Here is a 1,053,296-nt window from a genome sequence, read left to right on the forward strand (position 1 = left end):
GTCATGCAGGCCCGGTTCTAGAGGGTGGGCCAGGCCCACCCAAACATGAGCCTTGGCCCTCGCAGTGAATCTGCCACCGATGTACAACAAGAATAAAAAATGTTCAGATAACTTGTGATTTACGATCCTGCTGCAGAGCAACAATTTGTCTGTTGGTAGTTTTAAATGCAGATAAACTGAATTTTATGGGAATAGCTCAGTGGGTTACTACAGATATCCTTGTGTCACTTGCAGTTCAGAAGTTACTATCCTAACATAGGACAGTGACCCATGAACTGTCATCAAAGAGCTGCATATAAACTTCGCTTTTTTGTGTTGTGATATAGTTAGAACTTCTCCATTCTTTCATTATTCTAATGTTACTAAAAAGAGTTTGTTTGGGCAGTTATACATTTTCATCAGGTAAAGCCAACCCCCAACCACTGGAGTACTCTTTAAATCCTGAGTTTGTGCTTCTCCAGATCAAATCCCCGTAAAATATACTGCCCACCAGCAGTATGGATGAAGTGATTTCTGCACCTTGTAATCCTCATTGGCTTATGTGACATTCCCCGTAAACTGATTTAGTGTCTCTGTATAATGTGTGATGTTATGTAAAAGTACTGTGACACCCTAGACTCTATGAGTAGCATTAAACAACAAATGGAATGGATATGAGAAAGGGGCAACGGAGAGATGAGGTGCACTAGTGGAGGGTGGCAGTGAGGGAATCCCAGGAAGAGGTCATGGGGTGGGGGGGAGCTATGGAGAGATCAATCAATCAATCATTTGTAAAGCGCACTACATACCCGCGAGGGTCTCAAGGCGCTGGGGGGGGGGGGGAAGAGGGGGAGGGGGAGGGCCGCTACTGATCAAACAGCCAGGTCTTGAGCATCCTCTTGAAGGAAAGAGATGAAGGGCCCTGGTGCGGGTGGCAGTGAGGGAGTCAGAGGAGGAGGTCACGGTGTGGGGGGAACTACAGAGGGATGAGGGGCACTAGTGGCGAGTGGCAGTGAGGGAAGCCGAGGAGGAGGTCATGATGTGGGGGAACTGCAGAGAGATGAGGGGCACTAGTAGAGGGTGGCAGTGAGGGAATCTGAGGAGGAGGTCACAGGGTGGAGGGGAACTACAGAGAGATGAGGGGCACTAGTGGAGGGTGGCAGTGAGGGAATCTGAGGAGGTCACGGGTGGAGGGAACTACAGAGAGACGAGGGGTGCTGGTGAAGGGTGGCAGTGAGGGAATCTGAAGAGGAGGTCATGGGGTGGGGGGAACTACGGAGAGATCAGGGGCACTGGTGGAGGGTGGCTGTGAGGGAATCTGAGGAGGTGGTCATGGGGTGGGGGGAATCTACAGAGAGATGAGGGGCACTAGTGGAGGGTGGCAGTGAGGAAATCCGAGAAGGAGGTCATGGGGTGGGGGTGAACTACAGAGAGATGAGGGGCGCTCGTGGAGGGAGCAGTGAGGGAATCTGGGGAGGAGGTCATGGAGGTGTGGGGGAGCTACATAGAGATGAGGGGCACTGGTGGAGGGTGGTAGTTAGGGAGTCTGAGGAGAAGGCCATGAGGGGGAGTGGCTACGGAGAGATGAAGGGCACTGTTGTAGGGTGGTTGTTAAGCTATCTACAGAGAAAGAGGTCAAAAAAACGTTTGCACCAGCACTAAAGCCGGCCCTGTCATGGCCTTTCTGTTTTTGTTTATTTAATGAACAGTCAGGTGATTAGGACAACTGTGGAGCATACTTTAACATGCATGCTAATTACATTTACTGCTATATTCAATGTTTCAAGTTTGAAGGTGATTTTACTATTGTGTTTTACTGGGAATAATGAAAGTGGAACTGAATGGTGGCTGATATGGGGCTGGGGCCCAAGGTCAGCTGTGAGATAAGGTGTAATGGAGAGGGGTGGTAGAAAAGTGGATAATCAAGCCTGTAAGGGAGTGCGCTGCAGATCCAGGTGGAGGTAGTAATGAAGAGGGTTTCTCCCTGAAGGCTCACACAAAGGGAGCACCTTAGAAACCTCCTCTTCCCATCAAAGGGACAGTACATGGAAGAAAAGCACTTTTTGACAGTGATAACATTTAGAGAGAGACTTGGAAAATAGTGCATTTTACTATACCTTGTAAGACTAAGGAGAGATAAAAGGAGGGCCCAGAAGCAGGCCTGGCTAGATATATAAGCTATAAATCGGGCCAGCAGTGGCCCACCCGAATGTACCCTTGGCCCACCCAAACAAAAATTCCTGGAGCCGGGCCTGGTGTCATGACGTCTGTAACAAAACTGGTGCTTGTGTAAAGAGATCCAATACCTTCAGTCAAGTTTGCGCTTATAGAAAACTGCAAAATAAATGTGTACAGAATCACAAAGTGGGTGGCGCTTTGTCTCGTTAATCCCAGAGATGCACACTGGCGGGGGTGCCGACAAAAGCATGAAAGGCAGCAACGGGCAGTAGGTGGTGCAGGGACGGCAAGCGTGCTGAAAAAAAACAAAAAGTAGTGCGACAAAAATGAACAAGTGGCGAAAAGTGAACATATACATGTAACTGGGTCAGTCACCAGGGCGGAAACAAGCAACCAAAAGGCAGGACAAAGACAACAAAGTGACCATAGACCAGGCAGATATTAAGAGGGCACTACAAGGAGCGAATTACATGAGATGGGCATGGCCAAAGTTCACAGAGAGACTACACCAAGCCTGTTCAGTCTGCTGATGTGTTTAATTAAACTTTGGAGATTACATGGAATGCTGGCGCCACCGCACTTGTGCTACTTAACTCTCTTGTAAGGAAAGTTGTGCTTTACCACTTATGAGGGTAGCACTTTGGGTGCTCCTCCTGGACCAACAAGACTGCAATCTGAGAGACAGGCCTAGGTCATTTTTCACACTCAGGTTCTGTGTTTGTCCATGACTAAAGATCAGCACCAGAGATCCATTTATCATTGCAGCTGGGCCATTCGGGTCAGGATGCACGTCCATCACCATGGGAGGGACTTTTCTTTCCTAACGGATTCCTATTTCAGATCAGACTACACCACGAACCAACTCCTAACATGGAGAGGTTGGGTCAATGGATTGGCAAAACTGTCAAGAATGCTCATCAGCATTCCTGTGGCTCAGTCCAGCTCTGTGCTCCACTGCAAAATCCAACCCTTGCAGAGAAACAGACCATCTCAACAACTTCCTCTCCCTTCATAGCCATCAATCACCCCAATGGCTTATGATCCATTTGCACTTCAAATCTAGTGCAAAAAACAATAGCAGAACTTGTGCAAGGGCCACACTATGGTAAAGACCTCTTTTTCAATCGCCGCCCAGTTCAGTTTCCTGGGTAGTAACCTACTAATAAAGGCTACCGGACTTTCTACCCTTGTCATCAAGCTGAGCTACCACAGATCTAACACCCTTGTCAAAGGCATCCATCTATACAATGAAAGGCTGATTGTAGTCAGGTGCCTTCAGGTACAGGTGCATTGCATAGTGCCTTCTTCAGTTCCTCGAATGCCTTTTGACACTCCTCAGTCCAGATCACCTTTCTGGGCTGCTTCTTGGAGTTCAAAGCACTCAACAGTGCAAATATACTTTCATAGTTTGCCAGTGCACCCTAAAATGGTCTTCACTTCAGCCTTGATAGTAGGCACTTCCCACTCCAATATAAGCTGAATCTTGGCATCCAACAAGATAATCTTGACTTTACCCATCTCATGACCAAGGTAAACTACAAAGTATTGTCCCACCGTATACTTGGTTGCCTTAATGGTCAGTTTTGCCTCCTGTTTATTAGCCAACACCTATTCTAGGTGTCACAGGTGGTCCTGTCATGTTTTACTATATATTGTAAAATCATCTAGGCATGCCACAAAGAACTGCTCCAGCACAGCTAGAACATGGTGCTAAAATCTGGACGGAGCACTGTTCACCCGAAAGGACATTACTTTAAGCTGATACCACCCCTCTGGCATAGAAAATACAGTCTTTGTGCTAAGGCGATCCAGTGCCCACTGGTCAATTCAAAGTACCCTGCAACACCTAACAGATACACAAGCTCTTCTGCTCTTGGGATTGGATGGGCATTGATCTTGGTTACCTCATTGAGAGCTCGATAGTTTACACAGAAGGAAAGGTCAGTAGACCCTTGCTTTGGTACTAGCACCACAGGACTAGATTATGGACTACAAAATCTCTCAATGATCTGCAGGTTCAAAATCTTGGCAACTCCTGTCTTAACGCATCACTGACAGTCCTTCTCTTGTGTCTTCATCATGTACAAAGAGAGGTGTCAACCTTGGAGTCAGCAATAACAGGTTGGAAATCTGTCCCATCACCTCTCTACATTCTTGCAGCTGCTCACGCAACAACTTGGGGTGGGGGAGAGTAACTGAACCACTTTTCTAGTGCCATCCTTTATGTCACTATGCACCAGGTTAGGAAGAGACTCGCTGTCTTCCTCACCATCCTCCGCCGTCGACATGATTTCAACGTGTAATCTCTCTGGAGGCAAGGCTTCAGCCTGTTAACATGGAACGCAATCTTGGGGTCCCTTGTGGCATCCGTGTAGGTGCTGCAAGTAGTTAACCTCAGAAATCATCCCAACTACCATTTATGGCCCACATCATTTATCCCCCAAAGCCTTGGGAAAAATAGTCTTTCGCACCAAAACCTCTTGAGTTTCCGGATACCTAGTTAGCATAGCTTTCTGGTTGTACCACAACCACATCAGTGCTTGGCGGGTCTGAAGGTTTACCTTTGTCTGACTCATGTATTGCAGCACCAACTTCCTGAGGGCAATCACATAACCCACCACATCCTTCAGTGGAGACAATGAGGTTCCTTCCTACCTCTCTCACTAAGATTAGTGGAATAAGCACCGGGTGTCCATACAGATGCTCAAAGGTCTGAACCTTGCCCTCTTTGGTAACCAAACAAGAGACATGGCAGGAGAAGATCCCACTTCCTACCGAGGTTCTCTCACAGAGTTCCCATCATGCTCTTCAGGGTTTTGTTTAACTGTTGCACGAAATCATTGGTTTGTGGATGGTATGCTGTGGAGAAGTTGTATGTCACACCAGCTTATTCCCACATCTCCCATATAAGAGGCGATAAAATTGGTTTCCCAATTACAAATAACCATCCTGGGAAATCTGGTCCTAGAAAAAGATCCCTAGGAGAGCACTCGCCATCACGTGTGCAATCATGCTCCTCAGAGGTACTGCCTCGGGATACATGGTGTCATGACCAATCACAACCAGTATATACATGTTGGCTGACCGAGTGGGGGGTCTTTTCCCACCCGCTCAAATGAAACACTATATTTATGCGACCCCATTGCCCCAAATGATAAAGTAATTTGGGTTTGAGGTCATCTCTTATGCAGCTGACACCCAACTTGTCATCACAATTGGACGTAATCCGGACTCTACCAAAGAAAGATTCTGTAATTGTATGAATAAGACTGCATCTTGGATGCAGTCAAACTGTCTCCAGGTAAACACAAGCAAAACCGAGATTATGCTCTTCAGAATAGCCCACTCTGCGTGGTCGGAGGACTAGTGGCTGCAGTGTTTGGGCCCAGCTCCTACCCCCTAGTTTCAGTAAGAAATTTGGGAATTCTGGTTGATGAAAACCTCTCTGAGGAAACATGTTAATGTGATTGCGGGAGCCTGCTTTGGAATCATGTGCCTTCTCAGGAGGGTCTTCCGGTGGCCACCATTGCAGACTACGAAATTCCTAGTCCAGGCCCTCATAACTAGTCGCCTGTATTATGGGAATGCTTTAATGGTTGCCATGAATGAAGGACTTTTTTCCAAACTCCAAGCGGTTCCAAACACCACATCATGACAAATTAGTCATCTTCTGCCTTGCTCACCCTCAGTACCCATTCTCGGGAACCCTTCACTGGCTTCCTATAACAAAGAAACGTGCAGTGTTCAAACTCCTCTGCTTGATTTATAAGGCTCTGTGTGGAAGTGGTAGAAACAGAAGAACAGGAGTATACCCGTTGCACCACTGACCCTTGGGCACTGGTCGTTTCATTCAGCCTGTTGCATCAGTTGGATTGAGTTCACTTCCGTTGTGCGCTTTGACCGCAATTATTTCCAGCGGCTCAGCCATACCTACTTCATCTCTGACCGCCATTCCGCGATGAGTGGATGCTGCAGGCCACTACTGTGGTAATCCATTGCCCTTCATCACAAGGATTGTTCCTCTCCTCCAGCCTATCGTTTTTGGCCAATTCCAACGTTGATCTAAGTGCTTAAGTCTTCTGCAGGTTCTACTTGGACAATCGTCTCCCCTCTTCCCTCCGTTTGGGACACTTCTGCCCAACCCTAAGCACCATCATAAACTCAAGTAACCTGGTCCTGATGACAACCTAAACTAAAAAAGGTCGAAACGCCGTCGACCACCCAGTGTTACCTTTGGCTCCAATGTGGTCAACTTAAATCATTTAAAAACGTAATACTTACCTTGTATATACTTTCTTTTTGTTATTTGACCACTAATTTTGTCATTCTTGCACCGTCCACACTGTTTTTTCACCAATTGTGTCACTGCGCCGTTCACAGCCAGAGTCCCTTCTCATTCCAAAAAACAAGAAGGACGATATGCCCCTTGTGTGTGTAACAACATTCTCAGGATGTACAAATGGAATACAAAAAATTATCAGAAAGAATTGGAATACAGTCAAGGATCTGCCACCCTTCAAGCAAATACCAATATTCGCTTTGAAGAAAAATACAAGTATAAAAGAAAGACTTGTACGTGCAAATACTACCATCACTAAACCAGAAACTACATTAAGATCTATGTTGTCACTACCACCAATTAAAGGACACAGAAAATGTGGAAACTGTGTTTCGTGCGATAGCACACTCGAAGGAACAAAATTCATATATGGCACGAAGTTTATCAATCATGACAACTTTACAAACTGTAACACTCACAATGTCATATACTGTGTGATTTGTCCCTGCTCACTAGCATACATCGGAAAAACGACTCAACCCATAAAAAACAGGATTGCTCAACACAGATCACGAATCAAATGTAAAACGCCGAATGCTCCAATGGTTGCACATTGCATTGAAAAAAATCATGGGCCCAATGAAATGAAATGGACAGTGCTTCGTCATATAAAAAGAAAAAATACAGACTTCTTGCTATCCAAGTTAGAAGCTCAAACCATAATGCTCCTGGGAACATTCGAACATGGATTAAATGAGATGACAGAACTTTCGAATATCATATAAAGGAATGGTTTCTTCTGTATTACTCCTCCGGGATTACTGAGACCACAGATGAATCTGCTATAAACGATGGGAAAAAATAACCATGAACAATGTACTAAAATTCACGTTTTGAGTAGTAGGTACAAACACTACACACTTTGAATAATGCATATGGAACATAATTTCATGAAGATACGAAAAAATTCAAAATACAAGGAAAGTAACATCTTTCCAAAAAACCGAAACAAAGGACATTGCGGACATTAAAGAAGGCGAGTTCGTAAAAACTTTATTTAACCAAAAAAAACAACAAAAACGGTCAAGTCACCACATACAAAGTATCCCCTTGGCAACAGTAACGCCATAGTGGGAAAGAAAGAAAAAAATCTCTACGAAGCATCCCCATGGTTACAGCAACAGCAGTGACGTGGAACTCAAGCGCGGTACGCGCATGACAAAGAAATCAAATAGCCAGTAACTAAATTGCAAGAAGCTCCGAAATAGCAAGGACGCGGCGAGAACAAGCGGAATGAAAAGAAAACCCCGAGATACCTTCACTAGAAAGTAAGTCCTAAAGAAACGATAAGAACATAGAGCCACATACTAATACCACAAATGGGTGTTACGAGTTGCGGGAAATTAAGGTTTCTTTACGAGTAAAAGAACCAAAACCTCTTCAAACCCACTATCCGTATTTAACAACACAAGGAATCTTCCGTTCCAGTAATTAAAGCGTCCTTTCAAAGAATAGTGGGGACAGCATGTAAATAGAGTAGAAAGATCTGAAAACACCTTTCTTTCATGACACCATCGTAACACGATCTCAAAACTGTTACAGAAATAAACAACTGCATGAACATCTAGAGCAGCAGTAACTACGAATCTGAACAAGTTTTCACCCCTCCACGAACGAGACTGGGTATGTACAGAACTAATAAACCTAGTAAGTCAAAAATGGGGGCTTAAGTCCGCCATCCATAATGGCACTCCAGTCCTAATAAAAAAATATATTCCTTTATAGGACAAAAGGAAACTGCCCGCCTTGAAAAACCTGAGAACCCTGATTAACTGTAAATACGGTACGTAGATCTATAAGATTAGAACTTCGAGTAAGAGGCAATAAAATGTATGTACACTAAAACAGAGCACATTGTTGCCCATACAGGCGAATGATGTCCTACCAGAAACACAATAAGCCCTGAAGAAGACCTCACCACGAAATCGCAGGTCCACACACCACAGGTCGAAACGCGTCGGCAATACACAAGCAGAGACTTAGAACAGATTGAAAAAACATCGAAGTGTTTATGCTCCCTTTTGAGTAGGAAAGTTACTAAATTTAAGGTCTCCTCTCACTATTATTAATTACGAAGTAGTTTCTAACCCTGCTTAAGGACCAAAAAAGACTGACGATTGATGACCAATCGAGTCAGGGTCCCAACAGTATAATTAGTTGGACATTTTGGCACTGTATTGTGATTGTAAATATATTTCATGTTTGTGATTTTTTGTTAAAATACTGAAATAGATGTACGATTTGTTTCATGTTTATGTTTATAAGTGTAAATAAGTGTACAAGACATCCATGCGTTTTATGTAAGAGATAGGTGAAAAGTCTACTGCTGAAGTGTTCTCTCTTTTCTAATTAAGTGTAAAACAGAAAAATTAAATCGTTATCTTCAGGCAATAACAAGCATTGGCATAGCCAATAGGTCTTGCTTTTGGGACCTTATAAGTATTTAGTTATGCAGCACAATATCCTTGATGCAACAACATCAACTGTTGCATGGCTAAGCACTTATAAGGTCCCAAAGGCGAGACCTATTGGCTATGCCAATGCTTGCAATGCAATAGGTCTTGCATTTGTGAGAGTTTAAGCAATTAGCATTGCAAAAAACAATGCCTTTTATTTATCTCTTTTAAAAAACCAACACATAAATAAAAGGAATTGTCATTTACAATGCCAATAGCCCAAACTCTCGCAAATGCGAGACCTATTGCATTGCAAATGCCTTTTAATAAGTATTTTTGTTTACTGGATGTCCTTGCTTCTTGCTGCCTCACTCCAAGAACACAGTCAGGGTGATGGGAGACATTGGCTTGCAAAGGGCTGGGAATAAAGGTACCAGTGGGTGAAGAGCAAACCCTGATCTGGGGCTCACTGCATTTGTAACCCACTACTACAGGCCAGAATTTGGAACTGGTTTCAAAGTCAGATGCATTATAAATAAAAATGTTATAAAGTTTATGGCTGCTTCCTCCTGTTTTTGATATTGCTCTGGAGGTTAGGGGAGGGGGGGTTACAGAAGGAAGATAAACAAAATTGCAGCTCTGCAGCTGTTGGAGACATTATAGTTGCCTTCGCTAGCTTCTTTGTAATATGCAGACTAATCACCCAAAACAGTTCAAAACAAAACACATTCAACATTGTCAAGATCCCTTAATGTGTTGTCAACTTTTACTGCTGAAGGGTAAAGAAACGTGTTTTTTTTCCTTTTTTTTAAACTTGTATTTTCCAGATTACCTCACTGACAACATAGTTCTCAGTTGACATTTATTTTGAAGGCATGCGGATTATACTTCAACTACTTTCTTCGTGTCACAATTCAAAATGTTTTATGCAGTTCAGTGCATTTCACAGATACCGCTAGTGGACCAGCATTGAGTGTGAGGTGATCGTCATTGCGAACTGACAGACCCTGGAGCTAAATATTCACTGACCAATTAAAAAAAACATTGTGGCTCAAAGCGATCCTCCAGTTTTGTAACGGGATTTAGATTGTGTACACTGGGGTTAAGACTGCGTTTGTGCATTGTGTGTTTTTGATATTGTTGATTCAATGCACAACATTTAAGGCACATAACATGTTTTTTATCAAAATTAAAAAAAACGCTGAGTGCGATGCTTTTACTGTTTAGTTTGGTATATCAGATGATGCAGGGCATTGCTTATGTTCTTTGATATTAGTGTTAATATTGAGCTTTGCCTTTTGTTCCGATCTTGCCTCCGCACTGTACTCCTACTGCCAGCCCAGCCTGTCACTTATTTTTCAATCAGGAGATCCTTGTGTACCAATGGCTACAAAAGCATAGAACATGCCAGCCCTAGCAACATTTCCGACCCCGCCTCCAGCTGTAACACACAGGAAACACTAGGCGACGTCAAAGGTGAAGTTTAGACTGCGCATATGCAAGGCAAAACAGCCCACCTCCCCCATTAAAGTCAGGCAGCTTGTTAATGACGCCATACATTTTGCAGTTTTATATAGTGCGAATTAGACCTAAAGATATCGGAGCGCTTTAGGTGAGTACCAGCTTTAGTACACAATGGAAACATTCATGTTTTTGTAGGCACGAGTGAATAAATTATTTTTTTTTTTAAATCACATTATGTGGAGCCGACGCCGAGATTCGAACCTAGTACTCCAGGGCCAAAGTCGGTAACTCTGGTTGTTACGACATATTCTTAGTGGTAATAATACACCCACCCATCGCCACAGCATTTAGAAATGAGGACCCTATTGCCTTATGTAACGTAACGTTTGATTTTGTAACATGCTCACTTGTAATTTTTCTCCTTATGTATCATTACTGCTCCTATTGTGAAGCGCTCTGACACCTTCGGGTAAAGTCCGCGCTATATAAAAACGCATTAAATGAATAAAATAAATAAGACCCTTTACGGGCGCTGTGCTGAAACGTATAGCATGGCACCCGCCTGAGGTGACATTGCAGACAAAGTCCCGAGGCGCATAAGTCACATTTGGTTGTGTAAAAACAAGCTTCAGAGTTTGTTCTGGTTTGGTGTGGGAACGTGATTGTGCCGAAAAGATCGTCAATCGTGTGAGAACTGTGCCTGAGGTTTCGGGTGTACGTAACTGCTCAAAGTGAAAGAAAGCATGGCTCCCATACTCAAACATTGCACGCATTGTGGCCCGTGAAGCGGGCGACATGGTAATAACAAGCAAGTGCGGGGAGGATGTGGGATGTGGTGTAGAGACAGCAGGGAGTACAGGGGCAGCAGTGAAGGGATGGGTAGGAGGGTTGAAGTAGCAACACGGAAACAATACAAAACAAGTTCAAAAAAGAAACAAGAGATAAAAAGCATTATAGGCAGCAGTACGCAGAGGGCGGGGAGAAAGATGTGGCTTTTACTACCAGGCCCTGGAACGTGGAATATACTGCAACTGGTGGAACGGGCTCTACGGCTTTACCGTTACCTACTTCGAAGAGCAGCTAGAAGGCGCTATGGCACCGGTTGTGAGCAGTGCCTGCCCTGGCCCCTGCAAATCCGGGCCGAGCCACAGCCTGAGGCGATGTGGTTCCCCACTTGTCGCAAAACGCGGAGAAGGACTCAACCAATCGGTGAGCTGGATTCAGTTCAACAAAAACAAGAAAGTGAAGCAAAGCCATGTCTGTGGCAATTCGGATACAGGTCTTAAATGTTAAGCATGGGCACCTGAGGGCCTGAGGGCTCGTGCAAACAAAACTTGCTCTACCGGCGTGAAAAGGTAAATGCTACAAGGAAGTGAATTCCGCATTAGGGGAGTTTTCGTAAGGTAAGTATTGCTCGGCCCGAGTGGAGCAGATGTGAAAAGATTGGCCGCACGTGCGCCTCGCGCTTGAAGTTTAAAAAAAAAAAGAAAAAAAACAAGCCCGGCGGAGCGTGGCGCGCGCGCGCGCTAGGGGGCGGGGGAGCGGACTCTTTGAATTGCTCCCAAAAGGCGGATTGCATGGCGGCACGATGCGCGTGGTTGTGCGCGTGCTAGCCATGCAATCCGCTTTTTGGGAGCACTTTTGAAACCCGTATTCTATAGTCTCGCTTTGCAATCGCTTACGCGATAGCAAGGCGAGACCTAAAAAGGACTGCAAGAAAAGGAAAGACTACAATTTATGGGCTGAGAGGCATCCACATGCGTACATGGTCACAGCCACAAGCACGTTCAGTGCACAACCCACTTATGGTTACTTTAACATATAATGTATTGTAGTGCTGTTATAACTACTTGTTTATTTATTTGCTAAGTTTTATATAGCGCTGGCTAGACCCGGAGGTATCAGAGCGCTTTACATGAGGATCAGCGAGTTACAGGTTACATAATTACATAGCAAGTATAGACGTAGGAGAAAAACATGAGAACACAATAATGTAAGTTATTAGCGCGTACACATGTCTTAAGGGAAGTTAAAGGTAGAGGGGGAATGGTATAACAGGGGTAAGGAGTGCAGGTAGGAAACACAACAGGGAGGCGAGGAAAACAATGCCCGATATCCGGCTGGTTATGTGACGGCCGAGGGGTGAACCAGAGCCAAACTCATCTATAGCTGCATAGGACAGCTCCACCGGGCATCAGCCCTAGGTTGCTCAGGCACCTCTGTAGGTACAGACAGATTATGGTTTCTGCCCAGGGGGCATCATCGTAGTTCCGACAAGAGCACCGGTCACGAGGTTGCCGGGAAGCGCCGTGCACCTCATCCTCCAGCTCACCCCCAGGTCAAGAGTGGTGAGAGGAGATGTGGAAGAGACAATTCCAAAATACGCAGATCTTACCCCATTCCCAGCAGCAGTTGTGAGTGTTGGGCATTTGGGCAGGATCCCAGTGGTAGGTGGACCCTGGGCGCAAAGGGGGAGATTGTTGATGACGGAATAGGAAAAAAAAAAAAAGTTCCCTGGTGGTGGATGGTATAGGGTCACCTCGCTCAGGGGGGAGTTCACAGCAAGATGGCACCTGCAGATGTTCTCCCCCGAGTCAGGCCAGCTCCATTATAGGGCCAGGCATGGGCCCATCAGATCGTCATTGCCCAGATCTTTACAACTGTCTTTCCCAGCTCTTTCCTACTTAAGGAGCCTCCTTGGCCCAGGATGCTGCCCGAAATAAAATTAGGATGAATGGAATATTGGCTGTCCAGCTATATATTCAACTTTCAGGTGCTCTTGTCCGCAGAGGGCGCCATTTTGGAATTAAGCATGCCGCTCGGGTGCAGTTCCCTGCTGCGGGGTGTCCCCACCCACCTAAGGTAATAATTTTTTTGTGGTGCTTAAATTACCTTGCGAAATAATTACCAGTTGAAACATTGTTTTTTGTATGCACTCTGTATGGAATTAGGCAGCCCTGTCTGGAGGGTAAAATGCTGTGGTATGCCCCCTCTCAAAGTTTAAGATCAAGTGGGAAATTCTTACTACTTCCTCTGTGTATTCATACCACCAGGTATGGTGGGCGCTCATTGTCACATTTAGCCCCTCTGCACTGGAATCAACTTGCAATTGCAAGCATGTACTGATTTTAAACAGTTAAAAAATCTCTGAAGACTTGGCTCTTTTAGTTTGAGTTTTTTTACACTCTTCTATTCAGGGCTTTTACAACTTTGGAGTTGCTATAACGCCGAGGTACCCCTGTTGGGGTGATACGTGTGCTTTATAAGAAAACTCAATACAATACCTTCAACTGGTAGAGGCAAAAGTGGTGGTTTTGTGCTCCTTTCCTTACTTGCAATACACCTGTCAAGCGGGACAGTTTCTACAGAATCTCTCAGTACCTCTGCACATTCCTTGTCAGTAGAACAGAGAGTCCAACCTGTCCTGGGTCTTTCTAATGCCAAAGTGTCCTGCCAAGGGCACCTTATGGGCCAGTGACAACAGGAAAGTCCTGTGCACTAACAGAACGACAAGCTTTCTGTTAGATCCTGGCTCAGGATTCACCGGCTCACTACAGAGTAGGCCATTCTACCAGGCAACATAGTGGTTCCCAATCATTCCTTTGCAGATCTGTTCCCGGGCTTCTTTCCGAAGTTCCACAAATGTAGTGCACTCATTCTGTGCATTACAGAAATCATCCCCGGTAGAGCCTTCAGCAGTTAATCTCTGCAGTTCTGAAAACAACCCAAAATCCAGCATCTGGTCTGCTTTGGGAGCATCATCTTGCATTCCCTCTGGAGCAGAAGCAATGACCTCCACGGCATGGCCCATGCCTTGCTGGAATTTGCCCTTGTCCTGGTCCCTGCAAATGAGGAATGGCCCCAGTCTCATACTGAAACTAATATGCAGTCTGTGCTCTGGTCAACACAGCTGACGTGCTCCAAGCCATAAATGTTTCTGGTCTCGAAACAAAGCCTGGGGCAATCTGATCATTTATAAAAGACAACCAACACTTTGCTTCTCCCTTACCCCAACATTGATCTTGGTCACCTTGCTGTTGAGCCCATGCTCAACTCGGGCAAGCAGGTACTCCATGCCCTCTCCAGGGAAACTCTCCTGAGGCTTAAGGTAATTCCTCTCAACAATAGTTAAAAAAGGCTCCAGTACCTCACAGGGCAGGTACTTTTCTCTCATTTAAACTGACTTCTTGCATGAACCCTATTGTGGTAGGATGAGTGTGCTTCAGTGTATCTGGATCTATAGACACTCTCAGGTCCCTCCACCCATGTATAGCATACTTGCTATCACAGGTGCAGCTGGTATAGGGTCTTTCACCTGACAGTCACTCTTGTAGCGTTCTACTCAGTAGCGAACTCAAAGCTCACAAACCATTCCAAGATATCCTCCCCTTCCACATACATGTGTACAAGCTGTCTTGTAATCCTGGCCACAATCTGGCATGAGGTAGAGCCACTTATCTCAGACAGAGCTGTCAGTGCTGCCATCCTAAGCTTCTCTCTCGCAGGTGCTATCTTTTACCTCTCCAGCTTACTTTCCTTTTCCCTTTTGCACTCTTTGTTTCTCTTCTCACGCTCTAAGCTTCTCTTCCCTTTCTCCCAATTTCTCTTCCTGTGCCCATTCCTTTTGTCGCTCCCTCTTCCTTTCCTCTTTTCCAGGTGCTCTAGCCTCAGCTTCACACTCTCTTATCCTCCTGCTCAGCTTTGCTTTCTGGAGAGCCAACTGCAAACCCAGAGTCAGAAGACTGGTAGGACAAAAGCAGGGTCCTTCAACAACCAAACAGGGGATCCACGAGAATGGTTTTGGTATCATGTTCTCTCCCTTTCAAGTATGCCTCAAGTGTTACATGTGGCTCAACACACATGCAAAGCAGGATTTGATATTGCAGTGTCAAAAATGGTTGATGCCCAAAGAAACCACTCTGCATACTTTGTGGAGTTAACAGGAGCCATCTCTACATTCATGTCAGTGAATTGTTTGCTCCAGGGAGGCATTTCACACTTATTTCACATCTATTCAAAGTTCAAAGTTGAGCACCATCTGAGAGCTGGCAGAGGCTTGTGCTTTCTTGGCCTTCTGACAATTCAGGCAGGTAAAATTACTTTTCTTTAATATTTATTAAAAATCCAACTTCACCATTAAATTGGATTTTTAATAAATATTGAAAAAAGTAAAGTATTTTTCTAGCTAGTCCCATTCCTGAGATACAGTATTAGTATTTTAATCTGTACTCTAGCTTTCTACATAGGACAGCTAGGCCTTCCAATGTAGTAACTTTTAGGGTCATGTCAGTGTAGAGACATAATGTTCTACATGTCTTACTTTTAAATACCATGCACCTAGCCTTGTGGCTAAAATGCCTACACAAGGGTGACTTACTAATATTTAAAAGAGAGGTTTTTACTCGTCAAAAAGGGTTACTTTCACAAATCACACAGCAGGTTTACACTGCACCAGTCAGACTACACAGGGTAAGTGTTTGCACTGCCACTATAGTGGATGGCACAGTAGGTGCATCAGGCCACAAGTGGTATTTATCCTAAAGGCCCTGGGTGCACTATTTATACAATATACTAGGGACCTACAGGCAAATTAAATATACCAATCAAGAGTATACTGAGGGCAGGCCCTTTACTACTTGCTAGCAGGTAGAAAGTGCACAGAATACTAAAGCCAGCAAAACAGCTGGGCAAAAATCTGGGGTAACCACGCAAAAGATAGTCACTTCCTACCAAAACAAATCTAAAATTCAATCCTACCATGTCGAACTGCCAGCTGGCACTTTTTGTTGTAGATCATCTTGGCTCAGGGGCTCTGGAGCAAAAGTTTCCAAACATTTTTTGGTGCCCAAGTAACCATAGCATCACTTTCTCTGTGCTAGGGGGGGAGGGGTGTGCATAAAGGCACAGCAGGCTCCCGCAGTGCAGGAGCCCGCAAATCTGTTCTTCTTTTGCCACCGGACACCGCCAGTCATAGCGGGGACTACAACCCCCACGCAGCAACGTGCCAGGAGGCGCCAGCATCACTTTCTCCGTGCCAGGGGGAGCATAAAGGTGGCTGCAGGTTGGGCCTGTCTGCGCCTGTCAGAGCCTGAAAGAGGCTGGGCCTGGGCCAGCTCTCTTACATCCTGAAACCAGCATGGGTAAGCGAAAATCGCTTTGTAACAGTGTTGTGGGTAAAGTGAAAGCAAAGGTTTAGTGTAATTGTGCCTTCATTATTTCATATTTAACAACCGATGTTGGGGCGCTTAATCAGGAAACTCATGATGTGGAAGGATAGCTTGGGCTCGGGGGGGGGGGGCATAAATACTTGTTAATGCCCCGTTACCTCACCTGCGGAAGTACCATGGCATGGAACTCCAGTTGTAAACATTGACTCAGATCCAGTTGTGAAGGAGGTATTTTGGTATTTATTTATTATGCATGATTAATTAAAACCGTTGCATATACAACAATAAAATTCCGCTCGTTCCATAATAAAATCACTATATACAAAAACTTATTTCTCACAGACAATACAATTGTTGAGACAATCCAGGTTTTTTAGTCTCTTTGTGGTAATGTCAAGGAATTTAATCAGTCTACAATTAAGCTGTACCCGATCTGGGTTAAAACACAGCATTAATGCTTGTCTGCATGATCTGACACCATATTTTATGAAGACGGGTTTTAAAAGGGTACACCTGATGTCTTTTAATTTCTTGCAAATACATATAATATGGATTGCATCTTCTGTACCATTACTGCATAGCCGGCATTGCTCGTTTTCGTCTTTTCTCTCCCAGGGAGGCAGGAATTGATTGAAGGGGCCTGCCCCCAGTCTTAATCTGAGGAATTTTTCCTTTATAATAATTTTCAAGCCCACTTTCAGGTAGGGTTGAGGTGTTAATTTATTGTAGGTGTGTAAGACCATCCAGCCATGGGATCTGTTAGCTAGGGTTTTTTTATCCTCTATTGCAGATAGAGTTCGGGTTACCTTTGTGACTGATTTTTTAAAAACTTGATGATTATTCTGAATTTCCCACAGTTCTGATAACCCCAGCTGTTTGATCGCTTCTTGAAAGTATTCGTTTGCCGGTGTTTTTCTTGGAGAGGAAAGTTCTGTCCAGAGTAGCTCATTCAGGGTACCCTTGTCATCGTGTTTAATTTTATGCAAGCATTTCACATAGGCTCCCATACGTTCTAGATACTGTTTTTGAAGTCCGAATTCTAGTCGAATTTGGGCAGGGGAGGCCGTTCTAGGGAGGTGGAAAATTGCGCGATATGCCTTAGATATTATGTTATCAAGAGTTGCGGCATCTTTTCCCTTCAGCGCTTCACTCCCATAGAATATGGTTGGCTGAAATTTTGCTTGCATAATCGTAAGCAAGGGATCGAGTGACATATCCGGCAAGAGCTTTTTAAGGGGTTTAATTGTTAAATATGTTGTTACCCCCTTTCTCCGCACGGCTTCTATTTGTGGTTTTCCTGAGTTATTTTGATCCAGTATGACCCCTAAGTATTTATAGCTGGTGCCTTGATCCAGGTGATGACCTTCTAGGAACCAGTTGAGGTCTTTTCTCTTGTGGTAATTGACCGCCATGGTTTTTGTTTTGTTATAGTTTATTTTTAGGGAGTTTTCTTTTGTGAATTTTAAGGTGGCATTCAGTAGGTGTTGAAGGCCAACAGGGGTCCTGCTTATCAAAACCAAGTCGTCCGCGTATAAAAGGCAAGGTAGGGGAACGTTTCCTAGTTTGGGTGCGTGGCCTGCGCTATTGCTCAGTATCTCTGGTAGGTCTGCAAGAAACAAGTTGAATAGCATGGGCGCTAAGACGCATCCTTGTTTGAGTCCTTTTGAGGTGGGAATTCTTCTTGATGTTTTACCACCGTTTGCAAGTTTTATCTTAACCCATGTGTTAGTGTGCAGATTCCTTATTTGGGAAAGTAGATTGGGAGGAATACCCTGGTTGTCGAGTTTTTGCCAAAGCTTGGTACGATCAACGTGGTCGAAGGCTGCTGTAAAATCTATAAAACATAGAAAAAGCGGGTATTTTCCCTGTTTGGCAGCGTCCATGAGCAGGGTCAGTGCCATTATGTTGGTTATAGTTCCTTGCCTTTTTCGGAAACCAGTTTGGGTCATAGGTATTGCCTTATTTTCTTCAGCCCAGGTAGATATATCTTTTAGGAGGAGCCCTGCAAAATATTTGGCCTCTGTATCAATCAGGGTTATTAGGCGATAATTTTTTGGTTCAGCCCTAGCCCCTTGTTTGTAGATTGGGCTTATTATTGAGCCTCTCCATGAATCTGGAATTGTGGAATTTATAACTGCATATTGAAAGATGGGCTCCAGTGCTTTGCTCCAGAAAACCGGATCACTTTTGAACAGTATTGGAGGTATCCCGTTAGGGCCCGGGGCACCTGATGGTCGGCCCTTTGCAATTTGGGTCATTATCAGTTTGGTGGCTTGGGCCGTATTCTCTCCATTTGCGGGCAGTTCTGCTAAGGATTCTTTAGGATGCTCTTTGTATTGGTCTGGAGCTATTCTCGTATAATTATCAGGTGGTGCTGGTTGATTTTTGACCTTGTTGCTACTCTCGAAAATTTGATGTTTGGGGCGGCTTATTGGTTCGTCGTTATTGTTGAAGTGGTTGAAAAGAAAGTTTGTCCAGGCCTCTTCGGAAATGTTAGAATTAATTCCGCAATGCTGTGGTTGCTGCAATTTGTTTATTGATTGCCAAAATTTAGCGCTGTTTTTTTGTTTGGCATCGTAAATCAGTTTGACCCAGAAATCATTGTTCTTTATTGTTTTTCTTAGCCAGCTTCTCTTTTTTAGGAGGGCTTTAGTATCACGTAGAGAGTTTCGCAGGTTTTGGTTACCAGGTTGTCTCCGTATCTGTCGAAGTGTGTGATTTATTGTTGTTTTTAATTTTTTTGAGTCAGGACTAATATTTTTCAAATTTGGCGGTACATTTGAGTATTTTTTTGAGCTTTTATTTACAAGAAGTCTTTTTCTGAGAGAGAAAATGAAGGTCTCCCATATTTCCAATGGGTGAGCAAGATTGGCTTGTGCTTCCTTCAGCGCTTCTTTAGCCTGTGCTGATACATTTTCTATGTTTGTTGAGTTGCACCTAATACGATGAAGGTTTAATGTTCCCACAGGGACAATGGCTGTTTCAGCCTCCTGATGTAATATAGCTGTGGAGTGAAGTACCATCTCTTGCGGCATATGATCGCTGTGGGTACTACTGCCTATTCGAAACGATGCAATTTTGTTGAACATAGTTAATGTAGTAAAGGTATAATCAATCGTCGTTGATGCTTTAGGTGAGTGGTACGTTGGCGCAGGGGGGTTGTCTTCTTTGAGGCGACCATTGATTGCCCTCAGGTTGAGATGTTCAAGTTCTGACAGAAGGAGTATTGAGCTCTTTGTTGATTCATTTACCAAAGGGATGCCTTGGTTTGGGACTCCCCAGATGCCAGTCAGGTCAAGGCAGAGGTCGTCTTCCTGTGTTGTCCCTAGGAGGTGCATATTAAAGTCTCCTGCCAGGATGACTTTGTCGGTGTTTTTCTCTTCCATTATTCTTGATATTTCTTTAACCACTTCCTTTGATGCTTGTATTTTGTTTTTCGGGTGGAGGTAAATATTTATCAATATTATCTTTTGGGTTTTCTGGTCAAGAGACATTTTAATTACTGTGGCTAGTATGCAACTTGGGGAAGTAATTTGGATTGTTAACTGGCGCATCTCACCGAGTTTAAGTATAGAGGAGAGAAGGAGTAGGCCGCCCGATCGGCGTCCAAATTTGGTATTCTTTATTGCTGGTTTGTAACATGAGATATATCCTGGGAGGTCAAAAGGTGTGTCCTCCCAGGTCTCCTGAAGCAAGATAATATCAAACGTTTTGAGGTAATTCAAAAATTCTGGATCACTTTGCTTGGAATTTAGGCCATTAATGTTCCAGGTGATTATTTTAATTTCATAAGGGCCCTTGTAGGTGGGAAGTGTAGGCAATGTATTTTGTCAGTTTGAATTTGTTAGTAGAATGGTCCGGTGCAAGCCTTGCCTTTCATTCGTGACCACAGAAACCTTTTGGGCGAGTTGGTTGACTATTGGAGAGCAACTTCTAGCGCCTCTTAGGATTGACGTCGTTGTGCGGCATGGACTGTTTAAATTTAGGAATGGGGTTGGGTATTGTGGTTTGGGGACTGTTGTTAATGCAACCCCCCAGTGTTGAAATATTGTAATTTCGTTACTGATTCTAGATGCTATCTCCGATGTTTTCCAGGTTGTTTTGGAGGCTTCCGTGTTTGTTGAGTTGTAATTTGATATGAATTCAACAGACAGTAGGTCAGAGCTATGGATCGTCGTTAGTGATGGAATAGCTTGCAGCAGGCGTAGTATATTCCCTCTGTTTAGGATGTCCATCCGGCCTCGCGACTTATATTTGGGGATGAAAATAATCGTTTCGGAGGCCTCTGCTTCGTTGGAGTCGTCAGTTTGATGTTTGTTAAGGGAGGCCGCGTGTCCGTCTTGGGGTGGAGAGAAACTGTCTTGTGCAGGGTTACCCGGTCTGCTTTTTTCATTTTCTTTTAAAGATTTGTTTTGGGAGTACAACCCTTTGTCTTCTAAGCCTCCGGGTAGGGATGAGTTTTGGGTTTTCGAAGATTCGTAATTTTGAGTTCTTGCCATCGACTCTTCGTCTTGGGAGCACTCATTTACTTTATTTGGTATTTGGACCTTTATTTGCTTGATTGAAGGTTCCTTGTTGTCATAAGACTCCCGGGTTATAGGCATTAGGGATCTTTCCAGTGTGGAGCATTCGTTGATTGTGTCGTTGTCTATTACGCTTGCCCCTGGGTGGTTTGTATAGGAGCAAGCTTGTATATCGTTTTGCGACATTTTTCCAGTTAAAGTAGGATTACTTGTGGTGGTTTCGTCTGGGTGGATCGTAATTAATTTTTGATTAGATGTTGTTTTTGATTTCGTTACTCCGGGATCTTTTGACAGCCAGGTAAGCAGAGGTTGGGCAGGAGGCACGTTCCTCTTTTTTCTCCCCTTCCTTTTGTTTTTGCGACCAATGTTTTTTCCTGTGTTTTCCTTGCTTGGGGACTGGTCGTTTGTTGGCGCTTTCCCTAAAGGGGAGACTTCAAGGGGTTGCAATTCCCTGCACTCCTCTATTTCGTTCTGCTTAGTTGGTGATAGGCTCTCAGTTGGAGATAAACTCTCCAGATGTTGTGGTGTTGTATTTGTTTTCTCCTTTGCGAGTAAGGCTGGACTTCCTCTAGCTTGGGATGTGACGACAGCTATAGACAGTATGTCACTGAGAAGTGACGGTAGCATGGAGAGTTTGTCTATGATTGGGGCACAGGAACAGTCTTGACGAAAGAGTTTGTCGTTGAGTGCTGCTTCCTGTCCTCTTCTGATTAACCCATTTAGGTCGGCCAGCTTTGTGTCAATAGCAGATGTGAATTCTGCTAGGGTTTGAAGAACTGACAGCTGTAGGTCCATTTTATGCGACTGGTACTTTAAGGCTTCTGTTGAGTATTGCATAGTGCAGAGAATTGTTTCCCAGAGTACATCATTAGGTTGTTTACAGTTATCGCTGGCTTTTGCCTTTGTTCTGGTTGTATTAATTTGGGGCTTGTTGTTATATGAGGCTACTAGTTCCTCCCATTCTTGGGAGGCTAAAAAGGACATATCACAGTCCGAGTTATGGGTGTTCGCCGGGTTGGTCCTCGATAAGGGTTTTATGGCTCTTTCACGTTCCTCTTTCTCTGGGAGTGTTGTATCTTTTTGGAGCCAGTCTCTATTAGTTTGCGTATGTCTCTGCCATAAAATTGAGTCATTTCCATCTGGTCGTACTTCACGTACTTGAGCAGCCGGTCGTTGTGGTTGATTATGGGGAAATTGCAGCTGGGTAGTCTCTAAAGGACAAAAGTCATCAGTTGTTTGATTTTTGCGTTCTTTGATTATTAAGCTGTCTAAAGAGGGGGGACTAGCAGGTGAGAAAAGAGATTGTTCCGAAGTTTGGTTGAGTCGATTCTCAAGGACCTGTTCGTTTGCCTGATTGATGCTTGTGTCGGCATTTGGCAGTTGTGATGGTAAGTTGCGTGTAGGTATAGACTCCGGGGAGTGAGGGTCCTTTGGTTTAGTGGGGAGCTCATAAGGTCTGGTTATTGCTGTATTTTTTAGAGGGTCTTGCTTTAGCGTTGATAATAAGATTTGTTTTCCGTTTATTGGTTGCAATAGGGAACAGTGAGATTGTATTTGCTTTTGGTTTTTATCGATTTTATTGGCGAGGACCGCTATTTCCGGATTACCGGGTGGAGTGCGGACTTCTGTTGCTTCTACTAGACCTGAGTTTGAGTCTTTTGCCCTTTCTAAATTATCAAGGTTTACTAGGTCACGTTCTTTTGTAGGCAATGCGTTATGTAAATGCCTGTTATCTGATTCGTTTTGTTCAGGTTCTATTTGTAGTTTTGAGTTGATGTTTTGTGAGTCCGTTGAGTGGATTTGTACCACTGTTTGCTTTGGGTTTAATTTTATTTCGACTTCAGAGGTAGAATTTGGTTTAAAGTTACTTGGGTATAAGGGTGTTTGCAAGCCTTTAATGTCACTTGTCTTAGAGAATATTATGGATGCTGGGTCTTTCAGAAACGCAAACTTGGTGAAGATCTTGGGTTGGAAAGAATACAAGTTCTTTTGTTTGGGGGAGTCCTCTATATTTATTAAGCTCTTGTTTCCAGGGTTTAGGCGTGGGCCAACCATATGGGAGGACGGGTAAGTAGTTGCTGTATTTAGCTTTAGCGTTTCGTTTAGCGATGGCGCAGCTAACTTTGAATAGGTTTTGGGGGGGGTTTGACCTGGATTCCAGTTGGCTATCTGATCTTCCGGTAAAGTTGTTATATTGCTTGGGTTTAAATGTAGTATAGAGTTTCTGGTTGTCTCTAGCTTTGCGTTTTTTGCTTTCTGGATGTGCGATTCGTCATTGACAAAAACCTCAGGGCAACATTCGTAATTTCCATTGTCTAGCGTTTTTTTCCTTTTTGTTGGTTTTTTTGCTTTTTGTGCTTGTTTGGTGCTAGGTAAGTCTTTTCTTGTCCTACCGGATCTCATGTTTATCCCTGTTGTGGGCTTTTGGATTAAAATCCGATGAGCACTATATTAGCTGTGTTAATCTTGGCCAATTGATCCTGGCCTTAGTTTAGCTTGTTTGCATGCCAATTTTCTAGCGTCCAATAAAGTCAGCGCCCAAAGTCTACGCTTAGCCGTGGCCCAGGCCCTCCTCCGTTGTCCACTCTTATAGTTATCTTGCTATTTCTGTTGTTCTTATTATTGATCTTATTACTGTTTCCACATGTAGATTTAACAATAATAATAATAGCAGCTAAAGTTTCTCACCGGTTTAGGCAACGGGGGCTAAGCCTGTTGTCCTGGCTGGTTGGCGCCGTCTGGTGAACCTCCGTCCTCTGGGGGTTCTGGAGGTACCTTCTCTTCTCCTCTCCACACCTCTGCTCCTCTGTACCTCTACACGGCTAACAACTCAGTTGGCGGTGCCGTGGTTGGTGCGTTCCGGCACTGGCCAAATTTGGGCGCGGTTTTGACCCGGCGAGCCCCCTCAGCCTAACCTGAGGCAGCTGGCTGTTAGCTCGCCGAGAGTTCCCAAGCAGGCTGTCCGGCTTGAACCCAGAGCGTCTCCGAGGCAGCCCACAGCCCACTACTCGGGCCGCTGGTCGCGGATGTGAAGGGCTGCAGCTCCGGGGTTCGGGTTGAGGGCAGTCGAGGGCAGTTCGAGCAGTTCAGGGTCAGTTCGGGTCCTTTTTCCTCCGGACTGTCCTGTCTTTTCCTCCGACCTGACAATCAAACTGAGAGGTGGGGGAACTTGTGTTAGGTCAGCAGTTCACTCAGCCTACACCTCTCCCACCTCTCCCACCGGTGTCCTTTCTCTTCCCAGTTGTGAAGGAGGGCGTTTCTATTCAGGTCGCCCAAAACCCCTCGACCTCCTCTCAGGGACCAGCTAAAAAAGATAGGGGTAGACTGGTTGGTACTGTTTGGCCTGCTCTGATCACGGCCCCCAATAAAATAGGGCAAAAAAAAGGTACGATGCAAGGTGCCTACACAACTGATTTCCACCTACAGGAGGGAGGCGAAGGACCCTCGGCTAAAGAGGACCGGGCAAATGCAGCATTAGAAGATCTTATTCAAACACGCCTAGAGACCTTTGTTGGGACACTTAGAGAGGACCTGAGCACCTGTGTTAAGAACGTATTAGAAGGCATGCTGACTAAGCTCTCTGATATAGAGTCTAAACTAGGTGAACTGATGGACTACAAATTTGGGGTAAATGATAATACATTGGGTAATATGGCGCATGGTGCGCAAAATGTCCTATGTGCTCCACAGACAGGGCAGTTGCAGGGGACTATACATATTATCCAACCCCCGGGGGACCCACAACCTGATCCCAATAAGAAAGGGAATAATAAAAAGCGGTGGTAGTTGTCTGTTTATCAAAATCTTATAGGGCCCCACTTATCGTTAGAACCTCTTGTTCAGAGAGAGTTAAGTAAATCCCCCACACACGGGGTTGGTAATAAATGTAGGCTCCACTTACCCTGGGAGGCTACGCCTCTAACAGCAGTGTTAGTAGGGGTACCTTATCTTAAAGTTAACACAACTGAGTCCATGAACTGATTCGTAAGGTGACATTTTGTTGCACTAAGCTGTCAGATGGGGGGGCTAAAGCATCATCGTATATTATTATGGCCAGGCGGGTGGGATGGGTCGGTCAGGGTACGAAGATGGTTGAGGGTGACTGTATTATTATGAATTTTGATCAGATTAACGTAGCTGGGGAGCTTTTCCAAGAGTGAAGCAATCAAGGCCCGGGGGCATTAAAGCACTCCCTCTTGGTTATTTTTACAGACCAGCGGTGTTAAATCAGGTTAGAAATCATATACCCATGAATAGATACCCTCCAGAGCGAGTATATAATGGTCTGGGCAGTAAATGCGATAATAGGGAGGGTCACCTATTCGCTCTGAACCCGAACTACCCAACATCAAGTCTTTTAACGCCAGAGGTAGAAACCAGTGAGAGGGCAGTAAGGAATACCTTTGTAGCGGCAAATAGATTTTCCCCCCTTAGTCAGCCGGTTTCCAATGACTGACTAACAAAACATTCCCCTTTGTCTAGTTTGCATCAGTCTATTCAGGGATCCATAAGGATTATCGCCTCCATCGGGCTGTGCTCTGTTACATCTTGTAGAGTCTCTTCATGGGACAGCAGGGTATGGTGTCCCTGCAGGTAACGAAAAAACTGGGTATTATGAAGCTGAAATTCAGTCTGTAACTCTACAATGGACTTCACAGTAGCCAAACATCCCCCAATGTACAGAATGCCTATGCGGTCCTAGCCCTCAAAACTCTCCAACTCCGCCACCTGACTTGGGGGGGGGAGAAGTGAAGGGGGCTCCTGCATAAGCAAACACGTCCACCCTATACAGCGCGGGGCTGTCCTCCAGGCGAAGAGCATTGTCTTAGACATAGCTGCTAATGCATGGGGGATCTGCACCTCATACATCATATCAATAAGAGGTTCGTAACCAATAGAGGTGGTCTCTCGCTGGAAAGCAGGGTCTGACAATGCCTCTGGTCAGTCAGTTGTTTAGAACGAACAGTTGTGAGATGCAATAGCACTTGGCAGATCTCCTACCCCGAGCCCCACATCTTACGTAGACTGCACACACTTACGGAATGCAATATGGGGAATTCGGTTTGCCCATAAGAATGCTTGGTCTTTAGCTTTTAGCATGCGAAACCAGGAATTTAAGTGGGCATTTCATCCAGTGTGTCAAGTCTTTAGACATTCGGGTGAGCAGAGGTTTCAAGTTAAGGTTCCATGCAAGACCTGAAAGGAGAGAGATGTGGATGTCAAGGTAGTGGAAGCCAAGTTTACGGATTGGGAGTTGTCGTGGAAGTCCAACTTTACCGAGTCCCCGGATAGGGGCACTAATAGGGATTTAGCCCAATTTATCTGGAGTCCAGATGCTTCCCCATAGGAGTGTAAGATTTGAAAGAACTGAGGCCCCAATTCTGCATGGCTTGAAAGGAATACAAGAATATTGTCTGCGTAGAAAGCAATACAGACATCCTTGTCATCGCCTCAGTGGAACCCCCGAACTTCAGCATCGCAGATAACCCAGGCAGTCAGTGTATCGCCAAGACAAACAACGGGGTAAAGAGCTGGTAGCCCTGCCGTGTGCCACGTTAAATTGGGAAGGGGCTGGACAGCGCTCAGTTGACCCTGACCTGTTTACTGGGAAATGCTTACAGTACGCTTACATATGCTAAGATACAGGGACCGAATCCAAAGCATTCGAGCACCCCCATGGGGAAGTCCCAATCCAGAAAATCAAAAGCTTTCTCAACATCAAGAAGCGGAAGTAACGTCGGACCCAGTAGTTGCTGATGATGAGCCACAGCCACCTGCACCCTCCGTATACAATGTCTCGTGCCGCGGTGCAGGATGAATCCGCATTGGTCAGGGTGAATAAGCTTTGTGAGAACCGTGTGAAGCTATTCGGTAGTATTTTAGCGTACAGTTTCAGTTTGGCCTTTATCAGCAAAATGGGTGATAGGAGGAACAGTTCTCAGGGGGTTTCCCTCTTTGTTCAGAAGTACAATCGTGGTGAGGTCAAGCTCCGGTGCAAACCTCCATTTTTTAATGGCTTCTTCAAACATTGAGAGCAGCGGGCCAGCTATGCGTTTGCAATGTTTTTGATAGCATTGCAGAGGGAAGCCATCAGGGTCCAGAGTCTAAACCCTGATTTAAGTCCTTGAGGGCTTCCTCCAATTCCTCGAGCTCAAATGGGCAATCTAAATGTCTCCTATCAGATTGAGAGATGGTCGGCAGAGGGAGATTCGGGCGCTTTATGTACAAAGACTAGAAATAATCTGCAAACATGGAGGCAATAGTTGTAGCTTCATGGCAACCACACCATCTGGCACAACCAAGTACTGGGTGGCTAACCAGTACAGTAACTTGCTTTGCCAAACACATTTAGTAGAGGCCATCCATCATTTTGTGTCTATGCACAACTGCCTAAGCAGCCTCGCCTTGTAAATACGTAGTTTACAGGCCTTAGGGCCATTACTGTCCAGGTCCTCCCTCTTCTCAAGAAGGATCCTGAGCTCCACTTTTGTAATTGCTTGCAACCTCTTGCGCTCTCAGTTTCTGAGGAATGCCCTCACCAATCCTTTCATTTAGGCCTTTCCCACCACCCATAGTATGCCCAGAGAGGCCACTGAGCCCGAATTTGATTCTAGGTAGGAGCACATTTCCTGTGGTAGGAATCACAAGCAGTCCCTGTCCACCGAATGCCATGCTCTAAGCCGCCACAGCGGGTGATTCCCACCCTCATGGATCCTATGCAGAGCAGCACCAGAGAGGGATCCGAGATGGTATGAGCCCCTGTTGTAAGGAGTAAATCAGTGGCGGGGAGGAAAAACAAATCTATGTGAGATCGAGGTTTATGGGCTGAGGAGGTGTGCATATATTCCTTGGTGGAAGATTTCCACACATGCCATACATCGCAGAGGCCCAGTCTCGAGACCCAGCCAGTCAGTCTGATTTGCCCACCAACCAAACCCCCTCCGGGCTTCGAGAGGTCTAGTCGAGGGGCAATTACTCCATTAAAATCTCCCCCTATCAGTGTAGTTCCAGGCTGAAGCTCCCAGAGGCAGGTCTTAAGCAGGGGCGTAACACAGGCCCCCGCAGCCCCCGCGGTGCGGGGGGGCCCCCAAGCGCCAGGGGGCCCCCCTCAGCCAGAGAGCTCCTAATTGCGTGCCGAGGTTAGGTAGTGCTGTGCCAATACCAAGACACCCGGGCGGGGCCTACCCTTAGTAGTTGCGTGATTACTGGCTGTGGCGCCGCGAGGGCGGGGCTGACCTCACCTCACGAGGTCGGATTGAGGAAGCTGGGACTGAGAGGCGTGCCACGCACCGGCGAGCAGTTACTGTGTCCTGTCCGCGTCCCGGCGTGCAACCCCAAAAGTCAGTCAGTGCGCTGCAGCCTAGGGCTTCCAAGGTGGGGCCAGGGGTCGCTGGGGGGACATGTGCACTAATAAATAGATATGCTTGATCTTCCTAAACCCATTCTACAGCCACATATCTACCCTCAGGGTCATGAGCGCTCTGGAAGATACAAAGAAGGTTTTGTGGAGGATAATTGCTACTCCCCTGTAACTTGACTGGCATGAATTACTCTATCGTAGCCACCGTGGGCCAGGCACAGGCATTTAGTTCTCAAGAGGTGTTTTTCTTGTAGAAGCAAAACTACGGGGCTGTGGTGTCCAGACAACCCAAGCACTGCCCCTCTCTTAATGCTTTAGTTCATTCAATTGACTTTCCATGTCAGTACCATTAAACTCATACATGATAGGGTATGTGGTGCATGGATGAGATCTCGAGAGTATGTCCCCCGATCTGGAAACTTGACCAATTTGTGGTGTGGGGCAGTCATAGGCAGTCTAGATGGTTGGTGCCATCACTGCCATGTAAAAATGCTTGCATGGGGGAGCGTTCCTTGGCCGCGACCGGACATGGCTGCGCCGCTAAAGCAAGTAGCTGATCCGGTAATCTGTCCTTCATCCGGACCTGCAGACATATGCCCGAAACGTAAAGAACAGCAGAGACAGGCGTGATCGCCTGGGGGCGAAATCCAAGAATCTGGCGCGGAGTGTGATGCGGCTATGGTGGGCGGCGGCCTGCACGAAAGACGGCGTGTCACAGCCGCGGAAACGAGCGGCCCGAGAAGAGAATCGAGACGTCCCGCACCCAAAATCATCTGCCATGGGTGACGCAGAGGGAGCCCAGAATCACCATCCTCTGCGAAACCTTAGAAGGTTGGAAAGCAATGGCAGGAGGGAGAGAGCGGTGCCCGTGAGGATTCGAGTGAGGCTGCAGCAGCGAAGTGGGTGGAGGCCAGATCGGGCCTCATCGAGAACCGTAGCTGGGCCTCCAGAGACACCATAACAAACGCCGCGGGCGCTGGAGAACGGGTGAGGAGAAAACCACAGGCAACATGTGGCACGCCAGGCGTGTTCGACTACACCCTGCCCACCTACAGTGCTTGAGTGACTACGAGGAGGTCGGGACCCGCATCGGTCTCTGCATCCCAGCTGAAAAATTAGAGGCAGCCATCCCCCCACTCGATGTAAACAAGACTGCGATCGAAAAACAAGAAGCCCCAAGCGTCAGCTATACTCCAGACCAAGAGAACAAAATTACATCCGCCTCATTTCACTCTCTGAGGCTTGTAAAAAGATTGAAAAAATCCTACCTCCTGAGCTTTTGAAAACTGTTATCATTGCACTGGTACTTTCAAGGGTCGACTACTGCAATAGCCTCTATCTCACATCAGACTCTTTGAAGATGCTTCAGACTCATCAGAATGTAGCTGCACACTTCCTCTTCAAAATTTAAAAATATGAATCTGCTAGAGGAGCCATCAGGAACCTCCACTGGCTACCAGTCAGACAACGATGCAAGTTCAAGGTCTGGGGCCAGTCCGTTTTAAGGAGAACTCCCAGGGAGGACTCTTCGCTCAGGTTCTGCCATGAACCTGACTGTCCCGCCATTTAGGAGGACAACCTGGGGTGGGAAGAGCTTTTTCAGGACCACCGCTGTGCTCTGGAATAGCCTACGACTGACACTAAAAGCTGCTACCTTCTTGCTCGCCTTCAGGAAGGCCTTGAAGACCTGGCTCTTTTCACAGGACTAGCAGGCACATGGCCATCTACAAGAAATGCTGTTCTAACAGCCATGCTTTTACACCCACCCTCTATAGCGCCAAGACACCCTCGTGCATGAGTTTGCGCTTTACAAATCATATTCATTCATTCATACTTCAAATCAGAGGGGCTTACAAAACAAAAAATCCTGGACTTAAAAGGGGCAACACCCACAGAAGCCACAGTGCGCATTGAGTGAAGGGTGCCAGCTCTGGCACTGAAGAAAGTGCGAGGAGCGCAACCCACAGTGGAGGGGACCAGCCATTCCTCCGGGTTTCTCCCCTTCCCTCCCCCAAAAGGCAGGGTCAACAAATCAGGCCACTAGAGTACAAAACCATAGAACACCTGGGCCACGCTCCTGTGTAAACCCACCAGAGGACTGACCCCATGAATCTGGTACAGATCAGAGGAGACAGAGCCCCCACAAACACAGCAAGAAGAGATGGTGAAACCAAAGTGGCCGGGGGCTTGCCAGTCTAATAAAATGGACAATTATGCGGTCCTGAAACACCCCATAACAGCAGAAGGAGAGGCAGCGGCAGGACCCTCACTAGGAGCAATCATCGCACAAATAGTAGACCTTAAAGGTATGCTAGAACCAAAGATAGACTTGGTGACAATGGAGGTCATCTTGATTTGAGTGGATCTACAGAAACTAACCAAAAATGGTCACAATGGCAGAGACCCAAATACTCCAACTCCAATCCACATCCAAACGTCTGGAGGCCCAAGTACAGTCCTTGACACACCAGGCCACTGGCGGTTAAACCCGAAGACCAAAAAGGGAGAGCGAGAACAAACAACACCCATGTGGTAGTGGTCCCAGAGGGGGCCGAGGGTCAGAGTGTGGACCTCTTCCTGGAAGACTTTATAGTAAAAACATTGAGACCTACAAGACTGTCCACATTTTTCTCGATTGATAAGGCCCACTGAGCGCGGATGCCCCCGCCCAAGCCGGGTGCTCCTCCACGAACAATAATCGCCAAACTCTTCAACTATCCCAACGAGACGCGATCCTCCAAGCTACTAGGATAGAGGCATCATACACTTTGAAAATACACATATCTACTTTTTTCCAGACTTTACACTACAAGTACAAAAACAACGGAGGAGCTTTGAAAGCGGCAAGCGTAAATTGCAAGAGAGACATTAAATACATGATGCTCTTCCCTTCCAGACTCCGCATAATATCAGAGGGCACGAAAATGGACTTTACTACACCTGAGGAAGCATGGGAGTGGCTGGAGGGGTGGTGTATTGCCCCCGACGAGGGATCAAAGGACTGAGGCCCCCTAGAAGAGAATTAAACCGTGATGGTAATACACAAGTGTGACAAGAACACTGGGTGACAGGAGCCCCACTGGAAGCGCGATACAACGATGATGAGACACAGAGAGCAGAATGAGGGCGAGACATCCAAGAGACACCGCATGTTAAAGGCAGGGCTCGAGTTCCAAAACTAATCCAAATGGGGACAATGATATTAAGCTAATAGGCCCCTATCTGCAATTAGCAAATACTCCAAGGCAGATGTCTAGATGGTTAACCACAGATTGAGTTAAGAAAGGGTCTTAGATAAGCTCAATTGCTTATACCTATTCAGCGTGGCTTAAGCAACCCCCCAGTAGTGTAATTAGTGCTAACTGTTAATGGGGCGACAGGCTGTCTACAAGTTGGGAAGTTGGGGAAGTAATAGCCGATTCAGCAGGGAGGGGGGAGGCGGGTGACAGTTGGGGATTTGGGGTTCCAGTTATAATGTTAGTTTTTAAAATTTAGCGCGCATGCAAAATTGAGGAGGCTCAGACACCACGTATCACACTAGTACCCCGGGACACGGGAAGCTGTAGAAAACCAGGTGGGGAGGATAGAAGGCAGTATAGGCCCACACCGCGATGGCACTCAATAACAGAATGAGAGATGTAAAAACCTGGAACTTAATTGCTCAAATGGTAGAATCAAGCAGACAGTCATACAATTTATCAAAAGACACGCCCCAGAAGTTATCCGAAGATGTCAGCATCCCACTGCCAAACAGTACACACCTATCTGCAGCGTACAGAAGCCTTTTGAGACTGGGCTACATACTCGCACAGACAGGGGGCCTGGGGGACTTCACAGAGGCTACACACGTGTTAAAGGGGGTGTCAGACCACACACCCGTTGAGGTGGCTCTGAGGGGCTCCCAGAGGGGCCATGCCCTACCCTCAAGGATAGATCCATGGTACCTAATGGACAAAAGATTGTTAGCAGATATCAGGAAAGGGGTTGACCACTTCTTCACTGAAAACAAGGGCTCAGTGAACTCTAAGGACACACTATGGGAGGCCGTCAAGGTAGTGTTGCGGGGATCTGCACAGGCTATGGTTGGGGCGTCCAGGAAAGAGGCAAAGCTAAAATTATAGCTCTAGAGTCCAAGATATCCAATATAGAAGCTAGCATAGTGGAAATAGGAGAGACAATATCAGAATTGAAGCACCAGCTCCAACTGCGACAAAAAGAGTTGAGGGACATACCAGAAGGTAGTGCAAGGGTGCAAGCCTTGGCCACTCAGCACAGAATATATGAGGTGGAAAATAAGGCAAGCAAACACCTAGCGTGGCTAGATAAAGGGAGAACAGGTAATAGATGGGTCCCAGAGATTATAGATGCAGAGGGGCAACATCACTAGAATGGGGAGGAGATAGCAGAAGCATTCGCTACTTACTACGAGGAGCTCTATACTACAGTGTTATGTTAACATTTCTTGCTATAGCCCATCTCGGCGCTGCTGGGGATCCTAACAGGTAATACATACCAGATGGATTCAGAATAAGTAGGTTTTTAGTAGTTTCCTAAATTTACAGTATGTGGGGGTGGCTCGCAGGGTTAGGGGAAGTTTGTTCCAGTATCTTGGGGCAAGATATGATAAGGCCTTTCCCCAAGTGTGTATTTGACGGATACGGGGAACACACAGTAGGGTTTGGTTGCTGGATCTAAGATTGCGGCTAGGGATTGTAAGCCGTTTTTATTCTGGAGCTAAAGCGGGCCTCTGCCTTTTAAGGCATTGTACGGGAGGCAACAGATCTTAAAATGGGAACGCTTCTTCCCTGGTACTCAATGCAGTTCCTTCAGCAAAGTTGCTGAGGGAGTTCCTGAAGGGCAGTTCAGAATAAGCCTGGCCGCAGTGTTCTGGACCACCTGGAGTTTGGAGAGCAGTGATTCACTAGCTTCTGCCAAAAGAGCATTTCCATAGTCCAATCTGCTTATCACCATAGCCTGGACCAGTGTTCTACGGACTGTTGTGGGGAGAAAGGGGAAGATTCTGAACAAAAGGCGCAGATTGTAGTAGCAAGCGCTTGTAGTTGCCGCAATCTGGTCTTTCATCATTAATGCTTGGTCTAATTTTATCCCCACAATGCCTTACAGTTGGTTTGGGCACAGGGATGGCACCCAATTGGTGGGGCCACCAGTCGTCTGACCAGATGGAGGGGGCTTTACCAAGCAGCATAATCTTGGTCTTTTCTGGGTTTAGCTGGAGGCAGTTCTCAGTCATCCAGTTGGAGATTGCTAGCATTCCTGATGCAAATTTTTAGGTCTTGGCCTAGAGTAAATATCAGCTGGGTGTCATCATCGTATGATATATTCTCAAAGCCAAAGTGCTCTGCAATCTTTGCTATGTGACCACCAAAATGAGCAGTGAACACCCAAATGAAGGAGGAATGTACAGATTTCATGCGAGATATATACGCTTACCAAAGCTTACTGCCGACAATATGGAAGTGCTTGAGGGAGAACAAAGCAAAACCAAAGGGGATGATGGACGGAGTGTTGAACATTGCAAGCACTCACCCCCAGTCAACTGATCTGGGTTTAATCCATCATTCTTTAGCTCACTCCGCCACCCCAGTTCAGACATGGCCATATGCAAATCAGTCTGACCCAGTGCCTCATGAACAGTCTAGCCCGAACTGCCAAGCCATGTCTTCCCTGGGCTGGAAACAAGCATTCTGGGACCGGTTTCTGGCTAATCAGCCGTCATCAGCCAGACTAGCTTGAATCCAGTGGCAAAGTGAGCAAGGGACCCACGTCTGGGCATACCCTACCAACTTAGGGTGAACAAAGCAAAACCAAAGGGGATGATGGACGGAGTGTTGAACATTGCAAGCACTCACACCCAGTCAACTGATCTGGGGTTAATGCATCATCATTCTTTAGCTCACTCCGCCACCCCAGTTCAGTCATCGCCATATGCAAATCAGTCTGGCCCTGTGCCTCATGGGAGCAGTCCAGCCCGAACTGCCAAGCCATGTCTTCCCTGGACCGGAAACAAGCATCCTGGGACCGGTTTCTGGCTAATCAGCCATCATCAGCCTGGTTAGCTTGAATTCAGTGGCAAAGTGCTAGAGGGAGACCTGACTTTTGAGGAAATCGTAATGAGACTCAATACTTATAATCAGAAATAGCAGCGGGCCCAAACAGCCTACTAGTGGGAATTTTCAAATGTACATTGAGCAAAACCTCAACTCATTTACTGGCCATGCTGAGGGAGGTGGGAGGGAAGGGTGCCTTGCCCGCGACCAGAGAACAGCATTGATGGTGGTTATCCCCAAAGAAGGGAAGCCGCTGACAAGTTGCGATTCCTACAGGACAACTTCCCTACTCAACTATGAGGTGAAGTTACTAGCTAAGATGTTGGCCATAGGCCTAAGTAACATAATCACCTCTTTGGTACACCCGGATCAATTGGCTTTCATGCCCCGTTGGGCACCAGACAACCTTTAGTACTTGGGGTCCTCCACGCAACAGGTGGAGGCGGAACAGGTCCTGCGGCCCTCCTGTCCCTGCATACAAGGATGGCTTTCGACATGTGGAATGGACTATCTCTTCGCTGTGCTGAGCCACTTGGGGTTCATAAAGAAATTTTTAGGCTGGGTGAAACTACTTTACCATCAGCCTTTGGTGAGAGTTCCGAGTCAATGGCACAGTGTCGAGAGAGTTTCCCATGCGGAAAGGGACAAGACAGGGTTGCCCCCTTTCACCTCTGTTATGCTCTGGCTCTGGAGCCACTTGCTGCCTGGATAAGGCAAGACCCCTGATTTGGGGTATTTAGTGAGTGAGGAATGGGAATATCACATTTCCCTCTACATGGACGATCTATTACTATATGTCTCCAAACCAAGGCAATTGTTAGATAGGATACTCCAGATCTTAGCCATCTTTGGGGATTACTCAGGATACAGAATTAACTGGGATAAATCTCTTCTGTTCCCACTGACGGGTGGGGTCCCTGACCTTACCACCAGATGCAAGGTCCCAGTGGAGACACAAGGTTTTAGGTACCTAGGAATTGACGTGATCAGCGACCCACAAGACTTACAAGACTTCTACCACAGAAAGCTGGTGCCTCAATTAGAGAGATTCATAAATGATGTGAGGCGTTGGTGAACACTCCCACTCATGCTAATGGGTCGAGCAGCCCTATACAAAATGATGACACTCCCCCGCCTCTTATATGTTGTGCAAAAAACACCATACAAGATCCCTCAGGGATTTTTTCAAAGGGTGGAGACGGAACTACGCTCTTTAATCTGGAGCGGTGGGAGCCCACCCATAGGACTTTGCAAACTGCAAAAAGAGGTGTATGAAGGAGGCTTAGCCATCCTAGATGCCAAAAGTTACTTTTGGGCCTCACAACTGGTTTCCGTTAACAACTGGATGTTCAGGGATCGGACGGACCCAACGTGGAGGGTAGATAGGGCAGCAATGGAAGAAAGAGGGTGTCTTCCCCTGTTGTATGATGCACGGCGACTCAAAGGGCTCCCAACTCACACACGAACGGAAGTAAAAGTGTGCACTGCAGCAAATAAATACCTAGGTTGGGAAGGGAAACTTACAAAAATTACCTCACTCTGGGACTGTAGCTTGCTTTGTGATATGAAGGAGTTAAAGAACTTTGATAAATGGAAACTTCTGGGATTGGAGTCACCAGGGGACATATGGAGAGACCAGGCATACATTACATTTAACACATTACAACAGGAATATGAAATGGGAACAGGTGAGTGGTTAAAATACTTACAGCTGGGCCATGCCCTTTGGAAACATATCACCAAGAGGGGAAGGGGGGGGGGAGGTGGATTTGGAAGAGTCATCCCCCCTGGAAGATAGTCTATTGACGCCCCCCTATCATATCATTAATATACAAAAAGCTAATAACTCCCCAGACTTGCTCGGACTACTAAGGACAACATGGAGGGTGACTTAGGAACCCTTGATGATGACGACTGGGTGGAAGCCCTACAGAGCCAGCAATACGATTCAGACTCAGATTGATCCAAATAAAAATCCTACACCGGACATAAAACTGTAAAAAAGACACTATATTGCATGGGTCAAACGGAGACAGGGCAGTGCCAGAGGGGCTGCAACCAAGAGGGGATGTCCTACCATATTTTGTGGGATTGCCCGATTATACAATACTATTGGCAAAAGATGGGGAGGATCATGGCCATAGATGTGGGAATTAAGGTCCCACTGGAACCCAGGTGGTTCCTATTACATATTTCAGATGAGGAAATCTGGCCAAGACATGCAAAAACCTTGCTGAGCCTGGCGTCAATGGTGGCAAAGTGAAACATAGCCAGATTCTGGGGTGTAGCTTTCCCCCACGTGTAGTGGAATGGAAATTCGATTTAGATTGGTGTAGATTAGCAAAGAATATACTCGAGCAGGGGCTGCCCAGAGAAATGGGGACAAATCTGGGGAAATTGGCAAGCTTATAGGGGATTCTAGGGGGCAGAGATCTACTGATACCAGACCACACCCACACCATCCCTACAAGTTCCTCACTTCACAAAGTGTTTACTTAGGGAGATAACTGACCACCAGCATTACAAGTAGACTCTCAAACGTACGGAGGAGAAGGGAGGGTACAACGGAAAAAGATGTCCAGCCTATTCTTAAGATACTTGCCTGTGCTGATGTCTTGTTCCAAATTTTTGTGGCCGGACTCTCCGCGCCTCACCAATATTTAAATTCAAAAGGCGGAGAAAGGAACCTATTAAATAAAGGATATGGTGTTACTGCCTAAAGTATAAACAAAGTGGAAGGCCACACCATATATCATAAGAGGCTCTCACTGGCAGCCGATCTCCCCATGAGCATTGTTTTCAAATGAGATCTGGAACTAACAGGGCAGGGAGTAGGGAGATGTTCACCATCCGCTGGGAGTTCTCCCCTCCGTGGAGGGGTAAGATTGTCGGAGTCTGAGGCTGTCCTGATTAGATCCCATCGTTTGCGGACCCTTCGCGTCTGTTCTGCCTCTGGGGTCAGACCTGCAGGGAGCGCGTTCCCGGCACATTGCCACCCCAAGCACCTCAACTGGATCACCCCTGTGGGGTTGCTGTTCAGTAAGCCAGTATCAAGCGACCTACTGAGTTTTGAAAACGAATGATTTTGAGCAATGCAGCACTTTTAACTTTGCCAGAATCCACAGCATATATTGAAGATTCATGGCATGCAGTTTTTGCTTTGCAGCCTCAAAGGATTTGCATTGCGACTGCACACGTTTAGTGTGGTCTGGAAAGATCCTTATTTTGGCTGAATCATAGGTGTCTCTATGGTCTAAAATCTTGCTAATCATCTGGCATGAAGACATGTCCAGTGGTGGAGGTTGTAACGCCCTGAACGTCTCAGGATCGTTTAACAGACACGACAATGAGGACGCAACCACTAGTGAAGGGTTAGTTGTTTTAATGAAGGCAAATATAATACAAAGGATAAACACGTTATAGTCACTGGAATCCTCCAGGCTAAGTACGTTACCAGCCCACAGCACGGATGGTCCTAACCGTCCTCTGCATATACGCCGGTCCCGGCGTATGCCAACAGGGGGCAGAAATGAAATGGCCGACAATGCCAATCGGTAGGCTGTGAGGGGCACGAAGAGTGTTGGGGAGAATCGAGGAGTCAGGGAAACACCCAGCCGGGGTCTCTACCTGAAGGGAGCAGCCGCTCAACCTCTTCCTCAGACTGCACCGGGACGCGGAGTCACCTCCTGGTGATGCGTCACCGATACCCCAATCACAAGCAAGAAGACTGAACCGAGAGCAGCCGCTCGATCGATCCTGTGGACTTCCGAGTCTGTAACGCGGCAAACACCTCCTGGTGTGCGTTACAGCTGGCAGTCCCTGTGTCTCTGGTCGGGCTGGGAGTTACGACTCCAACCAGCAAAAGCGCCACTGCGCTTGGACTCAGCCGAGTCAAAAAGCGAAGCTCAATGGTTGACCGGTAGAGCTTCCGGGTCCTTCACAGGTGACGATGGGGCAAGACACGGCCCAGGGAGTAACGACTCGACCTACCTCCGTTCTTGCCTTACTGGAGCACCACTCCGGAACACTGCTCCTCACGAAGCAGGTACGTCGGTGTGAACACAATATCCGACAGCGTTGTACCTCCCGGTTCCTCCCTTTATAGGGCGTGTTTTCCTTGAGTTATGTAACAGCTCTCCTGTTTACATAAGGGCGTGTTTCCTTGAGTTATGTAACAGCTCTCCTGTTTACATAAGGGCGTGTTTCCCTTGAGTTATGTAACAGCTCTCCTGTTTACATAAGGGCGTGTTTTCCTTGAGTTATGTAACAGCTCTCCTGTTTACATAAGGGCGTGTTTCCTTGAGTTATGTAACAGCTCTCCTGTTTACATAAGGGCGTGTTTCCCTTGAGTTATGTAACAGCTCTCCTGTTTACATAAGGGCGTGTTTTCCTTGAGTTATGTAACAGCTCTCCTGTTTACATAAGGGCGTGTTTCCCTTGTATGACAGGAATTCTTGACAGTACATCCTCCCTCTCAGCGGCTCCCCACGGGTCCAGCGCTGGCAGGAAAACGCCGATGGAACAAGGAGACCAAGCGCGGAGCATGAACCCCTTCAGCCGGTTCCCATGAATGCTCCTCCGGGCCATAGCCTTTCCACGCAACCAGGTACCACAGCTTCCCCCTGCGCCATTTGGACGCCCGTATGCCCGACACTTCATACTCCACCTCCGACTCCACGCATACCGGCCGAGGTGTCCCAGACGGCTTGGAGGGTGCTGGTGTGAGCAATGATACATGAAAGACAGGGTGTATCCGCAATGACTGGGGCAAGCACACCTTCACGTTCACGGGACCCATACACTTGGTAATTCGATAGGGGCCCATGTACTTGGGATGGAACACACTGTTCTTTCGAAACCTCATGTTTCTTGTGGATATCCAGACGTAGTCTCCAGTGCGGTACAGTGGCCCGGGCCTTCTCTTCCTATCTGCCGCAGCCTTGTATCTTCTCTTGGCCTCTATTAGGACAGCCCTTGAGCGCATCAATGTGTCTTTTATGTGTGCCACCCTGTCCGCTGTGGCGGGAATCCTGTCCTCTCTGAACGGATGTAGAAATGGCAAGAACCTGGGATGTTGGCCATAGTTGCTATAGAACGGAGATGACTGTGTGGAGCTGTGAGTGGCGTTGTTATAGGCTATCTCTGCAACCCATAGCAAGTCGACCCATTCTTCCCTGCCCTGGTCCACAAAACATCGCAGATACTGTTTGAGCGTTTGGTTCAGGCGCTCGGTTTGGCCGTCCGTTTGAGGGTGGTAGCTGGTGGACAGGGCGGTCTTAACATGCAGCACAGTGCACCAAGTCTTCCAGAATTGCGCAGTAAACTGCGACCCCTGGTCCGACACGATCACCCCAGGTAATCCATGCAGTCGTACCACATTCTTTAGGAGTAGTGACGCCAATTCCCCGGCCGTAGGGACTCTCTTGCAGGGGATGAAGTGCCCCATTTTCGTCAAGTAATCCACCACCACCAGTATTGCCGTCATCCCCTGGTCTACCGGTAGGCCCACCACGAAGTCCAGTGATATGCTATCCCATGGTCTATCCGGGGTTGGAAGTGGATGTAAGAGCCCTTGGGTTCGGCCATGGTCGGCCTTCATGGTAGCACACGTAGGACACTCCTGTCCCCACCTCCTGACATCCACTCTCATGGTTGGCCACCAGAAATGCCGTCCCATGCTAGCCACCGTTTTTTCAAAGCCCAAATGACCTGCGCATGGAGAGTCATGGCACCAGATGAATGCTTGTTTCCTTAGCCTAGGCGTGGGTATCAATAGGCACCTGCCCTTCAGGGGTATCCCGTCCTTCAGCTGCCATTCTCTGTGACTGAGGAGCCACCTCCGCCATGCGAATGACCTGATCCCTCTCTTTATTCCCCTCAGGAAAGTGTCCGGTTGGATAACCCCCAATACCATCCTCGGGGAAATGATGGAACGCTCGGTCGCAGGCAATGGTTCCGTAACTGCAGATTGACGGGACAGGGCGTCCGCCTTTCGGTTTTCCGTCCCCGGCCGATATGTGATGCGGAAGTTGAACCCCGCAAAGAAGATCATCCACCGCAGCTGCCTGAGAGAAAGGTGTCTAGTGGCCGTCATGAACTGTAGGTTCCGATGGTCCGTGTACACCGATACCACATGTCTTGCCCCCATCAACCAATGCCTCCATTCGGTGAAGGCGTCCTTGATTGCGAGAAGCTCCTTCTCCGCAATATGGTAGTTGCGTTCGGCGTCGTTGAGTTTGCGGGACATGTACGCAACGGGATGAAGCACCCCTGTGTCGTGGTTGCGTTGGGACAAGATAGCCCCCAGCGCCACATCCGACGCGTCCGCTTCCACCACGTAGGGGAGATCCGGATCGGGGTGAGCCAACACCGGCGCCTTACCAAAGGCGCTTTTCAGGGCCTCAAAGGCTTTGTTCGCTTCAGGGGACCAGACAAACTCCTTGGACTTCCTCAGTAGCTGTGTGATTGGGGCCACCACTCCTGAAAATCCATCTATGAACCGCCTGTAAAAGTTGGCGAAGCCAATGAAACTTTGGACGTCCTTCACGCTTTGGGGCACCGGCCATTCTTTCACCGCCTTGATCTTTCGTTCTGCCATCTCCTGTCCCTCTGGACTCAGCATCACTCCGAGGAATTCCACGGATGTGACGTGGAAGTCACACTTGCTGAGTTTACAAAACAGCATGTTTTCCCTCAGCTTTTGGAGCACAGCTTTGACGTGGTGTACGTGCTCCTCCACACTGGACGAATAGATGAGGATGTCGTCGATATATACGACCACGTAGATATCCAACTCCTCTCTGAATAACTCATTCAAAAAGTACTGAAAGGCTGCCGGGGCGTTGCACAGACCGAACGGCATGACGAGGTACTCAAAAAGGCCGAACCTGGTCTTAAAGGCGGTCTTCCACTCGTCTCCGTCCCTCATGCGCACCAGATGGTATGCCCCTTTCAAATCCAACTTGGTGTAGATACGAGCTTTCTTGACCTGTTCCAGAAGTACACTGATGAGAGGCAAGGGGTACCGATTTTTTATGGTTATCGCATTCAATGCCCTAAAGTCCACACAGGCTCTCAGCTCCCCATTAGCCTTCGGGATGAAGAAGAGTGGCGAGGCGGCCGGAGACTTGGACGGGCGGATGAATCCTAGCTTGAGGAGTTTATCCAGGTACCCCCGGAGATGCACGTTTTCAGGCTCCGTCAGGGCATACAGCCTGCCGCTGGGAACGCTGGCCCCTGGCACCAGGTCGATCTGGCAGTCAAACTGTCTATGTGGTGGTAGCACTTCCGCCTTCACCTCATCAAATACATCCTCAAAACTGTGATAAGCCTGGGGGAGAGCCACATCTTTTTCTGCCGCTGTAGCCACCGTCTGACTCCCGCTCTCATCTGCGTCAAGGGATTCCGTTCTTATTCCACAATGCAGGATGCAATACGGTGACGTCATTTCGATGCGATGTGTTGGCCAATCCACAAAGGGGTTGTGTTTCTGTAGCCACGGCAATCCCAATATGACGCCATATTGGGGCGCTCGGATGATGTTAAAATCGATTTGTTCCAAATGGTTCCACCCATATCTCATCGGAAGGACCCCCGTGTGCTGCCCGATGGGCCCCGTCACCAATCGCCTTCCGTCTACAGCATAGACGTCTTCGGGTACAGCTTTGGGAAGAAGCACTAGCCCTAGCCTGCATGCCTCGTTGTGGTCCATAAACATGCCAGTGGCCCCTGAATCCACCATGGCCACAACAGGTATCCACTGGTCATGCACTCCCACGTGCACCGTGATAAACAGGTGTCGTTGTCCCTTAGTGACCGAGTTGGAAAGTGAAGGGATGGATGAGTGACTCCGAGAGGCCCCTTCTCTGGTCTTGGAGTCCTCTAGTTTTCCGCCGGTATGTCCACCACGGCTGTTACCGACCGGTTGGCCCGATAACGTGACGTCTTCGGTTTGGCAGGGCATTCACGTACGTAGTGGCCTTTTTTGCCACAATATAGGCACAATCCTTGTTTACGGCGTGACTCTTTCTCCGTGGCTGTGAGGCTCGCTCGTATTGCGCCGATGTCCATGGGTTCTCCCTTGGATGCGGTGGAAGTTTCAGGACTTCCCACCGTCACATAGGATGGAAGGGATTTTCCTTTTCTCCCATGATCCCCCTTTCTTTCACTTAGCCTATGTTCCAGCCGTAATACCAGGTTGATAAGGCCCTCACATGTCTTGGGTTGAGGGTCAATATGAGCCACGGCGTCCTTGAGCTCATCGCACAGCCCTTGATGGAAGAGCGCCGTCTGTTTAGCAACAGGCCACTTGGTTTCCGCAACCAGCCTTCGGAACGCGTTGAGATACTGCACCAGGTCGTTGGATCCCTGTCTCAACTCAAGCATTTCACGGTCCGCCGTGTACGAGTCAGCCCTTCTGTCGAATACCTTCAGGAATTCCTCGCGAAAAGCACCCCAATCACATAAGAGGGGGTCGTCCCTGCTCACCAGAGGTACGGCCCATTGTGCCGCGTTTCCAGCCAAATAGGATATAAGGAAAGCCACACGAGGCCTGACTCGTGGGGAACGCCTTTGGTTTGCACAATAAATGTAGCGCCACTTGTGTGAGGAATACCTGCACTGTGTTAGGATCCCCACTGTACCTCTCTGGTGTCGCCAAGGGGATGGCTACCGGCATTTCCACTACTACCGCAGGGGTCTGATTCGTGAGGGAGGTGCTGGGCGTGAGCGGGTCCAATTGGATAGCATCCAGTCTGGCTTTTACATCGGCTGTTTCTTGCCTAGAGGCAGCCACTTCAACTTGCATGGCCGCTAAAGCAGCCAGCACATCATCAAGTGTTGCCATGTCTGTTATCGACCGGGAGACAGTTAGTGTTATTAAGGTCGGATATTTTGTAACGCCCTGAACGTCTCAGGATCGTTTAACAGACACGACAATGAGGACGCAACCACTAGTGAAGGGTTAGTTGTTTTAATGAAGGCAAATATAATACAAAGGATAAACACGTTATAGTCACTGGAATCCTCCAGGCTAAGTACGTTACCAGCCCACAGCACGGATGGTCCTAACCGTCCTCTGCATATACGCCGGTCCCGGCGTATGCCAACAGAGGGCAGAAATGAAATGGCCGACAATGCCAATCGGTAGGCTGTGAGGGGCACGAAGAGTGTTGGGGAGAATCGAGGAGTCAGGGAAACACCCAGCCGGGGTCTCTACCTGAAGGGAGCAGCCGCTCAACCTCTTCCTCAGACTGCACCGGGACGCGGAGTCACCTCCTGGTGATGCGTCACCGATACCCCAATCACAAGCAAGAAGACTGAACCGAGAGCAGCCGCTCGATCGATCCTGTGGACTTCCGAGTCTGTAACGCGGCAAACACCTCCTGGTGTGCGTTACAGCTGGCAGTCCCTGTGTCTCTGGTCGGGCTGGGAGTTACGACTCCAACCAGCAAAAGCGCCACTGCGCTTGGACTCAGCCGAGTCAAAAAGCGAAGCTCAATGGTTGACCGGTAGAGCTTCCGGGTCCTTCACAGGTGACGATGGGGCAAGACACGGCCCAGGGAGTAACGACTCGACCTACCTCCGTTCTTGCCTTACTGGAGCACCACTCCGGAACACTGCTCCTCACGAAGCAGGTACGTCGGTGTGAACACAATATCCGACAGCGTTGTACCTCCCGGTTCCTCCCTTTATAGGGCGTGTTTTCCTTGAGTTATGTAACAGCTCTCCTGTTTACATAAGGGCGTGTTTCCTTGAGTTATGTAACAGCTCTCCTGTTTACATAAGGGCGTGTTTCCCTTGAGTTATGTAACAGCTCTCCTGTTTACATAAGGGCGTGTTTTCCTTGAGTTATGTAACAGCTCTCCTGTTTACATAAGGGCGTGTTTCCTTGAGTTATGTAACAGCTCTCCTGTTTACATAAGGGCGTGTTTCCCTTGAGTTATGTAACAGCTCTCCTGTTTACATAAGGGCGTGTTTTCCTTGAGTTATGTAACAGCTCTCCTGTTTACATAAGGGCGTGTTTCCCTTGTATGACAGGAATTCTTGACAGAGGTGCTGCCACCAATCTATGGCCACGTCCTTTTAGAAAGTAGGCAGAAATGGACACTGGTGGCACCCAAGTTATAAGCCATTGTTCCAAAAATTTCTCAGGTTGGTGCCTTCAACTCCTTCTGGGAAGCCTAAAAAGGTAAATTGCTCCACCTGGAGTGATTATCAGCATCCTTATGAAAAGTAAATTGCTCCACCTGGAGTGATTCTACCCATCCTCAAGACACTCCTCCATGGTCCAGCATGTGCTCAGCAGACAGGTCAACAGGCAGGTCACCTTGGCCTTAAGTCCATGTACAGTGTCCTTTAGGTCCGAGATGCATCTTTCGCCCGAGACCGCAGTCCTCCACATTGCGAGGTACTGACGGAGCAAAGCAACATCAACCCCCACCTAATTAATCTTGGCCTCTAGTGCCACACTGGATACCTGAATCACCTGCAGGATTACGTTGTCATACATAGCAGCTGAGTAGCGCTGAGGTGGGCCTCCATCCCCCATGGTCTTTGTTGCTTTGTGTGGTAGCGCCATGAATTTGTATATTTTGGTATGGGTATGCGAGGTGGAGGGTCTGTCGTGCCCTCTCTCTTTTTGTCCAGTGAGTGCCCTAAACTAGAACCAATCACAATTCCTGTTACCTAAAGAAGGCAAAGACAGGGCCAGGCGGCGAGGGACCCCAATCCCGTCAGTTCTAGTGGGGGCTCCTCCGTCCCAGTAGTCCAACCAGTGGGGGGGGCTGAACTGGCATAGCCCCACAGGCAACAAGCTCAGTTCTAGGTCCCACTCAGGCCTTCCATCACCGCATTTCAGTGCAGGATCAAGTAGCCGGGATGGTTCACTGTTTGCAAGGGAGAGGGCAACCCCCTGCTCGCAAGGTAGTCGCATGCCAGGGAGAGGCAGAGGGGTCTCGGAACAAGCAGAGCAGTGATTGATACCTCAGCAGCCTCTGGTGATATAGGGGGTGCCCTCCCCTCCCCACCCCACGATACTACGCCCCCCTTCTCCCCTCACCTACTGGAAAAGTTATTGCAGCGTTCCTCCTGGTCAAGTCATTAGTCTGATTGAAGGTTTGCTGGCTGCAGCACCTCCTGAGCCAATCCACCATGCCCGCCTTTTCAAAGCTGTGCATTCTCCCCTAGGGTAGGGTTGTCGGGCCTGTCTTTGTTCACCCAGGGCCCTGATGCAGCAAAAATCCAAGGCACCACAATGTTGCAGGGCCCCCACGGGCGACTATGGCGCTCTGGAAAAGGACGCTGGGACCTCAGGATACCACCAGGGATGCCGCTATGTTGCAGATGAACCGCACTCTTGGCTGAGGGTCACCGTAGGCAGTGGAACGGCCTCTTTAGCCCTTCAGGATTACATCTTGGGTTGGCGTGCATCCCCCGCACCTCTCAACAATGCCAACAGGGCAGTTTGGTCAGGGCCAAGAACAGGATGCTGGTCGATATAGGTGCCATGCTCGGGAGCGCAAGTGAGAACGTCCGCCATCTTGGCCTCTCCGGCAGGCATTGAGTTTTAAATTATTGACTTTCATCCACTACTGCACTCTCAGAATTACCACTTTTAACAGCCTTAAACAGAGCTGCATTCTGGCTCCCTTACTTTTATTCTCGTTATATTTCAGATTTGTCTCTTTTTCTGGTCAATGCTAAGGGTTTGCCACCAAAGTTGTGCTTTAAACCAATTACTTATTTAATATATTTTTCTTTAACACCAACAGGTCTGCAATCACAGCTAATACAGCTATAGAATTTCAACAGAGATAACTTAAAAATAAACTTGGGGAAAACTAGGATTATGTACTTTGGTAAGCCACAGAATCAACTAAAATGGGAAATCAATGGCAAATGTATTGAACAAGTGACCACATATGATTGCTTAGGCCTAACAATGGACAAAAAAATTGCCTGGTCAGATCATATTTCCAATAAGCATAAGAAGGCAAATATTACTGTCAAATCATTGCAAAAATTCTCTAAAACCTATGGTGGACGCGCCATTGCCCAATCACTAAAGCTCCTGAATTCAAAGTTAACACCCACCTTATTACATGCCTCTGTTGTCTTCACTGATACAGCCATTATTGATCTGAATAAAATCTATCTCAATAGTTCAAACAAACAGGATTTGTAGAGCGCACTCCCCCAAATGGGTATCCAGGCACTAGGTTCAGGCTGCTCAGGGGCTTCTGTCAAAAAGCCAGGTCTTGAGTTCTCTTCTGAACTCCTGAATGGAGGGCGAGGTCTGAAGGTGGATGGAGAGGCGGTTCCAGGACTTCGTGATGAGGTAGGAGGAGTAACAATCTCCACTGTTGCTGTGGCAGATGCGGGGGTTGTGAGCAAGGGAGAGCGAGGCAGAGCATAGGGGTCTGGAGGGTAGGTGGAAGCTCTGGCGGTGGTTGATGTACGCTGGTCCTTTGTCGTGGAGGGCTCTGCATGCATACAGCAGAATCTTGAATTTGGGGTGGTGGGGGTCCAAGGGTGGGGGGGGGGGGGCTACCAGGAGTTGTCCCACGGTAAGGCAGAGTTCCCCAAGATCAGGACTTCCGTCTTGTCTGTGTTGAGTCTGAGGCAGTTGTCTTGCATTCAGTTGGAGACGCTGGTCATGCAGAGGTGGAAATTGTCCTTGGTGGAGGGGTCTTCGGTTAGCGAGAGAATGAGCTGGGTGTTGTCTGCATAAGACATACTGTTCAGTCCGTAGTTTCAGACGATGTTGGCCAGGGGGCTCACATAGGTGTTGAAAAGGGTGGGGTTGAGGGATGAGTCTTGAGGGACGCTGAAGATGATGCTTTTGGACTCTTCGGTGAAGGGTCTGAGGAGGACCCTCTTATTTCTTCCAGAGAGGAAGGATGGTATCCATTTGAGGGTGTCGTCTTGGAAACCGGTCTGATGAAATGTCTTGATCAGGGTGTGGTGGTAGACAGAGCTGAAAGCTGCTGAGAGATTGAGGAGGATCAGGGTGGCCAAGTTTTCCTGATCAAGGAAGGCTCTGATGTCGTCCGTAGCAGCAACCAGGGTGGTATCAGTGCTGTAGTTGGAGGGGAATCCGGATTGGGATGCGTCCAGAAGATCGTTGTTCTCTAGGTATTCCACGAGTTGCTGGCCTTTTCGAGGGCTTTGGCAGGAAAAGGGAGTAGGGAAATCAGACAGTAGTTTTTGAGCTCGTTTGGGGTAAGCAGAAGGTTTCTTGAGGAGAGGTTTGATCTTGGTGTGTTTCCAATCCTCCGGGTAAGTGGCTGGGTGATGGATGTATTGATGATGTCTGTGAGCATGCTGCTGATGGTTTTGTTGCGGAGGTTGAACATGTTGTTTGGATAGGGGTTCATGAGAGGCCCTGAGTGGACAGAGAGCATGATGATGGCGGTGTTCTGCATGGTGAGCTGGTTCCAGGTGGTGATCCTGTTGTTGGCTGGGGCATCTGTGGAACCTACGAGGCTGATGTGTTTGCGGAAGCGGGTTGGGGTTTGTAGTGCCTGTAGATGGTGGATATTTTGTCATGAAAAAAGTTAGCTAGGGTGTTGCAGAGTTCCTGGGAGGGTGTGATGATGTTTTCAGTCGCTGAGGGGCTGGAAAACTCCTTGACGATGCTGAAGAGTTCTTTGTTGTGGTATGAGATGGCTTCACTGCGGTTGGCTAGCTGGTTCTTTCTGGTGTCTTTCAGGAGTCTGTGGGTAGGGGCCGAGTGATGTCTTGAAGGTGGTCCGGTCGGTGGGCTCTTTGATGGTGTGCCATCTCCTTTCTAGTTGTTTGCAGTTGCGTTTCAAGGTTCTTGGTTCCGAGATGTACTAGCTGGTTAGTTTGGGAGGTTCTGGTGGATTTGAAGGATTTGCTGGGGGAGACTGTCGGCGCAGTTGGAGATACATGTGGTTACGTTTTTGATGGCTTATTTGACATTCGAGGTGGTGTCGGGGGGAGGAGTTGAGGGCAATGGTTCATTGGCTCTCAGATACTCTTTTCCAGCTGTGGTGCGAGGTGCTGACCGTTCTGGTGGCTTGTCTAAGGGGCTGCTGTATAGGTGAAGTGGACGATTGCGTGGTATGTCCAGGGGAGTTTGGTGGTGTGGCTGTATTTCACTCTGTTGCTGGCAGTGAAGATAGGATCTAGCGTGTGTCCCTGCTAAGTGCATGGGATCGGAGACTATCTGAGTGAGGCCGATGTTCATGCTGTCCAGAAAGTTGACAGTGTATGTGTCACTGGGTTAATGAGGTGGAAACTGAGGTCTTCATGGAAAATGTAGAGTTCAATGTTGATGGTCTCAGCGGGGGCGATGAATTCAGGGATGGCTTCTCACAAGCCGGGCCAGGGTCCTGTAGGCGAGGGTGCCTCTGATGGTAGTCTTTGTAGGAGAGTAGGGTCTGCAATCCTATGATCACCCAGATTTTTTTGCTTTTGCTTCATTGGTTTACGACTTTCTCCGGCTGTGGGCCTGCCAATCAGACCCACAGCCTAGCTGTTCTCTCTCGAAATTAACACACATGTACGTTAGGTGCATCCACTAATTGGAACTGGGCCACCTTGTCAGTCCCTGTCTCAGCATACCACAGGTATCCAGGGCATCGGTGTACCCAGGGCCTACCAGGGGCTGAAGCATGTATTATGCCACCCCTGGAATGGCCGCCCAAATCTGACACAACTGGCTGCACGACAGCTGGGGCCACGTGGTGTAATCACCCGTTGCTGTAGGTGTAGTATTCCTACACCTAAACCCTAACATGGACACATGGGTTCCTATCAGTCACTCCTATGGCAGGCCTTATCAATCCTGAAGGCAGAGTGCAGGGGATCATGTGGGACGGTGCTCTGGCGCGAGCTGAGCCCGTCGACGGCTTGTGGAACCAAGTCCTAATAGCCGTTCCATGGTGACGCGGGCCAACTACTTTTAATGCCTTATAATCCTAGCGGTTATTTGCTAACTTTGGCCTCGCATCACCTACACATGTCGAGTAAGGTGTCATACGAATGGGAATACGAACCCCTCGCCGGTCCGGGTGACGGGGTTGGCATTCCCCCCCCTTTTAGAGGGACACGACATGGAAGTAACCTTGAACCCCGGTTAAAGTTGACTCAAGCCTCAGCATCACAAAATGGATGCTGCCACCAGACACAAGTCTGACCTCCTGCTGCTGGGGGACCTTCCAGCAAGGGGAGCTTGGACAAAGGGTTTCCTGTCGAGGGCGGTGTTAGCACCGTCCCAGACAGGGTTTGTGTATCCCAGGTAGGCAGGGCTGAAAGGAAGGTGATTGCCAGTGGCACCCCGGTGCTCACTGTGCATAGCCCGGCTCAAACCAGTTTCGGGGGCACACCAGCCCCTGAGCTGGCGCGAAGCCGGACAAAGGATAGGGGTGTAACCACCCCCCTCCTGGCTCCACCCATAGGTAGAACCTAGTCACGGGCCAGCCCCTTTTCTTAGAATAAAGGTAGGAGCGAGTCCCCTTCCCAAATTGGATAATCAGATAATCGGATACCTCCGAATCACGAACCACTTTCCACGAAAGGAACTCTTGACTATTTCTGAAGACTCTCCCTTGTGGCTAAGGAGTAGCCACCCTGCACCAGCAGGCACCACCTAAGCGCTTGCGGTTTGCTGTAAGTCTCTCCTACGGATCAAGACTGCCCAGCTCGACGAGACCCGAGTTCCCTGCCATCTCTGACCTTTTACCTCCCTCATCAGCTCAGCTGAGAGTCGTAGGTGTGACGAGACCTGCGGGACCGGCTATCTTCAGGACCTGCACGACGCTTATCTAGCACGCCCACCGAGGGACCCTCGAGTGAGTGCACCTAGGGTTTGAGAAACCCTAAACCCTGAGCAGCTCCAGCATCGAAGTCTGTCTCCCCAGCATCCACGAGATCTGCGTGGGGGCCCTTCCGCTCCTTGCTGTTCACCGCGTTGTCCGACCACTTGCCGACCGGCTTGTGGCCCGCTTCACGACGCACCACGTTTTGTTTCATCACTAGTCTGGTTGCTCCAGACTGGCTCTTGCTCCCCTTCAACAGAGGAGTACCCCGGACCCTCCTGGTCCACTCCCGACGCCATCTTGACTCCCCCGCTTGGGTTGCCACTGCCAAGATCCGCTGCCCCTGCCTGGGCCCAGCATCATCGACAGCAGACACCTTCGTGGGACAGCTCGCCCTCCATCCTGGTCGCCGCCGCGCCTCCTGGTCCGAGGAACAGCCGAGTCCGACGTCACCCACTCACCTGGTCGAGGTGACTTCCGCCGGTACCCTCCTGGTACCCACACGATCGCTGGCTAGCGGTTGAGAACTGAGTCCCCTCTGCTTTCAGGTTTCCTTCACCACCGATCCAGGCTTGGATCGCTCTGAACATCGTCACTGGTCGCCTGCCAGCAACTTCTTCTTTCAGGCTCCTGAGACTACACGAGGACTCCCGACATCTTGACGAACTTCACGCAGCCGCAGCCTCCGGGCTAGGTAACTCGAGCCTCTCGGTGCTCCATCGCAGGTTCGCTCTACAAGTGTCCAGTTCCTTTTTCGTTTAGTCCCACTGATCGGATCACTCCGGGATCCGTATCTCCAGACTCTAACCATTCGCATTTCACTGTTAGTGTAGGTGGTTTCTCGTGCCCCTCGGGCATTTGTGTAAATTGTGCAACTGAAGTATTTTCCTAAGAGTTTTGTAGTGTGCTTAGCTCCCTGACTCATAAAGAGCCAGGGTAGTCCTGTTATAAATAAATATCCTTTTATTTTCATAACAACTTGTGTGGTGTCCTTTCACTTGGTGTTCAAGGGGTATATGTGATGGTAAACAGCTGGCTTAACACGCCCTCTAGAGTTTAGCCTAAGACTGCTCGTATCCACGCTACTAGGATAGCTGGTCTAAAAGGTTGACTTACAACCAATCATCAATAAGGGTCGTTTGGAATGATACACAGTGATCACTAGAATAGTGAGCACTACATATCAGGCCAACTTCTCACATTGGTGAGCAGCGGTTGGGATTTGAGCTTGCTGTTGTTCTACCACACACGTATCCTAAGAATATCGCAGTGAAAGATCACATAAGTACCCAGGTACATATAACTTAACTTAGAATACTCCGAGTTCTACTGAACCGGCTGTTGTAGTGTAACAGGGCTTAGCACACCCTGACTACAACTCCTAGCAAGGGTACAGTAGGTAAACCCATAGTGTAGGTAGGTGCAACACTTACACCTCACTAGAAAAGCATGTCGATCCACGGAGAGTCTTCGCAGACTCCCTTAGTGGTCAGTGACCCTCCACAGGTCGTGTCACGATATGCAACTCTTAGCTTCAAGGAGATGCGACAACTGTGTGCCTCCAGGAAGCTAAACCAGGGTTCTAACCCTACCATCGCAATACTGATAGGTCTCTTAGAGGCGTACGATGCTAGGAGGTCCTCTAACACAGGTCCCCCCAGTGCAGATGGGAACATGCCGCCCTTAGAGGGAACCCTCGGTGACCCGGACCTCGACCCTCACACAGAGGAGGAGGACGAGGACGAGTTATCGGGAGACGAGGCAGACAAAGGTCCAGCGGTAGTCGGCAGGCTTACAAGGACCAACTTAAGCAGGCATGAGAATGGAACTGGGGGAGCCCCGGGCCCACGCTCAAGCAGGCTTAACCTTGGGAACGGACGAGCTAGGTCTCTCTCCAGAGGCTCTGGCAGATCGGTTCATACACATGTCTCTCAGGCATCCTCTCAGAGAGGAATGACTTCCCCTCAGAGGAGGGAGCATGAAGCGAAGATGCGGGAGGTCAATCTGAGGATCGAGCGGGAAGAACTTGCCCTCGCCAAAGAAAGACTTGCCTTGGCCCGAGAACAGAAATTAAGTGGGTTAGATCCCACTGGTGGCAGCATTCTCCTTAGAGAGAAAGACAGGGGTATAGACACTAGACACCTGAGTAAAATCGTGCCCCCCTTTAAACAAGGGGACGACATCCACAAGTGGATAACTGCCTTGGAGAGGGCCTGCACTGTCCAGTGCGTCCCCCCAAGTCAGTGGGCAGCTATACTGTGGCTTTCCTTTGAAGGTAAAGGAAGGGACAAGCTCCTCACTACAAGAGCTGAGGATGCTAACAACTACCAGGTCCTGAAGAACACACTGATTGATGGGTTCGGCTTAACCACGGAACAGTACCGGGTGCTGTTCCGGGACACCCAGAAAATTCAGTCTCAGGATTGGGCTGACTTTGTCGATTGTGCCACTAAGGCTTTGGAAGGCTGGTTGCTGGGTAGCAAGGTTACTGATTACACAGGATTGTACAATCTTATCATGCGAGAACAGATTTTAAACAACTGTCAGAACCAATTGTTGCATCAGCACCTTGTCGACTCGGATCTGACCTCTCCCCAAGAATTGGGAAAGAAGGCGGACAGATGGGTCAGAACAAGGGTCAAGCAGAACCAGAATCAGAACCAGGGTGGTCAGAAGAAAGCAGACCAGAAGGGTAACAAGAACGAACAAAATGACCAGAAGTCTTCGACAGGTCCCCAACAAACCAAAGAGGGTGGGGGTCAGGCTTCGCAGAAGAAGAAGACTCAAGAAGGCCAGTCAAAAAGGTGGTGCCAATACTGTAAAAGTAAGACTCTCTGGTTTAGTGAGTGCACAAAGAAAGGAGGGCAAACTCCTGCCACTGCAGCCCCTAAGGCACCTGCACCCCCTAGTACAGTCAGCAGTGGTAGTGCGCCTCCCAAGGCATTAGTTGGGTTAACCTTGGGAACCGAGGGGAGTGACGACTTAGTCGGCACGCTCACTCAGGCCGTCCTTGTCTGTACAGGGGATATGGATATGTCCCCTGACGCCAGTCCCAATACTTTGGGCAAATACAGACAGACACCTTTGATAAATGGAAGAGTGGCTCAGGCCTACAGGGACACGTGTGCCAGTGTCACCATGGTGACGCCTAACTTCGTGGACCCTGGACAGATCATGCTAGGTACCAGTTACCTAGTGACCAATGCCAGCAACGTCACTACCAATCACAGTATGGCAGTTGTTGATTTCTCCTGGGGAGGGGTAAGTGGCCCGAAAAAGGTTGTGGTTAGTTCAGACCTCCCCGTAGAATGTCTGTTGGGCAATGATTTGGAAACGTCACAATGGTCAGAGGTGGAGCAGAGGACTCACATGGAGATGTTAGGCTTGCCAGCACATGTCCTTGCTGTGACCAGGTCACAGGCCAAAAGATGCCCCACTGAACAGGTGCTGGATCCTGGAAGAACGGACCAGGCACCTTCCAAGAAAAGGAGCAGTAAGGGTAAGGCTTCGCCTTCCCCCTTGCCCCAGGTCGTGGATCAAGTCTCCGAGGAGGCTGACCTTAAAGAACTGAGGGAAACTGAGCCGCAAGAGCTTGAACCTGGTCAGGTTGAGTTTCTGGGCTCAGGGGGACCCTCCAGGGAAGACCTGGGGAAGGCACAGTTAGACTGCCCCTCCCTTGAACCCCTCAGACAGCAGGCCGCTGCTGAGGCTGCAGGGAACGCCACAGGTACCCACAAAGTGTACTGGGACGATGGACTCCTGTACTCCGAGGCAAGAGACCCCAAACCTGGTGCGACCAGGAGGTTGGTCATCCCCTTGTCTCTGAGAGGTTTCCTTCTCACCTTGGCCCACGAGATTCCCCTTGCAGGTCACTTAGGCCAGAATAAGACTTGGGACAGACTTGTTCCACACTTTCACTGGCCCCACATGTCCGAAGATACGAAGGAGTTTTGCCGCTCCTGTGTCACTTGCCAAGCCAGTGGTAAGTCAGGTGGCACGACAAAGGCCCCCCTCATACCACTGCCAGTGGTGGGGGTACCCTTTGAACGAGTGGGGATCGACATTGTCGGACCAATGGAACCCCAGACAGCATCAGGGCACAAGTTCATACTGGTGGTGGTGGACCACGCCACCAGGTATCCTGAAGCTATTCCCCTTAGGACCACTACAGCACCTGTGGTGGCACGGGCCCTACTTGGAGTGTTCTCCAGAGTGGGCTTCCCTAAGGAGGTCGTCTCAGACAGAGGTGCAAACTTCATGTCGGGATATCTGACTGCTATGTGGAAGGAATGTGGTGTCAACTACAAGTTCACCACACCCTATCACCCACAATGCAATGGGCTGGTTGAGAGATTCAACCGGACCCTAAAAGGGATGATTCACGGACTACCTGAAAAGCTTCGGCGGAGATGGGATGTCCTGATACCCTGCCTCTTGTTCGCCTACAGAGAGGTCCCACAGAAGGGGGTTGGCTACAGCCCTTTCGAGCTTCTGTTCGGACATCCTGTAAGGGGACCCCTTTGTTTGGTAAAGGAAGGATGGGAGAGACCTCTCAGAAAGCCGGCATCAAACATTGTGGACTATGTGCTCGGTCTCCGCTCGCGGATGGCGGAGTACATGGAAAAGGCGTCTAAAAACCTGGAGGCGAGCCAAGAATTACAGAAAGCTTGGCACGACCAAAAGGCTGTCCTGACTGTGTACCAGCCTGGACAGAAGGTGTGGGTGCTGGAGCCAGTGGCCCCAGCAGCACTCAAAGACAAATGGTCTGGGCCCCACACGATCATTGAGCAAAAGGGAGAGGTCACCTACTTGGTAGACCTGGGAACTCCTCGGAGCCCCCACAGGGTGCTCCATGTAAACAGGCTCAAGGCATATGTCGACAGGGAGGGCATGGGCTTGCTCATGGCCACAGATGAGGGACAGGAGGAGGAGAGTGACCCTCTCCCAGACCTGCTCTCTCAGAACCCTGACGATGGATCAGTAGATGGTGTTGTCTTTTGTGGCAGCCTCTCTGGACATCAACAAGAGGATTGTAAACAGGTTCTTCAATCCTTTCGACATATGTTCTCTCTGACACCCAGTCAGACCAGGTGGTGTACCCATGAGGTCGACACTGGGGACAGTCTGCCCGTCAAGAGTAAAATCTATCGGCAACCTGATCATGTCAGAGACTGCATCAAGACAGAGGTGCAGAAAATGTTGGAGCTGGGAGTCATTGAACCCTCGGACAGCCCCTGGGCTAGTCCCGTAGTGCTCGTGCCGAAACCTCACACCCAGGGCGGTAAGAAAGAGATGAGGTTCTGCGTGGACTACAGAGGTCTCAATGCAGTCACTAAGACTGACGCCCACCCGATACCAAGAGCAGACGAACTTATCGACCGGTTGGCCTCGGCCAGCTACTTAAGTACGTTTGACCTGACAGCTGGGTATTGGCAAATCAGGTTAGCTGAGGAGGCCAAGCCCAAAACAGCATTTTCTACCCCGGGTGGGCACTAACAGCATTTTCTACCCCGGGTGGGCACTATCAGTTCGTGGTAATGCCCTTTGGGTTGAAAAATGCACCTGCCACCTTCCAAAGGCTGGTGAATCGAGTTCTCACTGGGTTGGACGACTTCTGTGCGGCGTATCTGGACGATATCGCTGTCTTTAGCTCCACCTGGGAGGATCACCTGGTCCACCTGAGGAAAGTGTTAGAGGCCCTGCAGAAGGCAGGCCTCACTATCAAGGCCACCAAATGCCAGATAGGGCAGACACAGGTTGTATACCTGGGCCACCTTGTAGGTGGAGGCCAGGTTCAACCATTGGAGAGCAAAATACAGGCCATCCAGGACTGGGCTCCTCCAACCACCCAGACTCAGGTTCGAGCTTTCTTGGGCCTGACTGGTTATTACCGGAAATTTGTCAGAAATTATGGATCCATTGTGACCCCGCTAAACGACCTGACAAGCAAAAAGATGCCAAAAAAAGTTCAGTGGACAGCAAGCTGTCAGAAGGCATTCGATGACCTAAAGCAGGCCATGTGCACAGCACCTATCCTAAAGAGTCCAGACTACTCCAAACCATTCATTGTCCAAACAGACGCTTCGGAGCTGGGTGTGGGAGCTGTTCTATCGCAACTGAATTTTGATGGTCATGACCAGCCCATAGCTTTTATTAGCAGGAGGCTGACCCCCAGAGAGAAGAATTGGTCAGCTATTGAGAGGGAGGCCTTTGCTGTGGTTTGGGCCCTGAAGAAGTTGAGGCCATACTTGTTTGGCACTCACTTCAAGATTCAGACCGACCATAAGCCCCTCTTGTGGCTAAATCAAATGAAGGGTGAAAACCCCAAACTACTTAGGTGGTCCATTTCCCTACAGGGGATGGACTTCACAGTGGAGCATAGACCTGGCACTGATCATGGCAATGCAGATGGGCTCTCCAGGTATTTCCACTTAGAGCAAGAAGACTCACCTGGTCAAGGTTAGCTTATTGTCCCAAAGTTTGGGGGGGGGTCATGTAGGAGAGTAGGGTCTGCAATCCTATGATCACCCAGATTTTTTTGCTTTTGCTTCATTGGTTTACGACTTTCTCCGGCTGTGGGCCTGCCAATCAGACCCACAGCCTAGCTGTTCTCTCTCGAAATTAACACACATGTACGTTAGGTGCATCCACTAATTGGAACTGGGCCACCTTGTCAGTCCCTGTCTCAGCATACCACAGGTATCCAGGGCATCGGTGTACCCAGGGCCTACCAGGGGCTGAAGCATGTATTATGCCACCCCTGGAATGGCCGCCCAAATCTGACACAACTGGCTGCACGACAGCTGGGGCCACGTGGTGTAATCACCCGTTGCTGTAGGTGTAGTATTCCTACACCTAAACCCTAACATGGACACATGGGTTCCTATCAGTCACTCCTATGGCAGGCCTTATCAATCCTGAAGGCAGAGTGCAGGGGATCATGTGGGACGGTGCTCTGGCGCGAGCTGAGCCCGTCGACGGCTTGTGGAACCAAGTCCTAATAGCCGTTCCATGGTGACGCGGGCCAACTACTTTTAATGCCTTATAATCCTAGCGGTTATTTGCTAACTTTGGCCTCGCATCACCTACACATGTCGAGTAAGGTGTCATACGAATGGGAATACGAACCCCTCGCCGGTCCGGGTGACGGGGTTGGCATTCCCCCCCTTTTAGAGGGACACGACATGGAAGTAACCTTGAACCCCGGTTAAAGTTGACTCAAGCCTCAGCATCACAAAATGGATGCTGCCACCAGACACAAGTCTGACCTCCTGCTGCTGGGGGACCTTCCAGCAAGGGGAGCTTGGACAAAGGGTTTCCTGTCGAGGGCGGTGTTAGCACCGTCCCAGACAGGGTTTGTGTATCCCAGGTAGGCAGGGCTGAAAGGAAGGTGATTGCCAGTGGCACCCCGGTGCTCACTGTGCATAGCCCGGCTCAAACCAGTTTCGGGGGCACACCAGCCCCTGAGCTGGCGCGAAGCCGGACAAAGGATAGGGGTGTAACCACCCCCCTCCTGGCTCCACCCATAGGTAGAACCTAGTCACGGGCCAGCCCCTTTTCTTAGAATAAAGGTAGGAGCGAGTCCCCTTCCCAAATTGGATAATTAGATAATCGGATACCTCCGAATCACGAACCACTTTCCACGAAAGGAACTCTTGACTATTTCTGAAGACTCTCCCTTGTGGCTAAGGAGTAGCCACCCTGCACCAGCAGGCACCACCTAAGCGCTTGCGGTTTGCTGTAAGTCTCTCCTACGGATCAAGACTGCCCAGCTCGACGAGACCCGAGTTCCCTGCCATCTCTGACCTTTTACCTCCCTCATCAGCTCAGCTGAGAGTCGTAGGTGTGACGAGACCTGCGGGACCGGCTATCTTCAGGACCTGCACGACGCTTATCTAGCACGCCCACCGAGGGACCCTCGAGTGAGTGCACCTAGGGTTTGAGAAACCCTAAACCCTGAGCAGCTCCAGCATCGAAGTCTGTCTCCCCAGCATCCACGAGATCTGCGTGGGGGCCCTTCCGCTCCTTGCTGTTCACCGCGTTGTCCGACCACTTGCCGACCGGCTTGTGGCCCGCTTCACAACGCACCACGTTTTGTTTCATCACTAGTCTGGTTGCTCCAGACTGGCTCTTGCTCCCCTTCAACAGAGGAGTACCCCGGACCCTCCTGGTCCACTCCCGACGCCATCTTGACTCCCCCGCTTGGGTTGCCACTGCCAAGATCCGCTGCCCCTGCCTGGGCCCAGCATCATCGACAGCAGACACCTTCGTGGGACAGCTCGCCCTCCATCCTGGTCGCCGCCGCGTCTCCTGGTCCGAGGAACAGCCGAGTCCGACGTCACCCACTCACCTGGTCGAGGTGACTTCCGCCGGTACCCTCCTGGTACCCACACGATCGCTGGCTAGCGGTTGAGAACTGAGTCCCCTCTGCTTTCAGGTTTCCTTCACCACCGATCCAGGCTTGGATCGCTCTGAACATCGTCACTGGTCGCCTGCCAGCAACTTCTTCTTTCAGGCTCCTGAGACTACACGAGGACTCCCGACATCTTGACGAACTTCACGCAGCCGCAGCCTCCGGGCTAGGTAACTCGAGCCTCTCGGTGCTCCATCGCAGGTTCGCTCTACAAGTGTCCAGTTCCTTTTTCGTTTAGTCCCACTGATCGGATCACTCCGGGATCCGTATCTCCAGACTCTAACCATTCGCATTTCACTGTTAGTGTAGGTGGTTTCTCGTGCCCCTCGGGCATTTGTGTAAATTGTGCAACTGAAGTATTTTCCTAAGAGTTTTGTAGTGTGCTTAGCTCCCTGACTCATAAAGAGCCAGGGTAGTCCTGTTATAAATAAATATCCTTTTATTTTCATAACAACTTGTGTGGTGTCCTTTCACTTGGTGTTCAAGGGGTATATGTGATGGTAAACAGCTGGCTTAACACGCCCTCTAGAGTTTAGCCTAAGACTGCTCGTATCCACGCTACTAGGATAGCTGGTCTAAAAGGTTGACTTACAACCAATCATCAATAAGGGTCGTTTGGAATGATACACAGTGATCACTAGAATAGTGAGCACTACATATCAGGCCAACTTCTCACAGTCTTGCCATCTATTCTGAGCTGGAAGTTGAGGTGTTGTATGAACGTGTTGTCGTCGTCCGTAGCAGAGGTGCAGCGGACGGATTCCTTGTGAATGATGGCGATTCCACCTCCATGTTTGTTGATGCGGTAATGGTGAATAATCTTGTAGCCGAGGGTTTTGCTATGTCGGTTGCGGAGGCAGAGTTGAGCAGGTCTTGGTGAGGAAGATGTTGTCAGGGTTGAGGGTGGTGATGGTGTCCCATATCTCAGTTGAGTGTTTGCAATGTGTTTGGGCATTGAGCAGAAGGCAATGGAGTTGTGCGCAGTCAGATTGGGTGAGATGGTGACGGAGGGGTATGTGGGTGTGTTTTGGAGCAGCAGGAGAACTGGCAGAGACGATAGGCGAAGGGTCCTGTTGTAGAGCGTGGAGAGGTGTGGCAGCAGTTCTTTTAGCAGGGTCTGTAGTTCAGGGCTGTGAGCTCAGTCATGGAGTAGCGGTGCACGGTAGGAGATCCACGGTTCCTGGTGATGGGCACTGTCCAGATGCAGACGGGCCCAGTTGGGCTTGCCTTTGGGCACACCGGCGGAGCATCTGCGACTCGATGCCGCGCTGTGGTCCTTATTAAGTGTGCCCAGGGAAAGGTATTGGGGAGGTGAGCAACAGTAAGCAGCAGGCAGGTGGCGGGAATGACACCGAGCGAGCAAAAGAATGGGAATGGCAAAAGAAAGTCAAGAAAAACAAACTAAAACTGTCTGGCACGGCTGGCTGACAAGGACTAAGCTGCCCTAGCAGCAGTGTGTACGGAGGGATACGGAGGGAGGAAGCATACGGAGGGAGGAGGTGAACAGAAATGGATCAGATGGCTACTGAAATTAAGTTCATTGAAATCTCACAGTAAACTTCGGCTGGAACGGTCATTGCTATTGTTGTTCTCTTTTCATACCAGTGCCACGTTAAACTTTGTTTCTGATTGTCTCTCTGCCGAAGAAAACTCGTCAAAACAACCACTATTTACAGAATTAACTCAATCTGAAAGTTATGTTACCAACTTCAATGTCGCGACTGTCAACAAAATTATTAAAAATAACTTACCTCTATTAAAGGTACTTGAGCACATTTCTCACCCAAACGCAAGATTTTAATAAGGAATACTCGGGAGATCACCATTACAATGAATGATCTCAGTAATACAAACATGTGAATTACACAACAGATTTCTACTGCAGCACTTAACCGGTCTACTTAACATCATCTCTCAAGAAAACATATAAAAAAAATTACTTAAGATTATGATAAATTACTTAAGATTCTGCTTTATGTACATCCCAATATCTCCACTTTTATTAGAAAACTTCTTACGTTTTTAGATCTTACTTGTTTGCATCTCTCAGAACAAAGTGTTTAATTATTTGTCACTGCAAGTAGTTTTATTTTATGTTCACCTACTCAATGCTACTTTTCTCACCCTGTGATTCATTATTGTAAAAGAAATATATTTTTTCTATGCAGTAACGTTTTTAGATACTATTAATACTCTAGGACTTTAATCAGACAGTGCTTGATTCTTTCTTGATACGATCCTTCATCATTGGTAAGCGATACGATGATCGGGGTGTCGTCCGCATAGGAAAACCCCTCAAAACCATTGAGAAGAGTTGGACTTAATGCTGACCCCTGCGGTACTCATTAGTTATGTTTGGTTGGTTTCAATATACAGGGTAATAGAACTATCGACTGAGATCTATTATCAAAAAACTGCCTATCCACGACAGTGCAGAACCCTCAACACTAATCTCTGCCAAACTTTGGATCAAAATGGAGTGAGATATAGTGTCAAAGGCTGCAGAATGATTTAGAAGAATCAAGGTAACCATCCCACGTATTTTCTAAAATGTGATTTAGATATTTAGACAATGTTACAAGAATAGACTTGGTGTTATGAGCCGCTTTGAATGCAAACTAGGAAACATCCAAGAGATTGTTAAGTTCCATGTAATGCAACACTTGCCGATTAATGTGTTTTTTCAGCATTTTACCTGGAGCTGGCAATAAGGAAATGGGTTGATAGCTTGTGGATAATTTGGGTTCTTTGTTTTAAGATCAGGGTGACCACGGCCTACTTCCAGCTGGTCGGAATAACTGCTGATTCAAGCGATGAGTTCTGTCACTCACAAAAAATAGGTGCAATAGTAACAGAGCCTCTCTAAATTGTGGGAGGACATGGGTCCACCGGGGAACCCGATTTACAGTTGGAGATTACATTAGGCACGTCTGTGAGCATGATGGGGGCAAAATTTGAAAGCGAAAGAGTCATCTTAGTATATTAGCTGTAGTCGCCATTTTAGAACCGCCTTCCGCTATCGAGGGAAATTAACTTTGAATCAAGCTGATTTTAGCCAAGAAAAACGATGATAAATTAGCACAGATAGTCTAAGAAAAGAAAATATTCTGGACCTGAGCCAGACTTGATTACACTCAAAATCTTTTTCGTTGAGTTCTTGGCAAACAATCTGCTGACTGTAGAACATTACTCTGGTACTATTCATCTTCTTGCGATAGTTTTTAAGGACAATCAGGTAATGGATTTTTTCCTGAGGTCCCTTATATTCCCTCTATTTACTTTTTTGCTGCCTGCATGTCCTTAAATACTACACAGCTTGTCGTTAAACCAAGGGCTGTCCAATTGCATGAAAGCCTGGGCCTAGATCTTAGTGTAGCTAAAGTGTAGAAGTAATGCATTGCTGATACAAAGTGGAATATTCCTTGACACACCCTGACAACGGGGGTCTACTGGCAATTAGACATAACGGTGAACACTGATTCCACACTGCTGGTGCCGGAGTCTGCAAACCATTGCAAAAGCTGGGCTTGTGCCCTATTTTCAGCTGGGATTGTGAAGAACACAATAAAATGATCAGTCCATATTTGGCGAAATGTTACCACACATCAGTTTGTGTATCAGAGAATAGGGGAACCAATATTATGACAGGTGTAATTATTACAAAAGACACACAATTGATGGATGGACTGCAGAACAAATCAAAACATTCACCCCCAGTCAAGAGATTTGGGTTAAATCCATCATTCTTTTGCTCACCATGCCACCCCAGTTTAGACCTGGCCATATGCAAATCAGTCTTGACCCTGTGCCTCATGGGAACAGGCCAGCCCGAACTGCCAAGCCAGGTCCGCCCTGGACCGAAAATAAACATCCTAGGACCGGTTTCGGGGTTTCACCCCTCTTCAGCCAGGATAGCTTGATTCCAATGGCACAGTGAGCCCAGGACCCACGTCTGGGCATACCTGGCGCACTTAGGGCGAGAAAGCAAAAGACACACAATTGATGGACGGAATGCAGAACAAATCAAAACATTCACCCCCAGTCAAGAGATCTGGGTTATAGCCATCATTTATTTGCTCACCATGCCACCCCAGTTTAGACCTGGCCATATGCAAATCAGTCTTGACCCTGTGCCTCATGTGAACAGTCCAGCCCGAACTGCCAAGCCAGGTCCTCCCTGGACCAGAAACAAGCATCCTAGGACCAGTTTCGGGGTTTCATCCCTCTTCAGCCAGGATAGCTTGATTCCAGTGGCACAGTGAGCCCAGGACCTACGTCAATAATTGGGTATTTTATGTATGCTAATAAAATATTACTGCACATTGCTCAGAAGGTCCATTTTGTATTTTAAGCCTTTAAGCTACTTTAGCATTAAAATGAATTGTAAAGCTGGTCCACGCTTGCTTTTTAAGCAAAAAAAGCTAGAACAAGATTTTTCAGTAGCACACAATTCATTACTTTGTAGTAGTGTTTATAAACATAGTTATGCTATAAAAACATTGCCATAGCCAATACGTCTCGCCTTTCAGAACATACAAGTATTTAGTTATGCAGCACAATATCCTTGGTGCAACATCATCAACTGTTGCATGGCTAAACACTTATAAGGTCCCAAAGGCGAGACCTATTGGCTATGCCAATGCTTGTTTTCTAATGCACTTCGATCGCTGCTTTTAGCAGACGATAACTTAATAACGAAGTATGTTTGGAACAGGCAAATGTTTAGAATTTAAAGTGACAGAACACAATACCTGAAAACCTTGACGCAGTAGGTAAGGATTGAAAAATACGCTTCTCAGTCGCAGCCGCACGTGCTCTGGAAACCAGGGAAGCCAAACGAAATTGAGAAGCAAAGCACTTACTCAGTGAATCATTACAGGCCGATGCAGGTGTAAATAAAAATGGTAAATGTGCTGGTCTTATGGATTTGCAGCAGAAGAGCACTCATTTTACATCGCTGCACATTAGAGAGATATATAAATGGTGGGACATTAAATCTCTCAACAAATATTGGGAATTGGAAGTAGGGTGAATCCCCTGAGGACAAGGATGGTTTCTCTGGCCGAATCATGAAAATACTAGTGCCATCAAGTTAGACGAAACCATGAGAAGAAAACACAGCGGGCTAAAAACAAAAAATGTACATTATTATTAAAAATGCAAACATTTACCAACAGCAGGCTGAAAAGTAAACGGCCTAATTGGATATGGAAATAAGTAAAATGGATCAACAAGATAAATGATTAGAAAAACACAAACACGAGGACAAAAGGCATTACTGATTTCTCATTACAGAGTGACATTTGTTTTTTAGGTCTCGCCTTGCTATCGCGTAAGCGATTGCAAAGCGAGACTATAGAATACGGGTTTCAAAAGTGCTCCCAAAAAGCGGATTGCATGGCTAGCACGCGCACAATCACGCGCATCGTGCCGCCATGCAATCCGCCTTTTGGAAGCACTTCAAAGGGTCCGCTCCCCCGCCCCCAAGCCCGCGCGCGCGCCACGCTTCGCCGGGCTTGTTTTTCTTTTTTTTTTTAAACTTCAAGCGCGAGGCGCGCGTGCGGCCAATGCTTGTTTTCTTTACCTCCATCAAGCTTGTTTTTCTTAGCAGCTTCGCAAGCAGCCTTAAGTGTGTGCGTGGGACGATCCTTTAAATTATTGTTTTTGTTGGTTGATCTGTTTCCCCACGGTTAAATATTTACTACAAAACCTTTGAAATGGCAGTACTGCCGAAGAATGTTTGTAGGAAGTGTGTGACAATACTTGGCACATAACCCGCACTGTAAATATTATGTGCTCACTGAATCAAATTCGGGAATTATGCAGTATTGCATAAACCATGGCAAACACACAGCCCAACTTGTGGGTTTGTGCTTACGCTAAGCCCCATGAAACTATTCATGCTGGTCTGTCGTGTTCATTTTCATGTTGCATGGATGAATAATGCACGTCTTGTAGCACGAAGGAAGCCTGAGTAAACATTTAAAACGTTTGCATAATCCACCTGCATTGTGAACTAAAGTTGTGGGTCACGCTGTGCTCTGTTCCTTGCAGGGAAATCTGATCTGGAACGGGATTTGTCGGCTTCTCTAAATGTTCCGAGTCGGGCTGCCTTCTCGGATTCAGTGAACAGCTCTGCACAGATTGCTTTAATTGTCCACCGGTGCATAAGCCTACCTCCAGCAGGTGCTGCACTTGATTAAATAACTCCTCTGCGCTGTGCGCCACCGCAAGAGCAGGGAGACATGCCGAGCAGTTTTATTCTTGTCAGAACCACCAGTTTGCTTCATGTTACGCTTACATGCCGTTGTGAATGGAACCGAATACTCTAAAACGGGAATACAATTGTAATATCAGGGAATATTCGTGTACAGTGAGTACAAATAGAAAGGACTGTCCCTTCTTCGTATTTTTAAAGGGAATTGGACATTTCGAGGTTAATTCAATGCGACATTTATCAGTACGCTAAGTATTGGTCCGGGAGTACGGCTCTGCAGACTCATAATGCCATTTCCACCGGTCCCCAAGGGTTTTTATTTTATTTTTAAGAGAAAAAATGGCCTTCAAGTCGGAGATAAAAAATATGGTTTGTTGACATTTACCGTGTGGAGTGTGAGCCTGAGCGCTCAAGCTGTAAGAGGGCTAAAGGTCACGACATCGGGTTCCAAGAGGTAAATAGTATACTGGAACGCCTTAATATACGGGCAGTGATTACTCCCGACAGACTGAAGGCCTATTTGCTAAGGTGTTAAGTTCAAGCACTGATGCATGCATTGTGGCTGTTAATATACACACATTTTCAACACAACTTTTTGTCCACCAACTGTGATAATGTACCGTAAAATGCAATGTTAATGACAATAATAATTAGTATTTAAACGTCGTTGCCCTTTTTCGTACGGAATAGCTATGGTAGAAGAAAGCAGCACCACCAACCTGTTGGCCTTTAGGAAGGGGCTTAAAACTTGGCTTTTCACTTCTTAGTTTCAGGTCCTATCAGGTCTCTTCTTTTTCTGTTTCTGTTCTTTTTCCCTGTTGTGTTTTGCGATTAGCGTGCAATTTAAAGCGTCGGGACACTCTTTCGAGTAGCCGCACGCTATACAAAAAACCTGTATAACATAACATAACATCTGCTTGCTTCCTGTAGCTCCTGTTTGCAATGCTTCCCGAAGCTCCTGTTTGCAATGCTTTCTGTAGCTCCTGTTTGCAATGCTTCCCGAAGCTCCTGTTTGCAATACTTCCCGACCAGACGTGAGTGCTGGCTTCAGACGAGCGCCTTGTTTTAGATTGACGGCGGTGCTCTGTGGCGCGATTGTGACTGTTGGTAAACTGCTGCGAGATAGGAGTACGTGAGTGTTGCTACTGGTTCCTCAGTGAGCAACACCCATCTGGAATAAGGGTCCTTAACTATATTTTTATAGTTTCGAAACTCGGTATATGTATTTTTATCTTTCGGGATTAATTCCTGCAGGTCGAGTTATATTTTATGCCATGGTTAATGTCTACAAGTTTTGTAACATTTTCTGTAGGGAACTGATTTTATTCACCATTCTTGGTGATCTTAATTTACACCTGGAGGACCCTCAGTGTGCAAATAGTAAATGTTTTCTGTCTGACCTGGTGGCCCTCAACTTGCCCCTGTTGAATACTGGTCCAACCCATTCTGCTGGACATTTATTGGATCCTGTTTTTTCAAATGTCTCTTTTAACTGTTCTCTGAACGCTCGCCCCTTGGAGTGGTCAGATCATTTTGCGGTTCATTTTTCGTTAGTGTACCCTAAACACCAGATAAATAGAATCACTGATAAGGATGTTCCTATTTATCGTTGGGGGAAACTCGACATTAATGGATTTAATCATCTTCTTTCCAATACTTGCCCCAATGAATGCATGGCTTCAGTTGGTGAGATGAACACAGCCGTCTCTAACTGGCTCACAAACGCTGTGACCACTCTTCTTCCGCCTTCTGCTATTCATGTCAGATCACACCGCCCTCCGGCGCCATGGTTTTCTACTGATCTGAAAGCCCTGCGCACTAAATGTAAGGCCCTGGAGCGGAAATGGAGACTATCTTACTCAGTTTCTTCGAAGTTTGTCTATAAAGAAGCTCTAAGAGATTACCATCGAAAATGTAAAACCGCCAAAGCGGTTTACATTGCGGACACTGTCACTCAAGCCCAGAATTGTCCTCGTACTCTTTTTACCGTCGTTAAAAAACTGACAGGAGCTGATACTATTCCAACTCCTCCAGCACTAGACGAGGCTCAGTGTAACTCTATTGCTCAATTCTTTATAGCCAAGGTTGAACGGATTTACGACTCTATGAGCCCCCCTTCGAACTCAGAAGAATTGCGTCCTGATCTGACCGGAGATATTGATTTGTCCTCTCCCAGGGTAAAGCTGACACACTGGGAATTGTTTGACGATACCTCATTCTCCATCTCTTTAAATAGTATACGCTCGGGCTCACCTCGTGATCCTGTTCCTGCAAAAATCTTGAAATCATTAGATCTCACACCTCGTAGGGTTCTTATGAGACTTTTAAACGCCTCACTATGTGAATCCCAGGTATTGCAGGACTGGAAACACGCAATGGTTGTCCCACTTCTGAAAAAGGCTGGAGCAGATGCGTCTAATCTCGCCAATTTCAGGCCGATATCGTTGCTACCCGTACTTTCTAAAGTGCTGGAGAGGCATGTTAACACCCAACTATACAGTCTAGTGGAATCGTCAGACTTTCTGCATCCATCTCAGTCTGGTTTTCGTGCTAATTATTCCACGGAGACCGCCCTCCTTGGAGTAACGGAGAGTTTAAGACACAGTGTCGACCGCGGTGAAACATCGGCGCTTATCCTTTTGGATTTAAGTGCGGCGTTCGACACTGTGTCTCATTCCATTCTTCTTAGTTCTCTCCGTTCCCTGGGACTCGACGGTCCAGCTTTAGCATGGATTGCCTCCTTTTTAAGTGAGCGCACCTTCCAGGTCTTTTCTACGAAAGCCTCCTCTTCCACTTATACATCAGCATATGGCGTTCCTCAGGGGTCTATACTCAGCCCTCTGCTGTTTAATATCTATATAAGTCCCCTTGCCTCCATAGCAGAAGACGCTGGGCTGACCATCTTTTCATATGCTGATGATACCCAGATTGTTTTTTCCCTCTCCAGCTGTGAAAGCAACGATATATCGGTTTTGAAATTAGGGTTGTCCCGTATAGCTGGGTGGATGCAAAGGCATCTCCTTAAGCTAAACGGTGACAAAACCGAAATTCTTATTTTCGGGAAAAAGAAAGATCTATGGGGCCCCCAACATTGGCCTACTGAGATGGGACCTCCCCCACAGCCTTCTTCAGTGGTCCGCAATCTTGGCTTCCTTGTAGACGATAGACTCTCTATGCGACAGCAGGCCACCCAGGTGGCCGCCATCTGTTTTACTACTCTACGATGGCTCCAGAAAATTCTATGGATGCTGCCTCCTTCTACTAGGAGAACCGTCGTACAGGCGCTGGTAACTTCCCGCCTGGACTACGGAAATGTCCTCTACCTTGGTGCCGATGCGGCCACTGTCAACAAACTTCAGGTTGTTCAGAACTCTGCTGCCCGTCTTCTCTGTAACATCCCGAGAAGACAATCAGCTAGGCAGGCTCTACGTGAATTACATTGGCTTAGGATCCCCAGCCGCATTAACTTTAAAGCCTTATGCTATCTTTTTAAAATCAAGCAAGGCTCGGCTCCAATGTATCTGCGCAACCTCGTTCAACCTTACACACCTATTCGAACACTAAGATCGTCTGCTAATTGTGATTTTGTCATTCCTCGTTTCAAACTTGTTAAAATGGGAGGGCGGGCTTTCGCCCATCGCGCCCCCAAATATTGGAATACGTTACCTTCCTCCTTGAAAAATGAGACTAATTTCCTTGCATTCAGGAAACGTCTAAAAACGCTCTTATTCTGCTGACTTGCATGGGTATTTAATTGTCTCAGGGAGCTGTTAACAATGGTCCGTTTTCTTCTTTAGTCTATCCCTCTGCGCCGGGAAACCCACTGTGGGTAGCTGTTGCGCGTTATAAGTTAAATAAATAAATAAATAAATAAAAATATTAAGACTGTCTTCAGGGGTTGGTGACTTCAATCTAATGACTGTCAGTGCTCTGTTTTTTTCCTGAAGGACCCGTACTCCCCTCTTTAAGGGTACACCATTCAGTACTTGGCCCTTGATAATTTCTGCTGATGTGCTTAGTGTTAGCAACGCAGACCTCTTCCCATCTTGACAGCCCCATTACACAGTGGTTAATGTCTACAAGTTTTGTAACATTTGCCGTAGGGAACTTATTTTTTTAAGACTGTCTTCAGGGGTTGGTGACTTCAATCTGATGACTGTCAGTGCTCCTGTTTTTTTTTTTTCATGAAGGACCCGTACCCTGCTCTTTAATGGTACACCATCCATTTTTAAAACCTAAATAAAAGGCATTGTCATTTACAATGCCAAAAGCTTAAACTTGCGTAGATGCGAGACCTATAGCATTGCAAATGCTTGTTCTAGTTTATCACAGCACTGTTTTTCAGCTAGTCATTTATTTGAATTGCTCAGGAGCAGGCTGAGTGCCCCTTTTTCACAGACCTGGCACCACCTTGACTGAAGTTCAAGGACACCCAGGAGCATTGCTTGATTTCTAAAATAATAAGTGACTCTGCCCAGCCCTTTCCTCAGATGCCTGCAGCCGAATGCTGGAGTTCCAAGATACCAAGGCTGAATAGTCTTTATTCCACCTCGTGCCTCTTTCATAAACAACTCTAGACTCCCTGTCTTTTATCTCACTCCTGCAAGTTCTTTTTCATTCCTGATTTCTCCCTTTGTCGTTGTTTTTCTGTCATTGTCTTCTTCACTCTTTCCCCCTTTTTATCCATTCCCTCTATCTTGTTCTGGGTCACAATATAATGGTAAAAATATAAGTTTGGTCTCCAAAAAGGAGTGCAGGTGGGCCCCACTTGCAACCACTGGCTCAAATTAAGCACTGCCCAGGCAGGGGTGTACAACAGGCCCCCTGCGGTGCAGGGGGCTCTCCAACCCTTCAGCGAGCCCCCACTCAGCCCAAGGACATCTCTGTGAGATATGGGAAACTCAGTGGCCCCTCATCATAATTTGCAGGGGGGCACATCACTTTGTGTTACGCCACAGTGCTCAGGGGGTCCACCCTTCACTGTGAAGCTCACTGCAATAATCTACTTGTTTAAATCGGTCTCTGCTACAATAAAGCCAATAATTCCTTTTTTCAAGGCATGCTTGGCTATGGAATAGGACACAATGGTGGGTGTGCAGTTATTTCTGTTGTATCTGCACATTCATAGACTACACAATTCCTCCCTGCTCTCTCTCTCTCCCCCCTTGGGCTGAACCGGTGCATCCTTAAGGGCTGGGGGCCACTGAAGAGTTTGAGGCCTCCTTGCGCCGCAGGGGCCTGCGTCACGGCCCCGAATCAACCCTTCTGCATCCTTAATGCTTTTTCTTTGGCAATAGGACTAGATATATTCCCTGACTGTCTTTTGACCCATTCAGCTTTTGAAATCACTTTATCTGCACTATTACCCATGAATGCTCCAATGTACCAATGTCATTCATCTTCCACAATCCCAACTTGTAGTTAACGTTAATTATTACTTTTTAAAACAATAAAATGTCATTATTCATTTTGTAAAATGTGTTAGGACTAAAATTACACATATATGTCGGAGAAACTATAGAGACAATGGTCAGGAACAAAAGAAGTTTGTTGGCAAGAACATGGGAAGAAAGGTAATCAGAAAAATCAAGCCACCAAGTCTTCGAAGAAAGCTTGGTAACACAGCAAACCATTTAAGAACAAGGTGCAATGGAATAACACAAGTGCGAGCATTACACTATAGGAATACAGTATTAAGGCACTGCTGAGCTGAAGACCCACCTCCATCGAGAAAGGGAGTCAAGCATATGCAGGCTGGAGATAAAGGACACCGAAGAGATGGGGATCAGGAGAGAACACGAAGAGAAAGACGATCAGATTCGCAGAAAGATGAGAAGGGTGATGAAAGCAAGCACAGAGAGATATGGAAAAGATGCATAGGCAGATGTATGGTGGAGGAGGATGAAGAGTAAGGTGAAAGAAAGGAAATGTGTAAGGAGAAAGACAATGCTGACAAGGGGAACAGAGTGAGTAGAGAAGTGCACAGAGAAAATACTAGAGTGAGGAGAGAGAGAGGGGGAAAAGGGCAAGTGTGAAAAGTATTGTGAAGAGATAATAAAAAGCACAGAGAAGGATGAGAAGAAGAAAAGCGGTAAAGTAAGCAAGAGTGGATGAGGCCAAAAAGGATAAGGAAATAGTCGTGGAAAGAAGGGAACTCGGTATATCTTCTTTTTTTTTTAAATCAAATCTGTTTATTAAAGATTAGAACGACAAACAATCGTCACCACTCAGAGCATAAGGCAGTAGGATGCTACTGTGAGACTGTGAGGCCTCGTACTTTAGAAATGGCAGAAACATTTGACAGATGCACAGTATCTCAATCCATGGATAGATCTAAGCCTCAGCACATGGAGCAGTACATCAATTAGTCCTCAGCGATAGTTGGGGTGAGGCCTGGTAGGTAAAACATATCACATCTGGGAGAGAAGGGGAAGGGGTCGAAAGAGACTGTGGTGGGGGCAATCCCTGGAGACTGTAAGACAAGTTTCATGTGAGGGCTAAGGGGAGGGACGTTCCTCGCTGCACCTGCGGGTGGAGACCCAGTCTGTGGGGTGCCCATGTCGTATGGCAGGGCCTAGCGGGAGTGTTCTAGTTTAGAGAAATGGTCGCTCAGTGGCTGCCAGATGTGTGTGAACAAAAGCTCCATTGCCATGACATACCAGAGACGCAGACACCATGCAGAGATTGGGGGGCGGGGGCTTCTTCCACAGGAGGGCCATGGTCTGTTTAGCTGTCCCCAGCATGTGTGTTATGAGGCGCCAATCAGAATGGCTCATAGCAGGAAGCTGTTGAGGACGGACGCCCAATAAGGTCACTGTGGGGGAGCTTGGCAGGGGAAAGCCTACAGTGTTTTTCATGTGACTCAGGACTTCCTTCCAGAACATGGTCAGCATTGGGCAGGACCACCAGATATGGAGAAGAACACCCACCACTGACCGGGAGCATTTTTTGTAAACGCGTTGGAGTGCAATACCAGTGCGTTATGAGCTTGTAAGCGGATTTGTGCAGGGGAATGCCTCTGAATTTTGGGAATGTCGCGCCAAAGTTGTTTTCAACTTTCCGGTGGGATCTGCTCCTCCAGATCTGTGGACCACTGCCTTTGGTATGTATGGGGGTGGGTGGGGTGGAGGAGTGCTAGAATACCTGATATGTGCAGGAGATCAAGCCCCGGGTTCCATCAAATGCGCACACTTGGGCCTCATCGGAAGTGAGTGGTCTAGTGGCCCGCTGTATGCAAGACGGCGTAAGTAGCCAATGTCGGAGCTTGTAATACTGTAGCCTGGCTGCGTCTGGGAGGTGGGAGGCTTCCTTAAATTGTTCAAAGGTTTTAAGAGTGTCTCCCTCAAATAGATCCTGACTCATTCAGCATTCACCATCTCTCCCTGGTATATCTTTTAGAGCAGTGGAATTAGAGGGGAAGAGGAATACGGAGGGGCGGAAAGAGAGGACAAGAAGGTAATGGATAGAGAAGAGAAGCAGACATTTCAGTGGAGAATGATGAATTAGGGGAAAGCAAAAAAGGGTTAAACAAAAAGAGCAAGTGAGAGGAGCGACAGGAATTAGAAGATAAAATCTATTCTACTCATTACACATTCATCGGAAACGAGCATACTGTCCTTTTTTACACTATATCAACAACAGGACAGAAACTTAAATGCACTCCTTGCTTCAACAGTCAGGAAGATGACAGACACACTGAGCTGGGTTTCTGAATATGTCCATAGTCTTGAAGCATGAAAATTCTCTTTGGTCACAAGCTGGTGTCCTATCACACACCTCTCTCCTAGGCCTAGAACACTACTAGCTCAAACTAACTCCCCTTGGGGCAGTGGAATATTTGCCATCACAACAGCGAAAAAAGATTCGATTTCACTTGTTCTGGAACATTTAGAAGATGAGATGTTGGACACTTAAAGCAACTGTATATACAGAATAAAGACAATTTAATTTTTTCATAACCTTTATTGAAAAAGCAGTTTTGCCGTATTTCTAATCTTAGAACAACACAATGAGAAGAATAACACTCGCCATCGTCTAGAACACAAATTTTGTTTGTGCATCATTCATAAAAAAAAGAACTTACTGAAGTTTTATTCAAACTCGAGTAAAAACCCTAAAACTAAAGGGATTAAAGTAACATTAAGGCAACTGAAGTCAAAGTCACAAAATAGTGTCGTATTTAAATATTAGGAGGCACTTACTCTGGACTCCTTGTAAAGATTGGATAAAGGAAACATGCATGGTAACACATTTGTGATGCTATATTGTTAGGATCAGGCACTGATCCAATTATACATTGTATGACATTACCAACTGCATCACTGACTGTGCTATGCATTATATCATTGATTTTGTCGATTATTATGACATTATCCACAGGATCCACCCTTAAATTTGTCTACACACTTTACAGCTTTAATGTATTCATCGTACAGGATATTTGAGATAAAAGAACTTTCAAAGAATTTTAAGTATGATGTATTTTTCGTTTTACATGAGAATTCTGTCTAGGAAAACCAACTAAAAATGTGAAGTTCTCTATAATCAGAGACTGAGGAAACAAATAGCTGTCTGCTCCTGAAAGACCAGAAAGTATGCATTTTGTAGACCCCATGACTAGGACTGATGAACGAGTTAGGATGGATAAAAGTGTGAGTGTGGTATGATGGATGGAGAAATGAGTGTCAAGATGGACGGACAAATGAGGGTGAGGATGGATTGAGAAATTAGTGTGATGATTTCTGGAAACATTAGTATGAGGAAGAATGGACAAACGAGCATGAGAATGGACCAATACATGGTTACAAGGACGGATGGACAAATAAGTATGAAACTAAATGGACAACTGTGAAGATGGACAGACAGTTGACTACGAGGATAAATGGATGTGTGTAAAGATGGATGGTCAAATGAGTGAAAAGATGAATGGATAAACGAGTTTAATGATGGATGAATAAACAAGTGTTGGGAGAGATTGAAAAGTGAGTGGAGAATAAATGGATGAGCATGAGGATGGAAACACAGATGAGGTTAAATGGAAGAGTATGAGGATGGAAGGACAGATGAGTATGAGGATAAATGGATGAGCGTGAGATGGAAGGACAGATGAATATGAGGATGAATGGATGAATGTGAGGAGGGAAGGACAGATAAGTATGTATGAGGATAAATGGATGAGGATGGAAAGGAGAGATGAGTGCGAGGATAAAAGGATGAGTGCAATGACGAAAGGACAGCTAATGTGTGAGGATAAATGAATGAGCGTAAGGATGGAAGCACAGATGAGTGTGATGATAAATGAAAGAGCACAAGAATGGAAGCACATCTCAGTGTGAGGATAAATGGATGAGCGCGAGGATAGAGCTGCATGGATGAATGCCGGACGCTTATTCAATGACAAATTTGCAGACTAGTGCGACAGCATAATAAGCCATGCGTATAAGATTATGAACATCAATATATATTACAAAATTGTTTGATTTGCACTGTCCATTTTCTGTATGGGAAGAAACCTCACGGATTCGCGCTCTGACCTGTCTCCAACTCGTGTCCAGAAAGTCACTCAGAAGTCACATTCTTAATGTTTTCATGTCTGCAATTCCCCCCCCCCTTCAGTAAACTGCTCAGAAAGGTCTTCTTCATCCACAAAACCCAGCCACAAAAAGCTACATTCGCTGTTTGATTTAATTTACAACAGTCACTGCCTCAGCTACAACATTATCAGCACGTTTTCAGCGTAAATAGAATATTTTTATTTTCTCAGTGCGATTAATCCTGCAGGTCACTCCATTTTTACTTTGTTGCCTGTGGAAGACACGGCACATAACCCAGCCCGCTGAAGAGTGGGCCGGCCAATGCACTCGAGTTCTCTCACCAACAGCACTGCGGATGGGCACCATTTTATTACTCTACAGAATCCTGTTAATTATTGAAAAGAGAAACAGAAAGCCAAGATCTATAACGGCTCCATTACTTGTCCTGCAATTTACGTGGTTATCAGGGGGAAGTGTCAGAGAAGATGTGAATGGCACACATTTCCTCCTTACTCCAGAGACTGCACAATAATGCATTTTAATGAAGAAGAGCCCTCAGAGGTCTAATTGAGACTTGATAATAAGCACAAAGTAGGACTAAGGAAAAGGACAATCTCTGTTTCAGGATGAAAATGGAGTTATAGCCTTTTACAGTGCATGGGAAACACACAGTGAATTGATCTAAGGCACAATAGTTACTGCTCTAAAAAGCCTTTAAAGGTTTGGCAATGCTATTCTAATTGACATTTCCTTTTCTGCCCCGCCACCGCAGGGAATTTACAGACACTTTACAGATAGATTACGCTGATTTTCTTGCGTTGCTTGTCAATTACAATCAGACAATAGTGGTATATTGATAACATATTTGAAGTCTACTAACTGAAATTAGTGTTATGAGCAATGTTCCCTCTAATTATTTACCTCTATGTGCGGCAATAAAGGTGCTCCATGCACTGCAGCTAAGGCTGCGTGCACTGAAGACAAGCAACAAATTCGTTTCAAGCTTGAATGAATCAAGAGGTACTAAAACCTTGACTACCTGTATTGCTGTGAAGTGGAAGACCCTTCGAAAAGGTTAACTGTTTACCTTCCTGATGTTAATTGTTGTATTTGTGTGTTAAATTAGCACTGATGAGGTGCAACATTTGCCCAGACAGTGTTAGCATGCGTGAAAATGCCAAAATATTATAGTAATACTATCACAAAATATGCCACCTAACACCGCATAATTTGCATTTCCTTGCGGCATAATTTGGTCCTCGCCGGCTGCATAATTCCTGGGGCTCTGGCTATGGTGCAAGGTACAGGTGGGCGAGCCAACATATAAACAGGGACAGCTAAGCTAAGGTAGGCTCTAGCTATTAAGAGCCCATGCGCAATCCAAGTCTTGAAAATATGCGGCTTGTCAAACATGCAGCACAGATTATGAAGGAATATGGTAAAGTGTTTTAAAAATTCAAACATTAAAATGTGGAATCATTTCACCTTAGTTGGGGCCACTAGAATTATTTGATTCTGTGGCAGTGGCTCTTTCCCCCATAATTATGGATTTGCTATAGGAGGAGCCTAGCGCGCAACCAAGATGGCCGCGTAGGTGCGAAGCTCCCGAGGACCTCCGCGACCTCCTGAATTAATCCTGATTATATCCTGCCTTTGATGAGGGGACTGTGTCTGTGTACCCGAGCTGAGGCGGCACCCGTTTTCCGTTTTCGAATCGGACCCCGGACACCGGTGGGAGCACCGATCGAAGATTGCGGCCTTCTCCGCGCCGGCCCCCCGGATTGGAGTTGTGGGGCGATCCGGGGACAAAGCGAACAACAGCGGCGGGCAGGGCTGGGCGACTCGCGTACCCCGCGCTTTCACTTTCGCTTTTGCGCCCTCCTTGCCCTCAAGCGAGGTAGGGTTGCAGAGCGGGGTGCGGTGGTGTGGCCTTGTCCCGGTGCCCGGCTGACCCGCCGGCTGTGAGTTGTCCTGCGATCCAGTGGTCACCCCCCCCGGAACCCGTGAACTGGTTTATCGGCTCTTTCGAGGAGATTGGCACGACTTTGGGAGTGCGACATGTCCACAAAGCAAGATGGCGACCGGGCAAAGGTGAAATCGACCCGCCGTGGCCCGGCACATCAGTCTAACAGCATGGACCGCTACACCCTCCAGAAGGGATCTCCAGAGGCACCGCGTACATCCCCCGCGGGCCCGACTGAGGCGTCTGCTCAGCCCGCGGATCTGACCCTCCGGGACGTCATGGGCGCCATTGCCGAGATGAAGGCCTCGGTGGACCAGCGCTTTGATACCCTGGCGCAGAAGATAGACTCGGCCCTGGTGGATGTGGGCCTGGTGAGAGCCGACTTGTCTAAAACAAATGACCGGGTCGATTCCCTGGCCCACACTACCTCGAGTCTCACTACAGACGTGGCGGCCCTTCAAAAGGAGGTGCACCGGCTTGGCCAGGCGAGCGCCCTGATGGACCGTCGATTGGAGGACTCCGAGGGTCGGGCCCGGAGGAACAACGTTCGCATTGTCAGGGTGCCGGAGGGACGGGAGGAGGAGGCGGCAGATTTGTTTGTGGAAGACCTGATCCTCACCCGTCTCCAGCCCCGGGGGCTGAGTAAGCTTTTTGCGGTGGAACGTGCTCACAGGGTCCCCGGCGGAAGACCTAAGGCCGGAGCCCCGCCGCGGCCTCTCATTGCCCGGATTTTTAACTTTCGGGACAGAGACGCTATCCTGCAGACTTCCAGGCTACAGGGACCGGTCAAGCTCGATAATATGGATGTGAATTTCTACCCTGACTTTACTCCGACGGTCCAAAAGCAGAGACTGAGTTTTCTCGGAGTTAAACGTCGCCTACGGGACCTGAACCTTAAGTACTCAATGCTTTTTCCAGCTAAGCTGAGGGTGGAGGTGGATGGTCGCACGCACTTTTTTGACCGTCCCGAGGCGGCTGGGGACTGGTTGGATACTCTGCCTGGGGATCGGGGCCGGGGGGGTGGGGGGGGTGCGGTTGGCGGGGAGGGCTCGCCGGATCAGAACTGAGGGGTGAATAGTAGGCCTTGCTCTGGACAACATTCCGGTTACCATTCACTGATCGTGTATGTTCCCCTCCTATGGAGGTCGTACGGGGTCCATTGGGGGCTTTCCCTCCTCCTCTGGGGGACTAGTTAGTTTTTTTGTCTATGGGGCGACAGGCACACTGCACTTTGGGGGGGCTGTCTGGGCTCATGCAGGGGTGCAGGGAGGGGGGAGTTCTGTTGGGATGGGTGGGCGGGGGTGGAGTGTTGTTTGTTTGCACCGCAAGGCGAACCCTTTACTGTATTGTTGTTTTCGAGATGCTCTTTGGGGGACGACTGATGGCTTCCATGTATGATGGGGGGTAGGGATTTGACTGTGTTATCATGGAACGTTAACGGACTGGGGGATAGGATTAAGCGTGGTGTGGTCCTGCAGTATCTGAAACGAATTTCACCAGATGTGGTCTTCCTGCAGGAGACACACCTTATAGGCAATTCCTTTCATGCCATGAATCGGCGAGGCTATCGCTTGGTGGCCCATTCGGGCTTCACTTCGGGCTCGCGGGGGTGGGCATCATGATTAAGAACTCGCTCCCATTGGAGATTGATGAGGTGCGCCATGATGAGAGGGGACGTTACACTGTCTTGGTGGGTAGAATGGAGGGCAGAGTGGTCGTTTTTGTATCAGTGTACGTTCCGCCGGGGTTGCAATCTACCACGTTTGCGGACCTGGGGCGCCTCCTCCTTGACCTCCCGGGTGGGCTTCTGGTAGTTGGGGGGGACTTCAATGCGGTGGCTTCTGGGTCCATGGATCGTCATCCCCCCAGGGACCTCCCCCGGGCACAGGCGTGGCTGTCCGGCCTTTTAGATACACTAGGATTGGTGGATTGCTGGCGACTAAAGCATCCCGCGCAGCTGCAATACACCTTCCACTCGGGTGCCCATGGTAGCCTCTCGCGGCTTGATTATGTCCTTGTCCCTGCGGCCTATGCTGGGAGAGTGGGAGAGGTGCGCCATTTGGCGCGGGGTATTTCAGATCACTCCCCACTACTGTTGCACTTTGATGTCTTCCCGAGGGGGGAGGGCAGGGTAGCCCCAATCAATGCCTGGTACCTGCGCGACCCCACTATTCGAGCCGAATTGATCAAATCCTTGCAGCGGTACTTTGAGGAGAATGTGGGGTCTGTCCCTTCGGCTATCTCCCTGTGGGAGGCTTTTAAGGTAGTTCTCAGAGGGGAGGCCCTCTCCTTTATCTCCCATGCCCGGAGGCGCGAGCGGGAGGAGGTAACCCGGGTGGAGGCCGAAATTACTGAACTAGAGGGTGACCTGGGGAGCGGGGTGACGGATGCCACATTGCATGTTCTACACCTCAAGCAGGCGGCCTATAGGGCCCTCGTCACGGAGGCGGCCAGGGGCCTCAGTAGAGAGCAACAGGGGCGACTGTATGATGTGGGTGATAAGGCTGGTAAATTGATTGCGTGGTTGGACAAAAAGGAGAGAGCGAGTCGTGTGGTTCCGTTGATCGAGGGGAGGGATGGTGTGTGTGTCACCGAGCCGGACGCCATTGTCTCCTGCTTCGCGGATTATTTCCGCGAGGTGTATTCCCCGGTTTCTCCCTGCTCGGAGGAGGATTCCCATGCCCTGCTTCGGGACATCGCGCTGCCCTCCCTTTCGGTAGAGGACAGGGATTCGCTGGACGCTCCTCCCACCTCGGACGAAATTGCCCTTGCTATCCGCTCGGTCGCATCTGGCAAGGCCATGGGCCCCAATGGCATCCCTATCGAGCTGTATAAGCTGCGACCGGATGTACTGGCGCCCCACCTGCGCGCGATGTTCCTGGCGGCCCGCTCGCGGGGTTCCCTTCCGCCGGACCAGCGTCTGGCCACGATCGTGGTGATCCACAAGGAGGGGAGACCCCGTGAGCGGGTCACATCCTATAGGCCTATCTCGCTCTTGAACGCGGAGCCCAAAATCCTCGCCAAGGTGCTGGCCAACCGGCTGGTCGGCGTGGTGGGCGATTTGGTCCACCAAGACCAGTCCGGCTTCATACCCCATCGCAACACGGCCCTTAATCTGCGACGCTTGCACGGGGTGCTCGCGCGTGTCCCGTTCGTGCGGGAACCGGCCATCTTGGCGTCCTTGGACGCCACCATGGCGTTTGATACGCTCGAGTGGCCATACATTTGGGCGATGCTGGCGAAGTTTGGCTTCGGACCGGGCTTCATCAGCTGGGTCAAGTTGTTGTATTCCGGCCCATTGGCGCAGGTGGTGGTGAATGGACGAGTCTCGGCCCCATTCGCACTGGGACGGGGCACGCGACAGGGTTGCCCCCTGTCGCCTCTCCTGTTTGCATTGGCCCTGGAGCCCCTGGGGGAGTGGCTGCGGTGGCACCCTTCCATCCGTGGTCTCCGCTGGACCCCCGAGCATGAGGACCGTGTGTCCCTCTACGCTGATGATATCCTTCTATATCTTGCCTCCCCGCGTAAATCACTGATCGTCCTAGTTGATGTTTTGCGCTCATTCGGTCGCAACTCGGGCCTCGTCATCAACTGGGCGAAATCCTGTGTATATGTGCTTGCCGGGGAGGCTCCGGTCCTACCACGGGACTGTCCGATCCAGATTGCCTCCCAGGGGTTTCGGTACCTGGGTATATATATTACTCTGGACCCGGAGGCCCGCTACGAGCGGAATTTGCTGCCCCCCCTCCAGCGCTTGAAGGAGGACGTGGTGCGTTGGCGGCGTCTGCCGCTTTCGCCGCTCGGCCGAGCGGCCTTGTTTAAGATGATGTCGTTGCCGCGCTTTCTGTACGCTCTCCAGAACACTATGGACTTGGTCCCGGCGCGCTACTTCCGTGAGGTGGAGAGTTTGCAGCGTCGCCTGTTCTGGGACGGGAGGCCACGTATTGCCTAGGCTAAATTGACGCTCCCGTGGTACGATGGGGGGGTTGCCCTCCCGGATATTAAACGGTATTACTGGGCCTCCCAGCTAGCTGCGATTAATCATGGCCTTTACGGGCCCGCCCTGAACCCGGCATTTGAAATGGACAAGATGCTCCTGCCCGGTGGCGACTACAATCGAGCGCTCTACTCTGGCGCGCCGGACGGGACCGACGCGTGTCATGGTGCGTGTATGGCACGCGGCTAACGCAGCTATGGGGTGGAAGGACCGTTTGACCCGGGCGTCACCGCTATATGCGTCTGCGAGGTTGGGCTCCCTGTGGACCTCGAAGGGCTTCGAGAAGTGGGACACGATCGGCATCAGCACAGTGGGAGATCTCTGGACGAGGGGGGGATTCAAAACTTTCGAGACGCTGCAGACGGAGTTTCAGTTGCAAGGCAGTGAGTACTTTCGGTACTTACAAGTCCGCCACGCGCTGGGCTCCGTCTTCCCGGATGTCGCATCCATTCCGGAGTCCTCCCCCCTGGAGGACAGAGTGCTGGATGGCCATGTCCCAGACAGCACGATCTCCCTTATATATAAAAAACTGATCAACGACCGATCGGGCCTGCTGACTGGCCTCCGCGAGGCCTGGGTTGCCGATGGGCTGGAATTGGACGACGAGGACTGGATTTCCGCGGTGGCCTCTCCGAAGGAGGTGGCCATCCCGGCTCGCCTTCGCTTCGTCCAGCTTAAGATCCTCCACCGGGTTTACGTGACGGGGCCAAGGCTTCTACGTATGGGCTTTGCTGAGGATGGACTGTGTAAGCGTGGCTGTGGTGCCTTGGCAACTTTCTTGCATATTCTGTGGGAATGCCCAAAGGTGGAGCGATTCTGGCGTGGTGTGCACGAGGTCCTGCGAGTGGTTACGCGTGTCGCGCTGTTGCCTGAAGCGAGGAGATGCTTGCTGAATGTGTGGGAGCCAACTGACTACTCGGTTCCGCAGACGCGGTGGGTGACTCTGGGATACATGATAGGTAAGCGTGACATTGCTCAATTGTGGGGATCCCAGAGGCCCCCGGCGGTGTCGGCCTGGAAAGAACACATGGATTGGTGTATGTTTCGTGAAAAGGTGGTGTATGTTGCGAGGGGTAAGCCTGGGGCGTGGGTGAAAATCTGGGGCCCCTGGAACGCCTATCGCGGGGGTATTTGCGAGCCGCCACTGCTGCCGGCTGCCTCACCAGCTCCGTCCCCCTAGCCGACCCCCTCCCCCAGCCACGGGCACGTGGTTCCCCAGTCCCTGATCTGTTCTCATTCCCCTCTTCAGAGTTTGGCGATTGGTTGGGGTCCCCCACTTAAGGAGCGCGTGCTGTCACTTGGGATTGCGGGTTGCCTTGCGGGTGTGGTTTTTTTGTGTTGTTGTGTTTCGATAAAAGGAAACCGTATTGTGGGTTTGGAGTTATGTGGCCTGCACTACTGATATCTCCTGATTTACCTTTTTGCACCGCCAAGAGATTTTTCTGTATATACGTCATATGCTTCTGCCACTCTAGCGGCCGGCCAGACGGTTGTAGGCCCATACCTGTAACTATTTGAGATTGCAATAAACGGTTTCAAAAAAAAAAAAAAAAAAAAAAAAAAAAATTATGGATTTGCTGCTCCCGATCCCCCCGCACAAATGTGCATAGGGGTCAGAGTCGCGAGATACTGCACCACACTAGAACCTTGCCTCACTACTGAAGAAAGACACACGGCTGCAACTCGGGGAGAGTTGCCCATTCCGCCAATAGCGATAGAAGTTAGTTTATTTTGCTTTGTTTCCGTTTTTAGAAAGTAGTAAATCAAAAAAGTAGTAATGTGATTACAGGATACAAATGAGAATAGCCTATGGTGATAATGGGATATTGAAGATCCCTAGAAAATTGTACCAGCAATATGGCCTAGATTACATTGTAAAATTAACTCCTTTGTGGTACCGCCTAAATCTAGCGCTATATGAGCTGGGAACGGCACCAAACTACTGTTTACAGTTGGGCAACAATACATCATATTGATGCTTGTAATTTGATGTTTGTACATTGATCCTCACCTCACATGCATGCTACCAATAAAAAAAAGTTTTTAAAAAAAATTATGGATTTGCTGTACGTGCCACATAATACATCGTCAGCTGCATAATCTGCAGACAAAAAACATTGTTTCTAGGTCAAACGGATTAAAGATTACTAAAAATGTGGCCACGTGTTTGCAGGCAGTGGAAAGTCTTTAGCAACTGTTAACTGGTCATCTTTCAGTTATTTCTGCAATTGGTTGCTAAACTGGTAGTAATGAGATAAAATCTGTGCATTTGTAAGAATGACAAAATAATGAAGTAATACAATCAAAAAATTTACTGCATTATGCCACATGATTTGCCTTTTCTTGCCGCTTAATTTAGTCAACCCTACTGCATAATTTGGTGCTCCCTTGCAGCATAATTCTACTGACCCTGACCTTAGTACATCAGATTGCGTGACGAAGGATTTATTAAAAGTGATTTTTAAACTGAACTGAAAAACAACCTGATTTTGTTGTTGTTGCAGTTTTATGTAGTAAACACAACCAGAATGTATTGGAGAGCTTTTACCTGAGCATCAGGCTGGAACATGTTTTCTCAGTTTCAAAGTCAGCAGCTTTGGCAGTATTCAACATGATCACCCTCTCTTTGCCATATGAAACACAATCACACAAGTTTATTTCACACTGCCTGCTGCCTGCCTCATAAAACGCTCTGAACTGAAATGAAAAAACAGCCCCTTTCGTCACTGATGCATTTGCTTGGCCTCCTGGTGCGCCTGCCACGAAAAGACAAAAAGGGGGTTTTCACACCTCCCTTTAATCACTATCAAGTCTAGGTACGAAGAGCGCGCTCCCTGAGAGAGTCTGAGAGCTCAAAGTAGAATGCTACGTGTGCACGCGCACGCAGTGTACAGGGAACATAGGTTATAAGCTCCAATGTACCCCAATATAGGCCTAGGTAGCTGCACGACCTTTTACCTACATTTGTCCTACCTTGCTCTTCATAACGGCTCTGGCGCTGACCTTTTACTTAGTTACGTGCCGAATAAATGTCGTGTGGTTTCTTCGATTAATCCCCTGCTTGCAGGATTACCATCTTCTGTATAATAACTCTGTACGAAAGTCACCGCTATTGTCATCCTTGGACGACAGGCCCATAGTACCACTAAACATCTAGAGAGAATCCCTGAGGGTACCTTTTGAATATAAAATGAGAACATCTTCACTGGGCAACCAGAGGAGAAGCTTCCATGCTGACACAAGACACAGAGATTCTTGCACACAGAAACTCCAGCACGCAGTGGTCTGACATCCCTTGTGGAGTCCTCCACTCGAGACCAAGACTGGGTCCTTCGTTCTCTCCCATCAGGTAATGGGGTTGGTTCTTTCCTAGGGGATTGTTGGCTTTAAACCTACATACAGGCTAGGTACACTTAGCTAGGTTTTGTATTTTAGGAGTACGCTTGATTACGCCATGTATCTATATGCCTGCATATATTCACTGTTTTAACACCATGGTAGAATTCTACCCTCAATTTACTCTGTTGGTGCTCGTAATTATATATATCTGTTTCTGTCTAATGGTTGTTGCAGCACACACATTTTATCCTAGAATGACGCTGGTTCAATAAATGCTTATTGAAAACGTCCCCATCGTTTATTCTGTGTATCTCTGAGCATGAGTTGCCAGAAACTATTTGAACCTTGGTAAGGTTAGGGGGCTTATGCTGGCACTTTGAGCTAGCTGGTTTAAAGGCTATCATATCTTTTGGGGTGTCTGGAATCAGTCTGGACACCAATCCCTTAGTTTATGTTGTCTAAACATGCAGATCCTATATGGATTAGAAGGAACTACACGATATTAGGATAGATTTTAATTCGCTCAATTATTGTCTACTGGAGACATCTTGAAGCTGACATTTGTAACAATGAGTTAGCAGGGACCTTGGAACGTCCTGGGGCAGCAAAGGTAGAAGAAGGTATTGCGGGGACGTGGTAAGAAGGCTAATGTATTGAAGCGGAAATGGAAAAGTAGGTGAACTGTAAAGCACCAGAGTGAACATGACAGAGTCAAAGAAAACATGGCAGCTGGTAGCAGATGAACTACTTAGGTCCGTCCACATCACCAAGGCCGGTGGTTATAGTGCGGTTGAGAGAGGTGGTGGAAGAAAGGTGGTGGAAGGCAGGTGGCGGGACATGGGCAAGGGTGAGTGATAACAGGGAGAGGGAAAACAGCTCTGGGAGGGGAGTGAAAACAAGAGAAGCACGTAAGTAGCAGAGAAGGACCATGCATGTAGGAGCGCGTGTGGATAGACAGTGTACTGTGTGGCGTAGACACCACAAAGGCATGCGCATAAAAAGTGCTGCACCTCATACAGAGCAGCACCACGGTTCGCATGCGGTTATGTTGAACCCTACTGCATTTGCTTCCTCCTCAGCACACTCGCCGAAGAAAAGAGGGAGGGGAGGGGAGGGATAGGCACCCGCAAACAATGCAGATCAGGGGGAGCAGCATCCACGTTTCCCTTCTGCTGGTCCTCTGCTCAGTTTATTTGTCCAAAAGGGGAAGAGCAGCCATTGTACCACATTCTAATTGCAGTTGGTGTTCTCGCCACCTCTCGGCTTGTTACAGTCCTAAGAATCAATGGGCAGAACGAAAGTGACAGAACAGGCTCTGGCATAGCACTGATTTCACTGGCAGTGCCCACACTCCCCCCTCTGCACTCGTGTTACTGGTTGCACCTTGAGTCGAAAACTCCACGGGAATAGAGCAAGAGGCAGTGCAACTTGGTAAAAAAAGGGCAAAGAACAGCAGGCAGTAGGAAAGCACATAGCAAGGTGGCTGCTGCAAATGGTCTGTCAAGAGAGATGCACATCACAAAGTAAAACAAATAGGTCACCCCTCCCTAGGTGGAATCATCTGACTGCTCAACGAATTAAACTTCCACGTCTTGCAAAGGTGAAACTCCACAGATCATGAATTTAATTTGCATATCACACGCTGAACAGTGGGGCAATCTTTACAGAAGTTACAAATAAACTGGACCCTCCCAGTGATGATATTAAAGGGGAGATTAATAAACATGCAACACCTAAGAAATGGGAAACTCGAGTACCTGCATTCTAACTCGCTGTAAAGAAGGGGCCTTACCATTCGGTAGGTTTTGTGAACTGAAAGCACAGCATTATCATGATAACCACCTCATCAATGCCATGAACAAGCAGTGGTGGGTTCTCATACGATCACCCTGTATCTTTGTCAGACATGCGGATCGCTACATGGACTGGGGTTTGACTGAGCAGCCAGGCATAGCTGAACTACTTAGACGCCTGTATTTCATCGATTTACATCTTGATTGCAGGTTTCAATACGCGGAGTGTGATTTGACTGCTAGTGATTAGTAAGGATTAGAGCCCTCCAAACTTGAATGTAATTAGAATTCTTTTTTAATCAAATCCTCTAGCCCTTGTTGAAGCAAATCATGTCTTCAGTAGCACAATCAGGGCCACTCTGTCTGCAATCAGATACTGTCGACTATCTTGTTGGGCAGGGATCCGAGGTGTGCCAAAGCGTGAACAGCCGATGCCTTCCGCATGAGTCTCTCCGTCAGAGGCGAATTTGGCTTCAGAGCATCCCGCTCTATTAACAAAGAACTGGAAAAAAGAGACATCTGTTAGATTGTTGAAAAGCAGTGGTGTAACAATAGATGTCATCTGCTTCTCGTTTTTGAGGGAAGCACGATCAACTGGAGAAACAACTGTTTACCGAAAATAATAAATGTTTTTATGTTTACAGACAAACCATATTCCGTGGTTTACACAATGATGATTTAACGGAGTATTTGACCACACATCTCACAATGCCAAAGCTAACAGAACCAAGCCCAAAACTTATTTTATTTTCATTCAAGGTGATAGAGTAGATTCTTACTAAATAATGACTATTTAGTAACCTGAATGAGTTACACATGAAAGATTATAGCACACTACAGAATTGCTTGTCCTGGGGTTGGCTAAATAAGGCTTGAACTAGGCCCAAATTCCATTTTGGATTTAAAAACGTGACAATGTTTTCATTCTTGCTGTCTCCACTCGCAGCAAAATGTGCACTGAAACATTATTAGATCTAATGTGTACTGTGATTCTCTCATAATAAATAATGTTGTTCTGTGCGGGCGGAAGCTTTCCTCTAAAATGCTGTTGTTCAAAGTTCCTCCAGTTCTTCCTGCCTGGGGCTCAGAGGGTCTATTTATTTCATAAGTCTATCATCGTTTTACGCACACCAAGACTTGTGCTGTCACATACAATAACAGAACGGCAAAGAGAGGGTAATTACTATTCATTTAGGGGATGGTATTTGGCATTGCAGCATTTTATTCTCTATTGTGATTTCTGAGCCTGTGTATCATTGGAAGCTTGTTTCCAGTCCAGGGAGGACCTGGCCTGGCAGTTCGGTCTGGACGGTTCCCATGGGGCACAGGGTCAAGACTGATTTGCATATGGCTGGGTCCAAACAGGGGTGGCGTAGTGGGCAAAAGAACGATGGATTTAACCCAGATACTTTGACTGGGGGAGAATGTTTGCATTGTCAGCATTCTGTCCATCATTTTTTTGCTGTAACACAGATGTATCATTTTGGGCACCTTATATAAATTGTGTGATATTTACTATGTATTTTCCTATAAAAGAGGAAGTCTGGAGGTGAGCTGTACTTGTTCAGATTTTCTCTTAGGCAGCAGACTAGTGCTATTGAGAGAGGCTTTAAGTCATCTCATTCTGCATTTGACTGAATGCTATGTTAATTCCCTATATATAAGATGAGATAAATCACATTTTGCTTTTGTTAATTAACCTTAATTATTTAATAACCCTTCATGGTTGCTATCTTTATCTTGTCTCAAGAAGGTTTATTTATCCGACTATACTATTTGATTTGACATCAAACCTAATCTTTTTTGTGACACATTTCCTCATACATCCTTCAGAAGAACACCACTGAAGGACTGGGTTATTCTAAGACCCAGCGGTGCCAGGGAACAACACCTGAAACCTTCGTGGGTTACCTGTTCTGGCGTACAAAACACAGAGACACGGGACACTTCCAGCGACGTCAGAGATCAGCGTTTATTTACTGCAGGGATACAGAGGTCACAAGAAGTACACAACGTGTAGGTTCTCGGAGACTGCTTCCATTTGCAAAAGTGGATCGCTCCTTTTATACACGTTTTTGCCATTGCACAGTATGGCGAACAAGGGTTACAACTCAGTTCCCACAATAAACTTCAACAAAGTCGTGTTCATGTTTCAGGAGGCCGGAACATAATTACAACAGCATTGCCGGTTCCCAACTGTAAAAACATATCTTTTCCGCAATAAAACACATTCCATCCTGACCGTAAACACATTAGGAAAAGGGACGAAAACAGCTGCAAAGAAAGGACAAGGATGCACAACAGATTAGGAAAGAGTGTTGGGAGTAATAAAGGAAACTTGATAACGGGATCAAAGACCTCGTGTCCAATGTATGCATGACTGAAACAATAGACCGGCACGGCAAGATGAGCCTCGAGCGGGGCCATCTGCCTTCGCCGTGTCATTTCCCTCATCGTAAAAAGTCACCCTCAAAGAAACACGTGTCCCTCGTGTAAGCTTGGGAATCCCAGGGTCACGAAGCGGACAAAGTCCGTTCGCTGGCTACTTGAGGGCAAGAAACAAAATGGATGCTGTATCTAAAATGGAACCCGAGGGTTCGGATGAACAAACCCAAAAATAAGACGAACCATACGTGGTTGCATAGCGAAACTGAGTACACCCACTATACTCGTCATTTGCGGTTCGTAGACACCAAATTCATCCATATTCGTCACCACTCAAAAAGTGTCGTTCCGTCCCACACGGAACCTCAGACGCTCCTTTTGCCCTCAAGTAGGCAAGCACTAGTCAAGATCGGAATCTATTTCAATATTCATCAGATCGTTCAGCTGCTGCTGAAACATCATTCTATTCATCAACGTCTCCTTGGTAACAGATGGCCGTCTTATACACGTTGTAGCACAGAGGCCACATAAGGCAGGACCACACTGTACACAAAGACAACACGTGAACAGAAACGTTACAACAACCCCTACGATCATCAGAATCTTCCAACCCCAAGTTGACATCAGGCCCCAAAACCATCCTAGAAGCGTCCAATTACCTTCGTCCACGTGTATGGACTCGGAAATCTTGTGCAACTTCGAGATGGCTTGGTAGACAGTTGGAGCATTGTCAGGAATAAAAATGCAACAACTCGAATGGATAACTTTACACACACCACCTCTATCTGCAAGAACAACATCTAGAACCATACGGTTCTGCAACGTCATGAGTCTATCCGCCTGAAGTTCAGCTGTTAAATTACCAAGGGCACTTGCAGTAATATTAGCAGTCGACTCAACTACACGGGTCAACTGTCTTAGGTTCCTACTATTAACCATAGGCCCCCAAAACGGCAAGAAACCCTTAAAGAAGTCTCCTGCTTCTTGACCGGCAGTATCCTCTTTGCTAATAACGCCTCTCACAACTCTAGTTTTGTGATAGTCTGAGGCAACTGTGAAAGTCGGTGGTAAAAGATTCGCAATATAACAGGTACCCGAAAAATCACGGGGTAACCATGTATATGCGCGTTCATAACATACAAAATAAGTGCCCCTAGCGGTCAGAAAAACAGGGGAAGAGAGCATCGGTAGGACATACGTGTCAGTGCAAGCACTGTTCCCAAGTTGTGCTCTCGGATTTCGACCCAAACCTTTCAAGCAGAAATTACCGAGGTGTGGTACAATCCATATTGGGGACGAGCTCTTAAGCTGTCTATCACCCACTGACGTACTATACTCAGCCTCGCTCAGATCCTTATAGGCCTGCACTTCTTCATCTGGGATAAGCGATGCATCAAAAACATCTCTATTTAAATCCGCTATCGCTATCGCCAAAGGCTTGTGATACGGCCCAGGACCAAAATTGACAGAACGTGGCTCTCGACTGGGGTAGGAATCTAGTGCACTACGGAACATAGTTTGGAATGCTCGAGCTGAGCCCTGGGAGCTGTAAGGAAGGACCAAATACGGAATACCCCTATCCATGGTATGTGGCATTAACCCACACACCCAACAATTGGTAGTATTCATCACCAACTGATGCTGATGTAGAAGTTGAACGAAGGAGTTATTCATAAATCCCGCACGTCTAACCTGTTCATGTAGAGGCAAAGGATGAAAAGAATGTGGGGAAACAGTGGTGAGGGAGCTTAGTTTGGGAGAAAGAGTAGGTGGAACAGAAGGTAATAACAACGGTACTCCAAAATACACTCCACCCACCAATAGCATAGATACGGTCAGAAACAGTAGGAACACCTGAAACAGAAAACATATTGTTCGTACAACCCTATATAACTCTGATCTCTGCGCCGACATCCTTTCTACTTCCAACAGTTTAGAGAACGCCATCCTCTACAAACCGTCCGTGACGTACTTGACGCACTTCGTTCTGAGTAGCGATTATCAATCCCCAGGAGTTCCCAGGAATCGACAAAAGTAACCGACCTAGCGTCAGAAACCTGCTAAACAGAAAGAAGTACCCGCACGGCCCTACGGTAACCCGGATGGTAGGTTTTTCTCGAAACGTTCAATTTTAATACAAATCTCTTTAGCAGTGGAAAACACATAAAAACTCAAAAAGAAAGGATGTAATTGTCCATAATGCTCATCGCACCGGAAAAGGAAAAAAAACAATATAAGACTTAATTTTTATTAGTCCTTGAACGAAGAAAGTATCGACTTCTTCCAGGTCGAGTTTGCTCTGTAAACAATTGTTCAGCTGGCGCAACAGTGTTCGATAAAGTGGACAACGAGTCGGACCTTGGGTTCTCTGCTACTGATGACTCCACATATGGGTTTGGCAGTGACAAATCATCCCCTAGAGGTTGAGCGTCACTAAACGGCACAAAGTGTAAAGGAGTCTCAGTTTCCGTTGCCGAAATCCCAGTTCTCACCCAACCGTCTGTTGGTAAGGGGATCGGTACCTTTTTCGTATGGCTAGCGTGGACCCAGTTTTTCCGGCCCTCCAGTCGAACCGCAGTCCTCGTTGTCAACAAGACTTGAAAGGGTCCTACGAATCTTGGCTCCAAGTTACGTTTCCGACCAAAATTTCGGGTAACGACCCTGTCGCCTGGCCGGAGCTGATGTCCAGGACCCTCTGTCTGCGCCGGTAGAGCTTCAAAGACCTGTTGATGGATTAACCGTAGTTTAGTGGTCAAATCATGAAGGTAATCAATTAGCATTGGATACTCAAGACTATCAATAGCCTTAGGTCTCGGGACTCCCCAAATGTTCGCAGGGCGGCCGAACACAATCTCATATGGGCTAAGCCCTACTCGAGAGTGTACAGTCGCTCTGGTTGATAGGAGAGCCAGAGGCAAGGCATCTGGCCATGATAGACCAGTCGTAGCTTGTATCTTTCCGAGTTTGAGTTTCAGGGTACCATTGTACCCTTCAACCAAACCCGCTGCCTGAGGATGATTAGCGCTATGGAATTTTTGACGAATTCCAAGGCCCTTACACACACTCTGCATTACACTTCCCACAAACTCGCTTCCATTATCCGACCACACGATCCGTGGCATTCCATACCGAGGAAAGTATTCCTTCAGCAGGATTTTCGCTGTGGACAGGGCAGTATTATCCTTAAGAGGATAGGCCTCAATCCATCTGGAGAACGCACAAACCACAACCAAAACATACTTCAAGTTATTGCATCTCTCCATATGGATAAAGTCCAGTTGGATAACCTCAAAGGGACAGACAGGAGGAGCAAAATGACCAGGTGGAGTGGGGGTGCCCTTGCCAGGATTGTGCATCAAACACACCATACAATTCTTAACCACTCTCTCGGCACACTTAGCAATACCCTCATTCTTCCACACAGGGGACAAGAACCTACATATTCCTTTTGCACTAATATGTGACAACCCATGAGCCATCGTCACGACAGCTAATACGTACGCATCTGGTAACATCCACGTCTGACATTCCGTCAGGTCAACCCAACATCCATGCATATCCAACTTCCCCGTACTTTCTTTCCACTTGGTCTTTTCAGCTTTAGTAGCTTCGTTCTGAATTGCTTTCACACTCTCAACAGTATTTTCACACATACCAGTCTCCGTCGGCCACCTCACTGAACTCGTAACATACATTCGGGTCGTACAATCCTTAGCCGTTTCCTTAGCAATCTCATCCGCAAACGCATTACCACGACCAACATCATCCGTCACTTTCCGATGTGCACTACATTTAACAATCACCACTTGTTTAGGCAATGTAAGTGCATCCAAAAGGTCATTCACGAGCTGCCCGTGTTGGATCTTCGTACCATGCGATGTCATAAATCCTCTTTCTCTCCACAGTCTTCCAAAGTTGTGCGCAACGCCGAATGCGTACTGACTGTCGGTAAACACATTCACTCGCTTTCCTTTAGATAAAACACACGCTCTTGTCAATGCAATCAATTCTGCCGCTTGTGCTGAATTCTGATTCAATCTCGCAGTTTCCACAACCGTGCTCAACGTCACTACAGCATACGCAGTCGTCACATCGCCATTCGGCAATTTGAAGCAAGAACCATCCACATACAAAGTACCATCAGGATCTGTCAAGGGAGTGTTTTTCAGGTCCACACGACCCTTTGTTTCTTCCTCAGTTCGTAAATAACAATCATGTGGCGGTATATCATCTGATTCCATATTAATCGGCAACAATGTCGCCGGATTCAGTACATTACAACGTTTAATCTGTATATGACTTGCCAAAAGGGTCAGCTCGTACCCAGACAACCTTGCACTCGTCAGATGTTGAGTTTTTGTCCGGTTCAAGAGAGTGTCAACCGCATGCGGAACCATCACCATGAGCATATTATCCATGACAAGACCTGCGGACTGCCGAATAGACGCCGCTGCTGCCGCTGTCGCCCTCAAGCAACTTGGCAACGCTCTGGCTACCGGGTCTAAGGTCGAGGAAAAATATGCACACAGGCGCTGCTTGCCACCAAATTGTTGCGTTAAAACACTTAACGCACAACCTTCCCTCTCGTGAACGTATAGTGTGAATGGCTTGCTGTAATCAGGAGTACCTAACACAGGAGCCGAACACAACGCATCACGTAGTTCAGAAAAACTTTTCTGACATTCCTCCGTCCATGGCAAGGGAGTCGAAACATCCTTGCACGTGAGAGCTATCAATGGCTTCGCTAACAGTGAAAAATTTGGAATCCACTGTCTACAGTATGACGTGATACCTAAAAAGGCACGCACATCTCTCTGAGTCGTCGGCACAGCCATTCGAGCAATTGCTGCGATTCTTTCAGGGGTCAACCTTCTTCCCGCCTTTGACAATAAGTGACCTAAGTAGGTAACTTCTTGACAACAATATTATAGTTTAGAAGGTGACACTTTGTGGTGTAAATCACAGAGATGCTGTAACAGTGACACAGTAGCAGTCTTGCAAACTTGTTCAGTGTCTGCAGCTACCAACAGATCGTCGACGTACTGAATCAAAGCCGCACCAGTCGGCAGCACAAATGCATCCAGTTGACTCTTAAGAGTAAGGGTGGGCGTAGTTCGCGAAGTAGCACTTCGCGAAGCTACGCAAAGTGAAGTTCGCACTACGCGAGCTACGCGTAGCACTTCGCGAACTGCGAAGTAACATGTTCGCACTGTGCAAGATGTTGTTTTCAATGATTGCACAGTGCGGACAAGCAACCGGCACTGTGCAATCATTGAAAATGGCATCTTGCACAGTGCGAACTGTAGTTTTCTGCTGCTCGAGTAGATTTTTACTCGAGCTGCAGCTTTCTCAACGCGAACTGGTAGTTTCTCATCGCGAGCGGTCGCGAGCATACGCGACCCCTCGCAATGAGAAACCTGACCTTCTCGCGTTGGGAATCTCGCCGGGAGGTTTATTTTCCATGCTCGCGATCGCGAACAAGGAAAAAGTCTCGCCAGGATGTCATTTTGCTTGCTCGCGGTCGCCAACTTGACGTTGAGGACCGCGAGCAAGCAAAAAATGACCGCAGCACTACGCAACACTACGCTACGCGTGTTCGCACTGTGCTACGTGCAGTTCGCGTAGTGCGAAGTAGCGCGAACTTCGCAAACTACGCGAGCGTAGCGTAGTGCTTCGCCCAGGCCTACTTAAGAGCTTGGCTGTAGATCGATGGGCTCTCACAGTAGCCTTGAGGTGCACGTTTGAACCGGAAGCTGCGACCTCCTAATGAAAAGCCGAACAAATCACGACTTTCCTCAGCAATCGGAATGCTAAAGAACGCATTCTTCAGATCGATTACCGAGAACCATGATGCAGAGGCTGGAATCAGAGTCAGTAAAGCTGTAATGTCGGGTACCACAGGAAACTGCGGGACAACAATTTTATTTACTTCCCGTAAGTCAATAACTAGACGGTACACAGGAGGCTTGGAGGGATCAGTTCGCTTCAAAATAGGCAACACAGGACTATTACACACGTTACCTCGTGTCTCCTCGATAACATCTTTATCGATCAGATCATAAATGATCGCTAATAGTGCCCGTTCACCATCAAGGGAGATACGATACTGTGGTATGCGTGGTAAGCACGCATCAACTTTCAATTGAACAACATAAGGTGATATATCCAGCAGGCCCACATCATTGGGACCTGTCGCCCACAAAGAAGCCGGAAAAGAACTCTATTCCGGTGGGAGCTTATCGATCGATAGATACATAGGAGAAATCACCCTCTCACCCAATGTAAGCTCCACACCTGTAGGAGAGCAGTACAAAGTCGCATGTAACCTCTTTAACAAATCCAAGCCCAAAAGATTCTCACCACAACCAGTAGTCAAAATCAAAGGAGCTTCTAACTCATGAGACCCAATCGTAAGGAGCAAGGGGCTAGAAACTGGATTGCTAACGGGGGCGCCAGAGAATCCAACGGAAACATTCGTTAAGCCAGACAAAGGTGCGCCAGGGAGTTTCGAATGCATAATGGAACTTTTCGCTGCACCAGTGTCCAACAGAAAAGGCTCAACGACGCCCAATGCAGCAACTGCAACATAAGGCCCTCTCTGATCAACCGGAACTGATACTTCTCCCTTCCTTTGTCTATGGCTGTCCTAGTAGATACCATCCGTATCAACATCACGCTCGACGTAATAGTCATCCACATGATACTGTGCAGATCTACCAGACGAGAGGTCGCGTCGATCGAAACAATTCTGCGAGTCTGAGGAAGTGGCAAGACGCTCGGCCTGATTCTGAGTAACTCCACGACCTCTACCACGTGAAGCTTGTTGAGGACCACGACGACCTCCTCGAGCTGACACACCATTGTTCCTATCACGGAGAACTGGACAATTAAACTTCAAATGGCCCTCCCCTCAACAATACGCACACTGATTATATCCCAACACAAAACGAGGTGCGGGATAGTCATTTCGCGTCTGCGACCTGGAAAACTGTGATTGTGATCGATTTGTCTGTTGCGAGTCACTGAAATTTGAGCGCGGAGGATACGCTTGCTGCAATAAGACCTTAGTTTTAAGATCCTTCGTTTTCTTATCTGCATGTTCACTTTCTCCCTTCTCTCTATTTTCGTAATATTGGGCCGTAGCCAATATTTGAGCAGTGGTAGAAACAGCCCACAAACTCTCAGAATTTTTCAACTTGTTGCTAAGTTAGGGCAACAAGTTCGATACAAACTTATCAACGAACAACCGCTGACCACCCTCCGAACTCATGTCCTGACCACTATGATCAACAAATGCTTCCTCGAATCTCGTAAAGAAATCGGAGACGCTTTCATCCCTCTTTTGCTTGCACGCGGACAACTTGTCCCAATTGACGCGCATCGCTGGCATAAGCGTTTTCATAAGGGTAATTATACTCTGGGGCAGCTCCACAATAAGCTGTTCAGGTTTAGCCCCACCAACTTGCTGAGCGTCTGCCGCCGTAAGGGCAGCCCAGTCACCGCCTAACTCGGCCGCGTGATTCTCGTGACGAATTTTCGCCCAAATCGGCTGAGGCACTACATTGCCAAACAACATGTCAATATCAGCAAGGTTCATAACAGTAGCATCCCCTAATTGGGACAGCTCCTTATAATAACCTGCAGGATTTTTACGAGGATCAGGCAAAGTTTGCTTCACCTGTAAAACTTCCGATCGTTTCCAAGGGAGGTGTATCCACACTCTCTGAAAACGGCCTGGGACAGCAGGGTTAGCATTAGGATCACCTGGCATCCACACTGGAGGAACTTCCCGCATAGGATATTGACCAGGTTTCGCCATCCACTCTGCGGTCTCTTCTTTAAACAATGCTCGAGGTTGCACTGTACACCGAAAGGATAACAGGCGTTCTAGAGCATCTCGAACCTTATTCCCTACAATCACGCCAGTCGTGAATTGATGCTGGAGCTCAGAAACCTCAGACGGTACATTATCGACCACATCATGATCCCACTCCTCCCTCAATGATTTACACATTTCCTCAAACACGAGTCGTTGCGTGGGCGCATTAAACTGAGAAAATGTTTCAAACACTACACGCGAAGTGTATTTAACAGGATTACGAATCCATTTACGTGCCATTTTTACCAACGATTCACGTTCCCTACCATCAGGAAGCTGGCTGCGCCTCTGGGCAACATCTGAAAGAGTCGAGCCGAGTATTGGCCCAAAAAGCGGAGAATAAAGAGTAGCAACAGCAGTCAGGAGACGGCTACGAACAGAAGGAGAAGAGGAAGAAGGTGCAGGCGCAGCGACAGTAGGAGTAGAGGCAGTAGAAGTAGACGCGGCACCAGGAGTAGCGGGAACGACAGACTGAGGAGGGACTTGGAGAGGCGCAGTAGGAAGAAAAGCCGGTAAAGGAGGATGAACGATCTGCGGTACAAGAGGATTCGGGAGAGCGGGAGGAACGGCGGGCTGACCAGCAGCCGCCAAAACAGCAGGTTGAGGAAGAGGTAGAATCACAGGACCCACAGTATCGGGAGCATAGGGAGGTGGCGATTTCAACAAATAAGATAGTAGCGAATCCTCTATCGCTTCTTCTCCCGTCTTATCGGCATTAGACGGTAACACCGGATAACATTTATCCACTGCCATATGATGAAGTCGAGCACTAATTTCTTGCTCTTTCTCAGCTTTGTCTCGCTGATACTGTTCTGCATTTCGCATCACCGTAATGACACCTTCTTTTTTATTTTTCTTACTCTGTTTGATTTCTTTCTGCTTAGCCTCTTTCCGCCATAACCGGAAGGAATCAAACATGGCCGGCCTAGCCTTCTTTTTAAACCGTTTAGCTTCCAAATTATCTAAGACGGCAGTTTCGAAACTACCATGTGATGGCCAACTAAGAACGCCATCATTTTTAGTGTAGCGGACCCAATATTCATTATATACGATAGGACCCACGCCATGGCGACTATAGAGCTCGTAAATTGGAGTTCCAACCCGAGGTATCGGACACGAATCCTCCAGCTGGGAATCCATTCTGCAACATCTGAAAAACCCAAACAAAGTACTACGGCCAGGCATCGTGCACACTAACCGAGTATACAAACTTCAAGGGCTATCGAATTATGATGTCCTCGCACAAAAGATGCAAGACCCTCGGTTTTTGGCAATTGCAATCGTCAAATAAAATCCAACAACTAAGAACCACAAATGCTATGGAACCATGCAAACAACAAAGGAACACTGGGAGCGACCCACAAATACTTAACTGAGAGAACAATGGCGTCACCAGGAAGGCCCGTCTATCGTCTCGCCGTACAAAGGACTACGCCAGGCGCCAAAACAGGTCGACAGTCAGGGCATCAGTCCGTCGCAGCCGTCAGGAGGCGGGGATCTTCGCGGGAAAAGTCTTCGGGCTACTTATTTCGACAACTGGATCGATGAAGCGGGGTGCACCTTCCCTCGGAGATTTCACACGAAGTTCCTCACGATCGTCGGGCTTTGGACCGGTACCGTTGATGTCGCCCCACGTTGGGCGCCAACTGAAGGACTGGGTTATTCTAAGACCCAGCGGTGCCAGGGAACAACACCTGAAACCTTCGTGGGTTACCTGTTCTGGCGTACAAAACACAGAGACACGGGACACTTCCAGCGACGTCAGAGATCAGCGTTTATTTACTGCAGGGATACAGAGGTCACAAGAAGTACACAACGTGTAGGTTCTCGGAGACTGCTTCCATTTGCAAAAGTGGATCGCTCCTTTTATACACGTTTTTGCCATTGCACAGTATGGCGAACAAGGGTTACAACTCAGTTCCCACAATAAACTTCAACAAAGTCGTGTTCATGTTTCAGGAGGCCGGAACATAATTACAACAGCATTGCCGGTTCCCAACTGTAAAAACATATCTTTTCCGCAATAAAACACATTCCATCCTGACCGTAAACACATTAGGAAAAGGGACGAAAACAGCTGCAAAGAAAGGACAAGGATGCACAACAGATTAGGAAAGAGTGTTGGGAGTAATAAAGGAAACTTGATAACGGGATCAAAGACCTCGTGTCCAATGTATGCATGACTGAAACAATAGACCGGCACGGCAAGATGAGCCTCGAGCGGGGCCATCTGCCTTCGCCGTGTCATTTCCCTCATCGTAAAAAGTCACCCTCAAAGAAACACGTGTCCCTCGTGTAAGCTTGGGAATCCCAGGGTCACGAAGCGGACAAAGTCCGTTCGCTGGCTACTTGAGGGCAAGAAACAAAATGGATGCTGTATCTAAAATGGAACCCGAGGGTTCGGATGAACAAACCCAAAAATAAGACGAACCATACGTGGTTGCATAGCGAAACTGAGTACACCCACTATACTCGTCATTTGCGGTTCGTAGACACCAAATTCATCCATATTCGTCACCACTCAAAAAGTGTCGTTCCGTCCCACACGGAACCTCACCACCCCGATCCGACATAGATGCTTTATCTTTAAGTCAACGTCATCAGTTTTGGTGGAGAATGTGGGCAGGGCAACACAAAGGTAATAGAATAGATAAGATATGGAGGTAACATTTCCCCCACCATGGATCGGTCCACACTAGCTTTTCGCAAACTGTGGGAGGCGAGATGATTTTTGGTGGGTCGCACAAGTCCAAGCAATAAATAAAGCTGACTTTAAATTCTGTATTTATCTTGTCACAGTTCCTGCGCTTCTAAAACATAGGTCCAATGTTAGGCTATGTCTCTGGAAAAACTGCTGCTCATTTTTTTAATATAGGGATTGTTGTTTATAAATTCCTCTCACTTTAAAGTCAGAAAAAGAAAAGTAAAGTAAATTATGTGACAATCTTGCTGGAGTACAGGGAGTGTGAAAGGAAAGGTTGTAGGATTTATTTTTGGAACATATTACAAAATGTAAATACCTGTAACCGAAATACCTATACATGAACTAAACACATTCAGCAGTTAGGAATGCAAAAGTGAAGCAGTTTTTTTGTAATTCTGAAATGTGATAGAACGATCATGTTACTTACCCAGAAAGCATCTTTTTTAGGCATGTAGAGCTGTAGATTCACATGCTTTGCATACTCCTGTCATCTAGTGTTGGGTCCGGATGTTTGCAAATTGTTTTTCTTTGAAGAAGCCTTTCCAGTCACTAAAACCTGATTTCCACACATTATTTGTATGCAATATAGATTTATCAGTAAAACCATATGTCTGTGCAAATTTAGTTTGCGATTCCCAATGAGGTTGCAAATTGCAAGACTCAAGAATATTAATGAGGCTGTCGCAATCTGCGACCCCATTGGGAATGGCAAACAGTGTCTGAGACACTGTTGTACACTGAATGGCTAGCACTTGAAGGAAAACAGGATGCATTTAAAAAAGAAAAATGAAACTTTTCAGTTTAATTTTTTAAGGGCAGGCAGTGGTCCCTGAGACCACTGCCTGCTCTTAAAACATATTTGCACACCCATTCACAAAGGGGAAGGGGTCCTCTGGGGACACCTTCCTGTTAGCGAATGGTTTCCACCTACTTGAAGATGTGTGACCTTTTTGTGTACACGGTTTTGAATTGCAGGTTGCTACAAGTCATAATTATTGTGATTTTGGCATATTTTTCAGTTAAAGTAATGGAGCTCAGTACTGCTTTAGTTTGGGCATTGTTGTAAGGACATTGGAAATTTAGGGAATGAATGTTTAAAAAAATATTGAATTTTTGCGATTGTTGGAGTTTTGGTTTGGTAAACAGATTCTTCAAAATCCAAGCTCTCGAGATATATTCATCATCATCAAAAATCTTTATTTCGCAATGTTTCCGTTGCCTATAAAGCACACGAAATAAAAACATCTGTAATAAAATAGGTACATATCATATAAAATGCCTCAGAGACAGAATTAAAATCTCTGTTTAAAATCCGAAAGTTAAAAAGACAATCACCACAAAACTGTAATTGTGCCCTCAAAATGTATCTTTGTTGCCTCCCTTTAATCCTTCGCTCTCCCATTCTGTCAAGGCCCTTCTACTAATCAAGGAGGACCATGGAAACAAAGCCGTAGTGTAACAAATAAAGGGATTAGACAGTTGTTTTATAAAATGGAGTGAGGGCGGCATTGTTTAAAATGGAGCTTACGCAAAAGGGGGAGAATATACATTTTCTTATGTAAGTTGTGAAAACAACAACAAAAAATATGTGAAAATCTGACTGGACTGACCTTTTATCACAAGGGCAAACTGACAGGTCATTTAGCGAATAGATATTCTTTGGGAAACCCATTTATAAGGTTCAAACGGATTCTAACTAGAATAAAGCGATGTTGTGGATTTGACACAAATATTAAGTATGATTCTCTAGCCTAAGTAGAGAGAGTTCACGTGAGGTACAGCTTTACTGAGGTTTTATTAAGACTGGCTTCCTCTCTCTCTTACCTATAGTCTTCTCTAGGAAGATGTGTTTGATTCTTGCTTTGGACACAGATCTACAGCTAAATGGATTAACTTATAGATCTCCCAGACCCATGGTTCCCAGCGTAGATTTCAAATATTGCAACTAAATGATCTTATGTACATCTAATGTCAGACAGTCAGTGGTACTATATTTGGTCAGGCTAACAGTGTCTCTCTCTACCAAATCGAATGCCATAACAAAATAGGTGCTAGCCTCACAATATTGGAAATGTAAGGTGGCCTCTAGCTCGGCGTGACAGTTAAAATTTGAGCAATTACTTAGGAGGGCTAATAATCTTTTATAAAAACCATCCTCTATTCTTTGTAGAGGATCAATCACTGCCATCCCCACCCCCACCCCATACAATGCTATAGCAACAGATTTTGCAGCATACACCTTTTTTGTTGCCCCGATCGTCTTAGACCCCAGCTTCTTAATGAAGCTAAAGATAGGCCTTATGTTTTTTTCCATGACTAGTGCTCTGTTGTCTACCATGTTTAACCATGGGTGTTTTCTGTCAAACACAACCCCCAGATAGGAAAAGGTGTTCACCACTGCCAACTTGCGTGACTATGTGAAACGCTGGAAGTCTATTATGGCGTGTCCCTGCCACTAGTACGGCTTTAGTTTCGTTAACACGAAGGTCCAAACCAGTCAAAGTTTGAATAGGTTTCTATGACTTTTTGTAACACCACCCCAGGTTTTGCAACTAACACAGCATCGTCTGCAGAGCAGTACGCAGAGGAGTGCTGGGGTGAAAATGGGTACATCTTTCATGGCTCCTGTCACGCTGCCTGCACCCCGTTAGTGTATAATGAAAGTAAAAAGGAAGCAGGGACGCAACCTTGTCTTAACCGCTTCGGTGCTCATGACGAGCCCAGCTCGTCATGAGGCACAATGCAGCTGTGCTCATGACGAGCTGGGTTCGTCATAACCGTCGCGGCCGGCCCACGCGCGGTTGATTCCCTGCCTGTGCGGGAGAATCAATCAGTGGGCGGGGTCGTGACGAGCTCAGCTCGTCATGAGCACAGCTCCACTGTGCCTCATGACGAGCTGGGCTCGTCACGAGCACAGCGCCACCACCACCGCCCCCGCGCAGCGGGAGAATTACCCCCGTGTGGAAGGGGTTAAACCCCGTTTCTCTTAAATGCCTCGTACACTCTCCATCCCTGCCATAGCGACACAGGCAGTAGCTTGGACATACATCTGACAGACAAAAATTATTATCGCTGCATCGATGCCAATCTCTTCCATGATGGTCTATAATTTAGAGTGGGAAACACAATCAAAAGCAGCCGAGAAATCCATGAATGTCACATAGATTTTCTCTGATTTTGCCAATGTATATTTGGCTATGGTCAAACTTAGGTTGAGGCATTGGTCTATAGTCCCCTTACCACCTTTTTGGAAACCATATTGCACTGGTATTACGATGTTCCTCTCTCTAACCCTATTCTCCAACCTGTTGAACAGGAGGCATCCCACCAGCTTTGCTGTACTATCAAAAAGGGAGCTGGGTCTGTAGTTTTGCGGATTAGACTTATCCCCCTTTTTAGGTCTCGCAGACCTAGCTCTGGAGCGCGCATACGCTCCTCGCTCTGCGAGGCTTATTGTAATCGATAACATTTCTGCAGTGGAGTTGTAGCCACACCCATCATTTTGATTGGCTGGCGTCAACATTTATGTTAAACGCTGGCCTTCGATTGCAAATGAGGCTTCTTGGTTAACGTCCCGTCTCCTTTTGGCCCCGCCCATCCGGACTGGATTGTTTACTTGCGGCGTTACACGGTGGGCTTTATCTGGTGGGTGAGCACTATTTTTAAAATGGACACAGATGGGGACAATGGCGGCTGCAGCGCTATGCGCTCAAATGGTATGCTTTTTATCCCTTTAATGAGCGCGGTGTCCGCTAGGGACACCACACTCACTTTATTTATTTTTACTAGCTTGAGCTCCTCGGCAGCAGCAGCGAGGCAGCGCCATGCGAGGGGGAGCCCAGCGTCCACTAGGGACACCGCGCTCACTTTATTTATTTATTTTTACTGGCCTGAGGTCTTTGAACTTGTGCTCACTGGGGGTCGCTCTTGTTCGATTTATAAAGGAATAAAGACTTTGCTGACTGCGAGTGCCCTAGTCCAGCTGGCTAATTGCTGAGTTTCGACAGCAGAACTCTTTTAAAGACGTCACAGCCATTAAAGCGTGCAAGAAACACACAGAGTAAGGATAGGCAGGGACACGTGTACCATGCTTTAAAAAAGGCGAACACGATAAGGTGTTGAATGCGAGGCCATGTCATCATGACCACATCACTCAGAGGCAGAAGGGAGCTGTGAGCCTGTTATGATCAAAATCAGACCAGCTACAAAAACTAAACAAACTACTGCATGAGCTTCAGTCAACACAACTCGGAAATATTGAGCTGTGGTTACCAATGATTTTCTAATTTTTGCTTTCTGCACCCCATGAGCGAAATGACAAATCTTGCACTTTCTTGGAAACTTTGTCAATTAGCTCTTGAAGTGTCAAGTGCTGTAGACAGTGTGATTACATTCAGACACAGGTGCACAGCTCTGATTGCTTGCGAGCTGTGCTACCTGCAGCTCATATACTAATAAAGAGTTTCAGCGAGTTTCTGAGTCGGGTATGTTCCTTAAGCAGAGCAATTACTTTCAATACCAAGCACAGCGACACAATAAGCGACTACATTACGTGACACCTTCTCCTTTGACGCCTACTGGAAACAAGCATTTGCAATGCAATAGGTCTCGCATATACGCGAGTTTGAGCTATTGACATTGTAAATGACAATGCCTTTTATTTTTGTTTTAGTTTTTAAAACATAAATAAAAGGCATTGTCATTTACAATGTTAATAGCGTAAACTCTCGTAAATGCAAGACCTATTGCATTGCAAATGCTTGTTATAGATGGGAATTATTACTGTGGTATTCCATGAGGCTGGTGGGTCCACCCTGCTTATGTTGTTACAAATATTAGTTAAAAGGGGAGTCCAGATCTCTTGATGTGCTAAGAAGAAATCTATCGGGACCTCATCCGGGACTGATGCCTTTAAGGTGCTACATTGAGCCAGGCCCAGTTTTATCTCTGCTATATCAGAGACCAGGTTCTCCTTATGGGATAACTTTGCAGAGTTGCAGGGAAGTTCTGTAGGCACATCGACAGCCGTGAAAATTTGCTCAAAATGAGCCACCCATCTATCCTTACCAACGTGTATATCTAAGGAATCATCTGGGGCATTAATTACTCTTCGGAAATCCCTACAGTTTTTTGTAACCACCACAAGTCGCATGCTCACCCACACTTCCTCCCTCAGGCCCCTGATTCTCACTTTCCGTGCCTCACGATATGCTATACGCAGGGCCCTCACCAGTTTTTGATCCCTTGGGCTGGTTCTGAGGGCACCATGCATATTTATTAAGGTTTTAGAACAGGCCTCATCAAACCAGCCGACGGCAGGGTGACATGGGGGGAACTCTTCGAGAACAGGATATTTTTCACCTCAGCCAGTATACCTGCAAATGCCATCAATAAGCCTTCCGGATTATGGGTGGGATCTAAACATATCAAAACCTCACTCAGTTTGTTTGAGACTATTAGTTGAACAACTCGGTCTTTATCAATTTTTTCTCATTTTAGTGAGTACCCATTCAGCCTGGGGATCACATAGCAATTGAAAAGGAACAAAAGTAAATGAAGAGCCAGGTTAGAAATGTTTGAACTATTGGTTACATTCAAGATGGGGTACATAGAGAAAAGCATGGAAAGAGGAAAATAATGGGAGTGGGTGTGTTTCATACAATTGTCAGTGAGGCAGATAAAAATAAAATAAAATAATGGAAATGATGAACTTAAAAATGAGAAGGAAAACAAATGAAAGACAGATAACAATTCAGATGGGCAGGATAGATTTTAGATGATTTATTGTACACAAGATCTCCTTCAAATAATGATGTTTCATATACACCTGGACAGGCCAATCAGAATATGTCCAACATGATCAGCAATTGAAATACAAATTATCTCTTGAAAAAAATGTCTCCCTGGCTTTCTCCCCTTTTGATTTAATCGATGGTAATTAACTATGCCCAGTATACTTGTACGCAAAATAATACCCTTGTTTGAGACACTGTTTGTTACAATCAGGATATAGGGGCGGGATAGCCAAGTAGGAGTACAGACACACACATCAAGAGTGTGCTACCACAGCATGTTTGAATGCACTTAACTATCCATCTGGTAATGCCTCATTTTGATATAGGCTTTCCTGTATGAGGTGGTGAGAAAGAAACAAACAGTTGCATAGTCTTTCTAAAAGTTTTAAACCTATCAATGTAGTACTTGAGGACTTTTTTGACATCTAATGTATGGAGACCTCTCTCCGCAACGGAGTTTGGTTCAGGGAGAAAAAACAGGTAACTAAATTGATTTATTGCATTGGAAATGAGAGACTACCTTTGAAAGGAATTTGGGGAGGGTGCCCATCTCTGTGGACCTGGAAGAAGGTTTCTTCAAAGGTTAATGCCTGGAGCTCATTAAAACATCTGAGTGAGGAAATAATTACAAATTTCACCTTCCAAGGCAGAAATTTAAGTGAGCAGGTATGAGGGGGCTCATATGAGTTGTGTTAGAACAATGTTAAGATTCCATGAGAGTGCAGGTGGAAGCCAAGGTGAAATTACTCTTTTAAGACCTTCTACAAAGGCATTAATTAGCTGTCTTGTGAATAAAGAAACACGTTGCCTAATTTGAAGATAGGCAACTGCTGCGGCTAGATATAACCTTATGAAGGTGAATGCTAGGCCGGAGAGCTGTAAAGTGAGCAAGTAATAGACAATGTTTTAGTACTTAAATCTTTTCCATTTAGCCGCATAGGAAGCTTGAGTGGTATGTCTACAGGCTTCTTTAAGAAAGGTCATACATTCAGATGGGAGATTGAAGTATACAAATTCAATGACATCAGAAGCCAGATCGCCAGGTTGAGAGATTTGGCATCTGGACGCCTGGTTTCTCCATGGTTCCGGGTGAGAATGTCTGGCCTGTAGGAGAGCTTCTTGAAGGGAACTTTAAAGAGGTCTAGTAACGTTCTGAACCAGGGCTGACAAGCCCTTGTGGGAGCTACCAGTATAATGTGAGAGACGTTGCCTGAAGTCCCAAACCAGAAATGGAAGGAGAGGGACAGGAAGAAAAGCATAGGAAAATGTCTCAGACCAATTCATCCATAGTGGGTTGCTGTTGAATTGTGGGAACCTGGAGGTGAAGTTTGGAGATTTGGAGTTGTCTGCGGTTGCGAACAGATCTATTTGAGGGAACCGTCACCTGTGGAAGTATGGGAGGAGGACTTGCAAGTCGAGTTCCCACTCGTAAACTTGTTGCCACATCCTGCTGAGGAGGTTGGCAAAAACTCTGTCTGTTCCCGGAAGTTACTTTGCTAACAGATGAATGTTGCGACAGAGAGCACTGCGCCAAATGGTCTGAGATAGGTGAGACAGTTGTGGAGAATGTCTCTCTCCTTGTTTCTGTAGGTAGTACATGGCAGTCATATTGTCTATCCGGACTAGTACAACCTTGCCGATTAGGTGAGGTGGGAAGGCTTTCAATGCTAGGTGAACAGCTTGAAACTCTAGGTAGTTGATGTGGAGACTCAGACATGTGGTCTCTCATAGACCCTGTACAGTGAGATCCTGTAAGAGTACACCCAATCCTGTTCCTGTGAGGAGCAGGGTCAAGACTGATTTGTATATGGCTGGGTTCAAACCAGGATGGCATATTGAGCAAAAGAACGATTGATTTAACCCAGATCTCTTGACTGGGGTGAATATTTGATTTATTCAGCATTCTGTCCATCATTTGTTGCCGCAGCATTTTTTGCCTTAAGTGGGATGGGTAAGCCCAGATGTGGGTCCCTTGCTCGCTGTGCCACTGGATTCAAGCTGGCCTAGCTGATATGGGGTGAAACCGGTCCCAGGATTCTCGTTTCTGATCCAGGGAGGACCAGGCTTGGCAGTTCGGGCTGGACTGCTCCCATGAGGAGCAGGGTTATGACAGATTTGCATATGGCTAGGACCAAACTGGGTGGTAGAGAGCGCAAAAGAACGATGGATTTTACCCCAGATCTCTTGACTGGGGGTGAATGTTCGATTTAACCAACATCTTTTTGCCTGCGTAGGTGTGCGGCTACCACTGCAAAGCACTTGGTGAACATGCAAGGTGCAGTAGTTATCCTGAGAGGGAGGACCATGAATTGATAATGTTTGCTGCCCACCACAAACCTCAGATACCAGCGATGTGCAGGGTACATTGATATGTGAAAATAGGCGCCCTTTTGGTCAAGTTTAGCCATAAAGTCGCCCTGTTGGAGAAGGGGGATCACATCTTGTAGCGTTACCATATGAAAGTGCTTTGACAGGATGCATTTGTTTAGGGCCCGGAGGTCTAGAATTTGCAATAAGGAGCAGTCCTTTTTGGGTATTAGGATGTATATTGAGTACACTTCTGTACCCTAGTGACATATAGTGATAGGCTCTATAGGTCCTTTGAGGAGGAGAGCTTTGACCTCTTGCTTGAGCAGTGTTTATGTTCCAGTGATAGCCTGTGGTTGCGTGGTGGAATGTTGGGAGGTGTGGTAATGAGCATCAGACAATAGCCATGCTGGATTAGGTCCAACATCTACTGATCTGATGTAACGTTTTGCCATGTGGGTATGAAATGTAAGCGATCTCAGACTGGTGTTATATGGTCGGGAGGTAATGGAGGGATGTCATTGTTTGGTGGTGGGTGCAGCTTTGCGTTGGGAAGCACTCTTGCCTCTACCTTTGGAAGTGGTACCTACCCTCTGAAATAACCCAGAGGGGATGTATGTTGACCCTGATTGCATTGGTAAAAGGTGGAAGTGTCAGAAGAGGTTGCTTTGGAAACTCCACTGTAGTTGGGGCAGCTAAAGGAGCCATAGAGAGGGCAGAGAAAGGAGCCACAGGGAGCAGGTGTTTGGCGAACCCTCACTGCTTTTGCAATCTCTGTGTCTTTTATGATATTTTCCAATGATTGGTTCACCTGAGGCCCAAACAGATGTTCTTAATCGAATGGCATGGTTAGCACATTTTGTTGAACCTCTGGTCAGTTGAGTCCAAGACACAGTGGTTGGGGGCGCTTCAAAAAAGCTTGCCTTCAGAGATAAGTTCTTGGTCCGCCTCTTGTGCTCATCTGGGAGGTATTGGAGTAGGTCCTCCATTTCATACCAGTGAGCACGATCATACTGTGCAACAAGGCCCACAGAGGAGGTGATCGGCAATGGTTAACTGATTGTACTGTAACCCTTTGCCCTGCTGCATCTATATGTTTACTTTCTTTGTCAGTTGGCGGGGTATCTCCACTTGCCTGCGAGTCTGCTCGATTTCAAGCGATGGTGATAACCAGGAAGTTTGGTGGAAGTTAGCTCCGAATGTGGATTGGGTCCGATGGGGAGGCCTTTTACTTTTTATCCACTCTGGGTGTTATAACCATAGCTCTAATAGGGTCTTTAAAAAAGTCTTCTGTATGCCTAAGCATGGCCTGAGCACTGGGAGATATAGTGTGGTGCTGTGAGTGGAAGAAAGTGTCTCAAAGTGGAAATCTTCTTCTAAAGTAATTTTTATGGAGTTCAACTTGATGGAATGAGGCAGCTCTCCCCATAAGCTCCCGATAGGATGTGGAGTCATCAGGAGGGAAAGGTCGGGCGAGATAAAGAACTGGCTCTGTGTTCCCTGTGGGACTATATCATAGGTATCCCAGGGGTCATTATGTGTTAGCGTACCAAACTGTATTCTGTCCCCCACCATGCCCATTGGTATCAGAATGTGGAAATCCCTGAGATTAAATATCTAGTGGGTCCCCTGTAGAATGTGGTGGAGAGGGTGAATCTTGTGAAAGTGGTGAGGGTGGTGCAAGAGGTAAGGGACTGGTGGCCTTGTCCGACTTTTTGAGGTGTTTAGCAGGAACTGGTATGTTTAGCCTCCTGGAAAGGCAACTGTCTTTTGGGTGGTTGAGGGATCAGTGACGAAGAGTAGACAAGGATTAGACATAAATGCAGCTGGGTGACAATGTGTTTTTGTCTAGCATCCAGCTGTTCTTGGAGAAGGATTGGCTCCACTGGTCTGCCGGAATCAGGCTTTGAAATGTCTGGGTCCGACAAAGGTTTTGGTACAGAAGCACCACACGGCATTGAAGTGATGGATGTCAACTGTGAAATTCGGTTCAGCACAGAGGGTCGGGTAGGTGCTGACTGGTGTTCGTAGACCAAAGTGGTCGATGCTGAAGGTTCTGGTTTGGTTGCTTTTTCAGCACCGGAAGGCGGGCGTCCCAGCTAATTACTCAGTGCTGACCATTTGACAGAAGGCAGTGGGGGACGTAGGGTCTCTGCATGATGTTCCAGAGGGGCCAAATGTCTTTTGGGCTGATCGAAACGGTGTTGAGGGGCAAGGGGTACCGTTGTCAAACTTCTGAGCAGGCGTAACATCCTCTATCTACAGGTTGACGTAAAGGTTGAATCCGGAACTGCCCTTGATCAAGAACACCTCTTCCTCTGCAACTGACAGTTGAGGGTGTTCTTCTTCCTCCTCAATGTCATCATGACCGAAGAGGTTTGGAGTGTCCTCTATGCAGCAAAATACAAACCAGATAGCACAGAATGGTATGTTGTAGTCAACTGCCCCAGCCCAACTGGCTTCTGCCATGAATATGCAAAGTCAAATGCAGTTTAATACAAATATGCCTGTAGCTCCAGTGATGCAGCAAGACATATGAAATGAAATGCCTCATTTTCAACATAATTCCAGTTTTCAGCAAAATCCTTAAATAATTATTAGTGATTTTCCTCAGTTTTTAACAACATTAAGAACTCTTAATATATCTCCTACGGGACCATTTCAGTTGTCAATTGCCTGAGAGGGGAGTGGGATTGCATACTTGGTACAGTCCTAGAGGTAGACCAGAGTGGCCCATATGTAGATGGTGCAATGAATGGCCACCCAGTATCATTTATAATTGGTATAGGTGCTACCCGCTCCACGGTATGACTTATGGAGGTTCCCAACCTACCCCTCTTCGGAAAAGAAGTCCAAGTTGTAGGTATATTAATCAAGTAAATAACGAATCAGGCTTCAGCAAATGCTACTGTAAAAAGTGGCCCTACTGAAAACGACCAGCAGTTCACAATATGTGATACAAGTTCTGTTAAACTATTAGGTAGAGATCTCATGTGTAAACTGAATTGCATAATTTACGGCTCACAGGACGGTGTGGAAATTCAGACACCAGACAAGGACTCTGATTTTAAAATACATTTACAGGAGTCAAAAGTTAATTTTTTCCAGTTCTTACAAAAAAAGATTAACTTTCTGATTTAAGACACACAGTGAAAGAGTAGGTTTGGAGTCTTATAGGCAGAGAAACTGGACTGATTAAAAGTTCAGAGCCTTTGAGAATTACAGTGAAATCAAGCAAAGTTAACCCCCGAACTCTTCAATATAAGTTTACACAAGAAGCAGAGGAGGGAATGAAGCCTTTTATTGAGAAGATGATTGAGCAGGGCATTTTAAGAGGTTTTAAGAGAAGTGCTAGAAACTCTTGTAGCTCACTGATTTTGGGCATAAAAAAACAGCTTACAGGGCTTTGATGCAAGCTGTATTGAAGCAGTCACGTGGTTTTCTCAGCAGTTGTAAGAGATGTGGGTTGTGATATCTATAAATGCTAAATTAACTTTGGTGGCTGCAGCTTGGGTAGAGAGACAGGTAGCAACCTCCAAGTGGTTGAAATGGAGAGTGAGGGAAGAAAACTTGTGTCAGCCACCTTGGCCCATTTAATAGAAAAACTTTTTTCCGGGCCAAGACTAGTTTGTATCAACTTTCGAGAGTGGTTGAAACAGACCCATGTATCCTAACCTCACAGTTAAGGGGGCATGGTCACAGAACAAGTAAGGAAAATGGTACTTACTAGTTTGCATCTGTTCTTAGCATGTAGAGCTGCAGAATAACATACTTGTGCATAGATCGCCATTTGGTGGTGGGCTCGGATGTTTGCACTTTGTTGTTGTCTTGGAAGAAGTCTTTGTAGACACGAGATAGGTGACTCCTCCTTCAGACAATAGTGCGCATGGGCATCGACTCCATCTTTAGATTGTTTTTCGCCATGAAGGGAAATGATGAAGTTTGTAAGAAACAGAAAACATGTCCATGTGTAATGTATCTAAGTAAGATAATTCTGGAACAGATAGTGGTACCGGGGAGGTGTGTGGGCGTATGTGATTCTGCAGCTCTACATGCCAAGAACAAATGCATACTGGTAAGTAGCATTTTCCGTTCGCAGGCATATGAGCTGCACAATACATACTTGTGTATAGACTGTATAGCAGTGCTCTCTCTTAGCGGTGGTCACCTTTATCTGTTGCAGAGGTCTGAAAAAGTGTTTTAAGAACAGCCTGGCCCACAGAAGCTTGTCGTTTTGCTTGCACATCTACACAATAGTGTTTAGTGAAGGTGTGTGTGGTAGACCATATTGCTGCTTTACAAATGTCATCTAAGGGAATGTTCCCTAAGAATGCCATGGAAGCCCCTATTTTGCGTGTTGAATGCGCTCTAGGGGGAATTGTTAATGTGCATTTTGCCTTCTGGTAGCATATTGAATACATTTGACTATCCACCTGGTCATTCCAGCTTTGGAGATGGGCTTTCCTTTCAGAGGTGGAGAGAAAGCTACGAACAGTTGGTTTGTGTTTCTAGAAGGTTTAGTTCTGTCAATGTAATAAAGTATAACTCTTTTGACATCAAGTGTGTGAAGGTCTCTCTCTGCTACAGAATCTGGTTTTGGGAAAAAAACGGGTAATTCCACAGATTGATTAAAATGGAAAGCAGAGATTACTTTGGGAAGGAATTTTGGATTAGTTCTAAGAACAACTTTGTTTTGATGTATGTGTAAGAATGGTTCTTGTATGGTTAAAGCCTGGATCTCACTAACTCTCCTGAGAGAGGTGATTGCGACAAGAAAAGCTACTTTCCATGTAAGGAACTGCAGTTCGCATTTGTGCAGAGGTTCAAATGGAGGACCCATGAGCCTAGTAAGGACAATGTTCAAAATCTACACTGGAGAGGGTGGAATTCTGCGAGGAATTATCCCTTTAAGGCCTTCCATAAACACTTTGATAGCAGGTACTCTAAACAATGACAAATGTTGTCTGTTTTGTAGGTAAGCGGCAAGGGCAGCAAGATGTACTCTTATAGATGTGTATGCCAGATTACATTTTGTAAATGCAGTAAATCGCAAATATGTTGAATTGAAGCATCTAGTGGGTCAATTTTGTTGTTATCACAGTAAATGACTAATCTTTTCCATTTGGCTGCATAGCAAGCTCTAGTAGTAGGGCGTCTAGCTTCTTTAATAATGTTCATACAGTCCGGTGGGAGGTTGAGGTAACCGAACTCTAGGACTTCAGGAGCCAGATTGCTGGGTTTAGTTGAGCTGGATCTGGATGCCTTATCTCTCCATAGTTCTGTGTAAGAAGCTTTAGGGAGAGTTGTAGTTTTTGGTGTGGAACTACTGAGAGTTCCAAGAGTGTTGTGAACCATGGCTGCCGGGCCCATGTTGGAGCAACCAGGATCATCTTGAGAGACTGTTGCTTGAGCTTGCGCACTACTAATGGAATGAGCCGGAGTGGCGGAAAAGCATACGCAAATCTGCCTGACCAGTTCATCCATATCGCATTGCCCTTGGGCAATGGGTGTGGATACCAGACGGCAAAGGTTGGGCATTTAGCTTTGCGTGTGTGGCGAACAGCTCTATGTCTTGGGTGGCCCCACATGTGAAAAAATGGATGAAGAACTTGTGGATGAAGTTCCCATTCGTGGATGTGCTGTGTCTGACGACTGAGCAGATCCACAATTTGATTGTGTACCCCTGGAAGATGTTCTTCTAGAAGGTATATCTTTTGTGGAATGGCCCAGCTCCATATGCTTTGCGCTAGTTGAGAAAGCTGCAAAGAATGTGTTCCTCCTTGTTTTTGTATATATTACATTGCTGTCATATTGTCGGTGCGGACAAGGACAGTTTTGTTGATGAGATGTGTCTGGAATGATTTTTATGCTAGAAAGATTGCCAGTAATTCCAGGTGATTGATGTGGAGCACTTTTTGTTCAGGGGTCCACATGCCCTGAATTGTATGCTTTAAGAGATGGGCTCCCCAGCTGGTGAGTGATGCATCCGCTGTTAGCACTATCTGTGGAACTGGGTCTTGAAACAGCCGCCCTTTGGAAAGGTTTTGTGTGTTCCACCACTGCAGAGAGCGATGTGTGCGGCTGTCCACCAACACCAGATCTGAAAGTTGACCTTGAGCCTGGTCCCACTGATGTGCTAAACATTCTTGTAAAGGGCGCATCTGGAGTCTTGCGTGAGGTACTATGAGAATACAAGAGGCCATCATTCCTATTAGTTGCATAAACACACAAGCTGGTAGTAAGTGTTGGGGCTGAAATTTTGTTATGAGGGTTTGCATACTGGCTATTCTGACTGGATTGGGGTATGCAAGCACATTATTGTGGCTCCTATATATGTATGTGGGACGGTTGAAGATTTGACTTGGTGAGGTTTATTGTAAACCCCAAGTTGTGGAGCAGGTGAATTGTTTGATGAGTGTGGTGTATGACTTGGCTTTTATGAGCCAGTCGTCCAGGTATGGAAACACATGTAAATGTAAATGTGGGTGTACTGGTAAAGCGCACTGTGACTCCATGGAGTATCCTGGCGCTGAAGACCGCTGGGGAACCCGTCCTGGTTTTCCCTGTGAGATGGTCCCTTTCTGGGTATCTCCAAGGTGAAAACAGGCATCCCCGGCGTCTGTGGGGGGCCGTTGTAGAGATGAGGCAAGCTTAATGCCCAGAGTTGCCGAGTGTGTTCCTGGTTAGAGTAGGTACCGAGGCGAGAATTATCGAGTCTGTTTTGACCCTGGTCCACGACCCTGCCGCGTCGGGAATTGAACCCTGGTCCCTGGCCGATTCTCTGCTTACGGGTCTGCCGCCTCTAATCAGTGAGCCACACCTCTCCACACATGAATTTGTTGTCTTCACAAAATGTCTAGCAGTAGTAGCCGCCCACTTGCGAAGACTGGGTGCTGTGGTCACTCCGAATGGGAGGACTTTGAGTTGATAATGCTGACCGGCCACTACAAACCTTAGATATTTCCTGTGCGCAGGGTGTATAGGAATATGGAAGTAGGCGTTCTTGAGATCTAGAGTGGCATGGATATCGCCTTGTTGGAGTAGTGGGAGGACTTGTTGATGAGTGACCATGTGAAAATGTTCTGATTGTATGTAGATATTCAAAGGTCTGAGGTCCAGTATTGGTCTGAGAGTGTCATGACCCAACAGAGGGGGCGCCAAAGAGCAGGAGCATAGAGGTTTGGTGTGATTGCGGGCTCTATACACTACATCTCCTATAAGGCAGTGGGGAGGAAACACACAAGGTATATAAGCCCCGCCCCCCTGGTAAACCTTGCTCGAGTTCACCTGGCGTGGCCATTGATGCGAGCCGTTCCTGAAGAAGCTTCAGTGAGTCACAAACAATCCATTACCTGGGTTAGGAGCCGCGGAGGAGCCCTGCCGATAGACTGCCTTCGTGTCTGTTCCCCATTTCAAGCGAGTTCACAGACTTTTCACACGCTTCCCGAAGCAGCGCGGGTTTTTCCCTTGCTCCGCTGCCTCTTGGACTCTGCACGCAAACGGAAGCAAGAGGAAGTATTTCCTCGGTTCCCAAGCGCGTCTCCTCTTGCGAGTCGGCTCGGTGGAATCAAACTTTGCAGAGGTTATTTCCGCCTGCATACACAGTCCGGAGTAGCCGTAAGACAGACATTGACAATCCTGGGAAGCCAGCAACACTCCATTGGAAGCCGTGACGTCGACGCCATAAGCCTTGGTGAAGAGGGAGCGTTTCCTGGATTCAGCGTGGTGTGAACCTGCTCCTTGGTATTCCCTGCTGGAGGGACTGCGCGTTTATGTCAGCGCTTGGAACTATCCTTATTCCCTTGGTTCTCATTTCTCCGAGCTGCTCCTCCTTTCACCGCAGCGACCGAAGCGTGGGAGTGCTGGGTGAGCGCTTCCACGGTGGTTTTCCTTTCATTTACCTACAAATTCAGAGGGACTCACGGAATATACATCATAATGATAAGTATCATTTTCTAATTATATTCCAAACTGAATATCCCTGATGGTTATTTTCGCCTCCTTTCTTAGTTTATGAACTGCCTATTGTCTTCACTCTCGATCTGCACTCACGCACGTAGGTGTTCCTAAATATCCCAAATAGTAAAAGGGCGGGGAGGTGTATTCACTACTATTTTGATGTGTGTTTGTTGTGTCTCCTTTACAGGGTATTGTGGGTATAGAGCAGGAGAGACGAAGCATTACCACAAGCTTCTTTCCTTTCCAACGTCTGGAGGCAACACTGTTTTTTGTTTCCTTTGTCCCTTTTTTCCCTTTCCCCGGTAGAAGTGTCACCTGTGACGTGTGATATATCTACGTACAGGGGTTACTTCTTAGGGGTAGGGATAAACTAGCATCGTTCCCGCTGTACCCGGCTTCCAGGTTAGTGGCACTCTCTAGATATCACAGAACCCGACAGAGTGACAAGCCCACGGTTATATACAGCCTGAACGATGGATACGAACACCGTCCTGACCTTGGTGTTAGAAACCCTGACGCATTACGAATGGAAGTAGAAGCAGTTAGGGGTGACAATCTGGAATTACGTAACGCAATGAGCACTATGAGGCGTGAGGTTGCTGGATTGTCTCGCCCTGGTTCCAGCGAGCAGAGAGGAGCGCAATATATTAGGCAATGGACACTACCCCCTCCAAACACTAGTAGTACGAGTGCAGGGCAGGCTACACAGGGGGGAGGTGGCAGCATAGGTCCATCAACGATACAAGTCATTCAACCAGCACACTTGCCTTTAGCCCCCCTGGAGCGGTTCTTCGGGGAGATAAAACTGACTAAAACTCTTGCTCTACCCTGGACCGATCACAGTGCTGTCTTTTTCGAGGTCCCCATTAAAGGACTCCAAGACAGAACTGTAGGGTCAAAGAAAACAGGGTTTGAGTATGCCTGGAATCAAATAAATGGCCCAGTTCTTGAAGCTAGTTTGCTCTTACAGAAACCCAAAATGCTCTTTGGAACTGACACTGATATAGATAGAGAAGTAACTCTCTATCATACATGGATCAAACAAGCGATTCAAACCCTAGGCCTGGAAACTCGGACGCGGATTAATATTAAACAGATCTCAGCCCCCTGGTATAATCCCGATCTAAAAAATCTAAAGAGAATATGCCGAGCCAAAGAACGACTCTGGAGAAAGGAATACTCAGAAACAGATAAAACATATTATAGAGAAGCACTGACAACATACAGGGAGGCCGTATTCGAGGCTAAATCTAAATATTTTGCTGAGAAAATTATGGCTGCTAAAAATATCTCCGGTGAGCTGTTTAAGACAGTTACTAAATTGGCCACATTTGGAAATGCAAAGGTAGTAAAGACAACAAAGCAATTTTGCGACAAACTTGCTAATTTCTTTCACGAAAAAGTGACCAAAGTCTATGATGAATTCTCTATAGGTGGAGAGGATGTCAGGCAAGCCATGTTCATGATTTGAGGAATCTGACAATAAAGTTTCTTTAAGAAACTTTTCCTCCTTTACACAGGATAGAGTTGAGAAAGCTATTCTTGAGATTAAATCAGGCTCTCCTCTGGATCCATGTCCCGTAAAGATTCTTCACATGGTCCCAAACATAATAGCACAAATTTTAACACCTCTTTTGAATAATATTCTCATATCTGGGTATTTTCCAGTAGAGTGGAAAAACTCTCTGATTAGGCCCATTATCAAAAAACCCACCCTTGATCCTCTTGAAGTGGCCAACTATCGTCCCATTGCCAGCCTACAATTTCCTTCAAAAGTATTTGAAAAAGTGCTAAATGAGGAACTTCGGTCCTTTGTAGAAGACAATAATAAACTAGATATAGCTCAACACGGTTTTAGGCCACACCACAGCACTGAGTCTGCATTAATTGCTGCGACTGAAAGCTTACGACTACACCTAGATCAAGGTGGAAAGGCTATATTGGTAATGCTTGATTTATCCGCCGCGTTTGATACGGTGGATCACCATATTCTCCTTCAGCGTCTGGCGGAGATAGGGATAAAGGACAAAGCAGCAGATGTTCTTCATTCCTATCTGAAAAATAGAAAGCAAGCTGTGGTATTGGATGAGCATACATCCTCTCACTTTGTAATGCCATGTGGAGTACCTCAGGGATCGGCACTTTCACCTACCCTGTTCAACATATACGTTTCTCCTCTGGCTAAACTAATTCGCTCACATGGCTTTAAGGCCGTTTGCTATGCTGATGACACACAGATTATTATCTCTTTAGCCACAAATCCAGAGACTGTGGCTGAGCGCTTTAAGTTCTGTATGAGCCAGATCATTTGCTGGATGCAAAATAACTGCCTGAAATTGAATACCGGGAAGACGGAGGTAGTTACGTTTGGAGGAGACATGTCTCTTTGGAATTCAAATTGGTGGCCGGAAGCAGCAGGACTCTGCCCCCAGCCAGTAAAGAAGGTAAAAAACCTTGGAATTCTCATTGACGACCAACTCTCCCTTATTGACCAGGTAAATAGTATAACCTCCTCCTGCTTTTACACAATTAAAATCCTTAGAAAAGTCCTTCCGTTTATTCCCATGCCATTGAGGAAAATGGTTGTAACAGCACTGATCCTGTCAAAAATTGACTATTGTAACTCACTCTACATTGGAGCCAAGAAAAATGTAATCCAAAAGCTCCAGACCCTGCAGAATGTTGCTGCCAGACTGTTACTGGATCTACCTAAATTCAGCCCTATTAGTCAAATTTCGCGTGAACAGCTACATTGGCTGCCCATAACCGCGAGGATTCAGTTTAAATCAATGTGCATGATACATAAGAGCCTGCACAGGCTAGGACCGTCACAGATAAGTCAATACTGTAAACGGTATACCCCTTTGAGACGTTTACGCTCTGCGCCAGCCCACCTGCTTGTGGTGCCAAAAGTAAGGACTCTGAAGTGGGGGGGCAGAAGTTTTCGGCACCTGGCTCCTAAAGTTTGGAATACGATGCCGCTGCATCTTAGAATGCAAAACGATTTACTACAATTTAGAAAGGGACTAAAAACATGGCTTTTCACAGGTATCCCTACAAAATCGTAAGTTTATCTGATCCAGATGTAATGGCAGTAAGCGCTAAGACGCCACGGCAAACACGCGCTATATAAAAACCAATTTTCATTTCATTTCATTTCATCCGAAGAAATTTGGCATCTTCCTTGGGCAGTGTAAACTGCACTTCATGTGCAAACCAGCCGTGTTTCCCGATGATCAAACCAAGACTGCATTTGTAATGTCCTATTTAGGGGGTGATGCGGCAAGCTGGTCTTTTCCCCTCATCGAAAGAAATGACCCGGCATTGCGTGATTTCGATACCTTTTGCGAGGAAATGCGCAAGTTATTCGACAGAAAGGCCCACTTACTCTCTTTAGACCGGGAGCTCATCACCCTGAAACAAGGAAATCAGGAATTACTAACATACATTACCACGTTCAACAGACTGGTGTCAGAAACAGATTGGCCCATAGAAAAACGTACTTCTTTATATTATCAAGGATTAAGGAGTGAGTTGAAAGACGTCCTTGCACAGGTGCTGCATCTCCCAACCTCCTGTGATGAACTCATTGACCTCACTGTCCAATTGGATCACCGTCTACAAGAAAGACGAGGCGAGAAAACGCGGATGGAAACCCGCTACGCAACTCCGCGTGCGCGCCCCGTAAGTACGGTTCCCTCGCCTGTGGTAGAAGGGGCTGAACCTATGCAAATAAGTGGAATTAGAGGCCCCTTGAATCAGGAAGAAAGAGAAAGAAGAAGAAAGCTACGATTGTGGATGTATTGTCGGATATCTGGGCATTTTATAAAAGAATGCAAGGCTAGAACCAAGGCCCCGTACCGAGATATGAAAGAAACACCGAAGGTGAACGCCACTGAATACCTGTCGGAGGCGTCGGAAAACTAGAGCGCCCAGGCAAGAAACAGACCCCTTGTTTGCGGCCTCAGGAGAGATCTGCCCGGCCATCATTAACACACTACAAAGTGCGGTCGCACATCTGAACGTGTGCGTTAAACTAACGGTACCTAACGTTGGGTTAGTGTCAGTGCACGCATTACTTGACTCCGGTGCGACCGGCAACTTCATGGATCGAACGTATGCCACTGAAGTAGGCATACAGGGTGTCAAGAAAAAGGTTCCAGAGATGGTGAAGGCCGTAGATGGCACATAACTAACGTCAGGGCCGGTGGAATACCACACACAACTATTACATATGACGGTGGGGGAAAAACACGGTGAAGCCATCCAGTTTGATTTAATAGATGCCCCTCAATTCACCTTGATATTGGGAATGCCCTGGCTGACCCTCCATGACCCTCATATACAGTGGGCAGCAAGAACAGTCACATTAAACTCTCCTTATTGTTCCGAACACTGTACTCTTGATCGGCTGGCAGAACATTCCGCGGATAATCCAGCAGTATTTCTGGCTAGAGGTGGTGGCCTCACGACCATTGGATGTACTTCCACATTGCCCCTTGGAATATCAGAAATATCGTGATGTATTTAATGAACAAGAGGCAAATAAACTACCTCCTCATAGGGCATATGATTGCATTATTGACTTAGAACCCGGAGCCAGTGTTCCATGCAGCCGCATTTATGCCCTTACCGAAGCAGAAACAACCTACTTACAGCAATATCTCAGCTCTCTCTTGGCCACTTGCTTTATCCGGCATTCATCCTCTCCGGCGTCTTCTCCTCTATTTTTCATACCAAAACGTGAGGGAGGCTTGAGGGCTTGCATAGACTATAGAGCATTGAATCGTATTAACAAAAAGAATCGGTATCCCCTCCCTCTCATTCCAGTACTGCTAGACCAACTGAAGGGAGCCAAAGTCCTCACGAAATTGGATCTCCGGGGAGCTTATCACCTGGTCAGAGTGCGGCGGGGGGGATGAGTGGAAGACGGCTTTTAGAACCAAGTTTGGTTTATATGAATACCAAGTAATGCCTTTTGGCCTTTGCAATGCCCCCGCCGCCTTCCAATACTTCATGGATGAAGTATTACGGGGCCTCCTGGACGTCTCCTGCATCGTATACATCGATGATATCCTGGTTTACTCTTCCTCCATGGGAGAACACATTCACCACGTGGCAGCAGTCTTGGATCGGCTACAGCGATATTCCCTCTATGCCAAGCTCGAAAAGTGCTTTTTTCACACGCAAGAGGTGGCATTCCTAGGATATGTCATAGGCCCGGAAGGGGTGTGTATGGACACAAAGAAAACACAGGCCATCCAAGAGTGGAAGACACCTTCGAGCATAAAGGCCCTGCAAAGTTTTAGGCTTTGCAAACTTTTATAGAAGGTTCATCAAAAACTTCTCCACCCTCATCCATCCGTTAACCTATCTCTTGAAGAAAGGAGCGACGTTCAAATGGACAGCAGAAGCAGAGGAAGCTTTTTGCACCCTCAAGAAGTGCTTTACCAGAGCTCCGATCCTCAGACACCCAGATGCATCCCTGCCTTTCATGCTTGAAACAGACGCCTCCTACTACCCATTGGGAGGAATTTTATCGCAGCGACACTCAGACACAGGGCAACTTCACCCTGTTGCCTTCTTCTCAAAGAAACTAACTGCGAGATAAACTATAGTACTACAGACAAAGAATTACTGGCCATTAAGCGAGCTTGCGAGGAGTGGAGACATCATCTCCTTGGGGCTAGACACACTGTGGAGATCTATACAGACCATCGTAAACTTCTGTTCTAGAAGAGCGCTCGAGCGTTAACACCTCGACAGTTGCGATGGTATCTGTTCTTCGCTGATTTCGATTTCATTATTAAATATCGTCCAGGACCGCAAAACGGAAAGGCAGACGCACTTTCCCGACCAGCACCAGCGTGCCCCTCAGACACCGAGATGGAAGAAGAACCTCCTATTATCTTGCAAAAAGCAACCTTCCCTACGAAAACGATGGCATTGGTATCTTCGCAACTCTTCCTCTCCGAGGTAAAACAACAGACAGACACCATAGAGACACGCACCTGGATCCAAGAAGACCCCCAGCAGAGAAAACTGGAAGAAGGACTGTTGTTCCATGCTAACAAACTCTACCTGCCTAGTGGGCCTTTGCAACAGCAAGCATTACACTGGGTACACGACACCCCCTTGGCTGGTCATTTAGGGAGTTGGAAAACTGAACAAGCACTGTCACGATATTTCTGGTGGGAAAACCTTCGACAGGACAGCGATGCCTATATGTCGGATTGTGCCATCTGTACTCAGGCAAAGGCAGCACATCAACGTCCCAGCGGACTCTTAAGACCGATTCCTACACCCCCTGCTCCCTGGCACACCATTTCACTGGACTTCATAGTGGAAATGCCTCCTAGTCGAGGGAACAACACTATTCTGGTCATCATAGACCATCTAACCAAGATGGGCCACTTCATTGCTCTCCCTAAATTACCCACGTCCTCTGAAGTAGCACTGATCTTCTTGCAGCAGGTAATACGGTTACATGGAGTACCGGCCGTCATTATCACAGATCGAGGGACCCAGTTCACCTCCAGATTCTGGAAAGAACTTTGTGAGATCATGAGGGTGGATGCGAGATTATCCACCAGCTATCATCCACAAACAGACGGCAAAACAGAAAGGCTTAATCAGACCTTGGAGCAATATCTCAGGTGTTTCACGCTAATGCACACCGACGAATGGAGTACGCTACTGTGGACTGCAGAGTTTGCATACAACAACGCTAACCATTCATCCTTAGGGTGCTCACCATTTTACTGCCTCCATGGGTTCCATCCGAATATGCTGCCGTTTGAGCATCCCATAACTTCCAAACTCCCTTCAATCCAAGAACACCACTCACATATCAAATCCGTCTTGGACACAGTTAAAACACACCTAGAAGAGGCTAGAGCAAGAGATAAGAAACAGGCAGACAAGAAACGTTCCCTCGAGCCAGCATATTGTGTGGGAGATAAGGTATGGTTGAGTACAAAAAACCTGCAACTTAAAGGTAACAATAGGCTACAGCCTAAATACATAGGCCCCTATCAAATAAACAAGATTATCAATGCCGTGGCTATGAAACTCACGCTGCCAGTCAACTGGCATATTCACCCGGTGTTTCATGTGTCACTTCTTAAACCCTGCCGGCCAAGCACACGCCTCCTTAGTAGACCCCCAGCGATAGATGTAGAAGGGGACGAAGAATATGAGGTACATGCTATCCTAGATTCCAAGGTCCGCAGAGGTAGGATATACTATCTAGTAGATTGGAAAGGGTACGGGCCGGAAGATAGATCATGGGAACCAAAGGGAAACCTGCACTGTCCAGACCTATTAAGACGTTTTCATTCTAAACCAGGAGGTCCGCCGAGACGGCGGACGTTGAGAGGGGGTTCTGTCATGACCCAACAGAGGGGGCGCCAAAGAGCAGGAGCATAGAGGTTTGGTGTGATTGCGGGCTCTATACACTACATCTCCCATAAGGCAGTGGGGAGGAAACACACGAGGTATATAAGCCCCGCCGCCCTGGTAAACCTTGGTTGTCACTCGAGTTCACCTGGCGTGGCCATTGATGCGAGCCGTTCCTGAAGAAGCTTCAGTGAGTCACGAACAATCAGTTACCTGGGTTAGGAGCCGCGGAGGAGCCCTGCCGATAGACTGCCTTGTGTCTGTTCCCCATTTCAAGCGAGTTCACAGACTTTTCACACGCTTCCCAAAGCAGCGCGGGTTTTTCCCTTGCTCCGCTGCCTCTTGGACTCTGCACGCAAACGGAAGCAAGAGGAAGTATTTCCTCGGTTCCCGAGCGCGTCTCGTCTTGCGAGTTGGCTCGGTGGAATCAAACTTTGCAGAGGTTATTTCCGCCTGCATACACAGTCTGGAGTAGCCGTAAGACAGACATTGACAATCCTGGGAAGCCAGCAACACTCCATTGGAAGCCGTGACGTCGACGCCATAAGCCTTGGTGAAGAGGGAGCGTTTCCTGGATTCAGCGTGGTGTGAACCTGCTCCTTGGTATTCTCTGCTGGAGGGACAGCGCGTTTATGTCAGCGCTTGAAACTATCCTTATTCCCTTGGTTCTCATTTCTCCGAGCTGCTCCTCCTTTCACCGCAGCGACCGAAGCGTGGGAGTGCTGGGTGAGCGCTTCCACTGTGGTTTTCCTTTCATTTACCTACAAATTCAGAGGGACTCACGGAATATACATCATAATGATAAGAATCATTTTCTAATTATATTCCAAACTGAATATCCCTGATGGTTATTTTCGCCTCCTTTCGTAGTTTATGAACTGCCTATTGTCTTCACTCTCGATCTGCACTCACGCACGTAAGTGTTCCTAAACATCCCAAATAGTAAAAGGGCGGGGAGGTGTATTCACTACTATTTTGATGTGTGTTTGTTGTGTCTCCTTTACAGGGTATTGTGGGTATAGAGCAGGAGAGACGAGGCATTACCACAAGCTTCTTTCCTTTCCAACGTCTGGAGGCAACACTGTTTTTTGTTTCCTTTGTCCCTTTTTTCCCTTTCCCCGGTAGAAGTGTCACCTGTGACGTGTGATATATCTACGTACAGGGGTTACTTCTTAGGGGTAGGGATAAACTAGCATCGTTCCCGCTGTACCCGGCTTCCAGGTTAGTGGCACACTCTAGATATCACAGAACCCGACAGAGAGTTCCGTCTTTTTTGGGCAAGAGAAAATAGAGGCAGTAAACTCCTGTTCCTTTATGCTGAAGGGGAACTGGTTCTATTGCATGCTTTTGAAGAAGTGAGAGAACTTCCTGTTTGAGGAGCGTTAGCTGTTCTGTGGACATTGGACGTTGTTTGGGCGGTATGGTTGGAGGAGTTGCGGTAAGTTCCAGGCAGTAACCATACTGGATAATTTGTCTTACCCACCTGTCTGTAGTGATGGAGTTCCAGACAGGTAGGAACTGTGAGAGTCTTCCTCTGACCAGAGTGGAATGGTCTGGAGGGAGAGGAGGGAAGTTGATTGTTTGGTAGTAGGGGAGGTTTGGTTGTTATTACCTCGGCCTCTACCCTTCCTATTATTTCCTCTGTACCCACCTCTAAAATATCCCTTGTTGGGGGATGTTTGTGTGGGACTCTTGTAGGAGGAAGTAGTGTCTGTGCTAATGTTTTTGGATCCGCCCCTATAAAAGGAGCGACTAAAGGAACCTTGTGGTGCTTGGAATTGCAATGCTCCCATTGATTTTGCAGTGTCTGTGTCTTTTTCATTTTCTCCAAAGCTGTATCCAAGAGGTGTTCTTGATCGAACGGCTGATTTAAGATAGTTCTTTGCACTTCTTGTTTAAAACCAGAAATGCGCAACCATGCATGTCTGCGAAGTAAGACACTGGTGTTGACAGATCTAGATGTGGTGTCTGCTGCATTGAGGGCACATTTGATGGATACATTTGTAATTAACTTGCCCTCTTGGACCAAATCGTTCGCTTTGGCTTTATATTGTTCAGGTAAATGTTGAATAAGATCTTCAAGCTCATCGTAGTGAGCCCTGTCATATCTGGCAAGAAGTGCTTGTGCATTAGCTATTCTCCAGTGTTTGACTGCTTGGGAGGCAACTCGTTTGCCTGATGCATCTAGCAGTTTAGACTCTTTGTCTGGAGGTGGAGCATCACCAGAGGTTTGGGAATTAGCACGTTTCCTTGCATTTGAGACCACTAAAGAATCTATCTGTCCTTTAATGTAAATTGGATCGTTAGGGGCAGGTTTATATTTTTCATCAAATCGAGGATTGAGAATCCTGGTCCTGACAGGGTCTTTAAATATGTCTGGTGCATGTTTAAAGACACCTTTAAGCATGGATAATGTCTGTATCATCAGGGTCATCTAAAGGATCCTGATCGTGTCCACACCCGTTCCCTAGATCATCCTCATCCTGTGGTGGTAAGGGTGAGCATGGAAGTATTGGAGAGAGTGTAGGAGAGTTTGTAGGAGACAAAGGTTTGGTGGGAAGAACAGGAGAAGAGAGTCTTAAGGGTGAGGTTGCAAAGTCTCTTTTCTTCACAGGTACCTCAGGAGAGTTTGAGGTATCTGATGTCCTCTTCTTTTCTGGAACATTGAGAATGTGGCCTGTTTTAGGGTCAACATGTAATGTATTTGTTTCGGATCGATAGGATCTGGTCGAAACAGTTCTTCCTGGTTGTTATCTGTTTTCGGTGCTAATTTTTTCGGTTCCGATCGTGGTTTTGATTTGGACTCTGGAGCCGTAGAAGGGGTTTTGCGCTCCTTCGGCTTCGATGTCGGTGTCGAGTATGAAATCATCTTCGGATCCGAAGGTTTTTGGTGTTGTTTCGGTTCTGAGGCCTTATGGTCTTTCGGTGCTGAAGATTTCGATACCGCGGTGGGTGTCACGGAAATAGGGTGTGTCCCTGTTTTTGGTACCGACGGTGTTATATGTGTATTAAGATGCAGCTTGCTCAGTCCCGAGCTGCCGGAAGGCTTTTCTTTTGTTTTCAGAGCCGGGCCCGGAGGCGGAGCTTCTGAAATTTTCTTTTGGTCTCGAACTAGGCTGCAGGCGAAGTTTTGATCGGAGCCTTTTGTTTTTCGGGTGGGGCAGGGGCATGGACGCTTGTACTCACTCGTTGACCTGGAGTGATGTGGTCATCAGAGTCGGTGTCGTCCGCTTCGGAGACGATCTCAAGCGCTTCAGGGCCTTCGTCGAAAATGTCGTCCGGCACTGGTGCAGCCTGTTGAGCCATAACATGTTGTCGAGCCCGGCGATCACGGATAGTCTTCTTGGAGCGAAAAGAAGCACAGGCCTGGCAATCCCTTTACTCGTGTTCTGGTGAGAGGCAAAGGTTGCAGACCTTGTCGTGGTCACTGTGTGGAAACTTAGCTCCACACTGGGGGCATTTTTAAAATGGAGTCCTTTCCATTAGCCGTAGGGCCGAATGGCGCCGATAGGCCCAGCGGCCTGCGTCAACGACTATTGGTTCATGTAAGGTGTTTATAACATATGTCGCTAAGCCACCCTTAGCTCTACCGGAGTGTAATGGCTGTGCAAGTGTACAGTACACCAAGTACCCCTCAATGAATCTTTCCTGAAGATCTCAGATCTCCTAGAAACAAAGAACTTGGAAGCTATAGATATACTCCCTCCAGTTCGCCATGTCCAACATTTTCTTTATCCCCGCTATGTTCCATGAGAGGAGCCCAGGTTTGGGCAGATCACTATTATAACTGTCAGTGGTTGCAGCCTTAGCAACCGTGGGGGTAAAGGGGATATGGCATCAGTCCTCCCATGGGGCAAGTTGCTTCGAATTGAATAAGATGGGTCAGCCATTGTGTGATCCTTGCCCGTGCTGTGGGCTGATCAGAGGGAATCAATCCTAGCAGTTCAGGTCGCTAAAGAAACGAAAACTGGCACCCCGCCTCCAGTCATCATCCGTTCGGTAGAAAAAGCTATCGTTATACTGAGGGCGATGGTAATTATCAGTGAGTGGGAGGTTTCCAGTCAAACCTTGGGAGGAATGTAGGTTCCCTACAGTGGTGGACATCCTAGGCGGTGGGACTATCGAAATGGATTTAGGCAAAATGAGGATACTAGTACAGAAACGGAGGAGCTTCACGACCAATGTGGACTAGTGGAAGTTGATCACAATGTAGTCCCCATCCTGATTCTTAGCTCCTCTTCCTACCCAATTGACCCGTCTAACCATAATCAGGTTGTGGAACAAAACATTGGTCATGCCAACCTTGAATTCCAACTATTGTACATATTTATTTTTGAGCTCTTTTCATGATTCAGACTTATTTCCTGGACAGGTGGGCACCCCAGCCATAACCAATACATAAGGTGCTTAGTCAGGCAGTAGATCCAAATTTACCATAGGTGTCCTAGTGAGATCATCTGGCAGGGAGGGAAACACTGCCATGCTCCATGGAGCCTGAACCGTACCCCTCCAAGTACCGTTCTGTGAGGGAGGGGCGTTATGATTGATGCTTATCTGAACACAATTGACCCCCCCTCTGTTAACCATATCCACAGTTTGGGCCACGGATAAAAGTAAGGCCTTGCAGGATTTACAGGACAGCGATTGGTCTAACATAGGGCCCTCGGTGAGTTCTGACTGAGCCACAAGCCCCTGTGCATTGTAAGGTCCTGGTGTTCTAGGAGGTAGTTCCACCAGCTCAGAGAGGGGTGTGTGGTGGTAGTGTTGTCATCGTTAGCTCCCCCTGGGCTTCAACATGGGAATGGTTCTTACTAGCACCCTTTGGTAACAGCACTGTATACATTTTCCCTGCCAGGGACTGTATAACCTGTCTCAAGTCCCGTACCTCTCCTCTCAGCCACTCAATGATTCCCATAAATGTGTCTGCTTCAGTAGGCTCACCAGCCTGCGAGTGCTATGGTCAGTAAAATGGTAAGTAATTGCCTGTCCATCGCCCACCCCCAGCCAGTCTTCGTCCGAAGTACCGAGAGCGGAAAACCTATTTTCACATAGCACAGCAGGGTTAGCTAATCCCGGGTCAAAATGCCCCATGCTCTGAATGACTGTGCTAGTGTCAGAAGATGATCTCTCCTTAATGGCGAGGGGGGATGTGATTGAGTTCTTTTTCAAGGCGAACATGTTCAGAACCTTCTTCTTAGGCCTTTTTTCTTTTTTACTTGGATGGAGATCGTATTTGACAGAGCAAAGGGCTTGAGATCTCCTCAACTTTCACCAAGAGGAAATTAATTCTGTCCATGACGCAGTTTCCTTCGTCTGAGCCCTTCTTTCCTGTGGGTGGACCGTTGGCCACATCTACTGCCTTCCTCTTCCCCATTAGGAAGCCCTTCCACGAGATGTCAGAGGGGTATCCTAGCCTTGGCCAGTCACCACTGGGCACAAGTGGGCTCCAGCTGCAGCACATACAAATTGGTGGAATAAGCAGAATACGAAGGGCTACTCCTCAGCCTCCCGTGGTGTACTGGGACACCTTCAAGACCCTCTCAAGTAGCAAAAAGCTTGATAGAGCCTATTGAAGCCTCTGCGGAATGATATATAGAATGAAGCGAATAAAGTGTCAGACGGTAACAACTACTTACTCCCCCCCTGGTCTTTATTGATGGCTGCTGCCTCCACCCATAGCGGAAACAAGTACAATATAAGTACAGACTGAGGAGCACTAGGAAGGACTCCACACCACTCCAGTGCCTTCCAGATAACTCAATGCTCAAAGTGCTCAGGGCAAAACACTCTCCTCCACAAACTCAGAGTTTTCTGGTGGGGGGGAGGGGGACTTACCTCTAAAGGTCTTACAGGCTTAAAAACCCAGTTACCTCGTTCCCGCTCCCAACACAGTCCCTCTCAGCCACAAAACCACCCGCCGTCCTGCCGCTAGTTTACTTGGCTCCTCGTACGAGTCGGACAGGGTGACAGTGATTGCGACATGGGCTGGTAAATTGGAAGGAGGACCTTCAGGAGAAAGTAAAGTCAACCCCCACAAAACAGCGGCAAAGGGGAGAGGAGTATTGGGACCCCCTACAGTCGTAGCAGCTCTTCTGCGAGCTTCAGTGGTTTCCAAGGCTCCAGCGCACTCGTCAATCATCTGTCCATCCTGATGTGTGGGCGAGCACGGCAACAGGGGAGGAGCGCACAACTCAGTGTGGAGTAGAAGGTCATAGAGTGGAGCAGATTGTCAGACTGGAGTGGCGTAGAGTGTCATACAGTGGAGTGGAGTAGAGTTGAGGGGCGTAGATTTGAGGGGCGAAGATTGGAGCAAAGTGTCGCAGAGGAGAGTGGTGAGTAGAATGGCATAGCGTTGGGTTGCACAAAGTGGAGTTAAGTGGAAGAGGGTGGAGTAGAGTGGCATAGACAGAGTGGAGTGGCGTAGAGTGTTGCAGAGTGGAGTAGAGTGGCCTAGAGTGAAGTGGCATAGAGTGGACTAGAGTGTGGTGGTATGGAGTGTCATGTTGTGTCAGAGTAGCATAGGGTTGAGGGGCACAGTGTTGTAGTGTGAGGTGGTGTGGAGTATGCTTGGTGTGGTAGTGCACTGCCATTACATACAACACATTTTCAATTGAAATGCCCATTACATTTGCGCATACAATTTTATTGATAAAATTAACGATAATGTGTGGAAATGGCATCACCTAGTGTACTGATTTGTTTTGATCGTATTAAAACATGTTTCCACCACATGCCCAAAATACTATGCTTTATTTGTGCCTATAAAATTCTGATATATTCTGTAGTATTTGCACAGTTTATTTACAAACAATTACATTTTGTCACGTGCTGGAAAAAACGTTTCTTTCCCAGAACCTGGCAAGATTGTCACAGACATCCTCTCACTTTGAAGTCAGAGAAAGAAAAGTAGACACCAAGCCTCATCAAAACACAGCCTGACATTTGACCTCTGTCTTTGAACGCACTGCAACAAGATGAGAACAAAATTTAAGGGCCTGTAACAGAAAGCAAGGACCCGTTGGAAGAATACAAGGAGCGACGGTGAACAAGCTTTGCTCTACAGGAGGGGTGAAGATATGCTTGACAGCTTGTAACAAATAGAGCCTGCAAATAAAAAGCCAGAAAATGTGAGTTACAACCACAAAGCCAATAGTAAGCAATGGGCGGAATGCATTCCCAGGGAATCTTTCAGAATATCCTTAGGAAGTCTTTCACAACCAGACAGCTCTAAAAGGGGCAAGAAATGTTTCTAAAGAATGCTTTTCTACAATTCTGAGAATTAATTCACCAAATACGCAAAGAGAACGGAGTAGGTTTCTGAGAATGGTTAGCTACTGTAGCCAGTGGATTCCAGACGTTTCCCTGATTGCCAAGCCTTTATTGAGGCTTATAAACAGCAATGCAAGTGATCCAGTGCCATTTGACTGTGAATATATGAGTGACTTCCTAGAGCTCGGACACTAACTCTGTTGTGCATCAGCTTTTGGATGCCAAATTTCGAAGAATATTTTTATTTTTTATGTCATAAAAAAGAAGGATGTGGATTATCAATTCTTACACAAAAATATTCCTCTGCCACATTGGATCCAGTAGCTGCAGTGCTTCCTGGGTGTTGTGATCAGTTATACAATTACTGTGTTAGTCCCTTACTCAGATGAAATTTTGCTGATTCATACTCAGACTCCTACAAAAAGCCAACTAAGTAGAACAGATAATCTTAGCGGCTGACAATATTTTATAAGTAGATGCAATACCTTGAATTTCCAATTGCAGACAAAGACCAAGGTGAAGAGGAATGCGATCATGATTGTATTTATGTAAGGCACCAAACCAAGACCAGACATAAGAGAAGTAGTACTTGAACTGGCTGATCTAACTCATTTGTGTATGATTCCTGTCTGAGAGACTATCATGGAACATTGAGAGATGAGTATGTAGCCTGCCCCATGTCAAATATTTTGTAAGCATCGTGCTTGTGAATGCTATTTTAGCACAAATAGCATAACTGATTGCTTTAGCAAAAGAATGCTGTTCAGTCAATGAATTCAGTATTAACATCTACACTGACAGCCAGTAGGGTTTTGCCGTGGCCCGTGATTTGGAATACTGTGGTCAACAAGAGGGGTTCATGAAATCTTCTGGTACACCGATCCAAAATGGTACACACATTTGAGCCTATCGGAAGTACTGCAGCTACCATTAGAAATTTCAGTTGTTAAGTGTGCTGCTTGCAAAAGTAGAGACAACATGGTCACTTTAGGCAATACGTGTGCTGATGAACCCGCAAAGTATTGTGTTCCTGGATCTGCTGCATTTAAACTGGGTGGTAGCAAGGATGAATTCCGGAGGCTCCCTTAACAACCGATTGGTGCAAGCCATGATTGGAGCACCCAGGTGCTACCCTGATCCTTCTGAGCACAGCTAAGTACTACTAATGCAGATATTTGCAGAAGACCAAGTGGTGAGCAGTGAATGTACAGAAATCCCCTCATAGTCTTCACTGCTGCTTAGCAAGATGAGAAAGACTGCAAAAGTGATCTTGTGGAATGGAGAATCTGTCACTGAAGTAGGCCAGCCTCACAACTTTGAGACACTTATGACCTTTGAGATGATTAGAGGGAACGATGGTCTGCCACTGCAGCAAATTTCTGGCACATGCGGTTTTACACAAGGCAGGAGTGGTAACATGGGAGCAACCACTGATGAAACAGAAACTGACTGCATGTTGCAAATGCAACTAGCTTGGGCACGGGGGTGACAAATGATCAGCAATCTTGACTAATCTCTTACAAAAAAGCAGAGGTCTGATCGTAATAGGTCTCAATGATAGCTGAAAAAGGGACTTGGATATGCCATGTTGGTATTTAGCACAAACAGGGTCACAAGGCCATTTAAACCCAGAATACATAGGATGTGCAGAACCTGAATGAATGTATGAATCAAAACTTTTGGATGCCCCTTCTGAATATCAACAATCTGAGGGGGGGGAGGGGATAGCCTTCATACAGATCTTATCCAGCACAACCCCTAAGGAGGTCAGCCACTTCATGGGAGTAAAATAATATTTCTGCTGATCGTCAAGCTTGTGGAAAAGGGGTGACACTGCTCTGGATAGGTTTCTAGCTCAGCCACACAGCCTCAGCTTTCACCAGAAAGTCCTCTAACGACACAAAAACATGGACTTCGGGCCTCTACAGTGAAGGTGTTACAACTGCCAGCACTGGTGGTGCTGTTTCCAGTCCAAGTGGTAAATCTGGGACTCCATAGTGATTCTCATGTAATGACTGTTGAGGGAGGATTGGAGGATGAAACTAGGCATTGTAGAAATCCAGGACGGTAGCCTGCAGGACCTGCCACAGAAAAAAAATATTGAACTTGTCCTGCAAATACAAAGATTCAGGAGGTGCAAGTAAAGGCTGAGTCACAGACCTGAAGTTAAAGGGAGTAAAATCATGTACCTCTTTGTTCCATGGGCACCACCTCTATGGTTTTTCTGTTCAGCAGGCTAAGTACTCATCCCTGAAACTCGAGGTATGTGGTGGTGAGCAAAACCGGGTGGGAGCGCGATTCAGGGAAATAGACAGGAATTGTAGGTCACAGCCCTGCTGTATTAATTGGATGAACCAGCGATCTGTTGTGATTGATTCAATAATACTATACAAATGGGAGACCCTCTAGCCCAACAGAGGATTCTTTGAGATAGCAGAGCCAGCAGACGAGGACAGTGACTGGTTTCACTGTTGCTGGTGGCATCCTCTAGATTCATCTCAGTCTAAAAGGAGCTGTACATCTGTTGAGCTGTTTGGATTGGCTGCTAAGGTTTGCACTGAATCCTGGAAATTTTCTGAACTGCTGATGGAACTGCCTCACTGAGGAGGCTAGGCTCAGCAAATGAACTGCAGCGTTTCAGAGCGGAGACAGCCTTTCCACTGAAATCCATGAGACTAGCTAGGACATCGCTTGCAAAGTCTGTGGAATTCATGAATGTATGTCAATATAAGTTGACAGCTATGTCAATGGATCGGGCCAGTGTGGGAAAAGTCCAGGTTGTACTTCAAGATCCGTTGAAAAGCCTCCAAACCACCATTGGCAAAGCCTGAGAAGGACTTTTTATGAAGCCGGGGAGAATACCAATTCTTATGGGCTTGGATATATTCACCATGCAGAGGGCAAGGCTACAGGAAGCATAGTCTTTACATTCCATACAGTCCATTTCTTTAGACTCTTGTCTGGAGGGGCTGTCAGAAAGGTATTCACAATCAATTTTGAAGAAAAGGCTTAGGGTATGACGACAAAATCTTTGGATCATACGGAGCAAGTCTGTGTCTTATTGCTAATTGTCTGTAGACTGCTGGACCTGAGAAAGAGTTTTCCCAAGGAGTCACAAAAGAGCAAGAAGTACTTGATATAAGGGAAGGAATGCTAGAAGGGTAAGGGATATGCTTCTGGAGAAGTATGCTGACCACTCACCAGATATAAGCCAGCATCAAGGTTGTAAGGGGGGTGGTGGTCATCATTTAAGTCCTTATTAGCCATAACGGAGGCATCGGAGGTGGACCTATAAAGTTCTTCCTTCCGGACAAACCTATGGGCCCTATGAAGATGTTATGCTAAGGGCTTGTCATCAAACCATGCCTTATCCACCACTCAGTTGTTTTCAGCTAACTTTGAAAACAGCACCAAAGGAGGCATCTGAGTCAGCATCATGAGTACTGCTGACCTATCAGGGAATGAGGGCACTGACTTCCTCTTAGGTACTCTGGTAGTAGACCATGGATTTGTGGAGATGGGAGACATCAAGATAAGAGCTGTCAGAGTTACCAAATCCACAGAGCAGGCTCACCCATGTTGACTTAATGAAAGTAAGGGTGGGCGCTAAACTCCCCTCCGCAGACGAAGTTTGCAGAGGTTTGCCAACTCCGTGCTCCGCTTGAAGCGTGGAGCTCAGCAAAAACTCCGACTCCGCTGCGTAGTGGTGCTGCAGTACACAGCCTGGCGCTTGTTACTGAGCTTTAGGGAAAGGTGATGCATGTCATAATTTCAGACGTGGCCAAGATTCTGTTTATAACATTTGGGAATTGTGGGTAAAACGTGCGATCAACTTTCTCCACCCGCTTGTGGAAATCCGTGGAATTCAGTGGAGTTTTCCTGTAACCCTACAAAATTCCACGGAGTGAAACTCTGCGCGCTTCGCCCACCCCTAAATGAAAGTGTACCAGAGCCATCCTAAACAAATCCAGGATGCCCAGTCGGAAAGTCTGAATCTGCGAGGGGTAAGCTGATGGGAGTTGGAAATTTTGGCTTCATCTTTAATATCAGGATCTTTTCCAATGATGAGGAGTAGTCAAGCATAAGAGAACTGCATTGAGACTCTAAATGGTCCAAACAGTGAAATCTTAGGAGACCTTTGACCTAGTTGCTGTCAAAGGTTGAGGACTTTTTTCTAAAAAACAAAGTGAGCAATCCGGCCTTAATGAGGATCTGATGTCTGCTCATGCCTAAAATACTCACAGGGCACTAATCGGGGGTACACGCAGGTGGATGGTGTCCGTCTACTATTTTCAGAGGGTGGACACCGTCAACCCTTCCAAGAAGTTGGGCCCCCACTGTAAAATATGCTGAACTCGTCCCAGTGTCATTTTCAAACACCAGGACACATTCAGGAATGGCAGCAAGTTATCTGCTTTCGATCCGCAACAACGTGTAGGCAGGGAATGGGCTTTCTTATTTCAGACTCCAGCTGGGCCTATAACAAAGACCAAATTTTAGGGGTCCTCAGGCCTCCTTTTGTTCGAGTTTCCTGGCTGGGAGCGCTCTGGAACCTCATACCTAGATGCAAATGCAGTGGAGGGGAAACAAAGGAGCACACCTCATAAGCACTTTACACGTAAAGGAGAGGTATGCTTTTGACTTTGTTCAGCTTCTGCATATGAGATATCCACACCCTTTAATAATGTCAGATGTGTTGGTCTTTTTCAGTATTTACACAAAATAAATTGCATTTATATAATGCTTAGTACCCCTGACAAGGCGTTGAAATAATTTAAATGGCACTATTTTTCCTTTTATAGTGCTACTCATCCCAATGCCAGATTGCTTTACATCACCCCATCAGAGTGCTTTACATCACACTTATACATTACATATACAATAAATCATATACGTTTGTAAATCAATGTTCTACATAAGACAGTGGGGGTTACAAGGTGTAGAAGTCACATATCATCCTTCATAGCGCACTGCGCTATATTAGAAGGGTTATAATGCAACTGCAAGTGACATAAGAATTTCTGTGTTTAAAGCAGTAACCCACTTGCCTATCTACATAAAATAATATCTGTCATCAGCATGTTACAATATGGGCTTTGCAGGAGACATATTAACCCTCTATGCTACTTTGAGTCAAAACTGGAGCTAGAAAAAACACAGATCTTTCCAGTAAGTGCTTCAATCTCCAGAGTTATCTTACCATTATTAGTCACTCAGATTTACTGGGAACACACAGATCTCTGCAACAGGTGCCTTAACCCCTTAATATATTTCAAAATTCAGGCTTGCAACCAATTAAGCAGAACCGATTTACTGTCAGTTTTTTCCATTTAGCCAATTTCTTTGTGGCAGTGTTTTTAAAAATACATGTATAGGTTGATGCCCAGATTTTTCATCTGGGTTGCGTCCCTTTTCTGGCACAACCCTGAAGCAAATATTTTGGGATTTACAGTTCCACACAAATCCCGTTTCCATGGCTTTGTTTAAACATTTTTTTTTTTTTAAAACGAATGCAAGGAAAACATTGACCGGCATTGTGTTACCATATGTCAGGTAGGCATTACATGGGTAGTGCTTGGGTGTTCCTGTGCATACATCCATGTATTTTGACACAAACCCATATTTACAAAGACTTATAAACATAGGTTTGCACCAAACTAGTGAGTCTACCTGAGGCTGACATAACAAAGCAAAATATCTTGATTTCTCCTCGTTATTTCCTCTTTGCATGCATGATACATTCTGCAGCACACATACAAAGAAGAAATAGCCTCATAAGATATTTTTAGCGTGGCTTTGTAAAAAAAACTAATTCAAGGCAGCTTTGCGTTACTGTGTGGCAGGTGAGCATTACATGAATGTTGCATTGGCATTCCCGTATATCCACACATGTATTTTGTGTAAAAATTATATACACAATGGCTTTGTGTAAAAGAAGAAAAAAAAGAAAAACTAATGCAAGGCAACGTATTGCGCGGCCTTGCATTACTGTGCTTCAGATGGATATTATATGGGTAGTGCATTGAAGTTCCTTTACATCCACTTATGTATTTTGTGTACAAATAATATACACAGTCTTCTTAAGGCATGCACACTAGAATCTCGAGCTCTCGAGTTCCACTTCACTGTAAAACATCAAGAGTATTCCCTATTTATGTAAAGTGACATTCAAGCTAGGCCCCGTTAGCGAGTTCAAGTCTTAGAAGTTCCATGATGGCTTTGCGAAAGTTAAAAGTGGCTTCACGCTGTAGCATGTCAGTCAGAGCAGGCTCAGTATTCAGTCTTACCTGCTCTTGCTGGAGTGGGAGTTTGGAGTGCCCTGGCATGCGGCCCGGCAGAAGTGGAAGCTATGGTAGAGGTGGCAGGTGTCCAAACTAACCCTGGGCGTAGTCTGCGAAGTAGCGCTACGCGTAGCGACACGAAGTGCACTTCGCACTACGCGAGCTATGCGTAGCTTCGTAAACTGCGTAGTGCACTGTGCAAGATGCTGTTCGCACTGATTGCACAGTGCCAGATGAATGGCCGCACTGTGCAATAAGTGCAAACTGCATTTTGCACTGTGCAAGCGGTCGTTTTCTGCCGCTCGAGTAGATTTCTACTCGAGCGGCAGCCTTCTCAACGCAGACTGGTAGTTTCTCATTGCGAGCGGTCGCGAGCATACGCGACCACTCGCAATGAGAAACCTGACCTCCCCGCGTTGAGAAGCTCGCCGTGAATGAAGAAAAAGTCTCGCCGGGATGTCATTTTGCTTGCTCGCAGTCGCCAACTTGACGTTGAGGACCGCGAGCAAGCAAAAAATGACCGCTGCACTACACTACGCTACCCTACGCGTGTTTGCACTGTGCTACGTGCAATTCGCGTAGTGCGAAGTAGCGCAAACTTCGCAAACTACGTGAGCGTAGAGTAGTGCTTTGCCCAGGCTTAGTCCACACGCTCCTCCACCTACGTGGTAAGCCTCCCTGAATCCAGCGACAGGTCTTGGGTCCTCCGGGATTGTTAGGTAGGTGAATTGTTGCTCTCCAACCTCAGGTAATGAGTTGCTTCTCTTTCACGTGCAAAAAGAACAGATGATGGATGGAATGCGGATTAATCAAACATTCATCCCCCGTCACAGATCTGGGTAAAATCCATTGTTTTTTTGCACACCACGCCACTCCAGTTTAGACCCAGCCATATGAAAATCAGTCTTGACCCTGTTCCCCATGTCAACAGTCCAGCCCGAACTCCGAGGCCAGGTCCTCCCTGGACCAGAAACAAGAATCCTGGGACCGGTTTTGGGGGTAACTTGAATCTGGTGGTGTAGCGAGCACGAGACCCACGTCTGGGCATACCCTTCCCACTTAGGGCGACAAATGTGAAAAGAACAGATGATGGATGGAATGCTGAATTAATCAAACATTCACCCCCAGTCACAGATCTGGGTTAAATCCATAGTTTTTTTGTATGCCACGCCATTCCATTTTAGACCCTGCCATATACAAATCAGTCTTGACCCCATTCCCCATGGGAACAGTCCAGTCCCAATTGCCAAGCCAGGTCCAACCTGGACCAGAAACAAGCCTCCTGGGACCAGTGTCGGTGTAACATCCCTCATCAGCCAGGCTAGCTTGAATCTGGTGGCGTAGCGACCACAGAACACACATCTGGGCATACCCTTCCCACTAAGGGTGACGTGCAAAATGAACAGATGATGGACGAATGCTAAATTAATCAAACATTCGGCCCCCAGTCACAGATCTGGGTTAAATCCATAGTTTTTCTGCATGTCATGCCATTCCAGCTTAGACCCAGCCATATACAAATCAGTCTTGACCCTGTTGCCCAAGGGAACAGTCCAGCTGGTACTGCCAGGCCAGGTCCTCCCTGGACCAGAAACAAGCATCCTGGGACTGGTTTAGGGTTAAAACCCCTCATCAACCAGGCTAGCTTGCATCTGGTGGCATAGCAAGCATGGAACCCACGTCTGGGCATAATCTTCCCACTTGGGGCAACAAATGCAAAAAGAACAGATGATGGACGGAATACTGAATTAATCAAACATTCACCCCCAGTCATAGATCTGGGTTAAAGCCATCATTTTTTTAGCACGCCACGCCATTTCAGTTTAGACCCAGCCACATGCAAATCAGTCTTGACCCTGTTTCCCATGGGAACAGTCTGTCCAGCCCAGTTCCAGAATGCTTAGTTCCGGTCTGGGGAAGACCTGGCTTGGCAATTCGGGCTGGACTGTTCCCATGAGGAACAGGGTCAAGACTGATTTGCATTTGTCTGTGTCTGAACTGGGGTGGTGAAGTAAGCTAAAGAACAATGATGGATCTGTGACTGGGGGTGAGTGTCTGAAAAGTTTCAGTGCTCCCTCCATCATCTCCATGCGTTTGCTTTGTTTGTCCTAAGTTGGCAAGGGATGCCCAGACGTGGGTCCCTTGCTCACTTTGCCACTGGATTCAAGTTAGCCTGGCTGATGAGGGGTGTTACTCTGAAACCGGTCGCAGGATGCTTGTTTCTGGTCCAGGGAAGACCTGCATTGGCAGTTTGGGCTGGACTGTTTCCATGAGGATTTATTTATTTATTTATTTGCGGGTTTATATAGCGCTAGAATCGACTCCAATGGAGTATCTCTGCGCTTTGGATCGGGTTTCAGCTGATCATTAGCAGACAGGGAGAGCCGGCTTAGATGTCACTTTTAAACAACAAAGTTTTAAGCTGTTTCCTGAATTGCAAATGTTCGGGACATAGTCTTAAAGTTTGTGGTAGACTGTTCCACAGTGTAGGTCCCACGACTGACAATGCTTTACCCCCATGTCTAGCTTTTTTGGCACGGGGCACTACCAGCAGAAAACCATTGCTGGATCTCAAGGTCCTGGTAGGAGTGTAGGGAATGAATTTGTTTTCCAAGTACAGGGGACCTTGGCCATTTATACTTTTGTGGATCAGGCAACAGATTTTAAACTTAGTCCGTTGACGGATTGACAGCCAATGCAGTTTTTCCAAAAGAGGTTTAGAAGCTGTTCTCGGAGGGGCATTAAGGACCAGTCGGGCTGCTGTATTCTGGATCACCTGTAGTTTGGCCAACACTCCCTCATTTGCTGAGAGGAGCAGGCCATTACAGTAATCCAGCCGACTTAGAACAAGAGCCTGCACCAGGGTCCTTCTGGAAGAATCCGGCAACAAAGGAAGAATCTTACGCAACAGGCCAATAGTGTGGAAGCATACACCTGTGATATAATTGGTATGTTGCCTTAACACTAAATCCTGGTCAAGGCGTATCCCCAGATTTTTAACAACCTGCTTAGGTTCAGGAACCATACCCAGATCGGGGGGCCACCAATCGGGGGACCACAGTATTTTGGCCCCTCCAAACAACATAATCTCTGTTTTGCTGATATTGCATTGTAGGTAATTAGAGGACATCCATTGTCCTACAGCCTTCATGCCTGCCGAGAAAGAGTTCTTAATTTCCGTCGTGAGGGTTTTGAAAGGGAAGAGGAGCTGCGTGTCGTCAGCATAAGACACAGGAATAAAACCAAATTTGCGCATCACTCTTGCCAGGGGTGCCACATAGATGTTAAAAAGTGTAGGGCTCAGACAGGAGCCCTGTGGCACCCCTTTCGTGATTTCTACTTCCCTAGAACGGTAAGTACCCATGGTGACAGTCTGGGTACGGCCAGTAAGAAAGCTTCTCAGCCAGGCAAGGGCTTTGTTCTTCACTCCCATGTTCGACAACCGGTCAACAAGAATGTTATGTGACACGGTGTCGAACGCTGCTGACAAGTCAAGCAAAACTAAGATTACAGAGTAACCTCTATCTTGAAGCATATGTAGGTCGTCTACCACAGACAGAAGAGTAGACTCTGTACTGTGTTTTGGCCTGAACCCGGATTGTGAATAGTCCAGGCCACCCACATCTTCAACAAAGCCTGACAAATGTCTATTGACATGTTTTCCTGTCAATTTCCCCAGAAAAGGAAGCAGTGAGATAGGTCTTAAATTGGTAAGCTCGGTCCACGGGATAGATGTATTTTTCCTGATGGGCCTTACCAACGCACGCTTCCAATCCTTGGGAACAGAGCCCAAGTCAAGAGATAAGTTGACCAGTCCTTGAATCATGGGGCCAAGTTGTCCAGAAAGAATGGGCATAAGTTTGGCAGGTATGATGTCATCCGGACTACCACTTTTTATCTGGGTCATCAAAGCCAATAGGTCCGGGGAGGAGATTGAGGGAAAGGTGTCTAAAACTTGTGTATTAGGCACATGTTCAATATCATTAAAGACCTGACAGGGGACCATGGCAGTGGAGGCGATGTTAGAATTGACAATATTCTCATAAATCCTGTCTATCTTATTAGAAAAGAAGGACGAAATTTGATCACAAAGAAGTTGAGATACTGATTCAGAGCTTTCACAGGCAACTGGCTTCATAAAAGACTGTAGAACCTGATAGAGAACCCTTGAAGAATTCCCTGCCGCAGCAATTTGTGATGCTATATGGGTTTTACGTGCCCCACAAATGGCTTTGTGATAGATGGATAGAGAAGCCCAGTATTGCTTTCTATCCTTCTCCTGATGTGAGGTTCTCCATCTTTTTTCCAGCTTCCTAGAGGTCTGTTTTAAAATTCTAAGCTCATCAGATTAGGGTCAAGACTGATTTGCATATGGCTGGGTCTGAACTGGGGTGGCGAAGTGAGCTAAAGAACGATGATGGATTCAACCTAGATCTGTGACTGGGGGTGAGTGTCTGAAAAGTTTCAGTGCTCCGTCCATCATCTCCATGTGTTTGCTTTGCTTCTCTCACAGCTGCACGAGAGCCCTCTTACTTCACCACAGCCCCTATCCTGATATACAGGTTTGAGACAGCGCACACAAGAAAATAGCCCCTTTATTGCACAAGTCGACGGTCCTCTTCTCGATAGAGCAATGCACCAAATAAGTTTCGGGACCCTCCTTGTAGTGTGCACTTGGCCCACCCAAACAAATGAGATACCATTTTTATCAAGAGACCTGGGGGAATGCTGGGTGGTAGGAAATTTGTGCCGGCCCAGTGATCCCACAACTTTGCCACACAGAAATGTGAGGAAAATGTAATTTATTTTAGAAAAATTTGAGGTTTGCAGGGGATTCTGGGTATGAAAACTTTGGGAGATCCAGGCAAGCCACAAACACAGGTGACTCCCACGCAAAACCAGATAGTTTTGCAATTGATACTTTTGAAGTCTCCACAGTACATTTTGGACCATTTCCTGTCGAGGGCACTAAGCCTACCCACACAAGTGAGGTACCATTTTTATCAGAAGACTGAGGGGAATGGTGGGTGGGTGGAAGTTTATGGCTCCCCACGGATTTCATAACTTTCCATCACAGAAATGTGAGGAAAATGTGTTTTGTTTTACAAAGTTTGAGGTCTGCAAGGGGTTCTGGGTAACAGAATCTGGTGAGAGACACACAAGTCACCCCATCTTGGATTCCTCTGGGTGTCTAGTTTTCAAAAATGAACAGGTTTTCTAGGTTTCTATAGGTGCCGGCTGAGCTAGGGTCCAAAATCCACAGCTAGGCACATTGCGAAAAAAGGGTCTTCACACAGGAAAAATGGGATGTGTCCACGTTGCGTTTTGGACCGTTTCCTGCTGCGGTAACTAGGCCTACCCACACATGTGAGATACCATTTTATCGAGAGACTTGGGGCAATGTTGGATGGGTGGAAGTTTGTGGCTCACCACAGATTCCAGTACTTTCCATCCCAAAAATGTGAGGAAAACATATTTCTTTTACAAATTTTGAGATTTGCAAGGGATTCTGGGTAACATAACCTGGTGAAAGCCACACAGTCACCCCATCCTGGATTCCCCCAAGTGTCTAGTTTTTAAAAATGTACAGGTTTGCTAGGTTTCCTTATGTGCTGGCTGCGATAGGGCCCAAAATCCACAAGTAGGAACTTTGCCAAAAAACGGTCAGATTTCTGTGGAAAAATGTGATGCATCCACAATGCGTTTTGGCCGTTTCCAGTCATGGGCACTAGGTGTACCCACACAAGAGATGTACCAATTGTATCGGAAGACTTGGGGGAATGCTGGGTGAGCGGAAGATTGTGGCTTCCTGCAGATTCCAGAACTTTCCATCAGAGAAATGTGAGGTAAATGTGGTGGGGTTTTTTTCTCCAAATTTTGAGGTTTACAAGGGATTTTGGGTAATAGAACCTGGTGAGAGCCACACAGGTCACCCCAACATGGGTGTCTAGTTTAAAAAAACGTACAGCAGATTTCCATAGGTGCCGGCTGAGCTAGGGCCCAAAATCCACAGCTAGGCACATTACAAACAAGCATTTGCAGTGCAATAGGTCTCGCATTTATAAGAGTTTGAGCTACTGGCATTGTAAAATTACAATGCCTTTTATTTATGTTTTGGTTTTAAAACAAATAAATGGCATTGTCATTTACAATGACAGTAGCATAAACTCGCATAAAAGCAGTGTGTGGAGTGCAGCAGTGTGCGGCGTGCAGCAGTGTGAGGCGTGCAGCAGTGTGCGGCGTGCAGCAGTGTGCGGCGTGCAGCAGTGTGCGACGTGCAGCAGTGTGCGACGTGCAGCAGTGTGCGACGTGCAGCAGTGTGCGACGTGCAGCAGTGTGTGGCGTGCAGCAATGTTTCATGTAGCAGTGTGAGGCATGCAGTATTGTGTGGCGTGCAGCAGTGTGCGGCGTGCAGCAGTGTGCGGTGTGCAGCAGTGTCGTGCAGCATGCAGCAGTGAGTAATGCAGCAGTGTGCAGCAGTGTGTGGCGTGCAGCAGTGTGTGGCATGCAGCAGTGTTTTGTGTAGCATTGTGCGGCGTGCAGCAGTGTGTGGCGTGCAGCAGTGTGCGGCGTGCAGCAGTGTGCGGCGTGCAGCAGTGTGCGGCGTGCAGCAGTGTGCGGCATGCAGCAGTGTGCGGCATGCAGCAGTGTGTGGCGTGCAGCAGTGTTTCGTGTAGCAGTGTGAGGCATGCAGCACTATGTGGCGTGTAGCAGTGGGCAGCAGTGTGCGTCATGCAGCAGTGTGCGTCGTGCAGCAGTGTCGTGCAGCATGCAGCAGTGTGTGGCGTGCAGCAGCATGCAGCAGTGTGCGGTGTGCAGCAGTGTGCGGCGTGCAGCAGTGTGCGGCGTGCAGCAGTGTGCGGCATGCAGCAGTGTGAAGCGTGCAGCAGTGTGTAGTGTACGGCATGCAGCAGTGTGCAGCGTGCAGCAGTGTGTGACGTGCAGCAGTGTGCGGCGTGCAGCAGTGTGCGGCGTGCAGCAGTGTTTCGTGTAGCAGTGTGAGGCGTGCAGCACTGTGTGGCGTGCAGCAGTGTGCGGTGTGCAGCAGTGTCGTGCAGCATGCAGCAGTGAGTAATGCAACAGTGTGCAGCAGTGTGTGGCGTGCAGCAGTGTGGCGTGCAGCAGTGTGCGGCGTGCAGCAGTGTGTGGCGTGCAGCAGTGTTTTGTGTAGCATTGTGCGGCATGCAGCAGTGTGTGGCGTGCAGCAGTGTGCGGCGTGCAGCAGTGTGCGGCGTGCAGCAGTGTTTCGTGTAGCAGTGTGAGGCATGCAGCACTGTGTGGCGTGTAGCAGTGTGCAGCAGTGTGCGGCGTGCAGCAGTGTCGTGCAGCATGCAGCAGTGAGTAATGCAGCAGTGTGTGGCGTGCAGCAGTGTGTGGCGTGCAGCAGTGTGTGGCGTGCAGCAGTGTTTCGTGTAGCATTGTGCGGCGTGCAGCAGTGTGCGGTGTGCAGCAGTGTGTGGCGTGCAGCAGTGTGCGGCGTGCAGCAGTGTGCGGCGTGCAGCAGTGTGCGGCGTGCAGCAGTGTGTGGCGTGCAGCAGTGTTTCGTGTAGCAGTGTGTAATGCAGCAGTGTGCGGCGTGCAGCAGTGTGCGGCGTGCAGCAGTGTGCAGCGTGCAGCAGTGTTTCGTTTAGCAGTGTGAGGCATGCAGCACTGTGGCGTGCAGCGGCGTGCAGCAGTGAGTAATGCAGCAGTGTGCGGCAGTGTGTGGCGTGCAGCAGTGTGCGGCGTGCAGCAGTGTGTGACGTGCAGCAGTGTGTGGCGTGCAGCAGTGTGCGGCGTGCAGCAGTGTGCAGCGTGCAGCGGCGTGCAGCAGTGTGTGGCGTGCAGCAGTGTGCGGCGTGCAGCAGTGTGAGGCGTGCAGCAGTGTGAGGCGTGCAGCAGTGTGAGGCATGCAGCAGTGTGCGTCGTGCAGCAGTGTGCGGCATGCAGCAGTGTCGTGCAGCATGCAGCAGTGAGTAATGCAGCAGTGTATGGCGTGCAGCAGTGTGTGGCGTGCAGCAGTGTGTGGCGTGCAGCAGTGTGCGGCGTGCAGCAGTGTGTGGCGTGCAGCAGTGTTTCGTGTAGCAGTGTGTAATGCAGCAGTGCGTAATGCAGCAGTGTGTGGCGTGCGGTAGTGTGCGGCGTGCAGCAGTGTGCGGCGTGCAGCAGTGTGCGGCGTGCAGCAGTGTGTGGCGTGCAGCAGTGTGCGGCATGCAGCAGTGTTTCGTTTAGCAGTGTGAGGCATGCAGCACTGGCGTGCAGCGGCGTGCAGCAGTGTGCGGCGTGCAGCAGTGTGCTGCGTGCAGCAGTGAGTAATGCAGCAGTGTGCGGCAGTGTGTGGCGTGCAGCAGTGTGTGGCGTGCAGCAGTGTGCGGCGTGCAGCAGTGTGCGGCGTGCAGCAGTGTGCGGCGTGCAGCAGTGTGTGGCGTGCAGCAGTGTGAGGCGTGCAGAAGTGTGAGGCGTGCAGCAGTGTGAGGCGTGCAGCAGTGTGTGGCGTGGTTTTTAAATAACAAGAAAAGCGGACATCAAAGGAAGGGTGGGAGGGAACGAGCACATGGGGTGTGAGTTATAACAAAAGTTAATTGTTGTAAGAGGGGATGCAGGAAGTGAAGACCAGCGCGCGCTGGTGAAAGCAGTCTGCTGCTTTCAAGTCCGATGCCAGATGCCAGCTTCGCGCTTGAATGCCTCACATGCACTGGCCATAAACCGCATTCCTAAGGTCTTGTGCCCCTTACTAAATCTCTCTGAATGCGTGAGGCGGCGCACACGCAGGAAGTAGCTGATGGCAAATGGAATGCGCGTGCTTGTGCGCGTAACCGCCACCCGATCCGCCTGGGAAGCCTTTGGGAGCATTTTCGGAAGCCCCTACATAAGTTTTGCTGAGCGATCGCTTATGCGATAGCCAGGCGAGACCTAAAAAAGGTTCCGTTTTCAGTGGAAAAATGTGATGTGTCCATGTTGTTTTGTGCCTACCAACACAAGCGAGGTACCGTTTTCATCGAGAGACTTAGGGGAACACAGAACAGTAGAACAAGTGTTATTACCAGTTGTCTTTCTATGCATTTCTGCCTTCGAAATGTAAGTCAGCGTGTAAAAAAGAAGACACTTTGAAAAAGGCCCCCTTGTTCAGATGCTAGTATGGCTACCCACAAATTCAGAGATGTGCAAAAAACCACAGCTTCTAAACTCGATATCTTGTTCCCGTTTTGGAAATACATAGGTCTTTCTTTATACCCATTTTTCACTCTTTCTATTTTACCAAATAGTCATTTGCCAAACAGTCATGAGCACTTAGGGAGTGCACACAAGTCCTACCCCTGCTCTGGCCAGCCCCCTTTGCGACTTACTGCAATAGGAAAAATAAAATGTTAATTTTACGTTATTAGCATTTTATTTTCCCTTTTGAACAGTGGGGCGATACTCCTCTGCCTTAGCGAAGGAGCCGCCACTCATTAGCAAGCATAGTCTAGTGTAGATTCTGATTGAGAAGACTCCTCAAGACCTGGCTCTTCGAGCAGTAGCAGCAAACCCCCCCCCCCACCCTGATTGATTGATTGATTGATTAATTACAGGCCAGTTTGTAGTGTCTCTCGCTGTTCCTACAACTCCCCACTAGGGTAGTTTTTCAATGCCAAATAGTAATAATTCCTTCTGAAGGTCAATATTTTCTTGAAAGTGCTAGTTGGGACTGGAATTGCATATGCCTTTTTCTTTTGAGTTATGTTTGTTACCATTTCCTTCTCATCCTTGTGACACTGCGCGGCTTATACGTATTTTGATGTGGAGCTGATACCACTTACTTGAAAATTTATGGTGCATTCTTGGTGCGAGCATTCTTGTGGTACTGATTCCAGGGTGAGATGTCAGGTTGTGCTGGTGAATGTTAGGGTGGTTTAGATATAGTTATGCCAACAACAAAGAACATGAGAGAACATGAGAGATGTCTGCTGCTAAATGTGGAGGTGAGATTTAGGGGGGCGGTGTGTAATTTGTAAAAACACAAATATAGAGCCTCAAACTTTGTCTTAGGGTCCTATTGCAATATGCCAAGGTTACCGTAACCTTTTTCTTTTACTACCCTTCAATTGACTATTCGTGCAGGTTATGTTTTAATCTCTTTTTCTGCCTTCATCATTGTTTTCTTATCTCATGTTCTCCTTTCTTCCCTTTCGGTCTATCTATCTTGCTTTAGGTCATGGTCAGTTGGCAAAAAATGAGCCCCGAACTCCTAACATGAGTGCAGGTGGGTTAGGTTGAGTAAGGATACTTCGCATACGAGAGCGTTCTTACCTCTGGAGAGCCGAGGCAGCTAAAGCAATTACATCTACATGGAAATGTGCTGTATATGGAATATTATGCCTGGTTAAGTAGGTGGACGGTGGACTTAGTTTGTTCAATTCTTGGGTAAAGGAAGCTTTGCATTGACAAATGGCAACTTTGCTTGATGTATAACTTACAAAAGTTTGAGTCTTCTGCCTAAATCAGGAAGGTTTGCATGTATATTCGTGATGTGTTCAAATATGCTCATGATAGACCTGCTAAACATATACGTGAGGTGTTAAGATCTGACGTGACTTGTTGTAATGCCACTTCCTGTAAAGTCATGAGCTTGTGATGGCACTTCCTGTGATGCCATGCACAAGGTCAAAAGCTGTGATGTCACTTGCATACTGCCTAACTAGGTTAGTCCCCCCCATTCTTTTATAGGACTTATGCCCTGTAAACACAGATGTTGACACATCCTGCCTACGGATTTGTGTCGGAAGCTGCAGGGTGCCATGTGGCGACGCTGGAGAATTATTGCTGAGGAACAAGTTTCTGGATCATTCTGGCACCTGAAGAACATTTATAAGAAGAAGAATCCGCAAGAAGATGTATCCATCATAATATGAGGACTCCATTCCTGTATGCTATCATCACTAGACAAAAGAGGCGCTATTGACTGACAATACAAATATATAACAAACTCATGTCATGTATATAAATAGACAAACGTAGTTAGAAACCTAAAGCTTCATTTATAGAGCATACATTCAAGGCACCATCTTACAACTCCATCTCTAACCCCCTCTTAATGATTATTTTGAACATGGAAAATGTGTTTTATCTAATGTTACGTACCTTGCTAGTTTTTGATGAGAACTCAGCTTACTGTTCATAGCACAATAAATAAGTAATTGGTTGAAGACGTCCCTCTAAAAGTAAAATGTTGAATAATTAAATGATTCAGAATTTTGACAGCCAACAGAAATGCACTTTTCTGACTCTATAAAAGTAGTGAGTGACAAGATTACACATCATGATTTGGCAAAACTATTCAACATGGGTTACTTTTTCATTCCATGGAACCAGTTTATACAAACAATTAATGATAGAACAAAACAATTTAATTACGCTCCTTTGGGTTTGCTATTCAGTACATTAAACAATCATAAACAAAACCAACAGTTCAGACTGTTGCAACGCCTGGATCGTTGGAGGATACTTTGAAAGTAGTAAGAGTATACTGAAATGCAGAAGCAAACTGAGACCTACCATAAACATTGTCAGTTGGGAGGAACATCACAATGTGCTTAAAAGAATAAAATGGTCAACCAATCTCAGTCATAGCCTGCTAGACTATGTAGCTAGAAGGGAGGAAGAACCTAACCCAGTTCAAACTAAGAACATCATCCACCTCTGGGAAACTCTGACCTCTGACTTATTGGAACGTCTGGGCAATAACCATCATCCAAGAAGTCGCCAATTCCACTCTGATCCTCGCCGTGCAACATCGTGGTGCCTGTCACAGTGTAAGCGTGCTCTAAATAAGGCAATCAGGGCACAAAAGAAAGGCACTCATTTGTCAGGGAGATACTCCATTGCTGCTCTGCGAACAGACTATAAAAAGAAAGTCTGGGCCCACAAAAAACTGCAGACTGAACAGAATTGGTTGACTGTGTTCTCCTTAATTAAAGGTAATGACAATAGCAAGCTTTGGCGTTTCATTAACAGTCTGACCCCCAGAGGAGAGCAAAAGGAAAATAGTGTTGCAGGGAAAGTGTGGGAACAGTATGCCAAGGGGCTGTATACCTGCGAGTCAAATCAGGCCACTGCAGGAAGCCGTGCGTGGTCCAAGGTGGCGGCGGAAATTATCGAACCCGAAAGAGCTACGTCAGAAGGCGTAAACTCGACCTGCACCGGATCATTCACAGAAATGGAGGTACTAAAGTGCATCAAGGCCATAAGAACTGATGGCGCTCCAGGCCCAAACGGGATTCCGGCCCAGGTTCTGAAAACCGCCCCAGCCTTTTTTGCATCCAGACTCACCCCTTTATTTAACCATTCTTTTGCCACGGCAATGTTGCCATCCTCTTGGAAAGGTTCTATTCTATTCCCCATCCATAAAAAGGGGGACCACACGAACCCGGCCAATTATAGGCTTATAGCTCTCCTCGACATAGAAGCAAAGATATACGCCCGCCTTCTTCTTAGGGATCTGGAGGATTGGGTGGACAAGAACGGCATTCTTCCGCCCACACAGACCGGCTTTAGGGCCCATAGCTCCACTCTTGACAACATCTTAGCCCTTTCCTACCTCGCGAAGAAGGCCAATACGAGGAACAAACCGCCCCTGTTCTGCTGTTTCATAGACTACTCCACAGCCTTTGACCGAGTGAACAGGGGCCGGCTCTGGGCAAAACTTGACTCGTGGGGGCTACCACAGGCTCTGCTAAAAGCTATAAAAGCGCTCTATGAGGGCACCTGGGTCAAGGTGAAGCTAAGCCCCACAATAACAACTGAAAGAATTGAAACCAACTCGGGCCTCAAGCAGGGGTGCGTCTTGGCCCCCATGCTTTTCAACTTGTATACTGCGGACATGGGGACAGCTCTGAAAGATGCCAACTTAGCACCTCCAAAACTGGGGAGGCTCGTCTTGGGAACACTCCAGTATGCAGACGACACGGTGATCATGGACCACACTAGGGTGGGGCTCCAAAGAGCCTTAAGCAGTTTGGCCCTATACAATAAGTCAAATGACTTACGGATCAACGTGAGCAAGACCAAAATCGTCATTTTTGGCAAATACCCCCTCAAAAAAGAAGCTTCATGGTCTCTGGGGGAGCACCGTATCGTCACTGCCCCATCCTACAACTATCTGGGCACCTGGGTCTCTGAGAGTGCCTCTGCAGTCAAACATCTGAAGGAGCTTAAACCTAAAATTAACAAAACCATTCTGTCGTTAAGACGCTTATGCCACCGCTTGGACAGTCCCTCAGCAGAACCAATGTTGACAGTGCTCCGGGCAAAACTGATCCCTGCCATTGCATATGGGCATATAGCCTACCCTGGTGCATTTGACAAAGTGGTAAACGCGGCCCAAGCGAAAGCCTATAAGATGGTGCTACAGGCCCCTAGATACGCAAGGAACACTAGATTAAGGCTAGAAATAGGCCTTAAGCGACCGGAGCTGGTATTACTGGGGGACCTTTTAAAACTCTATATTAGAGTATTGAAAGCACCAGAACATTCGCTAAAGCACTCCCTAAAATCAATCTTTGATGAGGTGGGCTCCCCCTGGTACTCAAAGGTAGGACAAGCTATTGCAGCATTGAAAATCGAAAGAAGGAGTTTGCCCCTGCACGAAATTCCTTTCTCAGCCTGGGCCCAAGCAGTTAAGCGCCAAGTCCGGATCATCTCCTTTGGACTTGACCTTGCATCTCTTCGGCAAAATCCACTAACTCAGGCCCTGGACAAATCATATATTCCAGGTAAACCCCAACCTTACCTGCAAGATCCAGTATCCACTTGCGCGAGAAAGAAAATTTTGTATTTTCGACTTTTGGCCCTCAGAATCATGGACTTCAACCCCAAATGGGCCCGTACGGATGGCACCCTGGCCTGTCGTCTATGCAATTACCGCAGAGAATCCTGGCTACACTTGCTGTGCTGCTGCACAAAGCTGGCCAATGATCGCCATCGCTTGCTGCTTCCGATTTTACGGAATACGGACTATAGATCTTGCAGAGAGGCTTCGGACTGGTGCCTCTCAGTCTCCACGACCTGTTTGATAGCCAGAGTTGCAAAATTTATACACCAGGTAAAAATGGCACTCGACTCCCACTTAACGGCATTGTCTGTAAAGTAACTGGAAGCCTTCCGCCCCAGTTATCTAACCTGGGCTGGTTTAAAGACCCACGAAGAATCCATCTTTCGTCAACAGCCCTTGGTACATGAATTGACTCTACCGAACTTTCATGTGCCTCCCCTTATCAGTTGGGAAATACTGGTACAACCTATACATCACTCCTTTTAAAAGAACTCTGCTTTGGACAGCTAATCAGGACTAATATGTTAATATCTAACCCAAAGTGACTTTCACTTTTATGTGTGGATGGGACTTGTGAGGGGGTGAGTCGGGACGTTCATAAAGCTTCTTTTTTTATTTTTTTTTATTTTATCTTATACTGTAAAGATTTTAAGTAATCATGCAGTTTATTATTAAAATTGTCAAAAATTGTCATTGTCAGTTGCTATCAGAAGGCTTTTTCATCGCTCTCATATTTGATTTTATTTCACGTGTTCTGATTCTGCTTGTGCACTGCGCCGCTCGCTTTTAATGTTTAGCCTTGCAGTCATTCTGCGAGATTGTTATATCATAGGCAAATGTATTTAGCAAAGGGGTTTTAAGGGACACCTTGATCTCTCACCTTATTTTTTAATTTGTGCCTTTGTGTCTCTAGCATCTGCTCTCCGGTCCACCACAGCTCGTGCTGATTGTGTGGAGGGAGCGCTGACGCAATATCTTTCCTACACTTCCTTTTGGATATTAACGGCCGCCATCTTGTAACCGAGACGGTCTAGTCTCTCGCCACATCGCCTACATCACTGCATAAAGGGAGGGAATGGCGCTGACGCGCAGCGGATGCACGCAGCGGGCGCGCCAAAGGCAAGCCCGTCTGCACCCGTCCGCGCCTGACACGCGACCAGCGCCAGCCATGCTGCCAGTTTCTATACCGGAAAAACATTCCCGCATATCACCTAAAAGAACTGATATTAACAACATCAGAGGTCCGATAAGTTGCTGGAAATGTCAGGTACAGATACCTTTTGACGATCTTTCCAAAACAAGGGAGCTGATAAAAGAAGCCTGTCATCAGGCGCTCATTAGGGGGGGGCTTAATTAATGTACGTTCCTTAGTCAGACATGCTTTAGATATTAAAGAACTGATCATGGACAATGAATTAGATTTTTTATGCAATACAGAAACTTGGTTAAAGGAGGACTGTAATCCGGATATTGCGGTCGCCTTGCCCCCCAATTTCACTATGTGTAGGATACACAGAGAGACTTTACAATGGAAGACCTTTATCCTACAAGGGATAAAAGGAGCAGAAAATATGGGCTTCTGCTGTACTATAAATAACTCCTTTTGCTTTTCTGGGGCTTTGTTATATCGCCCTCTAGGTAACAGTAATCTCTTCCTGGAATCACTAGGGGAAGCTCTCAGTGAAGCATTGCTTAGATAGTCAAATTTTTCATTGCTTGGAGACGTTAACTTGCATTTGGAATGTAATAACAGCCCAGGAGTTTCATCTTTCCTGGAAATGGTCACCCTACTCGGCATGAAACAAGTCGTTCAGGGACCAACACATAGAGCAGAACATACTTTGGATGCTGTTTGTACCAACCTTACGTCACTTCAGATAGAAAACCCAATTCCGCAGGTGTGGTCTGATCACTGCTTTATTCCTTTTGCTATTTTAATACCTAATAAGGACCGTGCAGTCATGAACAACAACACGGGTGCACCGAGGTGGAAATGGGATTTATTAGCCGCTAATCCTTCCTTATCAGCAACAGCCAAGATACGGTTCCAACACTTACGGGGGAACCGGGAGAGGATTCGCATATGTTCCATAATTGGATAACATCTATAGGGAAGGAACTAGATCCCCCTAAGTGCTTTGCTCGTTCGACTAATAGAAAAATTCACAATGATCCTTGGTTTTCAAAAGAGCTGGAGGAACTTCATCTGCATTGTAAACAACTTGAACGCAAATGGAGAAGGGGATATGAAGTAACCAATTTGCAAACCTTTAAAACATTTAGGAAACAATATCATCTGGCTATCAAAATATCTAAAACAGAATATTTCCATAATCGAATAACTATGGCAAAGCACAACCAAAAAGAAATAGTCAAAATTGTAAAATCTTTTACAGATCCCAAAGCTTTACATTCGGAGATCCCCTCCGTCCCTTATGTTATGTAACGAAATTGCACTTCACTTTGAAAATAAGATCAAAACCATCCAAAGGAATTTTAAGACCCATAGCCCCCAGGACTTATCCGAGGGAAAGGTGTCAGACCATAAAATGGACAGCTCCATTCTTCAAGCCTTCCAAACTGCCTCATTAGCCCCAGACTAAAGAGGCGATACTAGCCTGCAAATCAGGCTCTCCATTGGATGCATGCCCCCGACTTTTTTACATCATATTATCGATGTTGTAAATCCTGTGATCAATAAGAACGTGAATTCCTCCCTAGCTTCCGGCATAGTACCGGACGAATGGAAATTTGCCGTTGTGAAGCCACTTAAGAAAAAACAGAATGTAGACTCATCTAATTTATCCAATTATAAGCCTATATCCCTGTTACCACTTTTGGGTAAAATCACAGAGAGAATAGTTTATAAAGAACTCTCTAGTTTTTCGGAGTCTACCTTGATTTTTCATCCCCGCCAATCTGGATTCCGCTCAAAACATTCGACAGAATCAGCATTACTCGAGATATCGGACACCTTGAAATTTATAACGGACAGTGGCAGGAAGGCAGTCTTGGTCCTTTTGGATCTGTCTGCCGTATTTGATACCATCTCGCATAATAACCTGCTAGCCAGACTGAGATCTTGTGGCATTTCTGACATCACATTGGCATGGATTACATCTTTCCAGTCAAATAGAAAGCAGGTTGTTTCTTTGGGATCCTTTCTATCGTCAGAACGTACAGGTATTACAGGTGTCCCACAGGGGGCATCTCTTAGTCCACTTCTATTTAACATGTATATGGCCCCACTCATCTCGTTGATCTCGACCTTTGGGATCGAAATTACATCTTATGCTGATGATACCCAGCTGATTCTGTCACTGGAAGAGAAATCTACGAAAGCCGAAGAAAATTTTAAAGCTTGTTTTACGGCAATCATCAAATGGATGAAAAATAATCATCTCTGCTGTAATACTGACAAGACAGAAATCCTTCCGATTGGAAAAAACAACTCTTTCCAACCAAAGGATTGGTGGCCAGATGATACCGCAGCCCCCCCATCAACGGTGGAGTTTTCATAAAACCTGGGAGTTTGGTTTGACTCTTCCCTTTCTTTCAAACCTCATGTCCTAAAGGTAACAGGGACTTGTTTTGGTCTTATCAAAACATTGAATTTTTTTTTAACTTTATCCCGCTTGCAGCGAGGAAAACAGTAGCAGTGGTTCTTATATTATCACGGCTGGACAACTGTAATAGTCTCCTGGAAGGGATAAATAAAGCTACCCTGAGGAGACTACAAGTAGTACAGCATGCAGCAGCCAGATTGGTCCTAGGGCTTCCTCGTAGAGCGTCAGTCTCTGCCGCCCAGAAGACCCTTCACAGGCTCCCGATCCATAAAAGAAATTTGTTTAAACTGCTGTTGACAACGTTCAGAGCATTTCGCCGTTTGGGTCCTGTATACCTCTCTACAAGGTTCAAACCATATATCACTACGAGGACACTTAGATCTAGCTCTGCAAATTTACTTAAAGTGTCTGGCTTCAAATTGTCAACTAAAGGAGGGAAATCGGCAACGGTATTGGGGTCAAAGGCCTGGAATTGTATGCCAAAGGAACTTAGAGCGATAGAACTGGAAGAGCAGTTTAGAAAGGCCCTAAAGACTTGGATCTTTGGAAAAGCAGATGCCTGCTGTCTGGCCCTTTATCTCACGAGCCATTTAGTCAGTGGTTCCCAAATTTTTAATCCTTTTGAGCGGGATCGAGTCCCCCTTTTCCCATATAATGCTTTTTCAAAGTTATATAATTTGCGATTAGACGTGTTAACCACTGATAGTACACTGGTGGCGATGGATCTAACGAGGCTGATGTTGGGGTAAGGCGATATATTGCCATACTTCTAAAAATTAGTTGTTCTCCGGGCATCCCTTGGGTCTCCTGATCTACCTCTAGACAAATCAGGGCTGATGAAAGGTTTATATCCCTTCTTAGGACCTCTTTAAGAAATTTTGTGTTGTCAGATTTTAAAGTATTTAGTGTAGTACAGGACGCCAGCATATGATCTAAATCCGCCTGGGGCAGCGAACATCGAGGGCATAAGGTCCCCTTCCCAGTTCCCCATTTAGCGATCTGTTAGGCTACAGAAATAAGAGAAGCCATTTTTCCTTTGTTTGTACATGTGTTTAAGGGGGGGAAGACCACCGGAATTATGGTCGCAGGCAAAAATAATAGTTTAAAAAAAAAACATAAATCAGCACTAGACCTCGCATCTTATAGGCCAATCACATTAATAAATGCGGTTAGTAAAATTTACTCCAAAATATTAGCTACCAGTTTAGCCGGGGTAATTCATTAAGTCATATCCCCAAAGCAACATGGGTTCATCCCGGGACGTGACACCATAGATCACATAAGAACAACCATTTCACTTTTTGATGCAGAACAAATTTCTGGAAATCCTATGGCACTCATTTTACTCGACGGTGAGAAAGCCTTCAACAGAGTTTCCTGGCCGTTTCTCTGGGAGTCTCTGTCGAGGGTTGGGATAGGCCAACATTTCATACAGGCATTTAAGATGCTGTATATTCAACCAACCGCAAAATTATTTATAAATGGCACACTTACTGACACCTTTAGAATAACTCGAGGCACACGTCAGGGGTGCCCTAGCTCACCTCTGCTATTTGCCATTTATATCGACTCCTTCTTACGCACTTTGGAACATAAACCGAGGATTAGGCCAAAAATCAGTCAAGGTTGGGAAACAAAAGTATTGGCATATGCCGAGGACATAGCGCTTGTAACATTCAACTCGATAGAATCTATGGCAGAGGTAGAGCGAGAGGCAACAAGATTCGGCCTTTTGGCCGGGTATTCGCTAAATCGAACCAAAGCCCAGATTATTTGCAAAAACATTACCATCGGTGACGACGTGAGACAGGTAGAAAACGCCACTTATTTGGGGGTAGACATTACTGCCAATATTGAAAAGTTAGTCGAAGTAAATATCGACTCCATGATTGATCAAATAAAACCAGAACTGAGGTGACTACATAATCTGTATCTTTCAATAATCGGAAGATGTAATATAATTAAAATGCTTGTTTTCCCTAAGATCTTATATCTTATAAGAGCTATTCTATTAGAATTTAATCCCAAATGTATAAAGAAGATCGAAGATACGTTTTCCCGGTTCATTTGGTCTTATGGGAAACCCAGAAGAGCATATAGGTTCCTTTCTCTACCAAAGGATAGGGGTGGTTTGGCCCTTCCAAACATTAAACTTTACTACTGGGCAACTACTCTTCTACACAATCATACCCTTTTCTCTGACAAGCCACTAGATGATTCACCTAGCCATATCCCACACCTATAGAATTAATAATGGGTAATTAGGCTTGGGGATGGGCCTGGAGATTCTTGAATGACTCACTACAAAAAAGTACGCTATAAAACGCTGGCTGCGGGATATAAAATCTTGAAGGCAGTCCGGAAGATGCTAGGATTCGGCAGTCTGAATTATTATACCCCGATCAGTAATAACTTTAACTTGCCTGGAATCTTTAAAGACTCCACAGTCAGGAGATGGATAGACAAAGGCCTATCCAAGCTTGGAGATTTTTATTCCCTCACCGATATAATCACTTTTGAAAATCTTAAAACACAATATGGACTAAATTGGAAAGATTTTTTTAAGTATTTACAAATACGTGATTTCCTAAGTAAGAAGGGTGGAGGCCCAATAGGATTCTTAAATAATTCCATTATAGATAAACTAAGACAGAATAATCAATCAATTGGAATGGTATACAATTCTCTTAACTCCCTGATGACGGATGATATGGGACATCCGGCTAGCAAATGGAAAGCAGAAAATGACATTTCGGAGGATTTATTTCAATATTCCACCGAACTAGCACAGAAGCTTTTAATACCAGCACGACTTCAGGTGCAGTATTATAAAACTTGCTTTTCGCTTTATTACACGCCAAAAAGGATCGCTAAATGGGGAACTGGGAAGGGGACCTTATGCCCTCGATGTTCGCTGCCCCAGGCGGATTTAGATCATATGCTGGCGTCCTGTACTACACTAAATACTTTAAAATCTGACAACACAAAATTTCTTAAAGAGGTCCTAAGAAGGGATATAAACCTTTCATCAGCCCTGATTTGTCTAGAGGTAGATCAGGAGACCCAAGGGATGCCCGGAGAACAACTAATTTTTATAAGTATGGCAATATATCGCCTTACCCTAACATCAGACTGGTTAGATCCATCGCCGCCAGTGTACTATCAGCGGTTAACACGTCTAATCGCGAATTATAACTTTGAAAAAGCATTATATGGGAAAAGGGGGACTCGATCCCGCTCAAAAGGATTAAAAATTTGGGAACCACTGACTAAATGGTGCGTGAGATAAAAACAGTGGAATACGATATCTCAGATACACCCTAGAACATTTAAGATCCATTACACAATAACACACTTAGATAGATGGTCGACCCAAGGGAGGATTTTTTTAAAATGTGCATGAGACTATATTATAGAAATGTTACAGGTTTGATTTAACGCCCTTTTTACTCCTTTTTTATTTTATTGTTTCGTTCGTTATAAGTTCATGGGCCTTAAAGACATGCAATGTTATGAAAATAGAATCTGTAACTATATAATTTATCCTTTTATTTTAAACATGCAAACTAAGGTCATTGCGTAACATTGAAATCATACACCAATAAAAATATAAATAAAGAAATAAAGAAAGGAATACATGTTTATCTCCTGCAGGAAACACATCTTCCACATACAAAGGGGATAGAATTGCAGAAAAGATGGAGACAGCTATTATACCACACAAGTTACTCAGCCTATGCTAGAGGTGTCTTAACCTGGAGCTGTCTTTGGGTGCTGTTACAAGTCACTAGAAAATTCACAGACAATGGAGGGCGATACCTCATTACAGTGGAAGACTAGGCGGTAGGGACACTGCCTTTGTAAACATGTTTGCGCCATTCTACGAGCAGGCAGCGTTCCGGACTGAAAAATCTAACCACCTCGCAGTACTGACACACTACTCAATTCTGGTAGACAGCGTCATTAACTGTATTTTAGACACAGAACTTGACAGGTCACATCTATGAGGACGAGAACTTCCCAAGCAGGACAAAACAGGGCAAGCTATTTTCCTGGTAGACTAACCAAGCAAGGAGAAGGAGCCCTATTCTAACATACAAACTATGCACAGAGATATGGTGCATTCACAAGCTGAGACCAATGAAATGTCTGAGAGCTAATATTCGCGAGAGGGAGCACAATAATGTAGGTCACAAGACTAATAGCTGCCAATCTTGAGAAGGGCCCAAGACTCTTGTCTTCGCCATGCCTTGGCTTTTCGACCGAAACATCAGAGGCATGGGTTTTAGGTAACCGGGGCTCCCAGATCCGTATGGACTCCTCAGGATTGCCCACTCCAGCTTCCCTGTCAAAAAGAGCAGTCAGTACACATGGCACAGCTAAATCAGCAGTGGTGGCTGGTGATAGTTTGAAGTGGCGGGCGTAAATAACTGTCTTGAATGCCATGTGACGAGTGAACCGCTTTTATACAATTCTTGAGACAAAACAATTATCATAACAGCAGGGTCAGTAACCCACTGAACTGCCTTAACAGAAACAATCAGAGTTAAATACAAACATTTCTGAAAGTAAGAACGAGAGGGGCTAGTAGTGGAGAAACAAATCACACCTCGTATTGAAAAAAGTATATAATCTAGTGGGCATGTAATACATTACAGGCAAAAACAAAGAATCAGTCAAAGAGATGGTGCCAAAAGGATAATACAATAGCCTACTAACCAAGGTGTGAGTGCAACACATGGCGATGGCCCATGTGTCAAATATATCCAAAAAGAATATCCCAGCACTCAACAATCAAATGTCAACCAAATAGGTAATAATCTGTCCAAAAGAAAATGTATTGAAACAAAGATTTCATTACTGATGGAGCGTATTTCAAAGATTTCCAATCAAGGTCTCTTTTCACAGGTTCCGTCTTTCAAATTTAGAATCCTTTGATAAACAAGTTATATTAATCGAATTTGCAAAACAATGATTGCAGCCTCAATATGGGATGAACAGTTTAAGTCCATCCAATTCCTGGTGTTTTGGTAACAGCCGACACGAGTTTCATCACACAGTGACTTTTTCAAGGCTGAATAACAGGAAAGGACATACATTGAGGAATATTAGGGATCAACTGACTGGTTGTCAAAGATGTAGATTGTAAAGAAGATCGCACCAGTCATGATAAGTGTGCTGGAAAGGAACGTCCACAAGAAAGCGAAAACAAAGAAATGTCAACTATAGAGAAGATAAACCGCCAGTGCCATGAATTCTCCCACGAGTAGTAAAGAGTAATAGGCATGCAATAGAAATGCAACAGGTAGTCCCCTTGCTTGTATTATTTATGATAGGTTGTCTGGAAGGCGGGTAAAGAAGAAGAGCCGCAAGAACCGTGAATTTCTTCCACGAGTAGTATAGAATGAAAGGCATGCAAAAGAAAGTACCCTCGTTTGTATTATTCACAATAAGTTATCTGAAAGATCAGCCAAGAGAAGTGACACCAGCTGTGAAAGTGAAACATGAAATAAGTTAAAAAGCTTGTCTAACCTCAAAAAATGGTTCCAAGGTTGTCAATCGCAGTAGGTAGATATGAAGAGTATACTGTTTAAGAAGGCCATTCATATACCGGTCTCGCACTCATGGTATGACTAAGAAATCAAAAGGAAAAATAAAAGAAAACAAATAAGTAAAACATAATGTCCATGTGGCCAAAGCCTGTAAGGTCTTAAACAACTAAGGAAAGACACTTACAAACTAAGGAGGAACTCGTCCTGTTGACGCAAAAAACAAATATTTTGTCTTGCAAAAGTGGATCCTCCACTTCATGTTCAAAAAGCGATGGAATCCTGAGAGTATTAACAAAAGGGGGAAGTGAGAAAAGTATCATAAAAAACGGTGTGACTAATATCGCACATTCCTGAAAGTGACAAGCTTTAGATATTTGTACCCGGAAGACTAAAAACAAATGTAAGAGTTGCTGTTATTGATCAACCAATAAGGCAGCATCAAAAAACGATTCAACAATTTAAGAAAAGTTCGAATTTAGATGTTTTTATACAACAACAAAAAATACTCAGATACAAGCCTTACTTCAAAACTCCAATGTCTAAAAGAGTTGAATATCATTGAGCAGAACTAGCTCTCATTGGGAGATGCCTCAGAAAAGCGCAAAAACCCTCACTTTAAGGTTTTTGTTTTTAAAGACTTTATTGATTTTGTGAAAATAAAAATAACTCCAAATTTGAGCAGAGTGTTTTGCCACTTCACCTTTACTAGGTAGGGGTGCAGCAAGCTTGGATGGTTTCAATATTAAGTGAGGCCTCCTGGCCACAGAAACACATCCAGTTGTACTTAATGCACATCAGGACTGATACACAGAACATTATTTCAAAGTTTCTGGCACAGCTTCTGAACAGTGCATCCTTTTTAGGATTGTTACCGCTCATCTATTTATGACCCGAACAGCGCTCCTTGCACTTTTAATTTGTCTTCCACAGTGATACTCACCATGTCCTGCTTCAAAGCCCATTCCGCGATCCTCTCACCGAGGCATGCTGAGGGACCAGCCCTTTCTCAGAGCCCTGAGCCATATGCTATTCCACCGTCCACATGCTGCATGCAATTCAGTGCAGTGGAGTTTGCTACGTGTGGGCCAGCCCAGTCCACACAATCCCAATGTTGCTCTTTAGAATAAAGAGTACTAGACTTTTATTCAAAGTATATGAGAATTGGGATTGGTTTGAGCAGGGCAACTCAATGCTCTATTGGAGACGAGAGACCTGCCGTCTTGGTCTCCCAGGATATCTCTGATATGGTGCTGGTCAAAGACCTTTAAAGTGCGCATGTCAGATTCGGCTTGCCACAGCTCTTGTCCAGCCAAACATCTGCACTTTAATTCACGGCAGCCTTGTTCTCTATAGGAACTACAAGATGAGGACCACACCTCCTCCACTACACAATGGTAACTGTGCCAGGAGAATAAAAATTTACAAAACAGACAGAATCGATCAGACGTTGCGTGGCACCTCCTGGGTAGAAGGGCAAAGCTCTTTTGCCCCTATAGATGAGCCACTGCTGTAAATCAGGCATCTGTTACCTCGTCTATAGACATTCAACCCTCATCATCATCATCCTCCCTGTTGGAGGTCATTCTGTTGATGCAGAAGACTTTACGTGGAATCCTGGAGACATCAATGTTGGTAAGTTCCAACCAATGATCCCAATCCAACCATTTGAAAGAAATTTATACTGAGCTGCTTAAAGTTAACAAATGTTTGCCAACTTTAATTGGGCCCATTGGGGGAAAGTTGCCGGTAGTATGCTTGCACAATACTGGTTATAAAAGCCAGGCGAGCAGTCACCAAGGTTTTGCTAGTAGCTTGGAATATATACCCACCTGTCCAATGTTATTTAGAAAAAGGCGTTATACCTATGATTGTGTCAAATTCTCCTCAAATTATTACCTTTCCCAAGAGGATGGGAAAAAGCTCATGTGAAATCCTACCCCACCTCCTAGCAGTGTGGCAGTAGTGTCAGGCTTAGAAGAGGCTTTAAAGCAAGGAATAAGACTATCTATTAGAAAGTGTCAGGGTGCAAACAAATCAACAATTAAAGCAAGATAAAAGTTTTGCCTCGGGTAGTTCAGAAGCAGAAAAGTCAACTAGTGCTTTGGCAAAGAGAAAAAAGTCATTTCCCAAATAGAAAAGGTCCCAACACTCAAACCCATGACTCACTTTTTACTGTTTGATATAATACACAGGGGGACAAAACAAAACAATTGCATCTATTGGACAGATCCATGATACTGTCTATTTTCCTACCAAGTCCATCGTTTCTGGGATCTCTTCTGGTGATTTATTCCATGTGGTATCGGGAAGGAGGGGAGGGAACTGATGACCATAGATTTCATATCACCTTTGATTACAAATATGGTATATTGTGCCAAAAAGGAGCTCTTTGGTACCAGGCTGGGTATAAATGGTTCCAGCGGAGCTTGAGTCATATGAGAGAAGTGCCAGCTCCATCCTAAATTACCATGGAGGGTTAGCTCTGAAGCAGTTGGAAGCTATTGAAACTTAACCCACAATGAAAGGGGCTATGCCAAGGAGCAACCAGTTTTACTATCTGACTGACCCACATCCCACTGAGAACCGGACGGTTGTAATAGCAAATAATAGGGCACCTGATTATAGAAGGCCAATTTATAGTTAGGAGCAGAATAATTTGTACGCTCCATTGCTGCATTTCCAGGACTTCCAAGATTGGGGTGAATTGGGATGAAAGCCATAGAGAGGGGAGTTCTCTCGATACCTGGGAATTCTAAACTGGAACATTTATGGACAAAAGAAAATTTAAAGTAGAGGTCATACTTATGAACTATTACGTTTATATCATATTGTGTTCCCTGAGGAATCCTGGTTGTGAGAGGACAAAGTTATTGAGGGTTTTGTAGCAAGGTACCAAGCGGGGGAAAGGTGGGTTTTGGCAAGTATTCGGACATTAATATCCTCCAGGAAAATTAAGAGGACAATTGATGTAATCCACTTGGCTAGTGCAGTGCAAATGTTAGTAGTGGAGCTGTGTGTGAATGGCAAAGAATGTTAGCAGTTTATGTTGATAAATCTGTATATTCCCAAATATGAATCCCAGAGAATGAATAAATGTGTTGTGGGTTTTGATCAAGCATTCTGTAATGCGCTGGGAAAATTTCCAGATGGAATTTTAATTATTGTAGGTGATTTTACTGCACAACTGTTTCCAAGGTACTCAGATGAAATGTTGCAGGATGTGTTAGAACATTATAATGTTCCATCAGCCACATTCCCAGTAGGTGTGATTAATAAGGAGGGGGCAGCACTTGGTCAATGGTTGCCAAATAATGGGCAGCTCTGTTTGAATGGCGGCTTTGAGAATGGTACCCCGCAGCACAGACCTAGAGTTCAGGTCACCATCGCAGCTCTATTGACTATATATTTATTCCAGCTAACAGAACAGCCTGTACATGGACTTTACAGTAATGGATCACCAGGGAAGCAACAACTGGGCAATTTTGGCAACTCTATGCTTTGAGAAGCCAGAGGAGGTTTATAAAGTTTTACCTTTGGCATTACGCTTGCCTCAGAGATTTACGAGTGTAGGCCCCATGTATGTTCAGCATCTGGCCTTGTATCAAGCTCTGGAATATACGGACCTTGATCCTGGGGAAAATGAAGATAGAATCTCCTGGTTCAACATGGTGATTGAAAATGTGTTGGCTTGTATAAATGTGAACAGATAAAGGGGCGGGGGGGGACAAGGGTGGTTTGACTTGTGTTGTCCAACAATGAAAAGCCATTGGAGAAGGGTATCCAAACAACACAGGCAAGGGTCCCTTAACATCTTAAAAGAGAAAGCAAAGTGCTTGACCAATCAGTACAGGCAGCTACTTGGAGCAAAAAACAGTATTTTTCTTTTTACAAACACTGAAACAAAATGATCAAGGTGATTCAGTCAGAGGATCAAGCATCATCTAGTAATATATCTGCTGCAATAATCAGGACAAATAGTGATTTGTGAGCCAGGGTTTATGCACACTTGCTTTGATGGGTAGCTAAAACAAGGGTCTATGCCCCCCGTGGAAAGGCTCAGTGGTCAAGCCCATTTAAAAAAAAAAAAAGGCAATGGGAAACGAACCGCGATCATGATGATGATCGCGGTTTGTTACTGGAGGAAGGCTACACCCTGTGGAAACTATTCTGAAACACACCGCAAGGAAAACTGATCTTTGGAAGTGATGTACTGTAATCAGGAACCTATAACACATTCAAATGTTTGTGTATTTTAAGCCCTAAAGAAGCAAATGTTTTTTGCGAAACACGTGTTGGCTTGGCTGTATTTCCTTGTTTCTGTTAAAGAAGATTTGTATCAAGTTGATGATTGGAAATAATGATGATGAATTTTATCGAATGTTGTGCATACAGAATAAACAACATGAATAATAAAATGTCAAATGGACAACTTCAGTTGTAATTTGCATCTTTCTCAGTACATGATCTAATTTGTGTAATCTATCAATCACATTTTATATAGAAGTGGAAAAGCAGGACCAGTAGAGAGGATAGGAGGGAGTTTTAATTGAATGAATGATGAAGATGCGTTATATGGACACCACTATCTCAGTGTTGATGATCCAAATAGCACTTTATGTGTACAAGAGTAGGGATGGATCAATGATTTATATTTTTGATAGGAAGGAGCATGGTGACTTTTACTGCTGAATCTCCATGCTATTGCCACACACACTGCCTACAGAAGCGACAAATTCCTTCGGCCTCTTGATCAATCCCACAGATAGGTACAGCGACTTTACAGAGGGTCAAGGGAGATTGCCCCAATAAAGCACAAATGGTTGGAGGGTGTATGTGCATTCCTAAAAACATCATAAAAGTCAGATGCCACATGAGTTGGAAAAACATAACCAATCAGGACCTAGCACATGTAGTGATCACGCGCTCTCCATGCCAGACATCTGGACATGTTATCCACTGGCTGCATCGTGTCCACGCGAGGTAGAGTCCCACCTGTGGCAACCATTAGACAATAAAATTAGGTCTCCAAAGGCAGCAACCAACATTCCTCACCATACATGGTACACCGGAAACTTTTATAACCTATGAGGTTTTGAATATAAGAAGGATACCTACCAACTGTAAATTGAGACAGTCTTCAGACCTTGTGCCTGTAACTGTTCTCCTTCAACTAAAACAAACTTCCTGTTTTTCCAAACGCTTCTTACATTTTGTTTAAAGGGTTTCAAAGAAGTATAGGTTAGGGAGGCTGTTTGAGATGAACAAATGACTTACTTTTGTTAATGGTCTTTCCAGTGGATACTCTATTTAACTGCAGATTCCCATAACTGTGGACTATCCCCAGACTCCATCCTGGATCCGGAAACTTTTCAGTATAGCCCCTGTACCTGCAGTAGGTGGCATTATGCAGCTCTGTGTCGACTCAACTCAGACCCGGAAGGGATGGCTGAAAACATATATAGGCACCACACAAGCACGCTGATGTCAGTTTTTTTCTGTATATCGCTCGCACGCTTAAACACTAAGTTGAAAAATAAAATTGTTCGTACAAAGTCCAGTCGTATACATTGGGATCTATGTAGATCAACAATGAGTCCATTCCATAAAATGGTGAGGTGGGAGGGCAGTGAGAAGTCTGTGTTCGGATGGAGTAGCCACCAAAAAGTGGGTAACCAAATATACGTAACTTGTTCCTTTGATAGATATTTTTAAATGTAGATTGCTCACCTGTGAAATAGGAACCAAAGCAGTACCTCCCCCGGTGATGGGTCTCTGGAATGCCTCACACCAAAATGGCCAAAGTACCTTTCCTGTTATACTTGGCTGTCAAGGCAGAAGTGCTCTGTAAATGTTTGCTCTGATGCCCACATAGTAGATTGACAACTATCAAGGACAGGCACTCTGCATGCCACCTCAGTGGTTGCAGCCTTGGCTCTTGTGGAGTGAGCCTTCAGGGGGCTGCTTCTTATCCAACACGTAGCAGATCTTGATGAAGGAACAACTACCTGGTTATGGTCCTCTTCTGCACTGGATGCATTTCATTACCCCAGACAATCTCACACAGAGCTGATCATCCACTGGGTCATTGGCGAGATCAATGTAAAATATCAGTGCTTTTTTGGGGGGTCCAAACAATGGAGTCTCTCTCTTTCGAAAGGTGAAGTGGGACAAAGAACGTTGGAGTGTAATGGACTGTTGGACGTTGTGGCAGTGGGTCAGGGACAGACTGAACACGGATACGTTGCAAACGAGGTTTTATTGAAATATATCACTTTTTCAATCTACTAGTGAGTCTTTCTCTGGGCCACACGGCGGGATCCGTGGCTCCTGTTGGGGTTGGGGTCTCCGAACCCTCCTTGTATCGTGGTCTCTCGTTCTTGGGCCGTCGGGGTCGGGGATACGTTTCTCAGCGGGAAGGTCCGGACCCCCAAAAGATAAAGAAAAGACAAGGACAACGGTCAGGGTACCCTTCGGTATGATTTCCACCTGAGACCGGGATCAGGGAGTGAGGAAACACCCTAAACTGTGCACTCGTACCCCAAACTGCAAACACTGCTCTTTGTGCCGGTGAGTCTTTCACAACCAGGGAGAGGGATGTAGGGGATTATATACAAGGCGTCAGATACAGCGGCTAAGTATGCGGGCTCTACCCTCTTTTTATCCAACCCGCTACCCGCTCCCGTACCTGTCCTAGCCACGCTCCTCCCCTGGGAACGTGGCTGGGCGCTGCGCGGGATCCTGGACCTCCTGGTCGGCTGCAGACCGTCTCTCCGATTCTTCCACCGGCCTCCTCGCTCTCGTCCCGGGTACTCCGCTCTTCTCCTCCGCTGGTCACTCCTCCTCGACTCCGCTCCTCTCCTCCGCTGGCCACTCCTCCCCGACTCCGCTCCTCTCCTCCGCTGGTCACTCCTCCTTGATTCCGCTCTGCTCCGCTCTCCAGTCCTCCGATACTCCAGTCTCTACCTCCGCTCCTCCAGGATACGCCGTCCGTCCGCTGTCTCGTTTCTCCTCCTTTTCTTGTTCCGGGTTCCTCTGCGTCATACATGGGTGTGTCCATGTACACGTCACTATCCCACTTAAAGGGCTCATCTCCTCCTGTCAATCGTCCCGTATCCGTCGGCGGGGGAAACTCCTCGTTTTGCTGTGGGAGAACAAGAGGAGGTGAGAACGGTATGGGGGTCCACCATTCCATGCTTTCCTGTTGTTCTGCGGTACCCTCTCCGTTACACTCCTCCCCCCTTGGATGCTCACGTTCGGGGAGCGGAAAGGCCCGAGACAGGAAGTCCGCATTATTGTTCTCCTTTCCCTTTCGGTGCTGTACCTCAAAGGTGAAGGGTTGGAGGGACAAAAACCATCTAAGTACTCGGGGATTCAGGCTTTTGTTTTTGGCCATCCACTTTAGGGGGGCATGGTCAGTGTATAGAGTAAAGGGCTTGCCTTCCAGGTAATACCTAAGTTTTTCCACCGCCCATTTTATTGCTAGGCATTCCCTCTCTATGGTCGGGTACTTGCTCTCTCTAGGAAACAATTTCCTACTCACATACAGAATGGGATGCTTCTGTCCGTCCACACCCACTTGGGACAACACCGCCCCTATTCCCGTGTCCGAGGCGTCTGTGGCTACTAGGAAGGGTCTCGAAAAATCTGGCGACACTAGTACCGGGTGGGTCGTGATCACTGTTTTTAGGGTCTGAAATGCTTTTATAGCCTTGTCGGTGGGGTTTCTTAACGCACAGGAAGAACTCTCTTTTTTTAGAAGGTCGGTTAGGGGGGTGGCTACTTCTGCGAATTGAGGAATAAACCGCCTATAATACCCAATTAGCCCCAAAAAGCCTCTAAGCTGACGTTTGGTAGTGGGGAATGGCGTCTCGATTATGGCTCTGACCTTTTCCGTCTGGGGTGCAATAACTCCATTTCCCAGTATGTACCCCAGATATTTAGCCCTATAGAACGCGGCTTTCGATTTCTTCGCATTGATATGTAGGCCTGCTTGTCTGAGGGCGCTGAGGATGATGGCCAAATGTTTTAGATGATCCGACCACGTGGGGCTGTACACCACAATGTCATCAAGGTATGCTGAGCTAAAGGCGGAGTAGGGCTGTAAAATGGTGTTCATCAAACGTTGAAAAGTAGCCGGGGCTCCGTGTAACCCGAAGGGAAGCACGGTGAACTCGAACAGCCCTTGGTCTGTGGAGAAGGCCGTTTTCTTTCTGTCTGCCTCCTTTAGGGGTACTTGCCAGTAGCCCTTCGTTAGGTCGAGTGTGGTGATATAGCGGGCTTCTCCTATTTTTTCTATCAATTCATCCACCCTCGGAATCGGGTAGGCATCAAAGGTGGAGATTTCGTTCAAGGCTCGGAAGTCCATACAAAAGCGCGTTGACCCATCTGGCTTCGGTATCATCACGATCGGGGACGCCCATTCACTCGAGGAAGGTTGGATCACACCTAGTCGTAACATCTCCTTGACTTCGTGGTTTATCGCCTCTCTTCTTGCAGCCGGGATCCGATAGGCCTTTTGTCGGACTATTTTTCCGGGCACCGTCTGGATCCCGTGTTCCACTAGCTGGGTCCGGCCGGGTAAGTCCGAAAAGGACAGGGCGAAGGGTGTCATGATCTCGCGTAATTCTTGTCGTTGTGCTGCCGTGAGCTCTGGGTTAACCACTAAGTCACCCAAGGTGGACTGTGTGGGGTCCCCGGTGGGAATCATCAAGTGGCCTGCTTTAGGCACAGGTCCCAGCCACTTTTTAAGAAAATTAATATGGTAGCTTTGTACCTTGGTTGGCGACATCTGCAGTTTATAAGTCGTGTTCCCTATCGTTTCCTTTACTCGATAGGGACCTTGCCATTCACTTTTGAATTTGCTAGCGGAGGAGGGAAGAAGGACCAGCGCCCAGTCCCCGGGCTGTAGTCTTCTTAGTTTCGTTCCCTTGTCGTAGTATCTCTTCTGTCTCGTCTGACTTCTTTCCAGGTTCGAATAGGCGAGATCCCGTAATTTGCCTATTTTGGACTTTAATTGAGTAGTGTACTCCAATAAAGTACAATGGTCTTGTCTGTCTTCGGATTCCCATGCGTTTTTCGTCATTTCGAGCAGGGACCTGGGTTGTCTCCCGTATAACAGTTCGAAGGCCGAATACCCCAGGCTACTCTGTGTTTGAGACCGTAGCACATATAACGCCAGGGGAAGCAGTCGGTCCCACTCTCGTCCTTCGACCGCCAGCATCTTCTTCAGCGTGCTTTTTAGGGTCGGTTGTACCTTTCAACCAGACCATCCGTCTGGGGGTGATATACCGACGTACGCAGGTGCTTGATGTCCAATGTGCGACAGACCTCTCTCATTAGTCTGGAAGTGAAAGGTGTTCCCTGGTCGGTTACCACCTCTTTGGGGAATCCGACGCGGGAGAATAGTTCGATTAGTTTTTCGGCCAGGTTCTTCGTAGTAGGGGTCTGGAGTGGAAAGGCTTCAACAAAACGGGTAGCGTAGTCGACTATCACTAGGGCGTGTAAATGTCCTTTGCGTGTGCGAGGCAGGGGCCCGATGAGGTCCATTCCTATCCTTTCAAATGGTACCCCTATAATGGGCATTGGCTGTAAAGGAGCAGGAGGGGGTATATAAGCATTTTTCTTTTGGCACGTCTCACATGTTTGGCAATACTTCTCAATATCCCGATATATTCCAGGCCAATAGAAACATCTCAATACACTATCCGTCGTTTTCTCCTTTCCTGCGTGCCCTGCGGTCAGGTGGGCATGCGAAAAAAACAGCACCTGTTCTCGGAAGGGTTGAGGGACTAACAACTGTAGAGGCCCTACGGACTTCCCTTCGCGGTATAGTAACCCGTTCTTTATTATGAACCTGGGGTATCCCTCCCCCCTTTGTGTCTGGTTTAGGTGGGCCTGTTCCCAAGCATTAAACAGTGTCCTGTCATTGTATTGGGTAAACCTGAAGCTACGGTCTATGACCCAGGGGTCTGGACAGACCAACGCAGGGGCGGGTGTCTTGCTGCTAGGGTGGCGCTCTCTTAATTCTTCCCTGAACAATGACAAGAACCCCGGGTTGTTCACCCCTAGAATCACCTCCTCAGGAAGCGTATCCACTACTCCTACTCTTGCTTGCTGAGTGGTTCTATTGAGGGGGGTGATCGGGACCAGGGCCAGCGGGTAGGGACGTACGTCCCCATGTATACATCAGATGTGCACCGTGCTGTGGGGGAGGTATTGTTGGGGTTGTACTAAGGATTTTCTTACAACCGATTGTCTACACCCGGAATCTAAGAGGGCCTTGACCCCAGCCCCGTTTATCCTTACATGCACGTAATAGGAGGCGCCCAGCTCTGCTGAATATAGAACTGTCTTAGGTAGATAACCAACTTCCATCGGTTCATCCGTTCTTTTCCTGGGGCACAGGCGGGCGATATGACCCCATTCGCCGCAGTCGTAGCATTGCGGTCCTCGCATCGGCGGTGGCTCCAGTCGGAATGGCTTGTTACGGACGGCTTCGGGCGGTATCTTGCCCCTCTTTTCGACCCTAACTGGAGGGGCCGCTTTGGTTGATTTCTCTTGTTCCCCAGCTCCGGCTCCATACCGTGGTTGCGCTCTCCCAAAGTGTATAGCCATGTCAATGGTTTGGGCGACTGACAGGTTCGGATGTTGTTTCAACCATCTCTGGGTCCCGTAGGGTACGGCTTCCATGAACTGTTCTAAATAGATGCATGACATTATTTCCTCCTTTGTGCTGCTGTCCGGCTTTAGCCACTTGTCTGCGGCCATTTTAAGGCGGAAATATAAAGTCTTGGGGTTTTCCCCTACTACCCCTCTCTCTTTTCTGAAACGGACGCGGTACGCCTCGGCATCGAGGCCTAGATGTTCCAGGATTACATCTTTGATGATTGCGTAGGGTGTGACCCCGGTAGGGTTGGCTACTTGGTAAGCGGCCTGGGCTTCGGCAGATAGCAGGGGGGCAAGGAAGAAGGGCCACTTCTCTTCGGGCCACCCACAGGCCCTGGCAGCCCTTTCGAAATTGGTCAGGAAGGCATCAGGGTCTTCTCCTGGTATGTACTTTTGCAGGGCGATGCCGGTAGGGTGCGAGGTGGGTCGTGCAGCCGGTACCGACGCCCCTGGTTCCGGGTCGGTCTTTTGCAGGGATTCCAGGTGGGCTTTCATGGTGTTTTGGAAGGATTTGCGGTCGGCTTGGGCGGAGGTCATTTGCCGTTCCACCGCCCACTCTAGCTTCTCTTGTCCCTGAATCAGATGTTGTATAAGGGCCTCCATCTCGTTGCAGACGGAGTCTGACGTTGATCCCACTTCTGACACCAGTTGTGGCAGTGGGTCAGGGACAGACTGAACACGGGTACGTTGCAAACGAGGTTTTATTGAAATATATCTCTTTTTCAATCTACTAGTGAATCTTTCTCTGGGCCACACGGCGGGATCCGTGGCTCCTGTTGGGGTTGGGATCTCCGAACCCTCCTTGTATCGTGGTCTCTCGTTCTTGGGCCGTCGGGGATATGTTTCTCAGCGGGAAGGTCCGGACCCCCAAAAGATAAAGAAAAGACAAGGACAACGGTCAGGGTACCCTTCGGTATGATTTCCACCTGAGACCGGGATCAGGGAGTGAGGAAACACCCTAAACTGTGCACTCGTACCCCAAACTGCAAACACTGCTCTTTGTGCCGGTGAGTCTTTCACAACCAGGGAGAGGGATGTAGGGGATTATATACAAGGCGTCAGATACAGCGGCTAAGTATGCGGGCTCTACCCTCTTTTTATCCAACCCGCTACCCGCTCCCGTACCTGTCCTAGCCACGCTCCTCCCCTGGGAACGTGGCTGGGCGCTGCGCGGGATCCTGGACCTCCTGGTCGGCTGCAGACCGTCTCTCCGATCCTTCCACCGTCCTCCTCGCTCTCGTCCCGGGTACTCCGCTCTTCTCCTCCGCTGGTCACTCCTCCTCGACTTCGCTCCTCTCCTCCGCTGGTCACTCCTCCCCGACTCCGCTCCTCTCCTCCGCTGGTCACTCCTCCTCGATTCCGCTCTGCTCCGCTCTCCAGTCCTCCGATACTCCAGTCTTTACCTCCGCTCCTCCAGGATACGCCGTCCGTCCGCTGTCTCGTTTCTCCTCCTTTTCTTGTTCCGGGTTCCTCTGCGTCATACATGGGTGTGTCCATGTACACGTCACTATCCCACTTACAGGGCTCGTCTCCTCCTGTCAATCGTCCCGTATCCGTCGGCGGGGGAAACTCCTCGTTTTGCTGTGGGAGAACAAGAGGAGGTGAGAACGGTATGGGGGTCCACCATTCCATGCTTTCCTGTTGTTCTGCGGTACCCTCTCCGTTACAGACGTGAAAGAGAATCACAAACTTAGGTAGAAAAGCTGCTCTAGTCCTCAGTACCAGTTTATCCTGAAAGAAGGTGGTTAAGGACAGCTCAACTGAAAGAGCTTGTAGTTTGCTCACACAACGAGCTGAGGCGGTAGTGATTAGAAAGACCGTTTTCAGGGTCAGGAGCCATTAGGAACATCTCTATAATGGCTCACATTGTGAATACATAAGAAAAGTAAGGACCACATTAAGGATTCACAGAAGCAACACAAAAGGCTTTGGTGTTAACATGTGGACCAAATTGTTAAAAAAATGCATCACAACAGGTGAACAGCTGGTCCAGTAAATGCAAAAAAGTTGAAAAGGGCAGACGGGCAACCCTTAACAATACGCACTACAATTTCTCGCTGGGTCAAACACAGAGCAAACAGTAACAATGTTTGGGCTGTAAAGGATTCTGGACTACCAGTGTCACAGAAAGCCACAAATTTGCCACATTGAGCAGGGTAAAAGGATTTTGCAGAATGTCGCCTGGCTAACAGGATGACATCCACTATTTCGGAAGGGAGTCAGAATGACGTCAATTGCCACCACAAACTCCATGCATGAAGGTGTAGATTCATCATCTTAGGTACAGGGCCCTGCCCTGCTGCTGTGACAGAAGATCTTTTCAAAGTGGCCGCATGATTGGAGGACAGATGCTCATGGCTGTAGTTCAAGGTACCACACTCTCCTGGCCCAATCTGGAGCCACTATGATGACAGTCGTTCCTTATCGTCTCTAAAACTCAAGGCAGGACAGGCAGCAGCAGGAAGGCAGACATGTGTCCAAGAGACCGTTTTCTTGATAACTCAAATTCACAAAAGCATTGACACCGGCAACAGATCCAGCCAGGATTCTTCTCATTGCTGGGAGATGCCTTGCATCACCTTCGGGCGCAGCTGCCATTCATGCTTGGTTGAATTTGTCTTCCCTAGCATTCAACAATTCCATCAGGTGGTGTTTGATCTGGAAAATGCCCAGACAATTCAGCTAGGTCCAGAGGTGCAGGGCCACTTGGCACACAGTCCAGGACCCCACCCCGCTTGTTTCAATATCAAATTGCGGAGGTGTTGGCCAAGAGTACCTGAATCGGCATATCCTAGATAGGCAGCAGGAAAGCTTACAGCACCAAGTGAATGGCCTGCAACTTCAAAACGTTCATGTGGAGATGGGTCTCCACCAGAGTCCTCTGATTTCCCCCTTTTCCAGATCCTCAACCTAGTAGCGATGCATCTGTCACAACTGTCATCTCTGAGTGGGCCAGCGAGAGGGGTCTGTTGGTGGTACAATTGCAATCGAGCAACCACCAATTGCGATCTTTTGCAGTCTCCTCCAAAAGCTGTATGGAATCAGATAGGTTTCCCTTAGTGCAGAGCCTTTAGATTCCACTGTAGAGCAGACACGTGCCATTAAGCATGGTTGATTTAAAAAATTGAAGAAAAATTAACAAACTTTATTGCATTTTGGTACTGATACAGATGTACACATGTTGCTAAAAGCAAACTAAGCATCATAATAATTAAATCGAATATTTTACAAACCTATTACATAAATAAATGTGACATTGGAGTACAACTCCAACATATCTATGATCATGAAAATACAGTTATCATATAATCTAAACCAATATGAACCACCCAATCCCTCTCGAAACTTGACATCATCCCTATAGTGTGTTGTACAAGTGGGTACAAGAGGCGCACTTTACTATGTCAGACTCCGAACATCTTGGGGATGCGGGTGTTGAATGGAAGTTAAGGGCTGATTAGATCAGGTTCCAAGGTGGGCTAATGCTGGCACTGTCACCTTTCAGCCCTCCTGTGGTAATATAAAATAAGTCCATTGAGGCCAAGGTGTAGATGAAGAAGATGATATTTATTGAAGATGAATTATAGATGGTAATAATCAAGTAATCAAGAGTCCTGTAGATTATTGATGCGAGCCCCACCAGGAGCAGCTCCCTTGCTGCTCAGCCCATACTCTCAACTGACACTCCCCAGGCATCCCAACACTCTGTGACCTCACCACTCATACCAACATTCTACAACATCCACACTGGCTGAGCAGCAAGGACCATGAACTAGGAAAGATGCGTTGCATTGAATATAAGATACAACACATCTTCCCCTTTATGAATAACAACAGAATGATACATCGAGATGTAAAAGTAATAATCATATCAATAACAATACATGAATACTAAATCAATAAATAGGCATATCAATAATATTGGTAACAATACAAGCAGAAGCTGCGAAACACCATAAAGGAAGCTAGAAAGGCACACAAAACATTAAATGAAGATATGCCATAAATCGTATGGAATGAAATGCTAAGGAAGGAACCCTATGAAGATAAAGGAGAAATAGTAAGATGAGTGACACAAAACGCAGTGATAAATGAGAAGACATCGTAGAGAAGAAGCAAATGAAAGTGACAGAAGACACACACCTCTTCCCTTTTTCAAGGCACCAGAACAATAAGTAGGACACACACATCTTCCCCTTTTTCAGGGCACAATGAAAAATAATGATAAAGGATGCAAAGTGCATACACCAAAAGAAACGAACCAAAGAAACAACGTTCAGAGTCACCATCACACCAGTTGGCCAGACAAGTATGAAGTTAAACTGAGAACAAAATATTAAAAGGTGGAAACAACAGTCAAAAAAGACAAGAGATACTCCCAACAATAAAACAAACAAGATCTCGAAAGGAGAAGGGTGAAAAGAAAACCTGCTAGGAGTACAGACAAAGGAAAATTTGAGCCAGACCTCAAATGTCAGAACAAAAGAAGAGTTTTGCACAACATTGAAAACTGATACATGACAAAACTCATTAGGTAATTTTCAGTGAAGATCCCAAGTAAAGGAAATTTTACAATCTAAACATATGAAGTAAAAATAACGTGCACTAAAAATATGTAAGTAACATATTCAGCAATGTAAGTGACAAGTCCACAAAAGTGTTAAGATGGCAAGTCACATAGCTAATAAGCTATAACATCATACACACTTCAATTCAGAATGAAGGAAACCCTTAAAACTTAAAATGTAAGGTGACAAAGTCACATAACCAATAGGCTATAACATCATACACACTTCAATTCAGAATGAAGGAAACCCTTAAAACTTAAAATGTAAGGTGACAAAGTCACATAACCAATAGGCTATAACATCATACCCACTTTAATTCAGATAAAGGATCCCTAAAAAACTTTCAAACAAAGCAACTATATGCTATGTAATGTAAAATAAACAGAAACGAATGTGACAATTAAAGTCACATGGTCACAAAACCATTAAAATTCAGATGTCTCTGTAAAGCTTGGAGGCAGAGTACATTAAAGAAAATAAAGCAAGAAATGTAGGTGACAATTAAATCATGTTGCATTGAAATTCATTAAAACAGAGAAAATTGGAATACAGGACTTGCATAAAATAATGTGAAAATACTGAAAACAGAAGGTGAATGTGAATTGTTTAAAAACACATTGACAAAGAAATGTCACCGCAAAATACCTTGAAAAACCAAGCAAATGCAAGTTAGCACTGTGGTTAACATAAAAATATTACACAAACCAAACTTTTTATGAAGTTAAATATGCTGATTTGATTCCATGTAGAATAATAGGCAAAGAAAAAGAAGGCACAGCGTGAAGTGCACTTGCTGTAAAAAGGAGAATCATCAGAACCGAGGTCTTCAAAGACAGGAAACAGCAAGTTGTTAAAGGGCTGTACGTAGGAAGAAGAGTGGCAGCAGAAAAGTAAACCGTACCTGCAGGAACGACGATAATTTATTAACAAACTTCAATGTCCTTTAATAACTCCATGCGTTGGCAGAAATGCTGAGGAAAGGACGCGACATCTTCAATTAAAACTTTACTGACAACGGCAATGACGTGGTTGGCATGGTTGGCAGAATAGGAAGACCTACAGCAGGTCGATATTAAATTGCTCCGGTGGTGCCAAACAAGATGGAGTCACGTAGCATTACGTAAGACAGGATGGCTCACGGCGGAAGTACTCGAAAGATTCATGAGTTGTTGCGGTGACGGTGAGAAGAACGTCACAGGTGAAAATGAAGAGGCATCGCAGGAGCAAGACCAAAGGTAAGCTGCGCGCGCTGTGAAAGGAAGCGCGCTCTCTTAAACAGCAAAAGACGGTTGAACTGCCACCACAGCATGCGCGCACTAAACGCAGCTCGAGCTCCATTAACACAGGCGGATTAATTGCTGATATTTACCCCAACAAACAATGTACAACAAGTGCCTCACCCGGCAACACGAAGCAGCAGAGCCCGTGTTCTCCACTTGTCCTCACTGGAAATGAGCGGTCATAAGATGTTTTCCCTACAGATCAACATCTACCCACGCCACAATGAAGATGCAAGCAAACACAAGTTAAACACCTCTCCATTAGATGGTAGCACGTAACCACTTGTTTCCGCCTGTAAAATGAATAAAATCAGACTTCCATCCGCTTCAGCTCGGCTCTTAGTTTCATAATTATTCCCCTGATCTGTAGAAACATGCAACACACTGCCCAGATCTCGATCTAATTTTCCCATTCTGTATCTCTTTCTCTGCTTTCAGCTGCCTTTCAGTGGTTCTGAACTCTTGGATGCAGATCAGAACAAACTGACCCAGTTGATATGTCTTGTCCTGGTACTGGCTTTCTTAACCCGTTCAGGATTCACTGTAAGTTGTAAGCGGACAGGCTCTGGCAGATGGTAGGTGAGGGAGGAACTGGCACACTTAAGCTGTATGCAGGCAGGAACTGGCACAGCAGGAGTTGAGGGCGACCGATGGAGTGGTCACTGGTGGGGCTCACAGGGTGCCAATATGCCTTTAAAGTGAAAATCATACCGTTAAAATTAAGTTCATGCCTTGTAGTTACTTCAGGAATTTTCAGATTTCAATAGTCCTTCAGGAGACACATGTAGGTTCTTCAAATCGTCGCCAAATGTGGTAATATAAAATAAGTCCATTGAGGCCGAGGTGTAGATGAAGGAGATGATATTTATTGAACATGGATTATAGATGGTAATAATCAAGTAATCAAGAGTCCTGTAGATTATGGTGCGAGCCCCACCAGGAGCAGCTCCCTTGCTGCTCAGCCCATACTCTCAACTGACACTCCCCAGGCATCCCAACACTCTGTGACCTCACCACTCATACCAACATTCTACAACATCCACACTGGCTGAGCAGCAAGGACCATGAACTAGGAAAGATGCGTTGCATTGAATATAAGATACAACACCTTCCATCTATGCCTTCCAAAACTTCACAGAATAAGTACAGCAGCAAATACTTAACTGTTTTTCTTGTTTAATGGTTATCACTGAATATGATGGGTTGGTCGTCTGAGCTGGTTCATTACAAATTTGAGAGAAGAATTGAGAGGTAAAGCCTCAAGCAACCAGCACCCAGGCAGACTACATGTTTCAGCAGTTTGGGTTAATACTTTTAACCTTTATTCACTAGCTTAAATCGAGTCCGGGGCAGAAGGGGTCAACTCGTTACAATTAGATGATTTGCTGGATATAATGCCGGGAATATGTTAATGATCTTAGTTCAGTTTACGCACGGCAGGTGTTCACTTTTCAAAGTATTATACGATAATAAACAAATACCTTGTTAGTAGTCTCGAAAAAGGAATGAATGAGCAATGACATTTAACTGCTTTCCTACCTAGTCCAGCATCTTTAACATACTCTGGCGCTTTCTAGCAAAGCACACAAAATGTCCAGACTTATGAAGTCACACATGCACAAGCAATGACGTATAGTAAGAATACATTGTTGATGCAATACCTGAGCATTGCTGCCTCCTATTTGACAGATTTGGTAGCGCAGTGGATAAATAAGTTCGACAGCTTTACTATAATTTTTATTTTCCACTTCCACTAGAGCTTGGCAGAGGGGTGAGCCCAAAGTCTTCGCAAGAGCATGTTCATAGTTATCACCGGGAGTTCTGAAAACAGGAAGTAAAAACTGCTTTACACATTTACATTTACTTCAAATAGCAGAATACATCACATATGTACATCTAAGTGCAGACTGAAATTAATTTGGTAGCAGCAGCAAGTAAATGCACCTTTTTTTTATTTTATTTTTTAAACTCTTTTTATTAATTTTATATAAACAATTACAGCATCCGGCATGTTGCAGATTATACCAGCTGTACAGGCATTTACATCTGTATTTACACTTGTGGCAGTACACCCTATCAGATCCCACCGCATCTCTTCTAAGTAAATGCACGTTGCCAAAAGCACAACTAGGGATAGAAGTCCTCTCCATAATACTGTAGTACTTTATTCAATCAAATATTCAGAGAACAAATAGCCATCTACAGTGTCAGCATGGCCAGCATGCAATAGCATTTCCTCTCTCATCACTACCATCAGTAAAAATGAACAATCAAAAAAAAGGTTTCTAGCAAAATCAGAAGGTGGTATTTTCAAAGTATTTCTTCAATTTTAAATCTCAACAAAGAAGCCCAAAAAAAGGGGGCATTTCAGAAATCAAGTTTGGGTTTCGCCTGCACAGCGCTTGCGATGTGCTCGTGAAATCTATTGTTTTTAATATAGCTTAAAATGGGCTTCTCCTATTAGTTCCCAAGGCCAAAGTACTCATCCCAATCCGCTTTAGTTGGAACTTTCTTTTCTTACATTAAGGCTGCACAGCATTTACTGTTTACAGATACTTTTCTTTCCCTGGCTGCACGCATTTACGAAATTTATCTTCTACTAAAGCTGTCCACACTCTTTAAGCCCCATTCACTGTCCAGACTTCAGGGACTGTTAACCTATAAAATAAGATCTCCACCAAGGGAAAAAAGCAGACAGCTTCTAACAGTATGTGGGAATGCTTTGCTTTTTAATTACTTTATTGTTTAATGCACATGCTTTAGCCATAGAATGTTTGTGGCATTTCCTATTCATGTATACCCCTCTCTTTGCACTTTGTAGGCATTATCGGATCGATTTTACTTCCATTGAGGTAATCACAACTGCAGTTAAAAGGGACTTGATTTAAATGGTGCAGCAGGTGCAGTGGCATCAGTGCCAAAAGTTGTCATAACTCCATTAAACACCTAATATTGCTATATTTTACTACTAAACAGGCAGTCATAAGTGCAGTTATCTAGCAGAAACTAGGGCCATGATTTCAATAGTGCAGGGTATGGGTTGAGAGACAGTGCAGGCCTACAGGATGCTGTGGAGCGCAGAGTGAGGCCACTCCCACCAATCCTGGCCTGCTCACATGCTGCACCAGGATTAGGCAAGGGAGTTTCCTGGTGTCCAGGCTGCAGTCACAATGAGGACTTCCAGAGAACCAGAGAACTGAAAGTGGGGCCCACAAGATACACATCCTGTGGACTCTGTGAAGATGCACAGGTTCCTCCTGTGAATGACAGGCAGGCTGTGAGTACATTACATGGTTTTAAATGTATGCTCCCCTTGGCCTGGCACCCTGTATGCCTAGCTCATACTGGCTACATGGGAAAGAACAAATCCACCTAACATGTCTCACACCAGAGCAGAGGCATGCCATCCTCACTGGAAAGCAACTCCACCTGAGCTCCACCTCCTTGGGAGCACCGTCCATGGACCAAGAAGCAGAACCTGACAAACGTGATCGAATCCTTCTAGCTATAGAGGACACCGGAACAGCCTGGCCCTGGATTCAAACTTATTGTCTGAAGACCAATGTAAACTGCGAGACAGGTTGAAGATCACTGAGGAGACCATAAAGGAACTTGTCCCACAGCATTCTGATACTTCTAGAGCCCTAAACGACCTCAATGAGAGGGGCGGACTGAAGACATAGGGGCAAGCAGAAGACGCAGAGGGGCATGCCAGGCTATAGGAGGCTGGCTTAGTATATGAGACACACGTATTTAAGTGAATCACCTTGCACTAATCCAGGGAACCCTTATGGTGATTTTAGTGGTCACAGAAAACCATTGAAAGCTCTCTAAGTGTTAGCTGTGGAGAGCAGCCTTCAGGCGTATCCAGAAGGAGTGTTAAGCAGCTTCTTTTACCAGATCTAATCATGTAGTGTAGGTTAAAAGAAAAAAAAACACACAATGTATATAGAAAAATATATCTATTAATTACACAAACCTCACTAACACATTGGTATATCTCCTACCTGGAGATATAAACACAAATACAAAATAAAACTTCAATTGCAAATATGGTAAGTAGCACAAAATACAGTGTTCTCCAGAGGGAGACAAACCCGTATACAAAAAATTGGAATGCGAACTGCGGCTGAAGTCAGGTCTTGGACCAGGAGACTCAGAGGAGCTGGAGATGCAAGGAATTACCCAAGGTAAATACCCAGAAACTCCATAGAGGCTGTGTGCAGAGGGGAAACACAGCCACGTACTCAATAAAAGTCAACAAGAAAGTCGAGGTTGCAGTTTTGAAGAAGGACCCCTCCTAGGGGACCCTGAAGAAACCCAGTGGAAGACAGAAGGTTGGAGAGTCACCCCACCCATGGATACCCCTGGAACCAGGATACCTACACCAGGGAAGCCGGGTGCATAGGTGCGAGGTGACGTCGGAAACCGCAGTAGACCACAATGGGGGACTTCAGAAAAGATGCCGCTGGCGAAGATTGTCAAGAGTCCAGTGGAGTCCAAGGGTGGATTCTTGAATAGGAGAAACTGCAAGTAGAGGTGACAGAGTCTATGCCACTCGGAGGTGACCAGTAGGCACGGAAGAACAATGCCCACCGATGTAGGAAGGTTCAGGAATGCGGAGGGTGACCTTGTCGCTGCAGCTGTGGGTACCAGGCGACGATGAGGAAGACCAGGAGCAGTGCACGAGCTGTCCTACATCCAAAGTCGAGAGCCAGGGGGTTGGTGTTGGGTGGGAGCACCAACAAGCCATGGCAGCTGCACCAGGCTTGGAAAGCGAAGGAGGAGCAACGTTGGGACAAGAAAGGTCCAAGGGACTCACCACAAGCAGGAGAATCAGAGCAGGCCTGAGCAAGCAGGGGAGCCCACTGAAGCAGCACTAAATGGCAAGGTGCCTTAGAGTAAACCTAGAAAGTGCCCCGAAATACTGTTTTAAAATTAATTCTGTTTAATATCTTACAAAGAACCTTTCTCACACCTAGCAAGTTATTTTGATAGGACAATGAGCTGCTATGATTATACTGAGGCACTGGCCCAGGTGAAGGCCCCGCTTGGGCGGTTCACAGCGGAGGGGCCAAGTGGGAAATCAATGGACCATGAGGCAGACAGAGCGACCTGAATTTTGCAGGTTTTACGGCGAAAGGAGGACAAAAAAGAAATGCTGCACAGCAAGATGTGGCGGATCAGTGTGGCCCAATCTGCCTGCAAAGGTGTAAGATCAGAGAGGTGTTATTAAGGCATTTTAAGGAGAGAGCGGTATGCCCTTTAGCAGCTTGGCATGAATGCTTATAGGTCCAAGGTTGTGGGTTTGAGGAAATGTCATGCTAAGCTGGTTGTTCAAGCTTGTAAAAGGGTGTATTATGTGTATTAGTGAAGCTGGGTTTCATTATCACACATTGTGTTAAGCGAATTGGACAGCAGACTGTCAAGAGAGGCATTTCAGGCTATTAATTTTGTCTGTAGTTTAATGTTCAGTGTCACCTGCCTGATGACTGTGGTGTGCCAAAGGCAATCATGCCTGTACCTGCCTGCAGCCAGCTGCTGCCATTCAATATGCCTGCAGGTGCTTTATGTGCAATGCCCGATGTGGTACCTAGATGGAGTGGGGTCTATAGACCCATCTCCCCCAGGTTGCTTCATGTGCCTGGCACCAATTACTGCCAGGGGCACAGGATAGGTCAGGAGTAGGGGGACTCAGAGAAAAGGTTATTTAGGAGCTGGGTCAGGAATTGCTAACTCCTTTCACCCCGGGGTGGGCAGGATAGAGAAGCAATTTGTATGCCCCCTCGCATTCATTTTGTGAGTTCTTTGTGGGGTAATTGTGTGGGAGAGTTTTACAGATGAAAGGTTTGGGTTATAATAGATTCATTTTCTTAAACACGCAGGTAGGGGGTTGAGTTGCCATAAATGGACAGGCTTCTGATGCGTAAGAGATGAGGAAGGAGCAGCTTAGGTGGCTGATGAGTCACATGCAGGCTTACGCACCCCTTGGGGGGTGCACAGGTGAGGGTCTGGGTCAGACGTTTGAGGATGTTGAGCATGGTATGGTGAAATATTTTGAGATGTTTTTTGTTCGTGTGGGTGAGATGTATGTAGCAAGGAATGGAGAGTCAGTTGTAAAGTAGAGAATTTTTTGGGGAGTATGAGTGAGTTTTAGGGATTGTTGGCACTTTGGGGGAGACTTAAGGGATGGATAAGGTAGGTGTATTATTTTTATTATTGAAGCTTGGTTATGATTTCATGTAATGTATTATGTGATTTGAACTGCAGACCAGTCCTATCCTGTCCTATTAATTGGTCTAAGGCGTGCTAAAGACAATCATGCCTGCACCAGATTAATTATACCTGCGGTGCTCCTTTTGCCTCAGCAACTGACATTAGCTAAAACAAATACAGTTAAATGCTGCCAAGCCCCTATTATGTTTGCTATTTTTCAGTCAGGTGCTCTCAGAGGATGCTACTGAGTTCTTAAAGAAGGAACATTTATATTATTGCTTTTGCCTTCAGAGGGTGGCATTCTATCACTTGGCACCTAGACCTGTTTGTTATACTATTAATTAGTATAATTAACAGTATTGTGTAATGTCAGGTCGACTGTTAAGCACCCTCACCGAATGGCTAATCTCTATCTTCAATACAATCTCCTATGGCTCATTTGGACAGCTGGAGACCGTCCAAACCAGAAAAGACTCACATGATTTTCTTAGGCTTGACGATAAGAAAGCAGTTGAAGTGGTTCATTGGCCCTTCTTAATGCAGGTGCTGACTAGATTTGGTTTTGGTCTCAAATTCCAGCCATGGATAAGCTTACTTTATAGAGACCTGTTGGAAACGGCCCTTTTTGCAGGGTTATCCCCAAACTTTTTGCTTCTTCCTCCTTTATTTTTTCTGACCCGTGGTTGTTGGCAATAGGACTCTGGGCACTTTACCCCTCCTGATCAGTGCTAAAGTGCATATGCTCTCCGTATAAATTGTTATATTGATTGATTATCCATGACTGGCATATTTGTTTCACCTGTTAGCCCCTAGTAAAGTGCACCGGGTGTGCCAGGGCTGGTGATTCAAATGCTACTAGTGGGCTGCAGCACTGATTGTGCCACCCACAGGAGTAGCCCTAAAATGATGTCTTAGGCCTGCTTGCAGTGCCCATGTGCAGTCCAGGACTGCCATGTCGACCTGGCCAGTGCACCCACTGACCAGGCCTTATCCTTCCCTTTCTGTACATGTCAGGCATCCCTATGGTGGCCCTAGGTACCTCTCTGGGCTGGGTGCAGTGTATCTGAAAGGTAGGGCATGTACTGAGGTGTGTAACATGCCCTGGTAGTGAATTACAGCCATTTTCGTTTTTCACTGCTGAGAGGCTATCTTGCCCATAGGACAGAATGGGGAGGCTGTTTACATGCCTATCTTCCCATAAGAACTTAAACTGGGTTTAGGCTTCAATCAGTAAGGCCAAGCCTCATAACATAAGTAACAACAAGTATGCCAGTACTGATGCTGAACTTTCTAACCACTTTTTTTATGTGGGAACATTTTGAAAGAAAACAAAATGAGCAAAGACCACTTTTTCCGTCTATTTAATCAATTAATTTTGACTGTTTTTCTTTTAATTCACCATAATTTGATGGTGACTTTATAAGAAACAATTTAAACACCTATCACAAATAAATGACTGTGAACATATAAAAAGCTTTCATCACTCATTTTTTACACACTTCATTCATTTCTACTCATTCATATCTACATTCACTCCCATACCATACTGAACAGTCTAAGAACAGACATACTCTCAACAGACAAACTTTCAATCATGTGACCACTTCTAAAACATATATTTTCAATAGGCCATAGGACAATGTTATACACCGTAAACAAAGTACAATGTGTTTGCAAGTGGTTCTTTAAGTTCATATGGCCAAAGAGATAAGGTCGACGCGTTTCAAGCCCCTTCTACAACCGGGGCTATCATCAGGACCTGGGAGCTAAAAAACAGAAAAGGGCTGATTTAGTCCTACTAGACTGCCACAGTCTCTAGTTGCACTTGAGCTATTGCCTATTTTATGTACCTTAAATTGGTGATCGATGGATCATCCACAAGACCTCTTGATTTCTAGGATCTAAGAAGATATAAACCAAAAACATAGTTTCAGCTACATACTGTTGCTTATTAAAGAAGAAAACCAGAAAACAACCAGTCACACTAGTGTCACTCTACTTGTATGCTTACGTGGAATTATGTGTTTCGGCTGTGACGATTCTGCTGTGATCTGTAAGTCGAAAGGATGGATATAAACGTCTGACCACCTTTAACTGTATTTCAATACTTGTTTGCAAAGAGTCTCTCAATTGCTTACTTGGTGCCTTTCTGTCAGGCGTGCACGACAAGCGTCTCCAGCATGAAACAATCTCTACGAAGGGGGGAGGAGGGGGGGGGGGAAGGAAAGAGGGAAAGATAAAATCAATTCGTCTTGCTTTTGCCTTTGGCCTATTGAAAATATATGTTTTAGAAGTGGTCATATGATTGAAAGTTTGTCTGTTGAGAGTATGTCTGTTCTTAGACTGTTCAGTATGGTATGGGAGTGAATGTAGATATGAATGAGTAGAAATGAATGAAGTGTGTAAAAAATGAGAGTGATGAAAGCTTTTTATATGTTCACAGTCATTTATTTGTGATAGGTGTTTAAATTGTTTCTTATAAAGTCACCACCAAATTATGGTGAATTAAAAGAAAAACAGTCAAAATGAATTGATTAAATAGACGGAAAAAGTGGTCTTTGCTCATTTTGTTTTCTTTCAAAATGTTCCCACATAAAAAAAGTGGTTAGAAAGTTCAGCATCAGTACTGGCATACTTGTTGTTACTTATCTTCCCATAAGGGCAAGATAGAAAATCCAAGTTTGGTATCTCTGCGTTCAGAATTTAATTATACATCTTTTTAGCAAGATGGTTTTTAAATTCACTGTGTGAGAATAGCACTTTTTAGAAAGTAGCTTTTCTCCTGTTTCACCTTCCTGTGTGCCTGTGTGCCGATTGGCTGACTGGTGTCATGTGATGGGCTAGGTGGCTCCAGGAGTCTGGATGAGTCAACAGCAGGGTGAATAGGGAGATCTGCTTTAGATGGGTGAGAGGAGTAGCTCCTGGGTTTGAGTAGGGCTGCCTCTGCCAGCACAATGCTGGCTCCACCCCCTGCTGGCCAGGCTGAGGACTCTGCCAGCACAAAGAAGGCTCCACCTCCTGCTGAGCGTCTAACGACCCTGCCCCTCACTCTGAAAGGAACCAGGTGCTCCAGAGCAGAGCACACCCAGGAACCGGTTTGAGCAGGGGAATCCCCTCACTGAAACAAAGAGAGACAAAGACTTGGAGGGGTATAAGAAGAGGGCCCCAGACACCTAAACTTTAGATCACTTTGGAACTAGGAAGGAACCTCTGCCAAGGAGAAAGCTGAAAAGAACTGAAGAGGAGAAGACTGCCTGCTTGCTGTTTTGCTTTGCTGCCAAGGAGAGGGGAAGGACTTTGCTGTGTCCCCTTCTTTTGGTTCTGATCTCCAAGGGCCCGAGAAGAGCTGGCTCCCTGTTAAGAAGTCCCAGGAACAAAAGGACTTCACCACCAGCTCCCCTGGAACTCTGCTGAAGGAGTTCTGACCTGCCTTGGAGTGCTTGCCCAGTCTTGGGGCCTCAGGAGGTCGTTTTGCTGTGTTTGGGAGCTGGGAAGCAGAAGCGTGAAAAAGAGTAACTGGTACCCAACGCATCATCCGATTGCGTATCGCCAGAACGAGAGTGCGAGGAGAATTTCATCGCGGCGTCATCGCAGCACCCGGAGTCCCCGCATCGCCGAGTGCGTCGAGCATCGATCTGGTGCGAGAAGATTCCTGACGCTGCGAGGGTCGTCGCAGAACCAGTTTGCGGGCCGCACCACTGCCGGTGCGTGAAAGTATCCAGTCGCTGCGTGTGTCGACACAGAGTCCCGTCCTGTGACGCATCGAGGGTTGCGGCGCCAGAAGTCCGCGCTGTGCCGCGCATCGCACCGAAGATCGTCGCATCGTACCTATGCGTGAAGCTTCCCCCTAAGAAACCTACGCAACGGAAGCCAAAGTCATCGCATCCTCCCCCTACAGATCGGAGCCGGCGCATCCACCTCTGCTGCGTGAAGCAGGGCTGCTGCAAAGCCTCCCAAAGATCTAAGGAGTATCGCATCGCCTTTGCCATCTTCCTTGTTATAGCTTTTGGGAACCTTATCGCAACTACAGGTACTGTTGGGCACAAGAGTGTTGCATTTTGTGCATTGAGAGTCGCATTGTGCAGGACACTGACTTTTACATCCTGGAGTACTTTCTGCAAACTCTTGAACTGACTTTAAAGTAACCTTTTTAATTGTATGTTGGTTTTTCTGTAGTATTTGGTCTTGTGAAGTTTTTAGTAAAGATACCTTATTTTTCTAAAACTGGTGTGGAGTAAATCTGTGGTGTTTTCACTGTGTTACTGTGAGTGTTGGTACAAATACTTTACACATTGCCTTTGATAGCCTAGACTGCTCATGCCAAGCTACCTAGAGGGTGAGCAGGGGTTATCTTAACAGTGTATCCCCCTTTCCCTGACTAGAAGCAAGGGTCCCTACTTGGACGGAGGTACCTACCCTGCCAACTAGAAACCCCCAGATCTAACAAGACCCAATAGGTAGGGTCAATGAGGTTCTGTCAAAGAAACTCAGCATTGGCTGGGGCAACAGACAGGGATGCCCCTTATTACCCCATCTGTTTGCCCTAGCCCTGGAACCCTTGGTCTGCTTGATTCGGGTACACCCCGCTATTAGTGGATTTCAGGCAGAGGGGGAATCGGAGAAGAGGATTTGCAAGTCTTTGACGAATAAAGTGTACACTCAGGATACTCAAACTGGGACAAATCTGGCCTCTGCAGTACAGGAACAATGCACGTCCTAGACACCCAGCCTCGAAGACTGCGCATAGAAAGAGAGGATTTCACATGCCAGGGCATTTTTGTCACCTTAGTTATAAAAAAACAAGACGTAGATAGAAATCTCCAGTGCATTATAGTGGAATTCCAGACCAATGTGGACCAGTGGCGGAAACTGCCACTGATGCTTTTGGATCAAGCAGCAATGTTCAAGATGAGCACCTTGCCCACATTTCTATAAATGCTCTAAAACAATTACTATCTAGGCGACTACTTCTCCAAGATAAAACAGGAGATCCGAAAATTGTTGTGAGATGGGGGATATCCCAGAGTAGCGCTACAGACCCTGCAAAGAAACCAACATGATGGAGCGATCTGTCTCCCTGATGTAAGGGCCTATTGCTGAGCCGCACAGTTAGTAGTCGTCAATGACTGGGGCCATACGCTGGGAAACCATCCCACTTACTCACTCGAATTCAATCAGTTCCACTCCAAATCACACCCACATTACTTACGGCGGTAGTGGTGTCAGGAAACACCTACTGGCACGGCAGGTGACTACTGAAGCCTGGAACAAGACCCAGAGTTACTTGGAGTGGGTAACCCGACACAACTGGGAGACCACGCGGTGGTTGGGCAAGAGGTTTATGAAAAACTGAGAGGCTTTAGTCTTGGGATCTTATTGGGATTTCTAAGTTGGGGAACCTGTAGGAGGAAGGAGAGTTTATTCCCTTTAGTTCCCTCCAATGTGAGTATTACCTCAATGCCAAGCAATACTATAAGTACATACAATTAAAGCATGTATGGCAAGCTGAGGGAATAGACACGACTGAAATCCCAGAATTCGCCCCCATGGAAGGGAGACTGCTCCTGGGAGAAATACCGGAGAGGGCACAAAGGTAGAAATGGGAAAAGGACTTGGACGACAAACAAAACAGACTGGGAAGTGGCCAAGATGCATCCGACAGAAGTGGCTATTAAATCACAGCTGTGGTTAGTGCGATACAAGATTCTCCATAGGGTCTATTACAACCAGGCCTAATTGCACTAATCTGGAAGAGCCGAGACAACAAATTGCCCGAGGTACAGGAACCAGGGTGGCACATTCTTCCACACGTTGTGGAACTGCCTCACTATTAATGTACATTGGAGAAACATAATAGACAAACTGGTCACTATCCTCTGAGCACCCATCCAGACAGATCTTAAGTACATCCTCCTTGGTATTCCCACAGAGGTAGACCTCTCGAGAGCCCAGCTCCTTTTCAGCAATTTAAGTTAAGCAGTGGCAAAGAGACTCAGCCGACCACTGGGGATAACCTGAGCCACCCACCATGGAGGAATGGAGAGTAGGGATGGACCTCTACATGACTGTGGAAAAAATCATGTACAAGTCTAGAGGTTTGCGAAGATCTGAGGCCCATGGCGAAATTATTATGGAATGGATGCGGTTGATGGAGAAACTGTGCTCACACTGGAATGATTATCGTCTTACCAATGTGACTCTGTATATGACTATAAGTAATTTGCCACTTGCGGAACTGAGCCTGGCTATTGTAGGGGGCAGTAGCCCGCAACCAATGACACGGCAGTTTAAAAGAGAGAATCATCCTTATACCTTGTATTATGGCACACTGACATGGGGGGGAAGGGGGGGGGGGGCGTTTATGCATATAAGAGCGCTGATGGGTACAGATTCTCTGGATGACAGCAAATAGGATTGTGTACCGCATTGATTTCTGGCAATCGGATATGTTCATCAGCACGAGGGTAATTACTGCAAGGTGTTTGTAACTGAAAATATGCAATAAAAATGTTTTTGCAAAAAAAAAAAAAAAAAAAAAAAAAAAGGTTATTTGCCACTTGCCAGATTACCTACCTGAGATGTACACTGGCTCCATCATTCTGCCTTGTACACTTGCTGTTTACTATCAATTCATTATGACCACTTGTTATGGTTTGAAAAATAAAATGATTCCCCCCACCCAAAAAAAGAAAAGCAATAACACTCTGTATCCCCACTAGCACTATTTCAGCAGTACAAAACAGATGGCAGCCCTAAAAACAATGAGCCTAAGCACCGATAGTACTGGCCATCTTTCATCGCAGACCTTGCAATTGAAGACCTGCGTGTTGGCCAAAAAGACTGAGCATGCAGCCACCACTTGAGAGTGACACAACTACTCCCAGAGATGAAGCGGTGTATCTTACCTCGTCAGGAGCCTACTGAGGTCAAAGGGCTCAGCATCAGCCTTATGTGAGCTCAAGAGCAGATGTGGCCTCCGACGTGGCCCGACAAGACAACTGTGGACACAATGGAAAGGGCAGATCACTTGAGACAGTGAGTTGGCAGCCAGAGCCCCATGTGTTCATTGGCAGTCCCCAAAAAGTGTTGGGAGTGCCGTCCAGAAAAGTAACTACTGTGCATATGGATTCGGTGCACAGTTGTGACGAGTGCAGCGTATGTAACCGTGGACCAGGGCAGCAGGACTAAAGGGCCTCGTGACTCACACAGGGTGCGTGACAGAAGGCCGCCTTATACCTGCAACACAAACACAACAACCAGTGGCAGGATCACTGTACAATACCACTATTGTGAGCTGATCAAAATGAAAGCTACTTACGCCCTCTAGAAACCCACAAGTCTCTACTGGTTATTAGAGAAACAACAGAAAAACGGAGGCCATACAAGGCAGCTTCTAGCAGATCAGGGTCACTGTGAGGAGGAGGCACTACATTTCTTTGAACAGAACTTCCTTAGCCAAGCACTGTACAGATACAGAAGTGACCCTTATACCACCAGCATAGCAGTTGGGAGATGCCGGAGTGGACAATCAATCAGTGTTAGCAGTCATTTAAGACAGGGCGGGGCAAGGTGACAGACTGAAGAGTTCCACCAGGTAGTCTCACAAACATGTAGGAGCTGCTCTGCCGCAGATATGCCTCTGTAGGAGACTCTGCAACAGTTTTTGAAAGAGTAAAGGAAAGTGAGCACTATTAGTGCTGACCTGAAGACATGCAAGAGGGAGCTCTAGAAAACATAAGAGAGTCAGGGAATCAAATTGCAGATATGGAAAAGCTTCAAGAGCTGCACCCTGTATTTATTTATTCATTTTTGAGATTTATATAGCGCTAGCTAGACTCAAAGATATCAAAGTGCTTTATTTCTTATGTGAATAAATGCACTTAGGATTTGTGTGGGTCACAAACCAAGAACAAAGGAGTATAAAACATACCCCAAAAAATCATACTGCTTTAAGGTAGTTAAAACAGTCAAATACGTCTATAACATTACAGCATTTAGGCAATGCAGTTGGTGACAGAATGGAGACTGAGTGAGTCAAGGCGACCACATGGGCGTTGGATCTTTGGGAAACATAGCTCTCAGTTAGAGAGCATGTTGAAGTAGTTGTTAAGGAGAAGGGATCGGAGTTCTCGTCTGAAGCCAGAGAAGGAGGGGTTACAGCGGAGGTCCTTAGGTACCAAGTTCCAAATCCTAGGAGCATTCCCTGAGAAAAGAGCATGCCTGAGATGATTTTTTCTTCATCATTGGTGGTATGAGAATAAGTGAATAGGATATTCTCAGTACCCGCCTTTTTCTGCTCTCGATTGTTTGGCTTCCAGGTATTTGGGGTTCTTTGTATGAAGGGCTTTGTGAACGATTCAAGCTGTCTTGAAGGTGCATCTTCCATTAATTGGTAGCCAATTGAGACTTTTGAAGGCAGGTGAGATGTGATCAAACCGTTTGATTCCTGTGCGGAGTCTGGCAGCCCCATTAAGAATAGGTCTTAGGGGCACAAGGTGGCTTTCAGAGTTCCAGTGATGATGGCGTTGTCATAGTCAAGTTTCGAGAGCACCATTAGTTCTGAGCTGAAGACATGCCAGAGGGAGCTCTAGAAAAACATAAGAGTCTGGGAATCGAATTGCAGATTTGAAACGCTCCAAGAGCTGCACCATGTAGGCAATACAATTCTAGCACTAGAAGACCAAAACAGCGATTTGATGTTGAAGCACAAAGACAATGGAAATCGCCTACGTCATAATAACTTACAAATTAGATGTTTAGCTTAAGGGGCTAATAGCAGAACATACAAACAAAATTCAAGTCTCTCCTGCAACATATCTGCAAATGGCCAGCGGATCCACCAATCCCCCTAGATCACACAGAGTGGCAGGGGCAAGATTGCTAAAGGAAGCACTGCCGGATATTCCCACCCATGCAAATATCTATGACGAAAAGGAGGAGTTTATGAACATTGTTCTCAAGACATAATCCAGAACCTCGGAGTGCCAGAAAAGACAGCTGTATCACAATAAGATTACATCAACCCTGAAGTGGAGACATGACTTTTGCCAAGACAGTGACCAAACACTTTCGCCAATCTGACACACAGTACCAATGTGGACACACATTCATGCTCACATTCATTTGGAAAGGACAAAAGCTCCTAGACAAAACCACAGATTAGGAGTGTGTCAAATTACACCTGCTAAACGAGGAAAGACAAGTTAGGTGTAGTGGAGAAAGACAAGGAGTACAAGACAGCTGATGGGCATGGAGGAAACTTCATAGAAATCTTCAAGGTAGGACTCCCTTGCCTGAGGAAATATGGAAGACCAAGACTGAAGTCCTCCAGCAAATGCAAAAGAAGAACAAATGAAGTTATGGAAAGGCTATGGAGAATCCTGACAGAAGACAAAGCAATTGCAGATTTCTACAAAATATATACAATGACAAACCGATATTGGCACACAACACCAAGGCCTAACCTCAAACAAACATGGAAAGGAGGTAGACCACCTAACTGCGTGGGGTCAATTAATTGAACTCATCACACAAGCCTAGGCTCATGATGGGGAAGTCTTCATCCTCCCCAGCCCCCGCAAGAACAAGACACTTTCCATGAGTTTGGTCATCAATACTATTTTAGATGCAGTGGTGATCCTCAAGCTAGGCAAGGATCATGCCTGCTGTATCTCTTCTAGACTCACTTCTCTTCTCAACGCGGATATTACAATTTTTAGGGGCCTAATGGCTGCAAGAGTAAGCCCTAGCCTTCCAAATATACCCTGACCAATCACGTTTTATATTAGACTGCCAGTATAGTGACAAAACCAAAAAGATCTTTAACATACTGGAAAGTATCCACAGAATGAAACATATTACCCTTCTGTTCTTGCTGTACCGCGAATAAGACGTTTGACAGAATAAGCTCAGAATACATGGATCAGGTAATACACACCATTAGATTTAGAATGTGTTTTGTGATATGGATCCTGGCAAGCTATCAAGCACCCAGGGCTTACATTAGGGTAAATGGGACTTTCTATGCACACATTAGTACTAAGCGGGTCAGCAATCTCGGATGCCTATTGCCGCTCCTTCTTACCTTACGCTCAGGCCCGTAACCAGAAAAATATGTCTGGGGGGGCATGGCCCCAATTAATGACCCTACATGGAAGAATAGCTTTAGTAGTCTCTTCCGAATATTTGTAGGGAAAATGGTACAACAATAAAATACTGAATGCACACAAGTCTGTCTTTTTTTAAATAATTGGTAACAATGGGAAGACCAGATAGTTCCACTGGCAGGCCGTCCAAAAAAATCATAAAAGTTCATCAGTACATGCTGACTACCATCCATTATGAGAGTACTTCACCTGTGGCTGTTTGGGGTCAGATTTCTGAAGTGCGCAAACCTGTGTGCATTTTAGACTACAATAAGCACATGGGTGGTGTTGATAGAGTAGATCAGAGGTTGGAACCTTACACTGCTATTCGTAAGGCTTACCTTTGGTATAAGAAGTTGGCCATCCATCTCTTTAATTTAGCAACTTTCAATGCTTTTGTTGTGTTCAAGGAGTGTTCTCCTGCATCAAAGTTGACTTTTGTTCAGTTTCAGAAATCTGTGATAGGCAGCCTTGTTGTGGTGGAACAGGCAAGTGTTCCTAGAGTTGGAGTGGTGGAGGATGTGGCTCGATTGAAATATCGCCACTTTCCTGATTACATTCCTCCCACAACCTCAAAATACTTTCCCACTAGGAGATGTAGAGTCTGTTGGCGACGAGGTACGCGGAAGGAGACTCGTATGTACTGCCCAGAGTGTCCTTCTAACCCTGGGCTGTGTGTCCCTGCTTGTTTTAGAGCGTACCACACGCAAAAGAATTTTAGGGAGCACCCATGAGTGGTAAAGTGAACTGCCTGGTCTGTATTCTTTAAAACATTTGATTCTGTTTCAAGGTTGGCATTAGTGCAATGTATTTAGTTTCAGAATTTGTGTTAGTAGATTTGTATCCATTTGCAATTTGTTTGTGTTTTTATTTTTGTCTAAAAAAAATCCTAAATGTGATGGCGGTATGCGTGGACTGGCGCTTGGCTGGCGGTGTGCGTGGATGGGCGATTGGCTGGCGGTGTGCCTGGACTGGCGCTTGACTGGTAGAGCGTGTGGACTGGCGCTTGGCTGGTGGTGTGCGTGGACTGGCGCTTGGCTGGTGGTGTGCGTGGACTGGCGCTTGGCTGGCGGTGTGCGAGGATTGGCGCTTGGCTGGCGGTGTGCGAGGATTGGCGCTTGGCTGGCGGTGTGCGTGGATTGGCACTTGGCTGGCGGTGTGCGTGGATTGGTGCTTGGCTGGCTGTGTGCGTGGACTGGTGTTTGGCTAGCGGTGTGCGTGGACTGGCGCTCGGCTGGCAGTGTGTGAGTAGTGACTTGCTGCTGGTCACTACACACACTGCTAGCTGAGTGCCACTCCACGCAATCCATCAGCTTGTGTGGTTGCTGTGTCAGGAATGCGGGCGTGTCAAAGTGATGGGCCCTTGAATGGCGCTGTCTGCTGGTGTGAGTGTTGTAATGTGATGGGCCCGCGTCTGGCGGTGTGAATGGTTTTGTATGTGTCACACGTATGAAAGGTGTATGAATGGCCTGTAAAGAGGTTGTGAGTCAATGGTTCAGTTTCTCACCCTTTCAATTATTAACAGTGCATTTCATGATTGTGAGATAACTTGCTAATACAATTGTATATACTGAACCATCATTCACCCTCGTGCCAAATCTAACCAGTATGTGTGTGTGCTTGAGGATTAGATGGCTGTGCTGTAATATTTGTTTTTCTGTAGCAGAGCGTACCTTGTCTCTTTTTGTGAATGTTGTAATGTGTTGTTTTTGTGCCTGGTGGTGTGAATGGTCTTGTGTGTATCACGGTTGAAAGGTGTGTGAATGGCCTGTAAAGTGGTTGGTGCCTTGCCGTGGCTTTACAGCTCACGAGCTGTGAGTCACTAGTTCGGTTTTTTGTCCATTGAGATAGGCAATTTTGATGTCGCCTCACTACGTTTTGGGCCCTTGGCTGTCGCAGGTACTTGGGCCTCCCACACAAATGAGGCACCATTTTTACCGGGAGACCTGGGGGAACGCTGGGTGGTGGGAAATTTGTGTGAGCCCGGTGATGCCACAACTTTCCCACACAAAAATGTGGGAAAAAAGTGATTTTTTCAGCTAAAATTGAGGTTTGCAGGGGATTCTGGGTAAGGAAACGTTGGGGGATCCACGCAAGCCATACCTCCCTGGAAGCCCCCAGGTGTCTAGTTTTCAGAAATGTGTGAGTTTTGTAGGTTTCCCTAGGTGCCGGCAGAGCTAGGGTTCACAAACTACAGCTAGGCACTTTGCCAAAAAAGGGTAATTTTTCACTGCGAAATTGAGGTGTGACCACGTTGCGTTTTGCGCCGTTTCCTGTCGCGGACACTAGGCCGACCCACACAAGTAAGGTACCATTTTTCTCGGAAGACTTTGGGGAACGCAGGGTGGGTGGAAAATTGTGGATCCGCGCAGATTCCAGAACTATCCACCACAGAAATGTGGGGAAAATGTGTTTTTTTGACAATTTTTTAGGTTTGCAAGGGATTCTGGGTAACAAAACCTAGTGGGAGGCAGTCAAGTCTCCCCATCCTGGATTCCCCTGGGTGTCTAGTTTTAAAAAATGTATAGGTTTGCTAGGTTTCTCTAGGTGCCGGCAGAGCTAAGGTTAAAAAACTACAGCTAGGCCCTTTGCCAAAAAAGAGTCACGTTTCCCTGCGAAATTGAGGTGTGACAATATTGCGTTTTGCACCGTTTCTTGTCGCAGGCACTAGGCCGACCCGCACAAGTGAGGTACCATTTTTCTCGTAAGACTTTGTGGAACGCGGGGTGGGTGGAAATTTGTGGATCCACGCAGATTCCAGAACTTTCCACCACAAAAATGTGGGGAAAATGTGTTTTTTTTGTAAAGTTTTTAGGTATGCAAGGGATTCTGGGTAACAGAACCTGGTGGGAGGCAGTCAAGACACCACATTCTGGATTGCCCGGGGTGTCTAGTTTTCAAAAATGTATATGTTTGCTAGGTTTCCCTAGTTGCCGGCAGAGCTAAGGTTAAAAAACTACAGCTAGAAACTTCGCAAAAAAAGGGTAAATTTTCATTGTGAAAACGTGGTTTGTTCACGTTGGGTTTTGAGCCATTTCCTGTCGTGGGCACTATGCCTACCCACACAAGTGAGGTACCATTTTTATCGGGAGACTTAGGGTAATTCAGATTTGTGAAGCAACTGTTATTACCTATTGATTTTTGATGCATTTCTGCCTTCCAAATGAAAGACATTGTGTAAAAAAGAAGTTATTTTGAAAAATGACCGATAATTCTCATGCTAGTATGAGTATTCCCAATTTCAAAAATGTGCAAATATGTACTGTTTCTAAACTCTATAATAATTTGTTCCCATTTCAGAAATACATAGGTGTCTTTCATACCGATTTTTCCATGTATACATTTTCCCACAATAATTGCTATATACCCGGAACATAATAAAAAACCATTGCAAATTGCTGCTCAGTTTTTGACTCTGGGTTTGTCAGGTTCTTGGTGAATCTACAAGTCCTATATATCCCCACAACCAGGAAGGTCCAGCGGATGTAACGGTATATTGCTTTCAAAGAGCTGTCATAATTAGAAGAACTTACAGGTGAAAACGTTGACGCAAAAGGCTGTTTTTTTCAACAAATTTAAAAATTTTCCTATATTCAACTGTTCAGAATTTTATCTACTTTTCTGAAATGTATAGCTTTCCAGGATCCATTATTGCTTTCACACCCATTTCTACCATTAACTGAAAGGAGGTTGAAAGCACAAAAAATAGCAAAAATAGGCTATGTCCCAGAAAAATGCCAAAACTGTGTAAAAAATGTTGGTTTTCTGACAAAGTCTGTCATTCCCTAAAAGCAGGGAAAATGGTGATTTCAGCCCAACAAACCCTTTTTTGATACCATTTGCAGAGAAAAACCCAGACGCTTTCATTTGCAGCCCGTTTTTCCAATTTTTCCCCAAACAAACAAAATTTTGCTGTATTTTTTTGGCCAATTTCTGGGACCCCTCCAGGAAAATCCACAAACCCTGGGTACCTTTAAAATCCCCATGATGTTGGAAGAAAAGGATGCAAATTTGGCGTGGATACCTTATGTGGTCAAAACGTTACAGGGGCCTAAGCGCGCACTACCCCAAATAGCCCAAAAAAGGCTTAGCACATGGGGGGAAAAGGCCTAGCAGCGAAGGGGTTAAGCTAGTAAGCATGGGTAAGGATGAGTTCAGCAAACAAAAGGAGATTATGGATGGAGCTCTGAAACTTTTCAGACACTCACCTCCAGTCACAGATATGGGTTGAATCCATCATTATTCTTTAGCTCACTTTGCCACCTCAGTTCAGACCCAGCTATATGCAAATCAGTCTTGACCCTGTGCCTCATTGGAACAGTCAAGCCCGAACTGCCAAGCCAGGTCTTCCCTGAACCAAAAACAAGCATCCTGGGACCGGTTTCTGGGTAACACCCTTCATCAGCCAGGCTAGCTTGAATCCAGTGGCAATGGCTGGATCCAAACTGGAATGGCCTGGTGAGCAAAAAACCGATTAATTTAGGCCCAGATCTCTGTAATGGGAAAAATGTATGACATTGTTCTGAATTCTATCCATCGTTTTTTTTGCATTGGTCACCCCAAGTGGGACGGTATGCCCGGACGTGGGACCGTGCTCCCCATGGCACTGGAGTCAAGCTATCCTGGCTGATGAGGGGTGAAACCCCGAAACCTGTCCTAGGATGCTTTTTTCCGGTCCAGGGAGGACCTGGCTTGGCAGTTCGGGCTGGACTGTTCCAAGTGGGTGCAGGGTCAAGGCTGATTTGCATACGGCTGGGTCCAAGAATGGCATGGTGAGCAAAAAAACAATGGATTTAGGCCCAGATCTCTGTACTGGGGAGAATGCATGACATTGTTCTGCATTCTGTCCATCAGTTGTTCTTTTTGCATTTGTCCCCCGATTGGGATGGGTATGCCCAGACGTGGGTCCCGTGCTCCCCATGCCACTGAAGTCAAGCTATCCTGGCTGATGAGGGGTGAAACCCCGAAACCGGTCCCAGGATGCTTATACTCGTTTCCAGTCCAGGGAGGACCTGGCCAGGCAGTTCAGGCTGGACTGTTCCCAGTGGGTGCAGGGTCAAGGCTGATTTGCATATGGCTGGGTCCAAACTGGAATGGTATGGGGAGCAAAAAAACGATGGATTTAGGCCCAGATCTCTGTACTGGGGAGAATGTATGACATTGTTCTGCATTCTGTCAATCAGTTGTTCTTTTTGCATTTAAGGATGAGTTCAACCTGAATACGTTCATGGATGATATCATGCTATCCCTGACCGACCCACTGATGTAGACTACTACTGTCTTGAAAGAACTGGAGATACACACAGCCATACCTTGCTTTAAAACCAATCTATCAAAATCTGACCAACAACTATTGAACCCTCCACCTCTGCAAAAAAGACGATTTGCACAAATGAATACCAGCCTGTTGGGATGCTAAAGCAGTTACTTACTGAGGCATTTAAATAGCCTCTTATAAGCCTCATAGCTTAGCAAATGTTGGCAAGAGGTCAGACACTAAAAGAGCTGGAGGTAGTTATACCAGGCTACATTTCCATGGTGAACTCTTATATGGGTTGCAGAGAGAGCCATGGTACACATTGGACTATACCATAGAGTTACATGCCATCCCCACCATGTGGGCAAAAGCGACAGAGCTAGCCCTAAGGACTAGTTGGACCACTTTTGGGAAATGTTAGCCATGGAGAAAATCACAAGAGTTTTAGAGCATAAACTTATGTTATATGCGTACAACTGAGCACCTTTTCTGACAGTTCTGTCAAAAGAATTTAGGCAGTGTGACTGCCAATGCTACCAAATGATGGTGCATTTAATCCTGGTAGCCCTTAATAAAGTAGGCACCATAGGCAAGACAAAAGAAAGAAGCAGCTTGGAAAGTATCGTTGTCCTCCTGCAAGGGCCCTAAAAGGATGGAAGGGAGTATTTTAACCCTGGCAAATAACAGTTGTGCTCGCAATAGGTGTGGGCTGAGCGAGTAGGGTGTTTAAAGGGGGCTGAGATGTTGGGGTTTCTAAGAAGGCTGTGGCTTTGAGCGCATTGCTCCCTCACTGACCTGAAAGCTGTAGTCAAAGGTAAGAGTGATACTAAAAAAAAGCATGTGAATGACTTGGGCCCCTATCGTTTCTGACCTTCTTAAGAATTCTGGGCAGGAGTGGTATTGGTGGGATGGCATACAGGAGGACTGAGCTTCACTCAAAATACAAAGCTGCCTTGGAAACTTTAGCACGTAAAACTCATGGCATTGTGCATTCTTGATGGTGGCGAAGAGGTCTAACCAAGGCTCTCCCAATTCTTGGATGAGACCTTGCACCACCTCTGGATGGAGGTGTCATGGTCATCCAATGGAGGCTGTGGGTGAAGGGGTTAGTCGCGTCCCCTCGAAGGGGTTCCCTACCATGTTTGTACGATGTAATGACTGGTGAGAGGGTGGCGCCGCCTCCATTAGGCACTTGGCGCCTGTCTGGGTACTACAATTCCCAGAATCCATCGGGACCCAAGGCTGGACGGAAGACCCGGCATAGTCCGGGTATTGATGTACTATAAAGCCCCACCCCTTCCTGGGGTCGGGGTTTGACAATCTTCGTTTCCTGTCAGTGGATTTCGACGGCTGCTGGTCTGCTCTCCAGATGCCTAGGAGGCTGTCTGCGTTTCTCCACGTCAGATTCCCGATTAATTCCCGGGTGAGCCAGCCACATCGGAGTTCTACCCCTGCAGGGATGACTACAGGTATGGTATGCCTGAAAGCGGGAGCAACGCGCAGGAGTGCTCCTCACGCTACCATGACTCTTGTTGACTGAAGGTATTGTTTTGCTCTACGATGGGAGGAACGCGCAGGTACGCTCCTCACACTCCTAGACTGTTTCTTGATGCCCTGCACCGTTGTGCAGTAGATCAATGTGATCCTGAACAGCGTGTGATTCCTGGCAAAGATCGCTGTGAGGTTTAACAGCGAGTGATGTCTAGCAAATGTACTTGTGGCAACTAGCTGCATGAGAGCTCTGCCACTGCTCTCTCCTCCTCAGGAACTGGTATCCTTTTTTGGACATTTGGCTATATTTGGGGAATCACTCGTTTCTGGAGGTTACCACTGAGCCAGATTGTGGCTTTAGCTTTGTGTATTCTTTGTACCTACGTTCTCAGAGACAAACCCCCATACCTGATCCACAAGGGGTCCTCTCTCTTGTCTACGGATTATCTTTACGTTTAGAGTATTGCTGCATAAGTGATTATGAGTATGTGTAGCTATGTTATACTCCCCAGTTAACTGTTGTGTATGCTATACCCTGTACTCTCCTCTCTTCTGTACACAGCGCTTTCCTGTGGGGTGGCTTCTGATGATGTACTGAGCTTATTGGCCAGGAATAGGTGTAAGAAGACACCACCTCAAGCAGCATTTTGTGTTGTTTTATCCACTTTCCTTTTCCCTGGAGTGTTCCCTCTCAGAGCAGTGTGATAAGTACTCTGTGGGAGGTTGCGCTCAGAGGAAGAGGGGGGCCTGCTTCGAATCATCGTCCCCGCTGGATGGCTTCCAAAGGTTAGTGGCACCTTGCTGTTTGGCATTTTGACAGATTGTCAAGCCCAAGATTGTTGCCCAGCCTGGACGATGGACACTAACACGGTATTGTTGTCTCTCCTGGAGAGCATCACGTCTCGTCAGATTGAGGTACATACCTCCCGATCAGAGAACCAAGAGTGGAGGAAAGAGATGGGTACTCTACGGAGGGAAGTAGCAGGCCTCTCCAGAAAGGGCAAACCCTAAAGCACAGGGACAGGGTCGTACATAAAGGGGTGGACCCTGCCTCTTCCTGTATATGACACACCCACTCCTGTAGAGAGTAGAACGCAGGGAACAGAGTTATTCCTAATGTCCGATATGGGGGGGAATGCAGCCAGCTGGACTATTCCACTGATCGAGCGAGATGACCCCATCTTGTACAGTTTTCTGAACTTTTGGTTTGAGATGAGGAAACTGTTCGACCGCAAATTACATGTCATGACATTGAATCGGGAACTAATAACCCTCAGACAGGAATCCCAAGACTTGCTGACATGTATAACAACGTTTGATCGACTCCTGGTGGAGACCGATTGGTCCCTCGAAAAACGCACCGCGCTGTTCTACCAAGGATTGCGAAGGGAATTAAAGGATGTATTATCTCAGGTGGTTCAGCTGCCCCAGTCATGCGATGAGCTCATTGATCTCACAGTTCAACTGGATCATAGGATACAGGAAAGGAAACTGGACAAGAACCGTGGTGAAAACCGTTATTACCTTCCAAAGCCCAAGCCCGTCTCCGAGGAACATGTAAGAGCGCCAGAAGCATCCAAACCTATGCAAATCAATAGCATCCGAGGACCCCTCACTGTCGAAGAAAAGGAAAAGAGACGAAAACAGGAGTTGTGCGTTTATTGTGGGAAAAGTGGGCACTTCATCAAGGAATGTCGAGCTTGGAACCGATTCCAGGAAAGACAATCCCCCAGAGGATGCAAGCAGTGGTACATCAGCAATCGGAGAGAAAAGAGGTGACCAAAAACTAAAGAGCCCGAGTCAGATCGAGGTCCCTTACTCGGGTATCCAAAAGGAAGCAATCTCTTCAGTGTTAGACAACACCATACAGTCTTCTGTAGCACACCTTAACGTGTATATTACATTATGGTTTACAGAGGAAACACCATTACAGATGTCTGCCTTGCTGGATTCTGGAGCAACCGGAAACTTCGTGGACCAGGCAAATGCTCATAAGATCGGTGTTCCTTGTGAGAAAAAGGATTCTCCTGAACCGGAAAAAGCCATGGACGGGACGGCTTTGATTTCAGGACCAGTGAGGTATCATACCATACCCTTGGTGATGCAGTTTGGGGTAGACCATTACGAGATCATTCAATTTGATCTAATCGATGCCCCTCAGTTCTGCCTTATATTGGGGATGCCATGGTTGACTCTTCATGACCTAGTCGTTCGTTGGGCAAAACATACCGTCGTTTGGCGGGCGGGTGTGAGGAAACCCAGTACTGCTGCTCCACCACGTTACCCATGATATATGAGGACTACAAGACTGTGTTCAACAAAAAGAACACGACTCAGTTGCCGCCGTATCCAACGTACGACTGTCGCATCGATTTGACACCTGGAGCTGCCATCCTGTGTAGTCGGTTTTATGCCCTTACCGAACCAGAGACATAGCATCTGAAGGGTTACTTGGAAGAAAAGCTAGCGTACGGCTTCATCAGGCATTCCTTGGCACAAGCCTCTTTCCCTCTCTTCTTTATCCCCAAGAAGGAGGGGGATCTGAGGCCCTGTATTGACTACAGAGCCATCAACAGGGTTACCATAAACAACCGCTACCACCTTACCCCTCATTCCGGTGCTACTGGACCAACTCAGGAGGCTAGACTCTTCACTAAATTGGATCTGCGGGAAGCCTATCGTTTAGAGAGAGTGAAGAAAGGCGATGAATGGAAAACGGCCTTTCGGACAAAGTTTGGTTTATATGAATACCAAGTAATGGCCTTTGGACTGTGCAACGTGCCTGCCGCTTTTCAGTATTTTATGGACAAGGTGTTACGTGGTTATCTGGAGAAGTTCTGCATCACCTATATCGATATCCTCAGCTATTCATCGAACCCACAAGAATATGTTACACACGTGAAAGTAGTACTGGACAGGCTCTGACAACATGCCTTGCATGCCAAGTTGGAGAAATGTCTATTCCATGCCAAAGGTCAACTTCCTAGGCTACGTTATAAACGCAAAAGGGTTACAGATGAACAGCGGAAAGGTTGAAGCAATCAATCAGTGGAAGGCTCCACACAATGTTAAGTAAGTACAAAGCTTCCTGGGATTTGCCAACTTCTACCGCCGTTTTATCAAGGACTTCTCCAAGCTTATACATCCCATAACCAGCTTGTAGAGAAAATATACTCTCTTCGTGTGGACTAACAAAGCAGACCAGTCCTTTCGAGCCCTGAAAGACCGGTTCACTCATGCACCCATCCTACGACACCCTGATGCACAATTACCATTTGTGGTTGAAACAGACGCTTCACAACATGCTTTATGGAGAGTGTTGTCACAGCGGCATCCGGACACTGGTCAACTGGATCCGATGGCTTACTTCTCCAAAAAGCTCACTCCCTGTGAAGTGAATTACAACATCACGGACAAGGAACTGTTAGCCATAAAGAGAGCTTGCGAAGAGTGGAGACATTACTTGTTGGGTGCGCACCACACCGTGGAGATTTATACGGACCACCGCAATTTGTTGTTTTTGAAGACTGCCAGAGCATTGATGTCACGTCAATCGAGATGGTCGCTCCTTTTCTCCGATTATGATTTCATCGTCAAGTATCGCCCTGGTCCACAAAATGGAAAAGCAGATGCTCTCTCCCATACTGAAGAACCCAAGGAAAGCCTTCAGGAAGCCGTATCCAAGCCACCCTCTATATGCACCAAGGCTGCGTTCCCAAGCACAAAGACATAGCGTGGATTACGTCTTAAAACTTCTTAGAGGATCTGAAAGTGTCTTTGGCCGACGCAATGGGCAACCTTAGATTAGTGGAACATCTGAATATTCTGAAGCCATTATTTGTGTTTCGGAGAGGAAAAAACCTGAGAAATTATCTGGTGAAAGCTACCCGCCCTGCATCGAGTCAAGGAGATTTACGAGGAATGCTAGGTTTACCAGCACTCGTTGGACATTTTCGATGCAATGGGTGTGGAGCGTGCCCGCAAACTAAAGACTCCAAGTCTGTCGAGATAAACAAAGTGGTACACTTACAGTTGAGCTTTTCTAACTGTAACACAAAAAACGTAGTTTACTCTGCCACGTGCCCATGTGGGAAAACATACATTGGGCAGACGACCCAAGCAATCAAGATGAGGATCTTGCAGCACAAATCCCGTATACGCTGCGGGACCATAGGGGCCCCTATGGTCCAACACTTTATCAAAATGAACCATAGAGAAGACGCATTATACTGGACAGTATTAGCAGTGGTAAAAGGACCTAACAAAATGACACTGCAAAGTAACCTGAACCGCCTCGAGGCACGTATGATAGAACGATATCACACAGCCACTCAGGGGTTGAACGATCGAGATGAGATCTGGGCTTTGATTTGAGTATGATGTATGATAGAACAAATGATACAGAAGGGAGACTAAAGATTGGTAAACTGTATTAGGATTCTGCGTTCCTCTAGAATTAATAGGATTGCATTGTTGTACATTATGTATTTATTTATGTAAAATGTGTATAGTATGGTTATTTAATGAGTAATGGTATTGCTTGACCACTGTTGCTCCCCTTGTTGGTGGTTCTGGTGGTTGGTGTTGCCCGTTTTGTCCGGTTTATTGTTATGGTCTCATTAATGGGGACACTTCCCTGCTCTTGTTTTCCTCCCTTAACATAGTGCCTCCACCTTTTCTTTAACTTTGCCCTTCCAGATTCAGCCTATACCGATAGGGTTGACCTGATAGAGATTAATTCTCTTTACTGTGGTAAGATGGCCACCCCTTTTCTCTCCCCGGTTGTCTATATTATGTGAGAGTAGTCCTCTCTATCTCTACGCGTCTCTATGATCCTCGCGCGTATAGATAGCTGTACCTCGTAGGAAGCCCCGAGCGATGGCTGGCGTTTGCGGCAGTTCCGAGATTTAAGCAGGACTCTTGAGAATTTAAAAGTAAGTACACCGATTGGGATGGGAGTGTTGTTGCGAATGCCACTCACGAGGCAAGACCGTAGTACAGATAGACTACGTGAATGGAGGGGAGAATCACAGTTAGGATGAGAGATAGATTAAGCTTTACTTTGCTTTTTAGATTTTGGATTCAGTCAGACGGGGCAGTAAGGAGAGCTTTCCCGACACAGGGGTGTGTCTTAAAGTACAAGCCCGTTTATCAGGCTAGTAAGGTAAGCGATGGCGCGCGCCGTAATTTGATGCCCCGGCTCAATTATGGCGGAACTGTGAGCTTTGTCTGGGGTTCATTTTTGTGAAGGTGCTTATTTACATTCCTCTCAGGTGCCCGGATTATTGAACCGAGGATACTTGAATTGGGCCACTACTTTCATTCGTGTGGCAGGAGGACTACATACGAAAGTTTAAGTATATGGGCTCCGGATTGGAGACGTGATTGATTTCTATGGGCTAAGTAGGACACTAGAGCATGGCTTAGGCGTGCACTTATATTGTTCCATCAGGATTACGCATCATAGTTGTGGCCATTTACGTGCACTCTAGTAACGAGCTGGCTTCACACCCCTAACCCCCGGTGGGTGTTAGAATTCAGAGCACTTCACTGGATTTTTCTCTAGTGGGCAGTAGATCTCTAGACTGCTTCTTTTCCTTGGGCACTTTTGGTCACTAGTTGTTGTCACTTTTGGTGAGTGGACTGTGGAGATTGTGATTCACTAGTGATTGTGCGGGCACTATCATCACCGGCCACCAGCTCGGGAGGCATGGAGGGTTACAGTAATACCATTGGTTTATTTATTTATTTTGATCATTGTATATATTTCTTGTAGTGTGGGCACAGTCATGTATTAACCCTGTCCTGAGGAGGCCAAGGAAAGATTGAGGCCGAAACGCAATTGCGTAGGACTACCTCCTAGTGGTCCGTCCTGAATCAGTGGGAGGACACTAGTGGAATGTATTTGTGGGGTTAGCGTATGTGTACTAGGTGTAGTGTGTTAGGTTTTTTCCCTCTAATCTCAGCGCTAATTTTTGTACATATGTTCTGTGTTTTCCTCCTGATTAGATATCATTATTTATGTAGATTGCTAAAAATGTTTTGATATACTTCAGTTAGATTGATAAACTAAAGAGAGAGTAATTAAATGTGCTCTTTTCTAAAATAAAGTGTGTATTAATTCCTTTATACCATTATATTTCTGTATATAATTACGACGCAATGGGCAGGGCTGGATACAAGAAGACCCCAAACACTGAGTGGAAAAGGCAACTACAAGTATTGGCCTGGGCCCAAGACTATGTGTTAGGTGGACACTTTGGAGAGTACAAAACCATAGCATGTATAGAACGTTACTTCTGGTGGCCAACGCTATGTAAGGATGCCAAGGAGTACCCAAGAACTGCGCCATCTGTGCGCAAGGAAAGGCCAGTCATTCGAAACCCGCAGGACTGTTACGTCCGCTGCCTGTTCCTCCCCGTCCGTGGCATACTGTGTCAATGGATTTCATCGTGGAAATGCCACCCAGAGAAAGATATATCCCCATTCTGGTTGTGATAGACCACCTTACTAAGATGGGACACTTTATCCCCTTGAAATGCCTGCCCACCTCCTCAGAACTGGCTTTCATCTTTCTTCAGCACATAGTGCGGGCTCATGGAATACCCTGTGTTCTCATCACAGACAGAGGAACTCAGTTTACCTCTCGCTTTTGGAGAGCGCTTTGTGACACCATGAAGGTGGAGGCCAGGTTGTCCACCAGTTACCATCCCCAGACCGATGGGAAGACAGAACGCCCTAACCAGACACTGGAACAATACTTACATTATTTTACTGTACAAAACGCCATGGAGTGGTACACGTTACTCTGGATGGCTGAGTTTGCCTACAATAACGCAGAACATACCACGTTGGATTGCTCTACTTTCTTTCGTGTTTATGGGCATCATCCTAACATGCTCCCTTTTGAATGGACAATAGTTTCTAATCACCATTCCATACATGAACACCATGCACATCTTAGAGCAGTGTTAATTGATGCTAGAAACCAGTTGGCTACAGCACAAGATGCCTACAAGCACTTCGCCGATAAGAAGCGGGCCGCGGAACCCGCTTATCAAGTGGGTGATAAGGTATGGTTGGCCACCAAAAACCTTCACCTCAAAGGGGTGGATAAGCCGAAACCAAAATATGTGGGCCCCTACAGTATAGAGAGGCTGGTTAACCCCGTGGCTATGAAATTGTCCTTGCCCCATTCCTGGCACGTACATCCAGTTTTTCATGTATCCTTACTCCGTCCTTGTCCCATTGACACTAGATTGCAGGTGAGGCCTCTTCCTATCGCGTTAGATGGTCATGACGAATATGAAGTCTGGGACATTCTGGATTATAGGTTAGTGCGGGGGAGGGTGCAGTATTTAGGGGACTGGTGTCAAGGATAGAACTTGGGAGCCCGTTCGCAATCTCCACTGTCCCCTGCTGTTGGAACGTTTTCATACCCTGCATCCTGGGAAGCCTGGGCATCGGCCGAGTCGTCGGTCCTTGAGAGGGGGTACTGTCATGGTCATTCAACGGAGGCTGGGGGTGAAGGTGTTAGTCGCGCCTCCTTGGAGGGCTTCCCTCCCATGTTTGTACGATGTAATGACTGGTGAGAGGGTGGCGCTCCCTTCATTAGACACTTGGCACCTGCATGGGTACTACAAGCCCCGGAATCCATTGGGACCCAAGGCTGGACGGAAGACCCGGCACAGCGTGGGTATTGATGTACTATAAAGCCCCTCCCCTTCCTGGGGTCAGGGCTTGACAATCTTTTAGTTTCCTGTCAGCGGATTTCGTCGGCTGCTGGTCTGCTCTCCTGCTGCCTAGGAGGCTGTCTGCGTTTCTCCACATCAGACTCCGATTCATTTCTGGGTGAGCCATCCGCACCGGCGTTCACCGGAGTTTTCTCCCTGCAGGGGTGACCACAGGTATCGTATCCCTAAAAGCGGGAGCGACTGTATTGTTTTGCTCTATGACGGGAAGTAAGCGCAGGTACGCTCCTCCCGCTACCTAGACTGTTTCTTGACGCCCTGCAACGTTGTGCAGTAGATCGCTGCGATCCTGAACAGCGTGTGATTCCTGGCAACGATAGCTGTGAGGTTTAACAACGTGTGATGTCTGGCAAATGTAATTGTGGAACTGGTATCCTTTTTTAGACATTTGGCTATATTTGGGGAATCACTCGTTTATGGAAGTTTCCACTGACCCATATTGTGGCTTTAGCTTTGTGTATTCTTTGTACCTACGTTCTCAGAGACTAACCCCCATACCTGATCCACAAGGGGCCCTGTCTCTTGTCTACGGATTATCTTTCCCTTTAAATGGAGTATTGATGCATAAGTGATCGTGAGTATGTGTAGCTATGTTATACCCCCCAGTTAATTGTTGTGTATGCTATACCCTGTACTGCATCTCACATATCTCTCTTCTCTTCTGTACACAGCGCTTTCCTGTGGGGTGGCTTCTGAAGATGTACTGAGCTTATTGGCCAGGAATAGGTGTAAGAAGACATCACCTTGAGCAGAATTGTCTGTTGTTTTATCTACTTCCCTTTTACCCGGAGTGTTTCCTCTCAGAGCATTGTGATAAGTACTCTGTGGGAGGTTGCGCTCAGGGGGGCCTGCTTCAAACCATCGTCCCCACTGGATGGCTTCCAAAGGTTAGTGGCACCTTGTTGTTTGGCACTCTGACAGGAGGCGCCCTTCTTGATCCGCTAGGCATTGACGGCTAAGTTCGTCCAACCTAATTTTCAGAGAGCCCGCCAGGTGTTGAACCACCAGGGATATGCCCTGACGTTCCAGCCATGTCTAGAGGCGCAGCGCCCCTTGACAAAGGGTCCACGACATCAACCGACCCGGTTTGTTGACCTTCAGTGCCAGCCAGATCACTCGGAGCACCAACAGGCTGATATGTAGTGCGGATTCCGCCAGAGACCAGAGTTCTCTAATATTCACATCTCCCAGATGGTTGCCCCAGCCCACAAGTGACTCATCTGTCACTACAGTCAGCTCTACTTGGGGAAGGGAGAGGGTTCAGCCACTGACCCAATAGCGGTTAGCTAGCCACCACTGCAGGTCTTTTTTTAGTTCCCTCCAAGATCTGGATCATGTTGGAGAGATTCCTTTGATGCTGTGCCAACTGGAGCTTCAGGTCCCACTGCAGAACCTTCATATGCCAATGAGCATGTATCACAAGAAGGATGCAGGATGCCATGAGGCTCAACAGCTTCAGAGTCCGTCTCACCAAAATAAAGGATAGAGGCCGAAACACTGGTATCATAGCCTGAATATCCTGGACTCACTGCCTGAGAGGATAGGCCCGAAACAACACTGTGTCCAGAACAGCTTCAATGAATACGAGCGTCTGAGTAGAAATCAGGTGTGACTTTGGCACGTTCATAGTGGACCCCGGCGAAAGCAGAAGGTTCACCATAGTCTGAAGGTGGGGCAAACCTGCCTTCAACAGCAATTCACTGAGGTAAAGCAAGATTGGAATCCCTGACCTCAACAGATGAGCTGCAACCAACATCATCACTTCTGTGAGTACCCGCTCTTGGCCAAATGTGAACTGCAGGTAACGCCTGTGGGCAGGCAGGATGTGGCTGTAAAAATAAGGATCCAGTGAGTACAGCAATACGATCCAGTTTCCTGGGTGCAGGGCAGACAGGACTTACGCAAGCATAAGCATTTTGAAGTTCTCCTTTTCCAGGAGGATATTGAGATGGTGCAGGTCTAGCATAGGACGAAGGCCTCCATCTGTCTTGGGCACCAGAATGCAGCGGGAATAGCAACCACGACCTACTTCTGATGCCAGTACCTTCTCTATAGCTCTCTTGCCAAGAGAGCTAACATCTCCTGACGGAGTAAGGAGAGATAGTCCTTCGTCAACTTGTCATAAGTAGGTGGTATGAGTAGAGAGTGGTCACAAAGGGGAGAGAGTAGCCCCTTTGAACGAGCTCCAAACCCAAAGGTAAGATGTTATTGACCTCCAGTGTCGCAGGTGATGTCCGTGATGGTCTGAGGGCATGCTAAAGGGGTTTAGCGGCTGCGGGTGGGGGGGTGGACTGACTACTACTGGCTTGCCTGTCCCACGTCTGTGGTAACCGCATCCTCTGCCACGAAAGGATTGTGCGGTTTGCTGGCCGTAGTGTTTAGGTGCGTAAAGGCTCGGTGGATGCCCCTCCTGTGGCCATGAAAGGGGTGAATGGTGCACTGAGCGTGGAAAGGGGCCATTAAAAAGCCCAAGGATCTGGCCGTAGCCCTACTGTCATTGCAGCGCTCCAGCATTACGTCTGCATTATTCCGTAGAAGTAGCATCAAAGGGAATGTCCATGAGAGAAGCCTGGACATCCACTGAAAAGCCAGTGGTTCTTAGCCAGGTGTAGCGTCTCAATGCCACAGACAATAAAATCTCTCTACACAGTGAGTTGGACATGTCCAGTACACATAGTACGGTGAACTGTGCAGCCTCTCTGCCATCTGCAATTGCCTGTGACAGTATGGCTCGAGCCTCCTCGAGACCATTGGCAGCACTTGCGCAACCAACTCCTATATTGTGTGGGTATATTGGCCCAACAGGCATTCAGTGTTCACCGATCGCAAAGCGTTAATAGAAGTTAAACTTTCTTACCAAAGGTGTCCAGCCTCTTGGATACCCTGACCAGGGTTAACTCAGGATGAGAAGGCCTAAACTACCAGGCTCACCAGGGTGGGGTGCTGGATGAGGAAATTGGAATCCCCAGGAACAGGTTGATGGCAGTGGGCAATGGTCCTATTCCAAGGAGCTTCTGTGCATGGCTCTGTAAGTGCTTCATTAAAAGGGAGTAAGGGTTTGAATGGGGGTAACTCCTGGCTGAAGAACTACTGTCAAGACATTCGTCTTGACTGCAACCGAGGGTAAGTTAAGGTCCAAGATCTCTGCCGGCCTCCTCACCACCATGGCAAATGAGGCACCCGCCTCCGTAGCCACGGTAGGAAGAGAGACAAAGCTAGTATCTGGTGAGGTGTCCAAACCACTGGCATCTGTCGATTCCTCATACTAGTTGTCCTCAACGTCTTCTACAACGTACTGGTAACTAGAAGGGTCTCCAGACCCCTCCCATATGCTCCCAAATTAAGGCCTATCAAAAGAGTAAGGCACTGGCTCTAACATGAGGGGTCCGTCTCCCTCCCACCCGTCAGCACCGGTGTCAGATAATGCCCATCTATCTCTGTGTCGGCGCCGGTAAGCGTTGGCACTGGAGGAGGTGCCTGGTAAGGTCGCGGTGGCTTGACCAGCGCGGTTCCAGATCCAAGGGGCCCCACTGGCACCGGTTGCAAACCTACCAGCATAAGGCCAGTAGGGACCACTCTTTTGTGGTAAACACCACTCTTAAACTCACATGGCCCGATGGCTTTCCAGCAGGGATGGCCACCCAAATATGAGGTGCATGGCCTCATGGAATTCTTGTAAATTGGGTTGCTCTGGCTGCCGGGAAACTCTGGAAGGTGCAGAGATAGCGCAGGCTCGACCACAGAGCTAGGTCGTGAATGCATACGCTCACTTGTATCGTCAGATGACTTCATCAGATATGGTGAAGTCTAAGATCTCTTTGACTTCTTGCTCTTCTTACCAGATTTCCCTCGACGACCTCGACTGAGATGACGAGAGCCTGTAGTGGCTCCACGAACAATCTTGCGACCTTCTACTAGACTGAGATTTTGAGCGTTGCGGCGTCGCACAGCTCCTTCAAGATCTTGGGATGCATGGCATGGGTAGTCGACACAGGTCTCTGCATTTTGGTTGCGCTCCAAGCACCAATGGCATACCAAATGCGGGTCTGTCCCCGACATCTGTCGATGACAGGCACCACACGGTTTGAAACCAGTCTTCCTAGTGGACATCCTGACGCACCAGGAGACAAGATCTCAACAAAAGGTCGAAAAAGGGTCCGGCAAAAAAGACTGGGGGAAGCTCTTTCCGGATCCGTGCTCACTGGTGTGGAAAGAAAAGAACTGACATCAGCGCACTGCTGTGGGCCCTATATAGGGACAATGCCGACGATGCCACTCGAAGCTGAACTATGCCACCGACTGGTGTACAGGGGTACTGCTCACGAAAAATATACAGATCCAGCCTGACGCCTGGAGATTATGCTAAGGTAAGGAATCTTGAAGTCTATCAGATTGGGTTTCAAGCACAGTGTTAAGAAAAGAGTTCTGATCTAGCTCCTAATGACTGAGCACCTCACTTAGAAGCTAGAACCTGGTATCACCCTACTGGTTTATGTAAAGGTTTGTCACCTTGGCACGAATGCATCCGAGCACAGCTTGTTCATGAAGAAGAGAAGTGAGGGCAAGTAGAATATGATGAATGGATGTCAACCATCTCCAATTTTGGATGGACGCTCCTCTACCGGTTCTATAAATCCTTCTCTGATTGAAACCAGGGATGTTCAAAACTCAAACCGACTGATTTGTATGCCTAGCACCTTTGGAGATGGATAAGCCATGGATCCACATTCCTGTAGATTTACTGAGCCAGGGCACCAAACCAAGCCCCTGTTTGAAATTGTAAATAGAGCCTTGTATGATAAGGGAGAGATTAATAGGTCACAAACCAAATGTTTCAGATGTAGGTGAGTCTATTGAACAGCTACAATCATTCTCTGGTGACTGTCAACCATTGTACCAGGAAAGCAGAATGGCTGGGCCTTGGCCAGCTAATAAAACCTTTAGGAAGAAATGTAGTAGTAGGAAACTGGGTGTCTGCAGTACACCCCACTTTTTGCATGGTTTTTGATGAAACCTCGACTGGACTTTGACAGAAGCTCTTTCCCTAAACTGTACCTTTTCATTCCCAAAAGGCACAATTTCAGTACCCCTTGTAAGTCCCTAGTAAAATGGTACCCCCTGGTATCTAGGGCACTGGCACTGAAGAGGGACCCCAAGGGTAGGAGCCCGAATTGTGGCACCCAAGAGTCCCTCACCAAGGTCATGCACCCTGCCACTGCATGCCTTGGTGCAGACAAAACTAAAGAGTCTACATGGCACCCATCCCTGGGTGCCATTCCCACAAACACTGCATGGGGTATAGATAAGACACTTCTCTGGCTGGCCTTATAGCCCTAAGGAAGGGTTCATTATATCCCCATTATATCCCCTGTGAGCACGTAACTGCATGAGCGGATATGCCCCTACAATATCCATATCGATTCTTTAACATTATTAGTGAACAGGGAAGTCTTGAAGAGTATATAGGATGGACACTCGACCTTCTGATTTCTAAAAGGGTAACCACAATAACAACAGTATTGCATTGCTTTTCCACTGTATTGAGTGTAATTGCGCATAACTCAGATTATTGCATTCTCTTGTCATTTATCATATTGTAACAAGTATTTACCTTATACTGAAGATCTTGGTCTAAATATATATAAAAAGAAGTAAACTTTTTCTAATTTGGTTTTGACTTCATTCCTTGAGTTTGTGTAATCATTTATTGCCTTGGTGTGTTCAACAAATGCTAAGCACTACCTACGGATAAGCCTAACTGCTTGCCCACACTACCATAAAATAGCGCATTAACATGATCTACTGTTGCCTCTGTAAACCAATAAGGGTCTCTTTGATGTGGGTTTCCTACAGCAGTCCTCGGGTTTGTCCAGAAATGAGACCACCATGAAATTCAAGTCTTGTGCTGGAGTTTGGTGCAATATTTTTCGGGTGACCAGGAAGGGTAAGTCCTAATTCCACAAAAATGGTTGGACTTTACCTCTGACTTAATAAAGGAAGGATCAGCGAGTAAGAACTGGTCATTCATAGTTACCACAATACAATGTCTTAGTAACGCTTTGCGTGTCTAATGAGTGCCAACGGAAGGTCTGCAAACCAAAAGCTGAGTTTGTGGTACCGGAACTACCAAATCTGAGCCAGGTGAATAGAAAGGTGCAAGCATGTGTACTGCAGGTTCAGGGATGCAAAGCTATCTCCTAAATGTACCAATAGAATGACAGACTGCAAACTCACCAACTCGAAAGATCGATTTAGGAACAATTTAATAAAAATATTTATCACTTTCAGGTTAATTACTGCTCGAAAAGATCCTATGACTATTTCTTCATCAGGTGCAGAATGAAATATGGCAATTTCCCTTATTCCTTCTCTAACAAAGCTACTACATCAAGTAGGGAGCATTTCCTGAACAGACAGATGTGATTTGAAGTTTTGATTCAACCAAGTTCTGAAGCTAAGACTAGACATCTACGTAGTAGTTGCACCACAGAGCAAAGGAGGACTGGCAGGCTCTTATAAGGATATAATGAGGCACCGGTCTCCGCTCATGTTAGTTATTCAGGTGCAGGGGATATGTAGTCAGAATGTCTCTTGGAAAACCCCCATCCTACCTTGAAATGGATGCCTGAAATTCTTGGTTGCAGAAGAAAACCAAAGAAAAATACAGGAAACAAAATATCTTACTTTGAGTGCAAGAAGCATTTTTCCATCTCATTTAGACTTCTTCAGCAAGTTATCATATTTGCTTTCTTCTGCACCATCATAGCAATTTCCTCTGAAGACTGTTCGCATTACATGATTTCAAGCATTCAGACTACATGATGGAATGGCAGATAGGCCAAGTGAAAGTACTGATATGTAGTATCAACTTCCTGATTGATCAGTGGTTAGAGCATCTGTGGGGATTTGACTGGAACCAGGAAGAACATTCTAGAAGCAATCCCTGCATGATATGATTCCTATCACGGGAGCGGCAGAATCAAAAGGTCAGCCTGCACCTTGGAACACTCTGGATTAATGGCAGACACTGCATACTGGCAGCCGTCTTGTTAAAGTGGCTTGCTGGTGTGGCTATCCAAGTTGTTTCGATACTCTTGCAAACATTCATGAGGGCATACCAACAGAAATCTTGCTTCAAGAGACCCCTTCTAAATAAAAAGCAGTGAGATATGCACCAGCTCTCACACTCCTGCTTCAACAGCGGCCTTATGTAAGACAGAGGCTACTGGGTATATAGCATGTTGATTGAGGTTGTTTCCCACTGATGTCCTGGGGCTCATCATACTATGATTTGATAAACTGGGTAAAGTACAACCATTTCAGCACTAGACTCTCAAGGTAGGCAAGCAGCCCAACACTTCTCACAAAGAAGTGATGGGGGAGCAGGGCAAGAGCTCTGAGCTCAACAGTCAACTAACAGACACAATAATGTAATGACCACAACAGTGGTTGTCTTTCTTTAAAAACAAGTTCTTTAATTACACAATAAAACTAAATATTATACAATGCAATTAGGTCAGCCAATACAGGGTTGTATTACTTGTTGGGCTCACAGTGCTCTACACCCTCCTGTATTCTCTCCCCATCCAAGTGATCATACTAGTTACAGCCCTCCTGCCGCCTTGAGCTCACCCCACACAATTTAGATGCACAAATGAGTTTCCACCACCAGTTTAAATTGGGCAGAAAGTATCGAATCCTCAAGCTCTACTTCCTCAAAGCACGTCTTTTAAAAACAAAAATCTTTTCATTAAGTATTTCACTTACAACATATAGGTCATCAATACAAGACAGTACCACCTCTGTAAAAGTAGTAATACAAACCAATAATGCATAGCATATTACAACCACAATGTTTAATTACATATGGTTTCGTTAATTTTAAATCCATTTATTGTCTGCATCCAGGGAGTGTCACTATGCTGTGTCGAGTACTATGTGGGCTTGCCAATGCTGCCAAATTTTAGTCCATTTGTTTGGGCTCAAAGAACGCCTTAGTACTTTGATCCAGTTGCCATTTAAGACTCATGGTACCTGTACAGTAGGGGTACTCACAAACTTTCTCTTGGGGGCCAAATTTACAGTGTGGTTTGTGGCCGAGGGCTGCACCTTGGGGGCGGGGTCATTGGGGGAGGGGGCGGGGCTAGAGCAACAAAAAAAAACTGTGACCATGAGGTGGAACACAGGTCCCTGCAGCGGACGCCTTCGTCCACTGAGCCACCGGACCCGGCATACACATATCTCTCTCTCTCCCTCTCTCTATCTCCCTCCCTCCCTCCCTCCTCCGTCTCCCTCCCTCCTCCGTCTCCCTCCGTCCTCCGTCTCCCTCCCTCTCCCTCCGTCCGTCTCCCTCCCTCTCCCTCTGTCTCTCTCCCTCCCTCTCTCCGTCTCCCTCTGTCTCCTCCTCTGTCTCCCCCCTCTGTCTCCCTCCCTCCCTCTCCCCCTCTCTATCTCCCTCCCTCCCTCTGTCTCCCCCTCTCTGTCTCCCTCCCTCTCTCTCTCCCTCTCTCCCTCCCTCTCTCTCCATCTCTAACTCCCTCTCGCCCTCCCTCTCTCTCCGTCTCTCCCCCTCTCTCCCTCTCCGTCTCCCTCCCTCTCCGTCTCCCTCCCCCTCCCTCCCCCTCCCTCTCCCCGTCTCCCTCCCTCTCAGTCTCCCTCCCTCTCAGTCTCCCTCCCTCTCTGTCTCCCTCCCTCTCTGTCTCCCTCCCTCTCTGTCTCCCTCCCTCTCTGTCTCCCTCCCTCTCTGTCTCCCTCCCTCTCTGTCTCCCTCCCTCTCTGTCTCCCTCCCTCTCTGTCTCCCTCCCTCTCCGTCTCCCTCCCTCTCCGTCTCCCTCCCTCTCCGTCTCCCTCCCTCTCCGTCTCCCTCCTTCTCCGTCTCCCTCCCTCTCCCCGTCTCCCTCCCTCTCTCTCCCTCTCTCCCTCCCTCTCTGTCTCCCCCTCTCTGTCTCCCCCCTCTGGCTCACCCTCTCTGTCTTCCTTTCTCCCTGTCTCCCTCCCTCTCTCTCTCCCTCTCCCTCCCCCCTCTTTCCCTCTCTCTCCCCGTCTCCCTCCCTCTCCCCGTCTCCCTCCCTCTCCCCGTCTCCCTCCCTCTCCCCGTCTCCCTCCCTCTCCCCGTCTCCCTCCCTCTCCCCGTCTCCCTCCCTCTGTCTCCCTCCCTCTGTCTCCCTCCCTCTCAGTCTCCCTCCCTCTCAGTCTCCCTCCCGCTCCGTCTCCCTCCCGCTCCGTCTCCCTCCCGCTCCGTCTCCCTCCCGCTCCGTCTCCCTCCCTCCCCGTCTCCCTCCCTCCCCGTCTCCCTCCCTCTCCCCGTCTCCCTCCCCCAGTCTCCCTCTCTCTCCCCGTCTCCCTCTCTCTCCCCGTCTCCCCCCCTCTCTCTCTCCGTCTCCCTCTCTCTCTGTCGCCCTCCCTCTCAGTCTCCCTCTCCGTCTGTCTCTTTGCCTCTGTCTGTCTCTGCCTCTATCTGTCTGTCCCTGTCTCTGCCTATCTGTCTCTGTCTGTCCCTGTCTCTGTTAGTCTCTATCTCTATCTGTCTCTGTCTGTTTCTGTCTCTCCCTACTGCCCTCAGTCACCCTCTGTCCCCTTACCCGACTCTCACACCCTGCTGTTCTCTTGTCATTCTTTGTCACCTCTCCCCCCCCTCCGCTTGTGTGGCAGCTGAGGCAGCTTCCCTTCCAGGGCGCACACACACAGCCCCACCCGAGTACTTCACAGGTCTTAAGAGACCATTTGCATGATAACGAGGCTTTGTTGTAATTCACCTCTTAGCGCCCCAGCAGCTCCACTCCGACTATCGCTTGAATCCCCGGGCCCCCACAGAGCAGAGTCTGTGTTTGCTGACACTGTTAAAAAAAAAAAAAAACACCGGTACGATGTCTGCAAGGTCCGCGGGCCGCCAAGAAAGGCTTGCCGGGCCGCTGGCGGCCCGCGGGCCGTACTATGAGTACCCCTGCTGTACAGTGATCTTGCAGGTCAGATAATGTGATGGGCACCTTTCGTCTTCATGGTAGCCTCTTCTCAACGCCTCTATTGATGGATGTTTGCAGCACAGCAAATCCAGCTTTTACAGCAATTGCAGACTCTCTGGCTGTCCGGCGCCACTCAAAAGTTATGTTCTTACAGCAAGTCAGGTCCGGGGGTCTTGGCATGGCTTCTCCAGCATTTGCAGCCTCATAGGTAGAGTACTGGCCTCCAGTGATCACGAGTAGTTGCAGCCTCTTAGGCTGACCGGGGTCCACTCAGTGGCAACACATCTTCCCTTTTCTACCTTTCTCTTTTTCTCACAGACACTCTCCTCCTGCAGCACCTGGCACACTTCTTCCCTCTCTTAGCAGACAGGCCAGGTTCAGCCCCACACCTCACCACTACTATATACAAACTCAGTGTTCTGGAATAATTAGTGAGGAGCCCACTGCTAACAAAGTCTTAATGGCATTTCTATAGGTAGACCGGTTTCCATCCTCTTCTCTTCAGTGTTCAGTTCCCTGCTAAAATCTTGGAGAATTCTATGGGGAGGGGCGAGGCCCCGGGTTGCTCTTGCCCGTTGCAGAATCCGGCCCTACGATGGAGGTATGGGCATGACCGATCTCCACCTATACTACCTGGCCCCCCGACTTCTTGTAACTCATGACTGGTTCACCGGGGGATTGTCTGATCCGGCCTACATGACGGAGCTCGGAAACATGGAACTCCCCCAAATACAAGCATACCTATACGGATGTCCCATACCAAGGCAATCCCGCCGATAACCAGGGCAGTCCTGGTGGAGTGGCACACACGATGGGACAACCGACTGACCCAACACACGCCTCTCTGGCAGGGCACATGGCTGGGAGAAGTGGCGGCACTCTCAGGGTTCAAGCAATGGGACCACATAGGGATCTCTCTGCTGGGCGACGTGTGGGTTGGCGACCACATTCAGGCGTTCCAGGACCTACGGGAGCGTTATACTCTGCACAGTTTTACAAATACCTACAACTCCGTCACACCCTCAACATACACATTTCAACAGGCAAGTCTCTTTCCGAATTCAGCCCACTAGAAGCCCAAGTCATGATGGGGAACCTGGGGAGGGGTGGGGTCTCCCGAATATACCGTACCCTTATTAACAACGGACCGGCAACTCTCGCTCCACTCTGGGAGGGGTGGGTAGGTCCTCTGGAGGAGGAAGACTGGCATGAAGCCCTCATGGCCCTAAAACTGTCACAACCTCAGCCAGGCTCCGCCTTATTCAATTATCCTATCTCCATGCAGCCTACACTACCCCAGCACACCTGCACAGAGCAGGGCTGTTTCCCTTCCCAAACTGCACACGCTGCGGCCATGAACCAGCTGACTTCTACCACATGACTTGGTCATGCCCTAGCCTGCCCCGTATTGGTCAAGGATAGAGACAGAGCTTACGCACCTGGGCTGGCCCAGTTCCCCACGATCCCATACGTCTCCTCTTGGGGGTGATGCCTGGATGGTTCACGAACAGACAAAACATTTCTTGGGACAGCAATCACAGTGGCCAAACGAGACTTTGCAGCTACTTGGGCGCAAGCCACACCCCCAACCGTGGCAAAATGGCACCGGGGAATGGACTGGTGTGCCACGCAGGAGAGACCCTTATTCGAGACTCGCGGATGCCCAGACAAATATAACAGAATCTGGGGTAAATGACTGAACCAGCTGGTCTAATTGCACGAACCCTCCTTTTTGCACACGGGTGTAATGCTAACGTGTCAAGTTGTTGCTTTCATCCACTCCTTTGTATGTATTTTTGTCTGGTAATTGCGGTAACTGCTTGTAAGATTGATCAAGTGTCCTGTGCTATTAACGTGTTCGATCTTAAAGTCAATAAAGTAGATTATCAAAAAAAAAAAGATCCTGGAGAAATGCATCAATAAAGAACCGGGTTACGTTCCGGTCACAGCACTGAGTCTGTCTCACTGCGGCTACTGACTGTATCCATGCGCAGGTTGTTCGGGGCGGGCAGCGCTTCTGATAATGCTCGACCTTTCGGCGACATTCAACACCGCCTACCCGGTGTGTATGGTGCAGAGTTTGCGGCGAAGGGGGAATCGCTGGGAATACCTTGCAGCTTTTCCATTAATTTACGTCAAATAGAGCCCATATAGTCAGCTGTGGAGGCTTTACAGCCAAGGCCTTTAGTCTTCCACGTGGAATGCCCAGGGCTCATCTTTGAGCCCCACCCTTTTCAATCTTTATGTGACTGCCTTGGCCGATCTAGTGCGATCCTTTGGATTTCAGGTGCTATCTTATGCGGACGATACGCAAATTATCGTCTCCATCTTGAATGACCTGCAATTGGTATCAAAGAGGTTCAATCAGTGCATGTCCAGCATTATTTGCTGGATGAAGGACAATTCCCTAAAGATCAACACAGACAAGACCGAAGTGCTGGTGTTTGACTCGCAGAATTCCATCTAGTCAAACTCCTGGTGGCCGGCAGTCTGTGGTCCCCTCCCGGTCCCTGTTAGTGCAGCAAAAAATCTGGGGGTCATCTTTGATGATGGTTTTAGCTTTGACGCACAGGTCAGCTGCATGGTTAGTACTTTTTATATTCTGAGGATTTTGAGAAAGGGTTTGCCTTTTATTTCGTCCGAACTGCACCAGTCTATCATCATCGCTCTGGTCACCTCTCGGCTGGACTATTGCAACGCTCTTTACCTGAACATCAATACGGTCTACCTGAATAAGCTCCGGGTGTTACAGAATGCGGGGGTACATCTGATTCTGAAAATTCCCAAGCGTCTGTCAGCCAGGAATGGGATTCGCTCCCTGCATTGTTTCCCCATCAGGAAGCGTATCTGCTTTAAGGCTCTGAGCATGGTATTCAAGGCCATGAATAATAAGGGTACGCTACACCTGAAATTTATTTTTTTAATGTTACACCCCAGGGAGACTCCGGAGATCCTCCTCACAGAAAAAACTTGTGATTACCAGATTTCGTAGGACCAGATGGGGCGGCCGCTCCTTTTCGGTAGCGGCGGCCAAGCTATGGACTCCCTACCCACTTTTATCTCCAAAGCGGACTCTTATCCATTTTTTAAAAAACATCTGAAACCTGGCTTTTCTCATCTTAGGTTGTTGCAGGTGCACTTCTTTCCTGTCTCCACTTTGTCTGCTTTAGTGCCATGACACTCTCGGGTATAAGTGCGCTTTTTAAATAATATCCTATCCTAGTGTCTTGATCTCTATCCTTCAGCCTCAGGAATGCAGGCAAAACATTGTTACTGCCCGAGTCAACTTTCCTCATCTTATGCCATGCTAAACCAGGGACATCCAAAATGATGGATCCGACTGGCTTCAGTACTCAGACTCGCACACGCTGCACACAGAGTCCTGCTACCATGCGTGTATCACAGCCTAACTGTACATGCACTTGCCAAACACATGGGTTATTAGTGCAAGATTCTGGATTTCACATAACTGCAGATTTTTACAACAGAGACACTAGACAACCACTCCCACTCTCACTGACAGATAAAAGGTTTTGGTCCACTACAAATAACAAAACACGGTATACTGTCACTGCTGCTTTTTGCACTTCACCCACGATAGGGACTGTGGTCACCTGCCTACTACGAGGGCACCCTTGGTGCACCCTTCAGTTCAAAGGACAGGCTCTGGACCCTGTATTGTCATGGACAGTCCCAGGCCTCTGCGCACACAGTAGGTTAGCGTGATGCCGTGGCCGAAATAAAATTCAGGATGACAGATTCACATGCAGTTGGGCAATCAGCAGTGGAACATGCCATCTACTATGCAGGAGACATTTCCATTCCAACATGTTTTCTGTTTTGTATTTCCTTGTGTGCACCATCACACTACTAAATGCAACCTCAACCAATAAGCAGCGTAAGGGACAGGAGAGAAGAGGATTAAATAGTGGTGATCTTAGTGTGAGGATTCTTATAATTAATTTCCCTACCTGCTCATCACAGGGGCTCACAGACACCATTTTGTAGAACTAAGAAAACATGCTTGAACCCCAATGACCAGAGTCCCCCGTATGGTTAAGATGTGCACTATTAACATGCTGAATTCAGTACCTGTCCTCCTGCCTCATGTGAAGAAAGACTAGACACAGGATTCTCATGAAGTATGGAAATCGGATTAGTTTAAGAAAAATGAGAACAAGAGAATTAAAAAAAGACATCTCCCTGTTTTTGAGGCATTCTAAAACACGTTCTACTCCTTATAGCCTGAGAGCATTCGGCAAGACGTTCAATTAGTATTTGACAAAGAAGACCATGCAAACTTAGTTTTGCTGCTTTGTCTATCCTTATAGGGTTCTGGAATGTCCATGACAACCATTGAACAACAAGATATCCCAATATATCCAGAGGCACACACAGGTCTGCTCAGAACAAAACAATATGCATAACACCAGCTCTCTGCTTAAGCAACTCCTGATTTTCTATCCATGAGCTACTAGGCACATAGCCCACTTAAGGAAAGTAAACCAAAATTACCTTACTACCAGGTGTTTACCTCTATTCTGTGGTACATGCTTTGTTAATTTCTTATAGTCTTTCGGAAATTAGGATGTGGGTATTCCTTTTCATGATAAAACCAGGTTGGCCAATCCAACAGACTCTGAAATTTTTCTGTTCCTGAAACTCACGCTGGACCGTACTCACCCATACTCTCAGTTTCACAATGTAATGTATGTCAGTAGGATGGCTACGTAACCTGTGTCTCAAAAAACTATTTCATAGTGACATAAGGTCCTACTTCGATGAGAACTAATCAAAATGTAATAGAACATGAACGTAGGATTCTGACTGTGACATTCTGTAAGCATTCTCACATTGGCAACAAATATAAATTGCTTACTTTGTAACTTGCTGCAAAGTTGATAAAAGCTGACTGGTTGTGTCGTGATCACTTGCACCCAACGAGGACATCAGAATGTGCAGATCATTGAAGATCAGAATATGATCTTTAGCATGCTTCTTTGTGACCTGTACAAGCTTCTTCCACCGGTCTCCGACATTTACACCTGGAAGACAATCTGATATTTACTAACACCACTAAAACATTCCCTTACCTTTGTAATAACATTTACAAAAAAATGCAAATTCTGCAATAAAATCAATGCATTTAAATCACATTTTGGTGCCTTGTATACTCCTATGATTGCCCACGTAAGAATGTGTTTATTCATAGTGGCCGCATTTATCTAACTGTGTTCTCTTATTAATGGAGCATCACCTCAACCCTGGGAAATTAGCACTTCAAAATTCTAAATTTATAACGTGATACTTTAAAAAAAAAAAAAAAAAAAGAAAATATACAAAATTCAGAACAAAAGTTGAAAGAGGAAAAAAGAGAAAGAATAGAGCAGGAAAAGGTAGAAAAATAGGTAAAGAGAGTAGGAGATGAAAGAGGAAAAAAGACCTCAACAGGACGGGGAACACTCACGGTAAGGGGGAAAAAAATGGGAAAACCATTAAGAAAAGTCTCTGAAGCAGAAAGGTGGAACAGAGTGAAAAAGGAACACCAGAAGAAATAGAAGGAAGGTAAATAACCCCCCTGAACATCCCCATAAATTGGCTGCATTGATTTCCTAGTGTCTGGGCTCTGGCAGCTACAATGAAAGTACTGCCCCTCTTTAGAGCAGAGGATCTACCATTAACGAGTACCTGCTTTTGAGGGTTTTCTGACAAGCTGGGGCAGACGCCTTTCAAAAGGTTTGAGCTTTCTCAAAGGGTAATTTACAGGTCCCAAAATTCTAGTAAGTATTACTTTTTATGAGAGTTCTCAACAGTGCTCCATCTCAGCGAATTAGTTGACACTTAATGACAATTACACACGTGGGACCGGATTTACAAAGGGCCTCTGCACTTGTGGCAGAGGTCCCCCATTTGTTGGGGGGGGGGGGGGGGGTGTCTCCACACTCTGGGCATAATCTCCGCATTGAGAATTCTCATTGCATAGATTCGGCACCAAGGGGCCGAATACAATGGCGATGGGACCGCCACCGACAGGCCATCGGTAGCTGTCCCACAGCCATTGATCCCTGCAGGACCACCCCCGCATTAGGATGTGGCGGACGGAGGCATGTGGTTGAAGGACGGGCCGACATCATAATCAGGTCCCAAGTGCAGAGACTCCCCCATAACTAATCAGGCCCTCAGAGTACACCTGCAGACCTGAGAATGCCTGTCAGTTGAGAACACCTGTAAGACCCGTGGCAGGAATTCTATTTTTATTACCAGCCAAATGAAATGTACAAATACAAGGTGTTTTAGGTTTTTAGAAATCTTTTTTTGATTTCCGTTTCTTTGCATCAATTGTTTTCTCCGGCCCTCTTAAATTCCCACAACTCCAGTAAAGCCTAGCATTTTTTATTTTGATATTTTTTCTTATGTTTTAAGTAGTTTTGAAGTGATCTAGCTGAATATTCCATATCTGAATTTGTATCAAGTTGTTAATTGACAAACTGATAAAGGTATTGAAGAAAAGGCTCATACTAACTGAACTTTAAAAAGTCTCTTCTACAGCGCAGCTAAGTCACAATTTCTGCTGTGGATTTGTGTACTGGACTGCTTAGTTCCTATTGGACTTGGTATATTAGAAATGGGACCATGCACCTTTAATTCACATAATGTCTTGAGGGGACATGGCCACATGTTGTCAAAATAATGATGTACTCACTAGACTACTCTGATTAATGCTAATGGAATAAGTGCTACTGCACATTAAAGACATGCATATATATATCAGTATAAATGTTATTGTCCATATTGAAAAGTGAGCAGATCCGACTACATTCCAATAAGAGCTACCGTGAAACTACAAATAAAATACTTATTTGCTGCAGTCCGGATCAAGTATTTGACCACTAACAACAAGGTGACAGTTTGGCACATGGTCATTAAATAATGAATGCTCCTACCTAAAGGTGAACGTGATTGATTTCACAAATGATATACACAGGTCTTTGAAATAATTGGAAAAGTACCATTTCTTAATATGGAATGTTACTTCCTTCAGGACCAGCCCACAGCAAGGAGCAAGGTGGCTGCAGGTGTAAGAATGCAAGTTCCATCTGGATGCTAGCTGTGATGGCCATGGGATATCTCGCATAGGAAGAACGGCTGGAGTGCTTTATGAGCAGAAGTGACATCTGGGAGGAGATGATGAGCCACAGCAAAACTAAGAGGAGATATGTGAAACTTAATGCGACCTTCCACCGTAGGTACAACATTGCTTACTACGGTTTCTTTATGAGGCTTCCACATCATAGAGCTAGTAAAGATTACTTCCAGGTATTTATAATGTGTGACCGCTAGTAGTTTTTCACATTCCAAGAATGAGGTATGTTCCCTCTTTTTCTTCCAAAACGTTGATCTGTGAACAACAGCACTCTGAAGAACATCGGGCTTTTCGTAATTTGCAACTAGTAATTTTGCGACCAGTGTGGTAATTTGCAAAGCAAACTATGGGTTAATAGGATGTATTGCAAATTACAGATTCGTAGTGGGTTGCAATTCGACCTACCTCATGAATATTAATGATGTAGGTTGCAGATTGGGACCAACTAGAAATGGCAGCCATCTTAGGGATGGTGGCCTGCTGAGGTCAGCAGACCACAATGTCTGTGATTGCTTATAAATTCAGCAATTTTTTTTCTTTATATGCAACCTGTTTCCTTTCAAGAGAAACGGGATGCGTTTAACAAAACAAAACAAAACAAAAAATAGGACAACGCCCCAAACTGCCCATTCCAAATATTAAATTGGTATTATGTCACAAACCCAAATTGCAATTGGTAATGTGTTACCAAATTGAAATTGGGCTTGATAGATTAGAAATAGCCTTTTACAGTTGCAAACAGCCTAATTCGGCTAACTGGGCTGTTTGCAACTGCAAAAAGGCATCGCACATCTGACCCTCAGTTCCTGAGACTGGCTGTGTGGAGTGTGCCAACAAGCTACAGAAGACAAAGAAAAAGAAAGTTGCCACCACACACTCCTCCTTTAGTTTATTATCAAACAAAATCCTTGTCGACAGTTACCCAAAGTAATCTATTTTGAAAACAGGTCCATGTTAAACTGTGTACCCGTTTAAAGAAATATAAAGCTGGAATGAAATTCCCAATTTGGAGCAGCAAATCATGAGCAACACAAATCAAAGAAGCAGGCAAGGAGATTTCCTCTGTTGCCAACTTGGACCTCAGCACAAGATATTAAAGAGCAAAATTATGATACGACATGCCCATTCCTTGATGCAAACAAGCCTGTTCTTAAAGAATTAAATTAGTCTGTGATACCTATTCTTCAACATGAAATAATAGCAGCCTAGCAAAAATCCTTGCCCCAATGTCAATAACGAAGACAGTCTATAGGCACTTAAGGTAATAAAGAGTGGTGAACTGGAGGCACTAAAAATATATACTAATTAATGAATTTACACAGTTTGAACAAAATATAGTTTTAAAAATATCGAGAGACTGAAATATCGTAGATTAAATATTGTGACACAAGTATCGTGATGCACAAAAACTTTGACACGAATATCGTTTTTTGAGGTAAGTAATATCGTTTTGAATAATATCAATGGTTTTAATATCGCTTTCACAAATATAGTGGTTCAAAATATTGTTTTTTAATTATTTTAATGTGTTTTAGTGGATATATTATTTTGTATTACTATTGGTTACATAAATGTCAATTGTTTTTAAAATACAGCTTCTTTTAATTAACTACAATATATTATTAATTTTTAATAATTTATCGTGTCGTAGAGGGTTGTTGGGTTTCTAGAGGGTGAAGGTGGGAAGGCAATAAGGTAATAAATAATTAAGAGTAATTTCATAAATGTTTTAATTACATGATTTAGGTCATAAAGTCATTTATATAATACTGATTTATTTTCATTATGTGATAAATATATATCGTTATATGATATTTGTGAGCTGTGGTTCGTAGGGGTATAGGGTGGGAAGTTAAGTAATAATTTACAATTATTAACTATTTAATTGATTTTTAATGATGTAATTGATAGAATACTTATTTATTTTACATATATTTAAGTTGTGGGTTGCTAGGTTTGTAGAGATGCAGGGTGGGAAGTTAATTGAGTAATAACTAACGTATTATTAATTGTTGAATCATTATTACATTGTTTTTTATTATGTAAAATAGGGAATACTGATTTTACTTATATTTTGGTAGCTGGATCCTAGGTATATAGGTTTTTAGGTTGGGAAATTAATAAATAATTAACTAATAGCTATTGTAAATTAATTATTTAATTGTATTTTAAATATGTAAATTGTAGAATACTCATTTAGGTTCTTTTATTTTAGTTGCGGGATACTAGATTGGTAGACGTCTAGGGTGTAAAGTTAATTAGGTAATAATTAAAAACTATTTAATACATTTCATTTAATTATATGATTGTTATTTATGATGCAATTCATATAATACAGATTTTTCTTGCTATATGATATTTGTGGGGTGGGAAGTTAATTAAGCAATAATTAATTAATTTTAAATATGTAAGATATGGAATAGTTTTTTTTTCTAGTTATATTATATTTTAGGTGTGGTCTGTTTGGTTTGTAGGGGTACAGGGTGGGAAGCTAATGAACAATTGAATAACAATTATTTATGAATTGATAATTAATGTTTTTATTGACTAGTAATTATGTAACTTGATTGTTTTTAGTTTTAAGACAAATATATAAAGAGTCACTAATATTTGTTATTAACAGTTTGATATTTTCTCTACATTCATGGAGTTACTCAATTATGTAATGTGTTTGAAGTGAAGTATTTTCCTTACACTTGCTTAGACTGAAGTAGGAATATTACAATTAACCTCTTCGCAGTTCAACACTTTCCCTATTGTTGCACTGTTTGGAGAAGGAACATTACATTTTACCCCACCGAAATCCAATGTTTTCTCTACTGTTGTAGAGACTGGAGTGGAAATAGTATATTTTGCCCCTCTAAACATTTTCTCTGATGTTGCGCTGTTTTGAGTAGAAATAGTACGTTATACCAATCTTTCCCTACTTATGCCCTGTTTGAAGTGAGAAAGGTAGATTTAACTCCTCCAAAGTTCAACACTTTCTCTACTGTTGTCTTGTTTAGAGTGGGAATAGTAAATTTCACCCATCCCAAATCCAATGCGCTCCCTACTGTTGCTTAGACTGAAAAGGGAATAGTCAATTTAACCCATTTAAAGTCTGATGCTTTTCCCTACTGTTGCACTGGCTGGAATAGGAACAGTGAACTTAACTCTTCCGAAGTCCAACACTTTCCCTATTATTGCGGTGACTGGAGGAGAAATAGTAAATCAAACTCCTACGAAGTCCAACACTTTCCCTATTATTGCAGTGACTGGAGTTGGAATAGTAAATCTAACACCTCCAATGACCAACACTTTCCCTACTGCTGCATAAACTAAAGTGGGATAGTATATTTAATATTCATAGAGTCCAATAGCTTTCATAATATTAGATAAATAGATTTTATAGCATTTTTTTATTTGTTATATTTCATGTTATTTGTTTTTATTTCTTTGGAGTTTTACATTTTTAATATTGTATTTACTGAGTACATTAATTAATATATTTTTTCATAATCAATTGTTTATATTTTAACGGTTTTATTATGTCTGTGGGTGTATAAATATATATATACACACACACAGAGTAACAATAATACAAATATTTATTTTACATTATATTATTTTAAATGTATCAATTCAAATATATATGTATATTTTCATAATGTAAAATATTTTTAAAAGTAACATAATGTGAAATACATATTTTTATTATGTTACACTATAGAAATATATATTTATATAAATACAAACATATGTGTTTGTATGTCTATATCAGTATATATTTATACATAGTGGAATATATTTAATTACCATTAAATTAAAATTGTATATTAAACTATTTAACATTTACTACTTTAAACTCCATTTATATAAAAAAAAACAATATTTGTGTCTACGTTTGGGCGATATTAGTGTCAACAATATATTTTTTTCTATGTTTTTGTACTTACTATTATAAGTATAGAAGCACAATATGGTAGTAAACAATATTTGCCAATGATATTGTTTACCACGATATTGTGTCAGTGATCCAATTTACACTGGTTAGCATCATGGGCATACAACAGCAATCTCAAAAGCCACTGATACTCACCAAAAGTGAGAAAGGCAGAGGGCTTTGCTTGTTTACTGAGTAGTAACAAAGTGTAAAAGGAGAAGTACACTGGGAGATCCATCCCTGGAAATTAATTTCGGAATGTCCGGCAGCCTTCGGGGTTATGCCATCAAAGCATGATTCAGGGGTAATGAAGGGATGAAACTTGCAATTCAAAATGGCCTTAAAATATTGCCCCATCCCACACTTTCATTTTTCAATTTGGAATTCAATTCTTTATTTTGAATAACGCCTGATACAGGGCCTTTGTTAGGTATCAATTAACCTCACTGATATACAGATGAGCTGGATTACTGGCAAGCTATTTTGCACACATCTTGTATATGTTTACATTAATTTATTATATTATGAAATCAACTGTCTTGAGGGATGTGAACATTTAAGAAATTAGTTGTACCTCTCTCGACAAGCCATATTGTGGTATTTATAACACTCTAAAGCTGTGCGTTTGCTATGGGTGTTCCTATATGGGGGCAAAGGGAAGTACCAGGGTGGTTTTGCCAACCTGATGTTTATCCAGGCTAAGCGTAGAATAGCAATGCAACGGAAGCCCCTTGATCAAGGTGTAGACAGCAGGTATGGTTTGCTGGTCAACAGATAGATACCCTGCATTTTGAATCAAAAAGAACATCTAAAGCGTTCCAGATTTGAGGCAATAGTAGCTGTGCTGGTTACGGTCACCAAGAAATCTGATGACAGAATCCCATTAAAGAACCAAACCTGCTGCTCTAACCATGAATAGAAAATATACGTATGCAACGCAGGAAACTGAGTATTAAGTGATACAAAAGACTACACAGATCATACTTCTATGGTGTGTATTTCCAACCACAGCTAATGTCTTTTACAAAGAATAGCTATTATAAAAAGTTATTTGTGAATGTTCATTCCAAATAGATATAATTAACAATGTTGGCGCACCACAGAATCTGCTTAATTGTTTTGAAAAGGGGAATTGTCTCGACTATATGGTTTATTTTAGAAAATGGTAATAAAATATGTAATAAACACAGGAGATTTTGAATTTAATCTGTGGGTCCCATTGAGACTAAAGCTGACTACTTCAGCAAAATATCTCCACTGTTTCATAAGCTAGTAGAGGAGCTATTTTTAAGAGTAATATACATTTTTAAATCGAACAACACTGACTCTTTTGTGACTTCAGTTTGTAATGTATGGTTATTACAGAATCGTGGTGACACCTGTTTCTTGGGTCAATTTGGTATCTTTAGTGTCAAAAGTTTTAATTCAATTGCATAAATACGTTTAAATTATCAGGAATTCAAGAAACCAAGGTGCATATCGGTCATCCACCAGACTTCCTGATGTTGTCACCTGATGAAGTTCAACATTTGTGAAGGCATCTATCCAACTCCACTTATTGCAATAGCTAGGGTAGTAATGAACGAGAGGGATGGCACATGGCATTCAAGTAATCAGTAACCCTGGGCGGAAAACTACGCTACGCTCGCAAAGTTTGTGTAGTTTGTGCTACTTTGCACTACGCGAATTGCATGTAGCACAGTGCAAAATCGTGTAGCGTAGTTGGCATTTTTTGCTCGCTCGCGGTCCTCAACGTCAAGTTGGTGACCGCGAGCGAGCAAAATGACAACCCGACGAGACTTTTTCCTCGTTCGCGATCAGCAACATCAAGTTGCCGATCGCGAGCATGGTAAATAAAACTCCGGGTGAGATTCTCAACACGGGGAAGTCAGGTTTCTCATTGCGAGTGGTCGCGTACGCTTGCGACCGCTCGCGATGAGAATCTACCAGTCCGCGTTGAGAAAATCTACTCGAGCGGCAGAAAACAACAGCTCGCACTGTGCAAGATGCCGTTTTCAATGATTGCACAGTGCGGACAAGCATCCGGCACTGTGCAATCATCGCGAACAGCGCACTACGCAGTTCGCGTAGTGCGAAGCGTACCTCGCGAAGTGCGAAGTGCACTTCGCGTAGCTACGTGTAGCGCTACTTCCCGAACTACGCCCAGGGTTAGCAATCAGCCACAATGCCAGTAGATCAAAGATAAATTCTTTCAATTAATGACAAATAGGTCTGGCAAACAGTATTTCTTGGTCACGAATTGCAAGATGTGAGGTTGACCCCTTGGACAAAGCAATGAGCGGGTCAACCGAAAATAAAGGTTTTTGTAGATAGTCCCTTTGGTAGTGAACTTGTCAAAGCATAAAATAGCACCTACGACATATCCAAAATTGTATTTTGAGATGTTAAGGAAAGGTTGTGAGGTTTGTTTTGCTGTTCAATAGGAAACAAACTGGATATTCTCCATTCAATGGCTCAGAGGTAAATGTAGTGAAGAACATTTTTCACATATATCCTCTCCTAATTTGTTTCCATTGGCTGCCACCAGAACTCAAAATGTCTGCAAAATTATAAGTAATAATGCTTGAGACGGTTCACCCCCATAAACCATCTGTTCTCAAAGACTAGCAATAGTAGGTTGAGTTTGCTCGATGACGAGCAAATACCATACGATTTTTGAAAGGTGCTAGTAAATGCAAACCAGGCATATTCCTACTGCACCCTGAAACAGAGGTATTTACTACTGAAGTACCTCAGATACCACATTTGCTTTTTAACTTCCAAAATGGCAATAAATACTACCTTGCTTCAGTTAAAATGCTTGACATAGCAGTTTAGTCCAATACTGCTGTTTCCATTTCTCTGTTTTAAAGCTGGTAAAATGTAGAAGAAATTCTCTTAGTTAATTTTACATTTCTACTATACCTTCTGATCAGGTCGGGCTCTAAAAAAACATAATGCTAAATAAATAAATAGGGCCTTATGTACAGAGACATTATGCAGTCGTAAAGTCTGTGATTGACGAAATCACAGGCTTTTTAATCGCAAAATGCCTTTTTAAACATAAATAGGCCTTTTTATGAGTTTGGTCGCAAGCAATTCATCAGTTACGGACCCCCAAGTATGGGTCATAACTGATTCTGAAAGACAGCTTCCCCTTTGTGAAATCAATCGCCAGTCTCAAGGGGAGAAGGCTGTGATGCAGAGGACCAATGTCTGCTCCCCATTATGTGTTCCCCAATGAGAAGCATTTTAAAAGCAGTACCTGTTCCTTTAACACACACAACAGCTCTTTAAAAAAAAAAAGAAAAAAAGAGTCCTTCCCAGCTGAATTCACAGCTAATCACAAGGGTGATCGCAAAGTGTGAAGTGTCAAATTGTGGTAAGTCTGATTAATATTCTTTTGGCAGATAATACTAATAGGTTAGTTACATTGTAAACTGCATTCCCATTCACAACCAAGTAATTGTACAAATTGCACATCCTTGGTTTGGGAATGGAATGGTTCATGAGGTCCTAAATGCTCTTATTTATATAATCATACGTCAATGCACCATCAACATAATCAAAACAAATCAAACAAAAATACTATGTATTTACCTTCCATTTGAAGTCTGTAAAGCAAAGAGCATGTATCCACCACATCGAGCATAGCTCCACTTGAAAAACAATGAGGGGCTAACTGAAATGCAAACAACAAATAATGCAAGAAATAAATTACTTAGCGAATTGGAGTCGAACATGTGTGAACGTCAACAAGATCCCGGGGTGTACTTTTAAATTTAAGGCCATTTATCTTCCCACAGTTAAATTACATTAATTGAGATGTACAAGCAGTCTTTCATGCAGAAAGGTGCAACATCCTGATAACTAACTCAGGTTATGGCAGCAATCCTTTCTGAACATGAAGTAGGCTGGAATTCATGATCCTTCGGATGCACCTCTGTGCGGCTGACATCAGCCGACACCAGGGGTAGACTTCCCTGTCCTTACGCATCTAAAGATATAGCACTGTTAGCTTCCGTTTCTTGCATGCTGCTGCCAGTGCCCGCTACTTTTTTTTACCTTGATATCACAGATTTTATTATGGGTGTATTGGGCCACAAATAAAGTCTTTACATTGTGGCATTCTCTTGTAAATTAGTTGTGTTTTTAAGGTAAACCTGCTGTAGGGTGCCAGTGGGTATCGCCCTCTGATCAGGGGCGAATAATCCAAAAGAACACAAGGTTTGTTGTCTAGAACTAGATCAACGTCCCCACTTCGCACACCATGAATAATATCAAATATTTTATATCTAGTATTTATACTCCTTCATACCATATTACATTTTGGTGCCGATTCCGATCCATACAAGTACTGTACAAACGGCCAAGTACGATTCGTACGTGAAAAATAACTACGAATAGCGTCGGGAAAAGTGTACGAGAGGACGTCGGAAAGTTTTTACGTCCGAATATCGTCGGGAAAAGTGAACGCGAGTGAGCCGGATATTCTTACGTGCAAATCGTAAAACACAAGTCCGAGCGCGCAAGTACGATCCCGACCGTCCGTCCGAATACACAATCGCACGTAAAATGGCCCGTACGGAGCCAACGCAGGAGCACACATGTACACGGGTAAACTTATACCCGTGTACGAGCCGTACAGCCCCCCCCCCACCCCCCAATATGTCAGCACCGTACACCACCCTGTCCGCACTGTACCCCAGCCCCGCAACTGTACGCGCCGTACCCCCCCATGTATGCGCCGTACCCCCCCTGTCCGCACTGTACCCCAGCCCCGCACCTGTACGCGCCGTACCCCCACATGTATGCGCCGTACCCCCGCATGTACGCGCCATACCCCCCCGTCCGCACTGTACCCCAGCCCCGCACCTGTACGCGCCGTACCCCCCATGTACGCGCCATACCCCCCCCATGTACGCACCTTCCCCCCCATGTACGCGCCGTACCCCCGCATGTACGCGCCGTACCTCCGCATGAACGCGCCGTACCTCCGCATGAACGCGCCGTACCCCAGGCCTGCACCTGTACGCGCTGTACCCCCCATGTACGCGCCTTACCCCCGCATGTACGCGCCTTACCTCCGCATGTATGCGCCGTACCCCAGGCCCGCACCTGTACGCGCCGTACCCCCCCTATGTACGCACCTTACCCCCGCAGGTACGCACCGTACCTCCGCATGTACGCGCCGTACCCCAGGCCCGCACGTGTACGCACCGTACCCCCACCGCATGTACGCGCCGCACTCCAACACCGTACCCCAGCACCCTCACCCAGCATCGCGTATGTACGGACCGCACCTACGCGAAAAAGACTCTTACAGAACCAGGACACTGTAAAACAGCACAAGGAGGGTCAATTCGACTCTCACAACACCACAAAACACGTCTACATGACAAAATACATCTCAATGACTGACCTGGCACATCCAAACAGGCAAACAGAGGCCCTAAATCACAACCACCTCTTATAACACACCCACCAAAATTCAAACACAGCCACACCCAAAAATGGACCAATAAAAAGGGCCCACACACACAACCCATGAGCCTTTGCAACAGACCCACTGCTGCCAGACCCCACAGAGAAACAACTCTACATTACTGATACCTTCACTACACCTTCACTCACACACCTTCACACAACCTCCTTCACAAACATCTCCCTCTTCACATTCACACACACCGCCACATTCACACCCACAACCATCCACACCCACACCCACACCACGCCCACAGACAAGAATCCAAAGTTCTCAACGGCGGAGCTGGACCTCCTTGTCAACGAAGTCATCAGAATCGAGCCACAGCTGTTTGGAACATTGGTCAGACAGACCAGCATAGCTGAAAAATCTGCCATGTGGCAGAGGATTGTCGATAAGGTGAATGCTGTTGCGCCCATCCGAAGGACCAGGCATGAATGCCAAGCCAGGTGGTACGATCTGCGCAGGGCGGTCAAGAGGAAAATGAACGAAGAATATGCCCAGAGTAACATCACTGGAGGTGGGCCGCCCCGCAGACCGGTACACTACCATCCCTGGGAGGAGATGGTGATGGTCCTGCTACCGCCGGTGGGAGTACACGGAGTCGAAGGAGTCGCAGAGCCTGGTGAGTACACAAACAACTTACGTAACATGGGGGCAATGGGGTCCACACCACATATACACCAAATGCACGCAACTTCCCCCAAGCACTCACCGCACACAACCACACTCAAAAACCACGCTCATGCCGCTAACGTCTCCATGCACCCTTCACAAATCAAGGCAAGGCCATGTCCAAGGCTACAACAACCACAAACACAAGACTGGATGTCCGGGAGGCTGGGCCCCACACAACACATTGTGAAAATGAGACGCAGACACTAATGCCCTCAGCCCATATGGCATAGGTACATACCCATGCACAATGCACAGGGACTGGCAAAGTACTGACAAGGTAGCTGACACTTGGCCCTGCTGTATGCAGCACAAGGCCCTCCTGGGACCACTGTACACTCAAACACCAACTCCACAAGCACAGGTATCTAGCACAAGACCTCACACTCACTGTCATGCCAGCATGCACCATGAGGGGACAGACACATCACCTGGGAGACCCAATGACAACTCACTCTACACACAACAGCAGGCCCGGTCACACCCCCCCCCCCTAACACAAGCACACACCCCCGGGGCAGGCAACGGATTTACACACTCCCACAATGGATATGTGACACAACAAGACCAATCCATAGCCAAATAAGCATCATAGCCAACAAACTACAGGTCAAACACTCAGGAGAACATCCCAATCTGTCCCCCGCAACATACCCATCCCCAAGTGGACATTGAGAGGAATGCTAGGCACATCCAACTACCTGGAGGAACTGTGTCCACTTGAATATGTATGAAACATAGATGTCGCATGAAACACCATTAACATTGTCTCTCTCTCACACACAGGGCAACGTCGTCGATCTCCCCCCAACACTGGGGGGGAAGAATCACAGTCCCAGGCTCCGTGTGAAGATGATCCCACCGGCAGCGAAGACTCCCACCACTCCGTGGATGACCCCGACCAACCTGGACCCTCTGGTGCCCAAGCCCCTGCAGCACCTGCGTCAGGTACATCTGTGCCAACCCCCCCCAACCCCCCATTCCTGCCACATCCCAGGATACACCCAGGAGCCCTGCTCGCACTGAACAACACAGCCAGTCTGACCAGGAGGGACAAGGTTCTCCGGGCACCCAGGAGGAGGCAGGCAACCCTGCAAATGCCATCCCTCAGGGGTCCCGTAGACCCGATGTGCCCACAAGGGCAGGCCAGGCTCAAGTGGGCAGGGGTGGTGGTAGTGGAGGCAGGCGGAGGCGCGAACCTGACCAGCCAGCTCAGGACACCGGTATGTCACACATACGCAACATCCTGGACACATACCGGAGTGACACCAGAGGCATCAACCAGGTCGTGTCGACTCTCAGAGATGCAGGGGGCCCTCAATGAGATAAAGAACCTGCAGGTCGAGCATCATGCCAGTCATCAACAACACCAAGGACGGATGGAGGCAAGACTGGCTGAGCTCCTGGCGGTACACAGGGACATGAGCCAATCACTCCGTCAGATCGCCCAAAGCATGGGCAACCCTCCCTGTGCCACCAGGCGTAGACCAGCACCAGACACAGGGAGGGAGGAGGAGGAGGAGGATTCGTCTGACGGAGCGTCCCAAACATAGTCAAGGCCTGCATCTGAGGGTCCCCGGAGGAAGGTGGGTCGTCCACGGAAAAGACCGTGAGAGTCAGCGGACCATCCACATCTCCCAGCTCACCTGGCCTGGCACCTGGCCCCCTGGCGCAACAGCAGCACCTCATCCAATGACATTCTCTGCCACATGGACTTGCTGGTCACAGTCTGACCAATGATGACCAACACTGTGCCCTTGGATAACTTCCAATGCCAAGGATACCATCTCCCCCTGTGAACTTTGGATTCTATTCCCCCGGTAGAGCACCTAATTTCATCTACCAAAACACGTACCCCACCGCAAATAAATATATTACTTTGGTCATGAGACGTTCCTGTCATTTTGCATTATTCAACAACATATGTGTGTGGAAATGTCAAACTATGCCTGAGTGTTGAACTAACTCCAGCCATCCATACCCTGGGATCAGAGTCTGGTACAGGACACACATGGGTCACAAGGTATCCTTCAATGTAGGCATGGAGCACAACACTCACCTGTGATGGCCTCTGGCTGCTGAGGGGGGACTTGCTAAACTGTGCGGACAGACCTATTTGGGAGATTATCATCAAGGCGTAGAGGTCATGGCTCATGTGGAGGTTCCCGGGGAGGGAGTCCCAGGTATGTGTGGCCAGGTGGGAGAACAATGTCCTGTATGCTGGAGTACGGTGGATGTGAAGAACGATGGCCAGGGCAAGGTTGGATGCACGGAGATGGCCCAACGGGATCTAGGATGACAGACGTACAAGGTTGGTTTTGGGTCGGGGTTGTGGACTGCCTCCTGAGTGTGGGAGGGGAGTGTGGAGGTCATCCTGCAGCAGACAGTGATGCATTGCAGCTATCTATGGTGGACGGTGAGGTGGCTGGGGCGCAGGGTGTTGAAGCTGAGGTGTGCAGATGCACCCTGGATGTGGACAAGTTTCCTGGGAGTTTGGATGTACTTGCTCCGTAGAGGGCAGGGCAGTATTTGACACGGATGTTGTCATGGACCTGGGGGATGGTCTGTCTTTTCTTGGAGTGGATCTATCTGTGGATCATGTGCATAATGCAGAGGGCGTTGCAGCATGAGGTACAGATGCTGTGGACTAGCATAGCAAATGTGAGCGAGCCAAACATGATGCACACCATCTTGTGTGTGTGGCCACTGGGTGCTTGTGCAGGGCTCTTGCGGGTGGGACCCAAGCACTTGATCCAGCTGGAAGGGGACAATCCTCAGATGATCACCTCAGTCCTGTACAAGTCCAGCCTCAGGTGGCTCGTGTTCAACCATTCATCAATGGATCTCATGCATACTTGAATGATGGAACTGCCAATGTCTGTGTCTTTGTTGAGGGTGAGGAGCACCTGGCTGTCAATGGCATACGAGCTGATGATGAGGTGCTGTGCGCATGTGATGGTGGAGAGGGGGGTCCTGGACACTCTGTAGATTGACATGCTGAGAGATGATACCTGTGCCATGTCCCAGACGATGACACCATACTACATGCTGAAACCTTGAGTCCCACTCCCATGCCCTTGCTGGGCTAGAGAGCCGGTGGGGAGGATTAGGGACGTGACCTGGTTGGTGTGACAGGGCCTGGAAGGCGGGGCAGCGCAGTGTAGGCAGTTGGAGTTGCACACTCAGCATGCAAAGGTGTGGTGTGTGTGCCCAGGGTATGTCTGACAGCAGGCGTTAGATGTGCGGATGGACATAGCTCGGAGTGTGGCTGCTACATCAGACTGTAGTGTGATGTGGGTTATGCAAGGACAGGATGGTGGTGCAATGTGCACCTTGCATGTGCTGATGGTCCAGCCTTTGGCACCGCGTGGCGGCAACAGTGGCATAGACAAGCTGAGGACAGCCAAATGAATGGGTGGAGGGAGGAAGTGAGGAGCATCTTAGAGGCGTGTGTTTTGTCAAATCTGGATACTCTGTGGGCCCTTGCTGCAGGGGCCGCAGCAGCAGGCGGCATCTCCTTGCAAAATGCCAGAATTTGCCCACAAAGACTAGAATGTCAGAAGGACAACTGCAACAGGCGCGTGTGTAAAGTAAGGAGTGTCCAGTGTCACATGGTACACCCAGAGACAATGCATGCACAATCAACAAAGAAGCATGACACCGGATCAGGAAACTGAAGGTCGACCTGCGCACAGGAGACACACCCTCAGCAGGTGTTGATGGCCCATTGTGTGGACCAAAATGCCAAAAAACATACACAACCATGTACTTCATGCCCAATAGGGAGCCTAATCCATGAGCAACTGCATGCATGTTGCTAAACTACACATGGACTCCTATGCATAATCTTCCACAACTATGCCAGATATGCCGCATGCAAAGTGGCAAGAGACCTGCATTGACAGAGATGAGGCACCTTGGAGTGTGACGAATACCTTTATTACTCAGCCTCACACTAAGGGTAATGCATCAATTGGAACAGACTCACAGGTCATTTGGCTGACCATGTTTGACCTACACTGGACACCCCCTTCAACACACAGATGTGGTAAATCCTACTGAGCTGGCACACAAGTGAAGGGGTTGAGCCTAACACCCCTTGATGCACACGGAGAGTCTGCAATTCCCCATTGAGCCTCATATGGGGATGTCCCAAACTATGTCCACCATTAGCATCCCGTATGTTCCTGAGGGACGTTATACACACATTGATGCCTTCATCAGAATCCACAAACCATTACAGATGACTGTCAGGAAGGGTGACTATCAATTCATGGGAGACATGCAACACGTCATGTGCCCCATGGTGAGTCGACATGTATGCATGGTAACACAACATGCACAGGAGCAGTCCCCACATATCACAAACACGTACCACCCACAAAATGCCTTGCTGCACTCCTTACCCAAAATGACTTTTCACCATGTCTGTGCATGTAACTCTGATCTAGCACACGTTGCAATACTCATGAGGAATAGCAGGAGGGCAATGATGACATGAGCAGACGACAGCCGCAAGAACCTGGGGAGGACAGACACACAACAAGTCAGCAAAGAGCTAGTAATCCGCAGACATGTACATGTACTCTACAGGAATGATGTTGTCACCATGCTCTTAAAAAAGTTAGTGTCCCAGCTAAAATGTGTGGAATGACATCATCACTTGAATGTCACATCAGAACACACCTCCAAGTCACTTAGCACACAGTCAGCTGGACACACACATTGCAACACATGCTACACAAGGCTCAAAGCGTGCACACTCAGACACAGGGACTCACCATTATGAGAAGAAGTTGCGGATAAGCTGACTCCGGATATCCTCATCCTCACTTGCCCCATGCCCAAGCCCTTCATCCTCCACGGGTGGATGATCCTGCTCATCCGGATCAAGGATGAGTGGCACGGCCTTCTCCACTGCCATGTTGTGCAGCATGCAGCACACAATGAAGATTTTGCAGACCTTCACCGGGGCATATGGGAGGGCGCCGCTGGTCTTGTGGAGGCACCGGAATCTGCTCTTCAGGAGTCCAAACGTCCTCTCAATCACGCGCCTCGTCTGCCCATGGGTGTCGTTGTACTGGTGTTCTGCGGCCGTTCTGGGGTTGCGGAGAGGCGTCATCAGCCATGGCATGTTGGGATAGCCAAAGCCCCCTACATGAAAACATAATGTGAAGAAGTGGGTCAGGAGATGCCGTAAGATACAAAGATAGCGCTAAACACAGGACTAACAGAGTATACCCACCAACAAGACATGCTCGTTCCGCGTGCAGCTGCAGCATCATTTCTGGCACCCTGCTACGCCTCATGATGTAGGCATCGTGTGCAGACCCTGGAAAACGGGAACAGACATGGGAAATCAGCATGTTAGCAAGACACACCACAAGGGCATTGATAGAGTGATAATGTTTGCGGTTCCGAAAGGCTACCTCCTGTGCCTGTGGTGGTACCAAAGCCACATGTGTCCCATCAATGGCCCCAATTACGTGAGGCATCCCTCCCAGGGCATAGAACTCACCCTTGACACATGTCAACTGCTCACGAGTGGGAAAATGGATGAATTCATCCAGGTGCACCAACACGGCTTCTAAAACATCATGCAGGACACGGCTGAACATTGTCTGGGACATGCCACCAACATCAGCTATGGTCAATTGAAACGTGCTGGTGGCAAAAAAAATTCACCTTCATCTTGGGGGTCAGAGCTGTAGGATACCTGTGTTGTGGTTGGAGGTGTGGTGCAAGCCGGCGGGTCAAGTCCTCTATCAACTCTTGCGAGAAGCGGTATCTGCGTATGCAGTCATGTTCACGCATGGCATCCAGGTCTGGCATTCGTCTGGGGAGAGGTGGTGCCCTGCAGAGATTTGGAAGGAATAACGAAGAGTGAGTACATTACCACACCAATGTCACTGAGGTGAGCACATGTTCAACAGCTAATACACATCTGCTTAATACAGAGTCTGGTCTGTGCAATACATCCAGGACACGTAGGCGACCCAGGTGATACTCCTACGAAGAGCCAGCCACAATAGTTGCATGGCAATGTTGACGTGACATGCCATTAAAATAGCTGTGGGCCAGTGTAAGTGACAAGCCAGACACATTACATGAGTGACAGACATCCACATATCAGTATTTGAAGGATGTTATCTCATACAGACAGCTGGCGGGAGTCTAGACGCACAGGTCACATGTCATCTGAAAAAGGACAGATAAAACACATTTCCATGAAGGCGTACATGTCAAAAACTGATGACACAGACATTGAGACAATGCAGATATTGCCTCATGTCAGGAAGTCATCTTCGAACCATCATGACACATGTAACGTGTGAGTCCACATGAGGCATGGTGTGCGTATATGTGTGTCATGCACATATGCACACAGACACATGTTGGATGCTGCAACAGCAGATGGAGTTGACGGAACACCAACGGCAAGCTCATTGGAACACATGACACACACATGACAGTCACATCGTGGCACGCTGGTAGTCACATGTCAGGTGTAATGATCCGTGTTCCTGGCATCAGGGGACAGTTGCGGGTGTTGGTGACTGTGCCATACCAGTGATGCAGTGCTCGACACGTGTGTCCTACATGCACACATGTGCAAAGTGTGAAGGGGAAGTGTGCCACCTAGTGCCCCATCACACATGACATGTGTAAACAGCTCATCACACATCTATTGTGCCACAACATGATGAGACATGTGCCACATCACTGCCTGACACACCTAGGCCCTGCACATGAAGGACTGCACTGACAATGACTTGATGTCCAGCCTTGTGTGAGTCTGACACCTCCATTCCTTTCGTGTGTGCCTCCTATCACCAGTGTGAGCTGTGAAACGCAGTACACACGCTCTGAGGGCATGTGTACGGGCTGTACTCACGCGTGAGTACTTGCCGTACATGCATGAGTACGTTCCTATCACTATAGTTGTGTTACTGTAGGTCCAAGTGATCCGGCACGTACTCACGCGTGTACGGCCCGTACACGCGTGAGTATGTGCCTATCACTATAGTTGTGTTACCGTAGGCCCTAGTGATACGGCACGTACTCACGCGTGTACGGCCCGTACACACGTGAGTACGTGCCTATCACTATAGTTGGGGGTACCGTAGGGCCTAGTGATAAGGCACGTACTCATGCGTGTACGGCACGTACTCACGCGTGTACGGGCCGTACACGCGTGAGTACGTGCCTATCACTATAGTTGGGGGTACCGTAGGGCCTAGTGATCTGGCACGTACTCACGCGTGTACGGCCCGTACACGCGTGAGTACGTGCCGTACACGCGTGAGTACGTGCCGTACACGCATGAGTACGTGCCGTATCACTAGGCCCTACGGTACCCCCAACTATAGTGATAGGCACGTACTCACTTGTGTAAGGGCCGTACACGCGTGAGTACGTGCCGTATCACTAGGGCCTACGGTAACACAACTATAGTGATAGGCACATACTCACGCGTGTACGGGCCGTACACGCGTGAGTACGTGCCGGATCACTTGGACCTACAGTAACACAACTATAGTGATAGGAACGTACTCATGCATGTACGGCAAGTTGGGGGTACCGTAGGCCCTAGTGATACGGCACGTACTCACGCGTGTACGGCCCGTACACGCGTGAGTACATGCCTATCACTATAGTTGGGGAACCGTAGGTCCGAGTGATACGGCACGTACTCGCGCGTGTACGGGCCGTACACGCGTGAGTACGTGCCTATCACTATAGTTGGGGGTACCGTAGGCCCTAGTGATACGGCCCGTACACGCGTGAGTACGTGCCTATCACTATAGTTGGGGGTACCGTAGGCCTAGTGATATGGCACGTACTCACGCGTGTACGGCCCGTACACGCGTGAGTACGTGCCTATCACTATAGTTGGGGTACCGTAGGTCCGAGTGATACGGCACGTACTCACGCGTGTACGGGCCGTATCACTATAGTTGTGTTACCGTAGGCCCTAGTAATACGGCTCGTACTCACGCGTGTACGGTACGTACACGCGTGAGTACGGCCTGTATCACTGTAGTGATGGTGCCCTAGGGGTACGTGTGAAACGCGCCGTACCTGTGTGGGGATTTAAGAATTACAATGGGGACACATGAGGGACAAGTATTAGGGCCTAAATGCATGCTGGTTGTCATGGATACCGAGTTTCAAGTTCAAAATTTAACATTATGTGGTCTTGAAAAAGCAGTTGGCCACATTATACATTATTGCAAAGTGGTTGTTGACTTGACATGATGCTGCAAATTCGAAAGATGCTAAGGCTGTCACTGGTGTATGTTTAAAGGGATTGGAGGAAACGTAGGATGCCAATGAGTCTGACCAAATACTCTGTACTCCTGTAAATGAAATAGGCCAGCAAGGCAGATATAAGGCAGGCAGAACCCATGGGAGGGCACTTGCCTGCACAACATGTCAGTCGATACCACTGCTGCTGTATTGTCTCCCTCTGGCACCATGTCAAGGACTGTGGAGAGGTCCCAGCCTTTCACCCAGGAGGAGAACGAGGCTCTGCTGGATGTGATCCTCCCACGGTACCCCATGCCGTATGGTCGACCAGGGGAGCAGGTGAGTGCTGACTCCACTACCTTTGCCTGTGCACCTTTTTTGTGTCAGTCACTTCTGGCATTGTGTCCAGGTGTGACAGACATGCAATGTTGGTTGGAGTGGGTACCAGGGGAGGGTGGATGGCTTATGTCTCTCATGCAGGGCTTGATGTAGTTCATGTGTGCACTCCTCACTTGCATTGTTCTTACTGTGACATTCACTGCATAGTGCATGGCACATTCAGCCAGCCTAATCCTCTTGGGCATTCTTGTTCTATTGTCCTGCGGTGATTCAGTGGTCACCCCGGTGTGACAGGTGACTGCACCCACAGATGTGTGAGAGTTGAGTGGAGCTGTTGTGAGAGTGGTGAGAGTGTCCAAATGATATGTACGCCCCCTGGACATTGATGTGTGTGAATGTTTCTTGTCATGTGGGTGAGTGTCTATGTGGAGTGTTGCACCACAGCTGCATGGAGGAGGCAACTGCTCAATCCATCTGATGTGAGAAGTAAGTCGTGCTGTGTGTCGGACTTGCTGAGCTAGCCCCACACCTGTGACCCCACCCCTGGCAAGTGGCACATGTGCAGAGTGAGGTTTGCATCCGCTGTTGCCAATGGCAGGTGATTGATGTGTGCCTGAGGTTTCATCAGTGGCCTGGGGCATGTGGCTGCTTTGCGGTGCTGTCCATCAGCCTTGTGTTGCTTGGGATGCACAGTGTGTGCCATGATCAGGGATTGTTTCGCACCCCTCATGCCACCTGTGTACTTACTATGCTATGTAGTGCATTGGTGCGTCCCCAGTGGAAAAAGTCCCTATGACTAAGGTGCTATTACTTGCCTCAACAAATCAAAGATGTTCAAATGTGTGTCTCTGTGACATGGTGCAGGTGTAGTGATGTTGTCCCACTTTGTCATCCACACAGGTAACCGCCTACCACAAGGGGAAGATCTGGAAGGACCGTCAAGGCCGTGGAATCGGTGGAGGGTCGCAGTCGGCGCCTGCCACAAGTGAGGAAGAGATGGCAGGACATCCGGTGCTGGACCCGGAGGATCTCCCGGGTCATGCTGAAGGAGGAGGCTCCTCGCAAGCATGGCGGGCGCCAGCGCCTGACCCAACAGATGAAGAGTGTCCTGGCGGTGGTCTTCCCTGACCTGGATAGGCGGATACAGGAGTTACAGCAGCAGGAAGGGGGTAGGTACATGTGTGTTTGTTGTGTGTCGCCAGCTTTTGTAGCTGCTCAGTCGCCTGGATACACTGCCAGTCTATATATGTGCAGTGCATATCCTGTTCCCCCAAGTCAACCTGTGCTGTTCTTCCTCCCTTCCCCTCCTTGACATGTGTTACCTGGTCTGTATGTTATCACTATTGCACATGGTCATCTAGGCTGCCAGTTTATCAAGGTGCACACTGCTTTCAGCATCATGTGTGGGGGTGGTCTGCCTGTGCCCTGTCCAGTCATTTGGGGGTGCATAATTGTTGGCACTGATGCTGAGTCTCAACATAGGAGTGTGCGGTTTCAAATGAACAGACTTGCAGCATGCATTACCAATGTTGTGGCCTCAGACATGATGTGCATGAGTGGGATATATGCATAGTGCCGGGACGGTTGCTCCTGTTACAGTCAGCTCATTCCAGGACCATGGAGCAGTGTGCCCACTACAGTCCCCTGACACAGCCTGCCCTCCTACTCATGTGTGTCATCCAACACTGTGCACATTCACTGTGGGTCCAGCATGGCTCTGCCTCTGTGGCATTGTTCCCTGGCCTAGGTAGTATTTTTCACATGTGTGATACATTTGTCCACTGGACAGGGATACACCAGTTTGCTTGTGCATACTCACACTGGGCAGTGCCTGTGTGGCTATTCACAACAATCTGTTGATGTTTGTTTGTGACCAATATGTTTTGCCAGCCCTACAAGGTGATGTCGTGTTAATGAAGCTAGTTTTCAAGCAGTTATTGTAACCCTGAATAAGAGGTGTCACTTCTTGATTGGAATCAGTCACATTGACTCAGGTATGGGTGGGTGTGTGCGGGAGGGGCGTACATGTTCAACCCTGATGTTTCATTGCCAGTTCTGACTTGTGTGTGATGATTCGCAGTACAGAAAGTCATCGTGCAGTGCCCCCGTGATGTTGGCCAGTGCTTAATGTTCGTGCTTCGTAGCCTGTGTCAGTTTTTGACAATCATGTATCCTGCTTGTACATCTTTGGCACCTGTGTGTGGTTCAGATGCTACACAGTTGTGACTTTGTGTGCTGACATCTGTGGGAACATTCTGGCTTGCCATGAGGGGGAACCCACAGTACAGCTAGGCTTTTTTGCGAAACAATTGCAGGCCCATTAGCTTATGCATTGTCCTGGGTGTGGACATGTGTGCCACTCCAGATGACAGTCAGTAGGTCATATGTGTAGCCAACTGTGTGATCAGGTGACGGATAGCCATGTGACAAATGACATTATTCAAGTTGTTACTCAGAGAAAATGTCCATTGGCACTCACTACACCTGTCAACATGTCTCAATGTTTCATATGCTTGACCTTGTTGTTTGGTTGTGAAGGACAACGATGTGCCTGCATGACAGATGTCTCCCAAGGAAGTGCACAAGACACCACCTTTCCAGGGACACGCTGGCACATTTTAAAGTAAGGCACAGTTTGAACAACACTTGTTTGGAGTTCATACATCTGGTCATAACTCCTATTTACTACCAGGTTTACCTTTGTGGATAGGACTGTGTTTTACTTCTTAGCCTGGAAAGGCTGTGTATTTGGTATCCGCTTGGCCCTGGACAGGTCAGGCAGCTTTGGATCTGAAGTGGATGTTGGACCTTTTTTCTTTAAATTGCCCCTATGGCAGCCTCTACGACAGGCTGGGAAAAATCTGCGTGACAGGATAGGCAAAATGTCCAGCTACCTAAGCATCATACAGCATCAGCTCCTACACTATGCTGTTATTTGTCCATATTGTTTAATGTCAATGTTCACAGACTTGGTGAGGAATGGGAGAGTAGATGTCCATTGTGAATGCATCTGAATGGTGCATACATATTTTTTTCATTTTTCCTTGTATGATGTCAGTTAAAATTAAAGACAGATGGCTCACTTATATGCTGCTGGAAATGTGTTTACACAAATTATTTTAGAATGTTTACAGGATTTGGAGTCACAGAATAATATTCTTCCTCAGGGACACAAAGGATTTAGATCTCACTCTTCCTGCTTTCACAATCTTTCTTGAATAGCTTTTTATGAAATGTGTCAAACATTCTAGCACATCAGTCTCAGGTACTTTTTCCAGATGCAGATAGCCCCATCAATGTTAGATGAAGCCGTTGACCACCACTTGGTCATTTTAACTTAGCATGGTGGTCAACTTCGCTTAAGGGCGCAATATGCAACACTTTTTGCTAGCTTCCTAGAAATACGAACATTTTTTTCCCGGACAAAGGAAACGTACATGAGAAACCGCAGAGTAGACCAGCACAGCAAACAACCTGTTAACATGCTCCTCTCAAAGCTCTTCACCAAATACAATTAATTTCAGATCTGACTGAATTTAAAACAGTCCATACCCCCTACCTCAAAATTAAGTTTTATATTTCAATACATCAAACATACCAACAGAATTCTGTTTCACCTTCATTTCATGTTTCAATCAATCAAGGTTATAGCGTGCCCACTCACCCGTGAGGGTCTCAAGACACGGAAGAGAGGGAGATGGAGACCTGCTGATCCATCTGGGCACTGGTGTTCAGTCGAACAGCCAGATCTTGAGATCCTTCCTGAATTGGGACAGCAACGGGGTTTGCCTGAGGTGGAGAGGCAGGGTGTTCCAGGTCTTGGTGGTGAGGCAGGAGAAGGATCTTCCTCCGGTCCTGATCTTGCGGATCCTTGGGATGGTGGCCAGGGCCAGTTGGACAGAGCGGATGTGTCTAGTGGGTACATAGAATGAGAGGTGGTGGTTCAGATGTGCTGGTTCTGAGTCGTGGAGGGCTTTGTAGGCATGTATGAAGAGTTTGAAAGGGACTCTTTTGTTGACTGGGAGCCAGTGGAGTTTTTGCAGGTGTTCGGCGATGTCGCTGCAGCGCGGGATGTTGAGGACCAGTCTATCTGCGGCATTTTTAACGTTCTGTAGTTTCCTTAGGAGTTTCTAGGCGACGCTGGCAGAGTGCATTGCCGTAGTCGATTCTCCTGCTGATGAGGGCATGGAGAATAGTCTTTCTGGATTTGGTGGGACTCCTTCTGATGGTCTTTGGAAACAGGCAAGGCGTGTGTAAGTGTGATGAGGAGATGGCGTTGATCTGGCAGTTCATAGTGAGCGAGGAGTCCAGTATGATGCCTTGGTTTCGTGTGTAGTCCAGAAGTGTGGGGGGCGTTCCTAGCACGGCGTGCCACCAGGAGTCATCCCAAGCTGAGGGGACGCCTTATAAAATTATTATGGTATTCCGGACATATTTTGTCAAACACATCAGACCCAAGTAAAACCTCCAGAGGGCATCAGAGCATTATGTGTGTGCACAGCAAGCTTTCACATAAAACTAGCAAGATTCAGGGAAACAATACACGCAAGACATCAGTTCTACCCTCATACAGGTTATAGGCTCCATGTAAAAATAGAGTTATTAGCGGGCCTGTGCTAAGAATAAAAACTGGCTAACATGGCGACTTCCTCAATTCACTTTTTTGCAGCATTATCACATTATCGCCAACAAGAAAGTGCAAAGTATTGCGAAAAGAAACTGCACTCTTTATTCAGGCCCTTTACCACTTGAATAATTTAAAAGACCTCTGCTAGTCCTGCTATTTACTTCGACCACCATGCAATCCACTATTGTGGTTATCTGCAACAATGAAGACTGCTATGTAGAGAAAGATGAATCAACAAAATTAGGGCTCATTTGGATACAATAGAGTGATATTCACTGCCTGAAGCTCTGATTTCACTAACTGTGCTTTTTAAAGTCTGGGTTACCCTGCCTCTTCAATGCTTTTAGGTCTTGTCTACAAACACCTTTTAGCTCTATGTTGAAAGACCCCTTGCAGACCGTACCAAAATCTTATAATGGGCTTAGAGTCAACCCATTGGTTGTCATTAGTTGGCCTTGCAACAAATTTCAAGTGCTTGCTTTTTGTTTAATGGTTTTCCTTTCTCTTCTTGTGTTTGTTGCTTTCTTGGAGCACAGCTTCTTTACCATCATTTTGACTGGATGGCTTGTATCTTTCCACTGCTCAAATTCAGGGAACTACTTTCTTCTTTTTCATTCAGCTTTCCTTGCAAACGAAAGCATGCAGCTGTTAGGTGCCCTGCATTATTTATTCAGACACTGTATGCCCCATTGCACAGTAGAGAGGTCAAGGAACATTCTCAGACCTCGGGCAAGGTGATGGGGGAATATACCTCCCCTACTCTTTGCCAAAGTAGAGAGGCACTGTAGTGCTAGAGGCACTCTTGTGGTCTGACACCCTGTGATGACCTTTGACTACCATTATTGACTTTAGTGTGTTATTTTTCTCTAGCCTGAATGTACAACGTCCTGCTTGTTTCTCTTAAAAGTTTCTTTCTTGTAATCTTGCAGTCTTTCAGTGGGAGCTGTCACGGCCAAGAACAGAACGCGTGGGATGTGCATTTGAAAGCATGAGAGGGAGAGAGAGGTGTGGAATGTACTTTTTGGTCTTGTAGTGCAGTGTTGTGAGCAGTGATGCACAAATGTGCTCGGTGTTGTACATTGAGACATGAAGTATGTGATGCTATAGGACACTGAGAGATGAAGTAGGTGAATCTATAAGCAGTTGTGCACAAATGTGCATTGTGTTGTACATTGATAAGTATTATGAAGTTCTTACTATTGGCTTTGACATGGCCTCATGTCATCCTGTTTTCCGACTCAGCTTGGCTTCAGCTTTTCTGCGTGCACAGCAGCGCTTGCAAGTTGTTTGAGTTAATCACGTTCAAGGATTGTTTTGTGAGAGATTGTTTAATGTAACCTGGCGTGAGCTTGGTCAAGATAAAGGCTGGAAAATGCAAGATTGGAGAGGGAACGTGGGAACTCCTTCGTGCTATTGGAATGCTTGCTTGGAAACTGGCCAGTTCTGGTAAGATTCCTCTGGCACGGGGGGAGGTTTCTCTCGAACCTTCTAGTGTGTTTTGAGATTATAAAGCTGAGGGTTGTTGACTTAGAAAACAGGATTTTGGAAACCGAACGGGGACGGACGCGTCCACTTCGGCGGGACCCTGATTGCTGAGGCTCTTAACCCCTTCGGTGCTCATGACGGAACGGTTCCGTCATGAGCGTCGGTTGAGCTGTGCTCATGACGGAACCGTTCCGTCATGACCACGCCCGCGCAAGAAACCGTCAGCACAGCGGCGGAATTCGCGCAGCATGGAAGGGGTTAACCACGGCTGTTTAATTCCCACAGTCAGGAGTGGGCTAAGATGCAGTGTCTAAACCAGGTGAAATATTGAGTTTTGACTAGTGCCATTGTGATGCGTGGTTCCAGTGGCTGTGGTCATTTGAAGTATTGAGTTTTGATTATTGCCATTGTGATGTTTGGCCAGTGGCTTTGACCATCTGAAGTGTTGAGCTTTGATTATTGCCATTGTGATGTTTGGCCAAAGGCCTTGATTATTTGAGGTTTTATCTTTATGATGAGTGATTGAGTTGAGGTGCACATCCAAAGTAATCATTTGATGTATTCAGTGTATATATCTTTCTGATCTCTTGCAGGACGTTCAGCATATTATATTTTCTTGTGTTATCTCATATTATTTGCTGCTTGTTTATTCATGGTATTACTCATACATTTAACTGTTGTATTTATCACGTGTGTTATTATTGCTTGTATATAAACATACACATCTCTTTGTGTATTTGGATCTTGTGCATTTAGCATCTGGGAAGCCTTTCTGTTAGAGAGCATTGTGTAAAATAAACTCCAAGCCTTATTCTAAAAGATAGAGTCTTTGCACTTTGTAAAATAAAACCCTTTTCTAAAGGTGTTGCTTGTTTTGTGTTAATGTGTTCTGCTTCGTTGGGCAGAGCTACTGTGAGGCAGATTCTGTATTATCTGCTAATCGAAGCAAAACATTTTTGGCGTCACTTGCCAGGATTCGAGACGAGTGCAATTTTAAGGGGGGAAAGAAAATGTTTTTCAGAAAAACAATGGCAGAGTCCCAGATGCCAACTGAGTTATTTGAGAGGGAGATTGCCTCTCAAAGAGGGAAAACAACTTGGTATATCAGACAGAAATAGTGGTGTCATTTTGAATGTATTGCTTAGCATGTATCAAAAATGTGAAAGCTTAGAAAAAGAATGTAGGGAACTGAAGAAAGAGTTAGCTAACGCTCAGTTTGAAAACAAGTCTTTGGAAGAAAACTTAAACATGTACCAAGCTCCGAAGCCGTTTGTTTTGCTGAGCTGTTTAGATAGCCAGGATGAATCATATGTGAAAAATGTGAACTTAGAGATGTTGCCAGTGAATCTGCAGGTCTCACAAGAGGTTTTATTTAATTCTTTTGAGGACGTTGCACAGTTAGAAATGAATTTGAACCGAGAAAATGTGAATGTGCAGGAAGATAAACAGACCAGTCTGTTACAATTCACGATCGTTGGTTGCAGGTACAGATCAGACATGTCAGTGAATGATGAATCTTGCTCTACATGGAACGACGCTATATTGAAAAAAGAAATGCAGCAGTGTGCTTTTGAATCTGCACAACAGACTGTGCAGTGTTTTAGAAGTGGGGTCAATTCAGAAAGGAGACAGTGTATCATGTGTACCAGTTCAGGAGCAGTGTGCTATTTTTTAGTAATTGTGAAAAACAGGGAAAGAAGAGTATACTTTTAAACTTGTGGACTAAACATTTTCAAATGCTGGACAAACAAAGATGCTTTTGTGCATTGAAAGACACTGGGCAGAAGACAATAACACATAATGAGACTTTGACCTTTGAATTTTCTGAAATGCAGTGGGGAGAAGCAACTGTAATTAAGTGGCATATACAGACAGAAACTGCAGTTTTGCATGAACAGTTGGTGCAGGTCCCAATAGAAGGTCCAGGAGTGGAGTTTGAGACACAGGATTCCCCAGTGAAGTGGCATATTGTACTGCAAAGGGCAGCTACTGTGCATGCTCATGGTCCTATACATTCACTAGACCGAACCTTTGATTCCATTACAGATAAAAAGGCTAAAATCTTAGCGACAGAGGTGGTGACACACGGTTCAGATTTGGTGTGCATGACTAAATGAGAGCACCTAGGTGAGAAAGACCATACAAACAGGTGGGCAGAGAATGAAGGGATGCATATCCCCCTGGATTTACTTAAAGCTATGATTCCTATGTGTCAGTATGCACAGCGCAGACCAGTCCCACAGAAGGTGAGGGGAAAGTTGAACAAAGAAATATTACCAGAGCAGACAGAGCCGATGGATTGTCTTGGGCTCATGCCAAATGATAAAGGGAGCACGTATTCAGCAGTGGGTGGAAAAATAGTCAGGAAGGAGACTGCCCAGCCATTCTTACTGTGCAGGAAAAAGGAGAGTTTCATCCTAATACCAAGAATTCAGAGACTATAGCGTGGATAGAATTCTCCGATAATTACCCAGAGCCAGCCGAGAACCGTGCAGACAGGAATGAAAATCTTGTGCCTTCAGACTCAAAACAGAGAAAGGAAAGCGTGCACTTTTTGAAAAATGTTTTTTGCAAGAATAGTGATGCTTGTTTCTTTTACAGATCATACTGCGGCCTGATGTCCTTGTCCTGCGAGAGGATGCCCATGTCTGTGTGCCCGGTGTGGGACCCTTCCCCTCCCCTCCCAACCCTGGAGTGATCACCAAACGGTGCAAGTGGACATGCTGTGGCTGAACAAACCAGACGAACTTACCAAGCAACTGATCATGAACTAATATCGCAAACATGAAGTAAAATGTACACAGTTACAATTTCGAATGCAAGAAGGCTGTGTGTCTTTCACACAGAAGGACATTATTTGTTTTGAAGAAGATGTTTTCTCATTTTAGAGATTATGATGTTGCCTTTATTTTCAAGCACAAAATATATAGGTTTGGCTGTTTCCAGTATTAGCCATTTGAGACATTAGGAGCATTACTACGTTCATATGCTTGATTCTATTTGTGCATTTATTTTGTGTTTCCATCATACATTTATTCTTGCTGAATATCCAGATATGCATGAGCTATTTTCTACAATGCTTTTATGATTTCACTGTTTTAATGGGTGTTTCAATTCTATTTGTGCTTTCAGTTCAGCATGAGTCTATGATGTTACTGTTTTAACATGTGATTCAATCATATTTGTGCTTTCAGTTAAGAAGTTCAGTGTTTGATATATGTATGTGATGATAGTCAAAGGTCATGGGGTGGAATGTAGTGCTAGAGGCACTCTTGTGGTCTGACACCCTGTGATAACCTTTGACTACCATTATTTTAATTGACTTTAGTGTGTTATTTTTCTCTAGCCTGAATGTACAACGTCCTGCATATGCCTGCGTCTCTTAAAGGTTTCTTTCCTGTAATCTTGCAGTCTTTCACTTGGAGCTGTCACGGAGTAGGAAATCCTTGCCAAGAACAGAACGCGTAAGATGTGCATTTGAAAGCATGTGAGGGAGAGAGAGGTGTGGAATGTACTTTTTGGTCTCGAAGTGCAGTGTTGAGCAGTGATATACAAATGTGCTCGGTGTTGTACATTGAGACATGAAGTATGTGATGCTATAGGACATTGAGAGATGAAGTATTTGAATCTATAAGCAGTTGTGCACAAATGTGCATTGTGTTATACACTGATAAGTATTATGAAGTTCTTACTATTGGCTTTGACATGGCCTAATGTCATCCTTTTTTCTGACTCTGCTTGGCTTCAGCTTTTCTGCATGCACAGCAACGCTTGCAATTTGTCTGGGTTAAACACGTTCAAGGATTGTTTTGTGAGAGATTGTTTAATGTACCCTGGCGTGAGCTTCGTCAAGATAAATGCAGGAACATGCAAGATTGGAGAGGGAACGTGGGAACTCCTTCGTGCCATTGGAATGCTTGCTTGGAAGCTGGCCAGTTCTGGTAGATTCCTCTGGTGCGGGGGGGGTTTCTCTCGAACCTTCTAGTGTGTTTTGAGATTATAAAGCTGAGGGTTGTTGACTTACAAACCGGGATTTTGGAATCCGAACAGGGACGGGCGCATCCACTTCGGCGGGACCCTGGTTGCTGAGGCTCTTAACCAAGGCTGTTTCATTCCCCCAGTCAGGAATGGGCTAAGATGAAGTGTTTGCACCAGGTGAAGTATTGAGTTTTGACTAGTGCCATTGTGATGCGTGGTTCCAGTGGCTGTGGTCATTTGAAGTATTGCGTTTTGATTATTGCCATTGTGATGTTTGGCCAGTGGCTTTTATCATTTGAAGTGTTGAGTTTTGATTATTGCAATTGTGATGTTTGGCCAGTGGCTTTGATCATTTGAAGTGTTTTCTTGGTGATGTGTGAGTGAGTTGAGGTGCACATCCAAAGTAATCATTTGATGTATTCAGTGTATATATATCTTTCTGATCTCTAGCAGGACGTCCAGCATATTATATTTTCTTGGGTGTTATATTATTTGATGCTTGTTTATTCATGGTATTACTCATGCATTTAACTGTTATATTTATCAAGTGTGTTAATATTGCTTGTATATAAACATGCATATCTCTTTGTGTAATTGAATTTTGTGCATTTGGCATCTGGGAAAGCCTTTCTGTTAGGGAGCATTGTGTAAAATAAACCCCAAGCCTTATTCTAAACGAGAGAGTCTTTGGATTTTGTAAAATAAAACCCTTTTCTAAAGGTGTTGTTTGTTTTGTGTTAATGTGTTCTGCTTTGTTGGGTTGAGCTACTGGATGGCAGATTCTGTATTACCTGATAATCGAAGCAAAACAGGCACTCAAGATTACTGTAATACCCTTGCACAAAACTGGAGTTTGGAACACAGCAAATCCTCATTCAGTTAGACAGGTTACTGTTTGGGGGGTGAGGGGGTGTAACAAAAACGGCTCCAATGTCCTGGTGTAATTTTTATAACTATATTGCAATTGTCTGAAAACACCTACACTGCCTGCATAATACCGCATATGACATCTATAATGAAAACACATGGACATCCACATTTCAGAGGACAAACCATTTAACACAGTGTAAAACATAATCAACTATGATACACCAAACGACAGTGAACATGTTATGATGTACAATTGCATTCATAATCAAAACAATAAGCTAACTACTGGTGCCCGCTATCTCAGACACGTTCATAATAAACTGAGACCTTCACGAACGGAGAAATAAAAAAACTGTGCAATAACTAATTCAATTCTGCACAGCTTCTGCTACTTAGCACACCACCAGGCAAACGCTTACACATTCATCAACTTGTTCATTAACGTATTCACTTTCATGTCCATCTTCAATAAGTGATGGCGTGATGGGAGTTAAAATTAAGTGAGCCTGGGGGAGGAGACGTGATTGAATTGTTTTTTTAGGTATAGTTATATAGTGCTTCATAACCTTAACAAGTGCTATGCAAACAAATGATGGACGGAATGCTGAATAAATCATACATTCACCCCCAGTCAAGACATCTGGGGTTAAATCCATCGTTCTTTTGTTCACCATGCCACCCCAGTTTAGACCCAGCCATATGCAAATCAGTCTTGACCCTGTGCCTCATGGGAACAGTCCAGACTGAACTGCCAAGCCAGTTCCTCACTGGACCAGAAACAAGCATCCTGGGACCGGTTTCTGGGCATCATTCTTCATCAGTCTGGCGAGCTTGAATCCAGTGGCACATTGAGCAAGGGACCCACGTCTGGGCATACCCATCCCACTTGGGGTGAAAAGTGCTATGCAAACAAATGATGGACGGAATGCTGAATAAATCACATATTCACCCCCAGTCAAGAGATCTGGGTTAAATCCATTTTTCTTTTGCTCACCATGCCACCCCAGTTTAGATCCAGCCATATGCAAATCAGTCTTTACCCTGTGCCTAATGGGAACAGTCCAGACCGAACTGCCATGCCAGTTCCTCACTGGACCAGAAACAAGCATCCTGGGACCAGTTTCTGGTCATCACCCTTCATCAGCAGGCCATGTAAGGCCAGCCAAACCGTCATGCGCACTGAAGCGCTCACCAACCCCAGCTGCGTTGCCAGGTTGGAGAGAGCAGGCACAGGCTCCCAGTCTAACCTAATCATCAGCGCTCAGGCCAATCCTGGCGCAGCATTCAGCAGCATGAAAGCAGGATTGGCTGCAGTGCACTCTGGGAGCCTGTGCCTGCAGAAGAGAAGGGTGTGATGCAGCAGGTAAGTGCTTTAAAAAAGAAAAATTGTCTTGTCCCGCCACTCAATCAACACACCAACCACTACTGGTGGTGTTCTTTTCTTTCCATATACTTGAATGGGTAGGGGAGGAAGTAGAGTAAGATAAACATATGCACTTTAATTTAATCAAATGCTATTAATGACTCAGTTGGTCTCTGTAGAATCCACCCAGGATCAACAAAGGAGCAGCCCACGCTATCCACCGAATAGAGACCTCCTCAGCAGATGCAGTACATATTCCTCTCGGGTGACTGGTGAGGGAATCTTTGGCATGCAACGTATAGAGCCAGCCATGGTAAATTATCTCATTAGCCCATGCAGGAGTCACATGAAGTAATCCAAGGGCACAAATCGAAAACCGATAGCCATAGTAAATGTTCTTTAGTGACAGAGGAGCAAGCCAAAGCATTCACTGATTACAGATAGCCATCGTACATGATCTAAAGTAAGTTCAGTGCCGACAAAGAGTAATCTACAAGCATGCACAGGAGAAATATAGTTATAGTTTATGCTATTTAGAGCACCCTGTATAAAATAAAAGGTATGTCTAAAGGCTGGTTACTGGTTATAAGCAACCGGGGCAACAAGGTCACAACAGAGTAAAGACTAATGAACTAGATGACACAAGACAGACAAATGTAGCAGGTCACAGATCTATGAGGCTATAGCCTAATGCCCAGATCATGCAAATAATATCCAGGCCTATCCCATTGAGAAATTAGCAGGGTCAAGCAGATTTTAGACTTTGTCTGCTAGGTTCTAGACTGGGCAAGAAGGCATGGCATGCACCCGTTACAGGCAGCTATGATAAATGCTCTATAAAGCCTACACAGGAGCAGAAAAAAAGCTTAAGGTAATAACTTTTGGGAAGTTCATGTCTTTTCAGGTTTTGTGCTGTTGTCATTATCACATCCTTGCCAATCTTAATTCTGTTTCAATTTACCTTTGTGTGTGGTATTTGTACTGCATGGACCTAGCCAAATTGCAGTGGGGAGCTATACAGTCAAAGAAAAAGAGAGTCATCAAGAGATTGGAAATGTAGCTGGGTTCTATGAACAGAAGTGGAATGTTACTGCGTCGTGATGTAGAGTTCTTTAAAGAGGTGCAGCTTTTCATGTTTCATAAATTGGAAAGGGGTTTGGGAGGCTCAAATGGATACTGGGATGCTATGCTGTACCAGAACATGGGTGCGTAGATGAAGATGGTTTGTGGTGTTGCTTTTTCTTTTTTGGCACATTTTTAGTACAAGTGTCCTAACTGCTAGTGTGCTGGATATGGTGATCTTATTAGCTAGATATGTGAGGTGCTGGTCGAGACGGCTTTGTAAATAATGCAGCTGACTTTGAAGGTCGTGGGCGCCAGCAGAGGGTACCAGTGGAGTTCTATCGGTATGGTGTGGCATGGTCATATTTATTCAAACCCAGGATGAGATAGCATATATTTCACTACATTCGCTTCTCTGGCTATACTGAATGTGGCAGCCATCTTAACACCTCTCAGTTTGATTGGAACAGTAACTATTTGGTTACACTTCACATTTCATTTTCTAGGATTATTATAAATTTCATCATCAATTGTTATCTATTTCACAAATACTCACTTTATATTGAAAATTGCTAATTCCTAAGAATAATCACATTTCAAATTTTATTTTTAAGGAAAATCATAATTTCTCCTAATTAGGAGTGAAAAAGTAATATGTTTCTGGTAACCTCAGACATATTTTCTAGCGTGTAACCCGGTGATCATTTCAAGCGCAGTGGTGCTGTATTTCAATAACACCATACAATGTGCCAACAAATATACATGCTACTGAAAAATACACATAGGGTAACTCTCATTCAAAACATTCACACCCTTGATGGGCTAATGTCATGGTTAGCCTACTTTCCTATTTTTCAAATCATAGATGTTATCTAGCTTGAAATTGCGTGCCCCTATGACCGTAACCTGTGTTATCGATACCTTGTTTAATCCTGATTATCCCATGGTACCTTTCACTCGTAATTACGAGAAATGATGATGTGCCATGAAAATTAAATTTCACTGTAGCCAGAGAAGCGAACGTAGTGAAATATACGCTATTGATTTGCATTTCCTTTGTTTATTTCAGTGAATTCTGTACCACGTGACTTGGTTTAAAAGGAAAAATGGCGTTCGGTGCACCGACATTGACAAAGGCCCAGTGGCGAAACGCGTGCCTTATTAGTGTCACTAAAGTGGATGCTGAAAGTGCCTTACAGTGACGGCACTGTCAGCATCCGCTTTGTTGACACTAATAAAACAGGCATTTCGCCACTGGGCCTTTGTCAATGTCAGTGCACCGATAGATATCGATATACATACATGGTATATTTTATTGCCTAAAATGCCCTGTAGAGGGACCTGTGACATGAGGAAAATAGTCTACCGGTCTCTTTGGAATAAGGGTTTCATCATCATATCTGCCCAGTACCACTCTGAACAGATTTACTATTATCTACTGTTTAAAAAACATTCTATTTATGAAAGGAGGACAAAACCTGAACATTATAATTCTAATCAGTGCCTGTTAGTTGCACCTTGCAGAGAGCAACTTTAACAGATTTCTCCAACAGAAAACCAAACAGTATAGTCCAGTATTTCACCGATTTTTTTCAACATTTCCATATTGGAAAAAAGGCAGCTTTTTCAGGCACAATGCCATGGACGGCCAATCACCAGAATAGCAGGAGTAACGTATGTGACACCAAGTCATTTGACCCCAATAGCATCTCAGGAAACGACGTTATTTGACCTCCGACCCACTGTCATCTTCCCCTCAGCTGTCCGTTTCTCAACTGTCTATCTTTTTTGTATTGTCTCTCTAATCTGTCTTTCTCACCCCTGCTATCTCATCCTGTATGTCAACTTTTGTTTTCAACAATCTCCTTGACCTTATACCTCAAATGTCTTACCTTCTCGCCTGATTTTCTCACCTGTTCTCTCTGTCTTTGGTCTGTCTTGCACCTCTAATACTCCTTTGTGTTTCTCTTTCTCAAATGTTTGTCTCAATGTCACCTCCATATCGTCCACTTTTCCTAGTCTCTGCCACTCTCAGCTGTTTTCTAACCTGCCTCTGTCTTATCAACGCTTTTCTCTCTCCCTCTCTAAAGTGTATAACAGCTGTCTCCCATTCAGCTCTGTCGCCCATTCAGCTGTCACCATAACTACTCTATCAATTATGTCCTGTCTTTCAGCCGTCACTTTTTCACGTGTCCACCTTTCTCACCTGTGCACCTCTTTCAACTCACCTCTCTCAACTGTCTAACCCACCTCCTTACTGCGCTCTCACAGCTGTCTCTCCTCCTTTCTGAGATCTTCTCATCATTGCATCTATCGCCTCTCGCAACTGTTTCTCCACCCTCAGCAACTCCTTCACTCCTACTCACCTGTCTCCCTACTCCATCAGCCGCCTTTTCATCTCTTACCTGTCCTTCTGAGCTGTATTTTTCGAACAAGCCACACCTCCCTTCCTCCCGCTCAAATGAAAAGGGGGGGGGCTCTGGGCCCCCCGCCCGCATGGCGGTGCGGCGACCACTCCCCTTGTCCTCCGGACCTCTCGGTGGTGGGGCGTGTCCACTGGGGCGCGCCCTGTCACCGATTGGTTGCCACCCCACCCTTGACCCGGATGGCGTTAATCGACATCCGTGTCGGGGGGAAGGGGGGGGGGGGGCGCTAGGAAATAAAGAGGCGGGGAGCGCCAAGGTGACCCCCTTGTTCCCTGGACGCTCCCCCACATCGGACGTGCCCCGCGCTCGGGGCCTTGTGTTTTTTACGTGTCTTTTTGATTCCCGTTTGCAGGTTTCGTCGTTACCCAGCTAGAGCGGAGGATCGTTGCGGGGAAGCTGGTCCGGTGCCGGAAAGAGGTTTTCGTGTTGGTGGCGTGCAGGAGCCTTCGTGAGCCCAGCGGGGACTGTTGCGGGGAAGCTGTGCATTTTTGTAGAGGTCCGGTGCAAAAAGAGGTATTGCGAGGCAGCGGGTGGGGTGCGGCAAAAAACGCCGGCAGAGCGGTTTTCCCGGCCATTCTCACGGGTGCTGGGGGGAGTTTTTGGCAGAGGCTGTGGCGTGACCTTGAGAGCTGCTGCCTTCAGACCGGGGTACTCGGGTTCGAGTCGCGGCCAGCCGGACAAAGACCTTCGCCCCCCCCCCCTCCCCTGGTTCTCGCCCGAGCTCCGTGTGGAGAGAAGCGTCAGTTACAACAACTGGAGCCTGTTGGGAGGTTATTATTTTATTGTAAGTGGGGGTGCTGGGAGAAATAAGCGCGCGCAAAGGGCATTAAAGGCTGTAATTAGCGAACATTATTGTTTATGTGATTCTCGCGACAGGAGTGTGTACAAGGGCAGTAGACGGGGCAGTCACAGAAAGTTAGCGCTTGTACATACGTGTTTACCTTTTTACAGTCTGCTTTCACATCTGGGTGATTTACCACTCCCAGGAATTAATATATGTTCTATTTTAGGTGGGTTATTACTGCATTGCTGTTTTTTCCGAGGTAAGCTGCGTGGTGGACGGCGGTGTTGGACGCAGGTCTATTTCCGGCTGGGAGTACGCAGGATTCGAACGGTAAGAGGAGAGCGGGGGGCTCGCATTGCATTGCTTCTGGTAGCCGCCGGGTGGGTCTACGTTAGAGTTCACTCACCCCTGACAAACCGGATAAGCCGGGGCGTTGCGGTTACGGTTGCATGGTGCTTACAGCCCCCTGTACATCCTCCATCTGGTGAAGGTAAAAGCGCACTTACACCTGTGTTGGAATATTAGGAGTGTAGGGCGGTGCACCTCAGTCATGCCGAGGTCGATGGGTGGTAAAGGAGGGTCCAAGATGGAGGCTATGATGCAGGCCATGATGCAGGAGTTGAACAGCATTAATAGGCGGTTGGGGAAGGTTGATGAATTGGAGGCCCTCATGAATGAAAGGTTTGCTGATCCCCCAGGCCCTTCAGGCAGGCCCGCGCGGCAGCGAAAGGCAATCTTGCCAAGGGGGGATTTTGCTAGCCCGCCAAAGAAGTCTAAGGCCAAGAAGCCCAGGTGCAGTGCCCCAGCCCCAGTAGTTCCGGTCTCGATTCCTCCAGCACCCCCGAGTCCAGTACCTTTTATACCTGTGCCGGTAGTTCCGGAGCCCGCTGCACCGGCTCCTGCCATGCCGCCGGCGTTACCTCCTGTGGGCCCTGTTTCCCCGCCCGTGGTACCGAGGCCAGTGCCTGGCCTGCCGCCACCGGTCACTCCGTTGCCTGCCATACCAGTGCCACCGGCCACGCCCCCTGGGGCGCCCGTAGTCCAGGTTGATAACCCGGACTCGGTCCCTGCTGAATTGGCATCTCAAATAGCGGCCTTATTGCCTTGGTTACAAAAGGGGGGCGTGTTACCTGCTTCATCAGATCACGCGGCGGAAGCGGCGCAGTTGGTAGAAAGGATTAAATCGGCAGCGGCAGCAGACAGAGCTGCGGTACCATCATCTGCTTCACTTTCAGGTTCCAGCCCCGCTCAACCGAACGCAGATGGTGGTCAACCGGCCCGGGTACAAGGAAATGGTAAGGAGGTGGCGCTGCCTCTCTTGGGAGATGGGTCAATTCCCTCCAGGAGTGAGAATTTGGCACAGCATGTGTCCCAGGCAACGAAAGAAATGATTTGGGCGGGAAAATATATTTACATTTTTTCGTTGCTACTTGATAGCAGGGAAATGGAACATGCGAAGACACTAAAGGAATGGATGCTTCCTAGTGAATGGAGGGCACAGTGTTCTAGATTTAGGGTGGAGGAAACTTTGCTCAACTGGGTCAGGGCTTTCGCAGTATTCACAACCATCATGTCCAAACGGCCTCCTAATGTGCAGGCGCCATTGGCTTGCTACCAGAGTAGGATTGTGGGGTGGAGCGAGCAGTACCCGGAGGATGCCTGGAAGGAGTATGATGTTAATTTCAGGAAAGCTAAAGAATTTGACTCATCACTGACATGGGATAGGGTTGATTCTGTGTCGTGGCATAGGCAGTTCTCAGGGAGCTCAGCCCCACTCCAGTCCACCAGCGCGGGCAGGGGGTACTCCACCAGACCTCAACACCCCTTTCGGTCGGCCCAGGGGAGCGAGGTCCCGGGTAGGAGTAGGGGGGGGGGGGTTTGAGAGAAAAGGGGTGTGCTGGGATTTTAATAAGCGCACCTGCACGAGGGCCCCTGGCACCTGTAGATTTAGACATGCATGTGCAGTCTGCGGTCACCCCTCCCACCCCGAGTCATCTTGCAGGTCTAAGCAGGGCAACCACAGTAAGAAGGGGAGGGGGAAGCCAGAGTAGTGCCGATCACTTGGTTATCCCTACCCCTATAGATGTTTTGGCAATGATTCCTTGGTTGAATAGGTACCCGAATCACACAGCGGCCACTCTACTTCAGGAAGGTTTTTCACAAGGTTTTAGGATCCCGGCAGGGGGGTACACAGGTAGTGCACATTGCAGGAACCAACTGTCAGTGCAACATAACCCCACAGTGGTGGCTGCTAAGATTAGCAAGGAACTGTCTTTGGGTAGGATAGCTGGCCCTTTACAGACGGTGCCTGTTCCCAATTTTGTGTGTTCTCCACTAGGGGTTGTACCTAAGAAAGAGAGGGGGGAGTTCAGACTGATCCACAACCTGTCGGCACCTAGAGGAGCGTCATTGAATGATGCAATTGATGAGGGGATTTGTAGTGTAAAGTACGCCTCATTTGACCAGGCAGTTGACTTATTGCGGGCGCTGGGGCCAGGGGCGATGATGGCAAAATCAGACATAGAATCTGCTTTCCGTCTCCTCCCAGTCCATCCTCTGGACCACCATTTATTAGGTTTCACTTTTGATGGCAAGTTCTATATGGATAAATGCATGCCCATGGGCTGTTCCATCTCATGTGCCTATTTCGAGACGTTTAGCTCATTTTTGGAATGGGTCGTGAGAGAGGCGACGGGCCACCGGCAGGTTATGCATTATCTGGACGATTTCCTTTTCTTGGGTGCGGTGGGATCTCAGGAGTGTGCGTGGGCGTTGAAGGAATTTTGTGTGCTCATGCGGGCTTTTGGGGTCCCGCTAGCACCGGGGAAGACGGTCGGACCGTCCACCTGTTTAGAATTCCTTGGTATCGAAATTGACTCAGTGGAAGGATGCTTCAGGTTGCCTGTGGACAAGGTGTCTAGGTTTAGAGCAGCCCTACGTCAATGCTTACGCAAAGACAAGGTTACATTGCAACAGCTACAGGAAGTGGTGGGGCAATTGAATTTTGCCCTTCGGGTCATCCCAATGGCACGCCCCTTTACACGCTCCATTGCTCAAGCCATGAAAGGGTTACGGGAGAAACATCACCGCACGAGGTTGTCATCTGAGGTTCGCCAGGATATGCTTATTTGGATGGCATTCCTGGAGGATTTCAATGGCAGAGTGGTGTGGTCAGGTCCTCCCGCCACATCAGCAGAATTGGGCTTATGGACAGACGCTGCGGGGAGTGCGGGCTTTGGTGCCATCCTGAGGACTAAGTGGGTCGCCCAGTGGTGGCCAGCGGAATGGAGAACATGGGGTCTGACCGCCAATATTGGCTTCCTGGAACTCTTCCCGATATGGGTAGCATTGATGGTCTGGCCGGAACACTTATGCAATCAATCCGTGGTGTTCTGGTCGGATAACATGACAGTTGTGGAATGCATAAATCAGCAGGGGGCACGCTGTCCATTCATACTGCGCTTCATAAAGGAGATTGTGTTGCAATGCTTAAAATGGAATGTGGTGTTCAGAGCCAAGCATGTCCCTGGCATCCTCAACAATGCAGCTGACTCCCTTTCTCTCTTTAAAATGCAGGTTTTCAGGGAACATCTTCCTGCGGCAGACCCCCAGCCAGCGCAATTCCCGGCAGATTGGTGCCCCAGATTACAAGACCTTGTGGTTGCTAGCTTAGCCCCCAGGACCAGGACAGCTTACGAAGGGGCGTTTTTGTCTTACCGGGCCTTTTTGGGGCAGGAATGGGAGGTTAGGTGGGCGCAGGAGGACAGTTTTGCAGCTTACCTAGAATCGATGCACAGGGAAGGGCGCTCAGTGGGGGCTGCGAGCAGACATAGGGCGGCGGTCTCCTTCTTCGCAAAGGGTAAGGGTATGCGGGATCCCACCAACACCTTTCTGGTACGCAAGGCCTTGAGGGGTTGGCGCCGTTTACAAGGTTGCCGGGGTGATAAGAGGAGGCCCATTGGACTGGCAGGGCTGACAGCATTACTGGGGGCGCTGCACAGTGTATGTAGCTCACAGTGGGAAGTACTTTTGTTCAAGGCTGCATTTTCCCTGGCCTTCTATGGGGCTTTGAGGGTTGGGGAGTTAGTGGCTGTGTCAAAGGCTGATAGGGTGGGCGGACTACAGTGGGCCGGCGTGAAGATCAGGGAGGACGTTCTGTGGATAACAATTCAGAGATCAAAAACTGATCAGGATTCTCGGGGTCACACTATAGTGCTCCGCCGGGCTCGGGCTAACCCTTGCTGCCCGGTTTCTCACGTGGAGGCTTTCTGCAGGCAGCGGGAGGGCACGGTGGGGGGCGCACTGTTGTGTCATGCCGATGGTACACCATTGACTAGGTATCAGTTTAGACAAGTCTTGGAGTTAACGGTCGGACGGGCAGGTTTTGATCCAAAGGAATTCGGCACCCACTCATTTAGGATTGGGGCAGCAACTGAGGCAGTGGCGAGGGGTCTCTCAGTTGAGAATGTGAAGAGACTGGGGAGATGGTCGTCCGAACGTTACAAGAGTTATGTACGAATTGACATGTTATGACAGGATGGTGCACACAGCAACATGAGCGTCAGAGATTGGCAAGCCTTAAAAAGTTTACAAAGTAATCAAACCATCACCATCAAGCCAGCCGATAAAGGCGGGGCAGTGGTGGTAATGGACACTCAGGATTACGACATCGAGGTGGCCAGGCTTTTGGGGAACCGCTGCAATTATCAACCTTTGGCGCGGGACCCCACAAATGATCTTCAGGCCACTATCATCAAATTAGTGACAGAGGCCAAAGAAAAGAAATGGGTGACATATAAAGAAGCAGAATTTCTGATCAATTTAAAACCAAGGATGCCGGCTTTTTATATTGTACCCAAAATTCACAAGCCACAACGACCCCCTCCTGGACGTCCAATAGTATCGGGCATCCAATCCCTTTTAGAACCATTGTCACAATTTGCGGACTTTTTTCTGAGGGAGTGTGTCATCACCCAACCCTCGTACGTCCAAGATACCACAGATGTCCTGAGAATCCTGGAGGATATAACATACGACCCTGTGAATCAATTCCTTGTTACAATAGACATAGAATCATTGTATACGAGTATCCCTCAGGAAGCCACGCTGGTGGCAGCAGCCCGCGCCCTGAGGGACTCGGAATGGTTCTATGACACTCCTCAAACTTTTGTACTCCAATGCATTGAGATCGCACTGACTAAAAACTTCTTTTCGTGCAAAGAACAGGTGTACCTCCAGGTGTCGGGCACCTCGATGGGAGCTACCTTTGCTCCCAGTCTGGCCTGCATCTATGTGGGCCAGTTCGAGGTGTACCACATCCATCCCCACACGAATCTCTTCCAGAAGAACATCGTTCTCTGGAAGAGATATATAGATGATGTCTTGTGTATATGGGAGGGCTCGGAGGAGAGACTCACTGAATTCCTTAACTGGCTGAATGGTCTTGATGTCTGCTTAAAATTCACTTGGGCGGTGAATAGAACATCTGCAGTGTACCTTGACCTGGATATACAGGCCAAGCATGACAAGCTCGTTACTAAGGTGCACCATAAAACAACCGACAAAAACTCCCTGCTGCACTACAGGTCATATCATCCCAGAGCACTTCGAGATAACTTACCTGTGGGCCAGTTTTTAAGATATCGCCGGAATTGTTCCAACTTACGCCAGTACTCTGAACAATCTAATGTATTGGCTACCAAACTGGAGAACCGAGCCTATCCCAAGAAAGTAATCAGGCAGGCGAAAAAACGAGCATACAACACGCCACGTGCGGCTCTCCTGGAAAGAACTTCTAAACAAAAGGGTGAATGCATTCCTGTGGTGACCACTTTTGGCCCCCTATCCACCAAAATCAGGCAGATCATCCGTAGACACTGGCACCTGCTAAGCACTGCAAATATGCAAATGCCTCCACCACGCTTTGCATTTAAACGATCGGCAAACCTACGTGATCAACTGGTACATACCAGAACCAAATCTGACCCACGGGAAAATAACATTCCGCAAGGACATTACCCATGTGGAGGCTGTTCTGTATGTAGGCTCACAACAGCCACTAAAAGCGTCACTCTCGTAAATAACCGTATATGGCATCTGAATAAATTCAGTAATTGCAACACATCCAACGTTATTTATAGATTGACCTGCCCTTGCCAGCTACATTACATCGGCCTTACCACCAGGAAGGTCAAAGTTAGGATTCAAGAACACCTGAGCACGTTACGTGCAGGAAAACTGAGTACAAAACTGGTCCAACACTTTCAGCATCACAAACATGACCCCAAAGATGTACGTTGGGTAGTACTAAAAAGAGTGATGGGAGACCAGTTTAATATGGAATCCAGACTGAGCAGCAAGGAAGCTCGTTGGATTTATCAGGAGGGCGTGGACCAGACTGGATTGAATGACTCCATCGAGTGGAATAAGGTTTATGCATAATCCATGTACCACTCATTCATTGCTCTTCCTTCCTCCCCCTGATGGTCAGTATGAGTCCAGCCATAAGGGTCAATGTACGAATATTGCAAAAGGAGGGCGCGATATGGGAGTGGTTTTCCTTAATGAAAGACCAGGACCACAGTATGAGACACCTAGGGGCACCCGGTATTATTGACACCGTTCACTGCAGTATTGTAAGATATAGTCATTATTCAGACTACACTTGACGTTTATCTATGAATCAAGCAAATAGTTACAAACGGAACTCCTGGGTGATGATACGTCTGTATTTTTCATCCATGAGTTAAATCAACAGTTATAAACGAGACCCCCAGGTATACGGACGCTCCTATACTGAGAAGTTGATTGCCTGTAGAGGTATCCACAGGTATTCTAAGATGGCGCGTTCTGTCGGCCCAGCCAACAAGTACGACCTGAAATGGGCGGGACCGACATAGCGTAGCCACGTGATCCGGGAGATCACGCTTTTAGTCACGGCTGACAGCGGCTGCGTTGTTGCAGTGCTGAGCGAATGCCAGACACGGACATAATACCGGTGAGTCCGACTATTTGCTTTTCCTTTTAAAACAGAGGGGGTTACTTAAAAAGTGGTACAGATCACAGGTGGAGGGACACCTGTACTAGTACACCTGGCTCGACCGAGGGGGTTTTCTTAAAAAGGGTACGCACAGACCCGTCACGTAAAGCAACAGCCTAGCAATGTTTTATTAAGAGCTTGGCCTCACTACATACCAGCAGATACACTTAGTATGAGCCACGCATTAGGTACTAAAAAGCGTACCATGAGCGAGACATAGGAGGGATAACTCCCCATATAGCGGGCAGAATTTAAAAGGAGCACCCCCCTTGATACAAGACCAACCCCCGCTAACCCCCGCAAAGCAGGAGTTATACTTGAAGAATTACACAACAGCAATACAGGGAAGGATCTAGATCAAGAGAAACAGCTATTTATCTCACAGGGCATGGAGGGAAATCGATATTTGTTTCCTCTAGAAAACTTTTAATTCGATTTTTTCTAATTTATGTCTTTCACTATGTGTTTACAGACTCATGGTAGGAGTCGAGGGGATGAGCCCTGAACAAGCGACCGCTGTTATACACATACAAGCCCGAGGGTAAAGGTATGCCCACGATGGGCCACATCCCGGTAAACATTTTGGGGGACACTCAGTTGGGAAAGGCGTACATTCAGTAATGGGCCCCTTTGAACCAGAAGCCAAATATTTTGGATATGTGTTGTTTGTTTGTCTTTTTTCCAACAGAACTGCTTTTAACTGATCAAGCAAGGCTAAAGGGTGAAATGACAATACCCCACGCCCTGAAGAAGTTGCCGTGAGTTTTTCCAAATGGCAATGAAACATGTCGGCATTTTATATGTGAGTGGTCACACAGCATAGAATAAAAAGTAGAAAGCTAGTGTGAACCAACTCAAATCTGTGTACATACACTGTGGGGTTTATTACGGTGCACGGTTCTCTGCACAACTTTTCTTCTCTTTGTTATACACACCCTAGCAGTTTTTGCGTTTTGGGTTACTACCCAGTCTCTTGTCTACACTTTCCCACACACATTTCCTTTCTACGGAGTGGTGGCAGCTGATGATGAGATCTTGAGGTAGCAGGCGAGTACCTTCCTGCTTTATCCTCTATGGTGTTGCTACCGTGAGGCGCCATCACTCCTTTCCCACACTTTTTTCACAGGGGGGTGGTTTTAGACACTACTATTGTTGGATAAAAAGACAGTCTTTTCCTCATCTCGTTTGAATAACCCTTCTTCTCTTTGAATAGTGAGCCATACCTTGAAGTAGCATTGATGATATTGAAACACTTGCTCTACAGTTTGTCTAAAAATTATATGACAACTACAATGGATACATGAATCTACTGCTCACTGTGGGAACAGGTCCTTTATTGTATACAGGATGGTGCACACGCCTGGTATGTTTCTGGTTTTTTGCAGTTTCTCAAACCTGTCACGCAGGGGAGGAACTCGTTACCGGGCGTTAACCACCGACATCGGCACAGCACGGAGGACACAAGAAATTGGTGACTTGGATTGTGGGCCACTCTTATGTTAGGCGTCCCGAACATGTTTTTCTTTCAGGAGACCGTAGGAAGGAGGTGGCGCAAAAGGGGTTTGATATCTCATTCTTCGGGAGAGGGGGTTTATGCCTCAACCAGTTTCGGAACTTTTTTCAGGGACTATTAGCTCAGCAGCCCGCTCCCCCCTCAGTGGTGATACTTCACCTGGGGGAGAATGATTTGGCAAAATTTGGGAGGCGCTTGCTTATTGAGGAGATCATTTCCACTGCGGGGTGGGTGGCCAGGACTTGTCCGGGTTCCACAGTAGTCTGGTCGCAACTTATCCCTCGGTGGCAGTGGCGAGGGGGGGACTCGGTTAGGGCGTTGAATCACTCGGTACGGAGGATCAACACACAGTTGGACAAATTATTTCGAGCCCCCCGGTTGCAGACGATTCCACATGGGTGTATCTGCGGTGAGCGGTTCTACCTGAGGGACAGGGTGCACTTGACTGAGGCAGCGAACGTCTTGTGGTCTAATAATGTCTGGGCCTGGTTGGAGGGATTTGCAAGGTAAGCGCGCTCCTGGCTTAGGTCTAGGGAAGGGGGAGGCCAGATCGTCGGTCAACAATGCTGGCCTGTGGCGGTAAGGTCATGACCGGTGAGCAACTATTTTAAGGTCTGAGGGGGCGGGCATCATCCTATGGAGGTTCCCGCCCAGGGGGAGGGGCCATTGGCCCCTCCTAGAACTTCAGGGGCAAGGTAACTGGTGCTTCAAAGGGGCGCGGGTTGGGGAGTCACGCTTTCCTTAGGCTGGTAGCCACCCCGCGTGCGCATACTCATGACGTCACCGGATGGCGCAGAGTAAGGGCCCTCCTTTAGTGGGTAAATGAAGTTCACGGCGTGGACCGGGTAATTACCGGGCCCGGCTGCGCATGCGCACATCTGAGGCGCAGCTAGTAGGACCTGACACCGGTTAGCGACCTTGCCATTTGGCCCAGAAATGTTAGTATACAAAAATGCAGATGAGGATGTTAGACTCGGTTAGGAAACAATCTGTATTAGAGTCTTTGTTAAGGATAGTCATTCACATTTGTTGACAATAATGTATCTAATGTCCTGCTGATTTTTGTATAACGGTTTATCATGCAATTATAAAAATGTTATTGTTTTATAACTTAATAAATACGGCTGGGGGGTCTTGAGACCTCCCGCCTTCCAAAGATACCATGCTTATGTTCCTGTTTCTGGGTGTGGTGAGGTCATAAGGGGGGGGGGCGGTAGCCAGTCACTGACCATGTGTCTCTTTATCAAGTTTCTCACAAGTCTCTCTCCTTTCTTTCTGTCTCTCTTAGCTATCTCTTTATCATTTATCTCCATTTAGATCACATCCCCCTCTGCTCTCACGGTCTCTCCCTCTAACACGGTATTTGTAAAGAGTGAACTAATCACCCCTAAGGGTCTCAAGGCGCTGGGGACATCGGGAAGATTAAGCGAGCTACTGCCCAGAGCCACATGGTGCTGGGCTGAGCTGCCACCGGTGCCGGGAATCGAACCCTAAGCCGCACGCTCCTGAGTCAGCCACCATGGCCGCTGCGCAATACCTCTCCCTCTCCGACTCTCAGCTGTCTCTTGGTCTCCTCTCTATGTGTCAAATCCCGCTCTCAGCTGCCTCACTCTCGCTCACACTGGTCAGCCCTGATTTCTTTGTAATCCCCTCACTTCCCCTCATAATCTTTCCCCTCCACACGCACTCCCTCTTCTTTCCTTCTCCGCATGTGTTTCTTGCTCTGTTCGCATGCTCAGTGATATCAATAGACAGAGATGTAGTTTTAAAGGGGTCCGCCCCACTTGCAACAAATATAGTTTTATGTTCCTTAGATCTATCTGGCTGCGGATAGTTTTCATGCCTTTCTGTGCACGTAACTTCTGATACGGGAGCTGTAAGGATAGTGGCAAGGGCCACAGGGGTCAAGCCAGGGATCACAGCTGTGACATCCTGGTGACCCCTAAAACATGTCCATGGTCAGCGCCCCAAAATAAACCGACTATACAAAAATACACAGCTGGCAACATGTTTAGCATGGGCCTACACCGCCATCTCAGGGCCCTGGTGACATTTACAAACCTCCGTCCTTACAGTTTATGAACACGATTAAATGCCTTCAAGAAGTTCACCTACTTACAGCGTTTCTATATTCATCCTCGTTGTATTATTCAACATACGATGAAAATGCTCATATAATACTTACATGCTTATCGTACACTGTTAAAGCACTTTCATATTCACCCTGCAAAAAATAAACAATTAACATGATAAATGCAACATTTGCATTAGTGGAACTGTCACACAACTGGAGAAAGGATCATCTAAAAACAGGGAAGTGGAAACAGGTGTCGGACTCTTGTCACTGAAATGCATACAGACGAGAGAGGCTCTTTTTTGGCTACTTAACTGGGGTTATTGGAGAGTCAAACTCAATTTAAGGACACCCATAGTATCAACATCATGTTTCTCTGCTGGTTTTGGATGAATGGAGGAGTAAAACTCTCAAAATTAATGGTGGGCAGACTGTAAACAATTTGTTTACAAAATGTAATTACTTTCACTTTTCATTTAAACTGGTTCCTGCTCTGAAAGGCCCTCTCACTCCTATAAACAGACCACACACATGGAGGCCTTCTAGCATCTGCACAAAATATGTATGGACACAATTCATCAGGAGCAAAACCGGGAACATAGAACTCACTTAAAACCTCTATGTTGGCTCTATAGTGGAATACACTGAAAGTCGTGTATACTTAATACACAGGGACCAAGGGACTAGGCTAATACCTAAAGGATTTGAATCTACAACAAAGAAAAACACCAGCCTCTTTTCTTATCAGCGTTGATACATTAACTTGATTTATCTCTTTTTTTAATTTGTAGTCAAGAAGTCTAACTAGGACACAATCTCTCATGTTTGACAGTTTATTAAACACAGCCAATGAAACGTCTGCTATTCTCTATCAACCGGAAAGCATCTTCAGTAAAAAGTAAAACAGTAGCACCAGTAGGAAATGCTAGCCAATCTTAGTGGGGTACATTCCAGAAATCAAGCAATAACATTTTTCCGTATAATGTGTATTCATTAGCACTGGGTGGGGTATAATTTATATGTGTTAAGACACATGGTCTATGATGAGAGGAATACATAAATGTGATTGCTTTCAAAGGGCTTTTTTACGAGTCTGGCGGTCCACGGACAGCCAAAGTCGCGGGTGCGCAGTAGTGGCGGTCTTCCGACCGCCCCATTACAACCAGGGCGGTGTCTAATCACCATTTCAGAATGTAAGTGTAAACTTAGGTACCCCTGAAACCAGGAGTTGGAGCCCAATTTACCAGTGTAAAGTTACTACTACTAGTAGTTTTTCAGACATAAGCGGAGGTCTCTGCCTCGGGAGCAGAGATCTTTCCTATGATAAAGTACAGGGAAAAGTCAAAAGCTTATTAAACTTAAAAAAATAAAAAATAAACATTAGTAAAAATAATGTAATATTAACTTTGAATGTAAATTAAACATATGGAATGTTTAAACCTCATCAATAAAATATTACAGCATATGATCTTAAAATTGTATTAAAAAATAATTTCATTATATTTAATTAACACTTAACTATTGTTTAAAGAGGTTTTAAAAAGTCCAACTAAAGTAAAATGTTTATTTTGATTTATTATGTATTAAAATGTATCAAAACGTATAAATGCAATTTATTTTTTACAAAAAAAGTTACATTTATTTTTAAATTGTAAAAATGTCTATTTAAAAACGAATGGTTGTATAGTAATTCTTTTTTTTATCAAATACAACTTTTTACAGATCAAATCACATTTATATATATTTTTCAAAAGAAGAAACAAGTTAATGTATTGTAACATTATTTCCTAAGGGATTTTAGAAGTGAGTTGCAGTTCTAGTGGTTGACGATGTGTGCTGCTGGACTTACTCTAGGTCTGAGCTGGAGTACATTCGCAACTGTTTTGGGAACATTATGGCTGTAGTAGCTTTGGGAGTGTAGTTTATGAATAGCAATGGCAATGGGCGTCCTCTTTTGTGGGTGGGTATCTGTCTCGCCTTAAACCCCACATTAGCCCTCTCTAAATCCCTTGTTACTCCTGATAAACTCATTCACCTAGTAGTAAGAACTCAGAATTTCCATCCTCTCCCTCCTAACCTTCCCACATTTACTACTAAAATGTGGACTTATATGTGTGAAGAGCTCTGCAATCAGAATTGGCATATGAATATTACTATTATTTTTGATTAAAGATGTAAGCCTCTTCAACTACCTGAATAAGCAAGGCATCCCGGCAGATTGAAAAGAGGCGAGCTGGAGGTCTCTGCACTTAGGTTTGTAAATAGCATTTTATAGTAATTCAATTTTACTATTGTAGTACAACTAAATATACTTTGTAATGCAGTTTGTGACTTTGTGTTTCACAACAGTTTCGGGATAATCCTTTCTGTATCACTAATCTGCAGTACAGCCGATAACTTTGTGGAGAACCTTAGTACAATATACCGCTTGGTTCCTAGTCGACCACATGATGAGATTTTCAGTAAAATATTTTACTTTAGAATTTCAGTTCTGTAGTTTGAGCCAACAGAGGCTTTAAACGAGGAGCACATAAAGCCATTCATATAACTTAATCATATATAACGTTATTTCTAAGCCATTTCCATGTCAGAAAACACATAGGGACAGTATTGGTGTTTTTTAGTTCACAATGACCATTAGCCCCTATTATTGCGCATAGTAGCAGATCCATATCCTGAAGTTTGCAGTAAGAGACCCTCATCCTAAACTTGGAGAACAATTGCACAATAAATTGAAAGTGTATGTGTTTTTTCTGATTCATTTTTGCATTTAAAGTTTTAATAGATCACACTGCTGGCCTTAAGGCCATAGTAGCGGTGTCAAGTGTCAAGGGTGAGAGAAAAGCAGCTGAAAAGCCTCACAGCTCAATCGTGAAGGGTTGTTTTTTTTAAAAAGAAAATGCCAAGACATAAAGCAAGCGAATATCCATGTTTTGAACATTTACTTGTTTTCCGATGGTGGTTTCATTCCACATAGAAGAGGGTAGTTAAGTTCACGCCCTGGACGTTTGTAAAGGGAGGACACATATGCTAGCTCTAACATGGCATATGTTAAGAACCTTTAAAAGATAATACTTTCCCTCAATCTTGTGATAGAAAAAAACGAATCAGACTAATGTTACAAACTAAGGAACTTATTCAAAGTTAGACAGATTAGGGACAAACGCCCCAAAATGTCAGATGTTCTGTCCACTATATTACAGATTGCATTGATGTCACTGACGCTCTAAATATGTCAATGGAGCATCCACCGTTTTTAATAGATGGTCCACTTTGAAAACTCCAGACAAGGCCTTAAACCTACTGCCCAGCCCTGTTGCCTTATGGATTCCATAAACAAATACTACAGTATACTACACAACTGTATCAGCGTTGACCAAACATTTCGGTAATAAGTAAGGGATCGAACAGAACATTACCTAAAATACCACAGTTGTAGCAGTGTCAATAAAAAAAATATATATACAGATGTTAAAGGTCTCCCTTACCTTTTCGATAAAATACAGAGCATAGTGCCAATAGTTATGGCAGGCGAGCATGTCACACTCCTGAAATGAAAAGATGAAATGTTAAAAAGAATACTCCGAAAAAACATTGCTTTGAATATTTATACATATATGATGCCAATGACAAACATGTTCTATAAGTTGGTGAGAAATAAAACCACTAACTATTTGAAAGAGATAGCATTTAGAATCCATACACAGATCATCCTTAGCATCTGCAAATGCTAGTCAGAAGACTCGCCTTCAAATGTAAGATTTCCGAGGTGTCCCTTGCATTTCTTCATCAAAGCACAGATTTCCACACTGCAGAACAGAAAACAACTGCCCAGAAACAGCTGAAGTATCGACTTTCTCTTTCCCTTGGATTGCAATCCTCTTGGACTTCATTTGTAGGCAACTAAAACAGAGATGCTTCATATCTGAGGACTACTCCCTCTCCAACCACTGAATCACATCCAGAGACAAGCATCCTGCGACCGGTTTCGGAGTATAACCCCTCATCAGCCAGGCTAGCTTGAATCCGGTGGCATAGTGAGCACGGGACCCACGTCTGAGCACACCTATCCCACTCGGGGTAGCAAATGCAACTTGGAGACCTTTGGAGGTCCGACAGAGATGACGAGAACACCGCATTACCACAAGAATGTCACGCAAATCAGCTTACTAAAAAGCTGAGTGTATTACCTCTTTTCATGCTTTGTAGAATCAGCCATTTTGGGAGGTTACAGTGACAGGAAGCGCACAGCAGCTAATGGGTGATCTGTTATGCTTTGATGGGTCTGGCTGGTTCGCCCTGATTGAACAGTGTTTTGTTTGCATTATGTAGCACAGGCTGACCTGCCAACCTCTCCTGGCACTAACTGGTCAGTAGCAGCACGCACATGCGTGCAGCTATATGGCCTACCTGCCACAATAAAGTTTACTGCTGCAAGGTGGCCCCCATGTAATCAATCAATCATGGCATTTGTAAAGCGCACTACTTACCCGTGAGGGTCTCAAGGCGCTGGGGGTTGGGGAATGCTGCTACTGCTCGAAAAGCCAGGTCTTGAGGCATCTTCTGAAGGTCAGTAGGTCTTGGGTCTGCCGTAGGTGGGTGGGGAGGGTGTTCCATGTCTTGGCGGCGAGATGGGAGAACGATCTGCCGCCGGAGGTCGCTCTTCGTATGCGGGGGACTGTGGCGAGGGCACGGTCGGTGGAACGGAGCTGGCGGGTGGGGGTGTTAGTACTGATGAAGGAAGTTCAGCAGCCGCCTGATGTGGACGGACAGAGTGACTGAAAGGGTCCAGTCACACTCTTTAATTGTGGTAATGCTGTACAGTGACTTAAAATACGTTAATGAAGTACTGCCTCTGAAAGACCTGATTGTTTAATATCGCAGTTACATATTTGTTTTACTGTCCGATCAGCTTCCAAGCGCACCAGGTTACTGCCCCTTTCATTTCAGGAGCTTTGCAGAAGTTTCATGATCTTCTCACAGGTTCTTGTGACTCATAAGGATGTAATTTCCGATATTTATCTGTTTCCATGGACTTTATTGCTTGATTTTGCTCACCAGAGTGTGTCACTTCAAGTGTCACATATCTGGTCATTGAATGTAACTCATAAAAGCACTGAAACCATGGAAATGTCCAACATAAGAAATCTGAAAACCTGGCAACTATGTCGACAGAGGTGCCATACACAAGCCGAGGAGAGAAGGGGACAGAGTCTGATGGAGCTCCCTATGGCTGTGGTGCCAGGGAGACTGGGCTGCGGCTGTGGGGTCTGCCCCAGGGCCTGCCAGGAGGTGCTGCGAGTTAGAGACCAACCGCCTTGTCCATGCCGGGGCATTAACGACCCGGCTCATCAAGAAGAGCCCTGGAGTGTTGTTCGTTCATGCCCCATCCGACACGAGGAGGGACAGTTGTGGAGGCCAGAACGGAATTATCTGGCCATGCACCTGATCCAGAGACGTTTTAAGGCATGGGCAAAAGGGCTCTAGCCTTTCAGGGGGCCCACCGATCATTCCATTTTAGAGCTTCCCCATATTTGATGTCATTCAGAAACGCACTGAAAACATGGCTCTTTAGCAGTTTGGGACTGCATGTCATCCTACGATCTGATTTGTTGAGCTAAGGTACTCTTGGGTAACCGTTGCGCTTTACAAATGTACTTAAAATAACAGAACATAACCTTGAGATGAAATGGCAGATTCATGAAGTATTGTCAATAAACTGCTGAGTGGCTACCATTTTAAAAAGTTTTGCATGCTTTCCTCCATCAGACATTCTTGGAGGGCAACCATCAGTTAACTTGTAAGCATCTCTTGTTATAGATAGGCAACATTATGTATGCTATAAAAATGGCTGTGGTAATATAGTGAATGTAGGTAGTCACAAAGAGTTAAAAAATGATGCGCTATATAACATTATACTATATGACGTTCAATGAACACAGTGGACTCCAAAGTAAATACTTTTGGTGTCTCACAACGTTTTAATATAAAAGCAGAATAAGGTGGCCAGTGTGGAAGGCAACATGTCGAAAAAGGGAGCAAATACACTTTCCCAAACTTCACTTTAATTTGACAAAAATAAGCCATCATTGTCAAACTCCATAAAATCATGAATAAATTAGGGCTGTATTCATTGATCAACTGAGTGGGAAAATTGAGTTCGGTTCAATTTTTGGAACTGATCACAAGTCTTGCCTCAAATTCATTTGGGATTTTTAGATGGTGTGAATCTGATTGCTTTGCAAAATGTTCCAATTGTTGCTGCATGTCCAAGCGAAAGTAGGCTGCTCATATTGAGATATATCTAACTATGCAACCAAATCACCCAAGGAGTTTCGTCAGCCTCAGCAAACTGGCAGGAACACAGTCCACCACACATGGCAAAAGGTGGTTAAAGAAAAAAATCCCCATCATAGAATTCGTATTCGGCGGAGTTTATTGCTTGTAAATGAAATTTGCATTTTGTGAGCGGTATTCAGACAAAAAAACAGAATTTAAAGTAAAGTATTGTCCTACAGAAATATAGAGTTTCAAATATCGTGACATGGAAATATCGTCAGCAAGAATATCGATTTTAAGGTAAGTAATACTGATTTTTAAAATATCCAAGTTATTAATATCGTTTGCAAAACTATGGTTGTTTACAATATTGTTTTGTAATTATTGTTATATATTTAGTATATTCTTGAAATGTATATAATGTTAATTTTTTGTATAATTATATTTCAAATATTTTTTTATTTTTTAGTAGATAACTAATGTAATTACATTTTGAGATTTTTAGTTCTGTAGCGGGTTTTGGATTGATAAGGGTATAGGGTGGGAAGTAATTTAATTATAATAAATTAATGAATATTTTTCATTATACATTATTTAATTGATATATATTTATGTTAATTGTGTTATAAAACTTTTATGCAAAATGTAAGTGCAGGTTGTGGGGTTCATAGAGGTGAAGGGTGGGAAGTAATTTATTTTTAATTAATAATTAGTTAATTAAAATCAATTAGTTATACTAATTGTGTAATTTTTATTTGGTTCAGGCTGAGGTGTTATGGAGTAGAGGGTGGCAAGTAATTTATTTTTAAATAATTCGTTAATTAGCATTAATCAATTAATAATGATGTTAATTGTGTAATTTATTTTAGGTGCAGGTTGTGGGGTTATAGGGGTAAAGGGTGGGAAGTAATTTATTTTCAATTAATTAATAATTTGTTAATTAACATTATTAATAATTAAATATGTTAATTGTGTTTTTTTAAAGTACGGGTTGTGGGGTTATTTGGGTAAAGAGTGGGGAGTGATTTATTTTTAATTAATTTATAATTAGTTTTTGATTAATAATTAATTGAAAATTATGTAGAATTGTCTAATTTAATGTTATTAGGTGCAGGTTGTGGGGTCTCTAAGGGTAAAGGGTGGGAAATAATTTTATTAAACTGATCATAAATTATTAATTAATATTAAATAATTGATTATGTTAATTGTTTAATTGAATTTTTTTAGGTGTGGGTTTTGGGGTTTATAGGGGTAAAGAGTGAGTAGCAAATTAATAATTATTTTATTACAATTATTAATTTGATAATTATGTTAATTGTGTAAATATTTGTCCATACAATTTTGTGTGTGTGTTGTGTGTTTTTGGGGTTATACTGTGGGAAGTGCTGTAATTAATAATTAATATTTAATGAATTATAATTAGTTTATTGATAAATATTTATATTATTAGTGTAAATTAGTTTTTTTTAATTAAATTTTATGTGCAGGTTGTGAGGTTATAGGGTGGGAAGTTACTAAATTATAATTATGTAATACAATTTTTTGGGTTAATAAATTAGGGCCCCTTTGGTTGCCTCTCAGCCACCCTTTTCATTCAGGGCGCACGCCATGAAAAGGGTTGTGAAAAGGCAACTCGTAATATGCCTGGCAATGCGGGCTGCAGCACCGCCAGAATATTCGTGCCATTTCCCCGGGGAGCCGGTGGTCTCATGGTGGTGCGACCACCACATTCTGAATACTGCAGGCGGGGGTTTAAACATACTCAATTTCACACTTTTTTCCACCTTTATACTTGTACAACGTTCCTTCTAGTGAAAAATTAACATGCTAAGTGGGAGAACTACAGCTTCTGTAATTTTCTAAGTACACTCAAAGAATTCTTTAACATTTAATAAAAGAAAATTGTACACTCAAAGAATTTTTAAACATTTCTTAAAAGAAATTTGCTACAAGCATAGGACTGAATATACAAGAACGATGTTTCAACTTTTATTCCCTACCTTTTGTGAAACAGGTCGACAGGGCATGGATTCTGGGAACATTAAAGTCTCACTTGCAATCCTCACAGAAAAGGCCAATGATAATACCCCTTACTTGAAATGGCAAAGTTCTTTAATCATACTTTTTTAGGCATCTAAACAATAAGAGCAGAGTGTTAACCACAGCTCTTGGGAAGAAATGCTCCTTAAGCCTCTGTTGGATATTCTTATCAACTTTAATGGCATCCTTGTGGATTCATTGTTTCTGCAAAGCATGCTAGTTCAATACTTACATAAACTGTGACTATGTGTACAACACTATGGTGTGTTCACAGTACTATGGCTTGTACAAACCTTCCAGTTTTTTTCAGTAGCCTCCATGAACCTCAAACCACTCTTTACTTCTGCTGTCATTTCATACACATGTGCAATCGTGTGTACAGACCAGGCATCTTTCTGGTCCACAGCTAACGACTAACAAAAAACGAGAAAAAAATATATATACACTTGAAGAGGATCATTTTCAGTACACAGATACTTTACTAGTTCAACAAGTACTTTAACAGTATACAAACCAATCAAACTGAATACAAAATATTTGTATAAACGACAGTAATTCCCTTTTGTTTTCAACTCGCAAGAGCACTGTCCCCTGAATATTAACACTGGCAACCAACTCATTCCACCTTCTTATGTGTGATTAGTGGCACTATTGTATAAACTCACCACTCACAGGGTGCTACCTCAATGAGCAGGAAATTGTTTGGTAAATTATAATAAGAGGATTGGTTTTGTAAAACAATGGTGTTAGGGCGCTTTCCATCACAACAGATCAAAAAAATTTTAACAGAGACTTGAGCTTATAGAAGTTCAAAGGTTAGAGCAAAAATGTCAAGTAGGACTGTCTTATTTAAAAAGAAGATGAACAACCATTTGAAATTCCAGTAGGTCTAATATGTTTTTTGTTTGTTGTCTTTATTCGTATAACGTAGTGAGTTTATTAAATGTTAGACAGTACAAAATATGAATTGTTTGTATTAAGTTATGTAAAGAATGTGGGATTGACTGTGCGTGGCAGTGAATAGATCTGATGCAAAGAAGACCAAATATCTATTATTCAAGACATATTTAGCCAGCGAATATTAAAGTGGTTGTTTTGAAAGAAATTGCTCGTAAAATGCCACATCCGATTGGCAACTAATTACTGCATTTGTGGCCATTACAGTCACGCCAGGATACCCTCCAGTGTGATAGTGTGCTCTACAAATTGTATAACAGCATGACATAACAAGCAGTGCAGGTTCCACATTCTGACATGGTGCTCCCCAAAATTTGGAACAGACCTGCAAGGATTAGAAGGGAAATCTTGCATTTAAAGTTTTCGAAGAATAAAAAGGAGGATTTCTTTCCTTTTACAGTTTGTAAAGCAATGTGCTGTATGCGAAAAAATTAAAATAGTGGGCAAAGCCTATTTGTTTAGGTCTCGTTTGCACTTGTGCTTGTCAGATATATTGTGTGCAAGAAGGGGCTTGCCGACTGCCCACTGCTTACAATTTGTTAGCTGCCTTGTCACTCTAATTTGCTGCCTTGTAATTAGGCAGCCCATGCCGACATCATGTCATGTGTTTTAAATAGGCCCGGGAGAAAACGCTGTCATTTTTCACCATGCACACGTTTCCTAAATTGCCTTCCCTTTCACACAATGAGTTTTAACACATATTTGCGTGCATGACAATGCTGGATTAGTTTCTCTGAAACAGCTTCACTTACAGATTCCCCTCAGCAAGAACATTATCACGACTCGTCGAACATCACGTACAAGGCCTCGACACACATTGTGCAAATGTTGTTAATAATTTTCATCCACGACCTGTGTATTGGGTCTTCCCCAAAGTCCTTTGCCAATCTTGAGACGGAAAAGAAGCTGGAGGCAATAGACCCATACAAGTTTCTGAAACTCGAGGTTCAGATTGCTAAACTACCAATAACACTGGAAACCCCATCAGTGATATCCAGACTAACTCAGCTTAGCATACGGGGTCATATGGTATACAAGGTGCCTAAACTAGTCCTGCCTGAGCCACGTAAGTCATACAAGGAGAACGAAAGCAAATGGGAGACAGAAATGAACTCGAACACAATCAAACTGGACTGGGAGCTAATACACAGGACACCTTTCAGAAATGAAATCTCACCCACAAACGCACAGACAAAATACATATTCATTAACAGAGTTTACTGGACGCCAAGCAGACTATATAAGATTCCCCTTTGCTGGAACTGCAAAACACATGAAGGGGACCTGGCACACGTTATTCCACTGTGACTTGCTTCAATGTTTTTGGGAGCGGATCTTCGTATAGATCAGGCATACTCTCCAGGTTATGCCGATAAAGGAATTCTCATACATACTTCTGGGGTCACTTAACACTAAGTTACGTAACGAGAATGATTGTGACCTACTCAATCTAATGCTTACCCTGGCTTGCAAAGTTATCCTATTTAACTGGAAGAATGACAAAGCTATATCATTCAAAACGTAGCAGGAACGGTTAACCGTTTTGAGAGGAGCGCACAACTTAACTCTACAACTTACCCATTGGCAATCGGCCAATACAAAAATGTGGTGCTCTCTTGACTCCTCACCCCTGGTCTTCAAACCTCCGTGAACAGTTGTGCTACTGCTCCGGTCAGTATATAGTGTGCCTTACGAGATGTTAGTTAATGTGTCAGGAGACCACTGAAGGATACCCCTGACGCGGCTTCTGATTGTGGTGAAGTTCCATTGGCGACCTTTTTCTTTCTCCTTCCCTCATTCGTTTTCCTATTATTTATCTTTTCCTTAGTTCAATTCAATAGTTCTTTATTCGGTGGTTAAAAACCATCATAAAAGAATACACATATATACAGTTAAAACAGTATTAAATCAGTATACAGAACATTGAATGAATCTATGTACATACAAATAATTCATTATCACAGACAATCCTTATAGGTAGCTTGCTAAAACTAACAAGTTGGCGAATCTACAGTGTTCATAATTAATGCTGGCCTCTAGTTACCCTGAGTCTGAGTGCAAATTTCAAGAAACTTATCACCGCACATAAAGTTAGCGGGTCACTAGCCCTTTGTAAAAAGGTCAGTGCCTCTTTGGCTTGAGTGAACCTTGCCTTTTTCAGAATATCTTTTAAAAATCTACGTCTTGGGATGGTGTAAATAGGACATAAAAATACAAAATGAAGGGTGTCCTGCGGAGACCTATTGTCGCAGCCGCAGGCACCCTTCTGCTCAATTGACTTACTAAAACCGGCTGGATCAGCTAATAAATAAGGTAAAAAATTGAGCCTAAAACGTGACATTAAAAACCTCTCTTGGGCATTGTAGAGGACACAAAGGTACGGTTCCATCCCTGCAGTGGTTTCAAGCCTACTGTAAGTACTCACTGTAGGTTTGCTCCCTTCTAATGTAATCCTGCCCGATACTCTTGATTCCATGAAAATTCTCTTCAGGTTAAGCTTATCCTGAGCAGTGATCAGTGAGGGGTTTAAGTACAGCTCTTGGTAACCCATACTTTCCAGGCTAGTCTTAACATAATTGATCCATGGGATTTTCAGATGTTTATCTCTACCAAGGCAATCTTGTATAATCAACCTGCTCAGTGCAGCTTCAGGGTTCGTCCATATTTTAAGCCAAGCCAGGATTGGTCTAAACTTAATCAGATCCTCTAAGTAGGGTCTTCCTAGTTCTTTGTGGACTATGAGAGCTAGTGTGCAATTAGGGACTTTCAATACTGAGCGAAGTATTTTGTTTTCTTCCCTTTGTAGTCCATCAAGATTTATAAATCCCCATACTTCTGAGCCATACATGGTTTTTGGACAACACATTGAGCCATAAAGGTTCATTGTTTGTTCCGGACACCAGCGGCCAACTCTCCTCCCGTAACCAGAAATGGCCCCAGATGATGCCACCAATTTACCACACCTTTCCTGCACAAGAGGTGTGAATTTTAGTGACTCATCAAAGAGCACCCCTAGATACGAGAATGTTTGCACCCTTTCAAGTATGTGGGTGCCAATTCTGTAAGTGGAGCCAGTCCGTGGCTTGTGGCCTGCTGTCATTACATATGATTTTTTTAGATTGACAGACAGGTCTATTGCTTCCATAAATTTGACAAACCCATCAATAAGGATCTGCAGGCTTTTAGGTGTCCGTGCCAGAAGAACCGCATCATCTGCGTACAACAGCACTGGGATGTTACGTGTCCCTACCCTTGGACAATCTGTATTTAGATTATTAAGAGATTGTTCCAAATTATTAATATATAACGAAAACAAAAAAGGAGCTAAAATACATCCCTGCCTCACGCCACTTGTACAGCTGAAGGATTCTGTCAATCCCCCATCCTTGTTATAACGTACCCTGGCAGAGGTTTCTCTATGCAGTTCCCTCAGTATGCAGATTATCCCAGGATCGATTCCGAGTTGGTTCATCATTACCCATAACTTATTCCTGTTGACATGGTCAAACGCAGCGGCCAAGTCCATGAACCCCAGATACATGGCTTCGTTGCTGGTTTTGGTGTACTTTGCTACCAGCATGTATAGGTTCAGGCATTGATCGCTGGTGGACCTACCGGTCCGGAAACCGTACAGGGCATCTGAAATTATGTTTTTGTCCTCGGCCCACTCAGTCAATCGATTCAGGATTACTCTTCCCAGGATTTTGGCTGTGACATCTATCAAGGAGATAGGGCGGTAGCATTGGGGGTCATCTTTGTTGCCTTTTTTAAAAATGGGTACAATAATGGCCGTTGACCAAGACCGGGGCAGACCGACCATAATGGCCGCATTTAATACTCTAGTTATAATAGGGGCCCATAAATCCACGTGACTCAGGAACAGGTCTGGGGGGATCCCGTCTGGGCCCGGGGCTTTGTTTTTAGTAAGTCCCTCAATGCCCATTCTAATCTCTTCCAGGGAGAATACCACCCGGTTACTCACTATGTTCATCCCCCTCTCCTTTATCGGATCCTCCTCCCCGTGGTTATACAGGCCCTCAAAGTGAGCAGTCCACTGTTCCGGGAGGATGTTTGTTGCGACCTCAGGGGCGTTGTTATCTTAAAAACAAGGGGAATTTATTTATCTCCAGAATTCTGTGATATCCCTATTTTCAGAGGCCTCCCTCAAGGCCGCCCATGCTTCCCCCTGCAGTTTGACTTTCCTTCTTTTTAGCTCCTTCCTGTATATTGACCTGCATGTTTTGACTTCTACTTGATCCCTAGGTGTACCGCTCAGGGCTATTTTTAGATTCTTCAGAGCGCGTGTACAACCCCCATTAAACCATTTCGGTGAGTTAGAATAAGATTTCTTGGGGGCCTTGGCCAACAATAACCCGTCCACCAAGCTAGTTATTTGTCCAAACACATTTATTAGGCGAGCCCCTACCACCAAGAGGTCTAAGCACTCGTCAATGAGTGACTTGCCTCTTTCCATCAGGGACTTGTAAAATCTAGCCCCATCTAATTTTGCCCACTTGAGTCTTCTGCCCTGGGCCGTCACACATTCAATGATACCCTCAACAGGCTTGTTCTTTTGCTTGCCCTGATACAGAAGCTCCATAACCAGAGGGTTATGGTCGCTAAACGGACTCCACTCGATTCCTACTTTGATGATCCGATTTTTTAGGCCTCTCGAGACAAAAATATAATCTATGTAGGACGAGCACCCTCTCCCTTTGAAAGTAGGGGGGAGTGTGCCATCCGGTCCCAGTGGGATCATATCAACTGTATGCTCAAGGTCATGAGAGTGGATGAGCTTACCCAATTCGATCCCACTTGGGGAGTGGCTGAAATGGGGGCCTTTTTCTATTGGGCAATTTGACCAGTTAACACTGATCGGAAACAACCACGGGCATAAGTGACAGTTCAAATCACCCATTACTAGTATCAAGGGGGCCAAAGCACCATGGGCGGGAGCGAGTTCTTGTTTCAGCTTAGCGTCCAGTTCCCTTATAGTAGTGGAGTCATTTTCCGGGAGAATGGTATTATACACATTGAACAAAACAAGACTCAACCCTTTGTTCCTAAATCTCAGGGCCTGGATGTTCCATGCGAACCAGTCCACGTTAGACCATTTGCCTTCTATGTTTAGGTCAATGTATATTATCAAACCACCCTTGGCCCTACCTGAGGAGGTTTTTTGTGCAGGCGTGAAAAAACATTTATAACCAGCTATTTGAAGGTGGGTGTTATCCAATGCCCAGGTTTCTTGTAGGCAAATTATATGGAAATGGGCCATATACTGACGCCAATCCTTGTTGTCAAATTTCCCTGCAATACCTGCTATATTCCACGAAATAATTTGCAGGCCCTCTTTCTCGATAGTAACGGGCCCTACCCCTGCCATTCCTTGAGTAGTGTTAGCCCGCCCCCCATTCTTTCTGGAGGATAGTTTCTGCAGGTCACTGTCCTGCTGTCTTGGTTCTGGGGCTATAATTCCTGTCCCTAAGGGTGTTTGTGAACAACCCCCAGCGAGAGGGTCTGGGACTCCTATGGTCTTTGCTAGGATCCTACGCCCACCCCCCCCTGGTGATGACTGTCCATCTTCTTTGGTCAAGCAATGTATGGGAAAGGTTCCTTCTATCGGTAATACCCGATCAGGATTTGTCTGTTCCGTGTCAACCTGCGCTAGAGGGGAATGTGAATTGAATAGTCAATCAATCTCCTCTAGTGACCTTAGTGGGGTGAACCTGTTTGCCCAACAAGGGTGTCCTCCTTCCCAAATCGCTGTCACTTGTCGTGAAAAATTTGGGCCTCTATTTAAACTAGGATTTCGTCCCTCCACGCATCTCCATACAGTGTGCTGTCCCTCTTTTGGTACCTGCTGCCTCAAGTAGAAGTAGCTAAGTGACAATGGCCTTATGCCCGTCGTGCATCCAGGTGGTCCCTGACTTAGAATATGCTCAACCACCCTCCTGTCCCTAAAATTAGCAATAATGCAGTTTCCTTCGATGTTTTTAGGTCTAATCCCTATCCAATTCACTCGTCTAACCAGGAGAATTTCCCCATCTTGGTTATTAGATATTGGTCTGTTTTGAGTCAGCCAATAAATGAGTTTATTTTTTAACTCCTGGTGTGATTCTTTCTGGGCCTCTTTTAATTCTGGGACCCCAGCAAAAACAACGACCAACGGGCACGCCTCAGGGGGAAGGTTTATGGTAGGGAGTCTCTTGTGTATTATAGTAGACCTATCTTTGTGGTTTACTGCATTTGGGGCCTCATGTAGGTAGCCAAATACCGGTCGGTAACGGCCGATTTTCGGTAAATATGCCGTTACCGACCGGTATTCAGACAAGTGAGATGTAGGAGTCCAAAAACCACTTTTCGGTAAATATGAGGCGGTAAATACCGATTCATAGTTACCGAATACATAATTAACGAATCGGTAAACATGAAGTGGTAAATATGAAGTGGAAATAATTAAAATGACATGTAGGAGCACTCGGTAAATAAGAAATCCAGGAAAATCGGTAAATAAGAGTCGGTAATTAACACGGATTGAAAGCAGGTGGTAACCAACAGCAGTGCAGCTCAGCAATCCCAAAATGCAACAGCGTGGACAGCCTGGCAGCCATGCACGTCATTGCAATGCGCCTACGTCTACAGGCAGCAGGACTGAGGGTTTGGCGACGGAAGGAACGCATCCACAGACAGCGCATCACACCATTCCAGCTGACTGATGCAGAGATACATGAGAGGTACAGGCTACACCCCGAAACCATCATGGACTAAAGCAGGGACCTACACCCACTCCTGGACCAGCCAATAAGAAGGGCGCACGCCATACCCCCACATGTGCAGGTGCTCTGCAGCCCACATCTGCTGGCATCCGGCATTTCGCAGGTGGTGACAGCTGCGGTGGGTGGTGTATCCCAGAGTTGCCTGTCCCGTTCCTTCAGGAATTCATTCCCCCATTACATTGGCTGCATTGATGGGACACACATCCCACTCTGTCCACCAGCTGACACAGAGCACATCTACAGGATCAGGAAGTCCACCCACTCCATCAATGTGCATACCGAATGGAATGTTATTGTGAAAGGTCCCGTGGGTGGCAGAACCAAAAGGTGCGCGTATGCTATTTACAACGAGGTCTGCAAGTTGTCGCACAGTGAGGCGGCTTCCAGACTGAGAGCCATTGACCAAGCGAACATGGAGAAGGCCTAAGCCGTCATAGATATTAGCACTAGCACTCTCACTCCTAGGATTCATGCATGAGACAATGGGCACATGCAAGTACACGGCGCATGCAATGTACAAGCCCCGATTTCGGCGTGCGTCCTACGAGGTATCCCAGTGCCTGTGATTACACCTTCTTTCACTTTGCTTGCAAACGGTATTCATTTCAATATGATAAATGATGTTTGCTGCGGGATGTGAGTGGTAATCCCGTACATAACTGTCTCGCATGAAGTTGTCTGCTGCAATACTGTTCTTATTCCACCCCCGCATGGGCGGCGGGATGTTTCCATCTGACCTTCGATTCCAACCTTGAAAGCAGAGTCCAACTAGTTGAGCAGAATAGAGCGCCATTGTCCCACAAACAGGTGCCTTTGACTTCCCTCGTGAAATATTTGTCCTTCACGTTGCTACTACGCGCACTGAGGAACAGGCGCCTCTGAATACTGACCTCCCCCTGCATTTCGGCTCTTTGATCCAATGTATTATCAATGCCTCGTCCACGACCGGCCTGGCTCAATTTGTGTGAACATGTGGGGCTCGGGTCTCGTGACCTCCTTCCACACTATTATTTGTGTAATTTCGGCATTTTACATTCACTGTTCCCGACCATCTTTGGAGGTATTCCGCTGCATCTGGCGCTGGTGGAAGGTGTGCTGCTTTTACTTTTCATACTACGGAATGGCTGCTCCTTCTGTGCCACACGAGCGCCTGTCCCGTCTGCATCTTCTTCGTGATAGGATGCTTGACTTCTATGGTACTTTGCCATTGGCGACTTTGAGCCTGGCTTATGGATTATCCTTCAGGTATTCCGACTTCACCTGCGTACAACCTGTATTGCACTGCCTGGATTGTCCCTTTGAATGGCCTCTGGATTTGTGCTTGACCAACATGCTGTCTCCGGTGCCGGATTTCGATCGACTGATGCGGCCCTTAGTGTCTCACGAGTTGTCCTGTTATGGTGTCCGGATCATGGAGTGTGGAGCGGCGCTTGGTATCCTGGGTAATTGGGACATCTCAGCGGCAGCCTACGACTTCTTGTCCATGAGCTATTTGGAGGAACATTCCGGGTGCCCTCAGATTGTGCTAGAGGCTCCGTTGGTTGGAGCACACGTATGTTCCTTTTCTTTACTCAATTGGATGGCTGAGACTTTTAGTGGCCCTGAAAACGATTGGCTGTTGGAAGCCGTGGCCACATATGCTGCCTATACATTCATGGATTGACTGGATAGTCGTCCATTGCGCCTGTGCTACTGGACAGCACCCTGGCGCGACATTCATTTCTTTTATTTCTCGTTTTTCTCTTCCTGATGGTCTGCTTGAGTCGTTTACTATATATGCATTGTGTTTTTTACAATTGTATGCTGCAATTAATTGGACTGTAGGACTTTGGCGCTGCATTGGTTATGCCCTGTCCTGCTCTGACCAAACTGAACTCTGCTTTCTCTCTTTTCTTGCCTATTACATATTGCTTCGCTCAAGGGGGCGTGTAGTGAGTTCTCCCTGCATACGAACATGCATTGTTCAGTTGGCATGACCGCGTTGAATGTTATGTAGCCATATTTGTGTCTGTGCACACGACACTGCGTTTACATGTTCTTTCTTGAATAAACTGATGACTCGAAAATTCCTTCAGACGAGTGCATTATGTTGTTCCCATCCCAAGCACTGCGCAGCGACCTTGGTCTGTACATGCTGTGACACACAGTCTGGAATTTTACACAATGCATGTTTTCCACTCTGGGTTGTTCGACCCACGATTTAGCCATGGCACACGCGCAGCTGCACATACCTGAAAGTTGGTGCTTTTAATATCACAGACATCATGTTTATTGTTCAGACCGAAGGCGAGCCTTCCTGCGAGGAGACTCCTGATGCTCCTGTGATGTGATTTCACTGAGCTGATCTTTGAGGTATGGGGTCCCCTATTCAAGCCTGAGAGACCTTCTATGATGGCATGATTGTGATATTGGCTACTTGGTTAAGGGTAGGTGGTAGTATCCTCGGTATTTTCCGAATCGCTAAATACCACCTCGGTATTTACCGAATCGGTGGATTCCACCTCGGTATTTACCGAATCGGTGGATTCCACCTCGGTATTTACCGATTCGGTGTATTCCGATTCGTAATTACCGAATGTTACCGAATCGGTAACTGTTACCGAATTTTTACCTACATATAACTTACCGATTCTAATTTACCGATTCGGTACGGCTCGGTATTTACGAACCGGTAAAATTTATTTACCTACATGAGGCCCTTGATGTGGGGTCAGCAGGGGGTTGGGGCTGTTTGTCCAACTTCTGTTTACCTGGGCCTTTGTTAGAACACAGTTCGCTCTCACTAGAATTGTGATTACTGAGCGCTTGTCCATGGGGAGCCGGGGCATCATGGATTTGTGCAGATATTATTTGTACGTTCCTACTATCACTGAAGTTATTCGCCCTTTGAATTGCTGAATTAGTCTCTAGGGTGCTAGTGGAATTGCTTAAAGCCCCTAATGAGCTACCTTTTGTCTCCCTGTTCTTTAGTTCACTTAAGATTTTGTCCAGCCTACTTGTCACCGGCTTCAGCTGATTTATGATCAATATTTCTAACTGGGCCTGTAGGTCTGACATGATCTTAGTTAACCAGATTGGGGGATCTGCTTGAAAAGGTGTCTGTGTAGCTCGCTCGATCCCACTAATATTTCTACTAGGTGGATTGGTGTAGGTGATTAAGCTGTTTGTATTCTTACGCTTTTTTTGAGAGCATTTCTTCTTTTTGTGTATAATAGCACATTTGGTGGAACCTAGATCCTCCTTATGCCTAGTGATAATGGGTTGGGCACATGAAATATCCCTCTCACTGGTTTCTGAGGGACTAGGGGGTGAGATTAACACAACCTCCTGCTCCTGATCTTGAATTGTTAAGAGAAGATCAGGATCTGGGGTTAAAGACAGGCGCCTCTCTGTGCGCTCGATTTCGCTCGACACGGCCCCTAGCGCTCTTTTTAGCATGCGGTCAATGGCAGTAGGCTGCGTAATAACAGGGAATACAGAGCTAATGTCATCTTTGTGTGCCAGAGAAGCCTCAGAAATGCTACGCTTAGCTCTTGTCGAGCGTGTCACTGTTTTGCCTGACATACTTCCCCCTACTGCTGATCAATACCTGTACAACTATCTTGGGTTATTTTATTCACCCACCCCCTGCCACACATTCACTATGCCCCACGAGAGATAATAACGTATTAGACCTCTCCGCCCCTTATCACTGCTTTCACATATAACAGACCCAGTATAAATACCGGATCCGATAGTGAAGTCTCAGAAGAATGAAATGATGTCTATCCTCTATAACCCCAGTGTCACAACCAACATTACTCACATATAGGTGTCCAGAGAGAACTAGCAAGAGGGGTGGCCCGGCCCGGCCTCTTGTGGCCCCTGACGGCCACAGACGGCCCGCTCTCTGCCCGGGCTCAACCCGGCCCTGCCCGCGCGTCCCGCGACGCGGAGGGAGCCGCTGTTTATCAAGCGCCTCCGGGCGCGCTGCTGGCCGGAAGGAAGGCAGGTGAGGAGCAAAGGGTGACGGGAGCTGTAGTCCCCCCCAACTGCGGCCAACGATGGAGAGTGGCGGCGAGGGAGACACATGGCGTCAGCGTCCCGTGTGCGGTCCGATGGTCTGGTGGTCTGCGCCTGGTGAGTCCGCTGCCTGTGACCAAAAGAAGTGCCCCCCGCTCCACCGAGGGAGCCGCTGTTTATCAAGCGCCTCCGGGCGCGCTGCTGGCCGGAAGGAAGGCAGGTGAGGAGCAAAGGATGACGGGAGCTGTAGTCCCCCCCCAACTGCGGCCAACGATGGAGAGTGGCGGCGAGGGAGACACACAGCGTCAGCGTCCCGTGTGCGGTCCGGTGGTCTGGTGGTCTGCGCCTGGTGAGTCCGCTGCCTGTGACCAAAAGAAGTGCCCCCCGCTCCACCGAGGGAGCCGCTGTTTATTAAGCGCCTCCGGGCGCGCTGCTGGCCGGAAGGAAGGCAGGTGAGGAGCAAAGGATGACGGGAGCTGTAGTCCCCCCCCAACTGCGGCCAACGATGGAGAGTGGCGGCGAGGGAGACACACAGCGTCAGCGTCCCGTGTGCGGTCCGGTGGTCTGGTGGTCTGCGCCTGGTGAGTCCGCTGCCTGTGACCAAAAGAAGTGCCCCCCGCTCCACTGAGGGAGCCGCTGTTTATCAAGCGCCTCCGGGCGAGCTGCTGGCCGGAAGGAAGGCAGGTGAGGAGCAAAGGATGACGGGAGCTGTAGTCCCCCCCCAACTGCGGCCAACGATGGAGAGTGGCGGCGAGGGAGACACACAGCGTCAGCGTCCCGTGTGCGGTCCGGTGGTCTGGTGGTCTGCGCCTGGTGAGTCCGCTGCCTGTGACCAAAAGAAGTGCCCCCTTAGTTTCCTTAGTTGCTGTAGTGGGTCTTTTATCAGTTCCCTTAACAAACGTGGACGGTATTTTCAAAACTGAAATAAAGGACCACTGGAAGCCAAGAAGAGGATTTGGACTTAAAACCTTGCATTTCTCTGGTTAAATATACTGTACACATCATTAATACTCAGCACCTATCAGCTAATGTTAACATTTTCTTCTACTCTAACAGATTACAGGATAATTGCATATGTCTTAACCTCCTGGTGGAAATCCATGGTTAATGGGTACTGTAACATGCAATGTCGTTTTTACTTTTGCTGTATGCCTTCTTAAAAAAATCCTCATAAAAATAGTTTGAAAGAATAATTTTCATCCACGAGGTGACACAGCTATCAATAGACCATAACAATGGTTGAGAGCAAGGATGCTTTTCATTATAAATAAACAAGCGTTTCCGGGTTTAGGCAGAGGAGTACTTTGCTGCCATTACGAGATCACTCCGTGCTGAATCTTCAGCACAGCTGTTTGCTGATCCTTCGGGAGGGGATGTCCAATTTGCGACCAAGACAGGGACTTAGATTCTTTCCCTTCAGGTAATAGGGCTGGATCATCCAGATCGTGGGTTCTTGGCAGAACATTCACACACACCTACACCTTAGGTTAGGAAACGCATGGTAGGAGTACGATATATATGTATATAATGTTTGATATGCCTGCATATTTACATTATTTTAGTAAGATGGTGGAGCTTTTTGTTCTGTTCACTGTTATATTGCTAATCACTTTTATCTACTTCTGTCTATTCATCATAGCAGCACATATATTCTATACAAGGATAAGGTTGGTTCAAATAATGAAAACGCCCCATTGTGTATTTCTTGTATAATTCTCTGAGAGTAAAAGAGCACAAGTGACTGAGCGAGAGGGTTCTAATCTTTTAAAACAAGCCCTGAAAGGGGTTCAGGGTGGTCATGTTCTGTGGTTGCCAAAACCATTTGCGACCTGTCTAGGTTTAGGGGTGCATCTGGTGGAACTGTGAGCTAGTTGGTCTTTAGGACGACATATCCTGCGGGGGTGCATGGAATCAGTCTAGCACCATCCCTACGTTCATGTTGCCCGAAAAACACACAATTTCTACTGGGAAGTGGGGAACTACACGACAATCACTATGACTACGACATCTCTCCTTCTGGAGCATGGAACAAGTACAGATTGCCTCTGCTTAATTGCTATCCTTTCCCTGCTCGAAGTACTTTTTTTTTTTTATTATTCATGTTGCTTCCTGCCCCTACCACTTACGCACCCCAAAGAGACCTAAAAAGCAAGCTCTATGAGACAGCAAGCACTGGCAGGCGTCATATAGTTTTTTAAAAACCTTCCTGTTGCCCGTCCCCTCTCACTCTGCTTGCTGTTCGTGTTGCCCTTTCACTCCTTTGAAAATATTAACAATGCAGGCTCTGTCATGCACGTTCTATTAAGAAAAAATACAATTGCCTTTGCCAGGCTGGACTTGTTTCTGAGAGTGATGGCTCGAGTGAGAACTGGATCAACAGCGTTTCTATAATTGGCTCTCGGAATCCTAAATATCTTGAAATGGCATCAACATGCAACAGTTGCAGATGTGTAATTCCTAGTGCCTATTGATAATATCATACGAAGTCAGTCGAACTCCCCTTATCTCGTGGCACCTTCTTGTCTCATGAAATGCATACCAATTATTTTCTGGACTTCAGCTCTTGCTTGCATTGCCATTCATTTCAACCGCCATTCAGCAGCAATGACTGCTAAAATAGAGACTCCATTCCCCTATTTTTAATTTTAGTAAAAGTAATGCTTATTGCCTTCCCACCCTCTTGTTCCTGTTGCCATAAGGTTAAAAAAAAAAACAACAACAAAAATCACATTGACGCAGGTAGTGATGGAGCAGGGGAAAATACAAAAATTGTTGTACACCCTTCGAAGTTAAGGACCTCATAACCTTTAATTTACTAATTGTTTGAATGAATGTACCTTTATTTAGACACTACATATGGGAAAACTAACTGGCATATGCTAAATCTAATTTACTTACAGATGTGAACTTAAACTAACATAGCTTTGTGCTTCGTGTAGAAATAGAAGTAAAATTGCATGCATTTCTTGTGCAGTTAAATATATTGTTACAAAGAATGCAGATGGTAAGTAAAATGGCTTGAAATGTTGCTTATGCTAGGTAACACCTAACACAGGTCATTAGAACGGTGGGTCATAAACAGGAGGGCTTATTTTCTATGTCTAAACTATGTTGTTTTCATATTAGTTCCGTTCAGGCCTGCTAGGCCTCGCCGAGAAAATGGGCGCTGCCGAGAGATGTGATCACGTGTGATCAAGATGGCCCCTGCGCAAGAGCAGAATGGAAGTTACAGTCACGAGTGAAGCCTGTGCCTGGAGTGAGAGATGTCAAGGTTGCACTGGCCTAGGACAAGAGTGGATGCCAAGATTCTTTATAAAAGAGCATGGGATCGGATGGAAGAATTTGGACTGCAGCATTTATTAATAATAACAGTTGTTACAAATGGTAAAACATGACAAGTCCCAAGGATGCATGAATATGTAATTTACGGAACTGGTTTAGGCAAGGAGGACAATGAGGTGACCATCACCACCCCTCCAATGGACCAATGGAAATTGATCACAGCCCCTAAAAAGTTTCAATTCTGAATATAGCAAGCTAGTGAAAGAGTATAAAATTTGGTGCTTATGATGACGTTGTGGCACTTGCTTATTTTCTATTCAACACGACACGCTGTCTGTTGAGACGATTTCTCTCCCTGATGCTGAAAAGACTTTGACAGATTCTGAACTTCGAACTCTGATGGGAGAAAGGAACGAGACCGTCGCGGGATTCAGTCCTGGGAAGGAATACGTGCGAGGAGGTTATAGGGACAGTCAGTCAGTTTGGGAACCTATCCTCTGATCTGCGGTTCATGTTCTGGTGAACCATTCTTGTCATCGCCCTAAGGTCAAGGGTAATGAGTAGTTTTCTGTTTCTTTTGAATCTTTAATTGAAACGCTTATGAAATTAATGATCATAAATTGTCTAATAAATTCTACTTATTCAATGAATCTAAATAACATTTCATGCTAACTCAAACTGAGTCTGTGGTTATTAAAATTAAAGTTATGATCTATAAAGATTAAGGTGCCGATTCCGATCCTGTAAAACCCGGGTACGAATGGTCGTACGGAGCGTATTCTCCGTACGACTTGTACCCGGGAAATGCACCTTACAAACCGCAAGTACGATTTGTACAGAAATACCATTTCTGTACGAGTCGTAAAAAACTACGTGCGACGAAAAAATACCCACAATTCCGTTCCGGGACATCGCGTACGTGACGTCCGGACGGAGTCAGGCAGCGTTCTACGGACCAGCAAGTACGATTCGTGCCTACGTCACACCGCACGGATCATTTTTTACGGCAGCCAAAAACTCCCGGGAAATTGAGGACGACGCGAAGAAGGAGCTGCAGGACGCGACGGACAGCCATGGACCCCATCCTACGTGTCATCCCGGCCCTCCTAGCCTACGACCTGGTGCACCGAAACCGCCGCGCACGCCGCAGAAGGTCAGCACAACACCCAGGGGCAAAGGGGGGACGAGGGGCAGGAAACATAACCTCCACCAAATTTGTAAAATACCATATACTGTCCATACATTATCTCCAGGGTCTGGTCACTTCGGGGGGCGTGTCCACCAATCCCCGCGTACGCGTCACCACTCCAATGGTGGTACGGGCCGTACCCACGCACTCAGGGCGTGGTTACGGCCCGTACCACCATTGGAGTGGTGATGTAGGTGTACGCGCCGTACCCACGCCCTCAGAGTGTGGGTACGGCCCGTACCACGTGTACCCCTACATCACCACTCCAATGGTGGTACGCGCCGTAACCACGCCCTCAGAGCGTGGGTACGGCCCGTACCACGCATACCCCTACATCACCACTCCAATGGTGGTATGGGACGTACCCACGCTCTGAGTGCGTGGGTACGGGCCGTACCACCATTGGAGTGGTGATGTAGGGGTACGCGCCGTACCCACGCCCTCAGAGCGTGGGTACGGGCCGTACCACCATTGGAGTGGTGATGTAGGGGTACGCGCCTGTGAGAGGGATGGGCGGAAAACAAAGCGAGGAGGCCTCAATGAGGGTTGAATGATGGCGTTATTTATTTCATCCAGTCAAAGTAAGGTAAACCTTGGGACAGTACAGGTGATGATAGGCAAAAACAAGGTTTCGGGCTCCGGGTAGGTGTCCGGGATATCCGGTGGAAACTTGGTTCGTGGTCTTCTTCGGACGTGATGGTACAGCCCCCTGCCACAGGATCCCAAAAATAAAGAGAACAAAACACGGTCACTGCACTTGGCCTGGATTACGCTATTTCGAGCCACCGCCTTTTATAGGTGCCACCAACGTTTTAGTGCTCTCTTTTATTAAAGGGTGTTTTCTTGGTGATACCCAGAGTACGTTGTGAGGTTCAGAAGGATGGTCGGGTTATAGTGACGCTAAGCCCCACAAGAGAGTCACCTCGCTGTCGCTGGGAGCTAGGTAAGCGTAGGCTGGTAGTGAACGTGAAATGATAACCGATAACTGTGAGGGGTGATAGGGTGGTGACGGGAGAAAAAAGAAAACAGTTGTGGATTTTCCCTCCGTTCCCTCCCCTTCTCTGATACTGCACAGGAACCCACCCCCTCCCTCTCTCTACGTTCCGATCCCTGCCCTGACCCACGTACCGTGGGTGCCGCAACTCTCCTGAGTTACGGCGGCGTTGTAGCGTCGTCCGGGGGTGTCCACCAGTCCTCCGTCCACTGCTCCCCTTCGCTGGCTTCGTTCTCCGTCCCGTGGGGATGCGACTCGTCTGCTTCTCGTCCTCGTTCCTCCGGTCTCTCGTCTGCTTCTCGTCCTCGTTCCTCCGGTCTCTCGTCTGCTTCTCGTCCTCGTTCCTCCGGTCTCTCGTCTGCTTCTCTTCCTCGTTCCTCCTGGGTGCTTCGCTCTGTTCGCTCGTCCTCCCGTCTCTTGAACACGCACACCTCGGCGTCTTCCGGGTTTGCCTCTTCTACAGGAGACTCCGCCCCTGCTCTCGTTGTTGGGTCCTCCCATAGGTTGTGGTCGTGACCGGGTGGTTCTTCATCCTGCAGAGGGGAAGGACCGAAGTGGATTAACTCCTTCCGTGCCTTGCCGTGATTAACCTCGTCCTCCGTCTCACAGCGCCGTACCCACGCCGTGAGTACATGGGTACGGGCCGTACCACCATTGGAGTGGTGATGAAGGGGTACGCGCCATACCCACGATCTGCGTGCGTGGGTACGGCCCGTACCACCATTGGAGTGGTGATGTAGGGGTACGCGCCTTACCCACGCCCTGAGTGCGTGGGTACGGGCCGTACCACGCGTACCCCTACATCACCAATACAATGGTGGTACGGGCCGTACCCACGCCCTCAGAGCGGGGGTACGGACCACATCACCCGTACCTCTAGGGCACCAGTACATCAGTGATACAAGGCGTACACACAAATGCTGATTGTCGCCATTAAGGCATGACAACATACTCAATACACAAGTACAGTGACTAGCAAGGATGGCACAGACAATGCAGCCGGAGACATTGCTGAGCAGGCATGGCCATAGTTGAAGGGATCCGTCACCAACAAAGGAAATGTAGACACAGGTCAGCACAACAAAAGTGCAACTCCCTGCAGGGTAGATGTCAGGTGCCACAGAGGAAGGAACACTCCTTGGGACAATGTCTCCAAACACAAATAGCACACACGACCAAATATACTTTGCAGAGACATTGTGATGCCACGCAGATACCATGGTCCACCCCATTAGCATCAGACTACAACTTTTTCCTGACATAACACATTACCACCACCCCAACTCCGGGACCATCAGCACCCACATCAATACCTGAAATGCAAATGTGTTCAAACTGAAAAGAAAATGCTTTATTCAGCATTAAATGAAAAAGTAGTTAACGACACTATTAACAAAGGCACATGGCCAGTCCAGATCTGAAGTCCTTGGGGGGGGGGGGGGGGGGGGGGGTAACATGGCCACGCGTCTCCCCTAGCTTGCCTGCACATTAGAACCCTCAGGTTCATCGACTATGGGGGGCATCATGTGGGGAAGGACCAGGCACCGCAGGGACAGGAGGTGTAAGGGTAGGTGTGGTGGGTGCAGGGACGGACGCCTCCACCACAGGGGGTGGGGCAGTGCCAAAGGTGGAGGTCAGCTCGGCGCTGCACACTGCTGCCAGGTCGTCAAGCGTCTCCCCTTCACCCGAAGAGAACACAGCCTCAAAGGAGGGGGGGGGGGTCGGAGTGATGGGGTGCAGCGCTACTGGGGGAGGGGGGATACAGGGGGGGGACTCAACTCCCCTACCCATGGAGTGCCGTTCCCGTTTGCGGGCTGGAGAGACAGAGGGGCTGAGGCCCAGCACATCCAAGTAGGCCTCTTTCTCTGGATGTGTGGTAGGGGAGCCAAGGGGAGTGCCTTTGGAGGGACTGGTTAGTGCGCCATGCGGCCTCGGACTGTGGCTGCGTGTATGCCTGTGTGCCCCAGACCCAGTGGGTGTGTCCTCATCCCCCCGAGTGTGCGTGCCAGGAGGAGTGCGCTTGCCCTTACGTGGTGGTGTGCTGTCTGTGTCTGGTGGGGTGCGTGCTTGTGAATGTCTGTGTGTGCTTGGGACAGGTATGGGAGTGGGAAGTGTGGATGGTGCAGGGGTAGGGGGGGGACGAAGCACTGCAGGAGACTCACTGCTGCCGTCAGTGAAGAGTCCATGGACCTCAGCAACATCCGTTGGTCAGACATCGCTGATGACATGCCCTCCATGTACGGCACCATCTGTGTCATCATTCGGGTGTGGCCATGGAGGACATTCAGCAGCGATGTCTGTCCAACCTGCAACTGCCGCAGAATGTCCACAGACTCTGCAGTGAGGGCAGCAGGGGGGACAGGGGCAGGGGGTGCGGTGCCTGGCATGAAGGAGACACGGTGTTGCCTAGCACGGACAGAAGGGACCGGAGCAACTGGGAGGGTGGTGATGGGAATGGAGGGGGCGGTGACAGATGTAGTGCTGCTGCCAGGTGTCGCAGCAGCGTCCGCCCCCTGGAGGAGTTCAGCATCGGACCCGTCTGCGTCGTAGTCAGTGTGGTCACTAGACAGGTCCTCCGCCTGACTCCCCTCGCCCTCCGTGCCACTTGCTCCCGCAGACTCCGCAGCAGTGGTGGCAGCGGTGCTGAATCCCTCCTCCACGTCCGTGCAGGTGTCTCCCTCGGTGTCCTCCGATGATGCTGTGGGCAAGGTGAAGAGACAGAAAAAAATCAGTCACCTGTATACAACAGACACATGAGTCCCAATAAAAATGTCACAGTGCATATCAGGAAATGCATCATGAGTAACATCTAGAATAGTCCGCACATATGTAACCCTGCATTCCCCAGTTGGTTGACCCACCATGACACTTGGAAACAATGGAGATCATGACACAACAGCAAATAACTTGATATCGAATTATACTGAGAAGCTAGTGTCTGGGGACAGTTGAGCACAGCAAGAATATGAATCCATGCCACCTCTTGTTCACTGTGAACGAAACAGTATTGGTGCACCCCATGCCAAATAACACACCTCAATACTGAAGGTGTCCCCACACTCTGAGACCTGTGAGTACTTAGGAAACCATAGCCAAAAACATTGCTATCCCTTGGGACTCACAACACTTTACACAATGTACATGTTAAGAATGTGTGAATGTGCCACTTTGTGAACAGAAGACACATCTGCCTGTATGACAGAAGTCACACAATGATGTGCACACAAAAATACATTTACACAGTCATTGTATGAGCTGGCAGCCGAATTCTAAAAAGCCACTGGAAATAAGAAATGGGGTATCAGTAAGTACATATACATGGCACCACGGTGGTCTGGATGACTTGACACTCGTAAGTTCGTATCAGCAACAATCAAGGACTTACACACATGCAAACACACTGTGTGAACATGGATATGTATATTCAGAAAACAAGTGGTAATCAAACTGTGCCTTCCAGTGAAATGTGCCTGCGTGTCCACGGAAAGTGTAAAAGTACTTTCTTTTGCACTTCCCTGGGAGACATCTGTCATGCAGGCACATTATTGTCCTTCACAACCAACTAGCAAAAATAAGCATAGGAAAAATGGAGACATGTTGACAAGTGTAGTGAGTGCCAAGGTACAATACTTATTGACTGAAAACTTGATTCATGCCACCTGTCACATGGCCATCCGTACCATGATGACACAGTTGCCAACACATCTGACCCACTGCCTGTCATGTGGAGTGGCACCCATGTCCAAACACAGGACAATGCATTAGCTATTGGGTCTGCAATGTGTCGGGATAAGGAGCACCTGCACTGAGGAGACACCCTCATGGCAAGAAAGAATGCCCACACAGATGTCAGCACACACAGACCAAACTACGTAGCATCTCGCCCACACACTGGCGGCAAAAATGGATGAGCATGAGCCATGTATTTCCATTTTTGACACATGCTGCAAAGCACAAACATTAAACCCAGCAAAACATGACTGGGTCACTGCATGTTGAGTGTCTGTCCAGACAATTATCACACACAGGTCAGACCCGGCAAGGAGACATAAGGTTTGGACATGTAGGCCTTGCCCGCACAAACCCCCCATACCTGAGACAATGTGATTGAGACAGATCAAGAAGTGACACCTCTTAATCTGGGTTTACTCCAATGTGGATCAAGAATTCCTAAATGTACTCCACATCACCTCGTGAGGCTGCCAACACATATTTGTGACCAACAAACATCAACAGATAGTTGTACATAGACACACAGGCACTGCCCAGTGTGAGGATGCACAAGCAAAATGGGGTCAGCCTGTACAATGGGCACATGTAGCACACTTCAGATAAATACAAATGAGGGCAGGGAACTATGCCACAGAGGCCAAACTATGCTGAACACACAGAGAATGGGCACAGTGTTGGATGACACACATGATTCCGAGGCAAGGGTGTCTTAGGGGACTGTAGTGGGAACACTGCTCCATTGTCCTGGAATTATCTGACTGTAACCTGAGCTACTGTGCCTGCACTATGCATATCTCCCACTCATGCACATCATGTCTGAGGCCACAACATTGTTAATGCATGCTGCAAGTCTGTTCATTTGAAAACTCACACTCCTAGGTTGAGACCCAGCATCAGTGCCAACTAACATGGACACCCAAATGACTGTACAGGACAGGGCACAGGCAAGGTAACAACACATGTCTCAGACCCCCCCCCACAGCCTAGATGACCATGTGCAATAGTGATTACACACAGACCAGGGAACACATGTCATTTAGGGGAAGGGAGGAGGAACAGCACCGTTTGACTTTGGGGAACAGGATATGCACTGCACAAATTAACCCTCGCTGTGTATCCAGGCAACTGAGCACTTCCAAAAGCTGGTGAGACACAACAAACACACATGTACCTACCCCCTTCCTGCTGCTGCAACTCCTGTAACCGCCTATCCAAGTCAGGGAAGACCACCGCCAGGACACGCTTCATCTGTTGGGTCAGTCGTCGGCCCCCGCCGTGCTTGTGTGGAGGTGAGTCTTTGAGCTGCCACCGGGCGATCCTCCGGGTCCAGCACCGGATGTCCTGCCAGTGTTTCCTCACCTGGGCGAGGCGCCGACTGCCACCCTCAACAGATCTCACGGCCCTGACGGCCTGCTTCCATATCTCCCCCTTGGCGTAGGCGGTTACCTGTGAGGATGACAAAGTGAGACAACATCACTACACCTGCTCCATGTCACAGAGACACACATTTGAACATCTTTGATATGTAGAACAGGGCATATTATGCTGGCAACCAATTGCACCTTTCTCATAGTGACATTAGCCTATGTGGAAGCCCCAATGCACTACATGGCATTGAAAGTACACAGGTGGCATGAGGGGTGCAACACACTCCATGATCATGGCACACGCTGTGCATCACATGCAACACCAGGCTGATGGACAGCACCTCCAAGCAGTCACATGCCCCAGGCCACTGACGCAACCTCAGCAGAGTACACAGACACACACAGGCACAGGTCAATCACCTCCCATTGGCAACAGCGGATACAAACCTCACTCTGCACATGTGCCACTTGCCTGTGGGGTGTCACAGGTGTGGTGCTAGCTCAGCAAGTCAGACACTCTGCACGGCTTACTTCTCACATCAGATGGGTGGAGCTGTTGCCTCCTCCATGCAGCTGGGGTGCAACACTCCACATATACACTCACCCACATGACAAGGAACATTCACACACATCAATGTCCAGGGGGCGTACACATCATTTGGACACTCTCACCACAGCTCCACTCAACTCACACACATCTGTGGGTACAGTCACCTGTCACACCGAGGGGGCCAGGGAATCACCTCTGGACAATAGGACAAAAATCGGCATAAGGATTGGGCAGGCTGAATGTGCCATGCACTATGCAGTGAATGTCACAGTAAGCACAATGCAAGTGAGGAGTGCACACAGGAACTACATCATGCTCTGCATGGGAGACATAAGCCATTCCCCCCCCCCCGGGACCCACGCTAAACAACATTGCATGTCTGTCACACCTGGACACAATGCCAGAAGTGACAGTCACAAAAAAAGGGGCACAGTAAAAGCTAGTGGAGTCAGCACTCACCTGCTCCCCTGGTTTCCCATACAGGCTGGGGTACTGTGGGAGGATTACATCAAGCAATGCCTCATTCTCCTCATGGCTGAAAGGCTGGGCCCTCTCCACAGTCCCTGACATGGTGCCAGAGGAATCACAAGCAGCAGCAGTGGTGGTATCGAGTGTAAGGTAGTGCAGGCAAGTGCCCTCTCATGGGTTCCGGCTGACATATCTGCCTTGCTGGGCTGTGTCATTTACAGGAGTACAGAGTGATTGGTCAGTCTCATTCGCATCCGTTTCCTCCAATCCCTTTAAACATACCCCAGTGAGGGCCTTTGCATGGTTCAAAATTTGAGCATGATGTGAAGTCAACAACCACTTTGCAACATTGGTTTAGTTGCCAACTGCCTATTCCAGGCCACGTGATTGAAAATTTGAACTTGAAAATCGGTATCCATGACAAACAGCATGCATTTAGGCCCTAATACTTGTCCCTCATGTGTCCCTATGTAATTTAGCTATCCACACACAGGTACGGTGCGTTTCACACGTACTCCTACCGCACCAGTTGCACATTGCGTTTGCCACGTACGTGTACGACCAGTGTGTACACGTACATGGACTACCAGTGTGTACACGTACGTGTACGACCAGTGTGTACACCTAAGTGTACACACTGGTGTGTACACGTACGTGTGCGACCAGTGTGTACACGTACGTGTACGACCAGTGTGTACATGTACGTGTACACCCAGTGTGCACATGTACGTGTACACCCAGTGTGTACACATACGTGGACTACCAGTGTGTACACGTACGTGTACGCCCAGTGTGTACACGTACGTGGACAACCAGTGTGTACACGTACGTGTACGCCCAGTGTGTACACCAAAGTCCACGTACGTGTACACACTGGTCTTACACGTACATGTACACACTGGTAGTCCACGTACGTGTACACACTGGAAGTCCACGTACGTGTACACGTACGTGTACACACTGGTCGTACACGTATGTGTGTACGGTCCGTACACACACCCGTACTCCGGCGGGAAAAACAATGTGATGATATGGACCGTTCACACGCCCTCAGAGCGTGTGTACGGTGCGCTTGACAGCTTACACAGGTGATAGGAGGCGCACACGAATGGAATGGAGGTGTCAGACTCGTGCACGGCTGTACATCAAGTCATAGTCATTGCAGTCCTACATGTGCAGGGCCTAGGTGTGTCAGGCAGTGATGTGGCACATGTCTCCTCATGTCTTAGCACAATAGATGTGTGATGACCAGTGTACACGTCATGTGTGATGGGGCAGTATGTGGCACACTTCCCCTTCCCACAATGCACATGTGTGCATGTAGTACAAACGTGTCAAGCACTGCATCACTGGTATGGCACAGTCACCAACACCCGCAAATGTCCCCTGATGCCAGGGACAGGGACACTAACACCCGACATCTAAGTAACAGCACGCCCCAATGTGAACATGTCCTGTGTGTGTCATGTGTTCCCATGAGCTTGCTGGTGTTGTTCCGTCAACTGCATCTGCTGTTGCTACATCCAACATGTGTCTGTGTGTAGATGGGCATGGCACACATATACGCACACCATGCCACATGTGGATTCACACGTTACGTGTGTCTGGATGCTTCAAAGATGATTTTATGACATGAGGACATATCTGCGGCGTATCCATGTCTGTGTTTTCGTTTTTCACGTGTAACCCTTCATCATTATGTGTATGATCTGTACATTTCCAATGACATGTGACTTGTGCGTCTAGATTGACGCCAGCAGTCTGTATGAGATGACATCCTTCAAATGCAGATATGTGGATGTATGTCACTCCTGTGATGTCTCTGGCTGTTCACTTACACTGGCCCACAGCTACTTGGCCCATGTCATGTAGAACGTGACTATCAACGGGTGTAGCTGGCTTGTCGTAGGAGTATCACCTGGCTGGCATACGTGTCCTGGATGTATAGCACAGACCTAACTCTGTATTTAGCAGATGTGTAGTAGCAGTTGAGCATGTGCTCAGTTCATTGACATTGATGTTGTTAGGTACTCACTCTTCGTTCTTCCTTCCAATTATCTGCAGGGCACCGCCTCTCCCCTGACCAATGCCAGACTTGGCTGCCATGAGGGAACGTGACTGCATAAGACGTTATCTTCTCGCAACAGTTGATTGAGAACTTGACCGCAAAGCTTGAACAACACCTCCAACCGCGACACAGGTATCCTACTGCGCTGACCCCCAAGATGAAGGTGGTGGCAGCCCTACATTTTTTTGCCACCGGTACGTTTCAATTCACCATAGCTGATTTGGGTGGCATGTCACAGACCATGTTCAGCTGTGTCCTGCATGATTTTTTAGAAGCCATGTTGGAGCACCTGGATGAATTCATCCATTTTCCAACTCGTGAGCAGTTGACAGGTGTCAAGGGTGAGTTCTATGCCCTGGGAGGGATGCCCCATGTCATAGGGTCTATTGATGGGACACATGTGGCTTTGGTACTACCACAGGCACAGGAGGTGGCCTATCGCAACCGTAAACATTACCACTCTACAAATGCCCTTGTGGTGTGTCTTGCTAACATGCTGATTTCCCATGTCTGTGCACGTTTTCCAGGGTCAGCACACGATGCCTACATCATGAGGCGTAGCAGGGTGCCAGAAATGATGCTGGGGCTGCACAACGAACGAGCATGTCTTGTTGGTGGGTATACTCTGTTTGTCCTCTGTTTTGCCCTATTTTTGTATCTTACGGCATCTCCTGACCCACTTCTTTACATGATGTTTCCATGTAGGGGACTCTGGCCATCCCAACATGCCATGCCTGATGACACCCCTCCGCAACCCCAGAACAGCTGCAGATCACCGTTACAACAACGCACATGGGCAGACCAGGCGAGTGATTGAGAGGACGTTTGGCCTCCTGAAGAGCAGATTCCGGTGCCTTCACAAGACAGGCGGGTCCCTCCCATATGCACCGGTGAAGGCCTGCAAGATCTTCCTCGTGTGCTGCATGCTGCACAACATGGCAGTGGAGAAGGCTGTGCTACTCATCCTGGATCCGGATGAGCAGGAACATCCACCCGTGGAGGATGAAGGGCTTGGTCACGAGGCAAGTGATGATGAGGAGGAGGACATCCGGAGTCAGCTCATACGCAACTTCTTCTCATAATGGTGAGTCCATGGGTCTGAGTGTGCACGGCTGGAGCCTTGTGTGGCATTTGTTGCAATGTGTGTGTCCAGCTGACTGTATGCTAAGTGACTTAGATGTGTGTTCAGATGTGTCACTCGAGTGGTGATGTCCTTCAACACATTTTAGCTTAGACACTCAATTGTAATATAGCATGGTGACAGACTTATTCCTGTAGAGTAAATTACCATGCATACGGATGACAATCTCTTCCCTGACTTCTTGTGTGTGTGTCATCCCCAGGTTGTTTGGCATGCTGTCTGCTCGTGTCATCGTTGGGCTCCCGCTATTCCTCATGAGTATTGCAACGTGTGCCTAATCAGCGTCCCATGCACGGACATGGTGAAAAGTCTATTTGGTTATGGATTGCTGCACGGCATTTTGGTGTTGGTAGGTGTTTGTAATGTGTGGGTACTGCTCCTGTGCATGTTGTGTTACTATACATACATGTCGACTCACCATGGGGCACATGACCTGTTGCATGACTCCCATGTATTGATAGTCACCCTTCGTAGCAGTCATCTGTGATGGGACAGTGGATTCTGATGAAGGCATCAATGTGTGTACAACTTCCCTCTGAAACATACGGGATGCTACGGGTGGACATAGTGTGGGACATCCCCATTAGAGGATAAATGAGGAATTGAAGCCCCTCCGTGTGCAGCAGGGGGTGTTTGGCTCACACACTTCACTTGTGTGCCAGTTGAATGGATTTACAGCATCTGTGTTGTGAAGGGGGTGTCCAGTGTAGGTCCCACATGTTCTGCCAAATGACCTGTGAGACCGTTCCTATTGATGCATTTCCCTAGGTGTGAACCTGAGTAATAAAGGTGTACCTCACCCTCCAAGGTGCCTCATCTCTGTAAATGCTGGTCTCTTGCCACTTTGCATGCGGCATCTCTGGCATAGTTGTCAAAGATTGTGCATATGAGTCTATGTGTAGTTTAGCAACATGCATGCAGTTCTTCAGGGATTAGAATATCCATTGTGCATGATGTCCATGGTTGTGTATGTATTTGGGCATGTTGTTTGCCACAACAGACCGTCAACACCTGCTGAGGGTGTGTATCCTGTGCACAGCTCGTCCTTCAGTTTAATGATCCGGTGTCAGTCATCTTTGGTGATTGTGCATCCATTGTCTCTGGGTGTGCCATGGGAAACCGGACACTCCTCCTTTACATACGCCTGTTGCAGTAGTCCTTTCTGACATCCTTGTCTTTGTGTGCAACTAGTGGCATAGTTTCCATGTCATGCCACCTGCTGCTGCAGCCCCTGCAGCGAGGGCACAGAGAGGTTACAGATTCGGCAACACACACACCTCAAAGATGCTCCTCCCTTCCTCCCTCCACCCATTCATTTGTCTGGCATCAGCTTGTCTGTGCCACTGTTGCGCCCACGCGGTGCCAAATGCTGGACCGTCAGCACATGCAACGTGCACATTGCACAGACCTCATGTCCTTACATGACCCACATCACACTACAGTCTGATGTTGCAGCCACCCTCCAAGCATTGTCCATCCAAGGAGCTACCACCTGCTCTCAGCCATACCCTTGACGCACACACGACACCTTTGTAGGATGATTGTGCCACTCCAACTGCCTACACAGCGCTGCCCCGCCTTCCAGGCCCCGTCACAGCAACCAGGTAATGTCCCTCCTACTCCCCACCGGCTCCGTACACCAGCAAGGCCATGGGAGTGGGACTCATGCCTTCAGCATGTAGTATAGGGGCATAATCTGGCACATGGCCCAGGTATCATCTCTCAGCGTGTCAATCCTCAATGTGTCCAGGTCCCCCTCACCGGCATCACATGCACACAGCACCTCTTCATCAGCTCGTATGCCATTGACAGCCAGGTGCTCCTCACCCTCACCAAAGACGCAGCCATTGGCAGTTCCAACATTAAAGAAGGCATGAGATCCATTGATGGATGGCTGAACATCAGCCACCTGAGGCTGAACTTGTACAGGACTGAGGTAATCATCTGAGGATTGTCCCCTTACAGGTGGGTCAACTGCTTGTGTCCCAGCCGCAAGAGCCCTGCACATGCACCCAGTGGCCACGCACACAAGATGGTGTGCATCATGGAATTGTCACTCACGTTTATCATGCTAATCACCAGCATCTGTACCTCAGGGTGCAACACCCTCTGCATGATGCACATGATCCACAGATAGATCCACTCCAGGGAAAGACAGACCATGCCCCAGGAGCACAACACCAGCCGTGTCAACTACTGCCCCGCACTCTGCGGAGCAAGTACATCCTAACACCCGGGAAACCAGTCCACATCCAGGCTGCATGTGCACACCTCAGCTTCAACATCATGCGCCCCAGCCACATCACCGTCCACCAGAGATAGCTGCAATGTATCACTGTGTGCTGCAGGATGACCTTCAGACTCCTCACCCACACTCAGGAGGCAGGACACAACCCCAGACCCCACACCAACCTTGGCCGTCTGTCATCCGAGACCCCGTTGTGCCAACTCCGTGCATCCAACCTTGCCCTGGCCACCATTCTTCACATCCACCGTACTCCAGCATGCTGGACATAGTTCTCCCACTTGGCAAGACATACCTGCTACTCCCTCCCCGGCAACATCCACATGAGCCATGACCTCTACGCCTTCAGGATACTCTTCCAAATTGGTCTGTCCGCACAGTAATGCATGCCCCCCCTCAGCATCTTGAGGCCATCACGGGTGAGTATTGTGCTCCATGCCTGTATAGTATGATACATTGTGACCCATGTGTGTCCTGTCCCAGACTCAGATTCCAGGGTATGGATGGCTGGAGTTAGTTCAACACTCATGCATAGTTTGACATTTCCCCACACGTAGGTTGTGTACTCATGCAAAATGAATGCAACATGTAATTGTAGAAAAAGAGATTTATTCTCGGTGGGGGGCCTGTTTAGTGTGGACAAATAGGTGCTATACATGGAATCCAAAGTTCACAGGGGGAGATGGCATCCTTGACAGTTGGAGTCATCAGAGTCCAGACCACAGTGTTGGTCATCATTGGTCAGACTGTGACTAGCAAGTCCATGTGGCAGAGAATGTCATTGGATGAGGTGCTGCTGTTGCGCCAGAGGGCCAGGTGCCAGGCCAGGTGACCTGGGAGATGTGGATGGTCCGCTGCCTCTCACGGTCTTTTCCATGGACGACCCACCTTCCTCGGGGGACCCTCAGATGCAGGCCTTGATGATGCTTGGGACGCTCCGTCGGACGAATCCTCCTCCTCCTCCCTCCCTGTGGCTGGTGCTGGTCTTCGCCTGGTGGCACAGGGAGGGCTGCCCATGTTGTCGGCGATCCGACGGAGTGAGCGGCTTATGTCCGTTTGCACCTCCAGGAGCTCAGCCAGTCTTGCCTCCATCCGTCCTTGGTGTTGTTGTTGACTGGCGTGTTGCTCGGCCTGCTGGTTCTTAATCTCGTTGAGAGTCCCCACTACCTGGCTGATGCCCCTGGTGTCACGCCGGTATGTCTCCAAGATGTCTCCAAGATGTGGCGTATGTGTGACATACCCTCAGCTGACTGGTCAGGTTCGCGCCTCCGCCTGCCTCCACTCCCACCACCCCTGCCCACACGAGCCTGGCCTGCCGTTGTGGTCACATCGGGTCTACCGGACCCCTGAGGGATGGCATTTGCAGGGTTGTCTGCCTCCTCCTGGGTGGCCGGAGAACCTTGTCCCTCCAGGTCAGACTGGCTCAGTTGTTCTGTGCGAGCAGGGCTCCTGGGTGTCTCCTGGGATGTGGCAAGAATGGGGGTGGTGGTTGGCACAGATGTACCCGACGCAGGTGCTGCAGGGGCTGGGGCACCAGAGGGTCCAGGTTGGTTGGGGTCATCCACAAAGTGCTGAGAGTCGTTGCTGCCGGTGGGATCATCTTCCTGCCGAGCCTGGGCCTGTGATTGTTCCCCCCCAGTGTTGGGGGGAGATCCATGACGTTGCCCTGTGTGTGAGAGGGAGACAATGTTAATGCTTTTTCATGCGACATCCATGTTTCATACATGTTCAGGTTGCCACAGTTCCTCCAGGTAGTTGTATGTGCCTAGCATTCACATCAATGTTCACTTGTGGATGGGTATGTTGCAGGGGACTGATTGAAAGGTTATCCAGGGTTTTGACATGTCGCATTTGGCCTTGGATGCTTTTTTGGCTGAGGCTTGATCTTGTTGTGTCACATGTCCATAGTGAGAGTGTGTGACTCCCTTGGCTGCCCCGGGGGTGTGTGCTTGTGTGAGGGGTGAGTGATCATCACTCAGCCCGACGCTGTTCAACATCCACATGGCCCCCCCTCACACAAGTGGCCCGCCACCACAACCTCTAAGACATCTCCTACGCCGACGACACCCAGCGCATCCTCTCCCTCACCAAGGACCCTCACACCGCCAAGACACACATCCACGAGGGTCTGAGGGACATAGACGACTGGATGCGGAGTGGCCATCTGACACTGAACTCGGACAAGACGGAGGTCCTCATCCTGGGAACCACACACTCAGCCTGGGACGACTCCTGGTGGCCAATCGCTCTGGGGACATCACCGACACCCACCAAACCCGCACGCAACCTAGGATTGATCCTCGCATCCTCCCTCTCCATGTCCAAGCAGGTCAACGGCGTCTCCTCCTCCTGCTACGACACCCTACGCACGCTCCGCCGAATCTACTGGTGGATTCCGACTTAAACAAGTAGAACAGTGACACAGGCCCTCGTCAGCAGCTGACTGGACTACACCACTGCACTCTACGCAGGACTCCCATCCACACACCAACGGCGGATACTACGCTTCTGCAACGCCTCGGCACAAGTGATCGTCAACGCCCCCCGCCACAGCCACATCACCCCCCTCCTGAGATACCTGCACTGGGTCCACATCGACAAGAGGATCACCTGTAGGCTCCTCAGCCACACACACAAGGCACTCCACACCCATGGACATGCCTACCTGCACATCAGACTCAGCTTCTACACCCCACCCGCAAGCTCCGCTCCGGCATCCTCGCCCTCGCAGCTGTCCCCCGCATCCAACGTACGCCCGCCTGCAGCAGATCCTTCTCCTACCTCGCCGCAAGGAGCTTGAACACCCTCCCAACCCACCTACGACTGACCCAAGACTTACTTGCCTTCTGATGTCTCCTCAAGACCTGTGTCTTCGAGCAGTATTGTGACCCCCCCCCCCCCTCAGCGCCTTGAGACCCTCACAGGTAAGTAGCGCGCCTTACAAGTACCCAGATCGATTGTTGATTGACGGTGCCTGCTGGTGGGTGTAGTGTGATTTTGCTGTTGGTCTCCCAGGTGATGTATCTGTCCCCCCATGGCGCATGCTGCCATGTCAGTGAGTGTGAGTTCCTGTCCTAGTTATCTGAGCTGGTTGTGTTTGTATTAGATTTTGCAGTTGTCACAGGAGGGCCTTGTGCTGCCTACAGCAGGGCCAAGTGTCAGCTACCTTGTCAGTACTTTGGCAGTCCCTGTGCATTGCGCATGGTGCATGGGTATGTACCTGGGCCATATGGGCTGAGGGCATTGGTGTCTGTTTCCGAGTTGTACTATATGTTTAGTGATCCCCACCCTCCCAGACATCCTGTCTTGGGTTTGGGGTTTGTGTAGGCTGGGACATGGCATGGCCTTGCTTTGTAAATGGGGCATACTCATGTTAGTGGCCTGAGCGTTGTTTAGAGTGTGGTTGTGTCAGGTGAGGGCTTGGGGGTAGGTGAGTGCATTTGTTGTAGTAGGGGTATGGATGCCATTCCCCCCATGTTACGTAAGTTGTTTGTGTACTCACCAGGCTCTCGAACTCCTTCGACTCCGTGTACTCCCACCGGCGGAAGCAGGGCCATCACCTTCTCCTCCCAGGGATGGTAATGTTCTGGTCTGCGGGGCAGCCCACCTCCTGTGATGTTACTCTGGGCGTATTCCTCGTTCATTTTGCGCTTGACTGCCCTGCGCAGATCGTACCACCTGGCTTGACATGCATTCCTGGTCCTTCTGATGGGCGCAACAGCATTCACCCGATCAACGATCCTCTGCCACAGGCTAGTTTTTTGGGATATGCTGGTCTGTCTGACCAATGTTCCAAACAGCTGTGGCTCGACTCTGATGATTTCGTTGACAAGGATGTCCAGCTCCTCCGTTGTGAACTTTGGATTCTTGTCTGTGGGCATGGTGTGGGGTGTGGGTGTGGATGGTTGTGGGTGTGAATGTGTAGGTATGGGTGTATGTGTAGAGGGGGTCTGTGTGAAGGAGGTTGTGTGAAGGTGTGTGAGTTAAGGTGTATGGGTGCAGTTGTTTGTATGTGATGTCTGTCAGCAGTGAGTCTGTTGCAAAGGCTCATGGTTTGCGTTTGTGGGCCCTTTTTATTGGTCCATTTGTGGGTGTGGCTGTGTTTGAAATTTTGGTGGGTGTGTTATAAGAGGTGGTTGTGATTTTGGCCCTCTGTTTGACTGTTTGGATGTGCCAGGTCAGTCTTTTAGTTGTTTTTTGTCCTGTAGACGTGTTTTGTGGTGTTGTGCGAGTCGAATTGACGGTCCTTGTGCTGTTTTACAGTGTCTTGGTTCAGTACGAGTCTTTTTCGCGTAGGTAAGGTGCGTCCATGGCTATGTTGTTGTTCAGTGTTCACATGTACAATGGTGTTGTACGACTCGTACATACGCGATGCTGGGGTACGGTGTTGGGGTACGGTGCGTCCAAGTACGGGGGTGGGGTGGGGTGTACGAGGCATACATACGCGGGTGCTGTGGTGGGGGTACGGCGCTTACATACGCGTGTGCTGGGGTACGGCGCGTACATGGGGGGATGCTGGGTTACGGTGTTGGGGTACGGTGCGTCCGAGTACGGGGCTGGGGTGGGGGGTACGGCGCTTACATACGCGTGTGCTGGGGTGGGGGGGTACGGCGCGACCATATGCAGGTGCTGGGGTACGGCGCGTACATGCGCGGGTGCTGGGGTGGGGGGTACTGCGCGTACATACGCTGGGGTGGGGGGTACGGCACGTACATGCACGGGTGCTGGGGTACGACCCGTACATACGCGGGTGCTGGGGTACGGCGCATACATACGCGGGTGCTGGGGTATGGCACGTACATGCGCGGGTGGGGTGAGGGGTCCGTACAACTCGTACCCCGTGCCCATGTGTACCGGGGTAGTGGTCATACAAAGTTCGCTCCGTACGGGACGTTTTCCATACGCTTGGGGATTCGGAACGCCGGTACGGATCGGACTTGTGCGCTCGGACTTCAGTTTTACGACTCGTACGTAAATCTGTCCGGGGACGTCTCGTAGACTTTTCCCGAGGCAATTCGTATGTAATTTGACAGTACGAATCGTACTTCGCCGTTTGTACGGGACTTGTACGACTCGTACGTAAAAAAATACGGATACGAGTCGTACGGGAAATATTTTTACCGGATCGGAATCGGCACCCAAATGTTTAATTGTGATTGAGCTGGACTTAATCGCTTTCAACTGATTCCTACTAGTTGGTTCATCAACCCAAAAATAACGGAGTACCTTGATGCTTAAAACCGGAAAACTATAGAGTTAAATGTATATAGATATTATTTAGAAAAATTATAGTAATAAGGTACCCCGTGTTGTCTAGCAGCTCGCCAGCTTGTCACTTATCACGAAAACTGAAAGAATGTGCGTTTTCGGTGTTATGGGCCCCACTGATGAATAAGTGGTGTGTGAGTTTTCCTGGGTTGGGTGACGTTTGTAAAGGGTTTGTTTTAGTCGCGCTGCATCAGTAGCGCTACCTGCTTCAAATCACTTTTAGGTTGAGCTTAAGCAGCCCGCAAGACCTGTTGTATTCAACAAAACAACTTTATTCCCGCCTGCTACTTACCATTGGTTCACTGCTGCGTTGCTCCTTTTTGCTGGCCCCCCAAGTCGTTCATTCAGCCTATAAGTCACTTCCAGTCAAGACTAAGGAGCACTGGACGAGCACAGTCTTCTTACTCTTTCTTTCCATATTTGTGTTTTAGCAAACTCTTTTTTTTAAAGTTGCTTTAAGCCCATTGCTGCTTACACCCGACCATCGCCCTCCTACACAAACGCAGCGTTTTAACGTTGCCGGGTGATTTCTATTGTATGTCATAGCCGCTTCATACAGTCGTTTAGATGAGGTTGGACATGCGCAGTTCAATGTTTATTCCTGCATTGAATGTAGTACACATTGTGATCACATGTGGCAGCTGCCTTCCCGGCTCCTCTTATTGTCAGTTTAATGCCTAGTAAGTGAGCACTTTACATGAGCTGTGGCAGAGGCACTAGGCTTTGTTTAGTGTTTGGGGGGGGGGGGACGGGGGGACAGCCTGTGTTGCTGTGCTTCTGTCCCCACCCTCGTGTTGCTTCAACCCTTTCTGGCCCGGCCCTCCCTGCGCACACACATAGCATTACCTCCTGCCCGTCACTGCTTTACACGGGCAACATCCTGTAACATAGTTGCCAACATTTGAAACTAAAACCCGGGAAGCTTTGCAGCACAGGGCTGGCTACTGCAGATAGAAAGTTCTTTTTTGCGTACCTGTGTGTAATAAAGAGGAACAGTTTCTGCAACAATATTATCCAGGACAGTCTCCAACTTGCTGGGACGAAACGGGACAGTTGGAAACGATGCTGCAATTGTGATAAAAAAAAGTTATATCATGCGTTCATGCGCAGGGTCTCTTGCACTGCTTCGAAATTATGAATAAGTTGGTAGATTTAATGTACAGGGCTTTCTATAAGGGGAACATCAAAGATGGCACACCTGTGTGGATTATAGCGGGAGGCTCGCGGAAGTCCTTTAAACAGTGATTGCCACCCAATGGTCTCCGTCATCAATTTAGGCTTCAACACCTCTCTGCAGCGTTCCTCTTCCCTGTGTTTTCCAGATTCACTAGATGAACGTCTGTTCCTTTAGAACCCCAGACGTATGTTACCTTCTCACGCTTCACATTTATGTTATGCTCTGTTCATATTGAACTTTGCAATTACTACTCTGAAGCACTATATGTGAGAAAGTGCCATCTTTCTTGCATGGTATGCCCCCACTTTTTGCTGAATTGCTGAATATACTTTGACTGAGTGTGCCCTGAACTCCTGCCAATCAGGTGCCCAGGGCCTATGTTCCTTCCCTAAAACCTAAAACCCAAATTGGCAAACCCTGGCCACATGTCAACCCCTGGTAAATGGTACCCTAGGTACCCAGGGCTTTGTGACCAGGGAAGGCCTCTAAGGGCTGTAGCACTTATTGTGCCACCCATAGAGGCCCTGTACCCTAACACAAACACACTGCCCTTTCAGGCTGAGTGTCTGGGTATAAGACAAAACAAAGAGTCGACATGGCACACATCCCTGTGTGCCATGCCCACAACCTACACTGCCCTGGCATACATCAGCCACCCCTCTAGCTGGGTACCCTATGCCAGTGGTGTGGGCACAGGAGCATGAGCCCTGTGCCCCTACAGTACCCAGGTCCATTCCTGGGCACTGTAAGTGCAGTGCTGCCATTTAAGAGTAAATGGTGCTGAGAGCTCGTCAAACACGAACTCCACAGCACCATAATGGCAATACTGAAGACTGAGAAGTTTGGTATCAAACTTCTCAGCACATTAAACCCGTACTGATGCCAGTGTGGGATTTAATGTACAAAGCACTACAGAGGGCATCTTAGAGATGCCCCCTGAAACCTAACCTACAATCCACGTCTGGTCTGAGAGGCTGCCTAGGCTGCCACACAGCAGACATGTTGCTGGACCCCTGGGTGGAGAGCCCCCGCTCTCCTGGGCCTGCAACAATGCACATCCTGGGCGAGGTGCTAGGTCTCCTCCCCCAGGATGGGTAGGGGGAAGCCTCAAAGGCATGCTGCCTTTGTGAGCTTCTCCAGGCCACTTGCTGTACTCAGCAACTGGCCCCCAATGGTTCTGACTCCCACTCTGGCGGGAAGACCCCCAAGTAAAGACAGGGGATGTGCCAGCCTCTGCCAGCCCCACCCCTCAGGTGGGGGAGGCGAGGTGAAGCACATCTCCGGGCTCTCGCCATCTTGAAGATGGGAAGCCCTGCCCAATTAGGACTAGGCTACTACCTCCCTCCCACAGGAGAGTAGCAAGATAGGGGTGTACCCACCCCAGGGCAGGGACCCATTGGCCCCTGCCCTTTACCTACCGGTAACGCCCCTAAATCTAGTATTTAGGGGCACCCTGAACCTTCCTTCCTTAGATTCCAAAAAAGCAAAGAAGAAAGAAGATCTTCCATGCAGCTGCTAAGAGGAGGAAGACACCAACTGCTTTGGCCCCAGCCCTACAGGCCTGTCGACCCTCGAACCCTGCTCTTGCTACAACCCGGCACCTCTTGTGGCCAGCAACCTCACAAACCCCGGAGGATCTGGCTACCTTGTGACCCTGAGCATCTGGGACTCCCATGAGCAGTGGCTCTGCTCAAAGCAAGTTCTAACCCCTGGCATCAGCCTGGAACCGTGAACCCTGCACACTCTGCACCCGCCAAGCCTGGCCTGTGTCGGAGTGAACAAAGACCCCGAGGACGTCCCCCGGGCGACTGTGACTCAGAATCCGGCACCCAAGGACTCACCTCGATGCTCCTGACGACGCCTGCAGCCTCAGAACCAGTGTGGTAAATAAAATATTACGCTCTCAGACTTTTATATTATCAATAAGATCATGCATAAAGCAAGAGGCTGAGTCTGTGGTATCAGATTCATAAAGGGCTTTATTCCAATAACTCGAGTCAAAGGGAGAATATCACCATCACCAAAAAAAGGATCTGGACGGGGCTGAAAAGTATTCTCAATATTCTCAAAACATTATTCACAGAGTACAGTATATATACATTTCTCAATTGTACGTAAGCAAGAGAGCAAGAGAGAATGAGATAAGAGCATGTGGGCGTGTAAGTAGGCGTGAAGGTGGGCGTCCATGTGGGCGTCCACTTGATGATAAGGGGTAAATTGTCATGTGTGGGTGGATACCTGGAGATGATTTCGCAATGTCAGCAGAAATACTTGGCAGAGATGCGCGCGCAGCAGCATGACGTGTGATAGACGTGCAACTAGAGGGTGAAAGGGACTTGACATTTAGCTCTACATGTGGAGACAAAAGTCTGGGGTTATGTCAACCTAATCCCAAATCATATCTAATATCCTATGTTTAAAGAACTGTGTTATCCACAAGGGAAGGGCTCTCGGACAGAATCTATTCTATACTGACTGTGTGTGCGTGTACAAGCGTCTAAGTGTCTATATGAGATGCAAGGGGCAGAAACTTTCCATGGTAACAGGGCTATGAATTACTTGCATGAGGGCAGAGAAACCGGGCCTTTTGCTTGGTAGCTGGAAGAATGTTTACTTAAACTACTAGACAGGAATGCATCGGCTGAGGAGCAAAATAGATAATTCGAAGGTGAAATACAGCTTCTTGGCAGGCAGGCGAAAACTGGCCGAGGCAGGCACCGTTAGCTGCACAGGGAGTAGGACAAAGTTCATGGATACAGATGCGAGCTCAAACTGATGCTGTCAGAGGCAGAGAGCAGGGAAAGGCTTTGAGGACAGAATCGGGCCTACTCTGCCTGAACTGCAAAAATGGAGTAACTTAGCCATAAAAAGTCGGTGGCCTTTCATACTTAGGAATCGAATATCCAGCCCATTCATGGCGGATCTGACAGAGGACATGTTAACGGTGGACGCACATGTGTTTGCGTCTTCGAAACTGGAACTGGAGGGAACATACATGTACTTGTAACATGCATATAGAACCGTTGGGGTCCAAGATAGGGGACATAACTGGTCAGGAGAATCCACATTTCCACATTCCCTCCTTGTCCCCTACTTGCCCTTCAAGAAACATCAATCTTCATTAATCCATCGATTTGCTCATGGAGCATCATTTCTTCTTCTTTCTTCTTCCGGGATCTTGAGCGAAAACCTTGATGTGGAATACACGATGTGGCACACAGACCACAAATCGCTGGTCCACATTGCAGGCATAGACAGCAACTGAATAGTATGAGAAGGCCAATACCTAGGAAGGATAGGACCCTCCATCCAAAGGTAGATAATACACTCCAAAACCAACCGGACCAAGTCCAGGTGCCTGGATTCTGGTGTATCTGGCTTACAATCTTATGAAGGCGAGTTATGGCTTTATATACAGATGGCGAATTTTCTGGTATGAAAAATGCAATAGCTTGATCCGATGACCCTACAAGCTCCGCCCCTATCGGCCAGGATAACGTCAAGGACAAGAATATTTTGAAGCACAACAATCCGCATAGCAGACTGCTCTTCTGTTAAATTGCCTAAGGCGGAAATAGTTTCGTTCACTACTGCTTCAAGGGTTCTGGTTAATCTACGTATCAGCTTACTATTGGTAACTGTACCTATATAGGGAAAGAAACCTTTATTGAAATCTGTGTATTTTTCCCATGCTGTTTCAGTGTAATTGACAATTGGGAGATCTCTCTGCTGTCTATTGTGTACTAAATGAGTATTTCTATGAGAATCAGGAGGAGCTAGGAAAACAGGTGGTAGGAGGAATGCTATGTAACAGGTACCATCCCAATCTAGAGGTAAGCGTATATATGCGGTCTGGCCACATATAAAGTAGGAATGACGAGAAGCTCTAAATGTAGACTTGCCTTGATCACTGAATTTTATTACAGTGGTGCATTTACTATGGCCCATGTGTATGGAGCCATTCTTTCTTATACATAATTCCTCTTTTACTGGGAATACGGACATGGCGGGCAAGATTGGTGTAGTTTCAGATTCAACGTTCAGGATCATGAGGTTAAGTGTAAAATTACCTAATCCATATACTTCATTTCTTAGATCAGTTCCTGTTCTTTTGGGAAGTCCCTCCTTGTTAGGGTAGCAGACTTTAAGCAAAAACTAAATTCAGGTTTCCCCATACCCAGTTGTCTTGATAAACTGCGGAATTCGAATCTAGGGAATTAATCAAACTAAACCATGCTCCACAGGAGCCATTGTGTGTGAACGGATAGAGAATAAAGGGGCAAAACTCCCTTATAGTTCTGATAGGGGGGGAGTCGGCCACAGACCCAGCAGTCTGTAGCATTGCTAGTCTGATGTGAATGGTGCAGCATCTGAATAAAGGTATTGTTGCGTAAGGCAAGTCGATATGATAGCTCATAGGATGGCAGATCACTAAATGTGTGCTTTATGGTATCATTAGTGGAGGAGTGTAAAAGTGAGGCAATAGGAGGAAAAATAGCATGTAGTATTAAGCTGATACATATTATCGTGATGCACGTAAGAGATTGAAAAATTACAGTCACTATACATCTATTTGCTTCTTATCTAGCTCTCTTATTTTTGCTTTATGTTATTGTCCAAGATCTTATGCGAGCCAGAATACATGTTCAACCGCTTCACCACCTAGTGGACTTAATTGATCAAACGGGTTCTGACTTTTTGAATCAAGGTTTAGCTTTGTGGAAACTTCTGGGCATTCTCCTCTAGAAAATGTTGTTCAAAATCCAAGTTCAAAGTTTTTTTTTCTTTGTAAAAGAGTGGTGAAGGTGCACTTTGACTTTAACGGCCGTCCCCGTGGTCCAGAGCACTGACTTTGGCGCCTGTCATCCAGGAGCGATGGAGTATTCTTTGACCTGGGTGTTGTCAGGGAAGGCGGCAGCAACCTGCGAACAACAAGAGAGTAGTGCAGACATCAAGGAAGCCAGGTAATCTGTCAGCATGTTACTGTCAACATAAGTAATCTTTTAGGCATTGTAGTGCCCCACATATTTGGTGGTCTACCAAAGACCACTTCATAGGGAGATAAGCCTGTTCTAGAATGAGCTACTATTCGCATGTAAAAGAGGGCAACCGGCAGGGCTACCATCCAATCTATACCTTTGTCTGCGCAAATTTTAATGTCTGATTATGTCTTTCTACAAGGCCTGCTGCTTCAGGATGTCGCACACAATGGAATTTCCAGGTATACCCTAACAGAAGGGACACCTGCTTCATTAGTACCAGGACATATTTGTAACCTCTACATCTGTTTATTTGGATATAATCCATTTGGAGCACTTCAAAAGGGTGGTCAGGTGGATGGAATCCACCTTGTTCCATCGGAATGCCTTTACCTGCATTGAATTGGCAACAGATCATACATGTTCTGACCTTTTGTTTCGCTGCTGCACGCAGGTGCTTGTTGAACCATATATTCTGTAAGCTATCTATCATTGCTTTCTCTCCTAAGTGTGCAGGACTATGTGCGGTATTTATAATCACTTGTACCATGGTATCAGGAAGAAACCATGTGGATTTGCCCTTTGTCATCCAACCTTGATCAGTCAGTACCCCTCCTTGTTCCGATCATTTCTTTAATTCGTCTACAGTAGCATGTGTCTGAATGTCTTGTACATCCCTGGAAGGATCCCTAACTGTCATGGCTTTGGACAGTGATAGTATCTGTGATTTTGTCATGTCTAGTGGGGTCTGAGCTGTCTGTTTAGCAGTTCGGTCTGCCAGATCATTGCCTTGGGAAATGGTATCTGTGGCTCTAGTATGTGCTTTACATTTTAGGATAGCTATGGCTGTTGGTAAATGTATTGCTTCCAGTAGGGCTTGAATAAGGGGGCCATGCTGTATCTTGGCCCCATGAGAGGTCAAGAAACCTCTTTCTCGCCAGAAAATCGGTGTAAATGTGTACTCTCAGGTGCTTAGCTCTTATGCACGCTTGTGTCAGGGCGATGAGCTCTGCTGCTTGTGCTGACAATATGTCTATTCTTTTAGTCTCTATTATTACAGTATCAGCAGTCACTGCATATGCTGCCACTAATTCTCCCGCCCCTGTCCTCATGCATGAGCCGTCAACATATAGTGTTAGCTCGGGGTCTGGGAGTGCAACATCTGTCAAGTCTTGTCTTGGTTTAGTCACGGTATGTATTACTTCAACACAGTTGTGTGGTGAAACGCTTTCTGTACTGGAGGGCAAAAGGGTAGCAGGATTCAGTATGTTGCATCGTCTGATCTCTATGTGTGGTTGAAATAACGTTGGCTCATAATCCGTCAGTCTAGCTACAGTCAGGTGTTGTGTTTGTGTCCGGTTCAAGAGAACCTCTACTGCGTGTGGTACTTGTACTGTCAGAGGGTGGCCCAGCACTATCGAGTCACTTTGTCTTATGGCTAAGGCCGTTGCTGCAACTGATTTTAGGCACGCAGGCAAAGCCTGTGCTACTGGGTCTAATGTACTAGAAAGATAAGCACAGGGCTCGTGTTTTCCTGCATGATCTTGTGTTAGGACAGATAGTGCTGTTCCATCCCGCTCTGTCACAAAAACATAAACGATTTGTTGTAATCAGGGTTTGCTAAAACTGGTGCTTGACATAAAGCTCTCTTTAATTCTTCAAATGCCACAGTGTGTTCTTGTGTCCAAGGGAGGACTTTAGTAGAAGCTGTATTCGGGGCTTGGACTAATTCCCCTGAAAGATCACAATAAAACATGAGAAAAAGGGGAAAGCACCATACCTATTTCCTCGGCTTAATTTCTAAGGGGGCTAATTTCTAAGGGGCTTAATTTCTTAAGGGGCTAGCGGGAAGCGAACCTCCTCAGGGGCCAGCAGAAAGCCAATATTCTCCTCCTTCCCCCCCTTTTTGACAGGAGGAAATCTGAAACAGATTTCACTGCTGTCAAACACTATCAAACCCTGTGTCTTGTCAACACTATTAGTCCCTGTGTGTAGCTACTGGGCGTAAGCAAAATTATAGGAGATACACAACGTATGTGAAACGGCGAGAAATCCTTCAAATTAATGTACAAACCTCATTGTGTTAGCTCATAAGCTGGCCAAATGACATCTCATATGCAAATGTCCCTATTACATGAACCTACACCAACCTGAAGTCAATATTAATGCTAGGAGGCCCTAATAGGAATGCTAAATTACCTAAATATTCGGAAAACCAAGTTTAAGAACAGTTGTTAATGTTGATAATTAATAATTTATCTGCTAAAGAAATCAGTCAATGTGCAATAATTTCCACCTATACAATAAATAGCCTAATTCAAAAACAAGTCAACTTTTGGGGCCACCACTCACAAGAATGAGCTTACTAAAGCAAACTTTAAAATGGAAATCCTGTCAGATATTTTCTCATTACCCTAAATACCGGGCCTTATTTGTCACTCTGTGGTGGCAGTCCTTATTTAAAACAGGCCTTTCAAGAGTTAAAATGCGAGTGCACAGATCATAATTGTTCCTTAATGTCCAATCTGGAAACATATGACCGAGGCTGCCTGTCTATAAGAGAAAGGCAGTTATGTGAAAAATATTTTAGTCTTGCATAGCCCTTTTCTTTTGTTTCATTCATCTCCAACACCAATTAGACATACACTGATAACGTGTTGTCTGCTATTTTGACAGCATGATAATGGTAATATCATGTCTGTGAAATTTAGTAATTGTGCCAAGCCATCAGTATACCGGGCACAGAAAGCATAGATAATTACACTAACATATATAAATGAGCAGCGATGCGTAATTACAGTACCTACAGCTCAGATGCGAACATTCTGGCCTGCTTAATTTGTCAGGCTTATAATCAATAACTTATTTACCTGCCCTATACAACCCCATCTGGCAGTGGGTCATCCCAATGATGACCGCGTCAAGTCTGACACACAGGATCAGCAACAATAATCAAAAAATGACGAACACACGAACCTGTCTCTTTTTTATATTTTTTTTTTTTTTTTTTTTTTTATAAAAATGTGCTATGCTTCTTTGTACACAATGTACCCTCATGTCCTAGTCGAAGATGCATCCCACATCTTTCCTCACAGACCCGTAACCACTGGATCATTTATCCAATGCAACTGGTGGCAGCTTGTGGCCACAATTCAAAAATGTCTGAATTTGAAAATCGTTTTTATATAGGCACATAGCCCTTAAAATTCCAAACAAGAGCAACATTTTACTTTCTGACCAGAAGCAATATAACAATTGCTAAAAAATAAAACAAATCTTCTCCATAGACATTTCCTCGGGGCACTTGTTTTGCACAGAATAGAACAAGGGAATCTTTCTCGACTTACATTTCTCAGCTGCCCTGTCTTATCAGAGAAGTTAAAAATAGCCCCTCAGCGCGGCCTGAGCCTGGGCTGCCAGCCATCTTTTTTTTTGTTTTTCCTACTCCTGGCCCCAAGGCTCTCCAGCTGCAGGCATTACACAGATGCGATGTCAGAGAAGCCTTCTAAGCAGTGCCCTGTTCTGCTCCTCTCATCGGCCCCCACCTACACTGGCTACAAGGTCAGAATCTGTCTCCGATTTCTGTATCACATTCTGCTCTACACGGCCCCCACCTTCTCCTCACTCTGAAGCTGTCAAAGACAAAAAGACTACTCAATTCCATAAAAACTGCAATAATTCGCTCAATTGAAAAATTATTTTTACATACAATTTGCACTCAGGGGGTCATAATCTTACCGACTTGACCCAGCACATTGGCTCACTGGACCATCAAGAACACAAACCTGTATTCATGAAAAATTTGCAAATTCGAAATACCCACAATTCTTTTTCCAAGCTAAACTTGTCACTAATTATTTTTCGTTAACACTTTGTACATTAGGGGTGTCATCAAATCACAGGAGTTGCTCCTTCTCTAGCTGCACCCCTCTCAATTTCCTATTGACAATGTAGTCAAATGTTGGACCATGTAAACACCAGCTATGCGCTGTTCATTTGGTGGGGGGCTCAAGAACCTTTGGGCTACTATGTAATTAATATATGTATTATAACTGGTCTTTTTACTGGGGCCACTCTTGCTAGGTCCTCTGAAAGGACGGGATAAATACCAGCAACGTCAGTATTTCTTTTTCTGTCAGCCTACGCTCATTTTACCAGCTCTAATTCCTCCTGTAACATCTCATCCTTGGCTTTTCCAGACACCAGTCCACTTCTCTCTGCTTCGTGAAACACTTACTCTGTCCTTCTATGTCACTCCTTGCGCCAAAAACTCAATGGCATCCTTCCAAGCTGGTCTACATTTTCTCTTTCATAAGAGTGTTTCGTTGTCCATCTACTTGTCCTGCTTTTACTCGTATACCTTCCTCAACTAACACGTTTTCTCGGGCTTTGTCTGAATCCTCCCTACTTTTCTCTTCTTTTCTGAGCGCTTACTCTGTGCGTCTATGCTATTCTTTACGCCATAATTCAACAGCGTCTTTCTGTGACTGTCTAGCTTTCCTCTTCCACAACTCTTCTTCGACTTTCATGATACATTCGGCATCCCAGGTCCCAGCTACGGGCCATCTCTGACTTTCTGGTAACTCTTTGGTGTAGTCCACCCATAGATCAAGGAATAATATGGCGTCTAAGCCATGCTTGTGATACATTATTTGCCCTGGAGTGTCCCTAGGAGGAATAGGAACTGCTTCTTCAAGCACCCCTTTTCTAGTAATAATCTGTCTTAACTTCGAAAAGAGCGGCATATTGACAACTGATCTGATACTTAATCTGGAACACACTTAATACAAAAAGCACAAAAATGAACAATGAACAATGAACAATCATTCATACCACAATATTTGAACACTTTAAACATTAAACATTTTAACAACGACCGACAATGATGACAGTCTGCCTAACTAATCACCACGCTGAATTCTTGACAATAACTGAATACTTCGGAATACTTGATATACTGCTAAACAGTACATATACACTGCTAAACAGTGCAGACCGGATTTGTGTACCCAAATCCGTCTTGACCGGCACAACCTATGTGCGCGTCAACACGCCTCCCCGGCGATGGTACTCACCGAGTAGCTCCTTGAAACGGAAGGCCTCAGAGAATGGACTGGACTCGACGACTGCGGACATCGGACCCTCTGGACATCGGGACTTTGAAAACCTGGTTGGCCTCTGTATACCTCGGACGCAGCTCTCTCGCAGGTGGGCTCTGGGTAGACAATCTGCGTTCCTCACCGCCTCGTATGGATGCCTGGTCACAGTCTGTCCCCTTCGGTGGCCTGAGGGAGTTGGCGGGAAAACCCGCGACGTGCACGCTTGAAGTCCATCACGGCTATGGAAGGGGGCAAAACAGGACCTTCATCTCCGGCGTGTGGGGAAAGAGATTAAACTGTTCGGGCGCCATTCTGTGGTAAATAAAATATTACGCTCTCAGACTTTTATATTATCAATAAGATCATGCATAAAGCAAGAGGCTGAGTCTGTGGTATCAGATTCATAAAGGGCTTTATTCCAATAACTCGAGTCAAAGGGAGAATATCACCATCACCAAAAAAAGGATCTGGACGGGGCTGAAAAGTATTCTCAATATTCTCAAAACATTATTCACAGAGTACAGTATATATACATTTCTCAATTGTACGTAAGCAAGAGAGCAAGAGAGAATGAGATAAGAGCATGTGGGCGTGTAAGTAGGCGTGAAGGTGGGCGTCCATGTGGGCGTCCACTTGATGATAAGGGGTAAATTGTCATGTGTGGGTGGATACCTGGAGATGATTTCGCAATGTCAGCAGAAATACTTGGCAGAGATGCGCGCGCAGCAGCATGACGTGTGATAGACGTGCAACTAGAGGGTGAAAGGGACTTGACATTTAGCTCTACATGTGGAGACAAAAGTCTGGGGTTATGTCAACCTAATCCCAAATCATATCTAATATCCTATGTTTAAAGAACTGTGTTATCCACAAGGGAAGGGCTCTCGGACAGAATCTATTCTATACTGACTGTGTGTGCGTGTACAAGCGTCTAAGTGTCTATATGAGATGCAAGGGGCAGAAACTTTCCATGGTAACAGGGCTATGAATTACTTGCATGAGGGCAGAGAAACCGGGCCTTTTGCTTGGTAGCTGGAAGAATGTTTACTTAAACTACTAGACAGGAATGCATCGGCTGAGGAGCAAAATAGATAATTCGAAGGTGAAATACAGCTTCTTGGCAGGCAGGCGAAAACTGGCCGAGGCAGGCACCGTTAGCTGCACAGGGAGTAGGACAAAGTTCATGGATACAGATGCGAGCTCAAACTGATGCTGTCAGAGGCAGAGAGCAGGGAAAGGCTTTGAGGACAGAATCGGGCCTACTCTGCCTGAACTGCAAAAATGGAGTAACTTAGCCATAAAAAGTCGGTGGCCTTTCATACTTAGGAATCGAATATCCAGCCCATTCATGGCGGATCTGACAGAGAACATGTTAACGGTGGACGCACATGTGTTTGCGTCTTCGAAACTGGAACTGGAGGGAACATACATGTACTTGTAACATGCATATAGAACCGTTGGGGTCCAAGATAGGGGACATAACTGGTCAGGAGAATCCACATTTCCACACCAGGTACCCCCCCAACCGCGATCAACAGAGGGTAAGATTTCCAGACATCAAAAGGCAACCCTGCACCCGGCGCCCTGCGGCCCCCTGTGCCCAACTCCTGGATACCTACCTATCCTCCATCTACCCAACTTACCTCTTGAAGTGGTGGTGGCACCTGAAGAATCTTCGTCCCCGAGCTTGCAGCCTTTGTTCATCCTGGAGCTTTCCCATTGAGCGCCCAAAGGCTCAAAAGCACACTGCACCCAGCCGCCCGAGTGACCCTGGCAGTGTAACCTCTACTCCTATCTACTTCCCCATTTGCCCTGTTAGTCAGCAGCCACTAACCAAGGCCCACCTGCCTCCCATAGGATAACATTGGGCCTAACTCACTCTGCACCCGGCTGCCCCTGTGCCGCTGAGGGTGTAACAACTGTACTTACCTGACCCTGGGAGACCCCCGAGTCTGTGCCCAGAATTTTAACTCTGCCAGTCGAGTACTTACCCAAAAGCCGATAACCAAATTTTACTCCCTAGCGTAACATTGACTGGTTTCTTCTGAAATTTCTTCCAAGTGTTGAGTTTCTAGAACTTAAAATATTCACCTAAAATCAACCGAGTAACGAAAACGAAAATACTCACCTGCTATTAGGAGAGATCCCAGTGCTGGATCTTGGTGCCCAGCACTGACCCTGAAAAGTACTCACAACCGTACTTACCATTAACCCAATTTTCTTCCATAGGAAATCATTGACTGTTTTTCTGTGAAATTTCTTCTAAGTGTCGATTTTTGCAAACTACAAATATTCTTTATAAATCGTACCAACTGTGAAAACGTAATTGCTTACCTGTTTTAGATAGAGGTCCCAGTACTGAGCCTAGGAGCCCAGTGCTGGATTACAAAAGTAACGAGAACATACTATATCTGTAACTTGAATTTTCTTCCATAGGGAATCATTGAGTGTTTTTCTATGAAATTTCTTCTAAGTGTCAACTTTTAAAATGGCAAAATATTGCCTAAAAATCACAATAGAAACTAAGTCGACTTTACTCACTTGTTTCCAAGAACTGTCCCAGGACTGAATCTAGGATCCAGTCCTGGAGTTAGAAAAGTAATCCTGAAAGTAATCTATTGCAAATAACTTAAAACTCCCATTGAGCTCAATGTATTATTCTGTTTGAAATTGTGTTGCCTATTGCATCAACCTGTAACTATTACCTACAAAAGTCAATTGTATATTGCAAAAGTATTTAACTAAAGCGTCTCATTCTGAGAAAGTATATTTTAATACCTATTGTTGGTTCTAAAATAAAAACAACCATATATTTTTTATATAAACCATTTGCCTAGAGTTCAGTTCTTGAGTGTGTGAGACCATTTGCTGACTGAGTGTGTACAACAAATGCTTTACACTGTCCTCTGATACTGCCTTACTGCTCGATCAAGCTACAACTTTAGAGAGTAAGGTTAGATCCAACTTTAACCTCTGCCAAACCTCTGGGGACTGTGGACTCTGTACACACTATCTATTTGGGAACAGTATAAACAGAGCCACTTTCTCACACTATAGGATTATTTTTTTTACTGCCACAAAGACCCGCTATTAATTCACCATTGGTACAGCAGGTGAGAAGTCCAGAATTCAAGTTAAGTCGGCTATCTTTGCTTCTTTCCCTGTGAGCACAGATTGCAGGCCAGCGTGGGCAGACAGCCGCTGCCTACACCTACCGCAAAAGCTTAACTGCCCCGGCATCGGCCATGCAGCTGTTCTTTCTCTCTAGGGCACAGCTGCTCACCGTTGCCCAAAACGAGGCTAGTGAACCACTCAAGCACAAAGGGGATGCATAATGGGTGCTGCCTCAAGGCCGCTTTTCCCCAGCTCATAGAAGATAGTGCCACCGGCATCGGTGGTGTCTTGGAACATACCGTGTATGGAAACGTTTCCTTTAACGTTCAGGCTACACTCTGAGGCCGAATGGTTCAGAGCAAATAGACACCTACCGTGGGGTTCAGGGTCAGTTTCATTCTACTTTACTAATTACTGCAGTGCACTGCCTTGTGATAACTGCCAATTTGCCTGACTTAATTCTTTGTGGGGGCGACTTCATAAGAAAACAGATGGTGTACTCTCACCATCAGGATAACTTGTACTGGTGTTTGTGTGTGCTGTGTGTCTACTGATGACTGCACTTAACACTTGCTACCCTTCACTGGAACTTGTTGTCAATTAAATGCTGTTTTTCAGCTAAACAGACACGTACATCAAAGCACTGTAATAAATGCATAATCACAGCAACCACGCGCCATCATGCTAAAATCACGCTATATTAAAAATATTTTCTTTATTTTAATAATTGCATTTTACTTGGAGACAATGGGGAGTTTGGCCTAAGCTGTCAACTTTGGAGCTGGAGAACTGGGCTTCAGTGTGCAAGTTGCTGCCGGTTTTCACTGCTCCCAGCCAGCTTCTACTTTATGCTTCTCCAACAATAGTGCAGCTCTTTGCTGCTACCAGATTGTTAGTTTATGCTACTTCCAGGAAGCTGCTTAGGTAAGCTGCCTTCAGAGATACAAGTTCATACAGTGCAATGGACGCGGCTAGCTTTCACTAGCCCAAGGTGCTGCTGAGTTATTTTAGGTTGTTCCATAGTGTGCTTCGCCTGCTGTTGCCACAGCGTTACTTTCACGGTGCTGCATATCTTTACTGTCCCCAGGTAATGCTCCCTAACACCGTTACAAGAGTGCTGCAACTGGGGGGGTTTCTATGTTTGGTTGTTCAAATGTGCTGAAACTCTACTCTGACCTCCAGAAAGCTGGTACTTTACATGCTGCCCCGAACTGCTGTTCATTTAAGAAACGGTGGAATATGATCAGCTTAACCCCCCCCCCCCCAAAGAAAAACACATAAATCCAGTTTATTTTTACAGCCTAGCAATGGCCCTTTGTTGTAGTCGGAGCCAGCCCATGTCTGTCTTTTTTAGACGTGCACTGATTTTGAATGGTTGTAGTCCATGTTTGGAGAGGAATATGAGTAACACAGAAAGAAGTGGGAGGAGTATTTCCTTCCTCCCACCCCCAATCTTTCGATTAATATTTTACTTAAAGGAAGTGACGTTTCCTCACTGCCCACCCTCGGATCAAAAAATAACACTTTAAATAAGTACTAATCAATGCAGTTGTTGGAGCACCCAGGATAATATTCTGCATAGCTAAAAACGTATAACGTCCCAAAGGAGAGATCTATTGCATTGCAAATGCTTGTATAAAAATGTTCCATTACCTCCTGTTCTCCACCTCACTGCCGAACTCAATGCTTGCTTTGCACTGTACTTAAGGTGCGGAGGAAAGAGAATGTGGTATGCATTCTTTAGTAAGCACGCCTTTAGCTTTATGTTCTTGATGTGTTGTGCAAACCGTGTTGGTCAAGGGGGTGCTTTATTTTGTGATTATATTGAAAGATTAGCATTCATGATAGTATTTTGTGCGAATGTTTACAAGTGAAGGTGACTGTGATAAGTCTAAGGGTGAACGTGAATCAGAGAGAGGGTTTCCCTCAGGTGATTTTGTCTTATAAATGAGTCCAGCTTTCTTCAAGCTTGACTAGAGTCATTATTGAATGGTAGTGGAACTGAATGCTGTAAATCATCTCACTCGGATTACAACTGCATTCAGTAGAATGATTAAGGAATGTGTAAAGTTTTGTAGGTTGGGGAAAGAGTGGCTGGAAGAAATGTGTGCACAGCAGCATACCAGAAGCCTGCAGTTTACACAGCATGCAAACGATGAGCTTCTACTTAAGGCGCTGAGAGGTACCATGCTGAACTTCAAGTGGTGTCCAAGATAGATGAAGAAAAGCAGATATTTTAACAACGGATAAAAAAGTGAATCACTGAAATTGGGTGCAACTTAAATGGAAAGTAATAGAGTGTGGACTGTTAACAGGGTGGTGAAATGTAAGAGCTAGATAAAGTAATTTGATGGAGAAGGAGAAAATATGGGTATGGTCCATTTAAGTGGAGGAGAAAAAGAGAAAAGCATACGCAAGTGGGCTGGGATATTTGAAAGACTAGGGGTTAGGTTTGCTGGCATATTATAGGTAAGCAGGGACATGGTGGCTTGGCAATGTGGAATGGATAATTACACGGTCAGTGTAGGGTTATGTGGGGTAAACTCCCTTTAATGGTTTTCGGTTCATTGGGGCTGGCACTTGAGAAACCATTCTAGGCTTCGTGATGTCCTCTGGACAGATTTGATATGTATAAATTTTTCAAAAACTATTCATAAAAGGCCATCCTGGGGACCTCATTCCATTTCTGTCTAAGGATATAAAAAATCAGTTTTTCCCCTGCGGGCACACCCTAAAACCTTTACATAAACCTTTGCCATTTTAGGGTAAAAACCTTACTGCCTTAATGCTCAGGACACCAAACTCCTTTGTGGTTCCCAACCGATGAAGCAACAGGTAGAACCACATTATCACAAGAGAATCCAAGTGTGCACTGAAACATTTCCATGGTCTGCACACAAATGTTTATTTCCGTATTGGCAGGGACACGCTAGGCCAGTGATGTTAAAGATCACTAAGCAGTTGCATACTTGTAGTAGTGTGCTAAAAAGGATATACAGTATATTTTCACATTTTAGTGGCAAACATAATGCCACATTTTTACTCAAGACCAACAACAGTGCATTACGTTATGGGGTAGTTACTCCACTGATAGCACAGTGGCTACGTTCAATAATTTCAAGACACCCACATAGCCTCAACGGTTGCTAATAAGACACCTAATTGAAGAGCATTGCACATGAACAACATATATAAAGATACACAAACAACAGCAGGAATTTTTCTATCAATTGGCTCCCACTGTGTCAGAGTGTGAGCTTCTGATTTACAAAAACTTATCAGAAATTCTGAATTGTTGACCTACATCTGTCCTTTGCTGAGCGTTCCAATTTCCTAACAAGTCACCAATATACTCCGAAGTACACATGGAAATTCATGCAAATATACACACTACTTCTCTACACAGAGCTTCCATACACACACCTTAAGAATTGTTAAAAGGGTGAGCAATCCCAGTAAGTAAGTGTAGTGGTTTTGTTCAAACTTTGTTTTCGTCACTTGGAAAATAAGCCTTTCCTGTGTGGAAAACCTTCCAATCAAGAAAACACTTTTTTTGTTGTTGTAGTTTTATATAGCGCAAACAGGTATCAGAGCGCTTTACATGAGCACCAGTTGCATTACAGACGGACACATTAATTTTTAGACATGGGGAGATTAAGTGATTTGAACAGAATCACAGGTTGTTTGAGACTCCCACCAGACTCGAACCTGGTTCCCCATTAGGCGTGGACCTTTCTTCTCTGCACTGGTAAGTCCCTTTTACCATCTCGACACTTCACTTATGACTTCAGAATATACCCCATGACAGCAAATGTCCCCTTATGCTATTTTCTCATGTAGCTGTATATATAGCAGCAAGCATTTGCAATTAGGTCTTGCATTTATGAACGTTTGAGCTATTGGCATTGTAAATAACAATGCCTTTTATTTATATGTGGTTTTTTAAAACCAGATAAGTAAAAGGCAATGTCAATTACAATGCCAATAGCTTAAAGTCTCACAAATGCAAATGCAAGACTAATTGCATTGCAGATGTGTGCTATAAAAATAATAAAAAGCGTTAGGAGAGAGAGTGTCCGGCCTGCACCAGCAAGCAGGACAAGGTATTCGAGAAAATGGTGCTCAGAGGCTGCAAACTAAAGCCTACCGAGCAACAACACATGTAACGGGGGGGTCACTATGTGAGGTTACAAAATGAGAAAAGGTGATATAAGGAGGGACTACTAAGCCTTTTTTTGACCAATGAACAGCCACTGTGGACAATGACACAAGTCAATGAAAAATGTGGGCGGAGCTACAAGTCCCTACCTCAATACAGCATGGCTCGCTGAGCAGCGCAGCGCTGCACAGCCTTGGCCTAAAAATATAATTGTAAATTCAAGCTTTTTTGAGCAAATATGTTTCAACCTAGACCTCCGCTCTTTCATTGTGGGGGCTGCCTCTGTGCTCCTGAACAAAGGTGGCGTCAGCTACTCGGGGTCCACTGCTTTCCTGTACGTGCCATACTGATCCTCTCACCACTTTTTAGAAAGGAGATGACAGCTTCAGTACAGCTGGAAAAATAATTGTGTTCAACTATGTCGCTGAACTGATGCATTTCGGCTACGGCTGTAGCCTTTGTCAAAGTGCAGGACACCATTTTGTTTCAGCTTTTATTTTCATAACCTCACAGGGCTCCATTGACACCAAAAAATATTACAATTGATGATACTCTGTTATAACCATGAATTTAAACAAAGTATAAAACTAAATATTCTTCTTGATGTCACCCATATATACACGATTAGAATAAAAACATTTTTCAAATTCATCTACATAACTGGGCCCAGTTGCCTACTGGGATGTGTAGTCTTACTTCCCTTCATGCACATAATGGATTAAGATCATGGCACTATTAATCATGTTGAATTCAGAGTACTATCCACCTTGACAGGGGTCATTTCTGCACAGGTTTCCCTTTCTTTGCTCCAGAAAAATCCCACAACCTGTTCATCGGCTACTCACTGGCCCTCGGTTCGATCAACGTATATGCTTTAAGCCCTTTTAGTTCAACTGCTGGAGCCTCTCCTCCTCTTATGAGAGGGTGATGCAAAGAACGAGAGTAGAGTGATGGTTTGCCCACCATGGTCAAGACTTTTGGTAAGAGGGCTGCTCTAGTATTTAGTATCAACTTGGTTGGACAAAACATGGTGTAGGGTAGGTGCCCAGACACTGCCTGCAGTTCACTTACGTGACAAGCTGACATAATTGCAATGAGGAAGACAATCTTCAAGGTCAGGAGACACAGAGATAAGCTATGCTTAGGCTTGAACGCCGTACAACTTCCGAATGTCAAAAAAAGTTAAGATTCCAACTGTGGCATAACAAATGGCTTGCGAGGAAATGTGTGTTAAATCTTTCATTAATCTCATTACAACAGGTGACATGATCAAGAACGGTTAGCATGGCAAACAAAGAAAGTGCAATAGAGATGACAAATATCCTTTTACAGTATCCACTGCAAGGCTTTGTTAGGCTAAAGACAAGAAAAAGATGTAGGACAGCTTTGCCTGCAAGGTTTCAGTTCTCTTCAGGCATGGCACCAGGTTACAAATTTGTCCCAAAGCCCGGAATAAATCAACCACTTCAGGCAGGAAATTGAATGGAATCAATTGCCACCACTCAGTCTCCACACACTGAACTGTAGATTGCCTAGATTAAGGTGGAGGAGCCTGACCTGTTGCTGTGACAAGAGGAACCATGAAGTGGCAACCTGATCAGAGGACAGGTGTTTCATGGAAAGATCCAGGTACCATACTCTCCTTAGCCAATCTAGGGCCACTAGGACGACTGAGCCTGATCGTTCCTGATCTTCTTCAGAAGTCAGGGCAAGAGAGGTTGTGGTGGGAAGGCATATGGGGAGTGCCGTGTTCCATTCAAGGTTGAATGTGTCTCCTAACAAATATTCTTGTGGAAACTCCAATGTAAAAAATTGTTGATGCTGCTAATTCTGGCAAACAGATGAAGCTAGAGTTCTACCCACTAATGAAAAAGACATTCTGCGCCACCTCGAGACATCTGCGCTGTTCATATGCTCTGGCATTCAGGAACAGCACTAGGGGGTTGGTACCAAGAAAAATGACCAGACATGCATTTCATCTCCAGAGACACAAAGCCGTTTGGCACAGGAACCAGGACACAACTCCACACTGCTTGTTACTGTACCACATGGTGGTGGGCTTGTCAATGAGACCCTGCACCAGCCTTCCCTCGGTGGACAGGAGGAAGCCCTTCAGGGTCAGACGAATGACCAACAGCTTTAAGTGGAGCTGACTCTCCTCTGGAGACCAGCGACCTTTGATGTCTACCTCATCAAAGTGACCAACTCCCCACCCCCAATCCAGCAGTGCTGCGTTGGTGATGCATTGGTCACTAATGTTAGCTCTGAGTGGCAACGGGGGCAAACAGGAGTGGCCTGTCACTGGACAAATTGCAATCAGTCGAACACCGCTGCAAATCTCGAGTTGTCCCTTTCGAGACCTGGATGGTGTTTAAAAGGAGGACTTGATGTTGGGCATACTAAAACTTCAGTTTCCACTGCAGGGCTCACATGTGCCACCTGGCATAGTTGGCAAGGAGGATGCAAAAGTCCAAGAGGTCAAGAAGCTTCCGAAACAGCCTCATCGTGATCCAAGATCAAGTCTGAAACATCGGTGTCACAGCCTAAATGTCCTGGACTTGCTGCTGTTGTCATATGGCCGTTAGGGTCATTGTCGACATTGCTAAATTAGCATGAGCTCTGCTGCCATAATGCTGCTTTTGCACACGTTACTACATAACTATTTTGCAAGACTCTGTTTGTGCCTTTCACATGAAAACCGTCTGCTTTCTGCGTTCTCTGCCTGTAGCTGGAGTTTAGTCTGAACATGGTGTGCAAGGTCGATAAACCATGCCCCTTGTTATTCTGTTCTGGTAAGTCCCTAGCACCTAGACAAAACTTGCTAACACAGCTGCTATTGCTGGAAACTTGTGCTTTGATATTATGGGAATGCATGCTGTTCTAACACACACTTAGAGAGGAACCTTTCCAGGGAGATGAGCTATGCTGTTCCTATGATGTAAAAATACCATCTAGGCAATAAGATATGGGGTCTGCTGACAAAGCCCAGAGATCTTTTTTTATATAATAAAACCTCTTCTAACCAAGGGGAGGGTGGTTAGGCCTCATAGTCCTTTATCCACTGTCTGTATACAATGACATCCCCCTTTATAATCTATAGAATTGTAACAATACTAACTGTTTTATGTCTATGCGTTTTGCTGCTGGTAGTGGCTTGTATACTGCACTATAGAGCACTATTGTTCAAATAAACATTTTGAACTATAACAGTGACTGTCAAATCTTATTGTGAACACGTACGAGTGAGTGAGCGAAAGGGTACTTCCTGCTACTGTTGCGGGGATTCTACACCTACACAGAACCATGCCCAGGAAAACAGGACCTCAGTGTATAGGGGTGTACCAACCTATCACCTTAGTACCCAAAATCCCAAGACCGGCTAGCTATAGTGTCTCATTCGTTCTCCTCCAAAAAGCACGAAGCTACAAATGATTAGACAACCCAGAACACAACACTCCCGACTCTCTCAGGAATCGCGGTAGCAAGACATACCGTTTCGCTCGCTCACTCGTATTTGTCCACAATAAGAATTGGCAGAGTCACAGTAATAGTTCAAAATGTTTATTTTAACTATCGTGCTCTACAATACAGTATACGAGCCACTACCAGCAGAAAAATGCATAAACTCAGAACAATTAGCATGGTTACAATTCCACAGAATACAAAGGGGGGGGGAAGTCATTTTATGAAGACAGTGGAATATGGTCTATAAGGCCTAACCACCCTCCCCTTGACTGGAAGAAATTTATTTATATAAAAGAAGATCTCTGGGCTTTGACAGCAGACCCCATACCTTAAAGCCTGGATGTAAGGTTTACATCATAGGAACAGCATAGCTCTTCTCCATGGAAAGGCTCTCTCCAAGTGTGTGTTAAAACATGCATCCCCGTAATATCAAAGCACGAGTATCCAGCATAGCGGCTAAATTTAGCATGTTAGGTCTAGGTACTAGGGACTGACCAGAACAGAATAACAAGGGACATTGTTTACGGACCTTGTACAACGCGTTCAAACTAAACTCCAAGAACTCAGCAGAGAACGTGAAAAGCAGAAGGTTCTCATGTGAAAGGCATAAACAGAGGCTTGCAAAAATACATTCATGTAGTAACGTGCACAAAAGCAGCATCATGGCAGCAAAGCTCGAGCTAACTTAGCAATGTCGACAATGTCCCTATGAGCCATACCACACCATCCCCTTGGTAAGGTCGTAGGACAGACAAAGGACCAAAACAGAGTTCAAAAGCCAAGCAGAGTTCAAAGCGCTGGGAAAGGGAAAAAATATATATATAAACCAAAATTGGAGAAATAAAACAAAAATCCAATAAAGCGTTGTCCCCGTGATAATGTTATTATGAAGGAGGTGGTAAATCCATCTAAGTACGTGAACCCAAGAATGCAATTCCCTCCAAAAGATCATCCTTATCGTTAGCAGAAAAAAGAGATGCCATCCATTCTAGTAGGTCAAAGGAACAAACATGCTCCTCATAATCTGATGCTTCCAAAAGCATAACTGGACAACCTGCGTGATATTCCATGAAACTCTGATGCAGGAGGTTCTGTGAAGCCGCACAGATATCCCATTCAGCCAATACTCCAAGTGCTGCAGCACGCGCCATACGGCCATCCCCAGAACAAGCCTGGTCATAAGCTTCTGAGGTACTCATTAACTGGATAAAATCCGAGACTGGACATGACGTATTGGCGAGGCATAAAACCATCGCCCAATAGAAGGGGCACCGTCGACAGTAGAACACTGGTTGCATGCAAGTGAAGTAGGCAAAGCGAAAAGTGAATCCATAACTCATGCCAAGCGTTGCTAGTGGCAAGCATCCAAAAACGTGTTGCATTCGATCACGGTACAGTTAAAATTGGCCTGGTCTGTGCATTACCACAAGATGAGCAGCCATTGCGCAGCAGGAACAGAAGAAGCAGGATTCCACCAGCTAACGCCAGTAATAAAAGGAATCCTCCGAAGAGGCCGGAAAAAATAAAATGAATAAAAGCCGGTATTACTCCAAATATCGACTGAAAGGAAGTCACAAGGCCGGATCCCACACGTTAAAAAAATGTGCAAGGCCTTTAGTGTCAGACGCATTAAATATTTGATGTATAAGCTCCTAAAAGTGAAGTGGGAGATTAATGTTCAGAAGTGACTGTATCTCGCTAGATGTCCTAACCACCTGTAATTGAAGGTCTCTCGAGCTGAAGTGAGAGCCACTTCAGGTTGGAATACTAGCGCTTTGAGATTGCTCAATCTGTGGAAATCTGTTTTCAAAGTCGGAATGGAAGGCCTAATGGAACTATCTAGACTCCCATGCGGGGGCAGAAAAAGCACATTGCTACAACAAGTTACACCCTGTGAAACGGTCACTAAATACGGAATTCCTGCCCGCAAACCACAGCAGTCTTGGTAATAAGATAACTGCTGTTAGTTAGTAAGCAAGGTAAAAATAGGAATTATTGACTGCACTGGGGTTCCTTTAAAAAAACAAGCGAGATTAGGCGCTGATACATTACATGCACCGTGTAATTTAACGTGTTTACAAACCAGGGAATGCCCTACAGTAGAATCGCATTCCTTCCCTGTTAGGAAAACTTCCTTATCCTCCCGTTGACATCTGTAAGTAAAAGGTAGGGACCATAATTCGTGGAAAAATGCACTACCCAGGGGTTCAAAGTAGCCAATCGGAAAACGTTGCATGCATGATTTAAATTGAAACAGCAAAAAAGGGAAAGAGATAACCCCATGAATTAACCAAACAGCAGAGTCCGCTTCCGCTACCGAGAACGGCAAGGGCTCCAATTGTTCAAAATGCAACAGTGTATAAGCAGCATCTTTGATGTTTATCAGTTAGATTAAACGGTAGAAACAAAGCAGAAGCATTCAAATAATCCCATGGGACTTTTCCCATTTTAAGGGTCTGTAACGTCCATACAAACTGCATAACTGATCTTAATTAATTTTGACCATGATACAATACAGATACATCACTTTCAACAATATCAATCACAGATTAAACAATATTATCCAATGTATAAATGAGTGATGAAAGTTTATTGATGCTATTGTCGACCACGGCAAGAACTTTCTCTAAATTAGCCTGATCAATTTAGCGCAGACGAAGAGCTGCCTCAATCTGTGAAAGTTTCCAAATTTCGTTGTACGCGGCATAAATAAATCTCTTAGATCTAGGAGTCCTAGGTCCTAAGTCCTAAAATGAAATCAGTCAAATTGATGTCATTTGACAAGAGTGTGAGGTGTTATTTCACTGATGCTAAGGCAGAATGTTCCAACCATTGTTGGCATAATTTACCCACCAAGGATGTGGTGACCGAATGTGTAAGTAGATAACGAGGATCCGGTCTAGTCTGTGTGAAACCAGGTGTTACATTATAAAAAAGCAATTGACATGCATTAAAATATGTTTGCCACACCAACCATCCGGATGAATCAATTTTAGAGACATTGAAAGTGACATTTCGAAACAATTTCTGTAATGCGTTGATAGTATAATTCAACTGAGCATGCCAATTTTCGTATTCCGCGAAGGACGAGATATTCAAATTTTTCACAGAGGCCAGGCTGAAACAAGTAGTTTGGTACACTCTTTCATTTAAAAGTAAAATTTGAGTTGGGATCAGGCAGGCACGATGTTAACGCTTCAGTTCCCTGAACCTGCCATTGTTTAGTGCCCCAGATTGATCATAACCCTGTGTGGCCAATTTAGCCCTAAAAGAGCTGGAGTAAATCAATTCAGTGTGCGTCAAGATAAATTTAGATTGAGATGACAATTGTGGTTTAAAGTAGTATGATTCCGGATTAGACGTGTCATAAACTGTAAAATATGTGAACTTATCTCTAAGAGTTTTAGAACTCTCTTGTACGGAAGTAGAGTGGAAATCTGGAATAATTTCTGTTAGCATAAGCTGAAGCCATCTTGGTTGTGGCATCCATTTTGTTGGCTTTGTAATTCTCCCATCCTCTGCTGCTCGTCTTTTTCCCTGCCTGTGCTGTCTATTTTAGTTGACTTCCTGACTCAGCTAAAAGCAATATGCATGCTAAGAGTTTGTAGCTGCCAGAAAACCTGGTCTCAGAATCAACTGTCAACCTCTTACTCCTGCTCCCCCTCCCACTTTGATGACTAAGTGATCTCCCATCTGCCCATGTTTGTCGGTAACTATTCCTGTGTAGGCCTGTACCTTCTATTTGTATCCACATGCTTAACAGTGCAGAAAAAGCTGTATATAAGGCCTGTGTTCTGTGACTTCAATGTACTACCCCAGGCAGCACTTGAGAGTGCTATGTGGACGTAGTCCCACTCATGAGTGATGAATAAACTTATTTGAATTCCAGCTGCAGTGCCAATCTCTTTTGTTGGTCTACGGACCCGTGGACAGAGAAAGGTGACCCCTGAACCGGTAAGCTCATTAAAAAGCAAATTTCCAAAGTAGGACAATGTTCCCATTGAGTGTGATTAAAAACTGGTCTTAATGTGCTCGTCTATGTAAAAAAAATTATGCCCATAATGTTGGTAACAAAAGAAATCAGCATAATTGGCAGAATTTAAATACAAGTCTCCAGCATCAAAAGCAGCATAATATTTTAAATTGGAAAACAATGCATGTACTGCTTGCTTATCGCAATCGTCAGAATATATGTCCCGTGTTACCACATCTCCTAAAGAGACATGAAACGCGTATGGCACACTGAGCACCTCGGTTGGCCGTGAATTTAAAAAGCTACCTTGTCCCAAACGATGCCATCTGCAACCGGAAATGCTGAAATGTTCACAAGTGTCTGATCACGTTTCATGATATGGGACGTTGTGTGAGGGGCCAGAATTCCATCAACCAAGTTCACAGCAGAGCGTTCTGGCAAATAGTGACCATTGATGAGTAAAAAGAACACTGTCACAAATTGACTTGACATGAAGAGGAAAATCAGGATGAGCACCAACCAATTGTAGGTTCATAGAGGGGCCAGTTAAGTCTTTTTGAACCAAGAGAAGAAAATACTAAATTTAGTCAGTGGAACAGCCAAACTGGAAGCTGAGGAGGATGAGTCAAAAGAGAAGCTGTTAACAACAAATGGAGACGGGGTGGGCTTTTGTGATAAAGGTCCAGCTTACATGCCCAAATACTGAGAACAAAGAAGGTAGTATACAGTTTTATTTAGCTTGAGCCACATGCATGACTAGTGCTTCTATTGGCAGTTAACATGACTTTGAAAAGCTAAACTTCAGCATGTCCAGCGGATTTGGCTATGATATTATCCACATTGGACTCACCTGCTAATAAGTGACTGTGTTTCTTTACAAGTTTTTTTTACAATTTGTTTTTATCTCTAGATTGGCTACAGCACCTACGGACACCCCACACCGATGGTGCCCAGGAACTGGTAATATTTAGGTCATTGCACCACAATACCAGCTATTAGTGTAGATTTAAACTAACATAATAAATTGGTCCTGAAGAATTGCCGCCTGATACTATTTTTTAGGACTATTAGGCAAGAAACATGTTGACCACATAAGAGCAACTGCCTATAACATCATTGTAGACAGTCGCCACCACTAACTTTTAATCAGGGTAGGAGGCAGGATTATTAAATTAGTGGCCCTGACCACCGTCCCCTGTTTTAACTCACTTGGTTCTCATCAACAACACCACACTTCTACACTTTAAGGCCCCTCACACACATTCACCATACGGCAAGGATAAAAAGATCTCCGCCAAAGAGACCCCACTGAGGGTGCCCGTCGGGTATTGCACCGCCAACCCGACAAGGAGCATGCCCAATGATGAAGCATGACACCCAGCGAGCTGGGTGTGTGAGGGCACTATCCGAAAGGAGGAATTCCCTATCCCCTTTCCGGATAAATCACTCTGTAGCCTTTTACCTCACAGTCACTTCTTTACCCTTTAGGAACTGCATACTACCTTCTTTGTTCTCATAAGAGAAGCTGGCATGGTCCCCAAAGTAACCATTTGTATCCCTCGGTATTAAAGGTGGGTGGGATGTATCAGCATGATGGTGTCGAGGATTGCTCGGCCCTTCCCTCTGGGACTTATCTGTGGGATATGTATACTCGACATCCGCGTTGGAAGAGGATGGAGGTAGAACAGGCGAAAGATCAACAGCAGTTTCCCTCTCATCCTCAGTGGTACAGGCTTTAGTCGTGGACATTGAGGTTACCAGATTCAAAGAAATAGCGCTGCAGGAAACAGCAGGTGTTACACTATTCAGAATCGGCCAGACGGTGTAACTTGACATTGTCCACAGAGATGTATCTGTTGTCTTTGGGTCCAGGTAAATGTGGTACAATGACTGTACGGGTACCCTTCAATCCAAGTACTGGAACTGGTGCACGATATGAGGGACCAAATTCTTTTTTTTCTCCAGCTTTTCTCGTATCTGATCTCTAATCTTGGGAAGCCAACCGGCATCAGCAATGCAGCATCATTGGAAGAGGGTAAAGGTTCAGTTGTGTAGCTGTCACAGGTCATTTGGAGATCCAGTAACACAATAGAATGATTATCTACGTCAAAGGTTGCGGCTGCCTCTACAACGTCTAGACCATCAAGGTCAGGCACAAACATTTTAATGCCAAAGAGCATTACGTATGGGGTCCGCCCACCGAGAGATCTTCTAGGGAGATTATTGAGTGCACTTTGAACATCATACAAATGGGCCAGCCAGTTCCTGCCGTACCTAAGACTCTAGCTGTGAAGGATTGCTTTAAGTCACGGTTCATTTGCTCCACAATTGAATTGCCCTCAGGCCTGTGTGGAGACGAATACTGCACCAGTACCCCCATTGACTTCATCGCGTCCTTGTACACCTTAGAGGCATACGCTGGACCTTGGTCTGAATGAAAGGTGTCACAGGCAAACATTCCACAAATCCCTGATGACAGTTCGAGCGTTAGCACTGCATTGTGGCCACACCCAAAGGAATCTAGTGCACGAATCAACTGCAACAAATAGCATAAGGAGCTTGTACCTGAGATATATGATAAGAGTATTTCGAAGGGGAACTCTGAAGATGAACCGTTCCCTCCCTCGTTGAAGCTACCGCTGCCAGAATATCATTATCTATTTTAGTCATGGACCTTGTAACTGCTGCTACGGAACAGTGGCTACTGCAGATTTGGCCGCTTCATCAGCCAAAGAATTACCAAGAGCATGTGCTCCCACATGCTGATGGTCAAGAGTATGGATAACATGTGTGAGGGGCAGACGTTGTTTAAGGTCTGCCACTCGAAGCCAAAGCGTTTTATGCTTAATTGCGCTGCCTTTAGAGTCCCGATAGTAATTTTAAGACCAAAAGAATAAGTGGTCATTAAAAGACTGAAAACATTAATAAGAATCACATACAACAAGAGTATTCACATTAGGATCAGCAAACTCAAGAGCAAGAACAATGAAGCAGCTCCGCCAATTGTGTAGTACAGTCTCCAAGTGCCTGAGTATGCACTATGAAAGACTTAAACTCTCCATTGACAATTGATCCATCACAATTGCGCAAGCCGCTGAATAAGCGTGTTTGGAGCCGGTGTCCGGTTCAGCCGAGCCATCAGTTCAAATGATACATTCCTACTCATGTAAAGGAAGCAACGACAACGGAGGAGGATGAGCATGTTTATACTGTAAAAACTCCTGTGTCTGTAGTGCAGGGTCAAAGATAAATGTGACATCAGATGACGTCAAAGACATAGCCCATTGTATCCAACGGGGATGTAGTGCCTTAGAGTTAGGTACACTTGCCTTTGTCCCGGTCTCCAAAGCAGGGAAGGGCATGACCATAAGAATGTGTTTACCTTGCACCAGTGAGCGTTCTTTCAGAACTGCCATCTGGATCGCTGTTAAAAAAAATTTAACATTTGAAAAACGCATATCAGCTGCAGTGTACAAATGTGATATGTATGCAATAGGTACTGTGTGTCCCTCATTGAACTTCAAGTAAGTGAAACCCACCGCCCCTGGCACTATACGTATCACCTGGTTCGTGGTGTTATCACACGTCAACAATTAGTTAGTTGCAAGCATGTCAGATTGCAAAGAATGTAGGATAGAGGTATGTTCCAGCTGGCAGAAGGATATGTTGGTTGTACCAACGCATAAAGTGGTTTGATACGCTGAGCATAATCAGGAACGTACTTGCTCCCGAAATTCAAAAATTCCAGCAAGGACTGAAGTTTCTTCAGTGTAGAAGGGGATTGCAACTGTGCACATTTCTCCAAGAAGTGGGGGGCTAACCCCTTACCTTCATTGTTGAGCTCATAGACCAAAAAGTGTACCGCCAAATGTGCGATGTGCGATTTTGCAAAATTGAACTTATATCCATAGGCGGCAAATGATAAAATGATCCTGTCGACTCAGACAAGATGCGGCATAAGTTCGTCGTCCATCAGATAAATGTCATCAACGTACAAGAACGCATCTGGATCTATATCGTGCAACAAAGACATAATACGTGCTGCAAATGCCCGGGGCTATTCTTATACCCCATAGGCAAACGCGTACATTTTTTCTGATTTCTGATGGCAGTAAATGCTGTCAAGTCACGACTCTCAGGTTCGAGATTATGACTGTAGAAACCATTGTAAATGTCCAGTGTAGTTTTGAATTTTTTACAAACTAAATTGATCACCAGCGCAGAGCTGTGTGTGTTTTGCTCCGCAAAAGTTCGGCAATGACTATTTAAATTTCGATAATCCAACACAATTCGATTTGAACTATCAAGCTTTGATACCGTAAAGAGAGGATTATTCATCGGTGATGTACACGATTCAATCACTCCTTGATACTCTGTGTTAGAATGTCACAAACTTGAGCCTTAGCTTCACGCCTGATTGGATATTGCGGTTGTGGCTGTGGCATAGATCGTAAAGGCATCTCATGAGCCTGTGAATCAACATCCCAGCCTACTAGAGTACGGGACACTGCCAGGGCTAGAGCCAAAGACCACTCAGCTGCGCAAGCCGTTGAATGTCCCTGAGGGATGCAACGTGAAAAACTCGGAAGTATCACGTCCTCCCCTCGAGAAGCGGCTAACAAAGGGTGGGGGCCAATCTGCCTCCGCTAACAAAATGTCATATGAGGAGGTTAGATTCTCCCAGGAAACTGCTTTGATTAGACGCGGTATATCACCTTCAATTGGAAAAATAATCTCATAGAGTCTATCGGGGGGGGGGGAGGGGCAATCCAGGTATCTGCTGTTTCTACTGTAATAAATGTATCAGTTGCTGTCGCCTCCAGACAGGGACGCAGTGCCTCCCGCACTATGGAAACCTCCGCTGCGCTGTCGATCAAAGTCACTGCCCATGTCCAGTCCAGGAGTCGCGTTCTCACCGTCTGAGGCATATCTCGCTGTTAAAGCGGCAACTTTTTTCTTCTGATACGGAGGTCGAAAATGAGGCAGTTCCTCTAGTTTGGCTTTAACGTCAAACTGTCGAGCTTGATCTCAACCTTGTTGAGTGGTCGGACCATTGCCACTATCGGGGCGCTCCCTTTCACCGATGTGAGAGTCCGATGTGTCCTGTAAAGAACGAGTGTTTTGCAAATCAACATCTAATGCATCATCAGAGTAATGAGAGGGGGAGAATGCCACCCTTCCCACCATCATCATCATCATCATCATCATCATTAAATAACCTATGGTGCACCCTACTCTGTTACAGAATCATAATCAAAGCCAAAAACATAATGGCATTCTATCTAAAGGTCTGACGTGGTAGAGGCACAGGGTTAAAGTCAGGATGCATGACAATGGGTTTTGTAATCTCATAATGCAACACCAGTCAACCTTGAGACTATAAAGGCCCCTGGATCCAATATGGGTGTTGACAGTGGATTATCCTGCAGCAGTGGAGTCCAGGTGGCCGGAGCCAGTGTAGATCGTGGGGCCAGAGTCTTAGTCAGTACAGGTCCGGTAACACATCGCAAGGGGACAGATGGAGACATGAAGGGACCCACCAGTGGTAACATGACTGGAGGCTTCTGTGAGTCCATGGGGCTTGAATGCGTACCAGAGGGAGCCAGAAGCATACTCAAAATTTGCAGCATAGCTTTCTTGAAGACCTCAATCTGTTGCAGGTTTGACACAGTCTGGGAAAATCCGGGCACTATGGGACCAACAGGAGAACTGCTTCAGTGACCGATGACTTCAATAGAGTGTGACTCACATATTGATGCCCTCTCTTGCGAGTAGGGGTAGGAGGTCGAGTCCTGCTTTGCTTTCTTAGCTTGTGCTTAGACTTAGTTTGAGCAGTGGCGCAGTCACAGGAGCAGCCCCGAGACCAGGCACATGACTTGGAGTTGGATCTGCACAAAGGCTGAAACGTCTTCCTGTGTTTGGTGACAAACAACTTTGACTACCGGTCTCCAATAGCGCTGGGGTGCAGTAATGTGCACTTGTCACACAACTCAGAGTCGAGCCCAGGCACCAAAGGCACACCATGTGAGGGTCTGTAACCAATATTCGCTTCTTGCAAGGTTTGAAGCCTGTTGTTTTTGGAGAAGACATCATTCCCTAGCACAGTGTAAAGAAAGTTTTAGGAGTCGTCAGAAGACCGAAACAATTGGCAGCGCAGCTCCAGATCCATGTCAGAAGGCATTGAAATAAAAGAACTGACTTCACTGTGCAGAATTGGTGCTTACATGAGGCTCCACTCTGTCACTTACGGGATGTTGTGGAGTCAATACGAGCTGCATGATGAGTCCTAGTGGTACACGGGAGCAGTGCTACAAAATTCTCTGGGTTCAGTCTGGGCCTGGGATATGATTTGTGGAGAGGAATGTGCGGTTAGTAGTATCCATTAAACGGTTTCAGCTGTTTTAAACACAGACCTGCAGTGCATTGTACCAGCAACTGCTGTTAAGCAAGTTACCTTTTTTATACAGCTGAGGGTGGGACTATCATCTCATACAGACGTATGCCTTTACTATGAACTTTGTGCATCTGTTCAAATTCTTTCCACACATTTACAGCTGACATTCTAAAGTTTCAAATCTGCCAATTTAAACATAGAAAAGATTTGATTTTGTTTTTTTTAACCACAGCAGTAGCAGCTGTGAACTTAATAAAATGCAGATGAACCAGAGGTCAAAATAACAGATTTTCAGTGTTCCAAAGGCAAACAACATTCGGGGGAAGTGGCAAAATTGTGGATATCTAGGCAACAATGAGTGAGAACAAGTTGCACATCAGCACAGCATGAGAGTTCTCACACAACAGTCTGTCATCTGGTAATCCTTAGGTCCCAGAGGACTGTGTGAAAGGTAGGTGAACATGCAACACCATGTATAAATATAGAAGGAAAAAGTTAAAAGCAGTAGCCACTTGTGTGACTCATTAACATCAAATGTGAATTTATCCACCAGAGAAGATTTCACCAACGAGTAGCTCGTGAGCTACTGGTAGCTCGCCAGCTACCTGTAACTAGCTCTACTGTGTGCAGCCCAGTGTACTAAATTAGAGGAGGCTGGTTGGTTGATGTAATATATGCATCTCAATATTGATATGCATATATTCAAGACAAAAATGTGTACATTTTCAGAATTCATAAGCTGCTACTTGGAAACATTGGTTGGATTCCCAAAATATATTCAAGCTGATATTTGAGTGATAAATCAAAAGGCGTTGGTGGGAATTATTTGCATAATTATTAACTTGGTGTCGGAGACAATGCAGTTATTATGGTTGTCATGTATATACAATGTTGAGGAATTCTAAATTGATGAAGACTTTTTCATAATAATGCTGGCAATCCTCCCAGACGAACTGAAGTGATCACTGCTGGTAGCCTTGCATGGAGTGGCCATCTTGTCTGATGTGGTCTCTATGATTAGAATAATAATAGTAGCTCGTAATGATTTTAATTGAACATAAGTAGCTCTTATTTCTAAAAAGGTCGGAGATCCCTGCACTAGAGTGACATCACAGCATGGGAGAACACTTGAGATCCCACTTCTGGATCAAGATACAAGGAAAAAGTAGAATAAAATCCTACCCTATATAAGGTTATTTTTACGCTGACCATCAAGAGAAGCAATTTAAATATACCTGGGCGTGGAGGCATATTTCCTGCTGGGTTATATTTTATGTTGGACTTTCAAAAAGTTAATGATCTGTAACCTTCCAAAAATGATTATTTGGAAGGTTTCTGTAGAGAGCAACCTCAGCGAAAAAGGCATTCCGAAAGAGTAGAAGTATTTTGGGGTGTACTCAATCTTAAAAAAACTAGTGGTGTATTCTTTTGAGGATGAATAGGACATTTATAATGCCAAAAAGAAAACATTAATTTGATGCTGGATAGAATACTGGAATATTAACCCTTTACTAACAATGAGAAAATGTATAGTATAAGTCCGAGAATTTTATTTAAAGGGTTATTAGTTTACAAACCACAACTGGAGTAAAATGTGTTTTACACAGAGCTTCTTGGAAGCTATTGCAGATTAAATGCCGGTCTTAATCAATGAAGATTTACATAACAGGCTTGGTATGATGCAACGCTTAGCTTTCAAAACATCACTTTGGATTAAAAACACTTAATGAATTAACTCCAACAGGCGGTTGGACTTCCAGGACTTAATGCTAAAATGACAGGGGTTAAACAGAAACAAATTGATAATCAGTTAATTTGATTAAACAATGTCGAAATAACACAAATTGCACTATATGAAACATTAAAGTAAATGACAGCAGCTTACCTCGGTGGCTATCCTGTAAGCTTGGTCATAAAAGTTTGTTTCCATAAGCCCAAAAGAGTACATGCCCCTCACATAACTAAAGAAACACAAGCAAAACAAGTTGGAGACTCGTTTCCTATAATTTAGAAATTCAATTGTAAAATGTATTGCTTTAAGCATACAACCGTTTTTGCACAGGACAATCATAAGCCTATGAGCACTAAAAGACAGCTTAAGTGTGTAGCCACAAATCTCTGTTCTAATAGGAGTGACTGCATCTGCAGATTCAAAATAATCCCAATTCAGTCCCAGTGAAAACGTGTTGGAATACAGTGAATTTCTGACATTCTCTGTAGTACCTCTGAAACATCCCAATACTAAGCTATCACAGAGGTCTTACACACGAAAGTCATTTCTGCAACTCTAGATTGGCATCTGCTCCCATTAGTTCAACCTACTGCAAGCTTTGACATCTTTGCCTTGTTGTTTATGACTGAGCTGAACAGGTTATGTATTAGGAAAAATGCTGTTGGTTCACCTGTGGAAGCCATTCTAGGCCAGCAAGTTCAAAAGCATAATGTTTAGCTCCTTTCATTCTTCAGATCATCAAGGACCTGATTTTGATCTTGGCGGACGAGTTACTCCGTCACAACGATAACGGATATCCCGTCCGCCGAAAAATAAATCCTACTATATCCTATGAGATTTATATTTCGGCAGATGGGATATCCATCACCGTTTTGACGGAGTAACCAGTCCACCAAGATTTAAATCTGGAGTGATGTAGACTGACTTCAAAAAGACCACTGTTTGCCACTTAATGAAGAAGCCAACTCTTGACCCTACTGACTCTTGAATATAGGTCAATATTTCTGCTTCCTAATATGTGCAACTGTTTGACGGTGCAGCCGCTGCCAAACTTCAGCATTTTATTGAATCAGCAGGCGTGTTTCATGACTCACAGGCACAGACAATCCTGTCCTGGTTTAGGGATGGACACTGTGGTGAGGTCAGTCATAGATGAACTGAGTAGTGTTGGTGCCACGCCATGATGGACCTCTTTGAGGCTGTCAAGGTTTTCAACATCCTCAATCATCAGCTTCTCATCGATTACCTCTTACCGAGGCATTAAGAATAATGTAATCAAGTGGATCGGATCTTTTATTAGTGAACAATTGCAATCCAGCCACCAGATTGATTTCAATTTCTCATCCAAGCCCTTATATTGTGGGTGCCACAGGGATCAGCGCTCTCCTTCTTACATTTTAACCTGTATTTGCATCTTTTGGGTGATAATCTTCACTGTCATCGCATAACATTATTATGTATGTCAATGAGACCCAGTTCCTCCTAGGAGGATACCATCTGGAATCAGCTGACAGACTTTCTGCTCTGTTTAAACATGTTACGATTTGGATGAAGAGAAACCTTTTAAAACGCCATTTGTCTAAGTCGTAACTGATGGTCAGAGGACATAATTTCTCTGTCCGGGACGTTCTTCTTAGGCCTCCATCTTTGGGTCTTCGTCCCAAACTAGTATCTGCTAGGCAGAACCTGGTCAGACTGCGATTTCTCAATGGAGGAGCCAGGTGGCTATGTTGACTGTCATGTTTTTATCAGCTACAGACAAATGTGTGGGATCTTTCCTTTTTTGACATTTGCACATAAGGTTATTCCCACCAATGTATTTGTTTGAATTGACGTGAATTACAAGAATTCAGTCCATTGGGGTTTACTCAAAAAGAGTGCGTAGCAAGACAGTACTATGTTCAAAAAGTAGCAGTCAGACGGGTTTCCTGCATTAGGAAATATGAGCATGTTTCACATGCTTTATGCTTCCCTTTAAAAAATACAATCCACTTCAATGCAGTGTGAATTCTTCATCGTGTTTATTCTAGTCAAAAACTGTGCATGCTCTATTCGAGGTTCACCAAATATGCCCAATTTAAATATCTGAATCTCTTAAACAAGCCCCTCTGAGGTGAATGATACACAACAAAATTCCACACTTCATAAAGAAATGAATATAAGTCATATTGATACACACAATTAAGATACCTAAACTATACATCAAATTGTTATAGATACCAGTACAGGTCTGATTAATCATAATACAACTACATTAAATTAAAACCTTGACAGCCTGGTTGTCAAAACACTGCTCTGTGCCCAACACTTTCCCCAATCTTTGTGAAAACGATGGAGGCAAATTGTATTCAAGCATGTGTCTGGTGAGGCAGTAGAGACTTCTGTCGTACGGTTCATACTTTCTCAGTAAGACTGTGCGTTTTGGACAACAAACGTCAAAACTGTGAGAGACTGAGTCCACGCACACCATCAGGATATGTTGGCCTCACTCCTGGCTAGTTCACTGTGCACCACATGTACCCCTACCCTGGTAAGGTAACAAGTGGTATGCACAACCTCAGAACCTAACAACCCTGACTCCCCAGCAAAATCGGGGAAACAGATCTAAACCCTTTCGTTTAGAAATTCATGCATGTCCAAAGGGAGACACAGGAAATACTCAAATTGGCATTTCAAACATTTATTGAAGTAGTAAGATTCTTGTGTAAAATACGTGCACTGCAAAAATTAATAGACGGAAACCAAACAGAGTAATCATCATCAAGAGATTAGTAAAGTAAATGAAAAGTTCACCCATTGTGCTGTCACATGGATTATATGCTTGCATATAAGGAAAAGGCTACTTACCAGTATGCATCTGTTCTTGGCATGTAGAGCTGCAGATTTGTATACTTTTGCATAGATCGCCATCTAGTGTTGGGCTCGAGTGTTTGCACTTTGTTTTTTTCTTGGAAGAGGTCTTTGTAGTCACGAGGTAGGTGACTCCTACCTAGGACGATAGTGCGCATGGGCATCGACTCCATCCTTGGATTGTTTTTACCATGCAGGGTTACGATGGAGTGTTAAAGAAGTAGAAAGAGATGTCCATATACGAATCTGCAGCTCTACATGCCAAGAACAGATGCATACTGGTAAGTAGCATTTTCCGTTTGAAGCATATTAGCTGCAGATTGTATACTTTTGCATAGACTACAGCAGTTACCTCCTTAGCGGTGGCTACCTGTATCTTATGTTGCAGTGGTTTGAAAAAGTGTTCTTAATACAGCCTGGCCCACAATAGCTTGTTGTTTTGCCTGCACATCTACACAATAGTGTTTTGTGAAGGTGTGTGGTGTAGCCCAAGTTGCTGCTTTGCAGATGTCATCTAGGGAAATGTTCCCTAAGAATGCCATGGAAGCCCCTAGTTTGCATGTGGAATGAGCACTAGGGGGAATGGTTAGTGTGCGTTTGGCTTTGATATAGCATATTTGGATGCATTTAACAATCCACCTTGCAATTCTTGCCTTTGAGATGGGATTGCCTTTATGAGGTGGGGAGAAAGCCACAAAGAGTCGTTTGGTCTTTCTAAAGGATTTTGTCCTTTCAATATAGTAGAGTATTGCTCTTTTAACGTCTAACGTGTGAAGAGCTCATTCTGCCACTGAGTCTGGCTGAGGGAAAAACACTGAGTTCAACAGACTGGTTGAGATGGAAGGCAGATACAACTTTGGATACAATTTTGGGTTAGTCCTAAGAACCACTTTGTTATGATGGATTTGTAAAAATGGTTCTTGTATGGTTAATGCCTGGAGTTCACTACCTCTCCTGAGAGATGTGATAGCAACCAAAAAAGCTACCTTCCAAGTGAGGAACTGTAGTTCGCATTTATGGAGAGGTTCAAAAGGGGGAACCATGAGTCTGGTAAGGACCACATTTAGGTTCCACACTGGAGAGGGCGGGACTCTGGGTGGAATTTTTCTTTTAAGTCCTTCAATAGAAGCTTTGATAGCGGGCACTCGAAACAAAGTGTTGTTGTCTGTTTTGGAGATAGTCTGCTATGGCAGCTAGATGTAGCCGAATAGATGTATATGCTAGGTTACATTGTTATAGATGCAAGCGGTAGCAGATAATGTTCTGAATAGAAGCATCTAGTGAATTTATTTTGTTGTTTGTGCAATAAATGGCAAATCGTTTCCATTTTGCTGCATAGCATGCTCTGGTGGTAGGGCATCTAGCTTCTTTAATGATATTCATACAGTTTGGCGGAAGATTTAGTTAGCCAAACTCTAAGACCTCAGGTGCCAGATTGCAAGGTTGAGTTGATTGGGATGTGGATGTCTTAACTCTCCATGGTTCTGAGTGAGAAGGTTGGGTGAGACGTAGTTTTTGATGAGGGACTACTGATTGTTCCAATAGGGTTGTGAACCATGGTTGTCGGGCCCATGTTGGAGCAACTAGGATCATTGTGAGGGAATGCTGTTTGAGTTTCCGAACCACTAACAGAATGAGTGGGAGAGGGGGAAAAGCGTAAGCAAATTTGCCTGACCGGATTATCCATAGCACATTGCCTTTGGACAATGGGTGTGGATACCTGGACGCGAAGGTTGGGAATTTTGCGTTTGTGTGTGGCGAACAGATCTATTTCTGGGTGGCCCCACATGCAAAAGAATGGAAGAAGAACTTGAGGATGGAGTTCCCATTCGTCGATCTGTTGTGTTTGTCGACTGAGCAGATCTGCTATCTGCTTGTTTACACCTGGGAGGTGTTCTGCAAGGAGATATATGTTTTGCGGATTGGCCCATCTCCATATGCTGTGAGCTAGGTGTGTTAGCTGCAGAGAGTGTGTTCCCCCTTGTTTCTGTATGTAGTACATTGCTGTCATGTTGTCTGTACATACCAGGACAGCTTTGCCTGGGAGGTGGAGTTGAAAAGATTTTAACGCTAGGAATATTGCTAACAATTCCAGGTAGTTTATGTGGAATTGTCTTTGTTGGGTGGTCCATATGCCCTGGATGGGATGGGTGTGAAGATGAGCTCCCCAGCCGGTGAGCGATGCGTCTGCTGTTAGCACTGTCTGTGGAACCGGGTCGAGGAACGGCCGCCCTTTGGAAAGGTTTTGTGTGCTCCACCACTGCAGAGAGCGATGGGTGCGGGCATCTACCAACACCAGATCTGTTAGCCGACCTTGAGCCTGGTTCCTTTGATGTGCCAAACATTCCTGTAAGAGACACATTTGGAGTCTTGCATAAGGGACGAGGAGAATGCAGGAGGCCATCATCCCAATTGACTGCATGAACACTCGCGCTGGTAGTGAGTGTTGAGGCTGACATTTTTGGATTAGAGCCTGTACGGCGGTTATCCTGACTGGATTGAAGTGTCTATTGTAGCCCCTAGGTATTGTTGTATGCTGGACGGTTGGAGATGGGATTTGGCAAGGTTTATGTTAATCGCAAGCTGTGAAGCAGCTGAATTGTGTTGTCTGTGTGTTGCACACAGCTGCTGTGTGATTTGGCTTTTATGAGCCAGTCGTCCAGAAAAGGGAAGACATGAATATGCCGTCTCCTTTAGTGGGCTGCAACTACTGCGAGGCATTTGGTGAAAACTCTCGGTGCTGTAGTGATTCCGAATGGGAGGACTTTGAATTGGTAGTGTTGACCATCTACCACAAACCTGAGATATTTTTGGTGAGCAGGGTGAATGAGAATACGGAAGTAGGCGTCCTTTAGATCCGGAGCAGAGAGAAAGTCGTCCTGTTGAAGTAGTGGGAGCACCTGTTGCAGAGTGACCATGTGAAAGTGGTCTGACTGAATGTACAGGTTTAGTGGTCTGAGGTCCAGTATGGGTCTGAGGGAGCCGTCCTTTTTGGGATTAGGAAATACAGGGAGTAAACCCCTTGGCCTTGATGAGGCAAGGGGACTGGTTCTATTGCATGTTTTTGTAATAGAGAGAGAACCTCTTGTTTGAGAGGTGTCAGATGTTCCGAGGACAAGGGACGCTGTTTGGGAGGAATGTTTGGGGGGTAGAAATGAGTTCCAGGCAATAACCATACTGGATAATTTGTCTTACCTACTTGTCTGTTGTGATGGAATTCCAGACAGGTAGGAACTGTAAGAGACGTCCCCTGACAGGAGTGGAATGATCGGGGGGGAAGTGCAAGGAAGTCACTGTTTAGTGGTGGGGGGTGCGGCTATTGTTGCCACAATCTCTCCCTTCATTATTGTTGCCTCTGTAGCCTCCGCGAGAGTATATCTTTGGGGATGTTTGAGTGGGGCTCTTGTAGTAGGAGGAGGGATGTTCTAAACCCATGATTTTGGAGCCGGCTCTATAGAAGGAGCGGCGAAAAGAGCCTGTAGGGGAAGGAAACTGTAAGGCTCCCATAGATTTAGCAGTTTCGGTATCCTTCTTCATCTTTTATAGGGATGTCGACTGCGGGGCAGAAAAGATGTTCCTGATCAAATGGTTGGTTTAAAATAGCAGTTTGAAACTCCTGCTTGAATCCGGAAACCCGGAGCCAAGCGTGTCTACGTAATAAGATGCTAGTGTTAATTGCGCAAGATGCGGTATCGGCCGCATCGAGTGCACATTTTATTGAGGTGTTGGTAATCAGTTTGCACTCCTAGATAAGGTCATTGGCTTTTTGTTTGCACTTGTCAGGAAGGTGTTCCATGAGCTTTTCAAGCTTGTCGTAGTGAGCCCTGTCGTACCTGGCCAATAAAGCTTGGGCATTGGCGATCCGCCAATGGTTTGCAGCCTGAGATGCAATACGTTTCCCGGATGCGTCAATTAATTTGGATTCATTATCAGAGGAAGGGGGGGGGGGGGGGGGGGGAGGGGGTGTCGCCTGTACTCTGTGAGTTTGCAAGCTTGCGTGTGTTAGTTACCACAAGGGAATCTGACCTTTAATGTAAATTGGGTCATTGGGAGCTGCCTTGTATTTTTTATCCACCCTGGGATTGAGAACCCTGGGTCTGACTGTGTCCTTAAAAACGTCTGGGGCATGTTTTAGCAAGCCTTTTAACATTGGCAGGGTACTTGTTGATTTTTGCGAGGGTGCGAAGGTTTCTAGCAAAAATTCTTCATCTAAGGGGTCAGAATGTAAGGGTATCCCGTGGTATTGGGCAGCCCTGTTGATTAGTTTCACAAATCCAGTGTTGTCATCTGGTGGTGACGGCTTAGATGGATAGAGATCCGGATCATTATGTGGCTCGGGATCTGTATTGTAGTCACCCCAAGTATCATGTCATGTGGGATGTTATGTGAATGATCATCCCCATGTGGGTCTATATCTCTACCTGTATCATCCTTACTATCTGATGATGGAGGTGAGAATATAGTTTGTGGGGAGTGTGGTGGCGAAATCAATAGATGTGTATTAGCTGGAGGGGGAGAAGGAGGTGGGGACGTGTTAGTGCCCATGTCCTGTCGTTTGAGAGGTATAGCAGGTTCTTCTGCAGTGTCCAGTTTCCTCTTTTTTGGAGAGTTGGCAACTAGTTTGCCCGTGTTTGGGTCAATAAACTAAGTTTTTTGCTTTGGATCTGCCAAATCAGGTGCAGGCTGCGTGGGCAAAATGTCTTTGTTCGGTGTCGAAGATTTTGGATCCGAACCTTCTTTGGGAGGGAGTTTGGGAGGCTTTCCGTTGGGTCTTAGACTCTTTAGGTGGTTGCGGTTCCAAAACTTTTTTCGGCTCCGACGTTTTTTTGGAGTCAGAAGCTTTTTTCTGCTCCGAAGATTTCTTTGGTTCCAAGTGTTTGTCCTTGGTATCCTTCGATACCAAGGGCTCTGGCGTCGAGGCTGTCTTCGGCGCCGAGGAGGACTTTCCGGCGGGGGAATGGGGTTGGTTCGAGCCCGAGCCGGAAGGCTTATGTTTAGGTTTCGTTGCCAGGCCAGAGGGCGGGGCATTTGAAACATGTTGCCGGTGTCGACCCAAGCCGGTGGGCGAGGGTGTTACAGCAGCCTTCGGTTTATTTTTCGGAAGAGGGGTTTCGGTGCTCACGAACCGTTGAGCTGGGGTGACTGTCTCTTGTTCGGCGTTGGAGTTGTTGGCCTCGGAGACGTGTTCTTCATCACCTGATTGTTCCGGCTGCATATCTGGGTCTGCTTCAAAGATGTCTGGAATCGAACTGCTTCCGTGACACATTTCGTGACGTCGAGTCCCGACGATCACGGATAGTTTTATTTGACCTGAACCATGCACAGGCCTGGCAGTTTTTATCTTCGTGCTCCAGAGAGAGGCAGAGATTGCACACCTCATGCAAGTCTGTGTGTGGGAACTTAGCACCACAGGGTATTTTAAAGGAGTCCTTTCCATTGACTGCAGGCGTGGTCGGCACGGAGAGGCCCAACGGCCCGCGTCGAAGATCGAGGAGTTAATTTTAAGATGTGCGTCGAAAGGGAAACGTGATCGAGACAATACCGTCGAGTGGAGAGGGAGGGCGCGTCACAGGGGGATATGAAACCGATATCGACCCTGAGCTCAGCAATTCACATCCGAACCCGATGGCAGAAAAAAACAATCTAAGGATGGAGTCGATGCCCATGCGCACTATCGTCCTAGGGAGGAGTCACCTACCTCGTGACTACAAAGACTTCTTTCAAGACAAAAACAAAGTGCAAACATCCGAGCCCAACACCAGATGGCGATCTATGCAAAAGTATACAATCTGCAGCTCATATGCCTCAAACTTATAGTTAAGCTCCTACCTAGCACTCCCTATCCCACTGTGCTTAGGGTGGGTAAATCTGTCAGAATTCCTTAGGGTGAACTAACTCTCCAGTTACCTATGGATGTATTTAATCTGGGAGCCCATTGTGGTGTAGAGGTGCCACAATCATTCTCATGAGGTAAACAGTGTTGCACCTGGCCCTTTTTACATGGTTATCGGAAGACATATTGCCTCCCTCCTGTATTTTTCTGACTTTGTTTTTGCTGGTTTTAGGACTCTTGGCACTTTACCACTGCTGACCAGTGGTAAAGCACAAGTGCTCCCTGTGTAATCTTTATTGGTAATTGGTTTGATCATGATTGCCATATTTAATTTACTTGTACGTCCCTAGTAAAGTGCACTATGCCTGCCCAGGGTTTGTAAATTAAATGCTACTAATGGGCCTGCAGCACTGATTGTGCCACCCACATGAGTAGTCCTGTAAAGATGTCCCAGGCCTGCCACTGCAGTGTCTGTGTGTGCAGTTTTAAACTGCCCTTTCAAACTGGCATATGCACCCACTTGCCAGGCCCAAACCTTCCCTTTTATTACATCGAAGTCACCCCTAACATAGGGCCAAGGCAGCCCCATGGGCAGAGTGCAGTGTATTTAAAAGGTAAGACATGTACTGATGTATTTTACATGTACTATTAGTAAAATATTCCTAAATTCATATTTCACTATTGCAAGGCCTATCTCTCTGATAGGGTAACACGGGGATTGCCTTAAATGAAAATGCTACTTACCAGTATGCATCTGTTCTTGGCATGTAGAGCTTGCGAGATTCTCACTGTGCATAGATCGCCATCTGCCGTTGGGCTCGGATGCTTGTACCTTGTTGTTGTCTTGGAAGAAGTCTTTTGTAGTCAAGAGATGGGGGACTCCTCCCTTGGACGATAGTGCGCATGGGCATCGACTCCATCCTCAGATTGTTTTTCGCCATGATGGGAAATGATGGGGTTTGTAAGAAACAGAAAAGATGTCCATGTGAATGTATCTAAGTGAGATAACACTGGATACAGGTTCCGGGGCGGTGGGTGGGCGTGTGAATCTCTGCAGCTCTACATACCAAGAACAGATGCATACTGGTAAGTAGCATTTTCCGTTTGAGGCATATGAGCGGCAGAATTCACACTCTGTGCATAGACTGTGCAGCAGTGTCTCCCTTAGCGGTGGTCGCCTGTATCAGTTACAGTAGTTTGAAAAAGTGTTTAAAGAACAGCCTGGCCTACAGAAGTTTGTTGCTTTGCTTGCACATCTACACAATAGTGTTTGGTGAAGGTGTGTGTAGTAGACCATGTTGCTGCCTTACAAATGTCTTCTAGGGGAATGGTCCCTAAGAATGCCATGGAAGCCCCTAGTTTGTGAGTTGAATGCGCCCTAGGGGGAATTGTTAATGTACGTTTTGCTTTTTGGTAGCATATTTGAATGCATTTGACTATCCACCTTGAAATTCCAGCTTTGGAGATGGGGTTGCCTTTATGAGGTGGAGAGAAAGCTACGAACAGTTGTTTCGTTTTTCTGAAGGCTTTAGTCCTGTCTATGTAATAAAGCATAGCTCTTTTGACGTCAAGCGTGTGAAGAGCTCTTTCCGCTACCTAGTCAGGGTTTTGCAAAAATACTAGCAACTCTACTGATTGATTAAGATGGAAAGCAAAGATTACTTTGGGAAGGAATTTTGGATTTGTCCTAAGAACCACCTTGTTGCGATGTATTTGTAAGAATGGCTCTTGTATGGTTAAAGCCCGGATCTCACTTAACTCTCCTGAGAGAGGTGATTGTGACAAGGAAAGCTACTTTCCATGTAAGGAATTGTAATTCGAATTTGTGTAATGGCTCAAATGGGGGACCCATGAGTCTAGTAAGAACAATGTTTAGGTTCCACACCGGAGAGGGTGGCAGTCTGGGTGGAATTATCCTTTTAAGGCCTTCCATGAAGGCTTTAATAGCAGGTACTCTGAACAATGACAAACGTTGTCTGTTTGGTAGGTAGGTAGCAAGGGTAGCCAGATGTAGTCTTATAGATGAGTATGTCAGATTGCATCTTTGTAGATGCAGCAAATAGCAAATGATGTTTTGAATTGAAGCATCTAGTGGGTCAATTTTGTTATTGCAGTAAATGATTAATCTTTTCCATTTAGCTGCATAGCAAGCTCTTGTAGTGGGGCGTCTGGCTTCTTTAATAATGTTCATACAGTTGGGTGGAAGGTTGAGGTAACCGAACTCTAGGATTTCAGGAGCCAGATTGCCAGATTCGGTTGTGCTGGATCTGGGTGCCTTATCTCTCCATGGTTCTGCGTGAGCAGCCTTTGGGAGAGACGTAGTTTTTAGTGTGGAACTACTGAGAGTTTGAGTAGTGTTGTGAACCATGGTTGCCGTGACCATGTGGAAGCAACCAGGAACCTCTTTAGAGACTGTTGTTTGACCTTGCGTACTACTAGCTGACTGAGTGGACGTGGCGGAAAAGCGTACGCAAATCTGCCTGACCAGTTCATCCATATCGGATTGCCCTTGGACAACGGGTGTGGGTACCCGGCGGCGAAGGTCGGGCATTTTGCGTTTGCGTGTGTGGCGAACAGATCTATGTCTGGGTGGCCCCACATGTGGAAAAAGGGTTGCAGAACTTGTGGATGAAGTTCCCATTTGCGTATCTGCTGAGTCTGACGACTCAACAGATCCACAATCTGATTGGTCACTCCCGGAAGATGTTTTGCCAGAAGATGTAGGTTTTGGGGAATGGCCCATCTCCATGTGCTTTGCGCCAGTTGAGACATCTGCAACATGTGTGTTCCTCCTTGTTTTTGTATGTAATACATTGCTGTCATATTGTCGGTGTGGACTAGGACAGTTTTGTGGAGATGTACTTGGAATGACTTTAGCGCTAGAAATATTGCTAGTAATTCTAGGTGATTGATGTGGAGCTGTTTTTGTTGAGTGGTCCACTTGTCCTGAATTGTGTGGTTTAGGAGAACACCCCAGCCGGTGAGTGATGAGTCTGCTGTTAGCACTATCTGTGGAACTGGCTCTAGGAACGGCCGCCCTCTGGAAAGGTTTTGTGTGTTCCACCACTGCAGAGAGCGATGTGTGCGGCTGTCCACCAACACCAGATCTGCAAGTGGACCTTGAGCCTGGTTCCACTGACGTGCTAAGCATTCCTGTAAAGGGCCCATTTGAAGTCTTGCGTGAGGTACAATGGAAATGCAAGAGGCCATCATTTTTATGAGTTGCATAAACACTTGGGCTGGAAGAGTGTTGGGGCTGAAATTTGGGATGAAGGTTTGCATACTGGCTATCCTGGCTGGATTGGGGTATGCTAGAGCTATGGAAGTGTCTATTGTGGCTCCTAGGTACTGATGTAGGTAGGAGGGTTGAAGGTGTGACTTGGTGTAGTTCACTGTGAACCCCAAGCTGTGTAGCAGCTGAATAGTTTGATAAGTGTGGTGAACACATTGGTTGTATGACTTGGCTTTTATCAGCCAGTCGTCGAGGTATGGAAATACATGGATTTGCTGCCTTTGCAAGTGCGCTGCTACTACCGCAAGGCACTTTGTGAACACTCTGGGTGCTGTGGTCGCCCGGAATGGCAGAACTTTGAACTGATAGTGTTGGCTGTCCACTGTGAACCTTCGATATTTCTTGTGAGTAGGGTGTATGGGAATATGGAGGTAGGCGTCCTTGCGGTCTAGTGTGGCAAGGAAGTCGCCTTGTTGAAGCAGTGGAAGGACTTGTTGAAGAGTGATCATGTGAAAATGATCTGACTGTATGTAATGATTGAGAGGTCCGAAGTCCAGTATTGGTCTTAGAGTACCGTCTTTTTTGGGGATGAGGAAATACAGCATCAAGGAACAGGAGTTTACTCCCTGTAAGGGAATTAGTTCTATTGCATGCTTTTGAAGCAGTGAGAGAACTTCCTGTTTCTGGAGCGTCAGATGTTCTGTGGACATTGGACGTTGTTTGGGCAGTATGTTGGGGGAAGTTGCAGTAAGTTCCAGGCAGTAACCATACTGGATAATTTGTTTTACCCACTTGTCTGTAGTGATGGAATTCCAGACAGGTAGGCACTGTGAGAGTCTCCCTCCGACCGGAGTGGAATGGTCCGGAGGGAAGTCACTGTTTATTAGTGGGAGAGGCGCGAGTGTTGTTGGTACCTCGGCCTCTACCTTTGTTGTTATTTCCCCTGTACCCACCTCTAAAATATCCCTTGTTGGGGGATGTTTGTGTGGGGTTTTTATAGGAGGAGGAAGCAGTGTCTGTACTGATGTTTTTGGATGCTCCTCTATAAAAAGAGTGTCGAAAGGAGCCTAGTGTAGATGGAGACTCTAATGCTCCCATGGATTTAGCAGTCTTCGCGTCCTTTTTCATTTTTTCTAAAGCTGTATCCACAGCTGGGCCAAAAAGTTGTTCGTGTTTGAATGGCTGATTGAGGATAGTAGTCTGCACTTCTTGTTTGAACCCAGAAATGCGCAGCCAGGCATGTCTTCTTAGTAACACACTAGTGTTGATGGAGCTAGATGCGGTGTGAGGAACTTCGATTTTCGATCACGATCAAATCGACCCGCCATTTTGTAACCCGCCGCCATTTTGTGTTGCCATCACTCAGGCAGCACGGCGAATGAAGTCTATTCTGCTTTTCCCATAGCTTGGTGTCGAAATACGTCCTCGGCCTGGTTTGTGAAGCTGATGTTTGGACTAGCAGAGTACACTAATCCGTGTCTGGCTTTCCTAATCCCTGTTTCAACTATCTGTAGGCTCACACCATTCTTTGCCGATCATATCTTATCGACTGGCCTTCACTGTCTCCTGCTACCATTCTCTTGTGTCATGCCTGTCCTCCAATACACACAAACGTATCTCACCACCTGCAAGTCAGTTGTAATCTGTTAATAAATTAGTTCGGGGGTGGGATGACAAACACAGTTGGAGGAGAGGTCTCTTCGAGTCATCTGATCTTTCTGTTTTCAAACCCTTCTTACTGGTTCCGCTTTGTTTTCCACTTACCCTATTGGCTCTTTTCTTCTTTGCTTGGGGCGTGTGTTTTGTTAATAATTCTGTATTGTATAGTATTTAATCTGATGCGCCACAGAGTGAAGTGGCAGTCTCCTGAGAACCTACTTTGTGTACTTCTAGGATAACTGTACTAGCTGCAGCTAAATAAATCCAATCTTCTAACGCCAACAGAGTGTCCCGTGTCTCTGTGTAACGAAGCAGGTGAACCCAGAAGACGGAGGGCGTACCCTGCGCCGCCAGGTCCAAAAGGTTCTGGTTCTTCAATTGGCGCCCAACGTGGGGCGGCTTCAGTGGTACCGGTTCTGCTCGAAGGTCGTGAGGAACCTCGCAAGAAAACTCCGGAGGGTTCGCGAACCACACTAAGCGACCCCTGTATGTCGAAAGTGGTCCGAAGGTCTTTTGCAGCGCGGTTACTCCTTCCTGACGGCTACTGGCGACCGCTGCCCTGACTTCTGCCCTGCTTTGGCCCATTCCTTTGGTGATGTATGGTAAAGCGAGACGATAGACGGGCCTCTGTTGGTGGAAGAAGACGTCCTTAGTTAAGTATTTTCGTGGGTCGCGCCCACAAATTTTGGTTCTTTGTTTGATGTCCTTAGGTTACTTAGATTTAGTCATTGCAACGACTAAAGCCGAGGGTAAGTGCATTTGTGCTGCGTAAACTGAGGTTTACTCCCTTGAAGTTTGTGAACAGTCCAGAGACATTGTGAAATGTCTGGTCTGACTAAGTTTGGAAGAATTTGTTGTCTTGGTTGTAATAGGGACTCCCGACTTGAGGACTCTTGTCCGATTCCTTCGGTTGGAACTCCCACACATGAGCTCTACTCGAAACATGGTATCGACCCCATTGCCTTTAACGAGACATGGACTCGATACACGAAGAAAGATGGTGTTCTTAAATGGCCAGAAAACGGTAGTTTTGACCCTGATGTGTTAGATAATTTAGAAACAGTTTTGTTCAAAAGAAAAGCCCGGCCGGCAATGTTTGACTCTCTTCGCCTTTGGCGTAAGGAAGCCAAACAGAAAGAAATTAAACATGCAAAACGAGCTAGGAAAGCACAGGGTATGACGATTATACAGGCTGCCCAACAGTTCAAGAATGATGAAATTGACAATGCGACTGAAATTTCAGAAAGACAACATCGTATGGCGATAGATAAATGCTATCTGGTGTTGCCTGTTTCTCCTTCTGATAACAAGAAAGATATAAAAGAAGATCCCCTAATGTCCCATTTATTGAGGTTGCCTCCGCCGTATGCGCAAAATGCCAATGTGCCTCAGCCGTTACAGCCTGCTCAGTTGCTGGTAGTACCTCCGCCGGTTCCAGCTCTTCAGCATTTGCCTCCCCCAGTACTACCGCCCTTGCCGGTTTAACCATTAGTTTCAACTTCTCAGCCTTCATCTCCTGATCTTAGCTCTCCTTTGCCTTCTGCTCCTCCTGTGATTTCTAGTTCTTCTCTTGATAATTCTCCTAATATTCTGTCTCCAGTTCTGATGTCTAATTCACCATCTATGCGTAAGCGTCTCACAGATTCTGTCACTAGTATTTTATCTCCTTTCTTTGGAGCTCTTAATGCGTCTCCGGCTTTTGCTCGAAGACAATCTCGTAGTCAGTTCCCAGATTTCGAGGAGCGAGAGAAGCTAGATTCTCTTGCACGAAGATGGATCAAAAAGGGTCCACAATATAGTATGTCTGATATTATGCCTACCTTTTTGCAATGGAATGCACCTACGCAAAGGTATGTTTTTAATGTAATGTGCGATATTCTCATTAAAGAATGGGAAGATGTGAGTTCGAGTTCGATCTCACAAGATTTGTTAGATGTCCAAGCTGATTTTGAAAAAGGACTTATTGTAGGTTCCAAAGTTGAGGAAGCTGTAAGGACACTCATCTCTTATAGAACCTTATTGTTCTCTCAGATTTTTCTTGATTCTGATCCGTCGGTTAAATTGACATCGAAAAATTACCCTATGAGAGAGGTTCCGCCAGTATGGAAGGAAGAGGTTGCGGGAGTAGGTGCTAATCCAGCTATTCCAGCTCACTTTCAGCGTATATGGGTACATGTACCATGGAAGAGATCTGAAGTTTTGGCCCTTAAACAGACTCTACCATATCCTCGTAAGAACCCTGCAGGTTATTACAAAGAATTATCGCAGACAATCGATGCTTGTATTATGAATCTGGCAGATATTGATATGTTAATGGGTAATGTAGTCCCACAGACAATATGGGCTAAGATTCGTAGAGAGGATCATGCACAGGAACTGGGTGCTACTTGGGATGTCATAGCTGATACAGATAGAGACCAAGTGGGTGGTGCAAAGCCTGACGCTTTGATCTCGGAGCTTCCTGGTAGAATCATTACGTTAATGAAAACTATGATGCCTGCATTGAGAGTGAATTGGGATAAGCTAGCAGCATGTAAACAAAAGAAAGTGTCTCTGATTTCTTTACTCGTTTTGAGGAGACATTTATTGATCATAGTGGTCAGGACATGGCTACCGAGGGTGGACAGCGACTATTCGTGGACAAATTTGTATTCAATTTGCTTCCCGAGCTGTCACACAAATTAAAGGATTCGGAAAGTTCTTGGGCTGTTTCTTCTTCTGCCCAGATATTGGCTACTGCACAATATTACGAGAATAGGGACAAAGAAGAAAAAGAAAAGCAAGAGAAAAAGACGAAAGATTTAAAAACGAAGGTTCTCTTGCAGCAAGCTTATCCGCCACGTTATGTTCAGCCTCAGACTCAACAGCCACCGCAGTTTCAGAGATTATATCAGAAACCTGAGCCATACATTCCGCGACCTTTGTTAGGTCCTAATCAATGTGCCTATTGTAGAGAGGAAGGTCATTTTAAGAGCAGTTGTCCGGTTTTATTGCAGTGCAATGGAGCGTCATCTGCTCCACGTGGTCGTGCTGGCCTCCAGTCAGCAAACAGAGGTAGAGGTCGAGGTATGTTAACTCAAGAACAGCGTGCCCTTCCTTCTCCTAATTCCATGAACTACTTTGATCAGCAGAATGTAAGATCCGCTCAATATTATAATGAGGACCATTATGTTGAAGGCGAGAATGAGAGTCTTCATGCTAACTAGGACAGCCATGGACAAAGTAGAGGAGTTGTGCCAATCCCAGTAGATCAAAATGGCCCTTATGTCAACGTCACTACAATGGGTGTATCAAAGCCATTTCTTCTAGATACTGGAGCAATGAGAAGTTATATTATTCATTCTAAACTCCCTGGGGCACCTTTGTCTGGCTTAACAAATGTTTCTGTAGGATTCTCTGGAGCCCCTGTTCGCAATCCGGTTTCTTGTCCTTTGCCTATTTCCGTTGGTCCTTATGACTTGGAAGCTTCACTTCAGTTAACGAATGGTTGTGGTGAGAATCTGTTGGGTCTAGACCTATTGAAAAGAATGCATGCTACAATATATTGTTCTCCTTCAGGCGTACATCTCACTCTAGGTCAGAAGTTGATCTCCCCAATGTATCTGTCTAAAGATCAGTTTCCTCCTGAGTTGCTTTCTCTTCCAACAGCACTTTGGGCCACGGATCCGAACGATGTGGGTTGTCTTGAGATACCGCCTTATGTTGTTACTCTCAAGCCCAATGTTGAATTACCACGTATTCCACAATATTGAATTTCTGCTTAAGGTGAAAAGGCGCTTTTTGAAATCATTCATGATCTCATTCAGAAGGGTGTGGTTGAAGAAACGAGAGGCAACACATGCAATAGTCCTATTCTTCCTGTTCTTAAACGTACTGGTCCTTCTCAGCCTCCTGTGTACCGGTTTGTGATTGATCTGCGAGAAGTAAACAAAATTGTGATTCCACAATTTCCTGTTGTTCCAGATATCACTGCCTTGTTGACTATGATACCTTCCACAGCGACTTGGTTTTCTGTTATTGATCTAAAGAATGCCTTCTTCAGTATTCCAATTGCAGAAGAGAGTAGGGACATTTTTGGTTTTTCTCTTGGAGGCCGAAGCTTCCGATTTAAGCGCACACCCCAAGGGTACTGTGAAAGTCCCTCCATTTACAGCCAAGCTTTGAAATGTCATCTTGATACTTTTCACTTGCAGTCTGGTGCCGCCCTTATCCAATATATGGACGACTTGTTAGTCGCCGCCGATTCAGAAGATATCTGCAAAGATGTCACTGTTGCACTATTGCGTCACTTGTTTAAGCTGAATCACAAGTTTTCACCTTCCAAACTACAGTATGTTTGTAGAGAGGTTACCTACTTAGGTCATCTCCTATCAAAGGAGGGACGACGATTGACACCAGAGCGAATTCAGGCGATTGCTCGAATGTCTGTACCATCCACACAAAGGGAAGTACGTGCTTTTCTGGGAATCACTTCGTATTGTAGACAGTGGATCCCTAACTTCTCTTTGATTGCTAAACCTTTGTTGGCACTCACTTTAAAAGATACGCCTCAGCCCCTTCCTTGGACTGAAGAGTGCCAAAAGAGTTTCACTGATTTACGCACTGCTCTGTGTTCTGCTCCTGTACTGGGTACCCCAGATTACACTAAGCCTTTTACGCTGTATGTTCACGAGAAAGAAGGTTGTGCATTATCAGTTTTGACACAACAATTTGGAGATAGACAGCAGCCATGTGCTTATTTTTCGGCTACGTTAGATCCCATAGCTAAAGCATTGCCTAGTTGTCTCAAAGCCACAGCAGCCGCAGCAATTTCTATCCGACAGTCCGCTGGGATAGTGTTAGATAACACTCTCATTGTCATGGTGCCACATGCAGTGGATACCTTACTAAACAGAACGAAGACACAGCATCTCACGAGTGCACGTTTAACTGGTTACGAGCTGACGCTATTGGCTAGTCAAGTACACATCAAACGATGCAATACTCTGAATCCAGCTACTTTGTTGCCCCTTCCAAATGAGGAGAGTGTTGAGGATCAGCATGATTGTTTCTTCTGTACTGAGGAAGAGACAAAAGGAAGAATTGATTTGAGAGACACACCGTTAGAGAATCCAGATGGGACTCTATGGGTAGATGGTTCTTGTTTTAAGATGCCTAATGGAGATACGGTTTCAGCCTATGCTGTAACTACCTTACATACGATTGTGGAAACTGCACGTGTTAGACACAATTCAGCGCAAGCAGCAGAGTTGATAGCACTGACGAGAGCTTGTGTATCATCAAAAGGGAAAAGAGTGAACGTGTACACTGACAGTCAGTATGCCTTTGGTGTCGCGTTCAATTTTGGGCGTCTCTGGAGAGAGAGGGGTTTCCTAACTTCACATGGCACTAAGATACAGCATGGTCAGTTAGTGACTGATCTCCTTGAGTCACTTGCTTTACCTGTCCAAATAGCGATAGTGAAGTGTAGTGCTCACAAGAAGATTACGGATGATGCTGGACGAGGAAATGCATTTTCTGATGAAACAGCAAAGAAAACAGCGAAAGATTTAATGAGTCGAATATATATGGCAGGTCCTGCGAATTGGGTCAGAGAGAGGAATGTGTGAGAATACAGTGGAAAGCGTGAAAACGATTCAGAAAGAGGCTACAGAAAGAGAGTTAAGCAAGTGGAGAGAAAGTACGGGAATATTAGATGAGATGGGTTGTTGGGTAGAATTATCTGAACATCAACGTTGGTTGTTACCGGATGCTTATGTACTCCCAGTGGTTACTATGGCTCATGGTCCAGCTCACCTTAGTACAAAAGGCATTTGTAAACTTCTAGCTCCAGTTTGGCAGAATGAAAATATCCCGAAATGTGCAGACAGCGTAGTAAAGCATTGTATTGTTTGTCTGATCTATAATCCAGGAAAGGGAACCCCCACTCCAGCAGGTCACTTTGCTCCTCCGACATACCCATTTGAAGTGTTGCAAATCGATTACATTCACATGGATCGATGCAACAACCTCAAATATGTTCTGGTGGTAGTATGTGCCTTTTCGAGATGGATAGAAGCATACCCTTTGAAAGACAACACAGCTTTATCCACAGCCAAAATCCTTCTAAAAGAGTTCTTTCCCAGGTTTGGATTGCCGCGCATTGTCTGGAGTGACAATGGGAGCGAATTTGTTGGCCAAGTCATGCAGAAAGTTTGTGCAGGTCTTGGAATCAAGCAAAAGTTCCATGCGGCAAATCATCCCCATTCAGCGGGTTTAGTAGAATGCTACAATGGGACCTTGAAGTTAAAATTAGCGAAGATTCAAGCAAGTACGGGACTTAATTGGCCTGATGCTTTGCTGTTAGCTCTGCTATCCACCAGAACTGCAGTACACTCTCGTCTGGGACTTAGCCCTTACGAAGTGGTGTTTGGCCGTCCGGCCAACGTATGGGGAATACCTCGTCCTAAAAAGTTCTCAGATTTGCCCTACCCAATGTTGATTGACTATTTGCATGACCTTACAACTAAATTGCATGTCCTTCATCGACAGGTTCAGAGTGCTTTGCCGGAGGCTTCCACAGATCCAGGTCACTCCATCTGACCAGGTGACTGGGTCTGTACCCGAAATTTTCAGAAGAAAAAGAACTTGGAGCCCAGATGGCGGGAGCCTCGTATGGTCCCAATAACGACAAGGACAGCGGTGAAAGTTGAAGGAAAGAAAAATTGGATTCACGGTGTGCATTGCAAGAAAGTACCTTTGCCCTTGCCTTTTGATCAGTGGGTTCGTAGAGGGGTTGGTGACTGTGAAGGCGAAACAGTTCCACGATTTGTACCCTTCAGCGATGCACACCTGAATGGGACATTGTCTGAAAAAGAGGACGATGACATTTTACAGGAAGCAATCCCATTGCATCGCCGCTTGAATACGACTGAACCAAGAACATTGTTTCAAGATCAGAGTGTTCTGGGAAATGAGCGCTACAACCTTAGGTCCAGACAAAAGAACAATTGAACTTTCTTCTTCTCCCTTGTGTAGTGTTCTGTTTAGGTTGCAGGGTCACGGTAGGAGTCTAGGTCACGACCTGAGTAGTGACAATATGTCTGCAGGATTTTCAGTGTCATAGGACGGTTGAGCATCGTGACTTCAGTGATTGAGGAAGATTGCTGTGAGCATCCACTAGTGAAAATGGAAACTACACCAAGTAATAAAGAGAGAAGAAATGAAATGAAGAAAGCATCTTGTAAAATAATGTACAGTCGTTACAGTGTAACTATGTGTTTTGATATCATTATGTATTGCTTTGGCGATTATTGGTTGGATAGTTTATGTTTTGCAGCCAAGAAACACCTCCCCTTCCTCCTCTTTGCCTTCTTCTACTATCTCTCCACACCTCTTTCATACTTTTCCTTCACATGAACTTGTCAGAAGAGCCGAGTATTACAACAATTCCTTTGTCCAACTATTACACCAGCATCAATTAGTGGTTAACACAACTGATTGTTGGGTATGTGGTCTTATGCCGCATACTACTGAGAAAGGAATACCATTTCTAGTTCTTCCTTTCACCTACGAGGGTTCTGCTTGGGCATTCTTTGTTATTTTCTCAAATGCATATCAAAGTAAATTCAGACGGTCTGTTGCTTCACAAATTAATTATCCGGATTTTAGTCATAGTTCCTTGATTAAGGGTATGGTAGTTATGGCTAAAATCATGGAGAATAGCAAGATTTCTATCGATGAAAGAAAAGCATACACCAATTGGAACGTCACCCAATACATGTCGTGTCTTAATAATAAAATGGGAAAGGAGAAATCCTCACCAATCTGGACTGTACCGCATCAAGGTAACTTCTGTTTAAAAATAAACGATCGCTCTTCTGACACTGCACCAAAGAGTAACTGTTCCTACACATACATTTATTCCTCTCTGAAATCACCTCCTCTAGTACCGTCTCAAGGCACCTATTTCATTTGTCATGATAGAGCTTATACCTGGTTGCCAACGGGTTTCTCTGGTACCTGCTACATAGCTTTCCTTCTTCCTCCTACTTACACTGCTTCTGCCAATTATCACCGAACCCGTCTCAGCCGAGGAATTATTGACTCAAAAGACACCACGGGACAAGAAGGAGGAGATTTCCTTAAAGGTTTTCTTCCCTTCTGGGGTCCAATGGCTAATAGCAGAAATATAAGGCAACTGGTCCGTGTCGTAGAAACTACAATAGACATCACTGTAGGAGCCTTGAGTAATATCACGGCAGAACTACAGGCGGATCGTCTTATGACCTTGCAAAACCGAGTTGCCTTAGACTTTATTCTTGCCGATCGTGGTGGAGTATGTAAATTGATCGGGTGAAGCTGTTGTATATTTCATTCCTAATGACGCTCCAACAGTATACCAAGCTATTTCCAAGTTGCATATAATCTCCGAGTCTATTCATCAGGACGAAGGAGATTGGTCCTTAACGGAATGGTTTTGGGGACTACTGTCCAAATGGGGTTGGAAAGCATTGACATTCCTTGGAATAATCTTGACAATCGTATTTTCCTGTTGCCTTTGTATGCACTGTGGTCCCGCTATCTGTGATCTTTGTGCTACCATGTGCATTTCAAGACCCAAACCTCAAGTAACAGAAAACATAAGGATGATGTTACAACAACAGCTTGATGATCTCATGGCTATTGATGTGGACTCAGATTAACATGAGTCTATCTTGCCTGAGTTCTGGCAAAAGGAGGGTCTGAGGAACTTCGATTTTCGATCACGATCGAATCGACCGCCATTTTGTAACCCGCCGCCATTTTGAGTTGCCATCACTCAGGCAGCACGGCGAACGAAGTCTATTCTGCTTTTCCCATAGCTTGGTGTCGAAATACGTCCTCGGCCTTGTTTGTGAAGCTGATGTTTGGACTAGCCGAGTACACTAATCCGTGTCTGGCTTTCCTAATCCCTGTTTCAACTATCTGTAGGCTCACACCATTCTTTCCCGATCATATCTTATCGACTGGCCTTCACTGTCTCCTGCTAGCATTCTCGTGTCATGCCTGTCCTCCAATACACACAAACGTATCTCACCACCTGCAAGTCAGTTGTAATCTGTTAATAAATTAGTTCGGGGGTGGGATGACAAACACAGTTGGAGGAGTGGTCTCTTCGAGTCATCTGATCTTTCTGTTTTCGAACCCTTCTTACTGGTTCCGCTTTGTTTTCCACTTCCCCTATTGGCTCTTTTCTTCTTTGCTTGGGGCGTGTGTTTTGTTAATAATTCTGTATTGTATAGTATTTAATCTGATGCGCCACAGAGTGAAGTGGCAGTCTCCTGAGAACCTACTTTGTGTACTTCTAGGATAACTGTACTAGCTGCAGCTAAATAAATCCAATCTTCTAACGCCAACAGAGTGTCCTGTGTCTCTATGTAACGAAGCAGGTGAACCCAGAAGACGGAGGGCGTACCCTGCGCCGCCAGGTCCAAAAGGTTCTGGTTCTTCAGGTGTCTGCTGCATCGAGGGCCCACTTAATTGATGCATTTGTTATTAACTTGCCCTCCTGAATCAAATCATTAGCTTTGGCTTTATATTGGTCAGTCAAATGCTGCATTAGGGTTTCAAGCTCGTCGTAATGAGCCCAATCGTACCTGGCAAGTAATGCCTGTGCATTAGCTATCCTCCAGTGATTAGCTGCCTGGGCGGCAACTCGTTTGCCCGAAGCATCTAGTAATTTAGACTCTTTGTCTGGAGGTGGAGCATCACCGAAGGTCTGAGAGTTGGCATGCTTTCTAACATTGGTCACTACCAGGGAGTCTAAGGGAAGTTGGCCCTTAATGTAGGTGGGATCATTAGGGGCGGGTTTATATTTTTTATCAATCCGAGGATTGAGAATTCTAGCCCTTGCAGGGTCTTTGAATATCTCTGGGGCATGTTTAATGACGCCTTTTAACATGGGCAAAGTTTGTAGTGTCTTTTGTTACTGTGCAAAAGTGTCTATTAGGAAGCTTTCCTCTGTGGGGTCCGAATGCATTCGAACACCATGGTACTGGGCAGCCCTATCAATGAGCTGACTAAAACCAATATTGTCACCTGGGGATAGGGCTTTGTTGGGTATGCATCAGGAAGGTCTGGAGGATCTACTGGGTCATCATAGTCATCCCATGTGTCCTGTGGTATGTCTGTGTCATCATCAGGGTCAGTAAAAGGGTCATTGTTGCCTCCCCCACCCCCTAAATCATCATCATCCTGTGGTGGTGGTGAATATGGGGGAAGTATGGGAGACTTTGGAGGAGAGGAAGGCTTAGTAGGAAGAACAGGAGAAGAGGGTCTTCCGGGTGAAGTTGCACAGTCTCTTTTCTTCACAGGCACCTCAGGGATGTGTGGAGTGTCCAATTTCCTCTTCTTGTGTGGAATGCTGACAATATGGCCTGTCTTCGGGTCCACTTGGAGAGTTTTTTTGTTTCGGATCGATGGGATCCGGCAGAAAAAGTTCTTCTTCTTCGACAGTCGCTTTCGGCAACGATTTTTTCGGTTCCGAGCGGGATTTAGATTTATGCTCTGGAGCCTTTGAAGGGGTTTTTGGATCCTTCGGCTTCGGTGTCAAGTCGGAAATCTTTTTCGGTTCCGAGTGTTTTGGTTTCGGATCTGAGGACTTTTGTTCTTTCGGTGCCGAGGTGTTCGGTGATGAGGCCTTTTTAGAGACTGCAGGAGTAGGATGTGCTCCAGACTTCGGTGCCGATGGTGTCTGTGGGGCACTGACATGAGGCGTGCTCGGCCCCGAGCTGCCGGAAGGCTTTCCCTTTGTCTTCAGAGCCGGGCACAGGGGCGGGGCTTCTGAAGCTTTCTTTCGGTTGCGACTGGGGCCTGCAGGCGAAGTCTTGACCTGAGCCTTCTTTTTTTCGGGTGGGGTCGGGGCAGGGGCAATTGTACTCACTCTTTGACCTGGAGTGATGTGGTCGTCGGAGTCGTCTGCCTCGGAAACGATGTCCAGATCCTCCGAATCCTCTGCCTCTGGAACATCGGGGCCTTCATCGAAGAGGTCTTCTGGCACCGGTGCAGCCTGTTGCGCCATAACATGTCGTCGGGCCCGGCGATCACAGACAGTCTTCTTGGACCGGAAGGAGGTGCAAGCTTGGCAAGTTTTCTCCTCGTGCTCGGGCGGGAGACAGAGGTTGCAGACCTTGTGTTGGTCGCTGTGTGGCAATTTAGCTCCACACTGGGGGAATTTTTTGAATGGAGTCCTTTCCATTAGCCGTAGGCCCGAAAGGCGTCGATAGGCCCAGCGGCCCGCGTCGACGACCGGAATCGAGTATTTGAGTTAGCGCGTCGAATGGCACGCGAGCGAAAACAATACGGTCAAGTTTGCGATGGTTTGCGCGTCGAAAAGGTTTGGATAGCAAGGTACCAAAGTGCTGAAGTTACATCCGAACTCAATGGCGGAAAAAAACAATCTGAGGATGGAGTCGATTCCCATGCGCACTATTGTCCAAGGGAGGAGTCACCTATCTCGTGACTACAAAAGACTTCTTCCAAGACAAGAACAGGTGCAAGCATCCGAGTCCAACACCAGATGGCGATCTATGCACAGAGTGTGAATTCTGCAGCTCATATGCCTCGAACATACCTTTTAAGTGTAATTTCCCATTGGGAGCAGATACACATATGGAGTCTGGGGTCACTGAACTCACAATTTAAAATTACATCTTTGGGTGAAGTTGGTTTTTAAATTTCATGTTTGAAAATGTTACTTTTAGAAAGGGGGCCATTTCTTGCTTAATCATTCTGTGCCTCTACGGGTCTGTAGAATCCATGTCTGGGCTAGGATGACAGTTGTGCTTGTGCATTCACTCAAGACAGTCACAAAAAGGGAGAGGTGTACCTTGCATATCCTGATGGGCCATCAGCAGGCTGATGGGCCATCCTGAGCTAGAGAGGTTGGAGGAGTTTTCACTGATAATTGAATAGGGCGATGCCGGTCCTCACACAAAGCTGTCTCCACCCCACTGCAGTATGTCTGGAGCCAAGTCAGGGAAAGGCAGGGTCTTGTGCACTACAAATACTTTCCTTTGAAGTTTGCCTATTTCAGAGGCAGAAAGGGGTATAAATATCGGACCTCTGACACTCCGAAAACAGAAAACTTCTGGATTGAGAACATTCTGCCAGGAAGAAGAGCTGTGTTGATGTTAGAAGGGACCACCACTTTGCTATTTGCTTTGCTCTGTTGGCCAGCTGCTTGCTGATACTGTCTTGGGCAGTGAAAGGACTGGACTTGGCTCTCTACATCTTGCTTTACAAGTTTCTCTAAGGGCTTGAGTGGACCTTGCCTCCAGTTGGAAGTCTCAGGGATATCAACAACATCATCCACATCTTGTTACAAGCACTGGGACTTTTCTGTTGTCCTGCGCTCCCTAGGGGGCCCAAAACCAGTCCTGGGCCCTTGGAACTGAATGGTTGGGCTGTAAGCAACAAAAAAGCTAATCTGACGCAGTCCCAGACGCTGCTGCTTGCACCAAAGCCGTGGTCACCGCTCGGGAGGAGCACGACACAGACCACAATGGCATCGCAGCCCCAGCCTCACTGATAACATTGCTCCATGGCGCTGCCTACACCGAAGCCGAGAGCACAGCTTGTGAAGAGCAAAACACATTGCCTCTATGACATTGCCACCCCAGGTGTCACCGCAACAGTGCAATCGGCTCCAACCTTGTCTCTGATGCAGCTAACTGCACCTAGGCTGAGAGCACCGCTCTCGAAGAACATGACGCATTGTCCCATCTTATATTGCAGCCGCGGGTCTGTTGGTGACCGCAATCATCACCGACGCCGCTGCCTGCATTGAAGCAGAGGTCACGGCTCGAATAGCACAGCCCATTGACTGAGACAACATCACAGCCTCAGCACCACCGATGCCAGCGCTCCGGAGCGAGATGTCACATAGCTTGATCCTCAGCGCATGTGACTCCAAGGCCTGAACAACTTCTGCCCAACTTTTGGAATTGACACCGGTGACGCCTCATCTTTGGGTTTCAGTGCAAAGTCTTCCAGGTCTCTTCACTTCCAAAGGTACTGTTTTGCGGGTCTGTCAGATGCCGTATCATTGAACTCTTGGATTTGTGTTATTCACAAAGCCGCAATAGCCCCGGTTGGCGCTATCGACCGACTTCAAGGACCTGTATTTCAAAGTTTATTCTTGCAAAATTCTTATCTTTACTTGTGTATGTTAAATTGTTATTGTTTTTCTCAGATAAATATTGGCTATTTTTGTGCACTGGTGTGGAGTGTGTGGTTGAGGTCGGTGTGTGTTTATGGTTGGGGTGGGTGTGTGTGGTGTGGTGTGAGGGGTGTGGTGTGTTTTACAGATTACTTCTAAGATAAACCTGAATACTCATGCCAAGCTACCAAGGGAGTGAGCAGGGGTTATCCTATCTGTGTAACTTACTTACCCTGACGAGAATGAGGGTGCCTACTTGGACAGGGTGCATACCGAAGCCCAACTAGACACACCATTTCTAACAAACAGGATTCAGCTGCGCTGGAATTCCGGCATGGGGCTACCTCAACAGTGTCAGCGAAATGTTCCTCTGTCTAAACAAAGGAGTGATGCCGTTTATATAATAAACTTCACCCATGTTACCATATCGAAGCCCCAGTCAGGCAGCCATTATTGATTCTATCCTTGCAGAGCTGTCCCCGAGTGGACAACAACATATATCAACATTTAGAGCAGTGAACTTAGTCCTCGAACAGAATGTTCAAGGCTCTGATAAAATGCCTACGAAGAAATGTAAATGTAAGCATAGCCATTTCAGAGAACATTTTCCCATACGGGCACGCAAGCAAATGTCTGTCAGGTGTCAACATTCAAGAAAGATGTCAACTTTAAACATGAGCATATAAAATGGTGTTCCAGGGCCTATGTGACCACATAACACTGCATTAATTTCTGCTTGCTGCAGGCAATGTTTGTGGTACAATGGAGAAATGAACAGTAGAAATCGGTCAACATATAATAAACAGGCCCAGAACTTACCAAAAAACTGGACCATACACTGACCTGTCAGACCAACCCATTAGGCATTGCCTTATTGCCCTAAAGTCCAGTCCGACACTGGCTACTACTAAACCATGTTCTCCTCACTGGAGTTTGTTCCACAGCTTGAGGTGGCACACAGTAGTGTACACGGCATATCAATATAACTCCCTACCAGGGAAAGACCGAAGTTACTGGTATTTACTAAAAATGCTAACAGAACAGGGTTAGATGTGGAGTCAGCCTCCCCCTGGTATGTGTACCGTCTCAGCATCCTGCTTGTAGATGGAATCCTGCAGACTGCTGTAGTTACATCAGACTGAAACGCGACAGGAGGTTCTGTACATGGGCTGAGCATGGACGGCTGTCTGTACCTGCTACACTGAGTGATATCCCTGGCAGCTCAGTGATACAGAGCAACTTTGAGGTTAAGATTAATCTGCAGATGTTCATCCACTCGTTTAAAGCAATCTGAAGGGCAGTACCAGTAACTCCTTACACTGCAGGTAACAAGATGGTTGGAGCTGACTGCAGGAGATGCAAAGGAGAGACCTCAATCAGTTGCGTATGTCTCGGTCATGTCATACACAAGGTACAGTACCCAGACACCAACCAAATGGAGGCAACCCGCCACATGGTGGCACTACTCCTCGGTAGCAACAGTGTCATCGCCAACTGGTTTTAGTCATTTTGTGAATAGTGTATTCTAAACAGGAATGTGAAGAGAAATAATTTGTATCTGCTATTTAAGGACAGGTTATGCACTTGAGTGCTGGAATAAAACCACTGATCATCTGTCATGACAAGTCTAGGCGCAGTCCCGTCCATGTCTCTTCTGCATTCCACTACTATTACTTGATGAGATGTTGAAATAGTAGCACAGTAAATATAGATGCTCTAGGTTAGAAAGCACAAGAAAGAGAAGTAGGAGCACATGCGTCTTATGAGGAGGACTTGGGATATGATTTAAATTTACAGTAATTGGAATAGTTCAACCATATTCGGGTACAAGCCAGAAAGATGCAATGCCCTTGGCATCTTTTGACAATCAGCCTAGCTGAAAGTACTTTTAAAGTAAATAAACGGGTAATAGGGTGTGCTCTTCTAAAGTTGAATACATTTTTTAACAATTACATAGGAGCAGAATTCCAGAACAATACTGACAATTCCTCTGTGAACCCAATACGTTTTAAGATTCAAGAAGAGAAAAGGAAGTGATAATTTCCTATGAATGGTTTCATTTACTTTCTTGCATATTTTGAATTATCTTAACAGTCAGCCAGGATATGTCCTGTAGCCAAAATAGCACAGGTTACAAAGACTATAAAAGGGCCCATAAGGCAGGGACACAATCGGATCCAGCAACCCCACCAAGAATTGTGTACATTCAAGACAGCTGAATCCTCCTAAAAGGCAAAATGGTTTCACCATGCCAAAAAGAGCAAGACCAAACAGGTGGTGGTTTGAGACAGAAGGAATGTCTAGTGTTGCGAGTATGATTATAGGAGTCTCTATCATAAATATTTTTGCAACCAGGAACCTCTTTATTGGAGTTTGAAGTGTTTGGCCTATATATTGAATATGCTACTTACCAGTATGCATCTGTTCTTGGCATGTAGGGCTGCTGACATTCATATCTGTGCATAGATCGCCGCCTAGTGTTGGGTCCGGATGTTTGCACGTTGTTGTCCTGGAAGAGTCTTCGAAGTATCCTTGGATAGGTGACTCCTCCCCTGGACTACAGTGCGCATGGGCATCCTCTCCATCCTCAGATTGTTTTTCGCCATTGTGGCAGTGATGGAGTAGATACAGAAAGTGATGACCATGCTTGCAGTAATTCTGAGAGCTGCAGCTGCGACAGGCGCCGGGGAGGAGGGAGGGCGATATGAATGTCAGCAGCCCTACATGCCAAGAACAGATGCATACTGGTAAGTAGCATATTCAGTTCGAGGCATGTGGGCTGCTGAATTCATATCTGTGCATAGAATACATAGCAGTGCCCTCTATTAGCGGCGGCTACCCGTGCCAGCTGCAGCGGTCTGAAAAAGTGTTTTGAGAACAGCCTGTCCTACAGCTGCCTGCTGTTTTGACTGCACATCTACGCAATAGTGTTTTGTAAATGTGTGTGTAGTGGACCATGTGGCTGCTCTGCATATATCATGCAGGGGAATATTTCCTAGGAAGGCCATGGAAGCCCCCAACTTACGTGTTGAGTGGGCTCGTGGTGGAATAGTTAATGTGCGTTTTGCCTTTTGATAACAGATTTGAATACACTTAACTATCCATCTGGCTATCCCTGCTTTGGAGATGGCGTTACCTTTGTGGTGTGGGGCAAAGGCAACGAACAGTTGTTTTGTCTTCCTGAATGGTTTAGTCCTGTCGATGTAGTACATGAGGGCCCTCCGTACATCTAGTGTATGTAGTGCCCTTTCTGCAACAGTTTGTGGGTTTTGGAAGAAAACGGGCAGTTCAATAGTCTGGTTCATGTGGAACTGCGATATTACCTTGGGCATGAACTTGGGGTTGGTACGTAGTACGACCCTGTTAGCGTGAACCTGAATAAATGGCTCTTGAACGGTTAGTGCCTGGAGTTCACTAACTCTTCTGAGGGAAGTGATCGCTACTAGGAAGGCCACTTTCCAGGTAAGGAATTGAATCTCGCATGAGTGTAGAGGTTCAAAGGGTGGACCCATCAGGCGTGTGAGGACCAAGTTGAGGTTCCACATTGGAGCCGGTGGGTGACTAGGTGGAATGACTCGTTTGAGCCCTTCCAAGAATGCTTTGATGGCAGGCACTCTGAATAGAGAGAGGTGCTGCCTGGTTTGCAGATAGGCTGATATTGCGGTCAAATGGACACGTATAGAGGTGTACGCCAGATTGCATCGATATAGGTGTAAGAGATAACAGATGATGTTTTGGATGGATGCGTCCAGCGGGTTGATGTCATTATTACCGCAATAAATGACGAACCTTTTCCATTTGGCTGCATAGCAAGCTCTGGTAGTGGGTCTCCTGGCCTCCTTGATGATGTCCATACAGTCAGGTGGCAGGTTGAGATAGCCAAACTCTAGGACTTCAGGAGCCAGATCGCCAGATTCAGCTGTTGCGGATCTGGGTGCTGAACCTCTCCATGGTTCTGCGTCAAATGCGCGGGTTTGATCCGCAGCCTTTGATGCGGCACCACGGAAAGTTCGAGGAAGGTGGTGTACCACGGCTGGCGTGCCCACGTGGGAGCAACTAGGACGAGTGTCAGGGAGTGTTGTCGGAGTTTGCGGGCCACTAGCGGTATCAATGGCGCTGGGGGAAAAGCGTACGCAAATCTGCCGGACCAGTTCATCCATATCGCATTGCCCTGCGACTGCGGATGTGGGAATCTGGCGGCGAAGCTTGGGCATTTTGCGTTTTCGCTTGTCGCGAATAGGTCTATCTCGGGATGACCCCACTGCTGAAAGTACGGTTGGAGTACTGATGGGTGTAACTCCCACTCATGCATTTGGTGGCTGTGTCTGCTGAGCAGATCCGCCATCTGGTTGTCCTTGCCAGGGAGGTGTTCCGCCATGAGGAACATGTTCCTTTGAATGGCCCACTTCCACATGCTCTGAGCCAGATGAGACAACTGTGGAGAGTGTGTGCCTCCCTGTTTCTGTATGTAGTACATTGCGGTCATGTTGTCCGTCCGGATCAACACGACCTTGTTGCATAGATGTACTTTGAATGCCTTCATGGCTAGGAAGATTGCCATCAATTCCAGAAGGTTGATGTGCAACTTCTTTTGTTGTGTTGTCCATAGTCCTTGCACTGTGTAGTGGAGTACATGAGCTCCCCATCCCTGGAGAGACGCGTCCGCTGTCAGTACTATTTGTGGGACAGGCTCTTGGAACGGTCGGCCCTTGCAAAGGTTTTGTGGATTCCACCAATGCAGAGAGTTGTATGCCCGACCGCTCACCAACACTAGGTCCTTTAACTGTCCTTGAGCCTGATTCCACTGACGTGCTAGGCACTCCTGAAGTGGGCGCATATGTAATCTCGCGTGCGGGACTATGAAGATGCAGGAGGCCATCATGCCTATCAACTGCATGAACACTCGCGCTGGAAGTGAGTGATTGGGTTTGAATTTGGAGATCAGCAGTTGTATGCTGTCGATCCTCACTAAATTTGGCTGAGCTGTGGCCGCCAGAGTGTCTATAGTCGCACCTAGGTACTGTTGTACGTGTGCGGGCTGGAGATGGGACTTTGGATAATTCAGTGAGAATCCCAGACTGTGAAGAAGGTGAATGGTGCGGGATATGTGGCTTGCACATTGCTGGGCTGACTTCGCTTGAACGAGCCAGTCGTCTAGGTAGGGGTAGACGTGTATATGCTGCCTCCGTAGATGTGCTGCCACCGTAGCTAGGCACTTCGTGAAAACCCTGGGCGCTGTTGTCACGCCGAAGGGAAGGACTTTGAACTGATAGTGCTGCCCCTGAACAGTGAACCTGAGGTATTTTTTGTGTGAGGGGTGGATGGGTATGTGAAAGTACGCATCCTTGAGGTCCAGTGTGGCTAGGAAGTCTCCCTGCTTGAGAAGCGGAAGGACTTGCTGTAGAGTGAGCATATGAAAGTGCTCTGAAAGAATGTACTGGTTCAGGGGTCTCAGGTCCAATATAGGTCTGAGCGACCCGTCCTTTTTTGGAATTAAGAAGTAGAGGGAGTACACTCCCGCACCCTGCTCGTGGATGGGTACGACCTCTATAGCGCCTTTTAGAAGCATACTTTGCACTTCTTGCTGTAAGAGCGTTAAGTGCTCTGAGGACATAGGACGGCTTCTTGGTGGTATTGTGGGTGGAGTGGAGGTTAACTCCAGACAGTAACCGTATTTTATAATATCTTTGACCCACCTGTCCGTGGTGATGGAATTCCATGTGGACAGGAACCTTTGTAGCCTTCCCCCGACAGGTGTTATGTGGTCGGGAGGAAGGGAGAGGGCGTCACTGCTTGTTCTTGGGGGAGGACCTGGTGTTGCCGTAGCCGCGTCCTCTGCCCTTTGTGCTGGAGCCACGATATCCACCTCGGGTGTTTTTATCATAGGTGGTCTGTGTATTGCCTTTGTTATATGTTTGTTGTGACCCCTGTCCTCTACCTGCTCCCTTGTTTCCGGGGCGACGAAAGGAGCCGCTCCGAAAGGACTGAGTTTGTAGTGCGCCCATGGACTTTGCAGTGTCCGTATCCTTTTTTATCTTTGAGGGTGGTGTCAACCTCTGGCCCGAATAAATAGTCGGGGTTGACGGGCTGGTTCAGTATATTGTTTTGTACCTCAGGCTTGAATCCTGAGATCCGTAGCCAGGCATGTCGTCGCAACATGACGCTTGTGTTTATGGCTCTGGCAGCCGTGTCTGCAACATCTAGTGCGCATTTGATGGAAGCGTTCGTTAGTAGCTGTCCTTCTCTGATGAGCATTTCTGCGCCTTCCTTGAACTGGTCAGGGAGATGTTGGAATATTTGCTCAAGTGTGTCATAGTGCGCTCTATCATAGCGAGCAAGGAGCGCCTGAGTGTTGGCTATGCGCCATATGTTGGCAGCTTGGGCGGCAACTCGCTTGCCAGAGGTTTCTAACACCTTGGACTCTTTGTCCGGGGGAGGAGCGTCACCTGTTGTTTGCGAGTGTGCCCTCTTGCGTGCATTCGCTACGACGATGGAGTCGAGTGGTAATTGTCCTCTGATGTAAGTAGGATCCCCAGGTGCTGATCTGTATTTTTTATCAATCCTGGGGTTTATCACTCGTGCCCTGGTGGGTTCTTTGAAAATGTCCTTGGCTGGTTTGAGGACCCCCTTCAACATTGGCAGAGTCTTTACATGTCTTTCTGAGGATGCAAAGGTGTCCATTAGAAAGTCATCTTCGATGGTATCAGAGTGAAGCTGCACCCCATGGTTATTGGCAGCACGTTCGATAAGAGCATTGAACGCCGCAGTATCCTCCGTAGGAGATGTCTTTGCCCCATAGAGTTGTGGATCCTGTGCATCGAGAGGTGCACTGGGGTCTGCAGGGTCGCCCCAAGTTTGATCAGGGTCCTGCTGGTCATCAGGGTCCGTGTCTACATGGTAGGGGACTTGGTCAGCCATGTAGTCCTCCAATGCGTCTGTATCGGAGCGTGTGGGGGAGAACCGGTGTGGATCCTGGTAGGATGAATGGAAGGGTTCATAAAGGAGAGGTTCCGATTCTGCAGGCAACTTCCTTTTTAGTGGGATCCTGAAAGGGTCCAATGGCGGCTCCGAAGTTATCCTTCGGTCCTGGAGAATCATTCTGCCAGTGCCGGCGTCGATGATACGTGCCGGAGACGTCTCAGCAGGTGTGACTGTAGGTTGGGTGACCCGTGTCCTGAGTTGGAACATTTTTGGGATTGTTGACGGAGGCAAGCCGAAGGTAATGTTGGTCGGCACCGAAGAGGCTGCGGGAGCTCCGACCGAACCGGAGCCCGACGTGTCCTGGAGGACAGGTGTGGTTTTGCTGCCTTGCGTCACACCAGGTCGTACTTGGGGCGCCTTCGAGGCTTTGGCACCGGCCAGGCTCGTAGAGGCGGCCGTAGATTTTTTCGGTGCCGGCGGGTCATCGAGTCGGGGTGAAGAGATCACCGTCGAAGTCTTCGATACCTGAGGCTTAGGTGTCGTCGAGGGAGCGATGTGAGACACAGCAGGCGGTACGGCCCTTGGTGTCGTCGGTGCCGGTAGCCGAGCAGGTTTGTCGGTGCCGATGGCTTTTTTACGTTTGTCGACTCCAACGTCGCCCGCCTCAAGTTCGGCACCGAAGTCCCTCTTGGTGCGGTCGGTGCCGACGCGGTGCGCTGGCGTCGAAGGCCTCGATCCGACCAGCGCTACTTTCAGTTTCGGTGGAACCTGAGCAGCTTTCGGTTTCGGTTTTGTGATAGGGAAACCAGCCTGTTTATGTAGTAATGGCTGCCGCTGAACGTCCGAGGCCGGGCCCGAGGGCGGGGCCGAAGAACTGCGGGATGGGTCTCGGGTAAGGCCCGAAGGCGATCCCTCGACCGGAGCCATAGGCTGTGGCACTGGTGTTTGAACGGTTTTAACAGGTAGGCCTTGTTCATCATTGGAGCTACTTTCTTCGGCCCCGAAGGCCTCCTCGTCGTCTCCTACCTCGGTGTCGTCTTCACCTCTGTGGAAGAGTGACTCGCCTTCCTCGTCCGATCCGGGTTCGTGTTCGGAAACGGGACTGGAGGGCAAGACTTCCAATTCCTCGACGTCTTCGGCCTCGCCGAAGATGTCTGTCGGGGCCGGTGCCGCGTGCTGCGCCTCGAGTCTCGCCGCTCGTCGATTCCGCAGAGTCTTCTTCGAGCGGAACCGGGCACAGGCCATGCATGTTGATTCGTCGTGGTCCGGCGAAAGGCATTTGTTGCACACCGGATGGACGTCGATGTGTGGGTACTTCGCATTGCATACCGGACACCTTTTGAATGGCGTCCTGGATTCCATCGTCGAAGTAGTCGATGGACAGGTAAATGCGAAAGCAGTCGGTGCTGAAAGTTAGTAAACTAACAAATTCTATCGAAACCCGATCGATAAACAGTACCGACGCGAACTAAAGGCCTTTTGGCCTCGAAAAAATATTTTCCTAACTCGAGCTAAGATAGCACATCCGAACCCAATGGCGGAAAAAAACAATCTGAGGATGGAGAGGATGCCCATGCGCACTGTAGTCCAGGGGAGGAGTCACCTATCCAAGGATACTTCGAAGACTCTTCCAGGACAACAACGTGCAAACATCCGGACCCAACACTAGGCGGCGATCTATGCACAGATATGAATTCAGCAGCCCACATGCCTCGAACATACATCTACTTTGACTTGTTGCTAAATGCAAAACTCACAGCAGTCATGCTCCGTAAGGGAAGATGTTGTTTTCCAGATAGAAATAATGCTTTGTTAGGTTTTATCAGGTTTTTATAACACGAGTATGCTAGTAGGAGGTCCTTCTAATAGAATTACTTAAACCTACAGCCTTTATCGTATGAACATCTACTACCAAGCAGCCAAAGAGCATAATTCACATTCACACTTCATTTTGTCGGCTTAGTGAAAATTCAGCACACACTTTCCATTTCTGCCCTTATAGTACAGAAAAATGTTGACAAAACAAGGGTGAGATTAGGATGATCCAAATGTACACACATTTCACAGCAGAGTTTGAATGAATTGAGGCTTAGTTGTCTATACTACCGTTTTGCCTTGAATAATCCCAAAAGGAAAGCTTAATCAAAAAGCATTCAGGTCATTATCGTTTTCAAGTCTGGAAGAATTTTAAGAATGGACCAGAGCTCAAAACCTGCAGCTATATCAATTTGACTTCCAGATGGCCTGAAAACTGCCTGGAAATGCCTCCCAGATGGGAAGCATTTTTTTAGCATTCCAAAGTTTACAATCCAGGAAGAAAGCAATCAAGCAATCAGTAGATTGGACCAGTTATTTAACCAGGCATAAATCCACTGCACACTCGCAGGTGCACTATATGCAGCAGAACATTTGCTGTACACATTGTAACCATATAGGTTGAAAGGACAGACTAATTCTCGTTTAGTTCCCGAAGCATGGGTGCCTCAAAATACTGTATCATTCTATACCGAAACATGTGGAAGTGCCATTCTCATTTAGCCGAGAGGTGGAACATCCATAGCAGAGCTGCAAAAATAGAACCTAAATAGAAACAATAAGAAACTGGACGAGCAGCATATCTTCAAACACGCTGGTCACAACGGAGTGTATAAATGATGCAAGACAAGATAGTCTGGAACGTACTGACAAACCCAGACCCAATCGTTTAAAAAAAAAAGTAAACTACTCCAACAGTATTAAGATGTATGAAATACACTGTGCTCAAGTTCTTCAAAATGTTGTTAGAGGTTGGTGCCTAATAGCGATTGTATTTCAGCAGGAGACCTTGCAACTTGGAGATTCTATGGATCTCTTGCACATGTTAATGGAACTTCTTTCTGAAACAATAAGGCTTTCAGTCAGCTTAAACCATCAAAGTTCACATCAGGAATAGCAATTTTAGGCCAAATTGCCACTTCCTTATCTGTGCAGGCTGATGCAAATAAATCATTGCCACAACAGGTAAAAATCTGGGAAACAGTAAACACATAGGGCACTCCCGGTTTCACCCCACAGCAACCTTGGTCGTTCAACATCAAATAATTTCCATTGGAAAGCAATCTAAATGTCGGATGAATTACAGCAGCTGAATAACCTTCGAGAATACAGGTTACGTTTGCCTTGAACCCATTACAAGCCTTATGAAGTGTTAACTAATAAATGGCTGAAAGTGTTCTCGCAGTCTGTACCACTGAGAAATACCTCAGATTCCCCATTTCTACATCTGTACTCGAAAGGTAGAGCCCATTACCCATGCAAAAATCTCTGGCTGAATGCCTCATATCTGCCAGCCTGAAAATATTTCAAACAGCTCATAAAGTGAAATGTTGTTTTAAAGCCATGTAATATCCAATCTATTGATGGCGTTTCTGCCACAGTAAATGGTAACTTCTCTAAATGGTCTATGTGTAACATGGTGTATTTAGTGCCTTTCTTAGCCATTTTTCTGCTACTTGGGCAAATTATATGGCAAAAAGAAATCGGTAATGTTCAAATGTCGCCATGGCAAACTACCAGGGTGTAGAGTTTCCAAATTCCGGCTCAGTAACATCATAGATCGGAGCTGGCTCTATCCATGCTGTAAGAGGGCCATATCACTTTGTGTTATCTCAATAGCTGATGACACAATGTTACTCGCATAATAAATTCTATTGGATAATATGGTCATACCATTGTCTACACCTCTAATGTTTTTTCCAAATTAACTGTCAACTTCATTTATCAGTTTAGCAGGTTCCTGCTGGGAAGCTTTCCAAAGCTCGTTGTATATTGCATACAAGAAACGTTTATGATGTGGCTTTCTAGGACCTAACAAAAAATCCTATAAGTCCATGTCATCGGGAAGGAGAGACAAGTGTGTTTTCACTTCATCTAACGTGGAGTGTTGTAACCAGTCAAAGAGTAACTTCCCCATGCCTTAAGTTGTTCCTACTCCTGAGTGTTGTTTATTCTAAAGCCCTTCTTGCTATTCAGAAAACGTGCATGACACCCATTGACGTTTAATGGGCCACTAACCACCCCTCAGGACTGGAGTGTGAAAAATTGTATGTGCCCTTTTTAGGTCTCGCCTAGCGACGCAGCGCAAGCGCTGCTCGCCTTGGTGAGATCTAGTGTCGTCACTTTTTCGGCAGAGGGGAGACAAGAGACGTGCACGCGCCCGGGCAGGCGATGTGCACGGCTCCGGCCGGCTCAGGCGCACTGCTCTCCTCCCCTCACGCTGCCTATGTTTGCTCGCAGGGCCTTGAACTACGTTTCTGTGGTGAACCAGCACGTCATTCGGACCAGTCAGTTTTGCACGGACTGTACCACTAACCTCGCTCCCACAGTCGTTCCTTGTAGATGTCAAGGGGTGACATTCAAGTGAAGTCCAGACTAATGTATTTTTAAGAAAGCGGAGTAAGGCACTCCTAAAAGTAAATGTCTTCATTGCCGTATAGGGGACTACCCCCCCTTATGGGATCACGTGGCATATGGAAGGAGATGGGAGCACGTGCAACTCTGCAGAACATCCTCCCCAAAAGCAGTTTTACTTGTAGGTCTGGTTTTGCTATTGGACCAGCAGCGCTTTGTGACCAGGTTACCTTGGTGAAAATGCAACATTTCTATGTTTTTATTAGTACACCGTGGCCCTTGTAAGCTCTTTCGCCAGCCAAGAGTACATATGTGATTAGAAGTGAGGTGACTCCCTCAAAATAAACTCTGAAAACGGTACAGTGCAAACACCTTTTTTCTCTGATTGCTGGAGAATATACCCGTAAAGCAGGGGGTGAGCACAACCAAGCTAGGCGGACAGGTGTTGTGAAAGTGCAAACCAAGCGAGTCTTTGGCAGAACGCTGCAGACCTTTGGGAACTGTCTGCTCAATTTACGCCTCCATATATAGCGCCTAATAGACGCCTCTAGGCTTCTGAGTAGGTTCACAGACGTGCGTCAGAGACACATGGCAGGAGACAGCAAACTGGACTCTAAAGTCTTCCACTGCGGCAGTTTCTTCAGCTGCGCAGGTAGGCGAAGCAGAAGTGAGAGTCGAGTCTTGGCCTCTCTGCTGTGTCTTCAACAACGTCTCCCTCTTTAAGAGGATATTGCATCTGCTCATTTTTAGCAGACGTAACGCCTTTCACAAAGGCTTCCGTTTATTGATTTATTTAAAATCAATGTTGACCCAACGTCAAGTTCAAAGTCATATCCGAGAGGACATTGACTGTAAATATTAAGTATGTCATTTTAAATAACTCAGACCTGAAGCAGCATCCTTGTTTTGCTATTTCCAAGCAAACCAAATGTTTGACAGTCAGTCACTCCATTGGATAAATAACCCAATTTTCTGGTTGTAGAAACCAACACTCCCAGGAAGTGAGGCTAGTGGGCAGCGGCTGGGAGCATGCACGCCCATTGTAAATTAACCTCCATAAATTGAGAGCTCTAAAGCTGACGTGCAAGGTGTTCATCCGGTCCACCCTGTTTTTTTTTTTTTTTGCAATATTACTTTTACGTTATAAATAGTCTGCATCAACAATGCAACGAAGGAGGGGGCGTGGCCAGGCGCCGATGAAGATGGCCGCCTAGAGCCCGAGCTCCGCCGAGCCTACTGTGCTCCCCACAAATATCCGTACATTTCACCGGGTGGCGCGTACCACAGTCGAAGCGCCACCTCCCCTAAGTGTAGCGCGACTGATCGGCGCTAGGAGCGGCGTCCGAAGGCTAAGAGGGGACCGGCGGCGGTGATTGTTCGCGCCGCGGCGGCATTGGTGGGCGGCTGGAGCCCGAGGCGCGGGGAGGCCGCTACCTGAGGCCCCGGCGTGAGGCCTACATCGACTGTGTGGCCGGCGCAGGGCGGACTATCGCGGGCGAAAACCAAGCTGCAGCCGCAGCGCATCACTGCCCGGCTGTTGACGGACATTTGAGGGAACCCCGGTGAGCTCGCCGGAGCGGGGGGCAGAGCCACGCAACTCTCGACCCGGCCTGTGGAGGCGGCCGGCCTGCGACGCGCCGGACTCCCAGGCGGAGCGCGGCGCCAGGACTCGCCAGGCCTGCGAGGGAAGCCAGGTCACCCGTGGTGGCAAGATTGAGGTTGGTGGAGCGGCGGAGAGAAAGGCGGCCTTGGGCGATTGACACTCACGGTTGAACTAAGGCCGGGTGGTGGGCCGGCGGCCGGTAGCACAGGTGAGCCGGCGGAGCCTGCCCCGGGGGAGCGACGTTAACGCGCCCACGGCCTTCCGCCCAGCATTTGAGGGACCCCTGCTGTGGCGGCCGACGGCGGTGGGCTGCTCGGCTCGAGGTGGACAGCGGTCCGCGGTGTGGTGGACGGTTGGTGTGGTGTGACCGCCGGTGACTCTACCGCGACGACGTTGCTGGCCAGTGGTGCGGGGACGGTGCACCGCCCGGGCGGAGTGGAGGTGGAGACGAGGCTCGGGGGGTGCTTGCCGGCGCCCGGGCTGGGCCACGGTCCTTGGCAGAGCAGCGGGCTACGTTCACCATGCGCCCGAAGGTGGGGAAACCCACACAAACCAACAAATTGGATAAATACGCGGTGCCCACCGGCCAGGCGCAGTCTGGGGCGACTATGGAAACCGTTGTCGAGCATATGGAGCCCTCCCTGACTTCCATTATGGCCGCAATACAGACGCTAGGTACTAACCTTGAGACAAAGATGGACAAGATCTCGATTGAGGTCAATCTGCTGCGCACGGACCTTGGCAACACTACGGAAAGGTCGAAAGCTAATGAGACTGACATCAAGGCCCTACAGGCCTCAGAGAAACGGCTTGGGGGGCGCATCAACGAGCTCGTCCTCCAACACCGCCAAATGGCACTGCGGCTCGAGGACCAGGAAGGGAGGGCCCGACGGAGTAACATCCGCGTCGTAGGTTTCCCGGAGGGAATGGAGGGGCTCAGCGTAGAGCTCTTTCTGGAAGACCTAATTCTACATCATCTGAAGCCCAGAAGGCTCTCAAAGCTCTTCACCATTGAGCGGGCTCACCGAGTCCCGCTCCCTAGACCCAGGCCGGGGGCCCCGCCGAGGACAATTATCGCTAAGATACTGAACTATCGGGACCGGGACGCCATCCTCCAGGTGGCCAGGCAGCAGGGAGATCTCCAGCATGAAGGGGCCACCATCAGATTCTTCCCTGATTTCACGCTGCGGGTTCAGCAGGAGCGCCGCTCGTTCCTGGGTGTTAAGGCGGCACTCAGGGACCGGGGCATAAAATACATGATGTTCTTCCCCGCCAAACTGAAAATCTCTCTCCGGGGTGGGTCGGGCGACAGGCGCTCTGCTAATTGGGGCAGTGGGTAGTTTAAAACCTGGGAGCGGGGTGGGGGGTGGGGGAGTCTGTTCGGAGGGGTGTTACAGAGGTTACTGACGGGCTGGGAAGCCAGACGGGGACGGATCCACGAAGGGGAGTCCCAATTGTTATGTATATTGTTGTGAGCTGTTGGGGGGATGGGTGGGTGGTTAGAAGGTTGGTATGGTCACACACTGATAGTATGGAGGGGTTGGCGGGCGTCACCGGTACTCGAAGACAGGCGGGCTCCTACAGTACTGAGTATGGCTAGTAGCTGGGAAGACAGCCTTAGGGTCCTTAGCTGGAATGTTAATGGGCTGGGGGATGGGCTCAAACGTACCATTGTCCTACAGTTTATCAAACGCCACCTCCCGGATGTGGTCTTACTGCAGGAAACGCACTTGATGGGAAACACATGTCAGGCCCTCAACAGATGGGGATACACTCTAGCGGTACACTCTGGCTTCACCTCTGGCTCTCGGGGAGTGGGGATCTTGCTTCGCCGTTCCCTGCCACTCCACATAGACCACACGGAGACAGACCCACTGGGCCGCTTTGCGGGCATATCGGGGAGATGGGCTGGCCGTCGGTTAAATCTAATTTCTGCCTATATCCCCCCCCGGCCTTCAGACTCAAGCATATGTAGACCTGGGTAGGCTCCTGCTCTCCCTCCCTGACGGGACGTTGATCATCGGGGGTGACTTTAATGCAGTGATCTGCGGAACCCTTGATAGACAACCCCCCAGGGAACGCCTCAGGGGCAAAGATGGTTGGCGGACTTCCTCGATGCCTTCGGGCTCACTGACATCTGGCGGCTGTTGCATCCCACGAGTAGGCACTTTACCTTCCACTCTGGCCCTCATCGCTCTTTTTCCTGCTTAGATTACATCTTGACTTTCTTACAGCCTGACATGACCATACGGGAGGCCTCCCTCCTCGCGCGCGGCATTTCTGATCCCTCCCCGGTATGCATGCACCTCGCGCGGGGGGTTGGCCGGGAGGGATGTGTCTTGCCTATACCCGCCTGGCGTCTCAAGCGTGAGGACATGCGGAAAAAGCTGGCCGGCTCTGTCGAGCAGTACTTCGAGCTAAACGTCGGGTCGACTACTTCCGCGGTCACCCTGTGGGAGGCCTTTAAAACAGTGCTGCGGGGAGAGGCCCTTTCGGCCATCTCCGGCAGCCGTAAGGAACGGGTGGCGCAGATCACCTCGGTTGAAACGGACCTTCGGGCACTTGAAGAGGCCGCGTGCGCGGACACTGAGCCGGGGGAGCAGCACCGGTTGCGCCTCAAAACCGCGGAATATAGGGAGCTGGTCACGCACGCTGCCCAGACTGCCATTCAACACAAAGTGGGCAGGATATATGACCAGGGCGACAAGAAGGGCAAGCTTATCGCTTGGCTCGAGAAAAAACAGAGGGCCACTACCGTGGTGCCGGAGATTATGACGGCGTCGGGAGACGTGATAACGGAGCCCCGAGCGAATGCGGCGGAATTTGCGAGGCACTTCCGGCAGGTATACAGTAAGGGGTCGGACCGTCCGGAGGAGGACTCTGATGCCTTGCTCGCAGATATTCGCATGCCCTGCCTGTCGGAGGCCGACCGTGAAGCCCTGGAGGCCCCTCTCGTCGCGACTGAGCTGCAACGTGCGATCGCGGACCTCCGCCCGGGTTAAGCTCTTGGACCTAATGGTCTGCCGATTGAGCTCTACAAGCTGAAGCCCGACGTTCTTAGCGTGCACCTCCTCCGTATGTTTGAGGAAAGCACGGCGACGGGGAGCTTACCGCACGAGCAGCGCCTGGCCACGATAGTGGCCATACCGAAAGAAGGGAAGCCGAGAGAGGCCTGCTCATCGTATAGACCGAGCTCCCTGCTCAACGCAGAGCCGAAAATCCTTGCAAAAACTCTCGCCAATAGGCTTCACTCCGTCCTTCCCACGCTGGTACACCCGGACCAGTCCGGCTTCATGCCACATCGCAATACGGCACTAAACATCCGCCGCCTGAATGGTGTATTGGGTAGGTGCCATACGATCCAAGAAGATGCGGTGGTGGTGTCGCTTGACGCTACCATGGCTTTTGACACCCTCGAATGGCCCTACATGATGGCGGTACTCCGCAAAATGGGCTTCGGCCCCCGCTTTGCGGCATGGGTTCGCCTCCTGTACTCGGAGCCCCTGGCCCAGGTGGTAGTCAACAACAAGGTTTCTGAGGTTTTCGCCCTCTTTGCGCTCTCCCTTGAGCCGCTGGCGGCGTGGATCCGGCAGGACATCTACCTCACAGGGATACGATGGACGGACGGCTGGGAGGACAATATCTCGCTATACGCCGATGATATCCTCCTTTACTTATCCCAACCGCGGAGATCTATAGTGGCAGCGATGGATATCTTTACCAGTTTTGGGCGGAACTCGGGGTTCCGCATCAACTGGAACAAATCCGTCCTCTATGTCCTCCATGGCAGCCCTCCCAGGCTTCCCAGCAGCTGGCGCTTACCGTGGCGGAGGTCGGCTTCAAATATCTGGGAGTGTTTGTCACTCTGGATAAGACTCTCCGGTATGAAAAGAATTTACTGCCGCCACTGCGACGGCTCCAGCGTTGACTCCACTTCGTGGCAGCAACTGCCATTGTCACTGCTGGGCCGGGCGGCCCTCTTTAAAATGATGGCGCTCCCTAGATTTTTATACGCCCTCCAAAACTATCCAGACTTGGTGCCCAATTCCTACTTTGTGGCTATAGAGGCGGCGCAGCGAGCCCTCCTTTGGTCGGGTGAGCCTAGAATAGCGCTGCGGAAACTCACGTTGGGATGGTACGACGGGGGGGGATAGCCCTCCCGGATATCCGCAAGTACTATTGGGCCGCTCACCTTTCGGCGATCAATCAGGGGACGTATAGTGATGGGAACGACCCAGTGTTAGACCCGGCCCTCGTAACATAGCCAGACCTGACCCCTGCACCTCACACCAGCCCCCGAGCCCACGGCCTAGCCGATCCTTCCCACCAGAACACACACACCCGACCCGGCTTCCCCGGCCGTGGCCTTCCTCCTTTCGGCCACACCGGGCTCGCGTGCCCACTTCATGCACCAAGATGGCCGCCCGGCCCCAGCGCGACCCTGGCCTAGAGGCGCCACTCCGGCTGGAGGACATCGCGCTCCCCTTGGGATGAGAAAGGGAGGAGCAGTTTCCATCACACCTCTGCGCTCCCCTGGGAAGGTGGGTTTCGATCGACCCGCCGGCCTCCCCGAGGGCTGGCTCCACGCCTGCTGGGTGTCTGGGACTCCTCCCGACCCGGCCCTGAAAGGATCAAAGGATAATGGCAGGAAACCCCAACAAGCGACCCCCAGGTGACAAGACCCCTGCCTGCACAGACTCCGGACATCAAAGAGGAGTCGCCCTATAACAAGGGGTGCTCTGGGACTGTCCGGCAGATTCGCCTTGGAAACACCTGAGCCCTGCTGAGTGACTCGCGGCTCCCTGAAGATCGTAAGACCTCCGAACTTGTGCTTGAGCCCTGCTGAGTGACTCGCGGCTCCCTGAAGATCGTAAGACCTCCGAACTTGTGCTTGAGCCCTGCTGAGTGACTCGCGGCTCCCTGAAGATCGTAAGACCTCCGAACTTGTACCTGAGCCCTGCTGAGCGACTCGCGGCTCCCACAGATTCTCTTGGTTCCGCCGGACCCCACGACGACAAGCGTATCCCCCAGCTCGAGGATTGTGAGCTGTGCGCCGGGTACGCTCCTGCATTTGATCCATATCCCCAAAGACTGTCCCGCTACCTCCTACCCCCCCTCCAAGACTTTGTGAGCCCGCGCTCCACTTGTATATATTTGCCTTGCTGATCATAAAGATCCTACAAATCCGATCTGATAAAGATTTAGTCATAAGAACTCTCGGTGTGGTGTCTCTTTGTCGTGTGGTGCCGAGTGTACGATCCTAGATACGAGATTTCTCCCCTGAGGAGTCTCCCGCCAGTGCCCGGCTACGATACCTCGAGGGTGGGTCTCAGGACAGTCAGGGCCCCCTCCGGGCCCCTCTGAGGTCGCCTTCTAACACCCAGGTTACGGGATGGACAGATGGTTGCTCCCGGGGGGGAATTACGAGGTCGCGCTGTACTCTAAACCCGGCAAGTTTCAGCTCACCGGACCGACGAAGCACTCGGTGCAAATATGGCATGCTGCACATCGCAAGTTGGGCTGGTCCAACACTTTGACCATGGCCACCCCCCTGTGGGCGTTGGACAAAGGGGTTCCGTAGCTAGGACCTTATCGGGATCTCCCAGGTGAAGGACCTGTCGGGGTCCGAGGGGATCAGATCTTTTGCCTACTTACAGGAAACATACGACTTGGCGTCTACGGAGTATTTCAGATACCTGCAGATTAGGCACTCCCTCCAAGCGAACATTCCACTGGGGACTCGACCCCCGCAGGCCTCCCCGCTCGAGGTTCGGCTGCTTGACGGACACATGCCGGAGCATTCTATCTCGCTCACGTACAAAAAACTGATAAATAACCCCCCCGATCCACTCGACTCCCTGAAAGAGTAGTGGGTGGCTTGAGATTGATGATGAGGAGTGGGTTACCGCTCTGGCGTCCCCAGGGGAGGTGGCGAGGTGGCGAGGTGGGGAGGTGGCGATATCGGCTAGACTCCGGCTCCTGCAGCTTGAAATATTGCACAGAGTATACATTTCTTGCACAAGAATTCAGGCGATGGGGGGGGGGGGGGGGGTGGGAAGAGAGCTCTGCCGGCGGGGGTGTGGGGCGACTGGCTCCTTCTTCCATATTTTGTGGGAATGCCCAGGGGTGCAGAGGTACTGGAGGCGAGTTGTGTCCTGCATGCGGGAAGTGTGGGAGGTTGACCTTCGCACAGAGGCTAAGCGCTGTATATTGAACATATGGGAACCCACGGACTTATCTACACGGGGGAGGCTTTGGGTCACGCTTGGGCAAATGGTGGCGAAAAGGAACATAGCCCGTCTGTGGGGTGCATCGACGCTGCCGAAATTGGTGGACTGGCAAAAAGACATGGATTGGTGCATGTTGCAGGAGAAGACCGTATACACGGCACGTGGATGCCCCAGGAAGTGGGGGGAGGTGTGGTCGCTTTGGAACACCTACAGAGGTGACATATGTGAGCCTCCGCAGGCCCGACTATCCGGCCTGGAGATCACAGACTGCATCTAGCCTACATTCAGAACTACTGTACATACGTCTAGTCCTACACTGTTGCTTTACGTCGCCGGTGCTGCGGCAACTCTGCTATCTTGGTGAAACAAATTTTCATATGTGACCTTGCTATGTTTTTGTAAACAATAAAAAGAGTTATTAAAAAAAAAAAAAAAAAAAAAATACAATGCAACGAAGGCAAGCTTCGACAAAGGCAATGGTTCTGCATTTAATGCAGAGTTTATGCTTGGTTTTGTGGATAGGTGAATGGATGATGGGATGAGTGAATGCATGAATTGGGTGACCAGGTGTTGAAGACTTAGAAGCGGAACAGGTTTCAGAGACGTAGGAGTAGAAATTGGCCGTCACCACCGGCACAGAGAGGCTAAAGTGGCAACACTCGCTGACAGAGTAGGTCTACAATGTCACGACACGCTCAATTCCAAAAAGCTTTAAAACAATAAATTAATGTTTCGTTTATACTGTGTTTAAATAAAATCTTATGTTTTCCATGTGATTTCTGCAATATGCAGGATCAGGAGCTCTGTGACTTGTTTACTTACTAATTAGACAAGCAGAGGTTACCATACCACCTGGCGGACAAGATGGATTACCTTGCTCAGAACCCTTATCACTCGAGTGATAAGCAGGCGGCTTTATACACTAATTAGCATAAGCACTCAAACACTTCAGAGTGCTTAGTTTGCACATGCTGGATTTTACTGATACTGAGAGATGCTTCAAGAGAGCCCTGCAGCATCACTTGCGTTAACATAAAAAAGGTCTAACATGGATTATGCGAGAGAAAGGGACATCCAAAAGTTTTTTTTTTTTTTCACGAGACATTTCGTTTCTTGAGCATCCCAATGCAGTTACCATTACCCCTTCAGGCTAGGCCAAATTTTATGCTGAACTGGAAAAATTATGCAAGCGAAAATCTCATGTTCAAAGCTGCAATCCAACCGAGGAAAGGATGAAAGGTGGAGGCTCACTCGTAGTATAGCTAAAATCAATTAAACATTTACTAAATTAATAAAAAATAAACTGGATTGTCCACTGACCAGGCGGTCAAAACTAATAAGGCCTTTTACAGATGACCCTGGGGCATGACTATACAGTACCTTGAACTGCCTGGCCACAAAATGATGTACAGACGGTAGTCGTGTAAGTAGAAATGGTGGTGTTGGTAACAATGATGTTATTCATGGTTTAATGTTGACTGTAATAGTAGTTGTTAATGCAGTGTGGTGATGTTGGTAGTGGTAATTGTGGTGATGGTAGTAATGGTGGAACAGCAGAGCAAGACAGAGAACACGTGGCATTAGGAGAGTACTCGATGCACGTGGAGAGGTGGGGAGGGGCAGCAAAGGGAACAATGCTGGCGTGTGCTCTGCGATTCGAACATAGGAACCCGGGAGGAGTGCAATCGGGCAGCATCAAGAGAGATACTGGGCGCGTGGAAATCAGCACAGCAGCAGAGGAGCCAAATTGTGAGACAGGAAAGACTTAAGGGTAAGACCAATGTGGGAAATGTAAAAAAAGCAATCAGGCACCCACCTCAAGATCAGGCTCCCATTCTAATCCTAACAGAACATTTAAAAAGCCTACTACAGTTCAAAATACACAGGTTGCTTTCTCTTTTCAAACAATATATGAGCTTATAAATTGACGATGTGATGACAGTGTCTTTTACAGATGTAAAACAGTCGTTCATGTATTGGAATACAAACACTTAGGAGAGATATAGGCAGTCCGCTCCATGTATATGTAAAAGACTTGGCAACAATACATCTTGCAGACAGAACTACAGCCGCTATAGAAAACAAGCATTTGCAATGCAATACGTCTTGCATTGACGCAAGTTTGAGCTTTTGACATTGCAAATGACAATGGCTTTTATTTTTGTTTTCTTTTTAGAAACATAAATAAAAGGCATTGTTATTTACAATGCCAATAGCTTAAACTCGCGTAACTGCAAGACCTATTGCATTGCAAATGCTTGTTAAGCATGTTGTTGAGCTCTTCCTGTGCGGCTTGTAAACTGTTGCCAATTATCTAAATGTGTAAATATGCGAACATTGGGTGTGTTCAAATCTTTTATCTTGGAGAGGCCCAGACAAGATGTTTCCTGCTAAGTTTTGTTCAGGAATATTATCTGTCTTGGTATTAGACATGCTCTAAATGAAGCCTTATTACCCTGAACTTGACAGTCTTTCGTTCCAGACAGATTTTAAGTCATTATTGTCTTTCCAAAAGCTAAACCCTTGTATAGACAACTGAGAAAGAGAAAAAAGCTGATCAATTTGGGTTCCGTCAAGATATTTTTCTTTGCTGAGGAAGGAACGCGTTTATAATAATAACACTGGGTCTACAGGGTTGTTGCAAGACAAATATGCAAAAGTTTTGGTGTATGTTTTTGAACTGCCCACAGGTGATGTAGGGCAATATTCCCATTGTGTATGATTAAATACTGCATGTGGAGTACTAACTGTGTAAGAAGTGGTGCGAATAAGGGTGAAAACCATACATTTAGTCATAATCAGACGTCTCACTATACATATTTTCATTCTCAAATACAGTATAATGTTCTAGCTTGGTGAGCATGACCTCTGACCTCGGCCATGGACTTACTCTTTCCCTTGGTAGCTCCATTGCTGTGCCTCTGCCCTGGGCAGGGCTTAGTGCAGGTAGGGGTTCGAGACTCTGTGCCAGTCTAGATTGCGTCCGTTTTTAGATTTACTCTGTGGTCTCTCTGCTTGCCTTTTTCCTCATTGTGCCTTTTCCTTACTGTAACAATTCTTGTTATTGTGCCATTCTTGTTTGTGCCTCTTTCATTACTGTATCACTGATTGTGCCTTTTACCCTGTTGTACCCTCGTTGTTGTTATTGTGCCATTCCTGTTCGCGCTCTCTGCCCATTTTTCTTCCCGCTTTCCGGACGCTGCTGCCGGCCCCTCCTCCTGCCAATTCCTGCTCCTACCTCCCAGATGTGCCTCCCTCCCCTATTTAATGGTGGCCGTGTCGCTGGAGCGCCAAAGGCAAGCCCGTCTGGGCCGGTCCGCTGCCCGACCGCAACGAGCGCCAGGGACCCGGGATCTCGGACCATCCACCGTCACGACTCAGCTGCCCTCCTCGCACTCAACCCCGGAAGAAACAACAACTCTCAGCTGTCTGCGCCAAACACCACCCACAGCCAGTTCTCCTGCCGCAACTGCCTCCAGACCTTCACCACTGCCCCTGCTGCCAACACCGCAGACGGTGAATCCTCCTCAATGTGCACTCACTACACAGACACGCCGTAGAGCTCTGGGACCTCCTCGACACCCTCTCACCAAATGTCGCCTTCTTCACAGAAACCTGGACCAACGCCTCCTCCACCCATGACATAGCCATCGCGGATGGATACAAGATCCAGAGGGAGGACTGCACCAACCACCCAGGAGGAGGACTCGCCATCGCAGACAAAAGTTCCCTCTGAATCTTTACCTTGAGCAACTCCATTTCAACCGCTTAACAGCTTCACTTCAAGGTCCAGACAAGCCCTAGTACCACCCTTCGCGGCACCCTCACCTACAGACCTCCCGGCCCCCGCGCTTCGTTCGCCACCACCATTACCAACCTCATCGCACTCCACGGCATCACCTCAATTAACTACATACTCATCGGAGACCTGAACTTCCACCTCGACATCCCCGGCGACCCCAACTCCACCACTCTCCTGGACAACCTCGCCAACATCGGACTGAAACAGCTCGTCAACACACCTACCCACAAGGTAGGACACACCCTCGACCCTATCTTCGCAGAAGGAAACAACGTCCACTTCAGCCACACCACGAAGCCCCCATGGACGGACCACTACTGCGTACACTTCCACGTCGACAAACCCGAACCAGCCCAACCCTGCACCGCGCCCCCGCAAAGGAACCAGAGCAAAGTCACTGAGGAGCAGCTCAACTCCACCCTCAACTGCGACACCCCCAAGATCGCGACTGACGCCAATATGGTAGCCAAGGAATTACACAAATGGATCTCCAACTGTGCAGACGAGCTCGCAACCCTACGCAACCCTGGCAGAAAGCACCCCAGGAAGGCCACCTGGTTCACCACCGACCTCCAAGAAGCCAGATGCACCTGCAGACGCCTCGAGAAGAACTGAAGAAGAACTGGAGAAACAGCAAAACGGCAGAAGACCACACCACCTACAAAAACGTCATGAAGGAATAGAACCAACGCATAAGAACCACTAAAAGGACCTTCATTCAAAAAAAAGAAATCCTCGCTAACTCAAGCAACTCCAAGGAACTCTTCAGCATCATCCAGGAATTCGCCAAGCCCTGCAGCGAAACCACGAACATCACCCCTTACCAGGACCTCTGCAACAAGCTTGGATCCTGCTTCCATCTGAAAATCAAGAGCCTGTATGACAACTTCAACGACCAGACAGCTGACCCCGCAACCATCCCCATCTCCAGCAACGCCAGCCAGCCCACCATCTCCTCCTGGACACTGGTCACGACCGAAGAGACCGTGTCGACCATGAAAGGCATCCACTCGGGGGGCCCCACATACTCTTGACAGCTGCACATCTACCAGACAGCTGCCACAGACCCAGAACTACGACACACCATCAACGCCATCTTCAAGACTGGCACCTTTCCCCGATTACTGGAAACGCGCAAAAGTCAGACCCCTGCTCAAGAAGCCCTCAGCAGACCCCACAGACCTCAAGAACTACCGGCCCATCTCCCTCCTCCCCTTCACGGCAAAAGTCACCGAGAAGACCGGAGGCGCACAACTAACAAGGTTCATCGAAGAGAACTCCATCCTCGACCCCTCCCAATCCGGATTCAGCACCAACCACAGCACCGAGACCGCCCTACTCGCCGCCACAGACGACATCCGCACCCGCTTCGACCAAGAACACACTGCGGCCCTGATCCTACTCGATCTCTCAGCAGCGTTTGACACCGTTTCCCACCGCCACCAGACTCCACAGCGCCGGAATACAAGAAACCGCCCTTGACTGGATGCGCTCATTCCTCACTGGCAGATCCCAAAGAATCATACTGCCTCCCTTCCGCTCTGAACCTACGGAAATCAACTGCGGATTACCCCAGGAATCATCTGTCAGTCCCACTCTCTTAAACATCTACATGTCCCCCCTCGCCTCCATCGTCAAACAGCACGGTCTCAGCATAGTATCCTACGCTGACGACACCCAGCTCATGCTCCCCCTCACCAAGGACCCCACCACCACCACCAGACTCAACTTCCAGGAATGTATGCAGGACGTCGCATCCTGGATTAGCACAGCTGCCTGAATCTCAACTCAGAAGACAGAAGTCCTCCTCCTCGGACCCTCCCCCACTGCATGGGACAACACCCGGTGGCCCAGCACCCTCAGTAGTCGCCTGACCCCCAGGGACCACGCCCGAAACCTTGACATCGTACTCGACTCCTCCCTCTCCATGAACCGACAGGTCAACACCGTTGCCTCCAGCTGTTTCAACACCCTCTGCATCCTCTGAAAGACCATCAAATGGATTCAGAGTCAAGGAAGACCGTCACCCACGCAGTCTTAACCAGCAGACTGGACTACGGAAACACCCTCTACGCCAGGATCAACAAGGCACTACTCCGCAAGCTTCAGACCATACAGAACACAGCAGCCAGACTCGTCCTCAGCATCCATCGACACGAACACATCACCCAACACCTACAGAACCTCCACTGGCTCCCTGTTGAGAAGAGAGTCACTTTCAAGATACTCACCCACGCCTACAAATGCCTCCACAACACCAGACCCCAATACCTCAAAGAGTGAATCTCCTTCCACGTACACAAAAGAAACCTCGCCCTCGCTAAAATTCCCCGAATCCGCAGGGCCAAAACAGCAAAAAGAGTCTTCTACTATATCACGGCCAAGACCTGGAACGAGCTCCGATCGATATCAGACGCTCCCCCTCCCTGAACATTTTCAGGAAGACGCTCAAGACCTGGCTCTTCGACTAAACTGAGCTGCTTACCCCCTCATCACCAGCACCTTGAGACCCTCACAGGTGAGTAGTGCGCTTACAATTCCCTGACTGATTGATTGAGCACAGACTTTACGGTATGCAAGTCCCAATTATCAGAAATGGTGCCAGGAGTGAGAACATCTTGAAGTGTCAATTTAAAAACATAAGGTAGTTGGAATGTTTCTGTCTCTCCAAATATTTCCAAAGGTATTTTATCCCAAACAATTCCATCAAGTACCAAAACCACTGAAATGTTTACAAGAGACAGGTCTCTTTGCACTTAGTGTGATGACTAAAGCGGTTTAAATACCTCGACTACAGGTTCAACCGCAGAGCGTTCTGGGTGATAGTTCCAATTTAAAAGTAAAAAGAACACAGTTACAAAGCTGTCCCACGCAGCTATAGAGGAGTTTGGCTCTGGCTCATCCCTCGGCCGTCACCTACCCAGCCGGATGTCGGACACTGTTTTTCCTCGTCTCCCCGTTGTGCCCCCTATACCCCTCTCCTCTTCCACCCCCATTATTCTCCTCGATCTCCCCTATTCCTTCCCTCTCTCTCCTATTCTTCTCTCCCCTTGCCTATTTTTTCCTCATGTTTATGCTATGCTTTTGTACTCAAGTAATTCCTCTAACTAAGCTCCAGTAACTGTTGAAACTTTGTAACCATGTTCTGAAACAGTGTTACTTCCTCATGTAAAGCGCTCTGATACCTTTGGGTCTAGCCAGCGCTATATAAAGCTAAATATATAAATAAAGCCGATCCAAATTGAAAGAAAAAGCAATGCCAGTGAAATCCAAATATAAATCAATGGTGGAACAAAATATATTGTTTTGAGCTCAAATATGTTTGCATGGGTTGGATGCGACGTGTTTGACGGAGCTGAAGGAAAGTAATCAAAATCCATTAAATAGCCAGGAGCAGGTTCTGCAAAAACAGGGACATTATGTGGTATTATTGAGCATGTAGTTTACTCCAACGGTGGAACATAGTAAACAACCTTGGGCCATATGCATGAACACATTTTCCCATAGACACAGAATGGGCAAAACCCTTTGATGCATCTGGCCCCTTGTTACTTACATTTGTTGATGAATTTTTATTTTGTGGAGTTGTGTATGAAGCTTGAACATTGTTAGTTGATATGACTGGAAGTAGCATAACATCAGTGTCAGATGTCCACAGCCGAGGTGTAGCAACTTCAACGACGGTTAAAGGTTGTGACTAGATTTCCTCTCTGTTAGTGAGAGGAGGCAGGTAACTACTTAGGATACCTCGGGGCATATTGTTTAGGACTGGCCACATGGTGTGGTTTGATCAGACCGATTGACACAAACCTTTTGTTTTTACAACCAGCAAGAGGCAGCAAAAGTACAGTTCTAGTACCTTCAACCGCCAGTACAGACACAGGTGCTCTGTACAATGGGCTTAATTCTTTTTTGTCCACAATCTTCTCTCAGATCAGATACAGACAGAAGTTGCAAGTTGTGGCCCCACTACTCCAGTGGCTGAACATTTCTTCAATTTGGTGCAGTTGTGCTCATGGAAGCCATTCAGTTCCAGTAAGACAGCCAAACGTTCTCTCATTGTAAAAGACGATACCGCCGCCATTGGGACAGAATTGTCTACGTCAGATACATACATAGGGACCCCAAAGAGGACCTCATAGGGAGTAGGACCACTCAAGAATCTTTTTGGCAGATTATTTAAAGCTCTCTGAACACCATATAGGTGATGCATCCAACTGATCACAATACTCTAGTTGTTAAAGACTGCTTTAAGTCACGGTTCTTCCTGTCCACAACAGAATGTTTCTCGGGATGGTAGTGGGAGGAGTACTGCAGTTACACCCAAGGCTTCCATGATATCCCGGTAAACGTTAGAGGCAAAAGTGGGTCGCCGGTCCGAATGGAATGCAGCTATTGCATATGTCCAGATGAAGACTTGCAGATCTTTAATAACATTTTAATCGCCAGCCGATTGCCGTTTCCATACCCATAGGAATCAAGAGTAGGAAACCACTGCTGGTAGTATGTATTTGTATTGTAGTTGGTGGTCGTAAAAGCATGTACTTCTCGAAGAAAAATTGTCGCTAAGCTGTTGCCTTCATTGGACAACTTGTATCCCCAGAACAGGACACTGAGATATGCAATTTGTGATTTTTTAAAAATTGAATTTGCATCCAACCATAGTAAATCCCAGGATTATACGATCTACTCTGACCAGATGGGCATCTAAGTCAGCATCCATAAGGTATATGTCATTAAAAATAGGATAATGTTTCATTGCCCAGTCTTTGTAAAAGTTCTGTTACACGGGTTGAGAACAAACCTGGGCTGTTCTTGTACCCTTGTGCCAAATGGCAGAATTGTTTTTGTGACCCTAGGGTGGTAAATGCTGTCGAATACCTGCTTTCAGGAGCTATGTTTCAGCAAAATACAAGGCTAATGTGGTTTCATATTTTGTGCCCACTATGTTTCATAAGTGCTGCGCTGTGCACATTTTGCACTGCAAATATCTAGTGTGACTGTTTAATGGTCTATAGTCTAAGACTAATCTGTATAGGTGATCTGGTTTTGCTACCGGAAACAAAGTATTGTCATTGGTGAGTTACAAGGCTCGATGACACCTTGCTATTCAAGTTGTGTTAATATTTCTCTAACTACTTTTTATTGCCTCATGTTTAATGGGGTACCAAGGTTGCACTTGCGGGTTGGACCTTATAGGTATTGCGCCATAAGGCGAATCCTTATCCTAGTCAACAGGACTGCAATATCAAAATAAACCACAAGATGGTGCACTTACAAAAAAGTCCAAAGTTCTTTTTGTGGGCTGGTTACTTCCTTTATTGAGAATATTATATTTTCTTTCCTTAAAATACAACCGAGGTTATAGCCAACACGTTTTGTTCAGCTAAACGGAACTTCATCAGGGCTTACTTTTGAGTACATGTCAAAAACGTCTCTTTTCAGAAAATTTCACAAAGACTCTATCCTGATGCATGCCACCTTTTTGGATCATGGCACAAGTACCATCCATTTGGGCTTGAGTAAGGAAATTACCCCCCCAATTATAACACCTGAATACGTGTCTCCTTTCATATCGTCACATACTCCTTCAGGTCGTCAACCACAAATATAAAAGGTCTACTCCTTGGCAAACGCATTTTTAACTGATTCTGGAACACGGCAGGAGAAAGCTGGATGCATCGCAGATTCCCCTCATGGGGCTGCGGTTACAAAATTCAGGTGGCCAATCTTTTCCAGCCAAAAGAATGTCATGGCCAACTGTCAGGTTTTCCCAAAAGAGAACTTAATGGTGTGCTCTTTATCACCCTCAATTTGAAGTTGCAATTCATATGACATGCTTGGAGAGGTGAGTCTCTGATCTGGTGTTTCCAACTGAAGAAACTTATCAGTTGCACTCGCCACCAGAAACTCTTCAAGATTCTGGTGAGCTATCAATACCTCTGCTGCGCTGTCTAGCAGAGTCAGATGCCACTGCATGTTCAGACGCAGAGTCCTCAGTATTTGTGGCATGTGAAACCAAGATATTTGCCACCTTCTTTTTAAATTGAGGCTTTTGTTGTGGGTGTTTTTCTTCCTTTTTTACAAAGAAGTCTGAAGAGCATTGTGAGTCCTTCTTTGGCTTCACATGTGCCTGCGACCTGCACTCTGATTGTCCTCCTCTCTCAAACTGTTTGTCGGATGACTTCTGAAAGGAACGAGAAGGACGTATATCAGTATACAGATACCGATCAGGCTGTTTAAGTGTTTCACGGTTTCTGAGATTATTGCACTTTTCAGAAGACTTCTGTGGAGTAGACCCACCCCGTGGTTTACATTTTTCTAATTATACCAGCAATTGTTTTACAAGACTCATATGCCTGTTTGGAGTTATCCTTTTCAGAGTTACCTTAAATTTGTATTTTATTAGGTTTGCCTCCCAAACTGTCTCGACCTATAAATGTATAGGTTTCTGCAATACTTTTTGGTAGTTCTGACACCAGATCCACTAATGTAACTTGCACAAGATGATGGCGTACTGCCAGCGCTGCTGCTTCCGTTTAATAATACAGCAGTTTCATCTTTAATAATACAGCAGTTTCATCCCCAAATCCAGGGCTGGGGCTGCTCGTATGCATTATGAACCTTTAGTGCATCAGGGAAAACAGTAATGGATGGTTTACCATGTGTTGTGGTGTACATTGCAGCGAACACCATGCGCCATGTGGCACAATCTTCTACTGGAGGAACCATTGCTAAAGATAGGCATATTGTGAGAATTCTATGTTTTTATTTAGGTCCCATATAGTTCCAGCTGATTACATGAGCAATCCAGAACGGAATTTTCTCCTCTCCAGTGGCAATCTTCCATTATCGAATTAATAGGTCCAGGTCTAATTTTCTGCATTGCTAAACATTCCTCGTTAGAGGCATTGTTTGCATGACATGCTGTTTAATAATTCTGTATAACCTAACTAGACTTGTGCATAATACACATAGTTCTAGGGTGTTTAGGTCTGCTATGTGTGAATACTTTGTGTAGCTGGCTAAGAAGGGCCATGTTGCCACTTCATTGCTGAGGGGACCCAGTCTGACGTTTGCTACAGTATGTGGGAGGGCGCCTTGGAACCAATTTGCATGTTCCTGATATGTGAGCGGTATTTCTAGATCTGTATAAGCTGTGTAATCGTTGAAAACTGCTTGTACAGTGTATTCATGGAACTGTTCAGATGGTCTGTTAATTACCAGAAACGTTACTGTTGGACCCGGCCTCGTGGCATGGTCCTTACCCCCGTGGATTGTGCCCGTTCCCCGCCCCGGCCTTCACGGGCCACCCTTCTGAACTGCACCGAGGCCCTTCATCCTGAGCTGCACGAGGTCGCATACCCCTCGTGGCTCCGCCATCTTGTTGGCACCCACGTGACTCTGTGCACCAGCCAGCGCGACCCCGCTCAACCCGGCCTCGACCCCAGCGAAGCCCCGACATCGAGGCACCACGAACTGGCCAGGGGGTGCCGCAGGAACCATTCATCGTCCCCGGCGGAGGACAGTATCGATGGGACCCCCAACTGTCCTCCCCTCTCGAGGTGTGATCGCCCTGCAACTCCCTTGGGCCTGGCGCCTCTCCTGCTGGGCGTCTGGCCCCCTCCACCCGGCCTCTCCGCCCCCACCGGGCGCCTGGGTCCGGACATCAAAGGGGCTCCAGACCTATATCTGGGGCGACCCCGCCACAGATCGGCAGTTGTATCCCGGAGTCGAGAGCTCTGCTGATTGAATCGCGGCTGACCCTACGGAGAAGAACTCTTGTCGGAACCATCACGAGCCCTGCTGACTGCGTCGCGGCTCCTTCTTGTGAACACTTTGAAGCCACCTGGAACATCGGAGCCCTGCTGACGCTGTCGCGGCCCAACCTCGCTGAAACCTCCCTCGGAGCCCTGCTGACGACGTCGCGGCTCGAGCTGAGCAGAAACCATCTTGAGAGCCCTGCTGATTGGATCGCGGCTCTCCACGAACTGTACGCCAGAGCCCTGCTGACGCCGTCGCGGCTCGACCCCTCCGAGATCCGGAGGTCCTCCAGCTTGAGGATAAGAACTGGGCCCCAGGTACCCTCGTACCGCACTCCTGCCAAAGACTGTCCCGCTACCCCTACCCTTCCAAAGAGACACTGAGACTTTTGGTGGATCCCTCGATCCCTTCGTGTAAATATTGACCTCGTAACCTTCTTATTGCTGATAAAGAATTGCTTGTCCTTGAGACAACCTCCTTGAGTCCTGTGTGGTGGTGTTACTGTGCTAGTACGTGATAGGAGAAGGATCTCTCAGGAGACTTCTCGGCAGCGCTCGGCTACTTCGTACAGTGTGAGGGCCCCCCTTGGTGGTCTCGCCGACTCCTCGGGGTCCGCCTTCCAACAGTTACCCATAAATAGGTAATATGTATTTACTTTTTGAGCCCATACTACGAAGCTAACATCTCCACCTGTAACTTGGAGTCCATGATGTAGTAACATTTGTGTTACCGCATGTCTACTATTTACGAGTATGTTTACTGGTTGAGCGTTAGCCATGTTTATTTATGGAATTCAGAGAAGGTAACTATAGTGGGGTGATCCTTTGAAAAGTTCAAGCTTGAACAACCTACTGGCAAAAAATAGGGGTTCCTTATTTAGCTGAGAAGGATGTATTCCTAACACCACAGACGTCTCCTGTTAATTGGTGAGTAGGGTCTTTGGGCACACCAAAGAAAACTACTTGCGAGACCCAATTAAATAAGTGCCCAAACTAGAATATTGGGGCACTATGTCATACAGTTTCTACTTTCTCAGTAAGACTGTACAATCTGGGCAACATAAGCGTAAAAAAAAGTGGGACTGGGTCTGCACATACCAGCAGAATATGTGGACTTAATTCCTGGGTAGCTCACAGGGTGCCATCTGGGCCCATAAGCTGACAGGGTACCGGATAGGGTTAGCAACCTCAGAACAGGACAATCCTAACTACCCCCCCCCCCAAAGCAATCATGGAAACAAATCTTGCCCTTTCGTTAGTACCTCAGGCGTGCCCAAAGAGGTACACAAGAAACACCCAAGTGGCGTTTCAAATATTTCTTGAGCATGACAAGAACGGTAAACATGATGAATGATTCAACCATTGTACAACTGCATTAGATTATATGAATACCTAAAATTGCACTCGTACCTAGCTTTGCCTATCCTGATAAGTATAGGTGTGCTCATCTGCCAGATACCCCAGAGTGATCTAACTCCCCATTTACCCGTGTGCTTGTATCATCCGATAGCCAGGTCTGGTGTAGAGCAGGCCGCCATCCTACTCAGAATAGGGATGGAATACATCTGGGCTAGAATTCAGGCACAGTGTCACCACGACAACCCTGTCAAAATGCTCCTCTGGCTAAGCAAGTGCTCATGAGGTTTATATAATAATCTAAACTCATGCATTCAGAGCCTGAGCTCCGGACTGGCCCCATCTTATTTATTCTACCCACCCAGACAACACTCGATAACATAGTTTGCGCAGAGTACCGGGGACATTGTACAGAGTGTTCTAAGAGACGATAATGTGACTACAAAGAAATGTACATGTAAGCAATTATTTTCAGAGTACGCTGATGAGCAAGCACAGTGTGTTACAAAGATCACTGTTAAAAAAGATGCCAACTTTAACCGTGAATATGCATAATGGAAGTGTTTGTTTCCAGGACCTATTTGCAATTACACGACAATTGAAGGAGTGTGGGACTAGGGGGCCCCAAATAATATTTGCTTGTCCTGCCCACTAATTGGGGGTTACTGTAAAGAGGTTCTAATGATCATAAAAGGCATAGTGGAATACCCTATTCCAGCCAGGCCCCATGTTGCTCTAATGGACCAAAGCCCTAATACATGGTACACGTCAAAAAAACTGAGAAACTGGATAGAGATTATCCAACATTTTGTGACAGAAAGGCTGGCCATTGAGAGCAATTGGAAGCTAAAACTCCCAACCGTGCTGAATATGTGGTAAGGGAACTATGGTATACAGTGGCAATGAACAGAATGCCACACCACTTGATAAAAGACAAAGGTGACTTCCCATCACTCTGGTGTCCATACTTGCATTTTTCAAGTGAGGATAATAGCAACCTAATATGCTCTTCACAACTCTGCACTAGGGCTCTTTACATGTTTGATTAAAACACATGTGGGTTGGTGAAAGCTAATGAGCATGGAAGAGAACGCTTTTGTTAGGGATATTTTTGGTGGCTACATAATTTACCCTCTGACTCCTCATCTTATTATCATCCCTCCAGGAGTGAGGCTGGTGAATTAAAAAGGTCTGCAGCAAGGATGAAAAGCCCATCAGGTGCCACCATACGGCTTCAGCAGTGATTCTGACTGCCAGACATGATGACACCGGAATATATTATGCTTAACGCACCTAATCATGGTGTACACAGGAGAACAAAAAAAACCCAGCACATAACATGTTTGCATAACTTGGGATCTTATTAATCACATCACTAACTGATATAAGTATGTGTCACTGCACACTTGAGCCTTGAAGCAGTAATTTTAGGCACCAGCAGATGTCATCTACAGGAATGCCTATGGAACAGCTAGTGCCCTGGTGGAGTGGGAAAGGATGTCCTTCTGAATGTCTTTCGTAAAGTCTTTGTTGGCCAATGCGTAGCAGACCTCAAGATAGAGTAAGAAACAATGAGAAATGGTACATTTGGTCACTGCCTTGCCATGTTTGGCTCTTTCAATGCCCACAAAGAGCTGATAATCCTCTATGCCCTGTTGAGTGCAAAGAAAGTAATAGGACAAAGCACTCCTGGATCCAGTCTATATTGCAACTTCTCCTCTTTGGTGGGATAAGGAGGGGTAAAGAAAGGTGGAAGACTGGCCCATGTGAAAGGCAGATACCATATTGGGTAGGAAGGTTTGACAGATAAGAAGAACCAAAATAGGAATAGCTGGTAAGGAAGATATACATGAAGTTGAAACTGATAATTTGATTGTAGACACTGAACTGATTTATTCCAACCACTCACATAGACAGACATCTTAGCGAGTTTCTTAGCACCCAAAATCGGTCACTTCATCAAGGAGGCAAAAGAACTCTTAATGGCACTGCTCAATATTCACATGCACGGGCACTGTGTTTGGGGATTTGGACTTGGAGGACCTGTAGACCTTCCTGCAAGATCAGGTCCACCCCGTGCGAGAGAGGAAGAGGTGACAGAATGCCGAGTGCTAACAGATCAACGTACATCATTACCTGATCTGTGGAAAACAGCTTCAGCTGTGCCTTATCCTCCCACATCTTATGTAGGCAGAAGTGAAAACAATGAAATGGAGTAAAGATGGCCCAGAGAAGAGCTACAATTGAAGGCATTACTCTTAGGGCCATTCAGAGGGAAGTGTATGTCACAAAACCAAGAACGCTTACTGTTATAGGGTGTGGTGAACAGATCCACATATGGATACCCCTATCTGAAGAAGATCACTTTCTTCACTTCATGATGTAGCTCCCACGTGTGTTCCTCTAGCGAGAGGTGGCTGAGAACATACACTCTCTCACTGAGGGAACCTGCAAGATAAACAACTACCAGGAATTGCCTCCTATCATGTAATTGACGATCCCCCACATCGCCCTGTCTTGTTGATGTATTAGACACTGATGGTATTGTTCGCTAGAACCTGAATTGAGCTCACTGACAAAAAGGAGAAATGCCTTCAGGGCAAAGCAGTCGCTCACAGGTTCAGCACATTTATGTACAGGAGCTGCTATGAAGTGGACCAAACGCCTTGTGCCTTCACGTTATCCAGAAGGTCACTCCAGCCTAGAAGCGGCATATGTGACCAATATAGATTCCGCATTGGGGGGCTGATAGGGTGATTCACTTAAAGGTTGGTAAGTTCCATCCATCAAGGCAAATCCAAGAAACCATGAGAGAAGCAGCATCTAATCTGAAAGGCTCCTATGATGTCGGAGTGGCCCTTAATCAGCATCTGGTAGCAAAAGTATGCATGAGGTCATGAGACCATGCAGACGTATGACCTTCAGAAATGGAAGCTGTGTGCAAGTCAGAAATCTATGACTTATCTCCCAAACATCCACAATTCTCTTAAGAGAATTAATAGCTTTCATTCGGGTCATGTCCAGTGCCGCACAGATGATGATCACCTTCTGCAGTGGATTAGATAAAACATTTGGGAGTTGATAGCAAAGCTCAAGTTTTGAAGAAGCGTATTTGTGCAGTGAATTTGTTTCTCGACCGGTGCCGGGGACTCTGATTTTACTAGCCAGTCATTCACATATACAACTACATGGATGCCTGACCTTCGCAGTGAAACAGCAACCACTATATTTCTTTAGTAGGGTTCTTTACCCATTCACGGTTTTATTCACTTCATTGGTCCTGAGGAAGCGCCAGGGATCGTTACAACCATTTTAGGGCGCAAAACATGTCGACCGAAGAGTTACTGATGAAATTATTGCCTAGTCAGTAATACACAACCTACAGGTTTTTATACCTGTTAGGGGAACCCACGCACTAAACTAAGTTTGTTTTGGTATCCCCTAGCCAGTTTTAATCATTCATTCACTCACTCGCCCTTTCTTACAAACCCTCAATCTCACACCCTCACTCATCATACGGCGTTATCAAAAGATCTCCGCTAAAGCAACCCTTCGGGGGACCCGTAGGGCATTGCAGCGCCGGCCCAGTGAGGAGCAACGCCCGATGAAGCATGACATCCCGTGGGATGTGCGAGGGCGACAAGAGACAAGACCTGGGCTTGCCTCTATTCTGTGGGGTTTAGACCTAGTCCTTTCTGTTCTTTTCTAGTTCAGTTACCCACCGTTTGGTTTGAAACAGCAAACACTGCCAGCACTTCAGTGAAAACACACAGATCAGTCGTCAGCCAAAATTGCAAGACCTTGAACTGATACTGCTGGGATCCCATGATAATTCTCAGGTAATATCTGCAGGTGGGAAGAATTGGAAGTTGGAAAATAGGTGACTTGGGTATCCAGGGTTGGTAAGTAAATAGGTGACTTGGGTATCCAGGGATGGTAAGAAATCCCCATATACAGGACCAGTAAGACTTGTCTCAAGGGCAGCATCTTTAACTCATCTTGCTGAAAGAATACGTTTAGAAGGCGGATATCCAGGATGGGCTTCAAACCTCCATTTTCTTGGGGAGCAAGAAGTGAAAGGAGTAGAATCCAATGCGCCTTCCTTCCAGAGGCACCATCTCTATGCCCCCTTTTTTCGAGCAGGGCAAAGAATATTGCCTCCAAAATGAAGGAATGTGTCAAGACAGCACATCCTGGAATAAGATGGGGAACCAGAGTGAGGAACAGAAAGGGTAGGGTGTAGCCAAAGCATATCAACTTGATGACCCTGCAAACAGTTGCCATAGTCTTCTGATCAGTAAGAAACTGTGAGACCCCCCCCCCCCCCCACCTGAATATGGTGGTGTAAAAAAAGAAGAGAGGGGGAGACAGTAAGGTTTTCAGGCAGCACACCGGACAGAGAGTGGGAGAGACTAGATCTGCTGCTGCTCATGCTGGCATTCATTAGATTCACCCCTTCATAGAAAGGTGAAGGCCATTTGGTGGGATGTCTGCAACTGCTGAGAGGGTCGTTTCTGAATCACTCTGGAATTGCCTTGAAATGTTCTATACTGTTTATGGAACTGTCTCATTGAGGAAGCTAGGAACGGCGAGTGGGCTGTAGCTCCATCTTCTTGATGCATCCATGTGAGGAGTCATCCTTCTCTCCGATCAGCTGGCCGCTAACAACAGCTGGATATCTTCAGAAAAATGCGTCCAAGCGTCACAACACAGCATAGCAACTAAGCCCGGGGATCGAGCGACGCTATTCATGGAGCTCAGAGTGCACTTCAGAGTCTGCTCATAGGCATCCATGCTGTCATTAACCAAATTGGTAAACATGTTTTTCAAATGGCTTGCAGGGACATAACTGTTTGTTTTGCCAATTACCAGAGCACATGGTCATATCAGCTGAGCGGACAGATGGAGTTCAAAGTGCAGTGCGCCAGAAAGCCCAGAGGCACAAAGACTTTTCAGCCTTTATAATTAAGTGATGATCGCGCATGCGCATCCTCGCAGGTTTTTGCAATCAGCTTGTACTCCCACTCCACGAAGGCCTTCAGAGCATCGAAGCACAAAAGTCATAGGTCACTGCGTTCTGTTAGGAGTGTAAACATCATAAGCAGATGTGAGGTGGCTCCAATAATGACATGATCTTACAGCATCTATGAAAGGGTTTAAAACCTAGATGTTTTGGAGGAAAGATTTAACAATTCCCTATCAAAACGCTGAGGAATTTGTCAGTGAAGCAGCTAAAGAGCTTTGAACCCTCGCCAATGAGATGCAATAAAAAATGAACTGAAGCCAGCATGCCGGTTTGCACTCAATATATTCCGCTGTTGTTATGCCCAGCTTGCGGAAAGCTAAAGCCTCATGGTGCCACCAGGGCGTGTTCAAGAGCCATTGTGGATGGAAAGTTTTCCACACCAGTCAGAGGCCTTGAATTAAATTCCTAAGGTGAGAAATCTGCAGCATAATGCATCCATCAGAATGATATCAGAATTGAGACCAAAGAACTTGCATACCAGAATAACCCCACACTGCCAGGAGGGGAGGAGGTTTTTTTGGACAAGTAGTGTATAGGGCTGACCTTTTTTTGCTTACTTGTTGACATATGATTTATATCGAAGAGTGTGTTGTCAGTTGAGGCGGGCCTTATATGCACATATTTGTTCAATCTGCTTTTATGTTGTATAAATGCTTGAAATGCTAAGTGAGATTTGGAAATAATGGATAAAAAGCTATGGAGATTAGCTATATGTGATATTCACATGACTATTACTCAGTGATAACTAACTGCCAATAGATTCAGCAATATTAGGTATCCTGGCACTACTCACAGTATTTAAGATCTTAATTACAGTTGGGCAGCAATGAAAAATACTCAAATTTTTGGAGGAAGTGCTAAATCTGGAGAAGAAGCAGCTGGTGGAATTTTCTCTATCATACTGCCCCAATAGTGGACTAAACTATGCCGGCAGGTTCTCATTCAGAAGTCTCAGCTGCTTCTGTTACCATCCAACTCTAAATCCAACCCCAATTCAATTGGTTGTGAAAAAAACAATATGGAGTATAACCTAGATTTCTTCCTAAAACAATCCCTTACCTACTAAAAGGGATGTTCAAGCTCCAGTAAGGCAGAACCCGTGCCACAGAATCTCGCATCTCAATACTCGTTCCAAGGTAAAAGTAAGTGTCATGAGCAAACTTCAGAGCAAGCAGATCTGTTGGGTGCTCTAGAAGGATCTTGTCCCAAAGAACAGCAGCTCTGGGTAAGCACCTAGAAAGGAAACAAGAACATTGCAGAATTACTGCAGGTATGCCTCATTGTAAATTGGGCTCAACCTGAAAATCCAGCAGATCACCTCTTACACTATAGATTTTGAAACAAATATAATTTAAGTGGAAACCAATAAGCTACTTCATGTACTTAAAATGATCAAAATATTACGATAGAAATCTGCATTTTAACCCCTATAACCTCCCTTGAGTGACTTTGTTCAAAGGATATATTTTGCTATGCAGAGCAGAGTCAAAAACATTTCTCCAATGTCCTTTGCATTCCTTCGTTCTGCAGTTCATCTGAAACTTCGATTTAACATGCCTCACGAGGTTGTTCTTAGCTTTGGCGTCTCTATGAGTTTGATTCCAGATAAGACTTTAACCTCCACCAGAAAAGCACCCTTTTTCCTCAGTACATATTGTGCTTATAAATGTATCCTGTTCTAAGGGACTGGCAATGGGAAAAGAGAGGTTCATGGAAGGAATATGCAAAGTTCAGGTCCGGAGACTTGGGATCTGTTTCAATTGTAATAGTTGTCCTGTAATAGTGCCCAGTCCAAGAGTATAAATTCTGGCTGAATTGTGATGCATAGAACACCATACCCAAACAATAAACATTTTTTTTTTTTTACAAAAAAGAAATGTTCATTTCTATTGAAAACCTAGAGGAAATCCTTTAAATAATTGTGGGCCTCCACCAAAAAGAATATACAGGTGCTTTTACTACTTCTCTTACAAATCAAACAAGGAAATACCCGATTAATATTACAAAGGAACTAATGCTAAATCCTCAAAAAGCAAATACAGCATATATGTGGGACATGTGGACATAAAAACAAATGTATTCTATAACTGATATTTTGATAACATTATATACTGTTGAAGTAACCCCTGCCATACATTATAAGAATATTGCTGGGGGGGGGGGGGTCAGCAACAGGGAGCTTGACGTTGGGGGGGCCAGCGACAGGGAGCGGGGTGGGGTCCAGCAACAGGAAGCGGGGTGGGTGGGCAGTCCAGCAACAGGAAGCGGGGTGGGTGGGTGGGAGGTCCAGCTACAGGAAGCGGGGTGGGTGGGCTTTAGGTCCAGCTACAGGAAGCGGGGTGGGTGGGTGGGGGTCCAGCTACAGGAAGCGGGGTGGGTGGGTGGGAGGCCAGCTACAGGAAGCGGGGTGGGTGGGTGGGAGGTCCAGCTTCAGGAAGCTGGGTGGGTGGGTGGGTGGGAGGTCCAGCTTCAGGAAGCGGGGTGGGTGGGTGGGTGGGAGGTCCAGATACAGGAAGCGGGGTGGGTGGGTGGGTGGGAGGTCCAGCTTCAGGAAGCGGGGTGGGTGGGTGGGTGGGAGGTCCAGATACAGGAAGCGGGGTGGGTGGGTGGGTGGGAGGTCCAGCTACAGGAAGCGGGGTGGGTGGGTGGGAGGTCCAGCTACAGGAAGCGGGGTGGGTGGGTGGGAGGTCCAGCTACAGGAAGCGGGGTGGGTGGGTGGGAGGTCCAGCTACAGGAAGCGGGGTGGGTGGGTGGGAGGTCCAGCTACAGGGAGCGGGGTGGGTGGGGGAGGGTCCAGCAACAGGAAGCGGGGTGGGTGGGGGGGGGGGTCCAGCAACAGGAAGCGGGGTGGGTGGGGGGGGGGGGTCCAGCAACAGGAAGCGGGGTTTCCAGCAACAGGAAACGGGGTGGGTGGGGGGTCCAGCAACAGGAAACGGGGTGGGTGGGTGGGGGGGTCCAGCAACAGGAAACGGGGTGGGTGGGTGGGGGGGTCCAGCAACAGGAAACGGGGTGGGTGGGTGGGGGGGTCCAGCAACAGGAAACGGGGTGGGTGGGTGGGGGGGGGGGGGTCCAGCAACAGGAAACGGGGTGGGTGGGTGGGTGGGTGGGGGGGGGGTCCAGCAACAGGAAACGGGGTGGGTGGGTGGGGGGTCCAGCTACAGGAAGCGGGGTGGGTGGGTGGGAGGTCCAGCTACAGGAAGCGGGGTGGGTGGGTGGGTGGGAGGTCCAGCTACAGGAAGCGGGGTGGGTGGGTGGGTGGGAGGTCCAGCTACAGGAAGCGGGGTGGGTGGGTGGGTGGGAGGTCCAGCAACAGGGAGCGGGGTGGGTGGGTGGGATGGGGGTCCAGCAACAGGGAGCGGGGTGGGTGGGTGGGATGGGGGTCCAGCAACAGGGAGCGGGGTGGGTGGGTGCTTGGGGGGGGGGGTCCAGCAACAGGGAGCGGGGTGGGTGGGGGGGGTCCAGCAACAGGGAGCGGGGTGGGTGGGGGGGGTCCAGCAACAGGGAGCGGGGTGGGTGGGGGGGGTCCAGCAACAGGGAGCGGGGTGGGTGGGGGGGGTCCAGCAACAGGGAGCGGGGTGGGAGTCCAGCAACAGGCAGCAGGGTGGGTGGGTGGTTGGATGGGGGGTCCAGCAATAGGGAGCGGGGTGGGTGGGGGGGTCCAGCAATAGGGAGCGGGGTGGGTGGGGGGGTCCAGCAATAGGGAGCGGGGTGGGTGGGGGGGTCCAGCAATAGGGAGCAGGGTTTGGGTGTCCAGCAATAGGGAGCACGGTGGGTGGGTGGGTGTCCAGCAATAGGGAGCGCTGGGTGTCTAGAAATAGGGAGCAGGGTGGGTGGGTGGGTGTCTAGAAATAGGGAGCAGGGTGGGGGGTGGGTGTCTAGAAATAGGGAGCACGGTGGGTGGGTGGGTGTCTAGCAATAGGGAGCAGGGTGGGTGGGTGGGTGTCTAGCAATAGGGAGCAGGGTGGGTGGGTGTCTAGCAATAGGGAGCAGGGTTGGGGGGGTCCAGCAACAGGGAGCAGGGTTGGTGGGAGGGGGGTCCAGCAACAGGGAGCAGGGTGGGTGGGAGGGGGGTCCAGCAACAGGGAGCAGGGTGGGTGGGAGGGGGGTCCAGCAACAGGGAGCAGGGTGGGTGGGAGGGGGGTCCAGCAACAGGGAGCAGGGTGGGGGGTCCAGCAACAGGGAGCAGGGTGGGTGGGTGGGGGGGGTCCAGCAACAGGGAGCAGGGTGGGTGGGTGGGGGGGGTCCAGCAACAGGGAGGTGGGGGGTGGGGGGGGGGGGGGTCCAGCAACAGGGAGGTGGGTGGGTGGGGGGGGTCCAGCAACAGGGAGCAGGGTGGGTGGGTGTCAAGCAACAGGGAGCAGGGTGGGTGGGGGGTCCAGCAAGAGGGAGCATGGGGGGGTCCAGCAACAGGGAGCAGGGTGGGTGGATGGGGGTCCAGCAACAGGGAGCGGGTGGGTGGGTGGATGGGGGGGGGGTCCAGCAATGGGGAGCGGGGTCTGGGGGTCCAGCAACAGGGAGCAGGGTAGGTGGGGGATCCACCAACAGGGAGCTTGGGTCCAGCAACAGGAAGCGAGGTTGGTGGGGGGGTCCAGCAACAGGAAACGGGGTGGGTGGGTGGGGGGGGTCCAGCAACAGGAAACGGGGTGGGTGGGGGGGGTCCAGCAACAGGAAACGGGGTGGGTGGGTGGGGGGGGTCCAGCAACAGGAAACGGGGTGGGTGGGTGGGGGGGGTCCAGCAACAGGAAACGGGGTGGGTGGGTGGGGGGGGTCCAGCAACAGGAAACGGGGTGGGTGGGTGGGGGGGGTCCAGCAACAGGAAACGGGGTGGGTGGGTGGGGGGTCCAGCAACAGGAAACGGGGTGGGTGGGTGGGGGGTCCAGCTACAGGAAGCGGGGTGGGTGGGTGGGAGGTCCAGCTACAGGAAGCGGGGTGGGTGGGTGGGAGGTCCAGCTACAGGAAGCGGGGTGGGTGGGTGGGAGGTCCAGCAACAGGGAGCGGGGTGGGTGGGTGGGTGGGAGGTCCAGCAACAGGGAGCGGGGTTGTCCAGCAACAGGGAGCGGGGTGGGTGGGTGGGATGGGGGTCCAGCAACAGGGAGCGGGGTGGGTGGGTGGGGGGGTCCAGCAACAGGGAGCGGGGTGGGTGGGTGGGGGGGTCCAGCAACAGGGAGCGGGGTGGGTGGGTGGGGGAGTCCAGCAACAGGGAGCGGGGTGGGTGGGTGGGGGGGTCCAGCAACAGGGAGCGGGGTGGGAGTCCAGCAACAGGCAGCAGGGTGGGTGGGTGGTTGGATGGGGGGTCCAGCAATAGGGAGCGGGGTGGGTGGGGGGGTCCAGCAATAGGGAGCGGGGTGGGTGACCAGCAATAGGGAGCAGGGTTTGGGTGTCCAGCAATAGGGAGCAGGGTGGGTGGGTGTCCAGCAATAGGGAGCGCTGGGTGTCTAGAAATAGGGAGCAGGGTGGGTGGGTGGGTGTCTAGAAATAGGGAGCAGGGTGGGTGGGTGGGTGTCTAGAAATAGGGAGCAGGGTGGGTGGGTGGGTGTCTAGAAATAGGGAGCAGGGTGGGTGGGTGTCTAGCAATAGGGAGCAGGGTGGGTGGGTGTCTAGCAATAGGGAGCAGGGTGGGTGGGTGTCTAGCAATAGGGAGCAGGGTTGGGGGGTCCAGCAACAGTGAGCAGGGTTGGGGGGGTCCAGCAACAGGGAGCAGGGTGGGTGGGAGGGGGGTCCAGCAACAGGGAGCAGGGTGGGTGGGAGGGGGGTCCAGCAACAGGGAGCAGGGTGGGTGGGAGGGGGGTCCAGCAACAGGGAGCAGGGTGGGTGGGAGGGGGGTCCAGCAACAGGGAGCAGGGTGGGTGGGAGGGGGGTCCAGCAACAGGGAGCAGGGTGGGGGGTCCAGCAACAGGGAGCAGGGTGGGTGGGTGGGGGGGGGGGGGGGTCCAGCAACAGGGAGCAGGGTGGGTGGGGGGGGGGTCCAGCAACAGGGAGGTGGGTGGGTGGGTCCAGCAACAGGGAGGTGGGTGGGTGGGGGGGTCCAGCAACAGGGAGGATTCCAGCAACAGGGAGGTGGGTGGGTGGGGGGGTCCAGCAACAGGGAGCAGGGTGGGTGGGTGCCAAGCAACAGGGAGCAGGGTGGGTGGGGGGTCCAGCAAGAGGGAGCATGGGGGGGTCCAGCAACAGGGAGCAGGGTGGGTGGATGGGGGTCCAGCAACAGGGAGCGGGTGGGTGGGTGGATGGGGGGGGGTCCAGCAACGGGGAGCGGGGTCTGGGGGTCCAGCAACAGGGAGCAGGGTAGGTGGGGGATCCACCAACAGGGAGCTTGGGTCCAGCAACAGGAAGCGAGGTTGGTGGGGGGGTCCAGCAACAGGGAGCAGGGAGGGTGGGTGGGGGGTCCAGCAACAGGGAGCAGGGAGGGTGGGTGGGGGGTCCAGCAACAGGGAGCAGGGAGGGTGGGTGGGGGGTCCAGCAACAGGGAGCAGGGTGGGTGGGGGGGGTCCAGCAACAGGGAGCAGGGTGGGTGGGTGGGGGGGTCCAGCAACAGGGAGCAGGGTGGGTGGGTGGGGGGGTCCAGCAACAGGGAGCAGGGTGGGTGGGTGGGGGGGTCCAGCAACAGGGAGCATGGGGGGTCCAGCAACAGGGAGGGTGGGTGGGGGGTCCAGCAACAGGGAGGGTGGGTGGGGGGTCCAGCAACAGGGAGGGTGGGTGGGGGGTCCAGCAACAGGGAGCGGGGTGGGTGGATGGGGGTCCAGCAACAGGGAGCGGGTGGGTGGGTGGATGGGGGGGTCCAGCAACGGGGAGCAGGGTCTGGGGGGTCCAGCAACAGGGAGCAGGGTGGGTGGGGGATCCACCAACAGGGAACTTGGGTCCAGCAACAGGGTGCGAGGTGGGTGGTCCGGCAACAGGGAGTGGGGTCGGTGGCGGGTCCAGCAATAGGGAGCGGGATGGGTGGGTGGGGGGCCCAGCAACAGGGAGCGGGGTGGGTGAGTGGGGGGTCCAACAACAGGGAGCTTTGGCCGGCAACAGGGAGCGGGTGGGCGGGGGGGCAGCAACAGGGGGTGGGTGGGGGACAGCCAGCAACAGGGAGCAGGGTGGGTAGGTCCAGCAACAGGGGGCCAACAACAGCAAGCATGGTGGGTGGGGGGTCCAACAGGGAGCAGGATGGGTGGGCTGGGGGGCCAACAGGGAGCAGGGTGGGTGGGCTGGGGGGCCAACAACAGGGAACAGGGTGGGTGGGTGGGGGGGGCCAACAACAGGGAACAGGGTGGGTGGGTGGGGGGGCCAACAACAGGGAACAGGGTGGGTGGGGGGGCCAACAACAGGGAGCGTGGTGGGTGGATTGGGGGGGTCCAGCAACAGGAAGCGTGGTGGGTGGGTTGGGGGGGGGACACCAACAGGGTGTGTTGGCGAGCAACAGGGAGCAGGTGGGGGCTAGCAACAGGGAGCATGGGCTAGCAACAGGGAGCGGGGTGGGTGGGGGGGGGCCAGCAACATGGAGCGGGGTGGGTGGGGGGGCCAGCAACAGGGAGCGTTGCAAGCAACAGGGAGCGGGGTGGGTGGGGCCAGCAACAGGGAGCGGGGTGGGTGGGGCCAGCAACAGGGAGCGGGGTGGGTGGGGCCAGCAACAGGGAGCGGGGTGGGTGGGGCCAGCAACAGGGAGCGGGGTGGGTGGGGCCAGCAACAGGGAGCGGGGTGGGTGGGGCCAGCAACAGGGAGCGGGGTGGGTGGGGCCAGCAACAGGGAGCGGGGTGGGTGGGGCCAGCAACAGGGAGCGGGGTGGGTGGGGCCAGCAACAGGGAACGGGGTGGGTGGGGCCAGCAACAGGGAACGGGGTGGGTGGGGCCAGCAACAGGGAGCGGGGTGGGTGGGGCCAGCAACAGGGGGGGGTGGGGCCAGCCACAGTGAGCGGGGTGGGTGGGGCTAGCAACAGTGAGCAGGGTGGGTGGGTGGGGCTAGCAACAGTGAGCAGGGTGGGTGGGGGGGGCTAGCAACAGTGAGCGGGGTGGGTGGGTGGGGCTAGCAACAGTGAGCGGGGTGGGCGGGTGGGGCTAGCAACAGTGAGCGGGGTGGGCGGGTGGGGCTAGCAACAGTGAGCGGGGTGGGCGGGTGGGGCTAGCAACAGTGAGCGGGGTGGGCGGGTGGGGCTAGCAACAGTGAGCGGGGTGGGCGGGTGGGGCTAGCAGCAATGAGCGGGGTGGGCGGGTGGGGCTAGCAGCAATGAGCGGGGTGGGTGGGTGGGGCTAGCAGCAATGAGCGGGGTGGGTGGGTGGGGCTAGCAGCAGTGAGCGGGGTGGGTGGGTGGGGCTAGCAACAGTGAGCGGGGTGGGTGGGTGGGGCTAGCAACAGTGAGCGGGGTGGGTGGGTGGGGCTAGCAACAGCGAGCGGGGTGGGTGGGTGGGGCTAGCAACAGCGAGCGGGGTGGGTGGGTGGGGCTAGCAACAGCGAGCGGGGTGGGTGGGTGGGGCTAGCAACAGCGAGCGGGGTGGGTGGGTGGGGCTAGCAACAGCGAGCGGGGTGGGTGGGTGGGGCTAGCAACAGCGAGCGGGGTGGGTGGGTGGGGCTAGCAACAGCGAGCGGGGTGGGTGGGTGGGGCTAGCAACAGCGAGCGGGGTGGGTGGGTGGGGCTAGCAACAGCGAGCGGGGTGGGTGGGTGGGGCTAGCAACAGCGAGCGGGGTGGGTGGGTGGGGCTAGCAACAGCGAGCGGGGTGGGTGGGTGGGGCCAGCAACAGCGAGCGGGGTGGGTGGGTGGGGCCAGCAACAGCGAGCGGGGTGGGTGGGGCCAGCAACAGCGAGCGGGGTGGGTGGGTGGGGCCAGCAACAGCGAGCGGGGTGGGTGGGTGGGGCCAGCAACAGCGAGCGGGGTGGGTGGGTGGGGCCAGCAACAGCGAGCGGGGTGGGTGGGGCCAGCAACTGCGTGCGGGTGGGTGGGGAGCGGGGGCCAGCAACAGCGAGCGGGCGGGTAGGTGGGCTAGCAGCAGCGTGCAGGGTGGGTGGGGGTTCCAGCAACAGGGAGCAGGGCGGGTGAGGGGGCCAGCAACAGGGAGCACCCAGCAACAGGGAGCAGGGTGGGTGGAGGGGCCAGCAACAGGGTGCGGCAGGGTGGGGGAGCCAGCAACAGGGAGCATTCAGCAACAGAGAGCGGGACAACAGCAGGGAGAGGGGCGGGTGGGGCACAACAGCAACAGGGAGCAGCATGGGTGGGGGTGCCAGTAACAGGGAGCGGGGTGGGTGGGGCTAGCAAAAGGGAGCAGGGTGGGTGGGTGGGGCTAGCAAAAGGGAGCAGGGTGGGTGGGTGGGGCTAGCAAAAGGGAGCAGGGTGGGTGGGTGGGGCTAGCAAAAGGGAGCAGGGTGGGTGGGTGGGGCTAGCAAAAGGGAGCAGGGTGGGTGGGTGGGGCTAGCAAAAGGGAGCAGGGTGGGTGGGTGGGGCTAGCAAAAGGGAGCGGGTGGGTGGGTGGGGCTAGCAAAAGGGAGCGGGTGGGTGGGTGGGGCTAGCAAAAGGGAGCGGGGTGGGTGGGTGGGCTAGCAAAAGAGAGCTGGGTGGGTGGGGCTAGCAAAAGGGAGCTGGGTGGGTGGGGCTAGCAAAAGGGAGCAGGATGGGTGGGTGGGGCTAGCAAAAGGAAGCAGGGTGGGTGGGTGGGGCTAGCAAAAGGAAGCAGGGTGGGTGGGTGGGGCTAGCAAAAGGAAGCAGGGTGGGTGGGTGGGGCTAGCAAAAGGAAGCAGGGTGGGTGGGTGGGGCTAGCAAAAGGGAGCAGGGTGGGTGGGTGGGGCTAGCAAAAGGGAGCAGGGTGGGTGGGTGGGGCTAGCAAAAGGGAGCAGGGTGGGTGGGTGGGGCTAGCAAAAGGGAGCAGGGTGGGTGGGTGGGGCTAGCAAAAGGGAGCAGGGTGGGTGGGTGGGGCTAGCAAAAGGGAGCAGGGTGGGTGGGTGGGGCTAGCAAAAGGGAGCAGGGTAGGTGGGGGATCCACCAACAGGGAGCTTGGGTCCAGCAACAGGAAGCGAGGTTGGTGGGGGGGTCCAGCAACAGGGAGCAGGGAGGGTGGGTGGGGGGTCCAGCAACAGGGAGCAGGGAGGGTGGGTGGGGGGTCCAGCAACAGGGAGCAGGGTGGGTGGGGGGGGTTCAGCAACAGGGAGCAGGGTGGGTGGGGGGGGGTTCAGCAACAGGGAGCAGGGTGGGTGGGGGGGGTTCCAGCAACAGGGAGCAGGGTGGGTGGGTGGGGGGGGGGGTCCAGCAACAGGGAGCAGGGTGGGTGGGTGGGGGGGGTCCAACAAGAGGGAGCATGGGGGGTCCAGCAACAGGGAGGGTGGGTGGGGGGTCCAGCAACAGGGAGGGTGGGTGGGGGGGTCCAGCAACAGGGAGGGTGGGTGGGGGGGTCCAGCAACAGGGAGCGGGGTAGGTGGATGGGGGTCCAGCAACAGGGAGCGGGTGGGTGGGTGGATGGGGGGGGTCCAGCAACGGGGAGCAGGGTCTGGGGGGCCCAGCAACAGGGAGCAGGGTGGGTGGGGGATCCACCAACAGGGAACTTGGGTCCAGCAACAGGGTGCGAGGTGGGTGGTCCAGCAACAGGGAGTGGGGTCGGTGGCGGGTCCAGCAATAGGGAGCGGGATGGGTGGGTGGGGGGCCCAGCAACAGGGAGCGGGGTGGGTGAGTGGGGGGTCCAACAACAGGGAGCTTTGGCCGGCAACAGGGAGCGGGTGGGCGGGGGGGGCAGCAACAGGGGGTGGGTGGGGGACAGCCAGCAACAGGGAGCAGGGTGGGTAGGTCCAGCAACAGGGGGCCAACAACAGCAAGCATGGTGGGTGGGGGGTCCAACAGGGAGCAGGATGGGTGGGCGGGGGGCCAACAGGGAGCAGGGTGGGTGGGCTGGGGGCCAACAACAGGGAACAGGGTGGGTGGGTGGGGGGGCCAACAACACGCAACAGGGTGGGTGGGTGGGGGGGGGCCAACAACACGCAACAGGGTGGGTGGGTGGGGGGGGGGCCAACAACACGCAACAGGGTGGGTGGGTGGGGGGGGCCAACAACAGGGAACAGGGTGGGTGGGTGGGGGGGCCAACAACAGGGAGCGTGGTGGGTGGATTGGGGGGGTCCAGCAACAGGAAGCGTGGTGGGTGGGTTGGGGGGGGGGGGGGACACCAACAGGGTGCGTTGGCGAGCAACAGGGAGCAGGTGGGGGCTAGCAACAGGGAGCATGGGCTAGCAACAGGGAGCGGGGTGGGTGGGGGGGCCAGCAACATGGAGCGGGGTGGGTGGGGGAGCCAGCAACAGGGAGCGTTGCAAGTAACAGGGAGCGGGGTGGGTGGGGCCAGCAACAGGGAGCGGGGTGGGTGGGGCCAGCAACAGGGAGCGGGGTGGGTGGGGCCAGCAACAGGGAGCGGGGTGGGTGGGGCCAGCAACAGGGAGCGGGGTGGGTGGGGCCAGCAACAGGGAGCGGGGTGGGTGGGGCCAGCAACAGGGAGCGGGGTGGGTGGGGCCAGCAACAGGGAGCGGGGTGGGTGGTAGCATGGGTAGGGCCAGCAACAGGGAGCGGGGTGGGTGGGTAGGGCCAGCAACAGTTGAGCGGGGTTGCCAGCAACAGGGAGCGGGGTGGGTGGGGCTAGCAACAGGGAACGGGGTGGGTGGGGCTAGCAACAGGGAACGGGGTGGGTGAGGCCAGCAACAGGGGGGGGGTGGGGCCAGCCACAGTGAGCGGGGTGGGTGGGGCTAGCAACAGTGAGCAGGGTGGGTGGGTGGGGCTAGCAACAGTGAGCGGGGTGGGTGGGTGGGGCTAGCAACAGCGAGCGGGGTGGGTGGGTGGGGCTAGCAACAGCGAGCGGGGTGGGTGGGTGGGGCTAGCAACAGCGAGCGGGGTGGGTGGGTGGGGCTAGCAACAGCGAGCGGGGTGGGTGGGTGGGGCCAGCAACAGCGAGCGGGGTGGGTGGGTGGGGCCAGCAACAGCGAGCGGGGTGGGTGGGGCCAGCAACAGCGAGCGGGGTGGGTGGGTGGGTGGGGCCAGCAACAGCGAGCGGGTGGGTGGGGAGCGGGGGCCAGCAACAGCGAGCGGGCGGGTAGGTGGGCTAGCAACAGCGTGCAGGGTGGGTGGGGGTTCCAGCAACAGGGAGCAGGGCGGGTGAGGGGGCCAGCAACAGGGAGCACCCAGCAACAGGGAGCAGGGTGGGTGGAGGGGCCAGCAACAGGGAGCGGCAGGGTGGGGGAGCCAGCAACAGGGAGCATTCAGCAACAGAGAGCGGGACAACAGCAGGGAGAGGGGCGGGTGGGGCACACCAGCAACAGGGAGCAGCATGGGTGGGGGTGCCAGTAACAGGGAGCGGGGTGGGTGGGTGGGTGGGGCTAGCAAAAGGGAGCAGGGTGGGTGGGGCTAGCAAAAGGGAGCAGGGTGGGTGGGTGGGGCTAGCAAAAGGGAGCAGGGTGGGTGGGTGGGGCTAGCAAAAGGGAGCAGGGTGGGTGGGTGGGGCTAGCAAAAGGGAGCAGGGTGGGTGGGTGGGGCTAGCAAAAGGGAGCAGGGTGGGTGGGTGGGGCTAGCAAAAGGGAGCAGGGTGGGTGGGTGGGGCTAGCAAAAGGGAGCGGGTGGGTGGGGCTAGCAAAAGGGAGCGGGTGGGTGGGTGGGGCTAGCAAAAGGGAGCGGGTGGGTGGGGCTAGCAAAAGGGAGCGGGTGGGTGGGTGGGGCTAGCAAAAGGGAGCGGGGTGGGTGGGTGGGGCTAGCAAAAGGGAGCGGGGTGGGTGGGTGGGGCTAGCAAAAGGGAGCGGGGTGGGTGGGGCTAGCAAAAGAGCTGGGTGGGTGGGTGGGGCTAGCAAAAGAGAGCTGGGTGGGTGGGTGGGGCTAGCAAAAGGGAGCGGGGTGGGTGGGGCTAGCAAAAGGGAGCAGAGTGGGTGGGTGGGGCTAGCAAAAGGGAGCAGGGTGGGTGGGTGGGGCTAGCAAAAGGGAGCAGGGTGGGTGGGTGGGGCTAGCAAAAGGGAGCAGGGTGGGTGGGTGGGGCTAGCAAAAGGGAGCAGGGTGGGTGGGTGGGGCTAGCAAAAGGGAGCAGGGTGGGTGGGTGGGGCTAGCAAAAGGGAGCAGGGTGGGTGGGTGGGGCTAGCAAAAGGGAGCAGGGTGGGTGGGTGGGGCTAGCAAAAGGGAGCAGGGTGGGTGGGTGGGGCTAGCAAAAGGGAGCAGGGTGGGTGGGTGGGGCTAGCAAAAGGGAGCCGGGTGGGTGGGGCTGGCAAAAGGGAGCAGGGTGGGTGGGTCGGTGGGGCTGGCAAAAGGGAGCAGGGTGGGTGCGTGGGGCCGGCAAAAGGGAGCAGGGTGGGGCCGGCAAAAGGGAGCAGGGTGGGTGGGTGGGGCCGGCAAAAGGGAGCGCTTGGGACCGGCAACAGGGAGCGCTGGGACCAGCAACAGCGAGCGGGGTGGGTGGGACCAGCAACAGTGAGCGGGGTGGGTGGGTGGTACCAGCAACAGGGAGCGCTTGGGACCAGCAACAGCGAGCGGAGTATGGGACCGGCAACAGGGAGCGGGGTGGGTGGGGGGACCGGCAACAGGGAGCGGGGTGGGTGGGGGGCCAGCAACAGGGAGCCGCGGGGTGGGGGGGGTTAGCAACAGGGAGCATTTCAGCAACAGAGAGCGGGCCAGCAGCAGGGAGAGGGGCACGTGGGGCACGCCAGCAACAGGGAGCAGCATAGTTGGGGAGTGACAGCAACAGGGAGCTGGGCGGGTGGGGCGCACCAGCAACAGGGAGCGGGCGGGTCTATTACTATCAATTTTGTTTGAGATATATATTTGGTATGAAAACATTTTCTTCAGTTCCCAGAATTAAATGTTGGGCAAGTTACTTACCTTCGGTAACGCCTTAACTGAGACATGACCTAGCCGCGGATTCCTAACCTTAGAATTTCCCAGGTGTCAGGCTGGATCCGGAAGACTTTTGCTCGAGCAATACACTTGTGCCTGTAGGTTGCGTCAGTCGGCTCCACGTGATGGCGTCAGCATAGTCCGCGTCACCTATAAAGGCACTACCTCGACGTCAGTTACTTTTCACGACTTTCTATGCCAAGAGCTCGGGGGCATTAAGTGGCTGAGGTATGTCCAAACTATGGCCCTGAAAAAGATCAGCCCTGACCAGAAAGATGATCAATAGACCTTCCTGTACTATATTTTGCAAATGTTTGTCATCGACAGGTGTACACAGTATTGGTAGAGGGACGCCTGGCTGCCAAAATAACATTACAGACTTTGGGAGGAAGGATGAATGGTGTCAACTACCACCGCTCAATCTATATGCAAGAAGGCGCAGAGTTGACAGAATCAGGTGGAGGACCCTCCCCTGCTGCTGCAACAGAAGATCCTCCCCGAAGATAGATGCTCAATTGGAGCTGCTCGGGATACCAGACTCTCCGTGCCGAGTCCGGAGCCAAAAGAATGACTTGGGCCCAGTCGCTCCACATTTTCCTGAGCAATCTGGAAGAGAGGTATTGGCGGAAAGGCGCACAGGAGGCCTGAGCTCCACTTGAGACTAAAAGAGTCGCTGAGCGTGTGCTGCCTTGGAAACTCCAAGGCACAAAACCTACTGCCGTTTCACGTTCTTGGCGGAGGGGAATAAATCTAGCTAAGGCTCTCCCCGCTTCTAAAATAAACCATGCAACAGCTCTGGATGGAGATGCCATTCAAGATATGCTAGGCATCGAAGGCTGAGTTTGTCCGCCCGCAGGAAACCTGCCAGGTGTTGAACCACCAGGGATATGCCCTGATGTCTAGAGACGCAGGGCCTCTTGGCAAACGGTCCATAACCCCACCCTGCCCTGTTTGTTGCAGTACCACATGGTGGTGGTATTATCCATGAACACCTGAACCAGCTTTCCCTTGATGGAAAGCTTTCAATGGCAAGCAAATCGCTCAGAGCTCCATCAAGATGATGTGGGGTCCGGATTCTGCCAGAGACCATAGTCCTCTGATCTCCACACCTCCCAGATGGCTGCTCCATCCCGGAAGTGACACATCTGTCAATACTGTGTGAACTGGTTGGGGTAGGGAAAGGGATCTGCCTCTGACCCAATTTTGGTTGGTCAACCACGACTGCAGGTCCTGTGCAGTTCCCTCCGAGATCTGAACCATGTCGGAGAGATTCCCATGATGCTGTGCCCACTAGAACTTCAGGTCCCACTGCAGAGCTGGCAAATGCCATCTGGCCATCTGGCATTTTTCACTAGCAGGTTGCAGGAGGCCATAAGGCCCACTAGCCTCAGACTCATTCTTACCAAAATCCAGGATGGAGGCTGAAACATCGGTATCATAGCCTAAATATCCTGGACTCGCTGCTCTTGAGAATAGACCCGAAACTGCACTGTGTCCAGAACATCTCCGATGAAGGGGAGCATCTGGGAGGGAGTCAGGTGTGACTTCGGCTTGTTGATAGTGAATCCCAGCGAAAGCAAGAGATTTGCCGTAGTTTAGAGGTGGGCAAGGACAGTCTAGGGTGAACTAGCCTTCAACAGTCAGTTGTCACGATGGGTGAAGACTGGCACCCGTGATCTGCGCAGATGAGCTGCAACCACCACCATCACCTTGGTGAACACCCGAGGGGCGCTTGCAAGGCCAGGGGGGTGCACTTTAAACTGAAAGTACTCGTGGCCTACCACAAACTGAGGGCAATAAGAAGGGCAGGCAGAAGTGAATGAGAAAATAAGCATCCATATAAGACCAACGCTACCATCCAGTCTCCAGGGTCTAGGGTAGACAAGACCTGAGCCAAAGTCAGCATTTTGAACTTTTCCTTTTTGAGGAAGCAGTTGAGGGCTCGTAGATCTAGATTAGGATGCAGGCCCTTGTCCTTTTTCGGGACCAGAAAGTACCAGGAATAGCAACCACAGACTACCTCTGGTGCCAGAACACTCTCTATGGCTACCTTGGCCAAGAGAGTCCTGACTTCCTCCTGAAGCAAGTTCAGGTGGTCCTCCGTCAGCCGGTCGTAAATTGGAGGCATGGAGGGAGGGGTAATCTCGAAAGGGAGGAAGTAGCCCTTTCGGACTATCTGAAGATCCCACTTGTCTGATGTGACATTTTGCCAGTGAAAGTTGATCCTGCCACCAACTGGCCGCCCATGATCCTGAAGGGCGAGACTAGGAAGGTTTAGAGGCTGCAGGGTTGGACTGACTTGACCTCTGGCCGTCCAACCCACGTGGTCGAAAGGAGCTGCGTCCACAGCAGCGCAGAGGTTGCTGAACTGGCGCAGTCTTGTGGCTGGGATATGGCTGGTGCAGCTGAAAGCCCCTACCGTGACCACAGAAGAAGTGAAAAGCCGACGGGGACGGGTGGTTACTGTGAGGCCTAAGGACTTGGCTGTAGCTAATGAGTTCTTAAAGCGCTCCAGGGCCATGTCTGCCTGGTCTCCTTAGAGATGGGTGCCATCAAAGGGCATGTCCATAAGGGAAGTCTGGACAAGCCCAGAAAAGCCAGCAGCTCTCAGCCAGGCGTGGCGTCCAACAGCCACCGTTGATGACATCACTCTGCCCAACGAGTCAGTGGTGTCAAGCCCACAACGAATGGTGAACTTTGCTGCATATCTACTGTCAGATACTGCTTGTGGGAGAATGGCTTGGGCGTCCTTTTGGACCTGTGGCAGCCCTTGTACAACAGTCAAGGCCTTGTTGAAAGGCAGGAGGGGTTCTCAGGAGGAGACACCCGGCTGCAGGTCCTCTGTCAAGATGCTCGTCTTGACTTCCATCTAAGGGAAATGAAGGTCTAGGACGTCTGCTGCCCTTCTCACCACCAGAGCATATGTAGCTCTCTTCTCCGTAGCCACGGTAGGAGGAGAAAGCAAGCCAGAATCTGGAGAGGTTTCAAGTCCACTGGCCTCACCCCAGTTCCTCATACCAATCCATTTCATGCTCAGGCTGGTCTTGTAAAGGGTCCAGCACCCCTCCTAATCTTCCTCCATTCCTAGCCCTTCAAATTAGGGCTGAGGAACCAACCTAGGATCAAAGGGTGTTGTTGGCACCGATCCTGCTCTGGGTCATCAGGGACAAGAATGGGGTGGGCACCATCGGGGAGTGCTGGAGTTCCGTGTGGGGACTAGGAAAGGTCACGGTGGCACGACCAGTCCAGATCCACCACTGGATCCATTGGGGGCACTGGGACGAAACCCAATGGAGCCGCCTCTGAGCCTACGGGGCCCAAAGGCACACAGGGAGGGTCAGGACTCCCAAATATGAAACACATGGCATCATAAAATTCTTTAAGCTGCCCAGGGGTTTGCCATGGCTTCTAGAAAGGAAGGGAAGTGCAGAGCTGACCCAGGCGCAGGTTCTACAGAACGAGGCCTAGAGCGTCGGGACTCCTCTGTCACATTGGCTGACGGACGGAGAGGAGTTGAACCACACTTCGACTTCTAGTGTTTCTAACGCCTCTTACCTGAGCGACCCAAAGCTTTCGAGTGGGAGGACGAGGATTTAGAACTCCCAGATCGGTGCCCGGACCTTCCTCTGGACTGCGACTGAGAACGACACTTCCAGGGCAAATGCCGTAGACGCGAGTGCCTGGCCGCAGCAGCTTTAGGGACCGCTCCCTTAAAACTTTCGGAGCCATGCCCCGGCACTCAGAGCACGACTGAGTCATAGTCACGGGTCCAGGCACCAAAGACAAATTAAGTGTGGGTAAGTCACCGACATGGCACGATGGTTGGTGTTGCACAGATTGAATGTAGAAGTCTTTTACATTGTAGAACAAGCATTTGCAATGCAATAGGTCTCGCATTTGTGAGAGCTTTTTGGCATTGTAAATGACAATACCTTTTATATATGTGTTTTGAAAAACCTGCAAGCAGTGCATAGTTATTGCTTACTAGAAGCAAGCCTGGCAGTAACTGCCCCTCTTTTACTGCCAGCCTGGCTTCTCGTAAGCAATGGCTATAAGTACAAAGTGCGTGTTTACGCACCGCTTGCAGGTTTTCAAAACACAAATAAAATGCATTGCCATCTACGATGCAAATAGCACAAACCCTGGCAAATGCGAGACCTATTGCATTGCAAATGCTTTTTTTTCTTTCTATCATTGATCCTTGTCATACCAAGCAAGGCGTGTGAAGTGTTGTAAAGTGAAACTACATTGTCTGCACAAAGCACTTGATAAAAATGTTGAACAAGAACTGTAGGAGAAAAATGCCATCCTGGCCGTCACCTGTGCCTCTAGCAGAGTACTGCAGTGCAGGAATGCAGTGGCACTGTGCCTGGTGCCCGGTGCCCACTGCAAGAGGCTGTATTTAATGTTTTAGTGTGGAGCAGAAGCTGCTGGAGAATCTGCAACAGGTCGTAGCCTCCAAGCCAGTGGTGCTGAGAAAGATTCACTTGAAATGCCTCCTAAACACAGACCTGTATTCCCGTGTAGTCTCTGTACACACTCCTCCCGCATGGACCCACCGTCCACGCCATACACCGACCACGCCTCCGTGGCATAGAGTGAGCCATTTTAGCAGCAGGCAAATGTGAGGGCGGACAGTTGATCAACCCTCAGCGGGAATCGACAAACAACTGTCCAAGTCTGCAACAAGGAAAGAAAGCATGTCTAGAGATACAGGCTACCAACTAGGGTACATGTTTTCATGTGCAGGTAATATGGTGTCGTTTGTATGTGCGTAGAGGATGAAAAATCTGAAATGTGAATAAAAATACGCGTGGGAAAAAAGATCTTCATATGCTTGAGCTCTGAAATGTAGGAGTCTGCCTTGTGTGAAGTCAGCGCCGCAGTGAAAGTGAAAGCTAAATCAAGCTCGCGAAAGTGGAAGCGCATGAAAGCGAACATCGCCAGAGAGGAGACGCCGTGCACGTGCATATTGGCTGTCCAGGCAAGTGCACATGTCCTGTCCCCCTTCGCCCACCAAACCGACAACAATAGGTCTCGCCAAGGAGAGCAACGCATGCGCTGCGTCGCTAGGCGAGACCTAAAAAACGCTAGACGAGACCTAAAAATCTGCAAAAATCGTTAACAAAATGCTGAAACAAGCGTGGAAACACACTGACAGCCCGCCGAGGTGGCGTCTATATAGTTGACGTGGACATCACTTTAGGCGTGGACGATGCAACACGAAGAGTACCGACGCTACCTAGTGGTGGGCAAGTATATTGCTCGAGCAAAAGTCTTCTTGATCCAGCCAGACGACTGGGAAATTCTAATGTAAGGAATCTGCGGCTAGATGTCACTATCAGATGATATGTTTAGTAGGTACCTTGAGACAGAAGGTAATATGACTGAGACCACTGGCACTTTCACTGTCCCCTATACATACTTGTGAACCACCTCTCTATGTGGGGCACCCGTACTTGCTTGTCACTGTAACTGAAAGTACTGCATATGAGCACACAAGCGCAATCCACACTTTAATATCCACTGTTTATCTTGTACCAAAGTTCTACTATTTAGGTGTGGCTTGACAGAGCAGCTGTGTGCAAGACCTACCGCCCATAGGCAATATGACTTTCCCAGAGTGGGCTTTGGCTCCATCTAGAGGGGCATTTTTTTCATTCTACTCGATATATTGTTGAATCATTTCACCTTCCATGAAGAGCATGCAGTGCAATGCATGCTAAAGGAACTATTTTACTAGTACACTGAATCACCAAACTTCAATTCTTCAAGTCACTGATGCATTGCATATAGAAAGTAATTGTTTTCTTTGGCTTTTATTTCACTGCAGCAAGCTTTTAAATGTTTTAGTCCGGACCTAGGGGCTGGTTTAGAGTTTGACTGAGACAAGTACTCAGTCACAACAGGAATGGAGTACCCTGTCCGCCAAACTTAAGGTCGGCCCACCTGAATTACAGGTCACTGTCATACTCTCTAGATGGCCTGATTGAGTAAGGGCAGTCGGAGGTTTGGCTATTCGACCACCTACCCGATTAAGAGAAAGGGACAGTAAAAACTTTTTAACGACCCCCCATAGCATGAGAAAAGATTCCCATGGTGTACGTGGTCATTAGTCTTTGGTTTTTTTCAAAAATAAAATCCCACTTTGGGATTTTGAAAAAACAAAAACACGTTGATTGAAATTTTGATGGTACAGTCTGTCTAACTTTAATATATTGACAGGAACCGCCATGATGGTGGTTCCTGACAATTCTAATAGATGTCCACAGGGCCAGCAGACAGCTACATTCAGAGTACTGTTAATGTCAAGGCAACTGAATATCTTACCCCGTGGCTTACAGAGTAATTACCATACTCCAAAGCCTAAATCAGCCCTTCAAAGTGCAAGCCACAATAACTGGTTTTGCCAAAGATTGTTCTCTCCCGATCTCTACTCTCATGTATTCTCTACTTTCTTATTGTGTTTCTTCTCCTCTACATGAAAAAACTGGGCCCTAAATTTCAATATGTTTAATATGAATTAACTCAAAGGAGTGAAAAACGCTTACCCTTTTGCAAATGTTTCCACTGCCGCCACGTGCAACTGCTCCCTGTTGCTCAATGGTTGCGCTTTTGAGAGCTCAACCATCCTTTTTACTGCAGTGTCCAACTCCACATCATAATGCACAGATCGACCAGTGCCAATCAGCTCCAAGCCATTAGCTATTACATGCCCCATCACTACAAAGAAAAGCGTTAGAAAACATTTTCAATGTGGCAAGTAAACAGGAATATTTGGCTAAGCATTTTATCCTATGCTTTTCTTTTAAAAAGTCACCATCCGTCACAGATTTTAAAAGGTGTATCATAAGGATAACTCCTTACACAAAGCTGATCCTGTTATGTTAATAACACTTATATAGCGCACAAATACAACTGGTCTCTAGGTGCTTGCCCAAGGGTTATGATAACATGTTACTACCGATATTGAGGAGATTAGAGCATTTATCTCTTCCGAAAGCGTGTTTAAATAGTAACGTTTTCAATCTCTTCTGAAAGGGAACAAGAGCAGTTTGTTTCCTCAAACCTTCCATAAGTTAATTCCAGATCTGTGGTATCATACCAGAAATGGCAGACTACCCAAAGTAGTTTTCTTGAAACATGAGCAGGTCAGCAAAAACGTCTTATAGGAGCATAGACGGCGTCCAGGCACATATTGCCATAGGCGTTCCTTAATATACGATGGAACTGTGCAATTCAACGTCTTATGTGCAATGCACAGGCCTTTGAACATGGTCCTCTGTTGGACTGGCAGCCAATGCAGTTGTTGCAAAAGTGGCGTTACATGCGTCCGTCTTGGTTGCTTGAACAGTAGTCTTGCTGCATTGCTCATAACCATGTGAAGCTTATCCAACAGCTTATAGGGGACGCCAATGTACAGGGCATTACCATAATCTAGCATGTCATAATCAACGCAGCCACCACTGTTCCCATAGCAGCAAATGAGAGGATAGGAACCAGTTTCCAATGCTGCCTCAAGAAACCTGTGCAGCTCCTGCACACTGTCACTACCTGCTTAGCCATTGACAAGTTACTATCCAGCTTAATCCCTAGACTTTACACTACTGGCATGGAGTCAGGGGTGGGACCTAACTCCCAGGGTAAAAAAACACACCCCTCCATGGATTCCCCATCACAGCAATAGCTAGAACCTCAGTCTTAGTAGAATTTACTTTCAGTGAGTTAGCTGTCATCCAGTTCGCTGTAAACCGCAGAATATTCTGAACGTTCAACTGTGTCTGCATGGAACTCTCGATCCGTAAGACCAACTGAGTGCCATCTGGGTTTTTAAACAATTGGCAATCCAAGTGTGCTAATGCTACAATCAGATGATATACATAAATACTGAACAGCAACAGGGATAGTGCATCTCCCTCTGGAAACCCACTAGAGAGCACCCTATCTCTAGAGACATGCCCACCCATCTGCACCCTCTGTGACCGTTCATTCAGAAAGGATGAAATCCAAAGGAGTGCGGATCCTATAATACGGCATGCTATTAACCTATACAGGAGCACTTGATGGTCAACCTGATCAACACAGAGGGCCTGTTCATATCAGCCGCAACTTTAGGTTTATCCATAACCGAGAACATCACTAACCCGGTACTATGATTGGCACAAAAGCCATACTGGCAAGGGTGGAGCACTTTCTGATCTTTCATGAATTTGGTAAGGATTTTATTCACATGCTGCTCCAGTATTTTAGCTGGAAATGGCGGCAGTAAACTGGGCGATAGTGCTTTACGTTTTTCATTAATCAGTCCCATGCCTTCTTCAACCCTAGCCCTCTTAAATCTTTTCCGGATACCAAGGAGGTGTTCAGGGGAGACAAAAACTCGCCCTCCACAGCGGGAAAGGCTGCCTCGAACTCCTCGGGGGAGAATGGTCTTCCAGGAAGCCATATTTAACAGCTGCCAAAGACAAGGCCAGGATCTCTAGCTCATGGGTGGAAATACCTATAGACACCCACCCTGATTGGGGGTGCACATCAGCCACTATCAGTGGACAAGAACAAAGCGGGTGTTCCTTACTTCCTTCAGGATGTCCTTAATCTTATCCATTAAAAAACTTGCATCCTATTGCAGTCCTGAGGGTCTACCACAAAGGCCCGATCTTTTGGCTGACTTAATTCTTTGAGCACCTTAAAGGTCTCCTTCCGTGGATCAGTATCTTCAATGATCCTTGCATCATAAAAGGCTGCTTTAGTGGCCATAATCACTCTTTTGTAATTGCCCAACTCCTTTTTATACATCCATTGAGACTCTGACTCATAATTCTTGCACCAGTGTCTTGCACATCAGCAAAGCCTCTGCTTCTCCTCACAAAGTGGAAGGGGTGTAGCAAGAGTACCAAGTAGTGGCAGGTCTCCCACTACGAGCTGGCGCCACCTTATCTATGGTATCCTGAATCCAACTCGCAAACCACTCACTTTTCTGTTCTACATCCTCCGCCCTATTTGGCGGATGTATTGTGTCACTTAGGGCCTCCACTTTTATTTTATTTTTTACCAGTTACGTACTGTTGGCCAAATTGGCAGACAACGAGCCTGCTGAGTAGGCAGGGGGATCATAAACCTGGGTTGAGTGGACCTTACCAAATCCAAGGTGTGGCCTTTATCAAGAATTGGAGACTCAACTAATTGCTATAAGCACAGCATTTCCTCCTTCACCAAACGACACCGTTGGGGGTCCCTTGGTACAGTAGCCCACCAATAATCCATTCTCTATCCATCTCCCCACCACCCTATTAGATAGCACTTGGCCAGTACCCTCTGTTCTCAACTCTTTCAGCTCCACCCCAGAATACGTCAAGTCCACCAATCAGCTCTGCTCAGCAGCAGCTAACCGCGGAAGAGACTGCACTGCTCACCGGCAAAAACAAAAAATCCTATTAATGCGTTACAGATTACATGCTCAGTATGCACTTGTGGAGTTCCACAATGTTATTGTTACCTTTCCTTCCTCCAGCTACAAGACTACAGTTTAACACTATGCTTTACTTAGGTCAATTTATTCAGCTTATATTTTATTTGCCCCAATTACTTTCCTAAAACAAACCGGAATAGTTGATGTGGGAAGTGCCAAACTGGTTAAAACAACTGCTGACAAAGCCAAGCATTTCACTTACAGAAATATTACCTGGATTACTTTACTAAGCATTTGATTATAGAATGAAATTACCCTTCATTATCTAACACTGAATTTAATTGCAAGGCCAGATGGATTTTGATAAATTATTGATAAACTGTATTGCTGAATACTTAATTCTGCATTATCAAGTCAAGAGATACTTTATTTCGGCCTGATAAGGCCATAAAAGCATGTAAAACAAAAAAACAGTGCAATCAATACAGCTTTTTCAACATTAAAATTCAGCATACACATTAAAATATTTGATCAATAAAAAATTGTAAGATGTAATAAATATCCTAAAAAATACAAGTATCTCAATCATTCAGTACAAAATCGTGTATATAAAAGGCGGAATCGCTGTCATAGTGCGAAAGTAGGGAGAGTTGGTTGGGCATGCTCTTTCTTTAGAACTGCTCAGCGTACACACCACATTGAAAACAGATAGCGGGACACTGAATATGCAATAAGCATGCTACTATCATATTTTAGGATCCTGAAAGCTTATGAGCAGTGGGAAGTTCTGAGATTCCTACAAAGCTGACGTAACCAGCGAACTCTTACTTCCTTATATGCAGGACAAAAAAACAGTACGTGCAGGTCAGTCTCCGTACAATTATTACAGGATGGGCAATCTTTTGTGGAGCTGGCCCCCCACCTATAGGTAACGGCACGTAAGAGAAGTGCACCATACCTGAACTGCAAGTATAGTTTTTTAGCGAAGGACGGCTGTATATCGTCTATGATAGATTCAAAACTATATTGCATTTTGACTTCTAGAAAGATGCAAGTGTGCCTGTCCTGGAACCCCTCAGTAATAGGTTAAGTTTATGGTCTTTGAAATTCTTGATCAAAACCTTCCTAGGTGTTAAAGGACATCTAACGTCGGCACTATCCCATAAGTCTCCCATTCCAATGGCTATCAGAGAATTCTTGATATGAGTAAGCCAAGATATTTTGCTTGCTCCATTAAGGTTTGCCACTTCCCTCAGTTCCTCTCTATACATGGATAGCTCAGGGGTACTCCATAAGCGGCGCTAGTATAGTAGGGGTCTACGGGCAACCGCAAGTGCAATTGAGCTAACTCCAAGATCCATTCAGAGTGGGGTGAGTGGTGTGCTTATGGGAAGTCGCAAGAGTTGTCTGAGGAATGAGTTCTCGATCTTAGCAAGTTTTTCCGTGGCCGATGACCCCAAATTTCTGCCCCATATGAGGCAGCTCCTCTGGCTTGTGCCCTATATATTTCTAACACCGGCCCCAGCATCTTGTGAACACACTTCCTCTGCTGTTCCGCCAGCCCCCGGATGCTTGTGCCAGTTTCAAACAGACCTTCTTAATCTGAACCACCCACTCAATTTTCTCATTTAGAGATAGTCCTAAGTATTTGCATACAAGGACTCTCTCTAAAGATTCCCCATCTAATTGGGGATTAGGTCGTTTTGAGTACCCTGAGTTAAAGACCATATATTCCGTTTTCTGGGTGTTAATTTCCTGGCCCTTTTTCTTGAAAAATAAGTGGAAAATGTTCAAAACCCTTTGTATGCCCACAGGTGACCTCGACAGCAGGATGGTATCATCTGCGGACATCAAGGCAGGTACCTTGTGGCCCGCTAGCTTAGGAGCATCTATGTCCCCTCCTGCTGTCCGGTCCCCACTAAGCCATTGATAAAAATACAAAAGAGGGTCGGAGCCAGAAAGCACCCTTGCCGCACACCTCTCTCTATGGATATGCGATCGGTGAGCTCTCCGTGCTTCCCATATCTGATTTGGGCAAAGTTGTGTTCATGCAATCTTTTCAGAATGCGGTATATGTATGGGGGTGCTCCCAAATCTAGTAAAATAACCCATAATTTCTCTCCGGGAACTAGATCGAAGGCAGATTTTAAATCCACAAAGATCATATAGAGGCTGCCACCCTCCTGGATTACTGGTTTCCAGTGCAGTAATTGCATCCTGAAAACGCGATCGATTGTGGACATTTTAGCTCTAAAACCGGCCTGGAAGGGACTAAGAATGGAAAATTCCTCCACCCAGTTCTGTAAACAGTCCAGAAGCACTCGGGCAAAGGTTTTCTGTGCCACGTCAATAAGGCTGATGGGCCAATAATTTGCAGGATGTAGGGGGTGATCCTTTTTTAAAAATTTGAATAATTTCCGCCCCCAACCATGTTGTGGGCAACTCCATTCCCTGGAGAATAGCATTGAAAACGGTCCATAAGTACAGAGCCCAAATACTAGGTTTGGTACGATAGAGATCCCTAGGGATCTTATCAAGGCCCGGAGCTTTTGCGGGGGATTACTCGGTCGATTGCGGCTGTTATCTCTTTTAGGGAGATTTCGGGCGTATCCAGGCGAGCTAGTTGTGACTGGGGACAATGAGTTGCTGCAAGCCCTGGATCACCCTCCACCCTGGGATAAAGGGATTGGAAATGGACCTTCCAAACCTCAGCCCCTAGATTTGGTTTGATTACTGGTTTGTCCTCCTTAGAGTCTGTATTAATTATTTTCCAGAAGGTCCTCATGTCCCTGCTATTTAGAGTGTGCCTCAAAATCTCCCATCTTTCTAGTTCCCATTTTTTTTTTTAGCTAGCTTGATTGTGTTTTTATAGGTTAGCATATTGGCCTTTATTGCCTGCTTGTCATTGGATTTAATAGGTTTTCTTGGCCTTTTGGCAGTTGCCATTGTACCAGGAGTGCCTGGGGGCACTGCCTTCCTTAAATCGTGATTCGTAGGAGAAGCCATGGTGGTTTTCAACAATTTTGCGGAGTGGGCGAGTGGAATCTGCGATCTCACTCAGTTGATTTGCAACCAAGGGCGGCTGGTGATATTTGAAAGTGGTAGGGCGTAAAATGATTGTCATACTGCTCTGCAGCGAGCGAGCGAGCCTGAACAACCTAAGGGGAGTTCGGGGGGGGGGGGGTTCCTGAGAAAATTTTGAAAAAAGAGTGGAAAAATGGTGCATTTTCAAGCAAATTTGAGGAAGTAAGAAGATTAATAAAGCAATTGTGAAAGTGCAGTTATTACATTAAAACAGAGATGTCATATAACATAGTTAGCTGCTTATTCAGTATAACCACAGAGCTTCATAACAGACTTCAAGATACAATGCATTGCTGAGTAATATCAAAGGAAGCATTTTTTTTATTAGCCACAGTGCTGTACCAAGACTCCAAGAGGCAATATGGAAACATGAAAAACATGAAAAAGGATCAAGGTGCTGAAACATAGCCTTGAACATAAGCTTCCCAGCCCAGGACATGAGCTCAGCAGCACCCACATGTTTAAAGTGCATACCTGCCTTGCCCAGGGAACTGGAAACCAGTATTACGTTTAACACGCCAGAAACCAGCTCCCCACCTTCAGTCTTCAGGTCATCGGTTTCAGACACTTTTGCCAAGAATCTCATCATTTACAATATTGACTCGGGTGATTTCAGTGGAGAACCTATTCATTTTGTGTGCACCCAAAGGCCATAGTGGAGCCTCTTTCGTTCCCCAGCACACTGGCCTGAAATAAATCATTGCATTGTCCTTTATTATCCACCTCATAGTAACCCAGAGTGATTAATACAGACCCTCATCATCCATTACAACTGCGCTTTATTCATCAACACTCGACACACCTTTTTTCAATGCATCATTTGAACTGGTTTTTTTTTAGTCTTATATATCACGAACTAGACCAGAAAGTATCAGAGGCTTTATGTGAGCACCAGTTGCGTTACAGACAGACACATTCATTTTTAGGTCTCTCCTGACCCAGCGCATGCGCTGGTCTGGCGAGACTTTTTGTGAGGGCTCAAAAAAGTGCTACCACTGTAGCCTAGAGCTACAGTGCATGTGCGCGAGCACGCGCGCCTCACTTTCGCGGCCGCTTTGATGTTTGATCGTGATTGCGATCACTTTCACTTTCGCTGCCGCACGGCCGCTTTGATGTTCTCCGTGAGCTCGTTTTTTTTCACCTGTTTATTACTTCTATGTAGTAATGGTGGCACCCGTGCACCGCCATTACTACAGAGCAGTAATAAACAGAAACGAGCATTGGCATAGCCAATAGGTCTGGCTTTTGGGACCTTATAAGTATTTAGTTATGCAACTGTTGCATGGCTAAACACTTATAAGGTCCTAAAAGCGAGACCTATTGGCTATGCCAATGCTTGTTTTGTGAGGCATGGGGAGTTTAAGTTATTTGCCCAGAATCACAAATGAACAGTAGAAAAGGACCCAGAGTCACAAATTCCCTCAATAATTATTCAGTTACACGGGGACACTCAGGGTCCAATTTATAATCACAACAGGCCCGGGCCGCAGCTCTGAAAGGCTGGCAGGGCTGGGACAGATTCAGTCACGTGTGTCACAGCCAGAAAATCTGAATTTTCGTGCAGTCAGATTTTATCTGCTGCTAAACGTGAGCGCTGTAAAACGTTCCTCACACACAATCAAAGTGGCGTAACTTCTATCTTCTGTGGCATCAGTGTTATGCTTCAAAAGAAAACGTGCCTCCTACAGAGAAAAGTCAGCGCGCATCGTGCCCCATTCAGAAATTGCAGTCTCAGTTGCCCTGTACTGGAAATCCCTCTATTCTGGAGGCTGTCGTTCGCCTTAAATTGTGTAAAATTGCAGGGCAGCTGTTTTATTGAGGAAATTCACACTTTTTCTCCTCCCCTCTCCCACTACTTTTCTCTCTCTCCCTCTGCACGCTCTATTCTCTCCCTTATGTTTCTCTTGTTGCTCTCTCACCCCTCCTGCATACTTCTCCCACCCCTTAATCAGTACTCAGTCGGCAGCTTATCTTCTTGGACACAATACACAGCACTTTTACTCCATAAACGGAGGACTCAGCACTCTCTCAGGACGGACTGAAGAGACTGCCACTCCGGAGTCAACAAGAGTATTCACTGATACCGGCATCATTAATCAACACATTCTGCATCATCACTTCCAATGGCAGAGCTGCAGTAATGCTCCTTGGAGCACGCTGCTGGCTTTATTAAGCTCCTTCATATACAATTTATAAAAATCCATTTAAAGTGCATAAGCTCAACCCAGCAACAGAGCCATAACCTAAACCTAATGATAAATTAAGAGCTTTGCAGGCGATGTTCCTCACCGGATAGATATACATACTGACTCATAGGGGATACAAGGTCAGATAGGTATCCAAATAAACAAAAAGCTATAAATAGATCGTTATATACAAAAAACGTTTTTAAAAAGCAGACAGACATACAGACGCCGGGCACAGAGGGACAGACCGGCAGAAGAGCAGCCAGACATCTTGCAGTCTATATGACCCGAGCGACATACTTCGGCTTCACCATAAATTACTTCTCAGTTTTGTTCTGAGCCACATTCAGCTGCGTTTGATCTCCGTGAACATGCTGTAGGCGCACAGTAGTGTAATCTTACTGATCTAAATATTACAGAACGCACTACAAAAGTACAGCCACATGCACTCATCTGCTTCAGGTTATGGAAACCCCGCTTGGTGGAAGAGCTCACTTAACTCTAAAATGTGGTAAATGTTGGCAAACATTTAAAGGCAACCACAAACCCTCGTGCAGTTTCAAAGAATGAGCCTGGAACATCTATTCTAACCCCTGAAGGTTGTGGCCATTCTGCCTCTGAAACGGGAGCCAGTCGGGCAAATCCAAGCCGTGGCAATCCTATTGAAATACACATAACGTATTAAAGTTAGAATTAAGAAACATCAATATGAGTTTTCAGGCTGGTTTTGTGGCACGGGAGCTCCCGTAGATCTGGCAGTAAGAGGCAATGTAAAAATAAAGGAAATCCAAGAGGCTGTGCCTACAGCGTGTTAGTAATGCCCATAGCGGGTCTATAAACCAGCGTTTTGTGACATTAACAATGTAAGAGTGCTTGTAGTCCAATTTCCACTGAATGTTATTTCAGAGATTCATGGGGCATATTAGCAAGACCGGCAATAAAATTATAGCCGTTTTCGCGGCAGGAAACTGCCGCTAAATCGGCGATAATGGGCTTGCTAATATGCGTTATAGAATTCCAATAGAAGCCTATTGGAATTCTAGAACGCATATTAGCAAGACCGGCTATAAAATTATCGCCGTTTTAGCGGCAGTTTCCTGCTGCGAAAACTGCGATAATTTTTTAGCCGGTCTTGCTAATATGCCCCCATGTTCATGCGGGGCCTGGTTGTTTTGCGCCTGAATTAATGGGTTTGAATGAGGAAAAAAAACACAGTTTGTGAATTACGTTAAGGGAAAACTAGAAAGGAAATGATTCACCGCACAAACACATGAAAATCGTTCTAATTTCATGTACCTTAACAAATGGCAGTTGTGTCATCGACATCGTATTACAATTGTTTGTTGCAGCCAAGCCCCAAAGGATGTCAGCAGACTTCGAAAAACAAAATGGTCCCTGAGAGTGGGAGTCAGATGTACGATTTCATTTAGAAAAAGACACAAACTCAGAGCAAAAAGCGCGACAATATGGATCTTGCTACTACACACTCATGAGGTGAATTTTTCAATCTGTCCCTCGCAAAAATCCTCATTACAAGGCGACCAGAGAGGTGTCCCTAGCCACTTCCCTGTACCGTATCCTCTCTCCCCACCCACTGACCCCTCCCACAACACTGCTAGTCCGCCCCCACCACCCCTGCGAGATCACTGTTTTTTGTGTGTATGTAAAATGAAACATTTCCTAGCTTACGAGAAGGAAAGTTTCAATTCTATTAAGGACTAGGAGGCGAGGATTATGCATATCTTCCTCCACTTTATTATCCACAGCAGTTTAAAAGAACATCAAAAGAAACACAATAAAACATCAAAGACTACAAATCCCATGAACCAGAGGGTAGTCTCTATGATAACAACAGTCCGCTTCAATGACAGTCCACCAAACATATTGCCATGACGTCCCTTCCGCTTCCTCTTCTTCACTGGAGGATGTTAAGCTGGAATCACTGCTTCATTCGAACTTTTGATCATTCCCTGAAACAGAGAAATAACCCTGGTACCCGGTTCCGGAAAAGGGTACAACCGTCACATTATCCATGAGAAACAAAGTCAAAACGGAGAACAGCAAAGAAAATGCAATGATCGCAATGGCATAAGCCAAAATGTGTGCTCATACACAAAAGTTTTTCCTTGCCTTGTTTTCTGTTATTATACATGTATGTTGTGAATCACTGTTTGTTTTGTTTTGTTTTGTCTCCTCATCCTTTTTTGTTTCAACAGAATTGAAAGCTTTCAGCAATCCTGAAGGCCCCATTTTGGTAACCGTAAGTGCTAGCGGTTCTAGACACCACTGGTTAGGGTGCGCCTTAGCGAGCGTATACCGCCGTGGTTGTCCACAACTAGGTCCTGAAGAATGCTTCATGTAATACCGTTAGAAGCAGAAACATGTTGACCATTTTGCACCTTAATTAGGACGTAGCTGGTCCAATTATCACCAGAATTCACACGTCCACCTCACTCCTTTTAACAGTGTCCAGTTTACCACCATTAAAGCTACCTTTTGGTTAAAATTGTGACAATTGTGGCGTCGTAGCACACCGGGGAGACATTCGGTCTCTCCGGTGGGAACCCAATGATGAAGCATGTCACCAACTAGGTTGGTGAGTGAGGGTTCTTTTAAAAAACACAGTGATTCACTTTGCTTTACACTTTTTTTCACCAATTCAGACTTGATGGACACACTCTTCTTTTGTTTACCTATACTACCCCCGGGGGACTAAGAGTGGCTCCAATTAATTTCCCTCCCTCTCCTGTTGTTAAGGTTATAAGCCAAAATGCAACAATACCAATAAATTCCTGATCAACAATATCATGGAATAACTTACTGACTACCAACGAAAGCTCCAGGGTGGGGAGAGAATGAAAAATATTTTCAGGGAGGGATAATCCTCGCCTCCTAGTCCTTAATATAATTGAAACTTTCTTTCTCGTAAGCTAGGACATTTTTCATTCTATGGCAGGATGGAGGCGAGGATTATGCAAGTTCAAAGCTTACTTACAACCAGGGATGCCGCCTCCAAGATAGGTTTGAAGTAGAACCTCTTAAAGGTGGACTCAGACGACCAATCTGCCGCATTCATAATATCATCTAATCTACCACCTACCTGGACGGCCTTCGACGCCATGGCCCCCCACGTGGAATGAGCACCAAACCTACTCACATCCACTCCTGCTTCAGACATAATCCAACGTACCCACCTGGCAATTGAGGGGGAAGAAATCGCCTTGAAAGTTTTCTGCAAAGCAATAAGCAATTGTCGCTCACCAGGAGGCATAAGCTCCGAGGTCACCTCCTCATATGCCTTAATACATCTCACCACACACAACTTAGGATGGTCTGGAAAGGAAGGATAAGATACTGACCTGGTATTAGTTTTCGTTCTCCGAGAAACGGTAAAGGTAACTCCATCCGGAGTAAAAACCCTAGCTGTAATGTCCAGAGCCCTGACGTCTGACACTCTTTTACATGAGATGAGACATAGGAGAATAGCCAACTTAGCGGACAGTTCTTTGCGGGACAAATACTGATTATCCTGCCAACCCAACAGGAATTTCAGGACCTGATTGACATCCCACAAACCTGAATATCTAGGCTCCGGCGGATTAGCCAACCGGATACCCCGCATCAGTTTACAAACCCAGGGGTGTTCCCCCGCCGGTCTGCCCTCGATCTCGCAGTATCCAGCGGAAATGGCTGAACGAAAGGAGTTAACCGTCTGGTATGCCAAGCCACTCCGAGACAACTCTGCCAAAAAATTCACGATATGAGTAACTGATGCGCCCACGGAATCCAAGTGTCTCTCCAGACACCAACCGTGCCATCGTCGCCAAGCCGATCGATAACGTTTGACCGTTCCTGACGCCCAGGCTTGTTGGTGCACAGCGTCTGAAGAAAGCTGGTCGTCCTTCCAACGTCCCCTGAAATCCTCCACGCCATGAGAGGTAGATGACCCTGAAGCACCAGCGGATGAAGGTTCCCCTGGGGATCCTGGAGGATTGAAGGGAATGAGGGCAGTGGAATCGGACAATCCGACGACCAACTCCATTAGCGTTGGAAACCAGGTCTGCGCTCTCCAAACCGGTGTAATCCGCACCATGGACGCTACCTGATGACGAACCTGGGCTGCCACCCTGGGTATCATCATGAAAGGGGGAAAAGCGTAAGGTTACTCCCTCGACCAGTCTTGCAGAAAGGCGTCCACCGCTGTGGCTTCCGGATCCGGTCTCCAGCTCACGAAGCGTGGAAGGTGATTGAGTCGTGAGGCAAAAAGATCCAGAGTGCATGGACCCCATCTGGTCATCAAAGCCAGGAAGACTGCACGATTGAGTTGCCAGTCGCTGGAATCCAAGAAATTCCTGGAGTGCCAATCCGCCTCCGTGTTCTGTAGACCGGGAAGGTACTCCGCCGTCACTGAAATCTGCTTCTGAAGTCAATAGTGCCAGAAGTCCCTCGCCAGATTGGACAAGGCCCGAGAATGAGGACCGCCCAGGCGATTGATGTACTGCACTGCTGATATGTTGTCCATCCTCAGAAGGATGCAACACGAGATCCTGTTCTTGGTCATGGACTTCACCGCAAAGGATCCCACCAGCAGTTCCAGACAGTTGATGTGTAACTGGAGTTCCTCCTCCGACCATCTGCCCCCCATCGATATGTCGCCACACCGGGCTCCCCAGCCTAGTCAGCTGGCATCCGATTCGATCACCAAGTCCGGGGCCGACCCGAAGATCGTCCGACCATTCCTGGCCGACATGTGGTCCATCCACCACTGAAGTTCGGTCCGGGCCTCCTCCGGTAGTGAGATTAGTTCTGAGTAGGTCAGACCTCGCCATAGATGCAGAGCCTTCAACCTCTGAAGAGCCCTGTAATGCAACGGGCCCGAAAAAATGGCCTGAATCGAAGAGGACAACAGCCCCATGATCCTGGCAAGCTTGCGCAGCGAAATCCGGTCCCTCCGTAGAACCTGAGACAGTTCCCTCCGTATCTTGTTTACCTTGGATTCTGGCAGGCTCAAGGAAGCCAAGACGGAGTCTATTAGAAAGCCCAAGAAGACCATCTGTTGTGCTGGCCGCAGTTCCGAGTTTTGAGCGTTGATGACAAACCCGAGATCTTGAAGTAAAGCAATAGGCATGGTCACGTTCCGGGAGAGATGTACCAGAGACTGATCCAAAATCAGGATGTCGTCCAGGTAGATAATCATCCGTACCCCCTTACGCCGGAGAGCCTCCACCACGGGGCGCAACAGCTTCGTGAAGCACCACAGAGCTGAAGAAAGACCGAAGGGCAACGCTCGAAATTCGAAGACCTGACCGCCCCAGGCGAACTGGAGAAAACGCCTGTGAGGGGGGAATAATGGGAACCGTCAGATACGCATCCTTCAAGTCGATGCGGACCATCCAATCGCCCTGAAGGAGGAGATCCCGAAGTAGATGTATCCCCTCCATCTTGAAGTGGCGGTAAACCAGCCACCCGTTGAACTCCCGTAAATTGATAACCGGTCTGAAACCCTTGTCCTTTTTCTCTACCAGGAAAAGGTTGCTGAGAAAACCGTTTGGATGAAGTACCGACCTGCAAATTGCTCTTTTCTTTAAAAGATCCGCAATCTCGGCTTCTATCAGACTCTACTCTTCTGCCGAGAAATGTAAGGGTCTGGGGCGTACCGTCTGAACTCGGGAGCCGTAAAACTCTATGTGATAACCCCTTACCGTCTGCAAAACCCACAGATCTGAAATGATCTTTCCCCAATTGTGAGCGAAAAGAAGGAGCCTCCCCCCCCAGATCTTGAGGGGAAGAAGGGGTAATCCTTACCAGAGGGGCCTCCTGGGGCGTTCGCACCAATCCTGTTCTGACCTTTGCCTCTTCCGGAACCTCTACTGGGATAGAAGGTTCCCTGGCGTCCGTCAGTCCAGCCGTTGTTCCGTCGCTGCTGACCTCGCCCGGAGGGGCCTTGTTGCTGGGAGCGGCCGGAGGAGCGAACCCTGCATCGTCTGGCCCTGGCAAAAACATGCCCCGGAAAGATCTTCTTTATAGAGGCCTGAGCCTTGTCCAGGGCCGAAAAGGTGGTGACAAACTTGTTCAGCTCCTTAACAAACGGGTCCCCAAACAGCTTACCCTGAGCCACGGGCCCGCTTCAGAGGTCGCTAAGTCTCCTTACTTCGGGTCAACCTTTATCAGGAGTGATCTTCTCCTCTCCGCCGCCACGGCACAGTTCGCATTGCCCAGAAGGCAAATCGCACGCTGAGCCCAACCCACGACTATGTCAGTCGGCGAAGGGTCTCCAGACTCTCTCAAGCGTTCTGCCAACTGGATAATCTGGGTTAAGAGCCCAACCACGTCAAGGAGTTTATCCTGACAATTTCTCCAGGACCTGTCTATACCCTTCTTGGGGTCACGCATATATATGGAAAAAAACATACACAGTTCATCATCAATTTCCGGAGTATGCGCTACCTTTCTCTTAAGTGAAGGCCGAGGACATTCGTCCCTCATCCGTGTTCTGACCTCCCTCTCCAGAGGCTGGCGAATCTTAGCCGCCACGTAGTCCGCCACCTTGGCGTCAGGGAACCATTCGGACGACCTGGGGTGGTAAATTTGAGTAGGCTCAAACATGTCCGAATGCCCCCCGTCCCCGTCTTGGGACTCAGAGGACCGGGAACCCAGACGCCATGGGCGACCCGAATCCTTATCCTCGTCGGTGGAGACATCCCCCTCCGACACACCCTCCCCTTCAAGGGAAAGACCGCCATTGGGGTCCAGCTTTGGGGCGACAAGGTTGCAGTTTTCTCCGGGCTCTTCTTCCTCCCGGCAGGGTGCGTGTTTAAGCATTCGCTCACTTTTAAGGAAGGTGTCACGTAACCTGTCGAACCCTTCCAAGTGCCCCGCGTGACGCTTAATGGCCTTCCTCCCCTCCCCCTGTGCACTACTGGGACCTGCGCCCGTCGAACTAGGGCCCCCAAACATCCCTGGGATACTCTTAGCCAACTGATCTACTCTATCCTGCAAGGGGGCCAGTGCCCTCGAGATGGCAAAAGAGAGGGCATGGTCCACCGCAGGAGGGAGGCATTGAGGAGGCCATTCCTCTTCAGCCTCCTGAACGGAGGAATAAAAATGATCTTCAGAAGAAGACATAATTCTGAGGGTGAAAAGCACAAAAACGCCTGAAAGATAGAGCAGGCAGCCCCCTCTCCAGTGCTCAAGACAGCGAGGAACGAATCCCAGCCGGCAGCGTCTCTCCCAACGAGAGAACAAAATGACCAGCAGATGGCGCTGAGAGCGAACAAAGGGACAGCACCGAAAGCGGTGTCAGCGGAGAGAGTTGGGCGGGTATACGGGCCGGCCAGAGGCTCAGCGCCCACGCACCCGATCGCGCTGCACCGCCGGTATAGCGCTCGTGAGAGCTGCCCCCACCAGCAATGACGCGCGCCACGGAATCCCCTCAGCGCGCGAAGCGCTCACCGTGAGGAAGCCGCGTCAATGGGAAAACAAAGCGCTCGGGCGGGAGCCTGCTGCGCTACAGTACGAACAGAATACAAGCGAAAGCCAGAGAAAGCACAATAACCACTATGCACAATAAACAAACACCCATCAGGTAAGCGAGGAATGAAAGAGTTGCCACTTAACTGACTAGCAGTGAAGTTAGAGGAAGCGGAAGGGACGTCATGGCAATATGTGTGGTGGACTGTCATGGAAGCGGACTGTTATCATCATAGAGACTACCCTCTGGTTCATGGGATTTGTAGTCTTTGATGTTTTATTGTGTTTCTTTTGATGTTCTTTTAAACCGCTGTGCATAATGAAGTGGAGGAAGATATGCATAATCCTCGCCTCCGTCCTGCCATAGAATTCAAATTAATAGAATTTTTTTTTTTTGCCAGGAGCCCTCTTTCCCGTGCTTTACATTCTGGTGCTTGTAGACGTGCATTAACTTCCAGAGGAGTAAAACTACATGCACCAGAATGCAAATGGTGATACCCGATTAGCCGAAACTGGCTGACCGCGTTACACCTGCCTGGGACAACTTGATTGCTTAGAGGTGCATTGGTGCAGTGTAGAAATGTCTCCGTAGGCGTAGGGTGACGTTCGTGGTTTTGCATAAAAGTTGCTGTGGAGAGATTATCCTTGTCTGCATGCGTCCACCCAATGTGATACGTTTTTGTGTTAACTGACCACAATACAGATTCTGTGAGCAGTTTTGCACTCAAAAGACACACCAATATTTTTTTTTATATTTTTTAATTGTGCATGCTGCTATGTGTCATCGAGGCCACAAACACCTGTAATAGGGCAAGGGTACGCGCAGGCATTCCACAAGATAAGCAGTTGTGGCTCGCAATATGCGCAGGGGGGGTCATGCGGGGGGGGGGGGGGGGGGGGGGTTCGCGCGAGGGTGGAGGGCCGGGGATGGAAGTTTAAAAATATATATATATTTTTTTTAAAACATGAAAACTTACCGGACCGCTGCCGGGGGTCCGCGCCGCATCTCGCATCTGCTGTGTGTTCCTGTGCCGGGGTGGTCCACCGCCGCCTCTCAACCAATCAGTGGCCGCCGCCTCTCAACCAATCCAGACGCCAGGATTGGCTAGAGCACGGTCTGTCTCTGCCCATAGGAGACTGGGGGCTGCGGCCACTGGCCAGTAGCATCCCTCGCCCTCTCGCCTAATGTAGGGAACTGCAGGCTACTAGTGTGCAGGTTCGGGCTGGTCAGAAAAATGATCAGCCCAAACCTGACCATGTGCACTGGGCCTGCCCTGCTGTCACTCAGTGAAGTAGTCAACAATAAACCCAACCCTCCAGTGCTGCCCCACCCCCTTCAGCGACGCATCCTCCTGACTGACTCGGATTTCGAGTCAGGACGCGCCCGGCGTGAAGTTCTTCTCCGTGGTTAGTGGGGCAACGCCCCTACGCCCCAATGGAGGCACCGCTGCTGTTTGCAACCTCCAAAAATGGCAGGATTGTTCGATAGATCAAAGCTAGTCATCTTGGGATTGGCATAGGGTACCCCATCTTACTCGCCTCCTGCAGTTAGTTAGGGTAGGCCCTGAAGTATTCGAGAGTTGGCCCTTAAGGACATCCCCGGTGTGTGGCAAGGCCAATTCTAAGATCAGGGCGTTATGGTCGCTGTCGTGTCTGGACACAATCTTGAAATCGATCATCCGGTGCCATAATTTAGTGTTCACCAGAATATAGTCTATAATGGAGGAGCAGCCCGGTCTGTTGTAGGTGAAGTTAGCTGGGCAGTCAGATTTGGAGCGCCCATTACACACCCTGAGTGAATGATTCAGGGCAAGGGTGTTCATCTGTATAACCAATGGTGTCCAGGCCCGAGTTGGCGGGGCATTGGCCGTTGGAATCGTCCAGTGCAGGTCCTCCTCATTGAGGTTAACTGCATCCAGGTCCTTCAGTGGTTCATACTGGCAGTTTAGGTCGCCAGCCACAATCACCATATCGTTATCAATGACAGTAGGCAAAAATGTTGATAATATATCAAGGGTGGTAGACTCCTGGCCATACCCAACTGGCTGAGAGTAAACATTGATGAACACCATTTTGGTCCTAAGTGGAAAACTCAGGATGGCACAAAGTATGTCAGTAGAACGTGTTTCACTGAGCAACCTAAGTGAGTTGCAATCCAGATGCTGAGACTGTCTACCCTTACCCCCAGATGTGGCTGGTATATTAAAAGTTGCATAGCCAAGTCTATGTGTGTCCTCCCTGGCCCAAGTATCCTGGAACATGCAAATATCATTGTCTTGAATGAAGGCACCCCACTCTGGGTTATCTATTTTGGAGCGGAAGCATGCAACGTTCCAGGATAGTATTTGGAGCTTCGGTGAGTCATTTGGCGGCTTGCTAGGGTCTTTAGGCTCCCTATCTAAGTACCCTAGGCCGTTCCTGACTGAGGGATGGTTGTTGTCTAAGGGTGTCAATATTAGGTTTGCCAATTGGTGGTCATTGTGTGATTGCGGCAGTGGCCCTGCATTACTTAAGCAAAATGGTGTTCCCTGTAGGTCCTTCCTTTCAGCACTTCTTACTCCCCCAGCCACTGCTAGTCCTTGATCTTGGGGCGTTAGCTTACCAGCCGGGGGACATGTCTGGGCCATAGTCAAAGGGTTGGTTGTGCCTTGTCGGTTAGCCGAGAGGCTATTCTCAGTGTGACTCTCATGGGACGCCTTCGAGTTTGACAGAAGCGGAGACTTTAATATTCCAGACTCTTGTTCAGCCAAGTGAATGCTAGTTAATTCTAATTCCCGGACGCCACTTGTGTCAACCCTTCTGTCAAAGACGGCAATCGGCGTCTCTAGTCAGTCATTGTCCTCCAAGGAACTTAGGACAGCGAAGTGGTTAGTCACTGGTAAATTGTATCTGGGTTGAGTACACACCCCACCTCTGTCTACCCCTTGCGGAGGCTGCATGGGGTCAGATGGCTTAGAAAAATACCCCAGTTGCAGGATGTGAATCCCTGTTTGCTCTATTGTCCAGTTTCCCGCCCTATCAAGTATTGTTTGGACAAGAGCAGGTGACCCAAATGAAAGCACCACACAGTCACCCCCTAACGACTTTTTAGATCCATCTATCCAATCAACCCGTCTGACCATTTTAAATTCTGTAAAGAGCGGGGAAGATAATCCAGACCTCGCACTTAGCAGAGATAATGATTTATTTTTGAGGGATGTCCAGTGTTCCCTGGCTCCATGTGGCAACAGAGGGACATTGGCCAGCACAATTGAGTAAAGGGTTGCTTCTGGTGGAAGATGCAGGGTATTTGTGTCAAATTGACCTCTTACTGACTGGTTCTTTGCAATAAGCAGTTTTCAATGCGGCTTCCCTTCTGTTTTCATGCCTTGGTCTACTAGGTAGAGGATCATTTTGGATATTCATTAATAGTTCTTGGATGGAACTTGGGACCAGTGACTTGTGGTAGCTATTGGCCATACCTTCCATGTTCTGGCCCATAGACAGGGGATCCAGTAGTGTGGTTTGAGGAGCCAACGCTGGGGCTGTGGCAGGTCCTAAGATTCCAGATTGCGCAGACCTAGGTTCGTCGCCCCTATTTATTTGGATGTTCTGTGTTTTACGACATGAGCAGGTCAGTTGGGGCTGGATGATCTGGGAACCCAACGGGCTCAACTGAGACCGCTGAGTCATATGTGCACTACCTGTCACCAATGCTAGTTAATCGATGCTAGTTTCTATATGAGTTAGCTTTTGCAATAGTGGTTCTAGTAGAGCTGAAACCACCTCACCCATTTTTACCCAGAACTCCCCACTTTCAATACCCTGTACAGGAGTTGGAGGACTTTGTTAGCAAGACTGGTTGCAGGCGAACAACCTACCTCCTCCTCCAGCTCCTCCACCATATTTTTGCTTTTGAATCCTCTTTTTGGTGCAGGGTGAGTTAGCTTAATGGGGCCCTGTCCCTTTCTTTTTAAGTCTCGCTGAGCTACGCTGCTCAGAGACATTTAGTAGGTGAGTTTTGAAAGTGCTACTGGCTGGCCTAGCGCTTGCGTTCACGCGAGCGTGCACGCACGCAGCCGCCATCTGTCTCCTCCGTCACGGGTCATTAAGTTGCTTGTTTTTTTTTTTTTCCCGTGCTTACCCCTCTGCCTCCGTCCGATCACTTTCACTTTCGTGGCTTGGCTGTTACGAGCAGAAATCAAACCAACACGAGTGCATAAGGCCCAACAATATCGCCGAAAATGTCCACATGAGGGCGCTGTTGGGCCCTTTATGGCCGCCTTCATAATCATCTATTGCATTTAAGATTCCCCTTGTGGTTGTGAATCTTAATAGTTCTCCAGAGCGAGCCTCACCATCTCACCTAATGCCCTTTGACCACCTGGGAATGTGCAGGGGGTAACTAAAAACGTGATAGTCAGCCTTTCTTGCATTAAGTTTACTTTTTAAGCCAGAGAACAGAATAGCTGGGTCGTCTGGTTGAGCCCGCTCTGCGCCTGACTTTGGAGACAGCGTCTATCTTTGAGTGGCTTGTCTTGTGTGACATAACACCCATTATAGTAACCTAGGCTAATTATGAACGCTATGCCATGGTATTGGCATGATGCTCTAATTCCTTGAGTAGCATTTAATTGCACTATGCCATTTTTTAACCATTTACGGTGATTTGAGCTGTGGGATACTGGTGACATTTGCATTAATGTCGCACATCTTTGTGTTTACCTACGTAGGACCCTCTTCTTGGCATGAATACTGCATGTTGAATTAAGTTAATTAACACCTCATAAGAGATCCAGAATAATAAATATGCCTCATTTAAGGTTTTTATTTTTACATACTCAGTATTTTATATTTTCTCTTCTATGGATTGACACCGAGGGGTGAGCACAAATATTTGAGTTAGCTGCATGTATGGTCTTTTACAGTCTTGACATTGGTGTTGTATTCATTTTGTAATACTGCTATTTTAATGTGATTTCATCAGTCCTGTAATGCTTCTAGTCGTTTGTATGCGTCACTGGTGACCTGTGACTCACGGAACTGTTGGCTGTGTTAAGTGCATTACCGATGTATTCATGTTGATGTACAGAAACTAAAGTGTCAAGAAAATAATTTGTGGATCGAATTAAAGACTATGGACACCTCACGACTTCATGTTGGACGTTGAATTTTTCTTGAACTCTGAGTGCTCAGGACAATTGTTTTGTATTACTTTAACCCATGTGTTGTGGGTTGTATTTTGGGCTGCCTGCTAGCCAACCCATGTTCTTGAGCACCATTTATTTGTAACTTTTCTTTCTTCTTTCCCCGGACTTGTTCGGTGAGCGTCCTGCTTTTGGCCTGGCTACTATATTCCTTCCATTTATTTTTAGGGCTCGCGCAGCGAGAGCCCTTTTGTACGGGGTTTGAAAACGGAGCCTGGAATTGCACACGCTCGTGCATGTGCTTTTCCTTTTGGCTTCCGTGATTGGCCTTTGCGTGCGAGTATTTTTCCAAGACAGCACGCAATAGGCCAAAGGCGGGCGCATTGCTCCACCCATGGCCTATTGGTGTCGGTTACCAGCACCGCCGGCTATGTAGTTTCAATTATCGTGCCCAGACATGGGCGTGATAATGGAAACCACATGTCTCCCACGCGCGCACCACTCGTTCCTTTCAGTCACTACGCTTCAAGCTCGTTGCCTGCCATATGCTGTACCTGTCCCAGCGCACATCTTCACCCCTCCCACACTGCTTACCCACTCTCACCACCCCTTCCAGGTCCCTAACTGCCCCTCCCAAATCCCCCCGTCGCTCCTTGTTAAACTTCAACTGAACCGCGGCGAGAGGGAGCTGCGGCCACCATTGTTCGCTATGCGCAAGTGTTGTTAATCTAAAAGGGCGTCCGTATGTCATCTGTCGGTAAACTGCTGGAGTTTAGTTTACACTCCTCGTACCATTCGTTGCCTTATCTGACCTCCTCCCTCCGCAAATGGAAGTCGGGCGCCTTTCTTTTACTTTCTACAGCTCGCTAAACTTTTGTTTTTTAATATCCTATTTCTTTAATGCCCATTCTTCAAAAACTCGAGCCTTTATTTTCTTCGGTGCAGCGGCTCTGCCACTTTCGGGAGGCAAATAATGTGTGGGCCGGCTGGTGTTGCAGGATCGGTTCGCTAGACCTTGTGCGTTGGCAAAAGTTGCTGGCAGTGACATGCGTGCCCCAGTCGACTGTGCCTGCTGCTGGTCACGCTGCTTAGAGGATCAGCGCAGTTATAGGTAAGCGATACCGCGCGCCCCTTACTAAGCAGTTTGTGAGCCCCCAACTAGCCCTGTGAACTCCATGGAAGAAGGTGGGGGAGGTGAAGTGCCACCAGAGCTCACCTTCAGCGCTGGCGGGGAGGACATTCCGGGCCACCCAGAGAGTAGTTAGGGATGCTGGGTGCCGTGTTCGCAGTTAGTACAGAAACTGCAGGGTTACTCCTTATCAGCACTCGGTGGGTGTTCCCTTACAGTTTCACTGCATAGTGGAGCAGTGCTACGAAAGCTTAGAATTGGTCTATGTGGACTCGCTATAATTTTCCCTAAGTTTGCTACTGCCAGAGCCCTTGGAAGGTGCAACACGGCAGAATTTGGGTGTTCGTGTTGATTGAAGTAGGCCGAGCAAGCATCTTCCGCCATGTTTCGTGCTTTTGTGCTCGTCTCTGTATTTTCCGATTGCACTACCTTTTTGTTTGCCTTTATGCTTATTTTTTTGTCTCTCTCGGTTAAGCTGTTCAGGAACATACCTTTGTGATTGGTGGTATGCTCCAAGCAGTAAGTAGTTGGAGTGCCCTCCATGAGTCCGTGTGTGAGCAAAATGTGGGTATGTCAGCGTATGTGTAAGCATGAGTCAGTGTGTGTGAGAAGTTGTGGGTGCATGCATGAACGCGTCGGTGTGTGTGTGTATGTGCGAGCATAAGTTAGCTTGTGTAAGTATGGGTGTGTCCATGAGTGTATCAGCTTGTGATTAAGTGGTGGGTGTGAGTGTTGCCTGCGTGAAATTTGGATGTGTGTCCGTAAGCTGTGTGTGTCAGCGTGCGTTTAAGCACGAGTCAGTGTGTGCACAAGTTATGGTGTGTGTGTCAGCTTGTGTGCAAGTTGTGTGTGTGTGGAAGTATGAATGTGTGCATGAGTGTGCCAGTGTGTGCGCAAGTTATGGTGTGCGTGTGTCAGCATGTTGTGTGTGGGAGAGTGTCAGTATGTGTGCAACTTGTGTGTGAGTGTCAGTGTGTGTGTGTGTAAGCACGAGTCATCGTGAGTGCAAGGTATGGTGTGTGTGTGTGTGCCAGCCTGCTGTGTTTTGAGGCTGTCTGCCTCAGCAGGACCCCGTCTCTTCCCCGGTCTAGGCGAGGAATGCTCTCTCCTCCCACATCCTCAGCCAGCCTCCTCCGGCACTCCCTCCCACTGCAGCCTCTTCCTCCCCAGGGACAGCGGCAATCACCTAAAAATCCCCAGTCGCCCCACAACCTCAACCAGCCTCCCCCGTCACTGCTCCCCACCACAACCTCACCCTCCCCTGGCCCATCCACCGCCTTCCCCACATCCTCACCCAGCCTCCCCCATCACTGCTCCCCACCCCAGCCTCTCCCTGCCCAGGGACACCGGCCCTCCCCCAGCATGCCCCAATCCGTCCATCACTGCTCTGCAGTGCCTACCCTGGCACCCAAGGTGCAGGAGGCGGGGGTGCTGCACCTACCCTGGCCCCCAAGGCGCTGGAGGTGGGGGTGCTGGGCAAAAGGGGGGGGTGCTGCACCTACCCTGGCACTCAAGGGGGTGGGGGTGCTGCACCTACCCTGGCCCCCAAGGCGCTGGGGGTGGTGGTGTGCTGCGCCTACCCTGGCCCCCAAGGCGCTGGAGGTGCTGCGCCTACTCTGGCCCCCAAAGCGCTGGAGGTGGGGGTCACCATCTATACATTCCATCTTGCATTTTAAGATCCTTTTTTCATATTTTTATTCATCCATTTGTTTAACTGTTTACCATTCTCATTTGGCCAATATTCACACATCAGCTTTTATTTTCATAATACATAATACACTACACTCTATAGGTCTCCATTACTAAAAATTCGAACTATTAGAGTTGCATTATTTGCTACGCCAAAAACTCAAACTTTTACTAATGAGAGACCTATTGCATTGCAAATGCTTGTTTTTATAACACACATTAAACTTTAAATGCCAGTAAGTGAACTGAACAATTATTTCAGATTATGTTAAAATTCACAAAGCACAAATGAAGCACATTTGTTTGTAATTCTAAAGTGTGGTGGAAACAAATAATGTAATATGATCAAAACAAATCAGTATACAAGGTGATGTTGATTTCCATAGTTTTAACAGTAAATCTATGCATCTGTGCAACATGAATGGTCATTTCAATAGAAAGTGTGTTTTCTGTAATGGCAGTGCACTACTAAACCATGCATACTCCACTCTACATCACTCTTTCTATTCCACTCTACGCAAATCTGCGCCTATCCACTCGGACTTTCTACGCCACTCTTCGCCACTTCCACATTATGCCATTCTACTCTGCCATTCCACACTACGCCACTCTACTCCACACTATGCTACTCTATACCCCTCTTCTATACAACACTTTACTCCAATGTATGCCACTCCACTCCACTCTTACTATTCCAATCTATTCTACGATTCTAAACTCCACTCTGACACTCTATGCCACTCTACACCACGACACTCCACTCGGCTTCGCTCTACGGCACAGCACTCCATGCAACTTTACTCCACGCTACTTTACTCCACAGTGTGCCACTCCACTTTATGCCACTCTAATCCATTCTAACCCACTCCACTACACACTTCTGCACTCTAACACTCTACAACACTTATGTCTACGCCACTTTACAAAATTCCACTCATGACACTCCACACCTCTTTACTCCACTCTATGCCACTCTACAACACTTTCCTCCTCTCAGTGCCACTCCACTCTAGAACAGTACTCTACGAAACTTCACTCTACGCCACTTCACTCTACGAAACTCTATCCTACGCCACAACACTCTACACCCTCCACTCTGACACTAATCAACTCTATGATGAATATGTGTTCTTTTTTCGAAATGTGTTTACCACGCATGCCACAACAACGCGGTTGTTACAACAACCGCGTTGTTATTTCGCATTCCGTTACAACGCAAGTCGTAACAATGACTTGCGTTAGGGGGCGCTGGATGTTGGAATTGTATAAATTACTATTCCAACTCCAGTCTGTGCGTGCACTAGGGAAGGTGTTGGATTTTATATCCAACACCTTCTGCCCCTCAACGCAAGTCGTTGTTACGACATGCGTTGTAACGGTATGCGAAATAACAAGGCGGTCGTTGTAACGACCGCGTTGTTATTGCATGCGTTGTCTACTCCCTCCACTCTACCCTACGCCACTCCAAGCCGCTTTCATCCCCTGTACACTACTCCACTCTACACCATTTGCCTCTTCTCCATTCCACATCACTCTTCTCCACGCCACATCACTCCATGCCACTCCACCCTACGCTACTCCACTCTACCTCCACAACATGCAGCACTCTACTCCACAGCACTCTACTCAACTCTGTGGCACTCCACGACACTCCAATCTGCTACACTCTTTGCCACTCCACTTTACGCTACTCCAGTCTATGCCCCTCCATTCTAGCTGAAAATACACCAACTTGCATTTGTAAAGAGAGACGGGCCAGTTTCGAGGCAACATGGTGTCCCTGGAAAAAAAGCTGAAAGATTCTCACTTTCCTCTTCCTGACCTCTCACCCCGTTTTTAGGTCTCGCCTACGCAGCTCTCTCCCTCTACGTCTCTCTACCTCTACGTCTCTCTACCTCTACGTCTCTCTACCTCTACGTCTCTCTACCTCTACGTCTCTCTACCTCTACGTCTCTCTACCTCTACGTCTCTCTACCTCTACGTCTCTCTACCTCTACGTCTCTCTACCTCTACGTCTCTCTACCTCTACGTCTCTCTACCTCTACGTCTCTCTAACTCTACGTCTCTCTAACTCTACGTCTCTCTAACTCTACGTCTCTCTAACTCTACGTCTCTCTAACTCTACGTCTCTCTAACTCTACGTCTCTCTAACTCTACGTCTCTCTAACTCTACGTCTCTCTAACTCTACGTCTCTCTAACTCTACGTCTCTCTAACTCTACGTCTCTCTAACTCTACGTCTCTCTAACTCTACACCTCTCTAACTCTACACCTCTCTAACTCTACACCTCTCTAACTCTACACCTCTCTAACTCTACACCTCTCTAACTCTACACCTCTCTAACTCTACACCTCTCTAACTCTACACCTCTCTAACTCTACACCTCTCTAACTCTACACCTCTCTAACTCTACACCTCTCTAACTCTACACCTCTCTAACTCTACACCTCTCTAACTCTACACCTCTCTAACTCTACACCTCTCTAACTCTACACCTCTCTAACTCTACACCTCTCTAACTCTACACCTCTCTAACTCTACACCTCTCTAACTCTACACCTCTCTTCCTCAACCTCTTTACCTCTACCGCTCTCTCTCTCTCTACCTCGGTCTCTCTCCCCTCTCTATAACTCTCTCTGCACCCCTCTCTCTATACCCCTCTCTACACACCCCTCTCTACACACCCCTCTCTACACACCTCTCTACACACCTCTCTATACACCTCTCTATACCCCTCTCTACACACCCCTCTCTACACACCCCTCTCTACACACCTCTCTCTACACACCTCTCTCTACACACCTCTCTCTACACACCTCTCTCTACACACCTCTCTCTACACACCTCTCTCTACACACCTCTCTCTACACACCTCTCTCTACACACCTCTCTCTACACACCTCTCTCTACACACCTCTCTCTACACACCTCTCTCTACACACCTCTCTCTACACACCTCTCTCTACACACCTCTCTCTACACACCTCTCTCTACACACCTCTCTCTACACACCTCTCTCTACACACCTCTCTCTACACACCTCTCTCTACACACCTCTCTCTACACACCTCTCTCTACACACCTCTCTCTACACACCTCTCTCTACACACCTTATTAATTTTGTCAATACACTTGAAGGCAGCAAACTGTGACAGTGGATAGCAGTAGTTATCAACTAAAATCAATGGTGACCCATAAGCCCTCATACGTTAGCCCCCTGACAAAGTCAATGGTCATATGGGTATAAGGCACAAAATGTTAATAAGGTGGCCCTGCCCAGCCTCTTACGGTCACCGACAGGCGCGGAACAGGCACACCCGCGCTGCGGGAGCCCCTGCAGGAATTTAAATGCCTTCCTGGCGCAAAACAAACACAACGGCGCTGGGAGCCGCAGGGCACGCTGGGGAGTGTGGTCCTGCACTCACCCAGCTCCCACCCCGGTCTTCTCCACGACCCCTCCTCGGACTATGGTCTATGGCCCACAGCGAGGGGCAGAGCAGGCAGAAAACAGCAGCAGGGCGTCCCCAGTATTACGAATGTGAAGGGGAGCCGGCACGCCCCGCACCAGTGGTCAATTGCTGTAGTGGGGTTACAGCCCACCGCCGCAACAGCACAGTCACCAGATACCGCATTAACTATAATGCGGTCGGTAAGAGGTCGATTGGGGCCACAGCTCAGCGCACCGTGTGGGTTTTTGGCGCGCAATGGGAGCTTGGGGGGCAGCCGAGCACAGCGAGGTATGCCCCCCCCCCCGGGCAGATTGGGAGGGGGGAGTGGCCGGAGCAGACATTTTGGAGGATTTGGGAATAGCCCAAATGTAGCTCAATTTTTGAGAAGTATAGCCCAAAGGGGATATAACGTATTTTCGCGCTAACCCAGCCACCATTTTAGGTTTGGTGACCTGGTGGCTGGGAGCGCTTGTTTAGGGCAGGTTTTTGTCTGGTTTTTGTCAGGCCTAGTGTTTAGGTAGGGCAGTGGTAGGTGAATTTTCTGAGGAAGTTGAATATGTCTGGCGGCGATTATCGTGTCCTGGAGGCCCTGAGGCTGCTCAGTGAGGTTGACAGGATGGATTTGGTGATCCCAGACGCGACGAGGGCCGCGCGCCCGGTGAGGCGCGCATCGGTCGGGGTGGCGGCCGCCGTCGCGGCCTGCTCACCCCCCCGGAAGACGGCGATTTCACAGGTGAGTGGTCGGGGCCGCGAGTACGCCAGGAGCGCGGCCCAGAGAATAGGGAGGTCGTGAGCATAATGGGGGGACGAGGGCAGGGCGGGCGAGGCGGCAAGGCGCGGAACTCTGTCCGGACGGAGGAGCGCGTCGGGCGTCTCCCCGCCGAGTATCCGATCCGTTGGGGGCCGCTCGTATGCCAGAGGAGCGGCCCCGGAGGTAGGGGGGAGGCGTTGCCGGGAACGGTGGGGGCCGCAGTGATATATGCGGAGCGGCCCCCTTTTTCAAATGCAGCTGGAGTGGAGACGGGCACCGCGTTAGCAGGAAGCGCTGCCAGGAAGCCTGCAGGGAGGCGGGAGGGGACGGTGACGTGTCTGGGGCCTAGGAGAGAGGCAGGAGGCCGGCCTCGGAGGGGGAGCGCGTCGCGTGGCTCCCCCCCGAGGTTGCAGGCGGAGAGGGGCCGCTCGTATACCAGGAGAGCGGCCCCTAGTGGCTTACCTGAGGTGACAGGGCAGCGAGGGGCACAAGCTGGGCTGGAGGTTGTGGGAGTAGGGGTGAGGGAGATACCGGAGGCCTCCTTGGTGGTGGACAGGCAGCTTGGGGGGTGTGCAGGGGTGCAGGCACCTGGAGAAGGGGCAATGGGCGGTACCGGCCATAGGGGCATGGGGCTTGCGTCGGGGCAGGACGGTAGCGGACTGGTGGGGGGGGGGGGGGGTGGGGGGGAGTCGCCATTATTGATTGAGTCAGAAGGAAGTGAGCGGGATTGGGCAGGCCTGGACAATTTTGAGTCCTGGTCGGAAGGGGTGTCTGGGGCGCCTGGGGCAGGGGACGGGTTGGAGGAAGTTGGGGGCCCTGGGACAGTTGGGGGACAAGGGGCAGGCTTCGCGGTGAGCGTCGGGAATGCGGGGGTGCAGAGGACTTGGGTGAGGACGGCGGGGGACGAGGAGGCCGAGCCGAGCTTTCGGGGGGTGGGGGGGGGGGAGAGGGGCGGGGGGTTTGGAGTGGAGCGAAGGGGAGGAAGGGGAAGGCGATGAGGAAGAGGTGATGGATCGGAGTGCAGTGGGTCGGGCCTGGGTAGTCAATACGTTAGGGGCAGGTAAGCGGGGATGGGATGGTAGACAGAAGAGAGGTGGGCCCAGCACACCAGACCATGGCTTTTTGTTTCAGGCGGTGGACCGACAACCTGACCGTCGCGGGGTGCCAGACTTGGTAGGGCTGGGAGCGGCCCAGAGGCACCAAGGAGAAGGGAGGGTGGAGCCGTGGGCGGCGTGCCCAGTACCGGCGGGGGATCCCGGCGTGGCTGGCACAAGTAGGCCCGGGACGGGCTCGCCGGCCCCACCACCCAAGGGGTCGCAGCGCCCCGGGGGACAACGACAACGGAGCAGCACCAAAGAGGCTGTTTGTTTCTTACGTAGGGTTCAGTCGGCCCCACCAGCGGGGAGCGCTGGGGGTGCGAGGCAGGAGGAGCTTGATTATGAGGAAGATAGTATGGAGGAGGGAGAAGTGCGTGATGTGGAGGAGGACAGGGCGGGGGGCCAAGTATTGCTGTATCCAGTGTTTTGCAGGTGTCACAACGCCAGGCGAGGCCCACGGGTCGGACATCGAGGTGGGAGACCGGCTCGGCCCCTCGGTCAGGACGCAGGGAGGAGCGACGGACGGAGTCATTGGCGCCAGGTAATAGGTCTTTGCTCGGGCGCCCAGTGATAGTATCCGTGGGTGGGTCTGACAGAGAAGGGGGGGTTGGGGGGAGGTTGCGCAAGGGTGCGTATGTGGTGGATGTAGCGGTTGGCACAGAGGAATCAGGTAAGGGAGGGAAAGGCAAGGACGTGGAGAGTTTGACGGACAAGAAGGGGACGGTCGAGACGCAGACGGGAGAGGGGGAGACAAAATTAGAAAGTAAAGAAGTGAAGATAAAACGTTTGCCATATATGGGGGTAACAAAGCCCTTAGGCACACATTTGATGCTGGCTACCAAAGAGCGGATTTGGAAAGGGGAATACGTGGAGATGCTTAAGCTCCTTCACAGGGAAGTGCGGGCGAAGGAGGGCTCGAAGGAGGAGGAATTTGAATTGGCTAAGCGGCCTAAGGTGCCGTTGACGATTGAAAACTGGACAGCGGCTTTCCTGATGTACGCTAGTGTGTATTGTGAAAAATTCCCAGAGAGGTCGGTGGCCATGTTTAATTACATGGATGTCATACGAAAGGCGCAGATTACGGGGGGTGGATATGCCTGGGCCCAGTATGATGAGAAGTTCCGGGCGCGCATGGCGTGGGACCCGGAGGCGAAGTGGGGTGAGCTGGATACAGATTTGTGGCAGCATACAATGGGACTTGCAGGGTCTGGGAAAACCATTTTCACAGCCAGCGGGCTCCCGCTCGTGTATCGGCCCGTTCGTGGAGGCCCCACCCGCGGGGGGGGGTGGGGGGAGCAGGCAGTGGACAGGCAGGGGAAAAAGGGTCTTGCTGGGATTACAATAAAGGACTGTGCACACGGGACTACTGCTGTTTCCGGCACGAATGCTCCGGATGCGGGAAACGACATGCACTGGTCAACTGTTGGGGGGCCCAGGGTCAGTCACAGGGAGGTCAGCAGTGGCAGTCGGGAGCCTTTAAGGCAGGGGGCCAGCAGCAGCAACAGCAGTCGGGAGGAGGGCGGGGGTCTAAGGGGTCTGGGCCAAAGGGCTTGTACTCCGGTTAACGTGGGGAACTTGCTGGCGGCCTTGCAGGGGTATCCAGTGAGGGAGGCTGCGAAGCGGTTACGGTTGGGGTTTCTTGAGGGTTTCAGACTGGGGTATGTGGGCCCACGGGTGCGGCGATGGGCCGACAATTTGAAATCGGCACGGGAGGGCCGCATGGCGGGCCCCTTTCAGGAATGGCCATTGCCCAATTTGATTGTGTCACCCATTGGAGTGGTGCCTAAAAAAGAGCAGGGGTAGTTTCACCTCATCCAACATTTGTCCTGGCCGGAAGGAGGATCGGTCAATGATTTTATTGATGAACAAGAGGCCACTGTATCTTAATCTTCTGTTGACGTTGCCATGTCACTGGTGGTGACCGCGGGCGCAACAGCGCAGATGGCAAAGTGCGACATAAAGTCAGCTTTCCGGCTGCTTCCAGTTCACCCTGATGACTGGGATCTGTTGGGCATACAATTCGGCGGTCACTGGTACGTGGACAAAGCTTTGCCGATGGGCTGCTCCATATCTTGCGCACTTTTTGAATGTTTCAGCACGTTCCTACAATGGTTGTTTACAGAACGGACGGGTCACCAAGGAGTTACGCACTACCTGGATGACTTCTTTTTTGTGGGCACCTCAGACTCCACGGACTGCCAGAAGGCTCTGGACAGCTTCAATGAGATCATGAGTGAACTGGGTGTGCCACTGGCCCCAGAGAAAACGATGGGACCTAGCACAGTCCTGGCCTTTTTGGGAATCGAGTTGGATTCAGGTTTGATGGAGGCACACCTTCCTGCGGACAAAAAGCAGCAAATGTTGGGGCTGCTGGCATGGCAAAACCTAAAGTGACGGTTAAGGACATACAAGTTCTGCTGGGCCATCTTAATTTTGCCTGTAGGGTGGTCAGAGTAGGGAGGACGTTCTGTAGGCGACTGGGGCGGGCACTGGCAGGGCAGAGGCCCCCACATCATCATGTACGTCTGTCAGCCAGGGTGAGGGAAGACTTGAGGATGTGGCAGTTTTTCATGCATCAGTTCAACGGGATACCTCTGATGAGGGAGGCGGACATGGTGTTGGACGTACAGATTTTCTCAGACGCAGCAGGGAGCACTGGATTTGGTCTTTACTGGCAGGGGAGGTGGTGTGCCGAACCCTGGCCCGCGGAATGGTTGGATGGGGGCAGGAGTATTGCCTTTTTGGAATTTTTTCCCCTAGTGGTGGCCGTCACGCTGTGGGGGGCTCTGTTGGCCCACAAGAAGGTCAGCTTCAGGATTGACATCATGGCAGTGGTGCATGTGGTCAATCGACAGTCGGCGAGAGATGAACAGGTTCTGAAATTGTTGAGGGTTTTCGTGTTGGGGTGCTTGAAGCATGATATTGCTTTTCGCACGGTGCATGTGCCAGGTGTGGACAATGACATTGCGGATGCTTTGTCTCGTTCACAGTGGGGGAGATTCCGTGGGCTCGCCAAGGACGCGGACGTGACCCCGACCAGAATGCCGCACCAGCTGTGGTACGTGGGCAACACCGGATGTTGCAACTGGTTTTAGGCTCATTAGCACAGTCCACGAGGTCAGCATATGGAGCGGCATGGGAAGAGTCCCTGGGTGATTAGACAGGAGGATGTAATACAGTTTATTTTGGACTTGGTGGAGAAGGGGAGAAGGGGCTTACGAAGGTCACGATTGTGGGCAAGCTGGCGGGAATTTCTTTCGTCTGGAAATTGTTGTGGGGCTATGCCCCCTCCGCGGGTGAACTGGGGGCACGGATTTTGGAGGGCTGGGCACGGGAGTGTGGGCGCGCCTCTCGAGTGCAGAGACCTTTGTCGTGGGAACTGTTGGAAGGGGTGCTTGGGGTGTTGCCTGGGGTGTGTTTTGATGAAGGGGAAGCAATCCTTTTTTCTACACTCATGTCCTGGATGTTTTTCTGGGCCTTTAGGGTTTCAGAGTTGTTGGGGTCCAAAGGGGAGCGGGTTTGTCTTGGGGGAGGTTTCTTTCGGTACAGAGGAGGTCAATATCTGGCTCCGGAAGGCGAAAATGGATCAGAAAAGCAATGGGAAATGGAGTACCCTTGAAAAGGGGGCGCACGTCGCCAGTTTGTCCTTTTCGGTGGGGCTTGCGTTGGAAATCCTTGTCAGGGGATGTGGGAGGGCTGGTCTTTGCTCATGGGGATGGGCGGTGCGTCAAGGCATCACAACTGTTAGCGGTGCCGAGGAAAGCGCTGGGTAGACTGGGGATCGACGGGAAGGGGTTTGGCACGCATTCATTTCGGATTGGGGCAGCGTCAGAGGCCCATGCTAGGGGTTGGGGGCGAGGGGACATTATGAAGCTGGGTAGGTGGTCATCGGATTGCTAACAGCGTTATGTGCGCAGTGACGCTGGGGGAGGATTTATGTAAAAAAAAAAAAGTGTTGTTTGGTTTTTTCTTGTGTCTCATTCTCGTTTCTCTTTTCAGGTTCGGTTATGGGTCCCCTCGCCAGGGAGATGTCCATCTGGATTGTGGGGCATTCCTTTGTGAAACAGGCGCAGGTCCAGGCCCGCTCGAGTTACTTTGGAGACAGTTTGGGGTTCAATAAAGACTTATTTTCGGTGGATTGGAGGGGTAGGGGCAGTATGCGTTGGAAGGAGTTGTTATCGGTGCTGAACGGGCTTTTGGTGGCTGGTAGGTGCCCGGATGTGTTGGTGTTACATCTGGGGGAAAATGATATGGTCAGGGAGACTGGTTTGGCGCTGATGCGGGCTATGAAGAGAGACTTGTTGTTGATCAAAGCTCAGTGGGCAGGGTGCTCCATTGTATGGACAGAGTTTGTCCCCCGGAGAGTTTGGAGAGGGGCGGTCAATCCTGGGGCACTTGACAAAGCCAGGAGGAAGTTGAACACTGAGATGGTGAGGTTTTGTCGGCACTTAGGGATTGGTAGGATTGCTCATAGGGAAATTTGTTACGACACGCAGGATTTTTTCAGGGATGATGGGGTACACTTGTCTCGGCTTGGCATGGACCTGTATCTGTTGGAGTTGCGGGAGGTGTTAGCGCGGTTGTTAGGAGTTTACCGTCGTTAGGCACAAAAAAATAAAATAAAAGGTACAGTTGGGGGGGGGGGGCAGAAAAAGGGGGAGGCGGCGTATCCGCCTACACTCCCGCCTTTTTCTGGGTGGCGGGGTGGTTGACAGTTGGCCGGGATTGGTTGGAGTTTGTTGTTATATGTTTGGTAGTTTGTGAGCAGGAACAGGGAAAGGGTAACCAGGTAGGATAAGTTTAGATTAGAGGTTGGTTAGTTACAGTAGCACAAAGGCAGGTAGGGATTACGGTCAGGGGAGTTTAGGATTTGGAAAGGCTAGATTGTGTAGGATTGGGTTATATTATGGGTATGGAATGTTATGTTGTATTTTGTGGGATGGGGGAACTGATGTGGGGATCGTAGGGGTGGGGGGGAGGAACAAGGGGTCAGGAAGTTCTTGTATAGTGAGGTGTTTAGTTTTGTAAGGCAGTGGCCAAGGGATGAAATTGTAATATGCAGCTATTTCAATAAAGCGGCCTTTTTCACACATAATAAACTGGTCTTGTGTCGGCTCGCACCCCTCCCCCCTTTATCTCCCAATAGGCACCGCTACACCAGCAAGTGTTCTCCTCCGCCAGGCAGGGGTCTCGCAGTGGCGCAGAAGCAAGGCAGCACAGAATTCAGTTGGCTTTAGCTGCGTCTGCAGGCCACTGCTCAGGGTGGGCGCAGGCTCCTCCGCAGCACCGTCAGGTGAGATCATGGGATACGGTGCCGCGCCACTCAGGGCGCCGTAAGCCTAAGCGTCGGTCGCTCCCCCAGCAAGCAGACTAGTTTCAGGACGGGCCCTGGATGCCGGCGCAAATGTTGCGGCAGTCACGCCGAGTGCGGTCGCGCAGGTCCTGAGCACCGGACAAGGCCACACACCCCGCGGCCCCGGGGAGCCCGACGTCAACGGAAGCCGGGCACACGCACCCAACAGGCAGCCCAGCAGCGCAGTCCGTGATCGTCTCAGCAGCACGCACGCACCAGCAGTCTCCTACGCAATCTTGATTTACTTGTGCATTATATTTATGAAGACTATTCCTCTAACCACTTAGCAGTGCATTAGATTTAAGATGAGGAGTACTTCAGTGTGTAAGTGATTACTTCACAGTGTAGCCAATTATAGTAGAGCAGAGGAGCAACCTGCCGCACAGCATGGGCTGTAACGGCAATACCAGCTTCCCACACATACAAAGTGCAGGCAGTAGTAAAAAGAGTATAAGCTTCCCTACAGAAATCAGAAACTGCACCAGTGTTTCCCTAATCACAGCATAATTGCACAGAGGCAGCAGTGAGGTTAGCCTCCCTAATCCACACACAGCAATGTTAAAACACTTAAGCATACCTGCAGAACACGTACAGCCCCATTTTGTCTGGCTCTGCGCACAGGGCCCTCATTACAAGTCAAACTAACTATTATGTCCTGGGGAGATGCTGCTCTGCCTGATAGCAACTGGCCCAGTGTTCGAGCACCCAGAACATCAGGCTGATTTAACCAGCCTGGAAACCCAGAGAGTAAAACTGAAGGAGGGTCAGACTGCATGTGCATCCCAGAACTGGCCCCAGACTGCCTCCCACCTCCCTCCTATGTCACAGAATACACACATGTAAAACATTTCCATTTTGTTTCAAAGTCTTGCAAGTAATTGTTTCCATCATACCTGGAAACTCAACATCTTCCAACGGTTCGTGACGGTATGTGAGTTTGTATTGATTAGAAAATAACACCGGAGTTAAATGTGGTTCAGTTAGCATGACCAGGCCTTAGCCAGCTGGCAGCTGCAGCTATTCTTAATTTCATATTTACGGACTATGGCACGTTTATTTATGAGAGCAAGCCTTTCTCTCGGTCTGTACGTTTGTGTGCTTTTCCATTTCAGACAAATAACTGAAATGAAGCCTCTCAGTCCGTGGCGTCTTTAATGCAATGTTTGTGCTCTGTTGAGGAAGCAATGCACAGGGTGTTTCTTTTTATTGAAACTTCCCACGGGTTCCTGCCGATAAACTTAGAATGACATTCATTAGCCGAACAAGCCACTGTATTTTTGTGTTGTTTACTGAATTACTTCTGCATTATTTTAGCCATTAGAATGAATTCGGAAGTAGGTGTCTCTGGAAGTATCTTGTTTACCAGAACGATGGTTGGTTCATGTATGCGAAACATTTCTAGTATCTCACAACAATTGTGTGTCTTCTGTACCCTGAAACCTTATAAAATGTGTGTTCATTTTGGGGACGAGCAAAGCCATTCTTCGGTTTTCTAACTGAGCAGATTCTGCGTTAGTCTGTTTACTGATTTAATATTTAGTCTTTCCTTGTGCTTCCTTCAGAGACTGACCTTTTGTTGCTCCTCTTCCCTAGTTCCTAAGACTTTCAATTTATTGATGCTCGATTAGTTAAAATAATTACATCTCAACACAAATAACTATAAAACATGATTAAACAATATTTAAAAGGAAAAAGATATCAAGTTTGTAGTCTCCTATTGGATCCAAAATACCCATTCCCGATAATCCGAAATGACATACACTTCTCCACACTCCTGATAATCCGATATGCTTCACCTCACGCCAAACATGAGTCATGCAAGCCACAGGACCACACACTATTCTAAAGTGCTTCAAGTCAATCATCCTTGTAGGGCAAAATACGGTCCGCCACCCGTGGACTCTCTCAGCCATTACTCCACAGGCGGATGATGTATCCTGGATACTGTCTTCATTCTAGATTCAATGTATTCCCCACTGGTCCAAAGTGCTGTGTTCTAGTAAAGTGCGCCCCAAAAAGTCAAAGTGCTCCGTGCACAAAAGTCCACCAATGTAAAAAAAAAACCATAATAAACATTTCAGATTACCAGTTACTGCTACTGCTTTCACAAACTTTAACAAGCATTTGCAATGCAATAGGTCTCGCATTATAAAAGTGTGAGCAGCTGGCATTGCTAATAATAATGCAACACTAGCTATTGGCTTTGTAAATGATAAATAAATGCCATTATGTGTTTGTTTTATAAAATAGATTAAAAAAGGCATTGTCATGAACAATGCCAATAGCTTAAACTTTTGCAAATGCGAGACCTATTGCATTGCAAATGCTTGTTCTGTGTGCAGCCCTAATTTCCTTTCCTCTGCGTGGGTAAAGACAAGCCAGCCATCTGTTCTGGGAACGTGGTCCTACGTAAACATGTCACCTTGCAGTCAACGTGGCGCTGGCTGGTTCCTGAAGAGCTCTTCTTAGGAAAGCACTCGCTGCTTCTTTAAATGACCAACTTCTTTTCTGCTAATTTTTATAGGTTTAGGGACGTTTCGTAAGAAATACTGTTCTTGTATATTTTTCTCTTTCTAGTTATTGAACCTATTATTATTCAGAGATCTAGGCAAACGTGTACAGACTAATGGATAATTATGTACTTGGAAGCATCAGTGCTTTAAATGGAGAAAAAAAATAAATGCAGGCACTAACTAAATGTAACAGAAGGGGCGAAGCTAAGGGCGTGGCTTGGAGACAAGCAGTTAATTTGATATGTTCTTGGTGTGAAACGGTGCACAATTACGCAGCAACAGTTCTGCTATTTGTAGAGCATTCTTTTTGTCTATGTATTTGTTGTTAAATGCATATAATTGCACAAACATTGCAATGCACACACATTTTTATATTCACTGAATACCAGCGTATGCCCAGGACATTTGACAAACCATGGAAATATTTCTTGATTAAAATATTTTCCCTGATCTTTAAGGTGGAAATGTCCCTGGTTAGCTCAAAAAGGCACACAACCCCACACTCTCAGATATTCACCAAGTGGTATGCAAGCAAAATAAGCATACACAGATAAAAGCACAGATACTCACCCAATTATATGCGTTTCCACACAAGCCGGTACAGAAAAACGAAAGGAACAGAGGGCAGAAAGGCACGAAAAACGAGTGGCACAGAGGGCAGAAGGGCACAAAAAAACGAGTGGAACAGAGGGCAGAAAGGCACACAAAAAACGAGTGGAACAGAGGGCAGAAGGGCACAAAAACGAGTGGAACAGAGGGCAGAAGGGCACAAAAACGAGTGGAACAGAGGGCAGAAGGGCACAAAAACGAGTGGAACAGAGGGCAGAAGGGCACAAAAACGAGAGGAGCAGAGGGCAGAAAGGAACAAAAAAAGAGGGAAAACGAGTGTAACAGAGGACAGAAAGGCACAAAAAGAGGGAAAACGAGTGGAACAGAGGGCAGAAAAGCATAAAAAACGAGGAAAAACGAGTGGCACAGAACAAGAGCGCACTGAAGCTGACGAGGAGGGAGTGGGAGGGGGGAGTGGGGGCGGGCGCAGTGGTGCGGGCCGCAGTTGTAAAAGGCAGGGAGAGGGTGAGATTGAGGAAGGGAAAGATAGGGATCAAAGGAAAAAACAAGGGGGTGGCAAATGGTGTGCACTTTGATGTCCTCAGTGGCCCCGCGGCTCACTGAGGACATCAAAGCAAGTGATCAGGCAGTGCTTTTCAGGCTGCCAAATGGTGCGCGCGCCCAGGGCACATGCACTGTATTTGGAGGCCTGAAAAGCACTGTTTGCACTTCCAAAACTCGCTTACTATAAGTCTCGCCAGAGCAGCGCTAAAGCGCTGTCTCAGACGAGACCTAAAAACCGCCGATATAATGGACAAGATTCTTCATGTAAGCAGTTAGGACTGCTGCCCAACATGGCCATGTTTAGAGTTAGAAAAATTGGCCTGAGACAGTGGCGCCTTAAGGGTTTTAACAGATTGCAGATGCAGATCACATGCATTAAAGACTCGTCTGTTTGGCACACCCTCTGCATCCCGCATCACCTTGCTCAGCACTAGGCACTTAATCGGATTCCGGTGCTCATCGCCGGCACCTAATTGTCAACACCCTACCAAGAACAGTCCACCACATGGTGGCGCTGCTCATCTAATTTAGAGATGAGCAGAACAACGGTAGTTTACGACTACAATACACATAAAAATTGCTAATACCTGCCTCCCCAGCCATTTCTTCAGCTTTGGTGACCTGGAATAATCTGAACTGTCTCATTTACATGAGAGAGAAATGGTTAGTAGTGGTTTTGGCAGCGATGACAAGGGCGATGGGTGGTGCAAGCTGCAGTGGCCTCCTGGTCAGAGCCCTGGTGGCAGTTCCTTGCGACCATACCAATAGCACCGTAGGGGGATAAGGCGCAAGCGCACTCTCATAAGTGTATACTTTTATTGTTTGTGAGTGGCACATTCAGATATTCAGGTAGGGTTCCTGAAGTGTAAAGGTTCACGGCCCAACTGCTGTGAAATTCAGATCTTAGACCCCTAAGGTCCTGATCCCATGAAATTATCTTTGCTGACTTCATTAATAGTTTTGCTGTTATTTTATGAGGTAATGTGTTATTTATTGGATCTTCCATATTTCCTATGTTTATCTTACAGTCAATTTGATTGTCACTGGTAATCCTTGGCCTGCAGGGTACCTTGGAGAACCGCACTAGTAGTCCTGATGGCGCGCCATTATCAAATGCACTTTTACCCAACATGCACTTTACCAACTGACAGGACTCCACCCAAGCAGAACATTTCAAGGGGTTTTTAAGTGCTAGAAAAACAAGCATGCACTCACTCGTGGCCAATGAGCACTTGCAACTGGCTAGTCACAAACTCCTTAAGTTATCCATACACTGCAAGCCCAAAATGCAGGATCCACAGAAAAAGTCTGCTTTCCAAGGACCAAAAGGAAAAAATAAATAAAAATAAACTGAGGTCAACGGTGCTCTGAGCCGAGGCACTACATGCAAAGACAGCATGGGTGAGATCTGGATAACTGGAAATGCAAGGGGAGTAGTTAAAAGAGGAATTAATGAAACCACCTAAATGAGAAGAGGGCAGCGCAAGCTGCAAAAAACAGGAATCACACTGAGTGGAAGAAAATGGGGTGGGGAGCCAGCAGGCATGTAAGGAGAAGAAGGCGCCCGAGACCTGACTAACAAATATGAATTGTTTGTTGTCTAAGCAAAGTACTGGCATTCCGATGTGGAGCCAGAACAGCCAAAGAGCATAGAGAAAGGTGGATTCAAAGTGCCAGCAAATCCACCATCAACTGCAAGGTCTTACATTTATTGGTTTATATTACTAAAGCATAAGAAATTATTACGACAAATCCATCAGTACATGTAGATCCCTTCAAAAATGTATTAGCTTTAAAATAGGTTTCATTAGACTATGAGGAGAGAACAGAGTAGTCCTCAAAAAGGGACCCTAATATCCCTCCCCAGATACAAAAGGGTTCGTGCCAAATAGGTCCTGGTTCCAGATAACCAAGCAAATTGTAATCCCTGTGAAAACATCTCTCTGAGTAGAGATTCGAATTCAGAGACAGATTTCGGCTGGTCAAACCGGCAGAAATGTAGCCAAGAAAAGTCGCAGAAAAAAAGTTAATAAATGTGTACATTTAATATCAATTACACAGGTTCTCTCTCATTTGCAAGTAAAAAAGCTTGGCACAGGAGGTATTTACAGCACCTGGAAAATATCACACCCCAGTTTAGTGGCATTTCCCAGGCGTGGTAAAGACCACACTTGCATCCAGCTACTTGTAATAGAGATGCCTAGTCTCATTCTCCCTTGAGCAAGGGCGACACGGCCTCAGAAACCTTAGAGGCCACCTCTGCACCTGTAAACAGCCAGACCCCGGGGTTTCCACAGTAAAAGTTTAGAAATTCACCTGGCATCGGTATTACACAATTCGTCCTATTGTGCAATGTTGAAAAATATAGCAGTGGAAAGAAATAATGAATTGAGTAAAAGAACAGTCTATGCCAGAGCAAGAAGTGCCAGCGCGAAGTGTAAAACTGCATAATGTAACGTTTTCTCAATTCCTAAGGTTCTTTGCACACATTATCACGAAGTGGGCGACACAGGGATTTGGCAATCACAATGTACTGTCAAAGTATTGAGCGTACTAATCCCACAAAGCAATGTTTGAGACCAACTATACACATCCTTTAAATTAGGCACATAAACCGAGTGATGAGGTTTTTTTTAAAACTGTTTTTATTTATTTTCGGAAGAATCAAAACATCAGCAGGTGTATCTAATGTGTTACAAAATTAGGATTATAATCTTTATCCAGTAATTGTAGAAATGCAGACCAAACCATAAAACAAATCCTTCTGACATTTCCCACCCACAGTCCCATCCTATACTTTAAACATGTCTTATTTAGCTTGCCCCCCTGGTGGACCCAGATTGTGTTACCCCACTAGTGTGGACCCCCTGTGTACTAGATTGCGTCACGTTCGGGCCCTCATCCAACATCTCTAAATCGTAATAACTCAGTCACGGCTGCCACATCTTCCTAAACTTCCTGGGGCACCCTCTTATGCAAATCAGTCTTGACCCGGCTCCAGTGGGAACACTCCAGCCTGAACTGTTTAGTTTAGCCTTTCTTAAGGGAAGCAATGTCATTTACATTCCTACTCTGAGTATTATTAAAAGGGTTGTGGCCCATAGTGGCTAATGTAACTGCTTTGCGGCTTTTGTCTTTGTTTTATTGAATAAAAAGTTTTTTTTTTAAAACAAAAAAAGGGTTGTGGCCCAGTACAAGCCCTTCCTGTTCTTTCCGCCATTGCCTATGTGGTATCCTTACTCGAATGCCAGCTACAAATTTGAAATGTATTGTCCACAACACTCAGTGACCCAAGTGACATACAAAGTAACATTTTGACTTTCCTTTAAAATGACTAACATTTGTGTCTCCCCAAGATTCTCCATCTTCTCAACACTCTTGAAGATGACTAAAAGGCGAAGGGATTTACTCTATGGGTCACATTTAAAAAACACGTCGGGGGAGTGGCCAAGAGGTGAATGGAGTGAGACGTGCACTGCCGAGTCTCTGCAGGCTGCAATAGCTGATCCGCCACCCTTTGGGCCCACTTGAAGACCCCCGGACGGTGGTCTGGTCATCGCGGCTTAGCAGGGGGATCCAGACACCTGCAAAATGACCAAGGGGGCAACCTGTGATGACCTGGCAGCCCGGCTCGGGGCAGACGCATTAATCGGGACACTATGGACGTGACCGCCCTCCCTTATCCACCAGCCCCCTAGAACTTTGGTCCGGGCGTTAGCTCTGGGCCAGCTGTTTCTCACTGTGCGGGCGCCTGGGCTGCGCCGCCATCTTGTGGGCCCTGGAGAAGGCCCTGAAGACCTGCACAACCCACAGAGGAGGCCACCTTCTGGGGACTGCACTGCCTGGTTGCCTTTGCTGAAACTCCGATGGGTGAGTGGAGGACTGTGCCTGGCGCCTGGACCAGTGTGGGAAGCACTTCGGAGCCACCTCCCCCTGCCTGATTGATGTGTTGGTGGGGCTGGGCCTAGCCCCGGCAGCGATCCCTGAAGACACGGTCGGACCCGGGCAGGGTCGGACCACTGGCCCCACGCACTCTGATCCCGGGACTGCCCTGCCGCCACCAGCAAGTAAGATCTACCAGTGCACTTGGGCGCCTGAATCCTCCCCCAACAGCTGTCAACTGACGGGGGCCTCCCCCTCTGCATGCAGCCGCCGGCCCCCTCCTCTACAGCGAGGTGAGTGTCAACCCCAGGCTCTAAGGTAAGGGGGATAACCGGCTGGGCCGCGCAGCTGGGTCCTTTGTCCACACCCACTCCACTGCATGTCCTCTCTGGACCTTCCTTTTGAGGCCTAGGACTGGCCTGCCTGATTGCGTGAGGGTGCGCACTGTGGCTTAGGCCAAACTGGGGGTCCTTTCTCTTTTCTGCTGGACCCTCTTGGCCGGACAGCCCGGAGGAATTGCCACGCCTGGTTTGAGGTCTAAGCCTCCCATGTCACATCGAACCTCTTGCCTGGGAGGCTACATCCTGGCTACCCTTGTTGCCGCTGATTAGAGGTGGCTGGCAGGCACCCCCTATACCTGGATCTCTCCTCCTAGGCGGGCACAACCCCCATAGCGACCAGCAGGGTCCCACAAAAAATCCCCATACGCTGAGCTCTCCTGCAGCCTGTGAACGCTCCTACGACATTGACGCGGCCGCACACCCGGACACTGACTGGGCTGTAAGTACCACTCCAGCTACTCTGCCAGCCACCTGTTTGTCAGCTCACACAGGTGTTCCCCATACACAGACTGTACAGCTGGAGACATCCCTTCGGTCATGCCATGCTCTAAACCTGGCAAAGTGCCTTGCCTACTCCGGCTAAAGAAAATCCTGTGGCCTCACTGTGGCTTAAATCGAACTCTCCCCCACCGCCTACCTCTGAACCTCCGGGGGCAATGGCCGCTGAAGAGCCCGCGCTAGCTCCTGTCACACAGACCTACATGAACATCTTCCTACAAGAAATCAAAATGGAAATTTGATCCCTCAAAACAGAGTTTAAAGCCTGCCTGCGAGAGCTCTCGCGGGACATCACAGAGATCGGTGGTCGAGTGGATAACCTTGAGATCTCTACTGATGCGCGGTCGAAGCATCACGAAAATCTGTGGCAAGCCCCGCGACCTCAAAATCAAGTACCAATGGGACCATCCCTTTGCACTGATCTTCTCCTGGGAGGGCAAACGCTGGTTCTTCCGCTCATTGCAGGATGCAAAGCAACTTCTCCAACTCCTGACATTGTCCATGGATACCACCCCCTCTAGGCCACCCTTAGGGAATCAATACAGTCTGACTGGTCCACGGGCCCGGCCCCAAACACAGAGCTCGCACCAAAGAATAGGCCTCCTCCCAAGCGAAACAAGACATCATTAAACACCTTTGCACGATGAGTGAACCCCTCTCACAAGCCCGTTCTACTGCAGCCTCTGAATCATCTACATTCTATCTTACACCGACATTGCTCTGACCTCCCTTTGCACCATCACCGGCCTTTGAGGTCATATGGGTCCTGATACATGGATCATACTGAAGACCTGGCTGGTCTTGATGTGACCAATTCAACCCACCCTGGTTCATCCGCATGAGGTCTGCATCGGTGCAGACTCTCTACTTCGTAAGTTATACACCTTGTTGACATGCCCACTAAGTCGGCACTAGCGGGCCCGTGGCTGGCGCTTTTCACCATTTATCTTGAGCTTTGGGGAGCTGTGGAGACCGGCATACTGTTAACACCTCCTTCCAAGCCTCCCACGGTCATTGTGTCCCTTAAAAGAGTAACTTCTTCAGAATGGTTTCGGGACCCGGCCATGGACCGCAGTGCCCCAGGGCACAGGGGCAATGTCGGCTACCCTCAAGATGGATCTTGTAGACCTGGGACTAATAGATACCTGGAGATATCCATTCCCAGACACCCAGGACTATTCATCCTTCTCCCATGTCCACCGCTCATATCTGTTGATTGACTTTTGCTTACTTTCCCTCTCTGATACGGTCCCTGGAAACAGCCACTATCTCTGACATTTCTATATCAGACCACGCCCACATAGCTGTAATCCTACTGGTCCCCTGGTGGGTGCCACGAATCCCCATCCACTGGAGGCTTCCGCCCCACATCCTACGTGACCTGGTTGACCTCACCAAATATGCCAAGAGAATATAGAAACAAATTTAGCCATGGACATCAAGACTCTAGAACACATAGATCATATGACACCCTCAGGACAAAATGGGAAACGCCTGGCCATGCTCCGAGGGCAGCTGAGGCTCCACTGAACAAACAAAGCGTAACGGTCACTTATGACACTAAAACAGAAATTCTATGCTGGGGGAGACAAAGTGGGGCCATGCCTGGCATGCGGTCTCCGTACCCAATCAACTAAAGCCCACATCTCAAAGATCAAACAAGCAGATAACTCCTGGGACATGTCCGAAAGAGACAAAGGGCAGGCATTCCGTGCTTTTTAAGAGGACCTCTACACTGAAACCCCCACACACCAGAGGAGATATCCTCCTTTCGCAACACATGCCCTAGGGAACCCATTAGCCCTCAACATGCACAACTTCTAGATGACCCAATCACCTTAGATGAGCTACACCGGGCAGTAAAACAACTCCAGACTGGGAAAACCCCTGGACTGGATGGTCTCCCCACCTCTTTCTAACGCATTTTTCTCTCCCAAATTTAGGACCACCTTCTTCTCTGAAACGTTGGGCCTCACCCCTACGATGTCAGAGGCAGAGGTTGTTCTCATCCCCAAGCCCGGGAAAGACCCCACTCTCTGCACATTATACTGACCTATTGCCTTACTCAATACGGACGCCAAGATATACACCAAGATACTGGCGAACCGCCTTGAAGCCTACCTCCCAGACTGATAGATCCCGACCAGGTTGGGTTCATCCGACACCGTCAGGAGGCAGACAACATCCACCGAATTGCCCATCTCGCTGAGAAGGTCCAAAGCCGGGACATTCCAGCCTGCCTGGTGTCCCTGGACGCAGAGAAAGCCTTTGACTGCGTTGATTGGCAATTTCTGTGCAATGTCCTACACAAAATTGGCCTAGGTCCAGTCATAATCTCCAAACTCTTGGCATCCTGTGTCTCCCCCCCACAAAACAGATTCATTTCAACTACCGACTCACCCCCTCGATCACCGCACATAGGGGCACCAGGCAGGGATGCTCGCTTTCTCCCCTAGCCAACGCAATACGCCAATCGGCGGACATAGCCGGCATTTCCTTTGAAGGCCACGAACACAAAGTGTCCTTATTTGCAGATGATCTTACTCTCACTAACTGCCCCTAGCTCGTCCCTACCGTAGCTAGCCTCCCTCCTTCGATCTTTTGAAAAGGCCTCGGGCTTTAAAATTAACATGGCCAAATCCCAAGCCCTAAACCTAACTCTCTCAACCTTAGAGGTACAACAGCTTCAATCCCTTATTCACTTGCACTGGGCCGATCACTCGTTCAGATACTTGGGCCTTAACCTGACCCCTTCACTGTCCTCATGGACTTGGTCCAACTGGCCGACCTGCAGGCAAGACATTTGGGAAGACCCGCGCCACAGGAAAAAACTCCCAATATCCTGGCATGACCCCCTTAATGTGGTCAAAATGTCACTCTTACCTAAACTACTATATCTGTTCCAAACCCTAACCACGCCGATTCTTCAGGTTGACATTGAAAGGCCATCAGCGTGGCCTAAACTTCTTAATATGGGGCAAAGGTCGTCTGCGATTCTCCAACAAACTGCTCATGCTTGCCTGCCCTAACATCTTGGAATACAACTGGGCATCTCACCTACACTACATATCGGAATGAGTTGTTCGCGAAAACGAAAAACACTGGTTCCACATGGAGCATGCAGTCGCGTGTAGGTCCCTATGGGATCTGGCCTGGCTCTCCAGATCGGATTGACCCTGTAGCGCATATATAGCCACCCTCACGAAAACGGTACTGGATATCTGGAACAAAATAGCAATTTCCAGACGCGTGACAGCCTTCCCTTCCCCCAATATTCTAGTGGTTCCAACCCCATGTTTCCCCCAGCCCTACAACCACATTCATTACTTTCATGGGAGGAAGGTGAATGCCGCACAATTCATGATCTCTTCGAGGGGGATACCTTTAAAACTTTCGAGCAATGCAAGAAATCCTTCCATATCACAGAATCCTCCAGGCTACAATATTGCCAACTCTGACACCGGCTGCTCACCCCCAACTATATTCAGCAAGCAACCAGACCGCTTAGTCCCTTTGAGACCCTGGACCAAGCCTTCTAGGGCACCTGCGGCCTACTCTCCAGCACATATAAGGTACCACACCACTCGACCCCCACTCACCCGCATACATATCAGAGGCAATGGCTAGCCGGCATAGGAGAGGCGATAACTCCAGAAAGCTGGGACAACTTTGGCGTGACATCCCCCTAATCTACAGGAGCAACCCCCAGTGTGAATAAGCTTATAAACTGATGACGCGTTGGTATTATACTCCTACGCACCTGCAGAAAATGCTCCTGATTCTCTCCCCTCTGTTGGCGATGCCAGACAGCGGTGGGGGACTACATTCACATCTAGTGGACCTGTCCAAACCGGACAATGTTCAGGAAGGAGGTCTTAAGCCACATCCAGGATACTGTGGGCTTTCCCAAACGAAGCTCCCCCACAGTGACAGTGACCCTGTTGGGCATCAGGCCATCTAGGCTCACCGCCATGACTCTGACGGGCGTCTCATCGGGCAGATGCTGGGGGCAGCAAGGCAAACCATTGCTCTTCATTGGAAGAAACCCTCTGCACCACCTATCTCAGCATGGTTCCTGCACCTTTGGCATGTCATGACAATGGAAATGCGGACGGCCCACCTTGTTCATACTGACACCAAGTTCACTCACACCTGGCAGCCGCTCATCCATTACTTCTTCAATCTAGAACACACCTGCTACACCCCCCTCGGCTGCGAGCCCTTCAGCTTTTTGAGGACGCTCTCTTTCCATACACTCGAGGGACTCCTTGATCAGGTACCTCACCATGTGGACCCAATGAGGAACTCCCTCCCTCCAGACACCACACATGACTTAACCGATTCTGCTCAGGGCTTGTTCCTTTCCCCCTTCCCTACATTGATGTTTTTTCTCCCCCTGTTCCATCTTGTCCCCCCATTTGTGTTGTTTGGTCATCACCGAGGATCCACCTTCACTTGCTGCTGAAGAAACCCTTATGCAGCTGGTTTAATGTTGAGCTCCTAATTCAAATGTGCCTAAAGATGCATGGGATTTGTTCAATGTTCATGTCACAGCTACTTTATGAAGCCTCATAACCTCTCTATACTACAACAATGTCTTACGCTCTTTATGGTGATGACTGTTTCCCTCTAAATCTTCAATAAAGAGATTTAACGATAAAAAAACACTTGTCCTCACCCGACATGGACTTAGGTTCAAGAAAAGCTTGTCTTAAGAGTTTATATTTACGTTTTTTATTAGCAGAAAGTAAACTTACATTTGGAAAGCAATCTTATCACACACTTATTACCTATTCTAATCTAATGTAATTATGTGTGAGCAAATCTGCCTGCATGAGAAATTAATGGGTGTTGCAAGATAGCCACACCTATAGATGAACCTCCACGAACTTGACAATCTGGGGCTTACACAAGCTTTAGCATGCAATAGTCGCACCCTAGTCAGATTTTCTAACCGACAAGGAACAGATTAAATATGTATCCTAGGTAAAAATGAGGAGAAAAAGCTACCACAATTAATAGAAATCAGCAATAAGTTTGCCATTGGCTAAGACCAGGTGGCAAATGCATGTGTTATACCCAACGGAATTAGTAATATCTTATGGTTTTAAAACTGGTAAATCCTGTCCAATGTGGTAATTTCCCATTCCATGTGCCTTCAGTTGTACTGGCATAGTGCTGGCGTGGATTTAATGCACAGTAAACTGGTTTTCCACTGCATATTTAGTTGCAAGCTAACACTGCCATTTCTCTTTTCTCAAGTTTTTATTTTCTCATGCCAAGAGGGAGTGAATCTTCTAAATAATTGTCATCTAGAACTGGAGAAGGCTTTAGCTGTCTGTTGTTGAAGGCTTATTATCTGCATACAATATACACAGAGCGGGCTTTGGGACACCTCCTTACTAATGACTGGATGGCTTTCTTGTTATCACAGCCCCATGATCCGTATTGGTGAATGTCCTCCCTATTCTTGTGTGTGTCCTGTCCTAGAAGCATTTCTTCTTTACAACGGTTTTGCTGGATTACTTGCATTCTTCCAATGATCTCAAGACTACTTTTTTTTATTCTCTAAAGTATTGCATCTCTTTCCTCACTTGCTCTCGTGTCTGGTCTCATGCCTCCGGCCAACCCTTGCTCATTTGCTGTTTCTAAGCCCTCCTATTCCCACTCACTTAATTTAAAAATAGAAATATTTTTTCAAATCACTGGCAGCTGTACACGGTTGGCAGGCCACTAGCTTCAGTCTGTTGATTCTTGCCTTTCTCATTCCTGGATCGTGTTTGCTTATTTTCTTTCTTGCTCACATGCATACTTTACTTTGTATGATGAAAAAGGTTTCATGGAGGCTGATAATTTCACCTCTTCTTTATTGCTTTTAAATTCAAAGCACGATTCTATAGAATGTGAGTTAAAGGGTGCCAAGGCATTTTCTGCTGATTGTTTATTCTTAAATGTTCAACAATGAACAGACATATTGTACAAAACTAATAACAAGGTGAAAAGATAAAGTAAAACTTTACGCAGAGACTTGAGACAGAGGCCATTTTAATAGTAGACATTGCTATTTTACAATCATTGGTTCAATCATACAGAGAAGGTATGCAGGGTGTGACCCACATTTGAACCTCGAAATTAGGCTTCATCTTTGGTGCCAAGGATGGTCTTAGTTAGCCAGAGAGATGAGGGCGAGGTTGGAGATTTCAATATAAAACAATCTTATGACTCTACCAATATGTTATAGTATTATCGGTTATATACTCTATGGTAAGTCAATCTTGTTGCCACTATTTTGTAAAACTTTGTAATAGTTACTATTCTTATTGCATGCAATAGGATACATTTTTGATTTTTAAAATAAATCTTTGAAATAGAAGACTGGTTTCCTTGTTTTCTTGAGTGCATCTTTATAAGAGGGCTTAAGTTCCACTAATTCTCAGCCAAGATGGCGAACGACCCAGATGTGAGTTGAGAAGCTCCGCTGAAGGCCCGCTGTGAATCCTGCTGTAATTAATGCCCCACGACAAATTGACAATGTTTTATCCCCCCCGTCCCACTGGTGCGGCCCCCGATCTGCTGTGAAAGCCCGTGTCTCGCAGATGCCGCCCCCGGCCCGGTGTGCCTGAGCTGAGGCCTGCCGGGCCAGACCAATCACGCGGCCAGCTCAGATTTGGGCCACGACATGCAGCAGGAGCGACGGCTGACGTGCCCGTAGTATCCGGATGGATACGTTCTAGTGTTTGCCCTGCTGTATAATACACTAGACACCCACCCACCACAGGAGTCACCAGTCAGGTGACCCTGATAATAAAAGGGGCCGAGCGCACGTGCTCTGGGCCAGTTATGCACCCTAACCATCTGTGTCTGCGTGCTCCTTAAACGAGTATTTGGGCCTAGCTCCCGCCAAACTCTACATTGGCGACGAGGGGGCTGTGCCCGTGTGTGCAGCAGCCCAGCAATTGGAGGAAAAGGCAAACCCCCTGCGAGGAGGCGCTGCCCGCCAAAACGCCTGCGGGGCATGTGAAGAGCCCCGGGCCTAACGTGAGTTGGAGAAGGTGATTGGGAGCCCACCCCGTACCTCATGTGCCTGCTTTAATCCACCCCCTGCGCGGAGGCACCCGCGGGGCGTGGAAGAGCAGTGTGGGGAAGTGCAAGCCGAGCGGAGCCCACCCGCATCAGTCACGACGACCCGACAGGCATGAGGTGAGCACTCAAGTGTGGAAAGCGTCGTGGGGCCGTGGCACGCCGAGAAGAGTGCCCTGAGCAGCGGGAGGTCCGCAGTAGCCCACCCCGCATCTGAAGACGAAGGTGAGCCCCCTGCGAGAGAGAGTGAATGGTGCCTGGTAGAGGGCTGGCTGTTCCCGGCGCCAGCCCATGCCCCAGCGCGGAGAGTGAGAGAGGCTGTGGCGACTGCCTTGGGTGCGGGCACAAGGAAGTCCACCAGCGACGCAGAATAAACTGAGCCCGATGGAAAAAAACCAAAAAGTAAGCAGCCCCGGGGGTAGCGTGACCCTCCCCCACCCCGTGCAGCGTGTGAGGAGTGAGGCTGCGGCAGTGGGGTGTAGGAGAGAAGACAACCCCAGAGTGTAACTGCATTGAAGGAAAATAAGGCTGCAGTCTCCGGCAGCGGCGCCAACCCTACCCCAACCCGTGCAGCGAGTGAAGCGTGCGAGGCAGCAGCGGTGGGGTAGAGAAAGGGCAAGGAACAGCATGCGGCCTGCGGCTGCAAGGAAATCCATGGGACCAATTTGATGGCGAGTGGCCGCCCGCGGCACAGAACGACCGCCTAAAGCCCACGCGGCAGTAGGAGGCAGAATAACCCCATCGGAGCAGGCGAGCATGGGGAGGAGTACCGCGTGTGTAGCGGTAATGGCGCTGTGAGGACCGCTGTGCAGCGGGCCACGGGGGCCCCATGTGCAATTACTTAAATAAAAGAAAGGACTTACTGGGGAGACGACAAAGATCTCCTACAGACTTTTGGCAGCCTTTCGGGTGTCCTGGGCAAGGGGCTATCTGGAAGGGTACCTGCTCGGGAGGCGGCGTGTCCAACGCCAACAGGAGTCTGGGGGCAGGTCTGAATGCAGCCGGCCCGAAAGTGCACGAGGCCCGCAGCATTTGGAATGCCGTGGCTGGCCAAAAGACAAAGCAACACTGCCACCGAGTGGCTGATCAGCGGTACTACACCCGCTAAATAGAGTACTGTGCAAACTGTAAGGGACTCGTCAAAGACTGCCAGTGCATAATGAAAATGCCTAGGATGAAGTAGATCCAGAAAGTGACAAGAATATCACTTTGGATGCCAGGGGAATGCACAAGGCACCAAGAGGATGCACAGCTCCAGGTTGCTAAAGTGAACGACAGCTTGTGTGCAGGTCACGCCCGTCCGAAGGACACAAGAAAGTTTGACTGTGGCACCTAGGCTATGCACGCAGAGAGGCAGCACCAAGCTGCTTACAAAAAGGAAAACGAAAGAAGGCGAAGGTGCCAGATGCAAGGCACAGCAGCTATTGGGTAAGCTATGACAAGCGAAAGCAAAGTGGACAAACTGTGCAACTGCCTACGCTGAGGTGGCAGACCCCCACAAGTGTTCCTGTAAGGATGTCAAAAAGACAAGCTGCCAGGGCCGAAGACGGAGAGTGCGGTGATGCCTAGTGGCCACAGGTGATCACCACAGAGGCAAGGTGACAAGACAACCGCCCAAAGCAGCAAGTCTAAAAAAAAAAAAAAAAAAAAAGAACCGAAGGAAGTGCGCAGCAAGTGCGTCCAATCAAGCAACCGAAGGGCACAGTCAGAAGCGCGCCAAACCAATGCGACTGCGGAGAGAAGAAGAAGTGGTGGTTGCACGGACCACCAGAAGCACAAAGACCCTCATAAGGAGGAAGAAGCAGACCTGCTAGTTTGGTAGCAAGGAGGAAGAAGCCGACCTGCTAGTTTGGTAGCAAGGAGGAAGAAGCGGACCTGCCAGATGGTCGCAAGGAGGAAGAAGCCGACCTGCCAGATGGTCGCAAGGAGGAAGAAGCCGACCTGCCAGATGGTCGCAAGGAGGAAGAAGCCGACCTGCCAGATGGTCGCAAGGAGGAAGAAGCCGACCTGCCAGATGGTCGCAAGGAGGAAGAAGCCGACCTGCCAGATGGTCGCAAGGAGGAAGAAGCCGACCTGCCAGATGGTCGCAAGGAGGAAGAAGCCAACCTGCCAGATGGTCGCAAGGAGGAAGAAGCCGACCTGCCAGTTGGTCGCAAGGAGGAAGAAGCCGACCTGCCAGTTTGGTTGCAGGGAGGAAGAAGCCGACCTGACAGTTTGGGCGCAAGGAGGAAGAAGCCGACCTGCCAGTTTGGGCGCAAGGAGGAAGAAGCCGACCTGCCAGTTTGGGCGCAAGGAGGAAGAAGCCGACCTGCCAGATGGTCGCAAGGAGGAAGAAGCTGACCTGCCAGTTTGGTCGCAAGGATGACGCCGACCTATGAGAGGTCAGAAAGAAGGAGGAGATCTGACAAAGACGTCCGACAAAAACAACAGAGAAGACATCCGTGAAGAGAAGGACCCCAGGAGAGGCCACGAAGAGGGCCAAGAAGTGACAGAAGAGAAGTCTAACAAAATGAACTAGAAGTCAGAAGTAATCGAATGCAAGAAGGTCGCGACGACAGGTTTAGTCACAGAGCGATGTGAAGGCAGTGTCCTAGTGTTTGGACAAGACCAGGGGGAAACGTGTGGAGTGCACGCTACACGGAGAAGCCTGGTTAGGGCGAACAGGCATGAGAGAAGACCGGACCATGTCGCGATGGAAGTGTCCTCCTTCGGATTCTCCACCTCCGATACCAAGCTCGATGGAGATTGGAATGCATAATGTTTTTCGGCATTCTTATCTGCCTGGGCTCTTTCTCTTGCCACTTGATCTTTAGTGGGGCCATGCGGTTGGCGCTTATTACTCAACTTACGTCGTCTTTGTGTCTGCCATGGCGGCTGAGATTTGGGCCTATTGCCACTCGGATGCGCGATCCCGGTCTGTTCCATCCAGACCCTGGCCTTCTGGAGTGGTGCAAAATATGGTAGTTCCATCATGTTGTATTCTCAGAGTGGCTGGGAATTAAAGAGCGTATTTCACGTTGTGCTCTCGCAGATTTTTTCTTAACCTTGACCTATGTCTCTGAACCTCCACAGTGTAGTATGGGTAGATGTGCATGTGAGTGTTTTCAATTGACCATGGACTCTCGTCACTTGCAGACTGTGGTCCCTGTCGCAGTAATTAAATAGCCTTGCCACCACAGGTCTCGGTGGGGTGCCCAGGCGGGGGATGTGGGGGCACCCGGCACTCTATGGTCTCTTTCCACAGAGAAGAATTTTGACTGCTTGCATTGGAGGATGGTATAGATGGACCATTTTTCGAGGAAAGATTCCATGCTTTGACCTTCTGAGCATTCTGGAAGGCCCGCTATGCGAACGTTGTTCCTTCAAAATCTTCCTCCTTGATTTTCGACCCGGCCCCGGAGATATTTCGATTCCCCTTGCAGGGCCCTAAGTTGTTCATCCACTGCTTTCACCGTGGGCCTGGGAACTGCCAGTGTGGATTCTGAGTTTTCAACCCTGATCTTAAGCTTTTTGTGATCCTCGCGAAGAAGCCCCACTCTACATAACAAGTCTAGTATAGGGCTCAGGGTGGACTTAATTTCCAGAACCGCTGCGAGAAGCTCATCAAAGCAATGGGAATGTTCTGTTATTATATCCGCCAGTAACTTGTCGGCCTTGGCGTTAGTCGTTGGGCAGTCTGTAGATTCCGTTGACCCCTCTGAGGGGGCCTGGGGCCTGTCTGATCTGTTTTTCCTCATTGTGAAAGAACCGGCGTGGGCCAAGTGCCAGTTTGAGTGGCAATCAAGCAAAAATGTGGAGTAAGTTCACTGCCAGACACCAGTGTAACCCTCGTCAAGTGAGGTCAGGATGACTGCACCCCTAAACAAGTCGGACCACAGCAGCCACCTTCACAAGACACGGGTCCCATCCATTGGCCCCTGCGCAGGAAGAGTTCTATACAGAAGTGTGAGTCTCACATACCATAGTAGTGGAGCAGAAAAGGAGCGAGGTGTAACGCCATCCGATGTAGGTTGAATCGAGGAACATACGAATCCCATAGGTACGGGTAAAGTTCACGCCTGTATTGCCTTTATTGGAGGGACACTGGGGAAGCAGGAATACTTGCTGTGTCTTAGGCCCTCGCTTACAGTACGAGGTGTGGGTGTCAGCAGATCAGCAGACTAAATAGTCTCTCCGCCATTGCAGCATCTGTGCAGGTCCACTGTGTTGATGGGCGAGCGGTCTCGTATGTACAGTTAGTGCCAGGGAGTTTGTTCAACTTCGGTGCCAGTCGCCGTGATCTTGTGTGCAAGCGACTTTGGTACCCGCCACAATGCGTGTGCTGTGGATGCCCCCTCTGTTTGTTATCAACAGCGTTAGTTACTGGGCTCCACTTATGACTAGGACGGTGCCCGTCCCCATCTGATTCCAGAGATGTCCAGGGCAGGGTCACCATATCTCAATTACTGTTCTGGAGCAGTTCTAGATATATAGCCGACTGCCCTGCAGGCTCCAGCTGCTGCAGCAAGCACATTGTAGGCCCTGCAGTCCGAGGGCTCCAGCTGTCAGAGTTGTGGATGGCGTTCGCCCGTCACCCCCAAGGACTTGCTTCGGGGAGGGGAGGGAGAAGGTATCAGGGCGGTCGCAGGCACCTCTCAGAATTGTAGAACTTACAGGGGTGGGTGGCCCCCAGGCCTGCGCTCCGTCCAACCTGCAATGATAATCTCTGTTCTGTCTCCCACAGTTGCGGCGCACAGGGGTCCGAGGAGGCTGATTCGCCCTGTGATGCGGCGTCACTCCTCCACCATATGCAGGAGACACTCCCCAGAGATGGTGGTGCCTGCGCTGTCGGCAGTGGCAACAGTGGCAACCCGCTCTCCATGGCGGGTTGGGGTAGGCACTGTAGAGTTTGGCGGGCGCTAGGCCCACATACTCATAGAATGATGACACAGACACAGTTGGTATGGGTGCATAACTGGCCCAGAGCACTTGCGTTCGGCCCCTTTTATTATCAGGGTCACCTGACTGGTGACGCCTGTGGTGGGTGGGTGTTTAGTGTGTGATACAGCAGGGCAAAACACTAGAACGTATCCAGCCGGATACTACATCCCTCCCAAACTTTAAGGAAGGTCAAAACAATTAAGTCCGAGCCTGTGGGAGAGAATGCAATTTGCAAACAAAACACAACACAATAACAATGACTTCCACGTAGTCTCTTCCGCTGCTGGCCAACTGCCGATAATGGTGTCCTTGCAGCCAGGACCACTAGTTCTCCTTGGCACGATGTCAGGGTGCCCCGAAGATGTAGTCTTTCTTGGACTTGCAACGTGGAAGTGTGATCTACAGTCTCACTCTTCCTATTCCACATCCAGTGAAAGTGCAGATGGAATGATGGTGGATCAGTTATGTGTTATTTTCCACTGTACAGTCCTGGGTGAAGTACTTTCTCCATCTGGTGATTCTTTACCTTCGATGGGATTTGCAGTTGCAGGACGTCCCTCTCACGGATGCCCCTCTCTCGTGGGTGTCCCCTCTCACCGGACGACCCTGAGGCCCTTTTCTGCTAGGCTTCCACTGGACCGGTGGACTTCCGCCGTGTCGCTCCAATCAGGTTGGAGGAGTCGCTACGGGTCACCTCTGCGTGTCCTAAGTTCCACCTGAAAGGGTGTTGTTGGCACTTGCTCCTTTGCATGCTACCTTTGTCCTCCCAGGATTTCCAGAGCAAGCTTCAACAGTCCATCTCTCGTGTCGGTACCCGCTGCCACCGGTGTCCCAGAGGCCTCTACCCCTTGGATTTCCGCAGTCCTGTGTCCGTTCCATCACAGAGGTGGTTGTTACCAATGGACTGGCCTGCTCGCCTCTGTTGTCACCAGATGATCTAAGGATTCGCACGTGGATGTGTACTCCCAGTGATGCTGATGTTCTCCAGGTACTGTGTTTGGATGTTCATGCACCTTCGCACTTTTCCCTTTGGGTGTTTCCCTTCTGGTGTGTGAGTTGACCTGTCACGCACACCTCTTTCCTCTTCTCCTCTTCTTTCTTCCTTCGCCATAGTGTCTTGCCACTCAAGATCTGTCTTCTCTTCCTTCCATCGTTGATGGAATCACAGCTGGAGGCGGTGCTGGGCGGGGGCTCTTCTGTAACCCTGCAAACATCCGAGGAACTGATATGATGAACTTTGTACAGGTTTGGAGTGGAATGTCATGAATGTAAAATTTTGGTATATGACCCGCTGTGAGTACTGGCTTTATTTACCATCTCACACATATACAGGGAATTGGTCAATGTGCTGTACTATGGGAGTACAACAGACATGCTGTTCTACTAATGCTTCCCATTTGTGTTTTATTACTGGTATGGACTCAGGTATTCCTATCTTATTTCTCTTTCTTTATTTGATTTGAATTGCATATAAGTGCTGACGGCTGGCCGCCCATTGGCACACTGGCCTAGGAGTTGGGGTTTACCGATTTTTTAATTTCACTGTCAACACAGCAAGGTGGCACTCATAGGACACGATGAATTGTGCCTTTTACACACTAGAGGGGGGGGGACATGCTTCCAAGTGGTGGGGGCATTATATCGGGGGCTGCGATACTACACACTGCTATGGCCACTTCTGCTGGGCAACAGGGAACAGCTATATTATTGCGGACGTGGAATGTCTGCAGCCTAACAGGATATGCCAAGCGATACCGGGTTTACCAGGACCTGCTGAGGCACAAAATTGCAATTGCACTCCTTCAGGAGACCCACTTGACCTCTTAAACACTTAACTCAATGTACAAACGTCGTAGGGGTACAATAGTGGGGACCACGTATTCTGGATATGCACGGGGCCCTGATCTGGGTGGCACCTGAGACTCCACTGGCGGTACTACACACCCCCACTGACCCGAATAGGCGCTATGTGATTCTCAAGGGGTGGTTAGATGGACTCCCGATCGCACTGGTTTCACTATATGCCCCGAATTCGGGTCAACCCTTGTTCCTGCAATCACTGACACCGGCTCTCCTCCACGACCCAGGGGCGCCAGTTTATTGGGGCGGGAATTTTAAATCGCACCCCCGATTTAGAAATAGACCGCTAACATCCTCTGCTCTTAGGCACTTACTCCACTACGCTCACAAAACACCTACAGTCTTGGATTTCTAATTTACACTTACAAGATGCATGGTCTAGAATACATCCAACTGACAGGAAATGCTTGTAATACTCAGGATTACACAACCTGCACACTAGAATAGACTTCATGTATTGCTCTCATAAGGCCCTCACCAAAGTATCCCCTACCGGAATATCAAGGTAGCACGTTATCCGACCACTGTCCCCTACAATTGCAGTTGGTATGGGGGAGGCCCATACCCAGAATCCTCACATGGCGCTTACCTCTGAAAGCACTCCTTAACACTTCGCTCCGTGCATTCCTTTCACAATCACATCGTACTTCCAAGATAAGGTGGGCACCGCCTTCAGTGTTGGGATAGAATGGGACGCACTCGAGGTGTTTTTCCGCGGGCACATGATAAAAGATATATGGCGTCCGCTTGACCCTTTACAGAGAATTAGACACCCTTGAGATAGTGATGTAAAACTATGAGCAATCAATATCGACGACACTGGAAGAAGCGACTAAACTGGCCCAAGCAAAATTGTTCCACAAAACAGCAATAGACCAGTTGTGTGCCCTAGAATACAAAGAGTACCTTGCTAAAAGAGATGCTGAGGGGGACAAGGCAGGCAGGCTGTTAGCCTGGCTCCTAAAATCCAACTCACCTCACACACTCATCACTGCTATTCATACCTCAGAGGGACGCCTAATCAATTCACAAGAAGAGATTAACTGCCCTTCCACCTTTATTACATCTCTCTGTATAAGGTCCACCCAGCCCAAGACCAGACAGAGATGCAGTCCTTCTTGAGTGCATAGCCCTTCCCCAAACCATGTGAGCACATCACGCTGCACTTGAATCCCCTTTTACAGAAACCGAAATAACAGATGCCATTTAGCAGACGGCAAGAGAGAAAACTCCTGGAGCAGATGGCTTGCCTTTGGAATTTTACGTGACATTCTGCACACAACTAGCCCCTCACCTACATCAGGTGTATATTGATGCTTATGGCAAGGGTACACTGCCAGCCTCGCTCCGAGAGGCTGTATTGGTCGTACTGCCTAAACCGGGCACATGGTTCCCTCTGCCCGTTGTCACTCTTGAATACAGACTACAAAGTACTTGGTAGGGTGTTGGCCAATAGACTGCTGGAAGTAACCCAATTTTTGGTGTATTTACGCAGGCTTTTTTTATTATTGGTATGGGTGCGCACTATGGGTGTGCTGGCCTGGATTGCCTCCTTGGATATCGAAAAGGCATTCAACACTCTGGGTTGCAATTATTTACAAGCAGTGCTCACAGGATATGGTATAAGTTTTGAGTTTCTAAAATGGATGAGACTTCTGTATAACTCCCCAACGGCATGTGTTAAGACAGGCCACACGGAATCGGACTCTTTTGTTATTTAGTGGGGCACCAGGCAGGTTTGCCCACCATCGCCAATTATTTTTGTGCTGGCAATGGAACCCCTGGCCTGTGCACATCGTCAATAAGCAATACAGTGGGGCATCAAGGCGCACAACCAATGCCATGTAGTTTTACTCTACGCAGATGATGCTTTGATTTACCTACGAGGCAATATGACTGTACTGCACGAATTAATAGAACTGCTAGATCGCTTTGGACACATCTCTGGACTGAGGTGAATTGGGGTAAATCCCCTTCATTTCCTATGCTGCTCCTACCCTTGAAGCAAAGACAAGACTAGCCACGTGCCCTGCTCACCTGGTCCTGCGACTCCTTTTACATACCTAGGAGTTCAAATTTACCACTTGCATTCAGACTTAATAGATGGCAACCTGGGCAAGGTGATAACCAATGCCCGTGCCTCCTTAGCGTTTTGGACGGAACTACTGCTTTTCCCCATGGACCGCAAAGCCAAATCTAAAATGTTGTTATTACCCAGGCTGCTTTACATTTTCGCAGCCCTTCCCTTTCTCTTGCTTTGTAAACTGTTCTGCAAACTTAGATCACTTTGAACATCTCTTATCTGGGATAAAACTAGAACTCGAGTCTCCCTCACTAACCTTTACCACCCGCTTTCGGAAAGGGATCTGCGAGCCCCCATTTACACACATTATTATGCGGCCGCGCAGCTGCAGTGGCCAATGTGTTGGCTGGCAGGCAGCAACACCATTGAAATGGGACACTGGGATTCCAAAGTAGATATTATAGCCCCAAATTTGTATAAAAATAGATCTGATTATTTGAAGGTGATCCACTTTATGTATACTTGAAGGTGGTAAAGATGTTGACAAAAGTTCTATGTTTAAAAAAGGCGAACTTCGGCAAGGCCAACAAGATGGCCGACTAACAGCGCTCTACGCCGGCTCCGCCGGCCCATTTCTTAATTTGTGCTGCAATCCACCTCTCATATCGACATCCGCACTATATCAACACAGCTGAAGTGCTAGGAATATTTGCGGAGCAGCCTGTGGAGGAATTGTGGATACCTATAATCCAGTTCTAGCCGCAGTGGGGCGAGGCCATCGTGGGCCTGTGTGGATCCCTCAGCATGGCGGAGAGGATTATGACAGCTGGGCTAGACTTAAAAAAGCTTTGGCGCCCACACTGATTAAGTTCCTGGAGATCCAACCCAAGCCAAAGTCAGAGGAGTGCCCCAGACCTTCCGGCTCAGAGTGCGATAGGGGCCTGCCTGCTGTGCTTTAGCGGTTGCAGAGACTGCGGGAGAGCTCCGGAGAGGTGGCAAGAGGGCCCCCACCCCTTTTTCTTATTTCTACACAACTGGGACCCTGAGGGCAACGGGAGAGGACATCTGTGCCCTGGCCCCAAATGCAAGCAGATGGGGGGCCATGAAGCCGCACTGCTAGAACCCGTAGACCCTTGAGGAGAGGAGTGCGGTCCGCAGTGCTGCAGGAATGGAGTGCTACTGGGGCTGCAACCTCCCATCGGAAAGATCCCCTGAGACGCTGGCATAAGGGAAAGGTAGTAAAGAGAGAGCGCGGCAACAGAACAGCAGCAGGGATGAAGCTTGGTGGAGCCGGCCGAGGTGAGAGGAGGGCGGCAGAACAAACCTGAACAAGAACGATACCACGCTTTGAGCGGGGCCTGGGGAGGTAACTCAGCCACGTCCTCACCCACGTAAGCAACTGTACTGAAAGTGCCTCTGGGCTCCCGAGTCTGGATCTGAGGCCGACACCCAGGGTTGCACGGCTGAGAACATGCATGCGGCTGTCTGGGGCTCTCCTCCGCTGCCACACTTTTACCCCTCCGAGGCCATGAATGACCTGGGCCTGAAGCGGGCATTTGCTCGAGTGTTGGAAGCTCCCCAGAATCCACGTCCACTGGGGCAACCCTGAGGGATTGGCGGCAAAGCTGCTACCCCACTCAGCAGCGAGACGCGGCATGACACTCTCCTGAGGTAGCAGAGGGAGCTGGGAGCAAGACCATTGATGGGTATTGAACCACGGTAAACCCCATCCTGTGACTGTGGCCATCAAATACCTTAAAGAAAACCAGACATAATCCCACAACAGGTAACACATCTGCGAGGCACACATTGTGGATTCTTGGGAAGTGGGGACCTATAAGACGCTTGCTGATTCAGGCTTTAAGACAGGCTCCAGTGAAGTAGCAATTCTGATCAGGAAAACACCACCATTTAGGACAGAAAGAACGTGGGTGGATCCTAATGGGACATATGTGGCAGTCAAGGGTCTCTGGGGCAAAGTTATGATAACCCTGGTCAGTGTCTACCCTCACACCCACCCCCCCACGGCTGCAAAAGCAAACGATGAGCAAACTGGCAGGGGTATAATTAGAGTCAGGCTCTCTTTGACATATAATTGGGTGATATTTTAATGATGTGGTGAATCCCCTAAAGGGGGCAGGACACTGGCACGGTTCATGAAGACCCTGGGACTGTCATATCTTTGGCATCACCACCACCCACTGGCCCAAACCTATTCCTGCTACTCAGGTGCACATAAGGTATTCTCTTGGCTAGACTACATCTTCACCCCGGCAGGGAAGGATATCGAAATGACAAAATACCTGGCCAGGACCATTCACCATTGTGACTTCTCCATAGATGCAAACTCGTAGGTCATGCGCATGGATGAAACTCAATGCCTGGGAGCTGCAAAACGAGAAAGTGGCCAGGGACACTAGAGTAAACATGGAACTATACTCGAGTGAAAACGGGGACATTGAAGCGCTAGGAGCACCACTGGTGCAGTTAGGGGGTCGGCCAGGGGCAACCAAAGATTCCTCCATGCTACACACCATTGCGATTCCCCACAAAAAGTACCAGGCATTAGCGCACCAAGAAGCTAAAGCTGCTATCCTAGCCACACAACGGTGTCTGTGCGATGACAAAGCTGGAGATTAATGGCATGGCTGAGCAGGAGAGAGTAAGAGGCAAGATGGATAAATGGCATAATAGGTAAAAATGGTATCACATATGGTACTGTCAGGGAGATCGCAAATGAATTTGCCAGGTATTATGCTGTTTTCTTTAGGACACGCCCAATGGCAGATGCTCCCCAGATAGAATCCTACCTAGTGGAGGTGAACGTCCCAGCCCAGACGGCAGATGCCTGTCTGACATTAGAAGAAGACGCTGCTCTTGCAGAGGTGCAGATAGCCATAGGCAAGCTGAAACCAGGGAAGACCCCAGGTCCCAACGGCATACCGTTGGAACTCTTCAAGAGAAATGCAGGGTTACTGAGCCCTACCTACTAAGGCAAAGGACAATGGAACCCTTCCACATAATCTCGGAACGCTACGATAGTTGTGATTCACAAACCAGGTAAACCCACGACAGACTGCAGTTCTTACCACCCAATCTCCCTCTTGAACGTTGACACCAAAATTCTAGCCTCTATCCTAGCCACGAGGCTTTTGAAGGTTATTGCTGCCCTCATACATCATGACCAATGGGCCTTCATGCCCAAGAGATCGACGAGGTTCAACCTCTGTAGGTTATATAATTGGCTCGAACAACACACTGTAGAGAGGACCATCCCATGATGATGTCCCTTGATGCCAAGAAGACATTTGATGCCTAACATTGGCCATTCTTGAGACAAGTCCTGGTGAAATATGGGTCTGGTCCCAAATTTCAGGCTTTGATAGCATTGCTCTACAAAGAACTGATGGCCCAAGTGAAGGTGAATGGAGAATTATCTACAAAATTCCCTATTGAGAGGGGGCCGCTCTTGTGCTGGAACCACTAGCATGTATCACATGCACACATCCAGGTTGGATGCTTTGGGAGACGAATGGTTCTCTTTAAGTGCAGGTGATATGTCACAAACCCGCAAAAGACACTCTCAGAGTTCTTCAATATATTCAACACATATGCACAAATGCATGAAGGCTATAGGATCAATTGGGGTAAATCTAGCCTATATCAGTCAGGTAGACACACTTTGACCAACATAAAGTTCCGGGGCACTTGGAGATAGATAGTGAGGGGGTTACGCTACCTAGGCATATATGTGACCATAAACAAGGATGATAGCTTAGAGCACAACATCCACAGGGTCTTGACAGAATTCCACGAAGATGTGGAAAGATGGATATCTGGGTAGGGCCTCAATGTAGAAGAGTACAACATTACCGAAACTTCTATTTATACTTCAAAACACCTCCCATAAAACCGCAGAGGACATATTTGTCAAAATAGATAGGGAAGTCCAGACTTTCCTCTGTAATGGAGGATACCCAAGGGTGGTTTAACATACCTTGCAAAGGAATCAATACAACAGGGGTACCGCCTTTCCAGATATAAAAGCATACCACAAGGGGGCTCATTTGATTGTGGTTAATAACTGGGGACACATGCCAGAGATCACCTCACATATGCCCTAGAATGGGCCCAATTTCAGACCCACTCATAAATAGATTATCTTTATGGTGGGAAAGGGGGGGGAGGGGAGGGGGGGGGGAGAAACCACTGCCGACAACCCAGGTAGCTATCGCCCCCTGGAAAGGGGCGGAAAGGTGGATAAAACAGAACACACGAGTCACATGAGAAACCTCTCTTTGGAATTCAAGAAGCTGCAGGGTTTCGAGGCCTGCGAAACCCTAAGGATTTCTAAACTGGGAGATATCAGAGGATGGTGTCCTAATCCCTTCTAGCTCTTTCCAAAAAGATTATCAAGTCAACATGCCACAACACTACAAATACCTATAGCTTCATCAAGCCTGGATGACTGAGGAACTTCATATTGAAAACATACCCGAATATGCACCACTAGAAGGGAGGCTGCTCATGGGGTAAACTGCAGAGAAGACAGTGTCATGGACATATAAAACGATAACCAATAATAGGCTCAACTCCCTAATAAATAAAACTAAAAGCACGCTGGGAAAATGAAGTGGGAAAGCTTGATGACCTAGATTGGAACACAGCCCTAATGCACTACAGGGAAGTCGCAATTAAATCAAGACTTCGACTGATCCAATTTAAAATCTTTCATGGTTGGCTTACAGATACAGACAATTGGGAGACACGCCTTCTCTCTGGTAGGGTGGACACCCTGACGCTGCAGAAAGCACTGATGCAAGGTAGGGAGTCGGACACGTCCCTTCCCTATATTGTGCGACACACTGCCGGCATATGGCAGCGGTTCGTTGAGAAGGTCTTACGGAGGGCACCCTTTCACAGGGAACTTCTGATATGGATACTGTCCCCCTTCATCGACAGGGGGCAATATATGTCCTTTCAATCTTGGAGGGAGGGTGGGTGCGAAGTTCTGGCTGACCTTTATCCCAACGAGACCTTCCTTACCTACGAGCAGGCGGAGGAGACCTTTGGCCTTGGACGGGGACAATTCATACACTTACGGGGACTCCAGGAGGTGGTATGTCACCTGGCCCCAATACCCGGACATTCCACCACTGACACACACCCTGGATGTCCTACTTTCATGCGGTAAGGGTCGTAAATTGATTTCTCTCCTGTACAAAGCCATGAAACAGGATTCAACCCCCCCGGTACCGATGTCTCGGGCTGCCTGGGAGACAGATCTCGCCACCCCGCTGGAGGAGTGACAATGGGCACGCATAGGCTCCCTCACACACACAGGTTCATCCAACACCAGGTTTAAGCTGACGCACTTCCATTTTTTTACACCGCACCTACCTAACCCCGGTATCCCTGAAACGTATCTCTGGGGACCGGAGAGATCGATGCCCTAGATGTGCCGCTGAGAAAGCGGGCTTTTTACATTTTGCTTGGGACTGTCCATTGGTTAGGCAGTTTTGGGTGGGGGTGGTGGATCGGATAGTTGCAGTCACAGGCCTTCAGATGGCACCTGAACCCTTGTATTGTCTGCTTGCATTAGTCTGGAAACCCAAGAAAAAGAAACTCCTGTATAAACTCCTACAATTAATGCTGGTACTAGCCAGGCGCAAGGTGGCAATAACTTGGATGGGGCAGAAGGCCCCGAAGGTGCCCATCTGGCTTAAAGATGTCCGTGAGTGGTCCCTAGCCGAGGAAGCCCACATGCAACTCACTCGGCGGGATGAGAAGCTGCAGGACGACCTAATGGCTTGACGGGTTATGTGTGCTTCTGGATTAGCAGAAGGGGAGCCCTTCCCACATGATACGACTGAAAGTGAGGGAAGTGGGTTGGATCTATCCATTGGGTCTGGGCCCGACGGGGAGCAAGAGGGTCGACCCCAGTAAAGTCTGCAGTGCGATAAAGTGCTGTGCCCAGTTCCTTCCTCACGGTGCTCTGTTTGCACATTATTTATTTATTTTTTATTTTCCCATGGCCCCGTTCCCTCCCTGATGCTGCCTGTAGTCCTATGTGCCGTTAACGACATCGTAGATTTGCCTGTACACAATGATCTGATACCAGCTTATGTGTTTTTTGTTTTTATAACATGTAAACTGAAAAATAAAGTTTATATAAAAAAAAAAAAATCTTTCATGGAGTTTATTCAACAGGTCCCATTAGCATCGTTTCGACAGGGCAGATTTTGCCAGTGGCCTTCATTGTGTGGCAGAGAGGGGGTCATTCATACACCCATTCTGGGACTGCCTAAGCATTTAACGATACTGGAATGGCATAATAGCACAACTCAATGGGGTGCTGGGTGAAACGTTACCATTAGACCCTAAATACATATTGGTGGTTATCTCCAAAGATGTAGATATCCCTAGAGCCAAACATTTGTTCAGTAACCTGGCCTCAGAGTGGCAAAGCGAGATATGGCCAAAATATTGGGGCACAACAAGTCCCCCTAGGCTGCAGGACTGGAAAAATGGGATAGACCTCTATATGGCAACTGAGAAAGTTACATACAATGCCAGAAGGTGCCCAAGGCATATGGGATCTCTGGTTATGCCATTATGGCATTGACATGGGGGATGGCGAAGAGCACCCCGACCCGCAGAGCCCCTCTAATGGGTGACAGATCATGTAGCGACATATCATCTGACAGTTGCCTGTTCATTGCATGTCCATGGCTACGAAAATACCACTGATTGTGCATTCACTCTCTTGTACTTATGGTTTCTATGGTACGCTTACATGCTTGATGTGTTGATCGCAGAAAATCCCAATAGCATTTGTTTTTTTTAATAGGGTGAACTTCAACCAAACAAAAACGTGACCAGCCGCAAAGTGGAGAGAACTTTGGCAGCACAATGGCTATGAAGTTGGTTTCAACAATATAGCGGATACCATTCTCTCGTGAAGGAAAGAAGCGTAAATCCAGCTGTATAATTTCTGAAATACCTCTAACATTCACAGTAGGACTTAAAATGCGCATTTTTAGGGGAGAGGGTTAAGTTGAGGGTCCAGGGGAAGAAAGTGATCCTGGCTCTAAGCCCCGGAGCATTACAGCAGCAATCTAAACCAGCAACAGATTTCATTAAAGCTTGGCTGTACAGTCCCAGAAAAATCAGAGGGCTATGACACCTGAAGATGGGAGATAGGGTCAAAGAGAGAGAAAACTTAAAAAACTAATGACAGTGAGAGAGAGAGAATGTGGGAGAGAGAGAGACAAGATTGGTAAGCCTAGCATATATATGTGTTATGCTATTTTACGTGTATTTGTAAAGCCCATTATTACCCGCAAAGGTATCATGGCACTGAGCAAGTGTGTGTGCTTAGTCCTGCCTTTAGGCAAGTTGGTTAATTGAAAAGTCGGGTCTTCAGCTTCTTAAATAATTTAATTTGAGTGGAGTTGTCTCTGATGTGGATTGGGAGGCCGTGCAACATTTTAGGAGCTATGTAAGACAATACCTGTTCTCCTCATCTGGTTCTGTGTATCCGTGGCATGTGTGTGGGCAGGAATTCTGTGGAACACAGGTGTCTGGGTGTAAGTGATAGAATGAGAAGCGACTGTTCAGTTAAGTGGAGCCTAAGTTGTGTACTGCCTTGGATGTGTGTGTGAGGAGTTTGAAACAAGCGTGTTTGTATACTGGAAGCCAGTGGAGCTCCCTGAGGTGTGGTGGGATGTGGGTTAGGTATGGGAGGTTGAGGAGGACTCTGGCTGCGGAGTTCCGGATGGTTTGTAGTCTTCTAGTGCATAGAAGGCGTTCCTGCAGTTGCTGGTGAATATTAAGTGTGAGTGTATGGGTGTATTTGTGTGTATGTGCATATATAGAGAGAGAGAATATTCAGAAGAGGGAGGCAACCAAAGATTGAAGTGATCTGAGATAGGCTAAATTCAGAATGAATGTAAAAATAATAGAGAGAGAGTGTTTTTAAACAAAGAGGCAATAGGAAGGAGGAAAGATTGCATGACTTAAAAGGGGGTCACTGAAGAGGAGAGGCCTATTTACCACAGGGGTGAGATGAGTGCAAATAAAGCTATTCAATCAAGCAAGGAGATAAATGGGAGCCTGGTATCTCTGCTATGCCCAAACACAGGGGGTCTAAGCGTCCCCGGTTATGAAATATGCTATATGGCCGTACAACTGCAGGCTGTGCCTAGGTGGCTAGACGGGACAAGGTTAGAAAAGATTGGGACATTGTGTGAGCCACAACATCAAGGTTCAGCAGTAGCATTATTAACACAACGATTTAAAGACGATGCATGGGGATATAAACTGCTTGGAACGGATCTTCAATGCTGGAAGATAATGGTCAAGAAAATCATGCAGATTTTGACATACGCTCTAACAATGCCATTAGTTGGACTTCCATCGATTAAAGGAGGGTTTTTACAGCTCATAGAAAGAGAGTGGTGAATGTAGAGATACTACTAACTGTAAGTGATTGTTATGAGGTCGCGAACATTAAGAGCCTAACCACAATGGTCAAGGAAGACGAGCTCTCAGAGAATCAGTTTTTAAATTATCAAGCAGAGCTGAAGCCCCGACGCACGAGGTGTTACAGGTCATGCTTACATCTGGCTGCAGAAGTAGGTTGATTTCTCTGCTGTATAAAGCTAGTAAGAGAAGACCGGAAAGGAACTAGAGGACAAAGAGCGGGAACAAATATTCATATTTAATATCTAGGAAGTCTAGATTTAAATACAATCAAATCAACTATCTTCACAATACCTACTTAACTTGCAACAGAATAAATAATATTGCAAGCACTGTGGACATGAAATGCCCAAGATGTAAGCAGGAAGACACTGACGTGGTGTGAAGTTGCTCCATCATAACCTATTTCTGGGACGGATACATTACTTTCATAGAAAGATCCCTAAATAGGACAAAACGTAAGACATTAGAAACTAGCTTCCTGGATTCATTCCCCTGCAGTAAGGCCAAGAAAGCAGGTAACGGATTTCTGTATCTATATACATTTTCCATCAGGCGGATTTGAAATATTGAAATAACATCCCTTCTGACCATGGAATGAACTGTGACATCTTAAGCCTAGGGGAATACATGCAGCAGAACACTGAAATACCAAAAGAACATGAAAGGAAACATGGACAACTGCCGAACAACATGTGTATAATGACTAGGGAGGGTTAAAGCAGAGGGGGTTTAAGCCGAGCATCTTTTGATATTAAGATGTTACTGTTTATGTTAAAGGCTAAAACAGAAAACCTGATAATTCTGATAATTGATAATTAACGTAAGAGTGAACTCAAATGTAATGGAAGGGGATGATGTGGTAACAATATGTTTACACCTGTCACACCAAACTTAATTAATAAACAGATTTAAAAAAAAGCTCAATGACAGCGTGAAACAACGGAAGCAGAAATAGCCTGATGGGATAGTGGAGCTTAAAGAGAGAGTCTTCTAAAATGGAGGTGGCTGAGGCAGGTCAGAAGATCAGACAGAGAGAGACTCACCACTCTTGTTGAGGTGCTGACAAACCCACATGAGCCAACATCTGTCAGTTTACATGATGCAGTTCTGAAACGGATTGGCAATTGATGTGCACTCCTTCACCAGCATCCTCTGATCCAAGGAGTGGGATTATTCCTCTAAACTCAGCGCATGTGAATAATATGTCAATATCTCTTAACACTGGACTTTCTATTTACTGTGGAATAATCATTGATACTAGAATATGCTATATGTGCTACATAATGTATACTGACATATATATATGTGACCAACCCCTGCTCCCAAAGGAAAAGAGCACGCACACGAGGACTGCCGGATTAAGGCTTCTTTAATGCATTTGGCCTCCCGCGATCAAGCACGTTTTGGCTATAGCAACAACCTTTATCAATCTGATATATATATATATATATATATATATACACACACACACACATATCTGTATGTATATATATAGATAGATATACATTTTCTGTTATGATTGTCTTACTTTAAATTGCCTGCTTAAAGGTCATGATTTCCAAACTTTTCTTAACTCCTTCTAGATGTATCCTTAGTGAGGTGTTTTCCAGTCAATTGGTTGTTGCCAGACCCATCATGAGCATGTTGTCCACCTTCGGATGGATAGCTGTGGCACTTACAATCACACCCCTCTGCGCATACTTTCATCAAGCAAAATCCAGCAAAAGCGTAAAAAGTTTCAGGTCTTACCAAACGTTGGATCTGCTTCTTGCATCTTTGAAAGACACCCCTCTATGCCTCCTACTGTTTTATCATTGGTCCATGTTACATACTGTAATTGAGAAACACAAGAGACTTTAAATACCTACTACTGAATTCAGATGACATGTTGATCAAGTCTTGCAACTGTTTTATAATGCATGATAAAGAAAACGTTTATTTAATTTAGAAAATCACCAAGATATTTTACAGCTGCGAAGGAGAGGCAAATTTAGACTGGACCTTGTGAAATATTACAGTGAGATGAAGGAAGGCAGCCAGGGGGTCACATGGTAGGAACCCGAGATTCTCAAGCAAAGACAACTAAAGGGAAAATGAGAGCAATCCCTTGGATTTCCAGAGCAGATACTATATTTAAACCTTTCGGAAGAGTCAAGCTAGCTCTGTTCTGCAATCAAGGGAGCAAGAAAAGAGCATAGAGCACCCACGTTAGTTGTAGAGTTGTGCTGTACAAGTGAAATTCCTGATTTCTTCCCAGAGTTCCACCTGAATATTTTGGCACCTTTTGGCCATTAATAGCACTCTCAGTACTAAGAGGCCACTCAAAATGAGGGCCCGATCAATGCAAAGGAAAAATATAAACTTCAACGAAATGCCATAAGCCAATACCAAAACATGATAAACACCTCATGGACCCACTGCATGATGAATCTCACTCACACAAGTCTATCGGTTGAAGAAGGATGGCCACATACCCTCTAACAATATCCAGCCATAATTGGGAGGAAGAAAACATATTCTAAATCAATCAACAGTAGTTTTTTTTAAAAACTTCATAAAAAGGCCGATTCATATATTAATGCAAAATAAAAAGAGATTGAAAAAAGTAATACATTCTGGAGTTGGGTGAAAGATATGCACTGATAATTTTCCCCTGAAAATATTAACCAAGGTAACATTTACTAATGGGACGCCAATGTCCCCCGCATGCTGTACAGCTATGCTCGCCAGCCCCAACTTCCTCACTGAGAGTATCTGGTATCCTGCTTTTAATAATTTGGCCCCAGTAGCATGCTAATCCAGTGCGCGAAGGCCTCGCCCTGTCCTGTGTCATGAGTGAGGTCCTGGACCTGTCCTGTGACCTGGAGGGTTGCACCATGCATGTCCTCATTTCACTGACACTGACATACAATCTCGGTCACCAGTTTATCTAGTGGAGCAGTGGTGGCAATGTACTGTGGTTTGTCAATCAGTAGGTGAAACCAGACCTTCTTATCTGTATCACTATACTGGAAGCATACTGGGCGACTTGGGTGACGTTCCGTTTCTATGTACTAACCCAGATCCGTATATTAACAACCCAAGGTCATGTTAAAAGCGTGCATTTAAGTGTCCTTTGTGGTGCATATAGCTATGCACCACACAAGCTGAAGTATATTACGGATATTCCTGAAGCTGGAGGTAGGAGTCCCAGACATTGAAGTGGAGAAAGAGTAAATCGGGCCTCTTTTGAAATCCAATTATGTTCTTTTGCTCAGAGGAGCTGTTGATTAGTATTCAGAAACACAGCCTATTGGTGGATGGTGGGGGTGAAAAGTGAAAAGTGGGACTGCAGCTTTTGTTGTTAGGGTGCTGTTGAGAGAAGGATGGAGCCTGCCAGCTCTGCGGAGGTGTGGCTGACCTTAAGTGCCAGAACTGGTGTTATGTGGATCCGCTGACCTAAGGAAGACAGCGTAGAGTGATCAGCATGCCCCAAGGCACCCGGCCACAGAGCATCTGCATGGGCAGTTCCCGGAAGAATAGTGGGCAGCAGATATTGCCGATGCCAACACAAAGTTTGTGTCTATGTTGGAGCCTCTCACAACCATCACAACCAAGACATTTGTACCACTATTGAGAGAGGTTTGGTCCGAGGCAGACTGTGCTGCACCTCTAACCCCCTCCCTGGTGACTACCATTGTGCTGCTGTAACCTCCAAGCTTGCCAGCCAGCCGACTGCAACTCACCAGTAGGTTCATCTGCTCGCTGCAGTTGACACCTGTTTGTGAGGATGTCAGCTTTCAGCGCGCATTGTAGTTCGGCTGGACATATTCTGAAGAAAGAATTAAAATTAAAGGGTTTGAGGTCGTACATTTCTTCTAATTTGGCCTCAAGATGGTGACCAACCATCTTCCAGTGGAGATTTTTTTTAGACAATTAGTAAGTTTTTCCAAAATTTCCTGTAAATCCTGCAGTCCACGGTTTGTTAAGGAGGGAATGGAGAGATCCAGAAAAGACCTCGGTTTCTAGATTTATTGGAAGGCTATCTTCATTGGTAAAGGGGAAGTTAGATCTTCTTCAGACTCTAACAACTGTTTTTTTGTTAACAAATTTCAAAGGTCAAATCAACCAAATTACTTTCTAATTAATTAATCATTTCAGACCCTGTTGACAAGAAAGTGGAGCTTCCTTAAAAAAGGCATATTCTGATCTAAATCTTGGTATGAGAGCAGGGGCTTATTCGGTTTGTACCCCTCTGTCTTTCGTCAAGGGGTTTCAGACTATCTGTGGCTATAGAAGAAGAGGGATGTCTCTTAAACTCTGGCAATTAAATGCTTGTCACATATTACCTTTAAAAATATGAAAGTGTCAGCAATGACAGCAAAGAGGCAGCTGTATCTCAGAAGCTGAAAGGCGGATTCTTCGCAGAAATCTTATTTGCTACAGATGCCGTTTATAGGGGACAATCTCTGTGGAGAGGAACCTGAAACTTCTCTTAAAGTCTCTTAAAAGTCTTTTAAAAGTAGAAAGAATATACAAACCTTCAAGTTTGAGTGCAACGTTTATTGAAGGAATAGAAGGACTTATGATCATAGAAGGAACAAAAAGTATGAAACTTCATTTAACAAGTCATGATTTCAACCCCAGTTTTTGGGAGGTGGTTACAAGAATTTCAAGGGTCATGTGCCAATCAGCATCCCTGACTTCACCCAGAGGAGGAGCATTGTGTTGGTAGTGGCTGGAGGAAGGTGGAGTCTCTTTTCCAATACCTGGCAGAAAACAGTCAAGGATAAATGAGTGATTCAAATGGTGTCTCTGCGCTTGGAGTTTCAGGATGATTTCCCAAACGTGCAATTTATAGTAACGCTTCCTCTAAAAGATTTAGAAAAGATACAAGCTTTACAGGACAGCCTTTAAATGTTGGCACAAAAGAATGCAGCGATTAGGAAAGTCACACTGGAAATTTCAAGTGCTGTCCTTTTGTCAGAACCATGCACCTGAATACTTGGACTTCCACAGGAGCAGATGACTTGTTCCCAAATCCCAAACTCCACTGAAAGCGAATGATCAAATTCACTGCCAGTAAAGAGGGGGAAAGGGGAATGGGATGACAAGAGAGACTTCACTGCTATGCCTCTTCTTCACGGGAATCTTAGCAATTTCTGCCTGGCATCTGCAACACAAATGACAACCATTGATACATGTCTAACCCCTCGCAGAACCTAGACAATTATAAACATAAAAATACTAACCCTATCGTATCCCCTACCTTCTCTTCCGCAGTGGCTAATTTCTCTCTTTTTTTGCAGTTGTATATTAGTATTGAAGTATTTTTGCTTACAATTAACTCTTTCTTTCTCTTAACAGTTGAAAAGGATCCATTGGTAAGTATAATATATATTTCTACATACTATAATAATGAAGTTTGTAGCGAATGTCTGAAACTGCCTTTACTGATATTTGATTACTTCAGTGAATTCCAAATAAAAGTCTCTTTATTGGATTTGTCGTTGTTTATTATCGTAGCGACTTAACAAGGTTGAACTAGTAATTCTTCTGGAATAGTTCAGTTATAAAGAATATTCAAACTGCACTTCTTAACTGTCAGGTTACCTAGAAGGGTAAACCCAAAAGTAGTCACTGGGACCTGGGTATCAAGCACAGTGATTCATCGCTAGCCAGTTACAACAACAGCGATGAATCACTGTTTTTTGTTATTTGATCATGGCTATAGGAATTATGGAAACTGTGTGAATAACTTGGCTTAGATGTGAGCCTTCTTGTCGTGTAAATAATATACTGTATGAATCACACTTCTGTACATTCGCTCCCTCATCCTCACCCTATTCACAACACTCCCACCTTCCCTCTCCCCTCCTGGGACACTGTTTTTTAACACTGTGTTAACAAATGTATGAATCATCATGAGTCCAGTGTGATTAAATAACACTGTACGCCAGGTACAAAACGTCTTTTTTATTCTTTTTTGATAAATAGTGTTTCTTTCCATAAATATATGAAACTATCCACTGGGAACATTGTTCCTATGTACTGCTTAACTGTCAGAAGATCCTCAAACAAACACTGTAATGCGGTGGTAGGTCAATGCTCAGTTGCTCAAATGTCCTTGCAGTAAACTGACTGAGCGCTGAATACTGTTTTAATCTTATTAGAGAAAAGACTTGCTTTTCCAGCAAGCGAAGATTCTCCCACACACACTCACGGTACTCATTCCTGTTGTTTGACCAAACGAAGAAACTGTTCCCCAGCTGGTGAACACTGGAAACTCCTTCTGTGTTTCCTCGAACTGCCGGTAGGTGTCAGGCGGAGATATGATATGAAAAGCTACTCCCCTGACTGAATTTCTGAAAATAAATACAACAAGCGGTAGGAAGAGCTACCGTTCACCTAAAAATGACGGCTGAAGTGTGCCATGCGATTAACGCGCGAGCGCGAACACCTGAACCCTCCACTCTCTACCTAAAAACACTAGAACGTTAACCCCAGGATCGGAATACCCGCTGGCGGCCGCCATATTAGCAGCATGAAGGAACCCTGCAAACCCCTGGGGGGGGGGGGGGAAGGGGAGAGGGGTGAAACCGATTTCAGGGATAATTAATTAACTTCTGGTGCCTGAAGCCTGCCTGGGGGTGGAAAGGGCATCTGAATCGGCCAGCCTTGAAACCTTTGGTCTAAAAGCCTGACCCAGGGTGTCCACCAAATTTTAAGTTCAAGACCATTTTATCTGGATGATCTTTTGGTGGTATCTTGTTTCAGAAAATATATCTTCGGGGTTAACACTGCAGAAAGGTTTGGGTTTCTTCTAAACACTACAAAATAAAAATTGGTTCCGGCTCAAAGTCTAGTTTACATTGGAGCTCAGTTCGGAAAGGATGTGGGTCTCATCTGTCTGGGTGTAGAAAGAAGAGCCAAGTGTGTTCCAGAATTTCTAATCTTCTGAGTACAAACCAGGTCCTAACAAGAGAATTTCTAAGGGGACATGATAGGTTTTCTTTATAGCTTTTGTGAGACTATTTCTGTCTTAAAAGTCACATAGGACATAGACAATTTTATATGTTTTCTTTTTTTAGGCTGCCTGTGTGTTTGTAGTTCTATGGACCCAAATTCATCGGGGACCACTGGTGGATCATATTCTTCATCAATGGAGTCCAGCATCAAATGAGCCATGTTATTCCGATTTTTCACTGTTTAAGAAGTCAACTCCAGTGGTTGTTAGCTCCTGACAATTTGAAGAAGAGGGGTTTATTTTTCTCCTCAGCATCTGTTGGTAATAACAAATGCCAGGAAGAAGGGATGTGAAGCAGTGTTGCATCAAGAATGGCTCAGAGACATTGAATGGGCCTGGAGGGAGTCATTCCTCAAATTGGAAGGACCTCAGAGCTGTGTGGAAAGTCATCTGGGTGCTTTACATGTTGTAGTAAGAACAGGAAATTCTCGGTTGCGTGGGTGTACTGTTGGGGTGACAAAAATGGGACTTCTCCACAATCTGGTGTCCTACCCTAGAGCTAATCGCATTATTCCCGAGATTCGGGATGGAACCGGAACTCATCATACTACCTCCCAAGACATTGCCCCGACGTTCGCGGGCTATTACGCAGCCCTCTACGCAGCCCACCCTCCCCAGTCCTCACTGGCGGCTTTGCTGACCGAGACCGGGACTTAACTGCCTTGCCTCTCCCGGACGGATTCCGCACCCCGATCAATGCGGCTTTCTGCCCGCCTGGGGGACCCGACAATGCATACGCCGTGTCCATCTCGCCCTTGCGCATCGCCATCTCCTCACCCCGTATCTTGCACTACTTTTCATAGACTTTGAAAAAGCATTTGATACGGTGGATTGGGGCTACCCGGGAGACGTGTTGGAGAGGATGGGCTTTGGCTTCCCTTTCCGACGCCTCATCCGGGTCCTCTACTCCACCCCCAAGGCGAGGGTCCTCATCAACAGCGTGGTTTCGGAGGCATTTCCTATCTGGCGGGGCTACCGCCAGGGCTGCCCGCTCTCGCCGCTTCTATTTATTTATTTATTTATTTATTTGCAAGTTTATACCGCGCTAGAATCGACTCCCTAAGGAGTATCTCCGCGCCCTTTAGCATCATCAATATCAGGAACAGATATTAGCCGTGTGCATTATAACATTAAGATGATATCTTAGTCTTGAAAGAGGAAGGTCTTTAAATGTTTCCTAAAAGGAAGATGTTCTCTGTGCAATCTAATAGCTGTGGGGAGGCTGTTCCAGAGCGTGGGACCTGCCACGGATAGAGCTCTAGACCCTTGTCTTGCTTTCCTAGCTCTGGGAACACATAGCAAAGCCCGCTCACCAGATCTAAGGGAGCGAATGGGGACATATGGAATGAACTTGTTGGCCAAGTAGGCCGGGCTGTCCCCGTCAAGCATTTATGTATGATGCAACATATTTTAAACTTCACCCTCTGTTTCACTGGCAACCAGTGAAGTTTGGTCAGCAAAGGTTTGGAGGGTGTTTGAGGGGGTGCGTTTAATACAAGGCGGGCAGCAGTGTTCTGGACCACCTGTAGTCTTGAGATAACTCCTTCGTTGGCAGATAGTAACAAACTGTTACAATAATCTAGTCTGCTCAACACTAAAGCTTGCACCAAGGTCTTTCGTGTGGCGTCTGGGAGTAAAGGAAACACCTTCCGGAGCAGCCCAATGATATGAAAGCATGAGCCCACCACTTGATTACCATGTTGTTTTAAGGAAAGCTCCTGGTCGAGCCTAACACCCAGGTCTTTCACTACCAATTTAGGCTCAGGGACTGGCCCAAGATCTTGAGGCCACCAGTCCGGAGTCCACAGGAGTTTAGCCTCGCCAAATAGCATCATCTCCGTTTTAGCAACATTACATTGCAAATAGTTGGACGCCATCCAATGTGCCACTGCTTTCATTCACTGGGCAAAAGAGTTCCTAGTCTCCGTAGTGAGGGTTTTAAATGGAAAGAGGAGTTGGGTGTCATCTGCGTAAGACACCGGGATGAACCCATGGGATCTCATGATGTTAGCCAAGGGGGCCACATAGATGTTAAAAAGCGTAGGGCTTAAGCATGAGCCCTGTGGCACCCCTTTAGAGATCCTCAGCTCCTCTGACCGAAATGTACCCAAGATGACACTTTGGGTACGGTCTGTTAGGAAACTCCTCAGCCAGGCCAGCGCCTTGCCTCCCAGGCCACTATTAGCTAGCCTGGAAGTCAGGATATTATGCGACACGGTGTCAAACGCCGCAGACAGATCCAGCAGCACCAGTATAACGGAATAACCCTTGTCCTGGAGCATATGTAGATCGTCTGCAACGGACAGCAAGGTGGTCTCAGTGCTGTGTCTGGGCCTAAACCCTGACTGGGAAGGGTCCAGTCTCCCTGCTTTTTCGATATACGTCGATAGGTGGCAATTTACGAACTTCTCTATTAGTTTACCCAGAAAGGGAAGAAGAGAGATCGGTCTCAAATTAGGCAGTTCTGTCCAGGGGATGGCATTGTTTTTCCTTAGGGGTCTTACCAGCGCCCGTTTCCAGTCTGGGGGAACTACCCCTGTACTCAGGGACAGATTAACTAGTTGCAGAATTCTCAGGCCTATTTCGTTGGCTAATGTGGGCATGATGCGTGCAGGGATGGTATCCAAAGGACTACCACTCTTTATTTGCATAATTAATGCAGTTACCTCATCTATTGATATGGAAGGGAATTCAGTGAGGCACAGAGTGGAGTGGGAATGGGCTTCAACAGTCAGTGGAGAGATGTTATCTGTTAGTGCGGTTTTGTTGGAATACATTATTTTATCATAAATCCCTTCTATCTTCTTCGTAAAAAATAGTGAGATCTCGTCGCAAAGTTCTTGGGATGTTAGTTCTGCCGTTTCACAGGCTGCTGGCTTAGTGAAAGTTTGTAAGATTTGATATAACATTTTCGAGTTTTTACCAGCTGCAGATAATTGTGTTGCAATATGGTTTTTACGTGCAGTCCGAATAGCCTTGCGATATGTCTAAAGAGCGATCTTATGATGTTCCATATCTTCAACACTCCGCGATGATCTCCATATCTTTTCTAGTTTTCTAGTCTTTAACTTAAGGGATCTTAGTTCATCAGAGAACCAGACCTCTTGCTTATGTGCTACACGGGGTTTAAACACTCTTAAAGGAATAGTAGCGTTTATAGCCTTGGCGACCGCTTCCTCAAACATTTTTAATTCGATTGTGATATCATCTATCGGGCTCTTAGTTGTGGGTTCCTTGTATTTATCCCTGAAATTCTCCGAGGTAAGTTTATGCCAGGGTCTCCTTGTGCTGGCTAGCGCAGTCTGTCCAGCCCGAGGCTTATGATTAGCAAAAGTATAGAATTTAAGAATGAAGTGGTCCGTCCAGTCCACTTGAGTAGGAGGCATACATTTAATCAAGGGCGAATTGGACATGACTAAATCCAGAGTATGGCCGGCTTGATGGGTAGGGCCATAATTGTACTTTTTGAATCCCAATAGATCTAAGTCCGCAAGCAAAGTATTTGCCTCCGGACAATTACCCCGTTCACTGGACATTAAAATCCCCTACAAGAAGAAAATCAGATTTCTCTTGTACATGAGGGGCTAAAGCCTCAATAAGAAGAACGGAAAAGTTCTCACATGGGCCCGGGGGGCGGTACACCACAGCTCCCTTCCTGTGTTCCTTAGATGTTAGATTGATTTTAAAGATCATTAATTCTATCTGAGGTGTACAAAGTTCTTCGATGATAGTAACGTTCATTTCTTGTTTAAATACTATAGCTACCCCCCCCCCCCCCTTGTTTTATTTGGGCGATCCAGCCTGGTTATTTTGTATCCTGTCGGTATGCCGAGGGTTATGGCCGGAACTGAATGAGGTTTGAGCCATATTTCGGTTAGGAAACATAAATCTGGTTCTTCCGATGATATAAGGTCCCATACCTCAGTGGAGTGTTTGACTAATGAACGAATGTTGCATAACAAATGCTTGCTCCCCAATGATGAATTGGCCATAGGGTTATTTGTCGATGTGATATGTTGTGCTTGTCCCGCCAAATCCGGGGGGCACTCCCGATATTGTCCACATTCAGTGAAATTATAAAATTGCACATGACATCTCCGACAGGCAAACAGACCCTCTAGGTTGGTTCCCACCTCATGTGTGCATACCCTAGGTACATAAGAGGCAATCTCTATTAATACCTGTGAGGTGTATGTTATCCTGCTACTGGGAGGTTTCTCTGTGCTGGATGGATGGTCCTCCATGACCCCCTGCCCCTCGCCCCGATCAGTCGCGGACGGGCGCAGACGGGCTGGTCTTTGGCTCGTCTTAGGCGCAGGTGTAGGTGCCACACTGCGCGCAAACGCTGCGCGCTAGAGTCGACGAGTGGCTAAATAGCCCTCAGGTGTGGAGAAGCTAGAGCGCTAACCGCTCGCCTGTGTGGGCCTGTCACTGCCCCGCCCTCCGCACCCGTGATTGGCTACTGGGTCGGACCGGACGTGCAGGCACAGTTCGAACTCTAGAGCAATACTAGAGCACCTAAGCCCTCAATGAGTGAGAGTATGCAATTTTGTACAGCGTGACACTAAATTTATAACTTCATATGGTCCCTACAGCGAACTGAGATTTACAAAAGGGGACACAATATTTTTAAAAACGTTTCATCTAAACAAGTTCAATAAAAGAAATGCACACAGCAATGATTTTGAAACATAATCAATAATGACGCCAAGCGGGATCGGGATTAGCTGCCACCGTCGTCCCTACCGCGAAAGTCGGAGCCTCCTCGCAGCCTAAATAGCCCTCAGGTGTGGAGAAGCTAGAGCGCTAACCGCTCGCCTTCCTGTGTGGGCCTGTCACTGCTCCGCCCTCCGCACCCGTGATTGGCTACTGGGTCGGACCGGGCGTGCAGGCACAGTTCGAACTCTAGAGCGATACTAGAGCACCTAAGCCCTGAATGAGTGAGAGTATGCAATTTTGTACAGCGTGACACTAAATTTATAACTTCATATGGTCCCTACAGCGAACTGAGATTTACAAAAGGTGACACAATATTTTTTAAAACGTTTCATCTCAACAAGTTCAATAAAAGAAATGCACACAGCAATGATTTTGAACCATAATCAATAATGACGCCAAGCGGGATCGGGATTAGCTGCCACCGTCGTCCCTATTCGCACTACCAATGGAACCCTTGGCTTCCCTCATCCGTCAGGACCCCCTCATCCGCGGCTGGGCCTGGGATCTGCACCAGATCGACAAAATTGCCCTGTACGCCAATAACGTCCTCCTTTTCCTGGCGGACCCGGATAGCTCTGGCCCGCGATGTCTAGACACCCTTTCGGCCTTTGAACGGGTCTCTGGCCTCAGGCTCAATCCGGCGAAGTCCACCCTAGTTCCATTGCACTCTTCCCAGGCGTGCTTCAACTGGCAAACGACCATCCCCCTGCGGAGGCAATCCTTCAAATATCTGGGGGTGTGGGTGGCCCTCCTCCCGGAGCTCGAGTGGGCTATGAACATCACACCCCTAGTCACTAAAGCCAAGGTGTACCTCAGAAAATGGCAGACCCTTCCCCTTAATCCCCTCAGTAGGAGTGCCCTTTTCAAAATGATGGTCCTCCCCCGCTTCCTATACATCTTACAAAACGTGACCACTCATTTCCCAGGCGGTTGGTTTCGGTAGCTGGACGACGTCCTCACCCGATATTTATGAGGGAGACCACGAGTGTCCCTAGCGCACTGACGCATACCCCCCTATGATGGAGGAATGGGGGTGACCAATCTCCACCTCTACTACCTGGCCACGAGGCTGATCGTGATCCACGACTGGTTCGCGGGTGGCTGGTCCGACCCGGCGTACCGAGTGGAGCTCCGGACGACGGATTTTGCGCAACTCCAGGCATACCTGTACGGGAGCCAAGTCCCACGGGATCTCCCCCCTATCACTAGAATGGTGCTCATGGCATGGCGAACCGCCCTACAGTACGTTAAATGGGATCAGAAACTCACCAGGCAGACGCCTCTGTGGAGTGGGGCTTGGCTAGAGGAGGGCTCATCTCTCCAGAACTTCCGTAAATGGGACCACATCGGGATCTCGCAGCTCAGGGACGTTTGGGTGGGGGACCAAGTCAGATCGTTTGCAGACCTACAACACCGCCACTCCCTCCACTCCTCCCAATTCTACAAATACTTGCAGTTGAAGCACGCCCTCCAAGTCCACATCCCGGCCCCCACCTCCTTCCCCGAATTTAGTCCCCTGGAGGCCCAAGTGATGATGGGGAACCTGGGCAGAGAGGAGGTGTCACGGATTTACCGCTCCTTGATGAACAACAGTCCCATGTCCTTAGACTCAGTCCGTGACCAATGGGAGGGGTGCCTGGGTCCCCTAGAAGACGCCGATTGGAGGGACGCCCTTATGGCACCTGAGACCCTGACGACTTCCTCCAAGTTGCGTCTAGTCCAACTCTTCTACCTCCACACGGCATACCTCACCCTGGCGCGTATGTTTAGCGCTCGCCTGCGGCTCTCCCCAGCGTGCCCTCGCTGCACCCATACCCCAGCCGATTTTTATTACATGGTGTGGCAATGCCCCGCTCTTGCACCGTTCTGGGTGGGGGTGGAGCATGATCTTACGCAAGCTCTAGGGTGGGAGGTCCCTCATGACCCGCTACGCCTGATCCTGGGAGTGTTTGATGGCCTTAATGGATCACGGGCTGACAAGCGCCTTTTGGGCATGGCAGTGGTGGTGGCAAAGCGTGCTATCACTGCGCTTTGGTCCCAGGCCAAACCGCCCACCGTGAGGGTCTGGAGGTGGGGGGTAGACTGGTGTGGTACCCTAGAGGAGCGACTCTTCGAGGCACGAGGTTGCCAAGAACTCTTTGGGATAACATGGGGCAAATGGTTTAATTTATCGCCAGTGTGAAAGGTCCAAATGGTTGTGTAAGTGCCGAGCAACGGGCGAGGGCAGGGTTTCGCCCACAAGTGTCATTTGAGTCTAAATCATTTAATACAATGTATCTGTATAATGTGTATGAATGCTGCCAATGTTTTTCTGATCTGAAAAATGTAATAAATTTGATTATCAAAAACAAAACAACAGAAAATTCAGTGGCTATGTCTTTTGTAAACAGGCGGTTCAGAACATGTTCCTCCTCACTAAATCAATTGGTTCAGTCAATAATGGAGTTAACAAAAATAACCTCTTATCTCTCAGGGTAATGCACATTCAGGGCAAGAGCAATGTGTTGGCCATGTCGGAGCAGGGTGCTCCCCTCATCCCAGAATCTGAGAGGTGTTTCTAAATATTTCTCCAAGGTTCAGCATCCCTCTAGTGGATCTTTTTGTGGACCGTCATGCCTGTCTGCCCCTATTCTTTTTAAGGTTTCTGGATCATCTTGCAGAAGGGCTGGATGCCTCAACATGTAAATGTCCAAATACCCCTCTGTATGCATTTCCTCTGATACCTTTGATTCTACGTCTAATTGCAAGAATTCAGAGTGAGAAGGCAGAGATAATTCAGTTTTTTCCATCGGCCCTGAAGACACTGGTTCACTTTGCTCAGAGAGATGGTAATATCATAAGGATGATTTCTTCCTCTTAATTGATGTCTGTTACTCCTTCCATCTCACTTAACACTAGCTTACCTGCTCAGGTCTGTCAGCTTCTGTTATGGATTCTATCCAAGATTCCAGAAAACTTTCTACACAGAGAGCATACGTTTATTGCAAGACATCCTTCTCGAAGTGGTGTAAATATAATTATTTTCTCCAGTTCTTTGCAGTCCAGAGAATGTGTTGCAGTTTTTGCAGGACGGCTCTGATAAAGGCCTGTCTGTTTTCTCCTTAAGGGTGCAGTGGTCAGGTATTAACGGAATTCAGATCTCCTTGGGGTTCTGTTGGAGGCTGAGAAATGGATTTCAAGACTCTAAGGAGTTTGAGCTCTTAAGACCAAAATTAAGAAACATCATACTAGGGTGGGCCCTCCTCTTAATTTTGGAAAACTTCAGAGATATCCTTTTGATCTTTACATTTCTGAATCTTAATGTCGTGTTTTTGATGGCCATTGTTACGGCTAGGGGCCAGGAAGAACTGACTGCTTTTACATGTTCCCCTCCTAATTTCAAGATTTACAAGGACCAAATGGTTTTGAGATTAGGTCCTTAGTTTGCACCAAAGGTTGACTCATTATTTCACAGGTCTCAAGAGATAGCTAGTGCTTCCAGTTTTTCCTCTTCTCATGATTCAGAGTTATTGATTGGTAAGAGCAGTATAGATTTATCTGACTAGGTCAACACATTATAGAAATTTTAATGCCCTCTTTGTAACTTTCAAGCTAGTAGCCAGTAGTATTTTTTTAGGGGGCCATGCCCCCAGTAGTAAGAAAAGAAACGGCATGGACTGGGTGCACAGGCACTCAGTGTGTGGTACCAGAATATCATGACCTAAATATCATTTGTTACAAATATATTGTCCTAAATGTTCTTGAAAATAAAGCACCATTGGAGTTAATAATATAAATAAAATGTTGCCAACTTAGTAAGGGCTACTAAGTTGTGCATAGGGCATTGTGAATTGTGAAAAACGTGATCAAATATACACCTTACCCCAAATCCCAAAGTTGATAGTTCAACAAACATAAATGCAGTGTACTAAAGGAAGTAATAAGCTTCTTACTGTGGGCATATCATATAACAAGCATTTACAATGCAACGGTCTCGGCATTGGTAAAGTTAGAGCTATTGGCATTGCTTATGGCATTATTTTTGTTTATGTTTTTGTTTTCAAAACATTTAAATAAACGGCATTGTTAAAAACAAAAACAAACTAAAATAATGTCATGAGCAATACCAATAGCTCTAACTTTAACAATGCCGAGACCGTTGCATTGTAAATGCTTGTTTTTATTCTGTTTCTGCAAATTGCCTAACCACATTTCATAGCTCACAACCACCCCTCCTTTAAAGCCATAACCAATCTAATACGGAAGCGCCACTCAACCCACCCTTTGCGCGTCCTCATATAGCCCCTACTAATTGTTACACAAAGAAACAGGAGGAGAGGCATTGGATGGTTTCCTTTGGAGCACAAGATATATCGTAATAGCCACCAATAACCACTGGATTAAGCACTAACCTTGGGTTCCGAATAACGTGTTACTCGCCATAAAGCGCTTCAATACCTCCTTCATGGATAGGAAGCGCTATAGAAATATGACAAGCACTACAGTCTAAATGGGAGGGTAAGTGCAGTTTCAAGCTCCCCTTAAAAATGCACGGATCAGAATACCTTTAATAATAATACCACCCATTTCCTGAAAGAAAAAGACGGTGGGACACAAAGCGACCTTTCGCCCACGCAAGTAAGGCAGATGTGTTTTAATTAAAAGGCAACGAAATAGAGACGGGGAAACTTGAGGGACAAAAACCAGACGTTGGCCAAGTACTAGTGAAATCGCTCTTCTAAGCCGACACGAGTTGCCCCTCCCATCCCCCAGTGCCAGATATGAAGATCTTTCAAATTCCGCAAGTGTAGAGTTTCTACAACACACCAGGGGCGTGGCAAGCCTCAAACAGTTGTACCAACACTCAGACACCTGTGAGGAGGCCTCAAACAACCGACAGGATCTGCCCCTCAAAAGCACCCTCCCACCCAAAAAGTCGACGCCTCTTAATGCGTTTACCTGCTAAAATAAAACTATGGAGATCCGATTTAAATGAATTTCAAATAGCGGAAACCGACGCCAGAGACGAAAAGGGCGCGTTTTACGGGTGAAAAGATTCATATTTAATTTCATCGACAGGAGAGCGGCTACCGGTCTGGTTTTCGAGGCCGGACCGGTCATTTTGCTGTCTCACGCGCAGCAGTTCAGTAGCATCACAGAAAGACTGGACCTTAATCTATCAACATCCTCGTAGGGGCTCACCATTTCCCCCCCAAAATCCAATGTAAGATCTCTATCACCCCCAAAATGGCCACTTAACTGTCGAAATATCAGTTAACAGCTTCTCACCTCGTGTAGTTAAATGACATTTTCTTCCGTTCATTAAAATAAAAAACACACACTCAACAGATGCACTTTTGACCGTAAATGTGTCCACCCACGCAATGCAATCCCGATTAGCGTTGATAACAGCTCCACGTTCCAACCCCTAGAGTAGATCATACGCCAAAATGACCCCCGAAAGACGAATCTAGTCAGCAGCACGGAGGCAACAGAGATCTCTGAAAATTGCGGAAATAAGGTAATTTTAACATGAAATTGCTACAGATTGGCACAGAGCGCACGGATATAACATATTTACTCCTTCAATAAAATTGTAATCGCCCAGCCCCGGTTTACCGAACAAACTTCCCCTTGAACTCTTACCATGTTGGGAAAGAGCTTGAAGCTGGCCTCGAAAACGAAGGACCTTCCCTGGGTTTTCAGAGCAGCGGACTGAGAGCTCGCAGACACAGCTGTTCCCAGTAGAGGCAGCCGCTGTGTTTTAAAGGCGCCGTTCTCTGCCGGCTTGCTGTTAAAGCAACAGTACTCCCAACAAGGCAGAGCAAAAGGCACACCACTGCCTTTCTCCGAGGCAGAGCAGAAATGCCTCGGAGAAAGGCAGCGGCATTTTCGGATTCGGGGGCGTGTTTTGCGGTTTAACGAAACGGAACGCAAAAAACACGCCCCCCGATCCGAAAAAGACGGGCCTTCAACGGAGTGACTGACCTGTTCTCCAGTGGCTGGCCAGCATTCAAGAGGCCAGCCAATGGAGAACAGGGGAGAAGAGGGGCGGGTGCAAGCCCCTCTTCTCCAAGTCATTAAATCTCCGGACTTCCGGTCTGCCGACCGGATGGTCCCGAGACCTAAAAAGGTGAAACGTCCTCCCAAATGCGGACATCAGATCATCAGTGCAGGAACTGGTCCCCTCCCACCTACATGAAAGCAAAATCTCTGTTCAGAAATTTCTCCCATACCATACTGTCATGTCTGAAAAGCATCCTACATACTAGGGGCCTAATCAATCAATCTTTATTTGTTAAGTGCGACTACTCAACCGTGAGGGTCTCAAGGAGCTGGAGGGAGGGTGGCTGCAGGTCTGACTGGGCGCTGAGACTCAGTCGAAGAGCCAGGACTTGAGATCCTTCCTGAATTGGGTCAGCAACGGAGATAACCTGAGGTGGAGAGGCAGGGTGTTCCCGGTTTTGGAGGCAAGGTAGGAAAAGGATCTTCCTTTGGTCCTGGTCTTGCGGATCCGACGGACGGTGACAAGGGCCAGTTGGGCAGAGCAGAGGTATCTGGTGGGTACCTGGAATGAGAGGCAGTGGTTCAGGTATGCTGGTTAGGCATTGTGGAGAGCCTTGTAGGGGTCTGTGAGAAGCTTGAAGGGGACTCTTTTGTTGAGTGGGAGCCAGTGGAGTTCTCATAGGTGTTCGGAGATGTGACTGCGGTAGGGGATGTTGAGGACCAGTCTGGCTGCAAGGTTTTGAACGTTCTGTAGTTTCCGGAGGAGTTCCTGGGTGAGGCCTGCGTAGAGCGTGTTGCCGTAGTCGAGTCTGATGCTGATGAGTGCATGGGCAACCGTCTTTCTGGCCTTAGTGGGGATCCTTCTGAAGGTCTTTCGAAGAAGGCAAAGTGTGGAAGCATTATGAGGAGATGGCGTTGCCTGGGTTTCGTGCGTGGTCCATGGGTGTGAGGGCATTCCCGACATGGCGGGGCACCAGCAGTCTTCCCCATCAGAGGTGTTGTGGCCCCAGGAGGAGGACTTTGGTCTTGTCCAAGTTGAACTTGAGGCAGCAGTCCCTCATCCAGGTGGGGACGGCCTTCCTTCCGTCATGGAAGTCGTTTCTGGCGATTATGGGCTCGTTGCTGAGGGAGAGGATCAGCTAGGTGTCATCGGCGTAGGAGACAATGGGGAGTCCGTGGTTGCTGACTATGGCTGCGAGCGGAGCCACGTAGACAAAAAGGGTGGGGATCATAGAAGAGCCCTGGGGGTATCTGCAGCCAATCTCGGACGGTTCTGAGAGAAATGGTGGTAGTCTGACTCGTTGTGTTCTACCGGCGAGGAAGGACTGGATTCAGTCCAGGGCTTTGTCGCAGATGCCGGTATCATGGAGTCGCATGCTTAGGGTTCAGTGGGAGAAGGTGTTGAAGGAGGCCGAGAGGTCCAGGAGGATGAGGGCTGCTCTTTCTCCCTGGTCGAGGAGGGAGCGGAAGTCGTCGGTGGTGGCGAGTAGGGCGGTCTCGGTGCTGTGGTTGCTTTGGAAGCCGGACTGAGAGGTTGGCTTCGATGAACTAGGTCGTTGATGCCCTTCTCGATGACGTTGGCTAGGAAGGGGAGCAGGGAGATGGGTCTGCAATTCTTGAGGTATGTCGGTCTGCAGAGGGTTTCTTCAGAAGCGGGTAGATCTCAGCGGGTTTCTAGTCGTCGGAGAAAGTGTCGGTTTCGGTGGAGCAGTTGATGATGTGGCATAGTTCGGTGGCGACGGAGGTGGCGGCTCCTTGCAAGATGTGGTGTGGCAGGGATCCAAGGGGACTCCGGAGTGAATGCGCTTCTCAGTCTTGATAGTGTCTTCTGTGGTATGGTGGTGGGGGGGGTGATGGGCGGGGTGATGGGCGGGTCTTGGGTGTCAAAGCTATTGTAGATCTGTTTGGTCTTGTGGTGGAAGAAGGTGCAGAGTTTGTTGCAGAGGTCTCCGGAGTGTGGGACTTCTGCAGTGTTGCTGTTGAGTTTGGCGAACTCCTTGACGATGGCAAAGAGTTCTTTGCTGTTGTGTGCATTGGAGTTGATTCTGTCTTGGAGGCCCGTTTTCTTTGTAGTTTTGCAGTGGTTTTGAAGGCTGTGTGGGCTTCCAGGGTTTTGTTGTTCCTCCATCTCTTCTCGAGAAGTCTACAGGTGCGTCTGGACTCGTGGAGGGTGGCAGTTAACCAACTGGCTTTCTTTGAGTGTTGCTTGATAGGTGCTTTCCTGAGGGAAGCCAGTGCATCAGAATAGTTGGAGATTTATTCATGGAGGTTGCGTGATAACGTATTGGCGTTTGTGGATGTTGCAGTGTGGTAGTGCTGAGGGAGGAAGTGAGATGTTCTTCGGTGACCTTGTTCCAGTTACAGTGGGGCGGTGGGTGCGTTGGTGTATGGTGGGTTTGGTGAAGGTGGAATGAATGCAGTGGAGTTTGGAGGTTTGGCTGTAGGTGATGTTTTCGTTGGTGGAGGAGATGGGGGTCGAGCATGTGTCCTGCTGCATGTATGAGAGGTGACTAGCTGCTTGAGTCCGATGTTTGCAAGATTCTCCAGAAAGGATGCGCGTTCTGGTCGTTGGGGTTGCCCAGGTGGAAGTTGAGGTCACGGAGTAGGATGTAATCGGTAGCTGCGAGAGCCTGGGATGTGATGAAGTCAATGATGGTGTCGATGACGGGCAGGGGCCAGGAGGTCTGTAGACGAGGGTGCCGCAGAGGCTGGTGTTGGGGTTGGTCTGGATCTGGAAGTGGATATGTTCCATGGTCGTCGTTGGGTCGTCCAGACCGGTAGTCAGGAGAAGGAGCTCTTGTGGACGATGGCGGTGCCTCCTCCTGGTCGGATGGTTGTTCCAGTTTTCCGTGAGGAAGGCGATGTCGGGCGAGACAGAGTCGAGGAGGTCCCAGATTTCCATGGCGTGTTTGGGTAGGGAGTGCATGTTGAGGAGAATGCAGCTGAGCCGTTCAGGTGCACTGTGGATTGGCCAAGCGGCGGGAGGAGCTAGAGTGCCGAGGTGGGTGAGGGTGCAGCAGCTGTTTCGGCAGAAGAAAGGTCGTTGAGTGTGGCGACGCAAGGTGGCAGGGGGTGTGGTGTCTGGTGTTGAGAGCGAGGAAGGTGCTGGCATCGTTTCGGTGGAAAGTCCGAGAACCAGGGACCGTGGTGCTGGGCGCAGACAGGCTTGCCGGCGATGCATTAAGTTGTGTGAGTGGGAGGGCTGGACAGCTGGGAGGCAGAAGTGCGAAACGCAGTGCTGAAAGGAGGCGGGCGGTCGGGGTCGAGCAGGGACACAGCACAAAAAAAAAAGTGAAAAAAAAGTATGCAACAGGGGGGAAAAAAGAAAATATAAAAAAAGAGTGAAAAGAAGGCAGAGATGAAAAAGAGACAGAAGGCAGACCAGCAGCATAAGAAAGATGATCCCCACTAGACCACCAGGTTTGAGGCACAGGTGGGAGCCTGCGGGTGGAGAAGGGCCTCAAACCACCAACCAACAAGAGTCAGTGGATCTGTAAGAGGCAGCAGCTACCAGACAGAGCTGCGTACGGAGGGAAGCAGTTTACTGACTAGGTCAGTGAAATAGCTCATTTCCTGGCACAGCGGCCTCCATTGAGTAGTGTGAGGGGGAGGGCTGGATAGCTGGGAGGCAGTAAGCGGGAATCGCAGCGCTGGAAGGGGGCAGGGCCACAGGGGTCTTGTAGGGGTGCGGCGCAGTGCAGAAAAAAAAGAGTGAAAAAGTGAAAACAAGTTAAAAAAAAGAGTGCAAAGAAGGCAGAGGGAAAAAGAGGCAGAAAGCACAAGGACAGAAGGCAGACAGCAGCAGAGCAAAGATGCTCCCCACTAGACCACCAGGGTTGAGGCACACACCTGTAGGTGGGAGAGGGCCTCGAACCACCAACCAACAAGGGTCAGTGGACCTGCAAGGGGCAGCAGCTACTAGGCAGAGGTGAACAGGGAGGAAAGCAGTTCACTGACAAGGTCAGTGAAATTGCTGATCAAATTTAGACAACACCTAATACTGAAGGAACTTCACTGATACCCCATTCAAGCCTGCATTGTTTTCTTAAGACTTTAGCATATGCGTTTCATATGGCAAAGGCTACCAGCGCTCTCTACACTTGGATACAGTAAGGACTGTATTACAATTCCCAGGATGTACTGGTGAGGACCAGGAGAAGTCTGTTAGCCAGTGAGTGACCAACCTCTCCTAGAAAGCTGCATTATCTAGAAGACCTAATACACCATATAAAAGTCCACCAGAATTCATTGACGCCAAGGCTTACTCGCTTCCCCATACCAGCTTCCTTGGGGTTGCTGTTGAAGGAGACTCAATCAATGCCAGAGACCTTGAGGGAGCGAAAATATGACCTTCTCCCACCTGAGGATTTCCTGCATAAGCCAACAGTTTTGCCTAGTCCCCATCCTGATGCCGGAATCCGTCGGACTCCTTCTCTCTGCACTATTCCACGTCTACTTTCCCATAAGGCTGTTTATGGCAGGAGGTAATTATTCCACAGGGACGAACCAGGTCACCTTATCGGACCCACAGTCTATCATAGCTAGCCTGAAAACTTACCCTTCTCCCCGTCTAGCACAACCAGTTGGCGTTTTGTGCCATTTGGCGCTATTTATATTAAAAAAATTAAATAATTCGTAACTCTGGTTTCCCTTATTGGATGATTGTCATTATGGTGTCATTTTGTTCATTAAAGTATTCTTTAGACTTCTAAATGGACTGAGAGTTTTAATTGTGTTGTGTTTTTGATATTTTACAGTTTTAGAACTTCTAAATGGTTTACACATTTTTCTTAAGTTAAACCAGTCTGACCTGTGCCATAGCTATCAGCGATTACACTCTGGTTTCAATTGCAGAAACCGTTACTGGGCCTTACAAAGATGATTACATTATTACTTTTGGTTGACTACCATCCACCACAACTGATAATCCACTTTCTAACACACCCCTTTACTTCAGTTTAAAATTCAAATGTTGAAAATATCCGATGTTACTAATTCCCAATTTAATTTACTCAAATTCTGCTTCTTAAAGGGCTGAATGGCTGAGTGGGCCCTGCGAGGGATTCAACAGAGGAAAATTCAATCAGGAAAATGAATGCATGGGGATGGCTTGCTGAAATATAGCATGAATGATTAAAATCTCATGTTATGGTCTCTAGCGTTATGTAGGTTTTCAATGATGAATTTGAACTTTTGCACCAGAAAACTACACTCCCCCAATTACTAAAGGGAATGTAGTACAAAGCAGAAGGATTCTCATGTCACTGAATATTTACAGTCATGGTACCCATTAACATTCAATCCCACTTGAGTACCCCACCCTCACATCAAGTCTCATGTGAAGGAGGCTTCATTTCTATGGAACACAACCTTCAAGACAAGTTATGTTAAGGACAAGAAGATCATAAGGATCATGCTTCTCTTAAAGTCTTGTTATAATAAAAAGAAAACTGTAAAATTAGACTGCAACCAAACACACAGTTTTAGTCCATAAACAAAATAGAAAAACACACATACAAAGCGAGCTAGAAACTGATTAAGACAAACCTGTAGGTGAAATGGTATGTCAGAAAAAGCTACTACTTACTTAGAAGTGCATGAAAACATGAGGAAGTCTAAAGTGAAGGAAGCTGTGACCGCTTACAACAAACCTTTTGCAGAATAAAACAAAGAGCATTGCTTCCTCTTTATTTCTCCTTATTTCTCCTGTGCACTATTAGTAACGCTTTGCTCTTCATATTCCCCTAAGGCATCCCACTGCCTGGGTACTCTTTGGTTGCCTTCGGCGACTCCCCCGTTTGGCCACGTTAGGGTCAGGTAGGGGTTTTGGACAGATCCCTCATTCTCCAGTGACAAGCTACAAAAGAAACCTAAGATCCCCCAGTTCGAGGTCCCATAGAAAATAATCCACTTTGGCTCCCTTGAAAGTCAATAACGTACAACATTTAAGAAGATTCATACCTGTGCTAAATTTAATTTGTTTTTTTCTCTCTTTGTTCCTTCTTCGATCTTTACTTGTTACTTTCTTTTGTCCACCCCCTTTCCATTTCCTTCCCTTCCGTTTCTTTCTCTCCCCTTTTTCTCCCTTAACCTCGCATTCCACACCTTTTGGTCTTGTTTTAGGTCTCTCCTTGCCTCTCCTTCTTTCCATTTCTTTTCCTAACTACAGAAGTCCTTCCTCTAGTGTTGTCTTGGACTTCCCCTTCCTCTTCTGGTCTCACCCCTTCCACCCTTCCCTTTCCTCCAGCTATTTGATCCTTTTCTATACGGGGCTCCAGCCAAGGTATACAAGTGAGGCTGGAATGTTGCAGGCATCTTTCTGTAGGGCCTTCCCCATTTGATCTGTTGGGATCATGGAGGATATGGAGAAATAACCGCTCTCTTCATCTCTCCTGTCGCTGCCTCAGCCACTTTCCATTTAATCCCGTGTGAAAACCATACATACTTGCTTTCTTGCTTTCACAGTGCCCTCAATGTGTTGCTTCTAGGCAGACTTCATATAATAGTCCATAATGGATCACATCTCTGCAATTCTGGACAGTCTCCATGTAAAAGTACCTAATGTTTTAACAATGCCTCCAATGAGTTGTTTTTCCATGGCTTCTCTGGTGCTCTTGGGTACACTCCATATAATACCCCTGGTGAATTAACAGTATCTTCGACTGTTTGATTGCTATGATGCCATCAGGTAGACCCTGGCATATAAAGAGTGTCTCCAATGAGTTGCTTCTCTGTTGCTCCACACAATACCTCTTGGTAGTGTAACAGCGCTGTCAATGGTTTGATTCCTATGGCACTCCTGAGTGATCCTCAAACACCACAATGACCCCACACTAATTCACAGCCTGAAAGTTAACAGTGACAGGTGAGCCAAGCTGAGCCCAGTGGTCTGGCTTTTACCTAAGCGCTAATGCACTTTTGTTATGTAATTCGTTATGAAATTTATACAACAAATGTGTAGACACATGATAAAGTCTTAAAATTTGAAACATGGTTTTCTTAAACATTTAGATCATATATTTGCAAAGGCGACATTCCGCGGGGAGACCAATCCATTTTAGGTGCCCTCGAGAGACCTTCCTGGCCATCTGTTTTCATTCACAGCTGAGGGAGGGGACAACTTCGGATTGGAAAGACAACCAGCAGGAATGGTACAAATAAACAAAAAAATAAAAATCGAAAGCAATTCAGGAGCTGTTGCTCACTGCTCGATACAAAGGAGCCACCACTGAATTAGCACCCCTCCCCCCCACATTATACTCCCGGCGAGAGAGTGGATGCATGCAAACACACAGAAGATTCCACAACTAAAGGAAATACAACGAAAATCATAATGCACAATGGACCTAAACATCTCTCAACAAGAGGGTTGCAGGTGCTAATTGAATTGCTGCTAATTTCAAAAGGCACAATACAAATGTGGCCAGGTGAAGGTGGATGGAGGTTTTTAGAGGGGGGAAGGTGTGGGACATTATGAAACTGGGAGTGGGGGTGGAAAAGAATTGGACTGCGGCAGAGGGAAAACACAAGCACTCATGTGGAGTGCTGGCATACAAAAAGAAAAGTAGCTCCAAAAACGGGAACAGTCGATGGACACAAGACCTTGGTCCATGCTCCAGGACAGGGCCGAGCACAAGGAGAGGACATGGCTTAGGTATGACTTCACAAACCGAAATGAAGGAAATGAGAGCAACACTGCAGCACTCCAATGAAAAGCTGTGGGCGGGTTGAAAGCCATCACTGTGTAAACAACATGTCTCAAAGAGACAGCACACGCGCTGTCTAGCTGAGACCTACAAATGAAGTCTTCTAAATATGTATATAGAAACATTCATAAACCGCTTCCTCTGTCCACCACCTTTTACAACTGTAAGATGATGCCACAAGCAAATTAACAGACAACTTCTATGTTATGGACTCACCTGTATGTGGCCTACATTTTTATGATAGAGGAACAGCATTATAGTAATTAAACCACTACACAAGAGAATTTTGTAATCGTCACATACCAAACTGAATTGCTCCCAAATGTGATATTGAAGGACACTGATAAACAGTAAAGTAAAGTGATCTGTCTACGATCAAACAACGTGGAAAATGCCAGAGGCATGGATTTGAATCTCAGATTTTCTTTTACATCACAGGACAGTGATTTTGTTTAAATCTACCAAGAGTTGACTAGTGCACTGTATTAAATAAATGCAGGGATCATAAGGTAAATTAATCATACGCAAAACATCTTTCTTTACAAAGTTAAAGGAAGTCTAGAGCTGATACCAGTTTCACAGATGGGCTCTACAGCAAGGCGGTTGCTCTGAAAGATTCTCTGTAAAGGATTCTGGCCACCAGGTTACTCTCCACCCAGGTCTCTTGCAGGGTCTAGTCCTCTTTAGTCAGCTCGTGTTCTTGGGAGTCAGGAGACCTATTGCTTTTTTTGTGTAACAGTGTAACCAGGAGGCCAATGATTTGGTAAAAGCAATTCCAGCCAGTGGCGTAACACAGGCCGCCGCAGCCCCTGCAGTGCGGGGGAGGGGCCCTCGAGCTGCAGGGGGTCCCCTGAACGGACTCCCAGAACATGCAAGGGTAGGTGATGTCCATACAGTGCAGTCAGCAAAACGCGCTCTCTGTGCCATGGCTGCCCAAGGGGGCACATTGACATTCATTCGACACCTGCACATCTCGCGTTGAGATCCCCAATTATGAAGCAAACAACCCCTCCCCATCCAAAAGGTACATGGGTCAGCACTTCCAGCCCCTGACAAACCAGGGCCTCGCTGATGCTGTGTTTTTTTATTTTAGTGGGTTGAAACCAGTAGCCAGAATTTGCTCTTTAATAATTGTCCAGCGCCAATGTAAGAGCCATATCGAGAATGACGTTTCTACTGGGGTAACATGGTAGAACATTACCTCGATGAACACATACAATTTATATTGCAAAATACACCCAATGGTTTTAAAATCATGGGTATGCTAGAGCTGAGAAGGTATTTGGTATGATGTCTTTTCCTTCAGCACCAGAGTACTTTTTATATACTACTGGACCTTCCCTTGGCCCTAATAGTTTTAGGATCTTTTGTTTTGCACCGTCATTCATCCATCATTTAATTATAGCGTTGGGAAATACAGTAAGGGCGGGTGCTGAGTTCATGTAATAAATTTGCCCTTCTGTAAGAACCTCTATGTTAGCTAAGTGAAAACCTGAAGCTTCCTTGCGGATCTCGGACCTGTCAACAGGTATTCATTCAGAAACCTAACTGAGCGCCAATATCAAAGTTAGACAGAGACAGAGACACAGACAGACAGACACACACACAAAACACACACACACTTACTTTACCAGCCCATTAATAAGTCCTGTATCCTTTTACTTTGTGAAGTGTGGCTTCAGTCTTTTCCATGTTACAAATTTTGGTGGCTGCAGCTGTCTGAGCCGTAGAGTACAGGTGGTGAAAAGCACAAGGATAATACTCACCAAAACAGGCAGGGGTTACAGATCAGGGACAGAAGATATAACAAGCAAAGTTGGCGGAGAGGGGTGAGGGGCATGGGAGGCAACAACACAGAGAAGTGGTGGGTGGGAAAGAAGCAACACGGGCAAAAAAGTTTTTAAAGGTCCTCAATCACAGCACAAGCAGCAGAGAGACAGTAAATAAGAAGAATCAATCTGTGCTTGATCTATGCACCAGGAAGAAACAGGGTATAACGCCTGACCTACGCTGCCCAATTAGGAGGCAGCACAGAAGGATGACACTAAAGCTAACAAATGGTAAGCAATGGGCGAGCTCCAAGACCTTTTTGTACGCAATGGTGTCTCGCAAGTGACAGCGCATGCGGTAACACATGTTGCTCACCACATGGGGTAAATTCTAAAAATTGCTGCAGTTCTGCTCTGCCAAATAGAGTCGGGTCCTGACATCAAACACAAGGCATTAACAGAAGTGACGACTAACTTTCAGACTGACAAATGCTAGCATCAGAGTAAGACACTGTTGGTGAAATCTGCTAGCTGGAGAGGCCAGACCCAAACATAAGCAGCTGCACCGCTCTGCTTGAACCTCTACAGAGAATTGGCAGCTTTGTAGTAAAAAGATAACTTTCAACCAAGATAAGGTGTTGCCAGGAAACCCAGTCAAACAATGTGTCGTAGCCAGTTTATCATGGGCCTCAGAGCAAGGAAGGAAATAGGACCCCGGCTGATGTTTGAACTGTGAAATACAGTAATAATCAGGGTTCAGTGGGCCTATCGGCCCCGGTGATACTGCACCTGCTACACAAATGGAAGTCATGCCACTGGTCGAACACAAGCAGGCACAGATTTTAAACAGCTGGCCAGTGCGCACAGAGTGGGAAGTGTCCTGCATTGCTTGCTTACAAGTCTACATCCAGAAGAGCGCAGTCCCAAACTGCATTTATTCTTTGAGTGTTATCCTTTGTTTCGACTTGTAGAACCTGCAGTGAGGCGGTAACACTGCACCTGGGAGACCAAAGAACAAGTTACTTACCTTCGGTAACGATGTATCTGTAAGAAACATTAGTTAGTTAGATTCCTCACCTTAGAATATCCCCAGGCGTCAGACTGGATCCGGAAGATTTTTCGTCAGCAATACCCCTTGCGCGTCGCTAGGCGTCGTCTGCAGCTCCGCGTCCGTCGTTGGCGTCGTGCGCCGGAATGACGTCGGAGTACTTAGACGCCGCCCTCGCGCGCTGACGTCAGTTCTTGTACATAGCTTTCCGCGCCAGGAACGCAGAGCCATGCAAAGACCGACACTGGTGCCAAAAAGAAAATCTAGGGGCCTGAAAAGGATATCCTTAACCCTAGATGTCGGTTTTCAGAACGGGGAGGATGGTTGGGTCGGTGAGGAATCTAACTAACTAATGTTTCTTACAGATACATCGTTACCGAAGGTAAGTAACTTGTTCATCTGAAAGAAACACGTTAGTTAGATTCCTCACCTTAGAATAGATACCCAAGCAATACCATCCCCGGTGGTGGGTCTGCGAACCAAGATCACACCAGAAAGTCCTGGAGGACAGAACGGCCAAAGAAGCCATCCCTCCGGACTTGGCTGTCAAGGCAATAATGCCTGGCAAACGTGTGTAGCGAAGCCCACGTCGCCGCCTGACAGATGTCCTGCAAAGGGACACCCCGTCCCAAAGCAGTAGTAGCCGCTGTGGCCCGAGTGGAGTGGGCGCGCAGCCCAACAGGAGGGTCCTTTTTTGCCAAGGAGTAGCAAACTTTGATGCACAAAACGACCCACCGAGAGATGGTCCGTTTGTGCACCGCTTTCCCCTTCTTAGCACCCACGTATCCAACAAAAAGTTGGTCGTCCACCCGGAACTGCTTTGTGCGGTCCAAATAAAAGGAGAGCGCACGTTTTGGGTCCAGACGGTGGAGCCTCTCTTCCTCTTTGGAAGGATGCGGAGGCGGAAAGAAGGTGGGCAAGGTGACAGACTGCCCAAGATGAAATGGAGTCACCACTTTCGGAAGAAAGGAGGGACGAGGCCGAAGGACAACCTTGTCCGGATGAACAGACAGAAAAGGAGGCTTTGAAGATAAAGCCTGGAGCTCACTCACCCGTCTAGCCGAGGTGATGGCTACCAGAAAAGCAGTCTTAAGCGTCAGCAGACGAAGAGGACAATTATGAAGAGGCTCAAAGGGAGCGCACATTAGAAATGTGAGAACAAGATTCAAGTCCCACTGAGGCATTACAAAAGGGACAGGAGGGAACGTGTGAGTAATGCCTTTTAGAAAGCGTGTAACCACAGGGGACTTGAAAAGAGAAGGCTGATCAGGAAGCCGCAAGAAGGCAGAGATGGCAGCAAGATAACCTTTCAGGGTGCCCAGGGCAGAGCCCTGCCGGGCCAAAGAAAGAAGAAAGAGGAGAACCTCAGAAAGAGGGGCGGAAAGCCTTTGCTGTGCACCATGCCACAAATTTGTTCCACCGGCAGGCGTATACCGACTTTGTGGAGGGACGCCTGGCTGCCAGAATGATATCACAGACTTCAGGAGGCAAGTCAAATGGCATCAACTGTCGCCGCTCAATCTCCACGCATGGAGGTGGAGGCTGGACAGGTTCGGGTGGAGGACCGTCCCCTGCTGCTGCGACAGAAGATCCTCCCGAAGGGGCAGACGTATCGGAGGATCGGTCAACATACTGAGTAGCTCGGGATACCAGTACCTTCGTGCCCAATCCGGAGCCACCAAGATGACTTGGACCCGGTCGTGCCTGATCTTCTTCAGCACTCTGGGCAGAAGTGGTATAGGCGGAAAGGCGTACAACAGACCGCAACTCCACTCGTGACGAAAAGCGTCGCCGAGCGAGTGCCGCCTTGGAAATTCCAACGCGCAGAACTGCTGACATTGCGCGTTCTCTTCGGTGGCGAATAGATCTAACCAAGGCTCTCCCCACTGCTGAAAGAGACCTTGCGCCACTTCGGAGTTCAGACGCCATTCGTGATCCATCATGCACCGGCGGCTGAGTTCGTCTGCTCTGGCGTTCAGAGAGCCCGCCAGATGTTGAACCACCAGGGTGACGCCCTGGTGTTCCAGCCACGTCCAGAGGCGCAGGGCCTCCTGACAAAGGGTCCACGACCCCACCCCGCCCTGTTTGTTGCAATACCACATGGCGGTGGTGTTGTCCGTGAACACCTGCACGACACTTCCCCGGACAGAGGGAAGGAAGGCTTTCAGTGCAAGTCGGATCGCTCTCAACTCCAACAGGTTGATGTGGAGACGAGACTCCACCGGAGACCAGAGGCCTCTGATCTCCGCCTCTCTCATATGGCCACCCCATCCCAGGAGGGACGCATCCGTCACTACGACATGCTCCGGTTGGGGAAGGGAGAGGCTTCTGCCCATGACCCAATCGCGGTCCGTGAGCCACCACTGCAACTGCTGTGCAGTGCCCTCCGAGATCAAGACATGGTCGGACAGGTTGCCGTGATGCTGGGCCCACTGAAACTTCAGGTCCCACTGCAGAGCCCGCATGTGCCGCCTGGCGTGATGCACTAGTAGGATGCAGGAGGCCATCAGCCCCAGAAGCCGCAACACTAGCCTGACCGAAACCCGGGATAGAGGCCGAAAGATGGGAATCAAGGCCTGTATATCCCGGACCCGCTGTTCCGGTGGATAGACCCGGAACTGCGCCGAATCGAGAACAGCTCTGATGAAGAGGAGCTTCTGAGAGGGACTCAGGTGTGACTTCGGCACGTTGATAGAAAACCCCAGCAAATGCAGGAGATCCGCCGTAGTCTGGAGGTGGGAGACGACTGCCTGGGGCGAGCCCGCCTTCAACAACCAGTCGTCGAGATAGGGGAAGACTGGAACCCCTGATCTGCGCAGATGAGCTGCGACCACCGCCATCACTTTCGTGAACACCCGAGGGGCACTGGTGAGGCCGAAGGGGAGCACGGTAAACTGAAAGTGCTCTTGGCCCACCGTGAACCGCAGGTAATGCCGGTGGGCCGGCAGGACGGGGATGTGGAAATATGCGTCCTGCAAGTCCAACGCTACCATCCAGTCTCCGGGGTCTAGGGCAGCTAGAACCTGAGCCAAAGTCAACATCTTGAACCTCTCCTTCCAGAGGAAGGCATTGACGTTCCGGAGGTCCAAGATAGGGCGTAGGCCCCCTTTGCCCTTCTTGGGAACCAGAAAGTAGTGGGAATAACAACCACGACCTACTTCTGGACTCGGAACGCGCTCGACGGCCCCCTTGGCCAAGAGGGCCGAAACTTCCTCGTGGAGAAGATTCAAATGATCCCCCGAGATACGGTGGTGCTGCGGTGGCATGGCTGGAGGGGTCGTCTCGAAGGGGAGGGAGTAGCCCCTTCGGACGATTTGCAGCACCCACCTGTCCGATGTGATGGACCGCCAGTGGAGCAGGTGATGGCGAACTCTGCCGCCCACTGGCGTGGAATGGGCCTGAAAGCTCGGACTAGGAAGGTTTTGAGGCGGATGCTGCCGGGGTGGATGTGGACTGACCTCGTCGTCCTCCAGAACCGCCTCGGCGAAAACCACGTCCGCGACCGCGCGCAGGTTGGTTCTGCGGCTGGTGGCTAGGCGTACGTGAGGAGGCACCCCTTCCTTGGCCACGAAAGGCGGAAGTTTGCGACCGCGGGGCCGAGAGGCCCAAGGACTTGGCCGTAGCCCGGGAGTCCTTAAAGCGATTCAGCGCACTGTCCGCTTTCTCGCCAAAAAGGCGAGTGCCATCAAAGGGCATGTCCATGAGAGAGCTCTGGACATCACCCGAAAATGACGTGGACCGCAGCCAGGCGTGACGTCGAAGTGCCACTGAGGTAGAAATGGCCCTACCCAGCGAGTCCGTGGTGTCAAGCCCACATCTTATAGCATGTCGCGCGGCTTCCCTCCCATCGGCCAGAGCCTGGGTAAGTCGTGTCCGGACCTCCTCCGGACACAGGGGCAGCGCGTCCTCCACCGCATCCCACAGAGAGTGGGAATAACGGTCCAAGAGACAAGCGGTGTTCAAAGACCGCAGGGCCAAACTAAGGGAAGAGAATAGCTTCTTGCCAAACTGCTCTAGTCTCTTGGAATCCCGGTCCGGCGGGGCGGTCGGGAAAGAGGATTGGGAGGTGGAGGCCTGGATAACCAGGCTCTCAGGGGTAGGGTGTTGGGACAGAAAACTGGGGTCGCCCGGAGCAGGGCGGTGGCGCCTGGCAACGTTCCTGTCCACAGGAGGAACTGTGGAGGGCTTGGACCAGGTGCCCTGTAGAACGTCAGTGAGGGCCTCATTGAACGGCAGCAGAGGCTCAGTGGAGCTTGCTGCAGACTGAAGCACCTCAGTGAGGACATTCGTCCTCACAGCCACGGCAGGTAGCTCGAGCCCAAGGGCTGCGGCCGCCTTGCGTAGCACCACGGAAAAAGCAGCACCCTCCTCCGAAGCCACAGTCGGAGGAGAGATGAATCCAGTGTCTGGCGAGGTATCCAGACCACTGGCCTCCCCCAGTTCATCTGCCCAGTCCTGGGACAGTTGGGCCTGAGCGGCCATAGGATCCTCGGATCCCTCCCAGTAGTCCCCATCATCCGACTCCTGGTGTAGAGGAGAAAGTAACGGAGCCGGGCGGTAGACAAAATGTGTCTCTAGCGGCGTCCATCTCGGCGTCCATCGACGCCGGACCGGCGCCGGGCCCGGAGCGGGACTGAACTGGGGCACGACGTCAAGCGGAGTCGACGTCGGCGTCGGGGGTGGTACCGGTGTCGACGCCGGCGGAGGAGGCGTGACGAGGTCGACCGGCGTCGACGGGGACTCGAGAACGTGTCCCTCGGGCGCTTGCGGCGCCGAGGCCGGAGCCCAGTCGGGTCCGCGGGGCCCGAAGGCGCACCAGCGGGCGCCGACGGCGGAGCCAGGTTCCTCATGGCCGAGAGGAAGGCAATGACTTCCGCCGGCGTCGCGTTAGTCCCAGGGACCGGAGGGTATGGGGACGTGCGCGGCGCCTGCGGCTCCGCCGGAGCCGCGGGGGTGGAACCACCCTGACCCTCGGCCGAGTCGCGCGACCGGCGAGGGGAGTCCGAAGAGAGATGTCGCCTCTTGGACTTCTTGGAATGCTTCGACTTACCCGAAGACTTGGATCCCGACGACCGATGGTGACGTCGGCTGTGGCTCCGCGACCGATCCTTGGACCTCCTCCTGGACCGGGATCGAGAGGCGCGCGGAGCCGCGTGGCGAACCTCGAGAAGATTACGGGACCGCTCCTGTCTAGCCTTCGAGGTCAGGGCCTTACAGTCCGAGCACGACTCCGCGTCGTGGTCGAGGCCCAAGCAGTACAGGCACCGGCGGTGATGGTCCGTAACCGACATCAGGCGGTTACAGTCAGCACAGGCTTTAAAACCAGGCATCCTACCGGCACCGGAGTCGATTGACAGGATCAAAAAGGATCAAAAAGTTAGTCAAAAATTGACTAAAGGGGTAGCTCTCCCGGATCTGCGCTTACTGGCGCGGAAAAAAGAAGAACTGACGTCAGCGCGCGAGGGCGGCGTCTAAGTACTCCGACGACGTCATTCCGGCGCACGACGCCGACGACGGACGCGGAGCCGCAGACGACGCCTAGCGACGCGCAAGGGGTATTGCTGACGAAAAATCTTCCGGATCCAGTCTGACGCCTGGGGATATTCTAAGGTGAGGAATCTAACTAACGTGTTTCTTTCAGATCCCTTCGGCAGTGGAAATTACCTTTGTGTTATTAGTCCATTTTACTAGGGTACCCTGAGAGCCTAAACAAGGCCCGGTATACAAAAAGATGGTGCTGAGCACCCCGGAAGCAGCTGCAAGAAGCTGGGTGTGTAACAACAGGCTGTCCACACCAGTGCTTAATTTATAAAAAGTTTTTTTTTTTAAAGTGCAGGGTCCTACTCTGGTAGCCACTGCAGCTTGCACCAGTCATTGCCCCCGCCAGCACTGCCAATGAAAGTACCAACACAACTGCTAACCACCACATTCAAACAAGTGAGACAAAAGACAATTCCAGGACCCCAAAGCTATAAGAATGGCTATTCATTATTTTTAATGTATACTGAATTACAAAGGACTTGCTGTTGTACTCATCTCTGAATTAGACAGACAACACCACCATATGGCAGACTCACAAGGGCTGGTGTTGACTATTAAGTGCTGGTGCGGAGCACAGGAAACCACATCTCAAATGAAGCACAGGTCCACACCTCCCTTCTGAAGCAGTACTTGTTCACAGCCAGGGGTGTAACGCAGGCCCCTGCAGCCTTTGTAGCACATGGGGGCCCCCCAAGCCCTTCAGAGGGGTCTCAATTCCTCCCAGGTATATCTATCTGGGATATACTAGACTCAGGGGCCCCTCTTCGCGTTCTGCAGGGGGCCCCCATCATTTTAGGTTACGCCACTGATTACAGCCCCTGTGTGGCAGCAGGACTCCGGGGTCCTTGTATTAGTCATCTTCTTCCAGCAGAAACCAAGAGTCAGAAGTCAGGATTCTTCTTCCAGGAGGGCCTTCTTCTTCTTCAGATGGAGTCTTCCCTGGTATAGGAATGTTCTGAGCTAGATTTATCCTGTGCACTACCCAGTGACTGGAGGAGTTTTACTGCCCAATCCTAACAATTTTCTTGCAGTACCACTAACCCCCTTTTGCCAAACGTCCTCTATGCCATATTATAAACTTACTTAGGAGACCATGTTTTAAGATGTCGGCACCCAGCTGCCATCAAGCAAGCCTGTGATTAGCTTCTTCGACAATCCCCTACCTGACAGGGTCAAAACTGGGTTTCCCTCATATTGTGGCTGGAGTTTAGCTGTCAAGTAGAGTCTTTTATTTAAAACTTATTTTTTTTAACCATTTAATAGATATATAGACAAACTGCCATCATACACAACAATTTGTCTTCATTTCTCTACGTTCTGTTGTCAGCTCCAGTGTGTTCCCACCTAAACCAGATACCCAGCATAGTGAATCGAAATATTGCGTGCAGGCCCGGTCCTCCAACTTTTCTACGGTACCTACGAGTGTGGAAACTAGACTTGTCTTACAGCCCGACCGCCCACTCAACAAAATCTGGGCCATGGCTCGCTGTATGGATTCTACGCCACAAGTGGCTTGGCCAATCACTCACTTGAGTGTATGATATGTAGATATCTTCTGACATAGCACGTTGAATGGCCTAAACTAAACTATATTCTACTAACTATGTTCTAAGGGAGATTTGTGCCAATACTAAAAAGAGGTTTAGTGCTGAAGTCACACACATGGGGAGGGTAATCAAAACATAAAAATTGGGGGCGGTCTATGGGGGTGTTGGTGATTAATAGATAAAGTCCTTGTCGGCATCCCCAAGTCAAAAGAGGTAGTGCTAAAGCTATCCTTTGTTTCACCAACCGTCTCTGTCCACTCCCACAAATCTAATCCCTGCTTCGTGGTCAGTGGTTAAGACCCACTTACCTTTCCAGGGTACAGAGGCAAGCTATTGTCCCCGGAGTAAAAATTGCCAATTCTCAGGGTCAAGGATGTGTATTCCAGCGCTGGCAGTGAGATAAGTGGCAGAACTGGCTTTTAGCCAGTTCTGGCTCAGGCACTTTAGAGTAATGTTTACAATGTTGTTTTCTGCTTATGTTATTAAAAATCTGACTTTATGATTAAGTCAGATTTTCAAAACTAAACAGGAAATATCTATAATGCATTTTTTCATGGCTTTCCTAAGTAGAGGTGGGAAATAAAGATTGTAATCCCACCTAAGCCTAAAATGTCTAGCCTGGCCAACACAGTGAAATAGCTTTTGGTTTTTATTTTACTATAAGGGCACACCAACGAAAAATCTAGTGTGGCATTTTTTTAATATATATATATAAGCACCCTAACCTGTGGGCCTATAATGTACACTGTAGGGGTGACTAATCAATCAATCAGGGGATTTATTAAGCGTGCTACTCACAGAAGAGGGTCTCAAGTTGCTGGGGGTTTAGCTCTGGGTCAGCCGAAAGGCAAGGTCTTGAGGCTCTTCCTGAAGGTGTGCAGTGTGGGGGAGAGTCTGCGGGTGGCTGGGAGCTCGTTCCATGCTTTGGCTTCCTCCAGCTCTGGTTATGCAGATGCGTGGGGTCGCTTCCAGGGTGAGGTCGGCAGAGCGGAGGTTTCTTTTGGGTGCGTGGAAAGAGATTCTTTCGTTGAGGTATTTGGGTCCGATGTTGGGAGGGATTTGTAGGCATGGGTGAGTAGTTTGAAAGCTACTCTCTTCTTGACGGGGATCCAGTGGAGGTCTTGCAGTTGTTGGATCATGTGCTCATGTCGTGGGGTGCCGAGGACTAGTCTGGCTGCAGAGATCTGGATGGTCTGGAGTTTGTGTAGCAGGGAGTTGTTGATTCCTGCGTAAAGGGCATTTCCATAGTCCAGTCTGCTATTAACGACGGGGTGGGTGAAGGTCTTACCAATGACTATGTAAAATAGGATTTTCCTACATGGCAAAGGCATTTTCCACATCATGTGCCACTGCAGTGTATTTAATCCGCAGCCTACACAAAAGTGGTGCTCCGGGCAGAAACATATTTTTGTCATAAATGTGGGTGGCAGAAATACACACTGCAGGTCAAGTATGACATTTATCTTTCCATGCTATACGAGCACGTAAAGCACCATTCACAAAGGACTTGTAGTGAAGTTGACTAGGCTAAATTCGGTATTCTAATGGACAGCACATATTTTAAAGGGGAAGCACAGGCACTTACTGTTTAGTAGTTGTAAAGTGCACAGAGTTCTACCACCAGCAAAATTATGGTCTCCAGAATTGTTGTTATGCTTCTAATGGATGTAAGAGACTATCTGTACTTCCTGAACTCTAATGTTTATTCTTTGAATTCATGAGGTTCATTTTGCGAAATCACCAATACCTTTATATGAGTGTTGCAACGCAATGAATTCATTAATGTTATGAATTAAATAAGATTATAATCGTATTAGCTGTGGATGTTCCTGCTATTTTTACATGGCCATTTCCACTTGTCGGCATTCAAAATAACATATTGGCTTAGGTGTGGATACTGTGTAGGTATTGTTTATATGCAGAGGTGCCTGTGTGTGTATTGTTTGTGGACAAAACAAAGACCAAACCTATTTGTTTCAGCAATGCTTTGTATAACAACATGGCAGTAGAGATGGAGAGACCCTTAGGGACATAGAGCAAACTCTTCACAGCTCCACTGGCCTTTCAGAGGTACACAGCACACCTTTCAAGTGCCTGACTCTGCACAATCTCTGCCAATCAGAAGTGGTTGTGCAATTAGAGTGACTATGCTGACCCTGTTCCCCTACACAGTAGTATGTCTGGCATTTGACTCTCCTCCAACCTGACAGCCTTGTCTAAGTCACACCTAAAGTGAATGACTATGCCAGAGAAACACTGGTCTTTCAGAGGCATCTGTCAAGCATTCTCATAAATCCTAGAGGCCAGACTTTTAGATATAGCAGTTTCCCTCCATAGCTATACTCTTTTCCTTAGATACTTCGAGGAACATCCTATTAAATAAAATATTTTAACAACACATTTTATCATCCTGTCTCTGGTCTGGTCAAAGTAGATTTCTGAAAAGCTTTTCCCAACTCTGTAACCAAAAAAACAGTTGCATAAAACAAAGCCAAGCATTTGCAATGCAATAGGTCTTGCATTTGCGAGAGTTTGAGCTATTGGCATTCTAAATGATAATGCCTTTTATTTATGTGTTTACAAAACCTGCAAGGGGTGGGTAAACACCGCTTGCAGGTTTTGTAAACACAAATAAAAAGGCAGTAGCAAAAAGGTATTGTCATTTACAATGCCAATAGCTCAAACTCTTGCAAATGTGACACCCGCGCTTTGGCTTAAGATGTTCAAAGCTAAAGCGCGGGTGCCACCATGTTAAAAAAAACATAATTAAACAGAAAAATAAAGTCAAGTAGCGTGTTAGGCCAGAAAATAAGATAAGAAAAGCACACCCGCCATTATTCTTGCTGCTGCATGCCGCACTGGATAAATGAAAATGAAAATAAGCAGTGAGGGAGAATGTGTTCTGCCTGCAACAGCAGGCAGGACAAAGTTAAAGAAAATAGAGCTCAGAGGCTGTAATTAAAGCCTACTGAGTAACAACACATGTAACAGGCGGTGTCCTTAAGGGAGGTTACAAGAAGAGAAAAGGTGGTATGAAGGAGGGACTACTAAGCCTATTGACCAATGAAAAGCCAACATTTACAAAGGATAGGAGCCAATTAAAATGATGGGTGGAAAGTGGACAGGGCTGAATACAGAATCATGTCTTAAAGAGACAGCGCAAGCACTGCCTAGGCGAGACCTAAAAAAGGAAAGCTTTCCCTTTGAAGACTTATAACACAGTGTACCAATTAAATGGTCATAGGGTTTAATGCATTAGCAAAATTCCATACATCACATATGGTAGTCAGAAGCAATTAGAGCCCAATGAATGTGATGGATGATGCAATCAAATATAGAAAGGGAGATTGGAAGAATGCTTTTAAAATAGTCTAAGCCACTGGTAATTTCTCTGGTTCTCAACCCAACCTATAATTTTCACCCACTCTACACAGAGGTCCATCTTATACAAATCAATAAAGGCTCTGCCCCTCATGGGACTATGCCATCCCAAACCAACAGACGGGAACCTCTCCAGAGGGGAAAACAAACTCCAGACTAGTTTCAGCCATGTTACATCTGTGTCACATATTGGTATGACCTTGTGTCATTACATCAAACATACAGTACTTCGCTGACAAAACCGAAACCATTCTAGGGTTGCTCGTGTTCCCTTCTAAGGGGGGCTTCACCAGAAAGTACAACACGTTGGACAAAAGAATGATGAATTGAAATGCTACCAAGAGCGACTGTAATTGGTTTGAAGTAGACAATTTGTAAGCATTCCTCCCGTCATTTATTTTGTGCTTGATGAATGATACAATCACCAATAGTTGAGTTCAATGACACTCGCTCAATAGATTATATTAAGTCTATAAAACATGTAAAGCTGTCTGAGCCGCACCTAAAATTATAAATAAAAGCATCCTTTCAACTAATGCTTGATAGATTTTTGTATTTCAAAGTTATTTTCATCAAAGAAATATTTACCTGACTTAGCGCAGCATCAAAGAGTTTGCAAGCTTCATTGCTAGGAGTAGAAAGAGAGAGCCCAGCATCCTGCCATGCCTGCAAAAAGAAAGACAAAACATGCATTATCTGAAACCATTCCATTCCATAGGCCAGGCTCAAACTAGATAAAGCTACTTTGAAACAATTTTACCTAATAACTTCATTCACGGACAACAGCAAGGATGAACTAAACCAATCAGGATCCTTGATGAGTTCTGCTGCCAAAGCAAGCATTCTGATTATTGGTGGTTTAATTAACGCAACATGGACCACTTCCACCTTTTCAGAAGACGTAGTACCAACATTCCGAGGGGTCCACAGACCCTTTCGGGGAGCATAAAGGACAAAGTGTACATCCTTCCTTGAGAAGCTGGTACTGAATGTGAACCTTCAGCAGGTAATATTGCTCGTTTATCTAATCTTTAAATCAAGAGGCACTATTTAATTCAGGTATTTCAGTATATGGCAAACGTAGTTCTAAGTAAAAAAGGAATGCAAAATCACAGACCATTTGTATTATTCTAGCTGGAACATCTTCTAAATTAGGTGATGTATATAGATCAGTGTGGTGTGTGTGTACAGTCCTGCTGCAACTGTATTAAAGAAACCATAAATGTTGTGGAAGGTAAAAACATGCGATTTGGATTGTGCTAAAACAGCACAGTCCACAGTTAACCTTGACATTACACATACTTTTACAATCCGAGGAACAGGGAGACATTACACTACCAGAACCACGCATTATGTGAAAGGTATTAAACTCCTTAGTTGGGAGCCTATCATGGGTTCAAGGGACCTTCATGTCTTTTGGAGCATAATCCATTTATTTCATATTCTAAGTGATAAAATCTTTCCAATTCAATAAGACGCCACAGCAGGTTAACATGAGAACCCATGTCATGGTTAGAAAACGTCCAACATATCACCACCACCAAACAGGATAAGCAGACACTTAAACAAAACAAGGAAATAGAAACAGAGCATCAAAGTAACTCACAAGTACTTCAGCCTTGACCCGAAAACCTGAAATAACACTGTCTGAGACTGAAAACTGTGTAAAAGAGACCCAGGAGATGCGGTCAAAAAATCAAGAGGGCGACAAAGTCAATCTGAACAATCATATCAGTGACATCCCAAGCCAAACAAAATACATTTTCAATATGTAACAGCAATAGACGAATCCAAATCAAGAAAGAACATATTCATTGCAGCAGCCAACAGTACTGTGAGAACTTACTGTTTTTCAAATAACAAAATACCCAATTCACTTCTAAACAGCCCCCAATCATTACCTTAACCAACCACGTGTCTGCCACCCTCCAATCATTCTCCACCACCGTCACACCTGTCCTGAGAGCCTGCATTTGAAGATCCTTTCAATTATTAAGTTTTACAGAATTCCAGTTGACTTACTCCAAATGTACTCATCTTGATAATGGCCCGCATATTTTGTGGGGGATTAAATATGGACTTGTAGAAATGGACTAAAGGAAGAATATGACTAATGAAACTGGTTGTGTCTCTCAATAATTGACGACTACTGTCGAGTCACTTTCTGATCATTTGTGCTCTTTTATAAGCTGCATTTTATACTTGTACACTTTTTGGGTGATCACTAAGAGCAGTGAGTATTACACCTTCTAAACATTGCCTATACCATGCCATTTAAATACAATGTTGAAATTTGTCTGTTGAAATTGTAGGTATGTCTTCACAAAATATTTAATACTATTTACTTTGCACTGACGATGTCTATAATCTATAAAACTGTATTAATGAAGTTTCCAAGTGATGTGGTGAAAGACAGTGGGTAGAGACTACACCAATTAACAATAGTCCTTCAAGGGTTACATTTAGTGCTACTAACAAAAACATACATAACCACTGTTCTATATCATTTTTAAATAATTACTAACAGGACAGGAATCATGATTTGTCAAAAACCATATATGGCTCGTAAATATGGGTGCCTAGTGTTGCAAACATATTTCTTTTGTGATACTATTTACTAAAATGCCTTATAGCTCTCATTTGATTGTCTATTTTACTGTACATTTACTTATATTTAAAAGGTACTAGTATGCCCACCCCGGTCTGAAGATTACATCTTTCCTTCAAAATGTATAATTTAGTAATATTTTATCGAATCACAACATTCACATCACCTCCTACGACCTGGGCCTTGATGTCTCTACCAGGCTACCCCAGAAATTAAAGGTGGCTTTGAAGGCAAATGCAGACCACGAGCCAAGGAGCCACACTGCTGTTTGATGACATTTACTGGAGGGGAGTGCAAAGCCTAGAGTGCTTAGCGCCAGAAGGTGGCAGAAGGAGATAAAGCTCACCAGTCTCCCACAGTACGGGATGCAATGCTGTCTGCCCACAGTGCTTAGAGCCAAGAGGCGTAGATACCTGCTATAAATATCACCACTCTGTCCTACAGTTCGGGACGCACCCGAGTGAAGACTAGGCCAAGGGTAGGCCGGTGTGGACCCTCAGTCGCTGTAGGAAGCAGGGCAGGGCCGACCCTTTTTTTTTAAAAAATCTCTGCATCATAATATGGGTAAGACCAAAACCGGAGGAAAAACCCTGTGTGGGACCACTAATTCAACTATTGATGGCTGTCTTAAAAGGGTTGGGGGAACTATTTCTAAAGACACTGAATTGGCTGAAAGGCATCTCTCACTTACTAACAATCTGCCTGCCGCATTTCAGAAGTTACACAGGCGCACATTGCGCAAGTCCATTACACGCCCTGTAATCCTCACATCACATGATCTTTCTATTGCCCCATCTAAAGCATCTGCAGATACAGTTTCTTTAATTTCACCATCTGCATCAAAATCTGCACCAAAGAGGAAGAAAAAAAACCACCAAAACATCCTGCTGCACTCCGAGAATATGAAGAGTACCCCACAACCTTCAATTGCCCACCAAGAAATACGGCAGGTATTCAGGTAATTGTTCATGAGCTATCAGAGGTATTTAGTCAGAAATTTAACCATCTATTGGGTGAAAGCTTTTATCTGTTGGCACTGTGCCTTAAAGCGACTGAGTATAGGGTAGCAAAAATGGAGGAAGGGAAGGTGCAGCCTATGAATGGCATTTTGGAAGGGAATAAGAGATGGAATCCTACCTGGACCATCTCAAAAGAGGGCTGATTTTGAAGTGCCGGAACTGTCCCACGAGAGTGGGAATACAAAGCCCAAATCACAACCGGCGACATCAGATTGGCAGCCGGTCGGCCCTGTACCTCAGTCAACTGATTTACCTCCAGGCGCTTGCCTTTAGGTCATCATATCAATCAATCAATCAGGTGTTTATAAAGCACGCTACTCACCCGTGATGGTCTCAAGGCGCTGGGGGAGTGGGGAGGGTGCAGCTCCGGATCAATCAAAGAGCCAGGTCTTGAGGGTCTTCCTGAAGGTGTGCAGAGTGGGGGAGCGTCTGAAGTGGAATGGGAACTCGTTCTAGGTCTATGCTGCGATGTAGGAGAAAGACATTTCCAGCCTGCTCTGGTTGTGCGGATGCGTAATGGGTCTCTGCAAGGGAGAGGTCGGCAGAGCGGATGTTCCTTTTGAGTACGTGGAAAGAGACTTTCGTTGAGGTATTTGGGTCCGATGTTGTGGAGTGATTTATAGGCGTGGGCGAGTAGCTTGAAGGTTACTCTCTTCTCGATGGGGAGCCAGTGGAGGTCTCGGAGCTGGGTCATGTGCTCGGGTCATGGGGTTCCGAGGACGAGTCTTGCTGCGGTGTTCTGGATGGTTTGGAGCTTGTGTAGCAGGATTTGGTTGATTCCAGTGTAGAGGTTGTTGCCATAGTCCAGTCTGCTGGTTATGAGTGCGTGGGTGATGGTCTTTCAGCATTCGGAGGGGATCCTCTTGAAGGTCTTGCAGAGGATGCAGATGGAGTTGACGGAGGTGGAGGCGATGGCGTTGATTTGGTGGGTCAGGGTGAGGGAGGAGTCTAGAACAATGCCGAGGTTCCAGGCGTGGTGCGTCGGGGTGGGTGGGTTTCCGAGGGCAGGGGGCCACTAGGAGCTGTCCCACGCAGTGGGTGAGGGTCCGAGGACGAGGACCTCTGTCTTCTCAGAGTTCGGTTTTAGGCAGCTGTCGCTCATCCAGGCTGCAACGTCTTTCAATCCTTCTTGGAAGCGGAGTCTGGTGTCTTCGGGGTTCTTCGTGAGAGAGAGGATGAGCAGGGTGCCGTCGGCGTGAGATACTATGCTGATCCCATGTTGTCTGACAATGGCGGCGAGGGGGGCCATGTAGATGTTGAAGAGAGTGGGGCAGATGGCGGGTCAGGGTGAGGGAGGAGTCTAGAACAATGCCGAGGTTCTAGGCGTGGTGCGTCGGGTGGGTGGGTTTCCGAGGGCAGGGGCCACTAGGAGCTGTCCCACGCAGTGGGTGAGGGTCCGAGGACGAGGACCTCTGTCTTCTCAGAGTTCAGTTTTAGGCAGCTGTCGCTCATCCAGGCTGCAACGTCTTTCAATCCTTCTTGGAAGCGGAGTCTGGTGTCTTCGGGGTTCTTCGTGAGAGAGAGGATGAGCAGGGTGCCGTCGGCGTGAGATACTATGCTGATCCCATGTTGTCCGACTATGGCGGCGAGGGGGGCCATGTAGATGTTGGAGAGTGGGGCAGAGAGAGGATCCTTGGGGTACTCCACAGTTGATCTCTGTTGGTTCGGGGAGGAAGAGAGGGAGTCTGATGCTTTGGGTTCTGCTGGAGAGAAAGGAGTGGATCCAGTCAAGGGCGGTTCCCCGTATACCGGGGTCATGGAGTTTGGCTGCCAGAGTGCGGTGTGAGACGGTGTTGAAGGCTGCGGAGGTCTAGTAGGATGAGGCCCACAGTGTGGCCCTGGTCAAGTAGCATGCGGATGTCATCAGTGGCAGCAAGGAAGGCCGTCTCGGTGCTGTGGTTGCTGTGAAATCCGGACTGGGAGGGGTCGAGGTTGGCGTTCTCTTTGATGAAGGGGGTCAGCTGGGCGTTGATGAATCTCTCGGTGACTTTGGCTGCGAAGGGAAGGAGAGAGATGGGCCGGTAGTTTTTCAGGTCCGTCGGGTCTCTTGGTTTCTTGGGTTTCTTGAGGACAAGCTTGACCTCTGCCCGCTTCCAGTCGTCGGGGAAGATGCCAGATTCGAGGGAGGAATTGATGGTCTGGCCTAGTTCGGGTGCTATGGTGGCGGCGGCTCTGTGGTAGATGTGCGGAGGGCAGGGGTCCGTGGGGGCTCCTGAGTGGGTTTTCTTTATGGGTGTGGTGGTGTCTTCAGTGGTGGCAGGTTTCTAAGTGGTAATGGTTGGCTGGTTGTCGGTGGTGGAGAGGGGGGTGGTGTCCGGAGTCCATTCGCTGAAGTTGTCGTAGTGGGCCTTGATCTTCACATAGAAGTAGGAGCTGAGCTTGTTGCCAAGGTCCTGACATGGAGTGACGTCCGTGGCTTGGATGGAGGGTCTGGTGAACTGCTGTATGACATTGAATAGTTTTTTTGTTTCCGCGAATAAGGCGACGTCTGGCGAGAGGGTCTCGAGCAGGTCCCAAAACTCCGTGGCGTGTCTGTGGCAGGAGCGCACGTTGAGGAGGATGCACATCAGGGCTTTGGTGGTGCGGGAGCCCGGCCTGGGTTCAGCAGTCATGGGGTGGCTGTTGATGCTGAAGGATTGTCGGCAGTAGAACTGGCCGTGGGTGGTGTTAGGCGTCGATCTATGGCAGTTTTTGTCTCTTCCGGGGTTGAGTGCGAGGAGGGCAGCCGAGTCGTATCTGTGGATGGCAGGGGGACCAGGGTCCCTGGCGCTGGCCGCGGTCGGGTCGCAGACTGGCGCAGACAGGCTTGGCTTTGGGGCGCCATTATCAGATAATGTCTTGCTCTTAATCCACATCACAGATGAAACAATGGTGCAGCTATTGACTGACATGATGAAGACTTTACCTCCTCTTCTGGCCCCTTAATTTTGCCTTGCGAGTAGATTGAGGGGCTAATCGAGTCAAGTAGGACTATCACCAGTGCGGCTAGTTGGAACATTGCAAAATGAGGAGTTCTGACGAGGATTTATCCTTCATGTTGATATTTTGCTGCTGAAGGAAACAAGTCCATCTAAAGTTAGTTATTGTGATGGTTATATGCTCTACTATATTCCCCGAATTCTTTCTCCCTCAAGCACAGCAACATTTTGTGTTGTCCGTTTGAGTTAGAGCCACCTTGCCCTGCCTTATGACCCAGATTCCTGTGGAGTGTTCCTTCGTTCAGGCCTTTTATTTAAAGTGGCCTGGAGGATTATACTTCATCTTGATTAACTTTTATAATGGTGACTTTTCAAATTAAGTTCCCCGTAACATGTCCATTTTGTTTGATGAAATAGATAATTTGATGAAATAGATAATTTGCCAAACTCTACTGCTACCATAGGATGAGGTTATTACCGGTTTGTGGGAGGTGACTTTAAAATTGGTGGCAGTTTCTTGCTTCCATCTGTGAATCTGTTCACTAGTGAAGTGTTATTAAACTGCTTAGGATGCAAGAAATACCTTCCTGCATAGCTACTTGAAGAGGGTTGATCTTTGATATCCCTTACAATTTGTTAAACCCAGTACTGCTGTAGCTTCAACATTTGTAGGTCATGCCACAAATCCTACTATTGATTACATTTTTGTCTCAAGACATTTGTGCAATTTCATCTTAGATGTAGACATCCTATCCAATTGTCAGTTACACCTAAATGCATAGGAGCAGGATGACACTAGTTACCAACTCCGCTATTCAATTTCCCGGCCAAATGCTGTCAAAATGCAATATGGCTGAAGAAACCCAAAGGGGGAAAGGGATAGAGGCCAAGAAGAGACAGAAACGCCTTTCTTCTGGTTCCTCTCAGCAGATGTGTTTTTCTTCTGAGTTGTTAGAAACTGCAAGTGGAGAAAACCTATAGTTTCACACTTTATTCTTAGAAACCATTACTTTTTCTAATTTTAATTACAGATTCTATTCTTTAAAAGCACTTACCCAATTTGACTGTAGCTTATGCCTCCCTTCTATTTATTGTGTTTAATGAGCAGTATGCATCTTGTAGAAACCTTTCTTCTGATAATGGTTCTTTCTTGATTTTCAGGAAAACCTCACGGTGAATGGTACAGCGGTAGTTCCTTCAGCAATAACTACACTGACTGGTAATTATTATAATTAACCTGCACATGCACTGATTAGCTTGTGTGTGTGCGTGTAAATATTATCTCACTTGAACCTCATAGCCCAATCGTGTAAAATCCAATGCAGGTCCCTATATTCACCTCAGGAAAAAGCTGACTGAATCACACTGGAAATGATGATTAACATGACACAACTAATTTCCCTCAGACGCGTTTCCAGAAGAACGCAAGCGTGAAGGCCAACTCCCACAACTAACGCGCATAAAGAGACACTGCTCTAAGATATGAAGCGTCTCTAAATGTGCGCACGCCCAGGAGCCACGGTACCATAACATCCTGCTTAATAACAGAACACTAGCTCCAATTTTAGCAAAACAAGTTGAAACCGGAAATCCAGATGGATGTTTTCATGCATATTTGGGAGAGTAAACCGCTTTCAGAATGAGCTAAAGTTTTATAGTTGCAGAAAAGCACCGAATCTTCCCAGGCCTCGGACTGCAATTCTTTTTTCCTTTTTTGAAGACATTGCTTTAAAACCTGCCCGCAATCAGTTTTCATTGCCCTCTTTCTAGGCTCACTTTTTAGAGCCTGCAGTAGCCTTTTATTGGCAGTGGAACATGCGTGATCAGGAATTGAGGTTGGAGCGAGTATTTCTATTAGATTTTAGTAACAGAGCCTTGATTTTATCCCCCAACAGAACAAAAGCTTCCATAACCAATATAGGCTTATCTAATTAGCGCATCTAATTGAAAATAGACATGACATGTTGACGCTCAAGAATAAAACTGTACCTGTGCTTTTGTATGCGGATGATGCGATCCTAGTAGCATGGACGGTCAATGGTTTAAATATCTTCAATAACATTTTTGTGAGTTTTACGAATGGAAAGGGGGGGCTTTTGGCCCCCCCCGCCTGCATGGCTGTGCGGCGACCTCCCCCCGGACTACTCGGTGGTGGGGCGCGTCACTGAGGGGGCGCGCCCTACCGCCGATTGGCTGCCTGAATGACCCGGATGTCGTTAATCGACATCCGGGTCGGAAGGGAGGGGGGCGGGCCACTGGGGGGGGGATAAAGCGGTGAGGAGCGCCCAGGTGACCCCCTTGTTCCCTGGACGCTCCCCCACATAGGACGTGCCCCGGCGCTCGGGGCGGATAACTTTTCGCTTGTTTTATTTTTAATCTGCAGGTTCGCTTCGTAGTGAGGATTCGCGTTCGCGTCGGACGGCAGTGAGTGGCATCAGGAGCACGAAGAATCGCCGGACGGCCTCGTGGGGTCCGCTAGGAGGCATCGTGTGTTCCGGGGATACGATTTCGCGATCCGGAAGCGACGGAGGCATTCTGTGGTCCGCGTCCCACGAGAGGGGAACGGAGCGTGTGATCCGGCGTCGGCAGCGTGCAAGGAAGGTAGCAGGTACTGGGAGGCGGTGGCACGCCCCTCCTGCGATCGTGCGCTGAGTGTGTGAGGTCCCAGGCTGTTACGTTTTATTTTGAATTTGCGTATGGCACCGCAGAGCAGATGTTTCTGATTTATGCATAGATTGATGCCGCCGGTCAGTACAAGGATGAGTGTTAGATTACACACCCTCTTTTAAACGTGCATGGGCATAGCCAACAGGCCTGAATCTGATGTTCCCATGCTGTATTTAATGCCGGAAATAGAAATACAGAGAGCCTGAAAGAGAGCGACAATATATTGGTGTCGTGTTTGATGAGGGAGGTTTGATACGCATTACTTGACCAGGACCCCATTCAGCTATATATTAAGGTGGTTTTACCTAGCCTCGACTTGAAGACAGGACCTCTGGTGATTCTGAGCAACTCACTTAATCTCCCCGTGCCTAACAAAAGCAAGGATTGGTCGATCATAGGTGCAAATAAGTCTGTTACTGAGCACAGTTTTAAGTACTCGTAGTACACATTAATATTGAAAGAGAAAGGGGCTGAAACACGCGCGAGGGGCAACAGCCAAGGCCAGTGGACTGGGCAGTGAAGGGAAGGTGGAGCTCGTACATACGTGTGTAACTTTTCATAACTACCGGGATTTAATACATTTTCTATTTCAGGTGCTATTACTACGTCCCTGTAATTTCTTGTGGTAAGCCCCGAGTGGTGGCCAGCGGTTGTGGTCGCAGGTATCTTCAATTCCGGCTGGGAGTACGCAGGATTCGATCGGTAAGAGGAGAGCGGGGGGCTCGCATTACATTGCTTCTGGTAGCCGCCGGGTGGGTCTACGTTAGAGTTCACTCACCCCTGACAAACCGGATAAGCCGGGGCGTTGCGGTTACGGTTGCATGGTGCTTACAGCCCCCTGTAGATCCTCCACCTAGTGAAGGTAATAAGCATACTGACGCCTGTATTAGGGTATTAGTGTAGGGCGGTGCACCCAAGTCATGGCGGGGCCAGTGGGTAGTGAAGGGGGGTCCAGGATGGAGGTCATGTTGCAGGCCATGATGCAGGAGATGAATAGCATCAATAAGAGATTGAGTAAAGTGGATGAATTGGAAGCACGCTTGAATGAAAGGTTTACTGACCCCCCAGCACCTGCAGGCAGGCCCGCGCGGCAGCGGAAGGCACCATTGTCCAGGGGGGGATTTTGTTAGCCCGCCCAAGTCGTCCAAGGCTAAGAGGCGAAGGCGCAGTGCCCCAGCCCCGGTGGTACCGGTTTCAATCACACCCACGGTTTCTGATTCAGTACCCTTGGTACCTGTCCCGGCACCCGTTACATTGGCTCCGGCCATGCCGCCGCCGCCACCTCCTGGGGGGCCTACCCTCCCGCCCGTGCTACCGATCCCAGTGCCGGGTCTGCCGGTACCGGTCTCTCCATCGCCTATCAGGCCAGCCCCACCGGCTATGCCTCCCGGGGGGCCCATAGTCCCACCAGATAGCCCAGACTCGGTCCCGCCTGAATTGGCATCTCAGATAGCGGCTTTATTACCTTGGCTAAAAAAGGGGGGGGTTTTACCAGCGTCATCAGACCATGCAGCTGAAGCAGCACAGTTGGTAGAAAAGATTAAAGCAGCAGCGGCAGCGGATAGAGCTGCGGTTCCCCTTTCTTCTTCACTTACAGGTTCCAGCCCCGCCCAACCAACGGCAGATGGTGGTCAACCGGTCGCGGCGCAGGAAAAGGGTAAGGAGGTGGCACTGCCCCTCTTGGGCGATGGGTCATTGCCCTCTAGGTCTGAGAATTTGGCACAACATGTGTCCCAGGCAACGAAGGAATGCATTTGGGCGGGGAAATATGTTTACATTTTTTCATTACTACTGGATCACAGGGAGATGGACCAGGCAAAGACACTAAAGGAGTGGATGCTTCCAAGTGAGTGGAGGGCACAGTGTGCTAGGTTTAGGGTTGAAGAATCTTTGCTCAATTGGGTTAGGGCTTTCGCAGTGTTCACAACCATCATGGCCGAGCGGCCTCCTAATGTGCAGGCGTCATTGGCTTGTTACCAGAGTAGAATCGTGGGGTGGAGCGAGCAGTACCCGGGGGATGCCTGGAAGGAGTATGATGTCAATTTCAGGAAAGCTAGGGAATTTGACGCGTCATTGGCATGGGATAAGGTGGACTCTGTGTCATGGCATAGGCAGTTCTCTGGGAGCTCTGCCCCACTACAGTCTGCCACTGCGGGCAGGGGGTACTTCACCAGACCTCAGCACCCCTTTCGGGCGGCTCAGGGGAGTGAGGTCCCGGGTAGGGGTAGGGGGGGGGGGGTTTGAGAGAAAAGGGGTGTGTTGGGACTTTAATAAGCGTATCTGCACGAGGGCCCCGGGCACCTGTAAATTCAGACATGCATGTGCGATCTGCGGTCACCCCTCCCACCCCGAGTCAACTTGCAGGTCCAAGCAGGGCAACCACAGCCAGAGGGGGAGGGGGAAGCCAGTGTAGGGCCGATATGCGGGATATCGTAACCCCTATAGATGTTTTGGCAATGATCCCTTGGTTGAATAGGTACCCGATTCACACAGCGGCCACTCTACTGCAAGAAGGTTTTTCTCAAGGTTTTAGGATCCCGGCAGGGGGTTACACAGGTAGCACACATTGCAGGAACCAGCTGTCGGTGCAACATAACCCCGCAGTGGTGGCTGCTAAGATTAGCAAGGAACTGGCCCTGGGTAGAATAGCTGGCCCTTTCCAGGAGGTGCCTGTCCCCGATTTTGTATGTTCTCCACTAGGGGTGGTACCCAAAAAAGAGAAAGGGGAGTTCAGATTGATCCACAACCTGTCGGCTCCGAGAGGTGCGTCACTGAATGATGCGATTGATGAGGGAATTTGTAGCGTCAAGTATGCATCATTTGACCAGGCAGTGGATTTATTGCGGGCACTGGGGCCAGGGGCATTGATGGCAAAATCTGACATAGAATCTGCCTTCCGCCTCCTCCCAGTTCATCCTCTGGACCATCATCTTTTAGGTTTCACTTTCGATGGCAAGTTTTATATGGACAAATGTATGCCCATGGGCTGTTCTATCTCATGTGCGTACTTTGAGGCGTTTAGCTCATTTTTGGAATGGGTCATGAGGGAGGTGACGGGGCATCGGCAGGTGATGCATTATCTGGACGATTTCCTTTTCTTGGGTGCGGCGGGATCTCAGGAGTGTGCTTGGGCGTTGCAGGAATTTTGCGCGCTCATGCGGGCTTTTGGTGTCCCGCTAGCCCCGGGGAAGACGGTGGGCCCGTCCACCTGTTTGGAATTCCTCGGTATCGAAATTGATTCTGTGGAGGGATGCTTCAGGTTACCCAGGGCTAAGGTAGCTAGCTTCAGGGCAGCCCTACGGCAATGCCTACGCAAAGACAAGGTTACATTGCAACAGCTACAGGAGGTGGTGGGGCAATTGAATTTTGCGCTTCGGGTTATCCCAATGGCACGCCCTTTTTCACGCTCTATTGCCCAAGCAATGAGAGGATTACGGGAGAAACACCACCACACGAGGTTGTCATCTGAGGTTCGCCAGGATATGCTCATTTGGATGGCATTTCTGGAGGATTTTAATGGCAGAGTAGTGTGGCCGGGTCCTCCCTCCACATCGGCGGAATTGGGCCTATGGACGGACGCTGCTGGGAGTACCGGCTTCGGCGCCATTTTGGGTACCAGGTGGGTCGCCCAGCGGTGGCCAGCGGAATGGAGGACACAGGGTCTGACTACCAATATTGGCTTTCTGGAGCTTTTTCCGATATGGGTAGCGTTGATGGTCTGGCCGGAACACTTGCGTAACCAATCCGTGGTGTTCTGGTCGGATAACATGACGGTGGTGGAATGCATAAATCAGCAGGGGGCACGCTGTCCATTCATACTCCGCTTACTGAAGGAGATTGTGTTGCAATGCTTAAAATGGAATGTGGTTTTCAGAGCCAAGCATGTCCCTGGCGTCCTCAATAATGCAGCTGACTCCCTTTCTCGCTTTAAAATGCAGGTTTTCAGGGAACACCTTCCGGCGGCAGATCCCCAGCCGGCGCAATTCCCGGCAGTACTTCGGCAGATTGGTGCCCCAGATTACAGGACCTCGTGGTCGCTAGCTTAGCCCCCAGGACCAAGACAGCTTACGAAGGGGCGTTTTTGTCTTACCGGGCTTTCTTGGGGCGGGAATGGGAGGCTAGGTGGGCACAGGAGGACAGCTTTGCAGCTTACCTAGAATCAATGCACAAGGAAGGGCGCTCAGTTGCGACTGCGAACAGACATAGGGCGGCAATCTCCTTCTTTGCGCAGAGTAGGGGTATGCGAGATCCCACTAACACCTTTCTGGTGCGCAAGGCATTGAGGGGTTGGCGCCGTGTACAGGGTTACCGGGGCGATAGGAGAAGGCCCATTGGATTGGCACGGCTGACGGCCTTATTGGGGGCACTGCACACTGTTTGTAGCTCCCAGTGGGAGGTTATCTTGTTCAAGGCGGCATTTTCCCTGGCCTTTTATGGGGCTTTGAGGGTTGGGGAGTTAGTTGCTGGGTCAAAAACTGATAGAGTGGGGGGACTGCAGTGGGCCGGGGTTGAGATCAAGGAAGATGTTATGCGAATAACAATTCAGAAATCAAAAACCGATCAGGACTCTCGGGGTCACACCATAGTGCTCCATCGGGCGCGGGCCAACCCGTGCTGCCCGGTTTCTCACGTGGAGGCTTTCTGTAGGCAGCGGGAGTGCACGGCGGGGGACACACTGCTGTGTCACGCCGATGGTACACCATTGACTAGGTACCAGTTTAGGCGAGTCTTGGAGCTAACGGTCAGTCTGGCAGGGTTCGATCCAAAGGAATTCGGCACCCATTCATTTAGGATTGGGGCAGCAACCGAGGCAGTGGCGAGGGGTCTCTCAGTGGAGAGTGTGAAGACACTGGGAAGATGGTCGTCTGAACGTTACAAGAGTTATGTACGAATTGACATGTTGTGACATGATGGTGCTCACGCCCTGTATGTTTCTTTTGTTTACAGTTTCTCAAACCTGTCACGCAGGGGAGGAACTCGTCACCGGGCGACAACGATCGACATCGGCACAGCACGGAGGACACAAGAAACTGGTGACTTGGATTGTGGGCCATTCTTATGTTAGGCGCGTGGAACATGTTTTTCTTTCAAGAGACCGTAGGACGAGCGCAGCGCAAAAGGGGTTGGATATATCATTTTTCGGGAGGGGGGGTTTATGCCTTAGCCAGTTTCGGAGTTTCTTCCAGGGAATCTTAGCTCAGCAGCGGCCCCCCCCCGTCAGTGGTGATACTTCACCTGGGGGAGAATGATTTGGCAAAATTGGGGAGGCGCGTGCTCATTGAGGAGATCATTTCCACTGCGGGGTGGGTGGCCAGGGCTTGCCCGGGTTCCACAGTAGTTTGGTCGCAACTTATTCCTCGGTGGCAGTGGCGAGGGGGGGTCTCGGTCAGGGCGTTGAATCACTCGGTACGGAGGGTCAACACACAGTTGGACAAATTATTTCGGACCCCCCAGTTGCAGACGATTCCACATGGGTGTATCTGGGGTGAACATTTTTACTTGAGGGACGGGGTGCACTTGACGGAGGCAGCTAATGTCCTGTGGTCTAATAATGTCTGGGCCTGGTTGGAGGGGTTTTTAAAAAAAAAATAGGCGCGCTCCTGGTTTAGGTCTGGGTAGAGGGGGAGGCCAGATCGTCGGTTAACAATGCTGGCCCGTGGCGGTAAGGTCATGACCGGTGAGCAACTATTTGAAGGTCTGAGGGGGCGGGCATCATCCTACGGAGGTGCCCGCCCAGGGGGAGGGGCCATTGGCCCCTCCTAGAACTTCAGGGGCAAGGTAACTGGTGCTTCAAAGGGGCGCGGGTTGGGGAGTCACGCTTTCCTTAGGCTGGTAGCCACCCCGCGCGCGCATACTCATGACGTCACCGGATGGCGCAGAGTAAGGGCCCTCCTTTAGTGGGTAAATGAAGTTCACGGCGTGGACCGGGTAATTACCGGGCCCGGCTGCGCATGCGCACACCTGTAGGGGAGGCGCAGCTAGTAGGACCTGACACCGGTTAGCGACCTTGCCATATGGCCCAGAAATGTTAGTATACAAAATGCAGAGGAGGATGTTAGATTCGGTTAGGAAACAATCTGTATTAGAGTCTTTGTTAAGGAGAGACACTCACACCTGTTGACAATTATGTATCTAATGTCCTGCTGAATTTTGTATAACCGTTTATCATGCAAGTTTGAAATTTATTGTTTTTGTACTTAATAAATACGGCCGAGGGGTTTCGCGACCCCCCGCCTTCCAAAGATACCACGTCTGGGTGCTGTGTCCGGGGGTGGTGTGGTCATAGGGGGAGGGCGGTAGCCAGTCACTGACCATGTGGAAAGGGGGGGCTTTTGGCCCCCCCGCCTGCATGGCTGTGCGGCGACCCATGAGAAACTAGGAATAGGCTATGAGGCAGACCTTATAAGCTTAGCTCCCCTGTTATTATTATGAAGTTTCATATGGAGAAATGAACACGCTAACTTGAGCCAAGATGTAATCCTCAATTGCTTATTGTGTGAACGTGGTCAGGAGAGTCCATAGATATTTTATATCAAAAATGGCCTCGAACGCAGTGGGAGCTTTATCTGTTAACAAACCCCAAGAGAATTTAGAGCAAAAAAGGTCTGGTTAAAATAGGCTTTTCCGAATACAGGAAGAGGGTGAGATTGGTGGTTGAACAAAACAAGTCTTTAAGAGTTTATATGGACATTGAAACTTGTGTAGACTTGAAAATGTACTTAGACATTGTATTTAATACCTAGGAGCGCTCACCACTCACCAATTTGAAATTCGGATCAATTAGATGTGCTCTGAGTTTCTCTTTGCAACTGTTTGATCTGTCTGTGCCCGTGCGACGAACGCTACCTGCAGAGTGCACTGCATTTCACTTTTTTTGTAAATATTATCTTGTGTATTCGAAATGTTTTTTTATTTTTGATGCTAGAACATACTGGTATTAGGAGTTGTAACCCATCTTTAATATGTCTGCAAAAACTCAAGTCCTCGGAAGTTTGTGCAAATATGTGTTTGTGAAGTCTTTGCTGTTCCAAACAATTATCAAATGTATTAATACTTGTTGATGTTACAGTAATCATTTTTATCTATCATTAGTGTTTTTATGGATTGTATTATTAACAAATGTTTTCATCATTGTATTGCTCTTTTATGATTGTTTATTAATAATCGAATAAATACTGATTGATTGAAGTGCCATAGTTCCTAATTTGTTGGGCACGCTTTCTAATTTCCTAGATGTGGGGTCTCTGCAACTTTAAGGATTGTGGAAAACGCCACAGTGATACTCTTCCATTCAATATTCCTAGTTTCTCCTCAAATTAATGTAGTGGTCAAGGATATAAAGATGCCACTCTATATTCCTAAAAATACTCTAGTGCCAACACACTTTATAGCAGGTTCTTTTGACAAAATGCTGGATTATGGGGCACTGAAATACCTGCAATTTGAGCTACACTGGTTTAGCAAAAAGTGGCATTAAGAAAGCTAGAAAAGCTTCAAAATCACACCACCATTATGTGCTTGAAACTATGGAGGCACCCTATGTCACACCAGCCTTGGAAGTACTTTACTAGACGCTTTCTATCTTTCAGAGGGCATATGTGAATAAAGGGCCTGCTACCAACAATGTTTTTCCCATTTACATTCCCACCAGACAAATCTCTTCAACAACTTCTCACTTGATCGTCCAATGCTGCTTCAAATGGGGGAAAAACTGCAGACGATCACTGGCAGTACATGTCCCCAAACTTTGGCATGCTTTGGACGCTCACCGTAGGGCAGAAACTATTTCATTCAGTTTCAAGAAAATCCTCAAAATGTCACTATTTAGAAGCTCATCTGACTAAACATCTGCCTTTGGGTACATGACTGAAGAATGCCATATAGTTTTTTTCTCATTGGACCCAAATTAACTCTAACCACCCACATGTTTCAGTTCTATTTTGATCCTTTGCATATTTTTGCTTTCTGAAGTGACATAAGGCGACAAGAAATATTTTACAAATAATATACCTAAATAAACTCACTCACAGTGCGTGACCAGAGTTTTTGAAAGGTTGATTGGCCTTCAGTGGAGTTTTACAGGGGTCCGCTTATAACAGGGAAGCTGATCAATTACTGTTCTCTGAGCGACTGGTACCATTGAGCGACAGAAAGGGAAAACAATAAATAGCCACTCTGCACTGGACACACTGAAGATTATAACTATTTTGAATATTACTTCCTACTTTAAAAGAGGTCATATATTTACAGCACGTTTGTGTAGTGAATATAGATTATTACACAGACAGTGCAACATAAACACTAGAACTATAAACTATGACAGCACATGTGTCCCTAAATTTTAGATTTATTCAATAAGTGCAATCCCTTTGGATCTGTCAGGGCACAGTGGGAATCACACTGGTTTGGGCCAATGTCAGGCTGTTTTCTACCAGTCCACAACTGAGCACTATCCACAGACTTCACATCCCCCAGATGAGAAGACACACTTGGCTGCAAAACAATTCTGATAAGGTTGTCAGAATGCAACCATGGACAAAGGGGGACATGCCATAATCCAATCTTTTCAACATTGAATCGAGCCTGAGGTCTTGCACATCATGGATGCTCCATGAAAACAAGGTCAATTAAAACCTAAGGTCAAATCAGTGAGCCGGAACAACCCTGTATAGGAACTAGAGACATACAGATCATACTCCTGTGTACATGGAACCCCTCCAATTTTGTCCTAAATCTCTGCGGAATCCTTCCAGAAACACCACCATGTCACTGCTTGGCCCTTACAGATTAGGTTTACAGAAGAACGGGCAGTGGTGATGTGGCCTCTGGCTTGTTATATGCAAACTGTTATGTGGACTGGTAGGGGTCTATGATGTAATTGCATTCTGTTATCTTTCTTCTGGTGAATGATATGGATGCTACATTAGCTTGTGGAATGATCTTGTTATGTTATGAAGCCAGTGTCTATCTAGGCCCTTATGTAACAGCAGATTCCTCTTAGTCTTTCACAGTAACAACTTGTGCAACCAGAGGGATTGTACTTCAGTTGCAACTTGACATTTAGATGCAAGAATAATGGAGGTTTACAGGCTCCACGGTGTGCTCAAATTCAGGGGGAATGGGTTCCCTCCAAGTTTTTAACTGATGATGGAGTTCAGTTCACTTCCATCCCCATAAAAGGGTTTTTAAATACGTATGGAATCAGGCATTTACATACTCTTCTCTACCATCTTCAAGCCAATGGCAATGTTGAGATATTCAACGAGGTTTTAGTAGAATGTGTACAAAGTGCCATTAAGTCTAGACCGCATTGTGTTTCAGTGGATAGGCATTTGCTATGAGTGTATAGAACATCTCCACATTTGGTCACTTGTGAAATTCCACTTGAAGTTATGAGAGAAATTATGAGAGGAGGGAAAGTTAGTTAGTGAAGGCTCATGATCAAAAGTGTGGTGTATCTGTGCTGAAGTGATGAGGCAAAAAGGAAAAGTGATGTGTTTAATGTCTGGTGTTGTGAACAAGAAACGTTTTTGCGACTGAAGAAGAAAAATACATCAAGAATCACGTGTGTTAAATAACTTATTATTATAAATAGGGTTGCCTAGATTTTGAGCCCAGGTTCAAGAAGTGGATGCCAGGAGAAATGAGGAGTGTTGCTGGAGGTCAGTGATCAATTGTGGTAGAAGTCTCTAATCGTCGCCTATAGTGCAAGAATGTAAGTTCTAGTGGCAGGTCTAATGAACAGAAGTTCAGGATGTGAGGCCTATAAAGTTTGATGCTTTACACTGTAGTAGTTCTCTGAACGAACATCATGCCTATGGAGTTTGATGCTTCACGTTGCAGGAGTTCTCGAGCCAAGAGGATTCCCCGCAAGTACTTGGACTAATGTTGGTATTCCCTTATGTGGATGCCTCACAAATTACCATTAAGAGGGTTTGTCCCATTTTGTTCTGTTGTGGGGTATTTTAGAGGTTTGTTTTTATTTTTTCTAGTTTGTGAAAGGGGAAGATGTGGGGCATCTGCCACGTTGTATGTAAATAGTTATCTGGACTTGTAGGGTGTAGGATGCAATGCATTTTGTCATCTTTCTATTGGTGGAGGATATATTCTCCTAAAGAAAAATCTTAGGGGAATATGTACAAGCCTCTATCGTCAAGGGAACGTCACTTTTTGTGACGTTTCCGTGGTGATAGGGGCTTTGCTTTATTTACAAGGCAGCATTAAGCGACTTAACGTGGCTTAACACTACCTTGTAAATAAGGCCCACTTTCAGGCTATGTTTAGCGTGAAAAGGGTGGGCAGTCGGTCTTGCGGTGGACATTCCACGCTGCCCCCCATTTACACAGGCAGCATAAATAGGAGGCAACACCAAAATTATGACCATGGAAAACCTGGTCTTAAGTTGGTGAAACGAGGAGAAATGCTATATTTCTCCTCGTTTTTGCTTTTTCCAGACAAAAACAAAAAGCCTTGGATTGTTTATGTACAGGAAGGTCCCCCTTCCTGCACATTAACAATCTTTAACAAAAATGACATTTTTGTGACTTTCATATGTGCTGCATTAAGCAGCACACACAGAAGTGGCAAAATGGCATTTCAAGATTGTTTATGTACATCCTGTACATAAACAATCTTTCCCCTGCACGCAGACACCCTTGCACTATGGCGTAAGGGTGCCTGCGTTAGCGCAACACTGCTAAGTGCAGCTCCAGCGCAAGGGTAAACACAATGCTGCACCATATTTTGTAAATATGGTGCAGCCTTGCGTTTCTGAAGAGGCGGAGTGAGGCGTTATGCCATGACGGCTAACGCCTCACTCAGCCACTTCTGTTGTACATATCCCCCTTAGTATGCTATGAACCCAGTGTGAATTAACATCCTGCCTGGGCCCTTATGTAGCAGCAAATTCTTCTCTTTGTCTTAAAACACAAAAGACTTGTGGAACCGGCTGGATTGTTCTTCAATTGCGCATTCACTGGTGGTAAACTGCAGACCACATTAACGGTGTACAGATTGGTAATGCATCCGAAAACAATTAAAAATACTAATCCCCATTCCTATTTAAAGTACCATGGCCCAAATGGTACTCAGACAAACTGTACAAGGAAAACTGAATGCAGACCAGTCAGAATGATTTTGTAACTCAAATTACAATGGTAAAACCACATTCATTGCATATCATACAGATGCTTTTATTATGTTCACGAGACAGATGTAATTGGAATATCAATCAACAGTAGCAGCCACCGTGGTTCATTCAAGGAACTTTCTCAAGGCTTTTTACTGAAGGTAATTTGTTTATTTGTTACAGTCTTGAAGACACGCCTCGCATAGTGTGCTATGTCAGTTATGTGCGGTTTATGAATCCCATATGTGGCCACTTTCAGTGCAAGAAGGTGTTAGAATTAAGGTCATAAATTGAAAATCTAAATTAGGATTTTCACGGTGTTCATTTTAGAAACCACTTTAAACACACATCTCAGCAGTTCAATTCAATTCCATTGATTTAGATCTCTTACGAGATCAACAATTATACTAATACATAGTCCATCTCCTTACATAAAAATCTTCTACACACATTTTAAAAACTCATTTTAAACACATGAAAAAAAAAAAAAAAGGAGTTCATAAATTTAAATACTGTACACCAAACAAATCCATTTGGGGGCTTTTCAGAAAAATTAATCAAGTAGGTGCGGGAGGAGTGGTTAAATCTAAAAACAATAGGTTTTATAAAACAATTTCTAGCCTCTACTACCTCCATACCAGAACAAGAATTTAAAATATGCTTTAAATCCTGGGTTCCATGGTTGCAAATGATGCAGTACCCACTATCTTCGTATGGATTACTCCATCTACTTGTGTGAGCTTTTAGAGGGAGCATTTCCAGTCTCAGCATAATGATACATCTCCTGACACTATGCTCCATAGTAAATTTGACATATTGTTGGGGGATCTTAAAGTCAATAGTAGAGGGGAAAGATTTCTAGTGGGATAGATGAAGGCAGTGTGCCTTCTTGAGCTCATGGCTTAATCGGGGAGTCATATTTTTCAAGAAATGCTTCAAATGTGCTAGGGACCAGGATTGGAGGACGGTTTCTGTACATAGGAAATATTCTGAAGCGGGGGCATGGCCACGACTGCCACCAAGATGGCCACATCTGCGCGAGACACCGGGCTCAGCAGTCCCTGATATCCTGCTCGCCACTGCACTATCCTGCCAGGAGTGCCATGACTCGTGGAGACGCCGGGGCGATGCCAACCCGCAGCACCGTGAGCTGAGGTCGAGGAGACCGGCGGGTGTCATTGTGCTGCAGACACCGCCTCAGAGGCCCTGCAGGGGTCACGGGTGAGCCTGAGGCCGAGATTGCTCGTTCTCGTAGGTTTCCGGCACGCCCCTTTCCTCCCTCTACATTTGCTGGCTGCGGAGTGGTCGGCTCCTCGTGGCCTGGCATGCGTCCCTGCTCCCGATCTTTGGCTTGTAGGACTGAGTGTCGGCCTTGGGACCTGGGCACCGGGGACTTGCAGTCTGGCCACCTGGCCGGGCACTGCGGGCTGGGCTTCTCGTATGGTGGATGCCTGCAGCGAGGGGCCCTGTGCCGGCCTGCGTCTATTATCCACCGGAGGCTGCTGCGGGTGAGGAGCAGTGGGTCTCATTTGCGGGTTCGGGACAGACTTGGCAAGACCTCGGTTGCTGGCAGATGTGAGGCATTGCGAACGGATGGTGCTGCACCTATTATAACCCCCTCCCTCCACCCCCCCCCCCCAGGACTATAACCTGGACTATTTGCCACTTGGAGGGGGAATACCGAAGACAAAAACCGCCATGTGATCACCCGGTGGGGTGAAGATACGCGGGTGGTGAACGCGAAGCACTCTGACCCCTCCCCCCCCACCGGCCCGAACCCCGTGTGATGGCTGAACTTAAGGCAGGCTTCGGAGCCATGGAGGCACGTTTTGACACATTAACGGGCCACATGGACAGTCTGTGTGAGCGGAAGGACAGACAGGGCGTCTGGATCGATAACACTGAAGAAAGGATCGCCAGCTTAGAGGCTAGCTATGCGACAACGCAGAAACGCCTAGATAAAATGGAGCGCCTTTTAAAACAAGTTGCAATCAAGAACGAGGACCTCGAGGCAAGCTCTTGAAGAAACAACATTCGTTATCTTAGGAATTGCAGAGACCACCAACATGGGGCATCCTGAGAACTTTGTTGAGCAACTGCTACTGGCCCTTTTTGATCGCCCTAGCTTCTCTAACACATTTGCGGTCGAGCGTGCACACCGCTAATTTGGCCAGCGACCTCCGGATGGCGCTCCACCGCACTTCCTTATAGCCCGTCTGCTTAACTATAGGTACAGAGACAGGGCGCTGCGGCTGGCCCGGGAGAAAGGTGCCCTTCAATACCAATGCTCAAGCATCTCCATTTTTCACAACTTCACCCAAATGGTACGGGAAGTTTGGCAGAAATATAGCAGTGTTAAAAATGCATTCCGCAAACTGAACATCCGCTACTCCATGCTATTCCCAGCCCGACTGCGAATTCAGCATAAGTGACAATCCAGGATCTTCAACACCCCTGCAGACGCCGAGGCCTACTATAAATCTAATCATATGCCCCAGCATAAGTATGTGTGTATGTACTTTATATTTGTAAAGCGCACTTTGGCCAAATTGTTATCCTGCTGCTAGCTAGACCACTCAGTGAAGGCATGAAACAGGACAAGTCTTAGAAGTTTAGCCTGATTGTTAGTGAGGGCAGAGCCTAGTTATCAAAGATTTAATAAACTTCAGCAGATCAGTTGAAATCTTAGTTAGGCTGGCAGTTTGTTCCATAACTGAGCCGATTTTACCGTAAAGGCACGTCCTCCTTGTCTGACTTTCTTGAATCGGAGTTCTTGGACATAGTTACATGTAGCTGATCGGAGGGATCTGCCAGGGGTTTCTTAGTCTGGCTTGTAAAGGTTTTGGTCTTTTGTTATGTAGTGCCTTATAAACTATACAGTGTGATTTAAATGTAATCCTCTGTTTAATAGGCAGTGGGCATCACTAAGGGCACTTGAGGCAGAAGAGTGTCGGATCTGTTTAGTGTTAGTTTTGCTGTAACTATCTGGATGCATTTCTTTAGGAGAAAACTGGGAGCTCCCAATAAAAGGGCATTACAGTACTCCAAACTACATGATATGACACTTCTAGAAATCAAGGATCTAGCTGGGACATCAAGCAGTGGGTACAGTTTCCTGAGACCATGAATCAGTGTGAAGCAGGTCCCAGCAATTCTATTCACTTGCTTTTCCATAGAGAGGCCCTGGTCAAGGATTACCCCCAGTTTCCGTACTGCAGTTAAAGTTGTCCTCCGTGGGTAGAGGCCAGAGATTGGGAGGTAAGGATATAGAGGTTTTGCTAAAAGGACAGCAAAGGAGCTCTGTTTTACTTCCGTTCATCTTGAGTGTGTTTTCATTCATCCAGTTAAATATATCCAAAACACAGGCCAGAAAGTTGCAATGAGAGTCAGCCTGATCTTCATTTGATAGTAAAATCAGTTGGGTGTCATCTGCATAGTTGATAAACGTAATCTTGTGGGACTTAATGAGGGAGATTAAAGGTTTGATATACATATTTAATAAAATTGGGCTAAGAGAGGAGCCCTGGGGGACGCCACTTGGAGTTGTTCTGAAATTAGGGAGAAATGGGGGCATGGATACATTCAGATAGGATTTTAGCTAGTTTAACATTGGGCCTCCGACATCCACTGACACTAATCTGGACACAAGAGTGCGGTGGTTGACCGTGTCAAATTCAGCTGACAAGTCGAAGGGGACCAGTACCACTGGTTGTCCGTTGTCTGTTATCCTATGTATTTCCTCAGTGGCGCAGAACAGTGCAATCTCTGTTCCATGACCAGGACGAAAGCCGAATTGCTCTTCCTACAGCCATGAGTGATCCTCCAGGTACTGCAACAAGATTGTACTTACATGTCGCTCTAATATTTTTATTGGGAAGGGTAGAAGGGAGATTGGTCTAAAATTAGCTAGGACTGATGGGTCAGTCGAGGCTTTCTTAAACAGCGGCTTAACTATTGCCCTTTTACAACAGTCAGGCACGGTCTCAGTTTCAAGGGAATGATTACAAAGTTGTAAGAGGGGGCCTGAGAGTTCATCTTCCCATCTCATCCATTGATTTGGTGGAAGGGTATCAAGTGGTGATCCTGACTTAATGGATCTATACAATAGCCTGAATGCCTCAACAGAGTTAGGGTCAAGCCTGGTCAGAGTCGCTGAAGGGAGGTCCAATAGATGTGGCATGGCAGGTTGAGGAGGACTAGTAATGTTAGGGTTGGAGGTATTTACTTCACTAGGTTTGTCAATACTGTCTAAAATTGTTTTAATCTTGTTTTCAAAGAATTCAGACAGATCCGCACATAGTTTGTGATGGTGTATTCTATTGCTTAAAGCGGGAGGGATTAGTGAATTCATGGAGTATTTCAAAAGTCTTTTTTGCTTTATTGGAGGCCGCGGTGATCCGCTCACAATAGTGTGCTTTGGCTTTTCTTATATTATTTTTATAGTCGTTTAGTACAAATTTTAGACAAATCTTGTCTTTGTTTAGGTAATGACGCCACCATTTCCTTTCTAATTGGCTGCAATTTAATTTGGCTTCCTTCAAAGTAGCATTGTACCAGGGGGCTGATACACTTTTACAAGGTTTCTGAATAGTCAGGGGTATAATTTCGTCTAGTGTTTTTTGGATCTCTTTTTAGAACCTTTGATCATTCTCTTATATAGAGTCTGAGGGAGAGAAGTGTGCATCATTAAGAAAGGGTTTGGACTTAATTGCTGAGAGTTTGTGCCATGCTCGATTTTCTATAAGACGTTTGTTTGTTTTTTCCAGCAGTCCCTTCTTACCCACATGTAAGTGAAAGGTAATCAATGAGTGATCAGTCCAGCACAAAGGGATAATTTCCGTAACTGATACTAGACCTTCTGGGGGGAAATAGGGTCAAGAGTGTGGCCTGCTATGTGTATTGGGTCTTAAACCTGTTGTTGGAGACCGATATTTTCACAGATGTTCATCAGTTCTTTATAAGCCAGAGATAGGTCTCCTTCTGCCCAGTGATTACAATCTCCCAGTAGCAAGAGATTGGTGGGCTTGAGCCTCATATTGGTAATGATGTCCATAAGAGAGGAAGGTGGCCAATAAACATAGGATCCCTGTAGCCATATTCTCCTTGTGATCCTTTCACTGAAAGCCTAGTAATTCAATTTTGTCTGCCTTGTCTAAGGAGAAGGCAGTAAAATTCCAATTGACCTTTTGGAGAATGCCTAGTCCACCCCCTTTCCTGGCAGTTCGGGTTTAAGGAAGCCCTTAAACCCATCTGGATAGGCTCTGTCACGATTGAAGGCAGATTCCCCTGTAGTCCAAGTTTAAGTGATAAATACTACATCAAACCCCCCAGAGTCACTCAATAGATTAACCCCCCCAGTGTCAAGCAAAAGATTGATCTCTTCCGCATGTTTTTGTAAGGATACTGGCGAGGCCTTGAGTTGGAAGGGCCAGCTTCAGGGAAGGACAGAATATGTACCAGACCACCCTGCGCCCCACCTTTTCCGGGAGAAGTAGCCGAGCACTGGCAGGAGACCCCCTCAGGGCTGGGTCTCGTACCTAGGATCGTACACGCTGATTTAGCACCATGCAACACAGAGACACCACACCGTAGATTCTGAAGTACGTATGCTTTATCTAGAAATATCAGGATCTTTATGATCCGCAGAGGCGTATGTACAAGTAGAGCAAGGGCTCACAAAGTCTCGGTTGGGGTAGGGGTAGTGGGACAGTCTTAGGATCTGGGTCAATGCGGGAGCATATCAGGCGCACGGCTCTCAATCCTCGAGCCGGGGGATACGAGACGATCTTTGGGGCCAGCCGGACCAGAATGTCTTGAGTGCGACCAAATCTGCAGGGCTCGAGTCAGGGTGTCGGAGGTCAGACAGTCTTCCAGGAGCCGCGAGTCGCTCAGCAGGGCTCAGAGTTCTCCAGGGTGCAAGGTGAGCCGCGACCACGTCAGCAGGGCTCGGATGTTTCTAGGTAGAAGTCCGTCTCTGCCAGGTGGAGCCGCAACGCTGTCTGCAGGGCTCACCGAGGTTCCAAGAGTTCCGTCGGATTTTGGGAGGATGTTCTTCAGCCGCGACCACGTCAGCAGGGCTCGGTTCGTTCCAGGATTCAACTGCCGAGGGTCCCAGAGCGCCCCTTGTTATAGGGTGACTCCTCTTTGATGTCCGGAGCCCTCACGGGCAGGGGTCTTAGCGCCTGGGGGTCGTTTGTTGGGGGTTCCTGCCACGCGGCCCTTTGATCCTTTCAAAGCGGAGTCGGGAGGGATCCCAGACACGCAGCAGGCATGGAGCCAGCCCTCAGGGTGGCCAGAGGGGCGATCGAAACTATCTCTTGGGAGGAGGCCAGGTGTGAATGAAACTACTCCTCCCTCTCCTGCTCACCAGGAGCTCTCTCTCCCCCCAGCCGGCATGGCGCGACTAGGCCGGGGTTGCGCTTGGGTCGAGGGCGGCCATCTGGGGTGCTGGGCCGGGTCACTGGAGGCCGCGAGGCCGATGGAAGGGGAAGGGTGCCCGGTGTCGGGAAGATGGAGGGGAGGACGTGGGTAGCCTCGGGTTCTGGGTCGGGTAGGCTACGTTAGTCAGGGTCGTGTGGGGTGTAGAGGTTAGCCTGGTGTCGCTACGGGTCTGGATGGGCCACGCCACGAGGCCGGGTCCAACATGCGTCCCCCCTCCCCCCCCCAGCTGAAGGCCGGAGAGAACTACCCATCCTCTTGGGGGTTCTCTTCGCTGAGGCGGAAGAATCTGGAGAGGCAGTCAGCGTTGGCGTGGTCTGTGCCAGGGCGATGCTCTACTGTGAAGTCCATCCCCTGAAGGGAGATGGACCATCGTAGCAATTTGGGGTTCTCTCCCCTCATCTGCATGAGCCACCGTAAAGGTCGATGATCCGTCTGGACTCGGAAGTGGGTTCCGAAGAGGTAGGGTCGCAGTTTCTTTAGAGCCCAGACTATGGCGAACGCCTCACGCTCAATGGTGCTCCATCGTTGCTCTCGGGGCAGTAACCTTCGGCTAATGAAGGCCACGGGCTGATCTAGGCCCTTCTCATTGAGCTGGGATAGGACGGCTCAAATACCATGCTCGGAAGCATCCGTTTGTACCACAAACTCTTTGGAGTAATCGGGGGCTTGGAGCACAGGGGCTGTACACATGGCGAGTTTCAGGGCGTCGAACGCCTCCTGGCAGGCAGGGGTCCACTGCACCTTTTTAGGTTTTCTTTTGGACGTGAGCTCCGTGAGGGGTCCTACGAGGCTGCCGTAACCTTGGATGAACCTCCGGTAGTAACCAGTGAGGCCCAGAAAGGCGCGGACTTCGGTTTGGGTGGTTGGTGGTTCCCAGGCCAGGATGGCGTCTATCTTAGGTTGGAGGGGGGCGACCTGCCCGCTGCCGACCTGGTGCCCCAGGTAGACCACCGATCCTTGCCCAATCTGGCATTTGCTGGCTTTCACTGTGAGGCCAGCTTGGCGCAGGGCCCTCAAGACCTTCCGGAGGTGCTGGAGGTGCTCACCCCATTCGGAACTGAATACCGCAATATCGTCCAGATAGGCGGCGCTAAACTCTTCCAGCCCGGCCAGGACTCTATTCACCAGTCTCTGAAAGGTGGCCGGGGCATTTTTCATCCCGAATGTCATCACTCTGAAGCGATAGTGCCCATCCGGGGTGGAGAAGGCGGACCGCTCCTTGGCACCTTCCGTGAGTGCAATTTGCCAGTATCCGCAGGTCAAATCGAAGGTGCTGAGAAAATGAGCAGACCCAAGGCAGTCAATGAGCTCATCTGCGCGGGGGAGAGGGTGAGCGTCGGCTCGGGTGACCGCATTGAGCCCCCGGTAGTCCACGCAGAACCGTAGTTCGAGGGCAACACCAGGGGCAGCTGCTTTCGGGACTAGTACCACTGGGCTGGCCCAAGGACTGTCTGTGGGCTCGATCACCCCTAGAGATAACATCTACTATACCTCCGCCTGGATGCAGGCCCGGACTCGGTCGGGGACGCGGTAGGCTCGGTGCCGTACCGGTGGGCTGTCTCCGGTGTCCACGTCGTGGACGCACCAGTCGGTGACCTTGGGGACAAGGGAGAACAGGTCGGATAACTGGCCCAAGAGCCGGCGGCAGTCCTCGTGTTGTTGGGGTGTGAGGGAGGGGGAGAGGATCACCCCCTCCACGGAGCCGTCCTTTTCTTTGGCCCGCAGGAGGTCAGGAAGAGGCTCCGTTTCCTCTTCCGCCCCGTCGTCTGTGGCCAGGAGCAAGCTCAACTCCATCCGCACGAAGTGAGGCTTGAGGCGGTTCACGTGGAGGACCCGAAGGGGGTTCCGAGGGGACTGGACGTCCACCACATATGTCACCTGACTTTTTCGTTCGACCACCTTGAAGGGCCCGGTCCATTTGTCTTGGAGGGCGCACAGCTTCACTGGGGCCATCACCCAGACCTGCTGGCTGGGCTGAAACTCGACCAGCGTGGCGTTCTGGTCGTACCAGCGCTTCATTTCTTCCTGGCTCACCTCGAGGTTGGCCTCGGCCAGCTCTCGGAACTTCCGAGTCTGGTTCCTGAGAGTCAACAGGTACCGGAACACATCCTGCGGGGGGTTACGGGGTGCCGTCTCCCATCCCTCTTTGACCAGGCTCAGGGGACCTCTGACTGGGTGCCCATACAGTAATTCAAACGGGCTGAACCCCAAGGACTTCTGGGGGACTTCCCTGTAGGCGAACAGGAGGCAGGGGAGAAGGACGTCCCACTTACGCAGCAGGGGCTCCACGAGACCCATGATCATTCCCTTCAGAGTCCGGTTAAACCGCTCCACTAGGCCATTGCCTTGGGGATGGTAAGGGGTAGTGAATTTATAAGATACTCCACATTGTTGCCACAGGGATCTCATATATTTGGAGATAAAATTGGTGCCTCGGTCGCTCACGACCTCTCGGGGGAACCCTACCCGGGAGAAGATCCCCATTAAGGCCCGGCCCACCACGGGGGCCGTGACGGTGCGGAGGGGGATGGCCTCCGGGTATCGTGTGGCATGGTCCACTAGGACGAGGATAAAGCGGTGACCCTGGGCGGTCTTGGGATCCAGGGGGCCCCACGATGTCAATTCCGACCCGCTCGAAGGGGGTACTGACGACTGGGAAGGGTTGGAGGGGAGCCTTGCACTTCCCTCCACTTTTACCACTGGCCTGGCACGTGGGGCAGGACTTGCAGTGGGCCTCTACGTGGGCCCGCATTTTTGGCCAATAAAAGTGTGTTACTAGGCGTGGTAGGTCTTGTCCTGGCCCAAGTGGCCGGCCAGGGGTACATCATGGGCCAAGCCCAGGAGGAAGTCTCGAAAGCGTAGGGGTACCACCAGCACCCGGGCTGACTCTAGCTCGGCAGACCGCTGTTCGCTGTACAGGAGGGTTCCCGTTTGGTCGCCCGCGGCTTGGGCTGCAGCCGGGGTCCGACCAGGGAAGGACAGGTCGCTTGTTCTCGGCAGAACTCCTCTCGGGAGGCGCCCCCTTCGTGGCGCCACTGGGCCAACTCGGGCAGATCACCTAACTCCGTGATCTGCGCGTGGTCGGGCTGGACGAGCCCGTCGTCGGCGAGGGGCTCTCCCCCTGGGGATAGGGCGTGAGGTTCATCAGGGTCGTCTCCGGTTTGGTCAATGGAGGTGGTGCTGGGGGTTTCGTCCTCGACTCCCCCGCAGGGGGGTAGTCGGGCCGCCATGGATCGGGTGGTTGCGCACACCCATTCTGGTAGACCCATCACCCGAGGTGGGTCTTGCGCTCGACCTGTCTCCAGGTGGAACTTTCCAGGTCGTTTCCGAGGAGGCAGTCTACAGGTTGTGCGGTTTGGACAGCCACCCGCAATGTTCCGGTTACTCCCCCCCATTCGAATGGTACCAAGGCCACCTTACACAAACTCTCAGTGTTGTCGGAAGCTATCACAGGGCAAAAGACATTTGGGATGATCTGGTCCGCCTGGACTAAGTGGCTGAGGTCACCAGTGATGCTCGCCCCGGTGTCGCGAAGGGCCTCCACCGGGTGGCCGTTAACCTTTACGAGCTGGCGGTACTTCTTGGTGTTTGCGGGTAGGGGTGCCCCGGGAATCATATCTCGATCTCCTAGAGAGACTAGGGCCATGGCTGCAGGTTCCCATCCCTCGGGGTCCTCAAACTCCTCCCCTAGGGTTACGGTGGCCATGTGTCGGGCTGGGGGAGCTGTCGTGGGGGGTTTCTGGGCCATGGGGCACTGAGGGTAACTGGCGTAATGCCCTAGCCATTGACAGCGGAAACATGTGATATTCACCCGGGGTCCTTGTCTGCCTGGGGTGGCGGTACTGCCTGGTGGAGGAGCTGGGAACCCCGGGGGTGGGTTCCTCGGGGGGCTACGCGGGGGCCCGGATGGGAACTCCCTCTGTTTCCCTTGATTTCCCCCCCCTCTCTGACGGGGAGGTCCTTGATGGCTGCGGGGGTAGTCTCCTACGGGGTTCCGGGGGACCCGGGTGTTTACCCAGCGATCTGCTTCGACGGCCAGCTTCCTCGGGTCTGTGAGCTTGCTGTCGAGCAGGTGCTGGCGTAGTTCTACAAAACAGTTTGTGGACAAGTGTTCCCAGGCAATGAGATCGGTCAATTCTTCGAAGGTGGTTACCTTGCTGCCCTTGATCCACCCTTCCAGCACTTGGCTGTAAAAGTTTACGTATTCCACCCAGGTGGTGCCTGGGATCTTTCGGCAGTCCCGGAACCGCTGCCGATACATTTCGGGGGCGAGGCCGTATTTCGTGAGGAGGGCCTCCTTCATGTGGCTGTAGGATGTTTGCATAGAGGCCGGTAGGTCGAGGAGGGTGTCCCGTCCTTCGCTCAGGAATCGCCCCCACAACCCGGCCCCCCAGTCCTTCTGTGGGACGCGGTGGGAGGTCATGGCTACCTCGTAGGCTTTGAACCACTGCTGGATGTCATCATTTCGATAGTACTCTTTGACCACATCCTTAGGGATGTGGACTTTTGGTTCCCCCAGGGGTGCGGGTTCTTGGCCCCCCGGGGGTCGAGCTCCTTCGCTCCTTGCTCGGAAATCTATTTCTTTCAAGCTACGCTCGTGCTCCAGCTGAAGTTTTTTTTCCCTTGTGCTCCCGTTGCAACTTCTTTTCTATTAGCTCTCCTTGTACTCGGAGTTGTTCCACCGCTAGCCTTTTTTCGGCTAGCCTTATCTCGCCTTCTATTTTCAGTTTGGCCATTTCTAGTTCATGACTTCGGTCCCTTTCCCTGTCTGTGACGTCTTCCGGGGACCAGCCCCCATCCGCTGCGTTGCTTTGTGCCGGGGGGGGGATTGCTTGTTCTCGGGAAGTTCCTGAGCTCGTCTGGCCGCTCTGTCTCCTCACCGACTTCGTCCAGTTGGGGAAGGGAGGCTCCGGACTCCACCCAGGCTTTCAGGGCTTGTTGCATGTCTTCCTTGGTGTTCAGGCCAGTGGTAGCGATCTTCCGTTGTTTGAAAAATTGTTTCAGCTCCTTGTGTGTGTATTCTTCTAACCGCTGTACACAAAACGTAGCACTCACGTCGGTTTCAGCGGTGCTCATGGTGGTTTCTTCTGCCGTCTTTGTTTGGTAGTGTGTCAGCCGTTCGCTGTACGATCTCTAGATTCTGGGCTCGGATCCCGTCGCTTGCCACCAATGTTGAAAGGGCCAGCCTCAGGGAAGGACAGAATATATACCTGACCACCCTGCGCCCCACCTTTTCCGGGAGAAGTAGCCGAGCACTGGCAGGAGACCCCCTCAGGGCTGGGTCTCGTACCTAGGATCGTACACGCTGATTTAGCACCATGCAACACAGAGACACCACACCGTAGATTCTGAAGTACGTATGCTTTATCTAGAAATATCAGGATCTTTATGATCCGCAGAGGCGTATGTACAAGTAGAGCAAGGGCTCACAAAGTCTCGGTTGGGGTAGGGGTAGCGGGACAGTCTTAGGATCTGGGTCAATGCGGGAGCGTATCCGGCGCACGGCTCTCAATCCTCGAGCCGGGGGATACGAGACGATCTTTGGGGCCCAGCCGGACCAGAATGTCTCTTGAGTGCGACCAAATCTGCAGGGCTCGAGTCAGGGTGTCGGAGGTCGGACAGTCTTCAAGGAGCCGCGAGTCGCTCAGCAGGGCTCAGAGTTCTCCAGGGTGCAAGGAGTGCCGCGACCACATCAGCAGGGCTCGGATGTTTCTAGGCAGAAGTCCGTCTCTGCCAGGTGGAGCCGCGACGCTGTCTGCAGGGCTCACCGAGGTTCCAAGAGTTCCGTCGGATTTTGGGAGGATGTTCTTCAGCCGCGACCACGTCAGCAGGGCTCGGTTCGTTCCAGGATTCAACTGCCGAGGGTCCCAGAGCACCCCTTGTTATAGGGTGACTCCTCTTTGATGTCCGGAGCCCTCACGGGCAGGGGTCTTAGCGCCTGGGGGTCGTTTGTTGGGGGTTCCTGCCACGCTGCCCTTTGATCCTTTCAAAGCGGGGTCGGGAGGGATCCCAGACACGCAGCAGGCGTGGAGCCAGCCCTCAGGGTGGCCGGAGGGGCGATCGAAACTATCTCTTGGGAGGAGGCCAGGTGTGAATGAAACTACTCCTCCCTCTCCTGCTCACCAGGAGCTCTCTCTCCCCCCAGCCGGCATGGCGCGACTAGGCCGGGGTTGCGCTTGGGTCGAGGGCGGCCATCTGGGGTGCTGGGCCGGGTCACTGGAGGCCGCGAGGCCGATGGAAGGGGAAGGGTGCCCGGTGTCGGGAAGATGGAGGGGAGGACGTGGGTAGCCCCGGGTTCTGGGTCGGGTAGGCTACGTTAGTCAGGGTCGTGTGGGGTGTAGAGGTTAGGCTGGTGTTGCTACGGGTCTGGATGGGCCACGCCACGAGGCCGGGTCCAACACCTTGGGACACGAGTGTCCGCCCACTACATCTTGAGATAAACATGAGAGGGGTGGCTGGCCGCTGGGTTTGATGTCTGTTGCCCATGTCCCCTTGCTTATATATATATGTCAGCAAATTATTCAAATTGTTTATCTCCTCAGTTGCATATCTAAATCCATGGAGGAGGTACCATGCATTAGCTTTAATACCATGCTCTCTAGGGACCGCCAGGGTCCCAGTCGTTCCCATGCCCCTCATGGTGAACACCAATTTTGATTGTTGCGGGTTATGTTTTTCTTTCTTTCTTGTTGGGTTAAATGAAATTCACTGGATAATTTTGAAAATTCAGTGTGGGTGGGTGATAGGGCACCACATTGGGAATGCTTTATTAGAGTTGAAATGTTTATTGATGCTGCACGTCTCACCTTAGCATTCATCACCTTTACTGTTGTAGGTCACAAGACCCCTGGGCCGAAGTATCATCACTTCATGCTAACTTCAGAACATGGTCAAATTCATTGACCTAGGCGTAGTTATCTGGAATGTACACGGTATTAAAAAACCCGCAAAGGGAAACAGATACTGGCATATCTTAATAGACACTCTGCAAAAATTGTCTTTCTTCAGGAGACACATTTCTCCCCACGTGCTGATCATGCTTTTAATAGGAATTGGGGCACACATCGCCATTTCTCAAGTTACAGTTCCTATTAGTGGGGTACCTGTATCTTAATTCATGAAACTGTATCTTTTCTTTATCACTCACATTATTCGGACACAGAAGGCCAATAATTGATAGTACATGGAACACTGGGAACAGTACATTATTAGTTAATATATTTGACCCTAACACTGATGACCCTGACTTTTATTTCAATCTCCATTCCCGACTGGACAGCTACAAAGTGGATCATTTTACTATTGGTGGGGATCTTAATTTACCACTCTGCTTGCACCCCAACTCCACTGGCACTCACCCATCTGACAAACCCAAGGCCCTTGAGACACTCCAACACCTCATTGACACCTATATGCTGCACGATGCATGGCGTACCCACTACTCTATGCAATCCGGATACACTTTTTATTTGGCGCCCCACTCGGTCGACGATCTAAGCGGCTCCAAAGCACCTGGTCTTGACGGACTAACCGGGGCCTTTTATAAAATGTATAAGCAACAACTGGCACAGAGAATGCTGGCATTATACAAGGCAATGCAAGTCGGCACAATTCCCCCTAGGCTCCGAGAAGCAGTCCTCACTTTGCTGATGAAACCAGGTAAGATCCTGGTAACTGCGCGTCATTTCGCCCATTATTGCTGTTAAATTTAGATAATAAGATATTGGCTTAGGTGCTAGCACAAGGCTGGGTCTGCAATTGGAACAACTCATCTCCTCAGCACAGTCTGGGTTTGTTCCCCACCGGTCCATCTCCTTGAATCTCCAAACTGGTTTTGCCGTACGCAATAAAATGTCCCTCACCATCCCTGCTGCAGTGGCCTTGCTCGATGCAGAGAAGACCTTCGACTCCCTCGAGTGGCCTTTTCTCAAGGGTTTAGTCAGCAAACTGGGCATACCTCCCCAGTTTATATAATTAATTATGTTATTATATTTCAGACAGCATTCCCGATTCTGTGTGGTACTCGAAAAGGGTGACCGTTATCCGCCATTATAATTATAATGGCAATGGATCCTCTGGTTCGGGCGATGCAGGAGCGACACTTGTACTGCAGGCTTCAGCTTGTACATGGGACTCTACTAAGATCACTGTATGCAGGTGACATTCTACTGTTCATCCGCAACCCCCACCTCAATCTGCCCCCTATTATTCAGGAGATGACCAGATTCGGTGACTTGTCGGTCCTCCATATAAATTGGGGACAATCGGCGCTGTTCCTTTTAACAGACGCAACACTCCCCCCGGCTGAGATCCCCCTTAAGTGGGCGCCGGATAAAATCAAATACCTGGGCATCCACATCCATAGAGAAAAAGAGCAAGTTCTGTAACGAAAATATGGATTGGCATTGACGAATCTCCATACACAGGTGAAGAGTTAGATAAAACTATCCTTATCCATAGCTGGGCGAGTTGCCACAATAAAAATGGTTGTCCTGCCTCGCTTTTTATGCCTCTTTCCAAATATCCCCATTACCTTAACACAATACTTTTTCAATGCACTACGAGGAACTCTCTGGCGGTTAATATGGGCAAGAACTCGTCGCCATATTCAATGGGATATGCTCACACTCCCGTACGAGAGTGCCGGCCTGGGTGTCCCTAACCTACATCTATACTATTTAGCAGCTCAGTGTCATTACACATACAGTTGGTACCACCCTGACGCTCGAATACCTTATCTACGCCCTGAACAAGCGCTTCGACAGAACCACACACACCCAGATCCTTCCCAAGGGAACCCCACTCAAGGATACGGACATACAAACGCTGTCCACTACCTGTTGGGCATGGTGTCATATGTGCTGCATATTGGGTGGTGGCCTATTTTACTCTAAAGCCATCCGGCAGCATAACAACCTGTGGCTCCCACTCATTAGAGAGAAACTAGTACAACGCACCCTTCACAGATAGGATATCTGTACTATGAGGGACTTGTTCCCGGATGGGCATGTTACACCCCTTTTTGAGGGACCATGGAGCAGGGACACACCATACATGGACCAATTATTCTTCAGGAGACTGCGCAACACGCTACAATCGCTTATCCCTTCCTATCCCCTTCCTACTGACATTTTTGCTCCACTGACTATGACAGTGTTGGCTACTGAGGGAGGACGTATGATCTCTAGAATATACCGATCTTGTCTTGAATTGAAACCCAACACTACCACACAAGTGCGAGAGGTCTGGGCAACAGAACTTGGGGTAGAAATAACAGACAAAATGTGGGCATATTGCTGTACACAGACACAACGCATCTCCATCTGTCAACGCCACAAATTGCTACACTTTACATTTATACATCCATATTATCTATCCCCATTGGATATTGCCAAATTTGACCACACTAGACCTGATACCTGTGCTAAGTGCCGCGATGCGGGAGCTGACTTCGCAAACCTCACCTGGACTTGCTCAGTTGTACATGCATACTGGGTGACGGTGTTTGAACATATCTTTGCTATGATGGGCGTGGAGCTTGCACCTTGTACTCTAATGGCACTATTGGGAAATACACTTGAGGTGCCACGCAGAGCCCGTAGGTTGATATCCATGGCGCTGCTGCTAGCTAAAAGAGAAATACCATTGCGATGGGGCAGTGCCCCACTACCTCGGGATGGCTTGAGTGTATGTGTCGCTGTGAGAACATTATGCACAGCTACAACTCCTGACCTCAAGCCCCAAGGACTTCTGGACCCCTTCCGTGACTACCTATCATCTATGGAGTGTGAGGAAACGGATTTAAGTCCAGTTTAGTGCCCACGTCGAGTTATACATGTCTCTGAGGTACCAGATGTATGTAGTGCCCCGATGACAAGCGCTGACGCATAGTTATTAATGTGAAATATTTGTAAACTAGTGATACATGCCCAAATATGATGGTAGATTGGTCGGATTTCAAGAAACACCCATCGGGTGCTGTTGGGTGCACAGATGAATCAACGTGTTTCGGTGGTACAAATTGGTCAAACCATCTTCTTCAGGCTCACGATTACAGTGTTTCCCCACATGTTAATCTAGAATGATGAACTAGAAGCAAATTGCGCAGCCAGGATCTGCCACCTCTAGCTGTCCAATAATTTGCTCTTGGTTATGGTCCCCCACATTAGTTAGAGAACCATGGGTAAGCGGCATTGCACTTTACCCTATGTTTAAGGCCCTTACCTTCTTCCATATAGCAGTAAAGAGTAATTAAAAGGGTTGATAAAACACGGATCAGCCACCTCCAGCTCACCAATTTCTCAATAGGACTGCTCCTTACTGAAACACTCTGGTAGGGCTTGTTTTACGACATCCCTATGGTACCGTTTTAGGAATATCTGATAAAAAGATCGGTAATGGATAAAAATTCCTCAGGTTTCGATTCCCTTGACAGAAACACCGGGACACAAAGGTCTCCTCGCGTTATTCAAACGTTGTTTTATTGGACAGCTAGAGGTGGCAGATCCTGGCTGCGCAATTTGCTTCTAGTTCATCATTCTAGATTAACATGTGGGGAAACACTGTAATCGTGAGCCTGAAGAAGATGGTTTGACCAATTTGAACCACCAAAATGCGTTGCTTCATCTGTGCACCTAACTTTAACTCCAAGTAACCAACAGCACCCGACGGGGTGCTGTGGTTGTAAAAAACCTTTCTTGGTGTGGTGCCGTTGTTTGTTATCTCTATGTTTTGATTAATTACATTCTCCCATGTGTTGCAAATTCTGTAATTCTTTTATTAATTGTGCAATTTTTGTCAAATTGTTACATTGTTGCTTGTGTATGATCTTTTTTAAACCTAAATATTTTTATTGAATAAAACACTTTTATATTAGCTACGGTGTTCATGAAACTCACTGGTGATTTTTTATTGATTAGTGGTGTAAATGATGTGTTAGAATTTGTGGTATGCTAACAAACAAACCCAAAGGGAAATTGTTGCTGACTTAGTGATGTTGCATAGAAACACTAAAAAGTGTAGCAATTGAATTGAGGAAAATGGCATATAATTGCAGTCACATACATCAAAATTGAATGGACATCGTCGGTGCTGGGCATACTAGCTGTTTTAACTTGACAATCCAGACAAGACGTCATTATACTGGGGTAAGATAATACATAGTCCTTGGTTTTAGATCAGATTAGTCCAGTCCTCCATGCGGTTCAGTCCAGTGTGGAGACTATTTGTGCACAAAATCGATTGGAGTTCCTTCTTGTTAAGGATACCACTGATGTCAGAGTTACGGGGTGGTGATTGGATCACATTAATTACTTGCCAGAGTAGGTCGTCTTCTGTATGCCCTTGGGTAGTGAAGTGTTCCACAAGTGGCGCATTTGGTGTTTGGCATCTTCGGCGGCTTCGGTGTTGACATATCCTGATTCCGATCTTTTGCATGGTTTGCCCAATATAGATTAGATTACATGGGCATATAATTGCGTAAATAACATTTTGAGTATTGCAATTGGAGAAATTGGTTAAGGTTACATCAATGTTTGCATACACACATATTTTTGTATCAATTGTTAGGTGACAAGCACTACAACCGCCGCATTTGTAGTGGCCCCGTGTTGGTGGGAGGCCACATATCTCTGAGTGTCTGCGCGGTTTTCTTGGTGTTCAGAGTTGCCCTGACTAAGTCATCTTTTATGCTCTTGTTCTTCTTAAAGGCAAACAGTGGCCGTTCTAGTTTTAATTTTCCAGCATTAAGTACAGGGCAATGTTTTAAAATACATTTTTTGACTACATTAGAAATCGGCGAAAATGTAGTGACACATACCGTCTTCTCATCAATGTTCTTAGCTTTAGGAGTAAGGAGTGTTTCACATGGACAATACCATGCGCGCTTAAGTGAATTCTTGACGAGTTTGCGGGGGTAGCCTCTATTGGTCAGCTTCTTTGAGAGGATTTTGGCTCCCCTGAAGTAGTGTTTTTTTAAGAAAACCATTCCGCCTGATACGTAGGAATTGTGAGTATGGCAGAAAATCTTTCAATGCACATGGGTGATGGCTATTGTAGGCAAGTAGGGTGTTTTTTTTCAGTTGGCTTACGATAGAGGGTGGTGTAAAGCCTATCATTGTCTGCATGATTAAAAGGTCAAGCAAGTCTACATCTTTTTTGCTGTGTGTTAAAGTGAATTTGAGACCATTGCAATGGGCATTCAGCCATTCTTGGAACTGAAGAAGGGTTTCTTCAAATCCTTTCCAAATTAGAAAGACATCATCTATATACCTTCTCCACTCCACTACGTTCAGGGCAAATGGATTAAATGGGGACAGGATCTTGTTGGTTTCCAGCCAGTCCATGTATAAGATAGCAAAATTGGGCGCAAAAACTGTGCCCACTGAAGTTCCTTTAATTTTTTGGTAAAAAGTGTCATCAAATAGAAAAATTCTGGGACAGACAAATCTATGTTTAAATGTGTTTATTAGCATTTTCGATAATAGACAACAATATACAGGCAGAGGCATTAATTTGCAGCATAGCTTACAATTCTCAAATGCTCTTGTGCCAGGTTGAACATAGTACCAGAGCAGTAAATCGAGCAATATAAACAGTTCCGAATCGATAAGTGAATTCCTTTGTGGAAGACTCAGCCTAGTGCTGTAAACCAGTAACTTGAACTCCCCCTCACCCCCTCCCCATCCGATAGTCCGTATGTCTTGTCCGTCAAGTCCCTGTCTCTTGCCTTTGGCGTCAGCTACTGAGCCGTTGAGGATGGTTGTTGTTCCTTCCCTAAGTCCGTGAGCTGCAGCACTCTCAGATATTTGGGCTGGGTTATTTCATTGAACTCAGTTCAGAACAGTTGCAGGAAGGGGCTCCATACTTTCTGGAAAGAAGCGTCAGAGTTGTTCATTGAGGCCGATATGCGTTCCATTCCTAAGATGTGCCATATCCGGTGCAGCCAGCCTATATATGTGGGGGGGGGGGGTGGGGGGGGGGGGGGGAGGGTGGATGCCCCCCAGTGTGTCAGTATGTTTTGCAAAGCTGCCCCCAATGCCAGCCCCATCTGGCGGCCTCTCATACTTTTGAGCGGGAATGTGATTGGATTGGGGAGGCTCAGGACCACGTATACTGGGAGCCTTGGGATCTGTGCATCAAATAGCACATCCACCTCATCTAGAATTTTAGTCCAATAAGTAGACAGCACTGGGTATTCCCACAGAATGTGTAGCAGCGTTCCCCGATTGTCGCAGCCTCTCCAACAGGTAGGGCTCCTATTTGGATTGTCTCTGTGAAGGAGCGCCGGCGTAAGGTACCAGTAGCTTGCTATTTTCATAGCTATTTCAATACTGGCCACGTTACGGGCTGTGTGTTTTGCTCTGCAATAGATCCCCTCCCAGTCCTTCCCCGTGTAAGGTCACCTCCCAGTTTCCTCCCCCATCTACTTTGACTCGGCGTAGTCGGAGGCGGAGGGCCAGTTCGAATCATATCGTACATTTCAGAGATCAGCCCCTTTCATATTTGGTCAGTCTGCGGCTCCCCTGCTCTCTCGTCTCCTTTTGGAGCACCCAGTGTCTCCGTTGCAAGTACCGCAATCTCTTGGATTCGGGGATCCCGTACTCTAATTTCATTTGAGGGAATGGGATTATGCCTGTGAGGTCAAAGAGGTGACCCACCGAGCGACAGGAGATTCCCCGCCACTCCGCAAATGTCATATCTGACATCCCCGGGGCGAACTCGCTGTTCCCGAATAGGGGGTTCAAGGGTGACGGAAATGTTGTGAGTTTCTTGTTTCTCGCCACCCCTTCCCATACTTTCATTACTGACCGGGTAATCGGCGAGCCCATCAGACTGCGAGGGCGCTGTGACCTTTTCAGGAAGGGGACCTTCCACAGTGGGATACCTGTCAGCACTCTATCCTGAAAAAGCCAACGTTTTTTGGATTCTGGTCTCGCCCATTCTACTAAGTATCTCAGTTGGGCCGCTTTATAGTAGTTGAGGAGATCCGGTATTCCCAAACCGCGGTCCTCGGGCGCATATACCCTATATAGCCTTGCCCATCCGTGGGTGTACGCCTGCCCACACAAATTGGTTGGTGCTGCGTTGTAGTGAGACTATCACTCCCTTGGGGGGGGGGGTCAGGGGTGTGGAATTTATTAAAATATCTACTTGTCCATGGGGTAAGTTGCTTCATAAATCTACTTGTCCTGTAACAAAATCCACTTGTCCCTTTAGTGCCATGTAATGCGGCGACAAATAATGGCAGCAATTTAATCATATACGAGCTCTGAAATATCCTCTCTGATTATCCCAGGGCTCCTTCCATAGTGGGGTTTGAATACTAGCAATTCCCTTATGTTACCACGTTTCAGCAGAGCTACATATTGGGGCTGAAGGTAGTGGTAGGCAACAGTTCCAGGGTTGGAATGCCCATTTGAGTCTGTTCATACCTACTAACCTGTATGTTTTAAGGGTTTTCACTAACTCTTCTCTAATCCTTTTCCCATACTGAGAAAGGTTGGACATTTACTCCTGACAATGGCAAACACAAAACTTCTTCCAGGGTTGGGATACTATTTCTTGGCCTACTTGTGTAAAGTCTTGTGAATTCACAAAAGTAGTATATCTGTACTTAATACAAGGACATGGGTGCACTTTTGAGACTTTATTTAATAATTGGGCCCCTAATCAGGTCTGGCGTTAACCACAACCTTTTGTGTTTATTAAAATTCTGTCTGTCTCTCACTCGATCAGCTAGCTTCACTGTGAGTGACAGCATTCTGTTCTTTCACAAGGAGCATATCAACACACAGTCATTTTGTTCAGTGCCAGGAACGACTGTAGCAATGTGTGGCGTCGGCAGAGTTTGAAACAAGTACAATGCCTTTGGTAACAGGGACATTTTAACCACAGATACTCTCCCTAATAGGGAAAGGTGGTGTTTACTCAAGACTCCCAGGTCCTTTCCCGCCTGACGTATTAGCTTGGCATAGTTCAGACGGGTGGTCTGGAGAACTCTGGCCGCTAATTCCAGCCCCAGGTATGGGATAGTATCTATCGTTCTAATGCCAGACAGCCATCCTTCAGTGGGGTCCGGGGCGGGTTGTGTCGGATTCAGATTCAAGATCAGTGATTTATCCTCGTTGACCCGGAAACCCAAAACCTTGTTGAATGTTTCTAATTCCTCCTGGAATGCGGGAAGTGAAATCTTTGGTTCCGTCAATGCAGCTATCACATCGTCCGCATATAGGCTTATGGGATGCGTTTCCCCCCCAAATGGGATCCCTCTAATTCAAGGGTTGTCTCTGACCCTCTGTGCCAGCGGCTCTATGTACAGATCAAACAGGAGCGGAGACAACGGGCAACCCTGTCTAGTTCCTCTTTGAATGGCAAATGGTCGCAAGATGATGCCGTTGACTCTAATGGATGCTGTAGGCCCGTCATAGCAGCAACGTACCCATTCCCGAAATTTCTCCCCCAACTCAAATTTTGGCATCGTGTGCCCCAGGAATCCGCAGTTCACCCGGTCGAACGCTTTTTCAGCATCTACCGTTAATAAAAGCACATCCATTTGTGTTTGGTGGACTTTATCTATAAGGTGGAGTATCTTTTTTGCATTGTCGAGATTGAATAAATCCTGCTTGGTCAGGTTCTATTAGATTTGGCATATAGGACTGTGTGGCGAGTATTCTGGTAAATATTTTAAAGTCTATGTTAAGTAGAGATACCGGGCGGTACGAGCCACACTGCTGCTTGTCCTTGCCTGGTTTAGGTAGGATGTAGGACCACTGTTGTTGCCGCCAGCATCGTGGCCGGGACCGGTTGTGTGCTCCCAAAGGAGTTAAATAGTCTCGTCAAGACCGGGGCTAAAATGGGACAGAATTTCTTGTAAAAAAGGGCCGGGACCCGTCCGGGCCCGGGGACTTGAGCACCTTGAGGCGCGAAATCGTGCTGATGACCTCCTCTATGCGAATGGGGGAGTCTAATGTTACTGCCTGGTTCGGAGTCAGTGTAGATACATTGACGGGCTGTAAGTATGCTGTGATATCGTGTTCCGATGGTGTGTCTGCTGCATATAGATTCTCATGGAACTCCCTACAAGTGTGGGCTGTCTCCTGATCCCCTAGGGCGTCCCCCTGTCCACTCCTCCGTAGCGAGGAGACCATCGTCCTCTTTGGGCCCGTAACCTGTTTGCCAATAGTAGGCCCGTACGGTCCCCCCCCTTAAATGTAATAGGAATGTTTTAAATCGGATTGCTGACTACTACGCCCTATCTAAGTCAATACTGGCCAGCTGTGCCCTAGCTGCCTTCAGTTGTCGAACCCTAGGCGCTTCCGTCCTGCTATGCACCCGCTCCAGTTCTTGCACCTATGCTGCCCGATTTGCTCGTATTTCCTTGCGTTCTCTACTTTGAGCTGCTGGAATTGCTATTAGCTCTCCCCGTACTACTGCTTTCATCGCTTCCCAAAGTGTGGTGGCGGCAATGTCTGGGGTGTCGTTTAGAGTGAAATACTCGGTGATGCGTTTGCTGAACTACTGTTTTGTTGTGCAACATGGTTTGTTTAAGTCTCCAGATTCCGGATTGGAGCGGTCCTGATGTCATCTGTATGGTCAGTGCGTCATGGTCCGATAGGGCCACAGGTTCAATACTCGCTGCCTGTACCACACCATTAATCTCCCCCGCGCCCAAGAAGTAGTCTAGAGAATACAGTGTTGAATTGGGGTAGGCATCCCTCCAAATGTCTACTAGTCCCATCTCCTGACAGCTCTCCCTTTTGGAAGTACGAAGTGTGTGATCTGTCCTTGGTCGAATACATGACCATATTTAAGTTCTCCCCTACCAGTGTCATGCGGTTTTGTGGGCTCATAACGTCTGCAAGTGCCACTTAAAGGAATCTCTCTTGTCCCAAGTTGAGGGCATAAATGGAGCCCATCACTAAGGATTGGGTGCCAAACTGGATAGTGTACGCCAAGAGCCTCCCCTTGAGTTCAGCCACTTTCTCCTTCACTACCCCCTTGCAACGGTTGGATAGAATGGCCACCCCGGCCTTTTTCTCCCCTGTGGAGGAGAAATATTGTTGAGGGAACGCCCTCAAGCGCATGCGGTGGCAGTCTTTGGTAAGGAGGTGCGTCTCCTGCAAGAGACATACATCAGCCTCCGCGTGTTCTAGGTAGGATAGGACTGCGCGTCTTTCTACTAGGTTGTTGAGCCCCTTAACATTGAGTGTAACTATTTTCACTACCTCCTGAGCCATGGTAGTTGGTTACGGGCTGGGCTATGCTGGCTCCTATAGTGTAACATGTCCTCTGTCGTGTGGGAACCACCTTTCTGCAAGTCAAAACTGTGTGTGTCAGTAAGTGAACTCTTGCATGAATACTCTACGAGTACTGGGGACATTGCGTAGGGATGTGGCTTGGACATCGGACCCTCCCCTCCCCCTCCCTAATCCCTACAATCCAAACAACAGTTACCCCAAGGTATTGTCCAGGAGCCGCAGTACACAAAAGCATTGTCCAGTGTTCATCGGACATAGTCACGTGCACCTGGAAAAAAAAAGTTAGAAGGGGTATATCGTGGCTCGAGGTTCCCCGTCTCCCCGCCCCCAGCCGTCCCCCCAGCCCTGCTTATCTCAATTGCATGTGGCATCCCCCATAGATCATGAGCTGTCCTGAGATGCTGTGTCCTTGAGGAACGTCTCTAGAGCCGACTGCCGCTCCTGCACCATGGCTGTGGGGTCTGGCCCAGAGGACCAGAAGGAAGGCGCCCCCGTCTGACTCTCTGCCAGCGCTCCCGTGGGGGCCTGCATTCCTGACTGGCTGTGGCCTCCTGACTCTGCCGCTCCATGCCCAGTATCTTAGAGGCATCCTGTAGTGATTTGATTTGCTGAAGTTTGCTATCCCATTTAAAGATCAATCTGAAGGGGTGGCCCCAGGAATATGCCACTCCCTAGTCTCTCAACTGCGTGGTCACCTCCTTAAACTCTCTCCTTTTCTGTAGGGTGATGGCGGCCAAGGCCAGATATAGGGCTATTGAGTGACCCAGGTATTTGACCGGCTGTTTATCTCTGGCCGCCTTAAGAATACGCTCCTTCTAAGTCTGGAAGGAAGGGAAGTGTATCTGGTGGGGGCGCAGGAGCCCGCTTTTTCAACCCCACCCTGTGCGCGCGATCAATGCGGATCTCAAAGTCCGGCGGTGCACCCAAAATGTCCCGGAACATCTCTTGCAAGTACTGAACCAATTCCGCACTCCCTGGGCCCGAAGGAACTCCCTTCACGCGGATGTTATTCCGCCTAGAGCGGATTTCAAGGTCCTCCGTGTGTGCTTGGAGGTCGATCTGTTGTTTACGCAATCAGATCACTTCTTGCTGGAGCTGCACCACCTCTTCCTCTCTAGCCTACTCTTGCTCTCCCATGCTGGCCACTCTTTTAACGATCGTGTCCACATCACGTCGGATCTCTTTCACCTCGCCTGCCACCTCGTTCTTCAGTGTCTGGAAGTCCTCTTGCAAGCTGTTGAACAGTGTCTCAAGGAAGGCACGTGTGACCGGGGACTCTGCCTTCTTCACCTCGGAGGGCTGCTGCGATGGCAGGGTCGAACCCCCCCAACCGCCCGTCTGCGATGTTTTTGTCAACATTTCCTTCAGGGACCTGTCCTTCTAACCCTTATCGAGGACATGCCTACAGTGTGTGATAGGTGCTCTGGGGTGGGCCTTTTCCTCTGCGCTCTTTCTGCTACTGGTCAACGAGCTGCCCCCACTCTTTACCACTGGTTGCTCCTGGGTGTTACACTGTGGGCTCCCTTGTGGACTAACCCTCTGGTTATTGGGGCTGCTGTGGGGGCTCGTGCGATCTTGCGCCCCCTATAAGACTGGCAGAAGTGTGTGCTCACGCACCCTGGCCCCGGGATGTTGGTCGGCTCGTTATCGCTCTTCAGCCCCCGGTGTGCCTCCTCTTGTGTGCGCTGCCACCCACACTGTCCGCGTAAGCCGCCGGGTGTTTCTTCGAGGCGGTAAGCGCGGATGTTTCTCTGCGCCTACCCGGTCTCCCAGTCGTTGCTGCAGGCCAATCCAGCCAGCCAGCAGGTTTGGCCACTTGTCTGTGTCCCTGCTTACTTCATTCCTTGCCCCTGCAGTGCTCTCGGCTGGCTGATCACCGCCCTGGCTATGTCGCCACCCCCGTCTCCTCTATACCTCTGCACGCCAGGCAGAGACCCTGGCCGATACTCCTTGAGGCGGTCCCCAAGCAGGACCGGACGTCTTACTCTCCGCGGGGCCTGCACCGACTGTGCGCTCTATTAGGCCGCTTTAGCCCCCTTTCCTCCTCTGGTCTGTCCTGGCCTCGGTGCACACCCTTCCGCTAGGCCGTCACGGGTGGTGCTGCTCACCCGTGGCCCCGTTGGTCCCTCGACTCTGCCCCGGGCCCGCTCAAGTGCCGCTGTGGCTCGTGATGTCAGGGCTACCGCGCTGTATGTCTCTCTGCAGCCCTCCAGCTCACTCCGCTGCGGGTCTCTGCCCGGCTAGCTCCGTGCCCAATGCCTCCTCTTCTGCTCCGCTGTTTTGTACGGCCTTGCCAATGCTCGCCCCCGCCGGCAGACGCACCAGCCACCGCTCAAACTCATGATGCTGTGCCGGGGTTGTGGCAGCACCACCGCAGCCCCTTGGGGCTCCTGTCCTCCGCTCGGGGCCCACTCCACCGTGCCGTAGTAGTGCTTCAGGGCGCGGACTGCACCCCCTGCTGCCACTCCGGCACCCGGGCCTTGTCTGCATGCCTCCACTCGCTCTGTTGGCCAGCCGATTGTCCCCCACACCAGTCGATCTATCTGGCCGATGTTCTGCGAGTCGTACACTCTGCTAGCTCCCGCCGGCTTGGTCCGCAGCAGGTCGCGGTCCGTCAGGCCTCACCTCCACCCTCTCCTCATAACGATGGGTGTGTGCTCTCTGCCTCATTGGCGGCCCCCACGTCTCAGGTCTCACCACTTCTATAAGCAGCACCTGTGGGGGTCTTGGCCACTGCTATTCCGCCTACTCCGGTTGGCTAGTGAACTGCATCCTCAGCAGGCCTGATGGGTATCCGCCACCATTTTCCTTCTCGGCTTCGTTGCGCGCCGGAGCTCTGTTTCTGCGCTCTGCAGCCTGTCGATGTGGCGCCGTTCCGGTCAGTCCCCGCCGATGGCGACGGCTAGGACTCGGCCACTCTATGCTTGGCCGTGGGGGGTAAAAATGCTTGGATTTGGGCCAGATTGGGCACCGGGAGCAGGGAGACTGGGGGAGACACGTCCTACCCGCTCGCCATCTTGGCCACGCCCCGGACAGACAGATTTAGAGGAGATGTCAAATGAATGAAATCGGGACTAGATGGGACGGAGTCTTGAGTTTAGAATATTCTGAATGACATCAATACCCTCCTCCTGCGGGATATTGGTATACAATGACTCCACATCCAGGGTACAGCGTATACACTGCTCGGAGTCAAAAGAAAGTTCCTCAACCAGATAACCATGCCCATACTGTATTTTATATAGCACTCAGTTTCAGGTACGAACCCTTTTATAAAGTAGTCAACGTACCTGCCGAGAGGCTCTGAAATAGAGCCGCATCCAGATACAATTGGGCAACCTGGTGGGGTCTCCACATTTTTGTGTACTTTAGGGAGGGTGTAAATCACCGGTGTCCTGGGTGATTTAGTATTTAAATATAAGAATTCATTTTTAGTGAGGAATCCCTTAGACTTTCCTTCTGTGATGTCATGAATGAGAGTCTTTATCACCCTCGTCGGATCAGATGCGAGTCTTATGTAGTGATCAGTTCTGGACAATTGCTTAAGAATTTCTTGTTTGTAAGTATCTATGTCTTGGAGTACGATACCCCCTCCCTTGTCCGCAGGTTTGATAACCACAGTGCCATTTTGTTTTAATTTCAGTAGGGCATTTTTCTCTTGTAAGGGGAGATTGTATGGAATGAACTTGTGTTCCTGTTCTAGGCTCATAATCTCTTTAAGGACCAGTTCCTCGAAGGTCTGTATCTCTGTTGGTAGGCTCTTATGTGGTGGAGAAAAGGTAGAGGGAGGACGGAGCAATGTGTATGCTGTATGCGTTGCATAGGGTTTATCAAGAAAGGCGGCTTGTAAGCGTATCTTCCTGAAAAAAAGTAGAAGTTCCATCTGTAATACGAGAAAGTTAGGTTTGACAGTGGGAAGGAAGGATTGTCCCTTACTAAGCAGTGCAATTTCCTTTTCAGAGAGTTGGTAATTGGGAAGATTGAAAATCGGAATGGATTCCTGTTTGAGCATGTTACACATATTTGTGGTCGAGATTGCGTCTGTATTGTATGTGGGTGGTGTACTTCTATTTACTACTGGTAATAACTTTGTCTTGTCTGCCTGTACCACGATTGGCTTGAAGTCTCTGATCTTCGTCTAAAAAAAATTAGTGTTAGTGTTCCTATTCCTAGACGTGCTTGGGCCTTCGCCTGATTCTGAGTTATCGGATGATTTGGCGGATGTGTCAGAAAAACCAACAATGTTATGTTGTTTATTAAATCGTCCCCACAGATGCTGTGCTCGAGGTGCCGAATATGATCGGTTCAAATAAAAGTCCTCTTGCAAGTAAGGGTAGGTTCTCTCGATCTTATAATTCTTAATATCTCTTTTCACCTTGGTCGTTTTTTTATTTTGCTCTATCCTATGGAATTCAGAGACAGTTTTTTCTACTTTTTCCAAAAGTGTCTTTGCATCTATGATACAACTGTTTTCCTTAATTTGTTTTTCTATGTCCTTAATCTCTACCTCAAGTTTACTGGTTTCTTCTGTCGCTATATCAATGCCTAAGACCATTCAATGTCTCGAGCAGGTTGTCCCAATGTAACTGGAGCCAGTTAGGTATTTCTTACTGTCAGTGAAGACTCCAGGAATATTGCATACTTGTAGTCCAACTGGTATTGTGTCGGTCTTTAAGTAGTCAGTTATCATGCGTGCCATGAGCTGTAACCGGATTAATTTATTTTGGGATTTCTCCAACTGGTCAAATATAGAGCTTTCAGTGAGGCTCAGGGTTTCTGGTGTTTCTGAGAAGAGGGATGGACCCTCCAAAATCTTTTTAATGTACTCGTCTGAATACAGGGGAGCGTGGTGTGACATACCTCCCAGAAGGGGAAGAACAGGAAGGGAAAACACAGGCAAGGGAGGATGGTGGGCCCACTAACAATTAGTAGGGGGATATAGAAATCTGTTGATTTCCATAACCCTTGCCACTTCCTTCTCACTTTAGGTTAATGTATTGTTTCCACGTTTTATTTTGTTTTCAAAATAAATTGCAATACCGTCCATTCGGATATTAATAGACCCAATCCTGATTGTAGTTTTGTGGTTATGTTTATGTATCTCATTTGAAAGGGACCTCGGTCTCTAATAATTTAGAGAGATTAAGAAGGCACTTACTATAGCGAGTTCTAAGCAAAGGATCTGTACTGGAACGGCCTGACCACAGAGGCGTGAGCTCAATTTAAAACTGCCAGCACCGCTTATTTTAGTTCATGAAGTCACCTTTTTTCACTCTTGTTCACCCTTGCACCTCTTGGGGAAACTAAAAATATCAGCCACTGATTGATAGTCAAGAAACGCTCAATTGATCCTCATTAAATTCCCACCTTTAAGAACGAGCCTTACTTGAAGTAATCCTTCTACGGAAGCACCTCAACAGTCTGGAACTCTCTTCTGCTGAGCCTTCACCTCACCATGGCTCCTTCAAAAAAGACCTCATATCTCTTCTCTTTGAACAACATCGGCCTAACCAGCTCCTTCCCCCTCTCCAATCGCATACCATCCTCAACTTGGACAAAATATTGATGATACTCACGGAGTACTATTCCACCTGTTTTTCACTGCTTTGTTTTGTTATGTATAGGTGTAAAGTGCTCCTGGGAGAGGCTAACCTGGCATTGACCCCCAACCTTAATTTCCATGTATAGTTTCAATTTCTTATTGATATGTTCTCGCTTTATTGTGAAGTGCTCTGATACCAACTGGCCATGTGCGCACCAGCGCTAAACACAAACTACTGAGAGGCCTCAAATTATTTTGGATTAAGGTAATTACAATTGCCAGCATGCTTAATGCTTCTGATTAATAAAACAGATGGTCTGAAAGTCACCCGCATAACACTAGACCTATTGACAGCAGGGAGAATAAAAGATGTCTACGAAGTCGAGAACGGCTAATGCACACTCCAAGTGAAACTGGCCTCTTTGGTAGAACTGTGTTGCCTCACATTCTAGTTTTAGAAGAAGCACCTGTGTTTAAATAGCAAGGTTATTATTAAGGGCTCGATGTACTAATGTTGGGAATACCGATTTCCTAATTGCGATTCTCTCCGAATCACAATTAGGAACTCGGTATTCCCAATGATTGAAACTCGTTTGAGTTTTTTTAGCAGTCCTTAGTGGGCCGCAAATAGACATACCTCATGCAAATAATGATGTAGGTAGCAATTTGCGACACATTAGGAATCGTAGCCATCACAGGGATGGTGGGCTGCTATGGTCATCAGACCACCATGTCCGATTTCTTTTTAATAAAGCAATTGTTTTTTATTCAGCCTGAAAAACGTGATGTGTTTAAAAAGAAAAAAGAATGAAACTTTGCATTTTAATTTTTTTAAGAGTAAGGAGCGATCTGTGGGGCCACTGCTTGCTCCTAAAAAATATTATTCTTTACATTCTCGAAGGGGAAGGGAGTCCCTCAGGGTGGGATACCACCAGTTTTAAACTGGTGGTAAAGCATCACTGTTTTGCGACTGGAATTTGTTGCAAAAACAGTAATACATATCATACCGATTTGGTATTTGGAAGGGGTGCCCTAAACACGCCCCTATTAAATATGCAATCTCAAATGCAAAATGCGACTCAGTAGCAAGTTACCGATTCACATTTTGTCTCTTTGAATTGGCCCATTTGCGACCGTAAAATGCTTTGTACATGTGGCCCTTAGTGCCTTGAGACCACAAAAGTGAATTCAATTTGCCAAGTGTTACTGAGAAACTGTAAAACCAATTTTATTGAAGTCTCTGGCAGCTCTGCCAAGTATCATACATCTAGTGTTAGAGTAACACATTTTTACGTAATTGCCACATTGCTGCAAGGACTAACATTTGTCATGCTAATCAGTTGATGCCAACCAACTGTGTGTTTACCTAAAAAGTGTTTAGCCTGGGTGCCAATAAGTTGCATCCTGCTCCCTGGCTGGCTTAACCAATATTGAGTCTAGAGACAAAATGCCGACACATCTCTTGTCCATCGTGGGATTATCCTTCCCATGCAACTCCAGATTTGGGATACATTACGGCTTCCCTGATGACTAACATTTCCATTGGAGGCTTGAGCTGACACTCAAGTCATAATAGGATTCATTTTTGATAGAGTGCACTGCCTGCTTCCTGGGCAATTTAAACCAGAGAGGCATCTGGCCTCAACTATGAAGAGAAACAGGAGAGACTTTCACAGGTGAGCCAGAACATCTTAATGGCCCCCATGCGTCCTCAGAGGCTCGACTCAGTTGTAGTGTCCTACTGGACACGCTTGTGTCTCAGCAGGCTCTAGATTTACCAGCTACTCCCTCGCGTCCTGAACACACACCCACCCACCCCACCCATCCAACACAGGCGTCAGATGTGATGTGGGCATGCTAATAAAAGGGCCCAAGTTCACGTGCTTGTGGCGAATTAACCAAGTATCATCCAGTAGATTAGAACACGAACAGAAAGGGTCAGGGCACTCAGAGCCTGCACCAGTAAGTGTATGTTTTTTTGAAATAAGGGAAATATGGTAGTGCAAAGAGCTGAGAACTTGACCCTTCTCGTTCCCACAATTTTGGATAACCAAAAACACAAAATACAGAAAAGCTCAGCACCTACCCAAATATAAAGACTGATTACCAACAATGTGATACAGTATTTGAATAGACAAATAACAAGTAAAATCTAATTTGGGAGATTACTCTTTACTTGTTATATGTCTATTCAAATACTGTATCACATTGTTGGTAATCAGTCTTTATATTTGGGTAGGTGCTGAGCTTTTCTGGATTAAGTATCATCCAGTGTCTGTGTCCATCATTTTAATAGCATGGGGGCCTAGAGCCCACAACTCTACAATGGCAACAAGTGGGTCTTACCCCACATGTGAGCAAGCAGCCGCCTCGCAGCTCCTCGAGGGAAGAAGAGTAACCAGCGCATGAGGTACCGCTACTATCGCTTGCCCAGGAAGAAGACGGCAAGCATTATTGCTGGAGTAGACCAACAACTAGAGAGTGCTGCCCCTAGAGGTGAGGCATGCAGCACTGCTCACCTGCCTGGTGAGGAGTTGTGAACTGCGCAGTGCCGGAAAGAGACATGGCGGCCTGGTGAGTAGCTCTCCCTGGCCAATGCAAGTTGCTGAATGATGGTGAGGCACTCTGACAGCAAAAGAGCTGAGCCCGCACAAGCCCTGAAAGTCAGGACAGTCACTGCCTGCATTACTCTGCTGCTCTATACCAGCACAGAGCCAGTAGAGCTCCTGTAACCTCACCTCTAACAGCACAGCGCATGTGCTGCACCTCACCAACCTGAAACGCAAGCAAGAAGTACAGGGACATTGCCAACAACGAAAAGCATGAGCCAGGGATGCACCGGCCCTGAGTAAGCCCCTGCTACGCCCGGAAGAGCCTGCTGACGCTCTTAGGTCTAGGAGGTCTTTGGCGCAAGCAAGGAGTGCCCCGATGCCCCTCACAGAGCAGTGCGAAAGCCAGCTGTCCTGCCACCCACCTGGCCTGAAGCGCACCATGAGGTAAGTTGAAAATAGAACCGGCGCGCAACGAGACAAGAGGTATGCTCCCCCAACCTGCAGTGGTGCCAGTCAGCGGCGCTGCCTGCAACCATCTGTCCCAGGGAGCAACAAGCATGTACAATGCAATGGTCTCGGCATTGTTAAAGTTAGAGCTATTGGCATTGCTCATGACATTATTTTTGTTTATGTTTTTGTTTTTAAAACATTTAAAGAAACGGCATTGTTATTTACAATGTCAATAGCTCAATCTCTCTCAAATGCGAGACCTATTGCATTTGCACCCACACACAGAGCCACACACACAAAGCCACCCACACAGAGCCATTAAATAAAGCATGTGAAATGTAAGCAGGAACAACTTAACGCTTTTACATTTATGCAGAAATCAACAAGTATTTTTGCCTGAAAACTACAGGGCCCAGAAAGGACCCATTTTAATGTCCACTGCTTATATGTTTACAAAACGTAAGCAGTATGGCTTAAAAACACCTTGGAACATATTATCAAGGAACGGCGATAATGTTATCGCTGTTACTTGATAATATGGCCCCACATTCATGAACACAAAGCCGCCCTACACATTTTGTATTGCAATACCTCCAGGTTTGGCGCACTTCCCCAGGGGGGCGGGGGAACAGCGCTTCACTGGCAAACTCTGTAAAATGACGCTAATGTTTTTGGGATTTGAATAAAACCAATCTGCCCACTTTAAGAACACTCCGTCTTGCTTTATTTAGTTATTGTTAGGCTGATTTGTTGATTTATTTATGTCAATATATAAAAGCATGTGTGTGCCTCCTGACTAACGTGTGATGTTATTGTGTGTGTGCCGAGAGAGAAGTCCTCTGTTTGGTCCTTGGGTAGAAGGAATAAAGGAAGGAATGAGAAAAGGAAAGAGTGACAGAAGTGGTAAAACGAAGGAATGAGTTAAGGAAGGGATAAAGGAAGGAAGGACAGAAGGGAGGGATAAAGGAAGGAAGGAGAGAAGGAAAGTAGAAAGAAGGGAAAATGATAGAAGGTATGAGAAAGAAACTGTAAAATGAAGGGAGGAAGGACAGACGGGAAGAGAAAGGAACGAAGGGAGATGCTGATTTATTCTAAAGGCAGCTTCCATAAATACCAGTAAAGTCCCAAACAAACTCCGAGAACTTCAGGGCAGGGATGAACTGTGGAGGCAGAGATGAACTGTGGAGGCAGATACCTATGTAACTCCCACCCCTCAGAAATCCTTGCTCAGGATACATAGTAAGGGTACAGAGTACCTTCAACTGAGCCCCGCCTTGCTGCTGCACCAGGCTTCACCCGGTACCCCGTCTCGGGACCGGGACTGCAGGATGGGGCCCGCGAGGCCCCAGGCTGCCTCCTTCGTTGTGGGTGCTGTCCAGTGCGGGGTGGGCTCCCGCCTGGACTTTCTTCAGCGCGCACCGGGGCTCCCAACAGCGCACGGGAGCCCCATTTGAGCAGACACTTCCTGCTACACCGCAGGCTCCGCCCAAGTCCCGGGCAAGGATGCCTGGCTTCCTGTGGGCCGCGGCGGTGATTGTTGCTTCGGCAGTAAGAGTGGTAGGCTCCCTCGTAATTTGAATATAAAATAAGCGGGGTGGGCACCCGCCATCATCAAGAAAGCAAACACCAGTGAAGTGGGCACTCGCAAACGAAACAGCGAATCGTCTAGTTTTTCATCAGATAAAATCGCGAGGCCACCGAAATTGCACTTGCAGTTCTACATTTAAGAACAGATTTCACTGAAAGTTACAGATTGTCATGAACATTACTCGTTCGTGAACATTCTGATTTGCATAGAGCACAGTCTTACCGCGTGAAGGCACAGAACAGACATTGTGTTTGGCCAAGGTTTGGCAAATAATGACGCGCGCACCTTTTTTTTTTTTACTTTTACAAAACCCGCCCTGCCAGTTCCAGGCGGACAAAAATAGAACATGGCTATTCTGTGTGTGGAGTGATCACAGCAAATGTTTTTAGCCTTTATGCAGGGACGGCTTTGTGGTACTGCGAGCGGATTGTTGCTGCTCCGTTCCCAGTCCCGCCGCGCACGAAATGGCCGAACCTTCGGATGCAAAAAAAAAAACAAACACGCCCACCAGCGAAAAAAGGGCCGGTCTGCGAAAATTAGCAAAAAAAACGCCCCCGAATCCGAAAAGGACGGGGCCTGTTCGGAGAGACAAACCTCTTCTCCAATGGCTGGCCAGCATTCAAGAGGCCAGCCAATGGAGAAGAGGGATGGGTTCAAGCCCCTCTTCTCCAAGTCATTAAATCTTGCGAGCGAGACTGCGCAAGCGCAGCGTTCTCTAGCCGAGACCTAAAAAGGAGGGAGAATCACCCTCCAACTATGCACATTCAGACCCCCAGAGAGACCCAAGCAGGAGCGCCTCCCCCGTGTGGTGCACATTTGCCGTGTAAGAGACGCCTGCATGCTCCTGCAGCTACACTGCGAGCCTGCTGGGTCCCAGCCAGCAGGAAGAAGGTCGAGGCGGGAACGTGTGGCCTAGAAGGGACCATTATGCTGTCAGCCCTGCAGCCGGCGATGCTCCCAGCGTGGGCCGCGTTCCCCTTACCTGCACCTGACTCGCCAGTGCCGGTGTGGCGCATGGCACCAGCAAGGCTGCCTCAGGCTCTGTAAGCAGCTGCTGTGCCACCTAATGGTGCCTTATCGCACTGCACCTTACCAAAGTCCCGCACCGGCATCCAAACATTTTAAAATAACAGTCAAGCTGCCCTGCCTAACGAAAAACCTGCAAGGCCCCCTGCGGCCTCTGGAAGCATCTGCAGTGCTACCTGGTGGCCACTGTACCACACCGCACCCTCTGCAGCCGCGGCAGCCCCATATGACAAATGCAGCCAAAGCCAAGTACGGGCATAAGGAGCACCGCAACACAAAGAAAGCCAGCACTCACCTCACAGCTGACTCAGCAGCACCCGCAGAGAGGAACTGGCGCCTCCCATGTACTGCGAGGCCTGCAGCGTCAAGAAAGCTGCAGCGGCCTCTTTAAGTAACTATCGCCATCTGGAGGTCGCTCACGGCACCGCAACACGGCCCTGTCGGGGCCAAGACTTTAAGGAGGGCATGCCACGCTTTCCACCGGCATCAGCAAGGAGTTTACAGAGGTTCGCCACCAGAGTACCTGCTGCGCTGAAAGCAGTTTCCCAGTAGCGTGAGGAAAGCCTAAGATGGACGAGAAGAGTGGCCCGCATTCCTCCTAGCAGCGGTCTGCCACCTCGACAAGGAAAGCAAAGCAAGCATACACGTAGCCAGCCGAGGGCACACTTCAAGAGACTATGTTGCTTACAGAGAGAGCCTGGTTGCCTGCCAGGCTCCCAGCACTTCCCCAGAGAAGAGAGGGGAGTAAAGGCCTAGTATGGACTTAACGGAGCAAGACAGCATCTACATCTCAACTGTGGAAGCACGGCCCCGCAGTGGGCCAAAGACGGCACAGAGTGTCTTGCTCCCACACTGCCTCAAGACAGAGTCTCCAGTGGCCCAATACAGGCAAGATGAGAGTCACACACTCCCAGTGGTAAGCTGCCACCAGACCATGTGCAGAGAAGACGTGTGCCATGTGGCCGGACACCACATAACACTGCAAGCTAGAAGGAGCTTGGCACGACGTCACATTGTGAAGAAAAAAGAAGAGAGAAAGGAGTGTGACCAGATCAGTCGCGATGAAGAATCGGACGAAACACAGATGCACAAGATCACAGGATGAATAGACTGAAGACCCGGCTACTACTGGAGAGTGCCCCACAGACGCAAGCCAACCACCGAGGGGGAGCGATGTCTCTAGCATCAGCATAGAGGGAGAACCAAACATTAACCACCAGCAAGCACAAACTGCATTTCTACTCCACGCTTCCCAGTGCGACCATCAGTTCCCAAGCATCAGCTGCCCAAGACAGATGGCAACCTTGCTCACAATCGCAGATGCCAAGGGAGAAGAACGAGGACTCATACCACCACAAGAGTGCACCCGCAGACAAAACACAGCCACCAAGGCAGAGCAACATCCCTGGAGATAGCTCAACTGGAGAACCACATGTAAACCACCAGAAAGCGCAAACTGAGTCTTCCCCCCTAAGCTTCCCAGAGGGACCATCAGTTCCTAACATTAGGCAGTTCAAGTCAGACAGCATCCCTGCACGCGACAGCAGATGCCAAGGGTGAAGAACAGCAGCAGCAAAGACCACACGCTAATTGGTTGTCAAGTCTCTCCAGTCATCCTCACTCCAGGCGAATCATCATCACCTGTCATACAGGTCTAATGGCAACCACATCATCACTGAAACGTGCATCACCCAATCCAACGAAGGAGCAAGTCATCACCGGGGTGGAGTCTTACACCCACAATGCACCAAGAGACCAATTGTCCAGTGACTATCTGACATCACATCTGCCACTCTGTCCTGTTGGTAAGCACACCGACCATTGTGTCACCTACCCTGCGGTTGCACGAACAATGTCGTTGGATTCTGTCAGTGATCCTGCAGCGGCCCCCAGGCAGCCCACAAGCAGCCCACAGTACCGTGGCAGCCCCACAAAATGGTCTCAAGGACATTCCTGCACAAAGGGATCCTTATACGAGAGATGATCTGGAAGCGGCTCCACCAACAAGGTACCGGGAGGCGCCGAGGCTTCGGAAGGATAACGTCCCTAGCATCATTGAGATCATCCCAATTCTAGCAAGACTGGTCATCACGGTGCCCAGATACCTTACACCTACTGAGAGCACAAAATAAGGCTAGCACACCACTACATCTTTTATGCACCAATGGGTATTCCCATACAGGACAAGGCTCTGTAGCGGGACTCCACTGATGCTCCTGATGCACCATGTCTGAGCTGTCTGACATCAACAGCATCACCGCAAGAGCACACAAGCCCACCCAACAGTGTATAAGTGGACACTGATCAAATGAAGACCGCCAAAGAATCCGGACTCCATCTACACCTCGTTCGTGGCCAGTGGTAACTGGTTAAATTATGGACATGTGTTGAGATGACCGGGTGCTCTCAACTGCATCTGTCCACCGTTGCCCTGCGTACTGCCTCTCGAGGCAGAGAGACTAAATGGTGTCTTGAGGGCATAGTTGTGTTTCCATAGGTTGGACTTGTTTTGGTTTGAATAAAGTTAGGAAAGAATGTCTACTTCTTTCCCAACGACCGCATCTGACATCCATCCGCATTGTTACAGTTACTGTCAGCTTTCACGAACAATCCCAGTTACTTTTGCCTTGAAAAAGCCCCTGGCCAATCGGCCAACGGGCGAAACACGTGTCGGCTGTTTTTCTGTTTCTTTCCTCAGGTACAAGGTGTAATTAAGAAAAATTAAAAACAAAATCAAGAAACCACACAACAAGAATGTTACCCTTTTATTTTATGGGTACAAACCTCCACCAACTACCTATATCATTTTAGTAGCATGTGGGTCTAGGGCCCACAACTCTACACCAGCCCGACCGGCAGTCTGAATCGTATTGACCGGTGTGTTTTTGTCCCCACTTCATGGTCAGTTTTCACTCACTCGTCCTCTGCCTGAGACTGAAAACAGGGACACCGCTAAGCGCTTCTTTGCCCAGACAAGGTGTTTTCATCATAAAAGGGTTTGGGGGCCTCTTCCCTACATATACAGGTAATATTAATTCACTGCATAAGTTTGGATGGCCTCCAGTAGCTTTGCTAAAGTTAAAACAAAGCAGCACATCTCAGGCACCTCTGTGCAGGGGCTGTGAAAGGGAAATATAACTGCCTCTCGAGGCTTCCCCGCTATTCCTGCCATATGACGCAAACCAGGGGGTATAATTCTTTAAACAGAGCCATTCACTTTAACACGGAAAGAGGACTACCGCGCTTGAAACTAAGTGACACAAATGCTGTTATGTAGTGAGGTTTTCACAAATAACCCACTAAAATTGTTTTTAGTGAGTGTTTCTCCATCTTTGGGCCAACCACGGTTAGTGAAATGGCTTATTTTGATATCACAACTATTAAAGATTTTTTTTTAACTTATGAATCGTTTGATCCCTCTGCTTTCAGTAAGCGAACACTAAATTATGCAGAATTGTCACTGGCTTTTTACTGCTGAGCTGCAATTGTGCGTCCTTTCAGAGATCTGGGAACTAGCAAAATAATTTAGCGTCTCTCAAAAGCACTCCTCTTTCTACCCTGATTTTCTGAATGACAATTGCCCTAATAGCATTCACACATGGCGCTTAAATACATAAAGCAGTCTATTCTAGTCTATTGACGACTAATTTGTACAAAAATAAATAAATAATGAGAGCAAAGGTTAGTTTGCATTTAGAGTTCTAGAGGCCATTTTATTTCACATGTATACTTGCCCGTACAAGAAGAACCCTTCGGAGAGCGCGGTGCAACAGCAGTTTCTGCTTACCTTGCAGTCCCTCAGACCAGGGTACAGAGAAGACATTTTCGAGCCTCCCAGATAACAAACACTTCCTTCTTTCGCGGACTGCTCGGAAGCTTACGCTCGTGATTTTCACGTAGCGTTTTTGTCGGCGAATCACGCTCCTCCCCACTGAACATGGTGAGGGCGGGGCAATAGAAAACCCCTCCCTCGGTCAAACCAGGCAGAAACAGTGTGCTTAAGAGCTAGCACAGGGGCGTTCTCTGTCCTCCGCTGCTCGTTATTTCTCATACATGCCAATATACCCGACTCGCCCGGGAGACTCCCGGATGCTGTAGCAACACATTGCTGTAATTTGTCTCTTGCCTAAAAATGCCTCCGCTTCAATAGAAGTCTCCCGATAATTTTTTTTTAACTCTCCCACTTTCCCGTTCGAAAATGTTGGCATGTATGATTTCTATTCATAAGCTCCCTTCAGGACACTGGCGTCCTTAGGCGTGGGTTTCGCACGTATTGCGCTAAAGACAATAGTGGGGGAGCCACCTATAACTGGCGATCATGAAGACTGTGCATGTGTTTTGTGACTATATAGATATGTATATATATATATATATACACACACATATATATATTCACTGAAAAAACCATAGGTTTCACACAAGTTATAGTTAGCTGTACATTTCACTCGTAAAAAACCAATGAAATTCCACGTTATAGTTAGTGCAGGCAACTATAACTCACGCGACCGCAATCCTCTGCTGATGCTAATACTGTATTTAGACACTTATTTGCCCATGTCTTCTTCCATTAAATTTTAGCTATACATATATTACAAATATTTTTTTTTCATAAAGACACATATGTCATCAGCAGAGGATTGCGGTCGCGTGAGTTATAGTTGCCTGCACTAACTATAACGTGGAATTTCATTGGTTTTTTACGAGTGAAATGTACAGCTAACTATAACTTGTGTGAAACCTATGGTTTTTTCAGTGAATTTGCAAGGTTTTTTAAATGCTAATTCCTAACTATAACGTGTGTGAAACCTATGGTTTTTTCAGTGAATTTGTACGTTTTTTTAAATGCTAAGTTACTTTACGCCGTTCGTGGTGTGCGCGCCCACTTCACGCAGTTCGTTCCGTGCGCGCACGGTGAGCACGCGGTGCGCTTTGCGCACCGCGCGCCCACTTTACGCAGTTAGTGCCGTGCACGCACGGTGGGCACGCGGTGCGCTACGCGCACCGCGTGCCCACGTTACGCTGGATGGGCCATGTACGCACGATGCGCTTCGCGCACCGTCCGCAAACGGAGGACATATTATGCGCATCGATGTGAAAGGTTAGGTATTACATGTTCTTCAAACAGAAATATGCCATGCACAAAAGGGTCTCTGCGGGCACCTTTTGCACACGGGGGGGGAATATGTGGAATTTGTTTTTTTTTATTTATTTTTTACCGTACGCGTACGGTAAGCGTATTCGGCGTTTTTAAAAAAAAAAAAAAAATTAATTTTTGGCCTTGGGGGTCCTTCTGGGACACCCTGACCAAGGCTAGGGGGTCAGGAGCTGTCTAGTCTGCCCCTTTTCGTTGTTATCCAACTTAGTTTTTCCTCCCCACCCTCAGAGTGCGAGAGAGAAAATGGCGGCCGACACTTCCTGGTTTCGACCGATTCGAATGTTTACTAAGATCTAACAGCCAATCAGAATCGCGCTCGCGCACGGCACCGTACGCGTACAGTAAGCTTACGGTGCGCGATCGGAGCGCGCTTACAGATATATATATTGATTTAAATGCTATTTTCTCAGGAAATACTGAACAGATTTACACCAGACCTACAAAAGGCACTTCCTTGACCTGAGGACTACCTCTCTGCCAAATTTCAAGTAATTCTGTTCAGCCGTTGGGCTGTAGCTGTGTCTAAAGGTCCTATGGAAAAATGCATGGGGAAAACGCGTTTTGGGACCCCCCTTTTTTCTCAGCCCCCGCTTGACGAATCCCCCCGAGACTTTCAGGGTAGGAGCGGAGCGTAGCGCCCCATTAGTTTTGAAAATTTCGCGAGGATTCGTCGACCGGCGCCAAAGTTATTCCAAATAGAATGTTGCGGTTTTCCTATGGAAACAGCGTGCCATGCTGTTACACCTAGGAGGAGAAGCGATTCACGACATATCGAAAGACGTAACCGAGACTGGCCCGCCCAGAACATACTCCACGTTGCGCGACGCTATCACAGCGTATTTTGAACCTTTCGCTAGCGCGGACTATGAACGATTCCTGCTCCGCCAAGCCCGCCAGCTCCCAGATGAGTCAGTTGACGTTTTTTACGCAAGATTGAAGAAGCTAGCCAGCACGTGCACTCTTCCCGATGTGGATGACGAGATCCGCGCCCAATTCATCCAAGGCTGCGTGTCTTCGAAGCTGCGCGAGAGGGTATTGGAGGCGGACAACATGCCCATGCGCGAAATATCCTCGTACTAGGGCGATCAAAGGAGCTATCCAAGGCCCGAGCTGCGCACATGGAGCCAAAGGCAGCGGTCGCAGTCAAGACAGAGCCGGTGTGCGCCCTCAAGACCGATGCCACCGAGAACCGCACGAAACAAACCAGGCGAAGAAACCCAAGACCGGCTCAGCCCTCCCCCGGCCGCGCCTGCGCGTGGTGCGGAGGCGCGACACCCCACAGAGGAACATGCCCGGCACAAGGCAAGATCTGCAGCGCATGTGGAAAAGCCAACCATTTCGCAAGTGTATGTCTGTCGGCACCGAAAAAGAAGCAGAGTGGCCCGCCCAGAAGGATAAGACAGCTAGAGCCACTGCCCAGCACCTCTACCAGCAGTGACATGGACGACGATGAAGCGGACGCGGCCTCCGTCCATGTTCTGCGGGTGCTTAACACCCTGGCAGCAACGCCGTCCGCAGAACCCATGTGCACGGTCAACGTGCAGGACCAAACAGTAGCGGCATTGATCGACACAGGCGCGTCAATCAACCTGATGGCCACCAGCGTGTACCGGACACTAGATAATGCACCAGCACTCCATCCCACGAGGGTGCAAGTATACGCGTACGGCACCAGTCGCCCACTACGCCTGTGTGGGATGTTCCGGACGGAGCTGTCCCACGACGCCACTCGCCTGCAAACCAAAATCTATGTGTCGCAAGAAGGATCAGGTTTCCTGCTGGGTTGCAGAACAGCCCAAGACCTTGGGCTGATCCACTTTGCACTCACAGTCCAAGCCCGCAGCCTTGACCATCTAGTACTAAAGCACACGCCACTATTTGAAGGGATCGGCTGTTTGAAGGGACCCGCCATCCACCTCCACATAGACAAATCGGTCGCCCCAGTGGCCCTCCGGCACCGACGCATTGCGTTCCACCTACGACCCAAGATGGAAGGGGAACTGCGAGTACTCGAGCAGGCTGGAATCATCGGACGGGTAAGCGGGCCCACTCCCTGGGTGTCGCCCATCGTGGTAGCCAAGAAGCCGAAGCAGCCAGACGCGGTGCGGATCTGCGTGGACATGCGCATCCCCAACCTCGCTATCAAGCGTGAGCGCCACCTGACACCAACCATAGATGATATAGTTGGAGAGTTGTCTGGCTCAAGGTGGTTCTCGAAGATGGACCTGAGGTCTGGATACCACCAAATTCCCCTACACCCGGATTCGCGCCCGATTACCACTTTCTCCACCCACGCGGGCCTCTGGCGGTACACCCGGCTCAACTTCGGGATATCGAGTGCAGCTGAGGTGTTTCAAAATATCATCCACAACGTTCTGCAAGGACTGGACGGCGTGTTAAACGTTAGTGATGACATTTTGGTCCACGCCCCAACCTTGGACGAACACATCCGACGCCTGCAGGCAGTGTTTACCCGGCTTCAAGAGTGAGGGTTGACCCTCCACAGAGAGAAGTGCGACTTCCTACGTAAGGACATTAGCTTCTTTGGCTACAGGTTCTCCGACCAAGGAATAGGCCCGGACCCAGAAAATGTCAAAGACATCCACGCAGCCCCCGCCCCTACGTCGGTGACAGCAGTCCGCAGCTTTCTAGGGATGGTCACCTACTGCGGGAGGTTCATCAAGGACCTGTCAGACCTCACCGGCCCCCTCCGCAACCTCACAAAAGCCTCTGCCACCTGGGAGTGGGGTCCGGAACAGCAAGAGTCATTCCAGAAGACCATGGCGGCGCTCTCAGCTGACACGACCCTAGTCTACTTCGATCCCCGGAACGAATCACAACTCGTGGTAGACGTCAGCCCGACTGGTCTAGGGGCCGTGCTGACCCAGCGACGAGCATGCGGAGAATGGGCCCCCATCGCATATGCTAGCAGGACCCTCACCCCAACGGAACAGCGGTACTTGCAGATTGAAAGGGAGGCCATCGCCATCCAGTGGGGGTGCCGGCACTTCCACATCTACCTGTATGGGCACCTGTTTGTGGTAATCACAGATCACAAACCCCTCGTCCCGCTGTTCTAAGGCTCCTCCTCGCGGCCTCCTCCTCGGATTGAAAAATGGGTGCTCCAGCTCCAGGAATTCCAGCTCACCGTGGAGTATCAACCAGGCACCCGAAATCCAGCCGACTTCTTATCGAGACACGCCCGCCCGCCCACTGACTCGGAAGCTGCGGAAGCCGTGGCCACGGAGGAGTATGTCAGGATGATCGTAGAACGGTCAAGGCCTCTGCCAATCTCCCTGGCGGACGTGGCGCAAGCCACCAAAGACGACGACTGCCTACAGATCGCCATCCAGGCCGTCACATCGGGCAACTGGAAGCCACTCCAAAGCCCGTCATCCTTCCGCACGCCGGGTGCCCAAGCAACGCTGAAGGCGCTTCAGCAAGTCCGGAACGAACTGTCCGTGTCCCCGGAAGGATGCCTCCTGAGAGGCCCCCGCCTGGTGCTACCTGGCTGTCTCACCCAACAGGCAGCCCTCCAGGCGCATGGCGCGCACCAAGGCATTGTAAAGTCAAAAAACCGCCTTCGGAGCAAACTCCTGTTCCCAGGCCTTGATAAAGTAGTGGAAACAATCGTCCAACGATGTCCTGTGTGTTTGGCGACCAGCTTACCCAACCCTCCGGTGCCAGTGATCACAGAGGAAGGACCGACGTCTCCATGGGTGCGAGCCAGTGCAGATTTTGGCAGCCTCCCCGGGGGAAAATACATGTTGGTTGTGATGGATGATTTCTCACGGTACCCCGAGGTAGAGATCCTGTCCTCGACTGCTGCATCTGAGGTAATCCCCAAGCTGGAAAAGATAATTGCCACCCATGGCCTCATTGGGGAACTGCGCACGGACAATGGTCCACCATTCAATGGCGCCGAGCTGGCTGAGTACCTGCAATCCCACCGTGACGAACACCGACGCATAACCCGAGGTGGCCTCAAGCTAACGGGGAAGTCGAGAGACTAATGAGGACTCTGAACAAGACTATTCAGATAGCACTAGCGGATGGACAGGGCCTGGAGCTAGCCATCTACCAATTCCTACGCGAATACAGGTTGACGCCCCACTGCACCACAGGAATTCCTCCAAGCCGCCTCTGTTTTGGCAGGGCAGTCACAGACACTATCCCACACCACCCCAGGTGGGCGTCGTCACCAAACCCGCCTAACCGATCCATGGAACAGAGAACAAAGACCAATCGCAAAGCGTCCCAGAAGAGAAGGGCCGCCGACAGCCCTATCAAAATTGGGGACAGGGTGCTAGTGAAAGACCGCCATCCAGGTGGAAAGTTCCGCCTGCCATTCGAGTTAGACCCTTGGACTGTCACGAACATCAACGGTACACTGATCACGGAAGTCAGGGACGGCGAAGAGGTCATAAAAAATGTATCATTCTTTAAGAGGATCCCACAGGGAGTCGAGGAAGAGTTTTCCGAGCCAGAAGACTACCGCCCAGCGTCATCCCCAGGTCCTCGAGAAGCCACAGAGGAAGAGACTCCATGCAGAACAGAAAACACTGGGAACGACTCGGCCACGCAAGCCCACGGAGATTCGGTGTCACCAGGGACACAGAGCCGCCCAGACGTGGTTGAGACAAACTGTTCGGAGGACATGTTCCAAACCCCTCCAGACAGGCGCAGCCAGGGCAAGTACCATCTACGCCCCCATCCGCAGCCATCCAAGAGGTACCGAGACTTTGTGGCCCGCTGTCGACTGCTGAAGTGAGAGTGGGCTGTACCTCCGCCAATACCAAGTAAGACTGTTCCATTTGTGTTGTTCATGAAACTTACAGAGACTATGGTAGAGACTTTAAGACTTTTGGCGTCATGTTTGATGTTTGTTAGGTCTTTACATTTCCGGGTAAAGGAGGAATGTAGTGTTGCCTGAGTTGGGCCCGACCATTGTTACAGGGGTCCCAGGCGAGGGGTCTTGAAACCTCCCCCTGAGCGTGTACACTGTGGGCGCGCCTTACGTCCTGACGGAAGGCATGCCCGGGATTGAATAAAGAACCCAGGGCGCTGGGCGTGGGAGGCATGGTGCTGACCACTACCATAGCACACGTGTGTTCCAAGGTTATTCCTAGGCCCTCGGCCTGAACACTACATCGGCCAATCCGCTGACGTTTTCGCGGGTCAGCCATTGGTGCTATTTTATGGCCTTATGTCTGCGTGAACACTTCAAGTTTACGTGGCAGCAGCGACCGCAGTGGCTTGTGGGAACGTTTTCTTGGCAACCATGTTGCTTTCATTGTCAGGTGTTTTGCCAGTTGGGGGGTATAAGAAGGAATTGGCAGTTGCTGAGCATGACGGTGTGCAGTATGGAGACTAGTGGCAAATCTACTGAAAAGACAAATCATGTGAAGGAGGCTGAAGCCCCCGAGCAGCTTCCTTCTTTGGCTACTATTCAGCAGATGATTGCGGCTGCTGTAGCTGCTGCGTTTTAAGACAGGGAGCCTGTTATTCCGTCTAAGCGGCCTCGTGTTGAGCCAGGGCCCTCGGCTGATTCTGATCGGGAGGATGATGTGGACCTAAAAGGGCACTATGTGCAGGGTCCAGAGTTGAAGGAGGTCCTTCAGGGCATTTGCACAAACTTAATATTTACAGATGGGGTGGTGCCTGAGGAGGAGGCTGATTTTTTCTCTCAGTATCAGAGAAAGGAACCTGAGTCCTTGTCGCTCTATTAGTCTGTACTAAAAATGTTGGAGTCTAAATGGAAAGATGTGGATAAGCATGGGTTCCCCATTTTTTGGCAAAGCGTTATCCTTTGCAGGACTTTGCTGAAATATTCCCTTCTTCTTTGAAGCTGGATTCCTTGATGGCGTGGCTGGCCGCCCAGGGTGTGATAATTTCTGAAGATGCCCCTCCTGGGCACTTTGTTGATAGGAGGGTTGACACTGCTGTAAAGCACACTCTTTCCGCTTCTAATTTTGCTATTAGGGCAGCTACCTATTCTACATATGCTATTCAGTGCCTCCTCAAGGATTTCCAGTCTTTGGTGGAGTTGATGGACCAAGGGGAGGACATTTCACCTACACTGGCTTTAATGGAACTGAAGGTCAGGCTCTTGTCTGTTATATCTTTTGAACTGTTGGGTGCGGCTGCTTGTACGGCTGGATCATCTGTCACTGCTCAGCGCCAGGTGTGGTTAAGGTCATGGAAGACTGACACAGCCCAGAAGGGGTTACTGATGAAGATCCCTCTTTCTGGGGTGAAATTGTTTGGTCCTCCTCTGGAGGATATGGTGAAGAAGTCTACGTAAGATCGCAAACTGCTGTCCCCTGAAAAGACTGTCATTCCTTAATTCTTTAGTTCCAGGTGGGCTTTTGGTCCGGGCCGTCAAGGGAAATCTCAGTAGCCCTTATGTGGCAGGAGGCGTGGTCTGGGTGCTCCTTCCACTGACACATTCCGGTTTCCCTTGTCTGCTTCCTCAGCCATCTCCAAGCCCTGACTATATGGCTGTGTTGCAAACTCTGGTGGGAGGGGGTCGCCTTTCTCTCTTTTTCAGGATGTGGCAGCAGTCGGTATTTAACCAATGAGTGCTTCAGGTGGTGACAGAGAGGTTCCAGATTGTTTTTTTGAAGAACACCTGCAATGTTTTTCAGGTCACGCCTTGTCCTCGGGATGATTTAAAGTAGCAGGCCCTCTTGGAAGGGGTTAGCAGTCTCTTGGACAAAGGGGCTTTTATTCCAGTACCTCCTTTGCAGGAAGGATTAGGGGTTTATTCAGTTCTCTTTTTGCTCGAGAAATATACAGACGGTCTCAGGCCTGTGTTGGATCTAAGGTGGCTGAATCAGTTCATTCCCGATGTCAAGTTCAAGATGGTCTTTCTTCAAGTCATTCTGGCCATGATCAATCAGGGGGACTTTCTGGATTCCCTGGACCTGCAAGATGTCTATCTCCATGTCTTGGTCCATCAGACCTCACAGCGTTTTTCCCTTAAGAATTGAAGTTGGGGGTGTGAGTGGCGACCAGCGCAGGAGAGTGGGCCATCCTTGAGTGCCAATTATAATAGCCAAAGACGAGATTCCCGAAGTGGACTACTGGAAGTGGAAACCATGGAGGCCGCTTCTCCTTCCTGGGTTTCTTATACTTGCTGGAAACCTTTCCTTCAGCAGATATGCTTGTGTGCCATCCTAGGAGGAGGTATTTACTCCACTGTGAGTAATAAATATAAGGATATAGCCTCGTTCTGACCAGTCACTGCACAAACTAAGAGCTCCTTCTTCTTCAAACAAAGCTGCAGTTTCAGTTAAGCTCCAAACCAGGCTGGAACCTGATGAATCCACACTTCCCATGCCGTGGCTCAGATAAGAAACCCTGGCTTCCTCCTGCCTCCTACAGCAGAAGGCTGACGTACCCAGTGCGACTTGTGCTTTTTCTGCTGGCTGTGAACTTCTCTCTTCTGTGTAGGAGGAGACTCCTCCCACAAGAATGGAGGAAGAAACATCATCAGTACCGCTGCCTCACAATTGCTGCCCCCCCGCTCTCACCACACTGCTACATTAGGCATGTGAAGTCATCCAGGGTCCCCATTGTCGGATAGTAAGGTGAGATGTGCTCCCGCACATTTAGAGGCCGATGGGGCCTTGAAAAAATGCAGGTATGGGGTACATTTAGTTTCTCTTACGGCTAGCTCTGCGCTCTGACCCTAACAAAAAGATCAGCACACTGCGCAACGACATAGGTTCAGCTGGAGCCAGAGTACTAGAGACAGAAGCTAAGATCCAACACCCAGAAGATGCAAATCAGTCTCTCTCAGAACAGTTGCAACCCCTTCAAATGCAAGCTAATATGGCAGTCCTCAAAATGGAAGACCTCGAAACTCACTCCTGAAAGGAAATATTAGGATTTGAGGCCTCCAAGAGAATGCAGAGGGATCAGACCTACAACAATTTGTGGGGGAATTCGTTGGCTAGACAAGGGACAGCATCCGGCAGGAGATTTCAGGAGGCCGAGGGATATTCTTGTTAAATTCCATGACTTTGAACAAAACAAATGTGTCTTAACGCAGCTAGATACTAAAGCTCAGTCAAACAAAGGCTTTGAATGCAAACTCTTTAAAAATATAACACACGTTACACTTGCACGATGCCAGCAGCGCAGGATTTCATGGCAGGACCGGAGGCTAGCATTATGCATTACTTTTTTATTGCCCGGCTTCTTGCAGCATTCAAAGTAATACATCACAAAACATTCAAAATTCCAGAACATAGAATGTTCGATACACATATAAACCCCAACATAGCAGCCATCTTCCTCTTTTTATTGCTGCTCCTTGAAAGATAAGTACTTTATGTGTTGGTTAGAAATATTTAGAATTGTATAAAATTATTGTTTAGAGGATTATTATATGTCGTTTTAAGTTTTAAATATTTGTTTAGATAGAAATTGTATTATTTTAAGAATGCCAAATGCTTTATTTTATCGTTAGAGATCCAATTTACGGATCGTTTTAAAGTTAGGGTATTTGTAGAGGTTAACAAGGAAAAGTAGGAAATGATGATTACTGTGGGGTAAAAATTTAAAGAAAAAATAAGTTCTTGCCATTTTAATACGAGCGATAGTTGCGACAGTTGCGCCGCGAACTATTTGAAATCGGAGCTCGCGGCGTAGTTGAGATGGGTTATGCGCGAGTGTGAGCGCAAGTTTGGAATTGTTACGGGAAGCGCGTTGAGAGTAAGTTTGGACACGGAGAGTTTCCCTATTAAGTCATCGCGTAGTGCGTGATGACACTGGGAAGCCATTTTAGGTTTTAATGCGCATTGAATAATTGCCGGTAACGCTGAGGGGAAATATCAGCTGTTTTCTGTTAGTGTCTCAGTGAACGTGTGGTGTACAGCGGTACTACAGGCAATATATGTTATATTTGAAAGATTGAAAGGCAAGTTAAGATTAGAGAGTAAGAATTTTTTTTTTTAAATTAAATTAATTTAAAAAAAAAAATGGAGAATAGTCACAGTGCACAATCCTCAAATGAAGGAGAATTAAGAAAAATTGTGCAAGAAGAAATGAGAACATCAATGAAAGAGGTTTTAGAGAGTGTGTTAAAAAAGAAAAGAAGAGGAGCAGAATGCTCGGAGGATGAATACTGGTCAACAGAGGAAGGAGAAGAAGGAGATTTGAGGAGATATGGAAAAAGGGCTAGGAAAGAAAAAAATATTGAAATTGGAGTGAGATTTTTGAAGAAAGGAGAAGGTGAGCCGAGCGTCACAAAAGGGGAAGGTGTCCGTCGCGGCACAAAAGAGGGTGTCCTATGCGGCACGAAAGATGGGGAAAGTCATAATGAAGAGACCATAAATAAGGAGTTTGATGTAGGAGCTGATGAATTTGTCTTGGATGAGTATTTAGATGACGAATGGGATTTAGAATTCGAAAAGGAAGATAAAGAAGAAAGTAGTGAGGAAGGAAATATAAAGGATCCTCAGGGTGAGGACATGTTTAGCCCGGATAGGATTCGTCATCCTAGGAGCAGTGAGTGGTGGCCTTTGCCTCACGTGGCGAGTTTTATTAAGCGTTGGATAAAAAGGCCTCTTGAGAGGGAACAAAGAGCTGTTATGAAGGCTGAATGTTCTCGTCCAGTAGTGGAAGGAAAGGCATGTTTGACTCCGGATCTCGACCCGGATTTGATTAGTTATCTTTTCAAGATGGGTAGAGACCCGAGAAAGGGTTTAGAAAGGGCACTTAAGCAGTGCCAAGACCGGTTGTTAGATATACTAGGTCCATTGGCACGTATTCTAGATATGGCAGAGGAGGCTAAGATGAAATCTGTCGAAATTGATAATGTACTTTTGAGAGGATGGGCTCAAAGAGCAATGTGTTTTTTAGGCAATGCAAGTTCAGCGTTGTCTTCAGAAAGAAGGAAGGCTATTTAAATGCGAATAAGTCCGAAACTCGGAGATTTTGCAAAGAAAGAACCGACAGAGGATACTAAAGGTTATCTGTTCGGTGAGGGGCTAGTGAAGGGAGTAGGAAAATACGTTAATACCTTCACTAGTTTGGACAGGGCTCAGAATTCTCTGAGAAGAGTTTTCGTAAGAGGAGTTTTTGAAAGGGCCGGGGCAAGAGCCCGTTTCCCTGGCCGGTCATTCAATAGGGCGCAGTACCAGTCTCAAGGAAGGGCTGCCTTTAGAGGTTTTCAGGCAGCAACAGGATTTTATCCACCAAGAGGAAGGAGTGGAAGAGCACGTGGAAGAGGACGTGCTCAATCTGTTCAAGGGATCCAAGGTAGGTACGAAGATGAATATTGGTTCTTTCCCCTGCGAGGAAGGGGGAAGGCTAAAATGGTTTGTGAGGAGTTGGGAGTGTATAACTTCAGACAGTTGGGTTATTCAGACAGTGAAAGGTTATGTGATAGAGTTGGAATCAGATCCATTTCAAAAGAAGGAGCTAAGCGAGCTAATTTTCCAAAACGATTTGAGTGTAATAGTTGCGGAAGAGATAAAAGAGATGTTGCGAAAGGGTGCGATAAGAAGGATTGGAGAAGAGGATCTCGGATTTGTGAGTACCCTTTTTTTGGTAAGAAAAAAGGAAAAAGGTTGGAGACCAGTGATAAATTTAAGAGATTTGAATCAATATGTTGTCTACAGGCATTTCAAGATGGAAGGGATCCATCTGTTAAGAGACATTCTTCAGGAGAACGACTGGTTAGTGAAGCTGGATCTGAAAGATGCGTATTTCACTATTCCAATTGCAGTGGAGAGTCAGAAGTTTTTTCAGTTCAGATGGTTGGGGGAGCTTTATCAATTTTGTGCGCTGCCATTTGTTCTAGCGTCTGCTCCTTGGTGCTTCACGAAGGTTTTGAGACCAGTTGCAAAGTATTTGGGAGAGAGGGGTGTGCGTATGGTGATGTATTTAGACGATTTTTTAATCATGTCTCAAAGTCAGGAGATTTTGAGGGAACAGTTCAGAAGGTCTAGAAGAGTTGATGTGGTGGTTAGAGAATTTGGAAGCTTGGAATGGAAGAGCGATATTTGGAATATGTGCACATTTTGTGTTGGAGACAGACACAAGTATGTTTGGATGGGGTGCATGTTTGGAGGGTCAGGAGACAGGAGGAAAGTGGACAACAGAAGAAAGGAAAGATCATATAAATGGGTTGGAGATGAGAGCAGGACTTTATGCTTTGAGGAGTTTTGGAAAGAATTTGAGGAACTTCAATGTGTTGTTAAAGATGGACAATGTTTCTGCTGTCAGATGTATAAACAAGTTGGGAGGAAGCAGATCAAAGGATTTGACGCAGCTGGCGGAAAAGATTTGGAGTTATTGTTTGGAACAGAAAATAGGATTGAAGGCAGAGTATTTTCCAGGTTTGGAGAATGTTGTAGCGGATTGGAATTCAAGGTATTTAAGGGACTTCAGCGATTGGAAATTAAAGGAGCAATATTTCCAAATAATTTTTCAGGTATGGGGTCCGTTAGAGGTAGATTTATTGGCGTCAAGGCTGACGTTTCAGCTGGAGAGATTTTACAGCTGGAGACCGGATCCATTAGCAGAGGAAGTGGATGCGTTTCAACAGGATTGGAGCAAGGTGAAGGGTTATGCTTTTCCACCCTTTGCTATGATACAGAGAGTTTTGTTGATGGTGAGGAGACAGAAGTGTCATTTAGTAATTGTGACACCTTTTCGGGCAGGTCAAGCTTGGATGCCAGGTCTGTTGGAAATGACAGTAGAAGAACCTTTTCTGATTCCAGATTCGGAGGATGTTCTTACAGGAGAAGGAGAGGTTTTGCATCCCCTGGCTTTGCAAGGAGCATTGAGCCTTCTTGTTTGGAAGATTTCAGGGGTGGAGACAAATTCAGGAGGAGTTGCTCAGTGAGTCGTGAGCTCAAGGGACAAGGAAGAAGTATGTTGGAGCATGGAAGAAATGGGTTTGTTGGTGCATGGAACGGGGTTTGGATCCCGTGGAGGCATCTGCCATAGATGTCAGGCACTGAACTTGGGCGCCTACCAGGACTGCAGCAGGACCCGGGACTACGACACCCACAACACCCGGCTGCAGGAGGGCGTGGCCTAGGGCTCAAATCCCAGGGACGCGAGCCGAGAGGCGCGCGTTATTCTGCCCATTGAATCCGGAAGCGACGGAGGGCTCCACGCTGACGGAGAATGCCTAATTGAACAGGCAGGAGTTGGCGGTTCCCGAGGCACGGGAGACCGCTACGAAGCGCTGAAGTAAGCGCCTCTGCGCCAACCCAGGAACTCTTCCTTTGTTGCTCACGGAAGTCGACCGTGAGACGTTTGGCTGCCTTGAATCTGCATTTGTGGTTCCCGCGAGGAGGGAGACCACCGCGGGGCGCTGTGGTAGCGCCGTTGCATCTTTCCTGGATTCTTGGATCTCAGCCTTCCTGAACGGTGGAGCTTCACTCGCACTGTACAGTAAGAGGCACAGTTCATGTTGAATATTACGGGGAAATAACCCTATCGACTCGCCAGGTGCAAACGGAAGGGGAGGCTGTCCCCAGCGAGACTTGTTTAACAGTTAGTGGCATAATATATGGAGGCCTTGGGCTACACTTTATGTTTTCATATGCCATAAGATTCGTGACTCATAGCCGGTTCCAGGGCTAGCATGGGATTAATGCTGGTGTGGCTATTCAATTAATGCAGAACAACACGTGGACTATAAAGCCCTGAAAACTGCTGGAATGAACAGCAGAGTTCGTTTATGATTTGGAACAGGGACGGGAGGAATTGTATGGATGTTCGGTGGCTGCTTGATGGTTCAGGGCTCTGGATGACCTTCTTGGGGTGAAAGGCATCGCTACATGGAGCTGGTGCATATTAGGTGGAGTGTATGTAGAGACACATTTATTAAGGTGTATTTAGTGAGACCTAAAGAGAGTAGCGATGGTGTTTTACTGTTGTTCTTTAGGTAATTTTTTGTTGCAGGTATCCTCCTCCCCGCTGTTCCCTTCCTAATCACTTTCCCTCACCTGATAGCCCTAGCACTCTGTGTTGGTTTAAATCCAGAGTCGGGGACATCTGGAGGTGGAACCCTTTGTGCATCGGTCAAGACCGACGGAGTCGCAGTGGAACGTGACAGAATAACGCGCCCACTAAACTACTCCTTGGGGTTTGAGCGAAGCACAAACATGGCGTCCCTAGATGACGTGTTACAGGCTCTCCTGGTGGTGCAACAGGAATTAGCTGCCTCTAAGGCAGAAACAGCCGCCCTCAGGGAAAGGGTGGATCGCCAGGGTAGGAATCCGTTCAACGCCACTCAGGCGTCATCCCCTATACACGTGAACGTATCTCCTCCCATTCCACTGGCTAGTCCTGAGAGGTTTTCAGGGGATCCCCTCAAGATCCGGACATTCCTCACTCAAATCATGTTACACTTTTCGTGCAAACCTGCGTCGTTTCCCACTAACCATTCCCGGGTGGCTTTTGCCATCTCATACATGACAGGGGACGCTGCCAATTGGGCGGTACCCTTGGTTAAATACGATGACCCACTGCTCACTGACTGGAACTCCTTTTGCAGGGAGTTTGAGAGGGTGTTTGACCGCAGAGCCACCACTTTCTCAGCAGACCGAGAACTGCTGGAACTCAGGCAGGGAAAACAGGACTTAGTGACATATCTCACCCAGTTCAATCGCCTTATAGCTGAAACGGCATGGCCGGAAGAAAAGAGAATGTCTCTATATTATCAGGGGCTGTGGGCCGAGATGAAGGACGTGCTCGCACAAATCGATCCTCAACCTACTACATACACAGATCTAATGAATCTCACCCTACGACTGGACCATAGGTTGGCCGAAAGGAAGGGAGAGAGGGTATTCGCTCATGTCGAGAAAGCAGAGAGGGGCACCAGAACGACGGGTTCCTCCTCAGAGGCCCAGACAGAACCCATGGAGGTGGGGGCGGTCAGAGCTCCGTTGTCTCGAGCAGAACGAGAGACACGCAGGGCCTCTGGCTTATGCATGTATTGCGGGAAGAAGGGCCATTATGTGCGGGAGTGTCCCGTAAAGCCCAGGAAACCAAGCGGGTATTTCCCTGGTAAAAAAGTGGCGGTCACCATGATCACCACCCCTCTTCCCGACCAAGTGGTCCACGGAGAGAGAACGGAAGCACCCCAACTACAGGTCTTGCAGCTGCCCTCATTGGCGGTAATAGACTCGGTTGCTTCGGAGTCCCACATCCTGTTGCCCATGCTTCTGGCTGTGGGTACATACGCCCATGAGGTCGGGGTAATGGTGGACTCGGGAGCCACCGGGAACTTTATTGATAGCGGGTTGGTGCGGCGCCTGGGGTTGCTGCGTCTCCCGAGAACCATTCCGGAAAACGTCTTAGCAGTAGATGGGAAGCCGCTGAAATCTGGGCCCATCACTGAACTCACAGAAACTCTCACACTGACCAAACCAGGAAATGACTGGGATCATGTAGAGGAGTTGGCCTTGAACATCATCGAGGCTCCTCAGTACGAGATTATCCTCGGTATGCCGTGGTTGGGAAGACACAATCCCACAATCGATTGGAAGCAGAAGACAGTAGAATTCGAAACCGAACAGTGTAGAGAGAATTGCTTGTGTGCTCACCCTACCCATCTCTTGGCTCTCACACAGGGATACCATATCGCTACAACCGCAGAGAAAGAGACGATTCTTCCCTCAGTTTACGAAGAATATAGGGATGTGTTTAGTGGAAGTAAGGCCGAGCAGCTGCCACCACACCGAATTTATGACTGCCAGATCGACTTGATAACAGGGGCACTCATGCCTTCTTGTAGAGTGTATGCCTTATCAGATCCAGAAACCGCTCACCTGCGCAGTTACCTCGAACATTACGTGAACCTCGGGTTTATTAGACCCTCCCGTTCCTCTGCGGCTTCGCCACTTTTTTTTATCAAAAAGGCCAACGGCGAATTACGGGCATGCATTGACTACCGCGTGTTGAACCGAAACACAGTTCGCAACCGATACCCTCTTCCACTCATCCCTGTGTTGTTGGACCAGGTGAAGGAGGCAGCCGTCTACACCAGATTGGATCTAAGAGGGGCCTATCACCTGGTCCGGATAAGAGAGGGAGATGAGTGGAAGACGGCGTTCAAAACGCGCTATGGATTATTCGAATATATGGTTATGCCGTTCGGGCTTTGTAATGCCCCGGCGGCATTCCAATATTTCCTCAATGATGTCCTAAAGGAGTACATAGATAAGACCGCCGTCGTGTACATAGACGACATACTGATTTATTCCAATGATCAGGGAGCGCACATACAGCACGTGTCACAAATATTACAAAGATTAAGGGAAAACAATCTGTTTTGTAAGTTGAGCAAATGCGAATTCCACGTGGAAAGAGTGGAATTTCTGGGGGTGGTATTAAGTCCCTCCGGGCTGTGCATGGCTGAGAGAAAGGTGGGGGCAGTGCAGGAGTGGCCGATCCCGAAGAATGTGAGAGATGTCCAGTGTTTCTTGGGTTTTTCCAACTACTATAGAAGATTCATTTCGCATTTCTCTCAACTAGTCTCTCCTCTCACACGTTTGCTACGCAAGGGACATCAGTTTTGTTGGACCCCAGAGGCCATCGAGGCCTTTTGCTGCCTAAAGAAGGCGTTTACCACAGCTCCGATCCTAAGACACCCACGATCGGATGTGCCGTTCATCGTCGAGGCTGACGCTTCCGACATAGCTGTGGGAGCGGTTTTGTCGCAACGGGAGAAACTCACGGGACAAATGCATCCCATCGCCTTCCTGTCCAGGAAACTGTCTCCAGCGGAACTGAACTACACGATCGCGGAGAAGGAACTGCTGGCCATAAAAAAGGCCTTCCAGGAGTGGAGGCACTATCTGTGGGGGGCTCAACACCAGGTCACGGTGTACACAGATCACCGGAATCTGCAGTACTTAAAAACAGCCAGGCATCTCACACAACGACAGATGCGTTGGATGCTGTTTTTTGCTGACTTTGACTTTGTAATCACCTTTCGTCCAGGGTCGGAAAATAAAAAAGGGGATTCGCTGTCACGGCAAGGGAATGGGCAAGAGTCTAGACAAGTCGTTACCGAGGCCATCATCCCTCCGGAGAAAGTGGTATGTGCGGTCACGGCGGATACGTGTTTGGACACAATAAAGTCACACCACACTCCGGTTCAATGGTTACGATGGGCGGAACAGGAGCCGCATCGAAACATCAAAGAGGGATTGCCATTCTTTCGAGACAAGTTGTTCTTACCCACGCTGGTTCTTCGGCATAAGGCTTTCACATGGTGTCATGATTCAATGATAGCTGGTCATCCCGGATGCACGAAGACTCTGCAACTGTTGCAGCGACAGTTCTGGTGGGATCGCATGGGCAAGGACGTCCGCCTATGGATAAAAGATTGTAGCACCTGTGCCCGGGCCAAGGGTGAACGCTCAAAAGCCAAGGGAAAGCTGGTCCCTTTGCCTACTCCCGCAAGACCCTGGCAAAACATAAGCATCAATTTCGTATTGGGACTGCCGCTTGATCAAGGTTGCAACGCGATCCTGGTAGTGGTAGACAGCCTCACTAAGATGGGACATTTTGTTCCGTGCAAGAATCTGCCCACGGCAAGTGAAACCACCCAACTGTTACTATCTCATGTGGTGCGGTTGCATGGATTTCCAGGAGTGATCGTGTCGGACAGAGGCCCGCAGTTTATTGCGCAGTTCTGGAAAACCTGGTGCAAGGCTTTGCAAATCAACGTGTCCACGTCCACCAGTTTCCACCCACAGTCAGACGGCCAGACTGAACGGCTGAATCAGACGCTGAAGTCCTATCTCCGGTGTTACTCGAAAGAAGCAAGCACCTCGTGGGTGTCACTGCTTTGGTTAGCCGAATTGTCATACAATAATGCGTGGCACAGTTCCATAAAAGAATCCCCCTTCCGGGCCAATCACGGGTTCCATGCCAAAGTTCTTCCGGTGTCGTTCCCCGACGACGTGCGGAATCAACCGGCTATCGCATCCCGGTTGAAGGTCCTTTGGGCGATCAGAAGGAAAATACAGAGGAACCTGGATCGGGCGAAGTTGCTGTACAAGTCTTGGGCCGACCGGCATCGTCAGGACGGGCCCTCCTATCTTCCGGGCGACGGAGTTTGGTTGTCCACGAAATACATTCGCTTCAAGTTGCGCAGCATCTTTCATCCCCGATTCATCGGTCCTTATACCGTGCTGCGCCGCGTGGGCTCGGTGGCGTATCCCCTGAAGTTGCCCGTCTCTATGCGCATCCATCCGGTCTTCCACTGCAGTTTGCTGAAGCCGGCGACCGGGGCTCGCCGTGTGGCAGTTCCGCCTGTGTGCCGAGATGGTCAGTTATAATATGAGGTGCGTAAGGTGTTGGATTCGCGATACCGTGGGGGCCGACTGTGGTATCTCCTTGCTTGGAAAAGGTATTCGGTGGAGGATGACTCGTGGGTCCCGTCGTCGGATGTCCACGCCCCAGCCGCAGTACGCCTGTTTCACGCTCGCTTCCCGGACAAGCCTGGTTCTAGGAGGCGCTTGGGGGTTTGGATCCCGTGGAGGCATCTGCCATAGATGTCAGGTGCTGAGCTTGGGCGCCTACCAGCACTGCAGCAGGACCCGGGACTACGACACCCACAACACCCGGCTGCAGGAGGGCGTGGCCTAGGGCTCAAATCCCGGGGACGCGAGCTAAGAGGCGCGTGTTATTCTGCCCATTGAATCCGGAAGCGACGGAGGACTCCACGCTGACGGAGAACGCCTAATTGAACAGGCAGGAGTTGGTGGTTCCCGAGGCATGGGAGACCGCGGCGAAGCACTGAAGTAAGCGCCTCTGCGCCAACCCAGGAACTCTTCCTTCGTTGCTCACGGAAGTCGACCGTGAGACGTTTGGCTGCCTTGAATCTGCATTTGTGGTTCCCGCGAGAAGGGAGACCACCGTGGGGCGCTGTGGTAGCGCCGTTGCATCTTTCCTGGATTCTTGGATCACAGCCTTCCTGAACGGAGGAGCTTCACTCGCACTGTACAGTAAGAGGCACAGTTCATGTTGAATATTACGGGGAAATAACCCTATCGACTCGCCAGGTGCAAACGGAAGGGGAGGCTGTCCCCAGCGAGACTTGTTTAACAGTTAGTGGCATAATATATGGAGGCCTTGGGCTACACTTTATGTTTTCATATGCCATAAGATTCGTGACTCATAGCCGGTTCCAGGGCTAGCATGGGATTAATGCTGGTGTGGCTATTCAATTAATGCAGAACAACACGTGGACTATAAAGCCCTGAAAACTGCTGGAATGAACAGCAGAGTTCGTTTATGATTTGGAACAGGGACGGGAGGAATTGTATGGATGTTCGGTGGCTGCTTGATGGTTCAGGGCTCTGGATGACCTTCTTGGGGTGAAAGGCATCGCTACATGGAGCTGGTGCATATTAGGTGGAGTGTATGTAGAGACACATTTATTAAGGTGTATTTAGTGAGACCTAAAGAGAGTAGCGATGGTGTTTTACTGTTGTTCTTTAGGTAATTTTTTGTTGCAGGTATCCTCCTCCCCGCTGTTCCCTTCCTAATCACTTTCCCTCACCTGATAGCCCTAGCACTCTGTGTTGGTTTAAATCCAGAGTCGGGGACATCTGGAGGTGGAACCCTTTGTGCATCGGTCAAGACCGACGGAGTCGCAGTGGAACGTGACAGAATAACGCGCCCACGAAACTACTCCTTGGGGTTTGAGCGAAGCACAAACATGGCGTCCCTAGATGACGTGTTACAGGCTCTCCTGGTGGTGCAACAGGAATTAGCTGCCTCTAAGGCAGAAACAGCCGCCCTCAGGGAAAGGGTGGATCGCCAGGGTAGGAATCCGTTCAACGCCACTCAGGCGTCATCCCCTATACACGTGAACGTATCTCCTCCCATTCCACTGGCTAGTCCTGAGAGGTTTTCAGGGGATCCCCTCAAGATCCAGACATTCCTCACTCAAATCATGTTACACTTTTCGTGCAAACCTGCGTCGTTTCCCACTAACCATTCCCGGGTGGCTTTTGCCATCTCATACATGACAGGGGACGCTGCCAATTGGGCGGTACCCTTGGTTAAATACGATGACCCACTGCTCACTGACTGGAACTCCTTTTGCAGGGAGTTTGAGAGGGTGTTTGACCGCAGAGCCACCACTTTCTCAGCAGACCGAGAACTGCTGGAACTCAGGCAGGGAAAACAGGACTTAGTGACATATCTCACCCAGTTCAATCGCCTTATAGCTGAAACGGCATGGCCGGAAGAAAAGAGAATGTCTCTATATTATCAGGGGCTGTGGGCCGAGATGAAGGACGTGCTCGCACAAATCGATCCTCAACCTACTACATACACAGATCTAATGAATCTCACCCTACGACTGGACCATAGGTTGGCCGAAAGGAAGGGAGAGAGGGTATTCGCTCATGTCGAGAAAGCAGAGAGGGGCACCAGAACGACGGGTTCCTCCTCAGAGGCCCAGACAGAACCCATGGAGGTGGGGGCGGTCAGAGCTCCGTTGTCTCGAGCAGAACGAGAGACACGCAGGGCCTCTGGCTTATGCATGTATTGCGGGAAGAAGGGCCATTATGTGCGGGAGTGTCCCGTAAAGCCCAGGAAACCAAGCGGGTATTTCCCTGGTAAAAAAGTGGCGGTCACCATGATCACCACCCCTCTTCCCGACCAAGTGGTCCACGGAGAGAGAACGGAAGCACCCCAACTACAGGTCTTGCAGCTGCCCTCATTGGCGGTAATAGACTCGGTTGCTTCGGAGTCCCACATCCTGTTGCCCATGCTTCTGGCTGTGGGTACATACGCCCATGAGGTCGGGGTAATGGTGGACTCGGGAGCCACCGGGAACTTTATTGATAGCGGGTTGGTGCGGCGCCTGGGGTTGCTGCGTCTCCCGAGAACCATTCCGGAAAACGTCTTAGCAGTAGATGGGAAGCCGCTGAAATCTGGGCCCATCACTGAACTCACAGAAACTCTCACACTGACCAAACCAGGAAATGACTGGGATCATGTAGAGGAGTTGGCCTTGAACATCATCGAGGCTCCTCAGTACGAGATTATCCTCGGTATGCCGTGGTTGGGAAGACACAATCCCACAATCGATTGGAAGCAGAAGACAGTAGAATTCGAAACCGAACAGTGTAGAGAGAATTGCTTGTGTGCTCACCCTACCCATCTCTTGGCTCTCACACAGGGATACCATATCGCTACAACCGCAGAGAAAGAGACGATTCTTCCCTCAGTTTACGAAGAATATAGGGATGTGTTTAGTGGAAGTAAGGCCGAGCAGCTGCCACCACACCGAATTTATGACTGCCAGATCGACTTGATAACAGGGGCACTCATGCCTTCTTGTAGAGTGTATGCCTTATCAGATCCAGAAACCGCTCACCTGCGCAGTTACCTCGAACATTACGTGAACCTCGGGTTTATTAGACCCTCCCGTTCCTCTGCGGCTTCGCCACTTTTTTTTATCAAAAAGGCCAACGGCGAATTACGGGCATGCATTGACTACCGCGTGTTGAACCGAAACACAGTTCGCAACCGATACCCTCTTCCACTCATCCCTGTGTTGTTGGACCAGGTGAAGGAGGCAGCCGTCTACACCAGATTGGATCTAAGAGGGGCCTATCACCTGGTCCGGATAAGTGAGGGAGATGAGTGGAAGACGGCGTTCAAAACGCGCTATGGATTATTCGAATATATGGTTATGCCGTTCGGGCTTTGTAATGCCCCGGCGGCATTCCAATTTTTCCTCAATGATGTCCTAAAGGAGTACATAGATAAGACCGCCGTCGTGTGCATAGACGACATACTGATTTATTCCAATGATCAGGGAGCGCACATACAGCACGTGTCACAAATATTACAAAGATTAAGGGAAAACAATCTGTTTTGTAAGTTGAGCAAATGCGAATTCCACGTGGAAAGAGTGGAATTTCTGGGGGTGGTATTAAGTCCCTCCGGGCTGTGCATGGCTGAGAGAAAGGTGGGGGCAGTGCAGGAGTGGCCGATCCCGAAGAATGTGAGAGATGTCCAGTGTTTCTTGGGTTTTTCCAACTACTATAGAAGATTCATTTCGCATTTCTCTCAACTAGTCTCTCCTCTCACACGTTTGCTACGCAAGGGACATCAGTTTTGTTGGACCCCAGAGGCCATCGAGGCCTTTTGCTGCCTAAAGAAGGCGTTTACCACAGCTCCGATCCTAAGACACCCACGATCGGATGTGCCGTTCATCGTCGAGGCTGACGCTTCCGACATAGCTGTGGGAGCGGTTTTGTCGCAACGGGAGAAACTCACGGGACAAATGCATCCCATCGCCTTCCTGTCCAGGAAACTGTCTCCAGCGGAACTGAACTACACGATCACGGAGAAGGAACTGCTGGCCATAAAAAAGGCCTTCCAGGAGTGGAGGCACTATCTGTGGGGGGCTCAACACCAGGTCACGGTGTACACAGATCACCGGAATCTGCAGTGCTTAAAAACAGCCAGGCATCTCACACAACGACAGATGCGTTGGATGCTGTTTTTTGCTGACTTTGACTTTGTAATCACCTTTCGTCCAGGGTCGGAAAATAAAAAAGGGGATTCGCTGTCACGGCAAGGGAATGGGCAAGAGTCTAGACAAGTCGTTACCGAGGCCATCATCCCTCCGGAGAAAGTGGTATGTGCGGTCACGGCGGATACGTGTTTGGACACAATAAAGTCACACCACACTCCGGTTCAATGGTTACGATGGGAGGAACAGGAGCCGCATCGAAACATCAAAGAGGGATTGCCATTCTTTCGAGACAAGTTGTTCTTACCCACGCTGGTTCTTCGGCATAAGGCTTTCACATGGTGTCATGATTCAATGATAGCTGGTCATCCCGGATGCACGAAGACTCTGCAACTGTTGCAGCGACAGTTCTGGTGGGATCGCATGGGCAAGGACGTCCGCCTATGGATAAAAGATTGTAGCACCTGTGCCCGGGCCAAGGGTGAACGCTCAAAAGCCAAGGGAAAGCTGGTCCCTTTGCCTACTCCCGCAAGACCCTGGCAAAACATAAGCATCAATTTCGTATTGGGACTGCCGCTTGATCAAGGTTGCAACGCGATCCTGGTAGTGGTAGACAGCCTCACTAAGATGGGACATTTTGTTCCGTGCAAGAATCTGCCCACGGCAAGTGAAACCACCCAACTGTTACTATCTCATGTGGTGCGGTTGCATGGATTTCCAGGAGTGATCGTGTCGGACAGAGGCCCGCAGTTTATTGCGCAGTTCTGGAAAACCTGGTGCAAGGCTTTGCAAATCAACGTGTCCACGTCCACCAGTTTCCACCCACAGTCAGACGGCCAGACTGAACGGCTGAATCAGACGCTGAAGTCCTATCTCCGGTGTTACTCGAAAGAAGCAAGCACCTCGTGGGTGTCACTGCTTTGGTTAGCCGAATTGTCATACAATAATGCGTGGCACAGTTCCATAAAAGAATCCCCCTTCCGGGCCAATCACGGGTTCCATGCCAAAGTTCTTCCGGTGTCGTTCCCCGACGACGTGCGGAATCAACCGGCTATCGCATCCCGGTTGAAGGTCCTTTGGGCGATCAGAAGGAAAATACAGAGGAACCTGGATCGGGCGAAGTTGCTGTACAAGTCTTGGACCGACCGGCATCGTCAGGACGGGCCCTCCTATCTTCCGGGCGACGGAGTTTGGTTGTCCACGAAATACATTCGCTTCAAGTTGCGCAGCATCTTTCATCCCCGATTCATCGGTCCTTATACCGTGCTGCGCCGCGTGGGCTCGGTGGCGTATCCCCTGAAGTTGCCCGTCTCTATGCGCATCCATCCGGTCTTCCACTGCAGTTTGCTGAAGCCGGCGACCGGGGCTCGCCATGTGGCAGTTCCGCCTGTGTGCCGAGATGGTCAGTTATAATATGAGGTGCGTAAGGTGTTGGATTCGCGATACCGTGGGGGCCGACTGTGGTATCTCCTTGCTTGGAAAAGGTATTCGGTGGAGGATGACTCGTGGGTCCCGTCGTCGGATGTCCACGCCCCAGCCGCAGTACGCCTGTTTCACGCTCGCTTCCCGGACAAGCCTGGTTCTAGGAGGCGCTTGGGGGTTTGGATCCCGTGGAGGCATCTGCCATAGATGTCAGGTGCTGAGCTTGGGCGCCTACCAGCACTGCAGCAGGACCCGGGACTACGACACCCACAACACCCGGCTGCAGGAGGGCGTGGCCTAGGGCTCAAATCCCGGGGACGCGAGCCAAGAGGCGCGTGTTATTCTGCCCATTGAATCCGGAAGCGACGGAGGACTCCACGCTGACGGAGAACGCCTAATTGAACAGGCAGGAGTTGGTGGTTCCCGAGGCATGGGAGACCGCGGCGAAGCACTGAAGTAAGCGCCTCTGCGCCAACCCAGGAACTCTTCCTTCGTTGCTCACGGAAGTCGACCGTGAGACGTTTGGCTGCCTTGAATCTGCATTTGTGGTTCCCGCTAGAAGGGAGACCACCGTGGGGCGCTGTGGTAGCGCCGTTGCATCTTTCCTGGATTCTTGGATCACAGCCTTCCTGAACGGAGGAGCTTCACTCGCACTGTACAGTAAGAGGCACAGTTCATGTTGAATATTACGGGGAAATAACCCTATCGACTCGCCAGGTGCAAACGGAAGGGGAGGCTGTCCCCAGCGAGACTTGTTTAACAGTTAGTGGCATAATATATGGAGGCCTTGGGCTACACTTTATGTTTTCATATGCCATAAGATTCGTGACTCATAGCCGGTTCCAGGGCTAGCATGGGATTAATGCTGGTGTGGCTATTCAATTAATGCAGAACAACACGTGGACTATAAAGCCCTGAAAACTGCTGGAATGAACAGTAGAGTTCGTTTATGATTTGGAACAGGGACGGGGAGGAATTGTATGGATGTTCGGTGGCTGCTTGATGGTTCGGGGCTCTGGATGTCCTTCTTGGGGTGAAAGGCATCGCTACATGGAGCTGGTGCATATTAGGTGGAGTGTATGTAGAGACACATTTATTAAGGTGTATTTAGTGAGACCTAAAGAGAGTAGCGATGGTGTTTTACTGTTGTTCTTTATGTAATCTTTTGTTGCAGGTATCCTCCTCCCCGCTGTTCCCTTCCTAATCCCTTTCCCTCACCTGATAGCCCTAGCACTCTGTGTTGGTTTAAATCCAGAGTCGGGGACATCTGGAGGTGGAACCCTTTGTGCATCGGTCAAGACCGACGGAGTCGCAGTGGAACGTGACAATAGAGTTGTCAAATTGTTTGTCAGATTTATTTGAAAAGGGTTTAAGTTACAGGACAATAAATTGCTATAGGTCAGCGGTTGCTGCAGGTCATAGTTTGGTGAACAATTGTTCAATTGGTAGAGACATTTTAGTTTGTAGGGTCATGAAAGGAATAAAATTGAAAAGACCTCCAAAACCTAGATATAATTGTTTATGGGATGTGAATAAGTTGCTTATTTTGTTTGAAAGTTGGCCTATGAATAGTTATTTGAGTTTAAAACAATTGTCAGGTAAGTTGGCGACTTTGTTGTGTCTGGTTTCTTTTAGGAGGGTTTCGGATGTTCGAGCTTAGGATGTTAACAATAGATATTTCAATCCAGATGGAGTTTTATTTAAAATTACAAGAAGAACAAAATGAATGTCTTCTTCGGTATTTTATCCTAGGTTTGAAGAACATCCTAAATTGTGTGTGGTTAGATGTTTGAAGGAATATGAGAACAGGATGAGTGAGTTAAGGAGGCATGGTGACGATCAACTTTTGATTTCATATGTGAGACCTTTTAAACCTGTTACTTCAGCAACAATTGCAAGGTGGGTAAGAGGTTGTATGCTTGAAGCAGGTGTGAATATGAATAATTTTGGGGCGCATTCGGTAAGGGGTGCAATGGCAAGTAAGGTTTTTATGTTTGGTGGTCTTTTAGAAGACATTTTACGGCAGCAGATTGGTCTAATGCAGATGTATTTGCAAAATTTTATTTGAAACCTTTGGATCATGTTTCGTCGGTGGTTGTTGCACAGCTTTGAACATGCATAATGCTAGCCTCCGGTCCTGCCATGAAATGTAGATTCTCCAAGTTTGATGAAGAGAGAATCTGGATTTCATTAAGGACACGGAGGCTAGCATTATCCCTCCCTCCCTCCCAGGTAAGTTTAAGGAGGGGGGGTTATAAATTTTTTTTTTAAAAAGAGTAGAGATTATAATTAAAAATGTTGGAAACGTAATCTTTTAAGAGTTAGAAAGAAATGATTATTTAGGTTTTTTATGTTTTTTTCAGATAACCAGTAGAAGTTGGATTCTGATTTTGGTTTCTTCGGTTTGAGAAGAGAAGAAGTTTTCGAGTTAGGAGTCAAGAGCAGCATAAAAGAGGAAGATGGCTGCTATGTTGGGGTTTATATGTGTATCGAACATTCTATGTTCTGGAATTTTGAATGTTTTGTGATGTATTACTTTGAAGTTCTGCAAGGAGCTGGGCAATAAAAAAGTAATGCATAATGCTAGCCTCCGTGTCCTTAATGAAATCCAGATTCTCTCTTCATCAAACTTGGAGAATCTACATTATCACGAATAAATATACGGCTATATCCCTTTGGTTTTACCTTCAAACTCTACAATAAAACTCACCAAGTTAAGAAAGTGGAAGAAGCAGCAACAATCCTGGGTCTGCATCAATAAGGAAGCACAGCAGGAGCACCGTTGTGGGAATCATGAGACAAGAGTAGACCCTCGTGTGACACACCCCTGTGAGTGGAGAACTGCAGTGAGTGAGGAGAACTAAAACCTCAACCAAAGACTGATCGAGCGAGCATGTCTCATCTTCCCGGAATGCCCTGCGGCACTGCACTGCAGGACGCATGGTAACAACTGGCCCAGCACATGCACATCTCCAAGACAGATGTAGAGACAACTTTTGCCTTCTTGGCAAAACCACGCAGACACAATGTAAGACGTGTCACTATCCAGTATTGACATCTCCTATGCAAACAGAGTAGTGTGGTAGTGAAATCCCACTTTCGGAAGCCTCGAAGACACAACTAGGCAAGACATGCTACCCTGGAGTGGTGCACTTGGTAATCACTATGTTAGGTTGTGGGTATCCCTTGGGGGAGGGAGACCTTCAGGTGCAACACAACTGTCTTACACTTGTTCAATAACACACAAATGTTCGAAGTTTTTCGCCTGCTTGTTGGAGGGTTGTAACTGTATGTACACCAAAAAGCAAACAACAACACTCCCCAATGTCCTCTGCAATAGTTTTTATTGGCTAAGCTAAATATGAAGAGAGAAATTCTAATGGGTCTATCCCTTTATCACTGCTTGACCTATGTGTAATGTTCTCAAATTGAATGTCAGGGGCCTAAACGTACCTAATATGTGGACTAAATCATATCAGTTCTTCTAAGATGAGAAGATGGATATTGTAGCTATCCAAGAAACTCAGCTTTGGAAAAATGAGGAAACCCAACTCTGCAATAAAAGATACCCTAGTGCCTTTTACTCCTCTGGCACCACAAAACATAATAGACATGCTCTATTTATACAAGGGCTACTACCATAAGAGGCAAAATATATTGAGAGAAAGAGAAGGCCAAACCCTTCTAGTGAAGGTAGCATTAGAGAGGCAGATGGTCATCCTTGCCATTGTGTATGCTTCCAACATGGGACAGATATCTTCTTAAGAGAGTTTCAACATTTCATAAAAGGGTTCACTGAGGGCAATTTAGTACTAATGGGCGACTTTAACTGGCTACAAGGCCCCAATCTCAATAAAAAAATATGTCACAACACATATAGAATCATTCTCTAAAAAGCTAAAAACAAAGTTTGAAGGAACTAGGACTACAAGACTTCTGAAGGATGCATCAAAAAGATCCCCTTCTTTTAACACTTACATCGATCATACTCACGGATCGATAAAATCTGGATAAACAATACACTGATTCAAACCACGCTGGATGGATTCTATACCCCCTTTTACTGAAAGACTCTGTCCTAAAAGATGAACACTGCACTCACAAAATTACTTTCAAGACAAAGATAATGGGGATGCACCGCCAGCAAATCTGTGGGACGCAAGGGGGAAATGTACTAACCATAAAAGACTGAGGAAGAAGCAAATTGAAACAGTGTTCCAGATAGCAGAACAAAACTATAAACTATCAGCCTCTCAGAGACTCCTTCACCTAGAATAAATCAAACAAGCAGACCTTTTTCTTCAGCATTCATCTCTATAGAAAGTTACAGTTGCAGTTCCCAGTATCCATTTCTACAGGACGTGACATCACTGGTATCATAGTAAAACCCACTTACATTCTCACTTACTTTGTTTATTCTCTGGGGCATCTCACTGACTGGGTTTCTTCAGCCAAGGTTAGACCCAGACATGTGTGTAATACAATTAGTGCAATGGTGTCCATTGACTTCATTTAGTTGTGTGTTTTCTTGCAATTACAGGGTGGGGATGTTTTCATTCATCACTTCACAGCACAGAGCAAAACAGTTTCTGAAATATATAGTGTGGGATACGTTTTTGACACCGTTCACAAGCATGAGAGAGGAAAGTACTGCTCTGCCTCTGAGCAAACACTGGATCCTGGCCAGCTCCAGTGAGTGACATCAACGCAGACCGGTACGGCTTGCCAACCTTGACTGCATAAGAAAAGAAAGGAGGGGAGACGGAAACGTTTGGCTCTCAGACAGGAGCTCACCTGGGGAATGGACGTGTTTGCTCAGGGACCTTTTTGTGATTCAGATTAAGACTTCTGCCTGACTGCCTGACTCCCCAGTCATGCTGGCCAGAATGTTGAAAGATACTCCATCGGTGATATATATTAAATTTTGATTTCTTGCTTGGAATATATATATATATAATGTCTTCCTCTTAAGAGTACTGCATTAAAATTCCTCTTAAGAGTGCTGCATTAATAAGGGATTTTCATTTGACATCTGGAAAAGTGCAGTAATACATATATATTGTCTTCCTCTTAAGAGTGCTGCATTAATGAAGGTATTTGCTTCATTTTTCCTCATTTTGAGAGTTCCTTTTCTAAGTGTGTCATTTGAAAGTACAGTGACACATTAATTTGCCTAATTTTGAGAGTGCTGAGTTCCTTTTTGTTTAAGCGTGTCCTAATGTTTCAAATCTGAAGTAATACATTTTGGGTTAGTCGGCAGGCGTCAGGATAGCCACTCATCTGTAATCCAGGCGGTTTCACTTGGGCGAGGACAGTTCCCGAATCCCGAATCCCGAATCCCGATGAAAGTACGCAGGGAATGATGGTTTGTAAAACATCAAACAGCCGCGATCTCCTAGAGGCCTTGTCTGTCCAAGCAAAGGACTGTCCCTTTCTCATCAGCTGAGTATTTGGCGCAACAATGCCAGAAAAATCTGCAATGACCCGCCTGTAGAAATTAGCACATCCAATAATTGTTTGTACATCTTTTACTGATGCCGTGGAGAGCCAGTTTAGTATGGCGTCCACTTTGTTTGGATCCGTTGTTGTTCCTTCTGGAGATAAATGGTTGCCCAGGAATTTTAGTGTAGAGACATAGAATACGCATTTTTCTGTTTTAGCATGTAATGAGTGTTCTCTTAATCGTTGAAGAATTGCTTTGATATGAAGGATGTGTTCTTTTTCATTTTTGGAGAAGATCAAAAGATCATCAATGTAGACGATGGCACAAATATCCAAGAATTTGAGCAAGACTTCATTAATAAAGAACTGAAATGCTGCTGGGGCATTAAAGAGACCAAACAGCTTTACTGTATATTCAAATAGAACAAACTTGGTTCTAAAATCTATTTTCTACTCGTCTCCTTCCTTCATGCATATGAGATGGTAAGCACCTCACATATCTAATTTGGAGTAGATGGTGGAACCTCGCACTTGGTCTAGAAGAATGAGAATGAGTGGTAAAGGGTAACAGTTCTTTATTGCTGCCTTATTAAATACGCAATTGTCTATGCATGCTCTATGGTCGCCATCGTCGCCTAAAATGAACTCTATTTGTTGTGGCTTAGCCTTCTGTTAGGATAACCACTCACCTGAAATCCAGGTGGTTCCACTTAGGTGAGGACAGTTCCTGTCAGAGGTAACTTACAACCATTACTTGTAGGATTGTTTTCTCAAGACTACATTTTTGGCGTTTGGTGACAGTGCCTTATATAAGCAGTGTCTATATTGGCTATATTAATTGGACCATCTTTTTTTGAAACTTTTTTTTATTGGCATTTGTTCGAACAGTAGTTACATATCAATGTTGGAGCGCATTAACATTAAGAATGTGTTTCCAGGCAGGTGATATCCATCTTGACAGTTATAATTACTTCTACTTCAGTTATATGGAGTATGTAGTGTAACAAGTGTTTGCCATATCAAGAACAAACCGGGGGGGGGGGGGGGAATCAAACTAGGGGTTGTCATGGACTATCAAAGGAAGCAGCCGGACCATATCACATGCGGTTCGTCAGGTAACCGGTGAAGCATCCCAATGGGAACCCCTTGCTAAGAGTATGATTATGTAGTCGGGCATGCGGCATAGGTAAGCGAACCGGGGCGCGGCGGGGATAGGAACCCAACTATTCCCGGGTAGGTGTGAAGCGTCAGGGGGGAGCGCCATCCGTGTGGGTTTGTATCGCGTGTGACTGCGTAGCGTTAGGGGTGGTCGCATGCGCGCCCTGGTCAGCTAGGGGCTGGGACTGTTTAAGTTGATGTAGCAGAAGCATCCACTCTAAGGATATCAGGGTTTTACGTATGCCCTTCGCTTCTTCCTCTCGCAGGGCCTCCTCGTCAGCTGCGGCCCACTTGAGCACCGCCCCCCTCCATGCCGCTATCGGGGGGCCCGTAGGGGAACGCCAATGTATAGCTATGCAACGTTTAGCCAGAAGGTGCGTCAAGGAGACAAATCGTATGGGCACTTTGTGACGCTTCCTCCGGCCCATTATTCTCAGCGCACAGCACTCCCATGTGTCTAGATGGGGCAGCCCAGTGAGGTCTCGGAGGGTCACGTGGATAGCTGACCAGTAGGTCTGGATATCTGGGCACGCCCAAAACATATGGAGGAAATCTGCGTCTTGCGCCTGACAGCGGGGACAGAGGAAAATTGTAGAGGGATAAAAACGCTGTAGACGTGCTGGGGTCAAGTAGGCTCTGTGTATAATGTAAAATTGTATGTTTTTGAAACGGGCATTCCTAGACACTTTTTTGGGGAATTCAAGTGCCCTTTCCCATTCATTATCATGAAACACCCGACCCACCTCCTACTCCCAGAGGGTCCGAAGGGGTTCAAGCGATGGAGACGTCAACTCCCGGATGGATTTGTACAGCCAGGTGGTGAGGTGACGGCCCCGTCCCATTCCCAGGATCGTGTGGAGGACTGGGTGCGTGGGGGGCTCCCCTAATGTGAGATCATAGTATGGTCGATAGTGGCTGAGGAGCTGACGATGCCGCAAAAACTGCCCTGGGGGGAGATCATACTCATCAATGAGTTGCTGGAATGGCCGAAGATGTCCCTCTTCGAATAGTATTTCTGCTTCGGTGACATCCCTAGATATCCACTCCCGGAGCATGGCAGGGGTAAAGAATTGGGTGATTTTGGGCCAGCCCGCTAGTGGAAGCAGCGGTGAATACGGTGGTCTGTCTGGTGTGAGGCGGTGTATGCGCTGGATGCACCTCCAGGCCACCTCCACCTGGATGGGGTAGGTCCCCACTGGGCGGGATCCCGGCACGAGCAATCAGCATAGTTCCGGCGTCGTGATTCGGCCTGCGGTCGTGTATGTTTCAGACGTGTGCCTGTCAGCCGTCCAATAGGAGAGCCATTGAAGCTGCGCCGCTAGGAAATAGGCCTCGAATGAAGGGGCTCCAAGGCCCCCCTGCGTCGTGGGTAGCTTCAACTTTGCCAGTGCGATTCTGTGCCGTCCCTTGCCCCATATCAGGGATCCAAGGAGGGTGTCCAAATCTTTGAAGAAAGAGCGAGGCGGTATCACTGGAAGATTAGTGAAATCATAGAGTAGACGTGGTAACAGAACCATTTTCGCGAGGGCCACTCGGCCAATCGGGGCCAGCGGAAGATTCCGCCAAAACCCAATGGTGGATCGCGTAGAGGCGAGTGCCCTACGGTGGTTACCCTCGAAGATGTCAGTGGGTGAATGATATAGGCGAATCCCCAGATATCGGGGCCTCCGCAGTCCAGCTGAGTTTCTGATCACTAATCCAGACCTCCTGAGGGCCAGAGTTGGGGTGTAGGGGGTACACCACAGATTTCTCCCAGTTCACCCTCAAGCCCGAGGCTTCGGCGAACTCGGTCAAGGCGATCTCAAGTGGGGTGAGATCCGCTGCGATGTCCCGTATATAGAGGAGAAGATCGTCAGCATATAGTAAGACACAGTGCGTGGTGTCCGCAAGTGGTATGCCCCAGCTTTGTCCCTCCTTTCGGAGTCGGATAGCCAAAGGCTCCACGGCCAGCACGAACAACAGGGGCGAGAGGGGGCAGCCCTGTCGAGTACCCCTGTGTATCGTGAACTCTGAAGAGATACGGCGTCCCATGCGGATTCGGGAAGTGAGTTTAGTGTATAGAAGGCGGGTGTAGGCTATAAGCTTGGGACCAAGGCCGGCCCGCCGGAGAACCGGGAACAGGTACTGCCATGTTAGGGTGTCGAAGGCCTTCTCGAGGTCCAAGATCAGGCACGCCGCTCTGGGGAAGCGGTCACCAATCTGATCCTGGATGTGAAAAAGACGGCGTATGTTCTGGGAGGTGTTCCTGCCCGGGACAAATCCGCATTGGTCCGCGTGTACCAGCGGACGCACAATTCGGGAGTATCTTTCTGCCAATATTTTACAGTCGGCCGTAAGGAGCGTTATAGGTCGATAAGAGGCTAACAGCTGTGGGTCACGGTTGGGCTTCGGGAAAGTAACAATCACCGATTCTCTCATGGATCTGGGTAATTCGCCCATGCGCAATGCTGTATCCAGTACCGCCAATAGACGGGGGGTCAGCTGAGAGGCGAAGGTGGCATAGTATTCTAGCGAGAACCCGTCCAAGCCCGGGGCTTTGTTTCGGGCCAATGTACGTATGGCATGCGTGATCTCAGAAGTATGTATCGTCGTGTCTAGGTCAGTCTTCTCTGCGGCAGATATCTGAGGGAGAGGAAGAGGGTCAAGGAAGCGATCGATTGTCCCTTGACTCCATGCCCGGGGGCCGCTATAGACCTCTGAGTAATATTGACGGAATTCCTGGAGAATCTCGTCCTGGGATTGTACCAAGGTGCCATGTTGCGTAATTATCGACGTGATGGGCCGCATCTCCGTGTCTTGTTTAGCTAGCCACGCCAACAGGGAACCCGTCTTGTCGCGGTCTTTGTGCATACGAGTCGCATATGCCCGGAAGTTGTACCGCCGTAAGCCCGCGCATGCACCCTGATACTCCGATTTAGCATGGGCAAGCTGCGTTGCCGCTGTCACGATTGATCAGTGATTTTTGTGGCGTTAGCAAGCCGTTTTTCGGCTTTATCAAGGGCCCGTTCCAGGGTGCGTTTCACCCCGATGCGCTGTTGAATGCAGTCTCCCCTGGCCACCACCTTAAAACTATCCCATTCGACCAGGGTTGAGGATGCAGACCCCGCATTACGGGTAAAGTACTCTTGTTCATATGTGAAGACCGGATCCGTCAGGCAATCGCGTGATAGGCGCCATGTGGGGACGGGGGGATGTGGGGGTCTCCATTGAAGACTGAGCAAATGCGCATCATGATCGGATATGACTCTACCCAGGTAATCTGTATGACGGACCTGTGGGAGTACTGCTGCTGTGCATAGGAACCGATCTAGCCTGACTCGAAGATTGTGGGGAACGGAGTAGAAGGAGTACATACGTGTATGAGGGTGGTGTAGTCTCCATGCATCTGTGAGCGCCCAGTGTGCTACCCATGCCTTAAATCTATCGGTTTGTCTGTGGGTAGGGGAGTGCAGAAGTGGGGGGTGGAGCGGTCTAATCCGGGATCCAAGATACAATTGTAGTCTCCCCCGAGTATCCAAGGCACATTTGTGAATTGGGCTAGGATTTTCGTGAGTCTGTCCCAGAATTTGTCTTGGTCAACATTCGGGGCATATATGCTTCCCAGTAGGACGGCTTGCCCGTCCAGCAGTCCCTCCAGCAGGACAAACCTACCCTCCCCGTCCACCACCCGCCTAAGCTCCCGGAACGGAGTACCCGGGCGAACCCAGATCAGCGCGCCATGGGCAAATGATGAGTAGGTTGTAGCGCATACAAGGCCCCGCCACTTCGCATGTACCCTGCCCACTTCCGCTACATTAAGGTGGGTTTCTTGTAAGAAGAGAATGGATCCTGTCTGGCGCTTCGCGTAGGCATAGATCGCATAGCGCTTGCGTGGGGTGTGAAGACCGCGTGCATTTAGCGTGAGTATGTTAACGTCTGTAACTCTCGTCCTCTGTGCAATGTGTAGTGTGCATTATGTGCGGGTCGGGGGAAATGCCGATCAGAGTGGTCGGTACATGGGGTCCCATGGGTGCGCTGCGCGGTTGATGAATAACGGACCAGTGATCCCGGCCACTGGGGGGTTTGGCCCTGCGGGGGTAGGGTTCCATGACAAATGGGATGTGTATGAACTGGGAAATAAACAGTACGCTGGGGTACGGGAAACAGTCCCAATGCAAAGGACTCATCGTCCAAGAGACGGTGTGTCCAAACTTCTCCCTATAACACCGGCGAAAAAACCTGTTCTATATGTTGGGGGGTGGCGACATGAGGCTGCGCGTCCATGCGTCTAACGGGCATGTAAAAGGATTATTACGCGTCACTAGGAGTGTACTAAGCTCGACATCCTCAATAGGGGGTACATAGTGGATATTACTCATAAGGATACAAATTAGACAGTCTAATGTACTTGATTGCGTCATGGTGAGGAAGGAAATGTCTGTCCATCCAGCAGCCCTTCTGCCGTTTGTGGGGTGACCTGGGGGGGGCGCCACGGAGCCCACTCCCGACGCGGTGTCATCACTGTCATTTTCACCCTCCGATGAAAAGATGTGTGGAGGACGATCAATGGAGTCCGTATGTTGGGTGGAACGGAGATCTATTACCGCCTGCAACGCTTCTCGCCTCTCCTTCATAATCTGTTCCAGATCCGGCGAGTCGTGGGTGCCGGGAGCTACTTTCATCTCCGCGTGACGGGGCTTCATGGGACGCTTTTTGGCCCGGAAAATGTTGTAGGGCGAGCCGTTTCTAGGGCGGGCATCGGGTGTCCGTGTGCAGTGCTGATCCGCCCAATCATGTGCTGCCTCGGCAGTCGTGAAGAAGATGGAGGAGCCCCTGTAGAGAACCTTGAGGCGAGCTGGATAAAGTAAAGCATATTGCATGTTGCATGTTATTATCCCGCAGTCTCCGCTTAACGTCCAGAAAAGAGGATCGCAGTTGCTGCACCGCTTGGGCATAGTCCGGGAAGATCATTATCTGCTTGTCCTCTATCCGAAGTGGCGCCGCCTGCCGTGCCGCCCGTAGTACTGCGTCCCGATCCCGGAAGTGAAGGAATTTAGCAAGCAGTGGTCGGGGGGGTCGCTCCAGGAATGGGTTTCCGGGCCGCCACCCTATGGGCTCATTCAATCGAGAAAAACGCTGTTCGGTCCGCAGCTGGGGTGAAGGATTTGAGCCAAGTGTCCAGATAGTCTATGGGGTTTGCCCCTTCAATGCCCTCCGGCAGCCCCACCACCCGAATATTGCAGCGTCTCGAGCGGCCTTCCAAGTCCTGTGCCCGTTCCTCCACTGCAGTCAAGCGGGTGAGGATTCCCTGGAGTGTCGTCTGATGTTCTTTCAGCGTAGGCTGTATTTCCTCCAATGTCCGTTCCTCCGTCCGCACCCGATCTGCCAGCTTGCGGTGATCATCCCGGAGTAGATTAACCTCCGTCGTCAAGGTGCCGAGCCACTCTTCCATCGAGATCCGGGAGAGTTCAATAGCTGCAAGGACTTTATCTAACTTGTCCGAAATGAAGAGGGTTGATGAAGTCGCGGTGTTGGGGGACCAAGTAGAAGTCGTGGGCATCTTTTCCGGGGCAGTCTCCGGCACCGCACTCTGCTGTGTGGACCTTGGTTTCCCCATTGCTGGGTGGCGTGAGGGAGGTGGGCTACCTCCACGAGGCGAGATCCACAGGTCCCCAGGGCCACCGCGCCTCAGTGGGTGCAGGAAGTAATGGGGGGCCCCCCGTGGTGTCAGCACCCGGCTCGAGTACGGTCCCCCAAAAAGGCAGTCCCAGAGATGTGCTGGATCCTCACACCCACCAGGGGGGTCCAGGTATGGGGCAGTGCAAGTTGATCCAGGCGCAGGATGCGCCCCCGCTAGAGGGGGGGGCCACTAGTGTAGCGTCTCAGTCGTTGGGTCACCCCACCACGACAGCGTCCCTGAGCCAAACACACAGCAAAGGCTCACCGATGGTGCCCCAGTGGACAGACGGCGCGCCCCCGGCTCAGATGAAAATTACAGCCGCCACCCTCTCAGATCATGGGCCACTGTGGAGGGATCGGGGTGGAGCCATGCGGTGCACAAGCGGCCCTGTCGGGGTCAGGCGTGAGGTGCGTCCGGCTGGCAATGAGGTCTGGGGTCACGGCGCCTCCATTACCGGTCACAGTCTCTTCCGGTCCCCCGCCACACACCGTTCACCCCGTGTACCTGCAATGTTCAGGGGCACTCTGCCGTGTCCTCCGCTGGGGGGCTCTCCGCCGCTGCGACACGTGTGAAGGCAGGATCTCCCGCTGCAGGCCGCCGAGTTGCTCAGGCGGCCATGCGGAGGTCAGGCAGCACCTCACGCACCTGTCCGGGAAGGCCCGGATCTCCCGCCGATGAGCAGCACTGCCCCGCTGTTCCCTCGGTCCCAGGCACAGCGGGCCCTCCGGCTGTCCAGTGGGGGGGAGGAGGTGGGGGAGAGGGGAGATTAGGCCTGCTCCAGGTCTCTGCAGGGGGCCGGCACCTCGGCCGAGTCCACAGTGGCCCGAGGGGTCCGAGCCCCGCCGCAGGCAGACGCGACTCCTCCGTGCCCTCAGTGTTGCTTCGGTGTCGCCGCCGAGCTGTTCACGGAGCCACCGGCGCCATCTTGGGGATCGCGACGTGGGAAGCTCCCCGCACCGCGGCTCCGTCTGAAGGCCGCCCCCTCCAGTGTCAGTGAGCCTCCGCCGACACCGCACCCCCAGCTGTGCAGGTTCCGCCGGATCTGTGGCCGGCCAGCGGTTCTAGTGACGCTCTACAAGCTTCGTCAGAGACGCCCGAGACGGGAGCCTCAGCAATCCATGTCCGCCATCGTGGCTGTCGAAGCCACGCCCATTAATTGGACCATCTTGCGAGTAGATTATATTAGGTTAGTTTCATTTTAGGTTGCTTAGGAAGAAAAGATTTACTTAAGGGAACTATGTCAGAACCAAATGTTAGCGAAATGACACTTGAAAACAAGATCAGTGACATACTAACCAAATTCGCACTCGATCTAGATAAAAAGATGGAGAAGAAGTTTGATGAATTTATTAGAAATAAAGCTAGCTCTTCACAAGAAGAGCGCTTTTGGTCCGCAGGTGAGGACCCAGCACAGGTGCGGAGTATCTAGAAAAAGTATGAGATCTAAAGCTGCACACGCAGATGAAGGTTTTCGTAAACGTACGAAACGGGGTAGTGTCGAGGACACACATGGGGACCTGGAAAGAGGTCAGATAGTCACAGGTCATAAGAATAAAGGTAGTAGAAGACATACTACCATCCTCTGTGATGAATCATCTGGCAGTGCAGAAATAGAGCTGAGCTGCTCTTCTGAGTTTGACTCAGATGTGGAAATTGTGGAAATAGACAAGGGTCTGGACACGATGGTATCTGATAAGGCGGATGGCCTTAGTGGGGTCGTGGACCCTCTTGGGGAGTCTATGTTGGACCCCATGATGCTAAAACACCCACTTTCACCTGAATGGAACCCGGCTCCGCATGTGGCGCAATACGTGGAACTGTGGTTGAGGAAACAGATCCCAAAGGATGTCAGAATGAGATTACGGTCTGAGTGCCCAAGACCCATCCTGGCTAAAAAGATCGGAATGACACCAGACCTGGATGCTAAAATTATAGCGTTTATTGGGAAAGGAGGTAAAGACCCTAGGAAAGGTCTAGATAAAGGTTTCAGAATGTGTCAGGATAGACTTTTGGACCTGGTCCGATCACAAAAATATTTGATATGGCTGAAGAGGCCTATGTGGGTAAGAAGGATCTGGATGTGGAAGAACGGAGAGAGTGGATACAAAGAGCAGTTTGCTTGCTGGCCAATGCAAACACAGCTCTCTCAGTTGAAAGAAGGAAGAATTTCCTTCTCAAGATTGACGCCGAATTGGCTTAGTTTGTCAATAATGAAGCTGGCTTGGAAGCCAATGGGATGTTGTTTAGTGAGACATTTATTAAGGAAATGTCAAAATACGTTGGGGAGTGGTCTCGCTGCTGATGGAGTGAGACGCACACCATCGGACCTCCGGGCCGCCGCCGGCTAAATCAGCGTTTAATAGCAGCACAACTGTCCCGGGGGCGCCCTAACTGGGGGTGACCAACGAGCGGAAGAGCCCAGGCTGCTGTTTGGAGGCCCAGGGACCCCCCTGGAACGGGCGACAGCGGAGCACACGGTGACGAAGGGGAGGCCCTGGCCTGAGAGACGGCGCCCGCTATTTTGCGCGACTGGTCCCGGCGCGCTCCGGAGAAGACGAGCCCCAGGTTCACTGGCTATGGGCCGCCAACAGAGAGGCACTGGAGCGCTGAGGAGCGGTGTAGTGGTCGGACCGCGCTGGCGCTCCTGTCATCTTATCCTGGTTTGCTGCACAGTGGAGATAGCCGGATTGCATAGGCGGGAGAGACCGCGACCGCTATTTTGCGACCTTCGACCTGAAGCGCCCTGAGCGAGCCCCGGCCCTGACCAGCGGCCCCTATCTGGGGACATACAGTGCCAGGACGACAACTTGCACTCCAGAGGTACGGGGGCTGGGGTACGCTGGCATTGCTATCTAGAGAGCGTCTCGTCGGGTGGCACCCTGCCCCACCGTTGATCCCCTTGCCTCGAACTCCCCACGGGGCCAAGTTGGCGCTACTCGCTCATAGGCAGAGGCACCCTGCACATACCGGGTTCACATAACTGGCACACCGCTGAGTCTGGAAAAGATTGATCGGCGGGAGGAGAGGCTTCCACACGTGGCCACCAGCCGCCGCAACCTCCCTGCTGTCTCCCTGCCCTGAAGACCACTAGGCGCACAATTCCCCGGGCTGAGGCTGAACTCTGGTGAGCCTCTGTTACTCTGCCAGGGGAATAGTAAGGACCGCAGTGGGGTGCTTGACTTCGTTGGCCTACATCTCGGCTAGGGTAAGAGACTGGACATCTCGGGCCCTAACCGCCTCCGGGAACCCAGCTGACGCCTCTGTTGCCCTGGCGGGGGCTCTTAAGAACACAGTCGAGCTCTCGATCCACCGATTGATGCTACAGAAGGCCCCAGACCCTCCCGGCCGATTACGGGGCTGCTACTGGCTGCGACTGGGCCAGACCTGGGTCACTGGCCGCTTGGGGTCACTCAGGCCCCGGAGAGTGCTTGACGAGACTGGTTCCCCCTCTGTGGCCTACACTCTCTGTTGGGATTCACATCGCTGCGCAACAACTTGAATTGTCGTCCCAAGGACTAGGACACTTGCGAGCGGCTGGTGCCACCCCGCCACATCCCCAGACCAAAGACCTTGTGCGGTGGAGTCTGAGGCCCTACCCTGCCTCCCTGCTGGACAGAAGTGACCTCGTCTTAAAGATCCGGGTGAGTGCACATTGCGTGTCACTGCCTGATAGTGCCCTTGAGGAAGAGATCGCCCTACCCTCCACCTCCGTCAACGACCCAGTAGAATCGGACTGACCTTTGGAGTTGTCATGGGGACCCGGTCAAACTGAGTCCTTCCTCCGCCCAAACCTGTCTCTGCACTACATCCTACTAATAGACCCATGAAATCTCTGGGGAGACCCAGGGGGCTTGATTTTTGTCTGCCTCTGCGCCACACAGCCTGCATCAGACTGCGCCTCACCGGCCTCCTGTCCGGGTAGCAAGACTCACCCTTCTCAGCTGGACTATACGGCAGTCCTTGTCAGAAGTAGTGCCAACTTAACGGGGACATTTTGCCTGTGACGCCACTCCCTGGGGAACAGGACTCGCTCGCGGACTGGGAAAGAACCCCCGCTGCCCCAAAAGATAACCCCGTCACGACCCTGTGGAGCAAACCTTGTGCAGCCTCAGTGGCGGACATGGCGTCAGTGGCCAGGGGATCCTCTGAACCTGTCACACAGTCCTTCATGGCCAACTTCATGCATGAACTCAAATCCGAAATTGGATCTTTTAGAACAGAGGTCCAGTCCTGCGTCACAGAACTCCGGAGGGACATCGTGGAGCTTGGAGGGAGGGTGGACGACCTTGAGAATACTTTTGATGCCCGATTGGAGGATCAGGAACATCTATGGCAACGCCTGGCCAATCTGGAGGAGCAAAATATCGAGCTGCAACCTGCGCTTGTGAGGGGTCCCTATTGGAGCAGAAGGGTCAGATATCATGACTTTTGTGGCAGACTTGTTTCAAGAAATTGGGGGGGGTGAGGATGCATCGCCACCGCCCTTAGACCGCGCACACCGGGTGTCAGGCCCTCCTGGACGATCGGGCCTCATACCAGACATCTTGGCGCGGGTACGCTTTTTTACAGAAAAGGAAGCCATCCTCAAGACAGCCCGCGACAAGCCAGATCTCTCCCATTCAGCTGTTCCAAGATCTTGCACCCGCAACGTTCTGTCGCCACAGAGACTTCCGGCCAATAACAGAAAAGCTACGAGAACTGGGTATCTGCTACCAATGGGGCCATCCGTTTGCACTTATTTTCCAGTGCGAATCCAAGCACCGGGTGCTGCAGTCCTTCCGAAAGGCTGCCCAATTGCTTCAGGTCCCAGACACACCACCCTCGAGCCCCACACACCCACCCCCCAGGGTCCGCGAGCCGGCAGAACCCCAGTGGACTACAGTTCATCGCTCCAGACACCCTTCAACTCGCGGCATCTACACTTCATTCCAGGGAAGCCGGACATTAAACAGCATATCCGCTCCTTGGAGGGTAGGCACTCACCCCCCGGCTCTCAGCCATCCTCCAAATGACTGCTTAATACACCCTTCAAATTGTCCGTTTGGTTTTTCTATGCCCCTTGGATCCAGCCCTTTGCCTTGGAGGGAGGTCTCTCGCCCTTGGGCTCCCAGCCCTCAGTAAAATAGTCATTAGACACCTCGCCCAACGGCCTGCTTTATTGCTCTTCACCGTCCACAGACCTGACCCCTTGCGGAAGTGGGTCCAACAACCCACGCCCCCGTAACCATCTTGTTGCAACGACTGCCCAGTGCCTGAACTGCATCCCGACGGCGGCACCGGATTCAGCTCCTTGTTGGCGATACTGATCTCCTATGACCCGCCTCCACTTCTATTCCTTGGAGAGTGACATTTCCGGGTCGGCCTGTGTCTCTGCGCCTGGCTTCTCCCTGGACTGGAATAGACCATTTTGGCCATGTTGGCCGTTGTTATTTTTTTTAACACTATGTCTTTTCTCTCTTACTTCTGTCTCTTCCCTCTGTCTCTCCCTATCCCCGGTGGGGGAGGGGGGTGGTCCCGATTGTGGTGGGTGTCTTCCAGGGCAGACCAACCCTTTTCACTCAGAAATGTGCTAGACCCGGCAGCGAACACTATTTCCTTTGCCTTATTAGTTTTAATTGGGACTGTGTTGGGGGGAGAGCGCTACACTGCATCCCACTTCTACTCTACTCCTCATGAGGGCGCACACACAAATTACACTGACACAATGCCGTCCATACCTTGTTTGAAACGTCTCTCCCTCAATGTGAAGGGTCTTACCTCGCCTAACAAGCGCCGCCAGATCTGGCAAAACCTACTCCTACACAACCCAGACATCATATTTTTACAAGAAACTCATCTCTTGGGGGCGTGGCTTGGCGCCGACCGTGATGGCAGGTCAGCGCTCGAGCTCTGTCTGGCCCGGCGAGAAAGCCCGTAAAATCCGGCACTAATCGACCTGCTGAGGGCTGACTGGACTGTGTACGAGTCCCTATTGTGGATGAGCAGCGGAGGAGACGGCTCCAACCGATGGCGGTGAGCTGCACTGCCGTACGGAGCCCGACATAGAACTGCTGCAGCTGCCGCAGTGAGTGGGGGTGGAGTCATGTAACGTGCTGGCCGGCAGAGCTCTGCAGAGGCCGGGACTCGGCACTACGCAGGACCTGAGGATCACGGCCTGGACTGGAGCGGTGGTGACGGGGAGGGGCAGACTTCCCCCTGCTTATGCCCACCGCCACCAGCATTAAGGTGAGGCCTGGTGCTGGGCTTCTCTTCCCCCCCCCTCCGGCGCCATGAGTGGGGGTGCGGGTGGCCTACGGTGACGCATAGACTGATTTACACCAGAATTTTACCGGAGGCCTGGGCAGACCTTCGGGGGTGAGACAGGCCCCAGGCTCCAGCCGGCCAGATAACACTAGAAGGCACTTAAGGACGACTACCCTGTGATACAGTGAGAGGGGGTGAAGTCAAGCAGCGCCTTGGGTGGTGGGACATTTGTAGAACGTGGACACGGCCCTGCGAGAGACCAGCGATGAGTAACATAGTGGTGAAGCACATGTGGCAGTGATTGGTGGCATCTCGACGGTTTGGGCAAATCATAACCTGCCAAGCAGTGAGACCTGGTGGGGAGCCCCTTTGTCACCCCTCCGGCGCACCATGTGACATCTGATCTTGCGCCTCATAGCACTGCAGTAGTCGAGGACAGCCAGGTATTCGGCAGAGGCCTGATCAGGCACTGGAAAGGCATATAGGCCCTTGACTATATCATACTGCAAAGCACCAGTAACACACAGCACCATGATGAAACCGCGGGGGCAGCAGCATCTGTGCAGGCCAACAAATTAGATAAATATACAGTACAGAGGTAGAATAATCCAGAGGAGGAGACACAAGATGACACCGTGACCGCAGAAGACCCCTCTCTTAGTTCAATCATGGCGGCGATCCAAACACTGGGCACAAATCTCGAGACCAAAATTGATAAAGTCACAATTGAAATGAACCTCATGCGCGCTGATATGCGTAAAACATCTGAGAGAGTTACAGCCATGGAGGGGAACATTAAGGAACTACAGTTCTGTGACACGTAAACTGGAAGACAGGGTTCAAAAACTACTGCACCAACATAAAGAAATGGCCCTTCACTTGGACGATCAGGAAGGACGCGCTTGTCGCAACAACATCCGCATGGTAGGAGAGCCGGAGGGGGCAGAGGGGCCTAGTGTGGATCTCTTCCTTGAAAACCTTGTCTTGCATCACCTCAAGCCCGAAAGACTTTCATCGTTGTTATCAGTAGAGTGGGCACATAGAGCCCCAATCCCGCGGGCGAAGCCTGGTGCACCGCCGCGGACCATCATTGCACGTATACTGAATTACCGTGACCGAGATGCGATCCTGCAGGCAGCTAGGGTCAAGGGAGATCTCTCATATGATAATGCAATGATTCGCTTCTTTCCGGACTTCACATTGAAGGTGCAGCGAGAAAGGCGCTCCTTTGAAGAGATAAAGCGAGCCCTCAGGGACAAGGGAATTAAATACATGATGTTCTTTCCCGCCAAATTGAAAGTGATAGACAGTGATAAAGCCAGGTTTTTCATGACGCCGGAGGAGGCTCAACGATGGCTTGATGAGGGCCCTGCCCAGACACATCACCGGCAAGAAGAGTCAAGCCGGATGCCCCCAGGCCATCGTCATAAAGATTCCTTAACCTGGCGTGAAGATAAGAAGCGATCGACCTCCAGATTTAGAAGTTCCAGTTCCGGCAGCCCTGGAAGTGACACAGTGCATGTGGACCAGTGACAGTATGCAGGGCCTCTACTGGTCTGTACTTATCCCTCTTTATTGTGGCGCATGGGGTGAGGGTGGGAGGGCTCCTTGCCTCCTGACTTAATGTACTCCTCATTGCTTCTTCCCTACTGGACTGGCAAAGGCTGAAGGGACTCAAAACTCGTAAATACTTTTCACCCTCAATACTGATGGGGCATGGATGCTGGCCTGGGAGGGAGAGGCTATCTGGCGCCACTAGCACACGACCCTAGTTTTAAATGTTCTTTGTTTCTGGGATCATAAGCACTCTGCTTTTGGGGATGTGGGTAGTTTTAGACCTACTAGGCAGGGATGCAGGAAGGGGGGATTTGTTATATTTGGGTTGCGGGGGTGGTCCGATTGTCGAATTCATTGTTAAGATGATGAAGTGTAACGTTATGTACATGATGCCATTCCGCCTGAGCAGAGATAGCACAATACAGATTCCGGATGTGAGTGATGTTCTTCTACAATATGGGAATGTTTTAATTGTTGATGTGTTAATGGTTTCTGATCTGCATTTAACGTCATACGGTCACTGTTGCACTGGGTTTGCAATGCCTTCTGCTATTCGTCATGTCACAACGATTAATTTCCCCAATGTCTTTGTCTGATCCGATGACACATCGCACCATGGTGCCAACGTTATCACTCCTCCCTTTGGAATGTTAATGGTCTGGGGGACAAGATAACATGGGGACTGGTGCTACAATAACTGAATCGCACATCCCCGGCAGTCATACTACTCCAAGAGACACACTTGATGGGCTCCATGTGTAAGGCCCTTGACCGGTGGGGGTTTCAACTGGTGGTACATTCAGAATTCACCATGGGGACCCGGGGAGTAGGGATTTAGGTGCGAAAATGATTCCCCCTCATTTGCCACCGCACTTTTAAGGACAACATAGGCCGACTCGCGGCAATCTCGCTTCAATGGGAGGGTCGAATGTACAACCTAGTCTCTGTTTATGTCCCGCCAGCTCTGCACTCACCTGCTTTTCAAGATCTGGGTAAATTCATCCTAGCACTACCAGACGGAGACCTAATACTAGGGGGCGACTTCAATATGACCGTAAATGACGTGCTGGACCGTACCCCTATCTGCCCACAACACCGTGTCAGTTCCCACCTAGCTGACTTTCTAGAAGCGCATGGCCTATTGGACATATGGAGGTTCCAAAACCCACTCGAGAGACAATACACCTTTCACTCAGGAGCACACAATAGCCTCTCCCGCATAGACTATATACTCATGGCTGTAGATGGCCTGGGTAGAATGGGGGCGATCACACACTTACCCAGAGGAATCTCTGACCATTCCCCGATACGAGCAGACATCCGGGCTCACCACACCATTCAAAGTCGTATGTACCCCATTTATACAGGATTCCTTATAAATTCTAAGATTAGGAAACACTTAACCACGGCGACCGCGCAATACATCCAGGAAAACGAAACATCAGTCTCCTCCTCATTAACACCATGGGAAGCATACAAACCGGTGATAAGGGGACAGGCTATCTCCCTCATTGAAGGGCATAAAAGGGAAAAAAGGAATGTATTGGAGACCTTAGAACAGGAATTACAGCATGCAGAAGCCCAACATGCAGCCGGGCCCACTGAAGAAACAGCACATGCATTACGCATGAAACATCAAGAATACAAAGAATACCTATGGACTGACGCTCAGTCCCGTCTGCAAGCCGTCCAATACCGGATCTATGAGTCCGGAGACAAAGCAGGCAAACTTCTTGCATGGCTAGATAAGAGAGAACGGGCACACAGATGGATAGCACAGATTAGGACAGACGATGGAGAACTCACGTCGGACCCACAACGAATAGTTACCGCACTAGCGCAACATTATGAGCGTGTATATACATCCACAAACACTACCACCGTACAGGAAGCGCTCACATTTCTCCAAGACATCCATATGCCATGGCTTACGCCTCAAGAAGCCAAACGGCTGGAAGCAAACATCACGGTGGACGAACTCAAGGTAGCCATTTCAAAAATACAATCAGGCAAAGCCACTGGTCCAAACGGCATCCCGATAGAGTTATATAAGCACACAGCGGACAAGATAGCCCCATACTTGTTACGAATGTTTGAAGCTAGTCGAGACATTGGGATGCTCCCCAGAGACCAACGGCTGGCAACTATTGTAGCCATCCATAAGCCCGGCAAACCGATAGAGGACTGCACGTCATATCGTCCGATTTCCTTAATAAATGCGGAAGCAAATTATTTAGCAAAAACGCTGGTGATTAGACTTACCCCCTATCTCCCCACATTGGTCCACCCGGATCAGTCAGGCTTTATGCCTGGCAGAAACACAGCCATGAACCTTAGACGCCTTCACGGTGTACTGGGACGAAAAAATACTATACAGGAAGACGCCGCGGTCCTTTCCCTGGACGCAAAGATGGCCTTTGACTCGGTGGAATGGACTTTTTTGTTTGCGGTCCTTCACCATCTAGGGTTCAGACCGAAGTTCTGCTCTTGGATTAGTTTATTATACACCGACCCTGTAGCACATGTGGTCTCTAATGGGCACATATGGCGTGAATTCACTCTGGGCAAGGGGTCGAGACAAGGCTGCCCATTATCGCCCTTATTGTTTGCATTGGTCCTCGAACCATTGGCGGCATGGATAAGATGGGATCCTATGGTCCGGGGCCTAAAATGGACAGAAGAATTGGAAGATCGTATCTCCCTCTATGCGGACGATATACTACTGTATATCGCCTCACCCACACGATCCCTCCATGCGTTACTCAATATCTGCGCAGTGTTCTGTTCCATCTCTGGCTATGCCATTAATTGGGATAAGTCTGTAATGTACATATTAGATGGTCCGCCCCCGCGCCTTCCAAGGGGTTGCAGGGTCCAAATAGCTACAGACAGTTTTAAGTACCTTGGTATACATGTAACATCAGATCGGGATGCATTTTTAACACTCAACTTACATGTCCCTCTTCAAAAATTGAAACACGATATTAAGCACTGGAAAGCAGTACCACTTACCTTATTAGGTAGAGCGGCTCTCTTTAAAATGATGACCCTGGCCAGATTTCTCTATGCCTTACATAATACGTCATACTAAGTCCCTGACCCGTATTTTAGAGCAGTGAATTGGGAAGTAGCTGTTCTCCTCTGGGATAGCAAGCCGGCAAGAGTGGCAGCAAATAAACTGGTGTGGAGTTGGTACGGCGGCGGGATAGCCTTGCCTGACATCAAAGCGTACTACTGGGCTTCACAACTCACAGTCATTAATCAATGGCTTCATGTGCCAGACACGGACCCGGCCTACTACCTCGACAGAATGTCATTAGGGAAAGGCAGTGTTAATAGAGCGCTCTACAACAATCAGAAAACCTGTGACCTTATAGCCCCAGCGTCGCACACTATTTACATTTGGCATACAGTAAATAGACACCTGGGATGGTCAGGCAGACTTACACAACACACACCCTTATGGGACACAAGTAAACTTGGTACACTGGGCAATAGCAAAGGATTTCGCGAATGGGATCTGATTGGTATCTCCCAGCTTGGGGACCTCTGGCATAATGGGAAAAATGGCTGCGAGCGAACAGTTTAGATACCTGCAAATTAAACATTCGATAGAAGCAGCACTCCCTACAGCCGCGGTGCTCCCAGAGTCATCCCCCTTAGAGGACCGGCTATTAACCGACTACTTTCACAAACGAGCGACCTCATTAACGTGTATAAAAATCATTAACAACAGGGCAGATCCACTTGACCAGCTCAGGGACCTGTGGCAGTCGGTGGTGGGAGACATGGCTGACCCTGACTGGCGAGAGGCGTTGGCTTCCCAAGAGAGGTAGCAATCTCCTCCAGACTGAGATTGGTGCAATTTAAAATATTACATAGAACTTACTACACACGGACTGCACAGGATGGGAAGGACCCCTGACCCATGTTGTTTACGCCTTTGTGGGGACGTAGGTTCATATTATCACACCTTATGGGACTGCCTGAAACTTACACCCTACTGGGAGGCAGTGGTAAGAACTATCTCAGAAGTCACTGAGAAACATGTTCCGCTTGAGCCTAAATGCTGCCTCCTTAACGTCTGGGGCCCAACAGACCTTAATCATGCTGAGCAGCAGTGGGCAACGACAGGCATGACAATAGCTAAGCGGAACATAGAGCAAAAGTGGGGTGTGGGGACCATACCGACATTATTGAACTGGTGTAAAGATATGGATATGGTCATGGTAGCGGAGAAGGCCACATTTATAAATAGGAAATGCCCCCAAAAATGGGGAGGGGTGTGGGGAAAGTGGAATGTATATAGGGGAAACATTTGCACCCCCCCGGAAGAAGATAGCGGCTTGGACGAGGACCTGTGATGTTGTGGGGGACATATGTGTACCACTGCGGCAGTGTATATTAAGTGATTGTAAAGAAGTTATATTGAAATTGTGGAATTGTATATGCAGATCATTGTTGTTCTAATAATAAATTAATCAAAAAAATCGCCCCCACCCCCAAAAAAAAGAAACTCATCTCTTGAGGGAGGATGTCTCCCGTATGGCCCACCCTCGATACCCTCTCCAACACTGGGCATCTGCGCCAACTAAAACAGCGGGAGTGGCAATCCTATGTTATGCAGGCCTCCACCAGGGGCACCCCAAGGTAATTCGTAGGAAGGACTGTAGATTCCTAAAGGTGGTGGTCAAGAGTGGACAGCGAACGCTCACCCTATGCAACACTTACACACCGAATCAGGCCCATGACTCTTATCTACGGGGTTTATTGCGGGAACACATAACACACAATGACCCTGGTCTCATCTTGGGAGGCGATTTCAATCTGGTATGGGAGGTGGGGCTTGACCGCAGCAAAGGCGCGTTCCATGGAACGGGGGCTATGTCCTCGGCCTTAAAGCAGCAACTAAATGCACTTGGCCTCATAGATGTGTGGCGTTACCACTTCCCGGATGTCCGAGACTACTCATATTACTTCCATGTTCATCGCTCCTACTCGCGCATAGTTTATCTCTTTGTCTCGCTCTCCCTTATTAAGGACACCCTCTCGGCGTCCATGTCAGGCATCTCTGTCTCCGATCACGCTCACATGGAACTCCTTATGCAGGATCACTCTTCCCGCCCTAACCTTCCCTCTCGGTGGTGCTTTCCACCCCATATCCTTAGGGACCCTGTTGATATTACAGAACTCCGGGAAGCTATCACTTCCTATTTTGAGACCAACGACCTCCCAGAGACTCCGCTTCCTGTAGTCTGGGATGCTTTTAAGGCATCGATCCGCGGCAATATCACCTCCATCGCTATAGCTCGGGCTCGAGAAGCTCGCTTGTTCGAAGATAAACTCTCTCTCTTGAGCTTGAGCGACTAGACTGGACCAGACGCGCTGTGAAGGGGCGTCAATGAGGGACACTACACGAGTTCTGGGTATACGGGGTTTTATTGTTACAAGTCTTCTTTTAGTCCGGCTAGTTAGCCTTTCTCTCGCGAAGGTAGCGGTATCCGTGGTGAATTTAGGCTTCTAACGAACTCCCGGATGGTCTGCTCCCCTCCTTCTTCGTCCTTTCTGCGGTCCCGAGCTTGACTCTCCGTTGTGCCCCAGGGAAGAGAGAGATAAGGGACTATATTAGATATGTAGTAGATAAACACGTATTCCTAACACCAGGGACCGGGAGTGAGGTAGCACCATACGTTTGTACAACCGAATACGGAGTGACTGAAACTGTGAGGGATTTAAACAAACTAAGAAGGTAAAGGGACTTGAGGAGGCGACCGGTTAACGCGGGTTCTCCCGCCTTCCCATCCAACCCGCTACCCGGTCCCGTACCTGTCCAAGCCACGCTCCTCCCCTGGGAACGTGGCCGGGTGCTTCGCGAAGTCCGTAGCCGCAGGGTCTCTCGATTCTCCGACCTCCGGTTTCCGCCTGCTCACAATCGTTCGTCTCGGTCACACCGTCTCCTTCGTCTCCGTCTCCTTCGTCTCCGTCCTTCCTCCAGGGATCGCCGTCCGCCCACTTCCTGGTTCTGCCTCCATTTGAACCTCCCGGCTGAGTGACGTCCTCCTGTGGGGGCGGGGCTTGCGTTCCTGGATCTTCCCAGTTAAAGGGCCCGGCTCCGGCCCACAGAGGCAGTTCTTCTTCGTCTGCTGCCCACTCGTTCTGTGGAGAGGGGAGAACGTTAGGGACCCCTGGTACCGGTGCCCACCAGTCTGCACCATCTTTATTCCCCTGAGCTGACTGAAGTGTCCCGTCACATACCACCCCCCCGGCTGCTCCCGCTCGGGGAGAGGCGAGGACCGGGAGAGGAAATCAGCGGCACAGTTGTCCCTACCCCTGCGATGTTGTACAGAGAAAGTAAAAGGTTGCAGGGAGAGGAACCAACGGAGGACCCGGGCGTTGTTGCTTTTATTCCTGTACATCCACTGCAATGGGGCGTGGTCCGTGTACAGGATGAATGGCCTCCCCTCTAGGTAATACCTCAGCTTTTCCACCGCCCACTTAACCGCTAAACACTCCCTCTCAATAGTGGGATAGGATCTTTCTCTGGGGAAGAGCTTGCGGCTTACGTAGAGGATGGGGTGTTCCAGCCCGTCCTCCCCTGTTTGGGACAACACCGCCCCGATCCCGGTGTCAGACGCGTCAGTGGCCAGGAGGAATGTCTTCTGAAAGTTGGGAAATATTAACACTGGGGCCGAGGTGATGGCGTCTTTTAGGTCTTGAAATGCTTGCAGTGTCACCCTCGTGGGATGCCTAAGGGATTGCTTGGAGCAGTCTTTACGGAGGAGATCTGTCAAAGGGGAGGCTAGGTCAGCAAAAGAGGGAATAAAGCGCCGGTAGTAGCCTATTAAGCCCAAAAAACCCCTCAGTTCCCTTTTGGTGGAAGGAAAAGGGGTGTTTCCTATGGCCATGACTTTCTTTTCTTGGGGAGATATGACCCCGTCCCCTAGGACATACCCCAGATACTGTACCCTTTGGAAGGCGGCTCTTGACTTACGAGCATTAATGTGCAACCCTGCGTGGGGGAGTGCGGTGAGTATTGTGGTGATATGGTGTATGTGTTCCGTCCAAGAAGGGCTGAACACCACAATGTCATCCAAGTAGGCTGAGTAGAAGCTGGAGTAGGGCAACAGTACTCGGTTCATTAGTCTCTGGAAGGTTGCCGGGGCTCCGTGGAGTCCAAAGGGCAAGACCGTGAACTCAAAAAGCCCTAGATCGGTGGAGAAGGCGGTTTTTTTTCAGTCTTCCTCCCGGAGAGGCACCTGCCAGTAGCCCTTCGTGAGGTCAAAGGTCGTAATGTACGTGGACTCCCCAATTTTTTCGATCAGGTCGACCACTCGCGGGATCGGGTAGGCATCGAAGGCTGAGATGTCGTTTAATGCCCTGAAATCCATACAGAATCGGGATGACCCGTCGGGTTTGGGAATCATCACGATCGGGGAGGACCATGGACTGGTGGAAGGCCTGATGACCCCTAACCGCAACATATCCTTTACCTCGTTCCGGATAGCTTCTTTTTTTGCGGCGGGAACTCGATAGGCCTTCTGTCTTACTATTTGTCCGGGGGGGGTTTCAATGGCGTGTTCTGCCAAGTGGGTTTTTCCCGGAGAGTCCGAAAAAACGTCCTCAAAGGGACGGAGGGCCTCTTTCAGATGTTCCTTTTGTACGTCTTGTAGGTCAGGATTTACCACCAAGGAGCCCACTGTGGAGGTCTTCTGGCTGTGGGTAGGTATTAAGAAGTGGGCGTTTTTCGGAGGTGATCCAAGCCACTTCTTGAGCAAGTTGATATGGTAGCTTTGGGTTTTGGAAGGGGTCACCTGCAACTTGTAAGTGGTGCGTCCTATGGTTTCCGTTACACGGTACGGACCTTGCCACTCACTCCTGAATTTACTGGTGCTGGAGGGCAGCAACACCAGGGCCCACTCACCCACTTGCAGCGTCCGTAGTTTTTTTCCGTGATCATAGTACTTCTTTTGCTTCTCTTGACTTTTTTCCAGATTGGAATGTGCGAGGTCTCGCAGTTTTCCGAGTTTGGATTTGAGCTGGGAGGTGTAATCCAATAAAGACCTGTGGTCTTGGTTGTCTTCATGGATCCAGGCCTCACGGGTCATCTCCAACAAGGACCGGGGCTGTCTGCCATATAGTAACTCAAAGGCCGAATACCCCGTGCTACTTTGTACCTGGGCACGTAACACGTACAAGGCCAAGGGAAGTAGCCTATCCCAGTCCTGTTTTTCCGCCGTCAGCATTTTCTTTAATGTGGTTTTTAAGGTGCGGTTGTATCTCTCCACCAGCCCATCCGTCTGGGGATGGTACACCGACGTGTGTAACTGGTGGATATCTAGGGTTGCACATACTTCTTTCATGAGGCGGGACGTGAAGGGTGTCCCTTGGTCTGTCACCACCTCCTTGGGGAACCCTACCCGGGAAAACAACTCGATCACCTTGTCGGCCACGTTTTTAGTGGTAGGGGCTGAGAGGGGAAACGCTTCAATGAACCGGGTGGCGTAATCCACGATAACAAGAGCGTGGAGGTGTCCTTTCTTGGTGCGAGGGAGAGGCCCTATCAAATCCATACCCACCCTCTCAAAGGGGACCCCTATAATGGGCATGGGTTGTAATGGGGCAGCTACTGGCTTATAGGAGGACTTTTTCTGACAGACCTCACAGGTTTGGCAATACGACTCTATGTCCTTATATACCCCGGGCCAGTAGAAAAACCGTAGAACCCCGCTAGTGGTTTTCTCCCTCCCGGCATGTCCCGCGGTAAGGTGGGCATGGGAAAAGAACAGTATCTGCTCCCTGAAGGGCTGGGGTACTAACAGCTGCTGATCACCTCCCTTATTCCCTTCCCGGTACAACAGCCCATCTTTGATAATAAACCGGGGATATGCGTCCCTAGACTGGGACTGGTTGAGGTGGGCGCTTTCCCAAGCATTAAACAGGGTGCGGTCGTTAGACTGGGCGAAGCCGAAGCTTCGATCTATAATCCAAGGGTCCGCAGTGACTAGCCCCGAGATGGGCGCCTCTCGATCCCTGTTGTCTTGTTCCATGGTGTGTTTGAACATCGTGAGGAAGTCGGGGTTATCCACCCCCAATATCACGTCTTCGGGGAGGGAGTCAACCACCCCCACCCTCACCGTGCAGGTAGGCCCGTTATGGGGAGTCAAGGGTACTAGGGCCAAGGGATAGGGCCGGACCTCCCCGTGTATGCACCGGATGTGGGGCAGATACTGGTGGGGCAACACTAATTTTTTTCTGACCACCGACTGTCGACATCCTGAATCTAAAAGGGTGTTCAGTGTAAAGCCATTCATCCCCACACGTACGTAAAACGAGGCACCCATCTCAGCTGAGTACAGGACGCTCCGGGGAAGGTACCCCACATCCATTGGCTCTTCGGTTCTTTTTCGCGGGCACAGTCTGGCGATGTGGCCCCATTCGCCACACTCAAAACATTGGGGGCCTTTGGGCAGGGGCCCGTCAGAATGGGGGGTCTTGGCTCGGGGAATGCCAGGGGGGAGCGCTGGTCTCTTCTCGCTTCTGCCTCCCATTGGGGTTTTGGTAGATTTCTCCAGTTCCAGGGGGTAGGAGCGGGGCTGGGCCCGTGAAAAATACTTGGCCATGTCGACCGCTTGTTCAGGGGTTAAATGGGGGTGTTGTTTCAACCATTTTTGGGTCCCGAAGGGTAAGGCCTCCAAAAATTGTTCCATGTATATTTTCGTCATAATCTCCTCCTTGGTGCTGGACTCCAGCCTGAGCCACTTGTCAGCGGCCATCTTCAGACGGAAATACAAGGTCTTTGGGTTTTCCCCCTGCACCCCTCTCTCTTTTCGGAATTTGCTTCTGTAGGCCTCCACATCGAGGCCTAGGTGTTCCAGTATAACCTCTTTGATGATTTGGTACCCGGTCAGACCAGTGGGGTTGGCCACCTGGTAAGCGGCCTGCGCTTCTCCTGACAGTAGGGGAGCCAGGAAAAAAGGCCATTTCTCCTCCGGCCATCCGCAAGCCCGAGCCGCACGCTCGAAGTTGGTCAGGAAAGCGCCTGGGTCTTCTCCCGCAACGTATTTTTGTAAGGCCACTCCGGCCGAGCTGGAATAAGGGAGCCGTCGTTCCACGGGTATCGGTACCCCGGGATCGGTAGTGGTCTTTGGAAGGGACTCAAGGTGCGCTTTCATTGAGTTTTGGAAGAGCTCCCGGTCTGCCTGCGCGGACGTCATCTGTCTCTCCACGGCCCAGCTGAGTTTCTCCTGCCCCTGAATTAAATGTTGTACGAGGGCCTCCATCTTTTGATCGCCGACGACGGGAGATGGAAATCCCACTTCTGACACCAGTTGTGAAGGGGCGTCAATGAGGGACACTACACGAGTTCTGGGTATACGGGGTTTTATTGTTACAAGTCTTCTTTTAGTCCGGCTAGTTAGCCTTTCTCTCGCGAAGGTAGCGGGATCCGTGGTGAATTTAGGCTTCTAACGAACTCCCGGATGGTCTGCTCCCCTCCTTCTTCGTCCTTTCTGCGGTCCCGAGCTTGACTCTCCGTTGTGCCCCAGGGAAGAGAGAGATAAGGGACTATATTAGATATGTAGTAGATAAACGCGTATTCCTAACACCAGGGACCGGGAGTGAGGTAGCACCATACGTGTGTACAACCGAATACGGAGTGACTGAAACTGTGAGGGATTTAAACAAACTAAGAAGGTAAAGGGACTTGAGGAGGCGACCGGTTAACGCGGGTTCTCCCGCCTTCCCATCCAACCCGCTACCCGGTCCCGTACCTGTCCAAGCCACGCTCCTCCCCTGGGAACGTGGCCGGGCGCTTCGCGAAGTCCGTAGCCGCAGGGTCTCTCGATTCTCCGACCTCCGGTTTCCGCCTGCTCACAATCGTTCGTCTCGGTCACACCGTCTCCTTCGTCTCCGTCTCCTTCGTCTCCGTCCTTCCTCCAGGGATCGCCGTCCGCCCACTTCCTGGTTCTGCCTCCATTTGAACCTCCCGGCTGAGTGACGTCCTCCTGTGGGGGCGGGGCTTGCGTTCCTGGATCTTCCCAGTTAAAGGGCCCGGCTCCGGCCCACAGAGGCAGTTCTTCTTCGTCTGCTGCCCACTCGTTCTGTGGAGAGGGGAGAACGTTAGGGACCCCTGGTACCGGTGCCCACCAGTCTGCGCCATCTTTAGTCCCCTGAGCTGACTGAAGCGTCCCGTCACACGCGCCCCTCGGCACTCCACAAAAGGCGTCTTGCTATGCTCCGGACGCACAGAACCAACAAGGCAAAACACGCTCTCTTAGCTTTACGACAGCGATACTACGATGGGGGGGATAAGGTGGGTAAGGCCCTAGCGTGCCATCTACGAACGCGGGCAGCTAAGGCGCACATCACTAAACTTAAACTGGGAGATGGTAACTGGGCCACCACTGAATCTGCCTAACAACAGGCTTTCCAGTCTTATTACTCATCCCTCTATACCAGGGAGTCGCCGGATCTTGATCAGGTACTTGCTATCTTGGAGGCCTGTGAGTGGTCCCCGATTAGCAGCTACCACTCTCAACTGATGGAGGAACCTATCACCCAGGAGGAACTAGCCGGCGCTTTGACGGACCTTCCTCTCGGCAAAACCCCAGGACCTAACGGTCTACCGGTCTCGTTCTACCGTGCCTTCCTCCCACAGCTTAAGCTTCATATGCTCCACCTCTTTAACTCTTTCTCAGACGCGATTGGGCCCTCCATGGATATGGCTGAAATTGCTTTAATCCCCAAACCAGGAAAGAATCATACGCTCTGCTCCTCCTTCCGCCCCAGAGCACTCCTAAACACAGATTTTAAACTTTACACTAAAATATTAGCTAAACGCCTTGTCTCGCACCTCCCTGGGCTCATAGAGCCGGATCAGGTGGGCTTTATCCATCAACGTCAGGGGGCAGACAACGTACGGCAGATTGTGCACTTAATCGGAAAGGAACATCATTGGAAGATACCCTCCAGCGTCTCTGGACGCTGTGAAGCGCTTGATTGAGTGGATTGGGTCTTCCTTCGGGCGGTCTTACAGAAAGTAGGGCTAGGCCCGCAGATGGTTGCTAGAATTATGGCTCCTTATCTCTCCCCGCTGGCTCGGGTGCGGGTCAAGGGTCAGCTCACACAACCCATTTCTATCCACAGGGGCACACAACAGGGTTGTCTGCTGCTCCCCTTTTATTTGCCCTCGAAGTGGAACCACTGGTCATCATGATTCGCAAGGCTCCCGACATTCACGGAATCACGCTTGGGGGTCTGGACCACAAAATAGCTTTGTTCGCTGATGACCTTCTCCTCACCCTATTTACTTTGCTCACTTGAACAGGTGTTGGGGCTTAAAATCAACCATGAGAAATCATGGGCTCTTAACCTCATGATCCCTCCAGAGGAGATCGCCATACTCACATCCCTTGTTCCTTAGTAGTGGGCCACACACTCTATCCGGTAGCTGGGGCTCAATTGGACTCCCAACCTCGCCACATGGTCCCAAGCAGACTGGCAGGAGTGTAAATCCTCAGTCGTAGCTGACCTGCGATCGTGGAAATCCCTTCCTTTATCATGGCAGGGTCGCCTGAACACGGTTAAAATGTTGATCCTTCCTAAGATACTCTATCTATTCCAAACGCTACCCACACCTATACCGGAGCACCAGATTCAGGGTCTGCAGTGCGAACTCACTGCCTTTATATGGGTAGTAAACAAGCCGCATTTCTCCAACAACGTTCTTATGTTGCCGCAAGACAGGGGAGGGCTGGCTTGCCCCAACCGGTTAGAATACTATTGGGCATCACATCTCCGCTTAATTTTGGAGTGGATGGCATGGGTGAGTGAAAAAGTCTGGTTTCATATAGACAGGGCGGTGACCTGTCGTCCCGTTTGGGACCTTGCATGGCTGTCATGGGAAGCCCGCACTCGCAGCGCCTATATTGCGGTCCCTACTAAGACGGTGCTTGAGATCTGGGACAAGTTAGCAACACGCAGAGGTCTCACATCCTTCCCGTCCCCCTGCACCCCTATTGCTCGAAACTCTCACTTCCCACCTGCCTTACTTCACAGATTGGACAGAGGGGGGATGCCGGACGATTCGGGACTTTTTCCTGGGCGACGCCTTTAAAACTTCCGAACAATGTTAAAGGTGTGAGATGGATTAAGCCACGCCCTATTTACAACACTAAGGGGCATATGCATCAACATTAGCATTTGCGATTCCTTATTAGCGAAAAATAAGGAATCGCTAATAAGGAATAGCAAAAGGCTATGCATGTAGGAATCGCTATTCAAATAGCGATTCCTTAACATTCCTTATTACCGAATCGGTAATACCGAATCGGTAATAAGGAATACCTACCCATTCATTCCTATGGGCTTGGAGGCCCATAGGAATGAATGTAAAGCCATTCTGTATTAGCGATTCGGTATTACCGAATCGCTAATAGCTGGAGCACTTTCAAGGGTGCCAGGGTGTCAAAAGGACACCCTGTTGCACCCCTGAAAATGATATGTGCACATATGTTGCACACACACATGCTCTAAGGGCATGTGTGTGCGCAACATGACACTTTGAAAAATGCACCAAAGTGCATTTTTCAAAGTTTTTGCAAATTACCATGCAGTTTATCTTCATGGTAATTTGCTCCCCTTATTAGCGAATTCGCTAATTTTTTAACTTTGATGCATTGCATTTAAGGAATCTCACTTTGGGATTCCTTAAATGCAAGAGCTATTTAAGGAATCGGTATTTAAGGAATCCCTATTTAAAGAATCGCTATTTAAGGATTCCTTAAATACCGATTTCTGCTTTTGGGTTGATGCATTGGGATTGGGTATTTTTTACTTAATACCGGGAGCTAATAAGGATTCGGTATTTTACCGACTGGATTTGGGCTTGATGCATAAGGGTGTTAGTTAGCATAACCGAGATCATGGTTAGCAAGCAAGCTTGTCGTTTCTGCTGCGCTGCACACGACACTGTTATGTGTTATTCATTTTAGAAATGCTGACTCGACTTTGCCTTACAGGATAACAAACTGTTGTTTCACATTCTTAACCGTGAAATGTTCCCTTGGTCTGTACATCATGCAAAGAACGCGTATGGGTCACTAGAAGGTACAGAGTGTTGTGTTTAGATTGATCGTACCACTTGTTAGACATATCATGCATACAGCTGCCAATATCTGAAGGAACAGTTTGGTTTTACATTCATTCGAACAGAAGAGCTGATGCATGCTGTGAGAGCTGATCCTTTGATGTGATTCTACTAAGCTGATCTATACGGTATGGGGTCCCCCCTGTTAACCTAAGAGACCTTCTAATAGTCTAATAATAATAATGTATTAGATTATAGTGAAAGGAGTGTGGCCGTATACCACTGTCATTAATAGTATGATTGCTCCTTTCATTTTATATGGTATTGTAATAATGCTTATGGTTCTGATCTGTACTGTTAGTCTGCTAGTGTTAGCCAAAGTACTGCATCTTAGGACGCGAGGTTTATAAAATAAACTCTTTAAACTTTACCGTGTCTGTATTATTATGTTGTGGACTAACAAATAAGTACGAACAGGTATTTCGGATTCCCACCACTCCTGAGAAATATCTAAGTCGCTTGTTCTGGTTTGTCTATACATTGGGACCGCCTAGCTAGATCTAGGTTAACGAATGGGATACTAAGCTAGTCGGATAAGGGGTTCTGGGTTCTGAGGGGAGTTTTCTGGTACACCACAATTCTCTGAGGTCCTAGTCTCCTGCGCATAGTTCTGTGCAAAAGCAGAATCCCTGCAACATGGCGCACCTAACGTTTGGTCTTAAGTTCTGAGACGCTTTAGTAGTACTAGTTTTAGTCCACAACTACCCTCACTCTCGTTTCCGGAAAACTTGAGTGACGGTTTAACCTACCTAGGTTTAGACTAAAGGTTCTATCAAGCTTGAAAATTAAAAAGGTTATAATTTTTGAGCCCAAGTGCTACTGTGAATATCGTTGTTACTCTTTAAGGAGTCCTTATGGCGGTTAATATTCCCGCTCATAGTAGGGTTCCTCTGCGCGCTCATTTGAGGGCGTATGGGGTACCTGATGACGGGATGTCCGTAGTCTTTGTGGTCAGTGCTGATACCACCTACCCGTATGAGTTGTTTTACTCATGGGTGACCTTTGCGGAGGTGGATACAGACGATAATTTGTTCCACGAATATACAGCCTCGGCTGTACCTGCGGCTTATGCCCCATATCGGACTCTGGAAATTCCTATTTCTGCCTGGCAGCATACAATTTGGTTTAATGGCGCCCTCCCCCATAAGGTCGTATCGGCGAGAATGGGCCCGTTGTCAATTGCAGGGGCTACATGGCCGGTACTGGCCGGATATACTCCACACCCATGCTACATGACGATAGGCGTGGGTGATTTACGAACACTACACACAGCCCTGATTACGGTCCACAGGGCTTTAGTGCAGTATGTGTCACGCACAGTTCAGGTGGGAGCACCTGCGGTTGCTGGACATGGGCGGATCACCATCACGCGGTGGTGATTAGCCCTGATATGGTTAACGCGGTTGTCGGCAAGCGCCCCCCCAGTAAGGATGAATTTCCTTACAGGCTTGCGGAAAAATTTGATCAATTAGAAGCCGTGTTTCCAAACACTACACCTGTGGATAAACACAGAATACTCACCATTACTTTGCCGAAAGACCTAGTCCCTGAACTTGTTGATTGTGACAATTGGGGCAAGGTCTTTGCTGCGACATATTCGAAGTGCTACGGCACTCCGTCTATGGCTGTACTACCCTCCGTCATCAAGAAAGTTCAAGAAAGTCATGGTGCGGAGGCAGCTATTGAGTTGGGATTACGGCTTGTCGACAGTTTCGATGTGATTTGTTCCATGGTAATGGGCAACCTCAAAGGAGATGCCATGCAGTTCCAAGTTGGTAATATGCTGGAGCTTGTGGCTGATGCCGATAAGCCTAGGGAGTTCGCAAAAATTATTGCGAAAGCCTATAGGATGGTTGGACGTAGTGCCTTAGGTGTGAAACCCACCATCAAAATTCCTGATATAGTGCAGCAAACTAAGGTGAGTTCGTCTACAAAAGACAAAAAGCCCAACTTTCCTAAACAAAGTTGGCGAGCCAAAAAACAAGAGAAGCAGCAACAGAAACAAGTTTCTCGTCCTGCCTCACCCTTTCAGTCGTATAGTGAACGCACTTATGATTTGCGCGATCGTACTCGTATTAAGTTACCTGATAAGTTTCAGGTTTCTGAACAACGCTCTCCTCGTTCTTCACAGGAAACATCGACTTCGCACTCTGGTGGTGGAGACCGTGGGAGAGGACGGGGTACTCGAGGTCGAGACCAGCCCCGCCAGACTGACGGTAAAGGCAAGCAGGAAGACGCTGCAAGACAGCGTCCACCGTTTCAGAAAAAGAAAGTTGCTGCTATCTCAGCGAGATATGCCTCAGATGGTCAGGACACAGCTTCGGAACCTGACATGGGCACTAACGCTGCTAGACAGCGCGGCGGAAGTTACAGTAGTGCGGGAAGCATTGTGTCCATTTCTGGAGGCGACAGCAACTGACATTTATGTGACAGTTGAAACTGCTGATACTCGCGTAGCCCCCCCGGAAAGATTATTTGAAATAGTCCTTAATATTGAGGGTGACATACAACGCAAAATTAAAGTGGTTTTTTGGGATAATCTTACCACCACATATGATATTCTTTTGGCGGAGAAAGATTGGCCTCCGGCTTTCATTTTGGACGCCCCTAGGGGAGAGGAAGTTATACTTCCTTCCTTTGGGCACGCAGTGCCCACGGAGGAGTCTACTAGGTTGGCCGGGGAGTGGGCGCAGGTGCTTGCGCCTGCGTTATATCGTAATCAGGTTGGCTGGGATAAATGTTCTCCCAATCACGAGATTCCATTGCGATCCGATCCCCAGCCTCAACCCCAATATCCCATGCGTCGCGAGGCTAGACCTCACGTCGCGTCCATCCTTGAACAATTGGAATATCAAGGTGTGATTGAGACATGTGTGTCACCCATGAATAATCCTTTATTCACTGTATCGAAGCCTGACGGGTCGTACCGCCTAGTTTTGGATTACCGGCATTTAAACTCACATTGCCGGACGTGTGCGGTACAAAATACTCATAGTTCGGCTCTCGTAGATAGTCTTGTGAGAAAACATTTCAAAACTACGCTCGACTTATCCAATGGCTTTTATTGCCATAATTTGGCCCCTCTTAGTTATGAGTGGACAGCATTCACCTCGGGTGGCAAACAAAAATTGTTCAAGAGGCTCCCGATGGGCTATAAAAACAGCCCTGGAGTTTTTGCCGCTCGCGTGGTCTCTCTCTTGGAGATGGTAGACCCGGAAGCATACTCATATGTCGATGACATCTATCTGACAGACGACGAGTTGCTTCCACATCTTGCTCGTGTGGATAACATAGTGACTATGTTTGCAGACTTCGGTTACAAGTTTAACTTTAAGAAGTCGCACATTGCTGAATTTACAGTGTTGTTCTTGGGGTACGAACTCAATAATGAAGGTCGAGGCTTGGCACCGCAGTTCCTTGAGAAATGCGCAAACCTTCGTATCCCTACAACACTGAAAAAACTACAATCCTTGCTGGGTTTTCTGAATTTTGGTCGATCCTACATTCCTGATTATGCCCAGCGTATCAAGACGCTTTATGCCTTGATACAACCAACTTATACCAGATCTTGCTGGCTGCCAGAGCACTCGTTGGCATTGTATACTTTGCAAACTGATCTTCTTACAGCTAAATATCTAAAAACTCGTGACAACCACACCAACCTGGTCATTAGAATTGTTCCAGGCGCGGAAGGTTTCACGTACTTAACGTTCAATGAGGGTGACACAGTCCCCATTGCTTACAAATCTCATCTGTACACTTCGGCTGAGCTGCGATTTTCCACTGTTGAAAAAGTCTTAACAGCAGTTCAGATGGCGATCCTGAAAGAACGAGCGCTATCACAGGGAAAACGCATGCTGGTGGTAACACCGTTTCCTGCTCTCGAAGCAGTCACTAAAGCTAGTGTACCAAATTCCAAGGCTTTGCATCCAAGGTGGATACAATGGGCGACCTCCTTAGCTTCGCCTGACGTCGAATACATCTTTGACGCGGCGTTGCAGACTCAAGAGAGTTTGGAGTATGAATTCGTTCATCCTGCTCCACAGTCATTGCGCCCCATCGAGGAATACCATTGTGTCATATACACTGACGGGTCGGCGCAACCCGCAACTGGATCAAGGCACGCTTATTCAGCGGCTTGCGCAATTGTAGTCGGTACTTTCGTGAATGGAGAGTTCAAATCTGATGCAGTGCATACGCAGTCATTGGGTGATTGTACCGCGCAACTGGCGGAGCTTCGTGCTCTGGTGCTTGCACTTGAGTTTGCTGATCACAGAGTCACTACTCTTATAGTGAGTGACTCTTACTATTGTGTTCAATCTTACAACGACAATTTACTTTTTTGGATTATGAATGGTTTTCGTGATTCCAAAGGTAGCGCAGTGAAGCATAAAACGCTTTGGGCTCGAGTGTCGGAACTCAAAGGGAGTCTGCCACTTGTGGATGTAATTCACACTCTTGGTCACCAACGAGTTGGTGTCCATGCTGTCGGTAACAGTTTGGCTGACGAGGCAGCTAAAACAGCAGTGGCGACATATTTAGTAGCAGCAGTTACAAGATCAAAATCTAAGATGGATGCAGACATCTTAGCAGCTATTGCTGCATCAGAGACAGGGACAAACTTCCCTAGAGGTTTCCCTTCTCGATACCATTATCACTTAAGTCCTGATAACGTCCCATTAGTGAGGATTAACGACGTTGGTGATAGATTGATTCCCAACGCGGACTGCAGACCAAATTTGATAACAGCTGCCCACGAAGGTGTTGCGTCTGCGCATGCTGGAATGTCAGCAACTGTGTCTCTTTTGCAGCAACGTTACTGGTGGTACGGTTTGTATAAACAAGCGCGGGCTTATGTACTTAATTGTGACATTTGCCAGCAGATCAAACCTTCTTCTGTTGCGCGTCCACCTCCAACGCAGCTGCATATATCTAATCAACCACTAGCGTGTGTTTATTTAGATCACTGCGGTCCTTTTACCTCTGATACTGCGTACAAGTACATCTTGGTTGCAGTGGATTCGTGCACACGTTTTCTGTGGGTGTGGCCACAAAGGAGTGCTGATGCCAGGACTGTCATCAAAGCATTGCGTGTCTTTATAGGGAGTTTTGCGTGTGGTACCCTTCACTCTGATCAGGGCCCGGCGTTCGCCTCTAAGGCTTACAAAGAGGCAATGAGAAGTTTGGGGGTCCAAGTCAAATTTTCGTCTCCATACCGGCCTGAGGGCAATAGTGTTGTGGAACGGATGAACCGTGACCTAAAGCAATCGTTGACAGCCAAGGTGTTAGGTACAGGCCGGAACTGGCTTGCCCACTTGTATGACGTCCAACGTGCACTTAATAATCTCCCTAGAAGGTCTCTGGGTGGGCGGACCCCGTACATGATGCTCTTTGGAGTGAGAATGTTTGTTCCGGACCTTGATGGTCTAGACATGGCGGCAGCTGCCGCGCCTTTTGACCTCGATGACCACTGTGCTGTATTACAGAATCTACAAGAAGCAAGAGACACTCTAGCGAAGGAACACGTGCCCTCTACATCTGAAGAAGCGCTCCTGATTCCGGTGGTCGGCTGGCTGCCTCGAGTTGGTGATCTGGTCCGTGAGAAGGTGGAGAAAAAGAAGGAGTTTGGCCCCTCTTATCGTGCACCAGTCCCGGTGCTTGGAGTATTGGGTACACGTACAGTTGTTTTACCCCCACTTCCTGGTCGCAAGGAAAACAGGTACATTTCAATTGATAATGTCAAGCTACACAGGGTGGCCGATTCTCCATAGTATGACACCTTCAGTTTCCTGCCCATCAATGCTGAGAAACTCTGTTGTGTTGCCACCCTCTATCATCGTGCCTGAAGTTTTCATTGAGATGAATACAGTTTCAGACCTGCCTGTGCCACCTTCTGGTGGTGGTTTGCCTGGTGATCCGGAGTATGCTTACCCTACAGAAGTCGCATTGCCACTATTAAATACAACGACACTTACCCAGTCACATTCTTCCTTTGAAACTGAATCATTGACTTCCACTGTCCCTTCCAAAATTTCTAAATTTTTTGCCTGGTTCAAGAGACATTTTTTGGTTGCACCTTGGACTTACATCTGGTTGGTGCTAATTTGTATTTTTTTATTCATGACAATTGGCTTTGTGGTAGTGTTTTTTAGACTTATCAATGGACACTACCTGAATGAGCGTTTCCACAATTCAATTAATTGATGGAACTTTGGCCCCCCATTCCTCATCACACATCATGAAAAGAGACCAGACGTTTGTGAACATCACCGCCTGGCCTGTACGTGATGGGATTGCTTGGGATGCAGTGAACTTTCAAATTCATGGTCCCACCGAAGTTATTAATGTGCCAACTGTTTTTCGTGTTTCTATGGGTGATGTAGTTAAACAAAACATCCGCTCAGATGATTGGGATGTACAAGCAATAGAAGCACTGTTTTCTGATTTAAAATATTATGCAGCATTTGATGCTGATGATCTGTATTTAAATACTGCAAACTATGATGAACAATATTGTTTTCAACATTATGGCACACATTTTTTACACAGAGCAAATACTTTTCGAAATGTTGTTAATTTTACTCAATTGGAACATTGTCCTGTCCCTATGCCTGGCAGCTCTGACACTTTATTGAAATAATTCACATACTTTTCGGATTTTAGTGTGTCAAACCCTGATTCTTTTTATTTTAAGGTGGCGGTAGAACCACCTTCTAAGGTCAGACTGACACACACAAAATGATTATATTCCAAATCCTTTATGGATGAATTGGCTATTGGAGGTTATGACGTATGGAAAGCTACTATCGATCTTAAATCGGTTTGGGGAACTAAACCGTGGCAGGTACAAGGAACAGAAGCTTTGCATCGAGCCTGTCTTATCCCTAACCATATCTTATTTTTAAATTAGTCTATTTTTCAGACCACCTGTTTTGGATTGGCTATATCTAAAAAATTAATTTCTCCCTCGATCCCTGATCTGGGTGCTTATCCTGGTTGGGAAAATCACTCAGATCTGTCCCTTACTATGTTGCAGTCGCTTGTTTCCAATGGCACCTTCAATATTTCAACATTGAATCCTGAGGGTTGGTTGGTATGGCAAACAAGCTCAGATTCCTGTCAACGTCGGTTTCTGGATTTGGCTCCAGGGTATACACAACTTAGGGTTGACCCTCGTTTTACATCTTCACACACAGTGACTACCTACTCTGTAGGTAAATTATGTCAGTCATGGCTGCAACATTCCACGTTAGCTTCAGTTAAGCTTCATTTATCACGCTTAAATGACAAAATAGATTTGAATGATTTTATTAAGGGTCCTGCAAATGGCAGGTCTAAACGATGGGCTTATGCTATTTACAATGAAATCTGGAAATTGTCGCAAATTGAAGCTGCTACTAGACTACGTGCTATTGACCAGGCCAATATGGAAAAAGTATTGGCTGTGATAGATAATAGTATTAATACGTTGTCTTCTAGAATTTATACATTGGATAATATTGTTTCTTCTGTCGTAGACATTGTGCAAGATGATGTATCTGTGTTGTATCATGGTCAAAATCAGTTGCGTTCAATTATGCAGTTTGCATGGACATTGCAAACGTTAAAGGCAGGGAAAGTCCCTTGGGATTACATGAATATTTCATCATTGTTCCTTCCGTTTAATTTGACAGAAAAACAGCAGTTCATGTCCATGAAAGATGCAACTTATGCATTGCTGCACATTGAAAATTTAGAACCTTTACCTTTTTCTGTAGCTGAGTTAAATTCAGCCGTGTGGCTTATTCACGGATTAGTCACTTTACCGTTCAGTTTGTTCAAGTTTAGTTCGTGCATGAAACATTATGCCATCGGCAGATATGAACAACTTGGTGATGCGTTTCTGCATGAAGTTTGGTCACTTCCGTTCACTTACAGATGCGTGAGGGATGGCAAGGAAGTTTACTTAAAAGGTGAAGAATGCAATTCCGCTCCTGATCACTCTGTGGTTTGTAGACATATACAATTACATGGCGCTTGCAATATACACGCTCCTAATTTAGCTTGTGTTCTAAAGGGGATTCCAATGCCAGTTATAACGTCTTCTTTTAAGCTGCTTGCCAACGGTAGTTATTTGCTTTTAAATAGTGAAGCTTGCTGTGGGATGCTAGTGGGTATTCCTTACATAGTGACTGTTTCACAAAAAGTAGTTTGCTGTAATAACGTCCTTTTCCCACCCCCGCAAGGCCGACTCGATATATCCATCTGGCCAGCAATTCCAACCTTGAACGCAGAGTTCAATAGGATGAGCAGAATAAGGGCTCTTTTGTCTAAAAAAGAGGTTGCATTGACTTCGTCCCGTGAAACATTTCTTCTTAATGTGGCGAATACACGCACTGAGGTACAAGCTCTTTTAAATACCGACCTCCCCCTCCATTTTGGAACCTTGATTCAAACTATCTTTAATGCTTCGTCTACGACTGGCCTTGTTCATTTTTTTAAAATTGTGGGCTCGGGCCTCGTGACATCTTTCCAGACTGTTTTTGGTGTGATCCCCGCATTTTTACATTCTATTTTTTCGAGTGTCTTCGGAGGGTTCCCCCTACTCCTCGCTTTGGTGGCTGGGATCCTCTTGTTGATTTGCGCACTTCGATATGGCTGCACACCGGGAGTTGCAAGACAGAATGCTGCGCTTGCTCCATCTTCGTAGCCGGATGCTTGATTTCTACGGCACCTTACCACTGGCGGTATTAAGCGTCAAGTATGGATTGTCTTTCCGGTTTCCCTTTTTTACATGTGTGCAACCTGTTTTTCATTGCCTAGATTGTCCCTTCCAATGGGCTCTGGACTTGTGCCTGTCAAACTTGGCGTCACCTGACCCGGATTTTGATGAACTAATGTGTCCCTTAGTGGCTCATGAATTTGATTGTTCTGGTGTCGGGTTTATGGGTTTGGGTGCCTTCTGGGTTTATGCGATGGTTATAATGTTTTTGTTTGTAATTAGAATCCCCATTATCAGATGGCCAAAAGCCTGGTAGACTAGAGTTTCGATATGCTTTATGTTATTAGGCAGAAGCCCCATGACTACTCAAGTGCTGAGATCACAGCCACAATAGCCCTGAACTTGTTAATGTGTCCTCACTTGCAACAATTATTCCGCAATGCATGTGTTGTCTCTTATTCCAGCCCCACTGCGAGTGGACATGGGCACCGCTGGACACTGTACATTGGCCTCTGCCTAGGGGTGCGAACGATAAGATGTAATACTCTGGGGAAAGTTGCCGACAATGATGTTGTGACCTGTTGCTGTGTATCCACTATAAATGCCAATAAAAACGAAGTTATAAATAAAAGTGACGGTGCTGAGCACCAGCAGGACCCGGACCACTTAAAGCCCTGTTTATAATCATCATGTGCCAAGAAGCTGCATTCATGACAGATCGTTTCTAATTTACTCCTCTCAAAAGCTTTAACATTTTTGAGTATTTCCACTTTGCTTCATTCATCAGATATTTTAGAAGCCCTAACTTGTCAGTCTATGTGCTAGCTTCAACATGTGAAAAGCGTACATCGTTCTTTTGGTAAAACAAAATGCCTTTGCTCAGATGTCATTTTTTGACCAGTGTGGCCTTTAGTGTTTTTTGTCAAAATGCTTTTTTTGTATTGCCTAATATTTCTGCTTTGATTGTGGATTTGTATCCCATTCTGCACACTTTTTTTTGCTTTTAAGAGTTCTCTAGATAAAAAGTCCATTAGCGACGCAGCCTTTATTGACCAGGGATAATCTAACATGTGCAGGAGACCAGGACCTCAGAGAATTGTGGTGTACCAGAAAACTCCCCTCAGAACCCAGAACCCCTTATCCGACTAGCTTAGTATCCCATTCGTTAGCCTAGATCTAGCTAGGCGGTCCCAATGTATAGACAAACCAGAACAAGCGACTTAGATATTTCTCAGGAGTGGTGGGAATCCGAAATACCTGTTCGTACTTATTTGTTAGTCCACAACATAATAATACAGACACGGTAAAGTTTAAAGAGTTTATTTTATAAACCTCGCGTCCTAAGATGCAGTACTTTGTCTAAGACTAGCAGACTAACAGTACAGATCAGAACCATAAGCATTATTACAATACCATATAAAATGAAAGGAGCAATCATACTATTAATGACAGTGGTATACGGCCACACTCCTTTCACTATAATCTAATACATTATTATTATTAGACTATTAGAAGGTCTCTTAGGCTAACAGGGGGGACCCCATACTGTATAGATCAGCTTAGTAGAATCACATCAAAGGATCAGCTCTCACAGCATGCATCAGCTCTTCTTTTCGAATGAATGTAAAACCAAACTGTTCTGCAATATTAAAGACGCTTGTCCTTCAGATATTGGCAGCTGTATGCGTGATATGTCTAACAAGTGGTACGATCAATCTAAACACAACACTCTGTACCTTCTAGTGACCCAGACGCGTTCTTTGCATGATGTACAGACCAAGGGTACATTTCACGGTTAAGAATGTGAAACAACAGTTTGTTATCCTGTAAGGCAAAGTCGAGTCAGCATTTCTAAAATGAATAACACATAACAACAGTGTCGTGTGCAGCGCAGCAGAAACGACAAGCTTGCTTGCTAACCATGATCTCGGTTATGCTAACTTAGTGTTGTAAATAGGGCGTGGCTTAATCCATCTCACACCCCCCCATGATCGAAGCACTAACCAATAGGGATACACTTATCAAGAACGCAGAGTTCAAGTGATTTAGAACGGAACCAAGGGCATATAAGGTAAGTGTAAAGTCCGAGAATAAAAAAAATGTTTATTTAAAAAATGAAAAATGATGTGTTAAAAAATAGGCAAAACTTTCGTAGAAAATTAACAATTCTGGATGCAAGCTGCATTGACAATGTCATTCAGTCAATCCATGAAGGTATATGCACCATAAGTTGCAACTGCTTCCAAGAGGAAATCATTGGAGCGTTCCGCAAAAGTATCTGCCATCCAATTGAGCAAGGGAAAGGAACACACATGTTCATCAAGTATCGGAGCATCCAGCACCATGATAGGACAACTGTCAGTCTCCTCAATATAACTCCTTTCAAGGAAATCAATAGCTGCCTCTCCGATATCCCAGTTTCCAAGGACTCCGTGTGCAGCACCCAAAGCCATAAACCCGACACCAGAACAATCAAATTCATGAGCCACTAAGGGACACATTAGTTCATCAAAATCCGGGTCAGGTGACGCCAAGTTTGACAGGCACAAGTCCAGAGCCCATTGGAAGGGACAATCTAGGCAATGAAAAACAGGTTGCACACACGTAAAAAAGGGAAACCGGAAAGACAATCCATACTTGACGCTTAATACCGCCAGTGGTAAGGTGCCGTAGAAATCAAGCATCCGGCTACGAAGATGGAGCAAGCGCAGCATTCTGTCTTGCAACTCCCGGTGTGCAGCCATATCGAAGTGCGCAAATCAACAAGAGGATCCCAGCCACCAAAGCGAGGAGTAGGGGGAACCCTCCGAAGACACTCGAAAAAATAGAATGTAAAAATGCGGGGATCACACCAAAAACAGTCTGGAAAGATGTCACGAGGCCCGAGCCCACAATTTTAAAAAAATGAACAAGGCCAGTCGTAGACGAAGCATTAAAGATAGTTTGAATCAAGGTTCCAAAATGGAGGGGGAGGTCGGTATTTAAAAGAGCTTGTACCTCAGTGCGTGTATTCGCCACATTAAGAAGAAATGTTTCACGGGACGAAGTCAATGCAACCTCTTTTTTAGACAAAAGAGCCCTTATTCTGCTCATCCTATTGAACTCTGCGTTCAAGGTTGGAATTGCTGGCCAGATGGATATATCGAGTCGGCCTTGCGGGGGTGGGAAAAGGACGTTATTACAGCAAACTACTTTTTGTGAAACAGTCACTATGTAAGGAATACCCACTAGCATCCCACAGCAAAAGCAGAATCCCTGCAACAAAGGGACTTCCGGCTATTAGAGGGGGCCAGATTTCAATACATTCAACTTCGACACTGGGTTAAATCGTCTTCTCTGACACAAGCAGCCACTCGACACTTCACCCAATTCGAGCGGCAGGTCCGCTCCATTGACAATTCCAGAGGGCTTATTTCTCGTACATACCAAATCCTTCAACACTCACCGCAAACTGCTCCACATCCCTATCAACTGCGATGGCAATCGGCTTTGGACACTGACATCCCACCCACCTAATGGGCGCACTTGTGGTGCGACATCCCAAAGGTTTTCCGTAGCATACCTCAGCGAGAGTCTGCATATAAGGTTATGACTCAATGGTACTACACCCCCCACCGACTACATAAAATGTTTCCCAACTCGTCACCACTAAGCTGGCGTTGTATCAACGCTCCGGGGGACTTCCTGCATATTTGCTGGACGTGCCCACTCTTGACCATGTACTGGAAGGAGGTTCTCAGTCACATTAGACTGGCAATAGAGTACCCACTGCCCGAAAACCCACTAGTGCTTGTCCTGGGCCACCGGCCGGTGAACCTGCGTGCTATGACTCGTAGTGACTGGCACCTCAGCCTCCACATGCTTGGGGCTGCCAAGCAAATCATTGCTCTTTACTGGATAAAGGCTGAAACGCCCCCAACGAACCTCTGGTTCACCCGCCTGTGGCACACAATGGCCATGGAGCTACTCACAGAACGCCTGAAGCTGCAGGATACTAAACTCACCAAGCTGTGGCAACCACTTGTGGATTATCTCTGCAGACTTGAGAATGCCAGAACGCAACCCCCGAGGCTAAGGGCTTAACACCTCTTTGAGGATGTAGTATATCCACGGATGCTGATAGCCTTCGGAAGCCCACGGATAGAACTACCCGAACACCACCCCGGGCGGTGCTTACACACCCGACATTAGATGTTCCTACCCCTCCCCTGACATAACTGACCCTAGTCCTTACTTACAGAAGGATAGCAATCGCCACAGAACCTGGCCGACACAATGCCTACAGCACCTCCGGAGTCAGGCGAAGGTAAAGATCCCCCCCACCCCAAGTCACATATCACACACACACACGTACCAACCCCCTCCCCTCCCACCTGTTTCCTTTTCTCTTTGCTTTCTCTCTCTCTTCCTTCACCTTCTGGGTTTATGCGATGGTTATAATGTTTTTGTTTGTAATTAGAATCCCCATTATCAGATGGCCAAAAGCCTGGTAGACTAGAGTTTCGATATGCTTTATGTTATTAGGCAGAAGCCCCATGACTACTCAAGTGCTGAGATCACAGCCACAATAGCCCTGAACTTGTTAATGTGTCCTCACTTGCAACAATTATTCCGCAATGCATGTGTTGTCTCTTATTCCAGCCCCACTGCGAGTGGACATGGGCACCGCTGGACACTGTACATTGGCCTCTGCCTAGGGGTGCGAACGATAAGATGTAATACTCTGGGGAAAGTTGCCGACAATGATGTTGTGACCTGTTGCTGTGTATCCACTATAAATGCCAATAAAAACGAAGTTATAAATAAAAGTGACGGTGCTGAGCACCAGCAGGACCCGGACCACTTAAAGCCCTGTTTATAATCATCATGTGCCAAGAAGCTGCATTCATGACAGATCGTTTCTAATTTACTCCTCTCAAAAGCTTTAACATTTTTGAGTATTTCCACTTTGCTTCATTCATCAGATATTTTAGAAGCCCTAACTTGTCAGTCTATGTGCTAGCTTCAACATGTGAAAAGCGTACATCGTTCTTTTGGTAAAACAAAATGCCTTTGCTCAGATGTCATTTTTTGACCAGTGTGGCCTTTAGTGTTTTTTGTCAAAATGCTTTTTTTGTATTGCCTAATATTTCTGCTTTGATTGTGGATTTGTATCCCATTCTGCACACTTTTTTTTGCTTTTAAGAGTTCTCTAGATAAAAAGTCCATTAGCGACGCAGCCTTTATTGACCAGGGATAATCTAACATGTGAAGCTACTGTTCCAGGTAGCAAGCAGTAGCCTTGCCTGTAAACTAGGTAAACATTACTCTAGTACACAGCACCAAACCCCTCAAGGCTTTGCTCCTCCTCGCCATGGATAATGTGCCCCAGCCTGCATAGTGCATGTGATGCTGAGCAGGGCACCATCTCCATGAATCATTATATTAATTATTCTGCTGCCATGACAGAACATGTGCACATTCACTTGTGGGCAGTGCACTGAGCTGTATACAGTGGTTCCATTTTAAAGTCATAATGCAGCTGCTGTCTCTGAGGAATGGAAACCCGCAGCATGCTAATTTCTTTCACTTCATTCAACGCCACACAGATCCACGCCACACAATTAAACTCCACACATTTCCATTCCACACCACATTTCGACAACAAACCACATAATTCAACTCAACAGCACAATTAAACAACACACCACTTACATCCAATACACACCACATAATTCCACATCATGCCATAAAATTCAATAGCACACCACATAATTAAACTACACTATATACACCACTCCACAACACAAAATACCAGTTAAATTACACTCCATAACACACAATGCCACTTCACATAATTCCCAGTACACTCAGTACCGCATAATTGCTATTTACAGATTTCCACTGCACACCATGCCACATATTTCCACTACACATAACTCCACTCAACACAACACAGCACAATTCCACGGCACGCAATTCCAAACCAACCTACATAAATCCACTCCACACAACATACATCCACTCCACTCCATAACACATAGCTAAAACACATTGTCATTGACAATGCCATTAGCTCTTGGACTGTTGAGACCGATTGGCTTTGCCAATGCTTGTTTTTTGTAACACACATCAACATTTAAAAGCCTGTCAATTAACTGTACACATATTTCAGAATGTATCAGCAGTTAGAAATGTATTTTGAAGTGTGATGGAAACAAAGATTTTAATAGGATCACAACAAAGACATTTTTACTTGATGATGCACAAATGATAAATATTTACATGAACCCAACGTCCTGATATAATTTGTGTGCTACGTAGTTTTAGCAGTAAAACTGTATGTCTGTGCAAATTTAGTGGCAATGTCAATGAAAGGTAGGCAGTCTGTAAAAGACAGTGCGCTACCACATGATGCTTTTGATATATTTTTGCCACAATGTGCTACAAAATGCACCACCATTTACATATTACACACCTACCATTCTCCTACTGAATTCAGTGATTGCAGTTTGTGTGAAGCTAGGATTTTTCATAATCCCTATGACCTGAGTGATGCAATATTATCAGCACCTCTACACTAAGAATTGTCCCTGAAGCACTGTTGCTGAACTATGTCCCTAAGTTCAGTTTTAAAACCATTGCAAGCAACACTATGGGTGAACCGTCCAGTATTTTTTTACTGCTATGTTTTTTGTTTTTTTCATTTCACAAGGCAATTTCAATAGAGAATATGTTCACCATATGTAATCATTCACAATCATCACACTTGTGTACGATTTTTGCACATAAATTGTGACATATGGTTGTGGCCTAATGGCCAGAGCTCCCAAGTTTAAATCTGGGGAACCAGGTTCGAATCCTGGAGTTGGCTCTGGGCAAATGACTTAATCTCCCCTGCTTAAAATCAAATGAATCTGACTTTATCTAATATAATCTGGAGCTCATGTAAAGTGCTTAGTGTTTGCGCTATATACAATTTATATATATTAGTCCAAAATGCAACACTGAGCTTAATTTTAACACAAAAATGGATATGAGGCCTTGCCCCCATGCTTTGCTACAAAAGTGGTTTTTCAAATTTGCTGAAATCACTAGTATCAACACCTAGATTTTTCAGAAACCTTGTGATTTTAGTGAACCGATGCCACAGGCTAGCGCCCCACTATGGAAAAATGTTCCATCTCCAGTGCAGTTCATCATCTACCCACTTTTATGGACAGATCAATATCTTGGCCACAGTCTGAAAAAGGTATATCGAAGGGTGTGGTCAAAGTTATGACATTTACAAAGAATTGCTGTTGGAGAGAAACTCAAAACAATTGTAAAGAGTATGTTATTTTGGTAATTCACAGCATTCTGAAAGCATGTCTACTATTACATGAAAAAAATTGCCCTGCAAAAAAAAAAAAAAATACGTTGAGGCTTTTAGTTCCTTGCAAAAGTTGCAGAGAGAAATTAGGAAGGTCTTTGACCATCATGTTTTTGGTGGGTCCGGGCGAAATAGAGGTTGTTTCCCCGGCCGTAGACAAGGAATCACAAGGGCCTCATTTTCGAGAGGATTTAGAGGCTACCAGTACCAGTTATCAACCGGGAATTGTTTACTCCCAGAGACAGAGGGGCAACTCGAGAGGAAACAGGAGGTCAAGAGGCACGGGTAAGTCAAGGCCCTTTTGTTATCCATGTAAAGTTGGGGGGCAGACTTGCTCAATTTTATCACAATTGGTGTACGATTTCAAAGGACCCGTGGGTTCTTTAGACAGCTATGGGGTATCATATAGATTTCTTAGAGGAACCGGTTCAAGAAAAATGTCTGGTTATGATAAGATTCGAGTCAAAGTTAACAGAACTAGTGGATACAGAAGTAAAGGAGCTATTAGCAAAAGGTGCGATTGTGGAAGAGCTAGATCACACTGTGGGATTTGTGAGCAATATCTTTTTGGTGGAAAAGAAAGGGAAAGGCATGAGACCTGTCATAAATTTGAGGAAGTTAAACGATTGGGTGGAATACCACCATTTCAAGATGGAAGGAATGCATCTGCTGAGAGACATGTTGCAGTTTGGAGACTGGATGACTCGTCTGGACTTGAAAGATGCTTATCTGACTATCCCTATTTGCAAACAACATCAGAGATTTCTAAGGTTCAGATGGGGAGGAAAGTTGTGGAAGTTTGTTTGTCTCCCCTTCGGTATATCCTCAGCCCCGTGGTGTTTCACCAAAATGCTCCGTCCAGTTGTTGCCTTTTTGAGAGCGAGAGGAATTCGGGTAATCATCAATTTAGACGATATTTTTATTATGGAACAAGAGAAATCGAGAGTGGAGGATCATACGAAGTTGGCAATATATCTTTTGGAGAGTCTTGGTTTCGTAGTAAACAGGCAAAAGTCATGCTTGATTGCAAGCCAAGAGACTCAGTTCTTGGGGTTTTTGATAAAAACGATCCAGGGTCAATTGAGATTACTTATGGACAAAATAAAGAAAATAAGGAAGGAAATTCAAAAAAAAATTTAGTTGGATGTGATCTCTTTGAGAATGCTAGTGTCACGATTCCGGCTCCCTGACTCCCCGAATGGCTGCGCGAGGCTGAATCCGCCCTTGGTATACGGCGCAAGGTCAGCGGTCTAGCTTCCAGAGACCGGAAGCTGACGTCACCTTGATCACGGCGCATCAGGGGAATCCGCATAACCAGCGGGTTTCCCGTTGCGTCCGTGCTTTGGATTAACACCTTCACCATACAGGACGTATTCGAACCACCGCTTTCGTGACTTTGCTGTCAGAGAGTATCGCGCTCGGTGCGTTTCTGCAATTAAGGTACGCTTCTGTTTCTTGCCACTTCTCCCTACACGCTGTGCTCGGAATCCGTGACATTAGAGCACAGCGCAGGAGCGCTTGGTATTTTCCTGGCTTCCACGCACTGGAGCGCTTGCTGGGGTCAGGGTTTTCTGTGCGCAGGAGCGCCAAGTTACTTTTGGGGCTTTCCTATACGCAGAAGCGCTTGCTTGTTTTTTGGTTATTCCATGCTCAGGAGCGCTAAGTTACTTTGGGGTCTTTCTATGCGCAGGAGCGCTTGCTTGTTTTTTTGGTTATTCCATGCACAGGAGCGCTAAGTTACTTTTGGGGACTTTCTACGCGCAGGAGCGCTTGCTTGTTTTTCTGTTTGTTCAATGCGCAGGAGCGCTTGCTGGGTTTCCAGGTTTTCAGTGCACAGGAGCGCTTGCTTGTTTTGTGGTTGACCATGCGCGCAGGAGCGCTAGTATGCTTTGCAGTCTACGTTACTGACCTGCTGACCTTGCTATTGTCATTTCCTGGTACCTTCCACAAGGTGATTATGCTGCTGCATCTGTGAGATTGCGTTCAGGCAGAGAGTGGGGGTGTGCATGTTTCATTGGTAATAATCCTTCCCTACTCTCCATTTCCAGGTAGCGTCTCTTATGGGGTCATAAGGAACAAGACGTCACCATCCCGTTCATTCCACAAACCATCCTTTGTTTCCCTGGCATCTTCCCCCAGTCCCATCTACATCCTTGATAGTCTCAGCTTCTACTAGGGGTAGGTGGAGACGGTGGTGGATTCTCATGTCATCTCTGCGAGATCGTCCCGCCAGACTACGGTAAGACGAGCTGGGCCCTGACAGCTTTCCAGGGTTATAGGGTTGTTGTCTTCAACTATTCAAGCTATTTTTCCAGGACCTTTGAATTATGTGCTCTTCAGAGATTGAAGACGTGGTTTGAAGTATTCAGAGGAAATTACACTTTCAGAGGAAGCGAAGTTAGAACCGCATTGGTGGATAAGAAATATGGAGGCATGGAATGGGAAAGCTATTTTCGGAGTAAATCCAGAATTGATTACAGAATCAGATGCGAGTTTAACTGGCTGGGGATCTCGCTGTGGTGTGACTTCGACAGGGAGAATATGGACTATGGAAGAAAGGGAAATGCATATAAATTGCCTGGAATTGCTTGCAGGGTCTTTTGCGATAAAGAGCTTCACGAAGGACAGGGCAAGGTGTTTGGTCTTCTTGAGGCTGGACAATGTAACTGCTGTGAGATATGTGAACAAATTAGGGGGACCAAGGTCAAAGGATCTGGCAGATCTAGCGAGAGTTATTTGGGATCATTGATTGAGTCAGGGCATCCTAGTTCAGGCAAAACACATCCCAGGTTTGACGAATGTGGAGGCAGATTGGTGCTCGAGGAATTACAAGGACTCCAGAGATTGGAGTCTCCACAGGTCAGTGTATTTGACGTTGATGGAAATTTAGAGACCTTGTTATGTGGATCTATTTGCGAACATGCGGAATACCCAATTGGTGAAATCTTTCAGTTGGCGTCCGGACCCGGATTCAGTGGGGATAGATGCTTTCGGACAAGATTGGAGGGGACTTCGTCCCTATGCTTTGCCTCCCTTTGTAATGATAACTCGAGTAACCTTGTTGGTTCGGAAATGGAGGGAAACGATAGTCTTGATAACTCCGCTTTGGAAGTCTCAGGTCTGGTACCCAATTCTTCTAGAAATGTCGATAGATTTTCCAATTTTGCTTCCATCGTTCCAAGACATTTTGACGGGTCCAATGGGGGAACATCCTGAACTTGTATTATCGGGTCAGTTGAGACTGATGGCATGGAGAATTTCAGGCGAGTATGGGAAGTGCCTGGAATTTCACAAGAGGCTCCGGGAAACCCTTTTTTCACAAGAGGCGCCGGGAAACCCTTTTTGGGTAGCTGTCGTGCCTTATAAATTAAATAAATAAATAAATAAATAGGCTTCAAATCTTATTAGAGAATCCTGGGGTCCAGGAACCAGGAAAATGTATAGACTGGCATGGGAGAAGTGGTTACGCTGGTGTGTGGAGAGGGATTCTGATCCAGTTTCAGTGGATGTAGTTAATGTGGTCAATTATTTAGCAACCTTGTGTGCTTCCGGTTTGGCCTACCGTACTATCAATCTACATAGATCAGCCATTGCTTCTGGTCATGAATTGGTTAATAGAGTACCTGTGGGACAGAGTGTTCTGGTGAGAAGACTGATGAGAAGTGTGAGAATTTCTAAACCTCCAGTGGATAGATATTCTTCTGTTTGGAATGTATCGAAGGTGTTATCAAACTTGGAGAACTTAGGTAACAACTGTGGGTTGGATTTGAGAATTTTAAGTGGGAAGTATACAATGTTGTTATGTTTGCTGTCTTTTACAAGGGTTTCTGACGCGAAAGCATTGGATGTCTATGCTAGGATTTTTAACGCAGAGGGTGTATGTTTCTACCTGCGCAGGAGAACGGAAACGAATTCAGAAACCACTTTCTACCCCTATTTTGATAAACATGAATCTTTATGTGTTGTGCGTTGTTTGAAAGAGTATGAAGAGAACTTCAAGTATTCGATCTATCTTCAAATGAAAAGAAACTTCTAATATCTTATAGGAAACCACACAAGGCTGTGTCTAGCCCAACTTTAGCTAGATGGGTGAAAGAAATGATGAGGAATGCTGGTGTTGATGTAGGCAGGTTTGGTGCATATTCGGTGAGAGGTGCTTCTGCTTCAAAAGTCTTTATGCTGGGTGGTGCTTTGACTGATATTTTGAGATGTGCCAATTGGTCTAATGACTCTGTTTTTCAAAAGTTTTATTTTAAATCTGTGATTAATGCAGCTTCTTGTTAGAGAAGCTTTGAACTTGCAATAATCTTAGCCTCCGGTCTTGTCATAAAATGTAGATTTTCATCAGCTTTGATGGACAGACAATCTGGGTTTTATTAAAGACACGGGGGCTAATATTATCCCACCCCTTTTCCCTACCCTTGTTTGGTAAGAAGTGGATTTCCGGTTAAAGCTGGTTAACTATCGCCTGTTTTTATCACGCTGTCGTTTTTAAGGACTTATGTTTATGTTTCGTTCCAGTGCACAAAAAAGAAGGACGATGGATGGTGGTTCTGGCCCTTTGTTGATTCTTAGAACTTTGGTCAATGTTCTTGTTTCTTAAAGGTGCTGCTGTGGGAGGCGCAATAAAGGAAGATTGCAATAATATTAGCCTCCGTGTCTTTAATAAAATCCAGATTTTCTGTCCATCAAAGCTGATGAAAATCTACATTTTCAGGAAATTCGTCCTGGCAGTGAGTGTTGTTCAAAAGTTCAGGTGCTGGCCCAATATAGTACGTTAGAAAAAAATTACCTATACCTCTAGTGACTTCAACACTTATTCATATGAAGTAAGATAAACGAAAATTAATACGTTTACCTAAGCAGTAATTTCTGCCTTTTATTTATTTTTATTTTTTTAATTAATATCTTTGATCACAAAAAGAACACATAATGAACTACACAAAATACCACATTAGTACTTACACAATGAAAACGAACAACGTGAAAAATGTGTTTTGACATACAATTACAAATTAACTCATAATAATCAAACATTGAAGCAACCAAATGAAATGTCCCAAAGAACAATCATTATATACACAATCCGAAATACAAAGTTGTCATACAAATTGATGAATTAGACAACTAACACCCTTATATTTGGAATAAATCCAATCCTCTGAAATATCAGGGACACAAGGGGGTATATTTGCAATATTTAACCAAGGAGTTGAGTTCCTTTGTCTGCCGACGCGTTTCGAGTGCCGGTTAAATCAATTGCCGCACTCTCATCAGGGCTGGATTAGTCTTTCTCACGAACAGACTGATTGTGACAAAAGGGGGGGGGGGGGGGGAAAACAGAGTTTAAGTTTTTATTAAAAAAGGCGCTTCCCAAAGCCCTAATTCTTTCTCTATCTGCACAAGTTGGTGGTCACATACCTGCATTATGCCGATTAAATGTAACCATCAGCAATATGTAACAAGCAATGGTTGCCAATCTGCAATAAAATACATTATGAATAATTTAGCTCATGGGGTGTAATTCTTTTGTCTGATAGCTATGTCTGGGGACAAGGAGGGAAAAAAAAGTTACCTGGTTTTCAATATTGCGTGGCCAAGACGATTTATAAACAGTAGAGAGCAATTGCAGATCTTTACTTCTGCAAGAGAAATAATACATGCAGTTTCGCGGTGTCTGTTTAAATGAGTTTAAAACGTGACAACTGAGCACAAATTATTTACTCACTCAGGGAGAGGGGCCCAAAGGCGTGGCCCCACAGAGGAAGTGTTGTAACAAATGACGGTCCTTCACTCTCTTTAAAAATAGTTCGTGGCTGCAGGGGCAAAAAAATGTAAGGGTTTGTAAAAATCGTTTTTGGCTGAAAGCACTTGGATTCAAGTGCAAGCTATGTTTTGCTCACCTAATAAAGCTTCAGGCTCGAGGTTTCAAGTGGGGATTTGTCTCCATTATTGCTAGCAGCTCGCCGAGCTGATTGACACATCATGTGATGGTGCATCAGTGTCACATGATGCGTTTCTGACCAATCACAGGAGGGGATGATCTAATTGCATTTGCAATGACTTCTGGGAGATGTAGTTTATTGAAGTCATGTGTCTCAATTCATTTGCCCAAAGTAAAACTTTTCAATATCACAGGTCGGTTGTGTTTTCCAACATCTCGATATTGATCCCATTTTTACTTTATTAGAGAGATACAGGTCCTGAAGCTGACAGCAGCGCCATATACTTGATTACAGCTCATGAGCCATCTAAGCTCTGTTTAGCTCGCTCATGCAGTTGAGGCCCTGGTTGATGCTATCGAATTTCATAATTAAATATGCCTCTTTCTGCAGAGGCATATTTAATTATGAAATTCGAAGCGCCTTTTTTAATAAAAACTTAAACTCTGTTTTTACCCCATCCCCCACCCCCCCTTTTTGTCACAATCAGTCTGTTCGTGAGAAAGACTAATCCAGCCCTGATGAGAGTGCGGCAATTGATTTAACCGGCACTCGAAACGCGTCGGCAGACAAAGGAACTCAACTCCTTGGTTAAATATTGCAAATATACCCCCTTGTGTCCCTGATATTTCAGAGGATTTGATTTATTCCAAATATAAGGGTGTTAGTTGTCTAATTCATCAATTTGTATGACAACTTTGTATTTCGGATTGTGTATATAATGATTGTTCTTTGTGACATTTCATTTGGTTGCTTCAATGTTTGATTATTATGAGTTTATTTGTAATTGTATGTCAAAACACATTTTTCACGTTGTTCATTTTCATTGTGTAAGTACTAATGTGGTATTTCGTGTAGTTCATTATATGTTCTTTTTGTGATCAAAGATATTAATTAAAAAATAAAAAAAAATAAAAAAGGCAGAAATTACTGCTTAGGTAAACGTATTATTTTTCGTTTATCTTACTTCATATGAATAAGTGTTGAAGTCACTAGAGGTATAGGTAATTTTTTTCTTATGTAGTATAACTGGCCCTACCTACCCTCTAATCCTTTGGGCCAAACCCCTCCTTTTTTGATAAAGGCCCAATATAGTCACCATGATTATAACCAGTGTTTGATCAACTCGGTCTGACAAGGAAATATAATGAACAATCATGACATGCGTGTGATACTCATGACAGCAGCAAACAATATTATGAGGGAAGATGCTTTCTAAGAAAATAAAGGCAGATTCCCAGATACCAAATGTGATACCAGCGTGGGAAGTAGCCCCTTACGGATGCTTGAGCATGAGTGTTCTTGTGGTGCTGGGTTGAGTGAAAACTGGAATCCATGTATAGCAGATGCTGAGCCAGCACAAGTACTGACCTGTTTGCAGAAAGTGCCTTTAAAAACGAAGAGGCTGGATCCTCTTATGTGCTTATTCTAAAAATGCATGAAAAATGTGCTCGGTTAGAGCAGGAACGTGATTATTTAGAAAAGCAGCTGGAGGAAGCTAAAAAATACCTCCACAATGTTATCATGTCAGAAATGAGCTGCTGCAAGATAAATTACAAAGGTACCAGACTGTGACTGAGAGAGAAGCGGTATATGTGACGCAATATAAATACCAGAAAAGAAGAGGGAAAGTTAACATATGGAAAGTTAATTTAGCTATTGCTAAGGCAGGGATAGATTGCAACTCTGAAGAATGGGATGGCAACATCTGGGATTCATCAGACCATTCAGATTCTGGGGCAGAGTGTTGTCAGCACAGTTGCACGGGTGAGTCGGAAGATCAGAATGTTTTTTCATGCCCAGCCAGCGCCTCGATGGAACTACAGATTGGTTCACAATACCCACAGAGAGTTACACTAGACTCCCTGCAGGACTTTCTCAGCAAGAGATTAATTACATTTTAGACAGATGTCAACAGAGACCAGGGGAAACGTTGCTTACATGGACTGTTTGATTTGGGAGTGTCTAGAGTGATGTTAGATAGAGGAGATGTTGCAAAGTTTTGCCCGCTTAACACTGATCCCATTGTACAGCAGCAGTTTATGAGTTTTGAGGGTGATAATCAGATATGCCTGTTACAATTGGCTGTTGAGGAGTGCAGTCACAAATATTCTACAGAGTCAGACAGGCCATTGAATGATAAACCATGGTGCACATTGAGAGATAGTAAAATCAAGAAATTTTCCCCTACAACCATATAAATAAACCTCTTCTAGGTTTCCATACTCACAATCAAAAACCCACAACTTCATGCTCAAAACACTGAACCCAAATAAATGTAAACATTTCAAATATTTATTATATCAATTCAATGTACATATACATAACATTTAGATAAAAAAAACAATTTTAAAAATCCTATTCTGGATATTCACTCCTATATCCTTTCTTTATCAATATATTCAGACAGTATCATGGAGAGATCACAGAATGATTAAAAACAATGTTGTTGGCCTCTATTGTTGTTATCAGTAAACCAGGGAACCCCGCCCACAATTACGGCTCCTACAGACCGATTTCGTTAATTAATGTTGAAGCGAAAATCCTAGCGAAAATCTTGGCCTCCCGCCTGGCCCTTGTTCCCACCTCACCGGTTCATGTAGACCAGTCTGGCTTTGCGCCGGGTCGCAACACAACGCTAAATATCCGTTGCCTCCATAGTGTCTTGGGCCACAATCAAGTCATAGAGGAAGATGCTGTTGTGTTATCCTTGGACGCAAGAATGGTGTTTGATTCAATAGAATGGCCCCATCTATTTGAGGTGCTTCGGCGCCTAGGGTTTGGCCCACAATTCCTGGGATGGGTTAAGCTGCTTTACACGGATCTCAAAGGCCAGGTTATGGTCAACAATCACTTATCCAGAACATTTTCATTAAAAAGGGGCACAAGACAGAGATGCCCCCTGTTCCCATTGATTTTCTAGCTGATGCTAGAGCCACTGGCAATGTTGCAGGGATTCTGCTGATACACAGAACTATGCGAAGAACCCCAGGACCTCAGTGAATTGTGGTGTACCAGAAACTCACCTCAGAACCCAGAACCCAGTATCCGGCTAGCATAAGTGTCCCATTCGTTATCCGAGGTTTAGCTCGGCGGTCCCAATGAATAGACAACCCAGAACAAGCGACTCAGTACATACTCAGGAATGGTGGGAATCGAAGATACCTATTCGTATATTATTCTCACATCAGTCCACAACAATAATCAACAGAGACACGTTGTAAATAAAAGGGGTTTATTTTTATAGACCACGTGTCCTAAGATGCAGTACTTTGGCTAATACAAGCAGACAAATGATTAATATCAAAACCAGCAACATAGTTACAATACCATAGAATATAAAAGGGGTGATCATATTATAATGACAGTGGATACTACCACCTTCCCTTTACTAAGAAGCTAATATTATTATTATGCTAATAGAAGGTCTCTTAGGCTTGAATAGGGGACCCCATACCTCAAAGATCAGCTTAGTGAAATCACATCACAGGAGCATCAGGAGACTTCTCGCAGGAAGGCTCGTCTTCGGTCTGAATAATAAACATGATGTCTGTGATACTAAAAGCACTAATTTTCAGGCATTTGCAGCTGCGCGTGTGTTATGGCTAAATAGTGGGCCGATCAACCTAGAGTGAAAAACATGCATTGTGTAATAACCCAGACTGTTTGTCACACCATGTACAGACCAAGGTCGCTGCGCAGAGCTTGGGATGGTAACAACAGATTGCTCTTGTGTGAAGCAAGTCTCGAGTCAGCAGTTTGTTTTAAGAAATAACATGTAAACGCAGTGCCGTGTGCAAAAGCAAAAAGATGGCTTTCTAACATCTAACGTGGTTATGCTAACTTAACAATGCCTGTACGTATTCAGAGAGAACTCACTACACGCCCCCTTGATCGAAGCACTATTTAGTAGGCAAGAAAAGAGAGAACGCAGAGTTCAGTTTCGTCAGAGCAGAACAAGGCGTAACCAATCCAAAGGTTCAGAATGAGTTAAAGTCTGAAACGAAAAAAATTGAAAAGCAAAAGGGGAAACTGTGGTGTCCGGAAAAAAAATATAATCAATTAAAAAAAACTCAAAACAACCATCAGGGAGAAAGCAAAAAAAAAAAAAAAAAAAAAGGGTAAATGCCGCGGCAGGGTGCTGTCCAGGAGCGACAGGCGCCAAGGACGATAGTTTAGTCAATCCATGAATGTATAGGCAGCATATGTGGCAACCGCTTCCAACAAAAAATCATTTGCAGGGCCAGCGAAAGTCTCAGCCATCCAATCCATCAACGAAAAGGAACACACGTGTTCTTCAATCAGCGGAGCTTCCAGCACGATCAGAGGGCACCCGGAATGTTCCTCCAAATAGCTCATAGCCAAGAAGTTGTAGGCAGCTGTAGAGATGTCCCAATTACCCAGGATCCCATGTGCTGCTCCACAAGCCATTATCCGGACACCAGAACAGGTCAACTCGTGAGACACTAAGGGCCTCATTAGTCGATCGAAATCCGGCACCGGAGCCACCAGGCTGGTCAAGCACAAATCCAAAGGCCATTCAAAAGGACAATCCAGGCAGTGAAGCACAGGCTGCACGCAGGTGAAGTAGCAATACCGGAAAGATAATCCATATGCCAGGCTTAAGGTCGCCAATGGCAGAGTTCCATAAAAGTCAAGCATCCTATCTCGAAGAAGATGCAGGCGGGACAGGTGCACGTGCGGCACAGAAGGAGCAGCCATTCCGTAGGATGAAAAGGAAAAGCAGCACACCCGCCACTAGCGCCAGAAGCAGCGGAACACCTCCAAAGATGCTCGAGAAAAGGGAATGAAAAAAGCCCGGAACCACACCAAAAATAGTTTGGAAAGAGGTCACGAGACCCGAGCCCACAAGTTTAAAAAAATGAGCCAGGCCGGTCGTGGACGAGGCATTGAAAATAGTTTGGATCAAAGAGCCGAAATGCAGGGGGAGGTCAGTATTCAGAAGCGCCTGTACCTCTGTGCGCGTATTAGCCACGTGAAGGTCGAATGTTTCACGAGATGAAGTCAAAGACACCTCTTTTTGGGACAATAGGGCTCTTATTCTGCTCAACTTGTTGAACTCTGCTTTCAAGGTTGGAATTGAAGGCCAGATGGAAGCATCCAGCCGCCCATGCGGGGGTGGAAAGAGAACATTATTGCAGCAGACCACTTTCTGCGAGACAGTTACAATATACGGGATTCCCACTAACATCCCACAGCAAGCTTCACTATTCAAAATCAAATAACTACCGTTAGCAAGCAGTGTGAAAGAAGGCGTAATCACAGGCACTGGGACACCCCGTAGGATGCATGCTAAATTCGGTGCTTGTACATTGCATGCGCCGTGTAATTGAATGTGCCTACATACCAAGGAATGGTCAGGTGACGTGGTACATTCCTCGCCCTTCAAATAAACCTCAGTCCCGTCCCTAGTACATCTATACGTAAAGGGGAGGGACCAAACCTCATGTATGAAAGCGGTGCCCAGCGGTTCATATCTACCCAAAGCATAATGTTTCATACAAGACGTAAACTTAAAAAGCGCAAAAGGGAGAGTTATCAATCCGTGGACTAACCACGTAGCCGAATTGATCTCCGCTACAGAAAAAGGCAATGGTTCTAATTTTTCAATATGTAACAATGAATATGTAGCATCCTTCATGGACATAAATCGCTGCTTGTCAGTAAGGTTAAAGGGAAGGAATAACGATGTAGTGTTAAGATAGTCCCAAGGGACTCTCCCTGCCTTTAAAGTCTGCAATGTCCAAGCAAACTGCATAACAGAACGCAACTGGTTTTGACCATGATATAACACAGACATATCATCATGCACAATATCAACTACTGATGAAACAATATTATCTAATGTATAAATCCTAGAAGAGAGAGTGCTAATGCTGTTATCTATAACGGCTAAAACCTTTTCCATGTTGGCTTGGTCAATAGCCCTCAATCTGGAAGCCGCCTCAATCTGTGACAACTTCCAGACTTCGTTGTAAATAGCATACGCCCACCTCTTGGTTCTGCCACCCACAGGACCCTTAACAAAATCATTCAAATCTATTTTGTCATGTAATTGTGATAAATGAACTTTGACAGACGCCAAAGTGGAATGTCGCAGCCAAGATTGACATAACTTACCCACAGAGTATGTAGTTACAGTATGTGACGACTCAAACCGAGGGTCTACGCGTTCCTGAGTATACCCCGGTTTCAGTCCCAGAAAACGTCGTTGACAGATATCTGAACTGCTTTGCCAAATTAACCAACCCTCACTATTAACTTTCGAAATATTGAAAGATGTATTTGAAACTAAGGAGTGCAAAGCAGCAAGGGACAGATCTGTGTGGTTATCCCAATTGGGATAAGCGCCCAGATCCGGCACAGAAGGTGATTTTAATTGTTTAGAAGTGGCCAATCCAAAACAGGTGGTTTGGAAGATGGATGAATTCAAAAATAAAATATGATTTGGTATAAGACAGGCACGATGTAAAGCCTCTGTACCCTGTACCTGCCACGGCTTGGAACCCCAAACCGACTTTAGATCAATAGTAGCCTTCCATACATCATAACCTTTGATTGACAACTTGTCCATAAAGGACTTGGAATAAAGTAACTTTGTGTGTGTCAGTCTAACCTTTGCGGCAGACTCAGGCAGCACCTTAAAATAAAACGCTGCCGGGTTGGAAACACTGAAATCGGTAAAATATGAATACTTGTTAACTAGTGTTTGTGAACTTCCGAATTCGGGAGTAGGACAGTGTTCCCATTGGGTAAAATTTACAAAATTTCTAAATGTATTTGCTTTATGCAGGAAATGATTGCCATAATGTTGAAAACAATACTGTTCCGCATAATTAGCCGCATTTTCGTATAAATCTTCAGCATCAAAAGCGGCATAATATTTCAAATCAGAAAACAGTGACTCAATGGCGTGTACATCCCAATCATCAGAACGTATGTTCTGCCTAACCACATCACCCATAGAAACACGAAATACATTAGGTACATTAATGACCTCTGTAGGCCCATGAATTTGGAATTTAACAGCATCCCATGCGATTCCATCCAAGACGGGCCAGGCAGTAATATTCACAAAAGTCTGGTCCCTCTTCATGATGTGGGACGAGGAGTGGGGGGCCAAAGTTCCATTGATAAGTCTAATTGTCGATCTCTCAGTCAGATAGTGGCCATCCACAAGACGGAAAAAAACTATCACGAACCCAATGGACATAAACAAAAAGATACTGAAAAGCAACAGCCAAATGTATGTCCAAGGGGCAATCAAAAAATGTCTCTTAAACCAGCAGAAAAAAACAGCAACGTTCGATGGGGGGCTTGAGGGCAACGAGTTAGTGTCAAAGGAGAAACGGGACTGTCCAAGCGCCGTAGATTGTAAAACAGGCGAGGGACCACGTGTAGGATAAGCATACTCAGTCTCTTCGGGCAAACCACCAGCCGATGGTATCAACAAGGGATCAGTAACCGATTGCATCTCGATGGCAACATCAGGCAAGGTGTTAGAAGCAAGAGTCAACATTGAATTTCTTTGCATCGTCTGGCATGAAACTGCTGGAGTCATGCTAAGAAGTATCGGCCACTCGCTGAAGTTTGACATTGTCAATAGAGATGTACCTGTTCTCTTTGCGACCAGGAAGTGGAGGTAAAATGACTGTTCTTGTTCCCTGCACTCCAAGCACTGGAACTGGTGCACGATAAGAGGGGCCGAACTCCTTCTTGTTCTCCACCTTCCCACGGACCAGATCTCCAACTCGGGGTAGCCAGCCGACTACCGGAACCTGAACTTCAACTTCAGATGTGGAGGGCAAGTGTTCCTTCGATAGAGTGTCTCTGGCTTCTTGTAGAGTCTGTAAAACAGCACAGTGATCATCTACGTCAAAGGGTGCGGTCGACGCCGCCATGTCTAGACCATCAAGGTCCGGTACAAACATTCTGATTCCGAAGAGCATCATGTACGGGGTCCGCCCACCCAGAGACCTTCTAGGGAGATTATTAAGTGCACGTTGAACGTTATACAAATGGGCTAGCCAGTTCCGGCCTGTGCCTAAAACACGGGCTGTCAATGATTGCTTTAAGTCACGGTTCATTCGCTCCACCACACTATTACCCTCAGGTCGGTAGGGGGACGAAAATTTGACTAGGACCCCCAAATTTCTCATAGCCTCCTTGTAAGCCTTAGAGGCGAACGCAGGGCCCTGATCAGAATGGAAGGTACCACACGCAAAAGTTCCCACAAAGACACGCAAATCTCTGATGACAGTCCGCGAGTCAGCACTCCTTTGTGGCCATACCCACAGAAAACGTGTGCACGAATCCACTGCAACCAAGATGTACTTGTACGCAGTATCAGAAGAAAAAGGACCGCAGTGATCCAAATAAACACAACCAAATGGTTTATTGGATATGTACAACTGTGTTTGTGATGGGCGCGCAACAGTAGAAGGTTTAATCTGTTGGCAAATGTCACAATCAAGAACATAAGCGCGCGCTTGTTTATATAAACCAAACCACCAGTAACGTTGTTGTAGCAGAGATATTGTGGCTGACACTCCGGCGTGGGCTGACGCCAACCCCTCATGAGCAGCCAGAATCAGTGCGGGTCTGCAGTCCGCGTTGGGAATAATTCTGTCACCAACGTCGTTAATCCTCACTAATGGGACATTATCAGGACTTAAACGGTAAATGTAACGAGAAGGAAAACCCTTCGGGTAAACGCCTCCCTTTTCTGTAGCAGCAATAGCTGCCAAGATGTCATCATCAATCTTACTCTTTGATCTGGTTACTGCTGCCACTAAGTATGTAGCCACTGCTGTTTTTGCTGCCTCGTCAGCCAAGCTGTTGCCGACAGCATGGACACCAAGTCGTTGGTGACCAAGAGTGTGAATTACATTCACGAGTGGGAGACGTTCTTTAAAGTCTGCCACTCGAACCCAAAGCGTTTTATGCTTAATTGTGCCACCTTTTGTGTCTCGATAATCATTCTGAGACCAGAAGTGTAAATTGTCATTATAGGACTGGACACAGTAGAAAGAATCACTCACAATTAGAGTAGTGACTCGGGGATCAGCAAACTCCAGTGCAAGCACTAGAGCCCGAAGCTCCGCCAATTGCGCGGTACAATCGCCCAATGACTGCGTATGCACTGCATCAGATTGGAATTCACCATTTACGAAAGTACCTACGACAATTGCGCAAGCCGCTGAGTAGGCGTGCTTTGATCCAATTGCGGGCTGCGCAGACCCGTCAGTGTATATGACACAATGGTATTCTTCGAGCGGGCGCAAAGACAGAGGAGCCGGATGAACGAATTCATACTGCAAGAACTCTTGAGTCTGTAATGAGGCATCAAAGATGTAGGTGACGTCTGGCGACGTCAGTGTCGTGGCCCATTGTATCCACCGAGGATGCAAAGCTTTAGAATTTGGTACACTTGCCTTTGTCACCGCTTCTAAGGCGGGATAGGGTGTTACAACCAGAATCTGTTTCCCATGTGACAGTGCGCGTTCTTTAAGGATCGCCATCTGTACAGCAGTCAGAACTTTTTCGACCGCGGAAAAACGTAATTCAGCAGAGGTGTACAAGTGGGATTTGTACGCAATGGGGACTGTATCGCCCTCATTAAACGTCAAATACGTGAAACCCACGGCGCCTGGCACTATTCTTATTACCAGGTTGGTGCGGTTATCACGTGTCAGCAAATATTGTGAAGCAAGAAGGTCAGCCTGTAAAGACTGTAAAATTTTAGAATGTTCCAGCTGCCAGCTAGACTTCGAAAATGTGGGTTGTACCAAGGCGTAAAGCGGCTTGATACGCTGGGCATAATCAGGAATGTACGTACGGCCGAAATTCAGGAAACCCAGCAGAGATTGTAATTTCTTTAGTGTCGTTTTAAACCGTTTACGCACGAGACTGTCGACTAGAGCCGAGCTATGTGTATTTTGTACCGCGCAGGTCCGGCAATGGGAGTTTAGGTGCCGGTAATCCAAAACTAAACGGTACGAGCCGTCAGGCTTCGTTACAGTGAATAAAGGGTTATTCATAGGGGACACACATGTTTCAATTACACCCTGATATTCCAATTGTTCAAGGATCGCCGCGACGTGAGGTCTAGCTTCACGACGCATGGGATATTGGGGCTGTGGCTGGGGCATAGACCGCAATGGAATCTCATGGCAGGGGGACAACCGGTCCCAACCCACCTGAGTACGATACACCGCTGGCGCAAGCGCCAGCGCCCACTCACCAGCGTACATTTCAGCTTGGTCCTTAGGCACCGTGTGCGCAAAGGACGGGAGGATTTTCTCCTCCCCTCTAGGAGCTTCCAAAATGAAGGCTGGGGGCCAATCTGCCTCCGCTAGGAGGATATCATAGGTGGTGGTCAGATTATCCCAAAAAATCCCTTTTATAGTACGTTGTATGTCACCCTCTATTAATAAGACTATTTCATAAAGTCTATCAGGGGGAGCCACTCTGGTATCAGCTGTTTCAACAGTAACCAATACATCAGTTGCTGTCGCCGCCAGAAATGGACGCAGAGCTTGACGGACTATGGTAATTTCTGCCGCGCTGTCCAGTAGCGTCAGCGCCCATGTCCGGTTCTGAAGCTGTGTCCGCACTATCTGAGGCATATTTTGCCGTCAGAGCCGCCACTTTCTTCTTCTGAAACGGGGGTCTTTGTCGAGCAAACTCGTCCTGCTTGCCTTTACCCTCAGTCTGTCGGGGTTGGTCACGCTGTTGTGGAGCACCCCGACCTTTGCCACCGCCTCCGCCACCAGACTGTGTAGCCGATGTTTCCTGTGAAGAACGAGGAGAGCGCGGTTCAGAAACCTGAAATCTATCAGGAGACTTAATAGTAGCACGATCTCGCAGATCATAAGTGCGTTCACTACTTGACTGAACGGGAGAGGCAGGCCGAGAGCCCTGTTTCTGCTGCTGCTTTCCCTGTTGTTTAGTCCGCCAAGGTTGTTTTGGAAAAATTGGCCGACCATCCTTACCAAAAGTTTCTGCCTTACCCTGCTGCTTAGAATCGGGATTTTTGATCACAGGCTTAACTCCTAAAGAGCTACGACCCAAATCGCGATATGCTTCTGAAATTATTTTTGCAAATTCCTGCGGCTTGTCCTCTTCAGCAACTTTCTTCAGTTCATTACGAACCTGAAAGTGCAACGCATCACCCTTAAGGTTTCCCATTATCATGGTAGCCACCAGGCCAAAATCTCCGAGGAGCCGCATCCCCAATTCTATCGCAGACTCCGCTCCATGGTCCTCTTGAACCTGTTTAATTATGGAGGGCAGCTGTAACATAGACGGAGTGCCGAAGCACTGCGCGTACGTCGCAGCAAAAATCTTACCCCAGGATACACAATCATCTATATGGGGAACTAAGTCTTTAGGCAAACTAATGGTGAGGATCCTGTGTTTTTCCACAGGAGTTGTATGCGGATAAACCGCCTCTATTTGGTCAAATTTTTCAGCAAGCCAAAAAGGATAATCATCCCTTGTGAGGGGGCGCTTGCCCACAACAGAATTGACCATAACAGGACTAATGACCACCGCGTGACGATCACTAGGTTGTCCCGCACTAACAGGCGCCCCCGCCTGTACAGTGCGCGACACATACTGCACCAACGCCCTATATACTGATATAAGGGCAGTGTGTAGTACACGCAATTCAGCCACCGTCACCGTGAGGTAACGGGGATGAGGCGTAAATCCGGCTAGTACCGGCCAAGTGGCCCCTGCAATTGATAAAGGGCCCATTCTCGGCGGTATAACCACATGGGGGAGGGCGCCATTAAACCAAATCTGATGTTGCCAAGCAGATATTGGTATCTCCTGTGTCCTATACGGCGCATAGTTAGCAGGCACGGCAGTAGCAGTGTAAGAATGAAAGGTATCGTCATCCCCACTGACTGCCGGAATCGTCACCCAGGAATAGAACAACTCAAACGGGTGAGCCGCATCGGCTCCCACCACAAAGATGACGTCCATGCCCGTGTCCGGCACCCCATACTGCGTCAAATGACGTTTCAGAGCTGCACGGCTGTGCGCCGCAATGTCTACTGCCATAAGGACAAGCTATACTTCAAGTATTTAGTAGCACAAGGGTTCAATAACCTTTTTAATGATCAAGCTTGAAAGAACCTATATCAATAGAACTAGGTAGGTTTAAATCCGTCAGACTTGTTATCCGGAAACAAGAATGAGGGTGCTGTGGACTAAATGTAAGCACTACTAAGGCGTTTCAACTCATAGACCAAACGTTAGGTGCGCCATGTTGCAGGGATTCTGCTGATACACAGAACTATGCGAAGAACCCCAGGACCTCAGTGAATTGTGGTGTACCAGAAACTCACCTCAGAACCCAGAACCCAGTATCCGGCTAGCATAAGTGTCCCATTCGTTATCCGAGGTTTAGCTCGGCGGTCCCAATGAATAGACAACCCAGAACAAGCGACTCAGTACATACTCAGGAATGGTGGGAATCGAAGATACCTATTCGTATATTATTCTCACATCAGTCCACAACAATAATCAACAGAGACACGTTGTAAATAAAAGGGGTTTATTTTTATAGACCACGTGTCCTAAGATGCAGTACTTTGGCTAATACAAGCAGACAAATGATTAATATCAAAACCAGCAACATAGTTACAATACCATAGAATATAAAAGGGGTGATCATATTATAATGACAGTGGATACTACCACCTTCCCTTTACTAAGAAGCTAATATTATTATTATGCTAATAGAAGGTCTCTTAGGCTTGAATAGGGGACCCCATACCTCAAAGATCAGCTTAGTGAAATCACATCACAGGAGCATCAGGAGACTTCTCGCAGGAAGGCTCGTCTTCGGTCTGAATAATAAACATGATGTCTGTGATACTAAAAGCACTAATTTTCAGGCATTTGCAGCTGCGCGTGTGTTATGGCTAAATAGTGGGCCGATCAACCTAGAGTGAAAAACATGCATTGTGTAATAACCCAGACTGTTTGTCACACCATGTACAGACCAAGGTCGCTGCGCAGAGCTTGGGATGGTAACAACAGATTGCTCTTGTGTGAAGCAAGTCTCGAGTCAGCAGTTTGTTTTAAGAAATAACATGTAAACGCAGTGCCGTGTGCAAAAGCAAAAAGATGGCTTTCTAACATCTAACGTGGTTATGCTAACTTAACAATGCCTGTACGTATTCAGAGAGAACTCACTACAGCAACATGGGTCAGAGGAGATCCACTGCTGAGGGGGTTGAAGTGGGCAGAATGGCAGGAAGACAGGATATCCCGCTATGCCGATGATATCCTGCCTCATCTGGTGTCGCCAACATAATCAGTGCAAAGAATTTTAAACATTTTCACCAATTTCGACAAGTATTCTGGATATTCGATTAACTGGTCTAAATCAGTGATTTTTGCTATTCATGGATCGACCCCAAAGCTCCCATCAGGATGCGAAGTGGAGATAGCTGAAGATGGATTCCAGTACCTTGGGATCTATGTAACCCCTGACCCCAATATTTTCTACGCCACAAATCTAGCGGTGCCCCTGGATAGACTGCGTAAGGATGTCAAACACTGGAGAACTTTGCCCCTCTCCTTACTGGGCCGAGCTGCCCTTTTTAAGATGTTGGCTCTTCCCCGATTCATATACATCCTTCGGAATTTGCAGAATTAAAGGAGGAGTATGATCTGGCTCAGGGGGATATCTTCCGCTATTTACAAATCCGCCACACCCTCAAAGCGGCACTCTCAGGCAACAAGGATATACCGGAGTCATCCCCCCTAGAGGACAGACTGCTCTCTGAACCACTGGTTAAAAAAGCTGTGTCATTAACATATCGGAAATTATGTAGTAACCTACCTGACCCGTTCCAGACCCTCTGAGAAAAATGGCAAACCGATATAGGACCAATTGAAGATGACAATTGGCAAACAGCATTGATGCCCCCAAGGGATGCAGCCATCCTTCTCAAGCTCTGTCTTATCCAACTAAAAGTCCTGCATAGAACCTACAGCACTGGGGTTACTCTTGCAAAGATAGGGAACAAACAAGATGCTTTGTGTCTCCACCAATGTCACGGGGAGGCAACCTTTTATCATATTATATTGGAATGTCCCAACATACAGGCCTTATGCGAAAGAACTACACAACACATGCAAAGAGCCATAGGAAATGAGATTAAACTGGCACCACAATTGGGGCTCTTAAATATATGGTAGGCGACAGACATTACGGGGGTAGAACAGCAATGGGTCACCCTAGGATATATGTTGGTGAAATGCACAATAGCGATGAAGTGTGGAGCAGCTGAGGTGCCATCATCAGGGAGCTGGGCAAAGGAACTAGATAAATGTATGATTGCTGAAAAGGAGGTATTCAAATTCAGAGGATGCCCCATGAAATGGGATAAAAAATGGGGCAAATGGAACATGTACCGGGTTGAACTGTGTGTGTCACCTACTAGTGAGATGGAAATGAAAGAAAGACAATGGAACACATTGGATATAAGTGGCTGAACAGAAATGAAACTAGTTACACATGTGCTGTGGAAAATAACTGTGTTGACATGTACTAAATGTTGATATACCTATGACTAGAGGAAAATAAAACAGCTGGCGTGCACTCTAGTTTAACAACTGTATCAAGTGAATGGTGTGTTAAATTGCAATATTTGAACTTGGTGTGCTGTCCCTGAGGTGGTTCCACCGCCACCTAAATGCAAAGTGCGAAAGTAACTGGAGCTGAATGCTCTAGACAGGGACTGCACTACCTTTAGAACTCAATAAATGAGTTTATGACAAGTTAACAAATGTTATAGGTACATGAAAACAATTGGCGTAGCTGTGACAAGTATGTACAATTGTTTAATCCAAAAAACATACGAATATGTAATAAAAATTGGATCAAGGCTTCTTCTTGTTGAAGTGTTGTTTAATCACACTCCTTTCGGAATCCAAAATGCAAAGTTCATAGTGAAGTAATCCAAAACAAATGTAGAATAATATAACAAAGCTCAATTTTCCCTTTCCCAATGCATTTCGGGTGAATTTCTCACCCTTCTTCAGGGGCTATCTACAAACGAAATGAAATACATGTATTCAGTAATGTGTTTGAACTTATAACGTAGTTGAAAATGGAAGGGCTCAACGCCACCAGAGAATATTAGATACTGTAAAGTGAAGTCAAAAAGTTGGAGATGCAAACCACGTCACCAATAATAGTGAGAGAAACTGCTAAGAATATGAGGAAAGGGAGCGGGTTGTCGAATGCAAAAGAGCAGAAAACTGAGGATCACCTTGTGGAATGAATAGACCAAACACCACGTACGGTGTATTAAACAAACAATACCTCGGGGCGAAATAGAGCTGGTCTCAAATGTGAGGCTGTAGTAATGTGGGATTACCTATAAATATCAATCAAAAAATGGACAATGAGATAATTGCTGCTATAATGTGCGCACTCAGACTGTTGTCGGAAGTGCGGGGAGATAGAGTGAAATGAAATAACTCACCGAGCGTTCACAGAACACCTGGGACCATAACGCGGTGAATGAACAGCAACGTGCTGCTAAATAAATGAGATGGCAGTGCTAGGCAGGTCGTGGTAATACCGTATCTGACGTAATAGTGTTGTCGTTGCCTGCAAGGAACGTGTTACAACTGAAGGTTAGTAGGAAGCCACATGTGTGTGAGTGATCACACAGAGTGACATCTATGTATAAAAATAAGGGAGTTACCTGAAGGAATACTACCGGTCACCGTGCTTCGTAAGTCCGAATAAGTCGAAGGTGCATGCAACGGACGGAGGTCTGTAAATGAATGCGGCAACCGGACCACGTGAACGCGGGACGGTGCCGAGACATAAAAATAGTGAGCGGACTATGTGGAATGTGATCGTGACAAATGGACGGCCATGTTGTGTTGGGAGAATATAGCAAGGAAGAATGACGATGATAAATAAAAAAACAAAACACTGGTGAGAAACGGAATAAAACGATAGTGAGAAACAGGATAAATGAGAAAAATAGAAAAAAATCCCAAACGCCAAAAGTGCTCACGAACTAAGTGCTTCATAGATGTAAAAATATGGTATCCAGCCTATTTACATTCTATGAATAAAAAATGGCACGAAACAGAAATACGATATCCTGCCTATTTACAATCTATTCAAGAATTGCATCAAAGCCATACTGTCTGGTTATTAGGTTGAGGGTGATAAACCCATTGCTGATTGCGTATTCAAAATGGATGTAGATGTTACACATGTTGTCGCTGAGGCGCGTAATATATAGAAGACACTAATACAACGGCATAACCAATCTATATTACGTAATTACCTTCCCAAAAGTGTCACAATGACAACTTGACTCAGATTGTGTGTGTAAGTTTGATAAACATAGTGGAACCATCTATCCAACAACAACATCGGAATCTTATTAAACTATAATAGTAAAACATACACAGTTGCTTCAGTTTTGTGAAGAAATAGTACCAAACAAGAAGAGTGAAAATATGTAAGCGAAAAAAAAAACCCATAAATAAGTGTGATGCTTAGAATTGTGGTAGACCAAATACACTGGCTGCTCTGATGCAGTGGCGACAAACCATCACTTTACTTTCCTCTAGAATGATGGGGGAAATGCTAAAGAAAGCATGCAAACTCGATTTTATCATTGAGTCCCTTGGGACTCAAGGTATTGAGGAACCGAATCCAGAAGGATTCCCTTTGAATGATGAACTTGGACATGTCACGATCATTGTGGGATTTAATGACTTCAATCACACTGAACCTCAATTGAGCAATCGTATGATGTGCGTCACACCAATGACTTGCTAGTGGTGAATTCATGGATCTGGTGCGAATGCGACTCTTGTGTTCCGTGATACGGGTGCGGAGAGATCTTTCAGTCTTACCAACATAATACAAGCCGCAGGGGCATCGTATTATATATATCACATTTGACGTGTTGCAGTTGGCTGTGAAAAAAAATTTAACTGGTTTTCCCGACCAGGGATGAGCCATAGATACGCCCGTAATTACATTATTGCAATGGGAGCAATTGTAACATTTAGTCATGCCCTTTGGTGCCTGATTGTTTGTGAACTCGCGTTTCTTTAGAAGTTCCTTCAAGTTGTTGGAGCGTTTGTATGCAAAGATCGGTGGATCTTTAAACAAATTCCCGAAGTCTGGTTCTGCTTGTAGCAGATCCCATCTGTTTAGTATGGTCTTTTTAATAGCAGGAGAGAGGGTGGAGAACTTGGACACAAAAACCTCTCTGGTTTGTGCAGGTTTTGTTGTTTTGTCAAGTAGTGTGGATCTAGGGACCTGCTTAAGTCGTTCAACTGATGATTCTATAAGTGTCCTAGGATATCCACGTGCCAAGAACTGTTCTTTCGTGTCTTCAAGAGAAATGTGCAATTGTGAGATATCTGAAGTGATGCGCTTAATTCTCAAGAATTGTGAGTATGGAAGATGTCTTTCAAGGACTCTGGGTGAAAGCTACTGTAAAGTAGCGTATTGTTGCGGTCGGTGGGTTTTTTGAACAGTGAAGTGACAATCTTGTTGGACTTCAATTCAATCTGAACGTCCAGGTACGAGATGGAATGTTTGTCCAGTGTGTGTGTAAACTGTATTTCATTTCGTTTGTAGATAGCCCCTGAAGAAGGGTGAGAAATTCACCCGAAATGCATTGGGAAAGGGAAAATTGAGCTTTGTTATATTATTCTACATTTGTTTTGGATTACTTCACTATGAACTTTGCATTTTGGATTCTGAAAAGAGTGTGATTAAACAACACTTCAACAAGAAGAAGCCTTGATCCAATTTTTATTACATACTCGTATGTTTTTTGGATTAAACAACTGTACATACTTGTCACAGCTACGCTAATTGTTTTCATGTACCTATAACATTTGTTAACTTGTCATATACTCATTTATTGAGTTCTAAAGGTAGTGCAGTCCCTGTCCATTCAGCTCCAGTTACTTTCGCGATATACCTTTGACTGACATGTTCTTTAAAATAATAAAAACATCAACAACAAAAAAACAATTTTGTTTGAATTTTAACTTTTCACTTTTTATACACAGTGTGCAAATACGCAAGATAAAATAAGAAATTAAAAATTCTAAACAGCATGTAGTTGTCGACACGGCGTTTCGGTGGAAGAAAATCGATAATACACCTTTTTCAGGACTTTAGTTAATGACAACAATCATCTTCATATGATTGTCCAAGGCAAGCATTTATTATCTTTCATGCTTCTTGTTTAAAATTAATTCTCCTAATTAGTGTTCATATAATTCTCTGCAGATCTCCTGAGTAGAGGACTAAGCTGAATATGATGAAACCTTTTGTATAAAATTGTTTAGCACATATTTGCTTTTAGTGGGTAATGGGGAATGGCTCCTCGAAAAGAGATATTTCTTTAATAAGTAGGCACCGATGTTATTATTTTTTTGGTTTCGGTTGTGGCACCAAGTTCTGAAACATGAGTTACCCAGGAAATGTCTTATTTATACTGACTCATGGTCCACTTCTAAAGGGCTAGCTACTTAGCTCCACATGTGGCACGCACATAATTGCCAAATTTATTCTAAGGATGTGGGGCAAGGAATTATAACAGGAAATTTGGGAAATGTTATCGCAAAGTACAGTCACTGTGTATCATGTAGAAGCTCACTGTCCCATTGATTCACTAGAACAATGGTTTATTTCCCTAGCAGACGAGAAGGACAAAATCTCCGAAGCAGAAGTGGCAAAGCAGGATTCTGACGTGGTGGGGATGGCCCAGTGGGCCCACCACAAATGTGGACACCAGGGAGAGAAAGCCACTAATAGGTGGGCAGAGAGTAGAGGGATGCACATTACCCATGATTTTATTTAAACTGTGATTATGCACCGTCGTATTTGTCAACACACTTAGCAGAGATCTGTCCTACAGATTGTCAGGGGCCAGTCCGGAAGAGGAAAATTGCCTGGACAGATATGGCAGATTGACTATATTGGGCTATTGCCCAATAGCAGAGGGCTCTTGAATAGTGGAGCTACCAATCTGGTGATACAGGCTGGAGACATAATTGGTCAGATAATAATCATTCCAGTGTATGGAGGGATAGTCAGAAAGGAGACTGTGAGAAAGTGGGTTTCTGTTGCAGTAAACCCCCCCTTTTTTTGTTGCCAGACTACTGATGCTCTTTGACTTGATGTGCTCTGGGGCCCTGCCAATCAGGACCCCAGGGCCTGTGTTCTTTCCCCAAAACAAAACCCAAATGGCATCTCTGGCCACATGTCAGCCCCTAGTAAATGGTACCATAGGTACCCAGGGCACTGTGACCAGAGAAGGCCAATAAGGATTGCAGCACTTATTGTGCCACCCTTAGAGGCCCTGTACCCTGACACACACACACTGCAGGCTGAGTGTCTGGGTGCAGAACAAAACAAAGAGTCGACATGGCACACATCCCTGTGTGCCATGCCCACAAACCACTGCCCTGGCATACATCAGTCACCTCTCTAGCTGGATGCCCTATGCCAGTGGCATGAGCCCTGTACCCATACAGTGCCCAGGTCCATTCCTGGGCTCTGTAAGTGCAGTGCTGCCATTAAGAGTATATGGTGCTGGGAGGTTGTCATTACAAACTCCACAGCACCATAATGGCTACACTGAAGACTGGGAAGTTTGGTATCAAACTTCTCAGCACATTAAACCCACACTGATGCCAATGTGGGATTTAATGTAAAATGCACCATAGAGTGCATCTTAGAGATGCCCCCTGAAAAACTACCAACTACCAGTGACCTGACTGAGTGGCTGCGCAGGCTGCCACCACCAGACATGTTTCTGGACCCCTGGGTCGAGAGACCGCTGCTCTTGAGGGCCTGAAACAATGCACATCCTGGGACGAGGTGCCAAGCCCCCTCCCCCAGGATGGGCAGGGTTCACGAAGGAGAAGCTTCAAAGGCTTGCCGCCTTTGTGAGCCTCTCCAGACCATTTGCTGCTTTCAGCAACTAGTCCCCAGTGGTTCTACCCCCCACTTTGGGCGGGAGAACCAGCGGGAAAAACAAGTGAGGAAGAGAGGTGTGCACACCTCTGCCAACTCCACCTTTAAGGTGGGGGAGGCGAGGTGAAGCACAACCTTGAGTCCCCGCCATCTTGAGGATGGGGGGACCCAACCAACCAAGGACAGGATTCTGCTCTCCTCCCACTGGAGAGTAGCAGAATAGGGGGTGTACCCACCCCAGGGAAGGGACCCATTGGTCCCTGCCCTTTACATACATGTAACGCCCCTAACTTTAGTATTTAGGGGCACCCTGAACCTTCCTTCCTCAGATCCAGCAACCACAAGAAAAGAAGAAGAGGAAGAAGGACGAGAAGCCGTGCAGAGCTAACAAGAGGACGATGCCCACTGACTTGGTCCCAGCCCTACAGGCCTGTCTACCCTCGAACCTGCTCCTGCAAAGCCCCAGCGTGTCCAGCGGCCAGCAACCTCAAAAACCCCGGAGGACCTGCCTGCATTCACTTTCCAAGCTGTTTCTCCCATGAACACCGGACGTGTTTGAACTGCAGCTTCTGGTGCCAGCCAGGAACCGCGAATCCAGCACACTCTGCACCCGCCGAGCCTGGCCCATGTTTGAGTGAACAAACACCACGAGGAGGTCCCCCCGGCGATCCTGACCCGAGATCCGGTGACCCCGACCTACCTCAAGCCTCCAGACAACGCCTGTAGCCTCAATCCAGGAGACCCCCCTACCGCGACCAGAACGGGTAAGAAAGTCTGACGTCCAAAGGCACCCCTGCACCCTTCGCCCCATGGCCTTGTGTGCCCAACCCAGTGGTGCCTAACCATCCCTTTACATCCCAACTTACCTCTCGAAGTGGTGGTCACTCCTGGAAGATCTTCGTCCCCGACCCTGCAGTGTTTCTTTGTCCCAGAGAATCTCCATTGAATTCAACAGAGCACCCGACCTCAAAACTGCACCCTGCACCCGGCTACCCTAGCGCCGCTGAGGGTGCCTCTTTGGTGCTAACTTGGTCTCCAACGTGCCCTGAGCTTAACCCTAGGAGCTTTGCTCCCACAACCCTGTGGCCTGCTTCCCAGCAGCCACAAACTAGAGTCCCCCTATCCCCCATAGGATAATATTGGGCCTCAACACTCTGCACCCGGCCGCCCGAGTGCCGCTGAAGGTGCAACAACAGTGCATCACTGACCCTGGGAGACCCCTGAGTCTAACCCCAGAACCCTAACTCCATAGACCGATTACTTACCTTGAAACCGATAACTCATTTTTCCTCATAGGATAACATTGACACTTTTTCTCTCAAAAAGTTTGTGTCGACTTTTGAAAACTGCAAATATTCCTTAAAAATCAGCGGATTAACCAAAACGCATTTTCTCAACTGATTTCAGGAAATGTCCCAGTGCCGAATCCAGGAACCAGCACTGAGTAAGAAAAAGTAACGATAACCTAACACCTGCTAAGTGAATTTTCTCCCATAGGATAACATTGGTGATTCTATATGAAAAGGTTTCTAAGTGTCAACTTTTGAAATACCATAAAATTCCTGAAAAATCCTACCTGTAACCAAAACACATTTACTCACCTGTTTTCAGGAAATGTCCCACGGCTGAATCTAGGATCCAGTCCTGTGGTTAGAAAAATAATCTGAAAAGTAATTATCTGCATTTTACTTAAAAAGCCCCTTTAATTGAATGTACTATGCCTGCAATGTGTTGCAAACTGCTTTCTTAAACCTGTAATCAAAACCAGTACCAGTTATACTGCAATTCTAAACTGTGTTCAAACAAGTCAATTACTTCTGCAAAGTATTTATATGCTTACCTGTACCAGGCTTGCTTGGTTCTAGAAATAAAACAACAGTATATTTTTGTATACAAAACCATTGGCCTAGAGTTCAGTTCTTGAGTGTGTGAGACCATTTGCTGACTGAGTGTGTACATCAAATGCTTTACATTGTCCTCTGATACTGCCTTACTGCTCGACCAAGCTACCACTTTAGAGAGTAATGTGCTATCTAACTTTAACCTCTGCCAAACCTCTGAAGACCCTTGGACTCTATACACACTGTACCTCACTTTGGTGCAGTATATAAAGGAGACTGCCCCAGCCCTTATTACTGTATGTGGAGAAAAAGGGTTTGGGTCCACTAACATGAACACAGGGGCCAAAGTGTGGGTGGAATACCCAAATGATCCCCCAGAACCAGCAGAGATCATTGCAACCAAAAAAGACAAAATGTTATTTTCCAGAACAATCATACTTGATTCTTTTCTAGATCGTACTGCGAAGTGTTGGCCTCCTGTGGAACACACTTCAAGTAGGACACTCAGCACACCAAGAGGCAGCAGGAGCCCCCAGCTTCGAAGTGACCACCGACAGCGCAGATTGACACCTCTCTTGAATCAACCTGAAAACGTATGTGCTTATCTAACGCAGACTGTCCTCAACAGGCCGTACTTTTGAATAACAAATATGAAAAAAGCTGAGACTGTTTTCCCACTTGTCAAGTATACATACATTCTGGCAAATATAACAGAAGGACCGTGTGCATTCCCATGGTTAAGGACGATGATATTTCCATTAAATCCAGCCTTGCATACCCAAAGTACAAGGGAAACAGTACAGCGTGATGGAGATTGTGATTCTGAGATTCATTTATTGCCCAAGACAGAATATATATGTTTAGGTGCTTCTATAGTAGGGGTTCCAGGATTATTCATTTATAACATTAGGAGCATCAATAAGTTAGCATGTTTGATGGTTAAGAATATTCATCACACATTTTTTGCGTTAGCAGTTATTATTAGATATGTAGGGAACTAGGAGAGCAACTTTGCAAAATAGAGTAGCGATTGATTATTTGCTTTTAAAACACGATCATGGATGTTCTGTTTTGCTTTAATTTGTACCTGACTTTGGCAAGCTTTGCTTTATTTTAGGTGGGATAATCATCATAATATGTGTTATGATTTTATTGTGTTGCTTTGCCCTGTTTATGCCTAATATTATGTCCATGTTTCGACCGAGGACAGTTGATTTTAGACTTGTAGGTTATGAGAGTCAATGGTCAAAGGGTGGAGTATATTCCACTTAGTACAATGGTGGCCACTGACTCCATTTTGTGGGCACAACTTCATTTCTTGTGCTTTCTTGCAACTACAGGGTGGCAATGTTTACATTCCTCACAGCACTTCAAAGCACAGAGCAAAACAGTTTCTGAAACATTAAGGGCCTGATTCACAAAGGTAAACTTAGATCAAAAATCGAAGTTTAAACCTGAAGTCAAAGCTTAGACCTAAAGTCTAACTTTACTATTAGTAAAAGTTAGACTTTTGGTCTAGGTTCAGACCAAAAGTCTATCTTAGACCAAAAGTCTAACTTTACTACTACTAAAGTTAGAATTTTGATTTAAGTTAGACTTTTGGTCTAAACTTAGACCAAAAGTCTAACTGTACTACTATGAAAGTTAGACTTTAGGTCTAAACTTAGACTTCAGGTCTAAACTTAGACTTTTGGTCTAAGTTTACCTTTGTGAATCGGGCTCCTAGTGTGGGATATGTATTTGGTACCATGCTCAAACGTGAAAAAGGAATGTACTGCTCTGCCTCGGAGCCAATACTGGAGCATATCCAGCTTCTGTGGGTGACCTCCATGCAGACCGGTACAGCTTGCCAGCCTTGACTGCATAACAGAAGGAAGGAGGGGGTTTTCAGAAATCTCTCCTTGAGTTGGGTAAGGGTATTAAAGATGGGTACTTTTGGCTGTCACACAGGTGCTCCCCTGGGGAATGGATGCATTTGCCCAGGGACCTTTTTGTGATCCCGATCGAGACTTCTGCCTGACTGTGAGGGCTCCCCAGTCATGCCTGTCGAATGTTGAAATATACTCCATCAGTGATGTATAATAAGTTTGTATTTCTTGCTTGTATTATATATATAAGCTTCCACAAACCCCACTATTCACCAGATACCCTGTTATTACCAAAACACACTCTCATTTACACACACTTTACAGTACTCCAAGCTCCAGGAATTGCAGAACGTATCTCAAATATTAATCTTAACACATTATTTATTACAGACACGTGGGCCCCCATCATACATGCACATTCTAAAATGTCCTAGTTCCCACAGGGTACAGTAATAAAACATCCACTGTGCGAACTACACACTTAAAGAGAGGGAAGTCCTCATTTTTCTCCATAAGTACTCCAAGCTCCAGGAATTGCAGAACGTATCTCATATATTAATCTTAACACATTATTTATTCAGACATGTGGGCCCCCATCATTCGTGCACATTCTACAATGTCTTAGTTCCCACAGGGTACAGTAATACAACATCCACTGTGCGGACTACCCACATAAAGAGAGAGAAGTCCTAATTTTTCTCCATAAGTCCTCCTAGTTCTGTGGCAAGCAAGTAGCACTACTCCATTGAACTCCTCACCATACCACCCATACCACCCACCTTGGAGACTTCAAACTCCCTGCCAACCTAATAAATGCATTGAACATGGCACAGAATGGCATCCATCCATCATACTCTAAGAGCCACAAGCTTGACCTCATCCATATGGCATCACAACCATCCAATGCAAACCACCTATACCCCTGGACAGACTGGACCGACCATCTGCAGCATTCTGTTCAGCATCCAATCTACACACCAATGTCATCCCAGAAGAGAACAACAAACCTGCAGATCCTCAAAAGACTCCTCCAACAACAACCTAAAGCTCTAACTCACCTCTTACCTTGCCACATCAATGTCTGATGCTAATACCCTTCTAAGTGCATTCAATGCATTTTTGGAAAACTATGTGACCACATATGCATCAAATAAAACACTCATATGTACGGCTAGCCCATTAGCAGCACCCTGGTAGTCAAAATACGTTGCTGTCAACAAATGCACCATCTGCAGACAAGAAAAAATGGAAGAAAAGCAGAACTCCGACAACCTCAGGCTACTGAAGTTTCTCTGCTCAACATAAAAGCAACACTTCACATCAACAAAAGCCAAGCACTCTTCCATCACAATCAGTGAAGTTGCTAACAGAAGCAGAACACTTCAAGATAATCAAGCAATGCATCAGCCCCATACCTGACACTCCTATTCCACACCGCACAGACAAGTGCAATGTCATCAATCTTTTCTTCATTGAGAAAACACAAACGATTCAACAACACATTTACAACATCACGCATCTTTCTCCTCTGAAACCCGCCCATCCCTTAACAGCCACCATTCAAACTCCTGCCTCTTGCAAATCACGCCAACATAGTCAAAGTTCTCAAAACCACTTCTTGTGAGGAGCATTTACTACCCCTGTCCTTCATCAAAGTCCTCTCCAGAGCTCACCAGTGTCAATACCTCCCTCACTAAAGGCATCCTGAAGCTCTCAAGAGAGGCCAGATCCTTGTAATTATAAGGAAAGCCACACTATGCCCAAGCTTGTCGACTACTGGCACATTACTCACCTTCCCCCCGTCAACAAGATCTTTGAAAAAACAGTTTATCCACAATTCCAACATCACATTGAAGCCGGTCATTCCCTGCACAACTACCAGTATGGATTCAGATCACAATGCAGCACAGAGACAGTAACCTTACATGTTCTAAATGAAGTCCTCCTGACCACAGATGACGGTCCATGCCTCCAGTTATTTATTGCTGTAACTCTCAACTGCTTTCTACACTGTCCATCATCCAAACCTCTTTCAAACCCTAAAGTCCTGAATGACATTAAGTGGCAGCATACTTCTCTGGTTCTCCTCCTACCTATTCACCCAACAATAGCTTGTTCACATGAGCACCACCAGGTCAGAGTATCTCCTTATCTCCTGTGGAGTCCTCCATACTTCCTTCTTTTCTCTTTTCGCCTTCAACCTGTACATGAAGGCTGTGGGATTCTACTCATCAGTAATGGCTTTAAAATGAACCAATAAGCCATCACACAACTATACTTGAATGTCTCCACAACTTCAGACATCCAACACCTCAAGCACTGCATACACCCCATCTAGATATGGATATCCAGAACTACTCGGAGTTCACCCCCACATAACAAGAGAATTCCTGCCTTTTGTCAAGAACAGTAAGCAACAACTAATCCAACCTGGCTAAACAACATGCTCTACCCCACTTTTCACCAAATTCCAACTTGCTTGCAATCACTCTTCACATCAACCTAACCATCACAGAACACACTGCCAAAAAAATGAAATTCGGCCTGGAACCAGCTCTCCCTGCTAATGAAAGTGAATCCATTGTTCATGACCTCATACTCTAGCATCTGTATGGTGGCAACGCGTTGCTACACAGCCTATTTAGACTCCATAATGGTGCACACTTCTTCACGGCCCTGAATAAATATGACCACATCACTCCCACCCAGATGGAACTTCACTGGCTCCCCTTTCTGGCACACACCATCTTTAAAACCAGCTGGATAATCTACAAGCAATCATGACTGGTACTTCAGCCTCATATGGCTGACAGGCTAACTACCTCTGTTGTCTTTCAGTACACCAACAGTCAGGAGGACATCATCAGACTGGAGACAAGGAAGTGCAACAAAGACAAAAAAACAACAGGCTTCTGCATCTATGCCCACATGATAAGGAATGACATCCAAGTATCAATCATACAGTTCCCCATGCTCCGGTTTAGAAAACAAATGAAGATACAGCTATTTAAAGAACACTACCTTATGACACAGATACAGTCTATGTCCACTATCTAACCTCACTGCTCCACCAATCAATCACTGACTATATTTTTGTTTTTGACTTTGTTTAGAGCTGCATTTAGCTATGTTCACACTATTTAAATACCACATACATACATACAGGGCTTTTCACTGTATATGGTCTCCTAATTATGCTCATCACATTGTTGACCTGGATATGCTTTCTAATTGCAGCACAGTTGTTCCATAATAGAGCACAGTAGTTTAAATAAATATTGTAAGCTTTCTTCATGTCTCTTTTTCATTTATAGTGTACATGAAGGAGCGAGAGAACGAAAGGTGATGACCTGCTACCGTGATCCCAGAGAGGGACTAGAGTGTTATGTTCTGGGGGTGCCAAATCACTTGACTCTTTGGAAAGGTTAGGAGGGCAAGTGAGGCACTATTAGCTAGAAGGATTTTGGCCCATAGGCACCAATGTGGTATGGTGACTCAGTCCCTACATACTGATGTTCTGTGGTCCCAGGCATAGTTCTGTTTCTGAGAGAATCCCTGCAACAGTACCACCCAAATATAGTAGCAGCCAACTCTTGCCCTCTACTTGATCGGGAGAAAACGGGACCTACGGACCTATTCCGCGAAGGACCCAGAGCAGTGATGCCATCCCCGGATGCAGTGAGCCCTGACATCAACATATGTACCGATTTCCAGCCTGTTGTTTCAGCCATTCTACCTACCGTACATGCCAAAAGGAGGATGAGGTGTCAGAGGTTCTTCTCGGGCCTCCTCGCCCTGCATCACTCACTCAGGACAGGATCTTGAGACTAAAAAACAGTTTGGCTTGGACAAATTCCTTGCTCCTGTTCCAGTAGAAGGGCCTGCCTTCTCGGAGGGATATGAGATCCAGAGTAAAGAGTGTGAGGTGCCTGGTTGGGGGAGAGCATCTGCCATGATGCCACATAAGATGTTTTATCACCCGTGAGGGGGAAGAAAATCAATGCCTACCTCAGGGATCCTATCAGTCTCCACAAAGACAATCATCTGGAGGTCCTGCTGGGCTATACAAGAAAATATTTTATACCCAGGCACCAAGAAGAAAAAAAGTGGCCTTCTGGTCTATGTTGGCAAACCTGAAGATAGCTCTTATGCAAGGAAAGAAGAACCTACCATGCACTCTGATCAGGCTTGATTATGACAGATGTCAACATCACCACATAGTTGTAACCCTGACTGGGACGGCAAGCATTGATCCACAACAGGCAAGCCACCAGGGGCTTGGCAAAGGCCTAGCAGGAGAACCATGGATAAGTTACATGCATACACACTAGAGTCTCAAGCTTCCTACAGCAACCGTCTAGACATCTGCCCTATGTGCAATGGCATGAATGCCAAGAAGAGCCATCGACACCTCATATAGGTAGAAGACATTCACCTATCACCAATTCACAGATCCCGTCAGGTAACAAAGTCAATCCTATTAACATTATGCAAACCTTTTTTGCTCTCAAGAGAAGACACAACATTCCATGGCAGAACCTTCATGAATCTGGGGGAAGACCACTAACAGCTAAGATGTTACAAGTTGATGTCCCAATAAAGTTTACAACAGATACATCCTACCTAGGACTTCACCGTCCAGAACATCATCCAGTGAATTGGTCCCTCTCATCAAATAGAAACAGGTCCAGACACCCATGTTGTTCATGGGTGATTGAATTGATGGCACCACTGACCTGAAAGGCCTCCCAGGAATGCATCAAAACAACTCACAATCTACAGTTCAATCAGTACTGTACCAAAGATCAAGAAGTGTCCTAAGCACTCCAGAGGGACAGCCAGGCTATTGATGCTCAATCTTCTCACCCCATCAGTATTTGAGTCCAGTCCGGAAAACTTGATAAGGATTAATGTACTAATTCTAGCTCCCTGCTTTGCCTTGTTGGTGATGCCATTGGAGCTTCATGGTTATATGTAAACAATGATAAACAGAATTTAATTTGATCCTTACAGTTATTATTTGATTTGGCGTATTTATGCTCAATATTTGTATATAATGTTGTTTTATTCATCTTTTATGTTTTATTTTAACTGATTTGGCACTGTGTGAATTCTGGTTTTAAGAGATCAATGATTTTAGCAATACTGTAACGATACATTGTAATATTTTGTGCTTTTATGGCTCAGTCAATGTTTGGTGAATAAAGCTTTTATGAATGAATGAGTCAAGCCTTCAGCATGCCCTGAAAATGATAAACCTGCCCCAAAATGTTCTGTGATGTTCTCTTTCAGCTGCCATTGTTCGTCCAGTTTCCAGACTGTACTGCTGATTGATTCTCAGTCCAAGAGACCTACATGGGTGTCCTGTTTCTTTTGTTTCTGTTTCCATATTGGAATATATTGACTCATTGGTTTTTGGGTGGATTGTAGTGTCCATGCAGATACTTCACTGGGCAGCCCCCTCTACAAAAGTGCTAACACACTTTGCGCACACCTATCCCTTGAAGCCTTGCCAGTCAGCTAAGCCTGTCAATAAGAGGGAGATGAGTGCATGGGTCCTCGCTCTAGATTTGTGCTGTAAAGAATGCAACACTGGGCAGCAAACAGAAAATATCTCCATCATACCTAACAAAATTCAAAATCTACCCATTACTATAAAACTATCATGTTTAGAAGAAGTAATGCTTTGTGCAGGTGGCTCCCTGAAGTCCTTCCGGTGATGTCAATATGCCCCATGTCATGAGGGTGACTTTCCAGCAGTCATGGCCAGTGGCATCATGAACCTGCACCCTCTGCTCCCCAGCTAATGTGGAGGGGTGGGGTTGTCACTGGGTACAATGGGCTGATATGTTGAGTCTCGGAAATACGAATTAGTCATTTATGGGCCTCTTTTGCTTGCAGATCAGCTAATAAAAGTTTGTAAATAACCACATAAGAGAGAATCATGACAGTGATGGAGCAAGGTTTCGCATAAAAAGAAACGTGCTCGTATGCAATCCTCTCGAATAACCTGTAACATTATAATCAACTTGTCTGTGAGTACTAACAGTACACCACATTTTACATTTGTATCCTGGGGAAGCTTTCCTATGTGCTTCACTAATGAATAACCCGAGTGTCCTAAAATGGCCGCCAAAACATGGGAACTCTTCTGCACATACGTCTACTACAGCTATGTAGTATGACATTTTCTGTCGCTTGGGGGGAATTCTTTGCAGCTGCGCAATAGCTTTTAATATGGCTGCTTTAAAGTAACGCATTAACATACATGCTGTGCTGAAACTAATCTATGCAAGTTTTACTAAGCCATTAATGCAAAAGATTTATTAAGTAAAGGGGGTTAGAATAGAGTGAGTGGTTTACAGGGAATTCATTTAATTTTGTATTCTAACATGTTCCTCTCTCACGCGCCGGGGATTCCCCCCAATTTGATTACATTTCCCTATGGTAGGCGGGAGTGCCTTTCTTTGTTGCTTGCAGTTGATTGGTGCTGCCTTGTGGTGCTGTAATATCCTATTCAACACTAAGTTTGTACTTAATCTGTCTATATGCAGCTTTCTTTGAGTATGTGTATGTGCCTATGTCCTTGGCTAACTCAATAAAATTTGTTTTAAAAAAAAAACCATGTTCCTCTCTCACTTTATTAATAGTTCGTATTTGGGCCTTGGAGGGTGACCACGTCTCTGTTTCCTTGTGGCTTCTAAGCATGCGCAACGTTTGTTTGTCCTGAAAACACGCAAAGTTATTGACTGGCTGCCAAACCCTAAGCCCAGCAAGGACATGGGAAATCCAACTCTTGACCATACGAGAGGAAGAAGAAGCAACATTGTATTACAGATTTATCGATCCACATATGAAATGCTTGTGGGAATAAAGCTTGTGGGTATTAAAATTAAGGGGCAGGGAGCTAGACAATAGACTATAGAAAAATATTGCACTTAGTATGGTATGATGCCCTCGCCCCACTGTTTGGCCCAATCAAATTGCGGGTGAACATGGAATTGAAACATTCGGGGGTGGATCATACATTTGAATTGGTATAACAGAGGTAAGTTCTAGATAGTTAGACACACTTGATGCTGAGATGCCGATGCTATGCTGAGATGCTACCTGATTTTGCTGCAATCTGAATGAAGAATCCAACATTAGGGAAATACGCAGAACAACCGGGGCACATCTAGGAAGGGGTCCGGACGAGCCGGAGAGAGTAGCACCAGTTAGGGGTGTAATGCTGGCGTTACACTAGGAGAGGTCACCTTCCCAGTATTGAACTGATCCTGAATCCTTGACACTCTGATGTTGAGGTCTTCGCACCATTCTAGGTAAATATAATAGTAGGGTTAATGCTCCGTATGTGCTCTTTATTCTTTCTCTCCTCAGGTGCTGTCATTGCAAGAAATTAATTAATGCAAACTGATTATAAGCTAACTGTACCATTTTTCCTGATAGAGAATTCTGGCATATCCATGTGTATTCTGATTTGACTCACAAAATTATTAATTCAGATAAACTTTTAAAACTCCTTCTGAGTCTGTGGTTCTTTTAAATAAAAGTTAAATGCATTATTGTATTTTCCTCCCTATTCTAATCTACTACTAGATCTTTTGAATGTCCATTTACTCAGGAGACAGGAATGTTAAGAATACTGGTGTAAAGGTTTCCTAGGGTAAACAAAATTGATGACCAGTGGATATTTACTAGCTCATTGAGTGTATGAATGTATATGGGCCCAAATGAGTGTTGCGTGTATGAACGTGTAGAGCTGGTAAACTCCGCTGCATCAGTTTTACTTGGTAGCAGAGGTATGGTTAGTATAATTAGTTAGGTGAGGATTGTATTTGATATTTTTCAATTATTGATTTATGTAGTAACCAAAACCCGTTATGTACTGTTTCATGTTGTCTGGAAATTCCCGGGAATATTGAATAGCAGGTGGTGAATGGAAGCCACACTGCAGTGAGGTTATTGGTCTGGATCGAGAAAGTGCTGAAAGTTACACAGGACTGGAAGCACTAGGTTAGGGATTATTTCTGGTGTGTTAGTGAGAATATTTGATAGCGAGGAGTTCGCTGGTGAAATTTTGGTATTATATCACCTAGAAAGTGTAATACTGAAGGAGTAGCAGGTTCTCTGTGTGAAGAGTAAGCAGAAGGGTTTTACTCGCTGTGAAAGAAATGTTACTATTCTTTGAATTGGTGGGTCAGACACAATAGCGAATGTTTATACGTTGTTCATTAATGAAATTGTGTGAAAATTTTGTGGGAAAATAAGTTTCGCATTACCTTGTAAAGGAGGGGTCAGTTGCAGGTGCTGCACTGACGTCAATGAGAGCCGCGCTGGGATTGGTCGAAACAGCGCGCATGTAGTTGATGCGAAATTGTAAAGGATGGGTCAGTAGTAACGAGTGAAACAGACGTCACAGAAAAACTGCGCAAGCATTGGCTAAGTGAGAAAACAGCGTAGAAATTGATTGGTCTTCAGAATAGAAATCGCGCTGGTATTGGAGAATTTTAGAATTAAAACAAGCGTCTGATTGGTTGACAAATTAGAAATCCCAAGAATAATAATAGATAGAGGAGATTGCATGTACAATCCAACATTAACAGGGACTTGACCAGATAGAAGATTTATATGGTTTGCTTACGAGCAGTACTTTAACAAGCACAAGCACGCAATGTACGGAGAAAAATGACATTTATGAAAAAGGTTAAGAATTATTTCAAAAAGGACAAACCCTTTAAGAGTAGAGAGGGGATTCTCATTCCTCCTCCAAATACGCCTGCATCATACATGATGGTGGAGAGAGGCTATCATACCTGTGTATGGTTAGAAAATTGGGTAGAATACACAAAAGATGATGGTATATTAGCATTTCCCGAAAATGGAACGATATTGTATAACTTAAGAACGCGAATGAATGAATTAGAACCCAGACCTAGATTGACTTAATATGAAGCTTTAGAAGAATGGGAAATGGAATCCTTTGAACGTGATAGGCCACGAAGTAACAGGACCATATTATTATCCGAAATTTCCCAGAGAAACTAGAGACAGTCAAATGAAACAATGCAGACAGGCCATGGTGGCAGAAGGTTTATATCCTGTGTTAACATCAGAAGAGCAGACAGGAGGTAAATGTACAGAGAAAATCAAGCACTTAACCATGTTAGGTAGCGGAGAAACAGAAGAGGGATACCTAGAAGACATATTGATGAAAAGTCCTCCACCTTACAATGATGGATTCAACAGAATGACCCCTAGTGCCCCAATGATAGGGACACCTTTGGTTCCACAGATAGAACATGACACCACAGATAGGGTACTTCAAGAAAAGGAAAGGGAAGCAATAAATACAAATAGAGATGAATTGATTCAGAGAATAGCTCAGATAAATGCACATCCTGAAGCACTTACCATACCAGTGACAAGAGGTCCAGTAGTTCCATTATATGGAGAAAAATCAAACTGTCCTAAAGTTCCTGTAATGCCTACCCCAAGTATAGAACCAAGAAAAGAAAAAATAATAATAGATGATCAAGCAAGTGAATATGAATCAGTAATATCATTGATGGATTTGCCCATTAGGGAGCCGATGATGGAAACCCCGGAAAGAAATTTGCCCAGTTGTTCAAAGGAAGTTAGACTAGAAACATCATCAGGAACTAGAAGTGCTTGGACTCACTGAGCGATCTATATGCTGATGGCGAACTGCTCACGTTCGCCAACTTGGCTGAAGGCACGACTCTCCCGGCGGGACAGTTCCTCCTGCACGCCTCCCTCTTGCACACACTCACGGCTTCCTGGGGTGACATGACAGAGGAGCCTCCGATGCATACCTTCATGCAATACCTGCACGTTATGGGCCATGGCGCGCACATCGTACACTGGCTGGCGCAGGCGCTACAGGCGCACTCGCAGCCATCCACAACAACACTGAGGGAGCGCTGGACGACGGACAGGGGAAGAGACTGGACGGACAAAGAATGGGCAATGATACTGTCCGGCCCGACGAACATCCCGCGCAATCCCCGCTTTAAAATTATACAGTACTACATCCTACAACGCGCATACCTCACCCCTGATAAAATTAACAGATACTTTGCGAGGACAGATGCAACCTGCCCGCGATGCTTATTGCCGGGAGCGGACCTCTTACATATGCTATGGCACTGCCCAGAGATACAGGCGTACTGGGAAACGGTGCTGACACTGCTCGCGCGCGGCGCGGATGGGCGGCTCCCGCATACATGGGAATCATGTATTCTAGGACTCTATCGGCGCACAAAAGAAAATAAGGTGCAGGCACGCTTTTGGGACATGGGTCTTATAACGGCCAAACGCATGCTTACCAAGCACTGGAAGGCAACCGTTCCCCCACACGTACGCCACTGGAGAGCCTCTTTTGTTAATTGGGCGCAAGCGGAGAGCGCGGTGCTCCTTCGCGAGGAAACGGCAGGGCTCCGAAAGTTCCCCATTGCACACCTTCGGGATAATCTCCTTGGGACATTCCAGAGGGCTTGCCAAGATAGGGGGATAACCTGAACCCCTGGGGCCTGTCGCACCTCTGCTGGCGGGGCGGCGACGGCCCTGGGGCTGCTGGGAGGGCGACTCTTATCCCCCCCCCCCTACATGCCCCTGATTGCCCCCGACGCCCTGGGGGTGCTGGCGGGCGGGTGCGGACACGGACACTGGGGAATTCCAGCCTACTTGAAAGCCCTCTTTTCCTTTTGTTCCCCTCCCCTAATTTGCGACTCCCCGCGCACACTACGCGGCCCTGTTGTGCCCAGTCTGGCAGATGATGACCCTCCTGCTCTGCCGCAGAATGATCTCCCCCCCCCTTCTTTCCCCCCCTCCCCCTCCACCCTACTTGAGTTCACAACCTTAACCTTAGCGCATACTATTGCCATGCATACACGGGATAGATAAGGACTACGATGCTGCATACCAGGCTCGCCAGATCTATGCGCTGCCATATGGGTAGCTGTGAGCTATACTGCGTTATCCTTGCCGCGCTTCGGCCCACACTCTGAGCGCGCTGCTGGCGCTCGGCCACTCGGAGGCCTTTACATTCTGGGGCAACAGAGACATCCGTTGGGTCTCTGGCTCGGGGCCTGGGTGGCAGCCGGCGTAGCCGTGGAGTGGGCTAGATCACAGCGCCATCCTCTACCATTGATAACATGCACCTGGGACACCACTAAAATTCAAAAGCATATACGCAGCATTACGCACCTACTCCCTTCACAACGCACGCACCTCCCTTCTGTGCGCATGTTACCCTGTACGATGCCGCCGGACCCCCGGGTTGTCGGCTTAATGGCTGTGTTCTAATATCTGGAAACGTACACTTTGCTTAACTGCTTTGCCACCTGGACGGTGACTGTGCGTTGTAAGATGACGTAAATGTGCACAATAAAGGTTTTTCAAAAAAAAAAAAAAAAAATCAGGAACTAGAAGTGCCACAATAGTATACCCAGAGGATATAGAGAGATGGTCCCAAGAAATAGAGAAGCCAAAGTCACAGCCAAAATTATTAGATATTTTCAGATTGAGAGTAAAATTGGAAGAAATGGTTGCTGGAAACGTGGGTCCAGACAGGTTAAACACATACAGTGAAGAAGAATTACTGTTTATTTGTAGAAGCATTACACGGAACACAAAGGAATTCCATGAAAATCTGACAAATCTGGCTTTGGAAATGGGAATTGACATAGGAAAATCAAAAGTGTTACTGAAACCATATAGAGCAGAATTTTCTGATAAGGATTTGGAAAACATGAATGTGTCTGGAGTAAAGTTGCAGATCAGGGAATTGTTATTTCTCTTGCAAAAGTAGGGAGATCTTGAAAGATGGAAAGTTAGATGGGCAAAGAAAAAGGAAGAAGCACAGGTAAATCAAACGACATCTGAATATGTCATGCGTGAAACAGAAATTTCTGATGGTTGTATCCGATGAGAGAAGTACCCGTAGGGGGGTACGTACATGTGCCATGGAATAGACAGGATATTTTGTCTTTTACAGATGATTTCACAAAATTGAGAGAGAAACCAGTGGAGTGGTACAGACAAGTTGAGAGGTGTGTGAAAGTTTCAAAGGTTTTATTAAAGGATCTGGATGGTCTGTTTGACATAGTGGTACCTGCAGATTTGTGGACAGAGTGTAAGATTACTGTAGATTGGCATAGTGAGGAATATCCAAGAGACTCAAAAACAGGAGCCCCGTCAGAAGATGTAATGAAAAAGTATCATCAGGTAATCACCTTTCCTAAAGAGTAAAATTCCCCCGAAAGAAACCGATTGGGTAAAGATAGACAGAACAACCGAGAAAAGAATGAGTCTGTACATGCCTGTTATGAACGTCTTTTACAGGTGTTCAAACAGTATAGTGGGTTTGAAAGCTTAGAAAACAAAGACATGACTCATTTTGTGTACCGATTTGTGTCTGGGCTGAGATTGGATATATCTCAAATGATTAAGCAGCACATGCCGTGTTGGCAATCAAAGCCCATTGACAAAATTTTAAATTATGCTAAATATTGTGGAGACAAAATTGAAAACAAGCAAAAAGCTTTAGAAGAAAAAGTAATGTGGGCCCAAGTAAAAGTAGCTGAACAGCAAGAGCTCCAATTAAATAAACAGTCAGAAAATCGTAAACAACGTCAAGGTGATAATAATGGGGTAAAGCCACGGGAAGATTAAATTGGGAAGAGGCAAAGAAAAAAATTACCCTGTCACGGGTGCGGGAAGTTGGGGCATTGGAAGAACGAGTGTACAGCTATACAAGTTAATAATGCCTGAATCAAAATTTAAATTCACAGACGCAGAATGAGGTGTTAATGAGTTACCAGCAACAGGGTATAGACCTACAGAGTCAATTGCCACCTGCCCCTAAATCAAATTTTGTGAGTCAAGCCAAGTACAGTGTGGACGCCGGATTTCCAGAAGGAAGTGGTAAGAAACATTTTGTAACATCACAGTTTCTTTTGCAGGACCTACTGATTGATTATGATCAGCAATGACGGTGCCTGAGGGGGGAGAAAGGGGAGTGCGTGCTTGGCGCATCCCTACCGGTAGATCAGTCAGGTCCTTACATAGAAGGTAAAGTGGAAGGAAATTATATCACTTTCTTGTTGGATACTGGTGCTACCAGGTCTACTGTAAAAACAGCAGACTTTCCTAACCTGCCCCTCTCAGGAGAGAATATCCAAGTTGTAGGTGTTTCAAATAAACGGATTAGAACCCCGATCACAGAACCAATGGAGGTGCAAATTGGAAATTTAAAAGAAATGCATAAGTTTGTGGTGTGTGACTCAAGCCCTGTAAACTTGCATGGAATAGACCTGTTGTGCAAAATGAATTGCACTATATTTTGCACACCGGATGGTGTTGCAATACAAACCCCAGATGAAGATAGAGTTTACAAGTTCATGTTAGCTAAACAGGGAACAGAAGTAAATTAATTATATTCGATGATGACACAAGATGAATTACCTGCCAAAGTCAAACTGACTGTTAATGTAGAGATAAGGGATTTTACTGGAAAAGAAATAGGATTAATGGCAAATGTAGAACCCGTAAAAGTGACAGTGAAAGAAGGTGCTGTTTACCCGAATACCCCACAATACAAAATGAGTCCAGAAGTAAAGGCAGGTGTTGCATCAGAAATAGAGCGATTAGTCGAACAAGATATTCTGAAAGAAATAATGAGTAGCCCTTGTAACTCGCCAATAATTGGCCTTAAGAAACCTAACGGAAAATATAGGGTGGTTCAAGATCTTAGGAAAATTAATAAGATTGTTGTACCATGCTGCCCAGTAGTGCCTAATCCTGCTGTGATTCTTTATCAGATACCATGGAAAGCAGGATGGTTCACAGTAATCGATTTATGTCATGCATTCTTTTCTATTCCAATGCATCCAGATAGCAAGTTTTTATTTTCGTTCAAATTTGAAGAGCATGTTTACGTCTGGAATCCTGTGCCTCAAGGGTACTCCGAAAGTCCTTCCATATTTAATCAGATACTCAAAAGAAGCCTTGAATCTCTTGTATTGCCCAGAGAGTCACTCCTGGTGCAGTATATTGATGACCTATTGGTGGCGTCAAACACACAAGATGACTGTGTTACTGATTCAATTGCTTTGTTAAATCATTTGGCAAAGGGTGGACATAAAGTGTCCCCTGAAAAACTTCAGTTTTGTAAAAATTCAGTTAAATATCTGGGACATCAAATAGAAAGAGGAGTTAGAAGGGTGACTTCTGAAAGAATCAGAATAATAAGACAAATGCAGTTGCCACGAACTCAAAAGGAAATAAGAATGTTCCTTGGAGTTGTAAAATATTGTAGGCAGTGGATTGTAGTGTTTGCTTTACTAGCCAAACCCTTGATACAAATGACCAGAAAGAGAGCATAAGATCCTATAGAATGGGATGAAGAAAGTATAGGATCTTTTAGAAAATTGCGGGAGTATTTGTGTGGAGCACCCGCTTTGGGCATGTCAGACTATTCAAAAGAATTTAAATTATTCTGCTATGAGCGGGGTAATTGTACACTTTCAGTTCTGACACAGGGACATGGATTAATGAGAAGGCCAGTGGCATACCTTTCTGCTACCTTGGATCCTGTGGCCTGCGCATTACCAGGTTGACTTACACTGTTGCTGCAACTTGTGTAAGCATAGAACAGAGTGAGTCAATTGTAATGGGACTCCCTGTCAAGGTGTACGTCCTCAAGCAGTGGTGATTTTACTGACCAGAACCCAAACACAGTACATAACTCCCAGTAGGCTGACAAAATATGAAAGAATAATACTGGGGGCTGAAAATGTGACAATAGTGAGGTGTACTGTTATTAATCCAGCCACCTTACTACCTGATCCTTACGAAGAAGAAGTGAAAGATGAGGTTGAGCATGAATGTCTGGACTTGACTGAACTTAGCACCAAACCACATCCTGACATACAAGAGGAACCATTGAAGAACGCAGAGCATGAGCTGTTTGTAGACGGCTCATGCATGAGACACGAAGAGGGAGGATTGAGTGCTTCTTACGCTGTATGTACATTAACTGGAATAGTCGAAGCATCCTTTTTACCAGAGGTCAGATCTGCACAAGTAGCTGAATTGGCGCTTTAATTAAAGCATGCAAAATTGGGAAAAATTGAAGAGTAACCATATTCATGGACAGTCAATATGGTTATGGTGTTGTGTATGATTTAGGCCAACTGTGGATGCAGAGGGATTTCCTGACTTCCTCAGGGCCCCCATTAAAAATTGAATTTTTGTGAAAGAATTACTTGAGGCAATTCAATTACCAAAAGAGGTGACCGTGGTTAAGTGTGCTGCTCACCAATCAGGAAATGACTATGTGACAGCCGGTAACCGATATGCTGACCAGGTTGCCCAACACTGTCCAAGGCATAAGATTGCCTTAAACAAGCAAAGCTAAACTTGTGGAATCAGCTACCAACTTATGCTACTTGCAGGAGTGGGAACCTGGGAGGAGGTGAAAGATCTACAGGACGCAGTAGACATGAGAGAAAAGGAAGAGTGGGTGAAAATAGGATGTCAAAGAAAGGCAGAAGATGGTGTCTGGGTTTGTTATGATGGCAGACCAGTCATGCCAGACAGTATGCTTGCACCAATGGCTAGAATGTACCCTGGAGACACACATGTGGGTAGAGATGCAATGATTCGACTTTTCAGACAAGATTGGTTTAACGCGAAGTTCAGGAATGTAGCAGAGAGCCTTTGCCAAAGATGTTTAATATGTCAACAAATGAACCCTGGTAGGAAAACGGTAGTCTGCAAGGGAAAGATTGGAAATGCAGCGGGTCCTTTTGTGAGACTTTAGTTAGATTTCATTCAACTGCCTGCTTGTCGAGGGCTAAAATATGTACTTGTTATAGTTTGTTTATTTTCAAAGTGGGTGGAAGCATACCCGACCCGAAGAAATGACAGCTTGACAGTGGCCAAACTTTTATTGAGAGAACTCATCCCCAGATTTGGTTTTCCAGTAACGACTGAATCGAATAGAGGGTCGCATTTTAATAATGAAATAATTTGACTAATTTTTGAAGCATTCAAAGTCGAACAAAAATTGCACTGCGCTTACCGTCCAGAGGCTTCTGGAGTGGCAGAACAATTAAATGGCACAATCAAGTCAAGACTCGGAAAGGTGTGTGCATCCACCCCACTGGAGTGGCCTGATGCTTTCCCTCTTGTTCTGATGAGACTCAGAAGTATTCCAAACTAAAATACTGGATTGAGTCCCCATGAAATACTCATGGGAAGAGCAATGAGACAAGCATGTGCACCAGGACACAGCTGTTGAATATAACTGATGCCTTGGTTTTGGAGTATTGCAAAGAGTTGGCTGACAGAGTGCGTTCTATCTCTCATCAGGTTGGGGAAGACACTTTCAACAGACAGCTGAGCCACTCGCATGATCTGAATCCCAGTGACTGGATAGTTGTGAAGAATCACACTCGAGAATCGTGCCTAGCACCAAGGTGAGATAAACCGCATAAGGTTATATTGACTACCTCAACAGCTGTAAAGTGTGCAGGATTGCCTAATTGGATCCATGCAAGCCATACCAAAAGGGTACCAGCTCCTGAAGAAGAAGAGTTACAATTGAAACAAGAAATTGATAGTGCTGAAGGTTGTGCAGCTAAAGAACTTCCTATAGAAGATCCTGAGGTAGCTGCCTAAAATCAACCGAGCACTTATCAGGACGACTGGATCCCAGTGGTGGATATACCTGAAGTACTTATAAGAACTAGGAGTCAAACACAGTTAGATATACAGGAAGAGAGTGAGGACCAGATAGGTAGAGAAGAACTCGCTCAGAAAAGTAGGGAAACGACTGTTAGAGAGCCTGAGCAGGAACAGCTAAGGAGAGAACAATATACTCAGACAGAAGAAACTCAAAGCCCTGTTCCGGAGTCTGAGGAGGGACAGTTAGGACTTAGAGAAAACGTTCAGGCAGAAGAAGGTAAAGAGGTAAAAAGACCTAAACAGGACCAGATAGGCATAGAAACGCAAGTTCAGGATACAGAAGAAAAACCAGAAATCACTAATCCTGAATAGGGTCAGATTAAGGTAGATGAACCCATCCAGGCAGAACAGGCCAAATTAATAAACCCTGGACAAGGTCAGATAGAGAGGAAATCTGAAGACGAAGCTGACCAAGTTGTGCCAAAATCTAAAGAAAATAAAAGGAGTCTTGAAGAACCTGGCAATGCAGTGAAGTTTAAGAAAAGTCGAAAAGGTGATAATTGGCCAAGAATTATTAAGAGATTAAGATATCGTCTTAAAACAATCAGTGAAGAACCTGATCAAGTAAATGAAGTAACTAGTCAATCTGGACCTTCCAAAGTAATACCAAAGCCAAGGAGTCAAAAATTGAAGACACTGACTAACAAGTTCAAGGATCTTGAGTGGACATATGTTATTCTTGAAGACTTTGAAAACCTCAACCTAAATGAAGAAAGTGATGAAGAGCTGAATATTGAACAAATTGAGGAAGAAGTAAGACAAACCTAAAAGAGAGAAGAAGCTTAAGGTGTTATCTCATATCACATTCTGAATTAAAGAAGAGACAAATCTTCTTGCCCAAAAATGTCTGATGATAAAGTTACTGGAAATCCAAAACAAAGCTGTATAAAGAAGTGTTGTAGAATCTGTACATGTAGTTTAATATTAGTCCTTGTAATATGGATAATATTGGCAATAGCTATTCCCTATGTGATGATTACTGACAAACAGAATAGAACTAACATACATACAGAAGTGGCAAACATTAAAGACGATAGAGTAGACTTAGAAACACCAGATGAGTTAGACTTACATCACACTGTAGATAAGAATGAAACTGATTTAAATGTATTTGCAAATCTCTTAGTACATTATGTAGAAACTATGGAAGTTAGTGATTGTTATGTTTGCATGAAATTGCCAAATAATTCAGGAGCTGAAGGGGTAACTTACCATCATTTACCTTTGACATATGGTATTTCATGTAGTGTATTAGCTAGTTTATTCTATAGAACTGGAAAACTGCAGTATTATTATTCAAATGTAGATGTAATATTTTCAGACGTTCCCATGCAAAATTGACTTGCCCTTGATATCTTATTGCAAAAGAGAATGGAGTCTGTAAAATGATGAAAGTGCAACATTTTTGCACGTATATACCTGACAAAAGTGTAGAGATTGGAAGATATATTAAAAATATTACTCATTTGGAAGAGGAACTGAAACCACTGGAGGTTGACAGTGTATGGAAGAAAATAACAAATAGTTTTTCCACCATCAGTAGTTGGTTTTCAAAAGAGCATGAACCCTGTCCTTGGTTCTAGAGACTCACAATTCATGGGTGAATATTTTCTAGCAATGAAGACAATAGATATAGCTGAAGCACATAAGCGTAACTTAACTTGTAAACTACATGAAGAAGAAAATATATTTTTGAATTTAGTAGAACACAGGAGGCAGGATTTCCAAAGAAGGGCCTCTGAACCGAAACCTCAGATACCTAAATGGGCTGAAAGGGAGGACCTTTTAGTAACTGGCAAGACTCATGCTGCTATGTCTCTGGATTTTGAAAAGAAGGGGAAAATCTGTCTCCATAGACTTAAAATAGAATATAACAATGTATTTATTGGTTCCAGTGAATGTGAACATCATTTCTTAGTAATTGGGGGTTGGGGACTAAAAGGAGGAACTGATCCAGTATTTCCTGGAATTTATTACATTTGTGGAAACAAAGCCTACTTTAGGTTGCCTGATCACTGGTATGGGAGTTGCTATTTCGGAATAGTATTCCCTAAAGTCTATTATGTTAAAAGAATCACTGGAAGCAATAAGGACAGTAATGGACTAACAAGATATAAAAGAGCTAGTTTTTCTGAAATAGTAGGTGATATATTTGGTGCATTGATACCTTCAGTAGGGGTTCTGCTGAATTCTCGAAAAATCTGCCAATTGTCAACAGTAGTTGATCGGTTATCTACTGACACTGCTGGAAGATTCTTACTGATCAATACAGAGTTAGTTGCTGTTAGATCTATGGTTTTGCAAAATTGACTTGCCCTTGATATCTTATTGCAAAAGAGAATGGAGTCTCTAAAATGATGAAAGTGCAACATTTTTGCACGTATATACCTGACAAAAGTGTAGAGATTGGAAGATATATTAAAAATATTACTCATTTGGAAGAGGAACTGAAACCACTGGAGGTTGACAGTGTATGGAAGAAAATAACAAATAGTTTTTCCACCATCAGTAGTTGGTTTTCAAAAAAAGGGAAAAGTATCTTAGGTCAAATATTATTGCCAATCATGGGCATAACTTTGCTAGTTTTTTTTTTTTTTTTTTTTTTAAACCTTTATTCTTTAAAATCAGTGACACAGCTATTCAGCCGACAACCCGGAGGTACGGCAGCTTTAGAAACACAACACATGCGAGCGTCCACATTTCACTGACAGGAGAGTCAAAGGTTCAGTTTTAAATAAACACAAACCCAAACCTAAACACAAGCAAGGCGATAAGTACTGAAAGCATAAAAAGGGTTCCCATCAGGGGGAGCGAGCCCCAGTTCGTCCAACAGACACAGGTCGATAGCAAGGGAAAGGAGGGGAAGTCAGAGACTCAAGAAGACAAACACATACCAGCAAGAAGTACAAAGCCGGAAAGAAAGCTAAGGGGAGAGCTGCTCCTCAGGCGGGTCCGGGTCTGGGGGCAGGCATATGCCCCCTCTGTACTGGTTCCATCGCCCCCATACAGAGTGCCATTTCCGAGGGCGCCCTCGAGCACAATACACTGTCTTCTCCCTAAACATGCTCCAATCCATGTTTTCCATCCACGCTGTCAATGTAGGAGGCCTAGTAGAGCCCCACAGACGACGATGTCGCGCTTGGCTACCATGTTCCCTAGGGTCAACCATTGAGTCTGTGCCGCGTCGTGGTCAGTAGGACCCCAAATATTCAGGAGACAACACCGCGCCTCAGGCTGCATGACGATGCCCGTCACCTCCCCCATCACATCGTGGATCCGCTTCCAAAACTCCATAATCGCACCGCATTCCCAAATAATATGTAGGAAGGTGCCCACCATACCACAGCCTCTCTTACATAAGCCCTCCTCAGAGAAACCCATATGGACCAGCCGGGGCCCCGTCACGTAGACCCTATGGAGTATTTTAAGCTGCACCAGCCGCAGGAGCGCGGGGATCGCGACCTCTTTGGGAGAAGAAACTGCATACTGCCAATCCTCATCATCGAGTTCGAGGCCATCCCTGGTCCATTGATCGCGCAACCCTAGAAGAAGATCCGCCCGAACATTAATTAGTTTCTTATAAATGAGCGAGATCGTACTCTCTGGCATATGGCCATCCAGGATCCGGTCCTCTAACGGAGAGGACTCAGGCACCTTCTCCCCTTCTACAAGGACTGATCGCAAGGCGTGGCACACTTGAGCGTATCGGAAGAACTCCGTGCTCCCTAGCTCGTATTCCTTCTGCAGCTCCTCGAATGACTTTATCCTACCCTTAACCAAAAGGTCTCCAACCCTGGATATGCCGATCAGGTCCCATTTCTCAAACCCTTTTGTATGCCAAAGCTTTCCCAGAATATCGGAGTCAAACAGAGGGGTGGCAAGGGTAAGCTTACCCTTCCAGCCCAGTGAATCCGTCGCCACCTTCCATACATGCACGGCCACCCTGGTGGGCCCCGTAAGAGTTAAGTCCAACGACTTCGAGTACAACGCTCTGTGGTAATTACCCCCACGTAGTAACCATCGGTCCATGGCAAAGCCGGGGCTCAGCGCCGGACCATATACACCATGGTTAATCGCGCTCAACTGAGTGGCCCAATAATAACGTCGAATGTCTGGAAGCGCGATACCACCGTCATACCATGGAAGCGTCAACTTAGCAATCGCTATGCGCGGACGCCCTTCCCACAATAGCGCGCGCTGGTGGCTTTCGACCTCACGGAAATAACTGGCCGGGACCAAGTCAAGGGTATTCTGCAGGGCATAGAGGAAACGGGGAAGAGACATCATTTTAAACATGGCGGCACGGCCAAGGAGGGAAAGCGGCAACCGTCGCCAGCCCGCCACGTCCCGTCGCAGACGTGCCAAGGGAGGGAGCAAGTTCTTCTCGTATCGTAAAATGGGGTCCGTGGAAATATAAATCCCCAAATACAAAAAACCCTGCTGGGCTATCTGGATCGAGCAGTTGCGCGGGACAGGCGGGACATCCCCACACAGGACATACAAGTATGACTTCCCCCAATTGATGACAAGACCAGAGTTCCTACCGAAAGAAGTCAAGACGTCACAAACCACTATAAGAGATTTCTTAGGCGAGGCGAGGTATAACAGAATATCGTCGGCGTAAAGTGAAATACGGTCTTCGTGGGCAGGCGACCAACGAATCCCACGTATATCGGGGTGCCATCGTATCCACGCCGCCAGCGGCTCAAGAGCAAGGGCGAACAACAACGGCGACAGGGGACAACCCTGCCGGGTGCCTCTCCCGAGCGCGAACGGTGTCGACGCCCGCCCGTTCACCACGACGCTAGCAAGAGGCCCCTCATAGAGCAACCTCACCCAGCCTACAAATCCAGGCCCAAAGCCGAACTTGGCTAGCACAGCCCACAGGTATGCCCACTCCACCGTATCGAAGAACATCGTGGCATCGAGGGACGCCACAATAGCCGGCTCTCGCATCGTGCCCGTCCTAGCAATCACTCCATGGAGACGTCTAAGATTCAGTGCAGTGTTACGGTGCGGGATAAAGCCCGACTGATCCGGGTGGATCAAGTCGCCAAGCACCCGGACCAGGCGGTTAGCAAGGATCTTAGCAAGGATTTTCGGCTCGGCGTTGAGAAGTGATATCGGCCGATAGGAGCCACACTTGTCCCGGGGCTTACCGTCTTTATGTATGACCACAATCGTCGCCAGCCGTTGATCAAGCGGAAGAAACCCATTCACCCGCGCCTCCACAAACATGGCGCGCAGGTGAGGAGCCAACTTATCCGGGTGAAGCTTATACAGCTCAATCGGCAAACCATTTGGGCCCGAGGCCTTACCGGAGCGCAACGCACGGATAGCACACGCCACTTCGTCTACGGTTATATCGCCATCGAGGTCATCCCTATCAATGGCAGAAAGGCAGGGCAGAGCGATATCACGCAGAAGGTCACACGAGTCCTCAGTCGGCCTATCCGAGACCGAGGTGTATACCGTACGAAAATAGTCAGAGAAACACTGGACTATACCGTCGGGGTCAGTGACAACCTCTCCCCCATCCATCGACAACTCCGGCACCACTCGATTAACACGCTCTTTTTTATCCAACCACGCCAGCAATTTCCCGGCCTTATCACCAACATCGTACAATCGACCCTGCTGCTCCCTATTGAGGGTCTTGGCAGCGTTCGTCACCAGATACCTATATTCCAATTGCTTCAAGCTCAAATTATGCAGTGTGGCCGTTGCAACATCCTCTTCCAAGGCCACTTCTAAAGCTGCTATCTCGTCCTCTACTTGTGTCACCTCGGCGTCTCTCCGCCGCTTGGCGGTCACTACCAAGGAAAGGGCCTCCCCTCTCAATACAGTCTTAAAAGCTTCCCACAAGGACACCGCAGATTCAACCGAACCCTGATTATCTTGAAAATAGTGATCAACTGTCTTCAGCAACGCACTGCGCAGCTTGGGGTCACGAAAGTACCAGGGGTTAATGGGAGCCACCCTGCCCCCCACCACCCGGCCAATATCCAGACGGGCCCACACCGGCGAATGATCAGATATGCCCCGTGCCATGTGCCTAGCCTCAGATACCAATGAGGCGTGCGCAGCCAGAGTGAGCAAGTAATCGATCCGAGAGAGACTCCCGTGGGCCCCGGAATGAAAGGTATATTGTCTCTGAGTGGGGTGCCGTAGCCTCCAACAGTCTACCAGACCAAAAGTATCTATAAAGTCGGGAAGCCACTTCTGAGCACCCCCGGTGTCCCTGGGCGGGTACCTATCGAGCATTCCAGACCCAACCGCATTGAAGTCTCCTCCCACCACTAGCATCCCTTCGGGGAGTTCCAACAAGGCCTTGCCCAGATCAGCAAACGTGGAGGCCTGCAGGGCAGGAGGGACATAAACAGAAACCAATACCAACGTTCTGCCCTCCCACCTCCCCGCCACAGCCACAGCCACAAAGCGCCCCCTGTCATCAGCGATGGTGGAGTCAACCTCAAATGGTAGGGAAGCTCTAACAAGTATGCCCGCACCCCTGGAGCCCGAGGAAAACCCCGAGTGAGCAATGAATTTATAACCCTTTCTGTTAAGTGCATAACATGTATTCCCTATAAGGTGGGTCTCCTGCAGGAGGAGCACATCTGGCGAGGTCCGTTTCAAGAATTGCAGGACTATCCCCCGTTTAATACGATCCCCTAAGCCATTGACATTCCAGCTAATTATGTTTAAGCCCCTATCCCCCATCCCCAAACACAAAGAGACCTCCACCCCCCCCGGAGAACCACGATCGGACAATACTGACAACCATTGCTACGCCTTGCAAGAAAAAAACAACCCCCAACAACAACCCCAACATCCCGAATCCCCCCCCTCCCTGCACCCCTGCGTCAGCTTACAAAGCCCCCCCAACTTGCAGTGTGCCTGTCGCCCTATCAAAAACAAATCTACAAAAAGTACCCCAAGGGAGGAAAGAGCTCCTATCTTCCCCCCGCCGCCCTCCCATTACTGCAGTAGGGTACGAGTCACTGTACGGGGCTGAGTCAAAACAGACCGACACCGGAGGTATCACTTCTGTCCATCCCGGTCGCCTTCCGCTCCATCCACGCGGTCCCGGCCGGGCTGTCGCCGAGGGAGCGCATCCAACCAGTCCCCCGCCATGTCCGGTGATTCGAAGAAGAAAGTCCGATCCTCATACACCACACGTAGCCTGGCGGGGAAAAGCATGGCATACTTCAGGTCCATCTCCCTAAGCCGCCGCTTCACCCCCAGGAAACTCTGCCTCTGTTTCTGCACCATCTGGGTGAAGTCAGGATAAAAGCTCACAGAGGCATTCTGAAAAGGCACCGGGCCTGTCACCCTCGATGCTTGCAGGATAGCGTCTCGATCCCGAAAATTAAAGATCCGGGCGACAATCGGCCGCGGGGGGGCTCCCACCTTAGGCCGTCCACCAGGCACTCGGTGAGCCCGCTCCACCGCAAAAAACTTGCCAAGGCCCTTAGGCGCAAGATGATTCACCACCAAGTCCTCGACGAGTAAATCCACGGAGAGCTCCTCCGAAGTTTCCGGGACCCCAATAAGGCGCACATTGTTGCGCCGGGCCCGACCTTCAAAGTCTTCGAGCCGGCGGGCGGAGAGGTCATTCGCGGTTCGTAGCTTACGAACCTCAGCCTGGAGTTCCGAGACATCGTCCGCGAGACCAGTAGTCTTGAGGTCCAGGGACTTGACCCGCTCATTCTTTTTGCCCAGGTCCGCGCGAATCAAGTTGACATCAACCAGAATCATGTCCACCTTGTGCGCCAGGGTCTCGAATTGTCGCCCAATCGAAGATTGCATCCCATCTATCGCCCCCTTGATATCCTGCAATGATAACTCCGAGGCTGGGGATGAATCGGCCTTCTGTGCTTCCAGCGACTGTCCCGATCCACCAGGCGACCCCTTCTGCTGGGCATAGCGATCCATATTGTTGGATTGGGTATATCCTCCCCGCCTGGTAGTCTTAGACTTCGACTTGTCTGCCTCCGATTTGGTCGACATCTCGAACAGCAGGGCGGTCAGTCGCAAAAAGACGTCCCTCACTCAGCCAGAGGAAACAGGGTCAACTAGGACGTCAGCAGCCAGCCAGGGCCGAGCGGAGGTCTTCCAGACAGCAGGGGACCAGCACGAAGCACTCCCAACCCAGAGCAAGCAAAGGGCGAGAAAGCGAAAGTGAAAGTGCAGCGGCACCCGTCCGCCAGTTCACACCTCCCGAGGCCGCTGTTGTTCAATTAGTGGCTGGGCATCCTGCCAACGCAAGCCCCTGGCATCCTTCGGAGGTAGGCCGCAATCTTCCGCCATGCACAACTTCGGTTCCCGGTGGGCGATCTTAGCCCGGACAACGTCAATCGCCCCAGCTGTGACTCATCTGCAGGATTCCGTGCATGAAAATCAGGATTTAGGACAGGATAATTTCAGGAGGGCGTGAGGGTCGCGGGAGCTCAAGGCTCACGCGGCCATCTTGGTCAAGCGCTAGGCTCCTCCAACTTTGCTAGTTTTGATGATAATATGTTGCCGCAAATTCAGTGGGAACAGAAAAAGGTACGAAGTGAATGAGAAGGGTAGAAAAAGAAATTTAGAAGAAATACGACTTGAAGAATTGAAGGGAAATATCTACAAAAGAATGAAAGGATGCCAATTTAGGAAAGATAAAGGAAGGAATAAAAGATTTGAAGATATTGAAATGGTAGAATGCTAAAATTGGCATCTGATTTAATACAATTTAGTGATGGCATAAAATGCCATCAGAGAGGGGATTGATGGAGCAAGGTTTCGCTTAAAAAGAAACTTGCTCATATGCAATCCTCTCGAATAACCTGTAACATTATAATCAACCTGTCGTGAGTACTAACAGTGCACCACATTTTACATTTGTATCCAGGGAAAGCTTTCCTATGTGCTTCACTAATGAATAACCTGAGTGTCCTAAAATGGCCGCCAAAACGCAATCTCTTCTGCGCATGCGTCTACTTCATCTACGAAGTATGACGTTTTCTGTCGCTTGGGGGAAAATCTTTGCAGCTGCGCAATAGCTTTTAATATGGCTGCTTTAAAGTAACGCATTAACGCACATGCTGTGCTGAAACTTATCTATGCAAGTTTAACTAAGCCATTAATGCAAAAAATTTACTAAGTAAAGGGGGTTAGAGTAGAAGTAAATGGTATACAGTGAATTCATTTAATTTTGTATTCTAACATGTTCTTCTCTGACTTTAATACTAGTTCGTATTTGGGCCCTGGAGGGTGTCCGCTTCTCCTTGTGGCTTCTACGCATGCGCAACGTTTGCTTGTCCTGAAAACACGCAAAGTTATTGACTGGCTGACAAACCCTAAGCCTAGCAAGGACATGGGAAAACCAACTCTTGACCCTACGAGAGGAAGAAGAAGCAACATTGTATTACAGATTTATCGATCCACATATGAAATGCTTGTGGGAATAAAGCTTGTGGGTATTATAATCAAGCGGCGGGTAGCTAGACAATAGACTAAAGAAAAATATTGCACTTAGTATAGTGTGATGCCCTCACCCCACTGCTTGGCCCAATCAAATTGCGGGTGAGCATGGAATTGAAACATTTGGGGGTGGATCGTACATTTGAATTGGTATAACAGAGGTAAGTTCTAGATAGTTAGAAACACTTGATGCTGAGATGTTGATGCTATGCTGAGATGCTGCCCGATTTTGCTGCAATCTGACTGAAGAATCCAACACTAGGGAAATTCGCGGAACAACCGAGGAGGGATATCTAGGAAGGGGTCCGGACGAGCCCGAGCTGGAGAGAGTAGCACCAGAGAGGGGTGTAATGCTGGCGTTACACTAGGAGTGGTCACCTTCCCAGTCTTGAACTGATCCTGAATCCTTGGCACTCTGATGTTGAGGTCTTCGCACCATTCTAGGTAAATATAATTGTAGGATTAATGCTCCGTATTTGCTCTCTATTCTTTCTCTCCTCAAGTGCTGTCATTGCAAGACTTAATTAATGCAAACTGATTATAAGCTAACTGTACTATTTTTCCTGATGGAGAATTCTGGCATATCCATGTGTATTCTGATTTGACTCACAAAATTATTAATTCAGATAAACTTTCAAAACTCCTTCTGAGTCTGTGCTTCTTTTAAATAAAAGTTACATGCATTATTGTATTTTCCTCCCTATTCTATTCTACTACTAGATCTTTCGAATGTGCATTTACGCAGGAGACAGGAATGGTAAGAATACTGGTGTAAAGGTTTCCTAGGGTAAACAAAATTGATGACCAGTGGATATTTACTAGCTCATTGAGTGTATGAATGTATATGGGCCCAAATGAGTGTTGCGTGTATGAATGTGTAGAGCTGGTAAACTCCGCTGCATCAACAGGACGGAGGGGTTTGGAGTCAAGGGTGAGAGGACAAATGCAGTGTTAAGGATTGATGGATGTATAGAAAGGTGAAAGGATGGGTGAATTAATGAAATTATAGAATGGTGCATGGATGAATGCATGCATGAAAGGATATTTGGATGGAACAGTAATCTATGTGAAAACAGATGTAAGGATGACTAAAAGGATGGATGGGAAAAAGCATGGATCAATGGTCTGAATGGTTAATGGGTGGATAGTTCAATGTATGAATGGGTAAAAGGATGGATAAATGAAAGGGTGGGTCACAGGTGGGAGGAATTTTGAAAGGATGGCTGGATAAATGAACGGAAGGCTAGAATAGCTACAGGATGGATGGGTGAATAGATGAATGAATGAAAGGATTGCTGGATGGATGGGCAGATAGAGGGATAGGTGAAAGAATGAATGGCTAGAAAAGTGAATTGATGGATGCACTGAATTGTGAAATGCTGGGGGGTGAATTGTAGACTATAAAGATGAACAGATAAATTGATAGATGGGAGAATTGGAAGATAAAAGTGACCTCTTCTAGGGTGGGTGAGGCTCTCTCAGTGGTTTTAACCCCTTCGATGTTCATGACGGAGCGGTTCCGTCATGAGCATCGGTTGGGCTGTGCTTATGACGGAACCGCTCCGTCATGAGCACAGCCCCTGGGGGAAGCGCTGGCGCTCCCCCCCTGGGGGCTCGATTTTTTAACCAATTGGGGGGTTGGCAGCGGAAGAGTTTCCGCTGCCACCCCAGAGACCCCCCACGCTTCCCCATGACGTCAGCGAGCACAGCGCGCGCCGACGTCATCAGGAAGCGTTGGACGCGCTGGAATTCATTTCTTCCAGCGTGTCCAACGAACGAGGTAGGTGTTTGCCTCCGGTGTGGTGGTGGGGGGGAAATTGGGATGCCATGAGGCATCGGGGGAGAGGAAAGAGTATTTCCTCTCCCCTGATGTCTCAATGCTGGGCATTCCTGCTTCACGATCGCGCACAGCGCCGCGATCGTGGAGCAGGGATGCCCCACTAGACACCAGGGATGTCTTTTGCAGTGTTAGGAAGCGACCCCTTGGGCAGAAAAGCCCACTAGACACCAGGGATGTCTTTTCTAGTGTTTTCTAGTGTTAGGAAGCGACCCCTTGGGCAAGGGTCGCTTCCTGGGGGCCAAAATTTTAATTAAGACTTTTCTGCCCCCCCTGGGGGCAGATCGGTCGATTATGTAGCCGTTTCTGCTCCCGGGGGGGGGCAGAAAAGCCCACTAGACACCGGGGATGTCTTTTGTAGTGTTAGGAAGCGATCCCTTGGGCAAGGGTCGCTTCCTGGGGGCTAAAAATATTATTAAGACTTTTCTGCCCCCCCCGGGGGTAGATCGGTCGCTTAAGTAGCCGTTTCTGCTCCCGGGGGGGCAGAAAAGCCCACTAGACACCAGGGATGTCTTTTCTAGTGTTAGGAAGCGACCCCTTGGGCAAGGGTCGCTTCCTGGGGGCCAAAAACTTTAATTAAGACTTTTCTGCCCCCCCTGGGGGCAGATCGGTTGATTATGTAGCTGTTCCTGCTCCCAGGGGGGCAGAAAATCCCACTAGACACCAGGGATGTTATATTTTGAGTAAAGGAAGCGACCCCTTGGGCAAGGGTCGCTTCCTGGGGGCCAACATTTTTATTAAGACTTTTCTGCCCCCCCCGGGAGCAGATCGGTCGTTTTTGTAGCCGTTTCTGCTCCCAGGGGGGGGGGGCAGAAAAGCCCACTAGACACCAGGGATGTTATTTTTTGAGTAAAGGAAGCGACCCCTTGGGCAAGGGTTGCTTCCTGGGGGCCCAATTATTTATCAAGACTTTTCTGCCCCCCCTGGGGGCAGATCGGTCTTGTGTGTAGCCGTTTCTGGTCCATGGGGGGGCAGAAAAGCCCTAGACACCAGGGAATTAGTTTAAATAAAAATGGAAGTGACCCCTTGGGCAAGGGTCGCTTCCAGCGGGCAATTTTTTATAATATGTATTTGGACCCCCCGCCCCTGGACAGATTAGTCTGTTTTTTTTTCCTGCTGTTTTCTGCCCCACCTGGCACACAACCCGATTGACCATTTGGGTAGTAACATAGCATATTATAATGTTTATTGTTATATTTTTTGTGAATTGCAATTGTAATGTTTTTTTTTTTACTTTTTTCTTCTAGGTGAAGGCTTTTGCTCTTTCCAGTTTGCGGTTTCGTTACTGGTGGTTCTAATGTTTGTGTAGTTTGGTAAGAGACTTTTTTTTGTACAATGTAAATGTGTTTGTGCATGAATTTTTTTTTGCAAATGGTGTAATAATAGCAGTATGTTTGGTTTTTGAGTGTCAAAAACTGTTTGCATTTGTGCTCGATGTGTATTTTGTTGTCTTGTGAGTAATTTGTTTTTTTTTCTTCTTTCTAGTTGGATATTGTTGGTTTTTGCTGTGTCACTGCAGAGTAGGTTCTGGTGAGTGTAGCTGTCTCTTGTAATTGAATTGTATAGTTTTTTAGTACATTGATCTTTGTGATAAAGGTACACATTTCTTTACTTACTTGGTTTGCACATTGTCGGTTGTTGTTGACTTGTTTGTTCAGTCTTCTATCTTAGAAGTATAATGGCTAGCCGCAGGATTACTGCTCAGCAGGTTGTTGGTTTGCTTTTTGAGTCTTCCTCTGACCATGGTTCAGAGACTGACTCTGCATCTGAGGCAGAGGAGGCAGGGGACGATTCTGGCAGTGAGTTTTCTCTCCATATGGAGTCATGGGATGATGAAGATACTCTTAGTGCGGATGAAGTGCCTGTGTTAGAGGAGGAGACTGATGTGCCGATAGTGCGGCAAGAGGCATCTGGGCTGCAGCCTGGGGCTGCAAGGCTTCCCGTTGGTGTAGTGCGGCAAGAGGCTTCTGGGCTGCAGCCTGCGGCTGCAAGGCTTCCCGTTGGTGTAGTGCGGCAAGAGGCATCTGGGCTGCAGGCTGGGGCTGCAAGGCTTCCCTTTGAAAGTGATGACCTCTGGGTTGCCCCTGGCATGGTGCAGCCGGCATTGCCAGACTTTACTGGTGTTCCAGGGTGTAGAGTGAATACTGAAAACTTTTTGCCGATACATTTTTTTCAGTTGTTTATGGACGATGTATTTTTGGCAGAGATTGTTGAGCAGACTAATTTGTATGCCGAACAGTTTTTGAAGGACAACAGTGCCAGTCTTAAGCCACACTCTAGAGCTACCCGGTGGACTCTCACAAATCTTGAAGAGATGAAGAAGTTCTTGGGTTTAACTTTTTTGATGGGCTTGCTAAGGAAGCCATCAATGTCTTCATATTGGTCTACTAGTCCCTTGATGGCAACTGCTATTTTTCCGGCAGTCATGAGTCGTGACAGGTATTTGCTTCTGCTTCGGATGATGCATTTTGTTGATAATGGTTTAGCGTTGCCACGAGATCACCCTGAGTGTGACCGTCTTTTTAAGATTAGGCCTGTCCTTGATCACTTTGTTGATCGATTTTCTGAGATCTATGCTCCTGGGAAAGAAATTGCAGTGGATGAGTCTTTGGTGTTGTTCAAGGGCCGCTTGGTTTTTAGGCAATACATTCCTAGTAAGAGGGCACGCTATGGAATAAAGCTGTATATGCTGTGTGACAGTAGGACTGGATATGTCTCTAATTTCAGGGTGTACACCGGTAAGGAATCCAGGATTAACCCCCCTGGTTGTCCGTCCACTTTTGGAGTGACTGAGAAAATTGTTTGGGAACTTGGTAGAGGATTTTTTAACAAAGGCCACCATTTATATGTAGATAACTTCTACACTGGTGTGCGGTTGTTCAGGGAATTGGCCAAAGTGGACACTGTTGCTTGTGGCACAATCCGCTCTAACCGTAAAGGTTTCCCAAAAGAACTTGTTTGTCAAAAGCTTGTGCGGGGACAGTGCAGTGCGTTGCGTTGCGAGGAGCTTCTTGCTGTGAAGTTTTCAAACAGGAGAGATGTCTACATGCTGACTACCATCCATGATGAAAGCACTGCACCTGTGACTGTTTGGGGTCAGGTCGCTGAAGCGCGCAAACCTGTGTGCATTTTAGACTATAATAGGCACATGGGTGGTGTTGACAGAGTAGATCAGAGGTTGGAACCTTACGCTGCTCTTCGTAAGGCTTACATTTGGTACGAGAAGTTGGCTATCCATCTTTTCCACTTGGCAACCTTTAATGCTTTTGTTGTGTTCCAGGATTCTTGCCCTGAGTCAAAGATGACTTTTGCTAAGTTTCAGGAGTCTGTAATAGGCAGCCTTGCTGTAGTGGAACAGGCAAGTGTTCCTAGAGTTCGAGTGGTGGAGGATGTTGCTAGATTGAGAGATCGCCACTTTCCTGATCACATTCCTCCCACACCCTCAAAAGATTTTCCCAGTAGGAGATGTAGAGTCTGTTGGCAAAGAGGTACACGGAAGGAGATTCGTATGTACTGCCCGACTGTCCTTCTAAACCTGGGCTGTGTGTCCCTGCTTGTTTTAGAGCGTACCACACGCAAAATAATTTTTGGGAGCATTCATGAGTGGTAAAGTGAACTGCCTGGTCTGTATTCTTTGGAAAATTTGATTCTGTTTCAAGGTTGGCGTTAGTGCAATGTATTTAGTTGCTGATTTTGTGTTTGTAGATTTGTATCTATTAGCGATTTGTTTGTGTTTTTATTTTTGTCTAAAAAAATCCTAAATGTGATGGCGGTGTGTGTAGGCTGGTGCTTGGCTGTTGGTGTGTGTGGACTGGCACTTGGTTGGCGGTGTGCGTGGAATGGTGCTTGGCTGGCGGTGTGCGTGGACTGGTACTTGGCTGGCGGTGTGCGTGGACTGGCGGTGTGTGTGGACTGGTGCTTGGCTGGTGGTGTGCGTGGACTGGAGCTTGGCTGGCGGTGTGCGTGGAATGGTGTTTGGCTGGCGGTGTGCGTGGACTGGTATTTGGCTGGCGGTGTGCGCGGACTGGCGGTGTGCGCGGACTGGTGCTTGGCTGGTGGTGTCTGTGGACTGGAGCTTGGCTGGCGGTGTGCGTGGATTGGCGATTGGCTGCCGGTGTGCCTGGACTGGCAATTGGCTGGCGGTGTGCCTGGACTCGCGCTTGGCTAGCGGTGTGCGTGGACTGGTGTTTGGCTAGCGGTGTGCGTGGACTGGCGCTCTGCTAGTGGTGTGTGTGGACTGGCGCTCGGCTGGCTGTGTGTGAGTAGTGACTTTCTGCTGGTCACTACACACACTGCTAGCTGAGTGCCACTCCACGCAATCCATCAGCCTGTGTAGTTGCTGTGTCAGGATTGTGGGCGTGTGAAAGTGATGGGCCCTTGAATGGCGCTGTGTGCTGGTGTGAGTTTTGTTATGTGATGGGCCCGCGGCTGGCGGTGTGAATGGTTTTGCATGTCTCACACGTATGAAAGGTGTATGAATGGCCTGTAAAGAGGTTGGTGCCTTGTCATGGCTTTACAGCTCACGAGCTGTGAGTCAATTGTTCAGTTTCTCGCCCTTTCAATTATTAACAGTGCATTTCATTTTTGTGAAATCACTTGCTAATACAATTGTATATACTGAACCATCACTCACCCTCGTGCCAAATCCAACCAGTATGTGTGTGTGCTTGAGGATTAGATGGCTGTGCAGTAATATTTGTCTTTCTGAAGCAGGGTGTACCTTGTCCCTTTTTGTGAATTTTGTAATGTGTTGCTTTTGTGCCTGGTGGTGTGAATGGTCTTGTTTGTATCACATATGAAAGGTGTGTGAATGGCCTGTAAAGTGGTTGGTGCCTTGACGTGGCTTTACAGCTCACGAGCTGCGAGTCATTGGTTTGGTTTTTTGTGCATTTAATTACTGACAGTGCATTTCATTTTTGTGAAATCTCTTGTTAATAAAATTTAATACACTGAACCATGACTTGCCCTCGTGCCAAATCCAACCAGTATCTGTGTGTGTTTGAGGAATAGATGGTTGTGCAGGAATCTTTGTCGTTAGTTTCTCTGCCAAGGTGTACTTTCCATGTAAGAATAACCCACCAACTGTAGATATTGTCGAAAACCCATGGGAGTTCATGGTGATGTCTCTCTTGTGAATTCAAAAAGTTTTTTTATCCCCAATGTCCTGCAAACCTTAAAATGTCTGCCACATTTTCATTGCAATATTGTTCCAAAATTCTCACGCTGTAGAAACAAACAAATAATTATGTCTAAACAATCTGGTTTTGCAAGGGGGGTCACTTGGGTTTTTGGCCCGGTGCTCGGCGGCCATCTAGGGAAACCTACCAAACCCATACATTTCTGAAAACTAGACACCCGGCGACTTCCAGTGAGGTATGGCTTGCGTGGATGCCCAACGTTTCCTTACCCAGAATCCCCTGCAAACCTCAATTTTAGCTGAAAAAAATCACTTTTTTCACACATTTTGGTGTGGGAAAGTTGTGGCATCACCGGGCTCACACAAATTTACCACCACCCAGCGTTCCCCCAGGTCTCCCGGTAAAAATGGTGCCTCACTTGTGTGGGAGGCCCAAGTACCCGCGGCAGGCAAGGGCTCAAAACGTTGTGAGGCGAAATCAACGTTGCCTATCAAAAAAATGTTTGGGCCCTTGCCTGTCGCGGGGGAACGCTGGGTGGTGGTAAATTTGTGTGAGCCCGGTGATGCCACAACTTTCCCACACCAAAATGTGTGAAAAAAGTGATTTTTTCAGCTAAAATTGAGGTTTGCAGGGGATTCTGGGTAAGGAAATGTTGGGGGATCCACGCAAGCCATACCTCCCTGGAAGCCCCCGGGTGTCTAGTTTTCAGAAATGTATGGGTTTGGTAGGTTTCCCTATGTGCCGGCAGAGTTAGGGTTCAAAAACTACAGCTATGCACTTTGCCAAAAAAGGGTCATTTTTCACTGGAAAATTGAGGTGTGACCACGTTGCGTTTTGCGCCGTTTTCTGTCGCGGGCACTAGGCTGACCCGCACAAGTGATGTACCATTTTTCTCGTAGGACTTTGGGGAACGCGGGGTGGGTAGAAATTTGTGGATCCACGTAGATTCCAGAACTTTCCATCACAGAAATGTGGGGAAAAGTGGTTTTTTTTGTCAATTTTTTAGGTTTGCAAGGGATTCTGGGTAACGGACCCTGGTGGGATGGCACTCAAGTCACCCCATCCTGGATTCCCCTGGGTGTCTAGTTTTCAAAAATGTATAGGTTTGCTAAGTTTCCCTAGGTGCCAGCACATCTAGGGTTCAAAAACTACAGCTAGTCACTTTGCCAAAAAAGGGTCATTTTTCACTGCAAAATTGAGGTGTGACCATGTTGCGTTTTGTGCCGTTTCCTGTCGCGGGCACTAGGCCGACCTGCACAAGTGAGGTACCATTTTTCTCGTAGGACTTTGGGGAACACGGGGTGGGTGGAAATTTGTGAGTCCACGCAGATTCCAGAACTTTCCATCACAGAAATGTGGGGAAAATGTGTTTTTTTTGTCCCTTTTTTAGGTTTGCAAGGGTTTCTGGGTAACAGACCCTGGTGGGAGGCACTCAAGTCACCCCATCCTGGATTCCCCTGGGTGTCTACTTTTCACAAATGTATAGGTTTGCTAGGTTTCCCTAGGTGCCGGCACAGCTAGGGTTCAAAAACTACAGCTAGTCACTTTGCCAACAAAGGGTCATTTTTCACTGCAAAATTGAGGCGGGGCTCGAGACTTCCACCGCTGGGTTATCAGGCGCTTTGCCAGCATTAATGCCAGATTGGCAAAACGACGCAACAGTTTCGCTTTAAGGGGGAGCGGCAGCAGACCCAATAGGCAAGCTTCTGCTGTGTCCCAGGAGGGGCGTTCAGTAATTACATTTAAAACATATGTTATCCTACCCCAGTATCCCCGCAGCGCCGGACATAGCCACAACATGTGCAACAAATCAGCATCCTGTGCCGGACACCGTGGATAGGACGCAACTGTTGTAGTATACATCTTACTTAGTGTATGGGGTGTAAGGTAAGCCCTATGGAGGACAAACAACTGAATAGTTTTCAATCTACAATTTCGGGACACTTTCTTAGGGTATTCCAGCACATAGGTCCACTCTCTATCACTAAATGCTCAGGACAAATCTGTTTCCCACCGCAACCGGAGAGGAGCCAAGGAGACCCGGGTGTGCTCCCCCAGGCCCCGGTACAGCCAACGGACCAGGTAGCGTCCATGTCCCATTATATGGAGGGAGCGCAAGAGGTGAAATGTCGAGGGTTCCCGCGGCGTTTCCAGCCATTGTACCCGAATATACCGGGAGATCGCCGCATGTAGCAGAAACTGAGTACCAGGTACCATGTTTACCCTCACAAAGTCCTCATGGGACAACAGCTCGCCTTCCTGGAAGAAGGCACTTATTGTTTCCACTCCGTGTTGCGTCCAAGGCAGCACCTGACTGGTACTCAGGATACCCCGCCTCGTGGGGAGGCCACACAGTGGTATATTGGAAGCATATGGATTTTGGCATATTTACATGACCTTCTCCAATACTGCAGCGCTATGTTCAGGAGGGCCGGGGGGTCTAATAGCCTAGGGGCCCCAGGACACAACAATGACTGCAAGGTACCATGCGCTAATTGGGCCGGGGTGTACCCGATTTCAAACAGGTTTTTCCCAGCCAGCCAATAGGCCAACCACTGCAGCTGACCAGCAATACAGTATGCCCTAAAGTCGGGTGCTCCCATACCACCGGCCCCGCTTGGCAGCCGCAACTTAGCTAACAACATCCTATGCCTACCCGGGCCCCAGACCAGCGAGGTCAGCAGCGCATCTAACTCTCGAAAAATCCAAGCTGGGTATACCACCGGAATGTTAACAAAATGGTAGAGTAAGTGAGGCAGCATCACCATTTTAGAGATCGTTAGCCTTCCCGCGACGGTAAGAGGCAAGGTGTTCCAAAATACTATTTGGGAACGTATGGAAGATATTGTACGTACTAGATTGCCTGCTATGACATCTGGCACGGAACAATAGATAATAATCCCCAAATACCTAAACGTGACTGGTGCCACCCGTAAGGCCAAGGGCCCGAAGCGGAGCTACGGGGCCGCCAGCACCCCACTAAAGGAGTAGGCTATGGATTTAGAAGCATTGATGTGCAAACCGGATATCTCCCCGAATCGAAGAAAGAGGTCCGCCACTTCCCCCAAGTCAGCCTGGAGATCCCGGAAGTACAGCAGCATGTAATCCGCGTAAAGCGAGACTGAATGGAGGCATCCTTCCATCTGAATGCCATGGGGGACCATGACCCGTCTAAGGTTTTGTGCTAACGGTTCAAGCGCCAGTACAAACAAAATAGGAGATAACGGGCAACCCTGGCGCATGCCCCGAAAGATGGGATAGGCAGAAGAGATGATCGAGCCTGTCTTTGCCCGGGCCGTAGGGGCGGTGTAGAGCAGCTGAATCCAGGCACACAGCTCTGGGGGAATGCCCATCTTTGCCAACACTTCCAGCATATACGACCAACTGAGAGAATCAAAGGCCTGCGATATGCCTAAGGATAAGCACCCCGCTCCCGCCGGTCGGAGCCCAGATACGTGCAAGATGGCGTGAAAACGCCGTAGATTCAGGGATGTACTTCGCTGCGGGACAAACCCGCACTGGTCTGTGTGGATCAACCGCGACAGGAGTGGAAGAAGGCGGTTAGCAAGAAGCTTACTGAGAATTTTGTATTCTGTGTTAAGGATCAATAACGGCCGGTAGGATGACATATCCAAGGGATCTTTAGGTTTCAAGAGGGATATGACGATCGCCTCTCGAGTGGTAGGGGGCAGCCTCCCCTCCACGAGTGCTGTCGTATAGAGCTGTAATAATTTGGGGATCAGTTGGGGCGAGAAAGTGGAATAAAATTCAATGGGCAGCCCGTCAGAACCAGGGGTCTTTCCATGGGCCAAGGACTTGATAGCTACTCTAATTTCGGCCAAAGTAATCCGGGCTTTTAAGTCGTGGATTTCCGCTGCAGCAAGCACTGAGAGGTTTGCCTGTCAGCAGGGCACAAGTCCTAAAAAAAAAAGTGGGGGGACGCTGTCACCGGAAGTGACGTCACAACAGGAATCTCATGAAAATAAGTGGGGGGACGCTGTCACCGGAAGTGACGTCACAACAGGAATCTCATGAGTATTCATATGCCTTTAGATGACGGGGCATTTCACAGCACTGCTACCCCTGGTCTGTTCCTCGATGTCCTTTGCAACCCCCCCTCCCCCCCCACTCCCCCGAGGGGGTGCCCCAGTTGCACAACGAAGTGCTCAAAAGTGCACAAGATACAGAAGGACACACATTCCAAGCGTTAACCGCTAACGCCTGCTCGCTCCCCCTCCCAATCACTCCAGCCTGCACACACCTCTTAAAGTCTCCAATTACAAATATTAGCATATCTTTGGTACACAATGCTGTCCAGCTTTTGGGCAGGGGGGACGGCGTCCACCCGGAAAAACCTGGTAAAATAAGTGGGGGGACGCCGTCCACCCGCGTGGTACCCCGACTCGAGCCCTGCCTGTCAGAAAGTCTGTCACAGCATCTGTGCTTGGCGCTGGATGTGCTCCATAGAGTGCCTCGTAATGAGCCCGGAACGCCAAATTTATTTCCATTTGGGTCTGGACTTGTCCGTGTTGGAGGGGGCAAGTTGACAGCTACACAAACCACAGAACGTAAAAAACGTATTTTACACTGCGGCAGTTAAATAATTTTCAGGGCAGGGCTGGTCATAATTCCATCAGGCATTTTCCTGGGAGGCTTGTACCACTACACATCTTTTTGAAGCTGTCTGCCTCGGCCAGTGTCATTCTCCGATGTTTCCCGGGGTTTCTGGCGGTAGGCCAAAACGAAAGAGACGGGGGTGGGGGAAGAAAGAATAAGATGGGGAAAGAAAGAAAGAATGGACAGAGAGAGAAATGGGTGGGCTTATTTGGACATTTTTCCCACAGTTGGTTTTACAGCCACCTTGGGCTTCATGGCTTTTTGAAAGCACACCTAGCTATAGTAGTTCTTGTACGGCGAACACTCCCAGGGCCCTGCGCACTGAGTTCTAACAAACAATGTCGTCGGACCCGGCAAGCGCATACGGTTCGAACCAAGGCACGTGGAATGCGTGATTTTGAATATGCGCGAGTGAATTCAAGGATATCGGCTATTGCCAGTCATTGCCACTTGTGTCCGCGAGCCCAGACTCTACCAAAGAATGAAGATACTTGGAGTTCAGTTTTTCGTGCTGGCTGCTGTCCTGATGGGTGTGGGAGCGGAGGAGCTCCCCCCACCACTGACACTATCTTGTTTAGATACAGAGCCAGTTTTTCACACGCTGGACACTGCCAATAACATTTCGTGCCTATGGGGCCAATTCGCCCGGATCATCTACGAGCCAGCTGCCTGGGTGACACCAGAGAGCGCCGCTGGACCGGGCCCTGTCTGCGGCTGGGTTGTGGGAGGCGTTAGGCTCTACAACAGCGATGATTGGACCTCCACGGCGACCATGCGCCTGCCCCCTCTCCCGTGCGAGCTGACGGTGCAATGTACGAGCAAGGGCTGCGCTGGGGGAGACTGCCGACACTTGCCCTTTGTCATTCGGTTCACCGAGCAGGACCTGTTCTTCTTTATGATCCAGCCGCCTAGCCCAGTAGTATATCAGTTACAGGAGGTTCAATTCGGCTGGTGCGCGCGCCTGTGGAGCCCAGACAAATCGTACCTCTTCACGCGACGCGAAAATGTTCCACCAATCACGATCTTGGAGAGCGAGAGGACAGAGGTCAGCCCGGAGTTGTTGCCCAACGCTGACGTGCGCCAGAATTGCGCCCTCCACTGGTTCTACCATGTGGAAACACGCTTCGTCCGGCTGGGACAGCTCATCACCGTGCTGGAACCCCCTGAGTCCTCTGAGGAAAACCCACATTTTCAAATAAAAGTACTGCCAGGCTTCCTGAACATCTTCACCGCCACTTCACGTCAGCTGCGTCCCACGGACTCTGCGCTCAGCGTGTCTTGGACACTTACCCCTCTCGGCGCCCACGGCCTGGCCTTCCAGCTCTTTGACCACAAGAATTTGGGGGGCTGGGCCCCGAGCCTTGACCCTCACGCAGCCAGGAGCGACCTTTGCTTCGCGGCCGAGACGCCAGCCGGAAGCAGCGTGGTGGACCGCCTCATCTTCGTGCTCGTGAACCAGTCCGTCGATCTTGAGCAGCTCGGCCGCCTGGTCGTGGACAGTGGCAATGTATTTCTGAAGGTGAACGAGGGCACTTGGAGCATTACCCTAGTGCAGCCTGACAACAACCTCGGATTATTTAACTTCCCTGGCGGCTTCTACTTTTGCATGGAGCAGGGAGACAACTTAACCGAGCACTACATCTTCTTCCAGAGGCAGGGACCATTCTACCTTTTCCAGCTTGACTTCAACGGCGAGGCGTTGGTCACCTTCCGTGTGCACCTGCATATGAATGTTAACTGGACCTACATGCCACTAAGGGACATGGAGTTGGAGATCCACCTGTTTAACAGTGGCCCCTCCGAACGGTTTACTCTCGTAAATGTGATCTGGTTCATCCCACTGCAGCACCCCTTTGTGCAGTGTCAGTGGACCTTTGTTCTGGAATTCTACAGCGCTGAGAAAGGCATCCTTATCAACAACATCACATACACATATAAGAATGGGACCCAGGATGCTGCCAAGTACATCCCGAAATCTGTCCTATCTTTCAACCCAAAGCATTACATGGGATTCGTGGCCACAGTTAACTGTACAAGGAGCGGGCAGAACCCTGTTGTCTTGAAGACATTAGTTGGCACACATTCTTCCAAGGTAGTGGAGTCGGTGATCGACTGTTACAAAGTGCCTTGTGTCTTCAAAGAATTTCATATTCAAAAGCCCCGCGATCCACTCCCTGTTATCACCATGGTAAATGCAACACAGATTACTTTGTACACTGTATTAGAGATGAACTGTCCAGCTGCTCGACATGTTAACTTACTCTGGAAAATCTTTCAACTGTCTAGCAAGACAGATGCACCACGCTGGGGCACAGATCTGAAAATACCATCCATATCACCAATAAACAAGTGTTATTTAGTCATTCCCAGTTTTACGTTAAATTTTGGGTTTTATTTGTTTAATATGTCAGTTACAATCAATACAACGGATGACACTGATCCTATATTGTATCAGTCTGATTCAGTGATTGTGGAAGTTAAGCAAAGAGCGCTTCAAGCAAGGATTGAGGGAGGAGCTAGTCGTTTAGTGGGTTTTCAAGATAGCTGGACACTTAGCGGAAAGCATTCTGCTGATCCAGATTCACTTGACCCGTTAGATGGAATATCTTTTAAATGGTATTGTACACAAGTTGCATCTGACTATGCAACAATGACATTATCGCAGAATGCAGCATGTAGCCCGTTGCAGACTGACCTCGTGTGGTTAGGCTCAGTTTCTCCTATTCAAAGTATGGCCCCAAAAACCCTTGATGTAAACAAGCAATATCATTTCCGCTTAGTTATTACTAAGGGAGGAAGAAGAGCTTATGCAGATCAATCTGTAAGCATTGTGCCAGGAACCGTGCCTAAATTAAATTTGGGGTGTATTGAGAACTGTGGGGAAGTTTTATTGCCAACAGTCCGTTTTATTTTAACTGCAGACTGTTTAGATTGTGTTATTGATGCCAAAAGACCACAGTATAAATGGTTATTATATCTGAACGGCATAACCGAAGTCAAATTTGATTGGGAGAAACATTCTTCAACAGGAAGGTTTAAGCCATATATGTCTATAGATGCCCTAAGTTTTCTAAACACTGCAGGAAAAAACTACACCCTTCTTTCAAAATTTACAGTAGGTGCTGCTCCGGAAACATCTATTGGGTATTCTTTTTTCGTAAATAGTCCACCTCAGTTTGGTAACTGTTATATTAAACCAGATCAAGGAACTTCTTTAGTAACACTGTTTGTTGTGGACTGTAATGGTTTCTATGATGATGACCAACCTCTTGTTTATAGGGTAATAGCAGTGTCAAAGAAACTGAGCAGAATAAGTTCTTTGCAGGAGGATATAATAGGCACTGTAGCATACTCTGGCTATGAGCCTGTATCCTTGCCTTTTTACTTACCTATTGGTGATGAATCACAAAACTATAGATTGCCAGTCTGTGTTGTAGTGTATGATTCTCTGGGTTCTTTTTCTCAAGTTGATCTATTTGCAAGAGTGACAGCTTTAAGTTCCAACAGACTAGAAGAAGTGCCAATAGACGTTTATCTAAAGCGAGGAGACTATATAAAAGCAGGTCATTTAATGTATACAGTTGCATCAGTTTTAAACAATGACATTTCTTCTGTGGCTGCAGACAATTTACGTGGCAGGGCTACGTTGAGAGAACATATTCTCAACATGTGTAGGAGCATATCTGCAGTGGATGTTCTAGCAGTCAATCAAATTGTCACAATTATTTCTGAAGTCACCAAAAATAGCAAAGAAATAAACCAGCAATCTCAACAGCTAGCAGTGGACAAGTTAGCAGATGTTGTGGGTGTTCTAAGAAAATTTAGAGACAAAATTGTTTTATCTGAAGAAGCAGAGCAACTGAGCACTAGCGTGCTCACAGGACTATCTAATATTATTGTCGCTGCCTTGTTAAATGCTGACACTGTGAACATTGATTCAATGTCACCAGAAAAAATTAATGTGGTTAAACAAGTCTTGTCAGTACTCGAGACTGTTAATGAGATAGTAATGGTTGGAAATGTCCCTGGAGGAAAAAAAACGTTAATGGAAAGCGACAGCTGGAAAATCCACTTGAAGAAAGATGAAATGTGGGATATTGATAGTACGTTCATAACCCAAACAGGTTGTAAAAATTGTTTCCAGCCCACTTTCAAAAGTGCTATACAAGGTGTGCATGGAAAGTCTATAGTATCAACTGTGTTTTATGAATTTAAAGAGAACCCTCTACTTTGGTTGAAAAATGGTAGAGATATTCAAACAACGGTGACTGGATTCCAGATGACAGCCATTACCGAAACAGGAGATCCAATACATCTTATTCCGGATAAAGTAGATATGATGATTATGATAAAGAATACCACTCTGGTTGTTCCAGTTCCTATTTCCATAGGTCCTGATCCAAACATAACTGAAATTACAAGCGGTGAAATTGGCTTCGAATATGACACGACAAGAGCACCAGAACTGATGATACAGTTGTTCACTACACAAAAAATAGCTTTTAATGTTTCATTATACTTAGGTTATAATTATAGTGGAAGTTCTGCATTGGCTACTTATCAAACTCTCGGTCGTGCAACATTTACAGAAAATAGAAAAAATGGAAATACTTTATTTCGGATTTGGGATCCCTATGTGATCAATGTACCTTTAAAATCAATTATACAGGCTCCACAACAGGGCAACATAACTCTTCGTTTGTGGTCTGAATTTCAGGTGCCAAAATACACAGCTAAGCTGTTGAGTATTTCCATTGTTCATTATTCTTGCATAGATTTTGATGCATTGTCAGAAGCCTGGAGTGAAAGCAATTGTAAAATTGGTCCGCTTACTAACAACATTCAAACACATTGCATTTGCCATTTTTCACAACCAAAAGTGGTTCCCAAGATAAATTCATTTTTTAAAAATATCCCAAAAATTGTTGCTGGAAAAGTATGGGTCCCACCAAATATAGTGGATTTTAGACAAAGCTACTTAACTGACCTACAGAAGAATTTAATCACCTTATCAACTGTTCTTTTTATTTTTGCCCTTTACATTGTTTTGGCTGTGTGGGCAAAGAAACAGGACAATATTGACATAATTAGCAAGGATCAAGTTGTAATATTACCAGACAATGATCCATTTGATAAGGAATGCTATTTGGTTACCGTTTACACAGGAAGTCGTTGTGGGGCTGGAACAACAGCAGATGTTTTCTTAAAATTAGTTGGAGCGTTTAGTGAAAGCCAAGTTCATCTTTTGAAGCACGCAGAATACTCAGCATTTCCCCGAGGTGGATTAGATACCTTTTTGTTAACTACAAAGTATGAGTTGGGAGATCTGTATTTTCTTAGAATCTGGCATAACAACAGAGGGGGGTCACCTGGGTGGTTCCTGAGCAGAGTAAAAGTTGAACACATGTATAGCAAACACACTTGGTACTTCATTTGTAGAAAGTGGCTTGCTGTTGATAAGGCAGATGGTTTAATAGACCGGACCTTTCCAGTTACAAATCCAGATCTTCCTTTGCATAAAAAAGACTTTTTCCTGATAGATGTATCCAACAACTTTGAAGACTTCCATCTTTGGGTCTCGATTTTTGCTTTGGTAATGGCTAGGCCCTTTAATAGACTTCAGAGATTGTCTTGTTGTCTAGCAATGCTGATGAGCATTCTCCTTACTTGCACACTATTGTATAATTTTGAGATAAATCGAGTCGAGAGGGTAGAACGTTATTTAAGATCATTAATAGTAGGAGCAGAAAGTTCTCTAGTAACAGTACCTGTCTCTCTCCTGTTATTTCGTTTATTTAGATATTCACAGAGAAGGCATAAACCCACATCCTACAACCCATGTCAGGCATATGCAGAATTCAGAACTGACGAGAAAAGCATCATGCCCAATGATGTATCTTTCTGGGTATCTCACGTTCAACCGAGAGGCTGGAAGGATTATTTGCAGGCATTGTACAACAATAGAGAGTCTGCAAAATCAAGGAAAAGCAGTTCTGTAATATCGAATCCACAAACTATTTCTTCATCAGCTCCTGTTGAAAGAATGTTCAACAACTGTGTAGTTTCTGAAGCAGTTGCAAATGTAATTGTCCCACGAGATGAAGAGATCATCTCTGCAAGTACAAAACCTATGCAAGATCACCCATGTCGAACGTCTCCACAACTTTCTCTTAGAAATAAAAATAACCAAAATAGTACCAAAACTAATGATTCAGATGACAGCTCGAAAAAGAATAAGCAAAACAACCCCTGTGGCACATGTTTTATTCTTTCACGTAAACAGCCAGATATTGTATATTCATGGTGGTGCATATATGTTTCTTGGGCCATTATCCTAATAATTGCAGCTGCTTCATCATTTTTCATTATTTTATATGGTATTTCATTCAGTAATGAAACTGCAATCGATTGGCTGCTGGCAAACATAATATCACTTCTCCTAAGTATATTTCTTCTACAGACTACAACAGTAATAGTTTTTTCAGCTCTTGCTTCATTGTCATTTAAGTACTTGACTCATATTCCTTGGGAGAACAGGAACAGTTTCCTCGAAATTCAGGTGGAGTACATGGCTAAAGACTCGGATCAAATGAGGGAGTTACATTATGAACTTGTTAAAATCAGAAATAGCAAGCAATATCGACCTTTACACGAAGATGAAATTACAATAATGAAAAAAAGGACTGCTATTAAAAGCAAAGCCTTTACGTACTTTACAGGTATTGTCAGCCACTTCATTTTTTTAACACTGGTGCTAAACCTTGCTTATTCAACAGATGATATCAATGTTTTCCTCTACAACCGTGCAATTGCTAGTCAGTTGTCCACAAACTTATCTAATGTTGATAGGCTGGACAACATTTACATTTGGATGAGTGCTGTGTTTTTGCCCTTGATTCATAATCAAAATAATCCCACATTTCTGTCTGCCAGCTGGTCAAAAATCGTAGGTTTGCCACGAATGAGACAAGTGAGAGCAAAACATGTTCCAAAAAATTGTTTTCGGTCCAACAGCTTTATTTATAAAACAAGCCTTGGCAAAAGTCACTGTCTTCACAGGTATGGAGTTGATGAAGAGGACAAACTTAACTATACTGATTATTGGAAATCTACATCTAACGCTGCTTCCAGAACACAAACAGGATTTACTTATGAATATGATACCTCTCCATGGATCTATTATTCATATGGTAATTCATCAATATATGGAACCGGGGGTTACACTGTTTATTTTTTTCCTGAAAACGAATTATTTAGTTCAGTTAAGAGTCTCCTTCATCTTCGGAATAGCTCGTGGCTTGATGAAAACACTTGGGCTGTGCTGACAGAATTAACTACATTCAATCCTGATGTTAGTTTGTTTTGTGCTGTATCAGTTGTATTTGAAGCTACTCCTTTAGGAATTGTCCATGCACGTTTGTCAGTCAATTCCTTTACTCTAATGACTTTTGATCAGAAGGACATGATGCAAATGTTTACCCATATAATTTTTATTGTTTTTCTTTTCATATATATCGTTGATGAGATTTACACTATACATCAGCAAAAGCTAGGTTACTTAAAGCAGGTGTCTAATTTAATCAACTTTGGTCTAAAATCTGTATTCTTTTTAGTGGTTTACCTTCAAATTATGAAGTTTAAATTGGCATCTGATTTACTTAATTTTTATGCTCTCTATCCCAATCAGTTTACGCCATTTCATGCAGTTTCAAGTGTGGATGAAACTTTGAGAATAACAGAAGGAGTTTTGGCATTTTTTACTATTTTAAAAACTCTTCGATTCGCCAGATTTTTTTACAGTGTACGATTAGCACAAAGGTCTGTCCATGCAGCGCTACCTGGAATTTGTTCAATGGCATTGGTTGTGGCTGTGTACTTTTTTGCATACATGGCATTTGGGTACTTGGTCTTTGGACAGCATTCATGGAGCCATAGTAATTTAAGTCATTCAGCACAGACTGTTTTAGCTTACTGCGTTTCAGCTTTTAGAGATACCTTATTTTTAAATAATAGGATTCTCGGTGGTATATACTTGACATCTTTTATGCTAGTTATGATTTGTATTGTAATAAATTTATTTCAAGCTGTTATTATATCTGCTTACGATGACATGAAACAACCTGTTTATGAAGAGCCATCCGATGAGGCAGAAGTAATGGCATTTTTAGTTCATAAGTTACGAAAGATTTTAGCTTCCCTAACCAACAAGAACGGAGCAAAAAGAGAACCAGAGATTTTAAATAGTCTTCTCTATGGACAGCCCTACCGAGAGAGGCAGCAGGCATTGGGACTGAAGACAAAAAAATTAAATGGAAAGAAAATGGTATATCTTCTTATTTGATTTAAATGTGTTTGATTGCATACTGGCACCTAATGTGCAGTCTTCTGCAAACTGTCATAAATAATGCTAATGAAATTATGCTCAAAGGCAAGTCATGCTAAAAGAGGCAATGTCCCATTGAAGGAAGAGTCTTTGCCAATAAACAATATATTGTAATGAAAACTACCACAATGAGGAGGCTGTGTACAATGGTACTATACTTTCGTCAAGGGGCTCTGAGGTTATGATGATAAATCACTCAAGTCTAAAGGCGAGATGCATTGGAAATGTCACTGGAACCTACAAAAGGCATTCATGGTCAATTATAAATAAGTTGCTCATAAATAGTATATTGTTTGTAAAAAATTGTATGTATATGTTGGATAAACATCTTCAATTTATGCAAATTACACCAGAACCTTGAAATATGGCCCATAATTCAGAGATATAATATTCTTCAGGCGAATTACATGTTTTGAAATGAGTGCTGTTTGTGAAATAATAATAGCCTATTGTGTAATATACTTGGATATGCAGCAAAGAGTCTAGCACAATCTGCTAACTTCAGCCATACAATGTAGCAAATATGATGTTTGAACCATACAAATCTATTAATAAAAGTTGTTTTCTAAGCATTTAGCAGTTTTATTGTATTTTTTTACAGATCTATAGTGTTCATACAAAATGGTATCCAGGTAAATAGTACAGTCAGGAGGTATGTTGTGAGAAAGCGAACATTCATGATGTTTCTTGAGGCTGTCCATCAGCCTCTTGGGAAAAGAGTGAGAATCTTTTGATGACTATTTCATTCTCTGTTCGGGACTATGTTAGTGTTTATTGTAGCTCTAGATTGTGGGGGCATACTTTGGTCCATTGGCAGTTTTGATAGTATTTGTTGGTGGCTATGTTAGGTCTGCATTTCTTTGCATAGGACCTCTGCAGGGGCTTAGTTGTTTATTGATGGTCATATGAGGATGTTAGTGTTATGTGAAGGTTTCATGGGGTTGTTTGATGGCAAGTTGAATGATATCTGTTCATCTAATCAGAGCCTTGTAAGGATTTGTTGGTTGCTATCTGAATATCTGGTGGATGCCAGATGATGACTGGGGCTCGGAGAGTTTTTCTTAGGGCCCATATGAGGGTTTGATTAGTGGAAGTGAAGAGCTGGTGGCAATATATATTGTAATGTTGAAGGGTTAGGTGTGGGATGATCAGAACTGGGTGACAGCTGGGCTGTGCCCATTCAGTGGTTTCTAGAAGGCTTTGTGAGGTTCTGTTAGTGAAAGTCTGTGATACGTATAAGAATGTGCCTCTCATTTTATAATTCTTGGAGTCCCTGAATATTTTCTTGTACAGAAGCAGCAACTTATCACAAGTTAAGTGAAAAGTTCTTTACATGATTGAAACATGTGGCTCATCAACAGACTACTAGGTTGTACAACTAACTATCGATCCCCGGAATATCATGGTACAAGAATATTGAGGGAAGTGCATTTAGGGAATTATAGATTTACTATTCCTAACTCCACATTTAAATACCCTGAATATATATATATATATATTCACTTAAAAAACCATAGGTTTCACACATGTTATAGTTAGCTGGATATTTCCCTCGTAAAAAAACCAATGAAATTCCCCCGTTATAGTTAGTGCAGGCAACTATAACTCACGCGACCTATAAATCCTCTGCTGATGACGTCAGATATTACATCACTGATTACATATGTGTCTTTCTGAAAAATAAATATTTGTAATATATGTATAGCTAAAGATTAATGGAAGAAGACATGGGTAAATAGGTGTCTAAATACAGTGATGTAATATCTGACGTCATCAGCAGAGGATTGCGGTCGCGTGAGTTATAGTTGCCTGCACTAACTATAACGGGGGAATTTCATTGGTTTTTTTACGAGGGAAATGTCCAGCTAACTATAACATGTGTGAAACCTTGGTTTCACACATGGTTGACATCATCCAGTGACTGTGTGTTTCTGTAAAGTTTAAATATGTTTAATATATATAGGGAAAGGCGTATTGAAGAATGAGTGGGTGTATAAGTGAATGGATGAATTAGTAGGTGCGTGACTGACTATAAGTGAGTGATTAAACGTATCTTACTGAATGCATGGGTTAGTGACTAAACTGTGTGAATGTCTGTATCCATCTGTTGGTGTGTTAGCGGCTGCATGGGTTTGTGAATAGCTACATGAGTGTCTATATGGGTTATTGATTGGTTGTCTGAGTATCTGTGTGGGTGCCTGAGTTTGTGTGGGTGGGGTGTGTGTGACTGTGCATAGATGTGTGAGTGGGTGATTCACTGGGTGCAAGGTTTCAAGAGTGCATCTGTGATGGACTGTATGGGTGGGTGAGTGTGTGTATGGGTGTGTTAGTGAGTGAACGTATATCTCAGGGGTACATGTGTGAGTAACTACATATGTGAAAGGCAGTATATATGTGTGTTGGAGTAGATAAATGGCTATAAGTGAGTGTGTGATTGTGAGAGTGGCTGTATGGATGAGTGTGTACTTGTATCAGTGATTGTATAAGAGCGTAAGAATGTGCTAGTATCAGTATGAGTAAGTGAGGTGGTGTGTGTATGACTGTATAGGAGAATAAATGGCAGTGTGATTAATTATTTGCATGACTGACCAGGTGTGTGAGTACCTCTATAGATGAGTGCTGGTGTGTGAGTGTCTATATAGGTGTATGAGTGCATATGATAGTCCTGAACTGAGTGACCACAAGTATGAGTGACTGTACGGATGAGTGAGTGGATGTGTGTGTAAACTTAAGAATCAGTGAGTGGGTATGTAGTTATTGGTGTTGGAGTGTCTATGGTTTTGAGAATGGCAGTCTAATTTAGAGTGGGTGTATCAAAGGTTATATTAGAGTGTGAGAAGATGCATCAAATTATCATATGGATGATGTAATCAGTGATGTCATTTGAGATGTCATCAGTGTTGTAATCAGTGATGTCACTGACCATGTCATGAATGATGTAATATGTGACGTCATCAGCAGTGCATTGCGGGGGCGCGAGTTATAGTTAGCTGAACTAACTATAACAGGGGAATTTCTCTGGTTTTGTACGAGTGAAATGTCCATCTAACTATAACTTTCCCTAAAACCTATGGTTTTTTCAGTGAATTTCTAAGGTTTTTTTAAATGCTAATTGCTAACTATAAAGTGCCTGAAACCTATGGTTTTTTCAGTGAATTTAAAAGGTTTTTTAAATGCTAATTTCTAACTATAACCTGCCTGAAACCTATGGTTTTTTTAAGTGAATTTCAAAGGTTTTTTAAATGCTAGTTTCTAACTATGCCTACAGAGGTAGGACATGTGAAGAAAGAAGAAAAAACGCGCAGAAAGAAGCAAAAGAAATGCAGAAAGAAGCAACAGAAGCCCTCAAAGACGAAGAAGAGAGCAGTAAGCAGCAAGACATGTGCAGGAAGAACCAACAGAGGAGCAAAAAGAGGCCTTATTGCAAAATCATCCTGTGCCCACAACTTTTTCAGACGGGTACTGGTGGTAACTGACTGACTAACCAACCAGTACCGGAGCCAATGATATGCTAAAAGACACTTAGAATACAGTGAAAACATCTACATACACTAGGGAACACTATGCGTTGGGGTACCCCTGTGATTAGCATGACCTCCTCTGTAAGGCCCTAGTACATAATAGGGCAGGGGGATTAAAACTACCTCTAAGTCAGGTGCAGAAATATGCTACTTTAACTAGTAGTCACGTTTGGAGAATGGTGGAGAAAGGGTGCTGGGCGTCCAACCAACGCTCAGGAATTCCGCTGCGTAGGGCTTACAGGAGGTACCAGGAGGATTCATGGCCCCCAAACTCCCTCAGGACTAAATTGGACGTCATCCCCCACCCTGTAGTCTGCCACGAGGCACGTTTGCAGAGTGGTAGAGTAAGGGGGCCATGGCCTCCGAAGACGTCTTAGCAATCCCACTGTGTGGGACTTACTGGAGGTAACAAGAGGGTAGTTGGCCCCCTATGACATCCTTGGCGGCCAACTTCCCAAACTATTACCTCTAGTCAGTCCCACACAGCAGCATTGGTAAGTACTCGTACCAGGCCACGCCCACTTTGCCCACCACTCTACAAACGTGCTCCCTGGCACGCTCTTGGATGGGGATTGAAGTCCCCTTCACTGCTGGGGGTCCTTTAGGGGCCAACTAGCCTACCTTTTACCTCCAGTAAGCCCCACGCAGTGGGATTGGTGAGAGGTAGACAAAGGCCATGCCCCCTTTCTCCACCACTCTGCACACCTGGCATGTTGTAAGTTGGGGTATTAAGTCCCCTTGAATCATGAGGATCCCTGGAGTCCAACTAGCCCACCAGGTACCTCCAGTAAGCGCCACAGAGCTGCATTGCAGAGAGGTGTAAAAAGGGCGTGGCCTGGACAACCTCTCTGCAATGCAGTGCAGTGGTGCTTACTGGAGGTACATGATGGGCTAGTTGGCCCCCAGGGACCCTCAGGATTGAAGAGGAATTAATTCCCCACCTTAAAATGCGCCACAGGGCGTGTTTGTAAACATGTTACCTCAGGCCCTGCCACCTACCTTCACCACTGTGCAAACGCGCCCCGTGGCACGTTTTAAGTTGGGGGATTAAGTCCCCTTGAATCCTGAGGGTCCCTGAGGTCCAACTAGCCCACCAGGTACCTCCAGTAAGCGCCACAGAGCTGCGTTGCAGAGAGGTGTAAAAAGGGGCGTGGCCTGGACCACCTCTCTGTAACGCACCGCAATGGCGCTTGCTGGAGGTACCTGGTGGGCTAGTTGGCCCCCAGGGGCCCTCAGGATTGAAGGAGATTAATTACCAAACTTAAAACGCGCTACAGGGTGTGTTTGCACACATGTCATCTCAGGCCCTGCCCCCTCCCTTTACCACTGTGCAAACGCGCCCCGTGGCGCATTTTAAGTTAGGGCATTAAGTTCCTTTGAATCCTGAGGGTCCCTGGGGTCCAACTAGCCCACCAGGTACCTCCAGTAAGCGCCACAGAGCTGCATTGCACAGAGGTGTAAAAAGGGGCGTGGCCTGGGCCACCTCTCTGCAACGCAGCGCAGTGGCGCTTACTGGAGGTACCTGGTGGGCTAATTGGCCCCCAGGGACCCTCAGGATTGAAGAGGAATTAATTCCCAACTTAAAAAGCCCCACAGGGTGTGTTTGCACACATGTCACCTCAGGCCCCGCCCCCTCCCTTCACCACTGTGCAAACGCGCCCCGTGGTGCGTTTTAAGTTGGGGGATTAAGTCCCCTTGAATCCTGAGGGTCCCTGGGGTCCAACTAACTCACCAGGTACCTCCAGTAAGCACCACAGAGCTGCGTTGCAGAGAGGTGTAAAAAGGAGCGTTGCCTCAGACCACTTCTCTGCAATGCAGCCCTGCGGCGCATACTGGAGGTATCGGGTGTGCTAGTTGGCCCCCAGGGACCCCCAGTATTGAAGGGGAATTAATTCACAGCAGAGTGTTGCTGGGAGGGGGCGGGGCCTCTGGCGCGATGCCGGTCTTTTTTTTAATTTCTTTTTTTTTTAGAAGGGGGGCTGTGTGGGCCACTATTTTTTGCTTTTTTGGGACCTTGGGGACCCCTTCCCCCAGGGCCTGACACCTTTTTAAAAAAAAAATCGGAACGGGAAGGGGGCCGTCTGGGCCCCCCTCCCGTGGTCAATCCGGGCTCGAGGACTCCATCCCCCGGGGCATGGCCACATTTTTTTTTTTAATGGAGGGGGGCTGCGTGACCCCCCTCCTGAGGCCTCTATTGGCCCCAGGGACCCCATACCCCGGGGCCGGCCTTTTTTATTTTTTATTTATTTCTTCTTCCCCCCTCCCGGGCCACTTCTGGCCCCGGGGACCCCATCCCCCGAGCCCGGCCTGCCTTTTTAAAAAACAAATTTGTAGGGGAGGGGGGCCGTGTGGCTCCCCTCCCGGGCCACTTCTGGCTTCGGAAACCCCATCCCCCGGGGCTGGCCCTATCCGTTGGGGACCGTGGGGGGACCCCAATTCCCCCACTGTCCCGCCGGCTCCCCGCCTCCTGCAAGAGCCGGTATTGCTTTTCGATAAGGGGAGCTGCTGACATGCAGCTCCCCTTATGGAAAAGCAATTCTGCTTTGCTTCATTGAAGCGAGAGCAGGTGTCCCTGCTGTCACTTCAATGAAGCAAAGCAGTTTGAAATAACAGGGCGGGAGCCGCGCGGCTCCCGCCCTGTCATTGCAAACCGCAGTGTCCGAAGGGTGGGCACCCCGGGACACTGACATCATGGGCCCCCCTCCCATCACATTCACAGCCCCGGGGAGGTGGTGGTTCCCGGGGCTCGGGTGTCCGTTACAGGCTGTCCCCGGGGCGAGTGGGGGGGCTCGAGCCCCCCCACAGGTTCTTTAAAAACAAAACAAGCCCAGGGGATGGTGGTCCCCAGGGCTTCGGGGTGCCGTGTGCCCCCCAACCCACATTAAAAAAACAGGCCCGGGGGGTGGCGGTCCACGGGGCTGCGGGGGGTGAGCCCCCCGCAAATATATAAGGAAAGCACTGGGGGGTGGCAATCCCCGGAGCTGCGGGGGCCTCCCTGGGCCCCCGCAATTACAATTTTGCATGCCCCCGGGACTTGGCCCACCCGGGGTCTAAATAATAACGAAGTGCGGGAGTCCGTGCTTGGTTTTTTTTGGGCCTAAATTCACGCTGGGTGTGCAAATCTCGCTGATTTAAAAAAAAAAAAGAAGCTTTTTTTGGCCCTGGGGGTTCTTGTGGGACTTCCTGCGCAGCCTTAGGGGGTCAGGGTGTTTCTACCCTGCCCCCTTTTCTTTTTTTCACCTTTGTTTCCCTGTTTTCTTGTGACTCGGTTCTACCGAGTCACAAGATGGCTGCCAACACTTCCTGGTTTGGAGTGTTGACAGCCAATTAGAATAAAGCTCGTGGTCAGGAGGGTGCGTGGATCCACCAAGCCTCTATATATCGAAACTTTTATTTTTTTAATTTCTCAGGAACTACTGAATGGATTTACACCATTTAACAAAAAGGTCTCTTTCTGAACCAAGGGCTACCTTTTTGCCACATTTGGTGTAATTCCGTTTAGCAGTTTGAGCTGTAGCTGTGTCTAAAGTTTCCTATGGAAAATAACATGGAGAAAACACGTTTTGGGACCCCCCTTGTTTCCCGGCCCCCGCTTGCCGAATCACCCCGAAACTTTCAAGACAGTAGCTGATCGGAGCGCCCCACAAGTTTTGAAAATTTTGCGAACATTCGCCATCCGGCACCAAAGTTATTGGGAAAACAAAAAACGCTTTTCCTATGGAAACTAGGTCCTAACTATAACTACCTACTGGCGACCACCAGTAGGTAATATATATATATATTTATATTCACTGAAAAAACCATAGGTTTCGCACACGTTATAGTTAGGAATTAGCATTTAAAAAACCTTGCAAATTCAGTGAAAAAACCATAGGTTTCACACATGTTATAGTTAGCTGGAAATTTTACTGATAAAAAACCAATGAAATTCCCCCGTTATAGTTAGTGCAGGCAACTATAACTCACGCGACCGCAATCCTCTGCTGATGACATATGTGTCTTTATGAAAAAAAAATATTTGTAATATATGTATAGCTAAAATTTAATGGAAGAAGACATGGGCAAATAAGTGTCTAAATACAGTATTAGCATCAGCAGAAGATTGCGGTCGCGTGAGTTATAGTTGCCTGCACTAACTATAACGGGGGAATTTCATTGGTTTTTTTATCAGTAAAATTTCCAGCTAACTATAACATGTGTGAAACCTATGTTTTTTTCACTGAATTTGCAAGGTTTTTTAAATGCTAATTCCTAACTATAACGTGTGTGAAACCTATGGTTTTTTCAGTGAATTTGTACGTTTTTTTAAATGCTAAGTTACTTTACGCCATTCGTGGCGTGCGCGCCCACTTAACGCAGTTCGTTCCGTGCACGCACGGTGGGCACGCGGTGCGCGTGCCCACGTTACGCTAAATGGGCCATGTACGCACGATGCGCTTCGCGCACCGTGCACACATGGAGGACATATTATGCGCTTCGTTGTAAAAGGTAATATTTTAATTTTTCACATGTGTACGCGTACGGTAAGCGTAATCGGCGAAAAAATTAAAATTCCGTTTTTGGCCTTGGGGGATCTTTGAGGACTCCCTCAACATGGCTAGGTGCATAGGAGATGTCTAAACAGCCCCTTTACATGTTTTTGGCCTTTGTTTTTTAACCCCCTCTCAGACTGCGAGAGAGAAAATGGCGGCCGCCGCTTCCTGGTTTCGACCGATTCGAATGTTTACTAAGATCTAACAGCCAATCAGAATCGCGCTAGCGCACGGCGGCGTGCGCGTACGGTAAGCGCACCGTAAGCGCACCGTAAGCTGGCTTAGATATATATATTGATTTAAAGGCTATTTTCTCAGGATCTACTGAACAGATTTACACCAAACCTACAAAAGGCACTTCCTTGACCTGTAGACTACCTCTCTGCCAAATTTCAAGGAACTCTGTTCAGCCGTTCGGGCTGTAGCTGTGTCTAAAGGTCCTATGGAAAAATGCATGGGAAAAACGCGTTTTGGGACCCCCCTTTTTATCTCAGCCCCCGCTTGACGAATCCCCCCGAGACTTTCAGGGTAGGAGCGGAGCGTAGCGCCCCATTAGTTTTGAAAATTTCGCGAGGATTCGTCGACCGGCGCCAAAGTTATTCCAAATAGAATGTTGCGGTTTTCCTATGGAAACAGGGTCCTAACTATAACTACCTACTGGCGACCGCCAGTAGGTAATATATACATACATATATATGTCATGTGATCAAGGCCGTTTTCTGGCCAAAACACGTCATAGCAGACAAGTTGGTGGCAATGAAATAAAAGAATTTGCACTTATCGCTGGGTCCACGCTTGTCTTTTCTGATTGAAGACAGAAGCAAATTCGAGTTTTCTTCATATATAATCAGGTGCAATGTCTAATGAACGGGAGATGGCAGCAGAAGAACTGTTTCTTAATCTGCCTAAAGTTCCACAGGGAGGAGCTGTTGGCAATACTACTGACACAAGCAATAATAATGATGTGAAGACGCTATTGAAGGCACTAGAGAAAAACAGCCGTAGCGAGCTCACTAAATGGTGGAAGATAAGATCACTTGAGAAGTATCACGAAGTGGGAAGAATTCCTAGAGGCCTTAGGATAATGTTGGCGCCAAGCTTCGACAGTCCTAATCCATTACTTTTAAAAGAGTGGGCTGAAAGTAATTTAGAGGCATCTATGCGCTTGGTGTGTCTGCTGGTGAAATATGCCAGGATTGATCGGGACAAAAACTTGAAAGAAATAGCTAAGATCAACAGTGAGCTAAATAAACCAGAGCTTCTTGATAGTAAGGACTTTATCGATAAAAGTATGAAAGAGATGAATGACCGCCTAAGGAAACAAGAAGAAGTGATTAAAACAAGGAAGGCATTTAAATTTGCCCGCGATAAGCAGGATTATGAGGCAGGGCACATTTTCACATTTGCACGTAAATTTGACAATTTGTGTAAACAGAAAAGCAATGGCAACAATAAAGCCGTGGCCAGTTCAAGCAAACCTGATATGGTGACCAGCGACTCCAATATGTCCTCGGATGCCAGTCTAGCTCCAAGTGAGGAGGAATCAGATAATTGCAACCCTGGTGCAAAACGAGGAGATCTAGGGCAATTAACACTGGCAGAGGAACTAGACTACATCAGGATGGAGCGCAAACAGTCATTACGCCCGCGCAAACAAAACGCCTCAACAAGCAAAGTAGAATGTGAGATTCATGGGTATTTGGGGGAGAAGGGGGATAACGTTAAAAGCGGGCAGCGGATCTCCCCACCAGACGATCGTACTTGTAAGAACTGTAACGATGTACCATATGATTAAGTGGTGCCGCCCGGCCTCCGGGATGTGGGCAGTACGGCTGTGTATTCCGAACGGATAAATGGTTAAGGGGGGTGGGAAACCTGCATTACTAACATTTGTCCTGAGTGTTCTACGATATATTTGGTCCTGCAATAAAAATGGTTTGACAAAAAAAAACAAGCAAAGGCGAAATGCAAGGAGGCGCGAACGACGCAAATGTTCCAGGAGTAAGGGGAAGGCGGCAATTTTGGAAAAAGAACAAAAAATAGATGACAAAACCATTGTTAATCTCACCAACATTAACCTGGATCAAGCTGAGAGACAATTATTATCATTAGGCCTGTCCTCCTGTCCCGAGAGTAATTTTGGATACTGTAATACTCGTATTGATGTCTTCAAATTTATTAGGAAGATCAAGTTAAGGAAGTATTTTACCATCAAAAACAATTTGGAACAGAAAAAGATTTTTGAGAGTAAGACTAACACCACTCATTCAATATTACAAGCTAAAGATATGTCGTTGGTCAGAACCTTACATGAACTTAACAACGAAGACACGCAAATTAACAATACGCAAGAATTAGCGGAGGCAGAGGACATCAATATATCTAAATCAGGCCAAAGCCCTTTTAAGCCCATCTCCATGTTTTGTCCCAACATGCCTCGTGATGCCATAGACATTTACCATGATCGCGTAATTGAGGAATTGAAAAAATTACAACACAAGTCCAAAACCCAACAAAGGATACCCAATGAGCAAATGAAACAATATTCAACGTTGATGAATAAACTTAAAAGCAATAACACCATTATCATTAACAAATCCGATAAGGGTGGGAATATCGTGCTCTGGGACAAGAAAGAATATATTAAAGAGGCATATCGCCACCTCAATGACGAAGTTTGTTATAAAAGAATCAATATGGCATCAGTAAAAGCGATTCAAAAGAACTACAAGGATGAACTCAACGAATGGAGAAGGGAGGGGCTTATCTCTAGGGACGAATTTATGTTTCTCAACAAAGAATTTCCCACTTTACCTAACATCTATTTCATACCGAAGGTGCATAAAAAGGAAACACCTGTTCCGGGGAGACCCATTGTGTCATCTATTAACAGCACCTTCGAGAATACTTCCAAATATATCGATCATTACCTTCAGGAATTCGTTATGAACTTACCTGCATACATCAAAGACACCACCGATTTTTTGTACCAATTGAACATCTGTGAATGGTCTAGAGAGTATCTTTTTTTAACTATGGACATATCATCCTTATACACGAGTATTGCCCATCTGGATGGAATGAGAGCAGTGGAATTCGATTTGGGCAAGAGACCTATAGAAATGTACCATCATAATCAAATGCTACTTAGAATGATTCATTGGTGTTTACACAACAATGTTTTCAGTTTTGACAATACGGTTTTCCAACAACTATGAGGCGTAGCTATGGGGGCATGCTTCTCTCCCAGCTACGCGGGGCTCCACGTTGGCTGGTGGGAGGAGCATGTCCTCAAAGTTCAACATGCTACGATATGGTCTAAACATATCATCAAATATTGGCGATATATCGATGATGTGTTCATTATATGGCATGGCACAGAAGAACAAGCCAAACAATTTGTTGATACCATTAATGAAAATGAATTGAATTTACATTTCACAGCCAATATTGATTGTACTGTCACATACAGGTGCAAATATTAGATGGCAGGGTTGAAACATGTTTATACAGAAAGACCACATCGGGAAATATGGTATTACATGCAGGGAGTTTCCACCCATCACATACCATAGCCAGCATTCCATATGGTGAATTCATTTGTATCCATAGAGCATGCAGTACTCCAGAAATTAGAGAATACCATCAGTTGGAAGCTAAAAAAAGATTGGAAGCTAGAGGCTATTTACCAAGCAGACTAGATACAGCTACGAGGAAAGCAAATGCCCTCAACCGTGTAGCCCTTTTAGATCCCAATAGGAATCTCCAACAAGATGGTGGTTATGTAACTGATCAAAGGGACAGTGAACTTTCTGAAATCAGATTAGTCACAGGGTACAGTAGACAAGCCAAGCAAATTAAGAACATTATTAAAAAAGAATGGCTGAACATCCTTACTGATCCTACCTTGAAAGAAGTTGTCCCCAGTACGCCGACTATAACCTTCAGGCGTGCATACTCTATGCGTAATGAATTAGTGAGAAACAGCCCAGAGACCGACACCACCATCAGTTGGTTATCACCCCGCAAGGGACTTTTTAGATGTAGCTCATGTCGAGCATGCAAGTTCGGCATTAACACTGCCACTTATGTAACACCTTTTTCTGACACCCCTATAGCTTTGAAGGCCCACTACACATGCAGAATGGAATTTGCCATCTACGTACTTAAATGTAGTTGCAATCTCTGCTACGTGGGTAGCACCAAACTGCAGGTATATGTGCGAATCCTGCAACATCTTAGGGCTATAGTAAACTCTGACCAATCCTACCCAGTGGCCCGACATTTTAAAGCTGTACATAATAACAACCTTAACTGTTTACAGTACTTTGTTATCGATGCCGTGGCAATAGAGAGAAAACATTACGTCAGTTAGAGTCACGTTATATAGTGAATCTTGATAGTAAATTCCCGGCAGGTTTGAACATAGGGGAAGACCTTTATAATTTCCTATAATTATTTGTTACATACATGAGAACATCCTTTATAGACATCTAATCCCGAGTGGTAATTACTTATATTTTATATGTAAATTTATTTACTATCTTGGAATATTGTGATCCCGTGAAGTATCTGCCCGTCAGGTGATTTTCGAATAAGGTTATTCTGTCAATTTTCTCGCTCAATGTTGATGTTTCTCAGATGTTCGTTTTCTCCCCTTCTGTGCATTCTTTTCATTCTTTTCACCTTATTTTTAATACTCTATTGAGTCTATTCGACAATAAATAATATCTGGATAGAGTATCTATGCTTCATTCCTATATATAGACAGGTTTGAGTTTAAAACCTTCATATTAAACACAGAATGTAGCAAGTGTAACACGTCTATATAAAATCTTTTTTCCTATCCCTTTTCAACTTTAGGCTTTTAAGTAATGTAATGACTTTATGTAAATAACGACTATGGCTGCTATATCTCTTCATTATTTAACAAGAGTCAAACATAAGAACTCATGTTTGAGCACGTAAGCACTTTCAGCACTGTTGGAATTATAGGCACATTTTGCACTTTGAATAGTACTGTTCTGGTTTTACTGACTATTATTTTTTCTCCATTTCATTCTACTATTGCGTTATTTGAACAGCTTGGGGATAATCATGATATACATAGTTATGTATTATATATGTACATGGATTTGGGTCATCGTTACATAGAATGCCCGCTTTAGGCAATTAGTACAGCAGTATTTGTACATCTATACTATGAAGGTTCAATAATAACAGGGTATTTGTACTTGGTATATTATTCTATTGTAGTACTTTATTCCAGCGTTCAAGGCATTATTAGTACTAGAATATGGCGTTACCTACACATGTATCTTTAACTTCATGTACATCAGTTGGTATTTGAACCGGTTTTTATCCTATTTTATGCTGTTTTTGCACATTATTAGCTGTTTTGCACATATGCGTTTCTTTGCACATTAGTAATAATTGTTACCATACCAGGCTCGTGAATCATTATTGGTATTTATACTGAACATGATATGTTTACTCTTGATAAAAATTACATTGTGTCCTGTAGAATATAGATGTACTATAAAAGCAGACAAGCATTTCGCATTAGACCTATGTGCCTATCAGCAGCGAAATTAAGATCATATTTATAATAACGATGCATTGTGAAAGCATTATATATTGGCATTCTTATATTGTGAATCGATATGGTCAAATTTTGTTAAAAAACGAACTGGTGGCTATCGTATTGTGGTTCTGATGAGAAAAAAATGTAAAACAAGTACTGTTTCTATGTTTGTGAATATGACGATGCACGTCACGCATCTGTACCAACACTGTGCCTTTAAATATTGTTTAAGCCTCCCCGTTAGTTAAGTGAACAAGGACACAGCCCAGTGTCCGAAACGTGTCTGAGGCAGCACCGTTTGTACACACTAAATACATTTCTGGCAACAGCAGATTGAAGTGTTCGTGTTCCTGTTTTGGTGCGACGATGCACTAGGGAAAAGCGGAGTGGATATATATATATATATCCAACACAATCGTAGTTTTATCGTTCCGAAAAAAACGATGCCACAGCCACGTATTCCTTTTCACAGCATGTTTATTTTTATCTTATTCGGCCAGTCACTCGACGCATTTCGGAGTACAATTCCTTTGTCACGAGTAAGAGTGCATTGCAAATAATCGTGTTTATACAAAACTTAACGTGCCACACCCACTTAAGAGTAGACAGTGAGAACAGACATAACGGCATATTTCAGTGCAAGGAGCTAAAGGAAAGCAGACTTTTCAATCATATCAAATGCATTTCATTTAGACATTGGTCGGTATTTGTTTACCTACATTAATTTATGGTAACCAAAGTACAATAATTTTAATATATGAACAACTATTCATTAATCAATCTTTTGTACAAACTTTATGAAAAGTCTGTTTTCCTTTAGCTCCTTGCACTGAAATATGCTGTTATGTCTGTTCTCACTGTCTACTCTTAAGTGGGTGTGGCACGTTACGTTTTGTATAAACACGATTATTTGCAATGCACTCTTACTCGTGACAAAGGAGTTGTACTCCGAAACGCGTTGAGTGACTGGCCGAATAAGATAAAAATAAACACGCTGTGAAAAGGAATACGTGGCTGTGGCATCGTTTTTTTCGGAACGATAAAAATACGATTGTGTTGGAGATTTGGGGTTTGCGTCCCCGCCACAGCCCACTGCTGCAAGAGGCTTGGGTTTCTTCGCGAATTGTTTGCTGTGGATAAATATACATATATATATATATATATATATATATATATATATATATATATATATATATATATATATATATATATATATATATATATATATATATATATAATTTTTTTTTCACTGAAAAAAACACAGGTTTCGGGGACGTTATAGTTAGTTGGACATTTCACTCGTACAAAACCAGAGAAATTTGGCCATTATAGTTAGTTAAGCTAACTATAACTCGTGCTCCCGCAATGCACTGCTGATGACGCCACATATTACATCATTCATGACATGGTCAGTGACATCACTGATGGCATCTCAAATGACATCACTGATGACATCTCTGATTACATCATCCAGTGACTGTGTGTTTCTGTAAAGTTTAAATATGTTTTATATATATATACATGCCAAGGTGTATTGAAGAATGAGGGGGTGTATGAGTGTCTGAATGGATGATTTAGTAGGTCCATGACTGACTGTATAAGTGAGTGATTAAACATGTCTTACTGAATGCATGGGTTAGTGAATAAACTGTGTGAATGTCTGTATCAGTCTGTCAGTTGGTGTGTAAGCGGCTGCATGGGTTGGTGAGTAGCTACAGAGTGTCTACATTAGTTATTGATTGGTTGTCTGAATATCTATATGGGTGCCTGAGTGTCTGTGTGGGTGGGGTGTGTGTGACTGCGCATAGATGTTTGAGAGGGTGATTCACTGGGTGTATGGGTTCAAGAGTGTATCCGGGAAGGGCTGTTTGGGTGGGTGAGTGTGTGTGTGTGGGTGTTTTGGTGATTGAATGGATGTCTCAGTGGTACATGTGTGAGTAACTGCATATGTGAAAGGTAGTATATGTGAGTGTTGGAGTATATAAATGACTATATGTGAGAATGAGTGATTGTGAGAGTGGCTGTATGGATAAGTGTGTGCTTGTATCAGTGATTGTATAAGAGAGTAAGTATGTGTTAGTATCTGTATGAATAAGTGAGGTAGTGTGTGTATAACTGTATAGGTGAGTAAATGGTAGTGTGACTTATTCTTTGCATGACTGACTAGGTGTGTGAGTAACTCTATGGATGAGTGGCAGTGTGTGAGTGTCTGTATAGGTGTATGAGTGCAAATGATAGTGCTGTATTGGTGAGAGTGCATGTATGAGGAGTGACTGTATGGGTGAATGAGTGGATGTGTGTGTAGATCTAGGAATCAGTGAGTGGGTATGTAGTAACTGGTTGTTAGATTTGGGGGTCTCTAGTTGGCAGAGGTAGGTACCTTTGACCAAATAGGGGCCCATGCGTCTAGTCAGGGTAAGGGGGTACACTCCTAAAATAACCCCTGCTCACCCCCTTGGTAGCTTGGCACGAGCAGAAAGGTTTATCTCAGAGGCAGCGTGTAAAGCATTTGTGAACACATACAGTAACCCAGTAACAACACTACAGATGGACACCACACAAGTTGTAGTATAAAAATCAGTATTTTTTATATAGTTTTAACACAAGACCATAGACGACAAAAATCCACAATACTGTACTTAAAAAGGTAGAATTAGCTTAGTTCTCTTTAGATGTAAAAATGCAACACTTTGAGTTCAATGTACCTTTGGACGTGTAATGCTATCCAACGAAAGTGTGGCAGGGAAGGTGATGCGTCGGTTCCTTACACGCAAGAAGGGTGATGCGTCGGGTCCCTACTGATGCGTAGGGGATGTGCTGGTTCTTGCGTTTGTTTCTTACTGCGCTTCCGTGGCGATGCAGCTCGCATTGCGGATGCGATGAAGATCCGGTACAATGCGACAAAGATGGCGTCTTCTTCTTGATGCGACATGATGTGTGCAAGCCCAACGGCCGTGCGGCGACTCAACGATTCTTCTGAGCCGCAACAAGCCCTGCGACACGCTTCCCGGTGGCTGCGGTTGCAACACGCTTCTCTGAGCGGCGGTGTCTGGTGCGACGCCGATACTCTTCTCCGGCGATGCGAGGAGCTTTCGCGTTGTGAAGCGACAGTGGTAGTTCGGTGACACACTTCTTCGTGCGTCGCGCTTCCAGCTCCTTGCGACATGCAGTCCCTCAGAAAGCCCAACACGACTGCAGGCACTTCCAAAGAACTCTTGGGGAGCTGGTGGCTGAAGTCTGATGTCCCTAAGACTTCAGTAGGAGGCAAGCTCTTTCTCAAGCCCTTGGAGTTCCTTCACAAGTTGATGAAAGTACACACAAAGTTCCTCTCTCCTTTCTTTGGCAGTCAGGCAACCACTGCAGGCTAATCCCCCAAGCAGCACGTCAGCTTAGGGATACTCTCTCCTCAGCAAAGGTTTCATCTTGTTTCCAAAATGTGATCTAAAGTTCTGGGGTCTGGGTCTCCCTTTTTATACACAGTTTATCTTTGTTCTCTGAAGGCAGAGAGGCCTTTGCCTAGTCCAAACCAATTCTGGTCAGTCGTGGAGCACTTTGTTGACAAGACTCCTTCTTTCCTTTCACAGTGCAGGCCAGGGACATCAGACGCACCACAGGAGGTCGAGCCAGTATTGTGGAGGGAAGGCATAGCCCTATTCAGGTCCCAGGTGCAACTCCTCCCACCCATCTACATGCAGATCTCTCTATTCAGCCCTGTGCTGACTCACCCTGTCTTCTGGAATCCCCCAGCCCCTGTCACTGAAACTCCAGACAAGGAATACACAACCTAGCAGAGGCAAGCTTGGATGGTTAGACAAGAAAATACCTACTTTCTAACAGTGGTATTTTATCGTTCTGAGTTCAGGCATACTAAACTCAAATTTCTACCTAGTTCCCTGAGTCAGTTAGGATGCAATAATCAAACTGCCCGTTCTGGCCTATGGGGAACAGGTAGCCTTGCAATAATGAAACATGAAAAGGGCTGTAATTCACTATTAGGACATGCTACACACATCAGGGCATGTCCTACCTTAGCCTAACAATGCACCCTGCCCTTGGGCCTACCACAGGGGTGACTAATATGCAGAAAAAGGAAGGTTTAGGGACTGGCAAGTGAGTGCACTGGCCCAGTCAGCATGGCAGTACCAGACTGCACACAGGCTCTGCAATGGCAGACCTGAGACACACTTATACAGGCTGCTTCTGTGGGTGGCACAACCAGTGCTGCAAGCCCACCAGTGCTTTACAAGCCCTTGGCACACTCAGTGCACTGTACTAGGGTCTGTCCAGTAAACCAAACCAGCCAATCTAGAATCACTAATCCATACATCGATTTACCGTAGGGAGCGCTTGCACTGTGGCACTGAATAGCGGTGGCACAGTGCCCAAAGCATCTAACACCAGCAAAAACACATGAGGCAACAGCAAAAAATGGAAGGGAGACCCACGCCAAGGTGCCAGGTCTAACACGTGTCCCCTCCAGCTGAAATGTGGGGAGAACTACCCTCCCTCCTGGGAGTTCTTATCACTAACGCGGAAAAATCTGGACAGACCATCAGCATTGGCGTGCTCTGTACCAGGGCAGTGTTCCACCGTGAAATCCATCTCCTGTTGGGAAATTGACCACCTCAACAGCTTTGGATTCTCACCCCTCATCTGCATCAACCATCTGAGGGGCCTGTGGTCTGTCTGAACCCGGAAGTGAGTCCCAAACAGGGATGGTCTCAGCTTCTTCAGTGCCCAGACCACAGCAAATGCCTCACGCTCAATCACACTCCACCTCTGTTCTCGTGGAAGTAACCTCCTACTGATGAAGACTACGGGTTAATCTAGGCCCTCGTCATTCATCTGTGACAAAACAGCCCCCACAGCATGCTCTGAAGCGTCTGTCTGAGCGATAAATTCTCTGGAGAAGTTGGGTGTCAGGAGCACGGGCGCAGTGCACATGGCAGTTTTCAGGGCCTCAAAAGCTTTCTGACAGGTGTCAGTCCAAATCACTTTCTTGGGCTGCTTCTTGGAAGTCAGCTCTGTCAAGGGTGCAACAATGCTGCCATACCCCTTGGCAAACCTGCTGTAATACCCAGTGAGTCCTAAAAAGGCTGTCACCTCTGACTGGGTTTTGGGGGGTTCCCAAGCCAGGATGGTTTCAAACTTGGGCTGTAGGGGCGCCACCTGGCCGCTCCCAACCTGGTGTCCCAAGTACACCACGGAACCCTGCCCGATCTGGTACTTACTCGCCTTGATCGTGAGGCCTGCCCTCCGCAGCACCATCAACATTTCCCAGAGGTAGCGCAGATGTTCTTCCTAATTGGCACTGAACACTGCAATGTCATCCAGGTAGGCGGCACTGAATTCTTCCAGTCCAGCCAACACCTGGTTGACCAACCTCTGAAAGGTGGTAGGGGCATTCTTCATCCCAAAGGGCATCACCCGGAACTGGTAGTGCCCATCTGGTGTGGAGAATGCGGACCTCTCTCTTGCCCCATCAGTCAAGGCGATCTGCCAGTACCCAGACGTTAAGTCAAACGTGCTGAAGTACCGGGCAGCCCCTAACCGATCTATGAGCTTATCAGCTCTGGGGATGGGGTGCGCATCAGTCCTCGTGACTGAATTGAGCCCTCGGTAGTCCACACAGAACCGGAGTTCTGGTGTGGCACCCGGTGCGGCAGCCTTTGGGACCAAGACCACTGGCTGGCCCAAGGACTGTTAGAGGACTCAATTACCCCTAACGCAAGCATCTTGGAGATCTCCTTGATGCAAGCTCTCACCCTGTCAGTTACCCTGTAAGTTTTGTGCTTCACAGGCGGGCTGTCTCCAGTGTCCACATCATGGACGCACCAATCAGTGACACTGGGAATCAGGGAGAACAGATCAGAAAACTGTCCCAGCAACTGGTGACAGTCATTCTGTTGCTCAGGGGTCAGGGTGGAAGAGAGGTTTACACCATCCACTGACCCATCTTGCTCTGTTGCTGACAGTAGATCAGGAAGCGGCTCAGTCTCCTCCTCCATTCCATCATCTGTCACTAAGAGCATGCCCACTTCGGACCTCTCCAAGTGGGGCTTCAGGCGGTTGACATGCAGGACCCGCAAAGGGTTCCTGGGAGACCGCAAGTCCACCAAGTAGGTAACAGGACTTTTGCGCTCCACCACCTCAAATGGTCCGGTCCACTTATCCTGGAGCGCACAGGGCTCCACTGGGGCCATGACTCACACTTTCTGACCAGGCTGAAGCTCCACCAGAGTGGCATTCTGGTCGTACCACCGCTTCATCTCCTCCTGGCTGGCTTCCATATTCGCCTCAGCGAGTTGCGTGAAACACCTAGTTTGGTTCCTGAAGGCCAGCAAGTAGATATATACATCCTGGGGAGGTTTCCTGGGAGATTGCTTCCAGCCTTCCTTGACCAGACTCAGTGGTCCGCTCACTGGGTGACCATAGAGAAGCTCAAAAGGACTGAACCCTCGAGATTTCTGTGGCACCTCACAGTATGCAAACAGCAGGCATGGTAAGAGGACGTCCCACTTACGCCTCATAGGTTCCTCAAGACCCATAATCATGCCTTTAGTGTATGGTTGAATCTTTCAACCAACCCATTTCCTTGGGGTGGTAAGGAGTGGTAATCTTGTAGGTTACCCCACACTCCTGCCACAGGGACTTCATATACTTGGAAATGAAGTTTGTACCTTGGTCAGACACTACCTCTCTAGGGAATCCCACTCGGGAAAAAATTCCCATCAGTGCCCGTCCCACCACGGGGACCGTCATTGTCCTCAGAGGTATGGCTTCCGGGTACCGGGTGGGATGGTCCACCAAGACCAGGATAAACGTGTTGCCCATGGCTGTCTTGTAGTCCAGGGGCCCCATAATGTCAATACCCACCCGTTCAAAGGGGGTGCTGACCACAGGAAATGGCTGGAGAAGAGCCTTTTGCTTCCTCCCACTCTTTCCACTTGCCTGGCAAGTCAGACATGTCCAGCAATGAGTGTCTAAACTCTTGCGCATTTGGGGCCAATAAAAGTGGGTGCCAAGCCTCTCAAAGGTCTTGTGTTGCCCCAAATGTCCTGCCAACGGCACATCATGAGCCAGTCCCAGCAGGAAGGCTCTGAAGCACTGGGGTACCACCAGCACATGGGCTGACCCAGGCTCAGCAACCTTAGGCTCACTATGCAGGAGACCATTTTCCCAGTAGATCCAATGTGATCCAGACTGATCACATGCTGCCTGGCTTGCAGCCTGCTGCCGCAAACCCACAAGAGAAGGGCATTCCTTCTGCTCCTTGCAGAACTCTTCCCTAGAGGGTCCTCCTTCCTGCTGCCAATGGGTCAGCTCGGGCAGGTCACCCAGTTCGGCTACCTGTTCCCCTGTAGGCTCCAGGGCATCCCCTCAGGGTCTTCTTCCTCCTGGACCGTGGGAACTTCGGGGGCCGGTTTCCCGTGCCCCCAGCCTCTTCTCTTTAAGGCAGGCACCTGGGTCTCCCTCTCAAGCTCCAGGTCCTCTTGACCACCCTTACTGGCTGCCATGGACCGTGTGTTCACACACTTCCAGTCAGGCAGACCCAACATCTCCAAATGAGCACTTTGCTCCACCTTTGCCCAAGGTGAGCTCGCCAAATCGTTCCCTAACAAACAGTCAACAGGCATGGCTGGCCTCACAGCTACTTGAAGAGTACCAGAGACCCCCCCCCCACTCAAAGGGAACCTGAGCCACCTTGCAGTGTCTCTCTGTGTTGTCAGCAGCAACAACTGGGTAAAATGCATTGGGGACAACCTGCTCTTGAGATACCAGGTGATGCTTGACAGCTGTCACACTGGCTCCTGTGTCTCTAAGAGCCTACACTCTATGGCCATTGATGGTCACCCACTGCCTATACTTTTTAGTGTTATCAGGCAGTTGGGTCCTGCGGACCACCTCACAGTCTCCTAAAGAGACAAGGGACATCTCTGTGGGACCCCACCCACCTTGGACACCCCTCTCCTCCCCCAGGGCTACACTCGCCATCTGCTGGGGTGGAGCACCAGTGGGTGCTGTCTTTCCAAACTGTGGGCACCGGGGATCCTTAGACATATGGCCCATTTCTCCACACTTGTAGCACTTCAGGGGTCCCCTAGGAACAGGGTTACCTGTTGGGGCCCCGTGCTTCTTCTCAAGTGGAGGCTGGGAACCTTTCCCTTGGTTCCCTTGGGAATTACTTTGGGGCCCTATCTGGAACTCACTCTGTTTACCCTTGTCCCCCCACTCCTCTGCTGGGGACCCTGCCCACTCTTGACTGAGTCTCCCACGTGACCCTTGTGGACCCGGGTGCTCACCCAGCGGTCAGCCTCCTCAGCAATTTTTCTAGAGTTAGTCAGCCTGCTATCAATCAGGTGCTGGCGTAGCTCTGGAAAACAATTACTTGAAAGTGCTCACATGCAATTAAATCAAAGAGCCCCTCAAAATCATTTACTTTGCTACCCTTCACCTAACCATCCAATGCTCTGCAAAAGAAAGTTACATATTCTACCCAAGTGCTTGACTCCACCTTCGTGCAATTTCTAAACCTTTGCCTATACAACTCAGGAGTCAACCCATACCTGGACATCAATGCTTCCTACATGTGGCTATAAGAATGATGGCTTTCAGAGGGCAAGTCTAACAGTGTATCCCGCCCCTCACTAAGGAACCGCCCCCACAACCCCGCTCCCCAATCCTTCTCAGTGACCCGGTGGGAAGACATGGCTACCTCATAGGCCTTAAACCACTGCCCAATGTCATCATTCTTATAAAACTCTTTCACCACTTCTTTAGGAATATACACTCTAGCTTCCACAGGCATTGACGGTGTGCTGCCATTTCTAAGCTCCTTGCTTTCAATTCCATCTCCCTCAAACTTTCTCATGCTCCAATTGCATCCTCTTTTCCTCTAGGGCCAAATTCCTAGTTTGCAATTCAAATTCTAACTGCCCACTTAACTTGAGCTTGGTCAGCTCCATCTCATACATCCTATACCTCTCCCTATCCTCCATCTCCTCTGGGGACAGGCCTTTGGCAAAAGCACTGCTACCTACTGGGGAAGTTGCTCTCCTCCCCCCTGGACCCAATGGCCCCTCCAGCTGCTCCTCTGCCTCCTCAGCCTCTCCCTCATTCTCAGAGGTACTCCTTGCTGCAACCTAGGCCCTCAGCGCCTTTTGGAACTCATCCTTCTTGGAGAGACCAGTCATTGCAACTTTAAATTTCCTGCAGAAGTGCTTCAGCTGTTTCACATTGTAGCATTCCGGTTTCTCCTCTTCCCAATCATAATCAACAGATGCTATGGATGCTGCTTTCTCCATGGTGGTTAAACTTGGCAGTTCTTTGCAAAAATAGAAAGTCCCAGGAAAAACTATCTACCAAAAGTATGTGGTTGCGTTTTGGTCTGCACTCACTAGTAGTGTTCACCAATTACTGTATATGAGTGGTAAATGCAAGTCCAAATCCTCACCGCTGACCACCAATGTTAGATTTGGGGGGTCTCTAGTTGACAGAGTGTTGGACCTAAAGACCTTTGGTAGCTTGGCTCAGGTGATAAGGCTTCATTCCGGAGTATTATGTTGTGCTTGCATTCCACTCAACTCAGCACTCCAGCGTACCACCACTAAAAACGACACTACACCAAGGAATTTAGAGAAATTAGAAAAGCTTTATATTCTCTTTTATCATTATTTTCCTTTCCTTTCAAATGGCCCTAATTAGCTTTTATCCGCTTCACATTAGGGTCTAAACATTTCTTCGTGACCAGATTGGCATTGCATAGACATTTTAAATCTGTTACGAAATCAAGCACGCCACCTGATGATCAATCACAGTACTGCCAATTCAATAATGCTTTGGATAGAGACATTAAATATAGCACTACCTATAGCGATTTCATAGCGCCTTAAATAGAGTGTCTAAACATAGCACTTCACATAGCGATTTCCTACCACTTTAAATAGAGTCTTTAGACATAGCGCTTTACTTGGCAATCACATAGTACTTTGAGTAGAGTCATTAACTATAGCGCTTCACTTATGGATCACATAGCACTTCAGGTAGAGACATTAAATATAGCGTTTCTCTTAGCGATCACATAGTACTTTGAGTAGAGTCATTAAATATAGCGCTTCACTTATGGATCACATAGCACTTCAAGTAGAGACATTAAATATAGCGTTTCTCTTAGCGATCACATAGTACTTTAAGTAGAGTCATTAAATATAGCGCTTCACTTATGCTTTTCATCAAGGGGACCAAGCAGTGAGCATTGAACTGGCTACCTCCGTAGGGGACTCATGTTGACTGGGGAGGCAGTTATTTCCACTCTGGGGGCCAACGTTTAGTATTACACTGGCACGAATTCACTGGGCCATGGTTCGACCGCTTCCCCACTCCGGGGTAGTTGCAGGGCCAAGCAGGCCCGACCATCGGATTCCCCGGGGGAGGGGCATGCACTGGGATTCTCCCAGGCCTCCCGCCCTCCTCCTCCTCCTCCCGCCCTCCTCCCCAGGTTTACCTCAGTCTTCGGCCTCACCGGCCCTTGCGAAGATCCTCCGTCAGCTGTGCAGGTTTCCCGGCGATGTCCGGGTCGGTCACACCTCTCGAGGCTCCGCACTGACGACGCACCACAGCCAGGGCGCACCCGCAGCCACCAATGACAGTGCGGCCTGCGGGGGCGCGGCCCAGTCAGCGAGTCGTGAAGCGGCGGGGGCGGCGCTTGACAGTCCGCCTCCGTCAGATGACAGGAGACACCGGCTTCAGGCCTACGTGGCCTCGATTAGTCTGCTCGGCCTAACAAGGCCCTCCCTGAACTCTAGCGGCCTCCTCAGCCCTGGGGACCACGCAAACTCAGCTGTGACGTCAGCGACAGGGCCCCGGGCTTCTCCGCGGGCCCCAGCAATAGCAGGGACAATCTTTCTGGCCCCCAGGCCACAGTGGTGAGTTCTTTCAGGATCTCCTCAATGGGGGGTGTAGAAATTAAGGCCAGGCCTACAGTTTGAGGGGTGGTGAATAGTTTGATACCCAGCGCCCCCTACTCTCACAGGGTCACCTCCGCTAAGCAAAGTCAGGGAAATGGTGGATAAGGTCGGTGAAGGTCACTCTCTCACTCAGTTCTCTTCAGGGGTCCTGACTAGTCAGGAAACACAGACGGTTAACGTGATCCCAGAGTTAGAGGTTGAAGGCAAGGCTAGGTCACGAGCTAGGAGGTAGTATCAACTGTGGGGGGAGAAACAGCAGGCCCTAAGAACAGTCAGTTCTCCCCCCCTCCAGCGCACCTACCTCCCCACTCAGGTGCCTTGCTCCTGACCACCTCACTTCACACCTTCTACCCCACCTAAAATGGCCGCCGCAACTCACCTCTATATATAGCCTGGGCCCTGACTATCCAGAGTGGTCCAGAAGGTTCTGGAACTCCTCATGCCAGCCTATGGCCCAGGTTCTGAGGTGACAGTTTTAGGCCACCATTTTGTGGAAGAGCTCTCTCCCTCCCTCCATTTTAGGGAAGCACCTTGCGCCACACCATCAATTAGTGATAATGGGGCGCCCAGAGCCTCTAAGTCAACACCAAAAAAACTAGTGGACAGAAAAATTAGAGGGTAAGGAAGAAAAAAATGAGGAGGGGACAGCCAGAGGACTGGCAGGTCTAACACGCGTCCCCCCCCCAGCTGAAAGTGAGGAGAGCTACCCAATCCCTTGGGAGTTCTCTTCACTAAGGCGGAAATACCTGGAGAGACCGTCAGCATTGGCGTGGTCCACTCCTGGCCGATGTTCCACCCTAAAGTCCATTCCCTGTAGGGAGATGGACCACCTCAACAACTTAGGATTCTCACCCCTCATTTGCATCAGCCACCTGAGGGGTCGGTGGTCGGTCTGAACCAGGAAGTTCGAGCCAAACAGGTATGGCCGCAACTTCTTCAGAGCCCACACCACCGCAAAAGCCTCCCTCTCAATCGCACTCCACCTCTGTTCCCGGGGGAGTAGTCTCCTAGATGGGAAAACCACAGGTTGGTCCAGACCCTCTTCATTGAGCTGCGACAGCACTGCCCCGATGCCATGCTCCGACGCATCCATTTGGACGATGAATTCTTTGGAGAAGTTAGGGGCCCTGAGGACAGGCGCCGCACACATTGCTTGTTTCAGGGTGTCAAAGGCTCGTTGACACACCTCGGTCCAGATTACCCGTCGAGGGTGCTTCTTTGATGTAAGCTCAGTCAAGGGAGCCACGATAGTACCATACCCCTTGACGAAGCGTCGGTAGTAACCGGTGAGGCCCAGAAAGGCTCGGAGCTCCGTCTGAGTCTTGTGGGGTTCCCAGGCCATGATGGTTTAGATCTTGGCCTGGAGGGGTTGCACCTTGCCCCGACCCACCAAGTGACCGAGGTACACTACCGACCCCTGCCCGATCTGGCATTTGCTAGCCTTAATCATCAGACCCGTCTGCTGCAGGGCCTGAAGGACAGCCTGAAGGTGACACAAATGGTCCTCCCAGCTGCTGCTGAAGACGGCGATGTCATCCAGGTAAGCAGCCGAGAAAGCCTCCATCCCGGAGAGGACCTGGTTCACCAGCCGCTGAAAAGTGGCAGGGGCGTTCTTGAGCCCAAAGGGCATCACGCAGAACTGGTAGTGACCCTCAGGTGTGGAGAAGGCTGACCTTTCCTTTGCTCCGGATGTAAGGTCAAAGGTACTCAGATATTGTGCAGCTCCCAGCCAGTCAATGAGCTCATCCGCCCGCGGGATAGGATGAGCATCGGTCTTCATCACAGAGGTCAGTCCCCTGTAATCCACACAGAACCTGAGTTCCGGGGTAGTGCCCGGTGGGGCAGCTTTAGGTACCAGTACCACCGGACTGGACCAGGGACTACTTGAAGGTTCAATCACTCCCAGCTCCAGCATCTTGGTGACTTCACCATGGATGCTAGCCTTCACCTTATCCGACAAACGGTAGGACTTGGACTTCACAGGTGGGCTGTCCCCTGTGTCCACATCATGGGTACACAGATGAGTCCTTCCCGGGATAAGTGAGAACAGTGAGGCATACTGCTCCAGAACCTGGCGGCAGTCTCTCCGCTGTTCGAGAGTTAGAGATGGTGAGAGGATTACTCCCTCTACCGACCCATCCTTCTCTTGGGACGCGAAAAGATCAGGGAGAGGTTCACTTTCCTCTTCCTCTGACCCATCAGTCACCACCATCAAAGTGACCTCTGATCTCTCTTGATGGGGCTTGAGGTGGTTGACATGGAGCACCCGATGGGGCTGCCTGGGGGTCTTAAGATCCACCACATAGGTGACCTTGCCCTTCTTCTCAATCACCTCAAAGGGGCCTGACCAGCGATCCTGGAGGGTGCTAAGCTCCCCAGGCTCCATGACCCACACCTTCTGGCCAGGCTCCAGCTCCACCGGGTGAGCATTTTGGTCATACCATTCCTTCATGACTGTCTGGCTGGCTTCTAGGTTTTGGGAAGCTTGCTTCCACAACCTAGCCATTTGGCTACGAAAGGCCAGCATGTAGGTCACCACATCCGGGGGAAGTTTTCTGGGAGTCTTTTCCCATCCATCCTTCATCAGGCTGAGGGGTCCACGAACAGGGTATCCATACAACAGCTCAAAGGGGCTGAAGCCCACTCCCTTCTGTGGTACCTCCCTGTAGTAGAACAGCAAACAAGGCAGGAGGACGTCCCATTTCCTCCGCAGGCTCTCGGGCAGACTTCTGATCATGCCCTTCAAGGTTTTGTTAAACCTCTCCACCAAACCATTGGTCTGGGGGTGATAGGTGGTGGAGAACCGGTAAGTGACTCCACACTCTTTCCACATAGCCCGCATGTATGCTGACATGAAGTTGGTACCTCTGTCAGATACAACTTCCTTGGGGAACCCCATCCGGGTGAAAATCCCCATCAGGGCCCGTGCCACCGCAGGTGCGGTAATGGTCCTCAGAGGAATAGCCTCTGGGTACCGGGTGGCATGATCCACCAGAACCAGGATAAACCTGTGACCGGCAGACGTTGGTGGATCCAATGGCCCAACAATGTCGAGACCCACCCTTTTAAAGGGGGTGCCAACGACAGGCAGTGGTTCCAGGGGAGCCTTCAGCTTCACCCCTGTTTTCCCACTAGCTTGGCAGGTAACACACGTCTTACAAAAAGTGTCGGACGTAATCCTCATCTGAGGCCAGTAAAAGTGAGGGACAAGCCGAGCAAAGGTCTTGTCCTGTCCCAAGTGTCCTGCCAAGGGTATCTCGTGAGCCAATTCCAAAAGGAAGGCTCGGTAACGCTGGGGAACCACCAAGGCCCGGGATGATCCATGCACCGGAGCCTTGGGTTCGCTATAGAGGAGTCCATCTTCCCAGTATATGTGGAAGTTCCCCGAATCGTTACCCACTGCCTGGGCTTCGGCCTGCCGCCGTAAGCCCTCAAGGGTGGGGCACTCCTTCTGGGCCCGACAAAACTCCTCCCTGGTAGGTCCTCCCTCTACCTGCCATTCTGCAGGGGTAGGTAAGCCCTCCAGGGAAGTCACATCCCCCTCTGTGGACTCCGGGACCACCTCAGTTGCCCCATTCACCTTACGAGGTGCAGCTGCCGGGGCAGGCTTCCCCTGTCCCCGTTTACCCTTTTTGGCAGCTGGTTGGGCCTTTGTCCCAGGCTCCAACCTCTGTGAACTCCCCCTCCGGGCAGTCACGGACCGCTTGTTGGCACAAGTCCACTCAGGCGAACCCAACATCTCCATATGAGCCTTGAACTCGACCTCCTTCCAGGCCGTATGTTCAAGGTCATTTCCCAACAGACAGTCGACCGGCATAGCAGGGCTTACCGCAACTCGTAGAGGACCCGTAACCCCTCCCCACTCAAAGGGAATCTGGGCCACCAGATAGTGATCCTCTCAGTTGTCAGCCATCACAACCGGGTGGACTACGTTGGGAACCACCTGCTCTGGGGACACCAGCTGACTCCTTACCATAGTCATGCTGGCTCCTGTGTCCCTCAGAGCCTCCACCCTCTGGGCATTGATGGTGACCCATTGCCTGTACTTGGTGGTATTCGAGGGCACATGGGTCTTAGGAACCATCTCGCAATCTCCCAGGGACACTAATGTTAGCCCTGCCCACTCACCTCCCTTATCTAGGGGCAACTCCTCCCCGAGCACTACACTCGCCACCCCAGGGGCCTTTCCTCCAGTGGGAGGGTGTGGTCTCTTGGGACACTTGGTATCCCCCTTGTAGTGCCCAATCTCGCCACACTCATAACAACGGACAACCCTAGGCTGCTGACTATGGTCAGGATAAGGGGGTTTGTGGGGGCCAACCTTAGGAGGGAATCCTGATCCCTTTCCCTGCGAATTCTTCTGGGGGCCTTTAGGGAACTCCCTCTTTTTGTCTCCCCCCTCTTTCTTCTGGGGAGCACCCTGTCCAGTCCCTTGGGAATTCCCCCCAATTCCTTTTGAAGACACCCGGGTACTAGCCCAGATGTCCGCCTCTTCCGCAAGCTTCCTAGGATTAGTCAGCTTGCTGTCCACCAGGTGTTGACGCAGCTCCGGAAAACTTTTCTCGAGGAGGTGCTCCGTCAAAAATAGGTTATACAACCCCTCGTAGTCTTTCACCTCACTGCCCTGAACCCAGCCCTCCAAAGCCTTTTTGGCGTAGTTCAGAAAGTCCACCCAATTCTGGGTGGCCAGCTTTTGGCTACCCCGGAATCTCTGCCTGTATTTCGCAGGGGTCAGCCCAAACTTCCTAATCAAGGTGACCCTCATGGTGGGGTAATTGGTCTGCTCCCGTTGTTTTAGGGCTAAAAGGGCATCCCTCCCCACCGGAGGCATGTACCTGTACAGACCACCCCCCCAGTGAGCTTCCGGGATCCCATGGGCTCGTAAGGAGACCTCATAGGCAGCCAACCACTTGGCGATGTCGTCCCCAACACCATAGCTGGCAACTACGTCCTTTGGCAAGTGGGGTCTAGGTTCCCTGGTGACTTCTCTCTGTACGCTGCCACCAGCAGGACCACCGAGGGCCCCAAACTGAAGGGCCTTGAGATCCAATTCTTTCAAATGGAGCTCATGAAGGAACCTCCGCTCTTCCCTCTCCTTCTCCAAGTGGGCTAATTCCATCCTGAATTGCCTCTCCTCCCTCCTGTCGGCTAAATCAGCCGAAGACAGGCTTCCCCCTGAAGCGCTACTACCGGCCCTTGATGGTGCCCTGGGTCCTGCATCCATATTGCTGCTCTCAGGGGGGAAAAGTGATTCTGTCCCTTCCGTGGTGTCCTGTTCTGGTCCCTCCTCCTCCTGTCCCCCGCTAGGGTGGGCCATCACCCAGGCTCTCAAGCTAGTCTGGAGCTCCTCTTTCTTTGCTCCCCGCTTGAAAAATACCCCCCTCTCCTGGCAGAATTCCTTTAACTGGGTCACAGTGCACTCTTCTAGACTACCCAGCTCAAACTCCATCCTGCCAGAAGGGGCCCTAACCAATGCAGAAAAGGACTCAGAAGGTAAGAAGAACCTTCTTTCAAGAAAAAGCCACACCACAGGACAGGGATAATTTCAGGAAATCAAATCAGGGAGACAACCTGGAGAAAACTCCAATAAAAACAAAAATCCGGTGTAGGGTGCGTGGCGCACACTGAATTGCTGATAAGTGGACGCAAGCACAAGCTCAGAATCCCACCGCTGCCACCAACTTGTTGGACCTAAAGACCTTTGGTAGCGTGGCTCAGGTGATAAGGCTTCATTCCGGAGTATTATGTCGTGCTTGCATTCCACTCAACTCAGCACTCCAGCGTACCACCACTAAAAACGACACTACACCAAGGAATTTAGAGAAATTAGAAAAGCTTTATCTTCTCTTTTATCATTCTTTTCCTTTCCTTTCAAATGGCCCTAATTAGCTTTTATCCGCTTCACATTAGGGTCTAAATATTTCTTCGTGACCAGATTGGCATTGCATAGACATTTTAAATCTGTTACGAAATCAAGCACGCCACCTGATGATCAATCACAGTACTGCCAATTCAATAGTGCTTTGGATAGAGACATTAAATATAGCACTACCTATAGCGATTTCATAGCGCCTTAAATAGAGTGTCTAAACATAGCACTTCACATAGCGATTTCCTACCACTTTAAATAGAGTCTTTAGCTTTACTTGGCAATCACATAGTACTTTGAGTAGAGTCATTAACTATAGCGCTTCACTTATGGATCACATAGCACTTCAGGTAGAGACATTAAATATAGCGTTTCCCTTAGCGATCACATAGTACTTTGAGTAGAGTCATTAAATATAGCGCTTCACTTATGGATCACATAGCACTTCAGGTAGAGACATTAAATATAGCGTTTCTCTTAGCGATCACATAGTACTTTGAGTAGAGTCATTAAATATAGCGCTTCACTTATGGATCACATCGCACTTCAAGTAGAGACATTAAATATAGCGTTTCTCTTAGCGATCACATAGTACTTTGAGTAGAGTCATTAAATATAGCGCTTCACTTATGCTTTTCATCAAGGGGACCAAGCGCTGAGCATTGAACTGGCTACCTTTGTAGGGGACTCATGTTGACTGGGGAGGCAGTTATATCCACTCTGGGGGCCAACGTTTAGTATTACACTGGCACGAATTCACTGGGCCATGGTTCGACCGCTTCCCCACTCCGGGGTAGTTGCAGGGCCAAGCAGGCCCGACGATCGGATTCCCCGGGGGAGGGGCGTGCACTGGGCTTCTCCCAGGCCTCCCGCCCTCCTCCCCAGGGTTTACCTCAGACTTCGGCCTCACCGGCCCTTGCGAAGATCCTCTGTCAGCCGTGCAGGTTTCCCGGCGATGTCCGGGTCGGTCACACCTCTCAAGGCTCCGCACTGACGACGCACCACAGCCAGGGCGCACCCGCAGCTGCCAATGACAGTGCGGCCTGTGGGCGCGTGGCACAGTCAGCGAGTGGTGAAGCGGCGGGGGCGGCGCTTGACAGTCCGCCCCCGTCAGATGACAGGAGACACCGGCTTCAGGCCAACGCGGCCTCGATTAGTCTGCTCGGCCTAACAAGGCCCTCCCTGAACTCTAGCGGCCTCCTCAGCCCTGGGGACCACGCAAACTCAGCTGTGACGTCAGCGACAGGGCCCCGGGCTTCTCCGCGAGCCCCAGCAATAGCAGGGACAATCTTTCTGGCCCCCAGGCCACAGTGGTGAGTTCTTTCAGGATCTCCTCAATGGGGGGTGTAGAAATTAAGGCCAGGCCTACAGTTTGAGGGGTGGTGAATAGTTTGACACCCAGCGCCCCCTACTCTCACAGGGTCGCCTTCGCTAAGCAAAGTCAGGGAAATGGTGGATAAGGTAGGTGAAGGTCACTCTCTCAGGGGTCCTGACTAGGCGGGAAACACAGACGGTTAACGTGATCCCAGAGTTAGAGGTTGAAGGCAAGGCTAGGTCACGAGGTAGGGGGTAGTATCAACTGTGGGGGGAGAAACAGCAGGCCCTAAGAACAGTCAGTTCTCCCCCCCATCCAGCGTACCTACCTTGGTGCCTTGCTCCTGACCACCTCACTTCACACCTTCTACCCCACCTAAAATGGCCGCCGCAACTCACCTCTATATATAGCCTGGGCCCTGACTATCCAGAGTGGTCCAGAAGGTTCTGGAACTCCTCATGCCAGCCTATGGCCCAGGTTCTGAGGTGACAGTTTTAGGCCACCATTTTGTGGAAGAGCTCTCTCCCTCCCTCCATTTTAGGGAAGCACCTTGCGCCACACCATCAATTAGTGATAATGGGGCGCCCAGAGCCTCTAAGTCAACACCAAAAAAACTAGTGGACAGAAAAATTAGAGGGTAAGGAAGAAAAAAAATGAGGAGGGGACAGCCAGAGGACTTGCAGGTCTAACACAGACGTAGGTACCTTTGACCAAATAAAGGCCCTTGCATCTAGTCAGGGTAAGGGGGTACACTCCTAAAATAACCCCTGCTCACCCCCTTGGTAGCTTGGCACGATCAGACAGTCTTATCCCAGAGGCAGTGTGTAAAGCATTCGTGAACACATACAGTAGCCCAGTCACAACACTACAAATGGATACCACACAAGTTGTAGTATAAAAATAAGTATTCTTTATATAGTTTTAACACAAGACCATAAATTACAAAAATCCACACTACTGGACTTAAAATGGTAGAATTAGCTTAGTTCACTTTAGATGTGAAAATGCGACACTTTGAGTTCAATGTACCTTTGGATGCGTAACGCTATCCAGCGAAAGTGTTGCAGGGAAGGTGATGCGTCAGTTCCTTACACGCAAGAACGGTGATGCGTCGGATCCCTACTGATGCGTAAGGGATGCGTCGGTTCTTCTCTGCGAGGGGAGGTGATACGTCGGTTTCTTACTGCGCTTCCATGGCGATGCGATGAAGATCCAGTACAATGCGACAAAGATGGCGTCTTCTTCTTGATGCGACACAATGCGTGCACACCCGACGGCCGTGTGGCGACTCAACGATTCTTCAAGACCCGCGACAGGCCTTGCGACACGCTACCCAGTGATGCGGCGGCATCTGATGCGACGTCGATCCTCTTCTCTGGCGATGCGAGGCGCTTCGGCAACGATGCAACAACTGCAGCGGCGACACGCTTTCCCAGCGATGCCATGACAGCGGCTGCGACCTGCTTCTCAGATGATGCGGCGGCGTCAGGTGGGACGTTGATCCTCTTCTCCGGCGTTGCGAGGCGCTTTTGCGTTGTGAAGCAACAGCAGCAGTTCGGCGACACTCTTCTTCTTTGTGCGTCTCGCTTCCAGCTCATTGCAACACGCAGTCCCTCAGAAAGCCCAACACAACTGCAGGCACTTCCAAAGAACTCTTGGGGAGTTGGTAGGTGAAGTCTGTTGTCCCTGAGACTTCAGCAGGAGGCAAGCTCTTTCTCAAGCCCTTGGAGATCCTTCACAAGTTGATGAAAGTACACACAAAGTTCCTCTCTCCTTTCTTTGGCAGTCAGTGATCTAAAGTTCTGGGTTCTGGGTCCCCCTTTTTATACACAGTTTCTCTTTGTCCGCTGAAGGCAGAGAGGCCTTTGCCTAGTCCAAACCAGTTCTGGTCAGTCCTGGAGCATTTTGTTAACAAGACTCCTTCTTTCCCTTCACAGTACAGGCCAGGGACATCAGACGCACCACAGGAGGTGGAGCCAACATTGCGGAGGGAAGGCACAGCCCTATTCAGGTCCCAGGTGCAACTCCTCCCACCCATCTACTCTCTATTCAGCCCTGTGCTGATTTACCCTGTTCGGGCATACTAAACTCCAATTTCTACCTAGTTCCCTGAGTCAGTTAGGATTATAAGATGTTATATTCAAACTACCCATTCTGGCTTATGGGGAACAGGTAGCCTTGCAATAGTGAAAAACAAAAATGGCTGTAATTCACTATTAGGACATGCCACACACATCAGGGCATGTCCTACCTTAGCCTAACAATGCACCCTGCCCTTGGGCCTACCATAGGGGTGACTAATATGCAGAAAAGGGGAGTTTTAGGGAATGGCAAGTGGGTGCACTTGCCCAGTCAGCATGGCAGTACCAGACTGCACACAGGCTCTGCAATGGCAGACTTGAGACACACTTTTACAGGCTGCTTCTGAGGGTGGCACAACCAGTGCTGCAATCCCACCAGCAGCATTTGGTTTACAAGCCCTGGGAACACTCAGTGCACTGTACTAGGGTCTGACAAGTAAACCAAACCAGCCAATCATGGAAACACTAACCCATACATCAATTTACCATAGGGAGCACTTGCACTGTGGCACTGAATACCAGTGGCACAGTGCCCAAAGCATCTAACACCAGCAAAACACATGAGGCAACAGCAAAAAATGGAAGGGAGACCCACGCCAAGGTGCCAGGTCTAACACTGGTATTGGTGTGTCCATGGTTTCGAAAATGGTAGTCTGTATTTTAGAGTGGGTGTATCAAAGGTTATATTAGGGTGTGAGGAGGTGCATCAGATTACCACGTGGATGAGGTCATCAGTGATGTCATTTGAGATGTCATGAGTGATGTCATCAGTGATGTCACTGACCATGTCATGAATGATGTAATATGTGGCGTCATCTGCAGTGCATTGCGGGGGCGCGAGTTATAGTTAGCATAACTAACTATAACAGCTGAATTTCTCTGTACGAGTGAAATGTCCAACTAACTATAACGTCCCTGAAACCTGTGCTTTTTTTCAATGAATTTCTAAGGTTTTTTAAATGCTAATTACTAACTATAACGTCTCTGAAACCTGTGGTTTTTTCAGCGAATTTCTAAGATTTTTAAAAAGCTAATTTCTAACTATAACGTCCCTGAAACCTGTGTTTTTTTCAGTGAATTTTGAAGATTTTTTAAATGATAATTTCTAACTATAACGTCCCTGACACCTATGGTTTTTTCAGTGAATTTCAAAGTTTTTTAAATGCTAATTTCTAACTATAATGTACCTGAAACCTATGGTTTGTTCAGTGAATTTCAAAGGTTTTTTAAATGCTAATTTCTAACTATGCCCACAGAGGTAGAACATGTGCAGAAAGAGGAAGGAAGGCGCAGATAGAAGCAAGAGAAATGAAGAAAGAGGCAACAGAAGTCCAGAAAGTGCCGAAAGAAGCAAGAGTGTCGGGATTCAGGTCCACGTCACAAATAAACAGATATCCTCAGGAGCGAAAAGAGAGCCCCAACTCTCCCAAAAGGTATAACCAGCTCCAGCCACGCAAGGAACAACAGAATACTGACTAATACCCCCAAGGAGAGAAGAGACACTTCCAGACCACCAGGAAGAAGTTCAGGGGGGTCGGCCAAGGGAAGAAGTGAGACCAAGGAAGGCTTGTCCCCTGCACTGCAGAATAACAATGAAAACAATAAACCAAGAAAGAAAAAGAAAGAAAAGAGTTAATTCACGATTCCCTACTTTTAACAGTGTGCTAAACTTTGACCAAATAGCAGAGGGCAGGTTGTGTACATTCCCAGACTCACCATATGTAGGAAGTGTCCCAGGATAAAGAGAGGTCTCTGTCTTCATAAACACCAGATCAGGGAACTGGCATCGCTTTAGTCAGCTCTAAGTAGTATTGAAATAATAGAGTGGCATACGTCTGCCCAGGAGGTAGAAACAAAGTAACACAAACCACTGAGGGGGATTTGTAGAAGTCCAGCTTTGTCCCAATATATATGGATAGTTCAGATTTCCTCAGTGAACAAATACAGCCAAAGAAGCCTAACACGTGAGGCCACTAAATTCTCCAACACCTTCTGAGCTGGATCCAAGTAAAAAGGAACAAAATTGATCACCAGTCTATTCGACAGAAGCAAAAAAGTACAAGTAAACATCAGTACAAATAGTGATATAATGAAGGGTATTGGTCAGTATGCCAGTAAATGTTGATTGTTAGGTATGATGGGAAGAAACAGGAGTAAAGGGTGGTTAAGGGGTAACTGACAGCATGGGCATCCATTATAGATGAGCGTTACATTATGATTTTTCAGCGGGAAAACGTTGTCTGTGGGAAACGTCAATTAGAGATTATCATTGTGCAAATAAGCAAACAAGCGATATTTGGACAAACATACAGTTTAATTAATGTGTTTTGTATTTGCAGAAAACCCCTGACGAAGGGCCGGATAATAGGCCCGAAATGCATTGGGTAAATTAGAACAATGATCGTGGATAAACTTATGTATACTGTCGTGGTGCAGGATAAGGCCTGGATGGGCATTTTTGCATCATTAAGAATGTAGTGAAGACGTAAGCACCTCTCTTGTGACATGAGGAAAATCAAGAAGAATGAAAAGTATTGGAATACATTGAGAATTGAATCAAATAAAAACGAAAGTAACAAAAGGTGAATTCTGTGATATCTGTTATAAGCAACGGAAAGGCAACAGTGCATCCAGATTGGGGTGTTATTTCGCCCCAGGTTTTTGCAGCATTCATACTCTCGTGGCTTGGGCTGACCACGCTTCTGGATAGCACGCCTGTGGATAAGAGTACAACGATTAAATTTATGAAAAAACTTAAAGAAGAGGAGTGCTCTTTGTTGCCCTTTCAAAATGATGTATCACAGAACAGGCATAAGGAAGTATTTCCGAATGCTGCAGAGGGGCTCAGCTCATGCTTTGGCACTCTCTCACATATAAACCAAGCACTCTGCATTCAGGATTGTCAAGGCCTGCCATAGGAGTGGCTTATAGGTTTATATGTGTCTGTATAAGGTAGTGTTATAGGTAGCCTATACCACAGTAAGGGGTGCAAGCCCACTCTTACCCAGTTTGCAGTAGCAGACCTGTGGTGTCATTTTGGAGTGCTTCCCAGGGGTGGCATAATACATGCTGCAGCCCCTGGTAGGCCTCTGGGGTACCTATGCCCTAGGTACATAGTATACCATATACTAGGGGCTTATAAGGCACTCCAGAATCCAAATAGACATGTACCTAATGTACATGGAAACCATTTTACAGAGGAAGCAGCAAGGCTGTGGTCCTGATTAGCAGGGCCACAGCCAGACTAAGGTAAAAAAAACTGTGAAACACCAGCAAAAAGTGGGGGTAACCATGTGAAGCAGATCCTACTCCCCTACACAACCCCCCCCCCTAACACAGGGACATTAAACTAACCTTGACCAGTTGAGTCTTCATGTTCTAAGTGGAAATACCTAGAGAGTCCATCTGCATTGGCATGGTTACTCCCAGGTCTATGTTCTACTGTAAAGTCCAGCCCCTGTAGGGAAATGGACCACCTAAGCTGTTTGGGATTTTCACCCTTCATTTGTTTTAGCCATATGAGGGGCTTATGGTCTGTCTGAACAAGGAAGTGAGTACCAAACAAGTATGGCCCCACCTTCTTCAGAGCCCAAACCACAGCAAAGGCCTCCCTCTCAATGGCTGACCAACGTTTCTCTCTAGGGGTCAGCCTTCTGCTTATGAAAGCTACTGGCTGATCCTGACCTTCTTCATTCAATTGTGACAGTAGAGCCCCAAACCCCAATTCAAATGCATCAGTTTGAACAATGAACTTTTAGGAGTAGTCAGGACTCTGCAGAATCGGAGCAGTACACATGGCCTGCTTCAGGTCATTAAATGCCTTTTGACAGCTAGCTGTCCACTGAACCTTTTTGGGCATTTTCTTAGAAGTTAAGTCATTTAAGGGTGTCACTATTGATCCATACCCTTTGACAAATCTCCTATAGTACCCAGTCAGGCCTAAGAATGCTCTCACCTGAGTCTGGGTAGTGGGAGCAGTCCATTCCATTATGGTCTGGATCTTGCTCTGCAATGGTTGAACCTGGCCTCCACCTACAAGGTGGCCCAGGTACACAACCTGACTCTGCCCTATCTGGCACTTAGTAGCCTTGATAGTTAGGCCTGCTTTTTGCAGGGCCTCCAAAACATTCCTTAGGTGGACCAGGTGATCCTCCCAGGTGAAGCTAAAGACAGCAAGATCATCTAGATATGCTGCACTAAAGGCTTCCAGGCCTGTGAGAACTGTATTCACCAACCTTTGGAAAGTGGAAGGTGCATTCTTCAAACCAAAGGGCATTACCACAAATTGATAGTGCCCACTAGGGGTAGAAAATGCTGTTTTTGGCTTTGCATCATCAGCTACTCTGATCTGCCAGTAGCCAGCTGTCAAGTCAAATGTGCTAAGGTACTTGGCTGAGGCCAAAGTATCTATAAGCTCATCTGCCCGTGGTATTGGATGGGCATCCGTCCTAGTGACTGCAGTGAGGCCTCTGTAGTCCACACAAAACCTCATCTCTCTTTTTCCACCACTGGTGTGAGGTTTTGGCACAAGGACCACTGGACTAGCCCAAGGGCTATCTGAGGGCTCAATCACACCCAGATCCAACATTTTCTGGACTTCTGTCCTGATACAGTCCCTGGCATGGTCAGATTGCCTATAAATCTTATTTTTAATATGCAGACTGTCCCCTTTGTCTACTTCATGAGTGCACCAGGTAGTCTGACTGGGAGTCAGAGAAAACATGTATCTGAACTGATTGAGAACCTATCTGCAATCAGTTTGCTGCTGGGCAGTGAGACTGCCTGCCAAGACTACACCATCTACTAACCCATCATCAGGATTCAGTGAGAGGAGATCAGGGAGTGGGTCACTCTCTTCCTCCTGTCCCTCATCAGTTGCCATGAGCAAGCCCATGTCAGCCCTGTCCACGTATGGCTTCAGCCTGTTGACATGGAGAACCCTATGGGGACTCCAAGGGGTTCCAAGGTCTACCAAGTAGGTAACCTCCACTTTCTGTTCAACAATAGTGTGGGGTCCACTCCACTTGTCCTGGAGAGCTGCTGGGGCCACAGGCTCCAACACCCACACTTTCTGTCCTGGCTGATAAACAGTCAGTACAGCCTTTTGGTCATGCCAGGCTTTTTGCAGTTCCTGGCTAGCCTCAAGGTTTTTGTTTGCCTTTTTCATATACTCAGCCATCTGGGAGCGGAGACCAAGTACATAGTCCGCTGTGTCTTGCTTTGGGGGCTTGAGAGGTAACTCCCATCCTTCCTACACCAAACACAATGGACCCCTGACAGGGTGACCAAAAAGAAGTTCAAAAGGGCTGTAGCCAACCCCCTTCTGAGGCACCTCCCTGTATGCAAGTAAAAGGCAGGGCAAGAGAAGGTCCCATTTTCGCCTAAGCTTCTCTGGGAGTCCTTTAATCATGCCCTTTAAGGTTTTGTTGAACCTTTCAACGAAACCATTGCATTGTGGGTGATAGGGTGTGGTGAATTTGTAATTCACTCCACACTCCTTCCACATTGCAGTTAAGTAACTTGACATAAAGTTTGCATCTCTGTCAGATACTACCTCCTTTGGAAAACCTACTCTTGAGAACACACTCAAGAGAGCTCTTGCCACTACAGGTGCTGTAGTGGTCCTTAGGGGAATAGCTTCTGGATACCTGGTGGCATGATCCACTACCACCAGTATAAACCTGTGCCCAGATACATTTGAGGATCCATGGGACCAACAATGTCAATCACAATCCTCTCAAAGGGAACCCCCACCACAGGTAGTGGTATCAGGGGGGCCTTTGTAGTGCCACCTGCTTTGCCACTGGCTTGGCAGGTTACACAGGAGCGACAAAACTCGTTTGTGTCATCAGACATGTGTGGCCAGTGAAAGTGAGGAACAATTCTGTCCCAAGTCTTGTTCTGGCCTAAGTGTCCTGCTAGGGGAATATCATGGGCTGGTGTCAATAGGAAACCCCTAAACTTCAGAGGTATAACCAAACTCCTGGATGCACCAGGCTTGGGGTCTCTACTCTCTGAGTAAAGGAGTCCATCATCCCAATAAACTTTATGGATGCCACTAGCATTCCCAGCAGCCTCATCAGCAGCTTGCTGTCTGAGGGTTTCAAGAGAGGGGCTGGTTTTCTGCTCCTGGCTTAGATCAGACCTGGAAGGGCCTCCTGTCCCCAAGAACTCAACCTGGTCAGGTTCAAGCTCCTCTGGGACAGTTCCTTATTCAGGCTCAAGATCATCTCCCTGAGGAGACTGATCAGTTTCCTGAGACAGGTGGGAAGGTTCTGCCTTAACCCTACTGATCCTCCTCTTGTGAAGCACCTGGTCCATTATTCCAGAATCCAGGGCCTGTCCAGCTTTTGACATGTTTGCCTGTGACCTAGTCACAGCAAAGACATGTGCAGGGATCCTTAACATTTCTGCATGGGTCCTGAGCTCCACTTCAGCCCAAGCTGAAGTTTCCAGATCATTTCCAAGCAAGCATTGTACTGGTAGGTCCGCACTTACCTTAACCTTCTTAAGGCCAGTTACCCCTCCCCAGGAGAAGTTAACTGCCAGAGAATGGTCTGGTCTGACATTGCTAGCATTGGTCACTTGGTACATTTCACCAAGTATAATCTGCCCAGGATCCACAAGATCTTTTGTCACCATTGTGACACTTGCTCCTGTGTCCCTGAATCCATGCCCCCATCACTGACAAGCACAGCCTGAGTTGGTACTCTATGCCAGAGTCCATCTCAGAAACCAGGGTCAACCCTACTACACCCTTATTCTATGTATTCTCACCACCAATAGTAACTGTACTAGGGAGAACAGGTGCCGTAGGGGCATTGGTGGTGGTTGGAGTATTTTCTTTAGCCTTGGTGCAGTCACTAGTCCAGTGAGTTTTCTGCTTACAGATTTTGCACCAGGGCTTCTTTTGGCCTTTTCCCTTTCCTGACTGGGAATCCCCCCGAAGAAGATTTTTGGGGCCCTTGTGAAGACTTCTGGTCTTTACCCTTGTCCCCACCCTTATCAGAGTTTTTAGAATCTTGCTTCTTAGGGTCACCACCTTGGTTCTGTACTTTCTGCCTCATCCTGGTTATGACCCATTTGTCTGCCTTCTTTCCCAATTCTTGGGGAGAGGTCAGATCAGAGTCTACCAGTATCTGGTGCAACAGCTGATTTTGACAGTTATTAAGAATCTGCTCCCTCATTATCAGATTGTACAATCCTTTGAAGTCACATACTTTACTGCCCAATAACCAACCTTCCAGAGCCTTAGCAGCACAGTCAACCCAGTCCTGATTTTGTGCCTTTTGGGTATCTCTGAACTTTAACCTGTACTGTTCAGTGGTTAGGCCAAACCCATCTATCAGAGCACTTTTCAAGGCTTTGTAATCCTCTTCTCTTACAGTGAGGAGCTTGTCTCTACCTTTGTCTGCAAAGGAGAGCCATAAGATTGCTGCCCACTGACCTTGAGGGACGTTCTGTACTTTACAGGCCCTCTCCAAGGCAGTTATCCATTTGTGGATGTCATCGCCACTCTGGTAGGGTGGGACAATCTTACTTAGGTTTCTATGGTCATAAGACCTCTCCCTATCTCTAGGGAAATTGCTGCCACCAAGGGACTCTAGTCCCTCCTTTTTACTAGCTCTGTAGAGCTCCAGGGCTTCCCTATCTAAGGCCATCTGCTGCTTTCTGAGGTTGAACTTGTCTTACTCATACTTCAGCAGTCTCTCTCTCCTCTCCTGGGAGGTTTCCCTCCCTCTATGAGGGAGGGAAACCTCCCAGGAAATAGAGGTTCCAATAGAGGAGTTAGACTGAATAGATCCCCTTGACAGAGATCTATCCCTTCTAGCCCTGTGTTCAGGCCTACCAGGAGGAATGAAGGCAGGGGCATTATTGTCCTCATCCTGATGGTCTGTGTTCACCAGAGTCTGGTCATTGTCACCGGTCTGGTCAGCATCAGAGTTAGGGTCAGGGGAGTTTCCACCCCTGGACCCACCCTCAGGTGCTGCCCCACCCACACTGTCTCCATCTACAGGCCCACTAGGACTTGTGATAATTTGCTGGGTGGATGCCACCAAGGGACTCTAGTCCCTCCTTTTTACTAGCTCTGTAGAGCTCCAGGGCTTCCCTATCTAAGGCCATCTGCTGCTTTCTGAGGTTGTACTTGTCTTGCTCATACTTCAGCAGTCTCTCTCCCCTCTCCTGGGAGGTTTCCCTCCCTCTAAGAGAAGAAATAGAGGTTCCAATAGAGGAGTTAGACTGAATAGATTCCCTTGACAGAGATCCATCCCTTCTAGCCCTGTGTTCAGGCCTACCAGGAGGAATGAAGGCAGGGGCATTATTGTCCTCATCCTGATGGTCTGTTGTTGGAAAGGCGTTCGCCGGAAGGGGGTTCGATACACGTCTTGCCCACCCCTTTGACCCACCTCTCCCAAGTAAGCCGAACCAGGCGCGCATACCCTGAACTGCACTGTGAACAGAGGGACACCACACGTATTCTTTGTAGGACGATAAGTTCTTTTATCGATGATTTCAAGGGATCTTTATGACCCAAAAGGCAAATAGTACAGCAGTGGCACAACGTACCACAAGTCAGTCGTGGGGAATGGGGGTAGCGGGACAGTCTTTCAAGATAGTGTCTCTGCGAAATACCCTGCGGAAGCTCACAATCCTCGAGCCGGAGGGTGTCGTGTCTCTGGGCGATCTCTTCCCGAGTCATCCTCAAGGGGAGCGCCGCGAGTCTCTCAGCAGGCACAGGTGGTCGGAGTTCAGGAGCCGCGATTCCGCCAGCAGGGCTCAGATGGGTTAATAGCCGGGGGCCGCGAGTCACTCAGCAGGCCTAGGTGGTTCAGTGTTCGGGAGCCGCGACCTCGTCCGCAGGGCTCAGATGGTTCAATAGCAAGAGGCCGCGAGTCACTCAGCAGGCCCAGGTGACTTCAGCGTTCAGGAGCCGCGACAGCGTCAGCAGGCTCAGATGGTTCCAGGTCTTCTCTGTCCTTGTTTCTCCGGCACCCCTTGTTATACTCCGCTGGTTCTTTGAAGTCCGGAGTGCTCGCAGAGGGGGGACTGGGGTGACGGAGGGGGTTCGGCGGGATTTCCTGCCGCTCACTTCTTTGGTCTTTTCAGGTGGGTCTGGGAGGGACCCCAGACGCTCGGTAGGGGAGGCGCCTGCTCCCCAGGGGCCTGGTGGCCGATTGAGTCCTCCCGGGGAAGGCGACCCGAGGTGTGACTGGGCTGGCACCTCTGGGTCTGTGTTGAGGGCTCCCGCTTCCTTGGTTGGACATGCGTGGTAGGGTGGTGAGTTGGTCAGGCCTCTGGCCGGCCCGCGGATCGGGGGTGGCTGGGGCGGCCGGAGTCGGGGATGTCGTGTCTTGAGGGTGGTTGCAGGTTGGCTGGATGATGGAGGGCCACGCCGTGAGGCCGGTCTCACACGCGTCCCCCCCAGCTGAAAGGCGTGGAGAACTACCCATCCACTGGGGGGTTCTCCTCGCCGAAGCGGAAGAACCGGGACAGGCCGTCGGCGTTGGCATGATCCGTCCCGGGGCGATGTTCGACAGTGAAATCCATCCCTTGGAGGGAGATGGACCATCGTAGTAGCTTGGGGTTCTCCCCCCTCATCCGCATTAGCCATTGCAAGGGCCGGTGGTCCGTCTGTACTCGAAAATGGGTTCCGAACAAGTAGGGCCGCAGTTTCTTGAGGGCCCAGACTACGGCAAAGGCCTCTCGCTCTATAGTACTCCAACGCTGCTCTCTCGGCAGCAGCCTTCGGCTGATGAAGGCTATGGGCTGATCAATGCCCTTGTCGTCGAACTGCGAGAGCACGGCCCCGATGCCATGTTCGGATGCGTCGGTCTGGACCACGAACTCTTGGGAGTAGTCGGGGGCCTTGAGTACGGGAGCGGTGCACATGGCGGTTTTCAAGGCGTCGAACGCCTGCTGGCACTGGGGGGTCCACTGCACCTTCTGCGGAAGCTTTTTGGAGGTCAACTCTGTGAGGGGCCCTGCGATACTACCATAATTTTTAATGAACCTCCGGTAGTACCCCGTAAGGCCCAGGAAGGCCCGAACCTCTGTCTGCGTGGTGGGGGGCTCCCAGGACTTGATGGCATCGATCTTCGGCTGGAGAGGGGCGACCTGGCCGCTGCCCACCTGATGCCCCAGGTAGACCACGGAGCCTTGTCCGAGCTGGCATTTGCTGGCTTTCACTGTCAGGCCCGCTTGGCGCAGGGCCATTAGTACTTGTCGGAGGTGCTGGAGATGCTCGTGCCATTGAGAGCTGAATACGGCGATGTCGTCAAGGTACGCTGCGCTGAACTCCTCGAGTCCGGCCAGGACCTTGTTCACCAACCGCTGGAACGTGGCTCGGGCGTTTTTCATTCCGAACGGCATGACCCTGAAGCGGTAGTGGCCATCTGGCGTGGAGAAGGCAGAGCGCTCTTTCGCCCCTTCCGTGAGAGCGATCTGCCAGTACCCGCAGGTCAGGTCGAAAGTGCTGAGGAACTGGGCGGCCCCCAGGCGGTCGATGAGCTCGTCGGCTCGGGGAATAGGGTGAGCGTCTGCGCGGGTGACCGCGTTGAGCCCCCGATAGTCTACACAGAATCTTAGTTCGGGGGCGACCCCTGGGGAGGCCGCCTTCGGGACCAGAACCACCGGGCTGGCCCAGGGGCTGTCGGAGGGCTCGATGACCCCTAGGTTGAGCATTTTCTGTACCTCGGTCTTGATGCAGGTGCAGACCCGGTCAGGCACCCGGTAGGCTCGGTGTCTCACAGGCGGGCAGTCGCCGGTGTCCACGTCGTGGACACACCAGTCGGTCACCCTTGGAATGAGGGAGAAGAGGTCTGCGAATTGTCCGAGCAGCTGGCGGCAGTCGTCGGCCTGCTGGGGAGTGAGGGTGGCCGACAGTTTCACACCCTCCACGGAACCGTCCAGTTCTTTCGTGCACAGGAGATCGGGCAGGGGTTCAGTGTCTTCTTCTGCCCCCTCATCGGTGGCCAGTAGCAAACTCAATTCTGTCCTTACGAAGTGGGGCTTGAGACGGTTTACGTGGAGGACCCGGAGGGGGTTCCGTGGGGACTGTACGTCGACCAGATACGTGACCTGGCTCTTCCGTTCGACCACCTTGAATGGACCAGTCCATTTGTCTTGTAGGGCGCAGGGTTTCACCGGAGCCATGACCCAAACCTGCTGGCCTGGCTGGAACTCGTCCAAGGTTGCGTTCTGGTCATACCAGCGCTTCATTTCTTCTTGGCTGGCCTCGAGGTTAGCCTCTGCAAGTTCTCTAAACTTCCTCGTCTGGTTGCGGAGCGCCAGGATGTAGCGGAACACATCCGGGGGTGTCCCCCGGGGGCTTGTCTCCCAGCCCTCTTTGACCAGGCTCAGGGGCCCTCGAACGGGATGTCCGTACAGCAGTTCGAAGGGGCTGAACCCCAGAGACTTTTGGGGAACCTCCCGGTACGCGAACAGGAGGCAAGGGAGGAGGACGTCCCATTTCCGGCGCAGGGGCTCTTCGAGGCCCAGGATCATTCCCTTCAGAGTTCGGTTGAAGCGTTCCACCAGGCCGTTGCCCTGGGGGTGGTAGGGGGTCGTGAACTTATACGTGACTCCGCACTGCTGCCACAGGGACTTCATGTAGCGGGACATAAAGTTCGTGCCGCGATCACTCACATCCTCGCGGGGAAATCCGACACGGGAGAAGATCCCCATGAGAGCCCGGCCCACCACGGGAGCCGTCACGGTGCGGAGGGGGATGGCCTCGGGGTAGCGGGTGGCATGGTCCACCAGGACAAGGATGAATCTGTGGCCCTGGGCGGTCTTCGGATCCAGGGGTCCCACGATGTCGATGCCGACCCGCTCGAACGGGGTACCCACAACGGGGAACGGTTGTAAGGGGGCTTTGCGTTTTCCGCCACTTTTCCCACTGCCCTGGCACGTGAGGCAGGACTTGCAGTGTGCTTCTACATTCGCCCGCATCTTGGGCCAATAGAAGTGGGTCACCAATCGCTGGTATGTCTTGTCTTGGCCTAAGTGTCCTGCCAAGGGTACATCGTGGGCCAGGCCCAGGAGGAGGCTCCGGAACCGCAGGGGTACCACCAGTACTCGTGCTGCGCCTAGCTCGGCGGACTTTTGCTCGCTGTAGAGGAGGCCATTGTCCCAATAGACCCAATGGGTTCCGGTTTGGTCACCGGCGACCTGGGCTTCGGCTTGTTGTCTAAGTCCCTCGAGGGAGGGGCAAGTGGTCTGTTCCTGGCAGAACTCTTCGCGGGAGGGCCCCCCTTCGCAGTGCCACTGGGCCAACTCGGGCAGTTCTTCGAGTTCCATCGGGGCCTCTGGGGCGGAAGGTTCCGGTCCTTCCCCTGGGTTAGTGTCTCCTTCTTCCTCGGAAGGAGGGTTGTCTGCTTCTGGTAGGGGGTCCCTGCTCTCGGGGAAAGTGTTCGGTAAGAGGGCTTCACCGCCCTTGGAGGGGGCCACTCGTGCGGTCATGGAGCGCGTGGCGGCGCAGACCCATTCTGGTAGGCCCATCATCTCCAGGTGGGCTCTTCGTTCTACCTGCCCCCACGGGGAACTCTCCAGGTCGTTGCCCAGGAGGCAGTCTACGGGCTGCGAGGTCCGGACCGCTACCTTCAGTTCTCCGGCGACCCCTCCCCACTCGAAGGGCACCAGGGCCATCTGGCAGAGGCTCTCAGAATTGTCGGAGGATACGACCGGACAGAGGGCCCCGGCTAGGATCTGGTCTTCGGAAATTAGGCTGCGGTGGACCGCGGTGACACTCGCCCCGGTGTCGCGAAGGCCCTCGACTCGGTGGCCGTTGATGGTCACCCGCTGTCGATACTTTTCTGTGTTGGCGGGCAAGGGTGTCCCGGGGACCATTTCTCGATCACCAAGGGAGACCAGGGCCGTGGCCGCCGGTTCCCATTCCTCGGAGTCTTCCATTTCTTCCCCCAGAGCCACGGAGGCCATCTGCCGGGTCGTGGGGTTGGTCGTTGTGGTTCGCTGATACTGGGGACACTGGGGGTCATTGGCGTAGTGTCCGGGCTGCTGGCAGCGGAAGCAGGTGATCCTAGCTCGTGGACCTGGTCGTCCTGGGGCTCCGGTGCTGGCTGGAGACTGGGCCGAACCCGCCGCTGGTGGGCTGCTGGGGGGGCTGGTGGAGGACCCCCCGGCAAAGTCTCTTGGTCGGCCGTGGTTCCCTCCGCCCCTCTGGCGGGGGGGACCCTGACTGTTGCGGCCGTAGTCCCCCACGGGGCCCCGGGTGGCCCGGGTGTTCACCCAACGATCAGCCTCAGCGGCCAGCTTCCGAGGGTCGGTGAGTTTACTGTCTAGGAGATGCTGGCGCAGTTCTATAAAGCAATTGGCCGCTAAATGTTCCCAGGCGATCAGATCGAACAGTTCTTCGAAGGTGGAGACCTTGCTGCCCTTGATCCACCCGTCCAAGGCTCGGCTGTAAAAGTTCACGTATTCGACCCACGTGGTGCCCGGTATCTTTTTGCAATCTCGGAACCGTTGTCGGTACATTTCGGGGTGAGTCCGTACCGGCCCACGAGGGCTTCCTTCATGTGGCTGTAGGAGTTCATGACCGCGGAGGGCAGATCGAGCAGAGTGTCCCTTCCTTCGCTTAAGAACCGGCCCCATAGGCCAGCCCCCCAATCCTTCTGCGGGACTCGGTGAGAGGTCATGGCGACTTCGTAGGCCTTAAACCACTGCTGGATATCATCGTTCTTATAATACTCCTTGACCACATCCTTGGGGATGTGAACTTTGGTTTCCCCGGCGGGAGCGGGCTGTGGATTCCCGGGCGGCTGTGACTTTTCGTGTCTAGCCCGCCACTCAATCTCCTTCAGGCCACGTTCATGTTCTAGCTGGAGTTTCTTTTCCTCGTGCTCCCTTTGGAGTCTCTTCTCTTCGAGTTCCCCTTGTAGCCGTAACTGCTCGACGGCTAACTTCTTCTCTGCCAGTTTTATCTCTCCCTCGATTTTTAGTTTTGCCAGTTCCAGTTCGTGGTTGCGGCTTCTCTCTCGGTCCGCTAGTTCCTCGGAGGACAGGTTCCCCTCTGGCCCGTTGTTTCTCGCCGGGGTGCTTGTTTGTTCATGGGTAGAGTCTCCTTCCGTTTGGGTCGGGGGCGCCCCCGTCTCGACCCAGGCTTTCAGTACTTTCTGGAAGTCTTCCTTTGTGCTTAGTCCGGTGGTAGCGATGCCAAGGTCTTTGCAAAACTGTTTTAGTTCTCTATGCGTGTAATAGTCCAATTGATCCTCTCGGAACGGTGAGCTTATTTCGGTACCTGCGGCACCCAGGGGGGTTTCTCCTTCCATCTCTGTTTGGTAGTGCGTCAGTCGTTCACTGCACGCTCTCTTTCGGTGTCGGCTCGGATCCCGTCGTCTGCCACCAAATGTTGGAAAGGCGTTCGCCGGAAGGGGGTTCGATACACGTCTTGCCCACCCCTTTGACCCACCTCTCCCAAGTAAGCCGAACCAGGCGCGCACACCCTGAACTGCACTGTGAACAGAGGGACACCACACGTATTCTTTGTAGGACGATAAGTTCTTTTATCGATGATTTCAAGGGATCTTTATGACCCAAAAGGCAAATAGTACAGCAGTGGCACAACGTACCACAAGTCAGTCGTGGGGAATGGGGGTAGCGGGACAGTCTTTCAAGATAGTGTCTCTGCGAAATACCCTGCGGAAGCTCACAATCCTCGAGCCGGAGGGTGTCGTGTCTCTGGGCGATCTCTTCCCGAGTCGTCCTCAAGGGGAGCGCCGCGAGTCTCTCAGCAGGCACAGGTGGTCGGAGTTCAGGAGCCGCGATTCCGTCAGCAGGGCTCAGATGGGTTAATAGCCGGGGGCCGCGAGTCACTCAGCAGGCCTAGGTGGTTCAGTGTTCGGGAGCCGCGACCTCGTCCGCAGGGCTCAGATGGTTCAATAGCAAGAGGCCGCGAGTCACTCAGCAGGCCCAGGTGACTTCAGCGTTCAGGAGCCGCGACAGCGTCAGCAGGCTCAGATGGTTCCAGGTCTTCTCTGTCCTTGTTTCTCCGGCACCCCTTGTTATACTCCGCTGGTTCTTTGAAGTCCGGAGTGCTCGCAGAGGGGGGACTGGGGTGACGGAGGGGGTTCGGCGGGATTTCCTGCCGCTCACTTCTTTGGTCTTTTCAGGTGGGTCTGGGAGGGACCCCAGACGCTCGGTAGGGGAGGCGCCTGCTCCCCAGGGGCATGGTTGCCGATTGAGTCCTCCCGGGGAAGGCGACCCGAGGTGTGACTGGGCTGGCGCCTCTGGGTCTGTGTTGAGGGCTCCCGCTTCCTTGGTTGGACATGCGTGGTAGGGTGGTGAGTTGGTCAGGCCTCTGGCCGGCCCGCGGATCGGGGGTGGCTGGGGCGGCCGGAGTCGGGGATGTCGTGTCTTGAGGGTGGTTGCAGGTTGGCTGGATGATGGAGAGGGCCACGCCGTGAGGCCGGTCTCACATCTGTGTTCACCAGAGTCTGGTCATTGTCACCGGTCTGGTCAGCATCAGAGTTAGGGTCAGGGGAGTTTCCACCCCTGGACCCACCCTCAGGTGCTGCCCCACCCACACTGTCTCCATCTACAGGCTCACTAGGACTTGTGATATCATCCAGTTTCAATATCTGTATAAGCTGCTGGGTGGATGCCACCAAGGGACTCTAGTCCCTCCTTTTTACTAGCTCTGTAGAGCTCCAGGGCTTCCCTATCTAAGGCTATCTGCTGCTTTCTGAGGTTGAACTTGTCTTGCTCATACTTCAGCAGTCTCTCTCTCCTCTCCTGGGAGGTTTCCCTCCCTCTAAGAGAAGAAATAGAGGTTCCAATAGAGGAGTTAGACTGAATAGATCCCCTTGACAGAGATCCATCCCTTCTAGCCCTGTGTTCAGGCCTACCAGGAGGAATGAAGGCAGGGGCATTATTGTCCTCATCCTCACCCTGATGGTCTGTGTTCACCAGAGGCTGGTCATTGTCACCAGTCTGGTCAGCATCAGAGTAAGGGTCAGGGGAGTTTCCACCCCTGGACCCACCCTCAGGTGCTGCCCCACCCACACTGTCTCCATCTACAGGCCCACTAGGACTTGTGATATCATCCAGTTTCAGTATCTGTATAAGATGCTGGGTGGATGAACTTTTGCCTGTCTTCAGCTTACTAATGGTGCATAAGGTCCTAAGTCTACTTGTAGGGAAGGAGCTCACTGGTCCCTGGTAGGGAATCAGTGGTTCCTGGCTGGTTAGACATTACTAATGTGGTGTGGTGTATTGCACTACCTACACTAGTGTGGCCTACTAAACTCTCTTGAGTTGTAGAAAGGGTGTGCTATCCCTTAACACACAACTCCAAGTTCAGTGGAACTTACTTTAGCTAAACTTGATATTATATGTACCTCAGGTACCTTTAGTGGTTTTCAGTTGATCAAGTCAATTGAGATTATCTGGTAAAACAATAGCAAGATGGAATCTCACACGCTGCACACCAATGTGAGAAGGTGGCCTGATATAAGCTGTCCACTAGTTCTAGTGGGCACCTTGTATCAGTCCAAACAACGCCTTATGCTGATAGGTTAAAGACAACCTTATATGAAAGCTATCCTAGTGGTAGCTATGGAGAGCAGCCTTCAGGCTAAATCTTGAAGGAATGTAAAGCAGCTTGTTTTACCAGTCTATAATGTCTTGAATGATCAAATGAAAAGACAAACACACCAGGTATATATTAAAAATATATGTATTTAAGATAACACACACCCCTCTAGTCTCTTTATGAGACTGGAGTTCGAAGTACTTTAGTTACAAGTGTTTAAGCATCAGTAAAAGCACAAATACACGTTTGGGTCCTAGGGGCGTACCAAACCATATACCAAAAGAGTGGTCTAAGAACCATGACTGAAATAGGCAATGTGCCTATTGCCTCTAGAATCGTTGGGACCCCAAGGAACCACCCAAGGTAGTGACACAGGGGAGCCACAGGAACTGTATGCAGTGTGGAAACACAACCGCGGGTTCCTATTATCTTCTATGGGGAATGTCGCGGTTGGAATTTTAAAGATTAGGGACACTTCTAATCGAGTCAGGACCAAACCCTTTTGGACTTAGACAGTTCTGGGCTAGCACCCATGAGAGCACCGGAGTACTCGAGTTACCTCACCCAGGGAAGCCGGGTGCATAGGTGCCTTTTGGTGTCGGGTTGCGTCGTTGATTCCAATGGAAGCCTGCAAAGAACTGCTGCTGTCGTGAAGAGGAGAAGTGTCCGGAGAGATCCAAGCCTGGATCTAGGATGTAAGGAACCTGAAAGCGGAAGGGACAGAGTCTGGGTCACTTGCCAGTGACCTAGGGCAGGATGGACCAATGCCCACAGATGTCGGATGCTTCAGGTGAGTTGATGGGTGTCTTGACTCTTCAGCCACGAGGTCGAGGAGGTGTCGACGAAGTCCATGAGCCGGATTTGAGCTGTCCCACAAAGCCTGTCGAGTGCTGCAGTGTCGGTGACCAGAAAGGACCCAACAAGCCTTGGCAACGGTAAGTCTCAGGAAATCAGAGAAAGGACTGCTGTGCAGACCAGCAAGGTCTGATGGAGTCACCCAGCAAAGGTAAGTAAGAGCAAGTCTGGAGCAACCAGAAAAGCCCAAGTAGAAGTGGAGTTGCCTTCGTGGGGACCTGCTAGCCAACGGGCTAGTGATCGCGAAGGAGCCTCGAGCGTTGCACTTGGAGCTGGCCCACAGGTCACTTGTGGAGTGGAGGCCAACAATCTTCGGTGCAGGAGGTGCTCAAGGCTGGGGCTACTCGGAGCCCAAAGCACAACTTCGAGGATGACCAGGAAGGTGTTGTTGCTGCAAAAGTTCACGGTGTCCAGGGGTCACGGTTCCACGTTACCCACGATAGTCACGGGCCTCAGCTTTGCTGTGGACTCAGGGTAGCCTCGGGGGAAGTCTGGAAATCCACCTCTGGGGATGCAGAGGCTTCGGCGTCCGGCGTCCGGCGGGAGCTTCAGTAATACAGACCGGTCAGTTGCTTCTTTGGTGCCTGCCAAGCAGGGGAGTCACTCCTTGACCCCAAGGGAGATTTCTTCCGTCTTCTAGTCGTGATAGAAAGTTGAAGGTCCAGGATATATGTTTCAGAGGTTCGTCCAAGGTAATCTAAAATCTTAGGGACTGGATTCCTATACTTATACTAAGTTTAGGGGATGGAATAACTCTAAGGCCCCACCTATGGGTGGGCCTGGGGTGGGGGGGTTACACCCCTTCCCCTATGTCCAGTTTCACGCCAGACCAGGGGCTGAGTGCCCCTGCAACCGGTTTGAATTGGGCTATGCACAGGGACACCTTGTGTGCCCCAGGCAGTGTCTCAAAAGCATTCTCTGAATGCACCCACCCTGCCCCAATACACATCTGCCTGTCTGGGGAGGTGGTCACACCTCCCTGTGACAGGAAACCTATTGTCCAGGCCTCCCCTGCCGGAGTTTCCCCGAGCAGCAGGAGGCCAGACCCATGTCTGTGGCAGTGGCATCCATTTTGTGATGCCAGGGCTTTGGAAAGATTTAACCGGGTTTAGCCAGTGTGAACATGTCTCTCCCTCTAGAAGGGTGGAATGCTACCCCTGCCGCCAGAACTGGCGGGGGTGGGGGGAGGGGGTAGTATTCCAAAGAGTTTGACACCAAACACGACATGTTTTGATGCAGCTATTCCAAAGTTAGCATTTACCGCAAGGTTATGGTGCACTTAAGAGTATATGGTATGGCTGTATCACAGAGCAAGCATAAGGAAGTATTTCCGAATGCTGCAGAGGGGCTCAGCTCATGCTTTGGCACCCTCTCACATAAAACCAAGCACTCTGCCTTCAGGATTATCAAGGCCTGCCATAGGAGTGGCTTATAGATTCATATGTGTCTGTATATGGTAGTGATATAGGTAGCCTATACCACAGTAAGGGGTGCAAGCCCACCCTTACCCAGGTTGCAGTAGCATACCTGTGGTGTCATTTTGGAGTGCTTCCCAGGGGTGGCATAATACATGCTGCAGCCCCTGGTAGGCCTCTGAGGTACCTATGCCCTAGGTACATAGTATACCATATACTAGGGGCTTATAAGGCACTCCAGAATCCAATTAGATATGTACCTAATGTACATGGAAACTATTTTAGAGAGGAAACAGCTAGGCTGTGGTCCTGATTAGCAGGGCCACAGCCAGACTAAGGTCGAAAAACAGTGAAACACCAGCAAAAAGTAGGGGTACCCATGTGAAGCAGATCCTACTCTCCTACACAATCCCCCCCCAACGCAGGGAAATTAAACTAACCTTGACCAGTTGAGTCTTCATGTTCTAAGTGGAAATACCTAGAGAGTCCATCTGCATTGGCATGGTTACTCCCAGGTCTATGTTCCACTGTAAAGTCCAGCCCCTGTAGGGAAATGGACCACCTAAGCTGTTTGGGATTTTCACCCTTCATTTGTTTTAGCCATAAGCCATAAGCCATGTGATGGGGGTACCCATGTGAAGCCATGTGATGGGGGTACCCATGTGAAGCAGATCCTACTCTCCTACAGTGAGGTGCTTTAAGAAGCAAGAGCAGTGAAGAAAGAACGAACAGAGGTGTAAACAGAGGCAAGAGGGGTGCACAAAGAGGTAGGAGAGGTGCACAAAGAGGCATGAGAGGTACACAAAGAGGCAGGAGGGGAGCCGAAATAAGGAAGAGAAGTGCAGAAAGAGGCAAGAGAATTGCTGAAAGAAGCAACAGAGGTGTAGAAAGAAGCAAGAGAAGTGCAGAAAGAACCAAGTAAGGTGCATAAAGAAGCAAGAGCAGTGCAGAAAGAACCAACAGTGGTGCAAAAAGAGGCAAGACGGGTGCAGAAAGAGGTAGGAGAGGTGCACAAAGAGGCATGAGAGGTACACAAAGAGGCAGGAGGGGTGCCGAAAGCAGGAAGAGAAGTGCAGAAAAAGGCAAGAGAATTGCTGACAGAAGCAACAGAGGTATAGAAAGAAGCAAGAGAAGGGCAGAAAGAGCCAAGTAAGGTGCAGAAAGAAGCAAGAGCAGTGCAGAAAGAACCAACAGTGGTGCAAAAAAGAGGCGAGAGGGGTGCAGAAAAAGGTAGGAGGGGTGCACAAAGAAGCAAAAGAGGTACAGAAAGAGGCAGGAGGAGTGCAGAAAGAAGGAAGGGAAGTGCAGAAAGAAGTAACAGAGGTGCTGAAAGGCGCAAAGGGTACAGAAAGAGGCAACATAGGTACAGAAAGAGGCAAAAGGGGCGCAGAAAGAGGCAAGAAAAGTACAGAAAGAGGCAACAGAGGTACAGAAAGAGGCAAGAGAGGTACAGAAACAGGCAGGAAAGGTGTAGAAAGAGGGAACAGAGGTACAGAAAGAGGCAAGAGAGGTGCAGAAAGAGAAAAGAGGGGTGCAGAAAGAGGCAGGAGATCTGCAGAAAAAAGCAACAGAGGTGCTGAAAGAGGCAAGTGAGGTGCAGAAAGAGGCAAGAGATCTGTAGAAAAAAGCAATAGAGGTGCTGAAAGAGGCAAGAGAGGTGCAGAAACAGGCAGTAATGGTGCAGAGATAGAAAAGAGGGGTGCAGAAAGAGGCAAGAGTAGTAAAGAAAGAGAAAAGAGGGGTGCAGAAAGAGGCAAGAGATCTGCAGAAAAATGCAACAGAGGTGCTAAAAGAAGCAAGTGAGGTGCAGAAAGTAGCAAGAGAGGTACAGAAAGAAGGAAGAGAAGTGCAGAAAGAAGTAAAAGAGGTGCTGAAAGAGTCAAGAGAGATGCAGAACGAGAAAAGAGGGGTGCAGAAACAGGCAAGCGATTTGTAGAAAAAAGCAACAGAGGTGCTGAAACAGGAAAGTGAGGTGTAGAAAGAGGCAAGAGATCTGAAGAAAAAAGCAATAGAGGTGCTGAAAGAGACAAGTCAGCTGCAGAAATAAGCAAGAGTGGCAGAAAGATGCAATAGAAGTGCAGAAAGAAGCATCAGAGGTGCACAAAGAGGCAGGGGGTGCAGAAAGAGGTCAGAGAAGTGCAGAAAGAAGCAAAAGAGATGCTCAAAGAGGCAAGAGGGATGCAGAAAGAGGCAAGAGCGTTGCATAGAGAACGAAGAGAAGTGCAGAAAGAAGTAACATAGGTGCAAAAGGAGGCACGAGGAGTGCAGAAAGAAGGAAGAGAAGTGCAGAAAAACGCAACAGAGGTGCTGAAAGAGGCACGAAGGGTGCAGAAAGAGTCAAGAGAAGTGCAGAAAGAAGAAACAGAGGTACAACAAGAGGCAAGAGTGGTGCAGAAAGAACCAACAGTGGTGCAAAAAAGAAGCAAGAGGGGTGCAGAAAAGGGTAGGAGGGGTGCACAAAGAGGCAAAAGAGGTGTAGAAAGAGGCAGGAGGAGTGCAGAAAGAAGGAAGGGAAGTGCAGAAAGAGGCAACAGAGGTACAGAAAGAGGCAAGAGAGGTACAGAAACAGGCAGGAAAGGTACAGAAAGAGGGAACAGGGTGCAGAAATAGGCAAGAGAGGTGCTGAAAGAGGCAAGTGAGGCGCAGAAAGAGGCAAGAGATCTGTAGAAAAAAGCAAGAGAGGTGCTGAAAGAGGCAATTGAGGTGCAGAAAGAAGCAAGAGAAGTGCAGAAAGAGGCAATAGAAGTGCAGAAAGAAGCAGCAGAGGTACAGAAACAGCTAAGAGAGGTGCAGAAACAGGCAGGAATGGTGCAGAGAGAGGGAACAGGGGTGCAGAAAGAGGCAAAATTGGTGCAGAAAGAGAAAAGAGGGGTGGAGAAAGAGGCAAGAGATCTGCAGAAAAAAGCAACACAGACGCTGAAGGAGGCAAGTGAGGTGCCGAAAAAGGCAAGAGATCTGTAGAAAAAAGCAACAGAGGTGCTGAAAGAGGCAAGTGAGGTGCAGAAAGTAGCAAGAGAGGTGCAGAGAGAAGGAAGAAAAGTGCAGAAAGAAGTAACAGAGGTGCTGAAAGAGTCAAGAGAGGTGCAGAAAGAGAAAAGAGGGGTGCAGAAAGAGGCAAGCGATCTTCAGAAAAAAGCAACAGAGGTGCTGAAACAGGCAAGTGAGGTGCAGAAAGAGACAAGAGATCTGCAGAAAAAGCAACAGAGGTGCTGAAAGAGGCAAGTCAGCTGCAGAAAAAAGCAAGAGAGGCAGAAAGAGGCAATAGAAGTGCGGAAAGAAGCATCAGAGGTGCACAAAGAGGCAGGGGGTGCAGAAAGAGGAGAGAGAAGTGCAGAAAGAAGCAAAAGAGGTGCTCAAAGAGGCAAGAAGGATGCAGAAACAGGCAAGAGCAGTGTAGAAAGAAGCAAGAGAAGTGCAGAAAGAAGCAACATAGGTGCAAAAGGAGGCACGAGGAGTGCAGAAAGAAGGAAGAGAAGTGCAGAAAGAAGCAACAGAGGTGCTGAAAGAGGCACGAAGGGTGCAGAAAGAGTCAAGAGAAGTGCAGAAAGAAGAAACAGAGGTACAACAAGAGGCAAGAGTGGTGCAGAAAGAACCAACAGTGGTGCAAAAAAGAAGCAAGAGGGGTGCAGAAAAGGGTAGGAGGGGTGCACAAAGAGGCAAAAGAGGTGTAGAAAGAGGCAGGAGGAGTGCAGAAAGAAGGAAGGGAAGTGCAGAAAGAGGCAACAGAGGTACAGAAAGAGGCAAGAGAGGTACAGAAACAGGCAGGAAAGGTACAGAAAGAGGGAACAGGGTGCAGAAAGAGGCAAGAGAGGTGCTGAAAGAGGCAAGTGAGGCGCAGAAAGAGGCAAGAGATCTGTAGAAAAAAGCAAGAGAGGTGCTGAAAGAGGCAATTGAGGTGCAGAAAGAAGCAAGAGAAGTGCAGAAAGAGGCAATAGAAGTGCAGAAAGAAGCAGCAGAGGTACAGAAACAGGCAAGAGAGGTGCAGAAACAGGCAGGAATGGTGCAGAGAGAGGGAACAGGGGTGCAGAAAGAGGCAAAATTGGTGCAGAAAGAGAAAAGAGGGGTGGAGAAAGAGGCAAGAGATCTGCAGAAAAAAGCAACACAGACGCTGAAGGAGGCAAGTGAGGTGCCGAAAAAGGCAAGAGATCTGTAGAAAAAAGCAACAGAGGTGCTGAAAGAGGCAAGTGAGGTGCAGAAAGTAGCAAGAGAGGTGCAGAGAGAAGGAAGAAAAGTGCAGAAAGAAGTAACAGAGGTGCTGAAAGAGTCAAGAGAGGTGCAGAAAGAGAAAAGAGGGGTGCAGAAAGAGGCAAGCGATCTTCAGAAAAAAGCAACAGAGGTGCTGAAACAGGCAAGTGAGGTGCAGAAAGAGACAAGAGATCTGCAGAAAAAGCAACAGAGGTGCTGAAAGAGGCAAGTCAGCTGCAGAAAAAAGCAAGAGAGGCAGAAAGAGGCAATAGAAGTGCGGAAAGAAGCATCAGAGGTGCACAAAGAGGCAGGGGGTGCAGAAAGAGGAGAGAGAAGTACAGAAAGAAGCAAAAGAGGTGCTCAAAGAGGCAAGAGGGATGCAGAAAGAGGCAAGAGCGGTGCATAAAGAACGAAGAGAAGTGCAGAAAGAAGCAACATAGGTGCAAAAGGATGCATGAGGAGTGCAGAAAGAAGCAACAGAGGTGCTGAAAGAGGCACGAAGGGTGCATAAAGAGTCAAGAGAAGTGCAGAAAGAAGCAACAGAGGTACAACAAGAGGCAAGAGTGGTGCAGAAAGAACCAACAGTGGTGCAAAAAAGAAGCAAGAGGGGTGCAGAAAAAGGTAGGAGGGGTGCACAAAGAGGCAAAAGAGGTACAGAAACAGGCAGGAAAGGTATAGAAAGAGGGAACAGGGGTGCAGAAAGAGGCAAGAGAGGTGCTGAAAGAGGCAAGTGAGACGCAGAAAGAGGCAAGAGATCTGTAGAAAAAAGCAACAGAGGTGCTGAAAGAGGCAATTGAGGTGCAGAAAGAAGCAAGACAGGTGCAGAAAGAGGCAATAGAAGTGCAGAAAGAAGCAGCAGAGGTACAGAAAGAGGCAAGAGAGGTGCAGAAACAGGCAGGAATGGTGCAGAGAGAGGGAACAGGGGTGCAGAAAGAGGCAAGAGTGTTGCAGAAAGTGGAAAGAGGGGTGCAGAAAGAGGCAAGAGATCTGCAGAAAAAGCAACAGAGATGCTGAAGGAGGCAAGTGAGGTGCTGAAAAAGGCAAGAGATCTGTAGAAAAAAGCAACAGGTGCTGAAAGAGACAAGTCAGCTGCAGAAAGAAGCAAGAGTGGCAGAAAGAGGCAATAGAAGTACAGAAAGAGGTAAAAGAGGTGCTGAAAGAGTCAAGAGAGGTGCAGAAAGAGAAAAGAGGGGTGCAGAAAGAGGCAGGCGATCTGCAGAAAAAATCAACAGAGGTGCCGAAACAGGCAAGTGAGGTGCAGAAAGAGGCAAGAGATCTGCAGAAAAAAGCAACAGAGGTGCTGAAAGAGACAAGTCAGCTGCAGAAAGAAGCAAGACCGGCAGAAAGAGGCAATAGAAGTGTAGAAAGAAGTATCAGAGGTGCACAAAGAGGCAGAGGGTGCAGACAGAGGAGAGAGAAGTGCAGAAAGAAGCAAAAGAGGTGCTCAAAGAGGCAAGAAGGATGCAGAAACAGGAAAGAGCAGTGTAGAAAGAAGCAAGAGAAGTGCAGAAAGAAGCAACATAGGTGCAAAAGGAGGCACGAGGAGTGCAGAAAGAAGGAAGAGAAGTGCAGAAAGAAGCAACAGAGGTGCTGAAAGAGGCATGAAGGGTGCAGAAAGAGTCAAGAGAAGTGCAGAAAGAAGCAACAGAGGTACGACAAGAGGCAAGAGTGGTGCAGAAAGAACCAACAATGGTGCAAAAAAGAAGCAAGAGGGGTGCAGAAAAAGGTAGGAGGGGTGCACAAAGAGGCAAAAGAAGTACAGAAAGAGGCAGGGGTGCAGAAAGAAGGAAGGGGAATGCAGAAAGAGGCAACAGAGGTACAGAAAGAGGCAAGAGAGGTGCAGAAACAGGCAGGAAAGGTGCAGAAAGAGGGAACAGGGGTGTAGAAAGAGGCAAGAGAGGTGCAGAAAGAGAAAAGAGGGGTGCAGAAAGAGGCAAGAGAGCTGCAGAAAAAAGCAATAGAGGTACTGAAAGAGGCAAGTGAGGCACATAAAGAGGCAAGAGATCTGTAGACAAAAGCAACAGAGGTGCTGAAAGAGGCAATTGAGGTGCAGAAAGAGACATGAGATCTGCAGAAAAAGCAACAGAGGTGCTGAAAGAGGCAAGCCAGCTGCAGAAAGAAGCAAGAGAGGCAGAAAGAGGCAATAGAAGTGCGGAAAGAAGCATCAGAGGTGCACAAAGAGGCAGGGGTGCAGAAAGAGGAGAGAGAAGTGCCGAAAGAAGCAAAAGAGGTGCTCAAAGAGGCAAGAGGGATGCAGAAAGAGGCAAGAGCGGTGCATAAAGAACGAAGAGAAGTGGAGAAAGAAGCAACATAGGTGCAAAAGGATGCACAAGGAGTGCAGAAAGAAGGAAGAGAAGTGCAGAATAAAGCAACAGAGGTGCTGAAAGAGGCACAAAGGGTGTAGAAAGAGTCAAGAGAAGTGCAGAAAGAAGCAACAGAGGTACAACAAGAGGCAAGAGTGGTGCAGAAAGAACCAACAGTGGTGCAAAAAAGAAGCAAGAGGGGTGCAGAAAAAGGTAGGAGGGGTGCACAAAGAGGCAAAAGAGGTACAGAAAGAGGCAGGATGAGTGCAGAAAGAAGGAAGGGAAGTGCAGAAAGAGGCAACATGGTACAGAAAGAGGCAAGAGAGGTACAGAAACAGGCAGGAAAGGTACAGAAAGAGGGAACAGGGGTGCAGAAAGAAGCAAGAGAGGTGCTGAAAGAGGCAAGTGAGACGCAGAAAGAGGCAAGAGATCTGTAGAAAAAAGCAACAGAGGTGCTGAAAGAGGCAATTGAGGTGCAGAAAGAAGCAAGAGAGGTGCGGAAAGAGGCAATAGAAGTGCAGAAAGAAGCAGCAGAGGTACAGAAAGAGGCAAGAGAGGTGCAGAGAGAGGGAACAGGGGTGCAGAAAGAGGCAAGAGTGGTGCAGAAAGTGAAAAGAGGGGTGCAGAAAGAGGCTAGAGATCTGCAGAAAAGGCAACCGAGATGCTGAAGGAGGCAAGTGAGGTGCTGAAAAAGGCAAGAGATCTGTAGAAAAAAGCAACGGGTGCTGAAAGAGACAAGCCAGCTGCAGAAAGAAGCAAGAGTGGCAGAAAGAGGCAATAGAAGTACAGAAAGAGGTAAAAGAGGTGCTGAAAGAGTCAAGAGAGGTGCAGAAAGAGAAAAGAGGGGTGCAGAAAGAGGCAGGCGATCTGCAGAAAAAATCAACAGAGGTGCCAAAACAGGCAAGTGAGGTGCAGAAAGAGTCAAGAGAGCTGCAGAAAGAAGCAAGAGCGGCAGAAAGAGGCAATAGAAGTGCAGAAAGAAGTATCAGAGGTGCACAAAAAGGCAGGGGGTGCAGACAGAGGAGAGAGAAGAGCAGAAAGAAGCAAAAGAGGTGCTCAAAGAGGCAAGAAGGATGCAGAAACAGGCAAGAGCAGTGCAGAAAGAAGCAAGAGAAGTGCAGAAAGAAGCAACATAGGTGCAAAAGGAGGCACGAGGAGTGCAGAAAGAAGGAAGAGAAGTGCAGAAAGAAGCAACAGAGGTGCTGAAAGAGGCATGAAGGGTGCAGAAAGAGTCAAGAGAAGTGCAGAAAGAAGCAACAGAGGTACGACAAGAGGCAAGAGTGGTGCAGAAAGAACCAACAATGGTGCAAAAAGAAGCAAGAGGGGTGCAGAAAAAGGTAGGAGGGGTGAACAAAGAGGCAAAAGAAGTACAGAAAGAGGCAGGGGGCAGAAAGAAGGAAGGGGAATGCAGAAAGAGGCAACAGAGGTACAGAAAGAGGCAAGAGGCAAGAGAGGTGTAGAAACAGGCAGGAAAGGGTCAGAAAGAGGGAACAGGGGTGCAGAAAGAGGCAAGAGAGGTGCAGAAAGAGAAAAGAGGGGTGCAGAAAGAGGCACGAGAGCTGCAGAAAAAAGCAATAGAGGTACTGAAAGAGGCAAGTGAGGCACATAAAGAGGCAAGAGATCTGTAGAAAAAAGCAACAGAGGTGCTGAAAGAGGCAATTGAGGTGCAGAAAGAAGCAAGAGAAGTGCAGAAAGAGGCAATAGAAGTACAGAAAGAGGCAGGAGTGCAGAAGGAAGGAAGGGAAATGCAGAAAGAGGCAACAGAGGTACAGAAAGAGGCAAGAGAGGTGCAGAAACAGGCAGGAAAGGTGCAGAAAGAGGGAACAGGGGTGCAGAAAGAGGCAAGAGAGGTGCAGAAAGAGAAAAGAGGGGTGCAGAAAGAGGCAAGAGAGCTGCAGAAAAAAGCAACAGAGGTACTGAAAGAGGCAAGTGAGGCACAGAAAGAGGCAAGAGACCTGTAGAAAAAAGCAACAGAGGTGCTGAAAGAGGCAATTGAGGTGCAGAAAAAAGCTAGAGAGGTGCAGAAAGAGGCAATAAAAGTGCAGAAAGAAGCAGCAGAGGTGCAGAAAGAGGCAAAAGGAGTGAGAGAGAGGCAAGAAAAGTGCAGAAAGAGGCAAGAGAGGTACAGAAAGAGGCAAGAGAGGTGCAGAAACAGGCAGTAATGGTGCAGAGAGAGGGACCAGGGGGCAGAAAGAGGCAAGAGTGGTGCAGAAAGAGAAAAGAGGGGTGCAGAAAGAGGCAAGAGATCTGCAGAAAAAAGCAACACAGACGCTGAAGGAGGCAAGTGAGGTGTCGAAAGAGGCAAGAGATCTGTAGAAAAAAGCAACAGAGGTGCTGAAAGAGGCAAGTGAGGTGCAGAAAGTAGCAAGAGAGGTGCAGAAAGAAGGAAGAGAAGTGCAGAAAGAAGTAACAGAGGTGCTGAAAGAGTCAAGAGAGGTGCAGAAAGAGAAAAGAGGGGTGCAGAAAGAGGCAAGCGATCTGCAGAAAAAAGCAACAGAGGTGCTGAAACAGGCAAGTGAGGTACAGAAAGAGACATGAGATCTGCAGAAAAAGCAACAGAGGTGCTGAAAGAGGCACGTCAGCTGTAGAAAGAAGCAAGAGAGGCAGAAAGAGGCAATAGAAGTGCGGAAAGAAGCATCAGAGGTGCACAAAGAGGCAAGGGTGCAGAAAGAGGAGAGAGAAGTGCAGAAGGAAGCAAAAGAGGTGCTCAAAGAGGCAAGAGGGATGCAGAAAGAGGCAAGAGCGGTGCATAAAGAACGAAGAGAAGTGGAGAAAGAAGCAACATAGGTGCAAAAGGATGCACAAGGAGTGCAGAAAGAAGGAAGAGAAGTGCAGAATAAAGCAACAGAGGTGCTGAAAGAGGCACAAAGGGTGTAGAAAGAGGCAAGAGAAGTGCAGAAAGAAGCAACAGAGGTACAACAAGAGGCAAGAGTGGTGCAGAAAGAACCAACAGTGATGCAAAAAAGAAGAAAGAGGGGTGCAGAAAAAGGTAGGAGGGGTGCACAAAGAGGCAAAAGAGGTACAGAAAGAGGCAGGATGAGTGCAGAAAGAAGGAAGGGAAGTGCAGAAAGAGGCAACAGAGGTACAGAAAGAGGCAAGAGAGGTACAGAAACAGGCAGGAAAGGTACAGAAAGAGGGAACAGGGGTGCAGAAAGAAGCAAGAGAGGTGCTGAAAGAGGCAAGTGAGACGCAGAAAGAGGCAAGAGATCTGTAGAAAAAAGCAACAGAGGTGCTGAAAGAGACAATTGAGGTGCAGAAAGAAGCAAGAGAGGTGCGGAAAGAGGCAATAGAAGTGCAGAAAGAAGCAGCAGAGGTACAGAAAGAGGCAAGAGAGGTGCAGAAACAGGCAGGAATGGTGCAGAGAGAGGGAACAGGGTTGCAGAAAGAGGCAAGAGTGGTGCAGAAAGTGAAAAGAGGGGTGCAGAAAGAGGCAAGAGATCTGCAGAAAAAGGCAACAGAGATGCTGAAGGAGGCAAGTGAGGTGCCGAAAAAGGCAAGAGATCTGTAGAAAAAAGCAACAGAGGTGCTGAAAGAGACAAGTTAGCTGCAGAAAGAAGCAAGAGTGGCAGAAAGAGGCAATAGAAGTACAGAAAGAGGTAAAAGAGGTGCTGAAAGAGTCAAGAGAGGTGCAGAAAGAGAAAAGAGGGGTGCAGAAAGAGGCAGGCGATCTGCAGAAAAAATCAACAGAGGTGCCGAAACAGGCAAGTGAGGTGCAGAAAGAGGCAAGAGATCTGCAGAAAAAAAGCAACAGAGGTGCTGAAAGAGACAAGTCAGCTGCAGAAAGAAGCAAGAGCGGCAGAAAGAGTCAAGAGAAGTGCAGAAAGAAGCAACAGAGGTACAACAAGAGGGAAGAGTGGTGCAGAAAGAACCAACAATGGTGCAAAAAAGAAGCAAGAGGGGTGCAGAAAAAGGTAGGAGGGGTGCACAAAGAGGCAAAAGAAGTACAGAAAGAGGCAGGAGGAGTACAGAAAGAAGGAAGGGAAATGCAGAAAGAGGCAACAGAGGTACAGAAAGAAGCAAGAGAGGTGCAGAAACAGGCAGGAAAGGTGCAGAAAGAGGGAACAGAGGTGCAGAAAGAGGCAAGAGAGGTGCAGAAAGAGAAAAGAGGGGTGCAGAAAGAGGCAATAGATCTGCAGAAAAAAGCAACAGAGGTGCTGAAAGAGACAAGTCAGCTGCAGAAAGAAGCAAGAGCGGCAGAAAGACGCAATAGAAGTGCACAAAGAAGTATCAGAGGTGCACAAAGAGGCAGGGGGTGCAGACAGAGGAGAGAGAAGTGCAGAAAAAAGCAAAAGAGGTGCTCAAAAAGGCAAGAAGGATGCAGAAAGAGGCAAGAGCAGTGCAGAAAGAAGCAAGAGAAGTGCAGAAAGAAGCAACATAGGTGCAAAAGGAGGCACGAGGAGTGCAGAAAGAAGGAAGAGAAGTGCAGAAAGAAGCAACAGAGGTGCACAAAGAGGCAGGGGGTACAGAAAGAGGAGAGAGAAGTGCAGAAAAAAGCAAAAGTGGTGCTCAAAGAGGCAAGAGGGATGCAGAAAGTGGCAAGAGCAGTGCAGAAAGAACCAAGAGAAGTGCAGAAAGAAGCAAGAGAGGTGCAAAAGGAGGCACACGGAGTGCAGAAAGAAGGAAGAGAAGTGCAGAATGAAGCAACAGGGGTACAGAAAGAGAAAAGAGGGGTGCAGAAAGAGGCAAGAGATCTGCAGAAAAAGCAACAGAGGAGCTGAAAGAGGCAAGTCAGCTGCAGAAAGAAGCACGAGCGGCAGAAAGAGGCAATAGAAGTGCAGAAAGAAGCATCAGAGGTGCACAAAGAGGCAGGGGGTACAGAAAGAGGAGAGAGAAGTGCAGAAAGAAGCAAAAGTGGTGCTCAAAGAGGCAAGAGGGATGCAGAAAGTGGCAAGAGCAGTGCAGAAAGAACCAAGAGAAGTGCAGAAAGAAGCAAGAGAGGTGCAAAAGGAGGCACACGGAGTGCAGAAAGAAGGAAGAGACGTGCAGAATGAAGCAACAGGGGTGCAGAAAGAGAAAAGAGGGGTGCAGAAAGAGGCAAGAGATCTGAAGAAAAAAGTAACAGAGGAGCTGAAAGAGGCAAGTGAGGTGCAGAAAGAGGCAAGAGATCTGCAGAAAGAAGCAAAAGAGGTACTCAAAGAGGCAAGAGGGGTACAGCAAGAGGCCAGAGCAGTGCAGAAAGAACCAAGAGAAGTGCAGAAAGAAACAACAGAGGTGCAAAAGGAGGCACAAGGAGTGCAGAAAGAAGGAATAGAAGTGCAGAAAGAAGCAACAGAGGTGCTGAAAGAGGCACAAAGGGTGCAGAAAGAGTCAAGAGAAGTGCAGAAAGAAGCAACAGAGGTACAAAAAGAGGCAAGAGTGGTGCAGAAAAAGGGAAGAGAGGTGAAGAGGCTAGAGTTGCACAAAGAAGGAAGACGGGTGCAAAAAGAGGCAAGAGGGTTGCAGAAAGAGGCAAGAGAATTGCTGAAAGAAGCAACAGAGGTGTAGAAAGAAGCAAGAAAAGTACAGAAAGAGGCAAGTGAGATGCAGAAACAGGCAAGAAAGGTACAGAAAAAGGGAAGACGAGTGCAGAAAGAGACAACAGGGGTGCAGAAAGAAGCAAGACAGATGCAAAAAGAAGTATGGAAAGTTCAGAATGAAGCAACAGGGGTGCAGAAAGAGGCTAGAGATCTGCAGAAAAGGCAACAGAGATGCTGAAGGAGGCAAGTGAGGTGCCGAAAAAGGCAAGAGATCTGTAGAAAAAAGCAACAGAGGTGCTGAAAGAGACAAGTTAGCTGCAGAAAGAAGCAAGAGTGGCAGAAAGAGGCAATAGAAGTACAGAAAGAGGTAAAAGAGGTGCTTAAAGAGTCAAGAGAGGTGCAGAAAGAGAAAAGAGGGGTGCAGAAAGAGGCAGGCGATCTGCAGAAAAAAGCAACAGAGGTGCTGAAACAGGCAAGTGAGGTGCAGAAAGAGGCAAGAGATCTGCAGAAAAAAGCAACAGAGTTGCTGAAAGAGACAAGTCAGCTGCAGAAAGAAGCAAGAGTGGCAGAAAGAGGCAATAGAAGTGCAGAAAGAAGTATCAGAGGTGCACAAAGAGGCAGGGGGTGCAGACAGAGGAGAGAGAAGTGCAGAAAGAAGCAAAAGAGGTGCTCAGAGGCAAGAAGGATGCAGAAAGAGGCAAGAGCAGTGCAGAAAGAAGCAAGAGAAGTGCAGAAAGAAGCAACATAGGTGCAAAAGGAGGCACGAGGAGTGCAGAAAGAAGGAAGAGAAGTGCAGAAAGAAGCAAGAGAGGTGCACAAAGAGGCAGCGGGTACAGAAAGAGGAGGGAGAAGTGCAGAAAGAAGCAAAAGTGGTGCTCAAAGAGGCAAGAGGGATGCAGAAAGTGGCAAGAGCAGTGCAGAAAGAACCAAGAGAAGTGCAGAAAGAAGCAAGAGAGGTGCAAAAGGAGGCACACGGAGTGCAGAAAGAAGGAAGAGAAGTGCAGAATGAAGCAACAGGGGTACAGAAAGAGAAAAGAGGGGTGCAGAAAGAGGCAAGAGATCTGCAGAAAAAGCAACAGAGGAGCTGAAAGAGGCAAGTCAGCTGCAGAAAGAAGCACGGGCGGCAGAAAGAGGCAATAGAAGTGCAGAAAGAAGCATCAGAGGTGCACAAAGAGGCAGGGGGTACAGAAAGAGGAGAGAGAAGTGCAGAAAGAAGCAAAAGTGGTGCTCAAAGAGGCAAGAGGGATGCAGAAAGTGGCAAGAGCAGTGCAGAAAGAACCAAGAGAAGTGCAGAAAGAAGCAAGAGAGGTGCAAAAGGAGGCACACGGAGTGCAGAAAGAAGGAAGAGATGTGCAGAATGAAGCAACAGGGGTGCAGAAAGAGAAAAGAGGGGTGCAGAAAGAGGCAAGAGATCTGCAGAAAAAAGTAACAGAGGAGCTGAAAGAGGCAAGTGAGGTGCAGAAAGAGGCAAGAGATCTGCAGAAAAAGCAACAGAGGTGCTAAAAGAGGCAAGTCAGCTGCAGAAAGAAGCAAGAGAAGCAGAAAGAGGCAATAGAAGTGCAGAAAGAAGCAAAAGAGGTACTCAAAGAGGCAAGAGGGGTACAGCAAGAGGCCAGAGCAGTGCAGAAAGAACCAAGAGAAGTGCAGAAAGAAACAACAGAGGTGCAAAAGGAGGCACAGGGAGTGCAGAAAGAAGGAAGAGAAGTGCAGAAAGAAGCAACAGAGGTGCTGAAAGAGGCACAAAGGGTGCAGAAAGAGTCAAGAGAAGTGCAGAAAGAAGCAACAGAGTTACAAAAAGAGGCAAGAGTGGTGCAGAAAAAGGGAAGAGAGGTGAAGAGGCTAGAGTTGCACAAAGAAGGAAGACGGGTGCAAAAAGAGGCAAGAGGGTTGCAGAAAGAGGCAAGAGAATTGCTGAAAGAAGCAACAGAGGTGTAGAAAGAAGCAAGAAAAGTGCAGAAAGAGGCAAGTGAGATGTAGAAACAGGCAAGAAAGGTACAGAAAGAGGGAAGACGAGTGCAGAAAGAGACAACAGGGGTGCAGAAAGAAGCAAGACAGATGCAAAAAGAAGTATGGAAAGTTCAGAATGAAGCAACAGGGGTGCAGAAAGAGGCTAGAGAAGTGCAGAAAGAAGCAAGAGAGGTGCAGAAAAAGGCAAGAGAACTGCAGAAAAAGGCAAGAAAAGTGCAGAAAGAGGCAAAAGAGGTACATGAAGAGGCAAGAGAAGTGTAGAAAGAAGCAAGTGAGGTGCAGAAAGAGCCAAGAGAGGTGCTGAAAGAAGCAAGAGCAGTGAAGAAAGAACCAGCAGAGGTGCAAACAGAGGCAAGAGGGGTGCAGAAAGAGATAGGAGAGGTGCACAAAGAGGCATGAGAGGTACACAAAGAGGCAGGAGGAGAGCCAAAGGAAGGAAGAGTAGTGCAGAAAGAGCCAAGAGAATTGGTGAAAGACGCAACAGAGGTGTAGGAAGAAACAAGAAAAGTGCAGAAACAGGCAAGTGAGATGCAGAAACAGGCAAGAAAGGTATAGAAAGAGGGAAGACAAGTGCAGAAAGAGACAACAGGGGTGCAGAAAGAAGCAAGACAGGTGTAGAAAGAAGAATGGAAAGTACAGAATGAAGCAACAGGGTACAGAAAGAGGCAAGAGATGTGCAGAAAGAAGCAACAGAGGTACAGAAGGAGGCAATAGAACTGTAGAAAGAGGCAAGGGAGTTGCAGAAACAGGCACAAGAGTTGCAAAACAGACAAAAGGGGTGCAGAAAGAGGGAACAGGTGGGCAGACAGAGGCAAGAGAGGTGCAGAAATTTACAAGAGAGGAGCAGAAAGAAGCCAGAGCAGTGCAAAAGAACCAACAGAGGTGCAAAAAGAGGCAAGTGAGGTGCAGAAGGAGGCAGAAGAACTGCAGAAAGAGGCAAGAGAGTTGCAACAACAGGCAAAAGAGGTGCAGAAAGAGGGAACAGGTGGGCAAACTGAGGCAAGAAAGATGCAGAAAGAGGGAAGAGGGGTGCAGAAAAAGCAAAAGGGAGGCAGAAATGTGGAACAGAGGTGCAGGAAGAAGACAGAGCAGTGCAGAAAGAACCAACAGAAGTGCAACAAGAGGCATATGAGGTGCAGAAGGAGGCAAGAGAACTTCAGAAAGAGGCAAGAGAGTTTCAGAAACAGGCAAGAGAAGTGCAGAAAGAGGCAAGACAATTGCTGGAAGAAGCAACAGAGGAGTAGAAAGAAGCAAGAAAAGTGCAGAAACAGGCAAGTGAGATGCTGAAACAGGCAAGAAAGGTTCAGAAAGAAGGAAGACAAGTGCAGAAAGAGACAACAGGGGTGCAGAAAGAAGCAAGACAGATGCAGAAAGAAATATGGAAAGTGCAGAATGAAGCAACAGGGTCCAGAAAGAGGCAAGAGAACTGCAGTAAGAGGCAAGGAGTTGCAGAAACAGGCAAAAGAGGTACAGAAAGAGGGAACAGAGGTGCAGACAGGGGTAAGAGAGGTGTAGAAACAGGTAAAAGGGGTGCAGAAAGAGGCAAGAGAAGTGTAGAAAGAAGCAGGTGAGGTGCAGAAAGAGCCAAGAGAGGTGCAGAAAGAGGCAAGAGAGGTGCAGAAACAGGCAAGAGTAGTGCAGAAAGAGCCAAGATAATTGGTGAAAGAAGCAACATAGGTGTAGGAAGAAACAAGAAAAGTGCAGAAACAGGCAAGTGAGATGCAGAAACAGGCAAGAAAGGTACAGAAAGAGGGAGGACGAGTGCAGAATTAAACAACATTGGTGCAGAAAAAAGCAAGACAGGTGCAGAAAGAAGAATGGAAAGTACAGAATGAAGCAACAGGGTCCAGAAAGAGGCAAGAGAACTGCAGTAAGAGGCAAGGAGTTGCAGAAACAGGCAAAAGAGGTACAGAAAGAGGGAACAGAGGTGCAGACAGGGGTAAGAGAGGTATAGAAACAGGTAAAAGGGGTGCAGAAAGAGGCAAGAGGGGTGCAGAAATTTGCAAGAGGAGCAGAAAGAAGCAAGAGCAGTGCAAAAGAACCAACAGAGGTGCAAAAAGAGGCAAGTGAGGTGCAGAAGGAGGAAAGAGAACTGCAGAAAGAGGCAAGAGAGTTGTAAAAACAGGCAAAATGGGTACAGAAAGAGGGAGCAGGTGGGCAGACTGAGGCAAGAGAGGTGCAGGAAGAGGGAAGAGGGTTGCAGAAAAAGCAAGATGGAGGCAGAAATTTGGAACAGAGGTGCAGAAAGAAGCCAGAGCAGTGCAGAAAGAACCAACAGAGGTGCAGAAAGAGGCACATGAGGTGCAGAAGGAGGCAAGAGAACCTCAGAAAGAGGCAAGAGAGTTGCAGAAACAGGCAAGAGAAGTGCAGAAAGAGGCAAGACAATTGCTGAAAGAAGCAACAGAGGACTAGAAAGAAGCAAGAAAAGTGCAGAAAGGCAAGTGAGATACAGAAACAGGCAAGAAAGGTACAGAAAGAGGGATGACGAGTGCAGAAAGAGACAACAGCGTTGCAGAAAGAAGGATGGAAAGTGCAGAATGAAGCAACAGGGGTGCAAAAAGAGGCAAGTGAGGTGCAGAAGGAGGCAAGAGAACTGTGGAAAGAGGCAAGAGAGTTGCAACAACAGGCAAAAGAGGTACAGAAAGAGGGAACAGATGGGCAGTCTGAATAAAGAGAGGTTCAGAAAGAGGGAAGAGGGGTGCAGAAAAAGCAAGAGAGAGGCAGAAATTTGGAACAGAGGTGCAGGAAGAAGCCTGAGCAGTGCAGAAAGAACCAACAGAGGTGCAAAAAGAGGCACATGAGGTGCAGAAGGAGGCAAGAGAACTTCAGAAAGAGAGGTGCAGAAACAGGTAAAAGGGGTACCAAAAGAGGTAAGAGGGGTGCAGTATTTTGCAAGAGAGGTGCAGAAAGAAGCATGAGCAGTGTAAAAGAACCAACAGAGTTGCAAAAAGAGGCAAGTGAGGTGCAGGAGGAGGCAAGAGAACTGCAGAAAGAGGCAAGAGATTTGCAAAAAAAGGCAAAAGAGGTACAGAAAGAGGGAACAGGTGGGCACACTGAGGCAAGAAAGGTGCGGAAAGAGGGAATAGGGGTACAGAAAAACCAAGAGGGTGGCAGAAATTTTGAACAGAGCTGCAGGAAGCAGCCAGAGCAGTGCAAGAGGGGTACAGAAAGAGGCAAGTGAAGTGCAGAACAAAGCACAAGTGGTGCAGAAAGAACCAACAGAGGTGGAAAAAGTGGCAAGAGGGGGACAGAAAGGAGTAGGAGACGTGCACAAAGAGGGAAGAGGGGTACAGAAAGAGGCAGGAGGGGTGCAGAAAGAGGAAGAGAACTGCAGAAAGAAGCAACAGAGGTACTGAAAGAGGCATGAAGGATGCAGAAAGAGACATGACAGGTGAAGAAAGAAGGGTCAGAGGTACAGAAAGAGGCAAGAGTAGTGCAGAGAGAGGGAAGAGAGGTATAGAAAGAGGCAAGCGAGTTGCACAAAGAGGGAAGAGGGGTGCAGAAACAGGTAAAAGGGGTGCAGAAAGAAGCAAGTGAGGTGCAGAAAGAGGCAGGAGAGGTGTACAAAGAGGCAAAAGAGTTACAGAAAGAAGCAAGTGAAGTGCAGGTAGAGGCAAAAGAACTTCAGAAAGAGGCAATAGAGGTGCAGATAGAGGCAAGTGAGGTCCAGAAAGAAGCAACAGAAGTGCAGAAAGAGGGAAGAGGGGTGGAGAGAGAGGCAAGGGTGGTGCAGAAAGAAGCAAGACAGGTGCAGAAAGAAGGAACAGAGGTACAGAAAGAGTTAAAAAGGGTACAGAAATAAGTAAGAGGGGTACAGAAAAAAGCAAATGAAGTGCAGAAAGAGAGAACAGACGTGCAGAAAGAGGGAAGGGGTGCAGAAAGTACAAGAGATTTGCAGAAAGAGGCAAGAGAAGTACAGAAAAAGAAAGAAACGTGCAGAAAGAAGCAACAGAAATGCAGAAAGAGGCAAGAGGCGCAGAGGGAAGCAAGAGTGGCTTGCACACCATTAGTACCAATTTAACAACTACATTTAGCAATAAGTAACAGGTGACCATTCTAGGTTTGCAAAGGGCCTTCAACCACACTGTAACACTCGTTGCTGCATTTTTGCTAACGTTTGAGCCCTTTGAGCTAGAAACAAGGCTTTTTTTGTACAAATCTGCAGATTAGGGAGCAGATGATGAATTGTGCAGCTTCCCAGAGTGTTCTAAAGAACAACTAGAGCGCTAACAGTCCTACTTATGACAAACGTATGGCATACCTGAAGCCATCTTGATTGGAATAAAGTGGTAACTCTTAAAACATTTAATTTAAAAAGGAACAAAATGAGGGGGTTCATTTTGCCATAGAAAGTATGATTAGTGCTGCAGAAACAAAAATTAGGGCACATTTTGAGTGACTTCTCAAATCCTCTTCTATTTCATTACAAAATTCTGACATGCAGACTGAAACATGCACTTTGAATACCAGCAGCAGACTTCCCTGGTGAGCAGTAGCTTTACTACAGTGATCTAATGAGTGCTAACATTCTGAATTTATGGCAAATGTGTGACACATCTGAATGCCTTCTTGATGGAATCAAAGTAAAAAACTGAGTATTCCTACTGAGGAGACTGTAGTAAATGAAGAAATTAGGAAACTTCATAACAAATAAGTCTCCCAAGATGGCCACCAGAGACAGAAGAGCCCAAATGTAGCACAAATATCACCCAGATGTAGCCCAAGTATAGCCCAATGACAGAATGTCCCAGTGTTCTAAAGAACAACTAGAGCGCTAACAGTCTTACTTATTAAAAAAGTATGGCACACCTGAAGCCATCTTGATTGGAATAAAGTGGTAACACTTAAAACATTTAATTTGCAAAGGACACACAAAATGTGGGGGTTCATTTTGCCATAGAAATTATCATTAGTGCTGCAGAAAGAAAAATTAGGGCACATTTTGACTTCTCAAATCCTCTTCTATTTCATGAAAACATTCTGACATGCAGACTGAAACATGCACTTTGAATACCAGCAGCAGACTTCCCTGGTGAGCAGTAGCTTTACTACAGTGATCTAATGAGCAACTAGAGTGCTAACATTCAGAATTTATGGCAAATGTGTGATACATCTGAATGCCTTCTTGATGGAACCAAGTAAACAAGCATTGAAAATGCAATAAGTCTCGCCCTCGTTTAAGTTCTGTTTGTAATTAGGTGGCTTTTTAGCTCTGCTTGTATTAGTGTTTTTCAAACTTTCATGTGCATAACATGCATATGTATGCATATATGTATATGTATGCATGCATTTATATTTGTATTTATATAGATATGCAGATTATTTATATGTTTATATATGTATGTATATATATATATACACATACATATATATAAATGCATATGCATATATATGTATATATATATTGTCCACCAAAGTGCCCAAAAGCATTGGGAGAGCACTCCCAGCGCTCTCGCCTTTCAGCGTTGGAATGCAGCTTGCCTTTCAACTCCAAATTAACATACGATGCCAACGCGTTTCAAGGCTCAAGGCCTCTTCTTCATGGGCTGCTGGTAAAAGACGCATCACAGGCTCACATCATTTCCGGTATTATTTATTTCAATTTCAGACCCTCAGTGGGCGTTGCCAAGTGCAGACATCTAAAGTGCATGATGGGACATATAGTCCCTGATGTGAGCAACAGTAAATGTCCTTTAGTAAGTTGATGTGCATTTAACTAATTAAGCTTTTTCAAGTCCTTAGTAGTATTTTGGAGTGTAGAAAAACGAGCTAATTATGCATGTGGAACGCCGCGCTGTCACGGTTCTGAACAGTTCAAATCCTCAGCCTCACTTGTAATGATGGTGCTCTTCCCCACGGCTGGGCTGCCGTGTTAATTTATTGTCCACCAAAGTGCCCAAAAGCATTGGGAGAGCACTCCCAGCGCTCTCGCCTTTCAGCATTGGAATGCAGCTCGCCTTTCAACTCCAAATTAACATACAATGCCAATGTGTTTCAAGGCTCAAGGCCTCTCCTTCATGGGCTGCTGGTAAAAGACGCATCACAGGCTCACATCATTTCCGGTATTATTTATTTCAATTTCAGACCCTCAGTGGGCGTTGCCAAGTGCAGACATCTAAAGTGCATGATGGGACATATAGTCCCTGATGTGAGCAACAGTAAATGTCCTTTAGTAAGTTGATGCGCATTTAACTAATTAAGCTTTTTCAAGTCCTTAGTAGGATTTTGGAGTGTAGAAAAACGAGCTAATTATGCATGTGGAACGCTGCGCTGTCACGGTTCTGAACAGTTCAAATCCTCAGCCTCACTTGTAATGATGGTGCTCTTCCCCACGGCTGGGCTGCCGTGTTAATTTATTGTCCACCAAAGTGCCCAAAACCATTGGGAGAGCACTCCCAGCGCTCTCGCCTTTCGGCATTGGAATGCAGCTCGCCTTTCAATTCCAAATTAACATACGATGCCAACGCGTTTCAAGGCTCAAGGCCTTGTTAATATGTTAAAAAATCACCATTACAATTATACACTCATTCATATAGTTACTCTCACAATCACTGACTCTTACACATAATTATTTATATACACCAACTCTCACATACAATGCCTTTTATTTTTTTACTTTGTTGAAGATATACAACTAAAACATATATTTGCTCACCAACACACAAATAAATACACTCAGGCACCCAAATAACTGTTTCCACATGCACTCTTAAACCTATACACCTAGTCAATCAACCATTCACACATCTATGCATAGTTACACACACCCCATCCAACCACACACAAACTCAGTGTCCCATACAAATACTCACCCAACTAATCAATAACTAATATACACACTCTTGTAGTTAGTGACCAACTGATGCAGCATGTTATACAACAACAGAGACAGTGATGCACACATTCACATAGTTTATAAACTAATCCATGTATTAAGTGAGACACTTTTAATTACCCACTTAAACAGTCAGACAGCTACTAAATCCTCCATCCAGACAGTTATATATCCACTCAATCTTCAATACAGATTGGTATATATATATATATAATACATATTTAAATTTCAAACTAAACTACATTCACTGGATGATGTCATCAGTGATGTCATCAGTGATGTCACTGACCATTTCATAAATGATGCAATATGGGACACCATCAGTTATAGTTAGGAGAACTAACTATAACGGAGGAATTTCTATGGTTTTGTACGAGTGAAATGGCCAGCTAACTACAACACCCCTAAAACCTATGGTTTTTTCTGTAAATATATATGTATATATATATTGTCAAGGTTCATATATGTGGTTTTAGCTAGAGAATATTGTGTGCCATCGATATTCAGGTTTTTGAAATGCAGGGTGTTCACTAACTACTAGACTGTTGAGTGACCAGTGTGTAGCCAGATTGGTTCTTCTTTTACCATGGGTGGTATCACCCACATGAATATACTGACAATTGGTGGCAGCTGATTATGGTATGGTAGTGTGATACAGGCTTTTTCACTCGAATCCCAGTGGGAAGACTACCTCCATTTTGCTGAGAGTGCATCAGTGTTTGATAATGAAGGTATAGCTAGGCCTTCCAGGGCAAGATGGTAGAGGGTTCCTCTTAGAAGCCCGATTAACATGTACCTATAACTGTTCCCACCAATGACTGAGTGGCCCAAGGACTCTTCTGAGTGGCCCCTGAACACTGGAATGTGGAGACACTCCTGACTGGAAAAATGAAGATACTGGTGGAAGAGTGCATCAGAGGTGAGTCTGAAAAGCAAAAAGATGCCTGATGTGCAGCTAACGTAAGTGTGCGTGAGCGGCAGTGAGGGAGTGCAGACAAAGTGGTGAGGGTCATTTCCCTTCCAGGCTGCTGCATTTTCACATAAGGTGACTCTTTTGAATGACTGCAGCTGGTGAGTCGATCTGACTTGGGTGAAGCGTAAGACAGCCATTATCTCTCTCTGGACCCAAGCGAGGAGGAGTTTATGGGTGACAAAGTCTTGATGACAGATCAGTTCCCATTTGTTTTGGGTGGCCTCTCTGGTGTCTTCAACTATGTTCATTAGGACTTTGATTATCAAGCAGTTACAGAGGGTGTATCAACCATAAAAAGTACCAGAAAAAGAGTCTTACTAGTTACTTTAAAGAGCAGTGCTGTGAGGAGCCTCATTAAGGACTAGGTGCCCTCAGGAAGTCTCGAACAAACTGAAAGGTCCAACAGAAGATCTACAGATGGGAGAACGTTTCTAAATAATGGTGAAGAGGGAGTGAACCAGAGGTAGGAATAAAAATAGAAGGTAAATAGAAAGTTGGTGCTGAACTGAGTTGTCCATGGGACCCAGCAACACAAAACTTAACTGGCGTGGGAAGAGAAGGATTCTAACCCTTCTTATAGCATACTGGAAGTCCACCCTGCCCTCAACAGCAACCGGGAAGTGTTGACCTATGCCTGTCCTCCGTGCAACTCCGCCTCTAGTCAGTCTTTCATCATCTTAAAAGATTCCTGTGGCCTCAGCTCCTCCTGAACACACACTGCTTTAGAGAAGAGGGAGCACCAACTATGCCTAATCCGGAGCGCCAAACTACTCCTTTGTTTACCAGTGCTGGAAGAGGATTATCCCTGAAAGCATCTAAGGAAAGCTGTTAGAAATTGGGTTCCTAGTTGGGTGGGGTGTGACCCTCAAGGATTTCTGGAGCTCTGCCTCTGTAGTGCTACTCTTAGCAGGCAACCCCCTCTCCTGACGAAACTCCTTGGGCTGGGCTACGGTGTAGCTCTCCAGGTTGTCCAGCTCAATCTCCATCTTTGCAGTTGGGGTCACAGATGCAACAGCCAGGTAGAGCAAGAATGAATTTGGGAAAACAAAAAAATGCCAGTCCGGGAGAACTGACTCAAATTGACTTAGAAATAGGATGGTAGTGTACACCAAATTACTGTATGACACAGCACAAATACACAATCTATCCCACTGCTGCCACCAATGTTAGAAAATAGGTTCCTGATTGATTGGTGTTTGAGCCCTGGTGAAGCAGTAACCACAATCCTAGTCAGGGTAAGGCACCTGCAATTCACAAATTAACCTGTGCTCACCCCAAGGAAGCTTGGCACAGAGCAGTCACTCTTAACTTGAATTTACTGTGTAAAGTATTTGTGTAACACTTCAAACAGTAAAAATGAAAACACCAAACAAAAAGATCCCACACCAGTTTACAAAAATAGAAAATATTTTAATGAATAAAACAACACCAAATTGACAAAAATCCAATAATTGGAACTTGAGTCTTCAATATTTAAAGAATAAACTGTAAAATAGCACTTAGAAACAATAAGTGCTTACTTGAACGATCTGGTCGCGCCAGACCGGACAAAGTCAAAAGTTCAGGACGACTGCAATGGAGCGATGGTTGGAAACAGGGACCCAGAAAAGTCAGTTGAACAACAGTACCTTAATCCTGGTTGCATCAAGGATGAGGGTGCAGATGAGATGATGCGCCGGTGTCAATCCATGCATCGGTGGTGATGGAATGGTCCTGATCTTAGAAGCAGCGGCGATGCGTTGGCTTTGAGGAGAGGGGTGCTGCAATGTGGAGGTTTGTTGTCAAGGCTGTTGCTGATGGAGATGCAAAGATACTACACCAGGAAGAGTGTCGCACTGTGGTGGTTCTGATGGCTAAGCTTTGGGTCCGATCCAAGCAGCAGCGGCAATACGTCCGTGTTGATCCATGCAGCAGAGGCAATGCACTGGTTCTGATTGGCACAATAGGGGCGATGCGCTGGTTCAGAGCCCTGGAACAGGAGCGATGCATTGGGCTGACAGAGGATGTATCTGTTCTGCTGAAGCAAGCACCTTAGACTCACTTCTAAGCGTCCAGGAATAGGAGGGCACCACTTGGCAGGGCTAACTCACAGATCGCAGAGTCCAGGTGCAGAGGCAAGGTGTTTGGAAGTCTTTTATGTCCCTGAGACTTCAGATCAGGAGGTCAGCCAACTGGCACTTGGAGTCACTCTAGGTTTTGAGGTCAAGTGATGCAGGTCCAGTCCTTCTCACCCAGGCAAGAGGACAGCAGACAGCAAGTCAGCACAGCAAAGCAGGAGTCTAGCAGAGTAGCAGTCCAGGAGAGTGGCAGTCCTTTTTAGCAGCTTAGCACCCCTACGTCCTGGCACAGTATACACAGGACTAGAAGTGTACTAAATTGGGGGTGTCTGAGGTACAGTTCTTATACCCTGTGGTGCTTTTGAAGTGGGGAGACTTGAAAGCAATAGCTTTGAATTGTGGAGATGCCCTTCCTTACTGCCTTGGCTCCACTCACTACAGGGGGGTGTACAGTCCTTTGTGTGGGGACAGGACACAGCATATTCAGATGTAAGTGAGGCTGGGTCACGCTCATCCCTCCCATACTGCCAGGATGGCCAATCAGGTCACACTTAACTTCCCATTGTGTGTGGCTTTCTAGGGGAAAACACAAATCTAGCTATCACGCACCCCAGCCATGTTATAAGAAACAGGCAGCAGGCACCACAGGGCTAAAGCAACAAATGTAAACGTTCTTAAAGTAGCATTTTCATAATTGCAATTTAAAATCTGACTTCACCATAAATTTGAATTTTAAATTGTGATTCTAGAGACACTGAACTTGAAAAGTTTATCTCGTCATATTTAAGAATTACACTTATAAAATGTAATAAGGTTATGTTATGCATTGCAGTGGTGAAAAACGAATTTAGGAGTGTTTCAGTATCAGGACATGTAAAACTTAAAAGTACATGTCCTACTTTTAAAATATGCGGCATCTTGTCCATGGGCTGTCCAGGGCCTACCCCAGGGGGTGACTTATATGTATTAAAAAGGAAAGTTTGGGCTCGGGCAAGAGGTTTAACTTGCCAGGTCGACATGGCAGTCTAAACCACACACAAAGGCTCTGCAATGGCCAACCTGAGACATTTTTAAAGGGCTACTTAAGTGGGTGGCACAATCAGTGGTGCAGGCCAACTAGCAGCGTTTCATTTAAAGGCCCTGGGCACTATAGTGCGCTTTACTAGAGACTTATAAGTAAATAAATATGCCAGTTGTGGATAAACCAATGTTACCATGTTTCAGGGAGAGAGCGCAAGCATTTTAGCACTGGTCAGCAGTGGGAAAGTGTGCAGAATCCTAAGGCCAGAAAACATGAAGTCATCAAAAAGGGGAGAAGGAAGGCAAAACTTTGTGGGTAACCCCACAGAAAGTGCTATTTCCTTAAAAACCCGCACTAACTTATGAACATGCACACCCAATTCAGGTTCCCAAGAATCTTCGGATACACCATAAAGGTTTCACAAGATCAAACTCTGCAATTGCCCTCTATGACTCCAGAAATCTAAGACTGTTTTTATCTCAAATTCAAGTGACTCATCAACCATTACTGGTGGAGAGGGAACCTTAGAAAGGGGTAGGGTAGGGCCTGTTTGATCTGGGATATATGTAACACAGAATTCATCCTCTACCATGCTGTTAAGGATAGACATACTGACGAGGACAGCTCAAGACTCACAATAGAAAAGGGACCAAGCAAGCAAGACTTGAATTTTGAATGGAAACCCAAACCAGGCAAATATTCTGTGTAAAGCCATTTAATGTCTCCTGGATGATACACCTGTGCGCGATGACAATTTCAGTGAGAAAATCTCACATCAGCTTCTGTTTTGTCGAGATGAGAGGCTGCGGCTCAGTGTACTACTGTTAGACATTGGAGAAGGAAAGTGACTGATGGGACTAACGATGGTGCTACTGTTGAAGTTCACATACATCCCATAAATTCAATAGAAGGGCAATTCGAGAAAACAAATTATGTAGAGAGTTGTTATCATCAAAGACAGCAAAAGGGATCCTGAGTCAGAATTCTCTTGCTATTTTGTGGTGAAGTACTGCAAGTATTGCTCCAAGACCTGATTACTACGATGTCTGTCATCTGTCAGTGGATGATGGCTAGCATGCTTGAAGATGATTGTGCCCTTTCGTTGAAACAGAATGTTCCAAAATGTGTCTATGATTATGCCCCTCTCTTTGTCATGTTGACTTTAGGTTACCTAGGTTGTTTAAGAATTTCTTTGAGGATATCATGTTCTAATTAGGATGCAGTGGGGATATGATCTACTGGTATAAAGGGTGCTACTTTGGTGTAATGGTGATCAGCTACCAAGATAAACATAATCCCCTGTAATGCAGGCATTTCCACTATGAAATCCACTGGTACATTGGACAGCCGTTGTTATGGTGCAGGGAGGGGTTGTAACAGTCCAGCCTATGCCATGATCACTCTTGGCTTGAGCACATACCGCACAGGGCTTGGCATTCTTTAGGATGTTTTTACTCCAGGTAGGCCACCAAAATAATGTTTGAGCAAGTCTGTAGTCTTCCTTATACCAGGAGTTGCTACCAGAGAGTCGGGGCACGATAAGTATATTTTTTGCCATAATAATATATAGATGATGGAAATGGAAAAGAGTATCTACTTTACTAAGTGTAGGAGTATTTGCGTCCTGTACCCATTGATCATCTATAAACCTTTGATGTTTTTCTTATACTTTCTGTAGAAGCCATGAGTTTTTGTTTTAAGAAAAAGAATAAAAGAACGCACCTCTGTTTTAGTCCCTCTCTGGTCTTGATAATGTGACTGCTTTCTTTCCTGGACGATAAGACGTTTTATATTGAAAACGTGGTAAAAACAACAGCTACACAGCATGTCTAGTGTTCATGCATCTCATAGATCATAAAAATGTGAGATTTAGGATCGATCCAAACCTTGATTAGGTGTTTGGCCTCTTCCAAAAAATGCCTTCAATGATTTATAGCTCCCAAATATCTTAAAGTTCTCTGTCTGAGAAGAGGATTTTAGAGAGGAATGTTATAGGATTATGGTCTTGGATTCAGGATATCTCTGTGACAAACATCACCCCAACAGCCTCGGCTGATGTTTTTGTTCTGTGATAAAGTTTAATTCATAGTCAGGCTAGTAAGATACTGGTGCTAAAGAAAAATATTTTTTTAAGTGTTGAAAAGTATCTTCTTTCTTATTTTTATAAAGCACTAATCTTGTAATCTGAATCTGGTGGGAGTGATGTGTCCCTTTACACTTTTCCAACCCCACTTCTGACCTTTCTCTGAAGGATATGTTGGTTAAAAGTTGAGCTAGGGAAAAATGAATTAAAGGAAAGAAGACATACAGAGAGACTGGATATCTTAACTCTGCCTTGTCACACAGCTGGGGATGGTCTTTACTGCAGGAGGATTAATATCTAAAGACAAGAAGAATAGATTACCAATCTTATCCATTTGGCTCCCACACCTAATACCCCAGATTGTATATTATACACATTTTAATAATCTTTGTATTTCCAGCTCTCCATAGTCTTGTGAAATTCTGTGTCTTTCTGAATCTGTTACTAAATTATAATCACTGTAATACCTGGAAAGAAAATTCAGAGCTATTACATGTGTACATAAAGGTAGACCCTTTAGTGTAACACTTTGTGGGGAGAATAAGGAAATTAGGGGCACAATCCACAGTACACAACTATTAATGTCTTATGATATTAGTGCGGTGCTCTACAGAGAAGGGATGTCATACTTTGCATCCCAAAATATAAATGTGAATCAATGAAACAAATCTCTGAGAACACACAATCATACATCAACATGAATAAGAGTCATCCAGTCATCCTTATAGTCGCCACAGGTCTTTTCTTTAATGAGATATTAGTTCTCCTGCCAGCTAACACCTATTTCGTCTGTGGGTAAGTCACCCTACAACTTCCTCAGGGCTGTTTCTGCAGTTTTCTCTCTTAATGGTTGATATAATCCCCACCTGATGGACTTATGCTAAATTCCAGTGTGAGATTGTGTACATCAAATTAAATCTTGCCACCCATTAGTGTTACCTTTAGTGTTATATAAATATGCATTATGATTAGAATTATGTTGTATTAAAAATGATAGCTTTGTAAACAGTTGACCACAAGAAGCTGCTCCTAGAGTGATGTGACCTAACTACAGTTGTGAATTGGTTGTGAGTGTGGACATCTCACAAAAAGTGACGGACTGGCCTCACACACCACCTGGTGTCATGCTTCATCATCGGCCAGTCCTCGCCCTCCAAAACCTTCGTTTGATGGAGGGCGGGCATACACCTGGAGACAGGGATGCACTTCTAAACTAAAGAGTGGGGGCCCATGGGGTAGAACGTGAAGTTAAAAATCATTATAGTTACCAAGATATTTTTAATGTGATCAGTAACTATATGATGCTAAAAACAAAGTAGCGGCAGGTGGGGTATTTAGGTGTCCCCTAGCCGTCTAGTGTAAGGTCGACATGTTTCTGCCTTCTTGGCCCGAGCGGGTCCAGGGCATTCATCAGGACCTAGAGTTACAAAGAGAGGGCTCCGTTCTTACCAACTGGTAGCAAGAGAATACCACTGCGCGGGTGTGGCGTAGGCCACACTCCACTACCTAGATGGCTTCCAACTGTCAAGCCTAAAGGAAAGATCAAACAAACAAATATATATATATACAACTGTAGAAGAAAGGTCAAAAGTGAAAACATAAATAACATTAATGTCAACACATACACATGCGTAAATACCTTAAGGTGAGTGACTAATCACGTGACATGTGCCACTCTACGTGAGTACACAAACATGTTGAGAGTAAAAAGTGCTCTCATGAGGCTTACCCTAGTTAGACAAACTACTTGCCACATGGGGGGAAGGGAGGAGACACTTCTGTTCAGTCTAAAGGGAGAGAAGAAGAATGTGATAGTCAACGAACTGAAGGTATCAAGAACGTGGACCCTTGCAAGCCTGCAATCAGGATGGAACCACAATCATTCCACAATAAAACCGACGAACGGGTTTTAAAACAACGCGAAACCACCATTCATACTCTTACTGTCTGAGGCAGAGTGTCCCGTATTCAGCCTAAGGTGTTGCTCCTCGTCCGCCCGAACATGGGAGTGAGACCGCAAGGGCGGGTTTAAATAGCGTGCTTAATGATAAAATTGGAATCAGCCTGGGGTGATTACGGCTGTGCGGCAGTTCCTGGTGCGGTGCATCCGGAGTCCGGAGCTATCGTGGCGGCGTTGCATGCAGTGCAGTGCCTGGTTGTGCAATGGCCGATGGAGCGGGCCTATCAGAGCGTCCAGGCTGAGTCCTGTGCCCAAATAAGGAAAGCGAGTCAGGGAACCCGCCCAAGGAAGGCGGTCCCGTGTGGGCGTGCGCGTCTGGAGTTGTCAAGGGAACGCGGGCACGCATTCGGCGTACAAGCTAAGTACTGGGCCCAGCAAGGGGGGGGGAGAAGGAGCCGCCCGGGGTGGAGGTCACGTGTGGGCATGCACGTCCTAGGTTGTTAGGGGAACGTGCCGGTGGATAATAACAACACGTGCTATGGTGCCCCGGAGGGTGTTGTGGAAGTTCAGAGTCACGTGTGCACGCCCCGAGTTGTAAGGGGTACGTAAAGGGGGATATTAAAACCGCATACTGCTGAGACCCTTGCGCAGGGTGCGAGGGCTTGCATGCAACGTCCGTGGGGTGCGTTGACTAAGAGAGTTCGTGAGGGGGTGTGACGGTTGCTGACGGCAACAGTGAAGGTCAACAACATGCCCTCTATATCACTCTGGGCTGGAATGGCTTGTATCCCAGGGCAAAAGGAGAATCAGGCCGCTCATGGAGGGGCCAAGGGGTCACAAAAATCTACGTGGGGTGCAATGTACTGCCGGGACACCCCTGTAACTGGGATCATGTACTGGAGATCCCTGAGGTGATTATTTCAAGACCCAAAGGGTAGGCAGGTTGCGCAACAGGAGGTGTTCGATGTATTAGCAGGAGAATACCACTGCGCGGGTGTGGCGTAGGCCACACTCCACTACCTAGATGGCTTCCAACTGTCAAGCCTAAAGGAAAGATCAAACAAACAAATATATATATATACAACTGTAGAAGAAAGGTCAAAAGTGAAAACATAAATAACATTAATGTCAAGACATACACATGCGTAAATACCTTAAGGTGAGTGACTAATCACGTGACATGTGCCACTCTACGTGAGTACACAAACATGTTGAGAGTAAAAAGTGCTCTGTATTAGGGCAAATGGCACAGGGCAGGAGGGCTGTCCAGGTGTTCATTGTCGGTGGAAAACTCAAAATCAAACTCCGCGATTATTTCGGAGACACAGAAGATAGCACAGAAGAGAGTGGGAAAAAGTCTACGGGGTTAAAGAAAAAATCCACCTTCCAACCCCCGAATCAGAACATTTCGTGCAACATACTTGCTTTCGAACAGGCCGTACTAAAAGATATTGAGAAGATTGACTTCCAGAACACTCGTGGGTTTGACAACCTTACGGGAAAGGAGCGCACGGCCCTTGCGAAATTGAGCAGTAATAAAGACCTAACCATAAAACCAGCTGACAAAGGGGGCGCCATTGTGATCATGGACAGTGATATGTACAGAGAGGAATGCTTGAGACTTCTCTCTGACTCAAACAGCTACACCGTACACAGGACTGACCCTACTGGTCCTTTGATGACCAAGATCAAGATCATGGTCACAGAAGCACTCGGCAATGACTGGATAACCAAACAAGAGGCAGACTTCCTCGTGAATGAAGAACCAAGAATGCCGAAATTTTACACACTCCCGAAAATCCACAAAAACCGGACGCCTCCTCCTGGGAGACCAATAGTGTCCGGGATAGGGTCTGCATTAGAACCGCTGTCACAATTCTGTGACTGGTTCCTTCGCCCTATCGTTCAAAAATCTACGTCCTACCTCAGGGATACAAAGGACGTCCTATGTCTCCTCAGAGACCTCACGGTGGACACGACCAACGATTGGCTAATAACCATGGATATAGAAGCTCTATACACGAGCATACCACAGAGGCGTACATTGGAAGTGGTGGAAAACATCATCCTGAATAGAGAGTGGGACTTTCTAACCCCACAGCAGTTCGTGATGGAATGTGCGGAACTCGCATTAATGGAGAACTTTTTTGAATTCGAGAGAGTCATCTACCACCAGATCTCTGGCACTTCAATGGGGAGCACTTTTGCCCCTAGTATGGCTTGTCTGTACGTACAACAGTTTGAGGACGACTTCATATACAACCCACACAATCCATTTCTACAGAATCTCAAACTTTGGAAGCGCTACATAGATGATGTGCTGATAATATGGAATGGATCAGAGGAAGAAGCGATGAGTTTCGTCCAGTGGGTTAACACCAAAGATGTACACCTTAGATTCACCCACACAATCAGCAAGAACCACGCTATCTTCCTCGATCTAGACATCACTATGGACAACGATGGGTTCTCAACAAAGGTGCACAACAAGCCCACCGATAGGAATAGCCTTCTATTGTACGAGAGCTACCACCCCAAGGCCCTGCGACAGAACCTCCCAGTTGGACAGTTCCTTCGAGTAAGGAGGAACTGTTCTGATACCTCAACGTTTGAGGAACAAGCATCCCACCTTGAAGAAAAACTTGTTGCTCGCCACTACCCCAAAAAAATGATACGCAAGGCTAGGAAACGAGCAAGGAACAACCCAAGGGAAGCACTTTTGGAGGACATAACAAAGGAGAACACCAAAAGAACAGTATGTGTTACAACATTTACCCCTGCCTCTAATGCCGTACAAAAAATAATCAAGAAAAGATGGAATATTCTAAACAGCGCGGGAAAGCAGTGGGATCCCCCACTTTTTGCTTTCAAACGGAACAAAAATCTGCGAGATCAACTTGTTCACGCCACTATGCCAAATACAGAGGGTACGGAACAACAGAGGCTTTGGGATCAACCACGAGTGGTGGGACACTTCACGTGCGGTGGGTGCGTTTCCTGCAAACTCACTTCTAACACCAAAGAAGTCGACATTGGCACAGATAGACCATGGCAACTCCGCAAGTTTAGCAATTGTAACACTGAGAATGTGGTTTACCTATTAACATGCCCCTGCCAACTCCAGTACGTTGGCATGACAACCAGAAAGGTCAGGGTACGCATCAACGAACATTGCAGCACCATAAAATGCAAAAAAACAAACACTAAGCTCACACGCCATTTCTTAGAGCAACACCACAAAGACACTGATCTTCGATGGACAGTCCTTGAAGTCATGAATAAAAGCAGGGCTGACCTCTCCAGAGCTCTTCATATCAGAGAACAACGTTGGGTGTTCCGCCTGCGGTCCCACGAAAAGGGACTTAACGACGATATCCCATGGCTCCATCTACATAGATGACCCTTCCACCGACAATGAACACCTGGACAGCCCTCCTGCCCTGTGCCATTTGCCCTAATACATCGAACACCTCCTGTTGCGCAACCTGCCTACCCTTTGGGTCTTGAAATAATCACCTCAGGGATCTCCAGTACATGATCCCAGTTACAGGGGTGTCCCGGCAGTACATTGCACTCCACGTAGATTTTTGTGACCCCTTGGCCCCTCCATGAGCGGCCTGATTCTCCTTTTGCCCTGGGATACAAGCCATTCCAGCCCAGAGTGATATAGAGGGCATGTTGTTGACCTTCACTGTTGCCGTCAGCAACCGTCACACCCCCTCACGAACTCTCTTAGTCAACGCACCCCACGGACGTTGCATGCAAGCCCTCGCACCCTGCGCAAGGGTCTCAGCAGTATGCGGTTTTAATATCCCCCTTTACGTACCCCTTACAACTCGGGGCATGCACACGTGACTCTGAACTTCCACAACACCCTCCGGGGCACCATAGCACGTGTTGTTATTATCCACCGGCACGTTCCCCTAACAACCTAGGACGCGCATGCCCACACGTGACCTCCACCCTGGGCGGCTCCTTCTCCCCCCCCTTGCTGGGCCCAGTACTTAGCTTGTACGCCGAATGCGTGCCCGCGTTCCCTTGACAACTCCAGACGCGCACGCCCACACGGGACCGCCTTCCTTGGGCGGGTTCCCTGACTCGCTTTCCTTATTTGGGCACAGGACTCAGCCTGGACGCTCTGATAGGCCCGCTCCATCGGCCATTGCACAACCAGGCACTGCACTGCATGCAACGCCGCCACGATAGCTCCGGACTCCGGATGCACCGCACCAGGAACTGCCGCACAGCCGTAATCACCCCAGGCTGATTCCAATTTTATCATTAAGCACGCTATTTAAACCCGCCCTTGCGGTCTCACTCCCATGTTCGGGCGGACGAGGAGCAACACCTTAGGCTGAATACGGGACACTCTGCCTCAGACAGTAAGAGTATGAATGGTGGTTTCGCGTTGTTTTAAAACCCGTTCGTCGGTTTTATTGTGGAATGATTGTGGTTCCATCCTGATTGCAGGCTTGCAAGGGTCCACGTTCTTGATACCTTCAGTTCGTTGACTATCACATTCTTCTTCTCTCCCTTTAGACTGAACAGAAGTGTCTCCTCCCTTCCCCCCATGTGGCAAGTAGTTTGTCTAACTAGGGTAAGCCTCATGAGAGCACTTTTTACTCTCAACATGTTTGTGTACTCACGTAGAGTGGCACATGTCACGTGATTAGTCACTCACCTTAAGGTATTTACGCATGTGTATGTGTTGACATTAATGTTATTTATGTTTTCACTTTTGACCTTTCTTCTACAGTTGTATATATATATATTTGTTTGTTTGATCTTTCCTTTAGGCTTGACAGTTGGAAGCCATCTAGGTAGTGGAGTGTGGCCTACGCCACACCCGCGCAGTGGTATTCTCTTGCTACCAGTTGGTAAGAACGGAGCCCTCTCTTTGTAACTCTAGGTCCTGATGAATGCCCTGGACCCGCTCGGGCCAAGAAGGCAGAAACATGTCGACCTTACACTAGACGGCTAGGGGACACCTAAATACCCCACCTGCCGCTACTTTGTTTTTAGCATCATATAGTTACTGATCACATTAAAAATATCTTGGTAACTATAATGATTTTTAACTTCACGTTCTACCCCATGGGCCCCCACTCTTTAGTTTAGAAGTGCATCCCTGTCTCCAGGTGTATGCCCGCCCTCCATCAAACGAAGGTTTTGGAGGGCGAGGACTGGCCGATGATGAAGCATGACACCAGGTGGTGTGTGAGGCCAGTCCGTCACTTTTTGTGAGATGTCCACACTCACAACCAATTCACAACTGTAGTTAGGTCACATCACTCTAGGAGCAGCTTCTTGTGGTCAATAGTATTAATGGAGGCCGCTAGCTCCTAGCACCCCGTGCCTCCCGTTCCCCCCTCCACACTCTGTGGAGTTCTTCTAGTGATTACTAGCTTTGTAAACAGTAACATAATAAATCTCTATTAGTATCACAGAGTTTGTCTAATAGTAACCAATAATTTTCTCATTTATGTCCGTGCTTAATTTGAGCCGGTGGTTTCTAGTGCTCGGCACCAGCACTTAATTGTCAGCACCAGCTTTAGTGACAGTCCACGATATGATGGCAGTGTCTGCCTAGTTTTGAGATGAGACCAATAACAGTGTTTAATACGTTTATATACATTAAAAATGAATAATACCTGCCGCTAGTACCATTGTTATAGCATCAGGGGCCTTGAATAGTCTGAATTGTCACACTTGTACAGTGCAATGGTTAGTAATGGTGTTTGTACTGTCACTGGCCGCGCTGGCAGGAGCAATGTGTGGTGCACGTTACAGTGGCTTTCTGAGAAAAGCCCTGGCACTTACTTTTTTTTTTACAAATTAAGCACTTATTTATGTCTATATCTTAAAACCATATGTGAATTTAAAAAAAAAAGGGTTATCAAAGTCTGTGCCTAGATGAGGATTTTTCTTGCTCCTCTCATAGCAAAGTGCACATGTATGCGTTTATAATCTCAATGGGATGATGCCTCAAAATAATGTTTAATCACAAAGTCTAAATCTTTAACCCTTTCACCGCGGCGGGAATTCCGCCGCGGTGCTGGGGGGTGCGGGGGGGCAGCGCGGTGGCGCTGTGCTCATGACGGAGCCGCTCCGTCATGAGCCACGGTTGGGCTGTGCTCATGACGGAACGGTTCCGTCATGACTCCGCCCATTTGCGTTGTCCCCCCGCACAGGCGGGGAAACAGCGCCGCGCAGGCGGAGCGGCCGCCAACGGGCGTGTCATGACGGAACCGTTCCGTCATGAGCACACGGCAACCGTGGCTCATGACGGAACGGTTCCGTCATGAGCAGGGAAGGGGTTAAACATGAGTTTGTCCTATAGCAATTCTCTGCAGCTCATTCAGTCTTTTGTCAACTTTCATGAAATAAAAATCTGCCGTTTCAAAACTCTGGCAAAAGGGTACCAGCTGCATTAACCATGTATTTCAATTGTCTTCTAAAGATGCTCTGGACCGGGAATACTCATTGTGCGGCCCACCTGACCTTTGCTTATGGCCTACTGGGCTGCTGTTTATGAGACTTAACACTAACTTTCAGAAAGATGTTGAACTCATGGACAAGCTTCTATTTACATATTAACTGAAGTAAAGAAAAAGAAGCACAGAAGGTGTCCTGCGCTACCTATTTTTAGGAACATCTTAATGTTTAAAAACATTGTGTAACAAACATTAAAAAATTTGATTAAGTCTCTTCAAAATTCAAAAAAGCGTATTTTTGTAACGTGTTTCACCTTAGTACATCAGATTGTATCACTGCATTAAGAGGCATTATGAGAAATGACAGTTTTTAAGCGTGAAATTAAACATTAGCAATTAGACATATTCGTGCCTTCCCCTCTTCTCTGATGACAGCACCCTTAATGAACATTGAGGCAAGTCAGTTGTAATGTACATAGTATATATGGCCTAGGATTTTATTATACATCATGAAATATTATGGTCTATTATTTTAAACAGTGCACAATCGGAACTCCTGTATTTCAAGGTGATTTCATATGTGATAATGAAGGAAAAGGAGACAAGGTGAAATAAAAACAATTGCCTATGTTGTCTGGTTTCACCTTGTGCAATTCAGCCACTAGATGGGTATCCTATTTTACATCAAAAGTTAATGCTGTATTGTGGCATAAGAGGTTAGAGTGTGGGTGGCAGACTGAAGTCATATGAAAGCTCGGCTTGTTGTGAGCTCAATGATCCTAGAGAACCTTGAGCTGAGTCAGAGCCTAGCATCTGGCTCCAGCCTTCAGTGGCACACCCGAAAATGGCAGTTAGGAGGAAAAGAAATAGGAAGAACATAGGAAGTACATCACCTGACCATGATTAAACAATTTAGTGAAGCATGAGTATTGAACTCCTTGTGTGAAGGTCCATAACTTTTTCACTAAATTACATTTTAGTGAATGGACAATTCACTAAAATGCTCTCTCCCATGGAAAAATTCAAATGATTCTAGGGTTATAGCCCTGTTTTCTTATCACATACTTCTAACGCTGTAAAAAGAAAGAACAGGAAAATATGTTCAAAGAGTGATTGTCCAAGAACACATAATTTGTCACAAGGAAAGCCTAGGGTTATTAAAAACATGTATTCTTGTTCATCTGCTTTCATCTTGCTTATTAAAACTGGGGTGTGAGTGGTGCCGTATGTTGTGGAGCCTGCCCAGAGTTCACAACCAGTATATTTTGACAATGTTGTAAAGCCAAGCTTAAACATCAATACTCCCAGTGCCCTGGCTAAAACATTCCCACTCTATCAGTCTAGCAGTGGAGGTTGGGTAGTTATCTCTGCCCACCACAGTGTATCGCACACCTTTTGAGGAGACTTTGTCAATGTGTCTTTTTAAGGCTCTCCTATTGTTTACAGATATAAACTAATGGCATGAGGAGATTAGATACTGTTTCATTCTAACTCCATAATCAATTTAATTCCTTTGTACACTTGACGCAGCTTAGGTAGTAATAGCAAGAAGAGAAGGTTTACTCCAGGGTGCAGAAGGGTGATAGTGTCAGAAATCGGATTAATAATTGGTGTGGATGACCACCCACCTCAAGATTTAATCAAAACCCTTGTCAGGGTAAGCCTTAAAGTCACTTAATTAACCTAAACTCAAGCCCTGGTAGCTATGGGACTCAACAGATAGGCTTAACTTATATCAGTGTGTAAAGAATGTATGCAACATCAAACCAGGAAAAAAACATCTCAAACCGAATTAGAAAAATAGAGTACGTTGTATTAAACAAAATAACACACCAATGGCATAAATCAGATTTGGGAAACTAGAGAAATGAACCTTTAAACTTTTAAGTAGGAATAGCGCTAAGATCCATGAAGTGTCTATGGTCAATGGTGGCAGTAGATCAAAAACTAGGTGCAATTTGATGTCTACTGCGATGGAGTGCTGGTTGGATACATCAAACAGGTTTGTCCTGGTCAAAGATTATGTAGTCTGACTTGAGTCCGTACGGCCCAACTCACCACAGGAGTACACATCTAAAGCCCCCAGGACCTCAGCTAGAGGCACTTAAAGACTCAGAGGGTGTCAGCAGGGTGCAGTACAGGTCCCGTTGCCACTGGTCAGCTAGGCAGTTGCAGGAAAGGCCTCTTGTAGCTTGTTTTATTCCTGTAGTTTGAACACGCTTAGGGCTCTTCGATCACACTTCTTTGTCCTGGGTATCAGAGAGAGCAAGTGCAGTACTTCGGGGTTCCTCTCTCAGGTACCAACAGCAGACCCAGTCCACTTCTCTTCTTCCTCAGGGCATGAAAGTGTTCTGAAGAGGGTGCCTGGAGATGCCATGTGTATGCCTGGCACAAGCAAGTGGATAGGAATGACTCCTGGACATGCCCTAACTAATGGGGTAACAGTTCCAGGGGCCAACCCTATCCACTTAGAGCATTTTCAACTAAACTTTGGCTTTAAGGACTAGGGTTTTGTGTGTGGGGAGCATACAATGGTAATCTTTTTGTCCTCCCACCTAACACCAAAATCTACTTTCAAGCAGCCTATATACCCCAATAAACCCAGAGACAGAAGTCTGTTAGAACACAAGCAGAAGTTACTGAGCTACCAGACAGTGGTTACATAAGAATTGTTTTGGCATCCTGTTTCCTTCCTTTCAAGTGCAACCCACAAATGTGTGTGTAAAATCCAGAGACAGAAGTCTGGTCAGACAAAAGTAGGGTTTTCCAGCAACCAGATAGCGGATGCACAAGAATTATCTGGGCATCATGTTTCTTTCTTTTTATGTGTGCCCCAAGAGTTACATGTAAACCCAGCAGACCAATAGCAGGATTTGACACTCCAGCAGGATTTAACACTGTAATGTTAAAAAGGATGCTCGCAGCCCTGCCCTCCTGATTAGCCAAAGTAATCATTCACGTCAACCTGTCTATCAGAGTGACCTACTGTGTAGTCCTAGGTGTAATTTCACACCTCATTCAAACCTATTCAGATGCCTCCAGGAACATCAGGCAGGGAAAAGGTAAATTGATAAATCTTACTTTCACTTAATACTGATTCAACTCCAACTTCACCATTGAATTAGATTTTGAATAACTAATAAAAATAGTTGTGTAATTATTTTTCTAGCTAGTTCCATTCCCGAGCTGCCTACATAGGACAGCTAGGCCTGCCACAGTGAGAATACCTTTTGGGTGCTATTCACTGTAAGGTCATATTAACATAAAATGTCTACATTTCATGCTTTTAAATACCATGTACCCTGCAAGAGGTTTTGACCATATTAAAAGGGTTTGTTTTGACAGGTCGAATTGAAATATTAAAAGTGCCACAATCAGGCTACAGTGGTAGGCCCGAATCCATGTTTCACATTGTCACTGTAATGGATGGCACAATAGGTGCTGCAGTCCTCTAGTGACGTTAAATGCACAGGCCCTGGGTAAATTTTGTACTATATACTAGGCACTGATAATCAAGTTAAATATACCAAATAAAAATATACCAATTGATTCATGTTCAAAGGGGAGCACTGACACTTTACCACTAGTTAGTAGGGTTCAAGTGCTCAGACATTTAATGCTAGCAGAACAAGAATATGGGGTTCAGCAAAAGCTTAAAAATAAGGGGTGACCACGCAGAAAAGGCGGATTTCCGACAGTTCGCAACTCAAATATAGCATAACACAGTATTGTAAAATATATGGCTCTTCCAGAGACTAGGGCCTTAATTTAGAGGACAGTACAGCATGAAATCCTCAGAATAACTCCATGACTCACAGTCCACAACACATACATTCCTCTTTCCCCATACGCCCAACTTATATTCCCCCAAAACACTGGCCCCTACCTTCCTGGCATCAATACGACCGTTGGTCACTCTACAGACCATACTTTTTGGCCCCTAGGATTTTATTTTGATGTTTCTGGTTACCTATGCCCTGGACAATCAGGGACCTATACTCTAATAGTTCCAAATTACTGCAACCATTGGCAAGTGTCTTGATAATCCTGTGGCTCCCTTGGATATTTAGTTTTCCTTGGTTTCACTCAGGTGAAAAACACGTGCATAAAATATAATATATTATGGTGTAATAATGAACAAGTGAATCGACTGTTCAGTATGTTTAATACACAACCTACGATGGGACCAAAGAGCATCATGTCACATTTGCATGCAAACTTTATCCATAAAGTGTAGTTAGTATCACATACAGTTTATCCTCTCATTTTGTAGTACACTGAAAACACATTCGCATGTTAGACCGATGTGTAGTAAAACTATGATGCGCGACTCACCAATTTAGTTAATGAAGTTCACCACATCTGTCCCGGTAAAATAGCCATATGGTACGAGCGCCAAAAACCTGTTAAAGAAGGTTTGTAGCATTAAAAACAGGAAATCCCAAGGGAGGGCAGTTAAGAGAAAGCGCAATGACAGTGTTTGGAACGTAAAGCAACTAGGGGATTAGAATGTATCTGTCCTCTAGCAGTCAGATGACTCCACATGTCTGTGCAGCCTCACTGTCCCAGAGACCAGAAATAAGACCAGAGATGGGCGCACACGACAAAGACCGGCGAACGCGGCTAGGGGGAGTAGGGGTGTGTGGTGTTGGGTCATTGTGGTAGCGCGGGCCTACCTGGAGACCAGGGAAGCAGAGGGAAAAGACGCGGGTCCAGAAGTGTCTGAATCAGCAAAGCACCCATTGTGAGAGCCGGGCAACATAGGAGTTGCAGATTGGTGAAATGCGGTCTGGTCCGATGACGGACCAAGTCGGGATAAACAATCGTTGGCATCACAGTGAAGCCCTGGTTCAATATGGGACAAAGATACATTGTCCTCTCAGGTGGAGGACGGTGTGAGGGTCAGTAGTGGTGGGTCTACAACTGCTGGAGTCTCCTGGTGAAACCTTGGTTCAATGTAAGACAGGGATACAGGCAAAGAGACGCCACCAAAGCGCTGGCAGTCCTCGCGGTTAGGCATGAGAGCAGTGTGAGTGAATTGCCGCCAGAATCTGACAAAGACTGGACAACAGGCAGGCCCAAGCAGGGAACCAGCTTGATAGTCAATCTGAGCAAACGAGAATTGACGCCTGAAGAAACAGCAGTACTTAATCAGGGTCTCAGGTTCGTTCCTATAAACAGCGGTGACCCTTTCAAGATCCAACAAGAATTACACCAATTTTTCAGGAAAGTCAGATTACATTTCTTCTTTGCTGACAGTAATCCTTTGACAGATGGCCAAGAGAATACTAACACCAACTTACGACCAAAGTCTAACTTTAATCCACCGATTGGCTCAGTGTCAGCCGAGGTAGCTACCTTTGAGAAAGCAGTCTTAAAAGACCTGTCTTCTGGACTATCATTGCCATCGAGGACCTACAATAACATCCCAAAAAGCGAATAACAAGCTCTCCGTTCTGTGACGATGGACAAAACCATCACCATCAAAGCTGCCGACAAAGGTGGAGCAACGGTAATACTTGACACAGACGCCTACAGGGTAGAATGCCTCCAACAACTTAACTGCAATACCTCCTACCGGCGCCTTGACATGGATCCAACAGAGGATCACTGAGACCATCACCATCATGACCAAGGAAGCATGTGAAAATGGCTGGATTACCTCATGAGAAGCCGATTTTCTCTGTACAAAAACACCGACAACTGCCTACTTTTACGTATTACCCAAAATACACAAACCACAGAGACCCCCACCGGGTAGACCGATCATCTCTGTGATCGGCTCTGTCCTGGAGCCACTGTCACAGTTTGTCGACTTCTTCCTTCGATCCTTGGTCAGTAAGATGCCTAAATACCTTAAAGACACCACGGATGTGCTTCGCCTGCTGGATGGTATACATTTTGACCCGGATACTGATTATCTCGTCTCTTTCGATGTGGAATCGTTGTATACCTCCATACCTCAGGATCAAACCCTGGATACAGTTGAGCAACTACTGACAGAGCATCCACCCAAAACCATCACACCGATCTCCTTCATCATGAAGTGCGCGAAAATGGCGATGAAAGAGAACTTTTTTAAATTTGAAACACAACTCTACCTACAGACTTCCATGGGCAGCACCTTCGCTCCTAGTCTAGTGAACCTTTACATGCATGTGTTCGAAGAAGGTTCTGTCCTGGGGAGGGACAATCCATTCCTCACACCCATAATCCTTTGGAAGAGGTATATAGACGATATCCTTGTCATTTGGCGAGGAGATGATGCTACGATCCAACGCTTCCATAACTGGTTGAACAATAAAAATTATCATCTACGTTTCACTTGTGAATATAGCAAGGACAAATTGGCCTTCTTAGACCTTTTGATCTACCCAGCGAGAGGCAGTCTCGAGACAGAACTGTACCAGAAGCCTATGGCCCGCAACGCCTTACTCCAATACGAGAGCTATCATCCAAAATCATTGCGGGATAATCTGCCATATGGGCAGTTTCTGAGGCTCCGACGCAACTGCTCTAGTACAGAGAAATACAACGCACACGCTACAAGATTAACAAGCAACCTACTGGACAGACATTATCATGCCACCTTGGTCAGAAAATAGGCAAAACGTGCAATCAATACCAACGGAGAAGCCCTATTCGAACAGCCAAGTGCCAAACAAAGAAGTCAATACTACACAACTGGGACATCCTCAACAAGGGGCAGCTGACTCTCGAAAAACCATTATTTGCGTTCAAGCGAGGCCGTAATCTGAAAGACACCTTGATCCACACCAGACCTCTACCTCAAACTCACCAAGACCAAACACTCTGTGGAACTTACCAAACGTCCAGGGCCACTATCCATGTGGGTCATGTGCTGCTTGCGCTCAAACAAAAGTGACCAAGAGTATAGATATAGGGAATTCTAGACCCTGGGTCCAGCAACAACACACTAACTGCAACAGCGAGCGGGTTGTCTACCTCATTACCTGCCCTTGTGGCTTGAGGTACGTGGGGATGACCACCAGAAAAGTACGCACTAGAATCCTGGAACACAAAAGCACGATCAGGTGTGCCAAACAAATCACGAGACTCACTAAAAAATTTTTTGATATGAAACATGGAGCAGAATCACTCAGCTGGACGGTCCTTGACAAACCTAATTTGAATGCAGCGACTCCTGGTCTGGCAGTCAAACTGCTCAGATTGGAGCAGAGATGGGTGTACAGGTTGCGCACCGCGGATGTGGGGCTCAATGATGAGATCCCGTGGTAGACGCTTTCTTGAGAACCATAGTTCTTCTGTAGTCATCCCCCTTTGCAGCCAACTTGAGGGATTTGGGGCTCCTCTGTTTGTGCTCCTATGCTCACATGCTTGTATGTTGGTACACCTATCATACACACACCTATCATACACACACCACCCCATTTAAAGGTCTCACCTACGCAGCGCGCATGCGCTGCATAGGAGGACCTTTAGCCGTTGTTCTGCTCTTTTTCTAAGCACATACTCGTGCTTGTGGCGGCATCCACCTTGCAGTACGTGCTTCGAAAAAGAGAAAACTGCACGCGCACGCAAACACACACGCACCACTCCCGGGCCAGCAAACACATAATTGCAGTGCACCACTCGCGTGCTTCTTTAAATTTCCTTCAAATTAGTTGCATGCCAGTATTGGGTTACGACGCTTTCACTTTCGCGACCGCAGTAAAGTGTACGTGCACCACTCTCGTGCTTTTTTAAATTTCCTTCAAATTCGCTGCATTCCAGTATCGGTTTACGTCGCTTTCACTTTAATTTCCCCGTATTTCATATCTCCAACTCCAATGCATTCACAGTGGCAACCTGACCTCCGCCGTGTCACCGAACGTGTTGGAAGACAATACAGTCCACCATAGTGGTGAACTATTAAGATGACTAAAATGCCTGCCTCCTCCTCGGTTAAGTTTCTCTTACTCTCACGTGGAACAGTCTCCACCTAGAGTAAAGGCAGTCTGACCTCAAGACGATGTGTAGCACAAAAGGAAGACCCCAAGTATAGCTTGCATGTAACTGTTTTTATTGTTATTGCTGTCTGGTGTGCGATTGTGGTCATTTGTGACTGATTTCCTATCTTCCCAAATTCAGAATGGTACACAGCTTATGTGTAGGCTTATCAAGTATAATTCCACCTACATGACGTATGCAGAGACGTGCATCATCTAGTAACGTAATGTTACGTGCAGTAGCATTATATTTGTAAACTATTATTCCGTTACTTCTCGTTTTTCCAGCCCCTGGCAGTGTTGTCAGCCTACCAGGCAAGCAGAGGAGCAGCGCTGTGATTTTCCTTCCTTCGTCTGTCGGGGAGTACACGTTTTCCAATGCACACTGCATTCTTTTGTCTTTGCATTTTTGATAATGCGTGAAGCCAGAGAATAAACACAGTGACGTTTGAGAGCTTGGAAGGTCGGCCCAAGGGCTTCTGACAGAAGATAGTAATGTGGGGTTTCCTAGGGTGCCAGGGAAAAATGTTACACTGTGCTGTTGTTCTGAATACTGTTTTAATATAAAGTCGTTTGTGGGTGAAGTTTGGTTAGAAGCACGTCTGTCGCTGCATGTTTAGCTCTGCAGGCCGATGACTGCAGGAATTCTGTGGGGTAAGAGAAGAGTTGCATTTTCATACCCATTTAGACTATGGCCTCTTTGTCGACTTGTATTTATTAAAACAAATTTTACAGCTGTAGACACCATCCCGCTGGAATGTGGCTTCGTCAACCACTATTTTTCTAGAGTACCTTTGATGAAGTGGGTGGAAAGTCCTTTTTGGACTTGTCTGAACTGCTTCCAGCCAGAGTCACCCTTTACGCTTTACTAGTTCAGAGTAGTGCAAGATTGTACTGGCCTCTACAGTCTCCTTTTTTTGTCCTTTGAAGCCCCAGTTGTTTTACCTCATGTCCCGTATTACCCTTTCTGTGCACATTTGTGTGGATGTGCCGTGCATCCCCTTCAGGATTGCCCCAAGTGCTGTGTTGGAGTCTACATAGCTTAAAGACATTGGCAAAGCCAAAAGCTCTGGCTAAACACTTATAAGGCCCCATAGGCAAAACCTATTGGCTATGCCAATGCGTGTTACACATTGCCTCGACTGAGTTCCAACACGTCTATCAGGCGCCTTTTTGGGGTCACCCCCATTCCAGTTTTTCTTTTCTATCATGACAAATTTTTATGTGATACACTTACGGCCCATGAAACTGAGTCCCTGCCAGGAACGCTTTATGCAAATCGGATGAGTTCTAACACACCCACCAGGCGCTTACTTGGGACCACCACTTTTTCGGGTTTTCGTTTTTGGCATGACAATTTTATATGTGCGACATACTGGTATGGCACATGATACTACATTACTGCCTGCAACACTGTAGTCTACAGTTCCCGACACTTTCTTTTCTACGTCAGCGTCCGCTCCACCTTCCATGGTAAGTGGTAGCTGCCCAAACTACAATTCTCATCATTCCCTTACTTCCGGCCATCACGTTTCTCAGAGCTGCACCCACTCCTCCACTGCAGCATTTTGATTAGCCGACCTATTTAACGGCAACGGCTTTGAGGCACAGTTCCCCTGCCCCCGGGCGTGTGCCTCTTGATCCCAGGTTCCCATGACTAGTGGTAAGTGCCATCATGCCGCTTCTCCTATGAGCTTTTCTGAGCTCCGCTCTCTCCCACCTGCGATGTCACTTGAGGGCAGTGCCAGCCCTTCCTGTCTGTTCCCCCGCCAGTGCACCACTCCCCTTATGCCTGCCATTATGCCGCTCCCGCCCTCGATGTTACTTTGAAGGCAGCGTCAGCCCTTCATGCCCGTTCCCTCTCCAGTGGTCCACCCCCCTGCAGGCATTCCCACTCGAGTTGATACTGGTGGCAATTCACCCATACTGCTCTGATGCCTAACCGCGAGGACTGCCAGCGCTTTGGTGGCATCTCTTTACCTGTATCCCTGTCTTACATTGAACCAAGGTTTCACCAGGAGACTCCAGCAGTTGTAGACCCACCACTGCTGACCCTCACACGGTCCGCCACCTGAGAGGACAATGTATCTTTGTCCCATTTTGAACCAGAGGTTCACTGTGATGCCAACTATTGTTTATCCCGACTTGGTCCGTCATCGGACCACACCGCATTTCACCAATCTGCAACTCCCATGTTGCCCGGCCCTCCAATGGGTGCTTTGCTGGTTCAGACACTTCTAGACACGCGTCTTTTCCCTCTGCTTCCCTGGTCTCCAGGTAGGCCTGCGCACGACCCAACACCACACACCCCTACTCCCCCTAGCGGTCTTCGTCGTGTGCGTCCATCTCTGGTCTTATTTCTGGTCTCTGGAACAGTGAGGCTGCACAGACATGCGGAGTCGTCTGACTGCTAGACGAGAGATACATTCTAATCCCCTAGCTGCTTTAAGTTCCAAACACTGTCAATGTGCTTTCTCTTAACTTCCCTCCCTGGGGATTTCCTGTTTTTAATGCTACAAACCTTCTTCAACAGGTTTTTGGCACTCGTACCATATGGCTATTATGCCGGGACAGATGTGGTGAACTTCATTACCTAAATTGGTGAGTCACGCATCATAGTTTTACTACACATCGGTCTAACATGCGAATGTGTTTTCAGTGTACTACTAAATGGGAGGATCAACTGTATGTGATACTAACGATACACTTTATGGATAAAGTTTGTATGCAAATGTGACATGTTGCTCTTTGTTTCCACCATAGGTTATGCATTGAACATACTGAACTGTCGATTCTCTGGTTCAGTATTACACCATTATAGGTTATATTTGATGCACGTGTTTTCATGTTTTTTCACTTTGTACGCTTATTTATTGCAGTAGCTGAATGATTGACCCTGAAGAAGGTGGTGACACTAGTTTAGGTCCCCTTGGCCGAAACATGTTCGTCTGACATTAACACAGACGCCTCTAATGACGGTACCTGCGTTAACAGCTATTTTTTGTTTTTAATCCAGACACCGGGTAGCTGAATAAAGTTGCAGCATAGCTAACCCCGTAGCCAGTTTTAACCACCCACATTATAGCACTGCACCTTTTTCAACACACCAGCCTCACATAGGGTTTTAATACACCCGCCTTATTCCAACAAAAAACATCCCTGAGCTCCTCCCTTGCAGCGAGTGGGTTGTAGCCAGCGTGGAAACTAGGTTTCTCATGCGAGGAGGCACCCCTATGATGAAGCATGACACCTCTGGTGTGTGAGGGGAACCGTCCTTTAAAGGGATTCCCCTTTGTGTGTAAGAGTACACCTAGTCACCAGTCTGACCTTCCGTTTATTCTGGACCTGTGGCCTTTTTTGTGATATCAACAGAGTTCTAGCTCACGTGAGGTGAGATGATAGAAGTCAATACTAGTCCTAATAGTTCCACTTTGGCAGTCTCAGGTATGGTGCCCATCTCTCTTAGAGATAACAGTGGATTTTGCTGTAATAATACCATCTTTCCCCAATCTCCTTTTAGATTCTGAAGGTCAAATGCACAGCTTAATATTGGACAACATTCTAACTCTATCGGACTGAAAGGTATCAGGAAAGCCTGGTCTGAATCAGGCATTTTGTCAGAAGCTGCAAACCATTTCAGTAAATCCTGGGCTCCTGGAACTACCAAGGCATATAAATCAGAATGGACTGTTTGGTCAAGCTGGTGTTTGGGGAAATCTATCAATTCCTTTTCAGCAGATATGACCTTAATAATTAATTTTCTGGCATCACAGGCTAGCGAAGGAAAAACCTAAAGTACAGTCAATACTTACCGTTCAGCAATTTCAGTGTATCATCCGCCTATTAACAAGAAACCATTTGGAGAGAATCTCCTCATGTGCTGAATTTTAAAGAGAGTAAGATTTTCTAATCCTCCTCTTCCAAAATACAGTCAATTGTGGGATGTTAATTTGGTTTTTCAAATGTTCATTAACTGGACAGAGGACCTTTTGCTATCTCTTAAAATGCTTTCTGCAAAGTTAACAATGATATTATGTTTAGCAGCTATCTAATGTCTTTCAGGTGTAAGTGATTGGTATATTACTTCACATCATTACAACCTTACAAGTGTTTTGTTTAACATTAGAAAACATACAAAAACAAATTTGACTACTGTGGTCTATCCATATTTTTTGACAACCTAAATTGTGTGTAGCTAATTGTTTGAAGGTATATGAACAAAAGACCAACCACCTCATGGCATCTTCTGACACCTGACTCCTAGACTGTTTTAGGAAACCTCACAAAAATGTTTCATCCCCTATACTCGTTAGGTGGGTTAGATGGATAATGCCATCAGCAGGAATTGATACCTTCATTTTTGGAGCTCTTTCTTCCATGGATGTCATAGCATCCAAAGCCTTTAGGGCAGGTTCACTCTTGGAGGACATTCTAAGAATGACTGACTGGTCAAACAACAATACTTTTTGCACTTCTTATTATAAAGCTCTTAATATGGCTTCATCTGTGGTCATTGGTATGCTTTAAACAAGCATAATATGAGTCTCTGGTCTTGCCATAAAATGTAGGTTTTCCTAGTAACTATGAAGAAAAGTCTTCATTTTATTAAAGACACAGACGCAAGTATTATCCCACCACACAATTTTATTAACTGTGCTGTTTCACTCCCATTGTAGTGTCCACCTCTGTGACAACTGTCTACGTATAATATGTTTTCCGGGTTCTTTATCAGTAAAAAGTTTAATTCATCTTCTCCATTTTCTACATGCCTTCAGGATATTATAAGACCCTCCTAATTTATTTCTTCAAAGACCAGATTCCCAGACTTTACTCAGAGACTGTTTCCATTATTACTAGCTGTTTCTATTGTTTTTCTATTACCTATTTCATAATTGTCTATGACTTCTCGCTAAAGAAAAAGAGGACTGTTTGAAGTCAAGATAGATATTATAGAGGTTCTTTATCTCTGATTGGTTAACTATTATATTACTGTTGCTCTACCTTTGGCTTACTGTCTAAAAGCCTTATGGGGTTTGCAGTTTTTCTAGATCTCTTAACTGCTGCTATTTGAAAAAAAGCAACTTATGAGAAACATACTACAAGAAAATCTATATTGTGTTGCTTCTTAGTTCAGTGATGGTTCATATTTAGTACTTCTCATTGCAGTGCCATAATGTGACTTAATGATGTCAAAGCTTCCACATGTTAAGAAATAAACATTTTTGAATTTTTGAGACTTTATCATATTTTACATGAGGTTTGTTGTTTTATTTACATACCGAAATCAAGGATGAGGGAGGTAGAAGACGAGATGATCCATTTGGCTTCCTAATAGTAATACAAAATCAAGGGGGAATGGATCACTTGTACCTGCTACCAGGGTTCAGAAGTAATATCCGTCTTAGAAAACCCTCATTCACGTACAAAGGTCGATAGGCGGTATATCTTGATTCTCCGCCTTAGTCATATACGTGACAGCATCATCATTGGGTTTCTTTTATGCTTCCTCCACCTGGAGGGAACCACTGGTTGTTTCAGTAGTGATCAGAAATAAAAATAAGTGAGGGTGCTTACATGGGCGTCCGCAGAAATTTTTCCAGAGGGGGGCTTACCTGGCAAAGGAAGGGGCGTGGCTAATGTTAATCAATAGGGGCGGGGCTAAAATGGCAGACAATCAGGATCGGGTAATGCTCAGGCCAAGATGAGTAAAACAAGCATTGGCATAGCCAATAGGTCTCGCCTTTGGGACCTTATAAGTATATAGTTATGCAGCAGGTCCCAAAGGCGGGACCTATTGGCTATGCCAATGCTTGTTGTTATATCTGGGCATGTTGAGAGGCTGGGGACTGGGTCTCGATGTCGGGTTGGGAGCACAGCAATGACATACTCAATTTGAATGCATAGGTAATACAACTGGAGGCGTGAAATGAAAGGTTCACTACCAGGAATAACAGGAAGGTAGAAAATTAGGCTGGTTAGAAAGGTAAGGAGGAGTAGAGGCAGGCATGGTGGTGAGGGGAGAAACAGATGCATGCTAGAAGAGCGCTGTGAGAGAGGGAGGGGAAATGGGAAGAGGCACTGACTGAAAGGTGGGTCGGGTAAAGACCGTAGTGAGGCAAACAGAAGGGTAGCGAGGGGTGAAGGGTAGACAAAGAAGTGAGGTGTAGAAGACAAAGATTCAGGAGCAGAGACAGGTAAATCAAAGATGGAGAGGGGATAATAACGCAGTCGGAGAACGTGAGAGGGCCAGGTAGAGAGGGTGAGGTGTGTCAGAGACAGGTAGAGACAGCTGCGGAAGAGGGAATAATAAAGACTGAGGTAGACAGGTGAGGTAGAGGGGTGCGTTGATATAAAGGAAGTGCAGAGATGTGTCAGAGAGATGTTACTGAAGAGAAAAAGAAGTAGAGGTATTGAGAAAGGAGTAAGGTACTAAAAGAAGTAAGGGGGTGAACAGAGGTAGAACAAGTGAAAGGGGAGAGAACACGTAGAAGATGAATAGCAGGGTAAAGTGAGCGATCAGGCAGTGAGTGTGAGGAGTGTGATGCAGAGGGATATAAGGCAGTGAGCAAGAGGTGTGGGGTACAGAGGGATATGTTGTGGCAGTGAGTGTGAGGTGTGGGGTACAGAGGGATATAAGGCAGTGAGCGCAAGGTGTGGGGTACAGAGGGATATAAGGCAGTGAGCGAGAGGTGTGGGGTACAGAGGGAGATGCTGTTGCAGTGAGCGCGAGGTGTGGGGTACAGAGGGATATGTTGTGGCAGTGAGCGCAAGGAGTGGGTTACACAGGGATATAAGGCAGTGAGCGAGAGATATGGGTACAGAGGGATTTTAGGCAGTGAGCGCTGGGAGTGGGGTACAGAGGGATATGAGGCAGTGAAACACAGGGTCGGAACGTCCTGCCAGACATGATAGGGTGCATACTGGCAGATAGATATGTTATTGACAAGTGACTGTGTACATTTTAGTGGGACCTGAAATCCGGGCTATGCTGCAACCTCCATTTTTGACTTGGGAGGATAATGCATCGACCCCCCCGAACTTCATTTGGAAGACCCCTTGCTCTCAGGCTACACAGTGTTAAAAGGAGGTCTTGGTGTCCAGACCTAGTTTGCCACTTCCCCGTAGGATGCAGCCTGCACTTTTACCTATGGCTGATTAAGGAAAGGACTGCACGAACCAGAATGCCATTGAGCACGAGTTAGAAGGGGGTGGGTGTATTTACCTACCACCTCTAGCAGTGGTGATGTCAAGTGGCACTCGAGGCAGAGCCTGTTCCGTTTCATGGCCTTAGGGAGAAAAACCTGATCATGGCACACACAACACTGCTCTGTGTCCGCTGGTCTTGGCAGCGCATACCCAACCTGCTGAGCTGCCTCATTGGTTCAGGGTGGGATGTATGCTTTCGCAGCTCAAACTGGCCATTGTCATTCTGTATGTGATAATCAGCCACAGACAGAATGACTATGGGCAGGAGGGGCTGCGAGGAGGCGTGCAAGGCGCCCCATCAGGGAGTTGAGGCCTCTGGCAGGGAACAGCTCGGCTCCCTGCAGGGTCCAAAATTACGGACATATGGCGTCCGTAAAAGCATAGGTGTCCGCAGGGGGGGCAAGGAGGGGTGCTCCGGGGGGGGGCAAGCGCCCCTCCTGCGGACGCCCATGGGTGCTTAAGTGAAGTGAGTTGGTTAAAAAGACAATCCTCATGCCACCTTAACTAAAACTTTATTCAGTTTGGCGCATGGGAAAAGGTAAAAACAATGTTGTGCGTAATGGGAAACCACAATGCATTTTTGAAGCAGACGTTAGGACGGTTTCATCTGGCTACCATGCCTTTTCTTTGGTGACAACATTGTCATTTTTTATGGATTTGCTTTCAAGAGCATAACTGCTGAAATAAAGCTTTTTAAAAGAATAAATACCTTGAACTAAATTTAGAACCTTGAAGAAGTCCTTATGGGGACGAAATGCGTCGGCTATGATTATGAATTTTGGATTTTATCAACGTGATGTATTTCATCTTTCTCAATAAAGATCAAAAGAAAAAAGAATACAATGACTGGGAAATTTCTTCAGGACATCACCATTAAGCTGTGCTGAATTGATTTTGAATGGACTAATATTTTTGTGTGTGTGCGGAATCCATACCTTTTGTCAATTTAGTCTTGGGTTTCCCAAGTAGGGAGCAGCCGCGGTGCGTCCATTGGGGCGTAGGGGCGTAGCCCCACCAGCCCCAGACCCGCGACTGCCGTATGGAAAAATAAGTAAAATAAATGTTTTTACATTTACAGTATTTACCTACTTAGCACGGTCGATATTTATCCGGCGCCGCCGGGCAGCACCCGACTGAATCGGGAGTGCGCGGGGGGGCGGGCTGCCGGGCTGGTGACGTGATTGACACATGACACTGTGTGAGTCTTCCTCTTCCCGCATGTATGCTTCGGGCAGCAACTTGCCCGAGCATGCGCACATTAAAGCCAGCCAGGGCCCCATTAGCTAGTAGGGGGGGGGGGGGAGGGTGCAGGTTAAGGTTTATGCTGGCGGCGACAGGGCGAGCAGTTAGTGTGCCCTCCAAGCCAATCCTGGCGCTGCATGTAGCGCCAGGATTGGCCGGTCACCGCGCAGCACAGCGATTGGCCATTTGCGGCGCGCGGCGCTGCAGTGTCGTATCCGGTTCGGTAACGGTCGTTCACTCGCGTCGCGGACTCGCCTCGTGGACCTCGCTCGTCGTGGTGTGTGGAGTGGTGCACTGGTGCTGGCTGGCGTGTGGATTCAGGTACGGCAGGTATGGGGACGTGCCAGTCTGATGTTTCCGACTGCTTTTCAGCGTTTCACCCTATGTGCCAGCAAGGACACAGGGTAAGTTTTCTTTAGAACATGGGCAGCCGTCGAAGTGGAGCTGCAGCAGGGTTCGAGTGCTGCACCAACAGCCGTGTTTCTTGCATCAGCGACTGGCAGGAACCCAATGACCTCTCTGTTCAAACAAGGAACTTCATGTGTGAGTGTGCAAGTCACGCACAAGTTGTCCCCAGTGCTTCTGTAAACTGCTCTCTGTCTCCGGTGCTGCCATAAACTGCTCTCTGTCCGCGGTGTTTCTATAAACTGCTCTCTGTCCCCGGTCCTTCGATAAACTGCCCTCTGCCCCCGGACGGTGCTTCTACAAACTGCTCTCTATCCCCGGAGCTTCCATAAACTGCCCTCTGTCCCCGATGCTTATATAAACTCCTCTGATGACCCCGGTGCTGCCATAAACTGCTGTCTCCGGTGCTGCCATAAACTGCTGTCTGTCCCCAGTGTTTCTATAAACTGCTCTCTGTCCCCGGTCCTTCCATAAACTGCCCTCTGCCCCCGGTGCTTCCACAAACTGCGCTCTATCCCCGGTGCTTCTATAAATTGCTCTCTATCCCTGGTGCTTCCATAAACTGCTCTCTGTCACCAGTGGTTCTACAAAGTGCTCTCTGTCGCCGGTGCTTCTATAAACTGCTCTCTGTCCCCAGTGCTTCAACAAACTGCTCTCTATCCAGGGTGCTTCCATTAACTGCTCTCTGTCCCCAGTGCTTCTATAAACTGCCCTCTGTCCCTGGTGCTTCTATAAACTGCTCTCTGTCCTCTGTGGTGATCCAAAGTGCCTTGTTCCACCACTGCCGCCCCTGTTTCTGCAGGATACCTGGAGCAGGCTGCTGTCTAACCCAGGTTCTGCTGCAGGCTACACTATGTGGCCTCAGAATCTCTCCCTCTGCTGTTACAGATTGCTCTCTGCCTTTCTACTCTCTCCCTCTGCAGGCTGCTTTCTGCCTTCCTTTGTGCGGGATATTCATCCCCCCATGTTGCTCTCCCAGTACCAGGGGCCACCTGTTTATCACATACCCTAACTCCATTCCTAGGCGTTAATGTGACAACCCTAATGCATTCTGGGTGTTGTAGTCTTTCATTGCTTCAAGTTCCACTGTACTAATTCATGTAAAACAAATTATAGCAACGATTTGAATGTGAAAAGTCCAGGACTGAATGAGCTGGAGAGATGTGGCCACCCTAGTTGCTTCCCTCTGTCTCAATATCTCTGCTGAATGCTATTAAACCCCTGTGGGCCCTTCTCTGGCTGTTTGACCTCTCTCACATGATGCATGCCACACACGCACTGAGCTCAATGCTGCTCCTGTGTGCTGCTCTCTGCCCTTTTCTACTACAGCACACTGTTATCTGCCTCTGTGCTGCTACAAGAGTGCTATCCTGCAAGCTTCTGCTTGTAGTACCTGTCCTGCACCTGCTGCTCCCAACACTCACCCGAGGCTTCACTTGTGCTGCTGAATCCCTTATCTGCTCGTGTGCTGCCGCCTTGTGTCATCTGCCCTTGTTCTGAGACACTCACTCGGAGCTGCACCTCTGGTACAGGAGGTTGCTCGTCGCCTCTTACTGCAAGTCCCTGTCCTTGAAATGCTCCACCCATGTCATAAGGATTCTTGAGTTCACCAGTTGCTTGCATCAGTAGCGCATCAAGTCCAGTAGTTCTATATCTTTTGCAGTTTGTGGAGTGGATCCCATTATATGAGGACCACAAGTCCCAGAATGGATAAGCTCCTCACGCAGATCACTCTTAATGCCCTGCTGTGGGTGCCACTGTACTGCTGCAGTGCCCGCTTCTCTCTGCCCCCTGGGCTGCAGCAGGTTGCTGTCTGACACAGCACTGATGCACCTCTGCTTAGTATTTTTGTTGAAACCCGCTGTCTGCACGGTGCTGTTGCATGCAGCCTCTCCCCTGTGCAGCCCGTTCTGTTTTGAACTGCTGAACCCTGATATCTACCCTCCACTCATGCAGGCTGTCGGATGGCTACTGCATTGTAATTGCATTTATATAGCTCTTACCCCTGAGGAGGCGTTGAAGCGCGTTACTACCCCTCTCACATATCCCCTACTGCTGTGTGATGCTCTCTGCCGTGCTGTGATCTGGCTCATCTCCCCTGTGGCACCGACCTGGGGGTGGGCTTGTGCAGATGCATGCTGCACCCAGTCCTCTACCCCAGTGCTGTTGTAGGCTCTGCCCTTGTGCGCCCCGCTGTGACACTCACCTGGGGCTGTCTCCGTGCTGTCTGCCCCTTCCCTGCATGCAGGAGGCGGCTCCCTGCCCCAGTGCTGCTGCAAGCTGATCTGTGCCTTGTGCTGCTGCTGCTGCAGGATGCTCTCTGCACTGTGCTCCTGCATGCAGGCTGCTCTCTGCCCTGCCCCTCCCCCGTGCAGACCCTTCCCCTGTGCCCTTCCTGCACATAAACAATCAGTAAAACAATGACGTTTTGCAAGTTCTATGTGTGCTAATGCAGCACACTTAGAAGTTGAAAAACACCATTTCTGATTGTTTACATGCAGGAAGGGTTACTTCCTGCACATAAACAATCTCCCCACGACACAGGCATCCTTGCACCATGGTGCAAATGTGCCTGTGCAGGCGTATGGCAGCAGTTTGTGCGCCAGCACAGGGGGAAGCACAGAGATGCAACATATTGTTGTAAATATGTCGCATCCCTGTGCTTCGAAAGTGACTCAGTGCGGCGCAGCCAAATGGCTTGCGACACACAGTCAATTTTCTTGCAAATCTGCCCCATGGAGACAATGATTCATACGTGTAAATCAGTGTATAGAAAATGTTACATAAGGCAAATGCGACTACAGGGTGTAGGATTCACATGTTATTCATACTGGTAGGCATTTTTAAAGAGTGCTTGGTCTGGAGAAGCACAAACTCAGGATTCAGAACATAACAGTGGTTAGCATTGACTTTAACAATAAAAATGTATTTCCACCCAAATAAACCTTTTTAGCAGGATTAGGATAATGAAAGACTTGAAACAAACATATGTTTCTAACTTGTATCATGCAGCTTGCAAGCAGCTCTTTGATGACAGTTTATAGGTCACTGTGCTAGATTACGGTTGTCACTTATGAACTGCACAGTAACAAAAGAATCTGTGACTAAAGCAGTAACCCACTAACCTAGGCACATAAAAAATGTTTTTCAAAATGCATGGTACACGTTCTTTGCAGTAGGCATATTAACCCTCTGTGCTACATTAGATAAGTCAAAGCTGCCACTTGACACAACTCTCATCTCTCTCCAGCAGGTACATTAATCACCGACGTAATCTTGACACTTTTATTGTTGCTGGAAAACTGCTGATTCTACAAGGAACATTTTTGTGCTTTTAAAATTACTGCCTGAGGACCCCCCTGGGAATGTGACCACAGTTTGGGAAACACTGCTTTATACCATTTATATTTGGGGTACTTGCGTGGACCTATGTGAAGTGTGTGTACAAAGTTCAGCTCAACCAGAATCACGGTAACAGCGCATTGCGCTGCCTCTTTTATATTCAGTATATTGTAAGACTGTTTTTCTTCCCCCGCCTTTCCTTGTTTTGTTTCCCTGTTTTCCCCTTGCTTGCCATTCGTTACTCTAGAGTCTTATTCAGTATGTTGTAAGACTGTTTTTCTTCCCCCGCCTTTCCTTGTTTTGTTTCCCTGTTTTCCCCTTGCGTGCCATTCGTTACTCTAGAGTCTAATAGAGTCGGAAGGCCGTAGGGGAAGACTGTGGACTTTTCTTCAAGTTCCTGACGCTCCTGCGGAACGAGCCTGGCAACCATTACACTGCTGTGCAACTTCTTCTACTCTTAGAGCTGAGATTTCCATGAGTCTTATAGTCTGAATTCAGCACCTGAGCATAATAGGACAGAATGTATGAAGCTCTGTGGTAATACTGAATAAGCAGCTACCTATGTTATGCCATCTATTAATGTAATAACTGCACTTTCACAATTGCTTTATTAACCTTCCTGCTTTCTCAAATTTGCTTGAAAATGCACGATTTTTCTTCTTTTTTTTCAAAATTTTCTTGGGGGGGGTTATCCCCCCAAACCCCCCTTTTGGGGTTCGGGCTCGCTCGCTGCGCTCGCTCGCTACGGTGCTGTATGCTAATTCGTTTGCGCCCCACCACTTTAAAATCTCACCCACCGCCCCTGGTAGGGAGTGGAGAGGGGTGCACTCCCAGGTATTTCAGCACCAATCATAATTTTCCTGACCTATTGGACAGGTGCGGTTTCTCTGCCTTTGCCTCAGCCCTCTTTCTGCTTTCTTTATAGGTATGTGATAATGAGCTAAGAGTCAGGAAGGGGTTTGGGGTACTTATCTGTCAGCCATGGCTCCTATTCATTGCATTAAACAGAGCGTCTGGCGGGAAGAGGCTTTTAGAATAGGACACACAACTGAGCAGGCTATTGAATTCATTGTTGACTCAAGAAAAGCATTTCTACATCTTATCTTCAAAACTATCGCCTTTGCCAATTCCTGACTGGATAGGCAACAAAACATGCAATAAAGTGTTCAATAAAGAGCTCTCTCTTGGCTGTTAAGTTGTTTTTATATAGGTTCATTTTGACTTTGCCATCTACTCCCCTTGCTGGCCATCAAAGGACATTCCAATCACTTAAGAACGAACAAACATCAATAGGCTGTCAACAAACAGCAAGTCATCCCAGGTCATGAGCCTCGCAAATCGCCTGCAACCAGCCGGCTGATGTTGCCCTGTTCTGCAAACTTAATATCTGTTTGTTAAGATACAGGGCAGTGTCAACACGGCGCTACTTTTGATATCTGTTGGAATTTCGTTTGTTTTAATAACGTGTCTACAAAAGCTTACCTGCTTTGGCAAATGCTAGGAAATGCTACATCTTAATGACAAATGTGAAATGTCACTTGGTCACATCAACATAATTTGCTTGTTCACTTGCCATTTTACTTTTCGGGTGAATGTTTGCAAGTGTTGTTGTTGGCCGCCCTCCCTTCTAAATGCCAGCCAAACTGCTTGATAGTATAAACATTTTTTTTTAACTTACAGTGAAATGAAAAGTATTCTTGCAAGAAATTCGAATCTCTTTGTTCACATTCCTAACTTCTTATTTCCCAATCTTAGATTGCACAAATGTGGGCAAGTGGGCTTTCTGCATAAGCAGTAAAGGCTCAGTCCGTTAGGTAAGACTTATCTGGGACAGGCAGAGCACATGCCGCAATTCCACGTGTACCACTGCCTCGTTACTGCTCACTGCATATGTGCCAATATTTTACAAGAGTGGGAGATATAAAAAAATTGAAAAAAAGATCAGCTGGATGCAGTTTCCCCGTTGACTTCTAATTAGGAAGAGGCAATTTAAGGCGATAGACAGCCAAAATAAAGCCATCTTTGGCTTAAAAAGCGAGACGGGTATTTTGGCATGTATGTCACTGAGTTCTAATAAAATACGAGGTAGTCGAGCCCTGTGAGCGCGTAACGTCTGTTTTTGAATACGTGCTGACGAACAGCAGCGCAGAACGAGGCCGCAGCGCTGCCTTTCTCGCCTGTCAGCTCGTCGAGGCCTTCCCGGGCCAAGGGACGATGATGCTTGAAGTTCCGTTGTTCCTCCTCGCTGGCGCCCTGGTGACAGTCTGTGCCGAGGAGCGGCCCTCGCCACTTTCAATATCATGTGTAAGCGGAGTTCCACGAATCAACAATGCGGACACTGCTAACAACATTTCTTGTCTGTGGACTTTGCTGGCCGAAGTAACGTACCGGCCAGCGGCCGGGGTGCCTCCGGATATGGTCGCCGGGCCGGGCCCTAACTGCGCCTGGACCGGTTGTGGCGCTGGCCTTTACTCTAGCACTGATTGGTCATCGGGTACGAGTTTTGACCTAGTGCCTCCTTCCCCGTGCGTCTTAGAGGTGAAGTGCACGACCACTGCTTGCGCCTTACCCACTTGCAGCCACCTGCCCTTTGTCGTACGGTTCGTCGAGCAGGAGCTGTTGTTTTTTCAGATCCACCCACCTGGCCCAGAAGTATATCAGTTACAGGAGGTCCAGTTCGGCTGGTGCGCGCGCTTCGGGAACACGGGCAAAAGTTACTTTCTAACGCGCCACGTAAATGATCCCCCAATCAAGGTTCTGGAGAGCGAGGCTACAGAAATCACCCCGGAGCTGCTGCCAAGCGCCCGCTGGCGTGGGGAGTGCGCCCTCTACTGGTTCTACCGTGCGAAAACACGCTACACACAGCTGGGGACGCACGTCGCTACGCTTCAGCTCCAGGAATTCCCGAAACCGCCACCGACTCTCAAGGTGATAGTAGAGCGCGTCTTCCAGACCATCTTCAGCGCAACTTCACGTCCCCTGCTGCCTGCGGACTCTGCGCTCAGCGTGTCTTGGGCACTGACCCCTTTCGATGCCCACAGCCTGGCGTACGAGCTCTATGACCACAAGAATATGGGGGGTTGGGTCTCCAGTCTTGACCCCAACGCAGCTAGGAGCGACCTTTGCTTAGCGGCTGATACGCCGGCTGGAAGCAGCGTGGTGGACCGCCTCATCTTCCTGCTCACGGACCAGCCCGTCAATTTGGAGCAGCTTGGCAGCCTGGAGCTGGCCCGTGGCAAGGTACGTCTGGAGGTGAGCCACATCACTCAGAGCATTACCCTAGTTGAGCCTGAAAACAAACCCTACTCGCTTGAATTCACTGGCGGCTACTACTTCTCCAGCAAGAAGCAAGGCGACTTAATCGAACACTACATCTTCTTCCAGAGTAAGGGACCATCTTACCTTTTCCAGTTCGACTTCAAGGGCGGGGCGTTGGCCACTTTTCGTGTGTATCTGCATATGAATGTTAACTGGACCTACATATCACTAAGGGACATGGAGCTGGAAATCCACATGTTTAACAGTGGCCCCTCCGAACGGTTTCCTCTCGTAAATGTCATCTGGTTCATCCCACTGCAGTATAACTTTGTGCAGTGTCAGTGGACCTTTGTTCTGGAATTCTACAGCGCCAAGAAAGCCAACCTTATCAGCAACAGCACTTACACATATAAGAATGGGATCCAGGATGCTGCAAAGTACATCCCCGAATCTGCCCTTTCTTTTAACCCTCAGTATTATGAGGGGTTTGTAGCCACAGTTAACTGTTCAAGGAGTGGGCAAAACCCTGTTGTCTTAAAGACATTTTTTGGCACTTACGCTTCCAAGGTAGTGGAGTCTGTGGTCCAGTGTTACAGACTGCCCTGTGTGTTCAAAGAATTTGCTATTCAAAAGCCTCCTGACCCACTTCCTCTTATAACCATGGCAAAGGGGAAGGAGGTGACTTTGTATGCCACACTAGAAATTAACTGTCCAGATGTTGAGCACGTTATCTTTCTCTGGAAAATCTATCAGCTGTCTAGCATGACAGATGTTCCACGTTGGGACAGAGATCTGAAACTGCCAGCCATATCACCGATTAACAGGAGCTACCTAGTCATTCCCAGTTTCACGTTAAATGTTGGATTCTATTTGTTTAATGTTTCAGTCACAATAAGCAGACTGGATGAAAACGGTCCAACATTTTACGAGTCTGATTCGGTGATTGTAGAAGTTAAGCAAAGAAACCTTCAAGCAAGGATTGAGGGTGGATCTAGTCGTTCAATAGGTTTTCAAGATAGTTGGACACTTAGCGGGAAACATTCTGCTGATCCAGATTCACATGACCCATTAGATGGAATATCTTTTAAATGGTATTGTACACAAGTTGCATCTGATTATGCAACAATGACATTATCTCAGCATGCAGCCTGCAGCCCGGTACAGACCGATCTCACATGGATAGACCCCAATTCTCCTATTCAAACTGTGGCCCCAGAAACCCTTGAAGCAAACAAGCAATATCATTTCCGCTTAGTTATTACTAAGGGAGAAAGAAGAGCTTATGCAGACCTATCTGTAAGCATTGTGCCAGGAACCGTGCCTAAATTAACTTTGGAATGTATTGAGAACTGTGGGGAAATTGTAATGCCAACAGTCCGTTTTAGTTTAACTACAAAATGTTTAGACTGTGTTACTGATTCCAGAAGAGAGAATTATGAATGGTTATTGTACCTGAACGGCACAACAGAAGTAACATTTGATTGGCAGAAGCACTGTTCAACAGGAAGGTTTAAGCCATATATGTCTATAAATGCTTTAAGTTTTCTGAACATTGCACGAAAAAACTACACACTTCTGTTAAAATTTAAAACGGCAACTGGTGTGACAACATCTACTGGGTACTCGTTTTTTGTGCATGGCCCACCTCGTATTGGTAATTGTTACATTACACCAAATCAAGGAACGTCTTTAGTGACACTTTTTGTTGTGCATTGTAGTGGTTTCTCAGGTGAACACCCACCTCTTGTTTATACAGTGATAGCATCATCACTAAAACAGAGTACAGTGAGTTCTTTGCGTGAAGATCAAGTAGGCATAATAGTATATTCTGGGTATAATCCTGTATCGCTGCCGTTTTACTTGCCCGTTGGTGATGCATCAGAAAACTATAGATTGCCAATCTATGTTGTTGTGTCTGATTCCCTAGGTTCCTTTAGCCAAGCTGATTTGTTTGCAACAGTGAAAGAAATAAGTTCAAGCATACCAGGAAAAAATGTGTTTAATGAGTTAGTCATGTTTACCAATGGATCCCATGCACCACTGAATGTTTATTTAGCAACAGGAGATTATTTAAAAGCTAGTAGTTTATTGTATACAATAGCTTCAGTTTTAAACAATGACATTTCAACTGCAGCTACTGACTTCTTGCTAGGCAGGACTAGGTTGAGAGAAAGTATTCTTAATGTATCTAGTAGCATAGCGCCTGTGGACTTCCCAGCAGTTAACCAAATAGTAAGAATCATTGCTGAAGTCACCAAACAAAGCAATGAATTAAACCTAAAATCTCAACAACTAGCAGTGGGAAAATTAACCGAAGTTGTCCAGGTTCTAAGTAAACTTAGAGAAGAAATAATTTTATCTGAACAAGCAGAACAAACGAGCACTGCTTTGCTCACAGGACTATCTAATGTTATGGATGCTGCTTTGCTAGCTGTTGACAAGGTGAATGTCAATGTTATTTCACCTGAAAAAATTGATGTGTTTAAACAAGTTTTTTCGGTACTTGAGATGGTTACTGAATTAGTTATGGTTGGAAACGTTCCTGAGGGGGAAGCAACTTTAATGCAAAGCGACAGCTGGAATATTCACTTGAAGAAAGAAGAAATGTGGGCTATTGATAGTACTTTAATAACACAAACTGGTTGTAAAAATTGTTTCTACCCCATTTTTAAAAGTGCTATACAAGGCGTGCATGAGAAGTCTATAGTATCAACTGTTTTTTATGAATTTAAAGAAAATCCTCTACCTTGGTTGGAAAATGGTAGAGACATTGAAACTATGGTGACTGGATTCCAAATGACAGCCTTTACAGAAAAAGGAGACCCAATATATCTGATTCCGGATGTAGCAGACATGGTTATTGCCATAAAGAATGAAACTCTTGTTGTTTCAGTTCCTGTTTCCATAGGACCTGATACAATCCTAACTGGAGTAACAAGCGGAGAAATTGGCTTCGAATATGATATGATAAGAGCACCACTATTGTTGGTGCAGGTGTTTACTAGAGAAAATATAGCTTTTAATGTTTCATTTCACTTAGGTTATAATTCTAGTGGAAGTCCTCCAGTGGCCACTTATCAAGCTGTTGGACGTTCAACAGTTAACAAAAATAGCGAGAGTACATTGTTTCGGATATGGGATCCTAACATAATTCATTTAAATTTAAAATCTATAGTACAGGCTCCAAAACAAGGAAATATAACCATTCGTTTGCTGTCTAAAACCCAGGTGCCAAAGCACACAGATAAATTATTAAACATTTCCATTGCTCATTATTCTTGTTTAGATTGTGATGCATTGTCAGAAAACTGGAAAGAAGGGGACTGTGAAATTGGCCCACTTACTAACAATACTCAAACACACTGTATTTGTCATTTTCCTCACCATAAAGTGGTTGCCAAGTCAAAATCGTTTTTAAAAAAATTCCACAAGTTTTTTGCTGGGAAAATATGGGTCCCCCCAAATGTTGTGGATTTCAGGGCCATCCGTATAACTGATTTAGAAAGTAATTTAGTTGCTTTATCAAGTGTTCTTTTTATTTTTGCAGTTTACATTGTCTTGGCTGTATGGGCAAAGAAACAGGACAATGTTGACAGAATTAGCAAGGATCAAGTTGTAATATTACCAGACAATGATCCATTTGATAAAGAATGCTATTTAGTTACTGTTTACACAGGTAGCCGTTATGGAGCTGGTACAACAGCAGATGTTTTCTTAAAATTAATTGGAAGTTATAGCGAAAGTCATGTTCATCTTTTGAAGCATCCAGACTATTCTGGATTTCTTCGAGGCGGATTAGATACTTTTTTGTTAACTACAAAATATGACTTGGGAGAGCTCTATTTTCTCAGAATTTGGCATAACAATAGAGGGAGTTCACCTGGATGGTTCCTTAGCAGAGTGAAGGTTGAACATATGTATGCCAGACACACTTGGTACTTTATGTGTAGAACATGGCTTGCTGTTGATAAAGCAGATGGCTTAATTGACCGTACCTTTTCAGTTACAAATCCTGTCATTCCTTTACGAAAAAAAGACTTTTTCCTGATAAATGTGTCCACCAACTTAAACAACATCCATCTTTGGGTCTCGATTTTTGCTTTGGTAATGGCTAGGCCATTTAGTAGACTTCAAAGATTGTCTTGTTGTCTAGCGATGTTAATGAGCTCACTCCTCACTAGCATTGCCTTGTATAATCTTGAAAAAAATCATCAGAAGGTTGAGGGTGTAGAACGTTACATGAGAGCAATAATAGTCGGAGTGGAAAGTTCTCTAGTTACAGTGCCAGTGGCATTTCTGTTGAGTTATTTATTTAGAAACTCCAGGAGGAGGCTTACGCATAATTACTACTTTCCCTATCAAGCATATACAGAATTCAGAAGTGATGAGAAAAATATTCAGCCCAATGATGCATCATTCTGGGTATCTCACGTTCAGCCAAAAGGATGGAAAGATTATTTGCAGTCATTATACTTTGTTGAGGAGTCTGTAAAATCTACAGACACCAGTCCCGGTATATCTAGTTCACAAACTGGTTTCTCACCACCTCCTGTTAGAAGACTAAAGTTCAACAACTGTGCAGTTTCTGAATCATTTGCAAATGTAATTGTCGTACAAGACGAAGAGGCTATCCATGCAAATACAGAGCCTTTGCAAGATCACTCCAGTACGACATCTCCAAAAGTATCTCTTAGAAATAAAAACAACCAAAATAATAATACAATGCATGATCCGGATGGCAGCTCAGAAAAGAAGAAACAAAACAACCCTTGTAGCAGATGCTTTATTCTTTTATGGAAAAAAGCCGATGTTGTTCATTCATGGTGGTGTATATATGTGTCTTGGGCCATAGTCCTTATGGTTTCAGTTGTTTCATCATTTTTTATCATTTTATATGGTCTTTCCTATGGTCATGAAACTTCAATGGATTGGCTGCTTGCAAACGTAGTATCATTTTTGCAGAGTGTACTTATTCTGCAAACTGCAAAAATTATAGTTCTTTCTGCTTTTTCTTCTTTGTCACGCAAGTACTTGAACCACATTCCTTGGGAGAATAGGAAAACGTTCCTTGAAATTAAGGTGGATGAGACTGCTAAAGACTCAGATGAAATGAGGGAGTTACATTATGAACTTGTTAAAATTCGAAATACCAAGCAATATCAACCATTACAAGAAGATGAAATCACAATAATAAAGAAAAGGACTGCTATTAAAAGCAAAGCCTTTACTTTTTTTAAAGGAATGGTCAGCCACTTCATTTTTTTAACCTTAGTCCTTAACCTTGCATATTCTACTCATACAAATGTTTTCCTCTATAATCGTGAAATTGCTAATCAGTTTTCATTAAACTTGTCTAATGTTGATAGGCTGAACAGCATTTACATTTGGATGAGTACTGTGTTTTTGCCCCTAATTCATAATCAAAATCAGCCAACTTTTCTGTCTGCCAGCTGGTCGAAAATCGTTGGGTTGCCGAGAATGAGACAAGTAAGAGCAAAACATATTCCAAAAAATTGCTTTAATTTCAATAACTACAAAACACACCTAGACAAAAGTCACTGTTTTCATAAGTATAGCATTCATGAAGAGGACAGATTTAACTATACCGACAACTGGAAATCTACTGCGAAACCTGATTCTGCAGCACAAGCTGGATTTACTTATGAATATGATACTTCTCCATGGGTTTATTATTCATATGGCAATTTATCAGTATATGGCTCAGGGGGTTATACTGTTTACTTTTTTCCTGAAAAAGATTTATTTAGTTCAAAAAACAAGGTCCTTCTTCTTCAGAACAACTCTTGGCTTGATGAAGATACCTGGGCGGTATTAACTGAATTAACTACATTCAACCCTGATGTTAGTTTGTTTTGTGCTATATCGGTTGTATTTGAAGCTACTCCATTAGGAATTGTCTATACACGTTTGTCAGTGCATTCTTTTACACTAATAACTTTTGACCAGTTGGACATAATGCAAATGTTTACGAATATTATTTTTGTTGTTTTTCTCTTCATGTATATTGCTGATGAGATTTACACTGTACATCAGGAAAAGCTAAGTTACCTAAAACAGGTATCTAATTTAATCAATTTTGGTCTAAAATCAGTATTAATTTTAGTGGTTTCTCTTCAAATTATTAAGTTTAAATTGGCTTCTGATTTACTTAGTTTTTACGCTGTGTATCCCAATCAGTTTACGCCATTTCATGCAGTTTCAAGAGTGGATGAGACTTTAATGATAGCACAAGGATTTCTAGCATTTTTTACCATTTTAAAAACTCTCCGATATGCTAGATTCTTTTACAGTGTACGATTAGCACAAAGATCAGTCTATGCAGCTCTACCTGGCATTTGTTCAATGGCAGTTGTAGTGGTTGTTTACTTTTTTGCATACATGGCATTTGGGTACTTGGTTTTTGGACAACATTCATGGAGCCACAGTAATTTAAGTCGTTCAGCACAAACTGTTTTAGCGTACTGCATTTCTACTTTTAGAGATATAGTACACTTAAATAATAGGATTCTCACTGGTCTATACTTAACCAGTTTTTTGTTAGTCATGATATGTATTATAATAAATTTATTTCAAGCTGTTATAATATCTGCTTATGACGACATGAAACAAACAGTTTATGAAGAGCCATCTGAGGAGGTTGAAGTGATGGCTTTTCTAGTTCATAAAGTAAAAAAGATTTTTGTTTCCCTAACAAATATAAAATCAGCAAAAACAGAACCAGATATTTTAAATGGTCTCCTGTATGGACAGCCCGACAAACATAGGCAGCATGCTTTGGGTTTGAAGACAAAAAATGTAAACGGAAAGAAAATGGTTTATCTTCTTATTTGAATTAAGTATTTTTGATCACTCATTGTCACTGCTGTGCATACATCTATAAATAATCACACACAGAAATTATCATCAAGGCAAGTCATACGAACAAAACATTTTTTTTTTTAACAGGGAAGCCCACTACCCACATTGAGTTCTAATGAATGGATTGCCCATAAGGTATCTGTCAGATATATTATAACCATGTATTACTGTCCTATAGTGCAATTTAGGTGGTAAACCGGGGTGTGTTATGATGATAAACCGAGGGGGTACGTGGATTGTAAATGCCACTGAGTACCCCAAATGACATTCTTGGAACATTACACAAACATTTCCACAATATGCTTTTCTAAACCTATTTTATTTTAGGATTTCCATCGGGTAAAAATCTAGGATTTATGTGAATTATGTTATATCTGTGAAACAGAGCCTGTAATTTAAGGATATGATATTCTGCCAGTGATTTATGGGTTCTGTAATCACTAATTTTGTAAAATAAGAACTGCCAGACATGGAATATACATAGGCATACAGCAAATGGTTGAATAGAATCTGCCGGCATTAACATCAAAATAAAAAAATACTTACAGTTTGAAATGTAAAAATGTATAAATAAAATGTTCATGTAGTATTTAAACCTAGTTAAATTAGTAATTATTTTCTTTTACATTTACTTCACTCAAATATAAGGATTTCTGTGTGCATCCTTAGGAGAGTGTGAAAGATGCCTGGCATGCACTTAGTTTCTGTCCAGGGCTCTTAGCTGAAATCAGTGAGAAGGCTTTGCAGCCGTTTTGCTTTTCTGCACTTTAAACACCTTATGATTGACTGGTTCGCTGTCCGTTGGAAGTGAATGTTAATTGGATGCACCAGTACCAAATATTCAAGCAATTGACTTTCTCCTGCCAAAGATATATGGTGTACACACCCTGTGATTGTATATATATCTTAACTAAAATGTTCAGGCTGAACAGTTAACAGACCCCTTCGGTACTCTACAAGAGGCTAGTGCAAGCGTGATTACCACTCCCTGCAAATTACCACTCCGCCATACCTTCCCTTCAACATTCAGTGTAGTGGTAAAACTTTCTTCTTGAAGCAGTAATAATTTGGTACTCTTTTGCCTGAATGCATTGAATGATTGAGATCGAGAGGAACCATGGTGGGAGCAGCCATTAGACAGTCCTGAAGGTACAGACCCCAGGAGACAGCAAACAAAGGAGGCTTTGCTGGAATTTCAGGAGTGACCAGCATGAACATCACACCTCTCAGGGTCTTTTTGTGGGTTTGTGCTGGCTCCCCTGCCCCAGAATCCCAAGACAGAAAATGAGCTGACACCTGGTGGGTCCATCATATTGAAAACTAGGTGCAGGAGCCTTTAGAGTGAGAAATGAGTATTCTGGTCCCACTCAAGAATGTGTCAAGTCTTCTGGGCTCACAGCTGGAGTCGCCGGGCAGAGGAGTAGGACCCTGCTGGACACAGAGTCATCGCACACTCAGTTCAATATTGCTGGGCGCAGGGTCTCAGCACTGCTCAAGGCATCCCTATTGGATACCTATCAGATCATGACACAATTAGAAGTCTTAGTGGCAGCCGAGTCTTGATTTATGGTGTTTAGAAAAGGCAACACTATTGATTTGCTTGTCATTTTAAGCAGAGCATGTCCTTAGGATTCCTCTGCCATTCAGCTTGCAGTACAGAATATTAATTCTTGGAGTCTTTTGTGCATTGTGATTTGGAAAATACTGGAAGAGACTAGTTTGGCCTTGAATCACCAGTCTTGGGACCTCTTCAATTCCAGTTCTGATGTACACATCTCTTACCGTTCAAAGATGGATCAGTCAATGGAATTCACTTCCAGCACCAAATGGCACACATATATCCTATCTAAATTTTTTCTTCACGTTCAGCTGTACACTTTAAAAGAAGACCTAGTGTACTACTCACTGTATCGCAAAGCATTCTGTTTTCCTCCCTTTTTCCAGCACTTCAGCCTTGTGGAATTTCTATAGTTTCTATGTCTTTCTTGAACTGTGGAATCCTGTTTTCCTTGAGCTTGTCATCCTGTCAATTTCTTGCCTTGCAATCCGCACCAGGCATGTTTCTTCGCACAGTGCAGTTCCTATATCTGATAAGAGACTTCTAACTGCAGATTCCTTACCTAAGAATTATCCCTAGGCGTCAGACTGGATTTGTAGATTTTTTTGTGAGCAGTACTCTCTTTGCGCCAGTAGGTGGTGTCGTTTGTCTCCACGTGGCATCGTCTGCTTTGAAAGTGTCGTGCACAGTGCCCATATATGAGCCACCCAAGCATGCTGACTTCAGTTCTTTTCTTTCCACGCCAGTAAGCGAAGATCCAGAGAAGAGCTACCTCCAGCCGCTCTTTGATTGACCCTTTTTCGACCTTTTGTCAAAGTTTTCTCTGAGACATTGTCTCCTGGTGTGGATGGGATGTTCATGAGGAAGGCTGGCTTTAAGCCCTTAGGCGCCTGTCACTGGCAAATGTCGACAGACCCAGCAGAACTACAGCCAAGTCCATGGGCCTTTCCATGGCCCATCACCAACTCCACTCCACCTTTTACTCCTTTCGGGTAACAGAAGGGGCTTCCAGCCGCGTTCCTACCCGCCCAGCTATCACAGAGCACAAGATTCCCAGCCCCTGCATGGCCGATGATTCGGTACCAACAGACCTTGTGGGTCAAGTAGCCAAAGATCAGGCAGGTTCACTCCCTTCACAGCAGCCACAGCCACCAAAGCTCTCTAGTTTGCCCTCCGACCATCATGAGCACCCAGTGGGCAGCAGTATATGCCATCATCTGTACCACTGGAGGTCGATAACTTCTCACTGCTAGGTTCTCCAGATTATTCGAAAGGGTTGTTCCCTCCCTTTCGTGACTATCCCTCCACCCACGCCACCTACTTGCGGAAGGCTGACAAAGGATCATTTCTCTTTGCTCGACCAGGAAGTGGCTGCTTTCTTGGCCAAGGGAGTCAGAAGGGGTGCCAACATCAGAAGTAGGTTATAGTTGTTATTCCTGCTACTTTCTGGTACCCAAAGAGGACAGAGGTCTTCGTCCCATGCTAGACCTGTGCCCTCTCAATTTCTTCCTGAAAAAGTAGAAATTCAAAATGTTTATGCTTGCTCAAGTCCTGTCTGTCCTGGACCCGGGAGACTGGATGGTAGCACAGGTCGCATGCTTCCACATTCCCGTCCTGCCTGCCCACTGACGTTACCTGTGGTCCACGGTAGGCCACAAGCACTTTGTTTGACGTGCTCCACTTTGGCCTTACCAGCGCCCCTCGGGTGTTCACCAAGATGAAGCGGTGGTTGCAGCTCATCTGCGGAGATCAGGGGCTCCAGTCTTTTCCTATCTCGATGACTTGCTAATGAAGGTGGGTTCGCTTCAGGCGTTCATCTCCAGACTAAAGCGGACCACCTGCACTCCCTGGGGCTCACAATCAACGTACAAAAGTCACACCTGATCCCTTCTCAGATGCTCCCTTTAATCTGTGCTGTTCTGGACACAGTGCAGTGTCGGGCTTATCTCGCACGACGAGTCCATGATATTCAGACTATGATACCAATGTTTCAGCCTCAATCCTGAGTTTCAGTAAGACTGACTGGTTGCTGGGCCTCATGGCCTCCTGCATCTTGCTTGTGACACATGCTTGCTGGTATATGCAGGCTCTGCAGTGAGAGCTGAAGTTCCAGTGGGCACAGCACCAGGGGAATCTCTCCGACATGGTCCAGATCTTCAAAAAATCTGCAGTGGTGGTTAATGAACCGCGATTGGGACAGGGGCAGACCCCTCTCCCTTCCCCAACCAGATCTGACAGGGGTGACAGATGCGTCACTCCTGGGATGTGGTGCCATCTGGGAGAGGTGGAGATCAAAGGCCTCTGGTCTCTGTCGTAATCCGGAATCCACGTCAACCTGTAGGAGCTCCGAGCAGTATGACTTGCACTGAAAGCCGTTGTACCCTCCATCAAGGAAAGGCTAGTGCAGGTGTTCACGGACAACACCACCACCATGTGGTACCGCTAAACAGGGCCAAGTGGGGTCGGGGACCCTCTGTTAACAGGCCCTGTGTCTCTGGAAATGGCTGCAACTTCAGGGCATTTCCCTGGTGGTTCAACATCTGGCAGGCTCATTGAATGCCAGGGCAGATAGACTCAGCTGAAGATGCCTAGCAGATCACAAATGGTGTCTCATCCGTAGGTGGTGTAAGGTCTCTTTCAGCAGGGGTAGAGAATTGGATAGATCTGTTCTCCACCACAGAGAACGCACAACATCAGCACTTCTATGCGCTAGAGTTTCAAAGGCGGCTCTCACTCCGAGACGCTTTTTGTCTCGAGTGGAGCTCTAGCCTCCTGCACACCTTTCCGCCCATGCCACTCCTGCCCAGAGTTCTCAAGAAAATCAGGACCAACCAGGCCCAAGTTATCCATGTGGCTCCAGGCTGGGCTCGGAGAGTTTGGTATCCCAAGCTGCTGAGCATAGCCATCAGTCCTACGATCAGGCTGCCCCTTAGAGAGGATATTCTGTCGCAGCAGCAGAGGACGGTTTTCCACCTGAACCTGTCAAATTCCACTTTCATACATGGAGACTGAATGGCGACAGTTGTAAGCTTGCAATGTAATCTTGGCAACCCTGGACAGTTTGATCCTTTGGGATGGGCACTCTGCTCGTTCAGTCTTGCAGGACTTTCTGGTTTAAATTATGTTCGTAGACCCACCTCCGGGAAGGTATTGCTTTGGTATTTAATCTAAGGTAAGGAAGCTGCGGCTAGAAGTCTCTATCAGATTAACAAGTTACTTACCTTCGGTAGGGACTTATTTAGCTGCAGATTCTTTAGCTAGCCATGCATTCAGATTTCTAGATACAGGGATGTTCTCTTGACAAGGCCCTAGTTCCACACACCAGTTGTCAGTGTTCTTGGCTCTGCGCTTTTGGTGTGGAAAGTCGTGAAAAGTAACTGACATAAGCGATCTGTGGTGGCACCTATATAGGCACCATGCACGTCACTTCTGGCGCAGATGACCCCACGCAGAGCCGAACGACGCTATCTAGGCAGGTACTGCTTATGAAAAATTGCCGTATCCAGCCTGACGCCTTGAGATAAGTCTATGGTAAGGAATCTGCGGCTAGATAGAATCTCTATCAGAAAAGAAGTTACCTAAGGTAAGTAACTTGTTCATCACTCTCCTGTATCTCAGAACGCTGTAGCTGATGCATTCTCAAGACAGTACAATCAGAAGTTGGTAAACCGTCTGTTCATTTACCAAGATGACTAACTGCCATAGAATTCTCCTTCCTTCAAAGAGTAAGAGGTGCTCATGCTATTCTTGACAAAAGAGAGTTAGAAGAATTACTGTACAATGCACCTTTGATTTACCATCAGGATCTCTATTTTCAGGGAGAAAGCATTCCGAACCCTAGAATTATCCCCAGGCGTCAGACTGGATTTAGAATTTTTTTTGTGAGCAGTACCCCTGTGTGCCAGTAGGTGGTATCATTTGTCTCCACATGGCATCGTCTGCTTTGGAAGTGACGTGCACGGTGCCTATATAGGAGCCACCCCAGCGTGCTGACTTCAGTTCTTTTCTTTCCACGCCAGTAAGCGAAGATCCAGAAAAGAGCTACCTCCAGTCACTCTTTGACGGACCCTTTTTCGACCTTTTGTCAAAGTTTTCTCTGAGACATTGTCTCCTGGTGTGGATGGGATGTGTTTAAGGTCCTGCCAGTACTGTTGCTCCCACTCTTTTTTAGCCCGCACTTGTTCATTCGCGTACTCCCTCCTGACTACTCTAACTAAAGGTTGATTCTTTTTGCGGTGGGCAACAGTTAGCTCCCGTCTTTTGGCCCGGCACTTTGCAGAATACCAGGGATTACTGGGTTTAGGGGGTTTTGTGTTAGAGCTCTGGGTTGAAAAATGTTTACCAACTTCCTCAATAGCATTTTTTATATCTGAGGAAAAAGCGACTCCTGAGCAACCCCTGTTCCCGAGGCTAATCCCGCCAACTCTCTAGTCAGCTCATCAATATGCATCTCGATCTTTGCTAATTTGTCAGGATGGGTGCGAACCTTGTCCCATTTCAATCTTCGATTGCCATCGTATGGGACCACCTCCCTTGTTAACCTCGATGGAGCTGGTTTTGGACCACCTTTTAAGTTGCTCCACCCTAACATCAAACATAAGGGGTTGTGGTCACTATCCTGCGAGGGAACCACCTCCATATCAACTAGGTCACACCACATAGTAACGTCCAATACGATATAATCAATTCGGGACGGGCTACTAAGTCTATTAAATGTCATGGCTCCCTCCCGATCAGAAAGTGATCTACCATTTACTGCTCTTAGATTAAAATCCACAGTAAGAGCGTTAATCTGTAATGCCTTAGCGGACCATTTTTTGATCGGGGGTAATAACAAAGCTGGAATGGACCAACTAGCATCCTCCTCCTCTATACCGAGGGGATCATCCCCACTTAGGGGTTCAAATGTGCAGTTGAAGTCCCCCCCCACAATTATTTTAGAGTTTGAGGGGCAATTAACTAATGCCTGTTCCAGAATCGTAAAAGTACAAGACGTTTTATCTCCCCAAGTCCCTCTAGCATAAATATTAAATAACTCAATCTTACTACCCTTGGTCTGGCCTTCAAAAGAAAGGTGTTGAATGTCCCTACATTCCCAATCATAAGTTGAAATGTTCCAATTTAAATCTATTTTTATCCATATATGTAAGCCCCCAGAAGGTCTGCCCTTACCACAACTATAAGCAGGTACCCAAAAGGTTGCATATCCAGTTTTGTATACTGGTAATAGGCTCCAAGTTTCTTGGAACATACATATATCGAATTTTTCAATATATGTATATATTTTTTATATGGGTCTATATAAACTTAACCAATGTATAATTTTATTTTTCAGCTGATAAAAGTCTTCTCTCTTGTTGTCAGCCAATATGGGAACCCCCGTCAAAACCACCACCAGGGGCACAGCTTCGGGAGGTAAATCAACCTGTGGCCCATGGTTCCCTAAGCCCCCTTTCCGACTGGAGCTTCCCTGCTCCTGTCGTGTAATCCCCATTGGTGCAATGGTAGTCCCTTCCAAGGGGTTAATGACGGGCTTACTAGTTGAATGTTTCACAGTCGTTGGAGGCCCCTTTCTGAGACGGTCAAGTACTAAGTGATTAGGTTCCTGTGGTGCATTTTTGCTAAGGTCGAGAGTTTCCTGAGAAGCATTAATAGAGTGTACCGGGGCCTGGGGAATTGCCCTATTCACTTGGACCTTATCCGCAGCAATCAAGTTACTCAGTGCGGATTCAATGTCCTCTAACCTGTGTTCCAACCTCCTCAAACTGTTAGTGATGGGCAATATAAAAGTACTAAACAAATCTCCCAGTTTGGTTTGGAGAGCAGTAGAAAGAACGGCCGGCTGCAGGGGGACATCAGCGGGCAAATCGGTCTCAAGGTTATTCACAACTAATTCAGGGCCTACAGAAAGGGAAAGAGAGGCCGTTTTTAACCTAACATCTGGCCCAGTTGCCAACCCCAAATCTTTTCCATTTACAATCTTTGTGTGTTGGCCAAAGTCAGAATGGCTAATCCTAGAATTAGCCACGACCGCCCCCTCCTTGCGTCTTATTTTCCTAGGGGGAGGACCATGAATTTTCCCCTTAACCACTTTCCTGGCCTTTTTCCCTGTTTGTTTTCCACGGCATAGGAGCCGCGTATTAGGGACCTTATGGCTTTCCCTATCAATTAAAGGGAGAGAATCGCTAATGACATGAACACTAGGAGCATAATTTATAGGAGAACAATCACGTAGTAATAAAGGAACACTATCTTGAGAAAAAGGGACATCATGGCTACCACAACTACCACAATCACCTAAGGGGACCTGGAGAATAGAGTCCTCGGGAACCCTACGTTTCATATTCTCAACTGAGCGACGGCGCTCAGATCTGCGCTCAGCCATTAAAATACCCCTATCATCATCCGTTCCGATCTTCTTAAAATAACTATCTAAAGGGCCATTTGGCACGCCCCCCAGTTTGTCCCCTACCACTTTATTTTCAAACAAGGCCATTGCAATGGTGAAATAACACGGTAATTACAATGTCAATGACCGGGCCCTGCCCGGCCTCGGAGGGCCTTAGAGGGCCCGCTCTTTGCCCGGTCTTCGCCCCGGTGTGCGCCCCACGCGCGTCCCGCTAGCGCGTGGGGGGGAGGTGTCTGATGATAACAAGGGGGGCGGAGCCAGGAGGAGGAGCCAGGTGCGGGCGATAACTAGAGCACAAAGCAGCCTGGACCTCGCAGTCCCGGGTGAACAGTTCTGCAATTAAAATTCCCCTCAGAGATACAGCGTCTCCCACATCCGCACTGCGATTAACACAGCAGCGGGGGCACAGCCAAAGGATTCAAGCGTTGTCCACAGCAGCACAGGGCATTCACAGCAACGAAGATGCTTCAGGCCAGGGAAACACCAGTAACCACAGCCTACGAGCGGCTCCCGCGTAGCGGGGGCCGCGAGGCGTTGTGTAGTTGTTGGGGGCGGAGCCAGGAAGAGGAGCCAGGTGCGGGCGATAACTAGAGCACAAAGCAGCCTGGACCTCGCAGTCCTGGGTGAACAGTTCTACAATTAAAATTCCCCTCAGAGATACAGCGTCTCCCACATCTGCACTGCGATTAACACAGCAGCGGGGGCACAGCCAAAGGATTCAAGCGTTGTCCACAGCAGCACAGGGCATTCACAGCAACGAAGATGCTTCAGGCCAGGGAAACACCAGTAACCACAGCCTACGAGCGGCTCCCTGCCCAGACAGGCTTATTATGATGAACTGCCTAGCTTCTATTACAGTAACATGGGATGTTCATGAGCAAGGTAAAGCTCGAGTTGTCAAGTCTGCGGTCTAATTAGTCCTTCAATCCTCTTGGTGGTCATCTATTCTTTAAGCTGAGGAAGAACACGTTAAGGTCTGTCCAGTTTCTGCTCAAGGTAAATCAACTCATGGAATGCAATTTGGTTGTGTGCAACATTTTTCCATTCCTCGTCAAACATGACATACAGTAGCTACTGACATCATAGTTGATCTTCCTCCATCCATTATGAGAGCACACAGGGTGGTGTGGGGGAAAAGGGATGTTCCAGGGACTAATCCACTAGACCAAGATATATTTTCTTTTCTTTTCTTTTCTTTTCTTATGGTGGTACTACTTTTCAAGTGTGTCTCTGCTGCGACCCTCTACTGCAGTAGCTCCAATCTGTAACCCAGGAACTCTTTAAGAAGCAAGCTCAATACTTTTGGATCTTCACAACTGGTCCATAATTTATGTTACAGGGAAAGGAGACAACAATCTACACTGGAAAAGGGCTTGAAAATATTGAAGCCTACATATGGCTCCATATATCCAAGCAACAAGCACTGCTGAGTATCTTGGGTCGAGGAACAATGGCAATTATGAAGACTGGTGAGCAGAGGACCAGATTAACAACACTAAACCTAGGGCTATAACACAGTCGGTGTGTACTGACTGTGTCATTTGTATTTCATAGATGAATATTAAGTGAGTTGTAGGTGATGTTCTAGCCCTGTTGGCTCAAACTTGTTTCAAAGTTAGGTGGCTAATGTTTCTTGTGGTACACAGCGTATTGATCAGAGGGGAAACATACTTAAGCAAAGTGCTAGAAACTCCGGTAGGAGAGTTTGAAGGCAAGTTGACCTTTAGGGGAGACATTGTTTGGACACTGGACCTGCAGAGGGACAGAAATGTAAAAGTACAAAAGGTTACAGAAGAAATTTAGGGAGCAAGTTTTAAAAGACAATACTTCCTGATGCACACTTTTTTCACTTTACTCCTATGTCCATAATACCTATTCCTGCATAGATTATATAATGATGTCACAGGAATTATTATGAATGCTACATAAGGCTGATATTTCAAATATTTCCTTTTTAGATCATGCCCACATTGAGATCAAATTGGAGGGCTAGTGGAAAGCTTTCCGAAGTGAATTAAAGGCTACAGGGAAAAATATTTAGGGATCATATACACAAAGAATAAATAGTAAAGGAAATTGAGGACTACTTTATATGCAGGATATATATTCCAACACCTCTTCATTAATGAAGTAGTATGCAAATAGGGCCACAAAAAGGAGAGTAGCCATAGAAGTGTCATCAAGAAATGAAAGGAGGCTTCTATTGGGCAAGCTGGCCAAAAGAATAAAAGGAACTAGAAAGAACAGTCAAATAGGGAAGTATGAACACTAGGTGTAACTGGAATACCAGAGGTCAGTTGGATGTCGAGCAGACAAAGCTAAAGCTACTGAAATGAGGCCCGATGTTGTATGAGAAAGGATATAAGGTGGGTATCCTTCATGTCAGGACATTGAGAACACAAACCGCATAGCTCATGTAGCCAGTGTTAAGAGACCCAACTGGACAATAGCGACAAGGAGACAAAAGAAGCATGAACCTTTTCAACAATTATACCAACAGTGCAGTAAACTGCAAGGGAATAAGGGGTACCTAAAGTCATGTAATATGGCCATCTTTCCACTTAACTGTGTAGTGGAATTGTAAAAACCTATTTAGGAGGACAAGGTCTGTAGATCATTGAAAGAGCTGATTTTAATAAAGCACTGGGGCCCAATGGGTTCACACTACATTTTTACAAGACCTTCCTTCCTCAACTGGAAAACGTAGCACAACCAGATGTCCGTGGATAGTCTGGTGTTTTCAGGCTTTGTCCCCGTATCTCGACACTTAGGTAAAATAGATACATGTCTTGGTTTGGGAGTGAGGGGTCTACGAGCCTGCATATTCATCAAATTACAAACAGCGGACCATAAATAGAATTCAGTTCGTTGTTTTCAGACATTCCCTACTGTTCCGCCTAACCTCACTCATTCAGCACAGCAGGTACTGAAGGGCTCCAGACAGTGTTCGAGGACATGTCGTCCAAAGATCAGGCTCAGGAGCCTCCTTGTGGACTTCATCATAGGTTGGTCACAGGCCATCCTAGCACCCACCCACGGGGGAAGCACTGGTGCTCCCCCCGTGGGCCGCCCTTAATGCTGCTCCCACCATGGAAGGCAGGGGAAGCCTGTCCCCTGCCCCTCCAACCCTCCCCTCCACGTCATCTTATGACGTCAGCGCACAAGGTGCTGATGTCATTGCATGATACTGGACGCGCTGGAAGCCATTTGCTCCCAGTGCATCGGAAAGGGAGGTGGGGGGGATTTTAACAAAAGAGGCATCAGGGGAAAGGCCTCTTTTGAGCATTCCTGCTGCACAATAGCGCAATCATGCAGCAGGAATGCCCACTAGAAACCAGGGATTTTTTTTATATATATATAACGGTGATTAACTGTTTGCGGGGAGTGGCCCCTTAGGCAAGGGTCGCTCCCCTTTGGGGTCAATGTTTTTGGCTGTGTCTGCCCCCTTGGGGGGCAGATCTGGCCATTTTTTTCATAATTGTGCCCACTAGACCACCAGGGAATTATTTGAGGGGAGTGGCCCCTTGGGCAAGGATCGCTCCCCTTTGGGGAGCATTATTGTTGCTATTTCTGCACCCCTGGAGGGCAAATCGGACCATATTAAAAAAATAATCTGCCACACCAGCCCACCAGGGATATTTTTGCAGGGAGTAGTCCCTTCGGCAAGGGTTGCTCCCCCTTGGCTGATAGGAACATTTCAATAAAAAATAATTGTGCCCACATATGTTTGCGGGGAACGGCCCCTTGGGCAAGGGTCGCTCCGCTTTGGGGAGCATTATTTTGGCCGTTTCTGCCCCCCTGACGGGCAGATCGGCTGATTTTGTAAAAGCTTTGTGTGGCCCACTAGGGCACCAGGGATTACTGTTTTTTTTTTAAATGCTGGAAGCGGCCCCTTGGGTAAGGGTCGCTCCCCTTTGGAGAGCATTATTTTGGCCGTTTCTTCCCCCCTGGAGGGCAGATCGGCTGATTTTTTAAAATTTTGTGTTGCCAGCTAAATGTTGTCGGGAAGCGGCCCCTTAGGCAAGGGTTGCTCCCCTTTATGGGGGGATGATTGTGGCCATTTCTGCCCTTTTTGGGGGCAGATCAGCCATATGTTTTTAGGCCCATCTGTGCCCAAGTGGGGCAGAAGCCACTAGACACCACGTTTTTTTTAAATGTTGGTGTTGGGGAGTGGCCTCTTGGGCAATGGTTGATCCCCTTTTATGGGGGTGAATATTTTGTCTGTTTCTGCCCCCCTCGGGGGCAGATCAACCTTATGCTCTTATGCCCACCTACCCCTTAGCGTGGCTGGTGGATTGTGTGTGGACTGGTGCATTATTTGCATATTTGATTGTAATGTTTTATTTCTTTTTATTCTAGTGCAAAGCTTTTGGTTTTTGTTTGCGGTTTCGGCAGTGGTTGTTCTGCAGTTTTGCGTAGCTGGATTTATTTGGTAAGAAAAACATTTTTGTTGTGTTTACTCCAAATGAGTATTATTGTCATGCATGAATGAAGTTCAGGGCTTTGAAATGTCTTTACCGGGTAGACCAGTGTGAACATGTCTCTCCCTCTAGAAGGGTGGAATTCTACCCCCGCCGCCAGAACTGGTGGGGGGTAGTATTCCAAAGTGTTTGACACCAAACACGACATGTTTCTGGGCAGCCAGTCCAAAGTTAGGATTTACCGCGAGGTTATAATGCACTCAAGAGTATATGGTCAGGCTGCACCACAAACAGCATCAGAGGAGGTACTCCGAACACTGCAGAGGGGCTCTGCTCATGCAGGGGCACCCTCTCACATAAAAACCAAGCATTCTACCTTCAGGATTGTTAAGGCCTGCCATAGGAGTGACTTATAGGTTTTATATGTGTGTGCAATGGTAGTGATATAGGTAGCCTATACCACAGTAAGGGGTGCAGGCACCACCTTACCCAGGCTGCAGTAGCAGACCTGTGGTGGTGTCATTTTGGAGTGCTTCCCAGGGGTGGCATAATACATGCTTCAGCCCCTGGCAGGCCTCTGAGCTACCTATGCCCTAGGTACATAGTATACCATATACTAGGGGCTTATAAGGCACTCCAGAATCCAATTAGAGATATACCTAATTTACATGGAAACCATTTTTAGAGAGGAAGCAGCTAGGCTGGGGTCCTGATTAGCAGGGCCACAGCCAGACTAAGTTCGAAAAACAGTGAAACACCAGCAAAAAGTGAGGGTACCCATGTGAAGCAGATCCTACTCTCCTATAATCATCATCTTCTTTTTATCTTTAACTCAAAAAACAAAAACATTTTCAATTTCAATTTCACAACATTTTTATTGTTTTTTTTTCTCTTCTAACAGAACAAATAATGTCCTTCTGTGTGAAAGACACACAGCCGCCTTGCATTTAAAATGATAACTGTACATTTTACTTCATATTTATGATATCAGTTCATAATTCTTGGCTCGGTAGGTTCGTCTGGTTTGGTCAGCCACAGGATGTCAGCTTGCACCATCCGGTGATCACTCCAGGGTTGTGGGGGGGGAGGGGTCCCATACCCACACAGGGCCAGTCAGACCAAGGCACTATCTCACAGGACAGGGACATCAGGCTGCAGTATGATGACCTGGAAAAGAAACAAGAATCACTCTTCTTGCAAAAAATATTTTTCAAAAAGCGCACGTTTTCCTTTCTCTGTTTTGGGTCTGAAGGCACAATATTATCATTCCTGTCTGCACGGTTCTCTGCTGGCTCTGGGGAATTATCTGAGAATTCTACCCAAGCTATAGCCTCTGAATTCTTGGTATTAGTATGAAACTCTCCTTTTCCCTGCACAGTAAGAAGTGCTGGGGCAGTCTCCTTCCTAAATATTTTTCCACTCACTGCATGAGTACTTGCTCCCTTTATCATTTGGCATGAGCCCAAGGCAATCCATCTGCTCTGGCAATTTTGCTTTCTTCAACTCGCCCCTCACCTTCTGTGGGACTGGTCTGCGCTGTGCATATTGATACATAGGAATCACAGTTCTAAGGAAATCTAGGGGGATATGCATCCCTTCATTCTCTGCCCACCTGTTTGTATGGTCTTTCTCTCCTAGGTGCTCGCACTTAGTCATGCACACCAAATCAGAATTGTGTGATACCACCTCTGTCTCCAAGATTTTAGCCTGTTCATCTGTAAGGAAATTAAAGGTCCTGTCTAGTGAATATATAGGACCATGAGCATACACAGTAGCTGCGCTTTGCAGTGCAATCTGGCACTTCACTGGGGAATCTTGTGTCCCAAACACCACCCCTGGACTTTCTACTGGGACCTGCACCAACTGTTCATGCAAAACTACAGTTTCTGTCTGTATATGCCATTTTATTACATTTGCTTCTTCCCATTGCATTTGAGAAAATTCAAAAGTAAAAATCACATTATGTCTTATTGTCTTCTGACCAGTGTCTTTCAATGCGCAAATGCATTTGTATTTGTCCAGCATTTGAAAATGTTGCAGTCCACAAGTTTAAAAGCATACTCTTCTTTCCATGTTTTTCACAATTACTAAGAATAGCACACTGCTCCTGAACTGGAACAAATGATACACTGTTTCCTTTCTGAATTGACCACTTGTTTAAAACACACTGCACCGTCTGTTGTGCAGATTCAAAAGCACATTGCTGCATTTCCTTTTTCAAAATAGCGTCTTTCCATGTAGGACATGATTCATTATTCACTGACACGTTTGATTTATACCTGCAACCAACGATCGCTAATTCTAAAAGACTGGTCTGCTTATCTTCCTGCACATTCACCTTTTCTAGGTCCAAATTCGTTTCTGGCTGAGCAACGTCCTCAAAAGAATTAATTAAAACCTTCTGTGAAACCTGCAGATTAACTGGCAACATCTCTAATTTCACATTTTTCATGAATGACTCACCCTGGCTATCTGAACAGCCTGGCAAAACAAACGGCTTCAGAGCTTGGTATATGTTTAACTCTTTTTTCAAAGACTCGTTTTCAAACTGAGCACTAGCTAACTCTCTTTTCAGCTCACTACATTCTTTTTCTAAATGTTCATATTTTTGATACATGCTAAGCAATTAATTCAAAATGACACTACTATTTCTTTCTGAAATACTAAGTTGTTTTCCCTCTTTAAGACAGGCAATCTTCCTCTCAAATAACTCAGTTGGCATCTGGGACTCTGCAGCTGAAAACATAGGCATTTTAAAGAGCATTTTCCCCTTTTAATTTTCTTTTCGTATCATGACAAGTGACACCAAAAATGTCTTGCTTTCGCCTATCAGATAATGCAGAATCTCCCTCACAGGATAGCTTGATTCCAGTGGCATGGAGAGCACGGGACCCACGTCTGGGCATACCCGGTTAACAAATGCAAAAACAACAGTTGATGGACAGAATGCAGAACAATGTCATACATTCACCCCAGTACAGAGATCTGGGCCTAAATCCATCGTTTTTTTGCAAACCATGCCATTCCAGTTTGAACCCAGCCATATGCAAATCAGTCTTGACCCTGTGCCTCATGGGAACAGGCCAGCCCGAACTCCCAAGCCAGGTCCTCCCTGGACTGGAAACAAGAATCCTAGGACCGGTTTCGGGGTTTCACCCCTCTTCAGCCAGAATAGCTTGATTCCAGTGGCATGCAAAACCAAAGGGGATGATGGACGGAGTGCTGAACATTGCATTTGTTCCCGCGGGTACTTGGGCCTCCCACACGAGTGAGGCACCATTTTTATCGAGAGACCTGGGGAAACGCTGGGTGGTAGGAAATTTGTGTCAGCCCGACGATGCCACAACTTCCCCACACAAACGAGTGGAAAAAGTGATTTTGTCAGCTAAATTTGAGGCTTGCAGGGGATTCTGGGGAAGAAAAAGTTATGGGATCCATGCAAGCCATACCTCCTTGGAGTCCTCTGGATGTTTAGTTTTCAGAAATATGTGGGTTTGGTAGGTTTCCCTAGCTGGCCGCTGAGCACGGGGCCAAAAACCCAGGTGACCCCCCCCCCTTGCAAAACCAGGTTGTTTTGTGATAGGCAATTTTAATGTGGCCTCAATATGTTTTGGGCCCTTGCATGTCGTGGGTACTTGGGCCTCCCGCACGAGTGAGGCACCATTTTTATCTGCAGACCTAGGGGAACGCTGGGTGGTAGGAAATTTGTGTCAGCCCGGTGATGCCACAACTTTCCCACACAAAAATGTGTGGAAAAAGTGGGTTTTTTCAGCAAAATTTGAGGTTTGCTGGGTATTCAGGGTAAGAAAATGTTAGGGGATTCACGCAAGCCATACCTCCCTGGAATCCCCCGGGTGTCTAGTTTTCAGAAATGTGTGCGTTTGGTAGGTTTCCCTAGCTGGCCCCTGAGTACGGGGCCAAAAACCCAGGTGACCTTACAAAACCAGGTCGTTTTGTGATTGTCAATTTTGATGTCGCCTCAATACCTTTTGGGCTCTTGCCTGTCGGGGGTACTTGGGCCTCCCACACGAGTGAGGCACCATTTTTATAGGGAGACCTGGGGGAACGCTGGGTGGTAGGAAGTTTGTGTCAGCCCGGTGATGCCACAAATTTCCCACACAAAAATGTGTGTAAAAAGTGACTTTATCAGCTAAATTTGAGGTTTGCAGGGGATTCTGGGTAAAAAAAATTTAGGGGATCCACGCAATCCATACCTCCTTGCAATTCCCTGGGTGTCTAGTTTTCAGAGATGTATGGGTTTGGTAGATTTCCCTAGCTGGGCGCCGAGCACAGGGCCAAAAACCCAGGTGACCCCCATTACAAAACCAGGTCATTTTGTGACAGGCAATTTTGATGCCGCCTCAATACGTTCTGGGCCTTTGCCTGGCGCGGGTACTTGGGCCTCCCGCACAAATGAGGCACCATTTTTATTGGGAGACCTGGGGGAACGCTGGGTGGTACAAAATGTGTGTCAGCCCGGTGATGCCACAACTTTCCCACACAAAAATGTTTGGAAAAAGTAATTTTTTTCAGCTAAATTTGAAGTTTGCAGGGGATTCTGGGTAAGAAAAAGTTGTGGGATCCACGCAAGCCATACCTCCCTGGAATCCTTTGGGTGTCTAGTTTTCAGAAATGTGTGGGTTTGGTAGGTTTCCCTAGCTGGCTGACGAGCATGGGGCCAAAAATCCAGGTGACCCCCCCTTGCAAAACCAGGTCGTTTTGTGCTAGGCAATTTTTATGTCGCCTGAATACATTTTGGGACCTTGCCTGTCGCGGGTACTTGGTCCTCCCACACGAGTAAAGCACCATTTTTCTCGGGACACCTGGGGGAACTCTGGGTGGTAGGAAATTTGTGTCAGCCCGGTGATGCCACAACTTTCCCACACAAAAATGTGTGGAAAAAGTGATTTCTTTCAGCTAAATTTGAGGTTTGTCTAGTTTAAAAAAATGTATAGGTTTGCTAGGTTTCCCTAGGTGCCGGCAGAGCTAGGGTTCAAAATTTCACAGCTTGGCACTTTGCAAAAAAAGGGTCAGTTTTCCCTGTGAAAATGTGGTGTGTCCACGTTGCGTTTTGGGCTGTTTCCTGTTGCGGGCACTAGGCCCACCCACACAAGTGAGGTACCATTTTTCTTGGAAGACTTTGAGGAACGCAGGGTGGGTGGAATTTTGTGGTTCCACACAGATTCCAGAACTTTCCATCACAGAAATGTGAGACAAATATGTTTTTTTGACAAATTTTGAGGTTTGCAAAGGATTCTGGGTAACAGAACCTGGTGAGAGCCAGTCAAGTCACCCCATCCTGAATTCCCCTGGGTGTTTAGTTTTAAAATATATATAGGTTTGCTAGGTTTCCCTAGGTGCCGGCAGAGCTAGGGTCCAAAGTCTACAGCTAGGCACTTTGCAAAAAAAGGGTCAGTTTTCACCATGAAAATGTGTTGTTTCCACGTTGGTTTTGGGCCGTTTGCTGTCACGGGCACTAGGCCTACCCACACAAGTGAGGTACCATTTTTCTTGGAAGACTTTGAGGAACGCAGGGTGGGTGGAATTTTGTGGTTCCACACAGATTCCAGAACTTTCCATCACAGAAATGTGAGACAAATATGTTTTTTTGACAAATTTTGAGGTTTGCAAAGGATTCTGGGTAACAGAACCTGGTGAGAGCCAGTCAAGTCACCCCATCCTGAATTCCCCTGGGTGTTTAGTTTTAAAATATATATAGGTTTGCTAGGTTTCCCTAGGTGCCGGCAGAGCTAGGGTCCAAAGTCTACAGCTAGGCACTTTGCAAAAAAAGGGTCAGTTTTCACCATGAAAATGTGTTGTTTCCACGTTGGTTTTGGGCCGTTTGCTGTCACGGGCACTAGGCCTACCCACACAAGTGAGTTACCATTTTTCTCGGAAGACTTTGGGGAATGCGGGGTGGGTGGAATTTTGTGCATCCACGCAGATTCCAGAACTTTCCACAACAGAAATGTGAGGAAAATGTGTTTTTAGGACAGATTTTTAGGTTTGCAAGGGATACTGGGTAACAGAACCTGGTGAGAGCCAGTCAAGTCACCCCATCCTGGGTTCCCCTGGGTGTCTAGTTTTAAAAAATGTATAGATTTACTAGGTTTCCTTAGGTGCTGGCAGAGTTAGGGTTCAAAATCTAGAGCTAGGCACTTTACAAAGAAAGGGTCAGTTTTCCCTGTGAAAATATGGTGTGTCCACGGTGCGTTTTGGGCCGTTTCCTGTCACGGGCCCTAGGCCTACCCACACAAGTGAGGTATCATTTTTCTCTGAAGACTTTAGGGAACGTGGGGTGGGTGGAATTTTGTGGATCCACGCAGATTCCGAAACTTTCCAACACAGAAATGTGAGGAAAATGTGTTTTTTGAAATACAATTTTAGGGTTGCAAGGGATTCTGGGTAATAGAACCTGGTGAGAGCCAGTCAAGTCACCCCATCCTGGATTCCCCTATGTTTATAGTTTTCTAAAATGCATAGGTTTGCTAGGTTTCCCTAGGTGCCGGCAGAGCTACGGTTCAAAATTTACAGCTAGGCACGTTTAAAAAAAAGGGTCCGTTTTCACTGAAAATGTGGTGTGTCCCTGTTTTGTTTTGGGCCGTTTCCTGTCCCGGGTACTAGGCCTACCCACACAAGTGAGTTACCATTTTTCTCGGAAGACTGTGGAGAACACGGGATTGGGGAAATTTTGTGGATCCACGCAGATTCCAGAACTTTCCACCACAGATATGTGAGGAAAATGTGTTTATTTTACCAAATTTTTAGGTTTGTAAGGGATTCTGGGTAATAGAATCTGGTGAGAGCCAGTCAAGTCACCCCATCCTGGATTCCCCTGAGTGTCTAGTTTTCAAAAATGGATAGGTTTGCTAGGTTTCCCTAGGTGCCGGCAGAGCTAGGGTTCAAAATCTGCAGCTCGGCAATCTACAAAAAAATAGTCAGTTTTCACTGTAAAAGTAAACTGTGTCCACGTTGCTTTATGAGCCGTTTCCTGTCACGGGCACTAGGCCTACCCTCACAAGTGAGGTACCATTTCTATCGGGAGACTTAGGGTAAAACAGAATTGAAGAGCAACTGTTGTAAATTGGCAGCGATTGGGTTAGCATTAGCGGAATCCATCTTGTATTTAGAGGCTATTTTGTATTTCTGGCAGCCATTTTGTTTGCCATGTGCTTTGTCCTCCCTCAGTGTTGACTGCTCTTGTAATCTGCCTAGAAACTCCTCCTACTTGTCGACTGTGCATTTCTATATGACCTTATATGTACATAAAACCTTCTCCTGTACTTGTACCACCCTCTTTTAAGCCCCTGTGTGGGTATAAAAGGACCATGCTCCTTCTGTTTGGTGTGCCACTTCATTCAATACCGAAGGGTGCTGTGTGAATGTAGTTCCACCTCATGAGGTTTATTAAACTTTGTATTTTCTATTCCAGTTTCTGTGCCAACTTCTTCCTATTGGTCTGAGGACTCTGTGCAGAGAAGGGCAATCCCCCTGCACCTGTAGGCCTAGCTGAGGTCCACTTCTACAAATTGGCGCCCGACAAGTGGGGCTCATCGGTGACTCGGATGCCCAAAGGATTGGTCGCGACGAAGGATTGGAATCTCGCTCTGGACGCAATCGCTGCCCGATGAGACCCGAGTCTTGGCAACCACGGCGTTTTTCCTTTCTTTCTGATCTGACCATCCAGGTAGTGCCGGTCCTCGACTGAGATCTCTTCTGTTGATTCGCCGTGCAGTGACCATTTGGTCGATTTTAGAACTTGGCAGTTGGAACCTGGACACCAAGTGATTGGTAAGTGTCATTCTGCGGTGCTTGCTGTTGGTTTTTATGCCTGGGATTGGTAAGGTAGTTTAGTAACACTTTCTGCGGCTTTTGTATTTTGGAATTTGTGTTGGCCAACTTAGATTTCTATGTGATTCATATATAAATTGCAATTTATATAGGCAGGTAATGAGGAGAATTTTCTCTATCTGAATTGATTTGAACGGCACAGCGTACTAAAGGTACCTTAAGTGCTACTTTGATTATAATACTGCATATTCAGCACTATTTATGGCTTCGTAGGATGTGTTGCTTTTGTAGTGGTACCAGTTTGAGACTCGATGAAGCACAACCGCCCCCCCCGGAGGGGACGCCTAATAGGGATATGTATATTAAATATGGTCTTTCTTCTATAATGTACAGCACATTATGGAATAAATACACTCGTAAGGATTCTGAGTTGCATTGGCCTATGCATGGGTCATTTGATTTACGAAAGATTGAGTACCTGGAACAATGTATGTTTAAGCAAAAGACTGGGCAAGATATGTTTGACTGTGTACGAATGTGTTGTTAGAAAGAAGTGTGTGTACGAATGAAGCGTGAGCAAGCCTTGATTGAAAAAGAACAGCAAAAGAACATTTATGCGAAAGCATTAGAGCTGAAAAACAAAAAAATAAAAGAGTTAAAAGAGAGAGAAGATAGGGAGCTCAATTTACAGGTAACTGGCCAATACGCTGTTCGGCGGCCCCTTTATCCTATACTTAATAAACCACAAGATGATTTCTTATTTTTAGATCGTCCTCCACCTCCGTATATTGTTCCTTCTGCCCCTCATGAGTCAGATGAGGACTCCGGTTCGGAGGAACACAAGGCACGAGAAACTCGTTCTATGTTGACCGCTGAGCGTGCGTCCCAGCTTAGATCTGCTGCTCGTAAAGCAGTTCGTAGCACTGCCCCGCCTCTGAACTTCTAGATATTATGAAAGGGTGGCCGGAAAGGGAGCAGCTGTATTTTACTGAGGTGTTTGCCAAAGATGTCCTTCAGCTGTTTAGGAAATATTCTGAGGAGTTAGAGCCCGAACATGTAGCAGATAATTGTAAGCAAATGTGTGATGGTCTATTTGTTTTCTCCCAGGTGACTGATACAATCAGGCGTTTGGTTAAACTGTGTGTTGATGCAGTCCGTTTGCGAGAGGAGAAAAAGGCTGCAGACGTAGCTGCACAGACATCTCAGACCGGCATGGCACAAGCTTCTATCTCCGGAACAGATAAGACTATGATAGTTCATGCGAAACCTATGCGGGAGGCCGCGCCTTTGTATGTTCCTCCTAAAGGACAGGGTATAAGTGATGATAAGGCTTCTATCGATGCTAAGGGTTATTTTATTTATAATTGGGTTTACACTCCTTGGAATAGGACGGATGTCATGGCACTTAACTGCATTGCCTGATCCGCGGAAAAATCCAGACGCTTTTTATGAGGAAGTTGAGGGTGCTATTAGCTCTTGTACTATGACTTTGCCTGATATTGATTTATTTTTCGGATTGATATTACCACCTGATATGTGGAGAACTGTTCGTAAAATTGATGATTGTGCAGCTTTTGGGGCGTTATGGAAAGACTTGGAACAAATGGATGTAGAAAGGGAACCCGTACAGAAGCCATGTCAGTTAATTTTAGACCTTCCCGCAGCTATATTAATTAAGTTAAAAACGATTATTCCCCCTAAAAAGATAGATTGGACTGTTTTAGCGTCTTATAAGCAAAAGGCAGATGAATCGGTCTCTGATTTCTTTACACGTTTTGAAGAAGCATTCCACGATTTTAGTGGCCAGTCATTGACAGATGACACAGGCAGACATCTGTTTGTCGATAAATATGTCGCAAACCTGTTGCCAGGAATATCTAGTCGCCTAAAAGCCAGTGAGAGTTCATGGACTACCTCTTCTCCGGTTTCTCTCTTGACTATGGCTCAGTATTATGAACGCCAGGAATTAGAAGCAAAGGGTAATGAGGATAAAAAGACTAAAGAATTAAAAACGAAGGTTATGTTGGCTCAGGCGTATGGTCCGCCTTTTAGAGGTAGTGATAGAGGTGGACGTGGATCTTATGGTTTGTCTTTCCCTTCTTATACTCGTTCGAATTTGTCTGTTGACCAGCGCGCGTACTGTAAGAAATTTGGGCATTGGGCTTCCGATTGTCCAGCACTGCGTGCTCAGCAGTGTCCACGTGGTCGGGGACAAATGAGAAATCGTTCAGGATATTCAGGGCCTAGAGGAAGCACAGGTGATCGTGCTAGGTTTGATGCTAATATACATGGGCAGGATGGGTTTAACACTTTTGATAGAAGGAACCAATATCAAATGTACGACTATGTGCCGTCTGATTGTCAAGATTCTACTTATGCATAGGATTGCCTAGGATGGGGTAAGGAATCAGTTGAAGTTCCAGTAGATCAGAGGGGTCCCTATGTTACAGCACATATTTTGGGTTCTACTGATCAGTTTCTGGTTGATACAGGAGCTACTCGTAGCGCCTTGTCTAAACAATTGGTTCCAAGGCCTCCCCTGTCTGGCTTAACCATTACATCGATAGGTTTCGATGGAACCCCTTCCCTTAGCCCACTGTCACAACCACTTGCATTCCTTGTGGATAAATTTACTGCTCCATGTCCATTTTTGCTTTCCCCGAATACACCAGACAATATTGTGGGTCTTGATATACTCAAGTATTTCAGGGCTACGATACGATGTTCTCCAGAAGGTGTACGTGTTATCTTGAATGACAACCATCCTGTGAAGGAGAGAGCTTGTCTTGTTAAAGAGGATATTGCATTAGCTTCACTCCCTAGTAATTTGTGGGCTACTTCAGACACTGATGTAGGGCAAATGGTTATTCCACCAGTGCAAATTAGTGTCAAGGAGGGAGCTGTGAAAAAAGATACTGACACTAGGATTTACAGATTCATTATTGATTTGCAAGAAGTTAACAAGATTGTAGTACCACAATACCCCGTGGTTTCTGACTTAACAACACTTCTTACTTTGGTTCCTCCGACAGCAACTACATTCTCTGTGATAGACTTGAAGAATGCTTTCTTTTCGATCCCTATTCATCCTGATAGCCGATATTTGTTTGGTTTCACTTTGAATAATCGATCGTATAGATTTTGTAGAGTTCCTCAAGGCTATACTGAGAGTCCTAGTATTTACAGTCAAGCATTAAAAAGACAACTTGATTCTTTCGTTTTGCCTGAAGGTGTGGCTCTCATACAATATGTCGATGACATCTTGTTGGCAGCCGATACCCCTGAACAGTGTGAAAAATGTACTTTGTCCTTGCTTTCTTTTCTTGCTTCCCATCATCACAAAGTGTCACAAAAGAAATAGCAATATTGTAGACCGAAGGTAACCTACTTAGGTCACCTTCTGTCTAAGGAGGGTCGTGCACTCACACCAGATCGCATTCAAGCTATTTTAGACACACCAGTACCCCGTACTCAGAAAGATGTCCGTGCATTCATTGGTCTTACTTCTTTTTGTAGGCAATGGATATTAGGGTTTTCACACATTGTTAAACCCCTGCTAGCACTTTTGACTAAAGATACTCCAATGCCCCTCTCATGGACAGATGAATGTGAGACTGCTTTCCAACAGTTACGACAAGCTCTATGTTCAGCACCAGTGTTAGGTACTCCAGATTATACGAAGCCTTTTACACTCTATGTACATGGGAAAGATGGATGCGCATTGTCAGTTTTAGTGCAGACACACAGTGACAAACAGCGTTCCCGTGCATATTTTTCAGCAGTACTTGATCCTGTTGCTCGTGCGTTAACTGGATGCTTCCGTTCAGTTGCAGCAACAGCTGTGTCGATACGTCAGAGTAAAGGGATAGTTTTGTCACATAAGCTGTTGGTGCTAGTACCCCATGCAGTTGATGCCCTTTTAAATCAGACGAAGACGCAGCATTTAACTAGTGCTCGTCTGACAGGATACGAATTGACATTGTTGGCCCCCTCACATTACACTAAAAAGATGTGCGATACTAAACCCAGCCACTTTGTTGCCATACCCGGTGACTCAGTCTCAGTCACAGGAGTCTCGTGATTGTATATTCCTTACTGAGGAACAGACAAAGGGTCGTGTCGATTTGCAAGACACGCCCCTTTCAAGTGTTGATGGGGAACTATGGGTTGATGGGTCCTGTTTGAAGTTACCAGATGGTACAACGTCAGCCGCATATGCAATTACGACACTTCAGACGGTAGTTGAGACAGCTCATATTCCACAGAAGTCAGCTCAGGCAGCTGAGCTAATAGCTTTAACACGAGCATGTGAACTTAGTACTGACTTATCTGTGAACATTTATACAGATAGCCGCTATGCTTTCGGAGTGGCTCATGATTTTGGGCTACTCTGGAAGGAGAGGGGCTTTCTTACATCCCACGGGATGCAAATAATGCATGGAGAATTAGTACATAATCTCTTGACTGCTTTAACATACCCGAAGAGAATAGCAATTGTTAAATGTAGCGCACATAAGAAAATAATTGATAAGATAGGACAGGCAATGCTTTTGCAGACCAAACAGCCCGTGAAACTGCCATGCAGCGAAGCACCGCGTCTATGTACGTAGTGAAGTCACAGGCTGAACGCTGGCATGATACCAGACAGGAAGTGCTAGATATGCAGAGATCTGCTTCTGCAGAAGAAATTGAGCAATGGTCTAAGGAGGGAACATTAGACGATGAGGGCTGTTGGAGGAATAAAGAGATGAGCAAGTGGAGATTGCCTACAGCCTATTTCCAACCTATGATTCATATGGCACATGGGCCGGCACATGTTGGAGTCTCCTCGATCACAAAATTGCTCACGCAAGTTTGGGAGCATCCAGAAATTGCCGGCACAGCTAAAAAGATGGTGCAGTCTTGTCTGATTTGTCTTCAGCATAATCCTGGTAAAGGGACACAAACTCCTACAGGAGGGTTTGCTACGCCAACCGCACCTTTTGAAGTTTTGCAAATGGATTACATCCAGCTTCAGCGCTGTAACAACTTAAAGTATGTTTTGGTAGTGGTATGTGCCTTCAGTAAATGGATAGAGGCATACCCTACGAAGGACAATACAGCTCTCACTACAGCAAAGGTACTTTTGAAGGAATTCTTCCCTAGATTTGGTGTGTGTAAACTTTTATGGAGTGATAACGGACCCCATTTTATTGGGCAAGTTGTCGAATATGTCCTGAAGGGATTAGGGATAAAGCAGAAATTCCACGCTGCTTTCCATCCACAATCAGCAGGACTAGTGGAAAGGTATAACGCCACACTTAAATTGAAACTGGTGAAAATACTGGCTTCCACATCCTTGAATTGGCCAGACGCATTACCTTTGGCACTGTTGTCCATTAGATCAGTGCCACATTCGCGATCTGGTGTTACACCATATGAGGTGGTGTTTGGAAGGCCTATGAACATTTGGGGAATTCCTAAACCACGTCCCATACATGATGTACCATGTGTATTGATGAGTGACTACCTATCACAATTGACTGACAGTTTGATTTCTATTCATCAACAGGTTCGAGAAGCTCTTCCTGATAGGTCTGCAGGTGAAGGCCATGGACTTCGACCTGGACACCAGGTGATGATCCGATCATTCCAGAGGTCGAGCAGCATGGAACCGAGGTGGCGCGGCCCGGACCAGGTGCTCCTTTCAACGAGAACTGCAGTCCGAGTGACGAACAGGAGGAACTGGGTGCACTCCACCCACTGCAAAAAAGTGCCGTCTACCTTGGTGGATCCTGCTGCCTTGATCGACCATCGGGACATCCTGGATACAGAGAGAGGCCAAGCCATATCACCTGATGAACCTGAGGATGTCTTCCCGGACCACACGATTCCTGGAGTATCCCAATACCAACTGAGACCTCGGAAAGAGCCTGCATCGTTGAAATAGATTGGTTGAGCAACTGCTCTGGGTTAGTGAAACGGAATTCCGATGTGGCAAGGGAGGGGGATCAGTCCTGTATAGTGTAGCGACACCCGTCTTGACCCTCGGTGAAGAAACCAACGGCTGCCCAGGGATAAGAGCTCCAACGATTGTTTTCAGTGACAAGCTGATCATGTCCACAATGAGATCAACTGTTGCTAAGAGAAAGATCATTTGTGCTATAGGGTTTGTTGTTGCTATGGTGGCTGTAGCAGTAATAACCTGGTTCGTTGAGAAAGTGGCTCCTGTTCGAGAGCTTTTGATCGCCACTACTCCAGTATCAGTTGAACACCACTACTTTACGCTTCCCTACCATGAGCAGAAGCATCGACAATCTTATTTAAATAATACCTTTATCCAGATGTTGCATCATACTCATAATGCCACAAATACTACCAACTGTTGGGTGTGTGGGATGATACCTGCACATCAAAAGAAAGGAGGAACACCTTTTATTCCTCTTCCCTTTTCTCATAATGGTTCTTTTCAAGCTTGGTATGCGCTTTTGTTTGCATCTGGAAGACGTACAGTAGGCGGGCTTCTTTTTCGCCTTAATAAAGTATGCTACCAAGATAAAGATGGTTATCCTCAAGCCAAAGGGACCAAATGGGAATGGGAAGAGTATCAACTGGACAATATTTCAACACCATATGTCTTCACAAATATGAGAACTTTTACCAGTAATTAACAATTTGTGATTTCTGTTACTAGAGCTAAAGCAGATCTATGTGTAAGCAGTATTGGGAGAATTCCAGTGGGAAAAAGCGAATGTACTGTTATTCTGACTATTGAAGGTGTAAATAACAGTAGTTTTATAGCCTCACATAATACCTACTTTATCTGTGGTAGCCACGGATATTATCAACTACCTGCTGGGTGGTCAGGTGTGTGCTATGTGTCCTTTCTATTGCCCCCTGTGTTTCTGGCACCTGCATCATACCACCGGGACCTTAAATTATTCAACAATATCACTAGAAATAGATATAAAAGGACAATAAGTGCTGACGAAGTAGACCCAACTGATAGAACTCTGCAACAATATGTCGATTTTAATTTAGGTTTGTTCTTCTCTGTGGGTGCTGCATTAAACAGTAGGAAAATAAGACGATTGACTAGAGTTGTGGAAGCTGTTACCAATCAGACAGCTATGGCACTTGGGAACATTACGGAGGAGCTGCAAATTGCAAGGATTGTAGCTCTCCAGAACCGAATGGTTCTAGATGTGATTCTGGCTGATCGAGGTGGTGCATGTCGCATCATCGGTAGCAGCTGTTGCGTATTCATACCGGATCACTCACCTTCAGTATATGACGCAATATCAAAACGGCATAAGATTGCTGCAGAAATTCATCCAGAGACTGGTACTTGGACTTTTGCTGGATGGTTTTGGACTCTTGTTTCTGTTTGGGGCTGGAAGCTACTGACTATCCTGTGTGTAATGATTACGATACTTTTCACATGCTGTGTATGTATCCAATGTGGTCCAATGCTGTGCTTCATTTGCATCTCTGTCTGTATACCTGTAGAAAGGAATGTTGCAGAAACAAAGGCCCAACAAATGTTGAATAAAGGGGTGGCCGAAATAATGCTAATAGATGTACGGGATGCATATTTAGATTACCCCAGAGGAACGAATGTCTTCAGCTAATGCTAAAAGGGTCGTCTGTTATAAATTGGCAGCGGTTGGGTTAGCATTAGCGGAATCCATCTTGTATTTAGAGGCTATCTTGTCCATTTTGTAGAATCCATTTTGTATTTCTGGCAGCCATTTTGTTTGCCATGTGCTGCCACGTGCTCACCATGTGCTTTGTCCTCCTTCAGTGTTGACTGCTCTTGTAATCTGCCTAGAAACGAACTATATTTAGCATCTTCCACCTTTGCACATGCCCAGTGAGTTTTCAGCTGTCCTTGCAGCTGTTAGTAGTATGTAACTGTCAGGATGTGTTTACTAGCATTGGCAAACTGTTAACTCCTCCTACTTGTCGACTGTGCATTTCTATATGACCTTATATGTACATAAAACCTTCTCCTGTACTTGTACCACCCTCTTTTAAGCCCCTGTGTGGGTATAAAAGGACCATGCTCCTTCTGTTTGGTGTGCCACTTCATTCAATACCGAAGGGTGCTGTGTGAATGTAGTTCCACCTCATGAGGTTTATTAAACTTTGTATTTTCTATTCCAGTTTCTGTGCCAACTTCTTTCTATTGGTCTGAGGACTCTGTGCAGAGAAGGGCGAACCCCTTGCACTGGTAGGCCTAGCTGAGGTCCACTTCTACACTGTTATCACCTATTGACTTTCGATGCATTTCTGCCTTCCAAATGAAAGACAATGTGGGAAATGTGTAAATATCTACTGTTTCTAAACTCTATATTTTGTTACAATTTCAGAAATACACAGGTGTCTTTCATACCGATTTTTCCATGTATATATTTTCCCAAATGAATTGGCATATATCCGGTACATAAATAAAACACCATTGCAAGATGCTGCTCCGGTATTGGCTCTGGGTTCGTCGGGTTCTTGGTGAACCTACAAGTCCTATATATCCCAACAACCAGTAAGGTCCAGCAGGTGCAATGGTATATTGCTTTCAAACAGCTGTCATAATTAGAAGAAGTTACAGGTGAAAACGTTGACACAAATGGCTGTTTTTTTCAACTAATTTTCAATTTTTCCCATGTTCAATGGTTAGTTTCTATAAAGAAACCTTGAAGGATCTACACAAATGACTCCTTACTGAATTCAGAATGTTGTCTACTTTTCCAAAATGTATAGCATTCCAGGATCCATTATTGCTTTCATACCCATTTCTACCATTAACTGTAAAGAGGTTGGAAGCACAAAAAATAGCAAAAGTAGGCTATGTCCCAGAAAAATGCCAGAACTGTGTAAAGAATGTTGGTTTTCTGACAAAAGTCTGCTTGTCCCTAAAAGCTGGGAAGATGGTTATTTGAGCACCACAACCCCTTTTTTGATACCATTTGCAGGGAAAAAAACAGACACTTTCATCTGTAGCCCTTTATTCCCCCAAAAAACTAAATTTAGCTGTATTTTGGCTAATGTCTGGGTCCCCTCCAGGGGAATGCACAAACCCTGGGTACCTTTAGAATGCCCATGATGTTGGAAAAAAAGGACGTAAATTTGGCGTGGATACCTTCATCTGGTCAAAAAGTTACAGGGGCCTAAGTGCGAACTACCCCAAATAGCCAAAAAAAAGGCTTAGCACGGGGGTTAAAAATAATCCCTGTGTCAGAAACTAGAGGTCTGTAGGTATAACAAATGCTGCATTGATATATTAAAATACTGACAAGGTTTCTCCAAATGATTAGTTCACTGTTTATTAGTAATTTGCCGTTTTTTTTAAATTCAGTATGGACATCAGACCTGAATGTACACCTAGTTATAAAAATATAGGGAGATCCTATGGTAATTCTCTTTATTTAGTATTTATGTATTACATTGTGGACCTAGTTAGCAAAGAAAATGGATTTTTCACTTTGCTACCGCCATATTGTCATCACTAATGTGATTTCAGATCAGTGATGTTATCAATGATATCTTAGAACATGTCACGAGTGATGTAATTTGTGAGGTCTTAAACAGGGCATGGCCAGGGCGTGGAGTATAGTTACCTAGTTAACTATATTTGGTGAACTTCAATGGTTTTTACAGTTAAAATGTTACGTTAAAACTTACATTTTCACCTAACTAAACATCACTTTAACCTTTGTTGTTCTTGTGTGTTTGTGGTTGGCAGTAAGGAGGTAGAGTTAGGATGCAGTTTCCATAGGAAAAGTGTTATTTGAGTTGCCTATGTTTGGCATCTTTTGGCGAATCTTCACAAAGGTTTCCTAAAAAAGAGCCCTGGTGATTCTTGTTGCGCATGGAAAAACGTGCTTTTCAGATGCTGAATGGAATTATACCAAATTTGACAGGAAGGTAGCTGTTGGTCCAGAAAGCCCCCTTTAGTAAATTGGCATTAATCCCAATTCCTATATATAGGGACACGGATCCTCCGAGGAACCGACAGTCCCTGTGCTCAAATCAGATTGGCTGCCATCACTTCAAACAGGAAGTGTTGGCAGCCATCTTGGGACTTGGCTTCAAGCCGAGTCCCAGAAATTATGTTTTTTATAAGCGGGGTCAGGGTAGAATACCCTGACCCACTAGGTCTCTTAGGGAAGTGTGGGGGGTCCCATAGGGACTCCGCAGGGCCTTATAAAGTATTTTTTGTTTAAATGTTCTGCATGAGTGAGGTTGAATCTGAGGATTTTGCCGAAAATCTAGAACACAATTTGAAGCTGGGGCTGCTGTGGTTCATTGGTAGTCGGCCCCCCATGCCCAGGGACGCTAATAAAACAAAATAAATTTTTAAAAAGCATCCCCAGCATGTCGCCAGAGGCCCTGCCCTCGTTTACCACCACTCAGCAAACGCGCCTCCTGGCACACTCCTGGTTGGGGGATGAAGTCCCCTTGGCTGCTGATGGTCCTTGGGAACCAACACCCCCTCCTATTACCTCCAGTAAGAGTGAGGTAGAATCTGAGGATTTTGCCGAAAATCTAGAACACAATTTGAAGCTGGGGCTGCTGTGGTTCATTGGTAGTCGGCCCCCGCGTGGGCCAGGTCCCAGGGCATTTTGACAATAAAGAACAGAGGTCCACGGGCCCCCCGGGGGCCCGTGGTCCACCACTTCCCCGGGGCTTCTCACTATTAATTAATGAGCGGCCCCGAAGACCACCACCTTCCCTGGGCCACATTCTAAAAACAAATTGGGGGTCCTCTTGGACCCCCCCATGCCCAGGGACGCTAATAAAACAAAATAAATTTTTAAAAAGCATCCCCAGCATGTCTCCAGAGGCCCTGCCCTCGTTTACCACCACTCAGCAAATGCGCCTCCTGGCACACTCCTGGTTGGGGGATGAAGTCCCCTTGGCTGCTGATGGTCCTTGGGAACCAACACCCCCTCCTATTGCCTCCAGTAAGATTCACACAGCAGGATTGCTGAGAAGTCTTTGGAGGCCATACCCCTTTTCTCCACCCCTCTGCAAACGCACCTCCTGGCACATTACTGGTTGGGGGAGGAAGTCCCCTTAGCTGCTGAGGGTCCTTGGAGGCCACAATCAATCAATCAATCAATCAATCAATCAATCAATCAATCAATCAATCAATCAGGGGTTTGTAGAGCACACTACTCACCCGTTAGGGTCTCAAGGTGCTTGGGGGGATGTGTACAGTTCCGTTGGGGTCATCTGAAGAGTCAGGCCTTGAGGCTTTTCCTGAAGTGGAGCAGTGTGGAGGTGGAGGGGGAGGTCGTTCCAGGTCTTAGCAGTGAGGTAGGAGAAGGACTTTAAACTCACTCTGTTCCTGTGGAAACGTGGGATGGTGGCCAGGACGAGGTTGGCTGGGAATTTCTCTAGGGGGTGTGGAAGGAGAGATGGTTGTTGAGGTATTGTGGTCCGATGTTGTGGAGGGCCTTGTACACGTGCGTGAGCAGCTTGAAAGTTATCTTTCTTTTGACGGGGAGCCAGTGCAGATCGCGGAGATGTTGGGTGATGTGGTAGTGCCTGGGGATGTCGAGGAAAAGTCTGGCTGCGGCGTTCTGGGCAGTCTGGAGCTTGCAAAGGAGTTTTTTTTGTTGATTCCAGTGTATAGGGTGTTGCTGTAGTCTAATCTGCTGGTGATGAGGGCGTCTGTGACTGTTTTTCTGGATTCGGAGGGGATCCATTTGAATGTTTTGCAGAGTATGCGGAGAGTTTTGAAAACAGGCTGCGGAGACGATATTGATCTGCCGGGTCATAGTGAGCAATGAGTCCAGTATGATGCCGAGGTTACGAGCATGCTCTGTCAGGGTGTGTGGGTTTCCGAGGGTGGGGGGCCACCAGGTGTCACCCCAGGCTGAAGGGGTGGAGCCGAGGATGAGAACTTCTGTTTTCTCTGAGTTGAGTTTCATGCAGCTGTTCTGTTTCCTGGTTGCAATGGCTTTCATCTTTTCTTGGGAGTTGCACCTGGTGATGTTGGGTTCTTTGGTGATGAAGAGGATGATCTGGGTGTCGTCGGCGTAGGAGACAATGTTGAGCCCATGGTTTCTGATGATGGTAGCGAGGGGCGGCCATGTAGATGTTGAAGAGGGTGGGGCTGAGGGAGGATCCTTGGGATACTCCGCATCTGGTCTCTGTGAGTTTTGAGAGGTAGAGCGGGAGTCTGACTCTGTGTTCTGCCTGTGAGTAATGAGCGTATCCAGTCTAGGGCCTTTCCTCGGATGTCAGCGTCGTGGAGTCTGGTGGCTAATGTGCGATGGGAGACGGTGTCGAAGGATGCAGAAAGGTCCAGGAGGATAAGGGCTGCCGTTTGTCACTGGTCGAAGAGTGCGCAGATGTCATCAGTGGTGGCAAGGAGGGCGGTCTCAGTGCTGTGGTTGCTGCGGAATACAGGTTTGGAAATGTCTAGGATGTTGTTGTTGAATTATGCTAGCAGGGTGTTGACGGCCTTTTCGATGTCTTTAGCTATGAATGGAAGCAGTGAGATGGGCCTGAAGTTCATGAGGTCTGTCGGGTCTGCGAAGGGTTTCTTGAGGAGGGGGTTGACTTCAGTGCGCTTCCAGTCATCGGGGAATGTGGCGGTCTCGAGGGAGCAGTTGATCGTTTGACGTAGCTCGGGTGCTATGGCTGTGGCGGCCCTGTGGATGATGTGGGGTGAACAGGGGTCTGAGTGTGCTCTTGAGGCTGTGCAGAGGTCTTGGTCATCAAAATTGTCGTAAAGTGTTTTGATCTTGAGATGAAAGAAGTTGAGTCTGTCGCATAGGTCTTGAGAGGGTGGGACGTCTGTTGTTTCGCTTCCTGTATAATGGAGAAGAGTTCCTTGGAGTTGTGGGCGTTGGAGAGAATTTTGTCTTGGAGGAAGTTCTTCTTTGTGGCTTTTAAAGTTGGTGGTGTGCTGTGGTGGCTGTTCTGTAGGTGGTGTGTATTTCTGGGCTTTGCTGTTTTTATAAATCTTTTCAAGTTGTAGGCAGGAGCGCTTGGATTCTTAGAGTGCCGTGGTGAACTAGCTTGCTTTCTTGTTGTGTTGCCCTGTAGCCTTCTGTAGGGGGGCAAGTGTGTCGGCACAGCTGGTGATCCATCAGTGGAGATTGCTTCCCGCGGTGTTGGCGTCTGGCATGATTGGGGGTGGAGTGCTGGTGAGGGTGGATATGAGGTGTCCTTCTGTGACTTTGTTCCAGCTTCTGCGTTGGAGGCAACCTGCGTACTTGTGAGAAATGGATGCAGTGGTGGGCAGTCCAGAGGAGTTCCGTGGTGTGGCTGAAGAAGGCAGTGTTTCCTCCTGCAAAGGCGGGGTTGAGTGTATGTCCTGCTGTGTGAGTGGGGGCAGAGACAAGTTGCTTCAGTCCTATGTTGCTGAGGTTCTCTAGAAGGGTGGTGGTGTTGGGATTGTCGTGGTTGTCCATGTGGAAGTTTAGGTCTCCAAGTAGTATGTAGTCTGTGTAGGTGAGGGCGTGGGGTACGATGAGATCGGCAATGATATTGGTGAATGGAGCATGGAGGCCAGGCGATCAGTAGACGAGGGTTCAGCGGAGCGTCGTTTTAGGATTGGTCTGGATCTGGAATTGGAGATGTTCAAGGCGCCATCCGGATCACTGGTTGTCATGCGGAGGAAGCTTTTGTGGATAATGGCGATACCTCCTCCTTGGCGGGTGGGGTGGGCTTTCCTTAGGATCTTGTATCCGTCAGGGTTGGCGATTGCGATGCCGGGTCCGGAGCTGGCATTGGTCCAGGTCTTTGTGAGGAAGGCAACATCGGGCATGTGAGTGTTGAGGAGGTCCCAGATTTCTATTGGGTGCCTGTGCAGGGAGCACACGTTGAGGAGGATACAGTTCAGTAGTTTGTGTACGCTGGTGTCCTGTGGGCTGGGGGCTACTGCTGGGGTCCGTAGGTGGGTAAAGCTGCGGCAGCAGTGTCAGCATGAGATCAGGTCTTGGGTGTTGCAAGCTGGCAGTTGTTGCTGTGACCAGTGTTAAGAGCGTGGAGGGTGCAGGGGTCGTACCGGTGGCGGGTCAGGGGACCAGGGTCCCTAGCACTGGTCACGGTCGGGTCATGGACGGGTACGGACGGGCTTGCTTTCGGCATGCGTTTGGCGCACCAGCGGCAATGCTGTGCAGCGCCTGCCATTAACTAGGGGTCAGGGGAGAGCGGTCACCTGGGAGGCAGGAGTTACGCACTGGGGGGAATTGGCTGGGGAGTAGCAGCAGTGGGAAGCACAGGAAAAAGATCAGAAAATAGAAGCAAAGAAAGAGAAAAAGCAAAACAGAAGGAGTAAAAGAGAAAGGGCAAAACAGAGAGAGCCAGAAGAGAAAGAGCAAAACAGAGCAAGCAAAAGAGAATAACGGGCACAGAAAACAGAGCAGAAGAGCAGAATGCTCTTTCATTAGACCACCAGGGATAAGGCACAGGCAGGAGCCTGCAGGTGGAGGAGGGCCTCGAACACCTACCTGGCACAGAGCTCGGGCTCAGAGGGAAGTCCCTAAACAGTGGAGTTGCGCAGGAGAGAACAGTGCCACTGACCAGGAAGGTTACCTCCAGTAAGTCCCACACAGCAGGATTACTGAGAGGTCTTCGGAGGCCACAACCCCTTTCTTCACCACTCTGCAAATATGCTTCCTGGTTCACTACCGGTTAGGCGATGAAATTCTCTTGGCTGCTGAAGGTCCTTGGGAGCCAAAAACCCCTGCTGTTACCTCCAGTAAATCCCATACATTGCAATTGCTGAGAGCAGGTCGGAGGTCCCACCCCTTTTCTCCATCACTCTTGAAAATGCGCGCCTCCTGGCGCATGACTGGTTGGAGGATGAAGTCCTCTTGGATGCTAAGGGTTTTTGAGGGCCAAAAAGCCCTACTGTTACCTCCAGTAAGTCCAACACAGCAGGATTCTTGATAGCTGGTTGGAGGCCGCATCCACGACTACTAGTTAAAAAAAACATGGAAATTTAGTTTAAAAACCAAAGGTTACAGGGACGTTATAGTTAGGAAATAGAAACTGAAAAAACATACACATTCACTGAAAAAGCCAAAGTTTACAGGGAAGTTGTAGTTAGGAAATACAATTTAAATAAACTTAGAAATTCACTGAAAAAAACAAAGGTTACAGGGATGTTATAGTTAGGCTCAAAATTCACACGTACAAAACCAGTGAAATTCAACAATTATAGTTACCTGAGCTAACTATAACATATGCACTGCTTATGACTTCACATATTATATCACTGATGAAATGGTCAGTGACATCACTGATAACATCTCAAATGACATCACTTATGACATCATCCACAATACCACTCACATACCCACACAGCCTCTCACACAACCACTTACTCATCCACAGAGCCACTCACACACTCACTCATTCACACACACAGCCACTTACTTGCCGGCGGTACCCTTGTAGGGGCTTCTGTTGACACATTTTTAGGAATTTTGCATACGCTGACCGGATCGTACAAAGCAGGCACCTGAGCAGGAGACAGAGATCCTTTTCGGTTCTCGATTCGGCAAGCAAGAAGTTTGGATCTCTGCCTCTGTCCCAGTATCACATTAATGTGCATTGTCGAGAGCTTGCATTGAGTTGGGAACCGGTGGAAAGGGGAGGGGAGACGTAACCGCAAATGTCTCGTAGGAGACGCAGAAGGTAACTGACCCCTATCCCGACTCCCGGTAATTCCCACAGTGCTTGCACATAAAGTTTGAATTGGTGTTTCTCTGGCATATGCACAGAGGAGCAGATCCCCTGTTTTGGAAGAGAAAGTGATATACTTGAAGAAAACATTGAAGAAACATGGGTTTCTGCAAATCCAGGCTGGGTTTTCCCAACTTTTAAATCATTTCTGCAGGAAAAATAAATGGATAATAAGTGGTGGTGAACTTGTTGATACGATTTTCCTAGACTGCTTGGCCAACATAAACGGAGTAAAAATAAAAATAAAACCAAAAAAGATAGATCAAAAAAACATGGAAAGAAGAAAGTAATACACGCACCTCTGAAAAACATCCTAATTAGAGGAAGTGGGGATATCATTCATGGCAAAAAGACGTGCAAAACAGGAACTGAAAACGAAGGAATTAATTGGTAAGGATGCGGATGATGTTGCAGAAAGACTAAGGACTACGGACACGCAACCATTGAAATTGGTGAAGGAACTGGAACAAATGAGAATCACTGAAATAAATAAATTGTGGGACGATTACTTAGAATCCAACAAAATACTAAGAGGTTTGCGGATTTTTGTGCTCCTAACCTTAACAGATATAGATCCCGACCTTTCCAAAAAGTGATACAACTATATGTTCAAATAAGCTCATGCAAACACTATTCATTCATGCTGAAAAAAAGTTATCCAAGGCCACCGAAAGAATTAAAGAGTTAGAAAAGTCGCAGACCTCCCCAGCTGGAGTTTAGGTGGGAGTGCCACCATTTCCGCAACCTGAGGATCCAGGTTGCACACTCAGCCGAGGGTCAATATGGGTGCGGTTCCTTCTGGTCTGAAGTCCTCCATTAGCTTCTGGAATCGTCTCCCCCTGTCTGTTATAGAACGTGTGGTCTTGGCCCAGATTGTCCTCCTCCTACGTTGCCTCTATGTCCTCCAAAACTCCTTTTGCTTAATTCCTAGGACCACCTTGGACATCCTTAACAGACTCCTTATTTCATTGGTATGGGCTGGGAAACACAGGGTAAAACTAGAGATTCTGAAACTGGATATGGATCAGGGGTTGGGCCTCCCAGACTTGTGCCTCTATTATCTTGCTAGTATCCTCCAATATGCAGCGCAGTGGTGTGCAGAAGGCTTAAATATAGAGAAGGAACTCTTGGTGGATTGGGACGGGAGGCTAATCTCCCAAGATGTCTTATGATGGTTTCTAGGACCCCCCTAGATTGTCCATTCGTGGTTCATCAAGTCACGTGGGCCCAGGGGCGGGCAGTCACCCTGGTCCTGCATAGGGTTTCATATGCACGGACGCTCCCTCTGCAGTGGTTCTATGACTTCCACCATATACAGTCGGTGATGGAATGACAGGATGGTTCAACGGTGGCTGTCTGGCGACAGGTGACTTATATCATAATGGGAAATTTCTCTCTGCCGACACAAGGGAATGTATTCAGATCCCGGAGGGACAATTTTTGCAGTATGCAAAGCTGTTCCACACAGCCCGCGAAATATGGACCTCTTTTACTGATGCACCTGAAGAATCCCGAACCTTGTTTGTGATCATCAACCCAGGCTCCTTCAGGGGTCTGATTTCCCACTTGTATGGAGCTCAGAAGGTGAACCGTAGAGCTGACATCTCTCGGTCAATGGCCCTACCATTGCTCCCAACTGAGGGGGAATGGAAGCGAGTGTTTGCACAGGTTTGTGAGGTGGCCAGCAATGCTTGCTTCAAACTCACACAATTTCACTACCTGCACTGCATGTATCTGACCCCATACCGTTTGGCATGGTTTGGCACAACGTGTTCCCCAGCATGTTCCCGCTGTGGCGTCGATCCCGTGACGTTTGCGCATAAGACATGGGATTGTGGCTGGGTACAGGTCTACTAGTCAGGTGTGCTGGAGATGCTACGGGAAACCACGGGAATTCAGGGAAAAGAGACGGTCAAGCATTGTCTTTTTAGGGCTCTAACTGTCAGGACTCGAAGTTCCAGGCAGAGGTTCCAACCTCGGGAGCGAAGACAGGTCTCTACTCTCCCTCTAGGGCACCACCTAGTTCGTATGTGCAACGAAACCAGATAAACTACCCCACTAGGAGAGAAGAGCCAGTGTGGACAATCAAATAGCAGCAGGGGGTGAATAGGAAGCAGGGTCTCAGAAACGAGGAGTTCCTATAGAAAAGAGAGAGGAACAGTCAATAAGTGTATACGTAGGTGATTCAAGTGTATACTTTCCCCCTCTCCCTAGAACCTATACTCGCCCTTAAACTCTTTCCCTGGATGTGTGCTTTTGAAAACTCACCAGGGAAGAAGGGCTGATGACTGTGCAGGTAGCAGTCCAGACTCGTAGAGACAATGGCGTTCTGATAAGAGCGGGTCACAGAGTCCCAACCGAGAGAGACTGGCGTATGCTCCGGTGTCTGGTACAAAGTCCTTATTGAACGTAAGAGAACTGACTCTCACGAGTCTCTCACGCTCGAGGCGGTACCGAGCACAAGTTTTGAAGGTCGTAGTAAGGATTGTCCCAAAAGCACAACTGGCTCTGAAATGATGGCGGGAGAATGTTGGGGGCTGTGCGTGTATCACATCCGAGTGCGCACAGCACACTGTCTTCAAAGGGAAAAGTTCAGGAGGCAGTAGCGGCCGTCTGGGGAGACGCCGAGGGAGAAGGCAGAACAGTGAACTCAATTGGAGGAGAGGAGGCGGGGACGGCAATTCAAAACGCTGGGCGTCTGACGGGTAAAGGCACAAGGGAAGCGGTGAAGGAAGTACACGTACGCCGGTGCCGCGGGAAAAATAGGCACCAAAGTCCAGAGGATAAGTACTGCGAATAAGCAACTTCCCAAATCGCGGTACAAACACGAGGCAAGAACAATTCCAATAGCAAACGAGCTACACGAAGCAAAGGCAGTCACGACGTTTACCGAAGCAACTGCAGGGAGGCGTGGTCCATCCGAATGAAGGATTGTCAAGCACTGATAGCAGGCAGAGGCGTGGTAGATATACGCCTCTCAGATCAGGTGATGTTTACAAGAGCACACGCCTCTCAGATCAGTTGATGTTTACAAAAGCACACAACCTCCTCCCCCCTTCCCACAGCCTTCTGGGTCTTGTAGTGTACTGTCGAAACGGGGCTCAGGAACGGGTGCAAGATCTAAGGTGTGACAGTTCCCCCCCCTAAAGGCCTCCCTACCGGTCTGGGCTTACGAGGGTTCAAGGCATGAAAGCGTCTGACCAAAGTAGGGGCATGTACGTGAGCAGCTGGTTCCCAGGTCCTGTCATCTGGGCCATAACCTACCCAATCAACTAGATATTGTAATCTTCCTTGGACCCTTCTAGAGTCTACTATACGCCTAACTTCGTATTCCTCTTCTCCGTTAATGAGAAGCGAAGGAGGGGGTGGTTCTGTACAAGAGGGCTCTAGATACGGTTTAAGCAAAGAGGTGTGGAACACCGGGTGGATTTTCATTTCCCCAGGGAGCTCTAATTTCAGGGCAACAGGATTGATGACTGTTTGTACAACAAAGGGCCCTATATATCTGGGTTGTAACTTACGCGGTCCTGGTAATCTCAAGTTTTTGGTGGCTAACCACACCTTATCGCCTGGCTGATACTCTGGTGCTGGTTTTCTATGTGTATCTGCTTGTCTCTTCATTCTTTCCTTAGTCTCTGTGAGTTCATGTATTGCTTGTTTCCATATCTGAGTGAGCCTGGCATGATGATCTTCTACTGTAGGGAACTGAGCAACAGAAGGAGGCAGATACAAAGGCAAGAAACGGGGATGATACCCGTAGGAAAAGAAAAAGGGGGATAGTTTAGACGCTGAGTGAGTGGAGTTGTTATAGGCAAACTCCGCCAACGGAAGTGCTTGTACCCATTCCCCTGTGACGGTGCTCAACAGACATCTCAGGTATTGTTCCATTGTTTGATTAGTGCGCTCTGTTTGCCCGTCTGTCTGTGGGTGATATGCCGAGGACAAGCGATGATCTAAATGAAGGGCTGTGCAAATACCCTGCCAGAATTTAGAAACAAATTGGGGACCCCTGTCTGAAACTATAATTGAGGGCAAGCCATGCAAACGAATGATGTGTGAGATAAAAGTGTCTATTAACTCTTTGGCTGTGGGTAGTTTCTTGAGGGGTACGAAATGAGCCATCTTAGTAAACATGTCAACTACTACCAAGACGGTAGTGAATCCCTGGGATGGTGGTAAGTCTGTTATAAAATCCATACTGATGGAAGACCAAGGGCTTTGAGGAACTGGTAAGGGATGTAATAACCCTGCGGGTGCACAACGAAGGGATTTTTGTCTCGCACACACAGGGCAGGCGTTAACGAACTCGTGGATGAGTTCAGACATATTGAGCCACCAAAACCACCTTTTGCACAAGTGTAGTGTTTTATCACTTCCTGGGTGTCCTGCCAATGGGAGAGTATGACACCACTGGACTATTTCCTTTTGTAACTCCATAGAAGGAATATGCAACAAGCCTTCGTGAAAAAACAAAGAGTTTTCAATTGTGTTCAGCGGGTCTTGTAACCATTCGTCTTTATTGAGGGAGGTGTATGCTGCAATCAGTCTGTCAAGAAAAGGACTGGGTACGCTCTCTTGTCTGTCCCCCGCAGCCACTATCTTGTTGGCGGGTATCAATGGGACTGGTGCATCACTGGTGCACCTGAATTCCTTTCCTAGGCGCGATAGAGCATCAGCTCTGCCATGTTTTGCACCAGGTCTGAAGTTAATGACAAAGTCATACTCGCTAAAGAAGGACACCCATCGCATCGGACGGGGTGTGAGTGCTTTCGCTGACCTGAAAAACTGAAGGTTCTTGTGGTCGGAATATATGGTTATGACATGAGGTGAACCCAATAGATAGTGTCTCCACTCCTGAAAGGCCAATTTTATAGCGAGTAGTTCTCTTTCCCCTATCGTGTAATTTTGTTCAGCGGGCGCCAGTGTCTTTGAGTAGTATGCCACAGGATGGAGCGTACCGGTTAGTGGATCTCTTTGCAGCAATACTCCCCCCACTGCATATTGAGAAGCATCAGCCTCCACATAATAGGGTTGTGATTCATCTGCATGTCTCAGAATTGGGGCCGAAACGAACTTATCTTTTAAAGCCTGGAAAGAACGTTCAGCAGTCTCATCCCACTGAAAAACCACTCCCTTCTTTAATAGTCTGGTGAAGGGTGTAATGAGCTCTGAGAAATGGTCTATAAAACGCCTGTAAAAATTGGCAAAACCAAGGAAAGATTGCACCTCCCTAACGGAAGTGGGACTGGTCCAGTGTGTAATGGCCTTGGTTTTTGCGGGAACCATATGGATACCTTCAGGTGAAATCACAAAGCCTAAAAAGTCCACCTTCTCTACATGGAAGAGGCATTTTTCGAGTTTGGCAAAGAGATGGTTGTCTTGGAGTGTCTGGAGAACCTTTGTTACATGGGAGACGTGTTCTTGTGGGTTCTGAGAATATACCAGAATATCGTCGATGTATACTATAACGAACACATCGAGGTATTCTCTCAGTATTTCATTAATAAAAAATTGGAATGCAGCCGGGGCATTGCAAAGGCCAAACGGCATTACGCAGTACTCATAGAGTCCAAATTTAGTGCGGAATGCCGTTTTCCATTCGTCCCCTTCTTTCACTCTGATAAGGTGGTATGCGCCTCTCAAATCAAGTTTGGTGAAGATCTTAGCTTTCCTAACTTGGTCCAAAAGCCCCGGAATCAGAGGGAGAGGGTATTTGTTCTTTATAGTTACTTTATTCAGGGCTCTGTAGTCCAGACATGCTCTCAAGCCGCCTTCCTGCTTAGGTATAAAGAAAAGTGGGGAGGAGACCGGAGATGTAGAATGGTGAATGAACCCCTTTTGTAGCATGTCCTGCAAGTATTCTTGTAAATACTTGCTTTCTGGTTCAGTTAGAGCATAGACTCGGCTCACCGGCAGTTCGGCCCCTGGCATCAGGTCAATGCGGCAATCAAATGCTCTATGAGGCGGGAGAGCCACGGCCTTGACTTCATCAAAGACAGCCGCGAACTCACGATACTGCGCAGGTAACGTGAAATCATCAGCACAGCTGAAAGCACAGGTAACAGAGGTATTAGTAGGGATTGTATCCTGATAGCAATGTTGAAGACAATAGGGGGATCGTAGAGTGACTTTTCTAGTGACCCAATCGATGAGGGGGTTATGTTTTTGAAGCCAAGGCACTCCTACTATAGCACCAAAATTAGGAGCTGCTATTAAATCAAACTGGATGTTCTCGGTATGTCCATTATCACAGACCATCACCATTGCCGGTGTTTGGAAAGTGATTTTACCAGAGGAAAGCTCTGTACCATCTACCGCTTTAACTGTTTCGGGATGAGTCTTTGGTATGAACTCTATGCCAAGGGATTTTGCCAAAGCAATATCCAAGAAGTTACCCGTGGCTCCTGAATCCAGCATGAGTGATAAGGGAGTCTTGTTACTAGCAGATAAGAATAATACTACAGATATAGTTAAATGTTTAGGTGTTACAAAGGAGGTGTTGGCTAAATATGACGAGACCGAAAGACTCATCGGACTTGAAGAACAGGTCTCTCTTATCTCCAAGTCTGTTAGTTTTCCGCCTGAACCGACAGACTACTCTTACTTTCTGCTGGTCTTCCGCTGTTCTTTGGCTTGGCCAAACAGTCTTTAGCGTAGTGCCCCGCTTTACCACAGTATAGACACAAATTCAATTTACGCCGCTTTTCTTTTTCTTCTTTACTTAGAGGGCCACGTATTCCCCCTATTTGCATCGGTTCTGTTCCCTCCTTCACGTCCCTCTTCTCCCCACGCGTCATCAAGAGACGGGAAAAGTCGCCTTTCGTGCGTTCTCCTTTCCTCTCACTTAATCTATGATCCAGCTTGACTACCAAATCTATGAACGAAGGACAGTCTTCTGGGGGATTGACAATTTGGGAGAGGATGTCCTTTAACTCGTCTCTCAGCCCTCTATAAAACAGAGACATTCTCTTCTCTTCCGGCCATTGGGTTTCGGCTACCAACCTATTGAACGTGGTGATATAGGTCACCAAATCCTTTGAACCTTGTTTCAACCCCAACAACTCATTGTCGCTGGCCTGCATATAGGCATGACGAGCAAACAGGTTCTTCATACTGTCCTTGAACCGGGCTAGATCGTACAAAATAGGGTCATCATTATCCACTAACGGAACCGCCCATAAGGCTGCGTTACCTGATAAGTATGAAATGATGAAGGCCACTTTAGCGGCATCATCAGGAAAGGCAGCAGATCTGCATAAAAATTGTAAATGGCACTGATTCATGAACACGGCAAATTTCTGGCTATCTCCGGAGTACCGTTCAGGCATGGCCAGAGGAGTGTGAGGAGGAGTCAACACCGTGACGTTTACAGGTGCCCGTGCAGGTGCTACCCCTACAGTGGAATCAGCCCCTAATGAGGGCATTTGGAACCCGGCTGGCTGAATATACGACTTCTTTTGCTTGACGGCGCCATCTGAGGTACTGGGCCGTTGTTGGTCTCTTAAGGAGTTTAATTCTAGAGTAAGACGCAAATTATCATTCTTAACCGACTGAAGTTCCTGTTGTAAGTTAGTTACCACCAGTGCTAATTCAGACATGGTTACCACTGAGTTAGGGTCAGCCATGGCCCCACCCAGTGTTTCATTTTTATCCATCTTCGCTCAGGGGTTAAGGAGTTTCGTGGGCTTGACAATCTGTCAGGACTCGAAGTTCCAGGCAGAGGTTCCAACCTCGGGAGCGAAGACAGGTCTCTACTCTCCCTCTAGGGCACCACCTAGTTCGTATGTGCAACGAAACCAGATAAACTACCCCACTAGGAGAGAAGAGCCAGTGTGGACCATCAAATAGCAGCAGGGGGTGAATAGGAAGCAGGGTCTCGGAAACGAGGAGTTCCTATAGAAAAGAGAGAGGAACAGTCGATAAGTGTATACGTAGGTGATTCAAGTGTATACTTTCCCCCTCTCCCTAGAACCTATACTCGCCCTTAAACTCTTTCCCTGGATGTGTGCTTTTGAAAACTCACCGTGGAAGAAGGGCTGATGACTGTGCAGGTAGCAGTCCAGACTCGTAGAGACAATGGCGTTCTGATAAGAGCGGGTCACAGAGTCCCAACCGAGAGAGACTGGCGTATGCTCCGGTGTCTGGTACAAAGTCCTTATTGAACGTAAGAGAACTGACTCTCACGAGTCTCTCACGCTCGAGGCGGTACCGAGCACAAGTTTTGAAGGTCGTAGTAAGGATTGTCCCAAAAGCACAACTGGCTCTGAAATGATGGCGGGAGAAAGTTGGGGGCTGTGCGTGTATCACATCCGAGTGCGCACAGCACACTGTCTTCAAAGGGAAAAGTTCAGGAGGCAGTAGCGGCCGCCTGGGGAGACGCCGAGGGAGAAGGCAGAACAGTGAACTCAATTGGAGGAGAGGAGGCGGGGACAGCACTTCAAAACGCTGGGCGTCTGACGGGTGAAGGCACAAGGGGAGCGGTGAAGGAAGTACACATACGCCGGTGCCGCAGGAAAAATAGGCACCAAAGTCCAGAGGATAAGTACTGCGAATAAGCAACTTCCCAAATCGCGGTACAAACACGGGGCAAGAACAATTCCAATAGCAAACGAGCTACACGAAGCAAAGGCAGTCACGACGTTTACCGAAGCAACTGCAGGGAGGCGTGGTCCATCCGAATGAAGGATTGTCAAGCACTGATAGCAGGCAGAGGCGTGGTAGATATACGCCTCTCAGATCAGGTGATGTTTACAAGAGCACACGCCTCTCAGATCAGGTGATGTTTACAAAAGCACACAACCTCCTCCCCCCTTCCCACAGCCTTCTGGGTCTTGTAGTGTACTGTCAAAACGGGGCTCAGGAACGGGTGCAAGATCTAAGGTGTGACAGTAACTTTCCCCAAATCCTAGACCCGAATGCAGTACAAATCACACTATTGGGGCTAATGCTAGCTAAACGCTGCATTGCTGTCCAATGGACACACACTGCACCTCCTAGACCGACTAGATGGAGGGCCAACATGCGCAAATATGTAGTAGCAGAGGAGCGACCCTTACGCTTAGTTTGCACTGACGAAAATGCTAATTGAGATCAGGGGATGTGGGGTTCATGTTGGAGAAGATACAGACGACTGGGCAACCGGGAGACAACGTGAATGCCTCATTCCAGACAGGGAGCTCAGGGATACAGTTGCAGACAACTCCTGATACTCTGTCCGATTAACTATTGCCAGCTTGAGGAAGTGGGTGGATGTGTGTATCATGAATCGCTGGTTGATCCTTGTGGATGCGCTGATTCGATGGCTGGAGGCCCCTCCCCCCTTCCGGGTAGGAGCGATGGTCTTCAGGAAAGCATGACAGTGGCGACTGGGACCCCGTCAAATCCATGGTATCAGATAGCTATAGATCGAAGAATGCCATATGATGTGGCCTTGTCAACTTGTTACACAGTATTCTATGGGTCCATTCGGTGGGAGGAGTGGGATAGTCTCTACCACATGCTGAGCAAGTCTGTGTTTCTTAGAGATATTTAGGACAGATTGCCTTTGCCAACTGCTGCCTAAGTATTCCTTTGTTTCTTATATGTTTGGTTACTAGTTTGTGTACCAACTGTTTACCTTAACTGAGCTGTACAGCGATCCCAGCTCCTTCAAATGTACTTTATCCTGTCCTTCGGGACCCGTACCCGCATTGTCCTGGTGGCACTGTAGCTCCAGGGAGGGGAACTTAAATCCAAATATTGTACTTTGCTTGACATCATTCACACACAATATGTTTGAGTCTGATAAAAATGTGTACAGATGCTGTACGAAATAAATACAAAGAAAAAAAAAAGAATTGGAAGAGACCTTAGAACGTTTTCAGGAAAAGGAGGAAATTAACAATGCACTCATGAACTGGAGAAACACAAACAAGAGGTGGAAAAGAATAAATCTAAGAAGTTCAATCATGATAAGAGATTATGCTGCCCGAAGAATCTATACATTTGCAAGAAAATTCAACCATCTGTACACTAGACAGACTGCGGATCCAAAGAATATTGGAGCAAAGGCGATGACATTCAGTGTTGAAAGCTCTGAAATAAGTTTGTGGGGCGAGGACATCTCAACCCCATTCCCCAGGTTATATTTTTCGGGGGAAATTAAGTTGTACCAGATGAGCACCAGACAAATGGGAAAAGGGAAAACAAACAAGGAACAAGAACACTCCCCAAAAGAAGACGATCAAAAGGGAGCAAAAAAAAGGTCAGGAGCAAGAAACAAAAAGCAGTAAATAAGTAGAAAGAGAAAGAAAATAATGTAGCCATTAATCACTCCTCAAAAAGGTTAAAACAATATCATGTCACACTTTTCACAAAAGGATTGACTTTTTGCCCCAATTCCAGATTCAATCTCGTGAATGTAAGGATTGATCTTTTTTAAATTTATTAGGAAGATCAAATTAAAGAAGTTCTATGCACAGAAAGAATATTGAAAAAAGAAGGAAGAGGCAAAACTGGCACTACAACCAGGGAGTTGGATCCGTTACAAACTCTAGCCAGTTGGGAAATGGAAGCCTCTGGGATAGATACACATACTATAGACATCACATCTTACTTGACATTAGGTGAGCATTTGGAAATTTCTACAGATGCAACAATAGGATGTGGCTGCAAATTAAAATTTAAATTCTGCCACCAACTTCCTTCGGGAAATAAGACTGATTTGTTTCAGGAAGTAATGGTGGAATTAATTAATCAGAATATTATCTAAAGAAGCTGATCAAAAGCTCCAATTATGGAATAACATGACAAAGGAAGAATGAGAAGCACTGAAAGATTTACAACAAGAAAAGAGTGTAATAATAAAAGCCAGGGATAAGGGAGGCAATATTGTAATTCTCAGCTGTGAGAAATACATGGCAGAAGCCAATAGGCAACTAAACAATAGTGATCGTTATAGAAGACACTTCATAGTAATGAGTACATGTGAACATTTCATCTCATGCTCAATGAATGGCACAATATAAATCTTTTGGATATGGAAAAATAAAACTACTTGAAAGCAACCTATACCATCATGCCTACAATCTATTTCCTACTAAAGGTACATAAGAATGACATGGATCCTCCAGGAAGACCTATTGTTAGTTCAATAGGCTCTCTACCTGAAAACACCAAGATTTATTGATATATTTTTGTTACCATACATAGTGACCCTCTCATCATATCTACGTGACTCACAAGATTCTTTAAACAGGATTAATGACCTGCCATGGAAACCTAACTATTATATGGCCACAGTGGATCTAGTTTCTTATATACATCGATTCAACACACAGATGGCATAGAAGGGTGTAAGGATTTCCTACAGACCCGTTCCATCTCGCTCCTGGAACTCTCTAATATGCTAATAGAAATGATCAAATTCTTCCTCCACCACAATGTTTTTCTATTCAACAACAATTTTTTTTTACAAGTGCTGGGAACTGCAATCGGCACATTATTTTCGCCAACGTAGGCAAACCTACTGATGGGGTGGTGGGAGACAAAAACAGCATGGAGCGGACAGAACAAAATGAACATGGAGGGAATAATCTTGTGGGTTCGTTTTATAGATGACTTATTTTTGAATTGGGAGGGTGAAAAATCAGACCGGGAGTGTTTTTTGAAATGATTGAACAATAATCAACAAAATTTATAATTCCCCTTTGTTATCCAAGAAAAATAAATCAACCATCTGGATATAGGGATCTACATAGAAAAAGAGAAGTTCTGTACAAAGATATACAGAAAACCCACGAGTACAAACAGTATATTGCATGCAAACGGTGGGCATCCCAAGTCCCTAAAATGGAGTGCCCTTTATAGGGAACTCCTTAGAGCCAGAAAGAACCTATATTCAACATGCAGGCCATGGAAATGTATGAGAGATTTAAAATGAGGGGATACCCAGATGCTGTCCTAACTGATGCCCCTCAGAGAGCCAGAGCAAAAAACCAAGAGTCATTATTGGCAATTAAATCTAAAGGGATAGCACATGAAAATGAAACACAAATCATGAGGTATATGACAGATTGTGAGCTGTCAAACAGGAGGACAAGAGATCTGTTACCATAAGACTGGAAGTGTCTAAAGTTTGATGAATATCTAAAAAATCTATTACCTGAATCCCCTAATATCACATATAGAAAAACAGCCTCCTTGGAGGATCTTCTTACAAGGAGTTATATGAAACCTGATAATATGACAAAAAGTGGCACTGAGAAGTGGCTAACGAGTCCCAAATTTAAAGCAAGTGCTTATGGAAAGAACACCATGGAGTTTAAAACGATAAATGGAAATATGAATAAGATAGACGTGATTACTTGTGAGTTTGACTCCGTACTGTATGTTTGCGAATGCGCATGCGGAAAGAAGTACGTGGGAAGTACTGTTAATAATCAAACTCCATATCCTGCAACACCTTCGTGCGATTAAGGACAAAGACTTATAATATGCCATGGCAAAACACATTCTGAGGTGTACAATGGAGAATCAGGCAATATGAGTTACTATGGAGTAAAATATATTGCACAGAGACCGCAAGGCGGAAATAGAAAGTTAGAACTGCGGGAAAAGAATATAAAATTATAATATTGATGGGTACTGAGATTCCACCTGGGCTCAATACAGATGTAGAATTGCATGTTCACTTTTGATTTGTATTTAAAGCGTGAGAAGGTTTTTTAGATGTCTGAATTTGATTTATTTTATATAATGAAATGTGAAACAAATGTTTATTCTATGAGATGGATCTTAAAATTGATATATGAGGTGACCATATAGGTTAATTCCTGATATTTTCAGGAGGTAGTTACACATATATAATATATATATTTCATTAGGCGGAGAACACATTTTAGAAATTGAAAAGGTCAATTATCAAAGTCAAGAATCTATATAACAACAGAAATATGGGATTTCTTAAAATCAATGATGACCAACCCAAATGATAAAGTCACACCCAAAATGGAGAGATCATTATTTTGTACTTTATAAAATAATGGAAAATGTATATGATTACATCCGGGTATATTTTGTCTAGATTTGTAATGAGGTATAAATATAAGGAGGATTCCTTGTATTTATTACCAATTTTATTTCAAATCTTTTCACTTTTGAATTCTGAGTACTGTATGCGGTTTTTGCAAATGAAATATTTTTTACCATAAGATCTGATTTTATGAGATTCAAGGTGGAGGCTGTATGACATTTAATTGTAAGTTCATTATCATAAGCATTTGCACTTTATCTTGTTAGTTGGTTGTATCTTGTTGATGAAGAACATTGTTTATGATATTGGCTATTTATTGATGTGGTTGAAAATATAGAGATGATATATCTTCTTGACTGGTTAAAGAATAGATTAGATTGTGGAAATTGAGAATTTAAATATTGACACTTTAAAGCATAAGTTTGCACAATATTCAGATGTGATTTGAATCTCTGCACCTGCACTTTCACTATAAAAATGGGTATGTATTAGAAACATTTATGCTGTTTGCATCTTTTGTTTAGATACATTGTATGACAAAAATGAAATACTGCAAACGAATGTCACCAGAGGAAAAGGCAAAAGGTGCATGTCTGGTCAAGCTTAATCCTTGAAAAAGGGTGACTAAATTCCGTATCTCTTCACTGTCTATCTTTTGCCCCTCTTCTACTAATTTCCCTCCTCTCCCCCTCCACCTACAAATTATCTCCTCTGGATATTTTCAATCTCTCCTTGAAATGAAATGCATTTTATGATAAACTTATATTCATTATAAGGTACATTTAAGCTGTTCACAAGTGAGACTCTAGGTTTAAGTATTTTATCTAAATTGTGTAACAATAAATAAAAATGAAAAAACCTTCATGTTGGGAAGCAACTTGGAGGAAATATTGTACCTTTGGTTAAGAAAAGTCAGCAGTCTAGGCATTGTTTTTAATACAGGTGAGGTAAGGGGGTTGTCTCTTTAAATATTTAAATACACTATCTGCACTTTAGAAGCTTCATGACCCTGTTGAAGACTACGGCTGAAACGCGTTGGTCTTTGTGTTTTCACACAATGGAGAAAGTAAAGTAAAAGGATTTTTGGAACCTGAGCCATGCTGCTGTTTTTTTTCTTGCCCTCGTCATACATACTGGCTTGCTGGTGGTACCCTTGTGGGGGCTTCTGTGGAGAAGTTTTTAGAAACACATATATATACATATATTTATTACCTAGTAGCAGTTGACACTAGTAAGATATAGTCAGGATCGCTTTTCCAAAGGAAAAGAGTTTTTTGTGTTGCTAATAACTGTGGCTCCGTTTGCCGAATCTCCACAAAACTTTCCAACAGGGTTCTACTTTCTGACTAGTGTGTGCATAGAAAGTTTTGGGGTGATCCGTCAAGCGGGGGCTGAGATAAAATAGGGGTCCCAAAATGCAAAATCATTATGTATTTTTCATAGGCTTCTTTAAGACGGGCTGGGACAACCCAGGACATAGGTGACACCGGCCATGGAGGATTTCTGTAAAAAATGCAACCAGTTCTCGTTCACTTCCTTCTCACACAAAAAAATATATTGTTGATATATCTCAACCATAAGCTCACTTTGTTGGTCCATTGTTCTATTTCACTACTCCAGAGTACTTGCGTTTCCCACCAGCCCACCATGAGATTGTCACAACTGGGGGCAAAGCAAGTACCCATGGATGTCCCTTGTATTTGTTTGTAGTATTGATTATCAAACAAAAGGACATTTTCAGTCAGGCATATTTCAATCATTTGGATAATCATGGAAGTGTGTTGGAACTTGTGTATATTCCTGGCTTTTAAAAAGTGTTTGCATGCCATGAGGCCGTCAATGTGTCTAATGCATGTGTTTAGACTTTCTACATCTAAAGTGACCACCCAAGATCCACTACCCCAGCATACATTCTCAATCTTTTGTAAGAGGTCTTTGGTATCACTGATGTAAGAATTGAGAGTTTGCAGAAAATGGGAACAGTAAGTAGCCAACAATGATGGACGTATTCTCACATGAACTGTTTTTTGATTATACAATTGGGCGCCCAGGTGGATCAGTGTTTTTTTATGTTTAAAACGTTTTTATTGAGACAAAACAAACCATGGGGGAGGGGGATAGGAGGGCAGGATACATGGAATACAGTCAAAGAAAAAGGGTGCAACTCCAGAGGGTTGGCAATAGGTAGCGCGGTGGGTCAGGGGGAAAAACACAGTAAATGAAAACTAGAAATACAAGCTGTGAAATCCCCGCACGCGTATCCGACACCCCAAATCTAAGCAGTAAAAACCCCCCCCATCAACACCTCAATAGAACACAATCCCCCCCTCCCATCCCCCATCCTCCCAGTAACGAAACAACAACACTCTCCCCCCCCCCCCCGTCCTATGGTCCCGCATCAGAGTAATCCTAACCAGGAAGCCCCGCACCCCCCCCCCCTCCCCGGGGGGTCCCCGTCTCACATGTAAGCTAGTCCGCCGGGGTCACCGGCGGCGTCAGCCTGAGAAGTCTAAGATACCTCGGGCAGGTGAGCTCCCGGAATTCAGTGGACAGCAGCGCTAGAAAGGGTTGCCATAGCTCTTCAAATTGGTCTATCTCCCCCGCAACCGTAAGCGACAGCTTCTCCATCCCCAGCACATGCCAGAGCCTATGCAACCAACCGGTGATGGAGGGGACGGTGGTTGTGCGCCAGTGGATTAGAATGTTCTGAACCGCAGACCCCAGCGCGATTGCGATCTGCCTACCCCTACGGGACTTCAGTGGGTACATTAGGTCATTGGGGAGGCCCAACAGGACATACGCCGGGAGTCGCGGCAGCTCTATCCCAAAGTGCTTATCCACCTCGTCCAAGACTTCCTTCCAGTAGGCGGTCAGCACTGGGCAATCCCAAAGAATGTGTGTAAGGGTACCTTCCTGCCCGCAGCTCCGCCAGCACCCCCTGTCAGTGTGTTTATGCATTTCATACAGTCTCTCCGGGGTGTAGTACCAGTATGTGGACACCTTAGTAAAGGTCTCCGTAAGGCCCGTGTGATATGCAGAGTGCCGCGCCCGATACGCAATTTTGTCCCATTCCTTGTGGCTGAGTGTCCTACCCAATTCCCTGTGCCAACGCTCCCTCCCCGGGTTGTAATAGTGAAACGGCGGGGGTTGTAGGTATTTGTACAGATCGGTGATCAGTTTAGCGTCGGAGGTCCGCGTAGCCAACCACCTCTCATACGGTGTAATTGGACGGGCGGCGGTGGCACGCACCTGGGGCTGGAGGGCCCAATGCCGAACTTGCATGTAGCGCAATCTGTCCAGCTCCGTCAGGCCGAACTCCTGGCGGAGTTGCTGAAAAGGAACCACTCCTTCCGGGCCATAGATCTGGAAGAGTGCCCTGCAGCCCGCCTGCACCCAGTGGGAGAAAACCCCCGGCTCCATCCCTGGGGAGAAGTCCGGGTTGCCCGCAATGGGCGTGAGCGGCGAAGGGAAGGTGGTAAGGCCCCGGGCCTCACAGACCGCGTCCCACACACGCAGGGGGACCCGCGTAACAAAGGAAGCGTAAAGATTAGGGGGCGATGCGCGCGGCGCAGGAATGGAACCTCTTGTAAGGTGCGGCCCGCCACTGCCTGGTCTTGGAAGAGCCAATGTTTGTCGGACTCCCACCTGCTCCACTCCACCAGATAGCGGAGCTGTGCCGCCTGAAAGTACTTACGGAGGTCCGGAATGCCGAGACCCCCCGCTTCCGGAGCGAGCGTGGAGAGGACCCTCTTCATGCGTGGCCTGCGGCCCTGCCAGACAAAGCGGGAGATGTCAGCCTGCATTTGCCGTATCCAGCCCACCGGGGGTTGGAGCGGAAGGGCCCAGAAAAGATATAGTATCTGGGGCAACACCGTCATCTTGACCGCCGCGATTCGCCCCAGCCAGGACAGCAGGCCTTTGTTCCAGCGGCCAAGCTCGTCCTTGATCTTCCTGCTGAGGGAGGCATAATTGGCCGTAACCATCTCCGGTAATGTAGGCGCCAGCAGAATCCCCAGATACGGCACCGTAGACGAGGACCACTGCATGGGGAAGAGTCGCTGAAGATCCCTCCTGGTTTCCGCAGCCAGGGACACGTCTAATGCCATCGACTTGCTCATATTCATTTTGAAGCCGGCCACCCCCGCAAAGGTGTCCAGCTCTCGGAGGCAAGCAGGCAGCGACCTCCTAGGGTCGTCCAAAGTCAGCAGGACATCGTCCGCGTAGAGACTGACGGTGTGGACGTACTGGCCCATCCGGACCCCGACAGCATCCGGATTATTACGAATCCTCTGAGCAAACGGCTCCATGTAGAGGGCAAACAAGAGCGGCGAAAGAGGGCAGCCCTGCTGCGTGCCGCGCTCGATGGCAAAGCCACCGGAGCTACACCCGTTGACCCGCACCGACGCTGAAGGATGCTTATAGCAGTTAAAGACCATGGTGCGGAACTTATCGCCGATTCCCAGTTTCTTGAGGACCAGCTCAAGATACGGCCAGTGAACTCTGTCGAAGGCCTTCTCCGCATCAACGGACAGCAACATCCGCTCCCCCGAGATCCTTGAGGCCTTCTCCAGAACATGCGTCACCCTCTTGGTGTTGTCAACCGTCTGTCTGCCGGGCACAAAACCAGCCTGGTCCGCCTCCACCAGGTCGGGGAGGTGTGGACTCAGCCTGGACGCGAGAATCCCCGTGTACAACTTGAGGTCGACATTTAAAAGCGAGATGGGTCGGTACGAGCCGCAGAGGGCCCGGTCCTTCCCAGGTTTCGGGATTACCGCGACCGTCGCCCTCAGGAGATCCGGAGGGATGGCTCCCGGTTCGGAGAAAGAGTTAAATAGCCGAGTAAGGACAGGGGCCACGGCCGTGCAAAAAGTCTTGTAAAATAGCGACGTGTACCCGTCCGGGCCCGGGGCCTTGCCATGTTTCAACCGCGCGATAGCTGAAATCACTTCCTCAACATGGATGTCCCGCTCCAGGTGGTCAGCCTGAGCCGGATCCAGCACCGGGAGGGTCACCGACTCCAAATAGCCGTCGGCATCCCGTGGCGAGGAGGGCTCCTCAGCATACAGCGCCTCGTAGAAGCCGCGGAAAGACTCCGCTACCTCCGCGTCCCCGGAGACAACCCCCCCGTCTGCGCCCACCAATTCTTTCACAACGCTGCGCTGGTGCGCGACCCGGAGCCGGTGTGCTAGGAGCTTGCCACATCTGTCCCCCCCAGTGTAGTAGGCATGTTTCAAGCGTAGGGCGGCGTACTCCGCCCTGTCAAGATCCAGAGCCGACAGGAGCTTCCTCGCTGCCTTCAACTGCCTCCACACCCTCGGCGCCCCCGTACGGCGGTGGACCTGCTCAAGCTCCCGGACTTGAGCTGTCAGCTCATCCCTCTTCAGTTGCCGCTCCTTATTCTCAGCTGCAGAGATAGAGATGAATTCCCCCCGGAGGACGGCCTTCAATGCCGCCCACTGTGTCGCCTGCGAGGTGTCAGTGTTGCCATTGTGGGTGAGATAGTCCTGTATGACCTCCCCGATGCGTTGCACCACCGACTTTTTGTGTAGAAGTGTATCCCGGAGGCGCCACACCCCCCGAAAGGGGGAGGCCGCCGGCCACTGGAAAACGCCGGTGACTGGGGAGTGGTCAGACAGGGTCAGGACCCCGATGTCCGCCGCCGTGGCCGCGGCACGCATCGGTCCACTCACCAGGAGGTAGTCCAGCCGTGAGTAGGTTCGGTGTGCGTGCGAGAAGTAAGAGTAGTCCCTATCCGTGGGGTGCATGGAGCGCCAGAGGTCGTGCAGATCCATTTCCGCAATCCGGGCCCTCCCAGCCTGGGACAGTTCCCCCGTCTGCGGGAAGCGCTGCGCCGATCTGTCCATCACAGAGTCAAAGACAATGTTGAGATCTCCCCCCAAGATAATGTGGCGGTCGGGGGAAGCAGTGACATCCACCAGCGCGGAATCTAGGAAGCGCTCTTGGTGATCGTTTGGGCTATAAACGGAGCCAACTGTAAATGCTATGCCTCCCAGGCGCATGCGATACGCCAGGAGCCTCCCCTTCTGTTCAGCACACTTATGCAGCACCTCCCCCCGAAAGGAGCTCGCTAGGAGAATGGCTACCCCCGCCGTCTTGTTCGCTGCCGAGGAAAAGACCTGGGTAGGGAACTTAGCAGAGCGCATCCTATGGCAATCTCGGGGCAATAAATGTGTCTCCTGCAAAAGGCAAATGTCCGCCTGCGTCCCCTCCAGCAACGACAGGATCGCCCTGCGCTTCACCGGGTTGTTCAGACCCTGAACATTAAGGGTCACTACCTTTAGGCCCGGCATTCCTCGCGGGGGTCGAGAGCGCCATGCAATGGGCAGGGAATCAGCGGGTGGGGCGCGCGGGGCCGCAGCGCAGGACAAGCCAAAACAAAGCGGGCATAGACAACATCGGACGGGACCTTCCCAACCCCAAAACAACCCCCTCCCCCACCCAAAACACAACCCTGGCAACTAGCCACCCACAAACTCAAACACCCCATAGTCTCAGTCAAGCCCCAAAACGGGCAAGTCCGTAGAAAAGAGCGAAGTGGACGTCCAGCCACTCACCTCCAACCGCTCCCCCCCAACCCCCCCGCCCCGTACCAAGTATGTAAAGAAGCTAAAGACATCTCCCCCCGGAGTGTGTGTTAGGCCGTCAAGGCCACGCTAGAGGAGCCGGTCGAGTCCCCGGCCGCCGCCCTCAGGGCGTCGGCCATGTCCGCTCTGATGGTAGGGGAGTCCGGGCGCCCCACACTGGTCGCTGAGCGCCGCCTCGTTGACCTCTGCCGGGTCCGTCTCTCCGAGGACCTCCACGACGGCGTAGCTCCCTCCTCCTCCGCCGCCGTGAGCCCCAGGACACCACAAATGTCTTGCAAGGAGCGTAGCTGGTGTAACACTCCGTTCCACCGAAAAATCAGGCGGAAGGGGTGACCCCAAGAGTACGGCGTCTCATGCTCGCGCAAAAAGTCAGTAGCAATCCTAAAGGACCTGCGTTTCTGCAGAGTGATGGCGGAGAGGTCCTGGTAAAGCGCCACCGGCCGATCCCGGAAAGTCAGGGGCTGTTTCCTGCGGGCTTCAGCCATGATGCGTTCCTTTAGTGGAAAGTCGGGCAGGAAGGCCAGAATGTCCGATGGAGGTGCCGATGACTGGCGCTGCCGGCCAACCCTATGCGCCCTGTCAATGCTGATGGGAAAGTCCGCAGCTTCCCCCAGGATCTCTCGGAACAGGGCCCGCAGGTAGCTCCCCAGATCGGACCCCTCGTCCGCAGTCGGCACGCCACGCACTCGGATGTTGTTCCTCCGAGATCTGTTCTCAAGGTCCTCGGAGTGGGCCTGGAGCTCCACACACTGTTCCCGGAGGCGAAGAACGTCCTGCTGGAGGTGGACTATCTCCTCCGCTCGCTGTTGGCCCTCCGTCTCCACCGCTTCCACACGCTCGCCAAGGCCCTCCACCTCCCTGCGCACTTCTCGGACCTCGCTGGCCACCTCCCGCTTCAGTGTCTGGAAGTCCTCCCTGAGGGAGCTGAACAGTTCCTCCATAAAGGCCCTCGTGACGGGTGGCTCCCCTCCAGTCACATCCGCCGGAGCCCGGGAGGGCCCCGGTGAGGGCTGCGTCCTGTCCCGCAAGTGCTGGGCCCTGCCAAGCATGTCCGGCAGGGTACGGTCCCCTTTCTTCGGGCCTCCTCTTCCAGACATCGCTAGCTCCGCAGTCGGGCACCGATCCAGGCGCTCCAGGGGTGCTCAGCCGCCAGCCAGCACTCGACCTGGGTATCCCCCACGAGTGAAGTCGCTGCGTCACAGGTGACAAAATGGCGGCCCCAGCCGGTCACCGTCAGCCGCAAGAGCTTGTGTGAGACAACCAAGGGGGCCGCCGCAGAGGGGTCTCATCAGCACACCTCTCCGGTAATCAGCCCAGCAGCAGCGGGGGTCACCTGCATCCAGCAGCCAGGACTCCGGCGAAGGCTGCCACCACTGCTCCTTCGGGGACAAAATGGCGGCCGGGCGGAGCAGGCCAAAACGACCAGGCCCAACGACACCACCGAGGCCCCCGAGGCACCCCACAGTAAAATAAGTTCCACCACCGGCCCCCGTCTGTCACGCACAGGGGCCCAGATGGTCCGACCCCGTCAGGGAGTCCGCTGTACCTCGGCTAGGGGTTAGGGCCTCCGCAGTGCGAGGTGTCGCCGTCACCAGTCTGAGTGCCGGGGCACCCGTCCCAAGCCTTCCACTCCGTCGGGTCCCTTCCCGCAAGGCTCCTTCAGTCACCGTCGAACGGCGGGCCAGATCCCCTCCAGATCGCAACTTTCAGCACCAGGCCCAGCCGAGGCGCCCGGACAGCTCTCCAATGCGCTCCGCCCCTCGGGCTCGCCGTCGTCGTTCCTTGGTCTCGATCGAACTTTTTTTGGGGGGGTTCCCCCGAGGCGATCCGAACCAAAACAGCACCAATGTGCACCCCTGATGCTCCGCCACGCTCCTCTCCCGCGCTGAGCCTCAGCGGGGGGAGAAAAGCATAAGAAAAGGGCTCTAGCTTGGCCGGGCCGGAGGAGCTACGGGAGGAAGCGTCCGCTCACCCCGCCATCTTGGCCACGCCGATCAGTGTTTTTTTAATGTGTTTTGGATAGTAGGTAAAATGTCAGTGTCATGGGGTCTCGCTTTTGAGGAATTTCCGTTCATCCCAATTCAGGAGATGTTTGTCATATCACCCTTGTAGTAGGCTAAAGTATCTATCCTGTATACTTTTTAGACAGGATATATCTTCTCTTCTGTAGCATGCTCTATCATTGAGTTGGTGGAGGGCTATTTAGTTCTACTCATTAGGACTACACTCCCCCCTTTTGTCTGAGGGTTTGATGCTCAAATTTTCATATTTTAGTAATGCTAATACTGCCTCCCACATTAATTATGTCCTGTGCCACCGTTTTGCGGAATATATCAATATGATCTTTAGCTAACTGTAGTACATGTTTGGATAGTGCTCTGAATTTGGTTTCACTGGCTTCCCCGTATTTATCCACAATGAAACAATAACTTCCTAGGCAATAATTAAATATGAAGCAATTCTATGTTATGTGTGTCAAATTAGTGTAACCACAAATTAATTAAAAAATTGCAAAATAATATTTATTTTTGATATCTCAAAATATCACCAGATATAAAAATCACATTTGTGAAATACAGGCATACAATATATAGTCACTTATTACAATGATTTAGTTAAAATTACAATTATTATAAAAAATTGGAAAAAGGACAATCCTGCGGGTATATCTTATTCTTCGACACGCGTTTTGGCAAAAAGTACGCCTTCGTCAGGAAAAACCACAAATCCTGAAATTAAAAAAGCATATACTAGATACTGATTTTCATAATCATTGCTTCGATTTCATCTTCAATATATTCAGGTTACAAATTCTGACTGACACAATAACAAGCTTATTATATGACTATGTATATCTACATTACATATTTCTTATTGGAAAAGCTAAGAATAGGGAGGATCTATAGCATGAAAGATAATGAGAGAAATAAACAGGAGAATACATGTGGGAAAAGATCAAGCAGCTGAAGAATAATATATGGGGAAAATGATGTGAAATTAGAGGAGCAATATATGCCAAACGTTCCGATTTAGTTCGTATGACACCCGTAGTGATAAGTGGTATTTTCTATGATGTTTACTTTGTATTCTATCGCCAAAAGTAGAGAGAGTTTGAAAGGTCTCTGTAATTTTGATGATTCGATGGAGCCTGTAATTGTAGCAGGTTATAGTTACATTTTATGTTCTAATATAGAGAATGAGTGAAAAACTTTTTAGATGTCAAGAATTGATACCTTATATATTATAAAGATCCACATGAAATGTGATGACGTTAATCTCTGTTCTGGGTCAACTTGTTTTGTCGTAATTTATGCAGAAACATTTAATTTTGTTTGATATGAATCTATAAAGAGAGAGCCCAAATTTATATCGTATTTATTTCAATCTTGTATTAACATACCTGATTTTTTTTATATATATGTAGATTTCCCAGGTTTAGGTACAAGATAGAATGCCGCATGGATGACAGGCATGTATCAAATTAGTATTTTTCCCTAAAAGAAGAGAGAGACAGGGGTAAAACATGTTCTTATTAGCTATGAGAGCTTACTATCTATAACATTAGTGATCCAAATAAGATTACATGATCACCAATTTAAATTTAGCACGTTTCAAATGTGGGGATTAGTGCTTGTTCTTTTATAAAAGATATCAACAGCATCCCCTCAGGGTTGTAAAGTATTAAAAAGCCTATCAGAGTTGACCGGTAATGTTGTGTTTTAAGCTGTATAGCTATTCTGATTCCTTTTATTTGAAAGCGAGCTTAATTTATTATACAATATTAATAGGTTCCTATGTATTCGCCTTACCTGGGTGACGATGTTTAAGTAGATAAGCTGTCTCAATTCCGTAGATGACCGATGTGGAGGCAGGCTGGCCAGAAATTATAAACGATAGTGTGTTGTTTGCACAGCGTTAAAATACCGGAACTACACGAAGATAACTCGATACTGGTGTGGAGTACGTGTCGCGTCATGACGTAGAGTGAAACGCTAATCTTATTTATGTATTACGTTTTGAAGGAGTTTCAGTTGTTGGTTCATAGGGCGTCCAGAAGTGATTAGCGTCTACTGACGTTTATGGACGTTGTGGCACGTGACTCTCCATCTCCATTGTGTGAGCCCAGTGATACTAGACAGTCAACCTATTGATGTTTACATCTAGTTTTTAAGTCAAATAAACAAAGTTTTTTTTACTGAATACTATATTCATGATCTATGTATAGAAGAAAAAAAAAGATTATGTTATATATTTTTGTTTAATGGAGGCTGTCTAAAACAAGACTTTCAGTACATTTTGTTTATTATTATTCATTATCTATATGAATAAGTGGCTGGCCTGAAACGAGCTTGTTAATTCATACAGAATGGCAGACGGGCAATCTATGTGAGATGGTAAAAAAATAAATTTCGATGGGCAAAGTATCAAATGATGGCGTTCTCCCAAGGTAGATCACTGTTCAGCCCATTGCGGAAGGTGTCTAGTGAAAAAATCCAAAATACCTCCCGTTTTTTGCGAACTTGTGTTCCACCTTTGTCTTATTGTATTTTGATTTTTTCTAAAATGCGCCAACGGATCTCTTCTGATTTATGCTGTGAATCTAGGAAATGTTTCACTAAAGGGGCCATTAGTTTTTTTGTTTTTATCGCTGAGCGGTGTTCAGCTGTTCTAGTGTGTATTGCTCTGGAGATTTCCCCTACATAGACAAGTTGACATGGGCAGAGAATTAAGTAAATCATGTTCTGTGTTTTGCAATTCCACATGTGAGTTGCCTGGATTTTAAATCCATTATGGATCAATATTTCTCCAGGTATTATGGAATCGCAAGATTTGCATTTTGTACATCTAGTTGTTCCTTTGATAGGAAAGTCACCATTGATGGATTTCTGAATGAATGGTTGATTAAGGTTATGACTATCAAATCTAGAATGTACCATAATGTCTTTTAGATTTTTATTTCTGCGATAAGCATATAGGGGTTTCTCCAGTTTTTTGTTTTTGTCCGGATCACAATTTAGAATGTGCCAATTGGTATTGATGATATGTTTCACTTTAGTGTTTAATGTCGAATGTTTTGTAATACATACAAGTTGTTTTTGTTCAGGTCGTTTCTTTGTTCTTAGTAGGTGATCCCTATCGTAAAATCTGGCTCGTTTGTTGGACTCTCTAATGAGTCTGTGAGGATATCCTCTTTCTAGAAATTTTCTTTTCATATCCACTGCTTGTTTGTCAAAATCAGATTAGAGCAATTGCGTCTAACTCTCAAAAACTGGGAAAAGGGAATACTTTGTTTTTGACTTCTGGGATGGAAACTTTTAAAATGTAGCAACGTATTTCTGGCAGTAGGTTTTACATGTAAGTCCACTTCTAAGTTGCCAGATCGATTTCTGATTACAATGTCTAGAAATTCAACTTCTACGGTATTGCTATGGGCAGTAAACCGCAAATTTGGGTCTGTAGGGTTGAGCCATTGTAAGAATTCCGATAACGTGTCTTCTCCACCGGTCCAGACAAAAAAGATGTCATCAATGTATCTGGACCAGTTGGAGACAGATTCGAAAAAGGGGGCAATTTCATTATGGATGAACTTATTTTCCCAAAATGCCATATAGATATTGGCTATTGAAGGTGCCACAGAAGCGCCCATACTGACGCCTTTCACTTGGCGAAAAAGATAATCGCTAAATGTAAAGATGATTTCTGTCAGAATTATTTGTAGACATTCTATTAAAAACAATTTGGAGCATGGTATTGTGAATTTATCTATAAACCATTTTGTCGCTTCAATGGCTTCCTGCTGAGGAATGTTGTTGTACAGTGACTCTATATCTAGAGTTACTAGTACATCATTGTTAGAATTAAATGGTAGATGTTCTATTTTGTTTATCATGTCTCTAGTATCTTGAATGTATGACATGATTTTCGGGATATATGGTCTTATTAGATTGTCTACAAATTTGGACAGTGGTTCAGGTTGAAACTATAGGTCTGTAGGGAGGATTGCCAATGCTTTTATGGATTTTGGGAACACCATAGATACATGCGGTTTTTCCTTTGGAGTAATTAAGGTAGTTATACTCTTTAGTTGTGATATATCTTTCATTTAGTGCAAATTTCATTAGGGTCAAAATCCTTTTCTCTATTCTAGATATGGGATTGATTTTATTGCTACAGTAAAATGATTGATTGTCTAGCATTCTTAACATATTTTGCTCATAATCTTCTGTATTTAAAACTACAATCCCTCCTCCTTTATCGCAACATTTGATTGTTAATGCTTTTTTATTTGTAATATTTTTCATCGCTGAAAATTCTTCTCTATCTAAATTGTATATGGGTTTAGGTATAAATCTTACATTTCACTCCAGCTGTTTCAGAACTACATTCTCAAATGTTGATACTTCTGGTCCTACTTGTTCTAGTGTAGGTGTGAAAGTTGAAGGTAAAGATAGTGTATTTGTTGTGGGGATTTCACTTTCTGTTTCTTCATTTAGGTGAAAAAATTTCTTCCGTCTATTTTTGCGAAAAAAAGAAAATATGTCTTGATACAGTTCAAATTTGTTAACAAAGGAATGTGGTACGTATGATAAACCTTTGGCTAAAAGGTTCATACTGGGAGGGTCTAATTGGTGGGATGACAAATTAAAAATGGGTATTATACTCCGTGTTTCCAATATTGTCGATTCCTCGTCTCTGACAGATATTGAGGATCTGGTTGATGATGCGGTCCCTGATAGTTTCCTCTGGACTGAGGTTGAGTTTGAAACCTGCATCTCTGTCTTCCTCTGCGGGTCCCTTGATGGCCTAAAAAAGACGGATGAGAGTTTTTATTGGAATTGAACGAATTGTATGTGTCACTAGATCCATATTGGTGTGGAACACTTTCACTGTCTGAATCAGACGTATCATCACCTTCTGATGTTTGGCAGTTTGATCATTTATATATTGATTTTGCTTGTAAAAATCTTCATGTAAATATGGATATTTTCTTTCTAACGTGCAATATATTTTATCTTTAGATAACTTATCTAATTTTCTCTTATTTAAATATTCTGTAAAAGAAGCTAATTCTTTATTTGACTCCTCTAGTTTTTTTGTAGCCTCTTCTACACTATTATTCTTTTTAATGTTGTCTTCTAATTCATTCAATTCTATTTTAAGTCCTGCTGCTAATTATTTGGCGGTTTCAATTATCAATATCATCAGATCTCTTCAGCACCTGTTGGCAATCATGCTCCATTTATCTAGGAATTCTTTATATTGGACGAATAGCCCTGGGATGTTACGTACACGTAAGCCTTGAGGTATTATGCCAGCTTTTAAATATTCTAGCACAAATTCGCCGTGCGCTTCCATTCTTTTTAGATTATTTTTGAGATCTAACAATTTATTGATGTTGTCATTGGTGTAAATATTCGATTTAGAACTGTTGCCAAAAGAATTGCTAGTCCCTACAAGTATCGCAAACTCTTCGTCAGAAAATCCAAAGGTTTTTAGTGGGGCCATAATGTTAAAAGATAAAAAAGTAAAAATAGGGGGGACAGTGAGGGAAAGAGGAAGAGATAGAAGTGATAGTATTTATACCAAATAGTTCTGGTAACTCCATGAGGTGTATTGGGTCAAAGGGATCTTGTGATGTTTCAGGAGTACATATCAACTCGGATTCACCTATTCCCTGTAGTGTGTGCAGGGTGTCAATATCTTCTATAGCTGGAGAGGACCTGTATGCGGTATTCAACACAGGGATCGATTGCTGTGTTTGTCTTTTACGTAGTGTATTGTTGCGCTACTAATTTGACACACCTAAACCCAGCACTCCCGAGAGGAGGCAAATGCACTGCTGCACCTTTAAATAACACATGTAAAACAGCCCTCCCAAAAGACGAGGTGATAAAAAAAGACCCAGCACTCTCTTAAGGCGAGGCATCAAAACAAATTCAGGTTAATTTAAAGTGACACACACATATTTATTGATTCAATACTTTGATAAAGGAAGGCAAAATATATTGGTTAATGCACAATCCCAAATATCAAGTAATTTAAGCACAAAATCAGAATACCATGTAGCATATATACATGTAGCAGAGAAACGTAGAAATTATATACACAAAGTAAGTAGCACCTCACTGATCGTTCACTTGACATCCTTGCCAACTGCAGCTGGGGAGCCCGTTGACAGCCAGGCAAGACTCACGATTGGGACTCAAATCCAGATTCTTCTTGTGACGGCACATCTACCCCACAAGTGAGCTCCAATCCACCTGTCAACATTCTCTGCCTTTAATATATTTTACTCAACGTGAGGCGAAGGTTCTAGAAATCTCGCCCTCTTTCTTCTGTTATGAAAAACCGAGCTGGCTGTACTGGTCTGTGTCAAGGTCAAGATACAAGCTGGCCAGGCTCCTGTGTTTTAACTCCGAGACCCAGGTGTACATTCCACACATTTCCTGAAAGGTACCAAGTACTCATCCCACGCTACATGTTCCAGTTCACTCTGATCGGTGAGGAGTGAAAACAAGTGAAGAGCAAAAACATCCCATCCCCACTTTGCAGATACGTGCAAGCACAGAAAATTGAGTATGTTATACAAGATGGAGTCAGCACAGAAAATGTAGTCAATTATGCAAAATGGAGCCACTGGTCAATATATCATTCTTAATGCATTACATGTATGTACTTTGTGGCAGTGCTCGAAAAGGAGAAATAGAAGTGTGGGTACTCTGGACTAGAGTACCTGCTTGTTTCTGAGAAGTGCAGGTACTCTCAAATTAAAAGTATTACGTTTTTCTCGAAAAGTGCAGGTACACTCCTTCTCAAAATAAAAAAGTGCCGGTACTCAGTACCAGACAGTACTGGCCCATTTAAAGCACTGCTTTGTACAGCTTATATTTCCATGCAAATTTATACAAATCAATAGGTGTTTGATCATAATCAAGTGACATTTCCTACAGAGAGAGGCATTCTGGAATGGCATTACGCCCGATAATAGGAGAAGTATCAGGAACCTTAATTTGGACCGAGACGGACTCATCGATTATATACTCTTAATACGCCCTGAGGAAGCCCCAGGCCGGATGGCCATGTGAAGGGGTGAAACACGTGTTGGCTGTTCTTTCACTCACTCTCACAGATAGAGTTTCAACACTATTATAAATACCTTACAAAATGATCCACTGTCTGATTGGAATTTTTCCATAAATAATACAGGAAACAAATCTTGCCCTGACAATCCTGTTGAACCTTGTTTCTGAGAAGTGCAGGTGCTCTCCAATTAAAAGTATTACATTTTTCTCGAAAAGAGCAGGTACTCTCCCTCTCAAAATAAAAAAGTGCCGGTACTCAGTACCAGACAGTACCGGCCAATTTAAAGCACTGCTTTGTACAGCTTATATTTCCGTGCAAATTTATACAAATCAATGGGTGTTTGAGCATAATCAAGCGGCATTTCTGGACAGAATGACAAACCTAGTGTTAAAACATCTTCCACAATTATAGAAATCTTTCTATCTGAAAGATTGATTACCGTTAGTTGTTGATTCTTGTCCACCACTACTTCTTCTTTTCTCCCTGGCCTCTTGTTCCCGTATCAGCATTGCTGTTCTTTTCTCTGTTGTCGTCTGCTTTGGCTTTTCCCTTGACTCCTCTTCTGCCTCGGCCCCTTCCTCTTACTTTCTCATGGAAGGAGTGTTCATTGTCCCTTTGAAGTACAATACAATACAATACATATGAATTATATAAAATTATATTATATGTAAAGTCCCTGCATATTTGAACTCTTTTCTAAAACACAATGCTGGCAATGATTAAGGCATTCGCCAAAACGCATCTGCCAGGTGTTTTAAGTACTTATCTGTCTGAATGGTGTCAATTAAACCTTACCTGCAATTGTCCAAAAGCATGTGTCGGACCCGTTCTTGGATAAGAGGCGGGATTAGTGGTGGATATATATATATATATATATATATATATATATATATATATATATATATATATATATATATATATATATATATATATATATATATATATATATATTATCTACTGCCGGTCGCCAGTAGATAGTTATAGTTAGGACCGTGTTTCCATAGGAAATCCTCAACATTCTATTTGGAATAACTTTGTCGCCGATTGACGAATCCTCGCAAAATTCTCAAAATAGGTGGGGCGCTCCGCTCCGCTGCTACCCTGAAAGTCTCGGGGGGATTCGTCAAGCGGGGGCTGAGAAAAAGGGGGGGTCCCAAAACGCATTTTCCCCATGCATTTTTCCATAGGACCTTTAGTCCGAGCTACAGCCCGAACGGCTGAACAGAATTACTTGAAATTTGGCAGAGAGGTAGCCCTCAGGTCAGGGATGTGCCTTTTGAAGGTCTCGTGTAAATCTGTTCAGTATTTCCTGAGAAAATAGCATTTAAATCAATATATATATCTATGGGCGCGCTCCGAGCGTGTACCGTAAGCTTACCGTACGCGCACGCCGCCGTGCACGAGCGCGATTCTGATTGGTTGTTAGATCTCAGTAAACATTTGAATCGGTCGAAACCAGGAAGTGTTTGCCGCCATTTTGTCTCTCGCAGTCTGAGGGGGTGAAAAACAAAGGTGGAGAACGTGAAAAGGGGGCAGGGTGGACAGTTCCTGACCCCCTAGCCTTTGTCAGGGGGTCCAAGAAGGACCCCCAAGGGCAAAAATTAATTTACATTTTTTTTCGAAAAATCGCCGAATGCGCGTAGCGTACGCGCACGGCATAAACGGAGAAATTCCGCAAGGAGAAATTCCGCGAACTCCGCGTAACTATTCCGCGATTACGCGTACCGTACGCGCACGGCAAAAAAAAAATTTCAAAAAGGAAAGCTTAAAAAAAAATAAAAAAAATTGTGAGGTAAGGTTGGCTCTTAAAAGAGCCGTTGGGTTAATACAGGGATGGAGGAAAGAAAGAATGGGAATATTATGAGCGTCTACAAACGTACTGGTCTATCTTATTGTTAATAAGGGAAACACTGGTCTCCCAAAAACAATAAGACCACAACACGTTGTACACCTCATTGAAACCCTCCGAAATCGAGGGTTAATGTCCAGAGGAGCAGAAGAAGGTGATGCTCCCACCTCAGAGGAAGGGCTCAGCTGAGCTGCCGATGATGTACTCGGCTGAGCTTCTGAGGTTGGGCTCTGGTGACTTACTGAAGAGTTTTCTCCAGTATGTCCAGCAAAGGTCCTGGGATGTTTATCCCTAAGGTGTCTCATCATAGAGTGATTTCCAAAGGAATACTTCTTCCTTGGATTTCCTCTAGATAAAACACGGTCACAAAGTGTGCAAGTGACCAATGGAGCATTGACCTTTTTCTGCCCCTCTGGAAAAGTAAAATACTCCCACACAAAAGAATCCTTTTGTTTCCTCCTTCTCTGTCTGATGATGGTGCTGCTAGGCTCACTCTCAGAAGAGGTCTGCTGCTCTGCCATTGTATCTCAATGTCAATTCAGCTCCTTCTCCTAGGGGATCTCAAGCAGTAATGAGGGGAATGGGTGTGGTGTGGGAAGTTTCTGGAACTGAAAGTAGTTTCAACCAATGAAAAGTGTTCTTTGTGGATCACATGACCTACCGTGCGCGCTCCGTAAGCTTACGGTACGCGCTCGTAAACAAGTACGCATGCGCAAATGTGATGCTTACGAAGCGCTTACGGAGCGTGTACGTAAGACGCACTCGCGCATGCGCATTACACGCCCCTGCGTAACCGCGACGTTGCTTCCGCGCAACGCGCATGCGTGTACGCGTACGTCACGTACGTATCACGTAAGCGCACTGTACTTATGACGTACGGAGCGCGTAGCATCAGCTTACCGTACGCGCATCGTATCACGTAAGCGCACCGTACTTATGATGTACGGAGCGCGTAGCGTCAGCTTACCGTACGCGCACGGAAAAAAATGCATAAAAAAAAAAAATTACCATTCCATAATGCAGGATATAGTACATATATTATTTTATACATAGGTTTACCAAAAATCTCAAAAAAAAATTTGCATTTAAAAAACCGTACAAATTCACTGAAAAAACCATAGGTTTCACACACGTTATAGTTAGGAATTAGCATTTAAAAAACCTTGCAAATTCACTGAAAAAACCATAGGTTTCACACATGTTATAGTTAGCTGGACATTTCACTTGTAAAAAACCAATGAAATTCCCCCGTTATAGTTAGTGCAGGCAACTATAACTCACGCGACCGCAATCCTCTGTTGATGCTAATACTGTATCTTTAGCTATACATATATTACAAATATTTATTTTTCATAAAGACACATATGTCATCAATGATGTAATATCTGACATCATCAGCAGAGGATTGCGGTCGCGTGAGTTATAGTTGCCTGCACTAACTATAACGGGGGAATTCCATTGGTTTTTTACGAGTGAAATGTCCAGCTAACTATAACATGTGTGAAACCTATGGTATTTTAAGTGAAATTGCAAGGTTTTTTAAATGCTAATTCGTAACTATAACGTGTGTGAAACCTATGGTTTTTTCAGTGAATATATATATACATATATATATATTCACTGAAAAAACCATAGGTTTCACACATGTTATAGTTAGCGGAAATTTTACTGATAAAAAACCAATGAAATTCCCCCGTTATAGTTAGTGCAGGCAACTATAACTCACGCGACCGCAATCCTCTGCTGATGCTAATACTGTATTTAGACACTTATTTGCCCATGTCTTCTTCCATACATTTTTAGCTATACATATATTACAAATATTTTTTTTTCATAAAGACACATATGTCATCAGCAGAAGATTGCGGTCGCGTGAGTTATAGTTGCCTGCACTAACTATAACGGGGGAATTTCATTGGTTTTTTATCAGTAAAATTTCCGCTAACTATAACATGTGTGAAACCTATGGTTTTTTCAGTGAATTTGCAAGGTTTTTTAAATGCTAATTCCTAACTATAACATGTGTGAAACCTATGGTTTTTTCAGTGAATTTGTACGGTTTTTTAAATGCTAAGTTACTTTACGCCATTCGTGGCGTGCGCGCCCACTTAACGCAGTTCGTTCCGTGCGCGCACGGTGCGCTTTGCGCACCGCGCGCCCACTTTACGCAGTTAGTGGCGTGCACGCACGGTGGGCACGCGGTGCGCGTAGATGGGCCATGTACTTACTTGTAGGTACCAAAAAACAAACAATAAACACAAGGGCTCTTTTTAGAGCCACCTTATATCTAAACACTTAAATGCGTTTTTTTTAAAATTTGTTTTATTAAGTTTTTTTCCGGGTGCGCGCTGGGTGCGCGCACTCGGCGATATTTTTTAACAAAATATTAATCTTTTTTTTTGCCCTACAAGGTCCTACTTTGACCCCCTTACAATGCCTACTGGGTCTATTTCTACCCACTCTGCCCCCTTTTCAAGTTCTCCCCCTTTGTTTATCACCCCCTCTTTATGCGATAGACAAAATGGCGGCCGCCGCTTCCTGATTTCCACCGATTCGAATGTTTACTAAGATCTAACAACCAATCAGAATTGCGCTCGCGCACGGCGAGGTGCGCGCACCCAGCGCGCACGGAGCGCGCTTAGATATATATATATTGATTTAAAGGCTATTTTCTCAGAATCTACTGAACAGATTTACACCAAACCTACAAAAGGCACTTCCTTGACCTGGGGACTACCTCTCTGCCAAATTTCAAGTAACTCTGTTCAGCCGTTCGGGCTGTAGCCCTGTCTAAAGGTCCTATGGAAAAATGCATGGGGAAAACGCGTTTTGGGACCCCCCTTTTTTCTCAGCCCCCGCTTGACGAATCCCCCCCGAGACTTTCAGGGTAGGAGCGGAGCGTAGCGCCCCACCTATTTTGAAAAATTCGCGAGGATTCGTCGACCGGCGCCAAAGTTATTCAAAATAGAATGTTGAGGTTTTCCTATGGAAAAGGGGTCCTAACTATAACTACCTACGCAGGTTTTTCACCGTGCGCGTACCGTGCGCGCACGGTACGCTTCGCGCACCGTGCGTGCTCTGTGGGCGCGCGGTACGCTTCGCGCGCCGTGCGCCCACGTTACGCCGATCGCGTAATTTTCACGTTTCTACCGTGCTCGCACGGTAAGCGCACTCCGCGATTTTTCGTAAAAATATTAAAAACATTTATGGCCCTTGGGGGTCCTTTGGGGACCCCCTGAGAATGGCTAGGAGGTCAGGAACTGTCCACCCTGCCCCCTTTTCATGTTCTCCACCTTTATTTTTCACCTCCCTCGGACTGCGAGAGACAAAATGGCGGCCGACACTTCCTGGTTTCGACCGATTCGAATGTTTACTAAGATCTAACAACCAATCAGAATTGCGCTCGTGCACGGCAGGGTGCGCTTACCGTACGCGCACGGTGCGCGCCTATAGATATATATATGCTTTTAAATGCTATTTTCTCAGAAAATACTGAACAGATTTACACCAGACCTGCAAAAGGCACATCCCTGACCTGAGGACTACCTCTCTGACGAATTTCAAGGTTTTCTGTTCAGCCGTTCGGGCTGTAGCACGGACTAAAGGTCCTATGGGAAAATGCATGGAGACACGCGTTTGGGGACCCCCCCTTTTTCTCAGCCCCCGCTTGACGAATCCCCCCGAGACTTTCAGGGAAGGAGCGGAGCGGAGCGCCCCACCTATTTTGAAAATTTCGCGAGGATTCGTCAATCGACGCAAAAGTTATTCCAAATAGAATGTTGCGGATTTCCTATGGAAACACGGTCCTAACTATAACTATCTACTGGCGACCGCCAGTAGATAATATATATATATATATATATGTATACACACACACTTTATTTTTCAATAGATTATTATGGTACTGCCGCTTGTACTCATAAATAAAGGCTTGCCACCTTTGGTTCTGTGTGCGAGTGCAGCTCAATTTTCTGGGACAAGGCAAAGGAGCATACATTTTTGGCGGTGGTCCGGCCGTCGAGCAGCACCACCCTGTGAAGAGAGGGGGCCACACGGCAGGATATATGCCAAGCCGTTGCTGTGGAGCACAGACCAGGGATTAAAGCGGACACTGTGGGCGGTGGCCCATCTGTGGGCTTGAAAGGGACAGAACATTTGTGCACCATCAGTGGTTTAATTTACCGGGACTGCAAGTCCCAGAATGCCTTGGGACATTTGACCCGCCCATCTGGGGGCGTGATAATGGCATGTTGGGACCGGAACCGGAGCACTCCTGCAGACGCGATTGCCTCTGAAGAAGAGGGACACACCCTCGAAACGCGTCAGGCAGGTCGCGTCTATGGCTGTCTGATTGAAATTGCTTGCAGCATGCCGCTTGTACTCTTAAATAAAGGCTTGCCACCTTTGGTTCTGTGTGCGAGTGCAGCTCAATTTTCTGGGACAAGGCAAAGGAGCATACATATATATATATATATATATATATATATATATATATATATATATATATATATATATATATATATATATATACACACACTTTATTTTTCAATAGATTATTATGGTACTGTTTAATCACAACATATATTTAGCCAAGGATTAATGAACTGTTACGGCATCTTCTTTGGTTTGTGAAACTTGCTTTAATCATAAGCATAATATGATTAATTAGACAGGATTACCTAAAGCATTGTCATTGCCATTCGTTCCATTTGTAGTACAACTTATGAGCCATGCTAAGTGGTTGACATCACAAGTGTTTTATATAATTTTTAAATGACTATGGTGATTTAGAACTTCAAATTCTCTAAAGAGCATAATTACTGCTAGCCAGTGGGGTGTTGAATTAGTACATCTGTGCAGTGATAGAAGAAATCAAAAAGTTGGGTATGCTGAATAGGGTAAGATTAGTCCTTTTGACGAGCTTTGACCAGTCAGCCAATCTGGCGTTTATAGGCTCTGTTGTCTATCATTCAAACTTCTACATCTAAGAAGTCCTGACCGCAGATCTGTTTTATTCTGACAGTACTGGTCACATTTTAAAAAGCGCACAATATTGGTAGATATTCAAAGATTTGGACAACTACAGACGATGTTTGCCGCCATGGTCCCTGTACAAGTGGATGAGCAGACTCACAAGCTGGTAACAGCCAGGGCATTACTGAATGCACGGACCGGTCACTGAATCAGAGTTCGCAGTGTGGGGCTGCTGACTTGCACTGTTCGTGGGATCTTTACAGACTGCGGGACTTCAGTTACCAGCATCCTTTGCACTTACTGCCCACAGAGATGGAAGAACAATGACTGTGATTGGACTTTCATGTACCAATAAGGAAATAACGAACAGTATGTAAAGTTCCTGCATATTTGAACTCGTTTCTACAACACAATGCTGGCAATGATTAAGGCATTCACCGAAACGCGTCTGCCAGGTGTTTTAAGTACTCATCTGTCTGAATGGTGTCAATTAAACCTTTCCTGCAACTGTCCAAAAGCATGTGTCGGACCCGTTCTTGGATAAGAGGCGGGATTGGTGGTGGATGTTTGTGCAGTAGTTGACGTTGCATGATCGGCACGCCTCTCGACTGGTGCTCCGCTTAAGGTCGACAACTCCTTTGGTGTGTGGTGCTGAATGCACAAAGAGGCGCCCCCTCGCCCAAGACAGCGTTCCTGGTATTGAGGAGAGAGCAGCAGATTACTGCTGATTTGGACAACTACAGACGATGTTTGCCACCATGGTCCCTGTACAAGTGGATGAGCAGACTCACAAGCTGGCAACAGCCAGGGCATTACTGAATGCACGGACCGGTCACTGAAGCAGAGTTCGCGGTGTGGGACTGCTGACTTGCACTGTTCGTGGGACCTTTACAGACTGCGGGACTTCAGTTACCAGCATCCTTTGCGCTTACTGCCCACAGAGATGGAAGAACAATGACTGTGATTGTACTTTCATGTACCAATAAGGACATAACGAACAGTATGTAAAGTTCCTGCATATTTGAACTCTTTTCTAAAACACAATGCTGGCAATGATTAAGGCATTCGCCGAAACGCGTCTGCCAGGTGTTTTAAGTACTTCACTGTCTGAATGGTGTCAATTAAACCTTACCTGCAATTGTCCAAAAGCATGTGTCGGACCCGTTCTTAGATAAGAGGCGGGATTGGTCGTGGATATATATATATATATATATATATATATATATAAATTCACTGAAAAAACCATAGGTTTCAGGGGCGTTATAGTTAGCTGGACTTTTCACTCGTACAAAACCATTGAAATCCCCCCGTTATAGTTAGTTCAGCTAACTATAACTCGCACGCCCGCAATGCACTGCTGATGACGTCACATATTACATCACTCATGACATGGTCAGTGACATCACTCATGACATCCCCCTGCCCACTATGTTCCATGGACCTGCCACTCCTATCTACTCTGAGTATTCTGTTGAGCTGCCACTCCCCTCCCACCTGCCTAGCATTGTCAGATGACTGTAACCTGTCCCTGCCACCTCCACCCTGCCTGTCCACATGCCATGCCCCTATCCCCTTCCTCCTGTCCTCCATGGTCCATTTTACTGCCACACCCTTCTGCCCTCCCTGATCTGTTGTGCTGCAACTGCTCCTCCTGCCTGCCCCGCGTGGTCTATTGTGAGGCCCCTTCCTGTGGTAAATATTTCGTTACCGGTACTATTTTTTATGCGGTAAAGTCTATTAAGAACAACTCAGTAAAATGAGAGGCAGAATCCGTGGTATTAGAGGTTTCAAAAAAGCTTTATTCCTATACAAAGGAATACAATTCGAATTGTAGGCGTTCTATTCCATCACCACGAAAGTTCAGGAAGGAAGGGCATATATTATTGACAGGTAATCATTTTTATAGAAAAGGCATTACAGTGAAACAGATGCAGTAGGCGTATCAACTGATAAGACAAAATAGAATATGCATGCGTAACTAGAATAGGCGTAACTAGAAAACGTCATTATGCATGATGTCACAAGTGGGTGGATCCATAAGAGAATCCTGCAATGTCAGCAGAAATAGTTGGCAGAGGTGCGTGCGCAGCCGCATGACGTGTGATTGACGTGCAACTAGAGGGAGAAAGGGACTTGACATTTAGCTCTACATGTGGAGACAGAAGTCTGGGGTTATGTCAACCTAATCCCAAATCATATCTAATATCCTATGTTTAAAGAACTGTGTTATCCAAAAAGAGAGGTCTCTTAGGATAGAATCTTATTCTATACTGACTATACTGACTGTTAGTGCGTGTACAAGCGTCTAAGTGTCTATACTAGATGCGAGGGGGTAGGAATATTCCATGGTAACAGGGCTATGAATTACTTGCATGAGGACAGCGAGGCCTGGCCCTTTGCACGGTAGCTGGAGGAATGTTTACCTAAACTACTAGACAGGAATGCATCGGATGAGGGGCGGAGGAGATAATCTTGAAGGTGAAATACAGTTTTTGGCAGGCGACGGGCTGGATCAGGCACCGTTAGCCGCGCAGGGAGTGAGACAAAGTTCATGGTCACAGATGCAGGCTCAGACTGGAGCTTTCAGAGGCAGAAGGCAGGAAAAGGCTTGATGACAGAATTCGGGCCTACTCGCCTGAATCTGTAAAATGTGGAAAGTGAACCACATAAAGTCGGTGGCCTTTCATACTTAGGAAAGGAATATCTGACCCATTCATGGTGGATCTGAAAGAGGACATATTGACGGTGGACGTACATATATTTGCGTCTTCAAAAACTGGAGCAGGAGGGAACATACATGTACTTATAGCATATACATGGAGCCGTTGGGGTCTACGATAGGGGACATAACTGATCACAAAATTCATATTTCCTCATTCCCTCCTTGTCCCCTTCGGACCCTTAGGAGATATCGATCTTCATCAATCCATCGATCTGTTCATATAGCATCATTTGTTCTTCTTTCTTCTTCCGGGATCTCGAACGAAAACTTGGATGTGGGATACACGAGGTGGCACACAGACCACAAATCGCTGGCCCACATTGTAAACATAAGCAGCAACTGAATAGTATGAGAAAGCCAATACCTAGGAAGGAGAGCATTCTCCATCCCCAGGCTGACAACACGCCCCAGAACCAACCGGACCAAGTCCAGGTGCCTGGACTCTGGTGTATCTGGCTTACAATCTTATGAAGGCGAGTTATGGCTTTATATACTGACGGCGAATTTTCTGGTATGAAAATGCAACAACTTGATCCGATGACCCTACAAGCTCCGCCCCTATCGGCCAGGATGACGTCAAGGACAAGACGATTTTGAAGCACAACAATCCGTATAGCAGACTGCTCTTCTGTTAAATTGCCTAAGGCGGAAATAGTTTTGTTCACTACTGCTTCAAGGGTTCTGGTTAATCTACGTATCAGTTTACTATTAGTGACTGTACCTATATAGGGAAAGAAACCTTTATTGAAATCTGTGTATTTTTCCCATGCTGTTTCAGTGTAATCAACAATTGGGAGATCTCTCTGCTGTCTATTGTGTACTAAATGGGTATTTCTGTGATAATCATGAGGAGCTAGGAAAACAGGTGGTAGAAGGAATGCTATGTAACAGGTACCATCCCAATCTAAAGGTAGACGTATATATGCGGTCTGGCCACATATAAAGTAGGAATGACGAGAAGCTCTAAATGTAGACTTGCCTTGATCACTGAATTTTATTACAGTGGTGCATTTACTATGGCCCATGTGTATGGAACCATTCTTTCTTATACATAATTCCCCTTTTACTGGGAATACGGACATGGCGGGCAAGATTGGTGTAGCTTCAGATTCAACGTTCAGGATCATGAGGTTAAGTGTAAAATTACCTAATCCATATACTTCATTTTCTAGATCAGTTCCTGTTCTTTTGGGAAGTCCCTTCTTGTTAGGGTAGCAGACTTTAAGCAAAACTAAGTTCAGGTTTCCCCATACCCAGTTGTCTTGATAAACTGCGGAATTTGAATCTAGGGAATTAATCAAACTAAACCATGCTCCACAGGAGCCATTGTGTGTGAACGGATAGGGAAAGAGGGGCAAAACTCCCTTATAGTTCTGATAGGGAGGGAGTCGGCCACATATCCAACAATTTGTGGCATTGCTGGTTTGATGGGAATGATGTAGCATACTAATGAAAGTGTTATTGCGCAGCGCAAATCTATAAGACAATTCATGTGGAGGTAATTCACTAAAAGAATGTTCTGCAGTTATATTATAAGCACCCTTAGGAACAGGATAATACATGTGCAATAGGATGCTGACAATGATGATCAGAAGACTTAGAAAAAACAAAATTAATAATGTTACTGTGCAGTGACTACGAAATGATTTACAATACGCATGCTTCTTGAGCAGCATTTGATTATTTCTTTCTCTATTCCGGTCCAGAGGATACATGTCAGAGACAAATTCAACCGATTCACCTTGGAGAGGACTTAAACAATCAAATTGTCTGACTTACTGGACCTCAATTTTAGGTTATACAGTTCTGGTTTTGTTAATTCAGCCAAGGGGAGCTTTGAGTCTGTTTGTGAGGGAATACAGGGTTGAGTCTCTACGCTGGATGGTAGTCCATAAAATTTCTTGATATGACTCGAGTGCAACCACCCTTTCCTTCCCTCGATTTTCACAGCTGTCCTTGTGGTAAGTAGAACCAACTTCGGTGACTTCCACCTAGGATCCAGTTGGGTCTTTCGATCGAAATTCCTGACCAAAACCAGGTCACCAGGAACCACGTCATGGGGCTTCACCTCAGTATTGTCGGGAAAAAGCTGCGGATACCTGTGAACGACAAGATTGTAGTGCAGACATCAAGGAAGCCAGGTAATCTGTCAGCATATTACAGTCAACATCAGTGATTTTACGAGGTATAGGCGTCCCCCACATATTTGGTGGTCTACCGAAGATCACCTCATACGGGGATAGCCCTGTTCGAGAATGTGCTACCATTCTCATGTAAAAGAGAGCAACTGGTAAGGCTACTATCCAATCGACTCCTTTCTCTCTACATATTTTGGACAATCTAATTTTCAGAGTTTGATTATGGCGTTCCACGAGACCTGCCGCCTCGGGATGTCGGACACAGTGGAATTTCCATTGGTATCCTAATAGAAGGGAAACGTGTTTCATTAGTTCGGATGAGAACGGCTGGCCGTTATCTGAGTAGACAACACGTGGTAAACCGTACCGTGGGAAGAATTCTCGAACTAGCTGTTTGGCAGTAGTCGGGGCAGTGTAATCTGAAACCGGGTATGCTTCTGTCCAACGGGAAAGAGCACAGACAACTACGAGAACATATTTGAATCCTCGACATCGTTCCATCTGGATATAATCCATCTGGAGGACTTCAAAAGCATGATCGGGAGTTTGAAATCCACCCTGTTCTACGGGGATGCTTTTACCTGGATTAAACTGACAACATATCATACAGGTACGAACTTTTTGTTTCGCTGCGGCTCGCAAATGTTTGTTGAACCAAATGTGTTGAATGCTGTCTAGCATAGCTTTTTCTCCTAGGTGCGCTGGACTATGTATTGTGTTAATGATGACTTGGACCATTGAGTCGGGAAGAAACCATATAGATTTTTCCTTCGTCATCCATCCTTGATCTGTTTGGATCCCTCCTAATTCAGTCCATTTCTTTATTTCTTCTGGTGTAGCATGTGTCTGTATGTCAATTACATCAAGGGCGGGATCCTTAACTGTCATGCAATGTGTTGGTGTCAGGACTATTGTCTTTGTCATGTCAGTTGTGAGAGTCTGATTCTGAGCAGTCTGTTTAGCTGTTCTGTCAGCTAGGTGAGAAATGATATCGGTAATGAGGGGTCCGTGTTGGATGTGGGCACCGTGAGAAGTTAAATAACCTCTCTCTCGCCACAGTACGCCGAAGTCATGGACGACTTCGAATGCATAACGTGAATCTGTGTATATGTTGACTTTTTTATTTGTGGCTTGAATACAGGCTTGTGTCAGAGCGATGAGCTCTGCTGCTTGAGCTGACAAAGTGTTAATACAATTTGTTTCAATGACTTCAGTGTCTGTTGTGACTGCGTAAGCGGCCACTAACTCTCCTGTACTTGTTCTCATACATGACCCATCTACATATAATGTCAAGTCTGGATCCGTCAAAGGGATATAAGTCAAGTCTTGTCTGGGTTTCGTCGTGATAGTAATGACTTCGACACAATCATGTGCCAATGGATCTGTTCCACCTACTGGTAACAGTGTGGCAGGATTTAACGTATTACAACGTCTGATTTCTATGTGTGGCTGAAACAATGTCAATTCGTAACCGGTGAGTCTCGCTATAGTCAAGTGTTGTGTTTGTGTGCGGTTCAAGAGAACCTCTACTGCGTGTGGTACTTGTACTGTCAATTGATGTCCTAACACTATGGCATCGCTTTGTCTGATTGCTAAAGCTGTTGCTGCCACTGATTTCAGGCACGCTGGAAGTGCCTGAGCTACTGGATCTAATGTACTAGAGAAATAAGCACATGGTTTGTGTGATCCTGCTTGTTCCTGAGTGAGTACTGACAAAGCAGTACCTTCGCGTTCTGTAACAAAGAGTGTAAACTGTTTATTGTAACATGGTGTTGCTAGGACAGGTGCTTGGCATAAAGCTTTCTTTAAGCTTTCAAAGGCATGTGTATGTTCTGGAGTCCAAGGGAGGACAGTCGATGTGGCTGCCTCCTGTGTTGTCAACTGGATGAGTGGTTTTGCTAGAAATGCATATTGAGGGATCCACTGCCTACAGTATGAAGTGAGGCCTATAAAAGCCCGCACCTCCTTTTGTGTCTTGGGTGGTGGCATGTTAGCAATTAACTGGATGCGATCGGGTGTAAGCTGCCTTCCCTCCTTGGACAGCGAGTGCCCAAGATAAACAATTCGCGGGACACAGAATTGCAGCTTAGAAGGGGACACCTTGTGCCCCTTGTCGGCCAGAAATTTTAAAACCGTCAGTGACGCTTTTTCACATTCAGGTTCGCTTCGGGCGGTGATCAGCAGATCATCGACATATTGAAGCAAGGCAGTGTTAACTGGCATGTGGATACTGTCAAGTTCTCGTTTCAGTGCTTGGCTATAGATGCTGGGGCTTTCTGTAAATCCTTGAGGTGCGCGTGTGAATTTAAAACTTCGTCCATTTAAACTAAAACCGAATAAATATTGACTTTCTGGATCAATTGGGACACTAAAGAAAGCATTCTTGAGATCAATTACAGTGAAAAATGTTGCTTCTGAGTCAATGACTGTCAATAATGAAGAGATGTCTGGGACCACGGGGTATTGTGGTACAATGCATTTATTTAATTCGCGCAGATCAATAACTAATCGGTATACTGGCGGAGCTTTTGGATCCGTTCTTTTAAGAATCGGAATTATCGGGGAATTACATACATTGGAGTCGGTTTCGACAACCACTCCTTGTGCAATGAGCTCGTCAATGATTTGCAGTAAAGCCACTACAGCATCTGGTGGTAACTTGTATTGTCGCATTCGTGGTAGTACCACTCCTGTCTTTAGTGTGACTCGATATGGTGTAATGTTCATGCAACCAACATCAGTGGGGCCTTGTGCCCATAAATGTGTAGGTAAATTCTGCAGTCGGTGATCCATGTCTCTGGACACGTAGTGACCTTTAAAGTCACGTAAAAATAGTCGTACTCCTTCCGGAGAACAACATATTATGGCTCCTAGAGCTTTCAATGTTTTTATACCTAACAAGTTTTCTGGACATGATTTAGTAAGCAATAAATCTGTAGTACGTGTCAATGGACCGACTGTAAGTGGAAGAGGTTGTGTTACGTCATTTATTATAGGTTTTCCTGAGAATCCAAGAGAAATATTTTGTGAGCCTGAGAGGGGTGCCCCTGGAACTTCACTGCGTCTTATAGTTGTTCTGCTTGCCCCTGTATCAAGTAAAAACTTTCTGTCTTCCCCTAATAGTTCACTATGTACATAAGGTCCCTCTTGGTCTACTGGAACCTCTATAAGGGGTAAGCCAACTTCCCTCTCTAGGCTATCTCATGAGTATCGCTGATAATCGGGATAATCTGTTTGTGCGTACTGATACATCGGTTGTGTTGTTGCTTGTGTTGCAGCAATAGGCTGCGCTTGTGGTGGTGCTACGATCTGTTGTGGAGCTGCCTGTTGCGGAGCTAATTGTTGCGGAGCTAACCTATGTTGTGCATTCTGAGGGATTTGTTGTTGATTCTGATCCTGTCTAGGTGGACGTGATCTCTCATGTGTTCTACCTGTGGCAATATTATGTTTCAGGACTGGACAATCATGTATATAATGACCTGGTTGTTTACAATAGTTGCATGTCCCTTTCGCAGGACCTGCGGAATCACCCTTTTGATGACCATCGGCTGGAACTGACTGTGCAACAAGCATTTTCATTTTTGTATCTTTCATACGTCTTTGTTCGTGTTCTTGTTCTTCTCTAATTCTATTGTGGTGATATTGTAACATCTGTAGCATCTGTGATGGGGTATTACCTTGCCAGGTACTTTCAAATTTCAATACTCTATTCTTGACTTGTAGCAGAGAATTTTCAACTAATTTTGTCACAAACAGATGTGGATATGACTCACTACTGGCTTTTATGCCACTATTTATACTAAAACATTTTTCAAATCGGGAATAGAAATCACTAGTGTCTTCATCTGGTTTTTGTTTACAGGCTGAGATTGCACCCCAGTCTTCCTTTTTCGTAGTTAATAAACGTGGCAGTACCTGTATTAGTAATCCTGCTAGTGCTGTAGTCTTTTCCCCAAGCCCTGCTCCTGCAGCTCGGGCCTTTTCTTCGTTTTCTAATGCTGTCCAATCTATCTTTTGGTCTCCCACCTCCCATTCTTTTTCTTTGAGTTTCTCATAAACACCGGCAGGTAATAGGACCTTTAATATTTTCATAATGTCGGGGTAGGTATACTCTCCCATGAGTAACATGTCTTTTATCTCACGGTGGAAACCTGCTGGGTCCTTGTCATGGCTGGGTACTACTTTCTTCATTTCTAATAATTCCAGTTTAGTTATAGGCGTGTACACAAACACGCGTGTAAAATTATCACCGGCACCTCTAATTGGGTGCACTTCGCGTAACGGATTCTGTCTATCTATGTGATACATCTTTCTTCCCATAATGGGAACTGAAACGTGTTCTGGGCATACGAAATTTAAATATTGGTTTCGGGATTCTAGAATTTCCTTAATCAAATCAGTACCTGACCCTCTCCATATATTCGTGAGTAGTTCTGTCAATATGTCAGGTAAGGGTCCTGGATCGGAGTGTTGGTTTTTATATAATATAAGGAGGTGTTGAATCATGTATATACTAGCTAAACGCTGTTCATATGGGTCTAGATTCAGAAACGTGTGTGCAAGTACATCGTCATTGTATTCGCCGGGACTGTCAGCCCATTGTACTGCGGACCTGGCTAATTCTTGTTCGTCCATGGAATCGAGCACGTGGTATCCCCTTCGATCTCGGAGTAACTTATCAGCGGCTTGGAATAAGTGTTCAGGGGATTTCGTATTTAGCATAGGGTTTGGAAGATGTCTATTACATTCTGGACGTATTGGACGTATTGGGTCGTTAAAACCTCTGGTATTATTATGGGATCTTCCTCTACCTACATAAGCTATTGTATCTACTTGGTCTGATTCTTGCTCCTCCTCCTCTCTGTTTAGGTCAGCGGCGTCTATCTCTAATCTTTCTTCGTGTATTCGTTCTACTTCTTTGCGGATCTTTCGGTACATAGCTACTATACATAACTGTTTATCATGTCTCCCTTCTGATATATTCTGGCCCCAAGTGACAAGTTTTTGCATTTCTTCCGGATTTACCCCAGGCCGGTCTTGATTTCTGATTACACAGTTTATGAGGAAACGTAACAGTTGTCCCTGTACCTCCGCTTTCTGGTACTCCATGGCTCTGCTAATACTTTCAGGACCTCGTCCTGACTGGACAAAGTGATATATATTTTCTAAATGTGTAGCCATTCCTGGTAGCTTCGTTAAATATATTGCAGCTCGTCGAATACGTAATGATGACAGCAGCATTTCGTCCCGTTTACCGGGTACAGGATCATATCTACAATCTACTAGAAGTTCCTTGAGCATGTCGGGAGTTGCTAATTTGGGCGTACGTTGGTGTGCTAATTCTCTAAGGGAAAATTTATTTCCTCTGGGTGGCGTAGAAAAAATGTCTGTCGTACCTCCTGTAGCACCGTCTGGGGTGCTGGACGTGAAAGGATTTGTTGAAGGTGAGACAGCAACCGTCGTTGCGGGAAAAGCGGTAGAAACAGATGTGCTTGTCGGAATGTGTGTCGGAGCTTGTTGTTGTGGAGGTACAGACGGAGAATCTTGGCGATGAGCATCATCGGTAAGCGGTCTATGTGGTGCGGTATTTGCATACTCGGGAGCTGCGTCATCTAAATAAGAGGAAAGGAAAACATCTTCTGCGGTTCTGGGATGCCCCTTGGGATGTGCTTTTATTGGAAACAATGGAGGTGGCAAGTCTTTTGGTATTTCCGGAGTAGCCTTAGGTAACCCTTCGGCCAGAAGTGGATACATACCATTCATAAGGGCGTTTCTTTGTCTGTCTACTTGTTCTGATTTTACTCGGGTACCTTCCTCAAGTAATAGATTTTCTCGGGTTTTATTTGAATTCTCTCTACCTTTCTCTTCCTGTCTGAGTGCTTTTTCCGTGCGTCTATATGATTCTTTACGCCATAATACAATGGCATCTTTCTGTGACTGTCTGGCTTTCTTTTTCCATAATTCTTCTTCTACTCTCATGATGCAATCTGCATCCCAGGTCCCCGCTGCGGGCCATCTCTGACTCTCTGGTAATTCTTTGGTGTAGTCTACCCATAAATCAAGAAATAATACGGCATCTAGGCCATGCTTATGATACATAAAGTACCCTGGAGTGTCCCTAGGTGGGATGGGAACAGCTTCTTCGAGTACACCTTTTCTAGTTTTGATCTGTCTTAGTTTCGAGAAGAGCGGCATTTTTAGACCTTATTACTGGGACCTACTTTATAAAAAACACAATAATGAACAGTCATTCACACCACAGTATATAGAACGTATTTAAAACATTTAACACTTAACAGTTTTACGAACAATGATAACTAATAGAAAACTAGTTACTGACATTATACTGACACTAAATAATACTTATTTATACTTATTTATATGCGAAACATACTTTATATACTGCTAAACAGTACAGATACACTGCTAAAACAGTGCAGACCGGATTTGTGTACCCAAACCCGTCTTGACCGGCACAGACTATGTGCACGTTAAATGCCTCCCCGGTAATGGTACTCACCGGGTAGCTTGGAACGGAAGGCCTCGGAACGGAACTGAAACTGGACTGGACTGGACTCGACTCGGAACTTCGGAACCTGGCGGGTCTCTGTATACCTCGGATCTTGCTCTCTCAGCTAGGCTCTGGTCGGGATACTTCGCACTTCTCACCGCCTCGTCTGGGTGTTGATCGCAGCCTCAGTCGTCCCCGCTTGGCCGGAGGGAGATACAGGAAATCCTGCAGATACGCGTTTTTGTCCGTTCAGCTGTGGCAGGAGACCGGGCCTGCAACGCACCGCCGGCGCGTGAGATGAGAAAGTGTCCCTATTCGGGCGCCAATTTATGTGGTAAATATTTCGTTACCGGTACTATTTTTTATGCGGTAAAGTCTATTAAGAACAACTCAGTAAAATGAGAGGCAGAATCCGTGGTATTAGAGGTTTCAAAAAAGCTTTATTCCTATACAAAGGAATACAATTCGAATTGTAGGCGTTCTATTCCATCACCACGAAAGTTCAGGAAGGAAGGGCATATATTATTGACAGGTAATCATTTTTATAGAAAAGGCATTACAGTGAAACAGATGCAGTAGGCGTATCAACTGATAAGACAAAATAGAATATGCATGCGTAACTAGAATAGGCGTAACTAGAAAACGTCATTATGCATGATGTCACAAGTGGGTGGATCCATAAGAGAATCCTGCAATGTCAGCAGAAATAGTTGGCAGAGATGCGTGCGCAGCCGCATGACGTGTGATTGACGTGCAACTAGAGGGAGAAAGGGACTTGACATTTAGCTCTACATGTGGAGACAGAAGTCTGGGGTTATGTCAACCTAATCCCAAATCATATCTAATAACCCATGTTTAAAGAACTGTGTTATCCAAAAAGAGAGGTCTCTTAGGATAGAATCTTATTCTATACTGACTATACTGACTGTTAGTGCGTGTACAAGCGTCTAAGTGTCTATACTAGATGCGAGGGGGTAGGAATATTCCATGGTAACAGGGCTATGAATTACTTGCATGAGGACAGCGAGGCCTGGCCCTTTGCACGGTAGCTGGAGGAATGTTTACCTAAACTACTAGACAGGAATGCATCGGATGAGGGGCGGAGGAGATAATCTTGAAGGTGAAATACAGTTTTTGGCAGGCGACGGGCTGGATCAGGCACCGTTAGCCGCGCAGGGAGTGAGACAAAGTTCATGGTCACAGATGCAGGCTCAGACTGGAGCTTTCAGAGGCAGAAGGCAGGAAAAGGCTTGATGACAGAATTCGGGCCTACTCGCCTGAATCTGTAAAATGTGGAAAGTGAACCACATAAAGTCGGTGGCCTTTCATACTTAGGAAAGGAATATCTGACCCATTCATGGTGGATCTGAAAGAGGACATATTGACGGTGGACGTACATATATTTGCGTCTTCAAAAACTGGAGCAGGAGGGAACATACATGTACTTATAGCATATACATGGAGCCGTTGGGGTCTACGATAGGGGACATAACTGATCACAAAATTCATATTTCCTCATTCCCCTGAACTCTCTTGTCTGTGCCCAGGTCCTGACCCTCCCTTCTATCCTCCATGGTCCTTTGTGCATGCCCCTGCACCCTCCTTCTTGCCCATCATAGCCATTGTGCTGCCACTAACCCTCCCGCTTGCCATGCATGGTCTTCTGTGCTGCCATGGCCCCTCCCACCTTCCCTGTGTGGTCAGCTAGCTGCCCCTGACCCCCTCCCACCTTCCCTCCATGGTCTGTGTGTATGTCACCATAGTCTCATTGTTGCTCTCCATGGTGTGTCTTGTTTCTAGTGCCCATCCTGCCTGACCTGCATGGTCATCTTGCTGCTCCTGCCCTGCCACCTTGCCCCCAGCCCTCTGTTTCCATGTGCAGACCCCCTATTCCCTCCCTCCTGGTTTGTCTGATCCATTGTAATGCCCATGATCCGTCCCTCCTGCCCTTTATGGTCTGTTATGCTGCAGCTTTCTCTCCTGTCTGTCCATTATGGTCAGCTAGCTACCATTGCCTCTTTCCCATCTGTTCTCTGTTGTCCATGTGCATGGTCCTGTCCCCTCCCTATTGCTTTCTATGGATTGTTGTGCTGCACTCCCGTCCCGCATGCCCTGTGTGGTGTATTGTGCTGCTGCAAACCCTGATGCCTGCCCTGTAGGGTCAGTTTGGTGCACCTCTCCATGTCCCTCCTGTCCTCTGTTATCCGAGTCTATGTCCCTACCCCAATTCCTCCTGCCTACCATGATTCAATGTACCATAGTTGCGAACATTTTGAACTTGGTAAGAGGGAGATTTTGAAAAAAAACTGGGGTATTGATTTTCCCCTTTGAGTTACATTGAAAAAGAGGAGATTGTAGACAGGAGACAGATCAAATAAAGCCCATTTGAGCTTAAAAACATTGGACGTTTCCTGGCTGAAACGGGTCTGTTGGCATGTATGGTTGTACTACCACTGCCTCTTCCTTCTGCCCACAATGGTCTATTATATTGCCACAGCCTCTCTTGCCAGTCCTGTACTGTTGGTTTGTTGCCCCTGCCCCCCTTTCCACTCCCCTCCATAGTCTGTTGTGCTGCCACTGCCCTTCCTGCCTGCCCAGTGTGGTCAAATTTTTGCCTCTGCACTCTCCTACCTGCCTTAAATTTTCAGAGTCCGTGCCCCTGGCCTCTGCCTCTCAACAGTATCCCAATGAACAACTAGATTGCTAACATTCTATATTTATTACAAAAGTGTGGAACGCCTGACGTCATCTTGATGTAATCAAAACTGTAATACCTAGAGTATTTCCTTTAGAAATTACATATATGAGAGGGTCTTATTTGCAACAAAATTATGGTTAGTGCTCTAAAGAACTAAAATGAGGACATATTTTCTGAGGTTTCAAATAGCGACAAAGAACTTTTAAATTATTTGTAATCTTTATGTTTTTTTATCCAGTTGACCACTTGATTAAATGTTGCACCTTGGCGAGAGGATGTGGTGTTACTTCCAGAGCTGCAGACTTTGCAACTGGGGAACCAGGTTGGAGTTTCTGCTTCAGCTCAACAATCTGTGATTGTGGTCAAATCACTTAATCTCCCCATGTCTACAACCAAAATGAATTTGATCTTGTGTGATGTAACCAATGCTCATGTAAAGCATTCCAATACATGACAAGTCTGCACTATATAAAAGTGCAAATACACAAAAAATAAGTGTTTTGCACACATCTGTCGTTGGGCTACATGTGGGCTACATCTGGGTGATAGTTGTGCTGCATTTAGGCTCTTTTGTGTCTGGTGGCCATCTTGGGAGATTTATTTGTTATGAAGTTTCCTAATTTCCTCATTTACTGCAGTCTGCTCAGTAGGAAATGCTTTCAGTTTTTACTTTGATTCCATCAAGAAGGTATTCAGATATGTCACACATTTGCCATAAATTCTGAATGTTAGCACTCTAGTTGCTCATTAGATCACTGTAGTAAAGCTACTGCTCACCACGGAAGTCTGCTGCTGGTATTAAAAGTGCACGTTTCAGTCTGCATATCAGAATTTTTTAATGAAATAGAAGAGGATTTGAGAAGTCACTCAAAATGTGCCCTAATTTTTCTTTCTTCAGCACTAATCATCATTTCTATGGCAAAATGAACCCCCTCATTGTGTTTCTTTTTAAATTAAATGTTTTAAGTGTTACCAGTTTATTCCAGTCAAGATGGCTTCAGGTGTGCCATACTTTTGTCATAAGTAAGACAGTAAGCGCTCTAGTTGTTCTTAAGAACACTCTGGTACATTCTGTCATTGGGCTATACTTGGGCTACATCTTGGTGATATTTGTGCTACATTTGGGCTCTTTTGTCTCTGGTGGCCATTTTGGGAGACTTATTTGTTATGATGTTGCCTAATTTCCTCATTTACTACAGTCTCCTCAGTAGGAAATACTTTCAGTTTTTTACTTTGATTCCCTCAAGAAGGCATTCAGATGTGTCACAAATTTGCCATAAATTCAGAATGTTAGCACTCTAGTTGCTTATTAGATCACTGTAGTAAAGCTACTGCTCACCAGGGAAGTCTGCTGCTGGTATTGAAAGTGCATGTTTCAGTCTGCAATTTTTTAATGAAATATAAGAGGATTTGAGAAATCACTCAAAATGTGCCCTAATTTTTCTTTCAACAGCACTAATCATACTTTCTATGGCAAAATGAACCCCCTCATTTTGTTCCTTTTTAAATTAAATGTTTTAAGAATTACCACTTTATTCCAACCAAGATGGCTTCAGGTGTGCCATAAGTAGGACTGTTAGCGCTCTAGTTGTTCTTTAGCACACTCTGAGAAGCTGCAGTAGAACACAAAGGAATCAACTGACAGTCTCTGCCCTTGTTGGATGTACATGTTTTACTGAGAATGTCAGACTTCATTCTCACATGACTGAGAAAGATAATGTGAATTTACAGAAAATATGCTCTCAGTTAGCTTATAGATCACCTTCCAAACCTCTGTGGGAAAAGCATGAGAAAATAGTTTTCTCTCAAACATGATTCATGATATCACAGCAGAAGGCTTTTTCACATGGTAAAATCACCTTAGAACACACCACAATTCCTAAAATGAGTATGGTACCATCAACAAATGATTTATAATGTAACTAAAGTCCTAAAACCTTCTATTAACTGCAATGCTTTTTAATGAGGTGCTATCATGTATATTGGTCCCAAGATGGCTGCCAACACTTCTTGGATGAAGTGCTGACAGCCAATCAGATCTCACGATGATATGTGTGGTTAGGCTCCGCCCAGATATATATGTGATTTTACTTTTGATTTTCTCAGGAACTACTGAACGGATTTACACCATTTAAACAAAAGGCACATGCCGGACCTGAGGACTACCTCTTTGCCAAATTTCAAGTAATTCTGTTCAGCCGTTTGGGCTGTACCTTCGACTAAAGGTCCTATGGGAAAATGCATGGGGAAAACGCGTTTTAGGACCCCCCTTTTTTCTCAGCCCCCGCTTGACGAATCACCCCGAGACTTTCAGGGTAGGAGCTGAGCGGAGCGCCCCATTAGTTTTGAAAATTTCACGAAGATAAGTCAACCGGCGCCAAAGTTATTCAAAATAGAATTTTCAGATTTCCTATGGGAACTCGGTCCTAACTATAACTATCTACTGGCGACCGCCAGTAGATAATATATATATATACACGGTCTGGAGCTCCGCGCTTATCAGCAAATGTGTGGTTCAGTACGAGGAGTACAAACGCGGCGCCCCCCGAGAGAAGTCATCGCCATTTTGTGTTTATTTCCAGCGAGGGGAGAGAGGAGGCAGCACGGTGCTGCCTGATAAGGGCACAAACAAGGTACTGAACTTAGAGTGGGAGCAACATACCTGGGAGCTCTGAGGTGGAACACAGTCCAACGCCAGCAAATTGGGGTATCACCTGATGTTTGGAGTCTCTCATTACTAAATGAGGCACCACGACGGACTACAGTAACCACCATGCAGTTCACCCAAATTCACAAGCGGAAGTAACACACCTGCATCATGGAGGAGGAGTCAAGAGACTGCTTCATAGGGAGTGGTCTCCGAATCAAACCCAGGACAATCGTATTATTCGTGAGATCGGCACTGATGACGGCCAATGAGGCTAGAAACGCGTCTGCCTGAATATTTCACGCTATGCAAGGACTGTGCTTTGAATTCTCTAAATAAATTCTTTGTTTGTGCCCGGAGCTGTGTCCCGCTTGCTTGATTCTCAAGGTGAGCACTTGGTGTGGATATATATATATATATATTCACTGAAAAAACCATAGGTTTCACACACGTTATAGTTAGGAATTAGCATTTAAAAAACCTTGCAAATTCACTGAAAAAACCATAGGTTTCACACATGTTATAGTTAGTGGAAATTTTACTGATAAAAAACCAATGAAATTGCCCCGTTATAGTTAGCGCAGGCAACTATAACTCACGCGACCACAATCCTCTGCTGATGCTAATACTGTATTTAGACACTTATTTGCCCATGTCTTCTTCCATACATTTTTAGCTATACATATATTACAAATATTTTTTTTTCATAAAGACACATATGTCATCAGCAGAGGATTGCGGTCGCGTGAGTTATAGTTGCCTGCGCTAACTATAACGGGGCAATTTCATTGGTTTTTTATCAGTAAAATTTCCACTAACTATAACATGTGTGAAACCTATGGTTTTTTCAGTGAATTTGCAAGGTTTTTTAAATGCTAATTCCTAACTATAACGTGTGTGAAACCTATGGTTTTTTCAGTGAATTAGTACGGTTTTTTAAATGCTAAGTTTTTTTCCCTTATAATAAGCCCTGTACATTTGGTGGCCTACGGCCACCAAAAGCACAGGGGGTGGGGTAAGTGTGGATAGTGTTTTTTTCCATTGTAATAAGCCCAGCACATTTGGTGGCCTTCGGCCACCAAAAGCACAGGGGGTGGGGTAAGTGTGGATAGTGTTTTTTTTATTTTTATTTTTTTACCGTACGCTTACCGTAAGCGTACGGTAAGCGTACCCCGCGAAATTGCCGAAAAAAAAATAAAACCGTTTTTGCACTTGGGGGATGTTTGGGGACTCCCTCAACATGACTATGTGGGAGGGAGTTGTCAAAACAGCCCCTTTACATGTTTTTGGGCTTCCGATTTTAAAAATCTCTCTCAGTGCGAGAGACAAAATGGCGGCCGCCGCTTCCTGGTTTCGGCCGATTCGAATGTTTACTAAGATCTAAGAGCCAATCAGAATCGCGCTCGCGCACGCCACCGTACGCTTACCGTAAGCGTACGGTAAGCGTACCGTAAGCTGGCTCAGATATATATATTGATTTAAAGGCTATTTTCTCAGAATCTACTGAACAGATTTACACCAAACCTACAAAAGGCACTTCCTTGACCTAGGGACTACCTCTCTGCCAAATTTTGAGTAATTCTGTTCAGCCATTCGGGCTGTAGCTCGTTCTAAAGGTCCTATGGAAAAATGCATGGGAAAAACGCGTTTTGGGACCCCCCTTTTATCTCAGCCCCCGCTTGACGAATCCCCCCGAGACTTTCAGGGTAGGAGCGGAGCGTAGCGCCCCACCTATTTTGAGAAATTCGCGAGGATTCGTCGACCGGCGCCAAAGTTATTCAAAATAGAATGTTGAGGTTTTCCTATGGAAACGTGGTCCTAACTATAACTACCTACTGGCTATCGCCAGTAGGTAATATATATATATATATATATATATATATATATATATATATATATATATATATATATATATATATATATATATATATATATATATATATATATATATATATATATATATATATATATATATATATATATATATATATATATATATATAAAAAGTCCAATGCTCTCTCCCATGTTGGAAAAAAGCGCGACACAGCTCCGGGGATAAAAATGGCTTTGTTGCTCTTTAAGGCGCAAGGAAAATTAAGTCTATGAAACGCTTGGGCAGACGCGTTTCAGCCATCCAATTGGCTTCATCAGTGCCGGTTCCATGGGCTTCTTGATCTTCCAGAGAGTCAAGCGATGTTCTGTTGATAACGGGACCACTCCCAGTCAGGTGGTCTCTCGCTCCTCCTCCACCTAACAAGTTGCAATTGGCCTTGCGCTCACCCATCTGGCAGGTGCATGCTGGTTAAGGAAGTCCGTTAAGGAGGCCGTATTCAGTAATAGGCATTCCTGACACCATGTGATGCCCCAATTTGCATTGGATATAGTTCCCAAAAACAGCCACCATTGCCTAGAAATATTTAGCCATTTCTATTATCCCCTTATCAGGCAATCAGTATTGCCTACTCTCTCTCCCTCAGTCCTTAATCCATCAGAACCGAAGGGGGGGGCGACGCGTTTGCAGTTTCATGCACAGACCAAGTTTTTGCAGGTTTAACGCGTTGCTCCAGATCACGAGGGTGCGTCGCCTCCCAGCGCCTGCTTGCTGGCTAAACATACAGTCCAATGCTCTCTCCCATGTTGGAAAAAAGCGCGACACAGCTCCGGGGATAAAAATGGCTTTATTGCTCTTTAAGGCGCAAGGAAAATGAAGTCTATGAAACGCTTGGGCAGACGCGTTTCAGCCATCCAATTGGCTTCATTAGTGCCGGTTCCATGGGCTTATTGATCTTCCAGAGAGTCAAGCGATGGTCTGTTGATAACGGGACCACTCCCAGTCAGGTGGTCTTTCGCTCCTCCTCCACCTAACAAGTTGCAATTGGCCTTGCGCTCACCCATCTGGCAGGTGCATGCTGGTTAAGGAAGTCCGTTAAGGAGGCCGTATTCAGTAATAGGCATTCCTGACACCATGTGATGCCCCAATTTGCATTGGATACAGTTCCCAAAAACAGCCACCATTGCCTGGAAATATTTAGCTATTTCTATTATCCCCTTATCAGGCAATCAGTATTGCCTACTCTCTCCCCCTCAGTCCGTAATCCATCAGAACCGAAGGGGGGGCGACGCGTTTGCAGTTTCATGCACAGACCAAGTTTTTGCAGGTTTAACGCGTTGCTCCAGATCGAGAGGGTGCGTCGCCTACCAGCGCCTGCTTGCTGGCTAAACATACAGTCCAATGCTCTCTCCCATGTTGGAAAAAAGCGCGACACAGCTCCGGGGATCAAAATGGCTTTATTGCTCTTTAAGGCGCAAGGAAAATGAAGTCTATGAAACGCTTGGGCAGATGCGTTTCAGCCATCCAATTGGCTTCATCAGTGCCGGTTCCATGGGCTTCTTGATCTTCCAGAGAGTCAAGCGATGTTCTGTTGATAACGGGACCACTCCCAGTCAGGTGGTCTCTCGCTCCTCCTCCACCTAACAAGTTACAATTGGCCTTGCGCTCACCCATCTGGCAGGTGCATGCTGGTTAAGGAAGTCCGTTAAGGGGGCCGTATTCAGTAATAGGCATTCCTGACACCATGTGATGCCCCAATTTGCATTGGATACAGTTCCCAAAAACAGCCACCATTGCCTGGAAATATTTAACCATTTCTATTATCCCCTTATCAGGCAATCAGTGTTGCCTACTCTCTCCCCCTCAGTCTGTAATCCATCAGAACCGAAGGGGGGGCGACGCGTTTGCAGTTTCATGCACAGACCAAGTTTTTGCAGGTTTAACGCGTTGCTCCAGATCTAGAGGGTGCGTCGCCTACCAGCGCCTGCTTGCTGGCTAAACATACAGTCCAATGCTCTATCCATGTTGGAAAATAGCGCGACACAGCTCCGGGGATAAAAATGGCTTTATTGCTCTTTAAGGCGCAAGGAAAATGAAGTCTATGAAACGCTTGGGCAGACGCGTTTCAGCCATCCAATTGGCTTCATCAGTGCCGGTTCCATGGGCTTCTTGATCTTCCAGAGAGTCAAGCGATGGTCTGTTGATAACGGGACCACTCCCAGTCAGGTGGTCTCTCGCTCCTCCTCCACCTAACAAGTTGCAATTGACCTTGCGCTCACCCATCTGGCAGGTGCATGCTGGTTAAGGAAGTCCGTTAAGGAGGCCGTATTCAGTAATAGGCATTCCTGACACCATGTGATGCCCCAATTTGCATTGGATACAGTTCCCAAAAACAGCCACCATTGCCTGGAAATATTTAGCCATTTCTATTATCCCCTTATCAGGCAATCAGTATTGCCTACTCTCTCCCTCTCAGTCCGTAATCCATCAGAACCGAAGGGGGGGGCGACGCGTTTGCAGTTTCATGCACAGACCAAGTTTTTGCAGGTTTAACGCGTTGCTCCAGATCGAGAGGGTGCGTCGCCTACCAGCGCCTGCTTGCTGGCTAAACATACAGTCCAATGCTATCTCCCATGTTGGAAAAAAGCGCGACACAGGTCCGGGGATAAAAATGGCTTTATTGCTCTTTAAGGCGCAAGGAAAATGAAGTCTATGAAACACTTGGGCAGACGCGTTTCAGCCATCCAATTGGCTTCATCAGTGCCGGTTCCAAGGGCTTCTTGATCTTCCAGAGAGTCAAGCGATGTTCTGTTGATAACGGGACCACTCCCAGTCAGGTGGTCTCTCGCTCCTCCTCCACCTAACAAGTTGCAATTGGCTTTGCGCTCACCCATCTGGCAGGTGCATGCTGGTTAAGGAAGTCCGTTAAGGGGGCCGTATTCAGTAATAGGCATTCCTGACACCATGTGATGCCCCAATTTGCATTGGATACAGTTCCCAAAAACAGCCACCATTGCCTGGAAATATTTAGTCATTTCTATTATCCCCTTATCAGGCAATCAGTATTGCCTACTCTCTCCCCCTCAGTCCGTAATCCATCAGAACCGAAGGGGGGGGACGACGCGTTTGCAGTTTCATGCACAGACCAAGTTTTTGCAGGTTTAACCCGTTGCTCCAGATCGAGAGGGTGTGTCGCCTACCAGCGCCTGCTTGCTGTCTAAACATACAGTCCAATGCTCTATCCATGTTGGAAAAAAGCGCGACACAGCTCCGGGGATAAAAATGGCTTTATTGCTCTTTAAGGCGCAAGGAAAATGAAGTCTATGAAACGCTTGGGCAGACGCGTTTCAGCCATCCAATTGGCTTCATCAGTGCCGGTTCCATTGGCTTCTTGATCTTCCAGAGAGTCAAGCGATGTTCTGTTGATATATATATATATCTATCACGCACAACAATCTTCTTCAAAGAAGGACTCGCGCTCAGAACAAAACCAGTAATTTATTCACCAAGGTTACGCGTTTCGACAGCGAGCTGTCTTGATCACACAAAGTAATACACATTTCATTAGGGTCTATATAGGTGCTGATACAAAGAAAGGACTATAGTTTGACAAGTGGTGATAGTAAACGCGGCGGCCATTTTAGAGTGGAGTCAAAGTATATGTAACTGAAGTAGAACTCTTCTCTTAATGTTATAATGTGACATCTGTTATTGTTAAAGTAAACATATTTCAAAATCATACAATAAGTTCTGATGCAGGCATACGAACAGGTTCAAAGTGCATGATATATCGACTGAAATATAACCACATCAAACGCCAAAATGAGCGCAATGAATAGAACAGCATAATGCAGTATTTTAGGGATATATAACCAGCAATAGTGCCTCCAATGTTTTAGTGTATATTGTGTACAGGCACCTAAAACCTGTCCTAAATCCAAAAGTGTGTGCCTGAGGAGATAATATCTCCGATATGTGTGCTGCAATAGTCATAGCATGTGAGATAATCCACAGTAACATGTGCCCAATAGAATCAGCATAGTGCTGTAACCCGGCAGAATTACTAGCGGCATAGTGCCCATGTAATAGGCTATTTGTATATAATATATGTATATAGTCAAATAACTTGAGGAATATGTATACAACGTTGTTACCATGATGTATCATAAAAACATAAGGCATAAGAGATCATTACAATGTTAATCGGCCGACACTGTGTCAATAATATGAAGAAAACCTGATATCTAGCACTCTATAACAGATTCCTGAAACAGAGAAAGAGAAGAAAAGAAAATACCCCAAAATTCAGTATATAATATAACAAAAAGAAAATCTTATCTGGGATGGACCCACAGGACAGGGAAGAAAAGGGTAGGGTGACCGGAACAGATGAGACAGTCCGCAACAGAGGTGACCCTTCCTTTCCTCCTGTATAAAGAAAAAAATATTAATATTAAAATCTAATAGTATAGACTATTACTGCATAGTTTATACCTATGATTAAAAACAATTTGACAGTAAGAATACATGCAGTCATATCAGAATGGTTCTTGTCCCCAGGTTGAAACCAGTCTTAATCATAACGTAAGTGTGAACTCAATTCTTCATGAATAAATAAAAATGACACCCATTATCCTATTGCCAGACATTTTGAGTTGTTCCACCTGTCTAACAGCTCGCTGCTTAGTTATTTTGCGTTGGAACAAGTCCACACTGGTCCACACTGGTCCTAGAGGAGGTAACAGAACTTTACTGTTACGCAAATGAGAATCCAGATGGATAATTGAACTTGAAACTAAGTACCCGAAGGGCCACAATCTTGATGAAGAATTGAGTTCACACTTACGTTATGATTAAGACTGGTTTCAACCTGGGGACAAGAACCATTCTGATATGACTGCATGTATTCTTACTGTCGAATTGTTTTTAATCATAGGTATAAACTATGCAGTAATAGTCTATACTATTAGATTTTAATATTTATAATTTTTTCTTTATACAGGAGGAAAGGAAGGGTCACCTCTGTTGCGGACTGTCTCATCCGTTCCAGTCACCCTACCCTTTTCTTCCCCGTCCTGTGGGTCCATCCCAGATAAGATTTTCTTTTTGTTATATTATATACTGAATTTTGGGGTATTTTCTTTTCTTCTCTTTCTCTGTTTCAGGAATCTGTTATAGAGTGCTAGATATCAGGTTTTCATATTATTGACAGAGTGTCGGCCGATTAACATTGTAATGATCTCCTATGCTTTATGTTTTTATGATACATCATGGTAACAACGTTGTATACATATCCCTCAAGTTCTTTGACTACATATATTATATACAAATAGCCTATTACATGGGCACTATGCCGCTAGTAATTCTGCTGGGTTACAGCACTACGCTGACTCTATTGGGCACATGTTACTGTGGATTATCTCACATGCTATGACTATTGCAGCACACATATCGGAGATATTATCTCCTCAGGCACACACTTTTGGATTTAGGACAGGTTTTAGGTGTCTGTACACAATATACACTAAAACATTGGAGGCACTATTGCTGGTTATATATCCCTAAAACACTGCATTATGCTGTTCTATTCATTGCGCTCATTTTGGCGTTTGATGTGGTTATATTTCAGTTGATATATCATGCACTTTGAACCTGTTCGTATGCCTGCATCAGAACTTATTGTATGATTTTGAAATATGTTTACTTTAACAATAACAGATGTCACATTATAACATTGAGAGAAGAGTTTTCCTTCAGTTACATATACTTTGACTCCACTCTAAAATGTCCGCCGCGTTTACTATCACCACTTGTCAAACTATAGTCCTTTCTTTGTATCACAACCTATATAGACTCTAATGAAATGTGTATTACTTTGTGTGATCAAGACAGCTCGCTGTCGAAACGCGTAACCTTGGTGAATACATTTCTGGTTTTGTTCTGAGCGCGAGTCCTTCTTTGAAGAAGATTGTTGTGCGTGATTTATATTCCCGGGAGACCTGCCCGGTTTGACTCGCCACCTGTCTACGGGACACGGACTTTGGCAATCTTGGTCGTTTTGTGTGCATATATATATATATCACAGCATGTATTTAGCCAAGGATTAATGAACGGTTGCGGCATCTTCTTTGGTTTGTGACACTTGCTTTAATCATAAGCATAATATGATTAATTAGACAGGATTACCTAAAGCATTGTCGTTGCCATTCGTTCCATTTGTAGTACAACTTATGAGCCATGCTAAGTGGTTGACATCACAAGTGTTTTATATAATTTTTAAATGAATATGGTGATTTAGAACTTCAAATTCTCTAAAGAGCTTAATTACTGCTAGCCAGCGGGGTGTTGAATTAGTACATCTGTGCAATGATAGAAGAAATCAAAAAGTTGTGCATGCTGAATAGGGTAAGATTAGTCCTTTTGACGAGCTTTAACCAGTCAGCCAATCTGGCGTTTATAGGCTCTGTTGTCTATCATTCCAACTTCTACACCTAAGAAGTGCTGACCGCAGATATGTTTTATTCAGACAGTACTGGTCATATTTTAAAAAGCACACAATAGTGGTAGATATGCATAGAAGCATTACCTGGGAGAATTTTTTTCTCCGATCCTGGTTAAATCAACAGGTTGTAAGGTCAATCTGTATAGGCACACTAATCCCCCATCAACAGGTCCTGTTGAATTTTCAGGCTTACTCGACCTCAAAAAGCTGATAAACATGAGCCTCCACTTATGAGTAGAAGAAATGAGAAATTCTTTCAACAAGGAGTGCTTAAGAGAAAAGGGGATCAGGGGTGGGATCTCCTCCTGGGATACTGGAGCGATCTACTCTGGCAGACTGGGGTATGAGGCTACTTTAGGAGTAGGACAGGGTTTAGGTGGTGGTTTTTATGTGTGGTCCAGAACATTACAGCCTCTGCTGCAGTTTATTCTGAGCAGAGGTATTTAGTGAGGGCATTATGCTTTAGTTTGACAGGTGAGGTTAGCGGGTCAGGGATGGGTTGGGTCAGTTAATAGCAGTTACGTTTCTAGGGGGTTACTATTAATAAGTTAATGAATATAGATGGTATTTATAGAGTGCCCAGTCATTCAGACAAGAGCATCCTAGCGCTAGCCTAAACACCGAAACTCAGACAGAGAGTACAAGAGCAGAGTATCTGATGCACAGAAGATCCAGGTCTTCAAGGTCTCCTTCAAACTAGCTTTGACCTTAATTAGCAGAAGCGAGCCTAGCAGTTGGTTCCAAGTGTTAGCTTCTAAGACCATGAATGATTTGCCTCCTCGACATTTGAGTCTAATCGAAAGAGGTTTTAACAAATTAGCATTTGAGGATCTAAGTGTCCTCTGAGTCCTGTAATAGCAAAACCCATTAGATAGAAATTTAGGACGTATCACATGAAAGGCTCTGAAAACCAAAATGAGAGTTTTCAATAAGACCCTCGTCTGGATAAGTAGCCAATGTGGCTCTCTGAGTGCTTTGGCCGAGGAGCTATATTTGGGAAGTTTGAGTTCCAGTCTGGCAGCTGAATGTTGAACCATCTGGAGTTTATGAAGCAGCTCCTTTGAACTCCCTGCGTAGAGGCTATTACAATAGTCCAGCTTTGAATTTGTAAGGACAAAGGCCAATGTTTTCGGTGAAGAGAAAGGAAAGGAGAACATACCGGCTACTGATAGTGCTTGTGGTTGAAATTAAAGAGCATTATCAAATTTGACTCCCAAGTTTTTTGCCAATTCTACTGCAGGTGGAGAAAGGACCACAGAATCTGGCCACCATATCATGGGAGAAAAAAGTTTTGACTTCCCAAACACTAGAATTTCGTATTTGTCAGTATTACATTTTAATCGTTTTTTTCAATCCAATGGATAGTATTTACAAAAAAGTTCTTAAAATTCTGCTCAGATCGTGTCAAGATACAGGATCAATTGAGTATCATCTGTGTAGGAAAACGCTGCAATTCCATACAAAGTGATCAAAGATATCAAAGGGGCCATGTAAATAGTGAATAAAGAAGGGCTCGTGTGGGAATCCAAAGGCTAGTGATCTCTCTTCCGATGAAAACTGGCCGGTGGATACTGATTATTTCCTGTCAACCAGAAAAGATCTAAACCAGGCCCAGGCTTTGTCAGAGATGCCAATGTCTAGAAGACACTGGAGAAGTATAGAATGAGAGCTCAAATCAAACGCTGCCTTCTGATCCAATAAGATCAAGACGGCATTATTACCAGTGTCTTGCATCTTCTTAATAGTTTCTGAGATTTCCAGCTGTACAGAAGTGCCTTGGTCTGAAGCCAGATTGGCCGAAATGTAGTGCTTTGGAATTCTCCCACTACAAGAAGCAGCGTAATAGGCCTAACATTGTCCAGAAAGAAGGGGTCAGCCGAGGAATTCTTTTAAGAGTGGTTTGACGACTGCCACTTTCCAAGGTCCTGGAACTTCCGCTGAAGAAAGGGAGGTATTTAATATCTGATTTATAACTGGATTCACATTATGAACGGCCTTATGCAGCGGAGAGCTGGACTTTCATACGAGGATAGCTGGCCGTGATTGTGATAGAGAGATCAATTGAAAAGTGGAAAAGGTAGATGAAGGTTACGGGGTATTCAATCTATCTTCATGTGACTGGCTTGGTACGGAACAGCTGGAATCGAAGCCATATTGAATTGTTAGAATTCTTTCTTCAAAGAATATAGATAGCCTGTCACACAAAACCTGTGAAGGGAGAATGGGGCACATGCATCAAGCTATTTAGCGGTCGCAAACGTTGCGGATCGCAAAAATAAGGCCGTTTGTGATCACAAAATAGTCCAATGCAATGCATGAAATAAATTTGCAGATCCACCCTAGAAATCGCAAAATGTTTGCGATTCCCAAATACCGATCCAGAATTAGCAATCTGTAAAAGGGAAGCGCAAATTGAGAATCACAAAACTTATGCATGAAAAATTTGCAATTAGCGAATTGACAAAAAATCGCTATTAGCATTTCTTAAATAAGAACAAATCAAACCAGGTGGTAAGCATTACAAATTGGACATATCAGGTGCTAATCATCAAGAAAATAATAAAACAGTCCCAAAAGGCCTCACAATGGCAGCGCTCTATTTCATGTCGAGGAGTATGGGGCTACGAGCAGCAGTACAGAGAAGAAGGCGGATACAGGAGCGCATTTTCAGGGTGCACATTACGTTGCTAGGGCAGACATAGGAAGAGATCTATGATAAATATAGGCTGAATGCAGACATAATCTATGATCTCATAGCTGAATTAGATCCACTACTTCAGCCTCAGACTCCTAGGACACATGCCATCCCCACTCATGTGCAGGTTCTATGTTCCCTGCACCTCCTAGCATCAGGTAGCTTCCAGGGAGTAACTGCCACAGCTGGAGGTGTCTCTCAAAGTGCATTATCGTGCTTTTTTAACTCATTCCTTGATGCCATGTTGCAGAGGATACACCACCACATAAAGTTCCCCACAACACCACAGGCATTGCAGCTGACTAAATATGACTTCTATCAGATAGCCCATTTCCCCCACGTAATTGGTTGCATTGATGGGACCCATGTACCCATCGGTCTCCCCTCAGTGAATGAGTACATTTACAGGAACAGAAAATCATACCATTCATTGAACATACAAGTCCTCTGAAATGCCAAAACCATCATCACGGACATAGTGGCTAGTTAGCCTGGCAGTAAACATGACTCCTACATCTTCAGACACAGTGGCATACACAGATGTCTCCTTGCGGGTAAATTTGGAGAAGGATATTCGCTTGGTGAACAGATGTAATACTATCTTGCAGACTAGTCCGCCATAGTGACACATAGCAGTGACTAATGTTATTGTCTTACCTCCTGTAGGTGATAGTGCATATGCTGTGCGCTCCTTTATACTGACGCCATACCTGAATCCAAGTACCCCAAGTGAGCAGCGATACAATGCCGCACATATCTCCACACGCAACGTGATTGTGTGGACATTAGCTTTACTTAAATCTAGGTTCCGCTGCCTACATAAAACTGGTGGTGCATTGCAGTACAGGCCAGATACCTGCTACAAAATAGTCGCCACATGTGCCATGTTGCAAAAAGAACAATTGATGGACAGAATGCAGACCAATGTCTTACATTCACCCCAGTGCAGAGATCTGGGCCTAAATCCATCGTTTTTTTGCTCACCATGCCATACCAATTTGGACCCAGCCATATGCAGATCAGTCTTGACCCTGCACCTGCACTGTCCAGTGGGAAGCCCAAAACCGGTCCCAGGATGCTTGTTTCCGGTCCAGGGAGGACATGGCTTGGCAGTTCGGGCTGAACTGTTCCCACAAGAAACAGGGTCAATACTGATTTGCATATGGCTGGGTCCAAACTGGGGTGGTGTGTTGAGCAAAAGAATGATGGATTAAACCCAGATCCTTGTGACTGGGGGTTAATGTTTGCATTGTCCAGCATTACGTCCATATATGGTTTCTTTTGCATATGTTGCACAACATAGCCACTAATAGGGGCGTACCCCTGGTACAGTCTGACAGCGAGCCTGAGGAAGACAGTTAGCCAAGACAACGACCACAAGCGGCATGTGGTACAAGTGCAGCAGAGGGGAGACAGAGACGTGTAGAAATCACTCAACATTTCTTTTAAGGTGGGTAATCACGAGACAACACAGTAGGTGCTCAAAGGTTTAATGTAACAATATAGTGGTTGTGTTAATCAATCAATCAATCAATCAATCATGGAACTTATATCGTGCACTACTCACCCGTAAGGGTCTCAAGGCGCTTGGGGAAGGGGGTCTGCTACTGCTCGAACAGCCAGGTCTTGAGCTGTTTCCTGAAGGCCAGGTGGTCCTGGGTCATCCGCAGGTGGACGGGTAGGGAGTTCCAAGTCTTAGCTGCCAGGTAGGAGAATGACCTTCCTCCAGCGGTGGCTCTCTGGATGCGAGGGACGACGGCGAGGGCGAGGTTAGCGGAACGTAGCCGGCGGGTGGGCGTGTAGAAGGTGAGGCGGCTGTTGAGGTACCCTGGGCCTAGGTCGTGGAGGGACTTGTGTGCGTGGGTGAGGAGTCTGAACGTGATCCTCTTGTTGACAGGGAGCCAGTGCAGGTCTCTCAGGTGGCACGAGATGTGGCTGCGTCGGGGGACGTCCAGGATGAGTCGGGCGGAGGCGTTCTGGATACGCTGAAGTCTTTTCTGAAGCTTGGCTGTAGTACCGGCGTAGAGGGTGTTTCCGTAGTCTAGTCTGCTGGTGACGAGAGCGTGGGTGACCGTCTTCCTGGTCTCGGTCGGGATCCATCGGAAGATCTTTCGGAGCATGCGGAGGTTGTGGAAGCAAGCTGAGGAGACGGCGTTGACTTGTCTGGTCATCGATAGGGAGGAGTCCAGTATGACGCCCAAGTTGCGTGCGTGGTCCGTCGGTTCAGGTGCGGTGCCTAGTGCCGGGGGCCACCAGGAGTCGTCCCATGCGGAGGGTGATGGTCCCAGGATGAGGACTTCTGTCTTGTCCGTGTTCAGTTTCAGGCGGCTGATGTTCATCCATTCAGCGACGTCTGTCATCCCTTCGTGCAGGCTGGCTTTGGCGGTGTCGGGGTCTCTGGAGAGGGAGAGAATTAGCTGGGTGTCATCGGCGTAGGAAATGATGTTGAGGTTGTGTTGGCGTGCGATGGCAGCGAGGGGTTTCATGTAGATGTTGAAGAGAGTGGGGCTGAGCGACGATCCTTGCCGGACGCCGCAGATGACTTCGGTGGCCTCGGAGCGGAATGGAGGGAGGCGTACTCTCTGTGTTCTGCCAGAGAGGTATGAGATGATCCATTCCAGAGCCTTCCCTTGGATCCTGGTGTCGTTGAGGCGTTGGACTAGTGTGCGGTGGCAGACAGTGTCAAATGCTGCGGAGAGGTCTAGGAGGATGAGTGCCGCTGTTTCGCCGTTGTCGAGCAGGGCTCGGATGTCGTCGGTGGCTGCGATGAGGGCGGTCTCGGTGCTGTGGTTGGCTCTGAATCCGGACTGTGATGGGTCGAGGGATCCGTTCGTCTCGAGGAAGGCTGCCAGTTGCTTGTTGACGACCTTCTCGATGACTTTGGCGGGGAAAGGAAGGAGCGAGATGGGGCAGAAGTTCTTGAGGTCGGTCGGGTCCGCTGTTGGTTTCTTCAGCAGAGCGCTGAGTTCAGCGTGCTTCCAGCTCTCCGGGAAGGTTGCTGTGTTGAAGGAGTTGTTGATGATGTCTCGGAGGTGGGGTGCGATGGTAGAGGCTGCCTTGTTGAAGACATGATGGGGGCACGGGTCGGTCGGAGATCCGGAGTGGATGGTGTTCATCATGCGTGACGTGTCTTCGGGGTCACCTCGGTCCATGTCTGGAGGGTGGCGGCGGGGTGCGAAGGTAAGACCGATGGGTGCGGGGGTGAAATGTCGAAGCTGTTGTGGATGTTGGCGATCTTGCGGTGGAAGTACGAGGCGAGGGAGTCGCAGAGGTCCTGTGAGGGAGTGATGTCGTTGTTGCCGGTGCTGGGGTTGGAGAACTCCTTGACGATGTTGAAGAGCTCCTTGCTGTCATGGGCGTTCTTGTCCAGTCGTTCCCGCAGAGATTTCTTCTTGGTGGTGCGGATGAGCTGGTGATGTCTGCGAGTGGCGAGTTTGAGTGCTGTTCTGTTGTCGGCGGTCTTGTTGAGGAGCCAGGCCTTCTCGAGGGTGCGGCAGGCCTTCTTGGAGTCCTTAAGTTCGTCGGTGAACCAGGGGGCCTTCTTGCTTCTGGGCCTGGTGAGGGGGTTCTTCAGTGGCGCGAGGTCATCGGCACAGGAGGTCAGCCACTGCGTGAGGTCGAGGGCAGCTGTGTTAGGGTCCGTGGTCCTGACAGGTGGGCTCTGGCTGAGGGAGGTGGCGAGCTGGTCGGCGGTGATCTTGCTCCAGTTTCTGTGGGGAGCCTGCTTCGGGTGATGGTGGACCGTGTTCTTTCTGAAGCTGAAATGGACGCAGCTGTGGTCGGACCAGTGAAGTCCGGTGGAGTGGCTGAAGGTGACGTGCTTGCTGGACGAGAAGAGTGGGTCGAGCGTGTGGCCGGCGAAGTGGGTGGGGGTGTTGACCAGTTGCTGAAGTCCGAGGTTGGCGAGGTTATCCAGCAGGGCGGTGGTGTTGCGGTCATTGTTGTTCTCCAGGTGGAAGTTGAGGTCCCCGAGGAGGATGTAGTCGGCGGAGGGGAGGGCGTGAGGGCTGATGAAGTCGGCGATGTCTTCGCAGAACTGTGCGCGTGGTCCCGGGGGTCTGTAGATGAGGGTGCCTCTGAGGGTAGTCTTGGGGTCGGTGTGGATCTGGAAGTGCAGGTATTCGGCGGCGTTGAATACGTCGATGGAGTCAGTCGAGATGCGAATGGTGCTCTTGTGTACGATGGCGATGCCTCCTCCGGTCTGGTTGACGCGATCCTTCCTGATGATCTTGTAGCCGTCCGGGATGGCTATGGCGATGTCGGGGGCTGAAGAGTCGTTCATCCAGGTTTCCGTGAGGAAGGCGACGTCTGGAGATGCGGTGTCGAGGAGGTTCCAGAGTTCCACGGCATGTCTGTGGACGGAGCGGGTGTTGAGCAGGATGCACTTGAGGTGGTTGCTGTTGTCCGTCTTGGTGGGCGTGGTGCTTGTTTGGAGGCAAGAGAAGTTGCAGGATCGGCAGGCGAAGGGTCCATGGGTGCGTCGCGGGGACGCTCGGTAGCATCCGGGGGCTCGGGCGGTTTTGAGTGCGATGAGCGTAGCGAAGTCGTAGATCCTGCGGGGGGGCTGGCGGGCGCGGGGACCAGGGGGTCTGGCGCTGGGCGCGGTCCAGGCGCGGACGGGCGCAGACGGGCTTACCTTTGGCGCACCTTCGGCGCACATAAGGCGCTCCCGCTGCGCGCGTCCGCTGCGCGGTCGCGGAGGGGGCGTCATAAATAAGGAGCCGGGAGGGAGGGTCAGCGGGAGGCGGGAGCGGGGTGGCCAATGGGCAGGGAGGGGGGGCGGGACTGAAGGAGGAGGTGGGAGTGGGAGTGTGCGCCTGGGGCAGCGGCGCCGAGAAAAAACGGCGGGAAAACCGGCGGGAAGAGACGGAGCCCAAGGAGTGACCAGGTAAGTGGCGGTGGTCAGCGGGCGTGAGGAGTGAAGGTAGCGGCGTGGGTAGCGACCAGGAAGCAGCAGGCGTAACCTGGGAGGCGGAGGCGAGATGCAGGCAGCGGCGTCAGGTAGGTGGTGAGGAGCGGCAAACAGGCGTCAGGCAGCGGAGGCAGGTAGGTAGCAGCAGTGGGAGGGAGCGTCCGTCTGTGAAGGCACAGGGGGTCGCACTGACCAGCCCGCGGGGTCCCCTTAAATAAGGAGCCGGGAGGGAGGGTCAGCGGGAGGCGGGAGCGGGGTGGCCAATGGGCAGGGAGGGGGGGCGGGACTGAAGGAGGAGGCGGGAGTGGGAGTGTGCGCCTGGGGCAGCGGCGCTGAGAAAAAACGGCGGGAAAACCGGCGGGAAGCGACGGAGCCCAAGGAGTGACCAGGTAAGTGGCGGTGGTCAGCGGGCGTGAGGAGTGAAGGTAGCGGCGTGGGTAGCGACCAGGAAGCAGCAGGCGTAACCTGGGAGGCGGAGGCGAGATGCAGGCAGCGGCGTCAGGTAGGTGGTGAGGAGCGGCAAACAGGCGTCAGGCAGCGGAGGCAGGTAGGTAGCAGCAGTGGGAGGGAGCGTCCGTCTGTGAAGGCACACATACCAGGTGCAGACAACTGTAATGTGAAGAAAGTAAATTATATCCCATTGCAATGGCAATTACAAGTCAGTACAAACAATGTTCATGCTGCTGGTTACCTCACCAGAATAGTACATGTCCATGTTTTCACTTTTTCCGGCCACGCACTCCCGGGGCCTCTCAGTTGGCTCAGCCACATCCCTTGTTGAGCCTTCTGTGCCAGTACTGCTCATAGTACTGCGCCTCCTGGGATTTGTAACCAGTGCCAGTAGGCTACTGAGGCTGGAGGCCTACTCACTATCCCCCCTCCAAGAACGTTGTTGCCACCAACTGCAGCAGTCTGGAGTTGTTCCACAGCATTGGTGACCTGGATGGGGCCCCTGGGCACATTCCTGCTGCAGTGGCTCATCTCCACTTGCATGCTGACAGCTCGACGTGAAAGCTGAGCTGTTGTTGTGCTCAACCCATTTATGGCCCTTTGGAACCGTCTAGGTGCCCAATCAAATTGTGATGCCTCCTACGATGAGATGCATGGTCTTCCTGCATGACCCTGCACAAGCCATGCATCGCGTTTGTGACATTAGCAAAGCTCGCATTGTTTGCCCTTTGCCCTTCCATAACAGCAGTGATGAGCTCCTTCAGGCAGTCACGTATGTCTCCCATGTTTGTTGCCATTGTTCCCAGTTGGCCCTGCATTATCCTCATGTTTTTGCATTGCAGACGCTGGACCTTGAGCATCTTGCCCTCCAGCCCACTCCAGGCAGCAGCCCCATTGTCTTCTGCAGCTGTCATGATTGCCTTGGCCCTTCGCCTGCAGAAATGGATGGACCTGCGCCACATTGGTACCTCTGTTGGTGGTGGGGGTATATGGCCAGCCTGTTGTGTAGGAGTTTCTGTTTGGCTCTCTTCCTCACTCTCCAAATCAGGCAGTGGTGGGACCATGCTCCTGCGTTGAGTGGTTGCAGGTATGGGTAAGGATGTTGGCACTTCTGATTCCTCCTCAGGCTGTGCTTCATGTCCCTGTGAGTCATGGACATAAGCCACGTCACTCTTATGCTGCATCTGTGATTTGAAACAGTGTAAGTTCAGTATTTTTTGTTGAACATGTAAGTGGCAAAGTGCATGCCATTGTTTAATAAAGTTATTTTATCACAGACAGAGTCTAGTTTAGTCACTTCCTTGCACTTAAGCTGTTTTGGTCCCTCCTTGCCTTACTCTTACATTTGTCTGTAAACTACTCCCATTATGCCTTTGGGTGTTGCAAGTAATATCTGGACTGGACTCAGTGTGTGTGTGGTTGTGTGTGTGGTTGTTTGTGTGGTTGTGTGTGGTTGTGTGTGTGTGGTTGTGTGTGTGTGATTGTGTGTGTGGTTATGGTTGTGTGTGTGGTTTTGTGTGTGGTTGTGGTTGTGTGTGTGGTTGTGTATGTGGGGTTGTGGTTGTGGGTGTGTGTGTGGCTGTGGTTGTGTGTGGTTGTGTGGGTGGTTTGTGTGGCTGTGTGTGTACGGTTGTGTGTGGTTGTGTGTGTGTGTGGTTGTGTGTATGGTTGTGGCTGTGTGTGGTCGTGTGTGTGTGCTTGTGTGTGTGGTTGTGGTTGTGTGGTTGTGTGTGTGTGTGTGTGTATGGTTGTGTGTGTGGTTGTGTGTGTATGTGGTTGTGTGTGTGGTTGTGTGGTTGTATGTGTGTGTGGTTGTTGTTGTGTGTGGGTGGTTGGGTGTGTTGTATGTGTGGTTGTGGTTGTGTGTGTGGTTGTGTGTGTGTGGTTGTGTGTGTGTGTGGTTGTGTGTGTGGTTGTGAGTGTGGTTGTGTGTGTGTGGTTGTGTGTGTAGTTGTGTGTGTGGTTGTGTATGTGGTTGTGTGTGTGGTTATGGTTGTGTGTGTGGTTGTGTGTGTGTGGTTGTGTGTGTGTATGGTTGTGGTTGTGTGTGGTTGTGGGTGTGGTTGTGTGGTTGTGTGTGGTTGTGTGTGTGGGTGTGGTTGTGTGTGTGTTTGTGTGTGGTTGTGTGTGTGGTTGTGTGTGTATGTGGTTGTGTGTGTGGTTGTGTGGTTGTATGTGTGTGTGGTTGTGGTTGTGTGTGTGGTTGTGTGTGTTGTATGTGTGGTTGTGGTTGTGTGTGTGGTTGTGTGTGTGGTTGTGTGTGTGTGGGTGTGTGTGTGGTTGTTTGTGTGGTTGTGTGTGGTTGTGTGTGTGGTTGTGTGTGTGGTTGTGTGTGTGGTTGTGTGTGGTTGTGTGTGTGGTTGTGTGTGTGGTTGTGTGTGTGTGTGGTTGTGTGTGTGGTTGTGTGTGTTGTGTGTGTGGTTGTGATTGTGTGTGTGGTTGTGTGTGTGGTTGTGTGTGGGTGTGGCTGTATGTGTGCGGTTGTGGGTGTGGTTGGGTGTGGTTGTGTGTGGTTGTGGGTGCGGTTGTGTGTGGTTGTTTGTGTGGTTGTGTGTGTGTGTGGTTGTGTGTGTGGTTGTGTGTGTAATTGTGTGTGGTTGTGTGTGTGTGTGTGGTTGTGTTTGTGTGTGTGTTTGTGTGTGGTTGTGTGTGGTTGTGTGTGTGGTTATGTATGTGGTTGTGTGGTTAGGTATGGTTGTGTGTGTGTGTGGTTGTGTGTGGTTGTGTGGTTGTACGTGTGGTTGTGTGTGTGGTTGTGGTTTGTGTGTGTTTGTGTGTGTGTGTGTGGTTGTGTATGTGGTTGTATGTGGGGTTGTGTGTGTGGTTGTGTGGTTGTGTGTGTGTGTGTGTGTGGTTGTGTGTGGTTGTATGTGTAGTTGTGTGTGGTTGTGGTTGTGTGTGTGTGGTTGTGTGTGTGTGTGCGTGTGTGTGTGGTTGTGTGTGTGGTTGTGTGTGACAGTAATACTAAAAGCATATCAAAATAAAGGAACACAAATATCCAGTTTGTGGAAAGAGAAAGCACATTGTATGTCAAACGGGCGCAGCAAAGCATTAACACAACAACATGTTCTTTGATGTTTGATGTTCTTTGAACGTGAACATCAAAGGGGCACTGCGAAAGTGATCGCGGGCAAAAGTGAAAGTGATCGCAGGCGCTTAATGAGCATGATGAGGTTTGCCATATGGTGCCTCTGCTCCTAAGCGCGCGCCCGCGCACTTGCACTGTAGCTCGAGGCTGGCCATGGTAGCATTTTTTGACCCTCACTAAAAGTCGCACCAGACCAGCGCATGCGCTTGATCATGCGAGACCTTAAAACGAGGAGCAAAAGGGACTATTTTCATAAAAATGCAAGTTATTTTTCTGTACAAGACGCTGAAGTGTGACTAGTAGAAGTGTGCATGTGGGCTCCAGCCTGTCTTCAGCCTGGGTGGGTTGGCATTTTGGGTGGTTGGCAGAGTAACATCAAAGTGCAAGGAAACAGAAACTTTTGGCATGGCTTAGAGAGGCCTCAGAAAGAGGGAGTCATGAAAGTATGTTCATCCTTAGCTGGGGGGCGCTAGGTGGGGCAAAACCAAGATGGGCACACACCTGTGAGGCTCTGGACGCTTGGCAACATAATACTGCATTAATCCTCTTTCATTCCAATCGAACCTGTCTTTCAGAGCCTGTCGCCCATTTCCTCTTTTCATCCTCTCACTCCGGTGCGAGACTTGGGACCTGAGGCTTGCTGCCAGTGTCTCCAGGGCAGGACTCTATTGCCAGTGGGGCGGATGTGTGGTTGAGCCTTGAGCCTAACGCGGCTGCTGGTGCGATTCGAGCTTCGTGGCTCCCAAGTGTTGCTGGGCCTCATCGCTGTGCGGGAGGAGGCTGAGCGGCCCAGTTGGAGCTCTAACTGCTGCCCATCCTTCGCGCCTGGGGTGCTGTCATCTAACGCGTGTTCTGGCTGAGCCCTGGATATCGCCGACGACTGCGGTAAGTGTGTCACGGCTCCTAAGGCCATCGCAGCAGCTCACGCACTGGGGGTGCCACTGAGAGCCATTCCTGCTGTGCTTCCGCCAGAGATTTGCTGACCCCCGGGGCGAGCCTCCCTCCATACACCTGCCACCTCTGGAGCTTTCCTTGCGGCCGAGCGGTGTTGTGAGGCAGCGAGAGTGCCTTTGAGTTCAGGAGAACTGCTACTGCTCTACTCCACGGGCGCCGCTCTGCCTCGGACCTCTTCCCGTACTGCTGTGGGCTTTTGGAGCGCGCCATTTTGTCTCACCCTAATTGCCTACGGGCATGCTCTCCTGCATCAGTTCCTTGACACAGGGCCCTCGTCTGCATCTGGAGCCCCCACTTCTTCTGCTGTAGGACACGCAGAGCTCTCTACCGGGGGTACGGCAACACAGGGGTCGACAGCGTGATGGCGAGCTGCGGATGTCCCCCCACGCTGGGAGGTGCTGAGACCTGCCTCCCATAGTCACTCTTGGGCCCACCTGTTCTTCATCCCACGTCACTGTGGGCCCACCGGCCTGTTGTTCCTGGGGCCAGCGATTACTGAGGGTCATTGCATTGGTGGTTTCTGACTGCTGCACACTACACCTACTTCGGCGGCGGTTGCCCTTTGAACATCTCCTCTGGCACATCGCCGGTGCGCCGCTGGGGTACCTCATACTATTGTTTTCCTTTCTGCATCAGCATCGCTCTCCTGATTCATCTTTCAGTGCAGTATCAGGCACGCTGTTTCCTCATCCCTTGGATCAAGCAGCATTGGAATAGAGCGCCCTATCCCTGATTCACAGGCTGACAGGTTTGCCTAGCGGTGAGCTTTCGTCCACGTATCCTGGGCTACTCACCTGCTTGCTCCTTGCCTTTATCCTTGCTCATTGTGGGACACTACCTGATGCTTTGGTCAGTTTGCCATATGGTGGCACACCAACCCTCTGATTGCCTCCTCCCTCTCTAACGTTGTGGGCTACTCTCCGCTCCACACTAGAGGCACATTGTCCATCTTCAATACTAGCGGTGAAGATGGCTCTTGCTGACGTAGAGCCCTCGCACTCCCACGGGGACACTTGCTGATGCTGACAATTGCTTCCTCTTCTTCCTGCATTCCCTGTGGCAGCCCCTGAAGCGGTCTCCGCTGCTGCAAGTGTTGCTACACACATCGCCTTCCCCTCCAGCTGCAATGGGGAAACCAAACGGCCGCCAGCCTAAACTTGTATTTGATGCCAAGAAGACGGTCACGTGCTCAACCTCGGAAGAATCCGTCCACCCTAGTGTTGAGCCGCCACAGCTGCAATCTTCAACCCCTGGAGATGAGGTCAAAACCTTGCTTCTTGCCATGCAGCATAGTCTTACAGATTTATTCAGGAAAATGGACACAATGAATAGTCGTTTGGACTTTTTAATCCAGACGGTGGATAAACATGACCAGCAGCTCAAGGAGGCAGAACGTTGCATATCAGACAACGAGGATAGCAGCTGCAGTTCCAGGTGTCATAGAGTGATAAGCTGCTCAAAGTCATCGCTGCGAAAAATGAGGACCTTGAAGCACAAAGCCGCTGCAATAACATAAGTATAATAGGTATTCTGGAAAGCACCGCCACGGGACGTATGGAGGAGTTCGTCGAGTGTCTCCTGAAGGGTGCCTGCGGCGAGTAAGCCTTCTCCTCCCAGCTCATTGTAGAACGGGCACATCAATCCTTGGGTCCCCAACCCCCACCGGGCGGTGTTGCCCGGTCCATAATAGCCCATCTTCTCAATTACCGAGATCGTGACTCTGCGCTAAAAATGGCCCGTGAGAACAAGCCGCTGCGGTATAATGGCATGGAATTCACCATTTTCCCCGATTTCACCGTCACGGTACAAAAAGCGTGTCGCAAAATCTTAGTTGTCAAGAAAAAAGCTTCGGAAAGCGCAGATCAAATACGCACTTCTGTATCCGGCGAGTCTGCAGGTCTCTTATCAAGGCAAACACTCCATCTTCTCCAACCCGCACCAGGTGGAAGATTTCCTCAAGTCCATCAAAAGCAGATCCCTGCGGGGAGCCTCCGGCACCAGTGCATCCAGATCTCCTTCTCCTACTACAGACTGGCCCCTCGGATAGACAATGCAAACTCAAGTTTCTCCTTCGTACCTCACATGCGCTGCAATGTCTGCGAGATTCATGGGCTCACCTACAGATGTGAACTGGTTGCCTAGATATGGCATGAGGACCATTCCACTCTCCTTCAGTGGGACTTGAAGACATTCAGCTCATCATGGTCAGATAAGTGTTACATCCCTCTTACAGGCTTCACACGCTGGACTGGTGGGCTCCATGCATGGTATTGGTTTTAGTAATGGACTATGCCAAGCATACTCCCTCCCCCCCATTTTCCTCGTTCCACTGGGCAACTGCCTCGCAGTTTTGGGAGAAGGGAGGATTTTGTGTTTCACAAGCGACCCCCCCTTTATGGGCGATCCCCCCTTGTTACCTGTATTTTTGTTGGACTTATTTGGCCTGGACTGTAATGCCACTGTTTTCCTGGGCTTTGGGTGGACAGTACACTACCAGCACAATTGGGGTGGTGTTGTGGGTGGAGGTGGGATGGGGATTGTCGTTTTTTGAGGTTCACCATATGATTCCCCAGCAGATAGTCATGCCAGCATATTTCGCGAAAGTCACGCATCGTTCTATATTCCACCTCATCTCTTGTCACGTGCCTGTCCCCGGGTAATGCCTTCACTTCCTGAAATGTTTCGAATAAATCTGCTCACATGGAATGTTAGAGGCCTTGGGGACCCCCATAAATGTCGACAAATCCTTACTTACCTTGACAGGCATCAAATACACGTTGGCATGCTCCAAGAGACACACATTCACCCAAGCCGCACTCTTTGCTGCGGAAGCAAATGGGCTTCTGATCGAGTGTTCTCCTCCTATTCTACCTACTCACGGGGCACTCTCATTTTAGTTAAAAAGAACACTCCCTTTATTCTGGGCGGCACTTTCAGTGACTCTTCTGGTAGGAGTTGTATGCTCAGGGGCACCTTGGGCACACAATCGGTCACACTTCTCTGCTGTTATGGGCCAAACACCGATAATCCGAGCTACTTCACTAACCTATGGGAGCAAATTCTTAAAGTGGGTTCTACCCATGTCATCGGGGGGGCTTTAATACTGCCCTGTGCCCTTCAGCTTATAGGTCAAATCCTTTTCCTCACCATTACTCCAAAACTTACGAGACACTGGCACGCCTGCTTCCTGACCATGGGATTATTGATGCATGGCGACATGTGCACCCTGATGGGCGGGAAGGTACCTATTACATGACAGCTCACGCTTCCTGGTCACAACTTGATTACTGGACTGTTTCCCGTGGGGTTGCTCCATGGATACTCTCGATAGAGCACATGGCCAGAACCCATACAGATCAGGCCCCAGTATGCATGACAATTGCACCCCCTAACTCGATTGCCGCTCCATGAAGTTGGGGGCTTGTACCTCAGGTGCTTTTGGATACCGTCTTCAGCTCGGAGCTTGGGGAGGAGATTGCAGATTTCTTTACGAGGAATAAAGGCTCGGTCACACACATGAGCACTATCTGGGAGGCTTTTAAAGTAACGATATGTGGTTTCTGTGTTTCGAAAAGTTTCGGAGTCCTCAGGGACATCCGTCGTAATCTGCGCCAACTTGAAGGGGAGTTGAAAAAACTTGAAAGAGATATGTGGCGAGATGCATCGGGAGCTCAGTGGGTTACACTCAGGGCCAAACTCACTAAATACACCACCACGGCCGAGTAAGAAGCCCGTTTTCGCAGCAAATATTTCATTGCTTGCAGGTACGGGCAGGGTGAGAAGCCTGGTAGGGCACTAGCAACGGAAATCCACTTGCCTCGCTTTTCCAATCACATTCTGGACATCATAGATTGCGCAGGGGTGCGCCACAGGGATAGTACTGCCATATTACACACGCTCACTGAATTTTATACAGATCTTTATAGCACTCGCAGGTCTGACACCCCCTCTCCCCCCCGATTTTTCTCATGTTCTTGAGTATATAGCATTGGGATGGTTAGGGGACAGCCAAAGGGAATTCTTAGAGGCACCGTTTGAAGATGGTGAGCTCAGAGACGCCATCATACAGATGAAAGCCGGGAAAGCCCCGCGCTCCGACAGACTTCCCATTGACTTTTATAAGGCGTATATTGATCAATTACTCCTGGTGCTGAAAGAAGTGTTCATGGAGGCTCAGGAGTCACAGATCCTTCCGGGTTCAATGAGGGAGGTGCTTATTACATCCCTCCTGAAACCTGGCAAACTCGCAGATCACTGCGATTCTTATCGACCCCTCTCCCTCAATACCGATGCGAAAATTCTTGCAAAACTATTAGTCTATTGATGGAAAAATTAGTATTGCCAGATCAGGCAGGTTTTATCCCCGGTAGGGCGACCTCCCATAACCTTCGTACTCTTTTCTCCATTTTGCAAAATGTCGATCCTCAACTGGCACTAGTGGCGGCCTTCCTAGATGCCACAAAGGCCTGGAAAAGGTACCAGGAGTCCCAGAAATGTTGCATAATCTGGGACTCCTGGTACCTTTTCCTCCTTCTCTCTTCTCAATGAATATTCCACTCTACATTTCCCTTCATCTTCCCTCTAACCATTTTCTGGGACTGTCTGTATCTTTCCTCTTCTTTTTTCGCTCTTCTTTATGAATATCCTACTTGACACTAGCCCTTCATTTTTCCTCATATCTTTTTCCGCTACTAACCTTGATTGCACTTATCGGCACATTGATTGCACTATTACGGGTGATAAATGTTGATAACTGTATCGTTGCACGCTTTGTGAATATGCCACCAATTTCAAACCTCGATCTTTGCGTATTATAATCACATGTATGTACAGCCCTGAGGAAGCCCCAGGCCAGATGGCCGCTTGAAGGGGGCGAAACACGTGTTGGCTGTAACCTTCACTCTTTGATTTATGGAACATTGATTCTGTATGTTCCTTTGCACCCGACTCTGAGTTCTGTAAAACAGTCTAACCTCATAAATATCTCATAACATAACCTTGTATTGGAATTTTTTACCGAAAAAAGCGACAATCCTAACCTGTCCTGACAAACCTTAAAGGATATTGTCTCTAATGAGGAAGGGGTCTCCCATTGTCAAGGAAAAGTAAAATACCAAGTTTTTGCTCTATTGATTATGGTCTGCAAGGGATCGGGACCAAATATTCCCTTGTTCCTGACAAACTCCATGTCCTGATTCGGAGGAATGGCAGAGTTCTAGTGGTTTGGAAAAGAGTTGTAAGAGCGGAGGAGTGAGTCTTAATAGGGTTGCATGTTGTAACTGTTAATGTCACACTTGCGGTGTTTTGCAGAGATTGTGTGTTGCAATGAGATGAGGTTTTAGTTCTGGTACATATATGAATGTGGTTAATGCTGAGCTAGTTGAAGGGGGCGTGGCCAAGCCAGCCAAGATGGCGGACTCTTCTCCCTGAGGCCCGTGCAATTGCCACTAATATCTGCCCCATGCACCTGTAGACCACATAACAGGCAGTACCTGGTCTGGATGATGCAGTAACGGCTCTGGTGAGCTCAGATCCCCGGGGCGGGCTGTGCCGGCATTGCTGGGGCGCCTGTCGGAAGTTCCCTGAGGCCGCTGGAGAAAATGGCAGACTCGAAGCATAACAGCGCGACCCTCTGAGGAACGGAGAGAGCAACAACATCCTGGTGAAGGACTTGCACTATCAGAGGGCGAAGGCGGCGAAACAGCTGCCGGGGGCACGGGTCCGGACGAGGTGGCCCCCCGACGGACCCCGAGAGAGCAGACGTCCCCGTACATCGGAGCGCTGAGGGGCGTCCCCGTGGGCAGCGTGCTGTGATGCATGGACCTCGACGCTTTAGAGTGTCGGCGCAGGATCCACCTTCTGGGCTCCACCGATCCTGAGAATTGTCTGAACGGGAGGAGAGACGAATTGTGAGCCACCGGACCGGTGCTGCAGCCGCGTCAACCCTGGGCAAGGCGGGCCTGGGCACGTGATCGGAGCGGAGGGAAGAACCGCGAGCCACCGGACCGTTGCTGCAGCCGCGTCAATCCCAGGCTGGGCGGGCCTGGGCCCGTAATCGGAGCCCCTGAACTTACTGAAGACCGCCCGAATACATCACAACAGAGATGAGGAGATGACCTTGCTGGGGCCGAGCACGAGTGTCTGGGGTGCGAGATGAGCACCTGTCCCCTGCTGAGACCATAGCTGGCCGAGACGGTGGAAGCGCCATTGTCAGTGAATCGTACGGGTGAGAGCGCAGCGATCAATGGGCCTACCCTAAGGAGGCGGATTCCCCCTAACACCGGGACTTCATGTTGGTCCCATACCACTGGCCCTGCAACCTCGAGGCCTCACGTGGAGGAAGAGTGCGACCCTATACCCTATTCTCCTTGCGACTCGCAGTGAGGGGGGCAGTTTGAATGGGAGATCCGCAGCCACCCCCCTGCCCACGCATCCATTGAGTCGGAGAGGTCCCACTCAAGACCTGGACGGTGTCGAGGGGTAAGACCTCCCATCGTGAAGACTGTGCAGCGGAACTCGGTGGAGTCGGGGACACCCTCTAGCTCTATACGGCGCTTGGTGACCGGGATCTGGGAAGTAGCGGCCGTTTCACCCCCGCTCAGAATTGGGGCTTGCGGTGTGTAGAGGGTAGGAAGAGAGAACGAGACACACGCTGACAACCTTTGCACCCCGAGGTTGGAGGACAAAGTGACAACATAACAGCCCCCCTGCCCCGATGGCCCTTACTGTATGACGGTGGGGTCTGGGACGTGTACTCATCTGACTGGCCAACAGCACGGTCGAGAACGACCCACCACCGACACGCCCGCTACCTGGGGACACGTCCGCAGGCTAAGCACCCAACCACCACAGGTCCGATCTGGCGCAGATATATCAGAAGGACTGAGCCTCAACTGAATTGCTGTGGGCTCAACGGAGCCCCAGATCGCCTCTCGGACGCGGACGTCAGGTCTTGACATGGGGGCAGCTCACCGGGCCGCCGCTGGCTGCTCTCCCCGCGCTCGGGTCACGAGAGGGGGGGTGAGACGCATCGTGGAGGCCTGCAGTGGACGGCACCAAAGAGACAGTCGAGCAGTGAGTTGCACGCATAGTGGGACAGAATTACACGAAGGACCCCTAGGAAAGGCGAGGAGAGATCGTAACAGCCCAGAGAGAGTCAGAAGCCTCCGGGTGGATGCATTCGCCCAGCAGCTGTCCATAGATCTGGGATCGGAATTGAGGGTCACTGGGCGCTGACCACTGCAAGAGGAGAAAAGAGCCCCCCCGTCATGGGCCGTCAGCGCGCAGTGGGGGCGTCGCACGCCCCGGAACAGCAGAGAGCGACTCCCTCGACACCCTCTCGACAAGAGAGGAGCCCACCAGTGAAGACCCCATGTCCAGGAAACTAGATCAGGTCCTTGCAGCCATCGAACACTCAAGAGTTACGATGGAAAACAAGTTTGGCGAACTGGCCACAGACCTCAATATTCTCCGTGACGACCATAGGAAATTGGCAGATAAAGTCACTCAGAGTGAACAAACGATCCAAACAATGGAGCCACAGATGCAACAACAACACATTGCTATAAAAGATCTGCAATCACGGATAAGGGCATTGGAAACCAAGACGGACGATTTAGAGGGACGCTCCCGAAGGAGCAATATCCGAATTATGAATCTTCCGTAAGGTGCAGAAGGGACGGACCCGATCAAATACATCACCTCCTGCATCACAACATTCACGCCCGCAAAAGATTTAACCCCCTACTTCTCTGTAGAGAGGGCGCACAGGGTCCCGGTGCGCAGACCACAGCCGGGCCTACCTCCTCGCCCATTCCTCTTGAAGCTCCTACATTATCAGGACAGGGACACCATCCTCCGTGCAGCCAGGCAACATAGACAACTACAAGTAGAAGACAAACAGGTTCCCGGACTACTCGTGCGCGGTCCAACAACAAAGAGCCACCTTCCTCGTAGTTAAGCGCACCATGCGCCAAAAGAACATACAATATGCTCTCCTCTTCCCTGCCAAACTCAAAATCATGCACAATGGCACGACTCACTTTTTCACGGACCCAAGGGATGCGGAAACCTGGGTGGAGCAACGCATACGGCACCCTATGTACAACACTGGCAAACAAGGTGTTCGACCGCCCGGACGCTCGGGACGGCGATTCCGAAAGGTCACCCTCACACAACTCAGTACGCGGCCCAGCTCTGCCACTACCAGCTCCCCAGACCTCGCGCAAATCATAACAGAACGCCGGAAAGCACTACAAGCAGTGTCCCCGCAGACAGGTGGTCGGACATAGAGAGAGGCCCACACTTGTTCAGCTCGGAAGACGAAGGCAGTGATACACCCATGTCTCGGGGGGGCTCGGTGACACCTCCAACAGTGACCCCCCAAACGGCGGACACACTGATATAATGGGACAACGGTCATCTGAGATGCGCGGGGAGAGCGACACGGCCTCGAACCGGAGTAAATGCAGACGGAGTGGCATCCAGTCTCGGCGGCACGATGTCCGGATTGTCCAGGCATGCTACAACAATTGTAGCAGTGAACGATATTCCAGCCAGAAATAGATGACTAAGTGCAGGCGTGGTGCTAGCGGGCACCTCTCTGGTGCTATTATCAGACGGGCAGCCACAACGACAGAGACCAGGGAGAAACAAAGCCAGCACCCCCCCAGCAACGAACTAAAGTCTACATATGACAACCAGTTTGGTCGTATCGCCCGAGAGATAGGTCCCCTGACTTGGGAATGTTCCACAGTGTTTCAGTTCAACCCCCCCCCCCCCCCCCTTCTCTTTTATCTCCCAGGTATCCTCAAGTGAGCGAGGAGACGGAAATGGACAATGCAGATTAATTGTAAATGGCGGGTGGCGGGTGGTAAGGTGGGTTCGACGGGTTAAAGGGGTGATGTACATCAAGAAAACACTGCTTCAACTTCACACTATATGTCCTACAAAACCCCTAATACAGACATAAAATTTATCACACTGAATGTCAGGGGAATGCACACAGCCCGCAAGCGGTACTCTATCTATGCATACATTAAGAGACGGCAGGCCCAAGTAGCCTTCCTGCAAGAGACACACCTGACAGCGAAGGAGGCGGACCGTCTGCACAAAAAATGGCGGGGCATTATCTGCGCCACGATGTATTCCGCATTTGCCAGGGGCGCACTTATATGGATCAGACCGGGGGTGCCATTCAAAGAGCAAACACGACTAATAGATAAGGACGGACGATATGCACTGCTGACAGGGCTGTTATAGGGTCAATCGCTACTCATAGGGAGTATATACGCCCCCATTGTAGAACAAGAGCAATACTGGGATAGACTCACGGGCGTATTGGCTCACCACACGTCGATCCCGTGGCTCCTAGGGGGAGACTACAATTGCACACTAGATATGCACCTAGACAGATCGCATCCCCCACCGCTATACTCACCGGCATCTAAACAAGCTGAGCGCTTCCGAAGATGGGCGGATCGATGGGCGTTGATGGACGCCTGGAGGGTTCGGAACCCAACTGCTAGTCTCTACTCCTTTCACTCCATCCCTCACAATTTGAGAGTCAGGCTCGACATGTTTCTGTGCTCCGCGGTACTCCTACCCAAAGTGCAGCACACAGACTACTTGGGCAGGATAGTGTTGGATCACGACGCGCACACAGGAACCCTTAGATGGCGACCGCCCCATCCCACAGTCCCAACGTGGAATCCACCCCAAGAATGCCGACCAGGCGTTCCGCCAAAGCCATGGGGAATACATTCAGGAACACTTTCTACAGAACGCTGGCACTGCATCCTCCAGATCAATAGAATGGGACGCATTTAAGGTCAGCGCCAGGGGACACTGCATCCAACAGGTGATGGGGGTGAGGAGAGTACTGGAAAGCACCTTACAAAATGCAGAGACCAAATTGGCGGAACTGTCAAAAAACATAGACCAAGGGAAAGCCACACTAGCACAAGTGTCTGCAGCTAAAACCTCTCACGCAGAAGCGATGCGAGACCTGCGCAAATACAACTTTCGCGCGTATGCAGCTAAAGCACACCGGGAGGGTAATAGAACAGGGTCACTATTGACTTGGTTAGCTAAACAAGACGCAGTGACACACCCCATCACAGAACTCACAGACACAGATAGGCAGCCCAAATACTCCCAAATTGACATATTACGCATATTTCATGACTACTACACGGAAATATACCGAGCTCCACAGACTGAGACGCCACGAGAGTTGGCCCAGTTTCTAGACCCATCGCCCATGCCTGAAATCTCCCCCGCAGACATGAAGGAATTAGAAGGGAAGATCACACCCGCAAGCGTAATGCATACGATCAGGTCGTTAGCGCGAAAGAAGGCGCCAGGAATGGACGGCTTTCCACTCGAGTATTATAGCACGTTTGCGGCCCAGATGGCGCCTCGGTTGGCTTCTATGTACGAGGAGGCATTAACCAGAGGGACGCTCCCAGAATCGCTTCGGGCATCGATCCTGGTGACATTCCTGAAGCTGCACAGAGACCCCACACTCCCAGCCTCCTACAGACCGATAACGCTCTTAAACGCGGACTGCAAAATTCTAGGGAAGCTCTTGGCTGATCGCTACAGTCAAATCCTTCCGGCTTTAGTGCACCCTGACCAATGTGGCTTTGTTCCATGACGCAATACCTCACATAACTTACGTAGACTATTTCATATTCAAGACAGAGCAAAAGACCGATTCCCACGAGCTGCATGCCTGATCTTGGATCTAGAGAAAGCGTTCGATACCTTAATGTGGCCCTATCTGTTCGCAGTCCTCCGGAGAATAAATGTCGGCCTCACACTTATGGCATATACTCAGCTCCTCTATAGAGACCTCACTTCTAGGGTATGAATTGGCAAACTTATATCAGCCCCATTCCCGGTAGCACGAGGGACCAGGCAGGGGTGCCCCCTTTCCCCTCTCCTCTTCGCTCTAGCGGTGGAACCTTTGGCCATAAGATTGCGACGGGAGGGGGAGACGTGGGGAATCCCAATAGCAGATACAACACATTGCGTGTCACTATACGAAGATGATCTTTTGATTTATGTTCGGGACGTTACGGACGATCTCACCCCAGACAGCGTTACAGGAGTTCGGAGAGACCTCGGGACTTAGAGTAAATTGGGGAAAATCGACGATTTTTCCACTCAGCACCCATCTGGCACCTCTGGAGATCACAGTGGGCACCCAGACACTGGTGTGGAACGCTATGGCCCCCAGATATCTGGGAGTGCGGCTGTACCATTCCCCCAGGGATCTCTATGAGGGCAACCATCGCAAAGCGCTGTCGGGCTTACGAACGGCAGTGGGTTTCTGAAAGACATTACCTCTGGCACCCATCGGGCGTGTAGCCATAGCAAAAATGATTATGGTTCCTAGAATGCTCTATTACTTCACGAATCTCCCGGTAGTCCCACCGCGATACTTCTTTCGGGAACTAGACGCGCTACTGGCAGCTTTGATTTGGGGAGACAGTTGTCATAGAATAGCACTGCACACGTTGTACCTGCCCACGACTTGCGGAGCCCTGGGAGCTCCATCCTTCGAATCATATTTCCTTGCGGCGCAACTCCAATGGCTCTCTCACTGGACAGCAGAAAGGCATGTGGGAGAAACAATAACCAAGGACGGCAGACTACCCCTCCCCGCTATCAGAAGAATGTTAATGCCGGGCACCAAACCGGCGCGCACACACCCGTTACAGGTTTCTATAGCCCGCAAGTGTATGATGCGAGTGCACCGTATGTCGAAGGGACGACCATTGTACTCTCCATTACTTCCCCTAGTGGGATTCCCCCGGAGGAGTGAATACTACACCGAGGGAGCCCTTCGGGTATGGACCGATCACGACGTAACAGAGGTGGAGGTGCTGTTTCATGAGGGGCAACTGAGGACCTATGCCCAGATAGTCGAGTGGTATAACCTCCCACAAGGACAGTTTTTAAGGCACAGACAACTCTTAGACAGTGGTCGCCAATACTGGGACCTTCGGGATGGGGAGCCCCCGACACATCCAGTGCTACACACGATACTGCGAATGGGAGCGGGTAGGCACTTGGCATTACCAAGAGATCCGGGAATTGACTGATATCTCCCTTGACAGACTGCGACAGACGTGGGAGGACGACGTGGGTCGGGCATAAAGAGTGGAGCCAAGCTTTGAAATATCCCAAAAAGGTTTCCAGAAATGCGCGATTCAAAAACATACAGTTTAATATTCTACACCGCGCGTATCTCACGCCGGATAAACTACACCGATTCTACCACGATACACAATTCACACGCCCCCATTGCCAAACGCCTAAAGCGAACTTTAAGCACATGTTTTGGGATTGCCCCTCCATACAACCATATTGGGACAAGGTACATCATGCACTTCGAACAACGGTCAATCTCCCGAACATCCCCACATGGGAAGCATGCGCTCTGGGGGTCTTCCGGAAAAAGAAGTCTGCAAAATTACAATGGCGATTCGCATCCTTAGCCGTCCTCTTGGCAAAGAGGAATATAGCTATGCATTGAAGAACCCCTATCGGGCCTCCGGAGGCAGCTTGGGTGGGGGCAATGAACAAATGGGGGGCAGCGGAGGAAGAGATCCTGAGAGAGGAAGAAGTAAAGGGTACGCATAAACATCCAGTATCTATGGAATGGGCGCAGTTATTAATTCACTTCAAACAGGAGACGAAAGCAGGGGAAGCACCTGAAGCAACACAGCCCCCGCCCCACACTCCCTCTCTATCTCCCGCTGCGCAGATCCCAACAATAGCGGAATAATAGACAGGTAAGAGTGTCGATTAGATGAGATGAACAGTGCCCCCGGGACAATCGTCCACCCCTACGACCGCTCATTTCCCCCACGATGACCCCATGACGTACCCAACGGACCTATAGCCAGTCATCTCATCACTCGTCACAACCGATCATCCTTGCCCACCTTGTGTGTCCCCCCCACCCCAGGTTTTTCTTCCCACGGTTCACAGTTAAATCCCCATTGGCAGTTCTGACGCCGACTTAATCATCATACGGAATAGATGATCAGACACATTACAGGGGAAGGCATACACAGATAGAGGAGGGGATGATATACCAACCCTCGCTACCATGTGACACAACGGTTCAGACACAGCAGGATACATTACCGTCCAGTGGGGCAAAGCAGTAGTAGATCTGTGGACTATGATATAATAATGTATTTTGAGTACTAGACAATAAATGAAATTGCCCTTTGTAAACAGTGCTGACACTTAAAAGTGGCACAAAAGATTGTTAAACTGCGAAATATCTGATGTCTCTCATGGAATATTGTAATGCAAAACCCTAAAAAAAATAAAAAAGAAATGCTGACCTAGTTGAAGTTGTTATCAGGCTGGACGTAGCCTATGATCCTGAGATAGAGATATAAAGTGTGCAATGCACTACACTGTAATTTGTTCGCTAAGTTTGGTTGTGCTAATCGTGCGACATTGTTGGCTACATAATTGGGATAGGTAAATATATGTTTGTGTGACAGTAAGGTGTGATTGGTGTAGAAGATCCTGTTGCGCAAAGAAGAAGATGCACTGATCCGGGTGATTCCTGTAGGTCGAGGTTTCCCTCAAGTGTGCATCTGAGCAGGTGGAAAGTGTTGCTCCAAATCATTTCTTGTGTAAGTGAATACTTTGATTTCTTTCATGGAGCAGACAAAAGTTATTTGTTGAAAGTACGTTGCTTTTTTATAAATGCTTAGTGTTGAGAAGAGAGTGCTCATGAAAATTGTAAAGGAGGGTGAACCGCTGCAAGGAGGAAGAACTAGGTCATAGTGTTCAGCCCTGAGATTGATCAGTTTGCGTTTGTGCCACGCTGTTATTGGTTGATACATCACTGAGTGTTGCACTGCTATTGGTTGTTGATGCTAAATGAGAACTGTGGGGTAAGAAATTATTTCTTGGTTTGAGATGAAAATGTTACTAGTGATTGTTGATATTGCTGAAAAATGAAATTTTTCCAGGCTAAACGAGATTTGTTTAAGGGAGATGTGAGTGTCCCTGTTAGAAAAGGAGAAGAGGCGCCGCCAGAAGGCACAGCAGGTCATCATATGGCGTGAATGTGGAGCTCCACATGTGCATATGGTTAAGTCAATGTCATAAGATCACTGAAAAGAAGGTGTATTGATATTTCCACTCTATGGCACATTTATTTGGGAATAAATTAAATTCGAGAAAAGTATTATACAAGATGGAGCCACCTCCTAGGCCCACACAGTACGAGGCACTTAATTCTTGGGAGCATGTAGCTCATGTAAGAGAAAAGGAGAAATATCAGGGTAGAGTTTAAAAAGCAGTACCTACTTGTACCGAAGCTAGATGGGATGCAGAACAACAAAGGTGGAGAGCTGACACAATTGAAGGAGCTTGGTTATATCCTGCATTAACGAGTGAGGAACCTTAGAAAGAGAAAGAGAAAAGGAGGATAAAGTGGAGAGTGCAGAGGGAAAAGACGAGGATAGTGATAGTGAATCTAGTGATCACTTTTTGGATGTGTTGTTGTCAATCCGTCCACCACCTTATAATGAGACCCAACGTGCAGGAATGAGTGGTGTTGTTAACAATAGAAGCTCAGAGGAAGCCAACGCCCCAGCAAATACAAGTGGGAACCTTACGGGAGAGAGTTTAGGGATTTGTGCTCCTTGTAACTCTACCATTTCTAGTGCCCCCAGATGCAATAACTGTTCGGGTTACTATTGGTCCTGACAGTTTCTACTGGAGTAAATACTTTAACTACTGTTCCCTATTGCTCCCGGATAGGGAGACATGGGAAAAACTCCTTTGCTTCTAAATATGGTGACTTCACCATATGTTGCTCCTATATCTGTAATAAATCAGACAGGACAGGCCCCTATAGCAGAACTATCTCAGAGGTCGCAAATTTCTCACATGTTCATTGGGAATTCACCCCAGTGTATCACAAGCGATAGTCCCCAAGGAATGGTTATGCCCAATAAATCTGGTGTTCAAAATAGTGTTAATTCACTGGAATTAGATTATTAGATCAAGTTTTTCCATGGGTCCCCACATGAAGCTGAGAGTTCAGGATTGAGCAGAGACATCCAATCTCTTGGAAGGGACAATGCAATAGAATTGGTCAAATTACAGTTATAATTGGATAATACGATTTTAGGAAATCTTGACCTTACCAGATTGGATACCTATCAAGAAAATGAGCTTATATATATGTGTAAAGATGTTACTAAGCATGCAGAAAAAGCTCATGATAAGCTGTCTGAATCAGCTAGAAATGTATGATGTTGATTTAAGTAGGACCAAATCCTTACAGGAAAGTTACTGTGTATGTTTTGACAAAAATGACAAACAGTAGGAGAACATCAGGAATATAATTGCAAATTAGAGAATGAAATTGGTAGCATTTGAAAACGGAGTGAATTAGACAAGTTGGAAGGTAGATGGGCAAAAAAGAAAGACACAAGAAAAACGAAAGGAGAGCCGCCCCCAGCTTTGACAGAGGTGGAAGGTGCTTCGATATTTCCATTGAGAGAAGTGCTTGGTGGAGGTTATGCCAGTGGAGTGGTAAACCCAGGTTAATCGGTTTGCAAAGATTTCACAGGTGTTGTGGATATATTTGAACACCCTTTTTGACATTGCGGTACCGAGTGGTTTGTGGGCAGATTGTATTGTGGCTGTACAGTGGCCTATCACATGCCCTGTCACCTTTGGTGATGAAAAAGTATCAACAGGTGATAAACTTTTTGAAAGAAAAGATACCAGCAAAATATATTGATCTGATTAAGGTTGACAGAACAAACCAGGAGCCTAAAGAGACTGTGCATTCTTTTTATGAGTGAATGTTGCAGGTGTCAAACAACAAAATGGAATCGAGAAACTCTAATCCAAAAAGACATGGGACGTTTTGTGTCCAGGTGTGTGACAGGATTGAGACCTGAGGTTAGCATAATGTTTCAATAGCATTTAATTTATTGACACAACAAGTCGATTGATTAGATTTTGAGCTCTGTAAAATATTGTAGGGATGAATTGGAAATGAAACTGAAGTGGTTGAAGGAGAAATTGATGTTGGTACAAATGAAAGCAGCACAGAGAGGAAGTCAGAGTTAACCGTATGTAGGGAACGTTGGTGCTATGCAAGGTGTATATTTTTCGGGAGTTCCTGTGATGCAAGGTGGAGATGGTTCTCTTCAACAGGGTAGAGGACGAGGTGTCCCGATTAATCAGAGTACTGGAGTTGATGTTGGCATGTTAAAGAAATCAAATTGATTTGTTTATTGTAACAAGTTAGGCCACTGGAAGAGGGAATGTCGTTTTAATACCAAAAGAGTAATGAATGACTATAAAGTTCAAAATCCAGGGCTTGTACAGACACAGGTTAAAAACCCTATTCAGCAACAAAATGTGCCAAAACAGAGAGTGGGAAGTCCCAATGTGCAACAAGTTTCAGTGATGCAAGTTCTCCAAGCCCCAATTCCACAGCAAAATGCAAATGTCCCTAGATTTAATTCTAACCAGGTCCTGAGTTTTAATCGGAATCCCTTCCAGAACCATAACCCGTTTCAGCAGTTTCCGATGTTTGACACACTTGGTGGTTATGGTTCAAAACAGTCACTATAACGGTGCCTGAGGCTGGAGGAAGAATGAGTGCTTGGCGCAGTCCTATAGAAAGTCCAGAGTGGCCCATTCGTAGATGGTGAGGTGATTGTCCACCCAGTATAGTTCTTGATTGATACTGGTGCTATACGTTCCACTGTTAGAACAGCAAACGTTCCAGATCAGGCCCTCTCGGGAAAAAGTATCCAAGTTGTAGGAATTGCAAATAAACAAATTGTGAATCCAGTAACACGAGAAGTACCTGTTAAAAAAGGGTTCTTTGAAGAGAAACCCCAGCTCCTGGTTTGCGATTCTATTCCTGTAAATCTTTTAGGATGTGATTTATTGTGCAAATAAATTGCACCATTTATGTACACCAAAGAGTGTGGAGCTTCAAACTCAAGATGAACACATCGCTTTTAAATTTGTGAGTCAAGCGCCAACCCTTGGATGGTACCTTTTAATGACAAGATATGGTCTTCCACCAGATCTAGGCGATACAGTGAAACCGGAAGTCTGGGACTTCTCAGGAAAGGACGTAGGTATCACAATAGGAGTTGAGCCTATCCTCATAATTGTCAAACCCAATATCGAGTATCCAAGATTCCCCGGTACAATCTGACTCCTGAAACAATTGCTGGAATAACACCTTTGATTGAGTCAATGATACAACAAGGCATCCATTATGGGCTTGCAGAAGCCTAGCCTAGTTCAAGATAGGAGAAAGATAGGAGAAAGATTAATTACAGGGTTGTGCCCTGTTGTTCTGTGGTACCAAATCCTGCTGTGATTTAATTTCAAATTCAATGGGAGGCTGCTTGCTGAGCTGCAAGATGGATGCACCTTGAGTGGGCTCTGCCGGCTGTGTACCATAATGACACAATCCAGTCATCAGGAGGGGCACTGCTCACCCACTGACATCGTAACAGCTGTGAGACGACCTGATGTAACTCGGCGCTGCCTGTGGTGAGGCTGGTTTCCCCTATATTAGCCCTATTTTTTAGCTCCCAGCCTGACGCCTGAGCGGGCTACTGTGGGCGCCGCACAGACAGTCGGAGCGGGGTCACAGACCGTGGCAGCCGGACCGCCTTGAGGCCGCTATTGAAATTACATGCCTGGGAACTGTGGGGATGACTTTGATATCCGGTCTGCTCCTGTCTCGGGACCAGGTGGGAGCCAGGAGGAGCCGACCCGCATACCGTACATTGAAGGTGAGTCGCAGACAGAGTATGCTGTGGGGTGGAGGGGTCTGGCATGGGGATGGCACTCAGAACGTTGTTGGGCCTCCGCTTAGCCACAGTGCCCTGGGCAAGTCCTTACCTGTTCTTGGCCTGCTGGGCTCTGCTGGGAGGCCGCGTAGACAGCTGGGGCACCACGGGACCGGGGCTGGCCCAGGCTGCATTGCATGACTGCCCCCATCAGTAAAGTAATCTGGCGACCAAGCACCCGGCCAAGGATTTTTCAGAAAAGTTCATGGGACCCCCCGGAGAGGAGACCACCCAACCTAGACCTGGCCGAAGTGCACCCTGGCTGCAAGGAAGAACCCTGATGTCTTGCCATTAGTAAGCTCCTGAGTAGCAGATATTTAAAATGCACCCACATGATCCGGCTTGTTCACTGGCTCAGTAATTGCTACACTGCCTGCTATTGACTGTCCTAGATGGCAGTCAGGGGCGTGCTCTGTAGGGGCTGACACTGCTGATCACCACCCCGTGGGGCGGCCTGCACCAGTTGGAGATGGCCTGCACGACTGGAGCAATTACAAGCAACAATAAAAGATCCATAAATTGTACCATACTATGGAAGTGCGCCTGCTGCTGGCTGTGGTGAGTGCTGGGCCTACTCATGCCCCCCAGCTGTGCATAAGGTTTGGGGTGAGGCGAGGCCATATGATTGGACTACAGGGGATATCTGTCTGTCATTGAAAATCCAATGCAAAGAAGGCGAGGGACTCCATGCACTAATTTTCCCAACACGATCCACTATTTGTACTAGTACCTCCTTGCACCACAGCCTGCACATTGAAATGGGGAAGCAAGACGCTAAACAATCCAATCTCTCATTTGAGAACAGATGCCACACCAGTCAAGGTGAACACTCCCAAGATCCTGAGAATCACCCCTCACAGCAGGAAGAGACCACCATGCAAGAGGACGATATTCACACAATTCTACTTGATGTTAAATCCAGCTTGAAGACCATTAACTACAAATTTGATATCCTCACTGCCAGGCTAGATCAGGTGAAACAAAAGGTGGATAAGCACAACACCAGAATAGACCACCTAGAAACAAGGGTCTCGGATGCAGATTATATGTTAGACGAGAACAGACAATATCTACTGCGGATGGACGAGTTGTTAGAAATTATTAAGGCCAAGAATGAGGACCTGGAGGCTCGCTCCAGGAGGATCAACCTCCACATCACAGGGATTCCTGAGTCTCAGGCCATTACGAGGATGGAGGGCTACGTGGAGACCCTACTCCATGAGCTCTTCGGTGCTGTACCATTGGCAGTTTTTATTGTTGAGAGATCCCATGGCTCATTTGGTCCCAGGCCGCCACCTGGCAACCCAGCCTGGCCAATAGGGGCCCGTTTGTTAAATTATCGGGACCGTGACATCATCCTTAAGCAGGCCTGAGAGTGGGGGGAAATACAGCACCAGGGAAACAACATCTTTTTCTTTCCGCGATTTCACTAATGTGGTACAGCTGGCTGAATGAGACTTCCTGCCTGCCAAGAGAGCAGTTTAATGTGCCATATGTCCTTCTTTACTAGGCCAAGCTTTGTGTTTCACACAAGGAGAAGATGCACCTATTCACTGATCCCAAGGCTGCACTGAAATTCACCAAACAAATTTGCAAGGTGCGGCGCTCTCCAGGGACATCGGCTCATTCATCTGCACAACCCCAGCTAATTGATAATTACTGACTGCATCCTATAAATGTATGAGGTACTGTTGCCATTTGGTCAAAAGGGGTGGGTTATTGTATTCAATGTTTGGATCCACTGGCAACAATGGATAGTGTTCTGGACAATCTGTACTTACATATTTCTACAGTCATGTTTTACTTGCTTGTTTCATGACCTTTTCCTTGCACAATACTTCTGCAGCTACCTGGTATCGAACATAGATCTTATAGAGCAGACACATTATAGGATGGACCTGTTAGGGGCCGGATAGCATGGCCTGCATATCTTACCTTACACGGAATATACGCGGTCTAAATGACCATAAGTAATCCCGATTAGCACACACATATCTTATTCGTCACAAAATTGATCTCTGTTTTCTGCAGAGACACATATGGCCACTAGTTTGGCACCTGGGCTCCATGTCCGCTGGTGTGGGGAGGTTTACTCCTCCATATATTCAAAATACGCCTACGGAGTTGCAATATTGCTGCGGAAAGACCATCCCTGGTGTACATCAGATTTCCTTATAGATAAGGAGGAGAGAAATGTTATCCTGGTAGGTACACTCTACATGCAACCCATGATTATGGTAGCGATGTATGGTCCCAACATCGATGACCCAGAATTCTTCCTACAGGTCTGGAGACAGGGGGTTGAATATGGCCCAAGCACTGTGTTATGGGTGGGGGCGATTTTAATGTTACTCTGCAAGACATGCTGGATAGATATGGCACTTTGAAGCGCCCACATCCTCAGGCAGCCTGCACTCTTAACATTATAATTTTAAACAATCAGCTACATGATGTCTGGCTCCATATTCACCGGAACCAGAGTGAGTGCACATGTTTTTCTTCTTATCACAAAACGTGGTCTCAAATTGATTATTGGTTGGTGTCCAAGGATGCTCTCACTTGGACCAAAACAGTTTCCTATCTCCCACGTACGCTGTCAGACCATGCACCAGTGCACCTTGTTGTGAAGATACCCCAGACTCTCCCTCATGCATTCACTTGGCATCTAGCACCTCATGCATTGCGGGACGCAGTATTTAGAGAGGAGGTACGAACTGATATTTTTAATTTTTGTTCATGCAATCCAGGCTCAGTGCAATCTCCCTCCATGCGATGGGAAGCTTTTAAGGTGGTAATAAAGGGGTTATGTATTGCCAAGCAATCTGGTGTGCTGAAGGCAATTTGCGGGACCCTGTGCACTCTGTAAACGGATATCTGGGTTTAGAACTAGAGTTCTCACAGTCACAAGACACCTCCACTCTAGCTACTACAAGTGTCAAATTGTCTGAATATCAGGAGGCAGTCAGGCAAATTATTTTGTCAGAGAGAAATGTATCAAGGCTCAATGACAGTGGGAGCACACCGCCCATCCCTGAGAGAAGGTGTCATAGTTACTATACTGAAGCCGGATAAGTCTACCGACCAATGCGACCCCTATTGCCACCTGTCTTTCATAAACACTGACAATAAAATATATGCCAAAGTAATTGCAAATCGCCTGATGCCTCTATTGCCCTTAATTGTAGGTCCAGACCAAACAGTCTTTGTCCATGGGCACGCTACCTCCCACAACCTCCACACTATATTTGCTGTGATGCCTCATATCAATCCTCGTATCCCTGCTGCAGCTGTGCTCCTAGATGCCACTAAGGCATTTGACTTCGTGGAGTCGGCATTTCTCTTCCCACTGCTACAGCGCTTAGGGTTCACTTCTAGGTTCATACAGCAGATTCAACTTTTATATACCCACCCCACTTCGTGTATTAGGCTCAATGGACATGTCTCCCAGCCCATCGCGGTCTGTCGTGGTATGAGACAGGGATGTCCATTGTCTCCGATACTATTCTCCATAGTCCTGGAACCGTTTGCATCTAGGCTAGCAAACACCACGCAGATAAGGGCATAGGCTTCACTTTTAGAGGTTTGATCGTGTTGATGTATGCAGATGACATCACCCTATATACACACGAACCGTGGCCGAATCTGGCACCACTAACACAGGAGGTTGTGCGTTTCGGTGGATACTCCAGAATACATATTAACTGGGCCAAATCGGTTCTGTTCCCCCTGACTTTTTCTACACCTATCGCCACTGAATATCCGCTGAGGTGGACGGCAGATCGCATCCGGTACCTGGGCATTTGGCTCAGTAGGGACCCGGAGGAGCTCTGGCGGGTAAATTATGGATGTGCTATGGACTGGCTGGAAACTCATGTCCCAATGTGGACCAAGCTCCTGCTATCACTTGCTGGTTGCATAGCTATCGCAAACAATTTCGTATTTAGGGCTTGAAAAATCCACTTGCCCACTCCCATTTGCGAGCAAGATTTAATTAGAGCAGGCTATGTTTAGTTCCTACTCGCCCTTTCTGGCGAGTAGGAAAACAAACTAACTTTTGACTTCTGCTCTGAAAGCTGAGCAAATATGGCAATACAGCAAAGTGAATGAGCAATCAAAATGTATTTTAATTTTGTTAACTTGTCACATTTTCTCACAGAGGTCAAGTGCTTGACAGTATGGTCGAGTAGATTTTTTAAGTTACTAGACCTGCAGGTCTAGAAAAAAAAAAATAGATTTTTCGAGCCCTGGTATTGCCCAAGTTTTTATATCTCTTTCTTAATATCCCACTCCTTCTTACAGGCCAGTTTTCTAAACGCCTAGGTCCAATATGATTGCTTCAAACTGAGCCGGTAAACAGCTGTGCGCCTCTTATGACCTTTTTACACTGCCACTTGCGCATGGTAGATTAGAAGCACCAGATATGCAACTATTTGCATTTTGTTGTCAGGCCCAGTTTCTACATTACTGTCTCCACCCCACCCCATTCCAGTCTCATTTGGCTATACAGCATGATCAATCATCCCCCAGGCCACTCACAACGGCACTGTTTCGGCCTGTAAGGCACCTCGGGGTGAAATTAATATGGTGGAGTGTGTATAATGGGCATGGGAGGATCTTCAAAAACATGCTGGCCTCTCTACATTATATGCCCTGCTGCCCACCTTACTGGCCACCCTGACTTCCCCTCACTACACGATAAGCACGCAATCAGACGGGCTAGGGAACTTGGCATAAGAACCTTCTCAGACTTATATCCTGATGAACAAGAACAATTTATACCTCCATTTGAGGACACACCATCGCATACTCTCAAACCCCCAGACACACTACCAAATTCGTGCCGTTTGCAGAACCTTAAACAACACTTTCCCACCCTGATTTTCATATAGCTGTGTCTGAACTGGGGTGGCGAAGTGAGCTAAAGAACGATGATGAATTCAACCCAGATCTGTTTGCCACATTTCTACACCTGGCATGTATCTGCCTTGGAGTGGCGGATTTTGGGGCTCAAGTCTGCACTACAATAAGAGAGATCACTGAGTCACTGTTTCCACATGACCCCATGGTTTGCCTTCTAGGCTATGTAAGGGATATGCCCACTGTGTGTTGTTGACTCATTGCGATGCTGTTTCTTTTAGCGAAACATAGAGTGTCAATGCACTGGGGCAGGCGTCCTGCTCCAACTATTAAAGCATGGTTGACTGATGTAGCCTACTGGCAGGAACAGCTATCAGCATTCTGGGAGCTCAAGCCACTGTGATCTCGACCTAAGGACATTTGGGGGCCCTTCGCCACCTACTTACGGCTACGTTCTACAGACAAAATTAACGCTTACATTCTAGACTTTGGATGTGTACTACAACTCTGATTGTTTTCGGTCTCCTTGCTGCATCCGTATGTTCTCATTGCCCGAGGTGCAGACCAGGCCAGCCCTTATTGCTTTTCTATATTGTCCTTAATTGCATGCAGCTTTGTTGACTAGTGCCACTGCAAGACATCTGTGTCTTGGTCTGTATGTTTCTGCTGCGGATAACGTATATTCATTGTAGTCAAATCTCATGAGTGCGAGTATTGTATTCTGTATGGTATATTTAAAATGCCAATAAATAAAGTTTAAAAAAATGATAAATTCCATGAGGCTGAATGGTTTACTGTGAATGATTTGTGTCAGGTGTTTTTCTCTATTCCCTTGCATGAGGACAGTCAGTACATTTTCACCTTCCGGTATCAGAACCGTGGTTTGGCATGGTGCAGAGTCCCACAGGGGTATACAGAACACCCTTAAATCTTTAATCAGATCCTTAAAAATAACCTTAAGTCTTTAATATTGCCCTGTAATGCGGTCTTAGTGCAGAATATTAACAACCTCCTAGTCGCATCAGAAACCCAAGACGCCTGGAAACCAGACACAATTGCATTGCTGAACCATTTGGCTGAGAATGGACATAAAGTGTCCCTGAGCAAGTTACTGTGTTGTCAAACAGCAGTTCTGTATCTTGGACATCACACTGAGAAGGGAGTGAGGAAGGTGGCAAAAGAAAGAATCTCTGCGATTTTGAGGAAGAATCCATCAACCACTCAGAGAGGTCAGGATGTTTTGGAGAATGGTGGGCTACTGTCGACTGTGGACACCAATTTTTTCCCTAGTAGCCAAGCCTTTATAGAGGTTGACACACAAGGATGTGTCTGATCCAGTACCCTGGGACAATGATTGCTTGGTTGCCTTACTACAGCTGAGAGAAAGTCTCTGTCGTGCCCTGGCATTGGGAATGCCTGATAACAATAAAAGTGTTTCCTCTTTTCTGCAGTAAAAGGGAGGGCCTTGCTCTCTCATTATTTACACAATTGCATGGAAATGCCCAAAGACCTGCTGTTTATTTTTTTGCTAACCTTGATCCTGTAGCTGCAGGGCTGCCTGGATGCCGTAAAACAGTGGCAGCTGTAACTGTCTGCACCGAGTGGTGTGAACGTATTGTAATGGGTCATCCCTGTACTGTATTTGTGGCCGATTCAGTGTAGATATTGTTGACACGTACACGCATTCACCACCTGACCAATAATCGATTGACTAAGTATGAACAGATTATTCTTGCAGCAGAGAGAGTGTCCCTCAAGAGGTGTGCTAATTTAAACCCTGCAACCCTTTTGCCACCTCCCCGAAATTGAGGAAGACGATAAAGAAATTGAAAATGACTGTCTAGATGTCACTGAACTATACACCAAGACCAGATGTACAAGATAAGCCACTGACTGAGTCTGATCTCATATTGTTGATGGGTCCTGCCTAAGAGATGATAGAGGAACTCTAACAACTGTCTATGCAGTCTGCACGGTCACAGGAGTAATCGATTCTTCCTGGCTTCATGGAATAATATCCGCACAAGTGGCAGAATTGATCACTCTTACTAGAGCATGCTGTGTTTCTGAACAGCTGAAAGTGACAATTTTCACTGATAGTCAGAAAGATTTTGGTGTCAATCATGACTTTGGTCACCTATGGTCACAGAGGGGATTTATAACTTCGTCAGGATCTCCAATCCGAAAAGGTGCACATGTCATGAGATTGCTAGAAGCATTGCAACTACCTACAACAATTTCAGTTGTGAAAATCTTCCGCTCACCAAAGTGGAGATGATTATGTGACAGTTGGCAACTGATATGCTAATGAGGTTGCGAGATACTGTGGCCAAGGGGCCTGCACATTAATTGGTGAATATGAAAATGAATCTTAATATGAAACCAATTACAACCTTTTATTAACAACAGTTGACACTTGGGAAGAAGCTTATAATTTACAGAAGGTAGTGCCAGGGGCAGAACAGCAAAGTTGGGTCGGAGCAGGTTGTGCCAAAAGAGATTTTTATATTTGGGTTTCACCAGATGGAAGACCTGTTTTTCAGATAGCTTGTTGTGTCCAAGGGCTAGACATTTTTATAGTCCTGAAAATGTTGGGAGAGATGCAATGGTCAGTTTCTTTCGACAGAACTGCTTTAACCTCTGATTTAGACTGATGGCTGAAGGATTGTACTACAAATGTATTTTGTGTCAACAGATGAATATAGGGACAAGAACACCAGTGACACTGAGCCACATAGGAAAATCAGGTGGGCCATTCAACAGGATCCAGTTGGACTTTCTCAAGATGTCTGTGTGTAATGGGCTGAGATATGTTCTGATGATTGTATGTATTGTCTAGCATTGGGTTGAAGCGTCCCGACCAGAATAAATGATAGTCTCACAGTAGCTAAGTTGTTATTGAGGGAAGGGACCCCCAGGTTCGGTTTCATGACTTAGCTGGAGTCAGACTGAGAGATGCATTTAAATAAAGAGGTCACCGAATATGTTGTGTGCAGCATTACAAGAGGAGCAGAGACTACACTGCAGTTACCGGCCTGAAGGTGGAGCAGGTCAACAGTACTCTGAAATTCAGATTGGCTAAAGAGTGTGCTTCAACGTCTTTGAGGTGGCCTGATGCTTTGCCTCTTGTATTAATGAGTCTTCACAGTATTCCTGATTTGAGGACAGGACTGCCACCCCAAGAAATCATCATCATTAGTGGAATGAGACTGCTAGTTCTGCCTGCACATGTGTTTGTCAACATTACAGATTACATGGTTCTTGATTACTGCAAAGAACTAGCTGACGCGGTGCATTCTGTGTCTCAACATGTTGGAGCTGCTACCGTCCCACCACATAAGGAGCAGGGCCTTGACTTCAGTCCTGGTGACTGGGTCTTGATGAAGAAACACGTTTGGAAAACATGTTTGGAACCTCAATGGCTCCATACTCATACCGAACACTACTTTAAGTGTGAAGGTCTCCCCAACTAAATCCACACTGCCCACTTTCGCAGAATAGATGATGTGACAGTACCTCTCCCACAAAAGCAAGCTGCAACTGAAAGGCAGCGGGAGGGGGTGAGTGGGACACAGTAAATCTGCAAGAATCTGAAACAGTACATGCTTGGCCTGAGGGGGGGTCTTGATGAGCTGACAGTTGAGGTTGGGACAGGAACGTTTCTCCCTGTGGTCCTAACTGATCCAGATGAAGGACCTAGTGCTATAGCAATCCCAGTGGGAGCGTTAGAGAGTTGGCTGAGAAGGCAAGAGAAAGAGAGAGAGAGAGAGAGGGAGAGAGAGACAGAGAGAGAGAGAGAGAGAGAGAGAGAGACAGAGAGAGAGAGAGAGAGAGAGAGAGAGAGAGAGAGAGAGAGAGAGAGAGAGACTGAGTCTGCCTACAGAGCACGTACCACACACTATCCCAGAAGACACTGAGGATTCTGGTCTGAGTGACAGTGAAGACGAACAGCACTCAGAAGATCAAAGAGAGCTAGAGTACCCTGTTGGAGATACTCACCCCTGAATGGACATACTTTGCCACAAGTGACAGAGAGAGAGAACTTTGGAAAAGTGCAATTCCAGTTGAACCTCCATGAGCTAAAACTTGTGGCTGAGCTCTGTTTTGTGTTTGCCTTGCCACTGAATAGACTGACATGATTTATCGTTGGCATGATTTCTAAACTGAACTTTGATATGAACTTTTACTAGCGACAATTAAATAGACTTTGTTAAAAGTACCAAGAAGATTACCTAGGCACGAGACTGCTGAAGGAGCATATGGGTGTCATTTAGAAAAAGACAGAGTAGGGTTAAGAAAGAGTCATGAAGACTTTGTAAAATAATTAAATCACATGATTTATGGACTTTGTTTGTCATCTGCATAAGTAGAAACGAACAGAAGAATTCCAGTTGCCGATACATTTTTTGCTTAATGGTCTGTTTTTAGTGAAGTCATGGAAACTGATAACCATAATGAACATAGGTTCCCATAGTAGGTGTAATAATAGCTGTGGTTGCAGTATTAATTATTTTGCGTGTGGGACTGTGTTCACCCATGGTTCCCAATACAGATGAAATTAGATCTAGAACTACCCCTAGAATTGCATTTCCTACTGACAACAGTTTGCATACACTTGATCTTGGCCGTGTGCTTATTTTTCTGCTCTGCTTGACCCAGTCGCCAGAGCCCTCCCGAGCTGTCTAAGAGCGGTCGTGACAGTGGCTATCTCAATAAGACAATCGTCTGGGCTTGTACTTGATACTGATCTCACAGTCATGGTGCCCCATGCTGTGGAAACCATTTTGCATAAGACCAAGACTCAGCACCTTACTAGTGCATGTCTGACTGGTTATGAGCTAACTCTCTTTGCCCAGCATATCACCATAAAAAGATGAGCCACTCTGAACCCAGCCACGTTACTACCCCTCCCTTCTGAGAGTGAGGAAATTGACATACATGATTGTCTTTTTTGGACAGAGGTAGAGAAGAAGGGATGGGTAGACCTGACTGATGTTCCCTTATCTGACCCCCAAGGGGAATTATATGTCGATGGCTCTCGTTTCAAACTACCAGATGGCACCACCACTGCAGCATATGCACTTACTACACTACATACAGTAGTTGAGACCTCACAAGTTTCCTATCAGTCCGCTCAAGCAGCTGAATTGGTTGCCCTTATTAGAGCTTGTGAATTGAGCGAGGGACTGGCTGTTAATATTTATACTGACAGCCAGTACGCCTTCAGGGTCACCCATAATTTTGGGCGACTTTGGGCAGAGAGGGTTTCTCACCTCCCATGGGACGCATATCCAGCATGGCCCCCTTATACATAGGCTTCTGTCTGCCTTGACACTTCCTAAGAAATTGGCTATAGTAAAGTGCAGTACCCACAAGGCAGTTACTGATAATGTGGGAAGAGGGAACGCATTTGCACGCCAGACAGCTAAGGAGACAGCTCAAGCAAAGATGAAAAGGATGTTTGTAGCGGGTCCCGCCAGGTGGGGGCCCGAGGTCACTATGTTTGAGGCTACACTAGACAATGTGAAAGAGATCCAGAGTAAGGCAATGGTTGAGGAGTTAGCAGTATGGCAGGAGAGCACAGCACGCTTGGATGAGGATGGGTGTTGGACAGAAAAGTCAGGAAAACAGAGATGGATGTTACCAGATGCATATGTCATCCCTGTGGTCACCATGGCGCACGCGCCTGCCCACATTAGCGCAAAAGGTATCTGCAGACTGTTAGATCCTGTATGGCAGAATTACAACATTCCCAAGGTTGCTGCTCTAGTCAAGTACTGTATGGTGTGTATGATGTATTATACTGAAAAAGGCAACCCCGTACCTCCTGGTAATTTTGTATCTCCTTCCTTCCCTTTCGAGGTCCTTCAGATGGACTTTATCTGAATGGAACGAGTCAACAATCTAAAATACGTGTTGGTGGTTGTTTGTACATTCAGCAATGGGTTGAGGCGTATCCCGCTAAAGAGAATACAGCCATGGCAACAGCGAAGGCACTCCTAAAGGAGTTCTTCCCTCGGTTCGGTTTGCCCCGTTTGATTTGGAGTGAGAACAAAAGTCACTTCAATTTAAAGGTTATCCAGTTAGTGTGTTACGGTTTCCACATTAAACAAAATTTCATGCTGCAAACCACCCCTAGTCAGCAGGTCTGGTAGAGAAGTTCAATGGTACTCTTGTACTGAAATTGGCAAAGATTCAGGAGAGCACAGGATTGCAGTGGCCAGATGCTTTACCATGGGCCCTTCTGTCTACAAGAGCTACTGCTCACACTAGGACAGGGTTGTCACTGTATGAGGTAGTGTTCGGATGCCCGGCGAACATCTGGGGCGTCCCGCGACCTCAACGGTTTTCAGAAATTGAATACTCTTTGTTAGTGGATTATCTGTATGAGTTAACTAAAAGCTTGTGTTCTATTCACCAACAGATCCACAAAACCCTACCACCAGCACCCAAGGGGTCAGGGCATGATATTCGGCCTGGGTACTTTGTGCTGACCAGACACTTCCAGAGGAAGGGCAGTTTGGAGCCGCGGTGGAATGGGCCTGCGCAGGTGTTCCTTGCCACCTGCACCACCGTGAAGGGGGCCGGTTAGAATAATTGGGTACACTCCCACTGCCGCAAGGTGCCCCTCCCTTTACCCTCCGACCAATGGGTGCTTGACGGAGTCGGTGACTCTGAAATTGAGCAGGTGCCCCGTTTCGTTCCTTTCTCAGATGCCTGGCTGATGTGGGCACAAACGGAGGAGGAAAACGACATAGTGTTGATCGAGGCAGTGCCTCCTGAGATCAGGGCCATCCAGGAGCCCCAGTATGCTGGCCCATCTGTGCTTGAACCCCAGTCCATTGGCCCCTCTGTGTCTGAGCCCCTGTTTGCAGACCTCTCTGTCCCTGGAGTAGCTAGGTATAATCTGTGCCCCCGACGGAGCAACAGTGCATCAAAGGAAATGTCAGATTAGCAGGGATGGATACGATAAGTCAAGCCACAGTAGCATAGGGAGAGACGAGATTGGTGCATTGTTCGGACATTGGACAGGATTGATCGAGCGTGCTCCCCTGGGAAGGGGGGTGTCTTATCTTGAGCAACGTGGGATTCTTTAAGAAAGCCGGTCTGACAGCTCCACCGCCCTTTGCAGCCCCACGTTTAGGGCAGAATGAGTCTGGTTGGTCTACTAAGAGTAAAATAATTTTCGTAGTAATTGTTCTGATCTCCCTGATAACAGTACTTGGAATAGTATGGTTCCTTGCAGAGAAATATCCTGCGCACTCTTTGATTGGGACAATGTCTGTTCCCCCTGAACACTTTGGCCCCCCCATAAAGGTGAACACAGAAAAACATATCTAGACAATGTGTTTTTGCAAACACTCCACCAAGCCCATGATACATTGAATGCTACAAACGGTTGGATATGTGGACTGCTCCCTTCAATTACAGATAAGAGTGATAGCCTGTTATCGCTGCCCATGTCCTACTTAGGCAGCTGTGAGGGATGGTTCGAATTGTTCTCGATGGTATACATTCATTATAATTCCTGTACTATGAATATGACAACTGCTGATTATCACACAGTGTTAGAATGTATACGTGTCCACCAAGGATTTACCCCAGGAGAACAAGGAACACCTGATACATTATCCCCAATAGCCTGTATGAATGTATATGAAAGAGAGAAAGCAAAATGAAATGTTGGCTTTCCAGGGATTTAATGTCACTGACTACTTTCGATCATTCCAGATGCGCAATATTACTCAAGATGAGGCATTCCCCGTACCAGTAGTCAACACAACTGCTGGGTTTTGTGTTCGTGGGTTTGGGAAGGTGAAAGTGGGTGGGAGTAATTGCAACTATACATATACATTGAGCACGAGTAATAGCCCACCTTTGCTCCCTCTGCACAATATATATTTTGTTTGTGGATCTCAAGCCTATGTTTGGCTTCCTAGGGGATGGTCAGGTGTTACCTCTCTTTCCTCCTTCCCCCAGTGTACATTGCACCTTCCAATTATCATAAGGACCATCAATTGCAGCGATGGCGTGTCCATCTGTCCCGAATTAGAAGGGTTATTAAAACAGAAGACATAGATCAGACAGACATCATTCTGCAGCAGTTCACAGATGCTATAAAGGGTATTTTGCCCTTTTGGGGACCTATGTCCAATAGCCACATCATTCGTTGTCTCACCATGGTTGTGGAAGGGGTCATTAATACCACAGCAGGGATTCTGACAAATATTACAGCTGAGCTCCAGGCTACGAGGCTCGTTGCTCTTTAGAACAGGATGGTGTTAGAAGTCATCCTTGCTGATCAAGGAGAGGCCTGCCGCATCATCTGCAGCAGTTGTTGTGTGTACATAGCAGACCACGCTCCTAATGTATACGCTGCTATACAGAAATTGCAGAGGCTCGCATTTGACATCCACCAAGAGGATGGTACCTGGACACTTTCTGGTTGGTTCCAGGGTTTAATAGCATTCTGGGGTTGGAAGATTCTTATATTTCTGATAATAATTCCAGGTGTCATTTTCACATGTTGCCTATGCATACATTGCCTTCCTGCTTGCTGTGCTTACTATGTTGGAAAGTTGACACCCACACCGAAGGCCCAAATACATGATGCTAAGTCTTCGGCCATGATGTTGCAGGCTGTCCATGACCTAATGTCCATTGATGAGGGTATTTTTGAATATTGATAATGTGTATATTAAGATGTAATTGTCGTCATCTTAATTTGCGAGCAGTAATTGGTTTCCAAGCACTAGACAAAATTGTTAGCAAATGCTAAAAGGGGGGTCTGTTGGACTGAAAAATGTGTCTAGTCGACTCCTTCTAGCATTGGGCTAGTTAAGTTAGCATTTGGGGCACCTTTTTGTATTCAGTCGCCATTTTGTACTATGATCAAAAATAAGCTTCAGCTTCATACTGTCTGCCTCAGCAGAAAGCAGCCTCGATTGATTCTCTTTACTAGTCAAGGTTGAGCTTTGCTGCACTAATGAATAGATCATTCTGTCACTGCATGACTTTCCCAGTAGGTAGGCCTGCTCCCACTCTCAGAGAGACGGGCACGGCCAGAGTAACCTTGAAACTAAGATAGCATGTACCCGGTCTCAGGGTGGTAGTTCGTCCTTCTGTACCACCTTTGTTCATCAGCTCTCAGACTGGAAAATTCCAGTCCGGGTGGGTCTTTAGGGGTGCTGGAAATGTATATCTTGTCTTTCCACATTGGTGGGGTCAATCCCTCGGCAGCTACCTAAGGAGGCTGGTAATAATAACTTTGGTTTGTATTCTCTGCTGTCTGACCGACTCTTCATTTGTATGAAAGGCTGAAAGGTGGTCGTGAGTGACTCGGACGGCCCTAATTGGGTCACTTTCTTCAGAAGATCCCACGGACCTCAAGAACTGCCGACCCATTTCGCTCCTCCACTTCGTGGTCAAAGTCACAGAGAAGACCGTCAACATCCAACTAACGAAATTCATTGAAAAAAACTCCATCCTCGACCCCTCCCAATCCGGATTCCGCAACAACCACAGCACTGAGACCAGTCTACTCACTACCACAGACGACATCCGCACCCTTCTCGACCAAGGGCAACCGTAGCCCTGATCCTTCTCGACCTCTCTGCAGTCTTCGACACCGTCTCCCACCGCACACTCACCGCCAGACTCCACGACGCCGGCATACAGGGAACCGCCCTTGACTGGCTCTGCTCCTTTCTCACCGGCAGAACCCAAAGAATCAGACTTCCACCCTTCCTCTCCGAACCCACAGAGCTCAACTGCGGAGTACCCCAAGAATCATCGCTCAGCCCCAAGCTCTTCAACATGTACATGGCCCCCCTCGCCGCCATCGTCAGACAGCACAGACTCATCATAGTATCCTATGCTGACGACACCCAGCTCATCCTCTCCCTCACCAAGGACACCCTCACCACCAGACCCAACTTCCAGGAAGGGATGAAGGATGTTGCATCTTGGATGACCAGCAGCTGCCTGAAGCTCAACTCGGAGAAGACAGAGGTCCTTGTCCTCGAACCTTCCACCTCTGCATGGGCAAGCACCTGGTGGCTCACCACCCTCGGCAGCCTCCCCACCCCCACGGACCACACCCAAAACATCAGTATTGTACTCGACTCCTCCTTCTCCATGACCCGACAGGTCAACGCCATCGCCTCCACCTGCTTCAACACCCTCCGCATCCTCCGAAAGTTCTTCAAATGGATCCCCCCGAATTAAGAAAGACCTTCATCCATGCACTCATAACCAGCAGACTGGACTACAGAAACGCCCTCTATGCTGGGATCAACAAGTCTATGCTCCACAAACTCCAGACCATAGAGAATACCGTAGCCAGACTCATCCTTGGCATCCCTCGACACGAACATATCTCCCAACACCTGCGTAACCTCCACTGGCTCCCCGTTGAGAAGAGAGTAACTTTCAAGATACTCACCCACGTCTACAGATGTCACCACAACACCAGACTGCAATATCTCAACAATAGAAACTCATTCTATGTACCCAAGAGGAACCTCCGATCTGCCAACCTCGTCCTCACCGAACCCCCGCACATCCGCAAAGCAAGAACGGATGGAAGAACCTTCTCCTACATCGTGGCCAAGACCTGGAACGAGCTCCCAATCGACATCAGACATGCCCCCACCCTGCACATCTTCAGGATGACCCTCAAGACCTGGCTCTTCGACTGACCGGAGCTGCCCCCCCAGCTCCTTGAGACACTCACGATTGAGTAGCGCACTCAAAACTCCCTTATTGATTGATAACTACGCCCAGGAGCGGCCTGTGCAGGTAAGAGCAGTGGGGCAGCGTGGGCGGGTACTCGACTGACAACGACTACCCCGCCTCATCGCTCTTACCTGCACCAGCCGCTCCTGGCTATGCCACCCTGCCAATCTGAGAACTCTCTAATGTGAGCTTTTGCAGTAGAAAGAGAGATCATTAATTTACATTTACTTGTACTGGAATGAAGGAGGGTTTTTCATGCCTGTTTAGAGGTGGAAGAGCCAGCAAGTTAACAGTAAGTTATTAATTAACAGGGAGACCCGAGCTAGGGGTTAGTCTGGGCTTTAAGAATCCAAGCATAAGATAAGCCAGGAAACTTTTTTGTGTCAGGTAAATTGTGCAACAAATATCTTGTAAACACAGAACAAAGAAGTTTCACATTTAAAAAATGTTTGCCTTGTATCGTGGGAGCATCATTTTACTTAAGTACATTAGTTTATATCGCTGAACTGACAGTCATTTGATAAAAGTGATAATTTCTTACCATGAACTTAGAAACATTTATGACACCATCCACCCTGTCCTGACGATGATGCCAGCAGCGAACCAAGTGACAAGTCAGGTTTCATCTGCCTCCTGTATGTAACTCACATTAATGACAGGATGTTACAGTGCATACCCTGAACTGATGTAGCTCAAGGTGCTGTAAAATGTGATGATAAAGGAAAAGGAGGCACAGTAAAATAAAATAATTGCCTAGAATCACAGGGTTTGTTCAACTGAGGTGAGGTAGTCAGGATTGATCACAGGTTTCCAGGATTCACACCGCGAAATTCAGCCATTAGACTTCCGTGACAGTGCTTGCGCAGTGAAAGCTTTCTGCATTCTAAAGTGACTCCATCCCGGTAGTGAGTGGAGATAGACCCTCTGCAGCTTAAGGGATTTGGATATGCAGGTTAAAACAATGTGGTAAGAAATGGGCTGCAGGGCAAGCACAGGCCATTAAAATGCTCTGCTCATTTTGGTTTGGATCCACAAGCAGAGCCGGCACATGGCTCAAGCATTCAGAGGCTTGCCAACCTCTATGCCTGTGCCATGCTTTACAACTACTGAGCTTTCAAGTTTCCCGCATCTGTGCATTGGCTGCTGATCCAGACCATTTTTTTTCTTTTAAAAAATCTATCCGATTTGTTTAGTTCATTGGAAATGTGAAAGTTTTTAGTAAAACATTTTTTAATATTTTAACATTTTTAAATATTTTAAATAGTAAATGTGTGTTGAAATGTGTTGTACTTCTATTATGTCCATTAGCTTTCTGACTATGTGGAACCAAAAGCCATTAATGTTCCATGTAGTGATTTTATTTTGATAATCAAATTTTATTGGCATTTTATACGAGAAACAAAACAGAAACCAGCGTATATTAGCATGAATATACAATAGCCATGAGCAGCAACCAGCATATCTCAGCTCTAGGAGATGGAAGGGAATGTCTGTAGGACCGTAGATATCATTACATTCGCGTCGGCAGACACTTATCCATGTGGAGGACATCAGAAAATTAAGGAGGTAATAAATTCAGCCACTTGCCCCATACCCTCTGGAACGTCTCCAGACATCCCCTTGCCATGAATAAGGGTTACCATGTAGTGATTTAAAGCTAAACATTCCCCGTATGGTCAGTTGATCCTCCGACCAGCAGGGGCGGGTGTCCGTTCTGCATGCTTCTCTGCCAAATGAAGAAAGTGTTCCTTACCTGCTAGGCGTGGTCCTCATCCTTCCTTACCACAGAGTTTGGCGACTAACATGCCAGGAGGAGTGCTGGGCGGGAGGAGTTCTGTAAGGACCACAGATATTCTCAGGTTAAGTTCGGTCAGACATTTGAGGAGGTAGCGATTCTTCCCGAGCACTCTTTTGAGGACCCCACGCAGCCAGTCTACACAGTGATCAAGATCAAGATCAAGAAAAACTTTATTCGGTTTAAAAAAAAAAAAAAAACATGAAAGCAACAACATCATGATACAAATTTACACAGGGACAATGTTAAAAGGAAATCGTTTCCGAAGTTTAAAAACATTTTTAAAAAAGCTTAAAAGTACAGTAACAGTTAGAACAGTCTCCATTCGTTGAAATTCTAAAAAAGCTGGGCGACATTGATTTAAATTCATTTCTTTAAGGAACGGTATAATCAACTGCCTACGAGGTAAGGTATAGAATTTACAGGAAAATAAAATATGGATATCAGATTGGAGTGAAGATTCATCACACGGACACAAGGGGAGATTACGCGACCATAAGTTCATTTCTGGGAAGGTCAGGAGTCTAAACAGAATATTTAACCTGAAGCGAGTCAAAAGAAATTGATCATAATTAGACAATGACAAGGTTAAATAAGGCTGTACTTTAGAATGGGTTGACACACAGAGGTGCAGGGTTACTGATTTTTTCTTCACTTCCTCTTGTCTTCTTATGTCCTCGAGGTATTCCAAACATAACTTAGACAATAGGTTCCAGTCTACACAGTGATTCCTTGTTGCACATTTCCAACTAAGAGTAAGTTTGAAGTTTCAAAGAGGACGTACCTTACTCAAGGAGTGATGATGTTCAATGCTGGGCTGTGACGTTCTGCACATCTGTCTGTGCCGCTTGATGTCAGACGCACATTATAAGACCACGTATTGCAGCCATATTGGGCAAACCATTGTGAAAGCCTTCATTATGAAAGTGGTCTCTGCGATTCAGCCGAGCGTTTGGACTGGAATTGTCGGCGGTGGACATTGCGGAAATCATTACGTCTCGGAAACCTGACAGCCTACATGTCGGCAGGAAGTCCCGCATACACCTCATTGGTGATACGCACTCCAGCGTGTTAACATAGAGGCTGTTACAGTAATATGCTTAAATACAAGGGCTGTTTTTACTGCCATTCTTGCGGCTGCGGGGATAAAAGGGAAGAGTATTTTTTTATCTTTTTAAACAGATAGAAACACAATGAAATCACTGAATTAACTTGATATTTGAAGTTAAGCTTGTCGTCTATTATCACACCCACGTTTATTGCCTTTGTAAACGGGATAGGTGGAGATCCCAGTGCTTACGGCAACCAGCTACACGACCAGGCAGGCAGCAGATTACCAAACAAAATCACCTCCATCTTACTGGAATTAAGCTGAAGGCATCCAAGAGCTGATCGCCAGCATGCCCTCATGAAAAGTGACCGAAACCTCTGTGTTGTTTTTAAAAATGGACAAGACAATTTGGGTGTCGGTATACGATGTTAGTGAAAGACCAAAGGATATGACTAGCAGACCCAACTCTGTGGCATAAATGTTAAACAGAGTTGGAATGATAGAAGACCCCCGTGGGACTCCACATGGAAGAGAGAAAGTGGCAGATTCAAAATTAACCCACCCTAATTGTGATCTATTGGTGAGAAAAGATGTCAGCAGGGATTTGGCCTTGTCCCTGATGCCCAAAGTGGTGATACGGTTATTCAATGTCCCGTGGTCAACCGTATCACATGCCGCTGACACATTAAGGAGAATAAATGCCGCTGCTCCACCTCTGTCAAGCTTCTGTAGCTTTTATTAGTGCTGTCTCAGTACTATCTTCCGTCCTGAAACCAAATTGCATTTCATCAAGCAGATGATTGTCTCAGATGCATTGCTTGAGCTGGATGTTCATCATTTTTTCTACCAGTTTAGCGGGCAATGGGAGGCGAGAGATATGCCGGTAGCTATTAGGCTCAGCTGGATTGAGGTTCTGTTTTTTTATGAGAGGGAGACTAGAGGACCTTTTCCACTAAGTGGGGAATACTCCATAGATAAACATATTGTTAAAAATAAGTGATAAATTAGCACCTATCAAGTCTGCAAAACGTTTCAGAACCGCAGGTGGGCATGGGTCAGACGGTGAGCCAGATTTGACATTGCTCAACATGGCAGATATCTGTTCCATAGGCACTGCTGAGAATTCCGTCAAGGTGCATGTCTCATGATGCTCCTTGCAAGGATCGAGTACTAACACCTCAGAGGAAGAGGCCTCAGACTTCGAATAGATTTGCTTTACTTTAGTCCAGAAATAGAGATTTGGAGAGGCACAGAAGACTTGTGAATAGACCCCAAAGTGGTTTTCTGGTGGGGACGCAAGTTTAGAGACTACTTGTAACAACTGTTTGGTAGAATCCTTGGCATTATCTATTTGTTGAGTGAAATAAGCACTCTTTACCTTAATTAAAAGATGTTTGTATTTAGACAGAGCCTGTTTATAACATAATTTCTCTTTATGGCCGTAGTGCATGCGTCAACGCCTTTCCAGTCTCCTGCATTGTTGCTTTCAATCCTAAGAGCTACTGAAAACCAAGGAGTGGAGGGGGTTTTCCTGTTTTTGGAGACTTTTGAGTAAGGAGCAAATTTAGATAAGGCAGCCTGAAGCCAGTTAGTATAGCTTTGAGAGGCGTGTTCTGCGTTCGGTGAAAGCTTAGGTTGGGTGTTGGTTAGCAGTTGGGCGAGGAGAGAGCTGTCTAAATTTTTCCATGCCCTGGACTGCTTAGTCAGGCACAGCCTTATATAGGGGGGCCTTTCCAGAAAGGTGCTGCTACCTCCAAATGTCTTAACGCAAAATGGTCTTCCACCTATATCATAGGAAGATTGGATCTTGATATTTGAAAATTATTTAGATGCTTTAGATAGACAAGAGTTTAGTCCAAAGAGATAAAACCACTATTGCTCAGCACGTTGGGTAAAGAGAGCCAATGTATTTTAAGATATTTGCCGCAAGTGTTACAAGAGAATGGGCAAACCACGCCTGATGACTATAAGGAAGCAGTTTGCAGATTAGAGGCAAGGTATGATAAGAAGGAGTATCTAGTTATGAATCGTTATAAGTTCTATGCCCAACATCAAAAGAGTGGGGAGTCCATTGATGAATTCATAGCTAGATTGAGGGAACTATCCAATAAGTGCAAGTTTGGTGTCATGACTGACGAGTTGTTTAGAGACCAATTGATTGTTCAATGTAATAATAAGAAGATCCAAGAGAGACTTTGGGCTGCCAAAACTCCCTCGTTAAAAACTGGTATTGAGTTAGCCAAAGTGGTCGAACAATCAGAATGTTGCATGAAAGAGTTAGAAAGGTGTAACCATGGACATGAGGTGGCTGAAGTATCTGAAAATTACATTTTTGAGGGGTGCGCACATAGTGATGCTGAAACAAGTGGTGTAGCTGTAGAATAAGATTAAGTTCAGCAAGAAGAATGTACACACTAGGCTGAGTCCCAGGGTGTGCAACAGATGTGGGAATAATGGACATTCTGCTGATTTGAAATTATGTTTCGTGACTAACAAAGAATGCTTATAGTGTGTGCGTATTGGACACTATGGCACTGTGTGAAAAACGAATACACGTGGCACGTTGGTGTGGGAAGTGAGCATTGCGACAGAGTCCTTAGCATTGATGGTGAGGGAGAGTCAGGGGAGGAACATGAAGAAAGAATACGCCTAGAGCCACACTCGTTGTGGATGGACGAAATGTGACAGTCATGGTGGACACAGGTTCCAAGTACTGTTTCATTCCAAAAACCATGTTTGATTGTGAATGGAAGTCAGAGCTTTGTTGCCAAAAGATATTTCTCCTGAAGGTTATTAAGGTGAGCCTATGGACATTGTTGGGTATTTTGAGGCGGACATCATGTTTCCAACAGATCCACCCATGATAAAGTGTACGTAACTGAGCAGGGACCTCCCATTCTGTGGTGGGTTTATCAATATGACCTTCATATCATAGTTAATCCCAGGGCTTCCACACAAGTTATGGTGGTTGATGAGGAAAGTTTCGGAGACATTTTGAGAGAGGCGGATATAGTGTTTTAAGAGAAATTGGGGCAACTAAAAGGGTATTGTAGGACTTGGCCTTTTTGGTTAAAGTTCCCTAAACTTTTTGCTTCCCCTTTGAGTGTTTTCCTGACATAGAGTTGTGAATTTAGATGCTTTGGGTACTTTGCCACTGCTGATCAGTGTCAAAGTACAAGTGTTCCCTGTGTAAAGTGTAATGGTAATTGGTTGGCCATGATTGGTATGTTTGTCTTACTAGTAAAGTCCCTAGTGAGGTGCACTGTGTGTGCAAGGGCTAGTAATACAAATGTGCGCGGAGAAGGAAACTCAGGCCTGCAGTGTAGGGCCTGCGCGCAGTTTGCTAAGTTAGCATGTTGTCCTGACAAGTGCAACCACTTGTCAGGCCTTACTTTCCCTTTTGCGTACACAGTGGGCACCCCTGTGATAGGTCCCGGGTAACCCATGGGCAGGGTGCAGTGTAAGTAAAAGGCTGGACATATACTGAGGTGTGTGCTATGTCCTGACAGTGAAAAACACTCCATATAGTTTTCCACTGGTGAAAGGCCATCCTGCCCATAGGACAGAATAGAGGAGGCTGGGTATTGTGTTTGTTAGCCTAGTTTCCCATAAGTTTAAAATGAAGAGGCGAAGTTTAGTATGTATGAACTCACAGTGTCATAACATATCTTTCTATGAAAGTGTTTTTGTCGCTGTGTGTTCAGAAACCACTCTTTTAGAAAGTGGCTGAGTTTTGTGCTTTAAGCATTTCTGTGTGTCTGCTGAATGTGGATTGACTGTCTGGATCTGAGAGGTGAGAGGAGCTGGGGGAGATCTTGACCCAGGGAGGGGTTGAGATGGCACCAGGCTGACCTGCATCTGGAGAGTAGGCAGAGGAGAAACCCCAGGAGGTGAAGATGCCTGGGTTGCTGCTATAAAACAATTGACCCATCTCTTGCTGAGTGATTAAGGATCCAGACCCCCAGTATCAAAGGGAGAAAGGTGACACTGGGAGGGAGACACCCAGAACTGATTTAGGCAGGGGCCAGGGACCCCTGAGCACAACGAACTTCACAGACATTTAGGGGTATAACTATGGGAGCAGAGACTCCTGAACGGGAGAATAGAAATGGATTGAGACTGAAAAGGCTTGGACCCATTTTGTGGTCAAGAGGAACCTCTGCTAAGGAAGGAACAACTGAAGAGACTGCTGGGAAGGACCGACCCTTGCTTCATGATCTGGGGCTGGTCTGCAGTTTGCTGTTTTAATCAAGGAAGAGGCTGTTGGGACTGTGCTTTGTGTGCTGGGTCCCCCTGCTTGAAGAAGACTGTTTTGTGCTGTGTCTTGTTACCCCAAGGGCCCGAGGTGAGCTGGCTCCCTGTTTGGAAACACAGGAACATAAAAGTTTCCAGAGAAATTTCAAGCAACGCAGTGGGCGCATGTTGTGGCAGCTTGAGACCCTCGGAAGGTGTGCCCTGTGATCTTGGACACATGGAGTAGAAGTGAGACTCGGACACGCTGGGTGTGGGTCGTGGTGCACAGGAGGCATTGGTGAAGAGCGCCTGGTCAACGTGTGCATCGAAGGTGAAGTGAGTCTCGGATGCGCTAGGTGTGTGTCATGGTGCACCACAGGTGTTGGTAAAGAGCACCTGGTCAGCGTGTGCATCAGAGGTGAAGGGAGTCTCGAAAGCGCAGGGTGCATGTCGTGGTGCACAGGAGGCGTTGGTGAGGAGGACCTGGTCAACGTGTACATCAGAAGTGGAGTGAGTCTCGGACGTGCAGGGTGCATGTCGGGGTGCACCGGAGGCGCTGGTGAAGAGCACCTGGTCATTGAGTGCACCGGAGGAGAAGTAAGGCTCGGACATGGTGAGCGTGTCGAGGTGGCCGCCAAAGGCATTGGTGAAGAGTGCCTGGATATCGGGGCACCGGAGTTGGAGTAAGTCTCAGTGAAGCAGTGTGCATGCTTTGGTGCAACCTGGGACTGTGGAGGTGATTGGCTGATCATCGTATGCACCTGAAGAAAGTGAGTCTCTGTAGCGCGGTGTACAGTCGTGCGCAGGCTAGTGGTTGAAGGGGCGGGGCATCAAGAGGAAGGGGAAAAGGAGGAGCGACGGCTGAGGCGGGCAGTTAGAATAGGGACGGCAAAGTAAGAGGATATATGCAATAAAGCTCCGTAGTTAACTATCACGGTGTCTGTCGTTATTGGAAGCACCACGACACGACAGCTGGCGACGAGGGTGGGATGAGCGGCATGCTCCCCTGAACCCTGAAGAAAACCGTGGTCTGTCCCCTGGGCGAGGCGCGAGAAAAGAAGTCTGAAAGCAGCGCTGCCCGCGCTGAAACCGGAGCCTGTGCCGGATCAAGTGCCCTAAGAGTGCAGGGTGAAAGTGAGACCCTGGCCCCTGCCCTGACCCCTGCTGCGGGGACTAGGGTGTAGCGTCGATCTCAGGCGAAGAGCAATTCGCCGAGTGGAAGTCAAGCCCAGCGTGAAACCAAAGTCACGTGCGTGCCAAGAGAAGTGGCAGTAACAGCGCGCGCCTACCCTGTGGTGAATGAAGTCCCACGGAGCTGCTGAGCCGGTGAGTGAGGCCGCTGATGTAGCGTGATGCATGTGGGGGAGAACCCGAGGAAGTGCTGAGCCTCGTGTCAAGCCCCGTGTGTGGTGCCGGTCCGGCGGCCATCTTTAAACCAGGCGGCTGCTTTAGGACACCCTTTGTGAAACAAGCAAGCGGCCATTTTGAAGTCAGGCACCAAACAAGCACTGGCAAAGGCAAGAAACAAACCCAAGCAAAGGCAAGGAAGGAACTAAATAAACCCAAGCCAAGGCAAGTAATCAACTAAACAAGCACGAGCAAAAGCAAGAAGAAAAGTAAACAAGCACAAGCAAAGGCAAGAGAAGAATTAAACAAACCCAAGCCAAGGCAAGAAAAAAAAATCAAACAAGCACGAGCAAAGGCAGGAAGAGAACTGGACAAGCACTAGCAAAGGCAAGACAAGAAGTAAACAAGCACAAGCAAAGGCAAATTACAAGAAAGTGATCAAGCCCGAGTAAAGACAGGAGAGCAAATAAGTAGGAATTGAAACGATCGCAAGAGAAGCACGATGTCAAACCACGGCTCGCCTGCACGTCAAGAGGTGAAACACGTTGTGATGGGGATGTCGCACTTGCGCCCTCCGGAGCCTCTGGCGCTCGTGGTTGGGAGTAGCATGGGGCCTCGATGGGAGGAATGGATCGAAGATTTTGAAGACTACATCAAAGGCTCCAAGGTGCTTGGTGATGAAGACCAACTCATAGCGCTCCGCAACCTTGTGGGAAAAGACATCAGCAAAATGATCAAGGAAATTCCAGCTGCGGATGCAGGGACGTACGCCAAGGTACGAGAGGCGTTGGATAAGAAATTTCTACACAAGAAGAATGTAGACTACGAGAGGTATGTGTTCCAGCGGGCGCACCAAGGAAAAGATGAGATGATGGGTACGTACATAACTCGACTACGCCGGCTAGCACGTCACTGCAACTTTGACGCATTCTCGACGGACGACGCCATCCGGCTGCGCGTCATCGACGGGTGCCAGTCCGAGACGCTCAGGAGAAAACTGTTGAAGAAAAGTCACACCCTTGACGAAATAGAAGAAATGACAAGGGTGCACGATCAGGCTGAGGAGCACGCTAGGACCATGGAAGCAGGACGTACGGAACGCAGGGAACAAGTATGCCATGTGCGAACCAGCTGCTCCCGCCTAGGGTCCAGGGAGCGAGGGCAGAACTCCCGGCCATCGTCGCGCCGCCGTTATTCTGGACACCGTCAGCCGGAAGCAAGGCGGAGAAGCAAGCGCCATGATCATGTAAGAAAAGCACCAGCACGGAAATGCTACAGATGCGGGTATGATTTCCCGCATACCGGAGCCTGCCCAGCCATGGGACAGCAGTGCCGCAAGTGTGGGCGGAGCAACCACTTTGAGGCCATGTGGAGCGAGTATCACCGGGAGAAGGACAAGAACACACACAGGACGTCGTGCGGCGACACCCGCCAACACCACGCGCGAGCGGTGCACGACCGCCCAAAGTCGTCGTCAAGATCCTCTCACTCCAGCCGGGAGTCGCAGACGTCGCGATGGTCAAGGAGGTCACCATCTCGAGACTCCAGATCACCATCAGACGAACGAGAATACTCGGTTGAATATGCCAACATGATCGCTGACCCAGATCAACTTAAGAAATATCCCCGACTGGATATCAGCGTCGGCGAACATAACACAAAATTTGTAATGGACAGTGGTGCGTCATTGAACTACATCCCTGTGACAGAGTATAACAAAATGAAGCCTCGTCCTCGACTAAGTCCAGCACATGTCCGAGTCTACACCTGGATGTCCAGGAAACCACTTCCTTGTCTCGGAAAATTCTCAACTGTACTTAGACACCAAACAATATCAGTTCCTGCCGTGATACATGTCATAGAAGGGCCAGAGGCTGACTGTCTCCTTAGTTTGCCGACAGCCGAACGACTGCGGTTGGTAGAGATCTTGTATCGTGTCAGCAATGACTGCAACATTGTCCACAAGTTCCCAAAGCTGTTCATAGGACTCGGCAAGATGAACAGGGGCCAGATCCGTCTACACATTGATGACCAAGTCCGGCCGGTTGCCCAACATCCTCGGAAGGTGCCGTTCCATCTCCAGCAGGCCGTGGAAGACGAACTGCGAGATCTGCTAACGGCCGACATCATCGAACGGACGGAGGGTCCCACACCATGGGTGTCACCAGTGGTAATTGTTCCGAAGAAAGGGACTCAGGGAAAGGTGCGGTTGTGTGTGGACATGCGGATGCCCAACACCGCCATCGAGAGAGAGCGTCACCCAGGCCCCCACCTGAGTGACATGATAGCCGCACTGAATGGTGCTCGAGTGTTTTCCAAGCTCGACCTCAAGAAAGGGTACCATCAGTTGGAACTTCACGAGAGCTCTCGGTACATCACAACATTCGCAACGCACCTGGGGCTATACCGTTATAAAAGACTGAATTTCGGCATCTCCTCAGCCACCGAAATATTTCAAGAGGCCATTCGCCAGACCATCCATCACATCCCCAACACGCTGAACTATAGTGACGACATCCTGGTGTATGGGGCGAATGTCCAGGACCATGACACTGCTCTGGACCGAGTCTGCCATGCCCTTCTGGAAGCAAACTTGACGCTCAACAAGGATAAATGCGAGTTTCACCAATCGAAGCTGAAGTTCTTTGGGCACGTCTTCTCGGGGGCCGGGATGAAGCCCGACCCTGATAAAGTGAGCACGCTGAATGACACCGAGAGTCCACGAGACGTTAGCGATGTGCGGTCCTTCCTGGGAATGGCAAGCTACTGCTCGAGGTACATCAAAGACTATGCCACCCTCAGCCACCCACTCCGAACACTGACCAAGCAGGGACAGCCATTCGAGTGGACTCGTGAGTGCGAGCACGCCTTCCAGGAGATTAAGCAAGCGGTAGGAGCAGCTGGGAGTCTGGCATACTTCAGCCCTGACCGCAAGACTGAAATAACGGTGGATGCCAGCCCTGTCGGCCTAGGTGCCATCCTAGCACAATACGACAACGACACAGATCAACGTCACATAGTGGCTCATGCCAGCCGGAGTCTCTCCGACACGGAGAAGGCATACTCCCAACCCGAAAAAGAGAGTCTGGCGGTAGTGTGGGCCTGTGAACACTTTCACGTGTTCATATATGGGAAACACTTCACCATGGTGACGGATCACCAAGCGCTCGTTACCATCTTCGGGAATCCACGCTCCAAAATACCGCCTCGCATTGAACGCTGGGGACTGCGCTTGCAGGAGTATACTTACACCATCGTACATAAGCCGGGAAAGTCAGCTAACCCGGCAGACTATATGTCGCGACACCCCAGGGCATCCCAACTCTCCAGACCGTCTGTGGCCGAGGAGTATATCCACTTTGTGGTGGATCAAGCGCGACCGCCTGCTGTTCCTCTGGAGGTCATTCAACAAGCCACGTCACAAGATGAAATGTTGCAAGGGGTGATCCGCAGGGTACAGACACATCGATGGCGGCACGAAGACCCCCAGGAAGGGAGTGATCCGACGACGCGTCAGGAACTGCAGGCGTTCAGAAACGTAAGCGGAGAGCTGTCTGTCACCGCTGAGGGCCTTCTACTGAGAGACCACCGAATTGTCATCCCCAGCCAACTGCGCCAAGGAGTCATTAACCTGGCTCACGAGAGTCATCGAGGTGTAGTTGCGACAAAGAGGGCCCTCCGAGAGCGGGTCTGGTTCCCGTTTCTTGACAGAATGGTGGAGCTCACTCTGAAGGATTGTCCGCAGTGCCAAGTGGTTGGGCACGGGGATCCTCCAGCCCCACTCCAGATGACGCCACTACCACCCGGGGTATGGCACGAATTAGCCATGGATTTCTACGGCCCAATGCAATCGGGCAAGTATGTTCTCGTAGTAATTGATGAATACTCACGATTCCCCATCGCCCAGTTCGTGCCATCCACCAGCGCTGCCGCCACCATTAAAGTGTTGGACGAAGTCTTTGCAGCCTGGGGTGTGCCCAAGGAATTAAAAACAGACAATGGTCCCCCTTTCAACGGACAGGAATTCAGCGATTTTGTGAAGTTAATGGATGTGAGACACCGGAGGATAACGCCTCTATGGCCGCAAGCCAACGGCACCGTTGAAAGGTTCATGGCCACCCTAAAGAAGACATTCCAGCAAGCCACGCTTGACAAACGAGACTTGCAAACGGCTCTCAATGATGTGCTTCGATCCTATCGAACAACACCCCATGCCACCACTGGCAAATGCCCGGCCACACTCATGCTAGGGCGCCCTATTCGAACGCGGATACCCACCTGGGAGGGAGTTCTACGATCAGTGTCCCCAAGCCGCATCCATCATGAAGTGGCGATCGCAGACAGAGCAGGCAAGGAAAACATGAAGGCGTATGCTGACGGCAGGAGACGAGCCAGATCCCTCTCCCTTCAGGAAGGGGACTGTGTTGTGGTCAAGCAAGAACAAGGCCGAAAGACAGACTGCAGGTTTAGAGCGGAGCCTTTAACAATAACTCGACGAAAAGGCACCATGCTGACTGCGGAATCAGAAAACCGGCGCATCACTCGGAACGTGTCTCACTTCCAAAAATGCAGTCCAGCCATGCAAGAAGCACTTGTGGCGGGGCCAACGACAACTGGAACTGAGCACTGCGAAGAACAAGGTGAGGCCACCACCCATCAGGAAGGGAATGATGGAGGCCCCTCCGGAACTGTGACTGAAGGCCGGTCTCTCCGACCGCGACAGACAATTCAACGGCCCAAGAGATTAATAGAAGAAATATAAACTTATGTCACATTGTTTTGTTAACAAAGGGGGAGATGTACAGTCGTGCGCAGGCTAGTGGTTGAAGGGGCGGGGCATCGAGAGGAAGGGGAAAAGGAGGAGCGACGGCTGAGGCGGGCAGTTAGAATAGGGACGGCAAAGTAAGAGGATATATGCAATAAAGCTCCGTAGTTAACGATCACGGTGTCTGTCGTTATTGGAAGCACCACGACACGACACGCGGTGTGCGTGTCTTGGTGCCAACTTAGACCACAGGAAGGAGTGCCTGGTGAACGTGCACACGGAGTCGACATGAAGTCCCATCAGCGTTGTGTGTGTGGCTTCGTGCCAGAGGAGACCCGGAGGGTGCTGTGGTGAAGGTGCACCCGGAGTAACGTAATCTCAGAGGCATGGGGTACGTGTGCCCTGCGGCCGCTTGAGACCTCCCTAACAGTCGCGGCCCGGCCCGTCCCGGCAGACCCAGAGGAGCTGAGCCGCCAGGCCAAGCCGCTGAGGCCCATTGAGAAAGTTCTGCACGGAAGGCCCAGTTTGTGGAAGGAGGAGAGGAGAGTGGGGTCGCGGCCCCAGGTAACGTGGATCACTGCCTGGCGATGTGAACCTTTGCTTCGGCTCAGATTGGGGCCTGTACTGACCAAAGGAGTGGCAGTACTGGGGCCAGAGTGAGAAGCTGTACTTTATGTCATTGTTGATACGTGTGGGGGGCTGACTGTCGTAATACACATTGCCAATATTGCTGCTAACGAACTGCCGGACTATCTTATGAGGCCTGACATTATTTCTGCATAATGACGTACACGATTGTAGCGGTACGCATTGCATAATTTCTGCATTGCAAAGTACAGGAGTGTAGTGGCCCGCATTGCATTATTTCTTCATTGCAAAGTACATGATTGTAGCTACGCATTGCATTATTCCTTAATTGCAAAGTACGTTTGTAGCAATGCGCATTGCATTATTTCTTCATTACAAAGTACGTGATTGGGGTGTGGCGCATTGCATTATTCCTTCATTGCACAGTACATGATTGTAGCGGTACGCATTGCATTATTTCTCCCATTGCAAGGTACCGGGGTGTATCGTTATGCATTGTATTATTTCTCCTTTGCCCAGCACAGGATTGTATCGTTACGCAGCGCACTATTGTTTGTCCATTGCAACGTGTGTGATTCTAGCATTGTGACCAGCATAGCATTTTGAAAGCGGTGGTTGGGATTTAAACCTACCAGCCAGCCGGAACGCATATTACCCTTTATTATATGTTGGCTTTTGTATCGTGTGGTCTGATCGTATATCTTTAAATATAAAGTTTATACTCGTTTTATCAAACTCGTGTGGAGTCCATTTGTGGTGTCACCAGTGGGTTGTAGTGAGTGTGGTTGCACATACTGTTCACTCGTGCCTTGGACTGTGTCCTTACTTGGCCTAACGTTGAGTGAGGAGTCCTGGGTCTCGCATTTGGTGACAGTGGTGCAGGACTGGGACTCCGGCTTTCAACAGGTATTTTCATAAAATCCTACTGAGAGGGGATGGAGTACCTGAGTTGAGAAGGATGCCTATATGGTGCGAGAGGAAGTTAAAGACCTTATAAGAGAAATGATGGATGGTGGGGTCGTTGAACCAGTGGAGGCTTCTTGTTTGGTGTCTTCGGTAGTGATCACGAAGAAACCTGATGTAAAAATCAGGTTTTGAGTGGACTTGAGGCCGCTTAATCGGTGTGTGATTGCTGATACTTTTCCCTTGCCAAACATCGGGGAATTGGTCTCAACTTTAAAGGATGCTAGATTCTTCTCAAAATTGGACCCCATGCCTACCATCAAATAAAGCTGCATGAGGAGTCTAAACATCTTACGGCCTTTATCACCACAGAGGGAACTTTACAATTCACACGTTTGCCGTTTACACTGTTGGCGGCGGCTAAAGAGATTCAACGTATGGTGACCGAAATTTTCAAAGGCATTGACAATGCAGTGTTTTTTCAGGATGATATTTTAGTTTTTGGAAAAACTGTTAAGGAACACAACCAGACTTTGAAATTAGTCTTGCGCAGGTTTTCTGAGGTGGGTTTGACTCTGTGCAAAGCAAAGTGTTCATTTCTGGTTGAACAAATTGAGTACATGGGGTATACAATTTCTGCGTTGGGTATTAAACTAAAGAAAAGTTTGATCAGTGCTGTGCTATTGAGTTGGTGCCTGCTCCTGTTGATAAGGAACAATTGAGGTCCTTCATGGGCTTTATTGAATACTATTCAAACTTTGTAGAAAGTTTCTCGAACAAGACTATATGTTTGAGACGTCTGCTCAAAAAGGGAACAAGATTTAATAGGGGAAACAGCAAGTTTCTTTCTCAGAAACAACTAGGGTTGTGAGGGAACAGTGGCAATTGCGTCTAGAACGCTTACTTCTGCTGAACTGAATTTTTCTGTAATAGAAAGGGAGGCACTGGATGAGGCCTGGGGTGTGGAGTACTTTCGCACGTACGTGTGGGCTACAAGGTTCTTAATTAGGATGGACCACAAACCCCTGGTGAAAATGTTGTCCCCTGGTGGTGCTGGTATGGGTTCAGCTAGATTAGCAAGGTTGGCAGCCAAACTCCAAGATTTTCAGTATGAGGTTGAACACGCCAATGGGTGGAAAAACTCACAAGCTGATTGCTTATCGAGACTGTCTGTGTACTGGAGAGTAGTGGACGGGCCTTCTGTATTCAATTCTGAAAATTATGGTGCTGTTGCTTCTGTGGAAGGTCATGGTTGGGGAAGGGGCATTCACTGCTGAAGAATGGCGTCAAGAAATGGAAGTGGATGGGTGTATGAGGGAAGAGGTTGCCCACATAAATGGAACAGAATTTGTGGAGGCTGGAACGAAAGTAGAGGGATGCTCTGTTAAACAATTGGGAAATCTCCCAACGAGGAGTATGACGAATTCAGGGGGAACTGAAAAAAAAGGGATGGTTGAATAACGTAGAAGAAATTGGAAGTGAATGTCCTGATGGGTATGAGATATGTAATTGAGATTGGAAGAACCTTGCAGTCATATGTCATGTGCCTTTGTTCCCTTTCTAACCTTTTCAATAAAAAAGTGCTGTTAAGGAGGTGATGTGTTTGGTTAATCTAGGATCTAGGAGAGAGAGTTGTGTTGTTGTGTCGGTGTGTCCTTTTGTTAAAATGTTGGATGAGTTGTCTCTTTGTGGTGGGAATGTTTTGATGAGGGGAGACAGATTCGTCCCACCGTTTGGGTGGAGGAGAAAATTATTGGCACTTGTGCATGAAGGTCATTAGGGAAGACGTTAACCCAATGTCACCTTAAAATCCATTTTTGGCGGCCAGGCATGCATGAGCAAGTGGTGTCATGGGACGAGAAGTGTACAGTATGTAAGGAGGGCGAGAATAGATTGAAGGTGGCTCCAGAACCAACATGGGACACATTAGAGATCCAGGTAAAACGTGGCATAGCATCATCTTACATTTTATTGGCTCCATGGATGAACTGTCTCTATGCAACAGATTCGCTATTGTGGTGATAGATGTGTTTTTCCTAGTGTTTGAGTGTAAAGTATGTGAACCGGCATGGCTGCTCTGCCGTGAAGCTCCGGCTGCCGGACCTGCCCTGGCCGGCTGTTTTGGGGCCCGGGCCTGCCTGGCTGTCACTGGTGCGAGTTTGGGGCGCGATCGCCCCCCCGGAGCTGTGCTTGCCGCCTGTAATCGGCACCCGGCGGGAGGCGGCTACGATCCTGGACGCTGGGTGCGGGCGCGCGGCTACTTGAGTCCGCGGCGCCCACGAGGCGGCTAGGCCTGGAGGTCCTGGATGCCCGGTGAGGTCGTCGCTGCAGCTGTGGCGGCCCCCCCCCGGTGGGGCCCCTGCCCGAGATCCTGTGGCTGGCGGCGAGGTGCTGTGGGGCCCATCCCAGGCCGTGGTGCCGGACGGACGGCCGGGCGGTGAGTGGGGCACTCCCTGGTGGGACGACCGGAGAGGCTGTGGGGGCTGGAGGTGGTGGGGGCCCTCCCCATCGGGCCGGGTGTCGACGGTCGGGGTCCAGTTCCCCCCCCCCTCCCCCCACCAACGTTGCTGGAACTGCCCTGGTGCCCCGAGGCCTGCAGCGGTGAGCTGGTGGAGTGGCGCCGCGTCGGGGGTTTGGGCCGCAGGCCGGCGGTCAGGGGGAGGTGGATGGTCGTCCCTCGCCTCCTGCTCCTCCTTTAACCTCCCTCCCCCCTTCCTCCATATCCGCCTCTGGGGGCCTGTGTGTTGGGGGTGGCCCTGTCCGCGGAGGCCCCCTGGAGCCCCTGGCCCTGAGCTGTACACGGTCGGTGGACGTGTTGGACTCTCCGAGGCGGACGGGCGCCCGGTGACTTTGGCTGCGACGAGGAGTGGTGCCCCTCTGGGCGAGATCCTTGGCTGCAGGCAGGCGGCAGCTCCACCGGGCTCATCATTTGCCGGATCGGGCGGTTGGCGGGGGGATACACCGGGGGGCTAGTGACGAGTGGCCTCCGGATCTAACGAGGTGTCCTCCTGCTGTTCTCCTCCCGAGTCCTTATGGAATCGCAGCGGCCGGGTCCGTTGCCCGTGGACTGGGCGAAGCGCCCCCCGGGGTCGCAGTTGCCGCCGCCATGGGTAAGGACAGGGCTTCCAGGTCGACGCCCGCGGCTACCCAGACCAAGATAGACAAGTTCACGACTTCCGAGAAAGGGCCGAGCCCCGCCGGGGTGGGGCCCTGGCCCCTGGCACGGACCTTCCTGCCATCTTGCAGGCCATCACGGCATCCCGCTCCTCCCTGGAGGGCATGGTGGGGGAGGTGAATGTGGACGTGGCCCTTCTTCGGCAGGACCTGCGTAACGCCACTGCCCGCATATCTGAAGCCGAATCTCGTATCTCAACCGCCGAGGACGATATCCACCAGCTGCAGGACCAGGTGCGTGAGCTTACCACCCACTCTAAAGAACTGCACCGCCAAGTGGAGGACACTGAAAATCGTGCCCACCGCTGTAACCTCCGCCTGGTGGGGTTCCCAGGGGGAGCGGAGGCCAGGATAGCTTGACTCCAGTGGCGTTCCGTCCATCATTTGTTTGTTGTAACGCTTTTCGCCCTAAGTGGGATGGGTATTCCCAGACGTGGGACCCGTGCTCACTACGCCACTGGAATCAAGCTATCCTGGCTGATGACGGCTGATAGCCAGAAACCGGTCCTAGGATGCTTGATTCCGGTCCAGGGAAGACATGGCTTGGCAGTTCGGGCTGGACTGTTCCCATGAGGCACAGGGTCAAGACTGATTTGCATATGGCCATGTCTAAACTGGGGTGGTGTAGTGGGCAAAAGAACGATGGATTTAACCCAGATCTCTTGACTGGGGGAGAATGTATGCATTGTCAGCATTCCGTCCATCATTTGTTTGTTGTAACGCTTTTCGCCCTAAGTGGGATGGGTATTCCCAGACGTGGGACCCGTGCTCACTACGCCACTGGAGTCAAGCTATCCTGGCTGATGACGGCTGATAGCCAGAAACCGGTCCTAGGATGCTTGATTCCGGTCCAGGGAAGACATGGCTTGGCAGTTCGGGCTGGACTGTTCCCATGAGGCACAGGGTCAAGACTGATTTGCATATGGCCATGTCTAAACTGGGGTGGTGTAGTGGGCAAAAGAACGATGGATTTAACCCAGATCTCTTGACTGGGGGAGAATGTATGCATTGTCAGCATTCCGTCCATCATTTGTTTGTTGTAACCCTTTTCGCCCTAAGTGGGATGGGTATTCCCAGACGTGGGACCCGTGCTCACTACGCCACTGGAGTCAAGCTATCCTGGCTGATGACGGCTGATAGCCAGAAACCGGTCCTAGGATGCTTGATTCCGGTCCAGGGAAGACATGGCTTGGCAGTTCGGGCTGGACTGTTCCCATGAGGCACAGGGTCAAGACTGATTTGCATATGGCCATGTCTAAACTGGGGTGGTGTAGTGGGCAAAAGAACGATGGATTTAACCCAGATCTCTTGACTGGGGGAGAATGTATGCATTGTCAGCATTCCGTCCATCATTTGTTTGTTGTAACGCTTTTCGCCCTAATTGGGATGGGTATTCCCAGACGTGGGACCCGTGCTCACTACGCCACTGGAGTCAAGCTATCCTGGCTGATGACGGCTGATAGCCAGAAACCGGTCCTAGGATGCTTGATTCCGGTCCAGGGAAGACATGGCTTGGCAGTTCGGGCTGGACTGTTCCCATGAGGCACAGGGTCAAGACTGATTTGCATATGGCCATGTCTAAACTGGGGTGGTGTAGTGGGCAAAAGAATGATGGATTTAACCCAGATCTCTTGACTGGGGGAGAATGTATGCATTGTCAGCATTCCGTCCATCATTTGTTTGTTGTAACGCTTTTCGCCCTAAGTGGGATGGGTATTCCCAGACGTGGGACCCATGCTCACTACGCCACTGGAGTCAAGCTATCCTGGCTGATGACGGCTGATAGCCAGAAACCGGTCCTAGGATGCTTGATTCCGGTCCAGGGAAGACATGGCTTGGCAGTTCGGGCTGGACTGTTCCCATGAGGCACAGGGTCAAGACTGATTTGCATATGGCCATGTCTAAACTGGGGTGGTGTAGTGGGCAAAAGAACGATGGATTTAACCCAGATCTCTTGACTGGGGGAGAATGTATGCATTGTCAGCATTCCGTCCATCATTTGTTTGTTGTAACGCTTTTCGCCCTAAGTGGGATGGGTATTCCCAGACGTGGGACCCGTGCTCACTACGCCACTGGAGTCAAGCTATCCTGGCTGATGACGGCTGATAGCCAGAAACCGGTCCTAGGATGCTTGATTCCGGTCCAGGGAAGACATGGCTTGGCAGTTCGGGCTGGACTGTTCCCATGAGGCACAGGGTCAAGACTGATTTGCATATGGCCATGTCTAAACTGGGGTGGTGTAGTGGGCAAAAGAACGATGGATTTAACCCAGATCTCTTGACTGGGGGAGAATGTATGCATTGTCAGCATTCCGTCCATCATTTGTTTGTTGTAACGCTTTTCGCCCTAAGTGGGATGGGTATTCACAGACGTGGGACCCGTGCTCACTACACCACTGGAGTCAAGCTATCCTGGCTGATGACGGCTGATAGCCAGAAACCGGTCCTAGGATGCTTGATTCCGGTCCAGGGAAGACATGGCTTGGCAGTTCGGGCTGGACTGTTCCCATGAGGCACAGGGTCAAGACTGATTTGCATATGGCCATGTCTAAACTGGGGTGGTGTAGTGGGCAAAAGAACGATGGATTTAACCCAGATCTCTTGACTGGGGGAGAATGTATGCATTGTCAGCATTCCGTCCATCATTTGTTTGTTGTAACGCTTTTCGCCCTAAGTGGGATGGGTATTCCCAGACGTGGGACCCGTGCTCACTACGCCACTGGAGTCAAGCTATCCTGGCTGATGACGGCTGATAGCCAGAAACCGGTCCTAGGATGCTTGATTCCGGTCCAGGGAAGACATGGCTTGGCAGTTCGGGCTGGACTGTTCCCATGAGGCACAGGGTCAAGACTGATTTGCATATGGCAATGTCTAAACTGGGGTGGTGTAGTGGGCAAAAGAACGATGGATTTAACCCAGATCTCTTGACTGGGGGAGAATGTATGCATTGTCAGCATTCCGTCCATCATTTGTTTGTTGTAACGTCCCTCTACGCAGCGCCATCCCTGCTGCAGTCCGCTCTTGCTTACACGGCGGACCTCCTCCCCAGGCTCCCGACGGGGTCCCTTGTCCTCGGTGGAGACTTCAATGCGGTCTATACACCCCATATGGACTCGACGGGTCCGATCTCCTTTACCAGGACCGCTCGCGCGAAACAGCTATCGTGTTGGGCTGAGGCCCAGGGCTTATGTGACGTCTGGAGGGTTTGGCACCCACGCGATCACCAGTATACCCATACTTCGGCAGCGCACCATTCCCACGCCCGCATTGATCTAGTTTTTGTTCCCTCTACCGACTGTGCAGGGGTTTGTGATGTCCGCATTCTTCCGCGAGGCCTCTCTGATCACTCGCCGGTTCTTCTGGCTCTCGGCCCACCTCCCTTTACTGCCCGTCCGACGTGGCGCTTGAATGCCTGGTTCCTTCAGGACAAGGCCTTTCGGGGGGTGGTGGAAAGAGGGATTGCGGAATACTACTTTCACAACGTGGGCTCTGTCTCTCCTGCGGCTGTCCTCTGGGAGGCCGGCAAGGCGACTATTAGAGGGGTTGCGAAGGGGCATCTGCAGCAGCAGCACCGGCGCCAACTCCAGCAACTTACAGCTTGTGAAGCGCAGGGCCTGGAGCTTGAACGTGACCAGGAGGCGTTGGGAGACGCCGCACGGGCGCGACGGCTGGCCTTTTTCCGCGAGGAGATACGCATGCACTCTCTGGATGCGGCGAAGACTCTTTGGCGCTCCTCGGTGGCCCGGGTCTAAAGGTGGGGGGACAAGAAGGGTACGCTCCTGCACCGACTGGCCACCTACCCTCGTGCAGGCCGGGTGATTCCGGCCATCGCGGACGCCGCGTGGGAGACACATACGGTTTCGGTGGCAATAGCTCAAACCTTTGCGGACTACTATTCCCAGCTATACCGGGCGCGGGCGCAGGGGCTCTCCCTTGCGGGATTGATGGGGGGAGGGGTGGGGCGGCCCTGGCGCGGTTGGGGCAGGAGGATAGCGAGACCCTGGACCTGCCCATTACCCTGCAGGAGGTCGAGATGGCAATCTCCCATTTGGCACCTGGGAAGACCCCGGGACCGGATGGTTTTCCACAGGAGTACTACGCCCATTTCCGTGATACCGTGGCCCCGCGGCTTCGTGATCTCTTTGCAGAGGCGGTGGAGAAGGGTTCCTTCCCGCGAGAAACAGATACCGCCACTATAGTCGTCTTGCCGAAAACTCAACCCCCATCGCAGTCCTGCTCCGATTACCGGCCGATCTCTCTTATCAACACCGAGCTCAAAGTCTACGCTACCGTCCTTGCGCAATGGCTGCGCCCGTTTCTGGCCGCGCTGGTTCACCCGGACCAATGCGGGTTTATGCCAAACCGAGGAACCAGACACTGCCTGCGGCGCCTGCATCTTGCTCTGGCCCACCGAGAGCGCCTCTCTCCTTATCTGGCCCTTCTCCTGGTGGACTTCGAGAAGGCTTTCGATTCGGTGGGGTGGGAATATCTTGGGGACACCTTAGAGCTAATGGGGTTCGGCCCCCAGTTTCGCGCCATAGTTCGGGTTCTTTACGCGGACCCACGAGCTCGGGTGCTGGTCAATGGGACCTTGTCCCGCGCGTTTTCCATAGGGCGGGGGACGCAGCAGGCCTGCCCGCTCTCGCCCCTCCTCTTGGCCCTGGCGATGGAGCCCCTGGCTGTGCTCATCCGGGCGGATCCTGTTCTCCGTGGCTGGGACTGGCCGGGTGTGGTCCCTGATAAAATTGCGTTGTATGCGGACGACGTTCTTATTTATCTCTCAGATCCGGCTGTCTCGGGTCCTCGGGTGCGCCGAATTCTTCATCGGTTTGGGCAGGCATCTGGTCTCCGTTTGAACTCTGGGAAGTCTGTCCTGATTCCGCTCCACCCTTCACAGGAGTGTTTTGATTGGCAGTCTGACATTCCCCTTCGACGGCTGTCCTTTAAATACCTGGGGATTTGGGTTGCCCTTCTCCCGGAACTGTGCTGGGCTCTTAACGTGGCCCCGTGGTTAACAAGGCCAGATCACATATGGTGAAGTGGCAATCTCTCCCATTGAATCCGTTGGGAAGGATCGCTCTTTATAAGATGATGATCCTCCCTCGGTTTCTATATATGCTCCAAAACACGCCCTGCTCCTTCCCCCGCTCCTGGTTTCGGGACCTGGACAAGACCGCGACTAAATTTCTTTGGGGCAGAGGTAGATCCCGGTTGGCCTTGGACCGCTGTCGCGTTCCTTCCTATGACGGCGGCCTGAGCATGACGAATCTTTACCTATACTATCTCGCTACGCGGCTGCTGGTGGTCCACGACTGGTTTTCGGGTGGGTGGGACGATCCGGCTTATAGACTGGAGGTGCGGCTCATCGGATTCTCCTCTATTCAGAGTATGCTCTATGGCGCGACGGTCCCTGGATCGCTTCCAGAGGTCGTGCGGGCCCCCTTTCTGGCGTGGCGAGCGGCTCTACGGCACACCCGGTGGTCGAGGGTGCTAACCCGGGTGACACCGCTATGGCACGGCACTTGGATGCGGGAGGTGGCGGGGCTCGGTGGCTTTCGCAGCTGGGACCTCCTGGGGATCTCCTGCCTGGGCGACGTCTGGCGGGGAAGCCACATGTGCTCCTTTCAAGAGCTCCGGAGTCGGTTTTCTCTGCATCCCTCGCAGTTTTATCGTTATCTCCAGTTGCGCCATGCGCTCCAATCTCACGTCCCCTAGATTCCAAACTCCCTGACCATAGCCCGCCTGAAGCCCAGGTGATGCTGGGATATCTTGGGAAGGGGGGCATCTCCCGTATTTATCGATCCTTGGTTAATAATACCCCGATGGACTGGAGTGGGCTGAAGCAGCGGTGGGAGGCCTGGGTGGGTCCTCTGGACGACAATGATTGGAGGGACGCCCTCATGGCGCCCAGGACAATCACCGCATCGGCTCGATTGCGGCTTGTCCAGGTTTATTACCTTCACACAGCATACCTGACCCCGGAGCGTCTGTTTCGCGCAGGCCTGTGCCAGGGGGCCTCGTGCGGGCGGTGCGGGGTGGAACCGGCAGATTTCTTTCACATGGTCTGGTCTTGCCCTCGCCTGGCCGGCTTCTGGAGGGAGATTGAAACTGACTTAACTGTCGTTCTGGGATGGGAGGTCCCCCATGACCCTCGATTAGCGCTGCTGGGCATAACGGATGGGCTGGATGGTTCCCGTAACGAGCACTATTTCCTAACCACGGCCCTGGTGGTGGCCAAGAGAGATATAGCGGCCGCCTGGAAGCAGGTTGACCCACCCAAGGGAGACAAATGGCGAAGAGGGGTGGATTGGTGCGCTGCACAGGAACGGACACTACGCTGTGAGGGGTTGCCCAAAAAAGTTCCGTAAAGTATGGGGGAAATGGCTCGGGGACCTAGTTTAGGGGGTGGTATGCGTGGGGCGGGAACGGAGGGAGAGGGGTTGGGGAGAATGCTGGGGCTGCTGTTTTTTAATTACTATGTGACGGGTCTGACTACTACCAAATTGCTCAATTTACTGTCTGTCCTTTTTGATCTTGATGCCTATTTGAAAATAAAAAAAAATGTTTATCAAAAAAAAAAGTATGTGAAGGTGAATACTACAAAAAACACTATCAGATTTTTGGTAAATTTGTTTCATGAAGAGGGGGTTCCATCCATCCTTATTACTGATAATAGGACACAGTTAGTTTCACATGAAATGCAAATATTTTTGAAGGGCTGTGGCATCACTCATCATCGCACCTAATTGTACAACCCACAAGGAGAGAGCCAACATGGTTGTTAAAGGTATAATACAGATGGCATGTGTAAATGGTGGCTTGGTGCAGAAAATGGTGGATGAGATGGCGTGGGCATATCGCACTACTAGGCAAGCTCAGAGTGCGAAGTTTCCTTTTGAGTTGATGAGTGGAAAACTTCCAGGATCCAAATTAGTACCTGCGTGGATAAAGGAGTGGTGTGTCAAGTGGTCGAAAGAGTAGTATGTTTCGAATTGGCGACTCTTCTCTTATTGGGGGTTGCATCATGGGAGGAGATTTGGTGTAAGTCAAGACTAGGAGAATCGGCAGAGGTCTCTCCAAATTCAAAGGGCCGTTTAAGGTCAAGAATGTTTTTAGTTATTGTGTGGTGTTAGAGAATCGCGAAAAGTGGAATTTCCTGCGAGTGGCTCTTTATCAAAGTGTAGGAAGGTAGGATCTGACTGCATAGTTACCCCCTCTTTTTGCTTGGTATTTTGCTGGTTTTTGACTAGTCTTTCTGGGATCCTGCTAATCAGGGCCCCAGTCTATCTGCTTTCTCCCTTAAGTTGTTATGCATGCACCTTGGTACCCTCCAGATTGGATACTCGGTGATCCCTATAAGTCCCTAGTATATGGAACACATGTACCCAGGGCATAGGTACTCCAGAGGCCTCTCATGAGGCTAAAGCATGTATTATGCCACCCTTGGGAGGACATGCAAAATGGAACTACAGGTCTGCTACTCCAACCTGTGTAAGCTGGTGCTTGCACCACTTACTTTAGATATAGGTTCACTATATCTATAGGTCACTACACTTAAAACGTATAAGTCACCCCTATAGCAGGCCTTAACAATCTGAAGGCAGGGTGCTGGGTTTTACGTGAGAGCAGAGCCCCTCTGCAGCCTTCGGAGGACATTCTCCGGGGTTGTCTGTGACTCAGCTGGACATATAGGTATAGGTGCATTATAACCTCGGAGTAAATGCTATCTAGAAAACGGCTGCATAGAAACATGTTGTGTTTGGTATCAAACACCTTGGAAATATACCTCCACACCGGTAACTGGTGTGGGAGGTATAATTCCACCTTTCTAAAGCGAGCTTCATGGGATCACTGGTCTATGCGGTGCCAGCCTTCTCAACCCGGTCAGCACAAAATGGATGCTGCCGAACAGAGACACATTTCTGTCTTCCTGCTGCTGAGCCAAGCTCGAGCAGAGGAAGGCAGCACAATAGGCATTCAGTCACAGGGAGGTGTGACCACCTCCCGGACAGGATTTAGGGGCTCATTATGATGGCGGACGGACTTCCATCCGTCCGTCATCGTTTCGGATTTGGGACCGGCCGCCCATGAGGCAGCCTCCCCACAATCCAAATTACAATGCGACCGCCACCATGGCGGACACATCACCTATATTTTGCATTGTGGCGGGGATGCGTTCAACAGCCCCTGCCGCAATGCAAAAATAAGGGCACTTGCATATCCCTGCACTACGTGGCAAGCACCATGCGGTGCCTGCCACATGGTGCAGGGATATGTAGGGGAGCACCATAGGTGCCCCCCAGCGCCCTTGACCCAGTCCCAGGGATTAAGGGGAGGCCCACTAAGGGCCCCCAAATCCATTTCCGCGATTTGTTTTGCTGCGGTTTGTCAGCTGCAAAACGAATGGAGGAAAGGGATATCATAATCCCTACGGCAGTGCCTGCAAGGAACCACCGCAATGTTGGGTTATGTTTCTGTTCCGACAGGCGATTTTAAAAGGACCGCCTGTCAGAACCATGGCGGACGGTCTTTACGACCGCCACGCATACCCAACGATTTCCCCCGCCATCATAACATGGTGGGGGGAAAATTGCAGTACGATGGCGGAAGGCCTGCCACCGACCGGCTGTCGGTGGCGGGCCTTCCGCCATCGTAATGAGTCCCTTAGTGTATTGGGGCTGGGTGGGTGCGCTCCGAGAGTGCCTGAAAGACTGCACCTGGGGCACATTTGGTGTCCCTGTGCATAGTCCAGCTCAAACCAATTCTGGGAGTCATTGGCTGCTGCTCTGGCACGAAACTGAACAAAGGACATGGGTGTAACCACCCCTCTGTCCTGACCCTCCCATAGGAGGGTCCCCCGAATCTGCCCAACCCTCTCTTGTGGGTACAAAAGGGCTTACATGACTGTAGCTCTTTAAATGATTTTACGTGAACAAGATTGTACAAGAAGAAACCACTGATCTTCGACTCTGGACTTCGCTGGACTTCCACTGGGCCCGTCTTCGTCTCTCTCGCTGTCCAAAGCTTTGTCTGTGCCCATGCTCCATACAGGCTCCGTGCAGGACCTGTGGTGCCCTAAGGACAACTGAAGAATCTCCCTTGGGGAGAAGGAGTCACTCCCCTGCATTCGCAGGCACTGTAACACAACTGACCGGTCTGCTGATACTGAGCTCCTGCGGCCTCCGAGGGCTCCAGCAACACAGGAGGTGAGTTCTGAAGTTCTTTGAGGTTGATTGTCCTCTAACCGAGTTGGAGGCCAGTATCTCTCGTGGGGACCGCATACCCTATGCCCCTGTGCGTACTTTTGCGAGTGCATATGCTTGTTGGAGATTCCCGAGCTTGTGCATTGGACTCTGTGTAGTCCTGACCCAGAGCAGTATTTCCACCAAAGAACTCCGGCCTCTTCTCACTGAGTGCTCCGTGGGCTGGTACTTTGTGATCTTGCTCGAGGTCCCCTTGTGACTCCTGGTCATTCGGCCTGTGGGTCCTCCTGAGGGTCATCTTGAATTCTGTTGGGCTTTCCTGGTTGCTCCAGACGTGCCCTGATTCTACATTGTTTGGGGAGTCCCCAGGACCTTGCTGGTCTTCACCGTAACCTGCTTGACCTTCCTGTGTGGGTTGCTTTTGCCAAGGCTTGTTGGTGCTCCAGCCGGACACCGACCCCTTAGCACTCGACATCCTTCATGGGACAGCTAGCATATGGCTCCTGGTCATTGTCGACGTCTCCTGGTCCTCGTGGCTGCAGAGTCAATCATCCCTTCTTCGCACCTGAAATCGGTGTGCATTCGTCTCCCGAGCCACTGGTCACTCTGAAGTGACCCAGGCTCTGTCCCCTCCGCTTTTAGGTTCCTTTCTTCAAGAATCCATCCTTGGACTCCACCAGACCCTTTTCACCTTCCAGGTAGCAGCACTTCTTCGCAGCCCTCCATTGAGAACGACAGCGGTTTCCCGACACCACTGCAGGCCTATGCACCCGGCTCCTCTGGGATAGGTAACTCGGGTACTACTGTGTCCATGGGTGGTGTGGCTCTCCAACCTTCTAAGTTCCAAAGGGTTTCCTCGAAGTCCTCCTAGAGGGGGCCTTAAACAGTAGAAGTGCAACTGCGACTTCCTCATAGAATTGTACGGAGCCCAAGTTCGTGTTAGGACACTGCCCCATACTCCGTGGGGTCGCTATCTACTCACCTTGAGTGGTTCCTTGGGGTCCCAACGATTCTACGTGCTCCAGACCTTGTCTTGACCGGAGTTGTGGTTGTTAGAGCACTATTTTAGTATATGGTTTGGTCTCCCCGGGAGCTCACTGTGTATTGTGCAACTTACAACTGTTCTATTGATCTTGATGGAGCTGCGTTTCGCAAGAATGAAACCTGCTAGAATTGATACCCCCATAATACGTACTAACAATAAGGAGTTGTAGAAAAACTAATGTACACCTAACATGAACCCAAGGGAACTGCTTTGCGCATGCCTGAACTAACACAAATGAATAATATTGTAATAACTTTTGTGTTTTGAAAGAAAACGAGGAAGTTGCATGAATAGGCCGCATGTGCATCAGTATTTTGCATGTTGTATCCCACTTTAAAGTAATGATTAATGTCGCTTTTGCACAAAGCTTATGCTAGGTAGCATTAATGGGGAATAGTGCAAGGTGGGTGGTAAACAGTGAAGGCTTCATTACCACATAATTAATAAATGTTCATTTTCATTAACTTTAGTGTGCTGGATGAAGCAGCTATCTTCCTAAACTTACCTAATGTGGGAGGGGGAGCCTCAAGGAGCGAGTCAGTTCTGTCATGAGGCAAGACAAGACGTGCTGTGCACTGTAGAGGACATGAAAAGGGTGAAGGCCAGATTGTCAAACGACTGCCAACTGCTGTACCCAGGCGTGGGATCGGAGATGCACTCTGCGGATGATGTTAATTTGTGAAAGGACAATGTTAAAATTTGTATCTTATGTGGAGAACGTGAGAATGAACTAAGACTCAGACTCTGGGAACCAATATAACACAATGAATTTGTTGAATTAAAGTGAAGTCATGGTGGTGTGACAACGCCACCTCCCAATACTCACTAATCCCTTTACGAGTTTGATGATAGTTTGCAACAATTGTGGGATGGACATGTCAATTTTAGAGTATAATTGGGGTGTCTTTAGGGGTGTGGTTATGAGCTTAAGATGACAGGAGAGAAGAGGGGAGATGCGTCGTTGTCCGTCGGTTTGCAGAGAGGCCTAGCTGATCCTGACCTGTCCTGTTCCTGTCCTTATACCCTTTGTAATCTGACCCTATTTTGGAGAACCCCCACCATCTCCTAGGCCGAGGGGGTGGTTTCCCTACAGACCAATAGGTTTGTATTTAGCCTAATTAATTCTCAGAATTTAATTATTGAAGTATTTTTGTCTCTGAAACGTTTGTCTCTCCACCTATCCACTCCGTCAATGATTATTGATATGTATTAATTAGATGAACCTATTGTCGCTTCATCTATACCCTCCGTTAGGTTTATCATGTTTCGCATAATCTTTTGCTGAAACGTTTGTCTCTTACTCTATCCACTCCTTCATTGCATAAAGTCATTGCTTAATTTGGATGAGTTTGTATTTTATATATAATTTGTCCTTTCGTGAGATTCAGTGTTTGTAATTTGTGATCAAATGCAATGGAGCATCATCCTTAATTATTTGAGATAAATTCATTATTAACCTTACAAAGAGTCTGTGATTATATTTAATGAACTAAATGATTGGTAAGTTAGTGGTTATCATTGTCATCAACTATTCAACTAATTGGTCCATCGATCAAGTAGAAGGAAAGTTGATCGACAACCTCGGACTCAAACAACTCGTCACGACACCCACCCACTCTGCCGGACACACGCTCGACCCCATCTTCTCCTACAGCGACCACGTCATCTTCAGCCACACCACCGAACTCCACTGGACCGACCACCGCTGCATCCACTTCACCTTCGTGAAACACACTGCACATAACCAACCACAAAGTATCCCACACCGCAACTGGAAAAAAGTCACCGAAGACCAGCTCATCACCACACTCGCCCGAGACCCTCCACCCGAGCACTCCGAGACAGACGCAGTGGTCCACAACTTCAGACAATGGATCGACGACTACGCCAACACCCTCGCCCGATCAGGAAACCATCCAACAGGCGCATCGACACGAGAGCCATCTGGTTCAACGCTGACCTCCAGAACTCCAAGCACTCCTGCAGAAGACTCGAGAAGCAGTGGCGCAATGACCAGACAACCACGCAGCCCTCATGAACGTCAGACGCAAACACCACCAACTCATCTGTTCCGACAAAAGAAACGCATCGACAACAACGCACACAACAGCAAAGAGCTCTTCAACATCGTGAAGGAACTCGCCAGCCCCAGCTCTAGCTCCAATGACATACCGCCATCACAAGAACTCTGCGACTCCCTGGCCACCTTCTTCCACCGCAAGATCGCAGACATCCACAACAGCTTCTACACCCAGACGCCGATGACAGACGCAGACACCCCCGACTCAACACCCACCAAACACACCGACCTTCTGCTCTCCTGGAACAACGTCAATGACAGAGACACCATCAAAATCATGAACACCATCCACTCCAGCTCACCCTCCGACTCCTGCCCCCACCACCTCTTCAACAAGGCAAGCTCCATCATCGCACCCCAACTCCGAAAGATCATCAAAAGCTCCTTCGAGACCGCCACTTTCCCAGAGAGCTGGAAACATGCCGACATCAACGCCCTTCTCAAGAAACCCAAGGCGGACCCTAAAGACCTCAAGAACTTCCAACCCATCTCCCTGCTCCCGTTCCTGGCGAAAGTCATTGAGAAGATCGCCAACAGACAACTGACCCACTTCCTGGAGGGGAACAACATCCTGGACTCCTCCCAATCCAGATTCCGCAGCAATCACAGCACCGAAACCACCCTCATCGCCGCCACTGACGACATCAGGACCATACTGGACAAAGGCGAAACCGCGACCCTCATCCTCCTGGACCTCTCGGCCACCTTCAACACCGTCTGCCACCACACCCTGCGCACACGCCTCCACGACGCAGGGATCCGAGGCAAAACCCTGGACTGGATCACCTCCTTACTCATGGCAGAACCCAGCGAGTCCGCCTATCCTCGTTCCGATCCAAAGCCACCACGATCACCTGCAGCGTACCCAAGGATCATCCCTCAGCCCGACCCTTTTCAACATCTACATGGCACTGCTCGCCAACATCGTCCGAGCACACCACCTCAACATAGTCTCGTACGCCGACGACACCCAGCTGATCCTCTCCCTCAAGGACCCGGCCACCGCCAAATCCAACCTCCACGAGGGAATGAAGGCCGCCACAGATTGGATGAAGCCTAGCCGGCTGAAACTGAACTCAGACAAGACGGAGGTCCTCATCCTCGGCCCCACCCCCTCTGCCTGGGACGACTCCTGGTGGCCGGCCACGCTGGGGGCTGCCCTGACACCCACCAACCACGCACGCAACCTGGGGTTCCTCCTAAACTCAACGATATCCATGACCCAGCAAGTCAACACTGTTTCCTCCTGCTTCAACACCCTCCGCATGCTCGGCAAGATCTGCAGATGGATCCCCACCGAAACCAGAAAAACGGTTACCCAACACTCGTCAGCAGCAGGCTGGACTACAGCAACGCCCTCTACGCAGGAACCACGGCTACACTCCAAAAGAGACTCCAACACATACAAAACACCTCCCCAAGCCTCATCCTCAGACTCCCGCGCCACAGCCACATCACCACCCACCTGAGAGATCTGCATTGGCTCCCGGTCAACAAGAGGATCACCTTCAAGCTCCTCAACCACGCTCACAAACCTCTCCACAATGCCGGACCAGCTTACCTCAATGAGCGATTGTCCTCCTATACCCCGAACCGCCAGCTTCACTCCGCTGACCTCGCCCTCACCACTGTCCCTCGCATCCGCCTTACCACCACCAGCGGCAGATTCTTCTCCCACCTCGCCGCCAAGACATGGAACACCCTCCCTGCCCACCTGCGCCTGACCCAGGACCTGCTGACCTTCAGGAGACTTCTCAAGACCTGGCTGTTCGACCAGTAGCTGGCTCCCCTCTCCCCTTAGTCCCTTGAGACCCTCATGGGTGAGTAGCACGCTCTACAAATGACTAATTGATTGATTGATATTAAAGATTAGTTATTGAAAGATGTCTCATTTGAAATCTATAAAAGGGAAAGAATTGTTGGAACGTAAAAATTGACCCCAGCCCATCAGGGATTCTGGGTGAATGTGTATGGGCCATTGTGTTATGATGATATTGATTATTGATCCCTGATCAATTTATGGTGTCGGCACTGGATCAATCTCACATTGTGTGCTTTGTGTTCTATCCTCGGGTAGAGGATACTAGAGAGTGTTATATTAATAAATACATATTTTTATATAACTACTGTGTGGTTCTCCTTTCATTTAATTAATACAGGAGGTGATATTCTGGTAAAACAAGCTGCTTTACATTCCTTCAAGATTAAACCTGAAGGCTGCTCTCCACAGCTACCACTAGGATAGCTTATCTTTGACCTCATACATGATAAGGGTCGTTTGAACTGGTGCAAGGTGCCCACTTTAATTAGTTTGAAACCTGAGGAAGGCTTGGGTCCTAAGCTAACTGGATGGGACCACCAATAATTATATGAACAAGAGCATCCAGTAGCAACAGTTAGAGCTTATTCAAAACCGAGCCAGTGGAGACAATTCATAGGCTCGTGTGATTTATTTCCCTTTTTTTTTTTAATATTCCATAAATTCATTCACATTCAAATCATGTCAAACATTAAGGGCAACACAAACTGATGACATTTTTCAACATATAAACAATTATTTACAAATGTGTATGATACATCAGCAATTTATGTGCAGTTGTGCAGTTGAAGAAACAAAAAAAGGTAATCAAGGCACCAGTCCATAAACCAAAAGTAGCAATCAGATGGAGTGGCAAGTCAAAACTTATATACCAGGCCAACTTCTCACACAGAGGAGTGGTGAAGTTTGTGGGGAGGAGTTACAATGTTCATGAGGGGGGTGGGGATGGTCCTATACCACCTCCACCAGAGTGTGAATATGCCTTAGGGCCACAGTGGAGAATGTTCCCAGTATGTAAGGGGTTCAAAAAGTTGCAGGCCACCTGGATACTTGAAAGACTTTTTACGTATTGCCTTCCATGTGTTGATAATATTTTTGTTTTATTTATTTTTCCTCTTTTTAGGTCTCGCCTGGCGTAGGCTGCGCACATGCGCAGTCTCGCTGGCGAGATTGAATGTTTATGGGATTTTTTAGTAAGGGGCATTAAGCCCCGCCCCTCTTTCCTATTGGCCGGCGTTACCGTTTATGGTAAACAGCAGCCAGCCATTGGGAAAGAGGTGCTGGTGACGTTTTCGCTTGGCTTTTTGAGCCGTCCCATTTGGACAGCCTCACCTGCCTTCCTTCTGCTGCAAAAGGTTTCTTATCTTTATGGGGCCAAACACATGGCCCCATAAAGAAAAGAAACCTTTTAGCAGGCGAGGCCATGGCAGAAAAAGCCAAACGGAAACGTCATGGCGAGCGCTTGTTCCTGACTGGAGCTCCGGTCTGAAGAGAAGATGTTGCCTGGGAAGGCGGCCCTGTGCTTCCTATTGCAGTTTCTGCTGCAGTTAACACCAGTCTTCGAGGCGCTCCCGATGTACCAAGGTAAGAGAGAGGGGTGTGTTTCATGCCCGTGGTTGCTTTAAGGCAGACGGTGAGCTGCTCACGCATGGCACTGGGGAATTAGAGAGCTCTAACTTGTGAGAAGTTGGCCTGATGTATGATGTCACTAGTTATAGTGTACACCTTATATCAGTCCAAATACCCTTATGGTGATTGGTTGTAAAGTCAACCTTATAGACCAGCTATCCTAGTGGTAGCATGGACAAGAGCAGTCTTAGGCTAAACTCTGAATGGCATGTGAAGCCAGCTGTGATACCATATATAATCCCTTGAATACCAAATGAAAGGACACCACAACAGATATATATATAAAATAAAGTGTATTTATTCTAAGCAAACCCTCAGCACTCTTTATGAGTTTAGAGGTAAGTACAACACAGTCTTATTAATGCATACAGTAAGTCACACAGGTAAGTAATACAGTTAGGCCCTAGGGGCCACGCAAACCATATACTAAAGAAGTGGTATAAGAACCACTGTCACGGAAATAGACTAGGCCTAGGCCTAGGGAATCGCTGGGGCTACACTACACTAGCGTTAGTTAGGAAGTGGGAGGCCCACGGGATTCGTGTGCAGAGTGGAAACACTCACGCGTAATGCGTAAAAGTCAATAGCAATGTTACAGTTTAGAAATAGATAGATTTAGGACACTTCCGGAGTAGCTAGGAAGTTGAGACTTGAAAACTAGACACTAGGATAGTCACTATCCTGATGAGCACCGGAGTACCCAAGTTACCTAGCCCACAGGCTGCGGGTGCATAGGGGTGAAGATGCGTCGTTTTCGTCGTCGACTCCTATGGATGCCTGAAGAAAGATGCTGACAGGCAGTCAGGAGAGAGTGTCCGGTGGATCCCAAGCCTGGGATCAAGAAGAGAAGAAACCTGCAAGCAGAGGGGACAGAGTCAAGGTCACTAGCCAGTGACCACGTGGAACCAGGAAGGAACCAGGCGATGTCGTGAAGAGTTGCAGGGGAAGGTGAAGCTTGTCGCTGCAGCCAGGAGGACCAGGAAGCGTCGAGGACGACCAGGACCAGGAGGCGAGCTGTCCCACGAAGGCTCTTGCTGTCGGCGGCGTCGAAGTTGGACTAGGACTCACCAAGCCTTGGCAAGCGGAACCCACGAAGAACAAGGGACTTGCTTCTGGGGCAGACCAGGAAGGTCTGGGGTGCTTCTTCTTTGCAGAGAAGCGGGAGCCAGTCTGGAGGAGCCAAACCAGCGCAGAAGATTTCAGGGAGCGTCGTCACAGAGGCCACTAGCCAGCGGGCAAGCAACCGGACAGACGCGGCAAGCAGGAAAATGCTGAAGGGCCCCACGCAGGACTCGGGGAGTGTGGGGGGCTGGTCTTCGGTGCAGATGGTGCTTGGGGTTGGGGCTTCTCAATCCCCGGTGCACAACTTCGAGGGTGCCTCAGAAGCTGCGCTGTAAGTTACTAGCCACTTTCCCCAGGTAGCCGGTCCCACGTCGCTCGTCGCCTCCACGGATCTCAGCTCTGCTGCAGATGTGGATGAGGGTCGGAGAAGTCTGGAAATCAAGGCTCTGGTCGGGCTCTGCAGTCGGTTCCTCGTCGAACGTTTCACAAAGCAAAGGGTAGTCACTTGATGGTGCCTGTTTGCACAGGGTAGCCACTCCTTGGCTACAAGGGAGATTCTTCAGTCTTCTTCTTTCGTCGAATGTCGAAGGTCCAGAGTTTCTGTTCAGTTTTGCAGGTTCAGGATAATCTACAGTCTTGAGGCCCAACTCCCACTCTTATACTAATCTGGGGGGCTGGGATACCTGCTAGGTCACGCCTTATGGGTGGGACCTGGGAGGGGGTGGTTACACCCACTTCCCTTTGTCCAGTTTCGCGCCAGAGCTGGGGCTGGAGTGCCCCAGCGCCGGTTTGAACTGGACTATGCAAGGAACACCTTGTGTGCCCCAGGCATGTCTCATTCCTTTCAGCCCACCCTGCCCCAATACACTAAAGGCTGTCTGGGGAGGTGCTAGCACCTCCCCAAGCAGGAAACCTATTGTCCAGGCCTCCCTGGCTGGGATCACTCCCAGCAGCAGGAGGTCAGACTTGTGTCTGTGGCAGCAGCATCCATTTTGTGATGCTGAGGCTTTGGTCAGAGGTTACACAGCAAAGTAGGATTTTAACATGTCTCTCCCTCTAGAGGGGGGAATAATATCCTCATCACCAGAAATGGTATGGGGGTATTATTCCAAAGTGTTAGACACCTTACACGACATGTTTTGATACAGCCCAACCATAGTTACCATAACCGTTTAAGATTATAAGGCACTTTAAGAGTATATGGTAGGCTATATCATAGAACAGCTATAAGGACATGGTTCCGAAAGCTGCAGACAGGCTCAGCTCATGCTAGAGCACCATCTCACATGTTACCAAGCACTCTGCCTCCAGGATTGTTAAGGCCTGCCATAGGAGTGACTGATAGGTACACATGTGTCTACATATAAGGTGGGTATAGGAATACTACACCTAAGCAAGGGGTGATTACACGACCTTGCCCCAGCTGAGTGATCAGCCAGTTGTGTCTGATTGGAAGGCCAGACCAGGGGTGGCATAATACATGCTGCAGCCCCTGGGAGGCCTAGGGTACACCTATGCCCTGGGTACCTAGGGTACACTGTACAGGGTCCAATAAGGTGATCCTTACCAATTGGTTATGTACCTAGGGTACATGGAGTCCATTTTACAGAGAGAGCAGACAGCCTGAGACCCTGAATGGCAGGATCTCAGGCCAACTAAGTCGAAAAACCAGCTAGACACTAGGCAAAAAGTTGGGGGTAACCATAGTCAGATATCCACCTTCCTACACAACCCCCCCCCCCAAACGAAAGGAGATAAGGCTGGCCTTGACAAGGTAAGCCTCTATTGCCTGAGTGGCCATATAAGGAAGAACCAGCACTGGCATGGTTACCCCCTGTCTCATGGTCCACTAAGCAATCCCTCATCCTAAAGATATCATAGGGTCTCCACCATAGGGAATCTCTACCTTTGGTGTGTCTTTGCAGAGTAAAAGGCTGGTGTTGAGATGGAGTACTGAAGTGAGTGTCCCCAAAGTGAGGCCTCAGCTTCCTCCAATCATCCTCCACCATGGATGCCTTTCTTTCTCTAACTGAGTTGCACTGTGCTCTCAGGGTCAGCCTCTGGCTACCTAAAGCTGGAGGCTGGGTCCCTTTTGTGGGCTTACTGGAGGGACAGGTCAGGTTTGGGGCCCTAAGGTCCCATGTTTGCCTGTGCCCAACAGAATCCCTCTGGGGGAGGTCCCTAACTACCTGTGAAGGGGATCCCTCAGGAATGTTTTTCCCCATCACCTGGCTAGGGCAACTAACCAGGCAATCCTCATTCTTTTGAAGGGGGGGTTCTTGTGGACAGGGGCCCTCTTGGGGTCCACTGGCCTCCCTGACCTCTGCAGCCCTGGGCTGACTGAGGCAGGGTAGAGAGAGGCAGGCTACCTGCACCAGACTGGGTCCCACCTTGGAAGGGGCCACTGACATCAGAGGCTCTGCCAGGCCAGGCCTGGCTACCTCTGGGGCAGTTCCTTCACAAGGGGTGAGGTCAGATCCCTGAGGAGGCTGACCTTTTCCTAATGTCTGGGGAGAGGGAGACTTTTCTTCCTCCCCACTACTCTCTGTTTGTGTGGAGTGATCCATAGTTTCAGGCTTCACTACACCTATATCAGTCTGAGTGTGGGCTGAGACCATTACAGCCTTGCCAACCTTTTCAGGAAGGCACTCAGTTTGTGTTTGAGCTGTGACTGTCACAGCTCTGCCAATTTCTACAGGGAAGTCTGTCTGTGCCTGGGCTGTGGCTACCACTGCCCTTCCAACCTTTTCAGGGAGGAAAGCTACTTGGACAGGGGTGGTGACTGGCACAACCCCACTACCCTTTTTGGAAAGGCCTACCATTTTAGAATGGGTGTCTTGTTCAACTCCAGCCCAAGCTGAGAGTTCTAAGTCATTCCCCAGCAAGCAGTCCACAGGCAAGGTTGGAGACACTGCCACCCTTTTAGGGCCAGTGACACCTCCCCAGCTGAGACATACCTCTGCCATGGGATGACTGTTCTGTTTGCCATCAATGTTAGTTACCTGGTATGAGAAACCAGGCAAAAGCTGCTCAGAGGGAACTAGCCTATGGGCCACCATAGTGATGCTAGCTCCAGTGTCTCTGTAGGCCTCAGCTTTTCTACCATTGATGTAGGGTTCCTGTCTGTACCTACCCAAAGTGTTGGGACAGGCAGTGAAGTTGGCAAACCCCATGCCACCATCACAGACAAGAGTAGCTGCTGCAGGGGAATTGGCTAAGCCAGGATCCCCCTGTGTTCCCCAAGAAAACCCAACCAAATTTTTGGGGGCACTCCCACCACCTGGGGGATTACTGCTGACAGTAATAGGTGGTGTGACAGGAGTAGTTGGAGGAACAGTTTTGTTTTTAGCCTGTGGACAACTGCTGTCAGTTTTCCAATGCCCAGGTGTTTTACACACATGGCAGTAAGGCTTTTTAACTGTGGTAGAGGAGGGAGCTTGGGACCCACCACCCTGTGTGGAGTTTTGGGGCCCTGAGGAAGATTTCTCTTTTGCTTTATCCCCACCCTTCTCTTGAGGCTTGGTGGTATCTTTCTTTTGGTCACCACCCTGATTTTTAGGCCTAATCCTGGTCCTGACCCATTTATCTGCCCTCTTTCCCAATTCTTGGGGAGAGGTCAAATCTGAGTCTACCAGGTGTTGATGGAGAAGCTGGTTCTGACAATTACTAAGGATCTGCTCCCTCATAATCAAGTTGTACAATCCTGTATAGTCCTGCACCTTGCTGCCAGTTAACCAACCTTCCAAAGCCTTAGTGGCACAATCCACAAAATCAGACCAGTCCTGTGTCTGTGTCTTCTGGGTGTCTCTGAACAACAACCTATATTGCTCAGTGGTTAAGCCAAACCCATCTATCAGAGCACTCTTCAGGACTTTGTAATTGTTTGCATCCTCATCACTGACTGTGAGGAGCTTGTCTCTACCTTTGTCAGAAAAGGAGAGCCACAAGATAGCTGCCCACTGACTTTGGGGTACCTGCTGTACTTTGCAGGCCCTCTCCAAAGCAGTCATCCATTTGTGGATGTCATCCCCATTCTGATATGGGGGGACTATCTTGCTTAGGTTTCTATGGTCATAAGACCTATCCCTATCTCTAGGAATGTTGCTGCCACCAGTGGGTTCTGACCCACACAATTTTTGCTCTCTAGCCAGAGCAAGCTTCTCTTTGGCAAGGGCAATTTCTTCCCTCTGAATCCTCAGATTAGCTTCCCTCATTCTGGCTTTATGCTCCTTTCTCTCAGGTGAAGTCATTCCCCTGTGAGAGGAAGCATTAGAGATGCTAGAAACATGGGAGTGGATGGATTCCCTTGAAGGGGATCTGTCCCTCCTGCTTCTCTGTGAAAGCCTACTTGGGGGTCTGTATGGGGGGACCCCATGCAAACTCCCATGTAAACTTAGGTTAGCCTGGCTAAGTCTTCCTACTTGGCCCTGGCTGTCTACCTCTTCCTCTGAAGTCCCATCTGACTCATCTGTGGTGGGTAGACCCTTATCTACAGCTATGGCACCATCCCTGGCAGCTCTTTCAGCATCATAGGCCTCCAGAAGCTCCACTAGCTGTCTAAGGGTAGGGTTTGCACCCTGTTTTATTCCTCTGGAGGTACACAATTGTCTCATCTCCTGGAATGTTAAGGTATCATACCTAGAGGGGGTCTTCTGCAGACCTGCCCCTCCTGAGAGAGCATCTACTTGATCTCCTCCCAGAGGCATGATCTAGTGAGGGTGTGGTGTGTGCACCTACCTACACTAGTTGTTTCTACTAAACCTCTCTAGTAGTTGTAGTCAGGGTGTGTTATTCCCTTCAACCTACAACTACTAAGTCCAGTAGGACTTAAGTATTTTAAACTATGTTATATGTACCTAGACAATATCTGTGTGATCTTTCAATTTAGTATCAAAAGATTACAATGGTATTACAACAGCAAGCTCAGATCCCACCGCTGCCACCAATGTGAGAAGTTGGCCTGATGTATGATGTCACTAGTTATAGTGTACACCTTATATCAGTCCAAATACCCTTATGGTGATTGGTTGTAAAGTCAACCTTATAGACCAGCTATCCTAGTGGTAGCATGGACAAGAGCAGTCTTAGGCTAAACTCTGAATGGCATGTGAAGCCAGCTGTGATACCATATATAATCCCTTGAATATCAAATGAAAGGACACCACAACAGATATATATATAAAATAAAGTGTATTTATTCTAAGCAAACCCTCAGCACTCTTTATGAGTTTAGAGGTAAGTACAACACAGTCTTATTAATGCATACAGTAAGTCACACAGGTAAGTAATACAGTTAGGCCCTAGGGGCCACGCAAACCATATACTAAAGAAGTGGTATAAGAACCACTGTCACGGAAATAGACTAGGCCTAGGCCTAGGGAATCGCTGGGGCTACACTACACTAGCGTTAGTTAGGAAGTGGGAGGCCCACGGGATTCGTGTGCAGAGTGGAAACACTCACGCGTAATGCGTAAAAGTCAATAGCAATGTTACAGTTTAGAAATAGATAGATTTAGGACACTTCCGGAGTAGCTAGGAAGTTGAGACTTGAAAACTAGACACTAGGATAGTCACTATCCTGATGAGCACCGGAGTACCCAAGTTACCTAGCCCACAGGCTGCGGGTGCATAGGGGTGAAGATGCGTCGTTTTCGTCGTCGACTCCTATGGATGCCTGAAGAAAGATGCTGACAGGCAGTCAGGAGAGAGTGTCCGGTGGATCCCAGGCCTGGGATCAAGAAGAGAAGAAACCTGCAAGCAGAGGGGACAGAGTCAAGGTCACTAGCCAGTGACCACGTGGAACCAGGAAGGAACCAGGCGATGTCGTGAAGAGTTGCAGGGGAAGGTGAAGCTTGTCGCTGCAGCCAGGAGGACCAGGAAGCGTCGAGGACGACCAGGACCAGGAGGCGAGCTGTCCCACGAAGGCTCTTGCTGTCGGCGGCGTCGAAGTTGGACTAGGACTCACCAAGCCTTGGCAAGCGGAACCCACGAAGAACAAGGGACTTGCTTCTGGGGCAGACCAGGAAGGTCTGGGGTGCTTCTTCTTTGCAGAGAAGCGGGAGCCAGTCTGGAGGAGCCAAACCAGCGCAGAAGATTTCAGGGAGCGTCGTCACAGAGGCCACTAGCCAGCGGGCAAGCAACCGGACAGACGCGGCAAGCAGGAAAATGCTGAAGGGCCCCACGCAGGACTCGGGGAGTGTGGGGGGCTGGTCTTCGGTGCAGATGGTGCTTGGGGTTGGGGCTTCTCAATCCCCGGTGCACAACTTCGAGGGTGCCTCAGAAGCTGCGCTGTAAGTTACTAGCCACTTTCCCCAGGTAGCCGGTCCCACGTCGCTCGTCGCCTCCACGGATCTCAGCTCTGCTGCAGATGTGGATGAGGGTCGGAGAAGTCTGGAAATCAAGGCTCTGGTCGGGCTCTGCAGTCGGTTCCTCGTCGAACGTTTCACAAAGCAAAGGGTAGTCACTTGATGGTGCCTGTTTGCACAGGGTAGCCACTCCTTGGCTACAAGGGAGATTCTTCAGTCTTCTTCTTTCGTCGAATGTCGAAGGTCCAGAGTTTCTGTTCAGTTTTGCAGGTTCAGGATAATCTACAGTCTTGAGGCCCAACTCCCACTCTTATACTAATCTGGGGGGCTGGGATACCTGCTAGGTCACGCCTTATGGGTGGGACCTGGGAGGGGGTGGTTACACCCACTTCCCTTTGTCCAGTTTCGCGCCAGAGCTGGGGCTGGAGTGCCCCAGCGCCGGTTTGAACTGGACTATGCAAGGAACACCTTGTGTGCCCCAGGCATGTCTCATTCCTTTCAGCCCACCCTGCCCCAATACACTAAAGGCTGTCTGGGGAGGTGCTAGCACCTCCCCAAGCAGGAAACCTATTGTCCAGGCCTCCCTGGCTGGGATCACTCCCAGCAGCAGGAGGTCAGACTTGTGTCTGTGGCAGCAGCATCCATTTTGTGATGCTGAGGCTTTGGTCAGAGGTTACACAGCAAAGTAGGATTTTAACATGTCTCTCCCTCTAGAGGGGGGGAATAATATCCTCATCACCAGAAATGGTATGGGGGTATTATTCCAAAGTGTTAGACACCTTACACGACATGTTTTGATACAGCCCAACCATAGTTACCATAACCGTTTAAGATTATAAGGCACTTTAAGAGTATATGGTAGGCTATATCATAGAACAGCTATAAGGACATGGTTCCGAAAGCTGCAGACAGGCTCAGCTCATGCTAGAGCACCATCTCACATGTTACCAAGCACTCTGCCTCCAGGATTGTTAAGGCCTGCCATAGGAGTGACTGATAGGCACACATGTGTCTACATATAAGGTGGGTATAGGAATACTACACCTAAGCAAGGGGTGATTACACGACCTTGCCCCAGCTGAGTGATCAGCCAGTTGTGTCTGATTGGAAGGCCAGACCAGGGGTGGCATAATACATGCTGCAGCCCCTGGGAGGCCTAGGGTACACCTATGCCCTGGGTACCTAGGGTACACTGTACAGGGTCCAATAAGGTGATCCTTACCAATTGGTTATGTACCTAGGGTACATGGAGTCCATTTTACAGAGAGAGCAGACAGCCTGAGACCCTGAATGGCAGGATCTCAGGCCAACTAAGTCGAAAAACCAGCTAGACACTAGGCAAAAAGTTGGGGGTAACCATAGTCAGATATCCACCTTCCTACATAACTCATACAAGTAACAACTGTGAAAAATAAAGTAAACACTTCCAATAGTTGAAACTTTTATATTATGATCAAAACTGGTTAAAATTCAACACATTTGTTTGTATGCTAGTAAAGTGACACGTAAAAAGAATGTGGTTGAGTTTCCCGGGGCATCCGTTGAAAACATGTCCTTGAAAAGATGGCCGCTGCATTTGCGGATTATTAGGCAGCTTCGAGATACGCACAGCTCTCTGATACGATAATCAACCCTTCTCGCTCCCCCCTTCACTCCCTCCCTAGTTAGCCTCGAGTTTCTGGTCTTCGGTTGCGCCAGTTGAGAAACAGGGTTTTTCGGAAGCATGGACAGCTAACCCCAGACCTAGAAACGGTCTATGTGGCGTATTAGCTATTTTGATAAAGTCCTGGAATATTCTGGTGAAAATTAACAAATTCCCAAAACATTGTAAAAATGTCTTCAAAAGGTTGCGATGTAGTGCCTCAGTGCAATCCCAGCGGCTGATGCTCTGAATGCGCCGCTACGACAAAAAAAATACCCAAATACCATCTTAATGAATCAGGCTTAGGGATAGGCAGAGAGACCTACTGTCACAACCTTGCAAATGTAAATATGGGCTTGGCCTTGCAGCTTTCGATTGGTGGTTGATCTTGGAGTCGTCTAAAAGGTTGGCGCGACTCAAACAGGATTTGAGGGGTGGCCGTTCCTTAGGAGTTCGGACTGGGATGGACGTGTTTTCATAGAAGGGAGTTTAAGTGGGCAATAAAAAGGGGAGGTATACTGAATATAAAGATGTAGGCGTTGTTTTATCCGGATGAGTATAGTCCTTAAATGTGATTGGCGTGACTTTAAACAAATGGGCGTGTCTCCAAAGTATGAATGGTTGGGTCTGAGCAGAGGTGGGCGTGATTACTTGACCAGTAGGTGTGACTTTAGAAGCAGGTGTGTGTGGTTGTATCCACAGCATTCTAGAGGTGGGCGTGGCTCCTGACGCGGAAGTGTGCAGGTTAATTAAGTCCTAAGCCCGGATCCGGAACACTAAGGGTGGCTGCCGTGGTGATCCCTGCTGGGTCCTCTGGTCAGGGGCGGTGCCAGGGGCCCAGGAGGGGCCCTGAAACCTAAGCTGGTGGGCCAGGAGCCGGAATGGCAGCAGCCATGAGTGAGTACCTGGACTGTGCCTTGTATAAATCAGCTGAGCTGAATAGTTGCACAGAGCTAGAAAACGCTGCTTAGTTACACAGTACTGGTTGTATGGACCGCATTGAACTATGCAGTGGCGAGGACGCGAGAACATTAGTTCAAAGTAGAGTACCCGGGAATCACTTTATAATTAACAAGGCTTTACTGCACTATGCTGCCTTTATATACTCTGGTGTACTACTTGTACTGCACTTTGTAGCCAATAATGCTTCTCTCTCCAGAACAACGATTGCCAGCCATCTGTATCCCATGCTGCCCCATGTACAGGGCCAAGTACGGTGCTAGTGGTGAACGAAATATATTATAATGCTACTTTACAGCACTGTATACACTGCTAGTTTTGTGCTGTACAACAGAGAGAACATAGATATCACTTTTTAAAATCAACATTGTTTCAGTGTTCAGTATCAAGCGCATCTACACCGCCGTAGCATTCTATACGGAATACATAGGAAGCACTTTACCTGATACTGCTGCACTTTACAACTCTGAATAAATGGCACTTATTTAACTGCAAGACTCTGCGATCAAGTGCAGCGCTGTATCACTAATACTGGTTCGCTGTACACGGAGCACAAATACACTTAGTTATGCTGGGCACTGATTTACTGCACAGCACGAAGTTCAGGAGCAGGTCTAACCCATAACGAAAAGTGTTCACCGTACAGTTATGAGTACGTACGTGGTATTTTATACCACAATAATTTACTGTGTAGACCGGAACAAAGAACAACTCTATCTGCTTTACAGTAGAGTTGTGTACATTGACAGGGCTCTGTATCCAAAATATCACTGTTTATAACTAAATACAGTAGCAGGGCGTTAAGCCTCAGCACTGCTTCAACGCACAGTGACTACTTCATGGTCAACACTGTATGTTATTTTACCGGATACTTGTATAGCATAATCTCTGCTAATTAATTAGTTTGCGGATTGATATTTTTTCTGAAGACATGGCCACGTGCATGTAAGAATGTAATGTCATGGACCCATGAATTTACGCTATAAATGATACCCAGGATGCTACTGTTGAGCAGCCGAATCTACAGAGAGCAAATTATGATTATGGGTGCATGACGTGTTGACGAAAGAAGATGACTGAATGCGCACTCCAAGGCCAAACCAAAGTGGGCTGCACAATTATTTCAGTTGTTCGATGGACGAGAAACGACCTATAGTGTGCCCATTCAATAGCCAACCTCTAAACATAGAGCTTCAAAACTTGTATCATTGGATTTGAGTGGGGTCGCCTGACCTATTTGTACTTAAGACAGCGAGTTTTTGACTTTTTTTTGTAAATTTTCTGTGTTCCTTGCCTTTTCGAGTTAGAAAATTTTTGAGCCCTGCGGAAAAGACACATGTTTAATCTTTCATATACTTTTTGACTGTGTTGGAAAATCAATTGGATATTGTAACGGTGAGTTTTTAATATTTCGTACAAGGATACATGCAGTATTTTTTATGGAGCTCACCTGGCATACTGCATCGAAGAACCTTAAAGAAAACATTACACAACTTAAAAACAATCTTCCATAGAAGCGGTGTACTTGATTGCCCTGTGAGGCAGGAGAAAGAGGGCAAACAAATCTTTTGTTTGTTTAGTAAGCAAGTACTTTGCAGAGAAGCAACGTGTACTGAGTGTTTGCTTGCCCTGTGAATAGACCCTTCTAGAGAAGCTGGTTGCGTTATTGGTTTGCTTACCCCGGGAGTGGAGATTTTCAAGTAAAGTAAGGATGTTGGTGCGTTGCTTACCTTTGCAATGGAGGTTTTTGGGAGAAGTCGTGGTGCATCGATGGTTTATTTGCCTTGAAGGCATACATTTCACAGAGAAGAGGGTACATTTATGATTTCTGGGACTAGAACATTTCTGAAGTAGACAGTTGCATTTGTGGTTTCTTTACCACATTTAATTGTTGCTATGTTGTAGCTTTGTGTTTACCCAATTAAAATGTATTACTTCTTAATTACGCTGATCTCTTATGCACATTCGTAAAGTATGCACATTTATAAACTGTGCACATTGTGAGATGAGAAGTAAAATTTTGCGGCATGTTAGATAACTTGCCCTCACGTCATGCTTTCAAACTCAAATATCCCCCTCAATAAAGAAAGCATTTCTCGGGGTGCCCGATGTCCGAATCATGTGTATTCTATATTTAGAGTTCAAGTCGTCAAACATTGTCTAGGAGGTACTGCGGCCTGTGTGGCGATTTCTCAGTTTTTATCCCCCCCTTCACCTGGAGTTACGCGCTCCGATCGGTGAGTCTTTGAGCCCTGTGCATGAAATTAAAGGGTTTTTTAAAAAAATGTATTTTTAATTGGCTACGATGGTTGTAAAATACTCACATCAGGCGGAGACATCAGAGCATACCAAAAAAGTGAGGCGAGTTGGCACGTAGACTTCATGCTCCTTTGTATTTCCAGTGAACCTTGAGCAGTCTAAATTCACCAGTTTCAAGTAGCCTGCTCGCATTTTGACTTTAAATTTATTTGATCAAAAATCGGATTTTCCTACTGTTTGTACGCACACTCGCTCGTGTACCTTTGGCACCTTTTTGTAGATTGATTTTTATTATGATAGGCACGAACCCACGCATCATTATGCATAACTATTATTGCAAAAGATCCTACCTTTCTCTGGTACATAAGGCTGAGGGAGTGCCACCTACCACACAATTCTGATGTCATCTAGAGACCCAGCAAACAGAGGACTCGAGCACTGGAGATGCGGGGCACTGATACTCACACTGCACCCGAAACACAAAGGCACTGGTTTGATGAAAGGGTCAAGGCCCCATGACATGGGCACACCAGTGGGATAAACCACACGGGTTGTGATAAGTGAGATAACAGACAGTTTGTCACTAATCTTCGCACTTGTAGTGGCTGATTTGTATAAAGTAAAACCAGAAAAACTGGATCCATTGCAGCTTCCCCACTTAAATTGTGTGATCTTAAGGACATATTTTACTTCACCAAAATTCGTTTTTCGTCATTACCCTGTGTGAAAGCACTTTCACATATGTACGTTCAGAATACCAGCTGTACGAAAACCTATTGAAACCTTGATAGGTAAGCAGTCGTACTTAATTGACTTTTGAAGTGCACGGGCTCGAAGAGCCGAGCAGACCATTGGCTCGGCTCTCTCTGTTAACTTGTTGACTCGCCCGCTTCTACTTATCACAGAGCAGTTTCCCACACGCACTTTGTAGCACTTCAAAATTTGCGAACATACGTGACAAGAATTTTCAATTCTATTAAGGACAAGGAGGCGAGGATTATGCTTTCTCATTTCTTTATTAGAAATGCTCAGCAGCCAATTAGAAAACAGTAGGTAGAGAAAAAACTACAGTACCCATGAACACCAGGGTATCACGTGACCAACCATAGAGACCATAATATAAAAGGTCATGTGGAAAGTATCATATCCTCTTTCTTTGGTGAGGAAACAGTTCAAGTTAAAACAGGAAGTCCCAGAAAACGTTGAACATCAGTGGTAGAAAACCCTCAGCAACAGCAGAAATCCACTTCGAAGAACACAGGACTCGGAAGCAGTAGATTATTGGAAACAGAAGGGCTTCGAAAACCGGATAAACCAGAAGGAACCGCAACACCGTTACTTCGGATCAGAACCTAAAAAGAGACATACAGCAATAATACACACCCAGTATTTAGAATGAAGTCATAAATAGGGGGGGTAGAGAAAATAGTGCATTGCATTAAACAATAGTCATATGCATAAAACAACAATATAAATGCATAACATGTGCAAAACAATAATCACGGGTGGGATAATCCTCGCCTCCTTGTCCTTAATAGAATTGAAAATTATTGTCACGCATGTTCGCAAATTTTGAATCCTATGTCAGGACAGGAGGCTCCGATTATGCTTGTTCAAAGCTGATCCACCACCACAGAAGCAATATGATCGATTGGTTTGTAATAGAAAGTTTTAAACACTGAATCAGAAGACCAATCTGCGGTCTTCATGATGTCAAATAAAGTAACACCCATGGAAAATGCCTTAGAAGCCATAGCCCCACGTGCCGAATGAGCACCAAAAATGGAAACATCAATGCCAGCTTCAGACATGAGCCATCTGACCCAGCGAGCTAAAGTAGCTGGGGTAACAGGGCGAAAAGGCTTCTGCAAAGCAATCAACAGTTGACCATGCATATCTGAACGTAAAGGGGCAGTACATACCTCATAATCCTTGACACATTGAACAACGCAAAGGTTGGGATGATTGGGAAAAGAAGGATAGGTAATCTCAGAAGTATGAGTTTGGTACGTTTGGAAAGGCGAAATGTGACACCCTCAGGTGTAAAACTGCGACCTGCCAAGTCCAAAGCACGAACATCAGACACCCGTTTGCAAGAAACAAGGCATAGCAACATGGTCAGCTTGGCTGACAGTTGCTTACGGGAAAGTAAAGAATTGGAAGGCCAGGCTTCCAAAAAACTTCAAAACAATGGAAACATCCCATAAAGACACGTACTTAGGACTAGGCGGTTTCGCCAGGCGAATACCCTTAAGCAATTTGGCAATCAGAGGATGCTCACCCGCAGGTTTACCATCAATTGGAATGTGAGCCGCCGAAATGGCAGAACAAAAGTTGTTGACAGTGCGGTAAGCCAAACCGGAGGAAGCAAGCCATAAGTAAAGAATATAAAATAAAGCACTTAACTGGCTGCGGAGCAGCAAAGAAAGAGGATATGATACTTTCCACATGACCTTTTATATTATGGTCTCTATGGTTGGTCACGTGATACCCTGGTGTTCATGGGTACTGTAGTTTTTTCTCTACCTACTGTTTTCTAATTGGCTGCTGAGCATTTCTAATAAAGAAATGAGAAAGCATAATCGGAGCCTCCTGTCCTGACATAGAATTACTGAACACACACGGCACTAACCGGCACAGACCCCCTGCTTATGAGCACCCCCCCTACATACACACACACACACAGGGCCCCGCCTCTCGGTGCTCACCAGCAATGCCCTCCCTGTCCCACCCAGATCTGCCCTTGCGCGCCTTCTCCCGCTCCACCAACAAGA

At 47.4% G+C, this 1,053,296-nt stretch overlaps 3 protein-coding genes across 4 annotated transcripts; 2 read left to right on the forward strand and 1 right to left on the reverse strand.

The window, feature by feature from the left end:
• Nucleotides 1–85,322: 85,322 nt before the first annotated feature.
• Nucleotides 85,323–594,166, reverse strand: TTC38 (tetratricopeptide repeat domain 38). Of its 2 annotated transcripts, XM_085652407.1 has the most exons (14): nucleotides 594,021–594,166; nucleotides 535,625–535,702; nucleotides 498,084–498,165; nucleotides 429,426–429,597; nucleotides 410,126–410,299; nucleotides 345,376–345,451; nucleotides 277,382–277,501; nucleotides 272,258–272,317; nucleotides 268,881–268,919; nucleotides 230,400–230,481; nucleotides 220,613–220,778; nucleotides 176,573–176,732; nucleotides 146,592–146,665; nucleotides 85,323–86,016 (listed from the first exon to the last, which is right to left on the reverse strand). In XM_085652407.1, exons 1-14 carry the CDS (start codon nucleotides 594,054–594,056, stop codon nucleotides 85,884–85,886), a joined length of 1,452 nt encoding a protein of 483 aa, XP_085508533.1. In that variant the 5' UTR covers nucleotides 594,057–594,166; the 3' UTR covers nucleotides 85,323–85,883. The 2 variants fall into 2 exon arrangements, with proteins under 2 accessions (XP_085508533.1, XP_085508534.1); XM_085652408.1 differs by lacking the exon at nucleotides 277,382–277,501.
• A 142,373-nt stretch (nucleotides 594,167–736,539) lies between these two features.
• LOC146854963 (polycystin family receptor for egg jelly-like) lies at nucleotides 736,540–744,535 on the forward strand. Its single transcript, XM_085652410.1, has one exon. The coding sequence runs from the start codon at nucleotides 736,540–736,542 to the stop codon at nucleotides 744,397–744,399; it is 7,860 nt and encodes a 2,619-aa protein (XP_085508536.1). The 3' UTR covers nucleotides 744,400–744,535.
• A 110,188-nt stretch (nucleotides 744,536–854,723) lies between these two features.
• On the forward strand, nucleotides 854,724–863,190 carry LOC146854964 (polycystin family receptor for egg jelly-like). The gene has a single exon (XM_085651063.1). It carries the CDS (start codon nucleotides 854,724–854,726, stop codon nucleotides 862,617–862,619), a length of 7,896 nt encoding a protein of 2,631 aa, XP_085507189.1. The 3' UTR covers nucleotides 862,620–863,190.
• The last annotated feature ends 190,106 nt before the right edge of the window (nucleotides 863,191–1,053,296 follow it).

This window comes from Triturus cristatus, chromosome 4_1 (assembly GCF_964204655.1).
Source record: "Triturus cristatus chromosome 4_1, aTriCri1.1, whole genome shotgun sequence".
NCBI lineage: Eukaryota > Metazoa > Chordata > Amphibia > Caudata > Salamandridae > Triturus > Triturus cristatus.

Excerpts from the sequence above, each read along its gene's own strand:
- LOC146854964 (XM_085651063.1), top strand. The coding sequence starts at position 854,724 with ATGATGCTTGAAGTTCCGTTGTTCCTCCTCGCTGGCGCCCTGGTGACA.
- TTC38 (XM_085652407.1), bottom strand. The coding sequence starts at position 594,056 with ATGTCTTCTCTGTACCCTGGTCTGAGGGACTGCAAG. Across the intron at positions 345,452-410,125 it reads TTGAACATCCCTTTTAGTAG|TTATGTGAGGGGCATGTACT; the intron begins GTAAGGGATTGT and ends GTGTTTCTTTAG. Across the intron at positions 146,666-176,572 it reads TAGGAGGCAGCAATGCTCAG|AGGGACGTCTTCAACCAATT; the intron begins GTATTGCATCAA and ends TTTTACTTTTAG.
- LOC146854963 (XM_085652410.1), top strand. The coding sequence starts at position 736,540 with ATGAAGATACTTGGAGTTCAGTTTTTCGTGCTGGCTGCTGTCCTGATG.